This window comes from Musca autumnalis, unplaced genomic scaffold, assembly GCF_047663935.1.
Source record: "Musca autumnalis isolate F117 unplaced genomic scaffold, ASM4766393v1 scaffold_4, whole genome shotgun sequence".
Taxonomy (NCBI): domain Eukaryota; kingdom Metazoa; phylum Arthropoda; class Insecta; order Diptera; family Muscidae; genus Musca; species Musca autumnalis.
Window position 1 is genome coordinate 156,786,878 of NW_027411977.1, and position 1,106,775 is coordinate 157,893,652.

General features: G+C 35.7%; 6 protein-coding genes, 1 long non-coding RNA gene and 1 pseudogene across 11 annotated transcripts; 7 read left to right on the forward strand and 1 right to left on the reverse strand.

Annotated features, from left to right (window-relative positions):
• Positions 1–20,204: 20,204 nt before the first annotated feature.
• LOC141403131 (uncharacterized) lies at positions 20,205–21,185 on the forward strand. The gene is made up of 5 exons (XM_073985296.1): positions 20,205–20,227; positions 20,287–20,484; positions 20,540–20,728; positions 20,798–20,986; positions 21,039–21,185. The coding sequence occupies exons 2-5, from the start codon at positions 20,287–20,289 to the stop codon at positions 21,183–21,185; spliced, it is 723 nt and encodes a 240-aa protein (XP_073841397.1). The 5' UTR covers positions 20,205–20,227.
• Positions 21,186–26,454: 5,269 nt separating this feature from the next.
• Positions 26,455–26,854, forward strand: LOC141402700 (uncharacterized). The gene is made up of 3 exons (XR_012412698.1): positions 26,455–26,605; positions 26,659–26,762; positions 26,827–26,854. It is a non-coding gene; the product is annotated as an uncharacterized lncRNA (long non-coding RNA).
• A 2,965-nt stretch (positions 26,855–29,819) lies between these two features.
• LOC141403132 (uncharacterized) lies at positions 29,820–30,908 on the forward strand. Its single transcript, XM_073985297.1, has 5 exons — positions 29,820–29,950; positions 30,010–30,207; positions 30,263–30,451; positions 30,521–30,709; positions 30,762–30,908. Exons 1-5 carry the CDS (start codon positions 29,900–29,902, stop codon positions 30,906–30,908), a joined length of 774 nt encoding a protein of 257 aa, XP_073841398.1. The 5' UTR covers positions 29,820–29,899.
• Positions 30,909–34,788: 3,880 nt separating this feature from the next.
• LOC141402490 (uncharacterized) lies at positions 34,789–36,578 on the forward strand. The gene is made up of 8 exons (XM_073983954.1): positions 34,789–35,121; positions 35,176–35,363; positions 35,433–35,554; positions 35,616–35,815; positions 35,878–36,092; positions 36,179–36,329; positions 36,383–36,486; positions 36,551–36,578. The coding sequence occupies exons 5-7, from the start codon at positions 35,901–35,903 to the stop codon at positions 36,481–36,483; spliced, it is 444 nt and encodes a 147-aa protein (XP_073840055.1). The 5' UTR covers positions 34,789–35,121; positions 35,176–35,363; positions 35,433–35,554; positions 35,616–35,815; positions 35,878–35,900; the 3' UTR covers positions 36,484–36,486; positions 36,551–36,578.
• A 221,908-nt stretch (positions 36,579–258,486) lies between these two features.
• Positions 258,487–875,900, forward strand: LOC141400731 (putative methyltransferase NSUN7). Of its 3 annotated transcripts, none has more exons than XM_073980175.1 (9): positions 258,487–258,735; positions 372,429–372,712; positions 481,304–481,362; positions 545,847–545,970; positions 568,070–568,250; positions 630,625–630,811; positions 762,727–763,818; positions 875,397–875,525; positions 875,589–875,900. In XM_073980175.1, exons 1-9 carry the CDS (start codon positions 258,542–258,544, stop codon positions 875,682–875,684), a joined length of 2,346 nt encoding a protein of 781 aa, XP_073836276.1. In that variant the 5' UTR covers positions 258,487–258,541; the 3' UTR covers positions 875,685–875,900. The 3 variants fall into 3 exon arrangements, with proteins under 3 accessions (XP_073836276.1, XP_073836278.1, XP_073836277.1); XM_073980176.1 differs by lacking the exon at positions 258,487–258,735 and adding an exon at positions 355,416–355,515; XM_073980177.1 differs by lacking the exon at positions 762,727–763,818 and having other exon boundaries at positions 258,507–258,735.
• Positions 378,693–379,949, forward strand: LOC141400676 (failed axon connections-like). The gene has a single exon (XM_073980046.1). It carries the CDS (start codon positions 378,711–378,713, stop codon positions 379,317–379,319), a length of 609 nt encoding a protein of 202 aa, XP_073836147.1. The 5' UTR covers positions 378,693–378,710; the 3' UTR covers positions 379,320–379,949.
• A 182,941-nt stretch (positions 875,901–1,058,841) lies between the features above and the next one.
• Positions 1,058,842–1,075,603, forward strand: LOC141400732 (probable serine hydrolase). Of its 3 annotated transcripts, none has more exons than XM_073980178.1 (3): positions 1,058,842–1,059,623; positions 1,074,359–1,074,418; positions 1,074,665–1,075,603. In XM_073980178.1, exons 1-3 carry the CDS (start codon positions 1,059,621–1,059,623, stop codon positions 1,075,526–1,075,528), a joined length of 927 nt encoding a protein of 308 aa, XP_073836279.1. In that variant the 5' UTR covers positions 1,058,842–1,059,620; the 3' UTR covers positions 1,075,529–1,075,603. The 3 variants fall into 3 exon arrangements, with proteins under 3 accessions (XP_073836279.1, XP_073836280.1, XP_073836281.1); XM_073980179.1 differs by lacking the exon at positions 1,058,842–1,059,623 and adding an exon at positions 1,073,861–1,073,888 and having other exon boundaries at positions 1,074,276–1,074,418; XM_073980180.1 differs by lacking the exon at positions 1,058,842–1,059,623 and adding an exon at positions 1,073,952–1,074,141.
• Positions 1,075,604–1,075,754: 151 nt separating this feature from the next.
• On the reverse strand, positions 1,075,755–1,077,260 carry LOC141403133 (tRNA-dihydrouridine(16/17) synthase [NAD(P)(+)]-like; annotated as a pseudogene).
• Positions 1,077,261–1,106,775: the final 29,515 nt, after the last annotated feature.

Genomic DNA, 1,106,775 nt, shown 5'->3' on the forward strand with positions numbered 1-1,106,775 from the left:
ACTTGACGATTGATAATGATGAAATAATGGTTTTCTTTGACGTGGTATCGCTGTTTCCGAGTATACCTGTGGACTTAGGACTTAAAATAATTGAAGATAGATGGGCTGTTCAAATTCGAGGACAAATTTTAAAGACAGAAAGTTGGGTAACCTATGGGGTCACCAGCTTCCCCAATCATTGCTGATTTGGTGATGGAGACCTTATTAAATAACTCGTTGAACTTATTGGAACATAAGCCAAAAATTCTTACCAAATACGTTGACGACCTGTTCGCGATCATTAAGAAGGATGCAATAGATAAAAGTATTAAATAGTTTTAACAAACATATTTTATTCACGTTGGAGAAAGAAATCAGTAGAAGAATACCATATCTTGACACCTTACTAATAAGAAATAACGAAAACACCATTGATATAGACTGGTATCAAAAGCCCACAGCCTCTGGGAGACTTATAAACTACTATTCAAAACACACAAAAAGGACAATTATAAATACTTAAACTTAATAAACAGAGTGCTAAATATAAGCGATATGAGATTCCACGAAGAAAATAAGAAGAAAATTGAACATATTCTAAATATGAACAACTTCCCAACACACCTGATTAAGTCATTAGTTAATAATTACAAACCTAAAACGCAAGAATCAACAAGAACAAAAACGGACAAGATTTATAAATCGCTGATATATGTGCCAAATATATCAGAAAGATTTGAAATGTCGGATATATACGATAAAAATAAATACACAATAGCTCACAGTTCACACAATACAACAAAATAAATATTCAGCAATATGAAAAACAAGATACCGAAGATGGAAAAACATAATTTAATTTATAGGATTGAATGTGGTGGCAATGATAAAGACAAATGTGGTAAACAATAAGTTGGTACGACGAAAAACACAGATCTGACATAAAATTGAGAAATACTAATATTACACACAATACAGCGCTTGCCAAACACTGTAAGCTAAATAACCACCTTCCAAACATTGATCAAGTGAGAATATTGCAAACAGACAACAATTACAACAGGAGACTTACACTGGAGATGTTACCCATAAATATGTAGTTTAGCAACAACAAAAAGAATTAACAGCAAAACGGATACTGACAACACAGCCTATTGTTACAAACAACTTGCTCAGAAAAGAGAACGTGCAATCTGTAAATGATATTCAGTGCAATAATAACTCTTGACGACGGTAGACATCCTACGTTAGTTTTTAAGAATTATTTTTAATTATTTACACGTAAGCGATCTGACTTTTTTGTGATTATACAATTATATTTTATTTACACCTTCATTTAGTTTGTAACAAATTACTGTGATATAGATTATAAGTCGTACTTTATTATTTTTATTGTAGATCAAATAAACTCCCTGAAGATGGAATTCAAAGAATTCCGAAATATTGGAGAATAAATAAATAAATAAAGAAAAATGCACATCAACTAAAGACCTCAAGCTCGAAAATGCTTTTTCATTTAATCATCTTAACAATATTTAAAAAAGAATCTATATTTCTGAGAAAACACAAAGACATTATCGTAACTCATGCAGATAAAGGAAACAACACGGTAGCTGTATACAAAACTGAATACATATAGAAAATTGAGGGAAGATCCAACAACAAAATTACAAAAATCAAACAATATAGTAATGGATTTACATAAATCTAACGTCATTGACCAATGAGAGAAGAAAAGATTACATTGCTCTGCAGCCATTGCCCCGAGAATTTATGGCTTACCAAAAATTCACAAGCCTAACACTCCTCTACGACCAATAGTATCATCTATTAACGTACCATGCTACGAATTCTCAAAATTCATAGGTAAAATTCTCAAAAACATTATCTCAGAAGTCTACAATATTAAAAACTCTATCGACTTGAAAGAAAAACTCAAGAATATAAGTATAGCGGAAGATGAAGTTCTAGTTTCCTTCGACGTAGTTTTCCTTTTCACCAATATACCAATCAGCCTAGCCATAAGAATAACAATGGACAAATGGGACAACATAAAACATTGCACTAACATTCCGAAACATTCAAAGACAACAACTATTCTAACTACAATAATGGAATATATCATCAAATCAAATAGCAGATATTGTCCTAGATGATCTACTTGATAATGCTATACATGACTTAAATGAAATTTTAAACACTTTCAACAAATAAAACCCAAAAATTCAATTTACTTTCGAAACGGAAGTTAACAGCAGTGACGAACAATTTTATGATGACAACATTAAAGAAATAAACCAAATATTAATAAACAATAGTTTTCCAATTAAATTAAATACCCATCTCATCGCTGAAACTAAACGGAAATTAAAAAACCCACATGGCAACCCTATTCCAAATGGTGATACAAAAAGATATTGCAGCATAAAATACATCCCTGGTCTTACAGACAAATGAAACATGGAAACAACGAATAAAGACAAAAACGGAAACTGTACATGTTATGCATACAAAGCAAACAAAACAATAGGCAACATCTTTTCAAACGTCAAAGCTCCAATAGCCAAACTACAACAAAGTAACATTGTTTACGAAATAGAATGTAAGGGAAATGACGAACAAAGCTGTGATTTAGTATATATAGGAACAACAAAAAGAACATTGCAAACGAGACTAGGAGAACACAAGATCGATGTCGAAAAAGGAACACAAAAACAGCTTTGACGCAACATATTACAACAACAGGACATAAAGCGAACTTTGATAATGTCAAAATCCTGGACAAAGTAAACAAAGAACGAACAAGGTACACAATAGAAAGCTTGCGAATTCAACAGAAAATAAATGAGACGATTAACGCGAAAGAAGACACTAACAACATTAGCATTAGTTACCGCGATGCAATACAAACCTCTGTGATATAGTTTTAAGTTGTCTCTAAAATTAAATATGTGTTAATACGAGTGCTTTATGACGAAAAACCTCATGTGAATATATTCTTAATTATTGTAAGTTAATTTTATATTGTCATGAAGTTTAGATTAATTTGATGTTTTTAATAAAATAGAATAGAATCCCCTGAAGACGAAACGTCGGGAAGAATGGAATAAAAAAGGAATTTTTATTTACATATGCTTAGGTCTACCAAGCTCAACCAAACAATATGATATGATTTAATGTTTGTTTAATTTCAAAACTGAGAAATTTCTTCCATACAAATGTCTTAAATACAATTTTAAAAATCATTGAATTCGACTGTTTTTAAAATTGTTTGGCATATTATTCAATCAGTACACACACATACACAGATTGTGTATATTGTTTTGAAGTTTTAGGAACACTCTAAAGAAACAAATTAAACTGAGGAAAAGCTTCACCTAACCTTTCTAACTAAACCATGGAAACATCAACGGGAACGTTTTCATTTCTCGTTTTCGTAGTTTCCGAGCCTTCAAAAATTTTTTGCTGACACCCTACACTAAGAAAAAACTGTACATCAGTTTTGACTTCCTTATGCTCATGAATAGTCCCACGATCAATTACCCTAGTTGACTTACTATGTTCTTGATTAATATATAACTGGAAAACCCATTTCCCATTTATTTCTTTTAATCTTTTACTTTCACCTCTTTAGGTGCTACTCTAGAAATAGTCCCACTTCGAACTATGCGGTAACATATCTGTAAAAAGTTATAATTTTCTACTAGATAATCGTCTTTGGGAAATTCCCTCCAATATTCCATCAGTCTTGACGATGCAATATCGTATTTATCATTGATATATACTACGAGTATATCTGGAAACTCAGTGCTGATCTCAGTCTCCAAATCATTCAACGAATACTCAAGGTTTCTTATTAACCCACCTTTTAATGTTTTTGAATGGCGCAGTATGTACCTTTTTCATACTGTTCCAATGGACTTAAGCTGTCCATCTCAGTTATATATTTAAACCTAGAAGGAATTCGCGTCTCTAACGAATCCTTCTTTGATTCTTTTCCAAAATTTTTTCTGATTTGACGATATAGCTAATCAAACTTTTTTATTGCATACCGCACACCTGAGGCGAATATGCTATGCATTTCATATGGAAATTTTCCCATATCGAGGAGTTCCCTATAATTGTCTAAGAAATCCCTTCTTACTTCCGTGAAGGAACTAACAATTTTAAACAACTTTTCCCTAGTCCCCTTGGCTACACTTTTCTGAGCAATTTTGCTCAGTAAATAAAGCGAAACAATGTATTCGCCCAACACCTTTTGATGTTGGATGAAACGTTGAAAATTCATTTTCACGAAATACACTTTTTTTTACTTTATTTATTTTTTATTAGTAGCTATAAAAATTGGCCTAACACAATCTTTGCTTCGACTGTGCGCCTTTCTATAACCTAACGAATAAACCTAACGCAGTCACTTTTGACTACGCGCCTATCACGTTATAACACTAGGCGTAAACTAACACACGTTTCTTTCTTGATAATGTGAGCCTACCACGTCACTACACTTAACACGAATAAACTACACAAATTTCTTTTTTGAAACCGCGAGCCTATCACGTCGGGGTCACCAAATGATGAGACGACTCCTAGTCTCATCACAAAGTGCACCAACGGAAACTAGAGAAACCGAAACAAATTTAAAACGCGAGCGATATATGTTGTTCGTTGCGTCGATCAAGGGAGACTCATTCTTTTATTACAAAATATTTAACTCTGGACCATTAAATAGAAAGTACAAATAAATCGACGCGAAAAACACAGATCTGACATAAAATTGAGAAATACTAATATTACACACAAAACAGCGCTTGCCAAAACTGTAAGCTAAATAAACTCCCTGAAGATGGAATTCAAAGAATTCCGAAATATTGGAGAATAAATAAATAAAGAAAAATGCACATCAACTAAAGACCTCAAGCTCGAAAATGCTTTTTCATTTAATCATCTTAACAATATTTAAAAAAGAATCTATATTTCTGAGAAAACACAAAGACATTATCGTAACTCATGCAGATAAAGGAAACAACACGGTAGCTGTATACAAAACTGAATACATATAGAAAATTGAGGGAAGATCCAACAACAAAATTACAAAAATCAAACAATATAGTAATGGATTTACATAAATCTAACGTCATTGACCAATGAGAGAAGAAAAGATTACATTGCTCTGCAGCCATTGCCCCGAGAATTTATGGCTTACCAAAAATTCACAAGCCTAACACTCCTCTACGACCAATAGTATCATCTATTAACGTACCATGCTACGAATTCTCAAAATTCATAGGTAAAATTCTCAAAAACATTATCTCAGAAGTCTACAATATTAAAAACTCTATCGACTTGAAAGAAAAACTCAAGAATATAAGTATAGCGGAAGATGAAGTTCTAGTTTCCTTCGACGTAGTTTTCCTTTTCACCAATATACCAATCAGCCTAGCCATAAGAATAACAATGGACAAATGGGACAACATAAAACATTGCACTAACATTCCGAAACATTCAAAGACAACAACTATTCTAACTACAATAATGGAATATATCATCAAATCAAATAGCAGATATTGTCCTAGATGATCTACTTGATAATGCTATACATGACTTAAATGAAATTTTAAACACTTTCAACAAATAAAACCCAAAAATTCAATTTACTTTCGAAACGGAAGTTAACAGCAGTGACGAACAATTTTATGATGACAACATTAAAGAAATAAACCAAATATTAATAAACAATAGTTTTCCAATTAAATTAAATACCCATCTCATCGCTGAAACTAAACGGAAATTAAAAAACCCACATGGCAACCCTATTCCAAATGGTGATACAAAAAGATATTGCAGCATAAAATACATCCCTGGTCTTACAGACAAATGAAACATGGAAACAACGAATAAAGACAAAAACGGAAACTGTACATGTTATGCATGCAAAGCAAACAAAACAATAGGCAACATCTTTTCAAACGTCAAAGCTCCAATAGCCAAACTACAACAAAGTAACATTGTTTACGAAATAGAATGTAAGGGAAATGACGAACAAAGCTGTGATTTAGTATATATAGGAACAACAAAAAGAACATTGCAAACGAGACTAGGAGAACACAAGATCGATGTCGAAAAAGGAACACAAAAACAGCTTTGACGCAACATATTACAACAACAGGACATAAAGCGAACTTTGATAATGTCAAAATCCTGGACAAAGTAAACAAAGAACGAACAAGGTACACAATAGAAAGCTTGCGAATTCAACAGAAAATAAATGAGACGATTAACGCGAAAGAAGACACTAACAACATTAGCATTAGTTACCGCGATGCAATACAAACCTCTGTGATATAGTTTTAAGTTGTCTCTAAAATTAAATATGTGTTAATACGAGTGCTTTATGACGAAAAACCTCATGTGAATATATTCTTAATTATTGTACGTTAATTTTATATTGTCATGAAGTTTAGATTAATTTAATGTTTTTAATAAAATAGAATAGAATCCCCTGAAGACGAAACGTCGGGAAGAATGGAATAAAAAAGGAATTTTTATTTACATATGCTTAGGTCTACCAAGCTCAACCAAACAATATGATATGATTTAATGTTTGTTTAATTTCAAAACTGAGAAATTTCTTCCATACAAATGTCTTAAATACAATTTAAAAAATCATTGAATTCGACTGTTTTTAAAATTGTTTGGCATATTATTCAATCAGTACACACACATACACAGATTGTGTATATTGTTTTGAAGTTTTAGAAACACTCTAAAGAAACAAATTAAACTGAGGAAAAGCTTCACCTAACCTTTCTAACTAAACCATGGAAACATCAACGGGAACGTTTTCATTTCTCGTTTTCGTAGTTTCCGAGCCTTCAAAAATTTTTTGCTGACACCCTACACTAAGAGAAAACTGTACATCAGTTTTGACTTCCTTATGCTCATGAATAGTCCCATGATCAATTACCCTAGTTGACTTACTATGTTCTTGATTAATATATAATTGGAAAACCCATTTCCCATTTATTTCTTTTAATCTTTTACTTTCACCTCTTTAGGTGCTACTCTAGAAATAGTCCCACTTCGAACTATGCGGTAACATATCTGTAAAAAGTTATAATTTTCTACTAGATAATCGTCTTTGGGAAATTCCCTCCAATATTCCATCAGTCTTGACGATGCAATATCGTATTTATCATTGATATATTCTACGAGTATATCTGGAAACTCAGTGCTGATCTCAGTCTCCAAATCATTCAACGAAAACTCAAGGTTTCTTATTAACCCACCTTTTAATGTTTTTGAATGGCGCAGTATGTACCTTTTTCATACTGTTCCAATGGACTTAAGCTGTCCATCTCAGCTATATATTTAAACCTAGAAGGAATTCGCGTCTCTAACGAATCCTTCTTTGATTCTTTTCCAAAATTTTTTCTGATTTGACGATATAGCTAATCAAACTTTTTTATTGCATACCGCACACCTGAGGCTAATATGCTATGCATTTCATATGGAAATTTTCCCATATCGAGGAGTTCCCTATAATTGTCTAAGAAATCCCTTCTTACTTCCGTGAAGGAACTAACAATTTTAAACAACTTTTCCCTAGTCCCCTTGGCTACACTTTTCTGAGCAATTTTGCTCAGTTCTAAATAAAGCGAAACAATGTATTCGCCCAGCACCTTTTGATGTTGGATGAAACCTTGAAAATTCATTTTCACGAAATACACTTTTTTTTACTTTATTTATTTTTTATTAGTAGCTATAAAAATTGGCCTAACACAATCTTTGCTTCGACTGTGCGCCTTTCTATAACCTAACGAATAAACCTAACGCAGTCACTTTTGACTACGCGCCTATCACGTTATAACACTAGGCGTAAACTAACACACGTTTCTTTCTTGATAATGTGAGCCTACCACGTCACTACACTTAACACGAATAAACTACACAAATTTCTTTTTTGAAACCGCGAGCCTATCACGTCGGGGTCACCAAATGATGAGACGACTCCTAGTCTCATCACAAAGTGCACCAACGGAAACTAGAGAAACCGAAACAAATTTAAAACGCGAGCGATATATGTTGTTCGTTGCGTCGCATGGTAGAACAAATACAAGGTAAAGTTAATACTACAACAAATACAACTCGAACAACAACCACAAAGGAATTTGTTTTTGTTTGTAACGTTACTGCCAGTTGTATTTGTAAACAAAACAAGGAAATGTCTATAAATTATTGGAATTTAAAAAACTAATAATTTTTAACATTTGGTTCAATATTTTGAAAAGCATGAATGAAAATTCGTTACATTTTCAATTTTTATGCTTCCACATCATTCCACTAAATGCATAAATTCTCGCAGAAAGTAGAATTCTTGCAGAAAAGTTTGGGGTCGCTGGAAATTCATAGAAAAAGGAGAAGCTGTTTCAATGTTTTGTTTTAGAAATCAAAGAAGCACATGTTTATTAGGGCTTTATTTTTTTAAATTTTAACAAAATACCTCACTTATTAACAAACGTTGTATCGCCTCTACAAGCGGGGATTTACTGCCCGGCTTATCGTTCGAACTTGGAGGAGGTTACATATCATTGATATGAAGAAGTCTTTCTGGGAAATGGTTTTTTCCGAATGATATATTTTTTTTCTCAAAAAATATATGTCCCTAATGTACATCGAAATAGAAATAAATGTATAAAATGTCATATGAAATTTGACACTAACGTTACAACCCAGTTTAGTCAGCTGTGTGTTGCTGCTACCTTTTCTTATTCTACCATGGTTGCGTCGATCAAGGGAGACTCATTCTTTTATTACAAAATATTTAACTCTAGACCATTAAATAGAAAGTACAAATAAATCGACTCGCATAATGCTTCGTGGGTAATAAAACTACTCAATTTATTGCTGCCAGTCTTATCTTTAAATAGATGTAGACCCTAATCACAAAATGACCTCATGCGTCGCTGAATAGAAAAACTACCAAGACAGATAAAACAATTGTACCAAAATTGTCCAGTATCCACTCTAAAAGTTTTATGAAACAAAAAGGAGTTTTAGCACTTGGTATGACATCCTTTGTTATCCTTGATAGCTTTTAGCCTTTTTGGCAAAGATTTAAATAAATTTTCGGTGCAAGATATCTGCATTTTTCCCATTCTCCTTGCAAGCATTTTTCAGGGTTCCTATACTTTAGATGTTATGACTTCTTATATTTGTCTCCATAAATTGCCCATAGGATTTGAATCCGTGGATCGGGGAGATGTTTGATTCACGTTTGGACAGTTATATGGCTTCCATTCTCGAAAAATGTGTGATTTGTGCTTGATAAAATTGGAATGTTGTCCCAAATCCCATTTTTCAGCGCTACATTTCAAATTATCCTTCAGAATTTATAAATAATATATCTTATCCTTATTTCCATCGATAAAAACAAGATTCCCTACAACCCCATACCATGACAGAGTCTCCTCTGTGCTTTACGGATGGAATTGTGTGTTTAGGGCCCAAGGCCGTATTTGCTGTACTCGATCTAAGAACCCCTATAAAATGGGAAAGTTCTTGTGCAAGTTTTAGCGTGTGGAACAAGACTAGGCGTTTAGTGATATCGCAACGAATCCAGTAACATTTACCATGATTCCGCATACAAAAATGAAATCATCTTATTTCGTGATTTCGTTTTTCTTTTTACTTTTTTATTAAGATTTACTTAGTAACTTGCTTTTACAGAGTAAGAACAATTATACGGAAAATGAGGAAAAAGTAAGAAGACAGGATTTAGCAAACTTTAGCAAAATAACAGCTGAATACCAAAACAAAAACATTGGAGCTAATATATGCAGAAAAAAACTAAATTGACAGTAAAATAGATAAAAAAATTAATAAAATAATAAATGTCGGAGTCGCTATATTTGTGTGTTCTTCGACAAAATTCAAACAAACATTGACCAACTGACCGTCAGCAGTTGATTGAAAAACAGCTGAAAAATTCATCTAGTAGTCTTTAGCTGGCAAAGTTCTTCTAGCAGCCTTTAGCAAGTTCTCAATAAAAAAAGTCAAAATTGTCGCTCTCATTTACTGAACTTTTGTGTAAAAACACAGCATTTAGTAACATTTGCAGATTTTTTTAATTACATAAATGGCTTTGACATATTTTTTCTCTTGGAAACACACGTTTGCGCTAATAAATCCGATAAATTCGACAAATACTTTGGAAATTTTGAGCTGTTTTGGCAATATGCTACGAGAAACTCTCGGTTTGGCAGAGGAATGGGTGGTTGTTTAATTGGAATAAAGAAAAGTTTGAGAAGACAGGGTATACATTATACACATGAAACTCAAAATGGAGTAAATATAATAAATATTGTCACACCAGTATTAAAATTCAATATCATACCAATGTACGTAAGGGTCCCAGCATGGAAACAAGATATTTCGAAACTCGATACCATGCTCAGAGAACTAGACATAGAAAATCCTACAATAATAGGTGATTTAAATGTGAGAATTGGAAATATGCAAAAAGACATTGATGATTTATTTAAAGAAAAATTCCATGCTGGAACTGAGGAAAGAAGATCCAAAGTTGCGGAAATAAACACAAGAGGAAGTGATTTCTTGAATCTCTGCTACGACCATGGTCTGGTGATTGCAAATGGTATGACAAAAGGTGATGAATTTGGCGAATATACATTCGCTGCTGGTACTTCTGTTAATGATATATGTGCGATATCGCAAGAAATTCTCTCAGAAATTCATACATTTGAAGTCATTAATAAACCATGGTCCGACCATATGCCAATAGTCTTATCGATGTTGTCTAAAAAAACCACTAGATCGGAAGAAAATAATACTCTGCTACCAAAATTGAAGTGGGACAATCTGAAATGTATTCAATATCAAAATAACGTGTCAAGAATTCTCACAACTCGTACTCAGCAATCACACTTAAATTTTAACGAAATAGCTAATATAATACATGAAACACAACGAAATGTAGCGGCAAGGAAAATGAGTTTTCAAAAACATGAAAAGTGGTTTAACACTGCTTGCTTTATTGCAAGGAAAAAAATCATATCAGTATTTGAATATATTCAGGAAACACCCCAGTACCGAGAATCGGCAGAACTACTTACGATTTAACAAACAATATAAAGAAAAAAAAAAAAATAATTCAAAAGTCAAAAATGGAGTATGAACAATCACTTGAAATCAAGATAGACAGTGTGAAAGACTCTCGTGATTGGTGGAACTTGGCGAAAGAGCTGAGAAATGACAAAAAGGATTGTAATATACATGTGGAAGTGAATGCTTTAATGTCATATTTTCAAAAACTTCTCAATCAAACGCAAATTTCGCAAGACATACAGTATGCTTTTATGTACACAGAAGATGATGATTTGGATAAAGCAATAAGTTTATTGGAAGTTAAAAGAGCATTTAACAAGGCAAAGCTTAATAAAGCCCCGGGAGAAGATCGTATCCCATACGAATTCTACAAATACGCTGGCGATGACCTTTTAAATGCAGTAGTGCGCACTTGCAACTTTTACTTCCAAAGGTCAGAAGTTGACACATCATTCATAAAAAGCATTATCTACCCAATCTTCAAAAAGGGAGATATAACACAACCACAAAACTATCGTGGTATATCATTTATGAACTGCCTACCAAAAATCATAATGGGTATTATCACCGATAGATTGTCTAATTGGGCAGAAAAACGTGGAAAAATTAATGAGTATCAAGCCGGCTTCCGGAAAAATTATTCTACTGCCGACAATTTATTTAACCTTTCCTGAATTATACACCTGAACTGGTATAGAAACAAGAAACCCTATGCCTTTTGCGTGGATTTTGACCGCGTTTCAAGGAAAGCAATGATTTGTAAGCTCCATAGTATTGGTGTATCAACAAAAATTGTCAAGTTCATCGAACAAATATACGAAAACACAAAATTCTCAGTCTGGACAGGGAATAAACTATCGGAAGAGTTTGATACGGAGATTGGTGTAAAACAAGGATGTTTATTATCACCACTTCTGTTCACTTTGTACCTAAACGGCCTTCACGATTTTATTGGCGGAGGTACCTGTATTGATGAACAAAATATTAGACTCCTTATGTACGCTAACGACATTGGCAGACGAAATATATGTGTTACAAAATATTAAGAAAAGGTTAGAAGAATATTGTAAATTGTGGAACATGGAAGTTAACATGGAAAAATCAAAAATAATGATATTTCGGAAAGGGGGCAAGATATCTCAAAATGAAAAATGGTATTATAAGGGTACTGAGACCACAATTACCTCTGAATATACTTATCTCGGATTGATTTTTACACCAAAACTTTCACATAAAAAACAAATACAAGAACGAAACAAACTGGCCGAAAATAGCATTAACACTACATGGCAATGCTTTTTGTCGAAACCAAATGTCTCTCTCAAAATTAAATGGAAAATTTCATGGCCATATGTAGATCAATACAGTCATATGGATCACAACTATGGGGATTCTCTAATTTTGAAGAAATTGACAAACTGACTCTCTACTTCTTAAAGAAGATATTGAAAATGCCAAGTTTTACCCCAACATATATACCGAAGCTGGAAACTGGCATTGATAATGGCCATATCTATACCTTAAACAGTCATCTAAACTACATAAATCGAATATTGTATGATTATCACAATAACAGGTTGCCAAAAATACTTGCAGAGAAAACTATGAGATTTAAGATATTTTGGAAAATTCAGATAGATACTTTAACATCCCAACATAATATGGAAAATTTCAGTTCCAGTCTAACAAAACTGGAATGGCTCCAATTGTGGGTGTTCTCACTAGAATGAAGTGCGGCTGGGTTTCTGCTGTAAGCCTCGAAAATATTTCAGCATTGGAAATATTTTCCTCAAGATTCATCCACAAGGAAATATGAAATGGAAAAAAGGAAAGAAAATGCGATGTATTAGAATTTGGAAATAAGAACAGTAATGGTTCTTTATTGAATTCGTTGAACAGGAACGACCGCTTACCAAGGACAACAGTAATGGATCATGCTTAGTTAACAAGTGATTTATTAACAAGAAAAATTATAAGGAAAGGCTAAGTATGACAATTCAGAGAGAGAGAATGAGAGCCTACAAAACACAATTCTGGGCAGAATTAGGGATGCCGAATGCAAATATTTCGGATCATAGAAAAATGGGGAAATCCGGCGTAAACATCCCGGGCCCCTTGCAGTACCACTGCAATAAAAAGGCAGTTTGTGCTTTGTAGGGAGGAAAATACAATAGTGCTTACGACGCATAGGAAGAAGTGATAGTATTTTGGAATAGAATTTCGAATTTGTACCTCGGAATGAGTACAAAAGCATAGGAACTCCTCGTTGAGAATTTGAATTTGTACTTTGGTACAACAATACGGCAAATGCTTCCTTGGAATTGGTCGAATTGGTACCTCGGAGTGAGTACAAATGCATAGAGAATGGATAATGGAGAGATAATTTTGAAGTAGTACTTCTGAAATAGTACAACAATACGGAAAATCTTTCTCTGAAATAGAATTCTGGAGTCGTACTTTGGAAGTAGTACAACAAAAAGGAAGAAGGAAACTTGCATCTGTATGGAATTAATGCATGAATTACTTCAGGAACGGACAGTGTTTCCACTGGAGCAACACTTACATTGGAATAACCCAGGAGAGTGGCTACGGACGTACGATTAGCTTTTCGCATATAGAGCATAAAAAAGATAGTCGTGTTCGGAACTTGACTAAAGCCGGGAAGATGTGCATCCATGAATGGAGAATAACTGCTTTGGTTAAGAATCCTGATCCAATCTGGAGTCAGATGATGTACCCGTAAAGCTGATGGTAAAACAGGACTGGTAAATGATTCGAATTGAGTTGCAGCTTCATCCGAATATGTTCCACAAAGTACTTTACGCAGAATGATGCTTGCACCAGGATATTGGAATGGACGATTACCAGATAATTGAAAGATCATGCGAAAAGCCAAGTACGGGTTACAAACGACAAACAATTTTCCGGTTTGTAATTGGATTGCGTCACCTGGGTGGTTGCCATATTGAATTATTTGGAATAGAGTATGATTGGAGTCACGAATGTTGGGTATATGGATAACGAAGTTGCTTCGGATAAACCTCAGTTTTGGAGGATAGTTCGAAATATTTGAAACACGCAATAGACTCATTTTTGGAGTCAGGTTGCCGTAAAGGAACAAATTCAACTTTGGAATTAGTCGGTGTGTACTTGCTGGAAAATTCGCATTATTGGCGACAGTCAGCACGGAGTAACTTTTATTGGAGCACGGAGACTTAGTAGGAAATTCTTCGGTTAATCGAATAAATTCTGGAACTATTTTATCATACTACGTATAGTGCGGATTATGAATCATATCTTTGAAATAGATAAGTCTCGGAACGGATTTAGAATACCCACGGATTGAAAGTTCATTGTGTGGATCAATGTATTTGGATATGGGTTTATCATACTCAATCAACCCAGAAAAATGCATGTTCTCGAACGGAATACTGGATGAACGAAGATACCTCTCGGAAGTAGAGGACTTCTCTGGAATGGAAGCATGGAGTACAGGAACTAGATGAGTAACACCGGAAGGAAACTCATCCTGGAATGAAAGAATTAATGTACCAGGAGACTTCTCGGAAATGGAGGCCTGCCCTGGATTGGAACCATGAAGTCGAACGACTGAATGAGTGACAGTGGAAGGAAACTCATCATGTAATGGAAGAATGGGTGTATCAGTAGGCCTCTCGGAATTGGAGGGCTCCTTAGGATAGGAATCAATAAGTGCAGGAACTGGAAAAGTAACACCACAAGGAAAATTATTCACCAAATCAGCACCTAACAGACCACATTTGGAATTTGGAGAACAAGTTTGAATGCCGTCAGTGGAACAAGTGGACTGTATGGAAGAACATGGAGTGGAGTTGACATTCAAATCGGGTTTGGGAGTTGTGGTAGGTGACTGAGTCGGTGAATGAGTGTTACCAGAACCATCGTGGAGCATAACATGTTCGCTTTTGACAATGGACACATATATTTTTGGATGGACAATTTCTTACACGATGGGTTTTTGAGAAACAGTTGCAGCAAAGACTTAACTGTTTAATCTTTGCCGAACGTTGTCGTGGATCCAAGGAAATAAATGTGGGACACTTTCGAATTGTGTGGGAAGCTGAGGAACATAGCCGACATTTTGGATCAAAACATTTGCTTTGAACAGGAATCGGAATACTTGCAGTGTTTAAACTTGGAGATACGCCTGAATTCTTAATATGGAGCATAACTTGTTCTAATCTCGCTAAGCATGCAGTATACGTGATCGAAGCGTTATGGTATTTCTCGTGAAGTCGATCTAACTTCGGAGAATTATCAGATCTTGTATTTGTTTGCTGTTGAACACATTCATCGAATGCGGATCTTATATCAGACCACGTGGATTCCAGCTCGCTGATGTGAATTCTCACGAGCTGAGGAGAAGAGAGTGGAATAATGCCACTATTCAGGCAGGAATTTAATTGTACAAGCCGGCTAGTGGTACCTGTGAATTTAGAATAGGCCATTTTTTGAATGTCAAGGAATAGATCACCAGAAGAAATAAACGTACCAGGAGTGATAGGGATGGATTAGGAATAGGATTGAAAATATTGGAAATTGTGTCGGAGGAAGTAAGCTCGCTGAGACGAAGTCGATGAATTGTACTGAGAAAAAGTAATGTTCTCTGTACTCAATGAAAACTTCAGGCAATCGGAGATAGTAGTGTTTCCCGAAAATAGTACAAATTCGGGAATAATTCTGAAGAAATGGTGTCGTTATAGGTATTTACTTATAATTAAAGCGCCCTCTGGCGGTTGCGGCATACACTAAAAGACAGGAGAAGTGCTGAAAACCACAAATATTGGAAAAGAATCCGGAAAGTATCGAATAACCGGAAGAATTTTGTTCAATAATGGAACAATTGACTTTTCAAAGGTACTTTCTTATTATAAAGCGACCCCTAGCGGAAGTTGGGTGCAATATAAGTCTGCAGAAGTCGAAAGAAATTGGAAATATATAAATTGCTTTTAAAAAAGTAGGAAAATATAAAAAAGCGTTTGAAAAATGAAGGTTATCCAGTTAGTTTTGTATTAGCGGAGCGCCACCTAGCGGACTGATGATGCACTAAGTTCGGAGACAGGAAGAATAATTGGAAGTACCCAGGCTGGCTCCCACAAAATAATGAAAATCCCGAAAAGTTCAGAAAATAAAGCAAAAATAATGAATTTTCGGTTATTTTAATTATATGAAAGGCGACCTCTAGCGGCGGTATGCGACTCTACGTCTCCAGAACTGCAAATAAAGTCGACGATTATCAAGAATTTTCGGAAGAATTAGACAAATTCCCGAAAAAGTTGGAAAAAATAATGAAAAAATAAGTTTTTGGAGCTATTTTCTTATTTATGTGGCGCCACCTGTCGGTGTGAAACGCAACTAAAGGTAAAGGAGAGTTCTGGAATTGGATAATAACTCCAAAGAATCTGAAATAGTATCAGAAAACACGAAATGATCGGGAAAAAATAATGAAAAATTAATATTTTTCAGGTATTTTAGTATATAAGCAGCGCGCTCTAGTGGTGATAGGGTGAACTATCTGTTAGCAACAATGAAGTACCTCGACCCCTCACTTGTATGTATAGGTTAATATATAATAATATATGTATGTCACACGATTTGTAGTGCGACCATATAAAAGGGCTTGCTGTAGGGTGCACGTATAAGTTAAGAGAATAGCAGTGAGAATTTATTGATCACTGTTGAGTGAAAACACAGAATCGATCACTGCTTGATGGCTGAACGAGTAAACGACTCAACAGCGGTCAACGAGAATTAATGGAATGAATGTCGGTGTAGGTGTTTATATGAAAAACAGTGCTGCTGGTAAAGAGACTGCAATGCTGGTTGGGTCTTTACCAACAACAACTACTGCTGTATTGACTGACCGATTGTGGATGAGTAGGAATAAACACACCAACAAACCATTAGAAATTGAATTGAAATGCTCTCGCGACAAAGTGGAAAGAAGAAATGTTATGCAGACAGCACACTGTCATGAGTCAAAAAATGAATTGAATATTTAAATTGTATTTGGATGCAAGGAAATTTAAAAATGAAATGCAAGAAAATTATTATTTCAATGGGAAAAAATAATCTTCGAAACAATTAAAATGAAAATGTTAATTGGAGATTGAATGAATAATTAAATTTTTAAAATTTAATTACACTAAACAGAATGAACTTTTTGCCGAAATTTGGAAGTAGAATTCGGAACACTGTGCGCGAAATAAAATTGAAATATCAAATTGCCGACGGCAAAACGCACTTGAACTTTGGACTTGAAATTATCACTTTTTGTATGCACTATTGTTTCACTTTAGGGAATCGAAACCTTTTTATCGATGAAATTGAAGATGGAAAAGAATGGAGATGAAAGTATAGATGAACTTGATGATATCTCAGCAACAGAAACACGGAATCCGGTTCGACTAGGACCAAAATGAAAACGCCAATTGTGGGTGTTCTCACTAGAATGAAGGGCGGCTGGGTTTCTGCTGTAAGCCTCGAAAATATTTCAGTATTGGAAATAGTTTCCTCAAGATTCATCCACAAGGAAATATGAAATGGAAAAAAGGAAAGAAAATGCGATGTATTAGAATTTGGAAATAAGAACAGTAATGGTTCTTTATTGAATTCGTTGAACAGGAACGACCGCTTATCAAGGACAACAGTAATGGTTGATGCTTAGTTAGTGATTTATTAACAAGAAAAATTATAAGGAAAGGCTAAGTATGACAATTCAGAGAGAGAATGAGAACATACAAAACACAATTCTGTGCAGAATTAGGGATGCCGAATGCAAATATTTCGGATCATAGAAAAATGGAAATAGGGTTGCCGGTTGGGGAAATCCGGCGTAAACAGCTACAAAACATACAATGTCTCCTTCAAAATTTGCGCACAAAACAAATGAATGATTCACAAGTGCGAACAGCTCACCTCGTTTCTACAACAAGCTACAGCCTACCCTCGGGGGATGTTATTTCACTGAATCCCTAACAACGAACGAAATTATGTGGATTTTGAAAGCCCGAAGTGATATGTTCTCACTAAATTCCAACAGATTCGGAGCAAGCGTGAACCCTACGTGTTCAATGTTTAACTTCAATGAAACAGAAAACCTGCCCCATTTTCTAGGACGTTGTCCAATTCTTAAAGAATTCCGCCTCATGTTCTTCTTCTCACTGAACCAGAACTAATAGATATACTCAATGGAAATATCATTAACTGGAAATGTTTAGCTAGTTTCTTAAAAAATTGTAATTTATATAGAAATAATCTACTATCAGAATATAATCTGTAAATTTTTCTTACCTAAAATATCTCTTAAATATTTATCATAACTTTTAATTGTTGGACAGACGACCAAAGGTCAATGTCAAAAATATTTTAAACAAATTATTCTTTTGCTTGCTTTCTTTATATTGCTATATACTATGTAAACATAAATTAACCTAATAAAAGCTAAAGAAATACAGAATAGTAACATTTTGTAATAATTAGTACAAATTATCACGTAAAAAGAAACATGTTAGTTTTTTCATTGTGTTCCCGTATTTTTAATGGTTATGTTAGCAAAAGAGCAAATTATCAAATATTGCTTTCCTATATAAATTTCTTCAAAAAGTATGGGGAAGAAAAAATTACAAGATATCAATTAGATGCCATCAAACATACTACATACTAGTTTCTACTCGGGCAAATTTGTATAGCAGATTATAGGTAAAGAGAGTGCTATTCACCGCATTTTTTTTGAAGAGAAGTGTAAGTTTTGCTAGTTTTCGTAGTACGGGAATGCATTTCTAGCACAAAACGGAAAAAAGTGAATGTAGTGCTGTTGTTTAGTCCGCATTACGGCAACGAAAAGAGTGAACAAATGCATAAAATCAGCCGAAACGGTGAAATAGGTGCTGGAAAAAGGAAGAATTCAGGTCCATATAATGGTGATCCAGATGAGCTGAATAAAAAGTTCATTGACATTTCTTCTGTTAACGCAGATCCTTTATTCTATGGCAACGACGTTGAACATACATATGGTAGTGTAATTTCGTAATTTCGAGTTCCGATGCATAACTCATGATGAAGTAGTTACTTGTTTTGAACAAGTTACATCTAATGTCATAGGTCCAGATGGAGTGGATCCAAAGTTTGTTCGCATAATCCTTCTTCGTCTTATTCCATATTTCCCTTACTTTTTCAATGCCATCATTACTTCCAGTACCTACCCCGTGCTCTGGAAACATGCTAAGATCATTCCAGTCCCTAAGTCGAATACAGAGTTTCGTCCTATAGCCATATTGTGCTACATTTCAAAAGTGTTTGAAAAAGCCATGCATAAGCAAATGTCGGAATATTTACAAAGGGAATCATTGTTATGTGATGTACAGTCATAGCTGTACCTCCGCACTAATTGAGGTCGCAGGGTCAATAAGGAGTGATATTCATGAAAACCAGTAGGCCTATTCTGTAACTTTTAACAACTATTGTTATTGTTAATTTTATCGACAGATTTTGTTGTTTGCAGTAACGATTTTGCTATTCTGTACCTTATTTTTAACAACTGTCGACAAGCAGTATTTGGAAATGGTAACCCTGTAAAAAAATGTCAAAAGTTATAACTTCAAAAAGAAAATACATATCACACTTACTAAAGGTAAGGGAAAATAAATGTCGTTCGTGGTCAGTGATTAATAGTATGAAATTGTTTACAGATGGCAGCCAAAAGAAGCCGAGCTTCGTCAGAACAAATAAGATATTTGGTCGACTTCATGACATGAAAAAGCCATGCATAAGCAAATGTCGGAATATTTACAAAGGGAATCATTGTTATGTGATGTACAGTCATAGCTGTACCTCCGCACTAATTGAGGTCGCAGGGTCAATAAGGAGTGATATTCATGAAAACCAGTAGGCCTATTCTGTAACTTTTAACAACTATTGTTATTGTTAATTTTATCGACAGATTTTGTTGTTTGCAGTAACGATTTTGCTATTCTGTACCTTATTTTTAACAACTGTCGACAAGCAGTATTTGGAAATGGTAACCCTGTAAAAAATGTCAAAAGTTATAACTTCAAAAAGAAAATACATATCACACTTACTAAAGGTAAGGGAAAATAAATGTCGTTCGTGGTCAGTGATTAATAGTATGAAATTGTTTTACAGATGGCAGCCAAAAGAAGCCGAGCTTCGTCAGAACAAATAAGATATTTGGTCGACTTCATGACCAACAACAAAGATTTGGCAAGCGGGAAATTTGCCAAAATGAATGGAAAGCTCGAAAGCAAAAAGAAATGGGAAGAGCTATCTGTTTCTCTTAACAGTCTTGGAGGGGCAGACAAATCACCTGACCAATGGCACACTGTAAGTATATTGCAAATATTTTCACAACATTTTGACCTGTTTTTATTTATTGAAGGTATGGAGGGATGTAAAAAGTCGGACTAGCCAAAAATGCCGAGAAAGTAAGCGTCAACAGGCTCTTACCGGGAATAGGGAAGTAAATGAGGAACCGATGACAGACATAGAGATGAGGGTTGTGGAAAAAATAGGCAATGCTTATATGGAAGGAGATGAGTCTGTAAAGGAAAATGTGCCAATGGAAGAGGTAACAGTGTAAATTATCATTTGTAAATAAGTTATATGCTAATTGAGCATTGTATTTTTATTCATACAGGAACTTCAACTGCTTCTTGAAAGTGGAGAAGAGATAGGCAACGATATCTCTCAGAAGTCCATTACATCAAATGAATCGGCTCAGTCATTAAAAAGGAAAGAAAAAAGATTAAAAAGAAAACGCGAAGAAAGGGATGAAGTCCAATCGAAGTTTTTGGATATTGCCAATAAACAGGCTGAATCGCTTAAGGTAAGGTATTGGAGCAATAATTTAAATTTATTTCAAATTGCTCTTCTCATAGATGTTGGCCGAGTGTAATGCAGCTAATACAGAGAGCAATAAAATGATGGCCGAAGCACTTAAAACTATGGGAGAAGGTCTAAAAGCAGCTGCTGAATCTTTGAATAACATATCCAATGCTCCTAATAATATGTTTAATTACAATTAAATAAAATATATCATGTAAATCAGCCTAAAGCTGAGGCTTCTGTTAAAAGATTTTATTTGCTATTTTCAATTTATACTGAATAGAATGTAAATGATTGGTAAAGACTTTTCATCTCATCTGCTGGGAATTAAAAGTATATTAAATTTGTTGCAACTTCAACACTACATATATTTTAGAACATTTTATTATTATAAACATTATGTAAAATGGTTATTAATTATTCGCTCTTGGACACGTTTGGCTACTGCTGATGGAGTTCCCAATGATATCACATTAGAAATACTTTCTGCTTCAAACAATTCATCCATTATATCGAACCTCTCTTCCCCTAAACACATATTATATAATACGGAGCATGCATTTACAATTCTTCCCGCAAATCCTGGCTCATACAAAAGAGTTCTTTGCCTTGATAAACAACGCCATCTACTTTTTAATACACCAAAAAGTCTTTCAACAGGATTTCGAGCTTTACATAGTGCCTCATTATAACGGTATTTTGGACTTCCTTCTGGTTGATTGGGCAATGGGGTTATCAACCAAGGATCCAAAGGATACTCAGAATCTCCTAAATAATAAGATTTATTTTGTATCTTTGCCTTATTAAATTGTATTGCAATGTGTACCAATTATGAATATGTTTTGACTTCCTCTTTCGAAAGACCTTTGCATAACTCTTTTTACTGATGATGAACTCCATATGAATGAGTCGTGTCGCGCACCTGGAAACTTCGCATTTACTTTAATATTTTTAAATTTGGGTCGCATATCTATGATTATACTATGCAAATATTAATAAACAAGATTTTTGAACATTAAGATTTTACCATTTGCACGTTTATTGAGTGGTAGCCATGGTGATTCACATAAGCTTCTTCATGAATTTTTGGAGCTAAAATGGAAACATGGCTACAATCAATTGCCCCAATTGTACCACCTACGAATGGGGCTGATGCGCTAGAAAATGTTGCTTTTGCAGCTATCCGTTCTTCATGAGTCATCGGAAATTTTACTGTTGAACAAAATAGGATATCATTGATAGCATTCGTGACACGATGAATACATCGACTTATTGATGGCTGGCTCATGGAAATGCCCCATTGCTCTCCAACAGGCCGTTGATAACATCCTGTTGCATAAAACCGTAATGTCGCCAATACCTTTACAAAAATGAATGGTTGATTTATTTCATTTCATTTGGTACAATATTATGGACCAACCTGTTTTTCACTTGTAAGACCCGTAATTCGCGATCCACGTAGATGATCATCTAGGGCAACAGTGAGGTCTTGGGCTAAAGATGGACCTATGCGATACAGTTTTTTAAATTCCTCTGTTGGTAAATTGAATTGATTGTCCAAATCCCGAAGTTCACGCCGGTTTACACTTGAATCTGTAGTACGAAAATTTTCCCGTGAAAATTCGTACATAAGGTATTCCAACGACATCCTTAATAATAAAATTATTTTTCAAAACTTAACAACTCCAAATGTATTGTTGTTTACTTAACGACAAAATTGAGTCTAAAAATATCAACTGTCGTTAAAAACAGTTATAGAATACCAAAATCGATAAAAATGTTGTTTAAATTTTTAAACAATTCGACAATCGTTAAAATGAAATAGAGAATAGGCCTACAGGTCTGCTTTCTTGTCCTCCTTGACCACTTAAAAGCCTTTGACACCGTAGACCACTATACCATGGCTTATAAGGTTAGGATGCTTTTTAATTTCTCAACTACGTCTACAAACCTTATAATGTCGTACTTACATAACAGGTCACAATCAGTTTATTTAGGTAACGTTAAATCCAGGTCAATGCCGTTTAACAAAGGTGTACCCCAAGGTTCGATTATAGGCCCACTGCTCTTTTCATTGTACGCAAATGAACTTTAATGAAACCTATCCTACAGCCGAATTGACATGTATGCAGACGACGTGAAAATTTACCTAAGCAGTCCACTAAATGATATTGACCAGTGCGTTCTTAAGCTGGGTACACATTGTCATTTTTTTTTCGAACGTTCCCAACGCCACTCTATCTGATATCTACACCAAAATCTACAATAAAATATAAAGAATTATATTCATCACACATTCTGCAGACAGGTTCTCTTAGTGCATAATTAGTGCGATGAGTATCAATGTTACAGAAACGATAGTATCTACTGAATAGGCACATTTATTCTAATAGAAGAGATAAGGAAATCTGAAAGTATATTGCCATTCAAAAATTTTTGTACCATAATTGTATTGAACATAACACGTCTTCTTTTTAATGTTGGTAATCTGATTAACTTACGCCTGGTCGTATATTATGGCAGGATGAAATCACTATTCCAATGAAAGCCTCTTAAAGCAAAAAGTAAGAATTGTTTTGCACAGATTCAGTTTTATCGGAATATTTCGTATAATAGGGATCTCATACAACAGAACCATATTCAAGTATAGGTCTGACAAGTGAGACAAATAATTGCTTGGTGACATAGGGATCAGAAAATTCCTTTGCCCAACGTTTAATGAATCCTAAAACTCCATTTGCTTCATTAACCATTGTTATAATGTGATTATTGAAATTTAGTTTGGGATCCAATCGGACACCTAGATCAACAAGGGAACTACAGATATTAGAGTTGATTCATTTATGCGGAAAACATATGTTAAAGGTGAGGTTCTAGAGAAACACATATGTTTACATGTCTTTAAATTTAAATCCATGTTATTAATAGCGCACCAGCGGGAGAATATATTTAAATCCTCCTGCAGTAATTGTAAATATTCTACAGATTTGTGTGTTATAAAATTTTTAACATCATCTGCATACATAAGTAGTTCAGAATTTTTATTGACATCGGTAAATCATTTACAAATAATAAAAACAAGACAGGACCCAGATGACTCCCTTGAGGAACACCTGATGGTACTTTTATTGATTTGGAATGACAACACGCAGAGAAAAAATATTTTTTTAACTGGTGGTGGGCAAAATTTTATTTTGGCTGGCACCAAATAATTTTTGTGTCGCACATATTATTTTTAAGGCGATAATGTATATTGCCAATTTTGATTCTGTTCACCATATAAAACAACAACAAATTAAAAAATCTCGATATATGGTAATATTTTCATAATTATCTGATGGTCAGTCCAACCAGATTGTGGTTAACTCAGTTTGACATATGAACTGTCAAATAACTAGGAAAGTTGTCCTATGCACGCACTACAGTTGTTATGTGAAAACGTGTAATTGCAAATTATATAGAAGTATATGTGTAAGTAAGAATTAATAAATTCAAAAAGAAGTAATCCTAATACATTTTACGATCCCGCATTACGCTTAAATAAAACAAATTATCTAAACATTTTCCTTTTGCCTTGTTTCCACGTTGTTTTGTTTTCATTGCATTGACATCGCCAAAAGTTTTTTGAACCAATCTAACAGCGAAACTGTGAGAGAAATATCCCGTTACTTTTTATCTCTACTATCCCAAACATTCTCATTAGTTGTTCTGTTGCTGGTTAAAGCGGTTGTAAAATAAGAATGAAATAAAAATGAATGGTGTAAAATTAATAAAAACAACGTTCCAATCAAAGAATGAAATAGTTCAAGTGTTTTTTGATGACATTAACGACTACAATTTATTTGTGAACGAAGGTATGAAAGTGTTTAGAAAGAAAAATCTAAAAGTGGCAAAAACATATCAGTATTTGAGTTGTGTTTCCGTGCAGTTTTTGGGCATTATTTAATTTGTTAGCGCTCCCACATTTAATAATAAAAAGAAATCGCATGCAAGTGATCAAAATAACAAGCAAAACAAACAAAATACAAAATAAGCATCTGTTGTTGTTGTTGCTGTTAGCATAAACATCTGTTCGGTCTTGCATATGAAACACGCAGAGAGACGGCAGAGAGAACATCATATTGTTTTTGTTATTGCCTTTTGTTTTGTTTTTTTCTGAATGTTCTTGTTATGAAGTTTAAGTATTGACGGCAAGTCAGTGCAACCGACTTTTTATTACAGATTTCTTTTAATCATTATTGAAATCTTTGTTTTAATGCATTTCAATTCCAGTCAAGAAAACTTACAACCTGTCCTCGACATCTGAAGTGGAAATTTTCAATAAACAATTTATTATAAAAGAAGATATATTTACCGATTTTGTGCAACAGTTTTATGCTTCGACGGATTTTGTACTAGAAGTAAAGTTAAGTGGTAAGTTGTTAACCATTGTGCATACTGATTTTTTATAATTTCTGTTTTTATAGGTGAAAATATTTCTCCCTCATCATCAAGCATTACCCATGATTTAGAGTCACAATCATCCAGCTCCAGTGTTGTTTCCTATCCAACGGCCCAGGCTTCTCCGATTGTTATTTCAGAAGAGGTTTCGTCTTTAAGCGAAAACGATATCTTAGCCAATAAGAATCTTTTTCCAATTATTCCAACAGAAGAGGCATGTACAATAATAACAACTTCGTACATATGTACATAAATATTATTTGCAACCCTTTTTACGTTTCAGACTATAAAATCAATTCCTAGAATTAAACAACTACTAGAATGCAAGGTTCTGCAAAACAGGGAGAGGACGGAAATAGCAAAGAATATTATATTACATATCCTAGATCAGAATCCAAATTGACAGTAAGATATTATTTAAATAATGATTGCTTTATTTATTTATTCCTTTCTATTTCAAATGCAGGCTTCTTAAGGATGATTTTATACAACTGTCTCAATCGATAGTAACCATTCTCCCGACTGAAGTTACGGAAACGTATTATATACCCTTTACAAAAGGACATTTGGCTAAAGGAAAACTGTACGATGCTTACAACAACCAAAGGAGCAAATTAGGTGCACTGGGTCTTATAACCAGACGAACTATTTCAAAAGAAAAGAAGTGTAAGTAATAATATATTATAATACATATATATAAATATATAAGAAGTATGATATTTTTATAGCAAATGATTTCTCTGCTACACAAATGAATTATGCAGGAATAACATCTGATGAATTGGCAATTCTTAAAATAGAGGGTTCCGATTGGAATACAATAAAAGAAATTTGGAAAAAATCTCATCATCAACGACAAAATGAACTTCGCAATAATGATTTAAGTACTAATGAATATATACAGAAATACAACGTTCTTTCCTATGAGAACGCATTGGAATTGGTATGTATTACTTTTATTTCAATTTTAATTAAAAAACATGTAAGAAGTTTAATAAGACCTATTAACTTGATTTAACTATTTTTTAGCTCCAGTTAGATGTCCACATGCTATATCCATCATGCGGAAATATATACATTTGGAAACAATATTACCAACTAATAGTTGCTAAAGCAGAAAAGATAAATGAACACCGTGTATTCAACATATTAAGAAATATCGATAGAACCGAAGTTGAAGGTACAATTGTTGAAAACTATTAAATTCAGAACTAATGCTTATAATCTTTTTAGATTCAAAACTTGCACAGTCTTTCATGTTAATACCGTATATATTACCAGCTTACAGAAAGAAATCTAAATTGGAATGTCAGGAATCATTTATATATTACTGAAGTGTATGTATACAGTGTTGACTTAAAATTTACGTTTGAGTAACAAATTTTTACATATTTTGAACAGAATATTCAAGAGGCTGACAACGAAACAAGAAGACGAATAAAAAGACTTAAAACTGACACTCAACCAAAAATATATTTTGTGGGTGATTCAACAAAAGCTGTTTCAGTTGCATATGTGGATATAAGTGGATATAGATTAAAATTGGAGAATCCTCTACAAGCTGTAGAAGCCTGTTTTTATTCGTTTATGGCTATGAATATAAAGTATCCAAATACATGCCTACACATATGGACTTTTATACAGCAGATAATTTGTGATATAACAACGCCGTGGGACACTGCAATACCAGCAGTAAGTACCTTATTAAATGAATTGCGAATGGAAATTGCAAAATAGAGTATTTATTTTAGTTTTATAATAGAACTCATTCTGAGTATAAACATTCATATTGAAGTAACTTTTTTATATTCCTATTAAAATAATTTTTGTTTATTTTCGATGGATTCAATTAAATGTTTCTGTTCTTTTGACCTATTTGTGAATGAATACAACATTTGAAAAGGTACCATAGAAATTTATCATCAATAACTTGCTGCTTTAATAAATGTGGACGAAAGAATCATCGATTGCATTCTTACATATGTCATTTAAAAAGACATTTAAAGAAAAATAGTAATAATAATGCATTAGACATTCCCTCAATAGAATCAGACGAAAATGTTGGCATTGCTGATGTCCAATCAAATTCAGATATAAGCAATTTAGAGAATACTGAGCTATGCACAACGCATTATGATAAAGAATCCGGTTCAAATATAAGAATTGATCTTTTAAAACAGATTGTTAAGGCTTACTGTAATGAAGCTATACCCCGCAATAAAAGCCTCAACATAATACGAAATGTGACAATGGGTTTCTATAAATACCTACGAATATTAAGGATGAAATTGAAGGATTCTCTTGTGGATGAAGAAATTTTAGTATTCCTCGATAATTTAGTTGACAACAGTATAATTAGATCGGAATATAAACTTTTGAATGAATTAAAACGAACAGAATACTTTGTGGAAGCTAAATTTATATCAGTACATCGAGAACTTCAAGAAGTTTTATCTGTAGGTGGATCAGTTAAATTGAAAAACATAGATTTCTCAATTGCAATGTTACCATTGACCACGTTCTTCTAAATTCTTTTTAATAAGACGTTTTCTAGGACGTTGTCCAATTCTTAAAGAATTCCGCCTCATGTTCTTCTTCTCACTGAACCAGAACTAATAGATATACTCAATGGAAATATCATTAACTGGAAATGTTTAGCTAGTTTCTTAAAAAATTGTAATTTATATAGAAATAATCTACTATCAGAATATAATCTGTAAATTTTTCTTACCTAAAATATCTCTTAAATATTTATCATAACTTTTAATTGTTGGACAGACGACCAAAGGTCAATGTCAAAAATATTTTAAACAAATTATTCTTTTGCTTGCTTTCTTTATATTGCTATATACTATGTAAACATAAATTAACCTAATAAAAGCTAAAGAAATACAGAATAGTAACATTTTGTAATAATTAGTACAAATTATCACGTAAAAAGAAACATGTTAGTTTTTTCATTGTGTTCCCGTATTTTTAATGGTTATGTTAGCAAAAGAGCAAATTATCAAATATTGCTTTCCTATATAAATTTCTTCAAAAAGTATGGGGAAGAAAAAATTACAAGATATCAATTAGATGCCATCAAACATACTACATACTAGTTTCTACTCGGGCAAATTTGTATAGCAGATTATAGGTAAAGAGAGTGCTATTCACCGCATTTTTTTTGAAGAGAAGTGTAAGTTTTGCTAGTTTTCGTAGTACGGGAATGCATTTCTAGCACAAAACGGAAAAAAGTGAATGTAGTGCTGTTGTTTAGTCCGCATTACGGCAACGAAAAGAGTGAACAAATGCATAAAATCAGCCGAAACGGTGAAATAGGTGCTGGAAAAAGGAAGAATTCAGGTCCATATAATGGTGATCCAGATGAGCTGAATAAAAAGTTCATTGACATTTCTTCTGTTAACGCAGATCCTTTATTCTATGGCAACGACGTTGAACATACATATGGTAGTGTAATTTCGTAATTTCGAGTTCCGATGCATAACTCATGATGAAGTAGTTACTTGTTTTGAACAAGTTACATCTAATGTCATAGGTCCAGATGGAGTGGATCCAAAGTTTGTTCGCATAATCCTTCTTCGTCTTATTCCATATTTCCCTTACTTTTTCAATGCCATCATTACTTCCAGTACCTACCCCGTGCTCTGGAAACATGCTAAGATCATTCCAGTCCCTAAGTCGAATACAGAGTTTCGTCCTATAGCCATATTGTGCTACATTTCAAAAGTGTTTGAAAAAGCCATGCATAAGCAAATGTCGGAATATTTACAAAGGGAATCATTGTTATGTGATGTACAGTCATAGCTGTACCTCCGCACTAATTGAGGTCGCAGGGTCAATAAGGAGTGATATTCATGAAAACCAGTAGGCCTATTCTGTAACTTTTAACAACTATTGTTATTGTTAATTTTATCGACAGATTTTGTTGTTTGCAGTAACGATTTTGCTATTCTGTACCTTATTTTTAACAACTGTCGACAAGCAGTATTTGGAAATGGTAACCCTGTAAAAAAATGTCAAAAGTTATAACTTCAAAAAGAAAATACATATCACACTTACTAAAGGTAAGGGAAAATAAATGTCGTTCGTGGTCAGTGATTAATAGTATGAAATTGTTTTACAGATGGCAGCCAAAAGAAGCCGAGCTTCGTCAGAACAAATAAGATATTTGGTCGACTTCATGACATGAAAAAGCCATGCATAAGCAAATGTCGGAATATTTACAAAGGGAATCATTGTTATGTGATGTACAGTCATAGCTGTACCTCCGCACTAATTGAGGTCGCAGGGTCAATAAGGAGTGATATTCATGAAAACCAGTAGGCCTATTCTGTAACTTTTAACAACTATTGTTATTGTTAATTTTATCGACAGATTTTGTTGTTTGCAGTAACGATTTTGCTATTCTGTACCTTATTTTTAACAACTGTCGACAAGCAGTATTTGGAAATGGTAACCCTGTAAAAAAATGTCAAAAGTTATAACTTCAAAAAGAAAATACATATCACACTTACTAAAGGTAAGGGAAAATAAATGTCGTTCGTGGTCAGTGATTAATAGTATGAAATTGTTTTACAGATGGCAGCCAAAAGAAGCCGAGCTTCGTCAGAACAAATAAGATATTTGGTCGACTTCATGACCAACAACAAAGATTTGGCAAGCGGGAAATTTGCCAAAATGAATGGAAAGCTCGAAAGCAAAAAGAAATGGGAAGAGCTATCTGTTTCTCTTAACAGTCTTGGAGGGGCAGACAAATCACCTGACCAATGGCACACTGTAAGTATATTGCAAATATTTTCACAACATTTTGACCTGTTTTTATTTATTGAAGGTATGGAGGGATGTAAAAAGTCGGACTAGCCAAAAATGCCGAGAAAGTAAGCGTCAACAGGCTCTTACCGGGAATAGGGAAGTAAATGAGGAACCGATGACAGACATAGAGATGAGGGTTGTGGAAAAAATAGGCAATGCTTATATGGAAGGAGATGAGTCTGTAAAGGAAAATGTGCCAATGGAAGAGGTAACAGTGTAAATTATCATTTGTAAATAAGTTATATGCTAATTGAGCATTGTATTTTTATTCATACAGGAACTTCAACTGCTTCTTGAAAGTGGAGAAGAGATAGGCAACGATATCTCTCAGAAGTCCATTACATCAAATGAATCGGCTCAGTCATTAAAAAGGAAAGAAAAAAGATTAAAAAGAAAACGCGAAGAAAGGGATGAAGTCCAATCGAAGTTTTTGGATATTGCCAATAAACAGGCTGAATCGCTTAAGGTAAGGTATTGGAGCAATAATTTAAATTTATTTCAAATTGCTCTTCTCATAGATGTTGGCCGAGTGTAATGCAGCTAATACAGAGAGCAATAAAATGATGGCCGAAGCACTTAAAACTATGGGAGAAGGTCTAAAAGCAGCTGCTGAATCTTTGAATAACATATCCAATGCTCCTAATAATATGTTTAATTACAATTAAATAAAATATATCATGTAAATCAGCCTAAAGCTGAGGCTTCTGTTAAAAGATTTTATTTGCTATTTTCAATTTATACTGAATAGAATGTAAATGATTGGTTAAGACTTTTCATCTCATCTGCTGGGAATTAAAAGTATATTAAATTTGTTGCAACTTCAACACTACATATATTTTAGAACATTTTATTATTATAAACATTATGTAAAATGGTTATTAATTATTCGCTCTTGGACACGTTTGGCTACTGCTGATGGAGTTCCCAATGATATCACATTAGAAATACTTTCTGCTTCAAACAATTCATCCATTATATCGAACCTCTCTTCCCCTAAACACATATTATATAATACGGAGCATGCATTTACAATTCTTCCCGCAAATCCTGGCTCATACAAAAGAGTTCTTTGCCTTGATAAACAACGCCATCTACTTTTTAATACACCAAAAAGTCTTTCAACAGGATTTCGAGCTTTACATAGTGCCTCATTATAACGGTATTTTGGACTTCCTTCTGGTTGATTGGGCAATGGGGTTATCAACCAAGGATCCAAAGGATACTCAGAATCTCCTAAATAATAAGATTTATTTTGTATCTTTGCCTTATTAAATTGTATTGCAATGTGTACCAATTATGAATATGTTTTGACTTCCTCTTTCGAAAGACCTTTGCATAACTCTTTTTACTGATGATGAACTCCATATGAATGAGTCGTGTCGCGCACCTGGAAACTTCGCATTTACTTTAATATTTTTAAATTTGGGTCGCATATCTATGATTATACTATGCAAATATTAATAAACAAGATTTTTGAACATTAAGATTTTACCATTTGCACGTTTATTGAGTGGTAGCCATGGTGATTCACATAAGCTTCTTCATGAATTTTTGGAGCTAAAATGGAAACATGGCTACAATCAATTGCCCCAATTGTACCACCTACGAATGGGGCTGATGCGCTAGAAAATGTTGCTTTTGCAGCTATCCGTTCTTCATGAGTCATCGGAAATTTTACTGTTGAACAAAATAGGATATCATTGATAGCATTCGTGACACGATGAATACATCGACTTATTGATGGCTGGCTCATGGAAATGCCCCATTGCTCTCCAACAGGCCGTTGATAACATCCTGTTGCATAAAACCGTAATGTCGCCAATACCTTTACAAAAATGAATGGTTGATTTATTTCATTTCATTTGGTACAATATTATGGACCAACCTGTTTTTCACTTGTAAGACCCGTAATTCGCGATCCACGTAGATGATCATCTAGGGCAACAGTGAGGTCTTGGGCTAAAGATGGACCTATGCGATACAGTTTTTTAAATTCCTCTGTTGGTAAATTGAATTGATTGTCCAAATCCCGAAGTTCACGCCGGTTTACACTTGAATCTGTAGTACGAAAATTTTCCCGTGAAAATTCGTACATAAGGTATTCCAACGACATCCTTAATAATAAAATTATTTTTCAAAACTTAACAACTCCAAATGTATTGTTGTTTACTTAACGACAAAATTGAGTCTAAAAATATCAACTGTCGTTAAAAACAGTTATAGAATACCAAAATCGATAAAAATGTTGTTTAAATTTTTAAACAATTCGACAATCGTTAAAATGAAATAGAGAATAGGCCTACAGGTCTGCTTTCTTGTCCTCCTTGACCACTTAAAAGCCTTTGACACCGTAGACCACTATACCATGGCTTATAAGGTTAGGATGCTTTTTAATTTCTCAACTACGTCTACAAACCTTATAATGTCGTACTTACATAACAGGTCACAATCAGTTTATTTAGGTAACGTTAAATCCAGGTCAATGCCGTTTAACAAAGGTGTACCCCAAGGTTCGATTATAGGCCCACTGCTCTTTTCATTGTACGCAAATGAACTTTAATGAAACCTATCCTACAGCCGAATTGACATGTATGCAGACGACGTGAAAATTTACCTAAGCAGTCCACTAAATGATATTGACCAGTGCGTTCTTAAGCTGGGTACACATTGTCATTTTTTTTTCGAACGTTCCCAACGCCACTCTATCTGATATCTACACCAAAATCTACAATAAAATATAAAGAATTATATTCATCACACATTCTGCAGACAGGTTCTCTTAGTGCATAATTAGTGCGATGAGTATCAATGTTACAGAAACGATAGTATCTACTGAATAGGCACATTTATTCTAATAGAAGAGATAAGGAAATCTGAAAGTATATTGCCATTCAAAAATTTTTGTACCATAATTGTATTGAACATAACACGTCTTCTTTTTAATGTTGGTAATCTGATTAACTTACGCCTGGTCGTATATTATGGCAGGATGAAATCACTATTCCAATGAAAGCCTCTTAAAGCAAAAAGTAAGAATTGTTTTGCACAGATTCAGTTTTATCGGAATATTTCGTATAATAGGGATCTCATACAACAGAACCATATTCAAGTATAGGTCTGACAAGTGAGACAAATAATTGCTTGGTGACATAGGGATCAGAAAATTCCTTTGCCCAACGTTTAATGAATCCTAAAACTCCATTTGCTTCATTAACCATTGTTATAATGTGATTATTGAAATTTAGTTTGGGATCCAATCGGACACCTAGATCAACAAGGGAACTACAGATATTAGAGTTGATTCATTTATGCGGAAAACATATGTTAAAGGTGAGGTTCTAGAGAAACACATATGTTTACATGTCTTTAAATTTAAATCCATGTTATTAATAGCGCACCAGCGGGAGAATATATTTAAATCCTCCTGCAGTAATTGTAAATATTCTACAGATTTGTGTGTTATAAAATTTTTAACATCATCTGCATACATAAGTAGTTCAGAATTTTTATTGACATCGGTAAATCATTTACAAATAATAAAAACAAGACAGGACCCAGATGACTCCCTTGAGGAACACCTGATGGTACTTTTATTGATTTGGAATGACAACACGCAGAGAAAAAATATTTTTTTAACTGGTGGTGGGCAAAATTTTATTTTGGCTGGCACCAAATAATTTTTGTGTCGCACATATTATTTTTAAGGCGATAATGTATATTGCCAATTTTAATTCTGTTCACCATATAAAACAACAACAAATTAAAAAATCTCGATATATGGTAATATTTTCATAATTATCTGATGGTCAGTCCAACCAGATTGTGGTTAACTCAGTTTGACATATGAACTGTCAAATAACTAGGAAAGTTGTCCTATGCACGCACTACAGTTGTTATGTGAAAACGTGTAATTGCAAATTATATAGAAGTATATGTGTAAGTAAGAATTAATAAATTCAAAAAGAAGTAATCCTAATACATTTTACGATCCCGCATTACGCTTAAATAAAACAAAGTATCTAAACATTTTCCTTTTGCCTTGTTTCCACGTTGTTTTGTTTTCATTGCATTGACATCGCCAAAAGTTTTTTGAACCAATCTAACAGCGAAACTGTGAGAGAAATATCCCGTTACTTTTTATCTCTACTATCCCAAACATTCTCATTAGTTGTTCTGTTGCTGGTTAAAGCGGTTGTAAAATAAGAATGAAATAAAAATGAATGGTGTAAAATTAATAAAAACAACGTTCCAATCAAAGAATGAAATAGTTCAAGTGTTTTTTGATGACATTAACGACTACAATTTATTTGTGAACGAAGGTATGAAAGTGTTTAGAAAGAAAAATCTAAAAGTGGCAAAAACATATCAGTATTTGAGTTGTGTTTCCGTGCAGTTTTTGGGCATTATTTAATTTGTTAGCGCTCCCACATTTAATAATAAAAAGAAATCGCATGCAAGTGATCAAAATAACAAGCAAAACAAACAAAATACAAAATAAGCATCTGTTGTTGTTGTTGCTGTTAGCATAAACATCTGTTCGGTCTTGCATATGAAACACGCAGAGAGACGGCAGAGAGAACATCATATTGTTTTTGTTATTGCCTTTTGTTTTGTTTTTTTCTGAATGTTCTTGTTATGAAGTTTAAGTATTGACGGCAAGTCAGTGCAACCGACTTTTTATTACAGATTTCTTTTAATCATTATTGAAATCTTTGTTTTAATGCATTTCAATTCCAGTCAAGAAAACTTACAACCTGTCCTCGACATCTGAAGTGGAAATTTTCAATAAACAATTTATTATAAAAGAAGATGTATTTACCGATTTTGTGCAACAGTTTTATGCTTCGACGGATTTTGTACTAGAAGTAAAGTTAAGTGGTAAGTTGTTAACCATTGTGCATACTGATTTTTTATAATTTCTGTTTTTTATAGGTGAAAATATTTCTCCCTCATCATCAAGCATTACCCATGATTTAGAGTCACAATCATCCAGCTCCAGTGTTGTTTCCTATCCAACGGCCCAGGCTTCTCCGATTGTTATTTCAGAAGAGGTTTCGTCTTTAAGCGAAAACGATATCTTAGCCAATAAGAATCTTTTTCCAATTATTCCAACAGAAGAGGCATGTACAATAATAACAACTTCGTACATATGTACATAAATATTATTTGCAACCCTTTTTACGTTTCAGACTATAAAATCAATTCCTAGAATTAAACAACTACTAGAATGCAAGGTTCTGCAAAACAGGGAGAGGACGGAAATAGCAAAGAATATTATATTACATATCCTAGATCAGAATCCAAATTGACAGTAAGATATTATTTAAATAATGATTGCTTTATTTATTTATTCCTTTCTATTTCAAATGCAGGCTTCTTAAGGATGATTTTATACAACTGTCTCAATCGATAGTAACCATTCTCCCGACTGAAGTTACGGAAACGTATTATATACCCTTTACAAAAGGACATTTGGCTAAAGGAAAACTGTACGATGCTTACAACAACCAAAGGAGCAAATTAGGTGCACTGGGTCTTATAACCAGACGAACTATTTCAAAAGAAAAGAAGTGTAAGTAATAATATATTATAATACATATATATAAATATATAAGAAGTATGATATTTTTATAGCAAATGATTTCTCTGCTACACAAATGAATTATGCAGGAATAACATCTGATGAATTGGCAATTCTTAAAATAGAGGGTTCCGATTGGAATACAATAAAAGAAATTTGGAAAAAATCTCATCATCAACGACAAAATGAACTTCGCAATAATGATTTAAGTACTAATGAATATATACAGAAATACAACGTTCTTTCCTATGAGAACGCATTGGAATTGGTATGTATTACTTTTATTTCAATTTTAATTAAAAAACATGTAAGAAGTTTAATAAGACCTATTAACTTGATTTAACTATTTTTTAGCTCCAGTTAGATGTCCACATGCTATATCCATCATGCGGAAATATATACATTTGGAAACAATATTACCAACTAATAGTTGCTAAAGCAGAAAAGATAAATGAACACCGTGTATTCAACATATTAAGAAATATCGATAGAACCGAAGTTGAAGGTACAATTGTTGAAAACTATTAAATTCAGAACTAATGCTTATAATCTTTTTAGATTCAAAACTTGCACAGTCTTTCATGTTGATACCGTATATATTACCAGCTTACAGAAAGAAATCTAAATTGGAATGTCAGGAATCATTTATATATTACTGAAGTGTATGTATACAGTGTTGACTTAAAATTTACGTTTGAGTAACAAATTTTTACATATTTTGAACAGAATATTCAAGAGGCTGACAACGAAACAAGAAGACGAATAAAAAGACTTAAAACTGACACTCAACCAAAAATATATTTTGTGGGTGATTCAACAAAAGCTGTTTCAGTTGCATATGTGGATATAAGTGGATATAGATTAAAATTGGAGAATCCTCTACAAGCTGTAGAAGCCTGTTTTTATTCGTTTATGGCTATGAATATAAAGTATCCAAATACATGCCTACACATATGGACTTTTATACAGCAGATAATTTGTGATATAACAACGCCGTGGGACACTGCAATACCAGCAGTAAGTACCTTATTAAATGAATTGCGAATGGAAATTGCAAAATAGAGTATTTATTTTAGTTTTATAATAGAACTCATTCTGAGTATAAACATTCATATTGAAGTAACTTTTTTATATTCCTATTAAAATAATTTTTGTTTATTTTCGATGGATTCAATTAAATGTTTCTGTTCTTTTGACCTATTTGTGAATGAATACAACATTTGAAAAGGTACCATAGAAATTTATCATCAATAACTTGCTGCTTTAATAAATGTGGACGAAAGAATCATCGATTGCATTCTTACATATGTCATTTAAAAAGACATTTAAAGAAAAATAGTAATAATAATGCATTAGACATTCCCTCAATAGAATCAGACGAAAATGTTGGCATTGCTGATGTCCAATCAAATTCAGATATAAGCAATTTAGAGAATACTGAGCTATGCACAACGCATTATGATAAAGAATCCGGTTCAAATATAAGAATTGATCTTTTAAAACAGATTGTTAAGGCTTACTGTAATGAAGCTATACCCCGCAATAAAAGCCTCAACATAATACGAAATGTGACAATGGGTTTCTATAAATACCTACGAATATTAAGGATGAAATTGAAGGATTCTCTTGTGGATGAAGAAATTTTAGTATTCCTCGATAATTTAGTTGACAACAGTATAATTAGATCGGAATATAAACTTTTGAATGAATTAAAACGAACAGAATACTTTGTGGAAGCTAAATTTATATCAGTGCATCGAGAACTTCAAGAAGTTTTATCTGTAGGTGGATCAGTTAAATTGAAAAACATAGATTTCTCAATTGCAATGTTACCATTGACCACGTTCTTCTAAATTCTTTTTAATAAGACTGCATTTTTGACTGAAGTTGTTTCCTATATAAACGATTTGAAGAAACGTGACCAAGATGTAATGTATAACATTATACAAAGTAAGTTATGGAAGGATAAGATAATTACTTGCAATGACACAGATACGATGTATTTACCACTTTTTATATATTTTGATGAGTTTGAGCCAGATAATGCTCTTGGTTCTCATGCAGGTATTCAAAAACTTGGAGGAGTTTACATAAAAATTCCATGTATTCCCGAATTCCTTCAATCAAAACTATCCCATATCATTGTTGGTATGCTTCTTTTTGCCGAGGATAGGAAAAGATTTGGTAACAAATCCGTATTCGAAGCGTTTATAAATGAGCTTAACAATTTACACGACTCAGGGATAGAACTTGGTGAGGCAATTTCTTTTGAGGGAAAACATATAAAAATAATAAAAATAATCTCTTGTCTTATATTGGGTGATAATCTTGGACTTAATACAATACTTGGATTTTCTGAGACATTTTCAAGCAATTTTTATTGCCGTTTCTGTAAACAGCATCGATAAGTCAATAGAGTTGGGGCTACTGAAAACCTTGCTATGTTAAGAACCCCTGAAAACTACAACACTGACTTGGAACAAAATGATTTTAGGATAACAGGAATCAAAGAAGACTCTATCTGGAACAATTTGAAAAAGTTTCATGTAACTAGAAATTATAGTGTAGATGTAATGCACGATTTATTGGAGGGGGTATGTCACGACGTTATTATCTTCATTTTGACCCGTTTTATAAGAGACTATGAGTTTTTCAGTTTGGAACAATTAAATTATCGAATGTTAACATTTGATTATGGTCCAATTTTTAGTAGAAATAAGCCGTCTATATTAAGTCCAGATTTTCAGAAAAAAAATTAACTAAAATTATGAGCTTCCGAAACTTTAGTATTTTTTAAATGTTTAAGTTTAATGGTAGGAGATTTAGTTCGCGATTGCGAGGAATGGTCACTTTATATATTATTGAGGCAAATAGTTTCCATAGCATGTGAGACAGATTCATTTCAGAAAGGTGTACCCGAACACTTTCACCAACTAGTATGTGAACACAATTCTTTGTATATGAAGCTTACAAAATGTACCTTGCAACCAAAATTTCATAATTTGCTACACTACTCAAATATTATGAAAAATGTTGGGCCTTTAAAACACATTTCCTCAATGAGATTTGAGTCTGTCCACAAGGAATTAAAAAAAAATTATAAACAGCTCTAATAACAGAATTAATATTTTAAAAACTATATACTTTAAATACCAAATTCAACTATTTGATTTCTTGATAAATTATTCCGATAATTTGGATGGCAAAAATTTAAATGGGCCATTCCATAGAAAATGCTGGAGATAGTTTCGAAAAATATGGAATTTATTCAGAACAACCTATAAGTACCTTATCGTATCTCCAATACAAAGAAACGCTTTTTAAGCCGCATATGGTTGTTCATATTGGCGAATATGATGACAATATACCATTATTTGTGCTAATCACTCATATTTGTTTAATTGATGATAAATTTGTATTGTGCCTTCAAATGCTTTTGACACACGGATTTGATTCTCACTATCAGGCTTTTAGAGTTAATTACCAAAATGAATTCTTACATAAAAATGTATTGCATTTAGAATCAAATTTCACAAGCTATATATGCCTATCAGAAGACTGTTATTTTTTAAACTAAAAGTATTAATTAGTTTTAATGAATATAATTTTACGTTTGAAAAAAATCAACACTTACTAGGCGTTTACACACAGACAGTATTGGCAAGACAATAGCAAAGTTACAAACCATTTTCACCAATACATTCATACTTTCCTCTATACATATTTAAAAATTTGTAAATGTATTTGTGAAAAAGGTTTGTATTTTTGCTATTGTCTTGCCAATACTGTCATTTGTAAACGCAGGGTTACAGAATATAATTTTATTTTACTTATTTATTTGTTGTATAGAAATGTTTCTAAACTGAATTTAAAATACATAAAAACATCTTTTATTGGGGATATAAATCACCAAAAGTAATATTTTTCCAATCAAAATATTACATATTAGAGGCAACCACAACATGTTTACTGCTCCAAAAATGCAGTGGTAAGAATATGAACATTATATGGTCAGCTCACCTACCACGCTATTTTAAAATACTTTAAAAATTATATTATTAGAGTATGATAGACGTTACCATATATCTATAATACATATTATTATTTCAAAATATGGTGGGATGAATCATATTTTTTCTCTGCGTGAATCCTCAAATAAAACTACTTGTGACCTACTTTGCAAGTAAGACGAGATCCAAGATAATAGGATTTTACTGAAACCGATTCGGTTTAATTTGTATATTAATAATTTATGATTGACACTATCGAACGCTTTACTGAAATCAGTATAGATTGTTTCAGTTTGCTTCTGCTGAGTAAATCCTTTAATGACCTTTGAGGTATATTGAACTAGGTTCGTAACGGTGGATAAGCCATTGCGGAAACCATGCTGATAAGGGCTTAAAATATGATGTACTTTGTGAGAGATTACATCCGTGATAAATTTTTCAAATAACTTCGGAATTGCACTCAGTTTTGCAATTCCTCTATAATTGGATACGTCGGATAAGTGCCAGATTTATGAAGAGGTACCAAGTAAGATTTTTTCCAAAATGTTGGGAAATAACCAAATTTCAGGGAATAATTAAAAAGAAAAGTTTAGGCAGCATAAACCCTTTGAAATGTCTTCAGTTCTGAGAAACGGCATACTAAAGCTGGGTACACATTGTCAGTTTTGAATGGCAGTGTGTGACCGTTCATTTTTGTCATTCATCATGCAACTACAAAATGTTTTGTGGTTGCTGGACGGTTTGACAGTTATCGATAATTGCGAAATATCGACATTCAAAACTGACAATGTGTACCCAGCTTTAGTATGCCGTTTCTCAGAACTGAAGACATGTCAAAGGGTTTATGCTGCCTTAAACTTTTCTTTTTAATTATTCCCTGAAATTTGGTTATTTCCCAACATTTTGGAAAAAATCTTACTTGGTACCTCTTCATAAATCTGGCAGCTTATCCGACGTATCCAATTATAGAGGAATTGCAAAACTGACAGCTTTGTTTGTGCTTGCAAGTGTGGCCGTTCAGTTTTGTCATTCATCATGCAACTACAAAATATTTTGTGGTTGCTGGACGGTTGGACAGTTATCGATAATTTAAAAAAAATCGTCATTCAAAACTGACAATGTGTACAGTACTTAAGGTTACTTATGTTAGGTAACTGATATGGATATTGAGTATCCAAGAAACTATTGCTATACGAATATGTTGAAGCAAAGAAATTAGCAAAACATAGCGGTCTACGGGAACTTTTTCGTTTTAAATTAACAAAATCATAAAATGATTTTGGATCGGATTTAATATTTATCTTAATTTTATCAATGTAAATTTTATATGACCTGTGAGATTCAATGTTGTACTTTGATCTAGCAATGGAATAATTTGAATAATCTATAGTAGATCCCGACTTTTTAAATTTGTTGAAAAGTCTATTTTTGAGTTTTTTAGAGCGGACAATACGGATGTAATCCACGGCAATTTATTAGAAGAATGTATTCTAACTTTTGGTACACATTCATTAAGAAAATTATTCAGTACGTCATAAAACTTATTAACAGACTGTTCAAGGTCAAATTGATTATTACAGTGAAACAAAGAGGCCCATTCTGTGGTAGTAATGAGAAGATTCAGTTTTTGAAAGTTAAGGCCTGCGTACATAAGCTGCCTTGCCTGATTGCCTTGCTTTCCTGCTTCATTTCTGACATAATAAAAATAAAAGAATAAAGAAGGCCGAGCAAATTTGGAACTGGGTTGCCCTTTTCTTTTTTATTCTTTTATCAGAAGCAAGCAAGTTAAGCAGGCAAGGCAGCTTATGTACTCACCCCTATAGTTTTCTTATAGTTGAAAACATATTTGAATGTTCTAGATGTTAGTGGTGTTGAAATTGGGAAGTTATAAATAAACTGTATACAAAGTGAGGGATGATGGTAATCTTCAGGAATAGATACAGGATGAATTCTCGAAATTTCAAAATTTAGAGTATTATTCACAAATACTAAATCTAGTATCTTACCATACTTATTTGTTACATTATTTATTTGATACATATTTATATCTGAGAAGCGAGTTACAACATTAAAAGAGAGCTAGTACGTATTTTCACTTGGGGTCAATGGTGTCATACCATCAGAGTCCTCAAGCGAAAACCACTTAATTGACGGTAAATTAAAGTCTCCTAGAATAAGAATTTTATCAGTATCACACAATATCGTAGCTATTGAGTTTATTGCAGACAAATGTTGAAAATACAGATTGTGGTCAGATGCAGGTGGTATATATGAACAGGTAACAAATAATTTAAATTTGACAAATTCAATACAGACTCCTATGAACTCGATGTCATATACATATGTTATTTAATGTAATAATATTAGAAGGGTATTTGGAATCGACTGCAATTAGAACACAGCTAACTTCTTTAATGCTCGATCTTTTCTAAAAATTTGATATCTTGAGCATAATATTTCGCTATTTAAAACAGAAGGTTTCAGCCAAGTTTCTGAGAATACTATAATTTGAAACTCGAAATCGAAACTATCAGTGAACAGTCGAGACAATTTTGTATTTAGTCCCCTAACGTTCTGATAGCAAATTGAAATAGAATTGTTTAGTTGTCTGAGTTTTTAACAAATTCTTTTATAAATGCTTTAGTAGGCCAAAAAACTCTCGATAATATCTGATCAAATGTGTTCTGAGGTACAATAATTTGAATGACGATCTATTCTCTGAGTAGCGCTGTTTTAATTTATAAGTTCTCAGGAAATAATCTCCATTTATTTTAGATTTGATATAGTAATTTATGTCATCAGCCGCTATAACTGGTGAGAACCTGGAAGCAAAAGCAGCTTTCATGGGCTAAGCCATTAACAACGGTCTTTGGGCGATTCGCGGGGTTTGTGACGGAGCAGATGCTAGATTTGGTGCGTTTGTAGAAGTCTCACCAAATTCTACATTTCTAACAGTAGGGGTCGATGAACTCGCTACATTGGTAGATGATGTAGGATTTTTTAGGGCGTTTTTATTCCTTAAAGTTGGAGTGCGTACACTCGCTACACTAAAAGGATTAGCAGAGCCCTCGGGAACTTCAACAGCGGCAACCGATGTTGGCTGAGCTAACTCAGGTTGTCTAGACTCAACACCCCTGTTAGAGGAAGCAGAAGTGCTCCTATGATTTGGTTGAGATGTAGAATCTTTTTGGGCTTTCTTACTCCTTAGAGTTGGAGTAGAATTACTCGCTGCACTCAAAGGGTTAACAGAGCCCATGACAATATCTGTGTTAGTAGCCGGGGTTGGCAGAGCTGGATCCGGCACAATGGTAGCATCAGTTTTCGACCCCCCATATTCTGTAACAAGATTAGCAGATATAAGCGGGGATAAAACAACGTCACCAGCAACGCTAGGTTTATTAGGAAGCTTGGCTTTATTTGAAGTTTTCTTATTTGATCTTTTACGTTTCGGTGCAGATGTGGCTGGTGATGAAGAAAAATCATCTAAGTTTGTATATTTTTCAAAAATCCCATTAAAGCGGGTCATCTGTAGATGCGCGTTCCAGATTTCCCTATTTATTTCAATTATTTCAGTCGATAAGTCTTTAGCAAAATTATAAAATTCCAAATCAATATTACGACACTTTACACAACACCATCTAAGCCCGTTAGAATCATGGTTGAGTGAGTCAGCAGTTTTTTCATCAATCCCAGCACATGTAGCATGCGAGTGATTGAGACAGAGCCAACACTCAATAGTTCTATAAGGATCAGTTGGATTCATGCAATTGTCATAAAAGCAAAACATTTTAGTAAGTTGTATTATAACAAGCTAACTAATTTAAGTAAAATATTGAATTAGTAGAAAATCCGATGCCAGTATTCCATATATGATTGAAGCAAATAAAATTAGTCGATGGCAACTCTGTTTTGTATAAGTAAAAAACAGAATATAACACAAAAGAAAATACCAGATATCAATTCAAATTACGAGAAATAATAAGAAGAAGACAACTTTCTAATTGGAAACAGAATTTTTAAAACAAACAATTTAAATATATTCACTTAATAAAAGCACAAACAAGTACACTTGAACTTGGTATACTTATGTACAAATTAGGAGGGATTAATAACTATTTGACGTTGATTTAACTGAGAAAAATATGTTTTTAGTAACTCGAACAGAGAGCGCACAAATTCACAACTTTACACGACAGGGTTGCCGAATCAGTCGACAGCTTTGTTGTTGCTTGCTAGTGTGGCCGTTCATTTTTGTCATTTTTGGACGTTTGGACAGTTATCGATAATTGCAAAAAATCGTCATTCTGAACTGACATAATACATAAAAATAAAAAACTAAATCGAGAGAAAATTGCTCTTCTTTCAAGTGCGAAAAATCTTGGGGTTGTATTTAACAATTCACTCACATGTTCACCTAATACGGAGAAGCTTGGTTTCAGAAAGGCATTTCTTCACCGGTACTATACGTCTATGGAATACATTGCCAGATGATTTACAGAGTACTAGCAACGTAAATAAATTTAAACTAGTTCTCAAACACGTTCTTTCCTAATGTCGATTGGATACATTTTATACATGTACATCTCTATGTGATCAAAGTATATTTTAGAGAAATTATACTTTGTTATTATATATTTTTACTTAAAATGAGTTTTTGATGTTTTTTTGTTTTTAATTCTAAATTTTTATACCTAATTTACTTTTTATATGTGCCTAAATCTTTATATATTTGTAAATATAACCACGAACCTGCACTATAATTTATAAGACCTTTTGTCTTGTTGTGCAGAAATACTCAAATAAATAAAATAAATAAATAAATGGCTATAGGGACTTGGGGGAAACAAGTGTTGCAAGACTCTCCAATGGAACCAGTACCTCCAATACGTTCGCATGGTCATAGGTATTACAATGTAAAGAAATAAGCATTGTATAGTACGTCCCTGTCCAAACTAGAGTAATTTCAATGAAATTTTGAATTTTTTGGCAAAAAACGCATAATTTCAAGAAACTAGTGTACATGCTTTCATATTTTCTTTAATTTTGTTGCAATATTCGTATGAAACAGTCAGGCCGTTTTATTTTACATTTTCTTTTACTTACATGTCAAAATTTCAGTAAAATTATTCTTCACCTTTAGTGTGGACCAGGAATAAATATGTGGATTTAGATGAAAACAATTTATAAAGCCCTGGTTTTTCCCGAATTACTAAAACTTCAAAATTTATAACCCGTCTGCACTTAACCCCATTTTATAAACCCACTGTGTTTAAATTGTAAATTCCATAGCGCAAACGTCAAATAAATCCTCATAAGGAACGTTAACCGGGCAAAAAGCCTTAGTGCAAACGCCGTTTAATAAAAACGAAAGTAAAGGCCTGCGTACATAAGCTGCCTCGCCTGCTTACCTTGCCTGCTTCTGATAAAAGAATAAAAAAGAAAAGGGCAACCCAGCTCGAAATTTGCTCGGCCTTCTTTATTCTTTTATATTTACCATGTCAGAAATGAAGCCGAAAGGCAAGGCAGCCCAGCAAAATTTTAAGGAAGGAGTTCCATGCGATGACGTGATTTCATGGCATCTTTTGTATTGGTTCAAACGAAGTCGTGAAAGGTCCGATCTTTTCATTAGCATTTGAACGAATGCAAAGGAAGTCGTGAAAGATCCGATCATTTCATCAGCATTTGAACCCATGCAAAAGAAGTCGTGAAAGGTCCGATTTTCTTCATCAGCATTTGAACCCATTCCATCGATCCAATAGAGATAAATTTTGTGTTTTTATTTATAAACATTTTTCTAAATATATAAGATTAATTATTTACAATAGGCTTGATGTTGACGGAGACTCGAAATCACAAACAACGTTGTTAAAACTCTTGTCGTAATGATAATATCATTGCAAAGGGTTGCTGAAAATGACATGCCAAAGCATTGGTGGAAATGACATGCCAAAGCATTGGTGAAAATGACATGTCAAAGCATTGGTGTAAATGACATGCTTTGGATCCAAAAATGAATAGCATCTTTTGGGGTCCACGCTCGTATAAAATTCTTCGATGAAGATGCTAAAAAGATGACATGCCAGATCACTTTCACCCATGATTGAATGACATCTTTGGCATCGAACATTTTGCTGGGAGCTTATGTACCCAGGCCTTAACAAAACCTTTTTGAGCATTTTATACAAAAAGCGAAAAATGAATGAAGTGTCAAAATTTCTCCCCATAATCGAATTGTAGATATGATTTAATAGCTTCACCTAACCTTTCTAATTAAACCATGGAAACATCAACGCGAACGTTTTCATTTCTCGTTTCCGTAGTTTCCGAGCCTTCAAAAATTTTTTGCTGACACCCTACACTAACAGAAAACTGTACATAAGTTTTGATTTCGTTATGCTCATGAATAGTCCCACGATCAATTTCCCTAGTCGACTTACTATGTTCTTGATTAATATATAATTTGAAACCCCATTTCCATTTATTTCTTTATAATCTTCTACTTTCACCTCTTTAGGTGCTACTCTAGAAATAGTCCCACTTCGAACTATGCGGTAACATATCTGTAAAAAGTTATAATTTTCTACTAGATAATCGTCCTTGGGAAATTCCCTCCAATATTCCATCAGTCTTGACGATGCAATATCGTATTCTATATCTGGAAACTCAGTCCTGATCTCAGTCTCCAAATCATTCAACGAATACTCAAGGTTTCTTATTAACCCACCTTTTAATGTTTTTGAATGGCGCAGTATGTATCTTCTTTCATACTGTTCCAATGGACTTAAGCTTTCCATCTCAGCTGTATATTTAAACCTAGAAGTAATCCTTGTCTCTAACTAATCCTCATTTGTTCTTGTGTTTATGACCTTAGTATTTTATATTCAATAAAAGTGGGTTTCACTGGGCTGATTAGGTCAATTGTTCGATGGAATAAATAAAACTAATTTATTTCATGTTCAACTCAACGTTTCGTTGGCCTTTTTCCAACTTCTTCAGGAGTTTTTATTTGAAAATCCTACGACAAGAATACATTATATTTGTTGTACAGTTTTGGTATTTACAGGTTCTTCTTTCTTTACTTACGATTAGTTTATTATAACATGTTTATTAATTATGTTCATTATTATAAAAAAAACTGGACTTCACAACACAGATACTTGTATAATTCATAACAGAATTTATAATGATGCTCAACCACTCAATGCTCCTGAACCTGTTGTTGCATCTCACACAACAACAAAACCACAAACTGAGCCTGTGAGTCAAAACAAGACAATGATTCTCCCTACTTTATCAACGTTGTCTATTTCATCTATGCAAACTGGAGCAATTTGCACAAAATGTGCTGGTGAGAACATGTGTGATGCTGAACATGTATCTAATAATATGTTTGATGCTACCTCACAACCTATGACAAACACGTCGGATTGGGTTGATCCTCAGAGGCGTAGGCGTAGGAGGCACAACGTAGTTTTTGGTTCTAATTCTGAACCGAACGAGTTGGAAATAATAAAATCGAAAAAATGGATACATTTATCTTCTTCCAAGCCTAGTGTATCGAGCGAGCAAATAATTAATTATGTGGCAAACAAATCAAATATTTCTAAAGACCACATGCAGTGCTACAAACTAGTTAAAAAGGATACGGAATTATCTAATCTTAAATAGGTCAACTTTAAGTTTGACATAGCGGCTTGTTTTTATAAAAATATCGTGGACTCTAATCTCTGGCCAATGGATATAAATGTGCATCATTTTGTAAATTTTCAAAAGGACCCAAATATAATTCAACAATAGTAGCTTACTTTAAAAATTGTTTATCAATTAATTACCAAAATATTTCCGGAATGCGCACAAAAGCAAAGGATGTATTTGATTTTTCTACTCAATTCGATTATGATGTGATTGTCTTGGTTGAAACATGACTAAACCCTGATTTCTTTGATTCTGAATTTTTTGATGTCAATTTATATAACGTGTACAGAAAAGATAGAAGTCCATAAGCTACAGGTTGTTCAAGAGGCGGTGGAGTTCTGGTTGCTGTAAAACATCAATACAAATCATGGTTTCTAGACATAAATAATGATAATGGGTTGCTTGACCAGCTAATTGTATGCATTTTTGGTTCAACTATTAAGCTATTTATTTGTGTTTCTTATATTCCACCTGGAAGTGCTGGCAGTCTTTATGATAAACATATTTCTAATATAGTCACATTGGATGGAGAAGCTTTTAAAGATTCTTTCATTTGCGTTTTAGGTGATTTTAATCTTCCACACATATCATAGTCACGTTTTGATAGCAGTGATTTTTATCTCCGGTTAATTTAAACAAAGAACACGAAATAATTTTTTTTTTACTCTCTTCTTAGTTTGAGCCTTATTCAAATTAATCATATTCATAACCAATTGCGCCGTCTTCTAGATTTGGTGTTTGTATCGGATAATTCAAAATACAATCTATATCTCCATCCAATGTCCATCACAACCCACTTGCTATAGAAATTAATTCCTTTGAATATGTGGATAATTCCTTTCACAGTGAATTTATACATTTCAATTTTAATGCATGTAATTTCGACATGCTAAACTCTATTATTGACTCAGTGAATTGGGTGTTATTGTTTGCTAATTTTTCCACAAGTCAGTGCTATGATATCTTTTTGACCACAATTTCTGATATCCTTGATCAAAATGTCCCAAAAAGGGAATCTAAAATGTATAAACAGACGGTGTACAATAAAAATCTTATAAAATTGAAAAAACTTCGCAATAAATTTCAAAAGAAATTTAATTTTCTTAGTAATTTTCAATACAAACAATTTGAAATTAAACCAAATCCTAAATCATTCTGGTCCTTTATTAGATCAAAAAAACATCAGACTGATATTCCTTCCATCGTAAGCTTTAATGGAAAAACTTCACAATCGAGCCTTGAAACCATAAATTTTTTCGCTGATTATTTTAAATCTAATTTTGAACTTCCATCAACTAATTGCATGGAACCTTATTTACCCCAAACCAACATTCAAGTTGGAAACATTGTGGTTAGTACACAAGAAGTTCTTGAAGCCATTAATGAATTAAAAAATGGCATCAAAGTTGATTCAGACGGTATATGTCCGTTATTTCTTAAAAAGTGTTCGAAGAGTATTTGCTCAGCTATTGCCCACGTTTTTAATTTGTCCCTTAGAGAGGGTGTCTTCATAAATCGTTGGAAATCAGCATTTATCACACCAATCTTCAAAGACGGAAGAAAAGATGATGTGACATGCTATAGACCTATCTCTAAACTTTCATGTATATCTAAAGTTTTCGAAAATATAATTTATAACAGACTGTTTTTCTTAACAAAATCTATTATATCAACAAAACAACATGGTTTTTTTTTTGCAGGGCGATCAACTGTTACAAACTTGGCAACATTTAGTGAATATAGAATTTTAGCTATGGAGCAAGGTAGTCAGGTGGAAACACTATATACAGATTTTTCGAAAGCGTTTGATAAAGTGTCACATTCAATTTTGCTGTACAAGTTGAAGTGTTATGGGTTTCATTCAAGTTTTTTATGTTGGATTTCGTCATATTTATCCCATAGATACTGCAGAGTAAGGGTTGGGGGATTTATGTCCCACCCATATATGCAATCCTCAAGAGTTCCACAAGGGAGTGTACTGGGGCCTCTTCTTTTTAATTTGCTTATCAATGACATTTCGTCATGTTTCATCAAATCTAATTTCTTACTTTATGCCGATGACCTTCAGATTTTTTCTAAAGTTGATTCTTTGGAAGATGTTATAAGCTTGCAATCTGATTTAGACAATCTTCAAAATTGGTGCATTGTCAATGGCATTTCCCTTAATTTGTCGAAATGTTTTCATTAATCTTTTAAGCCTATTCAGTGTAACTTCAAAATAGGAGGGATTACTTTGAAATCGGTCGATACTACTAGATATCTAGGGGTAATTTTTGATGCAGGTATGACGTTTTTACCTCATATTGATTATGTTCTACCTATAGCCTATAGAATGCTTTCTTTTCTCAAAAGAAATTGCGGAGATTTCTCAGATTTTCATACCTTAAAAATAATTTTTAATGCGTTTGTACGTTCCAAGATTGAATACGCATCTGTTATTTGGGATACACGTGGCAGAAATCACGTTTCTCGCATTGAAAGGGTTCAACGTCAGTTTGTCAATTATGCTCTAAGGTCTTTTCCCACTGATAGTCCTTATGTTTCAAAATGTTTACTTTTGGGTCTGTAAACCCTTGAGAATAGGCGAAGAATGCAGTCTGCTCTTTTTGTTTTTGACATAATCAATAATATAATAAATTCAGAGGAATTACTTTCACTTGTTACAATATATGTGCCTCCGAGGCAGTTGAGATATAAAGATGTATTCAACATTCCAATGCATCGAGTTAACTATGCTCTCCATAGTCCATTAACAAGAGCGCTTTGCTATATTAATGATATAAACTTAAAGTATCAAAAGAAATATTTTAAATTTATAGAGTTTAGCATTTCGGAAAATGATTTTAAACTGTATTTTGTTACCAAATTTTAGTTAATTGAAATACATATTTATTTAATATACATACGTAGCATTGGCATAGTCTGTAAGGAATATTTTTTGTTCTAAAGACTGAATTATTTAAATAAATAAATAATTTTAAAAATAATTAATAAAAATGTATAAAAAAATTTGCAGCAAGATACTTAAACCTATGTGTATCACAGAACCGTACTAATTTAAATGATTGCAATTGAATATTGGTGTTTTATATTGTATTTATCCTCTTTGGTGTTTATAGATTTGTGTATTCTCTCCTGAATACGTAAGCTCTCAAGAGTATATCGTTTATTCTCTCATTTTTCTTTATCTAATATTTTTACATTTGAAAAATCCGCAAAATGACCAAATTCCTTTTTGTGCTGGGAAAGTGCTGTGCTTTCTTTACCTTTGTTCGCATCAGCGACGTGTTCATTAATTCGTATACTAAGCATTCTTTTTGTTGTTCCAACGTACTCTTTGTTACATGTCTCCCCTTCTTAACCATTGCATGTTATTTCGTAAACGACGTCACTCTGTTTTAAATTATCTATTTTGTGTCTCTTTGCGAATATTCTCTGTAGTGTGTTGTTGGATTTGTATGCTATTGCAATGTTGTGTTCTTTTATTGTTGTTATTGTGCGTAAGGTGTTGCTGTCTGTTAGTTTGGGTATACACGGTACACTGTAAAAATATTGCATCTCTTCATCTATACTTGGTTTCTTCTTATTTGTCATATTTTTTAGTTTACTATTTATAAGTTTGTTGATTATATAGTTTGTTGATTATATATTATTATATAATTGTTTTTAAGTAGTATTTGTATAATTATGGTTTTGTTAGTGTTTATGTATTCTTGGTTACTGAGATAGAAGACTTTATTAATTAGATTGTTTTCTGTGTTTATTTTCATGGTTTTGGGTTGAGTTGAGAGATAATTTATCATTCGTCCGGAAGATGTCGCCTTTGTATACCAATTAGTTTTGATGTTATTATTCTCTCTTATGATAGTCATATCTAGATATGGTAGTTTGTTTTCCTTTTCGAGTTCGACGGTAAATTGTAACTTAGTGTGGTACGATTTTGATAGTTTAAAGATGGTTTCGAGAGATGGTTTTATCCACTACTGCAAAAATATCATCTACGTATTTTGATATTAACTTAATTTCTATATTGTCTTTTTTAAGTTCTGATGTTACGTCATCCAATAGTGCATCAAGAACTATGTCCGCAATTTTTGGTGAGAGTGAATTACCCATAGGCATGCTGTATGTCTGGGCATATATAATTCTTCAAATTTGAAGTAATTATTGCAAAGTACCATAAATCTTCTCTTAGGAATCGTCGTTTTTTGTCGCAGGATTTCCCATTTGTCAAGTATATATTTAATGGCTAAGTGTGTAGGAATATTTGTAAATAATGACACTACATCAAATGAGACAAGTATATCGTCTTTATCCAAACTTATTGAATCCAATTTTACTTTTAGTTCCATGGAGTTTTTGATGTTGTACTTCGACGAGATAATGTGTTTTAATATTTGCCCTATGTATTGTGACAAATTGTAACATGATACTCTTGTTGAAACGATATAGGTCGGAGGGGTAGGTTTTCTTTATGGATCTTAGGTAGTCCGTACAGTTTTGGAGCTTCCGCTGAATGACACGTTAATTTCAACTTCTCTATCTTTGTGATGTGGCTGTTTTTATACAAGTCCATTACAATATTGTTGTTAGTTCTAAGTAACTTTTCTGGTGGATTTATATTTAGTTTTGTCATTATTTAGTTTTTGTTTCCCTTGTCAGTATTTGTAACTATAATATTGTTTTCGTGTTTCCTTAGGAATTTCCTTGTTCGTTCATAAACTCCCATTATATATTTTTCCGTTTATTGTTATTAAGTTTTCGTCGATGGTTTGAGATCCGTCCTGCTACTTTTGCTCGTACTATGTCTTTTTCTCTATCATCCTTTATTGTATGTACCCACTGTTCTATGTTTGCAATCAGAGGAATTGGGGCGAAGTTTCTCTTCGTAACTGGTGAAGTGAATTTTTTACCCATAGACAAAATCCATTTGCATTCTAATGAGAATTGTATATTTGTGTTATTAATAAACCAGCCTTCGTTGTGTCTTAAACCCAATTTTTAAAATTTTTCTATTTTTAGTTTATCTAGCTTGCGTAAGTGTGTCGCTTTTGCTTTATATAATTGTATCTCGTCCTTTGTTCCTTTTTTAATTTTGACAGTTCCGTTTCGTCAAGTGTATTTTCAATCTTCTCTTCTATTTTCTCAATTTCTTACTGTGCTGCTTTTATATTGATGTGTGTATCCTTAATCTCAATATTTAGCAAATTACATTGGAAGTTGTATTCTGCTTTCTCTGCTTCTGTTCTCTTTGTTGTTGTTTTCACTAGATTTACTGTGTGTTTTGTTGAGTGTGCTATGTGTGGTGGAGTGATTCCTAGTTGTCTGCATTGTTGTATGAATTTTGATCGTGCTTTTTGTTTTGCTAATTTTTTAATAAGGCGGCAATACATTTTTAATTGTTTTTTTGTTTCTGCACTATATTTGTATGCAATATGTAGAAAAAAGTTTTTCATGTTGTTTCTTGATTATCGTGATCTTTTCTGTTCTTCCTTGTTTTCGGCGGGGCCTCCGTTTTTGTTCTTGTGTTTATGACCTTAGTGTTTTATATTCAATAAAAGTGGGTTTCACTGGGCTGATTTGGTCAATTGTTCGATGGAATAAATAAAACTAATTTATTTCATGTTAAACTCAATGTTTCGTTGGCCTTTTTCCAACTTCATCAGGAGTTTTTATTTGAAACTCGTACGACAAGAATACATTATATTTGTTGTACAGTTTTGGTATTTACAGGTTCTTCTTTCTTTACTTACGATTAGATTATTATAACATGTTTATTAATTATGTTAATTATTATAAAAAAAACTGGTCTTCACAACACAGATACTTGTATAATTTTAAAAATAATTAATAAAAATGTATAAAAAAATTTTGCAGCAAGAGACTTAAACCTATGTGTATCACAGAACCGTTCTAATTTAAATGATTGCAATTGAATATTGGTGTTTTCTATTATATTTATCCTCTTTGGTGTTTATAGATTTGTGTATTCTCTCCTGAATACGTATGCTCTCAATAGTAAATCGTTTATTCTCTCTTTTTTCTTTATCTAATATTTTTACATTTGAGAAATTCGCAAAATGACCAAATTCCTTTATGTGCTGAGAAAGTGCTGTGCTTTCTTTACCTTTGTTCGCATCAGCGACGTGTTCAATAATTCGTGTACTAAGCATTCTTTTTGTTGTTCCAACGTACACTTTGTTACACGTCTCCCATTCTTAACCATTGCATGTTATTTCGTAAACGACTCTGTTTTAAATTATCTATTTTGTGTCTCTTTGCGAATATTCTCTGTAGTGTCTTGTTGGATTTGTATGCTATTGCAATGTTGGGTTCTTTTATTGTTGTTATTGTGCGTAAGGTGTTGCTGTCTGTTAGTTTGGATATATACGGTACACTGTAAAAATATTGCATCTCTTCATCTATACTTGGTTTCTTCTCATTTGTCATATTTTTTTAGTTTATTATTTATAAGTTTGTTGATTATATATTTCGGATAATTGTTTTTAAGTAGTATTTCGGTAATTATGGTTTTGTTAGTGTTTATGTATTCGTGGTTACTGAGATAGAAGACTTTATTAATTAGATTGTTTGCTGTGTTTATTTTCATGGTTTTGGGCTGAGTTGAGAGATAATTTATCATTGGTCCAGAAGATGTCGCCTTTGTATACCAATTAGTTTTGGTGCTATTATACTCTCTTATGATAGTCATATCTAGATATGGTATTTTGTTCTCCTTTTCGAGTTCGACGGTAAATTGTAACTTAGTGTGGTACGGGTTTAATAGTTTCAATATGGTTTCGACATGTTTTTATCCACTACTGCAAATATACCATCTACGTATTTTGATATTAACTTAATTTCTATATTGTATTTTTTAAGTTCTGATGTTACGTCATCCAATAGTGCATCAAGAACTATGTCCGCAATTGTTGATGAGAGTGGATTACCAATTGGCATGCCGTATGTCTGTATGTATGGTTTCTTCAAATTTGAAGTAATTATTGTCGATTACCCAAAATTGCAAAAGTTTGGAGCTTCCGCTTCTTTGATTCTTTTCCAAAATCTGATTTGACGATATAGCAAATTAAACTTTTTTATTGCATACCGCACACCTGAGGCGAATATGCTATGCATTTCATATGGAAAATTTCCCATATCGCGGAGTTTCCTATTATTGTCTAAAAAATCCCTTCTTACTTCCGTGAAGGAACTAACAATTTTAAAAAACAGAACATTGGTGGCGTTTATTTAATTGGGATAGCTGTTACAATTTTGATTTTTCAAAATAGTCTGGCTTAATCCCTTTTGTTGTTTTAATATTTAAAACAACAAGTTTATTAGTGGAGAAGGTTTGGCATTGTTCGCCAAGGGGTAAGGCAAGGAAGACTAGTTTCGATCCACGCCACTGGATCTCATCAGTTCCCTTTGTTTCTTGTTTGTGGATATTCTCCACCGAAGTTATTTTTCAATAACTTCTTCAACAGGAAACTTTTTATACCCAAACATCAATCGTCAGCTCGAAGTATAAACGTAAACAAAGAAAAACCTTCAATGGGAAGTTTTTCTTTGGTAACCTAACACAACTCCGACGAAAGTGTTTACGAAACAAATCAAACCTTCTTCACTCGTATGTGTCGTTGATTTTTCAACTAATGCACATACCCAAATGCTGTTTGGTAACTTATATACCAACAACACACAAAACCGTGCCTGTGTTTCTCAAATAGAACATTGGTGGCGTTTATTTAATTGGGATAGCTGTTACAATTTTGACACTAGGCGTAAACCAACACACTTTACTTTCTTGAAAATGTTAGCCTACCACGTCACTACACTTAACACGAATAAACTACACAAATTTCTTTTTTGAAACCGCGAGCCTATCACGTCGGGGTCACCAAATGATGAGACGACTCCTAGTCTCATCACAAAGTGCACCCACGGAAATTAGAGAAATCGAAATAAAATGAAAACACGCGCGAACGATCTTGTTCGTTGCGTCGATCACGGGAGACTCATTCTTTCATTACAAAATATTTAACTCTAAACCTTAAAATAGAAAGTACAAATAAATCGACCTACATTAGAAATGCACGCTGAACCGATAAATGCATTATGCACTCAGCAGGCATAATGCTTCGTGGGTAATAAAAGTACACAATTTATTGCTGCCAGTCTTATCTTTAAATAGATGTAGACCCTAATCACAAAATGACCTCATGCGTCGCTGAATAGAAAACTACCAAGACAGATAAAACAATTGTAGAAAATTGTCCAGTATTCACTCTTAAAAATTTAAGGAACAAAACGGATTTCTTAGGGTTTTAGCACTTGATATGACATCCTTTGTTATCCTTTATAGCTTTTAGCCTTTTTGGCATAGATTTAAATAAATTTTCGGTGCAAGATATCTGCATTGTTCCCCATTCTCCTTAAGATGTTATGACTTCTTATATTTGTCTCCAAAATACTCCATAAATTGCCCATAGGATTTAAATCCTTGGATCGAGGAGGTGTTTGTATCACTTGCGGGCAGTTATATGGTATCCATTCTCGAGAAATGTGTGATTTGTGCTTGATAAAATTGGAATGTGTCCCAAATCCCATTTTTGTAGAGAAATTTTACATGGCTGAAATACTCAGGAAATGTCGCCAACATTACTGAGGGGTATTTTGCCACCGTTGAAAAGTGTTTTTGATGTTGCCTGGCCGGGGAATCGAACCCACGACCTTATGTGTGCTAGGCGGGTGTGCATACCATTGCACGACGGTGGCACACAATAATATATCTTATCCTTATTTCCTTCGATAAAAACAAGATTCCCTACACCGGAGAAGCACTCATACAACCCCATACCATAACAGAGTCTCCTCTGTGTTTTACGGTTGGAATTTGTTTTGCTGTACTCGATCTAAGAACCCCTATAAAATGGGAAAGTTCTTGTGCAAGTTTCAGCGTGTGGAACAAGAGTAGGCGTTTAGTGATTTTCCACGGAATCCAGTAACATTTACCATGATTCCGCATACAAAAATGAAATCATCTCATTTCGTGATTTCGTTTTGTCTTTTTACTGTTTTAGTAAGATTTACTCAGTAACTTGCTTTTACAGAGTAAGAACAATTATACGGAAAATGAGGAAAAAGTAAGAATACAGGATTTAGCAAACTTTAGCAAAATAACATTTGAATACCAAAACAAAAACACTGGAGCCAATATATGCAGAAAAAAAAACTAAATTGACAGCAGTGGAAAATGTTCACAACTTCAAGTTAAATAAATAAAAAATTAATAAAATAATAAATGTCGGAATCGCTATATTTGTAGTGTTCTTCGACAAAATTCAAACAAACATTGACCAACTGACCATCAGCAGTTGATTGAAAAACAGCTGATCAAACTTGCTAAATGTTGCTGGGAAAAATTCTTCTAGCAGCCTTTAGCAAGTTCTCAGCAAACAAATGTCAAAATTGTCGCTCTCATTTATTGAACTTTTGTGTAAAAACACAGCATTTAGTAACATTTCGTAATAATTAGTACAAATTATCACGTAAAAAGAAACATATTAGTTTTTCATTGTGTTCCCGTAGTTTTAATGGTTATGTTAGCAATAGAGCTAATTATCAAAAATTGCTTTCCTATATAAATTTATTCAAAAGTATGGGAAAGAAAAAATGACAGAAATCAATTAGATGCCATCAAACATAGTTTCTACTCGGGCAAATTTGTATAGCAGATTATAGGGAAAGAGAGTGCTATTCACCGCTAGTTTTCGTAGTACGGGAATGCATTTCTAGCACAAAACGGAAAAAAGTGCATGTAGTGCTATTGTTTAGTCCGCATTACGGCAAGGAAAAGAGTGAACAAATGCATAAAATCGGCCGAAACGGAATACTATTACAACCGATTCCGGTCTGCCATTGATTCTAGAAGTGGAAAATTATTAGTGAAATAGGTGCTGGAAAAAGTAAGAATTCAGGTCCATATAATGGTGATCCAGATGAGCTGAATAAAAAGTTCATTGACATTTCTTCTGTTAACGCAGATCCTTCATTCTATGGCAATAACGTTGAACATACATATATTAGTGTTGGTGACGGTAATTTCGAATTCCGATGCATAACTCATGTTGAAGTAGTTACTTGTTTTGAACAAGTTACATCTAATGTCATAGATCCAGATGGAGTGGATCCGAAGTTTGTTCGTATAATTCTACCTCGACTTATTCCATATTTCACTTACTTTTTAAATGCCATCATTACTTCCTGTACCTACCCCGTGCTCTGGAAACATGCTAAGATCATTCCAGTCCCTAAGTCGAATACAGAGTTTCGTCCTATAGCCATATTGTGCTACATTTCAAAAGTGTTTGAAAAAGCCATGCATAAGCAAATGTCGGAATATTTACAAAGGGAATCATTGTTATGTGATGTACAGTTTAGAGCTGGTCATAGCTGTACCTCCGTACTACTTGAGCTCGCAGGGTCAATAAGGAGTGATATTCATGAAAACCAGGTCTGCTTTCTTGTCCTCCTTGACCACTTAAAAGCCTTTGACACCGTAGACCACTGTACCATGGCTTATAAGCTTAGGATGTTTTTTAATTTCTCTACTACGTCTACAAACCTTATAATGTCGTACTTACATAACAGGTCACAATATGTTTATTTAGATAACGTTAAATCCAGGTCAATGCCGGTTAACAAAGGTGTACCCCAAGGTTCGTACAATGAAAAGAGTAGTGGGCCTATACACTACTCTTTTCATTGTACGCAAATGATCTTCCATGAAACCTATCCTATAGACGAATTCACATGTATGAAGACGACGTGAAAATTTACTTAAGCAGTCCACTGAATGATATTGACCAGTGCGTTCTTAAGCTGGGCAAACATTGACAGTTTTGAATGACAGCTTTGTTGTTGCTTGCTAGTGGGGCCGTTCATTTTTGTCATTTTTGGACGGTAGGATAGTTATCGATAATTGCAATATACATAATACATAAAAAACTAAACCTGCAAAGTGTTGAAATATTAATAAGTCGAGAGAAAATTGCTCTTGTTTTAAGTGCGAAAAATCTTGGGGTTGTATTTAACAATTCACTGACATGGTCAAACCATATTAATATAGTCGCAGGACAGACACTCGCAAAATTACGCGCACTGTGGCTTACACAACCCTTTACACCTCTACATATACGCTGCCTCCTGGCACAACAAACTTGGTCACAGGTATTCTGTACGGATGTGAGCATTGCGAAGGGGGAAGTCGGCGTAACCTTAACGTGGCACACATATCACATTTCGCAATTTACCAATTCTCTGTATGGTCTCAGCTTTGATTCCCTACTAAATATGAGAGCACTTCAGTTTTTACACAAGATTATTGTCAAACAAACACCTAAGTATTTATTCAAAAAGATACGGTTTGCAAGAACCAATCGGGGCAGAAAGGTTATTTACCTAATACGGAGAAGCTTGGTTTCAGAAAGGCATTTCTTCACCGGTACTATACGTCTATGGAATACTTTGCCAGATGATTTACAGAGTACTAGCAACGTAAATAAATTTAAACAAATTCTCAAACACGTTCTTTCCTAATGTCGATTGGATACATTTTATGCATATACATCTCTATGTGATCAAAGTATATTTTAGAGAAATTATACTTTTTTATTATTTCTTCTTAACTTAAAATGAGTTTTTATGTTTTCTTTTTTTTTAATTCTAAATTTTTATACCTAATTTACTTTTTATATGTGCCTAAATCTTTATATATATATATATATATATATATATATATATATATAATTTGTAGTTATATCCATTAACCTGCACTATAATTTATAAGACCTTTTGTCTTGTTGTGAAGAAATACTCAAATAAATAAATAAATGACTATAGGGACTTGGGGGAAACAAGTGTAGCAAGACTCTCGAATGGAACCAGTACCTCCAATACGTACGCATGGTCATAGGTATTACAATGTAAAGAAATAAGCATGGTATAAGTAAGTCTTTTCCAAACTAGAGTAATTTCAATGAAATTTTGCATTTTTTGGCAAAAAAACGCATAATTTCAAGAAAATAGTGTACACGCTTTCATATTTTCTTCAATTGTGCTTTGTTGCAATATTCGTATGAAACAATCAGACCGTTTTATTTTACATTTTCTTTTACTTACATGTCAAAATTTCAGTAAAATTACTCTTAAGGCCTGGGTACATAAGCTGCCTCGTCTGCTTGCTTCTGATAAAAGAATAAAAAAGAAAAGAGCAACCTGGTTCGAAACTGGCTCGGTCTTCTTTATTTTTTTATTTTTATTATATCAAAAATGAAGCAGGAAAGTATGGCAAGCATGCGAGGCAGCTTATGTAAAGGCCACAACGAAGCTAGGCTTCAGGGCACAGAGGTGAAAATTGTTGAACTTTTGATTTCTTCGCCTGGCTACATTTTTGACATTTCGTTTCGACATTCAGTTTGATATAAACACGTGTTCAATCTGAAGAAATAAGCTAAGCAGGAAAATTAAGCTAAGAGCTGACTGTGTTCTCACCTTTAGTGTGGACCAGGAATAAATATGTGGATTTAGATGAAAACAATTTATAAAGCCCTGTTTTTTCCGGAATTACTAAAGCTTCAAAATTAATAACCCGTTTGCACTTAAACGGATTTTATAAACCCACTGGGTTTCAATTGTAAATTCCATAGCGCAAACGTCAAATGAAACCTCATAAAGAACTTTAACCCGGCAAAAAGCCCTAGTGCAAACGCCGTTTAATAAAACAAAAGTAACGGCCTGCGTACATAAGCTGCCTCGCCTGCTTTCCTTTCTTGCTTCTGATAAAAGAATAAAAAAGAAAAGGGCAACCCAGTTCGAAATTGGTTCCGCCTTCTTTATTCTTTTATTTTTATTATGTCAGAAAGGAAGCAGAAAGGCAAGGCAGCTTATGTACCCAGGCATTAATAAAACCTTTTTGAGCATTTTATACAAAAAGCGAAAAATGAATGAAGTGTCAAGATATCTCCACATAATCGAGCTGTAGATATGATTTAATGTTTGTTTAATTTCAAAACTGAAAAATTTCTTCCATACAAATGTTTTAAATACAATTTTAAAAATCATTGAATTCGACTGTTTTTTTTTAAATTGTTTGGTATATTATTCAATCAGTACACACATACACAGATTGTGTATATTGTTTTGTAGTTTTAGGAACACTAGAAAGAAACAAATTGAACTGAGAGAAAGCTTCACCTAACCTTTCTAATTAAACCATGGAAATAAGAAAATAAAATACTATAGTTTGAGTAAAGGGCTTGGATCAATTGCCGGAGTTTATTGAGTGGTAAACGATAGGCCTGTACGAAAACTGAAAGTTTGTACAAATTTTTACAAAATACTCTTCGATAACAAACGTGTTCAGTAAAAGAGAAATGAGAAGAAGTACTAGCAAGTAGTTGCAAGAACTTGCAAATACTTTTTAATTGCGAAGTTATCTAACAGGCCTAATATTACCTTTTTGAATAAAGTACAACCAAGGCATATTTATATAAAGTAGAAGTGACAATTAGCTGTATTTTAACTTTTTTTGTAAATTTGGTTTTCAAAATGTACTCATGAAATTTGGAACTTCGAAATAAAATACTTCTTTTCATCCTAAACGTGTAATAAAAATGACCTACGACAATTCTGAATGCTTTATATTTACATTTTGATTCAAGTTTGTTCTATTTTAGAGGATTTTAAAAATGTATTTATGCTTTTCCTGAGAAAATTTTAAAACGACCCTATTATTATTTAATATTTTCTTTTTGCATTAAATTTTCAGTAACAACAATGTTGTTTTTGTAAATTTGTTAGTTGTTGTAATTCATGCATATACCTTATATAAGTATGCCTTGAGTACAACAATATATTTTAAAATTTTTTTTTCTTTTTTTACATTGCATTTTTCCGAAAACAAATTTACATACTAACGATGAGTCATTAGAGACCCCGCGCTCCAGGGCCATTACGGATCCTGGAGTTTAAGATCCTGCTGAAGTCGTTCCGAAATTAAAGATGACTCAGAAGCAGGTCGATTAGGAAAGGAAAAAAATACTGACCGGAACGTTTTCTTTCTGAGTGACGTGGAAGGATTTTCGAACTACGGTATCGACCGATGTCGACGGAGCGCTAGATGTAGACGAAGAATTACTGCTATCTAATAATGTAGACCAAAAATTGGAAGCTGAAACAGATAACTTCGAACTTCTGGAAGTCACAATTTGACTCGGACTGCACACAATAGAGCGATATCTCTGCAATAAGTTTGCATCCGTGGATGCAGTTTAATCAGTACAAATGTACAGTACAATTGCCGTTGGAGTACATCTTTTCCTATGAATTCACGTATGAATTTTACAAGAGAGCGCGCAGCTAGGATGCACTCAATTTTGCTTCCGCAGAACACAGCTACGATGCACTCCATTTTCGATCCAAATCACGGCTTAAGATACAGTGCTTTGGATTGAATTTATATTCTTTCTTCGGATTGCATTTTTAATCAGTCTAAAGATGCAATAAAAATGGAATCCATTGCGAAATATCCCAAAATAAATAAAATGCATTTATTATTTGTGTAAAACAAGAACTCAAAGAACTTTATTATATTTATTATATGAACACAAATTTATTATACAAACACAAATTTAAAAAAAGTTTCCATTAAATTCAATCACATTTGAGCTTACTTCCTCCGTTCTGAATTTAATCCAAACGCATCTGATTTTGTTTCATCATCCAAAAGGTTTTTTATGTTGCCTTCCAATCACTAGTTCAGATTTCGACATGGACTCCAATTCCGCCCCATTAAAAATGTTCGTCTCGCGAATTACCGCAAAAATGTTCGCAACTTAAGTTTTTATTTCTTTATTTTATAATGGGGTTTCTACACGGTATGTTTTTTACATATTTGTGCATACCAACTGTCACTTATTACAAACCTGAATTTTGTACACATGGTGTGAACCATACAGACATTTCAATGCATCAAACTGTTACGTGCATACATATGTATATTTTTCGAATAGAACGCGCTATATTCTCGTCTGTACAACCAAAGGTAAACAGCTGTTTTGTTTGTACGCGATATAAATAAAGAAAACAACAGAAAACGAATGAAAAATAAAATTTTGCCGTGCAGAAGGAATTACATATGGGCGAAAAAAGTGACAGTTGCTATGCATGAATATGTAAAAAACATACCGTGTAGAAACCCCATAACAAATTCTCCGAAATGTATACACTCTTGTTTGTGATTTGAAGAAATTTGTAAGGATCTCTACAGCAATTACTTATAAAATGTATTGAACGGAGTGCATTTTTCATAACTCTGTTGTACTACATCGAAAGATGTTCTGAAATCATAACTCCAATTGCACAACTTCCAAAAATTTTTGCTGGTTGCACTTTCGAAAACAACGACTATCACAATTTTCACTTCGTGGCAATTAGCACACAAACGATGCCTGTTGACCAATTTATATCTTTCTAAAGGCGTACAATTTACGAACCGATGACAATTATTTAATTTGTGTTGTTGGTCTATACAAAGAACGCAAAAAAGTTGGGAGACTTACGAAAAGTGTTTGGGACTGGGAGAAGACCAAGGAGAGGAAATACCATATTTAGGAGACACATTAATATTAGAATTGTACAAAGTGCCAACACTTCTAATTTCATGCAAACACAGAAGAATTTGAATTCATCCATTTCTTTCCAAGTTGAAAGACGAGACTTACTTTACACCTTTGCTCCCATAAAGCGGGTTTGATTTTAGGCAATTTTTGCGCAAAATAAGAACCACGATCGGATCCCATTTAGCCGTAGGTATTTCATAAATTCTCATTGACGAAAGGCAACTGATCCAACACAGGAAGCGAAAACGACGATTTCAATTGGATGTGGACAAGCAACCGTGGATTATCATGTGTGGAATTCAATTCATTCCACGCAAGATCGAAAATCAGATAGGTCTATGGAAACTTCGAGATGATTTCTCGATCCTCACCACTAGTTTTATTCACCAGATGACACAAGCGTTCAATATCTGTCAACTGGGAGTTATTTATATGAACCGCACTGAACAAATCTCTGTAAGTGGGCCAATAAAGATAATCTCCATCGGAAGCTTCAATATCCAAAGGAGGCAACGCATGAATATGAGTGCTACCAAAATTTGGAATATCAGTAAGTTTGGGTCTGAAGTGTGGGACGACAATCCGAGGTTTTTAACTTTTGCATCACACAGCTGGCTTTTCGAAAAAATATCACCGGGATCACGGGGATGCTGCATTAAGAAATCTACTGAACTATTTTCCAATGAGTTCGGTGACAATTTAGCTGAACTCCTAAACTTTGACAACAAACTATTTATCATTGAAGAACAACTTATATATTTCTTATGCGACTCCTCGCACTTGTCATAATTGGACTTAAGATTTTCTGGATTTTTAATACAAGAGAGTAGAGTTGGGCAATCTAGTTCCTTGAGCGGATCGAAGTAGTTTAACGTATCATTCTATTTCTTTTTGTTTTCATCTTTTGATGGATGAATTGACATAAATAAATTGCAGGGATTTAACGAGGATGCTATTTACGTTTATTTTACATTGTGAACGCATCTGAATAATGCACAAACCGAACGAGAAAGATCGAAGTGAGTGTGGAATTAAAAGAAGGAAATGAACTATACAAATGAAAGGAATTATATGGCCTGTTCCCGTACTTTATAAAGTGGTGAAAGTCGTAAAAGTTGTAAAAGTCGTAAACAATTTTCATATAAATTTTGTGTACGGGAACCCAAAATGTGCAAAAGTGGTAAAAATTGTAGAAACTTTTTAGTTCTGGAACAGAGCTATATTCTCGACTGGAACTATATGAACTAAAGGAACTATATAAATGCAAGAATCGGATATAGTTCCAATAGTTCCTTGTCCGGAATAGTTTCTTGGAACTAGATCGTTCCGGAACTACACAACTCTACAAGAGAGGCATTTTTTAGACATTCCTGTAAGTTCTTCCACAATTTTCCAATTTCTTCATAGTAACTTCAAGGTCATACAAATCAAATTCGTCTTCATTTAAAGCAATGAAGTGTGTATCGAATGCCACGACAGACTTAGATGCACGAAGGAATATATTTGTAGGAGTGAAAGCCATATTAGCGAATAACTAGGACAAATGAAACCAAAAATATGGTGAATGACCCAAAATAACAAAAATTATAATGCCACAAAGTAGGATAAAAATAAAATATATTGTTCCTCGTAAAATCAGAAATGCTCAAGCTACCTTTTGTAGCGTGCTAATTTAAAATCGTAATCTGAAATTTAAAACAATATTCAAAATCCCAAAAACTGCACCAATTTTTTAATTAAAAATCCACAAAACAACAACTGTAGGATTCATAGAACAACCAAAAAATATCAATTGAAATAGAAATTATCAAAAGTCGCACAATGCGAAAGTAATTTGCATCAAACAATTGCACGAGCAGCTTGCAATGATATTATATGTCCAAACGACTTAATTCAAAAAGTACGGGAACGGAAATATGGAAGAAACGACAAAAAAACTGGAACAAATGACATAATCGGCCTACCAGCCTATCTGGAGGCGGCAACAATGCTACTATTTTTTACACGTTCAAATTTGCCGTGTAATAAGTTTTTAAAGAGAGCGTCTTTCAGCGCCATTGTTGCTTAAAGAGAAAGGAATATTTTACAACTTTTTTGTGTATGGGAACGGGTTTTCGGGCAAAATGTGTAGAATTGTTAAAAACTTTTTAGTTCTAGAACAAAGCTAATGTATAGGTAACAGCTTATTTAAATTTTTTTCTCATTGGCTTATTCTGTCACATGGCTCAATTACCAAGGTTGTGGTATCGTAAAATTTTGAATATGCTATGTAAAAATTTTCTTTATGTTGTTGGGGAAATTACAACAACAATATTTTTTTATAAAGGGATTAGACACTTCATATTCGAACTGCTGGCGTGCTACCACTACCTGGTGATTGTGCCATGTTCTGTCAAAGCAGGGTTAAAATTGTTTAGTGTTGTTGACACTATGCAACAATAAAGATAGTGAATTGTTACAACAAAAAACTGCTGCAATACTATTTCCCATTATTATAAGCCTTCTTTTGTTATTTTTTGGATTTTTCGAACAGATTAACTTTTTTTGAAAACTTTGCCTTTTTAGGCGCTGATAATTTTTTGTATTAATTTTTTAATTAATTTCTCGTTGGAGACGAGCTTCATGATCAATAACGCAAACGAAAAACTTTGCCTTTGTAGGCGCTGATAATTTTTTTGTATTAATTTTTTAATTAATTTCTCGTTGGAGACGAGCTTCATGATCAATAACGCAAACGAAAAAGGAAAGCCGGTGTGTGGGTTCGTTTCGTCTGCTTTCCTTTTTCATTTGCATTATTGATCATGAAGCTCGACTTCAACGAGAAATTAACTTTTAATTTGGAAATTATATCTTAAAGTCCTCAAAGGAAAAAATTATACCATTTGTAGCAATTCTACCTGAATTGTCAACGTATCTGCAAATCGGAAGCAATCACGATGTTAGATCAACCAAACATGTCAAGTAGAAGATAAGCGAATGTTATATATACAATATTCATGGTCTGGCTAGTAAATATTTTCACCAGTTTTACGAATTTGTTGAAAGTTATGATATCTTTATATTATCAGAGACGCATGTATAAGAAAGAAACCAAGCGAATTATAGTAAGCGCTTCAAGAATTTCAAAACATACTGGAAAGCAGCATCAAGAAATAGTAGAAGAAGTAGAGGAATTGGAGGTTTATTGTACGGAATAAGAACGAGCTTATCAGATATTGGTTTCCAGCATAAATTAATTAACAGGGAACAAATAAACAATTTAAAATTCGAAAATTTACCTATCAACATTCGTGGAGCAAATTGGGTGAACGATTTTCAAATAGTCAAAAGGGCATCGGAAAAAGCTGAAATTGGCAAGATCATTATAGGCGATCACAATATAGCATCGTAGAAGAACAGATTCACCCAGAGGAAATGCCTCAATTATCGGGTTGTCTCACACATTCAAGAAAATCAAGTGACAAACCACTTGTTTATTCTGCTCGAAGCGACCAAATGTTTAGTCCGCACTATAGGGACTTGGGGGGAACAAGTGTATAAAGGCTCTGCCAATAGAGACAGTACGCCCTATGAGTACGTGTGGCCGCCAATATAAAAAGAAATAGAAATAAATAAAACACGATAGTTTAGTAAGAAGGTTGGCTCAATTGTCGTGTGTTTGTTAATGGTAAACAATATTACCTTTAAAAATCTTGTACTACGATATGTACAGAGGCTTACGATAAAGCGTGGGTGTTGTTTGCAAGTCAACCGGTCGATCGATCTCTTGCCCTTCCTTTAACGCCATCACTCGACCAATTCTGCGACGAAACCCCAAAAACTTATCCCTCGGGGTTTACGAAGTTAATGAGGATTATTTGTAAGGTACACTGAAGTCAACACCCCTCTTAGTGATGGTAGTATAAATAGGTAATACAAGTGGTGTTTGTAATGTTTATAGTGTTTTTGTCTCTACTGCAGTAGTGAGACATTAGGGTGGTAGTACTTATGGTTGGTGGGGCCATAATGTAGCAGTCAAGTTACATCTCCCTCCTTACTTTTTTCCATATTCTATCCTTCCTATATTTTAGTTGGCAAAGTTTTGTTCCAAGGCCCGCACCACCTGCGTGTAGGCAAAGACATAAAATGGTAAAGGTAGGACAGAATGCATATGTTTTGTGTATAAGAACCACAACCGTTAGGTTGCAGATAAGAGAAAGTCGATACAAAGAGGAAAAATAATGTATCTGGAACTGGAATACATGAATTATCCCCTCCCTCCATACTTGGTATAGGTGTAATAAACCCTCCGTGAGGAGAGCTCAAGTCAACATTTCTCTCGTAGTTTTTTCCATATTTATTTTTTTTATTCTCCTCAGCACATCTGTTCTACAGCTTTTAAAGTCTTAATCTATAATTCGAAATTCTTAATACTGTCATACAGCTTAATATCATAATGACAAACAAATGCTGTTCTACAGCCATATGAAAACAGTTTTTGTTTTACCAAAAAAGACAAATATAAATACAAAAATGTAAAAATGTGGGTTGTTGTCATTCCCCGTTTGGAAACGAACCAATGAAATAGCATTGGCTACAATGGCCATCAGCTAAGTACTAAATGGTACCTACTTTGGAAGAAATTGGATTTGGGTGAACGGATAGAGCTGGAATCTTGAAATTTGGATTTAAGATTACTGATGGAGTTAGGGAGTGATGTAGAATTGGAAATTCGTACTTATGGATATGGAAAGTACTAAACGGTACTAAATTTAGTACAATTTGGATTTGGGTCAACGGATAGACCTGGAATCCTGAAATTTGGAATTAAGATTATTGTTGGACTGTAGGATTGAGTAAGCCTTGGAAATTCGTACTTATTGTTACGGAAAGTTTGGGTGAACGGATAGAGCTGGAATCCTGAAATTTGGAATTAAGATTACTTACGGAGTACAGGATTGAGGTAGTTTTGGAAATTCGTACTTTTGGGTACGGAAAGTACTAAATGGTACTAATGTCATGTTCACACGAGCGTTTCAATTACGTTGTTCGCCTGTCGAACGGCGTACATGAATTAACCCGTTTCCACGACACCATTCGTAATTAACAGAAACATTAACAAAATTTCCTTCATTTTTGTTTCCTTGTTTTCACGAAAATTTTAACCGAAAACACATAAAATATACATTAAATGAATAGGAAAAGCAATAGACTTTCCTTCAAATGCATCTTCTATATTTAAATACACACATTTCATTAATTTTTTCCATAAATTCTGAATAATTTTGTATTTTCCATATATTTTTATATGTTTCTATTTTCTAAATTAAAAAGAGAAAGACATGTCAAAACAATGTTTGTGTATACAGACTTTGAGTTATTTGTTTCCTTTTTGTTTCTGATTTTTTGACCAAAAATCATGAAAATTAAAAATGTTGTGTATCGTTACGTAAAGCTATTTTTAACGGTTTTTAGTTGATTTTATGTATATTCAATATTACCACAACGTATATATATATATATATACATTCAATAGAGAGATCACAAATTTTAGATACAAGATTGAAATTTGGAACTGATTATAATATACTAGTCATTGGATGTTTAGAATTGAAAATGAACCATATCAGACCACGTTCGGTATAGTTTCCATACAAAAGTTTTTAACCAAATTATCCAATAGAATTGAAGCAATAACTAAAAAGTCTTTTAAATGAATATTGCCCATATAGATTACGTTTTGGTGTATCCCAGATTTTTCAACCACATTAGCTCTTATTTGGCATTTTGGGTTCTAAATCCCGCAGCGAATAGCTTTCGCAAGATTTTCTGTAATTCGAGGCTATTAGCATAGTATTTAAAAATATCGTCAGTAAATATGGATATTGGAAATCATTTGGTGGGAGAACTTCCATGAAAAGAGTGGTGAAAATAGATCCACGTTCGAACACAGGAATTGCATTCGCGAATATGTCGAATAGATATATACAGTGTTTGGAGGATATAAACAGTTCGATCCGACGCCGTTACTTCTTTAAAGTACATATATCACACACTAACTTCAGTGTCATTAAAAAAGTCTTGTATTATTGTAAGAAAATAATATTCTTTAATGTCATAAAAACACCAAAACTTTACTATTTTACCAGAAGTGATAGAGTCCGTGAAAGGAGCCGGGCGTTGCAAACTTTGACTCACAGACTACGCAGACTACGCAAAAACATGGTCGAAAAAATATCTCTAAAAAGAGCTCGGCAACATTTTAGCTAAATTCTGAAGAAATAGGTTAAGTCGAAAAACTCCATCTGATACATCAATGGTTGTTGTTCCCGCTTATTTCTATCTTAATTGTACGACTAGATGTTTATGGACTCGATGACCTTTAAAAGTTTCCAACGACCAATCACTTCTGTCTGTATATATAGACAGAGCGAATACGGGCTACATAGCCAATTTTTTTCTATAAATTGTGTAGCCAAGAAGTTTCAGAATTTCGTCTCCTGTTTTGGACGTATAAACTTTCCAACAATAATTTCGAAATATTTGGGGTGTATAACCACGGTGTGCCTTAACAAATTTAAATGGAAGGTGCTTACACCTCAGAAGTTTTTGCTGATTCTGAAACTACAATGCTCATAGATGAGAAATATCAAGAAACAAAAAAATCGCCGGAGGGATTTTAAAATAAATCGCGATTTAAGTTCACATTTTTAGGGGTTCTTTAGGTTTTCACGATTTTGCTTGGAAACCGCGAGTCCTATGTAAATGGACCTAAAGAAAATTTTGTAGCTTTGAAAATTCTCCACAAGGATGACATTTATGATATTTTCGTAGGTTTTACCGTTTTTGAGATATAGAAGTTCAAATTGAGACAATGCACTGACTGTATCGCCTCCTTATAAAACAATGTCATTACTGCAATTTCCCAAATTAATCTTATATATCTTGAAAATGGTACAACCTAGGAAAAAATAAATCATCCATTCTTGTAGAGAATTTTCACAGCTTCAACATTTTTTTAGTCTCATTTTGATATGACTTGCGGTTTCCAAGCAAAATCTTGAAGACTTAAGATAAAAACCTAAAAAAAAACCTACGAAAAAACCTAAAGGTCAGTCTTGTAGAGACAACATCTGCTTCAGACTCAGCTACAACATTCGCTTTAGACTCATTTTGATAAGATTTGCGGCTTCCAAGAAAAATCGTGAAAACCTGAAAAAAACCCTAAAATTGTGAATTTTGATCGCGATTTATTTAAAAATCCCTCCGGCGATTTTTTCCGTTTTTTTTTTTATTTTTCTTATCTATGAACATTGCTGTTTCAGAATCCGCAAAAACATCCCACGTGTAAGCGATTTCCATTAAAAGTTAGTTAAGGGGCACTTTGCATAATATTGTTTTATAAGGGGACGATACAGTCAGTGCATTGTCCCAATTTCAACTTTCATATCTCAAAAACGGTAAAACCTACGAAAATATCATAAAGGCCAATCTTGTTGAGAATTTTCAAAGCTACAAAATTTTCTTTAGGCCCATTTACATAGGACTCGCGGTTTCCAAACAAAATCGTAAAAACCTAAAGAACTCCTAAAAATGTGAACTTAAATCGCGATTTATTTTAAAATCCCTCCGGCGATTTTTTTTGTTTCTTGATATTTCTCATCTATGAGCATTGTAGTTTCAGAATCAGCAAAAACTTCCGAGGTGTAAGCACCTTCCATTTAAATTTGTTAAGGCACACCGTGTAACTTCACGATTGTTGGCGTTACGAATCAATGCTTATGTTGTGCTCAAAAATGTGACTTCTATGAAAGCGCAAAAGTTTTGCACTTTTGTACAACCGATACCTGAAAGTATCAACTGATACAGTCCATTTTGGAAGTGGACCTAATTTTGGAATTCAATTTAGTTGGTCGGCGTAAGATTTAGAGCTTTTGGACCAATCCTGACATACCATGGACTTACGCACTAAAAATACAATATCGCTGTAAACAAGACCGCAAGAAGTACCATTGGTGAAAAAGTGCAATGGCTCATCGAACAGCCCTTAAACTACACTAATGTTGAACTTTTGTGAGGGATGTATCCGAAGATGTTGTCCCAAATAGACCCTCTTGGTACTTGATATATGTACGTAATTTTAGGATGTTTATAGTTTCGGTCAAATCGGATAATTGAAATTTTGTGTTGGAGGTATCTGAAGGAGTCAATCGATATAATCCATATTCGAACCTACTCTAGGTCTCGCAAAAATCGAATTGGACTTTGCTCAAGATTTTAGGGAAACATTTTGAAGTCTGGTGCCCTAAGGAAGTTTGGACAAAATATTGCGGATCCAAAATTTGGACCAAATCTGCTGATCTGTTCGAGAGTTATAATGAGCACGAGCCTGGAACTGGAATAAATCGATTCCGAATTGTTTGACGCGGGTTTCGTCAAAACATATGATTAGTCTAAGAACATTATTTCGATTAGGTAAATTTTTATCGTGATGGTTCAATATCACGGTGCTCTTGAACTAACGTTAAATGAAAGGAGTTTACAACTGGGAAGTTTTTGAGGGTTCTGAAACAGCAATGTTCATAGATGAGAAAAATACAAAAACAAGAAAAAATCGTTGGAGGGAATTTGAAATAAGTTCACATTTTTAGGTTTTCGCGATTTTGCTTGGAAACCGCTAGTCCTATCGAAATGGGGCTAAAGAAAATGTTGTAACTTTGAAAATTTGTTTGATTTGTTCCTAGGTTTTACCATTTTTGAGATAAAGAAGTTCAGGTCATATTTTTGGGTTGTTTGTTAGGTTTTCACGATTTGCTTCAAAACTGTAAGTCTTATCGAAATGGGACTACAGAAAGTCGTATAGGTGTGAAAATTCTCTACAAGATTGGGATTCGTAATTTTTTACTCGGTTGTACCATTTTTGAGATATATAAGTTTAAGTTAGAAAATTGTAGTTATGACATTGTTTTATAAGGAGACGATACACTCAGTGAATTGTCCCAATTTGAACTTCTATATTTCAAAAATGGTAAAACCCACGAAAATATCATATAAAAACAATATTGTAGAGAATTTTCACTGCTACAACATTTTCTTTAGTTACATTTTGAAATGGCTTTTGGTTTCCCAGCAAACCCGTCCAAACCTAAAAACCCTAAAATTGCGATTTTTTTATTTTCTCATCAAAGCTGCTTTCATTTAAAATTGGTTCAAGAGCACCGTGATATACAATGATATACGTACGTCCCTGATAGAGGGGCCAACTTGACCAAAAATCATGAAAATTAAAAATGTTGTGTATCGTTACGTAAAGCTATTTTTAACGGTTTTTAGTTGATTTTATGTATATTCAATATTACCACAACGTATATATATATATATATATATATATATATACATTCAATAGAGAGATCACAAATTTTAGATACAAGATTGAAATTTGGAACTGATTATAATATACTAGTCATTGGATGTTTAGAATTGAAAATGAACCATATCAGACCACGTTCGGTATAGTTTCCATACAAAAGTTTTTAACCAAATTATCCAATAGAATTGAAGCAATAACTAAAAAGTCTTTTAAATGAATATTGCCCATATAGATTACGTTTTGGTGTATCCCAGATTTTTCAACCACATTAGCTCTTATTTGGCATTTTGGGTTCTAAATCCCGCAGCGAATAGCTTTCGCAAGATTTTCTGTAATTCGAGGCTATTAGCATAGTATTTAAAAATATCGTCAGTAAATATGGATATTGGAAATCATTTGGTGGGAGAACTTCCATGAAAAGAGTGGTGAAAATAGATCCACGTTCGAACACAGGAATTGCATTCGCGAATATGTCGAATAGATATATACAGTGTTTGGAGGATATAAACAGTTCGATCCGACGCCGTTACTTCTTTAAAGTACATATATACACACTAACTTCAGTGTCATTAAAAAAGTCTTGTATTATTGTAAGAAAATAATATTCTTTAATGTCATAAAAACACCAAAACTTTACTATTTTACCAGAAGTGATAGAGTCCGTGAAAGGAGCCGGGCGTTGCAAACTTTGACTCACAGACTACGCAGACTACGCAAAAACATGGTCGAAAAAATATCTCTAAAAAGAGCTCGGCAACATTTTAGCTAAATTCTGAAGAAATAGGTTAAGTCGAAAAACTCCATCTGATACATCAATGGTTGTTGTTCCCGCTTATTTCTATCTTAATTGTACGACTAGATGTTTATGGACTCGATGACCTTTAAAAGTTTCCAACGACCAATCACTTCTGTCTGTATATATAGACAGAGCGAATACGGGCTACATAGCCAATTTTTTTCTATAAATTGTGTAGCCAAGAAGTTTCAGAATTTCGTCTCCTGTTTTGGACGTATAAACTTTCCAACAATAATTTCGAAATATTTGGGGTGTATAACCACGGTGTGCCTTAACAAATTTAAATGGAAGGTGCTTACACCTGAGAAGTTTTTGCTGATTCTGAAACTACAATGCTCATAGATGAGAAATATCAAGAAACAAAAAAATCGCCGGAGGGATTTTAAAATAAATCGCGATTTAAGTTCACATTTTTAGGGGTTCTTTAGGTTTTCACGATTTTGCTTGGAAACCGCGAGTCCTATGTAAATGGACCTAAAGAAAATTTTGTAGCTTTGAAAATTCTCCACAAGGATGACATTTATGATATTTTCGTAGGTTTTACCGTTTTTGAGATATAGAAGTTCAAATTGAGACAATGCACTGACTGTATCGCCTCCTTATAAAACAATGTCATTACTGCAATTTCCCAAATTAATCTTATATATCTTGAAAATGGTACAACCTAGGAAAAAATAGATCATCCATTCTTGTAGAGAATTTTCACAGCTTCAACATTTTTTTAGTCTCATTTTGATATGACTTGCGGTTTCCAAGCAAAATCTTGAAGACTTAAGATAAAAACCTAAAAAAAAAACCTACGAAAAAACCTAAAGGTCAGTCTTGTAGAGACAACATCTGCTTCAGACTCAGCTACAACATTCGCTTTAGACTCATTTTGATAAGATTTGCGGCTTCCAAGAAAAATCGTGAAAACCTGAAAAAAACCCTAAAATTGTGAATTTTGATCGCGATTTATTTAAAAATCCCTCCGGCGATTTTTTCCGTTTTTTTTTTTATTTTTCTTATCTATGAACATTGCTGTTTCAGAATCCGCAAAAACATCCCACGTGTAAGCGATTTCCATTAAAAGTTAGTTAAGGGGCACTTTGCATAATATTGTTTTATAAGGGGACGATACAGTCAGTGCATTGTCCCAATTTCAACTTTCATATCTCAAAAACGGTAAAACCTACGAAAATATCATAAAGGCCAATCTTGTTGAGAATTTTCAAAGCTACAAAATTTTCTTTAGGCCCATTTACATAGGACTCGCGGTTTCCAAACAAAATCGTAAAAACCTAAAGAACTCCTAAAAATGTGAACTTAAATCGCGATTTATTTTAAAATCCCTCCGGCGATTTTTTTTGTTTCTTGATATTTCTCATCTATGAGCATTGTAGTTTCAGAATCAGCAAAAACTTCCGAGGTGTAAGCACCTTCCATTTAAATTTGTTAAGGCACACCGTGTAACTTCACGATTGTTGGCGTTACGAATCAATGCTTATGTTGTGCTCAAAAATGTGACTTCTATGAAAGCGCAAAAGTTTTGCACTTTTGTACAACCGATACCTGAAAGTATCAACTGATACAGTCCATTTTGGAAGTGGACCTAATTTTGGAATTCAATTTAGTTGGTCGGCGTAAGATTTAGAGCTTTTGGACCAATCCTGACATACCATGGACTTACGCACTAAAAATACAATATCGCTGTAAACAAGACCGCAAGAAGTACCATTGGTGAAAAAGTGCAATGGCTCATCGAACAGCCCTTAAACTACACTAATGTTGAACTTTTGTGAGGGATGTATCCGAAGATGTTGTCCCAAATAGACCCTCTTGGTACTTGATATATGTACGTAATTTTAGGATGTTTATAGTTTCGGTCAAATCGGATAATTGAAATTTTGTGTTGGAGGTATCTGAAGGAGTCAATCGATATAATCCATATTCGAACCTACTCTAGGTCTCGCAAAAATCGAATTGGACTTTGCTCAAGATTTTAGGGAAACATTTTGAAGTCTGGTGCCCTAAGGAAGTTTGGACAAAATATTGCGGATCCAAAATTTGGACCAAATCTGCTGATCTGTTCGAGAGTTATAATGAGCACGAGCCTGGAACTGGAATAAATCGATTCCGAATTGTTTGACGCGGGTTTCGTCAAAACATATGATTAGTCTAAGAACATTATTTCGATTAGGTAAATTTTTATCGTGATGGTTCAATATCACGGTGCTCTTGAACTAACGTTAAATGAAAGGAGTTTACAACTGGGAAGTTTTTGAGGGTTCTGAAACAGCAATGTTCATAGATGAGAAAAATACAAAAACAAGAAAAAATCGTTGGAGGGAATTTGAAATAAGTTCACATTTTTAGGTTTTCGCGATTTTGCTTGGAAACCGCTAGTCCTATCGAAATGGGGCTAAAGAAAATGTTGTAACTTTGAAAATTTGTTTGATTTGTTCCTAGGTTTTACCATTTTTGAGATAAAGAAGTTCAGGTCATATTTTTGGGTTGTTTGTTAGGTTTTCACGATTTGCTTCAAAACTGTAAGTCTTATCGAAATGGGACTACAGAAAGTCGTATAGGTGTGAAAATTCTCTACAAGATTGGGATTCGTAATTTTTTACTCGGTTGTACCATTTTTGAGATATATAAGTTTAAGTTAGAAAATTGTAGTTATGACATTGTTTTATAAGGAGACGATACACTCAGTGAATTGTCCCAATTTGAACTTCTATATTTCAAAAATGGTAAAACCCACGAAAATATCATATAAAAACAATATTGTAGAGAATTTTCACTGCTACAACATTTTCTTTAGTTACATTTTGAAATGGCTTTTGGTTTCCCAGCAAACCCGTCCAAACCTAAAAACCCTAAAATTGCGATTTTTTTATTTTCTCATCAAAGCTGCTTTCATTTAAAATTGGTTCAAGAGCACCGTGATATACAATGATATACGTACGTCCCTGATAGAGGGGCCAACTTGACCAAAAATCATGAAAATTAAAAATGTTGTGTATCGTTACGTAAAGCTATTTTTAACGGTTTTTAGTTGATTTTATGTATATTCAATATTACCACAACGTATATATATATATATATATATATATATATACATTCAATAGAGAGATCACAAATTTTAGATACAAGATTGAAATTTGGAACTGATTATAATATACTAGTCATTGGATGTTTAGAATTGAAAATGAACCATATCAGACCACGTTCGGTATAGTTTCCATACAAAAGTTTTTAACCAAATTATCCAATAGAATTGAAGCAATAATTAAAAAGTCTTTTAAATGAATATTGCCCATATAGATTACGTTTTGGTGTATCCCAGATTTTTCAACCACATTAGCTCTTATTTGGCATTTTGGGTTCTAAATCCCGCAGCGAATAGCTTTCGCAAGATTTTCTGTAATTCGAGGCTATTAGCATAGTATTTAAAAATATCGTCAGTAAATATGGATATTGGAAATCATTTGGTGGGAGAACTTCCATGAAAAGAGTGGTGAAAATAGATCCACGTTCGAACACAGGAATTGCATTCGCGAATATGTCGAATAGATATATACAGTGTTTGGAGGATATAAACAGTTCGATCCGACGCCGTTACTTCTTTAAAGTACATATATCACACACTAACTTCAGTGTCATTAAAAAAGTCTTGTATTATTGTAAGAAAATAATATTCTTTAATGTCATAAAAACACCAAAACTTTACTATTTTACCAGAAGTGATAGAGTCCGTGAAAGGAGCCGGGCGTTGCAAACTTTGACTCACAGACTACGCAGACTACGCAAAAACATGGTCGAAAAAATATCTCTAAAAAGAGCTCGGCAACATTTTAGCTAAATTCTGAAGAAATAGGTTAAGTCGAAAAACTCCATCTGATACATCAATGGTTGTTGTTCCCGCTTATTTCTATCTTAATTGTACGACTAGATGTTTATGGACTCGATGACCTTTAAAAGTTTCCAACGACCAATCACTTCTGTCTGTATATATAGACAGAGCGAATACGGGCTACATAGCCAATTTTTTTCTATAAATTGTGTAGCCAAGAAGTTTCAGAATTTCGTCTCCTGTTCTGGACGTATAAACTTTCCAACAATAATTTCGAAATATTTGGGGTGTATAACCACGGTGTGCCTTAACAAATTTAAATGGAAGGTGCTTACACCTCAGAAGTTTTTGCTGATTCTGAAACTACAATGCTCATAGATGAGAAATATCAAGAAACAAAAAAATCGCCGGAGGGATTTTAAAATAAATCGCGATTTAAGTTCACATTTTTAGGGGTTCTTTAGGTTTTCACGATTTTGCTTGGAAACCGCGAGTCCTATGTAAATGGACCTAAAGAAAATTTTGTAGCTTTGAAAATTCTCCACAAGGATGACATTTATGATATTTTCGTAGGTTTTACCGTTTTTGAGATATAGAAGTTCAAATTGAGACAATGCACTGACTGTATCGCCTCCTTATAAAACAATGTCATTACTGCAATTTCCCAAATTAATCTTATATATCTTGAAAATGGTACAACCTAGGAAAAAATAAATCATCCATTCTTGTAGAGAATTTTCACAGCTTCAACATTTTTTTAGTCTCATTTTGATATGACTTGCGGTTTCCAAGCAAAATCTTGAAGACTTAAGATAAAAACCTAAAAAAAAACCTACGAAAAAACCTAAAGGTCAGTCTTGTAGAGACAACATCTGCTTCAGACTCAGCTACAACATTCGCTTTAGACTCATTTTGATAAGATTTGCGGCTTCCAAGAAAAATCGTGAAAACCTGAAAAAAACCCTAAAATTGTGAATTTTGATCGCGATTTATTTAAAAATCCCTCCGGCGATTTTTTCCGTTTTTTTTTATTTTTCTTATCTATGAACATTGCTGTTTCAGAATCCGCAAAAACATCCCACGTGTAAGCGATTTCCATTAAAAGTTAGTTAAGGGGCACTTTGCATAATATTGTTTTATAAGGGGACGATACAGTCAGTGCATTGTCCCAATTTCAACTTTCATATCTCAAAAACGGTAAAACCTACGAAAATATCATAAAGGCCAATCTTGTTGAGAATTTTCAAAGCTACAAAATTTTCTTTAGGCCCATTTACATAGGACTCGCGGTTTCCAAACAAAATCGTAAAAACCTAAAGAACTCCTAAAAATGTGAACTTAAATCGCGATTTATTTTAAAATCCCTCCGGCGATTTTTTTTGTTTCTTGATATTTCTCATCTATGAGCATTGTAGTTTCAGAATCAGCAAAAACTTCCGAGGTGTAAGCACCTTCCATTTAAATTTGTTAAGGCACACCGTGTAACTTCACGATTGTTGGCGTTACGAATCAATGCTTATGTTGTGCTCAAAAATGTGACTTCTATGAAAGCGCAAAAGTTTTGCACTTTTGTACAACCGATACCTGAAAGTATCAACTGATACAGTCCATTTTGGAAGTGGACCTAATTTTGGAATTCAATTTAGTTGGTCGGCGTAAGATTTAGAGCTTTTGGACCAATCCTGACATACCATGGACTTACGCACTAAAAATACAATATCGCTGTAAACAAGACCGCAAGAAGTACCATTGGTGAAAAAGTGCAATGGCTCATCGAACAGCCCTTAAACTACACTAATGTTGAACTTTTGTGAGGGATGTATCCGAAGATGTTGTCCCAAATAGACCCTCTTGGTACTTGATATATGTACGTAATTTTAGGATGTTTATAGTTTCGGTCAAATCGGATAATTGAAATTTTGTGTTGGAGGTATCTGAAGGAGTCAATCGATATAATCCATATTCGAACCTACTCTAGGTCTCGCAAAAATCGAATTGGACTTTGCTCAAGATTTTAGGGAAACATTTTGAAGTCTGGTGCCCTAAGGAAGTTTGGACAAAATATTGCGGATCCAAAATTTGGACCAAATCTGCTGATCTGTTCGAGAGTTATAATGAGCACGAGCCTGGAACTGGAATAAATCGATTCCGAATTGTTTGACGCGGGTTTCGTCAAAACATATGATTAGTCTAAGAACATTATTTCGATTAGGTAAATTTTTATCGTGATGGTTCAATATCACGGTGCTCTTGAACTAACGTTAAATGAAAGGAGTTTACAACTGGGAAGTTTTTGAGGGTTCTGAAACAGCAATGTTCATAGATGAGAAAAATACAAAAACAAGAAAAAATCGTTGGAGGGAATTTGAAATAAGTTCACATTTTTAGGTTTTCGCGATTTTGCTTGGAAACCGCTAGTCCTATCGAAATGGGGCTAAAGAAAATGTTGTAACTTTGAAAATTTGTTTGATTTGTTCCTAGGTTTTACCATTTTTGAGATAAAGAAGTTCAGGTCATATTTTTGGGTTGTTTGTTAGGTTTTCACGATTTGCTTCAAAACTGTAAGTCTTATCGAAATGGGACTACAGAAAGTCGTATAGGTGTGAAAATTCTCTACAAGATTGGGATTCGTAATTTTTTACTCGGTTGTACCATTTTTGAGATATATAAGTTTAAGTTAGAAAATTGTAGTTATGACATTGTTTTATAAGGAGACGATACACTCAGTGAATTGTCCCAATTTGAACTTCTATATTTCAAAAATGGTAAAACCCACGAAAATATCATATAAAAACAATATTGTAGAGAATTTTCACTGCTACAACATTTTCTTTAGTTACATTTTGAAATGGCTTTTGGTTTCCCAGCAAACCCGTCCAAACCTAAAAACCCTAAAATTGCGATTTTTTTATTTTCTCATCAAAGCTGCTTTCATTTAAAATTGGTTCAAGAGCACCGTGATATACAATGATATACGTACGTCCCTGATAGAGGGGCCAACTTGACCAAAAATCATGAAAATTAAAAATGTTGTGTATCGTTACGTAAAGCTATTTTTAACGGTTTTTAGTTGATTTTATGTATATTCAATATTACCACAACGTATATATATATATATATATATATATATACATTCAATAGAGAGATCACAAATTTTAGATACAAGATTGAAATTTGGAACTGATTATAATATACTAGTCATTGGATGTTTAGAATTGAAAATGAACCATATCAGACCACGTTCGGTATAGTTTCCATACAAAAGTTTTTAACCAAATTATCCAATAGAATTGAAGCAATAATTAAAAAGTCTTTTAAATGAATATTGCCCATATAGATTACGTTTTGGTGTATCCCAGATTTTTCAACCACATTAGCTCTTATTTGGCATTTTGGGTTCTAAATCCCGCAGCGAATAGCTTTCGCAAGATTTTCTGTAATTCGAGGCTATTAGCATAGTATTTAAAAATATCGTCAGTAAATATGGATATTGGAAATCATTTGGTGGGAGAACTTCCATGAAAAGAGTGGTGAAAATAGATCCACGTTCGAACACAGGAATTGCATTCGCGAATATGTCGAATAGATATATACAGTGTTTGGAGGATATAAACAGTTCGATCCGACGCCGTTACTTCTTTAAAGTACATATATCACACACTAACTTCAGTGTCATTAAAAAAGTCTTGTATTATTGTAAGAAAATAATATTCTTTAATGTCATAAAAACACCAAAACTTTACTATTTTACCAGAAGTGATAGAGTCCGTGAAAGGAGCCGGGCGTTGCAAACTTTGACTCACAGACTACGCAGACTACGCAAAAACATGGTCGAAAAAATATCTCTAAAAAGAGCTCGGCAACATTTTAGCTAAATTCTGAAGAAATAGGTTAAGTCGAAAAACTCCATCTGATACATCAATGGTTGTTGTTCCCGCTTATTTCTATCTTAATTGTACGACTAGATGTTTATGGACTCGATGACCTTTAAAAGTTTCCAACGACCAATCACTTCTGTCTGTATATATAGACAGAGCGAATACGGGCTACATAGCCAATTTTTTTCTATAAATTGTGTAGCCAAGAAGTTTCAGAATTTCGTCTCCTGTTTTGGACGTATAAACTTTCCAACAATAATTTCGAAATATTTGGGGTGTATAACCACGGTGTGCCTTAACAAATTTAAATGGAAGGTGCTTACACCTCAGAAGTTTTTGCTGATTCTGAAACTACAATGCTCATAGATGAGAAATATCAAGAAACAAAAAAATCGCCGGAGGGATTTTAAAATAAATCGCGATTTAAGTTCACATTTTTAGGGGTTCTTTAGGTTTTCACGATTTTGCTTGGAAACCGCGAGTCCTATGTAAATGGACCTAAAGAAAATTTTGTAGCTTTGAAAATTCTCCACAAGGATGACATTTATGATATTTTCGTAGGTTTTACCGTTTTTGAGATATAGAAGTTCAAATTGAGACAATGCACTGACTGTATCGCCTCCTTATAAAACAATGTCATTACTGCAATTTCCCAAATTAATCTTATATATCTTGAAAATGGTACAACCTAGGAAAAAATAAATCATCCATTCTTGTAGAGAATTTTCACAGCTTCAACATTTTTTTAGTCTCATTTTGATATGACTTGCGGTTTCCAAGCAAAATCTTGAAGACTTAAGATAAAAACCTAAAAAAAAACCTACGAAAAAACCTAAAGGTCAGTCTTGTAGAGACAACATCTGCTTCAGACTCAGCTACAACATTCGCTTTAGACTCATTTTGATAAGATTTGCGGCTTCCAAGAAAAATCGTGAAAACCTGAAAAAAACCCTAAAATTGTGAATTTTGATCGCGATTTATTTAAAAATCCCTCCGGCGATTTTTTCCGTTTTTTTTTATTTTTCTTATCTATGAACATTGCTGTTTCAGAATCCGCAAAAACATCCCACGTGTAAGCGATTTCCATTAAAAGTTAGTTAAGGGGCACTTTGCATAATATTGTTTTATAAGGGGACGATACAGTCAGTGCATTGTCCCAATTTCAACTTTCATATCTCAAAAACGGTAAAACCTACGAAAATATCATAAAGGCCAATCTTGTTGAGAATTTTCAAAGCTACAAAATTTTCTTTAGGCCCATTTACATAGGACTCGCGGTTTCCAAACAAAATCGTAAAAACCTAAAGAACTCCTAAAAATGTGAACTTAAATCGCGATTTATTTTAAAATCCCTCCGGCGATTTTTTTTGTTTCTTGATATTTCTCATCTATGAGCATTGTAGTTTCAGAATCAGCAAAAACTTCCGAGGTGTAAGCACCTTCCATTTAAATTTGTTAAGGCACACCGTGTAACTTCACGATTGTTGGCGTTACGAATCAATGCTTATGTTGTGCTCAAAAATGTGACTTCTATGAAAGCGCAAAAGTTTTGCACTTTTGTACAACCGATACCTGAAAGTATCAACTGATACAGTCCATTTTGGAAGTGGACCTAATTTTGGAATTCAATTTAGTTGGTCGGCGTAAGATTTAGAGCTTTTGGACCAATCCTGACATACCATGGACTTACGCACTAAAAATACAATATCGCTGTAAACAAGACCGCAAGAAGTACCATTGGTGAAAAAGTGCAATGGCTCATCGAACAGCCCTTAAACTACACTAATGTTGAACTTTTGTGAGGGATGTATCCGAAGATGTTGTCCCAAATAGACCCTCTTGGTACTTGATATATGTACGTAATTTTAGGATGTTTATAGTTTCGGTCAAATCGGATAATTGAAATTTTGTGTTGGAGGTATCTGAAGGAGTCAATCGATATAATCCATATTCGAACCTACTCTAGGTCTCGCAAAAATCGAATTGGACTTTGCTCAAGATTTTAGGGAAACATTTTGAAGTCTGGTGCCCTAAGGAAGTTTGGACAAAATATTGCGGATCCAAAATTTGGACCAAATCTGCTGATCTGTTCGAGAGTTATAATGAGCACGAGCCTGGAACTGGAATAAATCGATTCCGAATTGTTTGACGCGGGTTTCGTCAAAACATATGATTAGTCTAAGAACATTATTTCGATTAGGTAAATTTTTATCGTGATGGTTCAATATCACGGTGCTCTTGAACTAACGTTAAATGAAAGGAGTTTACAACTGGGAAGTTTTTGAGGGTTCTGAAACAGCAATGTTCATAGATGAGAAAAATACAAAAACAAGAAAAAATCGTTGGAGGGAATTTGAAATAAGTTCACATTTTTAGGTTTTCGCGATTTTGCTTGGAAACCGCTAGTCCTATCGAAATGGGGCTAAAGAAAATGTTGTAACTTTGAAAATTTGTTTGATTTGTTCCTAGGTTTTACCATTTTTGAGATAAAGAAGTTCAGGTCATATTTTTGGGTTGTTTGTTAGGTTTTCACGATTTGCTTCAAAACTGTAAGTCTTATCGAAATGGGACTACAGAAAGTCGTATAGGTGTGAAAATTCTCTACAAGATTGGGATTCGTAATTTTTTACTCGGTTGTACCATTTTTGAGATATATAAGTTTAAGTTAGAAAATTGTAGTTATGACATTGTTTTATAAGGAGACGATACACTCAGTGAATTGTCCCAATTTGAACTTCTATATTTCAAAAATGGTAAAACCCACGAAAATATCATATAAAAACAATATTGTAGAGAATTTTCACTGCTACAACATTTTCTTTAGTTACATTTTGAAATGGCTTTTGGTTTCCCAGCAAACCCGTCCAAACCTAAAAACCCTAAAATTGCGATTTTTTTATTTTCTCATCAAAGCTGCTTTCATTTAAAATTGGTTCAAGAGCACCGTGATATACAATGATATACGTACGTCCCTGATAGAGGGGCCAACTTGACCAAAAATCATGAAAATTAAAAATGTTGTGTATCGTTACGTAAAGCTATTTTTAACGGTTTTTAGTTGATTTTATGTATATTCAATATTACCACAACGTATATATATATATATATATACATTCAATAGAGAGATCACAAATTTTAGATACAAGATTGAAATTTGGAACTGATTATAATATACTAGTCATTGGATGTTTAGAATTGAAAATGAACCATATCAGACCACGTTCGGTATAGTTTCCATACAAAAGTTTTTAACCAAATTATCCAATAGAATTGAAGCAATAACTAAAAAGTCTTTTAAATGAATATTGCCCATATAGATTACGTTTTGGTGTATCCCAGATTTTTCAACCACATTAGCTCTTATTTGGCATTTTGGGTTCTAAATCCCGCAGCGAATAGCTTTCGCAAGATTTTCTGTAATTCGAGGCTATTAGCATAGTATTTAAAAATATCGTCAGTAAATATGGATATTGGAAATCATTTGGTGGGAGAACTTCCATGAAAAGAGTGGTGAAAATAGATCCACGTTCGAACACAGGAATTGCATTCGCGAATATGTCGAATAGATATATACAGTGTTTGGAGGATATAAACAGTTCGATCCGACGCCGTTACTTCTTTAAAGTACATATATCACACACTAACTTCAGTGTCATTAAAAAAGTCTTGTATTATTGTAAGAAAATAATATTCTTTAATGTCATAAAAACACCAAAACTTTACTATTTTACCAGAAGTGATAGAGTCCGTGAAAGGAGCCGGGCGTTGCAAACTTTGACTCACAGACTACGCAGACTACGCAAAAACATGGTCGAAAAAATATCTCTAAAAAGAGCTCGGCAACATTTTAGCTAAATTCTGAAGAAATAGGTTAAGTCGAAAAACTCCATCTGATACATCAATGGTTGTTGTTCCCGCTTATTTCTATCTTAATTGTACGACTAGATGTTTATGGACTCGATGACCTTTAAAAGTTTCCAACGACCAATCACTTCTGTCTGTATATATAGACAGAGCGAATACGGGCTACATAGCAAATTTTTTTCTATAAATTGTGTAGCCAAGAAGTTTCAGAATTTCGTCTCCTGTTTTGGACGTATAAACTTTCCAACAATAATTTCGAAATATTTGGGGTGTATAACCACGGTGTGCCTTAACAAATTTAAATGGAAGGTGCTTACACCTCAGAAGTTTTTGCTGATTCTGAAACTACAATGCTCATAGATGAGAAATATCAAGAAACAAAAAAATCGCCGGAGGGATTTTAAAATAAATCGCGATTTAAGTTCACATTTTTAGGGGTTCTTTAGGTTTTCACGATTTTGCTTGGAAACCGCGAGTCCTATGTAAATGGACCTAAAGAAAATTTTGTAGCTTTGAAAATTCTCCACAAGGATGACATTTATGATATTTTCGTAGGTTTTACCGTTTTTGAGATATAGAAGTTCAAATTGAGACAATGCACTGACTGTATCGCCTCCTTATAAAACAATGTCATTACTGCAATTTCCCAAATTAATCTTATATATCTTGAAAATGGTACAACCTAGGAAAAAATAAATCATCCATTCTTGTAGAGAATTTTCACAGCTTCAACATTTTTTAGTCTCATTTTGATATGACTTGCGGTTTCCAAGCAAAATCTTGAAGACTTAAGATAAAAACCTAAAAAAAAAACCTACGAAAAAACCTAAAGGTCAGTCTTGTAGAGACAACATCTGCTTCAGACTCAGCTACAACATTCGCTTTAGACTCATTTTGATAAGATTTGCGGCTTCCAAGAAAAATCGTGAAAACCTGAAAAAAACCCTAAAATTGTGAATTTTGATCGCGATTTATTTAAAAATCCCTCCGGCGATTTTTTCCGTTTTTTTTTTATTTTTCTTATCTATGAACATTGCTGTTTCAGAATCCGCAAAAACATCCCACGTGTAAGCGATTTCCATTAAAAGTTAGTTAAGGGGCACTTTGCATAATATTGTTTTATAAGGGGACGATACAGTCAGTGCATTGTCCCAATTTCAACTTTCATATCTCAAAAACGGTAAAACCTACGAAAATATCATAAAGGCCAATCTTGTTGAGAATTTTCAAAGCCCATTTACATAGGACTCGCGGTTTCCAAACAAAATCGTAAAAACCTAAAGAACTCCTAAAAATGTGAACTTAAATCGCGATTTATTTTAAAATCCCTCCGGCGATTTTTTTTGTTTCTTGATATTTCTCATCTATGAGCATTGTAGTTTCAGAATCAGCAAAAACTTCCGAGGTGTAAGCACCTTCCATTTAAATTTGTTAAGGCACACCGTGTAACTTCACGATTGTTGGCGTTACGAATCAATGCTTATGTTGTGCTCAAAAATGTGACTTCTATGAAAGCGCAAAAGTTTTGCACTTTTGTACAACCGATACCTGAAAGTATCAACTGATACAGTCCATTTTGGAAGTGGACCTAATTTTGGAATTCAATTTAGTTGGTCGGCGTAAGATTTAGAGCTTTTGGACCAATCCTGACATACCATGGACTTACGCACTAAAAATACAATATCGCTGTAAACAAGACCGCAAGAAGTACCATTGGTGAAAAAGTGCAATGGCTCATCGAACAGCCCTTAAACTACACTAATGTTGAACTTTTGTGAGGGATGTATCCGAAGATGTTGTCCCAAATAGACCCTCTTGGTACTTGATATATGTACGTAATTTTAGGATGTTTATAGTTTCGGTCAAATCGGATAATTGAAATTTTGTGTTGGAGGTATCTGAAGGAGTCAATCGATATAATCCATATTCGAACCTACTCTAGGTCTCGCAAAAATCGAATTGGACTTTGCTCAAGATTTTAGGGAAACATTTTGAAGTCTGGTGCCCTAAGGAAGTTTGGACAAAATATTGCGGATCCAAAATTTGGACCAAATCTGCTGATCTGTTCGAGAGTTATAATGAGCACGAGCCTGGAACTGGAATAAATCGATTCCGAATTGTTTGACGCGGGTTTCGTCAAAACATATGATTAGTCTAAGAACATTATTTCGATTAGGTAAATTTTTATCGTGATGGTTCAATATCACGGTGCTCTTGAACTAACGTTAAATGAAAGGAGTTTACAACTGGGAAGTTTTTGAGGGTTCTGAAACAGCAATGTTCATAGATGAGAAAAATACAAAAACAAGAAAAAATCGTTGGAGGGAATTTGAAATAAGTTCACATTTTTAGGTTTTCGCGATTTTGCTTGGAAACCGCTAGTCCTATCGAAATGGGGCTAAAGAAAATGTTGTAACTTTGAAAATTTGTTTGATTTGTTCCTAGGTTTTACCATTTTTGAGATAAAGAAGTTCAGGTCATATTTTTGGGTTGTTTGTTAGGTTTTCACGATTTGCTTCAAAACTGTAAGTCTTATCGAAATGGGACTACAGAAAGTCGTATAGGTGTGAAAATTCTCTACAAGATTGGGATTCGTAATTTTTTACTCGGTTGTACCATTTTTGAGATATATAAGTTTAAGTTAGAAAATTGTAGTTATGACATTGTTTTATAAGGAGACGATACACTCAGTGAATTGTCCCAATTTGAACTTCTATATTTCAAAAATGGTAAAACCCACGAAAATATCATATAAAAACAATATTGTAGAGAATTTTCACTGCTACAACATTTTCTTTAGTTACATTTTGAAATGGCTTTTGGTTTCCCAGCAAACCCGTCCAAACCTAAAAACCCTAAAATTGCGATTTTTTTATTTTCTCATCAAAGCTGCTTTCATTTAAAATTGGTTCAAGAGCACCGTGATATACAATGATATACGTACGTCCCTGATAGAGGTAGTTTTGGAAATTCGTACTTATGGGTACGAAAAGTACTAAATGACGCCACTTTACTTTGTAAATTTATTCAGTTTTACAAGATCATATCGGAACCCCAAAATTCAAATTCCTTTGCTCACACCTCCATTAGAGAGATCGTTTCTTGTTCGAGTAGCTAGAGTATATAATGTATTGCCACTGCCCTTAAGAGTGTTTGGTCTTTCATTAGTTGTATTCGGCAGGAGAATGTTGGAGTATATTGTTTCACGTTACTCCCAATTGTGATCTATTTATATTAATTTTTATATTATCCGCTTATAGCTCAAATGCTTTAAATATTTTTTTTCCTATGCTGCATACATGTGAATTTGAATGTAGTCACTGTGTCGTATTTTGCTTGAAATATGTAGGCACATCACTGAGTGGTTCATTTCATATTTAGATGTAAATGTAGTTTTTATTGGAGTAGTTCAAATTCTTACTTTGCATTTAATGATCTTTTCATAAAATATTTGTTTTTGAAATTCTCATTAATCAAAGAATAAAAAATTTAATATTATTTATACATTATTATATAGCTCTTATTATAAATGCTGTATTTCTTTTGGAGTAATTTAAAATCCTTTCCATTCTTGGAGTATCAAAATTCAATTAATCAAAATGTTTTTTATTTACATTTTTTATTTTATAATTACTGCCACCTTTTTTATACATAGTAATTATTTTTTTTTTTTTGAGTAGTTCTAATATCCCTCCCTTGTTATATTCAAGCTTTTTATATAATATTAAATTGAACATTCTAGTGTAGTATACAGCCTTAAGGTCGAAAGACTGGGCATATGAAAATTGAAATAAATAAATAAAAATAAATAAATGTTGCTATATATGGTTCAATTTGGATTCGGGTTAACGGACAGAGCTAGTATCCTGATATTTGAAATGAAGATTACTGTTGGAGTGTAGGTTTGAAGTAGTTTTGGTACAAGTAGTACTAAATTTGGTACCAGTTTGGTGTTGCATGAAGTGATATAAATGGAATTTCGAATTGTTGTATTAGGGTTTGTGTTGGTGTTTAGATAAGGATTTTTTGAAATTCATACAAATTGTTTGTTTTGTTTATTGTTGAAGATTCAATCTCATTTTCGATTGTTTGAGTGGAGTATTCCCCCATTGGCTCAACTTCATTTATTACCCTCTATTACAGAGAGTAATGTTTTTCAAAACGAACTGACAGTGTTGCAAAATTTTACTGATCTCTACCAATATCATGATTTCATCCCGGCGAAGGGAATTATCAATTGGCTTCTCACTTTTTGAAATGATGCCTTTTTTAGCGAAAAACCGAACTCTTTAAGTGTCTAGTATTCTCATATGAATGAGAATCACACTCACTTTTCGGCTTTTCCAAAGAAACACCAAAATCAAAATATTTTGCAACATGTCAGCACGTATCAACTAAGAATTCTTCGAATTCTGTGAGTTGAAAAGAACACCAACACAGTTGCCTGTGAGGTTGTTTTTGGAATTTTGTTTTTTTGTTTTTAACAAAGCTCCATTCGCCCGTGCCTCGGCTGTTTTTTGTTTGTTTTGTTTATTGTTGAAGATTCAATCTCATTTTCGATTGTTTGAGTGGAGTATTCCCCCATTGGCTCAACTTCATTTATTACCCTCTATTACAGAGAGTAATGTTTTTCAAAACGAACTGACAGTGTTGCAAAATTTTACTGATCGCTACCAATATCATGATTTCATCCCGGCGAAGGGAATTATCAATTGGCTTCTCAGTTTTTGAAATGATGCCTTTTTAGCGAAAAACCGAACTCTTTAAGTGTCTAGTATTCTCATATGAATGAGAATCACACACTTACTTCTCGGCTTTTCCAAAGAAACACCAAAATCAAAATATTTTGCAACATGTCAGCACGTATCAACTAAGAATTCTTCGAATTCTGTGAGTTGAAAAGAACACCAACACAGTTGCCTGTGAGGTTGTTTTTGGATTTTTTTTTTTTGTTTTTAACAAAGCTCCATTCGCCCGTGCCTCGGCTGATTTTTTTTTGTTTTGTTTATTGTTGAAGATTCAATCTCATTTTCGATCGTTTGAGTGGAGTATTCCCCCATTGGCTCAACTTCATTTATTACCCTCTATTACAGAGAGTAATAGAGGGTAATAAATGAAGTTGAGCCAATGCACGATGGGACCAATGGCAGGTTTTTGAGGCAAAAAGTCATTTTTTCAAGTCAGCGATTTAAATCAAATAATAACGGAATTATATTCTTAACACTTTCAAACCTCCAAAACCAAAAAATTACAATCTGGCAACGACCCACGGCGACATGCCAAGCTGTCAAAGATGTCATAATTATGATTCCGTTTATTTCTGACATTCAGTCGTAATTAAACAATTTAAGTATTTTGGCGCCAAAACCTGATCTGTTGATATTATCTATTTTTTAAAAATGGAAAATACGGGTAATGGTTTGTAAATTAAGACTATTATTAAAAGTGTAAATGTAATATTAGATGTGGTCAATAATTTGTTGTGTCAGTAAATGATGGTTTTTGATGTAGTCTGTGGTATCGTCCATGTGTTCTTTGGAGTAGAACTTTCGACTTCAGGGTGCTTTCTCGTAAAAATATGTATCTGGTGAAAGGTGACAATGTCGGCTAACAGATTTTGAAAAGAATTTTTGCGTATACTTGCGAATAAAAAAATTATCAACTCCCAAATTTCGTAAAACTTAAAACTTGGATATTTTTAATTTTTGGTTGGAAAATCAGCGGAAACCTAAACTCCTTATAGAATGGATTTCTGCAAAATTTAATCGAGGTGTCAAAGACAACTTCATGACGGAAGTTAAAAAGCAAATTTATAATATTTGTGCGCGCCTTAACCAAAAATGGATAAAAAATTGGAGGTCAAAAAGTCGTGTATTACAATTTGAAAGCTTATGGTTAGCTAGCGACACAGTATTTACGCTAGAACAAGGTAATGATAAAAAAAAGAGAGGGCGCCCTAATGTAGATTATAGTGAAGGAAGAAAACTTGCTTCGGAAGTCTGCTATGAACACGGCAACAGTACCAAACCCTTGATTCATGCCGCCTCTGTTTCGGCCAATTTGTCAAAAGAAAAATATTTAAACTATGTTCTCAAGGAAGTTCGGTATCAACCAACTAAATTGAGAAAACAATTAACTTCAACAGAGAAAAAATCTGAACCGATTTCAATATGATGTCTTAATAATGCTTTCTAGACCAAATTCCGTCACACACTTTAAATTTCATCACAATTGGACATATATAGCGTGATTGCTGCACGAAATACCTAAAATCGGGTGAAAATATATATGGGAGCTTTATCCAAATTTGAACCGATTTCGGTATAATTTGGAATACTTTTTTTTTTAGACGTAATTTCGTCACACATTTTAAATTTCATCGAAATTGGACAGAATTTGCGTGTTTGTTGCACCAAATACCTAAAATCGGGTGAAAATATATATGGGACCTATATCCAAATCTGAACCGATTTCAATATAATTTAGCAAACATATTTCTAGACCAAATCCTGTCACACGTTTCAAATTTCTTCGAAATTGGACAGAAATTGCGTGTTTGTTGCACGAAATACCTCAAATCGGGCGAAAATATATAAGGGAGCTATATCCAAATCTGAACTGATTTCAAAATAACTTGGCAAACTTATTTCCAGTCCGAATTCCGCAACATATTACAAATATCATCATAATTGGACAGAATTTTCGTGTTTGGTCCATCAATTACTCGAAATCGGGCGAACATATCGACGCCTCCAAACAATAGTATGCTAAGTCGACTTAGCATGTTTTCAAGTTCTTTACATTTTTATATTTAACGTCCTTTAACTTAAATTCTGTCAAATTTTGGTAATGATCGGACAATCCGAACAGAAGTTATAAATAAATATTTACTTAGCATAGTACTGAAGGTCAAAGAAATTTCCAAACTTTTAGAGCTTGTCGTGCAAAACTCGCTTTTCAGAATTAGCAAACTATTATTTGGAGGTGTCGAACGTCCTTTAACTTAAATTCTGTCTAATTTTGGTAATGATCGGTCAATCCGAACAGAAGTTATAAACAAATATTGACTTAGCATAGTACTGAAGTTCAAAAAAATTTCCAAACTTTGAGAGTTTCTCCTGCAAAACTCACTTTTTAGACTTAGCATACTATTACTTGGAGGTGTCGATATATATGAAAGCTATATCTATATATGAACCGATATCAACCAAATTTGGCAGATTAGCTTCTAGGCCGATTATAAACATCTGCACGAAATTTTGAAGGTCTAGCTTGCCCCTGTGATTTTTTGCCTCAAAAACATATCATCGGCCCCATCGTGCAATGGGGGAATACTCCACTCAAACAATCGAAAATTCATACAAATTCTGAAATTGGGCTGAGGGCTGGCTGATTTATTGAGAAATGGGAAATGTACTAAATGGTATTAAATTTGACGTTGGGTGTTGCATTGAAGTTGGAATTATATAATTAGTGTGTGAAAAGTACAAAATTGCAATAATTCCGATTTATTAGTTGTCAGGTTCATTGTTAGAGGTCGTACAATAAGTGTACTAGTATTAAATAATACTAAATATTGAAGCGCTGGTATTGAGAGAATCGATAAATGAAATTTGTTATGAGAATCACTGTTGAGATCAGAGGATCAGGATCAGCATGATTATTAAAATCCACCTTTAAATCTATGAAACGTTCCTACATGTAATACCATTGGCATTGGGTGAACAAGTAGAGTTAAAACTGTGAAATTTGAGCTAAGGTCGTGAAACGTATCTTTTCAACAAAATTGTTTTTATTTTTGTTGTCTATTCTAAACATTATAGTAAGTTCATTGGAAAATGTAATATCTATGCTAATGTTTTACAATAAGGTTTTTGCAACCTGAGAACAAAAAGGCCTAAAATAAAATATCTCAAAAATTAACTGTTATATAGGGTAACATCTTTTGAATAAAGGTTTTCTACATTTTGATATCACAAATTCCAAAATACGATTGGAAAATGTGGATAAAATTTTCAAAATACCCATACCGTGCTAATAAAACATGGACTGGAATTTAAAATGTAGGCCGCTGCTGAAGTGTAGAGGTCTTCTTAGAAATTCGAAAAAAGCGTGTACGAACAGTACTTAGATTAAATATCAACTGAAATAGGAATTAGTATATCAATATTTTCACTGTTCACCATATTATATATGTTTATTTGTGTATTGGGTGCCACCGTGGTACAATGGTATGCACACCCGCCTTGCACACAGAAGGTCATGGGTTCGATTCCCCGGCCAACCAACATCAAAAAACATTTTCAACGGTGACAAAATATCCCTCAGTAATGTTGGCGCCCTTTTCCTGAGTATTTCAGCCATGTAAAACTTCTCTACAAGTGGTGTCTTAAGACACGCCGTTCGAACTCGGCGATAAACAGTTGGTCCCATATCATTGAGCTAATGTGAATCGGGGTGCACTCATTGATATTAGAGATGTCTCCCTTGACCCTTCTTGGATGTTTGTGGAACAATTATTATTATTTCTGATTAAAGCTGTCGGCTGCTGATGACAACTGCCTCTCTCGCACCCACACCATGTAATAATGGCCCTATATCTTAAAATTGAAAAAAGGACAAACAAATTTTATCTGCTTGGTAAAATTAAATTGTTAATAGTAATATTTGCAAAAGAACGGTTTGTTAAATATTGGTGTTTGTTTGCGTAGCAAAAAAGAAATGTGTAACCACCAAATGAAAATAAATAAAAACAAAAGAAATTTTCAGCAGTATTTTGTCCAATAGAAATATTGGCGATTTATTTATGTATGTATATATATTGTTGTAAACAATATTTAACTTTTTTAACAAGGGAGTTAGAGTCGCTGTTAAGTGGACGAAAATCCAGAAAACAAGTGACGTTTAAAAACAACGAGTAAGTGTAGGTGTTGCAAAGTGGCTCTAAACATGATTGCCACTCGTTAGAATTTGACAACACAAATTTGTGACGAAATCACAAAGTTGCATAAATTAGTATGTATAAAATTCCAACGTAGTATAAATATGCATGATTTTAGTTTAAACATTTGCCGCCAGCCTTGCAACATCTTACTATGTTGCAATTTATGTTACATATGTACGTATTTACAAGTTTAATAAAAAGGTGCAATCGACAATATTAAAGTTATTTCATTATTATTCAACTCCAATTTTATTAATATACTTTTTTCAATTAAATTTGTTTGGCAATAGAATATTGCCCTCAAGGGAAAAATAAAAATGGCGCGGGCAAGCTCGGATGCAGTGACCCAAGGAAATCACATTGGGCATGGACCCGTAACAATCCATCCGAAAATGGTAAGTTGGGCCCATGGGAACCCTGGACTCATATAGGTCTGCGGTTTCATTATCCTGGGGTACACTTCTGCACCCAGCACCAACGCAACATGCGAAGCTCTAAAAAACTCAGGATCTGCCAACATCATTCCGCCGAAATGCTCTTTAATAGTCTCCGATGCGGATTCAGAGGGAGACACAATATGGGTTAAATCCATTATCCTGGCTGACACCAACACCTTCTGCGATGTGTCGTAACACGACGCCAAGGTAATTTGTGCAAAACGGTCTGGACCAATTGGAATGTATGGTAACCGTAACGTCTGGACCAGTGACTTACAGATTCGGCTATTTCCTGCACATGGGTCCAGAAGTGCTCGGACATGTGCTGGCCGTGAATTTAGCACCAGTTGTGCACGTATTGTGGGTCCCAAAGTGACAATTGGTTGAATTGCCAGACTGTGAATGGGATTGACGAATGTCGTTTCGGACGGACGAGCCGAGGCGGACGGACGTTTATGGCTACGCGTTGACGTAGACGGACGATTATCCTTCACTTCTTGCTGTGTGAGGGGGGAAGAGGGGTGAAGTAGGGTGTGGTGTCGGCCACTGCATTCTTGGCAAGCAGAATTCTTCTTGCAATCACGAAGCATATGACTGGAGTCCAAACAATTGGAACAGTGATGGAGTTTGAGCACCGTCCGTATTTTCTTCTCCAATGGGAGCCTTTTGAAGCTTCGACATTGACGTAGGTTATGTCTTTGGTGGCACTTACCGCACCTATGCCGAGTGGAACCCGAAGAGCCCGCAGTTGATTTCGGCGTCGCCACTGGGTCTTTGCCTGACGAGCGTACGTCTGAACCAACCCGTGCAGTCTCCCGTGGAGGAGTGGCAGGCTCAGCCGACATCCCGGCCATATCTTTATTAATGGGCTGCGAATCAGCGACGCACACTGGAGCCGAGTCCTCGGAAGGAGGAGCGGCAACTTCTGCTTCAGTACCAGTGTCATTCTTAGGAGTGGGATCCAAGTCAGTGAGCGGAACCATGACAATATCATCGACTTCTCTTTCCTCATCGGACATGGGGACGTCATCCTCATAGTCAGGAAGAGGTGTAGCAACCATCTTCTTTAAATTTTCCATTCTGTGAAAAGATAGAGATGGCGCGACAGTGAAAGAGCTAACAATACTTTAATTGGTCAAAGCGACCAGCTTAACCACCGGTCGTCGTACAATGCCGTTTTCGGTTTTAACGTCTGCGACACGAACGCGACAGTCTGTGCCGGGATACACGTTAGTAACGCGACCTAATTTCCAAGCGGTTGGGGGTAATTGTTCATGTCGAATCACTACTAAATCGTCCGTTTGAATATCGCGCTGCGGAAATTTCCATTTATAGAGTTTATGAAGGCTTTTTAAATACTCATCTTTCCACCGAAGGCAGAATTGATGAGTAAGCACTTTAATTTTTCGAAATCGATTGACGATATCCAAGGGAGATTCATGAATTAAGGGTTCGGGTGAGCTAGAATTGGAGAGCCTATCAAAAAATGTCCTGGCGTGAGAGCTAAAGTATTATCCGGACTATCATTCATCGGACAAAGTGGTCTGGAATTCAGGCATGCTTCTATTCTTGACAAAATAGTTGAGAATTCTTCAAATGTATATTTTAAATTTTTAGCTTGCTTTCGAAAATGGAATGAAACTCCATGCAAGCTGTTGATACTGATAAGCGGAACATATTCGGTCTCGGCTTGCATTTATTACTGATTTCATTTCACGCTCTAATTCACGAGAAGCGCCAACGAAATTGGTGCCATTGTCGGAAAAGATGTTCTTTGGACATCCGCGTCGTGAAATAAACCTATGAAACGCAGCTAAAAACGTTGTTGTAGATAGATCCGATGTTGCTTCAAGATGTATTGCCTTTGTAGAGAAGCAGACAAATACACAAACATAACCTTTGGTTATTTTACAACATCTACCTGTAAAGGGTTTTAGGTCGAATGGACCTGCGAAGTCTACACCAGTAGTCTCGAATGGTCTAGTCATGGCCGTTCTCTCCGGAGGAAGAGCCGCCATAATTTGTGTACAAGACTTTTTCTTCTCTAACAAGCATGGTTTACACTGCCTAATTACTTTACGAATAAGGGTTGTTAATCGCGGAATCCAATATTCACTGCGTAGTAAACGCATCATAAGTTGAATTCTGCCATGAATGGAAATAGTGTGAATTTGCTCAACTAACAGTCGAGAGTATCGGCAGTTATAAGGAAGTAGAATAGGGTTTTGTTCAGAGTAAGTAAGAGTACGTGATCGAGCTAAACGCCCATTTAGTCGCATGACACCTGCTTCATCCAGAACTGGATTCAATGACAAAATTGAGCTTTTTGAATGTAAGGGCCTGCCACTGGATAAACAATTGTATTCTTCGGGATAGTATGCCTTTTGAGCCATAATAATAAGACGTGCTTTGGTCAAATTGAGCTCAGGAATCGTCGAATGTTTTTTATCAAATACGGGTTGATTGAGAGATGGGCGAACTTTGTCAATAAATCGGAAAACGAAAGCAAGTCTTCTTATGGCAGCATCTAAGGATGAAAAGCGGTCTAAAATATCCTCAAAATGTTCAAAGTAAGAAAAATGACTCTTTATAGGACGCATCTCTAGCGTAGTATCAACATTAGACAGATTAGATAACCTCCAATGTGACCTATTTGAACGAAGCCAGTTTGGTCCGTGCCACCAAATAGGTGACGAAGCCCATTTAGCGGGCGTTAGTCCACGACTTCCCAAATCGGCGGGGTTATCTTCTGAACGGACGTGATACCAAACATTTTGACCAATATTTTCTTGTATCTAGTCACCCTATTGGTAACAAAGGTAGACCAAGTCGATGGAGTTTTCTTTAGCCAAGAAAGGACGATCGTAGAATCAGTCCAAAAATAACATTGCTGAAAGTCTATATCCATTTCAGCGGTAATGGCCTTGAAGAGTTCGGAAGCCAAGACCGCACCACACAATTCTAACCGTGGTAGAGAAATAGACTTAATGGGAGCGACTTTGGTTTTACATGATAGCAAATGGGTAAAAATTTCACCATTCCATGCTGTGATACGAATATATACCACCCCCGCATATGCCTTTTCTGAGGCATCAGAATTTCTGCCAATCACTTTCTATTGTAGGTGGAAGACAGTCATCCCAATCAATGTGTTCTAACCAAATACGTTGTATTATCATTTTTGCAACTATTAAAACAGGACCTAACCACCCTATAGGATCGAACAATTTGGCAATGGTGGAGAGAACTTCCCGCTTTGTGTAGGTAGACTTTTTAGTGAGAGGCTTAACATTGAAATAAAAGACATCTACGTGCGCATTCCAAAGAATTCCAAGTGGTTTAGAACTACTAGCTTCAACAAAATTTAGGAGTTTAGTGTCTATTAAATGCTCAGCTGGGAGACCTTCTAGTATCGAACGATCATTAGAAGTCCATTTTCGCAACTCAAATTTAGCGGAACCTAATACTTCATTAATTGGTCTTTAGAATTATTCGCTGTCTCCAGGTCATGATACCCTGTCAGAACATCGTCGACATACATGCACTTTCTTAGAATATGAGCTGCCAGTGGAAATTGGTCTTCAGTATCATCTGCCAATTGCAACAAAGTGCGAATGGCCAGATATGGAGCACAATTTACTCCAAAGGTCACAGTTTGTAACTCAAAGTCTTTAATCGGTTTATCGGAAGAATTCCGGAAAAGTATTCTTTGAAGTGGCGTGTGGGCTGAATCTACTAAAATTTGTCGATACATTTGTGTAATGTCGCAGTTAAAGACATATTTAAATAATCTCCATCTCAGTATGAGGAGGACCAAGTCAAGTTGAAGAGTCGGACCGACGTATAGAATGTCATTAAGGCTATTCCCATTGGATGTCTTATTAGAGGCATTAAAAACCACCCTTAATTTGGTGGTTTGTTTATCTAAATTAATGACTGGGTGGTGGGGCAAATAGCAAACTGTAGAGTTTGCCGAAGGAATAGATACTAACCTCATATGTCCTAACTCTAAGTATTCCCTAACTACTTCGTCATAGAGTGGTTTGATGTTAGGTTTTCGGAGCAGAGAAGCCTCATTATGGAGGAATTGTTTTAAGCAATTTGTCCTAGAATGCCCAAGGTCAGGTTTGCCGAAAAATTCTGGTTTAATCGGAAGAGTGACAACGTATCTATCCCTTCTAGTCGTCCTTCTGTAATTATCTTCGCAATATTTATCGGATGGAGACAAAATTGAGCGCTTTGGAATTTCTTCTAGTTCCCAAAATCGAAGAAGAGTCTTGTTAAGCACATCTTCTTCGGAATACATTACGTTAGTAGAAAAAACCCTTATGTGGTTTGCTAAAATAGGACCAGTAATGATCCATCCGAATACAGTGTTTTGCGCAATCAATGAACCTAATATATTTGCCTGTATTCCCTGTAACAGGAGTCTAGGGTATACGTCTGCACCAAGCAACATATCAACTGCTCGGCATTCGAACAATTGAGAATCTGCCAAACGTAGGTTTGGCAAATGAGAAGATACTTCAGGGTTTACAACAAAGGATGGAAGATTTCCAGAAATTGTGGGAACCACTAAAGCATTTATTTCCAAAAAGAGCGAATTATCTATAATTGAGCCCAAACACAATGAACACAATCTATTCGACAACGTTGACACAGTTTGGTTTACACCAGATATTGTCGCTTGGGCAGAAGTAGTCGAAAGACCCTGTAATAATCTGTCTGTAATAAAAGAAGCCTCGGAGGCAGGATCAATCAAGGCTCTAGCTGGATACGTGGTACCCTGGTGAATAATATTAACCATAGCAGTGCCCAAAAGAACTGTCTTATTTTGTGTTGAATGGAACGCCTGCCGATTAACTGAACTTGATGATATACCAGAAGAGGTGGATGGAATATCTGGATTGTGATCGGCGGTTTCTGCTAAGTGACTAGTGGATGCTAAACCAGAAGGGCCGTTGGAAGAGGGAGGCACGCTATTTGAAGACGTAGCAACTGAAGAAGCTTCACGATGTAGCAAAGTGTGATGTCTCCTGTTACACTTAGCACAATTATAGGTGCTGCCACATTTCTTGACGTCATGACCTCGGGAGAGGCAATTAAGACAGCAATGGTGACGTCTTACAATAGTGAAACGTTCCGCTAATGAACGTTTTGTAAACTCGGGACAAGTTCTTAAGTGGTGAGATTGCCTGGGACATAAAACGCAAGTTTTATCATTAGACGAGCGAGAGGAATTAGTGGATGTAGTAGAACGGGAAGTGGCAGCATTAACAAAATGTGCACGAACTTTTTTATTATCATTTTTCCTTGAATCACCTATACCCTTTATGTCTCGAAGATAAGTTAATGTTTGGATTCTTTCCGAAAGAAAAAGATCCAAGTCTTTCCAGGAGGATAAGGCGGACTTATCTTTGACACTTTGTTCCCATAAAGTCACGGTTTGCTTAGGAAGTCTTTGCAAACAAAGGAAAACTAATATGGGATCCCAATCGTCGGTTGGAACGTCATAAATAGCCATGGCAGAGACACAACTATTTATCCCACGCTGCAGACTTTTTAAGCCTGAACTTGACTCACTATCAAGGACTGGAAGATCAAAAAGAACCTTTAGCTGATTATTTACAAGAATACGCACATTATCGTACGTTTCTTTCAAAGCTTCCCAGGCCAAATTAAAACTTTTATGTGTTAAAGGAAACTTGGAGACGATATCTCGAGCTTCCCCACTTGTTTTCTTTAGAAGGTGACACAATTTTTCGATTTCACTTACACGAGTATTAGCTATATAAATAGCGGAGAAGAAATCCCTAAAAGTTGGCCATGAGAGAAAGTCGCCGTTGAAAACTTCGATATCACAAGGAGGCAAATTGAGGCTATGAGTAAAGCTTTCATTAAAAGAGACGTCCTGATAACTGGCAGATCTTTGAGAAACTCTCGAAATCGAACCCAAGTCTTCGGATCTAGGCGCATTAGAGCGAGGAGTTCGGAGAGCATCATTAGCATCAGCTGGAATGCCCGAAGGTTTCGACTTATTCTTAATTTCGTCAACCCTTTTATTGATCGATGCCAAAACTTGAACATATGCTTTGAAGGCAACGTCATATTTACTCTCAGCTGAAGCTATACTGTCTTTCCCTGCTGCTTCAGAAGTTTGAACATAATCTAACCAACTTCCGAAAGCCTCTTTAACCTTATTCCAGAGAGTTCGGGCTTCCTCACCTTGAATCTCTAACGAATACACATCAAGGTCGTCGTTCCGGGCTGAAGCGAGGTTTGCTTCGAACTGAATGAGAGCATCAGTTGCTCTGATGAAATAATCAAGAGCAGTAAGAGACATTTTGGCAGATTAAATGCAAAAAAAAATCTAATAAAATAAGCAAAGGAACTAAAAAGTCTCGAAAAAGAGCGTTAAAAAGCAATAAAATGCAAAGGTTATTCGAAAAACCCAATAAATTTGTATTATTTCACTGTTTTATATAGAGAAAAATATGAAATTCAATAAGGGGCTATTAAATTCAGGGGTAGAGAATGTAATTTTCAAAAACTCCTGATAATGGTACAATAATAAAGTGGAAAAAGTATCGAAAATACACCACTTCTAATTAATGGCACCAAAATTACGAAAAGTTTTCTAAAGCAAACGAAATTTAGCAAACCTTTTTTCTCAGTGTACTGAAAGTTCACTAAAATTGTCTTAAATGTATGAAATCGGGCACGATTTATTTTTATTTCATCGAAATTTTTTTTAAAAAATAGTAATTTTTCTCAAATATGGAGATTTTCTTCAAAAAATTGTGATTTTTAGTACCGATAGTAGCGTGCACGGACTGTAATATGCACAAAACGTCGACTAACGATTTCCAAATTTTCCAAAACAATATTTCCGAAGCTAATAAAGTATTATTATATTTGGTGAAATATTTATAAGTATTATAAAACAATCGAAAAAGGTGCGTAAATAATCGATATTATCGGTGTAGGGTGTTCGGTAATTTTATAGACGACGGACGTATCGAAATCACCACGAAAATTCAATAAAATCAAAATTAATTTTTTTCCAAAATATTTCACTTTATTTATTTAAGTACTACCGTTTCCCAACTGACAGACCGACCCTCGTTTACTAGTGAGTGCTGTGTGTGTATGTATGGATATGCTTACCAATGTAAGGCAACGAGAATGCATCAACCAAGCACTGCAGTGATGGGTGTTTGTTTTTGTCTTTTCTGACCACTCAACGTTTGAAGAATAGCCGTTGAATTGTTAGTGTATGTTTTTTCTTATTTTCTTTTATTTCAAATTTAGTTTGTAGCTATTACACTAACAAAATCGTTTAATATTTTTGGAGAATAGAATACCCACTGATCACTGCAATATTTGTTGGTGCGATTTGTTAGTTTTTTTTATTATTTTCTCCGCGTAACGAAATGTGAATAATTTTCTTTTATTCTTATTAACATGAACACACACAACAACACTACGCGGCACTGTTCGAACGACCGTAGGTTAAGACTTTTTTCGGAACGATGTTTTGGTTCTCTTTTTTTTAAATAAATCACTTTGCTCACTAAATGCACTCTACGTACCTTTTATTTTTGTTGATGATAATATGATGAGGTGAGATGGATGTTGGAATGTGGTTGGTGTTTTGACGAAGTCAAACCTTTTTCAAAGAAGAGGAGAAATCCTTATTAATTTGTTGTTGCGCTTATCCGGCTCGAAGGACCAATGTTTGCGTAGCAAAAAAGAAATGTGTAACCACCAAATGAAAATAAATAAAAACAAAAGAAATTTTCAGCAGTATTTTGTCCAATAGAAATATTGGCGATTTATTTATGTATGTATATATATTGTTGTAAACAATATTTACCTTTTTTAACAAGGGAGTTAGAGTCGCTGTTAAGTGGACGAAAATTCAGAAAACAAGTGACGTTTAAAAACAACGAGTAAGGGAAGGTGTTGCAAAGTGGCGCTAAACATGATTGTCACTCGTTAAAATTTGACAACACAAATTTGTGACGAAATCACAAAGTTGCATAAATTAGTATGTATAAAATTCCAACGTAATATATATATGCATGATTTTAGTTTAAACAGTGTTAATTGAAATTTTTCTTATAGTACTTAAACGGAAAAAATTATAAATATTGTAGCAATTCTACCTGAATTGTCAACGTATCTGCAAATCGGTTAAAAGCAATCACGATGTTAGATCAACCAAACATGTCAAGTAGAAGATAAGAGAATGGTATATATCACCAATATTTTTAAAAATTTAACATAGCTGAAGCCAAGGTTTACGCTTTTAGAATACGCGACTTGTGGTTCTATATTATACAAATTAAATATTTTTGGGAAAATGTAATGTTTTTGGACGTGGCAAAAAATATTGGCCTTAAAAGATAATTTGTGTGGAAGCTGTGGCTATATGTATGTTAAAAAATGGGTAAAAATGGGTTGAAGCCACCATGTCTTTTTTTTGTTTTCTCTCGATTTGTGAGTAAGCCACACTTCTCTCGATTTTCCTGTCAAAGTAAAAGTAAAAGCAAACTAAATAAGGATCATCTCACTAATGTAATACTTTTCAAAATTTGAACTCCTTCCACCATTAAATGATGCTGACATTTTGAAGCCAGATTTACAGTGTTTTTTGAAATTTTCTTCTAATTTCATTCCGCAAACAGGTTTTTCAAAAATCATATATAGGATTGTAGTACTTGCGATTCTGAGTTGTTTGATACGACTAATGTGAATGTAGTCTGCACAGCTTCATAGAAATCTACATCCAAATGCGGAAATTTTGTGTGAACATTTTTGTAAAAAACATATTTTTCGGGCCTAATTTTTACAATTGTCATTCGATTTCCTCGTACTTGATTGCACATTTTAGTTTTTTACGTTCCGGATCTAATAAATCATTCCCCGTGAAAATCCATCCACGAAAACGCGAGTTACAAGAAAATCCAAAGTAGAAAAATCACCTAAAATAGTTTTTGGAAATATCGCGTATTTTATCGCGTTTTCTGCGGTTCGTTTCCACTGCAATGAAACAACTAATACAGCATCTTCGTTTTAGCTTGCTTTCGAAAATGGAATGAAACTCCATGCAAGCTGTTGATACTGATAAGCGGAACATATTCGGTCTCGGCTTGCATTTATTACTGATTTCATTTCACGCTCTAATTCACGAGAAGCGCCAACGAAATTGGTGCCATTGTCGGAAAAGATGTTCTTTGGACATCCGCGTCGTGAAATAAACCTATGAAACGCAGCTAAAAACGTTGTTGTAGATAGATCCGATGTTGCTTCAAGATGTATTGCCTTTGTAGAGAAGCAGACAAATACACAAACATAACCTTTGGTTATTTTACAACATCTACCTGTAAAGGGTTTTAGGTCGAATGGACCTGCGAAGTCTACACCAGTAGTCTCGAATGGTCTAGTCATGGCCGTTCTCTCCGGAGGAAGAGCCGCCATAATTTGTGTACAAGACTTTTTCTTCTCTAACAAGCATGGTTTACACTGCCTAATTACTTTACGAATAAGGGTTGTTAATCGCGGAATCCAATATTCACTGCGTAGTAAACGCATCATAAGTTGAATTCTGCCATGAATGGAAATAGTGTGAATTTGCTCAACTAACAGTCGAGAGTATCGGCAGTTATAAGGAAGTAGAATAGGGTTTTGTTCAGAGTAAGTAAGAGTACGTGATCGAGCTAAACGCCCATTTAGTCGCATGACACCTGCTTCATCCAGAACTGGATTCAATGACAAAATTGAGCTTTTTGAATGTAAGGGCCTGCCACTGGATAAACAATTGTATTCTTCGGGATAGTATGCCTTTTGAGCCATAATAATAAGACGTGCTTTGGTCAAATTGAGCTCAGGAATCGTCGAATGTTTTTTATCAAATACGGGTTGATTGAGAGATGGGCGAACTTTGTCAATAAATCGGAAAACGAAAGCAAGTCTTCTTATGGCAGCATCTAAGGATGAAAAGCGGTCTAAAATATCCTCAAAATGTTCAAAGTAAGAAAAATGACTCTTTATAGGACGCATCTCTAGCGTAGTATCAACATTAGACAGATTAGATAACCTCCAATGTGACCTATTTGAACGAAGCCAGTTTGGTCCGTGCCACCAAATAGGTGACGAAGCCCATTTAGCGGGCGTTAGTCCACGACTTCCCAAATCGGCGGGGTTATCTTCTGAACGGACGTGATACCAAACATTTTGACCAATATTTTCTTGTATCTAGTCACCCTATTGGTAACAAAGGTAGACCAAGTCGATGGAGTTTTCTTTAGCCAAGAAAGGACGATCGTAGAATCAGTCCAAAAATAACATTGCTGAAAGTCTATATCCATTTCAGCGGTAATGGCCTTGAAGAGTTCGGAAGCCAAGACCGCACCACACAATTCTAACCGTGGTAGAGAAATAGACTTAATGGGAGCGACTTTGGTTTTACATGATAGCAAATGGGTAAAAATTTCACCATTCCATGCTGTGATACGAATATATACCACCCCCGCATATGCCTTTTCTGAGGCATCAGAATTTCTGCCAATCACTTTCTATTGTAGGTGGAAGACAGTCATCCCAATCAATGTGTTCTAACCAAATACGTTGTATTATCATTTTTGCAACTATTAAAACAGGACCTAACCACCCTATAGGATCGAACAATTTGGCAATGGTGGAGAGAACTTCCCGCTTTGTGTAGGTAGACTTTTTAGTGAGAGGCTTAACATTGAAATAAAAGACATCTACGTGCGCATTCCAAAGAATTCCAAGTGGTTTAGAACTACTAGCTTCAACAAAATTTAGGAGTTTAGTGTCTATTAAATGCTCAGCTGGGAGACCTTCTAGTATCGAACGATCATTAGAAGTCCATTTTCGCAACTCAAATTTAGCGGAACCTAATACTTCATTAATTGGTCTTTAGAATTATTCGCTGTCTCCAGGTCATGATACCCTGTCAGAACATCGTCGACATACATGCACTTTCTTAGAATATGAGCTGCCAGTGGAAATTGGTCTTCAGTATCATCTGCCAATTGCAACAAAGTGCGAATGGCCAGATATGGAGCACAATTTACTCCAAAGGTCACAGTTTGTAACTCAAAGTCTTTAATCGGTTTATCGGAAGAATTCCGGAAAAGTATTCTTTGAAGTGGCGTGTGGGCTGAATCTACTAAAATTTGTCGATACATTTGTGTAATGTCGCAGTTAAAGACATATTTAAATAATCTCCATCTCAGTATGAGGAGGACCAAGTCAAGTTGAAGAGTCGGACCGACGTATAGAATGTCATTAAGGCTATTCCCATTGGATGTCTTATTAGAGGCATTAAAAACCACCCTTAATTTGGTGGTTTGTTTATCTAAATTAATGACTGGGTGGTGGGGCAAATAGCAAACTGTAGAGTTTGCCGAAGGAATAGATACTAACCTCATATGTCCTAACTCTAAGTATTCCCTAACTACTTCGTCATAGAGTGGTTTGATGTTAGGTTTTCGGAGCAGAGAAGCCTCATTATGGAGGAATTGTTTTAAGCAATTTGTCCTAGAATGCCCAAGGTCAGGTTTGCCGAAAAATTCTGGTTTAATCGGAAGAGTGACAACGTATCTATCCCTTCTAGTCGTCCTTCTGTAATTATCTTCGCAATATTTATCGGATGGAGACAAAATTGAGCGCTTTGGAATTTCTTCTAGTTCCCAAAATCGAAGAAGAGTCTTGTTAAGCACATCTTCTTCGGAATACATTACGTTAGTAGAAAAAACCCTTATGTGGTTTGCTAAAATAGGACCAGTAATGATCCATCCGAATACAGTGTTTTGCGCAATCAATGAACCTAATATATTTGCCTGTATTCCCTGTAACAGGAGTCTAGGGTATACGTCTGCACCAAGCAACATATCAACTGCTCGGCATTCGAACAATTGAGAATCTGCCAAACGTAGGTTTGGCAAATGAGAAGATACTTCAGGGTTTACAACAAAGGATGGAAGATTTCCAGAAATTGTGGGAACCACTAAAGCATTTATTTCCAAAAAGAGCGAATTATCTATAATTGAGCCCAAACACAATGAACACAATCTATTCGACAACGTTGACACAGTTTGGTTTACACCAGATATTGTCGCTTGGGCAGAAGTAGTCGAAAGACCCTGTAATAATCTGTCTGTAATAAAAGAAGCCTCGGAGGCAGGATCAATCAAGGCTCTAGCTGGATACGTGGTACCCTGGTGAATAATATTAACCATAGCAGTGCCCAAAAGAACTGTCTTATTTTGTGTTGAATGGAACGCCTGCCGATTAACTGAACTTGATGATATACCAGAAGAGGTGGATGGAATATCTGGATTGTGATCGGCGGTTTCTGCTAAGTGACTAGTGGATGCTAAACCAGAAGGGCCGTTGGAAGAGGGAGGCAGGCTATTTGAAGACGTAGCAACTGAAGAAGCTTCACGATGTAGCAAAGTGTGATGTCTCCTGTTACACTTAGCACAATTATAGGTGCTGCCACATTTCTTGACGTCATGACCTCGGGAGAGGCAATTAAGACAGCAATGGTGACGTCTTACAATAGTGAAACGTTCCGCTAATGAACGTTTTGTAAACTCGGGACAAGTTCTTAAGTGGTGAGATTGCCTGGGACATAAAACGCAAGTTTTATCATTAGACGAGCGAGAGGAATTAGTGGATGTAGTAGAACGGGAAGTGGCAGCATTAACAAAATGTGCACGAACTTTTTTATTATCATTTTTCCTTGAATCACCTATACCCTTTATGTCTCGAAGACAAGTTAATGTTTGGATTCTTTCCGAAAGAAAAAGATCCAAGTCTTTCCAGGAGGATAAGGCGGACTTATCTTTGACACTTTGTTCCCATAAAGTCACGGTTTGCTTAGGAAGTCTTTGCAAACAAAGGAAAACTAATATGGGATCCCAATCGTCGGTTGGAACGTCATAAATAGCCATGGCAGAGACACAACTATTTATCCCACGCTGCAGACTTTTTAAGCCTGAACTTGACTCACTATCAAGGACTGGAAGATCAAAAAGAACCTTTAACTGATTATTTACAAGAATACGCACATTATCGTACGTTTCTTTCAAAGCTTCCCAGGCCAAATTAAAACTTTTATGTGTTAAAGGAAACTTGGAGACGATATCTCGAGCTTCCCCACTTGTTTTCTTTAGAAGGTGACACAATTTTTCGATTTCACTTACACGAGTATTAGCTATATAAATAGCGGAGAAGAAATCCCTAAAAGTTGGCCATGAGAGAAAGTCGCCGTTGAAAACTTCGATATCACAAGGAGGCAAATTGAGGCTATGAGTAAAGCTTTCATTAAAAGAGACGTCCTGATAACTGGCAGATCTTTGAGAAACTCTCGAAATCGAACCCAAGTCTTCGGATCTAGGCGCATTAGAGCGAGGAGTTCGGAGAGCATCATTAGCATCAGCCCTTTTATTGATCGATGCCAAAACTTGAACATATGCTTTGAAGGCAACGTCATATTTACTCTCAGCTGAAGCTATACTGTCTTTCCCTGCTGCTTCAGAAGTTTGAACATAATCTAACCAACTTCCGAAAGCCTCTTTAACCTTATTCCAGAGAGTTCGGGCTTCCTCACCTTGAATCTCTAACGAATACACATCAAGGTCGTCGTTCCGGGCTGAAGCGAGGTTTGCTTCGAACTGAATGAGAGCATCAGTTGCTCTGATGAAATAATCAAGAGCAGTAAGAGACATTTTGGCAGATTAAATGCAAAAAAAAATCTAATAAAATAAGCAAAGGAACTAAAAAGTCTCGAAAAAGAGCGTTAAAAAGCAATAAAATGCAAAGGTTATTCGAAAAACCCAATAAATTTGTATTATTTCACTGTTTTATATAGAGAAAAATATGAAATTCAATAAGGGGCTATTAAATTCAGGGGTAGAGAATGTAATTTTCAAAAACTCCTGATAATGGTACAATAATAAAGTGGAAAAAGTATCGAAAATACACCACTTCTAATTAATGGCACCAAAATTACGAAAAGTTTTCTAAAGCAAACGAAATTTAGCAAACCTTTTTTCTCAGTGTACTGAAAGTTCACTAAAATTGTCTTAAATGTATGAAATCGGGCACGATTTATTTTTATTTCATCGAAATTTTTTTTAAAAAATAGTAATTTTTCTCAAATATGGAGATTTTCTTCAAAAAATTGTGATTTTTAGTACCGATAGTAGCGTGCACGGACTGTAATATGCACAAAACGTCGACTAACGATTTCCAAATTTTCCAAAACAATATTTCCGAAGCTAATAAAGTATTATTATATTTGGTGAAATATTTATAAGTATTATAAAACAATCGAAAAAGGTGCGTAAATAATCGATATTATCGGTGTAGGGTGTTCGGTAATTTTATAGACGACGGACGTATCGAAATCACCACGAAAATTCAATAAAATCAAAATTAATTTTTTTCCAAAATATTTCACTTTATTTATTTAAGTACTACCGTTTCCCAACTGACAGACCGACCCTCGTTTACTAGTGAGTGCTGTGTGTGTATGTATGGATATGCTTACCAATGTAAGGCAACGAGAATGCATCAACCAAGCACTGCAGTGATGGGTGTTTGTTTTTGTCTTTTCTGACCACTCAACGTTTGAAGAATAGCCGTTGAATTGTTAGTGTATGTTTTTTCTTATTTTCTTTTATTTCAAATTTAGTTTGTAGCTATTACACTAACAAAATCGTTTAATATTTTTGGAGAATAGAATACCCACTGATCACTGCAATATTTGTTGGTGCGATTTGTTAGTTTTTTTTTATTATTTTCTCCGCGTAACGAAATGTGAATAATTTTCTTTTATTCTTATTAACATGAACACACACAACAACACTACGCGGCACTGTTCGAACGACCGTAGGTTAAGACTTTTTTCGGAACGATGTTTTGGTTCTCTTTTTTTTTAAATAAATCACTTTGCTCACTAAATGCACTCTACGTACCTTTTATTTTTGTTGATGATAATATGATGAGGTGAGATGGATGTTGGAATGTGGTTGGTGTTTTGACGAAGTCAAACCTTTTTCAAAGAAGAGGAGAAATCCTTATTAATTTGTTGTTGCGCTTATCCGGCTCGAAGGACCAATGTTTGCGTAGCAAAAAAGAAATGTGTAACCACCAAATGAAAATAAATAAAAACAAAAGAAATTTTCAGCAGTATTTTGTCCAATAGAAATATTGGCGATTTATTTATGTACGTATATATATTGTTGTAAACAATATTTACCTTTTTTAACAAGGGAGTTAGAGTCGCTGTTAAGTGGACGAAAATTCAGAAAACAAGTGACGTTTAAAAACAACGAGTAAGGGAAGGTGTTGCAAAGTGGCGCTAAACATGATTGTCACTCGTTAAAATTTGACAACACAAATTTGTGACGAAATCACAAAGTTGCATAAATTAGTATGTATAAAATTCCAACGTAATATATATATGCATGATTTTAGTTTAAACAGTGTTAATTGAAATTTTTCTTATAGTACTTGAACGGAAAAAATTATAAATATTGTAGCAATTCTACCTGAATTGTCAACGTATCTGCAAATCGGTTAAAAGCAATCACGATGTTAGATCAACCAAACATGTCAAGTAGAAGATAAGAGAATGGTATATATCACCAATATTTTTAAAAATTTAACATAGCTGAAGCCAAGGTTTACGCTTTTAGAATACGCGACTTGTGGTTCTATATTATACAAATTAAATATTTTTGGGAAAATGTAATGTTTTTGGACGTGGCAAAAAATATTGGCCTTAAAAGATAATTTGTGTGGAAGCTGTGGCTATATGTATGTTAAAAAATGGGTAAAAATGGGTTGAAGCCACCATGTCTTTTTTTTGTTTTCTCTCGATTTGTGAGTAAGCCACACTTCTCTCGATTTTCCTGTCAAAGTAAAAGTAAAAGCAAACTAAATAAGGATCATCTCACTAATGTAATACTTTTCAAAATTTGAACTCCTTCCACCATTAAATGATGCTGACATTTTGAAGCCAGATTTACAGTGTTTTTTGAAATTTTCTTCTAATTTCATTCCGCAAACAGGTTTTTCAAAAATCATATATAGGATTGTAGTACTTGCGATTCTGAGTTGTTTGATACGACTAATGTGAATGTAGTCTGCACAGCTTCATAGAAATCTACATCCAAATGCGGAAATTTTGTGTGAACATTTTTGTAAAAAACATATTTTTCGGGCCTAATTTTTACAATTGTCATTCGATTTCCTCGTACTTGATTGCACATTTTAGTTTTTTACGTTCCGGATCTAATAAATCATTCCCCGTGAAAATCCATCCACGAAAACGCGAGTTACAAGAAAATCCAAAGTAGAAAAATCACCTAAAATTGTTTTTGGAAATATCGCGTATTTTATCGCGTTTTCTGCGGTTCGTTTCCACTGCAATGAAACAACTAATACAGCATCTTCGTTTTAGCGGAAACAGAGATTTGAACACTTCACTGATAAGGAAGCTACAGTCATTTTATCCCAAAAAATAGTGTGTGATGCTACATCCACGGTTCTTTATTGATCGCCTTGAAATAGATATATATCGATGTCGATTTTCATTTTGGACACTGAAATCGGATGCGGACAAAAATTGTATGATCTTTGCGCAAATTAGCGATATTTTATAGGTTTTTTAATGCTAAGATGCCGCCAATGCTACATCTTAGCCTCCAAATTAAATTTCGAAAAATATATACAAATTATCAGATATGGTCTTGCTGTACATGAAAATCACATGCGGACAAAATGATTTTGATAATTACGCGATTAAGACGTATTTTAAAATGCATATAAATAATGGGAAAATAATAAAATAATGGGAAAGCTTTAATATGAATGTCAATAAAGCAAAATCCGTCTATTTTATTGGGAGATTTAAGCAAAATGAAGGAAGTATTCCTATAAATTTTTACAACATTTTCTACTACATAATGCATGTGAAAAAAATATTTTTTCAAACAAAAAAAAATTTTTTGACCAAAATATGTGTTTATTTTGGCTGTAACATCCAAACTATAACACCAATCTGTGTGATTGCAGTCTTATTTGATTCGCCGTGAAGTTTGGATCCACAACAATTTTTTATGTAATTATATGACCACTAAATGGGCTTTAATTTTGAAAAAAGTAGACTTATATTCAATAATTTATCAATTTTATGTACATTCCGCGAATTGTGTGTAACATTTTGCAGGTATTATGCAATCTACTCGCTGAAGTCACTTCGAGAGAACTTTTTGTAACAATTGTGCTCATTAAAATAATTAACGTTTTTATAATATTTTCTTTCTTAAAAAGCGAAATAAAAGCGCCATAACTTTTGTCCGCAACAGCCAAAAATTGGCTCGCGACAAGATTCGTACTGTAGCGCGAAAAAAATTATCCTTTTTTTCTGAAATGGAATATGAAATAATTGACAATATTCCTGATATACAATATTCATGGTCTGGCTAGTAAATATTTTCACCACCAGTTTTACGAATTTGTTGAAAGTTATGATATCTTTATATTATCCGAGACGCATGTATAAGAAAGAAACCAAGCGAATTATAGTAACCGTTTCAAGAATTTCAAAACATACTAGAAAGCAGGATCAAGAAATAGTAGAAGAGGTAGAGGAATTGGAGGTTTAGTGTACGGTATAAGAACGAGCTTATCAGATATTGTTTTCCAATATAAATTAATTAACAGGGAACAAATAAACAATTTCTAAATAGTCAAAAAGGCAGCGGAAAAACTGAAATTGGCAAGATCATTATAGGCGGTCACAACATACGCATCGGAGAAGAGCAGATTCTCCCAGAGGAAATGCCTCAATTATCGGGTTGTCTTACACATTCAAGAAAATCAAGTGACAAAACACTTGTTTATTCGGCTCGAAGCGACCAAATGTTTAGTCCGCACTATAGGGACTTGGGGGGAACAAGTGTATAAAGGCTATCCCAGTAGAGACAGTACGCCCAATGAGTACGTGTGGTCGTTAATATAAAAAGAAATAGAAATAAAAAAACACGATAGTTTAGTAAGAAGTTGGGCTCAATTGCCGTGTGTTTATTAATGGTAAACAATATTACCTTTAAAAATCTTGTATAACGATATGTACAAAGGCTTACGATAAAGCGCGGGTGTTGCCTGCAAGTCAAGCGGTTGATCGATCTCTTGCACTTCCTTTAACGCCAGCACTCGACCAATTCTGCGCCGAAACCCCAACAACTTATCACTCAGGGTTTACGAAGTGAATGAGGATTATTTGTAAGGTACACTGAAGTCAACACTCTTCTTAGTGATGGTAGGATAGGTAGGATTGAGTAAGCCTTGGAAATTCGTACTTATTGTTACGGAAAGTTTGGGTGAACCGATAGAGCTGGAATCCTGAAATTCGGAATTAAGATTACTTATGGAGTACAGGATTGAGGTACTTTTGGAAATTTGTACTTTTGGGTACGGAAAGTACTAAATGGTACTAATGTCATGTTCACACGAGCGATTCAATTACGTTGTTCGCCTGTCGAACGGCGTACATGAATTAACCCGTTTCCACGACACCATTCGTAATTAACAGAAACATAAACAAAATTTCCTTCATTTTTGTTTCCTTGTTTTCACGAAAATTTTAACCGAAAACACATAAAATATACATTAAATGAATAGGAAAAGCAATAGACTTTCCTTCAAATGCATCTTCTATATTTAAATACACACATTTCATTATTTTTTTCCATAAATTCTGAATAATTTTGTATTTTCCATATATTTTTATATGTTTCTATTTTCTAAATTAAAAAGAGAAAGACATGTCAAAACAATGTTTGTGTATACAGACTTTGAGTTATTTGTTTCCTTTTTGTTTCTGATTTTTTACTCGATTTTGAACTAATGGACAAGAAATGTGAATGGAATTAAGAAGGAAACACAACCATCTTCCTTCTGCACCTATATAAAAAGTTTAGTACATTAATTACATTCATCTTTTTCCTTTTTTCTAAAAATTTTTGTGTTATCAACAAATTTTTCATTTTTGAATTTAGACATGTCATAATTAATTTTTTCGATCAATTCTCTCATTTGTAGGGGATGGGACATACTTTTTCGTCGTTCAGAGAGTATTTCTAATCGAACAACGTAGAAAAATCGTCGTTCGTTCATAGAATTTTGTGTGGGGAAATAAGTAATTTATTCGTAGTTATGGGTCGAAAATCGAATAGAGAACGAACGACGTACCTTGGAAACGGGCTATAAGTTTGGTACAGTTTGGATTTGGGTGAACAGATAGTGCTGGAATCCTGAAATTTATAATTAAGATTACTTATGGAGCGTAGGATAGAGGTAGTTTTGGAAATTCGTACTTATGGGTACGAAAAGTACTAAATGACGCCACTTTACTTTGTAAATTTATTCAGTTTTACAAGATCATATCGGAACCCCCAAATTCGCATTCCTTTGCTCACACCTCCATTAGAGAGATCGTTTCTTGTTCGAGTAGCTAGAGTATATAATGTATTGCCACTGCCCTTAAGAGTGTTTGGTCTTTCATTAGTTGTATTCCGCAGGAAAATGTTGGAGTATATTGTTTCACGTTACTCCCAATTGTGATCTATTTATATAAATTTTTATATTATCCGCTTATAGCTCAAATGCTTTAAATATTTTTTTCCTTTGCTGCATACATGTGAATTTGAATGTAGCCACTGTGCCGTATTTTGCTTGAAATATTTAGGCACATCACTGAGTGGTTCATTTCATATTCAGATGTAAATGTAGTTTTTATTGGAGTAGTTCAAATTCTTACTTTGCATTTAATGATATTTTCATAAAATATTTGTTTTTGAAATTCTCATTAATCAAAAAAATAAAAAATTTAATACTATTTATACATTATTATATTGCTCTTATTATAAATGCTGTATTTCTTTTGGAGTAGTTTAAAATCCTTTCCATTCTTGGAGAATCAAAATTCAATTAATCAAAATGTTTTTTATTTACATTTTTTATTTTATAATTACTGCCACCTTTTTTATACATAGTAATTATTTTTTTTGAGTAGTTCTAATATCCCTCCCTTGTTATATTTAAGCTATTTTATATAATATTAAATTGAACATTATACTGTAGTATACAGCCTTAAGGTCGAAAGACTGGGCATATGAAAATTGAAATAAATAAATAAAAATAAATAAATGGTGCTATATTTGGTTCAATTTGGATTTGGGTGAACGGACAGAGCTAGTATCCTGATATTTGAAGTGAAGATTACTGTTGGAGTGTAGGTTTGAAGTAGATTTGGTACTAGTAGTACTAAATTTGGTACCAGTTTGGTGTTGCATGAAGTGATATAAATGGAATTTCGAATTGTTGTATGAGGGTTTGTGTTGGTGTTTAGATAAGGATTTTTTGAAATTCATACAAATTCTGAAATTGGGCTGAGGGCTGGGTGATTTATTGAGAAATGGGAAATGTACTTACTTACTTAGTTGGCCCATTACAGAACATTTGTTCCATAGGCCGAACTAAGAAAAGATCTCCATTCCTCTCTGTTTTTCGCTTGACTTTTTGGAATACCGCGCCTTTCCATTTCTTCATCCACTTGTGTGCTCCATCGAAGCTTAGGCCTGCCGATTCTGCGTGCACCGCCATGTGGCATGTATTCATACGCCTTTTTAGCGGGTTCATCATCGCTCATTCTCATGATATGGCCTAGCCAACGCAATCGTTGCATCTCGATACGTTTAACTATATGCATGTCTTTGTATAGCTTATATAGCTCGTGGTTTATACGACGTCGATATTCACCGTCAACGCAAATCGGCCCGTAGATCTTTCGAAGAATTTTCCTCTCAAACACTCCAAGCACTGCCTTATCTGCTTGCGCAAGTACTCATGCTTCGGAGCCATACATTAGCACGGGTAGTATCAGCGTTTTGTATAGTGTTATTTTTGTTTGACGAGATGTGGCTTTGTTTTTAAATTGCTTACTTAATCCATAGTAGCATCTGTTGGCCAATATAATTCTTCTTCTTATTTCACAACTGATGTTGTTTGTTGTGTTTATGGCAGTGCCGAGGTAGACGAAGTCTTTAACTACCTCAAATTTATAGGTACCAACTTCTACGGTTGGTCCGAGCTCTATGGACGCTTTGCGCGTCGACACCATCAATTTGGTCTTTTCGCCGTTTACCGCCAGACCCACTTTCGCAGATTCTGCTTCGACCTTCCTAAAGGTATCAGTTACTTCCTTTACTGATCGTCCCATGATGTCTATGTCATCAGCATAGGCAAGTAACATGTGGCTATTGGTGTAAATTGTGCCATTTCTTTTGACATTTGCATCTCGTATTACCTTTTCCAGCAAAATGTTGAATAGGTCACACGAAAGGCTGTCTCCTTGTCTGAAACCTCTTTTGGTACAAAATTCTTCGGAGAGGTTCTTTCCAATTTTAACTGAGGACCTAGTATCAGTTAGAGTCATCTTACAAAGCCGGATGAGCTTTGCGGGAATACCAAATTCAGACATTGCATGGAATACCTTTGATCGGAGGGGACTGTCGAATGCTGCTTTATAATCGACAAAAAGGTGAAATGTGTCGATCTGCATCTCTTGGGTCTTCTCTAGGATTTGCCGCAGGGTAAATATCTGGTCAATGGTGGACTTGCCAGGTCTAAAGCCACATTGGTATGGTCCAATTATCTTGTTGACCATAGGCTTTAGTCGTTCGCACAATATCCCTGACACGATCTTGTAGGCAATAGGGAGTAGACTTATGCCCCTATAGTTAGAGCATACAGTCTTATCTCCTTTCTTGTGGACGGGACATAGGATGCTCAGGTTCCAATCGTCGGGTACGAGTTCTTCCTTCCAGGTGGTGCTAACTAGCTGATGCATACACCTTATCAGCGCGTCGCCTCCGGTTTTAAACAGCTCGGCTGGTAAGCCATCGGCTCCTGCTGCTTTATTATTCTTCAGCCGGTTGATTGCTGTTTTTACCTCATCTTGGCCGGGTGGTATACATTCTATACCATCTTCTGGGATTGGATCTGCGGTATCATCGTCTTCGCCACTATTGGATACCAGCAGATTGGAGAAATGTTCCTTCCATATCCTGAGCACGCTATCTGTATCTGTTACCAGATTACCTTGCTGGTCTCTACAGGAGGATGTGCCTGTACCAAAGCCATCTGTTTGATGTTTCACTCTTTGGTAGAATTTTCGGACTTCATTCTGGCTCCTGTACATCTCGATTTTTTCACACTCCCGCTTTTCCATTTCTCTCTTTTTCTTGCGGAAAAGACGTTTCTCTTCTCTCCTTTTCTCCCGATATCTCTCTCGTGCGCTACGCGTTGCTACTGATTGTAAAGTAGCTCTATATGCCGCATTTTTATCTTCGGTAGCAGCACGACACTCCTGGTCATACTATGAATTCCTTTGTGGAGGTCTCTGGAATCCAAGTATGGATTTTGCGGCTGTTTGCATGGAGTGGGCAATATTTTGCCATTGTGTTGTTATGTTATCGGGACAAGGAGTGCTCGCGTTAAGCATTTGGGCTAGTTGAGTGGAATATGCTGTGGCTATCTGTTGTGTTTGCAGCCTATCGATGCCCAACTTCCGCGTTGTGTCTGTTCGTGCTTTATTTGCAACGTTTAGACGGGTACGTACCTTTGCTGCAACAAGATAGTGGTCCGAATCAATGTTTGCGCCTCGGAACGATCGTACATCCAACACGCTGGATGAATGTCTTCCATGTATCACAACATGATCAATTTGATTACTTGTTCTTTGATCTGGGGACAGCCAGGTGCCCTTATGAATATCGAGATGCTTAAATCTGGTACTGCTAACTACCATGTTTTTTGCAGCTGCAAAGTCTATCAGCCTCATACCATTGTCAGATGTTTCACTGTGGAGACTGAATTTCCCGACTGTTGGGCCAAAGATATTCTCCTTTCCAATTTTGGCATTAAAATCGCCTAGAATGATTTTAATGTCATGGGCAGGGCAACGGTCATATGTTTCTTCTAAGCGCTCGTAAAATATATCTTTGGTCTGTTCGTCCTTTTCTTCAGTGGGAGCATGAGCGCAAATAAAGCTGATGTTGAAGAATTTAGCTTTTATTCGAATTGCAGCAAGTCTTTCATTCACTGGGGTGAAGCTGGATACCAGATGTTTTAGTCTCCGACTAACTACGAATCCGCAACCAAACTCATGCTTTACGTCATGGCAGCTATAATACAGTGCGTCACCTTTAGGTGTTGTTGTGACGCCTTTCCCAATCCATCGTATTTCCTGTATGGCAGTAATATCGGCCTTGTACTTTTCAAGTACGTCTGCCAATGCGAAGACTGCACCTTCTCTATAAAGAGTGCGAACATTCCAGGTGCAGATTCGCAGATCATGGTCCTTAAAACGTTTGCGGGGTTCGTCAACTTTAGAGGGGTTTGTTTTTATTTTCTTTCGTTTTTTCATAGTAGGCTGTTTTTTTCTAGGGGAGGGAATGGGGGAGGGGAGGAATGAGAAATGTACTAAATGGTATTAAATTTGACGTTGGGTGTTGCATTGAAGTTGGAATTATATAATTAGTGTGTGAAAAGTACAAAATTGCAATAAATTGGGCTAAGGAACAGAAGTGGAATTCCGATTTATTAGTTGTCAGGTTCATTGTTAGAGGTCGTACAATAAGTGTACTAGTATTAAATAATACTAAATATTGAAGCGCTGGTATTGAGAGAATCGATAAATGAAATTTGTTATGAGAATCACTGTTGAGATCAGGGGATCAGGATCAGCATGATTATTAAAATCCACCTTTAAATCTATGAAAGGTTCCTACATGTAATACCATTGGCATTGGGTGAGCAAGTAGAGTTAAAACTGTGAAATTTGAGCTAAGGTCGTGAAACGTATCTTTTCAACAAAATTGTTTTTATTTTTGTTGTCTATTCTAAACATTATAGTAAGTTCATTGGAAAAAGTAAAATCTATACTAATGTTTTACAATTAGGTTTTTGCAACCTGAGAACAAAAAGGCCTAAAATAAAATATCTCAAAAATTAACTGTTATATAGGGTAACATCTTTTGAATAAAGGTTTTCTACATTTTGATATCACAAATTCCAAAATACGATTGGAAAATGTGGATACAATTTTCAAAATACCCATACCGTGCTAATAAAACATGGACTGGAATTTAAAATGTAGGCCGCTGCTGAAGTGTAGAGGTCTTTTTAGAAATTCGAAAAAACGTGTACGAACAGTACTTAGATTAAATATCAACTCATATAGGTATTAGTATATCAATATTTTCACTGTTCACCATATTATATATTGTTACGAATGTTACTGATAGGTTTAAGTTAGTTTAGTTTAATTTCCGTTAATTTAAAAATTTGAATTGTAACGTAAAGTTTTTATTACGCAGTTACTTTATTTAAGCAACAACAACTACCATGTAGAACTCTCTTCATTATTCTAGATGTTACTTTACCTTTTATTAATGTGCTTGCCATAGTCATGTAATTATCGTTTAGTTTGTTACTCCTTTATTTCTTGCATTTGTTTGTTGTTGTAATTATGTACGTCATTAGTGAGCTTGTCCAATTGTATTTGTCTTTCCCCATGTATGTATGTGAGTATGGTTGTTCGCTTAGTGCGAATGTGCGTCTGTGTGGCACGGATTCGAGGTGTTGCCATATGTTCTAGATATTTCTCGACCAAGGAGATTTTGGGGTATAAATAGCGGTAGGAAAGGCAAAATTGAGTTAGTTGTGTTTTAAGCGTTGAACTGAACAGTAGTGCGATTCTCTAACTCATTTTTTGAGATACGGACAAAAATCGGTAAAATTAAAACGCAAAATTATGAATGAAAAGTTCAAATAAAAGTTGACAACATTCTTGCTATCGGTAGAACTTTACGACTGCTTTTTATTCATCGCTAACTTACCGAAAAATATCGGTAATTACCGAAATTATAAGCATTTTAATTTTACCGATAATTGTCGGTAACTCAAAAAATTAGTTAGAGAATCGCACTACTGATCGGTAAAAGAATAGCTGCGTGCTAAATAGAGACAAGCTGCGTGCTTAGTAATTAAAGTCGGTTACGAATAAGTGTAATAAAGTAAATAAAGCATTGTAGAAACGTAATCTAAAACGAACCCTGTTTTATTTGGTACAAATCGTATCGGAGAATAAAACAACGTCTACACGGAGATTAGTTAAATCTAATTCCGTAACAATTGGTGTCAGGAAGTGAGATTACGATCATCCTACAATGAAGTTTAAGGATCTACGAGTGGAAGACTTGAAGAAGGAGCTAAGTAAGTTGGAGTTGTGTTCTACTGGCAACAAGGCCGAACTACAAAAACGCTTGTTGGAAGAGTTCGAGCGCCGTGGAATGAACATCGATGAATATGAGTTCGACGGTAAGGAGGAAGTCGAGTTATCGGCAAAGGGCGAATCCAGCGTTGAGGAAGTTTCGTCGGTAGCTGCCAGGGGTGACGATTTGAAATCAATGCTGGCTATGATGATGGAGAAATTAGATGCTAAAATGGAAGAAAATTCTAGAAAGAACGAAGAAACTTCCAGACTTATGATGGAAATGAAAGCAGAAAACTGTCGAATGAGCGAAGAGACCTCCAGACTTATGATGGAAATGAAAGCAGAAAATTGTAGAATAGTTGAAGAAAATTCCAGTAAAATGTTGGAAGAGATATCCAGAAAGAGTGAAGAAAATTCTAGGAAATTAGAGGAAATATTAGAAGAGAACTCTAGAAAAATCGCTGAGGACATGGAAGAGAAATTAGAAGTAAATTCTAGAACAATTAACGAGAAACTCGAGAACATCACGATGGTGATTGAAAAGAGAGTAGAGAACGTGGAGGTACAAATTAAAGAGTTGGATAAAAAGATTTTGTCTGTTGACGAGAAATTTCTGGCTCAAGATGAGAAGATTCTGGGCATAGAGAAGAAAATGTCGGAACTGGAAATCAAAGGTGGCCCAGTGAGAGCTGTTCATAACACGTTAAAAATCAAGCCTCCTGTGTTCGACGGCTCTACCCCTTTCAATGTGTTCAAATTACAGTTCGAGACAGTGGCTGCTAGAGATTCATGGGACGACAACGACAAGGCGGTATCACTCCTTATGGCATTGAAGGGTGATGCTGCTGACGTATTACAGAGTATTCCCGCCGTTTTTAGGAACAGCTATGGAGATATAATGGCTGCTCTTGAACGTAAGTACGGTAGTGAACACAAGCAAGAGATCTACCGAATGGAACTTAGGGGAAGAGTCCAGAAGCCAAATGAGACCTTACAAGACTTTGCGGCTGATATAGAGCGGTTGGCGCAGTTGGCATATCCAGGAGAGACACATCCATTGGTGGACCGCATAAAGATTGAGACATTTGCCAGTGGTATTCGTGATCCAGAGGTAAAATTTGCGACGTATGCGGCACCGATAGGAACATTTGCAGAAACCGTGTCATTTGCCCTGCCCAAGAAACCGCGAGGATGCTGGTGAAACCTAAAGCTTACAACGTGAGGAGGCTGGACGTTGAGGACAACAATTCCCAGACCGTTGTCGACCCGCTGAAAGATGCACTAATGCATGTGAAACGAGAGGCTGTTAGAACGAAAAAGACTTGTTATAACTGTCGGAAAACTGGACACTTGGCCCGAGAATGCAGATTGAGACAAGCAAGGCCCAGATCCACCTCACCGCCTTCAATTTCTATAGTCATAGTCCAGCAGAAGAATCACAACTTAACGGTTAAAGGCTTTATCAATGGTGTATTGCGTACCTTGACATTGGACACCGGTGCAACAAATTCCATTATTAGGCCGGATTTGGTAAAAGGGAAGGTATTGCCGTTAAATGGAGTCAAATTGCGAACGGCCACAGGCAAGAGGGCAACGGTACATGGAAAGGCCTACCAAAGGTTAAGTATGGGTAGGAAATCTGTAAATTTCGATTTTGTAGTGGCCGATATTGTGGACGAAGTTATACTTGGTGTAGACTTCATGATTGCCTTCGATATCAACCTGGACATAAAGCACCGTGTGATGACATGTTCCAATGTGGAAATACCGATAAGTGTGGGCTACAACGAGAAAAGCAAACATCGCCCAAAGGCAGAATCCGGCGAGATCGCTGTCGATGTCCGTACACTGAAGGTGGAAGCCGCCGACAAAAGGCCCGTAGAATAGTGGAAAAATCTCGCAACGAGGAGGAAAAAGCGAAGATGCACGTCGAGGAAAGGTCCATCGAAAAGCGGCCGTACAACAAGGAAGGACAAGTCCGATGAAGACCAGGTGGCACTTAGGAAGGTGGCCACAAAGAAAGAATGTATAACGTCAAGATTCCTGGAGAGAAAGCAACGTCGTCCAGATGAGCAAAAGTCTAAAGCTGACGCAGGAGAGGGTACATCTAAATCACCACTACGAAACGAGAACTGCGTCTAGTCAAGAGGGACAGGCTTAAGCGGGAGGCAGTGTTACCAATGTCCATACCACCGAGGGTATGAATTGTAACGTAAAGTTTTTATTACGCAGTTACTTTATTTAAGCAACAACAACTACCATGTAGAACTCTCTTCATTATTCTAGATGCTACTTTACCTTTTATTTATGTGCTTTTGTTTGTTTTGCCATAGTCATGTAATTATCGTTTAGTTTGTTACTCCTTTATTTCTTGAATTTGTTTGTTGTTGTAATTACTTCATTAGTGAGCTTGTCCAATTGTATTTGTCTTGAGCCATGTATGTATGTGAGTATGGTTGTTCGCTTAGTGCGAATGTGCGTCTGTGTGTTCGGGGCACGGATTCGAGGTGTTGCCATATGTTCTAGATATTTCTCGACCAAGGAGATTTTGGGGTATAAATAGCGGTAGGAAAGGCAAAATTGAGTTAGTTGTGTTTTAAGCGTTGACCTGAACAGATCGGTAAAAGAATAGCTGCGTGCTAACTAGAGACAAGCTGCGTGCTTAGTAATTAAAGTCTAATTCCGTAACAATATTGTTTATTTGTGTATTGGGTGCCACCGTGGTGCAATGGTATGCACACACGCCTTGCACGCAGAAGGTCATGGGTTCGATTCCCCGGCCAGCCAACATCAAAAAATATTTTCAACGGTGACAAAATATCCCTCAGTAATGTTGGAGCCCTTTTCCTGAGTATTTCAGCCATGTAAAACTTCTCTACAAGTGGTGTTTTAGGACACGCCGTTCGAACTCGGCGATAAACCGTTGGTCCCATATCATTGAGCTAATATGAATCGGGGTGCACTCATTGATATTAGAGAAGTCTCCCTTGTCCCTTCTTGGATGTTTGTGGAACAATTATTATTATTTCTGATTAAAGCTGTCGGCTGCTGATGACAACTGCCTCTCTCGCACCCACACCATGTAATAATGGCCCTATATCTTAAAATTTAAAAAAGGACAAACAAATTTTATCTGCTTGGTAAAATTAAATTGTTAATAGTAATATTTGCAAAAGAACGGTTTGTTAAATATTGGTGTTAATTGAAATTTTTCTTATAGTACTTGAACGGAAAAAATTATAAATATTGCAGCAATTCTACCTGAAATGTCAACGTATCTGCAAATCTGTTAAAAGCAATCACGATGTTAGATCAACCAAACATGTCAAGTAGAAGATAAGAGAATGACATATATACAATATTCATGGTCTGGCTAGTAAATATTTTCACCACCAGTTTTACGAATTTGTTGAAAGTTATGATATCTTTATATTATCAGAGACGTTTCAAGAATTTCAAAACATACTAGAAAGCAGCATCAAGAAATAGTAGAAGAGGTAGAGGAATTGGAGGTTTAGTGTACGGTATAAGGACGAGCTTATCAGATATTGTTTTCCAATATAAATTAATTAACAGGGAACAAATAAACAATTAAAAATATGAAATTCTTCCTATCAACCTTCGTGGAGCAAATTGGTTGAACGATTTCCAAATAGTCAAAAAGGCAGCGGAAAAACTGAAATTGGCAAGATCATTATAGGCGATCACAACATACGCATCGGAGAAGAGCAGATTCTCCCAGAGGAAATGCCTCAATTATCGGGTTGTCTTACACATTCAAGAAAATCAAGTGACAAAACACTTGTTTATTCGGCTCGAAGCGACCAAATGTTTAGTCCGCACTATAGGGACTTGGGGGGAACAAGTGTATAAAGGCTCTCCCAGTAGAGACAGTACGCCCAATGAGTACGTGTGGTCGTTAATATAAAAAGAAATAGAAATAAAAAACACGATAGTTTAGTAAGAAGTTGGGCTCAATTGCCGTGTGTTTATTAAAGGTAAACAATATTACCTTTAAGAATCTTATACAATGATTTGTACAAAGGCTTACAATAAAGCGCGGGTGTTGCCTGCAAGTCAAGCGGTCGATCGATCTCTTGCACTTCCTTTAACGCCAGCACTCGACCAATTCTGCAACGAAACCCCAACAACTTATCCCGATACGAAGTGAATGTGGATTATTTGTAAGGTACACTGAAGTCAACACTCCTCTTAGTGATGGTAGGATAAATAGATAATACAAGTGGTGTTTGTAATGTTTATGGTGTTGTTGTCTCTACTGCAGTAGTGAGACATTAGGGTGGTAGTACTTATGGTTGGTGGGGCCATAATGTAGCGGTCAAGTTACATTTCCCTGCTTACTTTTTTCCATATACAAAAAGGAAAAATAATGTATCTGGAACTAGAATACATGAATTGTCCCCTCCCTCCATACTTGGTATAGGTGTAGTTAACCCTCCGTGAGGAGAGCTCAAGTCAACATTTCTCTTGTAGTTTTTTCCATATTTATTTTTTTTATATTCTCCTCAGCACATCTGTTCTACAGCTTTTAAAGCCTTAATCTATAATTCGAAATTCTTAATGCTGTCATACAGCTTAATATCATAATGACAAACAAATGCTGTTCTACAGCCATATGGAAACAGTTTTTTTATTTTTTGAAATTTTGTCTTTTTTTAGGGCGAAGATAATTTTTAATGATTTTAGTTAATTTTCTCGTTTAGAGTTAAGCTTGATGATCTGAAATTATTTTCAAGTGAAAAAGGAAAGCCAAGGACTCGAACCCACATAGTCACCAAATTACGTTACCTGGTTTCATTGGTGGTAAAGCAAATCTTCGGACGTATCGACTATGTAATGGCTTCTCTGTCCTAGAACTTATCGTTTTTCAAATGCAAATGTGTTTTGTACATTTACGCGGATACTTGGCCACAGAAATGTATTTTCTTCACGGACGTGGGTTCAAATCCCAGCCGGGCTCAGCCTGTTTTTTTTATTTTTTGAAATTTTGCCTTTTTTTAGTGCGAAGATTCAAAAAATAAAAAAAAAACAGGCTGAGCCCGGCTGGGATTTGAACCCACGTCCTTGAAAAACATATCAAAAAATGTTGTCATGGCGTGTTAGCGTTCAAAGCCAAAACTCATAACTTCAAAGTCAGCGCAAAAAGCGTTTGTCGTGAAGAAAATACATTTCTGTGGCCAAGTATCCGCGTTAATGTACAAAAACACATTTGCATTTGAAAAACGATAAGTTCTAGGACAGAGAAGACATGGCTTTCCTTTTTCACTTGCAAATAATTTCAGATCATCAAGCTTAACTCTAAACGAGAAATTTAACAAAAAACAGTTTTTGTTTTACCAAAAAAAATACAAATATAAATACAAAAATGTAAATTATGTTCCTATCGTTGGTTGTTGCTGTGTTTTAATGGAACGACGATGCATATTCCTCTGCATTGGAGTCGAGCGTTCAGGAATGTGACCTTTACAGGTGGTTGGTTGGTGTAATGTAGGACCGTTTGGTGTCTGCGTCCAAGAGGGGCTGGTATTCGCAGCGACTGTAGTTAACGTATCAGCTCGCGTTCCGGGTGTCTTCCCAACTGTGGGAGATGCCTATTGTCTTCTTGTAATCGTATTTGTTCTTGTTGCTGGTCGGGAGTAACTACCCTTGATGAGGAACTCTGCAGTTGAGTCGGCAGAGTAGGGGTTGTAATTGCCAAGCTCTGTTCTCCGTGTTCTGCGGTGGCCGAGACCATGGCCGTGGCGTTTCCTAACACCGGCATCGATTGAGGTGTATTAGATGACGTGGACGATGGCGAACGTTGTTGATCAGTTGGTACGGTGTGTTGAAATCGAAGCAGAGGCGGTGGGTTGTTGTCAATCCCCGTTTGGAAACGAACCAATGAAATAGCATTGGCTACAATGGCCATCAGCTAAGTACTAAATGGTACCTACTTTGGAAGAAATTGGATTTGGGTGAACGGATATAGCTGGAATCTTGAAATTTGGATTTAAGATTACTGATGGAGTTAGGGATTGATGTAGAATTGGAAATTCGTACTTATGGATATGGAAAGTACTAAACGGTACTAAATTTAGTACAATTTGGATTTGGCTGAACAGATAAAGATGGGATCCTGAAATTATAATAAATAATCCTGAAATTTGGAATTAAATTACTTTTGCAGTGTAGTTTTGGAAATTCGTACTTATGGGTACGGAAAGTAAAATATGGGACTGAATTTGGTACAATTTGGATTTGGGTGACCCGATAGAGGTGGAATCCTAAAATTTGGAATTAAATTACTTTTGGAGTGTAGTATTGAGATAGTTTTTGAAATTCGTTTAAGATTAAGATTTTGTTGAATGGATTCCAGCCCTAATCCTGAAAAGTGGAATTAAGATTACTGTTCGAGTATAGGATTGAGGTATTCTTGGAAATTTGTACTTATGGGTACGGAAAGTACTAAGTGGTACTAAATTTGGTACAATTAAGATTTGGGTGAACGGATAGGGGTGGAATCCTAAAAGTGGAATTAAGATTACTGTTGGAGTTTAAGATTTAGGAAGTTTTGGAAATTCGTACTTATTGTTACGGATAGTTTGGGTGAACGGATAGAGCTAGAATAATGAAATTTGGAATTAAGTTTACTATTGGAGTGCAGGATTGAGGTAGTTTTGGAAATTTGTACTTATGGGTACGGAAAGTACTAAATGGTACTAAATTTGGTACAATTTGGATTTGGGTGAACGGATAGAGCTGGAATCCTGAAATTTGGAATTAAGATTATTGTTGGACTGTAGGATTGAGTAAGCCTTGGAAATTCGTACTTATTGTTACGGAAAGTTTGGGTGAACGGATAGAGCTGGAATCCTGAAATTTGGAATTAAGATTACTTATGGAGTACAGGATTGAGGTAGTTTTGGAAATTCGTACTTTTGGGTACGGAAAGTACTAAATGGTACTAATGTCATGTTCACACGAGCGTTTCAATTACGTTGTTCGCCTGTCGAACCGCGTACATGAATTAACCCGTTTCCACGACACCATTCGTAATTAACAGAAACATAAACAAAATTTCCTTCATTTTTGTTTCCTTGTTTTCACGAAAAATTTAACCGAAAACACATAAAATATACATTAAATGAATAGGAAAAGCAATAGACTTTCCTTCAAATGCATCTTCTATATTTAAATACACACATTTCATTAATTTTTTCCATAAATTCTGAATAATTTTGTATTTTCCATATATTTTTATATGTTTCTATTTTCTAAATTAAAGAGAGAAAGACATGTCAAAACAATGTTTGTGTGTACACACGCAGAAAAATATATGTTAGAAATATGTTTGGATCCAAACAAATATTTGTTTGGGACTGATTGCAAACAAATATATGTTTGGATCCAAACATAATTTGTTTGTGTCCAAACAAATATATGTTTGCAACATTTTGTAACATATCTCAATTTAATATGTTTGGGTACCAACATATTTTTTGTGTTACAACATATTTTTTATGGGTGGAGAGGATTTTGGTCAAAGAGAGTAACAACAGAGCTCTCGCAGCTGCGGAATGCCTTATTAACAAACCACACACACACACAACAACTACCGCTGTCGCAACAATTGTTGTTAGTTAACTGACAAACCAAACAACTACAGTGCGTTTGGTGTCGAAAAAACAAAGTTCGTATAGTCAAATACTTCGCAATTACAAATTTGTAATTTCTTCAATATAAAGGCAACATCTAATATCTAAACCTAGCGCTGATTGACTCATTCATATTGTTCTGCTATGCTTACAAGACGATAACAACTACAGTGAAAATCTTTAGAAGAAACGGTAAGTTACAATATTACAAAATAAAAGAATTAATAAATAAAAAGAATTAATAAAAATAAATAAATAAAAAATAATTAAAAAATAAAAAATAAATCTCTCAGAAAAAACAGTTTTTTTGCTTTATGAAAGGCGTTATTATGTTTGGGACTGCTTGCAAACAAATTTATGTTTGCTGCAAAACATGTTTGGGACATATGCTAGAGAGGCCATTTTTTTTCTGTGTGCAGACTTTGAGTTATTTGTTTCCTTTTTGTTTCTGATTTTTTACTCGATTTTGAACTAATGGACAAGAAATGTGAATGGAATTAAGAAGGAAACACAACCATCTTCCTTCTGCACCTATATAAAAAGTTTAGTACATTAACTACATTCATATTTTTCCTTTTTTCTAAAAATTTTTGTGTTATCAACAAATTTTTCATTTTTGAATTTAGACATGTCATAATTAATTTTTTCGATCAGTTCTCTCATTTGTAGGGGATGGGACATACTTTTTCGTCGTTCAGAGAGTATTTCTAATCGAACAACGTAGAAAAATCGTCGTTCGTTCATAGAATTTTGTGTGAGGAAATAAGTAATTTATTCGTAGTTATGGATCTAACATCGAATAGAGAACGAACGACGTACCGTGGAAACGGGCTATAAGTTTAGTACAGTTTGGATTTGGGTGAACAGATAGAGCTGGAATCCTGAAATTTATAATTAAGATTACTTAGAGCTCATTTACACGAGGAAACAATGTTTCCTCTAAAACGTGTGTTCCGTTTTGATTCTCATTCGTAATTGCATTTTCAGGGTTGCGCTGTTTAACAAGCGTACCTTTTGAACGGTAGACGTACGTTTTTACATAAAGTTACCAAACATGATTATCTACCTATTGTACATGAATATTCAAAAAACAACAACAAACTGTACAACAATTACAAGAAACTTTTTTTTACAACACAAAATAAATAAATTATTATGAAATTATTATTTATTTCTTGCACATATCTATCCATAAGTGCCTTTTGTACGTTTTTGTACAATCTTTTCTACATTTGTTCCCAATACTGACCAATTTTGAGAATGAGAATCAAAACGGAACACACGTTTTAGAGGAAACAAGCGAACATTGTTTCCTCGTGTAAATGAGCTCTTATGGAGCGTAGGATAGAGGTAGTTTTGGAAATTCGTACTTATGGGTACGAAAATTACTAAATGACGCCACTTTACTTTGTAAATTTATTCAGTTTTACAAGATCATATCGGAACCCCCAAATTCGCATTCCTTTGCTCACACCTCCATTAGAGAGATCGTTTCTTGTTCGAGTAGCTAGAGTATATAATGTATTGCCACTGCCCTTAAGAGTGTTTGGTCTTTCATTAGTTGTATTCCGCAGGAAAATGCTAGAGTATATTGTTTCACGTTAGTCCCAATTGTGATCTATTTATATAAATTTTTATATTATCCGCTTATAGCTCAAATGCTTTAAATATTTTTTTCCTATGCTGCATACATGTGAATTTGAATGTAGTCACTGTGTCGTATTTTGCTTGAAATATTTAGGCACATCACTGAGTGGTTCATTTCATATTCAGATGTAAATGTAGTTTTTATTGGAGTAGTTCAAATTCTTACTTTGCATTTAATGATATTTTCATAAAATATTTGTTTTTGAAATTCTCATTAATCAAAAAAATAAAAAATTTAATACTATTTATACATTATTATATTGCTCTTATTATAAATGCTGTATTTCTTTTGGAGTAGTTTAAAATCCTTTCCATTCTTGGAGTATCAAAATTCAATTAATCAAAATGTTTGTTATTTACATTTTTTATTTTATAATTACTGCCACCTTTTTTATTCATAGTAATTATTTTTTTTTTTGAGTAGTTCTAATATCCCTCCCTTGTTATATTTAAGCTATTTTATTTATATAATATTAAATTGAACATTCTAGTGTAGTATACAGCCTTAAGGTCGAAAGACTGGGCATATGAAAACTGAAATAAATAAATAAAAATAAATAAATGGTGCTATATTTGGTTCAATTTGGATTTGGGTGAACGGACAGAGCTAGTATCCTGATATTTGAAATGAAGATTACTGTTGGAGTGTAGGTTTGAAGTAGATTTGGTACTAGTAGTACTAAATTTGGTACCAGCTTGGTGTTGCATGAAGTGATATAAATGGAATTTCGAATTGTTGTATGAGGGTTTGTGTTGGTGTTTAGATAAGGATTTTTTGAAATTCATACAAATTCTGAAATTGGGCTGAGGGCTGGGTGATTTATTGAGAAATGGGAAATGTACTAAATGGTATTAAATTTGACGTTGGGTGTTGCATTGAAGTTGGAATTATATAATTAGTGTGTGAAAAGTACAAAATTGCAATAAATTGGGCTAAGGAACAGAAGTGGAATTCCGATTTATTAGTTGTCAGGTTCATTGTTAGAGGTCGTACAATAAGTGTACTAGTATTAAATAATACTAAATATTGAAGCGCTGGTATTGAGAGAATCGATAAATGAAATTTGTTATGAGAATCACTGTTGAGATCAGAGGATCAGGATCAGCATGATTATTAAAATCCACCTTTAAATCTATGAAAGGTTCCTACATGTAATACCATTGGCATTGGGTGAACAAGTAGAGTTAAAACTGTGAAATTTGAGCTATGGTCGTGAAACGTATCTTTTCAACAAAATTGTTTTTATTTGTGTTGTCTATTCTAAACATTATAGTAAGTTCATTGGAAAAAGTAAAATCTATGCTAATGTTTTACAATTAGGTTTTTGCAACCTGAGAACAAAAAGGCCTAAAATAAAATATCTCAAAAATTAACTGTTATATAGGGTAACATCTTTTGAATAAACGTTTTCTACATTTTGATATCACAAATTCCAAAATACGATTGGAAAATGTGGATAAAATTTTCAAAATATCCATACCGTGCTAATAAAACATGGACTGGAATTTAAAATGTAGGCCGCTGCTGAAGTGTAGAGGTCTTTTTAGAAATTCGAAAAAAACGTGTACGAACAGTACTTAGATTAAATATCAACTCATATAGGTATTAGTATATCAATATTTTCACTGTTCACCATATTATATATCGTTACGAATGTTAGTGATAGGTTTAAGTTAGTTTAGTTTAATTTCAGTTAATTTAAAAATTTGAATTGTAACGTAAAGTTTTTATTACGCAGTTACTTTATTTAAGCAACGACAACTACCATGTAGAACTCTCTTAATTTTTCTAGATGTTACTTTACCTTTTATTAATGTGCTTTTGTTTGTTTTGCCATAGTCATGTAATTATCGTTTAGTTTGTTACTCCTTTATTTCTTGCATTTGTTTGTTGTTGTAATTACGTCATTAGTGAGCTTGTCCAATTGTATTTGTCTTTCCCCATGTATGTATGTAAGTATGGTTGTTCGCTTAGTGCGAATGTGCGTCTGTGTGTTCGTGGCACGGATTCGAGGTGTTGCCATATGTTCTAGATATTTCTCGACCAAGGAGATTTTGTGGTATAAATAGCGGTAGGAAAGGCAAAATTGAGTTAGTTGTGTTTTAAGCGTTGAACTGAACAGATCGGTAAAAGAATAGCTGCGTGCTAACTAGAGACAAGCTTCGTGCTTAGTAATTAAAGTCGGTTACAAATAAGTGCAATAAAGTAAATAAAGCATTGTAGAAACGTAATCTAAAACGAACCCTGTTTTATTTGGTAAAAATCGTATCGGGGAATAAAACAACGTCTACACGGAGATTAGTTAAATCTAATTCCGTAACAATTGGTGTCAGGAAGTGAGATTACCATCATCCTACAATGAAGCTTAAGGATCTACGAGTGGAAGACTTGAAGAAGGAGCTGTGTAAGTTGGAGTTGTGTTCTACTGGCAACAAGGCCGAACTACAAAAACGCTTGTTGGAAGAGTTCGAGCGCCGTGGAATGAACATCGATGAATATGAGTTCGACGGTAAGGAGGAAGTCGAGTTATCGGCAAAGGGCGAATCCAGCGTTGAGGAAGTTTCGTCGGTAGCTGCCAGGGGTGACGATTTGAAATCAATGCTGGCTATGATGATGGAGAAATTAGATGCTAAAATGGAAGAAAATTCTAGAAAGAACGAAGAAACTTCCAGACTTATGATGGAAATGAAAGCAGAAAATTGTCGAATGAGCGAAGAAACCTCCAGACTTATGATGGAAATGAAAGCAGAAAATTGTAGAATAGTTGAAGAAAATCCCAGTAAAATGTTGGAAGAGATATCCAGAAAGAGTGAAGAAAATTCCAGGAAATTAGAGGAAAAATTAGAAGAGAACTCTAGAAAAATCGCTAAGGACATGGAAGAGAAATTAGAAATAAATTCTAGAACAATTAACGAGAAACTCGAGAACATCACGATGGTGATTGAAAAGAGAGTAGAGAACGTGGAGGTACAAATTAAAGAGTTGGATAAAAAAGATTTTGTCTGTTGACGAGAAATTTCTGGCTCAAGATGAGAAGATTCTTGGCATAGAGAAGAAAATGTCGGAACTGGAAATCAAAGGTGGCCCAGTGAGAGCTGTTCATAACACGTTAAAAATCAAGCCTCCTGTGTTCGACGGCTCTACCCCTTTCAATGTGTTCAAATTACAGTTCGAGACAGTGGCTGCTAGAGATTCATGGGACGACAACGACAAGGCGGTATCACTCCTTATGGCATTGAAGGGTGATGCTGCTGACGTATTACAGAGTATTCCCGCCGTTTTTAGGAACAACTATGGAGATATAATGGCTGCTCTTGAACGTAAGTACGGTAGTGAACACAAGCAAGAGATCTACCGAATGGAACTTAGGGGAAGAGTCCAGAAGCCAAATGAGACCTTACAAGACTTTGCGGCTGATATAGAGCGGTTGGCGCAGTTGGCATATCCAGGAGAGACACATCCATTGGTGGACCGCATAAAGATTGAGACATTTGCTAGTGGTATTCGTGATCCAGAGGTAAAATTTGCGACGTATGCGGCACCGATAGGAACATTTGCAGAAACCGTGTCATTTGCCCTGCCCAAGAAACCGTGAGGATGCTGGTGAAACCTAAAGCTTACAACGTGAGGAGGCTGGACGTTGAGGACAACAATTCCCAGACCGTTGTCGACCCGCTGAAAGATGCACTAATGCATGTGAAACGAGGGGCTGTTAGAACGAAAAAGACTTGTTATAACTGTCGGAAAACTGGACACTTGGCCCGAGAATGCAGATTGAGACAAGCAAGGCCCAGATCCACCTCACCGCCTTCAAAAAGCGACGACCAACCGGTGGCCAAGAATCTGGAAAGAGAGACATCAGGTGAATCAGATACAGCAAGTTGTGCTAATCTCGAGGCACCGCCGGGAGATGATGAAAACGATGGTCCCACAATTCCTATAGCCATAGTCCAGCAGAAGAATCACAACTTAACGGTTAAAGGCTTTATCAATGGTGTATTGCGTACCTTGACATTGGACACCGGTGCAACAAATTCCATTATTAGGCCGGATTTGGTAAAAGGGAAGGTATTGCCGTTAAATGGAGTCAAATTGCGAACGGCCACAGGCGAGACGGCAACGGTACATGGAAAGGCCTACCAAAGGTTAAGTATGGGTAGGAAATCTGTAAATTTCGATTTTGTAGTGGCCGATATTGTGGACGAAGTTATACTTGGTGTAGACTTCATGATTGCCTTCGATATCAACCTGGACATAAAGCACCGTGTGATGACATGGTCCAATGTGGAAATACCGATAAGTGTCGGCTACAACGAGAAAAGCAAACATCGCCCAAAAGCAGAATCCGGCGAGATCGCTGTCGATGTCCGTACACTGAAGGTGGAAGCCGCCGACAAAAGGCCCGTAGGAAAGTGGAAAAATCTCGCAACGAGGAGGAAAAAGCGAAGATTTACGTCGAGGAAAGGTCCATCGAAAGGCGGCCGTACAACAAGGAAGCACAAGTCCGATGAAGACCAGGTGGCACTTAGGAAGGTGGCCACAAAGAAAGAAGGTATAACGTCAAGATTCCTGGAGAGAAAGCAACGTCGTCCAGATGAGCAAAAGTCCAAAGCTGACGCAGGAGAGGGTACATCTAAATCAGTTACCACCACTACGAAACGAGAACTGCGTCTAGTCAAGAGGAACAGGCTTAAGCGGGAGGCAGTGTTACCAATGCCCATACCACCGAGAGGGAACTGTGCCTATTCGGGACGAACATGCTTAAGCGGGAGGCAATGTTACGAATGTAACTGATAGGTTTAAGTTAGTTTAGTTTAATTTCCGTTAATTTAAAATTTTGAATTCTAACGTAAAGTTTTTATTACTCAGTTACTTTATTTAAGCAACAACAACTGCCATGTAGAACTCTCTTCATTATTCTAGATGTTACTTTACCTTTTATTAATGTGCTTTTGTTTGTTTTGCCATAGTCATGTAATTATCGTTTAGTTTGTTACTCCTTTATTTCTTGCATTTGTTTGTTGTTGTAATTACGTCATTAGTGAGCTTGTCCAATTGTATTTGTCTTGCCCCATGTATGTATGTGAGTATGGTTGTTCGCTTAGTGCGAATGTGCGTCTGTGTGTTCGGGGCACGGATTCGAGGTGTTGCCATATGTTCTAGATATTTCTCGACCAAGGAGATTTTGGGGTATAAATAGCGGTAGGAAAGGCAAAATTGAGTTAGTTGTGTTTTAAGCGTTGAACTGAAAAGATCGGTAAAAGAATAGCTGCGTGCTAACTAGAGACAAGCTGCGTGCTTAGTAATTAAAGTCGGTTACGAATACGTGTAATAAAGTAAATAAAGCATTGTAGAAACGTACACCCGCCTTGCACGCAGAAGGTCATGGGTTCGATTCCCCGGCCAGCCAACATCAAAAAATATTTTCAACGGTGACAAAATATCCCTCAGTAATGTTGGCGCCCTTTTCCTGAGTATTTCAGCCATGTAAAACTTCTCTACAAGTGGTGTCTTAAGACACGCCGTTCGAACTCGGCGATAAACAGTTGGTCCCATATCATTGAGCTAATATGAATCGGGGTGCACTCATTGATATTAGAGAAGTCTCCCTTGTCCCTTCTTGGATGTTTGTGGAACAATTATTATTATTTCTGATTAAAGCTGTCGGTTGCTGATGACAACTGCCTCTCTCGCACCCACACCATGTAATAATCTTAAAATTGAAAAAAGGACAAACAAATTGTATCTGCTTGGTAAAATTAAATTGTTAATAGTAATATTTGCAAAAGAACGGTTTGTTAAAAATTGGTGTTAATTGAAATTTTTCTTATTGTACTTGAACGGAAAAAATTATAAATATTGTAACAATTCTACCTGAATTGTCAACGTATCTGCAAATCGGTTAAAAGCAATCACGATGTTAGATCAACCAAACATGTCAAGTAGAAGATAAGAGAATGGTATATATACAATATTCATGGTCTGGCTAGTAAATATTTTCACCACCAGTTTTACGAATTTGTTGAAAGTTATGATATCTTTATATTATCAGAGACGCATGTATAAGAAAGAAACCAAGCGAATTATAGTAACCGTTTCAAGAATTTCAAAACATACTAGAAAGCATCATCAAGAAATAGTAGAAGAGGTAGAGGAATTGGAGGTTTAGTGTACGGTATAAGAACGAGCTTATCAGATATTGTTTTCCAATATAAATTAATTAACAGGGAACAAATAAGCAATTAAAAATTTGAAGTTCTACCTATCAACCTTCGTGGAGCAAATTGGGTAAACGATTTCCAAATAGTCAAAAAGGCAGCGGAAAAACTGAAATTGGCAAGATCATTATAGGCGATCACAACATACGCATCACAGAAGAGCAGATTCTCCCAGAGGAAATGTCTCAATTATCGGGTTGTCTTACACATTCAAGAAAATCAAGCTACAAAACACTTGTTTATTCGGCTCGAAGCGAACAAGTGTATAAAGGCTCTCCCAGTAGAGACAGTACGCCCAATGAGTACGTGTGGTCGTTAATATAAAAAGAAATAGAAATAAATAAAACACGATAGTTTAGTAAGAAGTTGGGCTCAATTGTCGTGTGTTTATTAATGGTAAACAATATTACCTTTAAGAATCTTGTGCAACGATATATACCAAGGGTTTACGATAAAGCGCGGGTGTTGCCTGCAAGTCAAGCGGTCGATCGATCTCTTGCACATCATTTAACGCCAGCACTCGACCAATTCTGCGACGAAACCCCAAAAACTTATCCCTCGGGGTTTACGAAATGAATGAGGATTATTTGTAAGGTACACTGAAGTCAACACTCCTCTTAGTGATGGTAGTATAAATAGGTAATACAAGTGGTGTGTATAAAGTTTATGGTCTTGTTGTCTCTACTGCAGTAGTAAGACATTAGGGTGGTAGTATTTATGGTTGGTAGGGCCATAATGTAGCGGTCAAGTTACATCTCCCCCATTATTTTTTTCCATATTCTATCCTTCCTATATTTTTGTTGACAGAGTCTTGTCTCAAGGCCGGCACCATCTGAGTGTAGGCAGAGACATAAAATGGTAAAGAAAGGACAAAATGCATATGTTTTGTGTATAAGAACCACAACCGTAAGGTTGCAGATAAGAGAATGTCGATACAAAGAGGAAAAATAAAGTATCTGGAACTAGAATACATGAATTGTCCCCTCCCTCCATACACGGTATAAGTGTAATTAACCCTCCGTGAGGAGAGCTCAAGTCAACATTTCTCTTGTAGTTTTTTCCACATTTTTTTTTTATTTTCTTCTCAGCACATCTGTTCTACAGCTTTTAAAGTCTTAATCTAAAGTTCGAAATTCTTAATGCTGTCCTACAGCTTAATATCAGAGTGACAAACATATGGCTGTAGATATGAAAACAGTTTTTGTTTTACCAAAAAAAAAGACAAATATAAATAAAAAAATGTAAATGATGTTCCTATCGTTGGTTGTTGCTGTGTTTTAATGGAACGACGATGCATATTCCTCTGCATTGGAGATGAGGTCGCTCTACGTTCAGGATTGTGATCTTTACAGGTGGCCGGTTGGCATAATGTAGGACCGTTTGGTGTCTGCGTCCAAGAAGGGCTAGTATTCGCAGCGACTGTAGCCAACGTGTCAGCTCGCGTTCCGGTTGCCTTCCCAACTATGGGAGATGCCTATTGTCTTCTTGTAACCGTATTTGTTCTTGTTGCTGGCCGATATTGATAGAGTAGGGATTGCAATTGCCAACCTCTGTTCTCCGTGTTCTGTGTTGGCCGAGGCCATGGCCGCGGCGTTTCCTAATACCGGCATCGATTGAGGTGTATTAGCTGACGTGGCCGATGGCGAACGTTGTTGATCAGTGTGTTGAAATCGAAGCAGAGGCGGTGGGTTGTTGTCATTCCCCGTTTGGAAACGAACCAGGCGAGGCATCAACAGCTGGTCGGAAACGATACGGGGTCGAGCCTCTAGTGGAGGAACATGTGGTTTTGGCGGTTGAGATGTGCTAACAACACGTCGTGGCCTAGTTGGTTTGCGCTCCATTTTTTAGTTTAGTTGATACACAGTGAACGGTTTGCATTGTGAATGCTGATATGAAGGAGACCAGAAATTATTTCTGTTACTGTCGATAATCGAGAGAAGAAGTCGGAAGAAGATATCGACATGAATGCCCTCAAAATCGATTAATCGTCATCGATATTTTTTATGTTTTTTTTTTCATGAGAAAAAGTTAAGAGGAGAAGCAGGTAAAGTGATCGACTGATCAAACTTTGTAGAAATACATTATTGAATTGTTTTATAGTGAATTAAATTGTTGACCGCCAGCGTCAACATAATTTTGAATTGAAATATTGTGTTTGCTTTGAAGAACAGTAAACAACACGTAAGTATCTTCAGTATACTTGTTGTGTTGTGTGTGTTTTTGTTACATTCGAATTGTTGTTTGTCGCGCCGAACAACATAAAGTGAATTTTGATTCCTCAACTTTTTATAGTTGGTTGTGGACTCTTTTAAATAAGTCCTTCCGCCTGGAGTGGGACTTATACATGGTCCTTCGTAGCCAAGAAACTGAAAAACACCTAACAAATTAGGATAATTACAATTTCTGAAAAGAAATTGTCACTATTTGTGTATTGAGAAGAAGCAGCATCGCTATTTGTTTCGTTGTTGTTGTTTTGATTTGTGCTGAAAAGTACTTTTTTTGTTCTCGTAAATATAAACTAGTAAATCGCAACACTGTCACTGATCAAGAAATCAAATAACAAAATCGATAATATAATCTATAAAATTTAAGTTATTGTCAAAGGTCATAAACTTAAAAAAAGGCATAATTGGAAAAAATACCACTCTCACTTAGATTTGTTGTTGTTTACATTGCATTTATAATTTATATTCTATTAGTGCGCCACATTCAATAACTACTCGAATACTTGATGTGGGTACTCAATACCAACATCAAATAAATTGTGTGATTAGTAACGTAGTAACGTAGAAAACGTAACGTAATCGTAAAAATAACGCAACAACCGTATTGAAAACTGCAAATTGCATTACACATAATTTCATTTCATTTGCAGAATTAAAAGAATAATAAAATAAAACAATATTAATAAACGTTTTCTTATAAGTTTATAAAATAAATTTATATAGAAGCAATTAATAAATACTGAATATAAAAATTGAAAAAATAATAATAATAGTAAAATATTCATAAATTTAGTAAATAAAACGAAAATATTTTTAAAATAACTCAATTTATTTTTAATATAAAATAAATCTTCGAAGTTATTACGATTTATAATTAATACTAATAATAAAAAAGTAATAAATAAAAAGGAAATATGGGTTCTGCAATTTGTACTAGATTTGAATACGAAAATGACAATATGCGTCAAATGTGTCAAAAGATTTTAAATACTGCTGAAACAGACTTTTCCGATTCTTTAATTGAAACAAAAACAGAGGCTTTAGACGAAGATTGGGTTAGTGTAAAAAATTCATTTGAAAGTGTATACTTTGCTGAAGAAAAATTTATAGATACTGTTTTTAAGAGAAGAGGAGTTTGAAATTACTAGGGAGAAGTATCAAACAACAAAAGCGAGTCTTCTGGAAATTTTAAAGAAGCGTAAGGCTTCGCTGACGAACAATGCACCTGGTGATTTTTCAAATCCGTCACTTTTTCATAGTTCAAGACTTCTATGGAAGTTATGAAGAGTGGCCAGCGTTTCGAGACATGTTCACTGCAATTTATGGTAGTCATCGTCAATTAACATCAGCACAAAAGTTATACCACCTAAGAAACAAAACCAAAGGTGAAGCAGCAAAAATAGTAGACAGGTTCCCACTTTCTGATCAAAACTTTTCGCTAGCATGGGAGGCCTTGAAGATGAGATATGAAAATAAAAGAGTCCTAGTTGATAACCAATTAAAATTCTATTTAATATATCTCCGGCAAAAACAGAGAATAATCAAGACATCAAAAGGATTCAATCAACAGTCACCGATTGTTTGGCTATTCTGAAAGCACATGTGGTAAATATACAATGGGATCCAATCATAATATATTTGTGTTCAACAAAACTACCAGTAGAAACACTAACTTTATGGGAGCAATCGTTAGAGTCCCATTCAGATTTGCCTCTTTGGTCTCAAATGGAAAATTTTTTGATAAATAGACACCAAGTTCTTGAAAGGATAGATAGTCTTAGAGGAAAAACGCTTATGCAAACAGGGAATTCTGATTATTCCGGACAACATACTTTAAATCACACACATATGAACAGATGCGTTTTATGTGGGAAAAACCACATTCTAGAAAACTGCCAAAGATTTAACAATTTTTCTGTTAATCAAAGAATGGAACTAGTCCGTGAGAAACATTTATGTAATAATTGTCTGGCAAGTGGACACATATCACAAGAATGCACTAGTATGCATAGATGCCTATACTGCAAGAGAAAACACCACACAAAATTGCACATATCAAGTATGACATCACAATCAGGACCAGGATCGGTACCAAAAGACTTAAATAATTATTCACGTTCTAGTACAGGGCAACAGACTAGTACACATATAACAAATGATGATATACCTGGTTCCACAAATGTGTTAGATCAATGTTCCAATGTCGACACTCTTGTATCACTAAGCCAAGATGATGTTATGTTGCCAACTGCACTTGTACAAATTAAACATGCCGGGGAAATCTTTACGATTAGAGCACTCATAGATTCGGCATCAAAACGAACGTTTTTGACGCACAGAATAGTGAAGCGAATTAATATACAAACTGAAAGCGCAAATTTCAAAGTGAGTGGGCTAGGTGGAACTGTGGTGGCTAATGCTGATAAGGTGTGTGGAATTAGGCTTTGTAATAATAAAGGAAACTTTGAGCTAGAAACACGAGTAATAGTCGTAAAGCATTTAACAACCTTTTTACCCTCCGAAACCGTTGTTTTGTCAGATTTAACTGATATTCAAAATCTTAAACTAGCAGATCCAGGTTTCTTAATTTCTGCTCAAGTTGATATGCTCATAGGCAGTGACGTAATACCATATTGGAAGGTGTAAAACGAAATATTTTAGGCAATATGGTAGCTTAGAACTCTGTTTATGGTTGGTACATTTATGGTCCAACTAGACGCCAAGAACATTCTTTAGCAACAATAGAAATATCAGAGGAGTCAGAAAATATTATAGAATTACTTAAGAAATTCTGGGAACAGGAGGAAATATATTCACCTCCTATTATGTCAGAAGCTGACGAATACTGCGAGAATTATTACAGTCGAACAACTTATCGTCGGTCGGACGGTAGATATGTTGTTAGGTTGCCCTTTAAAGAAGAATTCCCTAACGCAATATTCTTGGAATCATCCAGATTCTTAGCGAAACGCCAGTATGAAAATATGGAAAAGAAATTACAAAAAAATAAGGATCTTGAAACTACATACAATGAGGTTTTAAATGAATATTTATCACTAGGTCATTTGGACAAAGTTAGTCCGAAAGAATTTAAGAACGATGGAAAATATTATTCTTATTACTTACCTCACCATGCAGTTTTTAAACCGGATAGCGTTAGCACAAAAGTGAGAGTGGTGTTCAACGGGTCGCGAAAAACAAAAAGCTCATACTCATTGAACGATGTGTTACATACAGGTCCAATTTTACAAAATGATTTAACGTCCGTAGTTTTAAATTGGCGTATGTATCAATATGTATTTAACGGGGGCATTGAAAAAATGTACCGTCAAATAATTCTTCATAAATCGGATAGACCATATCAAAGAATATTGTTCAGAAACAGTGTTACGAATGAAATTGAAGATTATGAATTGAACAGAGTAACGTTTGGCATAAATTGTGCACCATATCTAGCTATAAAAACATTATTGCAGCTGGCTTCTGAAGAAGTTGATAAACCGCTTGCGGCACACATACTTAGAAACGAAACGTATGTTGACGACATTTTGACTGGCGGTCATACCATTGAGTCTGCATTAGACGCACGAAATCAGCTATTATTGACATTAAAGAAAGCTGGATTTCCGCTAAAAAAAATTACTGCAAATAATAAAGTTCTTCTATCTGAAATATCTGAGGAAAATTTATTGAATTACGATTTTTTAAAAATAGAAGATACGAGTTCTGCAAAAACGTTAGGCATTCAGTGGAATGCAGTTACAGATACGTTCTCATACAATATTGATACATTTGAGGTGAACAATTCTATAACGAAAAGGAAAATATTATCCACAGTATCAAAATTATTTGATCCGGCAGGTTGGTTATCACCTCTAATTATACAGGCGAAAATCCTTCTACAAGATCTATGGTTAGATCGAATAACATGGGACGAAAAAGTATCGCCTTCTATTTTTGTCAAGTGGAGAACATTCATAAAAGAATTCGAAGATATACATTTAATAAAAATACAAAGATGGGTATGTTTTAGTCCAGAAAACAATGTTCAGATACATGGTTTCTGTGACGCTTCTGAAAAAGCATACTGCGCTACGTTATATATACGTTCAGAAAATATGCAACGATGTCATGTTAATTTGTTAGTGGCTAAAAGTAAAGTAGCTCCATTGAAAAAGATAAGTTTGCCAAGGTTAGAGTTATGTGGGGCTGTATTGCTTTCTTCTTTAGTAAAGAGTGTGATGTCAACAGCCAAATTCAATGTAAATTCCATATATTTGTGGACTGATTCAACCATAGTATTAGCATGGTTAAAAAAACACCCATCCACCTGGATTACATATGTTGCGAATAGAACAACAACTATATTTCAGAATGTTGAAAAGGCAACATGGGGGCACGTTTCATCAAAATGTAATCCTGCTGACCTTGGTACTAGAGGTAGTAGTGCAAAAGATTTGATTAACAATTCACTATGGAGGAATGGTCCAATGTGGTTATTGAGTTCTGCGGATAGATGGCCAGAATCTAAGTTATCTTTACCTGAGCCACCGGAAAAGCGAAACACTGAGGTGTTCACTACTTCGATTGTTGAAAGTGAAATAGTTTCAAGGTACTCTTCTTATAACAAGGCCTTGTGGGTGACAGGTTATATATGTCGATTTTTAAAAAGAACTATAAAAAAGTCGTCGGCTTCTTCAGACAGGCAATCAAATTTACAGTTACAAAATGAAGATGACAACTTATATACAAAAGAAGAGGACGAAAAGACTAAAAAAATGCTTTCCTATGAAGAGCTAAACCAAGGAAAAATGCTTCTTGTCCGATTAACACAAAGGTCATATTTTTCACAAGAATATGACGATCTAAGTAATTCTAGAAAAGTCTCAAAAAAATAGCACGTTAAGATCTTTAAACCCGTTTCTAGATAAGAATAATGTAATACGTGTAAATGGTCGACTGGCTAACACAGAGATGACATATGATGAACGATTTCCAATAATAATTCCAAGCTCATCCCATTTCTGTAATATCTTTTTCGATTTTGTCCATAGAACACTATTACATGGAGACATATCAGTTATGATGGCGACTGTAAGAACACAGTTTTATATTCCAAGGTTAAAAAGGACGATAAAAAAATATGTTCATAACTGTGTAGTATGTGTTCGACACAAACTAAATTTAAAGTCACAGATTATGGCAGCTTTGCCAATTGAAGGATCGTCATTTACTTTGCCCTTTACTTACGTAGGAGTAGATTTTGCTGGCCCGTTCCAGATAAAGAGTGGAACATTACGAAATTCCCCATATCAGAAAGCATATGCGTCTGTATTTGTTTGTTTTTCAACAAAAGCAATCCATTTAGAAGCTTGCTCCAATTTATCATCAGATGCATTTTTGGCAGCATTTATACGATTTGTAGGGAGACGAGGCTTACCAAAAAAGATTATGTCAGATAATGGTACTAATTTCATAGGCGCTAGTCGTCAATTGAAATCTGAATATATAAATTTTTTAAAAACTTCATCAGAAGAAATCTGTAAAAAGTACTCAACGCATGGATTTGAATGGAAGTTTATACCGCCAGGAACTCCATATGGGTGGCTTATGGGAGGCAGGTGTTAAAAGTTTTAAACTTCATTTTAAAAAGGTTATTGGGGATCAAAAATTCAATTTTGAGTAATTTAGTACACTTCTAGTTAGAATTGAAAGTGTTTTAAATTCAAGACCAATAACACCACTATCTGAAGATCCTGACGATTTAGAAGCTTTGACACCAGGACACTTTCTTCGTGGTGGTTCTTTAATATTTGCACCGGAATATCCAGACGATAACTTATCAGTCATAAACAGATGGGAGAAATTAAAGATTCTTCATCAGCAATTTAGCAGGAGATGGAAAACCGAGTACCTTCATGAGTTACACAAAAGATACAAGTGGCAGAATCCGAAAGGTGATGTAAAAGAAGGCGACTTTGTACTAATAAAAGAAGATCAACTACCACCAAATGAATGGAAGATGGGGAGAGTAATCGACGTTAATAGAGGGAGAGACGGTCATGTAAGAGTGGTAAAAATAAAAACATCAGCAGGTAACATATTTCGACCTAAAGTTAAGCTGTGTGTACTTCCTGTCAATAGTAGTTTGTAATAGATACATGTGTGTGCGGTATGCGATTAATATTTATTACAATACACCAGTGTGTGTGGGCTGTTCTCTGTTTTCTTTTTATTTTATTTTCATGTCAACTTACGAAGTAATCAAGATGAATTTTGGATCAGCCGAACTTTGCATGCTATGCTTCAATAATCATCCATTGAGAATGTGTCCATCTTTCAAGCAAATGACCCCCGCTCAAAGAGAGTATGTGGTGAGAGTGCATAGGTAGTGCATAAATTGTTTAGGCAAACCGCATTTCGTACGCTCGTGCTCCTCTCAAAGAAACTGTGAAATTTGTGGAATGCGCCATCACACTATGCTACATCCAAGCCCAACACCAAGGATAACTGTGAGCAATAGCGTCGGAGTGTATGGTAATAACAGAGTAAAAACCGATTTATATACAAGGGTGAAACAACAGCACGAACTCCTACATCAGCAATCAAATTCAAACTTATACTTAACCAATACCACAAGGCTAAATTCGAAAGCACGTAGGGCAATTAAAAGGCAGCAGCTACAACAACAACCTCTACAGCAGCAACCATTGATACAACAACAATCATTACTGCAACAACAGCCACAATTAATGTTGCAACAGCAGCCACAACTAATACTGCAACAGCAGCCCCAACAAATACTGCATCATAACCTATTGCCAATGCTACAACAACAACCACTACCACAAGAACAACAACTACTATCTCACCCACAACCGTTAATGGAGCAACAGCCTATAGTGGAACAGCAACAGATACCGCAACAACAACAGATTCTACACCAACAACCACTACTTCAACAACAAACATTACTGCAAGAACAACAACAATCGCCACCGCAACAACAACAAGCACAACATTATCAGGATCAACAACTAATACCACCACCCAAGGAAGAACGAACAAAAGAGCCAAGGAAGGAAGAAGATGTCGATACTAAGACTTTATTTATGAATGCTATTTCGAAATTAGAAGTGCTAGCTGAGACATTAACAGTTGCACTAGTGCAAGGGGCCCGGAATGTCGATAATCGAGAGAAGAAGTCGGAAGAAGATATCGACATGAACGTGCTCAAAATCGATTAATCGTCATCGATATTTTTTATGTTTTTTTTTCATGAGAAAAAGTTAAGAGGAGAAGCAGGTAAAGTGATCGACTGATCAAACTTTGTATAAATACATTATTGAATTGTTTTATAGTGAATTAAATTGTTGACCGCCAGCGTCAAAATAATTTTGAATTGAAATATTGTGTTTGCTTTGAAGAACAATAAACAACACGTAAGTATCTTCAGTATACTTGTTGTGTTGTGTGTGTTTTTGTTACATTCGAATTGTTGTTTGTCGCGCCGAACAACATAAAGTGAATTTTGATTCAACTTTTTATAGTTGGTTGTGGACTCTTTTAAATAAGTCCTTCCGCCTGGAGTGGAACTTATACAGTTACTGTTTTTCCCCCTCGCTCTTTCTCTCTTTTCTCTGATTCTCTCTCAGTTCATTCACTCCCGAGTGACATTGTTTGAGTGATAAAGTTGTTACACTTCTACTCGCTGCGCGGAATGGAACACGACAAATGCCGTCGGTTATGACACCACCAGAGTTGTGTGGGAGAGTGTGCGGGGATGTAATTTGTCGTTGCGTTTGTCCACTTCTACTCATTGAGTGAATAACACAAATGCCGTTAAATATCTCTATGCTAGCAATGATATCCCAAAATAGCGGGAGAATATTTAGAATGAGGGTGCAGATTGTGAGAGTCATTCCTCTGCGGCTGGCTAAGAGAAGAGATAATGGGTGTGATCTATTTCTGCCGCAACGCCTGTAGGGTAACATCATTCCGTTACCTAACTCACAAATTGGGAGAGACTGAGGAATACTCAGAATCGTTTGCGGTGTGTGGCTTGAGATCTTGGACATTCACTCTCTTGAGTTTCCCCGATTGATCTCTTACTTCCATTATATTGGTGTGAACAATGGAAGTGATCTCATGTGGGCCTGAATATTTGGGAGCTAATTTCTGATTAAAACTGTCGGCTGCTGATGACAACTGCCTCTCTCGCAACCACACCTTGTCCCCGACCGATAACATGAACTTTCTGCGGCGTAAATTATAGAAGTGTGGTTGCCTTCTGTTTGTTTCCCCCTACTTCTCCCCATTGTTTTTCGTAATTTTTGTTATCTTTCGGATTGTTAACGGAAAGGGAATGTAAATTACTCGGAGAAACAGGGTTACGAGCGAATAATATCTCGGCTGGGGAGTATATAGAAGATTCACTGACAGCAGTGTTGATGGCAAATGCAATGTCGGGTATATACTGATCCCACAGTTTATGATCTGCCTCCGTATTCTGGGCGATCATCGTTTTTACTACCCTATTCGCGCGTTCGGTGGGATTTTCTTGAGGGGCATACAAAGCAGTCGTACGATGTTCAATGTGTAGGTCACTCAGGAAGGTGCTTAGCAATCGCCTGGTTAAATGCACCACGGACAGCCAAATCTATAGCCAATACGTTCTCTTAGGGCTTTAACCACATCTTGTGTCGTGGCTCGTCTGCTGGGTACTAACTCCACCCATCGGCTAAATTTGTCTATAATTACCAACAATGAAGTATTTCCCTGTTTGGATCTTGGCAGAGTTCCAATGAAATCGGCACACACGAGCTACCAGGGTTCCGAACATTGCATCGTGTGCATGTAGCCACATGGAGGCTTCTGCTCCACTTTATAACGCGCGCAGGTTTCGCAGCGCTTCATGTACGCCCGTACGTCCCTCAACATTCCAGGCCAGTAGCAATTTTCCTGAATTCTCCTTAGGGTTTTAAACGTACCCAGGTGCCCTGCATGGATGGAATCGTGATGTTCGCGTAAGATCCACTCGGATTATGGATCAAACGCATTTTTTCGGGGAAAATGCTTGTAAAGATGACCTTCAATAACCTGTATATCGGGGTATTTGTGTGAACTATGTTCCACCTTCTTCATCATTTTCCTATACCCGTCATCGGGAACAGCGGTAATGGCGAAGCAGTCATCCGTACTTGGTAGAGGGGCGGCTGACAAGGCATCGGCGACAACGTTTAGGCTTCTTTCCGGTATGCTATTTCGAAGTCGTATTGGTGGAGTTCCAGTGCCCACCTGGCCAGCCGACCTGATGGATTTTGCAGTGAATGAAGCCACTTCAGGAAATGATGGTCGGTTATGACAGTAAAATGTTACCCCTCCAGGTATGGTCTCATTTATCGTATACCCCAGAGGATGGCCAGACACTCTTGTTCGGTGGTTGAGTATTTCTTCTCAAGATCGCTCAGGAAACGGCTAGCATACGCAATAACCGATTCATGCTCCGAATGCCGCTGGGACAGAATGACGCCTAAACCTTCGAGGCTAGCATCGGTCTGCAGGTAGAATGTTTGGCTAAAGTCAGGACATTCCAAAACCGTTTGAGACTATCGAATGCCTCATCTTCCTTCAATAAGCGGATAAGAGGGCTTACAACTTTCGCAAAGTTCGACACTAATCGCCTGTACCAGGACGCCATTCCCTGAATCCATCGGAATTCCTTCAGATTCGTGGGTTAAGGGAGTTTACGCACAGATTCCACTTTGTCAGGGTCAGTTCCAGTACCTTCGGAGGTTACGATATAACCCAAGTATTTGATAGATTGGCGAAAAATTCACACTTCTGTATGTTTAACTGCAAACCAGCTGTGTTCAATCTCTTGAAAACGGTCTCTAATACATTTAAGTGCTCAGGAAAGCTTCTGCCAAGGACGATGATATCATCTAAGTATACGAATGGAGGTCCGAGCCGATTATCTAATCAAGTGCCATTTGGAATATTGCTGTGGCCGATTGTAGTCCAAACGGCATAACCTTCTATTGGAAGAGCCCTCGCCCCGGTACTGTGAATGCTGTACAAAACCTAGAGCACTCGTCCAGATGGATTCGCCAGTACCCTGAGCTGATCGAGAACGGCGTTTATATGTGACAGGGGTAGGCATCGGATTCACTCGCTTCGTTGAGTTGTCGGTAATCAATACACATACACCAACCACCTTGTTTCTTACGGGCCAGAACGATCGGTGAACTGTGAGCTATGTGATTCCTTAATCCTACCTTTGCCAAAATTTTGTCAATTTCTTCGTTATGGATCGTCATCATGGCAGGGTTGCGAGGCATGTATCTTTGCTTTATAGGGACGTTGTGTTTCAGCTTGATTGTATGTTTGGCTACGGAACACAGACCTGGACTTCGTGCGAACATATCGGTGTATTGGTCCATCAGGGTCTTCAATTCGGCTTCTCGGACATCGTCGATGAAAGGGTGGGGAATAATAGTGTGGACGCAATCAATGAACTTCTCCGTGATGGACTGCAGTATTGTCTCCCCGTCAAGGTTCAACAGAGAGGACCTCTCTGCAAGCAAATCCATCCCTAATATGAGTGACTCAGCTAGGGTGAGTGACTGAAAGATTCGTCGTTTTCCCTTGGTACTGCACTCCTAGCCGAATAACTGTCTCACAATTCGCGAGTCTTTGATCCGCCATCTGGATAACTCTTTTCGACGTGCCCGGCTGCACACCCCTGAGTCGATGAATGCATTGATCTCGATACACTCCCAGGAAAGTACGTCGTCCTTACCGCATCGTGGACAGAACTTCGTAGGGGTCCTCCGACATTGCCACCGAAAATGACCTGGACGTTTGCAGCGCCAACAGTGGCTGTCACGATCGTAGGGCACGTCAGCCTCTTGGATCATATGTGAAGCGTGTGGTCTTTCTAATCTAGCCTCATTCCTTTTCAATATTTCGAATTCATCTGTTAGTTCGATGTGACGTCTCACATAATGCCTGTATTCTGGCCGCAGACCATCGTAAATTCGGTCCAAATAATTCAACTTACGTAATTGAGGGTGTCATTGAGAGGTTGTTGACATTGTCAATATGTAATCTTTTGCTCTTTCTTTATTGTGCTGCCGCTGATTGTAGAACGAGTGTTCGATTTGGCTCATATACCGCTTGGACAGGAAAAATCGCTCATCCTCGGCCCGGAACTCGGACCACGACTTGATCTCTTCTCTTTTGACCCGATGACATTTCAACGCACTGCCCTCCAGAATGGTGTATATTGACGGGAGAAGACGATGAAATGGAATGGAATGACATTATGCTAATTCCTCGAATCGCTCGAGGAATTCGACGAGATCGCTGTCACCCGAAACTTTTAGCGACCATCGGTGAATCACATTCATGACGACCACGTCCGACATACCCATCCGCTGGACCGGTGCTGGTACCTCAACGAAAGTCTGCGATGATTGCATCTCGGATACCGATGATTTAACCTACTTCTAAAATTTCCGTAGCAATTTCTAAGCGAATGCTCGTGTCTTTTTCTCTCAGATATTTGCTAAGCAGTTTCCGGAGGTGATCGACTGTATATCCTTCGGCCACTATGGCTACCTTGTCGCACTGCTCCACCAACTGTTCTCGTTTTAGTAGGTACATCCAACTAAGGGATTCGGACTCAATTCTGATTCTCCAACCATGTTGCTCATAGAACCCGAAAAATTTCCGGTCGCGACTGGATTAGATTTTTCGATATTCGTTTCTTTGTCGGGTCCCTGCTCGTGTGCCATTTATAACGAGTGGTTTTATCGAAGGCTGTGGTTGGCTCAGCCGTTGCCAGAGTCGATTCAAGGGCCCTCAAACCTTAACTAAAATATACGATGTAATTGCGCTTCAATGCCATATTTAGGTATTTTCGTAGGTATAAGTATATGGTTGGAGACAAGCTGATGTTGTAGGTTGAGTTGGTTATGTTGGAGAACAGCCTCGGTTGAAGTCGTTTCTAGTTTGTTCGTATCGAGTAGGTGTTGGTCGGCCCGTACCGGATGGAGTTGGTCATTAATAGTCGGTCGACGACACTCATCATCACGCATCGGCAGTCCTCGCTCGGGATTGCGAACTCGGCAGTACTCAGATCGGCAAAGCTCGAATCGGTAGTCCGTGCTCGGCAACATTCGGATCGGCAGTACTTGCTTGGCAACACTCGGCTTCACAGTACTCGGGATGGTGAACATGGCTCGGCAATAATCGGCTTCACAGTACTCGGGATGGCGAACTTGGCTCGGCAATACTCGGGTCGGCAGAACACGCTCGGTAATACTCGGCTTTACAGTAACCGGGAATCAATGAACTGCTCAATGAACTGCTCCGTGATGGACTGCAGTATTGTCTCCCCGTCAAGGTTCAACAGAGAGGACCTCTCTGCAAGCAAATCCATCCCTAATATGAGTGACTCAGCTAGGGTGAGTGACTGAAAGATTCGTCGTTTTCCCTTGTTACTGCACTCCTAGCCGAATAATTGTCTCACAATTCGCGAGTCTTCGATCCGCCATCTGGATAACTCTTTTCGACGTGCCCGGCTGCACACCCCTGAGTCGATGAATGCATTGATCTCGATACGCTCCCAGGAAAGTACGTCGTCCTTACCGCATCGTGGACAGAACTACGTAGGGGTCCTCCGACATTGCCACCGAAAATGACCTGGACGTTTGCAGCGCCTACAGTGGCTGTCACGATCGTAGGGCACGTCAGCCTCTTAGATCATATGTGAAGTGTGTGGTCTTTCTAATCTAGCCTCATTCCTTTTCAATATTTCGAATTCATCTGTTAGTTCGATGTGACGTCTCACATAATGCCTGTATTCTGGCCGCAGACCATCGTAAATTCGGTCCAAATAATTTAACTTACGTAATTGAGGGTGTCATTGAGAGGTTGTTGACATTGTCAATATGTAATCTTTTGCTCTTTCTTTATTGTGCTGCCGCTGATTGTAGAACGAGTGTTCGATTTGGCTCATATACCGCTTGGACAGGAAAAATCGCTCATCCTCGGCCCGGAACTCGGACCAAGACTTGATCTCTTCTCTTTTGACCGGATGCCATTTCAACGCACTGCCCTCCAGAATGGTGTATATTGACGGGAGAAGACGATCAAATGGAATGGAATGACATTATGCTAATTCCTCGAATCGCTCGAGGAATTCGACGAGATCCCTGTCACCCGAAAATTTTAGCGACCATCGGTGAATTACATTCATGCCGACCACGTCCGACATACCCACCCGCTGGACCGGTGCTGGTACCTCAACGAAAGTCTGCAATGATTGCATCTCGGATACCGATGATTTGACCTCCTTCTCCAATTCCCGTAGCAACTTCTAAGCGAATGCTCGTGTCATTCTCTCTCTCAGATATTTGCTAAGCAGTTTCCGGAGGTGATCGACTGTATATCCTTCGGTCACTATGGCTACCTGCTCGCACTGCTCCACCAACTGTTCTCGTTTTAGTAGGTACATCCAACTAAGGGATTCGGGACTCAGTGAGTTCTCCAATTCTGAATCTCCAACCATGTTGCTCATAGAACCCGAAAAATTTCCTTTGGCGACTGGTTTAGATTTTTCGCTATTCGTTTCTTTGTCAGGTCCCTGCTCGGGCGCCATTTATAACGAGTGGTTTTATCGAAGGCTGAGGTTGGCTCAGCCGTTGCCAGGGTCGATTCAAGGGCCCACAAACCTTAACTAAAATATACGATGTAATTGTGTTTCAATGCCATATTTAGGTATTTTCGTAGGTATAAGTATATGGTTGGAGATAAGCGGATGTTGTAGGTTGAGTTGGTTATGTTGGGGAACAGCCTCGGTTGAAGTCGTTTCTAGTTTGTTCGTATCGAGTAGTTGTTGGTCGGCCCATACCGGAAGGAGTTGGTCGATGATAGTCGGTCGGCGACACTCATCATCACGCATCGGCTCGGGATTGCGAACTCGTCAGTACTCAGATCGGCAATGCTCGTATCGGTAGTCCTTGCTCGGCAACATTCGGATCGGCAGTACTTGCTTGGCAATACTCGGCTTCACAGTACTCGGGATGGTGAACATGGCTCGGCAATAATCGGCTTCACAGTACTCGGGATGGCGAACTTGGCTCGGCAATACTCGGGTCGGCAGAACACGCTCGGTAATACTCGGCTTTACAGTACCCGGGATGGTGAACTTGGCAATACTCGGTTCCAGAATACTCGGGTCGGCAGTCGGTGGATCGGATCGGGTTTTCGGCTGGGTGTCGTTCGGGTGAGTGATAGTGTGTCGATCGGCTGTGCTATTCTGGAATGAAATAATCGAGTATGGTTATGTTACAGGAGCAAACGAATCGCTAGGAGCGAACGGATCGCCATGAGCGAACAAATCGCCAGGACCGAACTAATCGCAGGGAGCGAATGAATCGTCAGGGAGCGAACAAGTCGTAGTGAGCGAACTAATCGCAAGGAGCGAACGAATCGCAGTGAGCGAACTAATCGCAAGGAGCGAACGAATCGCGAGGAGCGAACGCAGGGCCGACGGCTGTTGTTAGATTCGGTTCAAGTGACTGAGGTCAATGCCATACGTCTTCTTTTGTACTTCGTTTAACGCGAGCACTCGACCAATACTGCGACGAAACCCCAACAACTTATCCCTCGGGGTTTACGAAGTGAATGAGGATTATTTTTAAGGCGAGTCATCAGGAATTACACTGAAGTCAACACTCCTCTTAGTTATGGTAGTATAAACAAGGAATAGGTAATACAAGTGGTGTGTGTAATGTGTATGGTGTTGTTGTCTCAACTGCAGTAGTGAGACATTAGGGTGGTAGTATTTACCAATTCTACGACAAACCCCCAACAACTTATCCCTCGGGGTTTACGAAGTGAATGAGGATTATTTTCAAGGCGAGTCAACAGGAAATACACTGAAGTCAACACTCCTCTTAGTTATGGTAGTATAAACAAGAAATAGGTAATACAAGTTGTGTATGTAATGTGTATGGTGTTGTTGTCTCAACTGCAGTAGTGAGACATTAGGGTGGTAGTATTTATGGTGGGTAGGGCCATAATGTAGCGGTCACGTGACAGCTGTTAGTGACGCTTCTGCTAGGTTTTGCAAATATTCATGCATACATATATGTATATGTATGTATGTGATTTCATACACACATATGTATGTTTGTGGCAAATTTATAAAAGTGTTCTATTTATGATTGTGGAAAATTTAAAACATTTGTTTAATAAAGAAAAATAATTAGATGAAAATTGATAATATAAAATTGATAATATAAAATTGATAATATAAAATTGATAATAGAAAATTGATAATATAATGATACAACAGACCTTGTTTCCATTCCGCAAAATAGTATAAGGGACTTCAAAAATGTTTCATTTATTTAATGAAAATATTTCATTGATTTTTGGAGCCAACCAAAAAAACATCAAATATATCAAAATTTTCGCCATTTTCTTAAAAGATGTTTGCGTACTAGTTTTCTTAAGCACATATAATTTAGCATAATTTAATACTTACATATTTGCCTTAAATTTAAAGAAATAAAAAGTTTCATTAAATCAATGAAATCCGTTTCATTTATACAATGAAACCAAAAATCATTAAGTTTTAGGTAACGTAAGGTTTCATAGCATGAACGAAACATTTCATTGTATTAATGTAACATTTCATAGCATCAATGAAAAAGAACGAAGCAACGAAGCATTTTTCTTTCAGCGTAATGTGCAATCAAAAATAGTTTTATTTTATTCTTATGTAGTCTCCACAATGATTTATACACTTTTTGACTGAGGTCAATGCCATACGTCTTCTTTTGTACTTCGTTTAACGCGAGCACTCGACCAATACTGCGACGAAACCCCAACAACTTATCCCTCGGGGTTTACGAAGTGAATGAGGATTATTTTTAAGGCGAGTCATCAGGAATTACACTGAAGTCAACACTCCTCTTAGTTATGGTAGTATAAACAAGGAATAGGTAATACAAGTGGTGTGTGTAATGTGTATGGTGTTGTTGTCTCAACTGCAGTAGTGAGACATTAGGGTGGTAGTATTTACCAATTCTACGACAAACCCCCAACAACTTATCCCTCGGGGTTTACGAAGTGAATGAGGATTATTTTCAAGGCGAGTCAACAGGAAATACACTGAAGTCAACACTCCTCTTAGTTATGGTAGTATAAACAAGAAATAGGTAATACAAGTTGTGTATGTAATGTGTATGGTGTTGTTGTCTCAACTGCAGTAGTGAGACATTAGGGTGGTAGTATTTATGGTGGGTAGGGCCATAATGTAGCGGTCACGTGACAGCTGTTAGTGACGCTTCTGCTAGGTTTTGCAAATATTCATGCATACATATATGTATGTGATTTCATACACACATATGTATGTTTGTGGCAAATTTATAAAAGTGTTCTATTTATGATTGTGGAAAATTTAAAACATTTGTTTAATAAAGAAAAATAATTAGATGAAAATTGATAATATAAAATTGATAATATAAAATTGATAATATAAAATTGATAATAGAAAATTGATAATATAATGATACAACAGACCTTGTTTCCATTCCGCAAAATAGTATAAGGGACTTCAAAAATGTTTCATTTATTTAATGAAAATATTTCATTGATTTTTGGAGCCAACCAAAAAAACATCAAATATATCAAAATTTTCGCCATTTTCTTAAAAGATGTTTGCGTACTAGTTTTCTTAAGCACATATAATTTAGCATAATTTAATACTTACATATTTGCCTTAAATTTAAAGAAATAAAAAGTTTCATTAAATCAATGAAATCCGTTTCATTTATACAATGAAACCAAAAATCATTAAGTTTTAGGTAACGTAAGGTTTCATAGCATGAACGAAACATTTCATTGTATTAATGTAACATTTCATAGCATCAATGAAAAAGAACGAAGCAACGAAGCATTTTTCTTTCAGCGTAATGTGCAATCAAAAATAGTTTTATTTTATTCTTATGTAGTCTCCACAATGATTTATACACTTTTTCATGCGCTCAGACCAAGCACTTTTTCCACTGCGATTGAGACACCCCCAAAACATGGTTTTTGAACGCTTTTCCTGCATATTCTGTCTATTGCTGCTATTTTTCAGGCTCATACGCATAGTTCCATGATTCATCACCTGGATCCATCTTACAAACGTCTTGTGAAGCTCCGCGATCGTATTTTTTCGAAATTTCTTGCACCGGTCAACATGGGATCCAATGGTCCTTCATCGACTACAAAGATTAAATTTGATCGATGCACTCTTGCACGAAAATGTTCACGAGTTAATTCCATTTTTTAGCAAATTGATTTCTAAACTACTCAACACGTGGTCGTATACTTTTATATATACTTTTCGTATAGGATAGATTGGGTAAACATAATAAGTTGAAAAGGAATTAATACAAACAAGTAGGAACGGCGTTAAGTTCGGCCGGGCCGAACTTTTAATACCCTCCACTGTATTAAAGTGAATAGGGACAATTAGCTTCATTACGTTTATGAAAGCACTAAAATCTTTCTTTTATTGCAGGAGTAGTACATATATCCCAACTGATAACACTATACAACACTGGAAATGCAAACAACTTCTACACCATTTTCAGAAGTATTTCGAATCATTTCAATTGTATTTTTTGAAATACAAATAAAATGTTTTGAATTACAAATGGAATAATTAAAATTACAAATGGAATTTTCTATTTACAATTCAAATGATTCGAATTACAAATGGCGTTGTCGAATTACAAAAGGAGTGTTACTAATTTAATCTAAACTAATTCTAATTACTTCTGAAAATGGTGTAGTATGCATTTTTTGAAGGTATATATTTAGACTATAAAAACCCAAGTCGGGTTTTGTCTTGTCAGATCCAATTCAGATTTTATGACTTCATCTAAACCGGGCCAAAATTATGCTAGGTTTATATTTACGAAATTCACTCGATTCCAACTGTCAATTCCATTGCTTAAACGTCAAATAAAATCAAATGTATCTCATATGAGATTTCATTTGACGTTTAAGCAATGGAATTGACAGTTGCAATCGAGTGAATTTCGTAAATGTAAAGCTAGCATTAATTTTTTTTAAATTTATCGGACCTTTATCTCAGAATCGAGTAGGAATTTGACCTTGTTTACTTTAGCGACATTGTGGCCTTAAACTAGTAGAACGTAGCTGATGAACAGACTACATAAGAAAAATCCATTTAGGGCATCAAAATTGATAAAATATAAAAATTTTTACATAAATTCTGGAATTCTGGTCGGTATCAGCTAAACTTTTTGGAATTGAACCAAGTAAGCTGTTGCAGAAATCTTCCAAATAATGTTCTCAGGAAGTTCTTTTGAACATTCTGAAACTCAAAAATTCTTATTTCAAGTTCTTTCAGCGGTATTTTGTATTATATCTTTTACAACATTTGTTTCAAATACAGTTCACACAAACAGTTTATTCTTGTATTTCGGATTTCACCACATTTTGGAAATATGGTGCGAAATGTATAATTTAATAATCCTTGCTGTCATTGGTTCCTTGATTCTTCACCTTTATAGAATCTCACCAAGAACATGTTTAGCACATTTAAATACACAAAATTCATATTCACCATCAGAGCCAGGAGCAATATTAACATATATTCCACCAACAAATAGCATCTCATCAGCAGTTCGAATAAATAACATACCATATTTTTGACATAAAAAAACAATTGGGGACAATTATACTTAAGAGGGGAGGAGTTAACACCGGACCCATTCTTAGTTGCAAAACAACAACAAAAAAATCTTTTTTTTAAATAAAAATTAAACGGTAAAAGTTAATTGTCGCCAGAGCAGGGACCCGATAAAGTAACGCGAAAGTGAATTATAGTAATAACGACATAATCCAGAGTACCTTGAACGGCGTTGGAAAAGAATTAAAAAATAATCGTTATCGGTGTCCCAATTGTCCGCGCCCAATTGTCCGCTGCTTCACAGGACATACATATTAGTTAAGTAAACTTAATAACAAAAAAGACAGATAAAGTTAAATAAAGAGGCAAGAAAAAATCTAAATAAATACCTAAAAGAACAATATTAAGGAAACATTAAAGAAATAAATATATTAAAGGAAAATATTAAAGAAGAGAACAATATTAACATTAAAGAAAGAAACACAATACCGCTGGATCGTGTAAAAAAAAACAACAACAGACAGCAGCAGTCTACAATCAACAGTAGCCGATAATCATGTTCCAGTCAATTTTTGTATTGTAAGAATAATGTATTTCTATTTATCGTAATTATATTATCTTTTAAAACATAGAACTTGAAAACTTATTCGTGAATTTAATAAAATCTAATTTTATACATAAAATTTTGAAAAGTGAAAAAAAGTAAAAATGTCTAATCCTAGTGACTTAATCCGCCCTCCTATCCTTAACTCCTCAAATTCCAATCCAAACCCAAAATCCCGCTGTACCAGCACCACCCGTTCAAGCCGTACAGAATCTTACACCTGACATAATTGCTCGAATGATACAAAATGTAATAGATACACAATTTCCAGGCAAACTCTCAACAAAGTTCGGACTTTGCAAATTTTTCAGATCAAACGATTGACCATTTCTTAAATAACAATATTTCAGACTTTGACAAAATTCCAGATGTAGTTAAATGTTTGCGTGAATTTTCTGGGGATCCAGGAGAATTTAGCTTATGGAAAAAAAGCTTAGATCGAATCCTACAGATCTACGAACCCATAAGGGGTTCTCCCAAATATTATGGAATTTTAAACATCACACGAAATAAAATCATCGGCAATGCGGATATTGACCTTGAATCGTATAACACGCCTCTAAACTGGAAAGCTATCACGAAGTGCCTGACGTTGCACTATGCCGACAAGAGGGATATTCGCACTTTGGAATATCAAATGATATCCTTAGTGCAAGGCAACAAAACTGTCCCAGAATTTTATGGTCAGGTATATACTCAGTTATCACTTATCCTAAATAAAATTGGTTGTATGGATTTACCGGATTTGTTGTTTGTTCGAGGTCTTAATGGCGATTTATCGCGCCTACTAGGTATGAAAGAACCGGTTGATTTGCCACAGGCCTTACATCTGTGCCTCAAGTTAGAAAATCAAAACTTCCGGTCTGATTATGCTAATAGAAGCAAAAATATTCCGAACGGAATCTTTAACCATCAAAATAAAGGGAAAAACCGAGGTACCATCCACAAAAAAATCCAAACCAGCAAAAATTTTACCCTCAATTAGCCCACATACCACATCCAAAGGTAAATTCCAATAATCACAATTATCAAGCACCTATGCAAAATCAAAATGTCCATTACAATGGGAATAACTACCAGCAGAAATATTTCCATCCTCAACGACCAACAGCCCCTAAACCCCAGCCAAGACCAGAGCCTATGGACGTAAAGGTAATAAATTACATGAACCGGCCGAAACAGAATAATTTCTTTGGCAAGAGGCCATCACCGTCCCTGCGTATAAGGTGCACAGAAACTTTTATCTAAACGCTCATAATCATGCACCAGATGAATCATATTATGAAGAATATCCACCGGAAGAAGGTGAAATCGATACTAGCTCTGAATATGGTAATTCAGACTACTCGCAGGAGTATTACCAACAGATGGGTAACGAAACACTTGATTTTGCGAATCAAGAAGAACAACTAGCTGACACTAGCGATTTACATTTTTAGGCTAATGGATTAATCGTTACCTTATGCACGATGTAAAACAGAAAATGGAAACATTTGAAATATATTAATAGATACAGGATCTACAAAAAATTACATTCAACCATTTATCCCAAAAACAATTATATCAAATCAGAAAAATTTCTGCTACTGATCTTGTAGCCGGTGATATAGAAATCACAAGTCACACATTTCTTAATCTGTTCAACATTAGAGACAAAAAATTTAAAATTTTACATCCTTCCAAACTTAAAATCTTTTCATGAGATTTTAGGTAATGATAGTTTAAAGCAATTAGGAGGATTTATTCATACCAGAGACGGTTACATTTTGCTCGAAAACGGGGCTAAAATTAAAATTCATCAGATGAAGTCAGAAGCAATAAATCTAATTAAAATAAAGGATGACCATATGACAAATAAGCAGGGCAAAATAATTAGAGAAATAACACGAAAAATGTCTAACCTATTCGCGGAGCCGGATATGAAACTAACTTATACAACAAGGGTAGAAGGTAAAATTCGAACTAAGGATGATACACCGGTATATACTCGGTACTATTATTACCCCATGGCTTTTAAATCGGAGGTGGAAAAGCAAATTGAAAGAATGCTTAATGATGGCATAATAAGGCCATCTCGTTCGCCAGTATGGATCGTACCAAAGAAGCCAGATTCAGCTGGAAATAAGCAGTACAGAGTTGTAACGGATTATAGAAAGCTAAATGCTGTGACCATAGCGGATAAATATCCAATCCCGAACATTAGTTGCGCAGTTAGGAAATACTCAGTTTTTCTCAGTACTTGATCTGAAGAGCGGATTTCATCAGATCCCGTTGAAAGAATCCGATATCAAAACAGCTTTTCCCATTAATAATGGAAAATTCGAATACACAAGACTACCGTTTGGTTTAAAAAATGATCCCTCTATTTTTCAGAGAGCACTTGATGACATATTACGCGAATGCATCGGAGTGTGTTTTTTCGCTTATATCGGCGATATACTTGTTTTTAGTCGCAACGAGGACGATCATGTCCACGATTTAGTTAAAGTTTTCAAAACTCTTGAAAGTGCCAACATGAAAGTCCAGTTGGACAAATGCCATTTCTTTAAAAAATCTGTTGAGTTTCTAGATTTCGTTATTTCTTCTGACGGAATAAAAACAAATTCAAAAAGAACAGAAGAAATTTCTAAAATTCCACAACCCAAAACATTAAATAAATTGAGATAATTTTTAGGTATAACAGAGTATTATCGTTGTTTCATTCAAGACTTCGCGAATCTCGCTAAACACCTGACATCCCGTTTAAAAGGGGAGGAAGGACGCGTGTCCAAAAATAAATCCTCAAAAGTTAAAATAAATTTAAATTCAGAAGCCATTTCAGCTTTTAATAAATTAAAATCAACCCTTGTTTCCGTGGATGTAGTTGTTGGCCTATCCGAATTATAATAAAGAATTTGAGTTAACTACAGATGCATCAAATTTTGCTCTTGGTGCTTTCCCAAGAAAACAAACCGATCGTTTTCATATCTAGAACTTTGAGCAGGTCTGAGGAAAACTATGCCGCAAATAGAAAGAAATGTTAGCGATTATATGGGCATTAGATTCCCTAAGAAATTATTTATATGATACTGCTATAGTACAAATATATACCGACCATCAACCACTTACTTACGCGTTAAGTAATAAAAATAACAATATTAAAATGAAACGATGGAAAGCAATTTTAGAAGAGTATAACTACGAGCTTCACTATAAACAAGGAAAAACGAATGTGGTAGCCGATGCGTTGTCAAGAATTCCACCCGAAATACATACGCTAACTTCAAGCGAACACAGCGATGAAAGCTCTTCGCATTGCTTAATTCATTCGGTAGATGCACCGATTAACGCATTCAAAAATCAAATTTTTCTCAACCAGGGTCCAAATCAATCATATGAATTTAAAATAGTTTTTCCAACATACTATAGACATATAGTAACAAAAGAATCGTATGACTCAGATAATTTGGTAGAAATTTTAAAACGTTATCTAAACCCAGCTGTCGTCAACTGTATTTAAACTGATGAACACATTATGGGAAAAATTCAAGAGATATATCCTTTCCACTTTAGAAGTTACAAAATAAGGTTTACTCAAATTCAAGTTGAAGACGTGACTAGCGAGCAAGAACAGGAGAATATAATTTTGCGTACACATAATCGAGCACCTAGAAATGCTCGCGAAAAAAAATTCAGATAATCGGTAAATACTACTTTCCATCTATGAAGAATAAAATTGCTAAAGTAGTAAATAATTGTGTGGTCTGCAAATAAAATAAATATGATCGCCATCCTGCTAAGCCGGAAATTCAACCAACTCCCATTCCGCAATTTCCTACAAAAATTGTCCACCTTGATATCTTTACTACAGACAAACATTCTGTTCTGACAGCCATAGATAAGTTTTCTAAATTTGCAGTGGCGAAGGTAATAAAATCAAGAGCTGCTGAAGATATTAAGCAACCTTTGAGAGACATTATCTTCTTTCTTATTACCGAAACCATAGTTTTTGATAATGAAAAATCTTTTAATTCAGTTTCCATTAATCATATGATAGAGAACGAATTCGGCATCCAAGTGTATCGTACGCCACCTTGTACAAGTTGTTCTAACGGACAAGTGGAACGTTTCCACTCGACACTTCAAGAGATCATGAGATGTCTCAAGGCCGAGAAATTATTTGAGGAATTATTAGAGAGGTCAGTCAAGGAATATAATTTGTCAGTTCATTCGACAACAAATATAAAACACGTTGAAATTTTATTTGGTCTTAATGTTAGTAGTGATCCAGAGATGCTTGAAAATTCCCGTAATGAGACAATACCCAAATTACAGGACAAGCAAGTATTAGATCTTAGTTACCATAATTACCCCCGCCGGGGATAACAATCTTGGCGCGATGCAGGGGATTGACGCCACAATCTGCTCATTCAATTTCTTTAGTGTTGAACTGGGGGGTTGTGACTGACCAAAGGTTATCCACTCCTTGTCGAAGACCTACACAATACACTGAAATCCTACAGTGTACTTTTGGGGTGAGTGACATATATTTGGTTACTGATCTCCTACCAAAATAATTCGAGATCCCCTAACACCGGGGTGTTAAGCGACCACGTGCCTATCGGTGTTTAAGGTTTGCAGTCAGGGTACCGACTGTATTATAACGGAGCCTCGTTGATACCTGGGCACCTCAACGAGTAGCAGGCTTAGTTGTCAAGTTCCAATCATGGTAGTGGAGGGCTATGCCATGGTTGTACTCAGTTCCTCCATCTAAAAATCATTCTATGGATGACAATATTAAAAACAAAAAAACAACAAAAACCCAAACCCCTTTGATAACGACCCCTCCTATGACTATGGACACTGCTGCACCTAGTGCAATTAACCTAAATTTGGGCGGGGACGACTGTTCCACACCGACCCTGGACAGAGTTAGCGACTCAATAAACTCGCAGAGCAGGGAATTGCTCAACCTCCTGAGGGAAAGTGCGTCCCTTCACCTGAGTCGGGAAAGTTCTCCCATAAGCAACTGGGAGGACATCCCCCTGTCTGATGATGAGATGGATACTACGGTCATCCCATCTCAGAAGGACAAGGAGATGTCCCCCTCGGGAGCACAAAACCGGATGGGAAGGGGTAACTCCGTCAGGGGATGTTACGTCGGTCGCGACCGATAGACTCAGTCTTCCCAGGCAGGACGCCTTGGTGGATGAGGCTATGGATGAGGAGACTGGAAATTCTCTCACCTCCCCATCCATCAAGAGTAGTAAGGCCCGGGAGAGAAAGGATAAGCATGGCTACAAAAGAGCAGTTAACTACTGCTCTAGATTTGTAGACAAGTCTCCAGGTGAGGTCTCCCCGGCGGAATTCCGGGAGATTAGGTTGAAGCTCCGCTTCTTGAGGCGTATTGAGAGGAAATACCCTCATTTTGAGAAGCTTCCACTTCCAATCGACCGGATTCCGAGGCCGGATCCGGAGGTAGGCGCCAGTCCAACGACTGGCTTGACTTCCCCGGAACCAGCCACAGTACAAAATCCAGTAGTGCCGGCCTGTTCGAACCCTTTGCGGACCCCTAATGTGTATGCGGTAGGGGAAGACACCCGGACCACACTGGCCCCACCGACACGGTCCTCGAAGTCGGAGAAGCAAATTGGGAATTCACTAGTACGAGGATGGTGGCATCAGGTAGACTATACGTATTCAGTCTTGAAACATGCAACCAAGCACAAAAGATATTGGCAGCAAAGAAAAACTTAAACGGAAAAAGAATTTTTATTCAGCGCGATTATACCGAAAGCGAGCAAAATACCAGGTTTAATATTAGACGAATCAAAAAGGAAGTTTTGCAAAGAAGAAATGACGTTAACGTTCGTTTGGCTGAATTCTCAATATACATTAATGATAAACCTTTTTATTGGTCGCAAGGGAAAATAATTGCCCATACAAACAGCGATGCTATTTTTTTACGTGAAATACTTGGCAATGATGTCTTCGATGTAATTTCTAAAGATAGTTATAAGAACATTAGTTATACTCACACTTCTACCTCAGAATAGCAATACGCATCGTACCATGTTTTAGCATACAATGTTTCAAATCTTCAAAGAGCGATAAATTTTGGAAATTTTTTAACGTATATTAATATAATTTGAGATCTTTTTTTTATTCGAAACCCACGTAGAAAGCAATAAAATACCATATTTTTCTTCGTTTTTCAAAAATTACTATACCCACTGGATAGAAGCTACTAAAATAAATCGCGCTGGCCGTGCAAGTGGTGGCTGCCTTTATGGATTTAAGAAGGATATTAAAAGTAATCTGAAATTAGAATTTATTAATAGAATGGATTATACTGTATTATCTGCAAATATCAATGGTTGTGTTTTCTATTTCATTCCTTCATATTTAAACTGTACAAGATGGAAAATGGATTCAGATATTTTAGACCTCTTTTTAAAAGAGTTTAGTCCAGAAAACTTTTGTATTGTAGGTGACCTTAATGCACGAATTGGCACAGAGCAGACTCTAGATGAATGTCGTCGGTCAAAAGACATATCGGTTAACGCTAATGGTAGAAAGTTACTGAGAATGATCGAAGATGTTGGAGGAATCGTTTTAAATGGTAGAACTAGAGGTGACACCGAAGGTAATTTTACATTTTGTGGAGTAATGGGAAGTTCCGTAATAGATTATTATATATGCTCATTTAATTTTATGCAATTTGTCGATAGACTAAGTGTGGATCTCAAAGTCTTCTCGGACCATATGCCTCTTCATTTGGAAATTAGAATTTTAAAAAGTAGTCAATCAGATGTTGATACGAACCAACTTCCAGTACAAAAACTTCACTGGAACAGTAAATATGCGGAACTGTATAAACGAAATCTTTCTTCTCTCCCCACAAATCAATTGTGTTCATCAAATAATACGGTAAATGATATGGTTTTAAAAATTGTTGCTAAAATTAAAGAAGCAAACATCGTAAAACGCAATAAATCGGTTTTTGAACCTCAACAAAAATGGTTTGATTGGGGATGCTATCGCCTTAGAACGACCATGATAAAAAACTTAAAAAAATATAGAAGATCTCACACTTTATTAAATAGAAAGAACTATTTCCTTTCCAGAAAAAAATTCCCGAACTTATGTTCCAAGAAAAAACAGTTGTTTTATGATAACAATCTTAAAAAATTGGATGAAATAAAATGCAGTAAGGACTGGTGGCGCTTTTCTAAGTCCTTAAAAACACAGGAATATAAACCGAAAGGTAATATTAGCTCTGATAGTTTCAAACTTCACTTTGAACGTATTCTGCAACTTAGTAATGATGAACAATCTATAAAATGGTGCCTCCCGTTTTTTGTAGACCCCTACTTAGATTCTCCTTTTGAGTTCTGTGAATTGATATATGTAACAAAAAGGCTAAAGGCGAATAAGTCACCTGGCTAAGACGGCATACCCTATGAATTCTATAAGAATGCACCCCACTGCCTACTAACTGATGTCCTAACCCTTTTCAATAAGATATTCTTATTTGAAGACATACCAACATCTTTCAAGCAGTCTATACTGATACCACTCTTCAAGAAAGGTGATCCTAACGTTGTGACAAACTATAGAGGCTTGTCGCTTATGAATACCATTTCAAAAATTTTTAATAACTTCTTGTTAGACCGTATTACAAGTTGGATAACCAGAAAAGATGTACTCAATGAATTCCAAGCAGGATTCAGGAAAAACTATTCTACGGTAGACAATATTTTTAATCTTGTTAATACTGTATATCTCCACAATACCTACAATAAACATACTTATGCTTTCTTCGTGGATTTTTCCACAGCTTTCGACCTGATTCCCAGAAACAGTCTTTTCTTTAAACTTTCAAGTATGGGACTATCTACAAAGCTTATTCGAATTCTACAGGGTCTATACGATAATACATCAACTAAAGTTTGGGATGGTTACACGTTTTCAGAGTCATTCTTTGTTAACTCCGGGGTAAAACAAGGTTGCATACTTAGTCCTACCCTTTTCTCATTATATATAAATGATTTACCATATGTTTTACCGGGGGGAGTCAATGTCGCGGGGACTACAATTAAAGTTCTGCTTTATGCAGACGATATTGTGATTTTATCCGATACGCCAACACATCTGCAGCAAATGATAAATGCTCTCCATGAATACTGCCTTCAATGGCATTTGAAAGTAAACTTAACGAAATCAAAAATACTCGTTTTCAGAAGAGCCACTAGAATATCTGCAAATTTAAAATGGTATTATGACAACCAAGAAATTGAAATTGTGAACAGATATGTCTATCTTGGTGTTGATCTAACATACAATTTATCGTTCAAATCTCATTTAGAAACAAAACTTATCTCCTCAAAAATGGCAATCAACTCATCTTGGTCTAAGTACGTATCCCATCCAAAAATATAAAAAAAAAACAATAAACTAAAAATTTTTAATGCGTGCTCCAGATCTATTATGTTTTACGCAGCACAGATTTGGGGATTTGAAAAGCATGAAGAAGTTGAAAAATTGCTAAGATTTTTTATTAAAAAAATGTTAATAATACCCCTAACTATATGATTCATCTAGAGACTGGTCTATCCACATTATATCTTGATACGTTAAAAATGCACTTCTGGTACATAAACAGGGTTTTAGGACTAAGAATTATTGAAGAAAAAATTTTTTGGGCGAAGGAATGGTTTGATTTATGTCAACAAATACAATATCATCCTCCCAATCCGAACACTCCATTAAGTATGTATTGGAAGGATGTAATTGTAGCATTACAATTAAAGGAGTACAGTGAAGCACGTAACAATGCCGAAAATTCACAATTCCACGATTTGTATGGCAAATTAGAATATACACAAATGCCAAATCTTACCAACAATCTGTCCACAAATATGACAAGCTGGATTATAAAAGCCAGAGGAGGTCTACTCAATTTGAATTCCAAATGTTTCACAAGAAACAACACGAATGTTCTTTGTACAATATGTAATATGAATGCAATTGAAAATACAGCTCACTTTATCGGGGTATGCCCTATCTATTCTGAATATAGGAAAATATACTTTGGAAAGAATGTCCTTGATGAAAATGAAGTATTGTATGTCTTGAATGGTGCGAATTATATATTTTTATATAAGTATCTTACAGTTTGTTTTAAATATAGAAATCTTATACTCAATGAATATAATATCTAAAGCAACAAATGTAAGAAGTTGTCTTTGGATCTACTGAAGTAACAAAAATATGGCTAACAGCTAAAATGCTAAGCCAAATTTAGATGTAAATTACAAGAAACGAATATGATGTAGTAATAAATAATTTATGTATGAAAAATTTGTAATCATCTATTAACAAAATAAAATAATTGGGAATTCACGGGAGGAGTTGCCACATCAGCCCCAGCCACTGTGACAACCCCGACGGTGAATGCCACAAAAGCTGCTGGGGAAAACATAGGCGGGAAATGTTCCAAGGCTGCTGATTTGCGGAAGCCTGTTAAACAGGCATCTGCGGTATCAGTGACGAGGAACAAATCCAGCCCCTCGGGGAACAACAAAATTGGCCCGAAAGGGAATATCGGCTCTGCTGGAGGTCGGGCGATTGATGGGACTGACGGCCCTTCAACCTCAAAGCTGGCTAGCGGTCAGAAGACTACTTCTTCACTACAACCAGGTATGAAGAGAGTGAGGTCTTCTGAGGATCCGCATCCAGATGCTAAGAGGCTGAGTGGTCGCCAGTCCGACAATCGACCGGCATCGTATGCTAAAATGGCCGCCCGACAGACGGTTAATGGAGCTCAACCAGGGAGGGCCTATAAAGGCAGCCCGGGCCAAAAACTTCCTAAACCTGCTGGAGAGAAGCCATATGAGCCACACAGGCCTGCAAGAATGACGGCCCCAGATGACCTTCTGGTGGCAATCATTGATAGAACTGACCCTGAAGGTAGGATCAGTGACGATCACTGGTTGCTGGTAGAAGGTCTTCTGAGGAATGTCATTACTTCCGATGATGTGGATGAGAGGAAGACCGGCTTCGGCAGGGCATCCGTATACAAGGGTGTCAAAGTTATCAACTGCAAGGATGAGGAATCGCGTGATTTCCTCACCCAAACAGTAAATAGCTCTGGCGCTCTGTGGGACGGCTGCAGGCTGGCGGCGATTCTCATCGCCGAGATCCCATCAAGAGTAGCGGCTACAACATGGGTGCCACCTCCTGCTTCGGATGTGGCACAGGTGTTGAAGCTGATCCGGAAGCAAAACAGGCCCATCCAGACTGACAGGTGGAAATTGGTGAGATCCTATCCAGAAGGCGAAGGCACGGTGATGAAGTTCACCATGGACAGTTCAAGCGCAGAGTTCGTCAAGAATTGTAAGGGAGAGCTGGACTTCGGGTTGGGTTGGCTTCGGTTCCGCTTCTCGCAGCCTCAGTAAGGAGTTCGGGCAGCAGGGCCTTCGCGTGGTGCAGATCAATCTGCATCACTGCAAGGCGGCGGCTGCAGAACTCCTTCTCTCCCTTACAAATTCGGTAATTGACATCGCTTTGATCCAGGAACCCTATCTCTACAAAAATAGGGTTTCTGGACTAAACGATGGGCGGTACTCCCTGTTCTATTCGTCGAATGGGGAGAAGGTAAGATCTTGTATTATAGTGAAGAAAAGTTTAAATCCTATTCATCTCTATAATTACAGTGATGGCGACACGGCGGTAGTGAGGCTGGAAGTAGGCTCCGGAAGGGCCTTGGTGCTAGCCTCGGTTTACATGCCGTACGAGGTACCTGACCCACCTAGTCGATTGGTGCGCAAGCTAGTGGATGAGATCTCGGGCAGTTGTAATCTCATAATGGGCTGCGATGCAAATGCCCATCACTTCCACTGGGGCAGCAGTGACACTAATACGAGAGGTGAGTCCATATTCGATTTTATTTTAATTAATAATCTACGAGTGTGTAATAGGGGAAATACGGCCACCTTCCAGAATAGGGTAAGGGAGGAGGTAATAGACCTCACCCTTACAAATATGGAGGATACTTCCATAACGGACTGGAGAGTATCGGAGGAATGTTCCTTTTCGGACCATAGGACGATACACTTTCGAGTCCCGAGTGGAAGTAAACGGCAACAACCTCATAGGAATCCCAGGAGAACTAATTGGGAGAAATTCAACTCCATGGCCTCTTCAAGACTGTGTGAAATATCTGAACCTCACACAGAGAGGGAAGTGGACAGACGGGTTGAGGATCTCACAAATGTCCTCAGGGATTGCTATGAAAAGACATGCCCATTAACTTACCCAGGTAGGAGAACACAGCCCGCTTGGTGGAACAAAGATCTAGCTAACCTCAGGAAGGTTAGCAGGAGAGCATACAACAAAGCGAACAGGACCAAACTTAGTACGGATTGGGATCTGTATAAGAACAGTTTCAATAAGTACAAAAGTGAGGTCAGGAAAGCTAAGAGAAACTCCTGGATTAACTTTAGTGAGTCGATAGAGGGAGTAAACGAGGCCGCAAGATTTCGTAAGGTAATCTCAAAGGACCCCAAACCTATTGGGAGCATCAAACGAAATGATGGCACGTGGACGAACTCTGCTCTAGAGACTCTTGATCTATTGGCAGAGACCCATTTCCCGGGATGCAAGGACGCTGTTTCGTATCCGAGCTCGGAAACGAACAGAACCTATACACCCGATGAGAGGTTCTTCGCCAATAGGTTGATAAGTGACTCAAGGATCTCTTGGGCGATCAGCACTTTTCAACCCTACAAATATCCTGGCCCAGATGGTGTCATTCCGGCGATGCTTCAGAACGCACCACCGGTATTGATCACCATACTGAAGGTTATTTTTAGGGCTTGTCTATTGCTGTCGCACGTACCGGCACTATGGAAAGAGGTAACAGTGACTTATATCCCCAAGGCTGGGAAGCCAAGCCACGCGTTGCCGAAGGACTACAGACTGATAAGTCTTTCCTCCTTTCTATTAAAAACTTTAGAAAGTCTGCTCGACTTGGAGATCAGATCGTACATTAATTGTGACCTTATAAGCAGCTCTCAGCATGCTTATATGAAAGGGAAATCGACGGAAACAGCGCTACATGAGGTAGTAAGTTATATAGAGAAGAACATGGATAACTTGGATCACACATTGGCCGCTTTTCTGGACATAGAGGGAGCGTTCAATAATGTGAAGCTTGAATCCATTCACTCTACTCTAGAGCTTCTGAGTGTCCCCTCTATCTTAATCAACTGGATTGACAGAATGCTGGAAAGCAGACTGATCAATTCCAGTATTGGAGAGAGTTCCGTAAGGAAGTCAGTCACTAGGGGCACCCCACAAGGTGGAGTCTTATCTCCACTGTTGTGGCTTCTAGTGGTGAATGGGATACTCAAAAAGTTTGATAGACTAGGGACTAAAGTTGTAGCATACGCTGACGACGTTGTCCTTCTAATCAGTGGAAAATTCTTGTCGACGCTGTCAGAACTGATGCAGGGTGCGCTGGTTAAGCTCTCTCGCTGGGTTCACCACAATGGTCTTGGGGTGAACCCTGCGAAGACTGAGCTGGTACTATTCACCAGAAAAAGAAATATTGCCGAATTTGTGCCGCCAACGCTGGATGGAGTGCGGTTGGATCTCTCTACGGAGGCGAAATACCTGGAAGTGATCCTGGACCATCGGCTAAGATGGAATAGGAACACGGAGGAGCGCACCAAGAGGGGTTTAATCGCGCTTTATTCCTGCAAGAACTCCATAGGCAAGAGCTGGGGCCTCAGACCACATGTAATACATTGGCTGTATAGGACAGTGGTCAGTCCCATTCTGACCTATGGTTGTCTCGTTTGGTGGCATGCCCTAGGCAATAATTCCAATCTGTCCAAATTAGCTACTGTGCAAAGAGCTGCGTCAGTACTCGTTACTGGAGCAGCAAGAAGCACCCCTCAGGCCGCATTGAATGCCATACTGAACGTCCAACCTTTGGACATACTTGTACAGTATCGAGCTTCACGATCTGCCTTGAGGCTTAAAGAGCTAAATCTGTGGCGTCGTTCACATCTTGGACATGCTAGTGTTCTACAGCGGATATGTAGCCAGATTGGACTAAGAGCCAGGGGAGATGAGACTGACTACATCTCATCAAGCCTGGACTTTGACACAGCTGACGTATTAATCCCCGACAGGAGTGAGTGGACACGAGGCAGACCACTTCCCGACAGCCTGTCGATCTTCACCGATGGGTCGAAGATGGAAGAAGGCACGGGATCTGGTGTGTTCTGTGAAGAATTAGACATTAGGAACTCATATAAGCTTAATGACAGCTGTAGTGTTTTTCAGGCAGAAGTCTTTGCGGTTTTGAAAGCCATGGAATTAATATTGGGAATGACGAACCTTATAGATAAGGCAGTCACTGTTTACGTGGACAGTCAGGCTGCCCTAAGAGCGTTAGAGTCATACAGTATTAAATCCAGGATTGTTCAAAGATGCAGGTCTCTCTTAAAAACATGTAACATAGTTGTTAGGTTTTGTTGGGTTCCAGGGCATTGCAATGTTGAGGGAAACGAGATAGTTGATGAATTGTCTAGAAGAGGATCCCAATCCTCGGACCTCACGGTAGAGGACAGTGTCAAGCCACCTCTCTGCTTCTTCCTCGACAAACTCAGTAAGCTCCACGCAGAGAAAACCGTTAAAGTTTGGCAAGATGTGCCTGGTTGTAAGGTATCTAAGTCAATCTGGCCGGTTATCTCATGGCGTAGAACTTTGTCCCTCCTCTCGCTGTACAAATCAGAAATCAGAACCGCTGTGGGGGTAATAACCGGTCACTGCGGAATAAGATCCATTACTTGCAAGTGGGATGGCAATAACATTGAGTACTGCAGGTTATGTGAGGATGAGGAGGAAACGGAGACAATCGAGCACCTTCTATGTAGATGTCCTAGACTGATGGTCAAAAGACATAGACTATTTGGTGAACATGTGATTGAATCTCTTTCCTACTTCGCCTCTATTGACCCTACAGTGTTGGTGGTTTACTGCAAGAGCCTTAAGATGCTCTGGGCAGGCCAACACAGACCTAAAACCATTAGTAATTAAATCGTAGTTAGCTGCTAAACCATCTTCCCTCTTTAAATAACCTGACTTCTCCACTACAGTCACTAATCATTCTAATTATTCTTACTCTTCTCTCTTGTCATACCAACTGCCGCTTCCCTTCCTGTCCAACCTAATCATCTTCCTCCCACACAGCACATCACATCAACAGACATATATCATCATCCACAGGCACACAGCACCACACAGCTCTATCCACAACAGGCACCACATCACTTGTCCTCCACACCACCAATACCTTCACATACACTATCATCAGCTAAATAGCCACGCATCATCATCTACAGATATATAACATATCTCCTTGTCATAACCTGAATCCACACATCATCACCATCTAGAAGCACAGCACATCAACAGACTTATATCATCACCCACAGTCACACAGCACCAAATAGCTCTATCCACAACAGGCACCACATCACTTGTCTTCCACACCACCATTATCTTCACACACGCTATCATCATCTAAATAGCCGCGCATCATCATCTGCAGATATATAACATATCTCCTTGTCATCACCTGAATGCACAAATCACCATATAGCCATCAGTTACACATCATCACCATCTACAACTCAACCAACATCAACACACATAGCCATATCCAGCATCTACAATCAAATAGGCCAAACCACACATCAATACAACATCTTTCACATCTACAACACACATAATTTAATAGTTTGGATGATCGCAATGGACCTCAAGGTCTCCGAGTGGAGTAGCTGCCAACATGGCAGCTGCGCATCCTGAACCTAACCTAACCTACCATAATAAAGAAAAGGAGCCGCTGAAAACTTATTCGGAAGGTGATGTAATTTATGTCAGAATTAATAAACGACGAGAAAATTAACTTACCCCAAGATATAAAAAAGAAATAGTAGCTAGGAACCCAAACTCTACCGTTAAAATCACATCCGGAAGGACTGTTCATAATAGCCTTATCAAAACTTAAATTTTGTTCATATCTCTCTTTTTCAGATCAATTATAATATTTTGTAGAGCAGAATTTCCAATTATTGATTATACATCTGCTCATATTATAATAATTAACGATGGACAAAGTAAAATTCAAGATGGAATCTTCAGAATAATTCATCCAATAGACATAAAGAAATATGACGCTTTTGTGACAGAGACCAAAATATTCGTTGAACGACATATCCCAAAAACCAATACCTTTTATCCTATCCTAAATGAAGAAATGATCCAAACCAAATACAAAATATTGTTCCTCAGTATAATAATGACAATTATAGAATAATAATTATGAAATTAAGGATATTGATAATGAAAAAAATAGTTATAAGAGAAATAAAAGATCATTCAACATAATTGGCACTGCTTGGAAGTACATCGCTGGCACTCCAGATCATGATGACTTCGAAATGCTGGAATTTAATATAAATGAAGTAAATGAAAATAATAACAAGCAGGTCGTTATTAACCAAATGTTAAATGATAGATTGAATGATGTAACAAAAATAGTTAATGAAATATCCAATGCCATAGGCAAGAATAATTACATAAATAACAAAATAGCTTTTAATTTACAAAATCGTATCAGACTCATAAAATAACTATTAACTAATATACATTATGCCATCCAATGGGCAAAGAGTGGAATAATAAACTCCATAATTTTGGATAAACTAGAAATTAAATTAGCTTTGGAAAAATTAAGTAGAGAAAAGATGCCATTTCTCTACTTAATTTGCCATTTGTATCGACATTCAATTATATTATATGTTATCAAAATTCCAATGACTAACGAAGAAGTATATCAAAATCTGTTATTATACCCTGTAAAGAAAAATGAAAAGATTGTAAAGTTATCGTTTAATATTATCATAAAGAATTCAAATGAAATTCATTGAATAAAAAGTAATTGTTCAAAATATAACCCTGTTCGAATTTGTAATAACAACCAATTAATAGACTTATGAAATAATACATGTATAACTAATATTTTAAAAAGCCTATCTTCACACTGCACTTACACCAACAATCAGCATATCCCGTTAATCGAAAATTTTTTCCCCGGAGTAATCTTGCTTAATGATTACTGTTTAGCTCAGAGGGGCTCCGCCGATGGGTGCCAGACGCCGAATGCGTAGAGCAGTGGACCGTATGTGGGGGTGTATGGAAATAAAAGAGAACAAATAAAACACGATAGTTTTCTTAAAAGGTAATAGCCAAATGCTTTATTGATTTAGTTGGTGTTGTGGTAAACAATATTACCTTTGGCAACAATATGCCTTTCTATGCACAACGATATGTGCGGTTGCAACGATCTTGCGTGTTGTCTGTCCGACTCACAGAGAGATACTCTTGATGTTTAAAGGAGGCGGCAAAACAAACTGATTATTACCTACTCATTGAAATGTCAAATGCGCTTGCACAAGGTTGCAATCAACCGTAGCGCATACATTTCAACGAACAATTAAATTACCAAAACAGGGGTCTACAAAAGGAATATTTAGCACAAATCTAACTTAAACAATTACAATGATACCATCCATATTCATCGATGAAGTTGCACACCATCTGTCCGGTACGTTTTTGATAAAATGTTCGAATAGTGGCACAGAATAGAATTTACCGCAACCTGGAAGCCCCACAAATCAAAAATATTCCTGCTGTACTGCAACCTACGCCATCAGAAAAGAACCTGGAAAATAATCTGACTATCGAAAGCCTGAGAGAGTCACACCTTAATAACACCCACACAATTAGAACATTAAGAGTGGGAACTATTGTAAACGAAGTGTCAACCATGATATATTTAATAATCCTTGCTGTCATTGGTTCAAACAAATAACATCTCATCAGCAGTTGGAATAAATAACATACCATATTTTTGAAATAAAAAAGCAATTGGGGACAATTGTACTTAAGAGGGGAGGAGTTAACACCGGACACATTCTTAGTTGCAAAACTACAACAAACAACATAAAAGAGAATTGAAAATTAATTAAATGCTGACAATATGTCTGCTCGTGCAACTACCGTTCCCATATTGCAACGGATTCCTGGAAGAAGATCAGGTGATTTGATTGTCAACAAGTGCATAGTTTTAAGAATTCATAAAATTATAAAAAATGTTAAGTTAGTTCTACTTTTGAGTTTAATCAATAAAGACGGAGTTCGCTCCCAATAAAAAAAGAAAAAATTATTTTTTTTAAATAAAAATTAAACGGTAAAAGTTAATTTATACAAAATATTGAATTTTTAGATATATTATAAAATTTTAAGCAGATAATGTATTATTTCGAATTCATTATTTCTTTAAATATTTTATCCCTCCCTTATCTACAAATTTGCTTCAGAGGTCAGAAGAAAATAAGCATAAGTTTCTGAGATATATCCCCGATTTGTTTTAAAAAGTCAATATTTAACCATATTTAGATGGGTCCATAAAATCCAAGCTGGATCTGACACAACAAAATCCAACCCTAGTTGTCGTTTGCGTCTGTACTTTCAAAAAATCCTCTATTCAAATTGTTTGCACAAAATTACTTTAAAAATGTTGCACTGTGTAATACTCCCTTCAAAACTGCTCATATGGAACAACATTTTTGTTCTTTTCAAAACATGGACCAATATTTAGAATTTTTCGAATTGGAATACATAAAATTGAGCAATACCGACTAGACCTAAAGCTGGATATTTTGGATTTGGTTAGGTAACTAACATCGGTAACATCGTTTTATGGAGACTGTACAAAACGTTGACTTGTACCGATAAATTTCTGGAGGGAAGTTTCGTAACTCTGGCGAAGAATAAATTTCAAATTTCAGTTATTCCCGTTCAATAATGTTGCTAAAACTTTCAAAATTCCGAGGGACCTTTCTATGGAGGCTGTATAAAAACATGGAACAACAACAGAAAATTTCAGGAGGAAAGTTTTATACCACCTGCGGATAGGAAATATCAAATGTCAGCCGTTTCGATGGGATGTTGATGGCACATCCTTCAAAATACCGAAAATCGGGAAGTACCCTAATATGAGGGATATTTGAAAACATAGACATGTACTGTTAATTGACCTACATAGCCCGTTTTCAATACCAAAACTCCTACGTACACACATACAATATTTTTGGCAAAATTGTATCCACCTACTTCAATCCTTTTGGATGCTAGAGTGATTTCCACAGACGGACGGACATGGCTATATCGGTTAGGGTTATGACTTTTTGACCTTTTTTTCTCAAAAATGATTTCCTGTAGGAATGAATAAACTTTTGGCTATTATTGCCATTCCATTTAATTATTAAAAAGGTCACGGACAAACCAGTTTGAAATTATATTTCTGTGAAAAATTTTAATTTTTTTTCTTTATTGTTAGTTTTATAAACCCGGAAAAATTTGAAAATTTCTATTGCTCTCACCAAAAGCCACATAACCTATGAACAAAATGAGACATTGATCATAAAAATCGATGAGCATCTCACATTTTTATTTGCCATTAAGTGAAGGTTTTACATGTTGAATTGAATGTATCTCTCGGGAAATAACTTTGACGATTTTTTATGATTCTTATAATTTGGAAATTACTGAAAAAAGGATAACTCATTTTTATGATTGCAGAAGGGACCTAATAATCTCTCATAAATTTATGACTAATTGCTTTACTGGTTCATTTATGGGAGTTAATCCTTTACATTCAATATATGAAGGAAAGGATTTGCATTTTTTATTGATGTGTGTTTTTCCGTTGACTACAGAAATCACATTTATTAGAATTTTTTTTTGGAAATTTGTTAAAATTTTACAACGCACACGTGCTGAATCAGCTATAATGTCACCATACATAAGCCCATTTTTAAGTACCTGTCAGAAAAATATTGAAAAATTCTTGTATAAATAATAATTTGCCATTTATCTAAAATGAATTATTAATAAATTGTGAACTATATAGAGATATAGTTTAAGTCTAATGAATTAACACTCTAGCGTTAAGTTTATGAATTATTATATTTAGCACTAAAAAACCATTGTGAATAGAAATAAGTATTTTAGTACTAGTGGTTACTTTCGTTAAAATCCCTAATTGAATTGTATAAACTCAACGAAGTAACCTAAACTAAGCTTGCATTGTTACAAATAAGAAAACGAACTTCATTTTCAAATCAACAAGCAAACGGTGAGCATCCTCTTCTCTACTCTCTTTTATTTGTCTCTTCTCTTTTTCCCAATAAAAAAGAAACCTACGTTTTATTACGTTTTCGAAACTTTTATCTTTTTATTTCATGCTATAAACATCATTAAATCAATATTATCTCCCTTTGGTTGAGAAATAATATTGTCACAACAACTACAATAATACAGTCCACTTAAAGGTTTTGGATTCCTCTTGGTTGCATTTTGCTACTTTGGTTTGGAATCCCCCTCTCCACTCATTTCTAGTCATGGTCCTCCGCAACCGTCACATAAGAAGCAGTGATCTTTTATTATAAACAGCAGCAACAATGAGGTAACTTCGTTACACTTCTCGTACATACATACATACATTTATTCCTGCGTAAGTGATACACTTTTTTACTCTATTTGTTAGTGAGAGTGAACGCCAAACACAAAACATTCAAGTGAAAAAAGAGATCTCTTAAAAAAGGCTACAAAAAATACATACATATCTCTCTACAAGTGCAAAGAAAATATCATTAAAAACCAACTCCACAAGAAATATTATTGAGAACAGTGAAAGAGGAAAAAGGCAAATCAAAATAAAAAAGTATAGTTCGACAAAAAAGTTCATACATACAGGTGGTTTGTGTTTGACTAGAGAAACATAGAAAAATAACAATTCTAACAACAACAAAACATATACTTAGCAAATAATCATACGAAACGTTACAGTGCGTGTCAAAAGAGTGTGCAGTTTGTGAAGAACAACTAAATAAGTTGGTGGAAATTGTTTGTTAAAGTGTTTGTGTGTGAGCAATCGAGAAATAAGTGCCAATAAATTGACGTCTGTCCGAATAAAAATTACATAATTCCCGTTAAAAATTGTGAGTACTTATGTGTAATAATGGTCAGTGAACCACATAAGTAAATATGAGCAAAATAAGAAGAAGAAACCCGTTCAGAAGATTACATAAAGAAAAAAGTGAGCAGCGAATTATATTATTAAATGGTGGACATAATATATGCACATACATTTACACATAATATACTCACATATGTTTTTATACATAGTTCATGCACAAGTACATACACACACATACACACATCGTCATACAACACAATCTCTAAAACAACAAAATTATCAATTTCCAATTGAACATAAAAAATAATACACTCATTACACATTAATGCACTATACACTCTTTTGAAACTCACTGTATTAATACACCATATGCGCTCCTTTGGTACTCACTGTACAACACAGTAAAAAGAAAATATAAAACGAAAGAAACATAACAAGAAATATCAACAACACCCATCATATATACACACAAGCATACATATCTACATTAATAGCGGCAGAGAGCTAAAGCAATAGCTGAATATTCTAACTACGTTGAGAGCGCCAATCCAGCGCTGTAGTTAGAATACAGAAATACAACAAATAAGAGAAAATATTTTTCGTTAAACAAGGGGAAGTAACCCAGACTACCGAAATTATAAATTTACGAGTTTATGAATTTCCATCGCACAACTTTAACAAACAACATTTAACTAACCCGCATGTGTAGTATATTACATATGTTTCTATATACTTATTTACAATTTTATAAGGGTTGCCATAATACAAAAAACTTTTAGTTTTTTGTGGTAAGTGAAACTTAAAAATATTTTCAAACATATACATTTTATGTCTGTGCGAAAAGTGGCTATTGAATTCGTTGGCGAATTTACTACCATTTTTGATATCTTTTTGTGGAAATAACGACAAATTTGGTCGAATTTAAAAATACTCGAATTTTTTCTGGGATTTTGATCCGCAATTTTTATTACAATTCCGATTAGATGAAGTGAGCAAGCTATTTGTTATCAAGATCTAACCCACAACCCCTTCACTCATTTTGGTCGAATTTATTAACAATTTTTTGGTCCAAATTTTTTTTATCGAATTTTTGGTTCAACTTTCCATCAAACATTTATTGCAATTGAAAAGCATCCACTCACATTACGTGCGATAGAGTTGCCACTACTTGTGGTCTTTGCAATTTAACCAAATTAATTTAAAAAATTTTTTGGTCCAAATTTTTTATTGATTTTTTGGGTCAGAACTTTTCAAAACTCACGATTTATTGGGATAATTGAATTGGTTGTCTCTGGAAATTCTCGTTTTTGTCGACTATATTTATTACATTTACACTTGTGCTTAGCTCATGCAGAGTGTAATCAAATGTGCTGGATGGTCCAAACCGAACTTTACATATCTCGGCTCAAACCGAGGGTCAAAAGCATTATTCATAAATGCAAAACATGCATAATTTTCAAAAAGAGACCTTGTACCCAGATTATGGCCCCATTATCCCCAGAAAGATGCTCTTTTACCCCTCCTTGTCATATAACTGGTATTGATTTCGCAGGCCCCTTTGAAATTAAGAGTTCCACTTTGAGAAATGCTTCCACCCTAAAAGGTTACGTTTGCCTATTTGTGTGCTTTGCAACCAAAGCTATCCATTTAGAGCCATGTTCTGAACTCTCCTCTGTAGCTTTCGAGGCGTCCTTTGCTCGATTCGTTGCGAGGCGAGGACTACGCTTTCGGAAAGTTTCTGATAATGGGAAAAATTTCATCGGTGCTAGTCGAAAACTTCTTAGAGAATTTTCAAACTTTATAAAAATGGTTCCTAGTGATATCTCTGGCAAGTATTCCACTCATGGGTTTGAATTGCGTTTTATTCCCCCACATTCACCTCACATGGGAGGCTTGTGGGAATCAGCTGTTAAAAGCTTTAAGCACCATTTCAAACGTATTGCAGGAGCACACTTTAGAGCAATTTGCTCCAGGACACTTTCTTAGAGGTTCCCCAATTATGGCTTTACCCGAACCAATTTCTGATAATTTATCGGTTATAAATAGGTGGATTAAATTAAAGGCCATTCATCAGCAATTCGCAACAAGATGGAAAGAGGATTATTTAAAATCATTGCATAAACGCTATAAATGGAAAAACTCCACTCCCAATTTAAAACCTGGCGATTTAGTTGTCGTAATGGACGATTTACTACCACCAAGCGAATGGCGCTTAGGTAGAATCGTAACGACACATTCTGGTAGTGATAGTCACGTTAGAGTGGCTGACATTAAAACAGCATCTGGAATCATTAAAAGACCAATTGTTAAACTTTGTTTTTTACCCCTGCTCGATTCAGATTCATAAAACTTTAACTTATTACTCAAACTCGTCTCATTCGATACTCAAATTCATCTCATTCCCTACTGAAATTGTCTCATTCTCTACTCTAACTCTTCTCACCCTCTTCTTTAAAATGCTCTTTTCAAATCAAACTCGTCTCATGCTCTTCTCTAAGCAAAAAATTATATATGCGCTTAATAAATCTTCTCGACTCATATACTACAAATGCACATATTTTCATTTCCATCCCACCATACCATTACATTTCACTAATAATGTTTTACATTGTAGGTCCCATCGCAACTCAAGCACCCGGGAACTGTACCAGTGTGTTATCTGTGACAGAAGCCATGCCCTGCGATTCTGTCCGGAGTTCATTCTGATGCGGGTGAAAGACCGGAGAAAGGTGGTAAGGGATAATGACTGCTGCATGAATTGCCTTGCGAGAAGCCATCAGGTTCGAAGATGTTACTCCAAGGTCTTCTGCAAAAATTGTGACAGCCAACACCACTCCGTGCTTCACCCGGAGCCCTCTTCCACTGCCATCGTTCGCCATGAAGAGTCCGATGTAATATCAAGGCCAACGGTTCATGAACGGGTAGTACTGCCCAACTCCTCCAGTCGACGCAGAAGGCAAAATCGTACACACCATAAGCCTAAACATAACCGCTCTCGAACTCAACCTAGGCAGCAACAAAAGTCCAGACAGCGCCAACCTCATCACCCACAACACCATCAGCCGAAACAACACACGCAAAAACGGCAACCACAAAGACAACACCAGCAATCCAATCCCCATGCCAATGACCGCCAACAAGGGTACCACCAGCCGAGCCGTCACCAAAAATCGAACCGACGCTACCAACATCATCCATTCACCCGCAGCAACAACAACAGCCAAGCTGACCACCAAAATCGCAGCATCCCTTCAAGCACCCCCAAGCAAAGCATTTTGATGCCAGACCAGATGGTGCTCTCTCAGGCCATAAAGTCTCTCGCTGAGGTCATGTGCGTCGTCATGGACAAATTTGAATAATTTGCCATTTATCTAAAATGAATTATTAATAAATTGTGAATTATATAGAGATATAGTTTTAGTCTAATGAATTAACACTCTAGCGTTAAATTTATGAATTATTATATTTAGCACTAAAAAACCGTTGTGAATAGAAATAAGTATTTTAGTACTAGTGGTTACTTTCGTTAAAATTGTATAAACTCAACGAAGTAACCTGAACTAAGCTTGCATTGTAACAAATAAGAAAGCGAACTTCATTTTCAAATCAACAAGCAAACGGTGAGCATCCTCTTGTCTACTCTCTTTTAGTTGTCTATCTTTTTATTTCATGCTATAAACATCATCATTAAAACAATATTATCTCCCTTTGGTTGAGAAATAATATTGTCACAACAACTACCTGGATTCCTCTTGGTTGCATTTCCCTACTTTGGTTTGGAATCCCCCTCTCCACTCATTTCTATTCAGATAGTTTTGGGTCTTTCAACAAGTGTCGAAAACCACGAAAAGAACAAATATAAAAAGTGAATAGAGAAGTGAAAAGTGAATTATAACATGTCATTCAAGAAGAGTGCTTCCAACGCGGAGATGCACAAAGAAACCTGGACAAAGAACCTAGTCCAGTTTCAAGCGCTATTAAGAAGCGGCATATTGGCAATTGTGGAAACAGCACTGAGTGAACGGAGTCGCATGCCCCTGAAGATACACATCATTGGTCGCATCAAATTTCTTCAGTCTACAGCAAAAGGACGGACAGAGAGGATCGCTCTAATTGGATTTTTACGACAGTAGTACAGATAGTCCCTGGGAGGATGAAAATGCAGCATCAACGAGCAAAAGGAAGCATTACAAAACAGGCATTGCAAGACGCCTTGTTAGAAGTTCAAAGATTTCGTCCAATAAAGCAGCTACGATGTACCAGCAGCTTTCCGCTGAAGGCATTGAAATCCCAACCACATGTCAATCAGGAATCTACAAGGAAGCTGCTCGGTTGAAGAACCACTTGGTAAACACGCTTAATCTGTAGAAGTGGAGCATGCGTTTTGACGGCAAAAAACTTGAGAGCTATGAATATTAGGCAGTGGTCCTCAAGAACGAATTTAAAGAAATTAGATTGAAAGCAGCCTTCAGTAATAGTACAACTTTGATGAAGGAAATGTTTGCGATGTGCTTAAAATCTACAAAAGAATCTCCCTCTTCTCAGTGAAATGGCGGAAAACACGAGTAAGGTGGAAGAGAAACTTCATGTCGTCTCTCTTCCATCTTACTCGTGTTTTCCGCAATTTCACTGAGAAGAGGGAGATTCTTTTGTAGATTTTAAGCACATCCCAAACATTTGCAATGCATGCTGGAACTCTCGTGCCATTCTAGCTCTACATGCTTTTATATTGATGCCTGAAACCAGGAGCAGGTTGCGTAAAATCTGTTTATTCATTTCTTGTTCCGCTCTGAAGATTTCGAAGAACTATCTGCAACTCTGAATGACTACCCAAAAGCTCTCAAATGCTTGAATACTCATTGGAAAAAAGACGAATCTCCAATCAACATTGCCGGAAGCAACCAGTGTTGTGAGTGCGCGATCAAAGATATGCAAGACTTATACAACTCCTGCCGTAACAAGGACAACCTCCCACTGAGATTCATCCTCTCCAATGACAATGTGAATATTTAACTTTCTTTTGTGTTTTATGGCCCTTGTTAGTATATCTATTTTAGTTATTATTCATTTTATTATTTATATATTTTTAAATATCTACTTAAAGTGACTCCAAAAAATGTCAAAAATGCATAAATAAAATTTTTTAAATGATTTTGTGCTTGAGGTTTTTTAACCAATCACGTTAAAATTAAGATTTTATGTAATCTTATGTAAAAGTTTATCCCAATATGATACAGGGATATGAGGTTGTAAAAAAGTCATAACCCTAATATCAATATGCACATTCGTGGATGTTGGCCAAGAATGGAGTGGACTGTATCGCTTCTTCTGATGCGGTGGCAACTCCCACGGATGCAATTATAACCAGTAAAAGGTAGATTTAGGTTAAGGTAAGGTTTGTGCGGTTGTGTTCTTAATGCAATGACTGTTTTAATCCAAGTGAAATGGCTATCATACATTATGGTTTGGTGTCGAAGACATTTTGTTTAAAAGGTAATACATGGAACAAATGGAATTAGATACAAATGGTAGCATTTAAAAGAATAGGTGAAAGCTTTTTAATTCATAAGTAAAATGATACCAGATTGAAAGTGATTTATGTCTGGAACCCAATTCTAACGGAAATTCAATTATTTATAATTCATATGAAGAATTTGTTTTCTTACACTAATTTGTGAAACAAAATTAAACATGACGGGCCTCTTGCGGTAACGCAACTTAGTGTTGACATCTTCCCGAAATTATCCAGCCAAATACTGAGCTTTGTGCTATTGGCATGTTGGTGGCGGTTTGTATTTGAATTATCTCGATGTTGATCGGGTTATAAAATGTGGATCTGCAAGATCTGTCAGGTGGATGTAGATCGATTGTCGATTTAGGAGTGCAGTCACATATCTGACGCCGTATTTCACCGGTGATTTGGATCTTTGTCGTATGTTCATGGAAAGATTGCAGGTTTATTGTAGTGAACTGTTTTCGCTCTCTTTGTGTCAGAGGGAGCTGTAGTCTTTCCACTAACTTGACCGAGATAATGGTTTGTGCTGCGCCGGAATTCAATAAGAGCCGAACTTTGTCGCACCCGTCTGTTGTCAATACCTTTGCAAGAGCGGTTGGCAGAAAAACATGGTATTTAGCAGGGCAGCTTAACCTTTCACTTACACTGATCTTGTGCCGTGATGTTGTTGAAGACGTGGTGGATTTCGGTGTTGGCTGAGGAGAAATCTTGGTTTTCTGTTGAATTCTACTGTGACGAGTGATGGATTTAGTAGTTTCGGGGCTGCAACTTCGCGAAGGTGACCTGAGTTTCGTTTTAAGCTTGGATGAGGCATTGTTGTCGACGTAAAGCATCGTGTGATGTCCTTTTTGGCAGACCAGACAAGTTCTGCGGCTTGGACACCATTCGCGGATATGGGGGGTGCACAGACAATTAAAACAAAATCCTTTTTGTCTTGCTATTTCCCGACGTATCATCACGCCCACTTTATGAAATGTGGGACACGATTGGATGAAATGTCTATCTTGACAGATACGACATTTGGTCAAGCTAGAATTACTATGGGAAAGTAAGGTATTAATAAATATGTGAGCAGGGGACAGAGTTAACAATTGGGAAGAATACAAAGTGGACAAATTTGAATTTGCCATCATTTTTTTATGTAGAAACCTTAATGAATTTGTATTTAAATGAATTTGTATTTAACTGAATTTGTATTTAACTGAGATTATATTTAAATGAATTTGCAATGTATTGTTATTTATATAGTCATAGATTAATTATATTGAATTAATCGTATTGAATTACCACCGTAGCTTTAAGTTTGTGAATTATTATATTTAGTACTTAAGCTTATTGTGAATTTTAATAAGTAGTGAGTACTTTCGTCAATTTTATCATTGTACTAAAAATTGAACGAAACCCCCAAACCTATAGTTCATAAAACAAAAAAGCCACCATAGAACTTCACTTGTTGTCCAGCATTAAAACGGTGAGCATCCTCTTCTCTTCTCTTTTTGTAACCCTTCTCTCTTTTTTATAAAATAAAACAGAAACCTACGTTTTATAACGTTTTCCGAACTTTATCTTTTTTTATTTTCATGCGTCAACATAATATTATTTCTCATTGGGTGAGAAATAATATTTAGTAAAACTAATCCAATTATATACAGTCCACTCAAAGGTTTTGGATTCCTCTTGGTTGCATTTCCCTACTTTGGTTTGGAATCCCCCTCTCCACTCATTTTTATTCATGGTCCTTCGCAACCGTTCGCAAAGAAGCAGTGATCTTTTGTTATAAACAGCAACAACTATGAGGTAACTTCATCATACTTCTCGTACATACATTTATACCTGCGGTTCGGTAAGTGATACAACTTTTTTATTATTCTCCCCATAAGTGAAGTGAAAGCCAAACACAAAACATAGTGAGAAAAAAAATCAGTGCAAAGTGCAAAAAAAATATACATATATATGTACATACATCCCAAAAGAGCGAAAAGCAGTAACTCATAAAAGTTTACGTACGAATTAACGAAAAGAATTACAATATTCTACAAGAATATATATGTACATACATACATACCTGCATGTTCAAGTGATTTGTGTTTGGCTAAGCATAAAAAATAACATATTAAACTAACAACAACAAGCCGTACATCAGAAAAATATTACAGTGAGTGCAAAAAGAAAGTGTTAAACTTTGAAAATTAAAGCTGCAAATTGGTGGAAGTTGTGTAACAGTGTTTGTGTGTGAGTGGTAAAAAAAGCTGTCCGTCCGCATAAAAGTGACGTAATATCGGTACATTTTTTGTGGCCATTATTGTCTGTCCGCAAAGTAGCGGTGCCTATGTACAAAGAGGTCAGTGCACCCGGCATTTTAAATAAGTGCAAAAGAAGAAGAAGAACGGCGTTCCAAAAGTACATAAAGAAGAAAGTGGGCAATCGAAAACTGCAATAAATAGTAAATATATTTACATTTATTTACACGATACATAGATGCACTTAAATAAATACACATATTTTACACAATATATGCGAAACAACACACACATACACACACGTACACACATAAAATTCTAAAATTTTTTTTAACAATTTCCATTTACCATTTAAAAATAAAACGTTATTTGCACCCAATAATTACACTCATTTCACATTAAATCACCTTATACATTCTTTTCAAACTCACTGTACTAATACAATATATACGGTCTTTTGACGCTCATTATACAACATAACAAAAAGAAAATATAAAACGAAAGGAAGATAACAACAAATCAACAACAAAATTCATCATTACCCATCAAACACACAGCATATACCCATCATATATACACACAAGCATACATATCTACATTAATAGCGGCAAACAGCTAAAGCAATAGCTGGATATTCTAGCTACGTTGAGAGGCGCCAATCCAGCGCTGTAGTTAGAATAGAGAAACGCAAAAATAAGAGAAAACTAATTTTTCGTTGAATAAGGGGAAATAACCCAGATAACCAAAATTAAAATTTTTAAAACATTTCATGATTTTTTCAACGCATATATTTTAACTAATAATACTGAACTAACCCGCATGTGTAGTATAGTACATACATTCATATATACATAAATATTTTTGATTCTTATCTGGGTTGCCATAAAATACAAAAAACATCTCGTTTTTTGTGGTAAGTGAAAACAACTATTTTCAAACATTTAAAAATTTATGTCTGTGCGAAAAAGTGGTTAGTAAATTCGTTGGCGAATTTACTACCCTTTTTTGATAAATTCTTGCGAAAATTACGACATTTTGGTGGAATTTTTAAATATTGTAACTTTTTTATGGGATTTTGATCCGAAAATTTTTTCTACAATTCAGATTACACGAATTGAGCAAGCTATTTGTTATCAAGCTTTAACCCATAGCTTATAACATTAGAGTTGCCAGTTGTTCTGCTTACTCATTTTTGGTCGAATTTATTAATAATTTTTGGTCGAACTTTTTTATTGAATTTTTGATTCAGCTCCACGTCAAACATTTATTATAAGTGGAAAGCAACAAATCGTACTACGTGCGATAGAGTTGCCACTGTTCTTTATCATCCCAATTTGTTCTACTATTTTTTTGGTCGGTTTAGTTTATTGACTTTTTGAGTCAAAACATTTTCAAATCCAAAATTTTCGGGAAAATTTATTAAGATTTGAGAAACTCACTCATATCACTCATAATATTTGGGAAAAGTTGCCAGTTTTATCTAAACTTATTTTGGTCGATTTTGAAAATTTGGTCATTTGATTATTTTTGGTCAAATTTTTTTTAATAAGGCTCTAGTTGGCGGGGAATTTTATTACAATTTGATTGTGTTAACCCGAAAAGAGTTGCCAATTCGTCGCATTGTCTCAATTTAGACGTTTAACTATTTTCTCGAATTTGGTCATTTTTTTAAATAATTATTTTCTGTGGATAATCTGAATGATCCCTTCATCATTCTGATATTTTTTGTGAAATTTTGGTAAAGTTGTTCAGAATTGTACTAGTTTAAAAAGTTATTTGAACATTTTTTGGAAATTGTGCCTTTGACTATTTTTTGGTCGAATTATGTTATAGAAGAAACTTGGTTCATAAACATAAACGAACAAAACCTTAGTTTAGCGCAGTCGGTGTAACAAAGCTGTTGCTTTTCTCATCAAAGTAATTTTTGTGTTAATTTTTACGTTTTTCTATTTGTTAATTTTTGTTATTTTGTAGTATTCCCTGAAGATGACTGTAGAATACAGTCGAAATATTGGAAAATAAAAAAGAAAATACAACAAACAACTAATTCTTTTCAATTGACCTTAAGCCAAAATAAATCAACCACAAATAGATTGGTGTTTCTGCAACGCAGAATTCATTTGTTGTGCAAAATTTCGCTTCAAGTTCACAAAAATAACAATTTGGTCGATTTAGCTATTTGGTCGGATTTACAATTTTTTCCATTACATACACAGTTGGTCGGATTTTTAATTTGGGAGAATAGCTTTTGAGTATTTAAAGTCGTCTTATTACAAGTTTAGCTAATTTCAACAAAGTTGCTTTGGATAATTGTCCCCGCTCTTTTCATTCTTAAAGGTTATATAGTCACCCTTTAAAACTATTGCTTTGGTTTCGTAGTCACCCCTTAAAACTACTACTCTTTCTATTAGCAACTCCCCCTTTCTTTTGTTCGAAAAAGCTTAATTTGTTGATTTTAGCACTCTATTCAAAATGAGTTTAAACGCTTCTACATCCGAAGGCTCAAATAGCCAAATTTCAGATGGCGCTCGCCCTTCAGTCAGTTCCGCACACACATGTCCAGAGCAAAGTAAGTTCTTGTTTGAATGTGACCTTCTGCTCAATTTTTGTACTCAATTCGAGGCTAGTGACATTACTGATCAAACTGATACCGTTTTAGAGGTTAAATTGGAGGATTTAGAAAAACGATGGCAACGTGTTCAAAATGCCTATGAGAATTTAATACTTTCCCCAAAAGCGGCTGGTATCAAAGATTTCAAAGAGAATGCTATGGTAAATTTAAATGCAACCACCGAGGCCTACTATACTGCTAGATCACAGATTTTAGATATACTTAGGATATCAGGTGCAAATAATGTAAAAGCAAGGCAGAGTATTGTCCCTCATTTTTCGCAAGCTATAAATCAAGCCCCCGTTGCAAAGTCAAGCGTCTGTATCAAAGTGCCACCTTGCGATACTGAGGTATTTAAAGGAGGGTACGAAGAATGGCCGTCTTTCCGTGATATGTTCACGGCGGTCTACGCGGACCATCCCGAATTGTCTCAGGCTCAGAAACTGTATCATCTTAGGAATAAAACCAGAGGTCCTGCCGGTGCGATAGTCAAAAGATATCCGTTGTGTGACGATAATTTCAAATTGGCATGGGATGCTCTGAAGGCTAGGTATGAAAATAGGCGTGTTTTGGTCGACAATCAGCTTAAAATCCTATTTAATATCCCAGTTGCCACAAATGAAAGTAGCGAATCACTTCAGCAAATACATTCTACCGTTTCTGATTGCCTTAGTACTTTGAAAACTCTCAATGTAAATGTTGAAAGTTGGGACCCCATATTGATTCACCTCATTTCCACTAAATTGCCAGACGAAACCCTATCTCATTGGGAGCAATCTCTGAAGTCTCACAGAGAGTTGCCAACTTGGGCTCAATTAGATGAGTTCCTTGTAAATCGATTTGAAGTAGTTGAGAGAATTTCTAGCATTCGTACCACCAAACAAAATAACTCTGCCCCTTCTCAGAATTGTAATAGATTCCAAAATCAGCCGTCTCAGAATAGATCAATCACGTTATGTCCACTTTGTAATGGGAATCACGCAATAAGAGAATGTCAAGAGTTTCGGCAACTTACTTCTCATCAACGTTTAAGTTTTGTGTTCAAGAATAAACTTTGCACGAATTGTCTTTCCCCGTCTCACATCAAAATCAACTGCAAAAGTATCAATACTTGCATTATTTGCCACAAATCACATCACAGTCTTCTGCACGTCAACGATTCTTCTTCTCACGAAGATGGTACTGAAAATAAGTACAATCCCAATAAATCGTCTTCTAAATTCTCCCCAAAACAAAATTACTCGTCTCCTCAAGAAAAGCCATCAACGTCAAATAAAAAAGGCTCCAATGTTCAAGCTAATTTCTCTGCCAATAATGACATGATTCTCCTAAGAACGGCTCTAGTGCAAATTGAACATCTTGGAGAACTGTTCACTGTGCGAGCGTTAATTGACTCTGGGTCTCAAAGAACATTTTTATCTGAAAAAATCAGAAATCTTCTCAAAATTCCCACCATTCGAAGCCATTTTGAAATTTCTGGAGTTGGAGGTCAACAACAAGTTTCTGATAAAGAGTGTGAGTTGACTATTGTCTCTAAAAAGTGTGATGTTCGATTCTCTATATCTGCTATTATCCTTCCCAAGGTAACAAAGCCAGTGCCGGCTCTTTCCTTTGAAATTGCACACCCATCTGATCTCAAAGATCTAGATTTGGCAGATCCACACTTTAATAAGTCCTCACAAATACACCTCATACTTGGTAATGACGCCGACAGATTTATAAATCTTGAAGGCATTAAAAAGAATATTTGTGGCAATACTTCCGCTTATAAAACTATATTCGGTTGGGTTTTAAGTGGGCCCATTAAAACCGAAAGTGTTCAACTCTTCTCCACTACAATAATTGAAAAAAATGAACCTCCAATAAGCGAATTGTTAAGGAAGTTTTGGGAACTAGAGGAAGTTCCAAATGTGCCAAAAGTCTCCACAGCAGACCAGTTCTGTGAAAATTTTTATAATAAAACCACTTCTCGTTCATCTGATGGACGTTACATTGTTCGGCTGCCTTTTAAGAAGGAATTTGCTGACACAATTTATCTCGGCTCGTCTCGTCTCATTGCATTGGCACAATATACTCGAATGGAAAAAACTTTGTCTAATGATCTTGACTTACGTACCGAATATAACTCGGTTTTAAACGAATATGTCACATTAGATCATTTAGAAGAAACCTCATATCGAGAAGTCTGTATTGATAACAAATACAACTCCTATTATCTTCCTCATCACGCTGTTGTTCGCCCCGAACACAAATCAACGAAAGTACGAATTGTTTTTAATGCATCTCGCAAAACAAAGTCCGGTTATTCTTTAAATGATGTTCTCCATACCGGCCCCACTCTCCAAACAGATTTAACGTCTGTCATTTTGAATTGGAGAAAGTACCCTTATGTCTTCAGTGGAGACATCCAAAAAATGTACAGACAAATACTAGTACATCCTCATGATAGACCCTATCAGCGCATTTTATTCCGTCAAGGTGACGAAGGCCACATAAAAGATTATCAACTTAAGACTGTAACGTTTGGTGTTAATTGTGCGCCGTTTTTGGCGATCCGCACACTTTTGCAATTGGCAAAAGACTCCGAAGACAAATACCCTGATGTGGCAAAAATTTTAAGGCAAGAAACCTATGTCGACGATATTCTATCGGGCAGTTTTTCAATTGAAGAAGCTATTCAAAAGCAACAAGATCTAATTGACGTTCTTAAAAGTGCTGGTTTTCCTCTGAAAAAACTTACCGCTAATGACCCAAAGATTCTCTCTAATATTGAAACGGAAGATTTATACGATTGCGATTTCCTCCGCTTACATGAATCAAGTTCGACCAAAACATTAGGTATGAAATGGAATGCATTCTCAGATCAGTTCTCATATTCGCTTGGCTCACTTTCGACGAACTCCTCTATGACTAAACGCATGGTTCTATCGGCTGTTGCACAGTTATTCGATCCTGCAGGGTGGATTGCCCCAATTATTATTCGGTCGAAAGTTTTAATGCAACAGTTATGGTTAGAAGGTATTGATTGGGACGATAATTTAAGTCCAGAGTCTCAATCGAAATGGAACAATCTCGTCTCCGATTTCCAAAATATATCATCCATTACTATTCATAGGTGGATTCAGTATTATCCGACTGATTGTGTGGAAATCCACGGATTTTCAGATGCGTCTCAAGCCGCATATTGCGCATGTGTGTATGTTAGATGCCAGAATAACAAATCTGTAGTGTTCTCCAATTTACTAGTGGCAAAAAGTAAGGTTGCTCCGCTTCAACCTGTCTGTTTACCAAGACTTGAGCTCAGTGGAGCAGTTCTCCTCGCAAAGTTGGTAAATTATGTGATTTCCACTTTCGATCTTAATTTCACCAGTATAACTTTGTGGACAGATTCAACTATAGTTTTAGGTTGGCTGTCAAAACCCCCTTGGTCATGGGAAACGTTTGTCGCCAATCGCACGGCTCAGATTCTGGAATTAGTTCCAAACGGTATGTGGCGTCATGTGCCTACACATGACAATCCAGCCGACCTTGGCACACGAGGATGTAGACCTCAAGATTTAGTGACCAATTCTTTATGGTTTACTGGTCCCAAATGGCTAACAAATCCCCCTTCCGAATGGCCCAAGAAAAATCCAATAGCTATCCCAGATATGGGAAAACGCGCAAATGTGCAAACTATGGTAGCCGTAGAAGAAGAAGATATGGATTTTTTGAAACCATTTTCAAGTTACCATAGAGCTCTAAGAGTGTTTTCGTATGTATACCGGTTCCTTAACAATTGCTTAAGCAGACTTAGACATGTCACGAAAAATACTTCTCCTCAATTCTCTCATTCTGAAACTTTTGCTGCCAAATATGGACTAATTTATTTCTATCAGCGCAAATTTTATGCACAGGAATGCAAGGATTTAGAAGATGGTAAAGACATTTCGCCCAAAAGCCCTTTAAAATCACTCAATCCTTTTTTGGATCACAACAATATTCTGCGTGTGAATGGTAGGTTGGCCAACGCAGATCTTCCTTATAATGAACGATATCCCATGATTGTTTCTGGAAATTCTCGTTTTTGTCGATTGTATTTGTGGCATTTACACTTATGTCTAGCTCATGCTGAGTGTACTCAAATGTGCAGGATGGTCCAAACTGAATTTTACATATCTCGACTCAAACCGAGGGTCAAAAGCATTATTCATAAATGCAAAACATGCATAATTTTCAAAAAGAGACCTTGTACCCAGATTATGGCCCCCTTACCTCCAGAAAGATGCGCTTTGACTCCCCCTTTTCATATAACTGGTATTGATTTCGCAGGGCCCTTTGAAATTAAGAGTTCCACTTTGAGAAATGCTCCCACTTTAAAAGGTTACGTTTGCCTATTTGTGTGCTTTGCAACCAAAGCTATCCATTTAGAGCCATGTTCTGAACTCTCCTCTGTAGCTTTCGAGGCTTCCTTTGCTCGATTCGTTGGGAGGCGAGGACTACCCTTTCGGATAGTTTCTGATAATGGGAAGAATTTCATTGGTGCTAGTAGGAAATTGCTTAGAGAATTTTCGCATTTTATAAAAGTTGTTCCTAGTGATATTGCTGGCAAATATTCCACCCATGGGTTTGAATGGAGTTTTATTCCACCACATGCACCTCATATGGGCGGCTTGTGGGAATCAGCTGTAAAAAGCTTTAAGCACCATTTCAAACGATTAGCAGGAGCACACAGATTTACGTTTGAGCAATTTGCTACCGTTTTAGCTCGTATCGAAGGTGTTCTCAATTCTCGCCCCATTTCTGCTGTCTCTGAAGACCCTTCTGACATTACCGCTTTAACTCCAGGACATTTTCTTAAAGGTTCCCCAATTATGGCTCTACCCGAACCAATCTCTGAAAATCTATCTCTCGTAAATAGGTGGATTAAACTAAAAGCTATTCATCAGCAATTCGCAACAAGATGGAAAGAGGATTACTTAAAATCTCTACATAAACGCTACAAATGGAAAAACTCTACTCCCAATTTAAAACCTGACGATCTAGTTGTCGTAATGGACGACTTACTACCACCGAGCGAATGGCGCTTAGGTAGAATCGTAACAACCCATTCTGGTAGTGATAGTCACGTTAGAGTAGCTGACATTAAAACAGCCTCTGGAATAATTAAAAGACCAATTGTCAAACTTTGCTACTTGCCTCTTCTCGATTCAGATACGTAATGTTATAGTGTTCATATCATACTCTACCCTTCTCATCTCTACTCAACCTCGTCTCATTCTCTACTCATCTCATTCTTTACCCTCTAAAGAACACAAATCTATATGTCTCTATTGAACTATCTCTACTCATTTACTACACATGCATATTACCATTTCCACCCATTCATACCATTACATTTTACTAACAATGTTTTACATTGTAGGTCTCGCCGCAACTCTAGCACTCGGGAACTGTACCAATGTGTAATTTGCGACAGAAGCCACGCCCTTCGGTTCTGTCCCGAATTCATCCTCATGCGAGTTGACGACCGAAGAAAAGTAGTCAGGGACAACGACTACTGCATGAACTGCCTTGCCCGAAGTCATCAAGTACGAAGATGCCACTCCAAAGTGGCTTGCAAGAAGTGCGGCAACCAGCACCATTCCATGTTGCACCCAGAGTCCTCCACCGCCTTAGTCCGCCATGAAGATTCAGATGAGGTAGTCAGGTCGACTGTTCATGAGCGACTGTCCTCCCCGAACCGTCAAAGCTCATCCAATAGACGCTCCGGACGAAGAAGACACCGTAAGCCTAACAAAACCCCCAAAGGGCAAAAGCGCCCCGCGCAGCATAGCCAACCCAAACAACATCAACAGCGACAGTCACCAAACCAACATCACCAGTCACAAACCCATCAGCCGAGACAACGCAAGCAGCAACGACAACACCAACGGCCCAATTACTACCCAAACAACCGCCAACAAGAGTACCGCCAGCCGAACCAACGCCATAAAATTCCCCACTACAGCCGCAACAATAGCCAAAACCATCACCAAACATATCGCCAGCGTCCAGCTACAAATCCACCCCGCACCAGCGTACTCATGCCCGACCAACTAGTACTCTCACAAGCCATCAAATCACTAGCCGAAGTCATGTGCGTCTCATCTTCAGTTGCACAAGTGCAAGGCCGGCGCCATGGACAAATTTGAATTTGCCATCATTTTTTTATGTAGAAACCTTAATGAATTTGTATTTAAATGAATTTGTATTTAACTGAATTTGTATTTAACTGAGATTATATTTAAATGAATTTGCAATGTATTGTTATTTATATAGTCATAGATTAATTATATTGAATTAATCGTATTGAATTACCACCGTAGCTTTAAGTTTGTGAATTATTATATTTAGTACTTAAGCTTATTGTGAATTTTAATAAGTAGTGAGTACTTTCGTCAATTTTATCATTGTACTAAAAATTGAACGAAACCCCCAAACCTATAGTTCATAAAACAAAAAAGCCACCATAGAACTTCACTTGTTGTCCAGCATTAAAACGGTGAGCATCCCCTTCTCTACTCTTTATACTCTGTCACTTCTCTTATTATTTAGAATAAATACTGCCTACGTTTTATAACGTTTTTCGAACATTTTGTTTTTTCATTTCACGCTTTACCCACAATATTATTTCTCTTTTGGTTGAGAAATAATGTTGTTGCAGTTGTTACATTTTCCCTCATAAAAATACAGTCCACTGGGTTTATTGGATTCTCGCCGTGTCTGGAAGTCGTTCTTTACTCCAATCACTCATTTTATTCACAAAGTTTAACAAGTGGACGCACAATTAGACCATTTTGTGTGCGAATTTCCGCTACGCAAACTTTGTAATCCTTACCCATAAACCCTTTAACCACATATCCAAGTCGCCATTCGGATGGTGGGAGGTTGTCATCTTTAATTAGAACAAAATCATCTGGTTGCAAGTCTCGTTGAGTTCTCCTCCATTTGTACCTACGTTGGAGTTCTGTTATATACTCATTTCTCCAGCGCTTGGCAAAATGGAGTTGTAAAGTTTTCAATCTTTGCCACCTGTTCATCAACGATAAGTTGTCTGAAAATTGTTCTGGTATGGCAACAAGTGGAGCCCCTCGTAACAGATGGCCCGGTGTTAGGGGTATTAACTCAGTTGGATCTTCGGTTAGAGGAGACATTGGTCTGGAGTTCAAGATACTTTCAATTTTGATCAGTAAGGTTGAAAACTCCTAGTAAGTATTTATATGTCCTGCAACTTTTTTAAAATGGGTTTTCATAGATTTTACCGCTGCTTCCCACATGCCACCCATATGAGTAGAGGGGTAATGAGAGTTCCAGACCACAAAAGCGCCTTTTTTTCCTATTCGGCCCACTGTGCATGCTGTGTGTGTGTGTGAGAGAGAGAGAGAGAGAGTGTGTGAGAGAGAGTGTGTGTGTGTGAGAGAGAGTGTGTGTGTGAGAGAGAGAGTGTGTGTGTGTGTGAGAGAGAGAGCAAGAGAGAGAGATCGCTAGATCGAGAGAGTATTTGGAGAGCAGATCTTAAATGTAAACATAGCTTAAATATATACAAAATATTAGGGTGTCTCAAAAGCTACCCGAACATCAGAAGGATTGGGCAATTCTCTGAAGCGGTGATTGGTGAACTCTCTGAAACTCGGCCAATCAGCTTTTTTATGATTGACGAACGTGCGGCGTTCAGAGGTGATGAAGTCGGGTGGTCTGCTAATGGAGACAATTATGGGGAGATGGTCTGATCCAAGGGAAATGACGGGTTGCCAGGTAACGTCATTTGTCAGACCAGGTGACACGATGGTTATGTCAGGCGAACTGTGACACTCTCCTCTAATTCTGGTAGGGGCGTCCTCATTGACCGTGCAAAACGTAGAGCTATCAATCTGCTCAGCCAGCGCTGTACCTCTCTGGTCGTTTCCGAGGGCCGAATGCCACATCTCATGATGCGCATTAAAATCCCCCAGGACCAGACGATTATGACCTTGCAAGAGCGGGCTAATGTCAGGCCTATAATCATGGATACAGCTATTTCTCGGCGGGATGTATACATTCAGCAACTCTATCCCGGCAGCTCCACACCTGACTGCTACCCCCATACATTCCATGTATGGGTCATTAGAGACAGGCTCAAGCGAGATAGGTCTGTATTGGACAGACTGGTGCAATAGGAAAGCCAATCCCCCACCTCCACTTCTGGTGCGATCTTTCCTCAGAACATTGTAACCATCGCAATGCTCTAAGCTGTGGTTGTTGTTCAGCTTGGTTTCCTGCACCGCCGCGACCTTGATGTTCTTCCGACTCATAAAATCTACTATCTCCTCGATCTTACCTCGGAGTCCATTGCAATTCAATTGCAAAAAGGCTGCATTTTCGGGGATTGGGACAACAACGGCTGGTGTTAAAGGCTGCGTGTGTGGTTGTTGTCGAGGGGACTGCGGGGGAGTTTCGTAATCAGACGACGAGGGAGTCTCGTAATCCGACGACGACTCACTGGGAACTGTGTTCACACAGCATGCAGCAACATAGTCCCTGTCGTAGTCCCTCACGTGGACGAGTCCAGAGCAACCCCTTAGATGCACCCACTCCTGACATCTATTGCATCTCACCGAAGATTGGATGTGGGTGAAGATGCGAATGTGACAAACTGAGCACAGATATATTGATCCTGGGTTTTCTTCCGTCCCGGCTCGGACCAATAGAATTCGGAGCAGGCATTCCGGGATATGCTGCTCCCAACACAGAAAAACGAAACAAATACGAACATGTACACACTGAGGTGGCAGCCGCTGGCCGGAACATTGGTTTTGTGTTGTTCCGGGTCAATCCGGTACGAAAGAACCCGCTGCCGTATTAGGGTTGCCATATTTACCGCTTAAATTAAAAATATTTCGTTGAATCATGAAATATTGGGTCCCCAATGTGAGAGTTAGGATAAAGACCAGCCCTAAGAGGCAATTCTTACCCGAACAGACCTATTGTGCGAGAGAGTTTTATTCAAACAAATGTATGGCATTAGAGAACATATGAGAAAACTATAATAAGAGAGAGAGAGAGTAAACTAATAGACGGTTATACATTTACCCATTTACATGTATGTATCTCCAGATAGTTAGGATAAAGACCAGCCAAAAGATGCAATTTTTGTCGATTTGAACCACTGTGCGAGTCAGTTGGAATTCAACAAATGTTGAGTGGAGTATATCTAGAGGACCACATTTAACCTGTATATGTGTGGGAGGGATCCAGACCTTGATTTCGGGAGAGGACCACATTTAACCTGTATATGTGTGGGAGGGAGCCAGAGCTTGATTTCGGGAGAGAACCACATTTAACCTGTATATGTGTGGGAGGGAGCCAGACCTTGATTTCGGGAGAGAAACACATTTATCCTGTATATGTGTGGAAGGGAGCCAGACCTTGATTTCGGGAGAGAAACACATTTATCTTGTATATGTGTGGCAGGGAGGCAGACCGAGAAGTTGAGAGAGAACCACATTTGATCGTTAATGTAAACAAAAAACATTTTAATATATGTCTGTCTGTAAGCATGCCGAATCATGATCGTAATCAAAGTGGATTTTTCCGTCCGTCCGCCAGTCTCTCTGTGAGCAATATTGTGAAATTATTGATGGTGGTCAGTTGACAAATTTCATATAAAAAGCAAACATTTGAAAATAAGATTCACAGTATAAAAGTTAAAGTACAAGTGAAGACACGGCGAGCGGAGATTTAATTACTTTCAACATCAAATCAATAATTCCTTTGAAGGATATGGAGGACAACAAGGATTAGATCATCACTGGAGCATTCAAGAGCAAAACAAAATATGGGGAGAGAATTGTATTGAGCATAAATGACTCCATTCTTTACTTGCCAACAAGATTTCTTTCACTAGGAGTCGAACATGTGAAAAATATAGCTGGTGGAGGATATGCTATCACAAAATCTACCCTGAAAGATTCCAGCGGAGCAGATGTATATAAATTAGAGTTAAAACAATTGGAAATTCCAACATTTTATTATCCACCGTATTAAGCAAAAATAAAGAATTTTTATAAAATTTAAAGTTTCTGTGGCTTCTTATTTAAATTTGGGGGGATAGAGGTTTCAGTATGAAAATAGTAATTTAGTTAGAAAGATGTCTGCGCTTAATAGGGAAAACGAACGTTTAAAGACTTTCGATCGTTGGCCATTACCATATCCAGATACAAAGACGATGGCTGCAGTTGGATTTTATAATATTGGTATAGGAGATTTGACCAGATGTTAATTTTGTGAACTAGTTATTCATTAATGGGAAGAAGCTGACTGTCCTGTTGCAGAGCATTTACGAATGTCATACAGCTGCCCGCTAATGAGAAGACTTTATACAAACAGTATTCCCATCAATCAAGATATTTTAGATGTTATCCTCCCTGAAATTGGTCTAGATGTTTGCGGCACCAGAGAGTTTTAAACAATATTAGTATTATTGTTCACATTCATTGCTTGCACTTCTATGAATAAAATTTGAGAAAAATTAAACACTCAAATCTTTGTTGTTTTATTTATAATCTTTATTTTATGTTTTGGTTTTTACAATCCATCTTGTATTATATCACGAATATAATACCATTTTTGTTCAATGAAAACAAATATCTTAAATACATTATTAACAGCACATTTATACTTAGTATCTATATGTTTTGGACAGTTGGTGAAATAATCTTGACGAGTTCTAAGATTCATATTACTTTCTAAATTAACAATATTAGTTTGAAGATAGTTTTCCAAAAAGCATTTCTTCCCTTTCCCATTTACAAAAACGTATAGATAGTTGTTTAATGGTGAAAGAACATCCTCGATATCATTGGAGCAGATTTCACCATCGGTCCAGTCTAATCCATTAACATATGTTTTGGTGTAGTTGATTTTTCTGAGTGCTTCTCCATCAAGCTCCTTTGCACTATAAGGTGGTCGAAACAAAAAATGATTCGGAATAACCGAAGTTCCACACATAAATGATAGCTCCTTCATGAAAATGCTTTTATCATTTCCATGACAATATTGAAAGTCGGCAAATGCGACATCCGATCTTTGGATTAGGTACGACATCTTGGATAAGTTGTATTAGACTGTAGTGAGTAATTTTGTTGTTTGTGTATTTTATTTATAAAATCTTGCTCATTTGCATCAAAAATTTTAAGCAAAGATGACCACAGTTGTTTGTATTGAAACGTTGATCTCGTTTATAATTATATGTTGTAGCTGATCCCAAGTAACGTAAAATTTCAGCTGGAGGTTGAAGGTTCCCAAAACTATCGTAATAGTCGATGATGTTATTATTCTTATAATATGCCACCCAATGTGTGCCAGGCCCACTGTCAATATCCAAATTTACGACACCACATTCGATTCGATAAGGCTTTTTAGGTAGTTTATCTCGCATATAAACACCTCTAAAGTAAGGGATGTATTTCTTTCCAAATGTATTTATATGCGTATCGGCAAGTGGACCTTTGGGCAGCTGTTTTATTAGTTTTTTGGCGTTTCATTTTCATCAACATAAATTCCATAGCCTTTACCCATAGCTATAGCTTCTATGGTTTTGTTGTGTCTGGTCTGCTCTTGCAACTCTTCTTTGGCTTTTTTAGCATTCAAAAATGCATTGGTTATCGCTGAACTGCCCGAAGCTTATGCACCCAACGCTCCCAACCCAGTTAGAATAGGTATGAGAGGAAGAAATCCTCCCCTTTTGGGTACCCTTATTTCTCTTGGTATGACCACCTTTGACTTTTTTCCTCGGAATGTCTTTTGTATTTCTTTCCTTGCTATTTTTATGGCAGCATTAATATCAGTTGGTTTAACGCTTTTAAGGGAATCTGTTGCATTCTTTATAGCATTTTTAAATATTTGTTGACCAAGTATTTGTTTAGGTTTCTTATTACCCATCCCCATTCCAAGCTTTCTCTTAGCCTTCTTTATATTAGTTACAATATATGCGTTTATTTTTTCTCCAATGCTACTATCCTTTGATTTTACTCGTTCCCAAGCTCGTTCAGTTAGTTCACGATCAGCAGTATGTCGTTGTTCTATATCTTTGTTCTGTGAATAAGCAATATCGTGTACTCTGCAAGCAGCATCCAGTGGATTAACACCTTGATCTCCTCTTTGTATGCGTTTTCTTAGCTTTGTACCTGGTCCACAAAATTGATAGCCTGGTAGATGAAGTTCGACTGGAAGAGAGTTTATCAACTTATTTACAAGTCCTCCACTTTTAACGGCTTTCTGATTGCTTGGGTGATTGCACCCAAGAAGACGATCCTATTAATCTAACATTCTTGAAGAAAAATAAAAAACTAGATACAGTATATGGACCGCATAAAGATGAAAATGGTGAATGGATGTTTGGAGATAAACCACTGAAAATCAGCGATGAAAAGATTACGATTGGAAATAAAAATTGGGCATTTACACCAGGACTGTTTTAACTCTTATTTTATCAAAACCCCAAAAATATGATCCTACAGAACTCGACATATATAAAACAATCTTGTTGGACTCAAATGCATCTAAAATAAACTATGACCCTATTGGTAGAATCAAGGGGAACAAAGGACAAAAATATAAGCGGATAATTAAAAAGTTAATGGGGGATACTCACAGTGGCAAAGGCTTAATGACACTAAATCCAAGTAAAGCCAACTATATATATACTGGGACGATCCCAACGAGTTGGTAGAACGATTAAAGCTGTTGATAGCATCACAACAAGCCGGAAACAATAATCAAACTAATGAGATTATTTCGATTATCGAAGAACTGCGAGAAGACAACATAATATATTAAGTAAACATCAAAGGAAACAATCAACCTATGACTGTTGACAAGTTTGGTCATCATTATAATCCAAAAACCCACTCAATAGAAGTAAGACAAAATGTTTCGAGAATACTGGGAATTAATATTGACGAAGATAACAACCTTGACGTGCAAAATAAAAAAAATTTGAAACGTTGCACCCCCAGCAGAAGGAACGGATGCGGTCAACCAAGCATACGTACATTCACAAATCAAGCACATAGAAGAAGTATTAAACCAAAATATTATTCAGGAGTGTATTCTACTACGAGAAGAAATATCCCTACTAAAACAATCACATAAAGAAATTTTTAAAGTCTTATCTCAACCACCATTCAACTCAATTGCTCTAATATATCCCTCAAAACTTGAATAATGGAAAAGCGTGGATTGGTGAACGAACTTCACTCTCAAGCACGAAGAAATTTTAAGAGACGAAGGGTTGTTACAAATGTGACCGATGATCTTTGGCAAGCTGATTTAGTTGAAATGGGCAACTATTACAGAACAAACAGGGGATACAAATTTATGCTTACTGTCATCGACACCTTTTCGAAATTTGCATGGTGTGAAGCACTTAAAACAAAAACAGCAACGGAAGTATATAGAGCGTTTGAAAAAATTTTGAAAGATGGGAGAATTCCAAAGAATTTGCAAACTGATGATGGAAAAGAATTTTTCAACAAGGAATTTAAAAAATTAATGCAGAAACATTCCATAAACCACTACTCTACATACAGTGTCCTGAAAGCCTCAATTGTTGAACGTTCCAATAGAACTTTAAAGGGTAGGATGTGGAAGGAGTTTAGCTACAATGGAAATTATCGATGGATTGATATATACAAAAGCTTGGTTGACCAATACAATAAAACGCCTCATCGAACAATAAAAATGGCACCTATTCAAGTAAATTCATCGAATGAGAAGATATTGTTGAAATCTGCTTTTAACCACATCAAAATCTTTAAGAGACAAAATCTTCGTGTGGGTGATTATGTTCGCATCAGCAAATACAAACACCAATTTGAAAAGGGTTATACACCAAACTGGACTACGGAAATATTCAAAATAAGACAAATAAGAATTACAAACCCTACTACTTATTTACTCGAAGACTATGAAGGAAATCCCATACATGGTTGTTTCTATAAAGAAGAAGTTTTATCTACAAAATATCCCACTATATACTTAGTTGAGAAAATAATAAGAACAAAGGGTAATAAAGTCTTTGTTAAATGGCTGGGATTCTCAAACAAGCATAATTCATGGATAGATAAGAATAATGTATTGGAAACTTAATACATTTAAGTAATTTTAATAAAATAAATAAAAAAATCTATATAAACATATGTATATTTGATGTTTTACTTATTACTAGAAAGAATCTTACAATGTCAAGAACGTTTACTTTGACGGGTACAACATCAATTTTACACTCAAACTATTCACCTCCTATTGAATTGGGAGAGGGTAGTTATGATGTTGTCTAATCGATTTTCAATCATACAACTCAATACCAAACGTGGACAATGATAATAATCTCTTCCATATCGGAGACAAAATTATAAAGATAGGATCATATGAACTACAAGACATTGCTCACTACTTGGAGACACAGTATAGAGCAATCCACATTAACAGATCCATTGAGATTAAAGACAACAATAATACGCTACAAATAGAGATCTTATCCTCTCATGATCCCATATACTTTGATAAAGAAAAGTCTATAGCAAAACTCTTTGGTTTTACCGAAAAAATTTTGGAACCTGGCAAAAAGCACACTTCAAACCTTCCAGTTAACATTTTAAAGGTCAATGCCATACAAATACATTGCAATATTGTTACCGGTTCATTCATGAATGGGTCGCATGCGCATATTCTACATGAATTCGCTCTTGACGTCCCACCAGGCTATAAATTGGCAGAGAGACCGATGAATCTCATTTATTTGCCGGTGAACGTCAAAGAAATAAGTCATCTGGAGATACTCATATTAGATCAAGAAAGTCGCTTGATAAACTTTAGAGGAGAAGAAATTACTCTGCGAATTCATATAATGATTATTTACAATAAAGACACCCATAAACAAACACCAAAAAACATTCAACATCCAGTACTCAAGCGGTCAAGACCTCCTCTCAGCAAGGAAAATAAAGAATTTTTAAAGCTTTTAAAATTAAAAGTCAAACCAAATGTCTGAAATACTCGATATTAATGAACGTCCTCTCTCTGATGGGAATATTGTAAAGAGAGACTACCATAGCTATGTTCCATATATTCAATCATTTAAGAGCAACGATGAAATTCGTATAAGTATACAAAATCAAGATCTTTACATACTACCATAGGAGAGCTATCTGTACATTGAAGGAAAATTGAAAAACTCAAAGGGGGTTGTTTCTCAGAATGCTAAACTAAGGAATAACTGTGTGGCTTACATGTTCGATGAAATTCGCTACGAACTAAATGGAATTGAAATTGATCGTACTCGTTATCTGGGTACAACTACAAAAGTTAAAAATTGGATTTCTCTAAGTGAATCTGAAAGCAAGGTTATGAGTAATGCAGGATGGACTCCAGATGGTGACGTAAATACAAGCTCATTCAATTTTTGTGTTCCCTTGAATCGTCTACTGGGCTTTGCAGAGGACTTTAATAAAGTAATTTGCAACAGTAAACATGACCTGATTCTCTTGAGAAGCGCCAACGATAAAAATGTATGTTATTCAACTGCTGAAAACGAAGAAATTCAACTCACCATTACAAGCATTGTTTGGAAAGTGCAACACATTCATCTGTCAGACTATAGAAAAATCAGTTTCTTGAAAACAATCAAGGATGGAAAAACTTTACCGATAGCTTTCCGCAGCTGGGATTGCTACTTTAATCCAACTTTTGCTGGTGGAAGACAACACTACTGGAGTGTTAAACTATCTGCCAATCACGAAAGACCTCGATATGTTGCTTTGATATTTGAAAGAGATAATAAGCTACAACATTGCGAACTTCAAAACATTAAAGTTCACTTGAACTCTGAAACGTATCCCTATGATGATTTGAATCTAAAGTTTGGAGAAAATCGTTATGCAGTACTCTATGACATGTATGCCAAGTTTCAACAATCTTTTTATATGAGGGAGCCCCAACCACTTCTCACATATACAAGCTTTAAAGACAATCCAATTGCTGTTATTGACATCAGCAATCAAAACGAAACTGTGAAGAATGGACCTATCGATTTAAAAATTCAATTTGAAACCAATACACCAATTGCTCAAAATACCTCAGCATATTGCTTAATTATCCATGATCGTCTGGTGGAGTATGTTCCATTGACTGGAATCGTTCGAAAAATAGTATAAGTTCCTGGTATACTTACCATTATATCATGTAAACTCAATAATGAAATAAAACACAAAAGTATTGTTTTAAACCATAAAGCATTGTTTTTATTTTTATTTCCCAGTTAAAAAATATATAAATGTTTTGGTTAGTAATATTACATTGATATATTGTAAAAATTTATGAAAGGTTGAATACAAATGCTTTTGGTTAGTAATAATATATTGATATATAGTAAATTTGGTAAAAAAGTTTATATTTTAATCAATATCCATGGTGTCAGATGTCATTGTATTGATTATATCTGAATCAACATCCATGGCATTAGTCGGAATTGGAATTCTTATTTCTGAATCAACATCCATGTCAATAGATGTATTTAGATTATTTAACTCTGAATCATCACTATTATTTAACCTATAGTGGCCCCATGCATAAGTCTGAATACCATCTTCACGAAATAAACCTTTTATCATCTTGATAGCTTAAACATATTTTTGAAATTTTATTAGTAGTTATTGTATGATTTCCAGACCTAAATGACAACATTTCTCCATACAAAACCTTTTTCTTTTCTAGACATTCTCTATATGTATCTATTGTATATTTTTTCAACACGGATTTTTTAACACCTTTAGATTTTTTGACATCTTCGCTATCAACCACTTTGATAGCATATACTTTAGGACGAAGTCCTACAAACTCAATCATGGTTTTGCCATTATTTTCGTCCTTCATCATACCCAATTTCTTTTTATTTACGCGAGGTATATCGTATTTATTCGGCACTGGAAAATCTGAGGTGTCAAATCTAGCTATTATTTCTGCGAAGGTTAACTCCAAATATAGATTTCGTCCGATAAATGTTATTATAAAAGAGTCGGTATCCATATAATTTAAAATGAAGTCGTCGCCAAATTTGTCTTTAAGAAAGTCATAGAGAAAAGCCCAAATACAATGTTTTATCATATTTCACTTTCACGTTACGCATCTGTATAGCAACCATATTTTCGGAAAATATAGAAAGACTATGGAAATTTGGTTTTGAAATTAATTTACTGGCAACATTTTGTTTTCCCTATCTTCCCACTCTTTTACAATTTTTACAGTCAATATTTTCCATTGTTTTACCATATGCCGAGTTATTTAATAATTTACAAAAATCTTTTTCAAATGTGGTTTTAGCCTTTTCTCGGTACTCATTATTCTTTAATATATAGGGTGCTAACCATGCACGCTGTGTGAAAGACAAGGCTCTATGAACTTTCTTAAGAATTAATCCATGTTTCAAGCATTGTTTTAGCATTCTATAGTGGATGGTGTATGATTTTTTGGCTGTCAAGTCCGCAATTAACTTTTTGGTTTTGGAACCCCCAACGCATTTGTTTTCTGGGCAAAAAGGTAAATCATTGTGTTGATCATGAAGATGTGGAGGATAATCAAGATCAACCTCTAAAATATACCCAGTTTCGTTATCACCAGGAATTGATGCTATTACATTAGGATCATTTAATTTTTCTAGTATCTCTCCCTCTTCCCACTTGAAATTGTTTTCTGGAAGAGGATTTGTCATAGCTGTACCATATAAATTATTAACGTCCAAGTAATATATATTAACGTTTGGTTTGCTCTTGTCATAATTAGGAGCATCTTCATTATTGGCTACAGAGTGTCTATTTGAACACTGGGTGAGACCGCCTCTAATCGCATTTTTACAGAAATTGTACATATTTATATCTGTAAAAAGCTCAAGCTCAACCTTGGTGCAGAGAAGCATTGCATCCTAAGATAGAGATGGGGCTGTCTAGTAATGGCACGGGTCTAACTTGTGAATATCCATACAGACTCTTCTGAAATTTTCAAAGACGTCTGTTAATAAGAGAACATCAGTTTTCAAGAACAATTCCATGTAATCTTTCAAAGTCTGACAACGAAAATGTGACCAAACTTGTTTTGCATGGTTGTAGTCCTCTACTGAACATTCAGAATCTGTCATTTTATTGTAAAATCCTTCAATGGGAGGTAGTTGGGTTTCCTCCAATTTTTCGAATGACGATAGATATTCATAAGGGAAAACACCATTCCTAGTCAAGAGATCGAAATCTTCCTCCCCAGGGAAATGTGATTTCACAGCATGAAACTCATCTTTAGGCAGATTCTTTGCCAATTTGTCTAAACTAGTCGACATAAACCTAAAACTGTCCAGGAAACGTAGTTCAAGGGTGTTTTGACTCTTCTTTTTCTTCTTGGTTTTTTCACTTTGTATTTCCTCCCCTTCTTCTTCTTCCCCTGAAACCTTCTCATCATCACTCGATTCTTCATCCTCTTCTCCTACAACAACGGTACTATTGGAACAAGTAGTATTATTTGGCTCATCTTCTTTCATTTTGATTAAGTATGAAAGGGAAATATATAATTCCTTATTTTGAGGAATAACTTTTATATCTCCACCAAACTTATATAATTCTTTAATGAAAAGGTGGCAGTCATAAGACGAAAAATTATGGAAAAAATGGGTATGAATTTAAGCAGGGCCTCGATATTTACCAGTTAGATGGCAATGAACACGAACTCTATCACCACCTAACGGTTCATCGCATATGTGGCGCTTTACTTGAGTTTGAAAATTGAATTCTTGTACTGGTGTTAAAATATCCATAGGGTGGATTTTATTTAAATAATTATCATATACATTTTTGCAATCTTCTATTAAATGTTCTAAGAAGACTTTTGGCGCATCGGGGCCTGTATATGAAAAAAACCTATCTAAACTACTATTAAAGCTACACTTAATGTAATAAATAAATGCACATGGAATGTGCTCATTCACCTGTTCGGTTTTTCTGGTGGAATTGGGGTCTTGATTCTTAGGCTTCAGTACGCTCTCAGCGTCGGCAAAAATCGCGAACTTTACTTTATCCATTTTGTTGTGGCTGATGAACTTTAATTTAGCCTTCTTTATCGATGGTAGAGTACAAACTGTTCCTCCGCACTGCTTTTTGTGGAATGGAAGTTTATTTTCTTCATGGAAAAATTGTAAACAGGTATTACAAAAATAAGCCATCCTTCTATGTGATGTCATCTGAGATCGCATAAGGCTAAAAGAAAGAAAAAATATAAAATAAAAATATTGTTCTTATATATGAATCAACTTTGATAACTTACCGTGACAAATCCATAATCCAAATATAATGAAATTTTTCCTCATTATGAAGCAATATGAGATTAACGTGATTATCTTTCTCCATTTTTGTGCGGTAATATGGTCCCTCCACAGAATTATTCTCATAACCGAAAACATTTACGCTTATCTCAGGATTCTTAATTTCGAATAACTTTATATCCTTAAGCGCAAGTAGGAAATTCAATCCACTAAAGTCTAATGTTAATCCCGAACTTAGATTAATAACGTCTTGTTTTATATCAATGTTATATGATAATGGCGAACTTGGATCTCCATATGGAGTTTCACCCATTGCTGCACACATAATCCGTTTAAAACAATATTCATCATAATTTTTAATATTCAAGCATGCCTGCTTCTTATTTAATTCTTCAGGAGTGTCAATGAAATAGCAACCACGTATCAACTTGGTTTTGCACACATTTATATCCACTTTCAAAAGTTTCTCCAAGGCCCAATTAGAACCCCTCTCTTGAAACTCCTCCGACTTATTGATTATATCATTGGTGTGGTCTACAACAGCCGCATCCAACTTATCTCCAATTGTTAGCAGCGATGTTTTCGAAATATGATTAAAAATTTTTCATTGGTTTGGTCTTTAGAGGTTGAAGGTTCTTCATCATTATCATTATCTTTAGCGATGTTGGGTTTCACATACTTCCCTTGGAGTTCCATATTAAATTTAATTGTCGTTTTTCCGTTTAACTCATTCATCAAAGTTTTGATAATTATTTCCTTTATGGTGCTTAAGAATTCGCTGGGCAACAAAATGTCATTTTTATTTTCTATTTCATAGGTTATTATGTTTTCGTTAAATGCACTCTTAATAACTTTTATAAAAGAATCCAAATTTTTTCTCACGGTAGATCGATGATCTTCACTACGCTCGTGTGTTCGCAAATTATTAACCATTTTTTTACAGTCTCTACAAAATTTTTGTTTGCTGGTTGTCGGTTCATTTTCAAATTGTTGTTTTTGGTTCTGATGCAGTTCTTGTCTTATCTGATAAATCAAGTATTTATCCTCATGACAGTCCTCTAGGTGAACTTTAAGAGCTTCACTATCTTCACATAATATTTCGCAAAACATACAATGTTTGCTCATATGTTTTACAAAATCACTCTTTTTCCTATAATAAACGTTGCAAATCCAGCAAGTTTTTTGATACATGATTTGAGACATTTTAGTTCACTTTTTCAAAACACTTTTCGAATGCGAAACTTTTGGAACGCGATGTTTGTTTAGCTGTTACTTGTTAAGTACTGATTGCCCTTTGGCCAAATCCCTTCAATATATTATTAAGAACTCTCAATCAAATTTGTCGAATGTTTACATTATATTTCCCAAGTCTAGTATTGATACAGAGTTTGTCATGAAATTCTGCATCAAGCCTCCCCGCGACACTGCAAAGCCTCCCTTCACCTACTTCTAATATCCATTCCATTGTCAAGTACAGAAATCGAACCGATCCATAATGTAAACAAATTCTTAGACGACAAAAATATCAAAGAATGTTCGAAATATACGTATCAATATACAAACCATCAGACGCACAAATTTGTTTGGGCAACGAAAAGCATTTGCCTTCTTTGTTCAAAAAATAAAGGCAAAGAAGCCAATGCATAGTCCCTAGATATCAAACAATTGTCAGCACTTTGGTTACTGTGTTGAATAACATTTGAAAATTTCTCTAGTTAGTATTTAAATGCATAGCATACTTTTAGCTGTTTGAAGTTTGTGGTGATGATGAAATTCCACTAATACCCTAGACAGACGGCAGCGTTAATTTGCATTAACTGCCTTAATTCAAATTAATTCGTACATTATCCACATTCTTAATGCACAAAATCAAAGGAAATTTAAATTGAATTTAGCAATTTCAATATGGCAATGCTGTTGAAAATCAATTGTCTTTTGTCAAATTTCCATGTTCAAGAAAATAAAAAAAGGAAAAAAATCAGCAATTTTCGCGTTTCTTCAAAATAAGCAGTGGTCTTTCGCGAGTAGAATAGCAGCTAATCGTTTTTAACGCCTTCTAACAAATCTCTTTTTAAAATTTTTATTTTCAGAAAAAATTTCATTACACACCATACCAATTCTATCGAAAATTATATCTTCTTCAAATGTTTTTTAAAGTTTTGCAATATTTTTATAATATTAAAAAGACTCAAAAATATCGCGAATAAATTAAATTTATTTTTGCTACATCGTGGTGAAAATGTCAATGGTAGAAAGTGTATTTGTATCGCATATTTTGGCGAACTTTTGTAAAGCTTTATGAAATGGTCTGCTGGGTACAAACAAACAACACAAACAGCTGTTTCATAAATGCAGAAACTATCGTCTGTCAGGGTGAAAAATTAATTCAAATTAGAACATTTTTAATGCAAATTAACTCTGCCGTCTGTCTAGGGTATAAGTTAGTCACCGTTTGGGATTGTGCCTTTGCTTTCAGATATGGCGATAGAAAACACAGCAGTGTGGTAAAACAGTGGCAACGACGATAATACTGTGAAGTTCATAGTGTATGGTAGTACTGTGAAGATCGTAGTGGATGGTAGTACGGTGTAAACATTGGTAAGGATGGTAATACTGTGAAGATCGTAGTGGTAACGATAGTAATACTGTGTAACCAGTGGTAAGAATGGCAATACTGTGAAGATCTTAGTGGCACCCTCATTTTATTAAGGTTTGAACATACTAAAAAATATGGAGGCGCCATCTACATGTCATTTGTTGAACATAGCCGATATTTAGCTTTTGGATTGGGTATTTGCTGTGACGTTGCCAACACTGTTGGTAACACATACTTTTGGATTGGGTCTTTGCTATGACGTTGGCAACACTGTTGGCAACATCTACTTTTGGGCTGTGTCTTCGCCATCAGCAGTTGGCAACACTACTTTATGTTCGGCTTTCGACCGCTAGATGTCGCACCTAAAAGCTGAGTCCTCATCTTTCCTCTATTCATATGTGGTGCCTGAGGCGGGATAAAATGCCACTTGAATTCATGTAGATTGTATTTAGCCACTAGGTGTTGTTCAGCGGATTTTAAAAAGTCTTTATACTCTTGTGATAATGTGCGGTTGGCTCCAACAAAGTTGGTTCCATTATTAGAATTCAGCTGATTCGGAAGACCTTTTCGGCCAACGAATCGGCTAAATGGGGCTAGAAATGCTTCTGACGACTAATCTGAGCATACTTCAAGGTGTATAGCACGAGTAGAGAGGCATTCGAAAATAGCAGCATATACTTTTTGTAACTTTGCATTACGAAGACGAGAAGTTTTTATTTCGAAAGGACCTGCGAAATCAAGTCCAGTATTCGTAAACGGTAGTGAAAATGTACAGCGTTCTGGAGGTAAAGCGGCCATAATCTGATGTTGAAATCGGTGTTTATAAATGGTGCATTAATTACATCTGCGTATGCAATGACGTACAGCGCTTTTTAGTCGTATAACAAAAAATTCCTGGCGAATTGCTCGTAACATTGATTGATGTTCTGCATGCAACAAAATTTCATGAGTGTATTCAATGAATAATTTACAGTATCGAGATTTTTCCGGCAAAATGATAGGACTTCTTTCATTGTAGCTTGTGTCGGCATTGGCCAAACGACCATTAGCTCGCAGTAGCTTATTCTTATCGAGATATGGATTCAAAGTCAACAGTCTGCTTTTGGTAGGTATAGATTGTTTAGACTCAAGAGCCTGGTATTCCCACGCATAGTGTGTCATTTGCGCCAGTCGGATTAAATGATATTTAACATGTTATCTCTTGAGCGGTTATTATATTCTTTTGTAATGCAGGAGGCAAAATTTTCTGCATCCATGAATAAATCTTAATATGTATGGAAAGACTCGGAGGGCTCGTTTTAACGAGGAAAATCTTTCCAGAATATCATCACCAACTACTTGAGTATGGAGGGCGATAACTTTCCGTTCAAGCGTTGGTTCTTTGAGGTTAATCTGATTTGGCCAATTGATTGGCTCTTTAACTAACCATTTCGGTTCATTCCACCAGAGTGTATTTGACTGTAGTTCCTGAGCACTGCATCCACGAGTTCCGAGGTCTGCTGGATTGTCTGTAGATGAAATGTGTCTCCAGTTTACATTACCAATACTGTCAAGAATCTCTGAGACTTTGTTCGCCACAAAGGTTTTCCAGTGGAAAGGTGGTTTACTGATCCAAGCAAGCGTAATTGTGGAATCAGTCCATAAATATATTTCTGGTGTTGAGAATTCCAAGTTTTGACACACAGATTTTACAAGTTTAGAAAGCATTGCTGCACCACATAGTTCTAGGCAGGCTAACCGTTTTCAAAGGTGCCACTTTACTTTTAGAAACAAGTAAACTTGTGTATGTAAAATTTTGAGGTGACGGGGTTCGAACATACAAGCATGCACAGTAAGCTTTCTCTGATGTATCACAGAATCCATGGATTTGAAATTTATTATCCGGCTCGAAGGTCATGCACATTCGTGGTTGTTGGCCAAGAATGGAGTGGACTGTATCGCTTCTTCTGATGCGGTGGCAACTCCCACGGATGCAATTATAACCAGTAAAAGGTAGATTTAGGTTAAGGTTAGGTTCGTGCGGTTGAGAAAAAAGGCGTTGTTTGTGTTCTTAATGCAATGACTGTTTTAATCCAAGTGAAATGGCTATCATACATCATGGTTTGGTGTCGAAGACATTTTGTTTAAAAGGTAATACATGGAACAAATGGAATTAGATACAAATGGTAGCATTTAAAAGAATGAGTGAAAGCTTTTTAATTCAGAAGTAAAATGTTACCAGATTGAAACTGATTTATGTTTAGAACCTAATTCTAACGGAAATTCAAATATTTATAATTCATATAAAGAATTCATTTTTTTAGACTAATTTGTGAAACAGAGTTGAACACAATATATAATTGCACGCGTATCAAGAATATATGTATGTATATAGTTTGAGGGACTAAAATTATTATTTCGAGTAGTTACAAACGGAATGACAAACTTAATATACACCCATAGTATGGTGGAAGGTATAAAAATAGTGAAAATGATATTCAGATACATTTTTTAGCTCCAAAACAAGACATAGACCGCATTGAAAATTTATTGAAATACGAAAGGCATTCACAAACAAATATCACAAAAAGAAAATAACAAAATGATAAATCATCTGTGGTATCTTAGTCCTGAACTTGTTGGGCTGACATTGTTTGATATGAAGGTGCAAACTACTGTAAAGAGCCAAATGCGACAAAGATCTTAACAAAGCAAGCACAAGAAGATGGAAATTTCTCTAGAAATATTGAAATCAAACTATCAAAAGAAAATTCATAGAAAAAGGTATACTAAGCGTAAGTGAGACTTACTTGTTGATCAATTAAACATTCATTCCGAAAAACATTGCAGGCTCTTGACCACAGAACATCAACTACCAGGAGGGACGAAGCATGGTAAACAACTTGAAAGTTGTGAACGACATAGAAGAACAAGGAGCTCATCACAGATTACAACAAATTAATTACAAAGGACGAACAACTAAAACAATGCGTTATCCAAGTAGTCATCTATACCCAGATGGCTCCAATCCACATTATTTCAGTCCCTTAAATAAATTTTAACAACAATAAAATATAAAAGACATTTATTTTCATTCCAAAAATTGATAATATAGAAAGGAAATGGGGTTTAGGGTCGACAAGGTCGTTTTTCGGGACATTGGGTTTATTATCTCGAATTTAGTAATACTTACGTATTTTGTTTTTTAACATAAGATGAACAGAATCGCTTTTAATTTAATACATAATAAGGGCAAATAATAGCTTTAACCGTTCCCTAGATATGGGTCACCGAAGTCGCTAAATAGCCAAAAAATTGAGATTTTCATAACCAAGGGGCATCCATAGCACGTGTTAACATATTCCAATTGTGCTTAAACTTTGACAATCCTAAAATCTATGTCCATAGTTCATATTTACATTCGGCAATTTTCCTTGCGGCAGTTGTCATTTTGTCGGTGAGAGAGGGTGTTGAGAGGCAAACGGTTACCATATACCTCAACGAATGTAAATATGGACATATTTACATTCGGCAATTTTACTTGCAGCAAAGGGTTAACATATATCTCACCTCTCTCTCCATCAAACTGACAATTGCCGCAAAGAAAATTGCCTAATATAAATATGGACTAACCAAACAAAACACTTTAGGGTGGTGCCGCCTAAAAAATCCGCCTAAAATGTTTTTCCCTTTGAGTTAAAACCAGCCGAATTAAGAAAAAGAAAATATTGAATTTTACTTAAAATATTTGATAATGTTATATTTTTGCATAGTTTAATAATAAAAAATTATTTCCAATACATATACATAAAGTGCTGCTCAAAACATTTGCAACTGGAATGTAGTTTGTGGATTTGAAGTGCAAATATATTTGTACGTTTATTGGGCTCCTTTTGAAGATTTAAAAGTTAATTTGCAAAAATTGCACTTATTTACAAAAATATACAAAACAAAGCTCGAACTTCCTTTTGGTTCTGCTCAAAACATTTGCAACTGAGAAAGTTTGATTCAAAATCTGAAATTATTTTTGTTTTGATAATATATTGCGATTTAAACATTTTATTTATTATCTGCAGACATCGTAAAGGAAACTGTCTAGTCCGTACTATAGGGACTTGGGGGGAACATGGTATCAAGGCTCTCCCAGTGGAGCCAGTACGCCCAATGCGTACGAATGGCCGTCAATATAAAATGAAACGAAATAGAAATAAATAAAACACAAAAGTTTTAGTAATAGGTTTGGCTCAATTGCAGGTGTTTATTATTTTATATTTATTATGTACAACGATATGTACGCGAAGCTTACGATAAAGCGCGGATGTTGTGATTGCGATTCAAGCGGTCGATCGATCTATTTATGTTGGCATCTGCATGGATGTTTTAAGAGGGCGGTTGTCAAAGAGAATATTCGTTGAAATCTCTCATACTATTACGAATACACCTATGTAATTCATAGGACCAATTTAAATGAAATAATCAATTCTAACTTAAAAATTTGCCGCCTCCCTTGAAACATCCAAACGTTTTAACAGATTCGATAATAATGATATATATAAGTATTAAGCTGTAGTATATTGCAGGCGTGAGCATAACCTTTTACATTTTTTCAAAAAAAATTTTCTCTTTTTTTATATTTCATTATTTTTTCCAAAACAATCATACATACTAAACGATGGGTCATTAGGGACCCGGGCCATTAGGGACCATGGTACTGATATTGCAGTGCCATTAGGGACCCCGCGGTAAATATGGTAATTAGGGACCATTTAAGCGACTGGACCATTAGGGACCCTGCCGTTTGTGCAGATCAAGATAGATCTGGCTTATGATGCAAAAGAGTGTAATGTTTGTTTGGGCCGCTTTACAACGATTTTCCCTACGATTTACAAAAACAAGAATTTATGTGACAGATCTAGTAATGATCCAACCAAATGATGTATTTTGAGCGAGCAGTGAACAGTATGACCTTTAATTATAAATCTGCTCCTATACAAATGTCTACAGGGCGCGATTCGCCGAATTGAGGATCTGCCAAAACTATATTTGACACATCCGACTTAAGGCCCGAAGTGACCGAAAAGGTTGGAAGATTTCCTGTAATGGAATCAACTAACACCGAAGTTTCAAAAATTGACGAACTGTCACCACGACTACTAAGTTTCAATGAACAACGTTTACGAGATGTAGTTGCACAGAAGCATTTACTCCAGAGATTGTCGATTTAATAGATTGAAACTGGAGTCCCAAATCCTTCTGAAGTCGTTCCGAAGCCAAAGATGACTCAGATGCTGGGTCAATTAGCGCCCTAGCAGGAAAAAAGCCCCTTGGTGAACGATATTCACCAGCACTGTTCCCAATAGAACTTTTCTTTTCTGCGTCACGTGGAATGTTTGTCGAACCACATTATGGACCGATGTTTCGCTAGATGTAGACGACGAATTACTACTACCGTTTAAAGTTCTAGGCCGAAAGGTGGAAGCTGAAGCCGACAACTTCGAACTTCTATGAGTCACAATTTGACTCGGACTGCTCACAGTATAGAGCGGTCTCTGTGCAATACAATGACAACAACGGCTATTACAAATTTTTACTTCGTGTCCCTTCCGAAGGCAATTTACACACAAACGATGCCTTTTGACTAATTTATATATTTCCAACGGCGTACGAAACCGCTGGCAAACATTCAATTTGTGTTGTTGCTCTGTGCAAAGAACGCAACAAGAATTAGAAGACGAGCGAAAAGGTGTCGAACAGTATTTGGGACTGGGAGAAGAGCAAGGAGAGGAAGGAGAATATTTAGGAGATACTTTACGTTTTGAGCTATATAAAGTGCCAACACTTCCCATTTCATGCAACCACGGGAGAGTACGAATTCTCTCTGTCAAGAATGCATCTAACTCTTTCCAAGTTGAAGACGAGACTTATTTGTCACACTTTGGTCCCATAAAGCGTGAGTGATCTTAGGCAGTTTTTGCAATTGAAAACCACGATCGGATCCCAATTATCCGTATGTATTTCATAAATTGCCATTGCCGAAAGGCAACTATTGATCCCGCGTTGAATAGATTTAAGTCCCAAACTAGTTTCCTGATCCAACATACGAAGCGAAAACAACGATTTCAATGGGCTGTGGACAAGCAACCTTGGATTATCGTATGTGGAATTCAATTCATTCCACGCAAGATCGAAACTCCGATGAGCTAATGGAAACTTCGATACAATTTCTCAAGCCTCACCACTAGTTTTACTCACCAGATGACACAACCGCTCAATATCTGTCAACCGGGAGTTATCTACGTAGGCCGCACTGAACAAATCTCTATAAGTGGGCCAGTTTAATATGTTTCCATCGAAAACCTCAATATCACATGGAGGTAACGCAAGATTTTAAATGCTATCAAAATTTGGGAAATCAGCAACGAAGTTTGTGGCTACTCTAGGATTCCCAATATTCAATATTGTACAACTAGACGCCTGCGTCCCCATATCTCGAGAGAGATGGGACGACAAACTCACGTTTTTAACATCTACATCACAGGACTGTTTTAACAGAACTATATTTAGCTTTTCGGGATTTTCTATAGAAGAGAGGCTTTTATTAAAAGCTTTCTGTAAGTTCTTCCACAATTTTCCAATTTCTTCACTTCTAACTTCAAGGTCAAAAAAGTCTATGTCCTTTACTTTTAATGCACTAAGGTTTGCGGCGAAAGTCACGATAGACTTAGAACCAAGAATGAATAAATTCATAGGAGTGAAAGCCATTTTTAGCGGACAAATCAAATCAACGAAATCGTAAACAGAGTTCAACTAATAATATTGTCATCGAAATGACTAGAAAATAATGTGCGACAAAATCAATTTTATCCAGAAATAAAGTATCAAACCACTTAAGAAAAAATAAATGTGACTAAAATTAAATATTTAACATATTTCTCAACGAAAATCAATGAAACATCCAATAGGATTATCTTTGGTAAATCATAGGTAGTTGGATCCAACAAATAAGCTAGCAATTGTAGGGGAAATTTTCAGATAGAAATTTTTAAACTATATTTAATATCGCTAAAATGCACACTAAAATATTTTCCACAAAAGTAGAAATTCCCAAGCTACCAATTGTAGCGTGCTAATTAAAAATTGCGATATGAAATTTGCAACAATATTCAAAATTCCAAAAAGCTCCAAATCCTTCTAGCCAAAACCAACAAAAATGCAATTGACAATTCGGAAGGTCTAGAAATAACCTATTTGTCTAAGAATCCACAATAGAAAATGAAAACAATATCTAAATTCCAAAATATATGTAAATTACCATTTAATTTACCAAAAATTTGAATGCAATAATTACCAATAACTGCACTATGAGATATTATTCTGCACTAAAAACCAATAATAAAGTATCCGATGACAACCACAATCCACCAATAACAAACGAACGTAGTGTATATTTGTCCAAAAAATGCAACAGGAAATTCGAACAATAACAAATTCCAGAAAACACTCGCCAAATTCGCACAAAGTATGGCTAAAATGCGTTCTACACAAGAAAAAGTACAATTGACCGATTTTAGGGTGCATGCAATATGAAATTTGTACAAATAACCAACGACTGTAGCGTAGTTGTGTCCAAAAATGTAACAATTTCAAACTATGTATATTGAAATTCAAAGAAAATATAAAATTCGCAAATATATGTTTAAAACCACGCCCTATACAAGAAATAGTCAAATTTACCAATTGTAGGGTGCACGCAACATTAGATTTGTACAAATAAACACCGACTGTAGCGTGTTTGTGTCCAAAAATGTAACAAAAATTTCAAACTATATTGAAATTCCAAGAAAATAAAAAATTCGCAAAAATTTATGTGTAAAATGCCCTACACAAGAAAAAGACCAATAAAATAAATGATAAAAAGTCGCACTTTTAAAAAGAAAAAAAAAATTATATAGAAACATCGTTGAATACTTCTTCTTAGTTTTGAAAAAAAAAACACATTTTCTTCAAAGTTGGAATCAAATGATTATATAATGCAATAAATAGGTACATCCATATTTCATATGTATGTATGTATATGAAAAATGTTTTGATGTAATTACCAATATTAAATGCGATTTCTTCCTTGTCCAATAAAATATTTTCATTCACCTTTTTGATTCAATTATAAAATGTATTGGACATTTAATTTACTAAAACGCACAATTTCTTTAAGAAAAGACAAGTAATGCAAACCGCTTATTTATCCATATAAAAATAAAGTTCAATTGATAATCCGTTTGTTGATCGTTATTTAAAACTTTTATTGAAATTCAATATTTTTCAAAATTCAAATTAAAATTATTTTACATCTTTGTGTTTATTTCAGCTTTAGTCCATATTTTTGTTGTATTCAAGTATTTGAATAACAACAAAATGTTTTACAGTGGATATGAAATTGATTAGTTGCGGGCGGAGGGTAGGGAATACTGATGAAGATGTTTGGTGACAACTGAAACTATAGTATTCCCTACCCTCCGCCCGCAACTAATCATTTTGTTGTTATTCAAATACTTGAATACAACAAAAATATGGACTAAAGCTGAAATAAACACAAAGATGTAAAATTCTGCAGTCCAACAATAAAAAACGCCAACAACTAAAATTATTTTATTTAATAACTTATTCATTTGAAGGGAAATTGAAAATATGGAAAATATGTTTTAACAGGAAATGAAAATTATAAAGTAACAGTTATTTCAAATATATCGATAGGAGGATTATACAAAGTATAAGTATAATAATAAGGGGAATGACAAAATCAATAAATTTATCAATTATAAAAAAAGTATGTGTTGAGAAATTATAAACAGCTATTGGGTAAATGAAGTAAAGTGGGAAGAAGTACTGACTTTTAGTTATTAATATTATTAAATGAAATTATTAATTAAATAAATATTATTATTATATTCGTGATGATATACTATCATTACTTCTCCCCCATTAAACAATGATGTTATGTTGTTTTTAGGATTACAATATGAAATTGGGTTTAAAACTACATATGTACGTGTATGTCTATAATGTTACAGTTAGAATTGAGTGAAGGGTATTTTATAACAATAATAATTACATGAGAGTAACAACAATAATAGTATAAACGGTAGTGATAAATAAGTTAAAATGAATTGTATAATGAAAAATTATGAAATAAGTAATCCGCTTTATTTGGCTTCACGTCGTATATTATTTTTAAAAATATGTCGTAAAGCACTAAACCTTTATTTGAACTTTTCCTTATATTTAACAGATTTATAATTTCTTATAAATCTCATCTTAATACATTTTTCGCTACAAATCCCCCTATTAGAGTTTTTCTCCTCAATATATATTTTCTTGTATTTTAAAATATCTTTAAATTTATCTTTTTTATTACACTGACTGAATTCAATTAGAAAAGGTTTCTCTTTAGAAACAGAGCTAAAATTATTATTATATTTTATTTCTTTATTCACTATGTCTATTATTATTAATGATTTTTCTTCTGTATATAATATTTTTGCTTCTTCTGAATCTCTTCTATAATTTTTAAATTTATTGTCTGTATTTGTGGAATTATAACCCAGTAAAATTTGAAGGAAGGCGTTCCATGCGATGACGTGATTTCATGGCATCTTTTGCATTGGTTCAAACGAAATCGTGAAAGATCCGATCTTTTCATTAGCATTAGAACCATTGCAAAAGAAGTCGTGAAAGATACGATCTTTTCACTAGCATTAGAACCAACGCAAAAGAAGTCGTGAAAGATCCGACCTTTTCATCAGCATTTGAGGCCATTCCATCGATACAATAGAGATGAATTTTGTGTTTTTATTTATTCAAATTTTTCTAAATATATAAGATTATTTATTTACAAAAGGCTTGATGTTGTCGGAGACTCGAAATCACAACCAACGTAGTTAAAACTCTCGTCGTAATGATAATGGGTTGGTGAAAATGACATGCCAAAGCATTGGTGGAAATGACATGCCAAAGCATTGGTGAAAATGACATGTAAAAGCATTGGTGTAAATGACATGCTTTGGATCCAAAAATGAATAGCATCTTTTGGGGTCCACGCTCATATAAAATTCATCGATGAAGATGCCAAAAAGATGACATGCCAGATCACTTGCACCCATGATTGAATGGCATCTTTGGCATCGAACATTTTGCAGGGTAATAAACAAATTCGGTCATATCTATTTTCTGATCATATTCATTAAAGTCTAAGGAGTTTTCAGCTTCTACATTATTGTTTAAAATATTGTGTTTATTGACTACTCTTTTGGATTCTTTTAAATCTATAACATAATGTTTCAACTTATAAGGACAAATTGAAGATTCTCTCAGTCTTTGAACTTCATCTCGTTAGTTGCCAAATTTTTAGAACTAATGCAGTTATTAGGTGGATTTAAATTTAGTATTTTCTCGGGTTTCTCATTTTGACTGTTTTTACAATCTTTTGATGGGTTAATATCTTTTCTCTGAATACTGTCATTAAATATCACTATACAAACATCGTACGTAAGTTCAGTTCCTTTGACTTCCGAGAATGTAACATTGTCAAGACATTCTGTTGCTTTATATTCAGAAAAAGTAACATCGTCAAGAACTTCAGGTTCTTTATCTTTAGATAAAGAAATGCTGTCAGTAAATTCAGGTCCTTTGCCTTCAGGCGAAAAATCATTATCGTTACAGAAATAATTGAAGTCTTCAGGTATATGACTTATTTGCTGATTCGTTTTTTCCTTTGTGTTTAAATCAATGCTATTATATAAAGGGCTACTGACAATATTATCTATTCCACCAGAATCGTTGTTAACACTACTTGGAAAGTGCCTTTTAGAGGTAGTTAAATTAAAATTGAAATGATTTCCCCCCTCCTCTGGACAATGAACCACTGCATCTAAGTGGTCAATCTCCATGTCAGCACTATTGGAATATTTATATTGTCCGTTGTTATCATTGTAAGAAGAATACAGTTTTTTGTTTAAAGTCTTAGTAAAACTACTAAAATTATCACAAGATTTCATATTTGAAAATTTTGCAGAGTTCATTTGAGGGTGTCGATATTAACTATTTAAACAAGGACTATGATTTCTTTTATAGTATTGACAACAATTTTGATCGTTAAAATTTGTTTTTTTGGCTACTAAAATTGTTATTATAATTATTTGAAAAATTTTTAAAATTTGTCTGAAAGTAACGCTTTTGTATATTGTGATGTTGATCATCATTATTATTGCAGTTTGTATAATTCCTATTCCAAAAATTTGCATTTGTTGGTCTATTTGCGTTTTGATTACTAAAATTAAAATCAAATCTTGAAAATCTAGCATTGCTACTGCGGCTCTGACTATTACGATTAAAACTTTCAGGTATATTTTGAGTATTTTGTGCTCGGATTCTTTAATTTGTATTCTGGTTATTGTATAATTGTTTTTTAAAACTATTTCTAATAAGACCTTGTCGTTCAAGCAAATTGTACGCATCTCTTAATTTAGATACATTTCTGTTTATAACAACAGAAGCCAAATTTACATCAATGTTGTTAATAAATGTTCTTAAAATAATTTTTTCTGCATTTGCAGGGCTAAACTTTATAGGCTTATCACTATGATACTAATATTTTTCATTAATCTTGCATAAAATTGATAGTAAAGGATAGAAGGCTGGTGATATGTTTCTTTTACTCCAAAGTTGGCAATTAATGCATTTTTTGTTACGCTACAACTTGGATTTGGCCCCAAAGACCTTAAAACAAGAAGAGCATCTCCTTGTAATTTGTTAATAATAATTCTTTTGAATGTGTAATCTCTTGCCTCAGCATTAGATTCGACTAGTCCAAGAATTGTGTCAACTTCTCTTAAAAGCGAGGTGAGGGCGTAAGATTTATCACCTTTAAATTCATGTATTCTTTGTGCTAATTGTACGTTGTTGTTGCTTATATTGTTTGACGATTGCATGTTTTGATATATGTATGTATTTTTTCCTCTTCCAAAAATTGAAAATTTTTCACTTGCAAATAATTTCCGATCATCAAGCTTAACTCTAAACGAGAAAATAATTAAATAATCATTAAAAATGATCTTCGCCCTTACAGGCAAAATTTCAAAAAATAAAAAAACAGGCTGAGCCCGGCTTGGATTTGAGCCCACGTCCTTGAAAACATTTTCAAAAAATGTTGTCACGGCGTGTTAGCGTTCAAAGCCAAAACTCATAACTTCAATGGCAGCGCAAAAAAAAAGCGTTTGTCGTGAAGAAAATACATTTCTGTGGCCAAGTATCCGCGTAAATGCACAAAACACATTTGCATTTGAAAAACGATAAGTTCTAGGACAGAGAAGCCATTACATAGTCGATACGTCCGAAGATTTGCTTTACCACCAATGAAACCAGGTAACGTAATTTGGTGGCTATGTGGGTTCTAGTCCTTGGCTTTCCTTTTTCACTTGCAAATAATTTCCGATCATCAAACTTAACTCTAAACGAGAAAATTAATAAATGAAAATTAACAGATTTTTTCTATATGTGTGTATTCGTTTCCCTTCAAAAATTGGAAAAAAAATTTGATTCGTTATTTGCTATTGTTTTCCTTCAAAGAATTGGAATAAATGGATATTGATTGATTCGTTTCTTCGAATAACAATTTTCCATCCAAAATTGATAGTGAAAACTGAAAATAAATGGATTTGTATTTGTAAAGGCGCCGAAATGCGTTTCGAAAAAGAGATAAATAAAAACACGAACGTTTTAATTTTCAAATAATAAAAGCAGAAGCTTTATTGAGTAAATAATAATAAACACAATGAAAATAGTGCGAAAAGCGTGCATTTTCAAACAATGCAAATTTAAACCAAATATTTATTCTTACTTAAACACTATTTTTATTCTTTAAAGCTTAGGCTTTTTGAATTAAAGATACGTTCCTTTTATTTGAGAAAGCTTCAGCTTCTTGAATTAAAGGTTAATCCAATTGTTTCGTTCGTTTTCCCTTCAAAAATATGAAATTGAAAATATTTGAAATTTTCTTGATTATTTCCTTTTATCCTCGAAAGCTTAAGCTTCAAGAAATAACGGTTCATTCTATTGACTGCGCCAGTAATGTAAACCGCTTATTTATCCATATAAAGTTCAATTGACAATCCGTTTGTTGATCGTTATTTAAATCTTTTATTGAAATTCAATATTTTTCAAAATTCAAATTAAAATTATTTTATTTAACAACTTATTCATTTGAAGGGAAATTGAAAAGTGACAAAATGGAAAATATGTTTTAACAGGAAATGAAAATTATAAAGTAACAGTTATTTCAAATATGTCGATAGGAGGATTATACAAAGTATTAGTATAATAATAAGGGGAATGACAAAATCAATAAATTTATCAATTATAATAGAAGCATGTGTTGAGAAATTATAAACAGCTATTGGGTAAATGAGGATGTTTGTTAGTTCACCTACCGTGCACGTTCCCACCGGCGGATAGGGGGAGGCGAATGACTAATTCGCTCTAGATCTAGGGAATTCACTTGTGACTAAACCTGTTCCGGAACGGATTAGTACGATCACCTGACTCAGGGAATTTATTTTCCCCGCGGACAAAAAACTGGCTATGGGGGTGTTCCCCTAAAACAAAAAACACAAATATGAAGAAAGTTGGACAATGCGGAAAAGTTATGGTGCAGGGCCTAATAAAACCAGTACCGGCGGGTGATGTTGATCTGCCTACGAGTCACACCCCGTCGTCATCATGCGATCGTGAGCAAATCTCTCCCACAGGTGTGGGTACCTTGGCACCTGTGGTCGAAGGTACTGCGACAAGCACACAGCCTAAGGTCAAATACAGGGAGGAAGAGACTGAGAAGCTAAGGGGAAGTTCATGCTCGACCCAGCCTTCAGATACAGGTAGCGACTCAGACTCCAAATCCGATAGTGAAAGCAACAATAATATAACCGTCATGGAAATCCCAGATAAGGAGGAGGTCCACAAGATGGTAGACGAAGTGAGCGACAGCATTGCTAAGCTCACAACACACAAGAAGCAGCTGTCTGGGGCTCAACGACGCAAGTTCAGTAAGCAACGGGCAAGCAAAAAGGCTATATCACAGGATGATCCCAAAGGGATCATGAACACTCCCTCCACTTCTTCGGAAATGGCGAAAAGGATCAGATCCCCCGAAGAGCAGAACACTGTAAAGCCGACAAAGAAGAAAAAGAGCTCCACATCTCCAAACTTTTCGATTGCACCGCGTCAAGAACAACCCAAAGAGACTGTTCCGAGAATCCTTTGGCAGAGGGCGACAAAGTCAGCTCGAACGTGAATAGGGTGTGCCCAGCCGCAGAATCGACTGCAGTGTCTGGGGATTCTGCGAAGAAATCCCGGACCCGGCAGAAGAGGAAGAGGGCTGCGGAGACTGGTAGAGAGCCGCCATCTTACGCCAAGGTAGCCAAGAAATAAAATATTGGATCACATAATGAATGGAGGTGATCCGACTCTCAAGAAGCCCGTTTACAGGAGGACCAATGATTGAGTTCATCCAGATAAACATCCATCGGAGCGAGAGCAACCATGGCCCTGATGGAGCAAATAAATACAGGTAATATCCATATTGGTTTGATCCAGGAACCTTGGACAATTCAGAACAATATACCTTGCGTCAGTATATTTACCTTTCGACTCGCCGACACTACCACCTACGTCGGAGCTGCACCGGTTGGCGAGGAAAGCAAAACAAACAGGTAACGAAGTACTAGTAGGTAGCGATGCTAACTCATACCACATTGCGTGGGGTAGTACTAATACTAACAAAAGGGGCCAATCCCTTTTAGATTTCTTGAATACTAACGACGTAATAACCCTTAACATAGAAAATAAAGCCACCTTTGTTAACAAGATTAGGGAAGAGGTATTAGATATAACAATATGTTCCGAAAATCTTATAAACGATGTGGAGAATTGGAGGGTCTCGGAAGAGCACTCCTTCTCAGATCATCAGTATATAAGATTTGAAATAACACGGCCACCGCCGAAAACTATAAGTTTCCGAAATAAATCCAAAACCAACTGGATAAAACTTGGAAAACTAATAAAAGAAAGGCTAGGGCACGATAGCTATGAATGCCTAAGTACGGAAGATATATACAGAACTGTCGACATTATAACGGAGATCTTAGTTAATTCATTCGAAGAAAGTTGTCCCCTTCCAGAGAGGAGAAACAGGTGAAATTCGAAACAAAGGCAAAGAGGTCCGAAGGCTTTATAACAGAGCTCGACTGCAGTGCACGCAGAGGTGCCGGTAGTTAGGGAACATGTTACAGAGGAAGCACCAACAATTGATGAAGCGATGGTAAAGGGTGCCATCAAGAGTTTCAAACCTTTCAAAGCAGCGGGACCGTATGAGATATTTCCGGCCTTACTCCAGAAAGAGATGGACTACATTGCGTCCAAACTATCTGGAATTTTTAACGCATGCTTAAAATTTGAGTATTCCCCTAAAGCCTGGCAGGAGGCGAGGGTAGGATTTATCCCCAAACCTGGGAAGGCAAGTTACGCAATTCCTAAGTCTTATCGTCTGATAAGCCTAACATCCTTCCTGCTTAAAACCATGGACGAATAGTCGATACCATGATTAAGAGCAAGATTCCAAACGATATGCTTAAATACAAACAACATGCATACGTTAAAGGTAAATCGTTGGTAACCGCATTACATGAGGTTGTACACCACATTGAGAGCACCTTCGACAGGAAGATGTATACACTAGCGGTGTGCATTGATATTGAGGGTGCTTTCAATAACGTCAGCACCGAAACCCTTATCCAATCCTTAGATAAATTTCAGGTGAACCGGGCCCTTAGGGACTGGATAAGCCACATGCTAAGGAATAGATGGATAAGCTGCGGGCTGGTTGACGTGAAAATAAAGGACAAAGTTGGTCAGGGTACGCCACAAGAGGGGATTTTATCCCCACTCCTATGGGTCACTACCATAAATAGTCTATTAAGGACTTTAACCGATGAGGGATTTGACCCAGCCTGCTATGCAGACGACGTTGTAATACTTCTGAGGGGTAAGAATCCAAACTTGTTATGCAGAAGAGCTGAATCAGCCCTAAAACTAGCGTACAGCTGGACTAGACCAAGAGCTCTCAACGTAAACCCGAAAAAACGGAAATATGTCTGTTCACTAGGAAAACAAAACTGGGACACTTTGAAGAACCAGTTTCCTAAACAAGTAATCGTGGATAGGAAACTTAAATGGAAAGACCATATTCAAGAGAGAGCTAACAAAGCTTATAGATGTTGGTCAAGCTGTAGAAGGGCTATAGGCTCCAAGTGGGGTCTTAATCCTAGGATGACACACTGGCTATACAAAAGCCTAGTTATACCTATTCTAACATACGCTTCAGTAGTCTGGTGGACAGCTATGGATAAAAAGTGTAATATTAAAATACTACAGAAAGTCCAACGAATGTGCTGTTTAAGTGTAAGCGGCGCAATGAGGACAACACAAACGAGGGCATTAGAAACTATTCTATATATACACCCAATAGAAATCCAGATAAGGTATGAAGCGGCTGTCGCAGCTATCCGACTTAAAGCGATGGACGAGTGGATCGGTAAGGACCACGTAACATACCATCAAAACATTCTACGGGTAACAACGGGAGAGTCAATGAATAACATTGTATCGCACCGTATAGCTGAAACAATTGTAGCTGCCTCATGCGAGGCATTAATTCCAGACAGAGACTCGTGGATCGGCGGAACTCTAGCACAAATGCCGACTGGAAACTGTTGTTATACAGACGGCTCCATGCTAGGTGGGAGAACGGGACTGGGTATTTTTATTGAAGAACCAGAGACAGAAATATCTCTTCGTCTGCCGGATCACAATACGGTCCATCAAGCGGAGATCCGAGTGTCTGAACTGACTTAATGCCAACACGAGACCAACTACTGTAAACGTCTTTACGGACAGTAAAACTGCAATCAAAGCAATATCATCAAAGACAGTAGAATCACAAACCGTCTTGGATTGTATAAATTCGATCAACAGCTATTCTCAACATGGCTCGGTGCGTATAATATGGGTACCGGGACATACGGGGAATACAGGTAATGAGATAGCAAATTCTCTGGCAAAAAATGGAAGGGAATTAGCAACAGTAAACTTAGAGAACGCAAAGCCACTAAACGCGTCTCGGCTAGAGTTAAAAACTTGGGCAAAAAATGACCACTTATCCCAATGGAATAGAGAGGAATTAGGGAAAACAGCAAAAATCCTATGGGGAGACCCATGAGGAAAAACTAAAAACCTATTACTGCTAGGTAAGGCAGAGTTGAGTAGATTTACATGTGTCCTTACAGGTCACCTGGGTTTACATGCTCATCTGCACAAAATTAATTGTGCAGACAACAGCGTATGCAGGGCATGCGGAGACGATGACGAAACTTTGGAGCATTTTCTCTGCCAATACCCCGCTTTCGCAAACATCAGATCCCAGTTTTTAGGGAACGACACAATACCAGATCAGGTAATTGTAGACGACCTGAAACAATTACGGCATTTAGTTAAGGGAACAGAGTTCCTTAAATAAAATACAGTAGAGTCCCCTTCTTCAAAAACCTAGTCTAGAACGCACAACAGGCCTACTTCATGGCTTATGTGTATGTCCACCAGGGCATGTGGCGATTACTCGCCCCTCTTTTCAATCTAAACTAACCCTATTGGGGTAAATGAAGTGAAGTGGGAAGAAGTAATGACATTTAGTTATTAATATTATTAAATGAAATTATTAATTAAATAAATATTGTTATTATATTCGTGATGATAATAATATCATTACTTGCAAGTCAGTAGAATAGAACCCCTAAATTATTGTTAATGTTATCTTATTTACCCCGAAGCGAATGAATCTACGTTTTTAATCTTGCAGGGATTTATAGTCGATAATGTTCCAATGAATGATTTTGTGATCATTTTTCCGATAGTACTATGATTTATTTTTGGTCATCAGGATAGAACAGTCCTTTTATTTTCGCGAATCTCTGAGGTATTAACGCCGAAAACCTATAAATAATTCCGCGGACGCCGAAATTACAGCGTAAAAGGGTTTAAATTGACAGATAATTGAAGCATGTCGAAATATCATAGGAGTCGTGCAGTTATGTCATATTTCTTCACAATAAGATTGAATATGACACAGACAACGACGGATACAATCGAGTGCTTTGGATGCTGATAAGATGGAACATTTCCAAAATCATTATGACAAATGTAAACATTTCTTATAAAAACCTTGATGTTTAGTTCAATAAAATTATATTTCCGCTAACAAGTCTGCCGTTTAAAGTTTGGAAATATGCTCCACATTTGGAGGAAGATAATCCGATATGAAAACAACAGCTATTTAAAAAAAACTACTAAATCGTAAAATCCGGTATGAAGAGCATAACCTGGTCCATTTATACATATTGTAACATAACCCTGTTGAGAACAGTCAGTCGCGGACACCGAAATAAGAACAAATATAAAATTCAAAGTCCAAACTTTGTGTTCAATTTGAAAAATGTGCTTAAATTGTATTAAAATAGCGGTTGTTTTCATATCAGATTATCTTCCCCCAAAATGTGGAGCATATTTCCAAACATTAAACGGTAGACTTGTTAGCGGAAAAATCATTTTATTGAAGAAAACATATAGGTTTTTATGAGAAATTTTGACGTTTTCAATAATTATTTTGAAAATATTCCATATTATCAGCATCCGAAGCACTCGATTGTATCCGTCGAGGTTGTCTGTGTCATATTCTATCTTATTGTGAAGAAATATGAAATAACTGAGCGATTCCTATTGATATTCCGAGATGTTTCAATTATCTGTCAATTTAAACGCTCTTGCGCTGTTATTTCGGTGTCCACGGAATTATTGTATTTATTTATAGGATAATATAATATCTCAAAAATTAGCGAAAATAAAATGACTGTTCTATACTGATGACCAAAAATGCCTATTTTTCATAGTACTATCGGAAAAATGATCAGAAAATCATTTCGCGAGGATCTAGAAGCGTAATTATACCCTCCACCATAATATGGATGGTATAATTAAATTTGTCATTCCGTTTGTAACACATCGAAATATTCATCGGAGACCCTATAAAGCAGCATCCGGCAAAAACAACAGAACAACCACCACTCAGTCTACGTTCAGAAGTCAATGTAGAAGGTTCTGTTGTCGCTTGTTTCAATGATTTTTAATTTTGATTGCTTGAGTTGGAGTATTTTTAATTTTAGCAATGTATTAACACACACGCTGTTTGTGGAGAGAGCGAGAGAGAGAGAGTCGTATGCGTGAGACCGCAAACAATGCGTTTGTATTAGTGCCGATATCTGATATAAAGTATATATATATATTCTTGATCAGAGTAAAATTCTAAGTCGATATAACCATGTCCGTCCGTCCGTCTGTTGAAATCAAGATATAGCTCGCAGTTTTTAAGATAGAGCTTTGTAATTTGGTATAGAAGTTTATATAACACCTATGATGTTTGGTATTGCAAATAGGCTATATCGGCCCACTTTTTGATATAGCCCCCATAGAACGGTACCACACGATTTTCGGTATTTTAGAGGTTTTAGCTACATTATTACACCGATGTGCGGAATGTGGAACTTAATGCCGTTCTTACCTGTGTTTTCTGTGTTTGATATGGAACATTGTCGACTTTAAATCCCTACAAGATTAACATTAACAAAAATTTAGGTGTTATGTTCTACTGGAGTGTACGTTTAGAGGCGGTATTTTGCCATGGTGCGATTTTGCCATGTTATCTGCCCGGTTAATTCTTGGATCATGCATCGCATACATCATGCATCTAGTACCATTCCTGTCCATAAAAATACCTCCAGGGCAATATAAATAAAACTCCTTCTACATTTTGGGTCAAATTTTTTGTATAAGGGAACAAATTTTATTATCTTTCGACCTGGTGATCAAGTAACATTTTTCAAGTCATATAATTTAAATATTGATTTGATTCGGCGAAAGTACTCGGTTTCGCTACTCCAAAAACAATACCACACATTTTTTGCAGAATTTCTATGGAAATTTTTTCAAGAATGCACGAACACGCACGAAGTTATACAATTATTTGTTCAAAAAATATTCATATATACTTCTAAAATATACATCCCAGCTAGCATTTGGAAGATTGTTTCTTCAAAAATCACATTGCGGAGTCTTTTTAGAGTCCCTTTGGTGATCAAAAATTGATTAAGTCGCTTGTATGATCAGAAAGGGACTCGAAAGAGACTCCCTGTAATGATTAAAAATAGTTCAATTTGAAATACAACAACAAATGTGTAGCAATCACAAATGAAACATTGAGGCGTTTAAAATGTGACTATTTTTTGTTATTTATAGTCACATTTTGATCTTCATGAAGATTGAAAAATGCTTAATCAAAAAAGGGTCATGCAGGTGTTTGAAAAGTGATTATAATTATGTATCTACTGATCATATTTTGAACAGTTAGGTGATTAAAAACTGATTGTTTTGTTTTATTTTTGTTTGGTTGTAAATAATTCTCATATACACTTTTTATAAAACTTTGATATAAATGTAACGTATAACATTAAGTGTATAGACAAACACATGTTCAGGTTTTGCCAAGTGAAATGAAGAAGCAGTATACCAACCACCGCGCAACATAAAGGATAATTAAAAGACATAACAAAGCAGAAAAGACAATAAAAGAAAGGAAAGGAACAAAAAAGAATAAAAAGAAATGTTTTTAATTTATTTCGTCTAATAAAAATACTGATAATATTTACATATTCTTACTTAAAAACATTATTTCCAGATGTGGAAAAAAAATCTCTCGCTTGTTGCTGAGCTGACGGGTATAGCCAAAATTTGACTGGCTAATTCTTTTAAAAGATTTAGATTCGACTCTTTTCAAAAGTTAAATATGTATATCAGCACTCGCTAGAGCTGGCAAACTATCGATATCGAGCCCATTCAATTTTTTCGATATTTCCGTTTCAAACTATTGGTAAAATCGATACTATCGTCGATTTGTCACCCATATTTATTTAGAATCCAAAATGGCCAACAAACGTGTTTTGCTTACATATCGTATGTCGTTGAAATACCGCTGTAAAATTCAAATTTAAATCGTCGGTACGTTAAGTTTTATCCTCTCGAGGTGGACTTTGAATCCCAATTCACGGAATCATTTTGGAGAATAATATTATTTAACTGTTACCTGCTAGCAATGAAAATTCCAATTGTCGCAATTTAATTAGTCCAGGGACTCAATTCTTGTTCTATGAAAATGTTAAATCAAAACTTTTATAAAGGAAATAAATGTCAAATGAAAAATTTTATAAAGAAAATATTTTTCATTTCAAATTTTCATAGAACAAGAATCCAGTCCCAGAACTAGTTCTAAGCGATACCCAGCAAAATGTTTGATGCCATTCAATCATGGGTGCAAGTGATCTGGCATGTTACCTTTTTAGCATCTTCATGGATGAATTTTATATGAGCGTGAACCCTAAAAGATGCTTTTCATTTTTGGATCCAAAGCATGTCATTTACACCAATGCTTTGACATGTCAAATTTTTACCAATGCTTTGGCATGTCATTTCCACCAATGCTTTGGCATGTAATTTTCACCAACTCATTGCAATGACATTATCATTACGACGAGAGTTTTAACAACTTTGGTTGTGATTTTGAGTCTCCGACAACAGCAAGCCTATTGTAAAGTTTAAGAGAGAAATCGAACAATACGGACGTGCTTTCAAATCGCTCCTAATAACAACCAAAATTTTTCGCCTTTCTGCACTATATTAACGAACAAAAACCGGAAATATTAACACATCACAAAGTTACCACATCAAAACATTCGAAAATTTATAAATATTGGTGCATTTATTGTGTTTTCGGCAAAACAAAAATAAGACAAAACTCTTTGTTTATATTTTGTTGTTCGTTTTGTGCTTTGTTTTCACCCGCAAATTGAGAGAAAGCTTTAATCCGTCGATGCTTGTCTCTAATCAAAACGTCAACCTGCGTTCCGTTTTTGTGCTTTCATACTAAAAACAAAAACAAAAAAACAAAAAGCTCTTTCCATAATAATTAGAGACTTTTTAAATATATTCCATCACCCTGTTGTGGTTGCTGAACCTGTGTATTGATCTGTTGCGGTTTGTGAATTGGCTAACGTGGTTTTATCGCCCTGTTTACGTTACCCTGTGTTGCTGCTTATCGTTGTCCTCACTTTTTTTTACACCATTTACTTTGCCACTGAAGTTTAAATTAAAATATTATTTAAAATGAGCTGTCCTTTACGCAATTGTGCATTCGCAAAGTCTGATACGGAGAGAATGGTATCTTGTTGGCTTTGCCTGGATTCGTATCACATTAAATGTCTTGATTTAACGCCTCGTACAGCGGACAACCTACAGGAGAATAAAGGGTTACGTTGGTGCTGTAAAAAATGTCGTGTCTATGATGCTGAATTTTTCAAGTTCTTTAAATCCACCTTTATGGAATTAAATCAAATGAGCATTGAATTCAATACTTTAATGGAAAGATTTATTAAATACAAAGAAATATTTAATAATACGTCTTCACTGGACCAATTTCTCCAATCTCCGAATGATTCCCTTCGTAAAAGAAAGAAGCCATCGGAAAACACTACAAACTTACTAAATAACGAATCTAATAATCTTGCAATTCCCTTAATTTCTATTCAAAATTCTCCATCAAAGATAGCATCACCACATCAAACAACTGAAAAGAATAATCTAACTGCAGATGTAACTCCATCGGGTTCATCAGAATTTCATTCACCGTTGCCATCACCTTCACCACCAAACGTTTTACGTAAAACTAATCCCCCCATTCCGAATTTAAGGGCAGTCACTCCCATGAAATCAATCTTCATAGCTCGTCTTGCTGCAGAAACTTCTGAAGAACATGTCTTATCGTACATAAAGAGCAAAATTAATGTTAACGCTGAAATTATGGTTTATAAATTTAAGTACACACAACAACGTAGCAAGGCCTCTTTTAGAATTACTATCCCTGCAGAATTCTTTGATACTGTTTTACATGAATCTTTTTGGCCAGAGTACACTATAGTTCGCGAATATATTTATAGAGATATTCAGAGATCTAATATAGCTTATTTACCAAATGTCCTGTTAGATAACACTCAATCAAAAAACTAATTTCTAATTCTTCTTCTTCTTCTGTGGATGATTTCAGCATAATATATCAAAATGTAAGAGGTTTAAACACTAAAATATCATCACTTTTTATTGATAGCTTTGCTTTTGATAACGATATTATAGCATTTACTGAAACCTGGCTAAATAAAAATATATATGATGCTGAAATTCTTTGTCCAACGTTCCAAATTTTTAGGCGTGATCGAGTTAATAGTTCCAAAAGCAGAGGAGGTGGGGTTCTTATAGCTGTATCGTCTAAATACCCATCACATGAAATACCATTATCCCTATCGGATGATATTGAATTAATTGCCCCAAAAAATTCGTCTAAACCATTTAGCTATACATATAACTTGTTCATATATACCCCCTGGATCAAGTATTAATATATATGAGAAACACACGTCATGCATTTCTGAAGCTTTTCAAACCGCGAAACCAAATGATATTTTAATAGTCCTTGGAGACTTTAACTTACCTAACATTAAATGGACCCATAATTCCGAATCTATGGATCTTTTACCTACTAACACAAACTATAACATTATCCAATCTATTGAACCATTATTTGGTCTTGGTTTATCACAAATAAATGGCATTCATAACTCCCTTGGTAAATTGCTTGACCTAATATTTGTGAACCATCCTTTTAATATTCAACCTGTTCGGTGTGATCCCTTGGTGCGCCCGGAAGATAAATTTCACCCAACCATAAAACTAATTCTTGAATTACCTCCCATTTCTATTCCTGTTATAAAGCAATTAACTAAACCTATATATTGTTTCTCTCGTACAAATTATACAAACTTAAATGCTCTTTTGAGCTTAACAAACTGGTCTATACTCCAATCTTTTGACACACTTGATGATATGTTACAAAGTTTCTATACTACTCTTGAAAATGCCATGTCGAAAACTGTGCCAATATCTAAAATTATTAGACGTTCTGGTCCACCATGGAATACCGCAACTTTAAGTAAGTTAAAGAACAAGAAAAATAAACTTTATAAAAAATACAAGCGATGTGGTTCCCCTTCTGATTTTGCAGTTTATGTAGTTGCCAGATCGAAATTTACTATTCTAAATAATCGGCTTTATAGAAGTTATATTTCGGAAGTCAAACAAAAATTAGTTACAAATCCTAAATCCTTTTATGGTTTTATAAATTCAAAGCGTCAATCGCATACTTTGCCAAAAATCTTAAAGTTTAAAACTATTGTTGCGGAAGATGACATCTCTATATCAAATACATTTGCATCATTCTTTGAAACAACTTATTCAAATAAATCGTACAACAATGCAACCGAATATCCATATCCCTTGCCAGAATTTCCGTCCATAAATCTTCCTTCATTAACAGTTTCTGAAGTGCTAACAAAGTTAAAATCTCTAAAAAACATAACATCCCCAGGTCCAGATGGAATACCTGCCTGCATATTAAAGAACTGTGCTGAAAATCTTGCACTTCCTCTTAGTATAATGTTTAATGAATCTATTCGTGCCGGTCATTTCCCTTTAAAATGGAAACAGTCGTTTATTGTTCCCTTATTTAAATCAGGTAGTAGAAATGAGGCTACCAATTATAGAGGTATTGCAAAATTGAATTCAATTCCAAAATTATTTGAGAAAATGGTTACTGAATTAGTATCCTTTCAAGTTTCTCCTATACTGTCCAATCATCAACACGGGTTTCGAAAAAGTCGATCTACCATTACAAATTTACTAAAACTAACTTCAAATGTTAATGAGGGCTTTCGAAATCGTTGCCAAACGGACTGTATTTACACTGATTTCAGCAAGGCTTTTGACAAAGTAAATCATGAACTATTATTACTCAAACTAAACGCTATTGGCTTCTCGCCTTCATTACTTAAATGGATAAAATCATATCTCAGCGATAGGGAGCAAACAGTTAAATTTGGCACTGCTATATCCGATAAAATATATGTTACATCTGGGGTTCCGCAGGGGAGCCATCTTGGACCGGTATTATTTACACTATTTATTAATGATCTGCCAAATGTTTTACAAAACTCCAATATTCTCATGTTTGCCGATGATGTCAAAATATTCCAATCATTCAGTGACCCATCGAATCAACATCTTCTACAATCCGATTTAGACCGTTTCTGTCATTGGTGCAATATAAACATGTTGGAGCTAAATGTCCTTAAATGTAAGCACATGTCATTTTTTAGACTAAAGAAGATTGATACGTTTTATCATCTTAATGATCAGATTGTTGAAAATGTTGTATTCATTAACGATTTGGGAATATTCTTAGACAACCGTTTAAATTTCAAGGAACATATTTCTGCGATTACAAATAAGGCCTACAGAAATCTGGGATTTATCAAAAGATGGAGTAGAGAATTTTCAGACCCGTTGGTAACAAAACAACTGTATATATCATTTGTTCGTTCTACATTAGAGTATGGGTCAATTATCTGGGATCCAACTTATTTAATCCATATAAAAGCTATAGAATCTGTTCAAAAGCAATTTCTTTTGTTTTGTCTTAGGGGTCGCGGTTGGACAATACATACACTACCATCGTACAAATACAGGTTAAACCAAATAAAACTCCCCACTTTGAAAAGTCGAAGAACTATGTTGAATGTGACCTTCATACTAAACATTATGCAAGGAAAACTATTTTCTGATTTTATCCTAAAAAAACTTTGCTTTAACGTACCAATCAGACAAACACGTAACTATCAGTTATTATATGTAGATTACTATCGGTCAAACTATGAAAATAATGATCCCTTACGCCGTCTGCTTTTGGAATTTAATAAATTTTGTAGTATAATAGATGTTTGTGAATCACGAGAATCAGTAAAAAGAAAAATTATAATATCCCTTAATGAATAGCTTCTGTTTTTCTCTATTTTTATTTTTTGTAAATTTGATATTTTGTATATAAGCATGTACTTAGTATGTATTATAGTCTGTAAGGATTGTATTAATCTATAGACTTAAGTAAATAAAAAAAAAAAAAAAAAAAAAAAAAATTATTTTATTATTTAGAGAAATGTGTATAAATAAAACACACAAAAATTCATACACATTGTATAGATGGAATGGGTTCAAATGCTGATGAAAAGATCTCATCTTTCACGACTTCATCATGGAACCTCGCATGGAACCCCTTCCTTCAAATTTTGCTGAGTACTAGTACACGATTGACCCCTGAAAATTTGAAGGGAACTAACTACTACTCTCAAATTAAATCCAATACGTTTTTAACAACAGAAGAGAGGGATGGTATATGACTGAAAAAATGGAACTAGTTACTGTAACCCAGTGAATCGTACTGTACTGACTCGTCGGACGAGTGCGGAGAATAGTTAAAAAATTAGAAAAACAGTTTTAATACAAAACAAAAATTAATCATGCGAATTATGTAAATTCCTCGAAGTCATAAAGTCATTTTTCAGTATACTGCCAGAAATAGACAACCCCGAACGCATTATACAATTCAGAGAAAGAACTATAAAGTTCGTGATTTGCGTGAAGCTATTTTGCGTCAAAATGTGACCAACTCGGTGAACTTGTTGGTCACCATTGCCGTTGTCATCTACTTCTAAGGTTTCCGAGATTGATCTGCCCGTTATCAAGTTGGTCTACACCTCGAACATTCCTATCATGCCGCAGAAATGATGGCCGTTAAATTCCAAGCTAACTTCTTTATCAACCTCCTTGGTGTTTGGGCTGATGTTGGTGGTGACGGCCAAGCTCGTTCCTATCCCACAATTCCATCCGCGCTATCCTCCTTAAACTTCTAAAAACTTCATGAAATTGTTTTATTCGTTTGCACACAAAACTTGTAGAATAGGCCGGGGCGATTTGAAAACCTTAATTGGCCCTTCGCGTTTCTAATTTCTGGGATTGAACTGAGCAGAAAAGTCCACTAGATCATAGGTCTACGGTGAAAATCGAGCCTCCCGATTTTGACTTTAAGTTTTTTATCCGCTTTTTTGGACATTTTGGCATATAACAGCCAAACCAACCCCACAAAAAACTATAGGTGAATTTCTCATAATTTTCAAACACATAAAGTTTTTTTGTTTTGTTCAATATTTATTTTGAAAATTGTGAGAAATTCAGCTATAGTTTTTTGGTGGGGGTTTTCATACTTAAACCACTATAACTTAGCCTTTTGTTAACCGATTTAAAAAAATAACTAGTTTGAAAGATATTATTCGCCACTTTAAAAGGAAGAGAGATCAATAGAAATCCGTTGTGAAAAAAGAAGATATGTCCGTTTAAATTTGAAAATGTAAGAAACGAAGTGACCCACACGAACTAAAGGCATTGTCGTTGTCCATTGATCCCAGCACGATGTAATTTTGCATCAGAGCGCTTGAATATTTTTCAGGTCTTTTGTAGCACAGTGCCATTTATAGACATTTTCAAAAAGTTCTCTCAAGGCCAAAACTGCCTGAAGGAGCGTTCCAATGCTTTTGCGATGTATTAGATATTCTTAATTACTGTCTTGGCTACAATTTTTGTACTTGTGTTCGATCAAATATTTCAATGGTTTGGCTGTTATATGCCAAAATGTCTAAAAACGCGTATAAAAAACATAAAGACAAAATCGGGAAGCTCGATTCAATCAGTTCAATCCCAGGAATCAGAAACGCGAAGGGCTCATTAAGGTTTTTTTCTTTCCATAAAAATCGCCCCGGCCTATTGTAGAATCAATCGCATCTGTTAGCCTCTGTACACGCTAGAAGGAATTTTATTAAAAAATTGTATGAAATTAGGCGTTCTTAGACCGAATTCCTCACTACAGCAATATCATTATTTTACTCTACTATGGAACTCGATCTAGAAACGCTTAATTTCATGAGTTTTTTTTAATGAAATCACTCTAGTGTGGACCGGGACTATGGAACTTGATCTAGGGATGCATAATTTGATGAGATTTTTTTCTATGAAATCACTCTAGTGTGGACATGGACTTAACAATTTTCTCAAAAAAAAAAAAAACAATATATATATATATATATATATATATATATATATATATATATATATCAATTACATGTAGAAGAATATAGGCCAAGTACTACCTAATTAAAATGCGATCTTGCATTTCTTTATTCGTATACATAAATTGAGGCTTGGATAAGCGTGAATTTCTCATTATGTTCGCACATTTATTTAGTGATGTCAAAATTTTCGATAGTATCGATATAAAAAACTATTCATATCGATAATATCGATATTTCCATCGATGGTTTGCCAGCTCTACTCGCTAAATATGTATCAATTTCATTATTAATTAAAGCCTTGTCCATTTTTCGTCTTTTTGCTAAATTATGATCCAAAAACTCTGAAAATTCGTGTAAATATGGCATTGTAATTTCCTGCTCATACTTAGCGCACTCTATGTTCTCACTATGTATATCAAGCAACATGGCTTTTACATTAGCTATTACGTCATTTATTTTTTCTTCTGAAAAAAGTCATCCCCTTAAATGACGGAAATAAAAACATCCTTATAAGATGTGCCATTGCTGGTACAAAGCGTTTAAGCAATGTAAACAATCATTGCTTTCAAATCTTTCATTTTAGCTTTCAAATCTTTCATGAATTGAGAGTCAATGGTATCAATTGAGCAAACTTTCAAACGTTTTTCAGACCAAAACACAGTGCGAAATATGAAGGAAATTTGGAAGTACATAAAATTCATTATAATTGTATTGCGATCGTTAGCTAAGTATCCCACCGTAAATAGTCAATACTCACTTTGGCGATTTACTTCACGAAACGGCTTCGAAATGAACTTGAAAGTTGCACTTTTGTTTCATATTTTTGTTTTCAAGAAAAAGATTTTCGATTCGAACATTGGTGGCGTTTATTTAATTGGGATAGCTGTTACAATTTTGATTTTTCAAAATAGTCTGGCTTAATCCCTTTTGTTGTTTTAATATTTAAAACAACAAGTTTATTAGTGGAGAAGGTTTGGCATTGTTCGCCAAGGGGTAAGGCAAGGAAGACTAGTTTCGATCCACGCCACTGGATCTCATCAGTTCCCTTTGTTTCTTGTTTGTGGATATTCTCCACCGAAGTTATTTTTCAATAACTTCTTCAACAAGGAACTTTTTTTACCCAAACATCAATCGTCAGCTCGAAGTATAAACGTAAACAAAGAAAACCCTTCAATGAGAAGTTTTTCTTTGGGTACCTAACACAACTCCGACGAAAGTGTTTACGAAACAAAGCAAACCTTCTTTCACTCGTATGTGTCGTTGATTTTTCAACAAATGCACATACCCAAATGCTGTTTGGTAGCTTATATACCAACAACACACAGAACCGTGCCAGTGTTTCTCAAATAGAACATTGGTGGCGTTTATTTAATTGGGATAGCTGTTACAATTTTGATTTTTCAAAATAGTCTGGCTTAATCCCTTTTGTTGTTTTAATATTTAAAACAACAAGTTTATTAGTGGAGAAGGTTTGGCATTGTTCGCCAAGGGGTAAGGCAAGGAAGACTAGTTTCGATCCACGCCACTGGATCTCATCAGTTCCCTTTGTTTCTTGTTTGTGGATATTCTCCACCGAAGTTATTTTTCAATAACTTCTTCAACAAGGAACTTTTTTTACCCAAACATCAATCGTCAGCTCGAAGTATAAACGTAAACAAAGAAAACCCTTCAATGAGAAGTTTTTCTTTGGGTACCTAACACAACTCCGACGAAAGTGTTTACGAAACAAAGCAAACCTTCTTTCACTCGTATGTGTCGTTGATTTTTCAACAAATGCACATACCCAAATGCTGTTTGGTAGCTTATATACCAACAACACACAAAACCGTGCCAGTGTTTCTCAAATAGAACATTGGTGGCGTTTATTTAATTGGGATAGCTGTTACAATTTTGATTTTTCAAAATAGTCTGGCTTAATCCCTTTTGTTGTTTTAATATTTAAAACAACAAGTTTATTAGTGGAGAAGGTTTGGCATTGTTCGCCAAGGGGTAAGGCAAGGAAGACTAGTTTCGATCCACGCCACTGGATCTCATCAGTTCCCTTTGTTTCTTGTTTGTGGATATTCTCCACCGAAGTTATTTTTCAATAACTTCTTCAACAAGGAACTTTTTTTACCCAAACATCAATCGTCAGCTCGAAGTATAAACGTAAACAAAGAAAACCCTTCAATGAGAAGTTTTTCTTTGGGTACCTAACACAACTCCGACGAAAGTGTTTACGAAACAAAGCAAACCTTCTTTCACTCGTATGTGTCGTTGATTTTTCAACAAATGCACATACCCAAATGCTGTTTGGTAGCTTATATACCAACAACACACAAAACCGTGCCAGTGTTTCGCAAATAGAACATTGGTGGCGTTTATTTAATTGGGATAGCTGTTACAATTTTGATTTTTCAAAATAGTCTGGCTTAATCCCTTTTGTTGTTTTAATATTTAAAACAACAAGTTTATTAGTGGAGAAGGTTTGGCATTGTTCGCCAAGGGGTAAGGCAAGGAAGACTAGTTTCGATCCACGCCACTGGATCTCATCAGTTCCCTTTGTTTCTTGTTTGTGGATATTCTCCACCGAAGTTATTTTTCAATAACTTCTTCAACAAGGAACTTTTTTTACCCAAACATCAATCGTCAGCTCGAAGTATAAACGTAAACAAAGAAAACCCTTCAATGAGAAGTTTTTCTTTGGGTACCTAACACAACTCCGACGAAAGTGTTTACGAAACAAAGCAAACCTTCTTTCACTCGTATGTGTCGTTGATTTTTTTGAAAAATCAAAATTGTAACAGCTATCCCAATTAAATAAACGCCACCATTGTTCTATTTGAGAAACACTGGCACGGTTTTGTGTGTTGTTGGTATATAAGCTACCAAACAGCATTTGGGTATGTGCATTTGTTGAAAAATCAACGACACATACGAGTGAAAGAAGGTTTGCTTTGTTTCGTAAACACTTTCGTCGGAGTTGTGTTAGGTACCCAAAGAAAAACTTCTCATTGAAGGGTTTTCTTTGTTTACGTTTATACTTCGAGCTGACGATTGATGTTTGGGTAAAAAAAGTTCCTTGTTGAAGAAGTTATTGAAAAATAACTTCGGTGGAGAATATCCACAAACAAGAAACAAAGGGAACTGATGAGATCCAGTGGCGTGGATCGAAACTAGTCTTCCTTGCCTTACCCCTTGGCGAACAATGCCAAACCTTCTCCACTAATAAACTTGTTGTTTTAAATATTAAAACAACAAAAGGGATTAAGCCAGACTATTTTGAAAAATCAAAATTGTAACAGCTATCCCAATTAAATAAACGCCACCAATGTTCTATTTGAGAAACACTGGCACGGTTTTGTGTGTTGTTGGTATATAAGCTACCAAACAGCATTTGGGTATGTGCATTTGTTGAAAAATCAACGACACATACGAGTGAAAGAAGGTTTGCTTTGTTTCGTAAACACTTTCGTCGGAGTTGTGTTAGGTACCCAAAGAAAAACTTCTCATTGAAGGGTTTTCTTTGTTTACGTTTATACTTCGAGCTGACGATTGATGTTTGGGTAAAAAAAGTTCCTTGTTGAAGAAGTTATTGAAAAATAACTTCGGTGGAGAATATCCACAAACAAGAAACAAAGGGAACTGATGAGATCCAGTGGCGTGGATCGAAACTAGTCTTCCTTGCCTTACCCCTTGGCGAACAATGCCAAACCTTCTCCACTAATAAACTTGTTGTTTTAAATATTAAAACAACAAAAGGGATTAAGCCAGACTATTTTGAAAAATCAAAATTGTAACAGCTATCCCAATTAAATAAACGCCACCAATGTTCTATTTGAGAAACACTGGCACGGTTTTGTGTGTTGTTGGTATATAAGCTACCAAACAGCATTTGGGTATGTGCATTTGTTGAAAAATCAACGACACATACGAGTGAAAGAAGGTTTGCTTTGTTTCGTAAACACTTTCGTCGGAGTTGTGTTAGGTACCCAAAGAAAAACTTCTCATTGAAGGGTTTTCTTTGTTTACGTTTATACTTCGAGCTGACGATTGATGTTTGGGTAAAAAAAGTTCCTTGTTGAAGAAGTTATTGAAAAATAACTTCGGTGGAGAATATCCACAAACAAGAAACAAAGGGAACTGATGAGATCCAGTGGCGTGGATCGAAACTAGTCTTCCTTGCCTTACCCCTTGGCGAACAATGCCAAACCTTCTCCACTAATAAACTTGTTGTTTTAAATATTAAAACAACAAAAGGGATTAAGCCAGACTATTTTGAAAAATCAAAATTGTAACAGCTATCCCAATTAAATAAACGCCACCAATGTTCTATTTGAGAAACACTGGCACGGTTTTGTGTGTTGTTGGTATATAAGCTACCAAACAGCATTTGGGTATGTGCATTTGTTGAAAAATCAACGACACATACGAGTGAAAGAAGGTTTGCTTTGTTTCGTAAACACTTTCGTCGGAGTTGTGTTAGGTACCCAAAGAAAAACTTCTCATTGAAGGGTTTTCTTTGTTTACGTTTATACTTCGAGCTGACGATTGATGTTTGGGTAAAAAAAGTTCCTTGTTGAAGAAGTTATTGAAAAATAACTTCGGTGGAGAATATCCACAAACAAGAAACAAAGGGAACTGATGAGATCCAGTGGCGTGGATCGAAACTAGTCTTCCTTGCCTTACCCCTTGGCGAACAATGCCAAACCTTCTCCACTAATAAACTTGTTGTTTTAAATATTAAAACAACAAAAGGGATTAAGCCAGACTATTTTGAAAAATCAAAATTGTAACAGCTATCCCAATTAAATAAACGCCACCAATGTTCTATTTGAGAAACACTGGCACGGTTTTGTGTGTTGTTGGTATATAAGCTACCAAACAGCATTTGGGTATGTGCATTTGTTGAAAAATCAACGACACATACGAGTGAAAGAAGGTTTGCTTTGTTTCGTAAACACTTTCGTCGGAGTTGTGTTAGGTACCCAAAGAAAAACTTCTCATTGAAGGGTTTTCTTTGTTTACGTTTATACTTCGAGCTGACGATTGATGTTTGGGTAAAAAAAGTTCCTTGTTGAAGAAGTTATTGAAAAATAACTTCGGTGGAGAATATCCACAAACAAGAAACAAAGGGAACTGATGAGATCCAGTGGCGTGGATCGAAACTAGTCTTCCTTGCTTTACCCCTTGGCGAACAATGCCAAACCTTCTCCACTAATAAACTTGTTGTTTTAAATATTAAAACAACAAAAGGGATTAAGCCAGACTATTTTGAAAAATCAAGATTTTCGATTCATAAAAATAATGGAGTGGTACGGACAAACGGTATGTCAGTATGCCATGATTTCTTTTTCTTAACATTTCGCAAAACAGCTATGAGATTTTACTCTTTAAGAAAGTCAAAAAAGCTCTTATTGTTTTTGTGCAGTTTTAATCGGAAAGAGTGATTTTTTGAAGTTTTTAAAATATTTTTTTTGTTTTCCGTGGACATTTAAAAAGTGATTTCCGTGCATTCAAGTTATATATAATCTGAAATATTGGATCATCCTCTGTTCGGGAAGCTATTAAACAGATACGGGAACGCGCGGGTTCCGGAGATAATCAAGTTCTTTCAAAATGTCTTCGGAAATTTCATATAATTACATTTTCCAAAAGTGGAAACAAGAACCGAAAATTGACAAAATTTATCCTATTTCTTGGAAAAAATGGGCTCGCCAGCACTAAAAATGATGAACTACGTACTATAAGGTCAACTATTACTTATTTGGTTTATAGAATAAAGATACGGTGGATTCAATCTTCGCGAAACTTAAAGACATTTCGGATGAAAAATTCTAGTTGGCTTAAACACAAGGTTCCTTTTGTATTTTTTGTATTGTATTGTATCTTTATTTTTTCATAAACGTTATAAATTAAACTCTTACACTAATGTAAATATTTGTTTCGAAAAAATAAGATTTACAGCATGATTCATATGAATCGTCTGCTGGAAATTTGAGTTCTTATTTATAACTAGTAATTAAATTCGTTTATTAACATTTTTCTGTACTCTAAAGCCTCATTTAAATAGTTGTATAGACTATACCAGGAAATATCCTCACCACCATTTAGTATGAAAATAACTTCAAGTTAATTTAGCTGAATTTTCTGAAAATATGTTTTTCTCAACATGTTGAAAATCGGACAGCGACCAAGGAAATGTGTAATTGTTTCTACTTCTTGCAAATTACACAGAGAACAGATTTGTTGACTTTCTGATCGATATGTGGAGCCATTTAAGATTAAGATTAAATTTATTGAGCTTTTCAAAAAATCGATAAAAATTGTACAGAGTTTTTATAATATTTAGAAATACTTAAGACTATAATGTATGGTCGAAATTTACAATATGTCTTTGTGTTCAGCACCATGATTTAACATAAATTGAAGAAAAACAACAACAATTTGAGGATGAATAGTTATAATTCCTTGCTCCCGGGAATACATTTTTTTGAGCGTTTATAACTCAATATGGAGCCATTTAAATTAAACATACTTCCTCTTGCACGCATTATCAGAGATATTTGATTTTGGGTGTAATTATTACAACAATAAACAGGACCAATATCGTGATTTAGTCTTTTATAAATTCTAAAAGTTGTATTCTGTGCATTGGTAATATTATTATTTATGCAGTTTTGTTTGATATTTTCCAACAGCTGACAACAAATATTGTTCCACGCACGTTTGCTTTCAGCTGCAGTTTCAGCACGCATATCATTTTCTGACAGCATCCTTTTAAAATGCTTGTACCAGGAGATATTTTTTTCCATAATTTTTAAGGTAAGTTTATATGGCAAACGATGACCTTGCATTTCAAATAAACATTTTGCTATATATTTCAGATGTAGAGCGTATGTATAGAAGAATACTTCCTCATAACCTGTTTCAAGGGCCATAATATAGTTTGCTGTATGTTCTGGCAATTTCAAAATTCTTTTAATAAAAAATCGATATAGTTTGTTCACTTCCTCAAAGTAAGTATATCCCCATATTTGGGCACCATAGCTTTGAATAGATCTGCAAATTGAGAGAAACATTTTCAGATTTGCAGGTATAGAAATATTGGGTTTTGCAATGAAATCTTTCCAGGTTAAGTTCAGACACGTTTTTAATGCATTTGTTTTATATTCGATGTGTTTTGTGAAAGAAAGTCTGGGTGTTAATATTATACCAAGATACTTGTATTCGTTTACAATCCTGAGATACCCTCCTTTGTACAACCATTTCTCGTTTTCCGCCAATCTACCACTCCTTCTAAAAACCATAATTTCAGATTTTGTTTGATATACTTCCATACCGCACATATCGCTATATCTCGATAGATTATTTATCATTGCCTGTAAAGTTTAGACATCATCTGCCAGTAAAACGATATCGTCTGCATACATAAGTAGACGTATATTAATTTCATCCACACAAAGACCACCTCCCAGAAAATCATGTCAGTCATTAAGGTACAGTGAAAATAGCACAGGCGACAAAAGACATCCCTGTTTAACTCCATTTCTTGATTCAAACTGTTTTGATAAATCGGTACCCGTCCATACAGATGATTTGTTGTATATATACACATTTTCTATAAAGCGAACAATTTTTGTCGACAGGCCTAGGTTATGTAGTTTGTATATGAGGTATTGTCTTGGGATCGTATCGAACGCCGCTCTAAAGTCGACAAAAAATGCATATACCTTCTTTTTTTCTTCCAACATAATGTTTACTATTGATGTAAGATTAAATACATTATCGACAGTCGAATATCCTTGCCTAAATCCTGCCTGGAACTCATTTAGTATTTTAGATCCATTTATCCAATCTGTTATTCTGGTATTAATCATACCCATCATCAATTTGGCAATACAATTCATAAAACTTATACCTCGATAGTTACTTGGATCGTTAATTTCTCCCATTTTGTATATTGGATATATCACATTTGTTCGAAACATATCAAAATCTTCACGGCCATTCAAAATTTGAGAATATTGATTACATAACCTCGTGAGAAACTCGTCTGTCGCGTTCATAAAAAACTCGTATGTTATTCTATCTTCTCCTGGGGCTTTATTCTCCTTTAGTTTGGAGAGTTGTATTTTGATCTCCGCTAAACTAAAGTCTTTGTCGAGATTTTCATTTTTCGTTAATACAGGAGCATAATGTATAGAAGGTGTTGGTGTACCTGTATTTAGAAGGGATTCAAAATGATTCTTTAGGTCTTCAGCTGTAATGCGGCATCCAATCTCATTCTGTTTCTGCCTGATTTCATTTGCCACTTTCCACCACGATCTGCTATCCGAAATTCTATCCAATCTTCTTTCTAAGTCGACATAATACTCTACTTGTTTCTTTTTACATAGATGCTGGTACTCTTTTCTCTGTAAGGTGTAAGCTATTGTGTGACCGTTATGTTTTGTGGATCTGTAGACCCTCAACAGTTTCATCAACTTCTCCCTTAATCGCAGACATTCATTGTCAAACCATCTATTTTTGTATTCAATCTTTTTTCGATGTGATATTTTAGGATATGATACTGTAATGATTTTAATAAATTCCAACAAAGACGTGTTTTCAGATAATGATCTCAGATTTTCCTGTAAGGCTGCTTGATAAAATTTTTATTCTGAGGTTTCCAAATAAGTTTCGGCAGAAGAGTCAATTTATTTGTATCTCTCTTTTCCTTTTCATTCTGCAGTGTAATTGCCAAAGGCCAATGATCGGACCAAATTTGATTATCGATGGAAAAGGACTTCACATTTGGTATTATATCAAAAGACACAGCACATAAATCAATGACAGAACTTCCATTCGTATTTGCAAAAGTAAAACGTCCATTTTCATCTCCCTCAATTCTTCCATTCATTATGACCATACCATTACTATTACAAAAATCGATATACTTTTTGCCCTTCGCACTGATTGTCTTATTGCTAGAATTCCTTTTATGGCTTATTTGGTATTCTGACACCATCTCTTCAGGGAATTCTTGGTCCTCTCCGATTCTTACATTGTGATCGCCTATAACTATTTTCGGTGTATCATTGCCCTCTACTGTTTCCTTTAGATGTTGGAAGTCTACATGCCAATTTGCCGTTCTCAAATAGACTGGTATTACCTCGAACTTGGTTTTTCCAGTTTCGAGTAGTAAAATGTCCATCTCATTTCTTTTTAGTAATGTGTGTTGAATGCCATTTATTTCCGTATCCTTTCTGACGCCACATACTTGGCCGCCTATTGCTCTCCCTCTATTGCTATTCCTTGTTGCTGTCTTCCAATATATATGAAAATTTTTGAATCTATATTTATATTTCTCTTCGTTATTTTCTTCTACATGGGTGTCAAAAAGTACGAAGATATGAAAGTTTTACAAATATGCAAAAAATCGTGATGAAGATATTTTCCACTTAGACCGTTTACATTGTAAGCTAACAAATTTAAAGGACAATTTATATTTATATTTTGATTTGAATTTATATTAAGTATGCTATCTTTTTTCAAAGACGCTCTATTTGTTAGTTTTTTGAGTTAAAATCTTGAAGTAGTTTATTATAATCTAATTCTAGTGTGTGTACTATGTCGCCATATATCTCTCCTAGTACGCCAATACCGTTGCTTTTACCACACATGAGTTCGCAGTTTTGATTCCAAAACAATGCCTTGCCTCCTATTACAATCTTGTCGCCACGCACACCGATCTTTTTCTCCTTGTTAATTTTTAAAATTTCCTTCTTTAACTGTAGCATGACTTTCTTCCTTTCAAGCTGTGTTCCACAAAGGTCTCTTTCGACGAAAATAGATGTACCAACCAAATTTTTTGTGTGTTTTGAAAATTTCATTCAACATTTTCATAGATTTGAGCTCGACCAACACCATCATTTTACCATTGGCTTGCTTAATTTTCTAAGCATACTCCACTTCAACCTCCATGTTCATTTTTAGTTTATATTTGAAAAAGTTTTGTACGGTACCATGAAGTTTCGATGGGTAACCCTTTTATTATAATATTTCTTTTATGCGATTGTGACTCAAGACGTTGGATTCTATTTTCATCTTTAACATGGACTTCTCTCAGATATTTTATTTCTTCTTCAAAGCTTCATTCTCCATAGAAAGACGTTCAACTTCTCCTTTTATCCCCTCAATGCTATTTTTTATTTCACTTATATCGGATTTAGTTGGTAGGTTTTCCAGTTTTTTGTCTAATAACACTGACATTGTGTCATTCATCATCATCAACAAATCTGTGGTTGACATGTTTCCAACCTGATGCGATTCTGGTGAAGTCTCCAAGTTTGCGCTTAGCATTTTGTTCTGTAGCAACCACTGTGCCAGAAGCTGGTATACGAGTTTGTGATGGGGTATTTGGCATACTTTAGGGCGCAAATTTAAACAATAAACGGATTTTAAATTAGGTCGAACTGTATTGGTATAAAAATGGTATATCATAACCTTAGGCGCAGAAATGCTTCTTCTTCTAATATATGTGCAGTTTAATGATAACCCAATGTTAATTGTTTATGTTAGCTATGTTAGTACGGCAACGCTATCACTTTACCCTTATTTCGAAAGAAAGAATAAACAGCTGATACTCCACGGTTGTTTGTTGATATTGTTGATACTCCTTTCGCAATTGAGTGTTTTTTAATTAATCAATATTCCAGTGAAATATATTAAAAAATGTGTTTTTATTTGCTTAATAATGCAAAATACCGGTGCGATACAACTTATTCTTCGGTCTTACAGTGTTCGTCTTGCCAGGATCTTTATAACCGATGCAACAATAACGCGTTTGCCATGGAATTTACGAGGCAAAAACAATAAAACTTTGGAGCGTATAAAGGTACGTTCTATTCCCGAAAACAATCAACTCATTCCTTTTCCAAAGGCAGTTGATAATGTATCGGATGCAACCATATGCAAAAAGGAATTTAAGGATTGCCATCCAATAGTGCAAATGAGAAAAGTTCATAACCTTGTAAAGTCTTGCACTAAAGAGGATTTAGGCAATGCCACTTCAACTAAACTATACCAATCTGGAAAAAGAAGTTCGGCGATCGTCAAGGAACTGGCGCTCGGTTCTGAGGAAAGGGGTAATAAAATGCAAAAGGCTTTAATTTCCTCTTCAAAAAGTTCAGCAAAATTAGGTCCAGACCTATGAACATTAAAAAATAACCAAAGACATAAATACAACTAAGACTAGACAAAATACATGCAACAAAAAAATGTTTACGAAACTTTGTATAGAAACATTACCCTTAACAGGTTGCAGTTTATTCAAAATCGCAACCAAGGAGGAACATTTCATGTAATGGTATCAGAAACGAAATTTATACATTCAAGGATCTATTCAAGAATAATTCTATGTCAATTGGATCGGTAAATTCGGTTAAATACGTAAAAATGTATAAAAGAAAAAATGTTATATCACCATATCGTGATATAACATTATGTTAAATTCAAAAGCCATTCACTGAAGAATGATAGCAAAAATATGTCTTATCTTGTTGTATTTATGTCTTTGAAATAACACTGTCAACACGTCTTTCAACAGAAGTTTTTGTTGTTTCTAAATGAAATCGGCGAGTTATTTTCAAAACCAGTTGCGCTTTTTCTCCGTCAGCTCTTGTTTTTGAGATATAGCTCAAAATCGGTTTTTACGAGTTTTAACCAGAATCTCGTTATTTCCGGATACAAACAAATATTTTTTGTGGGGTTTTCGACTCTAATATTAATATATTTTTATTAATATGATGATTGATGATGATATGATGATTCCCAGATTTATGATATGATTTACCCAGAATCTCGTTATTTCCTGATACAAATAAATATTTTTTGTTGGTTATTCGACACTAATATAGGTTTTGAAATAATTGTGGTGAATATATATCAAAAACAAGTAAGAACGACGAAATATATTGAAGTAAAATGGAAAAATTAGTTTCAATTCAAATTTAGACGCAAAGAAAATTCAATACCAAATTTCAGCCATTTTGGTGGAATATTGAAGCCACAATATTCAAAATACATACCGAAAATTGGGAGGTACCTTTCCATGAGGATATATGAATGCGTGGACCTATACCGACAAATTTTGAGTATCCCCAACCACATTTCAGCCATTTCGGAGGAAAATTGAGGCCACAATCTTCATAATACCGGAAAATCGGGAGGTACCGTTCTATGGGGACTATATGAAGGCGTGAACCTATATGACAAATTTAAAGAGGAAAGTTGAAAATCCCCAACGATGTCTATATACCAAATTTCAGCCATTTCGAAGAAAAGTTGAGGACACCAAACTTCAGCCATTTCGGTGCAATATTGAGGCCACAACGTTCAAAATACCGAAAATTCAAAATACCGTTCTATGGGGGCTATATGAAGGCATGGACCGATACCGACAAAATTCTGGGGGGAAGTTTTATACCCTAAACGTAGTAACATTTACCAAATTTCAGCCATATTGGTGTGATAATGAAGCTAAAACCTTCAAAATAAGGAAAATCGGGAGGTACCGTTCTATGGGGGCTATATGAAGGCGTAAACCGATACCGGCAAAATTTTGGGAGAAGGTTGTATACCCCCAACGAAGACTAAGTACCAAATTTCTGCCATATTGGTGTGATAATGAAGCTAAAACCTTCAAAATACCGAAAATCGGGAGGTACCGTTCTATGGGGGCTATATGAAGGCGTGGACCGATACCGACAAAATTATGGGGGAAGGTTTTATACCCTAAAAGAAGACTAAGTGCCAAATTTCAGTCATTTCGGTGTGATAATTAAGCTAATACCTTCAAAATACCGAAAATCGGGTGGTACCGTTCTATGGGGGCTACATCAAAACGTGGACCGATATAGCCCATTTTCAATACCAACCATCCTGCAAGTAATAAAAACTTCTATACCAAATATTGACTCTCTATCTTTAAAATTGCGAGCTGTATCTTGATTTCAACAGACAGACAGACGAACGGACAGATGGACATGGTTAAATCGACATAGAATTGTATGCTGATCAATAATATATATACTTTATAGAAAACATACGACGGACCTTGTAAAAATGGCATATTTTAAGTACTTTAAGCTGCGATTACGTCATCGGGGGAAGTCATGGGATCTTCATATGGCATACCGGATATCCTTAGGGTGTCTACTATATAGTCCGGTATTCAAATATATAATATAAAGTTCAATGCGTCCATGATTCGGCCATAACCTAAAAATCATCATGAATCATCATATCATCTCCAATCATCATATTAATAATATTAGTGTCAAAAAACCCACAAAAAATATTTGTTTTCATGCGGAAATAACGAAATTCTGGGTAAAACTCGTAAAAAACGAATTTTGAGCTATATCTCAAGAACAAGAGCTGATGGAGAAAAATCGCGAGCGGATTTGAAAATAACTCGGCGATTTCTTTTAGAAACAACAAAAACTTCGGTTGAAACATTCAACTTTTTCAATTTTGTTAAGCAGTGTAATTCATTAACAATAGTATTAAAAAAACAAAAATTGTTTATTTAAAAATGTAAATAAAATATATATGTATGTATGTATGTATACATGTTATTTGGGCACACCATAGCATGGACCAATGCTGATGTTTTTTTTTTTGTTTTTGGAGAAGGCTTTTTATACACTCTGCACTAAAAATGTGACAGTACAGAAAAAAAGCGCTACTGGAAACCGCGGATCTCTCTGGTTCATATTTAGCCCCATGCTACCCATTTATATAAGAAACATATTTGCAAAATTTTGGTAACCTATGTCCTTTACATTAAAAGATATTAGTAAAGTTCCACTAAAGTGCTCATATTTCGCACTGTGCAAAGGGCAAACATGTGCATAGTAGGGTATTTTTCCGAGCTTAGTTTTTCGGAACACTCTTTGCATATTTTGAGAAAACCCAATAGAGGTTCTAGCAATGAAAACTTTAAGTCAGATATACGATCCAACTCATTCCTTTCTAGCAAAATACTCTTAATCTCATTCTGGACTTGGTATATGCTCTCAAGCATAATATAAGTTGAATTCCAACATGTTCTTATATCTTGTTTTAACGTTTTCGACAATATGTTGTTTAGCTCCGAGTGTTTAAAATATCTTACAAGCTTTTTTGAGCAGTCAATCAGTTTCCCAATTCGGGAAAAGTTTAAAAGCCGAAACAGCGTTGGAACCGTAGTCGGTTACAAATACAGAATTTCCAATATCAAATTTAGTAAGATAAAGAACTGCTTTTCAAAGACAGACAAAGTCATTCTGGCCTCTCCATAACAAAACAGCAAAAAGTACCAGACTACAAAAACGAAGCAAATAATTTTAGGAAAACTACAGTTGTTGAATTGTTTGGCCGGTTTTATATTCATGTCCGATTTTTGTGTTTAGTATAGTCTATTGCACGACTTCTAAAGGGAGCTCAAAAATTTAGCACGATCGTGGCACATAGTGCAGATCGTGTTTGGTCGTGTCGTGCAAAATCGTGCCTTGAAAAAAAGCACGTTCACGCACGGCCAAAAATTTATTCCGGCACGACACGCATAAACACAGCGATTTTCGAGAAGGCACGAACACGCACTACTCACGGCACGACACGCGCCCACCTCTATTCTCCACCGAAGTTATTTTTCAATAACTTCTTCAACGAAACTGGTCTTCCCTGCCTTACCCCTTGGCGAACAATGCCAAAACTTCTCCAAACCTTCTCCACTAATAAATTAGTTGTTTTAAATATTAAAACAGCAACAATGGGATTAAGCCAGACTATTTTGAAAAATCAAAATTATTATTTTAGCAAAGCTTTTAATTTAAGTTTTTCTTAAAAAATTAGACATGTCTTGTTTTCGGCTGTTTTGAGCTGGCTAAAACATGTTTTCCTCCGATATTTCACACGTTTTTGTAACATAACTGAATAATCATTTCTAAATCTTTAAAATAGGGGCAATAAAGAATCAAATAACAAAAACAAATATATTTCAAAACTCAAAATGTCCCTAAAAATAGATTGAATGTGATATAGACACCTGAGTTTCAAATGTTTTGAGCGGCACTGTATAACCATATTTTTATAAATAATAAAATAATCTGCTAAAAAATTACGTTAAACTGCTAAAACTCTTAATTTAGAACACTTTGAAGACTTTGATGATTTTGCAAATTTTATTGACAATTTTTACGACTTTTATGACGATTTTCGGACCCGAATTTTGCTGCAATCAGAATCTTCGTATCATTATTATTAAAAAAAAAATATGCACAATCCGATGTCTACTTATCACTAACGAATGTGTTTTTCGTGTTGCAAGTGGTTCTAATAATGCGTTTGCATATATGTACATACATATGGTAATATTCAAAAAAGTTTTTCAATCGTTGAAGTTGAGGTTCACCATTTAATAAGTCGCGAACTGTTAATATATTTTATAAAATATGAATATGAATATATTTATATTAATTGAAGTGTTTTAGCCACGATCTCATAATATGGACCATAACAAATAATTTTCGTGGAAGCTGCGTTGGTGGTAATATAAAAAAATGGGATAAATGTGTTGAAGTAAACATGTTTTTTTGTGTTATTTTTTGATTTCTGGCCAAACCACGCAAAATTCGAACCTGTGCTCAAAAAACGAATTAAACAATACCCCTTGGGCAACATGGTTCTAGTGTATGACTTTTGGTAATAATCCAAACTAGTTTATAGGATTGTAGAACTCGCGATTCCACGTCGTTCGATGTATATCTCATGAGTGTGCTCCGTACAGCTTCCTAGTAATAGGAGTCCAAAGGCGAAAATTTGGTGCGTAAATTTTCTGAAAAAAACTATTTTTTGGCTTTAAAATTTAAAATTGTCGTACAGGTACCCCTGAACCCCGCGTGATTTTAGTTTTTTTACGTGCTGGATCTAATGGGCTCTTCCGCCGTCGAATCCATCCACTAAATCGCCGGATATAGATACCTTGAAAGTAAGAAAATCTGCAAAAGTATATTTTGACAATTCCGCGAATTGAACCGCGATTTTCTTTGATTATTTTTGCATAAACGTAATCCTTTATACGCGATTATAATATTTGCCAAAAAGGTGTGTCACAAATTACTAAGATTCAGGAGTAATATCCCTATTTATCCCAAAATAGAATGCGGTGGCATATCCGCAGTTCTTGACGAATCTGTCTAAAATAATTTTTATTGACGTATTTGTAATAGGCGGCCATTGAAATCGGATGCACCTTATAATCATATGCACATCGCGTAATTTTTGCCCACTTGAAGGTTTTTTGAACAGTAAGATGCAACTGATGGCACATTTTGGCCGCTGAATGAAACATGGGAAAATCCATGCATGTTGATAGACATGGACTCCCTGTATCCGAAAAGCACATGCACCTCAACCGATTTAAACCAATTCGCGAATTATATGGTTTCTAACTTCTATGTTTTTTCTTTGATTGTAATTTCAATATTACTCTCTACTTCTTATTTCTATTGCTTATCACAGAAAGCAAATATACTTTCACGATGACTAATTACTTTTCTCGTAGAAGTTTAAGCAAAATACTTCAGGATTTGGATCGAAATTTAGCGAAATAATAGAATAACTCCCAACATTAATTTTTCAAATTTTTCGTATTTAACCAAAAATATATTTTCGAAATAATTTCCAACAATAAGTTTCCGTTCTTTGTTGTTGCTGTAATATGCATGTTATAAACGCGATCTTTATCATTTTGGTCTTTTTAAATTATTTTTTTATAGATTTTTTGGACTCTGATTTAGAATAAATAAAATTTATTCCAAGATTTCTTCAATATTTTTTGATTTTCCGCGAAAATAAAAATAAATTTAGCAACTATTTTAGCATCTACGGATAGATATCAAATGCTGCTAAAGATTCACATATACATGTTCTTATTACAAAACAATAGGAATTTTTAATTATTTTTTCTTTATAAGAGAGTAAAACCGCGTATAACTTTTGAGTGCAGCATCCAATTTTGTGATCGCGAACAGATTTGAAACCACGATTTTTTTCGTAACCCATGTACCAAAAATAGGGGATGTGCTCGCCAAAAAAAGATTTTAATTTTTTTTTCTATGTAATTGTAAAGGAAATTTAATATTTACCATATGTATACGTATACGTCAAAATAAACCCTGATGAAGATTGTTAACCCGGCACGTTTAATGATGACAAAGCCAATACCAATCAATATTTAAATGTTTTTGTGTTTCATTTTGTCTAAATAGGTATATAATTACATACATATTTATATTCTATAACACTCATCTTCAAAAATTTAGTATGTGAGTCTGTATAAATACAACAACATTAACTGTTATGTATTATAGAAATATATTCACTATATATAAATATTTTTGTATATATGTATATACAATACGCGATTGATTACTCGAATTGGAATCTTCTGCAATATCTAAAAATAAACCACAACACCGTTCCATTTATTTGTTTGAAGAACACGCTAAATACTACACAAAATTACTTTTATAAGCTACATTAGCATAATATTTTGTAACGGCAATCGATAAATGGTTTTGCTTTGGATCCAATTCAATAAGTGATAGGTGATACATAAATTGATGATTGCATGATAAAGCAGTTCGTTTATACGTATAAATATATTTTTGTTTGTGCTTTCCATAGATATTAAATTGGTGTTAAGCACGAAAAGTTGTAATGTTCCTCGTCGGGTATTTTGTCCTTTATCGAAATTTAGTTCAAACACAAAAAGCACGTTCACGCACGGCCAAAAATTTATTCCGGCACGACACGCATAAACACAGCGATTTTCGAGAAGGCACGAACACGCACTACTCACGGCACGACACGCGCCCACCTCTATTCTCCACCGAAGTTAGTTTTCAATAACTTCTTCAACGAAACTAGTCTTCCCTGCCTTACCCCTTGGCGAACAATGCCAAAACTTCTCCAAACCTTCTCCACTAATAAATTAGTTGTTTTAAATATTAAAACAGCAACAATGGGATTAAGCCAGACTATTTTGAAAAATCAAAATTATTATTTTAGCAAAGCTTTTAATTTAAGTTTTTCTTAAAAAATTAGACATGTCTTGTTTTCGGCTGTTTTGAGCTGGCTAAAATATGTTTTCCTCCGATATTTCACACGTTTTTGTAACATAACTGAATAATCATTTCTAAATCTTTAAAATAGGGGCAATAAAGAATCAAATAACAAAAACAAATATATTTCAAAACTCAAAATGTCCCTAAAAATAGATTGAATGTGATATAGACACCTGAGTTTCAAATGTTTTGAGCGGCACTGTATAACCATATTTTTATAAATAATAAAATAATCTGCTAAAAAATTACGTTAAACTGCTAAAACTCTTAATTTAGAACACTTTGAAGACTTTGATGATTTTGCAAATTTTATTGACAATTTTTACGACTTTTATGACGATTTTCGGACCCGAATTTTGCTGCAATCAGAATCTTCGTATCATTATTATTAAAAAAAAAATATGCACAATCCGATGTCTACTTATCACTAACGAATGTGTTTTTCGTGTTGCAAGTGGTTCTAATAATGCGTTTGCATATATGTACATACATATGGTAATATTCAAAAAAGTTTTTCAATCGTTGAAGTTGAGGTTCACCATTTAATAAGTCGCGAACTGTTAATATATTTTATAAAATATGAATATATTTATATTAATTGAAGTGTTTTAGCCACGATCTCATAATATGGACCATAACAAATAATTTTCGTGGAAGCTGCGTTGGTGGTAATATAAAAAAATGGGATAAATGTGTTGAAGTAAACATGTTTTTTTGTGTTATTTTTTGATTTCTGGCTAAACCACGCAAAATTCGAACCTGTGCTCAAAAAACGAATTAAACAATACCCCTTGGGCAACATGGTTCTAGTGTATGACTTTTGGTAATAATCCAAACTAGTTTATAGGATTGTAGAACTCGCGATTCCACGTCGTTCGATGTATATCTCATGAGTGTGCTCCGTACAGCTTCCTAGTAATAGGAGTCCAAAGGCGAAAATTTGGTGCGTAAATTTTCTGAAAAAAACTATTTTTTGGCTTTAAAATTTAAAATTGTCGTACAGGTACCCCTGAACCCCGCGTGATTTTAGTTTTTTTACGTGCTGGATCTAATGGGCTCTTCCGCGGTCGAATCCATCCACTAAAACGCCGGATATAGATACCTTGAAAGTAAGAAAATCTGCAAAAGTATATTTTGACAATTCCGCGAATTGAACCGCGATTTTCTTTGATTATTTTTGCATAAACGTAATCCTTTATACGCGATTATAATATTTGCCAAAAAGGTGTGTCACAAATTACTAAGATTCAGGAGTAATATCCCTATTTATCCCAAAATAGAATGCGGTGGCATATCCGCAGTTCTTGACGAATCTGTCTAAAATAATTTTTATTGACGTATTTGTAATAGGCGGCCATTGAAATCGGATGCACCTTATAATCATATGCACATCGCGCAATTTTTGCCCACTTGAAGGTTTTTTGAATAGTAAGATGCAACTGATGGCACATTTTGGCCGCTGAATGAAACATGGGAAAATCCATGCATGTTGATAGACATGGACTCCCTGTATCCGAAAAGCACATGCACCTCAACCGATTTAAACCAATTCGCGAATTATATGGTTTCTAACTTCTATGTTTTTTCTTTGATTGTAATTTCAATATTACTCTCTACTTCTTATTTCTATTGCTTATCACAGAAAGCAAATATACTTTCACGATGACTAATTACTTTTCTCGTAGAAGTTTAAGCAAAATACTTCAGGATTTGGATCGAAATTTAGCGAAATAATAGAATAACTCCCAACATTAATTTTTCAAATTTTTCGTATTTAACCAAAAATATATTTTCGAAATAATTTCCAACAATAAGTTTCCGTTCTTTGTTGTTGCTGTAATATGCATGTTATAAACGCGATCTTTATCATTTTGGTCTTTTTAAATTATTTTTTTAGAGATTTTTTGGACTCTGATTTAGAATAAATAAAATTTATTCCAAGATTTCTTCAATATTTTTTGATTTTCCGCGAAAATAAAAATAAATTTAGCAACTATTTTAGCATCTACGGATAGATATCAAATGCTGCTAACGATTCACATATACATGTTCTTATTACAACACAATAGGAATTTTTAATTATTTTTTCTTTATAAGAGAGTAAAACCGCGTATAACTTTTGAGTGCAGCATCCAATTTTGTGATCGCGAACAGATTTGAAACCACGATTTTTTTCGTAACCCATGTACCAAAAATAGGGGATGTGCTCGCCAAAAAAGTTTTTAATTTTTTTTTCTATGTAATTGTAAAGGAAATTTAATATTTACCATATGTATACGTATACGTCAAAATAAACCCTGATGAAGATTGTTAACCCGGCACAAAAGCTCTAATGTGTATCGCGTTTAATGATGACAAAACCAATACCAATCAATATTTAAATGTTTTTGTGTTTCATTTTGTCTAAATAGGTATATAATTACATACATATTTATATGCTATAACACTCATCTTCAAAAATTTAGTATGTGAGTCTGTATAAATACAACAACATTAACTGTTATGTATTATAGAAATATATTCACTATATATAAATATTTTTGTATATATGTATATACAATACGCGATTGATTACTCGAATTGGAATCTTCTGCAATATCTAAAAATAAACCACAACACCGTCCCATTTATTTGTTTGAAGAACACGCTAAATACTACACAAAATTACTTTTATAAGCTACATTAGCATAATATTTTGTAACGGCAATCGATAAATGGTTTTGCTTTGGATCCAATTCAATAAGTGATAGGTGATACATAAATTGATGATTGCATGATAAAGCAGTTCGTTTATACGTATAAATATATTTGTGTTTGTGCTTTCCATAGATATTAAATTGGTGTTAAGCACGAAAAGTTGTAATGTTCCTCGTCGGGTATTTTGTCCTTTATCGAAATTTAGTTCAAACACAATCTTCAGTATAAACGGTTTGTTTTTAATTACGGACGAACACCATGAGCAATAACCTGTTCTTTTTAAGTTTGGCGGATATATTCTCGGTATATCCCAAAATATTTGATGAGCTAGTAACGAAACGCGTGAAAGTATCTAAAATATATTTGCCTAGTGATACTGATTGGCAGGACAAAATGTATTATATGTTGTTGGAGGTACAGAAAACAGTTAACGAAGCTTTGGAAAGTGGACAGTAAGTATTACACACTTCATTCAGTTAGCACAGTCGAACTTATCTATAACCTGCTGAGAACGAAGAAAATTCGTTATGTTTCTTAGAGCTGTTCTATTTTAGTAGATCGGTGAGAAATACTAATTAAGTAATCCATAGACAAATAAAGTTATAGACAACGGCAGCTTTCATTTTCTCATCCTAACAGATGTCGCACAAAAAGTTTTTGCGTTTTCAGCTGGTTCAGCTTTTGTGTTTGCGTGGTCAAGTCACTCGACTTCGAAAACAAACAATGCATTTTTCATACAAATGACTTGCTTTTTCGTATATTTTTTTGCATCATCATTGGATATCGGATTTTCGCATGTTTTTATTTCTTATCCGATTGGACAAATTTTGGATCTAGGCGTTTTAAGGGCCAATTTTTCGATATTTGGGGTCATATCAGAAACATGCACAAAAACATGCAAAATATGCAAACAGTTTGGTCGAAAAAGCCGTAAAATTGTGAATAAGAGTTGAAAAATCGTCAAAAATGTGTTCTAAATGAAGATTGTTTGCCATTTAATTGAGATCCCTTACGACAGTGTGGTTTAGGGTATAAAAATATGATATTGTAATACCATTTTTTATTTTTAAACTATGCAAAAATATAAAATTTGATAATATATCAAACATTTTATATAAAATTCAAATTGCACTATCAGATCAAACAAAGCCTGGCCAACGAGTTCAGGACTAAGATACCACGGATGATTTATCATTTTGTATTTCTTTGTGAATGCCTTTCGTATTTCAATATATCTTTAATGCGGTTTGGGTCTTGTTATGGATCTAAAAAATATTTCTGAATATCGTTTTCACTATTTTTTGTATTAAACTCAATTTATTGTCTCTATTGCTTTTCAACCTATTGATTATGTTTACCCAATCTATTCTATATTATATCTATATGAACATTATCTTGTTCATTATACGTTTTGTAAAATCAATAATCCACACTCTCGTTTATAACACTCAGTTGTTGTCGTGTGGGATACCAAATAAACAAGACAAAAACGTTCTGGGGGCTTTAAACCAGGCTCGAACGATGAAAACACAAAGTGCTTCTACTGCTTCTTGTTCTTGGGAAGTCAGCTGGGAAGTAGTTTTAAAACGATCTCGACTACATCGAACTTAGATTTGTCAATCGCAGACTATTCATATAGAAATCGCTTGAATGTGTTGGGTTAATGTCCGGATGAGCTTCCAAAATTGCTGTTCTCTCATCTTGGAGAACGCATTATTTTAGTTGTTCGTCATTTGTAATTAATTGGTTGTAATCTGTGATGAGCTCGAAGTTGTTTACCATCCTTTGCGCCTCTTGGTAGTTGAAGTTCTGCGGCCAAGTTGCAGGTTCTTTTTTACAAAATTTCAAGTGAATGTTTAATCTCTTGAACAACAAGTAAGTCTCACTTTTAATTACGTCAGGTAGACCTTTTCTAGGAATTTCGGCAGTTGCTCTTTTGTAAGTTTGGGTCGAATATTTCTGGAAAAATTTCCATCTTTGCTTTGGTAAGATTTTTGTCGCCATTTGCCTCTTTACGGCGTTTTGCACTTTAGGATCAAACAATGTCATGCTAACAAGTTCAGGACTAAAGGCCTTAATAATAATAAAAGAATAAAGAAGGCCGAGCCAATTTTCGAACAAAGTTTACCTTTTCTTTTTTATTCATTTATCAGAAGCAAGCAAGGCGAGGCAGCTTATGTACCCAGGCCTTAAGATACCCCAGATGATTTATCATTTTGTTATTTCCTTTTTCTAATATTTGTTTGTCAAAGTTTTCGTATTTCAATAGATTTTTAATGAGGTCTAGGTCTTGTTTTGATGCTAAACACATCGTAGAATCTGAAGGACCATTTGTCCCGAAAAGACTCAAGCGTGGCTTCAAGAAAATCTTAAACATGAAATTGTCATTGGTGCTGGACCCCTGTAAGGTGTCCTATAGGAACGTTACTCGTATCATTTTGGCTACAGTGGAAGCTCTCGGATACGAACTCAACAAATATAAGATCTCTAGAAGCTTTATCCGAGAACAGCGGAGAATAAACCGTGAAAAACGCACGCAACAACTTCAAGAAAATCTTAAGATACCTCAAAATGAGGCTATTGCCAGAGCAGAAAGATCGGGTTGCTGTTCTGGTATCACATGGGGGTAAAGAAGAAGTCCTAGGTGTTCCTGAAACTGATAGTAGCTCAGGGCAGAAACTAGACCTAGCAGTGTACGGATGCCTTGAGGAATGGGATCTAACCAGCTCCCCAGCTCGAGCAGCAGTAAGATTCTCCAACTCGTTTCTTGAGTTACCGACAAGAATCCGTAAAATTAAAATGCTAATAAATTCGGTAATTACCGACATTTTTCGGTAAGTTAGCTACCAAAACAAAGTGGCCCTAAAGTTTTACCGATAGCAACTGTGTTGCCAACATTGAACTTTTCATTCATAATTTTGCCTTTTAATTTTACCGACATTTGTCGGTAACTCAAAAAATGAGTTAGAGAATCGCACTACAGATGTTAGGTCGAGAGCTCCTGTACCTGCGTGCAGACTTATTAGAAATATTGTTGGGAGGGATTTTTGACTGCAAGTTTGACATCAACCAAACATATTCAAACGAATTCTATACGAATAGTCTGCGGTTGACAAATCCATGTTCGATGTAGTCGATAATGTTTTAAAACTACTCCCCAGCTGACTTCCAAGAACAAGAAGCCGTAGAAGCATTTTGTGTTTTCATCATTCGGGACTTGTTTAAAGCCTCCAGAACGTTTTTTTATTTCTTTGGGATCCCACATGACAACAACTTAATGTTATAAATGAGAGTGTGGGTTATTGATTTAAAAAAACGTGTAATGAACAAGATAATGTTTATATAGATATAATATAGGATTGATTGGGTAAACATAATTCATAGTTTGAAAAGGAATAGAGACAATATTCAGATATGCTTAGCTCCAAAGCAAGACCTGCACCACATTGAAAATGTATTTATAAAACAGTTGCATTTTTCTGCAGTTTATTACAAAAAAAAAAACAGGGTTGCATCTAATATTATGGTGTTTTCGTGCGTTGTTTAGAATAAATGACGCAGCTATCGTCATTTATTTTTGTATGGCGAATGACGAAAAATATTGCGTATTTTAGCGAATAAATGTAAAAAACATATTTCGTCTTTCTCATCCACCTTTGGTTGACCACTCATACAATGAAGCCGTAAACTGATTGTCATTATTATTGTCGTTTCACTACATCATTGATGGGAGTAATTGATCTGATTGATTTTGGTTTTATACCGTATACATAAATTTATGCTTATACTAAATACTTAAATTTATGCTTTAAATATAATAATTTTTTACAATTATAACAAATTATTTAAATTTAAATTATTATTAGAAAATTTGCATTCATTCCTGGTTTTTATTTATATAGATTGTGGGAAATTATGCACACCGAATATCTCTACGAGTACATACCAAACATACTTGCGTTGACAAAATTGTTTGCTATGATTGCTATTTTTAGCTAAAATAAGAATGTTTCTTCTTATTCGTAAAAATTCCTCAACTGTACCCACTAGAAAATGTAAAACCATCCACTCGCTGCACCACATTGAACATTTATTTATAAAACAGTTGCATTTTTCTGCAGTTTATGACAAAAAACAGGGTTGCTTCTAACAGTATGGTGTTTTCGTGCGTTGTTTAGAATAAATGACGCAGCTATCGTCATTTATTTTTGTATGGCGAATGACGAAAAATATTGCCTATTTTAGCGAATAAATGTAAAAAACATATTTCGTCTTTCTCATCCACATGTGGTTGACCACTCATACAATGAAGCCGTAAACTGATTGTCATTATTATTGTCGCTTCACTACATCATTGATGGGCAGGGACGTACGCAGGGGGGGGGGGGGGAACGGGGGGCCCGGGCCCCCCCCGAAATGGTTTGGTCGAACAAAATTTTTTAAGCTACTGTAACTAGTTATTATATTTTTTTTTTCATAAAAATGTTTGTATATTTGAAGATTTCAAATTAAAACTTATATTTTCTTAAGTTTCTGAACAGAAAATGTACATCATTAACAAGTTTTGTAAGAAAATATTTTAAAAATTTTTGTTTGTAAGCTGTTTTTGAGAGAAGCTTCAAATAAAATCTGAATTACTTCTTCATGTCATATCATACCATTATCAATGCTAATTCCTAATTCCCAGCTAACAATTTTTTCCGATTTTTTTTCGAATTCGGAATGAAACTCTGCACAAGTATGCGATTCTGATGTCGAATTCGTTCAGAAATCGGAACAAAATTGTGTGAAGGTGCCCACGAATTCGGAAAGTTTTATCAGAAGGAATATTAGAGTTTCTTTCCGAATTCTGAACTAATTCGCAAAAAAACTCGAATGAAAAAAAGGGAAATTTTAAGGGAATTTTCGATTATCTGCACAATTTCGGAAAAAACTCGGAAGGAACGTTCGAAAATCGGAAAAAATTCGGAAGATTATCGGATGTTTGATCCGATATTCGGAAAAAAAATTCGGAACATTATTGGATATTTAATCCGATATATGGAAAAAAAATCTGAATATTTTCGTAAGGTTTTATCCGAAAATCGGAAAAAATTCCGGTGATTTATATTTCGGAAAATGTTCGGATGTTTAATGCGAATTTTTTTATTCTTTATTTCACCATACACAGATCAAAAATTCTTTCAGATTATGTGCAGAGTCCTCGGAAACTAATCGCAAAGAAAACAAATCAAAATTTCCCTTCCGAGATTGTGCAGAGCACTCGGAAAATAATCGGAAAGAAAGGTTACGAAATCTCGGAAAAAATCTGATATCAGAGCCATCGGCAAAAATTGTTGGCTGGGTATACCCCATGTGTATTATTTATTCGAACTGTATAGAGCTCTCGAGGCTTAAAACTCATCCGGTTATAACAAAAATAACGAGTTCAGTTATATGGGAATGGAAATATATAAAAAAATCTATTGAATAAAATGACTCTCGGTCCAAGTTATGGATCTCGTAATGTTTTGTCCAAATTAAATTTAAGTCATATCGGTACCTCCGCCATAAAAGTTCAAAAATGTTCACTAAAATGGTCGAAGGGACTAACCGATTCGGTCTAAAATCGAACCTAATATGGTTCGCAAGATTACTTCCAAAAGTACATCAAGGTCCAAGAGAATATGTTTGGACAACATCTTCAGGTCTCTTATACAAGTCTAACATAACTGCAGTTTAAAGACTGGTCGATGATTCATTGGACATTTTGTAATCTTGTATACAGCGATATCCTACTTTTCGTGGACAAGTTTATGCTTCCTGAAACCAACAGAGATATACCCTCAGCCTGTGTATATTGAAACAATTTTTTCCCAAAATACGTATGTATTTACGGGGTTTTAAAAATTGTTGGCGTTTGAACAGACAAAAATGTTGATTAGGATTAAAGATCAAAAGTATTGCGGAGGAGATACTAAAAGGAATGGATCGACATTGACCGTTATGGAAGTGGATCTCCAGCCGCAACAGGGGGTTTTTACACTCTTCGGGCTGTTTGCTCAAGAAGTATGGACTAAAAAAACTTTTACCATTGTAAATGAGGCAGCGAATGCAAGTTGCTTTCAACAAAAATCAAAGTGATTCGATATCAGGTCTTAAAGTGAACTTATCCGAAATTTTGTGTGGGAGGTACCGGATAGAGTGGACAAATATAGTCCATATTTGAACCTGATCTATATCTGGTAGATATATTAGGATGTGTAAAGTATAGACCAATTCGGCCACTCCCTTCAAGAGTTACCATACGAACAATTTTTCCGAACATTTTTGAACTTCATTCATTTCCTGTTTACTTCCTTCAGACAAAAATCCTACCGCTTTATAAGGTGGAAATGGCTCTTACGAAACTATTTCCCAGACAATTCCCTCGTCAAGGACTCAAAGAAGTGGGATAAAAGCCAATTTAAGGGTAAGTAAGCGCCGACTATGGAACGACAATCACAGGGTATCGTTTAGAGCGTCATCGAGGGAATGAGAGGAAGCCAAAACTGTGGCTTTAGGTCCCAAAAATAAAATAAATTCGTCAAATTATGGGCAAATTTTGGAAAACGTTATGTATGCCCTAATTATCAAACTTAGAAGCAATAATATGTACAATTGAAAGACATTTGATACTAAAAATGAATTAAAGTAAATTATTTCTAAAATACATAACGATATATTCACATATTGTGTATGAAAATTACCTTAAATAACCTTTACTTATATCGTTCTTAATTATGTGGCCAGGTCGATTTATGACTATTTTGACAAATCGTGTTTTCTTTCATATAAACGAGGGAGAATTAAAACATGTTTTGGCTTTATTTGAAAGTGCTTACCGTGTACTTTATTTACAAATTTTGTTCCATATAAATATTCAAATATTTGGAACGTAGCAAGTCAAATACTTTTTAATACGATGTCGTTCTTAATTATATGGCCGCCACTGTACTTCAATAAATTTTACATGGCGACATTACCGAACGTGGCCCGATATTGTCTATTTTCAATTCTAAATATCCTACTCTGTAAATATTTAAAATTGTATCCTTAGTCCCAATTTACATTAAACGATTTTTCTTGCGGCAATTTTTTTCGTTCTCTTTTAAACTTGCCTCTTGCGTTTATACAGGCAATTCTGTTTCTGCAAGTTTTGTTTTCAAAACAATGAAAATAGTGTCAAAAACGAAAAATATAAAAGGAATTGCCTGAAAATTGCCGGTACGAGCAATTTTTTTCCACTTCCATACCCCTTACGTGTCTCTCCTACAAACTGAGACTTGCCGCAAGTAAACTCGCCTAATGTAAATTGGGACTAAATATTATGAATTCTTTCTATTGAATTTATATACTTTGTACCATTATTTCATATAAAATATAGAATAGAATATAGAATAGAATATGTGCCAAAATTTCCAGTCCATCGGACAAAAATTTACCGAGATATGAGCTTTCGAAGGGAAACATTTATTGTGTTTTGTATGTAGCATAGAAACTAAAAACGCCTTTAGCTCGAAGTGGCACTTTGTATGTTTTTGTGGGACTATTGTACACATAAATCATGTGCTTAACCGAGAGAGTCTTTAAAAAAACTGCTGACGGAATCAGAAAAAATATCAATATTGTACGGTGTTTTGTTTTTGTTAAAATCGAAATATTGATTTTAACTGTTCAAAATTTTTAAAAATTAATTTTTTTAATTGCTTTTCGATAATGGACAATATTATTAGGTTCGTAATGATCCCACAAAAATATATGCTGATCGGTTTATTCTTTTTCAAACTACAGTGGGTACCGCAAACTGCTTTAGTAAAAACAGTGCTTTATAAACGGGCATTTGAATGTAAAATTTTTCAAAAAAAAGAAGGTAACTTAAGGTTTAATAGATTTTTAATAAAAAAAATGCATGAAAATGGCTTTTCTCATGCTTATAAGTGGCCATAACCCCCTAAAATAGCTTTACGTAACGCTACACAACATTTGAATTTTTCATTATTTTTGGTCAAGTTGTGCCCCCCCCCCCCGAAATGAAATCCTGCGTACGTCCCTGTTGATGGGAGTAATTGATCTGATTGATTTTGGTTTTATACCGTATACATAAATTTATGCTTACGAATATACTAAATACTTAAATTTATGCTTTAAATATAATAATTTTTTACAATTATAACAAATTATTTAAATTTAAATTATTATTAGAAAATTTGCATTCATTCCCGGTACTTTTCGGCCACAACAAGTCTTTCGGCACAGTTAATAATTCAAATCTATTTGAAAAACTTGAACTATTTAACTTCTTCGCCTGTGCTTGCCACCTTATAAACTCACACATGAGCAATAGATCACAAACCGTATTTTATTCCAAAAAGTTATCCTCGCAGTTATTTGTTTACAATGGCGTTCCCCAAGGATCAGTTTTGGGTCTCCTCCTATTTAGCATATATAAATTATCTTCCCGACAGTTTAAACCACTGTCAATGCCATATGTATGCAGACTATGTTCGATTATATCCGGGAGCGAATACAAGGGACTTGCAAACAACCTTTCTTAATATTAACCATGAATGGCTGAAAACAACAATCTGAAGGTAAATCCATCTTAATCAAAATGCATTCATATTGCGAGAAAAAAAATCAACTCAAATCGATTTCTTAAAAATTAATGCCGCTATCTAATCTTGGCGTGGTATTTAATAAAAAAACTTTCCTGGTCAAGTCACATTGATATAGTTGCCCGAAAAGTACATGCAATGTTAGGCAATTTTTGGACCATCAAATCAGCCACTCCCATGGAAATTCACATACTACTAGCAAAATCTTACTTAATTCCAACACTCCTGTATAGCTCCGAAGTTTTTGACAGCTGTGACTATGTCGATCAGGGCAAACTAAAAGTTAACAATATTGCAGGATATGTGTTTAATAAAAAACTCAGATTTTGCCTATAACATTTTTAACATGTAATTTGAAAACTACCTCAAATATAGGAGTCTTGTATTCTCGCATTAAGTTATTACGAACAACGAACCTGATGAGGTCGACTCCTCAACCTCATCACTAAAATGCAGCCCAAGAAAAACTAAGGAAAAAACCCAAGAAAAGAAAACACTCGGGCTGATGTTGTCTGTTTGATGGTTTTATAGAGACTCAATTTTATTTTAATACTTCGATACAACTAGACCTTAAATCTCTAATCACTAAACAATACACATGCACTTATTTACTAATGCACGATGTGCCTAAAGGTATATGCACTCCACGCAGTGTGTGCGTTGCGGGTGATAAGGAACAAAGATATTTTATTACCGACCCTTTCTATTTATGGCCGACAGCTGTTATGTGTAACGATAAACAATTCTACAGAATTGTCCAGAACCATCTCATCATATTAAACGATTCGTTCTCAATGAAGAACTGTAAACAAAGTGAGTTAACAGACAATTTTCTGTAACAACTTGCGTAACCAGACATACCCATTTGAAAGGAATTTGCTGCTGTTCAAGTTTCTGACTATCGGGTTTCCAAATTTCTACCAATATTTCAAAAACTTCACGATAACTGTGGGATACAATTCCATTGTCAGTACGAAGATGTTGAAATTGATTATAAGTAGAGGAAGATAAAAACTGTGCGTTCAAAGGAAGAACTGCATACAACCTGCCAAGTGCATTGGAGGGAAATAAATTTCTATATCCCTCAACGGTATTTCTTTGTTTGCAATGTTGACATTTTGTTGTGGCACTTTGTGTTGTTGTGGGTACTTCCGCATATAGAAGTATCCTAGCAAACAGATGCGTTCATAGGTTTTAAAAATATGACATTTTAAAAACATAGGAATGGCACGTTCCAGAACATTTTCTGAACATTTCATGAAAATTGCTTCATTACCATTCAAAATATAACATATTTAAAACAAGTAAGCATGAACTTTAAACTCATTAACAAAAGAAACTTTTGTTGAAATGCGCCCAACCAAACCTGGAATATTTGTCAATACAATTCAAGTAAAAAACTGAAAAAGCGGAACGTACACCAGCCTATTTCGTATTATTTTAAATGTTATCTTATTTTATATATTTACTAGCAGACACCGGTCCGCGTTGCTGGCCCGTCGTAATGAGTTTTATTGTCAACTTTTTATGGACTTTATGCTTGACAATTCAAAATTTAAATTTATCAACAGATTTTGTCTGTAACCTTCCTTTTCTCTTACGGATTTTGTCGGATTTTTTCGCCCATTGATGCTGTTTATTCTCTCTTCCGCTTATTGAGATTTGTTTGTTATGTTTTAGTTTTTCATGGCTGATTGACCGTTGAACCTCACGATTTAAGGAAATTTGTAAATGTATCGTTTTTCCTAATCGTGGGCGCAACCACCGTTGTCTCGAAAATTAATTTTCAAGCCGATGCATTCATAAGTTTAGCAAATATAGCGATTATAAAACAATAGGCCACCGAAATTCGTCTACAAATATATAGCATTTTGGAACACCGGAACGAAAGAAATTAGGTTCAGTTGCTTTGGAAAAACTTTATTGAAAAGAGTGGGTGTGGTCATCAGTATTTAATATATAACATATTTAAAAAAGTGGGCGTGGCCTGTATTTTGGCTCCAAATATGTACCTATGGTACACACAACCCCATTGCCTCCCAAAATTTCTGCTGAAACTGATATAATCATAAGTTTGGCTTATACATATAGCTGTTAAAAGAAAGGCGTGGGGAAAGTACCCCATCTCCTCCGAAATTCATAAAAAATACATAACAACGGCAAATCTTGAGTTTTTCTTGCAAATTTCATGGAAATTGGTTCAGTAGTATTGGAGGTATAATATAATTAAAAAAAGCTGGCGTGGTCGGGTTTTTGGCCCCAAAGAAGTATCTGGATTGTAGATTAATTAAAAAATAATAAACCGATACAATCGTAATTTTTGCAAATATACCGTTTTTTTTTTTAAAAATCGCATCCCATCCCTGTCCATTTCAGGAAAGGCGGTTCAGTAGTTTTTGTAGAAAAGATTAAAATAAAAAATTTAAAAAAAAAATTGAGCGTTAAGGCAGGCGCGGTCTAATTTTCTTTGCATAAAAGCCTAAGTTGGGTTATGACGAACATTTCAAAAAAAAAAAAAAAAAAAAGAATAATCCAAAACGGTCCAGCCGTTCTAAACTGATGCCTTTACCAACAAACAAAGTTTGATATTTATATAGATATAGCATTTTTAAAGTAATAGCCTATAGGGGAAGTACCTCGCCCCTCCGAAATTCAACAAAATTTGTAGCCCATTTTAACCGGGGCCATCTCTGTACATTCGCTGACAATTTCAGAAAAATCGGTTCAATAGTTTTTGTAGAAAAGATAAAAATTGAGCATTGAAAAAATTGGGCGTGGTCAAATTTTCTTTGCATAAAAACCTAAGTCAGGTTATGGCGAACATTTCACAACAAGAATTATCCAAATCGGTCCAGCCGTTCTAAACTGATGCCATTACCAACGAACGACATTTTTATTTATATACACGCAGAGAAAAAAATATGTTTGATCCAACAATATTCCAAGAGCAAAATATGTATTGTTAACATATTGTTGGATTCCTTATATAGTATTGTGAATCCAACAATCGTTTTTGTTAAATCCAAAAATAGTTTGTGTCAACTGAACAATATTTCTCTCTTTTCTTCGAAAATTTTTTTCTCTTCTCTCGCTATTCAATGCCGTGTTGAAAAAACAATTTTGGTGAGTTGTGGTGTTTGTATGACATGCTGCCTTTATCTTTGTTTTTGTGTGTATGTATACCAACAATGAGACTCTTGTTTTTATTTGTTTCTGTTTTGTTTCATTCTTCTTCTTTATTTCATTCTACTTTCCTTTTCATGTTTGTTATGGTGTTTAATTATTCCTATGTTGTGGTGGCTGCTTGTGGCTTTTTGTTTGTCTTTGTTGTCAGCTAAAGTAGCAAACCATGTATTGCGTTCATCAATGCTCGTAATATTATACGCGATATTTATATCAAAGTTGTGTGGAAAGTGTATATGAGAAGTATATACACTCAAATCAAAAAATTTAGTATCTGGTTTTCAGGGCTGGCAATATGTTTTGTAAAAAATTTAGATTATGATTGTTCCTACAATCGGTATTGTTAACGATTTTTACAATATTGCGGAAATTCTAAAGTTGTTTTTGTTTTCTATGTTCGGAACAAAAGATGGTATTTTTGGATTTGGATTACAATGTTTGTACAAAACAAACACATTTTTGGAACCAAAATAGATATTTTTGTTCCAACAAAACCGAAAAATATTTTTTCTCTACGTGTAGATTGTGGGAAATTATGCACACCGAATATCTCTACGAGTACATACCAAACATACTTGCGTTGACAAAATTGTTTGCTATGATTGCTATTTTTAGCTAAATTAAGAATGCTTCTTCTTATTCGTAAAAATTCCTCAACTGTACCCACTAGAAAATGTAAAACCATCCACTCGCTGCATTCAAACAGTATATCGTCGAGGAGAGAATTAACACACAACCGATAATTTGAAAAACTGAATTTGAATTGACTTTATTTTTCATATGTATTCACAAAACTTATATTATAAAATCAAAGCATACTATATTATTTATATGTAAACGAAATCAAAGCATACTTCTTATATATATGAAAACAGTAAAGTACATTTGGCTAAAGTATATTCTTTGATAAGGCATACTCCTACAAATACAAGTCCGTAATTAGACAAGCCGTTGCCAAATACTTCAGTAGCTATTCTTAGAAAGTATCTATACTTTAGAGCAAACCCGTTCGTTAATATTGTTAAGGTTACGAAGTTTTTTGGCAAATCACCCACACGCGACCCGAACGCAAACTAAGAGAACAAATGTTTTAATTTTTTACTTCAGTCTTGTACTGAATGTCATGCAAGCAGGTTGATGCCGCTTTTTTTTGGGTACACTGAAAAGATTTTGCAGTTGTGCAGCAAATATGTGGAGGGAAGAATTTGATAATGATTTTTTGTTTTGTATTAATATTTTTAATGACGCAGGCTGCCTCGTCTGGCGTCATTATAATACGCATACAAAATATCATTTAATGACGGGAAATGAGCGAAAAAAATAATATGACAGCTTAAAGATAATTTAACAAATAATAATAGGAGTCTTAATATTATAAAAGACAAAGGCAATTATGATAATGCCACAATCAAGGCCTCATATAAGATTGCTTTGGAATTGGCCAAGAAATGTAGACCTTTTGATGATGGGGGGGGGGGGGGGGTTTTAAAGTAGTTTTTATGTCAGTATTACCTTTTTTGGAGATACATACATATGTTCCCACAACATCCCCGAAGGGACAAGTGTGACTTCTCTCATATCAATGAGTGCACGCCGATTCATATTGGCTCAATGATATGGGACCTACTTTTTTTATCGCCGAATCCGAACGGCGTGTCTTACGACACCACTTGTAGAGAAGTTTTTCATGGCTGAAATACTCAGAAAATGTCGCCAGCATTACTGAGGGGGAATTATGCCACCGTTGTAAATTTTGATGTTGCTTGGCCTGGGATTCGAACCGCAGACCTTCTGAGTGCAAGGCGGACGTGCTAACCTTTGCACCACGGTGGAGATACTGGTATAAAAATGGAAGACATTTTCAAAGTGGTGCCTTTATCTCGGTCCACAATAGTCCGCCGCACCGAGTCATTAGGGAAATTCATAGAAAAAATGTTTTTTTAGGCTTAGAAAGTCTTAAAAATCATTTTTATATACAATTTGTTTTTTCTCTCAAAAAAAAAAAAAATAAATAAATAAATAAAAAAAAAATAAAATATGAAGAAAAATACTCTTCAAATTATGAAGTTATTTATATTATTTTTAATTTAAGTTATACAAAGCGAACACGCCAACAATAATTTTTTTTTTCATTTCACACTCAATATGAAAATCATCTCCCTGTTCTGTCAGTGTAATTTTACCCACACATAAACAATTTAAGCGCTCGCTCTTCTTTTACCCACACATAAACAATTTAAGCGCTCGCTCTTCTTGGTCGGCTATGCTTTAGAGTGCTAGTCTACCGGTCGGAAGGACCGTGGTTCAATCGCGGACAGGACCAATGTGGTTTTTCTTCTTTCTTCATTTTTATTTTTCCGTTAAAAACATATTCTCTTTTTATGGTACCAGTATCAGAAAATTTGTGCGCACGATAACTCTTGAAGGGAGTAACCGATTTGGCCCACACTTTGTACATACTGAAAGTTCTACCAGACATAGATGAAGTTCCAATATGGACTCAATCGGTCCACTCCTTCGGGTACCTCCCACACAAAATTTAGGAAAAGTTTAGTTTAGGACCTGCTCTCGAATCGCTTTGATTTTTGTTATAACAACTTGTATTCGCTGCCCCCATACGACGGTACAAGTTTCCTGAGAAAATAACCTGAAAGGAGCAAAAAACCCTATGACACCGTGTGTAGTGGTTGGAGCGCAAGATAAATCTCGAACGGATCTGTCAATTCGGTCCAAAATTTGGCCTTCGTAATATTTTGTCCAAATATAGTTTAAGTTCGAAGTTAAACCATATCGGTCTACTCCTTCAGGTACGTCCCTCACAAAAGTTCAAAAATGTTCGGAAAAATTATGCGCACGATAACTCTTGAAGGGAGTAACCAATGTAATCCATACTCTGCACATCCTAATATATCTACCAGATATAGATCAGGTTCGAATATGGAATATATTTATTTGTCTACTCCTTCTGGTACCTCCCACACAAAACTTCGGATAAGTTCACTTTAACCTACTCTCGAATCACCTTGATTTTTGTTGCAGCGATTTGCATTCGCTACCTCCATTAGTTTTTTCAGGGGCACGTCCATATTTCTTGGGAAAACATCCGGAAAGGTGTAAAAAACCCTATGTCACCATATGTGGCTCTCGAACTGTTCTACCGATTTGGTGCAACATTTGGTCTTGGTCATATTTTATCCAAACTTAGTTTCATGGGGCAACACCGGTCCCCAACTTCCGGTACTTCTCCCCAATATTTAAAAAATGTCACTAAAATTTTAGGACGATATCACCTGAATGGTGCAACCAATTTGGTCCAAACTTTGGATCTCCTAATATTTTGTCAAAATTTAGTTTAACTTCCAAATTGACCCATATCGGTCCTCCCTAATGGTAGCTTCCCACAAAAGTTCAACATTTGTGTTAATTCCTAATCCACATTTTTGCCGGCAAGTTCAAATTTTCAAAAAGGGCCACAAAATTCTGAAGAGACTCTAAATACATTCGACCAGTCCGCAGATGAAAGTTTCAATTAACATTAGCTGAGGGTATATCTCTGTGGGCAAAGCCGACTGACACTTTTTTACTTGTTTTTTGCTAGTTTATAGATAAACTTTTATCACTCAAAGGATCTGAAAAGAATTGTGGGTCACACAGACTATCGAAGCGATACGTATTCTACCTGTTCTCATAACCACAATCGTAAATTCTTCGTATTAAGATAAGGCTTGGCATGAATAACTTTGTAAGGTTGATGCAAGCATAGTTATATTCCCTTAGATTTGCCTACTTCTCTATATGCATTGGTGGCAATCGATGTGGAATTTTTCTACTTAGGGCCATCGTTGTTGTATAACAATTAAGAAGAGATCGCCTTTCCTATTGAGGTGATTTTCCTATATTGCCAAAAAGAAAAACCACTGGGCCTTGTTACCAACCAGTGTCCATATAATTTTGGTCAAATTTGTATATTGTGTGAGCTTACACGTGTCCAACACCATCTGTTGTTCACCAGCATCTTTAGTCCGCTTTGTTCCAGAAATAGATGATCGTATGATCGTGCCCACTTCCCTTTATAAATTGAATTCCTGAATTCCCGTTAATTAGGCGATAGCACGGTAAAACACTGATTTAACCATGTGTCGTCAACACCTGCCAGTAGTCGTCATTGCAATCCGAAGACTTGGGGTTCGAATCCCAACACCGGCGAAAATTGCATAACTTATATTTAAAATACCAGACAAGGAGTCAGATAAGTTTTTAACCCTTTCAGTAGTGTCAAAAATAATTTCTGCCCATGTAAAAACATTGTTATATGTTGTCAAATATATTCGACAAATGGACTGGGAGGGTTAAGTAAAAACCAGAAGTATCCCTGCGGGACTTTTCTCAACTGGTTGAAAAAATAGTTAGTTATAAATGCATTTATTCTACAACTTACTGCAAATTGGTTGAAAAGTCATCTATATATCAACCAGATTGAAAACTAAAAAAATGGACAACTCACTATCTCTGCATTACTTTTCAACTTATCAACCTGTTTTAAAATAGTCAGTTACAGAGCAATTATTCTACAACCAACTATAAATTAGTTGAAAAGTCATTTAGAGATCAACCAGTTGAATATTCAATAGTGTGTTTTCGACGCAAATAATTCTCATATACACTTTCGTAATTATTTCGATATAAATGCAACGTACAAATATACAAGCTAGTTTTGATAGACTCGACATATCAAAAAACGAACAACAAGGAAACATAACTGGGAAACAACTGGTGTCAAAATAAAAAGTCAAAGATAAAAGAGAAAATTAAAAGAAATACAATATGTTTTTTCACGCTTTTTAAGACATAAACACAATTTTTAAACTGACTATAAAAAGCCAACAAATAGTTAGATATAAATTAGTTAAAAATAATTGGTTTATAACTAGTTAAAGGTAGTGTAGAGAAGGAAAATTGCCCACTGCCTAGCTCATCCCCATGTTAAAATAGTTATTAGTCGTAATGAAAAATAATCGAAAAATAACCAGCTGTGGTTATTTGTAAACTAGTTATAAACTACTTTTAAACTATACTAGTTATAAACTACTTTTAAACTATATTATTTCCCCGCAGGGAAAAATTACACTTTCATTATCATCCTTTTAATAGTCCAAAAGGTGGCCTAAATCCATCACAAATCTTTAAGAGTATATTGATTGTATTGAATACCTCCAGAAATGTAATAAAAACGACATTACCATCCCATTCAAATTGCCAAAATAGTTATCATTGTTACCTAATTTATCTAATTTTATATAGGATCAAGATCCATTTAAATTATACCGGATTAGTTAGATAGCTCTTTTCTTCGCACAAAACAGGAATTCCTTTCAAATCTATGACTTTCCCATCTTGCTATTCTGTTTTATTTGCTTAATCGTATTTCGATAATAATTTCAAGATCCTTGTTCCAGGAAAGGAGTTATAGTTAATTTCCAAATATTTTTAAATTTAAAATTGAGGTTTTTTTGCCCCTTTGCTGAACATGTTAAGTCTTGTTTTGAAAAAACTTTAGCGTGTTATGTTATATTGTTATCATTCCACAGAACATTCATAAAATGAATTATAAATTGTATTTTTACTATACTTTCTCCATTTATATATTTTTATGAAGTTATTCTTTTAAATATATCTTGGATTAATTAACAAGATGAAACTCTAAATTAAAAATGTTTTCTTTACTGTGGTGAGGTAGGCTAGGGGGAAAAATAGTGCATTAGGGGTCTCATCAATATGTTGCCATTGAGACCATGGTAGGGCCAGGGTCAAGAGGGTGAACTCCGACTAACATCAGGAGTTCGTTTGTATAGATATCTAGGATTGACATACTGATCCCCTTTGTTTTGATCTGGACCAACTGGGGTATAATCTTTGGCCAGAAAAGTATTATTAGGGATATAACCAAAAAAAACCACCACATAGCCGTGTAGAGCATGAAAAACTATTATGAAATACGGTGTCAATTTTTCTCTACCGCGAAAAAAGTTTCCGCACCAAATGCATTGAAGTTCTGTAATGCATTTTTTAATTTTATCTGTCATAACAACATATTTGCTTTTCATTAAAATTTTTATTTTTTTGTAATCTAATTTAAAATCATTATCAAAGCGTTCTGGACCAATTTGTTCTCAAATCGCGCCATTTCGGACCATATTAGGATTTTTTGACACTATTGCAATTTTTGGTTTTTCTTTATAAACTCGTGAATTTTATGTTTATATATTTTTTTAACATATCGGACAAGAGAATATGGGGTCATTTGCAACGAATTCGCGACAGTTACAGGCTGTTTTTGTTGACTTTGCTTGTGAGAATCGTATTTGTTTTCTACAAAATTACAACAACAGTACCATATGGGGAATTTTGTCCTAATAATGAAAACGTGTTTCTAAGATCGATTCGGTGAAAAAAGTCTCCGCACCAACTTTGATTACTAAAACCCTTTTGATGCTTTTTCTACTTATAATTTTGAATTTGCTTTGTTTGAATAAATATTTATAGAAAAAATACAATTCTCACAGGCAAAGTCAACAAAAACAGCCTTTAACTTTCGCGAATTCGTTGCAAATTACCCCATATTCTCTTGTCCGATAGGTTAAAAAAATATATGTAAACATAAAATTCACGAGTTTATAAAGAAAAATCAAAAATTGCAATAGTGTCAAAAAATCCTAATATGGTCCGAAATGGCGCGATTTGAGAACAAATTGGTCCAGAACGCTTTGATAATGATTTTAAATTAGATTACAAAATAATAAAAATTTTAATGAAAAGCAAATATGTTGTTATGACAGATAAAATTAAAAACTGCATTGCAGAACTGCAATGGGCGTGGTCAAGTTTTCTTTGCATAAAAACCTAAGCGGGTTATGGCGAACATTTCACAAAAATAACTATCCAAATCGATCCAGCCGTTCTCAACAGGTGCCAGTACCAACGAACGACATTTAATTTTTATTTATAAAGATTAACAATTATATTTATAAGTCATAATTACAAATATAATGTATACCTTAGCTCTGGCTACTAAGGCCTTAAGCTAAACATACATACATACATACATATATACGAGCATGTTCTGGCATTCACCTCTGCACCTCACGTGTATCGAACACACCTAAAAAAATTTTTTAAAGAAAATAATTGAAAATTTCTACAAAAAATTGCATAGAACTAAAATTTAATTTGTTTTTTATGAGCATTAAAAAAAATTTTTAATTTTCTTAACAAAATATGATTTAAAAATGTATCTTTTCTTGAAGTACTAAATTCAACATGTACGCGTTCTTGTAAGAGTTCGTTTCTTTGTTTACGTCTGTTTCGTAAACAATCAAAAGAACAAAGCGTACATACCCACACACGCATGTGTATTCGTTGATGCGCTAACACAGACTGATATTTTTTCATTGTTAATGATGAAGTTTGAAAGCTGTAAAAAAGCTTTCCAAAGTTCTTTCGTGAAATATGAAAGCTCTTTTCACGAGAAATACAGAACATCAATTGCTTTCGCAGGTGAAGTGCATGTGTGATGTGAAATGGATACACGGTGAATTCCAGAACATGCCCGATAATTTCACGCTTTTACAAATGGAATTATAGAGGTAACATTTTGTAAGAAGCTTATTATTTCAATAAGATAGGTCTCATAAAGATTTTTTTAATATATTGTTATTGTTACATATATTGTTAAGAATGTAATTGGTAGATTTAAGTTAATTTAGACGAGTTTCTGTTAATTTAAGAATTTGAATTGTAACGTAAATTTTCATAAAGCATTTAGTTCATTTAAATAGAATTTACAACAACAATTAATCTATAAGAGTTGCCATCACAACTTTTCTTTGTTCCTTTGATCTTGTTATTCTTGTACGCCTTCAGTTCTCTCTCTCTTATTTATTTCTGCAACAACAAATATTACTGCAATTATGAAATTATTGCTTAGCCTTAATTTACACTGTTACTTAGCTATTGTTGTTGTACTCCTTCTTTCTATTTATTGTGACTATTCGATTATGCTTCTGCATTGTAACCCCTTCTCCTCTCCCTTATTTACTTGGACAGCCCCATTACTAGTTGTAAACACTCACCGGTCTGTTTGTATGGGCGTACATGTGTGTATTTGCCAATTGGTTAGCAGTTCGCCTGAACATTGTAGAAGCTCCTAGATCAAGGAGACTAGAACGGTCTATGTAGCAGCGGGCACATATATATGTATATATATATATATATATATATATATATATATATATATACTAGCAAAATGCCCGCTACTTCGTATGCGGAAAGGATATAAAAAAACAAATAAACAATATATAATATGGAAATGACAAACACTGAAAATTTGGTCGCACTAATACCAATTTTAATAAATATTTATTTTTATATTAGTACTGTACGTACCCCTTAAGTTCGATTTTCAAAAAGATCAGCCGTATCTCACCCTTACACATTAACAGCGAGATCACCGTTGCACACCAATACACACCCTAACTCATCCATACACGGACATTAATACAAAATAATTACAGAAAATTCCATAATAATTACAGATCTCAAGATTCCAGCTATATCCGTTCGTCCAATTCCAAATTGTACCAAACTTACTATCAAGTCGAACTCTTCGTACCCATAAGTAAGATTTTCCAAAACTACCTCAATCCTTCACTTTAGTAGTAATCTTACTTCAAAATTTCAGGATTCAAACTCTATCCGTTAAACCAAATTAAAATTGTACTAAATTTAGAACAATTTATAATTTTCGTACCAATTTTCAAAACTTCCTCAACGCAACAGGGCTACAATAATCATACTATCAAATTGCAGGATTCCACCGCTATCCGTTCACCTACATACAAATTGTACTAAATTTAGTACCATTTAGTGCTTTTCGTAACCATAAGTTTGCTTTTTCAAAACAATCTGAATCCTACTCTTCGACTGTAATCGTAATTCCAAATTTCAGGATTCCAGCTCTATTAATTCACCCGAATCCAAATTGTATCAAACTTAGTACCATTTCTTTCCCAAACAAAAATTTCAGGATTCCAGCTCTACCCGTTCACCCAAATCCATATTGTACCATATTAAGTACCATTTAGTACATCTCTTACCCATACGTACGACTTTTCAAAATTTCCTCAATACTACACTCCTACAGTAATCTTAATTCCTAATTCCAACAATTCAATTCTACTGTCCGGCAGTAATCTTAGTTCCAAATTTCAGAATTCCAGCTCTATCCGTTCATCCAAATCCAAATTGTACCAAATTTAGTACCATTTAGTACTTTTCGTACCCAAAGGTACGAATTTCCAAAACTATCTCAATCCTACACCCCTACAGCATGGCCGTTCGTGGGACTTGATTTGGTTACGAAGTTTTTCGGCAAATCACACACACGCGACCCGAACGCAAAGTAAGAGAGCAAATGTTTTGATTTTTTTACTTCAGTCTTGTACTGAATTTCATGCAAGCAGGTTGATGCCGCTTTATTTGTTTATTTTTGGGTACACAGAAAAGATTTTGCAGTTGTACAGCAAATATGTGGAGGGAAGAATTTGAAAATGATTTTTGTTTTGTATTAATATTTTTAATGACGCAGAATGCCTCGTCTGCAATGCAACAATAAAAAATGTATGTAAGCTTAGAAAGTCTTAAAAATCATTTTTATATACAATTTGTTTTTTCTCTCAAAAAAATTAACATATGAAGAAAAATACTTTTCAAATTATGAAGTTATTTATATTATTTTTAATTTAAGTCATACAAAGCGAACGCGCCAACAATATATTTTTCATTTCACACTCAATATGAACATCATCACCCTGTTCTGTCAGTGTAATTTTACCCACACATAAACAACTTAAGCGCTCGCTCTTCTTGGTCGGCTATGCCCTACAGTAGTCTTAATTCAAAACTTTAGGATTCCAGCTCTATCCGTTCACCCAAATCCAAATTTAGTACTGTTCGTAATCATAAATACGAACTTCCAAAACCATTTCCTTATTTCAACGCAATTTCCCAACCTTGATTCCCATACCAAATTTGAAGATTCTAGCTTTATCCATTAAAAATATGCAATTGGTACCAAATTTAGAAACTTTTAGTACTTTTCGTACACTTAGAGGTCGAGTTTCTAAATACCCTTTGGTACATCTTCCTAACTCTCCATCAATGACCATTCGTTCAAAATTTCTAGCTCTTCGCGTTTGCCTAATACAATGGATTCCATATTTAGTACACTTTAGCACTTTTCATACCTTTCTACGACGAATTTCCAAAAACCCCTTTACACAAAAACAAATTATACCAAATTCTGTACAATTCGATTTTCCAAAACAACCTTAATCCTTCTCTTCAATAGTAACCATAATTCCAAATAACAGGATTCCAGCGCTATCCGTGCACTCAAATCCAAGTTGTACCATTTGGTACATTTCGTACCCATAAGTACGAATTTCAAAAACTACTTCCATCTCAATCCTATACTCCAACAGCAGTCTGACCAAATTCCAGGATTCCAGCTCTATCCGTTCCCCCAAATCCAAATTGTACCACAGGTAGTACCACTTAGTAGTAATCCACTCCAATAGTAATCCTAATTTCAAATTTCAGGACTCAAACACTATCCGTCACCCAAATCCAAATTCTACCTCTTTAGCCTACCGCGAACGGGTTGCAAATTCTAACTCGTTCCGTTTACAAAAATTAATACTTTAAATTAAAATAAATAAAATTAAAATACTTAAAATTCAGGATTCCAGTTCTATCCGTTCATCCAAATCCAAATTGTAATAAATTTAGTACCATTTAGTACTTTTCGTACACATAAATACGAATTTCCAAAATTTCCCCAATCCTATGCTCCAACAGTAATCTCAATTTCAAATTTCAGGATTCCAGCTCTGTCCGTTCACTCGAATCCCTATTGTACCAAATTTAGTACTTTTCGAACACATAAGTACGAATTTCCAAAACCACCCTCATATCTCAGTCCTACACTTCACAGTAATCTTAATTCCAAATTTCAGGTTTCCAGCCACATACATACGTTCACCCAAATCCAAATTGTACTAAATTTAGTACCATTTAGTACTTTTCGTACCCATAAGTACGAATTTTCAAAACTACCTCAATTCTACACCCCACCAGTAATCTCAATTCCAAATTTCGAGACTCCAACTATATCCGTTCACCCAAATCCCCATTGTCCCAAATTTAGTACTATTTAGTACTTTTCATTCACATAAGTAAGAATTTCCAAAGCTTCCCCAGTCCTACACTCCAACAGTAATATCAATTCCAAATTTCAGGAATCCAGCTCTATCCGTTCACCCAAATCCAAATTGTACTAAATTTAGTACCATTTAGTACTTTTCGTACACTCAAGTTTCCAAAAACCCTTTGGTGCATCTTTCTTACTCTTCATCAGTGATCCTCAGTCCAAATTTGAGGAATCAAGCTCTATCCGTTCACCCAAATCGAAACTGTACCAAATTTAGTGCTATTTAGTATTTTTCGTACCCTATGTACGAATTTCCAAAACTTCCACAATACTAAACTCCACCAGTAATCTCAGTTCCAAATTTAGAGATTCCAGCGCTATCCGTTCACCCAAATCCCCATTATACAAAATTTAGTTCCATTTAGTACTTTCCGTACACATAAGTACTAATTTCCAAAACCACCCTCATATCTCAATCCTACACTTCAACAGTAATATTAATTCCAAATTTCAGGTTTCCAGCTCTATCCGTTCATTCAAATCCAAATTGTACTAAATTTAGTACCATTTAGTACTTTCCGTACCCATAAGTACGAATTTTCAAAACTACCTCAATCCTACACCCCACCAGTAATCTCAATTCCAAATTTCGAGATTCCAGCTATTATCCGTTCACCCAAATCCCCATTGTATCAAATTTAGTACCATTTAGTACTTTTCATACACATAAGTATGAATTTCCAAAAGTTCTTCAATCCTACACTCCAACAGTAATCTCAATTCCAAATATCAGGATTCCAGCTCTATCCGTTCACCCAAATTCCTATTGTACCAAATTTAGTACTATTTAGTACTTTTCGTACACATAAGCACGAATTTCCAAAACTACCCTCATATCTCAATCCTACACTACAACAGTAACCTTAATTCCAAATTTCAGGTTTCCAGCTCTTTACGTTCACCCAAATCTAAATTGTACTAAATTCAGTACCATTTAGTACTTTTCGTACACATGATTGGTAATTTTGCAAACCATTTTCTTTTAGAAGCACCACTTCCCAACCTTGATTTCCATACCAAATTCCTATATTCCTATAATCCCGGGGCCTATTATTGATTTCATTAATTATTTAGCGATTTCTTCAAATTACAGATTTTGAAATTGAATAGTTACAACTGTACATCTCCATGTACGATAAAATTCTTAATTGCAAATAAATCGTGGTAATATGCACAATTTTATTGCACTTTCATTGATTTGCAAACATTTAGTTATTACCAAAAAGTGAGGTCCATACAGTTTTTAGTTGTTGTTATTTCTGGCCGATTTCTGAATTTATTCCCCTAATGTTGTCTTCAACAGCAACTCATTTGTTCAACAAACCCAACATCATTTATTGAAAGAATTTTTGTTTTAATTTTAAATTGAAAATCAAAATTTTTACAAATGCATCGTTTGTAATCATCTTTTCTAACTGTATTTTAACGAATGAAAATCTTTTGTGCGACACCTGTTATGTGAAAACTAAATCAGGATCGGTTTGTATTTTTCGCGTAATTGATGTTTATATCATTATCACCAACTGCGACATCTGTTGCAATGGAAGATAACAAATGTCTTGTCTTTCTATTATTTAGTTGTTTACGATAAAATAAGTGCGCCTAGAAGTAAACTACAAAATTTGAAATTATGTGTGATCGTTTACGGTATCATGAAGTTATAGCATTGTTAATTTGACACATGTCTTGCAGAGGGCCAACTAAGTGAATAAGTACGTAATAATAATGAAAAATAAGGATTTTTGTTGTTGTTATTTTTTGTGGTTCCAGGACGAAAACCCGGCCTTATCTCGCACATTTGCATCAACAGTGACCCACTGGTAAAATTTCAAGCTCCTAGCTTTAGCCGTTTTGGCTGGGCGTTGATGATGAGTCAGTCAGTCAGTCAGTCAATCACTTATCACCAAGCTCATTTATATATAAGACTAGCATATGCCCGCTACTTCGTTAGCGGAAAATCCCCATGTTAAGAGTATTATGAACAGTTTCGTTAAGACGATACGAATACAAATGTGTTCAAACTGCTACCTGAGTTACGTTTTGTTTATATATGAGTTATTTTTGTTTGTTTTTTGTTTTCAGTCTAACAACCATTTTCTACACCGAAAGGCGTTTGGTAGTAATTCGAACGAATTTGATTTCGGATCGTCTTAGAAATCAAATATATTATAGTCATTCATTAACCATCATTCAAAACACAAATTTGGTTTTCACTGAACACTAATTTTAAATGTAAGTTATATGCATAGGTAAGGGTACTTTACACAAAAATACATTTCGAAATGTCATATTTTATTGGTATTTTTCCCATTGATCTTTATTAAGTTTCGCATATTAGTGGAGGGTCTTTTTCCAGCATTTTTCCTCAGATGAATCCATAAAGTTTTTGTAAATATGATTTACGTCTAGAATGTCTTGTCTTGGTAGATTTTATTTGTATTTACTTTTTTGATTTTCAGGTTCCAAAAACCACAATTTTGACGTTGTCGTTAAATAAGTTGTAGAAGATCTTCAAATAAACCTTAGAAAACTTATTTTACCTAATGCCAATGCTTCATATACAACCCTTTGCCATAGACAAATTAAATGTACATATAGACAAAGGAATGCTCTAAACAATGTTCGTAACATCGAGTTTGTTGACAGAACAACTCAATTAAAACTACAATAAACACAATTCTATAAAGTTACTTTTTGACGGAATCTACATCCTCGGATAAAAATGTAAAAGAAAATCTTGCAATTTTTCTCAAAAATCTCCTTAGAAAAATATTCAATATTTTGGTTTGAGTCTGTTGACAGCACACAGCATGAGTAATCTTTTGTCTATACAATTCGTTTGTCTTTGCCAGTACCATAACTTATAGTTCTCCGAAGTTTTCAGTATGTATTAAATTTTTATTTTCCAGGGTTGTAAGATGGTTGCGCCATACTTTTGGTGTCCCCTCGTAATAATACAACATAATGTTCATCTCATTAGAAAATATAACGTCATCAAAGTACTTTAAAGGGCTTGAAATCTTCTCTGTAGAAAATTCGTTTCCCTATATTTTACGGGGAGAGCAGTGGTTTTTCCTATCCCTTCGCGATAATGCTTTTCTGACTTTTTCACGTAACGCACATATTCCAAAATCCTTTTCAATTACAAATCAAAGGTTTGATTCTGGTTTGTGGTCTATTATTGATTTTCTAAATAATTTAGTGACGAAAAGTTATAGACTCTACATTTCTATATACCAAGAACGCCATAAAAATTGCTAATTGCAAACAAATCATGGGAATATTCACAATTTTATTGCACTTTAACTGATTTGCAAACATTTAGACCAAGGCCAAGAAATCAAGTACATACAGTTTTTGCTGTTGTTATTTCTGGCCGATTTCTGATTTTATTGCTTAATGATATTTTAAACAGTAAAAAAACTTAACATTATTGAACTAAATTTTGTTTTAATCTTAAATTAAAAATCACAATTTTCCAAATTCGCTGGTAATAATTTTTTTGTTTAAAAAAGAAAATCTGTTTTGCGACATCTATTAAGTGAAAACAAAATTACTCCCGACACGTAAATCTGGATTGGTTGGTTTTTATACTGCTTATATTACGTTAATACTATACAATTGCGACATCTGTTGAAACGGAAGAAAAACTTCTAATGTGGTTTTATAATTTAGTGGTTTACGATAAAATGATAAGATAAAACCTGCGCCTAGAAGTAAACTACAAAATTTGAAATTATTTGTGATAATTTACGGTATATAATATTTTACGGTATATAATAGCAAAATATAAGGATTTTTGTTGTTGATATTTTTTGTGGTTCCATGACGAATTTTCTAAAACCCGGCCTTATCTCGCACATTTGCACCAACAGTGACCTACTGGTAAAATTTCATGTTCATAGCTTTAGCCGTTTTGGCTGGGCGTTGATAATGAGTCAGTCAGCACTTATCACCAAGCTCAAATATATAATACTAGCAAAATGCCCGCTACTTCGTATGCGGAAAGCATATAAAAAGAAATAAACAATATATATTATGGAAATGACAAACACTGAAAATTTGGTCGCACTAATACCAATTTTAATCAATATTTATTTTTATCTTAGTACTGTACGTACCCTTTAAGTTCGATTTTCAAAAAGATCAGCCGTATCTCACCCTTACACATTAACAGCGAGATCAACGTTGCACACCAATACACACCCTAACTCCAAAAAATAAAAATTCCAGCACTGTCCCTACACCCAAAAACAAATTGAGTACCATTAAATAATTTTCGTATACTTATGGTACGTATTTCGACGATATATCTCATCCATACACAGACATTAATACAAAATAATTACAGTAAATTCCATAATAATTACAGTATTTCCAAATCTCAAGATTCCAGCTGTATCCGTTCGTCCAATTCCAAATTGTACCAAACTTAGTATCAAGTCAAACTCTTCGTATCCATAAGTAAGATTTTCCAAAACTACCTCAATCCTTCACTTTAGTAGTAATCTTACTTCCAAATTTCAGGATTCAAACTCTATCCGTTAAACCAAATTAAAATTGTACAAAATTTAGAACAATTTAGAATATTCGTACCAATTTTCAAAACTTCCTCAACGCAACAGGGCTACAATAATCATACTTTCAAATTGCAGGATTCCACCGCTATCCGTTCACCTACATACAAATTGTATTAAATTTAGTACCATAAGTTTGCTTTTTCAAAACAACCTGAATCCTACTCTTCGACTGTAATCGTAATTCCAAATTTCAGGATTCCAGCTCTATTAATTCACCCGAATCCAAATTGTATCAAATTTAGTACCATTTCATTCCCAAACAAAATTTTCAGGATTCCAGGTCTACACGTTCACCCAAATCTATATTGTACCATATTTAGTACTTCTCGTACCCATACGTACGACTTTTCAAAATTTCCTCAATACTACACTCCTACAGTAATCTTAATTCCAACACTATCCGTTTACTAAAATTCAAATTGTACCAAATTTAGTGGTTTTCGTACCCATAAGTACGAATTTCCAAACTACCTCAATTCTACTGTCCGGCAGTAATCTTAGTTCCGTTCATCCAAATCCAAATTGTACCAAATTTAGTACCATTTAGTACTTTTCGTACCCAAAGGTACGAATTTCCAAAACTATCTCAATCCTACACCCCTACAGTAATCTTAATTCAAAACTTTAGGATTCCATCTCTATCCGTTCACCCAAATCCAAATTTATTACTGCTCGTAATCAAAAACGAACTTCCAAAACCATATCCTTATTTCAACGCCATTTCCCAACCTTGATTCCCATACCAAATTTGAAGATTCTAGCTTTATCCATTAAAAATATGCAATTGGTACCAAATTTAGAAACTTTTAGTACTTTTCGTACACTTATAGGTCGAGTTTCTAAATACCCTTTGGTACATCTTCCTAACTCTCCACCAATGACCACTCGTTCAAAATTTCAGAATTCTAGCTCTTCGCGTTTGCCTAATACAATGGATTCCATATTTAGTACACTTTAGCACTTTTCGTACCTTTCTACGACGAATTTCCAAAAACCCCTTTACACAAAAACAAATTGTACCAAATTCTGTACAATTCGATTTTCCAAAACAACCTTAATCCTTCACTTAAACAGTAACCATAATTCCAAATAACAGGATTCCAGCGCTATCCGTGCACTCAAATCCAAGTTGTACCATTTGGTACATTTCGTACCCATAAGTACGAATTTCAAAAACTACTTCCATCTCAATCTTAAGGCCCCCACTCATTAGTCAGTCTGACTGCCAGCATTTATGGTAGTATGTGTAAATTTTTGAAATTTTGAGAATGTATGTGTGAGTTTTCCAAGACTGATGAAAATCAAAATAGTTTTGATTTCAAAATGAACCCCCATCAGTCTGGGTGAATTGTGTTTGTTTTCAAATTGTAAATAAATAATTTTGAAAAACAGAAAATAATGTTGGTGTTGGAACACAAAAACGTAGAATTCATTCATTTTTGGAGGAGAAATTCAAGTTTTCTAGACTTGACTGATGGTTCGTGCTACACACTTGTCAGTCACACATACAGAAAGGGTTCATCGGACTGACGGCACAGACTGATAAATGAGTGGGGGCAGCAGTCTGACCGAATTCCAGGATTCCAAATTGTATCACAGGTAGTACCACTTAGTAATTTTCGTACCCTTACTACCTCAGTCCTACACTCCAATAGTTATCCTAATTTCAAATTTCAGGACTCAAACACTATCCGTCACCCAAATCCAAATTCTACTCTATAGCCTACCGCGAACGGGTTTCAAATTCTAACTCTTTCCGTTTACTAAAATTCATACTTTAAATTAAAATAAATAAAATTAAAATACTTAAAATTCAGGATTCCAGTTCTATCCGTTCACCCAAATCCAAATTGTAATAAATTTAGTACCATTTAGTACTATTCGTACACATAAATACGAATTTCCAAAATTTCCCCAATCCTATGCTCCAACAATAATCTCAATTTCAAATTTCAGGATTCCAGCTCTGTCCGTCCACTCGAATCCCTATTGTACCAAATTTAGTACTTTTCGAACACATAAGTACGACTTTCCAAAACCACCCTCATATCTCAGTCCTACACTTCACAGTAATCTTAATTCCAAATTTCAGGTTTCCAGCTACATACATACGTTCACCCAAATCCAAATTGCACTAAATTTAGTACCATTTAGTACTTTTCGTACCAATAAGTACGAATTTTCAAAACTACCTCAATTCTACACCCCACCAGTAATCTCAATTCCAAATTTCGAGATTCCAACTATATCCGTTCACCCAAATCCCCATTGTCCCAAATTTAGTACTTCTCATTAACATAAGTAAGAATTTCCAAAACTTCCCCAGTCCTACACTCCAACAGTAATATCAATTCCAAATTTCAGGAATCCAGCTCTATCCGTTCACCCAAATCCAAATTGTACTAAATTTAGTACCATTTAGTACTTTTCGTACACTCAAGTTTCCAAAAACCCTTTGGTGCATATTTCTTACTCTTCATCAGTGATCCTTAGTCCAAATTTGAGGAATCAAACTCTATCCGCTCACACAAATCGAAACTGTACCAAATTTAGTGCTATTTAGTATTTTTCGTACCCTATGTACGAATTTCCAAAACTTCCACAATACTAAACTCCACCCGTAATCTCAGTTCCAAATTTCGAGATTCCAGAGCTATCCGTTCACCCAAATACCCATTATACAAAATTTAGTTCCATTTAGTACTTTCCGTACACATAAGTACTAATTTCCAAAACCACCCTCATATCTCAATCCTACACTTCAACAGTAATATTAATTCCAAATTTCAGGTTTCCAGCTCTTTCCTTTCACCCAAATCTAAATTGTACTAAATTTAGTACCATTTAGTACTATTCGTACACATAAATACGAATTTCCAAAATTTCCCCAATCCTATGCTCCAACAATAATCTCAATTTCAAATTTCAGGATTCCAGCTCTGTCCGTTCACTCGAATCCCTATTGTACCAAATTAAGTACTTTTCGAACACATAAGTACGAATTTGCAAAACCACCCTCATATCTCAGTCCTACACTTCACAGTAATCTTAATTCCAAATTTCAGGTTTCCAGCTACATACATACGTTCACCCAAATCCAAATTGCACTAAATTTAGTACCATTTAGTACTTTTCGTACCCATAAGTACGAATTTTCAAAACTACCTCAATCCTACACCCCACCAGTAATCTCAATTCCAAATTTCGAGATTCCAGCTTTTATCCGTTCACCCAAATCCCCATTGTATCAAATTTAGTACCATTTAGTACTTTTCATACACATAAGTACGAATTTCCAAAAGTTCTTCAATCCTACACTCCAACAGTAATCTCAATTCCAAATATCAGGATTCCAGCTCTATCCGTTCACCCAAATCCCTATTGTACCAAATTTAGTACTATTTAGTACTTTTCGTACACATAAGTACTAATTTCCAAAACTACCCTCATATCTCAATCCTACACTTCAACAGTAATATTAATTCCAAATTTCAGGTTTCCAGCTCTATCCGTTCATTCAAATCCAAATTGTACTAAATTTAGTACCATTTAGTACTTTTCGTACCCATAAGTACGAATTTTCAAAACTACCTCAATCCTACACCCCACCTGTAATCTCAATTCCAAATATCGAGATTCCAGCTATTATCCGTTCACCCAAATCCCCATTGTATCAAATTTAGTACCATTTAGTACTTTTCATACACATAAGCACGAATTTCCAAAACTACCCTCATATCTCAATCCTACACTACAACAGTAACCTTAATTCCAAATTTCAGGTTTCCAGCTCTTCAGCTACGTTCACCCAAATCTAAATTGTACTAAATTTAGTACCATTTAATACTTTTCGTACACATGATTGGTAATTTTCCAAAGCATTTCCTTTTAGAAGCACCACTTCCCAACCTTGATTTCCATACCAAATTCCTATATTCCTGGGGCCTATTATTGATTTCATTAATTAGTTATCGATTTCTTCAAATTACAGATTTTGAAATTGAATAGTTATGACTGTACATCTCCATATACGATAAAATTCTTAATTGCAAATAAATAGTGGTAGTATGCACAATTTTATTGCACTTTCATTGATTTGCAAACATTTAGTTATTCACGACATCTGTTGCAATGGAAGATAACAAATGTCTTGTCTTTCTATTATTTAGTGGTTTACGGTAAAATAAGTGCGCCTAGAAGTAAACTACAAAATTTGAAATTATGTGTGATCGTTTACGGTATCATGAAGTTATAGCATTGTTAATTTGACACATGTCTTGCAGAGGGCAAACTAAGTGCATAAGTACGTAATAATAATGAAAAATAAGGATTTTTGTTGTTGTTATTTTTTGTGGTTCCAGGACGAATTTTCTAAAACCCGGCCTTATCTCGCACATTTGCATCAACAGTTACCCACTGGTAAAATTTCAAGCTCCTAGCTTTAGCCGTTTTGGCTGGGCGTTGATGATGAGTCAGTCAGTCAGTCAGTCAGTCAATCACTTATCACCAAGCTCATTTATATATATATAAGATATATACAGGAAAGAAAAACAGGTAGTGAGTTTTAAATTTTAGAATTGTAATCCAAAACGAACCCTGTTTTATCTATATATATAAATGAGCTTGGTGATAAGTGATTGACTGACTGACTGACTGACTGACTGACTGACTCATCATCAACGCCCAGCCAAAACGGCTAAAGCTAGGAGCTTGAAATTTTACCAGTGGGTCACTGTTGATGCAAATGTGCGAGATAAGGCCGGGTTTTAGAAAATTCGTCCTGGAACCACAAAAAATGACAACAACAAAAATCCTTATTTTTCATTACTATTACGTACTTATTCACTTAGTTGGCCCTCTGCAAGACATGTGTAAAATTAACAATGCCATAACTTATTGATATCGTAAGAGATCACACATAATTTCAAATTTTGTAGTTTACTTCTAGGCGCACTTATTTTATCGTAAACCACTAAATAGTAGAAAGACAAGATATTTGTTATCTTCCATTGCAACAGATGTCGCAGTTGGTGATAATGGTGTATAAACATCAATTACGCAAATGAACAAATGAGTTGCTGTTGAAGACAACATTAGGGGAATAAATTCAGAAATCGGCCAGAAATAACAACAACTAAAAACTGTATGGACCTGACTTTTTGGTAATAACTAAATGTTTGCAAATCAATGAAAGTGCAATAGAATTGTGCATATTACCACGATTTATTTGCAATTAAGAATTTTATCGTATATGGAGATGTACAGTCATAACTATTCAATTTTCAATTTCAAAATCTGTAATTTGAATGAAATCAATAATAGGCCCCAGGAATATAGGAATTTGGTATGGAAATCAAGGTTGGGAAGTGGTGCTTCTAAAAGGAAATGGTTTGGAAAATTACCAATCATGTGTACGAAAAGTACTAAATTTAGTACAATTTAGATTTGGGTGAACGTAAATAGCTGGAAACCTGAAATTTGGAATTAAAGTTACTGTTGTAGTGTAGGATTGAAATATGAGGGTAGTTTTGGAAATTCGTGCTTATGTGTACGAAAAGTACTAAATAGTACTAAATTTGGTACAATAGGGATTTGGGTGAACGGATAGAGCTGGAATCCTGATATTTGGAATTGAGATTACTGTTGGAGTGTAGGATTGAAGAACTTTTGGAAATTCGTACTTATGTGTATGAAAAGTACTAAATGGTACTAAATTTGATACAATGGGGATTTGGGTGAACGGATAATAGCTGGAATCTCGAAATTTGGAATTGAGATTACTGGTGGGGTGTAAATTTGGAACTGAGATTACTGGTGGAGTTTAATATTGTGGAAGTTTTGGAAATTCGTACATAGGGTACGAAAAGTACTAAATAGCACTAAATTTGGTACAGTTTCGATTTGGGTGAACGGATAGGGCTTGATTCCTCAAATTTGGACTGAGGATCACTGATGAAGAGTAAGAAAGATGCACCAAAGGGTTTTTGGAAACTTGAGTGTACGAAAAGTAATAATTGGTACTAAATTTAGTACAATTTGGATTTGAGTGAACGGATAGAGCTGGATTCCTGAAATTTGGAATTGATATTACTGTTGGAGTGTAGGACTGGGGAAGTTTTGGATATTCTTACTTATGTGAATGAAAAGTACTAAATGGTACTAAATTTGGGACAATGGGGATTTGGGTGAACGGATATAGTTGGAATCTCGAAATTTGGAATTGAGATTACTGGTGGGGTGTAGAATTGAGGTAGTTTTGAAAATTCGTACTTATGGGTACGAAAAGTACTAAATGGTACTAAATTTAGTACACTTTGGATTTGGGTGAACGTATGTATGTAGCTGGAAACCTGAAATTTGGAATTAACATTACTGTGAAGTGTAGGACTGAGATATGAGGGTGGTTTTGGAAATTCGTACTTATGTGTTCGAAAAGTACTAAATTTGGTACAATAGGGATTCGAGTGAACGGACAGAGCTGGAATCCTAAAATTTGAAATTGAGATTACTGTTGGATCATAGGATTGGGGAAATTTTGGAAATTCGTATTTATGTGTACGAAAAGTACTAAATGGTACTAAATTTATTACAATTTGGATTTGGGTGAACGGATAGAACTGGAATCCTGAATTTTAAGTATCAAGGTTGGGAAATGGCGTTGAAATAAGGAAATGGTTTTGGAAGTTCGTATTTATGATTACGAGCAGTACTAAATTTGGATTTGGGTGAACGGATAGAGCTGGAATCCTAAAGTTTTGAATTAAGATTACTGTAGGGGTGTAGGATTGAGATAGTTTTAGAAATTCGTACCTTTGAGTACGAAAAGTACTAAATGGTACTAAATTTGGTACAACTTGGATTTGGATGAACGGATAAAGCTGGAATTCTGAGATTTGGAACTAAGATTACTGTCGGACAGTAGAATTGAGGTTGTTTTGGAAATTCGTACTTATGGGTACAGAAAGCACTAAATTCGGTACAATTTGAATTTTAGTAAACGGATAGTGTTGGAATTAGGAATTAAGATTACTGTAGGAGTGTAGTATTGAGGAAATTTTGAAAAGTCGTACGTGTGCGTACGAGAAGTACTAAATGGTACTAAATATGGTACAATGTGGATTTGGGTGAACGGGTAGAGCTGGAATCCTAAAATTTTTGTTTGGGAAAGAAATGGTACTAAATTTGATACAATTTGGATTCGGGTGAATTAATAGAGCTGGAATCCTGAAATTTGGAATTACGATTACAGTCGAAGAGTAGGATTCAGGTTGTTTTGAAAAAGCAAACTTATGGTTACGAAAAGCACTAAATGGTACTAAATTTAGTACAATTTGTATGTATGTGAACGGATAGCGGTGGAATCATGCAATTTGAAAGTATGATTATTGTAGCCCTGTTGCGTTGAGGAAGTTTTGAAAATTGGTACGAAAATTCTAAATTGTTCTAAATTTAGTACAATTTTAATTTGGTTTAACGAATAGAGTTTGAATCCTGAAATTTGGAAGTAAGATTACTACTAAAGTGAAGGATTGAGGTAGTTTTGGAAAATCTTTCTTATGGGTACGAAGAGTTCGACTTCATACTAAGTTTGGTACAATTTGGAATTGGACGAACGGATACAGCTGGAATCTTGAGAATTGGAATTACTGTAATTATTATGGAATTTACTGTAATTATTTTGTATTAATGTCCGTGTATGGCTGAGATATGTCGTCGAAATACGTACCATAAGTATACGAAAATTACTTAATGGTACTCAATTTGTTTTTGGGTGTAGGGACAGTGCTGGAATTTTTATTTTTTGGAGTTAGGGTGTGTATTGGTGTGCAACGTTGATCTTGCTGTTAATGTGTAAGGGTGAGATACGGCTGATCTTTTTTAAAAGCGAACTTAAGGGGTACGTACAGTACTAAGATAAAAATAAATATTGATTAAAATTGGTATTAGTGCGACCAAATTTTCAGTGTTTGTCATTTCCATATTATATATTGTTTATTTGTTTTTTTTATATCCTTTCCGCATACGAAGTAGCGGGCATTTTGCTAGTTTGGTATAAATCGTATCGGGGAATAAAACAACGTCTGCATGGGATTAAGTTAAAACCCTAATTCCGTAACAATTGGTGTCAGAAGTGGGACTACCAAAATCGTACAATGAAATTCAAGGATCTGCGAGTGGCAGACTTGAAAAAGGAGCTTCGCAAATTGGACTTGTCGACTACAGAAACGACTTTTGGATGAGTTTAAGTGCCTTGGTAGGAACATCGACGCACAGCTGCTGATAAAGGTAATGTAAAAGCAATGCTGATATTGATAATGCTGCAATTTAATGAGAAATTGGATGAGAACTCCAGAAAACTGGACGAAAACGCCAAAAGTTTGAAGGAGGAATTGGGTGCTAAATTAGAAGAAAGTTCTAAGGAAATTGCAAAGAGCATGGAGGAGAAATTAGAAGAAAATCTTAAAAAGGCGAAGGAAATCGGTAAGACCATGGGGGAGAAATTTGCAAATTTGACGATAAATTCTAAAACTCTCAAAATGGAATTATAGGAAAGTATAGACGAAAAATTTTCCAAATTCGACGATAAATTAGAGGAAAATTCCAGAATAATTAACGAGAAGCCCGAAAATTTTACAAAAGTTATTGAAAAGCGAGTGAAAGATGTCGAAGGCCATATATCTCCTTCTTGCATTGAAAGGCGGGACTGCAGATGTATTACAGAGTATTCCAGATTCATCTCAAAACACTTATGCTGATATTATGACTGCACTCGAACGTAAGTAGGTAAGTGGACATAAGCAAGAGATTTACAGAAAGGAATTAAGGGGAAGAGTTCAGAAGCCAAACGAAACCCTGCATGATTTTGCTATCGAAGTTGAGCGGTTGGCGCAGTTGGCATATCCGGGAGAGAACCAGCCATAGGTGAACCGAATGAAAATTGAGTCTTTTGTGAATGGTACACGGGATCCAGAAATTAAATGCGACATGCGACACCAAAAGCCGTAATCGCCGAAACAGTATCGTTTGCGCTGGTCCAAGAAACCGCGAGGATTTTTACGAAACCTTAAACTTAAAACCTATGGAGCCTAGAAATCGAGGGCAAATATCCACAGCCCGTTGTCGAACTGACGAGTTTCGAGTTGATTGTGGCCGATATAGTGGACGAAGTAATAAGTGTTGGCGACTTCATGATTGCCTTTGTCATCAGCTTGGACATGAAACACCGCGTGATGACTTGGTCCAATGTCGAACCGATAAATGTGGGTTACGATGAGAAGAAAACCCGGCACGACTCTAGCGTAGGATCTGACGAGATCGCTATAAACGTGCGCGCGCTAAAAGTAGAAGCTTCCGATAATCGGTAGGTAGGGAACCGGAAAAATCCAAGTCTTGGCAAAAGAAGGAAGACGAAGCAAAGATGTGCAAATAGGAGAGATCTGTTGGAAATGAAAATAAGTGACAGTACTGCAAAGAAGGACAAGTCCAACGAAGACCATGTGACACTCAAAAGGAGAAAGGACACGCCGAAAGAAGAAATTAAGACATGTTCCCAACGGCTATTTGAAAGGTTCTCTGAGAGGCGTTTTTAGATCATAAGTCACCGAGTATGTCCTTCGAGGAAGGGACAGACTAAAGTCAAAGTTGATGAAAGAGGTATATCTGAGACAAGCCCTATGGAACGAGAACTTGCAAATAGTCAGGACGAACGGGCCTAAGCGGGAGGCACCGTTACGAACGCCCAACCTACGGAACGGGAATTGTGACTATTCGGGACGAACAGGCTTAAGCGGTAGGCAGTGTTACGAATGTAACTGGCTGATTTAAGTTAATTTAGAGGGGTTTCTTTTAATTTGACAATTTGAATTGTAACGTAAATTTTCATATAGCATTTAGATCATTTAAATCGAATTTACAACAACAATTACACTATAAGAATTACAATCACAACTTTTCTTTGTTCCTTTGATCTTGTTTTTGTTGTACGCCTTCAGTTCCCTCTCTTATTTATTTCTGCAACAACAAATATTAGTGCAATTATGAAATTATCGCTTAGTCTTAATTTACACTGTTTACTTAGCTATTGTTCTTTCTATTTTGACTATTCGATTATGCTTCTGCATTGTAACTCCTTCTACTCTCCCTTATTTAATTGGACAGCCCCATTACTAGTTGCAAACACTCACCGGTCTGTTTGTATAGGCGTACATGTGTGTATTTGCCAATTGGTTAGCAGTTCGCCGGAACATTGTAGAAGCTCCTATATCAAGGAGACTAGAACAGTCTATGTAGCAGCGGGCACATATAAATACGGGAAAGGAAAAGCGTGGAGTAAGTTTTGAATTGAACGATCTTAAGCCGAGAGTGTAAGTAAAGAAGTAACCTGAATAGAGTAAAGCTTTGTGCTCACTGGAGAGTTAGCTGTGTGCTAGTAGAGAAATAAAGTCTTGCGTTAATAACTGAGGTGAATAACGTCAATAAAGCATTGTAGAATCGTAACCCAAAACGAACCCTGTTTTATTTGACACAAATCGTTTCGGGGAATAAAACAATGTCTATACGGGATTATGTTCAAACCCTAATTCCGTAACAATATTAAGTTATGTATTATTGGGAAAAAGTGAATTAATAAATTGTTGGACATGTTGACACAATCATGTGTTGCACAAATGTGTTCTAACCTTATACGAATGATTTAATTTGATCACATCTTGACAACGACTTATTATTTGGGAGATAAGTTTTAAGATTGGTGTTATTGTTGTTTATGGACTCATACCAGTCGGAAGAAATGTTCCATATGGAGATTTTTTACAGTTGACGTTGTCAATGACAAATTTCTTGATGTCATTAAAATTAAAAGCTTTCTTTGCAGCGAAATCAGAGCACTCATTTCCTTTAATATTGGAGTGTCCTGGGACCCATACAAGTATATGGTAATTTTCAAAAATGTTTTACAATCGTTGAAGTTGTGGTTCACCATTTAATAAGTCGCGAACTGTCAATATATTTCATACAATATGAATATATTTATATTAATTGAAGTGTTTTAGCTGGGGTCGCATAAAATGAACCATAACAAATTATTTATGTGGAAGCTGTGTTGGTGGTAATATTAAAAAATAATTTTATTGGATTGTAGAACTGATTCCACGTCGTTTGATGTATATCTCATGAGTGTGCTTCATACAGCTCCCTAGTAATAGGAGTCCAAAGTCGAAATTTTGGTGCGTAAATTTTCTTTAAAAACTTATTTTTTGGCTTCAAAATTTACAACTGTGACTCAGGTACCTTTGAACCCTGCGTGATGTTAGTTTTTTACTCGCCGGATCTAATGAACCCTTCCGCTTTCAACTCCATCCACTAAAACGGCGGTTATAGATAGCTTGAAAGTAGGAAATTCTGCAAAATTATATTTTGATGATTCCGCGCATTGAACCGCGATTTTCTTTGGTTATTTTTAAATAAATGGAATCCTTTATACGCGATTATATTATTTTCCAAAACCGTGTGGCATAAATTACCGAGATTCTGGAGTTCGTATAAAATAGAATTTGGTAGCACATCCGCGGTTCCTGACGAATTTGTTTAAAATTTGTTATAATGACGTATTTTTTTTATAGGCGGTCACTGAAATCGGAGGCGCCTTATAATCTTATGTACATCGCGCAATTTTTACCCACATAAAGGTTTTTTGAACAGTAAGATGCAGCTGACGGCACACTTTGGCCGCTGAATGAAAAGTGAAAAAATTGCTACATATTGATAGAGATGCACTCGCTGTATCTGAAAAGCGCATGCGCCTTAACTGATTTTAACGAATTCGCGAATTATACGTTTTTTAACTTTTATGTTTTTTCTTTGGTTGTAATTTCAATATTACTTTCTATTTCATAATCCTTTTGTTTATCAAAGTAAGCAAATACACATTCGGGTTTGTCATCGCATTTTCTCTGAAGAAGTTTCAGCGAAGTCCGTACGTCTTTGCATCGAAATTTAGCGAAATAGTAGAATAACTCCCTAAAATGTTTTTTCTATTTTTCGTATTAAACAAAAAATATATATTTTTGAAATAATATTCCAACAATAAGTTTTCGTCTTTTGTTGCTGCTGTAATATGGCAGTTATAAATCCTATCGTTAAAATGTTGGTCTAATATTTTTCTACGCGTTGTCTAGAATCTGGACGTATTTTAATTAATTTTTTCGAGTTTTATTTGGACTCTAAATTAGAATAAATTAAATTTACTCCAAGATTTTTTCAGTATTTCTTGATTTTCCGCGAAAATTGAAATACATTTAGAAAATATTTAGGCATTTACGGATAAATGCTGTTAACGCTTTATATGTATATACATTTTCTTATTATAGCAAAAATGTAATTTTTAAATATTTGTTCTTTATAAGGGAATAAAACCCCCCATAACTTTGGAGCGCAGCATCCAATTTTGTGAACGCGAACAGATTTGAATTTACGACTTTTTTCTTAATCTATGTTCCAAAAATTGCGGATGCGCTCGCAAAAAAATGTTTAACATTTCTTCCAATGGAATTGCAAAAGAAGTTTGAAATTTACCATATGTTTTTCTTTGTTAATGATATTTACATTGGAATGCAATCTAGGGCGATAATGAGTCAGATACAATAGCAAATTTACCTCTTAACTGATTAGTATAGTTAATTGCATCGTAAACGGCTATTATTTCTGCAGAAAACATGGAGAATATTCCGACAAAAAAGATGACTTTATAATTTTCTCGTTTTTTAATACGCTATAGCTGATACCATTATTTGTCTTAGATCCATCGGTGAAAATAAATTGATAATCTCGATATTTCTCTTGGATGTTAAGAAACACATTTGAATATATTGTATTGTCTTAGCTATATCATGTACAGGGTAGTATGTACAGGGTAGTATGTACAGGGTAAGAGTTGTAATCCCAAAAGGGGTAAATACATAGTAAACTTTTGGAATTGCATGGAATGTACCAGTAGTCCGACAATCCGGTCTCAAAAGTTCATTCAAGATTGCATTTTCGGGAATTCCTCTAAGGTCGTTATTTTAAGTTACACGATTGCTACAATTTAGGCGATAGTGCTCTTTGCAAGTAGTTCTCCGTAGCGGAGTTTTTTGCATATTTCAACTTCTCCACAGACACCGTCAATTACTTGTTGATTAGGATTGATTAATAAATGTTTCATTACTATTACTTCTTGTAAATAGCAAGAATTAGTATAGTTCTGTCTAATTCAACTATTGCAGACTTGAATGATGAACTCATGTTAAATTTACTTCAAGAGTTATCACTGATTATAACAGACGTTTGAATGGCTTCGCAGTCAAGAGACCACTGTAATGGTAGAAACCCAATGACTTTTGTTGCTTGGTTCAAGCTCAATTTCATGTAAACGATTAAAGGCCAAGTACTACCTAATATAAATGCGATCCTGCATTTCTTTATTCTTTTACACTAATTCGGGCTTGGGTAAGCATGAATTTCTCATTCTGTTTTCACCTTAAAGGTTATATTTTCTTCTTCCATTGGCGGGCTTTCCTTTTGGAATACCCTTATTAGAAGCGAAGATATACGAAGATAATAAAACGTTGAATTTTTCTCCACATTAGTTTTTTTGCCCGACTTCTGAATATTACACGACCATCACCATACTAATAACCACCAAAAATTTGGGGACGATTCGACCCGTAGCGTGATTACACAAAACTGAAAAGTGGAATATATTACCGACTATTGCAATATTTCCGTTGTTTGACCACCTACGCCAACCTACTTTGCTTCGTTGTTTAGTTTTGGAAGGCCACCAGCCAAAGCTGTGATATTCGGCATTACAATTGAAATATCAAAAATAAAAACTTGGGTTGGATCAGCGACTAACGTGATATCTCCGTTGTTTGACCACGTATGCCTACCCAGTTGCATTGCTGTAGATCTGAAGTTTTCCACGTTCATTATCAGCATTTGCTTTTGGAATACTCTTAATAGAAGCGGAGATATTGGCATTGGAATAAAACCTTGAATTTTTCCTCACAGACTCCTTCTGTCTTTCTCATCCTCCTGTGTTTGATCACTCATCCAATGAAGCTGTCAACTGATTGTCATTATTATTGTCGTTTCACTACATCATCAATGTGGGTAATTAAGCTGATTTATTTTGGTCTTAAGCCGTTTCCTAAATACTTAAATTTATACTTTAAATATAATAACTTTTTACACCTATAATAAATTAATTAAATTTAACTCTTTATTTTGTAATGATAAGCCTGAGGGCCAATGACTTATTACAATAGGCATCGCTTTGAAAATGTACAATTGTATTTGTATAATTATATATGTAACATCTAAATGAAGACTTAGAAGTATTAGAAAAGAATATATGGAAAATAATATTCTCATAACACACTCACTTATGAGGCCATAAATAACACTGTGCAACATTTTTAAGGTAATCTTGTGCAAACAATTTGAGCTGGGGATTTTTTGAGTGTACAGACCCAAACGACAAAAACCCTCTTTAGGTTTTGTTGTGTAGAAGTATGAGAAAAGAATATATGGAAAATAATATTCTCATAACACTCCCAAGGGGAGAACTACTCCTAGCAGAACCTCACTTATGAGGCCATAAATAACACTGTGCAACATTTTTAAGGTAATCTTGTGCAAGCAATTTGAGCTGAGGATTTTTTGAGAGTACAGACCCAAACGACAAAAACCCTCTTTAGGTTTTGTTGTGTCAGATCCAGCTTGGATTTTATGGCCCCTAAACCTGGTTAAATATTGAATTTTTAAAGTAATTCTGGGCTATATATCTGAAACCTATGTGAATCTTCATCTGACCTCTGAAGCAAATTTGTAGATAAGGACAAGAAAAAAATATTTGTAGAAATAATGAACTCGAAAAACTACATTTATTTCCTCAAATTTTATAAAATATCGAAAATTTCCATAATTTGTATACATTTCGCACCATATCTCCAAAACCTTTAATTTGTTCTTAATATTTTCTTTTGGCTGGAATGTAATACACAACTCTTCAGAACATGCCATTGTTGTAAAATGCCTCTATCACGTTGTTTTCAGTATATTTTTAAACGACGATTTAATAAATATGTCAATAATGTGGTGAAATCCGAAATGCGAGAATAAACTGTTGGTGTGAACTATGTTTGAAATAAATGTTGTAAAATATATGATGCAAAATACCGCTGGAACAACATGAAGTAAGCATTTTAGAGTTTCAGAATGTTCTGAAAAATTGTTGAGAACTCTATTTGGAATGGGTTACTTGGTTCAACTCCCAACAGTTTAGCTGATACTGACCAGATTTTCAGCAATTATGTAAAATTTTCTATATTTTATCGATTTTGATGCCCTAGGTGGAGTTTTTTTTCTTATGTGGTATGTTCAAAAGATAAGTTCTACTAGTTTAGGACTACAATATTGTCAAAGACAGCAAGGTCAAATTGCTATACGTTTCTGAGATAAAGGTCCGATAAATGCAAAAAACTGTAGCTTTAGCCCGGTTTAGTTGAGGCCATAAAATATGAACTGGATCTGACAGGACAAACCCCTACTAGTGGTTTTGTAGTCTCAATATGTACTTTTAAAAAGTGAAAACTAGAAGTTGTTTGCATTTTCAGTGTTGCATAGTGTAAGCAAAAAAGGCAAATTATACACGTATAACACTTGATTTTGGAATAACTTCTCCCAATTATACCCCATACCGGGGTTATAAAAAATTTAAAATAATAGAATAGAAACGCTCCCAACAAACATTATTGTGGTAACCACAAGTTTACAGTGGTTCTTGAAATAAAACAAGTAACTTATTTCGAAATGGTCAAATTGAATATTTTTAAATTATTTGGTACTGAATTAAATAAACGAGAAACACTCACCAGAAATGACTTACCAATGTGGGCATCAAATCGTAGAATAATCACATTAGTAGTTCTAGTTGATCTAGAATAATTAAAATTACTTGGCAAAAACAATGGACATTGAGCCTTGTATACTTTGTGGAGGTATGAGGTCCACAAATCTACGAAATGAAAATCTAATAAAGCATTGGACAAAAGGAGAAATATGGGAAAACCGATTAACTGCGCTTACCTATCCAACAGCACTATTAAAATCCATTTTAAGCTTCATATGGTGAGGCAGAACAAGGACGCAATTGTATATCCTAAGCAGTGCAAGATTCGCTCGAGATACTACTCTATCGATGTGAGGAACACAACTTAACTTACTGTCAATAAGTACCCCTAGAATTTCCATAACATCGACGAATTGTAATGATGTTCCTTCATACTTCAAATCAAAAACAGTAGTGGATGGTTAGAAAATAACACAGCTTTAGTTTCATTCCCATTTACGCTAAGTTTGTTATACCTCATTTATTTCGTCTATAGAATCTCAATTCTGACAATTGCTTATAACTAAAAATATATTTGCAAAGCAATAATGAAAATTAGATGGTAGGAGAATAACCTTTTTAGAATATCAAAGGGCCGAAGTTTTACATCAAACGGCCATAAGCAGGATTTAAACATCACGGAGTACCGGTTTGCAGAAACTCCAAGTTTAAACGATATTCTTTTCATATCATTAACATTAGTATTCTTTTTAATTAGCATATAACACCCCAAGTCATTTTCGATACTCCGGCATGCTCCACTACATAGTCAACAATTTGTTCCGTTATTACACTCCGCTTGAACGGGTGTAATAAATTTAGATTGTAACACATCAATATTGGAAGTTTGCCCTGTAAATAGGAACTGATCATCAGCAAATAGATAGGCTTTGCAAAAATTGCAAATATTGCAAGTGACATCATTAATAAATAGCAAAATGAGTATTGGTCCAAGTACAGACCCTTGCGGTATTCCACTTGTCAGCGCTAAGAGGTTGGAAATCAAATCTTTAACACCAACACATTGCTTCCTGTCTAAGAGATAGAAGGAGACCAAATGGAATGCATTTAGCAATAAGATGTGGTCTTCTCTGTCAAATGCCTTCTCAAGATCCATAGAGATTAACACTGAAAGCTTATGGTCCTTGAAATTTCTCCTAATAGTATCAGTAACCCCCACCAACAAATCCGCTGTACTCCTATCAGCCCGGAAGCACACTTAAAATCGCTTAAAAGATTGTTTGCGCTCATATAACTAGGCAGGACTGAAATAGGTCTATAATTTTCAACTAACGTGACGTTTGCCTTTTTCTTAATTGGGACTATTTTACCAATTTTCAACACCGAAGTAAAAACGGTAGTCATTATGATTGTGTTTAGCAATTAAAGAAGGTAATTACCTAAATAAGGTAAAACCAATTTGAAAATTTTCAGCGGCAATCCATCTATTTCCGGTGCATAAGATTTAATACAGGAAAACGTTTCACTAAGTCATTTAACTAATAGTACGAAACTAAAATTGACCTTCGTCGTTTCGTAATAAGTAAGCAGTGGAAAATGTAGGCGCATCCAGTTGAGTAGACAGGAAATTGTGATTTAAATCGTCAACCCCTATATTCAAATCCTCGCAAACATCAGGAATGGTCACTAAAAGATCATTATTTTTAATTCGATTCCACAATGATCCACAAAGTTGCATAAACTTGCCTTTTTTCTTTTCTCATAATCGACTTAGCTTTGTTTCTTGTCTAAGGACAGACAGCAAGAAGTAGTCGATAAGTGAAGATGATTGGTGAGCAATATCGAAATTTGTAGGCAACGAATTATGGTAAATGGACAAATTCGGTCGAAGACATGCTGCTCTAATGGCGGAAGCCGTAGGAATATTAAATGAATTATTGTTGTAATGGACAAATTCGGGTGCCATCGTGGTGCAATGGTATGCACACCCGCCTTGCACGCTGAAGGTCGTGGGTTCGATCCCCAGGACAGGCAACATCAACAATTTCAGCGGTGGCAAAATACCCCTCAGTAATGTTGGCGAAATTTCCTGAGTATTTCAGCCATGTAAAACTTCTCTACAAGTGGTGTCTTCAGACACGCCGTTCTGACTCGGCAATAAACAGTAGGTCCCATATCATTGAGCTAATATGAATCGGGGTGCACTCATTGATATGAGAGAAGTCTCCCTTGATGTTTGTGTTATTACAATTACCAGAACTATTTCCACTATGTACCACTTTAAACTTCAACGACTTTGATAAATACAATCGAACTCCACCACCCCTCTGAAGCGGACGATCATTTCTTATAAAGTTGTAACCTGTAATGTCGGCACATTTGGTTGAAATATGAGATTTCAGTCAAGATTCGCTTAGACCAACAATATGCAACATACTCTCAAGAATAATATTTTAATTTTTTATTTATTTATTTTTTTGTTTTGCGTTATTAAGGCGAAGGTCATTTTTAGAGTGATATTTGAATTAATTCTCTTTCGAGTTGAGCTATTTTGACCTAAGAGGTACATTGAAAAATTAGGAATCCACCGAAGCCCCACACATTCAACCACTATGCTACGTTTCACGGGTGGTTAGACCGATCATCAGGCATATTGAATGGTGTTTTTAGTGGGTGGACGAAGGCTAAGCTTGCAAACTAGCATTTATATAACAAATCATTCGAAATTTTTATATTCGAATTATTTATTTTATTTTAATGTTTGTCCTTTAATTCCAAACCTTTCCTATAGTCCGACTTGGCTGGTAACCCTATTTTTCAATGCTTTATTACAAATACTAAGGCAGCTTTTTTCCACCTTTATTTTATTTGTCCTTCTGTATCAGAAGATTTTGATCATCAATATTTGTTATCGGAATCTTTGACAAGTTGATGGTGGCTTAGAACGCTAAGACGCCTGCAACCGTGTCACTTGGTTGTTGGAGTCCCAGGTTCGAATCCCAGCCTGGCTCATGCTGAAATCGTTTTTTTTTTGTTTTGCGTTATTAAGGCGAAGGTCATTTCTAGAGTGATATTTGAATTAATTCTCTTTCGAGTTGAGCTATTTTGACCTAAGAGGTACATTGAAAAATTAGGAATCCACCGAAGCCCCACACATTCAACCACTATGCTACGTTTCACGCGTGGTTAGACCGATCATCAGGCATATTGAATGGTGTTTTTAGTGGGTGGACGAAGGCTAAGCTTGGAAAGTAGCATTTATATCACAAATCATTCGAATTTTGTATGTTCGAATTATTTTTTTTATTTTAATGTTAGTCATTTCGCTCATTTACTCAAAGAGTGACACATCTCGAAAAATCAAGTATCGAGAAAAACGCGTTTTAAGTAGGCGATTGAAATTTGACTTCCCAACTTAAAAAGATTATTGCACTAAAACTAAAATTAATATTTGAACCATATTTTGCAACCAGATAGTCAGATATCAGAGCTAAATTTCTGTGCATGATCGAGCATGATTTGAAGTGTTTTAGTTATTCATAAACTCAAAAAACTTTTGTGTTGAATTATGCGAAACTCGTAGTAAATGAGCTGTAACTCGTCGAGTTTTTGAGATATCAGCATGAAAATTTGACACAAGATAAAGTAGAAGTCGTAGAAAAAATAGAAATTGCTAACTCGGAAAACGCATTTTTTGAGTTATGTCACTCTTTGAGTAAATGAGCGATTTATCCAAACCTTTCCTATAGTCCGACTTGGCTGGTAACCCTATTTTTCAATGCTTTATTACAAATACTAAGGCAGTTTTTTTCCACCTTTATTTTATTTGTCCTTCTGTATCAGAAGATTTTTATCATCAATATTTGTCATCGGAATCTTTGGCAAGTTGATGGTGGCTTAGAACGCTAAGACGCCTGCAACCGTGTCACTTGGTTGTTGGAGTCCCAGGTTCGAATCCCAGCCTGGCTCATGCTATAATAATTTTTTTTTTTGTTTTGCCTTATTAAGGCGAAGGTCATTTTTAGAGTGATATTTGAATAAATTCTCTTTCGAGTTGAGCTATTTTGACCTAAGATGTACATTGAAAAATTAGTTTTCAAGCTTAGCCTTCGTCCACCCACTAAAAACAACATTCAATATGCCTGATGATAGGTCTAACCACCCATGAAACATAGCATAGTGGTTGAATGTGTAGGGCTTCGGTGGATTCCTAATTTTTCAATGTACCTCTTAGGTCAAAATAGCTCAACTCGAAAGAGAATTAATTCAAATAATATTTTTAGTTTTATATTTTATACAAAAACTCTGGCAATTCAAATGACAAATATTTAATGTACCCTTACATTATTAAGTTGGGAGCGCAAAAGATAACTATTATTACCTCAGTTGTTCATTAATCTATATATAAAAGAGCAGTGAGGTGAGTGACTGACTGACTGATTCATCAACGCCCAGACGAAACGGCTTAAGCTTGAAGCTTGAAATTTTGATCGTGGGTGGTTGTTGGTGTGTAGGTAAGAGATTAGGCTGGGTTTTTGGAAATTCGAACTAGAAGGGTACAAAAACACAGAACATTTGGAATGGGGGTTACAGATGAAGAGTTAGAAAGATGTACCAAAGGGTTTTTGGAAATTCGAACTATAAGGGTAAATGGTACTAAATTTAGTTCAATTTGGATTTTGGGGAATAGAGCTAGAATCCTGAAATTTCGAATGAGGGTCACTGATGGAGAGTAACAAAGTAAGATTTTTGGGAATTCCAACTATAAGTGCATGAAAAGTACTTAATGGTGCTAAATTTAGTTCAATTTGGATTTTGAAATTTGGAATGAGGGTCACTGATGGAGAGTAGCAAAAAACGGTTTGTAGAAATTCGAACTAAAAGTGTACGAAAAGTACTAAATGGTACTGAATATAGTACAATTTGGATTTGGGTTAACGAATAGAGCTAGAATCCTGAAATTTGGAATGAGGGTCACTGATGAAGGGTAAGAAAGATCTACCAAATGGCGAAAAGTCCTAAATGGAATTTAGATTACTGTTGGAATGTAAAATTGAGATATGGAGGTAGCTTTGGAAAATCGTACTAATGTGCACGAAGCATTACTAAATGGTACTAAATTCGGTGTAATTTGTATATGCGTAAACAGATTACTGTTGGTGTGTAGGATTGAGGTGGTTTTGGAAATTCGTACTAATGGAAAAGTGCTAAATGGAACTACATTGGTCATAATTTGGATTTAGGTGAACCGATAGAGCTGAGATATGAAAATAGTTTTTGGAAAGTCGTGTACGAAAAGTGCTAAATGGTACAAATTTTGGTACATTTTGGTAGTTGCTATATGGTACAGAATTTTGTTCAATTTGTGATTTTGTAAAGGGGTAGAACTGGAATTTTAAAATTCGTATTAGGTTAGCAATTGGTGTTTAGAGAGGAGGTAGAAAGGAGATTTTGAAAATTCTTACTTATTTATACAAAAAGTACTAAATCGTATTATAATTGGTTTCAGGGGAACAGATAAAGCTGGAAAAGTGAATTGCGGTTGGGATATATGTTAAATATTAGGAAGTAATTTTAAAAACGTTTACCTATGTGTACGAAAAGTTTGGTAACATGTGCAAAATATACGAAATGGAAAAATATTTGTTATGAAGATCACTATAAAATTGATAAAGTTCTGTGTTTGAAAAATTTTTTTTAAATAATGTACTGAAATTAAGTAGTCAAACGTGAATTATCTTTTAAAAAAATGTTTTTTGTTCTGACCACTCTAGTATTTTAATTGGAAAACGAGGTCCAATGCGACAATTTTGTTAACTATAAGATTTTTACCCCTGATAATAAAAAGGCCTAAATTGAAAATTTGCCGTTATATACGGTTGACATAACCGTGCACATTAAGTAAAGTTTTTTATAAAAAATTTTTCTGACCTTTCATGCCACAAATTCGGTCGAAATAGCTCAACTCGAAAGAGAATTAATTCAAATAATGTTTTTAATTTTATATTTTATACAAAAACTCTGGCAATTTAAATGACAAATATTTAATGTACAACTTACATCATTAACTTGGGAGCGCAAAAGATAACTATTATTACCTAAGTTGTTCATTAATCTATATATATATATATATATAAAATAGCAGTGAGGTGAGTGACTGACTGACTTTTGACTTTTGATCGTGGGTGGTTGTTGGTGTGTAGGTAAGAGATAGGGCTGGGTTTTTGGAAATTCGAACTAGAAGGGTCCCAGCAAAATTTGAAGGAAGGGGTTCTTTGCGATGACGTGATTTCATGTCATGTTTTGCATTGGTTCAAAGGAAGTCGTGAAAGATCCGATCTTTTCATTAGGATTTGAACCAATGCAAAGGAAGTTGTGAAATATCCGATCTTTTCATCAGCATTTGTACCCATTCCATCGATCCAATAGAGATGATGTTTGTGTTTTTATTTACACACCTATTTATTTTCATTTTGGTATGTTCCAGTACTGCAAAAATCTACTAATTTTTACTATTTTTTCCGATAAACTAAGGGAAAAATTGTTATCGTAGTAAAAATTAGTAGATTCTTGCAGGTTCTGGAACAGACCAAAGTTTTTAGAACTGTCGTCGTGATGTTGTCTTACATTTCCTGCATATCAGACAACTAGAACTTCTAAACAATTGGTATTGTATGAAGCTCGAAATGTCTGCAATAAAAATTAAGTCCCAATCATCGAGATAAAAATAGAATCGGACTGAACACATTGATATTTAAAAAGGTCCCTTGTCTGTTCTAAATCTGACATAGAACGAAATTAATCAAAACTCGCTTCTTGGAATTTGAAAAAAAGTCCGAAACGAAAAGGAACAAGAATCAGAAAATAAATAAGAAACGACTTTTGGAAAGAAACAATTAAAAATAAATTAATTAAACATAAATGGCATTTTCCAGAAAAAGTTTCTCCTCCCCGTTCGTTACATTTTGTTCTTAGAGATCCCTAAAGCAAACAGGGTTGTAGATCCCTACATATTTTCGTGACTAAACAAGAGTATAAATTTCCAAAATGTTATTACAAAATAACAAAATTATAAAATAAAAGTAATTTACGAAATAAAAATACTTAAAGGAGTGCATTTGGAGTCCATGTCGAAAACTGAACTGGTGATGGGAAGATAATAAAAAAAATTTTTGTAAGATGAAAGAATATCAGTTGCGGAGAACGGAGGAAGTAATCTTTTGCGTTGCAGCGGTGGTGATTACATTGCAATTTTGGATGTTTTTTTGCTGATCAATTAATCGTAGTTATTTCGTGAATTCGTTTGAATTTTTAAAGAGTTTTGTTTGTCCATATTTCAAAAGAGCATTTCCATTTTCCAAACAAGACATGAAAATGTCATGCCAAGGGGTTGGTGAAAATGACATGTCAAAGCATTGGTTAAAATGACATGTCAAAGAATGGGTGAAAATGACGTGTCAATGCATTGGTTAAAATGACATGCCAAAGCATTGGTGAAAATGACATGTCAATGCATTGGTTAAAATGACATGCTTAGGATCCAAAAAAGAACGTCATCTTTTGGGAGTCACGCTCATATAAAATTCATGAGTGAAAATGACAAAAAGATGACATGCCAGATCATTCAATTCAACTCATGATTTTTCATCGAAGATTTTACTGGGGTACTAAAACACAGAACACATTTGGAATGGGGGTCACAGATGAAGAGTTAGAAAGATGTACCAAAGGGTTTTTGGAAATTCGAACTATAAGGGTAAATGGTACTAAATTTAGTTCAATTTGGATTTTGGTGAACGAATAGAGCTGGAATCCTGAAATTTCGAATGAGGGCCACTGATGGATGGATGAAAGGTTTTTGGAAATTCAAACTATAAGTGTACGAAAAGTACTAAATGGTACAAAATTTTGTACAATTTGGATTTGGGTAAACGGATAGTGCTGGAATCCTGAAATTTGGAATGAGGGTCACTGATGGAGAGTAGCAAAAAATGGTTTGTAGAAATTCGAACTAAAAGTGTACGAAAAGTACTAAATGGTACTGAATATAGTACAATTTGGATTTGGGTTAACGAATAGAGCTAGAATCCTGAAATTTGGAATGTGGATCACTGATGAAGGGTAAGAAAGATCTACCAAATGGCGAAAAGTCCTAAATGGAATTTAGATTACTGTTGGAATGTAAAATTGAGATATGGAGGTAGATTTGGAAAATCGTACTAATGTGCACGAAGCAGTACTAAATTCGATACAATTTGTATATGCGTAAACAGATTACTGTTGGTGTGTAGGATTGAGGTGGTTTTGGAAATTCGTACTAATGGAAAAGTGCTAAATGGAACTACATTGGTCATAATTTGGATTTAGGTGAACCGATAGAGCTGAGATATGAAAGTAGTTTTTGGAAAGTCGTGTACGAAAAGTGCTAAATGGTACAAAGTTTGGTACATTTTGGTAGTTGCTATATGGTACAGAATTTTGTTCAATTTGGAAAATTTTCATAAAATCTTCAAAATACTCTAACTCTTCAAAATATCTAATTTTTTAAATTAAACTTTTATATCCTTCGAGTATTCAAGGCCCAAATTTAAAGATAGTTGGGCAATATAGATTTGTTCTACTTTTAAAATACACTAAGTCGAGTTGTACCGTTATATGGGGATATGCGAAAACGTGAATTTATGCCCATTTTGAATGTCGAAAATTTTGCGGGCCTATTGTTGGCGAAACCGCTGAAGCTAGTACCTTGAATTATAAATGTTTATACGCAGAGAAAAAATATTTTGTTAACTAGTGGTGGGCAAAATTTTATTCGATATTTGATTGTTGCATACCGAGCGCAAATAAAAAGGCGTGTCTTTCGGTCGATACGAATATTTATGCTCTCCTCTATAAATTACATTAAAACTAAATTTTAGCCATTTCGGTGTGATAATGATGTTAAATCCTCAAAAATAGCGAAAATCAGCCGGTACCGTTCTATGGGTGCTATATCAAAACGTGGACCTATACTGGCAATTCTCTGCAGTAATAATTACGACCCCAACCGAGACTAACACTCCAATATATAGCAAAGTGCTTTAAACTGTCAATTTATGGTGAAGGGTATAATAAAAGAGATTTTATATCTTAAATGTGGGAGATACCATTACATGGAATTTATGTCAAAACATTGATTTATATTATGAAGTTTCGAGAGGGATGCCTTATTATGGCTGTATCAATGCTGGATAGATAACTAAAGTTTACACGGAGAACCCAAACAACGGGCCAGCAACGCGGACCGGGTCAGCTAGTACTTTATAAATAGATCTTTTTTGGTCAGTGTTTAGATATGACAATAAAACGAATTTTATTTCGTATTGCGCTCAACGTTTCGTTGGCTTTTTTCCAACTTTTAAATAAATAAAATCACAGTTAAAATAAAGCTATCACAGAACTGGCATCATGCTATTGCAATGGAATACTCAGAATTTATTTATTAATTATGTGTCGTGTAGTCCAGTTTTTAATAATAATAAGTAAAAATAATGATTATATTTAAAATTAAAATTAGTTTTATTTACATAACTAAACACTGACCAAAAAAGCCCATCAAAGAACTACTTATAAAAATTTTATTTTGTCTGGCACCAACTAATTTTTGTATATTGCAAATTTTAATTCTGTTCACCATATAAAACAACAACAAATCACAAAATTTCGATATATGGTAATATTTTCATAATTATTTGATGGTCAATCCAACCACAATCTGCTTAACTTGACATACGAAGTGTCAAAAACTACGAAATTTGCCGATGCACCACAACAGCTATTCACTGCCAAAAGCAAATGTTCTCTCATTAGTTGTTCTGCCGCTGAACAAAAAGGATGTAGGATGACATAAACATGTGTTGGTTTAAGTATGGACCAAACGGAGAGACAACAGAAAAAACATAATGGTGTTTTATTGTTGTAAAGTATAAGTGTATTCTATATTATACTTCTTTATTCTATTATATCCAAATTGTTCTTAAATAAATAAAACTTTTATTTACAATATATTGAAAAATCTTACAATGGGCAATTAATCACAAAGGTACAGTATATATAGTGTAGACGTTGTTTTATTCCCCAGTACGATTTGTACCAAATAAAACAGGGTTCGTTTTATATTACGTTTCTACAATGCTTTATTTACTTTATTACACTTATTCGGAATCGACTTTAATTACAAAGCACACAGCTTGTCTCTAGTTAGCACGCAGCTATTCTTTAACCGATCTGTTCAGTTCAACGCTTAAAACACAACTAACTCGCCGTTGCTGGTTCCACCTGTATTTATCTCAAGATCCCCTCGTTCAAGAATCCTCTAGAACACATCTGGCAACACCTCGAATCTGTGCAACGAACACACAGACGCACATTCGCACTAAGCAAACAACCATACTCACATAGGTAAAGTAAGAACTAGAATGATGAAGAGAATTCTACATGGTAGTTGTTGTTGCATAAATAAAGTAACAGCGTAATAAAATCTTTACGTTACAATTCAAATTTTTAAATTAACGGAAATTAAACTAAATTAACTTAAACTTATGGTGTGGGCATTGGTAACACTGCCTCCTGCTTAAGCATGTTCCTCTTGACTAGACACAGTTTTTCATCCGTACTGGTGGCAACCGATTTAGATGTACCCTCTACGCTGTCAGCTTTGGACTTTTGCTCTTCTGGACGACGTTGCTTTCTCTCCAGGAATCGCGACGTTATACCTTCTTTATTCGTAGTCACCCTTCTAAGTACCACCTGTCCTTCATCGGACTTGTCTTCCTTGCTGTACGGCCGCTTTTCGATGGACCTTTCCTCGACGTACATCTTCGCTTTTTCCCCTTCGTTGCCGAATTTTTCCGCTTTCCTACGGGCCAAATGTCGGCGGATTCCACCTTCAGCGTACGGACATCGACAGCGACCTCGCCGGATTTTCCATTTGGGCGATGCTTGCTTTTCTCGTTGTAGCCCACACTTATCGGTATTTCCACATTGGACCATGTCATCACACGGTGCTTTATGTCCAGGTTGATATCGAAGGCAATCATGAAGTCTACACCGAGTATAACTTCGTCCACAATATCGGCCACTATAAAATCGAAATTTACCGATTTTATACCCATGCTCAGCCTTTGGTAGGCCTTTCCGTGCACCGTTGTAGTCTCGCCTGTAGCCGTCCGCAATTTGACTCCATTTAACGGCAATACCTTCCATTTTACCAAATCCGATCTAATAATGGACTTTGTTGACGGAATTCACTTTTTTTGATTCACCTGATGCCTCTCTTTCCAGATTCTTGGCCACCAGTTGGTCGTCGCTTTTTGAGGGCGGTGAGGTGGATCTAGGCCTTGCTTGCCGCAATCTGCATTCTCGGGCCATGTGTCCAGTTTTCCGACAGTTATAACAAGTCGTTTTCGCTCCAGCAGCCCCTCGTTTCACACGCATTAGTGCATCTTTCAGCAGGTCGACAACGGTCTGGGAATTGTTGTCCTCAACTTCCAGCCTCCGCACGTTGTAAGCTTTAGATTTCACCAGCATCCTCGCGGTTTCTTGGGCCAGGGCAAATGACACGGTTTCTGCAAATGTTCCCATCGGTGCCGCATACGTCGCAAATTTTATCTCTGGATCACGAATACCACTGGCAAATGTCACAATCTTTATGCGGTCCACCAATGGATGTGTCTCTCCTGGATATGCCAACTGCGCCAACCGCTCTACTTCAGCCGCAAAGTCTTGTAAGGTCTCATTTGGCTTCTGGACTCTTCCCCTCAGTTCCGTTCTGTAGATCTCTTGCTTGTGTTCACTACCGTATTTACGTTCAAGAGCAGCCATTATATCTACATAGTTGTTGCTAGAAGCGGGGGGAATACTCTGTAATACGTCAGCAGCATCACCCTTCAATGCCATAAGGAGTGATACCGCCTTGTCGTTCCAAGAATCTCTAGCAGCCACTGTCTCGAACTGTAATTTGAACAAATTGAAAGGAGTAGAGCCGTCGAACCCAGGAGGGTTGATTTTAAACGTGTTATGAATAGCTCTCACTGGGCCGCCTTTAATTTCCAGTTCCGACATCTTCTTTTCTATGCGTAGAATCTTCTCATCTTGATCCAGAAATTTCTCATTGACAGACAGAATCTTTTTATGCAAATCTTTAACTTGTACTTCCACGTCTTCTACTATCTTTTCAGTCACTATCGTGATGTTCTCGAGTTTCTCGTTAATTTTTCTAGAATTCTCCTCCATCTCCTCCTTTAAATTTCTTGAATTTTCTTCAAACATCCTAGAATTCTCTGCCATTAAGTTTTCGGTGATTTTTCTAGAGTTCTCTTCTAACTTTTCCTCTAATTTTCTGGAATTTTCTTCACTCTTTCTGGACATCTCTTCCAACATTTTACTGGAATTTTCTTCAACCATTCTACAATTTGCTGGCTTCATTTTCATCATAAGTCTAGAAGCTTCTCCATTCGTTCTAGACATCTCTTCCAACATTTTACTGGAATTTTCTTCCATTTTCTTATTCATTTCCATGGAGCTTCCTTTTATTTTCCTAATTTCCACCATCATCATAGCCAGCATTGCTTTCAAATCGTCACCCCTGGCAGCTACCGACGAAACTTCCTCAACGCAGGATTCGCCCTTTGCCGATAACTCGACTTCCTCCTTACTGTCGAACTCATATGCGTCGATGTTCATTCCACGGCGCTCGAACTCTTCCAATAAGCGTTTTTGTAGTTCGGCCTTGTTGCCAGTAGAAGACAACTCCAACTTACGTAACTCCTTCTTCAAGTCTTCCACTCGTAGTTCCTTAAACTTCATTGTAGGATGATCGTAATCTCACTTCCTGACACCAATTGTTACGGAATTAGGTTTAACTAATCTCCGTGTAGTCGTTGTTTTATTCCCCAGTACGATTTGTACCAAATAAAACAGGGTTCGTTTTAGATTACGTTTCTACAATGCTTTATTTACTTTATTACACTTATTCGGAATCGACTTTAATTACTAAGCACGCAACTCTTCTTTAACCGATCTGTTCAGTTCAACGCTTAAAACACAACTAACTCGCCTTTGCTGCTTCTACCTGTATATATTCCCAAAATCTCCCTGTTCGAAAGATATCCAAAACATCTGTTAACACCTCGGAAAACATCTGGTAACATCAGTGGAAAATTACACTAATGACGTAATTACAACAACAAATACAAGAAGTAGCAAACTAAACGATAATTACATGATTATGGCAAAACAAAAGCATATTAATGAAAGGTAAAGTAAGAACTAGAATGGTGAAGAGAATTCTACATGGTAGTTGTTGTTGCTTAAAAAAAGTAACTGCGTAATAAAAACTTTACGTTACAATTCAAATTTTTAAATTAACGGAAATTAAACTAAATTAACTAAAACCTATCAGTTAAATTCGTAATATTGCCTCCCGCCTAAGCCTGTTCGTCCGGAATAGGCACAGTTCCCTCTCGGTGGTGTGGGCGTTGGTAACACAGCCTCCCGCTTAAGCCTGGTCCTCTTGACTAGACACAGTTCTCGATCCGTAGTGGTGGCAACTTTGGACTTTTGCTCTTCTGGACGACGTTGCTTTCTCTCCAGGAATCGCGAGGTTATACCTTCTTTATTCGTAGTCACCCTCCTAAGTGCCACCTGTCCTTCATCGGACTTGTCTTCCTGGCTGTACGGCCGCTTTTCGATGGACCTTTCCTCGACGTACATCTTCGCTTTTTCCCCTTCGTTGCCGGATTTTTCCGCTTTCCTACGGGCCAAATGTCGGCGGATTCCACCTTCAGCGTACGGACATCGACTGCGACCTCGCCGGATTTTCCATTTGGGCGATTCTTGCTTTTCTCGTTGTTGCCCACACTTATCGGTATTTCCACATTGGACCATGTCATCGCACGGTGCTTTATGTCCAGGTTGATATCGAAGGCAATCATAAAGTCTACCACAATATCGGCCACTATAAAATCGAAATTTACCGATTTTCTACCCATGCTCAGCCTTTGATGAAGCCTTTAACCGTTAAGTTGTGATTCTTTTGCTGGACCATGGCTATAGAGATTGTGGGACAATCGTTTCCATCATCTGCCAGCGGCGCCTCGTGATTGACGGAATTCACTTTTTTTTGATTCACGTGATGTCTCTCTTTCCAGATTCTTGGCCACCAGTTGGTCGTCGCTTTTTGAAGGCGGTGAGGTGGATCTGGGCCTTGTGTCAAGTTTTCCGACAGTTATAACAAGTCGTTTTCGCTCCAGCAGCCCCTCGTTTCACACGCATTAGTGCATCTTTCAGCAGGTCGACAACGGTCTGGGAATTGTTGTCCTCAACTTCCAGCCTCCGCACGTTGTAAGCTTTAGGTTTCACCAGCATCCTCGCGGTTTCTTGGGCCAGGGCAAATGACACGGTTTCTGCAAATGTTCCCATCGGTGCCGCAAATGTCACAATCTTTATGCGGTCCACCAATGGATGTGTCTCTCCTGGATATGCCAACTGCGCTAACGCTCTACCTCAGCCGCAACGTCTTGTAAGGTCTCATTTGGCTTCTGGACTCTTCCCCTCAGTTCCATTCGGTAGATCTCTTGCTTGTGTTCACTACCGTATTTACGTTCAAGAGCAGCCATTATATCTCTAGCAGCCACTGTCTCGAACTGTAATTTGAACACATTGAAAGGAGTAGAGCCGTCGTACACAGGAGGCTTGATTTTTAACGTGTTATGAATAGCTCTCACTGGGCCGCCTTTAATATCCAGTTCCGACATCTTCTTTTCTATGCCCAGAATCTTCTCATCTGGTGTCAGAAATTACTCATTAACAGACAGAATCTTTTTATCCAAATCTTTAATTTGTACCTCCACGTTTTCTACTCTCTTTTCAATCACTATCGTGATGTTCTCGAGTTTCTCGTTAATTTTTCTAGAACTCTCCTCCAACTCCTCTTTTAAGTTTCTTGAATTTTCTTCAAACATCCTAGAATTCTCTGCCATTAAGTTTTCGGTGATTTTTGTAGAGTTCTCTTCTAACTTTTCCTTTAATTTTCTGGAATTTTCTTCACTCTTTCTGGACATATCTTCCAACATTTTACTGGCATTTTCTTTAACCATTCTAAAATTTTCTGGCTTCATTTTCATCATAAGTCTAGAAGCTTTTCCATTCGTTCTAGACATCTCTTCCAACATTTTACTGGAATTTGAAGCATTGTGGCGTTTTTTTATTGGGATAGCGTTTGTAATTTTGTTTTTTTCAAAATAGTCTGGCTTAATCCCATTGTTGTTGTTTTAATATTTTAAAACAACTATTTTATTAGTGGAAAAGATTTGGCATTGTTCGCCAAGGGGTAAGGCAGGGAGTACTATAGTTTCGATCCACGCCACTGGATCTCATCAGTTCCCTTGTTTCTTGTTTGTGGATATTCTCCACCGAAGTTATTTTTCAATAACTTCTTCAACAAGAAACTTTTTATACCCAAACATCAATCGTCAGCTCAAGGTATAAAGGTAAGCAAAGAAAAAAGTTCAATGAGAAGTTTTTCCTTGGCAACCTCATACAACTCCGACGAAAATGTCTGCGAAAACAATTCAAACCTTTTCCACTTGTATGTATCGTCGAATTTTGACGAATGCTTTACAGCAAAAACAACACACGTCGTGCCAGTGTCTTCAATTTGAAGCAATGTGGCGTTTTTTTATTGGGATAGCGTTTGCAATTTTGTTTTTTCAAAATAGTCTGGCTTAATCCCATTGTTGTTAATCCCATTGTTGTTGTTTTAATATTTGTTTTCGCAGACACTTTCGTCGGAGTTGTATGAGGTTGCCAAGGAAAAACTTCTCATTGAACTTTTTTCTTTGCTTACCTTTATACTTCGAGCTGACGATTGATGTTTGGGTATAAAAAGTTTCTTGTTGAAGAAGTTATTGAAAAATAACTTCGGTGGAGAATATCCACAAACAAGAAACAAGGGAACTGATGAGATCCAGTGGCGTGGATCGAAACTATAGTATTCCCTGCCTTACCCCTTGGCGAACAATGCCAAATCTTTTCCACTAATAAAATAGTTGTTTTAAAATATTAAAACAACAACAATGTGAGTAAGCCAGACTATTTTGAAAAAACAAAATTTTACTGGAATTTTCTTCCATTTCCTTATTCATTTCCATGGAGCTTCCTTCTATTTTCCTAATTTCCACCATCATCATAGCCAGCATTGCTTTCAAATCGTCACCCCTGGCAGCTACCGACGAAACTTCCTTAACGCAGGATTCGCACTTTGCCGATAACTCGACTTCCTCCTTACTGTCGAACTCATATGCGTCGATGTTCATTCCACGGCGCTCGAACTCTTCCAATAAGCGTTTTTGTAGTTCGGCCTTGTTGCCAGTAAAAGACAACTCCAACTTAATTAGCTCCTTCTTCAAGTCGTCTACTCGTAGATCCTTAAACTCGTAGATATCTGACTGATTGCTTTATTTTTCGATGGTTGTGTTCGATGGATCCTCCTGCTAATAAACTTTGCGCGAAATGTTTTAATTCGCTAAATTCCAAATATATAGCTTGTCATTTGTGCAGAGCTAAATATCACTTAATTTGTGCTAAAATGGATGGAAAATATGGTGAAATGTTTATACAAAATCCCAACATTTTCTTCAATTGTAATGATTGCCTGAAAGTAACTTCAAGTTTAATTTCTCATGTCTCTGCTTTGTCGAATGAAGTAAGAGAATTGCGAGAACAAATCCAAACCGCAGTGGCAGCTCAGTTAATTGAAATTAAGAATATGATGGAATCTAATGTGAAAGAGGGTCGAAACAGAGAACAAAATTTTGGTTGTCAACAAAGCAGCAGTCATATTGCAGACGTACAAAAAGCTGTTGTTGTTGCTAACACAACAACTAAATCTCAAACCAAAGCAGTAGATAAAAATAAAAAAGTGATATTTCCTCCTGCTTGTTCATCTTCGTCGCTGTCATCATTGCATACTGGTGTGAATGCAAGTGAAGTAAATAGTAACATGTATGAAGCCAACATGTCGGATCATAGACGTGTTGATAATAATGTGGTCAGCGTAGATTCACAACCAACGGATAACACGTCTGGTTAGGTGATGGCTCAAGGGCGTAGGCGTAGAAGGCGCAATGTTGTTTTCGGTGCCAACTTAGATCAAAATGAATTAGAAGTTGTTGCTTCAAAAAAATAGGTTTCCTTTGTCGTCATTCAAGCCAAATGTAACTACGGAATAAATTTTAATTATGAGTCTAAAAGTTTAACAAATAGTTTCTACCTATAATATCTAATTTTGTAACGTAATTTTCTTAACAAAGTATTTTACTCTGATATCTAGTTTGTTCTAGGACTTACAATGAAATTTTGTGTAGAATATTTCTTCTTTTACCACCTTTTGTCTAGAACTAAATTTCATCTTACTTTCATGAATCAACTCGAAAAAAGAACAAAAGAAATTTATTCAAAAAATATTTGTTGGCAAGCTTGATGTATATATTTTCTTGATATATATTGCAAATACATATTTCATTTATTCGGCGACTTATATTGAAATTTGATGGAGATTATTTTTGTATTTGACGTATTCTATCTAGAATGAAGTTTTGTGGGACAAAACTTAATAAACTCAGATAAAGTACAATATTAACCCTAAAACGTGATTTTACTTTTGGCAGATTCCTGTCGTTCAGGTACGATTTAGAATTTTGGTGTATTCGGGGACCTATAGTAAAATTTTATGACAAATAATTTTGTGGAATATTTTGATCTGATACAATCACATTTTTAAGGAGTTTTTAAACGTTTTTTTTTTAAAAAAGGGAACAAAAAGACCCCTTTAGTGACTCGCATGAGGGTTAATTTTTTCATAAAAAATACCCCGCATTGTTGTCAGTAATTTTGCTAAAGACTCTTTATACCTAAAATGCAAGGATTCCAAGGAATCTGATGTCGAATATTTCAAGACCTGTAGAAATGGGCGGAACTTGCCAAGCCTATTTAGCTTACTTCCCGACGTAAACTTTCAAAACGCCGATACACGTGTCTTCTTTTTTCGGTCCTTTTTCATAATCTGTGCGGGGTTTCTTGTAATTTTAAAAAAGTTCGATTGTGTTGTACAGTGTTATGTTGCAAATAACACAAATATTGCATCAGAACATATGCAATGTTTTAAGCTTGTAAAAAAAGATGCAGACACTACAAGTCTTAAAAGAATTAATTTTAAATTACATCAAGTTCCTATGCCAAAGTATTGGATCCAAATATTTGGCCAGTGGATGTCAAGGTGCGTCCTTTTATAAATGTTCGGAAGAATCCAGTAACAAATCAACAAATTTAGCTAGTTCTTCCCATGATGTAAAAATATTTTACCAAAATGCTTTTCGTCTCAATGCGATTTCGACGTTATTGTTTTTGTAGAAACATAGCTTAATGCGGAGTTTTTAAGTTCTGATTTTTTTGATCACAACCTATACAATGTTTACCGGAAAGATCGCAATGCTGACATTACTGACGGCTCCAGAGGTGGTGGTGTCTTAGTAGCTGTAAACAAACAGTATAAATCATCGCAAATTCCAATTAATGACGATAATGGTCTTCTTGGTCAACTGGTAATATGTATTTTTGGTTTAAAAATTAAGCAATATGTATGTGTATCTTATATACCACCTGGTAGTTCAGGTAGTTTATACGACAAACATGTTTCTAATATTACAACATTAAATGAGGCTGCTTTAAAAGATGCAATGTATTGTGTTTTGGGTGATTTCAATTTACCTAATATTTCTTGGATTCAATTTGATCGTGATGATTTTTTATCGCCTATAAATGTTACAAGTGATTATGAAATAAATTTTGTTGGCACATTGCTTGCTATGAGCTTAACTCATATTAATAGTATAAGCAATCGACTTAATCGATTTCTGGATCTGGTATTTGTATCTGACAATTGTTTATTTAATTTATATGAATCAGTAACATCAGTATCCCCATCTAATGGTCATCATATCCCACTTTCAGTGGAAATCAAATCGTTCGAGTTTCTACGTTATTCCATAAATAATGATGTATCATTTTTTAATATTGACATGTGTAATTTTGAATCGGTTAATTCTTTATTGTGTACCGTCAATTGGGAAGCACTGTTTGCTGGATGTTCCACGGAACAATCCTATAATTTATTTTTGCCAAAAGTTTTGTCTATTCTCAATGAACATGTGCCTCGTAAGGAATATAAATCATACAAACAGCCATGGCATAATACAAGTCTTAAAAAATAATTTATTTTTGCAAAAAGTTTTGTCTATTCTCAATGAACATGTGCCTCGTAAGGAATATAAATCATACAAACAGCCATGGCATAATACAAGTCTTAAAAATTAAAAACATTCGTAATAAATTTCAGAAGTAATTTGTAAAATCAAATTCCCCATTTGATAGGGAAATGCTTAATCGCTATCAACGTGAATATAACTTCTTAAACAAGTATTTGTACAAGCAGTACTTGCATAAAAGAGAGAGTGAAATTAAATCAAATCCAAAAGCATTTTGGACATTTATAAAGTCCAAATTGCATTATACAGATATCCATTCAACAGTAAACTATAATGGAATGACATCTGAAACGGGTAATGATGTTGCAAATTTTTTTGCAGATTACTTCAAATCCAATTTTGAAGTTCATAAAGGTTTCAATAAAGAGGTTCAAATTTCGGAAACCAGTTTAAACATTGGTTCTTCGTCATATATAGTGACGATGTATATGAAGCTATAAACGAGTTAAAAATGCCAGTAAAATAGATTCTGATGGCCTCTGTCCACACACTCTTAAAAAGTGTAGTGCCAGTCTTTGTTATGCTATCACCATGATTTTCAATATGTCCCTCCAGGAAGGAATATTTATTTACTCCTGGAAGTCGGCGTCAATAACGCCAGTTTTTAAAGATGGAAATAAACATGATGTATTGTCTTATAGGCCCATTTCAAAATTGACTTCTGTCGCAAAAGTGTTTGAACATATTGTTTATAAGAAATTGTTTTTCTTATCAAAATCAATTATTTCTCCCTATCAGCACGGTTTTTTTCTGGTAGGTCAACCATTACTAATCTGACAAAGTTCAGTGAATATTGTATTTCAATGCTAGAAAATGGTAGCCAATTGGAAACAATATATACTGACATCAGGAGTTCCTCAAGGTAGTGTTTTAGTCCCTTTGTTTTTTATTCTATTTATAAATGATATTTCAACGTGTTTTCGGAGCTCAAATTTTCTTTTTTATGCGGACGATCTTAAAGTATTTTCTAAGGTAGACTTTTTACTAGATGTTTTACTCTTGCAAGCAGATATGAACAATCTTTATGAATGGTGTCGGATAAACCAACAACCGCTAAATATAGCAAAACGTTTCCATGTATCGTATTATAAAATACGTCATCCAATTCACTGTTCTTTTAAATTAGGGGAATATACAGTTCAAACAGTTACTTCCATTAGAGATCTTGGGGTTATCTATGATTCAGCTATGTCATTTTCGCCACACATAGACTATATCCTCCCTAAAACGTATAAGATGTTGGCATTCATAAAAATAAATTGTAAAGACTTTTCCGACCCTCATACCCTTAACGTAATTTTCACAGCGTATGTGAGATCTAAAATCGAATATGCCGCAATTATATGGAATCCATTTTGTAAAAACCATACCTCTCGTATTGAGAGAGTTCAGCGTGTTTTTATAAAATATGCTTTTAGACCATTTCCCGATTTTGAACCTTCAACGTATGAAACAAAATGTTTATTGTTGGGGATGCAAACCCTTGAGCTCCGACGTAAAATACAGTCGGCTCTTTTTGTTTTTGATTTATTGAATAATCAAGTTAATTCACCAGACTTATTATCATTGGTACCGCTATATGTTCCTCCTAGGCAAATGAGATACATTAATGTTTTTAATGTTCCTATGCATCGAGCAAACTATGCTTGCCACAGTCCGTTAACGCGAGCTTTTTGTTATATTAATGAAACCAGCTTAAATTATCAAAAGCTATTAAAACAAAATATAGAGTTTTGCAACTCAAAAGATGCCTTTAAATTGTATTTTTTAACAAAATTTAATTGAATAACAGTTGTATTTATACTTACATTTAACATAGTTACATAGTCTGTAAGGAATGTATGTTCTAAAGACTGAAATAAATAAATAAATTAAACTTCATTGTAGGATGATCGTAATCTCACTTCCTGACACCAATTGTTACGGAATTAGGTTTAACTAATCTCCGTGTAGACGTTGTTTTATTCCCCAGTACGATTTGTACCAAATAAAACAGTGTTCGTTTTAGACTACGTTTCTACAATGCTTTAATTACTTTATTACACTTATTCGGAATCGACTTTAATTACTAAGCACACAGCTTGTCTCTAGTTAGCACGCAACTCTTCTTTAACCGATCTGTTCAGTTCAACACTTAAAACACAACTAACTCGCCTTTGCTGCTTCTACCTGTATATATCCCCAAAATCTCCATGTTCGAGAGTTATCCAAAACATCTGGTAACACCTAGAATCTGTGCAACGAACACACAGACGCGCATTCGCACTAAGCGAACAACCATACTCACATACATGAGCGAAGATCAATACAAGTGGAAAAGCACACTAATGACGTAATTACAACAACAAATACAAGAAGTAGCAAACTAAACGATAATTACATGATTATAGCAAAACAAAAGCACATTAATGAAAGGTAAAGTAAGAACTAGAATGAAATAAATAAATTTTGTTGGCACATTGCTTGCTATGAGCTTAACTCATATTAATAGTATAAGCAATCGACTGAATCGATTTCTGGATCTGGTATTTGTATCTGACAATTGTTTATTTAATTTATATGAATCAGTAACATCAGTATCCCCATCTAATGGTCATCATATCCCACTTTCAGTGGAAATCAAATCGAGTTTCGAGTTTCTACGTTATTCCATAAATAATGATGTATCATTTTTTAATTTTGACATGTGTAATTTTGAATCGGTTAATTCTTTATTGTGTACCGTCAATTGGGAAGCACTGTTTGCGGAACAATCCTATAATTTATTTTTGCCAAAAGTTTTGTCTATTCTCAATGAACATGTGCCTCGTAAGGAATATAAATCATACAAACAGCCAAAAATAATTTATTTTTGCAAAAAGTTTTGTCTATTCTCAATGAACATGTGCCTCGTAAGGAATATAAATCATACAAACAGCCATGGCATAATACAAGTCTTAAAAATTAAAAACATTCGTAATAAATTTCAGAAGTAATTTGTAAAATCAAATTCCCCATTTGATAGGGAAATGCTTAATCGCTATCAACGTGAATATAACTTCTTAAACAAGTATTTGTACAAGCAGTACTTGCATAACAGAGAGAGTGAAATTAAATCAAATCCAAAAGCATTTTGGACATTTATAAAGTCCAAATTGCATTATACAGATATCCCTTCAACAGTAAACTATAATGGAATGACATCTGAAACGGGTAATGATGTTGCAAATTTTTTTGCAGATTACTTCAAATCCAATTTTGAAGTTCATAAAGGTTTCAATAAAGAGGTTCAAATTTCGGAAACCAGTTTAAACATTGGTTCTTCGTCATATATAGTGACGATGTATATGAAGCTATTAACGAGTTAAAAATGCCAGTAAAATAGATTCTGATGGCCTCTGTCCACACATTCTTAAAAAGTGTAGTGCCAGTCTTTGTTATGCTATCACCATGATTTTCAATATGTCCCTCCAGGAAGGAATATTTATTTACTCCTGGAAGTCGGCGTCAATAACGCCAGTTTTTAAAGATGCAAATAAACATGATGTATTGTCTTATAGGCCCATTTCAAAATTGACTTCTGTCGCAAAAGTGTTTGAACATATTGTTTATAAGAAATTGTTTTTCTTATCAAAATCAATTATTTCTCCCTATCAGCACGGTTTTTTTCTGGTAGTCAACCATTACTAATCTGACAAAGTTCAGTGAATATTGTATTTCAATGCTAGAAAATGGTAGCCAATTGGAAACAATATACACTGACATCAGGAGTTCCTCAAGGTAGTGTTTTAGTCCCTTTGTTTTTTATTCTATTTATAAATTATATTTCAACGTGTTTTCGGAGCTCAAATTTTCTTTTTTATGCGGACGATCTTAAAGTATTTTCTAAGGTAGACTTTTTACTAGATGTTTTACTCTTGCAAGCAGATATGAACAATCTTTATGAATGGTGTCGGATAAACCAACAACCGCTAAATATAGCAAAACGTTTCCATGTATCGTATTATAAAATACGTCATCCAATTCACTGTTCTTTTAAATTAGGGGAATATACAGTTCAAACAGTTACTTCCATTAGAGATCTTGGGGTTATCTATGATTCAGCTATGTCATTTTCGCCACACATAGACTATATCCTCCCTAAAACGTATAAGATGTTGGCATTCATAAAAATAAATTGTAAAGACTTTTCCGACCCTCATACCCTTAACGTAATTTTCACAGCGTATGTGAGATCTAAAATCGAATATGCCGCAATTATATGGAATCCATTTTGTAAAAACCATACCTCTCGTATTGAGAGAGTTCAGCGTGTTTTTATAAAATATGCTTTTAGACCATTTCCCGATTTTGAACCTTCAACGTATGAAACAAAATGTTTATTGTTGGGGATGCAAACCCTTGAGCTCCGACGTAAAATACAGTCGGCTCTTTTTGTTTTTGATTTATTGAATAATCAAGTTAATCCACCAGACTTATTATCATTGGTACCGCTATATGTTCCTCCTAGACAAATGAGATACATTAATGTTTTTAATGTTCCTATGCATCGAGCAAACTATGCTTGCCACAGTCCGTTAACGCGAGCTTTTTGTTATATTAATGAAACCAGCTTTAATTATCAAAAGCTATTAAAACAAAATATAGAGTTTTGCAACTCAAAAGATGCCTTTAAATTGTATTTTTTAACAAAACTTAATTGAATAACAGTTGTATTTATACTTACATTTAAGTCATAGTCTGTAAGGAATGTATGTTCTAAAGACTGAAATAAATAAATAAATAAATTAAACTTCATTGTAGGATGATCGTAATCTCACTTCCTGACACCAATTGTTTAACTAATCTCCGTGTAGACGTTGTTTTATTCCCCAGTACGATTTGTACCAAATAAAACAGTGTTCGTTCTAGATTACGTTTCTACAATGCTTTAATTACTTTATTACACTTATTCGGAATCGACTTTAAATACTAAGCACACAGCTTGTCTCTAGTTAGCATGCAACTCTTCTTTAACCGATCTGTTCAGTTCAACACTTAAAACACAACTAACTCGCCTTTGCTGCTTCTACCTGTATATATCCCCAAATTCTCCCTGTTCGAGAGTTATCCAAAACATCTGGTAACAACTAGAACCTGTACAACGAACACACAGACGCGCATTCGCACTAAGCGAACAACCATACTCACATACATGAGCGAAGATCAATACAAGTGGAAAAGCACAATAATGACGTAATTACAACAACAAATACAAGAAGTAGCAAACTAAACGATAATTACATGATTATAGCAAAACAAAAGCACATTAATGAAAGGTAAAGTAAGAACTAGAATGATGAAGAGAATTCTACATGGTAGTTGTTGTTGCTTAAATAAAGCAACTGCGTAATAAATACTTTACGTTACAATTCAAATTTTTAAATTAACGGAAATTAAACTAAATTAACAAAAACCTATCAGTTACATCAGTTACATTCGTAATATTGCCTCCTGCTTAAGCCTGTTCTTCCGGAATAGGCACAATTCCCTCTCGATGGTATGGGCGTTGGTAACACTGCCTCCCGCTTAAGCCTGGTCCTCTTGACTAGACACAGTTCTCGATCCGTAGTGGTGGCAACCGATTTAGATGTACCCTCTACGCCGTCAGCTTTGGACTTTTGCTCTTCTGGACGACGTTGCTTTCTCTCCAGGAATTGCGAGGTTATACCTTCTTTATTTGTAGTCACCCTCCTAAGTGCCACCTGTCCTTCATCGGACTTGCCTTCCTGGCTGTACGGCCGCTTTTCGATGGACCTTTCCTCGACGTACATCTTCGCTTTTTCCCCTTCGTTGCCGAATTTTTCCGCTTTCCTGCGGGCCAAATGTCGGCGGATTCCACATTCAGCGTACGGACATCGACAGCGACCTCGCTTTATTCTGCATTTGGCGATGCTTGCTTTTCTCGTTGTAGCCCACACTTATCGGTATTTCCACATTGGACCATGTCATCGCACGGTGCTTTATGTCCAGGTTGATATCGAAGGCAATCATAAAGTCTACCACAATATCGGCCACTATAAAATCGAAATTTACCGATTTTCTACCCATGCTCAGCCTTTGATGAAGCCTTTAACCGTTAAGTTGTGATTCTTTTGCTGGACCATGGCTATAGAGATTGTGGGACAATCGTTTCCATCATCTGCCAGCGGCGCCTCGTGATTGACGGAATTCACTTTTTTTTGATTCACCTGATGTCTCTCTTTCCAGATTCTTGGCCACCAGTTGGTCGTCGCTTTTTGAAGGCGGTGAGGTGGATCTGGGCCTTGTGTCAAGTTTTCCGACAGTTATAACAAGTCGTTTTCGCTCCAGCAGCCCCTCGTTTCACACGCATTAGTGCATCTTTCAGCAGGTCGACAACGGTCTGGGAATTGTTGTCCTCAACTTCCAGCCTCCGCACGTTGTAAGCTTTAGGTTTCACCAGCATCCTCGCGGTTTCTTGGGCCAGGGCAAATGACACGGTTTCTGCAAATGTTGCCATCGGTGCCGCATACGTCGCAAATTTTATCTCTGGATCACGAATACCACTAGCAAAGCCTTTATGCGGTCCACCAATGGATGTGTCTCTCCTGGATATGCCAACTGCGCCAACGCTCTACCTCAGCCGCAACGTCTTGTAAGGTCTCATTTGGCTTCTGGACTCTTCCCCTCAGTTTCATTCGGTAGATCTCTTGCTTGTGTTCACTACCGTATTTACGTTCAAGAGCAGCCATTATATCTCTAACAGCCACTGTCTCGAACTGTAATTTGAACACATTGAAAGGAGTAGAGCCGTCGTACACAGGAGGCTTGATTTTTAACGTGTTATGAATAGCTCTCACTGGGCCGCCTTTAATATCCAGTTCCGACATCTTCTTTTCTATGCCCAGAATCTTCTCATCTGGTGCCAGAAATTACTCATTAACAGACAGAATCTTTTTATCCAAATCTTTAACTTGTACCTCCACGTTTTCTACTCTCTTTTCAATCACTATCGTGATGTTCTCGAGTTTCTCGTTAATTTTTCTAGAACTCTCCTCCAACTCCTCTTTTAAGTTTCTTGAATTTTCTTCAAACATCCTAGAATTCTCTGCCATTAAGTTTTCGGTGATTTTTGTAGAGTTCTCTTCTAACTTTTCCTTTAATTTTCTGGAATTTTCTTCACTCTTTCTGGACATCTCTTCCAACATTTTACTGGCATTTTCTTTAACCATTCTACAATTTTCTGGCTTCATTTTCATCATAAGTCTAGAAGCTTTTCCATTCGTTCTAGACATCTCTTCCAACATTTTACTGGAATTTGAAGCATTGTTGCGTTTTTTTATTGGGATAGTGTTTGCAATTTTGTTTTTTCAAAATAGTCTGGCTTAAATGTTAAAATGTTTTAAAATATTAAAACAACAACAATGGGATGTTGTTTTAATATTTTAAAACAACTATTTTATTAGTGGAAAAGATTTGGCATTGTTCGCCAAGGGGTAAGGCAGGGAGTACTATAGTTTCGATCCACGCCACTGGATCTCATCAGTTCCCTTGTTTCTTGTTTGTGGATATTCTCCACCGAAGTTATTTTTCAATAACTTCTTCAACAAGAAACTTTTTATACCCGATTTAGATGTACCCTCTACGCTGTCAGCTTTGGACTTTTGCTCTTCTGGACGACGTTGCTTTCTCTCCAGGAATCGCGACGTTATACCTTCTTTATTCGTAGTCAACCTTCTAAGTGCCACCTCGTCTTCATCGGACTTGTCTTCCTTGCTGTACGGCCGCTTTTCGATGGACCTTTCCTCGACGTACATCTTCGCTTTTTCCCCTTCGTTGCCGGATTTTTCCGCTTTCCTACGGGCCAAATGTCGGCGGATTCCACCTTCAGCGTACGGACATCGACTGCGACCTCGCCGGATTCTGCATTTGGAAGATGCTTGCTTTTCTCGTTGTAGCCCACACTTATCGGTATTTCCACATTGGACCATGTCATCACACGGTGCTTTATCTCCAGGTTGATATCGAAGGCAATCATGAAGTCTACACTGAGTATAACTTCGTCCACAATATCGGCCACTATAAAATCGAAATTTACCGATTTTCTACCCATGCTCAGCCTTTGGTAGGCCTTTCCATGCACCGTTGTAGTCTCGCCTGTAGCCGTCCGCAATTTGACTCCATTTAACGGCAATACCTTCCCTTTTACCAAATCCGGTCTAATAATGGACTTTGTTGCATCGGTGTCCAATGTCAAGGTACGCAATACACCATTTATGAAGCCTTTAACCGTTAAGTTGTGATTCTTCTGCTGGACTATGGCTATAGAGATTGTGGGACAATCGTTTCCATCATCAGCCAGCGGCGCATCGTGATTGACGGAATTCACTTTTTTTGATTCACCTGATGTCTCTCTTTCCAGATTCTTGGCCACCAGTTGGTCGAAACTTTCTCAACGCAGGATTCGCCGTTTGCCGATAACTCGACTTCCTTTTTGCCAGTAGAAGACAACTCCAACTTACTTAGCTCCTTCTTCAAGTCTTCCACTCGTAGTTCCTTAAACTTCATTGTAGGATGATCGTAATCTCACTTCCTGACACCAATTGTTACGGAATTAGGTTTAACTAATCTCCGTGTTTTATTCCCCAGTACGATTTGTACCAAATAAAAAAGGGTTCGTTTTAGATTACGTTTCTACAATGCTTTATTTACTTTATTACACTTATTCGGAATCGACTTTAATTACTAAGTACACAGCTTGTCTCTAGTTAGCACGCAACTCTTCTTTAACCGATCTGTTCAGTTCAACGCTTAAAACACAACTAACTCGCCTTTGCTGCTTCTACCTGTATATATCCCCAAAATCTTCCTGTTCGAGAGTTATCCAAAACATCTGGTAACACCTAGAATTTGTGCAACGAACACACAGACGCGCATTCGCACTAAGCGAACAACCATACTCACATACATGGGTGAAGATCAATACAAGTGGAAAAGCACACTAATGACGTAATTACAACAACAAATACAAGAAGTAGCAAACTAAATGATAATTACATGATTATGACAAAGCAAAAGCACATTAATGAAAGGTAAAGTAAGAACTAGAATGATGAAGAGAATTCTACATGGTAGTTGTTGTTGCTTAAATAAAGTAACTGCGTAATAAAAACTTTACGTTACAATTAAAATTTTTAAATTAACGGAAATTAAACTAAATTAACTAAAACCTATCAGTTACATTCGTAATATTGCCTCCCGCTTACGCCTGTTCGTCCGGAATAGGCACAGTTGCCTCTCGGTGGTATGGGCGTTGGTAACACTGCCTCCCGCTTAAGCCTGGTCCTCTTGACTAGACACAGTTCTCGATCCGTAGTGGTGGTTTGTTGCACCGGTGTCCAATGTCAAGTTACGCAATACACCATTGATTAAGCCTTTAACCGTTAATTTGTGATTCTTCTGCTGGACTATGGCTATAGAGATTGTGGGACAATCGTTTCCATCATCTGCCAGCGGCGCCTCGTGATTGACGGAATTCACTTTTTTTGATTCACCAGATTCACCACCAGTTGGTCGTCGCTTTTTGAAGGCGGTGAGGTGGATCTGGGCCTTGCTTGCAGCAATCTGTATTCTCGGGCCATGTGTCCAGTTTTCCGATAGTTATAACAAGTCTTTTTCGTTCCAGCAGCCCGTCGTTTCACGCGCTTTAGTGCATCTTTCAGCAGGTCGAAAACGGTCTGGGAATTGTTGTCCTCCACTTCCAGCCTCCGCACGTTGTAAGCTTTTTTATCTCTGGATCACGAATACCACTAGCAAATGTCTCACTCTTTATGCGGTCCACCAATGGATGTGTCTCTCCTGGATATGCCAACTGCGCCAACAGCTCTACTTCAGACGCAACGTCTTGTAAGGTCTCATTTGGCTTCTGGACTCTTCCCCTCAGTTCCATTCGGTAGATCTCTTGCTTGTGTTCACTACCGTATTTACGTTCAAGAGCAGCCATTATATCTCCATAGTTGTTCCTAGAAGCGGCGGGAATACTCTGTAATACGTCAGCAGCATCACCCTTCAATGCCATAAGGAGTGATACCGCCTTGTCGTTGTCGTTCCAAGAATCTCTAGCAGCCACTGTCTCGAACTGTAATTTGAACACATTGAAAGGGGTAGAGCCGTCGAACACAGCAGGCTTGATTTTAACGTGTTATGAATCGCTCTCACTGGCCCGCCTTTAATTTCCAGTTCCGACATCTTCTTTTCTATGCCCAGAATCTTTTCATCTTGAGCCAGAAATTGCTCATTAACAGACAGAATCTTTTTATCCAAATCTTTAACTTGTACCTCCATGTTTTCTACTCTCTTTTCAATCACTATCGTGATGTTCTCGAGTTTCTCGTTAATTTTTCTAGAATTCTCCTCCAACTCCTCTTTTAAGTTTCTTGAATTTTCTTCAAACATCCTAGAATTCTCTGCCATTAAGTTTTCGGTGATTTTTCTAGAGTTCTCTTCTAACTTTTCCTCTAATTTTCTGGAATTTTCTTCACTCTTTCTGGACATCTCTTCCAACATTTTACTGGAATTTTCTTCAATCATTCTAAAATTTTCTGGGTTCGTTTTCATCATAAGTCTAGAAGTTTCTTCATTCTTTCTAGACATTTTACTGGAATTTTCTTCCATTTTCTTATTCATTTCCATGGAGCTTCCTTCTATTTTCCTAATTTCTACCATCATCATAGCCAGCATTGCTTTCAAATCGTCACCCCTGGCAGCTACCGACGAAACTTCCTCAACGCAGTTTTCGCCCTTTGCCGATAACTCGACTTCCTCCTTACTGTCGAACTCATATGCGTCGATGTTCCTTCCACGGCGCTCGAACTCTTCCAACAAGCGTTTTTGTAGTTCGGCCTTGTTGCCAGTAGAAGACAACTCCAACTTACTTAGCTCCTTCTTCAAGTCTTCCACTCGTAGTTCCTTAAACTTCATTGTAGGATGATCGTAATCTCACTTCCTGACACCAATTGTTACGGAATTAGGTTTAACTAATCTCCGTGTAGACGTTGTTTTATTCCCCAGTACGATTTGTACCAAATAAAACAGGGTTCGTTTTAGATTACGTTTCTACAATGCTGTATTTACTTTATTACACTTATTCGGAATCGACTTTAATTACTAAGCACACAGCTTGTCTCTAGTTAGCACGCAACTCTCTTTAACCGATCTGTTCAGTTCAACGCTTAAAACACAACTAACTCGCCTTTGCTGCTTCCACCTGTATTTATCCCCAAAATTTCCCTGTTCGAGTGTTATCCAGAACATCTGGTAACACGTCGAATCTGTGCAACGAACACACAGACGCACATTCGCACTAAGCGAACAACCATACTCACATACATGGGCGAAGATCAATACAAGTGGAAAAGCACACTAATGATGTAAATACAACAACAAACAAATACAAAAAGTAGCAAACTAAGCGATAATTACATGATTATGGCAAAACAAAAGCACATTAATGAAAGGTAAAGTAAGAACTAGAATGATGAAGAGAATTCTACATGGTAGTTGTTGTTGCTAAAATAAAGCAACTGCGTAATAAAAACTTTACGTTACAATTCAAATTTTTAAATTATAGCCCGTTTCCACGGTACGTCGTTCGTTCTCTATTCGTTGTTCGACCCATAACTACGAATAAATTACTTATTTCCCCACACAAAATTCTATGAACGAACGACGATTTTTCGACGTTGTTCGATTAGAAATACTCTCTGAACGACGAATAAGTATGTCCCATCCCTAACAAATGAGAGAATTTATCGAAAAAATAGTTATGACATGTCTAAATTCAAAACTGAAAAATTTGTTGAAAACACAAAAATTTTTAGAAAAAAGGAAAATTATGAATGAAAATTAATGAACAAAACATGTTAAACAGATGCAGAAGGAAGATGGTTGTGTTTCCTTCTTAATTCTACACACATTTCTTGTCCATTAGTTCAAAATCGCCTAAAAAATCAGTAACAAAAGGGAAACAAACAACTGAAAGTCTGTATACACAAACATTGCTTTGACATGTCTCTCTTCAATTTTGAAAATAGAAATTATTCCGAATTTATGGAAAAAATGAATGAAGTGTGTGTAGTTAAATATAGAAGATACATTTGAAGGAAAGTCCATTGCTTTTCCTATTCATTTAATGTATATTTTATGTGTTTTCGCTTAAAATTTTCGTGAAAACAAGGAAACAAATATGAAGGAAATTTTGTTTATGTTTCTGTTAATTACGAATGGTGTCGTGGAAACGGGTTAATTCGTGTACGTCGTTCGACAGGCAAACAACGTAATTGAAACGCTCGTGTGAACATGACATTAACGTGTACGAAAAGTGCTAAATGGTACAAAGTTTGGTACATTTTGGTATTTGCTATATGGTATTTTGTTCAATTTGTGATTTTGTAAAGGGGTAGAACTGGAATTTTGAAATTCGTATTAGATTAGCAATTCGTGTTTAGAGAGGAGGTAGAAAGGAGATTTTGAAAATTCTTACTTATTTATACAAAAAGTACTCAGTCGTATTATAATTCGTTTCAGGGGAACAGATAAATCTGGGAAAGTGAATTGCGGTTGGGATATATGTTACATATAAGGAAGTAATTTTTAAAACGTTTACCTATGTGTACGAACAAAGCTGGGATTATATAATTTGGAAATACGCTATTTGTGCAAAATATACGAAATGCAAAAATATTTGTTATGAAGATCACTCTAAAATTGATAAAGTTCTGTGTTTGAAAAATTGTACTGAATTTTGTTCCATTGATTTTAAGTTAACGCGAAGGCGTTTCTAAATAATGTACTGAAACGTCAAACGTATCTTTTCAAAAAATGTTTTTTGTTCTGACCGCTCTAGTATGTTAGTTGGAAAACGTGGTCCAATGCGACAATTTTGTTAACTATAAGGTTTTTACCACTGATATATACGGTTGACATACCCGTGAACATTAAGTAAAATTTTTTGTAAAAAATGTTTCTAACCTTTCATGCCACAAATTCGTTTGGAAAATTTTCATAAAATCTTCAAAATACTCTAACTCTTCAAAATATCTCATTTTTTTAAATTAAACTTTTATATCCTCCGAGTATTCAAGGCCCAAATTTAAAGAAAATTGGACATTGTTTGGAAATTCGTACTGGAGGGGAATGCGGTGTTAGTGAAGGGGTAAAACCAGAAGACAAGTCTGAAATTTGCAATATGAGTCGCTGTTGGTGTATGTCTGTGATATGAGGTCGTAGTTTTGAAAATTCGAAATAAAAAATATAGTAGCTGTGTAGGGGTGTGATACGGCAGATCTTTTTTTTTTGGAAATTCTAACTACAGTGTACAGTACTAAATCGAGTTAAATCAATTAAATATTGGTAATAAAAATAGGTTTTAGTACAACAGTATCTCCAGTGTTCACCATTTCCATATTAAATATTGTTTATATATATATATAATTCCCTTTCCGCATACGAGTAACCTGTGATGTCAGCACATTTCGCTTAGACCAACATTATCCAACATACTCCCAAGAATATTTTTAATTTTATATTTTATACAAAAACTCTGGCAATTCAAATGATAAATATTTAATGTACCACTTACATCATTAAGTTGGGAGCGCAAAAGAAAACTATTACCACCTGAGTTGTTCATTAATCTATATATATAAAAGAGCAGTGAGGTGAGTGACTGACTGATTTATCAACTCCCAGACGAAACGGCTGAAGAATGAGGGTCACAGATGAAGAGTTAGAAAGATGTACCAAAGGGTTTTTGGAAATTCTAATTATAAGGGTAAATGGTACTAAATTTAGATCAATATGGATTTTGGCGAACGAATAGAGCTGGAATCCTGAAATTTCGAATGAGGGTCACTGATGGAGAATAACAAAGTAAGATTTTTGGGAATTCCGACTATAAGTGCACGAAAAGTACTAAATGGTACTTAATTCAGTACAATTTGGATTTGGGTGAACGGATAGAGATGGAGTCCTGAAATTTCAATGAGGGCCACTGATACAGAGTAACAATGAAAGGTTTTTGGAAATTCAAAGTATAAGTGTACGAAAAGTACTAACTGGTACAAAATTTTGTACAATTTGGATTTGAGAAAACGGATAGAGCTGGAATCCTGAAATTTGGAAATTCGATTACTTTTGGAATGTAAAATTGAGATATGGAGGTACTTTGGAAAATCGTACTAATGTGCACGAAGCAGTACTAAATGGTACTAAATTCGATACAATTTGTATATGCGTAAACAGATTACTGTTGGTGTGTAGGATTGAGGTGGTTTTGGAAATTCGTACTAATGGAAAAGTGGTAAATGGAACTACATTGGTCAGAATTTGTATTTAGGTGAACGGATAGAGCTAAGATATGAAAGTAGTGTTTGGAAAGTTTTGTACGAAAAGTGCTAAATGGTACAAAATTTGGTACATTTTGGTATTTGCTATATGGTACAGAATTTTGTTTAATTTGTGATTTTGTAAAGGGGTAGAACTGTAATTTTGAAATTCGGTATTCGATTAGCAATTGGTGTTTAGAGTGGAGGTAGTGAGGAGGTTCTGAAATTTCGTGCCTATATATACAAAAATTCCTAAATAGTACTATAATTGGTTTCAGGGGAGCAGATAAAGCTGGAAAAGTTAATTGCGATTGGGATATATGCAGCGTTGCCGACAGTTTTTGATCTGAAATCGTCAAAAAAATCGTCAAATCGTCAACAATATTTGAAAAATCGTCAAAAAATCGTCAACATGGTCCAAAACTCGGTTTAGTTAACTTTTACTGCGATTTTTCGCTGATATTTTTGTGCATGAGACTGACAACAACAACTGAAGCAATGCAGTATGGTAAAGCTGGGTACACATTGCCATTTTAAATTGTAGCTTAGCTCAAATATCGCTTGATTGACAGTGTGACTGTCCATATTTGTCCGTACACGTACATTTTGGTTGTTGGGCAGTCGAAAATCGATAAAAATTTTCATTCAAAACTGGCTGACAGCTTAAAGAGGGCATTTGTAGGAAGTTAATAAAGCTGGACTCATATTTTTATAACAAAATATATATAAGTAATATTTTATCTAGAAAACTTTTTAAGAAAAATTTTCAACTATTACCAAAACTAAACGAAAATTTTCAGCTCATGTAATTTGAATGTGGGGCATAAACTATGAAATACCTGTGCCTAGATATGCCAGATATGTGCCTAAATATTGCCAATACCCAGCAAAATAAATTGGAAGTAGTGCAATGTAGACTAGTTCTTTCACGGCATGTTTTTATGCAGTTCAAACGGAGTCGTGAAAAAGGCACTCCATTCCTCACATTTTAACCGCATTTGGATGCAATCCAAAGAATCACATCCATTTGTCACATTTTAACAACATTCGGAGGCAGTTCAACGGAGTCGTGAAACAGGCACTCCAATTCCTCACAATTTAACAGCATCCGGATGCAGTGCAAACGGAGTCGTGAAAAAGGCACTCCGTTCACTACATTTTATTTGCAGTTGTTAGAGATCCCTACATGTACATAAATCAGTTTGTACATCTCTACAGGCAGCGGAATACATTTCAAAAAAGAGATAATAGTGTTAACATTTCCAAACATTTGTAAATACAAACTAAATAATATTTAATTTGTGAACATTTTTCCGGTAACTCACGAGAAGAAAATTTCCCAATGGAGTGCTGTTGGAGTACATGTCGAAATCTTAACTAGTGATGGGAAGACAATATCAAATCCATTTAGCAGATGAAGCAAAACACTTAAGCTTGGATTAAATGAAGTGCGGAGGAAACACACATGTTTGCGATTGAATTCAATAGAGAATTTTCATAACTGGTGTTTAATTTAATAAATTTATTAATATTTTTGTTTTACACAAATAATAAATGCATTTTATTTTGTTATTCAAAACACGTGCTCTGGACTGCCTCCTATTCTACACCAAAGGGTCAGTTAAAATGCAATGCCAAAGGGTCAGTTAAAATGCAGTGCCAAAGATTCAGTTAAAATGCAATGCCAAAGGGTCAGTTAAAATGCGGTGCAATGGAGTGCCTCTTTCCGGGGTCACTCCCTTGTAAAAATCATGAGTGAAAATGCATAATTTGATGCACTTCCAAATCACTTGTACATATCATTTAACTGCCTCTTTGGGGGCAAACTTTTCGCTGGGTACGTCTGGAAATTTCTATAAAACATTAAAAAGCTCAAAAATCGAGTTTGGAACGTTGCTTGACTTAAAATCTTTCGTCAAACTTTGGTAAATATGTAGTTATCGTCTTTTATTTCATGCATTTCTGGCTTACGTGAAAAATCGTCATTTTGGACCATAAAATCGTCAAATCGTCATTTTTCAATTTTGGACCAAAAAATCGTCAAAATGACGATAAATCAGCAAATTCGGCAACACTGGATATATGTCGAATATAAAGAAGTAACTTTTGAAACATTTTAACATGTTGGTACCAAAACCATTTTGGTATTGTGAACGGTTAAGGTGTAATGGCGCTTGCGTTGGCCAAACTGTATATTTAAACTTGTGGCAGTAAATTCAAATTTCCGTTTGGTAAATGCTATCATTCAAGTGACCTCTGTTTTTCACTTTCTTTCTTGACGATTTATTGCATTTTTGCATTTTATTGTTATGCCAATTATTGGAAATAAAATGTCAGGAGACCACCATGCCCAGACTTCTTGTTAGAAGAGGGAGGAAAGGTGCCCTAGTTATTGATCTTTATGTCTGTCATGCAGTAATCCAACATTCGATCTCTCTCAGCTGTGCTTATTGTCTTCACATCAAACCAGTTTATGTCTGTCCGCCGCAAGACAAATAATATCATTGCACACGAAGCGCTCTGAAAGTGAATAAACCAACAAATTTTGTGCGGGAAAATTGATTCTTCACATGATCGGTGTTCGAAGTTCCAGCCCTTGGCGTTTCGGTTGAGCCGGAATTCACCTAACCTTCAAATACAGTGCTGAATGTGTCCCGTAAATCCTAGACCTAGTGAGAAAATTCCATACGATCAGTGCCAGTGAAAAGGTAACAAGGAGGAACTCCTCGAAATATTAGAAGTGGTCAATTAAACTCTAATGGTTGAACCCAAATCGGTGACAGTGGATAATACCTGTCTCTTTTATTACGTTTTATCATTTACTTTTTGCTGCAGCTCAGCCAACGGGAAAGTATACTTTCGTCGATGGAGGAGAACACAAAACAAAACCAAGATTAAGTCAATGAACTTTATGCCTTTTCCCCTTTTGTATTTTGTTGTGATAAAGATTAAGCAAAAGTGTAGTCATGTAAACAGCTGTTTTGTAATGTGATTGATCTTCCATAAAAAGCTGAAGGAGATTTAATATTGACATTTATATGACTACTAGCAGACCCCGGTCCGCGTTGCTGGCCCGTCGTAATGAGTTTTAATTCAAAAGTAGGTATTTTCTACCTCACTTCTTCGGTCCATTGTCAAACCGAGAAGGATTTTAAATTTATCAACAGATTTTGTCTGTAACCTATCTCTTCTCCTACGGACTTTGTCGGATTTTTCGCCAATTTGTGCCTTTTAGGATTTATTATCGATTTATTATCCTAAAGCGATCTAATAATAAAAGTTAAAAAAATCATTAAATCGAATTCTCCCGTTTATTTTGACCTATATGTTTTAGCTTTTCATGGCTGATGGACCGTTGAACCTCACCATTTAAGTTCATTTGTAAATATATAGTTTTTCTTGATCGGGGGACAACCACCGTTGTATCGAAAACTAATTTGCAACCTGATGCACTCATAAGTTTAACAAATACACCGATTATAAAATAATAGGACCCGAAATTCGTCTACAAATATATAGCATTTTGGACCACGGGACATTCCTGAATATTTTCTGAAAATTAGGTTCAGTAGTTTTGGAAAAATAATGTTTTGAAAAGAGTGGGCGTGGTCATCAGTTTTCAAGTGGGCCTGGTCCGGTCCTAGGGTGCACACAACTTCATTGCCTACCAAAATGTATGCTGAAACCGATATAATCATAAGTTTAGCTTATACATATAACGTTTAACAGAAAGGCATGGGGAAGGTACCCCACATAACAACGGCAAACATTGAGCTTTTGCTGCAAATTTTATGGAAATCCCTTCTGTAGTATTGGAGTTATGACATACTAAAAAAGCAGGCTTGGTCGGGCCTATATGCCACAAAGAAGTACCTAGATTGTAGATTAATCCGTAAATTTTTATTCCGATACATACATAATTTTTGCAAATATAACGTTTTTTTTTTTTAAATATCGCATAGGGGAGGTACCCCGGCCCCTCTGGAATTCAATAAAATATGTAACCTGTTTTCGGGGGCGTGGTAAACTTTTCTTTCCAAAAAACCTAAGTTGGGTTATGACAGCATTTGATTTTTATTCATAAAGGTAAGGCGTTTTTTTAAATATGTCCTCATCAAAATTCAAGAAAATATGCCTGTACATTCCCTGACATTTTCACGAATATCGGTTCAGTAGTTTTGTAGATGTAACATATTTTAAAAAGTGGGTATGGTCAAGTCTGTGGTTCCTAAAAAAGTAGGTAAGGTCGGAGACACAACCACAATTGTCTCGCAAATTAACTTCCAAATAGATACATTCGTAATTATTGTAAATATAAAATGTTTAAAAAAGTAGGGTACAGGGGATGTTCCCCGCCCTTTCCGAAATTCAACTGAATTTTGTAGCCTATTTTAAGCGGGGACCATCTCTGTACATTCCCTGGCAATTACAGGAAAATCGGTTCAGTAGTTTTTGTAGAAATGATAAAAATAGAAAATTGAACAAATTGGGCGTAAAAGTGGGGATGGTCAAATTTTCTTTGCACAAAAACCCAGGTCGAAAATCGGTCCGGCCGTTCTCAACTGATGCCATTACCAACGAATGATATTTGATTTTTATTTATAAAGATTTAAAAGTTTAGACAAATCGCGATTTTCTTGAAAATCCCCTGTAGATATAACCTAATTAGAAAGTGAGCGTGGTCGGATCTTAAGTCACAAAATAAGTACGTAAGGTTGGAGACACAATCGCCATTGACTCGCAAATAAATTCCCAAACCGATACATTCGTATTTGTTGCAAATATTGAATTTTTACAAAAATAGGGCGTAGGGGAGGTACCCGCCCGATCCGAAAGTCAAAAAATATGTAGCCTATTTCAACCGGGGGCCATCACTTTACGTTCCCTGCAAATTTCAGGAAAATCTATTGAGTAGTTCCGTAGATATAACATATTTAAAAAAGTGGGCGGAAAAGTGGGCGTGGTCAATTTTTCTTTGCATAAAAACCTAAACTGGACTATGACTAACATTTCCACAAAAAATTATCCAAATCGCTCTAGACGTTTTCAACTGATTCAATTACCAACAAACGACAATTGAGTTTTATATATAAAGATTTCTTTCGTTTACGTTGATTTGAGATGCGAACATTTGCTTTGATACCCAACAACACCTAATGAAAACGAAATATCTAGATGTTGAGTTTGATACATATGGGGAGATTTGTAGTTTGTTATTTATATAACAGGGGATGCAAGATACCAAGCAACGGTCCTGACCGGTTTTAACATGGCAAACCCAGGATTTATCTTGGTCCCTCTTTAATCCCAAGTGGACACCTTTAACACCCGTTAAAGGTAGTGAGCTAACATGTGCCGCGCGTTCACCCATAAGAACGTTAAAAACTTGGGTTTGGGCGTCGGGTTAGTAACCCTCCCCTAGAAAAAACAGCCTACTATGAAAAAACGAAAGAAAAGAAAAACAAACCCCTTTAAAGTTGACGAACCCCGCAAACGTTTTAAGGACCATGATCTGCGAATCTGCACCTGGAATGTTCGCACTCTTTATAGAGAAGGTGCAGTCTTCGCATTGGGAGACGTACTTGAAAAGTACAAGGCCGATATTACGGCCATACAGGAAATACGATGGATTGGGAAAGGCGTCACAACAACACCTAAAGGTGACTCACTGTATTATAGCTGCCATGACGTAAAGCATGAGTTTGGTGGCGGATTCGTAGTTAGTCGGAGGCCAAAACATCTGGTATCAAGCTTCACCCCAGTGAATGAAAGACTTGCTGCAATTCGAATAAAAGCTAAATTCTTCAACATCAGCTTTATTTGCGCTCATGCTCCCACTGAAGAAAAGGACGAACAGACCAAAGATATATTTTACGAGTGCTTAGGGCTACTTTACAATCCATAGCAACACGAGAGAGGTACAGGGAGAAAAGGAGAGAGGAGAAACGTCTTTTCGTTCACCCATAAGAACGTTAAAAACTTGGGTTTGGGCGTCGGGTTAGTAACCCTCCCCTAGAAAAAACAGCCTACTATGAAAAAACGAAAGAAAAGAAAAACAAACCCCTTTAAAGTTGACGAACCCCGCAAACGTTTTAAGGACCATGATCTGCGAATCTGCACCTGGAATGTTCGCACTCTTTATAGAGAAGGTGCAGTCTTCGCATTGGGAGACGTACTTGAAAAGTACAAGGCCGATATTACTGCCATACAGGAAATACGATGGATTGGGAAAGGCGTCACAACAACACCTAAAGGTGACGCACTGTATTATAGCTGCCATGACTTCGTTTTTTTTTTTGTGATGTGTATAGTTTTTACATACAAAATTGTAAAACCTTTATTAAGGTACTTACCTAATGAAAAACAAGTAAAAAATCTTCATGGTAAAGGTATTCTGAACTAATATGGAATAAATAATTTTCTTTCCGTTACGAAAGTACCGTTGCCCACAATTTTAGGCGAATTTGTTTGACAACTTCGTAAACCAATTACCTAACACCTAAACTTATCTGGTCAGCTAAAATTTTGTACAATACTTGAAATTGGGGGGTATTGTTGTTTAGGGGCTATACCAAAAGGTGGACCTATGTCCACAACTATTAGCGGAGAAGTATTTTGATCACTATGAACCCTTAATGCTAAATTGCACCCAATTTATAGAGAAAATGTAAATAAAAACAAAAATTTTGAATGGGAGGTACCCGCACGCAGAGAAAAAATATTTTTTTAACTGGTGGTGGGCAAAATTTTATTTTGGCTGGCACCAAATAATTTTTGTGGAGCACATATTATTTTGAAGGCGATAATGTATATTGCCAATTTTGATTCTGTTCACCATATAAAACAACAACAAATCACAAAATCTTGATATATGGTAATATTTTCATAATTATCTGATGGGAAATCCAACCACAATCTGCTTAACTTTCTCATTTTGACATATGAAGTGTCAAAAAGTAGGAACAGCTGTTCACTGCCAAAAGCAAATACATATTCTCTCATTAGTTGTTCTGTCGCTGAGTAAAAAGGTTGTAAATTTTGTTAAATTTTCACTTAAAAGAATGGTATAAAATTAGTAAAAACAGTTTCCAAACAAAAAATTATATAGTTCGAGTATTTGTTGACGGTAATGACAACAATTTATTTATGATTGAAGATATAAAAATGTGTAGAAAGAAAAATCAAAAAGTGACAAAAAGATATCAGTGCCGGAGTTGTGTTTCATTTTTTTACTTGTTAAATAAAAGGAATCTCCCAATGTTTCTTGCAAAGTTTGTGCATTATTTCATTTTGTAATTGATAATTAATAAAAATCGTATGCAAGTGATCGAAATAACAAGAAAAAGAATGTATGTATAACATAAACATCTGTTGTTGTTTCGTAATGTTCTCCAACATAAACATGTCTTCGGTATAGGTATGGAACAATCGTAGAGACAACAGAGAGAACTGCATAGTGTTTTTTTAATGTTATAAAGTATAAGTGTATTCTATATTATACTTATTTATTCTATTATATTCAAAGTGTTCTTAAATAAATAAAACTTTTATTTAAAATATCTAGAAAAATCTTTTAATGGGCAATTAATCACAAAGGTACAGTATAATTCCAATAAAAATACTACTTATTACAGCCAACCACAACATGTTTCGGCGGCTACCACATCATTTTAAAATATTTCAAAAATTGTATTATTAAAATATGATAGAGGTTACCATATATCTATAATATATATTTTTATTTCAAAATATGGTGGGATGAATCATATTTTTTCTCTGCGTGCGAAGAACGGGATTGATATGGACTATATCCGACTTGATAAATGACTGGATGAAATAATACGATGTGCAAATTTTGCACCAAATCGATTGCTCCCATCGAGAGTTATCGTTCACACCATTTTACAGAATATATTCCGAAACAAGCGAAATATACACCAATGACATTAAATGGGCATTATCTTGTGGTTCGAGCATAGTAAACCTATATTTTTGGATACTTTTTAAATTAATTTAAACAGAAAAAAATTAAATAATTAAAAAAATATGAAATTTAAAAAGTAATCACGTTGAATAATTGCCAATATATGGAACCGTTTCACAAAATATAAAGAAGATGATTTAGATGATCAAGCACGACTTTACATATGTGCCAAGTTGACTGATCGAAATTTCGAACACTGGTACTTATTATAAATGTCAGTGGCTATATTACAACGTGGAAATGTACTGACAAATTAGGGGAAAATTTATTATAGCCTCATAGAAGACTAAATACTAAGTTTCAGCCATTTCTGTAGGAGACTACCGCTAAAACCATGAAAACTCCTAAAATCGCTATAGGCTATATAAAAGATGGACCAGTGCTGACAAATTTCTGAAGGGAAGTTTAGTAGCTCCAAAGAAGACTAAATATGTATTAAATTACAACCATTTCTATAGGATAATGCGGGCGGTATCGTTCTACTGTGGGTAATAAAAAAACGTGGACCAGTGCTGACACATTTCCGGGAAAAGTTTTGTAGGCCCAAAGAAGACTCAATACCACTTTTTAATCATTTTTTTGTTCAAAAATTATAAGATATATTAATGATACAACATATAAATCAGTTTTTTTACTTCTCGCGCCAATTTCGAACACCAATATCCATTTTACTATGGTAAAATTTATAATCCACAAAAATTGAGATAGGACACTGAAGTTTTGGAAAGACGGAATTATCTATTATTTGCCAATTAGAGTGATCAAATCTGCACCAAAAATTATGGACATAGGTATAGCCCTTCATATAACGGTACCGCCCGATTTCAGTTATTTTTAAGATTTTATCTGTAAATATATTTGCTTTAACTTTGAATTTAGGGTTCAGGTATTTGGTTGGTTTTGTTATTAAATTGGCTGAAATTTGTCAAAAAATTTATCCACCGAAAAGACAATATCCCCCTCAAAATTGCGAACATAGGTCCACGTGTTGGTACGACATTTTTATGCCATGAGACATGCTCTCAAACATTGAAGTGTCGGGAGCAAACACGTTAACATATATTAAGATGTAGTTTCAATACAATGAACAAAATATGGACAAGCAAGGTGCTGTATTTAACACACAAGTCATTAAAACCAAACATTATAGTTTTAAGGCTTCTGTATAACATTATTCAAAATTTTGCATGTATATGTTGAAAAAGGAAAAGACTCAATAAATTTCAATTGAATTGAATTAGAAGGTAGTATTGTATTACCTAGTGTTAATCAATGCAATATGGAATTGTTTTAATAGTTATTTCAAAAGGTTCTGGTTAGACCTTTATAGTCTGTTTTTGATTTTTGTGGACATGTGGGTTAGGCCGTTTTGGCGCTGAGCACCTCAATTATGTTTGGACGAAATCTGTTTCAGACATTTTGGAGTCATTTTAGCTATCTTCTTCCGTCTGGCTGACTGGACGCACAATAACTCTCGAACGGATCAACCGATTTGGTCCAAAATTTGGCCTTCGTAATATTTTATCCAAACTTAGTTTAAGTTCGATGATGAGCCATTTCGGTCCACTTCCTCAGGTACCTCCCCCATAAACATTCGAAACTTTTCGCTAAAATGGCTCGCACGGCAAATATGGTCCATACCTTGCACATCATAATATTTCTACGAGACATAGATCGTCCAAACATACTTTAAAGAATTTCATCTATGCTTTCTTAAATAAAACCGTTTTCAATGATTAAACAAAAATATCTATTTAACATATTTTGACATCACAAATAATTAAAAGGTAGACCGATATGGCCCTCTTCGAAGTTAAACTAAGTTTGGACCGATATAATAATTTGGACCGATTTTAATTTCGACAGACTGACTGACATGACTAGATCGACTCAGAATTTTATTCTGATCAAAAATATGTATACTTGATAGGGTTGCAAGGAAGTATTTCAATGCGTCACAAACGGAAAAACCAACATTATATACCTTCCATACTATGGTGATGGGTATAAAAATTACATATCTCATCTATTTTTCAACCGAATTAATTGGTTTTTCCATTTTTCGAAAGCTTACTTGCAAATAATAAATTAAATATTGTAAAATAAGAAATAAATTATCTTCTAAGTAGCCTAGAGCTCGAGGAAAGAATTATCCTATTTTTATGCGTTTTTTAAACTTTAATCACCATAACTATATACCATAAGCTATATTTTTTTAAAAGTGGTTAACAAATGGTTGGGTTAACCACTTTTAAAAATATATAGCTTATTCGAAAGATATTAGTCACGCATTTGCAGTTATAAAATAAAAAATAGTACATCAGAACATCTGCAATTTTTTTTTTCAACTTTTGTAGCCCAGTATAATTTTTTAAAACTTTTTGAAGGATCTAGATCCCCATAGCTGGCTACGCCCATGGCTTTGGTACAGGCACATCCTCCTGTAGAGACCAGCAAGGTAATTTGGTAACTGATACAGATAGTGTACTCAGGATATGGAAAGAACATTTTTCAAAACTGTTAGTATCCAATAGCAGCGAAAACGACGAAGATACCACACAAATCCAATCCCGCGACGGCCGGTTCTATGCACCGGATTGACTCGGAGGAATTATGTGTATGTGTTCGTGTATTTTTTTCACCAGTATGGATCTGTTCCGTTTGCCAGATCCGCATCCACCACATGTCAACAATGGTGAGATGTAATGGATGTATGGAATGGGTGCATTTTCGTGGGTGCTCTGGCCTTAGTAGCACCCGGGATTACAGCGACAGGTATGTTGCTGCTTGCTGCATCACCCAGTGCGTCTTCTACGTCGTCGTCTGACTCTTCGTCGTCGTCGGAATACGAGACGCCCCCGCAGTCTCCCCAACAACAACAAATACAGCATCTAACACCACATGTTGTTGTTCAACGGCCCGGAAATGCATCATTCCTGCAATTCAATTGCAACGGTCTCCGCAATAAGGTCAGTGAAATTGTGGACTTTATGAGTCGGAAAAACATCATGGTCGCCGCGATCCAGGAAACAAAGCTCACCGCCACCTGTAGCTTACGTTGTGATGGTTACAACGTTTTGCGGAAGGATCGCACAAGAAGCGGAGGAGGAGGACTTGCCTTCCTAATACACCAGTCTGTCCAGTACAGACCTATCTCGCTTGAGCTTGGCTCTAGTGACCCATACATAGAGTGTATGGGGGTAGCAGTAAAGTGTGGTACTGCCGAGGTAGAGCTGCTTAATGTGTACATACCGCCGATGAATAGCTGTGCCCGACGTTATATGCCCAATATTAGTTCGCTGTTAGAGGGCGATAACCGTCTGGTGCTAGGGGACTTCAATGCTCATCATGAGCTTTGGCACTCCGTCCTAGGTAATGACCAGCGGGGTACAGCGCTGGCAGAGCAAATCGATAGCTCCACGTTTTGCACGGTGAATGAAGACGCTCCTACGAGGATTAGAGGAAACTGCCACAGCTCGCCAGATATCACCATTGTGGCACCAGGTCTGATAAATGACGTAACCTGGCAATCCGTCATTTCCCTTAGTTCGGACCACCTCCCTATCATCGTCTCCGTAAACAGACCAGCCGACTTCATAACCTCTGAACGCCGTACTTTCCTGAACCATGGGAAAGCTGATTGGCAAGGTTTCAGAGAATTTACCAATCACCGCTTCAGTCAATTGCCCACCCCCTCAGATCTTCGGGTAGCTGAGAGAACTTTCCGAGACATCATCACTAAAGCAGCCGCTCGCTACATACCTGCTGGTCGAATACCCGAAATAAGACCAAATTTCCCAGCAGAGGCGACGGGACTAGCAAATAAACGTGATGAGCTTCGTCGTACGAACCCCGAAGACCCAAGAGTTAGAGAACTTACTCTTGAAGTCAACAGGCTAGTGGGCGAACATAAGCGGAAAAAGTGGCTAGACCATCTGAAGCAGTGCAACATTGGTGCAGGAATAAGTAAATTGTGGGCAACGGTTAAATCACTCTCGAGTCCGGAAAAGAAGGATGCCAGAACGGCAGTTACTTTCAACGGCGTGACAGTAACTGACCCAAAGAGGTGCGCGTGTTATTTTAACCGGCAGTTCATAGAGCACCCCGAGAGTGATAGGGCGAAGAGAAGTGTGCTACGCCGTATAAGAAGAACTCTTCCAGCCGAGGAGGTACCACCACAATTTACGATGAGCGATGTTGCAGATGCCATCCGAAACGCTAAATCATCCAAAGCGTTGGGCCCGCACCGAATATCGATGGTAATGCTTAAGCAGCTGGATGAACCTGGAGTGGAGTATTTAACAAGTGTTCTCAACCTATCGTTAGCCACCCATGTTGTACCGGATGCCGGTGGTCCCGCTACTGAAGCCTAGCAAGGATGCCAGCAGAGGTGAATCGTACAGGCCGATTTCACTCCTGTCACCAGTAGCAAAGATCCTAGAGGGGCTACTCCTCCCCACGATGAGAAGTTGTTATCCAGTTGCCCAACATCAACATGGATTTCGGAAAATGCATAGTACTACACCAGCATTAGACGCCATATCCACACATATCAGTAGAGGACTGAACCAGAAAAGGCCGTGCGACCGAACAGTCATGGTGGCTCTTGACCTATCGAAGGCCTTCGATACCGTCAACCATGCCAAGCTGTTCGAGGATATAGAGAAAACTTATCTCCAGCCATGTGTGAAACGTTGGGTAATCAACTATATGTGTGGACGCCAGTCGTTTCCCAGCAAAAATTTGGTAGGCACATGTCATTACTTTCTGCATTACCAGATAATGAGCACTCATTACCCTCCGCATTATCACACAGTACATATATAACAGTTAACACATAACTAGTTACATCCTTACTTACTACTTACTTACTAAGTAATGAGTATGGTGGCACAGAGCTAGTGTGTCCGACTACAAATTCTAGAGTTGTGTGTTCAAAGCTCAGCGTCGGCATGTGTGTTTTTTGTTTACAAAATTACAAAAACATGTTGATGTACATGGATGAGTTTAACCAACCCTTGCTGTTCGAGCTAGTGGCCTAGTGTGTAGTGTGTTTGACTACAAATCACAAGTTCGTGTGTTCAAAACTAGCATGTATCGAATGAAAAAGAAAAAACAAAAAATGTGTATGAATGTGAATTTGAATATAATTTCACCTCATTTTTTTTCTAAAAATAGAACTATGCTTTTTACCTTCTTTTCGACTGCCGGTATGTGGTTAAGTATGTACTTAAAAAACATATTTAAGGAAGTACTTCCGCCCTATGACATCCCCATGTAAAAATAATGACTTTTACGGTATATTTGTAAGTAGTTACTACTGCCAAATTTTACTGAATAAAGTCATTACTTAGTAATGACTTTTTTTGCTGGGTTGTAGAATTCAGAAACAAGAAGTCCAAAACCCGTAGAGTGAAACAGGGAGTTCCCCAAGGAGGGGTGATATCTCCGGAACTGTTTAACCTCTACCTTTCTGAAATTCCACACCCTCCAGACGGCATAGAGATCGTGATGTATGCGGATGATTGTACGATCTTGGCGTCGGGTCCTATCGTCGATGACATATGTGTTAGGTTAAATGTCTACATAGCTGACCTAGTGCTGTTCTTCCATCTGAGGAATATGAAAATATCCGCCGCTAAATCCACAGTCACGCTGTTCACCACATGGACGGCTGAGATGAGGCTCCCACTGAACATATTGGTCGATGGTGCACTGATTCCGACCACTAACTACCCTAAAATACTGGGTGTAACGTTCGATAGCATGTTCAAGTCGTCCGCGCATGCCACAGCTATTTGCAATAAGATCAGAAGTAGGAACAAGGTTCTCAAGTCGCTGGCCGGCAGCACTTGGGGTGCTGATAAAGAATCCTTGTTGACCACCTACAATGCAATAGGCCGGTCTGTGGTAAGCTATGCGGCGCCAGCGTGGTCCGCAAAATTTAGCGCATCGCAGTGGAAGAAGATTCAAACCTGCCAGAATGCCGCCCTGAGGACTGCAACAGGGTGCCTCCTCATGACACCAGTGGACCATCTTCATGAGGAGGCGAAGGTTTTACCGGTGCGTCAGCACAATAAGATGTTGTCGATGCAGTACCTGCTTGGGTGTTACCGCAGTGAGCATCCCTGCCACGATTTAATGGACAGGCGCCCCCCACCCAGGCACGTCAGGAGAGACCTTCATGATCTAGAGAGAGAGGTCCAAAGGTATAAAAGAGAACCGCTAGATCAACGAGCCTATCAGGCAGGCTTGAATCGCATTCACACCAACATGGTTGCGCAAGCAGTACGAAGATACAGTGTGAATGCCGTACTTGGAAACCATCCCCCATCCATCGCAGCAGAAGAACGACAGCTGCCAAGGCAAACACGAGTGGTTTTAGCTCAGTTAAGATCCGGACGATGCAGCCGCCTCAATTCGTATTGGGCCAGAATTGACGCCACGATACCCAACATAAGCCCAGCATGTGGATTGGGACCACACGATACTCTGCATTTATTCAACTGCCCATCTAACCCCACTCACCTGTCTCCTCATTCTTTATGGACGCAACCAGTCCAGGTTGCAGAATTCTTGAGTCTGGATACAGAGGAACTTGATAACTGAAATAATACACGAACGAACATATATGCGTTGCTACAACAACAACAACAACGAAGATACCACAGTCCCAATCCCAGAAGATGGTATTGAATATATACCGTCCAGCCAAGATGAGGTAAAGACAGCAATAAATCGACTGAAGAATAATAAGGCAGCAGGAGCCGATATCTTGCCAGCCGAGCTGTTCAAAACCGGAGGCGACAACCTGATAAAGTGTATTCATCAGCGAGTTAGCACCATCTGGCAGGAAGAACGAGTACCCGACGATTGGAACCTGAGTATCCTGTACCCCATCCACAAGAAGGGAGATAAGACTGTATGCTCTAACTATAGGGGCATAAGTCTACTCCCTATTGCCTACAAGATCGTGTCAGGGATATTGTGCGAACGACTAAAGCCTATGGTCAACAAGATAATTGGACCATACCAATGCGGCTTTAGACCTGGCAAGACCACCATTAACCAGATATTTACCCTACGGCAAATCCTGAAGAAGACTCAAGAGATGCAGATCAACACCTACCGCCTTTTTGTCGATTATAAAGCAGCCTTCGACATCCCGCTGCGTTCAAAGTTATTCCAAGCCGTATCTGAATTTGGTATCCCCGCAAAGCTCATCCGGCTTTGTAAAATTACTTTAACTGACACGAGGTCCTCAGTTAAAATAGGAAAGAACCTCTCCGAAGAGTTTGGTACCAAAAGAGGTTTCAGACAAGGAGACAGCCTTTCGTGTGATCTCTTCACCATCCTGCTGGAAAAGGTTATACGAGAGGCAAACATGTTATTTGCTTATGCTGATGATATAGACATCATGGGCTGATCAGTAAAAGAAGTAACTGATACCTTTATGAGGGTCGAAGGAGAACCTGCTAAAGCGGGTCTGGCGGTAAACGGTGAGAAGACCAAGTTGATGGTGTCGACGCGCAATGCGTCCGTCGGACCGACTGTGGAAGTTGGTTCCTATAATATTGAGGTAGTAAAAGACTTCGTCTACCTCGGCACCTCCGTAAACACAACAAACTACATCAGTTGTGAAATAAAAAGAAGATTTGTATTGGCCAACAGATGCTACTTTGGTTTAAGTAAGCAGTTTAAAAACAAAGCCACATCTCGTCAAACAAAAATAACGCTCTACAAAACACTGATACTACCCGTGCTGATGTATGGCTCCGAAGCCTGGGTACTTGCGCAAGCAGACATGGCAGTGCTTGGTGTGCTTGAGAGAAAAATTCTTCGAAAGATCTACGGACCAATCTGCGTTGACGGTGAATATCGGCGTGGCATGAACCACTAGCTGTATCTGTTATACAACGACATCAATATTGTTAAACGTATCGAGATGCAGCGATTGCGTTGGCTAGTCCATATCATAAGAATGAGCGATGAAGAACCCGCTAAAAAGGCGTATAAATACGGACCGCTTGGCGGTGCACGCAGAATTGGCAGGCCAAGGAATAGATGACGCAAACAAGTGGATGATGAGATGAAAAGGCGCGGTATTCCAGAGTGCGAAGCAACAAATAGAGAGGAATGGAGATCTTTACTTAGTTCGGCCTATGGAACAAATGTTCTGTAATGGGCCAGCTAAGTAAGTAAGTATTTATATAAATTTCTTATCGCATTCGATTTAAAAAAAGAAAAAAATAACGCTCGAGAGTTTCTATTCTAAGATTTTTATTTCTTATTCCTTTCCTAATGTTTAATATTATCATTAAGGGTCTTTAATTATCGAATAGTTATATTTATTATTTAAGTGATAACTTAGATGAATATCCTTATTAAATGGATTTCGTTGTAGATTCAGATATTAGACTATTTTTTTAACTTGGCATTAAGCTATGCCAATTATTAACGCATTTTTATTGAATAAATCTAATATATATTCTGAGTAGAATTAAAACCAGATCTGTTTGATTTCTCTTAAATGTAAGAGAAGGTTTGCTTTGTGCTATTATGGGGTTGCAATGCAATTTCTCCCCAGACCTGTTGCAACCATGGCTGGGTGGGTGTCAGCAACGCAATATCTTGGTGCTGAACAACATTTAGTGCTGGAATGAAACAATGAAAGTTTCCGTTTCCTTTCTAAACATTTTCTTAACAGAGCCTTGTTAGGCATAATTTTCATTTCCGTATCCCTCTGAGAGTTGTTTTCCTTTTAATAAAGAAAGAAACTGTGAATGCTCGTAAGTTTTTATATATATTTTTTTTTTTTTTATGAGAATAATGAAGCAATTCGAATTTTTGTTCTGGCCATTTTAGTATGTTAATTGGAAAACGTGGCCCAATGCGACAATTTTGTTAACTGGCAGGTTTTTACGCCCTGATAATAAAAATGCCTCAAAAATTTACAGTAATATACGGTTGACATACCCGTGCACATTAAGTAAATTTTTTTTGTTTAAATTAAAGTAAAGTTTTTCTAACCTTTAATGCCACAAATTCCGAATTTCAGTTGGAAAATGTGCATAAAATCTTCAAAATACTCTAAATCTTCAAAATACTCTAAATCTTCAAAATATCTCTTCTAATAATTGTGAATTGAAGTGGTCATTTCTTAAATTAAACTTTAACAAGGTTCTAATTTAGAGAAAATTGGACAATATAGATTTGTTCTATTTTTATAATACGACTTAGTGTATTATAAAAATAGAACAAATCTATATAGTCCAATTTTTTCGGTGCCGTTATGTGGATTTTTATGGCCATTTTGAATGGCGAAAATTTTACGGGCCTATTCGGGTTCTTGGCGAAACCGCTGAAGCTAGAACCTTGAATTGGGAATGTGCGTTATTGTTGTTAAATTTGCTTTGTTTGAATAAATATTTATAGAAAATAAATACGATTATCACAGGCAAATGCATTAAAAACTTTCTGCTACTTCCGCGAATTCGTTGCAAATGAACACATATTCTCAATAAATATGAACATAAAATTCGCGTGTTTATAAAGAAAAACAAAAAAATACAATATTGTCAAAGGTGCAAAAAATGCTCTGAAATATCGCGATTTGATAACAAATTGGTCCAGAAATCGATGGTCACACTAGCGCTGTTTCAACATGGCGACTTCAAGTTTATAGGCGAGGGGTATGAGGTAGTGAACCCGCTGTACATGGTTTTCTGTGTTTGTAAGATCGCCTCTTCCTTATATTCGTTTCAAGTAAACTGAAGTTGGCTGTATGATATTGTTTTTGGGTTTCTTTCATTTTATTTTCTTTCTCTTTGTGTTTCCTTCATTTTATTTTCTTTCTCAACAAACGAACAAGCGCGACGAAAGTATGTTACAAAAAACAATATTAATAAGAAAATATACGGAATAAACAATTTCTTTGATTTTTAAGTTACGTATAGTGAATTTGTTCAGTAAAACATATAATAGAAAACAATCAATATGATATCCAAATGGCAACGGGAAACTGTGTAGCAATTAATTTGTTGTGTGCAGCAACATCCATGCATTTACAATGTGCGTACACCGGAATATATAGACCGTATAAAGAAGTCCCAGGTTTGGAACAAAATTTTGGAAGAGATGCAGGTTATTAAGCCAGGCCTAGAATTGCAAGATATAAAAACTAAATGGAGAAACTTGGGAGTGCAATTCGTGAAAGAACAGCGCATGGTGACAAGCTCTAAGAAAAGTGAAGCAGGAAAATCTGACATTTATGTCCCAAGGCTTTGGTGTTACGAACAGTTGTATTTTCTTAAGTCGCATACTGTTATGAGAAATAGCACAAACAACATAGAAGTAAGTTTTCTATGAATATATATTTGGGTAATAAATTTAATTCTATTTGTAATCTTTCAGAGCAAGAATACTGACAATTGTTCAGTAATATCAATTGAAGATGATAACAGTAGCCAGGAGCCTCCACAGACAACACAAACAGACTTATCAAATGATGAACTAATAAATGACTTCGAGAAAATTAGTGATGACACTCCAAAGGAAAAGCCAACGACGTCAAGAAGTTTCTGGAGGCAAAGTGAGAAGGAAACCCTTTCAAAGAAAAGACATATGGTAAGTAAAATTCATATGGAATTCTATTTCAGAATTCTTCAAACTATTTCCGGAATCCGGGTGCCACCGTGGTGCAATGGTATGCACGCCCGCCTTGCACGCAGAAGGTCGGGGGTTTGATTCCCCGTCCAGGCAAAATCAAACATTTTTCAACGGTGGCAAAATACCCCTCAGTAATGTTGGCGACATTTTCTGAGTATTTCAGCCTTGAAAAACTTCTCCATAAGTGGTGTCTTAAGACACGCCGTTCGGACTCGGCGATAAACAGTAGGTCCCATATCATTGAGCTAAATATGGATCGGGGTGCACTCATTGATATGAGAGAAGTCTCCCTTGTCCCGTATGGGATGTTGTGGAATAATGTTTTTTTTTTTTTATTTCCGGAATGAAGACGATGACAATGATTGGGAACATTCCAAAAAAAAGAAGATTGTAAGTTCTGCCCATGGTGGAATAAAACAAGGTGTTTGCATAAATTACAACAACTAACAATTTTACAAAAACAACATGATTTTATGAAAACCAAATTGTCAATAGCAATATTTGTATACAAGGGTCGTTCAAAAATAGTTCAGAAAATTTTACAGGAAATTAATAGAAATATTCAAAATTCAATCTTAACAAATAGCGTCGATTTTACTCTAGACATAATGTGATACGTTTATATTTCATACCTTTTTAATGCGGCACTATATAGAACAGATTAGAAATCGATTTATTACATTTGGAATATTCTGGGTAGATCCTAATAAATTCTGACAGTTTGGTTTATAAAAAAAGTTCAAACCCGTATGATTGTCAATTACACCTTGTTTATTACACCATGGTTCTGTCTTGTACTATGTTTACATTTACGAAATCCACTCGATTTCAACTGTCAATTCCATTGCTCAAACGTCAAATGAAATCCAATCGATTTCAGATGAGTTTTCATTTGACGTATACACAATGGAATTCACAGATGAAATCGAGTGGATTTCGTAAATGTAAACATAGTATTGATTTGTATTTGATTACACTGTACAATTTTATATTGCAGAAAGATTTTAGAAATGACCTCGATGACATGAAAAAACTGATTTCGCAAAAAAAGGAATTGAAGTTTGGTTGGTTGAGAAATTTGGTAGCAGTACAAACGGAGAATATTCTTCTTAATATATTCTTATGCGGAAATTAACGAAATGTTGTAACCAAACATCTTTATCACCCAATAATATTATAGAAGTGTCTATAGAAGATTTATTGGAACAAGAAGAAGAAATCTCTTATTCTGAATAGGTAACATTCTTTTTTCATTTACATTACGTCTGTTCGATAACTTCGCAAGTAAAAAGTATTTGCAAGTTCTTGCAACTACTTCTCATATCTCTTTTATTGAGCAAGTTTGTTATCGAACAGCATTTTGTAAAAGTTTGTACAAACTTTTGGGTTATCGAACAGACCTATTGTTCAGATAGTAACTAATAGTAAGTTTAGACATACAAAATTCACTGGATTTCTAATCTAAACTCCATTGCGTATATGTCAAATAAATCCACTGGAATTTATGTATACGCTATGGAACTCACATTTGAATTCCAATGGATTTGGTTAATCCAAACTTTCAATAATACTATTTCACAAAATACACAATTACAACCATTATTAAAACGTTTTCAGGCATCTGGACCTAGGGCGAATCCGTAGAGTGCACTAATGGGTATTGTGTTTCTAAATTGGTATTAAATACCACATTATTTATTGTTTAAAAATACTGAAGTACCTTTAATTTTAATTCATATTTTAATATTCTAATTTTTTTACCAGTGGAACTGATATATATTAAAAATTGCGTACCTAATGTAGTATTCTTAAATAGGTATTATCTGCCGAATTATTTATTGTTTAAAAATACTGAAGTATCTTTTATTTTAAATCGTATTTTAATATTCTAAAACCTTTTAACAATGAAACTGAATTAAAATAAAATGTTTTTTAATGAAGATATCCATGTGTTTACTTAATCCAGAAGACGTTTACATTAGAGATTTTTGCAGGGATAACCTTCTTTATGAGGGCTTTATATTTTTATGTCTTGGCTTTCGATTAATCCACTATTTGTGACGAAAAATCGAAGACAATTACTAAAATTTCAAAATAAGCTCAAAACGATATATATTTTTGTCACTTTTTATTTAAGTTATTGTAACTCATGTTACATTTTTTGTTATGTAGTACCATAGGAACTTTGTGCATAAATAGAATTTTAGAAGTAACAATAAATCACATTTTTAATGATAATAAAGGTAATATAAATAATTCAGTACATTTCGTGTAAATTCTAATTGGTTTCTTGATACATATTTCTAATCTTCTTTCAGAGTGGAATACAATAGGATTTTTGTAGACTTGAGGAACCATAGGCAAAATATCTGCAAAGAAAATAGAAAAAATTACATTTAAATAAGTTTGCCAATTTTTCTATAGTAAAAATTATAGTTACCATTACAACCAATCTAGTTTCCCTTCATTGTTGAAATAGTCCATAAAAGTATGCCGTATTGATTCAGCTTCACCTCTCCGTGAATTGTATATACTTTCTTCGTTCTCCGAACTAATTCGATTATTATGAACCTGGCTTAAATTTGGGATATAGGATTCGTCGCATTATAACAAATAGTTATGTAATGCAACGCATGCTAAGGTTATTTTCTCGACCTTTTCGACACTTAGTTGAATTGGCGACAAGAATATCCGAAATTTGTTCGACAACATACCAAAAGAATGCTCGACGACATGTCGTGCTCGGGAGAGTCTTGCATTAAAAATTTGCCGTTCCGTTGACTTAGTGTGGAAAGGATATGACTTTAAAAGGTGCTTCTGCAAGGTGCTTGTCTCCAACGACAACATATGGGAGAAGGCGACCATTACCAACTATCGCATCTTGTGGCAGACCTCTTTCTTCCCTAAGCACGGTGCTTAAGCTGCTTTGTAGGTATACACCGGCATCGTTATTGCGACATTACTGCCGACGTCCACAAACAGAAATTTGCAGTTAGCGTCGACCAGAGCCATCAGCACTATACTGTTAGTCCCTTTGTAATTGTGGAAAAAAGCACCATCCTTTCGCAATGAACGGAAAGTAATGTGCTTTCCATCCAAAGCGCCAATGCAATTTGGGAATTGCCATTTAATAGCAAATTCTTTTGCTATTGACTCCCATTCTGATGGCCCCGATGGGAACTAATAAATAAAAATTTTTATATGTACAAAAATATTATGTGAATATACTTATTAATATGCAAGTTTACGTTACTTTTAAGTATGTGCCTTTAAGCCTTCTCCAAAGCGCTTCGCAAACTTGTGGCACTATTTTGCAAATTGATACCTTGAACACTCTGGTCTGGTACTCAATACTGCGAAAACTCTCCCCTGTGAAACAAAGAATTTTAAAATCAAATAAATTCTTAATTTTAACCATGGAGCAATTACAAAGGTAGTGGTATCGTCAAACTTTGAATACGTTATGCCCACATTTTTTATGTTGTTGGGGAAATTACAACAAAGGGATTTGCAATTTCATATTTGAACAGATGGTGTGACACAACTACCTTCGACTGACATTACACAATCTGCCAAATTCATTGTTATTGTGAATAATCCGTATGAAAACGAAACGTGAACAAAAATATTGACAACTTAAAGGGCTTTTAATGAAAATAGTCCTGTTGTTGTGGTTTCTGGCTCACCTTATATATTGAATCATGATTGTAGCCTTTAAAATTTACAACTTACCAGTTGCAAGATACCTCAATGCTATTGCCAATTTTTGAGCTGGTGCAATAGCATCCCTCATTCTGGTATTACAGCCCAAAATATCTCCCTCTATGAGGTTAAGGAGGTAATCGAATTGGCTCTTCGACATTCTCAAATAATTGCGGTATGACCATTTATCATGCACTAAAAGTTCTTTTGTCAAAAATACGAAAGATCCTCGTTGGGGTCTTTCTAGTCTCCACGGTTTTACCCACTATTTCCTCATTTTAGGGGTAGTGGGCTTCTTGCATATATCTATTAGACCTGTACATAAAAAAGATAATAAGAGTAACTTATAATTATTTATTTATATATTTCTTACCAATTAAAATTTCTTTATCTGCATCCACAGCAACAGCTTCATGAATCAGCTCCATTAGATCCATTATAATATTAGTTTTCATTTTTTTATCCATTTTGTGTACTTTTTTATTTATATTTATTTGTTGAAGCGTCCTTCGAAATGCAAAACACAATCAAGAAACGAAAAACAAAAATGTAAACAAAAACTCCATGTGTGTAGACACTAATGAAAATTTCAAAGAAATTTTAAGAAAAATGTTTCAATGAAACTCTCTAGTGTGACCAAGGACGAATGGGTTGATATTGGTTTTAAATTAGATTAAAACTATTAATAAGTTATTACGAAAAGCACATATGTCATTGTACCAAATAAAATTAAATAATGCAGTACTAAACTTCAATGCATTTGGTGCGGAAATTTTTTTCGTGATAGGGAACAAATAACACTTTTTTCATAGTAGTTTTTGATGCTCTACACGGCTATGCGGTGGTATTTTTGATATTTGCAAAAATTGCAAAAAAAAGTTATAACCCTAGTGTACAGTACTAAAAGGAATTAGGAACAGGAACATATACAAAAAGAGCAGTGAGGTGAGTGAGTGACTGACTAAACGGAGGAAGCTAGAAACTTGAAATTTTGATTGGCGGTTATTGTTGTGTAGGGTTGAGATAAGGCTGGGTTTTTGGAAACTCGAACTAGAAAGGTACGAAAAGGATTAAAATTTACTAAATGTTGTATAAGGCAATCGGGAGAAGCTAGAATGAAATGAAATTTGGAATGTGGGTCACTGATGAAGAGTTAGGAAGTTGTACTAAAGGGTTTTTGGAAATTCGACCTATAAGTGTACGAAAAGTACTATAAGTTACTAAATTTAGTACTAATTGTATATATTGAAGGGATATAGCTAGCATCTTGAAATTGGCTTGGAATCAAGACTGCGAAGTGGTGCAGATGTACGAACATTGTGTACGAAAAGTACTAAATGGTACTATATTTGGTACAATTTAAATTTGGGTGAATGGATGAAGCTGGAAACATAAATTTGGAATAATGGTGTAGGAGTTATGAAGAAAGCTTTGGAAATTCGTACCTATGTGTACTGTTGAAGTGTAGGATTGAGATATGGAGGTGGTTTTGGAAATTCGTACGTATGTGTACGAAATTACTAACTGGTATTAGTTTTGATTTTGGAGAGCGGATGGAATTGAATGTTCACATTTGGAATTAAGATTACTGTTGGAGTGTAGGATTGAGTTATGGAGGTATTTTTGGAAATTCGTACTTAAAATGTACAAAATTTTGTAAATTAATTACTGTGGAGGATTGTTCTGAGTTCTGGTAATTCGTACCTATGTACTTAATGGGATACAAAACGGACTTGGGTGAACGGATAGATCTGGAATCCTGAAATTCGGAATTAAGATTTCAGTTTGAGTGGAAGTTATAAGTTGTTTTGGAAATTCATATTTATGTGTCCGAAAAGTACTAAATGTGATACAATTTGGATTTGGTGAACGCATAGAATTAAAATCCTGAAATATTAAAATTAATATTGGAATGGAGGATTGAGTATTGAAATTCGTACTTTCGTAGGAAAAGTATTAAATGGTACTGAATTTGGTATATGAATAGGGGTGGAATTCAGAAATATGGTATTGTAGTCGCTGTTGGTGTGTACCCAGCAAACACAATGTCGGACGTCCGACGCGTCTGCTCAAAGTCTGAAGTTTTTTCCGGCGCGTCTGACCGACTTCGGTCCGAACTCTGTCCAACTAGTCTGACGAACTTTTTCCCGTCCTCTCTCTCCCTCACTGAAGGGAATTTTTCTATTTTCTCTTGTGCTGCTTTGTCAAAATAAAGTGTAAATAAGCAATGAGAAAAGAATTGTACATGTTTCGCTCGCACATTGTAAATGTGCGATTGTTGATGTGCCGACGTTGATGCAGTACGAACGAAAAATTGTGTGCTTGGGTTTTAATTTCTGTATCGGAGAACACATTTGGTTTATTTTTGTTATGCGTGTTGATGCAAGATAGTGTTTAAATGTTATTCATAGTGATCGGTTGCATACATATTTCTTTATTTTTATGAAGTTACTGAAAGTAAAGATTTTCTTCGTCAAACTTCAACAATATTCCGTGAAAAATCATATGTTTTATATTTGTATATGACCAAAGTTAAGTTTCTTAACACTTTTATGTGTATCAAAATTTTTTGCATGTGAAGACATGTTTTTTTTCGTATATTAATAACAATTATTTTACATATTTTACAGATCGTGTTGACGAATTTGTTGTTCTCCACAGCTTATTTTCCACCAAGTCGCGCATTTAACACAGCATAATATGTTGTTAAAACCTTTAATATGTTTATAGTAGATAAACTTTTATAGGATTTGGATACTTCATGAACTAACTGTGTATTTTCAACATATTTAATAATAAATTTTGGTCGAATGCTGGTAAATAAATCAGAAGTTCATACGATATTTCATCTGACTTCGGACCAAATTCGGTCCGAAAGTCGGCAAACACTTTCGAATTTCATAAGATTTTACTTCCGAATTCGGACCGATATCTGTCCGAAAGTCGGTAAATAAATCAGAAATTAATACTGTTACGGAATTAGATTTAACTAATCTCCGTGTAGACGTTGTTTCCACGTCGACGTTTATTCCACGGCGCTCGAACTCTTCCAACAAGCGTTTTTGTAGTTCGGTCTTGTTGCCAGTAGAAGATAACTCCAACTTACTTAGCTCCTTCTTCAAGTATTCCACTCGTAGATCCTTAAACTTCATTGTAGGATGATCGTAATCTCACTACTGACACCAATTGTTACGGAATTAGATTTAACTTATCTCCGTGCAGACGTTGTTTTATTCCCCAGTACGATTTGTAACAAATAAAACAGGGTTCGTTTTAGATTACGATTCTACAATGCTTTATCTACGTTATTACACTTATTCGGAACCGACTTTAATTACTAAGCACACAGCTTGTCTCTAGTTAGCACGCAGCTATTCTTTAACCGATCTGTTCAGTTCAACGCTTAAAACACAACTAACTCACCGTTGCTGGTTCCACCTGTAATTATCTCAAGATCCCCTCGTTCAAGAATCCTCTAGAACACATCTGGCAACACCTCGAATCTGTGCAACGAACACACAGACGCACATTCTCACTAAGCGAACAACCATACACACATACATGGGCGAAGATCAATACAAGTGGACAAGCACACTAATGACGTAATTACAACAACAAACAAATGCAAGAAGTAGCAAACTAAACGATAATTACATGAATATGGCAAAACAATCAAAAGCACATTAATGAAAGGTAAAGTAAAAGCTAGAATGATGAAGAGAAATCTACATGGTAGTTGTTGTTGCTTAAATAAAGTAACTGCGTAATAAAACTTTGCGTTACTTTTCAAATGTTTAAATTAACATTTATTTAAATTACATTCGTAACAATACGATAGTTCATCAGAGTTCGGACCGAATTCGGTCCGAAAGTTGGTAAAAACATCCGAATTTCAGTCAGAGAACACGTCAACCACGCCATATGACTTTCGTTCAAAGTTCGGACCGAATTCGGATCCGAACTCGGACGTATCATCCGTTCATATTCTTATTGTATAAAGGGGTAGTGCTAAAGTTTTGAAGTTCGGTATTTAGATAGCAGTGGGCTTTTAGTGTAGAGATAAGGAGCAGGCTTCGGAAATTCGTACTTATGTATACGAAAAGTACTGCACACTAACCTAAATTAAAATATCTTAAAAAACTGTTATATAGGGGCCATGTCAAAGCGTGCGCATTAAGTAACATTTTTTGAATAAAGTTTTTCTACATTTTGATATCACAAATTCCGAAATTACAGCTATTTTGGTTGGAAAATGGGATTAAAATCTTCAAAATACCCGTACCATTTTAATAAAATTTAGAATGTGGGTCGTTATTGATGTGTAGGTTTGCGATAATATTAATTTTCATATTAAAATTCTTTACTTGTATATTATTTCTTTTCCGCATACGAAGTAGAGGGCATTTTGCTAGTATGAAAATAAATCACAATCAATAGCACAATTATGTTAGAGTTAATCCAGAGATTGGAATTTGAAGAAAATATTTTAAATGGCGTTTCCAAAGGATCAGTTTTGGGTTCTCTCCTATTTTGCGTATACATAAATGACCTTTCCGACATGTCGGGAAGAACTGTCGCGAAAGTTTAAACCCCTGTCAATGCCATTTATATGCAGACTATGTTCGATTATATCTGGGTGCGAATACAAGAGACTTGCAAACAGCGTTTCTTAACATTAACCATGATTTAAACAACATTTTCGCTTGGGCTGAAAACAACAAACTGATAATAGATTGGAATTTGAAGAAAATATTTTAAATGGCGTTTCCAAAGGATCAGTTTTGGGTTCTCTCCTATTTTGCGTATATATAAATGATCTTTCCGACATGTCGGGAAGAACTGTCGCGACAGTTTAAACCCCTGTCAATGCCATTTATATGCAGACTATGTTCGATTATATCTGGGTGCGAATACAAGAGACTTGCAAACAGCGTTTCTTAAGATTAACCATGATTTGAACAACATTTTCACTTGGGCTGAAAACAACAAACTGAAAATATATTGGAATTTGAAGAAAATATTTTAAATGGCGTTTCCAAAGGATCAGTTTTGGGTTCTCTCCTATTTTGCGTATATATAAATGATCTTTCCGACATGTCGGGAAGAACTGCCGTGACAGTTTAAACCCCTGTCAATGCCATTTATATGCAGACTATGTTCGATTATATCTGGGTGCGAATACAAGAAACTTGCAAACAGCGTTTCTTAAGATTAACCATGATTTAAACAACATTTTCACTTGGGCTGAAAGCAACAAACTGAAAATAAATCCATCTAAATCAAAATACAGTATAATCTCGATACTCCGGACAAAAATATATAATTTTTAAGTTTAAATCTTTAATAATGACTTTTACTAGATAATAATCTGGTAAAATATTCATATTAAGCAAATATTATGGGTTGTTATTATGGGTAATCTCACTACTGACACCAATAGTTACGGAATTAGATTTAACTTATCTCCGTGTAGACGTTGTTTTATACCCCAGTGCGATTTGTAACAAATAAAGCAGGGTTCGTTTTAGATTACGTTTATACAATGCTTTATTTACTTTATTACACTTATTCGGAACCGACTTTAGATACTAAGCACACAGCTTATCTCTAGTTAGCACGCAGCTATTCATTAACCGATCTGTTCAGTTCAACTCATAAAACACAACTAACTCGCCGTTGCTGGTTCCACCTGTATTTATCTCAAGATCCCCTCGTTCAAGAAGTTTCTAGAACACATCTGGCAACACCACGAATCTGTGCAACGAACACACAGACGCATATTCGCACTAAGCGAACAACCACACTCACATACATGGGCAAAGATCAATACAAGTGGACAAGCACACTAATGACGTAATTACAACAACAAACAAATGCAAGAAGTAGCAAACTAAACGATAATTACATGAATATGGCAAAACAATCAAAAGCACATTAATGAAAGGTAAAGTAAAAGCTAGAATGATGAAGAGAATTCTACATGGTAGTTGTTGTTGCTTAAATAAAGTAACTGCGTAATAAAATTTTACGTTACATTTCAAATGTTTAAATTAACGGAAATTAAACTAAATTAACTTAAACCTAATAGCTACATTCGTAACATTGCCTCCCGCTTAAGCTAGTTCGTCCCGAATAGGCACAGTTCCCTCTCGGCGGTATGGGCATTGGTAACACTGCCTCCCGCTTAAGCCTGTGCCTCCTGACTAGACACAGTTCTCTTTCCGTAGTGGTGGCAACCGATTTAGATGTACGCTCTACGCCGTCGGCTTTGGACATTTGCTCTTCTGGACGACGTTGCTTTCTCTCCAGGAATCGCGACGTTATATCTTCTTTCTTTCTGGTTACCCTCCTAAGTGCCACCTCGTCTTCATCGGACTTGTCCTTCCTTGCTGTACGGCCTCTTTTCGATAGACCTTTCCTCGACGTACATCTTCGCTTTTTCCCCCTCGATGCCGGATTTTTCGGCTTTCCTACGGGCAAATTTTCGGCAGCTTCCACCTTCAGTGTACGGACATCGACAGCGATCCCGTCGGGATCTGCACTAAGGCGATGCTTGCTTTTCTCGTTGTAGCCCACACTTATCGGTATTTCCACATTGGATCATGTCATCACACGGTGCTTTATGTCCAGGTTGATGTCGAAGGCAATCATGTAGTCCACGCCATGTATAACTTCGTCCACAATATCGCCCACTATAAAATCGAAATTTACCGATTTTCTACCCATGCTCAGCCTTTGGTAGGCCTTTCCATGTACTGTTGCAGACTCGCAATTTGACTCCATTTAACGGCAATACCTTCCCTTTTACCAAATCCGGTCTAATAATGGACTTTGTTGCACCGGTGTCCAATGTCATGGTACGTAATACACCATTGATGAAGCCTTTAACCGTTAAGTTGTGATTCTCCTGCTGGACAATGGCTATAGAGATTGTGGGACCATCGTTTTCATCCTCTGCCAGCGGCCTTTCGTAATTGGCGGAATTTACTTTATCACCTGATGTCTCATTTTTCGGATTCTTGGCCGCAAGTTGGTCTTCGCTTTTCGAAGGAGGTGAGGCTTATCTGGGCCTTGGTCGTTGCAATCTGCATTCTCGTGCAATGTGCCCAGTTTTCCGACAGTTGTAGCAAGTCTTTCTGGTTTTTCCAGCCCCTCGTTTCACTTTATCTATTACCTGCATTAGTGCATCTTTCATTAGTTCGACAACGGTCTGGAGATTGTTGTCCTCAACTTCCAGCCTCCGCACATTGTAAGCTTTAGGTTACACCAGCATCCTCGCAGTTTCTTGGGCCAGGGCAATTGTCACGGTTTCTGCAAATGTTCCCATCTGTGGATCACGAATACCACTAGCAAATGTCTCAATCTTTATGTGGTCCACCAATGGATGTGTCTCTCCTGGATATGCCAACTGCGCCAACCGCTCTACTTCAGCCGCAAAGTCTTGCAAGGTCCCATTTGGCTTCTGGACTCTTCCCCTCAGTTCCATTCGGTAGATCTCTTGCTTGTGTTCACTACCGTACTTACGTTCAAGAGCAGCCATTATATCTCCATAGTTGTTCCTAGAAGCGGCGGGAATACTCTGTATTACCTCAGCAGCACCGCCCTGCAATGCCATAAGTAGTGATACAACCTTGTCGTCGTCGTTGCATGAATTTCCAGCAGCAAATGTCTCAAATTGTAATTTGAACACATTGAAAGAGGTAGAGCCGTCGAAAACAGGAGGCCTGATTCTTAACGTGTTATGAATAGCTCTCACTGGACCGCCTTTAATTTCCAGTTCCGACATTTTCTTCCCCAGGTTCCCAAATTTCTCGTAATGGGCCAGAAATTTCTCGTCAACAGACAAAATCTTTTTATCCAACTCTTTAATTTGTACCTCCACGGTTTCTACTCTCTTTTCAATCACCATCGTGATGTTCTCGTGTTTCTCGTTAATTGTTCTAGAATTTACCTCTAATTACTCTTCCATGCCTTTAGCGATTTTTCTAGAGTTCTCTTCTAATTTTTCCTCTAATTTCCTGGACATCTCTTCAAACATTTTACTGTAATTTTCTTCAACCATTCTACAATTTTCTGCCTTCATTTCCATTATAAGTCTAGAAGTTTATTCATTCTTTCTGGAAGTTTCTTCGCTCTTGCTGGAATTTTCTTCCATTTTCTTATTCATTTCCATGGAGCTTCCTTCTATTTTCCTAATTTCCACCATCATCATAGCCAGCATTGGTTTCAAATCGTCACCACTGGCAGCTACCGACGAAACTTCCTCAACACAGGATTCGCACTTTGCCGATAACTTGACTTCCTCCTTACTGTCGAACTCATATGCGTCGACGTTTATTCCACGGCGCTCGAACTCTTCCAACAAGCGTTTTTGTAGTTCGGTCTTGTTGCCAGTAGAAGACATCTCCAACTTACTTAGCTCCTTCTTCAAGTCTTCCACTCGTAGATCCTTAAACTTCATTATAGGATGATCGTAATCTCACTACTGACACCAATTGTTACGGAATTAGATTTAACTTATCTCCGTGTAGACGTTGTTTTATTCCCCAGTACGATTTGTAACAAATAAAACAGGGTTCGTTTTAGATTACGATTCTACAATGCTTTATCTACTTTATTACACTTATTCGGAACCGACTTTAATTACAAAGCACACAGCTTGTCTCTAGTTAGCACGCAGCTATTCTTTAACCGATCTGTTCAGTTCAACGCTTAAAACACAACTAACTCACCGTTGCTGGTTCCACCTGTAATTATCTCAAGATCCCCTCGTTCAAGAATCCTCTAGAACACATCTGGCAACACCTCGAATCTGTGCAACGAACACACAGACGCACATTCTCACTAAGCGAACAACCATACACACATACATGGGCGAAGATCAATACAAGTGGACAAGCACACTAATGACGTAATTACAACAACAAACAAATGCAAGAAGTAGCAAACTAAACGATAATTACATGAATATGGCAAAACAATCAAAAGCACATTAATGAAAGGTAAAGTAAAAGCTAGAATGATGAAGAGAAATCTACATGGTAGTTGTTGTTGCTTAAATAAAGTAACTGCGTAATAAAACTTTGCGTTACTTTTCAAATGTTTAAATTAACATTTATTTAAATTACATTCGTAACAATACGATAGTTCATCAGAGTTCGGACCGAATTCGGTCCGAAAGTTGGTAAAAACATCCGAATTTCAGTCAGAGAACACGTCAACCACGCCATATGACTTTCGTTCAAAGTTCGGACCGAATTCGGATCCGAACTCGGACGTATCATCCGACTTTCGGACCGAATTCGGTCCGAACTCTGATGTTTCTTCCGATTTTGGTTTGCTGGGTAGGGTTAATATATGAATGTCATGGTAGAATAAGAAAAGGTAGCAGCAATACACAGCTGACTGAACTGGGTTGTAACGTTAGTGTCAAATTTCATATGACATTTTATACATTTATTTCTATTCCGATGTACATTAGGGATATATATTTTTTGAGGAAAAAAAATATATCATTCGGAAAAAACCATTTCCCAGAAAGACCTCTTCATATCAATGATATGTAACCTCCTCCAAGTTCGAACGATAAGCCGCGCAGTAAATCCCTTGTAGAGGCGATACAACGTTTGTTACAATTTAAAAAAATAAAGCCCTAATAAACATGTGCTTCTTTGATTTCTAAAACAAAACATTGAAACAGCTTCTCCTTTTTCTATAAATTTCCAGCGACCCCAAACTTTTCTGCAAGAATTCTATTTTCTGCGAGAATTTATGCATTTAGTGGTATGATGTGGAAACATAAAAATTGAAAATGTAACGAATTTTCATTCATGTTTTCCAAAATATTCAACCAAATGTGAAAAATTATTAGTTTTTTAAATTCCAATAATTTATAGACATTTCCTTGTTTTGTTTACAAATACAACTGGCAGTAACGTTACAAACAAAAACAAATTCCTTTGTGGTTGTTGTTCGAGTTGTATTTGTTGTAGTATTAACTTTACCTTATATTTGTTCTACCATGTATGAATGTGGTTGTGGGTAAACGTACAATTAGTTAACGAAAATTACTAAATGGTTCATATTCTTATTGTATAAAGGGGTAGTGCTAAAGTTTTGAAGTTCGGTATTTAGATAGCAGTGGGCTTTTAGTGTAGAGATAAGGAGCAGGCTTCGAAATTCGTACTTATGTATACGAAAAGTACTGCACACTAACCTAAATTAAAATATCTTAAAAAACTGTTATATAGGGGCCATGTCAAAGCGTGCGCATTAAGTAACATTTTTTGAATAAAGTTTTTCTACATTTTGCTATCACAAATTCCGAAATTACAGCTATTTTGGTTGGAAAATGGGATTAAAATCTTCAAAATACCCGTACCATTTTAATAAAATTTAGAATGTGGGTCGTTATTGATGTGTAGGTTTGCGATAATATTAATTTTCATATTAAAATTCTTTACTTGTATATTATTTCTTTTCCGCATACGAAGTAGAGGGCATTTTGCTACTATGAAAATAAATCACAATCAATAGCACAATTATGTTAGAGTTAATCCAGAGATAGGAATTTGAAGAAAATATTTTAAATGGCGTTTCCAAAGGATCAGTTTTGGGTTCTCTCCTATTTTGCGTATATATAAATGACCTTTCCGACATGTCGGGAAGAACTGTCGCGAAAGTTTAAACCCCTGTCAATGCCATTTATATGCAGACTATGTTCGATTATATCTGGGTGCGAATACAAGAGACTTGCAAACAGCGTTTCTTAACATTAACCATGATTTAAACAACATTTTCACTTGGGCTGAAAACAACAAACTGAAAATAGATTGGAATTTAAAGAAAATATTTTAAATGGCGTTTCCAAAGGATCAGTTTTGGGTTCTCTCCTATTTTGCGTATATATAAATGATCTTTCCAACATGTCGGGAAGAACTGTCGTGACAGTTTAAACCCCGGTCAATGCCATTTATATACAGACTATGTTCGATTATATCTGGGTGCGAATACAAGAGACTTGCAAACAGCGTTTCTTTACATTAACCATGATTTAAACAACATTTTCACTTGGGCTGAAAGCAACAAACTGAAAATAAATCCATCTAAATCAAAATACAGTATAATCTCGATACTCCGGACAAAAATATATAATTTTTACGTTTAAATCTTTAATAATGACTTTTACTAGATAATAATCTGGTAAAATATTCATATTAAGCAAATATTATGGGTTGCAACCATTTTAAGACCGGAAGCAGCTTCCCTGACTACCAAATTTACGCCTTATATTCCTCCAGCGTAATTTAGGTGAATTTTGCTGATAACTTTTGTAATCTAACACTTCTCTGCGACAAGTGTATATTTGTGAACGTTGAGGGTTACGTCGTGGGCATTTCAGGTGACGATATATTGATTTCCCTTGTCCAAATGCATTCATCTCATTATGGGGAATATTTAGCGATTTCTATGAATATTAACAAATGACTTCATCTCGTTGACGAAATCAAAAAGAAACATTGTTTTATATAAATATTATAGCTTACGAATAAGACAAAATGTAAGTTAAAGCTATTAGTTCCATAACTGCGAGAATGCAGTACAACACTCCTTAGTTACCGTTGATTTTGAATGTCAAGGAAAGAAAATAAGAGGACCATACTTTTTACATACTTTGTTTTAAATTTATTGAAATTCCTATATAAGCACTCTACTCGTTTCCTCGTTTAGCTATAAATCCCAATGAAAACTGACCTATTAATCACAACGCTTTAAATGATTTAAACATTTCTAGGTAAAATATCCTTAGAATACATTATATGCCCTAAGGGATTTTCTCACTAATAGGCGGGCTTGACCTAATTCCTTTCGAGGAAAGGACAACTCAACATCGTTTTAAATACTGTTGCTTGTCATGCCAGTCATCAATGGTTGAACGATAGAAAAATTATTTGACAAATTCTGATAGCTAATTCCACATTGACTGTCTAACTGAGTTGACAGTGGATTTCTAAGTCGAGATTTGGACTGAAAACTTTGAAAATTCAAGGTTTTATTCTAATGCGAATATCTACGCTTCTATTAAGAGTATTCCAAAAGCGAAGCCTATCAATGGATGCCAAGTAGGGTGGGGTACCATTTTCTTACTTGAATTATAATGAAGAATATCACAGCTCTGTTGTGTACATTAGGGTTATGACTTTTTGACATTTTTCCTCAAAAATGATTTCCTGTAGCAGGGATGAATGAACTTTTGCCTATTAATCGCGAAGTCGCGAAAAAAGTCACTTTGAAAGTCGCGAAAAAAGTCGCGAAAAAAGTCACTTTGAAAAAATTTAAAATTTTTTGTTTTTTGTTAAAAAATTATATTTTTGAATAAAAGCGTTTACGACATTTTTACGATTCTCAGAATTGAAGAAAAATAGTGAGAAATAAATTTTATGTCATTTTAATTATCTCATGTGGCTCTAAAGTTTATTTTCAATTATATATCTGTTTTCAGTGACTTCCAAAAATTGTCCATAATTTTGATAAATTCAAATTTTAAAATCATTTTGTGCGTGAGGTTTTTTCACGGAATGACCTTATAATTAAGATTTTATGTAATCTTATGGCAAAACTCGTCACGCTATGATACAGGGATATGAGGTTGTAAAAAAGTCATAACCCTAGTGTACATATCAACAAAAGAAAACTATAATAATCAACACATTCCCAATTGCATTACCGGGGACCTGATAGTGAAACTAGACCATCTGAGTTTTAAATTAATACCAAATGTGTTGACATTGATGGTAAAATATCAGTGTTATTGCAAAATTCAATTTTAATATTTTGAAGTATTTATTTTAATAGCAAATGCCTTTGCTTCTCTCTTTTTAATTATTATGACCGTAGTGTTGTTATTATTGTTTGTTGTATATTTATACTGGGCTGAATCGGTCAGTGTTTCAATGAAAATAAAACTAATTTATTTAATTTTTTCTCAACGTTTCGTTGGTTGTATTCCAACTTCATCAGGAGATTTATTTATTGAAAAATCCTATAACAAAGAACCATCATGTATATTCCATCAGATCACAGTGTGGGATATTCGCTTTTGTTTTCTTACTTACAATTAGTTATTTTCTCATATTCTTGTAGATGATTCTTATTATACTAAAAAAACGGGACATCACAACACGAATTTTTGTACAAATAAAAATATAATCAACAAAATGTAATAAATATTGCAGCAAAAAAACTTAATACTAAAATCACAGCACCGTACTTTTCAAAATATTGCAATCGAATATTGCAGTTTTGTGTTATCTTTATCTTCCTTCGTATTCATGGATGTGTGTATTCTCTCCTGTATTCTGAGTCTCTCCAGAGTGTATCTCTTATTTTCTTTTTTCTCTTTATCTCTCCTGCAAAAAGTTAGCCCTAAGTCTTTTGGTATAAAACTCAATGTGGGTGAAAACCTTAGTATTTCTATAAAATAAATATTTACCAGTGAAATGCGTATGTGTATGTATGTGTAGTGGTGTAGGGAATCACATAGTCGGGCGGTCCGACCACGGCTTTGCTCACTTGTATTGGTACCAATAAGTATAAGTCTACGACTATTATTTCGATGCGTTACAAACTTTTTGGTTCAAAACCAACTAAAATACCCCTTTCACATAGTGGTGTAGGATATAAAAAGTCGGCGTCCTAAATAAGTACCTAGGGTCGGAGACATAACCCCCCTTGTTCCGCAAATTAATTTTAAAACCGTAGGGTAGAAATTTAATGCACACCAAAATTAAAAACTATAAAGAAAAATGACCATCGATTAAAACCGCACCTGTAACTCTTTTGTCGATTTGGCGACAAAAATCGGTTACATTAAAACGCAAAATTTTCAATGTAGAACTTAGCTACTACAGTAGTCCGATTCTCTAACTCGTTTCTTGAGTTACCGTCAAAAATCCGTAAAATTAAAATGCTAATAAATTCGGTAATAACCGATATTTTTTCGGTAAGTTAGCGCCCAAAAGAATGTGCCCGTAAAGTTTTACGATGGCAATTGCGTTGTCAACTTTTATTTGAACTTTTCATTTACAATATTGCGTTTCAATTTTACCGACATTTGTCGGTGACTCAAAAAAATGAGTTAGAGAATCGCACTACTCACCCCAAAACAGAAGTTTAAGGTTTAGCTACTTCTAAATAAAATATTGTACAATTTTCAAATTTTGGATTGAGAAATGAAAAAATAAACTTTAGAACGTTGCGATTTACAATTCTATTGCAAGTCAAGCAAATTTTCACTGCATTTTTATTACATTACCAAAATGAATTAATTAATTAAAAGTTGTCAGATCTGGAGGTTACAAATTTGAAATAATATAACTTTCTTATTTTACTATACATTATTTTAGTAATAAATTTATTAAGTGAGATTGATTATCACTTCATTACAGAAATTATGACGAACTTATGCGGCACAAAGAAAAGCCCATTTTCGATTCCTCACACATCCAACGCTTTTCACCAGCTTCAAGTCCATCGAACGGCATATTGGACGAGCACAGGAAGAAATGTCATCAGATCATTGTTAAAAGTAATATTAAAGTAAACATTATATGGACACTGGAAGACATCACTAAAGCCGCCAAACTTTTAAAAAAACCGCCTCAGAATGTTGAATTTTCAAATGAATATGAGATGAGAAAAGTCTATTCTTTGATTTATGATGTTTTCAGATGTAAGTACTTTCTTTTTAGGAAATTATACAACTAAATTAAGTTTATTTGTTTATTTATTCAATCAATACAAAGAAAGAAAACAAATGCCAATTATACATGTATTGGAGATTACATTAAAAACTTAAGCTATGCTGTTAAAGTTATAAGCTCATAACTAAAATCTATACGAGTACAGCACAAATTAAATCAAAAAGTTTGATAAATATTATTACGAATGTAACTGATAGGTTTAAGTTAATTTAGTTTAATTTCCTTTAATTTAAAAATTTGAATTGTAACGTAAAGTTTTTATTACGCAGTTACTTTATTTAAGCAACAACAACTACCACGTAGAACTCTCCTCATTATTCTAGATGTTACTTTACCTTTTATTAATGTGCTTTTGTTTGTTTTTGCCATAGTCATGTAATTATCGTTTAGTTTGTTACTCCTTTATTTCTTGCATTTGTTTGTTGTTGTAATTACGTCATTAGTGAGCTTGTCCAATTGTATTTGTCTTTCCCCATGTATGTCAGTATGGTTGTTCGCTTAGTGCGAATGTGCGTCTGTGTGTTCGCTGCACAGATTCGAGGTGTTGCCAGATTTTCTGGATAATTCTAGACCAAGGAGATTTTGGGTATAAATAGCGTTAGGAACGGCAACATTGAGTAGTTGTGAATTTTATACCGAAGTGTAAACCTCGACTAGTAAAGAAGTAAAGTAAAGCTGTGTACTTAGCTATGACAGTCAGCTCCGAATAAGTGTAATAAATTAAATAAAGCATTGTAGAAACGTAATCTGAAACGAACCCTGTTTTATTTGGTGCAAATCGTATCGGGGAATAAAACAACGTCTACACGGAGATAAGTTAAATCTAATTCCGTAACAATTGGTGTCAGTAGTGAGATTACGATCATCCTACAATGAAGTTTAAGGATCTACGAGTGGAAGACTTGAAGAAGGAGCTAAGTAAGTTGGAGTTGTGTTCTACTGGCAACAAGACCGAACTACAAAAACGCTTGTTGGAAGAGTTCGAGCGCCGTGGAATAAACGTCGACGCATATGAGTTCGACAGTAAGGAGGAAGTCGAGTTATCGGCAAAGGGCGAATCCAGCGTTGAGGAAGTTTCATCGGTAGCTGCCAGGGGTGACGATTTGAAATCAATGCTGGCAATAATGATGCTGGAAATTAAGAAAATAGAAGGTAGCTCCATGAAAATGAAGAAACTTCCAGACTTATGGCGGAAATGAAATCTGATAACTGTAAGATGTTGGAAGAGATGTCCAGAAAGAGTGAAGAAAATTCCAGGAAATTAGAGGAAAAATTAGAAGAGCTCTAGAAAAATCGCTAAGGGCATGGAAGAGAAATTAGAAGTAAATTCTAGAACAATTAACGAGAAACTCGAGAACATCACGATGGTGATTGAAAAGAGAGTAGAGAACGTGGAGGTACAAATTAAAGAGTTGGATAAAAAGATTTTGTCTGTTGACGAGAAATTTCTGGCTCAAGATGAGAAGATTCTGGGCATAGAGAAGAAAATGTCGGAACTGGAAATCAAAGGTGGCCCAGTAAAAATCAAGCCTCCTGTGTTCGACGGCTCAACCTCTTTCAATGTGTTCAAATTACAGTTCGAGACAGTGGCTGCTAGAGATTCTTGGAACGACAACGAAAAGGCGGTATCACTCCTTATGGCATTGAAGGGTGATGCTGCTGACGTATTACAGAGTATTCCCCCCGCTTCTAGAAACAGATATGGGGATATAATGGCTGCTCTCGAACGTAAGTGCGGTGGCGAACATAAGCAAACCATCTACTTAATGGAATTAAGGGGAAGAATACAGAAGCCAAATGAGACCTTACAGGACTTCGCAACGGAGGTAGAACGTTTGGTGCTAATGACGTATCCAGGAGAAAACCATCCATTGTTGGACCGTATGAAAATCGAAATTTGTGAATGGTATACGTGAATGGTATACGTGACCCCGAGATCAAACGTGCAACGTATGCGTCACCAAAATCGTCATTTGCTGAAACCGTGTCGTACGCCCTTACACAAGAGACGGCAAGAATAATCACCAATCCCCAGACTCACAAGGTCCGTAAACTTGATACCGAGTTCGATGAACCCAAATATCGTGTTAACGAGATCGAGGCAGCAGTGAAGCGGGCACTAAAAGGAAGGTATACGGCAGCACCAACTAAGGCCAAGGGTAGGTGTCACAATTGCGACAAAATGGTTCATTTTGCGCGTGAATGTAGAGCGAAGCGCAAGCGATCGAGGTCATTGTCACCACGCCCGTCAAAAGAAAATAAAAGAGTGGCTCAACGTTCCACAAATGAGTCACCGTTAAACTAAATCGAGCCAGTCCAGCGGGGCATGAACTGGCTCCCATCGACGACGGCCCCACAATCTCCATAGCGATTGTACAGCAGAAAAACCACAACCTTACAACAACTGGTTACATCAATGGCGACAAGCGGATTCTGACCTTGGATACAGGCGCATCAAAGTCAATCATCAGATCAGATCTGGCAAAAGGAAAGATAACGCCACTAAATGGAGTCAGATTGCGCACAGCAACGGGGGAGCCTGCGGCAGTACTTGGAAAGTTAACCGTGAGACTTACTATTGCCAATAAATCGGTCGATTACGAGTTTATAGTGGCTGATATCGTAGACGAAGTTATAATAGGCGCAGATTTTATGATTGCCTTTGGTCTTAATCTGGATATGAAAGAACGTGTGATGACATGGTCCAATGTGGAAATTCCATTAAATATGGGTTACGAGGAAAACACATCTATTAGACACCTGACTACGGAACATCCAGAGATTATACCGCCTTGTGCCGAAACATTGATATGGGTACCAATGGATGGAGATTGTGGAGTCGGAAAATTGTGGGTGGTGGAACCAGCGGAAAACAAAAATAGTAACATCTTAATAGCGAATGCCCTGGTGAAAAGCAACGATGATGGATTGATTCCAGTTAGAGTTTTGAACCTGTCAGACAAACAAGAACAAATTTGTCAATTTTCCGATGTTGGACAATGTACACCAGCTGAAGCTGTAATCAATTTGGAAAATAACACCGAAAAATCAGCAGCCATGGTAAAGAAGCTCATCGATGGTTACATCAAAGAGTGGACACACAACTTATCACCTTCCGAGAAGAACAAGGCCAAGCAGTTATTATTATCGGTGGTGTAACATGAAATAAACATGGCAGACGCAAGAACAATAAAACAGGCCCCAAGAAGCGTTCCACTGGCAAAAAGGGACGAAGTCCAGAAGTTGATAAGCGAAATGGAGGACAGTGGGGTGATCGAACCGTCGTCGAGTCCCTGGTGTTCCCCAGTAGTTCTGGTCAAGAAGATAGATGGAAGTACCAGAGTTTGTGTGGATTACAGAAAACTAAATGATCTCACCAAGAAAGATAGCTAGCCGCTCCCAAGAATCGATGACACACTAGACACCTTAGCCGGGACGTCATGTTTCTCTACCCTCGATCTGCAGAGTGGTTACTGGAAGGTAGAGATAGCCGAAAAAGATAAGGAAAAGACAGCGTTTGGCGTTAACGGCGGTCTCTGGCAATTTAATGTCATGCCATTAGGGCTCTGCAACGCCCCGGCCAGCTTTGAAAGGCTGATGGAGCGGGTGCTGAAAGGGTTGCAGTGGAAGTCGTGCCTTATATACTTGGATGACATCATAGTCATGGGACAGACCTTCGACGAACACCTCACGAATTTAAGGAATGTACTCCAGCAGCTATCGTCTTCGGGCCTGAAACTGAACCCGAAGAAGTGTAGCCTCTTCCAGCGAGAGGTAAAGTTCCTGGGGCACCATGTGACGACGGAGGGCATATCGACGGATAGCGAGAAGATTAAAGCCGTCAGAGACTGGCCGCAGCCTCGAAACCTCCATGCGAAGTTTTCTGGGTCTCTGCACCTATTACCGTCGGTTTGTCCCCAATTTTGCCAGCATTGCCGCAAGCTTACACCGATTGACTCAAAAAGGGCAGAAATTTCTGTGGAGCAGCGATCAGGAAGAGGCATTCCAAAAACTCAAAGACATGCTCTGCACAGGCCCTCTTTTGGCGTACCCTGTACCGGGCGGTAAGTTTGTGTTGGACACTGACGCCAGTGCATACGGGATCGGTGGTGTCCTTTCCCAGGAAATGGACGGCCAAGAAAAAGTCATCGGTTACTACAGCCGAACATTGTCAAAGCCTGAGAGGAATTACTGTGTGACGAGGAGAGAGCTGCTGGCAGTTGTGGAGAGCATCAAACACTATCACAAATACCTGTATGGACAGCCCTTCCTGCTAAGAACCGATCATTCCGCTCTGCGGTGGCTGCTCCAGTTTAAGAACCCGGAAGGTCAATTGGCCCGTTGGATAGAGAGGCTTCAGAGTTATGACCTAAGTATCGAGCACAGAAAAGGTGGAAAACACGGTAATGCTGATGCCCTGTCTCGTCGGCCATGCAAAATTAGATGTAGACATTGCTTGAAGGCTGAAAGCAAAGCAAGTATCGTCGATGTCCGGCTACTGCAGGTTGAGTCCGGCGAGGATTGGTCGGCGGAACAAAGAAAAGATCGCACCCTAGGCAAAATAATTTCTGCTATGGAAATGGGCGAACGCCCTAGTCGAAAGCCCCCTTTTGAAATCTTATTGGGCCCAGTGGAACAGTCTACTTCTAATAGATGGGTGCCTACATCGTAAGTGGGAAAACAAAACGTAACTTGATCGTCGTACCAGACTCCAAAATAAAAGACGTCTTGTCAGAGTTTCACGATGGGCCAAGTGGAGGACACCTTGGTGTAACAAAGACTGTTGAAAAGATAAAGCAGAGGTTCTACTGGGTCGGCTGTCAGAAATCCATTGCAGACTGGATTGCCAATTGTGAGAGGTGTATAAGAGCTAAAGGTCCAACCCGGAAGAGTCGAGGCCACATGCAACAGTATAATTCAGGAGCTCCATTTGAAAGAATCGCAATGGATGTGGCTGGACCGTTTCCAATAAGCAACTCTGGGAACCGGTATGTCTTAGTGGTCATGGATTACTTCAGCAAATGGCCAGAGGTTTATGCCATTCCCAACCAGGAAGCCAAGACAATAGTGGATGTGTTCATCAAGAACTGGATTTGTCGCTATGGTGTCCCATCCGAGGTTCATTCCGATCAAGGAAGAAATTTTGAGTCAGCGATCTTCAAAGAAATGTGTGACACCTTCGGAATCAAGAAAACGAGGACAACGCCCCTGCATCCACAATCAGATGGCATGGTGGAAAGATTTAATCGCACCCTGGAAGAGCATCTACGAAAGGTGGTAGATAGCGGCCAAAGAGACTGGGATGAGCATATTCCAAAATTCCTACTAGCCTATAGGACGGCCATTCATGACTCCACATCTCGAACCCTAGCCTGAATTTTGTTCGGGAATGAATTGAAGCTGCCTGGTGACGTGATCTTCGGTGCCACACCAAACCCCGAAATTGATAACGATGAAAACAGTCAAAACTCTTTCAGTGAAGTCCACGATGCAGTACGCCATCGGATAAAAATGGTCAGCAATCGCATGAAGGCGAGGTACGATCGAGCGGCAAATACTAATGGGTTCCAAGAAGGGCAACTGGTACTATTGTTCAACCCACAACGGAAAAAAGGACTATGCCCCAAATTACAAACGCACTGGGAAGGCCCCTACAAGGTAGTCACGAAAATAAATGACGTCGTGTATCGCATACAGAAGAGCGACAGCCCTAGATAAAAGATGAAGGTGGTACATCTAGAACGGTTGGCCCGCTATGGAACGAGAACTGTGCCAGGTTATGAGGAACAGGCTTAAGCGGGGGGCAGTGTTACCAATGCCCATACCACAGAGGGGGAACTGTGCCTATTCGGGACGAACAGGCTAAGCGGGAGGCAATGTTACGAATGTAACTGATAGGTTTAAGTTAATTTAGTTTAATTTCCCTTAATTAAAAAATTTGAATATATCAGGAAATTAATTTGAGAAATGTCTGCCGCCGAAGTTTCTAACAATCCTGCTGTGGAAAATAAGCTAGAAGATGGCGCCGCCCAAACTGAAAACGAAAATGCATCAGAAAAAACTGAAAATGTCGTAGACACCGGTAACGCCCAAGACGATAATGCAGAGAAACAAGACGCTGCTGTCGAGGATACGAAGAAGGAATCTGAAACCGCGACAGTTACCGCAAAAGCTGAACCCGCACCAAAGTGCAATGTTCATAAAACAAATTTCGAAAAGGATATGATTTATCTTTATCAATTCTCTAGAACGCCGTTATTGCCATCTCTATCCCCATACTGCCTTAAAGTAGAAACCTGGCTTCGTCTTGCTGGACTTAAATACGAGAATGTGGACCATAAGATGAGATTCCGTTCGAAGAAGGGTCAACTTCCCTTTATCGAATTAAATGGTGAAGAAATTGCTGATTCAGCTATAATTATTAAGGATTTGTCGTCAAAATATGGCAAAGACTTAGATGCTGGACTGACAACAGAGCAGCGAAATGTATCATACGCCATGATAGCAATGTTGGAAAATCATTTGATCTGGATCATATTCTATTGGCGAGCCAAGTTCCCAGATAATGTCCTCTAGGGATACAAGGTGAATTTGCAGCATGCCTTAGGACTGCGTTTACCCAATTCTATCTTGAATTTCTTTTTCAAAATAACATTCGGAAGAAAGTGGTTCCAGGGTACCAAAAAACTTAAAGCTCATGGAATTGGTGTACATAGCGCTGAAGAAATCGAAGAATTTGGCAAAAATGATCTGAAAGTACTTAGCGAAATGTTGGACTGCAAGCCATTCTTCTTCGGAGATGAACCCACCACCCTAGATGTTGTTGCATTTGCAGTATTATCACAGCTTCATTTCTTGTCAAAGGATGTGCAGTACGCTTTGCGAGATTTCATGACCGAGAAATGTCCAAATCTTGTTGGTCATGTTTCTCGCATGAAAGACAGATGTTTCCCCGATTGGGATGAAATATGTACAAAGTTGGATTTAAATGCACACATACAGAAACCAGAACCTGAAAACAAAGAGGGAAAAGAAGGTGAAATGGAAAAGTCAAAAGAACAAGAAAATGAAGTTGACAAAAACGAAAAAGAGCTGGAAAAGGAAAAAACAAACGAGAAAGAAATTTCTGAAGAGAACAAGGAAAAAGAGGATTCAAAATAAATAGCTCCTGCTTTTGCAGACATGCAAATGATGAGTATGCATTGACTACTGCATTATAAATAAAATATGCAAATTGGACCCTTATATAAATATACCATAGCATAAAATTATATAATATACACTTAAGGAAAGTGACTAGTTAAAAGCTAATTAACTTCTGACGATTGAAGATGATTCATAAATTTCCATTTGAAATCGAAAATATCGATAGCATTTTTGAAAAATAAGTATTTTTATAGTTTTAAAAGTAAAGAAATTGTGTGCAAATATTAATGTAATCAGACTTATTTAACTTAAGTTATTTTTACAAATGTTTCGATATTAAATGTTTTCCTAACTTTTTATCATATACATCCACATGATTTTTTATTCATTGATTCTTATCAGAAAGAAAGCAACGCATCCAAAACCACCCATCTCTCTACTCTACACTAGCTTGTTGTATAATTTTATTTTGCATGACATACATCCATCTCATTAACAATGCTCAAAAGCTAATATTTACATAAAATTTAAGACATGAATGGGAATTTTTTTATACCCATACCCAAAGGTGCTACTGCGGAATAAATGTAGTTATAAGTTCACATACATCTAAAGGAGGTACACCGATAATTATATTCATCATCACATTAGATACGGACATGTAGAATAATAAACGTAAAGTTTTTATTACGCAGTTACTTTATTTAAGCAACAACAACTACCATGTAGAACTCTCCTCATTATTCTAGATGTTACTTTACCTTTTATTAATGTGCTTTTGTTTGTTTTTGCCATAGTCATGTAATTATCGTTTAGTTTGTTACTCCTTTATTTCTTGCATTTGTTTGTTGGAATTACGTCATTAGTGAGCTTGTCCAATTGTATTTGTCTTTCCCCATGTATGTGAGTATGGTTGTTCGCTTAGTGCGAATGTGCGTCTGTGTGTTCGCTGCACAGATTCGAGGTGTTGCCAGATTTTCTGGATAATTCTAGACCAAGGAGATTTTGGGTATAAATAGCGTTAGGAACGGCAACATTGAGTAGTTGTGAATTTTATACCGAAGTGTAAACATCGACTAGTAAAGAAGTAAAGTAAAGCTGTGTACTTAGCTATAACAGTCAGCTCCGAATAAGTGTAATAAATTAAATAAAGCATTGTAGAAACGTAATCTGAAACGAACCCTGTTTATTTGGTACAAATCGTACCGGGGAATAAAACAACGTCTACACGGAGATTAGATAAATCTAATTCCGTAACAATATATATTTATGTATGTACATATGCAAATACAAACAAATATATAAAACGGCCCCCAGCCATATGAATATTGAAATAACTAAAATAAAATAAATGATACCATAGCTATAGGTTCAACGGGAATGTTTGAAATAACATTTTCCAGCACTTTCGATATTGAAGGCAGAACAGAAATAGACCTATAGTATTCAATAGGTCTGCCATCACTTTTAGGGATAGGAACAACTCTTTACAACTTCCATGCAACCGGAAAAACAGAAAACGTTAGAATTGAGTTATTTACATGCAGGAAAAATCCTGAAATAATAGGAAATATCATTTTAATAAATTTAATAGGAATAGCCAAAGGCGTTCGATTTTACAGAATTTACTGCTACGGACCTTTCTTATTATAGACTTAGTCATGTTTTTAAAACGAGTATATTTCTTCCAAATTTCGTCAGAGGCCTAAGGTATAAACTTTAAGATCTGTCTCTTTGTCTTATAGCTTGTTTGATTTCGTCGGAATTCATCCAATGATAATTATTAGAGCCTGATTGGACCCTCACCGTAGGAACAAACGAATGAAGCATGCTTACTAAATCATCCAATTTAGATAATTGAGAGATAACATCAGTTGCAGAATAAAAAGACGTAATATCGAAATCATTAACTATATTAGAAACATATTCTATTTTATTCTCTGAAATCAATCCAATTTTGCCTCTCATGTGGTACAAACTCAATAGAAAGAAAAATCATACTATGGCACGAGGAAAAAAGGGAAATTGTAACTGATTTTTGTGTTTCACGTAAGATATTTGACTTATCAGTAGACATCGGATTTTAGTATGTTTTTTATTTCTAAATTCAAATTTTGGATCTAGGCGTTTTGAGGGTCAATTTTTCGATATTTGGTGTCATATCAAAAACATGCAAAAAATATGCTAAATATGCAAGTGTTTTTTGACGAAAATCGTCAATTAAATTTTGAAAATCATCAAAAAAGCGTTCTAAATTATGGTTTTTGACGTTTAACCTAGTTTTTTGCAGATTATTATGTTATTGAGACACTCCAGATATTCCGCCGCAGCAATAAATCTGGACTAATAAGACTTAAATCAGTTTTCACAAGCTGAGAAAATGTCAAATAACCCAGCATTCCTATTACATCATAAGTTGCTTCCTATATAAATGTAGGTAATGGAAAAATTTCAAAAACTCAATCAGAAATGTCAAAATTAACGTGTCCAAATATGGTGATAGTTTCTACTCGGCCAAAATTGTCTAATAGAAAAACAAAGGAGCTAGAATTAGTCATCGCAATTTTTGTTTAGATAAAAGCGGAATTTTATGTATTTTTTTGGAAAAAGGGTTCGTTTTTTAGAACAAAATGGGAAAAAGTACTAGAGTACCATTTACGATTCCAGGTTCTGGAATACAACTATAGTTAGAAGTATAAGTTTTGAATATCCACATATTAGATTTGAAAATATTTTATAGTGTTTAGACCTTTATTCAGTATATGTAGACATTGCAGTATTGGCAATTTTTGTTCTTTGTGGTCAAAAAGCTTCTTTGGAAAAATGTCCTAACTGCCGCTTTAATATTGATGACATGGTTTTAGTTTAATGCACTAAAAATACATAATTTTATATGTATATTGTACGCATACAACGGCTTAATGCAGAATTGGGAAATGTTCACTCCTCGGCGAAAAGTAATTCATTATTGTTATACCCATCCACGATGAATAATAACCAAAATGAAGGACACCCAATGATTAGTGCAAAATGACATCACTGAGAAAAACCACACAATAGCGTGGTAGTGGTAAAATAAGTCAAAAACCTTCGAATTATCTTTAACATGGCAAAACCACTCACATATTTCAGCTAGAAAAGCATTTGGAATGCTAAAAAATACAGTTCATTTATTCCTGCTAAAGGAAAACAATTTTGATAACACAGTCGAAAAGTCATAAGCCTTTTGTGTATACAATTAATTAACTTATACCTGACCGTGTACTCGATAATTTGTACTAATTATTACAAATGCTTCGAATTTTGACAGTTGTTTAATGGAGAAGTTGCTGTAAAAATTGTTTCAGCAACATTTAGTAAAAATTATGGAGTACAAGGATATAACACCTTTTATAATAGTACGTTTATATATAACAAGATTTAACAAACCCACTGGGTTTTAAATGTCAATTCCATTACATATACGTCAAACAAATCCTGGTGAAGAAGGTTAACCCTGCAAAAGGCTTTAATATAAACATGGCCTAACACATTAGTCTTGTTGTCTAGGATATAAATAAATATATTAAGAAAAATATTCGCCGCAATATTGTCATTAAAGTTGCCAAAGGCACAATACACCTAAAAGGCATAGATTTCAAGGAATCTTAATTTCCAAAAAAATGAAATTTCACTTCTGTCCCGTGTTTAGCTTACATACTGATGTAAAGTTAAAAAACGTCATATTTCTAGCTCTACTTTCACAATCTGATTGGCTTTTTCTGTAATTTGGGAAAATTTAGTCTTGTTGCATGGTAAAAAGTAAGGAAAGACACAAATACGGGCAATGCCAATAAAAATGTCTTTATTTCATTTAAAAGTTCGGTATTAGAAATTAGAATTTAAAAAAGTATTATTATATAACTACCACGAGTGATTTAATCATAGAAAGTAATTTATTTTCTTTACTATTCGTTAATCCGGACAATTTGATAATTCGTACATCGCCGAAACCTGTGGTGTAGGGATTATCGAGATTATACTGTATATATGTTGGCAATATCCAAATCTGAAACGATTCTTACCAAAATAAACAGGCATCGCGCTAGAGCCAAAAAAATCTCCAATTTTTATGCGAATTGGTCTATAAATGTGACCTGTACTCTGTTTTCAAAATGGCATGGCCAGATGGAAAAATGCGAATCTATGCAGATCATCAAAGAAACTGTGGGTCTATTTCGTTTCCTTTTGCATGTTGCAAACTCATTCACTAAGACATAATACCCTTAGGGGAATAAAATATGGTTATCAGTGCAATCATGAATAAAAATTCCGTGCGGAATTTGTTTCTTTTCCCCAATTTCACAATTTTTTATTTCCATATTTATGCCCAAAAAGGGAATATTTTTGATGATTCGACTAGAGTATGCCGTAATGAATCTAATCTAGTAGTTTTCATCTTTTAACAAATATTGTTTTTAAAAGAATTTCACTTTCTAAAATTATTTCCCGTGCGGAAAATTCAGAGGGAAATATTCATGATTGCCCTGTATATGTTTTTATATGTTATAAGTTTTTAGTAAAATATGAAAGATTTTATGTAATATTTATTTTTTTCTTAGTTTTAATTTCTAGTTCATTTGTTATTCTCTCAGACTTTCCAAATTTAATTTGACTGTTTTCGTCAAAAAAATTAGTAGCATATTTTGCATTTTTTTGGCATATTTTGTGCTTATGCAAAAAAATAAAAAATATGAGCCTGTCATTACATTCAGTTTTCTTCAAAACGAATTTTGGTCCAATCAGAATTTTCGTATCTTTATTAATAAAAAATATGCAAAATCCGATGTCTACTTATCAGGAAATAATCTAACAATGATGTGCTACCCGTGGATCTGCTAAATGCGTTGGTAATGAATTATGCATACAATGATTTTACCCACTCAAATAAGTTATAATTGAAATCTCCCATAACAATTATGTTGGAAAACTTATCAAAGATGTCCGCATGTATGTTTTCGAACACATCATCGCACCATTAGGTAAATATATTTCTACAAATAGTGATTCACAAGTACTGTATTGCATGCCTCTGAATTCAACTTTATACCGTAATTGCTTAGAAATATAAAGACATACCTCACCGTGAGGAGTATGATCATTTCTTATTAGGTTATAATTCTGAAGGTTCAAGGAGCTTGAGAGCACATAAGAGTTGAACCAAGCCTCTGAAATTCCTACCCTTAAATTCTTCTAGTTTAGCGTTGGAGAATGAAGGACAAAGGCTTTGTACATTGATGTGCCCAATATTAAGGTTTTTAGAGAACGAACTAGTGAGATTTTGCAAGAGATTGTTTCCAGTAGCTTTAGGACCAAGATTAAGATTATGAGTCAAAGATCTTAAAACAATATTCAAATAACTAAACTTGAATCTAATTCAAAATGAAACATTAAAAACATTTTCAATATGAAAACCATTAAAATTATTACTATTAACATGCTCTGGAGCAATATCCTTAAGATCGTTAACGATCAGGTACAACTGATGAACAGTTGAAGAGAGTAGAGAAGCTTTTTAATATGGTTGTCAGATTTGTTTACAGTTTGCGCAGAAGGGACCACATTTCTGCTCATGCGCACGATTTCTTAGGAGTACCTTTTACCCCCAGTTTATGTATTTCGAAACGAAAATGTGTGCGCATGAAACACACCCAAACCTTAGTTTTGGAAACATTATTTCCTTTGCTTTTCTCCAAAACAAAAAACAAATTTGAAAAGCACACTCAAATTTGGTAGTTTTACTTGCGTATTCATTTTCTTATCGACATACATAAACAGGCCCTTAAAGTTTTTATCCAACAACGTGTTGTGTCTTTTCTTTATAAATCGATATACTTGGATCTGCCAGTATTACTTCGGGAACGAATTTCGTTTTCAAGATATACTCGTAACATACAGATAATTCTGCCAATTTTTTCCACATCTTGGTTAGAAAATTCTTTTATTGTTCGTGCAGCTCGGCTGTGGAATCACCTACCCAATGAGCTACGTAACTTCTCTTTCCCATGTTTTGAATTTCGGCGCAAGTTTGAAGCCTTTACTATTAATAGTGGCTGATGGCTTAATATATGGAATTTTACTGAGTAGTATGTTGTTCTGTATACATGCTTTTTCGATCATGTTGAATTACCAGCAATATTTTTTTTTTCTCTCTCAGTTCCACTTTTGATTCTTTTATAAGGCTGGGGAGCCTTTTTTTGCAATTTTTGTTTTAATAATTTTAACTTACATTGTGTTATATACATATATCTATATTTTCTTATCTCTTATCTATAAGTAATTTTGTAATATGAAATAATGTTGTAGTTTCTTGCTGTGTTGCGATGCCAATTGGCCAATAGGCTTCTATCGCAACGTTTAAATAAATAAATAAATATCCACTTCAAGAGCAGCACAAATATGGATAACAATATCCTTAAGATCGTTAACGTCACCACGAATACCGGTTACAATCATGTCGGCTGTGTTTAGTCTTACCTGCAAACTGTTATTCTGTAGTACAAGTTCAAGGAATTTGTTCTTATTATATATCATGAGAATTCACAAGGTTTCTGCAGTTCGTAACATCATCCTTAATATTCTGTATGCCTTTCATAGTACAATTAAAAAAGGTAATCTCATGCAATCATATGTTTAATGTTTTTTTCTAAATTATACCTTTGACAACATTTCATTGTCAAAACGGGTTTGACAAACATTGTCTATGTATGTGTTTTAATGCCATACACAAACATATTTGCAAGTTAGTTACGTTTCAAACCTAAAACTCAATATTTTCAAAATTATTAAAATAAAAGAATAAACAAACAAATATATTGAGAACGTGTTTTATTTATAACAAAATAAATGCTGGAGCGAATTAATATTTGTTTACGTCCCGAAATGCAAAGAAGATCCAAGAAGTGGCCATGAAATGGATGGAAGGAGTTGTCCGTTATAGTTAACCTTCAAACAATGTATGTTTGATATCGTATCATCATTTTAGTGAGGTTTTTAGAGCTTTTCTTCCATTATTACAGAATGAATGGACCTACCTCGAAAAATAATGTACCTTTATAGGGGCGCGTTTACAACCGACAGTTCTTTTATTGCAATTATGTATGCGCAAAATTTTGTGTGGAAGGTACCGAATGAGTTCACCGATACCTAGCAAAATATCCTGAGCCCCAAAAGATCGAAACCGTTTTCATGTTCCAAGGAATGATAACATTAGGCCAACAACTCATTTCTTGTAGCCAAAATAAAAATGAAGTGTATAATCTCTTAAGGTAATATATGGGATAACAACCAGTTATTTATCGTTATTATTTATTTGGACCACTCGAACATTTAAGAGAAAAAGTTTGAACCCGAAGGAAACCGAAAAAGTGGGCCTTATCGTTCGCACCAGACAGACGGACGAACGAGGGCTTAATCGACTCTAAATTATTTAAAACGCATTTCGTCCAGACTTTGGCTCATGGGGCGCATTTAGACTAACGGTTCAGGGTATAAACAATCCACTGGAACATTCAGCTTCCCAACTGTCACAGGCATAATGGGCCATTTCATTGTTCATGTGTTGTCGATTTCTTCCAAATTTATTACTTAAATTATAATGTCTGTCTCCTTTACTATGTCCTGTTGTTTTATGGTTACGTCTATATATCCTGATTGATTAGATGCCTCGTTGTCATCGTTGCTTGTGTCGTTGTTATCAGAATCATTATCATCATTAACATCTGTAAATTTTAGACGTTTTTAATGTTACTTGGATGAATATTTTGCAGTTTGCTTTTTCAAACTTTGGTTGCTCTTTATGCCTTCTTCTCTATTTTCAGTGTTATCTTATCTAGATTTATTAATTGCTTTTGCTTTATTCTCTTCTAAATTCCTTTTGACTTTGTTTTCATCTACTTCGTCCTGTTGGATTTCTTTAGGTAAATATTTTGTTGTTGAATGAATCTTTCATTATAATTTCTAACTGCTTTCTGAAAAAGTTGCTTTACTGGTGTGTTCTTATTAAGTTCATACAAAATTCTAAATTTTCCTGCTATTGTTTTATGTAAACGTTCTATGTCCGCATTTCCTGTATGACTATTAGGTTTTGTGAGGTGTAAATTTATATTTTCATTTTGTAAAAATTTTTTAAGTCTAATGGAATTAAATTCATTGGCCGCTACTATTTTCTTTGGTTTACCAATTCTTGTGATATGTTCTTCTAATTTTTCAATAATAGTCAGAGTGTTTCATGTCATTCAATGAATAAGCTGCTCCGAATTTTGAAAATTTGTCAATAACTGTTGAAAAATTATGTCCTTTCATGACCTAGGTATCTATGTCTATGACTTCATTGTCGGTGTCGGTTTGGTTTTGTTGGTCTCCTATCATATTTTACTTTCTTACATATTTCGCACTGATTAATTATCATCTGAATTAATTCCATTAACTTTGGATAATATAGTTTATTCCTAATTTGAGCTCTGATTGTGCATTTAATAAATTCTATCTGCTTGTCATTAGAATAAATTTCAATGAGATTGTTCTCTGCTTTATTATAAATGTGATCGGATATCTCCGAATAAATTCCAATTTTTCCTTTTGTTATATATTTTTTAAATATATTCCCCATTTCTTCAAAATCACTTTCAGCAATGAATATAATTATTTTTCCATGTAATATTTTTAGTTCCTCTATTTTGTTATTTGTTAAAATGATTTGCGTTTTATATTTATTAACTATTTCTTCTTCAAGTTGTTTTCTGACCAGGGTTTAATTTTATCATATTTGTATTGGGCTTTTCGGTCATGTGTTTTTTAAATGAATAAAACTAATTTAATTCATTGTTTTCCCAACGTTTCGTCGATTTTCTTTCGACTTCTTCAGGGGTTTTTTATTAGAATTTCCATAAAAACATGAAAGCATATATGTTACAATTTTTTCTCCTTTTCCTCTATATGAATATTTCATTAAGGTGTTTACTTACAATTAGTTAATTTTTATGTCATTTATATCTATATAAAAAACTGGACTTCACATACACGTATCTTGTATAAATAGAAAATAAATAAAAATATAAATAATTGTAAATAAAACCTAATATATTATCACAGAGTTATCACGTTATGTTATTGCAACCGAGTACTGTAGCTTTGTGTTGTCTTTATCTTCCTTTGTATTTATTGACATTCGTATTCTCTCTTGAATACGTAAACTTTCTAATGTATATCTTTTATTTTCAATCCTCTCTTTATCTAGTATTCTGACATTTTTCAAGTCAGCTGTATGTTTCTTCTCGTTGACATGTTGTGCTAGTGCCGTGTTGTTTTTTCCTTTCTTTATGTCACACTCATGTTCGCTCAATCGTACTCCTAGTCTTCTTTTTGTTGTCCCCACATAAACATTGTTACAATATTCTGTATCATTTCCATTGCATCTAATCTCGTATACAACGTCGTTTTTAATTTGAAAATGATCACCTATGTTTTCTTCTGCTGAATGTACTGTTGCCATTGTTTCATCCTCTATATTATTAACTAAAAAATTTAAACTTTGAGTGCCCTTACCGTCCCTTTCTTCTGAAATGGTGTCCTCACTATTTTGTATTCTACTTAAGAAATCGGCTATTTTATTTTCTTTAACTTTTAAATATTCAATGTCAAATTGGTATTCTCCAAGTTTTAATAACCATCTCTGGCGTCGTGGTGACATGTCCTTGCCTTTATATTTTGAATGAAGATATTTAATTGGTTGATGATCAGTTAAAATTTTCCATAAACATATGGTCTAAAATAATTATGGTCTAAAATACAATCGCTAGAAATTCTTTATCTGTTGCTGAATAATTCCTTTCATGATTATTTAAATTTCTTGAGGCCTAATACACTGGATGTCCTTCTTGAGATAATACAGCTCCTATAGCATAGTTGGATGCGTCTGTTGTCACAGTAAATGGTTTCTCAAAATCTGGGTAACGTAATATTGGATGAGTACTAATTAATATTTTAAATTTTTCAAAAGCTTCTATATAAGTTAGAACCTTCAGATTATGTGTTGCTCCTTTCTTTAAATATTTGGTAATTGGCTGCGCTATTTTCGCATAATCCTCTAAATTCGCATATAATTCTAAATTTTCAATAACTTTGATAGGTTTCATATCGTCTTTTGTTAGGATGTGACCTAAAAATTCTGTTTCTTTTCTCATGAAGTTGCATTTATCTATTTGAATTTTTAATTTTTTACTTTCGAGAACTTTGAATATATCCTTGATTGCTTTAATATGCTCCTGTAATGTAGTACTAAAAATGAGTATATCATCAAGGTACACTACACATGTTTTATTAATAAAATCTCTCAAAATTTCATTTATTAGACGTTGGAAAGTTGCTGGTGCATTCTTTAATCCAAACGGCAGTCTTATAAACTCATATAGTCCGTGAGGTGTAACAAATGCAGTTTTCTCCAGATCTTCTTTCTTTACTAAAATTTGACGGTAACCTTTCGCCAAATCTGATGTTGTGAAATATTGAGCTCTTCCTAGCTTATCTAGTATTGAATCTATATTCGGTAGGGGATATTTATCATCGATAGTTATGTCATTTAATTTCTTATAGTCTATTACTATTCGGTATTTTCTCTCTCCTGAATTATCCATCTTTTTTGGAACTACTATTAATAGGCTTGAGTAGCTCAAATAACTTTTCTGTATAATTCCTTGTTCTCCCATTTCTTAAATTTGTCTCCTTACCTCCATTTCGTGTTGAGACGGATATCGATACAATTTCGAATTAATTTCTTGTTGAGTTGTGCTTTTTATATCATGTTGAATTTCCGTAGTATTTCTCAATTGATCTCCTTCTTTATATAGCAAATTTTTAAATCGTTTCAATAGTTTAGTAACTTCTCTATATTCTTCTTCATTTAACTGATCTAGCTTTAATCTATCTAAATTCAAATCAGTTGCTTCTAAAGTATATATTTTGTTAAAGTCATATGTATTTTCTAGTAATTTACTTTCTTTGTGATTTAAAACTATTTTTCCTTCTAGAATATTTATTATTCCATTTAAAAAATTTTAAATGTCCATGCCAATTATAATGTCATATGTTCTTCCTGTGAGTGTTGCCACTTTCCATCTCACTCTTGCATTATTTGGTAAATTGAATTGTTCTGGTGCTTCTGTAAACACTTCATAATTTATTGAATTGTACTAAATAATATTGGGTTTTTTAATTTTACATTTGGAAAATCCTTTCTGTCGCCGTTAATTAAACTAAAACTTGCTCCTGTTTCTATTATCGCTTTGTAATTCTTACCTTGAATTACTATTTTTATTTTGGGTAGCCAATCCGAGGTGGATTCATAAAAAATTCAATTAATTACTTCTTCCCGTCTTTCATAATTCATTTGAGTTTCTTCCTGGCTTTGCCTATCCGAAATTAAGCGATTTTGGCTAATTTGAGGATTAGATATTTTTTTCAATATTATCAATTTCCACAGGTTCGATCTGACCTTGCCTAAATTGATTCTGGCGATGTTGTCCTAAATTCTCTCTGTGATCTTTGAATCGAATTATTGTGGTTATAACTATTTCTATTATTTCCATTATGATTGCTATAATTATTTTCCATGTAATTATTATTTTGTCTGTACTGTCCAAGTAATTATTTTTATCTTCATTTTGATGTTTAGGATAATGATTTAAATTTTTGCAATTTTCATTCGATTTGTCCTGGTTTCTATTGCTCCATCTGTTTTCTTTTTTGGATTTCATATATTCTGGTCTAATGCAACTATTCTCAAATCATCTAATTGTCATTGTCTTTAAAATGTTGTTTAAATTTGTCTCGTTATAAATTTTGTCTAACAGAAATCCTTGCGTCATTTCTTTAATGGTATTTACTAGTATGCCGTCCATATTACTTAGGTCGATATAGTGACCTTCATTATAGTATACTGTTAATTCGTCCGTCTTATATTTAATGTCCTGTACTTCAATCATAAGCTCACTTACTGTATTGACTTTCACGTTCGCCACTCTTCTATAAAGTTGGTGCGGCTCCACGTCTGGTCTGTATCTAAGCTTCAGAGTTTCTTTTATCAGCTTCTAATTGTCTGGTTGTGGTATATTGATGATGGTGTTTTTCGCCTGCCCCTGGATAGTTGTGTAGAATATTGTTCGTACGGCTACCGTTTTTGTTTCCTCATTATTAATCGTGTGGTGGATTTCATTTGTCCATAATTGATGTTTTCAATGACAAGAGCTACAACTTTGCCTCCATGAGCAAATTAAAATTCTTCGCGGTTTAGGAGATATGCGCCTGCCAAAATGCTCACTTTTGATATAATTTTTCAAGGATATTTTTAATGCCCTTTTTATCCTGGAATGCAATAATTAATAATTATTATATAAAGCCTATACTCTCCTCTTTAATATGACACCAATACCTGCATCGTACGACGAGTACAAATCTTTAAAATATTTTTTTGAAAAATGTTGACCTCAAAAAGGTCAAAACGATGAGAAAACGAAAATTAAAAAATGCCATTGTACTCCATTTTTCCTATACTTTCAAACGTATATAGTCCGGTTCAAGTGTAACAAAATTTTTTGAAAATTGTCGGGCGGTGTAACTGACACTCAATGCTGCTAAAGAATGTGTTTATTGATATTTCTCCAGTTCCGGTGAATGTTTGTAAATTGCATATTGTTTTCATCAAAGTTTCTTTTTCTTTGTTGTCTGTACTATTTTTCAATTCTAAATATGCTTGACTCATAGCTTCAAGCTGTTGTTCTCTCCTAGCAAGCTCTTCTACCATAGCTGCATATTGTTGTTGTTGAGCCTGTAACTCAGCCATTCTGTTTCGATCAAAACTTCGTTGTCGTCGTTTATTTTGTGGTGTCTCTTTGTTTTTGTAAAAATTCACTGCACAAAATTTGTTTAATTATTTAATTTTGCGGTGTCTTTTTTCTTGTATAAAAATTCACTGCGCAAAGTTTTTTCTGTTAAGATTTTATTTTGTGGTGTCTTTTTCTTGTATAAAATACACTACACAAACATTTTTATCTTTTAGTATTTTATTCTTTTTTATATGTTTGTACACTTCACTGTTTATTTGTGGTGAAATCAAAGAACATATTTTAAAAATTCACTTCGCAAAATTTTATTGTCCTTTTCACTGAACGATATTGGTTTTTACGGTTACGAGGATTGTTTCACTGAATCCTTCAAGAAACCAATCCGATATATTAGCATATAAATGAATATAAATAATAAAGCCCTCAAGCCTGTTAGTGACAACTGCTTTAACATTTTTGCTGTTATGTTATCACTCCCGGTGTTTTTGGGCTTTAGAGATTTTACAGATGATTCAATGTCTTTAAGTGAGATACGCATTGGATGTTGAATTAGACCTTCAATCACAGGCTCTGGGATCAAATATGTACCTTGGATTGGGGTGAATACCGTTTCCAAATACGTTGCAAAGGCATTTACTTTTTCTTGAGAATTTTTCCCCAATTTCCATTTGGTAGTCGTATAGGCAATAAATACAACTCAACAACAACCACATAGGAATTATGGAAATGTCTATAAATTATTGGAATTTAAAAATCGAATATTTTTCTCGCAGTCAGTCAATGGCCGATTAATTGTATTGACGTGTTTATAATGGATCCCGCACCGAATAAACGGTCTAATGCAACTATTCTCAAATCTCCTACTTGTCATTGTCTTTAAAATGTTGTTTAAATTTGCTTCGTTATAAATTTTGTCTAAGAGAAATCCTTGCGTCATTTCTTTAATGGTATTTACTAGTATACCGCCCATATTACTTAGGTTGATATAGTGATCTTCGTTATAGTATACTGTTAATTCGTCCGTCTTATATTTAATATTCAATGTCAAATTGTTATTCTCCAAGTTTTAATAACCATCTCTGGCGTCGTGTTTTATATTTTGAATGAAGATATTTAATTGGTTGATGATCAGTTAAAATTTTAAATCCTCCTCCATAAACATATGGTCTAAAATAATTAACACTCCATACAATTGCTAGAAATTCTTTATCTGTTGCTGAATAATTCCTTTCATGATTATTTAAATTTCTTGAGGCCTAATACGCTGGATGTCCTTCTTGAGATAATACAGCTCCTATAGCATAGTTGGATGCGTCTGTTGTCACAGTAAATGGTTTCTCAAAATCTGGGTAACGTAATATGGGATGAGTACTAATTAATATTTTCAAATTTTCAAAAGCTTCTATATAAGTTGGAACCTTCAGATTATGTGTTGCTCCTTTCTTTAAATATTTGGTAATTGGCTGCGCTATTTTCGCATAATCCTCTAAATTCGCATATAATTCTAAATTTTCAATAACTTTGATAGGTTTCATATCGTCTTTTGTTAGGATGTGACCTAAAAATTCTGTTTCTTTTCTCATGAAGTTGCATTTATCTATTTGAATTTTTAATTTTTTACTTTCGAGAACTTTGAATATATCCTTGATTGCTTTAATATGCTCCTGTAATGTAGTACTAAAAATGAGTATATCATCTCTCAAAATTTCATTTATTAGACGTTGGAAAGTTGCTGGTGCATTCTTTAATCCAAACGGCAGTCTTATAAACTCATATAGTCCGTGAGGTGTAACAAATGCAGTTTTCTCCAGATCTTCTTTCTTTACTAAAATTTGACGGTAACCTTTCGCCAAATCTGATGTTGTGAAATATTGAGCTCTTCCTAGCTTATCTAGTATTGAATCTATATTCGGTAGGGGATATTTATCATCGATAGTTATGTCATTTAATTTCTTATAGTCTATTACTATTCGGTATTTTCTCTCTCCTGAATTATCCATCTTTTTTGGAACTACTATTAATAGGCTTGAGTATCTCAAATAACTTTTCTGTATAATTCCTTGTTCTCCCATTTCTTAAATTTGTCTCCTTACCTCCATTTCGTGTTGAGACGGATATCGATACAATTTCGAATTAATTTCTTGTTGAGTTGTGCTTTTTATATCATGTTGAATTTCCTTAGTATTTCTCAATTGATCTCCTTCTTTATATAGCAAATTTTTAAATCGTTTCAATAGTTTTGTAACTTCTCTATATTCTTCTTCATTTAACTGATCTAGCTTTAATCTATCTAAATTCAAATCAGTTGCTTCTAAAGTATATATTTTGTTAAAGTCATATGTATTTTCTAGTAATTTTCTTTCTTTCTGATTTAAAACTATTTTTCCTTCTTCAATATTTATTTTTCCATTTAAAAAATTTTAAATGTCCATGCCAATTATAATGTCATATGTTCTTCTTGTGAGTGGTGCTACTTTCCATCTCACTCTTGCATTATTTGGTAAATTGAATTGTTCTGGTGCTTCTGTACACACTTCATAATTTATTGAATCTTCATTAGTGTTTGTACTAAATAATATTGGGTTTTTTAATTTTACATTTGGAAAATCCTTCAGTCGCCCTTAATTAAACGAAACTTGCTCCTGTTCCTATTATCGCTTTGTAATTCTTACCTTGAATTACTATTTTTATTTTGGGTAGCCAATTCGAGGTGGATTCATAAAAAATACAATTATCTACTTCTTCCCGTCTTTCATAATTCATTTGAGTTTCTTCCTGGCTTTGCCTCTCCGAAATTAAGCGATTTTGGCTAATTTGAGGATTAGATATTTTTTCAATATTATCAATTTCCATAGGTTCGATCTGACCTTGCCTAAATTGATTCTGACGATGTTGTCCTAAATTCTGTCTGTGATCTTTGAATCGAATTATTGTGGTTATAACTATTTATATTATTTTCATTATGATTGTTATAATTATTTTCCCTGTAATTATTATTTTGTCTGTACTGTCCAAAGTAATTATTTTTATCTTCATTTTGATGTTTAGGATAATGATTTTTATTTTTGTAATTTTCATTCGATTTGTCCTGGTTTCTATTGCTTCATCTGTTTTCTTTTTTGGATTTCATATATTTTGGTCTAATGCAACTATTCCCAAATCTTCTACTTGTCATTGTCTTTAAAATGTTGTTTAAATTTGCCTCGTTATAAATTTTGTCTAACAGAAATCCTTGCGTCATTTCTTTAATGGTATTTACTAGTATACCGTCCATATTACTTAGGTCGATATAGTGATCTTCATTATAGTATACTGTTAATTCGTCCGTCTTATATTTAATGTCCTGTACTTCAATCATAAGCTCACTTACTGTATTGACTTTCAGGTTCGCCACTCTTCTATAAAGTTGGTGCGGCTCCACGTCTGGTCTGTATCTAAGCTTCAGAGTTTCTTTTATCAGCTTCTAATTGTCTGGTTGTGGTATATTGATGATGGTGTTTTTCGCCTGCCCCTGGATAGTTCTGTAGAATATTGTTCGTACGGCTTCCGTTTTTGTTTCCTCATTTGTGGTGGATTTCATTTGTCCATTATTGATGTTTTTAATGACAAGAGCTACAACTTTGCCTCCATGAGCAAATTAAAATTCTTCGCGGTTTAGGAGATATGCGCCTGCCAAAATGCTCACTTTTGATATAATTTTTCAAGGATATTTTTAATGCCCTTTCTATCCTGGAATGCAATAATTAATAATTATTATATAAAGCCTATACTCTCCTCTTTAATATGACACCAATACCTGCATCGTACGACGAGTACAAATCTTTAAAATATTCTTTTGAAAAAATGATAAGAAAACGAAAAATAAAAAATGCCATTGTACTCCGTTTTTCCTATACTTTCAAACGTACATAGTCCGGTTCAAGTGTAACAAAATTTCGGACGGTGTAACAGATACTCAATGCTGCTAAAGAATGTGTTTATTGATATTTCTCCAGTTCCGGTGAATGTTTGTAAATTGCATATTGTTTTCATCAAAGTTTCTTTTTCTTTGTTGTCTGTACTATTTTTTAATGCTAAATATGCTTATCTCATAGGTTCAAGCTGTTGTTCTCTCCTAGCAAGCTCTTCTACCATAGCTGTATATTGTTGTTGTTGAGCCTGTAACTCAGCCATTCTGTTTCGATCAAAACTTCGTTGTCGTCTTTTATTTTGTGATGTCTCTTTGTTTTTGTAAAAATTCACTGCACAAAATTTGTTTAATTATTTTATTTTGCGGTGTCTTTTTTCTTGTATAAAAATTCACTGCGAAAATTTTTTTTCTGTTAAGATTTTATTTTGTGGTGTCTTTTTCTTGTATAAAATACACTACACAAAAATTTTTATCTTTTAGTATTTTTTTCTGTGGTGTCTTTTTTATATGTTTGTACACTTCACTGTTTATTTGTGGTGAAATCAAAGAACATATTTTAAAAATTCACTTCGCAAAATTTTATTGTCCTTTCCACTGAACAATATTGGTTTTTTACGGTTACGAGGATTGTTTCACTGAATCCTTTAAGAAACCAATCCGATATATTAGCATATAAATGAATATAAATAATAAAGCCCTCAAGGCTGATTGTGACAACTGCTTTAACATTTTTGCTGTTATGTTATCATTCCCGGGGTTTTCGGGCTTTAGAGATTTTACAGATGATTCAATGTCATTAAGTGAGATACGCATTGGATGTTGAATTAGAACTTCAATCACAGGCTCAGGGATCAAATATGTACCTTGGATTGGGGTGAATACCGTTTCCAAAGGCAAAGGCATTTACTTTTTCTTGAGCATTTTTCGCCCAATTTCCATTTGGTAGTCGTATAGGCAACAAATACAACTCAACAACAACCACATAGGAATTATGGAAATGTCTATAAATTATTGGAATTTAAAAAACGAATATTTTTCTCGCAGTTAGTCAATGGCCGTTTAATTGTATTGACGTGTTTATAATGGATCCCGCACCGAATAAACGTTGCGCGACGTGCTTTAAAGCTATTACTGCAAAACTCATCGCATGCCACATTTGTAGAACTAAGTTTCATTTCTTTTGTGCCGAAATTGACATAAACTTCGTTGAAATATTTGTTAATAATCAAAATATTATTTTTAAGTGCAATGATTGCCTGTCTGTTACGTCAGATTTGCTCACTCATATTGGGAATTTAACAAGTGAGATAAGAGAAATGAATTCAATTATAAATTCTTCTCTGAGAGCTGTAGTGCCAGAGTTAAATAAAGCAGTGGATATGAATAAAGTGCAAAATTTACAACAGACATATCAACAGGAATCTCATCATAAGAATGAGACTGGTAGCCGTGGTGTTGTTGGTGCAGTCCAAAGTTTAGTTTTGCCAACTAATGCTATAGTCGAACAAACAACGAGCAAAGCGAACACTCAACATGTTGTCCATATCTTCAATGAACCAAATAGATAATATCAACGATCACAACGGCGCTGCATTGTTTGAACGCAACAATCAATCAAATGCAGGTTTTACAACAGTTCAAATGCGTAGAAGAAAAAGGGGTAATGTTATATATGGTGAAAATAACGAATGCAATGAATTAGAAGTGGTGGTTCCTAAGAAATGGATTCATATCTCGTCTTTTAAGCCATCGGTTTCCGTTGATCAATTATTACAGTTTATTGAAAGCATGTCCGCTATTGCTAAATCGCACATGGATTGCTTTAAACTAGTTAAAAAAGATGCTGATTTAAGTACTTTGAAAAGGGTGATCTTCAAACTTGATATTTCCCCTTGTTTCTACAATGATATTTTTAATCCAAAATTATGGCCAACTGACATTCGAGTTCGTCCATTCAAAAATTTTCAAAGAAGAGAAGTTTCAACATTGCCCAATTGACTAATGCCTCACAAAGTCTAAAAATATTTTACCATAATATGTCGGGTATACGCACTAAAGCTAAGGATATTTTTAATTTTTCATCCCATTGTGATTTTGATGTAATTGCGGTTACAGAAACTTGGCAAAACTCCGATTTTTTCGATGCTGAATATTTTGATCTTAATCTATTTAATGTCAATCGCAAAGACAGAGATACGTGCAGAACTGGATATTTGAGAGGCGGCGTTTTAATTGCCGTGAATTCAAAATTTAATTCTTATATTTGTCATATTGATAATGATGATGGTCTTTTAGATCTTTTTATTATTTATATTATCTTTTATATTATCTTATTATATTATTGTTTTATCTTATATACCGCCTGCCAGTCCTGATGATATTTATTTTAAACATGCCACTACTATTGGCATATTGGAGGGGAGTATTGAATCTAATAACCATCAATGCGTATTGGGAGATTTTAATCTGACCAGCATTTGTTGGTCATAAGTTCAAAATGATTGCTTCTTAACACCTTTTAATATTAATAAAGAACATGAAATCAATTTTGTAGACTCTTTGTTGAGTTATGGCTTAGGGCAAGTAAATTTTATTTGCAATAAATTAAGTCGGTTTCTGGATCTTGTCTTCATTCACATGATTGTAATTTTAATCTTCATGAGGCATTATTTTTAGTTTCCATGTTCCAATCGTCATTGTGCTAAATGGTTTTGTTGCTAAAGATTCTTTTGAATGTAAGCAATTTAATAACAATGCTTGCAATTTTGGTGTACTAAACTCAATACTTGCTTCAATTGATTGGTTGTCGTTACTTCCTTCCCAAGGAGTATCAGCTTGTTGTTTGTAAGTCAACTCTCAACGATTATTAAGAATAATGTCCCCTTAAAGAGGAAGCAACCTTATAAGCTTCCTTGGTATACTAAAGGGCTAAAAAATCTGCGCAATAAATTCCATAACCGCTTTATTAAATCTGGCAATAACGATGATCAAATAATATGTGTCCATTATCAACGGGAATTTAATGTTTTAAAAAAAATTCTGTACAAGCCGTATATTCTCTCTAAAGAAAATTAAATTAAAGAAAATCCAAATCGTTTTTCGACCTTCGTGAAGTCAAAGCGTAAAACTTCGGACATATCTGCAACAGTTAAATTCTATAATTGCATCTCACAATCTGGCGCAGATGCTGTCAACTTGTTTGCCAGCTTTTTCAATCTAATTTTGAGTCAGCTGCAATGTTTAATAGAATACCTGCAAATTTTAGTTCTATTCTAAATGTTGGCAACGTTTGTATATGTGAAGATGACATTTTAGAAGCCATTAACAAAATCAAAAATGGCTTTAATAATAGTGATGACGGCTCATGCGCTTATCTTTTGAAAAAAATTTCATACAGTATTTTATATCCGTTAACTCGTATATTTCGTTTGTCATCATCTGAAGGAGTTTTTATCGAAAAATTGAAGGTAGCATCAATAACTCCTGTATACAAAAGTGGTAAAAAGGATGACGTTACATGTCAAAGGCCAATTTCTAAGCTTTCGTGTATTTTTAAATTATTCGAGACGTAATTTAAAAAAAAAAAAACTTTTTTTATTTGCAAAACCATTATAACCCCTCATCAACATGGATTTTTCTCGGGAAGATCTACAACGACAAATTTAACTTACTTTACTAGCTTTTGTTTGTCAGCTTTTGAATCTGGTAGCCAAGTCGAAGTCATTTACACAGACCTGAGCAAGGCGTTTAAACTTGGGATTTCATTCAAGTTTTTTTAAAATGGATTCACTCTTATCTGAGTGCAGAGTGTGTAAGGTTAAGATTGAAGGCTTTGTGTCTAGGCCTTACTTACAAACATCGGGTGTGCCACAGGGTAGTATTCTTGGGCCTCTGAGTGGCAGAGTGTGTAGTGTTAAGATTGAAGTCATTGTGTCTATGCCTTACTTACAAACATCGGGTGTGCCAAAGGGTAGTATTCTTGGGCCTCTTCTTTTCAATCTTTTTATAAATGATATATCATCGTGCTTTGTAAGTTCCAAATTTATATGCAGATGACCTAAACTTTTTCTGCAAAGTGCACTCATTGCATGATATTAATAGTCTACAAAGGGATTTGAACCATTTAAACCATTGGTGCCAAACAAACAAGCTATTCTTCAATCTATCTAAATTCTTTCATGTGTCTTATTATAGACTACTCAATCCCATTCAATCGTCATTTATTGTAGGGGATCATGTTCTTACAACCCTAAACTCTATTCGTGATCTAGGCATTATTTTTGACACTTCCTTGTCCTTCATTCCACATATAGATCATATTATTCCAGAGGCTTATAAGGTCCTATCTTTTGTTAAAAGAAATTGTGCTGAATTTTCAGATCCAAATACCGCTAAGCTGATTTATACATCATTTGTTAGATCGAAACTTGAGTATTCTTCAATTTTTTGGGATCCTCAAAGTAATGTTCATATATCACGTATAGAAAGAATTCAAAATAAGACTTGTTTCCTATCTCAATGCCATCATACAGATCCAGATATCTTTTACTTGGATTGCAAACTTTAGAATGTCGTAGAAAGTTGCAGTCCGCGTGTTTTGTTTTCGATTTGCTTAATTCTAAAATTGATTCATCAGACTTACTATCTATGGTGCCAATTTTTGTTCCTCCTAGAAACCTCCGCGTTGTGAAGATATTTGAAGTTCCTTTTCATCGCACTAGTTATGCCCGAAATGGGCCTTTAACGCGTACATATTTGAATTTGAATGTCATAAACAATTAACTTCAAAGAGACACAAAACCCAGCATTGACTTTAGCACATCAAGAGAAGCTTTTAGAAACTATGTGTTGTACATTTATTCAAATTTATTTACTTAGCTTTTGTTTTTTTTTTCTTTTTTAATATATAATACCTGAATTGTTATCTTAGTCTGTATGGATGTTGAATTCCATTGACTAATAAATAAAAAGATAAATAGAAATTATAATTCTTGCAAATATGTTTGAGGTCTATGGAAATTCATTTAAAAGGGAGAAGCTGTTTTAATCTCTTGTTTTTGAAATCAAAAAACACATGTTTATTAGGGCTTTATTTTTTCAAACTTATCAAAATACCGCACCATATTAACAAATGTCGTACCGCCTCTATAAGCGGTGTTTTAGTGTGCGGCACGTCGTTCGGACTTGGAGGAGGTTACATGTCATTTATATGAAGAAGTCTTTATGGCAAATAGTTTTTTTTTCTCATGAATATATTTTTTCTTCAAAAAATATATATCCCTTATATACATCGAACATAGAAATAAGTATATAAAATGTCGTATGGAATTTGACACTAACATTACAGCCCAGTTCAGTCAGCTGGGTATTGCTGTTACCTTTTCTTGTACTACCATGGGGATTCTCTTGGAGTAGGGCCGTTCATGTTTCTTGTTGCTTTCCACAAACTGTATCCCGATTTTTCAAGTGCGCTAGATTTCGTTCTTTCAACTGTTTTAGCGCAATTGACAGTCTTCGTTCGCATATTCTAAGATTACATTTCGAAGCAGGAGATCGTCTTCGGTTTGTTTCGGTGTTGCAGCTTTGACGACATCATTAACAATTTGAGTAAACATTTCAATCGCTGAATTTATTTCATTTTCGGACTTTAATCGTATACTTTGCGGCATATGTGCACTATCATATTTCTTGTACTTCATCCAGTTTGTATATTTTTGGGAGAGAGTATCTGCCATGTTGTACTGTATTGCTTCGTATAGGGACGTAAAGGATGGGAAGTGGTCCGACGATAGGTCAAAGGATGAAATTATAGTTATGTGTTGCCGTTTTATGTTCTTCAGAACAGCAAAATCGATCAGATCGGGTATTTTGTTTGAGTCAGAGGGCCAATATGTTGGTTCTCCACCTGAAATAACGTCTAGTTTCGTAGACGATACTGCGTTTAACAACTCACAAAAGTTATGTTTGGCATTGTAGTCTTCCGCTACCAAAAATTTGTTACCAAACGTTGAAAAGAACTCTATGAAGTGATCCTCGTTAATGTTATATCTCGGTGGACAATATATCGCCGAAATAACGAGATCTGTTCCTGCAATTGAAATTGATGTTGCTTGGATATGATCATTTCGATATTCCGATAAAGGATAGTGTTTTGTTGCGTATAATTACCGCAGAACCGCCACAGGCTCTTCCACTCGAGTGATTTGTATTGTATGTTGTGTATTCATTAATTTGGAAACAGTTTTGGTGTGTTTCGAATACGTGTAAGATGTCGATATTATGGGTATATGGGTTTTCGACTTCATGTTTATGTTGGCTTAAGCCGTTTGCGTTCCAATAGCATATTTTTATTGGTGCCATTTTTGGTTTAACAAAAATTGCATTAAGATGCTTTGATTTCGCATGAGTTCTTTCATCATGCTTTGGAAGTTCGTCATGAAAGTATTCATTGTCTTCTGTAACGACAAGTTTCCTCCGGTTGCTGGGATAGACTCACGGGGGTAGGGTTCGTCACAGAAAATTTATATTGAAGTGACTGAGAGTGAAAGAAAGAGTTTAGGTTACAAATTCTGAAGCTACACTTTATTGAACAACTCAATGTGCTACGCTATCTTAAACTACTTAACCTATTGCGCTGGGCAAGGTACGGCTGGATCGTCTTGAATGTTACGTTCTGGCCCACCACGGCTCTTGAACGGGGTTTCGATTATTTTTCCTCTTCCTCCGGTCACTTTTCTTATGTTCTGGTCCACGACGGCTCTTGAGCGGTATTTCGGTCAGTTATCTTTATGATCTGGCCCACGACGGCTCTTGAACAGGATTCGATCACTTAATTACACTGGAAAACCCGCGTTTCAATTCTGTTGTTTTGCACTCAATTACAACAAACATCAGCTGTTCGCTGTCAAACAAATTATTGGTTGGATTAGGACAGTGTTGCTTGTTGAAACTTCCCCGGAAGACATTATTACGACTGAGTCACAAAAACTCGTTGGAAATGTCCAGCTAGCAGAACTAATGATGATGATGCAATCCTCGATGGAGTCGGCAATGGAAAACAAATCACAAAACCTGGCAACAAAAGATGATATACATGAAATTAAAAATAGAATTGGAGACATCGACGATAAACGTAAAGAGCCTAAAGCAGAAAATGATGCCATGCGGACTGATATTGAAGAACTAAAAGCATAAAGATTAAGAGATCAGCAACAATTATATCGCTTAATCGAACAAAGAAAAAGGAAAAATATATTTGTCAAAGGAGTTACTAAGAAGAGTTCCCCAAAAAAGTCTGTCGAACACCTATTTAAAAATAGTTTAAAAATGTATGATGTAACTGTGGTATCAGCACGAGTGGAATACTCTTAAGGTGACAAAATCAATACCATAGTAGAAATGAAAGACGAAGAAATGGTAAGGATAATTTTTAAAAATACACATAAGCAGTCCGGAACCAATATAATTATTGAAAAAGATTTGACCGAAAAAGACAACAAGATAAGAGAGTGCTATACCAATTGAAGACCGAGTTACTGGCGATAGATAAATCGCATAAAGTTTTTGTTAAAAATGATTCCATAAAAATTGCGGGAGAAACAAGGCAGATACGGAACATAAAGAATTATATGGAGAAAATTAATGCAGTAGATCCTAGCTACAGTATCTTATATAATAAAATCAATCAAAAAAACTAAACAAAAGCAATATAAATAAAAGCAAAAACATAATAGAAGAACAGGCTTTAAATATGCTCTCATATAATATGACATATTTTTTCTCTTGGAAACACACGTTTGCGCTAATAAATCCGATAAATTCGATAAATACTTTGGAAATTTTGAGCTGTTTTGGCAATATGCTACGAGAAACTCTCGCTTTGGCAGAGGAATAGGTGGTTGTTTAATTGGAATAAAGGAAAGTTTGAGAAGACAGGGTATACATTATACACATGAAACTCAAAACGGAGTAAGTATAATAAATATTGTCACACCAGTATTAAAATTCACTATCATACCAATGTACGTAAGGGTCCCAACATGGAAACAAGATATTTCGAAACTCGATACCATGCTCAGAGAACCAGACATAGAAAATCCTATAATAATAGGTGATTTAAATGTGAGAATTGGAAATAGGCAAAAAGACATTGATGATTTATTTAAAGAAAAATTCCATGCTGGAACTGAGGAAAGAAGATCCAAAGTTGCGGAAATAAACACAAGAGGAAGTGATTTCTTGAATCTCTGCTACGACCATGGTTTGGTGATTGCAAATGGCATGACAAAAGGTGATGAATTTGGCGAATATACATTCGTTAGCGCTGCTGGTACTTCTGTCAATGATATATGTGCGATATCGCAAGAAATTCTTTCAGAAATACATACATTTGAAGTCATTAATAAACCATGGTCCGACCCTATGCCAATAGTCTTATCGATGTTGTCTAGAAAAACCATTAGATCGGAAGAAAATAATACTCTGCTACCAAAATTGAAGTGGGACAATCGGAAATGTATTCAATATCAAAATAACGTGTCAAGAATTCTCACAACTCGTACTCAGCAATCACACTTAAATTTTAACGAAATAGCTAATATAATACATGAAGCACATCGAAATGTAGCTGCAAGGAAAATGAGTTTTCAAAAACATGAAAAGTGGTTTAACACTAATTGCTTTATTGCAAGGAAACATCATATCAGTATTTGAATATATTCAGGAAACACCCCAGTACCGAGAATCGGCAGAACTACTTACGATTTAACAAACAATATAAAGAAATTTGTCAAAAGTCAAAAATCGAGTATGAACAATCACTTGAAATGAAGATAGGCAGTGTGAAAGACTATCGTGATTGGTGGAACTTGGTGAAAGAGCTGAGAAATGACGAAATGTGGAAATGTGGAAGTGAATGCTTTAATGTCATATTTTCAAAAACTTCTCAATCAAACGCAAATTTCGCAAGACATACAGTATGCTTTTATGTACACAGAAGATGATGATTTGGATAAAGAAATAAGTTTATTGGAAGTTAAAAAAGCACTTAACAAGGCTAACAAGGCCCATACGAATTCTACGATGACCTTTTAAATGCAGTAGTGCGCACTTGTAACTTTTACTTCCAAAGGTCAGAAGTTGACACGTCTTTCATTAAAAGCATTATCTACCCAATCTTCAAAAAGGGAGATAAAACACAACCACAAAACTATCGTGGTATATCATTTATGAACTGCCTACCAAAAATTATGATGGGTATTATCACCGATAGATTGTCTAATTGGGCAGAAAAACATGGAAAAATTAATGAGTACCAAGCCGGCTTCCGGAAAAATTATTCTACTGCCGACAATTTATTTAATATATCCTCAATTATACACCTGAATTGGTATAGAAACAAGAAAACCTATGCCTTTTTCGTGGACTTTAGAGCTGCATTTGACCGCGTTTCAAGAAAAGCAATGATTTATAAGCTCCATAGCATTGGTGTATCAACAAAAATTGTCAAGTTCATCGAACAATTATACGAAAACACAAAATTCTCTGTCTGGACAGGGAATGAACTATCGGAAGAGTTTCATACGGAGATTGGAGTAAAAGAAGGATGTTTATTGTCACCACTTCTGTTCACTTTGTACCTAAACGACCTGCACGATTTTATTGGCGGAGATACCTGTATTGATGAACAAAATGTTAGACTGCTTATGTACGCTGACGACATTGTTCTCTTGGCAGACGAAATATATGTGTTACAAAATATGATAAAATGGTTAGAAGAATATTGTAAACTGTGGAACATGGAAGTCAACATGGAAAAATCAAAAATAATGATATTTCGCAAAGGAGGCAAGATATCACAAAATGGAAAATGGTATTATAAGGGTACTGAGATCACAATCACCTCTGAATATTCTTATCTCGGATTGATTTTTACACCAAAACTTTCACATAAAAAACAAATACAAGAACGAAACAAACTGGCCACAAATAGCATTAACACTGCATGGCAATGCTTGTTGTCGAAACCAAATGTCTCTCTCAAAACTAAATGGAAAATTTTCATGGCCATATGTAGATCTATACAGTCATATGGATCACAAATATGGGGATTCTCTAATTTTGAAGAAATTGACAAACTGACTCTCTACTTCTTAAAGAAGAAATTGAAAATTCCAAGTTTTACCCCAACTGAACTGGCATTGATAATGGCCATATCTATACCTTAAACAGTCATCTTAACTACATAAATCCAATACTGTATGATTATCACGATAACAGGTTGCCAAAAAATACTTGCGGAGAAAACAGATAGATACTTTACCATCACAACATAGACAGTTCCAGTCTAACAAAACAGGAATGGCTACAAAACATACAATGTCTCCTTCTAAATTTGCGCACAAAACAAATGAATGATTCACGGACAAGTGCGAACAGCTCACCTCGTTTCTGCAACAAGCTACAGCCTACCCTCGGGGGATGTTATTTCACTGAATCCCTAACAGCGAACAAAATTATGTGGATTTTGAAAGCCCGAAGTGACATGTTCTCACTAAATTAAAACAGATTCGGAGCAAGCGTGAACCCTACGTGTTCAATGTGTAACTTCAATGAAACAGAAAACCTTAAAAAACCTTCTTAAAGAATTCCGCCTCATGTTCTTCCAGAAACCCTTTCTCACAGAACCAGAACTAATAGATATACTCAATGGAAATATCATTAACTGGAAATGTTTAGCTAGTTTCTTAAAAAAATTTAATTTATATAGAAATAATCTACTATCAGAATATAATCTGTAAATTTTTTTAACTAAAATATCTCTTAAATATTTATCATAACTTTTAATAATTGGACAGACGACCAAAGGTCAATGTCAAAAATATTTTAAATAAATTATTCCTTTGCTTGCTTTCTTTATATTGCTATATACTATGTAAACATAAACTAACCTAATAAAGAATACAATACAATACAAAAAAATGTAAAAAAATACAATACAATCACTTACTTTTATCTTCTGGCCCACGACGGCTCTTGAACGAGATTTCGGTTGCTTATTTTATGTTCTGGCCCACGACGGCTCTTGAACGAGATTTCGGTCACTTTCTAATGTTCTGGCCCATGACGGCTCTTAAACAAGATTCGATCACTTAATTTTATGTTATGGCCCACGTCGGCTCTTGAGCGGGATTTCGATCACTTTACCTTAAGTTCAGACCAACGACGGTTCTTGAACTTCGCGGGAAAAATCTATTAAAATCACTTAACTCCGTAAGTTCAGACCAACGACGGTTCTTGAACTTCGCGACAAAATCACTTAAATCCTTAAGTTCAGACCAACGACGGTTCTTGAACTTCGCGTCAAAATCACTTAAAATCACTCATATCCTTAAGTTCAGACCAACGACGGTTCTTGAATTTCGCGGGAAAATCTATAAACCTCACTTAAATCCTTAAGTTCAGACCAACGACGGTTCTTGAACTTCGCGATAAAATCTATTAAAATCACTTAAAAGTCTTAGGTTCAGACCAACAACGGTTCATGAACTTCGCGGCAAAATCTATTAAAATCACTTAAATTCGTAAGTTCAGACCAACGACGGTTCTTGAACTTCGCGGGAAAATCGATTAAAAATCACTAAATTACTTAAGTTCAGACCAACGACGGTTCTTGAACTTCGCGATAAAATAAAAATCACTTAATTACTTAAGTTCAGACCAACGACGGTTCTTGAACTTCGCGACAAATTCACTTAAATCCGTAAGTTCAGACCAACGACGGTTCTTGAACTTCGCGACAAAATCACTTAAATACTTAAGTTCAGACCAACGACGGTTCTTGAACTTCGCGGGAAAATCTATAAACTTCACTTAAATCCTTAGGTTCAGACCAACGACGGTTCTTGAACTTCGCGATAGAAAAAAGTCTGGCAACTCTTGTTGTGTTTAGTTGTGTTATTTTTGTGTTCTGCAAAGTGGATAATTTATTATAAAATATTATTAGTTTCAGTGTTGTTTTCGTGTGTGATTTACTGAAATAATAAAAATATAGAATTATTCGCTTCAGTGCTCAGTGAAGTTCTGTTTTATAACATATTAGTTTAAACAGATAAGTGAGTTTGAATTTGTGTCTATCTCAGTGTTTCTTGGTGATTATTTTGTTTTTGTTCTATTTTTGACATTTGCTATTTTTCTGTCTTGTGTTTTTATTTATTCGTAATATTTTATTAGACTAAGATTTAGAGCATACTCTTAGGCGGTTTTAAAATTAACTAACATTAATTTTTTGACAACTTTTTATTGACATCTGGTATAGCATACTTTTAGGCATAACCAGTAATAATGGAATGTTTAAATAAAGACTGTAAAGTTACAAGTTTGAAAGAACGTTTGTTGACTTGTTGGTTATGTGAGAAGCATGAACATTTGAAATGCTTGGGTTTTACCGGCAAGCATTTTGATGTCATTACTGACCGCAATAATGGATTTCGTTGGGCATGTGCCAATTGCAGGTCTCTGGAAGTAGATTTTTACCGTCTTTTCAGGGAATCTAAAATGGAGCTTGCTGCCATGAGGAAGGATTTTGAAGTCGTTTTTTCTAGGCTTGAAATTTTTGAAAAAATGTTTAAAAATTTTGATTTCGCTGATGGCTCTCCGAAACGTAAAAAAATCTCAACTATTGTTCCTGGTGATAATTTAATTAGCCTTAATTCACCAGCTGTGGTTCCGCCACGCAAGTCTGTTGAGACCTTACCTTCGGAAAATAGCCTGGCCCTTCCGGGGCAGCGTTCATCACTTCCAATCGTTTCAAGTTCAAAAGGAAACTCGACAACTGAAACGCCTTCTTCAGAAATGTTACCCATATGCTCTCTTACTAATGCTGTTCCTCTAGTTACTGTTAATACACCCTGTTCGAATGTTAATGCTTCTGTTCCAATTACACCTCAAGTTCAGGAAACTGAGTCATCTTTAAATTCCAATCCTTCATGGTCCGGGGGTAGTAATGAACTAATCGTAATTCCTCCCAGAAAAAATATTTTTATTTCTAGATTACATCCTAATACGACTGTAGATAACATTTATAATTACATAAAAGCTAGATTGAATAACATACGTGACACTGACTGTAAAATTATAAAATATAATTCGTCAAGGCCACGTGTCATATCATCTTTCAAATTAACTGTGCCTCATGAGTTCTTTAATGTTATATTAAATGAATCATTTTGGCCAGAAAGTACACTAGTTAAAGAATATATATACAGAGAGAAATCTAATACTATTAATCCTGTAGTTATTCCTTCAGTCGTGTCTGTTTCAAAAAACCAATAAGTTCGCTATCCATACTTTACCAAAATGTTAGAGGTCTAAATACTAAACTTAATAATATTTACTTAAAATCTTTTGGTTGTGATCTCAAAATCCTAGTTTTTACAGAAACTTGGCTGAAACCAGGTATTCGTGACACTGAGATTTTGTCAGATCAGTACCAAGTATACAGAAAAGATAGACTAAACAAAATTGGTGGAGGAGTATTCATTGCAGTTCATAATTCCATTGCCTCAGAGCGAATTATACTTACTGAATACCCTTATATTGAATTTGTGTGTTTTAAAATAAAATATTTAAATCAATCCTTTATTATAACGTGCTCCTACATTGCCCCAAACTCAAACATAGACATTTATCTTAAACATTCTGAATTAATAAAAGAAGTTTCTTTACGGCATTCAGCATATTCTGAATTGATTTGTCTTGGTGATTTTAATTTACCAAACTTAACATGGGTCTCAGGCGACAACACTGTGGATTATGTACCTGTTTCAGCAACAGAACTGTCTACAGACATGTTATCCTTCTGGGAAAATATTTTTGATCAATGTCTCTATCAAATAAATAATATCTATAACTCTAAAGGCAACATTTTAGACTTAGTGTTTTCTTCAACCATAAACTCTTCTGTATGTGCAAGTCCTCCATTCTCAGAACCTGAAGATATTTATCATCCCACCCTTATGGTAACTCTTGAACTCAATAATATTTCAGCTACTAAAACTTTACCGCAAACTAAGTCAAGTAAACTAAATTTTGGTAGAACTAATGTGGTCCTACTGCGTTCTATCTTATCAAATAATAGTTGGTTACCTCAGGGAAACATTGATTCCAGTATTTCAAATTTTTATAAAGTACTTAATGATGCATTGACAGTATCAGTCCCTCTCTTAAAGATGTGCTCAGAAATGGGTCCTGCTTGGTTTACTCCACATCTCAGGAGTTTACGCAATATGAAAAGTAGAATGTATAAAAAATTTAAAAGATGCAATTCCACTTTAAATTTTACCAACTATGCAAAAGCTAGAAATGCGTTCAATAGAGAAAATTCAAGGTGTTATTCAAATTACTTAATAAAGATGCGAAATAATTTTCATAGGAATCCTAAAAACTTTTATAAATTCGTAAACTCTAAAAGAAAAGTACGTGAATTTCCTAGTAGCATGAGACTTGGTTGTAGAGAATCATGTGACCCTAACGACATTGCGAATATGTTTGCTGACTTTTTTCAAAGTACCTACTCCAAATTTTCAACTAACTCCCTTAATTACCCTTATACTATTCATAAACTTAACCAGTTTCCTCGCATTATTCTCACTGAGGATGAAGTATTAAATGGTTTATTGTCATTGAAATATTCAAACTCACCAGGTCCAGATGGTGTACCGACTTCTATTTTAAAATCATGTGCATATGAACTTTATCGTCCCCTAACAAATATTTTCAACGACTCGTTGACATTGGGATATTTCCCCCTTGTCTGGAGATCTAGCTTTATTATTCCTTTGCATAAATCTGATAGTAGATGTGTGATTGAAAACTATAGAGGTATTGCAAAACTAAGTGCAATTCCTAAACTTTTTGAGCTTCTGGTTTCACGCCGAATAACTCATTTCGCTAGATCTATAATATCACCTTATCAACATGGTTTCGTTAAGGGTAGGTCTACCTTGACAAATTTATTGGAACTTACATGTCACGTTCACAGTGGATTCGTAAATAAATGTCAAACTGACGTTATATACACAGATTTCAGTAAGGCCTTTGACACCGTTGTACACGAATTGTTAATATATAAGCTTGATTCTATGGGTTTCCCATCAATACTCTTGTCATGGATACGTTCTTATTTACAGGACCGTACCCAAAGGGTTTCTTTTAATGATATTTTATCAAAAAATATAACTGTGCATTCTGGTGTTCCTCAAGGTAGCCATTTAGGTCCATTACTTTTTGTACTTTACTTAAATGACCTTCCATCTGTTATTCGTTGCTCTAAAGTATTAATGTTTGCTGATGATGTTAAACTGTTTAGCAATCATGATTCTTATAATCAATCAATTAATCTGCAACAAGACTTATATTCTCTTTCCAACTGGTGTAGTGTCAACGGTATGTCATTAAACTTAAAAAAATGTAAAAAATTATCATTTTATAGATCTCGTCCTGATTCTTGCGATTACTTCATAGGTTCGCACAAATTGGATAATGTAGATTCGTTTGTAGATCTTGGAGTTATTTTAGACAGTAAATTGCGTTTCAACTTACATATAGAGTCTTGTGTTAATAAAGCCAAGTCATTACTGGGCTTTATAAAACGCTGGTCTAAGGAATTTGACGATCCATACGTGACCAAACGCTTGTTCATTAGCCTTGTTCGACCAACATTAGAATACGGTTGTGTACTTTGGAGTCCTTTTTACAAATGTTATTCTGATAAGATAGAATCAGTACAAGTTCAATTTCTTTTGTTTGCTCTTAGAGGTTTAGGGTGGAGCTCAACTGAATCTCTTCCACCATATGAAAACCGTCTAAAGTTAATTGACCTTCCAACATTGGAGAAAAGACGTTTAATGCTCAGATCTGTATTCATTATTAAACTCTTGCGTGGACAAATTGAATCACAATTTTTAATTGGCGAAATAAATTTTAATGTACCTTTACGTAGTACTCGAAACTACATACCACTTAAATTAACGTTAGCGAAATCTAATTATGAAATAAGTAATCCACTCCGATCCTTATGTGATGAATATAACAAGTTATATAATAGGATTTCTTTATCCGAACCTCTGCATGTCATAAAAAACTTTATCTTACGTTCTTAGTATTGATGTAACAGTTGCCAGACAATATGTTAGATTAGACCTGTTTATTTTTTGATGTGTTTGTCTTTATAATGTAATTTTATAACCGGCTGTTGTTTTGCTGTAGCTGGTTTTCCCTAGTCTACTAACCCCCCATATTCCGGAATATGAGGTGTACGCGCTCCCTACGTTAATGGGAGGTGGCCCTCTCGGTCGGCAGGGGCGGGAAAGTGTGGCGTTGGGAACGATCGTAAAAAAAAAAAAAAAAAATCTATTAACATCACTTAAATCCTTAAGTTCAGACCAACGACGGTTCTTGAACTTCGCGGCAAAAATCTATTAAAATCACTTGTTTCCTTCGCTTTACTGGCTGTTCCGCTTTCTTCTACGGTATGGTATCCAGGTCGACCGCTGTGCACTTACTGATTGTTTCCTCGTTCTTACCAGTTTAAAGGTCTTACCGCGGCTAACCCCCGCTTGGTTTGCCTCTGCCTTTTATACCCTCGGAAGCGGTTTCCAGGCTGCTTCCAGCAGACTTCCCGAAGCCGCTCCTCTACTGCTGCGCCCAACAAGTGGCTCGGTTAACGGGAACTTGTTTAAAATTTTTTACTCTAATGGCAACGGGAACTTTTTTGTCTACATGATTCTGATTCTTACCGCGAATAACCCCCAGCTTGGTTTGTCTCTGCCTTTTATACTCTCGGAAGCGGTTACCAGGCTGCTTCCAGCAGACTTCCCGTCGCCGCTCCTCTGCTGCTGCGCCCACCACGTGGCTTCTCGGTTAACGAGAACTTGTTTAAGAATTTTTACTCTAATGACAACGGGAACTTTTTCGTCTACATGATTCTGAACTAATTCTGATTTTTAACTACAATTTTGGTACGCAACTGTACCAACAATTATTCTCATTATGATTGTTCTTACTATTGATTATGGTGATGACTGTTATTAATAACATTATTATAAAATTCATAATATTTATGGAAAATGCTACATCACAAAAATGAGGGACGATTTTTGTCGTCACACTGCCCTCCCTGCTCCAAGCGGCTGTAAAAGTGGGTAAGGTTATCTGAGGAAGAGATAGAGAGAAAAATGAAATGATTAAGCATTAAAATGAAGAGGTTTACTTCTCCCGGAGAGAGTCCGAGTTAGTATCTACAAAGGGCTTTAATTCACTCAAATGCGCATTACGTTCGGCACGCGTTCGTGTGTCACGGATGCGAACGATTACGGGCGAAGGAAAACTGAACACCTCATACGGGCCATCAAACTTTGGTGCTAGTTTTGCTGCGAAACTCTCCACGGCTTTCGACAACGGGTGTTGTCTGACCAGAACCAAATCCCCTATGCTGGGCTTCCAGGGTCTCCTTCGAAGGTTGTAATGTCTGCGCTGGTCATCAGCTGATTTTCCCAAATGATGTCTCACTATCTTAAACACTTTCTGTAGCTCCTTTGCTTTTCCCTCCGGATCGTGCTTGAATGTACCCGTGCCTGGTACCACTTCATCGTAAAGTGCGGACGGTAGCCGTGGCTCACGACCTTGAACCAAATACGCCGGACTGTAGCTGTTGGATTCTGACACACTCGTGTTAAGTGCCAGACTGATTTCCGGAATACTTTCGTCCCACTTGTTGTGTTGGTTGTTCGCTATCTGAGCTATCATAGTCTTAATGGTGCGGTTAGCTCTTTCCGTAGGGTTTTCCTGAGGTGTATACGGGGCGGTAAACTGATGACGAACGCCTATCTCCTGTAGGTATCCGCTCTCAAACTGGCTTCCGCTGTCACTTATGAAGACCTTAGGCACACCAAACCGAGCTAGAATACGATCTCGGAATGATTTAACGACTCCTTCAGCTGTAGCTTTGCGCATGGGTACCAGCTCTATCCACTTGGTAAATCGATCAAAGAAAACAAGTAGCATGGTGTTGCCGTGTTTCGCTCTTGGTAAAGGTCCCACAAAGGCGGCGCACACCGTGGCCCATGGCTCTTCCGGTATGGTGACCAACATTTCTCCAGCTGGGGCAACTTGACAGGCTTTATACTGCTGACATGACTGACATCTTCGTACGAAATTCGCTACGTCACGGATCATACCTGGCCAATAATACCTGTTGCACACTCTGTTGATTGTTTTCCGGATCCCCAGGTGTCCGGCAGCCGGTTGATCATGATTTTCCTGCAACACACGTTCACGCAAATGAGTCGCCACACACAGTTTCCATGGCGTACAGTCCTCATCATTGGGATGTCTGGATATGTGGCGGAATAACTGACCATCCACGATGGCGAAGTCAGAAAACTTCTCCGGTTGTCGCTTAACCTCCTTTATCTTCTTCTGCAACCACGGGCACACTTTCTTGTCATCCACTGTTACTCTTTGCAATGTTTCCACTGGCTGGCGCGACAGCGCATCCGCAACAACGTTAAACTTGCCCTTTCTGTATTGGACGGTGAACTGATACTGCTGCAGCTCGAGTGCCCACCTTGCTAGTCGTCCTGTCGGTGTATCAATTGAATTCAACCACTTCAATGACAAATGGTCAGTCACCACTTGAAACTGATATCCTTCTAAATAAGGTCGCATCTTCCTGATTCCCCACACAATAGCCAGACACTCCTTCTCCGTAGCGGAGTAATTATTTTCCGCCCATTAAGGGTTCGACTGGCATACGCAATTACACGCTCTCCATCCTCTAGTTCCCGGGTCAATACAGCTCCCAAGCCACATTCGCTTGCGTCGGTCTGTAGGTTGAACGTCTTGGAGAAATCTGGGAATGCTAGAGTGGGTGCGTGGGTAAGTCTCGCTTTTAATATTTCAAAGACGGTCTGCTGGTCCTCGGTCCATTTCTAGTGTTTTCCTTTCTTGAGTTGAGATGTCAACGGGTGGGCAAGGGTCGCAAACTCCGGCACAAAGCGACGGTACCATGAAACAACTCCCAAAAATTTACGTAACTAATTCAGATTGGTAGGCGCCGGAATTTCCTGGATGGCCGCCACTTTATCGGGATCAGTGTGGATCCCCGCTGACAACATGTCCAAAGTACTTGGTTTCTCGCTTAAAGAATTCACATTTCTCTGGATTTAACCTCAAATTCGCTGCTCTAAGTCGTCGGAACACCTCTTCGAGGTTTTGTAAGTGTCTTCCGGTCACGATAATGTCATCAAGGTACGCGAATGCGTGAGGTTCTAATTCCGGTCCAATGACGCTGTCCAGCGCTCGCTGGAAGGTTGCTGGCGCTGAGTGGAGTCCAAATGGCATTACTCGCCATTGATATAGGCCTCGTCCTGCTACGGTGAATGCGGTATACTTCTTGCTGCTCTCCTCCATTGGAATCTGCCAGAAACCGTCCTTTAAATCCAGGCTACTAACATATCGGGCTTCCCTGAGGCAGTCGAGAATGGAGGAGGTCCTGGGTGGAGGATAGGCATCCGGGTCAGATCTGCTGTTGAGATGCCGAAAGTCCATACACAGTCTCCATGTGCCATTCTTCTTCTTTGCCAAGGTAATTGGTGAACTGTAAGCACTCCTTGACGGTTCTATGTACCCATTCGCCAAGAGTTCATTAATCTTGGCGTCTATGACCGCCAGTGTCACAATAATGCTCTGAGGGATCCGAGTACTCCTTCCTTCGATGACGAAACATCTAGTTGCTCCTGTATCGACGGTTGCTTCCACCTGAACTCCTCCAATGAAAGGGGTCGGGTCAAGTCGTAAACTGGCTTTTACTGGGGATTTTGATTGTCTTGAAGACTCGCAACCCCACTTACGATACGAGTCCGATCTTCGTTTCCCTGACGACGCCGGCAACACTGGTTGGTTCTCACATCCCTTCGTCCACAAACCCAGCAAAACAATACACGCTCTCGCTCGCAGTTATAAGCAAAGTGTCCGTCGTGCCCACATCGCCTACAGGCAGTTCGGGGGTTGATTCGGGGCAACTGTATCTGCTGGATTTCCTCAGGGTTTTCTCGTCGATGCTGCTCCCGGGTCTGGGGTGCAGTCGCTGGTATGCTTTCCATGTCCTCAGCCATTTCTAACAAATCCTCTAACGTGTAGAAATCTTTCCTTCGTATATACCACTGGTATTCTGGGAGGGCATTGCGGAAAATTCTCTCTACTTTCTGAGCCTCGGTCAGGTTACTATGCCGCATAAGGTTCTGCATGTGGAGGGAAAAATTCTTGAAGGTCTCACGGGGCTTCTGTCGTCTCTTCCGGAAGAACTTGAGCATGTCATCTCGGAAACTCGCCCATGTACGCCAATGCCTGGGGTGCAGTCGCTGGTATGCTTTCCATGTCCTCAGCCATTTCTAACAAATCCTCTAACGTGTAGAAATCTTTCCTTCGTATATACCACTGGTATTCTGGGAGGGCATTGCGGAAAATTCTCTCTACTTTCTGAGCCTCGGTCAGGTTACTATGCCGCATAAGGTTCTGCATGTGGAGGGAAAAATTCTTGAAGGTCTCACGGGGCTTCTGTCGTCTCTTCCGGAAGAACTTGAGCATGTCATCTCGGAAACTCGCCCATGTACGCCAATGCCTGTTGTTGTTTCGGAACCATATCAGAGCTTTCCCTGTCAATACTTCTGACATCACAACTGGTAGTAGATTCTTATCAAGGTCATACAAGGTGGTAAGCTCTTCAATTCTCTCCAAAAAATCCCAGGGTTCGCATGCTCCATCGTACGACAAGTTCCACTTCCTAACTTGTTTCGCAGTACCTCTCATCGATGCCGCTGTTTGTGTCGAATGGGTGCCTTGTGATGAGTCAGGGCGGGGTTCGTTCGTGGCTTTCTCTTTGCCTTGGATAGAGCATCACCACAGAACCGAGAATCCTCTACATTTCTGTTGTTGAGGTTTTCCATCTCTCGCTCGAGTTTCTCCGGTGTAATCAAATTGCCATATTCATTTGTCAGTGAAATTCCTCGACCTTTTTTCGGTGTCACTGACTTTGGTGTAGGTGTGTGTGGTTCGTGTTTTGCCTGAAGGATCAGCAAGTTTCGGAGTCGTTTCGGATCGTGCTCTTCCACACCGTTTCCTCATTTCCTCGACAGTCCCGCTTGTGTCACGGTCATACTCTTCCAGATATGTAATTAATTCCTCTTGCGGAGGACGTAAGCCCATGACAATCGTAGCGTGTTCTTCATGACGTGCTCAATTCAGAATTTTTACCTTTATCTGCTCTTAACTGTTTATTCAACTCTCGGGTCCCTGCTCGGGCGCCGCTGTAACGACAAGTTTCCTCCGGTTGCTGGGATAGTCTCGCGGGGGTAGGGTTCGTCACAGAAAATTTATATTGAACTGAATGAGAGTGAAAGAAAGAGTTTAGGTTACAAATTCTGAAGTTACTCATTATTGAACAGCTCAATGAGCTACGCTATCTTAAACTACTTATCATATTGCGCTGGGCAAGGTACGGCTGGATCGTCTTGAATGTCGGCTGCTTCGCTGCTGTGGCGGTGGGAATGACGTCGGTGCTGCGGCTTATGTCGGTGTCGTAGTCGGCGATTCACCAGACCCACGACGGTACTGGTGTCAGCTCCCTCGGTAAAGACCTGCGTCAATGCCCACGACGGCTCTTGAAAAGATATCGCACTCTTCGATTATGTTCTCGCCCACGACGGCTCCTGAACGATATTTCGGTCAGTTGTCTTTATGATCTGGCCCATGACGGCTCTTGAACAGGATTCGATCACTTAATTTTATGTTCTGGCCCACGACGGCTCTTGAACGGGATTTCGATCACTTTTCCTTAAGTTCAGACCAACGACGGTTCTTGAACTTCGCGGGAAAAATCTATTAAAATCACTTAACTTCGAAAATTCAGACCAACGACGGTTCTTGAACTTCGCGACAAAATCACTTAAATACTTAAGTTCAGACCAACGACGGTTCTTGAACTTCGCGACAAAATCACTTAAATCCTTAAGATCAGACCAACGACGGTTCTTGAACTTCGCGGGAAAATCTATAAACTTCACTTAAATCCTTAAGTTCAGACCAACGACGGTTCTTGAACTTCGCGGTAAATTAAAAATCTATTAAAATCACTTAAATTCGTAAGTTCAGACCAGCGACAGTTCTCGAACTTCGCGGGAAAATCTATAAACTTCACTTAAATCCTTAAGTTCAGACCAACGACGGTTCTTAAACTTCGCGATGAAATCTATTAAAATCACTCAAATCCTTAAGTTCAGACCAACGATGGTTCTTGAACTTCGCGGCAAAAATCTATTAAAATCTCTTGTTTTCTTCGCTTTACCGGCTGATCCGCTTTCTTCTACGGTCTGGTATCCAGGTCGACCGCTGTGCACTTACTGATTGTTTCATCGTTCTTACCGGTTTAAAGGTCTTACCCCGACTGACGCCCAGCTTGGTTTGTCTCTGCCTTTTATACCCTCGGAAACGGTTTCCAGGCTGCTTCTAGCAGACTTCCCGACGCAGCTCCTCTGCTGCTGCGCCCACCACGTGGCTTCTCTGTTAACGGGAACTTGTTTACAAATTTTTACTCTAACGGCAACGGGTAATTTTTTGTCTACATGATTCTGAACTAATTCTGATTTTTAACTACAATTTTGGTACGCAACTGTACCTATTACTATTTTCAAGAAACAATTATTCTCATTATTATTGTTCTTACTATTGATTATGGTGATGACTGTTATTAATGCTATTATTATAAAATTCATAATATTTATGGAAAATGCTACATATTCAAATATATTAAGTTTTTCATTAAACATTCAAATAAAAAACAAAAATAATATGTGAATGGATACTAAAAGGGCGTATTGCCTGTGTAGACAAAAATGAGGGACGATTTTTGTCGTCACACTTCATCAGCTGGTTAATAGTATTTTCGATTGAGGATTTTGGAGGAAGAGTTTCAGTAATACGTATAGCATTAGGATACGACACATTTGTCAGCCTAGGAATGTTACTGGATGAAGAAGGGATGTTTTCATTCGTGTTGTGAGCTGGGTTAATTGTTGGTTGTGTAGTGCGATTTTTTCAGGGGATGTTCTGTTTATAATTTGCCATTTTGACGTTCAATATGTACTTAAAAACTGGGCAGCCTCGGTAATTTGCGGTATGATTTTCTCCATAGTTGCCACTATTTTTAAATTTAGGTTCAGTATTATGGTGGGGACAGAGGGCGGATTTGTGTACGTCTCCACATATGACACATACTGAAGGTAGCCTGCAATAAGTCTTTGTGTGTCCAAATTCTTGGCAGTTTGTACACTGTGACGGGTATTTGCGCTTTAATGGCTCTTCCACAGTTACTTTCCCCTTATTTTTTATAATAGAAGATCAGTATGTTAGTTCCATTTTGAACATTGGTTGCGGAGTTTCTTTCATATTAAAAATATTAGTAATCGCCTTGGTTTCATAGCCTTCTGTTTCTTAAGCGCTTTTTATGTCGTCGGTAGGAACTGAACTTTATTACGAAAACAAGACCTTTTGAACTTTTCAATTTATAAGTATACGTATACGCTTTCCACTTTACCGTCAGATTCCTTAGTTGTACTTGGCATTTATTGATTTATTTATTGAGTCTTGCGCAACAAGATTAAAGTCATATAAATTAGAGTGCAGGATTAAAATTATAAAAATTATCCATCTTAAAATATTATAATATTACACTGTGCAGCATTTTTAAGGTAAGGTGCAAACAATTTCAATTGGGTGTTTTTTGAAAGTACAGGCCCAAATGACAAAAATCCTAGTTAGGTTCTGTTGTGTCAGATTCAGCTTGGATTTAATGGCCCCATCTAAACATGGTAAAATATTGAATTTTTAAAGCAATTCTGGCCAATATCTCTGAAACCTGTGTGAATCTTCATCTGACCTCTGAAGCCAATTTGTAGATAAAGGCAAGAATAAAATATTTGGAGAAATAATGAACTAGAAAAACCACATTTTGTAATAGTCCGTAGTTATAAATAAAACACGTCTGAATTATTCTCGAATTCCGTAAAAAGTAAAGTTTATTATATTTTCATATTTGATATAAACATGACGTTATTGTCTATGCTACCGATACTACAAATACTCTTTTTTATTTTTTTATATTTTTTTCCCATATTTAATGTACATAAACAAATTATCCTGATTACATTCGGTAATCCTGGAATCGTATTGGCTTTTGACATCTGCGTTTGACAAGGCGCCCCTGTTGCGGCGATCCCAAGTCCCCGATCGAAGGAGATTGATTGCCTTAGGTTCGGGCACAAGGCTTTGATTGACTTCCTTCGTTCTCAAGTGGATCGAACGTTGATTCATTTATACTGTCGTCAATTGAAATTCGTTTTAGGTGTGCAACGTTTCGTCGCTACCTTTTTCCATTTTCCATCGATTCAACCAAAGCTTCAGAACCACTCCTTTTCAATACTTTGTGTATGTTTGGGTCGAAAAGTGGGTCTAACTTATTCGTCACAACCTGCCGTTTTAATATCACCAAGTCCCCTTCTTTTATATCGATATATTTAGCATTTCTCTTGGAATCTGCATATGCCTTTCCTTTTTCTTTTTGTTCTTTATCACGATCATGCAGTTCTTCGTCTATTTCCAATGGCTGTGTAATAGTTGGAAGCTTATCTTTTATCTTCCGATTGAACATCAACTCTGCTGGCGACTTCAACGTTGTTGAGTGTGGTGTTGATCGATACATCAGCAAATATTTCAACAATTCCGCTTTCCAGTTGCTTTTCGTTGCTTGACTTATTTTCAGTACCTTCAATAGTGACCGATTTTGCCGCTCAACCTCACCATTTTGCTGGGACCAGTATGGGGTCGTGTTTATCAATTTAATGTTGTTTATTTCGCAGTAATTTCAAAATTCAGCGCCAAACTGTGGTCCATTATCTGCCGTAATGCATACTGGAAATCCAAATCGCGCAAAAATTATTTCTAATCGATTTATGGTTTCCATTGTATCGATCTTTGTCATTATCTCCTCCTCCATGAAACGACTGTAGTAATCAACGATGACAAATAGGTGGTGACCCGATGGTAATGGTCCACAAAAATCTACCGCTGGGTGCTGCCACGGCTCTGATGGTAATTCGGTTCTGCGTATTGGTTCTGGAGTAGACGGTAAACTAACCAATATACGACCTTGACACTTTTTTACCATTGCTTCAACATTTTGATCGATTCTAGGCCACCATACTTTTGCTCGCTGACGTCTTTTCATTACCGTCATACCTGGATGTCCTTCATGGGCCAAATCTAGTACACGACTCCGCAAGTCCGATGGAATGACAATACGTGTGCCTCTTAATAGTACACGATCTGCAAAACTTAATTCTGCTTCATATACTTTGTATGATTCAGCAGCACCAACCCATTCTTGATTTATAATTGCATTTCTTATTGCTTGAATTTCATGGTCGTTATCAGACGCGTGTGCTGTTTCCTGAAGCTTCATCGCCTTTGGAGTTACATGCGATAGCAGCCAATTGACATAATAATCTGAGTCTTCGCACCGTTTTCCAGTAATTCCAATGTTTGCTGTTGAACCAACGGCCAATCGTGATAGTGGATCGGCTATATTTGACTTACCAAGCCGGTAGATCACTTTGTATCGGTATGACTGTAATCTCAATACCCATCGTTCGATACGTGCACATGGCTTTGATCACGGTGCGAAGATTTTCTCCAGTGGTTTGTGGTCGATGACTAGTTCAAATAGCTTCCCATAAACGTAGTGATGGAATCTTTCTACTGCCCATACCAGAGCAAGGACTTCCTTCTCTGTTTGTGCGTACCTCTTCTCGGTAGCGGATAGACTGCGGCTAGCGTATGATATTATACGTGGACCTGATTCGTTAAATTGTATAAGAACAACAATAATTTGGGTACGATCTTTGGTACTGTAATACCCAAGTGTTTTTTCCGTTAACATATATTGTTTTAACTCATTAAAAGCTTTTGCATGAACTGAACTCCATTCAAATTGGGTATCTTTGTGGGTTAACTTGCGCAGAGGATCGTTAATTGCAGCTAAATTTGGTATGAATTTTTCCACATAATTGACCAGTCCCAAGAAACTACGTACCTCTTCAGATGTCAAAGGTTCTCGGAAACGTTTGATGGCATCCACTTTATCAAACGTAGGTATGATCCCGTTTGGCGACAATCGATGCCAAATAAACTCAAGCTCTGAAACTGCAACGACACATTTGTTTATGTTGAGTGTCACATTAAATTTTCGAAGACGATCAAAACCCTTCTTCAAACGTCTATCATGTTAATTTTTGTCTCCGCGTAAACAATAATATCATCGATAAAATTAAGACACCCGTCGCAACCATTTAATACCTGTTCCATAATTTTTTGAAAGATTTCTGGAGCGCATGTAATACCAAACATCAGCCTAGTACAACGATAGAGTCCACGCTTAGTTATAAAGGTCGTGATTTCTCTTGAGTCAGGAGCAATTTCGACCTGGTGGAAGGCCTGCTTAATGTCCAATTTCGATAAAAATTTACCGGTGCCTATATGCGGTAAAAAATCGTCTATCGTTGATAACGGGTGATTTTCTCTACTGACCGCCTCATTTGCTCGACGCATATCGTTTTGGCACCACGACAACCGGAGAAACACATTTCGAGGGGCCATTCACCTTTTCAATAATGCCTTGCCGTAACATTTCTTGTATCTTTTTTGTCGACAGCTTCCTCGAGTGGAGCAGGGATACGCCGATACGGTTGTACTGTGGGTTTTACATTTTCTTTTATCGGTATGTGAACTATGATACCGGCGATTTTGCCAAGTTGATGATCATCAGTTTTCCCAGTAACTTGTTTGATGTTATTTCCTATTTTTAATACTTGCAAACACATAGCCGTATCGCGCCCTAATAAAAGTTTCCCCTTTTCATCAACAACATAAAAATCTTCTATAGTGCTTCTACCATCTATCTGAACCATTGCTTTGAAAAATCCCATAATCTTCAACAGTTTTCCACCATATGCCGTGAATGTCTAATCAGTTTGTTTCTGGCGACTGATTACATTTACATTTTTGCTTTTCAAATCCATCCAATTTTCTCGATCCACCACATTGTGGTCTCAACACCACCAATTTGACATCGTATTTCGTTTGAATTGTCGGGTGTACTAATGCAAAATACATCATCATCAGCATTATCATCATAATTATCCATAGAAGAAACCATCTGCACCCCTTCCGCTTCGTGGTTACCTGTCCCTTTGTTGAATGACTTATAGCGTGAATGGTTTTCATCGTAATGCTCATTTATCTTGCGCTTCCGAATGTTCGTTGTCATACATTTCCGAGCAAAATAATTTTTTCCACCACACTTCGAACATTCTTTACCCTTCGCTGGACAGCGATTATCATTAGCCTTATGACCCTTTATTCCACACCGATAACATTCGAATCGATTGTTTTGCTTACTTTGGAATTGTCATTTACGCATATCCTGACTGTAAATTTTGCACACATCTACATTATTGTTGTTCGGCGAATTACTGTGACCGTAAACTGACTTGGACGTTACAAACGACTTCTGCTGTTCCGATACTGCTTCTATAATCTTTGCCATTTTCAAAATTTCCTCCAAACTGTCATCACCACGTTCAAGAATCTTACGCCGACGCAGATCAGATGTACATGCCTCGGTGATTTGGTCCTTAATGTTGCTCTCAATTTGATTTCCAAAATTACATCTTTCGGCCTGTGTACGAAGACGCATTGCAAACAGCTCAATTCTCTCATTTGGTTCTTGTTTCATTTTTCGGAAGATGTGTCGTTCATATGTTGTATTTCGTATCGGTGCAAAGAAATTCTGTAATTTCATTACCGCATCATCATATTTGTTTAAATGAGGAATAAATCCACCAATCAGTGGCCCGCGTTTGAAATAATCCTCTGTGTGCGGCAAATTGAAGAACACATCCTGTACTTTTGTGCCAGCATAATGTAACAACCAACTGTACTTTTCGTCACTATCTGTTATTCGATTTGCAGTTGCAAAAAGCTCAAATCCACGCAACCAACTACTCCACTTAATTGCGCAGTTACCATCATCTATTTCAAACTGAAATTCCAACAGTCCACGTGTTAATTGTGTTCGACCCATATCTAAATTTTAAAGACACGAATAATTTAATTTCCTGTGACATCTTCTTGAATCGTCACATCTTCATTTTACTTCCCAAGTTCCGGGTTGCTTATACACATTGCATCTTGACTTAAATAAATAATTCTACTTTTCCATATTTTGCTCTCTTCTGAATTTAATCAATTGCGAACCGAATTTAATCATCGCACCAGCAAAATAATTCGTATTGCTCAATATGTATTCCGAATTTTATCAATTGCGAACCGAACTTAATCATCGCATTAGCAATACATCTTCATCTTAATCGAATGTGAACCGAATTTAATCCTCACATTAGCAACTGGGAACTGATTCTAATCATCGCATTTTCCAAAATTCAAAATTCCTTACTCAATTTGTTAGCACTGTGTATAAGTAACCATACCATCGTTTGAACTTCCATAAGCAGAAGTAAATATTCCAAACTCATGGTTCATTTCGATATTGTGTACATGTAAAAGAAAAGAAAAAAAAAATAATTAAGAGAAACATCCATGTCCATTTTATATGATTCAAACCCGTTTCAACTTTTGCAATTAGTGCTTATTTATTTGATCCTGATTCTTCCTCAATCTGATTTTCTCCTCGTCGCCAATGTAATAGTCCGTAGTTATAAATAAAACACGTCTGAATTATTCTCGAATTCCGTAAAAAGTAAAGTTTATTATATTTTCATATTTGATATAAACATGACGTTATTGTCTATGCTACCGATACTACACATTTATTGCTGCTAATTTTATAAACTATCGAAAATGTCCATAGTTTGTATACACTCTAAATTATTTGTCGAAAATTGTTATGAAAATCACTGATTTTTTGTTGATACGAGAAAATGTAATTGCAACAGAAAGTGCTTGAAATCAAACACAAATAGCAGAAAATTCATTCTCGCGCAACAAAAAATATATATTATTCAAGCAGAAGAACAACAAAACTAAAAAACACGTGTTAGTTGATCGCAGTTCTTTGTTCGAAGCAGACGAAAGATTGTGAAGATATTTGTTTTTAATAAATGACAATCAAAATAAGAAGTAAATATAAAAGTCAATAAAAATGTTTAAAGCCTAAAAAGTTGTGCATTAAAATTTTGGAATATTGTTTAGTGTCATAAAAAATTTTAAATAATTAAATTATGTACATATTAAATAATGTACAATTTAATTAAATTATGTACATATTATTAAATAAATAAATGAAAGAAGTTATGTTCTTATATAAATAAAACAATTTTTCTCCGTATTCAAAATGTGCTTTTATTAAACACATTCGAAATTATTTGGATTCTTTTGCATACATTTACATAAAGAAGTGTGCAAAATTACAATAAATTGGGTCTAAAATCGCAACTAAAAGTGTGTAAATTTTAAACACATTTTGCTTACAATCTTACAACAACAAAGCTATTGAAAAGTACGCATTGTTGTGTCGCATCTTGTTGCCTAGCATTATCATTGTGAAAAAAAAGTTTAGAGTGTACATTTCGCACAATATCTCCAAAACCGTTAATTGTTTATGCTTGAAAGGCTTGTTTAGACTTGTGAGACCGTTTCTAAATTTTGGAGATAGTTATGTAGTTTATTCTTAAATGATTGTGCAGTGCTGATGCCTTGTATTACATAAGGGACAGAAATCCAGAGACTAATTGTATTAATAAAAAATTGCCAATGTGATACTAAGCTCCGTCTTGTCAGTGGTACAATTTTTTTTCTCTATAGGATCTAGAAAAAGTTAGCCTTTCGAAATGATATTTTGGGGTTTGTTTATATATAATTTTTTGTAGAAGTATCAGGAGTGAGTTAAAACTCATAACATAAAGAGAGTTAGCAAATTGTGAAATATATTGAGTTCAGTTCAACCCATAAACATAACGTGCGATACTATTGAAAGCCACATTTAATTTTCGTTTGCTCACAAATTAGTTTGGATTTCACACAAGCCCGTTAGCAGTCGCCCACTTGTAAACTCTGTTCAGATCATAATTAAGGTTTTGAATGCACTGGCTAACATTGTTGTTATGTTAAGTGAAACACACTACTTGACGTTTACTTCATAACTGTTTGTTTTATTGTGTATGCTAGATTTAACAATTGAGGAAGAATGCTTATGTTCTAAAATGAGAGAGAGATGATCTATGTTCTAAAATGAGAGAGAGGTGATTTATGTTCTAATATAATATGAGTGATGTAGAGTGTGATTATTATTGACAATAATATAATAATAACAAAGCGGAGTATGTGATAACAGTTTCAGTACGACAGCATTATTACAACACTTCCTTTTATTATAATGATTTATAACAAATTAAATTAAGTTTTGTTATTTATTATAAGCAAACATATAGCCCGTTTAGACTATACGCTTATACGATGATTAAGGGCATTATCTCGATTTAAGTGCTTAATCCACACAAATCCACCCTGATTTACCATACAAAATAAAATCAACTCAAAACTTGGATTTGTTTTAAATCAAATGTTAAATCGAAATATTTTGATATCCAACACTGCTTTTTGCTCCTAAAAATGCAACTGTTGCAGTCTGTATTAATATGTGTGTTCGTTTACTCAAAATTTGTACAAATTGTTACTGGATGTTGTTCGTTTACTCTCCAGTACAATGCAAAAGACTTTGGCCGTTTGCAAGAAGTTACTGGAGTTGTACAAATTTGTACAAATTATTGAGTAAACGAACACACCTATTATTGGCAACTATGTTCATGTGTCGTTTATTTAAAAGGGTTATGCCTTTTTGACATTTTTTCTCAAAAATGATTTCTTTCAATTTATGTGATACATGGAATAAAGCTATATATGATATAAAATGATATATATGTAATAATATGACGATAAAATTGGTGAGAAACAAAAGCTTATGTCATTCTAGATATGTCGTGTGGCTTTAACGATTGTTTTGAGTTATTATTGTGCGTGAGTTTTTTTTTACGAATCGCCTTGTAATTAAGGTTTTATCTAACCTTATGCTAAAGCTCATCAAAATATGACACAGGGATGTGAGGTTGGAAAAAAGTCATAACCCTATTATTTACATTTTTCAAATAACTGTAAACACAAACACACAAAAACAAACAGAAGCGAAAAAATAGAAAAAAAAAATACTAAATAAAAATAAAATGGATGTAGATTAAATTTAATATAAATTGTAAACAACATATTTAATAGCAATTTGTCAGACTATTTTTTGCAGTATTCCATTCCATTTTTAATTTTCAAGCAATTCTTTTTGCAAATTCGCGTATGTATACGTAAACAAAGATCAGCTGACAGGCATTTTATATCATTTTAGACTAGTCTAAACAACTACGATTTGAAAGTTGGATTTAGAAATCGAGTCGATATAATATCATTTTTTTCATTATTGTTAAGTACACTTTCATTTTCCTTCATGTATTAAATTCAAAAATTTTTTCTTCTATGAATTTGGAATAACAATCCTATCAATTTTATAATATATTCCATTAAAGCTACTCAATTCATCTTTAAATTTAAAATAAGGGCCTAAATTTGACTTTATTAAAATTTTATTTATTTTTATTTTTTTTTTTTTTTGCAACCCATTTCCATATGGTTCAAAAGGTTTTGTAAAATGGGATCTTTGGCTGTTTCATTTTTTATTTCTTCTAAAGTTGTCTCTGACATTTTTAATTCTGAACAAAGTATATTAATATGTAAATCTACGTGACTGTCTGTATCTGTATGCTAATATTTTTTAAGGGACAGAGTATCTGCTTCGAAAAGAACTTAGAAAGGGTCGAAAAGGATGAATCATTAACAGCCGTTTATAGACTGCCTACAAATAAATCTTCTTGTTGTTTTTGGAATGACGGTACATTTTTGCATAGTGATGCTGCTGCCAATGACACCTTCCGCTGGACAGCGGACTCTATGTATTTCACCACACTCTTTACATTGTTGTTTTTTATCACATTAATTGTAGACGACACTGCTTCTTCTTGAATATTTTTTACAACCGGCATCTGACCCTTGGACCCTTTATTTCATGAATTTACGAAAAACCAAAGAGACTTCTCAATAACCGCAAAGACGTAATAATATTGCAAGCAGATAAGGGCAAAATACGAAACAAAATAGTTTCGATGTATAAAAAGACTACAATGAAAAAATGGAAGCACTTTTACAAGACAAAACTACATACAAAATACAAAGAAATGATCCAACAACAAGACTACAAGGAATAAACTTAATAGAATAGTCTCAGAATTGCACAAAAATGAACGTATCACATATTTTGAAAAAAAATGAAGCTGCAGTGCTCCGCAACTAATGCACCTCGTATTTATGGACTCCCGAAAAAACACAAACCTGACATGCCACTAAGACCGATTGTCTCTTCGACCAGTGTTCCATGCTACCTTTTATCGAAATATATAGGAAATATACTCAAGAACATCATATCTTAGGATTTCAACATCAAAAACTCTACACAATCAAGCATAATTTAAAGAATATAAAACTAGTCTCATTTGATGTAGTGTCACTATTCACCAACATATCGGTCCACACTGCAATCAATATAATAATACAAAATGGGAGCAAGTCAATAAATACACAAACATTTCTAAAAAAGTCTTCCTCAAAATGCTGCTTAAAGGAAAACAACTATTTCAATTTCGACGGAAAAATTTATACTCAAGTGTTTGGTATGCCTATGAGGAACCCATTATCGCCCACCATAGCTGATATAGTTATGGATCAACTACTTGACGACTCCATAGCTGAACTTCGACGAAAGGACATAAATATCAAATACATCAAAAAGTATGTAGATGATATTTTAGCTATTATCAAGAAGGACGATACAGATGAAATCTTATATACCTTCTATAAGTACCATACAAGATCAAAGTCACAATAGAAATAGAAAAGGAGAACACAATAGGATATCTAGGTCAGGGATAGACGATGTGCGCTTACTGAGAGCAAGTGAGCGAAAACTTCAATGTAAAATGCATTGAAATGTATGCTCACTTGCTCTCAGTAAGCGCACATCGCCTATCCCTGATCTAGATACAAGATTACCAAGAGAAGGAGATAAAATAGTCGTAGCACTGCAAAGAAACCTCATCTGGAAGATTAATCAATTTCAACGCAACACAACCAAAAACCCAAATACTCAACACTGCCAAGAATCTAATTTATTGCGTTTTATCTATTAGTGACAAACAATTTCACAGTAAGAATATCACAATAGTAGTAAACATGCTGAAAAACAACAGTTTTCCTATAAAAACTATAAATAATTTAATAGAAGATGCAAAAAGAAAAATTAAAAAAGAAGACAATTTAATGACGACAAAGAAAATCATATCACCTCAAAAAACTGATTAACCAAAACATTTTTACAGTGTACCATTTATCCCAGGCCTGTATGACAGCTACCACATACGACAAATAATGCATATAAACCTAACGCCACATTATTCTCCAATACAAAAACACCTATTGACAAACAACAACAAAGCAATGTGGTTTACCAAATCGAATGCAAGGAAAAAGCAGAAGAGAATTGAAATAGAATATACATCGGTACAACAAAAAGAACGCTGAGTACGCGAATGACAGAACATAAGCTAGACATAGAAAAAACAAAAGGAAACAACAGCGCTAGCACAACATGTTCTCAACACAGGTCACTCTCCAGATTTTGACAATATAAAAATTATTGACAAAGAGAGAAATAAAAAGAAGAGCCTGATGATAGAAAGCTTACATAATCAAAAAACATTGACAGAACTATAAGCAAGAAAGAAGATACAGACAACATTAGCTCCAGTTATGGAATAGCAATAAAGTAACCCGCTGTGATATTAGTTCTAAGCAGTGATGCCAGATAAGTTTGGTCGAAAATCGGCAATTTTCGGCTGTCAAATTCGTCAAATCGGCAAAATAATATTGAAAATCGGCAAAAAATCGCCAAATCACATAACGTTTATTTCAGTTCAAATTATTGCTATATTTAATAAGCATAAGTTAGAAAATAAAATTTTAAGTACAACAGAACAATCAACAATTCATAAAACAAGGCAACAATTCAAAATATGTATGAATATAAATGGTTTTACCATATACATATGAAGTATATATTTATTAGTAAATGTATATATGAGATCGATATATTTTCAATTCAGCCAAGCTAAACAAAACTTATGCAAATATTTTCTTAAGAGGTTAATTAATAAGGTGATTGCTTTTGTATTAGAATTTTGAGATGTTGGTCTACAATTAAATTCAATTTCTTTAATAAATATTTGAATTAAAGTTTTGTAACAAATCATTTTTTATGACAACATCATAATAGTTAGAATTATTTAATTTTAAGTAGTCTTTAGTAAAGAGAATTCCTTCCATCGAGTCCCTAACTAATCGATTTCGACACTTGTTTTTATTTAAATTTACTTTGCTAAAAACTCTTTCCACATTTGCTGAAGAATGTGGCAAGACTAAAATATGTTTAATAAATTTGGACAAAATAGGAAATAATGGTTCAGAATTTGCACATCTTAATTCACACACTGGTTTCCAAAACTCCAGCAATTCTATTTGTTATCTTTAAACAAATTTAGAAATTTAAACGTGAAAGTTCGCGTAATTCTGTGTCCAGGTCTTGCTTTTCGTTTATGTTTAGAAAGCATTCGTATTTTTTTATAATGTCAAAAAATTTATTAAAAAACTTGGATTTATTGAAGCTAGGCACTTAAATTTATTTACAAAATCAAACTGCTTCAATATCTGATCACAAAGTTCAATGTAAAATTTAAAAGCTGAGCTACAGAATGGTTCTTCCCTGTCATGACTGAGGCCCCATCGGCTGCAAATCCAATTAAATTCGTTTTATAATCAATTCCATTGACTTGAAAATGATTAACGTTAAGCTATATAAAGTTTCTGCATCGCACTTATTAACTGGAAGCAATCTAAAAAACGAAACAAAATCGATAAATATTCTATCTACCATACACATTGACTTAATGTTTGCTACATCTTTTGACTCATCGACGCAGAGTGAGAAAGGGTTGTTCTTTAACAAGGTTTGTAACAATGGAATTAGCCTTTGTCCTTCCCATTGACATATCAGATGCTACATTGGAGTCTGGGAATATTTTATGTGAACAAGTTGCCTTAACTAAAATCGGAATTTTAGCAAATCGGCATTTCTATTTTTTCGGACTAAAAATCGGCAAAATGCCGATAAATCGGCAAATCTGGCATCACTGGTTCTAAGTCGTATGAATTATCTTTTTGGTCTGTTCCTTGACTTTTGAAAATGGTAAAACCGGCAAAAGTAGTAAAAGTTGTAAACTGCACCCATATGAATTGTATATTCTCTGAAGTAAAGGAACGCATTTCGAGTAAAAAGTGGTAAAACTTGAAGATTCTTGCACGTAAAGGAACAGAGCTTTTATGTTTTGAACATTAGATTTAATGTAAACACGACTTAAATAATATCGTAAGTTAAATAACTTATTGTAATTCCAAGAAAAATCTTGTACTGATGCAATTATTTAATAGACGATTTCCCCTGAGGACGTGACCAAAAAGTGACGAAACGTTGGGAAGAAAAACTAATAAATCTCATTGTTTTATTGCTACAGTGCGAAAGTTCAATAAGCTAATAAATATATACAAATAATTATTAACATTTTACCAAAAGAAAAACAACACAAAATGATTTAGCTTTCTACAAATATAACAAGTCTCTGAAAATTTTCGGTTGTCTCTGTTGCTATTATTTTGAAATGTTTTTAATGGCATTATTTTTCGTAATTTGGACGGCTCTATCTAATGCTAACTTGCTTTCACTTAGAAGCCTCTCTTTTATATTTGAGAATTTTGATGATAAGCCGCATACGAATTTGTCTCTTACAAGGTCAAGCCTTATATTTCTGAATTCACATGACAAACTCAAACTTTTCAATGCGGTTATATATTCCTCCACAGACTCCTCATGGAGTTGTTTTCTTGAAAAGAAGTTGTGGCGTTTCATAACAATGTTGACTTGTGGCACAAAATGCGCTTCGAACTGCTTCACCAAAGTCTCATATGACGTTTTGTCTACATCCAAGTTGTAAGAATTAAAGATAGCCATAGCGTCTGGTCCCATGTGATAAGGCAACAAGTGACTTTCCTCTGATCACTTTCAGCTTCCAGATTGGAGGCCATTAAATTAATTTTAAATTGGGCAAACCAATTTTGCCAAGCCATTTTAAGGTTAGGTGCTTTGAAGTCCACAAATTGATACCCGTAGACATAGCATTTTGTTTGTTTTCATGTAAACTCATTTTAGTTTCTTTACTTTTTTCCATTTTTAAACAATCCTCCTTTTTAATGATCTTTAGTTTTATTTCTTTTAAGTTTCTTTACACCTGACACCATGTTATGTTAAGCGAAACACACTACTTGACGTTTACTTCATAACTGGTTGTTTTATTGTGTATTCTAGATTTAACAATTAAGGAAGAATACTTATGTTCTAAAACGAGTGAGAGAGTATTTATGTCCTAAAATGAGAGAGATGATTTATGTTCTAATATGATATGAGTAATACAGAGTGAGATTATTATTGAGAATAATAACAAAGCGGAGTATGTGATAAAAGTATCAGTACGGCAGCATTATTACAACAATTGTCAATAGAACTGCTGAGATATATCTGCACGTCATCGACGTACATGTGCAACTGACTGTGTGTTAGTTGGAGGGGTAGGTCATTGGCGTACATTGTGAATAAAAGTGGCCCTACAATGGACCCTTGGAGTACTCCTTTAGTAACTGACAGATATATAGATTAAGTGTTTCCGTATACACAGATTGCGAACGATTGGATAAATATTATATTATGAGATCTGTTGCAGTATTAGAAAAATTGAAAAAATGTTTGTAGTTTATAGCAGAGGTTCGGTGATCAAACAGTGTCGAACGCTTTTGAGTGGTCAAGTAGTACGAGAAAACATACCTTACTATCGTCGATCTCACTCCTAATAGATTCAACGACGGCCAGAAGCGGAGTTACATAACTGTGATCAGCACGGAAACAAGATTGGATATCAGTGAGTAATAATTCTCGTTGTAGGTATTCCATAAGCTGTTTATTAATAAGTTTTTCAAAAACCTTGGTAATATATGGTAGAAGAGTTATTGGCCGAAATTCCATGTTAGGTTTAGGCACAGGTATAATTTTTTCATATTTCCAAATGGCGGGAAACGTGATACTAGTCAAGATGGTGTTAAAGAGAAAAGTAAAACTGGCCAATTAATGTGGAAGTGGTATCCGAATGAACTTCGGATCTATTTTATCAGGACATTTAGCATTAGATTTAATGCTTGCGAAACAATTTAAGACTTTATCATTAGTGACGCATCGAAATTCAAAAATTTCTTCGCTATAAATACCATAATCATCAAAAGAATAGAACGAGGGATATAAATGAACCGTATGTATATTGATAAAAGTTTTATGAAGGTCCTCAACATCGCCTATATAAGATCCTGAGGTCTTCGATTTACCAATGCCGATATCAAGAATAACGCTCCACTTTGACTTTGAGTCGAGGGCAGAACTAAACCGGGAGAAGTAGTGTTCGGTTTTTGCGCCCCTGATACTTCTGTTAACGGTTCTACGGGCAAGAAGATACTATTCATGAAGATCAGGAGTTTTGAATCTTTTCCACCGGGGGTATGCTCTGTCCCGGTCTGCTATTTGACGTTTGATATCCGAACTAACTAACTAAAGAAGGGCATTGGCTGTCAATGAATAGTGGATGGGATTTGTCTTATCAACGCTAGCATGTTATTAGTTAATATTGAATCGGCTAGGATATTGGAGTTAAAATCCACTGCAAGTATAACATCGGTATAACCAAGAGTAATAGTTTCAAGGACTTCTTGTAAAGGATTTAAATCAATAGTATTGTTTGGTCGATAAATATATTCAATAAGCATTTTATTGCAGTTGTTTTTGAGTTCTATAAACACATATTCAATTTCAGCGCCAATATGTGACTTAAAATGTGGCGAAATTCAAAGGACAAAATAAATATTAATGAAAAACTTAAAAGGATAAGTAAGGTTATACGTTTGGCTAATAATTATTGTCGGAATAAATATTACGAGGAATGCCTTAAGAAGGCTTGAAATGATCCAAAAAACGTGGAATTTCATAAACAAAACTCTAGGGTGAAAAGGTAGAAAGTAAACAACGTGTTGCTAATTTATTAAATATGTATATATTTTATTTATTATATCGATGAACTGAAAAGTCAACTGAACATTAGTCCAAACGGTTCTTTTAACTTCTTCAACACGATGTCTCAAACCAATAACGTTTTCAAAATAGATAATATATAATTACATGAAATAGTAAACATCATAGTCAACATAAAAAGTGCTGGTAGTGATAAAATTTCCCCAAGAACACTTAAGGAATGTTGTGACATAATTGGTCCATTTTTAGTTGAAGTTTTTAATAAGATGTTATTATTTTCGGAGTACCCAGATCAGCTTAAGATTCATAAAATTTTTCCAATACCAAAACAAATTGATGCCAAGAAGGAGGATAGATATAGACTTATTTCAGTGCCTCTCATAGATAAAATATTCGAAAAGTAAATTTTTGATAAGCATTCAAAAAATTGCGATAAAAATAATTTTCTATTTTGCAACCACTTTGGTTTTAGGTAAGGATCTGGTACTTCCTATACGGTTGTTAATGTATTGAAAGTAATATGTAAAGGCCTGGATGATGGGTTTAGTGGAGTAACACGTGTATTTTTTGATTTGACAAAAGCGTTTGATTTAGTTGAAACCAAATTATGCTGCGAAAATTACAATATTATGGTGTTGGTGGATCGAAAATTTTACTCCTTAAAAGCTATTTTTCAAATAGAAAACAATTTTTTCAGATTAATGAATACAGAAGTATGTAAGTTCGGTGAAACGTGTTGTTCCCCAAGGAAGTGAATTGGGAACTTTACTGTTTTTGTTATACATTAACGATTTGCAAAACCTTGGAATTTACACATTAATGAGATAAAGAAGAAAATTGTACCTGCTATAGGAGCATTATATAAATTAAAGAGGAAAATTAGTGTGGAAACTGAATATTTAAGTTTCAATTCATTAATATATTCTCATATAAAGTATTTAACAAATGTTTATGGATTCAATAATAGCAATTCAAATTTTAAATCTCTTCAAACACTCCAGAACAAGGCATTAAAACTTGCGCACAATCTACTATTTCTTTTTCCTACATATGTATACGAGTATTTTATATTTTAACGTTGTTAAAAATGTACACTAAATCCAGTATATATACGAGTATCAAATTCTTCAGTTCAGGCAAAATCAAAACAATTTCAATACCAGACTTCAATCGGATCTATGCGTACCGAGGTGCAGGTTTGAGAAAAGTAAGCAGCGAATTGATTATGTCTGTAGCAAATTATTCAACGATTTACCACCATCCATTAAAAGCATTGAAAGAATTTCATTTTTAAAACAAGCTTGCAAGATGTTATTAAAAAATAAATATGAAAACTCATTAATGTAAATTAACATTTTAATTTTTATTAATCGAACATTGGTTTTTTATTGGGATAGCTAATACAATTTTGTTTTTTCAAAATAGTCTGGCTTAATCCCATTGTTGTTGTTTATCATTTTAAAACAACAAATTTATTATTGGAAAAATAATTAATTAGGGAACTGATGAGATCCAGTGGCGTGGATCGAAACTAGTCTTCCCTGCCTTACCCCTTCGCGAACAATGCCAAACTGTTTTCCACTAATAAATTAGTTGTTTTAAAATAATAAAACAACAACAATAGGATTAAGATAGACTATTTTGAAAAAAAGAAAATAATAATAATAATGTACTTATGATTTATTAAAGTTGTCAGTAGCGTCTACAATGCCGATTTGGCGCTGAGGCAAACTTTAAATGTATATATTGAATGAAATGAAATAAAATGATTAAAAAAATGGAATTTTGTATTTAGTGTGTTTTAGCAGCAATAGCGACGCCGCCACCGCGACCCTTCCTATCTGATCGAAACGCATTATAGCCTTGAAGATTGACAAATGTATCAGGAATATTAGTATTGAGCCATGTTTCCGAGATGCATATTATATCTATCCCAGAATTTTCAAATATATAAACAAATTCATCAATTTTATTTTTTACCAGGTTTTGCGAAATAATGTGGCAAGTATCAATACCTCCGTTGTTTTGATAAAATTTTGAGCAAATTTTTAGTAGAATCTCTATTAAAATTACCGAATTTTGATATTTGTGTCATTTATAATGAGATAAGAATCAACGGCATAAGCAGAAAGCATGGCTAAGGGTAATAATATGCAAGATATTGTTAAAAAAACGTAACAGCTCATACAATGGAAAGGTATGGTAGATTTTCTAGATAAAAGGTGAAATTTAAAACTGATATTGTAAAGAAAGAGATTTGAGTATAAAAATATATGATTATTCCGTGTTGGCGTTATAATTACATTGTGGGTGAGGTTCCATTTGAGATACATTTGGAAAAGTACGAAATTCATCAAGAATTTTTTTGTGGTTGACACAGATGGGTTCATTGTTGTGCTGAGCCTTTCTTCTTCGGGTGTAGGGCTTCTTGTAAAAACTGGAAATTCGTTTTTGAAAAATTCTCATTTATGTAGAATAGAGATTTCGAATTAATACCAATGGAATTTAACGTTAGTTTATAGTTATTGGCCTTTCAGGAATGAGTTTTTGTCGTAAGATGACATGAATTTGACGTTGAGGACACCGTCAGGCGAATTAGCATTTTAGTGTTATTTCGATATTGCAGCCAATGGAGCTGCAAAGTTGAAAGAGTAGCAAATGTTACTGAAAACATTCGTCATGTTCTCATCTTTATGAAAAGGAAATCCATTTATTCTAATTTCGCAAGCAACAAATCCATTTTCTTGTCGGAGTTGGGTGAGAATGTCTGCGATGTCATTGTCGATTGTTGTGCAGTTACATGTTCCTTCTTCTAGTTTAGACACTCTCTCGTGGATATCTTTTTGCTCGATTTTCAGTATTCGTGAGCATCGATTTGAATTCAACCATTAGACGTTTGGTGAGCTTGCTGAAACGTTCATCAAGCAATTGAAACGTTTATCGAAGAGGCGAATCAGACATCAGCGGAGTTTTTGATAATTTCCCATAGGGACGCTGAATGATACTGTCTCTTTCACGTTTAGGCGCTCTAGCGTCTTTTACTAGGAAGTCGTCATCGACCGAGATATTCATCTGTGTAACATCGCCTAGTTCATTCATTATGAATGTGGGAAAGTCCAAATCAAGGCGAATTTAACAAGGTGATCCAAAAGGCCAATTCGGGTCGTAGTCTTCATTTGCTGTAAATTTGTTTTACGCGAAATATCCACAAAAGGTAGAAGAAACGGTAGAATATTCTTCGCAAAGCTTAAATAAAAATGTTGTACAAAGATATTCCTTATAGAAGAGAAATATTTGTAATTTATTTTTGAATAAACATATGTTTTGACAGCAAATGAAGACATCAGTTGGTACTATTGTATCACCTGCTTTCTTTCACCATGGTCCAAATAAGAAATTATTCACAGAAACACATACAAAAAGTAGAGTATGTTTTCGGCTCTTATGAATATCTTTTGCAGTTTTGTTTAACCGCTATTAAAAAGCGAAGTAGGTCAAAAACTCTCAAATTATGTTAATCACTTTATCTAAATACTGAAGCGGTTTTGACTTTGTCCATCGATAGTTTTGGATATTTTCGGATTTCGTTAAATTTTTGGAGATCTAGCACTAGCTTTACGCTTTGTCACTAGAATGTATGTATCCATTCCTGTTTGAACTTTTTCTCCCTCTTCGGGTGTTGCGATATTTGGTGCAAAAGAAGTTTTGTCGCTTAGTGTAGCCACATCACTTATTTGTTTATTGATGTTCAGCTGTGTTTGTTAACAACTACGGAGACATTGATTTCGTGCGGATTGGGGGTTTTGCTATGAGGTAGTTACTGTCATCACGCTTTTATGTTTTGTTCTCACGTTCCTCCGTCGTCATAAATACGTAGAGTTTTTTGCCATTTGAGCTCAATCTTCTCTCAGTAAAGGGAGACACTTACATGGCGCTTTCTCAACAGTACTTATAAAGTGAGCAGCTATGTTTATTTTTATACCCTCCACCATAGGATGGGGGTATATTAAGTTTGTCACTACGTTTGTAACTACTCGAAATAATCATTGTAGACCCCACAAAGTATATATATTCTTTATCAGCGTGCAATTCTACATCGATATAGCCTTGTCCGTCCGTCTGTCTGTCTGTCCGTCTGTCCGTCTGTGGAAATCACTCTAGCGTCCGAACGGATTGACGTAGGTTGATGAAATTTTGGGAAAATATGTTATATTTACGTAGGACTTTTGGTATTGAAAGCGGGCTATGTAGGTCCACGCTTTCGTATAGCTCCCATACAAAATGACGCGTGACGCGTCGTCGTTTTAAGGAATTTTTAAAGTATTTGGCCCATTTTACGACCGAATTGGTTGTAATTTGGTACTTTGTGTCTACAGAGGCCAAAAAATATTCCTACCAAAGTTGGGATATATAGGTCCACGTTTTGGTATAGCCCCCATATAAGGCCCCATATAAAGTACGCGTAATTTTAATATATTTTGAATGTATTAGTCCCATTTGACAACAGAATCGGTTGTAACTTTGTATTTTGTGTTTCCAGAGGCTAAGAAATATTTCTACGATAAAACGTTTATATAGGTCCACGTGTTGATATAGCCCCTATAATACAATATCTCCCGATTTTCGATATTTTGAACGTTTTAGCCTCATTATCACACCGATATGGCTGAAATTTGGTATTTAGTCTTCTTTAGGCGTATAAAACTTTCCCCCAGAAATTTGTAGGTATAGGTCCACGCCATCATATAGCCCCCATAGAACGGTACCTTCCGAATTTCGGTATTTTGAAGGTAGTGGCCACATTAATCCACCGAAATGGCTGAAATTTGTGGTGGAGGGTATAAAAAGTTCGGCCCGACCGAACTTAACGCTTTTCTTACTTGTTGATTTTTTGTTTGGTTTTAAATGATATAATTTTTTTTTGTTACACAGATTTCGTTCTTCTTTATTAAAAGAAAGAACTGTAATTTCATATAATAAAAGTGTCCACAATGCACTTGGTAGTTTATTTCTGCCGATTTTACCGTAGTTTTATCGGAATTTAGCTTCGAGTTTGGAGGAATAGAAAATCGCGCCCGCGCTCGAGTAATACTGTAATTTGTGGATTATGATTAGGATGTATGGAGTTGACATTTGAAATTTAATGCATTTCGTAAATCTAAACGTACTATAAGAGATCAACTTGAACTTTTGTTTTAATAGCATATTTTATTAAAGAAAAAACATAAAATATTGAAAAAGCTAAAAAGGTACAAACTGCGTATTACAGCATTTTTAATCTTTATAAACGGCTAAGTACAATATTCTTACATAAACACAAATTTAGTAAATAACGTCAATATTTTCAAGGCAGGCTTAACATTTAAATAATAATAATAATAATAATAATAATAATAATAATAATAATAATAATAATAATAATAATAATAATAATAGTAATAATAATAATAATAATAATAATAATAATAATAATAATAATAATAATCTAATATATAAAAGGCAATGTGTGTATGTTAGTATGTTTGTTTGTTTGTATGTTCCGAATAGACTCAAAAACGGCTGAACAGATTTTCTTGGAAATTTCAGATAATGTACTAGGAACACTTGTGGTGAAAATAGGCTATATATTTTCTTGAATGGTCGTCGCGGAAGTGAAATATCGCGGTCATCCCAAATTATTCAAAAACGAAAAGACTCAAGAACGGCTGAATAGATTTTCTGGAAAATTTCCGATAATGCACTGGGAACACCGGTGGTGAAAATAGGCTATATATTTTCTTGAATGGTCGTCGCGGAAGTGAAATATCGCGGTCATCCTAAATTATTGAAAAATGTACTATTTCAGATAGTATACGAAATTTTAGTAAGCGTGACTATAAAATCACTATAACACTGGCTTCTATATGTGGGATAACGCGGCCAACGCCATATTTTGGAATACAATAAAATCCCGATAACTTGAGATGTCACGATATAGCAATTCCGAAAAATCGATTGGGAAATCTTATAAAATTTTGTATGTGGAGTTTTTAGGTCTGAGAATAGGTCGTAATCTATTAATTTAACCCTCTAAGTGTAGTGACCGGTGGTCCTCCCCACAATTTTTTTAGGAAAACCGCGAAATTCAAGATACTTTTTAATATATTGTTTACAAATTGTTTGCAATGCTATGGTAATTACTGTCTTGACCCTGAATGGTCGTCGCGGAAGTGAAATATCGCGGTCTTCCCAAAAGTTTCAAAAATGTATTATTTCAATTAATTAGAACGGTCGTAAGCTGTTTTTATACGACTAAGAGTAGAGACCGGTGGTGCTCCCCAACAATGTTTTTAATAAAATCTGAAATCGCGGTCATCACAAAGTTATCAAAAATGTATTATTTCAATTAATATACATAATTTAAGTAAGCGTGACACAAAAATGATATAAACACTAGCTTGAACAAGTGGGATAACGCGGTTGTGAGCTATTTTAATACGGCTAAGTGTAGTGACCCGAGGTTCATGTCCATGATATTTTTGAACGTATTGTTTACAATACTATTGTAATTACCGCCTTGACCCTGAATGGTCTACGCGGAAGTGAAATATAATGGTCATCACAAAATGTTCAAACATTTATTATTTCAGATAATATACATAATTTTGTAAGTGTGCCTAAAAACGCTGAACACTAAACAATAAGTGGGATAGCGCGATCAGCTCCACATTTTGGAATACAGTGAAATCCCGATAACTTGAGATGTCACTAGATCGAAATTCCAGAAAAATGATTGGACATCAGACAAAGTTATTGATATACAATACAATATCATCATTAGAATCAGAATACCGCGATAGTGTCCGATTTTTAAAAATATTACAATTACGGATAAAATCTCAAAATTTAAGAATTGAAACTTCATGAGCATTGATTTCAATCCTTGGAATAGCTAGATAAAGATACATTTTTAAATACAGCAAAATCTCGATAATAACTTCTACAGTTTATAGAAGTAAATTTTTTATGAATTATATAAATTGTGCCATACATATACCGAAGGAACATACATTTCGCTGAGGGGTATTTTACCACTATGGCATATAGAGCGCGAAGAAAAATGTCGTTACGTTCGATCGGGCTAAATGAGGTTAAATCCACCAAAAATAGAGAAAATCAGGCGCCACCGTTCTATGGGAGCTATATCAAAACGAGGACGTATACTGAAAATCCTCTGCAAGACTGTTTACGACCCCTCACAGTGGCTTTATCTCCGAACTATCGAAAATCGGGAGGTACTGTTTTATGGGAGATATATCAAAACGTGCACCTATAATTGTCGCATACCGAGCGCAAATAAAAAGGCGTGTCTTTCGGTCGATCCGAATATTTATGCTCTCTTCTTTAAATTATGTATATCAAAACCAGATTACAGCCATTTCGGTGTGATAATGATGTTAAATCCTAAAGAATAGTGAAAATCAGCCGGTGCCGTTCTATGGGAGCTATATCAAAACGTGGACCTATACTGACAATTCTCTGCAGTAATATTTACGACCCCAACCGAGACCAACAATCCAATATATAGCAATGTTAATTGACGTGCACCGATCATTATATGTGGGTCACAAAGTGCTTTAAACTGTCAATTTATGGTGAAGGGTATAATAAAAGAAATTTTATATCTTACATTTGGGGGATACCATTACATGGAATTTATGTCAAAATTATGGCTGTATCAATGCTGGATAGATAACTAAAGGTTACACGGAGAACCCAAACAACGGGCCAGCAACGCGGACCGGTTCAGCTAGTAATAATAATAATAATAATAATAATAATAATAATAATAATAATAATAATAATAATAATAATAATAATAATAATAATAATAATAATAATCTTTATATATAAAACTCAATTGTCGTTTGTTGGTAATTGAATCAGTTGAAAACGGCTAGAGCGATTTGGATAATTTTTTGTGGAAATGTTAGTCATAGTCCAGTTTAGGTTTTTATGCAAAGAAAAATTGGCCACGCCCACTTTTCCGCCCACTTTTTTAAATATGTTATATCTACGGAACTACTCAATAGATTTTCCTGAAATTTGCAGGGAACGTAAAGTGATGGCCCCCGGTTGAAATAGGCTACATATTTTTTGACTTTCGGATCGGGCGGGTACCTCCCCTACGCCCTATTTTTGTAAAAATTCAATATTTGCAACAAATACGAATGTATCGGTTTGGGAATTTATTTGCGAGTCAATGGCGATTGTGTCTCCAACCTTACGTACTTATTTTGTGACTTAAGATCCGACCACGCTCACTTTCTAATTAGGTTATATCTACAGGGGATTTTCAAGAAAATCGCGATTTGTCTAAACTTTTAAATCTTTATAAATAAAAATCAAATATCATTCGTTGGTAATGGCATCAGTTGAGAACGGCCGGACCGATTTTCGACCTGGGTTTTTATGCAAAGAAAATTTGACCATCCCCACTTTTACGCCCAATTTTTTCAATTTTCTATTTTTATCATTTCTACAAAAACTACTGAACCGATTTTCCTGTAATTGCCAGGGAATGTACAGAGATGGTCCCCGCTTAAAATAGGCTACAAAATTCAGTTGAATTTCGGAAAGGGCGGGGAACATCCCCTGTACCCTACTTTTTTAAACATTTTATATTTACAATAATTACGAATGTATCTATTTGGAAGTTAATTTGCGAGACAATTGTGGTTGTGTCTCCGACCTTACCTACTTTTTTAGGAACCACAGACTTGACCATACCCACTTTTTAAAATATGTTACATCTACAAAACTACTGAACCGATATTCGTGAAAATGTCAGGGAATGTACAGGCATATTTTCTTGAATTTTGATGAGGGCATATTTAAAAAAACGCCTTACCTTTATGAATAAAAATCAAATGCTGTCATAACCCAACTTAGGTTTTTTGGAAAGAAAAGTTTACCACGCCCCCGAAAACAGGTTACATATTTTATTGAATTCCAGAGGGGCCGGGGTACCTCCCCTATGCGATATTTAAAAAAAAAACGTTATATTTGCAAAAATTATGTATGTATCGGAATAAAAATTTACGGATTAATCTACAATCTAGGTACTTCTTTGTGGCATATAGGCCCGACCAAGCCTGCTTTTTTAGTATGTCATAACTCCAATACTACAGAAGGGATTTCCATAAAATTTGCAGCAAAAGCTCAATGTTTGCCGTTGTTATGTGGGGTACCTTCCCCATGCCTTTCTGTTAAACGTTATATGTATAAGCTAAACTTATGATTATATCGGTTTCAGCATACATTTTGGTAGGCAATGAAGTTGTGTGCACCCTAGGACCGGACCAGGCCCACTTTTTTTAATATGTTATATCTTGAAAACTGATGACTGATGACGCCCACTCTTTTCAAAACATTATTTTTCCAAAACTACTGAACCTAATTTTTAGAAAATATTCAGGAATGTCCCGTTGTCCAAAATGCTATATATTTGTAGACGAATTTCGGGGCCTATTATTTTATAATCGGTGTATTTGTTAAACTTATGAGTGCATCAGGTTGCAAATTAGTTTTCGATACAACGGTGGTTGTCCCCCGATCAAGAAAAACTATATATTTACAAATGTACTTAAATGGTGAGGTTCAACGGTCCATCAGCCATGAAAAGCTAAAACATATAGGTCAAAATAAACGGGAGAATTCGATTTAATGATTTTTTAACTTTTATTATTAGATCGCTTTAGGATAATAAATCGATAATAAATCCTAAAAGGCACAAATTGGCGAAAAATCCGACAAAGTCCGTAGGGGAAGAGATAGGTTACAGACAAAATCTGTTGATAAATTTAAAATCCTTCTCGGTTTGACAATGGACCGAAGAAGTGAGGTAGAAAATACCTACTTTTGAATTAAAACTCAAACTCCGCCAGCAACGCGGACCGGGGTCTGCTAGTAATAATAATAATAATAAATAATAAAAAAACATTTTCATTGTCAGAAATATCATCGTCTTAGTGGGCCTTATCTGCTTAAAATATTTCTTCTTCTGCCGTAGAAATTCTGCTATTAACGTTTTTTCAGACGATTATAGGAATTGAAAGGAAGAAACACGTTTAAATAAACAAAAATGTGCTTAAATTTGCTTACCTGTTATATCTGTATAAAAATTGGAAAAATCTCGCAATCTATTTTTGCCAAAAAAATCTCTAATTGTCGTAGTTTCACTACAAATGTCGTTAGCCTTCTCACAATCTCTATTTTGATACAAAGTTGTCTATTTTTTCAATAATCTTTTAAATTTCTTTCGCTTATACTTCTTATTAAATTTGGAACAAGTCTTGATGCGACGGACTCCTCGTCACATCACAATGTGCAACCAAAGAAACTATGTAAAACCGAAATGAAATGCCGAGTTAGATGTTTATTGAAATACGGTAGTACCACCATAAATTTTTACTGAACTATTTTTACGTTTGATTTGCCTGTCGCTGGTACCTTTCTTTTTTTGGTACCCTTATCTTAGGATCACATTTAAAAATGTCAATGTCATCCTTTTCACTAAAGCCCAATAGTTTCTCGTAGGCAGCAACTTCGAAATCCAAGGGATTCTTATTATCCATTAACTCTTTATATTCTTGCAACTGTTGGGTCATTTTTGAGCAATTTCTCCATTGCGGGAATTCAATGCAGCATATGTAGATACCAATTCGCTAATGCGACTATTCAAGCCATCAATATACTTACGAGTGGCGCGTAATTCTTCTATAGCACTTGAGCCAGCACAGGACTCACGATTGACTACGGCTTGTAGACACTCAATCTCTTGCTGATACCTAATTTCCTTTTTATAACGACTACCGCGCAACTCTTGCAAAAATTGTTACAATTTGGCTTCATACCTTTCAGATAGACAACCACTAATTTCACTGATTTCAGCTTGGCGACGAGAGCGCATTTCATTTATTTCTAGCGAATGAATTTGTACCTTGAAAGTAATTTCTTAACGCAGGCTCTGAATGTTGTTTTCCAGATCAAAACGGAACAGCGATTCATCTTTTAAATTTGTATAAGCTTCGTTCAATTGCTTACGCAGATCCTTTTTCTTTTGAGCTGAATCCATACACTAACTGAAAACTGTACATCATTGTTTATGTTCACTTTTCTTGGAGCTATTCTTGAAATGTTTCCACTTCACACCATACGATAACAAATTTGTAGAAAGTTGAAATTTTCAACGAGATTATCCTCTTTAGGAAACACTCTCCAATATTGCATTAATACACTACACTAATTCAGATTTTATTGTTGTTGACTTGCGCAGTATGCATCTTTTTGATACTGTTCCAATGGACTTAAGTCCATATCAGCTATATACTTAAATCTAGAAGGTTTTCGTTACTCAATCGAAGCCTTTATTGATTTTATACCAAAATCTATTCTTATCTGACTATTAAAGAAGTCGAACTTTTTTATTGTATACCTGAGGCGAATATGCTGTAAATATCATATGGAGGTTTTCCCATATCGCTGAGCTACCTTTCATTGTCCGAAATTCTTCTCTTGCTTCCGTGAAGAAACTGATACTTTCAATCAACTCTTCCCTTGTTTCCCTGGTTACACGTTTTTGAGCAATTTGGCTCAGTTTTAAATAAAGCGAGACAATGTACTCGAATACTTTGTATTCGAATCGTCTTAGTGAAACAGGGCATTACTGTTTGTTTCGACTGTGCGTATTTTTCTATAATCTGACGAATAAAGCCACTTTTGGCTACGCGCCTATTACTTCACAAAATTAACGAATTAGCCTAACGTTGTCCCTTTTGATTATTACGTAATAACAAACAACGGATAAACTACACAACTTTCACTATCAAAGCCTATCACGTCACTTATCTAGCGGATAAATCAAATGCAGTAATAGCCCGTTTGCACTTAACCGGATTTAATAAACCCACTATGTTTCAAATGTCAATTCCATAGCGCAAACGTCAAATAAATCCTTATAGAGAAAGTTAACCTGGCTAAAAGCTCTAATGCAAGTGACCCACTATGTTTCAGACGGACTTCTTTGCAAAGTGAATGAAAACAAACAAAAAACATCATATGGTTCTTGATTTCTTCACTCATGGATATTCTTGGGCGACGCTGATCTAAACTAACATAAATAGACGCACATTTACAATTGCCCGCTGTACCTAGAAATGCATTATGCACACAGCAGGCATAATGCTTCGTGGGTAATAGAAATACACAATTATTTTATGAACGACCGTTTTCTACTTTTAACACAACTCTTTTGGGCACGACATTTTTTATGGCAGGTTTGTTATCTTTAAACATAGTCCCTAATTATAAAATGACCTCATGCTTTGCTGAATACAAATCTACTTGACTCCATTTTCACATAAAAACAGTTCTACAAAACTGAACAAGTCTCGTTTAGGGCCACCTCTCGGATCAGGCGGAATTTAGAGTAGGGCCCCTGATCACAACGATATATAGCTTTCCCGGAGGAAGTTCATACTTCCCGAGATATGGGTTCCCACAATTCGCTGTAGGAATTTATTCCCATATTGAAAAGTAAATACCATGTTTCAGTAATTTCGGTAGGATATTGTGGCTAAAACTTTTAAAATACCGAAAATCGTTCAGTAACATTATATGCGGATTGTGTTATATTGTGATCCTCTACCGAAAATTCCCAGTTGAAATTGCTTATACCCGTAGCGAAGACTAAGCATCAAATTCTAGCCATGTTGATTCGAAAAAATCCATGGAACTATATTTTTAAACATGTTTAAACATGTTAAACATGTTCAGACACGAAAATTAGGTGATATCATTTTATAAAGCCTATACCAAAACTAAGACCTATACCGGCAATCCTCTGTATAATATGACTAGAGCCTTCAAAATACCGTAAATCAGGCGGTACCATTCTTTGGGGGTTATTTCTAAACGTAGACCTATATAATGGTATCGCCCGATTTTCGGAATTTTGAAGGTTTTATATAAGTTATTAATTCGAAATGGCCGAAGTGCCACTTTATGTTTCCTGGAGGTAGGTTGCCCCCAGAAAATTGTCGATTAATGAAGGTCCCCCCTTTGATGTTGTCCCCATAAATCGGTACCGGCCAATATTCGGTATTTTTAGGGTACTAGCCGTAATAATCAATCAAAATGGTTGAATTTTCCAAATTTTACATTGAGGACCACATTTTGACGTATCCTTCATATAACTAAACCGCACAATATCTCTTCTATATATTTAAACAGCTGAAACGTATCACATGCACATTTAAAAAAATTACAAAAACACCCTGAAATGTGCCCTCAGTATTTTGGGTACCATTTCCAAAGTCGCAGAAAGACGCAGCTGATAGTTTGAAAATAGAATATTTAAAAAAAACAATTTCGTTGGGGGGAAAGAGGAGGAACATAACTAAAACTTTACATGAAATTTAATTATACTGAAGAAATGACATTACAAAAGTCCTTCAGCCAACATGCGTATTCAATAATGAATCCCAAAAATTAACAAACACAAAACTGCATAAAAATTAAGTTAATACATTGTTTTTCAATATTCGAATTAAATTTGGTCAATGTAGAGTTAATTTAGTTTGATATTAATATTTTACTTTTACCTAACTTTTTTCCAACCAGTTCATATTTTAGTTTTTTGCTGCTATTCTCAAAGAGTACAGTAAGAAGTAATCCATAACAAATTTATTTTAGAGAAATTTAACATGTGAGGAGTAGATATGAACACATTTGGTACCAAAAATTAGACTTTCATTTCTTTAATTTTGGCCAATGGCAGCGACCACTATGCAATGGCTACATTCTAGCCATTTCGGTTAGAAAATGTGGCTAAAACCTTCAAATACAGAAAATCAGAAGGCACCTTTCTATTGCTATATTAAAACGTGAACTGTCACTTAAAAATTTCTGGGTAAAAGTCTGCCATTTGGCTTGATATGCGGCAAAACCCTGAAAATACCGAATATTGGGGGATACCGTTCAACGAGGTCCAAATCAAAACGTGGACCGATATAATCCATTTTTAAATCTAAACATCATGTATTGCAAGCATACGAATAAAACGTTTACTATTTTCCCTAACTTCTTTTGTCCTTTCCGACCTCTGAATATTATCTGACGATCATCAAATACAATAGACTTCCACCCCACGTGCCACATAGTGATGTATGGTATAAAGCCGGATGTAAAAATAATAATAACAAATAAAGTAAATAAGAATATATAATGTTATGAATGTAACTGATAGGTTTAAGCTAATTTGGTTGAATTTCCGTTAATTTAAGAATTTGAAATGTAGCGTAGATTTACACAGCTTCTTTATTAGATGTACAACAACAACCACAACTACTGTCTACATTTTTCTCAATCCTTCCATTCTTACTTTCCATGTTATTCACGTACATTCGTTTTTCTTTTGCTATTGTTTGTTGTACCCTGACTCACGTTAGTTCGATTTATTTAGGGACGTCACTGCTGCTCTCTCAGTTCTCTCGTATTTGTCGCCCTTTCGCACATGCATATATGTATGTGTTGTTGTTAGCTTAGTGCTATTGTGTGTTTGTTGCACAGTTAGTTTTTAGATGTTGCAGATCTTCTAAAAGCAACGAAGTTAGTTGTGATCGAGACGGCAAACTGAACAGTCGTTTAAAGAAGAAGTTAAGTAAAGTTGTGTGCTTACTAGAGTCAAGCTGTATGCTTGGCAAATAAAGCATTGTAGAAACGTTATCTAAACGAATCATCTTTTATTTGGTACAAATCGTATCGGAGTTGTGATCTACCGGCAACAAGGCTGAACTACAAAAACGACTGTTGGAAGAGTTTGGGGAGTAAAATAACGTATACACGGGACTAAGTTAAATCTAATTCCGTAACAATTGGTTTCAGAAAGTGAGATTACGATAATCCTACAATATAGTTTAAGGCTCTACAAGGCTGAGTACATAAGCAAACAAAAATAAAAGAATAAAGAAGGCCGAGCCAATTGCGAACTAGGTGACCGTTTTCTTTTTTATTCTTTTATCAGACTCAAGCAAGGCAAGCAGACGAGGCTTCTTATGTACACAGGCCTTGCGAGTGGAAGATTTGAAGCAAGAATTGACCAAGTTGGAGTTGTCATCCACCGGCAACAAGGCTGAACTACAAAAAGACTGTTGGAAGAGTTCGAACGCCGTGTCATGGACATCGACACATATGAGTTCGACAGCAAGGAGGAAGTCAAGTTATTGGAAAGAGGCGTGTCCAGCGGTGAGAAAGTTTCGTTGGTAGCAGCCAGCTGGTGTGATGATTTAAAAGATATGGAAGAAAATGGCAGAAAACCTTTAAATAAATGGATTAATGGAAATGCGAGCTGACAATCGTAAAATGTTAGAAATGATGACCGACTTTATGGCAGTCGGACTGTGGAATGTTTGAGGAAAATTCCAGAAATCTGAAGTAGGAGTTAGAGGATAACTCCAGAAAAATCATCGAAAATCGCGAGAACATCACACTAGTGATAGAAAAGAGAGTAGGAAACATGGAGATAGAGCGTAAAGGGTCGGATAAGCAGAATTTGTCTGTCGGTGTGAATTTTCTGGCTCACGACGAGAAGTTTGTGAATCTGGAGAGAGAAACAGAACGTGATCGCGACATAGCCCGAGAGCAAAACGCCAGAGATAGTGTGTGGTAAAGCAGAGAAAAAGACACAAGAAAAAGAGAAGAATACGAAAAGGTGAAGAATACGAGAAGGAAGTAAAGCGTTTTAAAAAGTTTCCAGAAAACTACGCAGATTTCAGGGGTGACGCTAAGTACTACTAAGTAAGAGAACTACAACGGTGTATGCCTGAACGCGTACAAGAAAAAATTAAAATAGGGTGGACAAGATCCAGGGTCGAATGTTATCATTGCGGCAATGTTACCAATGTAAGTTAGTTTAAATGTTTAAGTTAATTTTGTTGAATTTCCTTTAATTTGAGAATTTGAATTGTAACTTAGATTTTTATTACGCAGTTGCTTTATTATGTGTACAACAGCGACTACTGTCTAGATTTTTGCCAATCCGTCCATTCTTACTTTCCATCTTATTGATGTGCATTTGTTTTTGCATTGGTATTGTTTGTTGTACCCTGATTCACGTTGTTTTGTTTTATTTAGAAATGTCGAACGGATATGGGATGGTATATAAATGTAAGGGAATTATGAGGCAGTCAGTTAGTTGTGATCGAGAAGGCAAACTGAACAGTCGTTTAAAGAAGAAGTAAAGAAAAGCTTTGTGCCTACTAGAGACAAGCTGTTTGCTTAGTAATTATAGTCGGTTATGAATAAATGTATTATGTATTTTTCAAGCTTCACTACTCATTCCATCAAAGCGCTTTTGCTTATGCTCTCCAGGTAATATAAAGGATGTACATTGGGGTTATGAATTCTTACAATCTCGTATCCCTCCCTGTATCATGACATGAAAAGTTTTTACCTAAAATTACATACATACACTAGCGATCATCTGAATAGGTTTGAATTTTTTCTTTTTATAGTTTAAGGTATCTTCTGATGTGTTCGTATTGCTGATCCATACTATTTACTTTTTGAGAGTCCTATACTATGCCAACATTCCTAAGAAAAAACTTGACGGTGTTGCCATATTTTCGGAAAATATCCCAATTGTTGGCTCCTTTGCCGTGCTAATGTATGATCTCCTGGGGAAAAATCTTTTGCCCCAATAGAAGACTTGAGCTGAGTTTTAATTTATTTATTAAGGGTTAGGTCTCCTTGACCATTTCCTTCGATATTCAAAACTTAACTGAACTTATTTTCTTGAATTGGCAACCCTGAAATAGTTGGCAACCCTGAAATGTCAAACAACTAAAAAAAGTTAACTCGCGGGAAAATTGTTAAATAATTTATTAACAGCATAATTAGAGTAGTTTAATAAATATAAACCATGCGTTTTATGTAAATACAATATGCTGATCATCGATTAGTTGGAGTTTTGGAGGATAATTGCTGTTTTGCTTCATTTATTGATGTTTGCTAAAACGATTGCGTTTGGTGTGAAGAAGAAGAAGATAAATAAAGGTGTTGCTGCTGTGCTGGCTTACTGGATACTAATCTCAATTGTTTTCCAACGTCTATATATATACATATAGAGCAGTTAATGCGCTTGTGTGGTTTTATTGGTGATTTGTTTCCGTTTGGCTATTATTGGTTATTGCGCTCTGTACGTTGATCATTTTGGTGCTCCCCAGAGCTGTATATGTTGAATCTGTTATTATGCCGCCTAAGAGGAAAGTTTATAAATGCCCTAAATGCCAAGCAGCGGTTACAGGAAATATCATAGGATGCTGTGTCTGTGACGATTTTTATCATACAAGCAGCCTAAATATTAAAAAAGAACAGCACACATTCCTCTATAGAAATAAAAATTTCTTATATAAGTGCTCGAAATGTTTTAAAGCTACACCCAAAGCTGCTAACATTGATAAAGATGTGCAATCTAAGAATAAATCAGCAAGCTGCAATGATAACTCGACTGATTTGAGCAGTGAACTTGCAAGATGTTGCTCTGAGCTCAATGTTTCCCTTCAGCAGCAACAAGAAAAGCACAGAGTGGAGTTGCAAGATCAAGTTAAAGCTTTTGAAGATAAAATGATCAAATTAATTGAAACTTTGCGAACTGAAGTAAACAGTAAAGTTCAAAAGATTGAACTTGAATTGAGTAATTGCTATGATGTTGTGAAGCACTTAGAAGAAAATTTTACTAGTCAGCTACGTGATATGCAGAAACATTCTGATATACTCCAGAGGCGATTGAATAGGGCTAATATCGTCGTCAACGGGTTCCCGAATGGAATAAAGGATTTGAGGGAACCGTTTTTTAAAATAGCAGCCAAATGTGGAATTCAGTTAAATCCACTAGACATTCAGCATTGCTGTTATTTCCTAAGTGGGAAATCTGTACTGATTAAATTTAATTCGGTTTATGTTCGCGACCTTTTAATGTCTAAATACCACAAGTGCAGCCCCATAATATTGTCGGACATCATGGAAGTGGATGTGCAATCCCGTGTTTACCTAAATGAACATTTAAATGCCACGAGTTCCAAGCTGATTTTTCTTTGTAAGAAGCTACGGCAGAGCAATGTTATAAAAAGCTTTAAGCTTATTAATGGTGACAAGCCTATTGTGGAAGTTGTAAAGGCTGATGGATCTTCGGTGAACTTGGATGTTGTAGGTTGTGCTGAACTATTGGATAACGTCGACGCCAATACGTAGGAGTTATGCATATGTGCTATATTTACTGCTTATTGTAATATATGGCCTTAGACTATACTTTCTAAAAAAATTGTTTATTAAACACAGGTACAGTTATCGATTTCACTCTCTCAATCATTGACAAACGTAATTGAAAAGTGGTATGAAGACAGCTACTAAAACATTGAAGCTTCCTTTTCTTACAATACCTCGAAGCATAAAGAACAATTAAGAAAACCAATCAAAAATTCAATTAAGAATCAAAAAATTTCTTATTAATCATTAACCTAAATTCATTAAAAGTTGTCTATATTTTTTCGGTGCGAATAAATTGAGGTAAAATTTCTACTATTTCTTGCCTTTTGATAAGAAATAAAAAAATAATAATTCCAAAAAAATCAATTGCTTCAAATTATAGTACCTGCCTACCAGCAAAAGCCAAAACCATGCAAACTCGTGGTGCGCCAACGAAACCAAATATTGCAACAAAAATACAAAAAGTGTTTTATCGGATAAATTTCTATAAGTTCAATTGTGAAAGCAATAAGCCAACAGTGCAGAATTCTCTCCAACCAATACACGCCACTCGCTTCTGAATTTCCATACAAGTGAGTTTTTCAACAACCAAAAGCTTTGGCTAGCTTCAAAACTCAGAAAGAAGCAAGTGCCATAATTAAGAGTGGAAGCAGTTGCTCGGAGTGGAATGATTTAGAACAAAAAGCCGTACAGTATTTATTCCTCATAAAACAAACAAATTCAAGACAAGCTACGCATTATCTCCAATGCAAGTTTACAAATTCCTGTTTTCCTGATCATAAAGCGCAACTTGGAATCTTCCGCTTCATGTACTGAGGCGCTCATTCACTTTTACTACCTAATCTGTCTGCCGTATAATATTGTCAGCTGTAGTCCAGACGGTAAACGTAAGAAAAGCACAGTTTGGTTTCTGTATGAAACTACTTCATTATTAAAAATTATCATCATGCTGAACATTCAGTATAATCCTCTATAAAAATTGTCACATAAAGACTATGCGGCATTGGAATCATCATACTGGTACTATTACAAAAAAAAAAATAATTTGAAACGTGCTATTTTCTAGAATGAAACAATTTAACATTTAATTTTCGTTAAAAGAAATTATGTAAAACAAGCAGCTTTAACACCATTAATCCATAAAAATTCAAATGATCATGTTTCGATTAAACAACACAAATTATCATCTTGCAATTTTGTTTAAATAATACTGTATGATGAACCCATATGCTAACAACAAACTGAATATACTATCCTAATTCGTAGCGCACATAGAATTAAGCCAAACAAAAATCATTACAGAAACAACAATGAAGAGTGTAAAGAATATTGAAAAATTGATCACCCACGTAACTAAAACATTATCATCATCTTCCGTGACATTGCAATCAAACATCGTTGGATCGATCAACATCACATCAAACATCGAACTTCAAGGAGGCCTTCTCGAACTTCGTATGAGCTGGTAAGTGAGATGATCATTGTTTGTAACATCAATTGATACTTTATTCATTCAATAAGAAACTGAATGAAGAAAGAAAAAAAGTAAATTTGGTATTTTGCTGTATGCAAATTAACTGACTAGGTGATCTGTTTTGTTTTTATTTTGATTCAATATTTTGTCGCATTGGACAATCATTAGCATATCGTTGTTATTTCAATATTAGGAATGATTTTGTTTTTTATTGCTAAGCAATTATTGTTTAATCCCCATTACACATTTATAACATTGTTGTTGGTAAATTCTTTACTCTTGTCTGCATATAAAAACTCTCAAATAGTGTGTTTGGTCAATATTTATAAGTTCACACTTAGGGTTACCTTTTTTTTTCTCATTCTTAGTTAATGCGAATATAGTTTATATTAAAACATTCTAGTTCAATAACAAAACATAATTCATATTGCATATCCTTTGAACTCGTGTAAAAATAACAATATATTATTATATATTTCAAACCTCCTAGTTATGGTTTTTGTTTTCAAAAATTGTTACTGATATTAATGGTAAAGAAATTAGATTTCCTATGAATATTACAATTGTTTAAACTTTTACAATTACTTTAAAAAAATGCTTTGAATAAATGAATTACATTTCATAATGAATTACTGAATATAACCATTGTTTTCGTTAACATGTGGCAGCGTGTGACCAGTTTAAGCTCTTTAGGGGTCCTATATTTAAGCGCGCATAGGACATTGGTAAGGGAGGGTCTGATAGCGCTGATCTCATAACACCTGAGATCTAAGGTAGAGAATGTATCCGTATCAAAATATATGATTGTCAGGGGGACTTATGTTTTATGATAGTCATATCCAAATTCCATAAAAATTAGACACTAAATAAATAGGGAGTCTAGAATATTTTCTGTCCTAAATACCTTTTCTGTAGAACAAAGGGCGAAACTCCCCCAATACCGACTGAAGCTAGATAGAAATGGCTCCCGTAGTCCTTAGTTCGCAGAACCACTTTGGCTCGACATCTAGCCAGAAGCGATACCCCACATCAAATTTAAATTATACCATCCATTGTCAGTCTCATCGTGGTCCCTCGCAAGTTTTTATCTGAGAAATATTACAGAAATGGCGCCCAACGTGGGGCGAAATGTGCATCATAATGTACTTTTGTTCCCAAAAATCTTTATTCCATCCTTTTAATATTTCATTTGCATACAATAGCCCTTATCTTTGACATTGGACGATATTAAGTTTGGGAATACAGCAACTGAACTCTTTAGGACTTTCGTTTTCTTGAGTATTACTTGAGTATATCGACCATTGAGTATCATTGGTGAATTTCCCCAATTTAAAATCGATTTATTGTCCTCAGATTTCATATTTGTGAATTGCATCTTAAAGTTTAATTTTAGATTTTGTTGAGCTTAGTTACTGAATACTTCATTTATGTGGAAAACGTCACTTTAGCCAAATGCATTGTAACGTCCAATAAATGATAGTGACTGGTAGAACATGTTTAAAGCTTCGGTTTGCTCCAAAGTATATAATTATTCTTGAAGTTTTAAGTCCATAGCCGAATATATTGAAATATACATTCATTCTACCTACACTTTACTGGTCCACGCCCACTATTGCGAAAACTACAAAATTACTCGATAACTATACATTTTCTGAATAATCTGATATTTTATTAGATCAATATTATTTGAACACAGATATGGCTCTTGCAAGAACTCCCCCTCCACCCACTTCTGGGTCTAATGAAGCGTGCTGTGCATGTTCATTATGTTCTGAACTGATGCTCGAAAACCAAGAGTGTATGTACATTTCACAATGCCATCACTCTTTTCATCGAACTTGCATTGAGGGTTTCCTCTCCAATGCTGCTGAGTGTCCCACTTGCAAACGCCCGTGTGAATTGTCAGAGTTGCGTTCTATGAACCCTCATAATGAACCATTACAATTCATTCAGAATGATTTCATTGATATGAACAATTCTTCTTGCGAATCACAAAAACAAAAATCGCACTCTTTTAGAGGCAAGCCGCGTGGCGCTATGGCCAAACAATATAACACGCGAAGTAAGAGTAATACAACTTCTGACTCTAACCAATTACTACCTCCTGATCCTTTTGGAAATTCTGCAATGACTGCAGAAGAAAACACTATTGCCACAACTAATACTAATAAAGTACAGGCTTCTGGTACAAACCAAAAAAACCCAAAAGGAGGACACAATAATGGCATTACTATAAATGTTGATTATAGTCGCATAAACCGTATGATAGAAACCAGCATTAGCAAGCTTTTACGAAATCTTGACATTAGTGGAAATGCTCCAACCCCTGGTTATAATCCAGCTCCAATGCCACCACCACCTCCGATTAACCAACCAACCAATGATTTTCCATAACCTCCAAGAAATTATACACCAGTCAACAATTACTCGTTAGAAACCGATAAGATTACGTCTATTATTAGAAGCTGGAATCTCCAGTTCGACGGTTCGGCAAACGGTCTTGAAGTTGACGAGTTTCTTTACAGAGTAAAATCACTTACGGCTGATAATTCCGAGGAATACTACTCCATTATATGTCGGAATCTGAATATTCTTCTAACCGGCAAAGCAAAGGAGTGGTTTTGGCGTTACCGGAAACAGGTTCCCTCAGTAGTCTGGGAAGATTTTTGTTTCGCCATCTGGTATCAATACAAAGATTTCCGCTCCGACTCTGATATTCGCGAAGAACTTCGCAGTAGAAAGCAGAAGGCAGGAGAAAGTTTCGAAACCTTCTACGATTCAATATCGTCCATTATAGATCGATTAAGCTCTCAGATTCCTGAGCCAGAATTAATCGAAATTATCAAACGGAATCTACGTCCTGATATAAGACATGAGCTCTTGTACGTCCCCATTCTCTCAATAGCTCATCTAAGGAAGTTAATCCAAATGAGCGAAAACTTACTCAGTGATGAACTCTGCCGTCGTCATTTGACAAATAAAGCATCAACCAATCAACCATACCCCAAGCGGTATGTTGCCGAAGTCGACAGGTTTGAATCACTTGATAAATTTGACCCCGAAAATGGAAAGGCTTCTGTCGATGCAGTGATCCATGGTCCTCAAAATATGAAGTGCTGGAACTGCCAAGAACCAGGTCACTTCTGGGAGGACTGCTTAAAAGACAGGTCTGTATTTTGTTATGGCTGCGGTGCCAGAAACATATACAAACCTAATTGTATAAAATGCAATACCAGAAAACTTCACGGAACTTACAACCAACAACAAAATAATGCCCCAAAAAACCAATAGTTGAAGGCAGTAGTAATACCACTACTGCTACTCAACTTTCTCATATCGGAAATTGTCCTACCCAGATTTTAGAAAGACCCAAAATAGTCCAAAATATACCACGGCACGTCAACCTATTTCCACTACGACCTTACCATCAAAGGTTGGCGGAATATTTACAAAAAAGAGACAAAATTTTTGAAATTTCTTCACTTGCCCATAACACAGGTAAACCTAGAAGATCTACACTTAGACTTCGATTATACTACAAGCGAAGAAAAGTCACTTCAAAATATATGATATCATCCGTTGTTAGTAATTGTACCGATAAACGTTTATATGCAAAGGTATCATTTTTAAACTTTGTAGAACATGGCCTCTTAGACACGGGAGCCAATGTCTCATGCATTGGTTCAGAATTAGCACTTCATGACTTTTCTACATTTTGTGAATTTACAAAGTTTAAGTCCAACGTAAAAACCGCGGATGGAAAACGTCAAAAAGTACTAGGCTACTTAGAGGTTAACGTTTGCTTTAAAAATCAGGTTAAGAGGCTCAGAATATTGATCGTTCCAACTTTGAGTCAGCGTTTGATATTAGGTTTGGATTTTTGGAAGGAATTCAATCTTGCTCCAAACGTTTTTGAGTCCGTAGTGATATCTAGTCCGTCTGAAAGCAACCAAATGTCTGATATCACTAGTCTGTCCGCTTTAAATTCCGATTTGTCGTCTGTTCCAAATTCTGTGTTGTCCGTTAATGACGAAAATGTTCATAAATATTCATTGACTCCATCCGAAACTGTTCAGTTAGAAGCCGTTAAAGCGTTATTTCCTAACTTTGAAAATCAAGGTTTAGGAAGAACTTCCCTTATTAATCACGAGATCGATGTTGGCGATGCCAAACCGGTCAAACAGAGATTTTATCCAGTTTCTCCAGCAGTAGAGGAACTAATGTATAAAGAGATAGACAGAATGCTATCTTTAGGAGTCATTGAACCCTCAACGTCGTCATGGAGTTCTCCCATGCGATTAGTTGTAAAACCCAATAAAGTCCGTCTGTGCTTAGATGCGCGAAAGTTAAATGCAGTCACAAAAAAAGACGCATATCCGATTCCCAGTATTGAAGGAATCTTCGCCCGTTTACCTAAGGCCAACCTAATATCAAAGCTTGATTTGAAGGACGCATTTTGGCAGATCGGCTTAGCCGATCAATCCAAACATCTGACAGCATTCACAGTCCCTGGTAGACCCCTTTACCAATTTGTGGTCATGCCATTTGGACTGTGCAATGCTCCTCAGACAATGTGTCGCCTCATGGACGAATTGATTCCCCCTGACCTGAGACATTGTGTGTTTGGATATCTTGACGATCTCGTCGTGGTATCAGAAGATTTTCCAACACACTTAGCTATCCTTGTTAGAATCGCGGACCAGTTCAGAAAGGCCAACCTCACCATTAACGTGTCCAAAAGCAACTTCTGTGTTACCGAAGTCAAATACTTAGGTTTTTTGATAGGACATGGTGGGTTGAAAACAGATCCAGACAAAATTGAATCCATTTTGTCATGGCCAACCCCTAAGAACCTTAAACAAGTTCGAGGCTTTTTAGGCTTATCTGGCTGGTACCGCCGATTTATAGACAATTTTTCCACAAAAGTGTTTCCCATAACTGAGCTTTTGTCAACCAAGAAAAAATTTTCTTGGACTGACGAAGCTGACAAAGCATTCAGAGAAATAAAGGAACACCTGACATCTGCCCCAATCCTCATTAATCCCGACTTCTTCAAAAAATTCCTTATTCAGTGTGACGCCAGCGATTACGGCATTGGTGCTGTACTCGCCCAATTAGATGAAAATGGTGACGAAAGGCCCATCGCTTATATGTCCAAAAAGCTCAACTCATCGCAAAGAAACTATAGTGTCACTGAAAGGGAATGTTTGGCAGTCGTGGAAGCAATAAAAAAATTTCGGTGTTATGTAGAACTTCAAGAGTTCGAGGTCATAACCGACCATTCAAGCTTGTTATGGTTGATGAGGCAACAGGACCTCACCGGAAGATTAGCCCGCTGGGTTTTTAAGCTCCAGGGATATAAATTCACTTTCAGCCACCGAAAGGGGAAAGAAAACGTGGTTCCAGATGCTTTGTCGCGAATTTATTGTGAAGAAGTTTCAGCCATTGCAATTTCAGAGCCAGAAATTGACTTAAATTCCATACATTTTAATGACGAAGACTATTGCTCTCTGAAAGAGAAAATTCGTGGCAATGAAACAAAATATACTGATATTAAAATTATTGACAATTTGTCTATATACGTACAGATCACTACAGAGGAGATCAAGAGCAGGAAGAAAAAACCTGGAAACTCTGGATCCCTTTGAAACTTCGTCAGGATATAATATCAAGACATCACAATTCTTCGACAGCTTGTCATGGTGGAATGCAAAAGACTATGGAATTGATCCGCAGGCATTTCTTTTGGCCTGGATTAGTGAAAGATGTAAAAGATTTTATACGATCTTGTGAAATTTGCAAGACAACAAAGTGCACAAATCAGATAATGAAACCGGAAATGGGTAAACAAATCACTTCTGATCGTCCATTCCAACGGTTATACATTGATTTATTAGGCCCATACCCGAGGAGTAGAAAAGGAAACATTGGCATATTGATTGTCCTTGATCATATGTCAAAATTTCACTGGTTATGTCCCCTTAGATCTTTCACCTCCTCCAAAATAGAAGAGTTCCTCTTACAGAACATGTCCCAGAAGTATTAGTAAGCGATAATGGATCACAATTTAAGTCCAACTCATTCAAAGCTTTTCTTAATTCTATGGGAATACACCACATTTACACCGCATTTTACTCGCCCCAAGCAAATGCTTCGGAGCGAGTTAATCGCTCAATAATTAGTGGTATACGATCTTTTCTGAAACAAGACCATCGACAGTGGGACGAAAACTTGAGTTCAATAAGCTGCGCTCTTAGAAATTCAATACATCAGTCAATAAAAATGTCACCATATCATTCCTTATTCGGGTTTGATATGGTTACACATGGATCGTCCTATAAACTGATGCGAAACTTACAAATGATCGATGAGCCTGTCAACATTATTTCACGGGATGACGAACTCCACCTCATAAGGAAAAAAATACAAAAAAATATCGCCGAAGCCTATAGCAAATACCAACACCAATACAACCTCAGAGCACGTCCTATTTCATTCGAAGTTGGGCAAGAAGTATTTAGACGCAATTTTGCTCAGAGCAGTGCCGAAAAATACTTTAATTCAAAATTTTCCCCACTGTTCTTAAAAGCTAAAATCAAGGAAAAAGTTGGCACAAACTATTATATATTAGAGGATTTAAATGGTAAGGTTATTGGCACTTTTCATGCTAAGGATATTCGGCCATAGTTCTATATCCTTATACATATTGTTTGCTTCCGATTAATATTTCATCCTATTAGGAAAATATTACTCGGTTTGTAATATATGGCCTTAGACTATACTTTCTAAAAAAATAAAAAAATTAAATTTTGCATTTCAAAATTTAACAGTACAATTTTATATTATAGTTTCGTTGGCAACTCCAAAACCAAAACAAAACTAATCAAAAATTAATGTTTGACCTTTTGCAATTGTTTATTAAACACAGGTACAGTTATCGATTTCACTCTCTCAATCATTGACAAACGTAATTGAAAAGTGGTGTGAAGACAGCTACTAAAACATTGAAGCTTCCTTTTCTTACAATACCTCGAAGCATAAAGAACAATTAAGAAAACCAATCAAAAATTCAATTAAGAATCAAAAAATTTCTTATTAATCATTAACCTAAATTCATTAAAAGTTGTCTATATTTTTTCGGTGCGAATAAATTGAGGTAAAATTTCTACTATTTCTTGCCTTTTGATAAGAAATAAAAAAATAATAATTCCAAAAAAATCAATTGCTTCAAATTATAGTACCTGCCTACCAGCAAAAGCCAAAACCGTGCAAACTCGTGGTGCGCCAACGAAACCAAATATTGCAACAAAAATACAAAAAGTGTTTTATCGGATAAATTTCTATAAGTTCAATTGTGAAAGCAATAAGCCAACAGTGCAGAATTCTCTCCAACCAATACACGCCACTCGCTTCTGAATTTCCATACAAGTGAGTTTTTCAACACCCAAAAGCTTTGGCTAGCTTCAAAACTCAGAAAGAAGCAAGTGCCATAATTAAGAGTGGAAGCAGTTGCTCGGAGTGGAATGATTTAGAACAAAAAGCCGTACAGTATTTATTCCTCATAAAACAAACAAATTCAAGACAAGCTACGCATTATCTCCAATGTAAGTTTACAAATTCCTGTTTTCCTGATCATAAAGCGCAACTTGGAATCTTCAGCTTCATGTACTGAGGCGCTCATTCACTTTTACTACCTAATCTGTCTGCCGTATAATATTGTCAGCTGTAGTCCAGACGGTAAACGTAAGAAAAGCACAGTTTGGTTTCTGTATGAAACTACTTCATTAATAAAAATTTTCATCATGCTGAACATTCAGTATAATCCTCTATAAAAATTGTCACATAAAGACTATGCGGCATTGGAATCATCATACTGGTACTATTACAAAAAAAAAAAAATAATTTGAAACGTGCTATTTTCTAGAATGAAACAATTTAACATTTAATTTTCGTTAAAAGAAATTATGTAAAACAAGCAGCTTTAACACCATTAATCCATAAAAATTCAAATGATCATGTTTCGATTAAACAACACAAATTATCATCTTGCAATTTTGTTTAAATAATACTATATGATGAACCCATATGCTAACAACAAACTGAATATACTATCCTAATTCGTAGCGCACATAGAATTAAGCCAAACAAAAATCATTACAGAAACAACAATGAAGAGTGTAAAGAATATTGAAAAATTGATCACCCACGTAACTAAAACATAATCATCATCTTCCGTGACATTGCAATCAAACATCGTTGGATCGATCAACATCACATCAAACATCGAACTTCAAGGAGGCCTTCTCGAACTTCGTATGAGCTGGTAAGTGAGATGATCATTGTTTGTAACATCAATTGATACTTTATTCATTCAATAAGAAACTGAATGAAGAAAGAAAAAAAGTAAATTTGGTATTTTGCTGTATGTAAATTAACTGACTAGGTGATCTGTTTTGTTTTTATTTTGATTCAATATTTTGTCGCATTGGACAATCATTAGCATATCGTTGTTGTTTCAATATTAGGAATGATTTTGTTTTTTATTGCTAAGCAATTATTGTTTAATCCCCATTACACATTTATAACATTGTTGTTGGTAAATTCTTTACTCTTGTCTGCATATAAAAACTCTCAAATAGTGTGTTTGGTCAATATTTATAAGTTCACACTTAGGGTTACCTTTTTTTTTCTCATTCTTAGTTAATGCGAATATAGTTTATATTAAAACATTCTAGTTCAATAACAAAACATAATTCATATTGCATATCCTTTGAACTCGTGTAAAAATAACAATATATTATTATATATTTCAAACCTCCTAGTTATGGTTTTTGTTTTCAAAAATTGTTACTGATATTAATGGTAAAGAAATTAGATTTCCTATGAATATTACAATTGTTTAAACTTTTACAATTACTTTAAAAAAATGCTTTGAATAAATGAATTACATTTCATAATGAATTACTGAATATAACCATTGTTTTCGTTAACATGTGGTAGCGTGTGACCAGTTTAAGCTCTTTAGGGGTCCTATATTTAAGCGCGCATAGGACATTGGTAAGGGAGGGTCTGATAGCGCTGATCTCATAACACCTGAGATCTAAGGTAGAGAATGTATCCGTATCAAAATATATGATTGTCAGGGGGACTTATGTTTTATGATAGTCATATCCAAATTCCATAAAAATTAGACACTAAATAAATAGGGAGTCTAGAATATTTTCTGTCCTAAATACCTTTTCTGTAGAACAAAGGGCGAAACCCCCCCAATACCGACTGAAGCTAGATAGAAATGGCTCCCGTAGTCCTTAGTTCGCAGAACCACTTTGGCTCGACATCTAGCCAGAAGCGATACCCCACATCAAATTTAAATTATACCATCCATTGTCAGTCTCATCGTGGTCCCTCGCAAGTTTTTATCTGAGAAATATTACATTATACATATGTATATGTTTTGATTCATAACTGAACTTCTTGTTTGTTCGTATTATTACACACAATGTGTGTTATTTTGAGTAGTTTTAAATATGTAAGCAGTAAGTATGGTTTGTGATAATTTAATCATAGATGCATTAATATTTCTGTTTATTTTTTTATTTACAATTTTCCTTCGAATCTGTTATGAGCTTTTTATGGATATTGTTAACGATAACAGTTTTTTGTGCTCTCATTTGAGTAATAGGGGCAATAACTTTAACGTTGGGTATTTCAACTGTCAAAGTTTTGCAATTGGCAGTTCTACGGGTAAAATTAATGAGATTAGAAGTATTTTGGAGGGGAACTATTTGGATGTGGTTGGTGTAAGTGAGACCTGGCTTAAGCCACATATGGCTTACAACATTGCTGACATGCCGGGATACTCTTGCTATAGAAATGATCGTTCTGGTGGTAGAGGTGGTGGTGTGGCTTTGTATATAGCGAAGCATATTAAGCACACACTAGTTTTCGCTAGTGAACATGAAGGTATTGTTGAAGCTATTGCTGTTGAGGTTAATTTCAATGGAAATAAGTTCCTAGTTGGTACTGTTTACCTCCCTCATGGTGATTTCAGTGCTTTAGAGACAGATCTGTCAGACTTAATAGTTAGGTATGAGAATGTTATTTTGATGGGTGATTTCAATAACAATCTATATGATCTTCGTAAATCGTTTAGCGTTAGATCAATATGTAGTAATATGAATCTTTCTGTAGTTCATAATTCCGTACCAACTCACTATGACCTTTTCCATAAATCATCTTCTTTAATTGATTATTTTTTAATGTCGATGCCTAATTTGGTACGTTTTTCCAGCCAATTCCAGTGTCCAGGAATATCGCATCATTCATTTGTTTTCAATGCTGTTCCCCAGTATTATGAGTATACTGACTACTCTGCGGTGACGACTGAGACATTGGAAAGTGCTTTGCAAAACTGTGATTTTTCCGGTCTTTATAATACGAATGATGTGGACCAGCAATTAAGTGTTTTATACATGAATTTATATGGGGTGCATAACTCTTTTCCAGTGGGCAGGAGGCTATGTATGAATGGTCGTAAAGATGATTGGTTCAAGTCGCCTGAAATAAAATATTTGCTTTCGCTTAGGGATTTGTCCTGGAGGGCATATCTACATAGTCCAAGTGAAGCGAACTGGCGTAGATATTGCAGAAGTCGCAATAAGGCGAAGCGGGTTATAAGGCGGATCAAAGCCTCTTTTCATCATAAGATGTTCAATGGAAAAACTCCTAAAGAGATATGGTCCCTTTTAAATACATATGGTATTGGTAAAAATAAGGACGTTATCGATGTTGATCAACTGAATTCATTATTTGCCTCTTTCCAGAGAGGTAGCAGCAGTGGTTCGCCTATTCCCAGCTCCTTTGGTGAATATTCGTTTCGAACTGTTGGACTTGGGGAGATGTTTGATTCGTTTTCTTTGATAAAATCTAATGCAGTTGGCTCAGATGGTCTAACACAAAAGTTTCTTAAAATAATGTTGCCGGTAGTTGGTAACCATATTCTTCACATAATTAATACTATAATTATGACTTCTGTGTTCCCTTCATTATGGAAAGTAGCCAAAGTAATCCCTATTCGTAAGTCTGATGCTGTTAATGATTTTCGGCCCATATCAATAATGCCTATACTTTCCAAGATGGCGGAGCACATAATTAAAAAGCAAATTTTGGATTATATATCTTTTCCTTGTCTCCTCCATGACTCCCAATATGGCTTTAGGCGTCCCTCCTGGTTGGTCTTACTGATTCAATTCGTCATGTCACGAGTAACCATGGTTTATGTGTTCTTCTCTCTGTTGATTTAGAGAAAGCTTTTGATAGGCTTGACCATAATTTGCTTGTATTTAAATTGAGCAGTCAATTTGGATTTTCCTTCGAATCGTGTTCTCTAATCGCATCGTATCTCGCTGGTAGATATCAATATGTTTGTGCTGGAGGTAATCATTCGGGCTTGTTGCCAGTCTTTAGCGGTGTGCCCCAAGGGTCTGTTCTTGGGCCCTTATTGTTCATTATGTTCCTGAATGATTTCTTTGCTTCTATTTCTTCCCACAATTGTGTTCCCTTTGCCTACGCCGATGACATTCAGTTGTTGTTCAAGTGTGATGCCGATTTCCCTGATGTCATGCAAAGTGTTATTGATCATGCTAATTTAGTTATGGCTAGTTGGATGTCCCTAAATAGATTGACAATTAATGTTAATAAAACTAAAGCTATGGCGTTTGGTATAGCTGCTAGGTCTGATATTGTTGTTAGATATAACAACGCACAAATTGAGTTCGTTGAGTCTATAAAATGCCTTGGAGTTATTGTGGATACTGGATTGACTTTCGAGGCTCACATCAACTCATTAGTGTCAAAATTGAACTTCATGTTAAGGAAGCTGTATAGCACGGAGCTAAGTCTTTCGGTTGATACAAAAAAGTATGCCGTTAAAGCCTTGATTATGCCGTTAGTTATGTACTGTATTGAAGTTTTTTCAGGAACTTTTGGTTACATTCTTAAAAAACTAAGAGTAGCTTTTAACAGAGTAATAAGGTACGTTTATTCAATCAGATGTTGGCAGCGCGTTACTTCATTCGTTGTTGATTTCTTAGGTTGCAAGTTTCATGATTTTATAAAGCTACGGATGTACCTCCTTTTTTATAAATGTTTTAAGAAGCAGACTCCACTTCACTTTCTCAAAATGTTTAATTTCATGAGGTCTTCGCGAAATCGTCAAATTCGTATCCCAATGCTGTCATCTTTTCTAGAACGATCTTTTCATGTACGTGTTGCTCGGGTTTATAATTCATTGCCACAGCCTTTAAAAACTTTTAATCTTTCTTCTATTTTATTTCGGGAAAAGATGCTAGAGTATTTTATTTCAAATTACTCTTAGTTTTGCCCAATTATATATATATATATATATATATATATATATATATATATATATATGTATATATTTTTTTTTTGCCCAATTATATATATTTTTATTGCCCTTTTATTGCTCATATTTGCATTGCAATGATAAACTTATACATTCATATATCAAAACGTATTTTTTTTTATTGGAGTAGTTCAAATTCCATTAACTGTTTTCCTTTTTTATATTGAATATTGTTCTGGAGTAGTCTCAACTCAATCAAAACTTTTTTTTAATAGGATTTTTTTATATAACTTATATTTTTTTTACTATTTTAATACAATCAATTCTTAAACCTTGTATGTTTTGTTTTGAGTAGTTGAACATCCCTCCCACTCCTTGCTGGAGTAGTTTCAATTCATGCATTTAAATCAAAAGTTTTCTGTAAGGAGATGCAAATTTATATGTTTTTTTTTACCCTTTATTATGATGAGTATTCTGTTTTGATTGGAGTAGTTTAACAGCCTTTCCTTATTAATTTTAAGCTACTATATTAAGTTATGAAATTTGTTATTTTAAACTCAAATGTAGTATACAGCCCTAAGGTTGAAAGACTGGGCATTATAAAATGGAAATAAATTGAAATTGAAATTGAATTTTAAGAATTACTTAGTTACTAAAATTATGTACGTTATTTCTTAAGTACATATGTAAGAAAGATTATAAAAAATGAGTTTAGGAGAAAAAATATGAGTACGTTAATCTAAATTAAATATATGAAATTCATTTTACTCTAGATCAATGCCGTGCTTTGATATTGTTAAAGTTACGAAGTTTTTCGGCAATTCACACACACGACCCGAATGCAACGAAAGAGCACACAAATGTTTTGATTTGTTTTTGTTTTGCAGCATGCGTGCATACAACGTTACTAACACACTGTCAAAAGTTGCAAATATTGAGAATTTCGTGTGCCCTCTTCTTGGTCGGCTATGCTCTAGATGAGTGACAAGACAGAAATAAAAGAGAAAGGTTGTGTATTGATTTCATTTGCGCTCTTTGTGCGTTTTTGCTGGCCACAATCAATTAGGGAAGTATGCCACGTAGGAAATTGTTGAACTGGGTTCAACATACTCCTGCCTCACTTTGACATGTAAATGGGAGATTGGCCTTCGTGTCGGGTGCAGGAACAGCCGTTCCACGGTCCATGGATAACCCAACCGAAATGGGTGGTCGTTGGTTTGGATGACTCGACTCTTCTTCATGATTTCCCACGACCTTTGGCTTATGACAATATCAACGTTGCGGACATTATGGAAGTCATCGTTGGCTAACGGGACAAAATGATTAAAATGGGCACGGAGCCGAGTATCGCCAATAGGTTCTGGAATGTCAATATCATCGCTCAGGCGAAAAATATAATCGTAGGTGGGCCAAAACTTTTGACCATGAAGCGACCGTAAGGAGCACCTGCGTGATTGAACTTCGGTTGGAATCCTGGAAATTTCTTGGCAGCTGCCCATAGCATTTGGGAGTGACGTGCTTGTGGATCGATCATCAAGGTTAAGGTTTCTTCATGACCCTTGTAGGAGACGCTGGTTCTGATCATTCCGGTCACGTGGACGGACGAAGACTCCAAGGCTGTTGGTTGGCGATGTGCGTCGATGGACTTGGCCAGTGGCAAAGAGAAAGCCGTGACTTGGAATTTATTTGTGCTAAGAGAGCGCCCCAAGGGAGTTTACGCGTGGCAGTAGTCATCTTTTTTTTTGGATTTGTTTGACCAAATAAGGCTTCGGAATTCGGTCATGCTGGCCATGGGTTTGGTGGCGATGGCACATTAAATTTATTTCCGTTGGGTGTCTCCGAGCGGTTTGGGGCTGCCGACGTTGCAGGTTGCTCTTCGTGCAGCATTGAGTGATGTTCTCCACCACAGTGACGAGATCTAGCTGGACTGTAGGCCGTTTCAATGGTGTGGGTATGCGCGAGACAATTTAGGCATAATTTATGCTTCTCCACAGTTCGCCGACGAAGTTGGGGGCCAATCATTACAAAGCATGTGCAATATTTCAGCTGGTGGCATAGATGACATTGGACCATGGTAACCTGTAAATAAAGAAGAAAATAGATACGTACGAATGAGCATGTGGCATTTTTGAATTAGTGGGTCAGTCCGTTGTGGAAGTGTTGGTTTGGGTTGAGTTGTTCTGCATTGAAAAAAGGCATAGTTTTACGATCGGTCGGGTGATTGTACCATTTTGAGTTAGTATCTCGACCACGCGGACATTATTGTCGCTGCCGCGGTAAACCTTCGTGACGCGATCAAGGCGCCACTCAGTCGGTGACATAATCATTTAGTTTGATGTTATTTTGCGTTGTTTTCCACTTCGCTCTGCGTTGTAATTCCGTGACGTATTCGTTTTTCCATCGTTGAGCAAAGATGTGAAGGAGAGCTTTCAATCGTTCCCATCGGTTAAGAAGGGAAATCCGGTCGTCTGGGACATTTGGTGAAATTTCCGGGAATGCAACGATGGGGGCCCCTCGCAGGAAATGACCTGGAGTTATTGGGTTTAATTCGGTGGGATTTTCGGAGATCGCATATAGCGGCCTGGAATTGAGAATTGCTTCAATTTTCATCAAAAGCGTGGTGAATTCTTCAAAAGTAAAGTGATGATTGGCCGAAACTTTTTTTAAATAAAGCTTCATGCTTTTAACTGCTGCCTCCCAAAGGCCCCCCATATGCGGCGCATATGGCGGGATGAATGACCAGTTAAAACCATGTGTTGCATATTTCTCCAATATTGTTCTTTCTGTTTTCTTGAGAAATTTGTTGTGTTCTTTTAAGAGCTTGTAGCTTGCACCGACGAAATTTCGACCGTTGTCGGAAAACATGATTTTGGGGAGGCCACGTCGACCAGTGAATCTGTGGAAACATGCAATGGAAGCCTCCGTGGATAATTCGGAACATGTTTCCAAATGAACTGCTTTCGTACAAAAGCATACAAATACGGCTGCGTAGTCCTTTATTATTTTTGCATTTCGGATATTAGACGTGCGCATGTTAAATGGTCCGGCGAAATCCACGCCGGTGTAGGTGAAGGGTAAAGAAAATTGGACTCTTTCTGATGGCAATGCCGACAATTGCTGATCCATACTATTTACTTTTTGAGAGTCCAATACTATGCCAACATTCCTAAGAAAAAACTTGACGGTGTTGCCATATTTTCGGAAAATATCCCAATTGTTGGCTCCTTTGCCGTGCTAATGTATGATCTCCTGGGGAAAAATCTTTTGCCCCAATAGAAGACTTGAGCTGAGTTTTAATTTATTTATTAAGGGTTAGGTCTCCTTGACCATTTCCTTCGATATTCAAAACTTAACTGAACTTATTTTCTTGAATTTTAAGAATTACTTAGTTACTAAAATTATGTACGTTATTTCTTAAGTACATATGTAAGAAAGATTATAAAAAATGAGTTTAGGAGCAAAAATATGAGTACGTTAATCTAAATTAAATATATGAAATTCATTTTACTCTAGATCAATGCCGTGCTTTGATATTGTTAAAGTTACGAAGTTTTTCAGCAATTCACACACACGACCCGAATGCAACGAAAGAGCACACAAATGTTTTGATTTGTTTTTGTTTTGCAGCATGCGTGCATACAACGTTACTAACACACTGTCAAAAGTTGCAAATATTGAGAATTTTGTGTGCCCTCTTCTTGGTCGGCTATGCTCTAGATGAGTGACAAGAAAGAAATAAAAGAGAAAGGTTGTGTATTGATTTCATTTGCGCTCTTTGTGCGTTTTTGCTGGCCACAATCAATTAGGGAAGTATGCCACGTAGGAAATTGTTGAACTGGGTTCAACATACTCCTGCCTCACTTTGACATGTAAATGGAAGATTGGCCTTCGTGTCGGGTGCAGGAACAGCCGTTCCACGGTCCATGGATAACCCAACCGAAATGGGTGGTCGTTGGTTTGGATGACTCGACTCTTCTTCATGATTTCCCACGACCTTTGGCTTATGACAATATCAACGTTGCGGACATTATGGAAGTCATCGTTGGCTAACGGGACAAAATGATTAAAATGGGCACGGAGCCGAGTATCGCCAATAGGTTCTGGAATGTCAATATCATCGCTCAGGCGAAAAATATAATCGTAGGTGGGGCCAAAATTTTTGACCATGAAGCGACCGTAAGGAGCACCTGCGTGATTGAACTTCGGTTGGAATCCTGGAAATTTCTTGGCAGCTGCCTATAGCATTTGGGAGTGACGTGCTTGTGGATCGATCATCAAGGTTAAGGTTTCTTCATGACCCTTGTAGGAGACGCTGGTTCTGATCATTCCGGTCACGTGGACGGACGAAGACTCCAAGGCTGTTGGTTGGCGATGTGCGTCGATGGACTTGGCCAGTGGCAAAGAGAAAGCCGTGACTTGGAATTTATTTGTGCTAAGAGAGCGCCCCAAGGGAGTTTACGCGTGGCAGTAGTCATCTTTTTTTTTGGATTTGTTTGACCAAATAAGGCTTCGGAATTCGATCATGCTGGCCATGGGTTTGGTGGCGATGGCACATTAAATTTATTTCCGTTGGGTGTCTCCGAGCGGTTTGGGGCTGCCGACGTTGCAGGTTCCTCTTCGTGCAGCATTGAGTGATGTTCTCCACCACAGTGACGAGATCTAGCTGGACTGTAGGCCGTTTCAATGGTGTGGGTATGCGCGAGACAATTTAGGCATAATTTATGCTTCTCCACAGTTCGCCGACGAAGTTGGGGGCCAATCATTACAAAGCATGTGCAATATTTCAGCTGGTGGCATAGATGACATTGGACCATGGTAACCTGTAAATAAAGAAGAAAATAGATACGTACGAATGAGCATGTGGCATTTTTGAATTAGTGGGTCAGTCCGTTGTGGAAGTGTTGGTTTGGGTTGAGTTGTTTTGCATTGAAAAAAGGCATAGTTTTACGATCGGTCGGGTGATTGTACCATTTTGAGTTAGTATCTCGACCACGCGGACATTATTGTCGCTGCCGCGGTAAACTTTCGTGACGCGATCAAGGCGCCACTCAGTCGGTGACATAATCATTTAGTTTGATGTTATTTTGCGTTGTTTTCCACTTCGCTCTGCGTTGTAATTCTGTGACGTATTCGTTTTTCCATCGTTGAGCGAAGATGTGAAGGAGAGCTTTCAATCGTTCCCATCGGTTAAGAAGGGAAATCCGGTCGTCTGGGACATTTGGTGAAATTTCCGGGAATGCAACGATGGGGGCCCCTCGCAGGAAATGACCTGGAGTTATTGGGTTTAATTCGGTGGGATTTTCGGAGATCGCATATAGCGGCCTGGAATTGAGAATTGCTTCAATTTTCACCAAAAGCGTGGTGAATTCTTCAAAAGTAAAGTGATGATTGGCCGAAACTTTTTTTAAATAAAACTTCATGCTTTTAACTGCTGCCTCCCAAAGGCCCCCATATGCGGCGCATATGGCGGGATGAATGACCAGTTAAAACCATGTGTTGCATATTTCTCCAATATTGTTCTTTCTGTTTTCTTGAGAAATTTGTTGTGTTCTTTTAAGAGCTTGTAGCTTGCACCGACGAAATTTCGACCGTTGTCGGAAAACATGATTTTGGGGAGGCCATGTCGACCAGTGAATCTGTGGAAACATGCAATGGACGCCTCCGTGGATAATTCGGAACATGTTTCCAAATGAACTGCTTTCGTACAAAAGCATACAAATACGGCTGCGTAGTCCTTTATTATTTTTGCATTTCGGATATTAGACGTGCGCATGTTAAATGGTCCGGCGAAATCCACGCCGGTGTAGGTGAAGGGTAAAGAAAATTGGACTCTTTCTGATGGCAATGCCGACATAATTTGATGTCGGTATTTATGTTTAAAGATGACACAGGCTCGACAACCTTTGATACATTTTCGAATTAAATTTTTTATTCTCGGTATGTAGAATCCTTGCCGAATAGCTCGTAGCATTATGTGATGCTCTGAATGTAACAATATTCTATGTGTAAAAAGGACAAGAAGTTCGGCAAATTTGGATGTCAGGTATATTTATGGGATGTTTCTCTTCAAACGGCAGACCTGAGTTATTGAGTCGTCCTCCAACACGCAGTACCCTATTTTCGTCCAAGAAAGGGCTAAACGTAAGGATTCGGCTTGATTTGCTGAGGGATCGCTGGCTTTGCATACATTTTATTTCTTTGTAAAAACTTTTTTGCTGTGTAAGCTCAATGATTCGATATTTTACGAACTCGTTTTTTTCACTATGTAAAATAGAATCCTTGTATGTCATTTCTTTTCTACATGACTTGAAGAAACGAAACACATAACATAGTGTACGCAAGCACCTGTTTAGGGAGGAAAATCTTTCCATAATGTCTTCGATATTGACTTCTGTGTGTAATGTTACCACTTTTTTAGTTTCCAAATCTGTTGGTTCAAAGGTTCGAGGTTCAGGCCAAGCATTACTGTCTTCAATAAGCCAGACGGGCCCATGCCACCATAGCTGATTGGATGACAATTCTTGGGGAAAACAACCTCGTGACCCAATGTCTGCGGGGTTATCACAGCTTTTGACGTGTCTCCATTGAGTGGCGCTTACGATACTTAGAATATCGCTTACTTTGTTTGCCACAAAGGTTTTAAGCATTTGAGGAGGTTTTTGTAGCCACCTAAGAACGATTGAAGAGTCCGACCAAAGGATCGTAGTTAAACTTGAAGTCTTGAGTTGTAACTTTGACCAGTTTCGCCAGTAAAAGAGCTCCGCATAGTTCTATTTTGGGAATTGTCAACTTTTTAATGGGTGCCACTCTTGTTTTTGCCACGAGTAGATGTGACTGGGTATTTTGACTGGGACCCACAGTTCTGATGTAAATGGTGGCACATTAGGCCTTTTCGGGTGCGTCGCTGAATCCGTGTATTTGAACGGTCATCTCTGGCGTATATTGAACCCAGCGAGTTATGTTTATACCCGAAACAAGTGGTAAATGATGGGCGAATTCCTGCCATTTGGACAATATTTGTGGGGGAAAGCAGTCATCTCATCCGGCTTTCTCTTCCCATAAATCTTGCATAAGCACTTTGGCTAGTATTATTATAGGTCCTAGCCATCCGAGTAGATCAAATAATTTTGCAATCACTGATAATATCCCCTTTTTGTCACAGTGCCTGTCATATCGATTGGCTCGACTGTATAGTAAAAGCAGTCAGTCATGGCGTTCCATTTTATTCCCAGTGTTTTCATAGAGCTATGATCTTTTATCATTAAAAAATCTTCGTTGAGAAGATCTTCCCGGGGCCAATTCTGAAGCAGATACTCATTGTTTGCTGTTAATTTCTTTAGTGGAAATCCTGCTGAGGCTAGGTCTTGAAGGAGGTGTTGTTGCTTGATTTTTGTTTCTTCGAGAGAATGGCCTCCCGACAAAATATCGTCGACGTAGACTTCCTTTTCCAGTATACTTGAGGCTTTTGGAAAGCTGGTTTTACAGTCTTTACTCAGTTGAAGTTGAGTTCGAATTGCAAGAAACGGAGCAGCATTAACCCCAAATGTCACGGTATTTAATTGGTAAGTTTGAATAGGAGCAGCGGAAGAAGGACGAAATACCATGCTTTGAAAGGGTTGATCGTCTTCATGAAGCCATATTTGGCGATACATTTTTTGGATATCCCCGTTAAAAACGAATTGGTAAAGTCTCCAGTTTAACAGTACCTTCACAATAACTTGCTGCAAGACTGGTCCGGAGTATAAGACATCGTTCAGGGAGTACCCACTTGCGGACTTTTTGGACGCATTAAATACAACGCGAACTTTTGTGGCCGTACTTTCGGGACAAACCACTGCATGGTGTGGTAGGAAAAAACTCAACCGCGGATTTTCCTCGTCGTGGGTGGAAGTTGGAGCCATATGACCTAATTGGATGCATTCTCGTAGAACTTCGTCGTATTTTCCTTTTAAATCCGGAGTTTTATTTAAATGATTTTCCATTCGACGATATTGGGAAGGAGCCATATGTTTTGATGGGCCTAAGAACAGGTCATTCGGATATTCGACTTTGAAGGGTAATCGTACCACATAGCGGCCGTCGGCATGGCGGATAGTTGTATTGTTGTAATAATTTTCGCACCATAAATCGATTTCCAGTTGTATTGGAGGCCTGTCCACTTCTTCTAGTTCCCAAAACTTTTTAAGTTGCTCTTGCAGAGTAATAGTGTCAGAGGTAGACACTTGGGTGGAGAATGTATTAATGGCAAGGGATTCTGCCCGACCTGATAGATACCAGCCAAACTGAGACTGCCGCGCCTCAATTCCCTTTCCGATATCAACTAGGATGATTTTCATATTTATTGCTGGAAGATAGTCGCTGCCAATGATCATGTCGATGGGGCCTGGTGTATAGAAGTAGGGATCTGCTTACTTTAAATGCCGTACTTCATCGAGAATTTCAGTATTTAGAGGCCGCGAGAGCAAAAGGTGAACCAGAGTTGGCACCACAAGTGTTTGAATTTGAATCTGGAACTCTGAGAATTTTGACTGTAAGAGAATATTGCATTTCCCTTTGGAACTGCCGACCACTGTCCCTCCAAGCCCAGAAATTTGGGAATTATTAAATTCAAGAGGAATTGCAAGCCTGTGTTGGATTCGCTTGGTAATGAAACTTTTCTCGGAACCTGCATCTAGGAGGGCTCGAATGGAAAAAAGCTCTCCACAGTGCGAAATGTTCACGATTGCTGTCGGAAGGATTGTGGTTTCAATATTTGTTGAAGTGAGAGTGTGAACTTTTTCTAATGGGTTTGTTGTGCTTATGAAAGTATTTGAATTTGACGGTTCTTCTTCATCTTGTGAGCGTGAATCAGGGTCCATGGTGTAATAAACATTAGGCTCGTCCACCCTATCAATGTGAAGCATAGTATGGTGCATGCGATTGCATATATTACATTTCTTATGACTACTACATTTGGGTTTGAAATGGTTCGGTGAAAGACAATTGAGGCACCTCTTATTAGACATTGCGTATTTGATTCTCTCTTGGGGGGATAATGCATTGAATTGTTTGCATTGCATCAGGGTGTGAATTTCTTTGCATTGTTTGCAAAAATTTGGATTCTTATCGGAGTCGTATTGCGTATAGAATGACATAGATTTGGATGCGTTACTCTCTCTTGCCATGGTTTTCTAAAATCCAAAAATGTCTCCAATTTTTTTATTCTTTTTGACAAAAAACTGTTCATTTCCTTCCACTTGGGTAAATCTTTGTGGTTGGTTAGCGAATCCTCTCAAGCTCGCAGCGTATCATCCGGAATTTTTGAGGAAACCAAATGAATTAGAATTGGATCCCAATTTTCTACCGGAATATTGTATGTTTTCAATATGTCTAAACTGTCGCATACCGAGCTTAAAACTTGTCGGATGGACTTCGGAACTCATGTTGCACGGAGGGAGTGCTAAAAATCCTTTTCATTTGTTGGTTTACCAATATTCTTCGGTTTTCATACCGGTTTGTAAGGGCGTCCCATGCCAACTGAAAGTTCTTTACTATGTCATACGCCTCCCCCTTGTTTTGCCGCGAAGGTGGTAGAGCTTTTGCGCCGGGGATAATTCCTGATGTGTCACGAAAACCGCCATGAAAATATCTCTGAATGCCGGCCATTGAGAGTAGCTTCCCTCGAAGGGTGGAGTATCGCAAGGAGGTAATTTTGAGGAAGAAACGTATTGTTTGTCTTGCTTTCCCACACTCAATTCCTTTGGAGATTGCTAACAAATCAAACTCATTATTCTGCCTTTGCATAATTGGAACGCTGCACTAGCTTCTTCATATTTTTCCCCGTTGGAATCATTGAAATTATGTTCTTCGGCTTCATCTTCTAGGACAAACACTTGATAGCTGGAAAGTAAGAGCCCCCACCTTCTTTCCAGTTCCGCATCTTTGACTTTTAATGTTGGCACATTTAACTGTTCAGTATCCAATTTTTCAAATTGTTTGAAAGAGTAACTTACTTGGTGACAATCGAAAATAAACTTTCTCTCTGTATTTCAATTGTTAATCTTGAGGAGGAAATTGTCACCAATTTGGACAGGTGTGTAATTAACCACCGATTATGTGGTTGAACGAGAATAGTTTTTCTCACGTAGAGTTTATTGACAAGGTTACATAAATCCCAAGTTTGGATTTGTTCAGATGGCCTACTAGAGAAATTTTTATTTTTTCTGGTAGAAAACTGGAAATCGGAAGAATTTCCCTTAATTTGATTTATTTGTTCTACCAAAAAGTCTTTCGAACGTTTTTGTTCACGTAGAAAGTCTCATATAAATTAGTTATACCGGTATGGAGTAGTTTTCTGTACAATTGCTTTACCCACAGAAACTAATGTTTTAATTCCTTGGTCTTCTTTGAAGTTTTTGTGGAAAATCTCTTTAAAATTATGTATGCCTTTTAATACAAGTTCATTGTTTTGATTATACGCGCTTCGTCAATTGCCTTCTTTACTAGTTTATTTTTGTCTTTGTTTAACTTCTTTCGTTTATTGGCTGTTTCCCACTTTTTCTGTGAGATCAGCCATTTTCCGATGTATGGCAACCCTTTTCTGATTCTCTACATGCAAAGCATAAAAGACCAACAAATCTAACGTAACCAACGGTGAACCACTGCAACGCAATTTTATGAAGGCAAAGAACCTATAGCAATTTGTTGTAATCTTCCACAATGTCACTGTTGTTATTTAAAAAACCCGTTTGATTTCAATGACTGCCAAAAAAAAGAAAGAGCTTTGACTCACCAATGTGTTTGGAAATTATTTGTTGTTGTTTTTGGTTTCTAAAATGGTCGGAATTGATGCGTTTTGTTGGAATCGCGGTAATGGGTTTTGTTATATACTTTGCTATGTACACGGTTTTCGAAACAATAGTTCCCACTCGCGACCAGTATTTAGACAACAATTTTTATTCGCGAAAAGAATCGTGTATTTTTTGTTTGTTTTTAAAGCACTCAAAACTATTTTTTTTCCTCTTTTAAACTGTGGCAAATTTTATTTTCTTGCGAACGCGTCTTAGTTCTTGCACACTGTTTTCACTTTGTTTGTTTTCCGCGATTAGCGCTTGTATAGCCGGTTGTTTATTTGCCGGTTATGTATGTAAAACCTGTGGACTATGAATCCCTGTAGATGTATAGTAAAGCTGTTTGCTGTGAAAATTTTCTACGGGAACAGTTGGAACTAATTCCGTTAAATTTGGAAATGATTTGTGAGGAGCTTCTTTTGTTCGCTTTTTAACTCCTTTTTTGTGGGTAATATGTTAAACTAGACGATGTTCTACATTTAAGGGAGCATCATATAAATTTCGTCCGGCATGAATTCCGATTTTCTAGTGGAAAAAAATCGAATAGTTTTGCGTTGCACTCCTGCCGCGGCTATTGTGTTTCTTATGAGCGACTTCTGGTTTGTTTTCTCTTTTATAATTACGACCGTTCGGGAACACTTGAGTGAATTTCGTCGGTCGTTTTGTGAACTTCAGATCACTTTTACCCACCAAACGAAAATACCAACAACACATTCGTACTTACCAAATTCCTCTCTATTCACGCTGTTACCTTGTAGATGAGCAACTTGTCTGGCTGTTATAAATGTACGTTGATGGTTTTTGCTTGTATGACTGAATTGAGTAGACCTTCGGTTGATTTGACAACTTTGGTGTACTGTTTACTTCACTTTAAGATATCGGTAATGGACACAATTGCTGTCTTCCGCTCTTGGGAAAACAACCGCCATATAATTGTGGGGAAACTTTTGCAAAGGGTTTCCGCCGATTAGTTGGCAGTGAGAACCTGTTCCTCACTCCTAGTAGAAGGCTTGATGTGGACTGTAATTATCACTGCAATTCCTGCTCCTAGCAATTTCTAGAAGGCTCGTGAAGGACCATATGTTGGCTCCTTTGCCGTGCTAATGTATGATCTCCTGGGGAAAAATCTTTTGCCCCAGGAAAAGACTTGAGCTGAGTTTTAATTTATTTATTAAGGGTTAGGTCTCCTTGACCATTTCCTTCGATATAAAAAACTTAACTGAACTTATTTTCTTGAATTTTAAGAATTACTTAGTTACCTACTAAAATTATGTACGTTATTTCTTAAGTACATATGTAAGAAAGATTATAAAAAATGAGTTTAGGAAAAAAAATATGAGTACGTTAATCTAAACTAAATATATGAAATTCATTTTACTCTAGATGAGTGACAAAAAAAGAAATAAAAGAGAAAGGTTGTGTATTGATTTCATTTGCGCTCTTTGTGCGCTTTTGCTGGCCACAATCAATTAGGGAAGTATGCCACGTAGGTAATTGTTGAACTGGGTTCAACACCAATTATAATAAAAAATTTATAAAAAAGTGTCCAATTTTTGCGATCATCAGAATAGGTTTGAATTAAATAAAATTGAAAAAATTTACTACCCATGCATATATTGCGCAGTTTTTTAGTTTAGTAAAATGGAACATTCTGATAAATCCTACAACAAATTTGACCCGCTTTATTTGGAACGTGTATTCAATTCTCAACATGGAAAAGTTACCAAGAAGTTTCAGATAAAATCAAGAAATATTCAAACAAAAACGTTTTATAAACTTGCTTTAAATGACTTTTTGATTTCGTTAGATATCTTCTGAGCTTCCAAAATTGTCTGAAAGCAAATACCAAGTGTAGTCATATTATTAGGATCTATAAATTAGAAAGGTCATTGAAAATAGTTGGTATTTTAGCTCAAGTTTCATTTTTGAACTATCCTTGCAGAACAAATTTAAGTATTATAATGCTCACAAATCCACCATAGTTGACCACATGTACCATAAATGTTCGAAAATTAGTTTGCAAGAATGTTTCTTCGACGACAATAAAGTAGTAAAGTGTAATTCAAATTTAACTCAAAGGGGCATGATATCGCCGATTTTTATAGTGCTGTAATACCTATATAGTCAGGTCAAAAATTATTTTTCTGTTCACAAGTCATAAAACAAACACGAATAAGACAAGATCTCTTAGATAAATTGAATATTTTAATATTTCAAGCCATAGAACCAATTATGGATTTAATGAACCAATTGTCAGACCATTAAGAGAATTTAATACTGTAAATATGCAAGTTAATATTGATTTTACATACCCCATTGATAAATTTAAAGAAATATTGGATTTATATTTTTTTTCTAATAATATAAGCTAGTCTGTAAGGATTGTAATTCCATAGACTGAAATAAATAAATAAATGGCTGAAGTACAAAAGAATGGACTACTAAGGTCATACAGCACTATAAAAGTCGGCGATATCGTGCCCCTTTGAGTTAAATTTGAATTACAATCTTCAATTTTCATTTCAAATTTGTTGTAGGATTTATCAGAATGTTCCATTTTACTAAACTAAACCAAAAAACTGCGCAATATTTGCATGGGTAGTACAATTTTTCAATTTTATTTGATTCAAACCTATTCTGATGATCGCAAAAATTTGACACTTTTTTGTAAATTTTATTAAAATTGGGATATTTTCCGTAAATATGGCAACACCGTCAAATTTTTTCTTTGGAATGTTGGCATAGTATAGGACTCTCAAAAACTTAATACTATGGATCTGTAATACGAACACTTCAGAAGATACTTTAACATATAAAAAGAAAAAAATCAAACCTATTCAGATGATCGCTAATTAATTATTAAGTGGTTGGATAAAAACCTACGGCAAAAAGGATTTTACTATTTTTGTTTATCTTTGGATAATTTTGGAGTCACTGTAAGTAGATATAGAGAGTAGTACTACTTCTCAATACAAAATTTTAATTTAAAATTTTAACACTTGTTATTCTTCCAAACATGTATAAATGTAAGTATCCAATTTCTAAATCATCTTAGGATTATAAAAATATGGTTATATATAAAATATTTACCTGCATAAAAATAATCAAATATATATACTTTTTTCTTTTGTGTAACAGATAAGGCCGTCCTGAGCAAGGCATTAAGTGACATTAAGTTTTACGAATTATATCCTCAGGTAAGTTATTGCGAAGGTTGTAGTTTCGATTCTTGTTATTAACCATGCCAAAGATATTTAATTGAAAAGATCGGACAAGAGGTATATGGGTTTAATTTTACTATTAAAACATGGGAGACTTTTGTATACAATAGAAACTTTACAAATACACATACGTATGTGCAGCTGCAAAAAAAATAGCACCACCTAGAGAATGGCCCCAGAACTTTAGTACGACAATTTCTTTGACTTTATTTCAGATTATAAGCTAGTTTATTAATGTTCATATCCTTTTGGAAGTACCAAATTAGTACCACCTCATTTTCTAAAGCACATAGTCATTTCAACGATAATAAGTTAATTCTTCACAGCTTTGTTGCCATGTATAGGGCTTAGTCTCTAACGATATAGTCAGCTCCGTACTATTACGGTCAAACAATCCTTTGTTATTCTTTGGTTACCTTTTTTCCATTTCGGAAGGAAATTTTGACCTGATGTTGTGTCAGGGATCAATTTATTTCACTACTTTTTGCATTATCTTTACAGTTAATAGAGTGATGAATCATTTTCTTAGATTTTCAAACAAATCTGCCAACATATCTGTAAAATGTTGCTATCAACACAGGAGTTGTTCATTATTTTGCGCTTCTCTGCACTGGAGACCATTTTATTTTAATTTAAAACATTGTATTTTTAAAGGTGGAATGTCAAAAAATGGATGTTAATGTTCAAAAAGTAAACCAGTGCACAGTGGCCAAATCTCCGAAAAACATGGCAAAAAATCGAAAAAAAAAATATTAATTTACGCTAAATAGTGTTAAATATTGTTTATAGGGTTCCACTGCGTATAGTTATGAAAAATATATACGTTTCTTGTTTAGTAAGTGGGTATAAAAGTGACCCTATTCAGAAAAAAAAATTTCTCCATATATAGAGATGGGAAATGGGTAAATACCCAAATGGTAAATAGCCATTAAAATGGGTAAATTGGTAAAAAAATAGGTAAATACCCGGAAATTTACCCAAAATGTGGGTAGAAACTATATAACATGCAATGCTCAATTTTGAGGAGAAAACACGGTGGCTTAGCAAATTTTAGCATCAATATAAATAAAATTATTTATTTCACATATGAAAAGAGCTTAAATAAGACCTACTTCGGTCCATATTTTGATAAACATCCTAATCATCAATACTCTTGTCATGGATACGTTCTTATTTAAAGGACCGTACCCAAAGGGTTTCTTTTAATGATATTCTGTCAAAAAATATAACTGTGCATTCTGGTGTTCATCAAGGTAGCCATTTAGGTCCATTACTTTTTGTACTCTACCTAAATGACCTTCCATCTGTTATTCGTTTCTCTAAAGTATTAATGTTTGCTGATGATGTTAAACTCTTTAGCAATCATGATTCTTATAATCAATCAATTAATCTTCAACATGATTTGTATTCTCTTTCCAACTGGTGTAGTGTCAACGGTATGTCATTAAACTTAAAAAAATGTAAAAAATTGTCGTTTTATAGATCTCGTCCTGATTCTTGCGATTACTTCATAGGTTCCCACAAATTGGATAATGTAGATTCGTTTGTGGATCTAGGAGTTATTTTAGACAGTAAACTGCGTTTCAACTTACATATAGAGTCTTGTGTTAACAAAGCCAAGTCATTATTGGGCTTTATAAAACGCTGGTCCAAGGAATTTGACGATCCATACGTGACCAAACGCTTATTCATTAGCCTTGTCCGACCAACATTAGAATACGGTTGTGTACTTTGGAGTCCTTTTTACAAATGTTATTCTGATAAGATAGAATCAGTACAAGTTCAATTTCTTTTATTTGCTCTTAGAGGCTTAGGGTGGAGCTCAAATGAATCTCTTCCACCATATGAAAACTGCCTAAAGTTAATTGATCTTCCAACTTTGGAGAAAAGACGTTTAATGCTCAGATCTATATTCATTATTAAACTCTTGCGTGGACAAATTGAATCACAGTTTTTAATAGGCGAAATAAATTTTAATGTACCTTCACGTAGCACTCGAAACTAAATACCACTTAAATTAACGTTAGCGAAATGTAATTATGAAATAAGTAATCCACTACGATCTTTATGTGATGAATATAACAAGTTATACAATAGAATTTCCTTATCCGAACCTCTGCATGTCATAAAAAACTTTATCTTACGTTCTTAGTATTGTTTGCAACAGTTGCCAGGCAATATGTTAGATTAGATCTATTTATTTTTTGATGTGTTTGGCTTTAAAATGTAACTTTCTAACCGGCTGATGTTTTGCTGTAGCTGGTTTTCCCTAGTCTACTAACCCCCCATATTCCGGAATATGAGGTTTACGCGCTCCCTACGTTAAGGGGAGGTGGCCCTCTCGGTCGGCAAGGGCGGGAGAGTGTGGCGTTGGGAACGATCGATAAAAAAAATAGTAGCAGCATCCTTTCTGGTGTTTTAGAGCATTTAGAACACTTGGTTGAACTGGGCCTCGCAGGAAAACACCATTGATGATATCCCATATATCAAGTGATTATATCCTCGATTTTCGTTGATTACACTGCTCAACAAAATTGAAAAAGTTGAATGTTTTAGACGAAGTTGTAGTTGTTTCTAGATGAAATCGGCGAAGTTATTTTCAAATTCGGTCCCGGTTTTTCTCCATCAGCTCTTTTTTTTGAGATATAGCTCAATATCGGTTTTTACGAGTTTAACCCAGACTTTCGTTATTTTCGGATACAAACAAATATTTTTTTGTGGGGTTTTCGACATTAATATATTAAGGATATGTTGTACGTATTAAGGATATGTTGGTGAGTATATATCAAAAAAAAAAAAAAAAATAGAAAATATACGACGGACTTTGTAAAAATTGCTTATTTTGAGTACTTTAAGCTGTAATTACGTCATCGGGGGAAGTCATAGGATCTTCATATGGAAATGCGGATATGCTTAGGATGTCTACTATATAGTCCGGTATTCAAATATATAATATAAAGTTCATAGCGCCCATGATTCGGCCATAACCTAAAACGCATCATGTAGGCTGCCATTGAAAAGTAAATGGCTTATGTGGTAATGATATCACTGGTAAATTATTTCCCTTTAGCAGTCTTCATGGCGATTTTTAGGTTATGGCCGAATCATGGGGGCTATGAACTTTATATTATACATTTGAATACTGTATTATATAGCAGACACCCTAAGCATATTCGGAGTACCATATGAAGATCCTATGACTTCCCCCGATGACGTAATTACAACTTAAAGTACTCAAAATATGCAATTTTTATAAGGTCCGTCGTATATTTTCTATATTTTTTTGATATATACTCACCATAACTATTTCAAAAACGATTTGTATCGAGCGTACAACATCTCCTTAATATACTAATGTCGAAAAACCCACAAAAAATATTTGTTTGTATGCGAAAATAACGAAAGTCTGGGTTAAACTCGTAAAAACCGATTTTGAGCTATATCTCAAAAACAAGAGCTGATGAAGAAAAACTGGGACCGGATTTGAAAATAACTCGCCGATTTCATCTAGAAACAACTGCAACTTCGGTTGAAACAAAAGTCCTCTTGACCAGTCAAGGAAAACAAAATAAAGTCAAAAATTGAAGTAAAAAATTTGGCTTATTTGAATAGAACCCCCCATTAAAACTTGGGAATACAGAAAGATTGTATTAGAATATCGATGCATAACTAAACTTGAAGGAGGCGGCAAAACAACTGATTATTAATTACTCGTTGAAATGTTAAAGGCACCAACTCAAGAATGTAATAAACAATAGCGCATACATTTCAACGGATAATTAACTACCAAAACAGGTGTCAATTAAAAGCAATATTTATTTAACTCAATTCTCACTTTAACAGTAATTTATACCACTCCAATTGTTGCAATTAGTGAGATATTTTTTCGGCAATTTTATTATTGTACCTTCGGTGCATGAACTCGAAAAACTTCCATTTATCCATTCTGCTTCTGCGGCGGAGTTTGATTGTAACAGTTCTGGCGGAATTCTGTATTGACAATGAAGATGCTTGGAGCATCGATTCATATTTCGTTGAAAGTGGGAGTGATTTCCACATCCCTTAGTTCGGCACTTTCTTGTGGCTCGGGTGCATCGACATTGCTAACACGTTTAAAGTGCTCTCGGCATCTCTTTGTTTGACCTTTGAAGTATGTAATATGTTTACCATCGTCGTCTTTAACTAGTGCGGTTCGAGATGAGTTATTGTTCGCCATGCCCCCAACGAGTTGGTGTAATGCTCTCATGTTATTTGCATCTTCAGCAAGATTTTTGAAGTATTTTCTTTTGTCTCCCCTGACTGAGGTTTTGACTGCCTTCGCTTCGTTTGTCTTTTTCTTGAGTGAGTATATTGTATGTATATTTTCTTTTTTTAGTGAGTTTTTTTCTTTGATAAGTTGTCATAATTCGTTCGTTATCCAGATATTTCGTTTTTCTTTTTGCTTAAATCCGTTTGTCATCTACTACATTATTTAGGGCTTTGTGCTTGCCTTAACATGATCTGGGGTTGAACGGGATGCTTTCTCTGAGCAGTTCTGCTACCTATTTCCTATATCCTTTAGTTGTTCTACAACCAATCGTATGTTTTTATTTCCATTGACTTTTCGGTAGTTCTTTTTTAAATTTAGTCTAATTTTTGCCACCACAAGCTCGTCATTCAAGGATGCTCTCCATTTTGTCGAATACAAATATGATATATTTGGCTTTTTGTACTACAATTGGGGTATGTCCATGTGTACTTATGAATTTCTTTATGTGAAAATATGGATCCTCCAATCACCATATCAAAAGTTTGACAGAGTTCTATCAACCTATCTCCATTGTCGTTTTTACGCCCATTCCATTTTTACCCATAAAATGAATAGGCCTGTATTGTCGCTGCTGATTTTTGCGCTAAAATCACCCATCATAAGAAGAATATTGCGGTTTAGAACATTTCGTATTGTTGCAGGTAATTGGTCGTAAAAATCGTTTTCCAGAGTGGGTTCAGCATCTTCCGTTGGGGCATAACATTGAATTATGTGTAGACACTTTCTTATTTCTGTAAAAAAATCTTGTTGTTATAATGCGCTCTGAAATTGGTTTCCAATCTTTAAGAGATTGCTTTATTTCTTTTGGTATTAAAAAGCTAACACCATGTTCGCTCCCCTCTTTTTTGCCACTATGCACAACATCAGGTTTCTATTTGTTGTTTCATCTTTTCCGCACCATCGCATCTCACTAACTCCCAACATGACATGAAGTTTCTCGAAGCGTTCTAACATTCCATTGTCCAATTCTTATCTTTGTTCGTGTTCCAAAAGCCGTCATCGGGTTGGGGGGATCGTAGTTCATTCTTTTATTAGTTTCTGCAATCGATTTAATTTAAGACGTGTTGGGCCACAGCGTCCGATCCTAACGATGGGATTGCCGACAAACCTTCTATTCGGGTCACATTCTCACTCTAGCGATTTTTAGGTTATGGCCGAATCATGGGGGCTACGAACTTTATATTATACATTTGAATACTGGATTATATAGTAGACACCCTAAGCATATCCGGGGTACCATATGAAGATCCTATGACTTCTCCCGATGACGTAATTACAGCTTGAAGTACTCAAAATATGCAATTTTTACAAGGTCCGTCGTATATTTTCCAAATTTTTTTGATATATACTCACCATAACTATGTCAAAAACGATTTGTATCGAGCGTACAACATCTCCTTAATATATATATGTCGAAAAACCCACAAAAAATATTTGTTTGTATCCGAAAATAACGAAAGTCTGGATTAAACTCGTAAAAACCGATTTTGAGCTATATCTCAAAAACAAGAGCTGATGGAGAAAAGCCGGGACCGGATTTGAAAATAACTCGCCGATTCCATCTAGAAACAACTGCAACTTCGGTTGAAACAAAAGTCCTGTTGACCAGTGTTATAGATGATATATTCTATACTTTGCCCTAAAGAATCGAACGTTCCAGCCAACAAGAAATGCATATTAATTACCGATTACATTACTAAAGGATACAAAAAAGGGAATGCAGTAGTACAGGTTTTTTACAATTATTTTTATTTTGTAGTCCCGTTATCGTTTATTTTTAATCATTTTATTGTTTTTATTTATTTTCTTATTATAATTGATTAATTGTTTTCTATGAATACATCTATATTCATTATATTTATTTTTGAATTATGTTTAAAATCATTAAACACATTTTACACCTGCACTTAAAACAGGTGTTTTTGGAATTTACGTCATTTATTTGACAGACATTAGGTCTGTCTGGTTACCCTAAAATTTGTAAAAACTTGTACCAATTGTTGCTGGAAGTCGTCTGTTAACACAAAAAACCAGCAAAAGAGAGCGATTCGAGAGAGACATTTTGACAGTTCTTTCACTGAGAGTTTGAAAATTCTTGCTGGACAAATTTCTTCTAGCAACCACTAGCAATTCTTCTTCTTCCTGAAAACAGTCAATCATCTGTTTTTAGTTTATGTATGTTTGTGAAAATTAAAAACAATTTTATTGTGGAAATAACATAGTCTAATTCTATTGTTTTATGGAGAACAAATTTGTAAAGTGGAAAAATACTTTTTTGTTTCATTTTCTTTTTTATTTTTAATAAAATACAACGTGTTTCCTTCCTTTATTGGCTGACAAATTGTTCTGTTTTGGCAATCCAGCTGATCGATTGCTGGTTTTTGCTGGGAAGGTGTCTGTTTACTTCTTACAATTTTCTAGCAAAAGGGAATAAAAACCCCTTACTCTCTGAGAAAGTTCTTGCTGGACAATTCTTGCTGGGAAAGTAACCAGGCAGACTTATTGTATGGAATTGACAACTTAAATGATGCACGTTTTACAAAACATGTTAATTGTAAAATGCGATTTTAATGTCTAAATATAAATAACAATTAATCAATATAAATACTGTTTAATTTTAATATCGGGGTAATAAAATATGTTAAAAAATGCATAAACAACTGCATAAAAACCTTTTAAATATATATTAGTTTTTGTTCCATTTGAACGCCTTCTTCTTAAGAATAGCTTCAAAAGTCGGAACATTAGACTAATATTTTGTAGTGAGTACAATTTACGTGCACATAAATATATTCAAAACATCGCGAAACGAATAAGCACTGCAAAATATTATAATAGATGTTATAAAAATATAGTGTTTTAAAGTGTTGTGGAGTTGAAGTTAGCTGTATGTTTTCTTAGTGCATTTTGTAATGCCGTTCGATCATATACTTAAATTTGACGTAAGGTTTTAGTCATGATACCTACCTTGGGAATAATTTTGCAATGTAGGTCATGTCTTTAAGGTAATTCAGTATTGATATGAGCTGCCATCTAGTGCCAGACTTTGGTGGTGGTTCGCAGACTAAGGCAGCCTTAGAATATGGTACCAAGGTATGTTAGGGTATAACTCTGTTGGGGGCCAAGGCACCAGATGTGCCACTCATAGCCAAACTAGTGCAAATCTGAAACTCAGGCTTCAGGGACTGTTTTCACAGATGGGAAAATGACGTCCGAACACCTGTCATCTAACAGGAAATGGTCAGATGCCAAAACCAGAGTAAGGAGGCATGTTTGTAGCAACCTTCTCAACAAACAGAGTTAATTTAAAGGTAGCAGTCCTAGTACCAGACTAGGCACCACAAGGCCAATCCCTTACTGATGTCGAAACATAATCGATTACAAATCCGATTTTTTGATGACGAACAATGCATGCCCACGGATAAGATTCGCAACGTGGAACGTAAACTCCTTATTCCAAACAGGAAACCATGCAAAATTAACGGCAGGATAAATATCCGCATAGTCGGAATTAGTGAAATGCGCTGGAATGGCAGTGGTGGCTTTACAAGTTCACAAGGAGACCGGCTCCTATACTCCAGACGCAAAGAAGGAGAGCCCCATACACACGGCGTTGGTATTTTCGTTAATAGAAAATTGCTAGACTCCGTACTCTCTTGGTCAGCTATCTCAGAACGGATAATTACGATTCAGCCGAATAGCAACATCGGCAAAACTACTATAATTCAATGCTATGCCCCGACGGAATTCTCACATCTCCAAATAAAAGATAAAAAAGATACACCTATTTTGATGGGAGACTTAAACGCAGGTATTGGAAAAAACAATTCCGGATTCCCGAAAATTCCCTGGCAAAAAATGCCAATGGAGAATTGTTTCTTCAAATATGCGCAAATAGGCGGCTCCTTCTTTCCCCACAAAACTAATCACAAAATAACATGACGATCACGAAATACTCCTATGCCAACAGTATTTTAGAATACTCCAAGATGTAAGTGCTACGTAGTGCCGACATCGCCTCAGATCACTTTCTCCTAATAACCGAACTTAAAATCATGCTCCGTAGACAGTCACGCCAATCGACAGAACTGAAACGCCACCCTTTTAACACCAATAAACTTCAATCTGAAGAAACAAAACAATTTTTTTTGTCCAGTAAATACCCTCAAACATCGAATCACAACATAGAAGCTGAATGGACGAAAATAGAAACATACTATTGGAGACTGCTGTCGAAACAGTAAACTTCCCCCAAAAAGAACACACAGAATGGTTATCCCAAGAATTTTGGAATCTCATAGAGGAGCGACGTTCTGTTACTGTTACTGTTTTCAATTTACGTGAATGACTTGCAACATCTTTGTTTGTTTGGGAAACTCATAATGTTTGCTGACGACATATGTCTGTTACATCCGTATAAAAGTGAAGTTGAGTTGAGCACGACTAAATCGTTTAGTATTAAATCCTAATAAAACGCAACTTGTGAGATTTAGATCCCAAACATTTAGATTAAATATAGACCCCTTTTGGATACATGTAGATGGAAGAGTTATTAGTGAAGTAAATTCCATTAAATATTTAGGAATGCAACTTCAAAGTAATTTACCTTGAGATATGCATATCGATAATTTAAAAAGGAAAATAGCTCCAGCAGTTGGAATTTTATACAAACTGGCGAATAAATTTAATCAATCAGCAAAATTTATGATATTTAATTTATTAATTCTGCCAAATTTGAATTATTTGGCTATTATTTATGCTTATTAGTCTCTAAAATCATTGCATCGTATGCAAAACAAAGCATTAAAGATAATTTACAAATTGCCACTGAGATATTCTGCCGTTTCATTGTTTAAAGATGTTGCGTTAAATATATTACCAATCCATGGTTTACATATTTATCAAATGCTAACTTATGTATTTAAAACTATTAATAAAATTGGTCATCAGACTATAATACTAGAGCAAAACCAGAACCGTTTTCACACTCGAAATCAAAGTAATTTGGGAGTAGCATTGTGTAAATATGAGAAAACTAAACAAAGAATAGACTATATGGAAACTAGGAAATTTAATAAATTGCCTGAAAATATAAAATCCGCACAAACTGTTTCAAATTTTAAATCAGTTAGTAAAAGATACTTATGCAATACGATGGATACACTTTTGATGTAGATGAGCTTTTGTATATACAGTATAGTCTCGATAATCCACATGTTTCGGCGATGTCCGGATTATCGAATTGTCCGGATTACCGAATAGTCACAAAAACACATAATTTTGTAATTCATTAATTTTGTAAAATTAATTTTGTAAAATCATTAATATCGGAGGTTTACCAGATAATAACCTGATATCTATGGTAACCGGATTTATATTAAGCAAATATCACGGGTTGCGACCAAGGGGCTTTCCTGGCTACTAAATTTACTTCTTAATTTTACTCCCCCAGCGTAAATTAGGTGTCATTTCTCTCTCATTTCTCATCTCTTAACAATTGGTGTATATTTATTCATAGTTTTTTTTATGGATATAAACTTCGTAGCCCATATTCACATATTGATTTTCAGTGTCCTTGGGACATGAGTCTATTACGACTTGTGATATAACTTCAGAATTTAAATGCACTTATCTCATTATGGTTAATATATTTTACCCATTTCTATGAACATTATATAAATGTTTGAATAAGACAATGGAATTTAAATCTATTGGTTGTATAATTACGAGAATAAAATACAACAATCCGTAGTTGCCGTTGATTTTGTATATCAATGAATGAAAATAAAAGGAGTCATGCGCTTTTAAATAATTTATTGCAATTTCTATACAAGAAGTGCGATTCTCCAAAAATTTTAAAATTAAATTCTTTATAATTTCGGTAATTAACGATATTTTTCAGTAAGTTTGTGATCAAAAAAATATTCGTTAAGTTCTGTGCTTTTATTTAAACTCTTCATTCATAATTTTGCGTTTTAATTTTACCGATTTTTGTCGGTAAATGAAAATATTAATTTGAGAATCTAAAAAACTAAGCTATTAATTCTAACGCTTCAAATGTTCTAAACATTTCTAAATAAAATATCATTGGAATACATTACGTTCCAAGAGACTTTATCAATAATCAATAATTCCTTTAGAGGAAAGGAACACCCATAATCGATTTTTAGTTAGACATCGATGGTTGAAGGGTAGAAAAATCATTCGCAGTTTCAAATAGTTAATTTCATATTAACTGTATAACTGTGTCAACAGTGGCTAGCCAGAAAATCGAGATGTGGACCGAAAACTTTGAAAAACATAATTTTTCTTATTTATACACCAATAGCTATTGCTAAGAGCGAAAACGTCAATGAAGTAAATAAGAATCTAATGCTCAAAATAGGAAACAAATATTGATGTCCGGATTATCGAGGTACGAAAAATAGAGATGTCCAGATTACCGAGTCTACAACGTAAAAAAATTCTAGTGTCCGGATTACCGCGTTGTCCGGATTAACGAGGCTATACTGTAGTGTTTTTATTATAATTAGTATTATTTTTTCCCACTAAATATCTTTTTTTCTTTAATTTTGAAATGTAAATAATTTTATTGAAAATTAATTGTATGATGCTAAGACATTTGCCAACTGTCTCTACAAAATTGTAAAAATATAAATTATGAATAAATAAAGAAATAAAATATTAATACAACACTACTGTCTGAAAAAGATTCCATACAAAAATCAATGCTACAAGCTAAACTATCACAACATATCAAGCAAGTAAAGAAACAAGCCAGAAACGATATACGCAGTTTTTTAAATTTTATGGCTGCCGAAGCTGAGGCCGCAGCATGTCGTGGAGACTTAAAAACTGTTTTTAACATTACGACAAAACTTTCGTGGAAAAGGCGAAACTCAAATATACAAATAAAAGGCAATAACGGAATTATTCTCGCAGACTCAAAACACAAAAGATGGAAGTAGCACTTCGAGGATATCCCAAACAGAAACAGTCACTGATTTAAATAACGACAGAGCTCAACGCCAAATCATCTAGAAGAGGGCTGCTCTTTTTTGAAAGACAGTATACTCAGCGATCCCACTGAGTTGTCTTTACATTTGCTTTTCTCCTTCACGCACACTATTCGTGAAGAAAAACAAACGTTAAACACCATTTTGTTGTTGCTTTTTTTCAATCATACATTCACACATGATTTTGCTTTGATTGAATTTTGGTGGAGAGCACTGCATGCTTGTTAAAACCAATCAAACTGCTTAATTTTCTCTGAACGGGAAACTTATTAAAAACGCCAATAACTTCTGCTATCTAGGCAGCAACGTCAACCAAACCGCCGAGCAACAGACGATGTCGACATGACTAGTGAACGAAAATATTAAAAATAAACTGCAAGTTTTCACTAACGCAACATTCTAAAAATATGGTGGCCAAGGACTATTTCAAATGAAGACCTTCTACAACTGGCTCAACAAGAAGATATAAGATATATGGCATGAAACACTTAGTTGAAATCCTCAGGGTAATCGAGGCAGTGGACGGCCAAAAACAACCTGGCGAAGAACGTTGCAAAACGACAAAAGTCGTTTCTACCTCATCACAGTTTTTTCGAGCCTAACGATGACAAATATTTAGGTGCTTGCATTAGGCAGCGTCATAATCAAAACAAAAGTAAAAAATAGTAAATTGCAAAAATCGTTTGCTCCTTTTTTATTTCTTCTTGCTATTATTGTTCCTCTCGTTGTGCTATCAACATTCTTTTGGTTTCGTTGGTCTACCATCAATTCGCTTTAGATACTGTTGTTGTTACATTTCTTTTTTCGTTGTAACCACAGTAGAGTAATACGTACTATCGTTAGCAACAACAACACTGCTTGATCATGAACATTAGTTGCTTTCTCGTTGTTTGTGCTTTCTTGGATCAGTGAACTAACATAACAAAAGAAGAAAAAATGTGAATGTTGTAAAGCGTTGGTTTCGCGACAGACCATCAATCGAGTATGGTTTCGGAAAACAAGTTGCCTGATTGAAGTCCGAATCTGTCAATGCAGGTTCATCTGCAGCTTCATGCTATAATACTTCTCGAATTCGGCCAGCTTGATTTGAAGTCCGAATCTGTTACTACAGATTTATGTGCGGCTTCATCTTAAATTTATCGTTTAATTTGTTATAGCGGGATTAAATCCTGAATCTGTTGCTGCGGGTTCATTTGCGTTCCCATTCCCTATATTTGGTTCGAATCACATGCTCACTATACATTATACATCTCGTACCTTTATCAGATCATTTAGATTAAGTATTTGTTGTGCTGAAACATTCTTTGTTGCTTCAAGGGGGTCGGAATGTTAAAGTTAAAATTGAGTTAAATATTGTTTTTTGTGGACACCTGTTTTGATAGTCAATTATCCGTTCAAATGTATACGCTATGGTTTATTACATCCTTGAGTTAGTGCCTTTGACATTTCAACGAGTAATTAATAATCAGTTGTTTCGTTTCAACAACACATATCGTTGTGCTTAGAAAGGCATATTGTTTCCAAAGCTAATATTGTTTATCACAACCACCAATTACACCAATAAAGCATTTGGCTATTTACATATATAAAAAAACTCTCGTGTTTTTATTTCTTATATTTACACACACCCCACATACGGTCCACTGCTCTACGCATTCGGCGTCTGGCACCCGTCGGCGGAGCCCCTCTGAGCTAAACATTCCCCTTAACACTATATATAAATCATTCGCAGTTGTCATAAACCCATCGAAAAAATGCTTAAAGGTAAAGAAGCTGGTTTCCGTCCAGAAACTGTCTGGTCCAAACCAACACCCTAAGGATAATTATTGAACATTCCATCCTGCTTCGAACGTCATTGTATCTGTTGTTCATAGACTTTAGAAAAGCTTTTGATACAATCCACAGCAAACTAAAGGGGTACCAGAAACGATAATAACAATAGTTAAAGCAATGTATTCACACGCATCTTTACATGTACGTCATAAATGTACCCTTTAATACGAATGCCGGAGTAAAACATGGATGTCCACTTTCTCCACTGTTATTCGCTAGACGAAATTATGCTGACAAAAAATGATGATTTGGACTTTGCGGATGACATACGCCTACTGCCACACAATTTCCATGATATGCAAAGCAAGGTAGACGAGTCAGTCGGGTGTGCAGAGAAAGCAGGTCTTAAAATTAACATAAACAGACTCAAGCGATGCGAATCAATAACAGTACATACGCACCGTTTAAAATCGGCAGGAAGAATATAAAATACGTGGAAAGCTTCGGTTATCTGGGATGCATAATATCAGTAAAGAGCGGAGTAGAAGACGCTGCAGCAGCAGCAGACTAATGAAGGCAAGATCTGCATTTGAGCGCTTAAATCAAAACATGGAGCTCAACACAAATCTCTAAAAACAAAAAATTACGAATATTCAATTTCTGTGTAAAATCTACCCTAATGTGTGGAAGCGAAAAGTAGCATATGAACATTAAAGTTTGAACATGAAAGTTTGTCAAGTAATTGTTTTGGAATCAAGAAAACTGAAATTTTTCTGTATTAATTTATAAAAACATTACTGATAATTGTCATGGTAGAACAAATATAAGGAAAAGTAAATACTACAACAAATACAACTCGAACAACAACCACAAAGGAATTTGTTTTTGTTTGTAACGTTACTGCCAGTTGTATTTGTAAACAAAACAAGGAAATGTCTATAAATTATTGGAATTTAAAAAACTAATAATTTTTCACATTTGGTTGAATATTTTGGAAAACATGAATGAAAATTCGTTACATTTTCAATTTGTATGTTTCCACATCATTCCACTAAAAGCAGAAAGTAGAATTCTTGCAGAAAAGTTTGGGGTCGCTGGAAATTCAAAGAAAAAGGAGAAGCTGTTTCTATGTTTTGTTTTAGAAATCAAAGAAGCACATGTTTATTAGGGCTTTATTTTTTTTAATCTTAACAAAATACCTCACATATTAACAAACGTTGTAACGCCTCTACAAGCGAGGATTTCCTGCGCGGCTTATCGTTCGAACTTGGAGGAGGTTACATATCATTGATATGAAGAAGTCTTTCTGGGAAATGGTTTTTCCGAATGATATATATTTTTTTCTCAAAAAATATATGTCCCTAATGTACATCGAAATAGAAATAAATGTATAAAATGTCATATGAAATTTGGCACTAACGTTACCACCCAGTTCAGTCAGCTGTGTATTGCTGCTACCTTTTCTTGTTCTACCATGGATAATTGTGATAAAAATGTTGGGTATTTTGCAAAAATTAGTTGGACGACTTATTTAAGACAAGATAGGATGTTCACGAAACTATCGGAAATATCGCAGTAAGAGACTAATGTTGCTTAGAAATGTATGGGGTACAGATTTCGACAATTTTCAGAAATGCCTACTAAGACCTATTGGACTCATTTCGTGTACTCTGCAGTACTACTATAGCATATTTTTTAAGAAAAAATAATGCTGACGGCAAATAATGCTTCAATGTTACCATGGAAGCCAAAAAACTTAGAGAATTCCTAAACAGTTGAAGTCGGATGTCCATTATAAAGTCTGTATAGACTGGCAATATCTTGCATATGTATTTCTTAGCGATATTTGTACTTTTATGTCATATTTGGGTTTGTTTTAGAGAATTGCCTTATCCATTAATCCAATTTGAGTTAAATAAACAAATCTTAAGCCCTGGTTATAGATTCAGGTGGTATCATTTACTGTTTATATAACCTGGTACCTTTTTCGTACATCTGGCTAACCTCCTGATTTAATTATTCTGAAGGTAATATTTATTTCACTTTATGGCAATCCATCCTAGTAAACTAAAGAAGCTCATAAAACGTCTTAGTTTTCATATATTCCCGGTTTAAAACCTACAGGACCCTGTTTACCTGTTACTCCCTTGGGAACCCTCCTAGTACGGATATTCGATGCCTAATATTGTTGATACTTGTAAGTAGTAACACCCTGTTAAAATAATAAATAAATAAATAAATTGTCCTGATTTTCAAGTATTTACTGAAAATATGGGGTATATTGGAACCTCCATTACATTTCGAAAACATTTATTTGACAACATGAATTACATGTAGTTATTGGTTTTCGTTATTTTTGTTGACAAACCACGAATTACTCAAGTTAATGAGTCATGAAACCGTGGCGCGACAAATATGTAGACCAACATTTAATTGGAATGATCACACCCTTAGGAAAAACGAGGAGAGTATCGCAAGAATGGCATTAGAGTCGAATCCCAAAGGAAGCAGGAAGCCAGGCCGACCAAAGATGACGTGGCGCAGAACAATCTTAAAAGAACTAGAAAACATAAATAAATGTTATGTCGATACTAAAATGATATGTATTGACAGGATATTTTGGAATAATTTTGTAGAAACACTATGTTCCCAAGTGGAATAAATAAAGGAACAAAAACTGTTCCCAATTTTCCCACTGGGAAATAAAATGTGGTAGCAGATTTTGCTTGATCTTTTTGCGGTTACACTGTCTTTGGCGTAATTTATATACTATATAATATACATAGTTAACTTCTATATATTGGGTGAAATATCTTTGTATAGTGGTTTACCAGATAAAAACGATTTATAGTTGTGTATATTTTAAACTATGGATTAAAACAAATAAAAACCAGTAAGGAAAATATCAAAGTCTGTCGGAGACGACTTAGCTCCACAGGCCATGGCTTATTCCTCTGAGGAGTAAAACAGTGGATTTATTTCCAGTTGTCTGTGGATTTATTTCTGTGAAAGGAGGTGTACATACAGATGAATTCGGGCGGATTTATATCTTAATAATCTTAACTGATTTTAATAGGTCAGTATTGCTATAGACCGCTATCTGTCCTAATTTCATAATAAAAATCTAAATATTGTAGTATTATTAGTTAGAGTAGTGCTATTTTAATTGATAGCTAGTGTAAGTAGAATTATCTTGTAAGCAATTAGTATCTATCTAACTAAAATAATTATGTTACTCTCTTGAACATAAGAGAGTGAGGCGTTGTTGTTATTAAGTGCGGAGGCATCGGGGATAGCGATCGACCAACGAGATTGATGAAACCAGTTTGAATATAGCAGTATTCACCAGCAACAACAAATTCAACCGCTGCGTTTGTGTTGGGCACATACACGAGATTATCTATCCCTCTCTAGATAAACATCGTGTGCTTTAATTCATTGCTAAAACAAAGAAAATAATCGGTGGTGAGAGCAACGTTCAAACTCACCACAAATGAGATTGTGTGTGTTCACACAGACACGGCTCGCGACCCCAGTGGTGATTAACACTGGAATATAGACACACATAAGAACAAACACTCCCCGCTCGCCAGCAATAAATAATTGTAAATATAAAGTAATAAAGAATATAGAATAAACAATTTTATATCAACTGTGTTTCCCTTTGTAAAACTTAAGGCTACTTCAGTTCAGAAGTGGAAAGAATGCTTACAAAGTGAACAAACACATTTTTTGTCTTCTTACTGCTGCCTGACACCAATAAATCGGTTTTCCTACAAAATCAAATAGAATCGAGAAAATAAAACCCTGTTTGATACAGCAACAACAATTATGGAGAAACAGGAATTCAGTGCCAATGCCGAAATACAGAAAAACGAAATTGCAGAAGATGTGGAAGAATACAGTACCGTTGGATAGTGATGTGAAACAGAACGGTGTCAAAGATGGAGAGAAATACAGAAGCATAAACACAATAAAATTTATAGACGAAGCTAGTGAATATAAGGTGAAAAAATGCAACAATACAATTTATGGCGAGACTACTGTTGGTGCTTGCTGCGATGTACAAAATTTGCAGCAACCCACAAACAAAATACCGATACAAAAACAGCAAATTGTTGTGGAAAACATTACCGAAAATTGAAATCGAATGAATCGAATTCGATGAAGCTTTAGGCGATGTACGAAATCTACTATCACCCACAAACAAATTACCGAAACAAATGCTTAAAGTAAACCAAGAAACTATGGATAGAACTGCCGAGAGTGTAGAAAATTATACAGCAGATACATTAAGGGACAAAGAAATAGAGCTACTAATAAAAGGCAACGAGTTGCTGCGGAGAGAAAAAGAATCAGCAGTAAAAGGAAATGAACTGGTGGGCTGGAAGACCAAGACAATATAAGTTGCAGGCATTATTTCCCTCGAATTCGTGAGCAATTTTATTCTCAATTTTGGTGGCAGCACAGACGCAAACTTTTGGTTAAAACAATTACGAAATTTGCAGTAGTTTTACAACCTGCAGGACGACATGTTGCGTGTGTTGTTCGTTATGAAATTTACTGGCAAACCATTGTGTTGCTTGCATTCCCGCCGCATCACAATGTTAGACGGTGTGAACGAGATGTTTAGTCATTTTTGCCTCATGTTTGGTTCAAACGGCAGCAAGCTGGAGAACAGAAGAAAGTTTGAACGTCGTATTTGGCGGAACGCAGAAAATATCGCCGACTACAGCGACGACAACATAAAACGTGCAGAGAAATCGAGAGATGATGAGTTAATGGAGTGTGTAATCGACGGCACACAAAAGTTGCAGCTCTGCCGCCAAAAATTTTTGCAGAGGTCTGGCGGTGCGAGAAAGCCGTCACCTACAATCAAATTACTGAAAGTGTGTGATGAAATGCAAGGTGTTACTGCTATTACGACAGTTATTCGCTGCTACAACTGCGACAAACCACGTACGCAGCCGATGACGTGCAGCGCACCCCGTAAGGTGGTGTATGAGCAAAACATGAAGAAAGGCGCAGCAAATCTTAAAAATAATTATGTAAGATATTTCGATTATAATTTTAGTGCTGATGATGTTATTTACTTTTCCTTTAAAACGTTAATTAATACCAGCAGTTCGATTATTAAAAGAGACGCGTTGCCAGCCGGAACACAATTTTTTCCTTTATCACATACAAATTACTATCGTTTAAATTTTTGGTCATTGAAAACATTTCGGACTTCTTTTTGTTCCCTATAACATGAAAATGAACAGGTTGAAGTAAAATTTGTGATTTTTGATCGTTTGTCTATGAAAAATTCGGTGTTGTTGGGACGAGATCTTTTACAAAAAACTTACAGTAAATTATCATTGTTTGGTTGTGATTCCACTGCAGAACCACAACAAAAATTTGCTCAGTACACTTCAGTAGCCTCAAAGTCAAGGCTAGACCAAACGTGCGTTGAATTTTAGAATGAAATATTAGCACTAGAAGTTTCGTCAAAGTTTACAGACTCCCACTTGAAAATTTGGAATGACGTCCAGCATAAAATTTTAACTGAGTTAAACATTTTGTTCAAAGAAATGTTACAGAGACACCACAAATACATTATGAAATGATAGAAGATAAAAAAATAAGATAAAGATAAAAAAATTTACTAAATTAGATCTCAAGAATAGGTTTCGTCACGATTTTATGAAAGAAAATTTTATGAAATATACAGCGTTCATTGCGCCACTACCTTTTGAATTGAACAATTTTCCGCCAGTGTTCCAAATGTTCATAAACAATGATTACAATGAACTTATTAGAACGAGAGATGATATGGTACATTTAGTCAGCGTTGTGATCGCCTCTGTTGACATTAATCGAAATTTCGAAGTTTGTGACGCCGGAAGTCGACTCTTGTTTCCGGCCACACATATTTTTATCCTTGGCCAGCGGAGTGCTGGTATTGTTATATATTGTTTTCTTTAACCTTTGAATTGATTTTCTTTCTAACCGTATTTTATCATATTATTATATCACCTAATGAATTGTGTATAATTGAATTTTACCTTTTCCTTGTTATCCTATTATTTCGGTGAATTACATATTTGTGAATACATGCGAACGTGAACTTGTTTATTTTCTCTGAATTATTAATGTGGTGATTAACACTGGAATATAGACACACATAAGAACAAACACACCCCGCTCGCCAGCAATAAATAATTGTAAATAGAAAGTAATAAAGAATATAGAATAAACAATTTTATATCAACTGTGTTTCCCTTTGTAAAACTTAAGGCTACTTCAGTTCAGAAGTGGAAAGAATGCTTACAAAGTGAACAAACACATTTTTTGTCTTCTTACTGCTGCCTGACACCAATAAATCGGTTTTCCTACAAAATCAAATAGAATCGAGAAAATAAAACCCTGTTTGATACAGCAACAACAATTATGGAGAAACAGGAATTCAGTGCCAATGCCGAAATACAGAAAAACGAAATTGCAGAAGATGTGGAAGAATACAGTACCGTTGGATAGTGATGTGAAACAGAACGGTGTCAAAGATGGAGAGAAATACAGAAGCATAAACACAATAAAATTTATAGACGAAGCTAGTGAATATAAGGTGAAAAAATGCAACAATACAATTTATGGCGAGACTACTGTTGGTGCTTGCTGCGATGTACAAAATTTGCAGCAACCCACAAACAAAATACCGATACAAAAACAGCAAATTGTTGTGGAAAGCATTACCGAAAATTGAAATCGAATGAATCAAATTCGATGAAGCTTTAGGCGATGTACGAAATCTACTATCACCCACAAACAAATTACCGAAACAAATGCTTAAAGTAAACCAAGAAACTATGGATAGAACTGCCGAGAGTGTAGAAAATTATACAGCAGATACATTAAGGGACAAAGAAATAGAGCTACTAATAAAAGGCAACGAGTTGCTGCGGAGAGAAAAAGAATTAGCAGTAAAAGGAAATGAACTGGTGGGCTGGAAGACCAAGACAATATAAGTTACAGGCATTATTTCCCTCGAATTCGTGAGCAATTTTATTCTCAATTTTGGTGGCAGCACAGACGCAAACTTTTGGTTAAAACAATTACGAAATTTGCAGTAGTTTTACAACATGCAGGACGACATGTTGCGTGTGTTGTTCGTTATGAAATTTATGAAATTTCAGCGTTGTGATCGCCTCTGTTGACATTAATCGAAATTTCGAAGTTTGTGACGCCGGAAGTCGACTCTTGTTTCCGGCCACACATATTTTTATCCTTGGCCAGCGGAGTGCTGGTATTGTTATATATTGTTTTCTTTAACCTTTGAATTGATTTTCTTTCTAACCGTATTTTATCATATTATTATATCACCTAATGAATTGTGTATAATTGAATTTTACCTTTTCCTTGTTATCCTATTATTTCGGTGAATTACATATTTGTGAATACATGCGAACGTGAACGTGTTTATTTTCTCTGAATTATTAATGTGGTGATTAACACTGGAATATAGACACACATAAGAACAAACACACCCCGCTCACCAGCAATAAATAATTGTAAATAGAAAGTAATAAAGAATATAGAATAAACAATTTTATATCAACTGTGTTTCCCTTTGTAAAACTTAAGGCTACTTCAGTTCAGAAGTGGAAAGAATGCTTACAAAGTGAACAAACACATTTTTTGTCTTCTTACTGCTGCCTGACACCAATAAATCGGTTTTCCTACAAAATCAAATAGAATCGAGAAAATAAAACCCTGTTTGATACAGCAACAACAATTATGGAGAAACAGGAATTCAGTGCCAATGCCGAAATACAGAAAAACGAAATTGCAGAAGATGTGGAAGAATACAGTACCGTTGGATAGTGATGTGAAACAGAACGGTGTCAAAGATGGAGAGAAATACAGAAGCATAAACACAATAAAATTTATAGACGAAGCTAGTGAATATAAGGTGAAAAAATGCAACAATACAATTTATGGCGAGACTACTGTTGGTGCTTGCTGCGATGTACAAAATTTGCAGCAACCCACAAACAAAATACCGATACAAAAACAGCAAATTGTTGTGGAAAACATTACCGAAAATTGAAATCGAATGAATCGAATTCGATGAAGCTTTAGGCGATGTACGACATCTACTATCACCCACAAACAAATTACCGAAACAAATGCTTAAAGTAAACCAAGAAACTATGGATAGAACTGCCGAGAGTGTAGAAAATTATACAGCAGATACATTAAGGGACAAAGAAATAGAGCTACTAATAAAAGGCAACGAGTTGCTGCGGAGAGAAAAAAATTAGCAGTAAAAGGAAATGAACTGGTGGGCTGGAAGACCAAGACAATATAAGTTACAGGCATTATTTCCCTCGAATTCGTGAGCAATTTTATTCTCAATTTTGGTGGCAGCACAGACGCAAACTTTTGGTTAAAACAATTACGAAATTAGCAGTAGTTTTACAACCTGCAGGACGACATGTTGCGTGTGTTGTTCGTTATGAAATTTACTGGCAAACCATTGTGTTGCTTGCATTCCCGCCGCATCACAATGTTAGACGGTGTGAACGAGATGTTTAGTCATTTTTGCCTCATGTTTGGTTCAAACGGCAGCAAGCTGGAGAACAGAAGAAAGTTTGAACGTCGTATTTGGCGGAACGCAGAAAATATCGCCGACTACAGCGACGACAACATAAAACGTGCAGAGAAATCGAGAGATGATGAGTTAATGGAGTGTGTAATCGACGGCACACAAAATTTGCAGCTCTGCCGCCAAAAATTGTTGCAGAGGTCTGGCGGTGCGAGAAAGCCAATCAAACAATCAAATTACTGAAAGTGTGTGATGAAATGCAAGGTGTTACTGCTATTACGACAGTTATTCGCTGCTACAACTGCGACAAACCACGTACACAGCCGATGACGTGCAGCGCACCCCGTAAGGTGGTGTATGAGCAAAACATGAAGAAAGGCGCAGCAAATCTTAAAAATAATTATGTAAGAAATTTCGATTATAATTTTAGTGCTGATGATGTTATTTACTGTTCCTTTAAACGTTAATTAATACCAGCAGTTCGATTATTAAAAGAGACGCGTTGCCAGCCGGAACACAATTTTTTCCTTTATCACATACAAATTACTATCGTTTAAATTTTTGGTCATTGAAAACATTTCGGACTTCTTTTTGTTCCCTATAACATGAAAATGAACAGGTTGAAGTAAAATTTGTGATTTTTGATCGTTTGTCTATGAAAAATTCGGTGTTGTTGGGACGAGATTTTTTACAAAAAACTTACAGTAAATTATCATTGTTTGGTTGTGATTCCACTGCAGAACCACAACAAAAATTTGCTCAGTACACTTCAGTAGCCTCAAAGTCAAGGTTAGACCAAACGTGCGTTGAATTTTAGAATGAAATATTAGCACTAGAAGTTTCGTCAAAGTTTACAGACTCCCACTTGAAAATTTGGAATGACGTCCAGCATAAAATTTTAACTGAGTTAAACATTTTGTTCAAAGAAATGTTACAGAGACACCACAAATACATTATGAAATGATAGAAGATAAAAAAGATAAGATAAAGATAAAAAAATTTACTAAATTAGATCTCAAGAATAGGTTTCGTCACGATTTTATGAAAGAAAATTTTATGAAATATACAGCGTTCATTGCGCCACTACCTTTTGAATTGAACAATTTTCCGCCAGTGTTCCAAATGTTCATAAACAATGAACTTATTAGAACGAGAGATGATATGGTACATTTAGTCAGCGTTGTGATCGCCTCTGTTGACAATCGAAATTTCGAAGTTTGTGACGCCGGAAGTCGACTCTTGTTTCCGGCCACACATATTTTTATCCTTGGCCAGCGGAGTGCTGGTATTGTTATATATTGTTTTCTTTAACCTTTGAATTGATTTTCTTTCTAACCGTATTTTATCATATTATTATATCACCTAATGAATTGTGTATAATTGAATTTTACCTTTTCCTTGTTATCCTTTTATTTCGGTGAATTACATATTTGTGAATACATGCGAACGTGAACGTGTTTATTTTCTCTGAATTATTAGTGTGGTGATTAACACTGGAATATAGACACACATAAGAACAAACACACCCCGCTCGCCAGCAATAAATAATTGTAAATAGAAAGTAATAAAGAATAAACAATTTTATATCAACTGTGTTTCCCTTTGTAAAACTTAAGGCTACTTCAGTTCAGAAGTGGAAAGAATGCTTACAAAGTGAACAAACACATTTTTTGTCTTCTTACTGCTGCCTGACACCAATAAATCGGTTTTCCTACAAAATCAAATAGAATCGAGAAAATAAAACCCTGTTTGATACTGCAACAACAATTATGGAGAAACAGGAATTCAGTGCCAATGCCGAAATACAGAAAAACGAAATTGCAGAAGATGTGGAAGAATACAGTACCGTTGGATAGTGATGTGAAACAGAACGGTGTCAAAGATGGAGAGAAATACAGAAGCATAAACACAATAAAATTTATAGACGAAGCTAGTGATATTAAGGTGAAAAAATGCAACAATACAATTTATGGCGAGACTACTGTTGGTGCTTGCTGCGATGTACAAAATTTGCAGCAACCCACAAACAAAATACCGATACAAAAACAGCAAATTGTTGTGGAAAACATTACCGAAAATTGAAATCGAATGAATCGAATTCGATGAAGCTTTAGGCGATGTACGAAATCTACTATCACCCACAAACAAATTACCGAAACAAATGCTTAAAGTAAACCAAGAAACTATGGATAGAACTGCCGAGAGTGTAGAAAATTATACAGCAGATACATTAAGGGACAAAGAAATAGAGCTACTAATAAAAGGCAACGAGTTGCTGCGGAGAGAAAAAGAATTAGCAGTAAAAGGAAATGAACTGGTGGGCTGGAAGACCAAGACAATATAAGTTGCAGGCATTATTTCCCTCGAATTCGTGAGCAATTTTATTCTCAATTTTGATGGCAGCACAGACGCAAACTTTTGGTTAAAACAATTACGAAATTTGCAGTAGTTTTACAACCTGCAGGACGACATGTTGCGTGTGTTGTTCGTTATGAAACTTACTGGCAAACCATTGTGTTGCTTGCATTCCCGCCGCATCACAATGTTAGACGGTGTGAACGAGATGTTTAGTCATTTTTGCCTCATGTTTGGTTCAAACGGCAGCAACCTGGAGAACAGAAGAAAGTTTGAACGTCGTATTTGGCGGAACGCAGAAAATATCGACGAAAACATAAAACGTGCAGAGAAATCGAGAGATGATAAGTTAATGGAGTGTGTAATCGACGGCACACAAAATTTGCAGCTCTGACGCCAAAAATTTTTGCAGAGGTCTGGCGGTGCGAGAAGGCCGTCACCTACAATCAAATTACTGAAAGTGTGTGATGAAATGCAAGGTGTTACTGCTATTACGACAGTTATTCGCTGCTACAACTGCGACAAACCACGTACACAGCCGATGACGTGCAGCGCACCCCGTAAGGTGGTGTGTGAGCAAAACATGAAGAAAGGCGCAGCAAATCTTAAAAATAATTATGTAAGATTATAATTTTAGTGCTGATGATAGTATTTACTTTTCCTTTAAAACGTTAATTAATACCAGCAGTTCGATTATTAGAGCACAATTTTTTCCTTTATCACATACAAATTACTATCGTTTAAATTTTTCGTCATTGAAAACATTTCGGACTTCTTTTTGTTCCCTATAACATGAAAATGAACAGGTTGAAGTAAAATTTGTGATTTTTGATCGTTTGTCTATGAAAAATTCGGTGTTGTTGGGACGAGATATTTTACAAAAAACTTACAGTAAATTATCATTGTTTGGTTGTGATTCCACTGCAGAACCACAACAAAAATTTGCTCAGTACACTTCAGTAGCCTCAAAGTCAAGGTTAGACCAAACGTGCGTTGAATTTTAGAATGAAATATTAGCACTAGGGGTTTCGTCAAAGTTTACAGACTCCCACTTGAAAATTTGGAATGACGTCCAGCATAAAATTTTAACTGAGTTAAACATTTTGTTCAAAGAAATGTTACAGAGACACCACAAATACATTATGAAATGATAGAAGATAAAAAAGATAAGATAAAGACAAAAAAAAATTTACTAAATTAGATCTCAAGAATAGGTTTCGTCACGATTTTATGAAAGAAAATTTTATGAAATATACAGCGTTCATTGCGCCACTACCTTTTGAATTGAACAATTTTCTGCCAGTGTTCCAAATGTTCATAAACAATGATTACAATGAACTTATTAGAACGAGAGATGATATGGTACATTTAGTCAGCGTTGTGATCGCCTCTGTTGACATTAATCGAAATTTCGAAGTTTGTGACGCCGGAAGTCTACTCTTGTTTCCGGCCACACATATTTTTATCCTTGGCCAGCGGAGTGCTGGTATTGTTATATATTGTTTTCTTTAACCTTTGAATTGATTTTCTTTCTAACCGTATTTTATCATATTATTATATCACCTAATGAATTGTGTATAATTGAATTTTACCTTTTCCTTGTTATCCTATTATTTCGGTGAATTACATATTTGTGAATACATGTTTATTTTCTCTGAACTATTAATGTGCACTCGTTCTTGTTTACACCATCGATCGTCGGCACAACAAACAAGATCATCAAGTAAACACCCACTCTAATTAGAGTTCGTAAACAGCAACTCCATTTCGAGTTCGTAATCAACACTCCAATTGGAGTTCGTAAACAACAAGCAACAAAATGCAATGGAATAGGGCACGGAGGAGTTCGTAAACAACCACTCCAATTCGAGTTCGTAAACAACAAGCAACAACATGCACGGGAATGGGGCACGGAAGAGTTCGTAAACAACCAACTACACCTGCGCACGGTGGAGTTCGCAAACAACCAGCCACACCGGCGCACGGTGGAGTTCGTAAACAATCTAATAGGGGACCTTAGAAAATCTAATGTTGGCTGATGTAAACAACAAACAACAAAAGGGAGCCTAGGAGTTGTGCCGCGTTGTTCGTAAACAACCAATAAAAACATGTAAAGGGATAAGTTTTGAAGTCGACGCCAGTGTTAGTCAGTGACAGTCAGTGAAAGAGAAAATTACCAAGTGAACGCAGAGTATCCCAGTGCCGTATCAAAGTACCCAGCTATTAAGAAAAACTTGAGGTGAGTAGAGTGAACCAAGCCAAGTGTCCAAGTGTCGATGTGTGTGTGAGTTTCCCAAGCCGTCCACACATCTACGATCGAACCGAGAAAGCCCAGCGTGAGGCGATTGAGTTTCCACAGGCCAATCGAGACTTCCCTTCAGAAAGGCTGTCCATCACCACTTCAGAGGCGATTGAGTTTCCACAGGCCAATCGCGACTTCCTCTTAAGAAAGGCTATACATAGTCGCTCCAACGTCGTGTGACGCCCTGGTCCCGAAAACCGTCGAAGGTCTTACCTCCCAGGTCTCGAACCCCACTCCGGCACCCCAGATCCCGCATCGGCAGTCCAAAGAGTGGACGCCGCCACGAGAACTGTTCTAGGTCTCACGTTGTCGGCTCCAAGGATAGACGACATAAATGTAACCGTCTTGGGTAGCGCACCCGTAGGTTCAACTCCCGGCCACAGAACCGAGCATCTTGTTTATAACCAATAAAAACGGAAGCTACTCCCAACACCCAAAACATCCCTTTTTCTTACTCTCCGTCACTGGAATCAATAAATTTCTGGGACGTGCCCTGGCCACCGCGAGCTGCCTCAGCAAACGGAGCCATAGGTGTCCTTACAGTGGCGCCCGAGCAGGTACGTGAGAGTAAGATAAAATCTGTATACACATAGAAAAGGGGTGCTTCTGGTTCAACAGCACGGCAACCTTGCGTACATCATGGACATACAGCTTGCGAAAAGAGGAGTTAGGCAATTACCTTAACGAGTTCAACCTGGACATCACCGGAACGGTGGAGGAACTTAGGAAAAGGTTTGGCCAGTTTCTGGGTGAGGAACACGGGCCAGAAGTTCGTAAACGGCTGCTGCAGCTACAGGAGACGCACGAACCAGCGACATCGAAGCCAGATAGTAAGGGGGAGTTCCAGCCAAAGGAGGGCCGCTGCTTGCGATGACTGAGCCCGACGGTACTACCACCCCGTTGGAACGCGGAACCTCTAGACCCTCTACCCCGACGGGTTCACCAAGGAGACGAACAAGTCCCACCCCGGTTCCGGATATTAGGGCCATCGCCGATCAAGTCCGGAAATGGAAGGTAAGCTTCGACGGTGAAGCTGATCCTCTGGAGTTTCTAGAGAGAGTGGAGGAACTAGCAGTATGTACGCCCTGCACCTCGATATGATGCCCGAGGTCATGCAAGGCAAGGCATTAGTCTGGTTTCGCAACAACAGGCCCTGGCACTCCTGTAACGATTTCCGTGGAGATTTTCAGCGGTTTTTCCTGCCGGCACGTTATTTTGAGCAACTAGAGGACGAAATCCGGAGGCGTCACCAAAGGCCGCGGGAAACCTTTCGCGACTATTCCTTAAGCATGCAAAATCTCATGTGTCACAGTGAGTATACGGAGGAGCAGAAATTGGAACGCATATTCGGCGGGATTTCCACACTCTGCTGGAGATGGCGGACGATCTAGAGAGCCTGCCTCCCATCGCTACACCACCCCGAGAGCAAAATCGCCGGATGGACCCGACCGAGAGTCAGGCTCCCACTTCCCTACCGACGATAAATCCTAGAAGCGCGTGTCGACGTTGTGGAATGGACGGACATTTCGCTGCGCGGTGCAAGAACAAGGCCATCCTATTCTGCTGGGAGTGTGGACGGCGAGATACCCGCACCATTGACTGCTGCCGAAGGACTGCGGGAAACGGCAGCCGGACCCGCCCAAGTCGGGAGGACACGGGACCACAAGTATGCCATGGAAACACCCAGTAAGCACCGCCCTCCACATCGAAGATATTATCATCGGGTTGGATTTTCTATCAAAGATCGGTGCTCGTCTCACGATGGCGGGACTTTCGTGCGTATTCTCAACCGATGGTTCCAAGGGCGACCGTAGCGCAGTGGGGAACTGCTTACACCTCAGCATTACATGCAGGTGTGACGACCCACACCAGCATTGCCGGCGAACAACCGAAAGGCCACCCGTGTCGGGTAAAGCTCCATCGGCCAGTGCCCACACAGTCCTAGAACAACAGATGATCCGACAATTTTTGGACTCCGAACTCCATACACGGTCCATCGACGGTCGCAACGCATCGCGTCATGAAAGACGACAGACCATTCAAGCTCCGGTATGCTGCACGCAACCCTGCCATGCAGGCGATAATCGACTCAAAGGTTAACGAGCTTTTGGCCAATGGGTTCATTGAGCCGTCTTGCAGTCCTTTTAGCTCGCCTATTACGCTGGCACAGAAGAAGAACGAGACGTGGCGGCTGTGCATGGACTTCCGCCATCGTAACAGCCGGTCGGAACCCGATGCCTACCCACTGCCTCGCATACAGTCCATCCTTGATCGCCTACGAGACGCTCGATTTGTCAGCAGCATCGACCTGAAGGATGGATACTGACAGATTCCCTCAGATGATAGTAGTAAGAAATACACCGCATTCACGGTGGCCGGGAGAGGATTATTCCAATGGCGAGTCATGCCGTTCGGTCTTCATTCGGCACCAACAACGTTTCAGCGGGCGTTAGACAGCGTTATTGGGGCGGAGCTGGAACCATTCGCCTTTGCCTATTTGGACGTCATAATCGTCAGCGGCAAGTCACTATAGGGACATCTCGACAACCTCAGGGAGGTATTTCGGAGGTTACGTGCCGCCAAGCTCCGTATCAACCCGGACAAGTGCCAGTTTTTCCAGCGGGAGACGAAGTATGTGGGTCATGTGGTCGTAGGTGATGGAATTCAGACGGATCCAGATAAAGTGACGGCTATATTGAACATGAAACCCCCGCAGAATCTAAAGGAGGTGAGGCGTTTCCTGGGCGTAGTGTCGTGGTACCGCCGATTAATTCCCGAATTTGCCACCCTAGCCAGCCCCTTGACCGCATTGCTGAAGAAGGGGAAGCATTGGCGCTGGACGGAGGACCAGCAGACGGTTTTTGAGCTTCTGAAGATCAGGTTGACACAGGCTCCGGTGCTGGCATGCCCCGATTTCAGCCGTACCTTCCTGCTACAGACGGATGCCATTGATTGTGGGCTAGGGGCCGTGTTAACTCAGGAATTCGAGGACGAAGAGCGCGTCATCGCTTATGCCAGCCGCACTTTAAACGGCGCGGAGAGGAATTACTCGGCCACAGAGAGCGAATGCCTTGCCATCGTGTGGGGAATTCGCAAGATGCGACCCTATTTGGAGGGATATGAGTTCCAGGTGCTGACGGATCATCTGGCCCTGAAATGGCTGAATGGAATCGACAATCCGACAGGGCGCGTGGCGAGATGGGCCCTGGAACTCCAGCAATATCGGTACACCATTAAATATCGCAAAGGGGGTCTCAATGTGATGGCGGACGCACTGTCCCGCCAACCGGCCGAATCTCTACAACGGGCCGTGGCAGAGACAATGGATGAGTGTCCGTAGATACGGGCAAAAATGAAGGAAATTTCACGGAATGCAGCCAAGTTTCCAGACTACGCGGTTGTGGGGAACAATCTTTATCGGCATATTCCGCGACATCCCAGTGACGTAGAGAACACAACATGGAAATTATGCGTCCCCACCCCTTTACGAGCTAGGGTTCTGGAGGAAAACCACTGTCAACCCGCGGCGGGACATTTGGGTATTCGGAAGACTGCCAACCGCGTCTCTGAGAGGTACTACTGGCCGGGAATGGTCCGGGACGTTGCCAAGTTCGTGAGAAGCTGTCAGTCCTGTCAACGATATAAGCCCAGTCAGGTGGCGCCGGCGGGGGAAATGCTCATTTCTATTCCCGAGGAACCGTGGGCGACAGTGTACGCGGATTTTGTTGGACCACTACCCCGTACCAAACATGGGAATACCATGCTCTTAGTGTTTATAGACCGGTTCTCCAAATGGGTGGAGCTGGTGCCTTTACGGAAGGCCACGTCAAGTGGGGTTATCAAGGCATTTCGAGAACGCATATTGGCCAGGTTTGGAGTGCCCAAGGTAATGATCACCGATATTGGCAGCCAGTTCACTAGCCGGGAATTGAGCAAATATCTGCAAGGAGTTGGAGTGAAACATCAGTTCACTGCTCCCTATTGTCCACAGGAGAACCCGACGGAGCGAGCGAATCGTACAGTGAAGACGATGTTGGCACAGGTGTGCCGGAATCAACACCAGAAGTGGGATGAATACCTGCCGGAAGTTAACCTGGCTGTGAACACTGGCGCCTCGGAGACCACAAGTTTTAGACCTGCGTATCGGATACAGTGTCGGGAGCCGCGACTACCTAATGCCTTGTACGACGAGGTCACGACCGGTACCGGCACAGCAAAGAAGAACCAGCAGGAAAAAGGAGATGAGCTGCGGGAAATTTTTAGGATGGTACGAATGCAGATCGGGCGAGCCTGGGAAGACTAAAGGCGGTATTATAACTTACGGCGTCGATCGTGGAAACCCGAGATAGGGGAGGAAGTATGGGTCCGCCAACACCCTCTGTCCAAGGCGGCCGACAAATTTGCGGCCAAGCTGGCCCCGAAATATGACGGCCCGTACGAGGTGGTTAGCTACATCTCGCCGGTGATCGTGAGTGTGAGAGGCAAAGAACGCGGGGACCTCAGATCGGCACACCTTGGCGAAATTAAACCATCTCACCCGATTAATCGTAATACTGATACTAATGAACCTTCTATATTTTTAACAGTTACTGGCGAGAAACCCGACGCCTGTGAAATCGAGAACCAAACCCCTTTACTGAAGACAAAGGCCTACTACAAGCAGCAGTGGCTGGACCGACAGGATATACCATCGCCTGATGAGCCTGGAACCAGCAAGCGACTCTGCCAGAGGGAACCGGCAGCACCAGATGCTACCCACACAGTTTGGTTGGGAAGGGTTACCGAAGGGCCTGTCCGACGGCCGGTGGCAATAGTCCGCCCCACGCGAATCCAGCCGAGACCTCCAACGCCGGATATTATCGTAATCTCGGACGCAGAATCAGACAATCCTTCTCATCTAGGGCAGTTCCCGGCCTACAACCCATACGCCCCGAACACTGATATCCAGGTTACGCCCCCGCGTCCGACATATGGGTCACACAACCCCCCTACGCCGTCACCAATTGTGTCTCCTGGTTCGTCGATCGTGTTCATTAGCGAGGACTCTTCAGCGGAGTCGTCGACGGCAGCGGTGACCCCACTGCCTGACGAAACGGTTGAGGAGTGGAGTCCCGATGAGCTGGACGATGTCCTCAGTGTGGTGGTGATATCTGATGATGAGGGCACGGTGATCGGGGAGATGACGGAAAATGCAAGTACAGCCAGGAGTGTGACCTCCCCGAGATACACCGATTGGACGGATCCAGAGGTGGAAGAGGACATTCCAGGCACAGAAGCCGAGGCACCAGAGATTTTTGCCTGGACCAAGCCAGTGAACCAAGCCAAGTGTCCAAGTGTCGATGTGTGTGTGAGTTTCCCAAGCCGTCCACACATCTACGATCGAACCGAGAAAGCCCAGCGTGAGGCGATTGAGTTTCCACAGGCCAATCGCGACTTCCCTTCAGAAAGGCTGTCCATCACCACTTCAGAGGCGATTGAGTTTCCACAGGCCAATCGCGACTTCCTCTTAAGAAAGGCTGTACATAGTCGCTCCAACGTCGTGTGACGCCCTGGTCCCGAAAACCGTCGAAGGTCTTACCTCCCAGGTCTCGAACCCCACTCCGGCACCCCAGATCCCGCATCGGCAGTCCAAAGAGTGGACGCCGCCACGAGAACTGTTCTAGGTCTCACGTTGTCGGCTCCAAGTATAGACGACATAGAGGCAACCGTCTTGGGTAGCGCACCCGTAGGTTCAACTCCCGGCCACAACCCCGAGCATCTTGTTTATAACCAATAAAAACCGAAGCTACTCCCAACACCCAAAATATCCTTGCAAGCTGCCTCAGCAAACGGAGCCATAGGTGTTGTTACAAGTTGTTAAAGAAGTTATGCTAAGTTTGGTGAGAAGTAAATTAGAGTTACTTTCAAATAAATTTGAATTTTTGCGCGACAAACAAAATATTTGGGTTATACAATAGACACGCAGGGCATGCGGAGCAATGAAAACTACTTAGAAGCTATGTATATGGAATTGTCCAATACCTTACAAATTACACTTTATGCAATCTTTCCTTGTATTCCGCTCATGTTTCAGGCTTTTTGTGCAATATATCTCACATTTCGAAAAATCATGTTTTGATTAACCGGGAAAGACAAATGATTTAGTTTAAAAAAGTTAGAGTTAGAAACATTTGAGTTATTAAAAGAGAAACTTCTACTTTTGGATTCATTTTACCCGTTTTGTTTAATGCACTAACCCGATCACCAGGTATTACAGTTTATGCAATCTTTCCTTGTATTCCGCTCATGTTTCAGGCTTTTTGTGCAATATATCTCAAATTTCGATAAATCATGTTTTGATTAACCGGGAAAGACAAATGATTTAGTTTAAAAAGGTTAGAGTTAGTAACATTTGAGTTATTAAAAGAGAAACTTTTACTTTTGGCTTCATGTTACCCGTTTTGTTTAATGCACTAACACGATCACCAGGTATTGTGATTATTTGTGTGTTGCAAAAAATCAAAGATTTTAAAATTATTAAAAGTAAAGAAGAAATACTGACATCTGACAATAAATCTTATGAACTTTTCAAAAAATGTAAGTCCGGTACATTGCTTTTTGGTTTCCCTACTCAGATGAAATTTTTGTTTTGCATAAACATCATGAACATCATGACATAATGTGACATGTTGGCGCAAACAAACTTTGATCAATAAATGTTATGTATTCGTTTTCTTATATAAAAACAATGGAATGAAACCATTAGGAGAATATTTTAAAGAGTATAGTCGATCAGATAATGATATACAACATGTGAAGGTGGCTACATTTTTCCCTGAAGCCAACGATTAGAACGTGATAACAGAAATTTAGGACCCATGACTGCAAAACTGATAGATAACGGGAAAGCAATAGTTGGGACAAAACTTTAGAAACTGTTGAGTTAACTTTAGATAACACTTGCCTTAGAGCAATTAATGAACATCCCAGTTTGTTGTTGTTTGGTGTAAACCAACAAAGAAAATTTCCGATCAAGGTAGAGAAAGAATTATGAATGAAGACGTTAAAGACTTGAGTTCAGTTAAACAAGGTGTAGATAATAGACAAAGTGCAGCACTACAATACAATAAAATTATGCAGACCACAAGCAAACAACCGATTCTGTACAAACAGTTAATTCGACATAATTTACAATGCTCACAGCAAAACGAATTGTCTCCTAATCGAGCTACAGAACAACATTCAGAACTACCTATTACAAATAATGATAACGTTCCATAAGGCAACCGTGTCGGAAAGAGTCAGGTGGTTTTTATGGTCAGGATTGGCCGAACGTAGTACAGTTGAACCTCGATTATCCGTAAATCGATTATGCGGGAACCTCCATTATCCGTGATAGAAAAGAAATGTTGGCCTTTTTTCCATTTCTTCTATTTTTCGTTATGAACTTCATTACCCGGGAGTAAAAACACACTTTCCAATTAGTTTGATTAAGCCCACAAAAAAGTAAACAAACGAAAACTGGAAATTCTCCCGTATAGCACAATTTGTGTATTTATGATATCACAAAAACATGGGACAAAGTCAATTCAGATGAATCTGTTGATGATGATATAATGTATCCTTCTCAAATTTGGTCGATTACCGTAACAAATTAAATAAAAACTGCAGGTTTTCATATTATTGTACAACATTATGCCATTTTTACTTAAAAATATGTTCAAAATCTGCATAAAAGCATTGTCTCCATTATTCGGGAAAATCGATTACCGGTAATACCTCCGGTCCCGACCATAATCGAGGTCCGACTGTATTATCTGTTAGAGTAGTGTTATTTTAATTGATAGCTAGTGCAAGTAGAATTATCTTGTAAGCAATTAGTATCTAAGATAACTAAGATAATTATGTTACTCTCTTGAACATAAAGGTCTGGTTACATAAGCTGCCTCGGCTGGTTGCCTTGCTTTCCTGCTTCATTTCTGACATAATAAAAACAAAAGATTAAAGAAGGCCGAGCAAATTTAGAACTGGGTTGCCCTTTTCTTTTTTATTCTTTTATCAGAAGCAAGCAAGGTAACCAGGCGAGGCAGATTATGTACCTAGGCGTTGATGTACACGCCTGCACGTTGTCGTAACAACAGAGAATAACAAATCCAAATGAGAGCCATGTCAGCCGTTGTTTTAAAAAGGGCACTACTCTCCCAACAATTATCTCTCATTTATTTTGGACACCAATGTACCCAGGCCTTAAGAGAGTGGGGTTGTTATTATGTGTGGAGGCATCGGTGATAGCGATCGACCAACGAGATTGATAAAACCAGTTTGAATAGAGACACACATAAGAACAAACTAACCCTGCTTGCCAGCAATACATAATTGTGAATAGAAAGTAATAAAGAATACAGAATAAATAATTTTAGATCAACAGTGTTTCCCTTTATAAAACTTAAGGCTACTTCAATATGTACATAGCGTCTTTGACCCATCAGAAACATGAAATCGGGCGAAAATATATATGGGAGCTAAATCCAAATTTCAATGGATTATAGCAGAATGGGCAAAATTGTTCGATTCGAACAATTAATGAGACCTGTACTTTGATTACAAAAAATCATGGACAGACGGACGGGCACGCAGAAATCGACTCAGAAAGTGGTTCTATGTATATCCCTAAAAGGTACTATGGACCTATCTCGCTTCCTTTTGGGTGTTACATACAAATGCACAAAGACGTAATACCTCTTACGACAGTGTGGTGTAGGGTATAAAAATGTGGGACAGAAGAAGCTGTTTTAAACGTTGTGGATTTTGTATGTATTAATTTGGAATTGGGATACAATAGAGTTGCTGGTCTCCTTTTCGAAAGCTTTTGATAATGTTGATCACGACATTTTGTTAAGGAAACTTTTGTATTATATGGTAAAAGATAAGGAATATTCTCTCTTTAAGAATTATTTAGCTAACAAAAAGCAATTCGCCGAAGTTTATGGGGGGAAATTCATGCTACGATTACTATTTTCCATATATATATATATATAAGTTAGCACATGTTAATGTCATAATTCTAACGTTAACTTTATTAACTAGTAGCTCATTTAGACTAGCCATAAATCCTCGACTGGATTTAATAAATCCAGTACAAATCTCATTGCATTTAGATATACATTTTGGAGGATTTATAGCTGATTTTTGTTCATAGCACAATTACCAAGGTAGATGCATCAGCACAACTGAACGAATTTGAAACGGTTAAAGCATTTTTTGTAAATTGAATTCGTCTCAAAAAACACACGTCAAATTACAAATTTATTATTTAATACTGAAAATGTTAGCGCATTATGCTACTAATGCTAACTAAAGAGCAAATAAAGAATTATTTTATCGCAGTTTGTCAATCTAAAATAAATAAACGAATTATTTTATCGTTTAGACATCATAAATTCTAGTCTTGGTTGATTAAAATCAACTTTGTACATCAAAACAAATTTAATTTTTCCGCCTTGTTTACAAATCTTTACATTTTTAATTATTTTTAGTGTAGCAATTCAACGATGCATCTACCTTGTTTCTTGTGCCAGCTTGCAACTTTTTGTATTTTCTAGCAACATGTTGCAAAAAACAGAGTTGTATACGAGGATTTATCCCAGATTTAAAACAAATCCACTCAATAGGAGGATTTATTTTTGTATGGGAAATCTAGTAGATTTTGCCTGGATTTAGCAAATAAAACCTGATAATGGGCTAAATCCGGCTAATGGTGTCATATCTAAATGGCATATAACCCTACCTCGTAAGATTAACACGCGCAGACAATTAGCGTATCATATTTCATATTTCAACAATCGGTTATGAAATGCTTTATTTACTAACCCTACCTCGTAAGATTAACACGCGCAGACAATTAGCGTATCATATTTCATATTTCAACAATCGGTTATGAAATACTTTATTTACTAACCCTACCTCGTAAGATTAACACGCGCAGACAATTAGCGTATCATATTTCATATTTCAACAATCGGTAATGAAATGCTGATGCTCTTATTCGTGGTGCAGGCATTCTACCGGCAAATATTTGCTGGAAGAATGCAACATAAACAGATTCCCATGACTTATATATAAACCATAAGAAAATAAAGACAGATTGTAATTACACGTCCACGTATGTGGACATCAATCGAAAATAGCGGGGTTTTATTTATTAAATAAGGGCAACGTGAACTGGCGCCCTACGTAAAAAATAAGTCTAACTGTTGAAGACTAAAAAATAAGATTTCATAGAAGTCGACTAAAAAGTGTGAAACACAAAAGACAATAAAATAAACCATAAAAATAAGTCTAGTGTTGAAGACTAAAAAATAAGATTTGAAAGAAGTCGACTAAACAGTGTGAAACACAAAAGACAATATAATAAGCAAGAAAAATTAAGTCTAGTGTGGAAAACTAAAAAATAAGATTTCGTAGAAGTCGATAAAAAGATGTGAAACACGAAGGCAATATAATAACATAAAATGAATTCTATGTGTGGAGAAATAAAAATTAAGATTTCATAGAAGTCGAGTAAAAAGTGCGAAACACAAAAACAATTTAAATAACGAAAAATTAAATTCTGGGTGTGGAGAACTAAACATTAAGATTTCATAGAAGTCAAGTAAAAAGTACAAAACACAAAAACAATTTAAGCGACGAGAAATTAATTCTATGTGTAGAAAACAAAAAATATGAATTCATAGAAGTCAAATGATAAGTGTGAAACACAAAAGACAATATAATAAATACATAGACAATTTAACAAAAAGTGAATGCAAAAGCCGGACGGGCTTCCGGGAAGTTGTATAAAATTTACTTGAAAGAAAACAACAATAATAAAAATATAAAAAAATGGCGAATAGGGACGAAATAATAGGACTGGTAATAGCAACTGTTGATGTCATGACGGACGAACTGCGACAACAGGTAAAAAGTTTGACCGAACAATTAAACAAATTAAAATTACTGAGGGTAGAAACTTTCGAATCTGTCTCGGTAAATAATATGACAGGAAATTCTTTGGATCTTATAAAATCGTTGCCAGAATTTAAATGTTACGGCTTATCCTGCCTGGCGCGAAGCCGTAAATTTTGCACTGGGATATTACCCAGAGGGTACCGAACAATACTATGTTGCAATGGGTATATTTCGTAACAAGATTACCGGCATGGCAAATGACAATCTGTCGGCGTTCAATACAGTTTTGTTCTTTAAAGCGATAATTGCCCGCTTGGACCAATGCTTCGCTGACAATAGGTCAGTACAGGTCTTAGAAAACCATTTAAGTATTTTGAGAGAAGGGGAAATGTCTATTAGTGATTTTTACGATGAAGTGGATAAGAACCTAACGCTCATCGTAAACAAAATTAAAATTAAATTATCTGAATGATAGTGTCAGGGACAATGCTCTAAGAGTCTTAATATCAGGGTTAAGAAAACCACTCAGTGACGTTCTCTTCTCTACAAAACCGATAGATTTGCCAACTGCTCTGGCCACAGCCCAAAAGCTAGAATCAGACAATTGCAGACAGGAGTTTGCGAGAGTTTTTGAGGAGGTCAGTACGAGCCCTAACCACTATTAATTCGTACACATATAATTTTTCAACATTAAAATATGCATGTCTTCAGAACTATAATGACTACACAAACAAATTTTTATTATTCTTAAAGATAATTTGATACTCTTTAGACATATATATATATATATATATATATATATATATATATATATATATATATATATATACTAGCAGACCCCGGTCCGCGTTGCTGGCCCGTCGTAATGAGTTTTAATTCAAAAGTAGGTATTTTCTACCTCACTTCTTCGGTCCATTGTCAAACCGAGAAGGATTTTAAATTTATCAACAGATTTTGTCTGTAACCTATCTCTTCCCCTACGGACTTTGTCGGATTTTTCGCCAATTTGTGCCTTTTAGGATTTATTATCCTAAAGCGATCTAATAATAAAAGTTAAAAAAATCATTAAATCGAATTCTCCCGTTTATTTTGACCTATATGTTTTAGCTTTTCATGGCTGATGGACCGTTGAACCTCACCATTTAAGTACATTTGTAAATATATAGTTTTTCTTGATCGGGGGACAACCACCGTTGTATCGAAAACTAATTTGCAACCTGATGCACTCATAAGTTTAACAAATACACCGATTATAAAATAATAGGCCCCGAAATTCGTCTACAAATATATAGCATTTTGGACAACGGGACATTCCTGAATATTTTCTAAAAATTAGGTTCAGTAGTTTTGGAAAAATAATGTTTTGAAAAGAGTGGGCGTGGTCATCAGTTTTCAAGATATAACATATTAAAAAAAGTGGGCCTGGTCCGGTCCTAGGGTGCACACAACTTCATTGCCTACCAAAATGTATGCTGAAACCGATATAATCATAAGTTTAGCTTATACATATAACGTTTAACAGAAAGGCATGGGGAAGGTACCCCACATAACAACGGCAAACATTGAGCTTTTGCTGCAAATTTTATGGAAATCCCTTCTGTAGTATTGGAGTTATGACATACTAAAAAAGCAGGCTTGGTCGGGCCTATATGCCACAAAGAAGTACCTAGATTGTAGATTAATCCGTAAATTTTTATTCCGATACATACATAATTTTTGCAAATATAACGTTTTTTTTTTTTTTTAAATATCGCATAGGGGAGGTACCCCGGCCCCTCTGGAATTCAATAAAATATGTAACCTGTTTTCGGGGGCGTGGTAAACTTTTCTTTCCAAAAAACCTAAGTTGGGTTATGACAGCATTTGATTTTTATTCATAAAGGTAAGGCGTTTTTTTAAATATGCCCTCATCAAAATTCAAGAAAATATGCCTGTACATTCCCTGACATTTTCACGAATATCGGTTCAGTAGTTTTGTAGATGTAACATATTTTAAAAAGTGGGTATGGTCAAGTCTGTGGTTCCTAAAGAAGTAGGTAAGGTCGGAGAAACAACCACAATTGTCTCGCAAATTAACTTCCAAATAGATACATTCGTAATTATTGTAAATATAAAATGTTTAAAAAAGTAGGGTACAGGGGATGTTCCCCGCCCTTTCCGAAATTCAACTGAATTTTGTAGCCTATTTTAAGCGGGGACCATCTCTGTACATTCCCTGGCAATTACAGGAAAATCGGTTCAGTAGTTTTTGTAGAAATGATAAAAATAGAAAATTGAAAAAATTGGGCGTAAAAGTGGGGATGGTCAAATTTTCTTTGCATAAAAACCCAGGTCGAAAATCGGTCCGGCCGTTCTCAACTGATGCCATTACCAACGAATGATATTTGATTTTTATTTATAAAGATTTAAAAGTTTAGACAAATCGCGATTTTCTTGAAAATCCCCTGTAGATATAACCTAATTAGAAAGTGAGCGTGGTCGGATCTTAAGTCACAAAATAAGTACGTAAGGTTGGAGACACAATCGCCATTGACTCGCAAATAAATTCCCAAACCGATACATTCGTATTTGTTGCAAATATTGAATTTTTACAAAAATAGGGCGTAGGGGAGGTACCCGCCCGATCCGAAAGTCAAAAAATATGTAGCCTATTTCAACCGGGGGCCATCACTTTACGTTCCCTGCAAATTTCAGGAAAATCTATTGAGTAGTTCCGTAGATATAACATATTTAAAAAAGTGGGCGGAAAAGTGGGCGTGGCCAATTTTTCTTTGCATAAAAACCTAAACTGGACTATGACTAACATTTCCACAAAAAATTATCCAAATCGCTCTAGCCGTTTTCAACTGATTCAATTACCAACAAACGACAATTGAGTTTTATATATAACTAGCAGACCCCGGTCCGCGTTGCTGGCCCGTTGTAATGAGTCTTAATTCAAAAGTAGATATTTTCTACCTCACTTCTTCGGTCCATTGTCAAACCGAGAAGGATTTTAAATTTATCAACAGATTTTGTCTGTAACCTTTCTTTTCTCTTACGGACTTTGTCGGATTTTTCGCCAATTTGTTAGAGTTGTGTCGTTCATGAACGAACCGGTTCAAAGGAACGATTCCGTGAAAAGAACGAACGGATCCGTATCCAGCTCATTCTTTTATATCGTTCATTTAGATCCCCGATGACCGAGTCATTGCTGCTTACAAAACAAAACCACCACCATTAGCTTTGCATACACACAAGCACACAAGCAAGCAAAAAAAAAACGAATGCATTGGTTTTGCAGTCAAGCAGCACAAATTTCCACACAAAACAAACAATGATTCAGAGAGCTACTCTCGCTCAGTAACAACACATCTCGGTCATATCTTTCTTTTGCATCATTCGTTCATCTGGTTCTTTCATATCAAATCCAGAAACAAAACCACCCCCATTAGCACACAATGTGTCATTCGTGAACGAACATTTTCAAAATAACGATTCGGTGAAAAGAACGACGGAGTCATATGCAGCGGAGAACGAACGACTTCAAAAGAAAATAACACAGTCAAATGTATTGTTGAACGAAAAAGAGCCAACGAACGAAGTGAAAGATCCGGATCTTTTTGGTGAACGGAATGAAAAAGATCGATCCGCTTAATGAACGAGATTGCCCAACACTACAATTTGTGCCTTTTAGGATTTATTATCGTCCATGTCACTGTCTTTATCCTAAAGCGATCTAATAATAAAAGTTAAAAAAATTTATTTAGACGTATATGTTTTAGCTTTTCATGGCTGATGGACCCTTTGAACCTCACCATTTAAGTACATTTGTAAATATATAGTTTTTCTTGATCGGGGGACAACCACCGTTGTCTCGAAAACTAACTTGCAACCTGATGCACTCATAAGTTTAACAAATACACCGATTATAAAATAATAGGCCCCGAAATTTGTCTACAAATATATAGCATTTTGGACCAGGGGACATTCCTGAATATTTTCTGAAAATTAGTTTCAGTAGTTTTGGAAAAATAATGTTTTAAAAGAGTTTTCAAGATATAACATATTAAAAAAAGTGGGCCTGGTCCGGTCCTAGGGTGCACACAACTTCATTGCCTACCAAAATGTATGCTGAAACCGACATAATCATAAGTTTGACTTATACATTAAGCGTTTAACAGAAAGGCATGGGGAAGGTACCCCACATAACAACGGCAAACATTGAGCTGTTGCTGCAAATTTTATGGAAATCCCTTCAGTAGAAATGGAGTTATGACATACTAAAAAAACAGGCTTGGTCGGGCCTATAGGCCCCAAAGAAGTACCTAGATTGTAGATTAATCCGTAAATTTTTATTCCGATACATACATAATTTTTGCAAATATAACGTTTTTTTTTTTAAATATCGCATAGGGGAGGTACCCCGCCCCCTCTGGAATCCAGTAAAAGATGTAACCTGTTTTCGGGGGCGTGGTAAACTTTTCTTTCCAAAAAACCTAAGTTGGGTTATGACAGCATTTGATTTTTATTCATAAAGGTAAGGCGTTTTTTTAAATATGCCCTCTTCAAAATTCAAGAAAATATGCCTGTACATTCCCTGACATTTTCACGAATATTGGTTCAGTAGTTTTGTAGATGTAACATATTTTAAAAAGTGGGTATGGTCAAGTCTGTGGTTCCTAAAAAAGTAGGTAAGGTCGGAGACACAACCACAATTGTCTCGCAAATTAACTTCCAAATAGATACATTCGTTATAGGGTATAGGGGAAGTTCCCCGCCCTTTCCGAAATTCAACTGAATTTGTAGCCTATTTTAAGCGGGGACCCTCTCTGTCCATTCCCTGGCAATTTCAGGAAAATCGGTTCAGTAGTTTTGTAGAAATGATAAAAATAGAAAATTGAAAAAAAAGTGGGCGTAAAAGTGGGCATGGTCAAATTTTCTTTGCATAAAAACCCAAGTCGAAAATCGGTCCAGCCGTTCTCAACTGATACCATTACCTACGAACGATATTTGATTTTTATTTATAAAGATTTAAAAGTTTAGACAAATCGCGATTTTCTTGAAAATCCCCTGTAGATATAACCTAATTAGAAAGTGAGCGTGGTCGGATCTTAAGTCACAAAATAAGTACGTAAGGTTGGAGACACAATCGCCATTGACTCGCAAATAAATTCCCAAACCGATACATTCGTATTTGTTGCAAATATTGCATTTTTACAAAAATAGGGCATAGGGGAGGTACCCGCCCGATACGAAAGTCAAAAAATATGTAGCCTATTTTTATCGGGGACCAACCCTGTACATTCGCTGAAAGTTTCAGGAAAATCGATTCAGTAGTTTCGTAGATATAACATATTTAAAAAAGTGGGCGTTGTCCAGTCTTAATGTCCCAAATAAGCACGTAAGGTCGGAGACACAATCGTCATTGACTCGGAATTTAATTTTCAAGGCGATACATTTGTAATTGTTGCAAATATTGCATTTTTACAAAAATAGGGCGTAGGGGAGGTACCCGCCCGATCCGAAAGTCAAAAAATATGTAGCCTATTTCAACCGGGGGCCATCACTTTACGTTCCCTGCAAATTTCAGGAAAATCTATTGAGTAGTTCCGTAGATATAACATATTTAAAAAAGTGGGCGGAAAAGTGGGCGTGGCCAATTTTTCTTTGCATAAAAACCTAAACTGGACTATGACTAACATTTCCACAAAAAATTATCCAAATCGCTCTAGCCGTTTTCAACTGATTCAATTACCAACAAACGACAATTGAGTTTTATATATAACTAGCAGACCCCGGTCCGCGTTGCTGGCCCGTTGTAATGAGTCTTAATTCAAAAGTAGATATTTTCTACCTCACTTCTTCGGTCCATTGTCAAACCGAGAAGGATTTTAAATTTATCAACAGATTTTGTCTGTAACCTTTCTTTTCTCTTACGGACTTTGTCGGATTTTTCGCCAATTTGTGCCTTTTAGGATTTATTATCGTCCATGTCACTGTCTTTATCCTAAAGCGATCTAATAATAAAAGTTAAAAAAATTTATTTAGACGTATATGTTTTAGCTTTTCATGGCTGATGGACCCTTTGAACCTCACCATTTAAGTACATTTGTAAATATATAGTTTTTCTTGATCGGGGGACAACCACCGTTGTCTCGAAAACTAACTTGCAACCTGATGCACTCATAAGTTTAACAAATACACCGATTATAAAATAATAGGCCCCGAAATTTGTCTACAAATATATAGCATTTTGGACCAGGGGACATTCCTGAATATTTTCTGAAAATTAGTTTCAGTAGTTTTGGAAAAATAATGTTTTAAAAGAGTTTTCAAGATATAACATATTAAAAAAAGTGGGCCTGGTCCGGTCCTAGGGTGCACACAACTTCATTGCCTACCAAAATGTATGCTGAAACCGACATAATCATAAGTTTGACTTATACATTAAGCGTTTAACAGAAAGGCATGGGGAAGGTACCCCACATAACAACGGCAAACATTGAGCTGTTGCTGCAAATTTTATGGAAATCCCTTCAGTAGAAATGGAGTTATGACATACTAAAAAAACAGGCTTGGTCGGGCCTATAGGCCCCAAAGAAGTACCTAGATTGTAGATTAATCCGTAAATTTTTATTCCGATACATACATAATTTTTGCAAATATAACGTTTTTTTTTTAAATATCGCATAGGGGAGGTACCCCGCCCCCTCTGGAATCCAGTAAAAGATGTAACCTGTTTTCGGGGGCGTGGTAAACTTTTCTTTCCAAAAAACCTAAGTTGGGTTATGACAGCATTTGATTTTTATTCATAAAGGTAAGGCGTTTTTTTAAATATGCCCTCTTCAAAATTCAAGAAAATATGCCTGTACATTCCCTGACATTTTCACGAATATTGGTTCAGTAGTTTTGTAGATGTAACATATTTTAAAAAGTGGGTATGGTCAAGTCTGTGGTTCCTAAAAAAGTAGGTAAGGTCGGAGACACAACCACAATTGTCTCGCAAATTAACTTCCAAATAGATACATTCGTTATAGGGTATAGGGGAAGTTCCCCGCCCTTTCCGAAATTCAACTGAATTTGTAGCCTATTTTAAGCGGGGACCCTCTCTGTCCATTCCCTGGCAATTTCAGGAAAATCGGTTCAGTAGTTTTGTAGAAATGATAAAAATAGAAAATTGAAAAAAAAGTGGGCGTAAAAGTGGGCATGGTCAAATTTTCTTTGCATAAAAACCCAAGTCGAAAATCGGTCCAGCCGTTCTCAACTGATACCATTACCTACGAACGATATTTGATTTTTATTTATAAAGATTTAAAAGTTTAGACAAATCGCGATTTTCTTGAAAATCCCCTGTAGATATAACCTAATTAGAAAGTGAGCGTGGTCGGATCTTAAGTCACAAAATAAGTACGTAAGGTTGGAGACACAATCGCCATTGACTCGCAAATAAATTCCCAAACCGATACATTCGTATTTGTTGCAAATATTGCATTTTTACAAAAATAGGGCATAGGGGAGGTACCCGCCCGATACGAAAGTCAAAAAATATGTAGCCTATTTTTATCGGGGACCAACCCTGTACATTCGCTGAAAGTTTCAGGAAAATCGATTCAGTAGTTTCGTAGATATAACATATTTAAAAAAGTGGGCGTTGTCCAGTCTTAATGTCCCAAATAAGCACGTAAGGTCGGAGACACAATCGTCATTGACTCGGAATTTAATTTTCAAGGCGATACATTTGTAATTGTTGCAAATATTGCATTTTTACAAAAATAGGGCATAGGGGAGGTACCCCGTCCGATCCGAAATTCAACCAAATATGTAGCCTATTTCAACCGGGGGCCATCACACTACAATCCCTGCAAATTTCAGGAAAATCTATTGAGTAGTTCCGTAGATATAACATATTTATAAAAGTGGGCGGAAAAGTGGGCGTGGCCAATTTTTCTTTGCATAAAAACCTAAACTGGACTATGACTAACATTTCCACAAAAAATTATCCAAATCGCTCTAGCCGTTTTCAACTGATTCAATTACCAACAAACGACAATTGAGTTTTATATATAAAGATATATATATATATACATTATTGAGTCCCAATTTTTCTGAATTTTGGATTTTAACCCGTTAACAGTTCGTTGGGGTTCATTTTGAAGCTTTCTTTTCATAATAGCCCACAAATGTTGTACTGGATTAAGGACTGAACAAGAGGATGGCCAATCCAGGGCCTCGATTTCATTTTCTTCAAGCTACTTTTTCGTATTTTTAGCAGTATCGGAAAGAAAACCATGCTGTTAGAATATGTATTCCCATGGTCTGCTAATTTCGATGCAGATGGTATCAGATTTTCTTCCTGGGTTATATATATTTTTCTGCATTTACGATTCCATCTATGAAATGGAGCTGACCAACACCTTTTCAAGACATACATCCCTATATCATAACGCTAACTGAAAACTTTATTGTACGTTTTAAGCAGTTTTTATTGTATGCCTCGGGACTTTGACGTACTACCCTTTTTCTTACATCACCAAAACAGACATATATCAAACTTGGATTCGTCACTAAAGATAATGCTGTCCCATTGCCGTTGTACTCAAAATCTTCTCTTTTTAGTCCTAATAGGCGTTTATTTCATTTTAAGCGCTCTAAGCAATGCTTTTTCCTTGGCCTAAAAAATTATTCAAATTATCAGGTTGATTTCGAAATACCGGCTTAATCTTTAACTTACTTTATAGAAATTATAACCATTTCATATGCAGTCGGGTCCACTCACGTTCTAAGGGCTTTCCAATTGCTTCACATCACTTTATGGCTATATCTCCAACAGTGCTTCTACGATTTAGTTTAATGATATTTGCCGAAGCCCTTTATCGTTAGGACTTGCTTTGGAAATCCAGCCTCCGTTTGAAACGTTATTGCTGAAATTTCTTAATATTTTCACTTTTTTCATATTTTCTTTTCTCATTTTTAATTTGTATTGTAGATCTCGGAATTTTAAGATCAGTCGAACTCTGTCCATATGTTGTTCCAGATTTGAATTTATCGATGATTAAAATCCAAATTTCCTCCCTAATAGGTTTCCCCGAGCAATTTTTATAAACGATGAAAATTAAAATAAAATAAAGTGAAAATTTTATCTTTTCATTCCAATTCTCTTATTATAACGATAAATTTACATTTTTTGATTAAATTTTGCTTTTTCGTTTAGCTTGAGCGCAATTTATAAACTGAACGAATAAGTAGTGGTCAAATAATTTGCAGCAATAATTAAAGGCCTTTTTGTTTACTTAATATTTTTAGCATTTTAACTCCGAGTTTAATATTATTTTTATGCCAGTGTAGAGAAAATAAAATTACCTTTGAGAAAAGTATAAATATGTCGGTGTTATTATAATAATTTAACCTTTATCTGGCGTTTGATGTTAAAGAGTGACATAAAATACCAGGGCCCTATTCCTCGAAATAACTTATCGCTTTTAATTTTGCACTTATCAAAAAGTAGTTATTTTGAAAAGTGATAACCTTTTTTTGTTCCACAAAATTACTTTTCAATTTCCCTTGCACTTAGCAAATTTGTATATCACTGTTCTTTTAGCACAGTTGTTGTGCTCTCTTGCTCAATTTTTCTTTTATTTTTTTGGTAAGTCTCTCAGTTCTCTTGCAAAGTGTGAATGATATTTGTTCCACAGAACGTTTTATCATCTTTGCATTATTTTTTACTTGGCAATAATAAATAAGACATGTAAAATTGAGACGAGCGAAAAAATGAAAAGAAACTGTTATTATTAAAAGTAAATAAAATAAAATTAAATAATTAAATTAAACTGAAATAAAATGAAATAAAATAAAATAAAACAAAATAAATTAATATGAAATAAAAATAAAATAATTTTAATAAAGATTAAATAATAATTAAATGAAATAAATTAAAATAAGATCAAAATAAATCAAATGAAGTAAAATAAAATAAAAAATGAAATAAGATAAAAATAAAACAATATAAAATGAAGTGAAATAAAATAAAATTAAGTGAAATAAAGTAAAGTAAATTGAAATAAAATAAAGTTAAAAAGTAAATAAAATAAAACAAAATAAAATTAAGTGAAATAAAATAATCTATATATATAAAAGAGTAGTGAGGTGAGTGACTGACTGACTGCCTGACTGACTGATTCATCAGCGCCCAGACGAAACCGCTGAAGCTAGAAAGTTGAAAATTTGGGTGTAGGTTGCTGTTGGGGTGTAGGGGTGAGATAAGGCTGGGTTTTTGGAAATTCGACCTAGAAGTGTACGAAAAGTACTAAAAGGTACTAAATATGGTACCCTTTGTATTAGGTAAACGGTAAGAGCTAGAATTCTGAAATTTGGAATGAGGGTAACTGATGGAGAGCTAGAAAGATGTACCAAAGGGTTTTTGGGAATTCGAACAATAAGTGTACGAAAAGTACAAAAGGGTACTAAATTTAGTACAATTGAGATTTGGGTGAACAGATAGAGCAGGAATCCTGAAATTTGGAATGAAGGTCACTGATGAAGAGTAATGATGAAAGGTTTTTGGAAATTCGAACTATAAGGGTACGAAAAGCACTAAATGGTACTAAATTTAGTACAATTTGGATTTCGGTAAACGGATAGAGATGGAATCCTGAAATTTGATATGAGAGTCGCTGATGAAGAATAACGATGAAAGGTTTTTGGAAATTCGAACTATAAGGGTACTAAATGGTACTAAATTTAGTACAATTTGGACTTGGGTGAACGGATAGAGCTGGAATCCTGAAATTTGAAATGGGGTTACTAATGGAGAGTAACAAAAAAAGGTTTTTGGAAATTCTACCTATTAGTGTACGAAAAGTACTAAATGGTACTCAATTTAGTACTATTTGGATTAAGGTGAACGGATAGAGCTAGAATCTTGAAATTTGGAATGAGGGTCACTGATGGAGAGAAGCGATGAAAGGTTTTTGGAAATTCGAACTATATGGGTACGAAAAGTACTAAATGGTACTAAATTTAGTACAACTTGGATTTCGGTGAACGGATTGAGCTGGAATCCTGAAATTTTGAATGAGGGCCACTGATGGAGATTAACAAAAGTACTAAATAGTACTAAATTTAGTACAATTTGGATTTAAGTGAACGGATTGAGCTGGAATCCTGAAATTTGGAATGAGGGTTCACTGATGGAGATTAACAAAAGTACTAAATGGTACTAAATTTAGTACAATTTGGATTCGGGTGAACGGATAGAGCTGGAATCCTGAACTTTTGAATGAGAGTCACTGGTGGAGAGCAACAAAGAAAAGTTTTTGGAAATTCGAACTGTATGTGCACGAAAAGTACTAAATTTAGTAAAATTTGGATTTGGGTGAATGGATAGAGGTGGAATCCTGAAATTTGAAATGAGAGTCGCTGATGAAGAATAACGATGAAAGGTTTTTGGAAATTCGAACTATAAGTGTACGAAAAGTACTAAATAGTACTAAATTTAGTACAATTTGGATTTCGGTAAACGGATAGAGATGGAATCCTGAAATTTGAAATGAGAGTCGATGATGAAGAATAACGTTGAAAGGTTTTTGGAAATTCGAACTATAAGGGTACGAAAAGTACTAAATGGTACTAAATTTAGTGCAATTTGGATTTGGGTGAACGGATAGAGCTGGAATACTGAAATTTGGAATGAAGGTCACTGATGAAAAGTAACAATCAAAGGTTTTTGTAAAGTCTACCTATTAGGGTACGAAAAGTACTAAATGGTACTAAATTTAGTACAATTTGGATTTGGGTGAACGGATAGGACAGGAATCTTGGAATTTTGAATAAGGGTGACTGATGGAGAGTAACAAAGACAGGTTTTTGGAAATTCGAACTAAAAGTGTACGAAAAGTACTAAATATAGTACAATTTGGATTTGAATTAACGAATAGTGCTGAAATTTGGAATAAGGGTCACTGATAAAGAGTAAGAAAGGTGTACCTAAGGTACCTAAAGTCCTAAATGGTAGTGAGTGAAACTTGGAATTAAGATTACTGTTAGAATTAGAATTGAGATATGGAGGTAACTTTAGAAAATCATACTAATGTGCACGAAGCAGTACTAAATGGTACTAAATTCGATACAATTTGTATTTGCGTGAACAGATTACTGTTGGAGTGTAGGATTGCGGTTACTTTGGAAATTCGTACTTATGAAAAAGTGCTAAATGAAAGTACATTGGCTATAATTTGGATTTAGGTGAACGAAAGAAGTGAGTTATGCAAGTTGTTTTTGGAAAGCCGTGTACGATAAGTGGCAAATGGTACAAAATTTGGTACCTTTTGGTATTTGCTATATGGTACAGAATTTTGTACAATTTGTGATTTTGTAAAGGTGTGGAGTTTTTAAATTTGAAATTCGGTATTAGATTAGCAATTGTTGTTTAGAGTGGAGGTAGGGATGAAGTTTTGAAAATTCGCACTTATTTATACAAAAAGTACTAAATAGTAATATAATTGCTTTCAGCGGAACATATAAAGCTGGAAAAGTGAATTGCGGTCGGGATATATGTTGAGTATAAGGAAGTAAGCTTTGAAATCTTTAATTATGTGTACGAAAAGTTTGGTAACATGTTGGTACCAAAACCATTTTGGTATTGTGTAAACGGTTAAAGTGAGAAATACCTACTATAGGTGAACGAAAAGTACTAAATGGTACTAAATTTGGTGTTGGGTGTAGGAACAAAGCTTGGATTATATAATTTGGACAAAAAATACGAAATGGAAAAATATTTGTTATGAAGATCACTCTGAACTTGGAGATAAAGTTCGGAGTTCGGTTGGAAAATGTGCATAAAATCTTCAAAATGCTCTAAGTCTTCAAAATACCTCTTCTAATAAAAGTGGATTGAAGTAGACATTTTTTAAATAAAGCTTTTATATCCTCTGAGTATTCAAGGTCCAAATGTAAAGAAAATTCGACAGTATAGATTTGTTCTATTTTTAAAAAACACTAAGTCGTGGGGTACCGTTATATGGGGATATATTTCGAAAAATTTACGAACCTATTCGGGTTCTTGGCGAAACCGCCGAAGCTAGAACCTTGAATTGTGAATGTGCGTTATTGTTGTTGTGAAGGGGTGAGAGAAAGTTTAGTGTTTGGAAATTCGTATTTGGAGGGAATACTGTGTAAGTGAAGGAGTAAAACCAGAAGTCAAGTCTGAAATTTGCAATATGAGTCGCGGTTGGTGTATGTCTGTGATATGAGGTCGTAGTTTTGGAAATCCGAAATAAAAAATATGGTAGCTGTGTAGGGGTGCGATACGGCAGATATGTTTTTTTGGAATTAAATCGATTAAATGTTGGTATTTAAAATAGGTTTTAATACAACAGAACAGAGTTCATATATATTTTATGCCTTTTCCGCATACGAAGTAGCGGGCATTTGCTAGTCTAAAATAAAATGAAGGGAAATACAAATAAAATAAAATACAATAAAATTAAGCGAAATAAAACAAATAAAAAGCGTTATGTTCGGCATAGAGTAATTAGTTTTCTTTCTCCACAAAGTGGAGAAGTTACTTGCCAAATTATAACCAATTCGTTCTAGAAATGTATCTAAAAACCTTAAAATAGCTGAAATCGGACGGTACTGCTATATGGGAGCTATAAAAAAACGTAGACCTATATCCATAATTTTTTGTGGAGATGTGTCTTGGTGATTGACTGAATTATACCTAATTCGGCCTGGAAATGTAGCTAATAACCCCAAAGTAGCTGAAATTGGGCAGTATATGGGGGCTATAATAAAAGATGGGCCTATGTCGGTAAGTTTTGGAAGCATATTATAACTAATTCGTTCTGAAAATGTAGCTAAAACCTTAAAATAGATGAAATCGAGGCACTGCTATATGGGGGCTATAACAAAACTCAACTTCCAACTTGATTTAAGACACGTGTGAACAGCATTTCATCCTCCTACCTCAACTCGTTCGGAAGATAGCGTGATTACAACAGACGGACGGACGGACGGATGTCGTTAAATCAACTTAGAATTTTACGCTGATCAAAAATATATGTATATACCTTATAGGGTCGCAAATGATTATTTCGATGAGTTACAAATGAAATGACAAACCTAATATACCCTCCATATTATGGTGTAGGGTATAGTAATAAATAAAAATAGTTTCTCAAATAGAGTTTAGTCTAAATGTAAAATCGAGAAACATCGATTTGTGAGTTTGTTCGCAGGGTGGAAGTTCGGAATGGGGTTGTTCGTAGGGTGGAATTTCGGAAAGTGAGAGTTCGAAGTAGGATGGTTGATTCAGAGGGTAGAAGTTCGGAAAAATCTTTACAATTTCTTGTCATAACCGTGTTTTCACTATTTCCGAACAAAATCTCGCTTTAACAATGTACATTGGCAAAGAGAACGTTTACCTAGCAAATTTAAGGCAAACTTATCAAAAATTTTATCTGCAAAATCAAAATGCAGAGTTTTCTGTGGAACGAAAGAGCAAATTTTTTTGCAAAATCTTAGCAAAATACGCTTTGCCGTTACAACTTTTCACTTAGCAGAAATAACGTTTGTGGAACAGAAATCAAAAAAAAGCTACATTTTTTTGAAAAGTAAACAAACTCACATTATAATTAGCAACTTATCACTCATCAAAAAATAATGGTTCTGTGGGACACTTAACTTTGAGAATTTTCAAAAATCTAGGTGCAAAATGAAAAGTTGATCAGTTGTTTCGTGGAATAGGGCCCTTGTGTGCGAATTAATAGTGGTTAGGGCTCGTATTGCGAAAAAAAAAAACCAAAACCTAGTCATTAGCAAAATAGCCACCCAACATTCAAGCGTATAACGCCGAATGGACATAGATGTGAGACAAAGCAACATGATACCGTACAGACGGAAGTGGATCCTGGGTCATCTATGTTTAGACGACCCACTGCTTTTAATCCCAATAATAATCGCAATGCGGATACAGAACGGGAGCGAGAAATAACTTCGGGAAGAAGTGCTCCCCTCCAAAAACAGCAGAGAGTAAACCATATTACTGCTGAAGAAGAATCAGAGGACTCAACCTTTGAGGAAGATTTCCCTCTGGAAGTGGACGATGAGGATCAGGTTGTAGTAGAGTTGCATTTTTTAGAATAGGCCCGAACTACCCTTTATTATAAAGACATTAAGCGGGAGGGAGCTAAAATTGCTGATCGACACTGGTTCTTCTAAAAATTTTATTAAACCATTAGACGGACAAATTAATGCAATACCTTTGAGTAAACCATTTAAAGTTAACACATTAAACGGTACAAATATCATTAACAAAAAATACACCATGATTTTATTCGGACATATAACGACATTTTATTTAATCGATACCTTAATAACGTATGACGGAATAATTGGCTATGAATTTTTGAAACGAATTAATGGCAAATTGGACATTGGGAACGACACGCTGACATATCACAAAAATAAAACAACGGTACAAAAAATTGTGAACAAATCAACTTTCATGCGATTATCAGGAATCAGTACCAGATTCGGTAGTGGAGGATTTTAGCAGGGTTATTAGGGCAAATGCCAAAGCCTTTGCTGATCCAAACAGGGCACTACCCTATAAAACTAGCGTGGAATTATTAGAAAATCATTTTCAGCATATAATTCTCCGGTATTGGTTGTGAGAAAAAAGGGTGTAGATGAAAATGGGAAACCCAATCATAGATTGATTTTTGAAAATTAGGTATACCACCAAATAAATCAGGATACCACCAAATAAGACTATCTGAAAGTGACAGAAGAAAAACGGCGTTTAGTGTAAACAATTGGAAATATGAATTCTGCAGATTACCATTTGGTTTAAAAAATGCGCCGAGTATTTTCCAGCGCACAATAGATGACATACTGAGAGAATACATTGGGAAGATATGTCAGGTCTATATGGACGACATTATCATTTTCTCGCCGGACAAAAAAAGTCATCTAGAACATATCAATATCATAATGAAAAAAATTATTGACGCAGGAATGAGGATATATGCCTCGAAATCCAAATTTTTTAGGCGGGAAGTTGAGTTTGTCGACTACATTGTTACCAGAAACGGTATCACATGCCCAGATAAAGTTAAAGCGATTAAAGAATTTCCGAAACCGGAAAATCTGAAAAGGCTCCGATCGTTCTATAAGGGATTATGCAACCATTGCGAAATCCTTAACTAAATTACTGGAAGGCGAGAGCGGTAACATTTCAGCAAAAAAAAAAAAAAAAAATAGTAAAAATAATGTAAAATAGTGTAAAAATAGAATTGAATGAAGAGGCATTAGCAGCATTCGAAACGTTAAGACAAATTCTCTCATCAGAAGACGTTATTCTCGCATATCCCGATTATGAAAAGAAATTGGGGCTAACTACAGACGCTTCTGCTGTCGCTCTTGGAACGAGAGTTACTAGCGATAGTTTGGACATTAAAAGATTTAAGACATTATTATATCGACACCTCCAAATAATAGTATGCTAAGTCTAAAAAGTGAGTTTTGCAAGAGAAGCTCTCAAAGTTTGGAAATTTTTTTGAACTTCAGTACTATGCTAAGTCAATATTTGTTTATAACTTCTATTCGGATTGACCGATCATTACCAAAATTTGACAGAATTTAAGTTAAAGGACGTTGGACACCTCCAAATAATAGTTTGCTAATTCTGAAAAGCGAATTTTGCAGGACAAGCTCTTAAAGTTTGGAAATTTCTTTGACCTTCAGTACTATGCTAAGGAAATATTTGTTTATAACTTCTGTTCCGATTGTCCGATCATTACCAAAATTTGACAGAATTTAAGTAAAAGGACGTTAAATATAAAAATGTAAAGAACTTGAAAACACGCTAAGTCGACTTAGCATACTATTGTTTGGAGGCGTCGATATGGTGATCCGGAAATCCATATTTTCACAGACCATCAGCCTCTGACATTTTCTTTGTCAGACAAAAATCCAAATTCAAGAATGAAGAGGTGGCGGTCATTCATCGAAGAGTTTTTTCTATAAACCTGGAAAGGAAAACGTTGTCGCTGACGCACTTTCCAGGCAGTACGTTAACCATACTCTAGACGACTCTGATGACGGAACAATTCATAGCGAAATTTCATTGACAGAAACTATAAATTCAGTTAAATATCCAGTAAATCAATATAAAACTCAGATTTTAATATCTAAAGAACTAGAGTCTTCAAAGACTAAAAAAATTCTATTTCAATGTTTCTTATTAGGTTGTTTACAGTATCATATGTTATGGTGTGTCTAACATATGATACTGTAAACAACCTAATACCACTTCTTTCGGAAACCATAAATCCACAGACAGTGAATGAAATCTGTTGCGAACTTCCAGTTCTTGTGGAAATACAGCATTCTATCTAGATAAACTTTCCATCAGTCAAGTTTACCAATACGGAAAAATTGGTTATGGATGTCATTCGTGAAGATGACCAATGGGATGTAATAACATCCGAGCATAACCGTGCACACAGATCATTACAAGAAAATTTTGAACAAATTATCAGTGAATATTATTTTCCGAGTATAAAAAAGAGGTTAAAAATTGCTATTTCAAATTGCAAAATTTGCAAAGGAAAACCAGCGAAAACCAATTAATAATGTAATAGCACCGACTCCAATCCACGAATATCCAGATCAAATCTTACATGTTGGCATTTTAATAACAAATAAAAATAATTTCTTGACGGCAATAGACAAATTTTTAAAATTTGTGGTTCTTGTTCCTAACGCATCAAGAAAAGCAATTGATATCAAAACAGCTCTTTTCCAAATATTAAACAGATTTGGAAATGTGAGATTGGTAGTATCAGATAATGAAAAATCGTTCAAGTCGAGTTTGATTGGCACTTTTCTTAGGGACTTTTACAATGCAGGACAAAATTTTTTTTTTATTTTTTTTTTATTTATTTTAGTATTCATAAGTATGTAACAATTGATATAATATTGCCCCAGCGCCACTTGGACATTATGGGGCGTTCTACTATGTGCATAATATACTATTTCAAAATGTATTAAAAGTGATTTATAAAAAATAAATGAAAAAAAAAGACTTTAACCCTCCGTCATGCACATGTTCCGATAGTCACGTACGTAGCGCATGTATCTGGCCAGATACAGTATGTATTTTAGTACACTTATATGAAAAATATGCTATTTTAGTGATAATAATATATTGTTATATTGTTATCACGCCAGATATATATTTTCTCTTTTTTTGTTCTTAGTACATGCTTAACCCGTGTAAAAGATAATTGCTTCGAGTTTCATTGCTTCCCCTTCACAATGTTTCGTAAAATGAACTGTCCAAAGTAGGTTCACACATTTTTTTTTTTGCAAATTGATGCCAAATTTTCCTGGAATCCAAATAGCGATGACAACAGGACGAGAACGATCCTTTCTCATTTCGTTAGGAATACATATATCAATAAAGTACAGAACTCTTCATAAGAACTGAGTGTGTATCTGGTCAGATACATGCGCTACGTATACGATGTATAGATGATAAAATCTACATAAATTTTGTTTGTTGTTTTTTTTTTAAATGTGTATTTTCATAAAACGATACTTTACAATATTTGTAGAGGGTACCTGGAGACTCAATCCCCTAGCTAAATTAGAAATATATTTAAATCACAGTTGAAGTCGTAAAATATCTGGCCAGATACATGTGCATGACGGAGGGTTAATTACGCTAGAAGAATATCGATATTATTCATTATATATTGCTTTAACCTGGATTTAAACATCGAGATTCTGGGAATATTTTTAATGCTCGCAGGAAGATGGTTATATTCTAAACATCCAGAATATTCAATTCTTTGCTTGGTAGTTTCAAGCCTACACCTTTTAACATGCAGATTCGAGCTGTTCCTGGTTTTGAAACCTGTCTGAGTTTGATTGAAAGTTATGACATGATAACCGATTTTGTTTAATGATTTATATACGTACATAAGCATTTGCAGTTTGTAAAGGCCGTGAATAGGTCAAATAGTTCTTGATACATTTTTGTACAACAATGATGAGGAAAACCTTTGCGGAATATTATAGACCATACGGAGAGCTTTGTTTTGAGTTCGCTGTAGGGATTTCAAATCAGAACTCGTTTTGTGTGCATAAACCATAGGTAAGTAATTATAGTGACTATGAATCAGTGCATTGTATAACAACAACTTAGTTTTTTCATCAAATTTATACTTAAATTTATAAAGTACTACTACGTACTACCAATGCACAGTCAAAGTAATGGCCAAGTGGAATGATTTCACTCAACTCAATTAGAAATTGCAGATGTGTTAGAGCACAGCAGGATGTAGAGGATACAGTTGAATTGTTGCTTTTATCCACATTGAAATACAACAACACCATTCACTCGGTAACAGGAAGAAAGCCAGTGGACATTATAAACTCCATTCCGGATAAGGATCAAGAAGAGATTAAAGCAAAATTGAACATTGCTCAAGAAAAATTTCTACGGACTCATAATGAAAACGCCTCGTTTAAGGTTTACCATCCAGGTGAGAGGGTATTCGTTAGGAGAAATCGAAGGCTTGGGAACAAGTTTGATAAATAGTATGTTGAGGGGACCATTGAACAAGATTTAGGTTCGACAGTGTTGATTAATGGAAGAAAATTTAACAAGAGTAATTTACGATAACACTTTGTTTGCTTCATTTTCTTTTTCTACTAGAATTCTAATGACGCTGAAAATACTGACATCGGGAACGATATTGGACTACACAGACTCCTACTTCATAGCTATAAAGGATGGGGATGTAGCAGTTTATGATGACTACAAATACATCATACATCGGATAAATTTGACAGAATACGAAACAATTTTGGAAGAACCAATGGGAATCTTAAAAAAATTTTCCGACAAAAGGGAAATTGACTTTGTAACGGACCAGGTTAGACAGACCCAACGGTTACTGCAAACTCTGTCGATACATGGCCGACACGCGCGGTCACTGGGTTTTATAGGATCAACACTCAAGTTTATAGCGGGAACAGCAGACCGATCAGATTTTGAATTACTTACAGCGGAAGATAACATGTTGATTCGTGACATCAATAAACAAACTATTATAAACTCGGCCCTTCAAGACAAAATCAACGAACTGATGGAAAGAATAAATGATCTACAAAAATTATCCCGAAAATCGAATACCATCGATGCTGATGAATTATTGTTCCTTGAACTCTTGAGTGCTAGGAATAGCGAAATTATTTTCTTTTTGAGCCAAATGTCTCTATCAATAACTCTTGGAAAAACAAATGTACCCAGCAAAATTTGAAGGAAGGGGTTCTATGCGATGACGTGATTTCATGGCATATTTTGCATTGGTTCAAAGCAAGTCGTGAAAGATCCGATCTTTTCATTAGCATTTAAACCCATGCAAAGAAATTCGAGAAAGATCCGATCTTTTCATCAGCATTTGAATCATTTGTACAGATCACTATAAAAAAACAAGTCGATTTGTACATCCCTAGAAGTAGCGACATCAAAACAAAAGAGTATACATTTCCAAAATTTTTGTTATAAAATTACAAATTAAATGTAGGTTCACGAACTAGAAATTCTTAACGGAGTGCTGTTGGAGTCCATGTCGAAATCTGAACTGGTGATGAGAAGATAATAGAAAAGCTTTTGTAAGATGAAACAAAATCAGTGGCTGAGAGTGGACGAAGTAAACTCTGTTGCGGTGCAGCGGCGATGATTAAATTGAAATTTTGGGTGTAAACTTTATGCTGATAAATTAGTTATAGTTATTTCATGAATTAGTTTGAATTAATAAAGAGTTTGATATTTCAATACAGAATTTTCCATTTTCCATGAAAATGTCATGCCAAAGGGTTGGTGAAAATGACATGTCAAAGAATTGGTCAAAATGACATGCTTAGGATCCGACAATAAATGTCATCTTAAGATCCGAAAATGAATGTCATCTTATGGTGGTCACGCTCATATAAAATTCATGAGTGAAAATGCTAAAAAGATGACATGCCAGATCACTTGCACCCATGATTCAATAGCATCCTTGGCATCGAACATTTTGCTGGTTAGTGAATCCAAGAATACTCAATAATGCAGAAATAAATTACATCCTTGATAATGGAATGGTACCGTCAAGTATAAATAGTTTACTAAAAGCTAGCAATGTAAGAATCTATGAGTCTAACAACACAATTTACTACACCATTGAATTACCCATGATTAAGCAAAAATGTAATTTTATGAAAGTGTAACCTGTCATCTATAACCAGACAGTTATACAACTAATCATCGAAACTTCAGCAAACTGTAACCAACACCATACACCTGTAACCGATTGCGTAAATGTGGGAAACACAAATATCTGTAAAATTATTACTAATCAATGTCTGTTTCAAATGTTAAACGCTAATTTTGCATCTTGTCCCACTGAACCAGCTGATAACATTCCACAAATTCAGATTGCATCAGACGGTTCTATATTACTGAATAATGTAAGAAACACCAAAGTGGTTGATAAAAAGCCAATGATAATTGAGGGAACATTGTTAATCCAGTTTGCTGGCAATGTTACAATAAATAAAACAATCTATTTTAACAAGCATCGTCAGGCCGATTTTATTGAAGCACAGCCACCAAAAATCCTACAATTAAAAAAATTGGGTCATAATGTTAGCCCTTCTTTACCGTATCTTCACAGAATATATTTGGATAATACAAATTTACTTCAGACAATTGAGATCAAAATGTCAAATCACAAACTGTTTTTTGTACTTACCTTAACTATAGCGTTATCGGTCACAATTTTAATCTATTGCTACAAATGAAATAAGAAACAAAAATCATTGCAAATAAATGATATTGTCAGACAAATACAAAGTCGGAGTAGAGACTCTCCTATTTAAAACGGGGGGGCAGTTAGCACATGTTAATGTCATAATTCTAACATTAACTTAATTGACTAACTCTACCTCGTAAGATTAACACGCGCAGCCAATTCGCGTATCATATTTCATATTTCAACAATCACACGTTGGTTATGAAATGCTGATGCGCTTATTCGTGGTGCGGGCATTCTACCAGCAAATATTTGCTGGAAGAATGCAATATAAACAAATTCCCACGACTAATATAGAATACCTACCTTTTATAATAAACCATAAGAAAATAAAGACAGATTGTAATTACACGTCCACGTATGTGGACATCAATCGAAAATAATGGAGTTTTTATTTATTAAAAAAGGGTAACGTTAACTTATACATGACTTAGTAAATTTAAATTTATCAGAGCGATTATGTATGTTCAATGGCAGAATAAGAAGGTAATCTCATTTGAAAAAAACCGTCCTTAAGCATGCCAAATACAACCATGTATGAAAGGATATGAATGTTGTTTTTGTTATTGTATGTCAATGGCAACAATTTGTTTACATTTTACTATTTTATTCTGTATACATTTTTTATTGGAACAACTTAATTTCAATTATTAATTTTATTAAATTAGCCAAGTGATGTCGCATCATTTTTGGCACTATTTCGGGAGAATGTGTTACGTTTTTTCGTGCTTCTTTTGGTTAATTTAATTGTGGGCTGCAGAATACTAATTGTGGGTAAAATTTCCAAGAAAGAAACAGAAACTGACATCGCACAGTGTTGCCGCGTGGACAAAAATCAAAAAATGTGATGTTAACTTTTGCATATGTTTATGTTTTATTCTTACAGTAAACACATCCGATACAAGGTATCTGAAAGAATTTTGTCGATTATGCATCCATAATGAAGTTATAGCTCTTTAAATATGAAAAATATTTCCCAGGTAATCTAAGGCGATAATCATATGAAAATAAGGCGACATTTAAAATAACATTTTCTGAAAAATTTGTTGATAATACTAAAAGTTTTGGATGGGGATTTGATGAGTGGGCTATAAATATAACGTTTTAGTACAAAAAGTTGACATGGGCAATGTACCGTTATCAAGAAATCAAAATTTAAATTTGATAAAAAAATTCAAAATTCTTAATATTTAGTAGAGCAGATCTTTTGATTGCCACCTATTGCCACCTTGGCTCCTGTTTTCCGTTAATTGGACATATCTTCCAAATCAAAATGTGTAAAAACATTCTGCCCATCCTTGCAACCTTCTGAGATATATCGGTTCAGATTTTATATAGCCCCCATATATATCTTTTCCCAATTTTGCTACAAGTCGTTTAATTTTGATCGAATAGCCTTCAAATTTAGTATGTGTTATTTTCTTAGGCTCCTGAGTAGTTTCACCGATTTTAGCAAAAATTGGTTCAGATTTGGATATATCCCCTATATATCTTTCCCCGATTTTGCTATAATTCGCTCAATTTTTGATGAAAAGCCTTCAAATTTAAGCCCCCATATATATCTTTCCCCGATTTTGCTATAACTCGGTCAATTTTGATCGAATAGCCTTCAAATTTAATACGTAATATTTCCATAGGCCCCTGAGTAGCTCTACCGATTTTCAAAGAAATCGGTTCAGATTTGGATATAGCCCCCATATATATCTTTCCCCGATTTTGCTATAACTCCGTCAATTTTAATCGAATATCCTTCAAATTTGATATGTGATATTTCCTTAGGTCCCTGAATAGGTTCACCGTAAAAATCGGTTCAGATTTGGCTATTCGATCAAAATTTACCGAGTTATAGCAAAATCGGGGAAAGATATTTACGGGGGCTATATACAAATCTGAACCGATTTTTGTGAAAATCGGTAGAGCTATTCAGGGGCCTAAGAAAATATTACATGTTAAATTTGAAGGCTATTCATCAAAAATTGAGCGAATTATAGCAAAATCGGAGAAAGATATATATGGGGGCTATATCCAAATCTGAACCGATATGGACCAAAGTTGAAATTTTTCATTCCTATGCCCTTACAAGTACTTGTGCAAAAATTCATCAACCTAGGTCAACTCCTTCTATTTTTGTCCACTTTTGTATGGAAGCGGCAACACTGTGCATCGCGGCTAATGTGCATTTTTCGAAATTCTGTAAAAATTTCCGATGCCAAAAACATTTCGGGCAGCGGCTAGCAACTAGCTTCATCTAACCTATGCAACAATAAGAACCAATTGATGATCGTCGTAATTGGGTTGGAGCGATGAAGAATTGGTTTATATATATTGAATGTGTGCTCCTTGTTACTGGTCACCAAACCTCTGCTGAATCTTGGCCTACTTGTCGTGCTGTTGCTTGTTCGAGTGTACGTGGTGACGGTAGTCATCGCTCTGGCCAGGTGTTTTTGGTAACACGTGCCGTGACGGTCGCCTCTACTAAGATTTTCGGCCGTTGAAACAGCCTTCAATGTACACCAAAGCCGCTACGCTTTGGTATCTGCCAATTTAATTGAGTGCGTGCCTGTATTTCCTTTGCAAAAAATTTCAAATGACCAAAAAAGCTGTTTGTTTTCCTCAGACTCTTGAAGATCTGGTCTGACATCCAAAAGGTGTACAAATCCCAACGATTCCGTGCCGGCCGTGGTACATGGATCACGAAACACATCATATCACTGAATGGTTCTGTTGCCAAGGAATTTACTACAAATTTTCTGAAAATTTTAAATTAAAAAAAATGAAATTAAATTTGTTTGGAATTTGAAATGTAAATAAACCTGACATATGTGTGTTTTAACATATACATACAAAGCTTGTCAAAATCTTTCTAGCAATGAAGGGACGTCAAATCAAATACAATGTTGTGAGCGTAAAGTTACCTTATATCATTGTATCATGTTTGTGTTTCTATACCAAACCCGTTCGTTAATATTGTTAAGGTTACGAAGTTTTTCGGCAAATCACCCACACGCGACCCGAACGCAAACTAAGAGAGCAAATGTTTTAATTTTTTACTTCAGTCTTGTACTGAATGTCATGCAAGCAGGTTGATGCCGCTTTTTTTTTTGGTACACTGAAAAGATTTTGCAGTTGTGCAGCAAATATGTGGAGGGAAGAATTTGATAATGATTTTTTGTTTTGTATTAATATTTTTAATGACGCAGGCAGCCTCGTCTGCAATGCAACAATAAAAAATTGTATATCCATCTTACCTTAAGCGTCATTATAGTACGCATACAAAATATCATTTAATGACGGGAAATGAGCGAAAAAAATAATATGACAGCTTAAAGATAATTTAACAAATAATAGTAGGAGTCTTAATATTATAAAAGACAAAGGCAATTATGATAATGCCACAATCAAGGCCTCATATAAGATTGCTTTGGAATTGGCCAAGAAATGTAGACCTTTTGATGATGGGGGGGTTTTTAAAGTAGTTTTTATGTCAGTATTACCTTTTTTGGAGATACATACATACATACATATGTTCCCACAACATCCCCGAAGGGACAAGGGAGACTTCTCTCATATCAATGAGTGCACGCCGATTCATATTGGCTCAATGATATGGGACCTACTTTTTTTTATCGCCGAATCCGAACGGCGTGTCTTACGACACCACTTGTAGAGAAGTTTTTCATGGCTGAAATACTCAGAAAATGTCGCCAGCATTACTGAGGGGGAATTTTGCCACCGTTGTAAATTTTGATGTTGCTTGGCCTGGGATTCAAACCGCAGACCTTCTGAGTGCAAGGCGGACGTGCTAACCTTTGCACCACGGTGGAGATACTGGTAGAAAAATGGAAGACATTTTTAAAGAGGTGCCTTTATCTCGGTCCACAATAGTCCGCCGCACCGAGTCAGTAGGGAAATTCATAGAAAAAATGTTTTTTTAAGCTTAGAAAGTCTTAAAAATCATTTTTATATACAATTTGTTTTTTTCTCTCAAACAAAAAAAAAAATAACATATGAAGAACAATACTCTTAAAATTATGAAGTTATTTATATTAATTTTAATTTAAGTTATACAAAGCGAACACGCCAATAATAAATTATTTTTTCATTTCACACTCAATATGAAAATCATCTCCCTGTTCTGTCAGTGTAATTTTACCCACACATAAACAATTTAAGCGCTCGCTCTTCTTGGTCGGCTATGTTCTATACTAGTATCCATGGTAGAACAATAAAAGGTAACAGAAATTCCCTGCTGATTGAACTGGGCTGTAATGTTAGTGTCAAATTCCATACGACATTTTATATATTGTGCCACCGTGGTGCAATGGTATGCACACCCGCCTTGCAAGCTAAAGGCCGTAGGTTCGATTCCCAGGCCAGGCAACATCAAATGTTGGCGACATTTCCCATATCATTGAGATAATAGTTGTGTCTTTTTACTTTTTCAGTAATAATTATTCAGTAACTTCTTTTCAGAGAGTAAGAGAGATTTTACTCTTTGATACGAAAATATGTAGAGAAAAAAATTAAAAGACAGCATTTAGTAAACAAAAACATTGGCGCCAATGCATGAAAGAAAAACTAACTCCAAAGCAATGAAAAAGTTCTTCAATTTTAAGCAAAATAAACAAAAAAATAATTAATATATTAATAAAATATAGTATATAGTATTTTTCCACAAAAATAAGATAAACATTGAGCAGCTGACCATTAGCAGACCTAATAAACATGTGATTTTTTGATTTCAAAAGCAAAAGATAGAAACAGTTTCTCCTTTTTCAATGAACTTCCAGCGACCTCAAACATATTTGCAAGAATTCTACTTTCTGTGAGAAATTATGCATTTCGTGTAATGATATAGAAACAGTCAAATTGAATAAGTAACGTTTTCCAAAATATTCCATCACATATGAAAGATTATTAGTTTTTCAAATTCAAATAATTTATAACCATTTCCTTTTTTGTTTACATTTTCCGTTGACACTAACATTACAAAAAAAAAACAATTTTCTATGTGGTTGTTGTTGATTTGTATTTGTTGTAGTATTTACTTTACCTTCTTTGTTCTACCAAGACTAGTATCTGAATTATATTTCATTTGAAGATACATATCTTGTTATGAAATAAATTTATATAACATTTATATATTGTGAAAATGTATAAATTGTCATCATGCCTCATTTAGGTCCTTATGGCGCTGAGGCCACATTAAATGTTATGTAATTTCACAGTTTTTTTTTAAAAAAAGTAGAAAAATAGTCCCTACATTTAAGTTTAAAATTCCATATAATTATTTCTTTGGATGTATTGGACTTTTTGATAAACACTGCGTTTTTTATTTTTTTAGTATCGTGCAGATGAAAACCAAGTTTGGCTAATGCTTTACGAGCTTCACGAAAGGTCGTTTAACCAAAGGAACGCGGACGAATCTTTACAAGAAACTGTAAGGTACAGTGAAGCCAAAGTCAAAGGTGAGAACAATTTGATTTTATTCATTTAGTTTATCGTAGAAACTAATAATGATGTGGAAAAGCTAAACCGATTTATTGAATTCGCTGTAGGCCGACTTACGCTTTCTTCCGCAAAGAGAACCCACAATACCACATTTCCGTTTATTTTACAATATTTTGTATTTTACTACGATAAGAGCATTTGAAAATTACCGCAACTTTGCTAATTTGGTCATATCTAAAAAACAGAAAAAATAATGTTCAGCGTTTTCAAATCTATATTGCCTAAAAAGCAAACGATACCTCCTCTTTTCAGAATACAATTTAATGAACAATTTTATCTCATTGGACTCTTACGTGATTAGAGAAGAATATGATTTTTTGAATGTTTTATAAATGACAACCATTATAGAATGCTAATCGAAATTGGCTTCATTGGTAAGTTATTCTCCGAAGAGGCGTTTTTGTAACGCTATATACTTTCATTTTCCTTGCTGACTGAACAGTAGCATACATTTTTTTGCGAAATTTACCATGCATATATAAAAATTTGTCAGTGGGTTAAGAATTGACCACAGAATACTTATGCAGAAACTTATAACATTTGTAGAAATTTATAAGAATTGTTTGAACATTTCGTTATTGTGAAATATGAATTAAATGTGTTCTATGAGATAGATTTAAGAAGACAACAATTTTTATGAGCAACAAAACATTTATAGGGAATTGGTAGATCTTCTATCTATCTCCAACGTATATGTTGGAGCCCACATATCTGATAATGAGACTCTTCAAGACATTATAAATAAATATACTAGACTCAGGTTACTAGATGACAAAAGGGCCATTGATTATAGGCATCGGAAAAATACTGGCAAAAATTTAACAAAAAATGGAAGGATATGGCAATTATACAGAACAGAATATGAATAATAAAACAAGAACACAACCACAGAATCAAATAAGTCTTCTTCTTTATTTGCCTATTCGTTTTACGAATTTTGGCGATCAATGCAATTATATTAAATATATTACATTATATTAGGTCTATACATATGTATATTAGAGTGGGTTTAGAAAATCGATGTCGGTTTTTTTAATGCGGCAACCTCCCAAAATGTTTAGTTTTGTTAAAAATTAAGATTGCCAAAGTTTGAGCTCAATCTAATATGTTAACACGTGCCCCTGGGGCCTCAAAGTTTCATATGATATTCACTTACACTTTGTGTAATTTTATATATAATTTTATATAACTTTCATCCGTATTTGTGGAATTTTCTATTAGAGATTTTGTATTTAAGTTTTAGGTCATTTTTAATTTTATATTTTCGTATTTGAATTTTATAAAATTCCCTTTATTATTTTTTATAATTATTAGTGCTTATCGTTCATACGTTTTTCCTCATGGTACCATGGGGATTGAACCCTCCGTAAATACAGTATAGTCTCGATAATCCGGACACCACATGTTTCGGCGGTGTCCGGATTATCGAATTGCCCGGACTAATTTAAAATAGAAGGTGCTTACATCTGGGAAGTTTTCGCAAATTCTGAAACTAGATGAGAAATATCAAGAAACCAAAAAAAAAAATCGCCGGAGGGATTTTCAAATATTTCATTATGTAGTAGTTTAAAATGTATATATTTATATATATATATATATGTAGTAGTTTAAAATCCCCTTCATTTCCTGGAGCAGAATAATTCAATCAATTAAAATGTTTTATATTCAATATATTCAATATGTTTTTTTGCAATCTTGTGTTTTAAATCATTTTTTTAAATTTTTTTTTATGGTCCACTAAATACTCAACATTTTTCTTTATGAGACAATGTAAAATTTATATGCTGCGTATACATATGAATGTGGGTGTACCCGTACTTCGTGATTTGCTTGAAATTTTTTTTTAGTATGAACGATTTGGTGGTTTAGTTCATATTCATGTGTGAACGCAGTTGTTATTGGAGTAGTTCAAATTCTTCGATTGCTTGCATTAAATGCCTCATTTTTGAAATTTCACTAAAATCAACATATTTCAAAAAATTGTAATTTTATTATTTATTTATATTTATTTTATACTAAAGCTCTGTATATTTGTTATGGAGTAGTTTAACATCCCTTTCATTTCCTGGAGTATAATAATTCAATCAATCAAAATGTTTTATATTCAATATAGATTAATTATAATTACTACATATATTTTTATACATAGTAATTGAGTTTTGGAGTAGTATTGTTATCCCTCCCTTAAATTACTTAATTTTAAATTATAATGGCATTATATTGTAGTGTACAGCCTTGAGGTCGAAAGACTGGGCATAAGAGAATTGAAATAAATTAAATTAAAAAAAAAAATAAATCGCGATTTAAGTTCACATTTTTAGGGGTTCTTTAGGTTTTCACGATTTTGCTTGGAAACCGCGAGTCCTATGTAAATGGGCCTAAAGAAAATGTTGTAGCTGTGAAAATTCTCCACAAGATTGATATTTTCGTAGGTTTTACCGTTTTTGAGATATCGAAGTTCAATGTGAATCAATGCACTGACTGTATCGCCTCCTTATAAAAGAATGTCATTACTGCAATTTTCCAAATTAAACTTATATACCTTGAAAATGGTACAACCTAGGAAAAAATAAATCATCCAATCTTGTAGAGAATTTTCACATCTTTTCTTTAGTCCTATTTTGATATGACTTGCGGTTTCCAAGCAAAACTTAAGATAAAAACCCAAAAATTTGAACTGAACCTCTATATCTCAAAAATGGTAAAACTAGTACTAGTGATAGAACTGTAGAACTCAAATGCACTCATCTCATTTTAGTCAATATTTAGCCATTTCTGTGAACAACACCAAATCACCTCATCTCGTCCAAAGACAAAATGGAATCTATTGGTTGCATAATTACGAGAATGCTATACAAAAATCTTTAGTTACCGGTGATTTAGAATGTCAAAGAAAGAAAATAAAAGGGGGCATGCGTTTTTTTAATTTATTGAAATTCCTATATAAGGTCTCTCTCGTCGTTTCCTCTTTTAGCTAAAAATCCCAATAAAGACTTAACTATTAATCCCAATGCTTTAAAGGATTCAAACATTTCTTGGTAATATATCTTTGGAATACAAGGGACTTTCTCACTAATCGGAGACAAATGAACTAATTCGTTAGTGGAAAGGAAAACGCCACATCGAATTTTCAGGGAACAGTAGTGGAATTCTCTAACTCATTTTTTGAGTTTCCGACAAAAATCGGTAAAATTAAAACGTAAAATCATGAATGAAAAGTATCATTAAAAGTTAACAACTCTTTTGCTATCGGTAGGACTTAGCGACAGCTTTAGTTTGGTTGTTAACTTACCAAAAACAATTGTTAATTACCGAAATTAAAAGCATTTTAATTTTACCGATTTTTGTTCGTAACTCGAAAAACGAGGTAAAGAATTCCACTACTGGTTTACCCAACACTATGTTTTAAATATTGTTGTTTATCATAGCCAGTCATCAATGCTTGAATGGTAGGAAAATCATTTCACAGATTCAAATAGTTTATTCCATATTGACTCTATAACTGATTTAACAGTGACTATCTAGAAAGTCGAGATTTGGACCAGAAACCTTGAAAAACTTATTTTTTCTTATTTGTACACGAATTGCTATTGTTAAGAATGAAAATGACAATGAAATAAATTAGAATCTAATGTGCTATATAAGAAAAAATATTGATGTCCGGATTATCGAGGTAAGAAAAATGTGTGATGTCCGGATTACAGAGTCTACAATGTAAAACATTCTGGTGTCCGGATTACCGCGTTGTCCGGATTATCGAGACTATACTGTATACGGTTTCCACTAGTTTATAGGCCCATTTGAGGATATTTTGTATCCTGCAGGCTTCGAGTTTCTCCCTTTTAGTCTTAATTATGAGACCTACTCATGGCACGAGCACCTAATACTACCAATTTCTTGAGGCCACTTAAGCCCTTCCATCAGAAAACCTTAGGAAAATTCCTCACTATTACTACCCCGCCAAGTATATTATAACATATAAAATTCGTCATCTTTTCAAGGCTTTTGTTTGTTGTTATTTATTTATTTAAGTTCATCGCATAAAGATATTTTGTTAGTTGGGATAGTGTCATCAAATTGAATGTTTGGTACTGTATTATTGTTCACATTTGTATTGCCAAATTTTGTAAAGGTTTTTGGTATTACAGCGTCTGTGTTTTTATTTTTGCTTTTATAATTAATCTATTTACCATTTATTTTATTTTTCTTTGATTTTCTCATTTTATAAAACAGCATACATAAACAGTTTAAGAAAACCATTCACCAATTCTTACACACATAAATATATACATATGTATCTATGTATAAACAACTGTATTTCAATTATCTTCAGAACTGATTTGCACAACACCAAAAAAAGAGTACACACGCAAAAATACACACAAATAACCCGCTAACAACTGTTTATCTTGCGTAGAGACGTCCATCCACTTCAAGACTTCAATAATAACTAATTATGTGATCGCCAAAATAACTCTCACATACTTTAAAAACAAAGTACTTTGGAGGATGAATCAGAAACCTGCAATAACACACACGGTCACTTACCTTAGTGAAGAAAAGGAAGCACTTCGGAATCAGCGCGGAATTATCATTGTAGAAAGCGGTATTGAAGCGATGAAATTATTATTATTATTATTATTATTGCGTTAATGGAGTTATTTAGAATGTTACCCATTACTATTAGCTTTCAGTAGTTCTGAAAAGTAGAAAAGATTGGCAGGAAATACAAATTAACCAATCTGAATATAACAACACGAACAACAGGCATTGATAGTCAAAATCGTAAATGACGATGTGACTGTTTTGTTTTAAGAACGGACTTATTCTATTGGAAACTACTTCTGAATTCCAATGATATATTTTATTTGAGAAGGCTTGGTATGTTTTGCTAGTCAAAAAAAGTTTTCGTTTTGAAAGGAACATTTTTGAGGGGATTCGATTTTGAAATTTGAAACGAAATAGAACGATATTAAAGAGAATATTTTAATAATTATTGTTGAAGAAAAAAACCTTTGAACGGATACACATAATTGCTATTTGGATGGGTGAAATTTATCCTGGTTATGAAGTCTTTGCTGGTTTGGGATTGTCCTTTAATTTAAATAAGTCTGAAAATCCAAAACTTATGGGTCAATAGTTATTTTATGCTGATTTCCTGAAATTTGAACTTTGAAAATTTTAATCTGACGAGGCTGAAATTCCAGAGATCCATCAAATTTTTATTCCGATATTAAATATCAAAAAGCAACATACTATTATAAGAAATCAAGGATTAATTATTCATAACAAGATATCAAGACTTAAAAGTATGGCATTCTAAAAGGGATTATTTTGAAACGAAGCTCTTATCCCGGATGAATTATTTTTATTTAATTTGAATACGAAAGCTATTATAACATTCAGCAGTTCGCTATTTGGAAGATCCTGTTTTTTTATATCATATTAACTTTTTATACTATGAGAGTAATATTATCATAACAAGATTATCATTATCAGATCAACAAGCGCTTGTCGACAAATGCCAATAATGATTGTAAGAAATAACATAATAATTCAAACACTATATAGCATATAAGTATCGTTTATAAATTATATTAATACTATTTTTCTTTCTCCGCGACATACTTACATCGTTTATTTTTTTTTTCTTACGATAACATAAACTATAATAGAACAAGTAGAATATACCACGATCTTTTAGATTAGGGATAGGTAAGTCGACTTTCGGTTAATCGATTAATCGACTTTTTGCAGTCAAAAATCTAAAAATCGTAGTCGACTTTTGTCTGGAGGGAAAATCGCACAATCGATTATCTTGTGATCGATTTTCGAGTTTGCCCATAGATTGTGGACTTGGCGGTTTTACACTTTTGGCGGTTTTACAGTTTCAAAAGAAAACTCGAAAATCGACGAATAGTCGATTATAATCGATTTTCTGAGGTCATGAAAAAGTCGAAAGTCGAGTTTTAAGAAAATTGAAATAATCGCAAGACCGAAAAATCGCGTTTTTAGTTTCAGACCAAAATCGAAAGGTCGAAAAATCGATTATTGCTTTCCATTACCTATCCCTATCAGCGTGACCGTTGTGCCACTAAAGTATCAATTTTGATACTTTTTATCGGCATTGATACTTTTGTGCCACCTTTTTATATTGATACCAAATGTGCCACTTTTTGATATTTTGTGCTACTTTTTCATACCTTGTGCCACTTTAAACTACATACATTGTAATGTAAACTTCCCGGCAAGCATTGATGAATGCGAATGTCGAAATCTTATCCAAAATGATGAAGCCCACGGGAAGAACTGTGCCACAATCATATGAGTGGCTCAGTGGGCTTGATCATTTTGGATAAGATTTCGACAATCGCATTCATTGATCCTTGACGGGTTCTTAGTCAAATAACAATGAGTCGTAGGTGGTCTCAAATTGTGTGTTGCTGTATGTGCGTGCGTTCGGCTATTGAAATTTTTCAATTAAACGCCTTTTAGGCCAGGGATAGGCGAGCACACAAATGTAACTATCTTTACACTTATACGGCGATGTTATCCCGATTTATTTGACATATACTGTTTGAAAATAACAATTTAAATCGTTTGGATTTGCTAAATCCAGCATAGTCTTAATGTACTATTACCAACATTAATGTGATCAAATTTTATCAAGAATTAAATTAATTAAAATGGAATGGAAGTCAAATATATAGGAAAGAAGTGTGTTTTGTACCTAGCATAGAAATGATATGAAACCTCTGTTCCTTTACGTTCAATAATCTTCAAGTTTTACTACTTTTTACTCGAAAAGCGTTCCTTTACTTCAGACACAATACAATTCGTATAGGAGCAGTTTACAACTTTTACAAATTTTGCCGGTTTTACCATTTACAGATGTAAAGGAACAGACCAGTAGAAAGCGGTGCCCACTGTAGCTTGAAAACAGATCGTCCGATCGTCATATGTTTTTGTGGGATTATTGTTAATATAAAAATCGAGCGAGGGTTTTTATTAATTTTGTTACACATTTATGACGAAATCGACATTTTCCGTTTTGCTTAAGGACAACAAATTTATCCCACTAAATATATGCTTATCGGTGCTTTATAAGTGCCTATACCCCTTAACAATAGTAAAAAACTGTGCCACTTTTTGTGTTACTTTTTCAAAAAAAACTTGTGCCACTTTTTTCCAGAAATTATACTTTTTGTGATACTTTTTCGAAATTTCCAGCGGTCACACTGATCCCTATTTTAGATCTCATTTTCTCATTCACCTAATCTTTTTGTACCAATTTTGATACATGTCATTTGTTCTTATTCATTATTAAATATACTATAATTAAAAATTAAAATGATATCTTGTTCTCGTTAGGTCATATAGTAGTTCCACGAAATTGAAGACGTAGGCATTTAGAATGTTTATGGGCTGACGGAAATATATAGTCGGCATGGTTGGGAGGGATGTCCGACAACGAATCTATAACACCTAGATTCCAATCCATATAAACAAACCCTTATACTGACAATGACCATCGCGATTTCCTTGTAAGAATAAATAGCTACCAAAAAAAAAATCAATTTTTCTGTAACTGGTTGGGACATATTTCTTTTGACAAGAACACCCCCCAAGCCCTGAGCACGGTCGGATTTAAAGGAAGCAATAGTCAGAAGAAGTAGTGTCTGGTGAGGACCGTTACAACGAATATCTCGACCAATAGTAGGAAAACAGCTATGTGTGACTATCAACTGTCACGAGTAGTAGGAAAATGCAACAAATATGCCGTGAAAAGGGGTTTAAGTTATATACAGTGGCGGACAGCTAATTAGGGACAATAAATTCAGTTTAATAGATTGCTCGATTACATTTAGTAATGTGAAGATTTTGGTAAAATCAATTTTGCATATAAGGTATTGGTATAAGCACTATCGAGTGATGTTAAAACGTACGGAAATTCTCCATATTTTGGGGAAGTACAGCCCACTTTTCATAAAATGGTCCATATTAGCCTGGCCAGCTAATTAGGGACTGTAAAGGCGCCGAAATTTCGTTTCGAAAAAGAGATAAATAAAAACACGAACGTTTTAATTTTCAAATAATAAAAAGCAGAAGCTTTATTGGGTAAATAATAAATAAATTTATAAAAAAAAGGGGAAAGTAGCAAGGCGAACAGATTACCTGTATTACGGATGGCGATCGAAAACGAAGTGACAATAATAATGCCGAAAGGTCGCGTAGGCGCAAAAACAACATTCATTAGAAAACTCCTAGATGACAGATCACTGTTGCAACAAAAAAGGAGTAGGCCGTTTTCTAACGAGTATGCAAATCGAACACAATGAATGTAAAGCGAAAAGCGCGTATTTCCAAACAATGCAAATTTAAACTAAATATTAATTCTTACTTAAACATTGGCGCCGACCTTGCAACATTATTAATGTTGTAACACAGACCGATAAAGATGTACAATAGTAAGTAATAATAGAGTAGGTGGTGCAGTGTGTTGTGAGCAAATTCGAATTTTACTCCTTACGCCTTAACCGATAACAATATTTATGAGGCGTGTACGATTCGTCCGCAGTAACGGACGTACGCTCTCTTCCTACCATACGAACATGGTGTGAATTGCCCAAAGACGCCAAGGTCGCATTGGAACCCACAGTTATGGATTCCGACCTGGAAGGTACGATATTCGAGTTCGATGCCGATAACGAAGAACCCGCAGTTACGGATTCAGATGTCAAAAAATTTTTTTTTAATCCGCTGTGACTGATTTCGATTGATCTCCATTTTCTAGTAGAACCCGCAGTGACGAATTCAGATGAAGTGTGCATTTTACTACGAAAAAATTAATATGTTACTCCGAGTTCAAAAGAGTACAAATGAGCCGCTTCACAACGCGGTTGCCGTACTAACATCCGGTGCAAAAAATAAATGAACTTGATCTTGAACATTATGATACCGATTCACAAGCGATAACTGTTCGTCAATTACGACAGGTCCAGGATAAGCGATAAATGAGCACCTATAAACAAATGATCCGGTGTTAAAGCTACCAGCCCATCAAGACTATCTGAGATAGGCGCAGAGGACGCGATTCGAACTAATACGGTGGCTAATGCTTCAAATGTAAGCCGAACGTTTCGAACCTGTTGTCGAGAGTGTTGCTTAAAACTTTTCACCCCAGCTTCCTAGCGTCCACCAATATGAGGAGCACCAGCTGAAATGAATTGCAACGTAAGATCCTGAGATGCGAATGTAGGGAGGACACAGTTACTATTATCACGAATGAAATCACGAGAAGCACCCACAAAATTCGTACCATTGTCCGAAAATATCGAGTGGGGACAATCGCGACTTGCTTTCCGGAGTCACGAAACTTTTCCAGCACCTATTCTAACCCAGTCGAAAAGTGTGATAAGTGACAGCGAACAGCATGACCAATCCGACTTGTCTAGACTGCACCATATCGGCCCATGCCACCAAAGGGAATCGATTCGCAACGAATCTAGCTCAAGAGAAGGAAACAACTAGGCCACGACAACACAGTTGTAGAATACGTTCAATAACGACATTCTAAGTCGATTTCCTTAACAACGATTTCCAAAAGCTTAGACGCTAACCTTGCAAGGCCCTAGCCGCAGGAGTGAAACTGATTTTAGAGAGCGATATCACGAGACAATTGCACGAACACATGTGGAGACTCAATTCGTATAAGAATCTCCGAAATTACGCCACTCCGAATAAGTAGCGGACAAGATAGGATCGTGGCAAACAATTTGATCAATTTTGAATTCTCGACGATGAAATAGGTCCAGTGACTAGCCATCCAAACCAAGATTTTGGGGAATCAAAGTCCCCGATAAAATTGAACGACAACCCTGTAACAAAATTTGTGGATACAAGTCTGCACCCAACAACAGATCCACCGGACGTGAATCGAACAAATTAGCATCTGCCAGACGAATACTTGGCATTTCAGATCTTAAATCAGAGGAAACAGTAAACGACGGTAAGTTTAAAGAAATTGAAGGCAATACCAAAGCACTAGTTTCTAATAAAATCGAAGGATTAAGAGGGCTTCCAACTTTAATGGGACAAACTTTTTGTGAATTTGCACAATTCACACCAGAAATAACCGCATTTGTTGAACATACGGGAAGTTGCAACCTATTCTGCGATCGCTCTGTTAGAAAAGAGGATTCAGAGGCCCTAGCTGGATAGGAAATGCCACCATGCATTATGTTGACCATCGCTGTTCCCAACAGAACCGACTTATTCTGTGAAGTATGAAAGGCCTGATGAGCTACAGATGCCGAGGATGTGGATGGACGAGGAGGATCGACGGGTGGAGAGTTAGAAGAAGTAGGGGTGTTCCTGCTGACCGAGGAAACACTGGAGTTCGAACTAATTGTAGACGAGTCGCTACGATGTAGCAAGGTGTGATGACTTCGATTACATTTCGAACACCTACGATGACTACTGCAAGTTTTTACTTCATGCCCCGTACGCAAACAATTCACACACAATCTACGACGTTTCACAGTAGAAAACCTAGCCGAGACAGACATATTTTTGAATCGAGGACATTCAAAAAGCAAGTGGAACTGCTGGGGACAAAGAAAGCAATCATTTTTCTTCGAAACCTTTGGAGAACGAGAAGAATTGTTTACGTTAGACCTTTTAAACGAATCATTTCCTCTCATATCGTGAAGACACATGAGCGTCTGAATTCGCTCAGTTAGAAAACTATCGAGATCTTTCCATAACGAAATAGAAGCTTTGTCTTTAACACTTTGCTCCCACAAAGTTTGTGTTAATTTTGGGAGCCTTTGAAGACAAATAAAGACCAAGAACGGATCCCAATTTTCCGTACTAACGTCGTAAATGGACATTGCAGACAAACAACCATTAATACCACGCTGGATTTGTTTGAGACCCGAACACGTCTCGATTTCAAGTACCGGAAGCGAAAATAATACTTTGAACTGACTATGAATTAACAAACGAGGAGTGTCATAAGTCGATTTCAAAGCATTCCATGCTAGACTGAAGCTACGGTGAGTCAAAGGGAATTTAGAAACAATTTCACGAGCTTCCCCACTAGTTTTTTGCGTCAAATGACAAAGACGCTCAATATCCGACAATCTAGAATTTTTAATATAAACCGTGCTAAATAAGTCTCTAAAAGTAGTCCACGAGAGAAAATCGCATTCGAAAACGAGAATATCGCATGGCAAAGCTAAATTATGGACAATGTCTAAATTTGGCGGGTCAATAGCAAAATTCGAGCTATCCCTAGAATACCCAATACCTTATGTTGGAGAGTACCCACACTTCGAACAGTGTGAGTAGACGAATTCGTGTTATTTAAACCGGGATCGTATCTCGAGACTTCCCTTGGAGTGGCAGACAAACCCTGCTCACCCTTAGAAATATTGGAAGGATCCTGGTTTAACGAAACCACTGAACTGCTGTAAGAGCTCAAGGAAGATTTTCGAGACCGCCGAAATTTATTTAAATATTTATTAATTATGGCCTGAAATTCCATAAAAAGTTCATAAACAACCGCGTATTTACCATCGACAACACCAATGTCTTCCGCAGTTGTATCCTCAGCCGATTTCAGATACTCTAAACAGTTATCAAAGGAACTTTCCACCTTGGTCCAATTTTTAACTAACTCGGTACTTTTTACTTCTAAGATAAAGAAATCCAAGTCTTCTTCCTGCGCGTCTTTAATTTCAACACAAAATATTTCAAAATTATCCGAAACTCGGGTAAAATGATTGAGAGGAGTGAAAGGCATCTTGCAAAGATTTTCTTTAAAACCGCACGAAAACTTCAAAATTTACGACATATTAAGAAAAATCAACAAAAATCGCCGAAGTTATTCAATTATAAACGAAAAACTAACTTTTTCTCTTTAATAATTTCGAAAAATGTTCAAAAAAGTGTACAAAATAACGACAAAAGCAAAAAAGATTTCGAAAAAAATCAAAAAATAATATATAAATATATAATATTTATGTCAAAATATTCAATAACTAGGCTTGAAATATTTTTACGACACCAAAAATTATTACAAATGGCAAAAAATTACTATTTTTATGTCCAATTACAATAAAATAATAATTTTTTCCAAACCGATTAATATTAACGTAAATGCGGACTGTAGGGTGCACGATAAACGAAAATGTTCAAAAATTTATTTATTTTTATATATACACACACTGCAATTTAATATGCAAACAATTTTCTCTTTTGTACCCAACGTGTAAACCAGCCCCAATCGAGAGACCCGATGTGTGAAAAAAACTATTTTCACTAGGCTAGCTGGATCACGAATACCACTAGCAAATGTCTCAATCTTTATGCGGTCCACCAATGGATGTGTCTCTCCTGGATATGCCAACTGCGCCAACCGCTCTATATCAGCCGCAAAGTCTTGTAAGGTCTCATTTGGCTTCTGGACTCTTCCCCTAAGTTCCATTCGGTAGATCTCTTGCTTGTGTTCACTACCGTACTTACGTTCAAGAGCAGCCATTATATCTCCATAGTTGTTCCTAAAAACGGCGGGAATACTCTGTAATACGTCAGCAGCATCACCCTTCAATGCCATAAGGAGTGATACCGCCTTGTCGTTGTCGTCCCATGAATCTCTAACAGCCACTGTCTCGAACTGTAATTTGAACACATTGTAGAGCCGTCGAATACAGGAGGCTTGATTTTTAACGTGTTATGAACAGCTCTCACTGGGCCACCTTTGATTTCCAGTTCCGACATTTTCTTCTCTATGCCCAGAATCTTCTCATCTTGAGCCAGAAATTTCTCGTCAACATACAAAATCTTTTTATCCAACTCTTTAATTTGTACCTCCACGTTCTCTACTCTCTTATCAATCACCATCGTGATGTTCTCGAGTTTCTCGTTAATTGTTCTAGAATTTATTTCTAATTTCTCTTCCATGTCCTTAGCGATTCTAGAGTTCTCTTCTAATTTTTCCTCTTAATTCCTGGAATTTTCTTCACTCTTTCTGGATATCTCTTCCAACATTTTACTGGGATTTTCTTCAACTATTCTACAATTTTCTGCTTTCATTTCCATCATAAGTCTGGAGGTTTCTTCGCTCATTCGACAATTTTCTGCTTTCATTTCCATCATAAGTCTGGAAGTTTCTTCGTTCTTTCTAGAATTTTCTTTCATTTTAGCATCTAATTTCTCCATCATCATAGCCAGCATTGATTTCAAATCGTCACCCCTGGCAGCTACCGACGAAACTTCCTCAACGCTGGATTCGCCCTTTGCCGATAACTCGACTTCCTCCTTACCGTCGAACTCATATTCATCGATGTTCATTCCACGGCGCTCGAACTCTTACAACAAGCGTTTTTGTAGTTCGGCCTTGTTGCCAGTAGAACACAACTCCAACTTACTTAGCTCCTTCTTCAAGTCTTCCACTCGTAGATCCTTAAGCTTCATTGTAGGATGATGGTAATCTCACTTCCTGACACCAATTGTTACGGAATTAGATTTAACTAATCTCCGTGTAGACGTTGTTTTATTCCCCGATACGATTTGTACCAAATAAAATAGGGTTCGTTTTAGATTACGTTTCTACAATGCTTTATTTACTTTATTGCACTTATTCGTAACCGACATTAATTACTAAGCACGCAGCTTGTCTCTAGTTAGCACGCAGCTATTCTTTTACCGATCTGTTCAGTTCAACGCTTAAAACACAACTAACTCAATTTTGCCTTTCCTACCGCTATTTATACCCCAAAATCTCCTTGGCAACACCTCGAATCTGTGCCACGATCACACAGACGCACAATCGCACTAAGCGAACAACCATACTTACATACATACATGGGGAAAGACAAATACAATTGGACAAGCTCACTAATGACGTAATTACAACAACAAACAAATGCAAGAAATAAAGGAGTAACAAACTAAACGATAATTACATGACTATGGCAAAACAAACAAAAGCACATTAATAAAAGGTAAAGTAACATCTAGAATAATGAAGAGAGTTCTACATGGTAGTTGTTGTTGCTTAAATAAAGTAACTGCGTAATAAAAACTTTTATTTACAATTCAAATTTTTAAACTAACGGAAATTAAACTAAACTAACTTAAACCTATCAGTAACATTCGTAACAATATACAATATGGTGAACAGTGAAAATATTGATATACTAATACCTATATGAGTTGATATTTAATCTAAGTACTGTTCGTACACGTTTTTTTCGAATTTCTAAAAAGACCTCTACACTTCAGCAGCGGCCTACATTTTAAATTCCAGTCCATGTTTTATTAGCACGGTATGGATATTTTGAAAATTTTATCCACATTTTCCAATAGTATTTTGGAATTTGTGATATCAAAATGTAGAAAACCTTTATTCAAAAGATGTTACCCTATATAAGAGTTAATTTTTGAGATATTTTATTTTAGGCCTTTTTGTTCTCAGGTTGCAAAAACCTAATTGTAAAACATTAGCATAGATTTTACTTTTTCCAATGAACTTACTATAATGTTTAGAATAGACAACACAAATAAAAACAATTTTGTTGAAAAGATACGTTTCACGACCATAGCTCAAATTTCACAGTTTTAACTCTACTTGTTCACCCAATGCCAATGGTATTACATTTAGGAACCTTTCATAGGTTTAAAGGTGGATTTTAATAATCATGCTGATCCTGATCCTCTGATCTCAACAGTGATTCTCATAACAAATTTCATTTATCGATTCTCTCAATACCAGCGCTTCAATATTTAGTATTATTTAATACTAGTACACTTATTGTACGACCTCTAACAATGAACCTGACAACTAATAAATCGGAATTCCACTTCTGTTCCTTAGCCCAATTTATTGCAATTTTTTTACTTTTCACACACTAATTATATAATTCCAACTTCAATGCAACACCCAACGTCAAATTTAATACCATTTAGTACATTTCCCATTTCTCAATAAATCACCCAGCCTTCAGCCCAATTTCAGAATTTGTATGAATTTCAACAAATCCTTATCTAAACACCAACACAAACCCTCATACAACAATTCGAAATTCCATTTATATCACTTCATGCAACACCAAGCTGGTACCAAATTTAGTACTACTAGTACCAAATCTACTTCAAACCTACACTCCAACAGTAATCTTCATTTCAAATATCAGGATACTAGCTCTGTCCGTTCACCCAAATCCAAATTGAACCAAATATAGCACCATTTATTTATTTTTATTTATTTATTTCAATTTTCATGTGCCCAGTCTTTCGACCTTAAGGCTGTATACTACACTAGAATGTTCAATTTAATATTATATAAAATAGCATAAATATAACAAGGGAGGGATATTAGAACTACTCAAAAAAAAAAAAATAATTACTATGTATAAAAAAGGTGGCAGTAATTATAAAATAAAAAATGTAAATAACAAATATTTTGATTTATTGAATTTTGATACTCCAAGAATGGAAAGGATTTTAAACTACTCCAAAAGAAATACAGCATTTATAATAAGAGCAATATAATAATGTATAAATAGTATTAAATTTTTTTATTTTTTTGATTAATGAGAATTTCAAAAACAAATATTTTATGAAAAGATCATTAAATGCAAAGTAAGAATTTGAACTACTCCTATAAAAACTACATTTACATTTGAATATGAAATGAACCACTCAGTGATGTGCCTAAATATTTCAAGCAAAATACGACACAGTGACTACATTCAAATTCACATGTATGCAGCATAGGAAAAAAATATTTAAAGCATTTGAGCTATAAGCGGATAATATAAAAATTTATATAAATAGATCACAATTGGGAGTAACGTGAAACAATATACTCCAGCATTTTCTGCGGAATACAACTAATGAAAGACCAAACACTCTTAAGGGCAGTGGCAATACATTATATACTCTAGCTACTCGAACAAGAAACGATCTCTCTAATGGAGGTGTGAGCAAAGGAATGCGAATTTGGGGGTTCCGATATGATCTTGTAAAACTGAATAAATTTACAAAGTAAAGTGGCGTCATTTAGTAATTTTCGTACCCATAAGTACGAATTTCCAAAACTACCTCTATCCTACGCTCCATAAGAGCTCATTTACACGAGGAAACAATGTTCGCTTGTTTCCTCTAAAACGTGTGTTCCGTTTTGATTCCCATTCTCAAAATTGGTCAGTGTTGGGAACAAATGTAGAAATGATTGTACAAAAACGTACAAAAGGCACTTATGGATAGATATGTGCAAGAAAGAAATAATAATTTCATAATAATTTATTTATTTTGTGTTGTAAAAAAATGTTTCTTGTAATTGTTATACAGTTTGTTGTTGTTTTTTGAATATTCATGTACAATAGGTAGATAATCATGTTTGGTAACTTTATGTAAAAACGTACGTCTACCGTTCAAAAGGTACGCTTGTTAAACAGCGCAACCCTGAAAATGCAATTACGAATGAGAATCAAAACGGAACACACGTTTTAGAGGAAACATTGTTTCCTCGTGTAAATGAGCTCTAAGTAATCTTAATTATAAATTTCAGGATTCCAGCTCTATCTGTTCACCCAAATCCAAACTGTACCAAACTTATAGCCCGTTTCCACGGTACGTCGTTCGTTCTCTATTCGATGTTAGATCCATAACTACGAATAAATTACTTATTTCCTCACACAAAATTCTATGAACGAACGACGATTTTTCTACGTTGTTCGATTAGAAATACTCTCTGAACGACGAAAAAGTATGTCCCATCCCCTACAAATGAGAGAATTGATCGAAAAAATTAATTATGACATGTCTAAATTCAAAAATGAAAAATTTGTTGATAACACAAAAATTTTTAGAAAAAAGGAAAAATATGAATGTAATTAATGTACTAAACTTTTTATATAGGTGCAGAAGGAAGATGGTTGTGTTTCCTTTTTAATTCCATTCACATTTCTTGTCCATTAGTTCAAAATCGAGTAAAAAATCAGAAACAAAAAGGAAACAAATAACTCAAAGTCTGCACACAGAAAAAAAATGGCCTCTCTAACATATGTCCCAAACATGTTTTGCAGCAAACATAAATTTGTTTGCAAGCAGTCCCAAACATAATAACGCCTTTCATAAAGCAAAAAAACTGTTTTTTCTGAGAGATTTATTTTTTATTTTTTAATTATTTTTTATTTATTTATTTTTATTAATTCTTTTTATTTATTAATTCTTTTATTTTGTAATATTGTAACTTACCGTTTCTTCTAAAGATTTTCACTGTAGTTGTTATCGTCTTGTAAGCATAGCAGAACAATATGAATGAGTCAATAAGCGCTAGGTTTAGATATTAGATGTTGCTTTTGGTGCAATGGTATGCACGCCCGCCTTGCACACAGAAGGTCGGTGGTTCGATTCCCCGGCCAGGCAACATCAAACATTTTTCAACGGTGGCAAAATACCCCTCAGTAATGGTGGCGACATTTCCTGAGTATTTCAGCCTTGTAAAACTTCTCTACAAGTGGTGTCTTTAGACACGCCGTTCGGACTCGGCGATAAACAGTAGGTCCCATATCATTGAGCTAATATGAATCGGGGTGCACTCATTGATATGAGAGAAGTCTCCCTTGTCCCGTATGGGATGTTGTGGAACAATGTTTTTTTTTTGTTTCTTTATATTGAAGAAATTACAAATTTGTAATTGCGAAGTATTTGACTATACGAACTTTGTTTTTTCGACACCAAACGCACTGTAGTTGTTTGGTTTGTCAGTTAACTAACAACAATTGTTGCGACAGCGGTAGTTGTTGTGTGTGTGTGTGGTTTGTTAATAAGGCATTCCGCAGCTGCGAGAGCTCTGTTGTTACTCTCTTTGACCAAAATCCTCTCCACCCATAAAAAATATGTTGTAACATAAAAAATATGTTGGTACCCAAACATATTAAATTGAGATATGTTACAAAATGTTGCAAACATATATTTGTTTGGACACAAACAAATTATGTTTGGATCCAAACATATATTTGTTTGCAATCAGTCCCAAACAAATATTTGTTTGGATCCAAACATATTTCTAACATATATTTTTCTGCGTGTGTATACACAAACATTGTTTTGACATGTCTTTCTCTCTTTAATTTAGAAAATAGAAACATATAAAAATATATGGAAAATACAAAATTATTCAGAATTTATGGAAAAAATAATGAAATGTGTGTATTTAAATATAGAAGATGCATTTGAAGGAAAGTCTATTGCTTTTCCTATTCATTTAATGTATATTTTATGTGTTTTCGGTTAAAATTTTCGTGAAAACAATGAAACGAAAATGATGGAAATTTTTTTTATGTTTCTGTTAATTCCATTCGTGGAAACCGGTTAATTCTTGTACGTCGTTCGACAGGCTAACAACGTAATTGAAACGCTCGTGTGAACATGACATAAGTAGGAAAGAATTGAACTTTAAGGATAGTTATAATTTATGTTTTTCATTATCGTATTGGTGTAGAGCTTTCCAAATGCCATACATCACCCTATTTTGCTACGGTAAATTGCACTTTGGATAACTCGAACAAGTATTGATTAATTTTAATCCAATAATGATTTAGATACGCCATATGTAAAGATGACTACTGCTCGTTCTGTGTCCATATGTCTTCATTCATGTCAACGTGTTGTGGTCACCCTTTAAGTCTTTCAGATATATGATATTTAATATTTGTAGCCTTGGATAATTCCTTTACCACTACATACACACGCGCACCACAACGATCACCACTTACTTTGAAGGCTCTCCTTCAAACAACGATTCAACAAATCCAATATTGGAGTCTTATTGGGGCACTTCTCTCGTACGGCTATCCTCATTATATTTTTCTAATACTGTAATTGCTTAGAGGACAATCTTCACGAATACACAAACTGATATAAGATTTATTTTTACCAAAGGTTCAAATTTCTCATACTTATATTAAGTCAGAAATAGAGTCGTTTTTAGTATTTGTATCTATTAGGGGACGTTCCCCAAGTGATTACCAGCTTACTCTGACCCGTAGCGACATTATAGGTTATTGTATGATTATCACTATTGCCTAGTTTGAAGATTTTTAATCCGATAATTAAGCATAAATATTAAATGATATTGTTGGATCCAAGCGTTTACTTCCCCCTCATTCCTTCTTATTAACTAACCACCTTTCTTTTCACGTGTCATATTAGATTATTTTCAGCATAACTTTTAATAACACTGTGCAACAAAATGGAGGTGAAAGTCTGGGGCACCGAAAATTCCTCTTGGGGAGGAAAGGCCTTGGTGAGTATATTAAGAACCCCGAAGGACACATCCGCCGTGAGTCGAACTTCCGCGTTATGGCGTGATGAAGTTTTTGCTAGATATCTTGTAAGCCCTCAGGAATTAGCGTTATATCTTTGCTCACTGTTGTTCACGAAAATAATCCACATTCGATTTGACTGCAGACATGTCATCTCAAAAATGAGCTAAAGCAACAGTGAACAAAGATATAACGCTAATTCCTGATGCATTACAGGGTCTCTAGCAAAAACTTCATCAGGCCATAACGCGGAAGTTCGACTCACGGCGGATCTGTCCTTTGGGATTCTTAATATACTCACCATGGGCTTTCATCTCCAAAAGGAAGTATCTCTGCCCCAAAATTTGTGTTCACAGTGTAATTTTAAAGGACCTCAAACTAATATTGATTCAAATAGACAATATTCGATATTATTAAAATTATGGGGAGAAGTGCTACCCCTGACCCCATTCTGCTTGTTTTGTAAGAGATGACGTGTACTTCAGTCTTATTTTGACAAAATTTGGCGACTATATATGTTACCATTCTGAAGATATTCGCATAGAAAATCGAACATTTGAAAAGGTACTTCAACTTATGACGCTATATCTCAATTATTATAGGCTATGTTACTTTCAGGCGATGCTGTAATATACTTATTATTACAGCAAAATTTTAGGTGTTTACCATTTCGGTATTAAAAATTTGTTGTTGTTTTTTTTTATTTCCGTCCCGCATCGAAGTTGCGGGCACTTTGCTTGTTTTTTCATATATTTTTTAAGCATATGAGCTATTTTTCAAAAAATACCTCTGCAAATACGTAAAATTTTGTCATAAATTTGATTTTTAGCGAATCCATCGAGACATTTTGGGATAATTCTTACTTCATCGTAAAGGGTACGAATTCAGTTAACGGTAATGACATATAACAGCTTTTTAAATAATGCCGAGATTTTTTGAAATGATTTTTCACAACTTCAAATTAAAACGGTCATATCTTTTCAACGCACATTGGGCCCAATGGCAGGTTTCTGAGGCAAAAAGTCTAGTTTTGAAATCATATATTTGTATAAATTAGTAACGGGATTAGATTCTTAACACTTTGAGCCACTTAGAAACAAAATCATTTCAACCTGGCAACGCTTCGTTGTCACATACCGAGCTGTCAAAGATATTGCATGTTACTTTGTAAAATTTTATAAAAATTTATCCAACGAAGAACAAATTTGTTTCGCTCGGCAATTAAAAACCGCTGATTTAATAAACAGTTTTTTTAATGGATAAAACGTGTAAAGGTATATAAATTAATATTCTGATTAAGAAATAAAAGAAGTTAGATTTGGTAAGGAATATTTGAAGTAGACTTGTGGTGTATTTTTTGTGTAGTTCGTATTGTAGTTTAAATAGTTTTTGGAATAAAACTCGCGGTATTGCGACGTATTGTCGAAACTATATATATCTGATAGAAGGTAATAGTGAGTACTATATGTGTAAAAAAATTTCATGTCCGTATGGATCCGAATACTTATAGAAAATTACTTACAGATAGCGTGACACTTAAAAATGTGAATATTTTAATTTATTAGATTGGGTTGGGACTGGACGATGCTCAATATGACACAAGTCGCCAAATTTTATAGTAATCTTATCCGAGTTACACCAAGCATTGAAATCTTCAATATTCTAGATCTTTAAATTTAATAACTGGTACTACAAACACCTACTAAATTTCAAGATCTTAACCTGTAATTATAAAGTTTTCAAATAACGGACGCGATCGCGGTTTTCTACTTCCAAAACATAAATTAATGATAGAGGTCACAATTACTATTGTTTTGTATACCAATGCGTCTAATAATCTCTGAGATTTGGCGTTTGGCTAAAACTTGTTGTGGGGGAGGTCCCCCACCCCCTCCATTTTTCGGTATAAAAAGTACCTTACGATCTATTCTCAGACCTTATGAATCTACAAACAAAATTTTATCAAATTCGGTCCAGCCATTTCAGAAGATTTATATTTCGAACATCATTGTATACCTGAAAAGGTTTCTATATATATGTAGATATATATCTGAACCGATCAGAGCCAAATTTTCAGGACCTGATTCTAACCTGAACAGGATTTACCATATCAAATTTTAAGGCGATCGGATGCAAATTGTGACCTTTGTGGGGCTTAAATATAAAATCGGATCGGAACATTGGAACGAAATTTGGTACCTCTAGCTGCTTCCAGTGACTTGTTGCCTCAAAAACCTGTCATTGGGCCCAATGTGCAACGTAACGATCAAGGTTAATAACAAAAACATATTGGGAATAACGATTTAAGGAATTTTTGTCCATATGAAGATTTAAGAAAATAACCTACAATTTTACGCTTCAAAATAAAATGTATGGCCTGTTTTTCTAAGGCGATTCGAATTCAAATTCGTTAGAATTACTTCCCTGTTGTTGTAGATCGAACGAATTTTTATTCTAATCGTCTTGGTGAAACCGTCCGTTACACTTTTGAGAAACGAAAAAAAATATTTCTTTTAATTAATTTGGCGTGTCATTATTTTGGCTTTTATACTCTTTTCATCACATCCAACTGTATTAGGCCCCTAAGAGAGTTGCACAGTGTTATACTATCATTACTTTTGTGACAGTTTTACCAAAAGAGACTGCTAAGAGAATTGTTTAATGAAGAAAAATTCTGATATACACGTACAAATTTCATCCGATTTTTTATTATTAGATCTATCAGATTGTTTATGGGAACGTCGGCGGAAGTTAGCTGCCTCTATATCACGAATGCGGATTAAATACGGTGCCCTGCAACTGTCAAACCTTTTGCCAGTGCACTTACAAAACGAAAAGGTGGCCATAGCTGCAACAAATCCAGTTATTACTGGTTGGATAAACCCATTTTTAGTGAGGTAAGTAGAGCTATACAATAATAATAATAAACTTATAGATATTCATCGATAGTGGAATTATAAAATAGTTATGTTTCAGAACTAAAAAGTTTTTACAATTTTTACTACTTTTGTAGTAGCTCAATTCTGTTTCTATGAAAATGTGAAATGAAAACTTTTATGAAGGAGAAAACTGTCAAATGAAAAAAACTATGAAGGAAATAATTTTAATTTTAAATTTTCATAGAACAAGAATCCAGCCCCAGGACTGCTTATATGTGAGTCGTTCAAAACAGTTGCAACTTTTGCCGCTTTATAAAGTATGGGAACAGGCCAAATATCTGGAAGAACACAATTATTGCAACCATTATAAATAAGCGTTAATGAAAAGTGAAAACATAAACTGCCCCTATACATCTTATATAAAAAACGGAAGAAACTTTTTTCAAAACACCATTCCATCTATGTATATTAATGTTGAAGTGAATGAATTGTTATTTCTTCAACATAGAAATTTGTTATATTAATCATGTGCTGAGTATTTGATAAACATCGACGCACGTCAACAATACACGCCAAGGAAGATCGTTGAAGAATTACACAAAGAATTTCTATAGCCTTATTGTGATTATCTTTTATCGCGTATGCCGACACTTCGGAGTGACTTCTGAGTGACTTCCATGGCGATTGTTCACATTTATTTAATGATTCAACACATTTGAACAAATATAAAACATTTTTCTATGTAATGATTATATGAGGCGGTGGTGCAGTGGTAGGCATACTCGCTTTGCAATCTTAAGGTCCGGGTTCACTTCCCAAGTCAGGCCACAAAACATCACATTTTTAAAATGACAAAATGAATGTAAATACCGAAATTAATTAAAAGAGTAAAATTCTGTAACTCATTTTTCGAGTTAACGACAAAAGTCGTTAAAATTAATATGCTTATAAATTCGGTCATTAACGAAATTTTTCCTTAAGATAGCAACCAAAATGTAGTAGTCGTTAAGTCATACCGATATCAACTTCAAGTAACACTTTCCATTTATAATTTTACGATTTTACCGATTTTCGTCGGTAACTCAAAAAATGAGTTACAGAATTCCACTACTGCTCTCGAATCGCTTTGATTTTTGCTGTAACAACTTGTATTCGCTGCCCGCATTAAGACGGTACAAGAAAGTAGCCCGAAATATGTAAAAAAACCCTTATGGAACCATGTGTAGTGGGTGGAACGCACTAATGACGAAGTGGTTGGCGGTTGTGTAGCTATAACACCCCCACCGTTAATTTGAGGCTCAGACGCAAAGTGATCCCACTTGTATGGGAAGGTGCGACAGAAATATTTCTAATCGTCGGATCGATCTGATTCTTTCAATAAAGGCTTAAAAATCGTATATATGGGTCTAGTTTTTTCTCTTTCAGGTATTTTGAAGATTTTACCTGCATTTGCGGCCCGATAATTGTAGTTAGTTATTTGGAGTTCTCATTGATCGGAAAAGCCCACAAAAGAGTGGGACCGTGGGATTTACTTTGGTTATGGGGTTTTCAGTGGTGAAAAACATCTCCGCCGATTAACTTAACATTTTTATTTCTTTTCCATTATATAGGAGAATCATATATCAAAAATACACAAGTGTAAAATATACGCTCATAAGTAGATCCCAAAACAAAAGTATCTAAACCTTGGTTAAAAAAAAAAAACGAAATAAACAATTAAAACACAAAAAACACAACAATACAGAATATTCACTAAAACGACCCAAGGCAGCGTTAGTATTGTTGATGTCACATACAGAACTGCAAATATTTGCAGGTGGAACCCAATAAATTGAGGGTGGCCTAAGATTACCTAGGTAGTAAAACTCAACTTCAATTTTGAGGACTTGCAAAAAATCCACATTTTGTTGACATCGATTTTCCGATTTTTGTCGCAGGTTTGGACCACAATGGAATTGCTCATGAGACAAATATCATCAGCGTTCAAAATCCACAAATAGTCCATATAGGGGGACCTGAATTCTATTGATTGTTCCACAATGATTAGGAATGTGTTTGTGTCGTCAGTCCATGATCTCTGTGGTCGGAAACCGTTTTTTCGCACCGGTCAAGTATTATAAAGAAGAGAAACTTTTGGATGGTGTTTGATACCCCTCCAGTTTCCATATGAGCTTATCTCCTTTTCCGGGTTTGTGGTAATGATACATTCTTTTCATTTCGATGGTATATGCTTAGTGATCCATGCTTCGCTTAAGACATATGCGGCATATTTAAAAAGTTCTGGGAGTATATTGTCAGGTCGTTGGGCTTAATGGCTTTAAAGTTTTCCAATCGCACTCTATATTTCTGCACTCATTGTTGGCGCTACGTTTATGTTGTGCGGGAGGCTGTTTCGAATGGATGGTTCTGTGGGCTGATATTGGACGGTGTTGTTGTCTTCTGTTTCTTGATAAGATTCAGTCCTTATATTGTTGCTTTTCATATGTTTTTTGCAGCATTTTTGTGTTTATTAGTACCTTTTTTAAGTGATCTCCTTTATTCGACCCCTCGTCTCCTATTCTCGAGACCAATAGTTTTCGCTGCTGCTAATCAACAGGCATTGCTGACATCTACTAACGTATGCCGTTGGTTGTATTTTAAAAGTTTGTTGTTCCGAAACATAACTATTGCGCATCTCGACCTTCTATATATAGTTTGCTCGCGTTTTTTTCACATCAATTTGGGTTCATGTATTACCATTTGGGATTCATGTCGACTTCGTTTTAGTAAGTATAAGAGTATGAATGGAAAAAAATTGGAGTGCTGAATAGATTGCAACAAAGAAAATAACTCGTTTTTTTAAATTCAGTTTTGTTGTGTTGATCAGCAATACAAATAAATCATTTTTGTTTGTTGTGCTGTAATTTTTCAGTAATAAGCTGTCTTTGAGAGAATTTTTAATAGGTTTTCAGCTGAAAACAAGGAATAGGTCGGTGTTAGCGATATATTAAAAGATAATTAAAAGAAAATATAAATCTGAATGTAAGTATATTTTCTAAAAACCTATGTTATTGGTAAGAAAATATAGGTAAATTTTTATAGAACCAGCAATGGTGGATGATCAAGTTAGTCTCGCTGATAAAGTTTCCAAAGGAGTTTATACCTTATCAAAAAAATATAAAGGTAGAAGCTTTATCTGGAATATAATTCTGCAAATAGTAAAAGAAGATGGTACTATTCTTGAGGGGTTTGAATACGGCGGAACATTTCATATAGTATTTAAACTTCGTGGTTCTCAAACATATAATCTTCTACGACACAAGTGTTGCCTACTTCTTAAAGAAACTGAAATTTTAAAAAAAGTTACGGCAGAAGATAATAGTTATGTTCGTTTACTCAACAATTTGTACAAATTTGTAAAATTCCAGTAACTTACTGTAATCGACTAAGCTCTTTGGAATTGTACTGTAGAGTAAACGAACAACATCCAGTAAAAATTCGTACAAATTTTGAGTGAACGAACACACACAATATTGAAATGACTGAAAAATGTATGTCATGGGCTATTGAGGACTGCCGACCCTTTTCCGCTGTCAATGGCTCTGGTTTCGAAAAACTAGCACAATATTTTATTAAAATTGGAGCAAAATACGGAGAAGACGTGGACATTAAAGATATGCTGTCTGACGCAAAAACTATTTCCCGTTCATTACAAAAGACTGCGGATGAAGCAAAAAAACAAAATTAAAACTAAAATAGTAGGTATTAAGAGAAGTGGTGCGCATCATCTACTATAGATCTATGAAAGACAATTATGTCAAACGCAATTTTTTAGGTGTTACTTGCATTACCAGATTGGATCAAAAAATTTTGATTTAGTTTTGGGAAGGAAATCGATGGATTTTAAACGATCGACAGGAGAGAATGTTTTAAGAAAGCTTAAGTCGTTGTATAGCGAGTTTGGAGTGCCAGACATTCGGCCAATTATGTTTGTAACAGACAGAGGACAATGTTATAAATCTTCTTTTGAACGTTTTAGATGAGTCTTTCATAGTAACAGAAGAACTTAAAGAATTATTAAAGGCTTGTGCAAATCTAGTAAAATATTTTAAAAAAGCCAATAGTCAACATAAACTGGTCACTTCTCTTAAGAGAATTCCTACACGATGGAATTCCAACTACACAATGCTTAAATCGATTGCCGGTAATTGGTCAAATATCAATGAAGTGCTTGCCGAATGTGGGGGAAGCCAAAGATTACATGACATACAGTGAGTGTCAAAAATATTCGGTTTTTTTATTTTACCAATAATAACACCTCAGTATTTTAGAAGCCCATATCCAATATCCAAAAAACCAAATACTTAAAAAAATGTTGGTCATATAGCAATTAAAAAATGAACGTAACATGGATCCATTGCAACCCTATAAGCGGGAATAACAAAGAAAACGTTGTTAACCCTGTTTTCTATGTGCCAAAAATATTCGGTTTTTGTAACTTTTGTTAAATATTTTGGCAAAAAGAGGTCATTATCGAACTTTTTCTGCAATATTAGTATACATTTTAATAATTATGAACAGAATCTTTGTTCCTGTGTGCAAAAATATTATATTTTATAGAAAATTATTAAAATTTTGCGCTAAGGAAAAACGTTATCCTAGAAAAGAGAAAACTGGTTATTTTTAATTATAAAAACAGCAGATATAAAAGGAAATTTTGCTTATTTTCAAATATTTAGTCGAATATAGTTGAAATAGTGTGCAAAAGCCACGAAAGGCTTTATCCTTACGATTTTTCTGGAATGTAAGTGCATATTTTCTATCTTCTGAAAGTCATTTAGGAATGGGTGACCAATTCCAAGAAAATTAAGGGAGGTTTAGCCGTAATCATTCAGGAGATTCCTCTACCTTCCCCCCCAGTCCTTGGTTTTGGCTGCCATATGTGTTTCACGAAATCTATTGTTTCTATATTTTCGTGATTTTTTGCACATTATTTCAACTATATTCGACTAAATATTCAAAAATAAGCAAAATTTCCTCTTATTTCTGCTGTTTTTATAGTGAAATATAACCAGTTTTCTCTTTTCTAGGATAGTGTTGGCGAAACTATCTTCCACCAACTGATAATATTATTTTATTAACCATATTCATTTCTGTATTTTATTTTATATTACAAAATATTTTTCTTCTATTAACATTTTTAAATCACATTTGAGCCACTGCCTCTTAAGCGTAAATTTATATTGAATCTGCTTTTACATTTTGTTTCTTAAAGCAGATACAAAATTTGCATATCATTTCTGTTGCTTAGAGAGAAGGGTCCCAATATGATAGAAAGAGAAAACAACAACAATAACAATACTCCAGAACAATTCCAGCACTCTGTTTTATGAGTATGAGCACATGGATAACCACAACTTAAGCTCTGGTTAAGTTGTTTGTTGTTGCCGTAGGTATGGCTCAACTGTAAGTGCTCTTTGCCATTTACACTGACGCCTGCATGTACACAACACTGTTTGTTATCAAACATTAAAAATAATAAATGAAATGCATTAATATTTCTGTATGTTGTACATGCAGAGCTAAGTGTATAGTGGGAGAGATGTTAAGTACTGGAATTTCTGGAGTGAATTGCTATATTTTTTGGAATAAAAAAGAGGTTGATGGTAATTAAAAATCTCAACTCTCTTTCTATTCAATTTGGACCTTCACCAGAGACACTTGCCGATAGGTATTGTTGCATACAAACATACAAAACATTGATTGATTTTTTTTTTTTGCATGCTGATCTACGGCACATATCTATGCTTATCGTTGTGTTATATTCTTTTGCTTAAATAAAATCTTTTTTTAACTTTTCGATAGAAAAGAAATTAAATACCTTTTTTTAATTTTTTTGAAAACTAATTTGAAACTTTACGTACAGATAGCGTTTTTCCTTGGCGCAAAATTTTAATAATTTTCTATAAAATATAATATTTTTGCACACAGGAACAAAGATTCTGTTCATAATTATTAAAATGTATACTAATATTGCAGAAAAAGTTCGATAATGACCTCTTTTTGCCAAAATATTTAACAAAAGTTACAAAAACCGAATATTTTTGGCACATAGAAAACAGGGTTAACAACGTTTTCTTTGTTATTCTCGCTTATAGGGTTGCCATGGATCCATGTAACGTACATTTTTTAATTGATATAGAACCAAAATTTTTTTAAGTATTTGGTTTTTTGGACATAGGCTTCTAAAATACTGAGGTGTTATTATTGGAAAAATAAAAAACCGAATATTTTTGACACTCACTGTAACAGCCCTTGTGGAGCTCTTGTGTTGTTTTGAAACAATTTAAAAAACTGCAAGTATCTAGCTCCCCGTTGCTGTGTTTTGTTTTACCCTTAATTATACCCTACATCACTATGTGGAAAGGGTATTATAAGTTTGTTTTGGTAAAAATTCATGTAACACCGCGAAATATTCGCCGGAGACCCCCAATGTGGTATACCAATCTTCATATCTCGGTGAGATAAAGCGATTTTGAGATGTGTGTCAGTCCGTCCGTCCGTGTGTCCGTCTGTCCATTATAAATTGTAATCAAACTCCAGGACGCAATTATGGACCGAACGTCACGAAATTTAATATGGAGGACGGTTTCACATCAGAATACATCGCTATTTTAATTGGTGATGATCGTGAAATATCTAGCGGGTGAAATTGACCTAAAACATAATTTTTAACCGATTTTGTAGCTGCTCTATAGGTCGCAATAATAGTTCGGTCGCCTCGAAATTTTAAATAAGGTAAGAGTATATGACAAAGAAGAAGCTTGCAATTTGAGATAATATTTTGAGGGTTAAATGGACGACAACTTTTGTGTGAAAATTGTGAAAAATTTTTAATATACCGCTTATATTTTTTTCCTGGAAGAGACATTCCGGGCAAGTAAGCTATACTTGGAAGAGGAACGCTTGACCTTTCTATTGATTTCAATTGTGTTGGCGTACTTGATAAGTTAACAGAGCTACAGCTAAATATACCCAGTCATTTGTTTGTAGTGTTATCATAAACACGCTAGAGTTCGTAATAATAGCTCAATAATCACGAAGATGCTTACAATTTTGGATGATGATCTGATATTATTTAGCGGGTGAAATGGACGATTACTTTTGTATGAAAATTTCAAAAAAATATTTTTTGTCTATATATATATATATATATATATATATATATATATATATATATATTTAAGAACTTATTAAAAATTGTTCAATTAATATTAATTAGGCTATGTTCCTATATTGTATATAGCAACTTACTTACTTAGCTGGCCTTTTACAGAACATTTGTTCCATAAGCCGAACTAAGAAAAAATCTCCAATCCTCTCTGTTTGCTGCTGTATTTTCCCAATCTGGGATATGTAGTTTTCTGATATCTCGTTTCACTTGTTCGCTCCAACGAAGCTTTGGCCTTCCAGATCTGCGAGAACCTCCATGCGGCCCGTATTTATACGCCTTTTTAGCGGGTTCATCATCACTCATTCTTATAACATGGCCTAGCCATCGCAATCGTTGTATCTCGATTTGTTCAACTACATTGATGTCATTGTATAGTTGGTACAGCTCGTTGTTCATACGACGCCGATATTCGCCGTCAACACAGATTGGCCCGTAGATCTTTCGAAGAATTTTTCTCTCGAACACACCAAGCACTGCCTTATCTGCTTGAGCAAGTACCCATGCTTCGGAACCATACATTAGCACGGGTAGTATCAGTGTTTTGTAAAGTGTTACTTTTGTTTGACGAGAGGTAGCTTTATTCCTAAACTGTATATAGCTATATATATTATAATTATATATTTTTGTGAATTGTATATTATTAAAAATCGCAGTCTGAAAGGGAAAATTTTTCCCATAGACGTTAAGAATTAAATAAATAAATATTATATTTCCTGAAGGGCATATGCGGGCAAAGTAGACTACATGTGGAAATAGATCTACTGATCTTCCCCCTCATGCAAATTGCAATCACGTGTCTGCTAGATAACGTGCCTAATGCTTAATATCCCAGCAAAATTTTCGATGCCAAAGATGCCATTCAATCATGGGTGAAAGTGATCTGGCATGTCATTTTTTAGCATCTTCATCGATGAATTTTATATGAGCGTGGACCTCAAAAGATGCTATTCATTTTTGGATCCAAAGCATGTCATTTACACCAATGCTTTGACATGCCATTTTCACCAATGCTTTGGCATGTCATTTCCACCAATGCAATGGCATGTCATTTTCGCCAAGCCTTTGCAATGACGTGATTTCGAGTCTCCGACAACATCAAGCGTATTGTAAATAATTAATCGTATATATTTAGAAAAATGTGTATTAATAAAAACACAAAATTCATCTCTATTGGATCGATGGAATGGGTTCAAATGGGTTCAAAGATCGGATCTTTCACGACTTCCTTTGCATTGGTTCAAATGCTGATGAAAAGGTCGGATCTTTCACGACTTCCTTTGCATTGGTTCAAATGCTAATAAAAATATCGGATCTTTCACGACTTCGTTTGAAGCAATGCAAAAGATGCCATGAAATCACGTCATCGCATAGAACACCTTCCTTCAAATTTTGCTGGGATATACATAATGTGTTTTGTGTAGAGAACCACATTTTCCTAACGTTTTAATTGCCCAATTGGATTTTTATACGGTATATTTGTAGAAATTTAAGATATGTTGAAGCGCATGTATTGTGTATTGTAACACGCGAACTGTTGTACATCAACACAAACTCTGAACGTATATCGGTAAAATGAACAGTTTTAGCATGATTCACCGAGGGAGTTTTTAAAATAATTATTTGTGCGGAAGCTGTGACCACATTAATGTAAAAAATAGGGAAAAATGTGTTGACGCAAACACGTTTTTGTTTGTTATTGTCCAGTTATTAGCTACACAATGTACAGCTTAATGTTCAAAGAGAAAATTAAAGAATTCATTTCAGACATTAAGCTTACTACGTATAATTTTTTCGAATTTTCACTTTAACCGCGTCAAAAGGATGCTGACATTTTGATGTCACATACAGAACTGCAAATATTTGCAGGTAGAACCCAATAAATTGAGGGTGGCCTAAGATTACCTAGGTAGTAAAACTCAACTTCAATTTTGAGGACTTGCAAAAAATCCACATTTTGTTGACATCGATTTTCCGATTTTTGTCGCAGGTTTGGACCACAATGGAATTGCTCATGAGACAAATATCATCAGCGTTCAAAATCCACAAATAGTCCATATAGGGGGACCTGAATTCTATTGATTGTTCCACAATGATTAGGAATGTGTTTGTGTCGTCAGTCCATGATCTCTGTGGTCGGAAACCGTTTTTTCGCACCGGTCAAGTATTATAAAGAAGAGAAACTTTTGGATGGTGTTTGATACCCCTCCAGTTTCCATATGAGCTTATCTCCTTTTCCGGGTTTGTGGTAATGATACATTCTTTTCATTTCGATGGTATATGCTTAGTGATCCATTCTTCGCTTAAGACATATGCGGCATATTTAAAAAGTTCTGGGAGTATATTGTCAGGTCGTTGGGCTTAATGGCTTTAAAGTTTTCCAATCGCACTCTATATTTCTGCACTCATTGTTGGCGCTACGTTTATGTTGTGCGGGAGGCTGTTTCGAATGGATGGTTCTGTGGGCTGATATTGGACGGTGTTGTTGTCTTCTGTTTCTTGATAAGATTCAGTCCTTATATTGTTGCTTTTCATATGTTTTTTGCAGCATTTTTGTGTTTATTAGTACCTTTTTTAAGTGATCTCCTTTATTCGACCCCTCGTCTCCTATTCTCGAGACCAATAGTTTTCGCTGCTGCTAATCAACAGGCATTGCTGACATCTACTAACGTATGCCGTTGGTTGTATTTTAAAAGTTTGTTGTTCCGAAACATAACTATTGCGCATCTCGACCTTCTATATATAGTTTGCTCGCGTTTTTTTCACATCAATTTGGGTTCATGTATTACCATTTGGGATTCATGTCGACTTCGTTTTAGTAAGTATAAGAGTATGAATGGAAAAAAATTGGAGTGCTGAATAGATTGCAACAAAGAAAATAACTCGTTTTTTTAAATTCAGTTTTGTTGTGTTGATCAGCAATACAAATAAATCATTTTTGTTTGTTGTGCTGTAATTTTTCAGTAATAAGCTGTCTTTGAGAGAATTTTTAATAGGTTTTCAGCTGAAAACAAGGAATAGGTCGGTGTTAGCGATATATTAAAAGATAATTAAAAGAAAATATAAATCTGAATGTAAGTATATTTTCTAAAAACCTATGTTATTGGTAAGAAAATATAGGTAAATTTTTATAGAACCAGCAATGGTGGATGATCAAGTTAGTCTCGCTGATAAAGTTTCCAAAGGAGTTTATACCTTATCAAAAAAATATAAAGGTAGAAGCTTTATCTGGAATATAATTCTGCAAATAGTAAAAGAAGATGGTACTATTCTTGAGGGGTTTGAATACGGCGGAACATTTCATATAGTATTTAAACTTCGTGGTTCTCAAACATATAATCTTCTACGACACAAGTGTTGCCTACTTCTTAAAGAAACTGAAATTTTAAAAAAAGTTACGGCAGAAGATAATAGTTATGTTCGTTTACTCAACAATTTGTACAAATTTGTAAAATTCCAGTAACTTACTGTAATCGACTAAGCTCTTTGGAATTGTACTGTAGAGTAAACGAACAACATCCAGTAAAAATTCGTACAAATTTTGAGTGAACGAACACACACAATATTGAAATGACTGAAAAATGTATGTCATGGGCTATTGAGGACTGCCGACCCTTTTCCGCTGTCAATGGCTCTGGTTTCGAAAAACTAGCACAATATTTTATTAAAATTGGAGCAAAATACGGAGAAGACGTGGACATTAAAGATATGCTGCCTGACGCAAAAACTATTTCCCGTTCATTACAAAAGACTGCGGATGAAGCAAAAAAACAAAATTAAAACTAAAATAGTAGGTATTAAGAGAAGTGGTGCGCATCATCTACTATAGATCTATGAAAGACAATTATGTCAAACGCAATTTTTTAGGTGTTACTTGCATTACCAGATTGGATCAAAAAATTTTGATTTAGTTTTGGGAAGGAAATCGATGGATTTTAAACGATCGACAGGAGAGAATGTTTTAAGAAAGCTTAAGTCGTTGTATAGCGAGTTTGGAGTGCCAGACATTCGGCCAATTATGTTTGTAACAGACAGAGGACAATGTTATAAATCTTCTTTTGAACGTTTTAGATGAGTCTTTCATAGTAACAGAAGAACTTAAAGAATTATTAAAGGCTTGTGCAAATCTAGTAAAATATTTTAAAAAAGCCAATAGTCAACATAAACTGGTCACTTCTCTTAAGAGAATTCCTACACGATGGAATTCCAACTACACAATGGTTAAACCGATTGCCGGTAATTGGTCAAATATCAATGAAGTGCTTGCCGAATGTGGGGGAAGCCAAAGATTACATGACATACAGTGAGTGTCAAAAATATTCGGTTTTTTTATTTTACCAATAATAACACCTCAGTATTTTAGAAGCCCATATCCAATATCCAAAAAACCAAATACTTAAAAAAATGTTGGTCATATAGCAATTAAAAAATGAACGTAACATGGATCCATTGCAACCCTATAAGCGGGAATAACAAAGAAAACGTTGTTAACCCTGTTTTCTATGTGCCAAAAATATTCGGTTTTTGTAACTTTTGTTAAATATTTTGGCAAAAAGAGGTCATTATCGAACTTTTTCTGCAATATTAGTATACATTTTAATAATTATGAACAGAATCTTTGTTCCTGTGTGCAAAAATATTATATTTTATAGAAAATTATTAAAATTTTGCGCTAAGGAAAAACGTTATCCTAGAAAAGAGAAAACTGGTTATTTTTAATTATAAAAACAGCAGATATAAAAGGAAATTTTGCTTATTTTCAAATATTTAGTCGAATATAGTTGAAATAGTGTGCAAAAGCCACGAAAGGCTTTATCCTTACGATTTTTCTGGAATGTAAGTGCATATTTTCTATCTTCTGAAAGTCATTTAGGAATGGGTGACAAATTCCAAGAAAATTAAGGGAGGTTTAGCCGTAATCATTCAGGAGATTCCTCTACCTTCCCCCCCAGTCCTTGGTTTTGGCTGCCTTATGTGTTTCACGAAATCTATTGTTTCTATATTTTCGTGATTTTTTGCACATTATTTCAACTATATTCGACTAAATATTCAAAAATAAGCAAAATTTCCTCTTATTTCTGCTGTTTTTATAGTGAAATATAACCAGTTTTCTCTTTTCTAGGATAGTGTTGGCGAAACTATCTTCCACCAACTGATAATATTATTTTATTAACCATATTCATTTCTGTATTTTATTTTATATTACAAAATATTTTTCTTCTATTAACATTTTTAAATCACATTTGAGCCACTGCCTCTTAAGCGTAAATTTATATTGAATCTGCTTTTACATTTTGTTTCTTAAAGCAGATACAAAATTTGCATATCATTTCTGTTGCTTAGAGAGAAGGGTCCCAATATGATAGAAAGAGAAAACAACAACAATAACAATACTCCAGAACAATTCCAGCACTCTGTTTTATGAGTATGAGCACATGGATAACCACAACTTAAGCTCTGGTTAAGTTGTTTGTTGTTGCCGTAGGTATGGCTCAACTGTAAGTGCTCTTTGCCATTTACACTGACGCCTGCATGTACACAACACTGTTTGTTATCAAACATTAAAAATAATAAATGAAATGCATTAATATTTCTGTATGTTGTACATGCAGAGCTAAGTGTATAGTGGGAGAGATGTTAAGTACTGGAATTTCTGGAGTGAATTGCTATATTTTTTGGAATAAAAAAGAGGTTGATGGTAATTAAAAATCTCAACTCTCTTCCTATTCAATTTGGACCTTCACCAGAGACACTTGCCGATAGGTATTGTTGCATACAAACATACAAAACATTGATTGATTTTTTTTTTGCATGCTGATCTACGGCACATATCTATGCTTATCGTTGTGTTATATTCTTTTGCTTAAATAAAATCTTTTTTTAACTTTTCGATAGAAAAGAAATTAAATACCTTTTTTTAATTTTTTTGAAAACTAATTTGAAACTTTACGTACAGATAGCGTTTTTCCTTGGCGCAAAATTTTAATAATTTTCTATAAAATATAATATTTTTGCACACAGGAACAAAGATTCTGTTCATAATTATTAAAATGTATACTAATATTGCAGAAAAAGTTCGATAATGACCTCTTTTTGCCAAAATATTTAACAAAAGTTACAAAAACCGAATATTTTTGGCACATAGAAAACAGGGTTAACAACGTTTTCTTTGTTATTCTCGCTTATAGGGTTGCCATGGATCCATGTAACGTACATTTTTTAATTGATATAGAACCAAAATTTTTTAAGTATTTGGTTTTTTGGACATAGGCTTCTAAAATACTGAGGTGTTATTATTGGAAAAATAAAAAACCGAATATTTTTGACACTCACTGTAACAGCCCTTGTGGAGCTCTTGTGTTGTTTTGAAACAATTTAAAAAACTGCAAGTATCTAGCTCCCCGTTGCTGTGTTTTGTTTTACCCTTAATTATACCCTACATCACTATGTGGAAAGGGTATTATAAGTTTGTTTTGGTAAAAATTCATGTAACACCGCGAAATATTCGCCGGAGACCCCCAATGTGGTATACCAATCTTCATATCTCGGTGAGATAAAGCGATTTTGAGATGTGTGTCAGTCCGTCCGTCCGTGTGTCCGTCTGTCCATTATAAATTGTAATCAAACTCCAGGACGCAATTATGGACCGAACGTCACGAAATTTAATATGGAGGACGGTTTCACATTAGAATACATCGCTATTTTAATTGGTGATGATCGTGAAATATCTAGCGGGTGAAATTGACCTAAAACATAATTTTTAACCGATTTTGTAGCTGCTCTATAGGTCGCAATAATAGTTCGGTCGCCTCGAAATTTTAAATAAGGTAAGAGTATATGACAAAGAAGAAGCTTGCAATTTGAGATAATATTTTGAGGGTTAAATGGACGACAACTTTTGTGTGAAAATTGTGAAAAATTTTTAATATACCGCTTATATTTTTTTCCTGGAAGAGACATTCCGGGCAAGTAAGCTATACTTGGAAGAGGAACGCTTGACCTTTCTATTGATTTCAATTGTGTTGGCGTACTTGATAAGTTAACAGAGCTACAGCCAAATATACCCAGTCATTTGTTTGTAGTGTTATCATAAACACGCTAGAGTTCGTAATAATAGCTCAATAATCACGAAGATGCTTACAATTTTGGATGATGATCTGATATTATTTAGCGGGTGAAATGGACGATTACTTTTGTATGAAAATTTCAAAAAAATATTTTTTGTCTATATATATATATATATATATATATATATATATATATATATATATATTTAAGAACTTATTAAAAATTGTTCAATTAATATTAATTAGGCTATGTTCCTATATTGTATATAGCAACTTACTTACTTAGCTGGCCTTTTACAGAACATTTGTTCCATAAGCCGAACTAAGAAAAAATCTCCAATCCTCTCTGTTTGCTGCTGTATTTTCCCAATCTGGGATATGTAGTTTACTGATATCTCGTTTCACTTGTTCGCTCCAACGAAGCTTTGGCCTTCCAGATCTGCGAGAACCTCCATGCGGCCCGTATTTATACGCCTTTTTAGCGGGTTCATCATCACTCATTCTTATAACATGGCCTAGCCATCGCAATCGTTGTATCTCGATTTGTTCAACTACATTGATGTCATTGTATAGTTGGTACAGCTCGTTGTTCATACGACGCCGATATTCGCCGTCAACACAGATTGGCCCGTAGATCTTTCGAAGAATTTTTCTCTCGAACACACCAAGCACTGCCTTATCTGCTTGAGCAAGTACCCATGCTTCGGTAGTGCACGGGTAGTATCAGTGTTTTGTAAAGTGTTACTTTTGTTTGACGAGAGGTAGCTTTATTCCTAAACTGTATATAGCTATATATATTATAATTATATATTTTTGTGAATTGTATATTATTAAAAATCGCAGTCTGAAAGGGAAAATTTTTCCCATAGACGTTAAGAATTAAATAAATAAATATTATATTTCCTGAAGGGCATATGCGGGCAAAGTAGACTACATGTGGAAATAGAACTACTGATCTTCCCCCTCATGCAAATTGCAATCACGTGTCTGCTAGATAACGTGCCTAATGCTTAATATCCCAGCAAAATTTTCGATGCCAAAGATGCCATTCAATCATGGGTGAAAGTGATCTGGCATGTCATTTTTTAGCATCTTCATCGATGAATTTTATATGAGCGTGGACCTCAAAAGATGCTATTCATTTTTGGATCCAAAGCATGTCATTTACACCAATGCTTTGACATGCCATTTTCACCAATGCTTTGGCATGTCATTTCCACCAATGCAATGGCATGTCATTTTCGCCAAGCCTTTGCAATGACGTGATTTCGAGTCTCCGACAACATCAAGCGTATTGTAAATAATTAATCGTATATATTTAGAAAAATGTGTATTAATAAAAACACAAAATTCATCTCTATTGGATCGATGGAATGGGTTCAAATGGGTTCAAAGATCGGATCTTTCACGACTTCCTTTGCATTGGTTCAAATGCTGATGAAAAGGTCGGATCTTTCACGACTTCCTTTGCATTGGTTCAAATGCTAATAAAAATATCGGATCTTTCACGACTTCGTTTGAAGCAATGCAAAAGATGCCATGAAATCACGTCATCGCATAGAACACCTTCCTTCAAATTTTGCTGGGATATACATAATGTGTTTTGTGTAGAGAACCACATTTTCCTAACGTTTTAATTGCCCAATTGGATTTTTATACGGTATATTTGTAGAAATTTAAGATATGTTGAAGCGCATGTATTGTGTATTGTAACACGCGAACTGTTGTACATCAACACAAACTCTGAACGTATATCGGTAAAATGAACAGTTTTAGCATGATTCACCGAGGGAGTTTTTAAAATAATTATTTGTGCGGAAGCTGTGACCACATTAATGTAAAAAATAGGGAAAAATGTGTTGACGCAAACACGTTTTTGTTTGTTATTGTCCAGTTATTAGCTACACAATGTACAGCTTAATGTTCAAAGAGAAAATTAAAGAATTCATTTCAGACATTAAGCTTACTACGTATAATTTTTTCGAATTTTCACTTTAACCGCGTCAAAAGGATGCTGACATTTTGAAGCAAAAAAAAAACAGGTGGTTTTGGAATTTTTGCTCTATTCCGGACGCGCAGCTAGATTTGTCTAAAAGCTTATTATGTGATTGTAGTACTCGCGAATTCGCATTTCTTATGTATAAGTCGAGCGTGTAGGATCGCAGCAATATGGGCTCAAAGTCAACATTTTTGTGCGTAAATTTTTCTGAAAACCCTATTTTTTGGTCCAAATTTTACAACAGCATTACGATTTCCGTGGAAACCCGCGTAAAATTAGTTTTTTTGCGTTCTGAATCTAATAAGCCATGGCGCATACAAATCCATCCACTAGATCGGCGGATATGATACACTTCAAATTTCGAAAATTTGCAAAAAAAAAAAATAAAATATCGCGTATTAAAACGCGTTTTGGATATTTCATTACTACTTACATATATAGAGCGATACGCCTGTTTAAAATTTGCGAAAACAGGGATTTAAAAACTATAGCAAATCAGGAGATATAATAAATTTTTCCTGAAAATTGAGTGCGATGCTACATCCTTCATGGATCGCACTGAAATGGCATAGGATGATGTATTTTTTAATGGTGATCATTGAAATCGCATGCGCATAAAATGTAAATGTACTTCCTGGAAATTATGATAATTTTACTGTTTTTTGCACCCTAATATGCAACAGATGCTACATCGTGGTCGCCAAATATATTTTCAGAAAGTGTATGTTAAATGAAAGGAATTCATAAGCTGCGTTGGAAAATCGGATTCGCATGATGCCATTTCCACTATTACGCGGATTATATGCATTTCAATTGTTGTCCTATTCATTATAGCTATATTTTAATTTTATGCCACTATTGGAATTCATTGTGATCTAAAAACGTTCACCAATAGGAAAACTATAAGGCAAAAATTGGTTGCAACCGAATATCTTTCTTATTGCGCGAAATTTGGACGACAAAGAGAGAGAACTCGAAACATTTTTTCTTCAAAGTTTCCTATAAAATCAAAAATAACAAAACAAGAATAATACAATTTTTATTTTTTCCCTCAAAATTTCTTTGGATTTTTGAAAATAACATGAATATTATAGCTCCCATCTTCAGGAGATAGGCTTAATTTTATTTCTCACAATCTCTGGATGTTGTTGTAATTGTTTTATGTATATTTTGTAAGCATATGCGCTACGATTTCACAAAACATGGTTGCCAAAACGTACAATTTTGTCATAAATGTGATTTTTCGCGAATCTATTTAGACGTGTCTGGATTATTTTTTCATCATCGGAAAGAGTACTAATTCAGTTAACGGCAATGACATATTATTATTATTATACTTATTATATCAAGCCGCGATTTTTCTAGAATTTTTTCTAAACATTCAAATTTAAACGGTCATATCCTTTGCGCGCAACGAACAAAGTTAGTTACAAAAACATATTTGAAATGACAATTTTTTTAGTCTATGTACCAAAAATCAATCATGTAGCATCAAAAAATTTTTTATTTTTTTTTTTTTAATAGAAAACTCAATTTTGCAAATTTTTGCCCATACATACATTGCAGCAAGGGTCGCTTTGCCACCTTTTTGCAAAACGATTCCCCAGCCAGGCAAAATCAAATTTTCAACGGTGGCAAAATATCCTTCAGTAAGGTTTGCGACAGTTTCTGAGATTTCTGCCATATAAAACTTCTCTACAAGTGGTGTCTTAGAGCACGCCGTTCGGACTCGGAGATAAGCTGTGGGTCCCATATCATTGAGCGAATATGAATCGGGGTACACTAACTCATTGATATGAGAGAAGCCTCCCTTGTCCCTTCTGGGATGTTTGTGAAACAATTATTATATTGTCATTTAAGCTTGGTGTGATACGGTAGCAGAATGCACAAAGTTACTTCTTACAATAAATTTTTTTGTTCCATAAAGAAATTTTGATATATGGAAAGCTAATTCCCAGGGGTAAAGGTGTAGGGTATCACATGGTCGGCCCCGTCCGACTACAGCCTTGGTTTACTTGTTTTTAAAATAAAAGACATTTGTGCACCTAATCCTCTAGAGATCCCTGCTGTTTCCGCTTTAAATATCCAAATTCTTTTTCATATTGACGAAATCTGGCATAAAACCCTAAGCATAAAGTAGCCTTTTTTATTTTAGCAATAAAAAATGTCTGCACTTCGCGCATTGATAGTTCCAATATTACATCTCAGTCGACTTCTCAAATGTCACAAATGACAATGGATAATTGCCACACCAGCAATCGCTGGTGGGCCTACAAGCAGTTCAATAGAATCAACTTCCGTCACTTCAAACAGCAGTATGGAAAATCTTTCTAATTATCCGATTACGGCAACACCATCTTTAGCTATAAGACTGATATTCAATTTTTCTACTCTGGTCTACTAACAGAGACAGCATTTGCAGCACCAGAAACGCCAACTCAAGAAAACGAAAGATATTCCAGAGAAATAGTAAAAATAACAGAAAATTTTGACGTAATTGAGTGGTGGAAAATAAATGCCCAGAACTACCTTCTTTTATCTAAATTTGCTCTGCAAATACATTCCATTCCTGCTAGTAGTGCCGCGGCTGAACGAGTGTTTTAGTTTGGCGGGCAAGAAAAACGATATAAAATTGAAACAAAAACAGTCGACAGCCTGCTATTTTTAAATTCTTACAGAAAACATTATGATGAATAAATTCGTAATAAAACGCTGTAAAAAAGTTTTATAAATTCCTTAAGATATTAATATAGTGCTGTAAACGAAATTAGCTAATATTTTTAATACTTTCATCCTTTAATAAAAGCCTGAATTGTTAAATTAAAACATACATATATTTACCGCCAAAAATCTTAAAATAACCTTTGAATTCAAAATTCCTTAAACTATTAATTAAGGGTTGTAAATGAAATTATATAATATTTTTTAATACTTAATCCTTTAATAAAAACCATGAATTTTTGTAAAAAATTTAATTCAAAAATATTTACAAAATATATTGATATTCGTATATATTAATACAGAATTTATTCTACTTACGCACTCGGGAAATACTTCCCATGACGTAACCAATTTAATTAATTGTTTGAAATCTGGTGTTGATGTCGCCTCTAAGGAAAAACACACATCGTTCGCATTGGAATTAAAATTGAATCCATGGGTAAACGCAAACTTACAGAAACTAATGGAACACAAACATCGACTTTTGAAGTAAATAAAAAGTGTTCCGAATGACAGTAGAATTAAAGAACGATTGAAAAGAGTAAGTATAGTATTCAAATATGCATATGCAGATGGAGAAACAATTATTATACAACAAATTTAGCCCATTTTAAAGATGACCCAAAAACTTGAAGATTTTATAATAAAACCCTTGGTAGGATATCTCATTCTTTGGGAGGCATTAAAGATTCGAACGGTTTTATTATTGAAAACGATACCATTAAAGCATAGGTTCTGAACAGATATTTCATCGATTCTGTCCAAGACATGAAAGAACAAATAAAAATGTCCCCAAGTGAACACTTCAATTGCTTTAGAACTCTAAATTAGGTGAGCAATATTTCCAATGTAGTTTCGTAACAACTTTTGAAATGGCTGATATTATATTAAATGTATCACCTGGAAAAGCCCGTGGTTATGATAAAATATCTCCCAAACTTTTAAAGTAGAAGTAGTATCCCTCCTTCTTATTCCACATCTCATCATGATTTTTAATAACTTAATACGAACAGGTCCCCTACAGGTGCATACGATTACACTGTGCAACATTTTTAAGGTGATCTTGTGCAAACAATTCGAACTGAGGATTTTTTGAAAGTACAGACCCAAACGACAAAATGTCAATAATGTAGGGAAATCCGAAATGCGAGAATAAACTGTTGGTGTGAACTGTGTTTGAAATACGTGTTATAAAAGATATGATGCAAAATACCGCTGAAACAACATGAAGTGAGCATTATAGAGTTTCAGAATGTTCTAAAGAATTGTTGAGAACTTTATTTGGAAGATTTTTGCCAAAGGTTACTTGGTTCAACTCCCAGTAGTTTAGCCGATACTAACCACAATTTCAGCAGTTATGTAAAATATTCTATATTTTATAGATATTGATGCCCTAGATGGAGTTTTTCTTATGTGGTTTCTTCAAAAGATAAGTTCTACTTGTTTAGGGCTACAATATTGCTAAAGATAGCAAGGCCAAATTCCTATTGGTTTCTGAGATAAAGGCCTGATAAATGCAAAAAAGTGTAGATTTAGCCCGGTTTAGATGAGGCCATAAAATCCGAACTGGATCTGACAGGACAAAACCCAACTAGGGTTTTTGTAGTCTAAATATGTACTTTCAAAAAATCCATACTAGAAGTTGTTTGCATTTTCAGTGTTGCATAGTGTTATACCAATACTGAAAATAGGAAATAAAAAATAAAATAATATCAGTGTTGCCAGTCATCTTTATATATAAAACTCAATTGTCGTTTGTTGGTAATTGAATCAGATAAAAACGCCTGGTGCGATTTGGATAATTTTTTGTGGAAATGTTAGTCATAGTCCAGTTTAGGTTTTTATGCAAAGAAAAATTGGCCACGCCCACTTTTCCGCCCACTTTTGTAAATATGTTATATCTACGAAACTACTCAACAGATTTTCCTGAAATTTTCAGGGAACGTAGAGTGATGGCCCCCTGTTGAAATAAGCTACACATTTGTTTGAATTTCGGATCGGGCGGGGTACCTCCCCTATGCCCTATTTTTGTAAAATGCAATATTTGCAACAATTACAAATGTATCGCTTTGAAAATTAATTTCCGATTGTGTCTCCGACCTTACGTGCTTATTTGGGGCATTAAGACTGGACAACGCCCACTTTTTTAAATATGTTATATCTACGAAACTACTGAATCGGCTACATAGGCTACATATTTGTTGACTTTCGGATCGGGCGGGTACTTCCCCTATGCCCTATTTTTGTAAAAATTCAATATTTGCAACAAATACGAATCTATCGGTTTCGGCATTTACTTGCGAGTCAATGGCGATTGTGTCTCCAACCGTACGTACTTATTTTGGGACTCAAGATCCGACCACGCTCACTTTCTAATTAGGCTATATCTACAAAACTACTGAAGGGATTTTCAAGGAAATCGCGATTTGTCTAAACTTTTAAGTCTTTAAAAATAAAAATGAAATGTCGTTCGTTGGTCATGGCATTAGTTGAGAACGACTGGACCGATTTCGATATTCTTTTATGCACGCCCACTTTTTTCAATTTTTATCATTTCTACAAAAACTACTGAACCGATTTTCCTGAAATTGCCAGGGAATGTACAAGAATGGCCCCGCTTAAAATAGGCTACAAATTCAGTTGAATTTCGGAAGGGGCGGGGTACTTCCCCTATACCCTACATTTTATACCCTACACCACTACGTGGTAAGGGGTATTATGTGTTAGTGCATTTGTATGTAACATACAAAAGGAAGCGAGATAGACCCATAGTTCCTTCTAGGGATATACATAGAATCACTTTCTGAGTCGCTTTATGCATGTCCGTCCGTCCGTTCGCAACATACAGGTCGCATTTGTTGACCGATTTCGCTGAAAATTGGGGAATACCATTTTTTTAGCCGTCGGAAGATCAAGTTCGAAGATGGGCTATATCGGTCCAAGTTTTGGTATAGCCCCCATATAACGGTATCTCCCGATTTAAGGTATTTTAAGGATCTTAGCCGCATTTGTTGCCCAAACCAGCTGAAATTTTACATTTGAGGTTCCCAATGGCCGCGAAATTGCTTTACTAAAAATTGTCAAGATAGGTCCACGGTTCGGTGTAGTCCCCATATAACGATACCTCCCGATTTAAGGTATTTTATGGATCATAGCCACATTTTTTGCCCAAACTAGCTGAAATTTTACATTTTAGGTTCTCAATGGCCGCGAAATTGCTCCACTAAAAATTGTCAAGATAGGTCCACGGTTCGGTATAGTCCCCATATAACGATACCTCCCGATTTAAGGTATTTTAGGGATCTTAGCCACATTTTTTGCTTGAACTAGCAAAAATTTTAAATATGTGGTTCCCAGTGGCCACGAAGTTTCACCACTTAAAATTGTTAAGATAGGTCCATGTTTTTTTGTAGCCCGCATATAACGGTACCTCCCGATTTTAGGTATTTTAACGATTTTCCCCAAATATGGCTCCAATTTGCCATTTGGAGTTTAATGAGTTCAAAAAATTTACTTTAATGTTTGTTTTGGGTTATTAAAAAACTTCTCCACCAAGAATTATGGACATATATACATATGTCCACGTTTTGATATAGCCCCGAATTATGGTATAGCTTCCATATTAAAGTACCGCTAGATTTTAGGCACTCTGCAGTTTTTATATACTTTTTATACCCTACACCACTATGTGATAAGGGGTATTATGTGTTAGTGCATTTGTATGTAACATACAAAAGGAAGCGAGATATACCCATAGTTCCTTCTAGGGATATACATAAAATCACTTTCTGAGTCGATTTATGCATGTCCGTCCGTTCGCAACGTACAGGTCGCATTTGTTGTCCGATTTTGCTGAAAATTATGCAATATCGTTTTTTTAGCCGTCGGAAGAACGCTATTTATTTTGGTGAGAATCGGTTCAGATTTGGATATGGCTCCCATATATATTTTCGGCCGATTTCACGTATTTTCTGCACCAAACACGCTGTATATTTCCGATTTCGATGCAATTTGGAATGTGTGACTGAATTCAGTCTAGAAATAATATTTTACATATTCACAGTGGTGTAGGGTATCATATAGTCGGCCCCGCCGCACTTTGATCCTTTCCTTACTGGTTTAAAAATGTTATATTTACAATAATTACGAATGTATCTATTTCGGAAGACCTTACCCACTTTTTTAGGATCCAATGACTTGACCACACCCACTTTTCAAAAATGTCCTGAAAGTGTCAGGGAATGTACGGGCATATTTTCTTGAATTTTGAAGGGGGCATATTTGAAAAAAACGCGTTACCTTTATGAATAAAAATCAAATGCTGTCAGAACCCAACATAGGTTTTTTGGAAAGAAAAGTTTACCACGCCCCCCGAAATCATGTTACATATTTTATTGAATTCCAGAGTGAGCGGGGTACCTCCCCTATGTGATATTTTTAAAAAACTTTATATTTGCAAAAATTATGCATGTATCGGATTAAAAATTTACGGATTAATCTACAATCTAGGTACTTCTTTAGGGCCTATAGGCCCGACCACGCCTATTTTTTTTAATATGTCATAACTCCAATACTACTGAAGGGATTTCCATAAAATTTGCGACAAAAGCTCAATGTTTGCCGTTGTTATGTATATATTATGAATTTCGGAAGAGGTGGGGTACCTTCCCCATGCCTTTCTGTTAAACGCTATATATAAGCCAAATGTATGATTATATCGGTTTCAGCATACATTTTGGGCAATGAAGTTGTGTGCACCCTAGGTACATATTTGGAGCCAAGATACCAGACCAGGCCTACTTTTTTTAATATGTTATATCTTGAAAACTGATGACAACGCCCACTCTTTTCAAAACATTTTTTTTTTCCAAAACTACTGAACCTAATATTCAGAAAATGTTCAGGAATGTCCCGTGGTCCAAAATGCTATATATTTCTAGACGAATTTCGGGGCCTATTATTTTATAATCGCTATATTTGCTAAACTTATGAGTGCATCGGGTTGCGCATTAGTTGCGCCCCCGATCAAGAAAAACTATATATTTACAAATTTACTTGAATGGTGAGGTTCAACGGTACATCAGCCATGAAAAACTAAAACATATAAGTCTCAATAAGCGGGAGGATTCGATTTAACCACTTTTTAACCTTAAAAATTAGATCGCTTTAGGATAAAGACAGGGACATGGACGATAATAAATCCTAAAAAGCATAAATTGGCGAAAAAATCCGACAAAGTCCGTAAGAGAAAAGAAAGGTTACAGACAAAAAATCCTTCTCGGTTTGACAATAGACCAAAGAAATGAGGTAGAAAATACCTACTTTTGAATTTTAAAGCATAAAGTCGGTAAAAAGTTGTCATTAAAACTCATTACGACGGACCAGCAACACGGACCGGGGTCTGCTAGTAAACAATATAATTGAAAGGAATTTGTATAAGTATCTACACAATTTGATTAATAGAAGCCAATATGGCTTTCGTAAAAATAGCGGTCATGACGAGGCCATAATCAATGCTTGCAAATCGATAGAAGGGTATCGGGTTTTGCAGGGTTGTTTTATGATTTATCTAAAGATTGACCACGATGTTCAATTGGGAAAGTTGAGATTTTATGGTGTGAGAGATGGTAGTTTATCGCTTTTGAGATCTTACTTGAAAAATAGGAAGCAATTTTTATTTATTTATTTCTTTCATATAATGCAATTTTAAGCCCAATGGTCGATTACAATTAAATTGCACTACTCCATGATGATAATTAAAAAAATATTAATATCTTAAAAATAAGTTATAATTATGATTTAATCTTTGAATGTGACGTACATTTAATGTTTGCCAAGTAAATAACTACTCTGGTATAATTTGTATAATTCAGAATAAGTTAGAAGTATAATTGAACCTTAGAATATGATGTAGTGTTTAATGTTCTAATGTTAATTAGGTTAGGTTAGGTTAGGTTGATAAGAGGGGTGATACTAGATCACCACTTGCCCATGTGGACATACACTTAAGCCATAAGTAGGCCTGTTGTGCGCTCTAATTTTGGGTTATGGAAGGATTATCCTTTTTTTTTTTGACTTAGTCTAGGATCTCTGTCCTATTTACATAGTCTCTGATCTTTTTGAACTCGATTGTCCTAATTTGGTCGAGTCCTGGTATAATGTCATTCCCTAGTAACTGGGTTCTCAGATTTGTGAAGGCTTGACAATGGCAGAGGTAATGTTCCAACGTTTCGTCGTCCTCTCCGCATGCTCTGCATTCACTGTTTTCTGCACAACCTATTTTGTGCAGGTGCGCTTTTAGACCTAGGTGACCTGTAAGGATTCCTGTCAGTCTACTAATATCTTTTTTACTTAGTAAAAGTAATTCTTTTGTTTTGTCCTCGTCTGGGTTTCCCCATAGGATTTTTGTGTTTTTTTCCCTTCTCTCCACTACTCCAGAGGGATACATGTGCATTTTTTGCCCATGTCTTTAGTTCTAGTCGCGTAGCTTTAAACGGCTTAGCGTTTTCTAGACTTACCGTTGGTTGCTCCTTGGCTTGTTTTGCCAAGGAGTTTGCTATTTCATTACCCCTAATCCCGGTATGCCCTGGTACCCATATAATGTTTACCTTACCGTGTTGGGAGTAATTATTTATAGATTTAATACATTCCAAGACAGTTCTAGATTTCACTGTCTTGGTTGATATAGCTCTAATGGCTGCTTTGCTATCCGTAAGGATATTTACAGTGGTAGGCCTTGTGTGTGTATCAAACCAAAGCAGACACTCTGTTATCGCCCGGAGTTCCGCCTGCAGGATCGTGTTATGATCCGGCAGACGGAGGGAGATTTCCGTTTCCGGTTCCATTATATAAAGACCCAGTCCGGTTCTCCCCCCTAGCACAGCCCCATCCGTAAACCCACAGCTTCCAGCGGGAATCTGTGCTAGAGCTCCCTCGATCCACATGTCTCTGTCAGGTATTGACACTTCACACAAGGCTACTTCACTAGTTTCAGGTATACGGTCCGATACTACCTGATTTATAGATTCACCCGTTGTGACCTTTAATATGTTTTGGTGGTATGTTTGGTGGCTCTTTTCGATCCACTCGCTCATCGACTTTAGCCTTACAGCTGCGATGGCTGCCTCATACCTTACCTGAATCTCTATTGGGTGTACAAACAAAATTGTTTCTAGAGCCCTAGTCGGTGTGGTCCTCATTGCTCCGCTAATGCTTAGGCAGCATGTTCTTTGGACCTTTTGCAATATTTCCACATTGCATTTTTTGTCCATGGCTGTCCACCATACCACAGACGCGTAGGTTAGAATTGGTCTAATTACGCTTCTGTATAGCCAGTGTATCATCCTAGGGTTGAACCCCCATTTTGAGCCTATCGCCCTTCTGCAGGTTGACCAACATATTTGGGCCTTGTTGGCCCTTTCTTGTATATGGTCTTTCCATTTAAGTTTCCTATCCAGAATTACTCCTAGATATTTAACTGTACAAGAGATATTTATTGTCTTATCTAGAAAAACTGGTTCCTCGTAGTGCCCCATTTTCGTTTTCCTAGTGAATAGACATAATTCTGTTTTTTCTGGGTTGACGTTCAGACCTCTCGGCCTGGCCCAGTTAAAAGCAATTTTTAGAGCCGTTTCTGCTCTACGACAGAGTTGATTCGGATTCTTTCCCCTCAGAAGTATTATAACGTCGTCTGCGTAGCAGACTGGGTCAAATCCTTCTTCGGTTAGGGTCCTCAAGAGACTGTTTATGGTGGTAACCCACAATAGAGGTGAAAGTATCCCTCCCTGTGGCGTTCCTTGTCCAACTTTGTCTCTTATTTTCACGTCGTATAGCCCGCAGCTTATCCATCTATTCCTTAGCATGTGGTTTATCCAGTTCCTTAAGGCCCTGTCTACCTGAAACTCGTCTAAGGAGTGGATAAGTGTCTCGGTGCTTACGTTATTGAAAGCGCCTTCGATGTCGATGCATACAGCAAGTGTGTACATTTTCATTTCGAAGGTTCTTTCTATGTGGTGTACTACCTCATGCAATGCGGTTTCCACTGATCTGCCTTTAACGTATGCATGTTGTTTGAATTTAAGCATATCGTTGGGGATCTTACTCTTTATCATGGTGTCGACTGTCCGTTCCATTGTTTTGAGTAAGAATGAAGTTAAACTTATCGGTCGATAAGATTTTGGTGTTGCATAACTTGCCTTGCCAGGTTTGGGTATAAAGACTACCCTTGCCTCCTGCCAGGCTATAGGAGTGTATGCAAGTTTTAAGCATGCATTGAAGATCCCGACCAGTTTGGACGCAATAAAGTCCACTTCCCTCTGTAATAAAGCCGGGAAGATCTGGTCTGGTCCAGCTGCTTTATATGGTGAAAAGCTTAAAATGGCTTGTTGGACCATTAAGCTGTCGATCTTTGGTGCTTCTTCCGATGAGTTAATACATTCCGTCGATGCCTCAGTGTTAACCATGGTATTCTGCGGGAAGTGCGTTTTCATCAGAAGGCCTAGAGTTTCTTCTGTTGTTTCAATCCTTTTTCCATTTCCATCGACCAATTGCTCGGTCTGTGTATGGGTTTTAGATAGAAACTTTTTAATCTTTGAAACGTCATTTACACTATCCACCTGTTCGCAGAAAAGCTTCCAGGAGTTTCGTTTGGCGTTTCTTGTTATTTTGTTGTATTCCTTTAATTTTGCCTGATAGTTGTCCCAGAATACAGCTGCTTTTTTACGTTTGGCCCTATTATAAAGTCTGCGGACCTCCTTGCCTTTATTCCGAATTTCCCCTGTCATCCAGGGTTTTTCGTAGGCGGATTTCCTCTCTCGAAGGGGACAACTTTCCTCGAAAGACTTTACTAGTGCCTCAGTTAACTTTAGGACATCTCTCTCTATGTCCTCCTTACTTAGGCATTCCTCTTCTGGTTGCCCAAGTCTTTCTTTTACTCGTTTTCCGAACTTTGTCCAATTTGTTTTGGATTTGTTTCGGAAGGTTATCGGGTTAGGCGATGGCCTAGCTATTTTAAATCTAATATACTTATGGTCTGAGAAGGAGTGTTCCTCCAGGACCCTCCACTCGTGTACCTCGTTTATTAAATTTTCTGAACATATCGTTATATCTAGTACTTCCTCCCTAATTCTATTAACAAAGGTTGGCGTATTCCCGGTGTTAAGTGTAATTAGGTCGTTAGTATTTAAGTAATCTATAAGGGCTTGTCCCCTTTTGTTAATGTTAGTACTACCCCACGAGATGTGGTGAGAGTTAGCATCGCTACCTACTAGTACTTCGTTACCTGTTTGCTTTATCCTTCTCACCAGTTGCTGCAATTCCGACGAAGGTGGTAATGTCGGGGAGTCGAACGGCAGGTATAATGATGCTAGGTATATGTTACCATTCCCCTGCTTCAATACTGTAACGTCCGACGATGACAACTCTGGAGAAAAAAGAAAGCATAAGTTTTTGTGGCATATAATGCAGGTCCTCGGTCGGGATCCCGTATTTGCGTAAAAAAGTTGATAATTTATATGGTTAAGTCCAGAAACCTTGTTTTTTATGGTCCAAGGTTCTTGGATTAAACCAATATGTATATTACCTTTAGTTATTTTGTCCATCAGGGCTAGTGTTGCCGTTTCGCTCCGATGGAGGTTGATCTGGATGACCTCAATCATTGGTCCTCCAGAAGGTTGGCTTCTTGGGAGTCGCTAATTTCGTCTGCTCCTCCCTCCTGAAAGCCTTTTGGTAGGTTGACCTCTTGGTTATTTGGTTTGGCAGTCTCCTCCTCACCAACTCTTGCCTTTCCAACTTTGAAGTAGACCGAGTTCGAGACGAAGAATGCCTTGCCCTTGGTTTTGACGAGCCCGGCTAGCGAGAGATCGTCGATCCCCATCACAAGGAGAGTGCCGTCTTCCTTCTCCTCCCTGTGGAAGACCTCCCATCTTTCCACCTTTAGGGCCTCGTTTTGTACGCCAAAGACCTCGAGCATGCGCTCCGTCTCGAGCTTGCAGCCATACCCCTTGACGTACACCGATGCTTTGGTTAGGTGAGGAATTTCGTCTTTCCTCACCAGTTTTAGTCTGCCACCTTCCCATGGAGTTGCTATACTGCTGACTACCTCCCCGAGAGCTGCAGAGTTTGCGTGTGAGTCCAGGTGGTACAATAGGAGGTCCCCCTTGGCTCACAGCAGTTTATTTTTATTGAGACTCGTCCTTGCAGGATTTGTTCCAATATTTTATCGTTGATCGATTTCTCGATCTCCGGTAAGTACTCTTTGTGTAGCCTTCCAGATCCTTTACTAGTATCGATTACTGCGTAGCACAGCTCGTCCTTGTAGTATCTCTTGGCTACCTTGGCGTAAGTCGATGGCGGCTCCGTTCCGGTTTCAGCGTCCATCTTCCTCTTCTGGGTGGTAGTAGGCTTCTTTACTGAGTCCTTGGCCACCGCAGAAGATTCCGACGTCGCGCTCACCTTCTTTTTGTCAGAACTCGCCTCTTCAGTATCATTTGAAGGATCCTTTTGGCAGTCTCCTTGGCTTTTGTCCTGACGAGGTTTGTTCTGGGCAATTGAAGGTGGGAAGCCCTTTTTCTTTTTACTGGGTTTTGCCACGTTCAGCTCCTCAGGAGACCTTGTCCTCTTCGCCGCTTCCGAAGAAGTGGAGGGATTTTCTGTGGTAACCTTTGAAGCAGCCAGCTGTTTTTCCTTCTTTAGTTTTGCCTGGTTCCTCTTAAATTTCTTCCTTTGGGCCCCAGACCACTGCACTCTTTTCGTCGTGAGCTTTGCGATGCTCTCGCTCACTTCTTCTACCATCTTGTGGACTTCCTCTTTCATGGGATTTTCCACAACGGTGGTGTTTGTTTTGCCGCAGCTATCGGATTCGGAATCAGGGTCGCTACCATCATCAGATAGTTGGGTCAAGTTAATCCTCCCCCTGTGCTGCCCTTTATCCTCCTCCGTTTTTACACTAGGTTTTACACTAGGTTGTGTGCTTGTAGCATTACCTTCGACCACAGATGCCAAGGCACCCACATCTATGGGAGATTGCTCACGATCGCATGATATCGACGGGGTGTGACTCGTAGGCAGATCACTGGTCCCCGCCGGCACTGGGTTTATTAGGCCCTGAACCGTAACTTTTTCTTCTTTTTTTCCTTCCATATTTGTTTTTTGTTTTAGGGGAACACCCCCATAGTCAGTTTTTTGTCCGCGGGAAACTCAAGGTTTCCAGAGGTGGATAATCCCACCTCTCTGCCCCAGACCCACCATGCAATAGGTATTGGACAGAGTGGTACGACCATCCTCCTCCCCCTATCCGCCGGTGGGGACGCGCCCGGTAGGAGAACTAACAAACTCCCGCGGGTAATGTTAATTAATAAACAAAAATTAACATAGTTTAAAATTATAAAATTTAAAAAGAAAAAACATTGTTCATTTACAATCAAACCTAAAACATGCAGACATTTAAATTTATTTTACGGTATGTGGAAAATAGAGTATCAAAATCGAAGTATGTTGTGTTGTTGTATTAGGTTATATGATGAGAAAAATAGTACAGCACTGGATTTTCAGTTGCAAAGTTGAGAGCTACTCTTAATAAGATTTGTTATAAATATGAATCTTCACATTTAAGAGTGTATGTTATATGGAATGAATAAGTATGGTACACCTTGATTTTCAGTTATTAATTTAAGTTGAGAACTACTATGACAACGGTACGTGAATTAAAAACATGTAGAACGTATGAAATTATTTTACATTGAGATTCGTTGAAATTTGTCCAAATAACAACCAATTATGCCAGATATTCCTGAGTAATGCAATAAACATTTGATAAACGGGTTGTTACTTTTAATACAAAAGACCACGTCGTCAAAACTGTAAGCTCGAAATGGTTTATATTGAACCAAAATGTTTTATTATTTTAGATTTGTATGTGTTACTAGACAATGAAAACTGTTTCAGCGAATGCGGGAGACCAACGCGAACCTGAAATTAATTGTTCATATATCCAATTGCTGTTGGAATTAGTAATTGGTTGGATCTAGTTGAACGGCCAAAATGGAAAAAATCTAGTAGGAAAGAAGTATTTTGTTCCCTTGCAATATTGTAAAATAGCATCAGCTTCACTTTTGGACTGACGTGGTCAAATCTTTTAAAGGGAGTACAAATAACGCATAGCTCTGTGTATGGACAGTTTTATTCTTTTTATATTTTTTGTCGTACGACAGTAGACTTCAATGCAATACAATATGTGTGACATTATTAGCGAGTGCACTAATTGTAATTTGACGTTAAATGGTAAAATCAAGTCCGTATTGTATAGCTGACGCAAAGTTATATTGGTATGAGTTACAACATTGTCTATGTGGGTATCAAATGATAATTTATCATCTATTAAAACTCCCAGACATTTCATACTATTAACAATGTCTATCTTTTGACTGTTATAAGTCAATAACAAGTCAGAGCAAGAGTTTCTAGGAAAAGACAAAGCCTTCGTTTTTGTAGGGTTAACAATTAATCGGTTGGATTCCATCCATCCAATTTGTCGAAATCAAGCAGAACAAAAGTCAAATGTTGGAAGTGAAATATGGTGTACCACAAGGAAGTATCTTGGGGCCAATGTTATTTCTAATATAGGTGAACTATTTGATGAAAATTAGAGTTAAGTGGTCGAATGTTCATGTATGCTGATGACATTTGTTTATTGTATCCATATAAATCGGAGACTGTAGTTAAATATTATATGGAAAGATATGCTGCTCTTATTTCCGAATATATGCGAGTAAATAAATTATATATTAACGAAGGAAAAACAAAACTAATTCGTTTCAGTCCAATTGGCAAATTCGATAGAGCTGGCAAACTATATATATCGGCCCCATTTGATTTTTTCGTTTAAAACTATCGATAAAATCGATACTATCGTGGATTTTTCACTATTTACTTAGAATCCAAAATGACCAAAAAAGTGTTTTGTTTACATTTTGTATGTCATTGAATTTGGAAACTTTAAAACGTCTGTTCATAAAGTTTTCGTGCTCTTGAGGTGGAGATTGAAAAGATTTGTTCCAGTCCAATTTGACGAAATCATTTTGCAGAATAATATTATTTCACTTTTTATTGTTACTGACTCGTCGGCCGAGACTCCGCACTAATAAATAAAAACAAAGTAATACAAAACAAAATATCATAGGAATTACCCCCTGTTTTTGTACATATTTTTATTCTTTTCGCACGAATTGTCAAATTTTTAGATAGATTTACTCGCCTTAATACAAATGTAAAGCGCTGACTTTTATGTCATGACTGCAATGTATGGTGATCCATTTGTAATAGGTGTGGGTGTTTGCTTGTTGATCATCATTCAACTGTTTGCAAAAGGGTTATAGCTAGGGTTCCGGTATTTCTCCCTTCAGCGCCACCACCCACCACTGGTACAACTGGACGTGCTACTGAATTCGAAGGTGCCGTTATTGCCTTGTTCCAAGTGATGGCCACTCGTAACGATAAATTTCGTGCATTGCGTAAATCTCTCTTCCGTCATAATTTGGTCAACTTAATTAACTTGTTGGAAACCGTTTTCGTCTTTGCCGTTGTCATCTACTTCCAAGGTTTCCGAGTTGATGTGAAGGGCAAACATCTACCCGTTATCAAATTGTTTTACACCTCGAATATTCCCATCGTCCTGCACAAATGATTACCGATAAATTCCTAGGTAACTTCTTCATCAACCTCCTTGGTGTTTCGGTTGATGTTGGTGGTGGCGGCCCAACTCGCTCTTATCCCACCCTTCCATCCACGCCATTCTCATTAAAATTGTAAAAAACGTCATGAAATCGTTTTATTCATTTACACAAAAAGCTGTTAACAATTTGATTTACAAAAAATTTCTTGTTATTGCTTCTACGGATCCTATTCAGTAATGTGCCGTTTCCACGGTACGTCGTTCCTTCTCTATTCGTTGTTCGACCCATAACTACGAATGAATTACTTATTTCCCCAGGACGATTTTTCTACGTTGTTCGAGTAGAAATACTCTCTGAACGACGAATAAAAAAGTCCCATCCCTAACAACTGAGAGAATTTATCGGAAAAATTAAATGTGACATGTCTAAATTCAAAAATGAAAAATTTGTTGAAAACACAAAAATTTTTAGAAAAGAGAAAAAAGATGAATGTGAATTAATGAACTAAACATTTTATATAGGTGCAGAAGGAAGAAGGTTGTGCTTCCTTCTTAATTCCACACACATTCCTTGTCTATTAGTTCAAAACCGCGTAAAAAATCAGAAACAAAAAGGAAACAAATAACTGAAAGTCTGTATACACAAACATTGTTCTGACATGTCTCTCTCTCTTTATTTTTGAAAATAGAAACAAATAAAAATATATTGAAAATACAAAATTATTCAGAATTTATGGAAAAAAATTAATGAAAAGTGTGTAGTTATATAGAAGATACATTTGAAGGAAAGTCTATTGGTTTCCCTGTTCATTTATTGTATATTTTATGTGTTTTCGGTTCAAATTTACGTGAAAAGAAGGAAACAAAAATTATTATTATTATTAATTACGAATGGTGTCGTGGAAACGGGTTAATTCGTGTACGTCAGTAGGGCACTGCTACGGGATGTGAATCAATTTAATCACTTCTCAAACAAGTCATTTACCTACAAGCAATAAAAATTGGCGGTACGTGATCTCCTTTTGTATAAATTAGAATAAAGTATATATTGTTGTTGTTTTTTATTTAAAATAGGATGTGCTTTTTAAAAGGTTGATTAATGAGTAAGTAATAAGCTAGTGGAACGTGATCACCCTTTCTATTTAAATTAGAATAAAGTATATGTTGTTGTTGTTTTATGAAAATAAGAAAGTAATAATGAATATAATTAATATTCTGATACAATATAAAGAATAAAAATAAGGTGGGAAAATATTATGTTATTATTTAATAAAGAAAAAAAGGGGGAAAACTAGTGGCACTTGACCACCTTTTTTAATATAATTGGAATAAAAAATCATGTGGCTGTTACATTATTGGGAAAATATTAAGGTGAAGGTGTAATAAAGGAAAAGTGTTACGAATTTTGTCACACGCCCTATGAATACTAGTGAGCAAGATCGATGTTTCCATTAAACGATCACTATTGAATATTCTAAAGATCGATGTTTCCATCAAACGGTCATCCTTGAATATTGTAAAGAAAATACAGTGAAAATTTGGGGTTGTTAGATGTGGAGGAAATGTACTCATTATTATTCTGGTTGTGGGTTTGTGTTAATATGATAGTTGATAAACACCTAGGGTGAGAAGTGAAAGAATAGTGTAACCTATTGTGTGCGTCGCAAGAGAAAAAAGGTCGATTGTATAGATCATTGTTGTTGTTGTAATATAATGATGTAATGAAGATGTAAGAACAAAAACGTTAATTTTGTGAACGAAAATTATTAATAAAACTTGCATGTTTTTTTTTCAACTATCTAAATGTAATTGATAATAAGAAGTTAAATTATATTGAATTTTTACGTTAAGTGTGGAATTGTTAAATGCTTAGGTTACTAAGATTTAAACAAGTTGGAATTTTAAAGAATGCCATTAAGTGCGCATACATACGACTGGAACAAGGATAGTAACATCTTGTTAATATCCATGTTGCAAGACATTAATGAAGAAGAGGCAGGAAACATGAAATACAAAAACAAACCTATGGAGCAAGATATTATATCCATGGAGCAAGAAGCTAAGGATATTAAGGAAGAAGTTGTATCAATAGAAACAACTCAGGATACAGTTGATTGGTATTCAAAACCGTCGGGAGAACCTTCTTTAGAAAATGTACAGAAATTAGTATATACATACAACAGTTGGAAATTTCATGAATATGACGAAGATGGTAAAGAATTCATGCAAACACAACCAACACTATTGGAAGACTCTAGCAATTGGGAAGAGAGCATGGAAGATGAAGAAGCAGATAGTGCAAAAGAACGAAATGTATTGCTATCGCAAGAGAGTTTTCCATTCTCACAAAACGCGCAAATTTTAATAGAGGTCTGGTTGAATGAAGTTATAGCAGGGGAACACACGCAAGAAATTATTAATATTCCACCTGAGGAGATAGAACAGCAACTTGTAAATACTGACCTTAACACAATTAGACTATATGTAATAAAAAATTGGGTGACGTAGGGGATGGAAGATACCAAGCAACGGTCCTGACCGGTTTTAACATGGCAAAGCCCAGGATTTATCTTGGTCCCTCTTTCATCTCAAGTGGACACTGACCTCCCCGTGGTGTCCCTGGGGAACTGCCTTTAACACCCGTTAAAGGTAGTGAGCTAACATGTGCCGCGCGTTCACCCATAAGAACGTTAAAAACTTGGGTTTGGGCGTCGGGTTAGTAGCCCTCCCCTAGAAAAAACAGCCTACTATGAAAAAACAAAAGAAGAGAAGAACAAATCCCTCTAAAGTTGACGAACCCCGCAAACGTTTTAAGGACCATGACCTGCGAATCTGCACCTGGAATGTTCGCACTCTTTATAGAGAAGGTGCAGTCTTCGCATTGGCAGACGTACTTGAAAAGTACAAGGCCGATATTACTGCCATACAGGAAATACGATGGATTGGGAAAGGCGTCACAACAACACCTAAAGGTGACGCACTGTATTATAGCTGCCATGACGTAAAGCACGAGTTTGGTTGCGGATTCGTAGTTAGTCGGAGACTAAAACATCTGGTATCCAGCTTCACTCCCGTGAATGAAAGACTTGCTGCAATTCGAATAAAAGCTAAATTCTTCAACATCAGCTTTATTTGCGCTCATGCTCCCACTGAAGAAAAGGACGAACAGACCAAAGATATATTTTACGAGCGCCTAGAAGAAACATATGACAGTCGCCCTGCCCATGACATTAAAATCATTCTAGGCGATTTTAATGCCAAAATTGGAAAGGAGAATATCTTTGGCATAACAGTCGGGAAATTCAGCATCCACAGTGAAACATCTGACAATGGTATGAGGCTGATAGACTTTGCAGCTGCAAAAAACATGGTAGTTAGCAGTACCAGATTTAATCATCTCGATATTCATAAGGGCACCTGGCTGTCTCCAGATCAGAAAACAAGAAATCAAATTGATCATGTTGTGATAGATGGAAGACATTCATCGAGCGTGTTGGATGTACGATCGTTCCGAGGCGCAAACATTGATTCGGACCACTACCTTGTTGCAGCAAAGGTACGCACCCGCTTTAACGTGGCAAACAAAGTGCGAACAGACACAACACGAAAGTTAGACATCGGTAAGCTGCAATCACAACAGATAGCCACAGCATATTCCACTCAACTAGCCCAATTGCTTAATCAAAGCACTCCTCATCCCGATAACATATCAGCGCAATGGCAAAGCATTGCCCACTCCATGCAAACAGCCGCAAAATCCATACTTGGATACCAGAGGCCTCCACCAAGGAATGGTATGATCAGGAGTGTCGTGCTGCCACCGAAGAGAAAAATGCGGCATATAGGGCTACTTTACAATCCGTAGCAACGCGTAGCGTACGAGAGAAATACAGGGAGAAAAAGAGAGAGGAGAAACGTCTTTTCCGCAGGAAAAAGAGAGAGATGGAAAAGCGGGAGTGTGAAAAAATCGAGATGTACAGGAGCCAGAATGAAGTCCGAAAATTCTACCAAAGAGTCAAGCATCAAACTGATGGCTTTGGTACAGGCACATCCTCCTGTAGAGACCAGCAAGGTAATTTGGTAACTGATACAGATAGTGTACTCAGGATATGGAAAGAAAATTTTTCAAAACTGTTGGTATCCAATAGCAGCGAAGACGACGAAGATACCACAGTCCCAATCCCAGAAGATGGTATTGAATGTATACCGCCCAGCCAAGATGAGGTAAAGACAGCAATAAATCGGCTGAAGAATAATAAGGCAGCAGGAGCCGATGGCTTACCAGCCGAGCTGTTCACAACCGGAGGCGACACGCTGATAAGGTGTATTCAGCAGCTAGTTTGCACCATCTGGCAGGAAGAACGAGTACCCGACGATTGGAACCTGAGTGTCCTGTGCCCCGTCCACAAGAAGGGAGATAAGAATGTATGCTCTAACTACAGGGGCATAAGTCTACTCCCTATTGCCTACAAGATCGTTTCAGGGATATTGTGCGAACGACTAAAGCCTATGGTCAACGAGATAATTGGACCATACCAATGCTGCTTTAGACCTGGCAAGTCCACCATTGACCAGATATTTACCCTGCGGCAAATCCTGGAGAAGACCCAAGAGATGCAGATCGACACCTACCACCTTTTTGTCGATTATAAAGCAGCCTTCGACAGCCCGCTGCGTTCAAAGGTATTCCAAGCCATGTCTGAATTTGGTATCCCCGCAAAGCTCATCCGGCTTTGCAAAATGACTTTAACTGACACGAGGTCATCAGTTAAAATAGGAAAGAACCTCTCCGAAGAGTTTGGTACCAAAAGAGGTTTCAGACAAGGAGACAGCCTTTCGTGTGATCTCTTTAACATCCTGCTAGAAAAGGTTATACGAGAGGCAAACGTCAAAAGAAGTGGCACAATCTACACCAATAGTCACATGTTACTTGCTTATGCTGATGATATAGACATCATAGGCCGATCAGTAAAAGAAGTAACTGATACCTTTATGAAGGTCGGAGGAAAATCTGCTAAAGTGGGTCTGGCGGTAAACGGTGAGAAGACTAAGTTGATGGTGTCGACGCGTAATGCGTCCATTGAGCTCGGACCGACTGTGGAAGTTGGCTCCTATAATATTGAGGTAGTAAAAGACTTCGTCTACCTCGGCACCTCCGTAAACACAACAAACGACATCAGTTGTGAAATAAAAAGAAGAATCGTATTGGCAAACAGATGCTACTTTGGTTTAAGTAAGCAGTTTAAAAACAAAGCCACATCTCGTCAAACAAAAATAACGCTCTACAAAACACTGATACTACCCGTGCTGATGTATGGCTCCGAAGCCTGGGTACTTGCGCAAGCAGACATGGCAGTGCTTGGTGTGTTTGAGAGAAAAATTCTTCGAAAGATCTACGGACCAATCTGCGTTGACGGTGAATATCGACGTCGCATGAACCACGAGCTGTATCTGCTGTACAACGACATCAATATTGTTAAACGTATCGAGATGCAGCGATTGCGTTGGCTAGGCCATATCATAAGAATGAGCGATGATGACCCCGCTAAAAAAGTTTATAAACACGGACCGCTTGGCGGTGCACACAGAATTGGCAGGCCAAGGTATAGATGGCGCAAACAAGTGGATGATGAGATGAAAAGGCGCGGTATTCCAGAAAGCGAAGCAACAAATAGAGAGAATTGGAGATCTTTTCTTAGTTCGGCCTATAGAACAAATGTTCTGTAATGGGCCAGCTAAGTAAGTAAGTAAGTGTAATAAAAAATTACCACATTTTAAAAGAAATTGCTTTAGGTTTATCTGATAATAATATGTTACTAACGTTTCTAGACTTATGTATGTAAAAAAAGAAATATAGAAATAAAATGAAAAATATGTAATGAAATCTATTTTTGTCTTTTAATTATTATTCCGGAGTGATAGAGAAAATAACATATATAGAATGAGAAAGCAAATGTTTTGATAATATAAATAGCTCTTGGTAGTCTGTTTAAACTCAGTATAATATCAAGACTCCACAAACATGGATTTAGCCAACTCATTCAACTTTTTAACTTCAAGAAAACCTTAAGTATGAAGGAAATGGAAGTTAATAAGGATTACAGTATCAGTGGAGCATACAAGACGCAAACCAAATACGGAGAGAAGATAGTTTTAAAGTTGAATGAATCGATTCTTTATCTGACAGCAAGATTCCTTTTCCTAGGAGACGAAGCCATAACCCAGTTGAGTGAAGGAGGATTTTCGATCGCAAAAATATCATTACGCGAGGGGGCTGACAACACTTCATAGAAGCTGGAATTAAAACAAATACCAACAGAATTCTTTTATTCTTCTTATATACCATAATAATATTTTACACATACACATATAAATAAATACAATATATTTAAAATAAGAAACAAACAATGTGTTTTATTTTTTATTATTTAAAAGATGGTATGATTTTTTCTATTAAGATGAATTCAACCATCATCATGTTTTTAGTTTTAAAATTAAGTTTCACTGTGAAGATGTATTGCGCTGATATTCAGAAACCAAAATCACAAAGGTTCATACAAAACGCTTTTCATATAGAAGATGAGCGATTGAAGACATCTATCCAATAAAAAGCATTAAACCTGGAGATATGGCAATGTTTGGATATTATTATACTGGTGAAACTGATAAAGTTATATGCTATTTCTGTGGAGTGGAAATAAGTTGTTGGAATGAAACCGATTCACCTATTTATGAGCATATACGTTGGTCTAAAAACTGTCCACTTATGAGAAGACATAAAACCAATAACATACCCCTGAATGAATATGAACTTAATAAACTACTGCCAGAAATAAGTTATGATGTATGTGGAGCACATATATCTATTTCGGAAGAAATACTTTTTACAAAGTGAAATTCAAAAGCATTTGTTACAATCAAAAATTTATTTTATATATTTTTAATATTAATAATAATGTTAAATATATTTTATTGGTTATATAAATAATTATATGTTAAATAAAACACGTTTTATTAGTTTTTCAGTTTACTCTTTATTGGTCTATTAAATTAGTTTTACAATAACTCTCTTATAATAGTTTTATAATTATATTTAACATAAATAATAGTAAATAAACTATAACTATTTTTTTTAGATACGTTCCTTATTCAATAAAAATTCCAAACATAAATGTCCACAATTGAATGTATTGAACTTTTGTTTTCTTACATAATTATAAGCTATATTAGTACCTAAATAGCGTAGTAATTCAAGGGGTGGTATTAGATTACCGAAACTGCCAAAATATTCTATTTTATTGTTATTTTTGTAGTATGCTGCCCAATGGGTACCTGGACCATTGTAAGAGTCAAGGTTTATAATACCAGATTATGTGACATATGGTTTAGTAGGTAGTTTATCTCTCATATAAACACCCCTAAAGTGTGAGATATATTTTTTCCAAACACTTTCAAATCAATATCTGTTAGCGGTCTGTTGGGTAGCTGACTTATAAGTTTTTTGTCCATGTTTTCTTTTTAAGTACTATATATTATACTAAAGACCATGACCAATAGCAATGTTCTCCATAGATTTACTATGACGAATATTTTCTTCTAGCTGCTTCTTTGCATTTTTAGCTGAGTTTACTGCTTTTGCTATGGAAGATCCGCCAGTAGCTAATGCTCCTACAGCACTAAGTGCTGTTAATATTGGGACAATTGGAAGAAATCCACCAATTTTGGGTACTCTTATAACACTAGGGATGACAACATTTGATTTTTTTCCTTTAAATGTTTCTCCAATTGCTTTTCGAGCAATTTTTATAGCTGCATTAAGATCATGTGGTTTCTTCTTTTTTAAGATTGTTGTTGCATTTTTTACATCCGAGGTAAACTGTTTCTTTCTGCAATCTGGGGTCTTAGAAATACCCATACCAAGTTTTGATTTAGCCTTCATAGTGTTGGTAACCAAATAGGCACTAACTTGTTCAACCCAGTTACTATCTTTTGCTTTAACTCGCTGCCAAGTTCTTTCAGCTAGTTTTCGATCGCCTTTATTCCTTACGTCTGTATCCGTAGTTTTCGAATATTCAATATCATGGAGTTTACATGCAGAATCTAAACCATTTATTCCTTTGTCACCTCTCCTTAATCTGTTTTCCAACTTTGTACCAGGACCGCAAAACTGATATCCAGGTAAATGAAGTTCAAATGGAAGCGAGTCTATGATTTTATTTAGTAATCCTCTTCCTTGGATGATTCGTTTGTTATTAAGTTTATTTTTATAATAAACAACCATTTTATATGTTTATGAATGATCTAGATGAATAAAAGAAATATTTATATAAATTTTATGAAGAATTCAGTATAATATACAGTCTTCAAAATGCGTTTGGTGCAACAAGATACAAATATTAAAGTGAGAAACTTTGATGTTAAACAACATAATAGTGATATCCCTAAACACAGTTCATTACTACCTAATTCTATTCGAGCTGTAATAGTAGGTGGAAAAACAAACATAATGATTAGTTTAATTGAGAGTCCTAATGGATATATTTATATTCGAAATCACTCCATCAACCAAAATATAAATATTTGGAACAACTCATTACTCCTATTAAAGCCATGGGGTTTCACACATTTTCTGAAAATGCTGAAGTCATACAACCAAATGATGCTGAGGAATACTCTATAATGATATTCGATGATGTTGCCAGCGAAAAAACAAAATAATATTCGTGCATACTTTTGTATGGGGAGACATAGAAACATAGACTCCTTCTATTTATGTCAAACATATACACGAATTCCTAAACATCTTGTGAGAGATAATGCTAACTTTATTATTGTTTTCAAACAAGATTCCATTAATATGAAGCATATATTTAATGAACATGTTGGTGGTGATATGTCATTTAATAAGTTTACAGAAATGTGTCGAGAATGTTGGAAAGAAAAATATGAATTTTTGGTTATAAGTAAATATGATAGCATTGCGAATGGTCGCTATAGAAAAGCATTTGACATATTCATTCATATTTAGTAATCATTAATTCTTCGAATAAAACACATCTTTCTTAACTGCTTAAACCGATCGGTTCAACACAAACTGCTCTATTCGAAACCGACCTATTTAACGTAAACCGCCCTATTCAAACCCGTTTTTACCGATCAGTTCAACATAAATACCTATATTTAACTGCTTGAAACCGCCCTGTTCACCTTATCAACCGACTAGTTTTAAAATGGATGAGAACTTATTAAAAGAACTCAATAAATCTAGGACCATTCTAAAAAGAAAATTCCAATCAATTAAGGATGGAGAAGAAGAAGTGGGGAGACGATTACAATACACATTCAACGTATTGTAAAACCATTTAATGAAGTGGTTAAATTATCACATTTAAATTTAAATGAAACCAAAAAATCTTTTAACTCAATCAAGAAAGAAAATGAAAACAAAAATGAAAAAGATCATGATGTAAAAAAACGAATATCAGGATGATTGTAATGATGAAACGTTCTATTCCGAAGACGAGGAAGGAGAAGGATCAAAAAATATGGAGGGGGCTGGAAATCTATCCTTATTATTTGAGAATAAAACATTCGATTCAATATATGGTCCTCAAAGAGATGAAAATTGTGATTGGAAATAGTAAGCTCTACTTTGTTGATGATAAAGTGAGGATTGGAAACCAAACATGGGCTCTCTCACCAGGTCTATTCCATCTCCTATTTCATTCAATTTGAATTGGATATATATAAGAAAATATTAGAAAATACATGAGTACACAGAAGAAATTTTGATCCTGTCGGACAAATAAGAGGAAACCGTGGTTCAAAGTATACTAAAATAATTAAGAAAATGTTTCAATCAACTCACACAGGTGAAGTGTTAATGCAAATAAATCTCAAAAGACCAAACTATATATATTGGGACGATCCTAATGAAATAGTTGAACGTTTAAAATTATTAATAGCATCCAAGAATGCTGGACATACAAATCAAGACAATGAAATAATGTCGATAATCGAAGAATTAAGAGAAGCTAATATAATACACTAACATTGAACAAATAGCATCAATTATGAAATGAGCGTCGAAAAATTCGGTAACTACTCCAACTCTAATAAATTTAGAAAAAATGCTTCGAAATTTTTTGGAATTGCTATTGACCAGCATAATAACCTCGATATCCAACATAAAAAAATTAAAAACTTGGCATCGCCGTCAGAAGACAACGACGCTGCCAACAAAGCTTACTTACAAAACAAAATACTACATTCCTAAGAAATAATAAGAAGAGAGCTATTAACGGAAGTACAATATTTACGAAATGAAATAAACCGCTTAAAAAGATATATTAAAAACATTAAAGATGTTCAAAGCATGGGGTCTTTAATGTCACATACACAGAATATTATCCTGAATAGAGATCTTAACATACTAAAGGATGGAGAAGAGGGGTATTGTAAGTGAATTACATTCTCAAGTCAGGAAAAGATTTCCTCGTCGAAAAAGGGTATTGATGATTTATGGCAAGCTGATTTAGTTGAAATGGGGAATTATTCAACCATAAACAATGGATACAAGTACCTGCTAAAAGTTATTGATACATTCTCCAAATATGCCTGGGCTGAAGCAACTAAAACCAAAAACGCTAATGATGTCTGCATCGCATTTACAAAAATTTTGAATGCTGGTCGGAGACCTAAACACTTGCAAACAGATGAGGGAAAATAATTTTTTAATAAGGATTTTAAAAAGCTAACACAAGAATATTCTATAAACCATTATTCCACATATAGCATAAGGAAAGCATCAATTGTGGAGCGATTTAATAGAACATTAAAATCGAAAATGTTTAAGGAATTTTCCTATAATGGTACGTATCACTGGATTGATACATATAGAAAACTGGTTGATGAGTACAATAGAACCAAACATCGAACTATAAAAATGGCGCCTATTGAAGTAACTAAGAAAAATGAGCAGATGCTACTGAATACAGTTTTCAGTAATATGAAAATATCCCCCCATCTAAATATCGTGTGGGGGATTATGTTCGAATAAGTAAATATAAAAATATCTTTGAAAAAGGATATACACCAAACTATAGCACTGAAATATTCCGTATCAAATCCATCCAAATAACTAATGCAGTTACATATATTTTGGAAAATTATGAGGGGAACCCCATTAAAGGTGGATTCTATAAAGAAGAAATCAAACGCACTCGTTTTCCAAACACTTACCTTGTGGAGAAAATTTTGAAAACCAAAGGTGATAAGGTGTACGTTAAATGGTTGTGGTTTTCAAACCTCCATAATTCTTGGATAAATAAAAATGATGTATTATAAGAAAAAAATGTTTAATAATGTAATATAAAATAAAAAATAAAAAATGTGTCTTTTCATTTATAAACTAGCATTCATAATGTCGATAACCTTAGCTCTAACCGGAAAGTCTTCAGTTTTAACCGCAAATTATTTTCCATCAATTCAATTAAGAGGGGACTATGAGTGTGCCTTAATTGATTTTCACTCTTATAATGCTATACCAAATGTAGATTTTGATAATAATTTATTTCACATTGAAGAACAAGTCATTGAGATTCCTATTGGTTCATATGAACTTGAGGATATTGCTGAATATATTAAATTAGCATATGATAATCAAAACAATACTAGTGTTATTGAGGTTGTCGCTAAATATAATACTCTTTAACTTGAAGTATTTTCACCACACGATTCAATCAATTTTAATCAAGAACGATCAATATGTTCACTCTTTGGATTTGCAGGCGGTGTCCTAATACCAGGTAAAAATGGCGCCTATTGAAGTAACTAAGAAAAATGAGCAGATGCTACTGAATACAGTTTTCAGTAATATGAAAATATCCCCCCATCTAAATATCGTGTGGGGGATTATGTTCGAATAAGTAAATATAAAAATATCTTTGAAAAAGGATATACACCAAACTATAGCACTGAAATATTCCGTATCAAATCCATCCAAATAACTAATGCAGTTACATATATTTTGGAAGATTATGAGGGGAACCCCATTAAAGGTGGATTCTATAAAGAAGAAATCAAACGCAATCGTTTTCCAAACACTTACCTTGTGGAGAATATTTTGAAAACCAAAGGTGATAAGGTGTACGTTAAATGGTTGTGGTTTTCAAACCTCCATAATTCATGGATAAATAAAAATGATGTATTATAAGAAAAAAATGTTTAATAATGTAATATAAAATAAAAAATGTGTCTTTTCATTTATAAACTAGCATTCATAATGTCGATAAGCTTAGCTCTAACCGGAAAGTCTTAAGTTTTAGCCGCAAATTATTTTCCATCAATTCAATTAAGAGGGGACTATGAGTGTGCCTTAATTGATTTTCACTCTTATAATTCTATACCAAATGTAGATTTTGATAATAATTTATTTTACATTGAAGAACAAGTCATTGAGATTCCTATTGGTTCATATGAACTTGAGGATATTGCTGAATATATTAAATTAGCATATGATAATCAAAACAATACTAGTGTTATTGAGGTTGTCGCTAAATATAATACTCTTTAACTTGAAGTATTTTCACCACACGATTCAATCAATTTTAATCAAGAACGATCAATATGTTCACTCTTTGGATTTGCAGGCGGTGTCCTAATACCAGGTAAAAATGGCGCCTATTGAAGTAACTAAGAAAAATGAGCAGATGCTACTGAATACAGTTTTCAGTAATATGAAAATATCCCCCCATCTAAATATCGTGTGGGGGATTATGTTCGAATAAGTAAATATAAAAATATCTTTGAAAAAGGATATACACCAAACTATAGCACTGAAATATTCCGTATCAAATCCATCCAAATAACTAATGCAGTTACATATATTTTGGAAGATTATGAGGGGAACCCCATTAAAGGTGGATTCTATAAAGAAGAAATCAAACGCACTCGTTTTCCAAACACTTACCTTGTGGAGAATATTTTGAAAACCAAAGGTGATAAGGTGTACGTTAAATGGTTGTGGTTTTCAAACCGCCATAATTCTTGGATAAATAAAAATGATGTATTATAAGAAAAAAATGTTTAATAATGTAATATAAAATAAAAAATAAAAAATGTGTCTTTTCATTTATAAACTAGCATTCATAATGTCGATAACCTTAGCTCTAACCGGAAAGTCTTCAGTTTTAACCGCAAATTATTTTCCATCAATTCAATTAAGAGGGGACTATGAGTGTGCCTTAATTGATTTTCACTCTTATAATTCTATACCAAATGTAGATTTTGATAATAATTTATTTCACATTGAATAACAAGTCATTGAGATTCCTATTGGTTCATATGAACTTGAGGATATTGCTGAATATATTAAATTAGCATATGATAATCAAAACAATACTAGTGTTATTGAGGTTGTCGCTAAATATAATACTCTTTAACTTGAGGTATTTTCACCACACGATTCAATCAATTTAAATCAAGAACGATCAATATGTTCACTCTTTGGATTTGCAGGCGGTGTCCTAATACCAGGTAGAAGACATTGTTGGCAACTCCCTGTAAATATTTTGAAAGTAAGCGCAATGCAGATTCAATGTAATATAACTACTGGAGCATATATGAATAACACATCTATGTATACGTTACACGTATTCGGAATAAATGTTTCTCCAGGATATAAAATGGATGAGATACCTAGTAACTTGATTTATTTGCCTGTGAATGTGAAAGAAATAAGTTCACTTAAAGTTTGGATTACAGACCAAGAACAACGTCTAATAAATTTTCGTGGTGAAGAAATTACTCTGCGACTGCATTTGAGATCTATAGCAAAATGATTGTCTACAATAAATATATGAAAAGACAGAAATATTCACCCATTCCAGTAAAGACAATCAAACCTAAAACACGATCGCTTACGGAAAAAAATAAACAATTTTTTAAATCAATTAAACTTCATTTAAAGGAAAATGTCTGAAGTATTAAACGTTGAAGACGTCAGATGACAGCATTATCAAAAAAGATTATCATAGCTATGTACCCTATATTCGCTCTTTTAAAAATAATGATAAAATAAGAATTACAATAAAAATCAAGACTTGTATATTTTACCGAGTGAGAGTTATATTGATCGTACGCGCTACCTAGGAGCTTCGAGTACTATAAAAAATTTTGTTTCAGTTACAAGCATTAAGAGCAATATTTTGAGAAATGCTGGCTGGAGTAAAGGCACCGATATAAATATGGGCGTTCTAAATTTTTGTATGCCCCTTAAAATGCTTTTGGGTTTTGCAGAAGATTATAATAAAGTAATATTAAATAGCAAACATGAGCTTATTATGTTGCGGAGCTCAAGCGATCAAAATGCCTGTCATTTCCTAGATCCGAAAGAGAAGTTAAATTTACAAATAAACAATATAACATGGAGAATACCTTATATACGTTTATCGGATCCATCAAAGCTGCAAATTATGAAAATTATAAACAATGGAAAACCTCTTCCTATCGCTTTTCGAAGTTGGGATTGTCATTTTAATCCAACATTTCAAGGTTCAACTAGATGTCATTTGAATGTAAAATGATCAACTAATAGAGAACGACCACGCTTTATACTACTCGCTCTAGAAAAAGAAGGAAAATTTATCCACTCCAATTTAGTTAACATAAAGGTTCACTCAAATTAGGATACATATCCATATGATGATTTAAACCTGAAATTTGATGAAAATAGATATGCAGTATTGTATGATATGTATGCTAAATTTCAACAAAACTATTATTTAAAGGAACCACAACCAATTTTTGGGAAAAGTTTAAAGAGACCCCAATTGCTGTAATTGATGTTAGTCACCATAATGAAGTTGTTAAAAATGGCCCAATAGATGTGAAATTGGAATCTGAAACGAGTACACAAAATTCCTGCTGGAGTATCCGCATATTGTTTAATACTTCATGTCCGACTTGTTGAATATAATCCATTAAACGGGATTGTTCGAAAAGTTATGTAACTCTATACTCACCTTAATTATTTAATGATAATAAAAAAACAAAAACATTTTTTAAACAAAAAATAATATCACAGTGTTTTATTTAACGTTTATATACATATTTACAAAAAGTTTAAAATATAATAAATAATTAAAAATACTTAATTATTAAATAGATCCGAATATATATTCATTGCTTCATTTAGTAGGTTAATAAAATTATTATTATTCTAATTATTTTATCCTGTCTTGTCAATATTTTAGTATCTTTGAAGCTTAAAACCACCTTATGCAATTCATTCGCATAAATTTCATGCAGCTTTGATCTGAAGTGTAGGCTAGTATCACTCGTTATAACCTCATTGAATAAACTATTTTTATAGTCAGCAATATTATATCGCTCAATAACACACTTTTTTAAACTTTTTGTTTTTTTTTACTTCATCCCCATCGTCAATCGTATACGAATACATTTTTGGACCTAAACCAACAAATTCTAGCATTATTTTCCCACTATTTTCATCCTTCATCATACCAATGACTTTTTTATTGCGACGGGGTATTTGATAAATATTGTATCGAATATTTGATCAATATCACCTCTTATGACCGCATAAACATCTTCAGTATATATTGTATATATGAAGGAATCTGTATCCATGTGATTCAAAATTACACTTTCACCAAAATTGTTCTTCATATATTCATAATGGAAATCATACATTTTCCATTTAGCCAGTTCTAGTATACAGAATCCTAGATATATTGGTTTATCTTATGTAACATTCATTCGCTCCATTTGAACAGCACAAAGATCGGCCGTAAATTGTGTTATACTGTGAAAATTGGGTTTTCCTATTAACGATCTAGCCCCCAGTTTATTACAATTAGTATCTAACCACTCCGAAACAAGTCATATGTCTTTACGCTTATCAATGTTCTCCATTGTTTTACCAAATACAGCGTTATTTAACAGCTTGAAAAAGTTTCTTAGAAAATCATTGGTAGCGTTCTGTATTTCCTTATTATTTTTGTTTATATATGAGGCTAACCATGGCGACTGTTTAAATGATAGTACACGATGTACCCTATCTAAAACTAATCCATTATCTAGACACTGCTTTAATGTCATATAATGCATAGCATACTCTTTTTTCGAGGCAAAATCTGCTATTAATTTATTATAATTAGATCCTCCAACTTTTTTGTTCTCTGCACTAAATGGAAGGTCGTTATGTTTATCATGTAATGATTTTGGATATCTTACGTCAACCTCATACATAAATCCAGTTTCTGAGTCTGATTTAAACTCTTGAATTTTCTTCGGATCAATTATCATGTTTTCAGGTTCTACCATTCATAATCCCCATAGGGGAGATATTGCAGCATAGCCCAACCATATAAATTGTTGGCATTTATGTATAGTAGATAGCTTGATGGATCACTTTTGTTATAGTCCTTCATATACTTATTATTTGCTTTAGTATATCTCTTAGAACACTGCGTAAGACCACCTCGTATGCCATTTTTAATAAAATTGAACATATCTAAATCTGTTAGGAGCTCTAGATCTTCATCTGTCTGTCTAAGCATTGCGTCAAACGATAAACCTGGTGCGGTGTAGAACTGACAAGGATCAAGCTTATGTATACTTTGATATGACTTTCTGAAATTTTCGAAAACGTCAGTGAGTAGAAGCACATCTGTTTTCAAATATAATTCCATGTAGTCACGTAGTGTTTGACAGTTAAAAGTCTGCCACACTTCAATTGCATGTCTATAATCCTCCTCACTACACATTTTATTATTTAGTTTACTATAAAATGCCTCGATGGGTGGAAGACTTGTTTCATTTAATTTTGAAAACGAATTAAGATATTCATAGCAGAATATACCTTTCCTTCTCATTAAACGAAATTCATTGTTCATTGTCATTATGGAAATGTTTCCGTATAGCAAACATATCAGATTCTACACAATAGCTTGCTAGTGCAGTCTAGAAATCTATACTCTAATTTCTCATGTTCACTCAAATTAATTATATGAGATAATGAAATATATTTTTCTTTATTCTCAGGAATAATCTTTGTCGTCCCTTTAATTGAACCCAAAAGCTCTTTTACAAATAGATGACAGTCGTATGAAGAAAAATTATGGAAAAAGATCGGTATGAAGTTAGGAATAACATAGTTCAAGTTGCATTGGTTATGTGCAGCTCCCCTATATTCACCTGTGATGTGGCAATGATCGCGTACTTTCTCACCATATAACAATTTATCACATATATGACAATTTTCCGCCTCATTAAATGTTATCTTTTGTTCGGGAGTTAAATGTGTCATTGGCGTGTTTAATGTTAAATAGTTACTATAAATGTTTCTGCATTCCGCATTTAAGTTTTCAACAAATTTCTGCACTGCATCCTCACCAGTATATATAACGAGTTTATCTAGCTTACTATCAAAGGAACATTTTATATAAAATGCGAAAGCACACGGAACGTGCTTGTTTATTGTATTTCCTTCTCCCCCCATGTCATTTAATACACATTCAAAGTCTGCATATATTACGAATGGGACAAACAACTGCTTTTTGAAATTTTTGAATTTTAAACTATCTTTACCCAGCCCTGGCATATTTGTAACCACCCCACTACACTCCTTCCTATGTTTGTTACTTAAATCTATCCTAGCCTTATAATAGAAACACTGCAATCGTGCTTTTCTTGAGGACAACTGTCTTGAAAGCAATCTGAAAAGAAAAATAAATAAATTAAGATACTCTGTTATATACATATATTTTTATACCCTCCACCATAGGATGGGGTACATTAAGTTTGTCACTACGTTTGTAACTACTCGAAATAATCATTGTAGACCCCACAGACTATATATATTCTTGATCAGCGTGCAATTCTACATCGATGTAGCCATGTCCGACCGTCTGTGGAAATCACTCTAGCGTCCGAACGGATTGACGTTGGTGGATGACATTTTGGAAGAATCTATTATTTGTACGTAGGACTTTTGGTATTGAAAGCTGGCTATGTAGGTCCACGCTTTCGTATAGCCCCAATACAAAATGACGCGTCGTCGTTTTAAAAAATGTTTAACATATTTGTCCCATTTTACCACCGATTTGGTTGTAGCTTTGTATTTTGTGTCTCCAGAGGCCAAACAACATTCCTACCAAAGTTAGTTTATATAGGTCCACGTTTTGGTATAGCCCCATATAACGCCCCATATAAAGTACGCGTAATTTTAATATATTTTGAATGTATTAGTCCCATTTGACAGCAGAATCGGTTGTAACTTTGTATTTTGTGTTTCCAGAGGCTAAGAAATATTTCTACGATAAAACGTTTATATAGGTCCACGTTTTGATATACACCCCATAGGACGATATCTCCCGATTTTCGGTATTTTGAAAGGTTTGGCCTCATTATCACTCCGAGATGGCTGAAATTTGGAATTTAGTCTTCGTTGGGGGTATAGAACTTTCCTCCAGAAATTTTAAGGTATAGGTCCACGCCATCATATAGCCCCCATAGAACGGTACCTTCCGATTTTCGGTATTTTGAAGGTTGTGGCCACATTAATCCACCGAAATGGCGGAAATTTGTGGTGGAGGGAATAAAAAGTTCGGCCCGACCGAACTTAATGCTTTTCATACTTGTTTATAATGTTTTCTCACCTTGACACATCTTTCACTAAAGCAGCAATCAAACAATACATGAAACAAAAATCATCATCATTGGTTATGTTCCAAACAGCTTTCTTGTTATTCAACGTTTTAGGTGTCTTTATATGTTTTGAACCTTTCACTGGCGTTGATTTATTTATACTCAGCTCAAATCTCATTATTTGACATAGGGACCATCCGGAATATCTCTCTTGTTTTTTAAATATCGCCTCTACATCGTCTCCGGACGTAAGCTGTGTCATTTTTGTTGAGTGTGGTATACTCATTACTGAAGTTCTACCATCAGTCATTTTAGTATATCCCGCTATTAACACGATATTAAACTTGATTACAGTAAGTTTAATTAAATCGGTTTTGAAGAGTTTAATGATTCCGTCATAGCAATTCTTAAAGAATTCTTCAACATTAAGTTGGATTTTTTTAGAGCTATATTGATATGTTTTCACTCGTTTTTCGAAGCCACTTCTTATCATTGTAAAATTATCATCAATAATTTCGATACTGTTGGCTTTGTGAATATCAGTCCTTCAATGTCTAAACCATGATCGCTTATTGACATACACATTGCAAAACTCACACAATTTTTGAAATCCAGATGTATTTGTTTGCTCGTCTTGCTGTTGAAGTTCTGTGTGTTGTTGTTGTTGTTCATGTAATTGATGTTGTTGTGGATTTTGAAGCGAGTGATCATTACACTGATGTTGATATTGTTGCTGCTGATGTAAATGTTGGTGTTGATGATTATATTCATGGAATTCCTGCTGCTGACAATTTTGGTTTAATTGCATATTACCATACATATATTGTTGTTGAGGATTAAATTGTTGGATCTGTGGTTGTTGATTTAAATCTTGATGTAGTTGATGCTCATATAATTGTTGTTGATTGGGTTGCTGCTGATTATGTTGTTCTTGATGGTCTAACTGTTGTTGTTGAGATTGTAGTTGTTGATGCGCTTGTAGTTGTTGACATAAATGCTGTTGATGGGCTTGTAGTTGTTGATGCAAATGTTGTTGGTATAGTGGGTTTGATTCCTCATTACAATATTGATACTATTGGTATTGATGTTGTTGCGGTTGATTAACATATTGTTGCCCCAAATTCATAATCCCCATGTTTTGAGGTTCTTGGTGAGGGTGACAGTTTTTGGCATGCAAATCTAATGCAACTTTATGTTTTAAAACTCTATTGCAATAAACACATACTTTGTGTAATTCGCAATGCCTTTTATAAGAGCCTTTGTTGGCTAATTGATCACCACAGAAATTACAAATGAATAGTGATGGAGCCATATTTATTAAGATTGGGTTTTGTTTATTTAAACACAAAAAAATTAAATATTTGTTTTAAGCTGTTTGAAAATTGATGTGCTTTAGTTGAAGTCTCAACAGAAAGTGCTGATATTTGATTTGTTTTTACTTCGGTGAAGAATTCTATAAATACTAAAGTCAATATGCACCCTAAATATTCATCCACGTTAATGAATTCCACACTTAAAATGAAAATTCAATATAATTTGTACCTCTTCTTACCAATAACTTTTGACAGTTGAAAAAAACCATGCACGTTTTATTAATAATTTTCGTTCACAAAATTAACCTTTTCTTAAATCTTCATTACATCATTATATTACAACAACAACAATGTTCTATACAATCAACCTTTTTTTCTCTTGCGACACACACAATATGTTAAACTATTCTTTCACTTCTCACCCTAGATGTTTATCAACTATCATATTAACACAAACCCACAACCAGAATAATAATGAGTACATTTCCTCCACATCTAACAACCCCAAATTTTCACTGTGTTTTCTTTAGAATATTCAATGATGACCGTTTTGATGGAAACATCGATCTTTAGAATATTCAGTAGTGATCGTTTGATGTAAACATCGATCTTGCTCATTAGTATTCATATGACGTGTGACAAAATTCGTAACACTTTTCCTTTATTACACCTTCACCTTATTATTTTCCCAATAATGTAACAGCCACATGATTTTTTATTCCAATTATATTAAAAAGGTGGTCAAGTGCCACTAGTTTTTCCCCCTTTTTTCCTTATTCAATAATAACATAATATTTCCCCACCTTATTTTTATTCTTTATATTGTATCAGAATATTAATTACCTTTATTATTACATTCTTATTTTCATAAAACAGGAACAACATATACTTTATTCTAATTTAAATAGAAAGGGTGATCACGTTCCACTAATTTATTACTTACTCATTAATCAACCTTTTAAAAGGCACATCCTATTTTAAATAAAAAACAACAACAACATATACTTTATTCTAATTTATACAAAAGGAGATCTCGTACCGCCAATTTTTATTGCTTGTTGGTAAATGACTTTTTTGAGAAGTGATTAAATTGATTCACATACCGTAGCAATACCCTACTTACGTCGTTCGACAGGCGAACAACGTAATTGAAACGCTCTTGTGAACATGACATAATGTCAAAATGTTCGATAATATCGATATAGCTATACTTTTTTCTCTTTCTTGATTTTCATTTTTTAATGGCTGGGGAGCCAATTATACCAACACACATTTAGAATTAGATTTTATAATTATTTCTACTCGGAATTTAATATTTTGTTAATACTTTTTATTGGCCTTGAAGGCTTTTGTATTAGTATATGGATTGAATAAATAAATAAATATAAAAAACTATTCACCGATATTGGCATGGTAGAACAAGAAAAGGTAGCAGCAATACTCAGCTGACTGAACTGGGTTGTAGTGTTAGTGTCAAATTTCATATGACATTTTATACATTCATTTCTATTTCCATGTACATTAGGGACATATAATTTTGAGAAAACAAATATATCATTCGGAAAAAACCATTTCCCAGAAAGACTTCTTCATATCAATGATATGTAACCTCCTCTAAGTTCGAACGATAAGCCGCGCAGTAAATCACCGCTTGTAGAGGCGATACAACGTTTGTTAATATGTGAGGTATTTTGTTAAAATTAAAAAAATAAAGCCCTAATAAACATGTGCTTCTTTGATTTCTAAAACAAAACATTGAAACAGCTTCTCCATTTTCTATGAATTTCCAGCGACCCCAAACTTTTCTGCCAGAATTCTACTTTCTGCGAGAATTTATGCATTTAGTGGAATGATGTGGAACCATAAAAATTGAAAATGTAACGAATCATTCATGTTTTCCAAAATATTGAACCAAATGTGAAAAATTATTAGTTTTTTAAATTCCAATAATTTATAGACATTTCCTTATTTTGTTTACAAATACAACTGGCAGTAACGTTACAAACAAAAACAAATTCCTTTGTGGTTGTTGTTCGAGTTGTATTTGTTGTAGTATTAACTTTACCTTATATTTGTTCTACCATGCGATATTGGGGTAAAAAATTAAGTATTGATAATATCGATATTTCCATCGATGGTTTGTCAGCTCTAAATTTCGCAACGCTGAGTCTATTTGAAAATACATCTACATCGATATTACCTCTTCATGGAATATTGGCTTCCATACAATGGATTTTATGCGAAATCAAAACTATTTTAATACTCGGAACAACTCTAACCTCCGTGTTGCTCTATGTAGAACCTAAACTACCAAACAGAGAATTGAGTATTCCGAGAGTCGTGAATACAATAATTTAATTTAAAATTAAATTAAAACAAAATTTACTGTCGCATGTCTAAGAAATGTTGCAATAAAATGTTTGCAGGAAGTAATGCTCCTGATATTTGTTATTTGCTTCTCATTATAAAATCATAAAGCATAAATATGTATTAATTCTATGTATTATTTGCCAACTTAGCCTCTAAGTGTCTTTTTGGCGCTGAGGTATATTGTAAAATGCTGTATGTATGTATATATTGAATTGAAAAAATAAAAAAATAAAAATAAATAAAAAATCCCAAAACTTAAAGAAACATAAATAGTAAAACAAGTTATGGAGGAAGAGGGAACACATGTAGCACATAAACATTGCATGACAACATCATGCTTATACACGAAAACAATAACGAAAATTGAAAAAGGGATCAAAAAAATGTTGTTTATCAAATAATATGTAAAGAGGACGCAAAGGAACGATGTTATAAAGTTTGTGTAGGGACCCTGCAAACCATTTCTATCGCCGAAGAATAATACGAGATTTTCCTGGGCGAATAATTTTTCGCAGGCGATATCGCCTAAAAATCTTCTGTGTAACACCAACCTAAAGTAAGTGTTTATGGATAGCGAATCGCGACCAAGATTCGCTGACGAATCATTTGGAAGATCTTAAGAAGAAGAAAATATATAAAAAATGAAAGAAAATTTTATTTTTAATTTTTCTTTGTTTTTTGTTTCTTTAATTTTTTGTCTTTGATTTTTATACTTTTTGTTTTATTTTGATTTTTTTATATTGATTTGTTATAATTTTTTATCATTCCTTATGACATAGTGGTTTATACTGCTTCTCGTGCTTTTCTTAAATCCACTTGGCAAAACCCACACATGTACTATGTTTGTCAATACTCATAATATAATACGTGCCATTTATACCAAAGTTATGCAGAATGTGTATATGAGAATTATAAGCAACCAAATCAAAAATTTTAGTAACAATCGCGTGATCGGTGTTCGGAAAAATAATATATTATTCGCCTGCTCTAACAATAGCGGAACATAACACAATTTCGCGGAAAGATCGCCGAGAAGCATAACAGGTAATTTGTCGTAGCGATTGATTGTAAACAATAATTTTTGAGAATCGTCTACGAATGGCAAATTACTCGCATGGGTGAATTTTATATAAAAATTCGCTAAAAGATCGCCGGAAAGAAGCGTTGAAGAAAAATTTGGTCGAAAAATCGTCCAACAATCTTCCAATGGTTTGCAGGGGACAACTAAACTAAGCTTAAACACAAGAATAGCAGAACATAATGCAGACATACAAAAGGGTAAACACACAACAGTTTTGGCACAACACAGCATTGAGAAATGCCAAACACCTGATGTTATAAATGTCAACATCTTGGACAAAGAGAAAATTGATAATAAAAGATATATGACGCTGGAGAGCATACGAATCCAACAAAAATAAAATGTACAATAAACTGAAAGGAAGATAAAGACAAACCAAATGCAATTTACACCATAGCTATATTTTAGTCATATTGCTACCGTCTGTGATAACCTAGCATAAACTCTGCGATTTATTCACTTGTTTTTAATTATTTTTGCATTTATTTAGTTTAATTATAGTGTTTATTTATTGAAGCTTCACTTAACAATACTAAATGTAAAATCCTGACGAAAAAATATTTGTAAATATTATACCCTCTTGTTGTCATTGTCAGCTTTTAAATAAATATCCCTGAAAAAATTGGAAAATATCAAAAAAAATGTGCTCCAATCTTCGGTGAGATGCAAAAGATGTCAGGAGTGGGTGCGTTTAAGGGGTTGCTCTCGACTTACCCACGCGAGGGACTACGATAGGAACTATGTTGCTGCATGATGCGCGAACACAGCCCCCAGTGAGTCGTCGTCGTCAGATTACGAAACTCCTTCGTCATACGATTACGAAACTCCCCCGCAGTCCCCCCAACAGCAGCCGCACGCGCAGCATTTAACATCAGCCGTTGTTGTTCCAATCCCAGAAAATGCATCCTTTTTTGCAGATCTACCTTCTTCATCAACTTTGACTTTAGACTGTCGCTTCTTCGAAGGACATACTCGGCGTTGTGCAATCTCATTATGACTGTAGGGGAAACTTTTAAATTCCCGTTGGGGACTAGATTTAATGTCTTCTTTTATCGTGGTCTCACTTCTTCCAAGTACCATTCGGTGTTCATGGGACTGGTCTTACTTCCGGCCTCTTTTCTACATTTCCAGAGGACCTCTGCTAGATGTACACCATCGCTTTTTCTTCCTCTTTGCGGGATCTTGTGGCTTTTCTACCGACCCTTTATCGGTAGCTCCCACTTTCAGCGCACGGACGTTTACTGCGCTTTCGTCAGATTCTGTGCTAGAGCCGTACCAGTTTTCTTCTCATCGTAACCACATTTATCGGTATTTCGACATTGGACCAAGTCATCACGCGGTGCTTCATATCCAAGCTGATGTCAAAGGCAATCATAAAGTCTGCACCAATTATCACTTCGTCCACTATATCGGCCACTACGAACCCGAAACTTTTTAATTCGTCACCCATGCTTATCCTATGGTAGACGTTTCCATGCTCTGTTGTAGTCTCGCCTGCGGCCGCCCGCAATTTCACTATAATTAGCGGCACTACTTTTCCTTTTATCGAATCCGTTGTAATAACGGATGCCCCGGTGTCCAATGTCAGAGTACGCATTACACCATTAGTAAAACCTTTAACCGTTAAGTTGTAATTTTACCTCTGAACTATGGCTATAGAGGGGGCCATCGCCGATTGCAATCACTTCATGTCCGGCTGGACTAGCTCGATTTGTTTTTAAGTCTGATTCATTGGATGGATGTTGGATCACCTCATTATTGCTGTTTGATGGAGTTGGCGATCCGGCACGATTGTTCTTTGGTGTATCGACTTTCTTTGTTTCGCATAGTGTCTCATTCCTTGGCTTCTTGGTCAACAATTGGTCTTTCTGCTTTCTGAAGACGGTGAAGCGAATCTGGTCCTTCTTCGTTTTGACCTGCATTCTCGGGCGATGCACAGTGCGAAATATGTACACTTTAGTGGAACTTTACTCATAACTTTTTATGTGAAGAACGTAGGTTAAAAAACTTTCCAAAAATGTTTCTTATAGTTGAGGGTCGTATGTGGATAAATATGGGCCACATAGACCTGCGGTTTCCTTAACCCCCACATATCGGTTGTGACCGTTTTTACGTATTAGGTTCATTTTTCAACCGATGTTGCTGCAAATTGGTATATTGGGGTTTCAGTGGATGGAGAACATATGTACAAAAAATTGTCAATATCTGTTCGCGTATAGGTATAGCCCCCTTGAGCGTTACCGGCCAATATAACATATTTTAAAGATTCCAAGCACATTTACCAATCTATTTGTTTGCATTTCGGGATTTTATGTTCTCCGTAGGTAGAAAACCATTTTGCGAAATATTAGCAACGTATTTTCTCGTTTTGCTATAGCCCCCTTTTGGGATATTTAAATGGTGTTAGGTAATTATTGCCAACCGAGTTTGTTTTACTTTAAAATTTGTCTTCATTGAATAGAAAATATTCTAAAAACAATTCAGAGCATAGATCCTTGCTATGGCCCCTCCCCCCAAGCATCCACATACTTTAGTAAATGAGATTTTTTTATTTTTAGTATAGTGTCATTGATATAACATAAATTTTACAAATTGAACGTTTCGACTGAGGATATCTTTATCTTATTACACGGATGTGAATGAAATTCGCAAGAATAGTCATACAACTATTAATAGCAACATTTCTTAGTATTGGCGAACGCATTTTGGGATAAACCAAACCAATATTGACTTCTAATGCCGGTTCTTCTATCAACTTTTCAAAAATATATATACATGAATATTCCATGACTTTCTTAAAAAGTCGCATATCTCGCAAACCTGCGCGAACCTGCAGCTTATTTTTGGTTTGTCTATAGACAAATATCCTACATCTCAGAAAATGTGCGATTTATTCTGCAATTCACCACAGTACATTAAAAACCCTCCAAAACTTATAAAAGAATAATTTAGTAGACTTTTAAAAAAGCACATTTGTGGGGAATAGCAACCAAACTAAATTAGATATTACAAATCTATAAACTCCAAATAATCAAAAAATTGTCGAGAATTATAACAGCAACAAAAACTATAGTCAATTAACGTACAATTTGTTTTTATCACTATATTACTTAAGCAAAGCTAGAAGCAATTTTTTAAGAAAATAAATATTGTAAAACAAGATTGCAACTTTTAAGTGCATTTCTAGTTGTTTCGCGGGGTAAATCGCAAAACTGAATATGAGGCATTAGTCATGGGATACTTAGCGATAGAATTCAAGAAGAATCTCACTAGTTTTATGCAGTTTAATTTGGAGTAAAGTTCTACTAAAGTTCCCATATATCGCACTGTACGATGTGTCCTACATTTCGGCAGTTATAGCACGTGTTTCTCTTTCTTCTGTGTCCTTGTTTCTGCCTCATATGTCGCATATTTTACCTCAGGGTCCCGTATACCATTCGCAAAAGCTTCAATTTTTATATGGTCCACCAAGGGGTAGTTCTCTCTCGGATATGCCAACTGCGCCAACCGCTCAACGTCTGTACCAAAGTCTTGTAGGGTTTCATTACGCTTCTGAATTCTTCCCCTCGATTCCATTTGGTATATCTCCTGCTTATGTTCACTTATGTTCGAGTGCGGCAATCATATCAAAATAAGGGAGAGGAGAAGGGGTTACCGTGCAGAAGCATAATCGAATGGTCAAAGTAAATAGAAAGAGTATAACAACAATAGCTAAGTAAACAGTGTAAATTAAGACTAAGCGATAATTTCATAATTGCGGTAATATTTGTTGTTGCAGAAATAAATAAGAGAGAACTGAAGGCGTACAACAATAACAAGATCAAAGCAACAAAGAAAAGTAGTGATTGGAATTCTTATAAAGTAATTGTTGTTGTAAATTTGATTTAAATGAACTAAATGCTTAATGAAAATTTACGTTTCAATTCAAATTCTTAAATTAACTGAATTTCATCTAAATTAACTTAAAGTTACTAGTTACATTCGTAACAGTATAAGAAATTAAATTGGATTAAAGGAAAAACTAGAGGAAATAAATATAGAAGACGACATATTGGTTTCATTCGACGTAGTTTCGTTATTTACAAATATTCCAATTAGCCTCGCAATAAAAAACATTATGGCTCACTTAAACACTTAAAGCGTTTACAAAAATATCGAAGTCACAATTTCTTAAGATATTACAATTGTATCTTAACGACAATAAATATTTTTTATATGATGGGACCATTTACTCACAAATTTATGGCAACCCTCCATCTCCAACAATAGCGGACGTTGTCGTTGACACCCTTTTAACGCAAATTGCAGAAGAGCTAGACAAATCTATCTAACCAAATAAGTGGATGATATGTTCTACGAATTTAAAATATGAAAATCATTAAATTATTATCACAACAAACTACAGTTCACATTGAAGATAAAAGAATAAAAATATATAGAGTTGGCAACAGGTTATACACTGACTGGTACATAAAACCAACCGCCACAGGACGAATAATGAATACCAACTCCACACAAGCACTTCCAAAAAGATATATATCGCCACTAACTTAATTAAAAAAGCATTATCGCTCAGTCACGAGCAATTTAAAGGGAAGAATATATCAAAACTAAAAGAAATTCTTAAACAAAACTAATTTAATAAATAAACTGATCCCAATAATTACCAATCTGGCAACACCAATTATTATACAGCCCAATTACGAATGAAAATTCCGTGCGGAATATCTCTCTTTTCCCTTCTTTTCTATCACAAACAAAAAATCCGCAGGGAAAAAATTACCAGAGAGCAAAAGTAGGTATCACGAACGCTCTCAAAAATGTGTTTTCCTCTAAAAAAAATCTCCCTAGCAAAACTGGAGGGAGTTTTCAAAAAATCTTAATATTTCCAGCAAACTTTGTACAAAACAGGCAAACTAAACATCATCTGTTTTCGAGCTACAGAGGCACCGCATTCCAAAATGTCATTTTGAGAAATCCGCGTTTGAAACTTCGATGTTACATACAAATCAGAATGAATTTTCTCTTTTTAACACTCATATCTCAGCTAATTTTTGTCCGATTGACTCGAAATTTTTGCAACATATTATGTTCTACCTGTTCTTTAAAATAAGCAAATAAAAAAATTTCGGTTTTGTGAAATATGTAAGGGACCATAACCCCTTAAAATCGATCGATTAATTAGATTTTGATATCCTTACCAAAATTTTCGGAGGAACCCATCTGTACAACATTACTTTTGCTTGCAACAAAAATAAAGGATCAACTGGACCAAAAATCTTCTTGGACAAAGAGAGAAGGGAGGATTAAAGATATTGTAAAATATGTAAGTGACCATAACCCCTTAAAATCGATCGATTAATTAGATTTTGATATCCTTACCAAATTTTTCGGAGGAACCCATCTGTACAACATTACTTTTGCTTGCAACAAAAATAAAGGATCAACTGGACCAAAAATATTCGGGACATGCAATTTGTAAAGCAACACACAACTGGTCTTTTAAATATCAATATCCTGGACAAAGAGAGAAGGGAGGATTATAGATATACGTTGGAGAGCATAGGAATCCAACATAAAAAAAATTTAGAATAAACAGAAAAGAAGATAAAGACAACAAAAATGCAATTTACACCGTATGATTTATTCATATTAATTTTAATAATTTTTGCTTTTATTTAGTTTAATTGTAGTGTTTAGTTATTGAACCTTCACTTGACAATACTAAATATAAAATCCTAAATATAAAATCATATCCTAGTGCTATGTGCCAAAACAAAATGTAAAAAAATAATAAATATTATACCGTCTGGTTGTCGTTGCCAGATTTTAAATAAATATCCCTGAAAAACTTGTAAAATACCAACGAAACGTTGGATACAAAATTAAATAAATAATTTTTAGTTCCATTTGCAAAAAAACAGATCAACAGCTCAATAAGACAAAGTCTTAAAAAATTAAAAAAAAAAATTGAATTGGAAAAACCAAAGTATATGAATATATGCTCTGTCCCAGAACCTGCAAGAATCTACTGTGTGTGTGCCATGATAAGCACATATACTATCTTTGTCAAATCAGTTTTAACAAAGAATTGATGTCAGTGGTTAAATTCATTGTAAATATGTGATTGCATATGGCTACTTTATCTAAAACGGCGTTTGAATTCGAGCTTTTTGTCGCGTTAACATTCTTTATGAGGATCTATTCATTTACGCTGTGGAATAAAGCTTTTTCACATTTTTTTAATAACTACAGAAATTCAATGTTTAACAGATGTTTTTATATTTCAGAGATAAGGAGTCGGCAGAACATCTCTTTATTGATAATGGATTTATGGTCATTGAAAGTGATCAAGAGCTATCTAATGCAACCGTAAAATGGGACAATGTATGCCCGCTATTTGTATCATGTATACCAATGGATAGAAACGCGTTTGCCACATCCGAACTAGTTACCAAAAACTTTTTCATAATACAAGTAAGTATAAAAACCAAAATGTTTTTAGTAAGGTCACACAGGAGGCATGGTAGAACAAACCGGGCAAAGTAAATACTACAACAAATACAACTCAACAACAACCACATAGAAATTTGTTTTTGTTTGTAAACGTTAGTGTCAACGTACATGTAAACAAAATAAGGAAATGTCTATAAATTATTGGAATTTAAAAAAACTAATAATTCTTCACATTTGATTGAATATTTTGAAAAACATGAATGAAAACTCGTTAGATTTTCAATTTGAATTTTTCCATATCATTCCACTAAATGCATAATTTCTAGCAGAATTCTTGCAAAAATGTTTGAGGTCGCTGGTAATTTATTGAAAAAAGAGAAGCTGTTTCAATCGTTTGCTTTTGAAAACAAACAAGCACATGTTTATTAGGGCTTTATTATTTTCAAGTTTAACAAAATACCACACATATTAACAAATATTATACCGCCTCTATAAGCGGTATTTTAGTATGCGGCATGTTGTTCAGACCTGGAGGAGTTTACATGTCAATGATATGAAGGAGTCTTTATGGGAAATAGTTTTTTTTTTTTCTGATGAATAAATTCAAAAATATATATCCCTAATATACATCGAACATAGACATCTAATATATAAAAGGCAATGTTTGTATGTTAGTATGTTTTTATGTTCCGAATAGACTCAAAAACGACTGAATTGAAAATTTCAGATAATGTACTGGGAACATCGGTGGTGAAAATAGTGTTACGAATGTAACTGATAGGTTTAATTACGTCATTACTGTGCTTGTCGTCCAATTGTATTCCCCCCATGTATGTATGTGAGTATGGTTGTTCGCTTAGTGCGAATGTGCGTCTGTGTGTTCGTTGCACAGATTCAAGGTGTTGCCATATGTGTTCTAGAGGACTCTAGAACAGGGAGACTTTGGGGTATAAATACAGGGGAACTGGCAATGACGAGTTGAGTTGTGTTTTAAGCGTTGAACTGAACAGATCGGTTAAAGAATAGCTGCGTGCTAACTAGAGACTTGCTGTGTGCTTAGTAATTAAAGTCGGTTCCGAATAAGTGTAATAAAGTAAATAAAGCATTGTAGAAACGTAATCTAAAACGAACCCTGTTTTATTTGGTACAAATCGTACTGGGGAATAAAACAACGTCTACACGGAGATTAGTTAAATCTAATTCCGTAACAATTGGTGTCAGCAGTGAGATTACGATCATCCTACAATGAAGTTTAAGGATCTACGAATGGAAGACTCGAAGAAGGAGCTAAGTAAGTTGGAGTTGTCTTCTACTGGCAACAAGGCCGAACTACAAAAACGCTTGTTGGAAGAGTTCGAGCGCCGTGGAATGAACATCGATGCATATGAGTTCGACAGTAAAGAGGAAGTCGAGTTATCGGCAAAGGGCGAATCCAGCGTTAAGGAAGTTTCGTCGGTAGCTGCCAGGGGTGACGATTTGAAATCAATGCTGGCTATGATGATGGAGAAATTAGATGCTAAAATGGATGAAAATTCCAGACTTATGATGGAAATGAAGGCGGAAAATTGTAGAATGGTTGAAGAAAATTCCAGTAAAATGTTACAAGAGATGTCTAGAAAGAATAAAGAAACTTCTAGACTTATGATGGAAATGAAAGCAGAAAATTGTCGAATGAGCGAAGAAAATTCCAGAAAATTAGAGGAAAAATTAGAAGAGAACTCTAGAAAAATCGCTAAGGGCATGGAAGAGAAATTAGAGGTAAATTCTAGAACAATTAACGAGAAACTCGAGAACATCACGATGGTGATTGAAAAGAGAGTAGAAAACGTGGAGGTACAAATTAAAGAGTTGGATAAAAAGATTTTGTCTGTTGACGAGAAATTTCTGGCTCAAGATGAGAAGATTCTTGGCATAGAAAAGAAAATGTCGGAACTGGAAATTAAAGGCGGTCCAGTGAGAGCTATTCATAACACGTTAAAAATCAAGCCTCCAGTGTTCGACGGCTCTACCTCTTTAAATGTGTTCAAATTACAGTTCGAGACATTGGCTGCTAGAGATTCTTGGAACGACAACGACAAGGCGGTATCACTCCTTATGGCATTGAAGGGTGATGCTGCTGACGTATTACAGAGTATTCCCGCCGCTTCTAGGAACAACTATGGAGATATAATGGCTGCTCTTGAACGTAAGTACGGTAGTGAACACAAGCAAGAGATCTACCGAATGGAACTGAGGGGAAGAGTCCAGAAGCCAAATGAGACCTTACAAGACTTTGCGGCTGATATAGAGCGGTTGGCGCAGTTGGCATATCCAGGAGAGACACATCCATTGGTGGACCGCATAAAGATTGAGACATTTGCAAGTGGTATTCGTGATCCAGAGATAAAATTTGCGACGTATGCGGCACCGATAGGAACATTTGCAGAAACCGTGTCATTTGCCCTGGCCCAAGAAACCGCGAGGATGCTGGTGAAACCTAAAGCTTACAACGTGAGGAGGCTGCAAGTTGAGGACAACAATGCCCAGACCGTTGTCGATCCGCTAAAGGATGCACTAATGCGTGTGAAACGAGGGGCTGGTAAAACGAGAAAGACTTGCTACAACTGTCGTAAAGCTGGACACATTGCACGAGAATGCATATTGCAACGACCAAGGCTCAGATCCACCTCACCGCCTTCAAAAAGCGACGACCAACCGGTGGCCAAGAATCTGGAAAGAGAGACATCAGGTGAATCAAATAAAATGAATTCCGTCAATCACGAGGCGCCGCTGGCAGAGGATGAAAACGATGGTCCCACAATTTCTATAGCCATAGTCCAGCAGGAGAATCACAACATAACGGTTAAAGGCTTCGTCAATGGTGTATTGCGTACCTTGACATTGGACACCGGTGCAACAAAGTCCATTATTAGACCGGATTTGGTAAAATGGAAGGTATTGCCGTTAAATGGAGTCAAATTGCGGACGGCCACAGGCGAGACTAAAACGGTGCATGGAAAGGCCTACCAAAGGCTGAGCATGGGTAGAAAATCGGTAAATTTCGATTTTATAGTGGCCGACATTGTGGACGAAGTTATACTTGGTGTAGACTTCATGATTGCCTTCGATATCAACCTGGACATAAAGCACCGTGTGATGACATGGTCCAATGTGGAAATACCGATAAGTGTGGGCTACAACGAGAAAAGCAAACATCGCACAAAGGCAGAATCCGGCGAGATCGCTGTCGATGTCCGTACGCTGAAGGTGGAAGCCGCCGACAATTGGCCCGTAGGAAAGCGGAAAAATCCAGCAACGAGGACGAGAAAGCGAAGATGTACGTCGAGGAAAGGTCCATCGAAAAGCATCCGTACAACAAGGAAGGACAATTCCGATGACGACCAGGTGGCACTTAGGAGGGTGACCGAGAAAGAAGATATAACGTCACGATACCTGGAGAGAAAAGAGCGAAAGTCCAAAGCTAATGGCGTAGAGGGTACATCTAAATCAGTTGCTACCACTACGGAAAGAGAACTGTGTCTAGTCCAGAGGAACAGGCTTAAGCGGGAGGCAGTGTTACCAATGCCCATACCACCAAGAGGGAACTGTGCCTATTCGGGATGAACAGGCTTAAGCGGGAGGCAATGTTACGAATGTAACTGATAGGTTTAATTACGTCATTACTGTGCTTGTCGTCCAATTGTATTCCCCCCATGTATGTATGTGAGTATGGTTGTTCGCTTAGTGCGAATGTGCGTCTGTGTGTTCGTTGCACAGATTCGAGGTGTTGCCATATGTGTTCTAGAGGACTCTAGAACAGGGAGACTTTGGGGTATAAATACAGGGGAACTGGCAATGACGAGTTGAGTTGTGTTTTAAGCGTTGAACTGAACAGATCGGTTAAAGAATAGCTGCGTGCTAACTAGAGACTTGCTGTGTGCTTAGTAATTAAAGTCGGTTCCGAATAAGTGTAATAAAGTAAATAAAGCATTGTAGAAACGTAATCTAAAACGAACCCTGTTTTATTTGGTACAAATCGTACTGGGGAATAAAACAACGTCTACACGGAGATTAGTTAAATCTAATTCCGTAACAATAGGCTATATATTTTTTTGAATGGTCGTCGCGGAAGTGAAATTTCGCGGTCATCCCAAATTATTCAAAAATGTATTATTTCAGATAATATACCTAATTTTAGTAAGCGTGACACAAATATGATGTGAACACTAGCTTGAACAAGTGGGATAGCGCGGTCATGAGCTATTTTAATATGGCTAAGTGTAGTGACCGGAGGTTCTCCTTATTTTTTTTTTTAAAGTCCATGATATTTTTGAACGTTTTGTTTACAGATTGTTTGCAATACTAATGTAATTACCGTCTTGGCCCTGAATGGTCTTCGCGGAAGTGAAATATCGCGGTCATCACAAAATGTTCAAACATTTATTATTTCAGATAATATACATTATTTTGCGTGCCTAAAACGCTATAAACGCTGAACACTAAACAATAAGCGGGATAGTGCGATCAACTCCACAATTTGGAATACAGTAAAATCCCGAAAACTTGAGATGTCACTATCCAGAGGTTAAATCCACCAAAAATAGCGAAAATCAGGCGCCACCCTTCTATGGGAGCTATATCAAAACGAGGACGTATACTGAAAATTCTCTGCAAGACTGTTTACGACCCCCAAAAGTGACTATATCTCCAAACTATCGAAAATCGGGAGGTACTGCTTTATGGGAGCTATATCAAAACGTGAACCTATAACTGTTGCATACCGAGCGCAAATAAAAAGGCGTGTCTTTCGGTCGATACGAATATTTATGCTCTCCTCTTTAAATTACATTAAAACCAAATTTTAGCCATTTCGGTGTGATAATGATGTTAAATCCTCAAAAATAGCGAAAATCAGCCGGTACCGTTCTATGGGAGCTAAATATATCCAAACGTGGACCTATGCTGACAATTCTCTGCAGTAATAATTACGACCCCAACCGAGACCAACAGTCCAATATATAGCAATGTTAATTGACGTGCACCGATCATTATATGTATGTGGGTCACAAAGTGCTTTAAACTGTCAATTTATGGTGAAGAGTATAATAAAAGAGATTTTATATCTTAAATTTGGGGGATACCATTACATGGAATTTATGTCAAAACATTGATTTATATTATGAAGTTTCTAGAGGGATGCCTAATTATGGCTGTATCAATGCTGGATAGATAACTAAAGTTTACACGGAGAACCCAAACAACGGGCCAGCAACGCGGACCGGGTCAGCTAGTAAATATATAAAATGTCGTATGAAATTTGACACTAACATTACAGCCCAGTTCAGTCAGCTGGGTATTGCCGCTACCTTTTCTTGTTCTACCATGCACAGGAGGCGTCTTCCCGCATTAAGGTTCCTTTCAAAAGGTACACATACATACATTCTGATAAATCTGAAATATCTGTTATTTATTTTTAATAATAAAACATATTTTGACACCAAGAGAAGACCTGAATTCGGCTTCTGTTTCATCTGGTATTTGCATCAGGAATAAAACTCTTGATATGTATTTTGTTTACATGTGTCTCGGTCTGCAACAAGCAGTGTTAAAAAACGAAAGAGAAATGCTAGGAAATTTAATTTTTATTGTCTAATGGGCTCTCTCTTCACGATTTGATATTTTCTTATGTTTTCTCAATTTTGAATAAATTATGTATACCAGAAGTGACAGCTCACATCTAAAATACATATCTTGGATAGAGTCCATAAACATAGCCCAATCATCGTGACCGCTGGAAAATTTCAAACAGTTCATTTCGGCCATCCCTTCCGAAAAAGTAGCACACTTTTTTTCTTACTATTAACTATTAACTGAAAACAACATAAAATATTAACAGAAACAATTCGTATATAAGTGCTAATATAATATATTAAAAAATACATTGTATCACATTCTCTTCGAACTTCTAATAACGTAAAAATAATATTGAATCACATTTGAATATTTAATAATTTCTTGAAAAATGTAGTGTATTTTATTTCTAATATGGAAGCCACTATTTTTTCAAACTATCCTAATGAAATAACCTTGTGTTCCTTTTAAAAATTAAAGTGCGCTGAGGATATGATACACCAAAACCAAGGAAAATTTCAATTTTAATTCAATCAATCAGATTTGAGTAATGCGGGGCATACACTATACTGCCAAACTGCACTGCCAAATGAACCCTTGTGTACGTGTGTGATTGAATAGTGTGTGGCATTCCTTCAATCCATATTGCAAAAAATGTTGAATTTTCCTCCAGAACTCGATTTTGTGTTGAAGTTTTCCAAATTTTTAATTTCCTCACAAATAATATTTGTTGTTTTCAAAAATTATTTGTTGGTTACTTGGAAAATAAACAAAATTCATCGGATTGAAAGGGGTTCATTTACAAAATCAAAACTATTTTGATTTCAATCCTGCCAAAACTACTTCCAAATACATTGACAAAAACTTCAAAATTTACTAATACTATTACAAATGCTGTCGTGCATGCCCATAGTGTATGCCCGGCATAAACTTGAATTATACTGGCTTTTTGGAGAGATATTGCCATATTTTCACATAATATAATAGGTCTGTTCGATAACCCAAAAGTTTGTACAAAATTTTACAAGATACTGTTCGATGACAAACTTGTAAAGTAAAAGAAAGCGAATTCTGAGAGAATTTCGTTACTGAGAACTTACAAGTTGTTGCAAGCTGAATTTTCCTTTTAAGAATTTGCAAGTTTGATCAACTGATTTAAATTCGAATGTCTTGTGGCGGACTTTGCAATTCTTGGCAAAAACAAAAACACATATTTGGTTATTAAAATAATAACAAGATAAAAAGGGAAGAAATAAATATTTTAAAAGTATCAAATCCCAACAAAAAGCGGTGCATCCATGGAGTAGGAGGAACACCATGTAGACGTCCCTGGAGAACACATTAGATCTATTTTCCTTTTGTTGCTCATATTTATTTAATTTTTAGTGGAAAATCAAATAATTCTCGTTAACCACTTTCAATTGTTAATTTAAATCTTTTCCGCCAAACTTCTTCATTGTAAATCAGCTGATTTTTTGCAATTGGTGGCAAATTGTTGTTTTATATCATTCTGCATATTCTAGCTTCGAGAGAGTAAAATTAATTGAGAGAAGTTACTGAGAACTTGCTGAGTACTTGCGAGTACGTTTTACTTGCAAAGTTATCGAACAGAACTAATATTTATATTATGTTATGAGGGATAGCAAAAATAGACTTTAAAGCGGTGGTGCTCAAAATATTTTGGGCATTAGTCTCTCTGAGCGAGTCTTTCCTCTGCTAAACCACGACGGATGAGAATAAAGTGTTACGAGCGAGTCAATACAAAAAAATGATCAACAATTATTTTCGACAATTTTGAATACAGGGCATGTTTCAAGTTCTAATCGGCTAGCTCTGCCGTGGCGAGGTTACTGTATCCCGGGTTATCGCCTCGTAACGTAGGAGTTTACATGCCTATTATATCAAAACCACAATTCAATTATATAACAAATACACATGCAGTTGGCCTGAGAAACGAACATCCTCAACTCATTTGTGACCGATGTAGTTGTCACATGGAGTGCATTTTTCCCGCCCTAAAAGTACGCCTATGGTAACTTACACACTTACAATTTTAACAGTTACCCCAATAAAAAAAAATCACCGTTACCTACCCAATAATATGGTAAGTAACGCCACTACTCCCACACCGCCCATGGTCCAGCTACTCTCTCTCAAAATAAAAGAAATTTATAAGTTCATATTTAGTTCAACGAGTTATTATTATATAATATAATCATTACTTATGAACTACTTACAAACTAAGTCTTAATACTACTTCTGCCGTTGTTGTTGTTGCTCCTGCCCTGGTGTGACTGGTGGTTGTCCATATTATTATTGTTGTTGTTGTTGTTGAGAATTATATATTTTTTTATGTTCGCAGGCCGTGCCTGGTTATATGCAAAAAGAATATCTTTTTAGCCGGGTTCGTTAGTTGTGTGTCTTTTGTACGTTGCTTTCTAGTTGCATTTTACTTTTTTTAATGTTTTTTTTCTTAGTCGTGAGGCGAGCGTAGAAGAAAAAATGCGGTTTTTTTGTTATTCGCAATTTTAATGCAATTTCATTGAGATTATGTGTTCTTCACCAGCTTTCGGCTATCTACACAACTTTAACATATTTTCTGGCAGATTCCTTTTCTGTGTTCATTTCATTTTTTTTTTCTTTTTTTAATTAGGAAATTTATTATTGTTGTTGTTGCGGTCGTAGGCTATTACATTTTTGACTTAAAGTAGGTAAAATTTTGATTAAAGTTTTTTGTTTTTTTAAAACTTTATTAGATAACTGCAGTTTTTTTCATTTTACTATTTTTTTAAGTGGTTAATAATTTCATTTAACAATTTAACCAAATTTAATTTAACCACGATTTGTCCGCACTATCAGACTGACTCCAAAGAACGCTCAACAAGAAGACTCTTTTTTCCTTGATCGTCCGACAAATAACTAATAACCGACTGCCTCTAATCAGCGCTCAATAAGAAGTGTTTTTTCATTCTCGAAAACAAAACGAGTTTACCAAATCACGTTACACACACATGTGCCCAAACAATGCAATGCAAACCTAACGGCAATAAATTCTTAGAGCAATGTGTGACAAAAAAAAAACCATGGATTGGCCAATCAAATCATTGCAGAGTATACCAGGTCAAGGCACATGCAGCGTTTTTTCTTAGTTTTAGCGTCTTTGTAGTAATCGTCCAAAACTAATCCCTAACAAAACTGCTTCGTTATGAAAATTCCTAATTGAGGAACGAACAGGAAAAAGGATTGTTTTGAATGAAAGGTACGTGTGGCTCGACCCACGAAAAGCCGGGCAAAATAATTAAAAAAAAATTTGGCTTACGCCAGTATACTTTGACGATTGGCTAGGTTTTAATTAGATCAAACGTGTGGCTCGACCCACGAAAAGCCGGGCAAAAAGTATTATCGTTTTACAGTAAACTTCTGGATTGGCTAAGTTTAAGTTAGAAAAGTACACACATTTAAAAAAAACAGTGGTGGAATCCAATTTAGGATGGAAGCTAGTCATGAAGTCTACTAAAGAGTCGACCTTGAACTCTCTAAAAACTCCTTTACTGGCTCTATAAGGTATGGATTTCGCTCTGGTATTGCAGATTTTCATAACCTTTTCACATGACCTCCCCAAATTGTTAGAAGTCTGATTTTGAATGTCAGAAACCTTGCCTAACGGTACAGTTGAATGTTGTGAAGTCTGTTCGGAAGGCAATGCATGAAAACATGGAGAAGTATTGGTTTTGAGAGGTTCTAATTCGACCGACTTGATGGGAGGTATGATCTCGGGAGCGATGGAAAAGCTTCGCCAAAAATCCAAACCTAGATAAATCTCTTGACGCAAAGATGGAACAATATAAAAATCAATGTCTTTAGTGACTCCTTTATATGTAACAGGTAGTTTGCAGTGTCCTAGTACAGAGTTTTTTGATCCATCTGCTGTGGAGATTACAGATTTAAAGGGTCTAATTTTTATGTTACTACGTTCTATAAACTCCCTACTGTTTGTGCCTAGGACAGATACACTGGCTCCTGAATCCAATAAGCCGAAACAAGTGTCATTTAAAATCGAAATTTTGGCGTAAGGCCTTTCATCTGATGTTCCACTTAAAATAGATGATTCAATGAAATGACGATATTTCTTACGTTTCTTGTATCGCTCGCGGCAACTTAGAATTCGTTTGGAAATTTGGGGTACAATCTGGGAATTTTGGTGAATTGGTAGTAAAGCATCGTCACATGGTAGTGGCAATGCAGATTGGTCTTCCTGTGGAAGACTAGTCTTTAGCCCTACTGTGATCTCGGGGTTGGTCGAGATGAACGAGTGTCCCCGGTAGCCAACTCGCTCCGAATCCAGTTTCCCGGATGGGGGTTCTTGCAACGAACTGTTGCAACACCACGTTCACCACACTTATAACAAAATAGATTCCGAGTTTTTTTCGGGACAGTATGTATAAGAGTGCCCAAAGGATAAGCAATTCCAACATTTTACATGGGAATATTCATGTTTGTTGCAACGGGCTGAAATTTGGATGGCCTGTAACTGAGGGTCATCTTCAATCTCTAAATTGTCATCCTGAGAAGATTCTATGTCCAATTGGTGTGCGTGACGACCAATTGTTTTTATGGGATTTTCCGATTTTGTTTCTTTCATGATTTGTTCAGCTTTACGCGCTACTTCTCTAAGAGAAAGCAAATTGGATACTTCGGAGTTGAAAAGCATAAATTTTAGCTCAGTACAAACATTCTTTTTTATGATGTTTACCAATCGCTCTTCAGGCAGAGGCTCCTTCATTTTGTAGCTAATAGCCAATATAGCTGAGTGGAATTCATCGTAGGATTCGCGAGACAGTTGCCTTCTGGAATGCAGTTTCAATAAAAGTTGATCATCAGATTCGATCACTGAAAATTCCTTAAGCAAACTATTCCTAATAAGGCGATAAGGTGGATCATTATTCCTCTTAACAAATTCCCAATACCATTTTTCTGCCTTTCCGCTAAGGAAAATTTGAAAACTTAGTTCTAATTGTTCCTGACTGCAACGAGTCCTCTCAATTAGAGTGTCAAAATAAAATCGTCTACGTTCCCTGTACCGTCAAAAATTATCTTCCATTTTTCCAGATCTATTTTGGGCCTATTCGTTCTCTGAAAGAGTTGAAATCCTGCATCTGTTCTGTAGGTTCCTGGTTAAACGGGTAGTTGTGACCAGTAGGCATATCCAAGGTTGATCTACCTTGAGAAAGGTCTGATACCGTTGTTCTCAGTGAAATCAATTCTGTTGCTAGAGTGCGTTGCTCCTCTCTAATTCTTTCTAATACAGATAACAAATTATTGACATTAATGTCTTGTTCGCCTGATCCCAGGTTGTTTTTTGTATTACTACTTGGTACTGAAGTCATCATATGGTGAGACAAAGTTTGAGTTGTGCCAGAGTAGGACAAAATCTTTAAATGCTTTATACACGTTTTCTGTGCTAATGAGACCGCCAAAGAAATCGAAATAAAATCAAATTTAAAGTTGGAAAAAATATTAATTGCCTGGAGTTAGTTAATGTGTTGGTTTGCCAAATAGGTATTATTAATTCTGTTAGCAACAAAGTAAATCTTGGCTTTATGTTTTCAGGAAAATATTGACAATATCTCGCAACAACTTATGGCTTATATGGTATATGTCTATTTTTTTTGTTTTTGATTAAATTCTATGTTATATAAAAATAATGTTTATCTTATATATTAAAATTAATAATAATTGTTTTTATAGGGGTTTTCCCCTTTTTCGAAATATAATTCAATTGTAATGTGGAAAGAAAACTTATTTTGACAAAAACAACATAGAAACGTATTACAAATTATAATTACAGTGAAGTCAATATTATGTTATGAATAATTCAGTATGCAATTTTGGTGCAACCACACTTCACTTATAATGGATTTATACAATAATATTTCTTTCTTTGTTTTAGCTAGCTATAATTATTCATTAAAAGGAATTGTATTTGTGTATATATATTTGTATTATCGTGTAGTTTTTTTTTTTTAAATTCGATTCTTCGATTTTTCCACACTGATATGTGTTGTTTTATATGTTAAAAAAAATTTTGTGCAAAATACATATGTTTTCTTTTAAAAGAGAGAGAGAGAGAGAGTAGTTGTCCACTTGTCCGACAGCGTTGAGTAATTGTAGGATATACCTAGTCAGGTTTTGAAACGAACTACTACTTAAAACTTCTGTCTGTAATACCGAATCTTATCCGATATAAAGCCTAAAAGTTTTTTTTTTTTTTTTTTGCAAATTGTCATGAAGTAATGATAAATGATTTATGCAGCTTATAAAGCTTGTCGTAATGAGTAACTTGGAAAAATATACTGCTATAGAGTCTTAGCTTTTAAGCCAGGTACTCCAGACTCGAACATTTATCCAAAATACATTGTTCATCCATTCGGGTTGGTCTAGTCATCGCAACAGTATAATCCATACAAGAACTAAGACCGGACTTATGCTTTTCCAACAGAACTTTTTGAACGTGGTGTTAAATTAAATACATGACAATTTACTGCCGAAGGTCATTGGTTTTACTTATAAGCGAAAACTCAAGACATTAAGCTATGAAATTCTCTTTAAATACTATGATCTTTCATATCATTTCCTTAATGCAAAAAAAATCTTTAGTATTGGAACTTACCCATTTCCGAACCTTTTCTAATATTTACAATTGATATTTTGGTAGATGCTAAGCAATAGCTCCCCAATTAGTTTTAAATCTCGCCTCATTGGCCGCAATAATGCTTAGTAACTAACATTCACTAAGCTCAGACTGATCAGTGAAACGAGATTTGCCACTCAACCCTGCCCAAGGTGTATCTGCCGCAGAAGCACTTCTAACCTTTTGTATCATTCAAAAAGAACCGACTGACAGACCGCCAGCAGACAAAATTGAGTGTGTTGAAGATTTAAAGAAGTTCAGAAATTTAATGGCTGGATTTAAATGATCCTTCGAAGGAAACATCTATCCTCAGCCATGTTAAAGAAAAATGTATGTATGTTGTTTCAATTCGATCTCATGTTAAATTTATGTTGTTAATTCACGGCCCAAGCTTACCCTAAAATCTACAACGTTTTCTTACTAGGTGACTTTGACGTCAGCCAGTTTAAAGGTAGGGAAAACTTTGGCTTTGAATTAAACAGTCAAGGCCTCACGTTGGTTTAATTACATTATGTTTTTGTTGCGTTGGGCGCCATCTATGTTACGAGCGAGTCAATACAAAAAAAATGATCAACAATTATTTTCGACAATCTTGAATACAGGGCATGTTTCAAGTTCTAAATGGCTAGCTCTGCCGTGGCGAGGTTACTGTATCCCGGGTTATCGCCTCGTAACGTAGGAGTTTACATGCCTATTATATCAAAACCACATAATTCAATTATATAACAAATACACATGCAGTTGGCCTGAGAAACGAACATCCTCAACTCATTTGTGACCGATGTAGTTGTCACATGGAGTGCATTTTTCCCGCCCTAAAAGTACGCCTATGGTAACTTACACACCCACAATTTTAACAGTTACCCCAATAAAAAAAAATTCACCGTTACCTACTCAACAATATGGTAAGTAACGCCACTACTCCCACACCGCCCATGGTCCAGCTACTCTCTCTCAAAATAAAAGAAATTTATAAGTTCATATTTAGTTCAACGAGTTATTATTATATAATATAATCATTACTTATGAACTACTTACAAACTAAGTCTTAATACTACTTCTGCCGTTGTTGTTGTTGCTCCTGCCCTGGTGTGACTGGTGGTTGTCCATATTATTGTTGTTGTTGTTGAGAATTATATATTTTTTTATGTTCGCAGGCCGTGCCTGGTTATATGCAAAAAGAATATCTTTTTAGCCGGGTTCGTTAGTTGTGTGTCTTTTGTACGTTGCTTTCTAGTTGCATTTTACTTTTTTTAATGTTTTTTTTCTTCTTAGTCGTGAGGCGAGCGTAGAAGAAAAAATTCGTTTTTTTTTGTTATTCGCAATTTTAATGCAATTTCATTGAGATTATGTGTTCTTCACCAGCTTTCGGCTATCTACACAACTTTAACATATTTTCTGGCAGATTCCTTTTCTGTGTTAATTTCATTTTTTTTCTTTTTTTAATTAGGAAATTTATTATTGTTGTTGTTGCGGTCGTAGGCTATTACATTTTTGACTTAAAGTAGGTAAAATTTTGATTAAAGTTTTTTGTTTTTTTAAAACTTTATTAGATAATTGCAGTTTTTTTTTTCATTTTACTATTTTTTTAAGTGGTTAATAATTTCAGATTTTATATCTTAAATTTGGGGGATACCATTACATGGAATTTATGTCAAAACATTGATTTATATTATGAAGTTTCTAGAGGGATGCCTAATTATGGCTGTATCAATGCTGGATAGATAACTAAAGTTTACACGGAGAACCCAAACAACGGGCCAGCAACGCGGACCGGGTCAGCTAGTAAATATATAAAATGTCGTATGAAATTTGACACTAACATTACAGCCCAGTTCAGTCAGCTGGGTATTGCCGCTACCTTTTCTTGTTCTACCATGCACAGGAGGCGTCTTCCCGCATTAAGGTTCCTTTCAAAAGGTACACATACATACATTCTGATAAATCTGAAATATCTGTTATTTATTTTTAATAATAAAACATATTTTGACACCAAGAGAAGACCTGAATTCGGCTTCTGTTTCATCTGGTATTTGCATCAGGAATAAAACTCTTGATATGTATTTTGTTTACATGTGTCTCGGTCTGCAACAAGCAGTGTTAAAAAACGAAAGAGAAATGCTAGGAAATTTAATTTTTATTGTCTAATGGGCTCTCTCTTCACGATTTGATATTTTCTTATGTTTTCTCAATTTTGAATAAATTATGTATACCAGAAGTGACAGCTCACATCTAAAATACATATCTTGGATAGAGTCCATAAACATAGCCCAATCATCGTGACCGCTGGAAAATTTCAAACAGTTCATTTCGGCCATCCCTTCCGAAAAAGTAGCACACTTTTTTTCTTACTATTAACTATTAACTGAAAACAACATAAAATATTAACAGAAACAATTCGTATATAAGTGCTAATATAATATATTAAAAAATACATTGTATCACATTCTCTTCGAACTTCTAATAACGTAAAAATAATATTGAATCACATTTGAATATTTAATAATTTCTTGAAAAATGTAGTGTATTTTATTTCTAATATGGAAGCCACTATTTTTTCAAACTATCCTAATGAAATAACCTTGTGTTCCTTTTAAAAATTAAAGTGCGCTGAGGATATGATACACCAAAACCAAGGAAAATTTCAATTTTAATTCAATCAATCAGATTTGAGTAATGCGGGGCATACACTATACTGCCAAACTGCACTGCCAAATGAACCCTTGTGTACGTGTGTGATTGAATAGTGTGTGGCATTCCTTCAATCCATATTGCAAAAAATGTTGAATTTTCCTCCAGAACTCGATTTTGTGTTGAAGTTTTCCAAATTTTTAATTTCCTCACAAATAATATTTGTTGTTTTCAAAAATTATTTGTTGGTTACTTGGAAAATAAACAAAATTCATCGGATTGAAAGGGGTTCATTTACAAAATCAAAACTATTTTGATTTCAATCCTGCCAAAACTACTTCCAAATACATTGACAAAAACTTCAAAATTTACTAATACTATTACAAATGCTGTCGTGCATGCCCATAGTGTATGCCCGGCATAAACTTGAATTATACTGGCTTTTTGGAGAGATATTGCCATATTTTCACATAATATAATAGGTCTGTTCGATAACCCAAAAGTTTGTACAAAATTTTACAAGATACTGTTCGATGACAAACTTGTAAAGTAAAAGAAAGCGAATTCTGAGAGAATTTCGTTACTGAGAACTTACAAGTTGTTGCAAGCTGAATTTTCCTTTTAAGAATTTGCAAGTTTGATCAACTGATTTAAATTCGAATGTCTTGTGGCGGACTTTGCAATTCTTGGCAAAAACAAAAACACATATTTGGTTATTAAAATAATAACAAGATAAAAAGGGAAGAAATAAATATTTTAAAAGTATCAAATCCCAACAAAAAGCGGTGCATCCATGGAGTAGGAGGAACACCATGTAGACGTCCCTGGAGAACACATTAGATCTATTTTCCTTTTGTTGCTCATATTTATTTAATTTTTAGTGGAAAATCAAATAATTCTCGTTAACCACTTTCAATTGTTAATTTAAATCTTTTCCGCCAAACTTCTTCATTGTAAATCAGCTGATTTTTTGCAATTGGTGGCAAATTGTTGTTTTATATCATTCTGCATATTCTAGCTTCGAGAGAGTAAAATTAATTGAGAGAAGTTACTGAGAACTTGCTGAGTACTTGCGAGTACGTTTTACTTGCAAAGTTATCGAACAGAACTAATATTTATATTATGTTATGAGGGATAGCAAAAATAGACTTTAAAGCGGTGGTGCTCAAAATATTTTGGGCATTAGTCTCTCTGAGCGAGTCTTTCCTCTGCTAAACCACGACGGATGAGAATAAAGTGTTACGAGCGAGTCAATACAAAAAAATGATCAACAATTATTTTCGACAATTTTGAATACAGGGCATGTTTCAAGTTCTAATCGGCTAGCTCTGCCGTGGCGAGGTTACTGTATCCCGGGTTATCGCCTCGTAACGTAGGAGTTTACATGCCTATTATATCAAAACCACAATTCAATTATATAACAAATACACATGCAGTTGGCCTGAGAAACGAACATCCTCAACTCATTTGTGACCGATGTAGTTGTCACATGGAGTGCATTTTTCCCGCCCTAAAAGTACGCCTATGGTAACTTACACACTTACAATTTTAACAGTTACCCCAATAAAAAAAAATCACCGTTACGTACCCAATAATATGGTAAGTAACGCCACTACTCCCACACCGCCCATGGTCCAGCTACTCTCTCTCAAAATAAAAGAAATTTATAAGTTCATATTTAGTTCAACGAGTTATTATTATATAATATAATCATTACTTATGAACTACTTACAAACTAAGTCTTAATACTACTTCTGCCGTTGTTGTTGTTGCTCCTGCCCTGGTGTGACTGGTGGTTGTCCATATTATTGTTGTTGTTGTTGTTGTTGTTGTTGAGAATTATATATTTTTTTATGTTCGCAGGCCGTGCCTGGTTATATGCAAAAAGAATATCTTTTTAGCCGGGTTCGTTAGTTGTGTGTCTTTTGTACGTTGCTTTCTAGTTGCATTTTACTTTTTTTAATGTTTTTTTTCTTAGTCGTGAGGCGAGCGTAGAAGAAAAAATGCGGTTTTTTTGTTATTCGCAATTTTAATGCAATTTCATTGAGATTATGTGTTCTTCACCAGCTTTCGGCTATCTACACAACTTTAACATATTTTCTGGCAGATTCCTTTTCTGTGTTCATTTCATTTTTTTTTTCTTTTTTTAATTAGGAAATTTATTATTGTTGTTGTTGCGGTCGTAGGCTATTACATTTTTGACTTAAAGTAGGTAAAATTTTGATTAAAGTTTTTTGTTTTTTTAAAACTTTATTAGATAACTGCAGTTTTTTTCATTTTACTATTTTTTTAAGTGGTTAATAATTTCATTTAACAATTTAACCAAATTTAATTTAACCACGATTTGTCCGCACTATCAGACTGACTCCAAAGAACGCTCAACAAGAAGACTCTTTTTTCCTTGATCGTCCGACAAATAACTAATAACCGACTGCCTCTAATCAGCGCTCAATAAGAAGTGTTTTTTCATTCTCGAAAACAAAACGAGTTTACCAAATCACGTTACACACATGTGCCCAAACAATGCAATGCAAACCTAACGGCAATAAATTCTTAGAGCAATGTGTGACAAAAAAAAAACCATGGATTGGCCAATCAAATCATTGCAGAGTATACCAGGTCAAGGCACATGCAGCGTTTTTTCTTAGTTTTAGCGTCTTTGTAGTAATCGTCCAAAACTAATCCCTAACAAAACTGCTTCGTTATGAAAATTCCTAATTGAGGAACGAACAGGAAAAAGGATTGTTTTGAATGAAAGGTACGTGTGGCTCGACCCACGAAAAGCCGGGCAAAATAATTAAAAAAAAATTTGGCTTACGCCAGTATACTTTGACGATTGGCTAGGTTTTAATTAGATCAAACGTGTGGCTCGACCCACGAAAAGCCGGGCAAAAAGTATTATCGTTTTACAGTAAACTTCTGGATTGGCTAAGTTTAAGTTAGAAAAGTACACACATTTAAAACAGTGGTGGAATCCAATTTAGGATGGAAGCTAGTCATGAAGTCTACTAAAGAGTCGACCTTGAACTCTCTAAAAACTCCTTTACTGGCTCTATAAGGTATGGATTTCGCTCTGGTATTGCAGATTTTCATAACCTTTTCACATGACCTCCCCAAATTGTTAGAAGTCTGATTTTGAATGTCAGAAACCTTGCCTAACGGTACAGTTGAATGTTGTGAAGTCTGTTCGGAAGGCAATGCATGAAAACATGGAGAAGTATTGGTTTTGAGAGGTTCTAATTCGACCGACTTGATGGGAGGTATGATCTCGGGAGCGATGGAAAAGCTTCGCCAAAAATCCAAACCTAGATAAATCTCTTGACGCAAAGATGGAACAATATAAAAATCAATGTCTTTAGTGACTCCTTTATATGTAACAGGTAGTTTGCAGTGTCCTAGTACAGAGTTTTTTGATCCATCTGCTGTGGAGATTACAGATTTAAAGGGTCTAATTTTTATGTTACTACGTTCTATAAACTCCCTACTGTTTGTGCCTAGGACAGATACACTGGCTCCTGAATCCAATAAGCCGAAACAAGTGTCATTTAAAATCGAAATTTTGGCGTAAGGCCTTTCATCTGATGTTCCACTTAAAATAGATGATTCAATGAAATGACGATATTTCTTACGTTTCTTGTATCGCTCGCGGCAACTTAGAATTCGTTTGGAAATTTGGGGTACAATCTGGGAATTTTGGTGAATTGGTAGTAAAGCATCGTCACATGGTAGTGGCAATGCAGATTGGTCTTCCTGTGGAAGACTAGTCTTTAGCCCTACTGTGATCTCGGGGTTGGTCGAGATGAACGAGTGTCCCCGGTAGCCAACTCGCTCCGAATCCAGTTTCCCGGATGGGGGTTCTTGCAACGAACTGTTGCAACACCACGTTCACCACACTTATAGCAAAATAGATTCCGAGTTTTTTTCGGGACAGTATGTATAAGAGTGCCCAAAGGATAAGCAATTCCAACATTTTACATGGGAATATTCATGTTTGTTGCAACGGGCTGAAATTTGGATGGCCTGTAACTGAGGGTCATCTTCAATCTCTAAATTGTCATCCTGAGAAGATTCTATGTCCAATTGGTGTGCGTGACGACCAATTGTTTTTATGGGATTTTCCGATTTTGTTTCTTTCATGATTTGTTCAGCTTTACGCGCTACTTCTCTAAGAGAAAGCAAATTGGATACTTCGGAGTTGAAAAGCATAAATTTTAGCTCAGTACAAACATTCTTTTTTATGATGTTTACCAATCGCTCTTCAGGCAGAGGCTCCTTCATTTTGTAGCTAATAGCCAATATAGCTGAGTGGAATTCATCGTAGGATTCGCGAGACAGTTGCCTTCTGGAATGCAGTTTCAATAAAAGTTGATCATCAGATTCGATCACTGAAAATTCCTTAAGCAAACTATTCCTAATAAGGCGATAAGGTGGATTATTATTCCTCTTAACAAATTCCCAATACCATTTTTCTGCCTTTCCGCTAAGGAAAATTTGAAAACTTACTTCTAATTGTTCCTGACTGCAACGAGTCCTCTCAATTAGAGTGTCAAAATAAAATCGTCTACGTTCCCTGTACCGTCAAAAATTATCTTCCATTTTTCCAGATCTATTTTGGGCCTATTCGTTCTCTGAAAGAGTTGAAATCCTGAATCTGTTCTGTAGGTTCCTGGTTAAACGGGTAGTTGTGACCAGTAGGCATATCCAAGGTTGATCTACCTTGAGAAAGGTCTGATACCGTTGTTCTCAGTGAAATCAATTCTGTTGCTAGAGTGCGTTGCTCCTCTCTAATTCTTTCTAATACAGATAACAAATTATTGACATTAATGTCTTGTTCGCCTGATCCCAGGTTGTTTTTTGTATTACTACTTGGTACTGAAGTCATCATATGGTGAGACAAAGTTTGAGTTGTGCCAGAGTAGGACAAAATCTTTAAATGCTTTATACACGTTTTCTGTGCTAATGAGACCGCCAAAGAAATCGAAATAAAATCAAATTTAAAGTTGGAAAAAATATTAATTGCCTGGAGTTAGTTAATGTGTTGGTTTGCCAAATAGGTATTATTAATTCTGTTAGCAACAAAGTAAATCTTGGCTTTATGTTTTCAGGAAAATATTGACAATATCTCGCAACAACTTATGGCTTATATGGTATATGTCTATTTTTTTTGTTTTTGATTAAATTCTATGTTATATAAAAATAATGTTTATCTTATATATTAAAATTAATAATAATTGTTTTTATAGGGGTTTTCCCCTTTTTCGAAATATAATTCAATTGTAATGTGGAAAGAAAACTTATTTTGACAAAAACAACATAGAAACGTATTACAAATTATAATTACAGTGAAGTCAATATTACGTTATGAATAATTCAGTATGCAATTTTGGTGCAACCACACTTCACTTATAATGGATTTATACAATAATATTTCTTTCTTTGTTTTAGCTAGCTATAATTATTCATTAAAAGGAATTGTATTTGTGTATATATATTTGTATTATCGTGTAGTTTTTTTTTTTTTAAATTCGATTCTTCGATTTTTCCACACTGATATGTGTTGTTTTATATGTTAAAAAAAATTTTGTGCAAAATACATATGTTTTCTTTTAAAAGAGAGAGAGAGAGAGTAGTTGTCCACTTGTCCGACAGCGTTGAGTAATTGTAGGATATACCTAGTCAGGTTTTGAAACGAACTACTACTTAAAACTTCTGTCTGTAATACCGAATCTTATCCGATATAAAGCCTAAAAGTTTTTTTTTTTTTTTTTTTTTTGCAAATTGTCATGAAGTAATGATAAATGATTTATGCAGCTTATAAAGCTTGTCGTAATGAGTAACTTGGAAAAATATACTGCTATAGAGTCTTAGCTTTTAAGCCAGGTACTCCAGACTCGAACATTTATCCAAAATACATTGTTCATCCATTCGGGTTGGTCTAGTCATCGCAACAGTATAATCCATACAAGAACTAAGACCGGACTTATGCTTTTCCAACAGAACTTTTTGAACGTGGTGTTAAATTAAATACATGACAATTTACTGCCGAAGGTCATTGGTTTTACTTATAAGCGAAAACTCAAGACATTAAGCTATGAAATTCTCTTTAAATACTATGATCTTTCATATCATTTCCTTAATGCAAAAAAAATCTTTAGTATTGGAACTTACCCATTTCCGAACCTTTTCTAATATTTACAATTGATATTTTGGTAGATGCTAAGCAATAGCTCCCCAATTAGTTTTAAATCTCGCCTCATTGGCCGCAATAATGCTTAGTAACTAACATTCACTAAGCTCAGACTGATCAGTGAAACGAGATTTGCCACTCAACCCTGCCCAAGGTGTATCTGCCGCAGAAGCACTTCTAACCTTTTGTATCATTCAAAAAGAACCGACTGACAGACCGCCAGCAGACAAAATTGAGTGTGTTGAAGATTTAAAGAAGTTCAGAAATTTAATGGCTGGATTTAAATGATCCTTCGAAAAAAACATCTATCCTCAGCCATGTTAAAGAAAAATGTATGTATGTTGTTTCAATTCGATCTCATGTTAAATTTATGTTGTTAATTCACGGCCCAAGCTTACCCTAAAATCTACAACGTTTTCTTACTAGGTGACTTTGACGTCAGCCAGTTTAAAGGTAGGGAAAACTTTGGCTTTGAATTAAACAGTCAAGGCCTCACGTTGGTTTAATTACATTATGTTTTTGTTGCGTTGGGCGCCATCTATGTTACGAGCGAGTCAATACAAAAAAAATGATCAACAATTATTTTCGACAATCTTGAATACAGGGCATGTTTCAAGTTCTAAATGGCTAGCTCTGCCGTGGCGAGGTTACTGTATCCCGGGTTATCGCCTCGTAACGTAGGAGTTTACATGCCTATTATATCAAAACCACATAATTCAATTATATAACAAATACACATGCAGTTGGCCTGAGAAACGAACATCCTCAACTCATTTGTGACCGATGTAGTTGTCACATGGAGTGCATTTTTCCCGCCCTAAAAGTACGCCTATGGTAACTTACACACTCACAATTTTAACAGTTACCCCAATAAAAAAAAATTCACCGTTACCTACTCAACAATATGGTAAGTAACGCCACTACTCCCACACCGCCCATGGTCCAGCTACTCTCCCTCAAAATAAAAGAAATTTATAAGTTCATATTTAGTTCAACGAGTTATTATTATATAATATAATCATTACTTATGAACTACTTACAAACTAAGTCTTAATACTACTTCTGCCGTTGTTGTTGTTGCTCCTGCCCTGGTGTGACTGGTGGTTGTCCATATTATTGTTGTTGTTGTTGAGAATTATATATTTTTTTATGTTCGCAGGCCGTGCCTGGTTATATGCAAAAAGAATATCTTTTTAGCCGGGTTCGTTAGTTGTGTGTCTTTTGTACGTTGCTTTCTAGTTGCATTTTACTTTTTTTTAATGTTTTTTTTTCTTCTTAGTCGTGAGGCGAGCGTAGAAGAAAAAATTCGTTTTTTTTGTTATTCGCAATTTTAATGCAATTTCATTGAGATTATGTGTTCTTCACCAGCTTTCGGCTATCTACACAACTTTAACATATTTTCTGGCAGATTCCTTTTCTGTGTTAATTTCATTTTTTTTCTTTTTTTAATTAGGAAATTTATTATTGTTGTTGTTGCGGTCGTAGGCTATTACATTTTTGACTTAAAGTAGGTAAAATTTTGATTAAAGTTTTTTGTTTTTTTAAAACTTTATTAGATAATTGCAGTTTTTTTTTTCATTTTACTATTTTTTTAAGTGGTTAATAATTTCATTTAACAATTGAACCAAATTTAATTTAACCACGATTTGTCCGCACTATCAGACTGACTCCAAAGAACGCTCAACAAGAAGTCTCTTTTTTCCTTGATCGTCCGACAAATAACTAATAACCGACTGCCTCTAATCAGCGCTCAATAAGAAGTGTTTTTTCATTCTCGAAAACAAAACGAGTTTACCAAATCACGTTACACACACATGTGCCCAAACAATGCAATGCAAACCTAACGGCAATAAATTCTTAGAGCAATGTGTGACAAAAAAAAACCATGGATTGGCCAATCAAATCATTGCAGAGTATACCAGGTCAAGGCACATGCAGCGTTTTTTCTTAGTTTTAGCGTTTTTGTAGTAATCGTCCAAAACTAATCCCTAACAAAAGTGAACATATGTTGTTGTTGTAGTCACGTTAACGTTTATGGGTGATCTTGGCTGCTTTAAAGATACAATATAACAGAGGCTATAAATGCAATATCCGATGTTCCCACAAAATTCTTCCACGGAAAGTTATGGTATCCTAATGTAGATAGAATGAAATTGCAAATACCTTTACTTGATAAGAAGAAATAGTCTTGAGTGTAGCCGTTATGGACTAAACTGTGTGTCTGCCATTACCAAACAATTTCGTTCATTTTTACACACCAAAAAAATAAATAAATGGTTTTTACAGATGTAAATATCACTCAAACATAACCTGATAGGAAGAGGTGCCTCATCTTACTTCAACTCACTAATTAAGGTAGAGAGCGTACATTACAACGCATATAAATTATAGAAACCTGATTTTTCCTGAATTCCTAAAACTTCAAAATTACTAAAAACGCCAAAAATGAAAGAAGTATCAATGTTTCTCCACATAATCGTATTGTGGATATGATGAATTCAAACCTAAAGAATTTCTTTCACACAAATCATCTAAAAACTATTGAATTCGATTGTTTTTAAAATTGTTAGGCATATTTTTCATCCAGTTTTAGGAACTCTCGAAACAAAAAATGTAACTGACAGATAGCTTTAGCTAACCTTTCTAATTAAACCATGTTACAATGTATTTAATTTAAAAATATTGGCACGAACAAATTATTGACATTAATGTCTTGTTCGCCTGATCCCAGGTTGTTTTTTGTATTACTACTTGGTACTGAAGTCATTATATGGTGAGACAAAGTTTGAGTTGTGCCAGAGTAGGACAAAATCTTTAAATGCTTTATACACGTTTTCTGTGCTAATGAGACCACCAAAGAAATCGAAATAAAATCAAATTTAAAGTTGGAAAAAATATTAATTGCCTGGAGTTAGTTAATGTGTTGGTTTGCCAAATAGGTATTATTAATTCTGTTAGCAACAAAGTAAATCTTGGCTTTATGTTTTTAGGAAAATATTGACAATATCTCGCAACAACTTATGGCTTATATGGTATATGTCTATTTTTTTTTGTTTTTGATTAAATTCTATGTTATATAAAAATAATGTTTAACTTATATATTAAAATTAATAATAATTGTTTTTATAGGGGTTTTCCCCTTTTTCGAAATATAATTCAATTGCAATGTGGAAAGAAAACTTATTTTGACAAAAACAACATAGAAACGTATTACAAATTATAATTACAGTAAAGTCAATATTATGTTATGAATAATTCAGTATGCTATTTTGGTGCAACCACACTTCACTTATAATGGATTTATACAATAATATTTCTTTCTTTGTTTTAGCTAACTATAATTATTTATTAAAAGGAATTGTATTTGTGTATATATATTTGTATTATCGTGTAGTTTTTTTTTTTTTAATTCGATTCTTCGATTTTTCCACACTGATATGTGTTGTTTTATATGTTAAAAAAAATTTTGTGCAAAATACATGTTTTCTTTTAAAAGAGAGAGAGAGAGTAGTTGTCCACTTGTCCGACAGCGTTGAGTAATTGTAGGATATACCTAGTCAGGTTTTGAAACGAACTACTACTTAAAACTTCTGTCTGTAATACCGAATCTTATCCGATATAAAGCCTAAAAGTTTTTTTTTTTTTTTTTTTTTTGCAAATTGTCATGAAGTAATGATAAATGATTTATGCAGCTTATAAAGCTTGTCGTAATGTCGTAATAACTTGGAAAAATATACTGCTATAGAGTCTTAGCTTTTAAGCCAGGTACTCCAGACTCGAACATTTATCCAAAATACATTGTTCATCCATTCGGGTTGGTCTAGTCATCGCAACAGTATAATCCATACAAGAACTAAGACCGGACTTATGCTTTTCCAACAGAACTTTTTGAACGTGGTGTTAAATTAAATACATGACAATTTACTGCCGAAGGTCATTGGTTTTACATATAAGCGAAAACTCAAGACATTAAGCTATGAAATTCTCTTTAAATACTATGATCTTTCATATCATTTCCTTAATGCAAAAAAAAATCTTTAGTATTGGAACTTACCCATTTCCGAACCTTTTCTAATATTTACAATTGATATTTTGGTAGATGCTAAGCAATAGCTCCCCAATTAGTTTTAAATCTCGCCTCATTGGCCGCAATAATGCTTAGTAACTAACATTCACTAAGCTCAGACTGATCAGTGAAACGAGATTTGCCACTCAACCCTGCCCAAGGTGTATCTGCCGCAGAAGCACTTCTAACCTTTTGTATCATTCAAAAAGAACCGACTGACAGACCGCCAGCAGACAAAATTGAGTGTGTTGAAGATTTAAAGAAGTTCAGAAATGTAATGGCTGGATTTAAATGATCCTTCGAAGGAAACATCTATCCTCAGCCATGTTAAAGAAAAATGTATGTATGTTGTTTCAATTCGATCTCATGTTAAATTTATGTTGTTAATTCACGGCCCAAGCTTACCCTAAAATCTACAACGTTTTCTTAGAAGCACTTCTAACCTTTTGTATCATTCAAAAAGAACCGACTGACAGACCGCCAGCAGACAAAATTGAGTGTGTTGAAGATTTAAAGAAGTTCAGAAATGTAATGGCTGGATTTAAATGATCCTTCGAAGGAAACATCTATCCTCAGCCATATTAAAGAAAAATGTATGTATGTTGTTTCAATTCGATCTCATGTTAAATTTATGTTGTTAATTCACGGCCCAAGCTTACCCTAAAATCTACAACGTTTTCTTACTAGGTGACTTTGACGTCAGCCAGTTTAAAGGTAGGGTAAACTTTGGCTTTGAATTAAACAGTCAAGGCCTCACGTTGGTTTAATTACATTATGTTTTTGTTGCGTTGGGCGCCATCTATGTTACGAGCGAGTCAATACAAAAAAAATGATCAACAATTATTTTCGACAATCTTGAATACAGGGCATGTTTCAAGTTCTAATCGGCTAGCTCTGCCGTGGCGAGGTTACTGTATCCCGGGTTATCGCCTCGTAACGTAGGAGTTTACATGCCTATTATATCAAAACCACATAATTCAATTATATAACAAATACACATGCAGTTGGCCTGAGAAACGAACATCCTCAACTCATTTGTGACCGATGTAGTTGTCACATGGAGTGCATTTTTCCCGTCCTAAAAGTACGCCTATGGTAACTTACACACTCACAATTTTAACAGTTACCCCAATAAAAAAAAATTCACCGTTACCTACCCAACAATATGGTAAGTAACGCCACTACTCCCACACCGCCCATGGTCCAGCTACTCTCTCTCAAAATAAAAGAAATTTATAAGTTCATATTTAGTTCAACGAGTTATTATTATATAATATAATCATTACTTATGAACTACTTACAAACTAAGTCTTAATACTACTTCTGCCGTTGTTGTTGTTGCTCCTGCCCTGGTGTGACTGGTGGTTGTCCATATTATTGTTGTTGTTGTTGAGAATTATATATTTTTTTATGTTCGCAGGCCGTGCCTGGTTATATGCAAAAAGAATATCTTTTTAGCCGGGTTCGTTAGTTGTGTGTCTTTTGTACGTTGCTTTCTAGTTGCATTTTACTTTTTTTAATGTTTTTTTTTCTTAGTCGTGAGGCGAGCGTAGAAGAAAAAATGCGTTTTTTTTGTTATTCGCAGCTTTCGGCTATCTACACAACTTTAACATATTTTCTGGCAGATTCCTTTTCTGTGTTCATTTCATTTTTTTTTTCTTTTTTTAATTAGGAAATTTATTATTGTTGTTGTTGCGGTCGTAGGCTATTACATTTTTGACTTAAAGTAGGTAAAATTTTGATTAAAGTTTTTTGTTTTTGTTGTGTATTTATTTAGTTTTTTTAAAACTTTATTAGATAATTGCAGTTTTTTTTTTATTTTACTATTTTTTTAAGTGGTTAATAATTTCATTTAACAATTGAACCAAATTTAATTTAACCACGATTTGTCCGCACTATCAGACTGACTCCAAAGAACGCTCAACAAGAAGTCTCTTTTTTCCTTGATCGTCCGACAAATAACTAATAACCGACTGCCTCTAATCAACGCTCAATAAGAAGTGTTTTTTCATTCTCGAAAACAAAACGAGTTTACCAAATCACGTTACACACACATGTGCCCAAACAATGCAATGCAAACCTAACGGCAATAAATTCTTTGAGCAATGTGTGACAAAAAAAACCATGGATTGGCCAATCAAATCATTGCAGAGTATACCAGGTCAAGGCACATGCAGCGTTTTTTCTTAGTTTTAGCGTTTTTGTAGTAATCGTCCAAATCTAATCTCTAACAAAAGTGAAGATATGTTGTTGTTGTAGTCACGTTAACGTTTATGGGTGATCTTGGCTGCTTTAAAGATACAATATAACAGAGGCTATAAATGCAATATCCGATGTTCCCACAAAATTCTTCCACGGAAAGTTATGGTATCCTAATGTAGATAGAATGAAATTGCAAATGCCTTTACTTGATAAGAAGAAATAGTCTTGAGTGTAGCCGTTATGGACTAAACTGTGTGTCTGCCATTACCAAACAATTTCGTTCATTTTTACACACCAAAAAAATAAATAAATGGTTTTTACAGATGTAAATATCACTCAAACATAACCTGATAGGAAGAGGTGCCTCATCTTACTTCAACTCACTAATTAAGGTAGAGAGCGTACATTACAACGCATAGTATAAGTAGAGATGCAGATCTATAAGAAAACAAATTATAGAAACCTGATTTTTCCTGAATTCCTAAAACTTCAAAATTACTAAAAACGCCAAAAATGAAAGAAGTATCAATGTTTCTCCACATAATCGTATTGTGGATATGATGAATTCAAACCTAAAGAATTTCTTTCACACAAATCCTCTTAAAACTATTGAATTCGATTGTTTTTAAAATTGTTAGGCATATTTTTCATCCAGTTTTAGGAACTCTCGAAACAAAAAATGTAACTGACAGATAGCTTTAGCTAACCTTTCTAATTAAACCATGTTACAATGTATTTAATTTAAAAATATTGGCACAAGGTATGAAAAAGTGGCACATTTGGTATGAATACAAAAAAGTGTCACCGAAATATCAACGCAAAGAAAGTGTCAACATTTATACTTAAATAGCACAACGGCCACGCTGAGCTATAGTTGTGTTCCAGAAAATTTTAAAATTGTTGCAACTTTTGCCCATTATGCGTTCCCTTACACCAAAACACAGCACATTTTAGATGGAGTCGTTCAGTACTTGTGCAACTTTTGCCATTAAATAAAGTACGGGAAAATACCATATATTTGTAATTTACTGCTGCACTTATGGGTATTTTACATGATATTTATTATTTTACATATGTGTTGTCACTTTGCACATACATTTTGTATATACAAAGTGACAACTCATATGTAAAAAAGCAAAAAACCCCATTTTAAGCTGTCGGTTAAATTCTACGCACGTTTAATTGCAACACACCCATATCAAATATATCTATTTAATGTATACGCTATGGAATTGACACTTGAAATCCACTGTATTTCGAAAATGGAAAAGTACTCTTACATTAAACTTTTTTTTTAATAAAACGCTTCGCTTAAGTTGACGGTTTTCCACGGTATGTACAATACATATTAGTTGTGTTCCTTTACGTGCCTGAGGTTACCAGTTTTAACCTACAAATCAGCGTTCCATTAACCCAAAAACTGGAAGCAATTTTTAAAAGAGATGGAACAAAAATGGCTTTCTCTTCTACCACAGGCTACCAGCATAGACCAATAATGAAATAAATAACGGGAACATTCATTTTCTCATCCTAACAATGTCGCACAGAAAGTTTTTGCGCGTTCAGCTGGTTCAGCTTTTGTGTTTGCGTGGTCCAGCACCTTGACTTGGAAATAAAATAATGCAGGCGCCTAATTACGGTATTCGATTCGATCGAGTATTTGCTCGTGACTACTAAATAAATAAACCATTTCGTTAATTTTTCTAGCACAACTTCATTCTGAAACTATTACCCAAAATATTGTTCAACGAATTCATCAAATATTTACATTTTGTTGTTGTTCTTTATTGTTGACCTGATGTAATTATCTTTTATTTTGATTGTTGGTTCGGCTTTAGGTCATAGAAAATAAAAAGATGTTTGGTTTTGTTTTTTATTATTCTTTTATTTCTCTAATATTACGATTGTCATCGACAATCATCTTCAGGGATCTATTTCACAAATAATAAAACACATATTACAAATTGATAAACAACTAAATATAACACAAATTATTACATTTTCTTAGCGAAGATCACCTGTGCTGGTTTAATGTCACCATCAAACTAAACTTTTTTACGTCTATGTTTTTGTACTAAATTCCTATACATATGTGCACAGTGGTCTGTATCAGACTTATAATTAATTATTTTTTCATTAAGTACGTCTATTATATGAAGCATCTCCAATGTGAATCGTCGTTTATAATTAGTTTCCTGTGATAATATGTCTACATTCTTAAAGTTCGGTTTATGCCCAGTAAGTGCACAATGGGCCGCCAACGCTGTTTTTTGTTCCAATGATTTGTCTGTTTTTTGATCCGACTTGTGTCCGGATAGTCTAGTTTTCAGTTTGGTTTTTGTCGTACCAACATATACCTTCTGGCATACGTTGGTGTCGTCCCCGTTAAATGTGATCTTATATACTACATTGCTTTTGTCCTCTTTTTTAATTTTTGATTTAGTTTTACTAAACATATTGTTGACACTATTTTTGGTTTTTAAAGCTATGTTAAATTTATCTTTATCATAAATATTCGATTTGCAGAACCTCTCAGAGAAACCGGGAATGTATGTAACTGCCTTGTATAATTTTTGCGTACCGTCTTTGTTTTGTTGCTGCTTAATTCTTTTTGTGCGTTTTATTAAATCATTAATCGTTTTTTGAGGGAAATCATTCATGGTTAAGATGTTTCGTATTTTTAACTCGTTCTCAGGATGAAATTGTGGGTCACTTATGTTTTAAATCCTGTTTATAAAGTTCGTGGCAGTATTAATTTTTATTCGTCGAGGATGTTTAGAGTAAAAGTTAATCAATCGTCCTGTAGCTGTGGCCTTTTGGTACCAGTCTAGTTTAAGTATGTTACCTTGTTTTCTTCAATTTCATGGGTAAATTATATGTTTTTGTCGTATGAATTTAATATTTTTAATGTGTTTGAGACCTCTGTTTTCTTTAGTATGCAAAAATGTCGTCAACGTACTTGGTTAGCATCCTCGGTTTTATAGTCATTTCTCTCATTGCAGCGTCTAATAAATCCCCCATTACTATGTCAGCAATAATCGGTGACGCTGGCGATCCCATTGGAAGTCCCTTACGTTGTTCGTAAACCTTGTCATCATAAATGAAATATATGGAGTCTTTTACGCAAAGAGTCAGTATTTCGTTAAAGGTGTCCTTGGGTATTTTAGTATGGCACCGGGCGAAATTCTTTTTTTTCTAATTTTGTCAAAAGAATTTTTATTTTTATATGGAAACGAGATTAACATTAATAAATTTTGGGAATCGTTTATATATTTTATAAGAAAACTATTAGAAAACATATAAGCAAAGGCTTTATTACAATTATTTTTTGGTCCAATTGATTCACATAATTTTTGCAAACAAATATAAAGTTCCATGACAATATAATTATAACTGTGAGTGCTCAAGCTGAATCGATTTCTTAACATACCATCACATTTATGGCAAAACTTATATACACTTTGGAAAACTAGTTGTAGATCCCAATTATTTACACCCTACACTATAATGTGGAAAGGGTTTTACAAATTAGTTTTGACCAAAATGCATGCACTACGCAATTGCAGTCCTAGACCCCCTTTATACATACATATATCGACAAAATGTATCGATCAAGCTATGTGTACCAGCTCGTCCGTCCAGTACATCTATCCAGTAAACTCCAGGCAAAATTAACAGGCCGTCACGAAATTTTGTATGGAGGTCAGGTTCCGATAAGAATGTTTTGCATTTAAAATATACTAAAGAAAATATATTAAATGCTTAATATTTCTAAGTTTGATCGGCAATGACTACACATCAATACTAACATTTTACTCAGTATTATGATTGTTATTATCATTGAAATTAAAGGAAACATTTCACAGAGGTCACAGTTAAAGTGAATCAAATTAACGAAACCCCAATTTTGTTACTATTAAACATTTCATAGGACGAATATTGGTTAGTATTTGAGTATTATCCATATGACATAGATTTTAAGAGGTAAATTGCATACACGCAGGAAACTATTTGCTAGAAATATGTTTGGATCCGAACAAATATTTGTTTGGGACTGAATGCAAACAAATATATGTTTGGATCCAAGCATAATTTGTGTGTTTAATTAATTCTCTTTCGAGATGAGCTTGTTAGACCTATTATATACATTGAATAATTAGGAGTCTACGGAAGTCCCACGCATTCCACAATTACGCTACGTTTTACGGGTGGTTAAGCCGATCTTTAGGCATATTGAATGTTGTTTTTGTGGCAGACGAAGGCAAAGCTTCTTCTTCTTCTTTATTTGCGGATCCGTTATTCGGATATAAAGCGATCATACAATAGTTTACATTACATTTATATATATCATATGTACATGTTATGTTATTTTATTTTATGAAATTATAAACAGCTCTCGATTTTTAGCAGCATGTAGCAGATTTGTTTCATCTCTGTATCCTGTCCACTCTTGGATGTTACTTAGCCAGTATATCTCTCTTCTGCCTCTTGGTCGTTGTCCTTCTATGTTGCATTTAATAATGCATTGTATAAATCTGTATTTGTCATTTCACATCAGGTGTCCAAGGTATGCGATTTTTCTCGATTTGACCGTGTGTAAGAGTTGCCTGTCGACATGCATTCGTCTGAGAACTTCTTGGTTTGAAATGTGCGATGTATAGGGTATCTTAAGTATTCTTCTATAGACCCACATTTCAAATGCTTCAATTCTTTTTTGATCTGCACTTTTGATGGTCCAAGTTTCTACGGCATATAATAGTATAGACCAAATATAACATTTGACGAATCGTATCTTGGTTGCGAGACTTAATTCGTGATTTGTAAGTGTTTTTTTGTATTTAAAAAAGGCGTTTCTGGCCATCTCCACTCGGCGCTTTATTTCGTTTGAAATATTCCATTGGTCGTTAATTGAAACGCCAAGGTATTTAAAAGTTTTTACACGTTCGACAAGTTCATCTTTAATACTCAGAGACGTTTCATAACTTGCATCTTTCCGACTAACAATCATGTATTTTGTCTTTTTTGTATTTATTTTGAGGCCATATGTTTCACTTACGTACGTGAGCTTGTCTAGGAGCTGTTGTAGCCCAGATATACTGCCGGCAATAATTGTGGTATCATCAGCGTACCGTATGTTATTTATAATTTTACCCTGAACTCTTATTCCAATTCGTTCTCCTTCGATTGACTCATGAAATATTTTTTGGGAATATATATTAAAGAGGAGCGGTGATAGTATGCACCCTTGTCGGACTCCTTTTGATATGGGAATGTCGTCAGTCAGTTCACCATTTATTTCGATTCTTGCAGTTTGGTTCCAATATAGATTCTGTATGCACCTAATTTCGTTTTCTTCTATTCCTATTTCCCTCAGTATATTAATCAATTTGTCGTGTTGGACGGTATCAAATGCCTTTTCATAATCGATAAAGCATATATAAACATCTTTGTGGACGTCTCTGCATTTCTGTACAAGTAATTGGATGGATAGTAGGGCTTCTCTGGTACCCATACCTTCCTTGAAGCCGAATTGGGACTCTCCCATAACTCTTTCACATTTGGAGTAAATTCGTTTGTGAATTATTCTTAGGAAAATTTTTAATATGTGACACATAAGGCTTATAAGCCTGTAGTCACAACACTTTTTTGCATTAGATTTTTTTGGTATTGCAATAAAAGTAGACTTCAACCAATCGTTTGGATATTGGCCAGTACCATACACATGATTAAAAAGTCGTGTAATGAGTGAGATGTTGTTTCCATCAATTAATTTTAAGATTTCGGAAGGAATTTCGTCGGGTCCTGTTGATTTTTTATCTTTTATCGATTGAATCGCATATTCTACTTCGGCTGTAGTGATTGGGTTTCCCGTTATATAATTAATTGTGTTCTGATCATTTCTTGATCGTTGGTCGTCTGTGAATTATTGTTCAATATAGTTTTTCCATCGATCCTTTATGTGTAATGTCTCGAAAATTGGCTGATTGTTGTCATCCATTAGTAATGCTGGTGATGCCTTCCTATACACTCCTGCGGACTCTTTTAGTTTTTTATGTAGATTATAGTCATCATGAATGTTTTGCAGATGTTCAATTTCTCTACATTTTTGATTGAGTAGATCATTTTTTGCAGCTCGGGTAGCAGTGCGAATTTCCTTGTTGATTTCCCAGTAACGTTCATAGTCAACGTTTTTGTATTTCCTTCGTTCCTCATGAAGCTCCATAATTTCTTCGTTCATCCATTCTTGTTGTGTTCTTCTTGTACAGTTTCTAAGATAATTTTTTGTTATTTCGCACATTGTGTCCTTGACTTTGTTCCATATATTTTCTACATCGTTTGAATCGATGACTTCCAGTTTGTTATTAATTTGCATCTTCACTTCATTTCTGGTATATGGGTTATTTAGTATCTCAGTATTTATCTTGTGAGACTTTTTTTTCCTTTTTTTAATTCGTGCAATTTTTAGCCGAATATTGAGCATCCACAGGTTGTGGTCGGATGGTACATCAGCTCCTGGGTATGTTGAGCATTTCGTTACACAAGATTTAAATCTGCTGTTGATCATTATGAAGTCAATTTGATTTCGAACGATATTCCTTCTGTTATCTACTGGTGATCTCCACGTATAAAGTCTCCTGGAATGTAATCGGAATGTTGTGTTTGTAATGGTCATCTTAAACTCTTGACAAAATTGAATTAATCTGTCTCCTCTCTCATTCCTTTCTCCAAGTCCATACCTTCCAGTTACTCCATTTACTTTATCATTCCCCACTTTGGCATTAAAGTCGCCTTGAACTATAGTTATTTCATGTGATTTCGTCATGTTTAATAATTGACTTATTTCTTCATAGAAATGTTCAACCTCGTCGTTACTTCCATCACATGTAGGGGCATATACCTGGATAATATTTAAATTCAGGAGCTTTGCTGAGATTTTAATCATCATAGTCCTTTCAGACATTGGGACAGAACCAATCACGCTGTCTGCAATGTCTTTTTTGACGATAATGCCTACACCCTTCCTGTGTATCCCTTCCATATTTCCTGAGTGGTATACTACAACATTTTGGGATTCAAAATGGCCGCATTCTGTCCACCAGGTTTCACTGACACCTAGTATATCAATCTTAAGCCGATTCATTTCATTAATTGTGTTGTTTAATTTGCCAACTTCGTATAAACTTCGGACATTCCAAGTTCCAATATTCAGTTTTTGCTTGTTTTTACCTCCGGGGATTCTTAGCACCCTCGTTTGGCCGGAGACTGAGGGCCGTGTGTTTTGGTTTGTGTTGTTCATATTGTATGATTTTCAAGGGAGATTACTTCAGTGGTTTCCCGTTGCCTTCTGAAGGGTTTACAGTTTTCCATCTAGTTTTCAGCCGCTCCGCATGGAGTTCAGACGCTGTTTGCTGCCGCTTTACTTAAAGTCAGACGCAGCAACCTGTTGGTCCGCGGGACGTATTTGATTTCCGTCCTACCACCCATATCTGGGAAGCATTCCCCTATCCGCCACCTGGGGACGCGCCCTATAGGGGTTACAGGTTCCCCCAAGGGCAAAGCTTGGAAACTAGTATATATATCGCACTTCATTAGATAAATGCAAATGCGAAATTATGTAAGTTAATTGAAACTCCAAACTTTTCCTATAGTCCTGCTTGGTAATCCCATTTTTCAATGTTCACAACTACTATGGTAAGTTTTTTATTCCTACGTCATTAGTAATTGCTCTCCTATATCAGAAGATTTTTGATCATCAATTATTGTCTACTAAAGTTTTGACAAGTTGATGGTGGCTCAGAACGCTATGACGCCGGCAACCTTGAAACTCAGTTGCCGGCGTCTTAGCGTTCTGCTTTGCCTTCGTCTGCCACAAAAACAACATACAATACGCCTGAAGATCGGCTTAACCACCCGTGCATCGTAGCGTAATGGTTGAATGCGTGGGACTTCGGTAGACTCCTCATTTTTCAATGTATATAATAGGTCTAATAAGCTCAACTCGAAAGAGAATTAATTAAATATCACTATAAATGACCTTCGCCTTAATAACACAAAAATAAAAAATAATTTGTTTGTGTTCAAGCAAATATACATATGTTTGCAACATTTTGTAACATATCTCAATTTTATTTGTTTGGGTACCAACATATTTTTTATGTTAGAACATATTTTTTATGGGTGGAGAGAGAGTAACAGCAGGGTTCTCACGGCTGCGGAATGCTGTTTTAAAATAAAGAGCTGTGTGCATGCACAATGGTCCCAAATCCAAATTTTCTGGCTAAAACTATTTCAACGTCCATTTTGCATTGAAATTAATTATCTTTGTATATAAAACTCAATTGTCGTTTGTTGGTAATTGAATCAGTTGAAAACGGCTGGAGCGATTTGGATAATTTTTTGTGGAAATGTTAGTCATAGTCCAGTTTAGGTTTTTATGCAAAGAAAAATTGGCCACGCCCACTTTTCCGCCCACTTTTATAAATATGTTATATCTACGAAACTACTCAACAGATTTTCCTGAAATTTTCAGGGAACGTAGAGTGATGGCCCCCTGTTGAAATAGGCTACACATTTGGTTGAATTTCGGATCGAGCGGGGTACCTCCCCTATGCCCTATTTTTGTAAAAATGCAATATTTGCAACAATTACAAATGTATCGCTTTGAAAATTAATTTCCGAGTCAATGGCGATTGTGTCTCCGACCATACGTGCTTATTTGGGGCATTAAGACTGGACAACGCCCACTTTTTTAAATATGTTATATCTACGAAACTACTGTATCGATTTTCCTGAAACTTTCAGCGTATGTACAGGGTTGGTCCCCGATAAAAATAGGCTACATATTTTTTGACTTTCGGATCGGGCGGGTACTTCCCCTATGCCCTATTTTTGTAAAAATGCAATATTTGCAACAAATACGAATGTATCGGTTTCGGAATTTATTTACGAGTCAATGGCAATTGTGTCTCCAACCTTACGTACTTATTTTGGAACTTAAGATCCGACCACGATCACTTTCTAATTAGGTTATATCTACAAAACTACTGAAGTGATTTTCAAGGAAATCGCGATTTGTCTAAACTTTTAAATCTTTCAAAATAAAAATCAAATGTCGTTCGTTGGTCATGCCATCAGTTGAGAACGGCTGGACCGATTTTGATATTTTTTATGCAAAGAAAATGTACGCCCACTTTTTTCAATTTTAAATTTTTATCATTTCTACAAAAACTACTGAACCGATTTTCCTGAAATTGCAAGGGAATGTACAAAGATGGCCCCGCTTAAAATAGGCTACAAATTCAGTTAAATTTCGGAAGGGGCGGGGTACTTCCTCTATACCCTACTTTTTTAAAAATGTTTTATTTACAATAATTACGAATGTATCTATTTCGGAAGACCTTACCCATTTTTAGGATCCAAAGACTTGACCACACCCACTTTTTAAAATATGTTACATCTACAAAACTACTGAACCGATTTTCCTGAAAATGACAGGGAATGTACGGGCATATTTTCTTGATTTTTGAAGGGGGCATATTTGAAAAAAACGCTTTACCTTTATGAATAAAAATCAAATGCTGTCATGACCCAACATAGGTTTTTTGGAAAGAAAAGTTTACCACGCCTCCCGAAAACAGGTTACATATTTTATTGAATTCCAGAGGGAGCGGGGTACCTCCCCTATGTGATATTATTAAAAAAACGTTATATTTGCAAAAATTATGCATGTATCGGATTAAAAATTTACGGATTAATCTACAATCTAGGTACTTCTTTAGGGCCTATAGGCCCGACCAAGCCTGTTTTTTTAATATGTCATATCTCCAATACTACTGAAGGGATTTCCCTAAAATTTGCGACAAAAGCTCAATGTTTGCCGTTGTTATGTATATATTATGAATTTCGGAAGAGGTGGGGTACCTTCTTCATGCCTTTCTGTTAAACGCTATATATAAGCCAAATGTATGATTATATCGGTTTCAGCATACATTTTGGTAGGCAATGAAGTTGTGTGCACCCTAGGTACATATTTGGAGCCAAGATACCGGACCAGGCCTACTTTTTTTAATATGTTATATCTTGAAAACTGATGACCACGCCCACTCTTTTCAAAACATTATTTTTCCAAAACTACTGAACCTAATATTCAGAAAATGTTCAGGAATGTCCCGTGGTCCAAAATTCTATATATTTGTAGACGAATTTCGGGGCCTATTATTTTATAATCGCTATATTTGCTAAACTTATGAGTGCATCGGGTTGCAAATTAGTTTTCGAGACAACGGTGGTTGCGCCCCCGATCAAGAAAACTATATATTTACAAATGTACTTGAATGGTGAGGTTCAACGGTCCATCAGCCATGAAAAACTAAAACATATGTCTCAATAAGCGGGAGAATTCGATTTAACCACTTTTTAACCTTTAAAATTAGATCGCTTTAGGACAAAGACAGGGACATGGACGATAATAAATCCTAAAAAGCATAAATTGGCGAAAAATCCGACAAAGTCGGTAAGAGAAAAGAAAGGTTACAGACAAAAAATCCTTCTCGGTTTGACAATAGACCGAAGAAGTGAGGTAGAAAATACCTATTTTTGAATTTTCAAGCATAAAGTCGATAAAAAGTTGTCATTAAAACTCATTACGACGGGCCAGCAACGCGGACCGGGGTCTGCTAGTTATTTATAATAAATGTGTACAAACAGCAATTCTTACGTTTTATCGACTAAAATGACTAAAAACTGCCAAAATTTGTTGAACAGGGTGGTCCCGTTGTGTGGGGTCTAAACCAAAACATTGACCTATGTTAATAATTTTTGGTATGAAGGATTCATATCTTCCAAGAGATCAAAATACCAAATTTCAGCCGAATCGGTCATAAAGTGTCGCAAAAATCCACAAAATATCTAAAATCGGACGTTACTTTTATGTGGGGGCTATGACAAAAAATGGACCTATTTTCAAAAAAAAATTATACAAGTTACATCAATAGAGGTTGTTGTGAGTTTTATTTTTATTTGATGATTTTTTAACTTGTAAGTATTGATTTTATTCGACTACAATATGCTTAATTATGTTATGCGAGCAGCGTTGCTGGCTCTTATGTTGTTGACTTGCGACGGCAGAGTGAGTGTTACTTTTTGTTTTAAAAATGTTCTTCCCACCAAACTGCAACATCAGCATTTTCATTGTATTTTACTTTTAGCACCAAACTGCAAGCTCAGCGTCTGGCAATTCAGTTGGTATTTTTTATGTTTATGTGTTAACTCCTCCCTCGTTTAAATGGAGGACGTCCCCGGACTGCCTGAGACCATCAATAACAACTTGAAGATTTTGTCGGCGTTTGGTCTTTTGATGGTTCTGGTAGTTTTTAAGGAAAACATAACATATAATCAAGAATGCTATTATGACAATTCCGGATATTACAGTCCAATTTATGAACTGTTTTTCCATGTCGTCAACGTATTGCAGGTTCTGTGTATTTAACCTTTTCAAATATGGCAAACTCAAAATTTCTTCATGGCCTGTTATGTTAACGAGTGTTGACACGACCGGTGCTGGAGATTTTCTAGCATAACTTCTTAAGTTCCGGTATGTGGAGTTATTGATCATCACCTCATCTTAAAATGTAATAAGGAACGTCCCGGTTACTAGTTGGCCATTGATGGTAACCCTTCTGTCGTTAATGATGATGATGCCGTCATCAATAATTGATAACGATTCGAGATGGCTGGGACGTAAGGTACAATGTGCGATACCCCCTGAGTGGAGTTGTTGAGTGCAAGTTGTCGTATTTTGTAGTTTTTTACAAAAAGTTGTTGTAAGTGTAGCTCTGCAGTTTATGATGGGTATAACCTGGTCGCCACATTCAGCTATTTGTTATTATTGGCAAAATTAAGGATGGTATTGTTGTGCTGGACTGGATGTATGATAATCCTCTTACAAACTAACTTAACTTTAGGGTATTTAATTATGAAATATAAAAAATTATTATTTAATAGAACTTTAATTTGGGATACTTCCATAAGGTCAGTAACCGTAATATTGGTAGAGTGTTCATTTACAATTTTCTCCAAATCATTGGATTCTAGGATTGCCGGATTAATTATTCCGATTTTTGTAAGTGTAACTGATATCATCAGGGTTTCAAGCTCGGCAATAATGATTCTATTTCGGGAAATCAAAGCTTCATATAAACTTTCTGTATTCATTTGTTCTGGTTTTGTGTTCTTTACTAAATTATTTACAGCGTCTGTTAATTCATTTATTTTTTCCTGCGTTTTTGTGTTGATTGTTATTTGCCTATGCTCTGACTCGATGAGCTCTTTTTGCGTAAATTTTATGTAGTTCGAATTAGTGTAGTCGGTAATTTTTGCAGATATCGATACGGCGAGAAGTAGCGTTGTCCCAATCCTAATAATAAAAAAGACAAAATAAATTTTACTTTAATTACCTTAAATTGTCTTTATGGACCACCCTCCCTTTTATTAAGACTGTGGTCCCCAAGTCAGCTTCGACAGTTTCCTCTGTGCACAAATTTGAAATTTTATTTCCTAATCGTCGATTTGATAATACAAGGACTTTTTCTCCTACATCAAAAATTCTATTTTGCCTTGTCTTATTTAACCTTTCCAACGGAACGTTCTGTGCATTTTGGATTTTTGCGCTAATGTCTGTGTTGTGTTCTGACGCCAAAGGATGAATTGCATCAATTGTTTGTAACGGAATGAATACTTCTGTTGTATTCTATGGTGGCAAGACATATCAATTCAACTGTGTCGTCAATATTTCTATCCATCTTTAAACACCGTGCTATTTCTACCAGGGTGCTATGAAACCTCTCTACCTGTCCATTTGAGCAACTACGAAGAGGTGGAGCGTTAATAATTTCTACACCAAATCGGTTTTTTAAAAGTGATTTTATAGTTTCCGAGTTAATAGAGGGCTCATTGTCACAATATATTGTCTTTGTTTTCTTGAAAAATTCATAAGCTGTAAAATTGCAATTTTTACATCTATTATTGTTCTGGAAGCAATTGTTTGAACGACAGAGAACTTAGAAAATTTGTCCACACATGTGAGAAAATACTTTTTGTCCGTTGAAAAATATCGATATGCAACATTTCCCCTGTGTACGAAGGAATGGGTGTTTCTAAACTATAAACTTGTTTTTGGGGGTGTCGGTCATATTTTGCTTTTTGACAGATTTTGCAATTCGAGACGACTTCGTTTGCTATACAAGTCATTTTGGGGAAAAAATAATCTTGCAAAATTTGTTTCACATTTTCTTGTGCGGTTCTAGAGCTCTATTGTTCTCCAAGACAGCAATTTCCTAATAATAATATTTCTTTATTTACAAACTTGTATAACAGAGTTACATATTATAAATTGTATGTTTGTTACTAATGTATTGTAAATAATGAAAAAAGAGAATTTAAAGACAATGGTTTTTTATAACCGTCTGTCAAAAGAATTATTTTGTATCTTATCTTATCTCGGGAAATGTGATCAGAATATTGGACGGCCGTGAAATCAATCATTGGAGCCAGCTCGTGTCTTATTTAAAAATTACTTTAAAGTACAGAGAAATACTTATAAACGAATTCAATTCCATATGAAATGATACAAAATAATTCTTTTGACAGACGGTTATAAAAAACCATTGTCTTTAAATTCTCTTTTTTCATTATTTACAATACATTAGTAACAAATATACAATTTATAATATGTAACTCTGTTATACAAGTTTGTAAATAAAGAAATATTATTATTATTATTATTACAGCAATTTCCTTTTGTTCATTTTTGTCGAAAATGTCAGTCACTATCCGGTCCGTGTAACGGAATGTAGTTGAGGGAAATGTCTCCACTAATTTGTGTTGAATGAATGCCAATATTGGCAACTCGCACAAAATTGCGTTGACTACATCGCTTTTGACCACGTCGCATATTCTCTGAATCAGTTTTTCTCTGTCCGAAAAATACAAAAGATGGTGCGTTTTTTTACCAAACATAATTATCGTTCTAACCGAGTCACTTCCACTTTCCTCTATTGCTATTTGATTCCGAAAGCAGTTCACTGGCTTGTCAGTTCTTTCGATAGTGTAGGTAAGTGATAACTCACTATGTACCGTGGCAATATCTGAATGTGTGTCGTCATCTAAAGCGTGAATGTGTTGTCGAGACAACGCATCGGCAACATAGTTCTCTTTTCCAGGCGTATAAAAAACTTTGGCATTATGTTCGTCAAGGAATGCTTTCCAGCGTTTTATCTTGGCGTTCGGATTTAGATCCGAGACGGCAAAAGTCAAAGGTTGGTGGTCTGTTAAAATATTTAAAATTTTTACGCCATATAGATAGTTCCTAAGATTCTTCAAAGCCCACACTATTGCCAGAAGTTCTCTTTCGTTTGTTGCAAAAATTTTTTCCCTGTCCTTTAAAGTTCTTGAGATCATAGTTACTGGCTTCCCGTCTTGTGACAAGACAGGCTCCCAAACCAGCAGACGAGGCGTCTGTTGTCAAATCAAAAGGTTTCTTGTAATCTGGGTATTGCAATAACACATTTTCAGAGGCCAGTATCTCCATTAGCTTCTCAAATGCTTGCCGCTGTTTTTCGTTAAATTCGACAGGTATTTCATATGAACGCCCAGCGCTTACCTTGCCATTATCGCCCTTTAAAATGTCACTTATAGGCTTTGCTATTGAGGCAAAGTCCTTAATGAAACATCTATAATAGCTTACTAATCCAAGGAACGATCTGACATTGAATAAGGTTGTCGGTATTTCGTAGTTACGAATTGCGTTTACCTTATCAGGGCATGTCTTTATGCCTCCTCGCGAAATTACGAAGCCTAAATACTCTAAGCTTTCTTTGAAAAATTGTGATTTCTCATGCGAAACTCTCATATTGGCTTCATACAACTTATCCAAGACCCAAGCTACATGCTTTAAATGATCATGCATATTTTCGGAGAAGATAATTACGTCATCGGCGTAAACATAACACGATTTCCCTATTTGTTCTCTGAGCACATAGTCGATGGCTCTTTGGAAGATACTGGGATCATTCTTTAACCCAATGGGATGTCTGCAAAATTCATATTTAGCATTCTCTACCGAGAGTGCTATCTCTTCCCTATCTTTTTCAGCAAGTAATATCTGGTGAAAGCTAGATTTTAAATCTAAGTAGTAAAGTACTGTGCCTTACCTACATTTGCCAGAATGAAAACCACGTTTGGTATTGGGTATTTGCCATCTATTGTATTTTCATTTAGTTTCCTAAAGTCAATTACTAGACGTTTCTTTATATTTCTTTGTTCATCGGTCCCTTTTTTATCTACAACCCATACAGGGTTATTATAGGGCGACCGAGACGGTCGTATTATACCGTCTCTTAACAAAGCCTGTGTTTCAGTATTAACAAAGTCTGATACTCCCATTGCACAGTGTTCGATTTTCGAAAAAACCTGGCCAAAACTCTAAAAATGGATGGATCTCGGCCAAACCTTGGGTTTTTATGTTTTTCGGCTCGCTGGTTTCATTTTTCATATCATTTAACCCTCAAGTGGTCATTTAAGGGGTCATTTTGGTCCCTCCTCCTATAAAATGTGATCTTATCGGATCAAAATATTCTACAAATTTGTTCGCCATCAATTTTTAGTATAGGTCCTAGAATACACCAAAACTCTATATCTTACCTTTGCTCCAGAAATATGAAAATTAGAAAAACATTTTAGGGTTAATGTCGTACTTCATCAAAGTTTTGGCCAAATTGTCATACAAAACATGAGTATAGCAGAATGGTGTCAAAGACAAAAATTTCTCCCGCTAAATTTCATTATGAGTCATCAATGAAATGAAATTTGTAAGGTACTAAATAATTAAGAAAACAATTTTTTTTAAATTTTACAACCAAATTTTCAAATATTTTTTTATATTATTTTTGATCATTTAAAAAAGTTTAAATTAATATGATGATTATAAATAGGGTGAAAAGGACCATTTTATATACATACATGATATATATGTAATTGCTTCGTTTACTATTAAAATACACACAATAAGTCAATACTATTCGCTGTCAGACAGTAGACGATGCTACATCGCAGCCGCCAAAGTAAATCTTGTTAAAGGTATATAAATGAAAAGTCAACAATTTGTTGTATTCGGAAAACGCATGCGCATAAAGCGATTTTAAGGATTTCGCGATTTTCACGCATTTCAAAATGTATATTACCTGATACAGTTTTCCTTCCAAATTATTCCCCATTTAAAGGAACCCAACATTTATATGAAAGTTTTCCATATTTTCCGGAAGGTGTAAGCATGCATTCTGAAGTGATTACAATAACAATTGTGCGTTTTTGCGTGAATTTTACCCAAAATAGATGAAGAACTCCGACCTATTTTTCCTATATTTTCGTCAACTAACTCAAAAACTACATTGGAAAATATATTTTTTCTTTTTTTAAATTTGCCCAATACGGTTTTTGTTTTTGCTATAATATGCGAACCGCTAAACAGATTTGAACAATTTTGGTTCCATTTGAATCTTCGCGACATTTAAATTACGCTCATATTTTTTAAATATTTTAAGGATGCATGAACAGGTTGAATTTTATTAAAACAAGTTGCAAACTAAACTTTTTTTATTCTTTCTGATTTTCCGCGAAATTTACAATTTTTTTACTAAAGTTATGGCACCTCAGTAATCATATAGTACGTAGGAAGCCATTAGTTAACACTGTTTCTCAATATAATGAGTAGCGTTCTTTAAGATTTTTTCTTATTATCAGAATTGAAACCGCCATAACTTTTGCGCGCAATAACCGAAATTAGTATCTCGAACAGATTTGAGAAAGGGAATGTTTTCTCAATCCATGTACCAAAAATTTTTCATGTAGCTTAAAAAATTTTTTTTAATTTTTTTCGATGGAAAACTAAAAAATTTTGTCTTTTCTTCATGTACCTGAAAGACAAAATATCACATAAAAACGAAAAGTGCAAAAATGCCAGGATGAAATCTAGGGGGGGGGGGGGGGCAGCTTATTCTTTTTTGTGATGTGTATAGTTTTTACATACAAAATTTTAAAACCTTTATTTAGGTATTTTCTTTTCGTTATGAAAGTACTGTAACCACAATTTTAGGTGCATTTTTTTGACCACTGCGTAAACTAATTGCTTGAAATTTTGCGGTATCGTTGTTTAATGCTAAATTGCACCCAATTTAGGGAGAAAACGTAAATAAAAATAAAAAATTTGAATAGGAGGTACCCGAAGGATTGGATTTATATGGACTATATCCGACTTGATGAAATATTGTAATACGATGTGCACATTTTGGACCAAATCGATTGTTCCCTTCGAGAGTTTTCGTTCACATGACAAGAGGATGTGCATCCACTTGTAGTTCGAGCATAGTAATTTTTTTAACAAATACATATAGCATACCTAGAATATTTTAATAATAAAAAAATTTATGGATGAAAAAGGTAAAATTTTAAACAAGTTTTAGTATGTATATTAAGTCTTCTCTGTCAGCAAATAAAAAAATACTTCCCTTGAAAACTTCCCCTCCTCCTCGATGGTGGGGTGCATTTTCTAATAAATTTTTAAAAATTAAAAAAAAAACATGAAATTTGAAAAGTAATCATGGTGAATTATTGCCAATACATAAAACCGTTTCACAAAATTTAAAAGATGATTTAGATACACAAGCAGGCCTTTACATATGTGCAAAGTTGACTGTTCGAAGTTGTCATAAATGTCAGTGGCTATATCAGAACGTGGAAATGTATGGGCAAATTAGGAGGAAGAGTTATTATAGCGCCATAGAAGACTAAATATTAAATTTCAGTCATTTCTGTAGGATAGTACGGCTATAATCATGAAAACCCCTAAAATCGGGAGGTACCGATCTAGTTTGGCTACATAAAACATGGACCAGTACTGAATAATTTCTGGATAGAAGTTTAGTAGGCCCAAAGAGGACTAAATATGTATTAAATTACTTCTGCTTCTATATGATAATGTAGCTAAAACCCTGAAAAATTTCTACGCGACATAGATCGTCCAAACATACTTTAAAGAATTTTACATCTTTGTGTTTATTTCAGCTTGAGTCCATATTTTGTTGTAATTCAATTGTTTGAATAACAACAAAATATTTTAAAGTGGATATGAAATTGATTAGTTGCGGGCGAAGGGTAGGGAATACTATAGTTTCAGTTGTCACCAAACAACTTCATCAGTTCCCTTTTTCGCCGACTCTGTATCGATAAACAGGTCAATAAAGCCATCTAGCAAATTAAATAAAATGAGAAATTTGCTGTATGGCCCTAAAGCTGTTTACCCTACAATTTGAGTCGAAGTAAAGAATTTCATATCCACCACTGTTTTTATGTCGTCTTTGCTTCGCAAAGAATACGAACATAGGAGAATGTTGCTTCAATAAGCGTGGGTAAAAACAGCAAGAAAGTTGTTTTTGCATTACGCATTGGTCAACAAGGCCGTGCTGATGCCTATGATTGTTGTTGGCGTTTTTTATTGTTGGACTGCAGAATTTTACATCTTTGTGTTTATTTCAGCTTGAGTCCATATTTTGTTGTAATTCAATTGTTTGAATACAACAAAATATTTTAAAGTGGATATGAAATTGATTAGTTGCGGGCGAAGGGTAGGGAATACTATAGTTTCAGTTGTCACCAAACAACTTCATCAGTTCCCTTTTTCGCCGACTCTGTATCGATAAACAGGTCAATAAAGCCATCTAGCAAATTAAATAAAATGAGAAATTTGCTGTAGAATTTTATCTATGCCTTCTTAAATAAAACCGTTTTCAATGATTAAACAAAAAAATCTATTTAAGACTAGCACAACACATTTTGACATCACAAACAATTAAGAGGCGGTCCGATACACTATGGTCCCACTTGTATGAAAAGGAGTTCCAAAAATAGTTCTAATCGAGCTACCGCCTCGAAATTTTAAACATAGATTTACAACGAGGCAAGATGATAGAAACAAAATTGAGTGGATGTAGGTCCACATTTAGGTATAGCCCCCTTATAAAGGTACCGCCTGATTTTTGGTATTTTGATGAATTTAGACACATTTTCGAATTGATTTGAAATATGGTTATGAATATGTTTTTTTACGTAAAAACATTGTCAATGCTATCAACTATAAGTTTAAATCTGGAAATTGTACATTTACCTCTTTAGTTTTTATAATTTCACTCATAAGCTGCAAATGTGGATTTATTTCACGTTTTTAAGCCACCACATATAAATTACAACTTTTTCGACTTTATTTGACATATTACCGCTGTAAATTGGCAAAAATTGTACTGGATATTAACAATTTGATGTGTTTAGGTAATATTTATTTCCAAAATTTTCGATTTTTGTCAACGGGCGGAACCACAGTCCGATATGGCTCTTTTCGAAGATAAACTAAGTTTGGACCGATATAATAAAAACTTCTACAACAACTTTTTAATTTCGATAGACTATAGTCAATCTATATTGAGATATTCAATTGTTTTATATTCATTATATTTCAATTTCATTAAGACTATCGAACTATTATCAAACTACTGTTTTTCAAACAAAAATGTTCTACAAAAACATGAGTTTGGTAATAATTTGAACGAAACTAGAGAAAGAGGCCATAAATATTAATTCGAAGTTACCACAACTCTTTTAAATACTTTTTCCAAATGGCCCTGAGGTCTCAAGTCAGTGAAAATCCTCGCTTAATAAATGTTAACGTCTCCCATACCCTCAAAATGCATGCTTGCGAATCAATTTTTAAATGAATCGAAAAATCAATTCAAAATAAATTCCATGGAATGTATATTTATTTATTCACTACCAAGAACTAATGCAAAAAGTGTGCTTAAGAAGCAAATTAGACAGTATACTCACTGCACCATACCCTTGTAAAAATCATGACTTCTTTTACGTAAAAAGATGTAGTCCGAAATCACTTGCACTCATGATTCAACTACTTCTTTGGCTAAAAACAAGTTTCTACACTTCTATGACTATAACCCAACCATTTGTTAACCGCTTTTAAAAAATATAGGTTATTCGTAAGATATTAGTGCTCCATTTGCCGTTATAAAATAAAAAATAGTATATCAGAACAACTGCAGTTTTTTTTATAATTTTTCAAAAAAATTTTGAAGGCTCCAGGCTACGCCCATGACAAAGTCTGTTTTATTTTTACATAAAAAAGTGTCAACTTTGGTACTGCGCCAATCAACGAACGTTATTTACAAAAACTAATTATTTTCAGATGACTTGAAGTGTTTTTTATTATTCTGTGCAAAAAAAATAACATTTCGAAACTTCAAAAATAGGGGTTTGGCCAACAATATCCTGATTGAAACCTAGTACGTGGCATGGTGTAATAGGAGACGCAGAAGCTTTGGTGGTACATATGCGGTAAAACACGTGTGTTTCGTGCTTTGTTGTTGTTAACCACATACATACATACATATGTATATTTGAAATATCGATGTACCTATTTATTACATTATACAATACTTTGATTCCAGATGCCGATTTCCCGTTGATGATTTCAACTTTGAGGAAAATGTTTTTTATTCAGGGTTTCGGAATCGAGGTAATTTTGGCTCGACTCCGACTCCAGGCCAATTTTTTCACGACTCCGACTCCGAGGGTAAATTCCTATACCACTAAAAATTAATAAAATGTGGAAAAATGTTTAACTTTTTCCTATATTTGGGCCAACAGATTAGCTAGCCTCTGTTTGTTTTTCCTGACATATTCTTTGCAATGTTCATTAATACTCAACTACATAACATATATATGAAGTAACATTCATATTTATATTATATCTCCTGAATCTTGGAACTTACGAAACTACGAAACTTTTTTGGTAGATTTTTTCTTCATTTGAAAGAGTATAACTTAATATGCTTGCTGGATTTTTGTTGAAAAATATATGCGAAGTTTTTTTAACAAATCAGCGTCTACGAAAACCGGTTTTTATAAAACCGTTTTGTGGTGCCAACTCTAGCTCGAAAACTAATAAACCGTTGTCATATATTTTGTGGGCTTATCAAGGACATTCAAATCTAGTCCTATATCGATCCATTTTAGATTTTACAGAAATGGTGGACAGAGAAAGTCAAAATTTAATTTTTTTGTTTAAAAAACTGACGAGTTTGATCATAAAGCGGGCAATCAAATTTGAAAAATAAACATCGATGAATTTCTAGATTTTGATGTCCTTATTAGATTTTTATGAAATCATCTTATTATAAAGATATTATCTAATCTTATGTATATAACTAGACAGCGGAATTTTATGCAACCCCTATTTTTGGTCCGATATATGTAAAATTATGGGACTGGGCATATTTTTGGCTTCTGATTAAATTGCAATCAAAACTTATGATATATGCAAAATTATGCAACAAATATTTCAATAATAGGTATAAAAATGTTTGTATGTACAATTTTTCTGTTTAAAATCCTTTTCAGACATGTCAATAAAATAGATAAATGTATACCTACAGTCTCAACCTTCAAAATACCGAAAATCGGGAGGTATCATTCTATGGGGGCTATATGAAGGCCTGAACCTAAACCGAAAGTTGTTTACACCCATGAAGACTAAATGACAAATTTCAGTCATTTCGGTGGGATATTGGGGCCACAACTTTCAAAATACCGAAAATCAGGAGGTACCGTTCCATGGGGACTATATGAAGACGTGGACCTATGCGGACAAATTTCAAATGTAAAGTTTCATAATCCTAACAAAGAGTTAATACCAAATGTCAGCCATTTTGGTGGTATAACAAAAAATCCTTGTATATATGTTTGCATATGTTCATTTTATGCAAATATGTAAAAATATGTCAAAATACGCACGATATCGATATGCGAAATATTCAAACATTTCTGGGCCTAATTCGTTTCACTTTGTGATAAAACGAGTTTCTGTTTAATCAGATATTCTCTACGACCATCCTAACCATATATGCATTTGCATAGGATTAGGCTCTCTAGTAATAACTTATACGAAATGTACCGAAATACATAAACATGCGGATTTTGTTGAGAAAGGAACGGGTAAAACTGATAAAAAATGAAAACGTGACAATATCGATTTTTTGGAGAATATTTTCATGTAAAGCTTTTTTTCAGACTTGGGGGCCAATCAAAAAAATCATTACGTCATAACTCAGAAATATCAGCTACGGGATCCTTTGGGTTACTTAATATACTCAATATTGGCTTTCATTCCCCCAGACCTTGACTTCCATTTTGTGTCACAGTGTAATCAGCAGGATATCCGAAGAGACCACAATGTCTTTCGACGGAGTCCAAAGAGCATCCTAGACAAACACGTCTATCACTTCCACAGCAAAATTCTCAATCTGTTAATACAACAAAAACACAACACAACTCACAAAACCAGAGTAAGACAAGAAAAATTGCAAGCACAAATTACCGAATTGTTACAAGAAGAAGAAATTTATCTATTTATGGAGAGTGAAAGAAAACTGCAAGAGAGTTATACTAACACTTATAAATCTACACAAATAAAAAAGCTCAAGTCGTTACAACAACATAACACGGAGATTAAAATGGACAACCGTAATGGATGGTTTGTAAACAAAACAAACACAGAGTTTCCAAATGACATCGAGTGGTTGTTAGCACTAGGTCCCAAATATGCAACTGCAACAACAACAAAAACATTTCCATTATTTGACGTAATAGCAGAAGGAGAGGATTGCATAAAAACCATCGACGACAAAGAACAACAAGAGATCGCGAGAACTCAATTGTTGTCAATTATAGACGAACACATGAAGAATTAAACGACAACAACTCTTCACGCTAGAGATAAACAAATACTCAGCACAGTGGGCCGGTGCAGATCATTTTTAAAAGAAAATGATGATATTATTGTAAACGCTGACAAAGGGGGGAAGACTGTGGCTATGTATAAAAAAGAATACCAAACGAAAATGGCAACAATAGTAGGAGATATGTGTACATACAGACGCTTAAAAAGAGATCCAACAAATATTCTACAAAACAAGAACAATCTGCTAGTGGAAAAATTATTCAAATTGGGCATTATAAATGAGGCGGAGAAATACAAATTAACCAACAAAACGTCCACTGCTCCTAGACTTTATGGTTTACCCAAAATTCACAAGGATGGTAACCCTCTTAGACCAATCTGTTCCACTATAAACTCCCCTGCTAATGGTCTTTGTAAATATGTGGTCGACATATTGAAAAATCTGACAGTGGATTCGATCTATAACGTAAAGAACGCGAAAGATTTCAAGACGAAAACTGAGAACATAAATATTAACCCTGACGAAGTGCTCATTTCATTTGACGTGGTATGGCTATTTCCCAGCATACCTGTAAATCTAGCTCTAAACACGATAGAGGATAAGTGGGACACAATAAAAACACACACGACGATTCCGAAGGAGCTATTTATGGACATTTTGACGCTGTGTATAAAGGATACAAGATATTTTATATATGACGACAAATTTTACAAACAAAATAAAGGCATGCCAATGGGTTCCCCTGCCTCCCCAGTCATCGCAGATATTGTCATGGAACAACTACTGGACTCATCATTGATGAAAATGCACACAAAACCGAAGATATTGACTAAGTATGTGGATGACAACTTTACGATCATGAAAAGAGATGATATCATGGAAAATTTGGACATTTTGAACTCATTCAACTCACACATACAATTTACGATGGAGATAGAAAAAGACAACAAATTACCTTACCTGGATGCAATTGTGATTAGAAATGAAATACAACTCAGACTTGACTGGTACCAGAAACCTACGGCCTCGGGGCGTTTAATCAATTTTACATCTAAACACCCAAGAAGAACTATTATAAACACAGCATTTTATAAAAAGAGTATTAGACATTAGTGATACAGACTTTCATAAAGAAAACCTTAAAAGAATTAGAGATATTTTACATAAAAACGACTTTCCCTCCTTAACTATAGAGAACCTTATAAGGCGCGCAACAAACCAAAACACAACTATAACACGAGATACTTCCGAGAAAATGTACAAACCGATGACATATATACGGGGTTTTTCAGAAAGATTAAAAATTTCCTATATATATGACCACACAAAATACGAGCTAGCGTTCAAAACTACCAACACTTTGAATAATGTGTTTAGCAAACTGAAAAACAGATTAAAGGATGAGGACAAATCTAACTTAGTATATCGTATAAATTGTAAGGGTGACAAGTCCGACATATGCCAAAAGGTATATGTCGGCACTACTAAAACTAAATTAAAGGCAAGGATATCCGCGCATAAATCTGACCAAAAAGCCCACAACAGACCTCTGGAGCAGAAGACGGCATTGGCAGCCCACTGTACTTTGACGGGCCATACCCCTGACTTCAACAACATTCAAATTCTTACTCAAGAGAATAATTACCAAAGAAGGTTCACTCTTGAGATGTTACATATAATTAACACTCCATGCAATATAAGACTTAATTACAAAACTGACACGGACAACTGCGCTCACATATACAAACACATAGTTAACAAATACAAACCGAACAAATTTTAGTTGAAGTAAGCTCGCTGACGATTAGACAACGACAACTTTCTTTAAGTAAGTTTCTAAGTTTGTATTCTGATTTGTAAAAAACTGCTGATTTGTATTTATGTTGTAGTTCCCTGATGATGATTGGAGATTCCAATCGAAATATTGGAAATAAAACAAATTATTAAAAATCATAACATCGATTTTTATTTGTGAAAAGCCTATAGCCAAACAATATGTCAACCATCAACATTCATAAGGAAAACGATAAACAAACCAAACAGAAGACAAGGATGATTTCTCACAAAAGACAAGATGAAAAAACCAGCATACCTTTGTGAAAAGACCAGTAGGTCTTCTGACAGACGACTTGTAGGACTTATACGAGGGGCACTAAAAAAACCGCCATTTGACATTTTTCTTGGAAAGGTTGACAGTTTTTAGCTTAAGCGTACTCAGGACAGTTTGACATACGACAAACTGTTGGGTTGTTTACAGTGAAATGAAAAAGTCACTTTGCAAAAAAAAAAAAAAAAAAAAAAATTTACTTGTGAACATTTTCGTCCGATAATTTTTCACAAATTTCAACGTGGATAATCACGGCAAGAGTGCATCGATCAAATTAAATCTTTGTGTGTCGATAAAGGACCATCCTATAGCACTATGAAAAACTGGTTTAATGAATTCAATCGTGACCCGACACTCGACAAAATCGGACGTTGTGCCATTGTGGATTGGTGCAAAGAAAGTGTGAATAAAAACAATCGCGGAGCTTCAAACGACGTTTATAATATCGTCACAGACGACAAATCTTGGATCTATGCTTAGGAGCACGAAACAAAGAAGGAATCTACCGTTTAGGTCTTTGGAAGCGAGCGAAATCTAACGAAAGTTGTTCATGTAAGAAGCACTTCGAAGCAAATACTCGCCTGTTTCTTCGGAAAAACTGACCGTGTGGCGACTTGAGAAATGTAGGACGGGTAATTATGAGTGATACACTACAATTTGTTTGCCTGAAGTTTCCAGAGAATTTCGAAAAACGTTGAAAAGAAGACGAATGATTCTGCATCATGACAATGCGAGCTCTCACACATCGATCCAAGCCGGTCTTGTTTGACCGAACAAAACGTGGAATTGATGGGTCATGCGCCGTACAGCCCTGACTGGGGATCCAAGACTTCAATTGATTCCAGCACATCAAGAAAAAAGGCGTGGTCAAGGATTTTCGTCGCCAGAAGATGCTGTAAAAGCGTTTAAAAACCATGTTTTGGAGGTGTCCCAATCAAGCCACCGTAAACAACCTAACACATGGTCGTATGTCAAACTGTCCTGAGTATGCTTAGGCTAAAAACTGTCAAACTTTTCAAAAAATGTCAAATGACGTCTGGCGACACTGCGTGTTGCCTATGCCAGAAGTTTTTTAGTGCCCCTCGTATAGAAGATGTAAAATGTTCAATTATAACTCTATTGTTGTAGAACTTTACTTTTGCTTGCAAAACATTAAAGGATCAATTGGACCCACAAATATTTTCCACATGAATTTTGTAATCAAAATAGAATTGAAAAATCTAGACTTCAAAGGATAGTAAATAGCCTGTGAATCTTCCTCTAACTACCGTTCGCTTATATGTTTTCGTATAGGTTTCTATTCAAATAAATAATGTTTTTGCAAAAAGTTGGTGTGCCGAATTTAGTGTTATATTTCTATAATGTAGAAAAAAAACTACGGGAGTCGGAGTTGAGTTATATTTTTCGACTCCGTCTCCAGCAAAATTGCTCGACTCCGACTCTGACTCCGATTGCGAAACCCTGGTTTTATATCACAACTAAGGAGAAGCTTTCAATGATGTTTCTATATAATATTTCTTTTTAAAAGTTCCACCTTTTTTAAATTATTTCATTCAATTTTTCTTTTATTAAACTCTGTTATGTATTTCTTTATGTATGTGTCTGTTGTTGCTTTTGCTTTTTTTCTATGCCTTTCAATAAACCACCACCATTTATAAATGTGTGTATATGTTTGAGATAGCCAGCGAGCGCTCACTGAGAGCAAGTGAGCATACATTTCAATGCGTTTCACATTTAAATTTACGCTCCCTGGTGCATGAGTTTGTTTCTTTGTGGCTTTTGGGTTTGTATTTGTTTGCACCCAAACATATAATTTTTTTGCACCCAAACATATAATTTGTGTGCAGGACCCAAACATATATTTGTTTGCAGGACCCAAACATATGTTATGTTTGGGACTGATTACAAACAAATATTGTTTGCTGCAAAATATGTTTGGGACATATGTTGGAGAGACTTTTTTTCCTCTGTGCATTAGAATTGTCATGTCATTGTTGTTAAAAATTTTTACTGAAAGAAGAAAACACTATCGGCCTAATTTTTTGATTCTTACTGAAGTTAGGTGCTTGAAAACTTTACATATTATTTAAGCCATATGACTGAGAATTTCTGATAGATAAAGTCCACTATATAAGAGGGATTTGGTAGTAATTTTGTTACATATCCTGACTGCAGGAAATGCTGCAAATTGTTCATATATGACGATGCAATCATTCCCGTGATATGTATTTCACTTATTATGTGTGGTCTAAGGATGTGTTTGGAGTATATAGGTGGTATAAAAATCAAAAACCTTTAAAAATGTATATGTTGTATGTGGTTTTTAATTGCGACCATATTGACCAAAACTTTATTATATTTTGAGGAAACTGAAAATCTCAGAGATGCAGCCTTAAGTATCAAGTCCAATATGGAATACCGGTGTATTAATATGGTCTTTTATGGATCTATGAACGGAAATTTATATGCCATTCAGATATGACACCATTAGCCGGATATAGCGCATTATCAGGATTTATTTGCTAAATCCAACCAAAATCTACCAGATTTCCCATACAAAAATAAATCCTCGTATTGAGTGGATTTGTTTTAAATCTGGCATAAATCCTCGTATACAACTCTGTTTTTAGCAACATGTTGCCAGAAAATACAAAAAGTTGCAAGCTGGCACAAGAAACAAGGTAGATGCATCGGTGAATTGCTACACTAAAAATAATTTAAAATGTTAAAATTTGTAAACAAGGCGGAAAAATTAAATTTGTTTTGATGTACGAAGTTGATTTTAATCAACCAAGACTAATATTTATGATGTCTAAACGATAAAATAATTCGTTTATTTATTTTAGATGGGCAAACTGCGATAAAATAATAACTTATTTGCTCTTTAGTTAGCATTAGTAGCATAATGTGCTAACATTTTCAGTATTAAACAATACATTTGTAATTTGACGTATGTTTTTTGAGACGAATTCAATTTACAAAAAATTCTTTTGACGTTTCACATTCGTTCAGATGGGCTGATGCATCTACCTTGGTAATTGTGCTATGAACAAAAATCAGCTGACTGTCATTTAAATCCTCCAAAATGTATATCTAAATGCAATGAGATTTGTACTGGATTTATTAAATCCAGTCGAGGATTTATGGCTAGTCTAAATGAGCTATTAGGGGCAAAGAAATCTTACTGATCATCAACATAAAAACCAACATGTTTTCTACATGAGTTATAAGATCTTCTAAGAGGAAACATACTGGACTTCAATCAGAGGTCAGAGCAATTTCTATGAAAAGACGTGCTGTTTTCCCTATGTGCTGGTTGGCGTCACGATAAATCTGGAATATTTTTATAAAAAATTCCATTCCACGCCTTCGGGTACAATTACACAAAAGTTAAAAATATGTGGGCTTATGTTAGGTACTACAAACTTTTGGATTGTGTCCAGTTGAATTGCTTACCTCTTATAATACCTGTTTAGTTGGGCAACAACAAATTCTCCAGTTCGATTGGATAAACTGTTGAGGTGAGGGAGGGGTGATCCATAGGTATGTTTTCTCAGTTACCGTATATGATGAGCAGTGGAGAGAGAAAAGAACAAGTGAAATAAAAACAACCAATATTAATTTTTAATATAAATATGATTGCTGTTTATTGTAATAGTCAATACTTTTCTAACAACAAAGAGATTACCTTTTGTAATCGTGGGTTGGCGCAGAGGCCTTGATGCTTTTGCTTCTAGAGATAAAACAAAAGTGAACGCAGAGGTTCACGTGGATCGCAGAGGATCTTAGTGATCGCAGAGGATCGTGTTGATCGCAGAGGATCTTCGTTTATTACTACTACAACTACAATTATTCCAGTGAGAGGACAGTCTCTCCTATGTATCAAAATGAGCATACCAACAACAACCGTCGCCCGTTGGTATCTACACTCTCCGGTCTCCGCAGAGGGAACTTGTAGAGGTGACACCCGAGCTGTCAATCAGCATCCGTGATCGACTGGGCTTGAGAAGTTGAAGGCCAACGTATCTAACTTATACATTGCCGCCCACCTTGATACACGTAAGCGTGTATCAACAATTGAAGCTAGAAACAAAAAGTGAAAAGAATGAACGTAAATTCATATTTCGAGTGAGCTATAATTCAAATTAGCGTAATTAAGAAATGATCGACTCCGATATTCGCTCGATTCAAGAATATGGAGACGAGTCACTGAACAATTCAATTTTAGTTTTCAAGATATGATAGTACTGAATGTTTCTACCATTGACTATAGTGGTCGATTTTCAATAGCCCTATCGATTTGAGGTTATGTGCTAGAGACGTTAGGAACTGAACCCGTAAGGAGGTATCCGAAAATAGATTTTTGGGAAGCTACGAATTCAAAACTATCTTTGGCCGTTCCCAAAAGCAAACTATTATCTGAGGAGGAGTTTGGTGTTGTCCGAAGACCGAACAAACGAAGTTCTCGACTTTTGACGTCAGTAAAAGCCGGAGAGGAGGTTGACCGCGACAAAGAGGGACTAAATATTCGACGTTTGACCTTTGTAAAAGCCGGAGAGTGGTTTGGGTGCGAAAAAGTGGAATTATGTTCTCGACTTTTGACATCAGTAAAAGCCGGAGTTGTCTTCGTTGAAGAAGCTACAACTTTTCTAATTTGCAAAGTATTAGTATCTGGAAGATTGCTTTGGCATTTATTAGAAGAGCGGCTCGACATATTACACTTAGGCTCTCGACTTTTGACATTTGTAAAAGTCGGAGAAGTGCATGGCAAAGTAGAACTGCCGGTAGTGTGTCTGGGCTGCGACAAAACATAACTGGGATCTCCTCTTTTGACATCAGTAAAAGAGGGAGACAGTTTTGAAGTGTCCGGTGCAAGTACTCTTCTAGCATGTGGCCGGTGGAGAAGACTATGATGCCTTTGTTTACACCAGTTGCAACTATGTTTGCTCTGGCAAGATTTAACAACATGGCCACGCGATAAGCAATTTATACAATACTTATACTTTTTTACCAACGAGAATTTGTCCTCAAATGACAGTTTAGCAAATTGGGGGCAGAGACGCAGAACATGGCTCTGGTTAGGACAAATTGGGCAATAAATGGATCGAGGAGGTGATATATTTTTGCATTCATGTACCGACAACAATTTATTGGAGGATCTAGGTGCAACATTCTTAGGTGACAATTTTGTGGCCTGAGTACTGTACAAGTTTTGGATACATACCAGTGTTTGTATCCTCTTTGTGAGGAAAGTATCTAAATCTTTCCAAGAAGGTAACGAAGACTTGTTTGTGATACTTTGCTCCCACAGAGTCAAAGTCAATTTTGGCAAACGCTGCAAGCAAATATAAACAACTAGTGGATCCCAATGATCCGTGATGACGTCACAGACGGTCATTGCAACAAGGCAACTATTAAAACCACGCTGGATAGTTTTCAAACCAGAACAAGTTTCTTTTTCAAAAGATGGGAGATCAAACAATTGTTTTATGTGGCTGTTCACTAGCATACGCTTATTTTCGTACGTATCGGACAAAGCTTTCCACGCGAAAGGGAAACTACGATCGGTGAGTGGAAATCTCGATACAATTTCCTTAGCCTCACCGGTGGTCTTCTGCAACAAAAAGCAGAGGCGTTCCATGTCTGAAAGACGCGAATTTTTAACAAATAGGGTTGTGAATAAATCCCTAAACGTGGGCCATGACATAAATCCACCTGCAAAAACATCAATGTCGACAGGAGGCAAAGGCAGATAATGGGTATCGACAGTTGACTTGGAGTGGTTTGCAATGGGGGCAGCTGAACAATTTGTGGTGGTGGTGATTTGAGGAGGTGAAGGACAGACATGTGGTGCATCAACCTGCAAAGGGACATACTCCCTCAATGGCAAACCAGATGAGGACTGTTCAGAATTAAAGGTGATGTCGTCAGTCTGGGTACTACACGTTTTCGAATTCTTGAAAACTGGTGCGTTTTGAGTTGCAACAGTTGTAACGCTCAAAAGTCGTGGGTACTCGTTTTTGATTACATTAAATAGTGATGCTATATTAAACTGTAATTTTTTCAAATGTTAAATTCAAATTTAACGGGCGAAATGCCCTCTAGCGGTGACGAAGAGCATTAACCTGATGAATGAGTCCTCCTAGCGGCAATGCGGACGAACATAAACAATCTGTCAACAAGCAGTCAGCTGGCATCATCAGCAGGTATAAAAGGAGGTGCTTCAGAGACAATCGGGACAGTCGTCTGTTGGCGGTTGTTGAGTCAAGTGGTGTGAAAACAAAACCTTGGCTTTTGTGGGAGTAGAGTTGATGGTAGTTTCTGCGTAGTCAAGTGGTGTTGCAAAACAAAACCTTGACTCTGTGGAAAATAGAGTAGATGTAGAAGAATTAGTGTTTGTCCCGTCGAGTGGGGTTGTAAAACGAACCTCGACGCATTGTAGAAATAGCGTCTGTCTCGTCGAGTGGGGTTGTAAAACGAACCTCGACGCATTGTAGAAATAGTGTCTGTCTCGTCGAGTGGGGTGCAAACGAACCTCGACGCACAGAAGAATTAGTGTTGTCCCGTCGAGTGGGGTTGTAAAACGAACCTCGACGCATTGTAGAAATAGTGTCTGTCTCGTCGAGTGGGGTTGTAAAAAGAACCTCGACGCACCGTAGAAATAGTGTCTGTCTCGTCGAGTGGGGTGCAAACGAACCTCGACGCGCAGAAGAATTAGTGTTTGTCTCGTCGAGTGGGGTTGTAAAAACGAACCTCGACATTTCGACAATACCTCAGCGCGTACCCGACCGCCACTGCTACATCCGGACGCCGTTGCTGTGCTTACGTCGCTGCAATTCGTCGTGCCTCCAGCATTTGTCGGGCCACGGCTGTGCCAAACCATATGCCAATTACACAGTCGTCATTCAACGAATCAACGTCATATTCATCGCGCCGCTGCTACGCTAAAGCCTGTGCCTACCGCCTTGTCCCGCTGTCTCGAGTCCAAGCCACATCAAACCTGACTCATCCAGCATATCATCTCGTGCCAAAATTTCTTCGTATAAATTTGCCCGGCCATCTATGTACCAGTATATTTAGGTTCAGAACAACGATGCAGTGTTAAATATGTGTAGTGTTATTGTGATAAAAATAGTTAATAAAGTGTGTTTATAACGTATTATGAAAAATTAAATCAACTGATGTGTTTCTCTCTCTAATGTCTCTAAATCAAAATAAATTTTTGTGACGACCCTGGCCCCGCTGAACCTACCCCAGCTTCAAAGTAGAAAATACGTCGTCACAATGGCGCCCGAGCAGGGACATTAAAAAAGAGAGAGCGCATCAAATAACAAAAAACAAATAAAAAAACTTAAAGTCTATCGTGTGAAAGATATACTAGGATAAACGGATTAAAGATGGAAATTATGAATATCAAATTAAGTGATCGTTAAACAACCCAAGAACAAAAATATCTTATCACAGCCAGGGGAAAAACAACAAATATATTTAAAGACGTTATTTAACAATATTTGTGAAATAAAATAGAAAGTAAAAATACGAAAAAATGTTGCGAGTTTCCTGGGGATATAGCCTAAAACAAGAAGATCTAATTGCGTATCTAACGGAATTTCAACTGGATGCCTCTGGAAAAGTGGACGACCTACGCAAGCGGTGGGCGAAGTTCTTAAGTTTAGACCACGATGGAGAAGAACTATCCCGATTATTAGAGCTACAGGCTAAGCATGACAGTTTGAATGCACCCACAACATTAAATGCACGATCTCCAGCTAAGAAGACAGAACCCACTAAAGTTCAACCGCCACAAGAAATTCGAGATCAAATCCATAAATGGAATATTAAGTTCGATAAGGGTAAGGATCCTCTAGAGTTCGTCGAACGAGTGGAAGAACTCGCCTTAATGTACAGCGTTGACTTACATCAATTAATTACTTTCATGCCCGAATTACTGGAAGACAAACCTCTAATATGGCTCAGAAATAATAATGGTCATTGGACAACATGGGGTACCTTCAAAAGAGATTTTCTAAACTTCTTCCTGCCTCCGAGATATTTTGAGAAATTGGATGACGAAATTCTGAAAAGGATCCAGAGGCCCAGAGAAGCATTCAAAGAATATTTACTAGCCATTCAAAATCTCATGAAACACTCAGAAATGACAGAAGAGGAAAAATTAGAACGCATATTCAGAAATTCACACCCGGAGTACCAATGGTATATTAGACGCAGAGATTTCAAATCACTTGCGGAATTGGTTAAACTAGCTGAGGACATGGAAAGTATTCCGCATCCAGGACGTTACGAACCATCGCGATACCAGCCTTATTCTGCTCGAAATACCGACCATTCAAAACAAAATTTTTTTCGAACGAAAATACAAAATGAGAGTATGCAGGACAGTCATAGAACCGATGATTCACAAGAACACGTCCCCCCTGCCAAAAGACATGGAGGAAACGGTACCTCGTTTAAATGGGAGGAACATCGACTTACGGCAAAAGTACTCATAGAAGGACTGGTCACCGCCACTGTGGATACTGGGGCCACCAGTTGTTTCATTAAAAAGGAATTTGTTGATCGCCTGAAGAAGAAACCAATCTGCAAGAGACAAATAGCTAATGTTGTTCTGGCAGATGGCACCATAGTAAATGTAACTAAATGCACGGAGCTTTTCATTACTTTTGGAAACAAAAGTGCTTCTGTTCCATTTCTTATTATGCCCCACATGAAGGAAGACATAATACTGGGTTTGGAATTTTTGAAACGATTTCCCACAACAATTCAGTGCTCAGGACTCAGCGTGAAGTTATGTAAATCAAGCAAACAAACTGAACATTGCACTATTGCCACTGAAGAAACCGGTGTTCAAACTGACGTAAACGAATCAATTGAATATGAACCAACTGGGCTACATAATCGTAAAGTGGGTAATAAAAAGTTAACTCGCAAAGGACGAAATATTTTTAAAGATGTTCGTGGTAAGGAACTGTTGGGAAAACTGCAACCTACGCAAGGTCTATCCAACATCCCGGAACATAAAATTGTAATGACAGATGGTTGTGCAATCAAAGTAAGGTACGTCCATCGGAATCCGTCGATAAAAGCCGCAGTCGATGAGAAAGTCAGGCAGCTGAACGATCGGGGATGGGAGAAACCAACAAAGGGTCCATATGGATTTCCTACTACTCGTGTTCAAAATAAGAATGGAGAAGGGTACCACGGCAGAAAATATCTGCAATTAGAAAAAGTACCTCAACAGGATGTTTATCCATTGCAACCAGCCGACAAAAGGCTAAATCGTTTAAGAAATGAGAATTTAGTTAGTAGCCCTGAAAACACAGATGCACACAGTTTCAAAGTACCACGGAAAACGTGCGACAATTTGAGTAAAAGGAACAGAAATCCTAAAACCGCGGGCAAAGTCATTGTGTCATTATCTCGTGCATCGTCGGATTCCTCTTCCGTATGTTCATCTAACACAGCAATAAATAGCTGCTCACACAGAACTTTCAGCACAAGGCTCTCCACCTGTAGGCCAACCTCAAACAAATCTGTAATTACTCCAAAATATATAGTATCCACCGCCGCAAAGATTCATACATCAAATCCATCTGCCAATAGCCTACATCCAAGTCAAACACATAGTAATGCAATTTTCATGCCGGCCAAAGCAGCTCAACATGAAGAATCGAAGTCAACTATGTTTACAATTGTATTACCAGCAGAACAACATCAAAAACATAAGTGGCATCGCGTGGAGAAACAAAATTTTCCAACAGCCCTAACCACTTTTGTGAACCGGTTATTAAACATAAGAAAAGAATGTCATCGGTACCGCAAACTGATTAAAGTACAAGGAAAACAGTACCGCATTAACATAGCCAACGATGGAGAAGTGAAGGTCCATTTTCGACCCTCTGCTGAGGCCTCCTATCTTCGATCCGGTTCGCCTTAGGCGAAAGATAGTCGAACGGTAAGAGGCGAATATCACCGATGATTTTCCCCTATGCTTCCTACCGTTAAACATTAACAGTCTAGAGAATGCTCTCCCTGGAAACAAGAAAAATCAGAGGGAAGAAGAGGGGCTATGTAACGCTCAAAAGTCGTGGGTACTCGTTTTTGATTACATTAAATAGTGATGCTATATTAAACTGTAATTTTTTCAAATGTTAAATTCAAATTTAACGGGCGAAATGCCCTCTAGCGGTGACGAAGAGCATTAACCTGATGAATGAGTCCTCCTAGCGGCAATGCGGACGAACATAAACAATCTGTCAACAAGCAGTCAGCTGGCATCATCAGCAGGTATAAAAGGAGGTGCTTCAGAGACAATCGGGGCAGTCGTCTGTTGGCGGTTGTTGAGTCAAGTGGTGTGAAAACAAAACCTTGGCTTTTGTGGGAGTAGAGTTGATGGTAGTTTCTGCGTAGTCAAGTGGTGTTGCAAAACAAAACCTTGACTCTGTGGAAAATAGAGTAGATGTAGTTTCTACGTAGTCGAGTGGTGTGAAAACGAACCTCGACACGTAGAAGAATTAGTGTTTGTCCCGTCGAGTGGGGTTGTAAAACGAACCTCGACGCATTGTAGAAATAGCGTCTGTCTCGTCGAGTGGGGTTGTAAAACGAACCTCGACGCATTGTAGAAATAGTGTCTGTCTCGTCGAGTGGGGTGCAAACGAACCTCGACGCACAGAAGAATTAGTGTTGTCCCGTCGAGTGGGGTTGTAAAACGAACCTCGACGCATTGTAGAAATAGTGTATGTCTCGTCGAGTGGGGTTGTAAAACGAACCTCGACGCACCGTAGAAATAGTGTCTGTCTCGTCGAGTGGGGTGCAAACGAACCTCGACGCGCAGAAGAATTAGTGTTTGTCTCGTCGAGTGGGGTTGTAAAAACGAACCTCGAAATTTCGACAATACCTCAGCGCGTACCCGACCGCCACTGCTACATGCGGACGCCGTTGCTGTGCTTACGTCGCTGCAATTCACGGCCACGGCTGTGCCAAACCATATGCCAATTACACAGTCGTCATTCAACGAATCAACGTCATATTCATCGCGCCGCTGCTACGCTAAAGCCTGTGCCTACCGCCTTGTCCCGCTGTCTCGAGTCCAAGCCACATCAAACCTGACTCATCCAGCATATCATCTCGTGCCAAAATTTCTTCGTATAACCTTGCCCGGCCATCAATGTACCAGTATATTTAGGTTCAGAACAACGATGCAGTGTTAAATATGTGTAGTGTTATTGTGATAAAAATAGTTAATAAAGTGTGTTTATAACGTATTATGAAAAATTAAATCAACTGATGTGTTTCTCTCTCTAATGTCTCTAAATCAAAATAAATTTTTGTGACGACCCTGGCCCCGCTGAACCTACCCCAGCTTCAAAGTAGAAAATACGTCGTCACACAGTGTGGGTGGTAGAGGAAGAAGACGGAACAGGATCGTCCAATAGCAAATTAGGAGGTGATATTCTTTTGGAAATATTTGAAGGTGTAGCAGGGCAAATCAAACTACTCACAGAGTGGGAAGAATCTGTCATGGACGGGAAACTGTTATCTGAAATAGGCGAAAGGTGGGAAGAAGTTTCAGTTGGAGCAGGCACAGAGGAGGAAGCAGACTGCACAGGAACAGGCAAGATAGATGTATCTAATGAAAAATTGGATGGAAGTTCTACTGGAGGAAGGCTTAAAGACTTAAAGCGTTCAAGATGCCTATCAATTGCACTTATGCACAGAAGGTAAGCAGTGTACGATGTGCAGTACTTCTCTTCAACGACATCAACAAGATCAGACTGGACAGTCTCGGATATCGTGAGGAAGTTTTTACACTCATCATAAGTGTATTGAACTTTATTCCACAATGATCGAAATTCAGAACTCTGAATTTCGAGAATGAACAAATTATAAGTGGTTTCAGGTTTCTTTTCAAATGATGCTATACGCTTCAAAACCGTGTCCGAGGCTCTAACAAAACGAGTAAGCGGCGTTACTGACATTTTGAATGTAAAGAAGCAAACAATCAAAGCGAAAGGTGGGAAAGAAATAAGAAAATTTCACAAAAACTCCAAAAGTAGCAAGGCGATAACGAGTTTAATTAAAGTAGGGCGAATGGGTAGATGAGTTCAAGAAACTTTCTCAGTGCGAACACAAAAACAACTTTAATTAGACCAAACGATGCTAAAAAGTCTCAAAAATACAAAAATGTAAATGGTGCTACCAAGTGTAGGGTGTGTGATATGGCGAGATAAGCCAATGGTAGGGTGTAGCTTTCCAAAATCCAACGACAAGTAAGCTATTTGTACGAAAAAGAAATGTTTGCCCAAGAAAATCAACGCAGATAAAATAATTTGTCAGAAATATATCTTATTTGGTTGACACGTTGGTGCAAGGTATGCCAAAAGTAGGGTGTATTTGTCCAAAAATACCTAAACCCTACGGGGGCTCAAACAATTTTCCAAAATGTTTAAGTAATACTGCCAAAAACAATATTAAAATGTCGAAAAACTAGTATTTTTCACATATATTCTCTGGTCGAAATAGGTGCAATAAATGCCGATTGTAGGGTGAATTTGTCCAAAAATTCCAAAAGCCCTACTGCCAATTAATTATAGTTTCAAAAATTATCGAAAAATAATTTTCAAAATTAATTATTAAAAAAACTATTTGTGCTATTTTACCCCACTGTGCTAAACCATCAACGAATATAGCACAAAGAGTACTCGACAACACAAGTGGCGCTAGCAGAGAAATGGATATGTGTGAACAGGGAAGCTCCCACTGAACAACAGACGTTGCAAACGACCAAGCAAGTGAGTGCTGAGGATCAGCAGAGTTTTTTAAGGGACGCTTAAAAGGGCGGGAAAGTTGTTGGTAGAATTACCATGTAATTTCTCAAATTAGAATAAATACCTGACCGACAAAGGTAGGAGAATAGAAAAACGAATGTGTTTGGTTGGTGATGGACGATCTATACAACAACGAAATCAAATGCAGAGAGAATTTGGATGGTGCGTTGTTATTGTAAATTTGGCAGTGCAAATTGTCAAAGGGTTTTAAGTAAACCGAGGGGGAAAACAACGCCAAATATTTTTTGCTTGGCGAGGAACGCAACAACAAAATAAACCAAACGACAATATGTATGAAGTGTAACAATGTATGTTATGTTGTTAGTGTAAATTTGCCAATGCAAATTCTCAACAGAAGGGCTTCGTTAGAAAAAACCCTGGGGAATAACAACAACAATCGGTGCAATGAGAGTTATTATTTACCAAAGGGAGAGTTTAATAACCGATGCAAATCCGATTGGAAATTTGATGGGTTTTGTTTTTGTAAATATCACAGCGAATTCTCATTAAAGTTATCGATCGGCCTTTCAAATGAGATCAACAACTAAACGAGTTGAGTGATAATATGAAGAAAAACGAAGACGTTTTGTATGATCAACGCAACATAGGGTGATCAGTACAACAACTAGGGTTTCAAATGGAGGAACGAAATAATTAACACACGTAGTGATGTTAATAGCCGACCAGAGTGATTTTTAGCTACAATTAGGAATTGCAATGAGAAAAGGCAATTGGTTTTATGTGTGTGTTGTTATGGTGACCAAATGATTTGGAGCAAATCTAACAAGAATAACAACAACACGGATAATGATTTGTATGATCACCGCGACATTGGATAATCAGTACAACAACGATTTCAATAAGTTTTGTGTGGACTGTATGATGGGGGAAGGAAAGCAACGAATTAAATGCACTCGCGTAGGGTAATTGAAATTCGACCAATGATTTATTTACTGCTCAAACGAAAAATATTAACACTCGCGGTAGCTCACTTTGGATAGAAATCTGAGTTTACGTACCTGGTGTTAGTATGGTAATTTGTTGTTGTTTAGAGGAGATGCAATTTTCTTCAATATTTGTCCGTGCTAAGACAACAACAAATGCTTCAAATCTCGTTGTAACACAATACAAGAGAGAGGGAACAGGCAACTGGAGCAGCGACAACAAAAAGGCTGGCTTCTATCCGGCTCGAAGGACCAAATGTTTAGTTGGGCAACAACAAATTCTCCAGTTCGATTGGATAAACTGTTGAGGTGAGGGAGGGGTGATCCATAGGTATGTTTTCTCAGTTACCGTATATGATGAGCAGTGGAGAGAGAAAAGAACAAGTGAAATAAAAACAACCAGTATTAATTTTTAATATAAATATGATTGCTGTTTATTGTAATATTCAATTCTTTTCTAACAACAAAGAGATTACCTTTTGTAATCGTGGGTTGGCGCAGAGGCCTTGATGCTTTCGCTTCTAGAGATAAAACAAAAGTGAACGCAGAGGTTCACGTGGATCGCAGAGGATCTTAGTGATCGCAGAGGATCGTGTTGATCGCAGAGGATCTTCGTTTATTACTACTACAACTACAATTATTCCAGTGAGAGAACAGTCTCTCCTATGTATCAAAATGAGCATACCAACAACAACCGTCGCCCGTTGGTATCTACAATCTCCGGTCTCCGCAGAGGGAACTTGTAGAGGTGATACCCGAGCTGTCAATCAGCATCCGTGATCGACTGGGCTTGAGAAGTTGAAGGCCAACGTATCTAACTTATACAATACCTATTATCCGAATTACAAGTTCTGGCATGTGCATTAAACATTCCCAAACAAAGCCTGCCTACTTCAGGACCTCATACACAAGCTTTAAAATGTTGACGAAATATAGTGGGAAATGCTTGGGCATTATGGGGACCTCTCCTTGCATGTTAAATTATCGGGATTGCCTTCATTCACCGTCCAAATTGACAAGGATGATATATTATTTTCAATGTCATGTCCCTCTGTCTGTGAAATCAATTGTTTCTGTAAGATATAGCTAGGTTTTCGATGTAAGATATAGCAAAATTAATATGGAACTTGCATTACAAAATACCTAAGGAAAAACAAACAAAAAAAGCATATATGGTCTAAATATAGGAAAAAGTTACAAACGGTGCACGTTCTATTCATTTTCAGTGGCATAGGAAATTTATAAGGTAAAGCTAAGTATGACAGAGAGAGAATGAGAAAATACAAAACACAATTCTGAGCAGAATTAGGGACGCCGAATGCAAATATTTTGGAACATAGAACAATGGAAATAGGGTTGCCGGTTGAGGAAATCCGGCGTGAACAGTGTCTATCAAACAAAACTAATTGTTTGTAGTTTTCAATGAGTTATAGTGCTTCTTTCCCTAATAAATTTTGATTTCAGTGCTGGTTACTTACAAGTTCTTGCTAGAACAAATTTCTCCAGCAAAAACTTGCAGGTTCGCAGTTAGCAGACAAGATTTTAAGAGATAAATTGCATATTAGAATTGGAAGTGTGCCAATTTTCTCATGGGCGTAGCCAGGAGTGCTTTTTGGTCGTTCTAGTGACGGGGGAGTGGACAAATGCTTGTTTTTTAGTAATATTTATAATTTTTACATACAAATGAACTGTTTTGTAGGATCTAGGGGGGCAGCTGCCCTTCCCTAGCTATTCCTGGCTACGCCCATGAATGTTCTTGTCATTTTTGTTAAAGGCTTTTATTGAAAGAAGAAACACTATCGGCCTAATTTTTGGATTCTTACTGACGTTAGGTGCTTGAAAACTTTACATAATACATATTTAAGCCACATGACTGAGAATTCCTGATAGATACAGTCCACTATATAAGAGGGATTTGGAAGTAATATTGTTACATATACATATCCTGACTGCAGGAAATGCTGCAAATGGTTCATATATGACGATCCAGTCATTTCCGTGATATGTATTCCCTTATTATCTGTGGTCTAAGGATGTGTTTAGAGGATATATATGGTATAAAAATCAAAAACCTTTTAAAATGTATATGTTGTATGCGGTTTTTAATTTCGAATTTAATTTATATATTGACCAAAACTTTATTATATTTTGAGAAAACTGAAAATCTCAGAGATCCAGCTTGAAGTATGAAGTCCAATATGAAATACCGGTGTAATAATATCGTTTTCTATGGCTCTATGAACAGAAACTTAGCGGCAAAGTTGTACTCCTTTCCAGGAATAACATCGAAATATTGTGGGTTATTCTGAACGGAAATTCCCTACGAGCACACACACAAAATAAAATGGTACGTGATACTCTGGTGAATCAATTAACAGAAGCGGGAATAGATTTCCCCCAACGGCGACTATAGGGCAGCTACGGGAATTGGTGAGAGGAGTTGGGGGGGGGGGGGGTGTGCAACAGCGTCATCACCACCACCACTACAAAAAAAAGCAGCGGCGATGCGGCCAGCATCGTTAACGGCTCAAACAAACAAAAGTGAAAAAGTGCATACACATGCAACAGAAAATGTACGGGCTGAACGAGGCGAAACGGCAGATACAAATGAAAATACTGAACATTCCCAAGCAGAACATACAAAAGAAAAAAACTAGCCGAGTTGGACGAAACAGAAGCCATTGAAAGAAAGCTGCAGGCTAGATTGAGAATTTTAAAGCTAGAGAAAGAAATAATGGAGTTAGAAGGGCAAAAAGTGCGTGGCCACTTTTGCCGATGTGGAAGGAGTACTGCAGAAATTCACGGGCGATGACGAATACCCGGTTACAAAATGGATATCAGAATTTGACAGACTGACTGATGTAATGAACTGTGGCCCCTCTGAAAAATTCATTTATGACCGACGTATGATGGCAGGCAGCGCCGCCGTGTTCCTACGTAGCACGAAATCCGATACGTGGGGAAAGCTAAAAATAGAACTACGTGCCGAGTTTCAAAAAGCTGTCGGAACAAGAGAGGTGTTAAAAAGACTGGACGCTCGCAAATGGAATAAGGCAACCGAGAGCCTGCATCGATATGCTTTAGTAATGAAGTAGCTGTCAGAAGATGCCCCGATAGTTTAACGAGAACTTGTTGAATATATCGTTGACGAAATGCAAGACAAGTCTGTGGCAGCGTCAATATTCTTTAGCGTAGCAACATTGGCACAATTCCAGGAGTTAATTCCGAAATATGAAAAAATTATTTTGGAGAGAAGTCAGCGTTAAGCCAAGACCACTCCAGCAGACCAAACTATGGCAAAGGTGCGATGCTTTAATTGCCATCAATACGGACACTATGCAACTAGCTGCCGAAAGGAGATGCGGCCTATGGGAGCCTGTTTCAAATGTGGGCAAACTGGCCACTTGCGGATGCATTGCCCGCTCCGAGCGGTTGCAGCCCTATCGGAAGAAGAAGGAGAATTGAACTCTGATACAAAGGTAAGAGTGGTTCTGGGTTCTACAATATATGGGTCTATTTGTTTTAGTTAATAGTGCCCCGTGTACTTTGATACTCGGTAGAGATTTCTTAACCATTTTCTATTATTTTATGTGTTAAGAATGAGAATCCGGACCCAGAGGGACGAAAAGATCCGGGGAAAATATTGTAAACTTATTTTTGTATACGGACGATGAAAAAGACTATAAACTGTGCATTGCTTTGGCAGGGGTTCATCAACGGAAAAAAGAAGGGGGGCTTGATCCCCAACAGGAGGTAAAGCGTCTTGGGGAAACAGTAGGAAAAGGGAATATTAACCCACGGCGGACCGTAGAACATTCTGAAGGTATAAAGGAGGTAATGGACATTAACCCACTGCGGAACGTAGATCTTCCTGAAGGTATAAAAAGGGTAATGGACATTAACCCACTGCGGACCGTTGAACATCCTGAAGGTATAAAGGAGATAATGGACATTAACCCACTGCGGAACGTTGACGGAATAAAGGAGGTAATGGACATTAACCCACTGCGGACCGTAGAACTTCCTGAAGGTATAAATGCGATAATGGACATTAACCCACTGCGGAACGTAGATCTTCCTGAAGGTATAAAAAAGGTAATGGGCATTAACCCACTGTGGAATGTTGATCTTCCTGAGGGTATAAAGCAGATACTGGACATTAACCCACTGCAAAACGTTGACGGAATAAAGGAGGTAATGGACATTAACCCACTGCGGACCGTAGAACTTCCTGAAGGTATAAATGCGGTATTGAACACTAACCCACTGCGGAATGTAGATCTTACCGAGGGTATAAAGAGGGTAATGGATATTAACCTACTGCGGACCGTTGAACATCCTGAAGGTATAAAAGGGGTAATGGACATTAACCCACTGCGGACCGTAGAACATCCTGAAGGGATGAAAGAGGAAATGGACGACAGGGAAAGAGATTTTAAACTATTACAAACTAATCCAGGCGTGTGCGCTATTGAAGAGGTGGAAAAGGGGGGAAATTTTAACAACCTGCAGGCAATAGGTAGAGTACCCAATGATTATGCCGAGAAAGAATGGGACATCAATCCACAGTTGAACACGTATAAAAGACAAGAGATACGCAACCTAATCAGAGACAAATACTATGCACAACTTGAAGATGAACCGAAAAAGTTTGCATTTAAAGCGTCGATCTTGGTGAACTCTAGGAATGCGACCTATAGTTCACCCAGGAGACTTTCGTTCGCGGGAAAGCAGGTAGTGAGTAAGATTATCTCAGACCTATTAATTTTATTTCTTTATTAGTTTATGGATATTTTCCTTACAGACTATAAAATTAAAAATGTTGTACTTAATTTTTTGAATTTAAATATATTACAATTTTACTTTTCAGAGTATTAGGATTCATAGAAAAATCAATAAGATTATATAATTCATTAAAGTCTTTAGACATTCTTGTTAAAGGATCAGCATTTGTATAATTCATTCTAGAAAATTGAATAGCTAGTGGTACATAATTGCGAGTAGCTCTTTGGGGAATATTAAAGCGAATATTGTTGATTAGAAATCCAGCATTAACGTCACCCATTATCACATTAAAAAGGAATGATACATTTAACATTTTTCTTCGGCTTTTTAAAGTTGGCAGCTTGATGAGGGAAAGTCTATCCTCGTATGATGGAAGATTATGAAACGAAAAGTTTAAGCTCCGTAAACAGAAAAGTAAGAATTTCTTTTGAACAGACTCGATGCTATCGCTGTGGGTATTATATATAGGATCCCATATAATTGATGAATATTTTAGTATAGGGCGAACAAGCGTTGTGTATAAATTTTTTGTGACATAAGGATCCATGAACTCCTTACTCCACCGTTTAACAAATCCGAGCTCTGACTTGGCTTTGTTTATTGTTACCGAAATGTGTGACTTAAATTCAGTTTACGATCCAAAAGAACTCCGAGATCCACAAACGTGTTAACTTTTTCCAGAGAGTAGACGTTGAGAGTATAACCAGTATCCATTAACCTATTTCTCGTAAATCTCATGAGTTTGCATTTCGAGTAATTTATTTCCATAAGGTTAACACCAATTAGCAAAAAATTCAGATCATCTTGCAGCTGCTGATTAATTGACATATCTGTAAAACTGAGAAATATTTTCACATCGTCGGCGTACAACAAGATATTTGAAAACTTTATTGTTTGAGACAAGTCGTTTATAAATAAGGAAAACAGGAGTGGTCCTAGATGGCTACCTTGTGGTACTCCAGAGGAAACTACAATACTTCTCGATATGGTATTGTTAAAATTTACATTTTGTGTCCTATGTTTTAGGTATGAATAAATCCAGTTGACACTCCTGTTAGTAAATCCTAAGCACTCAAGTTTTATTCGTAAAAGTTTGTGTCCGTGTAAACAGCATCAGTTTGCTTTCCTTGAAGAAAACCCCGATTGATTGTTGTGGAAAAGTGAAGTAGGTTAGTTGCTGTAGAGCACTTTTTCTGAAAACAGTGCTGATAGGGAGACATGAGAGAACTAACATGGTGGTAAATGTTATCCGTGATGATTTTTCAAAGAGCTTTGGAATCACACATAATTTTGCAATTCCACGATAATTAGCAATAACGCATTTATTTCCACTTTTAAAGAGTGGTATGATATACGACGTTTTCCAGACGTCAGGAAAAACAGCTTGATTAATCGAAGCGTTAAACAGCATAGTTAAAGGCAAAGCAAAAGCTTCTGCACATTTTATTAAAATGCAACTTGGGATCTTATCAGGTCCAAAATCATAGCCATATTTTAAATGTTTAAATTCTTTTAAAACCATTGTACTGTCCAACAGTGTAATTGATATTGATTGGTTAGAGTTGAGTTGAAAAGGGTATATGTTGTTAGAATAGGTTTTAGTTGAATATGTTGTTGTGAAAAAATCTGCGAATAAGTTGCTTATAACAGTGTTGTCGGATGATTCTGTGTTTCCGTACCTTAAAGTTGCAGGAAAACCGCTGGCTTTACGTTTCGAATTGACAAATTTGTAAAAAGATTTCGGGTTTTGTTTAAAGTTGTGTTTGAGTTTTGAAATATATTTTGAATAGCAAATATTATTCAAGTTGTTATATTCTGAGCGTGCAACTGAATATCTTCCGTAGTCGATAGCAGAACCAGTACGCTTGTATGTTTTGAACTGTTTATTTTTGTTATTCTTAGATCTTGCTAATGCTTTAGTGTTCCATGGTGGTCCTGACAGCTTTTTATAAAAATCTTTCGTCACGCAGACATCAATGTACTCATATATCTTTTTGTAAAATATGTTTATGGCACAATTCAGATCATAAGTGCAGTCACACCAGTCGGTGTTCTGTAACAATTCACATAACTGTAGATAATTTGTTTTCGGAAAACATAAGGATTTTTCGATACGAATGTTATGTTCAACATTGTTGATAGCTGGAAAGGCGACCTTCATTTCTATTGTCGGATGGTATTGATCTTCTGGACATGTTATTGGATCTGTTCGTTTAATGTAACATTCATCGACTTGATTTACAAAGGTAAGGTCTAGTAACTTATGGCTGGAATAAGTAAAGGGATTATACTTCCCAGTAACTCGCCGAACGCGTCGCCAATCGAACTCACTAAGAAAAGAAACTAGAATGTGTGTGCACTATAGGTCCCTCAATAAGATTATTGTAAGGGATAATTGCCCCCTCCCATTGATTGAGGACTGTCTGGAGTACCTAGAAGGGAAGTCGTGGTTTACCATAATGGACTTGAAGTCAGGTTTTTACCACGTGAGGTTAGAAGAGGACTCGGTAAAATACACACCTTTCGTAGTACCAAACGGTCAATACGAGTTTCTAAGGCTACCAGTTGGACAAAAGAGTGGGCCTGCGGTATTTCAACGCTTTATCGCGGGAATCTTCCAGGACTTCTTAGAAAAAAAAAATGAAATAGTAATATACATGATATTGTGATAGCCTCGGGGACACTGGAAGAACACGTCAACTTACTAGAAAGAGTGATGAATCGATTATCAAATATGGACTGGAGCTTAAGATGCAAAAATGTAAATTCGCATACACCGAGATCGAATATCTAGGCTATATAGTTTCTAGAAAAGGTATAGAGCCGTCAGAAGGACATGTGAAAGCAATCAGAAAGTATCCAATGCCGAAAAATGTTAGAGAGTTGCATTCATTTTTAGGACTCTGCTTATATTTCAGAAAATTTGTGAAATGATTTTCTCTTATTGCGAAGCCATTATACGAATTAACAAAAGAAGGAGTTAAATACATAATTAAGGACAGCTGTAAGGAGGCCTTTGAAATCCTTAAGCAACGCCTGACATCGGGCCCGATACTGGCCATATATAACCCTAAGAGAGAAACAGATCTACACTGTGATGCCAGCGCGTTAGGATTCGGATCTGTTTTAATGAAAAAACAGGACGATGGTGCTTTTCACCTTGTACCTTATTGTTTACGTCAGATTATGTATCCTGGGTAGCCCTAATAAAGTTTTCTAACTCCTATTGAGTGATATTCTCTTTGTGCTCAACAACGAACTTTGTATGCTCTCTCTCCGAATATTTCCTTTCCATATTGCTATAATAAACACTTGTTACCAGAATCCCAACCAATATTGTTGTCAATTCGGTAAGCGCTATTTAAATATCCAAATTTGAATACCAAATAAAGAACCATTATTGTTCTTTCAAACAACTTATATGCTTGTTTTATTTCTTTTTATTCCACTCCTGCCAAAACTGCAAACGAGAGGAAAATATTTCGAATTCCTAGAAATATTTTTCTGTCTGAAACAGCAGTACATCCACCAATTTCTTCCCTCCAGAAACACCCAATACCGTCATTTTCATTGGTCCTCACCGAACCGGATTTTATTGCTGTGCGATTTTTTCCATCCATCCTCATTTAATTTCATCCGTTTTCATCCAAAATCAAGGTAAGTTTGTGCTTTTATTCTCCAAATACAATAGTGCATTTCACTTCCAAAGTGTCAAAGTCCAAGTGCGTTTTGCCGTCGGCAAATTGATTTTTCGTTTGTTAAACGCACAGTGTTCCAATTTGCTTAATTAGTTTCACATATTTTTCTGTGCTAATTAACGTAATCTACTTTCTATTTTTTTTTCCATATATCGAAGTGAATAATTAAATTAAAATAATTTAATTCATATTTCTCCATCATTTTATAATTCCCAATAATTACATTTTATATTTCATTCGCATTCATTTGTTTAAAATTACAACATTTTTTATTTTCCCATTCGCGGCAGTGTGCTTCTCTTCATATCGTTTTTTTATTTTTCTTACTGCGAGAATATTCCTATATATTTCTATTGGTTTGTGTGTTTATACGTTTTATCCATCACCGTTTTCTTCCACTGCAGTTGTTGTTGTTGTCAGAGAAATATCCACTGCCGACTAGTCTCTTCAACAACATAACAACTGATCCACATAAACACACATACATACTATTTCTTGTTGAGTCGTTCGTCCACCAGCCAACACAGTGTATGTTGGTGATTTCCACTCAACAGTGATCGATCTCTCTATTGATATTCTCCTCTTTGTGCACCTACAGCAAGCCCGTTTATAAGGTCGGTTAACAACTTGTGTGCGACGTATAAATATTTTTTATATTATCGTATAAATTGAGGTGAGGTGTCAAGATACCTCATTCGTGCCGACTTATAAATCTCCATACCGCCGCTAGAGGGCGTTGCTTATATACGCAAAATCTTAATATTTCCAACATTTCTTCTGATTATTTCGTGATATTGGCTATTATTCCGCAGCCATTGGAGCTATTGTTCATTTCCACAACTCGCCGTCACCTGTAGTACCTTTTGCCACCACTAGGTGTCGCCCTACAAATAAGAAATTGCCTCAAAAACCGTATCTTTTCCCGATTTTTCCGATTTTTTCGGGGATTTTTCTAATTCTTTGAGAAGTTCTTCGCTATTGGCGATTCAGTTGTTGTCTCGGATACATAGTGCTGCATTTCATCACTAGAGGTCGCTTTCTTTTGGAGAAATTTCTTATATATTACGAGTTTTAGGCTACTTTTCCGAATAATTCCGAAATTTTCCATCATTTTCGGAATACTTTTCCATAAGGGTGATACTTTTGTGCTGTTTCGTGGTGTAGTGCTACCGATCGCCGCTAGAGGTCGTCTTTCCTGTAAGGGAGTATCCACAAAAACCTCGTTTTTTTATATTTTCCTCGATTTTTTCCAACTTTTGTGGAATTTTATCGCCCTCTTTTCGAGAACTTTCTCTTCCAACCAGAGAATATTACTCTCTTGTACTGTGGGCAGATAAAATAAAGCTGTTTTTGCGCTCGTAAAGTTGATTTTCCTGATTTCACGGAGAGTTCCTAAACCAAAGGTTCAAGTTCCCGTCGTTCCATTGCAATTATTCCTAATTCACAATGTCGTTGGATGCATTTATTCGCAACGCTGACCAGTTGGTTGCATTCAATGCTGGAGTAGCTGACGGCACTATTCCGTTAACCTCCGCCCAGCTGCTAAAAATTCACATTTCCGAATTTAAAGCTTTGTGGGAACGCGCAAAATCGTCCTTTGAGAAGTTTATGACCGAGAGAGCTAGTGAGGAGGGTGAAGAGGAAGAGGATGGTGAGGAGGTAGCGTCCGAACGGGACACCTTCCAGGCTAAGTACAATAGCACGTACGTGACTTATTGTACCTGTCTAGCTAAGTTGTCCGAACTTTTGGAAGGTTTTCAGCCACCTTCTGTTCCAAAAACTTCCGAATCCCCACCTTTGCCTTCCAGTAGTCCCGTTCCATTGGAACATCGAGATCAAGGTCATTCCTTCCGTCTTCCTCCGTGCGACACTGAAGTCTTCAACGGAGATTATATGTCATGGCCTACGTTCCGAGACATGTTCACGGCTGTGTACATTAAAAACTCCAGTCTCAGTCCAGTCGAGCGTTTATTCCACTTAACGCAGAAGACAAGAGGTGAAGCCCGTGACATAGTCCAAAGATCGCCTTTGACTAATCAAGGTTTCCAATTAACCTGGCAGAACTTATGCGCTAGATTCGAAAATAAAAGAATTCTTGTGAATGGTCAGCTCACGGTTCTTTTCAATCTTCCTTTTATACAATCCGAATCTGCCTCTGCCTTAAAGTCAATGCAGCGAGATATTAATTCCTGCGCTTTCATTGTACGATATCGATGTCAAGAGTTGGGATCCGATATTGGTATTCCTGTGTTCCAACCGTCTTTCAGATTCAACTCTGACGTTGTGAGAGCAAGGTCTGACCGATAAAACGGCCATTCCAAAGTGGAAAGACCTTGATTCCTTTCTCACAAACCGGTACCGTACTCTCGAGTCCGTTTCCGAGATGCGCAACAACTCAAAGTCGGAGGACAACAAAGGGAAACCACATTCCGATCCCAAAATTTCAAAGTTTTGTTCATTTCAGACTAATGTTTCTGTTCCAAAATGTCCTCTGTGCGCCAATTCCGCGCATATCCTTCGAAAATGTCCAAAGTTTATCGCAATGGACATCAAACAACGCTTATCCGAGGTTAAGAAGCAAGGGCTCTGCCTAAATTGTTTTTCTAAGACGCATCATGTGCGTAATTGTTCCAGCAAGAACAATTGTTTCGAGTGTCAGAAGAGACACAACACTATGCTCCATGACAGTTCCGTGCATAGTCGTCCCTCCAATTTTCCTCCCAACCCCAATAATAACTCAGCTCTGAGTGCTATCTCTGTTCCTTTCACTCCTAATTCCGTACAGTCCACTAGTCCGGGGAACGGAGTTATCCAATCCTGCTTCACAACAAGCTCAAGAGGAGTTTTATTGGGGACTGCTCTGGTGAATGTGATTCACTCAGGTGTTTCATATCCAGCTCGTGTGCTTCTCGATTCCGGTTCACAAGGAACCTTTGTTTCTGAGAAGTTCTTCAACCAATTGAAGCTTCCGTACCAGAGTACGAACGTGCAGATTTCCGGTCTCAACAATACCACTGCAGCTTCCGTTCGAAAACTTTGCTCCATACTTTTATGCTCCAGATTTGAGAAGTCCGTTCAAGTTGAAGTTCAGGCATTTGTAGTGCCGCAATTATCTAGAAATCTCCCTTCGCAGACTCTGCCGACGTCTTTGTTCTCTCGTCTTCCTAACATCAAGCTGGCAGATCCGAATTTCCATAAAAGTTCCACTATTGATCTGCTAGTAGGAGGTGATTTTATTCCTGAAATCATGCGATCCGGGGTGATGCAAGAAACCATCTTTGGATGGATTCTCACAGGTTCAATTCCCATCTTTTCTCCATCGTCCACTGTAGTCTCCAACTTCTGCGAGGTTTCTCCAAGGTTTACTTCCAATTCTGATCAATTCTGTGAGGAATTGGTTGTATCCACTACGACGAGGAACAAAGATGGCAGGTATGTCGTTCGCCTTCCCTTCCAGGACGGCTTTCCAGATGCAATTCTCCTAAGACAATCCCGTCCAAGCGCGGTCTCTCAATTTATCAGCAATGAGAGCAACTTACTCCAACACCCAAGCATTAAATTAGAGTATGATCAGGCCACTTGTTCCAGTAAAAACATTGAAACATGTTCTCTTAATCCCAGATGTGGTCTGTTAGATTCTGATTTGTTGAATTATTGTCCTGGCAGTGTTACACATCCAGTTCTTTCACTTCCTGGCTCCAATCCACAGTGGTCCCACTTGTATGGGAAGGTGCGACAAAAATATTTATAATCGTCGGACCAATCTGATTTTTTCAGTATATGCTAAAAATAAGTAAAAAATACTCTAGCCTCATCAATATGGGTCCAGTTTTTCCTATAGCCCCCATGTAGAGTTCCTCCCGATTTCAGGTATTTTGAGGATTTTATCAACATTTTCGGCCGAATTGGTTGTAATTTGCCATTTGGAGTTCTCAATGATCAAAAACCTTCTGCGCCAAAATTTGTGGTCCTAGGTCCAGGTTTCGGTATAGCCCTCATATTACGGTTCCTCCCAATTTCAGGTATTTTGACGATTTTATCAATATTTTCGGCCCGAATTGGTTTTCATTTGCCATTTGGAGTTCTCAATGATCAAAAACCTTCTGCGCCCAAAATGGTGGTCTTAGGTCCAGGTTTCGGTATAACCCTCATATTACGGTACCTCCCTATTTCACTTATTTTGAGGTTTTTATCTACATTTTCGGTTCGAATTGGTTGTAATTTTCTATTTGGAGTTCATAGTGGTCAAAAAACATCTCCAAATGGTATCGTGGACAGGAAAGGAAACAAATTATTCCACTTGAGGTCAGAATATTTCATGGTAGGCGATATAATAAAGTTCGGTGCAACCGAACTTTACATTTTTATTGTTTTTCATATTATATGTAGCATCATACATCAAAAATATATAATATATGTAAAAAATGCACTCATAAGTAGATGCCAAAACAAAAATGTCTAAATCTTTAAAGAAAAAAAAAACCAAAACAAACAATTAAAACACAAAACTAAGAAGAAACTGAGAATACAGTAATACGGCATATTCACTGAAACGCCAGAGACATCTTCAGTATTTTTAATGTCACACACGCAAATGCAAATATATGCAGCTGGAACCAAATTTTTTGTAAACTTGACACTATTTCGAACATTCTTGAAAAAATTTGGAGAGTGGCGAAGGATGGCGAAGTTACTAAAACTCAACTTCAATTTTTAGAACTTGGAAAAAATATCCACAAAAAAGTATTATAAAAAATGTGATTTCCAGCACATTTTGTGGGAATAATGTGTACAAATGTTTATGTAAAAGTAATAAGAAAACTTTGTTCTAAAACTTCCATTTCGAAAAAAATTATTTTGTCCTTTCAATTTTGAGTTACTTGCCTTGTAAGAAGTCACAACCTTACTGATGTCATTAAAGTTTTTAAGAGATCATACCTAAATGTCAACTTCTTCTGTTTTGTTTTGTTAAATACCGTTATAAATTACAAAAACAGTGCTGTAATATTAAAATATGATGTGTTTAGAGCAGGGACGAGCTTCTTTGCTTAGATCGTATAGTGAGGGCGCCCACTGAGTTGTTTTTGCATTTGCTTCTCTCTCTCACGTACAGTGTAAATGAATGAAAACAAACAAAAACATAATGTGGTTGTTGCTTTTTTCACTCATACGTTCATACATGTCTTCGCTTTGGTTGTATTTCTGTGGTCGTCGCTGGTTTAGAGACAATTTGCTGAATTGTCGCTGAAATTTGCTGATATCGATTTTTCGATTTTTGTCGCAGGTTGGGACCAGTGTGCAATCCAGATACATCCATTTCTCCTTTCCAGGATGAGTTTCTTTCCGGTGTCACTCATCCATCTCTCAATGATTCCAATCCAAAGGAGCCCTCCACTTCCGAGAGGTCCCCTTATACATCCATTTCTCCGTTCCAGAATGATTTCCATGTCGGTGTTAGTTATCCAGTTCTTGCACCCCATGGTTACAATCCGAAGGAGCCCTCCACTTCCGAGAGGTCTCCTTGTGTTTCCATTATTCCGTTCCACAACGTGAATTTTTCTGGCTTGATGGAGTATGATAAGACCATTTCCAAATGCATTGGTCCGCAAGATGACATTTTAATTCGAGGGTATCACAACTCCATTCCGATACACATATATTTCAAAGATACGATTCATATTCTCCACTATTGGGAATGTGATCACCTATTTCCAGAATTTATTCCAATTAAAGATACATTATTAATTATGCCTCTGTGTTGGAATCAAAATTACTCCTTGCTGCTAGAAGCCACTAATGCGTCAAAGATTTTCCAACTGATTCCAAAGTCAAATTGGTTCCTTTTCGACAGACTCCAAATTTGAGTCTATTGCGGGATTCGAGATTTCCAAGCCATCCTCCAAAATTGAGGTTCCTACGAAACAACTTCATTATCCATGTATCCAATATTCGTCATTCCAACCATACTCCATCCCAGATAGTTCATTTTAGCAACCACCAGGTGATATAATTCCTGAATTCCATTTACAAATCGGCACATTCCTTGTCGTTTGTAACTCGTACTGGGCTATTCTGATTTTCCATAAACGAGGTCGATTTCCAATTCCTGATGCAAGCAGAACACGGCGTGATGTACTTTGTTGTACACATTCATATGAAGCTGCAATCCGGTTCGAAACACTTGCAAAAAGTGTGTTACTATCAGCTAAGTGTTCATTTCGAGTACCTCCACCGACTCCAGATTGGATCAAAGATCGTAACCATTGCAGTTATCCTCCACACTCTGATATCCAGTTTGTCGGCTTCATTCAACGTCCGAGAACCTCTCTCATTATTCCTTTCTACCTGCGAATAGCCACATGTACGTCCGTATCCACTCACCAGGTTTTTCCAAAGTAAGTGTTGCGCCAGTGGAAACTTTGTCCATTCCAAATATTATTCACGCATTGATTCCATGCAAATGCAAGTTTCATTCTTCCAGTTGGTTATACTGCCTCCAAAGTTCAACTAAAAAATTCTACTCCAGCGAAATATTTTCCATATTTTTATACTATTTCCCGAGTACAAATTCAAGTGCCCGCTTTGAACAAAGTTTTCCTATACGGCTGTACTCTTTCCGAAGTACAAGTTCAAGCTCATATTCCAAATTCTTTTCTATTCATTCAACACTTCGAAAGCACTATTATATTTTCCTTCCTACAAAGCACAAACTGCCTTTCCAGATACCTACATATCCTATATTCCGAAAAAGAGCTGCCAATCGATGCTGCAAAGGATCCATCCCAGCTGGAATGAACATGGCAGAGCATCTTTCCTTGAATTATACAGTTTAAATATAAAACATTTCTAATTAATTTCAAACTTCTGAATTCTAAAAGTTTTACCATATATTGTCAACGGAAGAGAGCGTACAATGCACCTAGTTGTGTTATCTATTGCAGTAGTACTGCAACGGGGGCCTGGATGTTTACGTCAGATTATGTATCCTGGGTAGCCCTAATAAAGTTTTCTAACTCCTATTGAGTGATATTCTCTTTGTGCTCAACAACGAACTTTGTATGCTCTCTCTCCGAATATTTCCTTTCCATATTGTTATAATAAACACTTGTTACCAGAATCCCAACCAATATTGTTGTCAATTCGGTAAGCGCTATTCACATATCCAAATTTGAATACCAAATAAAGAACCATTATTGTTCTTTCAAACAACTTATATGCTTGTTTTATTTCTTTTTATTCCACTCCTGCCAAAACTGCAAACGAGAAAAAAAATATTTCGAATTCCTAGAAATATTTTTCTATCTGAAACAGCAGTAAATCCAGCAATTTCTTCCCTCCAGAAACACCCAATACCGGCATTTTCACTTATTTTTCGAAAAGGACAACAGACGCCGAAACACGTTATCATAGTTTTGAATTGGAGACTTTGGCCACAACGAGAACCAAAGAAGGCGGCACTATTGAAGTATTTCGATTACTATAGCAGACCAGTTAGATTCATAACAGATAGGGGGAGTTGTTTTACATCAGAAGAGTTCGAGGAATTTTTGAAGGAGAAAAATATAGACCACGTAAAGTTGGCGGTGCACTCACCTCAGGCAAATGGTCAGGTTGAGCGAGTAAATAGAACACTTGTAGGAATGCTGGCTAAGCTTAGTGAGGCAGTAGCACACTCTGATTGGGTGAAGCAACTGAGTAGAATAGAGTTTGCTTTTAACAATACGGTAAACAGGTCCATTGGCGATACTCCAAGTAGAGTTTTATTCGGAGTTAATCAAAGAGGGGAAATAGTAGATAAACTGTCAGAATACCTTGAGGAGAGTATAATGAGCAGAGGGCTATAGAAAAGGGGTGTAAGGTAAACACGTTCAAAACAGGTGACTTCGTGGTTATCAAGAACGTCGACACCATGGGACCTTACGTTGTGCGCAAGGTGCTACCAAATGATCGGTATGTCGTCGGCGATATTGAAAACTGCCGGCTCACTCAGATTCCTTATGATGGAGTGATAGAGGCCTGCAACATGAGACTATGGAAGACCGGTGATCCGATTAGTGGAACCCAGGGCTGCTCTGCCCAGTAGTAAATGTAATAGCAGATTGATTGCACTAAGTAGGATAAGTATGTAGTCATATAGATTAAGTACACTATATTCAGTATGTTTAAATTAACCCCTATGTGACCGGGGCGGTCACTCTTATCAGGTTGGCCGAGCTGTAGTAGAAATACCAACGAACACACCCATAATAAATTAAACAAATATCGATAACACTTAATACGATAAAAGTACAACCATGTATTTGTAAAATCGTGTATACTATTATAGATAAAAAGAATGAAATAAAGAGACAAGCTATTACTTGGGTAACCGGCGAACGAAGAAGACTGCTTTAATCGCAACGTTATGAATAAGATTCGTAAATAGTTGACTTTACCTGTTAGAATTGGTAGGGCATGTGCTTAAAATATTATGTAAATAATATATGTATTTTTCTTTCCACAAGGACCTGCTACAGGTATTTTATGGGTTGCAGCCGCCTCTAATATGCAACAGATATCTTGGAATCGATGTCTAATGAATAAGGCCCAACCTTTCTCACCAAAAGTATTTCTGTCGAATGGTAGTACCAAATTTGATATTAGATATTATTAAAGTGGTTAGTTTTGACGGTGTGTCCTTTATTAGATTTCGTTATGTATCTTCCTATACAACTTTGATATTATGTGGGCTGTTCAATTTCAAATTAAATAATTTTCATGAAAATGCAACCATTCAGCACTTTCTGTAATTTGTCAAAGTCCCTTTTTATCCAACTTTGAATTTTCGTTCAAAGTTAGCGATGGCAAATTACAACGAGTAAAATCTATCAATTTGCGCGGCTCTTGTGACATCTAAGCTTTCTCGTTACTTTTAATTGTCACTTGTTCTTCGGATTTTCGTCCATCAACAACATCCTAGCAACACCATTGTAAATACAAGGTAATCTATAATAGTTCTTCGACTAATATATTAATAAAACCGCCAATTTTAGTATAAAAATAAATTACTGCCTTTTTATTTGGGTTTTCTTTTCTTTTATTTTCCCTCTTTACAAGGTTTGACTTCGTCAACATCAACAAGCAGTATTTTCATACACCAACACTCGCAGTTTCTTCATCCTCATCATCTTTTAATTTTCATTAAATCATCTATTCATCACTAAAAGGTACGTACCGTCATTTAGTGAGCATTTACCGCGAGTGTTTTCTCTTAATATTCAAAAATAAATCGAAACATATTCCTAAAACAAAAACAACTTCAGTGCTTAACTACGGTCGTTTTACAAGTGTCCGTCGGTAAACGTATTTGTTGTTATAATTTCCAACAGTACCGGTTTCCTATTGTCTGTAATAATTCTCTTCAAGAATATTACACTCTTAAAAAAACGCTCTTTATTACGATATACGCGTATAAATACTAGGGTACGTAGAATCGATTTCGGTTAATCGATTAATCGATTATTAGCCCTGAAATTGCTAAAAATCGTAGTCGACTACTGACTGTGCGAAAACCGTATAATCGATTATTCTTAATCGACTTTCAGAAGACGGAGTGAACTATTATTCGTAGTCAACCATTAGTCGTAGTCTATCATTATTCGTAGTTGACTATTAATCGTGATCGACTATTAGTCGTAGTTGACTATTGGGTGTGCTAAAACCGCGTAATCAACTGTACTTTTTTGTATACATATAACCATCACGGATCACATCAACGAAAATGGCCGATTATATTCGATTATAACACTATGCAACACTGAAAATGCAAACAACTTCTAGTATGCATTTTTTGAAAGTACATATTTAGACTACAAAAGCCGTAGTAGGGTTTTGTCCTGTCAGATCCAGTTCGGATTTCATGGCCTCATCTAAACCGAGCTAAATCTACACTTTTTTTGCATTTATCAGGCCTTTATCTCAGAAACGAATAGGAATTTGGCCTTGCTGCCTTTAGCAATATTGTAGCCCTAAACTAGTTGAACTTTTTTTTTTTTTTTGAATAAACCACATAAGAAAAACTCCATCTAGGACATCAAAATCTGTAAAATATAGAAAATTTTACATAATTGCTGAAATTCTGGTCAGTATCGGCTAAACTATTGGGAGTTGAACCAAGTAACATTTTGCAAAAATCTTCCAAATAAAGTTCTCAACAATTCTTTAGAACATTCTGAAACTCTAAAATGCTTACTTAATGTTGTTTCAGCGGTAGGTTGCATCATATCTTTTACAACACGTATTTCAAACACAGTTCACACCAACAGTTTATTCTCGCATTTCGGATTTCACTATATTATTGACATTTTTATTAAATAGTCGTTGAAAAATATAATGAAAACAACTGCATAGAGACATTTTACAACAATGACATGTTCTGAAGAGTTGTGTATTCCATTCCAGGGAATACGTTTCCGAAAGAAAATATTTAGAACAAATTAACGGTTTTGGAGATACGGTGCGAAATGTATAAAAATTGTGGAATTTTTACATATATTTTGAAATTTGAGGCAATAAATGTAGTTTTTCGAGTTCATTATGTCTCCAAATATTTTTTTCTTGTCCTTATCTACAAATTTGCTTCAGAGGTCAGAAGAAGATTAGCATTGGTTTCAGAGATATAGCCCTGAATTTCTTTAAAAACTCAATATTTAACCATGTTTAGATGGGGCCATAAAATCCGAGCTGGATCTGACAGAACAAAACCCAACCAGGGTTTCTTGTCGTTTGGGTCTGTACTTTCAAAAAATCCTCAGTTCGAATTGTTTGCACAAGAATTATACATATTTTTTTTCTCAAATTTCGTTGGGTTTTGTTCAATATCATTTGGTTGGTGTTGAAATTCTTACAGCTTTTGATTTTTCAAATTGATTTTCTACCTTTTTCTTTCATTGATTATCATTTCTTGAACTTTTTTGTCGTTCAAAAATGTCTCTCCCTCCACTTGATTGCTTCTTCAGGGCATCTGATGCTATCGTACAATTTGAAACCTTCTTCAATTCTCTCCGAGATGAAGAGTTGGATATTTATATACTAGAAGTTCAGTCTTCTGAGGCTAAATCGCTATGGGATAAAGTGAAAGAAACGTATGACCAATGCCTTGCTTCTATTCAACTGTCGGGTGAGGTCCAAGAAAACCTTGAATCAGCCCAAAGCAAATACCTTGTTGCATATAAGGCATATGTCAACGTCATCGCTACAGCAAATCGAAAATTAGATCAGTATCGTTCATCGCAGAAGAATTCAAATTCTTCTTTAGCACAAAATGGGAATTCCCAGCCATCTTTGAATTCTGATCGTTTATCCCAAATCAATCCTCCATCGAACTTTAATACTAATTTTACTAGTACTCCTGGAAGAGATGCCATTCCTCCTGAAGATGCTTTATCTATGTCTGGTGTTTCACACCAAACGGTAAGGTCAGCTGAGGTTTCCGCCTCAAATGATCGAGTTATGCATAGTTTTAATCTTCCACTTTGCGACATAGATGTTTTTAATGGTGATTTTCTGTCTTGGCCCACATTCAGGGATCTTTTTTGTTGTGTATATCGACAACAGCCCCCTTAGCGATATCGAGAAATTATGTTATTTGCTCAAGAAAACTAGTGGTGAAGCAAAAGACATAGTTTCAAAGTTCCCGCTGACACACAAGAGTTTCGCCCTTGCGTGGTCAGCATTGAAGGAGACATATGACAATGTCCGAATTTTGGTTAACAACCAACTTAAATTGTTGTTTGACCTTCCGGTCCTGGATACTGAGTCCAGTACGGGCTTGAAGAATCTTTAGCGCGCAATCAATGGATGCATTTCGGCTATGGCGATCTACGACGTTTCTACGAAAGATTGGGATCCCATTTTGGTCTTCGTGTGCATTCAAAGATTGCCCAAACCTACCTTCACAAAGTGGGAACAGACGGTAAAAGACAAATCGGCATTGTCTGCTTGGAAGGATTTGGATCGTTTTCTTACGGAAAGGATTCAAACCCTTTCTTGTCTCCAGAATATTCGTGGCACAGATTCCTCAAAAAAGGTTGAAAAGAAGGTGCGTGCTCATTTCACAAAGACGGCTCCTTCTTCTTCTTCTCGTGCCCTGCAGTAAAAAACTTGTGTTCTTTGTCCTAAATCAGTGCATCCTTTGCGTTTTTGTCCAGAATTCACAAAACTATCCGTAGAAGGTCGATTTTCAGTAATGAAGCGTCAGTAAACATAATTGTGGTAAATGTAACAAGCGACATCACACACTTTTACACCGTGAGATGTCCAGTTCTGCCAGTTCCGCTCGTACAGCGACTTCGTCGCAATCATCTAGGACTTCATCCTCCGCTCAAATTACCAATGTGAATCCAGATATCCCTTCGACTTTGTCAGGAATATCACACTCTGTCAATAGACAGGTGCAGCATGTTTCACAAAACAAAAATGTTGTTATGGGCACAGCTATGGTGAATCTAATTCATCAAGGCATCACCTATGCTGCACGAGCTCTTATCGATTCAGCTTCTGAAGCGTCTTTCATTACTGAAAATCTACAACGTCGTCTTGGTATTTCTACTACGGCGACACTGGAATTAATCAATTTCTGGCATTAATCAAAGTACGTCCACTACATCCCAAAAATTATGTTCGTTATGTATAGGCTCACCAATTGATACGTCCATATTCTTGGAAATTGCAGCTTTAGTGATTCCCGCTATTTCTGCCAATTTACCATCCTTCTCAATTGGTGAGGACTTGATTTCCCGTTTGCCAAATATTCGTTTGGCTGATAGAAATTTCTTTGAATGTAGATCAGTTGATCTACTACTAGGCGCTGATTTATATACAAGAATTCTCCTTCAGGGAATTCAATCCAACATCCTAGGTTCACTAATGGCAAAAAAGGGTTTTTGGCTGGATCATTACTGGTCCAATTCCATCTTCCAATATTACGGTTTTAACAACCACAATAAATTATCCAGAAGATGATCTTAACAAGACTCTTCTTCGTTTTTGGGAATTGGAAGAACCTCCAAAGCGCGCCATTTTGTCTCATTTGACAAATTTTGCGAAGAAAATTTCAAGAGGACGACTCGTCGGGACTTAGATGGCAGATATATTGTCACACTTCCTATCATACCTGAATTCGCAGGTCAGCTAGGCCATTCTAGGACCAATTGTTTACGACAATTCTTATGTAACGAAGCTTCCCTCTTAAGAAAACCACAAGTTAAAGACATTTACGATGGGGTGGTCAGGGAATATCTAGAATTAGACCACATGAGACTTGTTCCAACTTCCTCAGCATGCTACTTGCCTCATCATCCGGTTATTAATCCGGATAAGCCTACAACCAAATTGAGAGTAGTTTTCAACGCCTCAAATAAGACTTCTAATGGGAATAGTCTAAATGATATTCTTTATGTCGGTTCAACCCTTCAATTAGATTTAGTCCTACTCATTCTAAGATGGAGACTTTTCAAATTTGTGTTTAATTGTGACATAACACAAATGTACAGACAAATTCCAGTAGATCCTACTCAAACTCCTCTCCAAAGAATTTTATTTCGGGATTCTCCCCACAAACCGGTTCAAGACTTTGAACTTCAGACCGTAACATTGAGTAAATTGTGCTCCATATCTTGTCATTCGGACTTTACTTCAATTGGCCGATAACAAAGAGAATGAATTTCCGTTAGCTGCACATATCCTTCGGAAGTGCATGTACGTAGATGACGTCTTGACCGGTTATCACGATTTGGAGACAGCGCAAAAATCCAGAGACCAATTAATTGATGCTCTTTCTTCCGCCAAATTCGAATTACAGAAATGGACAGCCAATGATCGCAGCTTTTTAGAATCGCTTCCTTCGGAGCATTTTTACGACGCTAAACTTCTTACTTTCGTGGAAGCAAGTAGTTCAAAACCGCTGGGTATTCGGTGGAATGCACAGCTGGACCAATTTTATTTCAGTGTAAACCCACTGAAACACTGGTCCAAATATACCAAAAGGAAAGTTTTGTCAACCATCGCCAAATTATTTGATCCGGTAGGATGGTTAGGACCTGTGATAGTTGTAGCAAAAATAATTATGCAACGTGTTTGGCTCGACAACATTGGTTGGGATGATTCGCTTCCGTCTTCGACAGAATGCGAATGGGAAAAATTCGTCGAGTCATATCAGGACGTTAATTCCATTTCAATCCCTCGTTGGGTCCAGTATTCTCCAACTTGTCAAACAGAACTTCATGTCTTTTCAGATGCCTCAGAAAAGGCATACGTGGGGGTAGCGTACATTCGTATTGTTTCCTCTAATGGAGAAATTTTCTCAAATTTGCTTTCATGCAAAACAAAAGTAGCTCCCTTGAAGTCTATTTCGTTGCCTCGTTTAGAATTATGCGGTGCGGTATTAGCATCTGAACTTCTCAAAGGTATTCTAAGCGAGATTGATATTTCATTTCATAAAATTTATTGCTGGACCGACTCAACAATTGTTCTTCCGTGGCTTCAGAAAACTCCATCGACATGGACCACTTTCGTGGCGAATAGGGTTTGTCGTATTCAGGAGAATGTTGGGCAAAAAAGGTGGTTCCACGTTCGGTCTCAGGATAATCCTGCAGACTTAGGCAGTCGGAGCCTTTCTCCTTCGGAGCTGGCCTCTTCACAACTTTGGTGGCATGGTCCACACTGGCTAGGTCTGGATAGTTCAAATTGGGACATCCAAAACCTTTCCGTTGACACGGAAGTCGAACTTCGTTCAATAAGAACTCATGTCACTTTCATCAAGGACTATGAAGATATCTTAAATCAGTTTTTTTACCTTGATAGGGCACTCCGTGCCATCGCATGCATTCTTAGATTACTCTACAACACGCATGCTGCTCATAGAGGAAAATATCACTTTGAAGGGTCCACTCCTACCAATTCTGAGATTCAGGCATCTGACTGCCTTGCTGTTTTAGCTCAAAAGGCATATTATCCAGAGGAATACTATGCGTTACTTCATAAAAAGCCACTTCATTCGAAAAGTTCTCTATTGTCGTTAAATCCATTTCTGGATCAAACAGGGGTAATGAGGTTAGATGGACGCCTAGCTCAATCCCCAACTCTTTCCAGTTCTGAACGGCATCCAGTTCTTTTACTCTATCATAGTAGATTGGTGGAACAAATTCATATAGAGTCCATGCACGGAGGAAAATAAGTAATGCTTCTTACGCTTCGCTCGGAGTATTGTATTCCTCGTGATACTTCGTCTATTAGGGCGACAATAAGGCATTGCCGACTTTGCATCTTAGCAAAGAAACGCACTTGTACCCAAATCATGGCATCTCTTCCTCCGGAAAGAACGTCTATTTCTAGACCATTTTCTACAACCGGTATCGATTTCGCTGGTCCATTTGATATCAAATCCTTTTCAGGTAAAGGTTGTAAAATAACAAAAGGTTTTGTTTGCGTCTTCGTTTACTTTTCAACGATATCATATCATATCATAGTAGATTGGTGGAACAAATTCATATAGAGTCCATGCACGGAGGAAAATAAGTAATGCTTCTTACGCTTCGCTCGGAGTATTGTATTCCTCGTGATACTTCGTCGATTAGGGCGACAATAAGGCATTGCCGACTTTGCATCTTAGCAAAGAAACGCACTTGTACCCAAATCATGGCATCTCTTCCTCCGGAAAGAACGTCTATTTCTAGACCATTTTCTACAACAGGTATCGATTTCGCTGGTCCATTTGATATCAAATCGTTTTCAGGTAAAGGTTGTAAAATAACAAAAGGTTTTGTTTGCGTCTTCGTTTACTTTTCAACGAAAGCAATTCATTTGGAACCAGCGTCTGATTTATCCACCGCAGCCTTTTTGGCTGTTTTTAATAAGTTTATTTCGTGCCGTGGTTGTCCCAAGACTATCTTTTCGGACAATGGCACCAACTTTGTTGGTGCATCGAGAGAGTTAGAACGAGAATGCAAGCTTGCGTTAGATGAGATTCGTGCAAAGCTCCGTTCCAAGTTCCAATACCAGGAGATTTATGTTCCAAGTTCCAATACCAGGAGATTTATGGAAATTTATGGAAATTTAACCCAGCCGGAGCTCCTCATATGGGTGGGCTCTGGGAAGCTGCTGTTAATAGCTTCAAAATCCATTTAAGAAAAATCGCGAAAAATCTCAAATATACGTTACGGTGGCCCTTACACCGGGTCATTTTCTTATTGGATCTCCGATCCTTGCTCCTCCGGAGCCAATCATAAACGAATCTCCCTAGGATATCGTGAACCAGTATCGAAAACTCAAAGCTCTTTCTCAACAGTTCTGCCTTCGGTGGAAAGAAGAATATTTAAAGAGCCTCCACCATCGCTATAAGTGGAAATTTCCGCATCGTGATATTCAAACGGATGATTTAGCAGTATTTCGAAATGAACAGCTACCTCCCACTTCGTGGAAACTCGGTCGAGCCGTCAAAGTGAAGATCTCGGCAACCACGGCTCCCAACAACAATGCGTCGGTTGCTTCTCCTCATCAGGAGACTTGCTGCACGGCAACTTCGGCGACCAATCCGGAAGCAATGTCTGAAATGGCAGTCGATACCCCTCAGGTACTTCTGCCAAGCAATTGCGGCTATTCGGCCAAACCGACAGGTCCCGCCTCTCCTCATCGGGAGATTGCACGGGCGAGTTCTGTGCCATTACATGGCTCCACCTGGACCATCAACACGGCGCCTCCTCATCGGGAGCTTGCACGCGCCATGGATGGCCAGTCATCGACAATTGTGACTACCACTCCCATTGGTAATCGATCAGTGACAGGATCAAGTCGTTCTAAAGGTCCGAAATGTGCAATGTGCGAACAGAGGCATTTCTTGAAAGATTGTCGTCAGTTTCAACAGCTACCTTGAGTCAAGAGGATTCGATTTGTGGTACAGAATAACTTCTGTTCGAATTGTTTAACCCGATCGCACATTCTAAGATATTGTTTCAGTCTTCGACGCTGTAAGAAGGGTAAAGGGAACCACCATACACTTCTCCACTCCAACCAAACCCTTCACGAAAGTGTCCGCCCTTCGGGTAATAAAGACTCTACGTCTCGTCCATTCCAATCGTCGCCCTCATCCACATAGATTTCTTCCGCTAAAAGGAAGTCCTCTGCAAGACGTCCGTCTGCTCCGTCGCGTCCGGTCTTGTCCGAGTCTTCGGGCTCAGTCGGTCCGATAATTCAATCCATACAGCCCATTGTGACCGACAATGCTGGCAAAAATTGTCCTTCCGGATCGAAAAATACCAGTCCGAGCGCTATTGGATCCCTGTGCTGGTCATAGCCGTATATGCTCCACGTTTGCTAATAACCTCCAACTCAACTCCCTTAACGCTGGTCAAGATTGGTTCTGCCAACTTACTTTACAGCCATGTTATGACCCGAATCAAGTGCTTCGAGTTTCGGCACGAAGTATGTCTTTAGAGCATGTGGTCGCCCCTTCACAATCGGCTCCAGACTACATTAAAGACCACTATGCTGGGATACAATTAGCTGATCCCGAATTTCACAAGTCTGCTCACATCGCACTAATTCTTGGTGCAGATGTGTACCCGAAGGTGATTAAATCACAAACTTATTCGAGTCCGGGTTTCCCTTGGGCTCAACTAACTATTTTCGATTGGGTGGTATCGGGTCCTTGTTCACTGTGAGAGCGCCATATATGATCGGCCTAGAGAGAGACCTGAGGTCCTGAAAATTTGTGGGAGAAATCTTCTATTGCCTCGATGGTTCATCGACCATCATTTGTATTTTGTAAAAATGAAAAAAAAGAAATAAAATAAAAAAATGCTCAAAATTGACGATTCCGCCTTGTTATTTAATTTTAATTGTATTTTTAATTTAATAGAATTAAGAATCATGTTGTTGTAACATAGCTAGATGTCTCAAGGGGGCGGTAATGTTCAATTTCAAATTAAATAATTTTCATGAAAATGCAACCATTCAGCACTTTCTGTAATTTGTCAAAGTCCCTTTTTATCCAACATTGAATTTTCGTTCAAAGTTAGCGATGACAAATTACAACGAGTAAAATCTGTCAATTTGCGCGGCTCTTGTGACATCTAAGCTTTCTCGTTACTTTTAATTGTCACTTGTTCTTCGGATTTTCGTCCATCAACAACATCCTAGCAACACCATTGTAAATACAAGGTAATCTATATTAGTTCTTCGACTAATATATTAATAAAACCGCCAATTTTATTATAAAAATAAATTACTGCCTTTTTAGTTAGTTTTTCTTTTATTTTCACTGCTCCGCAACATGGGCAATATATTTGGATCAAAGTGTAGTCCTTACCGATACAACTTAGAAATATAAAGCATTTAAAATATACTTTTTAATATAATTTAAATTCAAAATATTTCGTAGCACCCTGTATATTATATTCTCTCTTTATTATATGTACAAATCTTACTAAACTCTAAGCATATTTTGTACTACTTGTTCTCAATAAACATCAGTTCATACTCAACAACCGTATCGTTAATTACATGGTGTCAGGTGTGGTTAAGATATGACAAGCGAACATCATCATCAGCTACGGCATTTGTAAAGCCCCCAAAACCTTTACAAATAACAGGTAATAACGTGTCTACATCATGGAGAAATTGGATTCAACACTATAAATGGTTTTGACTGCGGCTCAATTGGACAAAAAATCATCTGAAATACAAGTAGCTACTTTTATGTCATCGATCGGAGTAGATGCAGTAAATATCTTCATTCTTTTTCACTGAATTCCGACTATCAACTTAAAATTGACGTAATAGAACGGAGATTCGAAGAATACTTTGCACCAAAAGTAAGTGTTACGTTCGAAAGATACACATTTAACAAAAAACTTGCAAAAAATGTGATTTCGATAAATTTGAAGATTCTCTGCTTCGTGATAAAATAGTTGTTGGCATTGCAAATGATGCTGTCAGAGAAAAACTGTTATCCGAAGATGATATAAATTTAGAGAAGTCTATTAAGATCTGCCGAGCGAGTGAGATGGCTACACAACAACTAAAAGAACTACATAAAAATTATGACATGAAAGTGGATGCCATAAAAAATATGTAAAACCTAAAACTACAAACAGAGGTAATGAGAGAACAATGATAATCTATGACTGCAAGAGATGTGGAAAAAATCATGAGAGTCGCAATTGACCAGCATACAACAGCAAATGCAGAAAGTGCGAAAAAAGGGCACTTCGCTAAACTGTGCTTTCGGAGTAAACGAAGTAACACAAAGCATGGAAACTCTCTGCAGCAGAACGAAAACGTCGACACTGATAGCAACAGCGGTTTGTTGGTGTTAACAGTGAGAAAATCATATACAAATAAAGATGAAGAGAACAACTGATATGAAGAAATAATAGTTGATGATAGGAAAATTAAATTCAAGCTAGACACTGCTGCTCCGTGTAATGTCATACCACTAAGCAATAAAAACCGATTAAAAAATATTCGTCCAGTAAATAACAAATTGATTGCATTTGGAGGTGCCAAAATAGATGTTTGTGGAGAAATCGTTTTGCCTTGCGTCTTCAGGGACAAAAGACATTATTCATCAATCTTTGTGGTAAAAGACTATCCGAATCTTGAACCTATTCTTGGTAAAAATGATTGTGAACGGTTCTCATTGAATTTAAGAGTACATGAAATCATGTTCGATAAAAACATTTTTGAAGGCCTAGGAAATTAGATCCTTTCGGAATTTTAGAGATGAGCTCACATATGATAATGGTATCATATACAAATCCACAAAAACTTTAATACCAAAGACTCTACAGAAAGAAATTATTAAAAAATGCACACAGGTCATCTAGGATTCAACTGATATTTAAGCCGAGCAAGATTTGTAGTTTTCTGGATTGGAATGCACAAAACTAAAATGGCTGAGATAGGTGATCGTGTAAGGATTCAAACTAGTCATCGAAATTGGTTAACTGGGACAGTAGAAGGAAAGGTTGATAATGCGCCTCGCTCTCTTTACGTTAGGATGGGTGATGGAAGATTATTAAGAAGAAACTCTATCCATATACAGCCGACAAAAGCTAATATTGTAATACCGCGTATTATTGTAGCAAACTTACCAGCGGATACATCCAAACCCGATTCAGAGATGCCAGAAATTGTTTCCAAACCAACATCTGAAATCACGCAGCCATCTGCCAAAGTATCTAGATATGGTAGAACAATCAAAGAGCCCGATTGGTACAAGTCATAATATTATATGAATTAAAAAATATTATTAATATTATTACATATTATAATGATATATAATCAAATGTAGTCAAAATATGAATTTATTATCTCTTTTCTTTTAAACACCGAGGATGTCATGAAGATATTTAGCACCCTGTGTATTACATTCTCTCTTTATTATATGTACAAACCTTACCTAACTCTAAGACTATTTTGTACTACTTGTTCTCAATAAACATCAGTTCATACTCAACAACCGTCTAGTTCATTACACTACTATTGCTCTCACTTGTTTTGACCTATTTGTTTTTTTTTTTATAAAAGTCCTACAAATTTTCTGCTAGAAGCCCTACAGGTCTTTTCATCTTATCTTCTATGAAAGGGCCTATTGGACTACTATGAACGACCTTGTAATCTTCTATGAGAAATCTTACTGTTTATCAACATATTTTCTACATGCGTTCTAAGATTTTCTATGAGGAAACATACTGGACTTCAATCAGAGATCAGAGCAATTTCTATGAAAAGACGTACTGATCTCCCTATGTGCCTGCTGGTGTCACGATAAATATTTTTATAAAATACATAATTCCATTCCACTCCTTTGAGTTAGGTACTACAAACTTTTGGATTGGGTCCAGTTTAAGACCTGTAGTGGGATTCTGTAACTCATTTTTGCTGTTATCAATAATTGTCGGTAAAATTAAAATGCTTATAACTTCGATAATTAACGAAATTTTTCGATAAGGTAACGATGAATAAAAAGTAGTCGCTAGTCTCTACCGACACAAACAGTGATACCAACTTTTCTTTATGTTTTTAGTCATAATTTTGCGATTTAAGTTTACAGATTTTTGTCGGTAACAGCAAAAATGAGATACAGAATCCCACTACTGGTCTTGAATTGCTCATATAATACCTATGATCCGGATTACAATAACGTAAATTTACAAGTTCTGGCATTTTCATTAAACAATTCAATAAAGATTTTGTTGTCATATCTCATATTCCCAAACAAAGTTTGTAAGGACCTCTTACACAAGCGTTAAAATTTTGGTGAAATTTGCTGCGAAATGCTTGGACATTATGGCGGCCTCCCCTTGCATGTTAATTTATCGGCATTGCCTTCATTCGCCGTCCAAATTGACAAGGATAATATATTAATTTCAATGTCAGTGAAATCAATTGTTAAGCAACTTTGCCTGCTTGCCTTGCTTCCTTCTGATAAAAGAATAAAGAAGAAAAGGGCAACCTAGTTCGAAAATGGCTCGGCCTTCTTTATTCTTTTATGTTTATTATGTCAGAAATGAAGCAGGAAAGCAAGGCAAGCAGACGAGGCAGCTTATGTACATAGGCCTTAAGATATAGCAAAATTAATATATAACATGCATTACAAAATACCTTATTGAAAACAAAATATAAGCATATATTGTCCAAGTATAGGAAAAAGTTACAAATGGTGCATGTTTTATTCATGTTTTAGTCAACTTCGGAGTCGGAGTCGTGAAAAAAGTTGCCTGGAGTGGGATTCGAAGGAAAAATGGCTCGACTTCGAAGCCCTGGTTTTATTTACAAGAAAAGTTGTAAGGTAACTCTGCGTTTACACTTGACAGGACAGTTGAGTACATGTATTGATTGTCGAAAACCCAAAACTTGCCTGTGTGACGTAGGCGTCCAGACAACTGTAAAAACAGTTGTAAAATAATGAACGCAAATAGACGAGTTCTTTTTTGTTTTCCGTTCACATATTTTGTTTTTGTTCATGTTCTTTTATTTTCAACACATTTCAATTATTATCTCACTTATTAAGAAAATGTCAAACATTTGTTACCCCTGCTGTCTGTGAAAAACGATGGATAGCTGGTAGACAGTCGACAAATGTATGTATGTGTTAGTAAATCAGAGTTGTATTTGAAGACAAATTGTCTGGTGTAAACGCGTAGTAAAGCTAAGTATGACAGGGTGAGAATGAGAGCATACGAAACTCAATTCTGAGCAGAATTAGTGATGCCGAATGCAAATATTTCGGAACATAGAACAATGGAAATAGGGTTGCCAGTTGAGGACATCCGGCGTGAACAGTGTCCATCAAATAAAACTAATTGTTTGTTGTTTTCAATGAGTTATAGTGCTTTTTTCCTTAATAAATTTTGACTTCCACGCTGCATATTAACTTTTGCGACAGACTGTAATTCGAACATTATGTGTGTCTGGTTATTTACAAGAAGAAATGTCTCCAGCAAAAACTTACATGTTCTCAGTTAAAAGACAACTTTCTGTAACAATTTAAACAAATTGTTGCAAACTTTTGAGTAACCAGACAGACCTATAGCCGGATCACGTAGTTCATACCTGGTAGACACTTTTATTTTTGAAAATGCCTTTATATCACTTTAAAAATTTTTACTTTATCAATGTTTTTAAAGAATTTCTGACATAACAGAAAGAGCATTTTCAAAAATAACATTTTGTGTCATATATCAACTACGCGATTTGGCAATTTATCATAATATCGTTGACGTGATTCAGCGTAGTATGGAACAGTTCAATCATCGGGACTTCTCGAATTATGTAACGGAAATTTACTGAGAATTCTGCAGACAGCAAACCATGATACAAATCAATGAATTACACTTTGTGCAATGGTATGCACACCCGCCTTGCACGCTGAAGGTTGTGGATTCGATTCCCCGACCAGCCAACATCAAAAATTTTAACGGTGGCAAAATAATCCTCTGCAATGTTGGCGACATTTCCCGAGTATTTCATGCATGTAAGACGTCTCTACTATAAGAATTCAATTAGCGCTTATAATACCTCACTTTTTATTTGGTATTGAAGTATTTGGGGGTACTTGTAGTTTGATACTGCCTAAATTGCGACTTCTTTTTATGTATTTTGTGTTCAGCGCCGTGAGCATATTTCTACTTATTGCCATACATGAATAATTTAAGGGTTCGAAAGTATGCAGAAGAATAACCAGACAGCCAAACGCAAGCATACGAAAGTCAAACTACCTGAACATTCGAAAATGGCATCAAACATGGAGTCAAATGATTATATAAGTTTGTAAGATACACAATTAATACAAATCTGGATGAAAGATTAAAAACTCTACAAACAATATCTGATTTGGAGGAAATTGAGACTTGAATGCTTTACAACAGAGAACCAGATGTTGAAGGAGGAAGTAAATAAAAAAAAAAGAATATGCAGTATAAGAGGTATATTATGCGGTCACAAAATCAAATTATATCCAGCAAACAATTTATAAGGGGTCTGAGAAGTAACAAGAATTTTCAGAGGAGGTACAAAATGTTTTCAGGGAATTACGAAAATATCGCCAAACATAAAGCATTGCAAAAAGATTTTTGTCAGAAATGGAAAAATGGCGGTTATAGTATAGCTCGAAAACGAACAATTAATCCAAGAAGTCATCAGGAACACAACTAAATTGTCCGGACCTCATATATCCATTAAGCGGGATATGGCTCCAAATAAGCAAGAACACAAGAAAGCATTCCTTATATAAAAGAAAAATATTTTATCAGTGAGTAAAAACCCCAAATTAACGGGAAGAAGAACTAAAATTTAAGGATCGCAGGTTCAAGAAGAATTTGGATAACAAACTTGTTTGTGGCAACCTGGAAGGAGAACGAGAACTCATCAATTTATATGGCTTAAGTTAGATGTGTCAAAAACTGATAGTTGAAACCGAAGAAATAAAATCATACAATATTTCAATTCTATCATATAATATTAATGGACTTGAAAATTAATATCTATATATACAATATATAGATATAATCAAAAATATTCATATTATTAGAAACGTATTTTGAAGTCGAAAGGACGAAAGGGCGAAATCGTATTTCAGTAGATTCCACTTAGTTTTTGATTCTGCTATTCGAAACCATAGATTTGGAAGAGCAATTGGAGGAACACTGATTTTAATAAGCAAACAATTAACAGACAATGGCGTTACCTACGAAATAAAGGAAGCAGAATGAATTCTCGTTATTAAACCACCCACTAAATTTATTGTTTATTCAATAATACCTCAATATCTCCGACTTGTTTGGAACTATACATCCGACTTTAATTTTCGTATAGGAGATATAAACCAAAACATCGATAAAATATATAGAGGGGTATTCCTTTCGGGGTACGATGGAAGAAGATCAAGAGACAAAACTGTAAACAGTGCAAGTGAACATTACAGCTGATCCACAAAGCTTAAAAAACATGCCACTGTTGCCAAAACGTATGTGGAACGAGAGAGATAACTGTAAATACCAGAAAAGCAGTGCGAATTTTCGTAAAACAGATCAGGATAAACAGATGAAGCTTAAGTCCAATTTACATATGCACATTATATGATTTCGTTTTACGAAATCCTAGAAACGAATGATGTGTATTTACATCTGTTTTTTTGCGTCATTTGCCTACGCACGCAATCACACATACACACTTATACAATAACACATACACACGCACACAATTTTATATCAGAAAAATAATAAGAATTTCTACAACACAAACAAACAAAGGCATCATAAAAAAGTTGAATTTTTTGGTCGTTTATGACAAAAAACAGGGCTGTTATAGTAGAATGGTGTTTTCGTGCGTTGTTTAGAATAAATGACGTAGCTATCGTCATTTATTTTTGTATGGTAAATGACGCAAAATGTTGCCTGTGTTAGCAAATAAATGACGAAACAGCCCTAAAACCTGTTTTTCGTGCTAATGTAAAAAGAACATTACTTCAGTTTGTGAAATAATAAGGAAATCTTGCACTAAATGTGTAATCATAACCTGGCATTTGAACCGAAAAGTAATTGGTATGATAGCTCATGCCATAAAGCACGAAATAACAGTTTTAAACTACTCAACATTTACAGACAAAAAAAGGTACATTACTGCTCGAAAACAATAAAAAGCAGTTTGCGATTCAACGAAATTGCCTTTAAACTGAACAAAGTGAAAAACTCTATAGAATTGTGAAAAATTACCAAGCAAATCCGGAACCAATAAAACCGTATATGAAGAAATATCACGTCAGAATCCTTCAAAAATTATTATGAAGAATTTTTAAATAGCCCTACTAAGGTCTCGCTCATTTATTACGTACCATACTTGAAAGAAGATATGGATTTAGCTATGCAGTTTTGTATGCTTGAATTATAGAAATTGCTGACAAACGTTAAAATTAACAAAGCTCCAGGAGAGGACAAAATACCCTACGAATTTTTCATTAACGGTACAACCAACTATTATGCATATATAATAGTATATATTCTAATGGAAGCACTGATCAATTATTTTCAAAAACAAAAATCTACCGAATACATAAAAAGGGAGATCCCAATGATCCATCGAATTATAGAGGCATATCCTTTATGACTTGCACCGCAAAGATATTTATGGGCCTATCAAACGATAGGCTATATAATTGGGTAGGAAACATACTATTCTACTGGAATATCAAGCTGGATTTAAAAAAAATTATTCCAAAATAGATAACATTTACAATCTTGCTGCAATTGTAAATATCAAGCGTGCAGAAAACGAAAAAGTTTACGCGTTCTTCGTTGATTTTAAAGCTGCATTTGACAACATATCAAGGCAGGCGTTAATATACAAATTGGAATCTGATATAAGCTGGTCACAATGATCAATAAAATATGCCAAACCACTCACTCAGCAGTGTGGAACGGGAGTGAGCTATCTGATTACTTTGAAACCACAAAAGGTGTTAAACAAAGGTGCCTCCTATCGTTATTCGTCCCGTATATTAATGATCTACATGAGTTTATTGAACTGACAATCTTAATGTGAGACTTCTTTTGTACGCAGATGACATTATCCTACTGGCTTACGATATACTCATTCTACAAACAATGATATATAAGCTGGAAGAATACTGTAAAATATGGGGTCTGGTCGTGAATCTTAGCAAATCCGAAAAATTTAAAGAAATTAAATATCTAGGCGTCAAATTCACGCCAAAAATGCGTTTTCACAAACACAAACAAAATAGGAATAGCGAATCAAATGCTGATATAAATGCAACATGGACTCAATTTATAGGAAGAACCGATATAAATTTGAATTCCAAATGGAAACTGTTCCTATCGGTCTGTAGATCCATACAAACTTGCGCTGCGCAAGAACGGGGATTTTCGTATTTTGAAGATATAAAACGCAGTTCTATGATACTTCTTAGAACGGATTTTACGAGTCCCAAGTTTAACACCTAATGAAGAGGATAAAGAACATTTTCTCGGAATTCGCCCCCCTACTTCGAGAAGCTAAATTAAGGACGTTTCGGAAATCAGAGCTGGAAGATGATGAAGTAATTAAAATGCTAGTTGGACAAAGTGAAAAGGATTGCAAACATCTAATAAACTATATGAAATATGCTTATAAATATAGCCAATTAATTATAAATGAATTTAATTAAATACGTTTATCTTTTTGAATTAATTTTCTATTGTTATGCGACAGACGCACATGAAAACATAGTCGCGATTTTTTTAAAATTTTTTATTGCACCATAAATGATCACTTAATGAAGTCAACGTTGATCTATGCCTGCAGAGGTTTGCTCAGAAGGAAGCAAATTAAGAAATTTAGACTGATTAATGGTGATGTGCCTTTGGTAGAAGTAATTCTTCCTGATGGTGTGGAAACGCGATTTGAGGAGAGGGAGCTGCTTAAATTAGCTAATCGTAGTGGAGGTAATGGTGTGCAGTCGTGTGATGCTCCTAATTTGTTGGAATGTGGTGACTGCGTTGTGCAACCTTCTGTTGTGTAGTTGTGTATGGTATGCTATATATCATTATATTATTAATCTCATTTTTCAATTTTTCTTTTTTTACTTGAGACTAGTTATTGGAAATGCGTATTTCCGATTTTGCTCGCTTAAATAAATATATATTCTGTTTTTATTCTTATAAGTTTTCTATGCATTGTCAAACTTATATGTATGTGCTCCCCAGTCTCTTCCTTAATTTTGATGTCTCTTAGTGGGAATCTTGGACCTGTGATAAGTGACGCCCAGTTTTTTAAGCAAAACTTCTCTGGACGTGATCGTAAATTTGCGCATGGTCATCTTAATTGCCAAAGCTTGCGCCCTTCCAGGTACAATAACAAATTTGATGAGATTAAGTGTATATTTGTCGGTAGTGGTATTGACATTTTAGCCGTAACTGAATTTTGGCTCCACTCTTCTGACTCGTCGAGGTCATTGAGTATTACAGGGTATAAGGTTCTGCGAAGTGATCGGGTTGGACGTATTGGCGGGGGTGTAGTATTGTATGTGTGCGATAAATTTTTCTATAAGGTAGTTGTTAATGTCAAAGTCCTGTGTCATAGATGCCCTTTTGGCTTCTGACAACTCAGGCTTTCTGACATTCTATGTAACTATTTTTCTTCGCACTACCGCTCACCTACACATACATGTATGCGATCTGTCGTCTATGCTTTCTCGGACTTTCTTACTTTCTTTTTGTTCAACGCAAATCACTTGCTATTCAACCATCCATTCGGTAAGCATCGATTTCCAACAAACTTATTTTCTACTGTTCTCAATAAAAAGAACCAGATTCTGTTCAAAATCACATACTGATTCTGTCTGTGTTTTTATTTTCTTTTATCTTTTCACGAAATCCATCTGGGAGAAATATTGTGTTCCAAACAATATTTCTTTGGTTCGGGTATTAAGCTTTTCTTCCATTTCTACAGGAAAACATCCAACTCTCATACTTGGTGTTTTCATTTGGTCCGTTCGAGCCGTATACAAAACCAGATCCCGAAATTACTGTTCCAGCTTGGATTGTCATCCCATACATCCTAAAATTTTTCCATAATTTCATACATCAAAACTAAGGTAAGTTTGTGTTTTCGTTCTATTTCAAAAGTGCAAATTTTTCTACAAACAAAAAGTGCATTTGCCGTCGGCAAAACAACATTTCATATTTCTTTCAATACGCGGTTTCGGTGGAAGGGTGTCGTTCTTTCGTTCTAGTTTCTAAGAGAAAGGTGCAATTGTTTTTTTTTTTCTATTAAAATTTCCTATTTATAGGTTATTTTAATAAAGATTAATATTTTCTCTTTATTTCATTGCATTTGTTGTTGCATAAGAGAAGTTTTCTACTCTTTTCCTTCATTAAAACATAATTGCATTATTTCTCATCCTTTTGTGCTTCATTCCCGCATAAATTCGAAATTCGCGCTGCATTAATTCCTGTGTGTTATTTACCAACAAGTGACAACAACCATTCTTATATTTTCTTTATTCTCTCATTGTATTCCTTCCCGCTGGTGATATTTCAGTATTTTTGTTGTTGTTACTTGTTTTCTATTCCCTCTCATACGATCATATGCTAATAGGGTTCTACGCATCGATTTTCGACTCTTAGAGCACACTGAAAATACAGGGTTGTCAAAATCGACAAAATTCGACTTTGATATTTTGAAATTCGACTTTCACACAGGGGTCTCGAATTCGATTTTTTCTTTCCCAAATAACTTTAGTTATTTGAATTTTTTCATATTTTTTATATTTTCTATTCAAAAACAGTTAAAATTATTTAATTTTCCATTCGCATTGATACGATAAAATATTTTTTGAAACATTATTCTAGTTTTTGAAAATATTTTAATTTTCAACGTATAATTATTTTTTCATAAGTGTGATTTTGAGTACAAGTTTATTTATTTATCATAAAAATACTTTATAAAAGGTCTAATTTATTATCAAATTCTTGAATTTAGATTTTTCACAATTTCAAGGATTTTTTAATATATTTCTGCCGTTTTAGTTGTCCGCTTTCTCTAAAACTGACCGCATTTTCCAGTGGTCTTTGGTTTCATTATCACATTTATACTTTTCGTTTTTGTTCATTCTTTTTTCGATTCGAAGTTATTCCCAAAATGTCGCTTGATTCTTTCATTCGCTTAGCTGACACCCTCGTGGGATTTGATGCTGATCTTGCTAATAATATTCTTCCAGTCAACTCTATTCACTTAATTCGGCTTCATACCGATGAAATAAAGTCCTTATGGACTAGAATTAAATCAGAGTATGACACTTTTGTTAAAGAATACGTTTCAGAAGCCCACGATGAAGATGAATCAGGTGACGAAGATCAAGCTTCTGAACTTGATACAATTCGCGCTAAGTTCAAAACCATTTACCTTACTTACACTGTGCAACATTTCTGACCCAATCGCGTGCAAACAGCTTCTGTCCAGAATTTTATGAAAGTAGAGGACCAATAAGCAAAAACCATATTTGGGTTTTGTTTTCTTAGATCGGGTTCGGTTTTTATGGCCTCATCTAAACATGGTTAAAGATCGAATTTTTACAACAAATCGGGGCTGTATCTCTGAAACCAATACGAATCTTGTTTTGACATCTGCAGCAAACTTGTAGATAAGAGCAAGAAGAAAATATTTGGAGGAATAGTGAACTCGAAAAACTGAATTTATTGCCTCAAATTTTATAATATATCTAAAAATTCTGTAATTTGTGTATATTTCGCAGCGTATCTCCCAAAATGTTAAATTCTTTTTAATGTTACCTTTTGGGAAAATATTCTCTGGAATGTAATACACAACTCTTCAGAACATTATATTGTTGTAAAATGCCTCTATCGCCTTGTTTATAGCAAATTTGTCAACAACAATTTGGTAAATATTTCAATAATTCATTGAAATCCCCAACATGAGAATAAACAGCCTGTGTGAACATCGTTTGAAATAAGTTTTGTAAAAGGTATGTTATGAAATACTCCTTAAACAACGTGAAATAACCATTTTAGAGTTTCAGAATGTTTTGAAGAATTGATGGTCACATTCTTTGGAACATTTTTAGAATGGTTACTTGTTTCAACTCCCAACAGTTTAGTTGTTACTGACCAGAATTTTAGAAATTATGTAAACTTTTCTATATTTTAACGAGTTTGATGCGCTAGATGCATCTTTTCCAAGTTCATTTGTTTGACACATAAATTCTACTACTTTAGGGCTACAATATTGCTGAATATTGCAAAGCAAAATTCTTATTAGTTTCGGTGATAAAGGTCCGATCACTGGAAAAAAGGCTCGTTTTAGGTCGGTTTAGATGAGGCCATAAAATCTAAACCCGATCTAAGAATACAAAATCCAATTAAGGTTTTTGTAGTCTCAATATGTACTTTCACAAAATGCCCATTAGAAGTTGTTTGCATTTCCAGTGTTGCACAGTGTTATTGTAACTGTATTACCAAATTGTCAGAAATTTCAGACGAACTGCAGGCAGCTGCCGCTCCTAAGCAATCTCCCGCCCAGTCTAGTCCAGCTCCTCAATCCCATTCCTCCAACTTTCCCACTAGTTATTCTTTCAACTTGCCACCTTGCGATACTGAAGTCTTTTCCGGGGATTACATGACATGGCCCACATTCCGGGACATGTTCACGGCTATGTACATAGATAATTCCCGTCTCAGTCCTGTGGAAAAATTATTCCATTTAGTTCAGAAGACCGAAGGCGAAGCAAAAGAGATCGTTCAGAAGAGCCCTCTAACCAATAATGGATTCTCTTAAGCTTGGTCCAATCTTTCCGATCGATACGAAGACAAGCGAGTTCTCGTTAATGGCCAGCTTAAAGTTCTTTTCAATTTACCCATTGTTCATTCCGAGTCTTCTCAGGGTTTGAAACGCCTTCAGCGCGATATAAACTCTTGTATTTCCGTTCTGAAGACTTATGATATTGATGTGGAGAGTTGGGATCCGATTTTCGTTTACTTATGTTCAAACAGGCTTCCTGATTCCACACTCACGCTTTGGGAACACACTCTTTCTGATAAGTCCAGTATTCCACGGTGGGCGGAATTGGACACATTTCTGACCAATAGGTTCCGTACGTTAGAGTCTGTTTCCGAGATGCGCAGAAGTGTTCCTGGTTCTAGTCATAAGGAATGTTCGTCCGACGGGAAATCTAAGCCGTCAAAAATATTCAATTCGTTTCAGAGTAAAGTCTCCGATCCAAAGTGTCCCTTGTGTCCAAATGAGGTTCACATTATTCGAAAATGTCCAAATTTTCTACGCATGAATCCTGAGGCTCGCAGTTCTGAGATTAAACGACAAGGTTTACGTTTCAACTGTTTTTCGACAACACACTCCCTTAAGAATTGTCCAAGCAAGCATAATTGTTATACTTGCTATAAGCGACACAATACTCTTCTTCACAAGAGTCTATTCGATTCCGCTTCCTCCGTACCGTGAACTGTGTCTGACGTAGCTTGAAATCTCAATCCCAACTCCGCTTCCTTCTCTCATTCAGCTATACAGTCCACTAGCAGCGGAGCCGGGAATGTGCAGAATTACTTTGCTTCCAACATTCAGGGAGTTTTGTTGGGTACAGCTATGGTACAAATTGTACATAAGGGAGTTACTTATTCAGCCCGTGCCTTGTTTGATTCTGGTTCTGAAGGCACATTCATCACAGAACGTTTATTCAATAAACTTAAGTTACCATACAAGCGCACAAATGCACAAATTTCAGGTTTGAATAATTCCAATTCTGCCAGTGTACGTAAGCAGTGCACTTTCATTCTTTCTTCCAAACTTGATCGCGATTTTGCGTTGACAATGTCCTCTTTTGTTATTCCAAAGCTGTCAGGTAATCTTCCCAGCAATTCTCTTCCGACATCGTTCTTCAAAGATCTTCCTAATATAGCGTTGGCTGATCAACATTTCTTCTAGAGCACTCAAGTCGATTTGCTTTTTGGAAGCGACGTTCTACCGTCTCTGATGCTTTCAAATTCAATGTCTGGGGTTTGTGGCTCACTTCTTGCTCAAGAGACTATCTTCGGATGGATCTTGACAGGTCCAACTGGCAATATTTCGTCCAGGTCAGTCAACATTGTTTCAAATTTCTGCAAAATCTCTTCGCATAAAGAGGATTCACGTTTCCTATCTCATTCCGATTATTGTTGTGAAGATCTTTTCAAATCCACTATTACCAATCCACTTCCAGTTCATCCAGATGATTTCAAGGGTTTAGTTCCCGACGTGGAAGTTCATGATTTCCAGTTGGCAAAACTAGGTGTAAATTCAGCACCGTACCTTACTCGTTGGGAAAAACCTAAAGCTATTCAAAGAACTTTCGGTTCTCGATGGCAGAACGAAACTTCCGAGCCCCACGTCAGCGTCGATTCTATAGTAGCCGTCACCGATGAGAATCTTCCACCGAACGCGTGGCGCCTTGAGCGCATTTCAAAAGTATACATGGGTTCAGACGGACGTGTACGAGTAGTGGATGTAGTTACCCAACGGGTAACTATAACCCGGCCCATCACGAAACTCGTCGTAATATCCGCCCAAAACTAGTACTTCTTTCTAGTACTATTCATTCGTTCTGATGTCCAAGCTATAACAATCCGTTATGTTCGTTCTGATGTCCAATCTATAACAATCCGTTATATTCTTTCTGATGCCCAATATATAACAATCCGTCATATTCGTTCCTGCTACGTATACTAGAGCCATATGTCCAGCAGATCTAGCCACCCCGTGCTATATCCATCGCCCGCTCCAGAGAACCAGAATCCGGCGTATTCTTGCCGCATCTACCAAAGCAGTCATCCGTTGCTCCTGAACGCCGCTTTGAAGACTCCTGCCATGCTTCCATATTGCAATGACGATTCCAGATGCTTTCAACACTCCTTCATGGACATTATATTCCAAGTCTCCACATTCAGTGAAGTTCCAGTCCTGCTTTTACTATAGTTACTTCTATTCTGAAGTAACTCGTTTCTATTCTGAAACATTATTATTTCTATTCTGAAATAATACGTCTCTATTCTGAGACTGAACATTCTGAATTCTAAAGAAAAATTTGCACTGATCTGTTCATATTCCTATTTCTATGGACGAAACACAAACTTTCCTTTTCAGCTACATATATGATCATCATACATTCCAATTTTTTCTTTCAATAACTTCAGCTACATTCATATTATATTGTAATCCGCAAAAGTGCACACGGCATACAATTTCTGTCTTTTCTTTCATTGCAGCCAGACTGCAAGGTGGGCGGTAATATTAATGTTAAAGTCCTGTGTCATAGATGCCCTTTTGGCTTCTGACAACTCAGGCTTTCTGAAATTCTATGTAACTATTTTTCTTCGCACTACCGCTCACCTACACATACATGTATGCATTCTGTCGTCTATGCTTTCTCGGACTTTCTTACTTTCTTTTTGTTCAACGCAAATCACTTGCTATTCAACCATCCATTCGGTAAGCATCGATTTCCAACAAACTTATTTTCTACTGTTCTCAATAAAAAGAGCCAGATTCTGTTCAAAATCACATATTGATTCTGTCTGTGTTTTTATTTTCTTTTATCTTTTCACGAAATCCATCTGGGAGAAATATTGTGTTCCAAACAATATTTCTTTGGTTCGGGTATTAAGCTTTTCTTCCATTTCTACAGGAAAACATCCAACGCTCATACTTGGTGTTTTCAGTAGTTTTTCGGTCGGAGAATGTGTGTGAGTCTTTGTGTGTGTGAGTCTTTGTGCATTCAACTGCGTTTGGGTGGCGCTACTGTGCTTTTTACTGTTGTGTATTTGCCCCGCGGCGATATGGAGTGCTTTCACGGAGTTCATGAGAATATTTTTGATTCGTATTCGAATGTTATTGTTTGTGGTGACTTCAATTATAATTTATTTAAAGTATCGACAGTGTCGATGCGAAACTTGTGTCGATCTCTGGGATTGTCTATTGTCCACAATTGCAAGCTAACGCACTTTGATCTCGCTCATGGTTGCACCTCGTTGATCGATTTTTGCCTCGTCAGTGATGCCTTGAGTGTAGGGTTTTCCTCTCAGCGGCAGTGCCCTGAAGTTTCTCATCGTGCTTTAATCTTTGGTATGATTGAAATTCCAGCTGTTGTTGAAGAGAAGGTAATTGAATTCCTAGATTTTAATGGAGCTGATTGGCTGGGAATTGGAAACTTTTTATGTAATTTCGATTTTAGCCCCCTGTATAATACAAGTGATGTTGATCACCAGCTTGTCTTTTTTGACCTGTTGTTTCAAAATTTGTTCTCTTTTGTGCCTGTTGTGTCTCGTCGAGTTAATCCCAAAAAATGATGCATGGTTGGATTTGGATGCAGTGAAGTCGTCTCGTTCTATGAGGGACTTGGCTTATTTTGAATGGCGCAGACGACCTACAGATGGTAATAGGCGAATCTATTATATGTATCGTAATCGATGCAAAGCTGTAATGCGTAATGAAAGGATAAAGTTTTATGAAACAATGTTTGGTCGAATGAATGATACTCAATTGTGGAAATCGCTTAAGTCCTTTGGTTGTCTCGATGATGGTGATGAGGTTCCTTTTATTGATGTTTATGCGGTTAATGATTATTTTCGTGGTGTGCAACTCGAGTTTGATGGTTAATAGGAGAGTTGATGAGACCAATGTTGAGGATTCCTTTATGTTTTACTATGTGTATATTGGAGATGTTGTGAGTGCTTTGCGTAAGGTTAAGTCTGGTGTTGTTGGTGTTGATGGCTTGCCTATTAAGTTTTTAGGTGTGTCCTCTGCAAGCAAAAACTATCGCGGAAGTGACTTTTTATTTATTTTTTAATTTTTTTTTATTTTTCGTCTCTTTTGTAGAAACTATTCTTTGTAATTACCGCCTACATTAGTTTTGTCATTTTAAAAATGTGATGTTTTGTTGCCTGACTTGGGAAGCGAACCCGGACCTTCAGAGTGCAAAGCGATATCATATCATATATCATCAGATAGAAAATGTTCTATATTTGTTCAAATGTGTTGAATCAATAAATAAATGTAAACAATCGCCTTGGAAGTCACTCAGAAGCCACTCCGAAGTGTCGGCATACGCGATAAAACGTAATCACAATAAGGCTATAGAAATTGTTTGTGTAATTCACCAACGATCTTCCTTGGCGTGTCTCCGGAGTGATCTCTTAGGCGAGGGAGTGCGAAACTCACTTCCAATTGCTGGCAGGGGTCTTTCCTTATATATGTTGTTGAACACATTGTTAAAAATTGCTATTGTAGAGTTTATTGATGACCGTAAGTGTTTGAGTAGTTCCCAGTATGGGTTTCGACATGGCCATAGTAGTACTTTGCATTTGTTATGCCTCACCGATCTTATTCGTGATGTTTTCAATGGTTCTGATGTTGGTTTCCTTGTTGGTCTTGATTTATCCAAGGCCTTTAATTCCGATGATCAATGGCCTTCTGCTCCACACGTTGAGGTATAAGTTTGGTTTTTCTCTTTCTGCCTGTAGGTTGATTTCTTCGTATGTAGTGGGAAGGTCCCAGTTTGTGGAGTCTGATATTAGTGATGTTCGGTGTGGTGTCCCGCAGGGGTCGGTGCTTGGTCCCCTGTTGTTTATAATGCTTATTGATGACATTGTAGGCTGTAGTATTTTTATGTATGCGGATGACTCGTTCTATGTTTTCTTCAGAAGTGCAAATCTCTCGAATCTAGAGAATTTAGCAAACTCTGTGCTACTATCTCTATCACTGTGGATCTCCTCTAATGGGTTGGCTATCAACTGGGATAAAACTGAAGCTGTTGTTTTTAATGTGCCTGTTAATTCTGTAATTCCTAATACCTGTGTGAGTTCTTCTGTTGCTAATGTTGTTGGTGAAATTTGGTGATTGGGTGTAATCATCGATTCCAAGCTCAGTTTTGTAACGCATATTGATGTTCTGTTGTCTCGTGTTCACTTTCAGCTCAGGATATATATATATATATATATATATATATATATATATATATATATATATATATATATCAATTATCTTTACAGCTTAATGTAAGGCGGAAAGTTGCTATGTCGTTGTTGATGTCTCATGTAAACTACTGTTTGGAGGTTGTTTCTGGAGCTAACTCTTGTCAAATGCTGCGTGTTTGTAAGATTGTTAATTCTATTGTGCGTTATGTATTTGGTTTGCGGCGTGGTTACCATGTTTCGCAGTTTGTTGTTAAATTTCTGGGCTTGTCCTTTGACAAGTATGTTAAATATCGCCTTCTTTTATGCCACTATAGGATAATGAAGGACGTCAACTCTCCACTCTTTAATAAGTTTGTATTTAGTCGATCCTCAATTGTCATTTCCTATATTTTCGACGTGGATAGGAGAACATTCTTTTGTTGTTAGGGTTGCAAGATTTTGGAATCAGTTACCCCTTGACCTGCGTAATTTTGCCTTCTCCCCCTTTGTTTTTAAGAGAAGGTGTTTTGAGCAGCTCTCTAATAGATTTATGTAGATTAATGTTTGTTTACTAGTCACTAGTTACAGGTTATACATATACCAACGATATCTTCAACTATGTGGTAAGTTTTTCCTTGAAAAATTTAATTTTTTTATGTTCATGACCATCTGGGCTACAGTGCTGCACTAAAGGCGGTGATGATCCACTTTTGTGCACATATTGTGAGTATTTTGTCTTATTTTCATTCCAAAATACTGTTCAACTGTAAAAAGTTATAAATGAACAGCTTTTAACATGTTCATTTTACTTGGCTACTTTCACTGCTATTATTTTGCGCACGAAAAAACCTTCCTGAGCAGAAAACTTCAATGGTGTTTCTTAATAGTTGCATACTTATGTAAAATATTTTAGCCCGTGAGGTCTGGAACCTTATAATCATTCGCTTGATGCAGATAATTAAATTCCTTTAAGGATTTATAGCAGTATTGTTACAATTTTCGTACATAGCAGTCCCGCACTGCTATTATTTTGCACGCAACTGTATTTATATATTTGTGATTTTTATGGCTGTGGAGCCATATTTATATCGTTTGTTTTTTTGATTTTTTTATGGGTTTGATTCCTGTGGACCTTCTATGTTCACTCTAGTGATTGAGTGAAACATAGCATTTATTTTCCCATAGCATTTATATTCCCTTGCTCATCTCCCCTACACTTTTCTTAACAATTGTTAAGTGCAGTGGTTAGTGGCTATGATTAGGGAGTCTATTTATATTTGTATTTCCATGAATTCCTGTGATAGTCATTAATCATAGTATTTATGTATATATTTTTATTTATGTATATATATTTTTTAAGTTATTTCTTAACTTCTAAGTTCTTGAATGTTTGGATATTGTAGTAAGATAATATAAGTTATTTTTTATATTACAATTGATAAATAAATGAAAGGTCAAGAGTTCTTATTGTCTTACGTCGGTTTAACATATTTTCAAGGAATAAAGATATAGTCATTGCACTACAGATATTACCATTTTTCACACAAAACATTTGATCCATTTATCCCGCTAAATATTATGTGATCATTAGGTTAATTCTTCTTCTTTGTCGTAAACCTAGCTTTAAATTTCTCGCCGATCGGACTGTCATTGTGACCTACAGAGCCGCTACAAAATCGGATAAAAGTTTTGTTTTTGGTCCAATTCCCCCCTACATATTATTACGGAAATAGATTTAATTAATCTCCGTGTAGACATTGTTTTATTTCTCGATACGATTTGTACCAAATAAAATGTGGTTCGTTGTAGATTACGTTTCTACAATGCTTTATGTACTTTATTACACTTATAAACAACCGACTTAAATTACTAAGTACACTGCTTTATTTACTTCTCGATGATTAAAATTCGCGATAAAATTCATAACTGAAGACTGTTTCCCAATCTCCCGGTATTTATACCGAGGAGTCCGTCGCATCACAGCCTACAATTTGTTGACCAGTGTAATTACTTTAAAAGACTAGAGATTCTTCTGTCTAATATGCCATTTAGATATTACATCATTAGCCGGATTAAGCACATTATCAGGTTTTATTTCCTAAATCCAGCCAAAATCTACCAGATTTCCCATACAAAAATAAATCCTCGTATTGAGTGGATTGGTTTTAAATCTGGCATAAATCCTCGTATACAACTCTGTTTTTTGCAACATGTTGCTAAAAAATAGAAAAAGTTGCAAGCTGGCACAAGAAACAAGGTAGATGCATTGGAGAATTGCTACACTAAAAATAATTTAAAATGTAAAAAATTTGAAAACAAGGTGGAAAAATTAAATTTGTTTTGATGTACAAAGTTGATTTTAATCAACCAAGACTAATATTTACGATGTCTAAACGATAAAATAATTCGTTTATTTATTTAAGATGGGCAAACTGCGATAAAATAATTCTTTAGTTGCTCTTTAGTTAGCATTAGTAACATAATGTGCGACCATTTTCAGTATTAAACAATAAATTTGTAATTTGACGTATGTTTTTTGAGACGAATTCAATTTACAAAAAATTCTTTTGACGTTTCAAATTCGATCAGATGGGCTGATGCATCTACCTTGGTAATTGTGCTATGCACAAAAATCAGCTGACTGCAATTTAAATCCTCCAAAATGTATATCTAAATGTAATGAGATTTGTACTGGATTTATTAAATCCAGTCGAGGATTTATGGCTAGTCTAAATGAGCTATTAGAATGAATCACATCGAATTTCGTAGTATGATTACACTATGCAACACTGAAAATGCAAACAAATCTAGTATGCATTTTTTGAAAGGACAAATTGAGACTATCTATACCGGGTTAAAACTACAGTTTTTTGCCTTTATCGGGTCCTTATCTCAGGAACTAATAGGAATTTGGCTTTGCAGTCTTTGGAAATATTGTAGCCCTAAAGTAGTAGAACTTATCTTTTGAACAGACCACACAAGAAAACTCCATCAAAATCGATAAAATACAGAAAATTTTACATAATTGCAGAAATTCTTGTCAGTATTAGCTAAACTATTGGGAGTTGAACCGAACAACCTTTTGCAAAAATCTTCCAGATAATGTTCTCAGAACATTTCGAAACTGTGAATGCTTAGTCCAGTCAAAATAGACATTGAAATAGCAAAAATTCCCACAGAGCTGAATTTTGGTGGAGAGCTAGGGTTTGCCATTAGAAGCAACGTCCTAAAGCTGGGTACACATTGTCAGTTTTGAATGACAGCTTTGTTGTTGCTTGCTGGTGTGGCCGTTCATTTTTGTCATTCATCATGCAACCACAAAATATTTTGTGGTTGCTGGACGGTTGGGCAGTTATCGATAATTACAAAAAATCGTCATTCAAAACTGACAATGTGTACTGTACTTTAAAGTCCCCATCGATCCCATGTGAGCAAAAAAAATTATTCGGGGTCAAAGGTCAAATTTTAAGGGTTTTTTAGGTTTTCGGATTTATTTTTTGAAAACGGTTAATCTAATCAAAAAGTGACTAAAGTAAATATTGTAGACAGAAAAATTATCTACAAGTTTGACTTTTATAATTTTTTTTCCTAGGGGGAACCATTCTTGAGTTATAGCTGTTCTAAAAAACACATGATTTTTATGCACTTATAAGGGAAATATGCACATATTCAGACGAACCAGCTAAAATAAGCGAAGTAATCGGGTTCTGTCCCCCAAAAAATATATGTATATTTTCTTGAAGAGCGAAATTGTAGCTATCTTCTAAAAAAAGATCCAACAAAATCGGAGCGTGTTTAGTAGAGTTATTCAATGTTAGAGTCATTTTATGCGAAAATAGCCCATTTAACGCACATGTATAATCGAAAGCCCAACGGGAACGACACCAACGAAAACTCTTCGATTTTTTTCAAGTTTTGTCCGAAGGTAGGGTTTGTTGCGCTGATTACGGAAATGTATAATTTTCAACTGTTTTTTTTTTATTAATATTTTCTTTACTCAATTTTACAATATTACAAAATTATTATTTTGTCCCAGCGCCTTGAAGGCTTTGTAGGGACGAATTACTAAAAATATATGTATGATATATTTTAAAAGGACGTACTTTATTCTACAAGCATATTAAATGAATTACATCAGAAGCACTCCTATATCACTTAATAAAAGTGATTTAATTTTTCGTTTAAAGGATGATATTCTGGGCAGATTCTTTATCTCGTTTGGAATACGATTAAATTCTATACATCCGTTGTGCTCAATCCTCTGTTTTGTTATTTCCAAACGGCATCTTTGTACTCTCAGATTTGAATTTTGTCTCGTATTGACTACGTTTTGATTAACTTCAAAATTTATTGTACGAGGTCCAATATTGTGGATGGCTTTAAATATGTAAGTAAGCTGTTGATACTTGTATGTTCTACTCAGCGGTAAAATATTTTTAGCTACGTTGTTGTATATTTCAAAAGTAGGATACAATCTTGGTAAATTAAATACTACTTTCAGCGCTTTATTCTGCATTTTTGGAGTGATTTTAAATAATTGGTGTTTCTGTGAGCATATACCATCGCCAAATAAGTAAAATGGCTTTGAATTAGGGAATTATATAATAACAGTTTTGTTTCCATATTGAATATATTTTTAAATTTATACAACATACCAATGGCAGGAACAATTTTCCTCCTCAACTCATCTATATGTATATTCCATGCCAAGTTATGCTGCAAGTGTATGCCTAAATATTTTAACGATTGACATTCTTGAATATTCGTCTCAGCGATCGTTATACTAAATGCAGGATCATCTTGCAAACATCGAGGTCGAAATCGAATTATCTTAGTTTTGTCAGAATTGATTACCAGCTTGTTCAATCTACAGTATTCCATTAATAATTTAGCATCATGTTCCATTTGACCTTTTAGTATCACATTATGATTATATGGATATAGAAGAACAATGTAGTCGGCATACATTACTAATTTTCGGATCAGTTTTATATTTGATATATCATTAAGATATAAAGTAAAAAGGAGAGGACCCAGCACACTACCCTGTGGTACCCCATGCTCAACAATTCCAATATTTCCTTTAACACCACTGATTTCGACGAATTGTTTCCGATTTTAAATATAGCTTTTGAAGAGTTGCAATTCCTTTCCTCGAATACCATAATGCGGTAACTTTGACAGTAGTATATGATGATCGAATAAGTCGAATGCTTTGGAAAAATCATAAAAAGCTCCACCCACTCCACCAAAATTTGTATCTAAACCATTACAAATAATATTGATAACATTCACAACTGCTTCTTGTGTACCACTACCTTTCTTAAAACCAAACTTCATCGGATATAATTGCTCTGTATGGTAAAGAAAAGTTGACAGTTGGTTGTATAAAAGTTTTTCATATATCTTATCAAAGAATGGAAGCAAGGCGATTTTGGTATGGGGACTATTTTGGCAGTTTTTAAAACCTCTGGGTATATGGACGTCGTAATCATTTTATTGAATATCAATACCAGATGATCAATTATGGACTCTTTAGATGACTTCAAAACCTTGCCTGAAATGCCATCACTGCCAGGACTTTTACTGATATCTATATTAGCTATTAAATCTGCTATATCCACTCTGTTTATAAAATTCAACGAAAATGTAGAAGTACATTGTTGTAAACTGTTTAAGTTGTTGTAATTATCAGTACAATAAGATGATATATTGTCTTTTAAAATTCTGGGAATACTTAAAAAGTAGTCGTTAAACATATTGCATTTTAAGACATCTTCCATTACTATCTCATTTGATTCATTTTTTAGTTGTATAGGTCGAGAATGTTTTCTCCCCAGGCATTCATTCAAAAATTTCCAACATTGGCGAGGATTCTGATTAAGGCTTTCAAGATTGGAGCTTACATAAGAATTCATGCTTATTTTGCTGGCAATTTTTATAATTCTACTTATGTTCTTCAAGTTGTACTCAGTATTTGCACCTTTTCCATGTTTCCTTCGTTTTGCCAATAGTTTTTCCTTATACTTTCTTAGAGAACGCAGTTCATTATTTTCCCATGGCGCTAATAGTGATTTTGATAATAGTTTTTCATCTATATGTGTTGTGTTATCATCTACAATTTCTTTGATAATAGAAGTAATATTCTTCATATCAGCTGACGGGTTGTCCGAATGAATGTAATTAGCAAGACGATCTTGAATTAATATAGATATGTTATTATAATTAAGTTTCCGTATTTCCCTTCTCTCATACTGTTTATTCTTTATCACACTTTCCATTTGACACCATATAACATTGTGGTCTGTAATATCACACTCAATTGAATCTATTTTTAATTTACTTGCCATGTTACTATATACATGATCTATGGATTTCTTGCTGCTCGGACGAGTGACCAAGGAGTGGGCTGATTCATAATCGGCACTAGAGAGTATTGAAAACAGGTTAGAAGAATTCCAGGGGTCAAATTGATCAATATTTGAGTCTCCAACGACTATTGAAGCTGTACGACAGGGTTGACATAATTTGTTTTCCAAAGAGGAAAGAAAGGCATCTACGTCACATTTGGGAGAGCGGTAAAATGTTGTCAATTTCAAGGGTATACCCTTTATTAAAAATCCATCAACAGAAATTCGTATGACATCTATATAATTTGTACTATCACAGTGTTCTACTGTATAGGTAAGGTTATCGCGTACATATAGTGATGTACCCCCATATCCATCTTTACGGCAACAATGTATAGCATTATATCCCGGGATACCGTATAATTGTGTTATATCCGATTGAAACCAAGTTTCTTGGACTGCAATAACATTTGGTAGAACAGGGAAACGAGCAATAACAGATTTAAAGTTATTAAATTTGCTGAATGAAGAAATGCTTCTAATGTTCACAGACATTATGTTTAAAATATACTCATGACTTCTGTAATGTTCATTGAATAACTCTATGTTTTTAAAATATTTGTTTTTATTATTCATGAAATTGTTTAATTTACGTGTTTAATAAAATTATATATATGTACTACTTAGTTGTGATGATTCTCTGGGGATAAAAAGTCACCATTCTCATAATCAATCGTGTCTTCTTCTGCGACTGAAATAAACCTCATAGACCTTCTGCCGTGAATGTTGCTTGTTGTTGCTTCAAGTAATAGTTCATCCACATCTTCTTTTTTACGAATTATTTTCGGCTTGTTAATAGCACTTTTCTTTATTAAAATTTTGTTTCCGTGGGTGTAAATGTACTTATACCCAACAGTTTTTAATGCTTTGGAGTAGTTAAATAGTTCTAAAGACTCTTTACTCAAAAAGTCATTGACATATATAGATTTAGTGTTTTCATTTTCTTTGAGCTTTTTCTTAGCTTCCATTAATTTATTTTTAGTAAGTTTTGAATTAAATTTTACGATCAAAGATTGTCTGTTATTATTTACATTTTTCTTCTTTAGAAAATATGCATCTTCTATGTTATTGTGGTTTATTTGTATTCCAACTGTTTCTGAGAGTTCCATTACCGTTTCTATAGCACTTTTATTGTTCTCGACAACTATTCCATTGATGACACAATCATTCTTGACCCGTTGGTCATTTAACATTTTCACTGTCTCCTTTAATGTTATTATTTCATGCTTGAGGTTTGAATTTTCTTTTTCTACTTCATCAATTCTTTTCGCATTATTTTGTACACTTCTCATAAGTTCATCGAATTTTGATGACATAAAATCTACAGATATCGCTAGATGATCAATTTTATCTAGTTTATCCTCCATTCGCTGTAGTTGTTTGTTAATATTAGTTTCTATATTTCCACCGCAATCGTGACATACATATTCATCGTCTCGATTTTTTAATAACTGTTCAAACTGTTGTTTGTTCAATTTCGTGCATTTTAAATGATATAGTTTTGAACATTTATCACATTCGATAAAATCGTCTTTATCCTCTTTAATATCTAATTTGCATTGAGCACATATGATCTTTTATAGATCTCAAGCTTCGGCGTCCCTCAGTTGACGTCATTTTTTTATATATGTCAATATGTATTAATATTTTTTTAATTCAAAGAGAAAAAAAACTTTTATTGACACCAAGTACAATTTCCTGCAGGGTGGTACACTTCTGATACTATGATTGCGATTTTCACTTAACTGTTAGCATACATTTAGGCTCAATGTACATATATTTCCACAGCCGGTATTAATATCTTCACTTTTTAAAGCATATTTTGGGGAGCTCAGTTATGTATATAAAAAGCAAGCTTTTTTTAACATTTTTAAAACATTTTCGAAAATAAATCTCTTTTTTATTTTTATTTATTTGACATTTGGGTACTTCGATATTACTCCGCACTCTCACTCTCAGGTTATAAATTATGATCTTTGTTTCTTTGTTTTTGTTACACATGCACTTTTCTCTGTTTGCATATATTTAAATAAATTTATTTTGTTAAAATTAGTGGGTATTAGCAGTTTAAACAAATGCCCAATAACTATAAACACAGTATTTTTGTTGTAAAATCCATTTATTCACTTATTTTGGCACGAATATGCTTAAATCCTTCACAGTATGATGTTTTATAGGAGCTTGTTAAAAAACACGTCCGTCTTCACTCGGTGCGGATTCGGTTCGCCGGTTATTCGACCCGTAAGGCCAAATTTAAAAACCGGGTTAGACCCGGTTCTACTGAACCGATTACTGCAAAGTGGATATTGTTTGAAAGCTTACGGAAGTATCTTACACATAGTGTCGTTACTTTAACCGGTTCGCCTCATAATGTACATACGCGGCTAATTCTTTATTTGACCTTTAGATCGCGATATCTCGAAAATGGTAAGTCTTTTTTAAGAACCATAAAGACCACTCTTGTAGACAATTATTGAATCTACACCTTTTACTTTAGCCGGCTTTTGCTAAGTCTTACCGTTTTTGAGAAAAATTAAAAAAACTGAATAATGCCTCCAAAAATGACCTTTGACCCCGAATAACTTGTTTTGCACACATGGGATCGATGGGGACTTTTAGGACGTTGCTTCTAATGGCTAACCCTAGCTCTCCACCAAAATTCAGCTTTGTGGGAATTTTTGCTATTTCCCCCTTATACGCATGTCTATTTTGACCGGACTATGCTTACTTCATGGTGTTTCATCGGTATTTAGCATCATATATTTCACAACACGTATTTCAAACACAGTTCACACCGACAGTTTATTCTCGCATTTCCGATTTCACCACATTATTGGCATATTTATTAAATCGTCGTTGGAAAATATACTCACAACGACGTGATAGACGCATTTTACAACAATAGCATATTCCGAAGGGATATGTATTAAATTCCAGCGAATATTTTTTCAAAAGATAACATTAAGAAAAAATTAACGGTTTTGGAGATATGGTGCGAAATGTATACAAATTATGAAAATTTTCGATATTTTATACAATTTGAGACAATAAATGTAGTTTTTCGAGTTCATTATTTCTCCAAATATTTTATTCTTGCCCTTATCTACAAATTTGCTTCAGTAGTGGGATTCTGTAACTCATTTTTGCTGTTATCGATAATTGTCGGTAAAATTAAAATAATTATAATTTCGATAATTAACGAAATTTTTCGATAAGTTAACGATGAATAAAAAGTAATCGCTAGCCTCTACCGACACAAACAGTGATGCCAAATTTTCTTTATGTTTTTAGTCATAATTTTGCGATTTAATTTTACTGATTTTTGCCGGTAACAGCAAACATGAGTTACAGAATCCCACTACAGATGAGGATTCACATAGGTTTGCTTTACAAAGCTGGATCGGTGGTGGAATTCTGTAACTCATTTTTCGAGTTACCGACAAATGTCGGTAAAATTAAAATGGTTATAATTTCGGTAATTAACGAAATTTTTCGGTAAGTTAGCAACCAAAATAAAGCTGTTGCTAAATCCTATCGATAGCATGACATTCTCCCTAAAAAGACAAAACTACAAAATAAATATTTTTTAAATATCTGCGTTTTTATATTAAAATTATTTATACAACAAGCAGACCCCGGTCCGCGTTGCTGGCCCGTCGTAATGAGTTTTGATGACACTTTTAATGGACTTTATGCTTGACAATTCAATAGTGGGTATTTTCTACCGCACTTCTTCGGTCCAATGTCAAACCGAGGAGAATTTTAAATTTATCAACAGATTTTGTCTGTAACCTTTCTTTCCTCTTACTCCCTTTTTCCCTTCTTTTCTCTTTTTCGCCCATTGATACTGTTTAGGATTTATTATAGTCAGGGGACATTGACTTTATCTTTATCCTAAAGCGATCTAAATATAAAAGTTAAAAAAAGTGGTTAAGTCAAATTCTCCCGCTTATTGAGACTTATATGTTTTAGTTTTTATGGCTGATGGGCCATTAAACCTCGACATTTAAGGAAATTTGTAAATGTATCGTTTTTCTTGATCGAGGGTGCAACCAAAATTGTCTAGCAAATTAATTTGTAAGCTGATGCACTCATAAGTTTAGCTAATATTGCGATTATTAAACAATAAGCCCCCGAAATTCATCTACAAACATATAGCATTTTTGACCACTGGACCTTACTGAACATATGTATACTGAAAGTTGAATAAATTTAGTTTCAGTCGTTTTAGAAAAATAATGTATTGAAAAGAGCGGGCTTGGTCATCTGTTTTCAAGATATAATATATTTAAAAAAGTGGGCGTCGTCCGGAATTATGGTTCCAAATATGTACCTAGGATACACAACCCCATCGCCTCCCAAAATTTATGCTGAAACCGATATAATCATAAGTTTGGCTTATACATATAGCGTTTAAAAGAAAGGCCTGGGGAAGGTACCCCAACTCCTCCAAAATACATAAAATATACATTACAATGACTGAGCTTTAGCTGCAAATTTCATGGAAAACGGTTCAGTAGTATTGGAGATATAACTTGTTTTAAAAAAGCAGATGTGGTTGGGTCTTTAGCCCCCAAAGAAGTACCTATATTGTAGATTCAATCGTAAATATGTATACCAATACATTCGTAATTTTTGCAAATATAGCGTTTCTTAAAAATATCGCATAGGGGAGGTACCCCGCCCCCTCTGGAAATCAATAAAATATGTAGCCTGTTTTCGGCGAGAATTTCAGGAAAATCGGTTTAGTAGATTCTGTAAAAAAATTTAAATTGGAAATTGAAAAAAAGTGGGCGTAGTCAAATTTTCTTTGCAATTTGGGTTATGACGAGCATTTCAAAAAAAGAATTATCCAAATCGGTCCATCCGTTATCAACTGATACTATTACCAACAAACGACATTTGATGAGATTGCTATCACCTTGCAGAAGTCAAATGCACATTGCAGTTAAGGCGGACTTCCGTATCGTCTTGCTTTACAAATGACTGAAAATCTGCGAAGTATTATGTTTCTTAACGTATTTAACAACAACAAGTTAGGTGTTTCAAAACGTCGAAAATACTCATTTTTAACGCAGATGAAGCAAACATGTATCATTTTTATTTCTTATACATTTAGTTGCATTTTCGAGGAACAATGTATGAGTGCGCAACTGAAATATTTTTACGAAGTTTAAATAACACAGAGCAACTGACAATACGGAAGTCAGTCTAATTCATTGATTTGATGTATTTAGAAGGACGTAGACTGTACGACGTTTGCTGTATTCTCAGGTGTAATTTTTAAATTTTGCATTATGCATTCAATATTGACATTGACTTTATCTTTATCCTAAAGCGATCTAAATATAAAAGTTAAAAAAAGTGGTTAAGTCAAATTCTCCCGCTTATTGAGACTTATATGTTTTAGTTTTTATGGCTGATGGGCCATTAAACCTCGACATTTAAGGAAATTTGTAAATGTATCGTTTTTCTTGATCGAGGGTGCAACCAAAATTGTCTAGCAAATTAATTTGTAAGCTGATGCACTCATAAGTTTAGCTAATATTGCGATTATTAAACAATAAGCCCCCGAAATTCATCTACAAACATATAGCATTTTTGACCACTGGACCTTACTGAACATATGTATACTGAAAGTTGAATAAATTTAGTTTCAGTCGTTTTAGAAAAATAATGTATTGAAAAGAGCGGGCTTGGTCATCTGTTTTCAAGATATAATATATTTAAAAAAGTGGGCGTCGTCCGGAATTATGGTTCCAAATATGTACCTAGGATACACAACCCCATCGCCTCCCAAAATTTATGCTGAAACCGATATAATCATAAGTTTGGCTTATACATATAGCGTTTAAAAGAAAGGCCTGGGGAAGGTACCCCAACTCCTCCAAAATACATAAAATATACATTACAATGACTGAGCTTTAACTGCAAATTTCATGGAAAACGGTTCAGTAGTATTGGAGATATAACTTGTTTTAAAAAAGCAGATGTGGTTGGGTCTTTAGCCCCCAAAGAAGTACCTATATTGTAGATTCAATCGTAAATATGTATACCAATACATTCGTAATTTTTGCAAATATAGCGTTTCTTAAAAATATCGCATAGGGGAGGTACCCCGCCCCCTCTGGAAATCAATAAAATATGTAGCCTGTTTTCGGCGAGAATTTCAGGAAAATCGGTTTAGTAGATTCTGTAAAAAAATTTAAATTGGAAATTGAAAAAAGTGGGCGTAGTCAAATTTTCTTTGCAATTTGGGTTATGACGAGCATTTCAAAAAAAGAATTATCCAAATCGGTCCATCCGTTATCAACTGATACTATTACCAACAAACGACATTTGATGAGATTGCTATCACCTTGCAGAAGTCAAATGCACATTGCAGTTAAGGCGGACTTCCGTATCGTCTTGCTTTACAAATGACTGAAAATCTGCGAAGTATTATGTTTCTTAACGTATTTAACAACAACAAGTTAGGTGTTTCAAAACGTCGAAAATACTCATTTTTAACGCAGATGAAGCAAACATGTATCATTTTTATTTCTTATACATTTAGTTGCATTTTCGAGGAACAATGTATGAGTGCGCAACTGAAATATTTTTACGAAGTTTAAATAACACAGAGCAACTGACAATACGGAAGTCAGTCTAATTCATTGATTTGATGTATTTAGAAGGACGTAGACTGTACGACGTTTGCTGTATTCTCAGGTGTAATTTTTAAATTTTGCATTATGCATTCAATATAATATTTCTCGTATTTAAGAATCGTGATCTTTTACTCAAGTAATTGCAGCTATTAGTAACAATTATGTCCAGAGTCACGTTCAGATTATGAAAAGTTTCAGTAACAACATTTATAAATTTTTTGTGGTTTTATCCAATACCGAATATTTAAATTTTAATGTCAAATGATTGATTCGGCAATATTTAAGAAACACAATCGCTATTCCATTTGAGGCAAATTATACAATCATTTTTTATCTTATACGAATGTTACGTGGATTGTGTTCCCAGAGTCGTGGGGGTGGTGACTTTAGAAATTCGATGAGGTAGATAGAATCGAGGATTATATATAATCGAAGGAAGTGTAATTTGGAATTGAATTCTTTATTCTTTGTCATTAAAAAAACATTCTTAGCTTTCCGTAGGAATTGGCGCATTTCTAATGCTAACTACTAATGTTATGTAGGAAAAAAGTTAAACTGATTGACTTGGAAAAAATCTCCTAGAGTGATTTCTTACGGGTTCTCGAATCTTCTCCGGTATTGGAACTTTGTGAATGAGAAATCAATGTCAGATCATATATACATATATATATATATATATATATATAAATGATTTCTTCATCGGCATCGCTTGAAAAATTTTACCAATGTTCATGAATTAATTACTGTAAATATATGCATATACCGGAGTGCTGGATTGGGAATGACGTGAATCTGGTTCTTTGCCGAAGATCAATGTACCGAAATTGATTCAGGCTGCTTATAATAAAACGATAGTTGAGATGTTTAATTAATTCTCTTTCGAGTTGAGCTTATTAGACCTATTAGCCTAAGAGCCACCATCAACTTGTCAAAACTTTAGTAGACAATAATTGATGATCAAAAATCTTCTGATATAGGAGCAATTACTAATGACGTAGGAATAAAACTTACCATAGTATTTTTGAACATTGAAAAATGGGATTACCAAGCAGGACTATAGGAAAAGTTTGGAGTTTCAATTAACTGACATAACTTCGCATATGCATTTATCTAATGAAGTGCGATATATATACTAGTTCCCAAGCTTTGCCTTCGTCTGCCACAAAAACAACATTCAATACGCCTGAAGATGGTTGAATGCGTGGGACTTCGGTAGACTCCAAATTTTCAATGTATATAATAGGTCTAATAAGCTCAACTCGAAAGAGAATTAATTAAATATCACTATAAATGACCCTTGCCTTAATAAGGCAAAAATGAAGAATATAGTTGAGATGGTTGATATGCTCTACGATTTATATACACTCCACAATCAAATGGTACATTAAATTTGTCATAGATATAAATGTGGGAGACCATTAGGGAAAAATACCACATAAGTACCACTTTAGGAGAATTTTAACAATAACAAAAACGCGTTTTTATGGTCGTTCGGGAAAAAGCTGCCGCTCTCAAAACTATTTTTAAAACTTTTAAAACTTCTATGCAATCGGCGCTGCAACTTTTTTAACGACAGAGAAAAAGTGATGACACTTTTCTTAACATTTTGTCGTGCTCTATATGGTGGTGTTTGCACAAGGGGTATTCATAATCAAGAGAAAATGCTAAATAGACATAATACAATTATATACATCATTCCGTCCATCTGTTAAAGTGAACATAAAGCTTACAACATTTAAGATAGAGCTTTCAAAAGACATTATAGGGCATAAAATCTATATAACTCCTAGGAATTTTGGTATTGAAAATGTATTATATCGGTCAATGTTTTGAAATCGTCCCTATAGAACGACACGGCCATGGTGGAATAATAAAGTGTAACTCCAAAAACAGCTGATCTTCATATCAGTTGTCAAAATGCGTTATTGTGAATAAAATCACGTACAAACTGTAACGAAGCAATTCACAGTAATGCATTATTGTGAGCAAATTTGACGTTTAACATGATTTGATGTAACAGCTTCTTATTCCACCAGGGACACGGCCATATTTTCGGCCTCTTTTGTGGAGGTACAAAACATATTTTTTTCGGTAAAACAACACGTTGCTATAAAGCACCGATGTCCGATATTTTGTACTTGGTCTTCGCAGACCTTTTTACAGAAAATTGTTGGCCCAGTTCTGGAATCACGAAATCTGGTAGATCTCGGTCATATCTATACAGTTGGCAGATGTAATTTCGAAATTTCTGACCCGTGGGACTGCATTTCACAACACAAAGACATTTTGGTTTCGTTTGCAACATATGAAATTAACACCAAAATATTTTTAGTTTGCCAATAACTCACCAAAAATCGTTGCATTGACCGAAACCACCAATAACCTTGTGCAAATTGGATATTTTTCATTTCATTTAAATTATTTCAATGCAAATTAAATTGATCGCTGTAAATAAAATATTTCTTAAATTTCATGTATTGACAAAACTAAAGGATAAAATATGTTTGTGCATATACATATGTAAATTTTTCGCAAGAAATGAAAAAATCATAAATAAACAATAAACGACCCAATGAAATATGTGCATACAATTAAATTTCTTAAATTGGATATCGAAATATTTTCCTCCGGTTGCAGTTTTGGCAGCAGTGGAAGAAAAAGAAATACGGGCACATAAGTGAGTTGTAAGGTACAGTAATGGTTCTTTGCAGTACCACTGCAATAAAATATGCTGTTATTGTATCATGTATTTTCTCCTTGCGTAATATAAATGGAAAGAATTTAAAATAATACAATGAATTATTAAAATCTTAAAACTAAAGAATTTTAAGTTGAACAGCCCTGTCATGGTGCTAGCAGGGTGGGAGATCCATCGCGGAGTTGATTGGCAGCTCTCGTGCGGAATATTGTGTACGCGGATGCATCTGGAAAGTAAGTTTGTGCTTTGTAGGAAAAAAAATAAAATAGTGCTTTCGAAGTGTTGGATGAAGTAATATTAGTTTGGAACATAATTTCGAAATTGTACCTCGGAATGAGTACAAACGTATCGAAAATGGATAATGGAAAGATAACTTTGGAGTTGTACTTCGGAAATTGTACAACGATATGGAAAACATTTTATTGGAATGGAATTTTTTAGTTGTATTTTGGTAGAAATACAACAAGTTGGAAGGAAGAATCATGCATACGGATGGAATTAATGCATGAATAATTGTTGAATTGGACAGTGTTTCCACTGGAGCAACACTTACTTTGGAATAACCCAAGTGACTGGTGACGGACGTACATGTGGCTATACGCAGATCGGATGTTATAATGGACGAAGTTCTCGGAATTTGGAAGCGTATGGAGAATAACTATAGCGGTGGTTATGAATTTTGACCCAATCTGGAGTCAGATGATGTTTCCATTAATTTGATGGCAAAGCGGGAGTCGTATAATGTTCGAATTGGCTGGAAGGTTCATCCGAATGTGTACTACAAAGTACATCACGCAGACTCTTACTTGCACCAGGATGTAGGAGTAAAGGATAATCAGTTCGTCCACGGAAGTTGCAAATAGCCCGGTACGATTTACAAAGGACAAGCAATGTGCCGGTTTGTAACTGGAAGTCATGAATTTTGTCACCTGGGTGGTTGCTATAATGAATTATCTGGGATGGAGTATGGTTGGAATGACGAATATTGGATACATGGATGATGAAGTTGTTTCGTAGGAACATCAATTTTGGAGGATGGCTTGGAAATCTCGAATCCCGGAAACATCTCTTGTAGTCGAATACATTTTGGAAATGCATTATCATATTCCGTATATTGCAGAAAATGAATCTCATCTTTTGAACAGATAAGTACAGGATCGGATTGAGAATACCCATGAATTGAAGTTTCGTCTCTTGGATCAATGTATGTGGAAATGGATTTATCATACTCCATCAAGCCAGAATAATTCATGTTCTGGAACGGAATAATGGATACACGATGAGACCTCTCGGAAGTGGAGGAGTTCCCTGGATTGGAACAATGGAGGACCGGATCCGAATGAGTTACACTGGAAGGAGACTCATTCCGGATTGGAACAATGGATGTACAAGAAGACCTCTCGAAAGTTGAGGGCACCTCTGGATCGAAATCACGTAGTGCAGGAACTAAATGAGTAACCACGGAAGGAGACTCATTCTGGAAGGGAAAATTGATGTACCAGGATACCTCTCGGAAATGGAGGGCTGCTCTGGATTGGAAGCAAGAAGTGGACGAACTGGTTGAGTAACACTGGAAAGAAACTCATCACGTATTGAAAGAATGGATATATCAGGAAGCCTCTCGGAAATAAAGACTCCCTTTGGATAGGAATCAATAACCGCAGGAACGGAAGAAGTAACACTGCCAGGAAAACTATTCACCAAATCAGCACCCAACAAACTGCATGTGGAATTTTGGGAACATGTTTGAATGTTTTGACTCGAACAAGAGGACTGTATGAAAGAATCATAATTTGGATTGGATTCAACATTCAAACCAGGATCGGAACTTTTGCTAGGTGACTGATTTGATGAATAGGTGTTACTAGAATCAACAACATACATATTGTAGGCAGATTCCACTTCAGTCCATGTGGACGCTAGCTCGATTATTTGGATTTTAACCAGATGTACTGAAGTTAGTGGAATAATGCCACAACTCACGGCAGAAGCAAACTGTTCAAGACGACTGAAGGAACTTAGGAGTTTATGAAGTGCCATTCTGAGAATGTTTCGGAATTTAGAGGAAGAATCCCGACTGCAAATTTAAGAATACGTTCAGAAGTAGTCACAAGTTTTTCGTGTTTAATTTTATTACCTTAGAAAGTTTTTATCGGGGTATAAAAACTCAAAGGAAAGCAAAGTTAATTATTTTAACTTGAAATTATAAATTTTGAAGCCAGGAAAAATTGAAGGAAATCTCCAAATTATACAAAAGATATATAGTGGAAATATGGACTATTTGGAATATGGAACGACGGGAGACAATATGAAATGAACACAATTATTTCTCGTTGATGAATGCTCAGGATGAATTAGGAAATCGTATCGAATGAAGTAACTCGAATTAAGTTTGGTGAGACTAGCTCTATAAAATGTACTGAGGAAAGTAGTGTTCTCAGTACTCCATGGAAACAACAATCTAAAATAGCAAGTATTCCTTTGGAAATAAGACACTGTATCGTTAGATTGGATGTAGGACGTACTATAAATCAGGGAAGAGCTAGAATATTTAAAAATGAAGAAGACAGTGTCGATAATACCGAAAATCCGGAAAATTTTGGAAAAAATAAGAATTTTCAGTTCTTTTAATTATATGGAAGCGACATCTGCCGGCTGTGGCTTGCGCTACATAACAAGACAGGTGACGGTGCTCTTGAATCAAATTTAAATGGAAGGTGCTTACACCTGGGAAGTTTTTGCGGATTCTGAAACTACAATGTAGATAGATGAGAAAAAAAATTGCCGGAGCGCTTTTTAAATAAATAGGATTCGGAATAATAGGAAAAATCCACAGGAAAATCGGAAAAATTAAGAATGTTTTGGTATTTTCTAATGTAAACAGCGCCCTCTAGGGGCAATGTGGTGAACTAAAATTCGGCAGAACTAAAGTGCCTCGACAACTTACTTATAGATATACGCGAATATATAATAATGTATATATGTCACATACAAGTTGAAGGCCGACCATACAAACGGGCTTGCTGTAGGGTGCACGTTTATTGAGGAGCACAACGAAGAGAACAACAATGGATAAGTCGATCACTATTGAGTGGAAATCACCAACAAACACTGTGTTGCCTGAGTGGACGAACGACTCAACAGCGACCAACAAGAAATAATATGATATGCAATATAATAATATGCAGTGGAATAAAACGGTGATGGATAAAATGTATAAACCAGCGTCAGGCGATTAGGCGCCCGTGTGCGCTCATTTAACGTTGCTCTCTCCACACACACAATTCAACCCATTGAAAAAGCATGCACTCACACAATGACACCCCGTAAAGTATGCAATTGAAAAGTATGGTGCCTGACGCTGGTATAAACACACAAACTAATAGAAATGAAAAGGAAGCTTCTTGCGGCGAGAAAAAATAATGGAACAACGATATGAACAGAAGCACACTGCCGCGAATGTGAAAATAAATAAAATGTTGTCATTTCACACAAATTAATGGAAAGGAAATATAAAATGTAATTATTTGGAATTATAAAATGAAGGAAAAATATAAATTAAATTATTTAAATTTAATTATTATTATATTTATATGGAAAAATTGGAAATTAATTTACGTTAATTAGCACAGAAAACTCAAATGAAACTAATTAAGCAAATTTGGAACACTGTGCGTTAGATAAACGAAACAAAGGAAAAAATCAATTTGCCGACAGCAAAACACACTTTGACTTTAACACTTTGAAATTGAAATGCACTATTGTATTTGGAGAATAAAAGCACAAACTTACCTTGATTTTGATCAAAAATGGATGAAATTTATGAGGATGAATAGGAAATAAATCGCACAGCAATAAAATCCGGTTCGATGAGGACCAATGAAAATTCCAGATGTGAGTATTTCTGGAGGCAAGAAGATGCTGGATATACTGCTGTGTGTTGGATAGAAAATTACTCCGTGGATATCGAAATATTTTCCTCCGGTTGCAGTTATGGCAAGATGGGAAGAAAAGAAACAAAAAAAGCGTATAAGTTATTTGGAAATGAACAGTAATGGTTCTTTATTTAGTTTATTCGAATTTGGATATTTGAACAAAGCGCTTACCGAATGAACAACAATAATTGTTGACGATTTGGTAGCAAGTGAGTTTATTATAAAGGAAATTACAAAGGCAATTAGAAATTGCAAAGAGAGAAAGAGAGCGTACATTTAGTTAGAATTCAGACGGAGATCATACAAGAGACAACTCTGAGCAGAATTAGGGATGTCGAATGCAAATGTAGAAAAATAGAATTAGGGTTGCCAGTTGGGGAAATCCGGCGTGAACACACAGTTTCGCGGATTTTCCGCGATTTTGTTAGGTTTTATCGTTTTCTGTCATGAGACCATTCCGAATTGATGCGTATTATTATAATTAGCTCTACCGTTCTTTTATATATATAAGATAGCATTTTTAACGAAATAGGGTATAGGGAGAGTACCCCGCCCCTCCCAAATTCATCAAAATATGTAGCCTATTTTCACCGAGGGCTATGGCTGTACACTCCCTGACAATTTCAGTAAAATCAGTTCAGTAGTTTTTGTAGAAAAGATAAAGATTGAAAATTGAAAAAAGTGGTCGTGGTCAAATTTTCTTTGCATAAAAACCTAAGCTGAGTTATGGCAAACATTTCAAAAACAGAATTATTCAAATCGATCCAGCCATTCTCAACTGATGCCATTACCAACGAACGACATTTGACTTTTAAATATAGACATAGCATTTTTAAAGAAATGGGGTGTAGGGAAAGTTCCCCGACCCTTCCGAAATTCAACTAAATATATAGCCTATTTTCACCGGGGGCTATTGCTGTACATCCCCTAACAATTTCAGGGTACTCACTTCAGTAGTTTCAGTAGAAAAGATAAAAATTGAAAAAAGTGGGCGTGGTCAAATTTTCTTAGCATAAAAACCTATGTTGGGTTATGGCAAACATTAAAAAAAACGTATCCAAATTGATTCAGCCGTTCTCAACTGATGCTATTACCAATGAACGACATTTGATTTTTTTATATATATAGATAAAAATATAAGACAATTTCGTTAAATTAAAAAAAAATAAAATTTAATAACATATATTTTTTTATTCTTTGAACAGGACTAATTTGCCTGATACAAACAATACCTATTATGACGTTTTTGAACTAATGAAATAAAAAAATCGATTCTGAAACACTGTGTGGTGGTTTTGTTCTTGCTGTTAGCTAGACGCATTTGCGAATGGTGTGAATGCAAAGGCAAAAGCTAGCTCGGCACGCACTAAGCAATAAATAATTTTCTAGGGTGAATCATTTAGCTTTTACCACTCTACCATGCATCTTTTCTATTAAAAAATACACACACGAACGGTTCAACAAATTCCTAATTTGGTTTTCTTGTAACTACTGTAATTAAAGAAACTAGTCCGTTATTTCACAACTGCTTGCACTGCAACAAGCATATTAAAGTTTATCGTAGTTAACAACAATGATCTTTGTTTTTAATAAACATAATTTATCACTTTCATTCCTTATCGTCATAGGATCGTACGTTTTCAGTGGGACCAGCCGTCATGTCAAGGTTACTTGATTTCTATGATCTATCCGGAGATATTTTACAAACCCATATAGACTCTCCACGTTCCACAGCATACTTGGCATCCTTATTTTATTCTGTAAATCGATTGAACTATTTTTACGTATATGGGGCAGGATCAAACCTGAAGCTATATCGCAGTTATATTGAAGATCTAGGAATCAATAACGTACGATTGTTCGCCGAATCATTTACTTCCTTTCCGCTGGAATCTAACAGATTTCGTACGGTAGTAGGAATCTTCGCAAACCCGCCCAATTCATTTAGTGCAATCTCTGATCCAATCGACTTGATTTGTTCCCGCGGTGGAGATTTGGGTATGCTAGAGATATTAACAGAGACTTCAATAAGCAATGATGGCAAATACAGAGTGTCTCTGATTTTAGAAGAACAGTTGCGTACTCTTTCAATGGCTATGTCCCGACCTCAGGTTCAGTTTATATTATACCAGACACATTCTATCCTAACTAGCGAAAATCAGGATATGATAAAATGTGCTATAAATTTGGTTAATGAAGCAGCCTTACAAAAACATCGAAATTTATTTCTGGAGCGAAAACGTTTGGAAGCATTAGAAGAGGCCGAAGCTGCAAATATTCCCTGTGCTGCAATGAATAGTTCTCCTAGAAAACGTCATGTACTACCGGAAGTAAAGCAACAACAGGGTATAAATAATAATGTGACATCAAGTGAAGGTCCCACTGAGAACCTTATTGATGATAATGAGGTTACTCTTCCCGACATAGATGAGTTCATATCTGTAGATATACCAGACGTCTGTAAAAATCAAGACAGTTGCCTAAACCGTTGTGAAAATGGATGTTTCTTATCGCTGGTGCAGCGTAGACAAATTACTAGACTTAATGCAAAATATCTAATAAAAATGGCTGAAATAAGAGGACTTTTTGGTAATACTGCAGACAACAAATTTAATAAGTCCAAACAATTCAAAGCTCAGGAAAGCAGTGCTGACAACAACATAGACCAACAAAAGCTAGATGAATGCAGCCGGAAGGGGTATCAAAACATTGAATCGCTGGTAAGTTATAACAAAAGACACAATATGTTTTTGTTGATTTATTTCATAGATTCATTGCATACACACATGGTATAAGTAAAGAGATAGATTTAAATGAAAACAGGCTATAGAGACCTGGTTTTTCCTCAAGACGAAAAATGAATGAAGCGTCATGGTTTCTGCACATAATCGAAACATGGATATGATAAAATGATTGTTTCAATGCAAAGCTGAAGAATTTCTTCCATATAAATGTTCTAAAAACAATTCTAATGTCCTGTTTCTCTAAGATTCGAATTCAAATTCGTTCGAATTGCTACCAAACTCCTATTGTTGTAGAAAAAGAAATATTTGATTGAAAACACAATGAATCAAATATTTGTCAAAAAACAGAAGTTTGGTAGTAATTCGAATGAATTTGTATTCGAAACGTCTTAGAGAAACATGCCATTAATATCATTGAATTCGAGCCAGTGTATATTGTTTCGAAGCTTTAGGAATACTAGAAAGAAAATTTTAAATTGACGGAAAGCTTTAGACATATAAATAACACATAAGACATATAAATAACACTGTACAGATCTTGCCAAAATTTACTACAATTATTTTCTATTTATCTGACAAAGAGCCGTTAAAAGTTTTAAAGAAGTTAGAATTTAAGCGGAATTGTACATTTGAGAAGACTTAAGTGCCAAACAATGACGAAGTCTTCACAAAATCCTCCTGATTTCAAAACATTATTTAAAATCGAAATTATGCCTGAATTTGTCAGTATCAGTTCGGAGAAGTTTTACCAGACTACAGTCTTCGACGAAGACAATTCTTATACATATGGGCAAACATTTTTAAAATTGAAGACAATTCTTATACATATGGGCAAACATTTTTAAAATTGAGTTTTCCATTTAAAAAAAATATTTGATGCTGTTTAGAAAATGTTCTAAAAAATGTTCTTGATATAATAAGCTGTTATATGTTATTACCGTTAAATAAATGGATTCGCGTATTTCCAAACATGTATTATAAAACATGTATTATAAAAAGATATATAAAAATTACAAGAGCATCCAGATTTTGAGAGAAATAAAATTAAGCCTATGTCCTGAATGTCGAAGCTATAATATTGATGTTATATGTAAAAATATAAGGAAAATTCAAGGAATAAAATAAAAAATGTATTCTAATTTTCTTCTTTTTAAGATTATATAGGAAAAGTTGAAGAAAAAATGTTTCGAGTTCCTTCTCTTTTTCGTCAAAGTTTTTTGCAATATTGAAAATATTCGGTTGCGACCAATTTTTGCTTTTATAGTATTCCTATTGGCGAACATTTTTAGCCAAATAACGCAAGATGGAGGTCGCGTGATGAAATATCAATCTGCATCGGAAAGGCTAATGTCGCTTTTGCGGCTTTGTATGAAATCTGGGATCCAATGAACTAAGTACGAAGACAAACATACCCGTATTTAAAAGCAATGTTCTGTCAGTTTTGATTTATGGATGCTAAGCATTGAATGTGTTTTGGGCATATGTTTTAATTATTTATCACGAAATTATTTGGGTTTAGCAAGATTTATTTTCTCTAGTTCATACGTTTTAATATTTTAACTATATGGGTGTTGCGTGTTGCCAGTGTATGCGAAACCCAAAAAGAAACGAAGTAAAAACAATTTGTGTATGTAATTTTGTCTATGTGAATATTTGAAATTCTCTACTTGTAAAGTTGGTAGGTTTCAAAGAAACAAAACTTTGCGTGTGTCGTTAACGAAAGCGAAAGATCAAGTGAAGTTGCAGGTGGGCAGAATAGCGATAATAAAGGCCGTGACAATCAACTACGACCGCATCATGGAAAGCGCCCTTCTGCATCCGAACTATGCGAATAAGACTTTCCAGGAGAGGTACAGTGCAGAGAAGATTTCCCCATAGTGCTCGAAAGAGCGGCCAATTAACGTAGTTAGATGGGAAGGGGAAACAAAGTATCGATACATTTTAGGGGTGCACTGCACGTGGGCGGTGTGTAAACCAGCTTGGGCCATAACGCGCAACATATGGGCACAGTATTACTGTAACCGCGCTTGATTTAAAAAGTAGGATTTGCCAACTGCAGTCCGCTAAAGGAATTCGCAATCGACGGCGGTATTGACAGTTGACCGTCAACAAAATACACAGGCCAATTTAAATGAGAGACCAGATATTCACAAGTTTGAATAACTCCTGAGCACGGATAAATCAGTGCATGAACCAGCATGTTGCCATTTCGGAAACAGAGGCGGACAACAGAGGTAGGTGCCAGCATAAGAGAGTCAAAACCGACCATTGAGCGTAACACCTCAAAAGAAGCTTTTAAAAATGATGTGTACCACATTTATTGTAGTTTATATACTTAAAACTTTTTATTTAAATATTTGAATTGTTATTTTAGTCTGTAAGGATATTGGATTCCATTGACTAATAAATAAATAACCAGACGACTAATGGGGAGTGGAGGAATTGCTCCGGTCACTGGAGCTTCAACAAACGGGCGTGCGGAAGAGGACGAATGAGGAGTGCGACCGGCTGCATATGTACGCTGAAGTTCATTATGCATGCGTTTACGGCCATGTAATAGGACGTGATGAAATTCGGCGCAGTATTTGCAGTTTCGAACAGCAAGATGATGCTTAAGTATTACACAGCGGAATCCTATGCAAATGCATATACAGTTAGGATGGTCGTAGAGAAAATCTGATTAGACAGAAACTCGTTTTATCAAAAATAAAACGAATTAGGCCCTGAAATTTTTGCATATCTTGCATATTTTGACATATTTTCCTATATTTCTATAAAATGAGCATATGCAAAACAATGAACGGTACCTCTCGATTTTCCGTGCTTTGAAGGTTGTGGCTTCAATATACAACCGAAATGGCTGAAATTTGGTATTTAGTCTTCGTTGGGGCTATAGAACGTTCGACCTGAAATTTGTCGGTACAGGTCCACGTCTTCATATAGCCCCCATAGAACGGTGCCTCCCGATTTCCGGTATTTTGAAGCTTGTAGCCTCAATATCGCACCGAAATGACTGAAATTGGGTACAGTATTTTTTGCTTACCTGCACAATCAAAAATTGCACGACTTCTTGTGCAGCTATCCCCAAAATGCAGGAAGCTTAAATTCGCTTACCTGCCCAACAAGGCCGATATCTTCAATATTACTTACGTGCATATGATGTGCAGCTATAAGCAATGTTGAAATAATAATGTGAGAGACATTTCAAGTTCGGGAGAGAAAACGTTACAATTTTTATACCCTACACCACTATGTGGGGAGGGTATTATAAGTTGGTTTTGGCCAAAAAGTTTGTAACGCATCGAAATAATGGTCGTAGACCCATACTTATATATACCAACATGAATGTCTCGACGAGCTGAGTCGATCTGGCTATGTGTGTCCGTCCGTCTGTCCGTCTGTCCATCTAAACCTTGTAATCACGCTACAGGTCGCAATTTTGATCGGATCGTCACGAAATTTTGGATGTTGATGGGGGTCCCGGAGGGGAAGAAGCCTATTGATTTTGGTGGTGGTCGGATAATATTTAGGGGTCGGAATGGGCAAAAAACTTATGTGGATAAAAAGACAACGTTTTTTTCCAAAGCGAATATCTCAGCTTCTATACGGGGTATACCAAAAGCAAAACCTGACAATAAAAGTAGAAAGTATCGCCTTTCTAATGATGTAAAGTAGGTTCTCGTAGGGTATCAAACAACGAAGATATCACAATAGTCGCAAATAAAACCCAAATTTTCATTTTTGCAATTTTAATTATAATGACGAATATCACAGCTTTGGTTGGGGACTTTCCAAAGGCAAAGCCTGGCTCTGAAAGTAGAAGATCCCATCTTTACAATGATGTAAACTAGGTCGGCGTAGGTGACCAAATAACGGAGATATCGCAATAGTAGGTAATACATCCCATTTTTCCACTTTTTTGGAAATCACGCTACAGGTCTCAATTTTGATCGGAATTTTGAGGGTTAATGGGGGTCACACAGATGAAGAAGCCTATTGATTTTGGTGATGGTCGGATAATATTAGGGGTCGTAATGGGCAAAAAACTTATTTGGAGAAAAAGACAACGTTTTTTTTCCAAAGCGAATATCTCAGCTTCAATATGGGGTAACCAAAAGCATGAAAGTAGAAAATATCGCCTTTCTAATGATGTAAAGTAGGTTCTCGTAGGTGATCAAACAACGAATATATCGCAATAGCCGCTAATAGAACCCAACTTTTTATTTTTGCGATTTTAATAATAATGACGAATATCACAGCTTCGGTTGGGGATCTTCCAAAAACAAAGTCTGACTATGAAAGTAGAAACTCCCATCTTTACAGTGATGCAAAGTAGGTTGGCGTAGGTGGCCACATAACGGATATATCACAATAGTCGGCAATACATCCCATTTTTTCATTTTTTTGTAATCACGCTACAGGTCGCAATTTTAATCGGATCGTCACGAAATTTTGGGGGCTAATGGGGATCCTACAGAGAAAGAAGCCTATTGATTTTGGTGATGGTCGGATAATATTCAGGGGTTGGAATGGGCAAAAAACTTATTTGGAGAAAAAGTCTACGTTTCATTTCAAAGCGAATATCTCCGCTTCTAAAAGGGGTATATCAAAAGCAAAACCTGCTGATAAAAGTAGAAAATATCACCTTTGCAACGATGTTACGTAGGTTGTCGTAGGTGGTCAAACAACGAAGATATCGCAAAAGCCGCTAATAGAACACAACTTTTCATTTTTGCGATTTTGCGAATGACGAATATCACAGCTTTGGTTCCGGACCTTCCAAAGCAAAGTCTGACAATGAAAGTAAAAAATCCCATCATTACAAAAATATAAAGCAGGCTGGCGTAGGTATCCAAATAACGGAGATATAGCAATAGTCGGTAATACATCCCATTTTTCCACTTTTTTGGAAATCACGCTACAGGTCGCAATTTTAATTGGATCGTCACGAAATTTTGGGTGTTATTGGGGGTCCCACAGAGGAAAAACCTTTTGATTTTTGATAATGGTCGGATATTATTCAGGGGTCGGAATGTGACAAACAAAAATATTTGGAAAAAAGGCCAACGTTTTATTTCAAAGTTAATATCTCCCTCCTGTAGGAGGTATATCGAAAACAAAACCTGGCAAGGAAAGTAGAAAATATCACCTTTACAACGATGTGAAGTAGGTTGTCATACTTGGTCAAACAACAGAGATATCGCAATAGTCGGTAATGCATCCCTTTTTCCATTTTTATGCAATCACACTACGAAATTTTCATCGGATCCTCACGAAATTTTGGGAGTTGATGGGGGTCTAACACAGAAAGAAGCCTATTGATGGTTGGCATACATCCCACTTTTCCATTTTTTATTTGGGTTGTACTGTCGATGCACTTAAATGCGTTTCAAAAAAATGTACTGGTGTTAATGTAGACATTCAGAGCAAAGGCGCTAAGCTATCCCAATTTTAATATTTTGAATTTTATTAGTCAAAAGCTTATGAACAGGGGTAGTGGTGTAGGGTATCACATAGTCGGCCCCGACCCGACTATAGCCTTGGCTCACTTGTTTACAATTCATTATCTTTTCTTGTGTTGTATTTGTTTTGCACATTTCTTATAAGTACAAAATCAGAGTATTTGAATTTTACCTTTGTTTTGAGTTCGCAACAAATTTTTAAATTTTTTCTTGTGCAGATATATGTAAATTTCACAACCAAATTGAAGTAAAATCACCAAAATTTTGATGCAGCTATGCCGAAAATTCAGCTATTGAATGTGCACTAAAACATAATAGCTTGAACGGAATCTAGGGAATAGTTGCCTAGTTTTGGTCAGGTAACGCCAAAATGCAGCTATGAATAATGCAGGTAACCAGAAATTACTGTATTTGGTCTTCGTTGGGGCTATAAAAGTTTCCACCTAAATTTTGTCGGTATATGCCCATGTCTTCAAATAACACCCATAGAATGGTAACTCCCCATTTCCGGTATTTTGAAGGTTGTGGCCTCAATATCACAGCGAAACTGCTGAAATTTGGTACTAGGTCCTCCTTGGTGGTATAAAACTTTCCACCTGAAATTTGTCGGTATAGGTCCAGCCCTTCATATACCCCCCATAGAACGATACCTTCCGACTCTCGGTACTTTGAAGGTAATGTCTGTGGATATACATTTCTCCATTTTATTGACTGGTTTGAAGAGAATTTTAAACAGAAAAATTGTACTCAGAAACATTTTTGTACCTCTTGTTGAAGAATTTTCTCAATTGCAATTTAATCAGAAGCCAAAAATATGCCCATCCACAAAATTTGACATGAATCGGACCAAAAATAGGGGTTGCATAAAACTCCGCTGTCTATTAATTATTCATGGTCGATTAAAACCAATTTCGTAACTGGTTGCCGAAGATTGCCTTGTTCCGTACGAAGATCTACAAATCTCACGCGACCATCAGTTCCAGGATGGACCTGAACGACGCGACCTAACTTCCACGAATTTGGGGGCAATTGCTCATGACGGAGCACAAATAAATCATTTATTTGAAGATCGCGCTCAGGATGTTTCCATTTATATCGCATGTGCAATTCTACTAAGTGTTCCTCTTTCCTACGAATACAAAATTGATGAGTGAGAGCTTTTAAATTGCGATATCTACTGATCAAACTAAAAGTGATTCGACAATAACTTCTTCAGTAGGAGAAAGAAGAGGAGAACCTATGAGGAAATGATCCGGGGTAAGTAAGTTCTTTCCTATTTCACGAGAAGCACCGACAAAATTTATCCCGTTATCAAAAAACAGTGTCCTAGGGCAACCGCGACGTCCAATAAAGCGATAAATAGTTGCCAGAAATGAAGCAGAGAACAGGTCAGAAGTGGCTTCTAAGTGAACTGCTTTAGTTGAAAAGCAGAGGAAGACACATACATAACCCTTTTTAATACGACACGCTCAGCCATGATTTTGCTATATGAGCGCTGTTTCTCAAGGATACATACCTTGCAACGATTTATAAGAAACTGATTTCCGCCATGAATGCAAATAGCGTGAATTCTACTAGAAGACGTTCAAATCGACAAGAATACGAAAATATAATCGGTTGGCGTTCAGTGTAGGACAGTGTTGGGAACTTAGCTAGACGGTCATTAAGACGCATGACACCGTCTTCATCAAACGAGGGTTAAGTGGAAGAAGTGAATTTTTCGAAGGCAACGCCGACTGCTCTTATAAACATTTATACTCCTCCGCGAAATACGCTTTTGGAGCAAGAATTGCTAGACGAAGTTTAACCGCTTTCATCTCGGAAGGATCTGAAGTAGTGGAAATGAATGTTCTACGACTTTGAGAATTTGGGCGACAATTATTGTAAAATCTAAAAACATACGACAATACTCTCAACACACTTCCAAGTTACGAAAAATTATACAAAATATCTTGATAAGAGGAAAAGACGAATTTTCAGATAAGTATCGATGGATGTGGTATCATTTATTTTCCATTGAGAAAAATCTAACAATAACCACCCATGACCATATCACCTAAGTGAGGAATTGGCTAAGGCCTGGGGTGAAACACCACGACTACCCAAATCAGCAGGTTTATCTGCTGGCCATTCCATTTAAGGTGTTTTACGAAGCCGTGAGAGGACATTGGTGAAATCAGTCCAACAACAAATTCTATTAATAGGAATTTGAATATCATTAACGATAGACTTAAGAAGTTCCGAGGCTAATGTTGCTCCACAGTGCTCAAGACGAGGCAAGGAGACTGATTTTATAGACGCAACAACGGTCTTGGAAGTTAAAAGATGAACATAAACTTGACCGAGTGGAGATTGAGTTCGCAAGTAAACTACCACCGCATATGGCTTTTCCGAGACATCAGAAAAGAGGTGTAGCTCAGTTATGTCTTCTGGACAATACTGAACCCAACGAGGGATAATAATCGAATAAAAAGAAGAGTAATTTTCAATAAAAGACTCCCAAGAGGCTTTTGTATTGGTAGGCAAATAGTCATCCCAATCTATTTTGTCTAACCAAACTTTTTGCATAATACTTTTGCAACAACATTAACAGGCGATAACCACCCTACGGGATCAAAAAGTTAGTCATCATTGATAGTACTTCCCGCTTAGAATATTGGCTATTTTTGGGATGGAGTCTGTAACGAAAAAGAAAGTGTCGGAATGGCATTTCAGCGAATTCCTAAGGATTTGGAACTGCTGGATTCTACAAATGAAAGGACCTTGGCCTCAACGAGTTCTTTGGGAGAAACCATGAGATAAAATTAACTTGTGATTTGATGTCCACTTCCTCAGTTCAAACTTTGCAGTAGGCAAAGCTTCAACAAGCTGATCACGATAGGATAATGCCATGTGAATGTCCTGGGCACCAGCAAGCACATCGTCTACATACAAACAATTGCAAAGAATATGCGCGGCCCGAGGATAACCGGACTTAGTGTCCTGGGCTAATTGCAGAAGAGTGCGAATAATTTTAAATTTTGAGTTCTCAAAACATAAAATACCTCCTTGCAGAAATTAACACAAGTGAAACGACCCGAGAAAATGCTCCTCCTACTACCAAAAATAACGCATCTGTTACAAATACTCAATACGCCAATATTCTAAAAGCTATCGAAATTGTCCTCCGTAATCAATAGATCGACATTGTCCACGTATCTGAAACACATTTCACCATCAGAAACTGTTTTCGAACAAAATACTTAGTTTAAGATTTTAATACTTATTATTATCATTCAATGGCAGATGGGGGCAGCTGAAGTTTTTTATGGTAAACTAATTATTTGGTTTTAGCAAGTAAGTTTTAACTTCTAGTGTGTATGTTTTATTTTCTCTAGTTCATCAGTTTTAATATTTTAACTATATGGGCAATTATGTAGAAATTTAACATGCGGTGAAGCGCATGTTTGGAGCACTGTAGCAAACGAACTGTTGTTCTTCGACACAAACATTTAACGTATTTCGATTAAATGGACTGTTTTAGCACGATTAACCGAGGAATTTTTGAAAAAAAATATATTTGCGCGGAAACTGTGGCCATATTAAGGTAAAAATAAGGGAAAAATGTGTTGATGTAAAAAAATTTCGATCATAAAGCTTAACTCTAAACGAGAAAACTAGGGGCAGGGGTAATGATAAACATTATTTAAGTGTTGTGAATTTCAGCCCAAAGAATCATTCCTAGAATCTTCATATGTTCTAGAAAGTTGTTTATTGAAATAATAGGTAAATTTTTGTGGTTGACTGTATCCTTAATTTTTGGGCGATGCGGTATCTGTGAATCGGAGAAAAAAGTGTAAAATTGAATATTTTCAAAAGTTTTATGCTATTTTCACCTTTAAGAACCGTTCATAGACATTTCGCATGTTCCAGAAAGTTGTTTATTGATGTCTTTGCTACATTATTGTAGTTGGTTATTTTCTTGAATGTTGAACGGTTCAGTATCTGTGGAACAGAACCACAGAAAACAGGATAAAAATCCCATTTGCTTTGCTATTGCGACCTTTAAGAACCGTCTATACAGAGTTCGTATGTTCTAGAAAGATGTTTATTGAGATCTAAGATACATTTTTGTAGTTGGTTGCTTGCTTCAAATTTGATCGGTTTGATATCTGTAGACAAAAACCCGAGAAAAATTTTTAAAAGAAATTTTACCTTTGCGATTTTGACCTTACAGATGAAGTTTGATGGATTTTATGTGTTCACAATTTTTGTTCTTAAAGACAAGAGATAAAACTTTGCCTTTGAGATAAATTCAAATTTCCTAACGGTTTGGAGATATAGACCATTAACAACAACAACAACACTACTCAAGGCAGCAGATACAGTAGGCAAGTAAAGCACAGATCGAAGTCCAACCACTATTGGTACATACGCACATATGATGGCCTTGAAATTGACGGACACGATAAAAAGGGAGCAGCCAAAAATTTAAGCAGGTAAATCATTTTGAAGTGCAGGGACAGGGAGCAGTACATCATTCAATGATGTGTAGAAGGCCGCTTGCTACTTCCGTCAAAAACTACGCGCAATTTTGTAGTGGATCTGGATTTGCGTACATTGCCGTGATGAGGTAGAAAATAACCGTTAGGGTCAATAGAATGAGGATAAGGACCAATTTTCTTCATGTGACCAAGCGATTCATATTCTTCCATGAATTTCCGATACTCCGAGGCATAGGTTGAATTATTCACGACTTTGCTTTCAACTTGCTTTAGTCTTTTTTTATGCACAGAAATCAGTGTGACAGAATTTTGGAGGAGAGTTGCCAAGAATTTGAGCTTTTAAGGGAATGCAAAAGTATATCTCCCATATGAAGCACAAGAACAATCTGCTTTAAAGAATTCTTCAAACGCTAACTCCTCAGGAGTCATCGTTCTGGATTCTATGAGCTCTTTTAATTGTGTTATTCAATGAACACAAGTTAACGTTGACGGTGTGAGCGTAAGAAATGGCTGCCTTTGGCCCAGAAACTATCTATGCGAAATGGGTCAATTAAAGAAAAATGCCTTTATCAAACTTCTTTTGTTGAGGAAGAAGAATATCGCCATATAAGTCGCCACCAATGAGCAAATCTATGGGATAATTTTTATCGAAATGTGGATCAGCTAAAGAAAATTCTTCCAAGATTTAATTTGTTCAATGAAGAAATAATTTTGTTTCACAGCTCGTAAAAAATCACTTTAAGCCAGCTTTGGTTTGGAGTTGATTGTTTGCGTCGGCAAAACACACTTTTGAATTTGTAGGCAAATGTTCACAGTTTTGGAACGCATCAGTTCCCGGGTTTCGGTACTGTTTGCGTAGCAATGAAATTAAAAGAAAATAAATAAAAACACAAAGGATTAGAATTTTTTCTCAAACAATATTGAGTTATGTTTTATTATGGATTGTTCGTGGAACAATCACTTATTTACCTTTTTTACAGAGTGTAAGGGTATGTGCTTATAGGACGATATCCAATGAGCGAGTGATTTTAGAAAAGCTAGGATGTAACAAAGCGGAGCTTAGAAAAAAGTTACTCGTTAGATCTTGTTACTATCCTTGTATTTGTGTACGAGATACACAAAGTTGTATACAAAGGTAGGGGACAAAATCTAACGCAGGGGTGCAAAACCCATATGAAATATAAAAGCTTCGTTCCCGTACTTTTTAATAGTAAAACTCGTAAAAGAGAAAACTGCGAAAAATTTGTTCTCACACACAAGTTTTTTAAAATAGTTCGGGAACGGAAAAATGGAAAATACGTCAAAAAACTGGAACAAATGTCAAAGTCGGCGTATCAGCCAATGAGACGCCGGCAACCATGTTACTATTTTTTTACTCGCCCAAATTTGTCGTGTAAAAAGTTTTTAAAGAGAGCGTCATTCAGCGCCATTTTTGTTTAAAGAGAAGTGAACGTTTTACAACTTTTTTGTGTACGGGAACGGTTTTTCGAGTAAAATGTGTAAAAGTCGTAAAAATGTTAAAAACTTTTTAGTTCTGGAACACAGCTAAAATCATTTAAATTACTTAAACCAAGTTTGAAATTAAACATTGCCGCCCGCGTTGCAACATCCTGCTATGTTGCAAAATTAATAATAAAATTAAAAATAAAAAATATATACAAGTTTTTTTTCCATATTCTTTTTTTTAATTCTCTTTTTTCATTTTTTTTAAAAAAACATTATAAAGATATAAAAGTTATTTGCTCGTGGAGCAGGACCGTTGTGTGACTCGTGGAGCCACAATCCTATAACCTTTTATAAAAAATAAAAACAAGTCGACTCGTGGAGTCGTGTGACAAGGACTCGTGGAGCCAAGGCAATTGAAGATTGCCCCTCACGTTTAACTTAAATACTACATGGACCCGAGATTACCCAACCAAAAATGGTGAGTTGGGCCCATAGGAAACCAGGTCTCGAATATGACTGAGGCTTCATTACCTTATGGTAGACTTCAGGACCCAGAACAAGACTGACTGCAGCAGATTGATAAAACCGAGGATCGGCTAACTGCAGACCAGCGAAATGCTCTTTATAGTCCTCGGACACAGACTCCGAAGGAGCCATGAGGTGACCCAAATCTGTCACCCGCGCCGACACTCTTACTTGCTGCGATTGATCGTAGCAGGATGCGACGAGCACCTGACAGAACCGCTCTGGACCCACCAGAACAGGACACAGACCAAGGCTGTCAGCCAATGATCGGCAAATTACGCTGTGTCCTGCACAGGGATCCAGAAGAGCCCTGACCGGTATCCGACGATCGGGTAATAAGACCTGTACCACCAATGTAGGTCCGAGCGTAGCTACAGACTGAAAGGCAGAGACAGGCCGGTACGTAGCCGAAGGCAGAGTGTTATGCCGGGGAGCAGAGGGACCTGGCAGTGGAGGTTGGTCGGTTTTGGCAGACGGACGTTTCGAAGATCTACCTTTGCGTAATTTGGTTTTGGTTTGAGTTTGGTTGGCAGGGGCACAGTCGTTGGGAGAAGGCTGGTGAAGCAACGTATGATGCTCCTTGTTACAAATTTTGCAATGATACCGACTGGTACATTGGGAGATATGGTGCACGGCGGACAAACAGTTGCCACAACACTTGTGAAGTGCCACCATACGCAACCTTCTCTCAACTCGCATTGCCTTAAACTCTTTGCAATCACGAAGTAGGTGATTCCCTTCGCAAACTACGCAAGCCTTTTTCGAAGCCTGGTTCTTTCGGCCTGGTGCCGAAAGTCGTGGCGTGACCACAGGTTCTCCTGAAGGAGCTTCAGGGACCGTCGTAGACGGATTTTTAGTTTCCTTAAACGAAGGAGCGGCCTGAGGAAGCTCAGAATCCGCAAGGGGGACTGCCGAGGCATCAAGCTCCCGTTCCTCATCAGACATGGGGACGTTGTCCTCAATCTCAGGGAGAGTTGCAGCCATCTTGCCTAAATCTTCCATCTTCTGTGAAAAATAGAGAGGATGCAACAATACAGTGACGAGGAACACATAATTATTATTTGGCCAGAATGACCAATGTAAAAAACCGTAGGTCGTTTTGTAATTACCATAGCCCGAATATTCGCGACTCCTTCGCTACCATCAATAGTCGTTTTTCATTTCGCGAAAAAGTATAGAGGACGCGAAAGCCGACACGAGATATGGACTATAATAATTATGGTAGAGCAATTAATTTAACGATTGGCCGTCTAATAGTGCCGTTTTCTGTATAAATGTCCGCGGCGCGAACTCTAGAATCCGTACCCGGGTGCACCGCTATTATTCGACCTAATTTCCACGAAGTTGGAGGTAGATTTTCGTGCCGTACTACTACCAAGTCACCCGTTTGTAAATCGCGTTGCGGAAACTTCCATTTATATCTTTTATGCAAGCTCTTTAAATACTCTTCTTTCCACCGAAGGCAGAATTGTTGAGTAAGAGCTTTCATTTTCCGGCAACGATTTACAAGGTGAAGAGGCGATTCATCTATTAATGGCTCCGGAGGAGCTAGGATCGGAGACCCTATAAGGAAGTGACCTGGTGTTAGCGCTACAGTATTTTGCGGATTGTCATTCATGGGACATAAAGGACGTGAATTTAAACAAGCTTCGATTCTGGAAAGAATCGTAGAAAGTTCCTCAAATGTAAATTTGAAGTTTTTAGCTTGTTTACGGAAATGTAATTTAAAACTTTTTACTGCGGCTTCCCAAAGACCACCCATGTGGGGAGCGCCGGCAGGTATGAACTCCCACGAAAGTTCTTGATAGTGCAGCGTGGAACACAGACTATTTCGACTTTCGCGGACTACGGCTTTGAAGTCCTGCTCTAGTTCCCTAGAAGCTCCAACGAAGTTGGTGCCGTTGTCAGAAAATATAGTTTTTGGACAACCTCGCCTCGAAATGAAGCGTTGGAAGGCTGCTATAAATGTTGCCGTGGACAAATCTGAAGTAGCTTCCAAATGGATTGCTTTCGTAGAAAAGCAAACAAAAACACAGACGTACCCTTTAGTGATTTTAGTCAAGCGGCCTGTAAAGGATTTGAGGTCAAAAGGACCTGCAAAGTCAACACCAGTAGTGGTAAAAGGCCTTGAACACGTTACTCTTTCCGGTGGAAGAGCAGCCATAATTTGAGTACACGTACGACTTTTAAATAAATGGCAAGTTTTGCATTTATTAATCGTTGTCCTAATTAATGAAGTGAGTCTTGGGATCCAGTACTCAATCCTGAGGATGCGTAGCATCAATTGATTTCCACCGTGGATGGAAATGGTATGAATAAAATTTACCAGAAGACGTGCAAAGAGACTGTGGTAAGGGAGAAGTATGGGATATCTTTCTGAATAAGAAAGAGTGGGTGACCGTGATAGTCGTCCATTAAGTCTCATAACTCCTGTATCATCCAGAAATGAATTTAGTGGTAGAAGAGAGCTTTTTGGATTTAAGGGAACCTTATCTAACAAAGACTGATACTCATCCGCGAAGTGTGTTTTTTGAGCTAGAATAGCTAGACGTAATCTAGATGCTTTAAGCTCCGAACTTGAGAGGTTATCATCATTGTAAATGTAACGACCTCTATATGCACGGTGAGTGTTATGGATAAACCTATACATATAAGATAGGACTCGTAAAGCCCTATCTAAAGATGAAAATCTCGCTAAAAAGTCCTCAGAATCAGTTAAAAATGAAGCATGCGCCTTGACAGCACGTATTTCAATATCGGTGTCAAGTGAGGTTAAATTAGAAATATCCCACTGAGAACTATCTTGGCGAAGCCAATGTGGTCCATGCCACCATAGTTGGGATGAGGCGAGATCAGAGGGCGAGACCCCCCGGCTGCCTAAATCAGCGGGATTATCTTCAGAGCGCACGTGATGCCAACTACCTCTGTCTGTAATCTCCTGAATCTTACTAACACGGTTGGCAACAAACGTAGTCCATGTAGATGGAGTTTTGTTTAGCCATGAAAGGACGATCGTAGAATCGGTCCAGCAATATATTTTTTGGAATGAAATGTCAATTTCATTCTGAATATTTTTTAATAATTCGGAGGCCAGAACGGCTCCGCAAAGCTCCAACCGTGGTAAAGAAACTGACTTTAGGGGGGCTACCTTAGTTTTGCAGGTCAGGAGGTGAGTATAAATGGTTTCATTCGGAGTTACTATCCGAATATATATCACCCCCGCGTATGCCTTTTCTGAGGCGTCAGAAAAGACATGAAGTTCGGCGGAACAATCTGGCGTATAATGAACCCACCGAGGAATATGAATGGAATTCACATCCTGGTAACAGTCCACGAAATTTTGCCAGTCACGTTCTGTCGTAGACAGAAGTGCATCATCCCTTCCGTGGGAAGATTTTGCAAAATAGCACGGTCATTTGCTGTCCACTTCCTCAATTCAAATTTTGCAGAGGAAAGAGCTGCTATTACTTACATGCACTTACGAAGTATGTGTGCAGCGAGAGGATATCGATCGTTAGTATCGTCCGCTAATTGTAAAAGCGTCCGTATAGCTAAGTAGGGGGCGCAATTCACACCAAATGTCACCGCCTGCAATTCAAAATCCTGAACAGGTTTTTGTGGAGAATCCCGGAAAACTATTCGTTGAAGTGGAGTATGTGCCGGATCGACACGTATTTGGCGATACATCTGGGTGATGTCGCAATTAAAAACGAATTTAAATAGTCTCCACCTCAGAATAAGCAAAACTAAATCCAATTGCAGAGTAGGTCCCACATGTAAAATGTCGTTAAGACTTTTCCCGTTGGATGTTTTGTTCGAGGCGTTGAAAACCACTCGAAGTTTGGTAGTCTGTTTGTCGGGATTTATCGCGGGATGATGTGGCAAGTAACAAACCGAAGAGTTTGTTGAAGCGGCGCCAACAGGCCTCATATGATCCAATGCTAAGTACTCATTAACAACTTGATCATAGACTACCTTTACTTGTGGCTTTCGAAGCAGGGATGCCTCATTTCGAAGAAATTGTCGTAAACAATTTGCTCGGGAGAAGCCTAACTCCACCTGTCCAACTATCTCAGTCTTGAGGGGAAGGCTAACAACGTACCTACCATTTGAATCCCGACGTGTGGTACGCTTATAATAGTCTTCGCATAATTGGTCAGAGGGGGATAGAATTTTACGTTTGGGAATTTCCTCAAGTTCCCAAAAGCGAAGAAGAGTCTTGTCAAGATTTTCCTCTTCTGAAAAGCTAACCTTTGTTGAAAATACCGGAATATTTGGAGGGGGAATAGGACCAGTAATGATCCAATCAAAGACCGTATTTTGTGCTATTAGCGACCCTAAGATATTGATGTGAGTACCCTGTTGTAGGATCTTTGGATAAAGATCTGCTCCCAGCAAAAGATCAACAGGTCGACACTTGAATAAATTGGGATCTGCCAAACGAAGATTTGGCAATTGAGAAACAATGTCAGCATTGACGGTAAAAGAGGGCAGATTGCCCGAAATGGATGGCAAAATTAGGGCCGTAGTATTTATTGAACGCGATGCATCCAATGGAGAAGTAATGCTGACCGAACATAACTTGCGCGACGTGGTCGAAACTGTCTGATTAATCCCAGAAATGGAAGCTAACGTTGTAGTAGCTGTGATACCTATAAGGCGTTGTAAACGCTCTGTAATAAAAGATGCTTCTGAAGCGGGGTCAATAAGTGCCCTGGCAGGGTACGTGGTACCATGATGAACGATGTTCACCATTGCCGTGCCTAATAAGACATTCCTGCTTTGTGCAGTATGGAATACCTGTCTATTAGCAGAAGACGAAGAATCTGATCTAATACCTGTAGAGGTAGAGGGTTGATCAGAAGAAGCTACACTCCTATTGTTGGAAGTTGCTGTCGAAGACGTTCCAGCAGTTGTATTGTCCCTGTGTAATAAAGTGTGATGTCTTTTATTACATTTACTGCAAGTGTAGGGGCTACTGCAGTGATTAACTACATGTTTAGAGGACAGACAGTTAAAGCAAGTGTTATGTCGCCTAATTGTATTTATTCCTTCAGGAACTGAAAGATTCAGAAACTTTTGGCATGCTCTGATGTGATGCGTTTGTCGTGGACAAAGAACACATGTTTTATTTGAAGAGGCACGAGAGGACCTCGAAGAAGGGGGGGAATTCCGAGGAGAAAATGTGGGGGATCGGTTCGTGCCAGCATTCGTGAAATGCGAACGAACTTTTTTACTGGTGGATGGTTTGCCAGTCTCTATACCCCTAATGTCACGTAGACAGGTAAGAGTTTGAATTCGTTCTGTAAGAAACGAGTCCAAATCGTCCCAGGAAGACAAAGCAGATTTGTCTTTAACACTTTGTTCCCAAAGTGTGACACTATTTTTAGGAAGTCTCTGAAGACATATGAACACTAGGATAGGGTCCCAGTCTTCAGTTGAGACGTCATAATTGGACATGGCAGAAATACATCCATTGATACCCCTCTGTAATTTCTTTAACCCTGAACTAGTCTCACTTTCTAAAACTGGTAGGTCAAATAAAAGTTTAAGTTGGTGGTTCACCAAAATACGTGGATTGTCGTAAGTCTGTTTAAGAGCTTTCCACGCAGGACCAAAGTTTTTGTGGGTTAGTGAAAACTTTGCCACAATTTCATGGGCGTCGCCACTGGTCTTTTTATTTAAATGGCATAGACGCTCAATGTCACTAATGCCAGTATTATTAATATACACAGCCGAAAATAGGTCTCTAAATGTCGGCCAAGAAAGGAAGTCACCGTTAAATACTTCAATGTCGCAGGGTGGTAAATTTAACCTATGTCCAATATGTTTATCACCACAGGATGTGAATGATGTATTGGAGGAATGGTGAGAATGATGCGTGACATCCAACATTGAAGTTGCACATTCGGAACGATGTGATCTATTGCCTACACTAGCGTGAGGGGAAGATATTGCTACTGAGGACTTGGGCGGAGCCCGAAGTCGATCTAACTTCCTATTAATAGAGGCGAGAGCATTTAGATAAGATCTAAATGCAACCTCATATTTGCCATCAACAGCAGTAACGTCGTTACCAGAACTTTCATCTTCTCTAAAGAAATTGAGACAATCGTCAAACGTAGTTTTTACCCTGTCCCATAATCTCTTGACCTCAGCTTCTTGTATCTCTAATATGTAAATATCGAGCTCCTCGTCCCGTTGGGCACTGAAGCTAGCGTCAAATTTAACCAAAGCGTCAGTAGCTCTGATAAATAAATCTAGTCGAGTGACAGACATTTTAAATCAAAAACTGAACGTAATTCAGAAAAATTTTTATTAGAAAATCAAAGTAAAGTTTCGTTGAAAACGATGTTTTTTATTATAATGATGTTTTTTATATTAAAAATGAAGCACTTGCACCAGGAATTTCCAAGGTAATTGTTCGAAAAACAATTCTTGTAATAGAAAAAACTCTGTAAAACTGCACAAAAATGCACCAAAGTATTTTGGAAATTTATTATTTTGCACGAGATGCAAGAAATTTGAAGATAGTGACACGTGATGTCAAAAACTGTATGCGAAAATCCAATAAAAATGTTAAATTTTCACCAAAATATTAGCAAAAAATAACTTTAAAACACGTGATGCTTTAAAATAAAATAATTTTATTGGTTAGAATACACTGAATTTATAAGTAGTCGTAGACTATTTCAATAATGTATCGTGGATACGGCAATATATTTGAGGTTTAACGTGATTAAACCACAAAAAATTCTTTAAATTTTAAGAAAAAATTCAAAACTCACTCTAAATATCTTTCAGTGTATTCAAATTTCCACAAAATGCTTACAGTGTATCGTATAATACACGTAAACTATGGCAATGTATCGAAGATAGCACTTGCCGAAAATAAATTTCCAAAAATATTAAATAAAATCGAAAATTCGCAAAAATTTCGCAATTACCGACTGTAGGGTGCACGGACTATAAAAATGCACGTTAGTAATCGCTAGCGAACAACAACAAATTATTGAAATAAATCAGTTTAATTCAAAATATTTAAATAAAAGATTTGAAATAAATGTGTATGTAATATAATATATAAAAATAATAATAATTCTAGAAATATGACCGAATATAGGGTGCACGGTGTCGAAAACACGAATAAAATTTATTTTTAGTTGATATCCGAAAGATTCAACTCAAGAAATACCCGAAAACGGCACTAAAATATTTTTATAAAATTGAAATGTATTATTAGTTACACTTGGATACCCCTAATACAATTGATTGGGTGTAGATGATATATAAGTGCCAAATCTGCCACCCGTATTAATTAAAGGTGGAAACAATCAGCAGTAATGACAAATGAATTACATTTATTCTTTTATATTGGAATTGTTATTGTTGTGATGATTTTGGTGTTTTGGCGAACAAAAAGAAGAACAATAAGAGAAAAACACCACAATAAAAATTGATCGTGTATTGAAATATAAAAGAAATGCGCGGAAACACATAAAAATGAATGTATGCAAATGGAATAGTTAAAAAATCACTGTGATTGTTGTTGTTTCTTTTGTGAGGAAGTAGTGGACGATTTGACACTTAGTTTTGTTGGTATTTTTAAATGAATTTTACCGACGGCAAATGGACGGACACTTATGCGCGTTTGTAAAACGACCGACGGCTTTTTTAATTATTTATCACAACACCATATTTTCGCGGTATGTCACTTTTATTTGAAAAAAATAAATTAGGCAGTGTACATACCTGTGTTGTTGATATTATATTATTTGTGGGAAATAAATAAAAATGAGATGTGGGGATGATCGTGGATCAGTGTAGGTTGTTGTTGTTCTCGACGTAGTCGAATTGCCTTGTAAAGGAAGAAAAGAGACAGGTTAGTTTTCGTTGAAAACAATCCGGCTCGATTGGACCAATGTTTGCGTAGCAATGAAATTAAAAGAAAATAAATAAAAACACAAAGGATTAGAATTTTGTCTCAAACAATATTGAGTTATGTTTTATTATGGATTGTTCGTGGAACAATCACTTATTTACCTTTTTTACAGAGTGTAAGGGTATGTGCTTATAGGACGATATCCAATGAGCGAGTGATTTTAGAAAAGCTAGGATGTAACAAAGCGGAGCTTAGAAAAAAGTTACTCGTTAGATCTTGTTACTATCCTTGTATTTGTGTACGAGATACACAAAGTTGTATACAAAGGTAGGGGACAAAATCTAACGCAGGGGTGAAAAACCCATATGAAATATAAAATCATTTAAATTACTTAAACCAAGTTTGAAATTAAACAGGTACCATACAAATTTAGGAGAATTAGGCAGTTTGAGCCTTAGCAAATAAAACGCAAAAAGTTTTCTTAGAAAATTTATAATTATTTTGGGGGCAATTTTATTTGTTTTACGAAATTATATTTTAATATAATTTGCTCCCTTTGGGAGAATAAACTAATATTATTAAATATTATAAAACTTTAACTTAATTAATTATAATAAAATTTAATTTAAGTTAGTTTAATTATTACATAGCACAAAAATTCGATTTAGGTTAATTTGTATTATGCAGCGCGGCAGAAATAAAATTGTTTTATGTTGATGATCGATATGTTCGCAGCTAGGCAGGTATTAATCAGAACTAATCAAAAAACTGATAAATATTTGTAACAGCAAGGCCGAATATTCTTGTTTACTTGCTCTGCTTGCGTCGCTACCACTGTCGATGCAAATAATCGCGATAATAATTCCGATCTTTGTTAAGAAGGAGTTAAATTCATTGCTTTTAAATTCGATACCGTTGTCACTGGCAATCTCTTCTGATACCCCAAACGAATGGAAAATATTCATGAGCAAGAATTTTAGTATTGGTAAAGAGGTAAATTGCTTCATAGGTCATAGCCAGTGGCACTTTGTAAAATGGTCAAGGACAATCAAAAGGCCAATATATCCATTTTTGGACCGTGGATAAAGACTTAGTAGGTCCACAAACAATCTTTGAAAAGGTCCGATCGTTTGGGTTGGCTTTCCTATCTCGGGCCTAGGAATGTAATAAGGATGTTTGGAAGTCTTACATGTTTCGCATGTTCGAATGTATTCCCGAATCTCGAACACCACACCGGGCCTGAAAAATGCCGTTGTATAAGGTCCAATGTTTTACCCATACCTCCGTGGGAATCTAAGGGACTGTTATGGAAACTTACTATTAATGACTGTCGCATTTTTTCAAGAATCCACAACATCCACGGAAAATTTCTTCCGTAGGGCTACCGGTATAATGCTCGGTCCTAATACAGTACAGTCTCGATAATCGAGATAATCGTTAATCCGGACAACGCGGTAGTCTGGACACTATAATTTTTTACATTGAAGACTCGGTAATCCGGACATTACATATTTTTCTTACATCGATAATCTGGACATCAATATTTTTCCTATCTTGATCATTAGATTCTAATTTATTTCATTGAGGTTTTCGTTCTTAACAATATGTAGTAATTGGTGTATTAGAGAAGCAAAAGTCACGTAACTTACCCTGGAGGAATATAAGACGTAAATTTGGTAGCAAGGGAAGCTGTTTCGGGTCTTATAATGGTCGCAAACCATAATATTTCCTTAATATGAATTTGTTTGTATGTAATGTTATTATCTAGATAAAGTCCATTATTAATGATATCTGCGCTTTGCATAATGTATTCCTTTTATTGGCCATAAGGCTTTGTTTACATGTAAGAATTCAATTTAAAGAAATAAATAGGATTATTTCCTATGTATACTGAGTAGTGACAACATAGAAATATGTAATATAATGTAATGCATTTTAATTGGCCCGATGGCTTAGAATTATTGTAAAGTTGATTAATTAATAAATTAAAATAAAAATTATATGTTTTTGTAAACAGGGATCTAGTACCGTGCAAAGAAAACACTTCTTTCCTTTTTGAATGCGCACTGATTTATTTAATCTAAAAATACTCTTACGAACTAAATATTAAAATATGTCTTATCCTAATTTATACTAGTGTGTAGAAAAGAGAGAGAGAGTGCACATATGCATGTGTACGAACACATCTGCCGTACAATCTTATGGAGAGTTCATAACACACACCCCACGTGGCAATCAGACATGCCACACATGCTTATCAGCCACATTACCTCCAGCAATCTAACCCAAACATACAACATGTGGAAATGGATATTCTAATCTTATTTTATTCTATCGACTTCCTACGATAAGGCGATCTGCCTACCACATGCTTATCTTTTCAAGTGGACTGTATTGAAAGTAGATCCCTATTTAACAACAGGATCTCTTTATTCTACACACGCAACCCTCACCAAGACATCCACTATCTTTATTATAAACTATGTCTGTTTACTACGTGAACATCTTGAGGGCCCAAAATATACATAGGAAATATTAAACATAATTTTAAAATATAAAATTGAAATAAAAATATCAAATAAAATTCTAAATGATAAAAAATCTATATTATTCTACCACAATCTAAGTGATAGCACCCATAAAGCTCCTCCATCTTTCCAGCCACTTGTTCTGGCACGTTCCACCTTTGTCTGCCGGCTTCATCTTCCAGGCTGAGTCGTCCTCATCTGGCGGCTTCTTCACTCTGGCACTAGCAACGTCATCCTTCTGCGGCGGCTTTACTTTTCTGGCCTTTGGCATAGTCTTCTTCCCGCCTTGAAGAGAGTCATCCTTCTCTGGCGACTTCACCTTTTTGGCCATAGGCATCTTCTCCTTCCATCGTCGAAGAAATTCATCCTTCTTTAACGGCTTAACATTTCTGGCCTCGGGCATCTTTTCCTTTTGCGTTGAAGAAAGTCTTCCTTCTCTGGCTTCAAGGCTTTGTTTCCTACAGCATGGTTAATCTCTTTCACAGCCACCGTGTGTTCTGATTGTTCTTTTGGGCTGCCCACCTTTTCCTTCTTCATATGCTCCATTTTTATTAGCGGTGTTCTTGCCTCTGCCTCGTTTTTGGTCGGTGCCGAGCTGTTGACTGATTCGTCTTCCTGGGAATATGGCCCCATAGCCTCATCCCTCCTGTATGCAGCATCTTTGCTCAGATTGGAAGCACCCTCGCCTTTGTTGCTCGCCGTCACTACCATTTTCCATGCCGCAGTCTACTTCTGACTCAGCATTCCAGAGATCTGCAATTGATTACCCTTTGTAATCGATGCTTTCATTTCCTTTATAGTTTGAAAATGATTATCAGCCTGTTTAATACCTTTCACCACCAGGTGACAATTAGCTTCAGCTGCATGTCGCGCTCTCTCTGCGCTAGACAATTCTTTATTAAATTTTCTCACTCCTACGTTCATAGGCGTCACCTCACGATTTCCCTCTTGGATAGCCGCTATTAATTCTTCCTTAGCTATCTTCGATTCCTCATTCTCACCCTTGACATGCTCCATTATTGTAGTCAAATCTTCATTTTTCTTCTCAGCTCTGCCCTCAAAGTCTTGACACCACGTTCTGCCGCTAGGTTAGCCGCTAGTAATTCTTCCTTGGCTAATTCAGCATCACGCAGAGCATCCTTGACTTGCTCCTGCAGAGTCACTGCAAGATTGACTGCATCGTCCTTCTCCGATTGGCATGCGGTCCTCCAACTTCCATTGCCATGATCTCCTCTTTCATCATCATCATAGCCTCTACAGAGGCACTGTGTTGCATCCGCTCGTTGTCCAGTTTTTTCAGCAGGCCACGGACTTCCATTCTGGCCTCTTCATCCTTCATGTGTAGGTCTCTGGTTTCAAGGCTTGCTTTAGCCTCTTCAGCTTTTTCAAGGTCAATTTCCAGAATCTTGTTCTTGACTTTAAATTTCCCTTCTTCATACTCCGATGTGTCGATATCCATGCGCAGGAATTCTATTTTTTCCTCCAACGACAGGGGCCTAACAGGCATTAACATTATTGGCACCACTTCCTCTTTCTTGGTAAACAATTGGAGGATCTTCTCGTTTACCATATGTTTTGCTGCCAGCTTCGATGCTGCAACCCTCTGCTTATTCACGTACATATAAATGGACTCATTGTAATACTTAGTCTGGGTTTTAATCGCCCAGTTGGTCAGAACAAGAAGCTTCTCTACTTCATACTTTGCCATCGTCTCCATTTGAAGCAGCATGGTGAATGTCCCTTCCCCTACGTACAATATCCCCACTTGGATATTAAGACTTCACCGCTCCTTATTTGCTGAACCAATTTCCTAAAGTAAAGACACAAACGTCTTCCTTTGTTGAATGCTAAATTCGCACTGATTTATTTAATCTAAAAATACTCTTACGAACTAAATATTAAAATATGTCTTATCCTAATTTATACTAGTGTGTAGAAAAGAGAGAGAGAGTGTACATATGCATGTGTACGAACACATCTACCATACAATCTTATGGAAAGTTCATAACACACACCCCATGTGGCAATCAGACGTCCCACACATGCCTATCAGCCTGTAGCCAGATTACCTCCAGCAATCTAACCCAGACATACTACATGTGGAAATGGATATTCTAATATTATTTTATTCTATCGACCTCCTACGATAAGGCGATCTGCTTACCACATGCTTATCTGTTCAGACTTTCACATTGATTCAAAACTATATTTATGTTTAAACTCATAATAAATGTGTGCATTCATGAAATTGTTAATTACATACATATAAAGTCTGTCTGGTTACTTTCCCAGCAAGAATTGTCCAGCAAGAACTTTCTCAGAGAGTAAGGGGTTTTTATTCTCTTTTGCTAGAAAATTGTAAAAAGTAAACAGACACTTCCCAGCAAAAACCAGCAAAACAGAACAATTTGTCCGCCAACAAAGGAAGCAAACACGTTGTATTTTATTGAAAATAAAAAAGAAAATGAAACAAAAAAGTATTTTTCCACTTTACAAATTTGTTCTCCATAAAACAATACAATTAGACTATGTTATTTCCACAATAAAATTGTTTTTAATGTTCAGAAACATAAATCAACAAAAAACTAAAAACGGCTGATTGATTGTTTTCAGGAAGAAGAAGAGCTTGCAAGTGCTTGCTAGAAGAAATTTGTCCTGTAAGAATTTGCAAGCTCTCAGTGAAAGAACTGTCAAAATGTCTCTCTCGAATCGCTCTCTTTTGCTGGTTTTTTGTGTTAACAGACGACTTCCAGCAACAATTGGTACAAATTGTTACAAATTTTAGGGTAACCAGACACAGCTATATTCACATCGTAATAGAGTGGAATAACTCAGACAGTATGTCATTGCGACAAATAAACACACAAACAAAATATTCTAGTTGAAATGCAAACGCAGATTTACTGTTGTTATTGGCTAAAAAAATAAAAATCAATGTTGTAATATGGTTGTGGGGCAATGAACTACAATGTTTCTTTCCGTAATTATTATTTTGTATATTAAGCAATTTCTACCAACACACTAGGCAATTTAGCAATAATTTAGTATTTAAGAACAAATTTATCAATAAAGAAAGTGAGAACTTGAAAAAGCCTTCTTGTGCATACATCATTTCTTCTCCGATCTTAACCAAGTTCATGTGCTTGTGTTAAAACTATAATTTATCTTGGTGACACTGCCTTGATAAACGACATTTACAACCTCATTTAATTTATCTTGGTGATCCGCCTTGATAAACGACATCGACAACCTCATTGAAGGACAAAACAGTCCATTCAATAAACATTTGGTGACCCCGACGTGATCTTCGTCATCACATTCGTTAAACGATCTGATGTACACAGGACCTACTGTTCAAAGCGATCTGTTCTCCATACTACTGAGATTTAGGCTAACCAAGTACGTTTTTACAACTGACGTCGAGAAAATGTACAGAGAGATCCTAATCTCTCCTGAGGATCGCCAGTTTCAACTAATTATTTGGAGAAAGGATGTCTCTCAGCCTATAACCTACTACCAACTCAACACAGTCATATATGGCACAAGAGCCGCCCCATATTTGGCAACAAAATGCCTGCAACGATTAGCCAAGGACAACGCAATCCGTTACCCGCTCGCCTCGCAATTTCTCCAAGAGAATTTTTACGTCGACGATGGCCTGGGCGGAGCCGACAGTTTAATAACGGCAATTAATATGCAATAGCAACTCATTCAAGTTATGAAAGACAGCGGTTTCAACTTACGCAAGTGGTGTGCTAATAACCCTCAACTGCTTAAAAACATTTCAGAAGGAGATCAAGAAGTAAACTTAGATTTCGAGAGCTCAAAGGCTGACACCGTTAAAACATTAGGACTAACACGGCTTCCAAAAGATGACACATTTTGTGTAAAAGTTAACATTGATTCCGTCAGAAGAATCACTAAACGTACAGTTACATCAGATCTTGCCAGACTTTTTGATCCATTAGGAATACTGTCTCCAGTCACAATAACGGCCAAAATATTCATACAAGAATTGTGGGAGTTAAAATTAGACTGGGACCAATCGTTACCAGAATCCTTACACTCTAAATGGACCACGTTTCGATCGGACTTAAACGCTCTAAAAACTCTTCAGATATATAGACACATCTTTAAAGGGAGAGTGCCAGAATCAAGGCAACTACACATCTTCACAGATGCATCAGAAAAGGCGTATGGCGCAGCGGCTTACATGCGTTCAACCTTTAAAGACGGAACTACCATGACACGTCTCCTCTGTGCGAAATCTCGCGTTGCCCCACTCAAAAGGCAAACCATACCACGTTTGGAGCTTTGCGCAGCAGCACTTGGAGCCCAGTTAGCTTCAAAAATCAAAATCGATCTTCAATTGACGTGTCCAACCTGGTTTTGGACTGACTCAGAAATCGTGCTGGCCTGGATAAACTCATCATCTGCAGCATTCAACACATTTGTGGCTAATAGAATTGCAATCATACAAGAAGTCACTCAGGCAGAACAATGGCGTCAATCCCACGGCAGCGGGTTCTTTCGTACCGGATTGACCCGGAACAACACAAAACCAATGTTCCGGCCAGCGGCTGCCACCTCAGTGTGTACATGTTCGTATTTGTTTCGTTTTTCTGTGTTGGGAGCAGCATATCCCGGAATGCCTGCTCCGAATTCTATTGGTCCGAGCCGGGACGGAGGAAAACCCAGGACCAATATATCTGTGCTCAGTTTGTCACATTCGCATCTTCACCCACATCCAACCTTCGGTGAGATGCAATAGATGTCAGGAGTGGGTGCATCTAAGGGGTTGCTCTGGACTCGTCCACGTGAGGGACTACGACAGGGACTATGTTGCTGCATGCTGTGTGAACACAGTTCCCAGTGAGTCGTCGTCGGATTACGAGACTCCCTCGTCGTCTGATTACGAAACTCCCCCGCAGTCCCCTCGACAACAACCGCACACGCAGCCTTTAACACCAGCCGTTGTTGTCCCAATCCCCGAAAATGCAGCCTTTTTGCAATTGAATTGCAATGGACTCCGAGGTAAGATCGAGGAGATAGTAGATTTTATGAGTCGGAAGAACATCAAGGTCGCGGCGGTGCAGGAAACCAAGCTGAACAACAACCACAGCTTAGAGCATTGTGATGGTTACAATGTTCTGAGGAAAGATCGCACCAGAAGTGGAGGTGGGGGATTGGCTTTCCTATTGCACCAGTCTGTCCAATACAGACCTATCTCGCTTGAGCCTGTCTCTAATGACCCATACATGGAATGTATGGGGGTAGCAGTCAGGTGTGGAGCTGCCGAGATAGAGTTGCTGAATGTATACATCCCGCCTAGTAATATCTGTATCCCTGATTATAGGCCTGACATTAGCCCGCTCTTGCAAGGTCATAATCGTCTGGTCCTGGGGGATTTCAGAGAGTTCACCAATCACCGCTTCAGAGAATTGCCCAATCCTTCTGATGTTCGGGTAGCGGAAAGGACGTTCCGGGACATCATCACTGCTGCAGCCGCTCGCCATATCCCTGCTGGTCGAATACCCGAAGTAAGACCAAATTTCCCAGCAGAGGCGACGGGATTAGCAAACGAGCGTGATGAGCTTCGTCGTATCAACCCCAATGACCCCAGAGTCAGGGAGCCGAACAAATGGTTGAATCATCTGAAGAGCTGCAACATTGGAGCCGGTATAGGTGAATTGTGGGCAACGGTTAAGTCACTCTCGAACCCTGGAAGAAGGGAAGATATGACCTCAGTCACGTTTGGCGACGTTACGTTGACTGACCCGAAGAGGTGCGCAAGTAATTTCAATAAACAGTTTGTCGAGCATCCCGAGAGTGACAGGGCGAAGAGAAGATTATTACGTCGCATCAGATCTCTTCCTGCCGAGGATGAACCACCACAATTTACAATGGATGATGTTGCCAATGCCATCAGGAACGCTAAATCATCCAACGCGTTGGGCCCTGATGGAATCTCCATGGTAATGTTGAAGCAGCTGGATGAGCCGGGAGTCGAGTATCTCACCAAAGTCTTCAACTTGTCGCTAGCCACCCTCGTTGTTCCCGAAGTCTGGAAAATGGGCAGGGTGGTCCCACTACGGAAGCCAGGCAAGGATGCCAGCAAAAGTGAATCGTACAGACCGATTTCGCTTTTGTCGCCCGTAGCAAAGACACTTGAGGCCTTGATCCTCCCCAGTATCAGAAATAGCTATCAAGTTGCCGATCATCAACATGGATTCCGTAAGCAGCACAGCACGACAACAGCGCTGCACGCCATTACCACATATATCTGTAAAGGACTCAACCAGAGACGGCCGTGCGATAGAACAGTGATGGTGGCTCTTCACTTATCAAAAGCCTTTGATACAGTCAGGCACTACACGCTGTTTGAGGACATTGAGCAGACAACCCTCCGGCCAAGCTTGAAACGTGTGATAGTCAACTATATGTGTGGACGCCAGTCGTACGTGGAATTCAGGAATAAGAAGTCCAAACCCCGTAGAGTGAAACAGGGAGTTCCACAAGGTGGGGTGATATCTCCGGAACTGTTTAACCTCTACCTCTCCTGTATTCCACCCCCTCCAGACGGCATTGAGATCGTGACGTATGCGGATGATTGCACGATCTTGGCGTCGGGTACCTATCCTGAAGACATCTGTGAGAGACTGAACAACTATTTAACTGATCTTACTACCTTTTTCCATTCGGGGAATATGCAGATTTCCCCCACAAAATCTACAGCCACTCTGTTCACCACATGGACAGCGCAGTTGGACGTGAGTTGAATGTCGTGGTCGACGGTAGCAGAATTCCGACCACAAACTGCCCTAAAATTTTAGGGGTCACATTCGACACTACATTCACGTCGTGCGCACACGCCTCAGCTATCTGCGACAATTTGAAAAGTAGGAACAAGGTCCTCAAGTCCCTGGCCGGCAGCACTTGGGGTGCAGATAAAGAAACCTTGTTGACCACATATAACGCGATAGGTCGGTCTGTGGTAAGCTATGCGGCTCCAGTCTGGTCCCCGAGATTGTGTGATTCGAACTGGAAAAAGATTCAAACTTGCCAGAATGCAGCCCTGAGAACAGCGACAGGGTGCCTCCTCAAATCTTCAGTGGACCATCTACATGAGGAGGCAAAAATTCTTCCTGTAAAGCAACATAATGAGATGCTTTCGTTGCAGTACCTGCTTGGATGTTATCGTGTGAGCCATCCCAATCACCATCATGTGGGTAGGCCCGGCCCGTTCAGGGAGATCAGGAAGGATATCCATGCTCTAGAAGGAGAGGTACAACGATACAGGAGAGAACCTCTAGATCAACAAGCATATCAAGCAGGATTGAATAGCATTCACACGGACGCAGTTGCCAAGGCCTTAAGCAATTATAGTGTGAATAAAGTACTCGGAGTACATCCTCCATCTATCGCAGCTGAGGAGCGTCAGCTGCCACGACAAACTTGAGTAGTTTTGGCTCAACAACGCTCGGGATATTGCAGTCGCCTAAATTCTTATTGGGCGGAAATCGATCGCGCCGTGCAAGACATCTGCCCAGTATGTGGCATGGGCCAGAACGACACACAACACCTTTTTAACTGCCCCGCCAAAACTACCCATCTAACTCCAGAAGCAGCAACTTTTCTGGAACTGGAGAGAGACCCAGAGCCAGATTGAACAGAGGAACGAACAAATAAACATAACAAAAACACTGTTACAACAACAACAACAATGGCGTCATGTCAGCTCAAAGTGCAATCCAGCCGATGTACTATCTCGCGGCATTTCACCAACAGCCCTTAAAGATTGTGCTCTTTGGTTCTGTGGTCCTTTATTTTTACACGGAAAAGACACAATGTGGCCAGCAAAATTCAATCCACATCTTGCAGTTTCGACCAACCTTGAGAGAAAAAGGAAGGTACCAGAGGCACTCGTTACCACAGTAACACCAAACGACTTTATGTACAAAATAAAGCACAAGAACTAGTTCACCCGTCTACAACGAATCATAGCATACGTTTTGCGCTTCATTACTCAGAGCAGGTGCAAAAATATCCTTCGACAGGCCCAAGGATCACTTACAACGATCGAGCTAGACACGGCTTTAAAGCATATAATCCGACACATACAAGAGTCGGACTTTAAGGAAGAAATTCAACAGCTGAAGAAGTACCAAGAATTGCGTGGAACAAGTAAACTGTGTAACTTGTCACCATTTTTGGACAATGACGGCTTAATTCGGGTTGGGGGTCGTCTTGAAGCATCGTCCTTGTCATTCGACTCCAAGCATCAACTCCTTATTCCCTATAATGACCCAATTTCAAAATTAATATTTGAAATGGTACACCATAAAAAAAACATAGTGGCGCGCAAACATTGGTGGGAATCGTACGACAACCGTAGCTCGAGCTACGGTTCATCGCTGTACAACATGTAGCAGAGCTTAGCCAGCATTATTTAATCAAGTTATGGGAAACTTGCCTTCCACACGTGTCACACCAGCCAGGCCCTTCATTAATACTGGGGTATATTTTTGCGGCCCAATAACAGTACATTACAAACTCCGCGAAAAACGGCCACACAAGGCCTACATTGCAGTATTTTGTTGCTTTTCAACAAAGGCAGTACACCTGGAACTAGTGAGTGACCTCACCACCGAGGCGTTCATAGGTGCTCTTAAAAGATTCATCGGACGACGTGGACATTGCCAAAACCTATATTGCGACAACGCAACGAACTTCATAGGAGCCAAAAACAAGCTACCTGAACTATCAACCATAATACATTCAACAAATGCCAAAGAAGCTAGTGAGTGACCTCACCACCGAGGCGTTCATAGGTGCCCTTAAAAGATTCATCGGACGACGTGGACATTGCCAAAACCTATATTGCGACAACGCAACGAACTTCATAGGACCCAAAAACAAGCTACCTGAACTATCAACCATAATACATTCAACAAATGCCAAAGAAGCCATTACAAATGCTTGCAATAACATAGGCATTCAGTTTAATTTCATTCCGCCAAGAGCGCCACACTTTGGTGGCCTCTGGGAGGCCGCTGTCAAGTCAGCAAAACATCTTCTAATCAGAAGCATGGCGAACGCACCCTTGACTTATGAAGATCTCGAAACTTTGGTCATTGAAATTGAAGCCATATTAAACTGGAGGCCTATTTCTCCAATGTCAAATGATCCCAATGATATAGGTGCACTCACTCCAGGACACTTTTTGATTGGAGAACCACTCACTGCACAAGTGGACTCACAAGCAAAGCAACCAACCTTAAGCCTGGCAACTAGATGGAATCTGGTTTCTCGACTTAAGCACGAATTTTGGAGCAGGTGGTCACGAGACTATCTAAATGAATTGCAATATCGTAATAAATGGCAAGAGCAGTCGAAGAATCTACAACCAGGAGCCATTGTCATTATAAAAGAAGACAATGTTCCGGTCATGAAGTGGCCTTTAGGTCGTGTTATCAAAACATACAAAGGAAACGAGAATGTAGTGAGAGTTGCTGACGTAAAAACCGCATCCGGAGTTTTTAAAAGAGCCATCCAATAATTAGCACCACTTCCGCGACTCGAAGAAGACAATACATGCAAAGATCAGCCGAGCATGCAATTGTCACCAAACCCGATCAATGAGGAAGAGCAGGAAACGCAATCATCTTCAGCATCACCAGACGAACGTCCAAGCAAAAGGAAACGAACGGCTTCAAGCTCCAGCATCATGCTAACGATGATTGTCGCTCTATTTGCACTTCCTTTAATTTGTGCAAACAAAATAGAGGTAACCAAGTTTGAACCCAACATTGGAATACACTTTGAAGGAATTGGCACCACACGTATCTCAAGATCTGAATGGAAACTCATAACGTACTACGAACTACAACCATACTGGCGAGAGATGAACACATTTATAAATGGCACATTGGCACTCCAGAAGTTATGCACCCTCATATCCCAAAGGGCACCATGTCTGAACATTCTGCATACCCTTGAACTCAGTTTCTCAGACCTCAAGGACGGAAACCTTTTACTAAAAAACAAGAGAAGCAAACGTGGTGCTGTAAATATTGTTGGAAACATTGCTAACTCACTTTTTGGAGTTTTGGACTCAAATTACGTGGAACAAATGTCGGACACTATTACCTTGATCAAGAAAGATGAAAACCACATGAAACAGCTCTTAAAAAACCAAACTTCAATTATTAACTCAACCCTCAACATTTTCAAACAAGATGAACTACAACTAAAAGCAAACTTCGACAGCCTCGATTATCAAATGAACAACATTGAGAAACGGCTACACGAAAACGAACAAGAGAATCACCAATTTAATATGTTCCAAAATATGGTGTCACTATCTTCTCAATTGACATTGATATCAGTAAGGCTACACCGAATACAAACAGCAATAATAACAACATTGTCCGATTCACATCATGGGAAAATCAGCCCAATGTTACTATCACCGCTACAACTTCAATCAGAGCTCATACGAATCCAAAATCATCTTCCACCAGCATTGCAGCTACCTGTCCGTCAAGAGAATCTCCTGCAGCTCTACAAAATTATGAATGTAAAGGGAGGAATCACAGATAATCATATAATTTTCTACATAACAATTCCTCTATGTGACCCAGAATCGTTGGAACTGCTTAAGCTACATGCAATTCCTGCACCTGTCAATAGCACCATGATGATCATTAGGCCATGCAGCGACCTCATCGCTATAACTGCCCACAGAGATGAGTATTATACATTAACAGAACAAGAATGGGCAGCATGCACACCACTAACAGAAGATGAAGTCTTATGTCCAAATATGCAGTCCAAATTCAATGCAGACGCAGCCAAGTGCCTATGCGAAATTTCACTTCTTAATAATATCACTCGTCCCAGTTGTACCGTGGACCCATTCATAGACAACACGTCGATGACACAACTAAACACGGCAACCAGTGGATGTATACAATGTCACATCAAACTCAAATAACCACTGTATGCAATCAGGAACACTCTCGAGTAATATTGCAGGCACCGGACTCATTAAAATAAGTCCAGATTGTACCGTAAAGTACAGGTCAATGTTCATTCAGGGACATCAAACATATTCATCATCCCTTCACTCATCATATACAGCCACCGCCAACGCTACAGAAATCAGTTATCCAGACGAACCAAAATATAGCAAAATATATCATAGAAACTTCATTGACCACATCAAGAATATATCTGAAATTCAAAATCAACTGCATCAACAAGTTCTAACTGACCTGCCACTGCAACTTGACAACATCAAGAGACATCATGCAACAGTAGCTTACGCCGCCCTCATTCTTGCAGTTGGAATTATTATAACAGCAGTCTACAAAAGAAGACAATTCACTAAAATGGAGCCAAGTCAACAACCTCCCTTAGCAGCAGTCCGTCAACATGTCGCGTCATCAGAATTTGCAGTTACTGTATCATAATATCCATAAGAAAATAAAATTCAAATAAACATTTTGTTTAGTGTCTAGGTCAAGAACAATCACCCTACTGCATTCCTTTCAACAACTTTTAACAACAGTTAAAATCTGTTGTATCAGCATATCAAATTTCAGTTGAGCATGTTCAGACTTTCACATTGATTCAAAACTATATTTATGTTTAAACTCATAATAAATGTGTGCATTCATGAAATTGTTAATTACATACATATATTCACATCGTAATAGAGTTCAATAACTCAGACAGTATGTCATTGCGACAAATAAACACACAAACAAAATATTCTAGTTGAAATGCAAACGCAGATTTACTGTTGTTATTGGCTAAAAAAGTAAAAATCAATGTTGTAATATGGTTGTGGGACAATGAACTACAATGTTTCTTTCCGTAATTATTATTTTGTATATTAAGCAATTTCTACCAACACACTAGGCAATTTAGCAATAATTTAGTATTTAAGAACAAATTTATCAATAAAGAAAGTGAGAACTTGAAAAAGCCTTCTTGTGCATACATCATTTCCTCTCCGATCTTAACCAAGTTCATGTGCTTGTGTTAAAACTATAATTTATCTTGGTGACACTGCCTTGATAAACGACATTTACAACCTCATTTAATTTATCTTGGTGATCCGCCTTGATAAACGACATCGACAACCTCATTGAAGGACAAAACAGTCCATTCAATAAACACTTATCTTTTCAAGTGGACTGTATTGAAAGTAGATCCCTATTTAACAACATGACCTTTTAATCTACACACGCAACCCTCACCAAGACATTCACTATCCTTATTATAAACTATGTCTGTTTACAACGTGAACAGTTTTCGTTATTACTCGGTAATCCAGACACCTCCGAAATATATGTTGTCCGGATTATTGAGATTATACTGTATATAAAAATTTGTCAACGACCTTAATGTCATGATATTTGGAGGGATTATCCTTTAGTTAGTTCTTTGACAGGTATCCTGGACAAGACACTAATCGTAAATTTATAGGGCTGTCAGGTCAGGTTGTTTCATTAGCCATAGAAGTGACGAATGATCTGTTACGACCTCTAAATCCTGTAATTCCAGGTAGCACCTGAATTTGTTAACGGCCTCTATAGCAGCTAGGAACCCCCGTTCCGTAACGCTATGGTTGCGTTGTGCGGTGTTCAACGTTTTGGACATAAACGCAAGAGGGTGTTCGTTTCCCTCTTCGTCTAACTGTACTAAGACTGTCCGAATGCCACAGTCGGAGGCGTCACAATGTAAATATAATTTCTTGTGAAGTCCGGATTGGACAGAACGGGTGCAGTTGTTAGTAATGTTTTTATGATCTGGAAGGACTTCTGAGCCTTAGGAGTCCAATTGAATTTTGACTTGGTGGACAGTGTTTCGAAATTGGGGAAGGCTATGGAGAAGAAGTTCTCTAAAAACATCCTGTACCAGCCCGCTAAAAATCCCCTTACCTGACGGATATTTTTGATTACAGGCCAGTTGACGATAGAGTCTATCTTTTCTGGATCAGTTTGAATACCCCCATTTCCTATAACATAGCCCAAACGATATACTTCGTTCTATTAACACAGAATTGACTCTTTTCAATATTTATAGTTAGATTGGCTTTGCGGATTCGGCTATACGGACTAATATGACAAAATGTTGACTGAAGTCTTCGGGCACGACTTCGATTTCATCTAGATAGCCGAATACGCAGTACCTAAGATCGGGAGGTATTATGTTGACAAGTTGACACATTATCTGTGGGGCTGCTAACTGGTACAGTGGCCTTCTGGGCTCTGTAAACGATGTGAGAGCATTTGACTCTTCTAAAAGACCACTTTGCCAATAGGCGTCTTTTAAAACCAGGTTAGTTATAATGTTTGCCTTAGGTAATCTCGCAAATATACCTTCAATACTAGGTAGCAGATAGGCAAGGACTAGATTTAATTTTCTCGCGTCCAAACAAAGGCGAACCTTACTTGGCTTTACTACGAGACGCATAGGTGAAGACCATGCAGAGGCAGAAGGCTCAATGTAAACTCGCGAAGAACACCGAAAATATTAAATCAAATTTATGCAACACATTCTTGAAACAAAACAAAATTTTTATTTTCTCAAACAAAACAAATAACACATACTCCAATGTTTGTGTGTATATGTGGATTTTGATTTTATTTCTCATTTGTCTCTCATTTATGGAACATAGTTGTACAAATGTAGGATAAGGCGTTGAGTTATGGAAGGCATTATTAATAATTTCAATTTGTGGATGTTTCCACGAAAATTCATAAGAAGAACCCTAAGGTTATTTTTAATGGATCCATCAGCCGTTCTATTACCGATTTTTCCTAGGTTATATTCGGAAATTTTTGAAAAATTGTGGAAATTGCATATTTGCATGTTTGCTTTCTACTTCTGAATTTAAGTCGAAGCCGACGAGTAGATCTTTTTGAGCCTTAAGAAGTCATGAGTAGACATCGGATTTTTGCATATTTTTGAAAATTATAATGCAAATAATTCGTTTATTAAACAATAAAAACTGGAGCTTTGTACGCATTATTGATTATTTTCAATATGACATCCAATTTCCATTATAAGAACGACATAATTCTACATTATAACGTAGTTAGAAATGTTTGAAATTTCAAAAATATGCAAAATCCGATGTCTAGTCATGAGTGAAAGTTCAGACACTGAAAATATCCTATTCCGTTTTTCAAGGTACTCTTGGTATCTTTCATGATAAGGACGAATGGGTTATAGTAATTTTTGATCAAATTTGTTGGGTTTAATTGCTGATTTAAGTATGGTGTTTAGGTGAGGGGAGGGGAAACCCATAGGTTTTATTCAACGATAGCTCTGTTACCGAATGATGAGAAGTGGAAAGAGAAAAGAAACCAAAGAAAATAAAAACACAAGCAGTATCCGTTTAAATATTAAATAATATGATGGTTTATTGGTGATGTTTATTTCTTTTCTCATACAATAAAGATTACCTTGTACGTGCGTGGCGACAGAGGCCGGTTAGTAGCAGCAAAGATTACCATTTGTAATCTGGGGTGGCGACAGAGGCCGGTTAGTATTAACGCGAGACGATTGGTTAATACGCGACAAGTTAACTCTTCAAAGGTTGATCGACCAGTTAACGCAGTGGTCGATTTCAATACACTACCCGTTGCGAGATTATGTGCTAGAGGCGAGAGGAACAGAACCGGTAAAGAGATACCCAAAAATAGATTTTTGAGCAAACAACGAATCTAAAACAATTTTAGGCGGTTCAGCTTCAAGTATTTGGAGGTATAGATCAGCACCAAGTAGCAAGTCTATTGGACTGTCATCGAAAGTATATGCTAGTTCTAGAGTAGGGACCCCAGTTTCCAGGTTGGACATGGGCGGAGGTGAGAACAGTTTCCCTTTGACATTAGGCAAGACTAATGCGTTAGTTTCCAACAGTTTTGAGGTATTTTTTGGGGACGACAACTTCAGAGAACAAGTTTCTCTTGGTGTACGTGATTTATTTTATTCGAACACAACGAGTCCGATCTGGCAGGGTGAGTAGGAAGGCCAATTTTATCTTAAGCTTCATAGTTACAATAGAACATTGGGAAGATGGGTCTATGATAGATCGAGTAGTATACGATTTGCCATTGTGCAAAATATTTACTCTCGCGGTTCCAAGGAGTGCATTATTGTCTATAGAGGGGATAGGAACCGAGTTGAGTTTGCTTTTGTCAGTTGATTCTCGGCTTTTGAGCTTTGTAGAAGCCGGAGTTGGACCTTGATGCGACAAAGACGAAATAAATACTCGACTTTTAACCTTCGTAAAAGCCGGAGAGGAGTTTGGGTGCGACACACTAGAATTAAGTTCTCGACTTTTGACATCAGTAAAAGCCAGAGAGGTCTTCGAATATGATGAAGCAACAACTTTTCTAATTGGTGGCCGGTGAAGAATGCTGTGGTGCCTTTGCTTGTAGGAGTTGCAGCTATGTTTGCTGTTACAGTTTTTAACAGCATGACCATGAGATAAACAATTTATGCAAAATTTATAACTTTTTATACCCTCCACCATATGTAAATTTGTCATTCCATTTGTAACACATCGAAATATTCGTCGGAGACCCTATACATTCTATGTCGATTTGACCATGTCCGTCTGTCCGTCCATCCGTCTGTCTGGCGAAATTAAGATACAGCTCGCAATTTTAAAGATAGAGAGTCAAAATTTGGTACAGAAGTTTTTATTACTTGCAGGATGGTTGGTATTGAAAATGGGATATATCGGTCCACGCTTTGATTTAGCCCCCCTCCCGATTTTCGGTATTTTTAAGGTTTTAGCTTCCTTATCCTACCAAAATGGATGAAATTTGTACGTAGTCTTCTTTAAGGGTATAAAACTTTCCCCCAGAATTTTGTCGGTATCACCTTCATATAGCCCCCATAGAACGGTACCTCCCGATTTTCATTATTTGGAACTTTGTGGCCTCAATATTCCACCGAAATGGCTGAAATTTGGTATTTTGACTTCGTTGGGGGTACTTAAACTTCCCCTTCAAATTTGTCCGTATATGTCCACGCCTTCATATAGCCCTCATGGAAAAGTACCTCCCGATTTTTCGTATTTTGAAGGTTGTGTCTTCAATATTCCACCAAAATGGCTGAAATTAGTATTTAGACTTCAATGTTATATAAAACTTTTCGCCAGAAATATGTCTGTACAGTCCACGCTTTCATATTGCCCCATTTCTGACTAAAATTCGTCGGTATAGGCCCATGTTTCGATATAGCCACCATAGAACGGTACATCCCGATTTTCGTAATACTGAAGATTGTGACGTCAATATCCAACAGAAATGGCTGAAATTCGTTATTTCGTCTTCCAAGAGTTATAAAATATTCCAGAAGAGTATTATCAGTATAGGTCCACGTCTTCCTATATCCCCATAGAAGCGTACTTCTTGATTTTCGGTATTTTTTAAGTTTTAGCTACATTCTCTTACCGAAATATAGGAAATTTGGTATTTAGTCTTCTTTGAGCCTAAAACTTTCCGTCAGAAATTTGTCGGTATAGATCGACGTTTTGAAAAAGCCCCCATAGAATGGTGCATCACATTGTTTTACCGAAATTGCTGAAATTTAGTATTAAGTCTTCTTCATACACGAAAGGGAACTAATTATTCCAGTTTATTTCAATACAACTTGTGGTGAAGGGTATAACAAGTTCGGCCCGGTCGAACTTAACGCCGTTCTTACTTCTTACAATCAAGAATTTGTCCTTAAAAGAAAGTTTAGCAAACTTAGTAAACTAAGTAAAACATGTCTCTGATTAGAACAAATGTAGCAACATGTGTTCAACAATTTAGTTGATCTATGGGATGATACATTTTTGGATTTATTTACCGACAACAATTTAGTAGGAAATGTGTCATTTGGAAACAACGATTTATTGGTCCGATTAGATGTAGCAATATTTCTAGGTGATGAATTTGTGACTTGATGTTCGAACAAGTTTTGGATACACATCAATGTTGTATCCTCTCTGTGAGGAAAGCATCTAAGTCTCTCCAAGAAGGTAACGACGACTTGTTTTTGATGCTTTGCTCCCACAGAGTCAAAGTCAATTTTGGCAACCGATGTAGACAAATAAAAATAACTATTGGATCCCAATGATCCGTAATGACGTCATAGACGGCCATTGCAGCTAGACAATTATTAATTCCACGCTGGCTGGTTTTCAAACCCGAAACTGTTTCATGAGGTGAAAGGGGAATATCAAACAAGGTTTTGATATTAGCTGTGTCTTTTTACTTTGTCAGTAAGATTTATTCAGTAACTTGTTTTCAGAGAGTAAGAATAATAATACGAAAAAAGAGAGAAAAGTAAAAAGACTAAAGCAGTAAAAAACTTCTTCAATTTTAAGTAAAATAAATAATAAATAGTTAAATGATTAATAAAATAATCAATAAATATAGCTGAACCACATTATTTGCAGTATTTTTCTACAAAAAAACACATAAACATTGAACATCTGACCATTAACTACTGATGAAAATCAGTTGATCGACCTTGCTAAATGTTGCTGGGAAAAATTCTTCTAGCAACCTTTAGCAAGTTCTCAGGAAACAACTGTCAAAATTGTTCTCTCATTTCGCTCTCTTTTACTGAACTTTTGTGTAGAAAGACAGCATTTAGTAACATTTTGTAATAATTATTACAAATTATCACGTAAAAAGACACACCTATTGTTGTTCACCACGATGCGCTTATTGTCATACGCATCCGACAAAGCTTTGCACGCTAAAGGGAAACTACAATTGGTGAGTTGGTTTTCTGCACTAAGTAGCAGAGGCGCTCAACGTCTGACAGACGCGAATTTTCAAAAAATAGGGTGGTGAAAATAGTCCTAAATGTGGGCCAAGACATGAAGTCTCCACTAAAGACTTTGATATCAAGGGGTGACAACAAAAAGCTGTGAGTACCGAAAGGCGATGTGAAGTTGTCAACAGAAACGTCAGAGCAATCTATGGAGGAGGAAGTTTCTGTTTGAGCAAAGACGTTGAGAGGAGTAGAATGCACAGAAACCGAAGCTAAAGATTTACCCGAAAGCAAAGCTGCAGATTGTGGTTCTTTAGAAACGTTCAGCAATTCAGTTGGCGTAGGTGGTGAGATGGAAGAAGCTATAACAGGTGATGGGGAATTTGTGTCTGAAGATTTAAGACGTCCAAGTTGCCTCTCAATGTTAGACAAGCACCGGATATAGGCCATGTAGGATGTACCATATTTTTCTTCAACGACATCAATACAGTGCAGTCTCGGATGTCGTGAGGCAGTTGTAGCACTCCTCGTAAGTGCAGTGAACTTTTTTCCACAATTTTCGAAGCTCAGAATTGTGGGTTTCTATATAATGTACGTTATAGTTGGTTTCACTTTTCTGTTCAAAGGAAGCCACACTTTTCAAAACGATGTCTGAAGCTCTAATAAACCGTGTAAGCGCGGTGACAGACATTTTGTAAGTTAAATCTGCAATTGAATTTGCAATAAACAACAAGGAGAGGTGAAGAAGGAAATTCAAGTTGAAGAACAAATGGCTATAGCTCAAAAAAAATAAGAAATTTCCACAACCTCCAAAATGTTAAGAATACAAAAGAATATTAGCAAGATGTAGTTATATTTGAAATTTAAGTAGGGCGAAATAAGAGAAAAATTAAAGAAACTTCCTCAGAGCGAACAAAACTACTTCAATTTGGCCAATAAATGCTAAAAAATATACGAAATGTATATGGTGTTGCCAAGTGTAGGGTGTACAGCAAGGTGAGTTATACCACTGGTAAGGTGTATTTGTCCAAAATCCTACGACAAATAAGTAATTTGTACGAAAAAATAAAGTTTTTCGCCAAAAATCAAACAAAGTATATGAAATATATTTTGTTTGGGGACAATTTGGTGCAATATATACCGAAAGTAGGGTGTATTTGTCCAATAAGACCAAAAACCCTACGGAGACTCAAACAATTTTACAAAATATGCAAATATAACTACCAAAAATAATCTAAAAATGTTGAAAAACGGATATGATTCACATGAATTCTCTGCTCTAAATAGGTGCAGTAAATTTCGAATGTAGGGTGAATTTGTCCCAAAATTCAAAAAACCCTTCTGCCAATCAATAATATTTCAAAAAATTATCGAAAAATAATTTTTGGAAACTACTATTCATTTTTAGTATTTTACCCTACTGTACTATTTGTACTATCTTACCCCACTGTGCTGGGACATCAACGGATATAGCACAAAAGAGAATGAACACACAAGCAGAGAAATGACCACGCGTAAGCAGCGATCAAACAAACGATCAAACAAGTGAAAGCTGCAAATCAACAGAACTTTGTAAGGGCCGCCTAAAAAGGCGGGAAAGTTGTTGGTAGAATTACCATGTAATTTCACAAATCAGTATAATTTTACCTATTGGTGGACGATGGATGATATGTACAACAAATAAACCAAAGGAATGAGAATTTGGATGGAGTTGTTATTGCAAATTTGCCAATGCAAATTTTCAAAGGGTTTTGAAATAGAACGAGGAGGAATAACAACGCCAAATATTTTTTGGTTGGAGATGATCGTAATATCAAAGTAAACCATGGTACAATAAGAAAGGTAGATGCATCGGCGAATTGCTACAACAAAGCAACTTTTTTTGTAATGTAAACTGTCAAAATTTTCGTCAAATGGTCTCTTGTTGTCTCTTTTTATCGCTTGTGTTTGTCTATAAAGTGTAGACATGCTATCTCTTACTTACCGAATCATATGGTTTTTTGTTTTGATTTCTCATGGCGAATTCCTAGTTTTTTGACGTTTTAGATTCGATCAGCTGGGCTGAGGCATCTACCTTTCTAATTGTACCATGAAGTAAACCAAACGACAATATGTGACTGTAGGCAATGTGTGTTGTTATTCTAAATTTGCCAATGCAAATTCTCAACAAAAGGGCTTCGTTAGAAAGGGCCTTGGGGAATAACAAAAACTGTAACAAATTTTCAAATGATCAACAAATAAGGAGATCGATGTAATGAAAGTTAAGATCAGTGTGTGTAATAATTTAACAACACTAGAGCAATAGTGACTGGAAGTTTAGGATGTTGTTTTTGCAAATATTACAAATATATTTGCAAGTTCTCAGTTAGAATGAGAAGACCCAAAATTAGACTTTTAAAATGTAACAACACCGAATGCTCTACGAGGGCAGTTCGGAAACTTCTTAGCCTAGCACAAAAAGGGCGGTATAAACAGAAAAAAGTTAAGTGTTTTGGAAACTTCCATCTCTGTTAAGAACACACGTTAAATTTTGTTTCGATCTGGCAACTCCTTCATATAGAAACATGTGTTCAAAAAAGACGCATACGCAATTTTTTACAATGGAAAAATTAGAAATGCCTGCTGTCATTAAATATTTACATAAAAAAGGTTTATCGGGACAAGAAATTCATAATGATATGGTGAATGTGTTAGGTGAAAGTGCTCCTTCATATGCAACAGTCAAAAATTGGGTTGCTGAATTTAAACGAGGTCGTACAAGCATTGAAGATGAATCACGTAGTGGACGTCCAAAAACAGAAACAACAACAGAAATTGTAGCCAAAGTGCATGATATGGTATCAAATGATCGACGAATAAAATTACGTGAAATTGCTAATATCATGGGCATCTCAAATGATCGAGTCCATTTAATTTTGCATGAAGAACTACAGATGAAAAAGCATTCAGCAAGATGGGTGCCGCATTTGTTAACAGTCGATCAAAAACGCATAAGAATGAACATTTCTCAAGCTTGTTTGGATCATTTTAAGCGAAATAAAATGGATTTTAAGCGTCGTTTCATAACTGTTGATGAGACATGGATCCACCACTATACTCCAGAGACAAAAGAACAATCCAAACAATGGACTGAAGCTGGAGGAAGTGCCCCAAAGAAGTCAAAAACAATTCAATCGGCTGGTAAGGTTATGGCAACGGTTTTTTTGGGACTTCAAAGGTATTTTATTGATTGACTATCTGCAAAAGGGTACTATTGCAACCTTTTGGATCAATTAAATGTACAAATTCGAGAAAAACGTCCTGGCTTACAACACAAAAAAGTAATTTTTCATCAAGACAACGCACCAGCGCACAAGAGTGTTTTAACAATGGCTAAAATCAACGAATTAAAGTACGAGTTGCTTGACCACCCACCTTATTCTCCTGATTTAGCTCCCAGTGAATTTTACTTGTTCCCAAATCTAAAAAAATTCATTGCTGGTAAGCGTTTTACCTCAAATGAAAATGCAATTACAGTTGTAAAACACTATTTTGAAGACCTTGAGGAAAACTATTTTAATCAAGGGATAGAATTGCTAGAAAAGCGTTGGACTAAGTGTATTGAAGTTTCAGGAGATTATTTTGAAAAATAAAAATATTTTTGATAGGCTAAGAAGTTTCCGAACCGCCCTCGTATATGATCAACGCGAAGTAGGGTGATCAGTACAACGACAACTAAGATGTTTGGTACTGGGAAAAGCATGTGTTAACACAGAAGTGCTAATATGAGTCGACCAATATGAACTTTTTCTTTAACAACAATAAAAGGTGACTGGAAGGAGTGTGTTCGTTGTTATGGTGAGAACTAATAAGTTAGAGCAAATCGAACAATAATAACAACAACACGGATTATGATTTGTATGATCAACGCGACGTCGGATGATCAGTACAACAACGATTTAAACAAAATTTATGTGTGGACTGTATGGTAGGCGAAATTGTGCCACAAGATATTTTATTTACTGCTCAAACGAAAAATACTAACACTCGCGGAAGCTCACTTTTTATAGAAATCTGAGTTTACGTACCTGGTGTTAGTATGGTGATTTGTTGTTGTTCAGAGATGATGCAAATTTATCCAATATTTTTCCGTGCTTAGACAACAACAAAGGCTTCAAATGATGTTGTATCGCAATACAAGAGAGGGGGAATAGGCAACTATTCGGCTCGATGCGACCAAATGTTCAGCAACAACAAAAAGCTGGATTAATCCGGTTCTATTGGAACAAATGTTTAGGTGAGGGAGGGCAAATTCATAGGTATTTCAATAATTCAACGATAGCTCAGGATACCATTTGATGTGCAGGGGAGAGAGAAAAGAAACCAAAGAAAATAAAAACAACAAAAGCAGTATTAGTTTTTAGTATTAAAGATATGCTGGTATATTGGTAAATATGTATATTTCTTTTCTCATACAACAAAGATTACTTGTAATCTGGGGTGGCGACAGAGACCTGTTAGTTACAACAAAGATTACCAATTGTAATCTGGAGAGGCGACAGAGGCCGGTTAGTATCAACGCGAGACGGCTGGTTAATACGCGACAAGTTAACTATTCAAAGGTTAGTCGACAAGTGAACGCAGAGGTTTTTGCAATCGCGAAGAATTGCAGTGATCGCAGAGGATCTTAGTCGATTCATACTACTACATTTACATATTCCAATGAGAGAAAACTCAACAACCACCGCTCGTTGGCATTTGCGCTCTACGGTGTCCGCAGAGAGAATGCCTGATGACGTCAATCAGCATCCGTGATCGACTGAGCTCGGGAAGTTGAGTTGGAACGTATCAAACTTATACAGTTGTAGCATGGTAGAACAAGAAAAGGTAGCAGCAATACCCAGCTGACTGAACTGGGTTGTAGTGTTAGTGTCAAATTCCATTCGACATTTTATGTATTTATTTCTATGTTCGATGTATATTAGTGATATATATTTTTGAAGAACAAATTTATTCATCAGAAAAAAAAACTATTTCCCATAAAGACGGCTTCATATCATTGACATGTAACCTCCTCCAGGTCCGAACGACATGCCGCACACTAAAACACCGCTTATAGAGGCGGTACAATATTTGTAAATATGTGTGGTATTTTGTTAAACTTGAAAAGAATAAACATGTGCTTTTTTGTTTTCAAAAGCAAATGACTGAAACATCTTCTCTTTTTTGAATGAATTACCAGCGACCCGAAACATTTTTGCAAGTATTCTACTTTCTGCGAGAAATTATGCATTTAGTGGAATGATATGGAAACATTCAAATTGAAAATCTAACGAGTTTTCATTCATGTTTTCCAAAATATTCAATCAAATGTGAAAAATTATTAGTTTTTTAAATTCCAATAATTTATAGACATTTCCTTGTTTTGTTTACATTTACGTTGACACTAAGGTTTACAAACAAAAACAAATTCCTTTGTGGTTGTTGTTCGAGTTGTATTTGTTGTAGTATTAACTTTACCTTGTATTTGTTCTACCATGCAGTTGTAGGTGTTTGGTTTTGAGAGACTTTAGAATTGGATTCTTCTAAGGAAGATTCCGGTTCTGATTGAGTCGGATGGAGTATTTTTGCTGCATAGAAAATTTTCTAGTAGCACCTTTTACACATTGGGGCTTGTGCATATTCTTGGTACCAGCCTCATTATTGGGTTCCTCGTTAACTAGTTTATCCGACTGAATTTCGGCAACACTTCTCCTAACATTCATGTTATTAGAAGGAAATTGAGATTTTTGCTTTCCCTGTCAAAATGGTGGGCAGATTTTTGCTAATGTACGAGAAGTTATTATTTAGATGTTCTCTTGTTAGCATCTTTATACGGTAGAGAAATTCATCAAACAATAACCCATTACTAGAAACATCAAATTGAAGACCCCAGTTATGTATTATAAATGTTACACTATCATGTCGTAAAAGTGGCGAATATGGCTCTGAAGCAGAATGTTCGGGTAGATTGCTTTGATTGGTGCTTGTTGAATTTGGTGGTAGGATACAGTTCAGATCATGGTTATTATTCTTGGTGTTGGCAGATTTGGCATTTTGATTTTGAATCTGTTTCCATGTTTTTAACTTTGTAACACTTTTATTGATTTATTATCAGTCATGCGATTGATTAAGGAATAGTCGATTTCATTGGATTTAGTATTGATCGATTTCGGTATTTTGTTAGTTGGAATGGCTAGGTTTTCCCTAAAGCTATCATCATTGATAACATTCGTTGGGAACTCAAAATCCTACTAACATCGAGGTTGCTGAAAACAAATTGCGAATAAAATTTCGGGTGATTGAGTTTGCAGCAGCTCCCCACGCCATTCCACGATAAGATGGACTAGATTTTTTATGGCACCTATCTGTGTTGACATTTCATGCGATTCAACACAAACAATGGGATATGTCTTAGATTTGAGGGCTCAAATGTCTTCTTACACGAAGGACATTGTGACGAGCTTTCCATAGCTTGTTCGATAAAAAAAAAAAAAACGATGTACAAAATGTTGATAAGTGTCAATAAAACAACATTCTTGATTTTCGCTGTGAATAACATCATAATACTTCAAACTAATATTTTCGGACTTTGTTTCGCCACTGCAACAGCAAAGATTATCCAGAAAAAATCAGGATGACGGTAACTAACTCATTACAGAAACGAATCTATACACTCATTATACAATTTAAATATTTTAACAAACTATCCTACAACCAATTGATCGGTACGGAAAGTATTGTCGAAGGTCAGAAATTTCCGAAACAATCAGAAAACTGAAAATCCTGAGGTCTTCAGCAAGTATTCCATACTCGAATTCATGATACCAAGGTACTTCCGGAAAAACATATATATTAACACATCATTTTCAAACTCACGCCAGCATGTCGATGAACTGGCGTTCATCTGACACCAGTCTTCAAGTACAATGAATTCCCACAGTAAGACACTTGACTGCAATAATGCCAAGCAGACAAAATAATCAAAATAATAAAATGTAATAAGAAACCAAATAAAAACTAAAGAATAAACTAAAGAATAAGAAACGTTAGCTTAAGCAAAATGTTTGTTACCTTCTTTGTGGAAATAATGAATTGTTAATTAAGAAATGTTAATCTAAGCAAAATGAAAGTTTTGTAAAATAATTTTTTGAAAATAAAGTTCAGTTTATTAATCAAACTCAAGTAAAACGGTTCTATTTAATTATAAACCGCTTAACGCGCCCAACAAAAAAGGAGCCCAAAGGCTCCGAAAAATGTCAAAAAGGACCCCATAGGCTCCACAGACATCTAAGGACCCCTTACGCCCATCGATAAATAAAAACCACACAGGCTTCATTAAGGACCACGTAAGCTCCGAATATCTTTGGCAAGGACCTCATACGCCCATCGATAAATAAGAACCCCACAGGCTTCATCAAGGACCTCATAAGCTCCGAAAATCTTTGGCAAGAACCAGCATACGCCCATCGGCAATTAAGGACCCCATAGGATCCACTTCAAACACCAGCAGACCAAGTCGAGGACAGGCTGTCGTGCCGTGTCCACTCGAAAGTACAGAGGGAAATGGAAAAAATGTGGACCTCCACATTGGTTGTGGTGTGAGTATTAAGTGTTAAGGAATTAAAAAAAATTGAAATTGTTCAAGTGAATTATTTACATACGAAAAATTAAAGAAATAATGAGTTAATTAACTACAGAAAGATAAAAGAATTTTGAAAACGTATAAATTAAATGAGAAAAATTTAATTAATTTACTAAGAGATATTTAACTATTGAAAATTTTCAAGTGAAGAAAGTTTAAAGAAATAATGAAATAATTAACTATAAAAAGAAAAAAATAAATTTGAAAACGAATTTATTTAAGTGGGAACAATTTAATTCATTTAACTATTGAAATTTTTCAAGTGAATTATTTGAATAAGAAAGCGTAAAGAAATATTGAAATATTTTTTTTTTTTGAAAACATATTAATTAAGTGAGAAAATTTTAATTATTTTTTTAAGAAATAATTAACCATAAAAGAAAAAATAATTTTGAAAACGTATTAATTAATTGAGAAATATAATCTGAAGAGAAAAATCTTTTGAATCAATCTTAATTCTGAAAACGTATTAACTAAGTGAGAAAAATAACCTGAAGGAAAAAATCTTTTGAAGCAATCTTTTGAAGTATTAACGTTAAATTTTGCGAAGTGAACATAGATTTTTTTTCGTTGAACCCACCATGTCTAATCCGGCCGCAAACTTAATTAGACCCCCGGTTATTAACATTCCTAATACGGAAGAACAAAATAGACAGTTACAGGAAACTATCGCTCGTATCTGTGCCGAACAGTGTCAAATTGCCATTAGACAATATCTCAGTCCTAGTGCGGACATTTCAGGCACGGATCAAGTAATAGAGGCTAGGTATGGAAATGACCTTTCGGACCTGGACAAGGTCCGGGACGTAGTCCGAAGTTTAATGGATTTTCTGAAATACATTTTTTATTTCGAAAGAAAGACGACTGCAGGACAAATTTTTAAAATTTTTGATTGATACCGGATCTAATAAGAATTATATCAAATCTCATTTAGTAAAAAATGCTACCCCAAATGAAAAACATTTTTTCGCATCTTCCATAGCTGGACAGACAAGGATTACACATCATACCTTTATAAAGCTTTCCGATAAAAATTTGCCAAAGCAAATGCTTTTCCTTTTGCAAAAAATTACATGATAGTGGATAACAGAATCAGTGAATACAGTTAACATCAGGAACGACCACATGACTGACGAACAAAGAGTGCAACTCGATACTTTAGTTCAGAAACATAGAAACCTATTCAGTGACCCCAATGAAAAATTAGGACATTAGAAAAAGCGAACATGAAGGTTCAGCTTGACAAATGTGAATTCTTAAAACGAGAAGTCCAATTTTTAGGTTTCATTGTTTCTGATCGCGGAATAAAAACAAACCCAGATAGAGTAGAAGCCATTAACAATTACCCCATTCATAAAACGTTAAAGGATCTAAGATCTTTCCTTGGAATGTCCAACTTTTACAAATGATTTATTCGGGATTATGCTAAGATTGCAAAACCCCTGACAATCCTTCTGCGAGGGGAGAATGGCAGAGCCTCACAAATTCGCTTCCAGTAAAATTAAAATAACTCTTACTGAGGAAGCAATTGACGCATTTAAAAAATTTAAATAATTTCTTATGTCAGAGGATGTCCTGTTAGCAAATCCGGACTTTAATAAAGAATTTCACTTGACCACTGACGCTTCTAACTACGCCATTGGCGCAGTACTGTCTCAAGATGACCAACCTATTATTTTTTGTCCCGTACACTTTAGAAAGCTGATGAACACTATGCGACTAATGAAAAAGAAATGCTCGCAATTGCTTTGACTTTAAAGGAGCTCCGGAATCACCTGTATGGTTCTTCCAAAATGAAAATTTACACAGACCACTTACCGCTTACATATTCATTAAATAATAAAAATTCGAACTATAAATTGAAAAGATGGAAAGCCTTCCTAGAAGATTATAAATATGAACTTCTGTACAAACCTGGGAAAACTAATGTCGTTGCCGACGCGTTATCCAGGTCCCCAGAAGTTTCACAAGACTGTTCTAAGACAGACACGGACCATTATAACAAAATCTCTAATCAAAATCATATTTCACAAGTGAACTCTATGACTTCCACACAACATAGTGACGAAAGCTCTTCTCACAACTCCATTCAATTTACTGACGTGCCAATAAATGCCTTCAAAAATCAGATTATTTTGTCATCTGAAGGAGAAAGTCCTTCCTACAATTTTGAAATTGTTTTCCCAACAATCCATCGACATATAATAAATGAACCAAATATTACAACGGACAATCTCACTGAACTTTTAAAGAAGTATTTGAATCCATCGGTTACGAATTGTATTAAAACTACAGATAATATTTTTGGACAACTACAGGAAATATTTCGCGATAACATTTCGCAATATAAACTAAAATATTCTAGGACGATAGTAATTGACCTCAAGACAATAGACGAACAAGAAGAAGTAATTATAAATGAACATAACAGAGCACACAGAAATAGCGTCGAAAACAAGACTCAATTTTTGACAAAATACTACTTTCAAGAAATGCACTCAAAAATCAAAAAAATGTCAAGACCTGCAAAATATGTAACGAGCATAAATATGATAGACACCCGAATAAAATTGAATTTGGAGAAATATTTAACGGAAAAGAAACCAATACTTTCCGCCATCGATAAATTTTCCAAAGTAAAGGTACTTAATTCCAGAGCAGCGGTTGACGTTAAAGAACCACTCAGAGAAATTCTTTTGTCTTTCGGTATGCCAAAGATAATTGTAATTGATAACGAGAAATCGTTCAATTCAAATGCGATAATTTTCATTCTTGAAAATCAATATAATGTCAAGGTACTTAAATTCCACCCTATAGTAGTAGTGTAAACGGACAGATTGAAAGATTTCACTCAACCTTGTCAGAAATAATGCATTGTTTTAAAACTGAAAACACTCATAACACATTCTCAGAGCTATTGCATCGATCAGATTATGAGTATAATAATTCAATCCATTCCACTATAAATAGGAAACCGGTTGAAGCTTTGTTTGGTAGGAGAATTAACACTGACCCTAAGGACATTCAGAAGGAACGACTGGAAATTTTACAGAAACTTACATACGAACAAGGACAGAAAATTGTTGTAAAGGAAAATAATAGGCTTGGGACTAAACTGAGCAAAACATATAGGGAAGAGACAATAAAGGAAAACAAAACTTCTACTGTCCTGACAGAATCTGGGAAAATTGTTCACAAAAATAACATTAGTAACTGACAATATTTTTTAATTTTTTTTTTGATTTCATGACATTTTTTACATTGACAATGGGAGACGTACGGATATTCGATTACACTAATGCACAAATTGTGACACTGGACGCTAGAATGACTAAATTACAAACTGGAACCTTTAAATTGAATCACATCATCGATATCGACAAATATCAGTCATTAATTGATAGTACGAAAATGACGGTAGATAGGAATGTTAGTAGCAGCCATCACCTCCGACCTTTCATTATTTACGAATTGACTGAATTACAGGTCTACTTGGACAGACTAAAACCTAGGACCAAAAGATCCCTGAATTTCATAGGAACGGCATGGACATGGATCGCGAGAAACCCCGATCATGACGACTTTGAGATACTTAAGAAAAAATCTGACGAACTATTGGCCAATAACTATAGACAGATCGCTGTTAATAAGCTATCTTTGGAAAAAATAAATGAATTAGTTGCAACTACTAAAAATATTTTGAAAGTGGAAAACTTCAATGAAACGCACAAAAATCAAACGATTGAAACATTTAAAATGAGAATTGACCTCTTAAAAACCGAAATTGTAAATGTTCAATACGCCAAACACTGGGCAAAAGTCGGAGTGGTAGACTCATTTATTCTGTCTTCAGATGAAGTGAATATTGTAAAAGACATAATAAATGATGAACTAATTCCGTTCGTGAATGTAGAGCAAGTTTTCGAATTTGCAGAGATAAAGATTGCTTCAAATAAAAATTCGATAGTTTACATTATTAGTATTCCCACTACAGAAAGAACTTCATGTAACAAACTACTCGTATTAATAAAACCAGTCAAATTAAGCAAACTAGTTGACAGAATAAATTTTGAAAATGTAATAATCTGTAACAAAATAATTTTTGGTATCATAAAAAATTGTAAAACCAAATTTATGATAACACCTGCTTGGCAAATTTAATAAAGAGCAAACAGTCTAACTGCTGTGTCGTTGATAATAGAAATATTCCTACAATAGAGGAATTAACACCAGGAGTAATTCTTTTAAATCAATTCAATGGGACAGTTCATGTTAATCAAGAACCTAGAAACCTTTCTGGTACTTATGTGTTAAAATTTCAAAATTCCACCACTAAAATATTGGATAAAACATAAGATCACCTGGGATAAATAGAATTTCCCATATTTTTAACCGACCGAGGACGCTCGGTATTTAGGGGGGAGGTATTAACACATCATTTTCAAACTCACTCCAGCATGTCGATGAACTGGCGTTCATCTGACACCAGTCTTCAAGTACAATGAATTCCCACAGTAAGACACTTGACTGCAATAATGCCAAGCAGACAAAATAATCAAAATAATAAAATGTAATAAGAAACCATATAAAAACTAAAGAATAAACTAAAGAATAAGAAACGTTAGCTTAAGCAAAATGTTTGTTACCTTCTTTGTGGAAATAATGAATTGTTAATTAAGAAATGTTAATCTAAGCAAAATGAAAGTTTTGTAAAATAATTTTTTGGAAATAAAGTTCAGTTTATTAATCAAACTCAAGTAAAGCGGTTCTATTTAATTATAAACCGCTTAACTTATATATTACAAAGGAAACTAAGGCAAGCGATTCCTTACGGATAACAAACTTATATTTCTGAATTCCAACAGAATTCCCAGCCTTATTGAAAATTCTAAGGGACTTCACAAATATATGCTGCAGGATTGCTTTTAAATTGAATTTAGCCTCACGTTGGGCGCCATTTTATTTATGTAATGTTCAATTCATACCCAAAGAGGATGGAGAGAATGTCCATTTACTCAATTTTGAGTCATTGAACGAGGAAGGTTATCGAGATGAAAACTAGAATTTCGGTTGGGAACAAGGAAAACAAAGAGAGCCATTTATTTGCCTAGCTAACCGTCGGGTAGTGGGGTTCGGGTCTTCCTTGAATCAATTCTTATCACTTCCTGAACACAAACAAAAATTTATTTTAGACTCCCATATATTAAACAATGCTACAATTGGATGGCCAAAGTCTCTGATCAATAAGGATCAATAATAAATAACACTAAAGGAACTCCTGATGTTGATTGGAGTTCGAGCCTCTTTACCCTATCCGTCCAAGGTTTCTGTGGCTTTAGTTTTATACGAGACACCAAATACGAACATTTACCCCATTAATTTACCTTACCACCTTAAGGAAAAATATATAGATTAGCTTTCCATTTTGTATCTTTCAAGCATACTTTCAAAAATTATCAATGGATTAATTATAAACATACATTTTTTATTTCAATAAAGCATCAAAATGCTAATGCTACATATACAAAGATAGATTGAAATTTCATAAGCTAATTAATTTTTATATATGATACTAAAACTGATTTTTGTATGTAAGGTTTATAATCGCATGAAATCCATCCAAAAATTATGCTTCCTCATAAATAAAGTAACTTAACGAGTTCGTTAATAGATATGGATAATTAATTACTTATTATATTATGAGTATATACAAAAGTGTTTGTCAAGATTTCTTCTTGAAATGGATTTGATTGCTTGAGTTGGAGTATTCCCCCAATTGGCTCAACTTCATTTATTACCCTCTATTACAGAGAATAATGTTTTTCAAAACGAACTGACAGTGTTGCAAAATTTTACTGATCGCTACCAATATCATGATTTCATCACGGCGATGGGAATTATCAATTGGCTTCTCAGTTTTTGAAACGTTGCCATTTTAGCGAAAAACCAAACTCTTTAAGTGTCTAGTATTCCCATTTGAATGAGAATCACACTCACTTTTCGGCTTTTGCAAAGAAACACCAAAATCAAAATATTCTGCAACATGTCAGCACGTATCAACTAAGAATTCATCGAATTCTGTGAGTTGAAAAGAACATCAGCACAGTTGCCTGTGAGGTTGTTGTTGCAATTTTGTTTTTAACAAAGTTCCCCTGCGCGTGCCTCCGCTGTTTTTTGTTTGTTTTGTTTATTGTTGAAGATTCGATCTCATTTGATTGCTTGAGTTGGAGTATTACCCCAATTGGCTCAACTTCATTTATTACCCTCTATTACAGAGAGTAATGTTTTTCAAAACGAACTGACAGTGTTGCAAAATTTTACTGATATCATGATTTCATCCCGGCGAAGGGAATTATCAATTGGCTTTTCAGTTTTTGAAATGATGCCTTTTTAGCGAAAAACCGAACTCTTTACGTGTCTAGTATTCCCATATGGATGAGAATCACACTCACTTTTCGGCTTTTCCAAAGAAACACCAAAATCAAAATATTCTGCAACATGTCAGCACGTATCAACTAAGAATTCATCGAATTCTGTGAGTTGAAAAGAACATCAAAACAGTTGCCTGTGAGGTTGTTGTTGCAATTTTGTTTTTAACAAAGTTCCCCTGCGCGTGCCTCCGCTGTTTTCGGTTTGTTTTGTTTATTGTTGAAGATTCAATCTCATTTGATTCCCTGAGTTGATTTTTGTAAAGAGTAGATAACTTGTGGAGGAACTATCTAAACATTGGTTTGTAGGAAATGGATTAAAGTAACATATAATTAGAATAGAATTCAGATGATGGGTTGAGAAAAAAACCATTCGTAACATGCGAATACATACAAATAAAGAAATTAGTCTAACAATAGTGGTTTTATCCGGAAATTAAGATGGATATTAAGTTAGTTATTCGTTTGTTAAATTTCGAGCTGGATATTGTATATTAAATGTCCTTATCATTGATTTAGGACAATAGCATTTCTGTGTAAAAAATCTGGCTGAAGGAGATTATTGTCTTCAGATAATTTGGGATTTTAGCAAGGATAAAGAGGATAACAAATAAAAATATCTATTTTTTATAGAATGATAGAAAAGAATGCTTTCAGGTTATTATTGATTGTTGCCTTACTTTTAATATTTGTGGATGCTTTTACCTACTATCCTTATTGACAATTCCTCCGTTCTGTTTTTTTCTCATACGTTATAAATATCATCTCTTTCTTCTTATGCAAGTATATAAATTATTTTAAGTTTCACTTTTGTTAACTCACTCTTTTGTTTTATGAATGCGGTAGTAGATCCTTCTCACACATGGACGATGGGCGATGACGATGATCCTCGAGGCCCAGGAATTGAACCCAGGCTCTACTGAGGACGACGCTGTTGTCTCTGCAGCGACCACTTGCCCTCTGGGCTACTGCTAGCTGATGCTGACTTGTGTTTAAGTACGATGCTTACCCAGCAAACCAAAATCGGAAGAAACATCCAAATTCGGAGCGAATTCGATACGAAATTCGGAAGAAACGTTCGTGTTCGGATCCGAATTCGGTCCGAACTCTGACCGAAAGTCGGATGAAAATCGGATGTTTTAGCCGACCTTTCGGACAGAATTCGGTCCGAATTCGGAGGTAAAATCTTATGAAATTTTGAAGATTTTTCTGACTTTTCGAACATAAATCGGTCCTACTTCAGAAGTATATTTGTTATAACCTTTTGAAGTGATGTCACATAAAATTCGGGTAGCCTTCCGAATATCCGAATTTTATGTGACATCACTTCAAACAAATTAACTTCTGATTTAGGACCAAATTCTGATCGAATAGTGGGAAGAAACTTCATTGGTACCAAATAAATAATAAGATCATTTTACGTTTTGTTTTTATACCCTACACCACTATGTGGGGAGGGTATTATAAGTTGGTTTTGGCCAAAAAGTTTGTAAGGCATCGAAATAATGGTCGTAGACCCATACTTATATATATCAAAATGAATGTCTCGACGAGCTGAGTCGATCTGGCTATGTGTGTCCGTCCGTCAGTCCGTCCGTCCGTCCGTCTGTCCATCTAAACCTTGTAATCACGCTACAGGCCGCAATTTTGATCGGATCGTCACGAAATTTTGGATGTTGATGGGGGTCCCGGAGGGGAAGAAGCCTATTGATTTTGGTGATGGTCGGATAATATTTAGGGGTCGGAAAGGGCAAAAAACTTAGGTGGATAAAAAGACAATGTTTTTTTCCAAAGCCAATATCTCAGCTTCTATATGGGGTATACCAAAAGCAAAACCTGACAATGAAAGCAGAAAATATCACCTTTCTAATGGTGTAAAGTAGGTGCTCGTAGGTAATCAAACAACGAAGATATCACAATGCTAGCAAATAAAACCCCAATTTTCATTTTTGGGATTTTAATTATATTGAGAAATATCACAGCTTTGGTTGAAAATTTTCCAAAAGCAAAGCCTGACTATGAAAGTAGAAGATCCCGTCTTTACAATGATACAAACTAGGTCAGCGTAGGTAACCAAATAACGGAGATATCGCAATAGTCGGTAATACATCCCATTTTTCTATTTTTTTGGAAATCACGCTACAGGTCGCAATATAGATGGGATCGTCACGAAAATTTCAGGGTTAATGGGGGTCTCACAGATGAATAAGCATATTGATTTTGGTGATGGTCGGATAATATTTAGGGGTCGGAATGGGCAAACACTTATTTGGAGAAAAGTCAACATTTTATTTCAAAGCCAATATCTCTGTTTCTTTAAGAGGTATATCAAAAGCAAAACCTGGAAAGGAAAGTAGAAAATATCACCTTTACAACGGGGTAAAGTAGGTTGTCGTAGGTGGTCAAATAGCAAAGATATGGCAATAGCCGATAATGCATCCCATTTTCCGATTTTTTTGTAATCACGCTACAGGTCGCAATTTTGATCGGATGGTCACGAAATTTTGGGGGTTAATGGGGGTCCCAAAAGGAAAGAAGCCTATAGATTTTGATGATGGTCGGATAATATTCAGGGGTCGGAATGGGCAAGCACTTATTTGGAGAAAGGTCAACGTTTCATTTCAAAGTCAATATGTCTGTTTCTTTAAGAGGTATATCAAAAGCAAAATCTGGCAAGGAAAGTAGAAAATATCACCTTTACAACGATGTAAATTAGGTTATCATAGGTGGTCAAATAGCAGAGATATGGCAATAGTCGATAATGCATCCCATTTCCGATTCTTTTGTAATCACGCCACAGGTCGTAATTTTGATCGGATCGTCACGAAAGTTTAGGGGTTAATGGGGGTCCCACAGAGGAAGAAGCCTACTGATTTTAATGATGGTCGGATAATATTCAAGGGTCGGAATGGGCAAAAACTTATTTGGAGAAAAGGTTACATTTTATTTCAAAGCCAATATCTCTGTTTCTTTAAGAGGTATATCAAAAGCAAAACCTAGCTAGGAAAGTAGAATATATCACCTTTACAACGATGTAAAGTAGGTTGTCGTAGCAGCTCAAACAACAGAGATACCGCAATAGTCGGTAATGCATCCCATTTTCCGATTTGTTTGTAATCACGCTACAGGTCGCAATTTTAATAGGATCGTCACGAATTTTTTGGGAGTTGATGCGGGTCCCACATAGGAAGAAGCCTATTGATTTTGGTGATAGCCGGATAATATTTAGGGATCGGAATGGGGAAAAACTCATTTGGAGACAAATTCAAAGTTTTATTCTTTGTGAATATATTGGCTTCTAGTAGGGGTATTCCAACGACAAAGCCTGTCAATGGAAGAAGAAAATATTACCTTAACATTGGTGTAAAGCAGGTTGGCGAAGGTGGTCAAACAAGGGAGATACCACAATAGTCGGTAATGCATCCAATTCTTCCATTTTTTTTGCAATCAAGCTACAGGTCGTAATTTTGTCGGATGGTCACGAAATTTTGGTTGCTTATGGGGGTCCCAGAGACAAAGAAGCATATTATTTTTGGTGGTAGTCGGTTTATATTCCCTAAAAGAAATGTTTACCAGTGAAAAGCTTATGCACAGGGGTAGTGGTGTAGGGTATCACATGGTCGGCCCCGTCCCGACTATAGCCTTTGCTCACTTGTTAATACATTTCATTATTCAATTTTTTATTAATAAGTAATTCATGAAAAATTGATTTGAAATTCCTTCTAATTAAAGGTTTGTTCATCTATTATTAGTATCACCTAAGTCAATAAGTTAATTAAAAATTGATTACTATATAAAAAGTTTTTTAAATAACATTTAAAAAGGAACAGAAAACTTAAATATTTCATTCATAAGTATCGTCACTGAATATAATTTCAGATTACTGCATATGAATTTTCAAACATCGTCATGAGATCGTTTTTTAAATTTGCATATCTGCAATTTATAATTGTTTTTAAGGCTGTTATTTATATAACAAACTATACATACCAACTCCTTTTTTGTCTTCATTTTCTTTAAGTTCTTCGTCAAATTTAAGCAGATTATCAATAGTTGATATTGGAAGTGAGGGTAGATTAGAAGTTACTATGCAGTTGAGAAATGAATTGTTAGAAGAAAACAATTTTACCAAAAATTGAAGGAAATAGGCAAAGGAAACGAAAATGTGATTCCGATTAAAGTTTTTAACAATATAATACCCCGGTTACACTTAACCGGATTAACCCAGTGGTTTTGGTTTTCAAATGTCAATTCCATAGCGCAAACGTCAAATAAATCCTCATGAAGTGGGTTAACCCGGCAAAAAACTCTAGTATAACCAAGGCATAAATTGTGATATTTGCGTGATTTATATTTTGTGGTCATATCGACGCCTCCAAACAATAGTATGCTAAGTCGACTTAGCATGTTTTCAAGTTCTTTACATTTTTATATTTAACGTCCTTTAACTTAAATTCTGTCAAATTTTGCTAATGATCGGACAATCCGAACAGAAGGTTGTCCTGCAAAACTCGCTTTTCAGAATTAGCAAACTATTATTTGGAGGTGTCGATATTATCTTCCATATTTTATTTTATACGGGGCATATAAACGAACAAGTTATCAGATTCAAACTTTAAATATTTACACCTAATATTTAAAATCGACAATGATGTAACCTCTTCAGATAGTTCCTCCTTATCTGTTTTATAAATTCCCAATGCTTCTGATAAATCTCAAGTAGTATCGTTATTTTAATCTCATTTGATGTCTCTTCAATGGCCATTATTTTACAGTAATTGTCTGGAAAATATATTGAAAATTTCTCCTTTTCAGTAAGCACACATTTGTAAAAGTTCGGGGACATTTGTTTGTTTCTCGACCTTAAGCTCATACTTTGCTCAATGACTGTGTCAGAAAGTTGGGAAAGAATATTGTTACCCTTTTTAATTTTTCTTTTTAACTGAAGCAAATAATTTTCATATTTAAATGCACTGAAATTGTGCAACGATCCCCAGATAAAAACTTCTGCACTTAGATGTGTTAATAAATGACAATTATATATTAGGTATTCTTGCGCGTATAATTCTGGAATGTCACACACAAATTCTTTCAATAGGTTATCTGCTTCATCATTTTGTGTTAAACAAAGAGCTTTGTCGCTTAATAACCTAATAGCCATATAAATTACAAAAGTGCTGATAGCGTCGATCATCTAGAATACCTTTCATAACAAAAATTCCAGTATATATTAAAAGGATCGAAATTCTGTGGCTTTCCATCGGTCGAGCTCTTCAAAGGTTCTTTGAACTCTGTTGAATTCGGAGCAATATTGATTTGACAATGACATGTTTTTATAAGAAAAAATATTTATCTGATCACTATTGGGCGTAAAAACCTTTGGACTTTGTTTTGCACCATAATTTCAAAAATTGTTTTACGACGCCCAGACATACGACGTGCATATAGCCTAAAGGAAATTGGGTGACACAACCTATATCTACACTCTCTAAAATTAGTGGGTCTAGTCTATTATGGTGTTCCTTACGTGTTCTGTGTTTAAATGTCTCATTTGTTCGTAATTCTGCATTGGAAGGAGGAAATGTAATTTTTATTAAAAAGTATTCTCCATTTTGGGTACATTTTTGGCAGGAATAAAATCCCGAATAACACATAAGAAAAATACTCTCGCTGGGTTATCGCATACCAAAGGGCCTACCTCAATTTCATATATGATATTTTTATATAAAAATCCCGATTCCTTAAGATTCAATAAGTCTTCTATGATATATTTGAGGAAATCGTTTGGATCATCTGGCTTTGTGGATTTCGCTGTCGTTTTATTTAGATCAACATTTACATAAACATCCACATCCACTAATAGGCCAAAGAGATTTCTTCGAACTTTTAAATATTGGAAGACCACCAATACCGAAATTTAGAATTAGTTTATTATCTACACACTCTGTCTTAGTCTGATATAAGAATTCCGTCAAACAATTTTCTAGTACATAGTGTTAATACGAACCCTTACCCATTTCCACAACTGCCGTATTTCTGGGCGTTCCACGTAAAGTACGAACATATCTCGGTAATTCGCTGTCAACAAGGTGTAATTTACTAAGAAGTTCATTGACCGCTTTTACCGAAATTTGGTGCTGAATAGACCAATAACTTAAAAACGTTTTTAGATTTTCGTATTGTCCCATCTCGTTGCCTCTCTGCTGATATTATCAGTATCACTAACTTGGCCAACATTCATACCCGCATGTTCTTCATTATTTAATGTTAATATTTCATCATTCTCATTTGAACTTAACATGTCGTCACTTATCTCGTTGTAAAGATTTGCATGGTTTTCTACATTTTCTTGCGGAATATTTCTACAAATAAAGCTTGTAACACTTTGGAATCCTCTTTTTTAACATTCTTTCGGAAAGCTTGTCGCGACATTTTACTCAGTTTTGTATTATTTTTTGTCTTACACTTACTTTATATAAAGAAAATGAAACTCTGATTTATCCTCGAAAACTAATAAACAACAGAAATTAAAAACAAACAAACAAATATGCACGTGAACACTATGAATGATCTTTAAACACTAAAAAATGAAAACAATGATCAACACACAAAAGAAAAGGGAAAGCTCAAATAATCCTAGCGAAATAAACAACAACAACAATGAGAGAGCATTAAAAACCAGTTTTTCTTAACCATTTATGAAAGAAATTGTGCGTATAGCAGGTATGCTGTCAATGAAATTTTCTCCACTCATTAAAAACACATTTAAACACACAAGCGCAAAGATGGGGAAATGAAATGAGCGGGTTGAATGAGAATTCTGACCTATGCAAAAAACCGTTCTCGCAAGCAATGAGTCATCCCATAACAAAACAACCCTTATTTGGTTTTCCCGTAATATTGGTACAACAAAAATAAGTACGTGAAAAAATACAAATTGATATTAATAAAAGATATTACACACATTCACAACAACGTTTGTTAGAAAATAGCAGTATGTCTTCTCAACAGTCAGGAGCAGCAAATTCATCAACACGATCTGTTCAATATGTATAACATTTGTTAGTAATATATAAAATACACGTATTCACGCCATCACCATCATAAACCCCGGTTACACTTAACCGGATTTACTCAGTGGGTTTGGATTTCAAATGTCAATTCCATAGCGCAAACGTCAAATAAATCCCCTCGAAGTGGGTTAACCCGGCAAAAAACTCTAGTGTAACCGTACCAATAGATCAATACGCATAACAAAAGTAAATAACAATTACACATTTTTTTGTCCGAAATGTGGAAGCACACAACCTAGAATTCTTTTCTCTTTCCTTGCTTACAATGAATATTGCCAGAGTAGCACAAGAGAAAATAAAAAAATTCCCTTCCGACTTTAAGCAGACACGTCCGACTAACTAACACAGTCTTTGTACTGGCCTAGCTAATATTAGGAAGTATTCTATTTTTAGAATACGCACTGTAGCTGCCGGTTCTGCGGTAATGTTGGGGGGTTATTTCCAATATCCAATATCGCCTTTTTACCAGAAATATGAGCTGTGACGAGAACAAAAGACATCGCTCATAAATATAAGATTATTTGTATGGTAATCGTGCCTTTAGCCAAGGAAGTCCTGTAGTTTTATGGAAAACCAAATGCTCATCGGGATAGAATATGGATTGGTAACGGGGTGTTTTTATCACTTCACTCGGTCAAAATCTGTCCTCACTTACGGCAGAGAAAAGAAAAAATGAGGAATTTGGAGATGATCTAAGCGAAAGAAGAAAATAACGAAACATTTTCTAACCGTTTTCTTTACTTTGGGTGTATGAAAATTCTTACCATAATACAATTAGGATTTATAGCGAACACAGTTTCCTTTTCTTGTGCTACTAACACAATGAGTTTCACATATTTTTCTTCAGTTTCTATTACGAAAAAGTTAACTCAATTGGTTATCAAATAATCGGACAACCCAGAATATATTTATATATAGCATTACCTTCCAAGGAGGTTGTTTGAACTATATACAGGCATGTCACAGAAACCAATTCCGATCGAAAGTGGAATTGATTCCGCATTTAGCTTCTTCAGAAACCGGAATGAAACCATTTTTGGTTTCTCAAGTGGAATTGTAATTTGTAATTTTAGAACACACCCAAAAACTCAAAAATAATAAAAATATTGTTGTTTTTAACAAAATCACATTTAAGTTCATATTTTTTAATATATCGCACATTTTCATTATTTCGCAATCAACGAAACCAATTATTAACTAAGTATTGCCACATAATTATTTCGTGAGAACATTTGTAAAAACAAAACAATCTGGCATTCTTCTTCTTTATTTGCAAATCCGTATTCGGATATTAGCGATTATACAATGTTAATTATTACAGTGTTATTTGGTTATATGTTATAAAATTAAAAATTTCATTCAATTATAGCTAGTTCTCTGTTTCTGACGGCGCTTAAAAGGCTTATTTCATCTTGGTGTTCTGTCCATTCCGGAATGTTTTTGATCCATTTTATTTCTTGTCTCCCTCTCGGTCTGCGTCCTTCTATTTTGGTTCTTATGATAGCTTGGAGGAGATTATATTTGCTTTTTCTCATAAGGTGTCCTAAATAAGCAGTTTTTCTCGCTTTTATCAATCTGATCATTTGACTTTCGGTATTCATTCGTCTCAGTACTTCATTATTTGAGATGTGATCTGTCCAGGATATCTTTAAGATCCGTCGGTATATCCAAACCTCAAACGAGTGCAATCTTCTTTCGTCTGCTGCTTTTAGTGTCCATGTTTCTGCCGAGTATAATAAAACGGACCATATGTAGCATTTAACAAATCGTTTTTTAGTTTCCATGGTTATGGCATGGCTCGTTAGTATTTTCCTATATTTGAAAACAGAGTTTCTTGGCATTTCAATTCGGCATTTTATTTCCTTTGATATGTCCCAGTGGTCATTAATTTGCACTCCGAGGTATTTGAATTTGGAGACTCTTTCTATTTGAGTTCCATTAATGTATAAGGGAATGTTGGATTCGATATTTCTTCTACTTAAAATCATATACTTCGTCTTCATTATATTATTCTTTAAGGCATATGACGTACTAGAATGTCACTGTGCAACATTTTTAAAGTGATCTTGTGCAAACAATTCGAACTGAGGATTTTTTGAAAGTACATACCCAAACGACAAGAAACCCTAGTTGGGTTTTGTTGGGTCAGATCCAGCTCGGATTTTATGGCCCCATCTAAACATGGTTAAATATTGAGATTTTAAAGAAATTCGGGGCTATATCTCTGAAACCAATGCGAATTTTCTTCTGACCTCTGAAGTAAATTTGTAGATGAGGACAAGAATAAAATATTTGGATGAATAATGAACTCGAAAAACTACATTTATTGCCTCAAATTTCAAAATATATGCAAAAATTCCACAATTTTATACATTTCGCACCGTATCTCCAAAACCGTTAATTTTTTCTGAATATTTTCTTTTGGAAAAATATTCCCTGGAATGTAATACACAACTCTTCAGAACATTTAATTGTTGTAAAATGCCTCTATGCCGTTGTTTTCAGTACATTTTTCAACGACGATTTAATAAATATGTCAATAATGTAGTGAAATCCGAAATGCGAGAATAAACTGTTGGTGTGAACTGTGTTTGAAATGCGTGTTGTAAAAGATATGATGCAAAATACATATCGCTGAAACAACATGAAGTTAGCATTTTAGAGTTTCAGAATATTCTAAAGAATTGTTGAGAACTTTATTTAGAAGAGTTTTGCAAAAGGTTAATTGGTTCAACTCCCAATAGTATAGCCGATACTGACCAGAATTTCAGCAATTATGTAAAATTTTCTATATTTTATAGATTTTGATGCCCTAGATGGAGTTTTTCTTATGTGGTTTTCTCAAAAGATAAGTTCTACTAGTTTAGGGCTACAATATTGCTAAAGACAGCAAGGCAAAATTCCTATTCGTTTCTAAGATAAAGGCCTGATAAATGCAAAAAAGTGTAGATTTGGCCCGGTTTTGATGAGGCCATAAAATCCGAACTGGATCTGACAGGACAAAACCCTACTAGGGTTTTTGTAGTCTAAATATGTACTTTCAAAAAATGCATACTAGAAGTTGTTTGCATTTTCAGTGTTGCATAGTGTGTTCAAGAGCATCTACTAGCTTTTGTAATCCTGCGAGGCTGCTTGCAAGTAATGTGGTGTCGTCGGCATAACGTATATTGTTTATGAATGTATTATTTATTCTAACTCCGATATTTTTCCTACATACTGACTCCTCAAATATTTTTTGGGAATAGAAGAGGGGATAGTATACAACCCTGTCTTACGCCTTTTGAAATAGGAACATCGTTGGTAAGTTCACCATCTATTTGAATGTTGGCAATCTATTGCCAGTACAGGTTTCTAATGAATTTAAGGTCACTTTCATCTAATCCAATTGATATCAAAATTTCCATCAACTTGTCATGGTTGGCCATGGTGTCAAATGCCTTCTCGTAGTCAATAAAGCATATGAAAACATCCTTTTGCACATCTCGGAGGTTTTGTATTAGTACATTCAAACTAAGTCGGGCCGTTCGAGTTCCCATGCCTTCCCTGAAACCAAATTGAGTTTTTCCCATATGTGATTCGCATATTGGGTATATGCTCCTATGTATTACCTTTAAGAATATTTTTAAAGCATGGCTCATAAGACTTATTAATCTATAGTCTCCGCACGTCTTCGCATTATTTTTCTTGGGAATCGTTATAAACGTAGATTTCAGCCAATCTTGGGGGTATTGTCCTGTTTCATAAATTTGGTTGTATAATTTCAACAATAGTTGTGTGTTTCTTTCATCTAGTAATTTAAATACATAATTCAGATGGGAATTCATCCGGCCCAGTAGCCTTATTGTTTTTCATTGAATTTATGGTCATATCTAGTTCGCTTTTGGTAATGCGTCTTCCTCTAAAATGGGTTTCTCTATCTGTGTTATTAGTTTCTGTTCTTGTAGTGTCGGTAAAGAGAGTTCTAATATAATTTCCCAGTGTTTTTTCTTTTCTGCAGTTTCGTAAATGGCTGTATTATTCTCAGCAAAAATAAATGTAGATGATCTTTTTGAATAAATTCCAGATGCCTCTTTTAACTTTTTGTGGAGATTGAAATCGTCATGTAGGATTTGGAGTCTTTCAATTTCCTGGTACTGTTTATTGAGTTGCGCATTTTTTGCTTCCCGAGTTGCAATTTTTATTTCTTGATTTATTTCCCAATATCTTTCATAGTTAGAACTTTTGTGCTTGCTCCTTTCTATGCTAAACGCGTGTATTTCGTCCGTCATCCACGTGTCTTCTCTTTTAGATGTTGTGGTTCCAAGGATATTGCTGGTTATGGTATTCATGGAGTTTTTTACATTATTCCATAAATTCTCGACGTCTTCTCCATCAGTATTGTGTAGTCCTACATTAAGGTGATTTTTCATGGTTTGTTTAGCGGAGGGATTGTTTAATTTTTGAATGTTAACTCCTTTCTTTGGGTTTTTCTTTCGGATGGTAGTTAGCTTTATCTGTAATTTGCACAGCAGAAGGTTGTGGTCCGAGGGGACATCAGCTCCTGGTACGTAGAACATTTATTTATGCAGGAGGAATATCACTTATTTATTAAAATGTAATCAATTTGGTTTCTAACAATGTTTCTGTTATTGTCCTATGGCGATTTCCAGGTGTAAAGTCGTCTTGGATGGAGGCGAAACATAGTATTCGCAACCTTAAAATTGTGTTCTTGACAGAATTGTATCAGTCGTTCTCCTCTTTCATTCCGTTGTCTTAAGCCAAATTTTCCTGTGATTCCGTTTGTATCTTCTTGCTCAACTTTAGCATTAAAATCGCCCTGGATTATGGTAATGTCGTGGGGTTTTGTCATCTTTAATAACATTTCAACGTCGCAATAATACTGTTCCAATTCATCGTTATCGCTATCGCTTGTGGGTGCTTATACTTGTATTGTATTCATGTTTATTGGTTTTGCAGATATTTTTATCATCATCGCCCTATCAGAAATTGGAAAGTATCCAGTGACACAGGTCGCTATGTGACTTTTTACTATAATAGCGACGCCCTTTCTGTGAATTCCCTCTCTGTTTCCGGAATGATAAATTTTTACGTTCTGGGAAATAAATTCTGCATACTCCATCCACCACGTTTCACTAATACCCAGGATATCATTTTGTAGTCTTTCCATTTCGCTTATGGTGTTGTCTAGTTTTCCAAGTTCATAAAGACTTCTCACATTCCAAGTTCCTATCCTAAGTTTTGTTTTTGTTTTACCTACGGGGATTCTTAGCACCCTTTGAGTGCCGTATGTTATTTTCTGTATTCATTGTAATTGTATGATTTACTAGGGATTATACTTCTGTGGTTTGCCGTGGCCTTCTGAAGGGTTTAGAGTTTCCGTCTCGGTATTCAACCGCTCCTCCTGGAATTCAGACGCTGTTTGCTGCCGCCAATCCTTTGGTCATATCTGACGAGCTTTCCCCTATCCACCACCTGGGGAGGCGTCCGATGGGAAAAAAATGAAAAAAAAACCGCTAATCTGACATTATGAATGATAAATTAAAGCGAAGCTAGAAGAAAACAAAAAGAAAGAACTTATACAAGATGTTTTTCAATGTTATGTTGATTTTTTGCGCCTCAATTACAGAAACAATAAAAAGCACAAAAAAGCTTTCTTTAAATACAATATTTTCAGAATTCCCACATCAACGGTGTTTTCTAAATATATGTCTTTGTTTTGTTTCTTTTGATTCCTCTAATGTTGTCATATTTATACTAAATAATAAGATTTTCGGAATTCACCAAATCGGTCGAAATCTGACGAAGCTAAAACAAAAACGATCGAAATGAAATTACGGAATTGAAACCATTCTGATCGGAATCTGTGACATGCCTGATAGATACTTTTCTATGGAAATTTCAGTGAAAAATCTACTGATCGTTAAGATATTTTCCGATTAAATATATCTTTAGCACTTTTACATCACACACTCTTATTGCGGTAGCAAACAAAATTGAAACCCAAGTTTTTACTTCTTCTTAGTTTCTGTGTGACCGCTTCAACTTTAAGAAACAAAAGAATGTTTTTCAATTTGATCAGAAATAGGAGAGCTCAAATTTCGATGGATCTATTTTGTTCACCACTAGTTATTAAATAAATGAGCAAAAAAAGGAAGGGGTAAACATGCTGGCTGAATTACACGTTGAATCCCAGCAAACGTTTTGTCAACGTTATAGGGTTTTGGTGGGAATATTGGTGTTGAACCATAATTTACCACAGTTTCGCCTTGATGTACATAAAACACTTTGTGTACATAAGAATCTTGGAGAAGTTAGTTTTGAATACCTAAGAAGGTTAGGTTAGGTTGAAAAGAGGGGCGAGTAATCGCCACATGTCCTGGTGGACATACACATAAGCCATGAAGTAGGCCTGTTGTGCGCTCTATAATTTATTTAAGGAACTCTGTTCCCTTAACAAAATCCCGTAATTGTTTTAGGTCGTCTACAATTACCTGATTAAGATCTGGCATTGTGTCGTTCCCTAAAAACTGGGATCTGATGTTTGCGAAAGCGGGGCATTGGCAGAGAAAATGCTCCAATGTTTCATCATCCTCTCCGCATGCCCTGCATACGCTGTTGTCTGCACAATTAATTTTTTGCAGATGAGCTTGTAAACCCAGGTGACCTGTAAGAACACCTGTAAGTCTACTCAACACTGCTTTACCTAGCAGTAATAGGTTTTTAGTTTTTTCCTCTTTTGGGTCTCCCCATAGGATTTTTGTGGTTTTCCCTAATTCCTCTCCATTCCATAGGGATAAGTGGGCATTTTTTGTCCAAATTTTAACTCTAGCCGAGACGCGTTTAGTGGCTTTGCGTTGCTAATTCTCTTCCCTTTTTTGCCAGAGAATTAGTTATCTCATTACCTCTATTCCCCGCATGTCCCGGTACCCATATTATACGCCGTGTCATGCTTAGTATAGCTGTTGATCGAATTTATACAATCCAAGACTGTTTGTGATTTTACTGTCTTGGATGTTGTTGCCTTGATTGCAGTTTAACTGTCCGTAAGGACGTTGACAGTAGTTGGTCTCGTGTTGGCATTAAGCCAGTTCAGACACTCTGTGATCGCTCGGATCTCCGCTTGATGGACCGTATTGTGATCCGGCAAACGAAGAGATATTTCGGTCTCTGGTTCTTCAATACAGAGACCCAGTCCCGTTCTCCCACCTAGCATGGAGCCGTCTGTATAACAACAGTTTCCAGTCCGCATTTGTGCTAGATTTCTGCCGATCCACGAGTCTCTGTCTGGAATTAATGCCTCGCATGAGGCACTACAAATGTTTCAGGTATACGGTCCGATACAATTTTATCCATTGACTCTCCCGTTGTTACCTGTAGAATGTTTTGATGGTATGTTACGTGGTCCTTACTGATCCACTCGTCCATCGCTTTAAGTCGAGTAGCTGCGACAGCCGCTTCATACCTTATCTGGATTTCTATTATGTGTATATATAGAATAGTTTGTAATGCCCTCGTTGATGTTGTCCTCATTGCGCCGCTTACACTTAGACAGCACATTCGTTGGACTTTCTGTAGTATTTTAATATTACACTTTTTATCCATAGCTGTCCACCAGACTACTGAAGCGTATGTTAGAATAGGTCTAACTACGCTTTTGTATAGCCAGTGTGTCATCTTAGGATTAAGACCCCACTTGGCGCCTATAGCCCTTCTACAGGTTGACCAACATCTATGAGCTTTATTGGCTCTTTCATGAATATGGTCTTTCCATTTAATGGGTACTTTATACGATATGTTTTTTACACATGAATTGTCACTTTGCATATACATTTTGTATGGGAGAAGTGACAACTCATATGCAAAAAACATATCGTGTAAAGTACCCATAAGTTTCCTATCCAGAATTACTCGCAGATATTTGACTTTGTTGGAAAGATTGATCGTCTTGTTTAGGAAAACTGGTTCTTCAAAGTGTCCCAGTTTAGTTTTCCTAGTAAACAGACATATTTCCGTTTTTTCCGGGTTTACATTAAGTCCTCTTGATCTAGCCCAGTTGTACGCTAGTTTTAGGGCTGATTCAGCGCTTCTGCATAGCAAGTTTGGATTCTTACACTCAAAAGTATTATAACGTCGTCTGCATAATAGACTGGGTCAAATCCTTCATCGGTTAAAGTCCTTAATAGGCTATTTATGGTAGTGACCCATAGGAGTGGGGATAAAATCCCCCCCACCCACCCTGTGGCGTACCCTGACCAACTTTGGCTTATCCAGTCCCTAAGGGCCCGATTCACCTGAAACTTATCTAAGGATTGGATAAGGGTTTCGACGTTGTTGAAAGCACCCTCGATATCAATGCATACCGCTAGTGTATACATCTTCCTGTCGAAGGTGCTCTCGATGTGGTGTACAACCTCATGTAATGCGGTTTCCACTGATCTACCTTTAACGTATGCATGTTGTTTGTATTTAAGCATATCGTTTGGAACCTTGCTCTTAATCATGGTGTCGACTATTCGTTCCATGGTTTTAAGCAGGAAGGATGTTAGGCTTATCGGACGATAAGACTTAGGAATTGCGTAACTTGCCTTCCCAGGTTTGGGGATAAATACTACCCTCGCCTCCTGGTAGGCTTTAGGGGTATACGCAAGTTTTAAGCATGCGTTAAAAATTCCAGATAGTTTGGGCGCAATGTAGTCCATCTCTTTCTGGAGTAAGGCCGGAAATATCTCATCCGACCCCGCTGCTTTGAAGGGTTTGAAGCTCTTGATGGCATCCTTTACCATCGCTTCATCAATTGTTGGTGCTTCCTCTGTAACACATTCCCTAACTACCGGCACCCCTGCGTGCGTCGCAGTGTTCGGCGGGAAATGTGTATTAATCAATAGCCCCAGCGTCCTCGATTGTTTCCATCTTATTTCCCATATCATTCACCATGATCTCGGTTTGTGTATGGGTTTTCGATAGAAACTTTTTTATTTTGGATACATCATTTACGCTGTCTACCTGTTCACAGAAAAGTTTCCAGGAATTGCGCTTTGCTGTTCTAGTCATTTTGTTGTATTCTTTAAGTTTTGTGTGATAGTTGTCCCAGAATACAGCTAAATTCTTTCGTCGAGCTCTGTTGTAAAGCCTTCGGACCTCTTTGCCTTTGTTACGAATTTCTCCTGTCATCCAGGGTATTTCGTAGGCAGATTTCCTCTCTCGAAGGGACCACTTTCTTCGAATGACTTTACTAAGACCTCCGTTATAGTGTTGACATTTCTGTCTATATCTTCCGTGCTTAGGCATTCATATCTATCGTGCCCTAGCCTATCTTTTATTAGCTTTCCAAATTTTATCCAATTGGTTTTGGATTTATTTCGGAAACTTATAGGTTTCGGCGGTGGCCGTGTTAGTTCAAATCTTATATACCGATGATCCGAGAAGGAATGCTCTTCCGAGACCTTCCAATTCTGCACATCGTTTATAAGATATTCGGAGCATATTGTTATATCTGATACCTCTTCCCTAAATCTTGTTAACAAAGGTGGCTTTATTTCCTATGTTAAGGGTTATTAGGTCATTAGTATTCAAGAAATCTAAAAGGGCTTGACCCCTTTTGTTAGTATTAGTACTACCCCACGCAATGTGGTGTGAGTTAGCATCGCTACCTACTAGTACTTCGTTACCTGTTTGTTTTGCTTTCCTCACCAACCGCTGCAGCTCCGACGTAGGTGGTAGTGTCGGCGAGTCGAACGGTAAATATACTGACGCAAGGTATATATTGTCATTCCCCATTATCAGCACAGTTGCGTCCGATGTTGACAACTCTGGAGAGAAAAGAAAACATAAATTTTTGTGACATATTATACAGGTTCTCGGTCGAGACCCCGTATTTGCACAAAACATTTGGTAGTTTATATGGTTTAGTCCAGAGCAGGGCTTCGGAGTCGAGCCATTTTTGGTCAGACTCCGACTCCAGTCCAATTTTTTTCTCGAGTCGACTCCGAAAATAGATAAAATAAAATTCACAACTTAAATTACAGTCATCTCAGTTTGAACTTTCATTATTTTGTTTCTCATTGACAATACGGAATACAAAGTAACAAGCACTTCAGCATACTTCACACTTCTGAACATGTAGCAAAACCCTTCAAAGCAATTGCAATCGGACGGTATCCTTACAAGGTTTCTCTACCTAAACACCGACATACGAGTATATTTACAATTGTTGACTTATGTACCCAATGAGACTCGATATACCAAATTACCATAATTACTGACCGGTAACACTCTTTGTTATTTTTTGAGTTATGGAAAAAACGATATTTTAACACCGCAACGTGATAGATGACCAAAATAGTGTATTGCCCCTTAACATACACTTTCGTGGTTATGGTTACTTGAAACCTTTATGTTAAAAGGAATCACTTTCTTCAAACCGGTAAGAATTTTGATTTACACTTGTAGGTCTTTGCCTACATAACTCTTCATCTTCAAGGACAATATATCGGATTCTTGTCCGTCCATAGTTATGTTTTACGTATTGCACCACGTAATGTGACAAAAGAAAACCTTCGAAATATATAAAATCGGGCCGTGCCGTTATACTAAATCGTAAACCTATACCGGCAATTTTACATTTTTATACTTTATAAAGTTCCCGACGAATATTTCGATGTGTTTCAAACGGAATGACAAGTTAGTATCTTATGGTGGAAAGTGTCTTTTGTCTACCACCTCAAAAAGAATACAATTAAAACCAACGTTTAGTACGGCTAAGCCGAACTGACAATCGCAAATGATTAAATAGTTCTAGATATTTATATATCCACTATCCTATAGAGGTAATGTTCATAATTTAACGTCAATTTGTTAAATATTTTTCATTCCTAATCGAAAAATTATTTGATCTCTTCTTATTGAAGAACAACAGGATAGCATAGGAATGACCCCTTAAATAGAGACAGAAATGGTTAAGTAGGTTTACTTATAGATAACCACACACTATTCTGTTATAAAAATCAGACTTCTTTATAAAAGACGCATGGTTCTTCAAAAGACCGAATATGTCGTTTAAAAAATAGCAGGAACATCGTCTTTAAGAAGTTTCTAACTTTTCTCATACAAATTCAGTGTTTAAGTTAAATTGTTTGTTTCATTAATTGTCTTCATTTTGTAATGGTCAATCTTTGGTGACCTACATTATGGTTAAAATCTGCATACTCCTCAATGTTACATCCTTGTAACAATATCATTGCAGATTTTAACTATAATTGTTCGTTAAGTTTTTGACATTTCACCACCTCTCATCATCTATTTTTACTTTCCATCGGATCGTTGAAACGCGCGCTTTATAGTAAGCTTTTCCGGCAAGATCGTTGCAAATATTCAAGGTAATATCGTTACCAAAACCCTATTTTATTTATCGAATAAAAACCATTTGACTTCTAGTCAAATACAAATCATAAACGAAAAATACTGCCTTTTATTTTTCTCCTCTTTTCTTTTTATTTACATTGACGTAAACATTGGTCACTTCGAGCCGCGATTGAGTCGGTGTTGTTGTTGGTACCATTTCTAATTGGTTTGCTTGTTTCCCTTCACCGCAAACAACACAACAAAAGTCCATCCTACAGTCCATCCATCCATATCTCCATCCATCAATTCATTTTTCACACATAATCTCATCAACAAAACAGGTACGTAAAGTGTTTTAAGTGAGAATATCGAAAAATAAAAGTGGAAAATAACAACAATTCTTTGTGTCGTGATCGCTGTTTGGCCGTCTTACAACGCGTCGCGCATCCCCCCTCCCGTATCAATCGATTTTTCGTGTGCCTTTACCACTATTACATAGTTACAAGTGAAAAAGAAAAAAAAAGTTCCAAATAAACAAAAAGGGATAAGTGACATTTATTTTTTTGTTATTTTTTTATCGCAAAAATATTTAATTTTTTCCTATTAATTGTGGTGGAATAGTGCTCAAAATTAAATATAAATAATTGTTAATAAGTGCATTAAAATTATTTCAAAAAGAACCACAAATTTTGATACATTAATTGTGGCAGAATTGCATTTTTTTTTATTCCCCACATAATTTGCATAAAAATCCCTTTACGTTTGTTTGGTTATTAGCAAGTGAACAGCATACATTCGTTTATACGTACATACGCTAATAAACATACATACGTACACTCATATCGTTGAGTCAATCGGTCGGTCAGTCGCTTGGTCGTTTGCCTGTTTGCTTGCTAGTTGATACACACACACTGTATACCCCCATACCAGCTGTGCGGTGTTTTTTTCCTCTCTTTTTTCTTTTTCGTTAAGTAGTGGTATCCCAGCAAACATTTTTTGGGAAAACATATTTAGTACACGCAAATAAAATAATTTAATATATTGAAATATTTTTTGGTAAATATTTTTGATCGTGATACGGGAGTGTTGTTCGAATATTTTTTGAAATTAAAAAAAAAAAATCGTGTACACCCTACACTCGGTCAATTCGACTTTTTAATAAATAAAGTGATTTTTTGACCGTTTTGTGAAAAATCAATTATTTTCATTAAAATTTTCGAGTATTTTAATTTTGATTTAATTTGCTTTTGTGGTTTTTTGGTCCACATTCACCCTACAATCGGTAGTAGTGAGCCTAATTGAGGTATTTTCGCAAATTAAATCATAAAATCTCGGTATTTTCGGTTGAAAATAATAATTTTATTTAAATATTTTGCATTTTGTACGATTTCGGTACGTGAAATTACGTTTTTTATAATTTTGAGAAGAAAATATTTGAATATTTGAAATTTATATATAAATATTTTTTGATTTTTATATATATTTTTAATATTATATATACCATTTTCGACCATTTTTATATATTTTTGATTTCTATTCGATATTTTTGATTGTTTTTCGATTCTTTGAGTTTTCATTCGATTTCTTTGGAATTTCAATCAATCTTTTTGAGTTTTTTCCTTGAAAATTTTCGATTTTTTTGTGGTTTTTCAGTATTTTGGCAAAAACTTCTTGGATTTTTTGATATTTTCTGTATTCCTTTGGTGGAATTTTTGAAAGCTCGTGCGTTTAGATACTAATTGAGTATTTCTAAACCGCTTTCTAGTGAAAATTGTTTCCTGTTTCGAGATTTTATTTCATTTTCGGGTATTTTTTTGTGACTCTATAGTGAGTTTTGAAGTTGTTTTGGAGAATTTCGAACTATTTTTGGCAGTTTTAGCGATTTTTGTGCTTCTTTCGCTTTTGAACTTTCTTTTGAGTGATTTTTTCGGACTTTAGTTGAATTTTTTATTTGATAATTCAAAATGTCAGTCACTCCATTGTATCTTTTTATCAGATCATCGGACGCTATAGTAACATTCGAGTCTCATTACAGTGCTCTTAAGCCTGAAGAGATAGACGAATATGGGTTAGAAGTCCGTAAAGAAGAAATTCAAAAGTTATGGGTAAAGACACAGGAGATGTTTGAAAAGTGTCTTGATTTTGTGATGTCTTCCGGTGATATGAAAAAGGAGGATATTGAATCGGTTGACAATAAGTATGATGTAGCTTATCAGACTTACTTGAGATGTTTGTCTGCTATACGAAGTCAGATAGGTAAACTAAAAAGGTCGCATAGACATTCGTTGAATTCGACGATGAACGATTCGGTTGCCTCTTTAGCGCAACAATCGGTTGTCTCTTTAGCGCAACCATCGGTTGCTAGTCCACTAGAAGCGAGAGGTAATCTTAGTACTTCTACTCAGGCTTCACGTGAAGTGGGAACCCAAGTTGATCCTCCTAATACTTTGTCTTTTAGGAGTCTTGGTTTAGATGATATTCCCAGTGATAGCGTTCATAACCTAGCACTTCCACCGTGTGATGTGGATGTTTTTGAGGGCGACTTTCATTCTTGGCCCACATTCCGCGACTTGTTCACAGCCATATATATTAAATCTTCTCGGCTTAGCGATGTCGAACGCTTGTGTTATTTGGTTCGGAAGACTAGTGGTGAGGCTCGTGAGATAGTTTCCAAATTTCCATTAACTAATAGTAGTTTTGTTCTTGCGTGGAAATCTTTGAAGGATACTTACGACAATCCTCGTGTTATAGTACACAATCAATTGAAAATCCTTTTCTCTCTTCCGGTACTCGATAGTGAAACTTGTTCGAATTTGAAATCGTTACAGCGTGGCATAAATGGATGCCTGTCGGCAATGTCCATTTATGATATTTCGACGGATAATTGGGATCCGATCATAGTGTTTATGTGCCTGCAACGGCTTCCTAAGCTCACACAAACCTTATGGGAACAAAGTGTGAAAAATAAATCTTCCTTGTCCTCGTGGAAAGATTTAGATGCGTTTTTGTCGGAGCGGATCCAAACGCTCATGTGTCTTCACGACATGCGCGGAAATGACGCAAAGCGCACAACTAAAAAAGTGCAATCGCATTATACTAATGCAGATTCCTCGGCACCCTCTCAACCTTCTCGTATTTCCAACGATCCTAAATCGTCGAGAAAATCTGGTTGTGTGCTTTGTCCAAATAAAGCTCATCGATTATTTGAATGTCAGCGATTCCAAAATCAGTCCTCTACGGAACGGTATAAAATAGTTAAACGGTTCCAATTGTGTGTGAATTGTCTACGTAGAGGTCATGGAGTAAAAAAGTGTGATAGTAGTCGTCGTTGTTCCAAATGTAATCAACCTCATCACACTTTATTACATCGCCTAGATACCCAGTCAAATTCTTCGGCTCCGGTTAATACAGTCGCGACAAACAATAGGTCGGGCAATCCCTCTGCCTCATCTGAGCAACCTTTACCATCCACCTCGGCTGGATGTCTGCCTCGTCAGTCATTTCACGTAGCACAAAACAAATCGGTTTTGATAGGAACAGCCATGGTTAATATTGTTCATCATGGTGTTTCCTATTCGGCTAGGGCGCTCATAGATCCTGCATCTGAGTCGTCATTCTTGTCTGAGCGACTTCAGAATCGTTTAAAACTTCCTGTGCATTCCACTACTGCTTCTATTTCGGGTGTGAATTGTACTGTATCGGCCACTTCTCGCAAAATTTGTTCGTTGAAAATTGGAAGTCCTCTCGATAGCCGTCTTATTTTGGAAACGACAGCTTTAGTTTTGCCTTTGATTTCGGGTAATATTCCCTCATTTACTGTGAGGTCGGATTTAAGAGCACAACTACCTGATTTGCGGCTTGCCGATGTCAATTTATTTGACCCTCGACCCGTAGATCTTTTATTAGGTGCTGATCTCTATCCGAAGATATTATTAGATGGTTGTCGACCCATTCTTTCTGGTACTTTGCTGGCCCAAAATTCAGTATTTGGTTGGTTAGTTACCGGTCCTATCCCCACGACCGAGGTTCGAACTTTCGCGACTAAAATTGACGTGATAGAAGAAGACAACATTAATAAAACTCTTTTGCGTTTTTGGGAGCTAGAGGAACCTCCAAAACGAAATATAATGTCTCCTTCTGATCGCTTTTGTGAAGATAATTATTTGAAAACTACACGTAGAATGTCGGACGGTAGATATATAGTAACACTGCCAATTAAACCTGACATAGATCCTACGGAATTTTTGGGTAAGTCGCGAGAAACCGTTTTAAAGCAATACCTTAGAAATGAATCGTCTTTGCTGAGAAAATTGGACGTTAAGGTTGTTTATGACGCGGTCTTAAAAGAGTATTTAGATCTTGACCACATGAGGTTAGTATCCCCCAGTTCCTCTACTGATACTTTATCTTCTTATTTGCCTCACCATCCCGTCATAAACCCTGATAAACAGACCACTAAACTTCGGGTAGTCTTTAACGCTTCCTTCAAAACATCTAGCGGGAATAGTCTGAACGACTTGCTTTATGTCGGACCCACTTTGCAGCTTGATTTAGTCTTGTTGATTCTGCGGTGGCGTATTTTTAAATATGTTTTCAATTCGGACATTACCCAGATGTATAGGCAGATTCGAGTCGATCCAAAACATGCTTCGCTTCAGAGAATTCTCTTCCGTGATTCCCCCACGAAACCGGTCCAAGACTATGAATTACATACGGTGACTTTCGGTGTAAATTGTGCACCATATTTAGCAATTCGAACGCTATTAAAACTGGCAGAAGACACCGAGACCGATTTCCCACTCGCAGCGCACATTTTGCGCAAATGTATGTACGTTGACGACGTGTTGGCGGGAACACATGACCTGGAGACAGCTATAACTGCTAGGGATCAATTAGTTTCCGCGCTTTCTTCAGCGAAATTCGAACTTCGGAAGTGGACAGCGAACAATAGATCGATTCTCGAAGGAATTTCTCCTGATCATTTGTTAGATGAGAAAGTATTGTCCTTTGTAGAATCTAGTGGATCTAAGCCATTAGGAATAAGGTGGAATGCACAGTTGGACACGTTCTACTTTGAGGTTGCTCCAATCGCGAGAAAGTCTTCGTATACTAAACGGGAAGTTCTTTTCGCTATTGCAAAATTATTTGATCCTGTGGGCTGGTTAGGACCAGTTATTGTCGTTGCTAAAATGGTTATGCAAAAGGTGTGGTTGGACAATATTGGTTGGGATGACTCCCTTTCGTCAGCCACAGATGCCGATTGGCGCAAATTTGTAGATTCCTACACGGATGTTAATTCGGTTAGGATTCCCAGATGGGTTCAGTATACTCCTGATTGTTCGGCTGAACTCCATGTTTTTTCCGATGCCTCGGAAAAAGCATACGCGGGGGTAATTTATATTAGAATTGAGTCCCCTAGTGGAGATATTTTCGTCCATTTACTATCGTGTAAAACTAGGGTGGCCCCCATAAAATCAATTTCTCTGCCTCGTTTAGAACTCTGTGGTGCTGTTTTGGCTTCTGAGCTTCTAAAAACTATTGTTCGTGAGATTGATATTGAGTTTCGTCAAGTTTATTGTTGGACGGACTCAACTATAGTTCTTTCCTGGTTGCGAAAAACTCCTTCGACTTGGACTACGTTTGTAGCTAATCGCGTTTGTCGTATCCAAGAAAACGTTGGTAATCACAATTGGTACCACGTTAAATCTGAGGATAATCCCGCTGATTTGGGAAGTCGCGGTCTTGCTCCATCTGAGCTAGCCAATTCCTCTCTTTGGTGGCATGGGCCACATTGGCTTAGTGATCAAAAATCAAGATGGTCAATTCGTGATCTGTCGGCACTTGAAACCGATACTGAAAAACGATCGGTAAAAAGTCATGCCTCTTTCCTTACGAGCTCTGAGGACTTTCTTGCTAGGTTCTCTTGCTTGGGTAGAGCTCTTCGGGTTGTTTCATACATTTTTAGATTCTTCCATCGTACTCATCCGAGACATAGAAGTAATTTTGTTTACACCGACACCACTATTGTGTCGTCGGAAATCAATTTCGCCCGTACTAGATTGATAATTTTCTCACAAAAAATGTACTATGCGGACGAATATAGGGATTTATTAGAAAGAAATCCACTTAATAGTAAGAGTCCTTTGGTTCCTCTTAACCCCTACTTGGATGATTATGGTATAATTCGTATGAATGGAAGATTAGTTAACTCTCCTACTCTTGCGTATGCGGAAAGGCATCCTATTATTCTGCCCTACCATTGTCGGTTCGTAAAGCTTTTAGTGGAATTTGTCCACAAGATTTCTATTCATGGAGGAAATCAATTGATGTTGAGGATTCTTAGAATTGAATATTGGGTTCCTCGACTAAAAAGTATGATTCGCTCGGTTATTAATAGTTGCAGAATTTGCATATTAGAAAAGAAGCGTTCTAGAAGTCAAGTTATGGCTGCGCTTCCACCGGAACGAACCGAAATTAATAGGCCTTTTACTACAACTGGTGTAGATTTCGCTGGGCCTTTTGATGTCAAATCCTTCACTGGTCGTGCCTGTAGAATTACCAAAGGGTACGTTTGCGTTTTCGTGTGTTTCTCGACGAAAGCGATTCATTTGGAAGCAGTATCAGATTTATCGACTGCAAACTTTCTAGCAGCATTTCATCGATTTGTTGCTCGTCGTGGTTGTCCTCGGTCCGTATTTTCGGACAATGGTACGAATTTTGTCGGGGCTTCCAGGGAAATAGAAAGAGATTTTAGGTCGTTTCTTCGAGAATGCTCAGGAACTGTTTCTTCAAATTATGCAGTTCAAGGCCTATCGTGGCAATTTATTCCAGCTGGGGCTCCACACATGGGTGGACTCTGGGAAGCTGGAGTAAAAAGTTTCAAATTGCATTTTCGAAAGCAGGCTCGTACTCTCCGCTACACTTTCGAAGAGTTGGCTACGGTCTTAGCGAGAATCGAAGCTTGTCTGAATTCTCGACCGCTTGGTCCTATGTCAGATAGTTCTACTGACATCGTTGCCTTGACTCCAGGACACTTCTTGATCGGTGCCCCTTTGCTCGCTCCTCCAGAACCCCTAATCACTGAACAGCCCTTGTCAATAGTGAACAGGTTTCGAAAAGTTCAGGCTTTAGTTCATCAATTTTGTTTGAGATGGAAGGAGGAGTATTTAAAAAGTATAAATGGAAATTCCCGCAGCGTGACATTCAAAAGGATGATATCGTCGTCATTAGGCACGAAACTCTTCCTCCAACGTCGTGGAAACTAGGTAGGGTCGATAACGTATTTCCCGGCCCCGATGGGCATGTTCGCGTCGCCGACGTTCGTATCGAGAATGGCGTTGTAAGGCGGCCTATAACTAAATTGGTCGTTTTGACCGAATAAATTTCGATCTCTATAACATAGCTTTCTTCTTTAGTAATATGGACAAAATGTCATTCTTCGCTGATGGACTGAAGGACTATGACCAATTAATTGCTGAAATTGATCGCGCCACGGGTTCCTCTGATGCCGTTTCTGCTGCTACGGGTTCCTCCTCCACTGCTTCCACCGCCTCTATCGTATCGGGCCCCAATGATACAGAAGCTATGGATACATCGGCGAATGAAGCGGTTTCCACCCCTCCGGTTGTCGTCCCTTCGATTAAAGAGTCTGCCTCGAATCCGTCGTCAAAGCCCTCAGCTGTCACTGAAGCCCCTTCGTCCAAGTATTATACGTGTAAGTTGTGTCATGGAAGGCACCCACTTCGTTTCTGCGAAACATTTTTGGAATTTGCCTTGGAGAAACGACACAGGGTAGTCATCTCGCACGGCTATTGTACCCGCTGTCTGGCGCACAGTCACTTGGCAAAAGATTGTCGCAGCCGAAGTAGTTGTCGCGTCTGTGACGGAAAACACCACACCCTGCTCCACGATGGTCCGAAGAACATTAAAAGTCAGTCCGAGTCTGCCAGTAAACGTCCTGCTAACAAGCGTCGTCCGACTAAAAAGCCCAAGGTCCGTCCGCAACATCAGTCCGATGCCTGTCCGTCCGTAACGGTCACACAATCGACAAGCTCCAATGCGGTTGCATTGAGCAGTCTCCCTTTAGTGGGAGTAATCTCTCTCTCCCCCAGTGTTGTGGTCCGTTTATCTACTCCCACCTCCAGTGTCCTTGTCCGAGCGATCATAGATCAGTGTGCTAGACAGAGTCAGGTGTGTACATCCTTAGTACATGACTTGCGACTACCCTGCTCGCAAATAGATGGGACTGCGTACAGTCGTTTCTCCATCATATCGACGTATGATCCATCACAATCGGTGACAGTGACGGCTCGAGTGAGCGACCTGACTCAGGTCTCTACGCCTGCAGAAGCGATTCCGGAGAGGATTAGGGAGACCTACCTTGGGTTGCCTCTCGCTGATCCACATTTCTATGTTGTTGGTCGTGTGGGTTTGTTGCTGGGGCCCGAATTGTATACGAAGGTGATGACGAGCCGTGTCCAAGTATTTCCCGGATTGCCGATGGCCCAGTACTCCATATTTGGTTGGGTACTCTCTGGGGTATATACAAATTAAAGGTTCCCTAATGATCCTTTAGTGCTGGGTCCCTAATGGCCCAGCATAAGAATGCTCCCTAATGACCATTCTAATTTGTATATGGCCCAGTCGTTAAATGGTCCCTAATGACCATAGCAATATATGTATACATAATATATAAGGCTGGGTCCCTAATGGCCCAGCCGACCAAATGGTCCCTAATGGCCATTTTTATCGCTGGGTCCCTAATGGCCCGGGGTCCCTAATGGCCCATCGTTTAGTTTTAAGTGTTTTTTGAAAAAATGAATTAAAAAAAAAATGAAATTAAAAAACAAAAAAAAATGTTTGTTATTTGTACATATATATTTCGTTTCAACATTCTCATGATGTTGAAAGGTGGCCGCCAAATGTTTAAGTTAAATTGTTTGTTTCATTAATTGTCTTCATTTTGTAATGGTCAATCTTTGGTGACCTACATTATGGTTAAAATCTGCATACTCCTCAATGTTACATCCTTGTAACAATATCATTGCAGATTTTAACTATAATTGTTCGTTAAGTTTTTGACATTTCACCACCTCTCATCATCTATTTTTACTTTCCATCGGATCGTTGAAACGCGCGCTTTATAGTAAGCTTTTCCGGCAAGATCGTTGCAAATATTCAAGGTAATATCGTTACCAAAACCCTATTTTATTTATCGAATAAAAACCATTTGACTTCTAGTCAAATACAAATCATAAACGAAAAATACTGCCTTTTATTTTTCTCCTCTTTTCTTTTTATTTACATTGACGTAAACATTCAGCAAGAAGTCTAGTAGGTATTTCGTATAATGTCCCTTAAAGACCTTGTAGCGTCTTTCTTTCTAATAAAAGCCAAAGAGAAGACTAGTGAGACTTCTTTAAAATGGCCTCTAAATCTTCTAAAAGATCTTCCCTAAGTACATTTGGAACATGCAAACATTATTCCAATCATTTTTTTTTTTAAATTATGATCATTTAAATACGCTAATACCTCGATTTGCGTTGCCTCGATTTGCGTTAACAAAAAATTGAAATCGCGTTATAAAAATAATAATAATAATCAGAAAAGATTTTTTATTTTACATTGCCTCGGAACATGCATTAATTAAAGGGACAATCACCATCGTCTAATTACCACAGAAAAATATTTTTAAAATTCACTCAAATATCAGAAGCATATCAACTTATAACCAAAGCAATTGAAATGTTAGTGAACAAGGATTCAGAAAATAGCAGCGGTTATCCAAAATAGGCTATGGGAGATGCAATTAATTGTTATAAAGAAATATTTTTACCAAACAATTTATTCGACCAAAAATAAAACAATTTTTCTCAGAGCAATAAAAGCTATAAATCATTCGCATAATGTAACGATTTTTTATTATATTTTTGTTAGTTTTTTCGTAAAAAGACTGATTTTGATATTCTTTACATAATAATAACAATATATTGATATAGCATTGGTACAGTTAAATGTTAACAACCACTTTCGATTGAATAGTTATGCAAAATTTAGAAGAAAAAAAATTATAATAAACAATTTTGGAACCAATTTACCAATTCTTCACACAAACACGTGGAAACATGTGTTTCGCATTGCGTTGAAGTTTGTCGGAACCAATTATTAACGCAAATCGAGGTATTAGTGTAATGTAAATGTAGAACAGATTGTTGCCCGAAGTCGGAGTCGAGCTGTTTTTCACGACTCCGACTCCAGCAAAATTTGCTAGACTCCGACTCCAACTCCGAAGCCCTGGTCCAGAGACCTTGTTCTGAACAGTCCAAGGTTCCTGGACTTTACCTGTATTAATTTGCTCCATCAGGGCCATGGTTGCCGTCTCGCTCCGATGGAGGTTTATCTGGATGACCTCAATCATTGGTCCTCCAGTAAACGGGCTTCTTGCGAGTCGGTGATTACGGCATCGACTCCCTCTTCATTTTTGCTGGGAGGTAAAACCTCTTCGCTATTTGGTTTGGCTTCCTCGTTTCGCCGATTACCGCCTTTCCTGCTTTGAAGCGGACAGCGTTGGAGATGTAGAAAGCCCTGCCCTTAGTCTTTGTCAGACTAGCCATGGAGAGATGGTCAATTCCGACCACAAGGAGAGTTCCGTCCTCCTGCTCCTCCCTGTGGAAGACCTTCCATCTCTTCACGTCCAAGTCCTTGTTTTGGCGACCAAAGACTTCGAGCATGCGTTCCGTCTCGAACTTGCTGCCCCATGGACTAGATTTTTATGGCACCTATCTGTGTTGACATTTCATTCGATTCAACACAAACAATGGGATATGTCTTAGATATGAGGGCTCAAATGTCTTCTTACACGAAGGACATTGTGACGAGCTATCCATAGCTTGTTCGATACAAAAACGATGTAAGATATGTTGATAAGTGTCAATAACACAACATTCTTGCTTTTCGCTGTGAATAACATCATAATACTTCAAAGAATCATTTTCGGACTTTGAAAGTATTGTCGAAGGATATCTCGGTCAGAAATTTTCGAAACAATCAGAAAACTGAAAATCCTGAGGTCTTCAGCAAGTATTCCATACTCGAATTCATGATACCAAGGTACTGTCGGAAAAACATATATATTATAAAGGAAACTAACAAAACAAAAAGGATGTAAGAGGCAAGCGATTCCTTACGGATAACAAACTTATATTTCTGAATTCCAACAGAATTCCCAGCCTTATTGAAAATTCTAAGGGCCTCACAAATATATGCTGCAGGATTGCTTTTAAATTGAATTCAGAAAAATGAATACAATTTAATTTGCAATAATGATAATTATATCGTCAAAGGATTCGAGTCTTTAGCCTCACGTTGGGCGCCATTTTATTTATGTAATGTACAATTCATACCCAAAGAGGATGGAGAGAATGTCCTCCATCAATTTACTCAATTTTGAGTCATTGAACGAGGAAGGTTATTGAGATGGAAAACTAGAATTTCAGTTGGGAACAAGGAAAACAAAGGGAGCCATTCATTTGACTAGCTAACCGTCGGGTAGTGGGGTTCGGGTCTTCCTTGAATCAATTCTTATAATTGGATGGCCAAAGTCTCTGATCAATAATAAATAACACTAAAAGATTTTCATGGCTATCTAAAATTTCTTGCGGAATATTTCTACAAATAAAGCTTGTAACACTTTGGAATCCTCTTTTTTAACATTCTTTCGGAAAGCTTGTCGCGACATTTTACTCAGTTTTGTATTATTTTTTGTCTTACACTTACTTTATATAAAAAAATGAAACTCTGAATTATCCTCGAAAACTAATAAACAACAGAAATTAAAAACAAACAAACAAATATGCACGTGAACACTATGAATGATCTTTAAACACTATAAAATTAAAACAATGATCAACACACAATAGAAAAGGGAAAGCTCAAATAATCCTAGCGAAATAAACAACAACAACAATGAGTGAGCATTAAAAACCAGTTTTTCTTAACCATTTATGAAAGAAATTCTGCGTATAGCAGGTATGCTGTCAATGAAATTTTCTCCACTCATTAAAAACACATTTAAACACACAAGTGCAAAGATGGGGAAATGAAATGAGCGGGTTGAATGAGAATTCTGACCTATGCAAAAAAACCGTTCTCGCAAGCAATGAGTCATCCCATAACAAAACAACCAAAAATACAAATTGCCGTTAATAAAAGAAATTACACACATTCACAGCATCGATCTGTTCAATATGTATAACATTTGCTAGTAATATATAAAATACACGTATTCACATGTAAAATGTTAATATAAAAATATGATCAAACTTACCTTTGGCAAACAGATGTTTTTTTTTTCGCAGAATAGTTTAGTTCAACTAAGATATTACCTTCCATATTTTATTTTATAAGGGGCATATAAACGAACAAGTTATCAGATTCAAACTGTAAAAATTTACACCAAATATTTAAAATCGACAATGATGTAACCTCTACAGATAGTTCCTCCTTATCTGTTTTAAAAATTCCCAATGCTTCTGATAAATCTCAAGTAGTATCGTTATTTTAATCTCATTCGATGTCTCTTCAATGGTCATTATTTTACAGTAATTGTCTGGAAAATATATTGAAAATTTCTCCTTTTCAGTAAGCACACATAGGATAATTAACTAATTTGTTTTTCGACCTTAAGCTCATACTTTGCTCAATGACTCCCAGCAAAACTTGAAGAAAGGGGTTCTTTGCGATGACGTGATTTCATGTCATCTTTTGCATTGGTTCAAAAGAACTCATGAAAGATCCGAACTTTTCATCAGCATTTGTACCCATTCCATCGATCCAATAGAGATGATGTTTGTGTTTTTATTTACACACCTGTTTATTTTCATTTTGGTATGTTCCAGTACTGCAAAACTCTACTAATTTTTACTATTTTTTCCGATAACATAAAGGAAAAAAACATAAAAAAACGACTTTTGGAAAGAAACAATTAAAAATAAATTAATTAAGCATAAATGGTATTTTCCAGAAAAAGTCTCTCCTCCCCGTTCGTTACATTTTGTTCTTAGAGATCCCTAAAGCAAGCCGGGTTGTAGATCCCTACATATTTTCGTCACTAAACAAAAGAGTATAAATTTCCAAAATGTTGTTATAAAATAACAAAATTATAAAATAAAAGTAATTTACAGAATAAAAATACTTAAAGGAGTGCATTTGGAGTCCATGTCGAAATCTGAACTGGTGATGTGTCAATGCATTCGTTAAAATGACATGCCAAAGCATTGGTGAAAATGACATGTCATGCTTAGGATCCAAAAAAGAACGTCATCATTTGGGGGTCACGCTCATATAAAATTCATGAGTGAAAATGACAAAAAGATGACATGCCAGATCACTTGCACCCATGATTCAACTCATGATTTTTCATCGAAGATTTTACTGGGCTGTGTTAGAAACTTGGGAAAGAATATTATTACCCTTTTTAATTTTTCTTTTTAACTGAAGCATATAATTTCCATATTTAAATGCACTGAAATTGTCCAACGATTGTCCCAGATTAAAACTTCTGCTCTTAGATGTGTTAATAAATGACAATTATATGTTAGGTATTCTTGCCCGTATAATTCTGGAATGTTACAAAAAAATTATTTCAATAGGTTATCTGCTTCATCATTATGTGTTAAACAAAGAGCTTTGTCGCTTAATAACCTAATAGTCATATGTAAATTATAAAAGTGCTGATAGCGTCGATCATCTAGAATACCTTTCATAACAACAATGCCAGTATATATTAAAAGGATCGAAATTCTGTGGCTTTCCATCGGTCGAGCTCTTCAAAGGTTCTTGGAACTCTGTTGAATTCGGAGCAATATTGATTTGACAATGACATGTTTTTATTAGAAACTATATTTATCTGACCACTATTGAGTGTAAAATCTTTGGACTTTGTTTTGCACCATAATTTCAAAAATTGTTTTACGACGCCCAGACATACGACGTGCATATAGCCCAAAGGAAATTGGGTGACACAACCTATATCAACACTCTCTAAAATTAGTGGGTCTAGTCTATTATGGTGTTCCTTACGAGTTCTGTGTTTAAATGTCTCATTTGTTCGTAATTCTGCATTGGAAGGAGGAAATGTAATTTTTATTAAAAAGTATTCTCCTTTTTGGGTACATTTTTGGCAGGAATAAAATACCGAATGAGACTTAACACACAACAAAAATGTTCTCGCTGGGTTATCACATACCAAAGGGCCTACTTCAATTTCATATATGATATTTTTATATAAAAATCCCGATTCCTTAAGATTCCATAAGTCTTCTATGATATATTTGAGGAAATCGTTTGGATCATCTGGCTTTGTGGATTTCGCTGTCGTTTTATTTAGACCAACATTTACATAAACATCCACTAAGAAAACTGGAATGTGTTGGGACACACTCATCATTATAGGCCAAAGACATTTCTTCGAACTTTTAAAAATTGGAAGACCACCAATATCGAAATTTAGAATTAGTTTATTATCTACACACTCTGTCTTAGTCTGATATAAGAATTCCGTCAAACAATTTTCTAGTACATAGTGTTAATACGAACCCTTACCCATTTCCACAACTGTCGTATTTCTGGGCGTTCCACGTAAAGTACGAACATCTCTCGGTAATTCGCTGTCAACAAGGTGTAATTTATTAAGAAGTTCATTGACCGCTTTTACCGAAATTTGGTGTTGAATAGACCAATAACTTAAAAACGTTTTTAGATTTTCGTATTGTCCCATCTCGTTGCCATCTCTGCTGATATTATCAGTATCACTAACATGGCCAACATTCATACCCGCATGTTCTTCATTATTTAATGTTAATATTTAAACGTTTTTAGATTTTCGTATTGTCCCATCTCGTTGCCATCTCTGCTGATATTATCAGTATCACTAACTTGGCCAACATTCATACCCGCATGTTCTTCATTATTTAATGTTAATATTTCATCATTCTCATTTGAACTTAACATGTCGTCACTTATCTCATTGTAAAGATTTTCATGGCTTTCTACATTTTCTTGCGGAATATTTCTACAAATAAAGCTTGTAACACATTGCGATCCTCTTTTTTAACATTCTTTCGGAAAGCTTGTCGCGACATTTTACTCAATTTTGTATTATTTTTTGTCTTACACTTACTTTATATAAAAAAATGAAACTCTGATTTATCCTCGAAAACTAATAAACAACAGAAATTAAAAACAAGCAAACAAATATACACGTGAACACTATGAATGATCTTTAAACACTAAAAAATTAAAACAATGATCAACACACAATAGAAAAGGGAAAGCTCAAATAATCCTAGCGAAATAAACAACAACAATGAGTGAGCATTAAAAACTAGTTTTTCTTAACCATTTATGAAAGAAATTCTGCGTATAGCAGGTATGCTGTCAATGAAATTTTCTCCACTCATTAAAAACACATTTAAACACACAAGCGCAAAGATGGGGAAATGAAATGAGCGGGTTGAATGAGAATTCTGACCTATGCAAAAAACCGTTCTCGCAAGCAATGAGTCATCCCATAACAAAACAACCCTTATTTGGGTTTTCCCGTAATATTGGTACAACAAAAATAAGTACGTGAAAAAATACAAATTGCCATTAATAAAAGAAATTACACACAGTCACAACAACGTTTGTTAGAAAATAGCAATATGTCTTCTCAATAGTCAGGAGCAGCAAATTCATCAACACGATCTGTTCAATATGTATAACATTTGCTAGTAATATATAAAATACACGTATTCACATGTAAAATGTTAATATAAAAATATGATCAAACTTACCTTTGGCAAACAGATGTTTTTTCGCAGAATAGTTTAGTTCAACTAAGATATTATCTTCTATATTTTATTTTATAATGGGCATATAAACGAACAAGTTATCAGATTCAAACTTTAAATATTTACACCAAATATTTAAAGTCGACAATGATGTAACCTCTACAGATAGTTCCTCCTTATCTGTTTTATAAATTACCAATGCTTCTGATAAATCTCAAGTAGTATCGTTATTTTAATCTCATTCGATGTCTCTTCAATGGTCATTATTTTACAGTAATTGTCTGGAAAATATATTGGAAATTTCTCCTTTTCAGTAAGCACACATTTGTAAAAGTTCGGGGACATGTTGCCTTTTAAAATAGGATAACTAATTAATTTGTTTTTCGACCTTAAGCTCATACCTTGCTCAATGACTCCCAGCAAAATTTGAAGAAGGGGGTTCTTTGCGATGACGTGATTTCATGTCATCTTGGTCATTGGTTCAAAGGAAGTCATGAAAGATCCGAACTTTTCATCAGCATTTGTACCCATTCCATCGATCCAATAGAGATGATGTTTGTGTTTTTATTTACACACCTGTTTATTTTCATTTTGGTATGTTCCAGTACTGCAAAAATCTACAAATTTTTACTATTTTTTCCCATAGTAGTAAAAATTAGTATATTCTTGCAGGTTCTGGAACAGACCAAAGTTGTTAGAACTGTCGTCGTGATGTTGTCTTACATTTCCTGCATATCATTCAACTAAAACTTCTAAACGATTGGTATTGTATGAAGCTCGAAATGTCTGCAATAAAAATGAAGTCCCAATCATCGAGCTAAAAAAGAATCGGACTGCACACATTGCTATTTTAAAAGTTCCCTTTTCTGTTCTAAATCTGACATAGAAAGAAATCAATCAAATCTAGCTTCTTGGAATTTGAAAAAAGTCCGAAACGAAAAGGAACAAGAATCTGAAAATAAAGAAGAAACGACTTTTGGAAAGAAACAATTAAAAATAAATTAATTAAGCATAAATGGTATTTTCCAGAAAAAGTCTCTCCTCCCCGTTCGTTACATTTTGTTCTTAGAGATCCCTAAAGCAAGCCGGGTTGTAGATCCCTACATATTTTCGTCACTAAACAAAAGAGTATAAATTTCCAAAATGTTGTTATAAAATAACAAAATTATAAAATAAAAGTAATTTACAGAATAAAAATACTTAAAGGAGTGCATTTGGAGACCATGTCGAAATCTGAACTGGTGATGTGTCAATGCATTCGTTAAAATGACATGCCAAAGCATTGGTGAAAATGACATGTCAAAAATGACATGCTTAGGATCCAAAAAAGAACGTCATCTTTTGGGGGTCACGCTCATATAAAATTCATGAGTGAAAATGACAAAAAGATGACATGCCAGATCACTTGCACCCATGATTCAACTCATGATTTTTCATCGAAGATTTTACTGGGCTGTGTTAGAAACTTGGGAAAGAATATTGTTACCCTTTTTAATTTTTCTTTTTAACTGAAGCAAATAATTTTCATATTTAAATGCACTGAAATTGTCCAACGATTGTGCCAGATTAAAACTTCTGCTCTTAGATGTGTTAATAAATGACAATTATATGTTAGGTATTCTTGCCCGTATAATTCTGGAATGTTACAAACAAATTCTTTCAATAGGTTATCTGATTCATCATTATGTGTAAAACAAAGAGCTTTGTCGCTTAATAACCTAATAGCCATATGTAAATTACAAAAGTGCTGATAGCGTCGATCATCTAGAATACCTTTCATAACAACAATGCCAGTATATATTAAAAGGATCGAAATTCTGTGACTTTCCATCGGTCGAGCTCTTCAAAGGCTCTTGGAACTCTGTTGAATTCGGAGCAATATTGATTTGACAATGACATGTTTTTATTAGAAATTATATTTATCTGATCACTATTGAGCGTAAAATCTTTAGACTTTGTTTTGCACCATAATTTCAAAAACTGTTTTACGACGCCCAGACATACGACGTGCATATAGTCTAAAGGAAATTGGTGACACAACCTATATCAACACTATCTAAAATTAGTGGGTCTAGTCTATTATGGTGTTCCTTACGTGTTCTGTGTTTAAATGTCTCATTTGTTCGTAATTCTGCATTGGAAGGAGGAAATGTAATTTTTATTAAAAAGTATTCTCCTTTTTGGGTACTTTTTTGGCAGGAATAAAATACCGAATGAGACTTAACACACAACAAAAATGTTCTCGCTGGGTTATCACATACCAAAGGGCCTACCTCAATTTCATATATGATATGTTTATATAAAAATCTCGATTCCTTAAGATTCATTAAGTCTTCTATGATATATTTGAGGAAATCGTTTGGATCATCTGGCTTTGTGGATTTCGCTGTTGTTTTATTTAGATCAACATTTACATATACATCCACTAAGAAAACTGGAATGTGTTGGGACACACTCATCATTATAGGCCAAATACATTTCTTCGAACTTTTAAAATTTGGAAGACCGCCAATACCGAAATTTAGAATTAGTTTATTATCTACACACTCTGTCTTAGTCTAATATAAGAATTCCGTCAAACAATTTTCTAGTACATAGTGTTAATACGAACCCTTACCCATTTCCACAACTGTCGTATTTCTGGGCGTTCCACGTAAAGTACGAACATCTTTCGGTAATTCGCTGTCAACAAGGTGTAATTTATTAAGAAGTTCATTGACCGCTTTTACCGAAATTTGGTTTTGAATAGACCAATAACTTAAAAACGTTTTTAGATTTTCGTATTGTCCCATCTCGTTGCCATCTCTGCTGATATTATCAGTATCACTAACTTGGCCAACATTCATACCCGCATGTTCTTCATTATTTAATGTTAATATTTCATCATTCTCATTTGAACTTAGCATGTCGTCACTTATCTCGTTGTAAAGATTTTCATGGCTATCTACATTTACTTGCGGAATATTTCTACAAATAAAGCTTGTAACACTTTGGAATCCTCTTTTTTAACATTCTTTCGGAAAGCTCGTCGCGACATTTTACTCAGTTTTGTATTATTTTTTGTCTTACACTTACTTTATATAAAAAAATGAAACTCTGATTTATCCTCGAAAACTAATAAACAACAGAAATTAAAAACAAACAAATATGCACGTGAACACTATGAATGATCTTTAAACACTAAAAACTGAAAACAGTGATCAACACACAATAGAAAAGGGAAAGCTCAAATAATCCCAGCAAAATAAACAACAACAACAATGAGTGAGCATTAAAAACCAGTTTTTCTTAACCATTTATGAAAGAAATTCTGCGTATAGCAGGTATGCTGTCAATGAAATTTTCTCCACTCATTAAAAACACATTTAAACACACAAGCGCAAAGATGGGGAAATGAAATGAGCGGGTTGAATGAGTATTCTGACCTATGCAAAAAAACCGTTCTCGCAAGCAATGAGTCATCCCATAAGAAAACAACCCTTATATGGGTTTTCCCGTAATATTGGTACAACAAAAATAAGTACGTGAAAAAATACAAATTGCCATTAATAAAAGAAATTACACACATTCACAACGACGTTTGTTAGAAAATAGCAATATGTCTTCTCAACAGTCAGGAGCAGCAAATTCATCAACACGATCTGTTCAGTATGTATAACATTTGCTAGTAATATATAAAATACACGTATTCGCATGTAAAATGTTAATATAAAAATATGATCAAACTTACTTTGGCAAACAGATGTCTTTTCGCAGAATAGTTTAGTTCAACTAAGAAAAACTTCACTTTCCCTCACTTCATAAAAATAAATAAATGTGTATGCAACCGTTCACTATGAATGATCTTTGAACACTTAAGCAACGCAAGCACCATCATAAACCCCGGTTACACTTAACCGGATTAACCCAGTGGGTTTGGATTTCAAATGTCAATTCCATAGCGCAAACGTCAAATAAATCCTCTCGAAGTGGGTTAACCCCGCAAAAAACTCTAGTGTAACCGTACTAATAGATCAATACGCATAACAAAGTAAATAACAATTACACATTTTTTTTGTCCGAAATGTGGAAGCACACAACCTAGAATTCTTTTCTCTTTCCATGCTTACAATGAATATTGCCACAGTAGCACAAGAGAAAATAAAAAATTCCCTTCCGACTTTAAGCAGACGCGTCCGACGTCCGACTAACTAACACAGTCTGTGGACTGGCCTAGCTAATATTAGGAAGTATTCTATTTTTAGAACACGCACTGTAGCTGCCGGTTCTGCGGTAATGTTGGGGGTAATAGCTGGGAGTTATTTCCAATATGTGACGAGAACAAAAGACATCGCTCATAAATATAAGATTATTTGTATGGTAATCGTGCCTTTAGCCAAGGAAGTTCTGTAGTTTTTTGGAAAACCAAACGCTCATCGGGATGGAATATGGATTGGTAACGTGGTGTCTTTATCACTTCACTCGGTCAAAATCTGTCCTCACTTACGGCAGAGAAAAGGTGATACCGCTAATGAGGAATTTGGAGATGATCTAAGCGAAAGAAGAAAATAACGAAACATTTTCTAACCATTTTCTTTACTTTGGGTGTATGATTCTTACCATAATACAAGTAGGATTTATAGCGAACACAGTTTCCTTTTTATAAAAAGGTAGATAACACAATGAGTTTCACAGGTTTTTCTTCAGTTTCTATTACGAAAAAGTTAACTCAATTGGTTATAAAGTAATCGGACAACCCAGAATATATTTATATATAGCATTACCTTCCAAGGAGGTTGTTTGAACTATATACAGGCATGTCACAGAAACCAATTCCGATCGAAAGTGGAATTGATTCCGCATTTAGCTTCTTCAGAAACCGGAATGAAACCATTTTTGGTTTCTCAAGTGGAATTGTAATTTGTAATTTTAGAACACACCCAAAAACTCAAAAATAATAAAAATATTGTTGTTTTTAACAAAATCACATTTAAGTTCATATTTTTTATAATATTTCTTATTTATATATCGCACATTTTCATTATTTCGCAATCAACGAAACCAATTATTAACTAAGTATTGCCACATAATTATTTCGTGAGAACATTTGTAAAAACAAAACAATCCGGCATTCTTCTTTATTTGCAAATCCGTATTCGGATATTAGCGATTATACAATGTTAATTATTACAGAGTTATTTCGTTATATTTTATAACATTAAAAATTTCATTCAATTATAGCTAGTTCTCTGTTTCTGGCGGCGATTAAAAGGCTTATGTCATCTTGGTGTTCTGTCCATTCCTGAATGTTTTTGATCTATGTTATTTCTGGTCTCCCTCTCGGTCTGCGTCCTTCTATTTTGGTTCTTATTATAGCTTGGAGAAGATTATATTTGCTATTTCTCATAAGGTGTCCCGCTTTTATCAATCTGATCATTTGACTTTCGGTATTCGTTCGTCTCAGTACTTCATTATTTGAGATGTGATCTGTCCAGGATGTCTTTAAGCCAAACCTCAAACGAGTGCAGTCTTCTTTCGTCTGCTGCTTTTAGCGTCCATGTTTCTGCCGAGTATAATAAAACGGACCATATGTAGCATCTAACAAATCGTTTTTTAGTTTCCATGGTTATGTCATAGCTCGTTAGTATTTTTCTATATTTGAAAACAGAGTTTCTTGCCATTTCAATTCGGCATTTTATTTCCTTTGATATGTCCCAGTGGTCATTAATTTGCACTCCGAGGTATTTGAATTTGGAGACTCTTTCTATTTGAGTTCCATTAATGTATAAGGGAATGTTGGATTCGATATTTGTTCTACTTATAATCATATACTTCGTCTTCATTATATTAATCTTTAAGGCATATGACGTACTAGAATATTCAAGAGCATCTACTAGCTTTTGTAATCCTGCGAGGCTGCTTGCAAGTAATGTGGTGTCGTCGGCATAACGTATATTGTTTATGAATGTATTATTTATTCTAACTCCGATATTTTTCCCACATATTGACTCCTCAAATATTTTTTGGGAATACACATTAAATAGAAGAGGGGATAGTATACAACCCTGTCTTACGCCTTTTGAAATAGGAACATCGTTGGTAAGTTCACCATCTATTTGAATGTTGGCAATCTATTGCCAGTACAGGTTTCTAATGAATTTAAGGTCACTTTCATCTAATCCAATTGATATCAAAATTCCCATCAACTTGTCATGGTTGACCGTGTCAAATGCCTTCTCGTAGTCAATAAAGCATATGTAAACATCCTTTTGCACATCTCGGAGGTTTTGTATTAGTGCATTTAAACTAAGTAGGGCCTCTCGAGTTCCCATGCCTTCCCTGAAACCAAATTGCGTTTTTCCCATATGTGATTCGCATATTGGGTATATGCGCCTATGTATTACCATTAAGAATATTTTTAAAGCATGGCTCATAAGACCTATTAATCTATAGTCTCCGCACGTTTTCGCATTATTTTTCTTGGGAATCGTTATAAACGTAGATTTCAGCCAATCTTGAGGGTATTGTCCTGTTTCATAAATTTGGTTGTATAACTTCAACGATAGTTGTGTGTTCCTTTCATCTAGTAATTTAAATAATTCAGATGGGACTTCATCTGGCCCGGTAGCCTTTTGTTTTTTATTGAATTCATGGCCATATATAGTTCGCTTTTGGTAATGCGTCTTCCTCTAAAATGGGTTTCTCTATCTGTGTTATTAGTTTCTGTTCTTGTAGTGTCGGTAAAGAGAGTTCTAATATAATTTCACAGTGTTTTTTCTTTTCTGCAGTTTCGTAAATGGCTGTATTATTCTCAGCAAAAATAAATGTAGATGATCTTTTTGAATAAATTCCAGATGCCTCTTTTAACTTTTTGTGGAGATTGAAATCGTCATGTAGGATTTGGAGTCTTTCAATTTCCTGGCACTGTTTATTGAGTTGCGAATTTTTTGCGTCCCGAGTTGCAATTTTTATTTTCTGATTTATTTCCCAATATCTTTCATAGTTAGAACTTTTGTGCTTGTTCCTTTCTATGCGCAGCGCGCGTATTTCGTAGTTAGGTAGTTAGCTTTATCTGTAATTTCCACAGCAGAAGGTTGTGGTCCGAGGGGACATCAGCTCCTTGGTACGTATAACATTTATTTATGCAGGAGGAATATCGCTTATTTATTAAAATGTAATCAATTTGGTTTCTAACAATGTTTCTGTTATTGTCCTGTGGCGATTTCCAGGTGTAAAGTCGTCTTGGATGGAGGCGAAACATAGTATTCGCAACCTTAAAATTGTGTTCTTGACAGAATTGTATCAGTCGTTCTCCTCTCACTTCCGTTGTCCTAAGCCAAATATTCCTGTGATTCCGTTTGCTTCTTCTTGCCCAACTTTAGCATTAAAATACCCCTGGATTATGGTAATGTCGTGAGGTTTTGTCATATTTAATAACTTTTCAACGTCGCAATAAAACTGTTCCAATTCATCGTTATCGATATCGCTTGTGGGTGCATATACTTGTATTATATTCATGTTTATTGGTTTTGCAGATATTTTTATCATCATCGCCCTAACAGAAATTGGAACGTATCCAGTGACACAGGTCGCTATGTGACTTTTTACTATAATAGCGACGCCCTAGGCGTCCGATGGGAAAAAAATAAAAAAAAACACCGCACGGAAATCTGGCATTATGAATGATAAATTAAAGCTAGAAGAAAACAAAAAGAAAGAACTCATACAAGATGTTTTTCAATGTTATGTTGATTTTTTGCGCCTCAATTACAGAAACAATAAAAAAATTTAAAATCCAATAAAAATTAACTTTCTTTTCGCACAAAAAAGCTTTCTTTAAACACAATATTTTCAGAATTCCCACATCAACGGTGTTTTCTAAATATATGTCTTTGTTTTGTTTCTTTTGATTCCTCTAATGTTGTCATATTTATACTAAATAATAAGATTTTCGGAATTCACCAAATCGGTCGAAATCTGAAGAAGCTAAAACAAAAACGATCGAAATGAAATTACGGAATTGAAACCATTCTGATCGGAATCTGTGACATGCCTGATAGATTTACTTTTCTATGGAAATTTCAGTGAAAAATCTATTGATCGTTATAATATTTTCCGATTAAATATATCTTTAGCACTTTTACATCACACACTCTTATTGCGGTAGCAAACAAAAATGAAACCCAAGTTTTTACTTCTTCTTAGATTCTGTGTGAACGCTTCAACTTTAAGAAACAAAAGAATGTTCTTCAATTTGATCAGAAACAGGAGAGCTCAAATGTCGATGGATCTATTTTGTTCAAAACTAGTTATTAAATAAATGAGCAAAAAAAAAAGGAAGGGGTAAACATGCTGGCTGAATTACACGTTGAATCCCAGCAAACATTTTGTTCAACGTTATAGGGTTTTGGTGGGAATATTGGTGTTGAACCATAATTTACCACAGTTTCGCCTTGATGTACATAAAACACTTTGTGTACATAAGAATCTTGGAGAAATGGATTTAGTTTTGCATACCTAAGAAGGTTAGGTTGGGTTAGGTTAGGTTGAAAAGAGGGGCGAGTAATCGCCACATGTCCTGGTGGGCATACACATAAGCCATGAAGTAGGCCTGTTGTGCGCTCTAGTCTACGTTTTTTGAAGAAGGGGACTCTACTATAATTTATTTAAGGAACTCTGTTCCCTTAAAAAAATCCCGTTATTGTTTTAGGTCGTCTACAATTACCTGATTAAGATCTGGCATTGTGTCGTTCCCTAAAAACTGGGATCTGATGTTTGCGAAAGCGGGGCATTGTTTCAATGTTTCATCATCCTCTCCGCATGCCCTGCATACGCTGTTGTCTGTACAATTATTTTTTTGCAGATGAGCTTGTAAACCCAGGTGACCTGTAAGAACACCTGTAAGTCTACTCAACTCTGCTTTACCTAGCAGTAATAGGTTTTTAGTTTTTTCCTCATTTGGGTCTCCCCATAGGATTTTTGTGGTTTTTCCTAATTCCTCTCTATTCCATAGGAATAAGTGGGAATTTTTTGTCCAAATTTTTAACTCTAGCCGAGACGCGTTTAGTGGCTTTGCGTTCGCTAAGTTTACGGTTGCTAATTCCCTTCCCTTTTTTGCCAGAGAATTCCCTTTTTTGCCTCATTACCTCTATTCCCCGCATGTCCCGGTACCCATATTATACGCACCGTGCCATGCTGAGTATAGCTGTTGATCGAATTTATACAATCCAAGACTGTTTGTGATTTTACTGTCTTGGATGTTATTGCTTTGATTGCAGTTTTACTGTCCGTAAGGACGTTTACAGTAGTTGGTCTCGTGTTAGCATTAAGCCAGTTCAGACACTCTGTGATCGCTCGGATCTCCGCTTGATGGACCGTATTGTGATCCGGCAAACGAAGAGATATTTCGGTCTCTGGTTCTTCAATAAAGAGACCCAGTCCCGTTCTCCCACCTAGCATGGAGCCGTCTGTATAACAACAGTTTCCAGTCCGCATTTGTGCTAGATTTCTGCCGATCCACGAGTCTCTGTCTGGAATTAATGCCTCGCATGAGGCACTACAAATGTTTCAGGTATATACAATTTTATCCATTGACTCTCCCGTTGTTACCTGTAGAATGTTTTGATGGTATGTTACGTGGTCCTTACTGATCCACTCGTCCATCGCTTTAAGTCGAGTAGCTGCGACAGCCGCTTCATACCTTATCTGGATTTCTATTGGGTGTATACATAGAATAGTTTGTAATGCCCTCGTTGATGTTGTCCTCATTGCGCCGCTTACACTTAGACAGCACATTCGTTGGACTTTCTGTAGTATTTTAATATTACACTTTTTATCCATAGCTGTCCACCAGACTACTGAAGCGTATGTTAGAATAGGTCTAACTACGCTTTTGTATAGCCAGTGTGTCATCTTAGGATTAAGACCCCACATGGCGCCTATAGCCCTTCTACAGGTTGACCAACATCTATGAGCTTTATTGGCTCTTTCTTGAATATGGTCTTTCCATTTAATGGGTACTTTATACGATATGTTTTTTACACATGAATTGTCACTTTGCATATACATTTTGTATGGGAGAAGTGACAACTCATATGCAAAAAACATATCGTGTAAAGTACCCATAAGTTTCCTATCCAGAATTACTCGCAGATATTTGACTTTGTTGGAAAGATTGATCGTCTTGTTTAGGAAAACTGGTTCTTCAAAGTGTCCCAGTTTAGTTTTCCTAGTAAACAGACATATTTCCGTTTTTTCCGGGTTTACATTAAGTCCTCTTGATCTAGCCCAGTTGTACGCTAGTTTTAGGGCTGATTCAGCTCTTCTGCATAGCAAGTTTGGATTCTTACACTCAAAAGTATTATAACGTCGTCTGCATAATAGACTGGGTCAAATCCTTCATCGGTTAAAGTCCTTAATAGGCTATTTATGGTAGTGACCCATAGGAGTGGGGATAAAATCCCCCCCCCCCCTGTGGCGTACCCTGACAAACTTTGTCCTTTATTTTTACGTCAAGTAGCCCGCAGCTTATCCATCTATTCCTCAGCATTTGGCTTATCCAGTCCCTAAGGGCCCGATTCACCTGAAACTTATCTAAGGATTGGATAAGGATTTCGGTGCTGACGTTTTTGAAAGCACCCTCGAAATCAATGCATACCGCTAGTGTATACATCTTCCTGTCGAAGGTGCTCTCGATGTTGTGTACCACCTCATGTAATGCGGTTTCCACTGATCTACCTTTAACGTATGCATGTTGTGGAATCTTGCTCTTAATCATGGTGTCGACTATTCGTTCCATGGTTTTAAGCAGGAAGGATGTTAGGCTTATCGGACGATAACACTTAGGAATTGCGTAACTTGCCTTCCCAGGTTTGGGGATAAATACTACCCTCGCCTCCTGCCAGGCTTTAGGGGCATACGCAAGTTTTAAGCATGCGTTAAAAATTCCAGATAGTTTTGGGCGCAATGTAGTCCATCTCTTTCTGGAGTAAGGCCGGAAATATCTCATCCGGCCCGCTGCTTTGAAGGGTTTGAAGCTCTTGATGGCATCCTTTACCATCGCTTCATCAATTGTTGGTGCTTCTTCTGTAACACATTCCCTAACTACCGGCACCCCTGCGTGCGTCGCAGTGTTCGACGGGAAATGTGTATTCATCGAAAGCCCCAGCGTGTCCTCGATTGTTTCCATCTTATTTCCCATATCATTCACCATGATCTCGGTTTGTGTATGGGTTTTCGATAGAAACTTTTTTATTTTGGATACATCATTTACGCTGTCTACCTGTTCACAGAAAAGTTTCCAGGAATTGCGCTTTGCTGTTCTAGTCATTTTGTTGTATTCTTTAAGTTTTGTGTGATAGTTGTCCCAGAATACAGCTAAATTCTTTCGTCGAGCTCTGTTGTAAAGCCTTCGGACCTCTTTGCCTTTGTTACGAATTTCACCTGTCATCCAGGGTTTTTCGTAGGCAGATTTTCTCTTTCGAAGGGGACAACTTTCTTCGAATGACTTTACTAAGACCTCCGTTATAGTGTTGACATTTCTGTCTATATCTTCCGTGCTTAGGCATTCATATCTATCGTGCCCTAGCCTATCTTTTATTAGCTTTCCAAATTTTATCCAATTGGTTTTGGATTTATTTCGGAAACTTATAGGTTTCGGCGGTGGCCGTGTTAGTTCAAATCTTATATACCGATGATCCGAGAAGGAATGCTCTTCCGAGACCCTCCAATTCTGCACATCGTTTATAAGATATTCGGAGCATATTGTTATATCTAATACCTCTTCCCCAAATCTTGTTCACAAAGGTGGCTTTATTTCCTATGTTAAGGGTTATCAGGTCATTAGTATTCAAGAAATCTAAAAGGGCTTGACCCCTTTTGTTAGTATTAGTACTACCCCACGCAATGTGGTGTGAGTTAGCATCGCTACCTACTAGTACTTCGTGACCTGTTTGTTTTGCTTTCCTCACCAACCGCTGCAGCTCCGACGTAGGTGGTAGTGTCGGCGAATCGAACGGTAAATATACTGACGCAAGGTATATATTGTCATTCCCCAGCATCAGCACAGTTGCGTCCGATGTTGACAACTCTGGAGGGAAAAGAAAACATAAGTTTTTGTGACATATTATACAGGTTCTCGGTCGAGACCCCGTATTTGCATAAAACAGTTGGTAGTTTATATGGTTTAGTCCAGAGACCTTGTTCTGAATAGTCCAACGTTACTGGATCAAGCCAATATGGATTTCACCTGTATTAATTTGCTCCATCAGTGCCATGGTTACCGTCTCGCTCCGATGGAGGTTTATCTGGATGGTCCTCCAGTAAACGGGCTTCTTGAGTCGGTGATTACGGCATCGACTCCCTTTTCATTTTTGCTGGGAGGTAAAACCTCTTCGCTATTTGGTTTGGCTTCCTCGTTTTCGCCGATTACCGCCTTTCCTGCTTTGAAGTCTTTGCCAGACTAGCCATGGAGAGATGGTCAATTCCGACCACAAGGAGAGTTCCGTCCTCCTGCTCCTCCCTGTGGAAGACCTCCCATCTCCTCACGTCCAAGTCTTTGTTTTGGCGACCAAAGACTTCGAGCATGCGTTCCGTCTCGAACTTGCTGCCCCATCCTCTGACGAATACCGATGTTTTTGTTAGTTGAGGAATTTGGACTTTCCTCACCAACTTTAGTTTGCCGCTTTCCCATGGAGGTATTATGCTGCTGATAATATCCTTGAGGGCAGCAACGTTTGCATGCTGGGCAAATTGGAACACCATCACGTCCCCTTTGACCCCGCTGCTGATAATTTGAATTGGATCACCTCCAATCATTATGTGATCCAATATTTTATTGTTGACCATTTCCTCAATTGCTGGAAGATGGTCGGGTAGATGGATGGGTAGCTTTCCGGAACCTCTACTGGTATCGATCACTGCATAGCAGATTTCGTGCCTGTAGCGTTTCTTGGCTACCTTGGCATAAGATGGCGGCTCCCTACCAGTCTCCGCAGCCCTCTTTCTCATCTGCCGGGTCCGGGATTTCTTCGCAGAATCCCCAGGCACTGCAGTCGATTCCGCTGCTGGGCACACCCTCTTCACGTTCGAGCTGACTTTGTCGCCCTCTGCGAAAGGATTCTCAGAACAGTCTCCTTTGCGTGGTACTTGCACTCGAAACGTTTGGGGATGTGGAGCTCTTTTTCTTCTTCGTCGGCTTTACAGTGTTCTGCTCTTCGGGGGATCTGATCCTCTTCGCCGCTTCCGAAGAAGTGGAGGGAGTGTTCATGTTCCCTGTGGGAGCATCCTGTGATATAGCCTTTTTGCTTGCCCGTAGCTTCCTGAACTTGCGTCGTTGAGCACCAGACAGCTGCTTCTTGTGTGTTGTGAGCTTTGCAATGCTGTCGCTCACTTCGTCTACCATCTTGTGGACCTCCTCCTTTTCTGGGATTTCCATGACGGTTATATTATTTTTGCTTTCGCTATCGGATTTGGAGTCTGAGTCGCTACCTGTATCTGAAGGCTGGGTCGATCATGAACTTCCCCTTAGCTTCTCAGTCTCTTCCTCCCTGTATCTGCCCTTAGGCTGTGTGCTTGTCGCATTACCTTCGACCACAGGTGCCAAGGCACCCACATCTGTGGGAGAGATTTGCTCACGATCGCATGATGACGACGGGGTGTGACTCGTAGGCAGATCAACATCACGCGCCGGTACTGGGTTTATTAGGCCCTGCACCGTAACTTTTCCGCATTGTCCAACTTTCTTCATATTTGTGTTTTTTGTTTTAGGGGAACACCCCCATAGTCAGTTTTTTGTCCGCGGGGAAAATAAATTTCCCTAAGGCAGGTCATCGTACTAATCCGATCCGGAACAGGTTTAGTCATAAATGAATTCCCTAGATCTAGAACAAATTAGTACGGTCATCCGCCTCCCCCTATCCACCCTACCTAAGAAGGAAAATCATAATACCGCCGTGTTTCCGGCCATTCTGTGTACTCAATCTCAAAACGTAAAAACGAGCTTCTAGGAGACATGTATTTCCAATGACTTATGATGTGTTACAAGGCTATGACAAGCTTTTTACCTTACTATTTTTTAATGCAATGGGTACTTTACAAGATATGTTTTTTTAATTGGGTTGTCATTTTTTATATAAAAATGTATATGCAAAGTGACAGCACATATGTAAAATACATGTCGTGTAAAATACCCATAAGTGTTGATTAATTCTTCGTAAACTGATTAAAGCCCGTTGACCAATTTCAGGAAAAAAAATAGGACGGTTTAGCAGTAATTTTTCACAAGATTCCACTAACTTCCCAACCAATCATTAGTTTTGGCTGAATTATTAGTTTTATTAAATCTGTTATTCTATGTTTTTGTGACTTTTCCACTACGTTCGACTAATTATTCAGAAACAAGCAAAGTTTCTGTTTATTTCTGTCGTTTTTATAATGAAATATAACAGATCTTCCCTTTTCTACGATAGCGTTTTTCCTTGGCGCCTATGTATAATAATTTGGTGTAAAATGTATTATTTTGGCACACAGGAACAAAGGTTCTATTCGTATTTATTAAACTGTATACAAATTGCGGAAAAAGATCGATAATAACCTGCCATTTAACAAAATATTTAAAAAAAAGTTGAAAACACGAATGTTTTTGACGCATCGAAAACAGGGTTAACAAACTTTTATTTCTTATTCTAGGTTATAGGGTTGCCGTGGATCCATGTTATACACATTTTTTAATTGCCACAGTGCCAACATATTTTTCAGTATTTGGTTTTTTGGTTATTGGCAAAGGTTTCCAAAATACTGAGGTGTTATTATTGGTAAAATTGAAAACCGAATATTTCTAACACACACTGCATGTTCAACTGTTTCTTGTTGTGCTTTTTGTTTTGTGAATGTTTTTTAGTGTTTAGGACTTTTCCTGGCACTCAGGGGGAGAATATGTGTAATATGTTTTATTGTTCCTACGGTTTTATAATTTGTAGTCAGATTGCCGTTATTCAACTAAATGACTTTTTATTTTCTCTTTTTATCTTTTCTCTACTCCAATTACAAATACATCTTAAGAACTACTCGGTAATTAATAATCATTAAAACGGTTATTAAAAAACAGTGATGCCAATCAATACAATTCTACTACAACTCGGCTAACCTGACGGTACTGACCGACCGGTCACCAGATAGTTAAACTAATTACATTTTACTAGGTGCCCCCACCGGAGTCCTCAGCTTTCCAATGTCTACATCGTATGGGATTTGCGTAATCTGACAATTCTCAATATCTTTTATGACGTATGTATCGTTCGGCAGCGGCTTGTGTACAACGTAGGGTCTTTAAACTTCGGCAGCAATTTCTTGTTGACAACCACAGTAGTATCTACATTCCTGATTACAACAAAATCTCCAACCTTAAATGAATTTACAAACATTTCATTATAATCGTGCGACCTCGCAATATTAGCTTCAGCTTTATCTCTTATATGTTTAACACCCTCCCCGGGGTCCAAAAAATACTTATCTAGGTATTCGGACAACTTATCTATTACTTCCCCTCTCTGGTTAATTCCAAACAAGACTTTACTGGGTGTGCCCCCTATTGACCGATTTACAGTATTAAATGCAAATTCTATTTTGCTTAATTGTTTCATCCAATCCGCATGTGCTACTGGCCAAATTAGCCAAATTAAGGCTAACATTCCTACTAATGTTCTATTAACTCTTTCTACCTGACCATTTGTTTGGGGTGAATGTACCGCTACCTTTTCATGGTCAATATTCTTCTCTTCTAAAAACTCTGAAAACTCTTTTGATGTAAAGGAACTTCCTCTATCGGTTATACATCTCAACGGTCTTCTATAATAATCAAAATATTTTAACAATGCTACCTTGACTTCGTTAGTGCTTGTCGTGAGAACTGGGTACAATGTAACGAATTTTGTAAACGCATCAATGATTACTAAAATATATTTTCTTTTTGAAAACATATCGAAAAATGTTGTCACGCCGTGTTAGCGTTCAAAGCCAAACTCAAAACGTCATCGCTTATAACGTCATATCGAAGATGTTAAAGCAAAGAATGTGCTTTGGCAACCCTTTAAAAAATTATAGTCTGGTCAAAATAGACATGCGTATAAGGGGGAAACAGCAAAAATTCCCACAAAGCTTAATTTTGGTGGAGAACTAGGGTTGGCCATTAGAAGCAACGTCCTAAAAGTCCCCATCGATCTCATGTGTGCAAAACAAGTTATTCGGGGTCAAAGGTCATTTTTGGAGGCATTATTCAGTTTTTTTTTAATTTTTCTCAAAAACGGTAAGACTTAGCAAAAGCCGGCTAAAGTAAAAGTTGTAGATTCAATAATTGCCTACAAGAGTGCTTTTCATGATTCTTAAAAAAGACTTACCATTTTCGAGATATCGCGATCTAAAGGTCAAATAAAAAATTAGCCGCGTAAGTACATTATGAGGCGAACAGGTTAAAGCTTTCAAACGATATCCACTTTGCAGTAATCGGTTCAGTAGAATCGGGTCTAACCCGGTTTTTAAATTTGGCCTTTCTGGTCGAATAACCGGCGAACCGGATCCGCAACCGTTGAAAATTATACATTTCCGTAATCAGCGCAACAATCCCTACCGTCGGACAAAACTTGAAAAAAATCGAAGAGTTTTCGTTGGGGCCGTTCCCGTTGGGCTTTCGATTATACATGTGGGTTAAATGGGCTATTTTTGCATAAAATGACTTTAACATTGAATAACTCTGCTAAACAAACCCCGATTTTGTTGGAATTTTTTTTAGAAGATAGCTATAGTTTCACTCTTCAAGAAAATATATATTTTTTGGGGGACAGACCCGATTACTTCGCTTATTTTAGCCGGTTCGTCTGAATATGTGCATATTTCCCTTATAAGTGTACAAAAATCATGTGTTTTTTAGAACAGCTATATCTCAAGAATGGTTCCTTCTAGGAAGAAAAGGAGAGTTCCGTCCTCCTGCTCCTCCCTGTGGAAGACCTCCCATCTCCTCACGTCCAAGTCTTTGTTTTGGCGACCAAAGACTTCGAGCATGCGTTCCGTCTCGAACTTGCTGCCCCATCCTCTGACGAATACCGATGTTTTTGTTAGTTGAGGAATTTGGACTTTCCTCACCAACTTTAGTTTGCCGCTTTCCCATGGAGGTATTATGCTGCTGATAATATCCTTGAGGGCAGCAACGTTTGCATGCTGGGCAAATTGGAACACCATCACGTCCCCTTTGACCCCGCTGCTGATAATTTGAATTGGATCACCTCCAATCATTATGTGATCCAATATTTTATTGTTGACCATTTCCTCAATTGCTGGAAGATGGTCGGGTAGATGGATGGGTAGCTTTCCGGAACCTCTACTGGTATCGATCACTGCATAGCAGATTTCGTGCCTGTAGCGTTTCTTGGCTACCTTGGCATAAGATGGCGGCTCCCTACCAGTCTCCGCAGCCCTCTTTCTCATCTGCCGGGTCCGGGATTTCTTCGCAGAATCCCCAGGCACTGCAGTCGATTCCGCTGCTGGGCACACCCTCTTCACGTTCGAGCTGACTTTGTCGCCCTCTGCGAAAGGATTCTCAGAACAGTCTCCTTTGCGTGGTACTTGCACTCGAAACGTTTGGGGATGTGGAGCTCTTTTTCTTCTTCGTCGGCTTTACAGTGTTCTGCTCTTCGGGGGATCTGATCCTCTTCGCCGCTTCCGAAGAAGTGGAGGGAGTGTTCATGTTCCCTGTGGGAGCATCCTGTGATATAGCCTTTTTGCTTGCCCGTAGCTTCCTGAACTTGCGTCGTTGAGCACCAGACAGCTGCTTCTTGTGTGTTGTGAGCTTTGCAATGCTGTCGCTCACTTCGTCTACCATCTTGTGGACCTCCTCCTTTTCTGGGATTTCCATGACGGTTATATTATTTTTGCTTTCGCTATCGGATTTGGAGTCTGAGTCGCTACCTGTATCTGAAGGCTGGGTCGATCATGAACTTCCCCTTAGCTTCTCAGTCTCTTCCTCCCTGTATCTGCCCTTAGGCTGTGTGCTTGTCGCATTACCTTCGACCACAGGTGCCAAGGCACCCACATCTGTGGGAGAGATTTGCTCACGATCGCATGATGACGACGGGGTGTGACTCGTAGGCAGATCAACATCACGCGCCGGTACTGGGTTTATTAGGCCCTGCACCGTAACTTTTCCGCATTGTCCAACTTTCTTCATATTTGTGTTTTTTGTTTTAGGGGAACACCCCCATAGTCAGTTTTTTGTCCGCGGGGAAAATAAATTTCCCTAAGGCAGGTCATCGTACTAATCCGATCCGGAACAGGTTTAGTCATAAATGAATTCCCTAGATCTAGAACAAATTAGTACGGTCATCCGCCTCCCCCTATCCACCCTACCTAAGAAGGAAAATCATAATACCGCCGTGTTTCCGGCCATTCTGTGTACTCAATCTCAAAACGTAAAAACGAGCTTCTAGGAGACATGTATTTCCAATGACTTATGATGTGTTACAAGGCTATGACAAGCTTTTTACCTTACTATTTTTTAATGCAATGGGTACTTTACAAGATATGTTTTTTTAATTGGGTTGTCATTTTTTATATAAAAATGTATATGCAAAGTGACAGCACATATGTAAAATACATGTCGTGTAAAATACCCATAAGTGTTGATTAATTCTTCGTAAACTGATTAAAGCCCGTTGACCAATTTCAGGAAAAAAAATAGGACGGTTTAGCAGTAATTTTTCACAAGATTCCACTAACTTCCCAACCAATCATTAGTTTTGGCTGAATTATTAGTTTTATTAAATCTGTTATTCTATGTTTTTGTGACTTTTCCACTACGTTCGACTAATTATTCAGAAACAAGCAAAGTTTCTGTTTATTTCTGTCGTTTTTATAATGAAATATAACAGATCTTCCCTTTTCTACGATAGCGTTTTTCCTTGGCGCCTATGTATAATAATTTGGTGTAAAATGTATTATTTTGGCACACAGGAACAAAGGTTCTATTCGTATTTATTAAACTGTATACAAATTGCGGAAAAAGATCGATAATAACCTGCCATTTAACAAAATATTTAAAAAAAAGTTGAAAACACGAATGTTTTTGACGCATCGAAAACAGGGTTAACAAACTTTTATTTCTTATTCTAGGTTATAGGGTTGCCGTGGATCCATGTTATACACATTTTTTAATTGCCACAGTGCCAACATATTTTTCAGTATTTGGTTTTTTGGTTATTGGCAAAGGTTTCCAAAATACTGAGGTGTTATTATTGGTAAAATTGAAAACCGAATATTTCTAACACACACTGCATGTTCAACTGTTTCTTGTTGTGCTTTTTGTTTTGTGAATGTTTTTTAGTGTTTAGGACTTTTCCTGGCACTCAGGGGGAGAATATGTGTAATATGTTTTATTGTTCCTACGGTTTTATAATTTGTAGTCAGATTGCCGTTATTCAACTAAATGACTTTTTATTTTCTCTTTTTATCTTTTCTCTACTCCAATTACAAATACATCTTAAGAACTACTCGGTAATTAATAATCATTAAAACGGTTATTAAAAAACAGTGATGCCAATCAATACAATTCTACTACAACTCGGCTAACCTGACGGTACTGACCGACCGGTCACCAGATAGTTAAACTAATTACATTTTACTAGGTGCCCCCACCGGAGTCCTCAGCTTTCCAATGTCTGCTACAGGCTTCTATTACCCCATCGTATGGGATTTGCGTAATCTGACAATTCTCAATATCTTTTATGACGTATGTATCGTTCGGCAGCGGCTTGTGTACAACGTAGGGTCTTTAAACTTCGGCAGCAATTTCTTGTTGACAACCACAGTAGTATCTACATTCCTGATTACAACAAAATCTCCAACCTTAAATGAATTTACAAACATTTCATTATAATCGTGCGACCTCGCAATATTAGCTTCAGCTTTATCTCTTATATGTTTAACACCCTCCCCGGGGTCCAAAAAATACTTATCTAGGTATTCGGACAACTTATCTATTACTTCCCCTCTCTGGTTAATTCCAAACAAGACTTTACTGGGTGTGCCCCCTATTGACCGATTTACAGTATTAAATGCAAATTCTATTTTGCTTAATTGTTTCATCCAATCCGCATGTGCTACTGGCCAAATTAGCCAAATTAAGGCTAACATTCCTACTAATGTTCTATTAACTCTTTCTACCTGACCATTTGTTTGGGGTGAATGTACCGCTACCTTTTCATGGTCAATATTCTTCTCTTCTAAAAACTCTGAAAACTCTTTTGATGTAAAGGAACTTCCTCTATCGGTTATACATCTCAACGGTCTTCTATAATAATCAAAATATTTTAACAATGCTACCTTGACTTCGTTAGTGCTTGTCGTGAGAACTGGGTACAATGTAACGAATTTTGTAAACGCATCAATGATTACTAAAATATATTTTCTTTTTGAAAACATATCGAAAAATGTTGTCACGCCGTGTTAGCGTTCAAAGCCAAACTCAAAACGTCATCGCTTATAACGTCATATCGAAGATGTTAAAGCAAAGAATGTGCTTTGGCAACCCTTTAAAAAATTATAGTCTGGTCAAAATAGACATGCGTATAAGGGGGAAACAGCAAAAATTCCCACAAAGCTTAATTTTGGTGGAGAACTAGGGTTGGCCATTAGAAGCAACGTCCTAAAAGTCCCCATCGATCTCATGTGTGCAAAACAAGTTATTCGGGGTCAAAGGTCATTTTTGGAGGCATTATTCAGTTTTTTTTTAATTTTTCTCAAAAACGGTAAGACTTAGCAAAAGCCGGCTAAAGTAAAAGTTGTAGATTCAATAATTGCCTACAAGAGTGCTTTTCATGATTCTTAAAAAAGACTTACCATTTTCGAGATATCGCGATCTAAAGGTCAAATAAAAAATTAGCCGCGTAAGTACATTATGAGGCGAACAGGTTAAAGCTTTCAAACGATATCCACTTTGCAGTAATCGGTTCAGTAGAATCGGGTCTAACCCGGTTTTTAAATTTGGCCTTTCTGGTCGAATAACCGGCGAACCGGATCCGCAACCGTTGAAAATTATACATTTCCGTAATCAGCGCAACAATCCCTACCGTCGGACAAAACTTGAAAAAAATCGAAGAGTTTTCGTTGGGGCCGTTCCCGTTGGGCTTTCGATTATACATGTGGGTTAAATGGGCTATTTTTGCATAAAATGACTTTAACATTGAATAACTCTGCTAAACAAACCCCGATTTTGTTGGAATTTTTTTTAGAAGATAGCTATAGTTTCACTCTTCAAGAAAATATATATTTTTTGGGGGACAGACCCGATTACTTCGCTTATTTTAGCCGGTTCGTCTGAATATGTGCATATTTCCCTTATAAGTGTACAAAAATCATGTGTTTTTTAGAACAGCTATATCTCAAGAATGGTTCCTTCTAGGAAGAAAATTATTATGGTCAAACTTGTAGATAATTTTTCTGTCTACAATATTTACTTTAGTCACTTTTTGATTAGATCAACCGTTTTCAAAAAATAAATCCGAAAACCTAAAAACCCTTAAAAATTGACCTTTGACCCCGAATAATGTTTTTTGCACACATGGGATCGATGGGGACTTTTAGGACATTGCTTCTAATAGCAAACCCTAGCTCTCCACCAAAATTCAGCTCTGTGGGAATTTTTGCTATTTCAATGTCTATTTTGACCGGACTAATTAGAGCTAAGTTAAATTTAAAACTTATATTGAAAATTAAAAGTCCAAAATAAATAACATACTCTTTTAAATAGAACCATATCCATTATTAACGCAATATATCTGCTGAAGAATGAATTTAATATCGAAATTTTTATTATTTTGTTTTTAACTCATTTATACATATTGTTGCGGAATTAGATTTAACTAATCTCCGTGTAGACGTTGTTTTATTCCCCAGTACGATTTGTACCAAAAAAACAGAGCTCGTTTCAGATTACGTTTCTACAATGCTTTATTTACTTTATTACACTTATTCGGAAAGAACTTTAATTACTAAGCACACAGCTTGTCTCTAGTTAGCACGCAGCTATTCTTTAACCGATCTGTTCAGTTCAACGCTTAAAACACAACTATCTCGCCTGTATTTATCTCAAAATCCCCTTGTTCAAGAATTCTCCAGAACACATCTGGCAACACCTCGAATATGTGCAACGAACACAGACGCACATTCACACTAAGCGAACAACCATACTCACATACATGGGCGAAGATCAATACAAGTGGACAAGCACACTAATGCCGTAATTACAACAACAAATGCAAGAAATACAAGAAGTAGCAATCTAAACGAAAATTCCACGATTATAAGCAAAACAAAAAAAAACACATTAATGAAAGGTAAAGTAAGAACTAGAATGATGAAGGGAATTCGACATAGTAGTTGTTGTTGCTTAAATAAAGTAACTGCGTAATAAAATTTTACGTTACAATTCAAATTTTTAAATTAACGGAAATTAAACTAAATTAACTTAAACCTATCAGTTACATTCGTAATATATTTGTTATAGATGAAAAAGTAAACAAATTTAATTGAATTTATTTGTTTAATTAATAAAACAGTGTATTTAAAACCAAAAGTCACTATACATAATATAATTTCACCTCTTTCATAAATGTCGTTTATAACGACTATCGCTTATAGCGTCCGATTTTGGTCTGTCCCGTGATCGATTTCTACTGTATATATGTATAAAAATTTACCGTCCATTACGCCATTCGTCATTCATAGTAACTTGATTTATTCTTTTTCACCTCTTGGTTACTCTTTTCTTATAGAAATTTGAACAAAAACGCACACAATATACACTAGATTGAGCAGATCAGACAATAATCTTCCTTTCAAATGCATTTTTTAAATGTTTTTCACACTTTTCATTAATATTTTTCATTAATTCTGAAAAAGTTGGTGTTTTCAATACATTTTTAATTGTTTCTATTTTCAAAATTGAGGCGAGAGGCGTGTCAAAACATTTTTTATGTATATAGACTTTCAGTTATAGACTGGACTATGACTATATTTCCGCAAAAAATAAACAAGTCATAGCTTCAAAGAAATAATAATTGTTCATATTTTTAGATTTCACGATTGGGAACTCCGACGGCCGCCAGTACTATTAGATCCAATCTTAAAAGGGCATCGAAACACAAATTCCCAATGAGTTTTGACTACTACAGTCGTGTTTGCAAGAGAAGAAATAAAGTCTGTGTAAGTATGATATACTTATGTACATTTTTATGAATATGTATCCTATCATATTTTTAATTGCAGGAAATGAAAAACTGGATGCGAAGATATTACCAACAACACAAAATACATAACTGGAAGATGCCTTACCCCATTAATATAATTGAGTTACATATTTAGGCAGTAAGATTTATTTTTATTAGATTTGGGCAATTGAACGACGTCGTACAACCTAACGTGTGATATTAAGTATACGTAGTTTGTTCATATAAATGTGTCCATTGAACTAGATAGTGAACTAGGTCGTCAACATAGTTCAATTGGCACAACTCTAATATTTATTAACACCTTTCATATACTGTTGTAGCTGTGATTTATATAAAAATGTTGATAAAATACGTAATAGTTTTTTATTTACCCACAGTATGATACTTTCTCTTTAACCTCACTCCCAAACTAGCAGCCTGTTCATGTACGTCGACAGAAAGGTTTCCTGCGGTTCCGAAGTGGGAAAAAATCATTTTCTGCTCATGTAAACACCTTCGAAACGAAAATCGATGCGACCGATAAGCCATACGAAATAACACGTAAACGTACACTTTTCAATGTAAATTTGTCGAGTAGAACTTAAACTCGCGAATAACACCGAAAATCTTAAATCAAATTTATGCAAGAAACAAAAAAATATTTTATAGACACGTTTTAAATTTGGTTTTATTCATTATTTTGAAGAAATCAATTAAAAAAAAAAAATACAGTCGAACCTCGATTATCCGTGATGGTCGGATAACGGATAATCGATTTTTCCGGATAATAGAGGCAATGTTTGAATATATTTTTAAGCAAAAATGACAAAGTATTGTACAATAATAATAAGCTCTGCAATTTTTATTATATTTGTTAAGTTAATCCACAAAATTTAGAAGGAAGATGATATTATCTTCTATCAATCTGAATTGACTTTGTCCCAAGATTTTTCTGATACGATAAATACAAAAATTGTGTAAAAGTAGAGAATTTTCCAGTTTTTTTTTTTTGTTTACCCTTTGTTTGCTTAATCAAACTAATAAGAGCGTGTGCTTTTACTCCCGGATACAGAAGATTATAACAAAATATAGAGGAAATGGAAAAAATACCAAAATTTCTTTTCTATCCCGCATAATGGAGGTTCCCGGAATAATTCAAAATACCTTTTCTCAAATAAAACAACCCAGCCAGCATTTTTGAAATTTTTAATCAAATTCGAGTCTTTTTTGACCCGAGTGCGCGATTAAAAAGCTGGAATATGAGCGCATTTTCTGATCATAAAAGACTCTTTTGTCGGGAGAAAAACGTAACCTTGCGCGACTCTTCTAAAGAAATCACATATGAGTCTTCCTCTGCATTAGATTAGAGTAATTTTCGACATTTTTATAAAGTCTTTTTCGAGTCGTATTTTAATCATTTATTGGTGATTTGTTGATTAATTTGTGACTCTGTTTCGAGTCTTTTTTGACTCATGTTTATAATTGTTTATTAGTACTTAACGAGTCATTTATAAGTCAGTTGTTTTGTTTTTTGTTTCTTTGATTTTCTTTTTGCTTTGTTATGATTTTTAATTATCCCTTTATGTTGCGGTATTTTGTGTGTTGTTTCTTAATTAACTTTCTTCATTTCACTTGGCAAACCCTAGACATGTGTTGTGTTTGTCAATACTCTTAATATTATACTTGCCATTTATATCAAAGTTTTGCAGAAATTGTATATGAGAATTACATACAACCAAACAGAACAAACAGTGTTTAATCACCTATCTGTTCAAAGTCTGATCAGAAGACACATAATTGTAATCACTTCTCAAACAACTGCATAATCCTTTTTTGATTAAGCATGTTTTCAATCTTCAGATGATCAAAATGTGACAATAAACGAAAAAACTAGTCACACTTTACAGGCCTCAATGAATTATTTTCCATTGATATACATTTTGTTATTGCATTTTAAATTGAACTCTTTTTAATCAATGGAGGGAGTCACTTTCGAGTCCTGATCGTACAAGTGAGTTAATCAGTTTTTGGCCACCAAAACGACTCTTAAAAGACTATTTTTTCGGCAATCGCACGGTAGTTTGCGAAATATATGAACGCCATTTTAGACGGAAGTGAGTGACTGCCTTCCTTTCGCATTGGTGTTTGTGCGACATACATAAACAGGCTGTTAATATTGTCGTATGAGAACAATTATTGTGATATATAGTATATTTCTGCGTCACTACAAATGCATTACATATATGTAATCGCTATAACTAGGTTATCTAGGTTAGGTTAAAGGACGCGCAGCTGTCGTGTTGGACAGCCACTCCACTCGGAGACCTTATGGTCCATTGTGTTCATCCTAGAGTGTGGGTTGGAGAAAAGAAATAAATTGCATAGAAGGTATCTAGGAAAGAAGTAAGAATAATTAAGTAAGTGCTATGGACTGAAAGACAGTTGAGAAATTATTTCAGATAGGAGAGCGAGTCAAGAGGGTTTGCCATATTAAGGTGCTGTAATTCGTTTATGTTGAAGCCACTTCAGACCTTTGGCGTGAAGAAGCAGTGTTGTCGGCTCGGCTTGGCAGAATGTTGTTAGAGATGTTAATTTATGTGCACCCATTGTTTGAATTCTCCTATTCATGAGCATTGGACAACGGCATAATAAGTACTCAATCGTCTCTGTTTCTTCTTCATCTTCGCATAATCTGCTGTAGTCCGTGGAGTCATCTGCAGTGTCTCGTGATTACTCCAACCATTAGTTTCAGGTCGGATTTTCTCATAGAGAGTACAGAAGTGGTCTTCCGTTTGGAGAGGTTGGGCCAGATTGCCTTTGATACCTTACAGCCAGGTTCGTTGTTCCGAATCTGACCAGCCTGACCCTGTATACTTGTTCTAGGAGCCGCGTGAAGTGATACAAGGGTGGGTTGATTGAGTTATCGATTTCGATGTCGTTTGACTCAGATCCGCTACGCGCCAGTTCATCCGCTTTTTCATTTCCCTCGATGTCGCAGTGCCCCGGGACCCAGCAGAAGGTAACGATTGATCTTAGGGCCTCCAAAGCTTTCCTGCAGTGACAGACCGCAGCAGACTTGATTGAGTGGGATCTAAGTGATTTTAGGGCCGCTTGACTATCCACATAGATAGTCACCGGTCCAGCTATGTCCCCTTCCATGTTCTTTTATCAACTCTGCTGCTTCCGTGACCGCAAAGATTTCGGATTGGAAGACGCTACAATTTTCGCTTAGCTTGTACGAGATCCGTAAGTTGAGGGCATCCCTGTAGACGCCCGCTCCTGTTCCCCTTTCCATCTTGGAGCTATCGGTATAAACCTCTATACCGGGTAGAGGTGGGGAGTTGTGGGTCCAGGCTTCTCTGTCTTAAATTTCGTCGAAGTGTAATTGTGGTGAAATATAGTCACTGGTTACCTCTGATCCCACTGATAGTCCAGATCGTCGTAAAATAACAGCGTGGCCATAGTCGAAGTTGCGCCGTGAGCTTATCTCCTTGAGTCGGAGAGCACTCTTTGCTGCCAACTCTTGCACCACGAGATACATCGGATGAAGATCCAATAATACATTGAGGGCAGCCTGTGGAGTGCTTTTCATGGCACGGGTAAATAAGAGAGATGCCGCTCTTTGAACGGTATTAATCTTGTGGAGAAGGGATGTCTTACTTAATGCATTCCACCATACCAATGAACCACAAGTCAGAATAGGGCGAACTATGGTCGTAAAAATACAGTATATGACTTCTTGCATGAATAAAGGGCTATAAGGCCTCTCTTGGCACGTTCTTCGACATCCCATTTCCATGTTAGTTGATGGTCCAGGATAATGTCAAGGTACTTGGCCTCTAGAGAGAGCTTTAGGGCCACTCCATCCAGCGTTGGTAGGGTGAATGATTTGACTTTTTTCTTGTTCGCTCCAGCTCTGTCTTTGATGGGTTCACCCCAAGTCCATTGTTGTGTGCCCATCTTGGTGAATTGACTAGAGCTCCTTGCATGAGTTCCGATAGCGTTTGTTTGCTGATCATTATGACCACGTCATCAGCATAAGCTATTGTTTTTATACGTAGTTTCTCAAATTCCTTAGGTATTTCGTTAATCACCAGGAGCCCAGCAGTGGAGATAGTACGCCACCTTGAGGTGTGCCCCTGGTGACAGACTTCCGAATGTAGGTCTCACCGATAGTTGAATTGATTATCCTGCCGCTAAGCATTCCATCGATCCAATTGATCAGTATAGTGGAAACACCTAAGTTCAAGAGTGAATTGTGGTTGGATTCGAAATTGACGTTATTAAAGGCGCCTTCTATGTCAAGAAACGCTGCTAACGTATAATTTGAGCCCATCATATTCCTCTCGATTGAACCAACGACTTCATTTAGTGCAGTCTCCAACGATCTGTCTTTGATGTAGGCGTGTTGGGCAGGATTTATAACACTGCTTCCAAGCTTGGACCTTATTCCTAGATCAAGCAATCTTTCTAAGATTTTCAATAGAATGGAAGATAGGCTGATTGGTCTATAGTCTTTAGGAAGTGTGTGACTTGACTTCCCCGCTTTGGGGATGTATGTCACCGTGACCGCCCTCCACAGAACCGGAGTAAGCGATAGACGTAGACAGGCCCTAAAAATGTGATCCAGGTGTGGAGTCAACACCTCCAGTGCATTTTGTAGCATTGCAGGGAAGATACCATCTGGACCAGGTGATTTAAAAGGCTTAAAAGTGTTTATCGCCAAAACTATCTTTGTGTGACTTATAATCTCCTCGATGACACTCACTTCCCCTGTGGCTCGGTTGCACATAGGCTGAGCGATCTGGTGCATCCATGCAGTTGGGAAAGTAGGTTTTGGCTAGGAGATGCAGAGTTTCCATACCGGAGTTAGTCCATGTGCCATCATCTAGTTTGATACTTCCGATGGATTTGGGGTCCTTTGATAGTACTATACGGAACCTTGCTACATCCTTTACTCCCTCTATAGACTCGCTAAAGCAGACCCATGATCTGCGTTTAGCTATCTTTATTACGCTGTTGTACTTATTGAAAGATACTTTGTAGTTCTCCCAATCTGTGGGCAGCTTCGTTTTGTTGGCTTTGTTATAGAGTCTTCTGCTACTCTTTCTGAGATTAGCCAGATCTTTCGACCCTCAGACCGGTTGACATCTTCTGCCTGGGTAAGTGAGTGGGCAGGCGGTCTCATAGCTGTCCACCAAGACCTCTGTCACATGCTTCACTGCACTATTAACCTCTGTGGCTGTTTGGCGGTAGCGTGATACTCCCAGCTTGGAGCTTGCTAGTTCTAAATGGTGGCTGTCGAATACCATTAACAGAGACTTGGAAGAATATCTTCCGATGATCCGAAAAGGAGCATTCTTCCGATACCCTCCAGTCACTGATAAGGGATTCGTCTTTATTAATGAGGGTTATGTCTATAACCTCCCCCCTGATTCTATTTTGAAAAGTGTATTCGTTTCCCTGCTGCATATTCTAAGATTATGTTTTAAGATATACTCGAATACGGACTCACATCTGAAATTTGTGTCTCTGCTGCCCCAGTGGAAATGGTGAACATTGGCATCACATCCTAAGATGATGAGACAAGTGCTACCCATCTCTTTGGCGAGCTTCTCCACGTCTTTGCCCGGTGGGTCAGGGCTCTTGAATGGCATGTAAATGGACGAGAATATGGTGACTCTCTGGGAACAGCATTCCATCCTTACAGCAGTAATATCACCTCCGCTGAAATTAGAGAGAAATATTAGTTTAAGACTCTTCTTAGCAACTACACAGGTTCTTACCTTGTCCCCGTTCGGTGTGGCGAAGGTGGTGTTGTTGCTATCGATTAACTCAGCACCCTTATTTGTGTATAAATAGGTCTCCTGGATTAAGACGATGTCAACTTCGGATTTCTTGAGGGCTAGAAGAAGTTCAGCAGCAGCCGCTTTGCAGTGATGCAGATTAATTTGCATTATGCGAAGCGGCTGCTGCTTCCGTTCCTCCACTACTTTCGTCATAGGCGGAATCTGATCCATCCTAGACCAAAATGTAGTTTGCCCTCTCGAGTCTTCAGGTAAATTTGCCGCTGAGTGTCTATTGACACCCTGGTGGCAACAACTCCATTTTCCGGATTGTGGCTGACCAGATTCCATGTGCTGGTCCGAAGATCGGAGTTTTGTCTGCTGAGTATAGTCAGTATGCGTGCGGGATCCACAGGTGGAGGTGGCACCCATTCTGACAACACTCTTCTGAAAGGGACCTCTTTGACACCAACGACTGCCAGTTGATACCCCTCCCAGAGTTCGCCAAGGCCCTCTATCGTGGAAGTGAGGAAATCCAGAGATTCCCTATTTTCACAACAGATGACCCTAACGCTCTGTATGGAGCGGCACTGCCAGTTTGGGTGTGCTTCGGAGGTTCCCCTTCGCCTGAGAACACGATGTCACGCAGACGAGTTTCGATAAGTAGCCATCGATCCTCTCTGATTATCCAATCAGGGTCAGATCTATCGATGACCGCTGCTCGCAACTCGTCCGGCACCATCGGTCTGCTCGTTCTTTTTCCCCTGCTGTTGCTCTTAAGATGAGAACCGAAAGATTCCTTTTGGCCCAAGTTAGCTTGTGAGGATGAACTGGCTGCGGCATATTTCCTGTTCCCAGTCTTAGGGCAACCGCCCGGGGAGGTATGGATTTTGGGTTGTTGACCTGGAGTGGGTCTCTTAGCACTCGGGAGTGCCTCCTCCATTGACCTATATCTCTTCACCGCACTTTTTGGTGGAGATGGATTGAGTTTGGTAGGTGCTCCCCCAGGTGCGGAGGCCGGTGTTCGGTCGGACTTCCCAGATTTGCAGCTCTTATGATTCCTCCCCTTCGACTTAACTGCCTTCTCCTTTGAGGTTTGTCCTTTCTGTGTGGCGGGACATACCTTTGAAGAAATCTTTCAGGCGATTCATTTTATGGTTTTCGTATCATGTCAGCATCGCTCCCGGTTTGGCTATTGGGGGTTGTGGGAGTCGATGTAGACATTGAATTAACCTCTTCATTAGCCGTTAAGAGAGAAAGCTTACTGATATCAGGATTTCTCTTGGGTCAGTGAGGGTGAGATCTTTCGATCTTTCTCACTACCTTGAGATTAATCTTAATCAGTATCTCCAGGAGTTTCCGCTTTTGCTCAGCCAAACTGTCAGTGACAGCTCCTAGAGTTGGTACCATATGTCCGTCTCCTCCCGACACTACCGTCCCGTCAACCGTTGGCTGGGTTGCCCCAGACTTGGTATAAAATGTTGAATTTGAAGAGTTAACCTGCTGTCATCAATCGGATTTGTTTTAATTGTTTTTTTGTTTATATTTTTGTTCTCCATGCGTCATAGATTTAATGGGGGAAGTGAGGTCCACCATGACATAGCTCTCCTGTACCATGGCAAGGACTTGACAACTAAGTCATTACTGCGTTGAGATGTCCAGGTATCAACGAGGCTCCGTTCTAACACAGTTGGTACCCTAACTGCAAACCTTAATACACCGATGGGACGGGTTCGCTTGACACCCCGGCGTTAGGGGGTCTCTAATAAGTAGGATACCGGTACTTGGATAACCTTTGGTCGGCAACAGTTTTCCAACTCAACACTTCCAGAGTGTTGAGTGTGGAAACTGTAACCTTAAGCCCCCGCATCGCACCAAGATTGTTACCCCCGGCGGGGGAACTAGGTTATCTAACCACAAACACCAACATAACTGTCTTCAGTAGAAAGTCAAGAGTTCATCTTTCTCGTTATGCGTCACACACAGACATGGCCTGTCAGAAAGTGTGACGTATCTTACATGGAGATGGAGGTCGGGTGATATATTAATATCAAACTGCATCGGAAAGGCTAAAGCCGCTTTTGCGGGTTTGCATATATAAAATCTGGAGGTCCAGTCAACTAAGTACGAAGACAAAGATAAGCATGTTTAAAAGCAATGTTCTGTCAGTTCTGCTACATGTATGTTTTATTTTCTCTAGTTCATATGTTTTAATATCGCGAAAAGGCTTGTTTTTGGGGTCGAAAACGGCAAAGTGCGAAAATGGCCATTTTTTTATTTTTGTCGTTACCATAGTTAGAAAATACGCATGGTAATGACGACACGGCAAAGATGGAAACATCAGTATTTTTGGATTTAAATGAGCAAATCTTATTTTTTATAGAATTTAAAATAATTAATACAGACAAGAAAAATAATTTAATACAGACCATCAATTTAAAAATTATAATATAAATAAGGGAAAAAATACTCAGCATGGGAATGAAAAATTTTCGGGAACATTCATATTTTTCACTTCTGTCGATTATCTTTAAAACTAACGGGAATTGTCGTTAATAAACACATTGGCGCACAGGACTGAGAAAAAAACTGGGACAGGACTAAATCGACTCAAAAACAAAATTTAAAAATAACTATTATATTTATGAAATCAAAATTTAGTTGGTTCATTCTTCTAGAATAACTCGGCGTACTTCATTTATATAAGTTATTTTGATAAATTAATGAATATCAGTGTTTTTTGAACACAAAACGATTGGGGACACGGCACGGTAATGACGTATTGCACCTTGCGACCAATTTTGTGCATATAATTATGTAAAATATTTTATTCTGATTTTTGGACCTCGTTAAAGGACATTTTGTTTTACTTATTCCGTTTCTAAAAATTTAATTTTTTTCTGTATTTTTAACCCTAAATGTCTCGGGACACAGAAAACAGTCTTTTCGCAATATTCATCCATATATGTACAATTGTTTTTAGTTATGTTTTATGTACCTGTTCCATTTTTAACTTTGTACAACATGCACAAACATGCTTAAAACTTTTTCCCGATACACGTGGAAGGAAGTGCTTCGTCGGTTTTAATGTTCCCTCGAATAATGACAGATTAGAAAATTGCAATCCAAAAGCAACTCAATTTGCTTATTTGGCTGTTGAAATTGTTTACATATTTACTAATGTTTACATGCAAAACCGTTGCTTGTTGTGGGTGTGTGTGAGAGAGAAGAAGAATAAATGAAAATATTCCCACGACACCGCCAACAATCTGCACTAGAAACGCCGTCCAAAAAACAAACAAAAAGCTATACGCGTATTATCACTACTACTTAACAGATGCTTTTTGCTATATGCTATACTGATATCAAGATCTGCTAGTCGTCTTGATATGCTGATTACATATTTTTAATATCCCAATAGAATTAGTGATAATTGTCATTAAAATAAACATTTTAATATAGCATTTTCAAAATAAAAGAAACCTTTTCCAAATTGAATGAAATCTTTACATTTATTGAAAGAAATATGAAAGTCACAGTAGTTTTTAACGGATTTTAATTTTGATGTGAAGTAATAACACAAAAAAGAAATTCATTGATTTTTTTATTTTTTATTCTAAAAATGTAATAATCCTTGGCCATGGAGTTTAGACTTAAAAGATATGAAAGAGAAAATTTTGTTTTAAAAAATTGCTGGTAATGACAAGTGGTGATATTTGTCTTATCCAATGAAGTGGTTCATGATTTGCTGTTTAAGGAATTTTCAGTCCATGTCCGAGCAGTACATGTGTTTTGCATCTACATGTTGTATACTTAGAGTGACCAGTTTAACCAAAAAAAAAAAAAATAATTAAAATATGTGATTAGACATTTTAGCAAAATAAATAGTGATTGTTACGTTTTTTACATTATGTTGTTTACATTTATATGTTGTGTCATACAAAAATGTACATGGGCTATGAACGGAAATATTAAAAGTTGTATGGAAAATGCGAAACCTAAAGATTGCGATATGCCTAAAAAAGTGTCAGCACACATTGATGGTTGGTGTAATATAGCCTTAACCAAATCCCTGCGGTGGTACCATAGGGTTCCAATTGTAAAGCTTATAGTCGTCTACTCTATAAAATAACAAATCCACAAGTTGAATATACTTATATTATTAATGTTTATTTTGTTTTAATTGAAGATTCAATCATATGATTGCTTAAGTCTGGAGTATTCTCCCATTGCACGATGGGGCCAATAGCAGGTTTTCGAGGCAAAAAGTCAATTTTTGAAGTGAACAATTTGAAAAAAATAATAACGGATTTCGATTGCCAACACTCTGAATCACTAAAAATAAAAAAATAAATCAATCTGGTAACATCATAGCGACATACTGATCTGGCAATGGTGACATATTTTCTTATGCATCATTTTCCGACATTCATTATAAATAAGAAGTGAAAGCATTTTAGGCGCCAAAAAGAACATTTAAACATTTTTATATTTTTTAAACATGGAAAGCTCTTGAATGGGTATGTAAAATAAGATAGTGTTAAGAAATAATAAAAATGTTATGTGTGGTAAATGTATTTTTGAGTTAAGCTGTTATGTCTTTTTTGGAGTATTTTGCTTTGTTATCCATGTGTTCTCTGGAGTATAACTTTTCAGATCTAGGATATTATATATATGTGGTGAAAGGTATTAATGTGTACTATCATTTTGTGGAAAAATTAGCTGCGCCCAGCTGCGCCTTTTCATAAAAATCTGATTTCAGATGTCGAAATAGTTAAAAATATGGACATTTTTATGTTTTGGTTGGAGAATAATCGGAAACCCATTAATGTTATCAATTGGGTTTCGGAAAAATTTAATAGATGTATATAATAATAATATATAATTTCCAAGATATCGCAGACAAACTTTGGCTTTTGTGGCGGAATCTTAGTCGATTTTTACTAAATTTGGAAACTTGTTTTATTAACTTATAACAAACCACAGACAAAACCATGAAATTTGAACATATGTATATAGGGGAGCTATTTCTATATCTGAACCGATTTCAATATAACTTAAAAAGCTTGTTTGTTGTCCGAATTCCGTAACATTTTCCAAATTTTATTGTAATTTGATGGAATTTGCATGCTTGATCAATCATAAATCGGGCGAACTATATCCAATTATGAACCGATTTCAATATGATTTGCCAAAAATGTTTCTATACCAAAATCCGTCACACATTTCCAATTTCATCAAGATTGGACATACATAGCGGGATTGGTGACCAAATATCTAAAATCGGGCGAAAATATATATGGGAGCAATATCAAAATCTGAGCCGATTTCAATATAACTTGGCAAACTTATTTGTAGTCCTAATTCCGTGGTATTTCCCAAATCGCATAAAAATTGGGCAGAATTTGCGTGTTTGGTCCATCAATTACTTGAAATCGGACGAACATATATACGGGATCTATATGTATATATGAACCGATATGAACCAAATTTGGCATATTAGTTTCTAAGCCCATTATAAATATCTGTACAAAATTTGGAAGGTCTAGCTTGCCCCAGTGATTTGTTGCCTCGAAAACCTGTCATTGGCCCCATCGTGCATTGGCTTAACTTCATCATTACCTTTGAGAGTAATGTTTACAAAACGCACTGACAGCCTGCAAAATTTAGTGATCGCTACCAATATCATGATTTCATCCCGGCGAAGGGAATTATCAATTGGCTTTTCTGTTTTTAAAATGATGATTTTTCTAGTGAAAACCTGAACTCTTTAAGCATCATGTTAATGAGAATGATGCTCACTTTTCGGCTTTCCCAAAAAAACACCAGAACAAAATATTTGCAAGCACGATTCTACTAAGAAACCATCGATTTCTGTGAGTTAAAGTAACATCGCTGTTTTTGTTTGTTTTGTTTTAGTTGAAGATTCAATCAAATGATTGCTTAAGTCTGGAGTATTCCCCCATTGGCTTAACTTCATCATTACCCTTGAAATTATGATATTGGTAGCGATCAATATGTATATGAGCATAGCCCCCAACGTGGACCTTTGTTTGGTTGAAATATTCTCTGGACTCTCAAAATAAAAATACCAAATTTTCAGGCAAATCGGCTCAAAATTTTGTTTCTTAGAATTAAGTTTGTACCAGCCGAATATGAAATATTTCCGAATTTGATGAAGCCTAAAAAATGGACTTCATTTATCGCAACTAATCGCACCTTGAAATGATTTTTTATTAAAGTATACACATCAAAGTAATTTTGATTTTTTTCTAACATCGACCACTAGCTATCAAAATTATTTCGGTCCAGAACAATTTTAACATTGCACACAGTATTCTAATTTAGACCTTTCCCTTCAAATATACCCAACTTTTATTCCGATTTCGTTACGAATTCGGAGCAAATGTCGGAAACAAGTTTTATTTATGCATTACTTCTGACTATCATAGATCACTTATACTAATAACACAGTTGTAATTTATTGTATGTAATATGTAAAATGAATTAAGTCAAATATATAACATTACTCCCCCCAGAAAATACAAAGTAAGAAGGGTGGTAATGTTTTGTCAATTAAGGCAAAATATTTTGAAATGAATATATTATTTACGAAAAGGTTCAGGTGAATAACGAGATACTTCTTTTCTTCTTCTTGTACTTCGTCTGGGACCATCAGTATTGTCATCAGTACTACGGCTTGTTGTTGGATATTCGATTAATGGCTCTTCTGCTGTTTGTTGATGTTGATTAGGCTGCTTGGAGATTTCAGACTGAGATTCAATAACAGGCTGTTGACTTGGTGATGAAATGCATAAGTAATCGGGGCTGAAGCTATTCTCTAGTTGCTGGCGAAATTCGAACTTCCTTCAATTGAAACAATTGCTGATAAGGTTGCTATTGTATCTTTTGTTGGTGTAGTAGACATCTGCGTCACGTAAGGAAACTGAGAAAATGCGTCTACGCATATGATCCACATGGAGATGAAAATAGGCCGAGCAAAATCGATGTGAAGACGTTGCCAAGGTTTGGTTACTGTAGGCCAACTTTTAAATTGTTTTGAAGGCGATTGATTTTCGTTTTTGCATATTGAACATCTTGAAGCAAGTGCGTGATATCGTTGTCTATACATGTAGTCTGGCTAGTTGCTTCATTTTCACTACACCCCAATGTCCATCATATAGAAGTTTTACAGTCTTTTGTTTAAGGGCATCTGGAATAACCACTCGAACAAAATCAATTTGAAGATAAAGTAAATGATTCTGAACTGTTAATGAGTGTCTTCTGTTGAAGTAAGGTTTGAGGTGAATATGATGCTGCAATAACTTTTCCGGCCATCCATGTAACACAAAATTTCGTACACGTTTGAGTACTGCATCATTTTCTAAACATCTGCGAATCTCATTAGGATTGATTGGAAATTCATCGAAAGTAATGTTGTAACAGGCTTCTTCTTGATCAAAAGGTTGATGATCTTCACATGGTAACCGTAATAAAGAGTCTGCATTACCATGTTATGTAGTCTTCCGATACGTTATATCATAAGTATATGTCATCAGAATGATAGCCCACCGTTGCAATCGGTGAGCTGTCACTGTAGGTAGATGTTTATTCGGGCTGAATATGTTTACTAGAGGCTTATGATCCGTAATTAAAGTAAATTTTCTTCCGTAGAGATATTGGTGAAAACGTTGAACACCAAATATTATACTTAGACCCTCTTTCTCGATCTGGCTATATTTAACTTGAAGTTTATCCAATATTTTTGATGCAAAGGCTATTGGTATTTCACTTCCATCAGGATATAGATGGAAAATGACGGTTCCGATTCCAAAAGGTGAAGCGTCGGTTGCAATTATTAGAGGTAATTCATCTTGAAAGTCTGCGTTTAATCCCCTTGGATTGTAGAATGCTTAACACTTTTTCTAGGCGTTCGAAATGTTCTTTAATTGTGGAAGCAGAAATAATTATATCGTCAATATAATTAGCACATCCATCGATACCGATTAAAGGTTGTTCTATGCATTTTTGAAAAATAGCAGGAGCGCTAGCGATACCTTAGGGCAATCTTTAGTATTGAAAAAGTCTCAAAGGTGTGTGGATTACCATAATTTCCTTAGATTCGTCATCTAATTCCATTTGAAGATAAGCGTCTTTCAGGTCGGTGGTTGAAAAATATTTTCTATTTCGTATTGTATGTAGTAAACTTTCACGAGTCGTAAAGGATATTGTTCGATTTTAATTTGTTGATTAACTGCAAGTTTAAAATCACCACAAATTCGTATTGCGTTATTTGGCTTTTGAGCGATTACAATGGGTGATGCCCACTGGTTATATTTCACTGGTTTAATTATATTTGATTTCATGAGTCTATCGATTTCCTCTTTAAATTTTGGCATTTGTGCGAATGGATTTTGTCTACTTCGAAAAAACTGCGGTTTTACATCTGCTTTTAGGCGAATATTTGCTTTAAAGTCGTTTACGGTACACAGGGCGGGATCAAAAACTGATTCGTATTTATTACACAAGTATTTAATTTTTGCTTTATGGTTTTCTGTGACACTATTAATTTGTTTTATTTGAAATCCGAAATTATTAAATAAATAAATTCCGAAAAGATTTTCTCTATTTTCAATGTTCACAACAATAAATGTCCCTTCTTCTTTTTTTGTCCGTATTTCACTTTAGTATGCAATTCTCCCAGGACAGGTATTAATTTCTTTCCGAAACCGTGTAAAATTATTTTACTTTTTACAAGCGGTGGTTTGCTTAGTTGTTTATATATTTTTGAATTATTGTTCAAAATTCCGTAAATTTTTTCATCACTGTCTTTTTTATTATACGACCGATGTTTTCTTTTTGCACTGTTCTTATTTTGTTTTGTCCTAGTTGACAAACACACGGGGGTGATATGTCCCTTTTAATTACACTTATGACAAGTGGCATTTCTAAATTTACACACCTCTCTTGTATGCGAACGATAACAACATAAGCACGATTTTAGTTTGTTTTGATTATTATTGTTACTTTTTGATTTGTCACTGTTTCTATTTTTCACTATATTAACGTTTATGTGATTATCACTGTTATTCTCCTTCATCGCTGCTACTGTTTTAGTTGTTGCTTCGTACGATTCTGCTATCAACAGAACATCTGCTAAAGTTGACTGCTGCTTCTGTAGAGCTGCTGCGCGAACTGCATCATGAGGAGTATGAACAATTATGTGGTCACGTATCCTCTCATCAACATAATTATGAGAGCAATTTTCGGAGTTGCAAACGAACTTACATTCTTTCGCAAGACCAGGAAGATCGGCAATCCACTCTTTATATGTTTGGTTGACCTTCTTTTCACATGATGTGAAATTCTAAAATGTTCCGTTAACTTTGCCGTTAGCTCGCTAAAAATCTTGTCGTCCAGGTTGGATGTACCAAATAAATTTTTTAGCAATTCAAATAACTCCGTACCAATCCATGACAAGAAAAATGATTTTTGTTGATCAAGCTGATCAACGTTGTACGCAGAAAAATTTTGACTTTGCTGTTACAAATATGACTCCCAATTTTGTATCCTCGTCGCCACTGTTATGTTTTGGGTGTAGGAAGGACATGAGAGTTATTTCGAGACTGTTTTATTTATGCATTGCTTATGACTATCATAGGTGTGCTTACAAGTATGAGAGATCACTTATACTAATAACACAGTTGTAATTTATTGTATGTAATATGAAAATGGATTAAGTCAAATATATAACAGTATCTAACAACAACAAAAACAATGTGCTTGGTACAAATTCGCATAGGTATACAATTTGAAATATTTTTAAAATAAATGCAACATAAAATAGCACTTTGATACAAAGGTTGACTAAAAAATATTCAAGCATTCTGATGCAAAAATTCTATCGTGTTGGGTCCATGGACAACAAAAATTCCTTTATTCCCTTTGGGTCACTTAATTTTTTATGAGGGTAATTGTAGTGAAAACGGGATTTCTAAAATTTTGAACATTAAACGGGTATGACTCCTATTTTCATAAAGGATATATATCTATACATCGTTTTTTATTTTAAAGGGTCGAATACTATCTGCCGTGCAAAGCATTAAGATTTGAAATCGTTTAACAAATGACTAAGTTAATTTGGTTGTAGTGCGGAAAAAACGGGAAAATTATTCTCCTCGTGCTCTAAGCAACTTAGAGGATACCAAAGAGCATAATTAAAATAAAAATTGAATTAGCTTTCAAAAACAGGAAAAATTATTGAAATCGACTAAAAAATAAATAAGTTGTTCAATTTTTGAGTTTTTTACTTTTTGGGTTTTTATGCAAGTCCGTCCCTCCGTCCGTGTGTGGTATTCACTCTAGCATCCACAAAAATTGATATGGGACGCTGATATTATAGATATTCGTTAAAAAAAATAGAAGTCATCACTACAATTACCGTTATAAAAAAAAGAAGAAGAAGAACTTTCTTCCGATTTCGGAACGAATTTCATACCAATTTCGTTACAATGTCATTACGATTGGTTCGCTGGGAAGGAAGAACGGTGTTAAGTTCGGCCAGGACGAATTTTTATACCCTCCACCATGAGCTGTATTGAAGTAGATATGAACAATTAGCAACTACTAAGCTTTTCATCTACGTTAAGTCTAATTCTTTGGAGGAAAATAATATTTTAACTGATGATAATCACTTTATACTGAAAATTTTCTGTGTGAAAGTTTTCTATCCAACGTGCGCTCGGTTCTATGAAAAAGGAGAAGCTATTTCAATTTTTTGGATTTGAAATCAAAAAAGCACATGTTTATTAGGCCTTAATTTTTTTAAACTTAAAAAAATACCACAAATATTAACAAATGTTGTGCCGCCTCTATAAGCGATGTTTTAGTTGTTGTAACAGTGTTTTTGTTACGTTTATATGTTCGTTCCTCTGTTCAATCTGGCTCTGGGTCTATCTCCAGTTCCAGAAAAGTGGCTGCTTCGATAAAATGTAGCCACAGATCCACTGGAGTTAGATGGGTAAGTTTGGCGGGCAGTTAAAAAGGTGTTGTGTGTCGTGCGGGCCCATGCCGCATACTGGGCATATGTCTTGCACGGCGCGATCGATACGCCCATCACGAATTTAGGCGACTGCAATATCCCGAGCGTAGTTGAGCCAAAACTACTCTGGTTTGTCGTGGCAGCTGACGCTCCTCAGCTGCGATAGATGGAGGGTGTACTCCGAGTACTTTATTCACACCATAATTGCTTAAGGCCTTGGCAACTGCGTCCGTGTGAATGATATTCAATCCTGCTTGATATGCTTGTTGATCTAGGGGTTCTCTCCTGTATCGTTGGACATCTCCCTCTAGAGCATGAATATCCTTCCTGATGTCCCTGAATGGGGCGGGCCTACCCACAAGATGGTGATTGGGATGGCTCACACGATAACATCCAAGCAAGTACTGCAACGAAAGCATCTCATTGTGTTGCTTTACAGGAAGAATTTTTGCCTCCTTATGTAGATGGTCCACTGAAGATTTGAGGAGGCACCCTGTCGCTGTTCTCAGGGCGGCACTCTGGCAAGTTTGAATCTTTTTCCAGTTCGAATCACACAATCTCGGGGACCAGACTGGAGCCGCATAGCTTACCACAGACCGTCCTATCGCGTTATACGTGGCCAACAAGGTTTCTTTATCTGCACCCCAAGTGCTGCCGGCCAGGGACTTGAGGACCTTGTTCCTACTTTTCAACTTGTGGCAGATAGCTGTGGCGTGTGCGCACGACGTGAATGTAGTGTCGAATGTGACCCCTAAAATTTTAGGGCAGTTTGTGGTCGGAATTCTGTTACCGTCGACCACGACATTCAACTCACGTTCAAACTGCGCTGTCCATGTGGTGAACAGAGTGGCTGTAGATTTTGTGGGGGAAATCTGCATATTCCTCGAATGGAAAAAGGTGGTAAGATCGGTTAAATAGTTGTTCAGTCTCTCACAGATGTCATCAGGATAGGTACCCGACGCCAGGATCGTGCAATCATCCGCATACGTCACGATCTCAATGCCGTCTGGAGGGGGTGGAATACAGGAGAGGTAGAGGTTAAACAGTTCCGGAGATATCACCCCACCATGGGAACTCCCTGTTTCACTCTACGGGGTTTGGACTTCTTATTCCTGAATTCCACGTACGACTGGCGTCCACACATATAGTTGACTATCCAACGTTTCAAGCTTGGTCGGAGGGTTGTCTGCTCAATGTCCTCAAACAGCGTGGAGTGCCTGACTGTATCAAAGGCTTTTGATAAGTCAAGCGCCACCATCACTGTTCTATCGCACGGCCGTCTCTGGTTGAGTCCTTTACAGATATATGTGGTAATGGCGTGCAGCGCTGTTGTCGTGCTGTGCTGCTTGCGGAATCCATGCTGATGATCGGCAACTTGATAGCTATTTCTGATACTGGGGAGGATCAAGGCCTCAAGTGTCTTTGCTACGGGCGACAAAAGAGAGATCGGTCTGTACGATTCACTTTTGCTGGCATCTTTGCCTGGCTTCCGTAGTGGGACCACCCTGCCCATTTTCCAGACTTCGGGAACAACGAGGGTGGCTAGCGACAAGTTGGAGACTTTGGTGAGATACTCGACTCCCGGCTCATCCAACTGCTTCAACATTACCATGGAGGGCCCAACGCTTTGGATGATTTAGCGTTCCTGATGGCATTGGCAACATCATCCATTGTAAATTGTGGTGGTTCATCCTCGGCAGGAAGAGATCTGATGCGACGTAATACTCTTCTCTTCGCCCTTTCACTCTCTGGATGCTCGACAAACTGTCGATTGAAATTACTTGCGCACCTCTTCGGGTCAGTCAACGTAATGTCGCCAAACGTGACAGAGGTCCTATCTTCCCTTCTTGCAGGCTTCGAGAGTGACTTAACCGTTGCCCACAATTCACCTATACCGGCTCCAATGTTGCAGCTCTTCAGATGTTTTAACCATTTGTTCCGTGTATCATTGTAAAAAACCACATAGCCTCATGCGTAACTGGGTATGTTCCACTGTCAGATAGAGTCATCATATAATATAAAATATGCTCCCACATGCTATGCAAATGCCAATGACACCGAGGAATTTTTTAACAACATTGCGCAACTATTAAGATTGACAAAAAATCATGAAATAAATATTATACTAGGTGATTTTAATGCGAAGGTTGGTAACGATGGAGTTAAAGACATCACTGGGAAATATGGTCTTGGAGACCGAAACGAAAGAAGGACCGACTTATCCATTTCTGCCAAGAAAATAATATGAAGATGTGGTAAATTAGGTTTCGCAATCCCAGCGTTTGATTGACCGATGACAAATATGTATGCTGGGACAATATGGGTTTGCGCCCCCGTTGTAATTTGTTTTAGATCTGGGTTTGCGTCATAACTTAAATTATAGGAAATATAAAGCAATACTGTTATACTGTCATATTAGGAATGTACCAGTTAGGTGGTACCGACCTGAAAACTGCAGTTTGCCAAACCACCCCCTAAGATGGCTCAGAGGAGGCGTGCTGGCTTAGCAGTTATAAGGACCGAGGTTCAAATCCGGGTAACATCAAAATATTTTTTTCCCCCATTTCCCAAACATCGCCTTTATTTTGGAGACCCACTTTTTCTATGTACTAGTGAGAATTTAGAATATCCATAGTTTCACTTTTGCTGGAGAACATTTTTTTAATTTTTTTCGTTGAGTTGCTCAGTTTGATATAGTGGTGAAAATATTTACATATTATGATTTTTACTCCCATATTACAACTGCAAATTCACATCATTCTTACGGTTTGCAGACATAGTAGAGTCGTGACAATATCTCCAATAAATTTGTGCCATTTTTCGCAACCGATTGTGAATACTAAAAATAACTTTGTTATACAAAATCTAAAAAAATCCATCCAATCAACAATTTTGTAATAATAGTTTCTACTAAAATTAGTTACTTCATCAGCTATACGGAATTCAATAAGCTGATTTTTTAGAATTAATTATCGGTATCCACATAACATATTTTCCAATTAAAGTTTGTGCCAAGTGAAGTCGTTGACGATTTTCCTGAAGCAATAGCTTTCACGAATATTTCCTTAATAACAGGAAAGTGGGAAATTACAAGAAACTATTAAAAAAATCGGTAAGAAGTGACGTAAATAATGTAAATTGTTGTTCTCTTGTAATCTAGATTCCCAGTTACTCCTCATTTGCGGAAGTTTTGTTTTCTGGCCGTAAATGAGGAATCAACATTTTTCTCGGAGTTCGGCATAAATAGCCATATTGTTTCGTCATCCCACATATGCCGAAGGAAATACCCTTTTCGTTGTCTATATCAATGCCATATCGAATAGGAGGAAATATAGCGTTTCGTCGCCATCTTTATTTTGCATGCCGCCATATTTCCCTCTAAACGAAATTTCCTACGTAAAAGGGAAACTTCAAGTTTTACATGGAACAATATTAATATTTATCGCCGTTCTTTATATAAGGGAATTGTGGAGCAAATTGCCACTGTTTTACTACGACCGCAATCAACGAGCTTATAGTTGGCATATTTGTCATTACTGGACAAACGTACACAACATTGGAAACATATTAAGTGTGACCGCTCCAGTTCTATTTCACATAATCTACCAACAGCCAACAAAACGAGCAAACCAACAGCAAGGCAATCAGGTGGCCCTTTACTGTGCACTAAAAATAGAACAACAACTTAACAGACAATGATCTGTTCATGTAAGATGATGTGTATCACAGTTAGCTGTATAACAGCATGTACATGGTTAAACCAGTAGTTAACCAGCGACACTAACATGAGCTCATTAGCCTAGATAGTAAGTGGGCGCTGCAGCATTTACCATCTTCTTCAGCGACGTGGGTTCAATTCCCGCCATCGGCCGAAAATTATTTATGAAATTAAAATTTATTAAGTTATCGCAAGTATTTGAAAAATTTAGTTTATCGCACCTGTGAACATATGCAAACATTTTAAAAACCCATAAAAAGTTATTCCTTTACAGCAAAGCATCCTTTTCACTTCATACACACACACCAACACACGATCGTCGGGGCCTCGAAGTTCAACGTGGTAATGTGGAAGCAACCACGGGGATTCTGTGTGACACAAAATCTCCCCTCATCACAGTGAGTTAATTTAAAAATAGACAAAATTTAAAGAAAAATACTCTAGAAAAAAAATATTTGCATATGACATGATATTAGAATAGAAGGAATTTGGTCTAAGGATAATTGTAAATAAAGGAAAAATGCAAAAGTTAAGTAAGAGTACCTCCTCCTGATAATCCTGGAAGATTTTCCGGGATCAAGAGCCAAGGAGATTTTTTTATTCTTTTTTTTTCAATTGCTGTACCGTCCAAATCTTTTAACCAGGACTACGAGCCTTTATTTGCATTGTTATCCTTATATAAATTCTTTCTTCAAAAATTTAAAAAAAAAACAGAACCCTCGTTTTTTATAGTATATCCTTTTTAGGAAAAGTCAAAATTGTTTGATACGCAATTTGGTGCTAGCGTTAAGATTTGTACAAATTGAAATTTTTAAAATTTTTTTTCTACAAACTATATATTTTGTTAACATCAGCAGCTAGGATTAATCCTTATATATATTTTTCTCCAAAGAAATACTATCATAATTTCTTGGAACATTCCCTTGTTATTCACTTAATTAGTCAATCGCAGGATTCCTCTATAATCCTGATACAACTTAAGGATAATTCCTGAATTGACCTACATATATCTTAAAAGTATTCTATTACAATTTATTGTTATACATTGATCCCATTTTTTTCATAAGAATATCATTTGTCCTTAAATCCAATTAAATTTTTTGAAAAAAAAGAAAACTCATAAACTTTTTTTTCTGGAAAAAAATTATTTCCATATTTGTAAAATATCCACTGAAAATTCAAATTTTTTGTGATTTATTTTATTGAACTGTTCTTTGTAGTTTATTTACATTAAAAGAATTCTAAATATAACGTTGATAATATCAATATGAAGAGCTAAATCCGTTTTAATCTTTTCTTACCAGGGTGAGGTAAACAGTGGCGGGGTAAAATCATGTACGGGGTCTCAACAAAATATAGTGCCTTGAGACCAAGGAAGGGTATGGGTAAAGAGGCATTTGCTCCACCAAAAACCAGGAGTTGTATTTGTCATAATCTAGGATTGATCACTTGTTTTATTCTTTCTAGGCCAACAGGGGTACAGTGTTTGGCCAGAACTTAGTCCACCCACAAGTATTGTATTTTTATTTCGGGAGTCTACAACATATATTTTTTGTTTATGTTTAGAAGGATTCATTAATGAGCATTAGGCGGACCCGAACTCCCCCTCCCGGCTGCTTGCTAGCATCCTTAATGGCTCCCATTGTCCGGATTGTGCTCCAAAATGGATTAATCTTTTTAACAACTGTGTATCCTTCTATGTTCAAATTAAAAGTGAGCCATGCTCTTGTTGTGGATATTATTCATCCACATAAAATTTGATATCTAATTGAACATTACAAAGATCATGAACACATTTTATCGTCTACACCCCAGGAGATTATACACATGGAAATCACCGCAAGACAACCATGGACATATAGTAAGAAATCAAATAGACTATATATTGATAAACAAAAGATATAACTTCTGTGTTACCAAGTGTACAACATATCTGGATTTTCCAACAGACCACAATCTATTGGTCTCAAAACTGCGTCTCAAACTCGCGCTTATACGGAAAAAGAAATCCCAGTCCAAAATCGATATCGGAAAACTTAGCGATCCTACCATAAAAAACCGAACTACAACATCAAATCAACGGAGAATTAGGAAACATCAAGGAAGACAATCTGGATCTATTGTGGAACATCCTAAAAACTACTATAAACACAGTAACTAAAAGCATCCTAGGAAACCGATCAATGGCAAGAACTGAAGACTAGATAACAGGCGAAATTCGAGAACTTCGGGAAGAAAGAAGTAGACATAAAACTAAAAATTATGAAAGGTACTGGGAAATAAACAAAGAAATAAGATCGGCAATCCACGCCGCAAAAATTACCAACTAAATAGAAAATGTCAAAAAATTGAATTTCTACAGTCCATACATGACGACTTTAACCTACATAAAAAGATAATGAAATCTGAAGGGACGTACGGAAGAAAGACAATTGCAATTATATTTAATGATAATAATGAAGCAGTGCTTGATATGGAGGGTAGAAAGACTATATGGAAAGATTATATAGAAAAACTTTTCACGGATAAGCAGCGAGCACCTCTTGAGAATAATATAAGCAATTATCTAGTTGGATCGTCAATAACAAGATTAGAAGTAGAACGCCCCTAAAAGATAAAAAAGCCACAGGACCAGATGAAATACCATTTAAAGTCTTAAAACTAATAGATTCGAGCAATAAAGAACTCCTCACCACCCTTTTCAACCACGTATACGACACTGGACGATATCCAGAAGATTGGCTCAAATCTACTTTCATAGCCATTCCCAAGAAAAACAATGCAAAACGATATTGTGAATTCAGACTAATAAGTTTAATAAGTCACGTACTGAAAGTATTCCTAAAAATAAGTCATCAACGAATATATAGCAAGTGCGAACATGCTATGAGAAAAACGCAGTTTGGGTTTAAGGAAGTGACGGGTACCCGAGAAGCTCTATTCTGTTTACAAATCTTAGTCCAGAAATGCAAAGAAGCCCAAAAATATGTCTTCATCTGCTTCATCGATTATGAGAATGCCTTCGATACGGTAAACCATGATAAATTAATGGACATTTTGACATCTATCTGAGTACAAGGAAAAGAATTACGATGTATTAAAAATTTGTATTGGAACCAAAAAGCACGAATCGACGTCAATAGTAAACAACGTGAAGAAATTATTATCTCAAAAGGAGTTAAACAGGGGTGCATACTGTCCCCATTACTATTCAACGTGTACTCGAAAAAAATATTTCAAGAAACGCTAGATGGGGGAAATATTGGAATAAAAATGAATGGACATATTGTGAATAATATAAGATATGCACTACTGGCTGAGAGCATATCAGGTCTACAGGAACTAGTAGAAAACTGGCACTCACAAGTGAAAAGTATGGGTTAAAAATCAATATGAAAAAAACTAAATACATTATCGTAAGCAGAAAACACGACCATCACAACGTGAAGCTTACTATAGAGGAAACCGAAATCGAGAGGGTACACATATTTAAATATCTGGGAGTACTAATAAATGACCGTTGGGACTACTCAAAAGAAATTAACAGTCGTATAAAAATAGCGAGAGATGTCTTTTTTGAACACAAAAAAGTATTAACAAGACACGACATATGTAAATGTGACAACAAACATTTGATTTATCAGGTGCTATGTTTGAGCAGTCCTCTTATATGCTTCCGAAGCCTGGACACTTAAAATTTCCGATGAAAGAAAATTGGCAGCTTTTGAAATGTGGACATTCCGACGAGTACTGAAAATACCCTGGACTTCAAAAATATCAAATGACGAAGTACTCAGAAGGATAAAAGTGAACCGACAGCTAATCTCAACAATAAAAATGCGTAAAGTCTCCTACCTTGGACACATACTTAAAAATAACAAATACAAGATTCTACAAACAATCCTTAAGGCTATAATGATGAATACACTCTTTTACAAGCCGCTAAGAACGGGGAGCTGAACACCAATGTGTAACAACAGATAATTATAAATATATTCTTAATATCATATATATATCATTGAAATATTATTGTACGATCACCAATATCAGAAAAACGGATGAGTAGATAAAGAAGAAGAATGTTTATTTTATTAGGTCTTAATTAGGTAAAAAATCGAATTTTGGGTATACGGTTTTAGCTCGTAAGTATAACAATTAAATTTTTTTAAATCGTTTGTGCTTGTATTTTGTGTTGTATGTCTAGAACAATTTTGTATTCAATATTTCACCTTAATGTTTGTTAACGTAACAATTTATGTTCTTTTTTTGTTTAACAATTTGCCCGTTTACAATGTGTTGTTCCGAGTTATATATTGTTTGCTTGTACTTTGTAATTCATTTTATCACTGGGACTTGTTGCCTTTTGCTCTGCGCTTGATGCTTTAATACCGGTATATGTACTAATGTACTAACAATTGCTAACAAACAATATTCACAGTATAGCGCAAAAGTATGGTCCTAAACCATACATTCTCCTCCACCGTTACATAGTGATATCTTCATCGACATTGGCAGCTGGAAAGATCCCTAGTGGGCCCCGATACGACGAATTCCTGCCCTCACGTCGTAACGCCGAAAGGCCTCGACACATAAGAAGCATGGCATTCTTGCTTAAGTCATATCTGGTAAATGACTAAAGACCAAATGTGATTCTGAAATCGTTTTATTAGTTCGAACTTGGTCTTTAGTCTTTTATCAGATATGACTTCAGCACGAATGCCATGCTTCTTATGTGTCGCCTCCCAATTCCAACTCAATTGGGATATTGCCTCTCGGATCAACATCTGCCAGTCTGTTAGCGCGAAGATCGTACGTTGGGTCTTCTTCATTCAATGGTTGTCAAGGAGTTTATCTTTAGTGTCCACGTATCTTTCGTATTCCGACTCATTATCTTAAAAGTGCTGAAACGTCTACCTTTGTATAAACACCACCTCAAGTCCAGACGTCTGAAAGAGGAGTACGAGATTCTCGACATCACTGCTCCCTGGGTAATCAACGCTCTTACTGTGGCATAACCCTCGCTTCCTTCAGCCACCACACTCACAATTCGGACAAACACCACAATTATATCTGGTACTGGCAAGGCAGGTTCATCAATTTGTTGGGCTCACTGCTCCCTGGGTAATCAACGCTCTTACTGTGGCATAACCCTCGCTTCCTTCAGCCACCACACTCACAATTCGGACAAACACCACAATTATACCTGGTACTGGCAAGACAGGTTCATCAATTTGTTGGGCTCCACGCAACAAGGAGTGATGGTTACGTACACTCCCGGCAGCCCATGAGAGAGGGGCAGTCTGGCGCCAACTGACTTCTAGCCAGGCAGTTGCGGCAATAACTACTGCTCGTATCGTTGGTGCGGAGAGACACTAATGAATTCACGGCAAGAACTTATGGTATGGTCCTCCTGACACAAGCCACATGCGTACTGCCAATGGCTGGGGCATCCACGTCGCTGGGCTTGCTGCGGGCGGGGCACAGTGTTGCCACTTCCATACAAAAGCGGACAAAAATAGAAGGCGTTGACCTAGGTTGATGAATTTTTGCACAAGTACTTTTGAGGGCACAGGAATGAAAAATATCAACTTTGGTCCATATCGGTCCAGATTTGGATATAGCCCCCATATATCTTTCCCCAATTTTGCTATAACTCGGTAAATTTTAATCGAATAGTCTTCACATACGGGGGATATCTATGAACTCATAGATAACTACGCGTAGAAATTACGGGCATTAATAGGTGCTATTAGTTTCAGCGATTTTCGCAAAAATCGGTTCAGATTTCGATATAGCCCCCATAGCCCCCTATAAATCGCTCAATTTGATATAGCCCTTTGAATAGCCTTCAAATTTAAAATGGGATGTTTCCTCAGGCCCCTGTTCAGTTCGCAAAAATCGGTACAGATTTGGATTTAACCTCCATATATATCTTTCGCCGATTTTGCTATAAATCAGTCACTTTTTTTTCGACCTGACGATTGATGTTTGGGTATAAAAAGTTTCTTGTTGAAGAAGTTATTGAAAAATAACTTCGGTGGAGAATATCCACAAACAAGAAACAAGAGAACTGATGAGATCCAGTGGCGTGGATCGAAACTGTAGTATTCCCTGCCTTACCCCTTGGCGAACAATGCCAAATCTTTTCCACTAATAAAATAGTTGTTTTAAAATATTAAAACAACAACAATGGGATTAAGCCATACTATTTTGAAAAAACAAAATTGCAAACGCTATCCCAATAAAAAAAACGCCACAATGCTTCAAATTGAAGCCACTGGCACGACGTGTGTTGTTTTTGCTGTAAAGCAGGCCAACCAAATTTTGGTGTGTGCATTCGTCGAAATTCGACGACACATACAAGTGGAAGAGGTTTGAATTGTTTTCGCAGACACTTTCGTCGGAGTTGTATGAGGTTGCCCAGGAAAAACTTCTCATTGAACTTTTTTCTTTGCTTACCTTTATACTTCGAGCTGACGATTGATGTTTGGGTATAAAAAGTTTCATGTTGAAGAAGTTATTGAAAAATAACTTCGGTGGAGAATATCCACAAACAAGAAACAAGGGAACTGATGAGATCCAGTGGCGTGGATCGAAACTATAGTATTCCCTGCCTTACCCCTTGGCAAACAATGCCAAATCTTTTCCACTAATAAAATAGTTGTTTTAAAATATTAAAACAACAACAATGGGATTAAGCCAGACTATTTTGAAAAAACAAAATTGCAAACGCTATCCCAATAAAAAAACGCCATAATGCTTCAAATTGAAGACACTGGCACGACGTGTGTTGTTTTTGCTGTAAGGCAGACCAACCAAATTTTGGTGTGTGCATTCGTCGAAATTCGACGACACATACAAGTGGAAGAGGTTTGAATTGTTTTTCGCAGAAACTTTCGTCGGAGTTGTATGAGGTTGCCAAGGAAAAACTTCTCATTGAACTTTTTTCTTTGCTTACCTTTATACTTCGAGCTGACGATTGATGTTTGGGTATAAAAAGTTTCTTGTTGAAGAAGTTATTGAAAAATAACTTCGGTGGAGAATATCCAAAAACAAGAAACAAGGGAACTGATGAGATCCAGTGGCGTGGATCGAAACTATAGTATTCCCTGCCTTACCCCTTGGCAAACAATGCCAAATCTTTTCCACTAATAAAATAGTTGTTTTAAAATATTAAAACAACAACAATGGGATTAAGCCAGACTATTTTGAAAAAAACAAAATTAAAAGTATTCTATTACAATTTATTGTTATACATTGATCCCATTTTTTTTTTCATAAGAATGTCATTTGTCCTTAAATTTTCTGAAAAAAAGAAAACTCATAAACTTTTTTTTCTGGAAAAAAATTATTTCCATATTTGTAAAATATCCACTGAAAATTCAAATCTTTTGTGATTTATTTTATTGAACTGTTCTTTGTAGTTTATTTACATTAAAAGAATTCTAAATATAACGTTGACTAGCATATGCCCGCTACTTCGTTAGCGGAAAATCCCCATGTTAAGAGTATTATGAACAGTTTCGTTAAGACGATACGAATACAAATGTGTTCATATATGAGTTATTTTTGTTTATATATGAGTTATTTTTGTTTGTTTTTTGTTTTCAGTCTAACAACCATTTTCTACACCGAAAGGCGTTTGGTAGTAATTCGAACGAATTTGATTTCGGATCGTCTTAGAAATCAAATATATTATAGTCATTCATTAACCATCATTCAAAACACAAATTTGGTTTTCACTGAACACTAATTTTAAATGTAAGTTATATGCATAGGTAAGGGTACTTTACACAAAAATACATTTCGAAATGTCATATTTTATTGGTATTTTTCCCATTGATCTTTATTAAGTTTCGCATATTAGTGGAGGGTCTTTTTCCAGCATTTTTCCTCAGATGAATCCATAAAGTTTTTGTAAATATGATTTACGTCTAGAATGTCTTGTCTTGGTAGATTTTATTTGTATTTACTTTTTTGATTTTCAGGTTCCAAAAACCACAATTTTGACGTTGTCGTTAAATAAGTTGTAGAAGATCTTCAAATAAACCTTAGAAAACTTATTTTACCTAATGCCAATGCTTCATATACAACCCTTTGCCATAGACAAATTAAATGTACATATAGACAAAGGAATGCTCTAAACAATGTTCGTAACATCGAGTTTGTTGACAGAACAACTCAATTAAAACTACAATAAACACAATTCTATAAAGTTACTTTTTGACGGAATCTACATCCTCGGATAAAAATGTAAAAGAAAATCTTGCAATTTTTCTCAAAAATCTCCTTAGAAAAATATTCAATATTTTGGTTTGAGTCTGTTGACAGCACACAGCATGAGTAATCTTTTGTCTATACAATTCGTTTGTCTATGCCAGTACCATAACTTATAGTTCTCCGAAGTTTTCCGTATGTATTAAATTTTTATTTTCCAGGGTTGTAAGATGGTTGCGCCATACTTTTGGTGTCCCCTCGTAATAATACAACATAATGTTCATCTCATTAGAAAATATAACGTCATCAAAGTACTTTAAAGGGCTTGAAATCTTCTCTGTAGAAAATTCGTTTCCCTATATTTTACGGGGAGAGCAGTGGTTTTTCCTATCCCTTCGCGATAATGCTTTTCTGACTTTTTCACGTAACGCACATATTCCAAAATCCTTTTCAATTACAAATCAAAGGTTTGATTCTGGTTTGTGGTCTATTATTGATTTTCTAAATAATTTAGTGACGAAAAGTTATAGACTCTACATTTCTATATACCAAGAACGCCATAAAAATTGCTAATTGCAAACAAATCATGGGAATATTCACAATTTTATTGCACTTTAACTGATTTGCAAACATTTAGACCAAGGCCAAGAAATCAAGTACATACAGTTTTTGCTGTTGTTATTTCTGGCCGATTTCTGATTTTATTGCTTAATGATATTTTAAACAGTAAAAAACTTAACATTATTGAACTAAATTTTGTTTTAATCTTAAATTAAAAATCACAATTTTCCAAATTCGCTGGTAATAATTTTTTTGTTTAAAAAAGAAAATCTGTTTTGCGACATCTATTAAGTGAAAACAAAATTACTCCCGACACGTAAATCTGGATTGGTTGGTTTTTATACTGCTTATATTACGTTAATACTATACAATTGCGACATCTGTTGAAACGGAAGAAAAACTTCTAATGTGGTTTTATAATTTAGTGGTTTACGATAAAATGATAAGATAAAACCTGCGCCTAGAAGTAAACTACAAAATTTGAAATTATTTGTGATAATTTACGGTATATAATATTTTACGGTATATAATAGCAAAATATAAGGATTTTTGTTGTTGATATTTTTTGTGGTTCCATGACGAATTTTCTAAAACCCGGCCTTATCTCGCACATTTGCACCAACAGTGACCTACTGGTAAAATTTCATGTTCATAGCTTTAGCCGTTTTGGCTGGGCGTTGATAATGAGTCAGTCAGCACTTATCACCAAGCTCAAATATATAATACTAGCAAAATGCCCGCTACTTCGTATGCGGAAAGCATATAAAAAGAAATAAACAATATATATTATGGAAATGACAAACACTGAAAATTTGGTCGCACTAATACCAATTTTAATCAATATTTATTTTTATCTTAGTACTGTACGTACCCTTTAAGTTCGATTTTCAAAAAGATCAGCCGTATCTCACCCTTACACATTAACAGCGAGATCAACGTTGCACACCAATACACACCCTAACTCCAAAAAATAAAAATTCCAGCACTGTCCCTACACCCAAAAACAAATTGAGTACCATTAAATAATTTTCGTATACTTATGGTACGTATTTCGACGATATATCTCATCCATACACAGACATTAATACAAAATAATTACAGTAAATTCCATAATAATTACAGTAATTCCAAATCTCAAGATTCCAGCTGTATCCGTTCGTCCAATTCCAAATTGTACCAAACTTAGTATCAAGTCAAACTCTTCGTATCCATAAGTAAGATTTTCCAAAACTACCTCAATCCTTCACTTTAGTAGTAATCTTACTTCCAAATTTCAGGATTCAAACTCTATCCGTTAAACCAAATTAAAATTGTACAAAATTTAGAACAATTTAGAATATTCGTACCAATTTTCAAAACTTCCTCAACGCAACAGGGCTACAATAATCATACTTTCAAATTGCAGGATTCCACCGCTATCCGTTCACCTACATACAAATTGTATTAAATTTAGTACCATAAGTTTGCTTTTTCAAAACAACCTGAATCCTACTCTTCGACTGTAATCGTAATTCCAAATTTCAGGATTCCAGCTCTATTAATTCACCCGAATCCAAATTGTATCAAATTTAGTACCATTTCATTCCCAAACAAAATTTTCAGGATTCCAGGTCTACACGTTCACCCAAATCTATATTGTACCATATTTAGTACTTCTCGTACCCATACGTACGACTTTTCAAAATTTCCTCAATACTACACTCCTACAGTAATCTTAATTCCAACACTATCCGTTTACTAAAATTCAAATTGTACCAAATTTAGTGGTTTTCGTACCCATAAGTACGAATTTCCAAAACTACCTCAATTCTACTGTCCGGCAGTAATCTTAGTTCCGTTCATCCAAATCCAAATTGTACCAAATTTAGTACCATTTAGTACTTTTCGTACCCAAAGGTACGAATTTCCAAAACTATCTCAATCCTACACCCCTACAGTAATCTTAATTCAAAACTTTAGGATTCCATCTCTATCCGTTCACCCAAATCCAAATTTATTACTGCTCGTAATCAAAAACGAACTTCCAAAACCATATCCTTATTTCAACGCCATTTCCCAACCTTGATTCCCATACCAAATTTGAAGATTCTAGCTTTATCCATTAAAAATATGCAATTGGTACCAAATTTAGAAACTTTTAGTACTTTTCGTACACTTATAGGTCGAGTTTCTAAATACCCTTTGGTACATCTTCCTAACTCTCCACCAATGACCACTCGTTCAAAATTTCAGAATTCTAGCTCTTCGCGTTTGCCTAATACAATGGATTCCATATTTAGTACACTTTAGCACTTTTCGTACCTTTCTACGACGAATTTCCAAAAACCCCTTTACACAAAAACAAATTGTACCAAATTCTGTACAATTCGATTTTCCAAAACAACCTTAATCCTTCACTTAAACAGTAACCATAATTCCAAATAACAGGATTCCAGCGCTATCCGTGCACTCAAATCCAAGTTGTACCATTTGGTACATTTCGTACCCATAAGTACGAATTTCAAAAACTACTTCCATCTCAATCTTAAGGCCCCCACTCATTAGTCAGTCTGACTGCCAGCATTTATGGTAGTATGTGTAAATTTTTGAAATTTTGAGAATGTATGTGTGAGTTTTCCAAGACTGATGAAAATCAAAATAGTTTTGATTTCAAAATGAACCCCCATCAGTCTGGGTGAATTGTGTTTGTTTTCAAATTGTCAATAAATAATTTTGAAAAACAGAAAATAATGTTGGTGTTGGAACACAAAAACGTAGAATTCATTCATTTTTGGAGGAGAAATTCAAGTTTTCTAGACTTGACTGATGGTTCGTGCTACACACTTGTCAGTCACACATACAGAAAGGGTTCATCGGACTGACGGCACAGACTGATAAATGAGTGGGGGCCTTTATACTCCAACAGCAGTCTGACCGAATTCCAGGATTCCAAATTGTATCACAGGTAGTACCACTTAGTAATTTTCGTACCCTTACTACCTCAGTCCTACACTCCAATAGTTATCCTAATTTCAAATTTCAGGACTCAAACACTATCCGTCACCCAAATCCAAATTCTACTCTATAGCCTACCGCGAACGGGTTTCAAATTCTAACTCTTTCCGTTTACTAAAATTCATACTTTAAATTAAAATAAATAAAATTAAAATACTTAAAATTCAGGATTCCAGTTCTATCCGTTCACCCAAATCCAAATTGTAATAAATTTAGTACCATTTAGTACTATTCGTACACATAAATACAAATTTCCAAAATTTCCCCAATCCTATGCTCCAACAATAATCTCAATTTCAAATTTCAGGATTCCAGCTCTGTCCGTCCACTCGAATCCCTATTGTACCAAATTTAGTACTTTTCGAACACATAAGTACGACTTTCCAAAACCACCCTCATATCTCAGTCCTACACTTCACAGTAATCTTAATTCCAAATTTCAGGTTTCCAGCTACATACATACGTTCACCCAAATCCAAATTGCACTAAATTTAGTACCATTTAGTACTTTTCGTACCAATAAGTACGAATTTTCAAAACTACCTCAATTCTACACCCCACCAGTAATCTCAATTCCAAATTTCGAGATTCCAACTATATCCGTTCACCCAAATCCCCATTGTCCCAAATTTAGTACCTCTCATTAACATAAGTAAGAATTTCCAAAACTTCCCCAGTCCTACACTCCAACAGTAATATCAATTCCAAATTTCAGGAATCCAGCTCTATCCGTTCACCCAAATCCAAATTGTACTAAATTTAGTACCATTTAGTACTTTTCGTACACTCAAGTTTCCAAAAACCCTTTGGTGCATATTTCTTACTCTTCATCAGTGATCCTTAGTCCAAATTTGAGGAATCAAACTCTATCCGCTCACACAAATCGAAACTGTACCAAATTTAGTGCTATTTAGTATTTTTCGTACCCTATGTACGAATTTCCAAAACTTCCACAATACTAAACTCCACCCGTAATCTCAGTTCTAAATTTCGAGATTCCAGAGCTATCCGTTCACCCAAATACCCATTATACAAAATTTAGTTCCATTTAGTACTTTCCGTACACATAAGTACTAATTTCCAAAACCACCCTCATATCTCAATCCTACACTTCAACAGTAATATTAATTCCAAATTTCAGGTTTCCAGCTCTTTCCTTTCACCCAAATCTAAATTGTACTAAATTTAGTACCATTTAGTACTATTCGTACACATAAATACGAATTTCCAAAATTTCCCCAATCCTATGCTCCAACAATAATCTCAATTTCAAATTTCAGGATTCCAGCTCTGTCCGTTCACTCGAATCCCTATTGTACCAAATTAAGTACTTTTCGAACACATAAGTACGAATTTGCAAAACCACCCTCATATCTCAGTCCTACACTTCACAGTAATCTTAATTCCAAATTTCAGGTTTCCAGCTACATACATACGTTCACCCAAATCCAAATTGCACTAAATTTAGTACCATTTAGTACTTTTCGTACCCATAAGTACGAATTTTCAAAACTACCTCAATCCTACACCCCACCAGTAATCTCAATTCCAAATTTCGAGATTCCAGCTTTTATCCGTTCACCCAAATCCCCATTGTATCAAATTTAGTACCATTTAGTACTTTTCATACACATAAGTACGAATTTCCAAAAGTTCTTCAATCCTACACTCCAACAGTAATCTCAATTCCAAATATCAGGATTCCAGCTCTATCCGTTCACCCAAATCCCTATTGTACCAAATTTAGTACTATTTAGTACTTTTCGTACACATAAGTACTAATTTCCAAAACTACCCTCATATCTCAATCCTACACTTCAACAGTAATATTAATTCCAAATTTCAGGTTTCCAGCTCTATCCGTTCATTCAAATCCAAATTGTACTAAATTTAGTACCATTTAGTACTTTTCGTACCCATAAGTACGAATTTTCAAAACTACCTCAATCCTACACCCCACCTGTAATCTCAATTCCAAATATCGAGATTCCAGCTATTATCCGTTCACCCAAATCCCCATTGTATCAAATTTAGTACCATTTAGTACTTTTCATACACATAAGCACGAATTTCCAAAACTACCCTCATATCTCAATCCTACACTACAACAGTAACCTTAATTCCAAATTTCAGGTTTCCAGCTCTTCAGCTACGTTCACCCAAATCTAAATTGTACTAAATTTAGTACCATTTAATACTTTTCGTACACATGATTGGTAATTTTCCAAACCATTTCCTTTTAGAAGCACCACTTCCCAACCTTGATTTCCATACCAAATTCCTATATTCCTGGGGCCTATTATTGATTTCATTAATTAGTTATCGATTTCTTCAAATTACAGATTTTGAAATTGAATAGTTATGACTGTACATCTCCATATACGATAAAATTCTTAATTGCAAATAAATAGTGGTAGTATGCACAATTTTATTGCACTTTCATTGATTTGCAAACATTTAGTTATTCACGACATCTGTTGCAATGGAAGATAACAAATGTCTTGTCTTTCTATTATTTAGTGGTTTACGGTAAAATAAGTGCGCCTAGAAGTAAACTACAAAATTTGAAATTATGTGTGATCGTTTACGGTATCATGAAGTTATAGCATTGTTAATTTGACACATGTCTTGCAGAGGGCAAACTAAGTGCATAAGTACGTAATAATAATGAAAAATAAGGATTTTTGTTGTTGTTATTTTTTGTGGTTCCAGGACGAATTTTCTAAAACCCGGCCTTATCTCGCACATTTGCATCAACAGTTACCCACTGGTAAAATTTCAAGCTCCTAGCTTTAGCCGTTTTGGCTGGGCGTTGATGATGAGTCAGTCAGTCAGTCAGTCAGTCAGTCAATCACTTATCACCAAGCTCATTTATATATATAGATAGCAAAATGCCCGCTACTTCGTATGCGGAAAGGATATAAAAAAATCAAATAAACAATATATAATATGGAAATGACAAACACTGAAAATTTGGTCGCACTAATACCAATTTTAATCAATATTTATTTTTATCTTAGTACTGTACGTACCCCTTAAGTTCGTTTTTAAAAAAGATCAGCCGTATCTCACCCTTACACATTAACAGCGAGATCAACGTTGCACACCAATACACACCCTAACTCCAAAAAATAAAAATTCCAGCACTGTCCCTACACCCAAAAACAAATTGAGTACCATTAAGTAATTTTCGTATACTTATGGTACGTATTTCGACGACATATCTCAGCCATACACGGACATTAATACAAAATAATTACAGTAAATTCCATAATAATTACAGTAATTCCAAATCTCAAGATTCCAGCTGTATCCGTTCGTCCAATTCCAAATTGTACCAAACTTAGTATCAAGTCGAACTCTTCGTACCCATAAGAAAGATTTTCCAAAACTACCTCAATCCTTCACTTTAGTAGTAATCTTACTTCCAAATTTCAGGATTCAAACTATATCCGTTAAACCAAATTAAAATTGTACTAAATTTAGAACAATTTAGAATTTTCGTACCAATTTTCAAAACTTCCTCAACGCAACAGGGCTACAATAATCATACTTTCAAATTGCAGGATTCCACCGCTATCCGTTCACCTACATACAAATTGTACTAAATTTAGTACCATTTAGTGCTTTTCGTAACCATAAGTTTGCTTTTTCAAAACAACCTGAATCCTACTCTTCGACTGTAATCGTAATTCCAAATTTCAGGATTCCAGCTCTATTAATTCACCCGAATCCAAATTGTATCAAATTTAGTACCATTTCTTTCCCAAACAAAAATTTTAAGATTCCAGGTCTACCCGTTCACCCAAATCCACATTGTACCATATTTAGTACCATTTAGTACTTCTCGTACGCACACGTACGACTTTTCAAAATTTCCTCAATACTACACTCCTACAGTAATCTTAATTCCTAATTCCAACACTATCCGTTTACTAAAATTCAAATTGTACCGAATTTAGTGCTTTCTGTACCCATAAGTACGAATTTCCAAAACTACCTCAATTCTACTGTCCGACAGTAATCTTAGTTCCAAATTTCAGAATTCCAGCTTTATCCGTTCATCCAAATCCAAATTGTACCAAATTTAGTACCATTTAGTACTTTTCGTACTCAAAGGTACGAATTTCTAAAACTATCTCAATCCTACACCCCTACAGTAATCTTAATTCAAAACTTTAGGATTCCAGCTCTATCCGTTCACCCAAATCCAAATTTAGTACTGCTCGTAATCATAAATACGAACTTCCAAAACCATTTCCTTATTTCAAAGCCATTTCCCAACCTTGATACTTAAAATTCAGGATTCCAGTTCTATCCGTTCACCCAAATCCAAATTGTAATAAATTTAGTACCATTTAGTACTTTTCCTGCACATAAATACGAATTTCCAAAATTTCCCCAATCCTATGATCCAACAGTAATCTCAATTTCAAATTTCAGGATTCCAGCTCTGTCCGTTCACTCGAATCCCTATTGTACCAAATTTAGTACTTTTCGAACACATAAGTACGAATTTCCAAAACCACCCTCATATCTCAGTCCTACACTTCACAGTAATCTTAATTCCAAATTTCCAGCTACTTACATACGTTCACCCAAATCCAAATTGTACTAAATTTAGTACCATTTAGTACTTTTCGTACCCATAAGTACGAATTTTCAAAACTACCTCAATTCTACACCCCACCAGTAATCTCAATTCCAAATTTCGAGATTCCAACTATATCCGTTCACCCAAATCCCCATTGTCCCAAATTTAGTACCATTTAGTACTTTTCATACACATAAGTAAGAATTTCCAAAACTTCCCCAGTCCTACACTCCAACAGTAATATCAATTCCAAATTTCAGGAATCCAGCTCTATCCGTTCACTCAAATCCAAATTGTACTAAATTTAGTACCAATTATTACTTTTCGTACACTCAAGTTTCCAAAAACCCTTTGGTGCATCTTTCTTACTCTTCATCAGTGATCCTCAGTCCAAATTTGAGGAATCAAGCCCTATCCGTTCACCAAAACCGAAACTGTACCAAATTTAGTGCTATTTAGTATTTTTCGTACCCTATGTACGAATTTCCAAAACTTCCACAATATTAAACTCCACCAGTAATCTCAGTTCCAAATTTAGAGATTCCAGCGCTATCCGTTCACCCAAATCCCCATTATACAAAATTTATTTCCATTTAGTACTTTCCGTACACATAAGTACTAATTTCCAAAACCACCTTCATATCTCAATCCTACACTTCAACAGTAATATTAATTCCAAATTTCAGGTTTCCAGCTCTATCCGTTCATTCAAATCCAAATTGTACTAAATTTAGCACCATTTAGTACTTTTCGTACCCATAAGTACGAATTTTCAAAACTACCTCAATCCTACACCCCACCAGTAATCTCAATTCCAAATTTCGAGATTCCAGCTATTATCCGTTCACCCAAATCCCCATTGTATCAAATTTAGTACCATTTAGTACTTTTCATACACATAAGTACGAATTTCCAAAAGTTCTTCAATCCTACACTCCAACAGTAATCTCAATTCCAAATATCAGGATTCCAGCTCTATCCGTTCACCCAAATCCCTATTGTACCAAATTTAGTACTATTTAGTACTTTTCGTACACATAAGCACGAATTTCCAAAACTACCCTCATATCTCAATCCTACACTACAACAGTAACCTTAATTCCAAATTTCAGGTTTCCAGCTCTTTACGTTCACCCAAATCTAAATTGTACTAAATTTAGTACTTTTCGTACACATGATTGGTAATTTTTCAAACCATTTCCTTTTAGAAGCACCACTTGCCAACCTTGATTTCCATACTAAATTCCTATATTCCTGGGGCCTATTATTGATTTCATTAATTATTTAGCGATTTCATCAAATTACAGATTTTGAAATTGAAAATTGAATAGTTATGACTGTACATCTCCATATACGATAAAATTCTTAATTGCAAATAAATCGTGGTAATATGCACAATTCTATTGCACTTTCATTGATTTGCAAACATTTAGTTATTACCAAAAAGTCAGGTCCATACAGTTTTTAGTTGTTGTTATTTCTGGCCGATTTCTGAATTTATTCCCCTAATGTTGTCTTCAACAGCAACTCATTTGTTCATTTGCGTAATTGATGTTTATACACCATTATCACCAACTGCGACATCTGTTGCAATGGAAGATAACAAATGTCTTGTCTTTCTATTATTTAGTGGTTTACGATAAAATAAGTGCGCCTAGAAGTAAACTACAAAATTTGAAATTATGTGTGATCTCTTACGATATCAAGAAGTTATGGCGTTGTTATTTTACACATGTCTTGCAGAGGGCCAACTAAGTGAATAAGTATGTAATAGTAATGAAAAATAAGGATTTTTGTTGTTGTTATTTTTTGTGGTTCCAGGACGAATTTTCTAAAACCCGGCCTTATCTCGCACATTTGCATCAACAGTGACCCACTGGTAAAATTTCAAGCTCCTAGCTTTAGCCGTTTTGGCTGGGCGTTGATGATGAGTCAGTCAGTCAGTCAGTCAATCACTTATCACCAAGCTCATTTATATATATAGATAATATCAATATGAAGAGCTAAATCCGTTTTAATCTTTTCTTACCAGGGTGAGGTAAAAAGTGGCGGGGTAAAATCATGTACGGGGTCTCAACAAAATATAGTGCCATGAGACCAAGGAAGGGTATGGGTAAAGAGGCATTTGCTCCACCAAACACCGGGAGTTGTATTTGTCATAATCTAGGATTGACCACTTGTTTTATTCTTTCTAGGCCAACAGGGGTACAGTGTTTGGCCAGAACTTAGTCCACCCACAAGTATTGTATTTTTATTTCGGGAGTCTACAACATATATTTTTTGTTTATGTTTAGAAGGATTCATTAATGAGCATTAGGCGGACCCGAACTCCCCCTCCCGGCTGCTTGCTAGCATCCTTAATGGCTCCCATTGTCCGGATTGTGCTCCAAAATGGATTAATCTTTTTAACATCTGTGTATACTTCTATGTTCAAATTAAAAGTGAGCCATGCTCTTGTTGTGGATATTATTCATACACATAAAATTTGATATCTAATTGAACATTACATAAATGGAATGGCGCCCATCGTGGGGCCTAAGATCATATCCTTCGAGCACAAAAATATTCCTTTTGCATAAAAATAATCACCAGACAGGATATTTACTTAAAATCTGAAGAAATTGTCATTATAGACGATAGAACTTTCAGGTTTTGGTATAGTTCCTCAGTAACCTAGGAATCAATTGTTTATAATAAAACTTTATTGATTTTTTTTTTTGTTATCGGAACAAAGAGGATAAAATACTTGGTAAACTGCTCTGGATTTCAGTTCTTTGGGTAAACCGAAGAATCTAACCGATGTGAAAATGTATTATCAACAATTTTTACCCCTTTGTAATGATTTCGAAATGTAATTCTTAAAGTGCACCGATCCGGTATTTCCTCACAAAACGGTGTTTTTAATGGCAGATTTACCATTATCCTGGCATTTCTTGGGACTTACCTTATTCGGCTAGTAGCGGTTTATGGTCTAAGAATATAGTCTGTTGCCCTAATATAATGGTTTGCCATACTGAATCATTAAGATATGGAAATATTCTCCGACTTATTCTGGAAACTTCGGATCCTGTCAACATTGAAGTAGTTTTTTTTCCATCGGGGAAAAAGCAACATTCCTTTTGCTAACTAAGGGATACTAATACATCCATCCCATAGCATATAGTGGTAAATTCTTTGTGAATGCTTTCTATTGATTGTAATCAGTTGGGATTTACCACTAAATGTTGTTAATGCACCTCTGGATATTGATTGCCCCATTTATTCTATTAGCATTCATTAAATATGTATTTGGTTTCACTCCTTTTGTCCTCAAGGATTACGGAATGGAATAGTTGTTGGGAAACCTCTGGATTTTCAGTTTCTGGTGGTCCAGAAAACCATGACCGAGAATTTCTTCGGCAATAGTTTCTATACCTGAGAATTGTTGACAAATTGATGTGAAAAAATACTTTAAGTAAATATATTTATTATGACTCTGATTAATTGTTTTGACTGAGATATGATCATTCAGATATTACCAGGATATACTTCATTCTGCTAGCGGCGGAATAAAGACCGGATATATCTGTAACGGGAGAAAGAAGCACGATTGTTTGTCAACAAGATATCAGATCCATAATAAAAATGTATACTCCATAGCCCGGCGGTTTTACTTTTAACTCAATCCTCAGATTTTTGAAACGTTATTTTATTATTTTCACCCCAAATTGCCCTCACCCAAAATGTAAGAAAAGTTAACAATATATTTTGATTATAAACTTATAATTTTTTTTGTTGTTGTCGATATAGCAACAGAGGGGTACACGCATACACCTACCAATCACTATTTTCTTTGTTATAAAAAAAATCACTGAAGATTCCAAAATGTCGGTGGCTCACACTCCACCGCCAAAAATAAATAAGGACTCAGATGTAGCTGAGGATACTTTAAAATGCCCTCAATGCCAGGAAGCAATGCAACCTGAAATAGAGGAATGTCGAATTATTGAAACTTGCCAACATATACTACACCGCTCTTGTATAGAACAGGCTTTAGAGAATTCGTCTGAATGTCCATCTTGTAAAGCGACTTGCGAGTTGGCAGATATCAAGAAATACCCCATTATTAGTGTGGAGTCTGTGGAAATGTCCACCCAGACTGGAACTATTCCAAAAAATCGACCAGCTTATCGCGGTAAAAGTCGTGGAGTACCGGCAAGTCGTCCCATGACCCGAAATTTTAGCCAAAATCTATTTTCGGGAAATATAAATGTCAGCAGTGATTTTGAATTGCCAACTTCCAATGCTAACGGAGTTGTCGAAGAATCCTAGCAATAATCCTTGGGATATTCCACTTTCTAAACAAAACCCAACTAATTCGAACCATACCAACCAAAATTCTAACGAAATAGATTATTCCAAAATCAATCAGATGATTGAGAGAAGTATTCGGAAAATTTTTAAGAATTTAAATATCGGAACACTGAATCCAAATCAAGATAATCAGGTTCCCTTAAACTTACATAGCCAAAACACAAATACCCCATCGAATTCTAACAATGCGGATAGACCTTCCTATCAGAAATCCCATTATTTCGAAGAAAGTTTACCTTCGTTACGACCAGGTCGCGTGGCTGTTATTATTCAGAATTGGAGTATTCAATTCGATGGGTCTAATAACAGTTTGTCAGTGGAGGAATTCTTGTATAGGGTTAAAACTTTAACCAGAGAACACCTAAACAATGACTTTACCCACATATGCAAAAATCTTCCTATAATTTTAAATGGCAAAGCCAGAAAGTGGTTCTGGAGATACCACAAAACCGTTGAAACCATCGAATGGCTAGAGTTTTGTGGAGCCTTACGCTCCCAATTTAAAGATTTGAGGTCTAACTTCGACCTAATGGAATCCATTAGAGGCCGAAAAATGAAGGCTGGGGAATCTTTCGATTCATTTTATGACGCAATCTGTTCAATAGCTGACCGACTTACAAATCCCATTCCTGAAGAGGAAATGGTCGAGATCTTAATTCGAAATTTAAGACCAGACATAAGGCAGGAATTGTTATATGTCCCCATCTTTACCATTGCTCATCTAAGAAAACTGGAACAGATGCGGGAAAATTTTATGAATGACGATGCATTCAAAAAACAATCTCCAATCTCCAATTTCTAGTGGTATCATAAATTCCCGCAAAACTGTGGCGGAACTTCAATGTGAAGAGTACCATTCGGAAGAACCAAACAATAATGCCTGTGTCGATGCAATTAAGAGTGACGCAGCTAAAGTAAAATGCTGGAACTGCGAAGAATTTTGCCATTTTTGGGACGATTGTCTTAAAGATCGGTCTGTCTTTTGCTATGGCTGCGGGAGTAAAAACCTTTACAAACCCCAGTGCATTAAATGTTCTAACAAAAAACTAGCTATTTCGTCAAAAAACTACCAAATCCAGAATCCGCATCCGAATTCCCCATAGCAATAGCAGAATCAATGCCCCCTAACGAAATTTCACAAAAATCTTTACCAGTAACTATTTTAAAACCTGATTTTCTAAAACCCAAATGTGACAAAATTTTATTCTTAATACGGCCCTTTCATGAGAGATATGAGGCATATATGAAAAAACGCAATGAAATATTTTCTGTTTCCGAACTAACCACTCAAAGGTTCAGACCACCGAAAAGGTCCACACGCCGAATTAGGCTACATTATAAACTTAAAAGGAAAGCTTCCAAATATATTATATCCACAATTGTCAATAGCCCGACAGACAAGAGATTTTACGCCAAAGTAAATTTCCTTAACTTCACGGAATACGGTCTGTTAGACACAGGCGCAAATATTTCTTGTATAGGCTCGGTCTAGCTAAGCACGATTTTTGCATTTACCCGGAGTTTGTTCCTTGTAAAACCGGAGTTCGAACGGCGGATGGTTCGGTACAAAGGACCATAGGAACATTGGAAATTATGATACATTTTCGTGGCCAAAGCCATAAGTTAACAATCCTAATTGTTCCTTCCATTACCCAACGTTTAATCCTGGGGTTAGATTTTTGGAAGTCGTTTTCTCTAGCCCCTGAAATCTTCGATAGCTCCATCACCACCAATCCACATAATGCACTTGATCATTCGTCGTTAGTATCGGCATTGGATACAGCTAATTGTTTGCCTGATCGCACCAACGATTCTCCCAGTACGACCTTTAAATATCCATTAACTTATAGTCAACAAATTCAACTCAAAACGATAATGGAACTTTTCCCCAGCTTCTCAAAACAAGGGTTGGGAAAAACTTCATATGTAGAACACCATATTGACATAGGTGATGCGAAGACAGTGAAGCAGCGATTCTATCCCGTATCTCCTGCCGTAGAGAATCTTATGTATACGGAGATAGATCGCATGCTATCACTTCTGCTTGGTCATCGCCAATGCGGTTAGTTGTTAAACCCAATAAGGTGCGTCTGTGTTTGGACGCCAGAAAACTAAATCTGGTAACTAAAAAAGATGCCTATCCGCTGCCTAGCATAGAGGGTATCTTTGCTAGACTGCCAAAGGCAAATATTATTACAAAACTAGATTTAAAAGATGCCTATTGGCAGATTGGCCTTTCAGAAGACTCTAAACCTCTTACCGCCTTTACAGTGCCCGGAAGGCCACTGTACCAGTTTGTGGTAATGCCTTTCGGGCTCTGCACGGCCCCGCAAACTATGTGTCGCTTGATCGACATGGTAATACCCCCGGACTTAAGATATTGCGTTTTTGGCTATCTAGACGATATTGTAATCGTTTCCGAAGACTTCGCTAGTCATCTGTCAGGATAGTCAGGATAGCTCAAGAATTGAAAAAAAGCAAATCTAACCCTGAATGTAGAGAAAAGCCAATTTTGTGCCACTCAGACCAAATATTTTGGTTATGTGATTGGCAACGGTGGAATTCAAACGGATCCAGAAAAAGTGGAATCCATTCTTAACTGGCCTATTCCAAAAACCGTTCGCCAAGTGCGTGGTTTCTTGGGTTTAGCAGGATGGTACAGAAGGTTCATTGAGAATTTTTCTTCAGTGACCTTTCCCATATCTGAAACGCTGTCAAGCAAACGAAAGTTTAGGTGGACTCAAGAAGCCCAGACATCCTTCGAAACCATTAAGTCGTTACTCACTACAGCTCCCATACTGTCAAATCCTGACTTTACAAAAAAATTCTTTCTGCATTGTGATGCGTCGGATTTTGGCATAGGGGCTGTACTGATCCAACTGGACGACGAAGGCAATGAACGCCCTATTGCGTTTATGTCTAAGAAATTAAACACTTGCCAGAGGAATTATAGTATTACCGAACGGGAGTGTCTAGCCGCTGTCGAGGCTATAAAAAAATTTAGATGTTATCTTGAACTCTAAGATTTTGAAGTCGTGACGGATCACTCTTCATTATTATGGTTAATGAAGCAGCCTGATTTGACAGGCAGATTGGCTAGATGGGTATTTAAGTTGCAACCCTATAAATTCACTATAACCCATCGTAAAGGGAAGGACCATATCGTCCCGGATGCCTTGTCGCGCATTTATTCCGACGAAATATCTTCCTTAGAGCGATCCGAACCCGAAATCGATCTAGATTCCCCAAGCTTTAAAGATACGGACTATGAAATATTGAAACATAAAATCAAGGAAAATTCTTCAAAGTATCCTGATATGAAAACATTGGACAAGTACGTCTATATCCGTACTGAACATTACAGCGGAAACCCCGAACAAGAAAGTACCTCCTGGAAGTTATGGATTCCCGAGAAAATTCGACCTTCTCTCATAACTCGTTTCCATAACTCTCCAGTTGCAGCGCATGGCGGTATGGCGAAAACTCTGGACTTGATACGACGGCATTTCTACTGGCCCGGTATGGTCACTGACGTCCGCGACTACATCCGAAACTGTGAAACGTGCAAAACGACAAAACACCCTAACTTCATCAGTAAGCCAGAAATGGGTAATTTCGTCCAGTCTGTAATACCATTTCAGAGGCTCTATGTGGACCTCCTAGGCCCATATCCACGGTCTAAAAATGGTTTTATCGGTATATTCATTGTACTAGACCACCTGACTAAATACCATTGGCTTTGTCCGCTGAAGAAATTTACCGCAGCCCCACTACAAGATTTCCTATTAAAAAATATTTTCCATACGTACGGAGTGCCAGAGCAATTGGTCAGCGACAACGGTACTCAATTCAAATCTAACGAGTTTAACACGTTCCAAACAAAATTTGGCATTAAACATGTATATACAGCTCTGTACTCACCTCAGGCCAATGCGTCAGAACGAGTAAATCGTTTGATCATCGCCAGTATCCGTGCATACTTAAAATCGGACCAATGTCTTTGGGACCAAAATTTATCTTACATAAGCTGTGCGTTGAGAAATTCCATCCACCAATCAATAAAATGTTCTCCCTATTTCGCAACGTTTGGGTTTAATATGGTTACACATGGGGATACCTATGCTCTTCTCAGGAACTTAAATATGATGGATGAACCCAATGCCACAATACAACGAGAAGACCAACTACAACTAATACGAAACGAGCTCAAAACCAACATCGAAAAGGCCTACCATACAAATAGAGAGCAGTATAATTTACGAACTCGACCTATAAATTACACTGTAGGGCAAGTTATATACCGCCATAACTTCGCCCAAAGTAGTGCTGAAAAAAGATACAATGCCAAATTGGCACACCTATTTTTACCAGCTAAAATAAAGAAAAAAATCGGCAGCGTCTACTATGAGTTAGAGGACCTCGACGGAAAAGTCATTGGAACTTACCACGCAAAGGACTTGCGACCCTAATTTATTAACTAATTCCGATTAAATTTGTTATCCAAGGAATCCAATTTACTCGGTTTTGTGGTAAATTAGGTTTCGCAATCCCAGCGTTTGATTGACCGATGACAAATATGTATGCTGGGACAATATGGGTTTGCGCCCCCGTTGTAATTTGTTTTAGATCTGGGTTTGCGTCATAACTTAAATTATAGGAAATATAAAGCAATACTGTTATACTGTCATATTAGGAATGTACCAGTTAGGTGGTACCGACCTGAAAACTGCAGTTTGCCAAACCACCCCCTAAGATGGCTCAGAGGAGGCGTGCTGGCTTAGCAGTTATAAGGACCGAGGTTCAAATCCGGGTAACATCAAAATATTTTTTTCCCCCATTTCCCAAACATCGCCTTTATTTTGGAGACCCACTTTTTCTATATACTAGTGAGAATTTAGAATATCCATAGTTTCACTTTTGCTGGAGAACATTTTTTTAATTTTTTTCGTTGAGTTGCTCAGTTTGATATAGTGGTGAAAATATTTACATATTATGATTTTTACTCCCATATTACAACTGCAAATTCACATCATTCTTTCGGTTTGCAGACATAGTAGAGTCGTGACAATATCTCCAATAAATTTGTGCCATTTTTCGCAACCGATTGTGAATACTAAAAATAACTTTGTTATACAAAATCTAAAAAAATCCATCCAATCAACAATTTTGTAATAATAGTTTCTACTAAAATTAGTTACTTCATCAGCTATACGGAATTCAATAAGCTGATTTTTTAGAATTAATTATCGGTATCCACATAACATATTTTCCAATTAAAGTTTGTGCCAAGTGAAGTCGTTGACGATTTTCCTGAAGCAATAGCTTTCACGAATATTTCCTTAATAACAGGAAAGTGGGAAATTACAAGAAACTATTAAAAAAATCGGTAAGAAGTGACGTAAATAATGTAAATTGTTGTTCTCTTGTAATCTAGATTCCCAGTTACTCCTCATTTGCGGAAGTTTTGTTTTCTGGCCGTAAATGAGGAATCAACATTTTTCTCGGAGTTCGGCATAAATAGCCATCTTGTTTCGTCATCCCACATATGCCGAAGGAAATACCCTTTTCGTTGTCTATATCAATGCCATATCGAATAGGAGGAAATATAGCGTTTCGTCGCCATCTTTATTTTGCATGCCGCCATATTTCCCTCTAAACGAAATTTCCTACGTAAAAGGGAAACTTCAAGTTTTACATGGAACAATATTAATATTTATCGCCGTTCTTTATATAAGGGAATTGTGGAGCAAATTGCCACTGTTTTACTACGACCGCAATCAACGAGCTTATAGTTGGCATATTTGTCATTACTGGACAAACGTACACAACATTGGAAACATATTAACTGTGACCGCTCCAGTTCTATTTCACATAATCTACCAACAGCCAACAAAACGAGCAAACCAACAGCAAGGCAATCAGGTGGCCCTTTACTGTGCACTAAAAATAGAACAACAACTTAACAGACAATGATCTGTTCATGTAAGATGATGTGTATCACAGTTAGCTGTATAACAGCATGTACATGGTTAAACCAGTAGTTAACCAGCGACACTAACATGAGCTCATTAGCCTAGATAGTAAGTGGGCGCTGCAGCATTTACCATCTTCTTCAGCGACGTGGGTTCAATTCCCGCCATCGGCCGAAAATTATTTATGAAATTAAAATTTATTAAGTTATCGCAAGTATTTGAAAAATTTAGTTTATCGCACCTGTGAACATATGCAAACATTTTAAAAGCCCATAAAAAGTTATTCCTTTACAGCAAAGCATCCTTTTCACTTCATACACACACACCAACACACGATCGTCGGGGCCTCGAAGTTCAACGTGGTAATGTGGAAGCAACCGCGGGGATTCTGTGTGACACAAAATCTCCCCTCATCACAGTGAGTTAATTTGAAAATAGACAAAATTTAAAGAAAAATATCCTAGAAAAAAATATTTGCATATGACGGGATATTAGAATAGAAGGAATTTAGTTTAAGGATAATTGTAAATAAAGGAAAAATGCAAAAGTTAAGTAAGAGTAAAGAAATACAGCCCTAGAAATAATTATATGGTACAGCCATGATTATCTTTAAACTTATAGTTAAGGACTATTATCCAGATGTTATTTATTTACGATAATAGTGGTTAGTGTGCTTGTTCATACCTATGACTGCCGACCTTGTGTGTCTTATATACATATCCGTAATATTATTCAATTTAATTTTTCTTTGGAAATAATTATATGGTACAGGGAAAAATTTTAAAGTTATAATTTCACTACAAAGGACCTGAAGGAAATTATTGACATAAAATGTATTTAGGATTAAGTACAATAAAGAAACATGCAATTTAGGAATAATTGGAATGGTTCCCATTGGGTTCTATCCCTGGCTGCAGCCTAGGGAAACAATAAAATCGTGGAAACTGATTTATGGACAGAAATCATGCAATCTAAAAAAGCTATATCATGATTTTTTAACTTTTCTTACAATTTTGAATCAGATCTGTCCAACAGAACCAACTACATTCAATATAAATGATGAAACTCATCCCCCACAAGGTGTTTGTAAACTGCCTGACGACTTCAATTTGGGTGTGGATCATATTAGTGACCAACAAAAACTTATGTAATCAAACGGTGCACTCTTTCTACAACTTTTAATTGTAGAAAATAAACAAATGATAAAATAACAATTGAAAATGGCAAGTTATAGTAATGTTAAATACTAAAATAATAGAAGAATTCCCTGAAAATATCAATGAACAAAACATTACAGTTGCTTACTCAGTTGTACGATATAGTACCCTATTGTACGTTCTCGAAACGGGTATATATCATCTAAATTTCTCGTTTTATGTCACTTTAAATGATATTACACCGTTATATTGTGAATATGTACCTGTCTAACAGGTACATGTGTTTTATTATGCTTCGACACAATGAAGGACAAGTTTGGAGTTAAATTTGGCCTTTCGAACAGTACTAAAACTTCCAATTTTTAATTTTTTTTTAATTCGTCTGTTAGTTATCTATCATTTAAAGTTGAAAAATCTGCATATTGTTTGATTACGTAACGTTTTGTAGGTCACTTATTTGGTCGTGACCCAAATTATATCCGTCCGGCAGGTTATAAACTGCTAATTTGGATGTATTACACAATTGATATTGAACATATTTATTTCTGTTATTTAGTTTCAATTGAAATGTTTGTAAAAATGTACAAAAATCTTGGTTAAACCTTGCAGTATAACAATATTTCGGCCTATATGTCAATATGCAATTGTCACCTGGTTTCCTGGGTCATATTAAGAGACGGAATGATATACAAGCCATTCTGATTGTACTTAAAGTTCATGCAACTGCGTTGCACATAATCCAAAATTAATTTTATGTCAATATCTGTACTTAATCTTTTTGTATTAAAATAAGAACATACATATTTTACATTGTACCATATAAATATTTCTCAAGAAAAATCTTTAAAGAAATATTGTTATTAAAATAACGGTATATGTATAAATGCCACAAGGTGAACAGTTATAGGTTATAATAAGCACCTAATACACTAAAAACATAAATTATAAAAATCCCGGTTATGTACAGTTTTAAGAAAAATTTGGACATATTTATATTTGTACCATATAATTATTTCTAGGGCTGTACTATCATAATTTCTTGGAACATTCCCTTGTTATTCACTTAATTAGTCAATCGCAGGATTCCTCTATAATCCTGATACAACTTAAGGATAATTCCTGAATTGACCTACATATATCTTAAAAGTATTCTATTACAATTTATTGTTATACATTGATCCCATTTTTTTCATAAGAATATCATTTGTCCTTAAATCCAATTAAATTTTTTGAAAAAAAAAAGAAAACTCATAAGCTTTTTTTCTGGAAAAAAATTATTTCCATATTTGTAAAATATCCACTGAAAATTCAAATATTAGAATAGAAGGAATTTAGTCTAAGGATAATTGTAAATAAAGGAAAAATGCAAAAGTTAAGTAAGAGTACCTCCTCCTGATAATCCTGGAAGATTTTCCGGGATCAAGAGCCAAGGAGATTTTTTTTATTCTTTTTTTTTCAATTGCTATACCGTCCAAATCTCTTAACCAGGACTACGAGCCTTTATTTGCATTGTTATCCTTATATAAATTCTTTCTTCAAAAATTTAAAAAAAACAGAACCCTCGTATTTTATAGTATATCCTTTTTAGGAAAAGTCAAAATTGTTTGATACGCAATTTGGTGCTAGCGTTCAGATTTGTACAAATTGAAATTTTTACAATTTTTTTTTCTACAAACTATATATTTTGTTAACATCAGCAGCTAGGATTAATCCTTATATATATTTTTCTCCAAAGAAATACTATCATAATTTCTTGGAACATTCCCTTGTTATTCACTTAATTAGTCAATCGCAGGATTCCTCTATAATCCTGATACAACTTAAGGATAATTCCTGAATTGACCTACATATATCTTAAAAGTATTCTATTACAATTTATTGTTATACATTGATCCCATTTTTTTCATAAGAATATCATTTGTCCTTAAATCCAATTAAATTTTTTGAAAAAAAAAGAAAACTCATAAACTTTTTTTTTCTGGAAAAAAAATTATTTCCATATTTGTAAAATATCCACTGAAAATTCAAATTTTTTGTGATTTATTTTATTGAACTGTTCTTTGTAGTTTATCTATATATATAAATGAGCTTGGTGATAAGTGATTGACTGACTGACTGACTGACTGACTGACTCATCATCAACGCCCAGCCAAAACGGCTAAAGCTAGGAGCTTGAAATTTTACCAGTGGGTAACTGTTGATGCAAATGTGCGAGATAAGGCCGGGTTTTAGAAAATTCGTCCTGGAACCACAAAAAATAACAACAACAAAAATCCTTATTTTTCATTATTATTACGTACTTATGCACTTAGTTTGCCCTCTGCAAGACATGTGTCAAATTAACAATGCTATAACTTCATGATACCGTAAACGATCACACATAATTTCAAATTTTGTAGTTTACTTCTAGGCGCACTTATTTTACCGTAAACCACTAAATAATAGAAAGACAAGACATTTGTTATCTTCCATTGCAACAGATGTCGTGAATAACTAAATGTTTGCAAATCAATGAAAGTGCAATAAAATTGTGCATACTACCACTATTTATTTGCAATTAAGAATTTTATCGTATATGGAGATGTACAGTCATAACTATTCAATTTCAAAATCTGTAATTTGAAGAAATCGATAACTAATTAATGAAATCAATAATAGGCCCCAGGAATATAGGAATTTGGTATGGAAATCAAGGTTGGGAAGTGGTGCTTCTAAAAGGAAATGGTTTGGAAAATTACCAATCATGTGTACGAAAAGTATTAAATGGTACTAAATTTAGTACAATTTAGATTTGGGTGAACGTAGCTGAAGAGCTGGAAACCTGAAATTTGGAATTAATATTACTGTTGAAGTGTAGGATTGAGATATGAGGGTAGTTTTGGAAATTAGTACTTATGTGTACGAAAAGTACTAAATAGTACTAAATTTGGTACAATAGGGATTTGGGTGAACGGATAGAGCTGGAATCCTGATATTTGGAATTGAGATTACTGTTGGAGTGTAGGATTGAAGAACTTTTGGAAATTCGTACTTATGTGTATGAAAAGTACTAAATGGTACTAAATTTGATACAATGGGGATTTGGGTGAACGGATAAAAGCTGGAATCTCGAAATTTGGAATTGAGATTACTGGTGGGGTGTAGGATTGAGGTAGTTTTGAAAATTCGTACTTATGGGTACGAAAAGTACTAAATGGTACTAAATTTAGTGCAATTTGGATTTGGGTGAACGTATGTATGTAGCTGGAAACCTGAAATTTGGAATTAAGATTACTGTGAAGTGTAGGACTGAGATATGAGGGTGGTTTTGCAAATTCGTACTTATGTGTTCGAAAAGTACTTAATTTGGTACAATAGGGATTCGAGTGAACGGACAGAGCTGGAATCCTGAAATTTGAAATTGAGATTATTGTTGGAGCATAGGATTGGGGAAATTTTGGAAATTCGTATTTATGTGTACGAATAGTACTAAATGGTACTAAATTTAGTACAATTTAGATTTGGGTGAAAGGAAAGAGCTGGAAACCTGAAATTTGGAATTAATATTACTGTTGAAGTGTAGGATTGAGATATGAGGGTGGTTTTGGAAATTAGTACTTATGTGTACGGAAAGTACTAAATGGAACTAAATTTTGTATAATGGGTATTTGGGTGAACGGATAGCTCTGGAATCTCGAAATTTAGAACTGAGATTACGGGTGGAGTTTAGTATTGTGGAAGTTTTGGAAATTCGTACATAGGGTACGAAAAATACTAAATAGCACTAAATTTGGTACAGTTTCGATTTGTGTGAGCGGATAGAGTTTGATTCCTCAAATTTGGACTAAGGATCACTGATGAAGAGTAAGAAATATGCACCAAAGGGTTTTTGGAAACTTGAGTGTACGAAAAGTACTAAATGGTACTAAATTTAGTACAATTTGGATTTGGGTGAACGGATAGAGCTGGATTCCTGAAATTTGGAATTGATATTACTGTTGGAGTGTAGGACTGGGGAAGTTTTGGAAATTCTTACTTATGTTAATGAGAGGTACTAAATTTGGGACAATGGGGATTTGGGTGAACGGATATAGTTGGAATCTCGAAATTTGGAATTGAGATTACTGGTGGGGTGTAGAATTGAGGTAGTTTTGAAAATTCGTACTTATTGGTACGAAAAGTACTAAATGGTACTAAATTTAGTGCAATTTGGATTTGGGTGAACGTATGTATGTAGCTGGAAACCTGAAATTTGGAATTAAGATTACTGTGAAGTGTAGGACTGAGATATGAGGGTGGTTTTGGAAAGTCGTACTTATGTGTTCGAAAAGTACTAAATTTGGTACAATAGGGATTCGAGTGGACGGACAGAGCTGGAATCCTGAAATTTGAAATTGAGATTATTGTTGGAGCATAGGATTGGGGAAATTTTGGAAATTTGTATTTATGTGTACGAATAGTACTAAATGGTACTAAATTTATTACAATTTGGATTTGGGTGAACGGATAGAACTGGAATCCTGAATTTTAAGTATTTTAATTTTATTTATTTTAATTTAAAGTATGAATTTTAGTAAACGGAAAGAGTTAGAATTTGAAACCCGTTCGCGGTAGGCTATAGAGTAGAATTTGGATTTGGGTGACGGATAGTGTTTGAGTCCTGAAATTTGAAATTAGGATAACTATTGGAGTGTAGGACTGAGGTAGTAAGGGTACGATAATTACTAAGTGGTACTACCTGTGATACAATTTGGAATCCTGGAATTCGGTCAGACTGCTGTTGGAGTATAAAGGCCCCCACTCATTTATCAGTCTGTGCCGTCAGTCCGATGAACCCTTTCTGTATGTGTGACTGACAAGTGTGTAGCACGAACCATCAGTCAAGTCTAGAAAACTTGAATTTCTCCTCCAAAAATGAATGAATTCTACGTTTTTGTGTTCCAACACCAACATTATTTTCTGTTTTTCAAAATTATTTATTGACAATTTGAAAACAAACACAATTCACCCAGACTGATGGGGGTTCATTTTGAAATCAAAACTATTTTGATTTTCATCAGTCTTGGAAAACTCACACATACATTCTCAAAATTTCAAAAATTTACACATACTACCATAAATGCTGGCAGTCAGACTGACTAATGAGTGGGGGCCTTAAGATTGAGATGGAAGTAGTTTTTGAAATTCGTACTTATGGGTACGAAATGTACCAAATGGTACAACTTGGATTTGAGTGCACGGATAGCGCTGGAATCCTGTTATTTGGAATTATGGTTACTGTTTAAGTGAAGGATTAAGGTTGTTTTGGAAAATCGAATTGTACAGAATTTGGTACAATTTGTTTTTGTGTAAAGGGGTTTTTGGAAATTCGTCGTAGAAAGGTACGAAAAGTGCTAAAGTGTACTAAATATGGAATCCATTGTATTAGGCAAACGCGAAGAGCTAGAATTCTGAAATTTTGAACGAGTGGTCATTGGTGGAGAGTTAGGAAGATGTACCAAAGGGTATTTAGAAACTCGACCTATAAGTGTACGAAAAGTACTAAAAGTTTCTAAATTTGGTACCAATTGCATATTTTTAATGGATAAAGCTAGAATCTTCAAATTTGGTATGGGAATCAAGGTTGGGAAATGGCGTTGAAATAAGGATATGGTTTTGGAAGTTCGTTTTTGATTACGAGCAGTAATAAATTTGGATTTGGGTGAACGGATAGAGATGGAATCCTAAAGTTTTGAATTAAGATTACTGTAGGGGTGTAGGATTGAGATAGTTTTGGAAATTCGTACCTTTGGGTACGAAAAGTACTAAATGGTACTAAATTTGGTACAATTTGGATTTGGATGAACGGAACTAAGATTACTGCCGGACAGTAGAATTGAGGTAGTTTTGGAAATTCGTACTTATGGGTACGAAAACCACTAAATTTGGTACAATTTGAATTTTAGTAAACGGATAGTGTTGGAATTAAGATTACTGTAGGAGTGTAGTATTGAGGAAATTTTGAAAAGTCGTACGTATGGGTACGAGAAGTACTAAATATGGTACAATATAGATTTGGGTGAACGTGTAGACCTGGAATCCTGAAAATTTTGTTTGGGAATGAAATGGTACTAAATTTGATACAATTTGGATTCGGGTGAATTAATAGAGCTGGAATCCTGAAATTTGGAATTACGATTACAGTCGAAGAGTAGGATTCAGGTTGTTTTGAAAAAGCAAACTTATGGTACTAAATTTAATACAATTTGTATGTAGGTGAACGGATAGCGGTGGAATCCTGCAATTTGAAAGTATGATTATTGTAGCCCTGTTGCGTTGAGGAAGTTTTGAAAATTGGTACGAATATTCTAAATTGTACTAAATTTTGTACAATTTTAATTTGGTTTAACGGATAGAGTTTGAATCCTGAAATTTGGAAGTAAGATTACTACTAAAGTGAAGGATTGAGGTAGTTTTGGAAAATCTTACTTATGGATACGAAGAGTTTGACTTGATACTAAGTTTGGTACAATTTGGAATTGGACGAACGGATACAGCTGGAATCTTGAGATTTGGAATTACTGTAATTATTATGGAATTTACTGTAATTATTTTGTATTAATGTCTGTGTATGGATGAGATATATCGTCGAAATACGTACCATAAGTATACGAAAATTATTTAATGGTACTCAATTTGTTTTTGGGTGTAGGGACAGTGCTGGAATTTTTATTTTTTGGAGTTAGGGTGTGTATTGGTGTGCAACGTTGATCTCGCTGTTAATGTGTAAGGGTGAGATACGGCTGATCTTTTTGAAAATCGAACTTAAAGGGTACGTACAGTACTAAGATAAAAATAAATATTGATTAAAATTGGTATTAGTGCGACCAAATTTTCAGTGTTTGTCATTTCCATAATATATATTGTTTATTTCTTTTTATATGCTTTCCGCATACGAAGTAGCGGGCATTTTGCTAGTCTATATATATAAATGAGCTTGGTGATAAGTGATTGACTGACTGACTGACTGACTCATCATCAACGCCCAGCCAAAACGGCTAAAGCTAGGAGCTTGAAATTTTACCAGTGGGTCACTGTTGATGCAAATGTGCGAGATAAGGCCGGGTTTTAGAAAATTCGTCCTGGAACCACAAAAAATAACAACAACAAAAATCCTTATTTTTCATTACTATTACATACTTATTCACTTAGTTGGCCCTCTGCAAGACATGTGTAAAATAACAACGCCATAACTTCTTGATATCGTAAGAGATCACACATAATTTCAAATTTTGTAGTTTACTTCTAGGCGCACTTATTTTATCGTAAACCACTAAATAATAGAAAGACAAGACATTTGTTATCTTCCATTGCAACAGATGTCGCAGTTGGTGATAATGGTGTATAAACATCAATTACGCAAATGAACAAATGAGTTGCTGTTGAAGACAACATTAGGGGAATAAATTCAGAAATCGGCCAGAAATAACAACAACTAAAAACTGTATGGACCTGACTTTTTGGTAATAACTAAATGTTTGCAAATCAATGAAAGTGCAATAGAATTGTGCATATTACTACGATTTATTTGCAATTAAGAATTTTATCGTATATGGAGATGTACAGTCATAACTATTCAATTTTCAATTTCAAAATCTGTAATTTGATGAAATCGCTAAATAATTAATGAAATCAATAATAGGCCCCAGGAATATAGGAATTTAGTATGGAAATCAAGGTTGGCAAGTGGTGCTTCTAAAAGGAAATGGTTTGAAAAATTACCAATCATGTGTACGAAAAGTACTAAATTTAGTACAATTTAGATTTGGGTGAACGTAAAGAGCTGGAAACCTGAAATTTGGAATTAAGGTTACTGTTGTAGTGTAGGATTGAGATATGAGGGTAGTTTTGGAAATTCGTGCTTATGTGTACGAAAAGTACTAAATAGTACTAAATTTGGTACAATAGGGATTTGGGTGAACGGATAGAGCTGGAATCCTGATATTTGGAATTGAGATTACTGTTGGAGTGTAGGATTGAAGAACTTTTGGAAATTCGTACTTATGTGTATGAAAAGTACTAAATGGTACTAAATTTGATACAATGGGGATTTGGGTGAACGGATAATAGCTGGAATCTCGAAATTTGGAATTGAGATTACTGGTGGGGTGTAGGATTGAGGTAGTTTTGAAAATTCGTACTTATGGGTACGAAAAGTACTAAATGGTGCTAAATTTAGTACAATTTGGATTTGAATGAACGGATAGAGCTGGAAACCTGAAATTTGGAATTAATATTACTGTTGAAGTGTAGGATTGAGATATGAAGGTGGTTTTGGAAATTAGTACTTATGTGTACGGAAAGTACTAAATGGAAATAAATTTTGTATAATGGGGATTTGGGTGAACGGATAGCGCTGGAATCTCTAAATTTGGAACTGAGATTACTGGTGGAGTTTAATATTGTGGAAGTTTTGGAAATTCGTACATAGGGTACGAAAAATACTAAATAGCACTAAATTTGGTACAGTTTCGGTTTTGGTGAACGGATAGGGCTTGATTCCTCAAATTTGGACTGAGGATCACTGATGAAGAGTAAGAAAGATGCACCAAAGGGTTTTTGGAAACTTGAGTGTACGAAAAGTAATAATTGGTACTAAATTTAGTACAATTTGGATTTGAGTGAACGGATAGAGCTGGATTCCTGAAATTTGGAATTGATATTACTGTTGGAGTGTAGGACTGGGGAAGTTTTGGAAATTCTTACTTATGTGTATGAAAAGTACTAAATGGTACTAAATTTGGGACAATGGGGATTTGGGTGAACGGATATAGTTGGAATCTCGAAATTTGGAATTGAGATTACTGGTGGGGTGTAGAATTGAGGTAGTTTTGAAAATTCGTACTTATGGGTACGAAAAGTACTAAATGGTACTAAATTTAGTACAATTTGGATTTGGGTGAACGTATGTAAGTAGCTGGAAACCTGAAATTTGGAATTAAGATTACTGTGAAGTGTAGGACTGAGATATGAGGGTGGTTTTGGAAATTCGTACTTATGTGTTCGAAAAGTACTAAATTTGGTACAATAGGGATTCGAGTGAACGGACAGAGCTGGAATCCTGAAATTTGAAATTGAGATTACTGTTGGATCATAGGATTGGGGAAATTTTGGAAATTCGTATTTATGTGCAGGAAAAGTACTAAATGGTACTAAATTTATTACAATTTGGATTTGGGTGAACGGATAGAACTGGAATCCTGAATTTTAAGTATCAAGGTTGGGAAATGGCGTTGAAATAAGGAAATGGTTTTGGAAGTTCGTATTTATGATTACGAGCAGTACTAAATTTGGATTTGGGTGAACGGATAGAGCTGGAATCCTAAAGTTTTGAATTAAGATTACTGTAGGGGTGTAGGATTGAGATAGTTTTAGAAATTCGTACCTTTGAGTACGAAAAGTACTAAATGGTACTAAATTTGGTACAATTTGGATTTGGATGAACGGATAAAGCTGGAATTCTGAAATTTGGAACTAAGATTACTGTCGGACAGTAGAATTGAGGTAGTTTTGGAAATTCGTACTTATGGGTACAGAAAGCACTAAATTCGATACAATTTGAATTTTAGTAAACGGATAGTGTTGGAATTAGGAATTAAGATTACTGTAGGAGTGTAGTATTGAGGAAATTTTGAAAAGTCGTACGTGTGCGTACGAGAAGTACTAAATGGTACTAAATATGGTACAATGTGGATTTGGGTGAACGGGTAGAGCTGGAATCTTAAAATTTTTGTTTGGGAAAGAAATGGTACTAAATTTGATACAATTTGGATTCGGGTGAATTAATAGAGCTGGAATCCTGAAATTTGGAATTACGATTACAGTCGAAGAGTAGGATTCAGGTTGTTTTGAAAAAGCAAACTTATGGTTACGAAAAGCACTAAATGGTACTAAATTTAGTACAATTTGTATGTAGGTGAACGGATAGCGGTGGAATCCTGCAATTTGAAAGTATGATTATTGTAGCCCTGTTGCGTTGAGGAAGTTTTGAAAATTGGTACGAAAATTCTAAATTGTTCTAAATTTAGTACAATTTTAATTTGGTTTAACGGATATAGTTTGAATCCTGAAATTTGGAAGTAAGATTACTACTAAAGTGAAGGATTGAGGTAGTTTTGGAAAATCTTTCTTATGGGTACGAAGAGTTCGACTTGATACTAAGTTTGGTACAATTTGGAATTGGACGAACGGATACAGCTGGAATCTTGAGATTTGGAATTACTGTAATTATTATGGAATTTACTGTAATTATTTTGTATTAATGTCCGTGTATGGCTGAGATATGTCGTCGAAATACGTACCATAAGTATACGAAAATTACTTAATGGTACTCAATTTGTTTTTGGGTGTAGGGACAGTGCTGGAATTTTTATTTTTTGGAGTTAGGGTGTGTATTGGTGTGCAACGTTGATCTCGCTGTTAATGTGTAAGGGTGAGATACGGCTGATCTTTTTTAAAAACGAACTTAAGGGGTACGTACAGTACTAAGATAAAAATAAATATTGATTAAAATTGGTATTAGTGCGACCAAATTTTCAGTGTTTGTCATTTCCATATTATATATTGTTTATTTGATTTTTTTATATCCTTTCCGCATACGAAGTAGCGGGCATTTTGCTATCTATATATATAAATGAGCTTGGTGATAAGTGATTGACTGACTGACTGACTGACTGACTCATCATCAACGCCCAGCCAAAACGGCTAAAGCTAGGAGCTTGAAATTTTACCAGTGGGTAACTGTTGATGCAAATGTGCGAGATAAGGCCGGGTTTTAGAAAATTCGTCCTGGAACCACAAAAAATAACAACAACAAAAATCCTTATTTTTCATTATTATTACGTACTTATGCACTTAGTTTGCCCTCTGCAAGACATGTGTCAAATTAACAATGCTATAACTTCATGATACCGTAAACGATCACACATAATTTCAAATTTTGTAGTTTACTTCTAAGCGCACTTATTTTACCGTAAACCACTAAATAATAGAAAGACAAGACATTTGTTATCTTCCATTGCAACAGATGTCGTGAATAACTAAATGTTTGCAAATCAATGAAAGTGCAATAAAATTGTGCATACTACCACTATTTATTTGCAATTAAGAATTTTATCGTATATGGAGATGTACAGTCATAACTATTCAATTTCAAAATCTGTAATTTGAAGAAATCGATAACTAATTAATGAAATCAATAATAGGCCCCAGGAATATAGGAATTTGGTATGGAAATCAAGGTTGGGAAGTGGTGCTTCTAAAAGGAAATTGTTTGGAAAATTACCAATCATGTGTACGAAAAGTATTAAATGGTACTAAATTTAGTACAATTTAGATTTGGGTGAACGTAGCTGAAGAGCTGGAAACCTGAAATTTGGAATTAAGGTTACTGTTGTAGTGTAGGATTGAGATATGAGGGTAGTTTTGGAAATTCGTGCTTATGTGTATGAAAAGTACTAAATGGTACTAAATTTGATACAATGGGGATTTGGGTGAACGGATAATAGCTGGAATCTCGATATTTGGAATTGAGATTACAGGTGGGGTGTAGGATTGAGGTAGTTTTGAAAATTCGTACTTATGGGTACGAAAAGTACTAAATGGTACTAAATTTAGTACAATTTGGATTTGAATGAACGGATAGAGCTGGAAACCTGAAATTTGGAATTAATATTACTGTTGAAGTGTAGGATTGAGATATGAGGGTAGTTTTGGAAATTAGTACTTATGTGTACGAAAAGTACTAAATAGTACTAAATTTGGTACAATAGGGATTTGGGTGAACGGATAGAGCTGGAATCCTGATATTTGGAATTGAGATTACTGTTGGAGTGTAGGATTGAAGAACTTTTGGAAATTCGTACTTATGTGTATGAAAAGTACTAAATGGTACTAAATTTGATACAATGGGGATTTGGGTGAACGGATAAAAGCTGGAATCTCGAAATTTGGAATTGAGATTACTGGTGGGGTGTAGGATTGAGGTAGTTTTGAAAATTCGTACTTATGGGTACGAAAAGTACTAAATGGTACTAAATTTAGTGCAATTTGGATTTGGGTGAACGTATGTATGTAGCTGGAAACCTGAAATTTGGAATTAAGATTACTGTGAAGTGTAGGACTGAGATATGAGGGTGGTTTTGCAAATTCGTACTTATGTGTTCGAAAAGTACTTAATTTGGTACAATAGGGATTCGAGTGAACGGACAGAGCTGGAATCCTGAAATTTGAAATTGAGATTATTGTTGGAGCATAGGATTGGGGAAATTTTGGAAATTCGTATTTATGTGTACGAATAGTACTAAATGGTACTAAATTTAGTACAATTTAGATTTGGGTGAAAGGAAAGAGCTGGAAACCTGAAATTTGGAATTAATATTACTGTTGAAGTGTAGGATTGAGATATGAGGGTGGTTTTGGAAATTAGTACTTATGTGTACGGAAAGTACTAAATGGAACTAAATTTTGTATAATGGGTATTTGGGTGAACGGATAGCTCTGGAATCTCGAAATTTGGAACTGAGATTACGGGTGGAGTTTAGTATTGTGGAAGTTTTGGAAATTCGTACATAGGGTACGAAAAATACTAAATAGCACTAAATTTGGTACAGTTTCGATTTGTGTGAGCGGATAGAGTTTGATTCCTCAAATTTGGACTAAGGATCACTGATGAAGAGTAAGAAATATGCACCAAAGGGTTTTTGGAAACTTGAGTGTACGAAAAGTACTAAATGGTACTAAATTTAGTACAATTTGGATTTGGGTGAACGGATAGAGCTGGATTCCTGAAATTTGGAATTGATATTACTGTTGGAGTGTAGGACTGGGGAAGTTTTGGAAATTCTTACTTATGTTAATGAGAAGTACTAAATTTGGGACAATGGGGATTTGGGTGAACGGATATAGTTGGAATCTCGAAATTTGGAATTGAGATTACTGGTGGGGTGTAGAATTGAGGTAGTTTTGAAAATTCGTACTTATTGGTAAGAAAAGTACTAAATGGTACTAAATTTAGTGCAATTTGGATTTGGGTGAACGTATGTATGTAGCTGGAAACCTGAAATTTGGAATTAAGATTACTGTGAAGTGTAGGACTGAGATATGAGGGTGGTTTTGGAAAGTCGTACTTATGTGTTCGAAAAGTACTAAATTTGGTACAATAGGGATTCGAGTGGACGGACAGAGCTGGAATCCTGAAATTTGAAATTGAGATTATTGTTGGAGCATAGGATTGGGGAAATTTTGGAAATTCGTATTTATGTGTACGAATAGTACTAAATGGTACTAAATTTATTACAATTTGGATTTGGGTGAACGGATAGAACTGGAATCCTGAATTTTAAGTATTTTAATTTTATTTATTTTAATTTAAAGTATGAATTTTAGTAAACGGAAAGAGTTAGAATTTGAAACCCGTTCGCGGTAGGCTATAGAGTAGAATTTGGATTTGGGTGACGGATAGTGTTTGAGTCCTGAAATTTGAAATTAGGATAACTATTGGAGTGTAGGACTGAGGTAGTAAGGGTACGAAAATTACTAAGTGGTACTACCTGTGATACAATTTGGAATCCTGGAATTCGGTCAGACTGCTGTTGGAGTATAAAGGCCCCCACTCATTTATCAGTCTGTGCCGTCAGTCCGATGAACCCTTTCTGTATGTGTGACTGACAAGTGTGTAGCACGAACCATCAGTCAAGTCTAGAAAACTTGAATTTCTCCTCCAAAAATGAATGAATTCTACGTTTTTGTGTTCCAACACCAACATTATTTTCTGTTTTTCAAAATTATTTATTGACAATTTGAAAACAAACACAATTCACCCAGACTGATGGGGGTTCATTTTGAAATCAAAACTATTTTGATTTTCATCAGTCTTGGAAAACTCACACATACATTCTCAAAATTTCAAAAATTTACACATACTACCATAAATGCTGGCAGTCAGACTGACTAATGAGTGGGGGCCTTAAGATTGAGATGGAAGTAGTTTTTGAAATTCGTACTTATGGGTACGAAATGTACCAAATGGTACAACTTGGATTTGAGTGCACGGATAGCGCTGGAATCCTGTTATTTGGAATTATGGTTACTGTTTAAGTGAAGGATTAAGGTTGTTTTGGAAAATCGAATTGTACAGAATTTGGTACAATTTGTTTTTGTGTAAAGGGGTTTTTGGAAATTCGTCGTAGAAAGGTACGAAAAGTGCTAAAGTGTACTAAATATGGAATCCATTGTATTAGGCAAACGCGAAGAGCTAGAATTCTGAAATTTTGAACGAGTGGTCATTGGTGGAGAGTTAGGAAGATGTACCAAAGGGTATTAAGAAACTCGACCTATAAGTGTACGAAAAGTACTAAAAGTTTCTAAATTTGGTACCAATTGCATATTTTTAATGGATAAAGCTAGAATCTTCAAATTTGGTATGGGAATCAAGGTTGGGAAATGGCGTTGAAATAAGGATATGGTTTTGGAAGTTCGTTTTTGATTACGAGCAGTAATAAATTTGGATTTGGGTGAACGGATAGAGATGGAATCCTAAAGTTTTGAATTAAGATTACTGTAGGGGTGTAGGATTGAGATAGTTTTGGAAATTCGTACCTTTGGGTACGAAAAGTACTAAATGGTACTAAATTTGGTACAATTTGGATTTGGATGAACGGAACTAAGATTACTGCCGGACAGTAGAATTGAGGTAGTTTGGAAATTCGTACTTATGGGTACGAAAACCACTAAATTTGGTACAATTTGAATTTTAGTAAACGGATAGTGTTGGAATTAAGATTACTGTAGGAGTGTAGTATTGAGGAAATTTTGAAAAGTCGTACGTATGGGTACGAGAAGTACTAAATATGGTACAATATAGATTTGGGTGAACGTGTAGACCTGGAATCCTGAAAATTTTGTTTGGGAATGAAATGGTACTAAATTTGATACAATTTGGATTCGGGTGAATTAATAGAGCTGGAATCCTGAAATTTGGAATTACGATTACAGTCGAAGAGTAGGATTCAGGTTGTTTTGAAAAAGCAAACTTATGGTACTAAATTTAATACAATTTGTATGTAGGTGAACGGATAGCGGTGGAATCCTGCAATTTGAAAGTATGATTATTGTAGCCCTGTTGCGTTGAGGAAGTTTTGAAAATTGGTACGAATATTCTAAATTGTTCTAAATTTTGTACAATTTTAATTTGGTTTAACGGATAGAGTTTGAATCCTGAAATTTGGAAGTAAGATTACTACTAAAGTGAAGGATTGAGGTAGTTTTGGAAAATCTTACTTATGGATACGAAGAGTTTGACTTGATACTAAGTTTGGTACAATTTGAAATTGGACGAACGGATACAGCTGGAATCTTGAGATTTGGAAATACTGTAATTATTATGGAATTTACTGTAATTATTTTGTATTAATGTCTGTGTATGGATGAGATATATCGTCGAAATACGTACCATAAGTATACGAAAATTATTTAATGGTACTCAATTTGTTTTTGGGTGTAGGGACAGTGCTGGAATTTTTATTTTTTGGAGTTAGGGTGTGTATTGGTGTGCAACGTTGATCTCGCTGTTAATGTGTAAGGGTGAGATACGGCTGATCTTTTTGAAAATCGAACTTAAAGGGTACGTACAGTACTAAGATAAAAATAAATATTGATTAAAATTGGTATTAGTGCGACCAAATTTTCAGTGTTTGTCATTTCCATAATATATATTGTTTATTTCTTTTTATATGCTTTCCGCATACGAAGTAGCGGGCATTTTGCTAGTATTATATATTTGAGCTTGGTGATAAGTGCTGACTGACTCATTATCAACGCCCAGCCAAAACGGCTAAAGCTATGAACATGAAATTTTACCAGTAGGTCACTGTTGGTGCAAATGTGCGAGATAAGGCCGGGTTTTAGAAAATTCGTCATGGAACCACAAAAAATATCAACAACAAAAATCCTTATATTTTGCTATTATATACCGTAAAATATTATATACCGTAAATTATCACAAATAATTTCAAATTTTGTAGTTTACTTCTAGGCGCAGGTTTTATCTTATCATTTTATCGTAAACCACTAAATTATAAAACCACATTAGAAGTTTTTCTTCCGTTTCAACAGATGTCGCAATTGTATAGTATTAACGTAATATAAGCAGTATAAAAACCAACCAATCCAGATTTACGTGTCGGGAGTAATTTTGTTTTCACTTAATAGATGTCGCAAAACAGATTTTCTTTTTTAAACAAAAAAATTATTACCAGCGAATTTGGAAAATTGTGATTTTTAATTTAAGATTAAAACAAAATTTAGTTCAATAATGTTAAGTTTTTTACTGTTTAAAATATCATTAAGCAATAAAATCAGAAATCGGCCAGAAATAACAACAGCAAAAACTGTATGTACTTGATTTCTTGGCCTTGGTCTAAATGTTTGCAAATCAGTTAAAGTGCAATAAAATTGTGAATATTCCCATGATTTGTTTGCAATTAGCAATTTTTATGGCGTTCTTGGTATATAGAAATGTAGAGTCTATAACTTTTCGTCACTAAATTATTTAGAAAATCAATAATAGACCACAAACCAGAATCAAACCTTTGATTTGTAATTGAAAAGGATTTTGGAATATGTGCGTTACGTGAAAAAGTCAGAAAAGCATTATCGCGAAGGGATAGGAAAAACCACTGCTCTCCCCGTAAAATATAGGGAAACGAATTTTCTACAGAGAAGATTTCAAGCCCTTTAAAGTACTTTGATGACGTTATATTTTCTAATGAGATGAACATTATGTTGTATTATTACGAGGGGACACCAAAAGTATGGCGCAACCATCTTACAACCCTGGAAAATAAAAATTTAATACATACTGAAAACTTCGGAGAACTATAAGTTATGGTACTGGCAAAGACAAACGAATTGTATAGACAAAAGATTACTCATGCTGTGTGCTGTCAACAGACTCAAACCAAAATATTGAATATTTTTCTAAGGAGATTTTTGAGAAAAATTGCAAGATTTTCTTTTACATTTTTATCCGAGGATGTAGATTCCGTCAAAAAGTAACTTTATAGAATTGTGTTTATTGTAGTTTTAATTGAGTTGTTCTGTCAACAAACTCGATGTTACGAAATTGTTTAGAGCATTCCTTTGTCTATATGTACATTTAATTTGTCTATGGCAAAGGGTTGTATATGAAGCATTGGCATTAGGTAAAATAAGTTTTCTAAGGTTTATTTGAAGATCTTCTACAACTTATTTAACGACAACGTCAAAATTGTGGTTTTTGGAACCTGAAAATCAAAAAAGTAAATACAAATAAAATCTACCAAGACAAGACATTCTAGACGTAAATCATATTTACAAAAACTTTATGGATTCATCTGAGGAAAAATGCTGGAAAAAGACCCTCCACTAATATGCGAAACTTAATAAAGATCAATGGGAAAAATACCAATAAAATATGACATTTCGAAATGTATTTTTGTGTAAAGTACCCTTACCTATGCATATAACTTACATTTAAAATTAGTGTTCAGTGAAAACCAAATTTGTGTTTTGAATGATGGTTAATGAATGACTATAATATATTTGATTTCTAAGACGATCCGAAATCAAATTCGTTCGAATTACTACCAAACGCCTTTCGGTGTAGAAAATGGTTGTTAGACTGAAAACAAAAAACAAACAAAAATAACTCATATATAAACAAAACGGAACTCAGGTAGCAGTTTGAACACATTTGTATTCGTATCGTCTTAACGAAACTGTTCATAATACTCTTAACATGGGGATTTTCCGCTAACGAAGTAGCGGGCATATGCTAGTTTACATTAAAAGAATTCTAAATATAACGTTGATAATATCAATATGAAGAGCTAAATCCGTTTTAATCTTTTCTTACCAGGGTGAGGTAAACAGTGGCGGGGTAAAATCATGTACGGGGTCTCAACAAAATATAGTGCCTTGAGACCAAGGAAGGGTATGGGTAAAGAGGCATTTGCTCCACCAAAAACCAGGAGTTGTATTTGTCATAATCTAGGATTGATCACTTGTTTTATTCTTTCTAGGCCAACAGGGGTACAGTGTTTGGCCAGAACTTAGTCCACCCACAAGTATTGTATTTTTATTTCGGGAGTCTACAACATATATTTTTTGTTTATGTTTAGAAGGATTCATTAATGAGCATTAGGCGGACCCGAACTCCCCCTCCCGGCTGCTTGCTAGCATCCTTAATGGCTCCCATTGTCCGGATTGTGCTCCAAAATGGATTAATCTTTTTAACATCTGTGTATACTTCTATGTTCAAATTAAAAGTGAGCCATGCTCTTGTTGTGGATATTATTCATACACATAAAATTTGATATCTAATTGAACATTACAAAGATCATGAACACATTTTATCGTCTACACCCCAGGAGATTATACACATGGAAATCACCGCAAGACAACCATGGACATATAGTAAGAAATCAAATAGACTATATATTGATAAACAAAAGATATAACTTCTGTGTTACCAAGTGTACAACATATCTGGATTTTCCAACAGACAACAATCTATTGGTCTCAAAACTGCGTTTCAAACTCGCGCTTATACGGAAAAAGAAATCCCAGTCCAAAATCGATATCGGAAAACTTAGCGATCCTACCATAAAAAACCGAACTACAACATCAAATCAACGGAGAATTAGGAAACATCAAGGAAGACAATCTGGATCTATTGTGGAACATCCTAAAAACTACTATAAACACAGTAACTAAAAGCATCCTAGGAAACCGATCAATGGCAAGAACTGAAGACTAGATAACAGGCGAAATTCGAGAACTTCGGGAATAAAGAAGTGGGCATAAAACTAAAAATTATGAAAGGTACTGGGAAATAAACAAAGAAATAAGATCGGCAATCCACGCCGCAAAAATTACCAACTATATAGAAAATGTCAAAAAATTGAATTTCTACAGTCCATACATGACGACTTTAACCTACATAAAAAGATAATGAAATCTGAAGGGACGTACGGAAGAAAGACAATTGCAATTATATTTAATGATAATAATGAAGCAGTGCTTGATATGGAGGGTAGAAAGACTATATGGAAAGATTATACAGAAAAACTTTTCACGGATAAGCAGCGAGCACCTCTTGAGAATAATATAAGCAATTATCTAGTTGGATCGTCAATAACAAGATTAGAAGTAGAACGCCCCTAAAAGATAAAAAAGCCACAGGACCAGATGAAATACCATTTGAAGTCTTAAAACTAATAGATTCGAGCAATTCGACACTGGACGATATCCAGAAAATTGGCTCAAATCTACTTTCATAGCCATTCCCAAGAAAAACAATGCAAAACGATGTTGTGAATTCAGACTAATAAGTTTAATAAGTCACGTACTGAAAGTATTCCTAAAAATAAGTCATCAACGAATATATAGCAAGTGCGAACATGCTATGAGAAAAACGCAGTTTGGGTTTAAGGAAGTGACGGGTACCCAAGAAGCTCTATTCTGTTTACAAATCTTAGTCCAGAAATGCAAAGAAGCCCAAAAATATGTCTTCATCTGCTTCATCGATTATGAGAAAGCCTTCGATACGGTAAACCATGATAAATTAATGGACATTTTGACATCTATCTGAGTACAAGGAAAAGAATTACGATGTATTAAAAATTTGTATTGGAACCAAAAAGCACGAATCGACGTCAATAGTAAACAACGTGAAGAAATTATTATCTCAAAAGGAGTTAAACAGGGGTGCATACTGTCCCCATTACTATTCAACGTGTACTCGAAAATAATATTTCAAGAAACGCTAGATGGGGGAAATATTGGAATAAAAATGAATGGACATATTGTGAATAATATAAGATATGCACTACTGGCTGAGAGCATATCAGGTCTACAGGAACTAGTAGAAAACTGGCACTCACAAGTGAAAAGTATGGGTTAAAAATCAATATGAAAAAAACTAAATACATTATCGTAAGCAGAAAACACGACCATCACAACGTGAAGCTTACTATAGAGGAAACCGAAATCGAGAGGGTACACATATTTAAATATCTGGGAGTACTAATAAATGACCGTTGGGACTAATCAAAAGAAATTAACAGTCGTATAAAAATAGCGAGAGATGTCTTTTTTGAACACAAAAAAGTATTAACAAGACACGACATATGTAAATGTGACAACAAACATTTGATTTATCAAGTGCTATGTTTGAGCAGTGCTCTTATATGCTTCCGAAGCCTGGACACTTAAAATTTCCGATGAAAGAAAATTGGCAGCTTTTGAAATGTGGACATTCCGACGAGTACTGAAAATACCCTGGACTTCAAAAATATCAAATGACGAAGTACTCAGAAGGATAAAAGTGAACCGACAGCTAATCTCAACAATAAAAATGCGTAAAGTCTCCTACCTTGGACACATACTTAAAAATAACAAATACAAGATTCTACAAATAATCCTTAAGGCTATAATGATGAATACACTCTTTTACAAGCCGCTAAGAACGGGGAGCTGAACACCAATGTGTAACAACAGATAATTATAAATATATTCTTAATATCATATCTATATATATAAATGAGCTTGGTGATAAGTGATTGACTGACTGACTGACTGACTGACTGACTCATCATCAACGCCCAGCCAAAACGGCTAAAGCTAGGAGCTTGAAATTTTACCAGTGGGTAACTGTTGATGCAAATGTGCGAGATAAGGCCGGGTTTTAGAAAATTCGTCCTGGAACCACAAAAAATAACAACAACAAAAATCCTTATTTTTCATTATTATTACGTACTTATGCACTTAGTTTGCCCTCTGCAAGACATGTGTCAAATTAACAATGCTATAACTTCATGATACCGTAAACGATCACACATAATTTCAAATTTTGTAGTTTACTTCTAGGCGCACTTATTTTACCGTAAACCACTAAATAATAGAAAGACAAGACATTTGTTATCTTCCATTGCAACAGATGTCGTGAATAACTAAATGTTTGCAAATCAATGAAAGTGCAATAAAATTGTGCATACTACCACTATTTATTTGCAATTAAGAATTTTATCGTATATGGAGATGTACAGTCATAACTATTCAATTTCAAAATCTGTAATTTGAAGAAATCGATAACTAATTAATGAAATCAATAATAGGCCCCAGGAATATAGGAATTTGGTATGGAAATCAAGGTTGGGAAGTGGTGCTTCTAAAAGGAAATGGTTTGGAAAATTACCAATCATGTGTACGAAAAGTATTAAATGGTACTAAATTTAGTACAATTTAGATTTGGGTGAACGTAGCTGAAGAGCTGGAAACCTGAAATTTGGAATTAAGGTTACTGTTGTAGTGTAGGATTGAGATATGAGGGTAGTTTTGGAAATTCGTGCTTATGTGTATGAAAAGTACTAAATGGTACTAAATTTGATACAATGGGGATTTGGGTGAACGGATAATAGCTGGAATCTCGATATTTGGAATTGAGATTACAGGTGGGGTGTAGGATTGAGGTAGTTTTGAAAATTCGTACTTATGGGTACGAAAAGTACTAAATGGTACTAAATTTAGTACAATTTGGATTTGAATGAACGGATAGAGCTGGAAACCTGAAATTTGGAATTAATATTACTGTTGAAGTGTAGGATTGAGATATGAGGGTAGTTTTGGAAATTAGTACTTATGTGTACGAAAAGTACTAAATAGTACTAAATTTGGTACAATAGGGATTTGGGTGAACGGATAGAGCTGGAATCCTGATATTTGGAATTGAGATTACTGTTGGAGTGTAGGATTGAAGAACTTTTGGAAATTCGTACTTATGTGTATGAAAAGTACTAAATGGTACTAAATTTGATACAATGGGGATTTGGGTGAACGGATAAAAGCTGGAATCTCGAAATTTGGAATTGAGATTACTGGTGGGGTGTAGGATTGAGGTAGTTTTGAAAATTCGTACTTATGGGTACGAAAAGTACTAAATGGTACTAAATTTAGTGCAATTTGGATTTGGGTGAACGTATGTATGTAGCTGGAAACCTGAAATTTGGAATTAAGATTACTGTGAAGTGTAGGACTGAGATATGAGGGTGGTTTTGCAAATTCGTACTTATGTGTTCGAAAAGTACTTAATTTGGTACAATAGGGATTCGAGTGAACGGACAGAGCTGGAATCCTGAAATTTGAAATTGAGATTATTGTTGGAGCATAGGATTGGGGAAATTTTGGAAATTCGTATTTATGTGTACGAATAGTACTAAATGGTACTAAATTTAGTACAATTTAGATTTGGGTGAAAGGAAAGAGCTGGAAACCTGAAATTTGGAATTAATATTACTGTTGAAGTGTAGGATTGAGATATGAGGGTGGTTTTGGAAATTAGTACTTATGTGTACGGAAAGTACTAAATGGAACTAAATTTTGTATAATGGGTATTTGGGTGAACGGATAGCTCTGGAATCTCGAAATTTAGAACTGAGATTACGGGTGGAGTTTAGTATTGTGGAAGTTTTGGAAATTCGTACATAGGGTACGAAAAATACTAAATAGCACTAAATTTGGTACAGTTTCGATTTGTGTGAGCGGATAGAGTTTGATTCCTCAAATTTGGACTAAGGATCACTGATGAAGAGTAAGAAATATGCACCAAAGGGTTTTTGGAAACTTGAGTGTACGAAAAGTACTAAATGGTACTAAATTTAGTACAATTTGGATTTGGGTGAACGGATAGAGCTGGATTCCTGAAATTTGGAATTGATATTACTGTTGGAGTGTAGGACTGGGGAAGTTTTGGAAATTCTTACTTATGTTAATGAGAGGTACTAAATTTGGGACAATGGGGATTTGGGTGAACGGATATAGTTGGAATCTCGAAATTTGGAATTGAGATTACTGGTGGGGTGTAGAATTGAGGTAGTTTTGAAAATTCGTACTTATTGGTACGAAAAGTACTAAATGGTACTAAATTTAGTGCAATTTGGATTTGGGTGAACGTATGTATGTAGCTGGAAACCTGAAATTTGGAATTAAGATTACTGTGAAGTGTAGGACTGAGATATGAGGGTGGTTTTGGAAAGTCGTACTTATGTGTTCGAAAAGTACTAAATTTGGTACAATAGGGATTCGAGTGGACGGACAGAGCTGGAATCCTGAAATTTGAAATTGAGATTATTGTTGGAGCATAGGATTGGGGAAATTTTGGAAATTTGTATTTATGTGTACGAATAGTACTAAATGGTACTAAATTTATTACAATTTGGATTTGGGTGAACGGATAGAACTGGAATCCTGAATTTTAAGTATTTTAATTTTATTTATTTTAATTTAAAGTATGAATTTTAGTAAACGGAAAGAGTTAGAATTTGAAACCCGTTCGCGGTAGGCTATAGAGTAGAATTTGGATTTGGGTGACGGATAGTGTTTGAGTCCTGAAATTTGAAATTAGGATAACTATTGGAGTGTAGGACTGAGGTAGTAAGGGTACGAAAATTACTAAGTGGTACTACCTGTGATACAATTTGGAATCCTGGAATTCGGTCAGACTGCTGTTGGAGTATAAAGGCCCCCACTCATTTATCAGTCTGTGCCGTCAGTCCGATGAACCCTTTCTGTATGTGTGACTGACAAGTGTGTAGCACGAACCATCAGTCAAGTCTAGAAAACTTGAATTTCTCCTCCAAAAATGAATGAATTCTACGTTTTTGTGTTCCAACACCAACATTATTTTCTGTTTTTCAAAATTATTTATTGACAATTTGAAAACAAACACAATTCACCCAGACTGATGGGGGTTCATTTTGAAATCAAAACTATTTTGATTTTCATCAGTCTTGGAAAACTCACACATACATTCTCAAAATTTCAAAAATTTACACATACTACCATAAATGCTGGCAGTCAGACTGACTAATGAGTGGGGGCCTTAAGATTGAGATGGAAGTAGTTTTTGAAATTCGTACTTATGGGTACGAAATGTACCAAATGGTACAACTTGGATTTGAGTGCACGGATAGCGCTGGAATCCTGTTATTTGGAATTATGGTTACTGTTTAAGTGAAGGATTAAGGTTGTTTTGGAAAATCGAATTGTACAGAATTTGGTACAATTTGTTTTTGTGTAAAGGGGTTTTTGGAAATTCGTCGTAGAAAGGTACGAAAAGTGCTAAAGTGTACTAAATATGGAATCCATTGTATTAGGCAAACGCGAAGAGCTAGAATTCTGAAATTTTGAACGAGTGGTCATTGGTGGAGAGTTAGGAAGATGTACCAAAGGGTATTTAGAAACTCGACCTATAAGTGTACGAAAAGTACTAAAAGTTTCTAAATTTGGTACCAATTGCATATTTTTAATGGATAAAGCTAGAATCTTCAAATTTGGTATGGGAATCAAGGTTGGGAAATGGCGTTGAAATAAGGATATGGTTTTGGAAGTTCGTTTTTGATTACGAGCAGTAATAAATTTGGATTTGGGTGAACGGATAGAGATGGAATCCTAAAGTTTTGAATTAAGATTACTGTAGGGGTGTAGGATTGAGATAGTTTTGGAAATTCGTACCTTTGGGTACGAAAAGTACTAAATGGTACTAAATTTGGTACAATTTGGATTTGGATGAACGGAACTAAGATTACTGCCGGACAGTAGAATTGAGGTAGTTTTGGAAATTCGTACTTATGGGTACGAAAACCACTAAATTTGGTACAATTTGAATTTTAGTAAACGGATAGTGTTGGAATTAAGATTACTGTAGGAGTGTAGTATTGAGGAAATTTTGAAAAGTCGTACGTATGGGTACGAGAAGTACTAAATATGGTACAATATAGATTTGGGTGAACGTGTAGACCTGGAATCCTGAAAATTTTGTTTGGGAATGAAATGGTACTAAATTTGATACAATTTGGATTCGGGTGAATTAATAGAGCTGGAATCCTGAAATTTGGAATTACGATTACAGTCGAAGAGTAGGATTCAGGTTGTTTTGAAAAAGCAAACTTATGGTACTAAATTTAATACAATTTGTATGTAGGTGAACGGATAGCGGTGGAATCCTGCAATTTGAAAGTATGATTATTGTAGCCCTGTTGCGTTGAGGAAGTTTTGAAAATTGGTACGAATATTCTAAATTGTTCTAAATTTTGTACAATTTTAATTTGGTTTAACGGATAGAGTTTGAATCCTGAAATTTGGAAGTAAGATTACTACTAAAGTGAAGGATTGAGGTAGTTTTGGAAAATCTTACTTATGGATACGAAGAGTTTGACTTGATACTAAGTTTGGTACAATTTGGAATTGGACGAACGGATACAGCTGGAATCTTGAGATTTGGAATTACTGTAATTATTATGGAATTTACTGTAATTATTTTGTATTAATGTCTGTGTATGGATGAGATATATCGTCGAAATACGTACCATAAGTATACGAAAATTATTTAATGGTACTCAATTTGTTTTTGGGTGTAGGGACAGTGCTGGAATTTTTATTTTTTGGAGTTAGGGTGTGTATTGGTGTGCAACGTTGATCTCGCTGTTAATGTGTAAGGGTGAGATACGGCTGATCTTTTTGAAAATCGAACTTAAAGGGTACGTACAGTACTAAGATAAAAATAAATATTGATTAAAATTGGTATTAGTGCGACCAAATTTTCAGTGTTTGTCATTTCCATAATATATATTGTTTATTTCTTTTTATATGCTTTCCGCATACGAAGTAGCGGGCATTTTGCTAGTATATATATATATATATATATCATTGAAATATTATTGTACGATCACCAATATCAGAAAAACGGATGAGTAGATAAAGAAGAAGAATGTTTATTTTATTAGGTCTTAATTAGGTAAAAAATCGAATTTTGGGTATACGGTTTTAGCTCGTAAGTATAACAATTAAATTTTTTTAAATCGTTTGTGCTTGTATTTTGTGTTGTATGTCTAGAACAATTTTGTATTCAATATTTCACCTTAATGTTTGTTAACGTAACAATTTATGTTCTTTTTTTGTTTAACAATTTGCCCGTTTACAATGTGTTGTTCCGAGTTATATATTGTTTGCTTGTACTTTGTAATTCATTTTATCACTGGGACTTGTTGCCTTTTGCTCTGCGCTTGATGCTTTAATACCGGTATATGTACTAATGTACTAACAATTGCTAACAAACAATATTCACAGTATAGCGCAAAAGTATGGTCCTAAACCATACATTCTCCCATTGGCAGCTGGAAAGATCCCTAGTGGGCCCCGATACGACGAATTCCTGCCCTCACGTCGTAACGCCGAAAGGCCTCGACACATAAGAAGCATGGCATTCTTGCTTAAGTCATATCTGGTAAATGACTAAAGACCAAATGTGATTCTGAAATCGTTTTATTAGTTCGAACTTGGTCTTTAGTCTTTTATCAGATATGACTTCAGCACGAATGCCATGCTTCTTATGTGTCGCCTCCCAATTCCAACTCAATTGGGATATTGCCTCTCGGATCAACATCTGCCAGTCTGTTAGCGCGAAGATCGTGCGTTGGGTCTTCTTCATTCAATGGTTGTCAAGGAGTTTATCTTTAGTGTCCACGTATCTTTCGTATTCCGACTCATTATCTTAAAAGTGCTGAAACGTCTACCTTTGTATAAACACCACCTCAAGTCCAGACGTCTGAAAGAGGAGTACGAGATTCTCGACATCACTGCTCCCTGGGTAATCAACGCTCTTACTGTGGCATAACCCTCGCTTCCTTCAGCCACCACACTCACAATTCGGACAAACACCGCAATTATATCTGGTACTGGCAAGGCAGGTTCATCAATTTGTTGGGCTCACTGCTCCCTGGGTAATCAACGCTCTTAATGTGGCATAACCCTCGCTTCCTTCAGCCACCACACTCACAATTCGGACAAACACCACAATTATACCTGGTACTGGCAAGACAGGTTCATCAATTTGTTGGGCTCCACGCAACAAGGAGTGATGGTTACGCCCATGAGAGAGGGGCAGTCTGGCGCCAACTGACTTCTAGCCAGGCAGTTGCGGCAATAACTACTGCTCGTATCGTTGGTGCGGAGAGACACTAATGAATTCACGGCAAGAACTTATTTTATGGTCCTCCTGACACAAGCCACATGCGTACTGCCAATGGCTGGGGCATCCACGTCGCTGGGCTTGCTGCGGGCGGGGCACAGTGTTGCCACTTCCATACAAAAGCGGACAAAAATAGAAGGCGTTGACCTAGGTTGATGAATTTTTGCACAAGTACTTATGAGGGCACAGGAATGAAAAATATCAACTTTGGTCCATATCGGTCCAGATTTGGATATAGCCCCCATATATCTTTCCCCAATTTTGCTATAACTCGGTAAATTTTAATCGAATAGTCTTCACATTTAATAGGTGCTATTAGTTTCAGCGATTTTCGCAAAAATCGGTTCAGATTTCGATATAGCCCCCATATATATATATATATATATATATATATATATATACTAGCAAAATGCCCGCTACTTCGTATGCGGAAAGCATATAAAAAGAAATAAACAATATATATTATGGAAATGACAAACACTGAAAATTTGGTCGCACTAATACCAATTTTAATCAATATTTATTTTTATCTTAGTACTGTACGTACCCTTTAAGTTCGATTTTCAAAAAGATCAGCCGTATCTCACCCTTACACATTAACAGCGAGATCAACGTTGCACACCAATACACACCCTAACTCCAAAAAATAAAAATTCCAGCACTGTCCCTACACCCAAAAACAAATTGAGTACCATTAAATAATTTTCGTATACTTATGGTACGTATTTCGACGATATATCTCATCCATACACAGACATTAATACAAAATAATTACAGTAAATTCCATAATAATTACAGTATTTCCAAATCTCAAGATTCCAGCTGTATCCGTTCGTCCAATTTCAAATTGTACCAAACTTAGTATCAAGTCAAACTCTTCGTATCCATAAGTAAGATTTTCCAAAACTACCTCAATCCTTCACTTTAGTAGTAATCTTACTTCCAAATTTCAGGATTCAAACTCTATCCGTTAAACCAAATTAAAATTGTACAAAATTTAGAACAATTTAGAATATTCGTACCAATTTTCAAAACTTCCTCAACGCAACAGGGCTACAATAATCATACTTTCAAATTGCAGGATTCCACCGCTATCCGTTCACCTACATACAAATTGTATTAAATTTAGTACCATAAGTTTGCTTTTTCAAAACAACCTGAATCCTACTCTTCGACTGTAATCGTAATTCCAAATTTCAGGATTCCAGCTCTATTAATTCACCCGAATCCAAATTGTATCAAATTTAGTACCATTTCATTCCCAAACAAAATTTTCAGGATTCCAGGTCTACACGTTCACCCAAATCTATATTGTACCATATTTAGTACTTCTCGTACCCATACGTACGACTTTTCAAAATTTCCTCAATACTACACTCCTACAGTAATCTTAATTCCAACACTATCCGTTTACTAAAATTCAAATTGTACCAAATTTAGTGGTTTTCGTACCCATAAGTACGAATTTCCAAACTACCTCAATTCTACTGTCCGGCAGTAATCTTAGTTCCGTTCATCCAAATCCAAATTGTACCAAATTTAGTACCATTTAGTACTTTTCGTACCCAAAGGTACGAATTTCCAAAACTATCTCAATCCTACACCCCTACAGTAATCTTAATTCAAAACTTTAGGATTCCATCTCTATCCGTTCACCCAAATCCAAATTTATTACTGCTCGTAATCAAAAACGAACTTCCAAAACCATATCCTTATTTCAACGCCATTTCCCAACCTTGATTCCCATACCAAATTTGAAGATTCTAGCTTTATCCATTAAAAATATGCAATTGGTACCAAATTTAGAAACTTTTAGTACTTTTCGTACACTTATAGGTCGAGTTTCTTAATACCCTTTGGTACATCTTCCTAACTCTCCACCAATGACCACTCGTTCAAAATTTCAGAATTCTAGCTCTTCGCGTTTGCCTAATACAATGGATTCCATATTTAGTACACTTTAGCACTTTTCGTACCTTTCTACGACGAATTTCCAAAAACCCCTTTACACAAAAACAAATTGTACCAAATTCTGTACAATTCGATTTTCCAAAACAACCTTAATCCTTCACTTAAACAGTAACCATAATTCCAAATAACAGGATTCCAGCGCTATCCGTGCACTCAAATCCAAGTTTTACCATTTGGTACATTTCGTACCCATAAGTACGAATTTCAAAAACTACTTCCATCTCAATCTTAAGGCCCCCACTCATTAGTCAGTCTGACTGCCAGCATTTATGGTAGTATGTGTAAATTTTTGAAATTTTGAGAATGTATGTGTGAGTTTTCCAAGACTGATGAAAATCAAAATAGTTTTGATTTCAAAATGAACCCCCATCAGTCTGGGTGAATTGTGTTTGTTTTCAAATTGTCAATAAATAATTTTGAAAAACAGAAAATAATGTTGGTGTTGGAACACAAAAACGTAGAATTCATTCATTTTTGGAGGAGAAATTCAAGTTTTCTAGACTTGACTGATGGTTCGTGCTACACACTTGTCAGTCACACATACAGAAAGGGTTCATCGGACTGACGGCACAGACTGATAAATGAGTGGGGGCCTTTATACTCCAACAGCAGTCTGACCGAATTCCAGGATTCCAAATTGTATCACAGGTAGTACCACTTAGTAATTTTCGTACCCTTACTACCTCAGTCCTACACTCCAATAGTTATCCTAATTTCAAATTTCAGGACTCAAACACTATCCGTCACCCAAATCCAAATTCTACTCTATAGCCTACCGCGAACGGGTTTCAAATTCTAACTCTTTCCGTTTACTAAAATTCATACTTTAAATTAAAATAAATAAAATTAAAATACTTAAAATTCAGGATTCCAGTTCTATCCGTTCACCCAAATCCAAATTGTAATAAATTTAGTACCATTTAGTACTATTCGTACACATAAATACGAATTTCCAAAATTTCCCCAATCCTATGCTCCAACAATAATCTCAATTTCAAATTTCAGGATTCCAGCTCTGTCCGTCCACTCGAATCCCTATTGTACCAAATTTAGTACTTTTCGAACACATAAGTACGACTTTCCAAAACCACCCTCATATCTCAGTCCTACACTTCACAGTAATCTTAATTCCAAATTTCAGGTTTCCAGCTACATACATACGTTCACCCAAATCCAAATTGCACTAAATTTAGTACCATTTAGTACTTTTCGTACCAATAAGTACGAATTTTCAAAACTACCTCAATTCTACACCCCACCAGTAATCTCAATTCCAAATTTCGAGATTCCAACTATATCCGTTCACCCAAATCCCCATTGTCCCAAATTTAGTACTTCTCATTAACATAAGTAAGAATTTCCAAAACTTCCCCAGTCCTACACTCCAACAGTAATATCAATTCCAAATTTCAGGAATCCAGCTCTATCCGTTCACCCAAATCCAAATTGTACTAAATTTAGTACCATTTAGTACTTTTCGTACACTCAAGTTTCCAAAAACCCTTTGGTGCATATTTCTTACTCTTCATCAGTGATCCTTAGTCCAAATTTGAGGAATCAAACTCTATCCGCTCACACAAATCGAAACTGTACCAAATTTAGTGCTATTTAGTATTTTTCGTACCCTATGTACGAATTTCCAAAACTTCCACAATACTAAACTCCACCCGTAATCTCAGTTCCAAATTTCGAGATTCCAGAGCTATCCGTTCACCCAAATACCCATTATACAAAATTTAGTTCCATTTAGTACTTTCCGTACACATAAGTACTAATTTCCAAAACCACCCTCATATCTCAATCCTACACTTCAACAGTAATATTAATTCCAAATTTCAGGTTTCCAGCTCTTTCCTTTCACCCAAATCTAAATTGTACTAAATTTAGTACCATTTAGTACTATTCGTACACATAAATACGAATTTCCAAAATTTCCCCAATCCTATGCTCCAACAATAATCTCAATTTCAAATTTCAGGATTCCAGCTCTGTCCGTTCACTCGAATCCCTATTGTACCAAATTAAGTACTTTTCGAACACATAAGTACGAATTTGCAAAACCACCCTCATATCTCAGTCCTACACTTCACAGTAATCTTAATTCCAAATTTCAGGTTTCCAGCTACATACATACGTTCACCCAAATCCAAATTGCACTAAATTTAGTACCATTTAGTACTTTTCGTACCCATAAGTACGAATTTTCAAAACTACCTCAATCCTACACCCCACCAGTAATCTCAATTCCAAATTTCGAGATTCCAGCTTTTATCCGTTCACCCAAATGTATCAAATTTAGTACCATTTAGTACTTTTCGTACCCATAAGTACGAATTTTCAAAACTACCTCAATCCTACACCCCACCTGTAATCTCAATTCCAAATATCGAGATTCCAGCTATTATCCGTTCACCCAAATCCCCATTGTATCAAATTTAGTACCATTTAGTACTTTTCATACACATAAGCACGAATTTCCAAAACTACCCTCATATCTCAATCCTACACTACAACAGTAACCTTAATTCCAAATTTCAGGTTTCCAGCTCTTCAGCTACGTTCACCCAAATCTAAATTGTACTAAATTTAGTACCATTTAATACTTTTCGTACACATGATTGGTAATTTTCCAAACCATTTCCTTTTAGAAGCACCACTTCCCAACCTTGATTTCCATACCAAATTCCTATATTCCTGGGGCCTATTATTGATTTCATTAATTAGTTATCGATTTCTTCAAATTACAGATTTTGAAATTGAATAGTTATGACTGTACATCTCCATATACGATAAAATTCTTAATTGCAAATAAATAGTGGTAGTATGCACAATTTTATTGCACTTTCATTGATTTGCAAACATTTAGTTATTCACGACATCTGTTGCAATGGAAGATAACAAATGTCTTGTCTTTCTATTATTTAGTGGTTTACGGTAAAATAAGTGCGCCTAGAAGTAAACTACAAAATTTGAAATTATGTGTGATCGTTTACGGTATCATGAAGTTATAGCATTGTTAATTTGACACATGTCTTGCAGAGGGCAAACTAAGTGCATAAGTACGTAATAATAATGAAAAATAAGGATTTTTGTTGTTGTTATTTTTTGTGGTTCCAGGACGAATTTTCTAAAACCCGGCCTTATCTCGCACATTTGCATCAACAGTTACCCACTGGTAAAATTTCAAGCTCCTAGCTTTAGCCGTTTTGGCTGGGCGTTGATGATGAGTCAGTCAGTCAGTCAGTCAGTCAATCACTTATCACCAAGCTCATTTATATATATAGATATATATATATATATATCTATCTATATATATAAATGAGCTCATTTATATATATAGATATATATATATATATATATATCTATCTATATATATATAAATGAGCTTGGTGATAAGTGATTGACTGACTGACTGACTGACTCATCATCAACGCCCAGCCAAAACGGCTAAAGCTAGGAGCTTGAAATTTTACCAGTGGGTCACTGTTGATGCAAATGTGCGAGATAAGGCCGGGTTTTAGAAAATTCGTCCTGGAACCACAAAAAATAACAACAACAAAAATCCTTATTTTTCATTATTATTACGTACTTATGGCCCTCTGCAAGACATGTGTCAAATTAACAATGCTATAACTTCATGATACCGTAAACGATCACACATAATTTCAAATTTTGTAGTTTACTTCTAGGCGCACTTATTTTATCGTAAACCACTAAATAATAGAAAGACAAGACATTTGTTATCTTCCATTGCAACAGATGTCGCAGTTGGTGATAATGATATAAACATCAATTACGCGAAAAATACAAACCGATCCTGATTTAGTTTTCACATAACAGGTGTCGCACAAAAGATTTTCATTCGTTAAAATCGAGCTAGAAAAAATGATTACAAACGATGCATTTGTAAAAAATTTTGATTTTTAATTTAAAATTAAAACAAAAATTCTTTCAATAAATGATGTTGGGTTTGTTGAACAAATGAGTTGCTGTTGAAGACAACATTAGGGGAATAAATTCAGAAATCGGCCAGAAATAACAACAACTAAAAACTGTATGGACCTCACTTTTTGGTAATAACTAAATGTTTGCAAATCAATGATAGTGCAATAAAATTGTGCATATTACCACGATTTATTTGCAATTAAGAATTTTATCGTACATGGAGATGTACAGTTATAACTATTCAATTTCAAAATCTGTAATTTGAAGAAATCGCTAAATAATTAATGAAATCAATAATAGGCCACAGGAATATAGGAATATAGGAATTTGGTATGGAAATCAAGGTTGGGAAGTGGTGCTTCTAAAAGGAAATGGTTTGCAAAATTACCAATCATGTGTACGAAAAGTACTAAATGGTACTAAATTTAGTACAATTTAGATTTGGGTGAACGTAAAGAGCTGGAAACCTGAAATTTGGAATTAAGGTTACTGTTGTAGTGTAGGATTGAGATATGAGGGTAGTTTTGGAAATTCGTGCTTATGTGTACGAAAAGTACTAAATAGTACTAAATTTGGTACAATAGGAATTTGGGTGAACGGATAGAGCTGGAATCCTGATATTTGGAATTGAGATTACTGTTGGAGTGTAGGATTGAAGAACTTTTGGAAATTCGTACTTATGTGTATGAAAAGTACTAAATGGTACTAAATTTGATACAATGGGGATTTGGGTGAACGGATAATAGCTGGAATCTCGAAATTTGGAATTGAGATTACTGGTGGGGTGTAGGATTGAGGTAGTTTTGAAAATTCGTACTTATGGGTACGGAAAGTACTAAATGGTACTAAATTTAGTACAATTTGGATTTGAATGAACGGATAGAGCTGGAAACCTGAAATTTGGAATTAATATTACTGTTGAAGTGTAGGATTGAGATATGAGGGTGGTTTTGGAAATTAGTACTTATGTGTACGGAAAGTACTATATGGAACTAAATTTTGTATAATGGGGATTTGGGTGAACGGATAGCGCTAGAATCTCTAAATTTGGAACTGAGATTACTGGTGGAGTTTTGTATTGTGGAAGTTTTGGAAATTCGTACATAAGGTACGAAAAATACTAAATAGCACTAAATTTGGTACAGTTTCGATTTGGGTGAACGGATAGGGCTTGATTCCTCAAATTTGGACTGAGGATCACTGATGAAGAGTAAGAAAGATGCACCAAAGGGTTTTTGGAAACTTGAGTGTACGAAAAGTACTAAATGGTACTAAATTTAGTACAATTTGGATTTGGGTGAACGGATAGAGCTGGATTCCTGAAATTTGGAATTGATATTACTGTTGGAGTGTAGGACTGGGGAAGTTTTGGAAATTCTTACTTATGTGAATGAAAAGTACTAAATGGTACTAAATTTGGGACAATGGGGATTTGGGTGAACGGATATAGTTGGAATCTCGAAATTTGGAATTGAGATTACTGGTGGGGTGTAGAATTGAGGTAGTTTTGAAAATTCGTACTTATGGGTACGAAAAGTACTAAATGGTACTAAATTTAGTACAATTTGGATTTGGGTGAACGTATGTATGTAGCTGGAAACCTGAAATTTGGAATTAAGATTACTGTGAACTGTAGGACTGAGATATGAGGTTGGTTTGGAAATTCGTATTTATGTGTACGAAAAGTACTAAATGGTACTAAATTTATTACAATTTGGATTTGAGTGAACGGATAGAACTGGAATCCTGAATTTTAAGTATTTTAATTTTATATATTTTAATTTAAAGTATGAATTTTAGTAAACGGAAAGAGTTAGAATTTGCAACCAGTTCGCGGTAGGCTATAGAGGTAGAATTTGGATTTGGGTGGCGGATAGTGTTTGAGTCCTGAAATTTGAAATTAGGATTACTATTGGAGTGCAGGACTGAGGTAGTAAGGGTACGAAAAGTACTAAGTGGTACTACCTGTGGTACAATTTGGATTTGGGGGAACGGATAGAGCTGGAATCCTGGAATTTGGTCAGACTGCTGTTGGAGTATAGGATTGAGATGGAAGTAGTTTTTGAAATTCGTACTTATGGGTACGAAATGTACCAAATGGTACAACTTGGATTTGAGTGCACGGATAGCGCTGGAATCCTGTTATTTGGAATTATGGTTACTGTTGAAGTGAAGGATTAAGGTTGTTTTGGAAAATCGAATTGTACAGAATTTGGTACAATTTGTTTTTGTGTAAAGGGGTTTTTGGAAATTCGTCGTAGAAAGGTACGAAAAGTGCTAAAGTGTACTAAATATGGAATCCATTGTATTAGGCAAACGCGAAGAGCTAGAAATCTGAAATTTTGAACGAGTGGTCATTGATGGAGAGTTAGGAAGATGTACCAAAGGGTATTTAGAAACTCGACCTATAAGTGTGCGAAAAGTACTAAAAGTTTCTAAATTTGGTACCAATTGCATATTTTTAATGGATAAAGCTAGAATCTTCAAATTTGGTATGGGAATCAAGGTTGGGAAATGGCGTTGAAATAAGGAAATGGTTTTGGAAGTTCGTATTTATGATTACGAGCAGTACTAAATTTGGATTTGGGTGAACGGATAGAGCTGGAATCCTAAAGTTTTGAATTAAGATTACTGTAGGGGTGTAGGATTGAGATAGTTTTGGATATTCGTACCTTTGGGTACGAAAAGTACTAAATGGTACAAAATTTGGTACAATTTGGAGTTGTATGAACGGATAGAGCTGGAATTCTGAAATTTGGAACTAAGATTACCGGACAGTAGAATTGAGGTAGTTTTGGAAATTCGTACTTATGGGTACAGAAAGCACTAAATTTGGTACAATTTGAATTTTAGTAAACGGATAGTGTTGGAATTAGGAATTAAGATTACTGTAGGAGTGTAGTATTGAGGACATTTTGAAAGTCGTACGTATGGGTACGAGAAGTAAAATGAAAATTGTAAATTGGTACGAAAATTCTAAATTGTTCTAAATTTAGTACAATTTTAACTTGGTTTAACGGATAGAGTTTGAATCCTGATATTTGGAAGTAAGATTACTACTAAAGTGAAGGATTGAGGTAGTTTTGGAAAATCTTACTTATGGGTATGAAGAGTTCGACTTGATACTAAGTTTGGTACAATTTGGAATTGTACGAACGGACACAGCTGGAATCTTGAGATTTGGAATTGCTGTAATTATTATGGAATTTACTGTAATTATTTTGTATTAATGTCCGTGTATGGCTGAGATATATCGTCGAAATACGTACCATAAGTATACGAAAATTACTTAATAGTACTCAATTTGTTTTTGCTGGAATTTTTATTTTTTGGAGCAACGTTGATCTCGCTGTTAATGTGTAAGGGTGAGATACGGCTGATCTTTTTGAAAATCGAACTTAAGGGGTACGTACAGTACTAAGATAAAAATAAATATTGATTAAAATTGGTATTAGTGCGACCAAATTTTCAGTGTTTGTCATTTCCATATTATATATTGTTTATTTGTTTTTTTATATCCTTTCCGCATACAAAGTAGCGGGCATTTTGCTAGTATATATATATATATATATATATATATATATATATATATATATATATATATATATATATATTCCCCCGATTTTTCTATAAATCGCTCAATTTTTGATATAGCCCTTTGAATAGCCTTCAAATTTAAAATGGGATGTTTCCTCAGGCCCCTGTTCAGTTCGCAAAAATCGGTACAGATTTGGATTTAACCTCCATATATATCTTTCGCCGATTTGGCTATAAATCAGTCACTTTTGAAAAAATAGCCTTCAAATTTAACATGGGATGTTTTCTTAGGCCCTTTTTCAGTTTCATTTTGACAAAAATCGAGTTAGATTTGTATAAAGCTCTCATATATATTTTCGCCCGATTTTATGTGTTCGATGCACTAAACACGCAATGTATGTGAGATATTGATTAAATTAGGAAAATGTGACGTAATTAATCGTAATTGAATGACATCGGGCGAAATTATATATGGAAATCATATTCAAACCTGACCCGATATGGACCAAAGTTTTCACACATTTCGCTTCGGAAGGGATGTCCAATTAACGGAAATCAAGAGCAAAGGTGGCAATCAAAAGATATACTCTACGAAATATTAAGAATTTACATTTTTTATCAAATTTTAATTTTTAATTCTTGATAACGGTACTTTTCCCATGTCCAGTTGATTTGAACTTATTGCACTAAAATTGTATATTTATAACCCAAAACTTTTAATGTCAACAAAATTTTCAGAAATAATTATTTTAGTGGTCGTCTATTTTTCATATTTAAAGAGCTATAACTTCGTTATGGATGCACATATCGACAAAATTCTTTCAGATTCTTCGTATCTGATGTGTTTACTTTAAGAAAGAAACAAACATATATAAAAGTTAACATCTCAATTTTAGTGTCTTGTGAGTAATGAATCCACCTTGTTATTTTCAAGTGCTCTATATCGCAACTATTTTTGACGCAGTTATTCCAATTTAACATCGTAAAAGGTTTTAAGATATCGTTGCAGTTTATTTTATCTAGCCCTACTTGCTGCATGACTAATTTTGCTACCGCTACAATTGGTGCAAGTCAACTACAAGGGTCGAATAATATTGCGATCGTTGGGAGTACTTCTCTTTTTGTATAAGAATCTTTATTTTCCATATTTGGAGGGTTGAATGTGAAGAAATCTCCTGGGATATTCCAACATACAGTGACACAGGAAAGTATACATACACCCTACAAAAATGCAGTTTTGGCTAAATCGTTGGGTTTTTTACAGCAACAACTGCACTGTGTGGCTCTTGGTGACAAAATAACCATAATTACACAAATTTATTTTAATCTAATACGTATGTTTAATACAATTAAAGAAATTCAATTTTCACAACACAGAAAAGTATACATACACCACAAGTAAATACGAGTATTATCGTAAAATTTATGGAATTAGTAGCAAAATGTTTACATTTTTAGTTTTGGCGAATGTTTCTGGGTGTCTGAGACATATTTTAGAGAAAAGAAAATAGTTTTTGGGGGTCAAATGCCGTTATTTAGGGTCAAATTTCTTATATACCTCGTTAAAGCTGACCGTTGCTTAATTTTTTGCGTTTTTAGGTATTGTACTTTATAAAAAGCACAAAATTAGTTTCAGATTGCAAATCTTGAGACCCAAGATAGCTTTGCAGTTGCTATTGAGCAAAATATTCGTTCCTGGACGTCGATTAATGCACGTTTTTCCTCAAATTTCTCAGGAAGTTAATATATTCCGCGGAATTCCTGGCGCAAATTACATACAAAATGCATTAAATTGCCTTGTAATATGATCTGATACAAACCTTGGGCATTAATTTAATCAGAAATGTGCCATATTTTGTTACAAACCTGTTCCCAAAGCTTCTAAAGCAACAAAATATAAGCACTACCAAAAAAGCATGAAATTTGTACTGTGAACAACGTCGTTTTCGTATTATGATCATTACCGTTACTATAGGCGCGAAACGTTTCGTATAATTGTACATTCAATTGATACCCAAGGATTGTATCCCACATTATTACAAGGCAATTCAAGACCATCTATATGTAATTTGCACCAAAAATTCCGCAAAATCTATTCACTTCCTGTGAAATCTGAGGTAAAACGTGGATTTATCGACGTTCAGGAAGGTATATTAGGCACAAAAACAACTTCAAAGCTTTCTAGGGTCTCAAGATTTGCCATATCATACGAATTTTTTGCTTTTTATAAAGTACAATACCCAAAAACGCACAAAAAATAAGCAAGGGTCAGCTTTAACGAGGTATATAAGAAATTTGACCCTAAATAACGGCATTTGACCCCCAAAAATTATTTTCTTTTCTCTAAAATATATCTCAGATACCCAGAGACATCCGCCAAAACTAAAAAATGTATAAATTCCATAAATTTTACGATAATACTCGTATTTCCTTGGGGTGTATGTATACTTTTCTGTGTTGTGAAAATTGAATTTCTTTAATTGTATTAAACATACGTATTAGATTAAAATAAATATGTGTAATTATGGTTATTTTGTCACCAAGAAGCTACACAGTGCAGTTGTTGCTGTAAAAACCCCAACAATTTAGCCAAAACTGCATTTTTGTAGGGTGTATGTATACTTTTCTGTGTCACTGTATGCCCAAGGTTTTCATAGATGCATCCTCAGAAATATCAAGTAAGTAGACAGGAAGTAATTTTCTGCTGATAAAACATTAATAATTTGTGGATCATTCGCTCGAATCCTGTAAATTCCATTGCAGAAATGAGCTCTTTTCGAGAATCGATTGTATATTGTAACGTTTGCCCTCCGGCTAATACATCATCGACATATAAATTTTCCAATATTATTTTTGATGCGAGAGGTGAATATCATTTGCGTCTAATTGTGTTTGCTACTAATTGTATCAGTGTTCGCAGAGTTATGAATGTTACTTACTTACTTAGCTGGCCCATTACAGAACATTTGTTCCATAGGCCGAACTAAGAAAAGATCTCCGTTTCTCTCTATTTGTTGCTTCGCACTCTGGAATACCGCGCCTTGTCATCTCATCATCCACTTGTTTGCGCCATCTATTCCTTGGCCTGCCAATTCTGCGTGCACCGCCAACCGGTCCGTATTTATACGCTTTTTTAGCGGGTTCATCATCGCTCATTCTTATGATATGGCCTAGCCAACGCAATCGCTGCATCTCGATACGTTTTACAGTATTGATGTCGTTGTATAGCAGATACAGTTCGTGGTTCGTGCGACGTCGATATTCACCGTCAACGCATATTGGTCCGTAGATCTTTCGAAGAATTTTTCTCTCAAACACACCAAGCACTGCCATGTCTCAGCACGGGTAGTATTAGTGTTTTGTAGAGCGTTATTTTTGTTTGACGAGATGTGGCTTTGTTTTTAAACTGCTTACTTAAACCAAAGTAGCATCTGTTGGCCAATACAATTCGTCTTTTTATTTCACAACTGATGTCGTTTGTTGTGTTTACGGAGGTGCCGAGGTAGACGAAGTCTTTTACTACCTCAGTATTATAGGAACAACTTCCACAGTCGGTCCGAGCTCAATGGACGCATTGCGCGTCGACGCCATCCATCTTCTCGCCGTTTACCGCCAGACCCACTTTAGCAGATTCTCCTTCGACCTTCATAAAGTTATCAGTTACTTCTTTTACTGATCGGCCCATGATGTCTATATCATCAGCATAAGCAAGTAACATGTGACTATTGGTGTAGATTGTGCCACTTCTTTTGACGTTTGCCTCTCGTATAACCTTTTCCAGCTGGATGTTGAAGAGATCACACGAAAGGCTGTCTCCTTGTCTGAAACCTCTTTTGGTACCAAACTCTTCGGAGAGGTTTTTTCATATTTTAACTGAGGACCTCTTGTCAGTTAAAGTCATTTTACAAAGCCGGATGAGCTTTGCGGGGATACCAAATTCAGACATGGCTTGGAATAACTTTGAACGCAGCGGGCTGTCGAAGGCTGCTTTATAATCGACAAAAAGGTGGTAGGTGTCGATCTGCATCTCTTGGGTCTTCTCCAGGATTTGCCGCAGGGTAAATATCTGGTCAATGGTGAACTTGCCAGGTCTAAAGCCGCATTGGTATGGTACAATTATCTCGTTGACCATAGGCTTTAGTCGTTCGCACAATATCCCTGACACGATCTTGTAGGCAATAGGGAGTAGACTTATGTCCCTATAGTTAGAGCATACAGTCTACTATAGTAGAGCATACAGTTCTTGTGGACGGGGCACAGGATACTCAGGTTCCAATCGTCGGGTACTGATGAATACACCTTATCAGCGTGTCGCCTCCAGTTTTGAACAGCTCGGCTGGTAAGCCATCGGTTCCTGCTGCCTTATTATTCTTCAGCCGATTTATTGCTGTCTTTACCTCATCTTGGCTGGGTGGTATACATTCAATACCATCTTCTGGGATTGGGACTGTGGTATCTTCGTCGTCTTCGCTGCTATTGGATACCAATAGTTTTGAAAAATGTTCTTTCCATATCCTGAGTACACTTTTTGTATCACTTACCAAATTACCTTGCTGGTCTCTACAGGAAGATGTGCCTGTACCAAAGCCATCAGTTTGATGCTTGACTCTTTGGTAGAATTTTCGGACTTCATTCTGGCTCCTGTACATCTCGATTTTTTCACACTCCCGCTTTTCCATCTCTCTTTTTCCTGCAGACGTTTCTCCTCTCTCCTTTTCTTCCTGTATCTCTCTCGTGCGCTACGCGTTGCTGCGGATTGTAAAGTAGCCCTATATGCCGCATTTTTCTCTTCGGTGGCAGCACGACACTCCTGATCATACCATGGATTCCTTGGTGGAGGTCTCTGGTATCCAAGTATGGATTTTGCGGCTGTTTGCATGGAGTGGGCAATGCTTTGCCATTGCGCTGATATGTTATCGGGACGAGGAGTGCTTTGATTAAGTAATTAGGCTAGTTGAGTGGAATATGCTGTGGCTATCTGTTGTGATTGCAGCTTACCGATGTCTAACCTTCGTGTTGTGTCTGTTCTTACATTGTTTGCTACGTTTAAGCGGGTGCGTACCTTTGCTGCAACAAGGTAGTGGTCCGAATCAATGTTTGCGCCACGGAACGATCGTACATCCAACACGCTCGATGAATGTCTTCCATCTATCACAACATGATCAATTTGATTTCTTGTTTTCTGATCTGGAGACAGCCAGGTGCCCTTATGAATATCGAGATGATTAAATCTGGTACTGCTAACTACCATGTTTTTTGCAGCAGCAAAGTCTATCAGCCTCATACCATTGTCAGATGTTTCACTGTGGAGACTGAATTTCCCGACTCTTGGGCCAAAGATATTCTCCTTTTCAATTTTGGCATTAAAATCGCCTAGAATGATTTTAATGTCATGGGCAGGGCAATAATATTGCGATCGTTGGGAGTACTTCTCTTTTTGTATAAGAATCTTTATTTTCCATATTTGGAGGGTTGAATGTGAAGAAATCTCCTGGGATATTCCAACATACAGTGACACAGGAAAGTATACATACACCCTACAAAAATGCAGTTTTGGCTAAATCGTTGGGTTTTTTACAGCAACAACTGCACTGTGTAGCTCTTGGTGACAAAATAACCATAATTACACAAATTTATTTTAATCTAATACGTATGTTTAATACAATTAAAGAAATTCAATTTTCACAACACAGAAAAGTATACATACACCACAAGTAAATACGAGTATTATCGTAAAATTTATGGAATTAGTAGCAAAATGTATACATTTTTTAGTTTTGGCGAATGTTTCTGGGTGTCTGAGACATATTTTAGAGAAAAGAAAATAATTTTTGGGGGTCAAATGCCGTTATTTAGGGTCAAATTTCTTATATACCTCGTTAAAGCTGACCGTTGCTTAATTTTTTGCGTTTTTAGGTATTGTACTTTATAAAAAGCACAAAATTAGTTTCAGATTGCAAATCTTGAGACCCAAGATAGCTTTGCAGTTGTTATTGAGCAAAATATTCGTTCCTGGACGTCGATTAATGCACGTTTTTCCTCAAATTTCTCAGGAAGTTAATATATTCCGCGGAATTCCTGGCGCAAATTACATACAAAATGCATTAAATTGCCTTGTAATATGATCTGATACAAACCTTGGGTATTAATTTAATCAGAAATGTGCCATATTTTGTTACAAACCTGTTCCCAAAGCTTCTAAAGCAACAAAATATAAGCACTACCAAAAAAGCATGAAATTTGTACTGTGAACAACGTCGTTTTCGTATTATGATCATTACCGTTACTATAGGCGCGAAACGTTTCGTATAATTGTACATTCAATTGATACCCAAGGATTGTATCCCACATTATTACAAGGCAATTCAAGACCATCTATATGTAATTTGCACCAAAAATTCCGCGAAATCTATTTACTTCCTGTGAAATCTGAGGGAAAACGTGGATTTATCGACGTTCAGGAAGGTATATTAGGCACAAAAACAACTTCAAAGCTTTCTAGGGTCTCAAGATTTGCCATCTCATACGAATTTTTTGCTTTTTATAAAGTACAATACCCAAAAACGCAAAAAAAAATAAGCAAGGGTCAGCTTTAACGAGGTATATAAGAAATTTGACCCTAAATAACGGCATTTGACCCCCAAAAATTATTTTCTTTTCTCTAAAATATATCTCAGATACCCAGAGACATCCGCCAAAACTAAAAAATGTATAAATTCCATAAATCTTACGATAATACTCGTATTTCCTTGGGGTGTATGTATACTTTTCTGTGTTGTGAAAATTGAATTTCTTTAATTGTATTAAACATACGTATTAGATTAAAATAAATATGTGTAATTATGGTTATTTTGTCACCAAGAAGCTACACAGTGCAGTGGTTGCTGTAAAAACCCCAACGATTTAGCCAAAACTGCATTTTTGTAGGGTGTATGTATACTTTTCTGTGTCACTGTATGCCCAAGGTTTTCATAGATGCATCCTCAGAAATATCAAGTAAGTAGACAGGAAGTAATTTTCTGCTGATAAAACATTAATAATTTGTGGATCATTCGCTCGAATCCTGTAAATTCCATTGCAGAAATGAGCTCTTATCGAGAATCGATTGTATATTGTAACGTTTGCCCTCCGGCTACTACATCATCGACATATAAATTTTCCAATATTATTTTTGATGCGAGAGGTGAATATCATTTCGTCTTCTACTAATTGTATCAGTGTTCGCAGAGTTATGAATGTTACTTACTTACTTAGCTGGCCCATTACAGAACATTTGTTCCATAGGCCGAACTAAGAAAAGTTCTCCGTTTCTCTCTATTTGTTGCTTCGCACTCTGGAATACCGCGCATTTTCATCTCATCATCCACTTGTTTGCGCCATCTATTCCTTGGCCTGCCAATTCTGCGTGCACCGCCAACCGGTCCGTATTTATACGCTTTTTTAGCGAGTTCATCATCGCTCATTCTTATGATATGGCCTAGCCAACGCAATCGCTGCATCTCGATACGTTTTACAGTATTGATGTCGTTGTATAGCAGATACAGTTCGTGGTTCGTGCGACGTCGATATTCACCGTCAACGCATATTGGTCCGTAGATCTTTCGAAGAATTTTTCTCTCAAACACACCAAGCACTGCCATGTCTCAGCACGGGTAGTATTAGTGTTTTGTAGAGCGTTATTTTTGTTTGACGAGATGTGGCTTTGTTTTTAAACTGCTTACTTAAACCAAAGTAGCATCTGTTGGCCAATACAATTCGTCTTTTTATTTCACAACTGATGTCGTTTGTTGTGTTTACGGAGGTGCCGAGGTAGACGAAGTCTTTTACTACCTCAATATTATAGGAACAACTTCCACAGTCGGTCCGAGCTCAATGGACGCATTGCGCGTCGACGCCATCCATCTTCTCGCCGTTTACCGCCAGACCCACTTTAGCAGATTCTCCTTCGACCTTCATAAAGGTATCAGTTACTTCTTTTACTGATCGGCCCATGATGTCTATATCATCAGCATAAGCAAGTAACATGTGACTATTGGTGTAGATTGTGCCACTACTTTTGACGTTTGCCTCTCGTATAACCTTTTCCAGCGGGATGTTGAAGAGATCACACGAAAGGCTGTCTCCTTGTCTGAAACCTCTTTTGGTACCAAACTCTTCGGAGAGGTTTTTTCATATTTTAACTGAGGACCTCTTGTCAGTTAAAGTCATTTTACAAAGCCGGATGAGCTTTGCGGGGATACCAAATTCAGACATGGCTTGGAATAACTTTGAACGCAGCGGGCTGTCGAAGGCTGCTTTATAATCGACAAAAAGGTGGTAGGTGTCGATCTGCATCTCTTGGGTCTTCTCCAGGATTTGCCGCAGGGTAAACATCTGGTCAATGGTGAACTTGCCAGGTCTAAAGCCGCATTGGTATGGTACAATTATCTCGTTGACCATAGGCTTTAGTCGTTCGCACAATATCCCTGACACGATCTTGTAGGCAATAGGGAGTAGACTTATGTCCCTATAGTTAGAGCATACAGTCTACTATAGTAGAGCATACAGTTCTTGTGGACGGGGCACAGGATACTCAGGTTCCAATCGTCGGGTACTGATGAATACACCTTATCAGCGTGTCGCCTCCAGTTTTGAACAGCTCGGCTGGTAAGCCATCGGTTCCTGCTGCCTTATTATTCTTCAGCCGATTTATTGCTGTCTTTACCTCACCTTGGCTGGGTGGTAACATTCAATACCATCTTCTGGGATTGGGACTGTGGTATCTTCGTCGTCTTCGCTGCTATTGAATACCAATAGTTTTGAAAAATGTTCTTTCCATATCCTGAGTACACTTTTTGTATCACTTACCAAATTACCTTGCTGGTCTCTACAGGAAGATGTGCCTGTACCAAAGCCATCAGTTTGATGCTTGACTCTTTGGTAGAATTTTCGGACTTCATTCTGGCTCCTGTACATCTCGATTTTTTCACACTCCCGCTTTTCCATCTCTCTTTTTCCTGCAGACGTTTCTCCTCTCTCCTTTTCTTCCTGTATCTCTCTCGTGCGCTACGCGTTGCTGCGGATTGTAAAGTAGCCCTATATGCCGCATTTTTCTCTTCGGTGGCAGCACGACACTCCTGATCATACCATGGATTCCTTGGTGGAGGTCTCTGGTATCCAAGTATGGATTTTGCGGCTGTTTGCATGGAGTGGGCAATGCTTTGCCATTGCGCTGATATGTTATCGGGACGAGGAGTGCTTTGATTAAGTAATTAGGCTAGTTCACACTGCTGTGGCTATCTGTTGTGATTGCAACTTACCGATGTCTAACCTTCGTGTTGTGTCTGTTCGTACATTGTTTGCTACGTTTAAGCGGGTGCGTACCTTTGCTGCAACAATGTAGTGGTCCGAATCAATGTTTGCGCCACGGAACGATCGTACATCCAACACGCTCGATAAATGTCTTCCATCTATCACAACATGATCAATTTGATTTCTTGTTTTCTGATCTGGAGACAGCCAGGTGCCCTTATGAATATCGAGATAATTAAATCTGGTACTGCTAACTACCATGTTTTTTGCAGCAGCAAAGTCTATCTGCCTCATACCATTGTCAGATGTTTCACTGTGGAGACTGAATTTCCCGACTGTTGGGCCAAAGATATTCTCCTTTTCAATTTTGGCATTAAAATCGCCTAGAATGATTTTAATGTCATGGGCAGGGCAACGGTCATATGTTTCTTCTAAGCGCTCGTAAAATATATCTTTGGTATGTTCGTCCTTTTCTTCCGTGGGAGCATGAGCGCAAATAAAGCTGATGTTGAAGAATTTAGCTTTTATTCGAATTGCAGCAAGTCTTTCGTTCACTGGGGTGAAGCTTGATACCAGATGTTTTAGCCTCCGACTAACTACGAATCCGCAACCAAACTCGTGCTTTACGTCATGGCAGCTATAATACAGTGCGTCACCTTTAGGTGTTGTTGTGACGCCTTTCCCAATCCATCGTATTTTCTGTATGGCAGTAATATCGGCCTTGCACTTTTCAAGTACGTCTGCCAATGCGAAGACTGCACCTTCTCTATAAAGAGTGGGAACATTCCAGGTGCAGATTCGCAGATCATGGTCCTTAAAGGGTTTGCGGAGTTCGTCAACTCTAGAGGGGGTTGTTTTTCTTTTCTTTCGTTTTTTCATAGTAGGCTGTTTTTTTTTTTTTTTTTTTGGGAAGTCTACTAAACCGACGCCCAAGTTTTTAACGTTCTTATGGGTGAACGCGCGGCACATGTTAGCTCACTACCTTTAACGGGTGTTAAAGGCAGTTCCCCAGGTGACACCACGGGGAGGTCAGTGTCCACTTGAGATCAAAGAGGGACCAAGATAAATCCTGGGCTTTGCCATGTTCAAATCGGTCAGGACCGTTGCTTGGTACCTTCCATGCCCTACGTCTTTATGAATGTTACTGTAAGTAATTCAAAATTCCGCTGGAATCTTGAGTGACGTTTGAAATAGAATCCTTTGATATTGAGTTTTATTGGGGTCCAACAAGATTTGCTGGTACACTTTTGTCACATATGTATTGAAAAAAAAAAACGCAATTTCAACACGTGCAAAACAATATCTTGCTCTAATATTGGACCCGCAAATAAATTATCATTTAATCCATATAAAACCACTGGTCGTTTAAACGCCACAAAAAGGGTTGCAAAAATTTACGTAAAACTCGGATACTTTCGCATATTTTTGTGGGTTTTTTTCAGTCTGTTAAAGTTGTAAGATTTTATTAAAACACATGTAATAATTTTAGAGAATTAATTAAACATTGCTTTATTTATTATAAAATCCTAACAATTAGTTTTTCAGAATTTGATGTTGCGTTGCTTGTTCAATATGAGAAATCATTGTAGCTGCCAAAAATGTATTTTACAAGAATGGACGAGACTACAAGTGGCTCAACTGCCGATTGCAAAGTGATTAAATTTGAGGTTCACTCTATTTAGGTACAGCTCATGAGAAGCCTCTAGTATCATATGATTTAATTAGTACTTTACAGTTGCTTATACTAGTTGTATTAAATATATTTTACAGTGTTGCATTTCGTCAGTTAAAGTTTAAATTTTAAAATCAATCACAATATTAAAAGTTATAAATTCACAATGACAAATACAAATACAAAATATCCTTAAAACTGTTACTTTTGAAATATAGTGGGCGGACTTACGTTTTATATTTTACATGTATGTATATTTGGATTTTAATATGTTATACCACTACGTGTAGTAGGTATATTATACTAGGGTGGGGCGATTTGTGTGGAAGGAAAAAAACCTTAATGAGCCCTTCGCGTTTCTGATTCCTGGGATTGAACTGAGCAAAAAAGTCCACTGGACCATACATCTACCGTGAAAATCGAGCCTCCCGATTTTGACTTTAAGTTTTTTATTGACGTTTTTTGGATATTTTGGCATATAACAGCCAAACCATTGAGATATTCGATCCAACACAAAGACAAACATTGTAGCCAAGACAGTAATTGAAAACTCTCTAATACATCGCAAAAGCATTGGAACACTCCTTCAGACAGTTTTGGCCTTAAGAATGTGCAAACTTTTCGGAAAATGTCGATAAATGACATTGTGCTACAAAATTTGACCCGAAAAATATTCAAGTGTTCTGATGCAAAATTATATCGTGTTGGGATCCATGGACAACGACAATGCCTTTATTTCGTTTGGGTCACTTCGTTTTATTTTTTTATAACGGTAAAAGTAGTGAAAATCTGGGTTTCTTACATTTTCAAATTTAAACGGGCATATCTTATTTTTTCCACAACGGATTTCTTTTGATCCTTCTTCCTTTTAAAGGGGTGAATAATGTCTTTTGAATAAGCTATTATTGTTTTAAATCGGTTAACAAATGGCTAAGTTATACTGGTTTATGTCTGAAAAACCCCACAACAAAACCTATAAACGAATTTCTCATAATTTTCAAAAATATAATGTTTTTTTTTTTGTTTTGTTCAATATTTATTTTGAAAATTATGAGAAATTCCTTTATAGGTTTTTTGTGGGGTTTTTCAGACAGATTTTCACTACTTTTACCGTTATAAAAAAATAAAACGAAGTGACCCAAACGAAATAAAGGCATTGTCGTTGTCCATGGATCCCAACACGATATAATTTTGCATCAGAACACTTGAATATTTTTCGGGTCAAATTTTGTAGCACAATGTCATTTATCGACATTTTCCGAAAAGTTTGCACATTCTTAAGGCCAAAACTGTCTGAGGGAGTGTTCCAATGCTTTTGCGATGTATTAGAGAGTTTTCAATTACTGTCTTGGCTACAATGTTTGTCTTTGTTTGGGATCGAAAATCTCAATGGTTTGGCTGTTATATGCCAAAATATCCAAAAAACGTCAATAAAAAACTTAAAGTCAAAATCGGGAGGCTCGATTTTCACGGTAGATATATGGTCCAGTAGACTTTTTTGCTCAGTTCAACCCCAGGAATCAGAAACGCGAAGGGCCCATTAAGGATTTCAAATCGCCCCGGCCTAATATTATACCCAGTTCACATATTCGGCCATCCTGATGATTCATTCGACCTGAATGACGTGCTCCACCACCTCATGTCCTCAGCCTCAGTATTACGCTTCCCTGGGCCCTCACAATCCCTGGGCCATTCCACCACAACTGATGACTATTTAATTCACCAGGTGAGCAACCGCGACTGGCAATGTCTGCTGGGTTATCCTCTGAGCATATATGATGCCAATTTTCGTTCCCAGAGTTATTTAAAATTTCAGATATTCATTCTCCGACGAATGTTAACTAGTGACAAGGCGGTTACTTCAGCCGCACAAGGACAATGGTTGAATCTGTCCCATATTGTACAGGAAATGTGATTTGAACATTTTTCAGGATTGAATTTGTTAAGATTGATAGCAAAACTGCCCCCCATAATTCCAGTCCTGGAAGCGAGATCCTTTTATTGTGGGCAACTCTAGTTTTCGCATTTAGCAAAAAGGTTTCAATTGTATTGTTAGGTTATTCGACCCTAACGTACACAGACGCTCTCTGAGGCGACACAAAATCCGTGTATCTCAATTCTAGTGTCTGGTGAGTAATGAATCCACCTTGTTATTTTCAAGTGCTCTATATCGCAACTATTTTTGACGCAGTTTTTCCAATTTAACATCGTAAGAGGTTTTAAGATATCGTTCCAGTTTATTTTATCTAGCCCTACTTTCTGCATGACTAATTTTGCTACCGCTACAATTGGTGCAAGCCAACTACAAGGGTCGAAAAATATTGCGATCGTTGGGAGTACTTCTCTTTTTGTATACGAATCTTTATTTTCCATATTTGGAGGGTTGAATGTGAAGAAACCTCCTGGGATATTCCAACATATGCCCAAGGTTTTCATAGATGCATCCTCAGAAATATCAAGTAAGTTGACAGGAAGTAATTTTCTGCTGATAAATCATTAATAATTTGTGGATCATGATGATGTCCACTTCATTAGCTCGAATCCTGTAAATTCCAACAATATATGCCCAAGGATGCATCCTCAGAAATACCAAGTAAGTTGACAGGAAGTAATTTTCTGCTGATAAATCATTAATAATTTGTGGATCATGATGACGTCTACTTCATAAGCTCGAATCCTCTAAAATCCATTGCAGAAATGAGCTCTTTTCGAGAATCGATTGTATCTTGTAACGTTTGCCCTCCGGCTAATACATCATCCACATATAAATTCGCAGAGTTATAAATGTTACTGTAAGTAATTCAAAATTCCGCTGGATCCTTGAGTGACGTTTGAAATAGAATCCTTTGATATTGAGTTTTATTGGGGTCAAACAAGATTTGCGGGTACACTTTTGTCACATATGTATTGACGACATATTTAAAAAAAACGCAATTTCAACACGTGCAAAACAATATGTTGTTGTAGTATTGGACCCGCAAATAAATTATCATTTAATCCACATAAAGCCACTGGTCGTTAAAACGCCACAAAAATGGTTGCAAAAATTGACGTAAAACTCGGATATTTTCGCAAATTTTTGTGGGTTTTTTCAGTTTGTTATGTTGTACGATTTTATTAAAACACATGTAATAATTTTATAGAATTATTTAAACATTGCTTTATTTATTATAAAAACCTAACAATTAGTCTTTCAGAATTTGATGTTCCTTGCGTTGCTTGTTCAACAAGGGAAATCATTGTAGCTGCCAAAAATGTATTTTACAAGCATGGACGAGATTACAAGTGACACAACTTCCGATTGCAAAGTGATTAAATTTGAGATTCACTCTATTTAGGTACAGCTCATGAGAAGCGTCTAGTATCATATTGTTACGTATGTAACTGATAGATTTAAGTTAATTTAAAATTAAAATTATAACGTAGATTTCCATTGAGCAGTTACTTTTTTTAAATCGAGTTACAACATCAAATATTGGATAGAATTCTCTTCATCGTTCTAGTTCTTACTTTACATGTTACTGATGTGCCTTTGTTTCCATTTGTTTTGACATAATCAGTCAATTATCGCCTAGTTTGCCATTTCTTGTATTTGTCTGTCTTCTGTGTTTGTATCCCGTATATGTCTGTTGTTGTTGTTCGCTTGGAGCGAGTGTGCGTCTGTGTGTTTGTTGTCAGTTGGCTTCTCGAGGTTGCCAGATGCATGCTCTAGATACTTCCAAACGATAAATGTCGGGATATAAATATCAGATGACGGGCAAACAGTGATCAGCTATGAATTTTATCGCGAAGTGTAAACATCGACTAGTAAAGAAGTAAAGTAAAGCTGTGTACTTAGCTATAACAGTCAGTTCCGAATAAGTGTAATAAAGTACATAAAGCATTGTAGAAACGTAATCTAAAACGAACCCTGTTTTATTTGGTACAAATCGTATCGGGAAATAAAACAACGTCTACACGGAGATTAGTGAGGAGGAAGTCGACTTATCGGCAAAGGGCGAATCCAGCGTTGAGGAAGTTTCGTCGGTAGCTGCCAGCGGTGACGGTTTGAAATCAATGCCGGCTATGATAATGCAGGAAATTAATAAGAAAAGTGAAGAAAATTCCAAAATGATAGAGAAATTAGATGCTAAAATGGACGAAAATTCTAGAAAAAAATGAAGAAACCTCCAGACTTATGATGGAAATGAAAGCAGAAAATTGTAGAATGGTCGAAGAAAATTCCAGTAAAATGTTGGAAGAGATGTCCAGGAAGAGTGAAGAAAATTCCAGAAAATTAGAGGAAAAATTGAAAGAGAACTCTAGAAAAATCGCTAAGGGCATGGAAGAGAAATTAGAGGTAAATTCTAGAACAATTAGCGAGAAACTCGAGAACATCACGATGGTGATCGAAAAGAGAGTAGAAAACGTGGAGGTACAAATTAAAGAGTTGGATAGAAAGATTTTGTCTGTTGACGAGAAATTTCTGGCCCATGACGAGAAATTTGTGAACCTGGAGAAGAAAATGTCGGAACTGGAAATCAAAGGTGGCCCAGTGAGAGCTTATTCATAACACGTTAAAAATCAACCTCTTTCAATGTGTTCAAATTACAGTTCGAGACAGTGGCTGCTAGAGATTCTTGGAACGACAAAGACAAGGCTGTATCACTACTTATGGCATTGCAGAGCTGTGCTGCGGAGGTAATACAGACTATTCCTGCTGCTTCTAGAAACAGTTATGGAGATATAATGGCTGCTCTCGAACGTAAGTACGGTGGCGAACATAAGCAAAACATCTACTTAATGGAATTAAGGGGAAGAGTACAGAAGCCAAATGAGACCCTACAGGACTTCGCAATGGAGGTAGAACGTTTGGTGCTAATGACGTATCCAGGAGAAAACCATCCATTGTTGGACCGTATGAAAATCGAAACATTTGTGAATGGTATACGTGACCCCGAGATCAAACGTGCAACGTATGCGTCACCAAAATCGTCATTTGCTGAAACCGTGTCGTACGCCCTTGCACAAGAGACGGCAAGAATAATCACCAATCCCCAGTCTCACAAGTTCCGCAAACTGGATGCCGAGTTCGAAGCGGACATTAAAAGGAAGTTATACGGCAGCACCATCTAAGGCCAGGGGTAGGCGTCACAATTGCGACAAAATGGGTAATTTTGCGCGTGAATGTAGAGCGAAGCGCAAGCGATCGAAGTCATCGTCACCACTCCCGACAAAAGAAAGTAAAAGAGTGGCTCAACGTTCTGCAAATGAGTCACCGTTAAACTAAATCGAGCCAATCCAGCCGGGCGTGAACTGGCTTCCATCGACGACGGCCCCACAATCTCCATAGCAATAGTACAACAGAAAAACCACAACCTTACAGCAACTGGTTATATCAATGGCGACAAGAGAATTCTGACCTTGGATACAGGCGCATCAAAGTCCATCATCAGATCAGATCTGGCCAAGGGAAAGATAACGCCACTAAATGGAGTCAGACCGCGCACAGCAACAGGGGAGCCTGCGGCAGTACATGGAAAGATAACCGTGAGACTAACTATTGTTAATAAATCGGTCGATTACGAGTTTATAGTGGCTGATATCGTAGACGATGTTATAATAGGCGCAGATTTTATTAATGCCTTTGGTTTTAATCTGTATTGAAAGAACGTGTGATGACATGGTCCAATGTGGAAATTCCATTAAATATGGGTTACGAGGAAAACACACCTATTAGACGTCTGACTATGGAACATGCAGAGATTATACCGCCTTGTGCCGAAACATTGATATGGGTACCAATGGATGGAGATTGTGGAGTCGGGAAATTGTGGGTGGTGGAGCCAGCAGAAAACAAAAATAGTAACATCTTAATAGCGAATGCCCTGGTGAAAAGCAACGACGATGGATTGATTCCAGTTAGAGTTTTGAACCTGTCAGACAAGCAAGAGCAAATTTGCCAATTTTCCGACGTTGGACAATGTACACCAGCCGAAGCTGTAATCAATTCGGAAAATAACACCGAAAAATCAGCAGCCATGGAAAAGAATCATCTCGATTGTTACATCAAAGAGTGGACAAACAACTTATCACCTTCTGAGAGGAATTACTGTGTGACAAGGAGGGAGCTGCTGGTAGTTGTGGAGAGCGTCAAACACTATCACAAATACCAGTATGGACAGCATTTCCTGTTAAGGACCGATCATTCAGCTCTCCGACGGCTGCTCCTGTTTAAGAACCCGGAAGGTCAATTGGCCCCTTGGATCGAAAGGCTGGAAAACACGGTAATACTGATGCCATGTCTCGTCGGCCATGCAAAATTGAATGCAGACATTGCTCGAAGGCTGAAGGCAAAGCAAGTATCGTCGATGTCCGGCTGTTGCAGGTTGAGTCTGGCGAGGATTGGTCGGCGGAACAAAGAAAAGATCGCACCCTAGGCAAAATAATTTCTGCTATTGAAATGGGCGAACGCCCTAGTCGCAAAGAAATAGCGCCCGAAAGCCCCGTTTTGAAATCTTAATGGGCCCAGTGGAACAGTCTACTTCTAATAGATGGGTGCCTACATCGTAAGTGGGAGAGCGACGATGGAAAAACTCACCGCAACTTGATTGTCGTATCAGACTCCAAAATAAAAGATGTCTTGTCAGAGTTTCACGATGGGCCAAGTGGAGGACACCTTGGTGTGACAAAGACTGCTGAAAAGATAAAGCAGAGGTTCTACTGGGTCGGCTGTCAGAAATCCATCGCAGACTGGATTGCCAACTGTGAGAGGTGTATAAGAGCTAAAGGTCCAACCCGGAAGAGTCGAGGCCACATGCAACAGTATAATTCAGGATCTCCATTTGAGAGAATCGCAATGGATGTGGCTGGACCGTTCCCAATAAGTGACTCTGGGAACCGGTATGTCTTGGTGGTCATGGACTACTTCAGCAAATGGCTCGAGGTTTATGCCATCCCAAACCAGGAAGCCAAGACAATAGTGGATGTCTTCAGTAAGAATTGGATTTGTCGCTATGGTGTCCCATCCGAGGATCATTGCGATCAAGGAAAAAAATTTTGAGTCAATGATTTTCAAAGAAATGTGTGACACATACGGAATCAAGAAAACCAGGACAACGCCTCTACATCCACAATCAGATGGCATGGTGGAATGATTTAATCGCACCCTGTAAGATCATCTACGGAAGGTGGTAGATAGCGGTCAAAGAGACTGGGATGAGCATATTCCAAAATTCCATGCAACAGTATAATTCAGGATCTCCATTTGAGAGAATCGCAATGGATGTGGCTGGACCGTTCCCAATAAGTGACTCTGGGAACCGGTATGTCTTGGTGGTCATGGACTACTTCAGCAAATGGCTCGAGGTTTATGCCATCCCAAACCAGGGAGCCAAGACAATAGTGGATGTGTTCAGTAAGAATTGGATTTGTCGCTATGGTGACCCATCCGAGGTTCATTGCGATCAAGGAAGAAATTTTGAGTCAGTGATTTTGAAAGAAATGTGTGACACATACGGAATCAAGAAAACCAGGACAACGCCTCTAAATCCACAATCAGATGGCATGGTGGAATGATTTAATCACACCCTGGAAGATCATCTACGGAAGGTGGTAGATAGCGGTCAAAGAGACTGGGATGATCATATTCCAAAATTCCTACTGGCCTATAGATCGGCCATTCATGACTCCACATCTCGAACCCCAGCCAAAGATCTGTTCTGAAATGAATTGAAGCTACCTGGTGACTTGATATTTGCTGCCAAACCAAACCCCGAAACTGATAATGATGAAAACAGTCAAAACTCTTTTAGTGAAGTCCACGATGCAGTACGCCATCGGATAAAAATGGTCAGCAACCGCATGATGGCGAGGTACGATCGAGCGGCAAATACTGATGGGTTCCAAGAAGGGCAACTGGTACTATTGTTCAACCCACAACGAAAAAAAGGACTATGCCCCAAACTCCAAACGCACTGGGAAGGCCCCTACAAGGTAGTCACGAAAATAAATTACGTCGTGTATCGCATAAAGAAGAGCGACAGCCCTAGGTCGAAGATGAAAGTGGTACATCTAGAACGGTTGGCCCGCTATGGAACGAAGACTATGCCCAGTCAAGACGAACAGGCTCAAGCAGGAGCCAGTGTTACCAATGCCCAACCCAACGAGCGGGAACTGTGCCTATTCGGGACGAACAGGCTTAAGCGGGAGGCAATGTTACGAATGTAACTGATAGATTTAAGTTAATTTATTTGAATTTCCGTTAATTTGAATATTTGAATTATAACGTAGATTTCCATTGAGCAGTTACTTTTTTTAAATCGAGTTACAACAACAAATATTGGATAGAATTCTCTTCATCATTCTAGTTCTTACTTTACATGTTACTTATGTGCGTTTGTTTCCATTTGTTTTGCCATAATCATGCAATTATCGCCTAGTTTGCCATTTCTTGTATCTGTTTTTGTTGTACTTTCTTGTATAATAGTCCATTACAACATGTCTATCTTCTGTGTTTGTATCCCGTATATGTGTGTTGTTGTTGTTCGCTTGGTGCGAGTGTGCGTCTGTGTGTTTGTTGTTAGTTGGCTTCTCGAGGTTGCCAGATGCATGCTCTAGATACTTCCAAACGATAAAACAGTGATCAGTTATGAATTTTATCGCGAAGTGTAAACAACGACTACTAAAGAAGTAAAGTATAGCTGTGTACTTAGCTATAACAGTCAGTTCCGAATAAGTGTAATAAAGTAAATAAAGCATTGTAGAAACGTAATCTAAAACGAACCCTGTTTTATTTGGTATAAATCGTAACGGGAAATAAAACAACGTCTACACGGAGATTAGTTAAACCTAATTCCGTAACAATATGATTTAATTAGTACTTTACAGTTGCTTAAACTAGTTGTATTAAATATATTTTACAGTGTTGCATTTCGTCAGTTAAAGTTTAAATTTTAATTTTATTAAAAGTTATAAATTCACAATGACAAATAAAAATACAAAATATCTTTAAAACTGTTACTTTTGAAATATAGTAGGCGGACTTACATTTTATATTTTACATGTATATTTGGATTTTAATATGTTATACCACTACGTGTAGTACGTATATTATACCCCGTTCCCACATTCGGCCATCCTGATGATTCATTCGACCTGAGCAACCGCGACTGGCAATGTCTGCTGGGTTATCCTCTGAGCATATATGATGCCAATTTTCGTTCCCAGAGTTATTTAAAATTTCAGATATTCATTCTCCGACGAATGTTAACTAGTGACAAGGCGGTTACTTCAGCCGCACAAGAACAATGGTTGAATCTGTCCCATATTGTACAGGAAATGTGATTTGAACATTTTTCAGGATTGAATTTGTTAAGATTGATAGCAAAACTGCCCCCCATAATTCCAGTCCTGGAAGCGAGATCCTTTTATTGTGGGCAACTCTAGTTTTCGCATTTAGCAAAAAGGTTTCAATTGTATTGTTAGGTTATTCGACCCTAACGTACACAGACGCTCTCTGAGGCGACTCAAAATCCGTGTATCTCAATTCTAGTGTCTGGTGAGTAATGAATCCACCTTGTTATTTTCAAGTGCTCTATATCGCAACTATTTTTGACGCAGTTTTTCCAATTTAACATCGTAAGAGGGTTTAAGATATCGTTCCAGTTTATTTTATCTAGCCCTACTTTTTGCATGACTAATTTTGCTACCGCTACAATTGGTGCAAGCCACCTACAAGGGTCGAAAAATATTGCGATCGTTGGGAGTACTTCTCTTTTTGTATACGAATCTTTATTTTCCATATTTGGAGGGTTGAATGTGAAGAAACCTCCTGGGATATTCCAACATATGCCCATGGTTTTCATAGATGCATCCTCAGAAATATCAAGTAAGTTGACAGGAAGTAATTTTCTGCTGATAAATCATTAATAATTTGTGGATCATGATGATGTCCACTTCATTAGCTCGAATCCTGTAAATTCCAACAACATATGCCCAAGGATGCATCCTCAGCCCACCGGCTAATACATCATCCACATATAAATTCGCAGAGTTATGAATGTTACTGTAAGTAATTCAAAATTCCGCTGGATCCTTGAGTGACGTTTGAAATAGAATCCTTTGATATTGAGTTTTATTGGGGTCAAACAAGATTTGCCGGTACACTTTTGTCACATATGTATTGACGACATATTTAAAAAAAAACGCAATTTCAACACGTGCAAAACAATATGTTGTTGTAGTATTGGACCCGCAAATAAATTATCATTTAATCCACATAAAGCCACTGGTCGTTAAAACGCCACAAAAATGGTTGCAAAAATTGACGTAAAACTCGGATATTTTCGCAAATTTTTGTGGGTTTTTTTCAGTTTGTTATAGTTGTAAGATTTTATTAAAACACATGTAATAATTTTATAGAATTATTTAAACATTGCTTTATCTATATATATAAATGAGCTTGGTGATAAGTGATTGACTGACTGACTGACTGACTGACTCATCATCAACGCCCAGCCAAAACGGCTAAAGCTAGGAGCTTGAAATTTTACCAGTGGGTAACTGTTGATGCAAATGTGCGAGATAAGGCCGGGTTTTAGAAAATTCGTCCTGGAACCACAAAAAATAACAACAACAAAAATCCTTGCCCTCTGCAAGACATGTGTCAAATTAACAATGCTATAACTTCATGATACCGTAAACGATCACACATAATTTCAAATTTTGTAGTTTACTTCTAGGCGCACTTATTTTACCGTAAACCACTAAATAATAGAAAGACAAGACATTTGTTATCTTCCATTGCAACAGATGTCGTGAATAACTAAATGTTTGCAAATCAATGAAAGTGCAATAAAATTGTGCATACTACCACTATTTATTTGCAATTAAGAATTTTATCGTATATGGAGATGTACAGTCATAACTATTCAATTTCAAAATCTGTAATTTGAAGAAATCGATAACTAATTAATGAAATCAATAATAGGCCCCAGGAATATAGGAATTTGGTATGGAAATCAAGGTTGGGAAGTGGTGCTTCTAAAAGGAAATGGTTTGGAAAATTACCAATCATGTGTACGAAAAGTATTAAATGGTACTAAATTTAGTACAATTTAGATTTGGGTGAACGTAGCTGAAGAGCTGGAAACCTGAAATTTGGAATTAAGGTTACTGTTGTAGTGTAGGATTGAGATATGAGGGTAGTTTTGGAAATTCGTGCTTATGTGTATGAAAAGTACTAAATGGTACTAAATTTGATACAATGGGGATTTGGGTGAACGGATAATAGCTGGAATCTCGATATTTGGAATTGAGATTACAGGTGGGGTGTAGGATTGAGGTAGTTTTGAAAATTCGTACTTATGGGTACGAAAAGTACTAAATGGTACTAAATTTAGTACAATTTGGATTTGAATGAACGGATAGAGCTGGAAACCTGAAATTTGGAATTAATATTACTGTTGAAGTGTAGGATTGAGATATGAGGGTAGTTTTGGAAATTAGTACTTATGTGTACGAAAAGTACTAAATAGTACTAAATTTGGTACAATAGGGATTTGGGGGAACGGATAGAGCTGGAATCCTGATATTTGGAATTGAGATTACTGTTGGAGTGTAGGATTGAAGAACTTTTGGAAATTCGTACTTATGTGTATGAAAAGTACTAAATGGTACTAAATTTGATACAATGGGGATTTGGGTGAACGGATAAAAGCTGGAATCTCGAAATTTGGAATTGAGATTACTGGTGGGGTGTAGGATTTAGGTAGTTTTGAAAATTCGTACTTATGGGTACGAAAAGTACTAAATGGTACTAAATTTAGTGCAATTTGGATTTGGGTGAACGTATGTATGTAGCTGGAAACCTGAAATTTGGAATTAAGATTACTGTGAAGTGTAGGACTGAGATATGAGGGTGGTTTTGCAAATTCGTACTTATGTGTTCGAAAAGTACTTAATTTGGTACAATAGGGATTCGAGTGAACGGACAGAGCTGGAATCCTGAAATTTGAAATTGAGATTATTGTTGGAGCGTAGGATTGGGGAAATTTTGGAAATTCGTATTTATGTGTACGAATAGTACTAAATGGTACTAAATTTAGTACAATTTAGATTTGGGTGAAAGGAAAGAGCTGGAAACCTGAAATTTGGAATTAATATTACTGTTGAAGTGTAGGATTGAGATAAGAGGGTGGTTTTGGAAATTAGTACTTATGTGTACGGAAAGTACTAAATGGAACTAAATTTTGTATAATGGGTATTTGGGTGAACGGATAGCTCTGGAATCTCGAAATTTGGAACTGAGATTACGGGTGGAGTTTAGTATTGTGGAAGTTTTGGAAATTCGTACATAGGGTACGAAAAATACTAAATAGCACTAAATTTGGTACAGTTTCGATTTGTGTGAGCGGATAGAGTTTGATTCCTCAAATTTGGACTAAGGATCACTGATGAAAAGTAAGAAATATGCACCAAAGGGTTTTTGGAAACTTGAGTGTACGAAAAGTACTAAATGGTACTAAATTTAGTACAATTTGGATTTGGGTGAACGGATAGAGCTGGATTCCTGAAATTTGGAATTGATATTACTGTTGGAGTGTAGGACTGGGGAAGTTTTGGAAATTCTTACTTATGTTAATGAGAAGTACTAAATTTGGGACAATGGGGATTTGGGTGAACGGATATAGTTGGAATCTCGAAATTTGGAATTGAGATTACTGGTGGGGTGTAGAATTGAGGTAGTTTTGAAAATTCGTACTTATTGGTACGAAAAGTACTAAATGGTACTAAATTTAGTGCAATTTGGATTTGGGTGAACGTATGTATGTAGCTGGAAACCTGAAATTTGGAATTAAGATTACTGTGAAGTGTAGGACTGAGATATGAGGGTGGTTTTGGAAAGTCGTACTTATGTGTTCGAAAAGTACTAAATTTGGTACAATAGGGATTCGAGTGGACGGACAGAGCTGGAATCCTGAAATTTGAAATTGAGATTATTGTTGGAGCATAGGATTGGGGAAATTTTGGAAATTCGTATTTATGTGTACGAATAGTACTAAATGGTACTAAATTTATTACAATTTGGATTTGGGTGAACGGATAGAACTGGAATCCTGAATTTTAAGTATTTTAATTTTATTTATTTTAATTTAAAGTATGAATTTTAGTAAACGGAAAGAGTTAGAATTTGAAACCCGTTCGCGGTAGGCTATAGAGTAGAATTTGGATTTGGGTGACGGATAGTGTTTGAGTCCTGAAATTTGAAATTAGGATAACTATTGGAGTGTAGGACTGAGGTAGTAAGGGTACGAAAATTACTAAGTGGTACTACCTGTGATACAATTTGGAATCCTGGAATTCGGTCAGACTGCTGTTGGAGTATAAAGGCCCCCACTCATTTATCAGTCTGTGCCGTCAGTCCGATGAACCCTTTCTGTATGTGTGACTGACAAGTGTGTAGCACGAACCATCAGTCAAGTCTAGAAAACTTGAATTTCTCCTCCAAAAATGAATGAATTCTACGTTTTTGTGTTCCAACACCAACATTATTTTCTGTTTTTCAAAATTATTTATTGACAATTTGAAAACAAACACAATTCACCCAGACTGATGGGGGTTCATTTTGAAATCAAAACTATTTTGATTTTCATCAGTCTTGGAAAACTCACACATACATTCTCAAAATTTCAAAAATTTACACATACTACCATAAATGCTGGCAGTCAGACTGACTAATGAGTGGGGGCCTTAAGATTGAGATGGAAGTAGTTTTTGAAATTCGTACTTATGGGTACGAAATGTACCAAATGGTACAACTTGGATTTGAGTGCACGGATAGCGCTGGAATCCTGTTATTTGGAATTATGGTTACTGTTTAAGTGAAGGATTAAGGTTGTTTTGGAAAATCGAATTGTACAGAATTTGGTACAATTTGTTTTTGTGTAAAGGGGTTTTTGGAAATTCGTCGTAGAAAGGTACGAAAAGTGCTAAAGTGTACTAAATATGGAATCCATTGTATTAGGCAAACGCGAAGAGCTAGAATTCTGAAATTTTGAACGAGTGGTCATTGGTGGAGAGTTAGGAAGATGTACCAAAGGGTATTTAGAAACTCGACCTATAAGTGTACGAAAAGTACTAAAAGTTTCTAAATTTGGTACCAATTGCATATTTTTAATGGATAAAGCTAGAATCTTCAAATTTGGTATGGGAATCAAGGTTGGGAAATGGCGTTGAAATAAGGATATGGTTTTGGAAGTTCGTTTTTGATTACGAGCAGTAATAAATTTGGATTTGGGTGAACGGATAGAGATGGAATCCTAAAGTTTTGAATTAAGATTACTGTAGGGGTGTAGGATTGAGATAGTTTTGGAAATTCGTACCTTTGGGTACGAAAAGTACTAAATGGTACTAAATTTGGTACAATTTGGATTTGGATGAACGGAACTAAGATTACTGCCGGACAGTAGAATTGAGGTAGTTTGGAAATTCGTACTTATGGGTACGAAAACCACTAAATTTGGTACAATTTGAATTTTAGTAAACGGATAGTGTTGGAATTAAGATTACTGTAGGAGTGTAGTATTGAGGAAATTTTGAAAAGTCGTACGTATGGGTACGAGAAGTACTAAATATGGTACAATATAGATTTGGGTGAACGTGTAGACCTGGAATCCTGAAAATTTTGTTTGGGAATGAAATGGTACTAAATTTGATACAATTTGGATTCGGGTGAATTAATAGAGCTGGAATCCTGAAATTTGGAATTACGATTACAGTCGAAGAGTAGGATTCAGGTTGTTTTGAAAAAGCAAACTTATGGTACTAAATTTAATACAATTTGTATGTAGGTGAACGGATAGCGGTGGAATCCTGCAATTTGAAAGTATGATTATTGTAGCCCTGTTGCGTTGAGGAAGTTTTGAAAATTGGTACGAATATTCTAAATTGTTCTAAATTTTGTACAATTTTAATTTGGTTTAACGGATAGAGTTTGAATCCTGAAATTTGGAAGTAAGATTACTACTAAAGTGAAGGATTGAGGTAGTTTTGGAAAATCTTACTTATGGATACGAAGAGTTTGACTTGATACTAAGTTTGGTACAATTTGGAATTGGACGAACGGATACAGCTGGAATCTTGAGATTTGGAAATACTGTAATTATTATGGAATTTACTGTAATTATTTTGTATTAATGTCTGTGTATGGATGAGATATATCGTCGAAATACGTACCATAAGTATACGAAAATTATTTAATGGTACTCAATTTGTTTTTGGGTGTAGGGACAGTGCTGGAATTTTTATTTTTTGGAGTTAGGGTGTGTATTGGTGTGCAACGTTGATCTCGCTGTTAATGTGTAAGGGTGAGATACGGCTGATCTTTTTGAAAATCGAACTTAAAGGGTACGTACAGTACTAAGATAAAAATAAATATTGATTAAAATTGGTATTAGTGCGACCAAATTTTCAGTGTTTGTCATTTCCATAATATATATTGTTTATTTCTTTTTATATGCTTTCCGCATACGAAGTAGTGGGCATTTTGCTAGTCTATATATATAAATGAGCTTGGTGATAAGTGATTGACTGACTGACTGACTGACTGACTCATCATCAACGCCCAGGCAAAACGGCTAAAGCTAGGAGCTTGAAATTTTACCAGTGGGTCACTGTTGATGCAAATGTGCGAGATAAGGCCGGGTTTTAGAAAATTCGTCCTGGAACCACAAAAAATAACAACAACAAAAATCCTTATTTTTCATTACTATTACATACTTATTCACTTAGTTGGCCCTCTGCAAGACATGTGTAAAATAACAACGCCATAACTTCTTGATATCGTAAGAGATCACACATAATTTCAAATTTTGTAGTTTACTTCTAGGCGCACTTATTTTATCGTAAACCACTAAATAATAGAAAGACAAGACATTTGTTATCTTCCATTGCAACAGATGTCGCAGTTGGTGATAATGGTGTATAAACATCAATTACGCAAATGAACAAATGAGTTGCTGTTGAAGACAACATTAGGGGAATAAATTCAGAAATCGGCCAGAAATAACAACAACTAAAAACTGTATGGACCTGACTTTTTGGTAATAACTAAATGTTTGCAAATCAATGAAAGTGCAATAGAATTGTGCATATTACCACGATTTATTTGCAATTAAGAATTTTATCGTATATGGAGATGTACAGTCATAACTATTCAATTTTCAATTTCAAAATCTGTAATTTGATGAAATCGCTAAATAATTAATGAAATCAATAATAGGCCCCAGGAATATAGGAATTTAGTATGGAAATCAAGGTTGGCAAGTGGTGCTTCTAAAAGGAAATGGTTTGAAAAATTACCAATCATGTGTACGAAAAGTACTAAATTTAGTACAATTTAGATTTGGGTGAACGTAAAGAGCTGGAAACCTGAAATTTGGAATTAAGGTTACTGTTGTAGTGTAGGATTGAGATATGAGGGTAGTTTTGGAAATTCGTGCTTATGTGTACGAAAAGTACTAAATAGTACTAAATTTGGTACAATAGGGATTTGGGTGAACGGATAGAGCTGGAATCCTGATATTTGGAATTGAGATTACTGTTGGAGTGTAGGATTGAAGAACTTTTGGAAATTCGTACTTATGTGTATGAAAAGTACTAAATGGTACTAAATTTGATACAATGGGGATTTGGGTGAACGGATAATAGCTGGAATCTCGAAATTTGGAATTGAGATTACTGGTGGGGTGTAGGATTGAGGTAGTTTTGAAAATTCGTACTTATGGGTACGAAAAGTACTAAATGGTGCTAAATTTAGTACAATTTGGATTTGAATGAACGGATAGAGCTGGAAACCTGAAATTTGGAATTAATATTACTGTTGAAGTGTAGGATTGAGATATGAAGGTGGTTTTGGAAATTAGTACTTATGTGTACGGAAAGTACTAAATGGAAATAAATTTTGTATAATGGGGATTTGGGTGAACGGATAGCGCTGGAATCTCTAAATTTGGAACTGAGATTACTGGTGGAGTTTAATATTGTGGAAGTTTTGGAAATTCGTACATAGGGTACGAAAAATACTAAATAGCACTAAATTTGGTACAGTTTCGGTTTTGGTGAACGGATAGGGCTTGATTCCTCAAATTTGGACTGAGGATCACTGATGAAGAGTAAGAAAGATGCACCAAAGGGTTTTTGGAAACTTGAGTGTACGAAAAGTAATAATTGGTACTAAATTTAGTACAATTTGGATTTGAGTGAACGGATAGAGCTGGATTCCTGAAATTTGGAATTGATATTACTGTTGGAGTGTAGGACTGGGGAAGTTTTGGAAATTCTTACTTATGTGTATGAAAAGTACTAAATGGTACTAAATTTGGGACAATGGGGATTTGGGTGAACGGATATAGTTGGAATCTCGAAATTTGGAATTGAGATTACTGGTGGGGTGTAGAATTGAGGTAGTTTTGAAAATTCGTACTTATGGGTACGAAAAGTACTAAATGGTACTAAATTTAGTACAATTTGGATTTGGGTGAACGTATGTAAGTAGCTGGAAACCTGAAATTTGGAATTAAGATTACTGTGAAGTGTAGGACTGAGATATGAGGGTGGTTTTGGAAATTCGTACTTATGTGTTCGAAAAGTACTAAATTTGGTACAATAGGGATTCGAGTGAACGGACAGAGCTGGAATCCTGAAATTTGAAATTGAGATTACTGTTGGATCATAGGATTGGGGAAATTTTGGAAATTCGTATTTATGTGCAGGAAAAGTACTAAATGGTACTAAATTTATTACAATTTGGATTTGGGTGAACGGATAGAACTGGAATCCTGAATTTTAAGTATCAAGGTTGGGAAATGGCGTTGAAATAAGGAAATGGTTTTGGAAGTTCGTATTTATGATTACGAGCAGTACTAAATTTGGATTTGGGTGAACGGATAGAGCTGGAATCCTAAAGTTTTGAATTAAGATTACTGTAGGGGTGTAGGATTGAGATAGTTTTAGAAATTCGTACCTTTGAGTACGAAAAGTACTAAATGGTACTAAATTTGGTACAATTTGGATTTGGATGAACGGATAAAGCTGGAATTCTGAAATTTGGAACTAAGATTACTGTCGGACAGTAGAATTGAGGTAGTTTTGGAAATTCGTACTTATGGGTACAGAAAGCACTAAATTCGGTACAATTTGAATTTTAGTAAACGGATAGTGTTGGAATTAGGAATTAAGATTACTGTAGGAGTGTAGTATTGAGGAAATTTTGAAAAGTCGTACGTGTGCGTACGAGAAGTACTAAATGGTACTAAATATGGTACAATGTGGATTTGGGTGAACGGGTAGAGCTGGAATCTTAAAATTTTTGTTTGGGAAAGAAATGGTACTAAATTTGATACAATTTGGATTCGGGTGAATTAATAGAGCTGGAATCCTGAAATTTGGAATTACGATTACAGTCGAAGAGTAGGATTCAGGTTGTTTTGAAAAAGCAAACTTATGGTTACGAAAAGCACTAAATGGTACTAAATTTAGTACAATTTGTATGTAGGTGAACGGATAGCGGTGGAATCCTGCAATTTGAAAGTATGATTATTGTAGCCCTGTTGCGTTGAGGAAGTTTTGAAAATTGGTACGAAAATTCTAAATTGTTCTAAATTTAGTACAATTTTAATTTGGTTTAACGGATATAGTTTGAATCCTGAAATTTGGAAGTAAGATTACTACTAAAGTGAAGGATTGAGGTAGTTTTGGAAAATCTTTCTTATGGGTACGAAGAGTTCGACTTGATACTAAGTTTGGTACAATTTGGAATTGGACGAACGGATACAGCTGGAATCTTGAGATTTGGAATTACTGTAATTATTATGGAATTTACTGTAATTATTTTGTATTAATGTCCGTGTATGGCTGAGATATGTCGTCGAAATACGTACCATAAGTATACGAAAATTACTTAATGGTACTCAATTTGTTTTTGGGTGTAGGGACAGTGCTGGAATTTTTATTTTTTGGAGTTAGGGTGTGTATAGGTGTGCAACGTTGATCTCGCTGTTAATGTGTAAGGGTGAGATACGGCTGATCTTTTTTAAAAACGAACTTAAGGGGTACGTACAGTACTAAGATAAAAATAAATATTGATTAAAATTGGTATTAGTGCGACCAAATTTTCAGTGTTTGTCATTTCCATATTATATATTGTTTATTTGATTTTTTTATATCCTTTCCGCATACGAAGTAGCGGGCATTTTGCTATATTATATATTTGAGCTTGGTGATAAGTGCTGACTGACTCATTATCAACGCCCAGCCAAAACGGCTAAAGCTATGAACATGAAATTTTACCAGTAGGTCACTGTTGGTGCAAATGTGCGAGATAAGGCCGGGTTTTAGAAAATTCGTCATGGAACCACAAAAAATATCAACAACAAAAATCCTTATATTTTGCTATTATATACCGTAAAATATTATATACCGTAAATTATCACAAATAATTTCAAATTTTGTAGTTTACTTCTAGGCGCAGGTTTTATCTTATCATTTTATCGTAAACCACTAAATTATAAAACCACATTAGAAGTTTTTCTTCCGTTTCAACAGATGTCGCAATTGTATAGTATTAACGTAATATAAGCAGTATAAAAACCAACCAATCCAGATTTACGTGTCGGGAGTAATTTTGTTTTCACTTTATAGATGTCGCAAAACAGATTTTCTTTTTTAAACAAAAAAATTATTACCAGCGAATTTGGAAAATTGTGATTTTTAATTTAAGATTAAAACAAAATTTAGTTCAATAATGTTAAGTTTTTTACTGTTTAAAATATCATTAAGCAATAAAATCAGAAATCGGCCAGAAATAACAACAGCAAAAACTGTATGTACTTGATTTCTTGGCCTTGGTCTAAATGTTTGCAAATCAGTTAAAGTGCAATAAAATTGTGAATATTCCCATGATTTGTTTGCAATTAGCAATTTTTATGGCGTCCTTGGTATATAGAAATGTAGAGTCTATAACTTTTCGTCACTAAATTATTTAGAAAATCAATAATAGACCACAAACCAGAATCAAACCTTTGATTTGTAATTGAAAAGGATTTTGGAATATGTGCGTTACGTGAAAAAGTCAGAAAAGCATTATCGCGAAGGGATAGGAAAAACCACTGCTCTCCCCGTAAAATATAGGGAAACGAATTTTCTACAGAGAAGATTTCAAGCCCTTTAAAGTACTTTGATGACGTTATATTTTCTAATGAGATGAACATTATGTTGTATTATTACGAGGGGACACCAAAAGTATGGCGCAACCATCTTACAACCCTGGAAAATAAAAATTTAATACATACTGAAAACTTCGGAGAACTATAAGTTATGGTACTGGCATAGACAAACGAATTGTATAGACAAAAGATTACTCATGCTGTGTGCTGTCAACAGACTCAAACCAAAATATTGAATATTTTTCTAAGGAGATTTTTGAGAAAAATTGCAAGATTTTCTTTTACATTTTTATCCGAGGATGTAGATTCCGTCAAAAAGTAACTTTATAGAATTGTGTTTATTGTAGTTTTAATTGAGTTGTTCTGTCAACAAACTCGATGTTACGAACATTGTTTAGAGCATTCCTTTGTCTATATGTACATTTAATTTGTCTATGGCAAAGGGTTGTATATGAAGCATTGGCATTAGGTAAAATAAGTTTTCTAAGGTTTATTTGAAGATCTTCTACAACTTATTTAACGACAACGTCAAAATTGTGGTTTTTGGAACCTGAAAATCAAAAAAGTAAATACAAATAAAATCTACCAAGACAAGACATTCTAGACGTAAATCATATTTACAAAAACTTTATGGATTCATCTGAGGAAAAATGCTGGAAAAAGACCCTCCACTAATATGCGAAACTTAATAAAGATCAATGGGAAAAATACCAATAAAATATGACATTTCGAAATGTATTTTTGTGTAAAGTACCCTTACCTATGCATATAACTTACATTTAAAATTAGTGTTCAGTGAAAACCAAATTTGTGTTTTGAATGATGGTTAATGAATGACTATAATATATTTGATTTCTAAGACGATCCGAAATCAAATTCGTTCGAATTACTACCAAACGCCTTTCGGTGTAGAAAATGGTTGTTAGACTGAAAACAAAAAACAAACAAAAATAACTCATATATAAACAAAACGTAACTCAGGTAGCAGTTTGAACACATTTGTATTCGTATCGTCTTAACGAAACTGTTCATAATACTCTTAACATGGGGATTTTCCGCTAACGAAGTAGCGGGCATATGCTAGTTTATTATAAAAACCTAACAATTAGTTTTTCAAAATTTGATGTTCCTTGCGTTGCTTGTTCAACAAGGGAAATCATTGTAGATGCCAAAAATGTATTTTACAAGCATGGACGAGATTACAAGTGGCTCAACTTCCGATTGCAAAGTGATTAAATTTGAGATTCACTCTATTTAGGTACAGCTCATGAGAAGCGTCTAGCATCATATTGTTACGTATGTAACTGATAGATTTAAGTTAATTTAAAATTAAAATTATAACGTAGATTTCCATTGAGCAGTTACTTTTTTTAAATCGAGTTACAACAACAAATATTGGATAGAATTCTCTTCATCGTTCTAGTTCTTACTTTACATGTTACTGGTGTGCCTTTGTTTCCATTTGTTTTGACATAATCATTCAATTATCGCCTAGTTTGCCATTTCTTGTATTTGTCTGTCTTCTGTGTTTGTATCCCGTATATGTGTGTTGTTGTTCGCTTGGAGCGAGTGTGCGTCTGTGTGTTTGTTGTCAGTTGGCTTCTCGAGGTTGCCAGATGCATGCTCTAGATACTTCCAAACGATAAATGTCAGGATATAAATATCAGATGACGGGCAAACAGTGATCAGCTATGAATTTTATCGCGAAGTGTAAACATCGACTAGTAAAGAAGTAAAGTAAAGCTGTGTACTTAGCTATAACAGTCAGTTCCGAATAAGTGTAATAAAGTAAATAAAGCATTGTAGAAACGTAATCTAAAACGAACCCTGTTTTATTTGGTACAAATCGTATCGGGAAATAAAACAACGTCTACACGGAGATTAGTTAAACCTAATTCCGTAACATTTGGTGTCAGCAGTGAGATTACGATCATCCTACAATGAAGTTTAAGGATCTATGAGTGGAAGACTTGAAGAAGGAGCTAGGTAAGTTGGAGTTGTCTTCTACTGGCAACAAGGCCGAACTACAAAAATGCTTGTTGTAGGAGTTCGATCGCCATGGAATGAACATCGACGCATATGAGTTCGACAGTGAGGAGGAAGTCGACTTGTCGGCAAAGGGCGAATCCAGCGTTGAGGAAGTTTCGTCGGTAGCTGCCAGCGGTGACGATTTGAAATCAATGCCGGCTATGATAATGCAGGAAATTAATAAGAAAAGTGAAGAAAATTCCAAAATGATAGAGAAATTAGATGCTAAAATGGACGAAAATTCTAGAAAAAAAATGAAGAAACCTCCAGACTTATGATGGAAATGAAAGCAGAATATTGTAGAATGGTCGAAGAAAATTCCAGTAAAATGTTGGAAGAGATGTCCAGAAAGAGTGAAGAAAATCTCAGAAAATTAGAGGAAAAATTGAAAGAGAACTCTAGAAAAATCGCTAAGGGCATGGAAGAGAAATTAGAGGTAAATTCTAGAACAATTAGCGAGAAACTCGAGAACATCACGATGGTGATCGAAAAGAGAGTAGAAAACGTGGAGGTACAAATTAAAGAGTTGGATAGAAAGATTTTGTCTGTTGACGAGAAATTTCTGGCCCATGACGAGAAATTTGTGAACCTGGAGAAGAAAATGTCGGAACTGGAAATCAAAGGTGGCCCAGTGAGAGCTTATTCATAACACGTTAAAAATCAACCTCTTTCAATGTGTTCAAATTACAGTTCGAGACAGTGGCTGCTAGAGATTCTTGGAACGACAAAGACAAGGCTGTATCACTACTTATGGCATTGCAGAGCTGTGCTGCGGAGGTAATACAGACTATTCCTGCTGCTTCTAGAAACAGTTATGGAGATATAATGGCTGCTCTCGAACGTAAGTACGGTGGCGAACATAAGCAAAACATCTACTTAATGGAATTAAGGGGAAGAGTACAGAAGCCAAATGAGACCCTACAGGACTTCGCAATGGAGGTAGAACGTTTGGTGCTAATGACGTATCCAGGAGAAAACCATCCATTGTTGGACCGTATGAAAATCGAAACATTTGCGAATGGTATACGTGACCCCGAGATCAAACGTGCAACGTATGCGTCACCAAAATCGTCATTTGCTGAAACCGTGTCGTACGCCCTTGCACAAGAGACGGCAAGAATAATCACCAATCCCCAGACTCACAAGGTCCGTAAACTGGATACCGAGTTCGATGAACCCAAATATCGTGTTAACGAGATCGAGGCAGCAGTGAAGCGGGCACTAAAAGGAAGGTATACGGCAGCACCAACTAAGGCCAAGGGTAGGTGTCACAATTGCGACAAAATGGGTCATTTTGCGCGTGAATGTAGAGCGAAGCGCAAGCGATCGAGGTCATTGTCACCACGCCCGTCAAAAGAAAATAAAAGAGTGGCTCAACGTTCCACAAATGAGTCACCGTTAAACTAAATCGAGCCAGTCCAGCGGGGCATGAACTGGCTCCCATCGACGACGGCCCCACAATCTCCATAGCGATTGTACAGCAGAAAAACCACAACCTTACAACAACTGGTTACATCAATGGCGACAAGCGAATTCTGACCTTGGATACAGGCGCATCAAAGTCAATCATCAGATCAGATCTGGCAAAAGGAAAGATAACGCCACTAAATGGAGTCAGATTGCGCACAGCGACGGGGGAGCCTGCGTCAGTACATGGAAAGTTAACCGTGAGACTTACTATTGCCAATAAATCGGTCCATTACGAGTTTATAGGCTGATATCGTAGACGAAGTTATAATAGGCGCAGATTTTATGATTGCCTTTGGTCTTAATCTGGATATGATAGAACGTGTGATGACATGGTCCAATGTGGAAATTCCATTAAATATGGGTTACGAGGAAAACACATCTATTAGACGCCTGACTACGGAACATCCAGAGATTATACCGCCTTGTGCCGAAACATTGATATGGGTACCAATGGATGGAGATTGTGGAGTCGGAAAATTGTGGGTGGTGGAACCAGCCAGTTAGAGTTTTGAACCTGTCAGACAAACAAGAACAAATTTGTCAATTTTCCGATGTTGGACAATGTACACCAGCTGAAGCTGTAATCAATTTGGAAAATAACACCGAAAAATCAGCAGCCATGGTAAAGAAGCACATCGATGGTTACATCAAAGAGTGGACACACAACTTATCACCTTCCGAGAAGAACAAGGCCAAGCAGTTATTATGGAAACATGCCTCTACCTTTGCGTCTACAAAAGTGCATCAAGGAAGAACATCGGTGGTGTAACATGAAATAAACACGGCAGACGCAAGAACAATAAAACAGGCACCAAGAAGCGTTCCACTGGCAAAAAGGGACGAAGTCCAGAAGTTGATAAGCGAAATGGAGGAGAGTGGGGTGATCGGACCGTCGTCGAGTCCCTGGTGTTCCCCAGTAGTTCTGGTCAAGAAGATAGATGGAAGTACCAGAGTTTGTGTGGATTACAGAAAACTAAATGATCTCACCAAGAAAGATAGCTAGCCGCTCCCAAGAATCGATGACACACTAGACACCTTAGCCGGGACGTCATGTTTCTCTACCCTCGATCTGCAGAGTGGTTACTGGAAGGTAGAGATAGCCGAAAAAGATAAGGAAAAGACAGCGTTTGGCGTTAACGGCGGTCTCTGGCAATTTAATGTCATGCCATTAGGGCTCTGCAACGCCCCGGCCAGCTTTGAAAGGCTGATGGAGCGGGTGCTGAAAGGGTTGCAGTGGAAGTCGTGCCTTATATACTTGGATGACATCATAGTCATGGGACAGACCTTCGACGAACACCTCACGAATTTAAGGAATGTACTCCAGCAGCTATCGTCTTCGGGCCTGAAACTGAACCCGAAGAAGTGTAGCCTCTTCCAGCGAGAGGTAAAGTTCCTGGGGCACCATGTGACGACGGAGGGCATATCGACGGATAGCGAGAAGATTAAAGCCGTCAGAGACTGGCCGCAGCCTCGAAACCTCCATGCGAAGTTTTCTGGGTCTCTGCACCTATTACCGTCGGTTTGTCCCCAATTTTGCCAGCGTTGCCGCAAGCTTACACCGATTGACTCAAAAAGGGCAGAAATTTCTGTGGAGCAACGATCAGGAAGAGGCATTCCAAAAACTCAAAGACATGCTCTGCACAGGCCCTCTTTTGGCGTACCCTGTACCGGGCGGTAAGTTTGTGTTGGACACTGACGCCAGTGCATACGGGATCGGTGGTGTCCTTTCCCAGGAAATGGACGGCCAAGAAAAAGTCATCGGTTACTACAGCAGAACATTGTCAAAGCCTGAGAGGAATTACTGTATGACGAGGAGAGAGCTGCTGGCAGTTGTGGAGAGCATCAAACACTATCACAAATACCTGTATGGACAGCCCTTCCTGCTAAGAACCGATCATTCCGCTCTGCGGTGGCTGCTCCAGTTTAAGAACCCGGAAGGTCAATTGGCCCGTTGGATAGAGAGGCTTCAGAGTTATGACCTAAGTATCGAGCACAGAAAAGGTGGAAAACACGGTAATGCTGATGCCCTGTCTCGTCGGCCATGCAAAATTAGATGTAGACATTGCTTGAAGGCTGAAAGCAAAGCAAGTATCGTCGATGTCCGGCTACTGCAGGTTGAGTCCGGCGAGGATTGGTCGGCGGAACAAAGAAAAGATCGCACCCTAGGCAAAATAATTTCTGCTATGGAAATGGGCGAACGCCCTAGTCGCAAAGAAATAGCGCCCGAAAGCCCCCTTTTGAAATCTTATTGGGCCCAGTGGAACAGTCTACTTCTAATAGATGGGTGCCTACATCGTAAGTGGGAAAACAAAACGTAACTTGATCGTCGTACCAGACTCCAAAATAAAAGACGTCTTGTCAGAGTTTCACGATGGGCCAAGTGGAGGACACCTTGGTGTAACAAAGACTGTTGAAAAGATAAAGCAGAGGTTCTACTGGGTCGGCTGTCAGAAATCCATTGCAGACTGGATTGCCAATTGTGAGAGGTGTATAAGAGCTAAAGGTCCAACCCGGAAGAGTCGAGGCCACATGCAACAGTATAATTCAGGAGCTCCATTTGAAAGAATCGCAATGGATGTGGCTGGACCGTTTCCAATAAGCAACTCTGGGAACCGGTATGTCTTAGTGGTCATGGATTACTTCAGCAAATGGCCAGAGGTTTATGCCATTCCCAACCAGGAAGCCAAGACAATAGTGGATGTGTTCATCAAGAACTGGATTTGTCGCTATGGTGTCCCATCCGAGGTTCATTCCGATCAAGGAAGAAATTTTGAGTCAGCGATCTTCAAAGAAATGTGTGACACCTTCGGAATCAAGAAAACGAGGACAACGCCCCTGCATCCACAATCAGATGGCATGGTGGAAAGATTTAATCGCACCCTGGAAGAGCATCTACGAAAGGTGGTAGATAGCGGCCAAAGAGACTGGGATGAGCATATTCCAAAATTCCTACTAGCCTATAGGACGGCCATTCATGACTCCACATCTCGAACCCTAGCCTGAATTTTGTTCGGGAATGAATTGAAGCTGCCTGGTGACTTGATCTTCGGTGCCACACCAAACCCCGAAATTGATAACGATGAAAACAGTCAAAACTCTTTCAGTGAAGTCCACGATGCAGTACGCCATCGGATAAAAATGGTCAGCAATCGCATGAAGGCGAGGTACGATCGAGCGGCAAATACTAATGGGTTCCAAGAAGGGCTTAGTGCGAATGTGCGTCTGTGTGTTCGCTGCACAGATTCGAGGTGTTGCCAGATTTTCTGGATAATTCTAGACCAAGGAGATTTTGGGTATAAATAGCGTTAGGAACGGCAACATTGAGTAGTTGTGAATTTTATACCGAAGTGTAAACATCGACTAGTAAAGAAGTAAAGTAAAGCTGTGTACTTAGCTATAACAGTCAGCTCCGAATAAGTGTAATAAATTAAATAAAGCATTGTAGAAACGTAATCTGAAACGAACCCTGTTTATTTGGTACAAATCGTACCGGGGAATAAAACAACGTCTACACGGAGATTAGTTAAATCTAATTCCGTAACAATATATATGTATGTATGTACATATGCAAATACAAACAAATATATAAAACGGCCCCCAGCCATATGAATATTGAAATAACTAAAATAAAATAAAGGATACCATAGCTATAGGTTCAACGGGAATGTTTGAAATAACATTTTCCAGCACTTTGGATATTGAAGGCAGAACAGAAATAGACCTATAGTATTCAATAGGTCTGCCATCACTTTTAGGGATAGGAACAACTCTTTACAACTTCCATGCAACCGGAAAAACAGAAAACGTTAGAATTGAGTTATTTACATGCAGGAAAAATCCTGAAATAATAGGAAATATCATTTTAATAAATTTAATGGGAATAGCCAAAAGCGTTCGATTTTACAGAATTTACTGCTAAAAACAATTTAAATTCTGTTATTGTACTGAATGAGAAGAAATCGTTATGATCAAAAAATTCTTCTAAATTAAAGGAACCAAACTCTGTCGGACGCATATTATCTAGAAAATGACTAGCGGTTGTTTCGGGATCAATAACTTCCATATCCGAAGTTTCCCGTTCTGGGCAACCCAACTGACGAATCTTTTTCCAAATTTAGGAAACATTAGTGTTAGAAAATAATTTACTGCCATATTGAAAACGGACCTTTCTTATTATAGACTTAGTCATGTTTTTAAAACGAGTATATTTCTTCCAAATTTCGTCAGAGGCCTAAGGTATAAACTTTCCCAGCAAAATAAATTGTAAGCAGTGCAATGTGGACTAGTTCTGTCACGGCATGTTTTGATGCAGTTCAAACGGAGTCGTGAAAAAGGCACTCCAATTCCTCACAATTTAACAGCATCCGGATGCAGTCCAAACGGAGTCGTGAAAAAGGCACTCCGTTCGCTACATATTATTAGCAGTTGTTAGAGATCCCTACATGTACATAAATCAGTTTGTACATCTCTACAGGCAACGACATAAATTTTCCAATAAGAGATAAGCGTGTTAATATTTTCAAACATTTGTTAATACAAACTGAATAATATTTCATTTGTGAACATTTTTCCGGTAACTCAAGAGAAGAAAATTTTCGAATGGAGTGCTGTTGGAGTACATGTCGAAATCTTAACTGTTGATGGGAACACAACCCATTTAGCAAATGAAACAAAAACTGTTCAGCTTGGAACAAATGGAGAGCGGAGGAAACAAACATTTTTGCGATTGAATTCAATGGAGAATTTTCATAATTTGCGTTAATGTAATAAAGTTCTTAATATTTTTGTTTTACACAAATAATGTATTTTATTTGTTCTGGCATATTTTGTAATGGCTTGCACAATTTCCGCAGAATGCCTGTATCAAAACACGTGCTTTGGACTGCCTCCTATTCTACCCCAAAGGGTTAGTTAAAATGCAATGCCAAAGGGTCAGTTAAAATGCAGTGCCAGAGGGTCAGTTAAAATGCAGTGCCAAAGGGTCAGTTAAAATGCAGTGCAATGGAGTGCCTCTTTCCGTAGTCACGCTCTTGTAAAAATCATGAGTGAAAATGCATAATTTGATGCACTTCCAGATCACTTGTACATATCATTTAACTGCCTCTTTGGAGGCAAACTTTTTGCTGGGTTTAAGATCTGTCTCTTTGTCTTATAGCTTGTTTGATTTCGTCGGAATTCATCCAATGATAATTATTAGGGCCTGATTGGACCCTCACCGTAGGAACAAACGAATGAAGCATGCTTACTAAATCATCCAATTTAGATAATTGAGAGATAACATCAGTTGCAGAATAAAAAGACGTAATATCGAAATCATTAACTATATTAGAAACATATTCTATTCTCTGAAATCAATCCAATTTTGCCTCTCATGTGGTACAAACTCAATAGAAAGAAAAATAAAACTATGGCACGAGGAAAAAAGGAAAATTGTAACTGATTTTTGTGTTTCACGTAAGATATTTGACTTATCAGTAGACATCGGATTTTAGTATGTTTTTTATTTCTTATCCGATTGGACTCAATTTTTCGATATTTGGTGTCATATCAAAAACATGCAAAAAATATGCTAAATATGCAAGTGTTTTTTGACGAAAATCGTCAATTAAATTTTGAAAATCATCAAAAAAGCGTTCTAAATTATGGTTTTTGACGTTTAACCTAGTTTTTTGCAGATTATTATGTTATTGAGTCACTCCAGATATTCCGCCGCAGCAATAAATCTGGACTAATAAGACTTAAATCAGTTTTCACTAGCTGAGAAAATGTCAACCCAGCATTCCTATTACAACATAAGTTGCTTCCTATACAAATGTAGGTAATGGAAAAATTTCAAAAACTCAATCAGAAATGTCAAAATTAACGTGTCCAAATATGGTGATAGTTTCTACTCGGCCAAAATTGTCTAACAGAAAAACAAAGGAGCTAAAATTAGTCATCGCAATTTTTGTTTAGATAAAAGCGGAATTTTATGTATTTTTTTAGAAAAAGGGTTCGTTTTTTAGAACATAATGGGAAAAAGTACTAGAGTACCATTTACGATTCCAGGTTCTGGAATACAACTATAGTTAGAAGTATAAGTTTTGAATATCCACATATTAGATTTGAAAATATTTTATAGTGTTTAGACCTTTATTCAGTATATGCAGACATTGCAGTATTGGCAATTTTTGTTCTTTGTGGTCAAAAAGCTTCTTTGGAAAAATGTCCTAACTGCCGCTTTAATATTGATGACATGGTTTTAGTTTAATGCACTAAAAATACATAATTTTATATGTATATTGTACGCATACAACGGCTTAATGCAGAATTGGGAAATGTTCACTCCTCGGCGAAAAGTAATTCATTATTGTTATACCCATCCACGATGAATAATAACCAAAATGAAGGACATCCAATGATTAGTGCAAAATGACATCACTGAGAAAAACCACACAATAGCGTGGTAGTGGTAAAATAAGTCAAAAACCTTCGAATTATCTTTAACATGGCAAAACCACTCACATATTTCAGCTAGAAAAGCATTTGGAATGCTAAAAAATATAGTTCATTTATTCCTGCTACAGGAATTGTGTTAAGTTACCAAAGAAAAACTTCTCATTGAAGGGTTTTCTTTGTTTACGTTTATACTTCGAGCTGACGATTGATGTTTGGGTATAAAAAGTTCCTTGTTGAAGAAGTTATTGAAAAATAACTTCGGTGGAAAATATCCACAAACAAGAAACAAAGGGAACTGATGAGATCCAGTGGCGTGGATCGAAACTAGTCTTCCTTGCCTTACCCCTTGGCGAACAATGCCAAACCTTCTCCACTAATAAACTTGTTGTTTTAAATATTAAAACAACAAAAGGGATTAAGCCAGACTATTTTGAAAAATCAAAATTGTAACAGCTATCCCAATTAAATAAACGCCACCAATGTTCTATTTGGAAAACAATTTTGATAACACAGTCGAAAAGTCATATGCCTTTTGTATATACAATTAATTAACTTATACCTGACCGTGTACTTGATAATTTGTACTAATTATTACAAATGCTTCGAATTTTGACAGTTGTTTAATGGAGAAGTTGCTGTAAAAATTGTTTCAGCAACATTTAGTAAAAATTATCGAGTACAAGGATATAACACCTTTTATAATAATACGTTTATATAACAAGATTTAACAAACCCACTGGGTTTTAAATGTCAATTCCATTACATATACGTCAAACAAATCCTGGTGAAGAAGGTTAACCCTGCAAAAGGCTTTAATATAAACATGGCCTAACACATTAAGGAATTTGTTCTTATTATATATCATGAGAATTCACTAGGTTTCTGCAGTTCGTAACATCATCCTTAATATCCTGTATGCCTTTCATGGTACAATTAAAAAAGGCAATCTCATGCAATCATATGTTTAAATTTTTTTTTCTAAATTATACCTTTGACAACATTTCATTGTCAAAACGGGTTTGACAAACATTGTCTATGTATGTGTTTTAATGCCATACACAAACATATTTGCAAGTTAGTTACGTTTCAAACCTAAAACTCAATATTTTCAAAATTATTAAAATAAAAGAATAAACAAACAAATATATTGAGAACGTGTTTTATTTATAACAAAATATATGCTGGAGCGAATTAATATTTGTTTACGTCCCGAAATGCAAAGAAGATCCAAGAAGTGGCCATGAAATGGATGGAAGGAGTTGTCCGTTATAGTTAACCTTCAAACAATGTATGTTTGATATCGTATCATCATTTTAGTGAGGTTTTTAGAGCTTTTCTTCCATTATTACAGAATGAATGGACCTACCTCGAAAAATAATGTACCCTTATAGGGGCGCGTTTGCAACCGACAGTTCTTTTATTGCAATTATGTATGCGCAAAATTTTGTGTGGAAGGTACCGAATGAGTTCACCGATACCTAGCAAAATATCCTGAGCCCCAAAAGATCGAAATCGTTTTCATGTTCCAAGGAATGATAACATTAGGCCAACAACTCATTTCTTGAAGCCAAAATAAAAATGAAGTATATAATCTCTTAAGGTAATATATGGGATAACAATCAGTTATTTATTTGGACCACTCGAACATTTAAGAGAAAAAGTTTGAACCCGAAGGAAACCGAAAAAGTGGGCCTTATCGTTCGCACCAGACAGACGGACGAACGAGGGCTTCATCGACTCTAAATTATTTAAAACGCATTTCGTGCAGACTTTGGCTCATGTGGCGCATTTAGACTAACGGTTCAGGGTATAAACAATCCACTGGAACATTCAGCTTCCCAACTGTCACAGGCATAATGGGCCATTTCATTGTTCATGTGTTGACAATTAAATTCAATTGTCAGCAAGAATTTATGGTCTCGAGGCCATGTAATAACCCAAAGTTTCATTGGGCACCAAACCCAATTCTGAGCCGATTTGCGGTCCATTGATTACAGGCAGAATACAAAATTATTTCTGTCTCAGCAATGGTCTCGAACTTGAAATGATCCTTTTGGGTGGCGTCACAGAAATGTTCAATTTAAACATGATCTATATTGGCTTGGGTACATTACTTGAAGCTGCATCATCGTAATCGGATACTGAATTATCATGCACAAGTCTGTAATGCTCTAGTAGTCTTTTTTGTAAATCGAATTGGCCATTTGTTTTAAACCCACTGATTCTAGCTCCCTTTTCAAATCATTCACTGACAATGCTAATACAGTATAGTCTCGATAATCCGTACACCACATGTTTCGGCGATGTCCGGATTATCGAATTGTCCGGGTTACCGAGTAGTCACAAAAACACCTAATTTTGTAAGTTAAAATCATTAATATGGGAAGTTTACTAGATAACAACCTGACATCTAAGGTAACCAAAATCATATTAAGCAAATATCACGGGTGGTGACCGTTTTAAGCAGCTTTCCTGCCTACCAAATTTACTTATTAATTTTACTCCTCCAGCTTAATTTAGGTGACATTTCCTGTGTATTTTTGTAGTCTAAAGCTTTATTTCTTTATTTCATTTTCTTACAGTCTATAGAACAGCATTCTTTACAGACCGTCTTTGATTAATTAAATTTACTTATTTATGTACAGATACAATTGTTGCAAATTAATAATCAGTTTAAAACATGAATTTTTTTAAACTATTTTTAAATACTGTTTTGTTGCACTGAATTCAACCGGTGTTTAAAGCATTGAAATTCCACAACGCCCTGTTAATTGGTCTTTTATTTATATAACTATTTCTACATTGAAGGACACCCTTTCTAAAAGATAGTGACAGTCAAGCATAGAATTGATCAAATCAAAGACAAATAACATGCAATGCCATTTTCTTCTCGATTCCAATGTCTCTAAGTTTATTAAAAGACATCGAGATTCATAACTTTGCAACGCGAATGTGATATTCAAAGAAGAAAGGCAGTACTTTATAAACATCTTTTGTACCCTTTCTATCCTATTTATATGAATTATGGCAAATGGGCTCCATATAATGAACCCATATTCAATTTTAGAGCGAACATATGATTTATACAGTAACGAGTATATGGATCTTTGAAGTCCATAGAATTGCGTTTTATGAACGCTAAAATAGAGTAAGCCTTCGGAATAATATAGTCTATATGTGGAATAAATGAGAGTTTATAATCAAATAAATTTCCGAGATCTTTTTTTCATTGATTTTGTTCAGTACATTATTGTCTATGGTAAAAGATGTTTGTATGGGATTTCTTGAACGGTAATATGATAAATGAGCACACTAATCAAAATTAATAACTAAGTTATTAACTCGACACCAATGTCCTAGGTGATTTAGATCACTTTGTAATTTTTTAATGTCCATTAGAGAATTTACTTTCAAATATACTTTTAAATCATCGGCATATAAAAGAAATTGCGAATGTTCAAAACAATTACTAATGTCGTTGATGAATATATTGAAAAATAATGGACCTAAAATGCTTTCTTGCGGAACGCCAGTTGTTTGAAAGAGTGGCTCTGACTCATGACTAACAATCTTAACAACACATTTTCTGTTTGAAAAATATGAAATAATCCATTTTAAAAATACTGAATGAACTTCAAATGAATGCAATTTTTCTATTAATAAATTATGGGAGATGGAATCCAATGCCTTTGAGAAATCAGTGTAAATTGCTTCAACCTGAGAACCAGAACCACATGAAGTTAGGCAATAGTCAACAAATACAGATAGATTTGAAATTGTTGACCTACCTTTATAAAACCCATGTTGTTGAGGAATTATTTTGGATTTGAATACAAAATGTAACTTTTCATGGATAATAAATAGCTTCAAAAACCTTCGCAACAACAGTTTTTTGCTATTGAGCGGTATGAGGAAACATTCTCTCTGCATCCTTTTTTAAAACGGGATTTATAAATGTGAGTTTCCATCTATCTGCTAATGCTCCTTCAGATAGCGATTTATTGAAAAATATATGCAAAGGTAAAATAAGAGCACAAGATTTCAATATGTAAGAGCAAACACCATCCGCATGTATAGAATTAGAATTTTTTATATTACTAATTGCTTGGCTAACATCTTCAAGTGATAACGAAATTGAACCTAAATTAGTATCAGAATAATTTGTAAACACACCAAAGGTGGTATGCGTATTAAGGGAATCATTTCTACCAAAGATTGATTTGAAAAACATGGCAAATAAATTGACTATATCATTTGGAATATCAGATGTTTTTTCATTAAAAAACATCGAAAAAGGTATGTCAGTGGATTGTTTTTTTTTTCTTTTGATTTTATGTAACTCTTGTAACTCTTGGGATTATTATTAATCTGATTTTCAATGTTTGCAATATATTGCTTATACAAAAATTTATTCAGAAATGAAATTCTCTTTCACATAATTTATATTTTTGAAATGTCTGTGGATTACGGTAAATTATATGACGTTTATATAAATTATTGCGTCGATTTTTTAGCTGCTTGAGACTTTTATTATGCCATGGATGGGATGAAGATTTCTTCCTCTTTTTAGGGAAAAATTGATCACATGCATTTAAAACAGTTTCCAGGAAATAATCATAGCATTCATTAATGTTTTGAATATTCAATCAATATTATTCAGAAATGAATAGAGTGCAACAAAATCAGCCCTCTTAACATCAAGGATGTAAACATTAGAAGAAGAATTATCTTTTAGAAAACTAAACATTCTAATTTCTTTGACAATTGCTGAATTATGGACTGTATTTGGTGAGAATGGATTCAAACACTAGTGTATAGTACTTTTTATTTCAGAGGGAATGAAAAACAAATCCAGTATTTTTTGCAACTTGTTATAAATAGAATTTACTTGAAGTAAACCTATACTTAATAACGAATCAATTACGTTGATTTCAGATTCTATGTTTAAATTCGATGGCATAATTACATCGCCGTCATTTGTCCAAACTACATTATTTAGATTGAAGTCACCAAATATACACAACTAAGAGTTTACATCCAACTTCTCATAAACAGCAGTAATATTATTAACATGTCTCGAATACAAATCCAACTTACTAGATGGTGGAATATAATACCCTAGACAGACGGCAGCGTTAATTTGAATTAGGAACTGCATTTATTTTTACCCTGACAGACGACAAATTCTGCATTTACGAAACAGCTGATTGCTGGTTAACATGTATTTTGTTGTTGTTTGAACTGCAAAATTTTGGTTGTACTGCATTATCTGTTATTGCACTGCAATATCGGCCTTCGTTCTCTGTGCAAATCAATAGAATTTCCTACAGTATTGCCATATTAAAATTTAGTAAATGCAGATTAAATACTGTTCTATCTTCTGCATTAAGAATGTGGATAATGCACGAATTAATGTGCATTAAGGGAGTTAATGCAAATTAACGCTGCCGTCTGTCTAGGGTATAAGAAACTTCTATGCATAATTTCATATTGTTACTAGATAGAATATAAACAAACATTTGATCAAGCAAAATATCGATAGAAATATAATAAGATAAACATGATTTAAGATGTTTTTTTACTGCGATGAATACACCTCCCCCTCGCTAAAGGTCATTTGCTTCAGAATTTCTGTCTTTGCGATAAACATTATATTCATTAGTATTAAATAATTCACAATTGAAATAGTCTGGATTGAGCCGGGTCCCAACAATAACAAATATATCAAAATCTGATTGATCCGAAAAATTAAACAATGTATTGAATTTAGAACGCATTCCATTCCATAGATTTTTTAAATCAGAAAGGTTATTTACTGCACAGGTAAACTTGCTGGTTTTTTCTCGAAAAAAAAAAAAAACAAACGGGCGAACGCTAACATTGATGGCCCATAACGATGGTTTGGTCAGCTCTGAATAGTAACTGGTAGAAACAGCGAGTTTGAAATTGACATGTTTCAATGTACTAACATCAACATCTTTCTTCACAAGCAACTTACATTCAACATACACAATTATGTGCTCAGGCTTCACACTTTTATTAAATGACCGACGGCAATAATACGATTTCTGCGTTTACGCTTCCGTGTATTCCAGTCAGACTCATACATGTTCGATAGAGCATCCGTTGTTGGTTGAGAAACTGTTGAAGAAGCATCACAACAGAATTGCTTCAGAGCTGACCAAACCATCGTTATGGCCCATCAATGTTAGCGTTCGCCCGTTTGTTTTTTTTTTTTCGAGAAAAAACCAGCAAGTTTACCTGCGCAATAAATAACCTTTCTGATTTAAAAATCCATTATCAGAATGTTTCTGGAATGCGTTCTAAATGCAATACATTGTTTAATTTTTCGGATCAATCAGATTTTGATATATTTGTTATTGTTGAGACCTGGCTCAATCCAGACTATTTCAATTGTGAATTATTTAATACTAATGAATATAATGTTTATCGCAAAGACAGAAATTCTGAAGCAAATGACCTTTAGCGAGGGGGAGGAGTATTCATCGCAGTAAAAACATCTTAAATCATATTTATCTTATTATATTTCTATCGATATTTTGCTTGATCAAATGTTTGTTTATATTCTATCTAGTAACAATATGAAATTATGCATAGGAGTTTCTTATATTCCACCATCTAGTAAGTTGGATTTGTATTCGAGACATGTTAATAATATTACTGCTGTTTATGAGAAGTTGGATGTAAACTCTCAGTTGTGTATATTGGGGACTTCAATCTAAATAAAGTAGTTTGGACAAATGACGGCGATGTAATTATGCCATCGAATTTAAACAATGGATCTGAAATCAACGTAATTGATTCGCTATTAAGTATAGGTTTACTTCAAGTAAATTCTATTTATAACAAGTTGCATAAAATACTGGATTTGTTTTTCATTCCCTCTGAAATAAAAAGTACTATACACGAGTGTTTGAATCAATTCTCACCAAATACAGTCCATAATTCAGCAATTGTCAAAGAACTTAGAATGTTTAGTTTTCTAAAAGATAATTCTTCTTCTAATGTTTACATCCTTGATTTTAAGAGGGCTGATTTTGTTGCACTCTATTCATTTCTGAATAATATTGATTAGATGTCTGCATTGAATATTCAAAACATTAATGAATGCTATGATTATTTCCTGGAAACTGTTTTAAATGCATGTGATCAATTTATCCCTAAAAAGAGAAAGAAACCTTCATCCCATCCATGGCATAATAAAAGTCTAAAGCAGCTAAAAAATCGACGCAATAAATTATATAAACGTCATATAATTTACCGTAATCCACAGACATTTCAAGAATATAAATTATGTGAAAGAGAATTTCATTTCTTGATTAAATTTTTGTATAAGCAATGTATTGCAAACATTGAAAATCAGATTAATAATAATAATTAACATAATAATTACATAAAATTAAAAAAAAAAAACAATCCACTAACATACCTTCTTTGATGTTTTTAATGAAACAACATCTGATATTCCAAATGAAATAGTCAATTTATTTGCCATGTTTTTCAAATCAATCTTTGGTAGAAATGATTCCCTTAATACGCATACCACCTTTGGTGTGTTTTCAAATTATTCTGATACTAATTTAGGTTCAATTTCTTTATCACTTATTTTACCTTTGCATATACTTTTCAATAAATCGCTATCTGAAGGAGCATTAGCAGATAGATGGAAATTCACATTTATAAATCCCGTTTTAAAAAAGGATGCAGAGAGAATGTTACTTCATACCGCTCAATAGCAAAAAAACTGTTGTTGCGAAGGTTTTTGAAGCTATTATCCATGAAAAGTTACATTTTGTATTCAAATCCAAAATAATTCCTCAGCAACATGGGTTTTATTAAGGTAGGTCAACAATTTCAAATCTATCTGTATTTGTTGACTATTGCCTAACTTCATGTGGTTCTGGTTCTCAGGTTGAAGCAATTTGCACTGATTTCTCAAAGGCATTGGATTCCATCTCCCATAATTGCATTCATTTGGAGTTCATTCAGTATTTTTAAAAGGGATTATTTCATATTTTTCAAACAGAAAATGTGTTGTTAAGATTGTTAGTCATGAGTCAGAGCCATTCTTTCAAACAACTTGCGTTCCGCAAGAAAGCATTTTAGGTCCATTATTTTTCAATATATTCATCAACGACATTAGTAATTGATTTGAACATTCGCAATTTCTTTTATATGCCGATGATTTAAAAGTATATTTGAAAGTAAATTCTCTAATGGACATTAAAAAATAACAAAGTGATCTAAATCACCTAGGACATTGGTGTCGAGTTAATAACTTAGTTATTAATTTTGATAAGTGTGCTCATTTATCATATTACCGTTCAAGAAATCCCATACAAACATCTTTTACCATAGACAATAATGTACTGAACAAAACCGATGAAAAAAAGATCTCGGAATTATATTTGATTATAAACTCTCATTTATTCCACATATAGACTATATTATTCCGAAGGCTTACTCTATTTTAGCTTTCATAAAACGCAATTCTATGGACTTCAAAGATCCATATACTCGTTACAGTATAAATCATATGTTCGCTTTAAAATTGAATATAGGTTCATTTGCCATAATTCATATAAATAGGATAGAAAGGGTACAAAAGATGATTATAAAGTACTGCCTTTCTTCTTTGAATTTCATAACTTGGCAACAGGTATGCCAAGTTATGAATATCGATCTTTTAATAAACTTAGAGACATTGGAATCGAGAAGAAAATGGCATTGCATGTTATTTGTCTTTGATTTGATCAATTCTAAGCTTGACTGTACCTATCTTTATCGATGTCAAGTTATGAATCTCTATGTCTTTTAATAAACTTGGAGACATTGGAATCGAGAAGAAAATGGCATTGCATGTTATTTGTCTTTGAGTTGATCAATTCTAAGCTTGACTGTACCTATGTTTTAGAAAGGGTGTCCTTCAATGTTCCATGCAGAAATCTACGTAATGTAAATCTGTTCGTTCTTCCCTGTCATAGAATGTCCAAAAATCCGATTTACAAAACAGACTACTAGAGCATTACAGACTTGTGCATGATAATTCAGTATCCGATTACGATGATGCAGCTTCAATTAATGTACCCAAGCCAATATAGTACAGAAGTCCTATTACATTGAGGGATGTAGAAGATTCGTTTACACCATTTAAGGGAACAGATGGTAATAATATCAAAAACTGGTTACAGGACTTTGAGGACAACTATAAATAATTACTTAAGGGTGCAGCTCGAATGTTTATTCGAAGTCAGTCGAGAATAAAAAGTTGGGTCAAAATTAAAAAGGCTTTGTCTAAGGAATTCGGAACCACATTGTCAAGTATTGAGGTCCATAAGTTGTTGAGAAAGCGAAAAAAGAAAACTGACGAGATTTTCCGGGAATATCTATATGCACTAATGGAGATTGGAAATCCAATTTCGATAGATGATCAGAACATTATACAATATTTCATCGAGGGTATTCCAGACTAGAAATTGGGGAAGAGTATATTGTATCAGGCCAAGAATATAAGTGACTTAAAACAGAAGATATATATTTACGAACAACTTAGGGGTTCATCTAATTAGGCACCAACCTTAAAGTCTACCCCTAGAGAGATGATGGAAAATGTTTCAACTGCGGTGAGTTAGGTCATATAGTTAATGCGTGTAAGTCCAATGATATTTTGAGAGATGTCGATATTGTTATGACTAGAGTTGTGTATTTCCAGAACGAACTAGTTCCAAACAACTATTCCGGACAAGGAACTAGTGGAACTATATCCAGCTCTTGCATTCACATAGTTCCTTGAGTTCATATAGATCCTTTCATTCTCATTCCTTCAATTCCACACTCACTTTGATCTTTCTCGTTCGTTTCGTCCATTATTCAGATGCTGCCACATTGTTAAATAAACGTAAATCACAATCGCTGCTATTTATTTATTTTTAGGTCAATTAATCCACAAAACTATGAAAACAAAAAGAATGATGAAAGAGAAAGATTCATTGAACAGACCAACCAAATTTTGGTGTGTGCATTCGTCGAAATTCGACGACACATACTAGTGGAAAATGTTTGAATTGTTTTCGCAGACACTTTCGTCGGAGTTGTGTGAGGTTGCCAATGATATTTTGAGAGATGTTGATATTATTATGACTAGAGTTGTGTATTTCCAGAACGAACTAGTTCCAAAGAACTATTCCGGACAGGGAACTAGCGGAACTATATCCAGCTCTTGCATTCACATAGTTCCTTTAGTTCACATAGATCCTTTCATTCTCATTCCTTCAATTCCACACTCACTTTGATCTTTCTCGTTCGTTTCGTCCATTATTCAGATGCTGCCACATTGTTAAATAAACGTAAATCACAATCGCTGCTATTTATTTATTTTTAGGTCAATTAATCCACCAAACTATGAAAACAAAAAGAATGATGAAAGAGAAAGTTTCATTGAACAGACCAACCAAATTTTGGTGTGTGCATTCGATGTCAAGTTATGAATCTCGATGTCTTTTAATAAACATAGAGACATTGGAATCGAGAAGAAAATGGCATTGCATGTTATTTGTCTTTGATTTGATCAATTCTAAGCTTGACTGTACCTATCTTTATCGATGTCAAGTTATGAATCTCTATGTCTTTTAATAAACTTAGAGACGTTGGAATCGAGAAGAAAATGGCATTGCATGTTATTTGTCTTTGAGTTGATCAATTCTAAGCTTGACTGTACCTATGTTTTAGAAAGGGTGTCCTTCAATGTTCCATGCAGAAATCTACGTAATGTAAATCTGTTTCATCTTCCCTGTCATAGAAATAGTTTTATAAATAAAAGCCCAATTAACAGGGCGTTGTGGAATTTCAATGCTTTAAACAGACTTACACCGGTTGAATTCAGTGCAACAAAACAGTCTTTTAAAAATAGTTGTAATAATTGTAATAGTTTGTAATAATTGTATCTATACATAAGTAAATTTAATTAATCAATCACGGTCTGCAAAGAATGCTGTTCTATAACTGTAAGAAAATGAAATAAAGAAATAAAGTTTTAGACTACAAAAAAAAAACACAGGAAATGTCACCTAAATTACGCTGGATGAGTAAAATTAAGAAGTAAATTTGGTAGGCAGGAAAGCTGCTTAAAACGGTCACCACCCGTGATATTTGCTTAATATGATTTTGGTTACATTAGATGTCAGGTTGTTATCTAGTAAACTTCCCATATTAATGATTTTAACTTACAAAATTAGGCGTTTTTGTGACTACTCGGTAACCCGGACAATTCGATAATCCGGACATCGCCGAAACATGTGGTGTTTGGACTATCGAGACTATACTGTATTAGCATTGTCAGTGAATGATTTGAAAAGGGAGCTAGAATCAGTGGGTATAAAACAAATGGCCAAAAATCCGATTTACAAAAAAGACTACTAGAGCATTACAGACTTGTGCATGATAATTCAGTATCCGATTACGATGATGCAGCTTCAATTAATGTACCCAAGCCAATATAGTACAGAAGTCCTATTACATTGAGGGATGTAGAAGATTCGTTTACACCATTTAAGGGAACAGATGGTAATAATATCAAAAACTGGTTACAGGACTTTGAGGACAACTATAAATAATTACTTAAGGGTGCAGCTCGAATGTTTATTCGAAGACAGTCGGGAATAAAAAGTTGGGTCAAAATTAAAAAGGCTTTGTCTAAGGAATTCGGAACCACATTGTCAAGTATTGGGGTCCATAAGTTGTTGAGAAACCGAAAAAAGAAAACTGACGAGATTTTCCGGGAATATCTATATGCACTAATGGAGATTGGAAATCCAATTTCGATAGATGATCAGAGCATTATACAATATTTCATCGAGGGTATTCCAGACTAGAAATTGGGGAAGAGTATATTGTATCAGGCCAAGAATATAAGTGACTTAAAACAGAAGATATATATTTACGAACAACTTAGGGTTTCATCTAATTAGGCACCAACCTTAAAGTCTACCCCTAGAGAGATGATGGAAAATGTTTCAACTGCGGTGAGTTAGGTCATATAGTTAATGCGTGTAAGTCCAATGATATTTTGAGAGATGTTGATATTGTTATGACTAGAGTTGTGTATTTCCAGAACGAACTAGTTCCAAAGAACTATTCCGGACAAGGAACTAGTGGAACTATATCCAGCTCTTGCATTCACATAGTTCCTTTAGTTCATATAGATCCTTTCATTCTCATTCCTTCAATTCCACACTCACTTTGATCTTTCTCGTTCGTTTCGCCCATTATTCAGATGATGCCACATTGTTAAATAAACGTAAATCACAATCGCTGCTATTTATTTATTTTTAGGTCAATTAATCCACAAAACTACGAAAACAAAAAGAATGATGAAAGAGAAAGATTCATTGAACAGACCAACCAAATTTTGGTGTGTGCATTCGTCGAAATTCGACGACACATACTAATGGAAAAGGTTTGAATTGTATTCGCAGACACTTTCGTCGGAGTTGTGTGAGGTTGCCAAGGAAAAACTTCTCATTGAACTTTTTGGGTATAACAAGTTTTTTATTGAAGAAGTTATTGAAGAAGTTATTGAAGAAGTTATTGGAGAATATCCACAAACAAAAAACAAGGGAACTGATGAGATTCTGGCTTACCCCTTGGCGAACAATGCCAAATCTTTTCTTTCAATAGCTTTTCCTCGGCAGGCTTCCCGATAATTTGTTGATTTATGATTTTCTTGGTACAATTGGGTTTATTATGTGTGGGGTTTTTAAGCTTGTAGACCTAAGCTATGTAAATAAAAATTCCTTTTTATTGAGGATTGTTGTGTTGTTGTTATTTTGCAATGGGTGTTTTAACGTTAGTGAATATTTTGTTTATTGTTTGGATGACCTTCTTGATAATACTATCAATGAACTAAGTAAAAAAGACATACATATGAAATTTATAACCAAATATGTGGATGACACACTTTCTATCATCAAGAAGAGACATAAATAATAAGTACCACAAAAAAATACAATTCACTTTTGAAACTGAAACAAACAACCATATTGCATATTTGGACACAAAAATAATTAGAAACGGAAATTCTATTACATTTGACTGGTATCATAAAAACATTGCTTCTGGTAGAATCATGAATTACCACACAACACAACCAAAATCCCACGACCATCGGATCTTTGTTCCGGAACGAGCTATCGGCCAGGGATCGTCACCTCAGCAACAGCTGTATCCCCAGGTGAGCAATGCATGCCATCAGTTTTGCTCTATATCCTCCTGCTTATTGCTGGCATTGAACAGTATCCTGGCCCCAATCCACAAGCTGAGGTCACGATCTGTTCAGTATGTCATAACCGTATTAACCATAACATCACGCAAGTACGTTGCAATGGTCGCCAGCAGTGATGTCACATGCGACGATGCACAGGACTTATCAGTCATAAAGATTACACTGATTTGTTCGTGGCGAATTGCAGTTCGCGACAGCGGCGCAGCAGAAACAGTATTCCTGCCAACACCCAACACCTCCATAAGACACACTCCAGCTAGTGTCCACGGGGCCCCAGATTACTGGGTGTGCTCTGTCTGCCACGAAGTAATATACAGGTTAGCGAGTCATAATGGTTATGTGATTGTCAGACGGGATAGAGAAAGGAGCTATGGTGGTGGTCTTGCGTTCATCATTCATCGTGACGTAAACTACAGAATCATAGATCTTCCCGACCCTAACCCATCTGACGACATAATCGAGGCAATGACCATCTCAGTTCTGACGGTAGATTCAGATCTGGAAATTGTTAATGTCTACATTCCGCCAGTGAACAGCCTTGGCCCAGGTTATCAACCCTCAATCTCACATCTCCTCGAGGGTGAAAACCGAATGTTACTTGGCGATTTCAATCCTCATCATGAGCTATGGCAACTTAATTGCTGACCAGATTGACTCCTCGGATTTCTCGCCCATAAATGATGACTTCCCCGACAGGATCACGGCTCATTCCACTAGCTCCCCTGACATCTCGATCGTCGCTCCTGCCTCTAACAACTTGGCAAACCCGGATCACTATGACATCGGATCATATCCCGAATATCATAACGGTGAGGAAGCCTAGCGACTTCGTGGAGCCGAAGAAACGCTCATTCATCAATTATAAGAAGGCCAATTGGCATGGCTTCATAAATGAGATCGGCAATGCCATCAGTCTCTTACCGCCCCCCTCATGTGCCAGACAGGGAGAGAGAACATTAAGAGCTATAATTCTCCGGGCGGCAAAGCGTTTCATCCCAGCAGGCAGAATCCCACATTGGAGGCCCAGTTTTCCTACTCCAGCTGCACGTCTCGCAGAACAACGCGAAGAGTTAAGACGGACGTGCCCAGATGACCCCACAATTCCCACTCTCACGGAGGAAATAAATAACTTGGTGAACCAGCACCGGAAAGATAAATGGCTGAGTCATCTTGAAAGCTGTGAAGCTGGTTCACATAAACTAAGGGCCACCATAAGGAATCTAACTGGTGCCAGAAATGTAGCTGTAAATTTCGGAGGTGCTGACGTAACAGATGCCACTGAAGTCCTGCCAACAGTTTGTCGTACACCCCACTGTGCAGAACAAGGCAAAAAAATCTTCCCTCAGGAGAGCAAAGAAGACCACCACTGAGGCTCCCCACCTCTTTTCCTCGGAGGAAGTCAGTGCAGCGATAACCAGAACAAATCCATCTAAGGCACTGGGTCCCGATGGCATCTCGATGCTCATGCTTAAAAACATTGGTCCTGCTGCAAAAGTGTTTTAGCGCAAATCCTGCCACTCTCCATCAACACGTCAGTGATACCAGAGATATGGAAAAAGGCAAGAATTATTCCACTCCCAAAACCGGACAAGTCTGCTAGGAGGGGAGATTCCTATCGTCCGATCTCCCTACTTTCGCCCCTAGCCAAGGTTTTGGAGTCTCTGCTGCTGCCAAGCATGACGGAACACCTTCCAATCCCAAGCCACCAACATGGATTCCGGAAAGCACACAGCACCACCACTGCCCTCACAAGCGTCGTGAACAACATCGCGAATGGCCTAAACCAACGCAGACCTGCCCATAGGACAATTGTCGTGGCCCTGGATCTATCTAAGGCCTTCGATACTGTCGATCACGCCATTCTTCTAGACGACATCCTTACTTCCACATTGTCTCACACAATCAATGGATTCAAACACTAGTGTATAGTACTTTTTATTTCAGAGGGAATGAAAAACAAATCCAGTATTTTATGCAACTTGTTATAAATAGAATTTACTTGAAGTAAACCTATACTTAATAACGAATCAATTACGTTGATTTCAGATTCTATGTTTAAATTCGATGGCATAATTACATCGCCGTCATTTGTCCAAACTACATTATTTAGATTGAAGTCACCAAATATACACAACTGAGAGTTTACATCCAACTTCTCATAAACAGCAGTAATATTATTAACATGTCTCGAATACAAATCCAACTTACTAGATGGTGGAATATAAGAAACTTCTATGCATAATTTCATATTGTTACTAGATAGAATATAAACAAACATTTGATCAAGCAAAATATCGATAGAAATATAATAAGATAAACATGATTTAAGATGTTTTTTTACTGCGATGAATACCCCTCCCCCTCGCTAAAGGTCATTTGCTTCAGAATTTCTGTCTTTGCGATAAACATTATATTCATTAGTATTAAATAATTCACAATTGAAATAGTCTGGATTGAGCCGGGTCCCAACAATAACAAATATATCAAAATCTGATTGATCCGAAAAATTAAACAATGTATTGAATTTAGAACGCATTCCATTCCATAGATTTTTTAAATCAGAAAGGTTATTTACTGCACAGGTAAACTTGCTGGTTTTTTCTCGAAAAAAAAAACAAACGGGCGAACGCTAACATTGATGGCCCATAACGATGGTTTGGTCAGCTCTGAATAGTAACTGGTAGAAACAGCGAGTTTGAAATTGACATGTTTCAATGTACTAACATCAACATCTTTCTTCACAAGCAACTTACATTCAACATACGCAATTATGTGCTCAGGCTTCACACTTTTATTAAATGACCGACGGCAATAATACGATTTCTGCGTTTACGCTTCCGTGTATTCGTCCAGTCAGAGTCATACATGTTCGATAGAGCATCCGTTGTTGGTTGAGAAACTGTTGAAGAAGCATCACAACAGAATTGCTTCAGAGCTGACCAAACCATCGTTATGGCCCATCAATGTTAGCGTTCGCCCGTTTGTTTTTTTTTTTCGAGAAAAAAACCAGCAAGTTTACCTGCGCAGTAAATAACCTTTCTGATTTAAAAATCTATTATCAGAATGTTTCTGGAATGCGTTCTAAATGCAATACATTGTTTAATTTTTCGGATCAATCAGATTTTGATATATTTGTTATTGTTGAGACCTGGCTCAATCCAGACTATTTCAATTGTGAATTATTTAATACTAATGAATATAATGTTTATCGCAAAGACAGAAATTCTGAAGCAAATGACCTTTAGCGAGGGGGAGGAGTATTCATCGCAGTAAAAAACATCTTAAATCATATTTATCTTATTATATTTCTATCGATATTTTGCTTGATCAAATGTTTGTTTATATTCTATCTAGTAACAATATGAAATTATGCATAGGAGTTTCTTATATTCCACCATCTAGTAAGTTGGATTTGTATTCGAGACATGTTAATAATATTACTGCTGTTTATGAGAAGTTGGATGTAAACTCTCAGTTGTGTATATTGGGGACTTCAATCTAAATAAAGTAGTTTGGACAAATGACGGCGATGTAATTATGCCATCGAATTTAAACAATGGATCTGAAATCAACGTAATTGATTCGCTATTAAGTATAGGTTTACTTCAAGTAAATTCTATTTATAACAAGTTGCATAAAATACTGGATTTGTTTTTCATTCCCTCTGAAATAAAAAGTACTATACACGAGTGTTTGAATCCATTCTCACCAAATACAGTCCATAATTCAGCAATTGTCAAAGAACTTAGAATGTTTAGTTTTCTAAAAGATAATTCTTCTTCTAATGTTTACATCCTTGATTTTAAGAGGGCTGATTTTGTTGCACTCTATTCATTTCTGAATAATATTGATTAGATGTCTGCATTGAATATTCAAAACATTAATGAATGCTATGATTATTTCCTGGAAACTGTTTTAAATGCATGTGATCAATTTATCCCTAAAAAGAGAAAGAAACCTTCATCCCATCCATGGCATAATAAAAGTCTAAAGCAGCTAAAAAATCGACGCAATAAATTATATAAACGTCATATAATTTACCGTAATCCACAGACATTTCAAGAATATAAATTATGTGAAAGAGAATTTCATTTCTTGATTAAATTTTTGTATAAGCAATGTATTGCAAACATTGAAAATTAGATTAATAATAATAATTAACATAATAATTACATAAAATTAAAAAAAAAACAATCCACTAACATACCTTCTTTGATGTTTTTAATGAAACAACATCTGATATTCCAAATGAAATAGTCAATTTATTTGCCATGTTTTTCAAATCAATCTTTGGTAGAAATGATTCCCTTAATACGCATACCACCTTTGGTGTGTTTTCAAATTATTCTGATACTAATTTAGGTTCAATTTCTTTATCACTTATTTTACCTTTGCATATACTTTTCAATAAATCGCTATCTGAAGGAGCATTAGCAGATAGATGGAAATTCACATTTATAAATCCCGTTTTAAAAAAGGATGCAGAGAGAATGTTACTTCATACCGCTCAATAGCAAAAAAACTGTTGTTGCGAAGGTTTTTGAAGCTATTATCCATGAAAAGTTACATTTTGTATTCAAATCCAAAATAATTCCTCAGCAACATGGGTTTTATTAAGGTAGGTCAACAATTTCAAATCTATCTGTATTTGTTGACTATTGCCTAACTTCATGTGGTTCTGGTTCTCAGGTTGAAGCAATTTGCACTGATTTCTCAAAGGCATTGGATTCCATCTCCCATAATTGCATTCATTTGGAGTTCATTCAGTATTTTTAAAATGGATTATTTCATATTTTTCAAACAGAAAATGTGTTGTTAAGATTGTTAGTCATGAGTCAGAGCCATTCTTTCAAACAACTTGCGTTCCGCAAGAAAGCATTTTAGGTCCATTATTTTTCAATATATTCATCAACGACATTAGTAATTGATTTGAACATTCGCAATTTCTTTTATATGCCGATGATTTAAAAGTATATTTGAAAGTAAATTCTCTAATGGACATTAAAAAATAACAAAGTGATCTAAATCACCTAGGACATTGGTGTCGAGTTAATAACTTAGTTATTAATTTTGATAAGTGTGCTCATTTATCATATTACCGTTCAAGAAATCCCATACAAACATCTTTTACCATAGACAATAATGTACTGAACAAAACCGATGAAAAAAAGATCTCGGAATTATATTTGATTATAAACTCTCATTTATTCCACATATAGACTATATTATTCCGAAGGCTTACTCTATTTTAGCTTTCATAAAACGCAATTCTATGGACTTCAAAGATCCATATACTCGTTACAGTATAAATCATATGTTCGCTTTAAAATTGAATATAGGTTCATTTGCCATAATTCATATAAATAGGATAGAAAGGGTACAAAAGATGATTATAAAGTACTGCCTTTCTTCTTTGAATTTCATAACTTGGCAACAGGTATGCCAAGTTATGAATCTCGATCTTTTAATAAACTTAGAGACATTGGAATCGAGAAGAAAATGGCATTGCATGTTATTTGTCTTTGATTTGATCAATTCTAAGCTTGACTGTACCTATCTTTATCGATGTCAAGTTATGAATCTCTATGTCTTTTAATAAACTTGGAGACATTGGAATCGAGAAGAAAATGACATTGCATGTTATTTGTCTTTGAGTTGATCAATTCTAAGCTTGACTGTACCTATGTTTTAGAAAGGGTGTCCTTCAATGTTCCATGCAGAAATCTACGTAATGTAAATCTGTTCGTTCTTCCCTGTCATAGAATGTCCAAAAATCCGATTTACAAAACAGACTACTAGAGCATTACAGACTTGTGCATGATAATTCAGTATCCGATTACGATGATGCAGCTTCAATTAATGTACCCAAGCCAATATAGTACAGAAGTCCTATTACATTGAGGGATGTAGAAGATTCGTTTACACCATTTAAGGGAACAGATGGTAATAATATCAAAAACTGGTTACAGGACTTTGAGGACAACTATAAATAATTACTTAAGGGTGCAGCTCGAATATTTATTCGAAGTCAGTCGGGAATAAAAAGTTGGGTCAAAATTAAAAAGGCTTTGTCTAAGGAATTCGGAACCACATTGTCAAGTATTGAGGTCCATAAGTTGTTGAGAAAGCGAAAAAAGAAAACTGACGAGATTTTCCGGGAATATCTATATGCACTAATGGAGATTGGAAATCCAATTTCGATAGATGATCAGAACATTATACAATATTTCATCGAGGGTATTCCAGACTAGAAATTGGGGAAGAGTATATTGTATCAGGCCAAGAATATAATAGTACGTTTATATATAGCCGGATTTAACAAACCCACTGGGTTTTAAATGTCAATTTCATTGTTTATATGTCAAATAAATCCTCACAAAGAAGGTTAACCCGGCAAAAAGACTCTAATGTGTACGGCGTTTAAGTGACTTAAAACAGAAGATATATATTTACGAACAACTTAGGGGTTCATCTAATTAGGCACCAACCTTAAAGTCTACCCCTAGAGAGATGATGGAAAATGTTTCAACTGCGGTGAGTTAGGTCATATAGTTAATGCGTGTAAGTCCAATGATATTTTGAGAGATGTCGATATTGTTATGACTAGAGTTGTGTATTTCCAGAACGAACTAGTTCCAAACAACTATTCCGGACAAGGAACTAGTGGAACTATATCCAGCTCTTGCATTCACATAGTTCCTTGAGTTCATATAGATCCTTTCATTCTCATTCCTTCAATTCCACACTCACTTTGATCTTTCTCGTTCGTTTCGTCCATTATTCAGATGCTGCCACATTGTTAAATAAACGTAAATCACAATCGCTGCTATTTATTTATTTTTAGGTCAATTAATCCACAAAACTATGAAAACAAAAAGAATGATGAAAGAGAAAGATTCATTGAACAGACCAACCAAATTTTGGTGTGTGCATTCGTCGAAATTCGACGACACATACTAGTGGAAAATGTTTGAATTGTTTTCGCAGACACTTTCGTCGGAGTTGTGTGAGGTTGCCAATGATATTTTGAGAGATGTTGATATTATTATGACTAGAGTTGTGTATTTCCAGAACGAACTAGTTCCAAAGAACTATTCCGGACAGGGAACTAGCGGAACTATATCCAGCTCTTGCATTCACATAGTTCCTTTAGTTCACATAGATCCTTTCATTCTCATTCCTTCAATTCCACACTCACTTTGATCTTTCTCGTTCGTTTCGTCCATTATTCAGATGCTGCCACATTGTTAAATAAACGTAAATCACAATCGCTGCTATTTATTTATTTTTAGGTCAATTAATCCACCAAACTATGAAAACAAAAAGAATGATGAAAGAGAAAGTTTCATTGAACAGACCAACCAAATTTTGGTGTGTGCATTCGATGTCAAGTTATGAATCTCGATGTCTTTTAATAAACATAGAGACATTGGAATCGAGAAGAAAATGGCATTGCATGTTATTTGTCTTTGATTTGATCAATTCTAAGCTTGACTGTACCTATCTTTATCGATGTCAAGTTATGAATCTCTATGTCTTTTAATAAACTTAGAGACATTGGAATCGAGAAGAAAATGGCATTGCATGTTATTTGTCTTTGAGTTGATCAATTCTAAGCTTGACTGTACCTATGTTTTAGAAAGGGTGTCCTTCAATGTTCCATGCAGAAATCTACGTAATGTAAATCTGTTTCATCTTCCCTGTCATAGAAATAGTTTTATAAATAAAAGCCCAATTAGCAGGGCGTTGTGGAATTTCAATGCTTTAAACAGACTTACACCGGTTGAATTCAGTGCAACAAAACAGTCTTTTAAAAATAGTTGTAATAATTGTAATAGTTTGTAATAATTGTATCTATACATAAGTAAATTTAATTAATCAATCACGGTCTGCAAAGAATGCTGTTCTATAACTGTAAGAAAATGAAATAAAGAAATAAAGTTTTAGACTACAAAAAAAAAACACAGGAAATGTCACCTAAATTACGCTGGATGAGTAAAATTAAGAAGTAAATTTGGTAGGCAGGAAAGCTGCTTAAAACGATCACCACCCGTGATATTTGCTTAATATGATATTGGTTACATTAGATGTCAGGTTGTTATCTAGTAAACTTCCCATATTAATGATTTTAACTTACAAAATTAGGCGTTTTTGTGACTACTCGGTAACCCGGACAATTCGATAATCCGGACATCGCCGAAACATGTGGTGTTTGGACTATCGAGACTATACTGTATTAGCATTGTCAGTGAATGATTTGAAAAGGGAGCTAGAATCAGTGTGTATAAAACAAATGGCCAAAAATCCGATTTACAAAAAAGACTACTAGAGCATTACAGACTTGTGCATGATAATTCAGTATCCGATTACGATGATGCAGCTTCAATTAATGTACCCAAGCCAATATAGTACAGAAGTCCTATTACATTGAGGGATGTAGAGGATTCGTTTACACCATTTAAGGGAACAGATGGTAATAATATCAAAAACTGGTTACAGGACTTTGAGGACAACTATAAATAATTACTTAAGGGTGCAGGTCGAATGTTTATTCGAAGACAGTCGGGAATAAAAAGTTGGGTCAAAATTAAAAAGGCTTTGTCTAAGGAATTCGGAACCACATTGTCAAGTATTGAGGTCCATAAGTTGTTGAGAAACCGAAAAAAGAAAACTGACGAGATTTTCCGGGAATATCTATATGCACTAATGGAGATTGGAAATCCAATTTCGATAGATGATCAGAGCATTATACAATATTTCATCGAGGGTATTCCAGACTAGAAATTGGGGAAGAGTATATTGTATGAGGCCAAGAATATAAGTGACTTAAAACAGAAGATATATATTTACGAACAACTTAGGGTTTCATCTAATTAGGCACCAACCTTAAAGTCTACCCCTAGAGAGATGATGGAAAATGTTTCAACTGCGGTGAGTTAGGTCATATAGTTAATGCGTGTAAGTCCAATGATATTTTGAGAGATGTTGATATTGTTATGACTAGAGTTGTGTATTTCCAGAACGAACTAGTTCCAAAGAACTATTCCGGACAAGGAACTAGTGGAACTATATCCAGCTCTTGCATTCACATAGTTCCTTTAGTTCATATAGATCCTTTCATTCTCATTCCTTCAATTTCACACTCACTTTGATCTTTCTCGTTCGTTTCGCCCATTATTCAGATGATGCCACATTGTTAAATAAACGTAAATCACAATCGCTGCTATTTATTTATTTTTAGGTCAATTAATCCACAAAACTACGAAAACAAAAAGAATGATGAAAGAGAAAGATTCATTGAACAGACCAACCAAATTTTGGTGTGTGCATTCGTCGAAATTCGACGACACATACTAGTGGAAAAGGTTTGAATTGTATTCGCAGACACTTTCGTCGGAGTTGTGTGAGGTTGCCAAGGAAAAACTTCTCATTGAACTTTTTGGGTATAACAAGTTTTTTATTGAAGAAGTTATTGAAAAATAACTTCGGTGGAGAATATCCACAAACAAAAAACAAGGGAACTGATGAGATTCTGGCTTACCCCTTGGCGAACAATGCCAAATCTTTTCCACTAATAAACTAGTTGTTTTAAAATATTAAAACAACAACAATGGGATTAAACCAGACTATTTTGAAAAAAACTAAATCTAATATATAAAAGACAATGTGTGTATGTTACTATGTTTGTATGTTTGTATGTTCCGAATAGACTCAAAAACGGCTGAACAGATTTTCTTGAAAATTTCAGATAATGTACAGGGAACACCGGTGGTGAAAATAGGCTATATATTTTCTTGAATGGTCGTCGCGGAAGTGAAATATCGCGGTCATTCCAAATTATTCAAAAACGAAAAGACTCAAAAACGGCTGAATAGATTTTTTGGAAAATTTCCGATAATGTACTGGGAACACCGGTGGTGAAATTAGGCTATATATTTTCTTAAATGGTCGTCGCAGAAGTGAAATATCGCGGTCATCCTAAATTATTCAAAAATGTACTATTTCAGATAGTATAGCAAATTTTAGTAAGCGTGACTATAAAACCGCTATAACACTGGCTTCTATGTGTGGGATAACGCGGTCAACGCCATATTTTGGAATACAGTAAAATCACGATAACTTGAGATGTCACGATAAAGCAATTCCGAAAAATCGATTGGGAAATCTTATAAAATGTTGTATGTGAAGTTTTTAGGTCTGAGAATAGGTCGTAATCTATTTATTTAACCCGCTAAGTGTAGTGACCGGTGGTCCTCCCCACAATTTTTTAAGAAAACCGCGAAACTCAAGATACTTTTTAATATATTGTTTACAAATTGTTTGCAATGCTATGGTAATTACTGTCTTGACCCTGAATGGTCATCGCGGAAGTGAAATATCGCGGTCATCCCAAAATTTTCAAAAATGTATTATTTCAATTAATTAGAACGTTCGTAAGCTGTTTTTATACGACTAAGAGTAGTGACCGGTGGTCCTCCCCTACAATGTTTTTAATAAAATCTGAAATCGCGGTCATCACAAAGTTTTCAAAAATGTATTATTTCAATTAATATACATAATTTTAGTAAGCGTGACACAAAAATGATATAAACACTAGCTTGAACAAGTGGTAGTGGCCGGAGGTAGTGACCGGAGGTTCTCCTTCAAAATTTAAAAAAAAAATCTGAAGTCCATGATATTTTTGAACGTATTCTTTACAGATTGTTTGCAATACTATTGTAATACTGTCTTGACCCTGAATGGTCTTCGCGGAAGTGAAATATCATGGTCATCACAAAATTTTCAAACATTTATTATTTCAGATAATATACATAATTTTGTAAGTGTGCATAAAAAACGCTACAAACCCTGAACACTTAACAATAAGTGGGATAGCTCGATCAACTCCACATTTTGGAATACAGTGAAATCCCGATAACTTGAGATGTCACTAGACCGAAATTCCAGAAAAATGATTGGACATCAGACAAAGTTATTGATATACAAAACAATATCATCATTAGAATCAGAATACCGCGATAGTGTCCGATTTTTGAATTACAGATACAGATACAGAAATTACAGATTACAGCCCTTTTGGTGTGATAATGATGTTAAATCCTAAAAAAATAGTGAAAATCAGCCGGTACCGTTCTATGGGAGCTATGTATATCAAAACGTGGACCTATACTGACAATTCTCTGCAGTAATATTTATGACCCCAACCGAGACCAACAAATCAATATATAGCAATGTTAATTGACCTGCACCGACCATTATATGTGGGTCACAAAGCGCATTAAACTGTCCATTTATGGTGAAGGGTATAATAAAAGAGATTTTATATCTTAAATTTGGGAGATACCATTACATGGAATTTATGTCAAAACATTGACATCAATACTGGACAGATAACTAAAGTTTACACAGAGAACCCAAACAACGGGCCAGCAACGCGGACCGGGTCAGCTAGTATTATATAAATATTGGAATAAGACAATGCACTTTAAATCTATTGGTTGTATAATAACGAGAATACGATACAAAATTCCGTAGTTGTTGGTGATTTTGTATATCACATAATGAAAATAAAAGGAGTCATGCGTTTTTAAATACTTTATTGTAATTTCTATACAAGAGGTGTGATTATCCAACTAATTTTTATGTATTACCGAAAAAATCGGTAACTTCAAATTGTTTATAATTTCGGTAATTAACTATATTTTTCAGTAAGTTAGTGATCAAAAAAGTAGTCGTTAAATTCTGCCTATAGCAAGAATGCTGTTAAATTTTATTTAAACTTTTCATTCATAATTTTGCGTTTTTATTTTACCGATTTTTGTCGGTAACTCAAAATATGAGTTTGAGAATCTAAAAAATTTAAAAATTAAGCTATTAATTCCAATGCTTTAAATGTTTTAAACATTTCTAGATAAAATATCATTATCATAGTTAGACATCGATGGGTGAAGGGTAGACGGATTCAAATAGTTAACTTCATATTGCCTGTATAACTGTGTAAACAGTGGCTAGCCAGAAAGACGAGATGTGGACCGAAAACATTGAAAACTTAATTTTTATCATTGTGGGTTTTTAAGTTTGTAGACCTAAGTTATGTAAATAAAAATTCCTTTTTATTTCATTAATCCCGACGTTTCGTCAAATGTTGTTGACATCTTCAGAGGATGCGTCTATTTAATTGAAAACATTTTATTACATCAAATCTTCATGAAAAATTATTAACAACTTAGTATAAATTGAATAAAATTTACATAAAGTTATTTTCGTCAGTGCACAAAATAAAAATTGCAAAACCTTGTCCGTGTTTAGACACACAAATTTCTCGGGAAAGTAAATTCAATTTTTAGGCAATAGGGGGTACGAAAGAGTATTGAGGAGCTCTTTCCTCTCCGCTCTGTCCCAAAAAACTCAATTTACTTTCCCGAGAAATTTGTGTGTCTAAACACAGACCTTAATTTATATTAACGGCTACTTGAAAAACTAGTATCACAGGCATCTATATTGCAATTCGGTAGCTAACACGTATTTTGTTCGTGTCCTCTTTGACGCTCATTGTTTTGTTTATTTTTTGTTGGATTCGTAGACTTTCTATTGTGTATCGTTTATTATCTTTGTTCTCTTTATCCAGAATTTTGACATTTGCAAAATCCGCTTTGTGGCCTACTTTGACAATATGTTGTGCTAATAAAGTTTTCTGTGTTCCTCTTTCAACGTCAGTTTTGTGTTCCCCCATTCTCGTTTGAAGTGTTCGTTTTGTTGTGTCAATGTATACAAGATCACAGCATTGTTGATCGTTCCCCAAACATTCTATCTCACAGACTACGTTGTGTTGCTGTCGTTTTTCAATGGGTGTTTTAACGTTAGTGAATATTTTGTTTATTGTTTGGTTTGCTTTATACGCATAACATAAGTTTTTTGTTTTGTTTATTATCATTCCCATGCTTCTGTTGTCTGTTAGACAAGGAATATATTTTAAGCTGCAGTATTTTTTGGTTTCTTCATTGTTAATAGGGTTGCTAGCATTTAGTTTCCGAAAGCAGTCTTGGATAAGTTGTGGGATTAATTTTTTAGGAAAACTATTGTTGGTTAGAACGGTTGTGATTAATTTTATGTTGTTTTTATGGAATTCTTGATCGCTTATGCGTAGTACTCTCGTGATAAAACTTTTGGCTATATTAATTATTTGGGATTTTTGTTGTGTTGTGTGGTAATTTATGATTCTACCAGAAGCAATGTTTTTATGATATGTAATAGAATTTCCGTTTCTAATTATTTTTGTGTCCAAATATGCAATATGGTTGTTTATTTCAGTTTCAAAAGCGAATTGTATTTTTTTCGTGGTACTTATTAAATGTGTTCAGAATTTCATTTATGTCTCTCTTCTTGATGATAGAATGTGTGTCATCCACATATTTGGTTATAAATTTCATATGTATGTCTTTTTTACTTAGTTCATTGATAGTATTATCAAGAAGGTCATCCAAAACAATATATGCTACTGTGGGGGAAAGGGGATTCCCCATAGGCATTCCGAATACCTGATTATACAGTATCGGCCAAAACTAAAGCACCCCTTCAGTTAATTTTTTTGAAATGATAATTTTTTTATGAAAACTAAATTATAAATTTATTTTTTATTTTTCTTTTTATTTATTTATATCTTTATAATTGAAAAATACAAAAATAAGGAGATCAGAATTTAATAAACAAAAGTTAAAATTCAAAAAACATTTTAGGTCGCAAATATAAGCGGACAAAACTAAAGCACCCCCCAATTTGAGGTACAACAAAAACTATTGAAATCAATATTTCGTTGCTTATCCTCTATTCTGGATGACACAATAACATCTTTTAGGCATAAAGGATACTAAATTATTAATTACTGCAGGCGAAATAATTGATTTTCGGAAAAATTAGCTTAAATCCTCAAAATACTGAAAATCGGAAGTTACCGTTATTAGGGGGCTACACCCAAACGTGAACCCAGGTCCACGATTTTTAGTGGATATATTTTGTGACCACTAAGAACCCTATGTACCAAATTACAGTTAATTTAGTAGGAAAATGTGGCTTAAATATCCGAAATACCGAAGATTTTCAGTATTTTGAGGATTTAAGCTAATTTTTCCGAAAATCAATTATTTCGCCTGCAGTAATTAATAATTTAGTATCCTTTATGCCTAAAAGATGTGATTGTGTCATCCAGAATAGAGGATAAGCAACGAAATATTGATTTCAATAGTTTTTGCTGTACCTCAAATGGGGGGGTGCTTTAGTTTTGTCCGCTTATATTTGCGACCTAAAATGTTTTTTGAATTTTAACTTTTGTTTATTAAATTCTGATCTCCTTATTTTTGTATTTTTCAATTATAAAGATATAAATAAATAAAAAAGAAAAATAAAAAATAAATTTATAATTTAGTTTTCATAAAAAAATTATCATTTCAAAAAAAATTTCTGAGGGGGTGCTTTAGTTTTGGCCGATACTGTATATATCATTTTCATAATTGAAATAATTATTGTCTTAGAGACAGAAAATTGATATATTTAAGAATTTTGTTTTTGGTATATTTGTGTGTGTTTTGATTGTTTCCCATTTATTCATAATTATTTTGATCGCTAAGTTGACTGGTATGTTCGTAAATAGTGAAACTACATCAAAAGATATCAAAACCTTTTTGTTTAAGATCTATGGAATGTTTGATATTGTATGACTCTGAAATCTTATGTTTCAGTATTTTTAAAATATATTTGGATAAACCATAACATGGTACGTTCGTGGACGATATAATAGGTCGAAGGGGTATATTGGGTTTATGGGTCTTTGGTAACCCATAAATTCTTGGCGCTGTGGCTGCTGAGCAGTATAAATTCTTTTTCTCCCATTGATCAAATAAATCATTCTTATACTCGTAAATCTGAGATTATGTTGTTATTAGACTTCTGGAGTTTAATTGTTGGATCTTATCTCAGTTTTCTATATGTGTTTTTATCATCAAGAAGTTCTCCCATTTTCTTCTTATACTCCCCCTTGTACATGGCAACAGTTTTATTCCCTTTGTCTGTGTGTGTAATTACGATGTCATCGTATTGTTTTAAAAATCTTGACTTTTTTTTTAAATAGTTAATATGAATTTTTCTTTTGGGCTGGTTTTGATTGACATTTGTATGCAGTGTTCTATATCTGCTAATGTATGAAGTGCTGAGAAGTTTTTGTTGTCTATTGGGATTGCAAACTTGTTTCCTAGTGATAGAATCCACTTGTATTCTATTGGAAAGTAAACATCTGTTTTGTTTTTTTACCAGTCATCATTGAAAATTATGCCATATTTGTCAAACTGTTTCTTTTTTAATTTGTTTAATTTTTTCTTGTTGTGTATCATAAAATTTCCGTGATATTTCCTGTAGTCCGAAAACGTTAATAAAGTTTTTTATCACAGAGTCCATATTGAAAATGTGGCTTTTTGTTGATTTTGTATGAGCATTGGCTTGAGATATTTCGAGATTAAGGAGTTTCTTGTGGGAGTGTGATTCAATTTTGTCTAGTTTTATTATTATTGAATTGCAATTGAAAAGTTGGTTTACCTTCGTCGTTTGAAATAATCCTTCATTTTGTGCGGCTAGTTGTTGTTGGTTTTTGAAAGTTTTCTTTCAATAGCTTTTCCTCGGCAGGCTTCCCGATAATTTGTTGATTTATGATTTTCTTGGTACAATTGGGTTTATTATGTGTGGGGTTTTTAAGCTTGTAGACCTAAGCTATGTAAATAAAAATTCCTTTTTATTGAGGATTGTTGTGTTGTTGTTATTTTGCAATGGGTGTTTTAACGTTAGTGAATATTTTGTTTATTGTTTGGATGACCTTCTTGATAATACTATCAATGAACTAAGTAAAAAAGACATACATATGAAATTTATAACCAAATATGTGGATGACACACTTTCTATCATCAAGAAGAGACATAAATAATAAGTACCACAAAAAAATACAATTCACTTTTGAAACTGAAACAAACAACCATATTGCATATTTGGACACAAAAATAATTAGAAACGGAAATTCTATTACATTTGACTGGTATCATAAAAACATTGCTTCTGGTAGAATCATGAATTACCACACAACACAACCAAAATCCCACGACCATCGGATCTTTGTTCCGGAACGAGCTATCGGCCAGGGATCGTCACCTCAGCAACAGCTGTATCCCCAGGTGAGCAATTCATGCCATCAGTTTTGCTCTATATCCTCCTGCTTATTGCTGGCATTGAACAGTATCCTGGCCCCAATCCACAAGCTGAGGTCACGATCTGTTCAGTATGTCATACCCGTATTAACCATAACATCACGCAAGAACGTTGCAATGGTCGCCAGCAGTGATGTCACATGCGACGATGCACAGGACTTATCAGTCATAAAGATTACACTGATTCGTTCGTGGCGAATTGCAGTTCGCAACAGCGGCGCAGCAGAAACAGTATTCCTGCCAACACCCAACACCTCCATAAGACACACTCCAGCTAGTGTCCACGGGGCCCCAGATTACTGGGTGTGCTCTGTCTGCCACGAAGTAATATACAGGAACATTGCTTCAGTCAAATGTAATATCTGTCATTTGCGGTGTCATTTGCGCAGAGGTACCAATTTACGTTCTCATAGGCAGTGGAACAATGAATTCGTGGCAACTTGTTGCACTGGCAATGCAACACCATCGTCACCACAGTCAAATTTGAGAACAACGCAACAGCCTTCCATCCAAACTGCCACAACTCCGTCGCATGTGACCATCACTCAATCAACATCCAGCACAATACCTGCACAGTCTCCAACTCATATACAACTAACCAGCAATAACCCAACCACGCAATCACCTAAATTTCACCCATCCTCACATCCTACCAATAACATTTCAGTCAATTCCAACAATAAAACAACCACCAACTCATCCGCTCAAGCGTGCACTTCTCCAATAGCCCCGAATATCAGCCTTAACAACTCACACACTCACACACACTTATCAACTAATCCTAATACACCATTACCTACAATCCAAACATCCTCACACACAACCCCGCAGTCTTTCCAGATCCTGCAGCTAAATTGCAATGGGATCCGGAAGAAGATTGCGGATTTAACCAATTTCATGCACCTCAATAACATACCAATCGCAGCAAAACAGGAGACTAAACTAACAGCTAACTGCAGGTTAGCGAGTCATAATGGTTATGTGATTGTCAGACGGGATAGAGAAAGGAGCTATGGTGGTGGTCTTGCGTTCATCATTCATCGTGACGTAAACTACAGAATCATAGATCTTCCCGACCCTAACCCATCTGACGACATAATCGAGGCAATGACCATCTCAGTTCTGACGGGAGATTCAGATCTGGAAATTGTTAATGTCTACATTCCGCCAGTGAACAGCCTTGGCCCAGGTTATCAACCCTCAATCTCACATCTCCTCGAGGGTGAAAACCGAATGTTACTTGGCGATTTCAATCCTCATCATGAGCTATGGCAACTTAATTGCGGACCAGATTGACTCCTCGGATTTCTCGCCCATAAATGATGACTTCCCCGACAGGATCACGGCTCATTCCACTAGCTCCCCTGACATCTCGATCGTCGCTCCTGCCTCTAACAACTTGGCAAACCCGGATCACTATGACATCGGATCATATCCCGAATATCATAACGGTGAGGAAGCCTAGCGACTTCGTGGAGCCGAAGAAACGCTCATTCATCAATTATAAGAAGGCCAATTGGCATGGCTTCATAAATGAGATCGGCAATGCCATCAGTCTCTTACCGTCCCCCTCATGTGCCAGACAGGGTGAGAGAACATTAAGAGCTATAATTCTCCGGGCGGCAAAGCGTTTCATCCCAGCAGGCAGAATCCCACATTGGAGGCCCAGTTTTCCTACTCCAGCTGCACGTCTCGCAGAACAACGCGAAGAGTTAAGACGGACGTGCCCAGATGACCCCACAATTCCCACTCTCACGGAGGAAATAAATAACTTGGTGAACCAGCACCGGAGAGATAAATGGCTGAGTCATCTTGAAAGCTGTGAAGCTGGTTCACATAAACTAAGGGCCACCATAAGGAATCTAACTGGTGCCAGAAATGTAGCTGTAAATTTCGGAGGTGCTGACGTAACAGATGCCACTGAAGTCCTGCCAACAGTTTGTCGTACACCCCACTGTGCAGAACAAGGCAAAAAAATCTGCCCTCAGGAGAGCAAAGAAGACCACCACTGAGGCTCCCCACCTCTTTTCCTCGGAGGAAGTCAGTGCAGCGATAACCAGAACAAATCCATCTAAGGCACTGGGTCCCGATGGCATCTCGATGCTCATGCTTAAAAACATTGGTCCTGCTGCAAAAGTGTTTTAGCGCAAATCCTGCCACTCTCCATCAACACGTCAGTGATACCAGAGATATGGAAAAAGGCAAGAATTATTCCACTCCCAAAACCGGACAAGTCTGCTAGGAGGGGAGATTCCTATCGTCCGATCTCCCTACTTTCGCCCCTAGCCAAGGTTTTGGAGTCTCTGCTGCTGCCAGGCATGACGGAACATCTTCCAATCCCAAGCCACCAACATGGATTCCGGAAAGCACACAGCACCACCACTGCCCTCACAAGCGTCGTGAACAACATCGCGAATGGCCTAAACCAATGCAGACCTGCCCATAGGACAATTGTCGTGGCCCTGGATCTATCTAAGGCCTTCGATACTGTCGATCACGCCATTCTTCTAGACGACATCCTTACTTCCACATTGTCTCACACAATCAAGCGTTGGTTATGTAATTATATAAACGGCAGGCAGGCTCATGTGGGATACAGAGGCAGAAAATCTAAGAGCCATAAGAATAAGATGGGTGTACCCCAGGGTGGGGTCATCGCCCCACTGCTCTTTAATCATTACCTTGCCAATTTTCCTGCACCTCCAGAAGGAGTAAAACTTGTTACTTATGCAGACGACTGCACAATAATGGCAATAGGTGTCAACATCCCTTCGCTGGAGGCCAAAACAAATTGCTACCTCAACACCATCTCGCAGTTTTTTCAGGATAGACAATTACAGCTTTCGCCGCCAAAATCAACTGCAACTCTCTTCACAACATGGACCAAGGAGGTGATGAGTTCCCTGAACATCAAAGTCGGAGATCTGGAGATACCAACTGTCCGGAACCCAAGAATTACTGGTGTTGTCTTCGGCAACCTCCTCGCTTTCTCCAAACATGCAGCCGCCATAAAAACGAAAGTTCAGAAGAGGAACAAAGTGCTAAAAGCCGTCTCTAGCACGTCCTGGGGTAAGGACAAGGAGGTCCTGCTGACTACATATAAGGCAGTCAGTCGCTCAGTTTTAAAGTACGCTGCCCCAGTCTGGACGTCGTTTTTAAGCAATACAAGGTGGAGAGCTCTGCAGACTACACAGAACAACGCTATTCGCGCCGCTACCGGATGTGTCCAGATGTCGAGTATGGACCATCTACATCAGGAGGCAAGGATGCTGTAAGTGAAGCCACCTAATGTGTTGCTCTCTCGACAGTTCCTGCTGGCATGTCATCAGCCAACGCATCCCAACCACGACATAGTGGTTCAGGATTCAACCCCTAGACGCATCCGGAAGGACATCCGACGATACAGCCCCGACATCCAGGATGTCATTCCATCGGACATCGACCGACTGTCACTGGCAGCATCGTTGAAAACCATTCATACCCGCGCGGTCCAGCAAGCAGTAGAAGGGTATGAACATAACCGTATCCTACAACAACATCCTCCAGCGGTTGCAGAATCTGAGAAGTCCCTACCCAGATGCACAAGAACCATCCTGGCACAACTACGATCTGGCTGGTCTACCATCCTCAATACCTACCAAGCCAGAATCATACAAGGTGTTGAGGACCTGTGCCCGCATTGCAGACGGGGACCTCACAATACTAAGCACTTGTTCTCTTGTTCAGCTCGGACCACAGACCGGCGCACAGTGGAAAAAAATACCGATCTAGCGCGCCAAAAGTAAAAAAAATCGCATACGCCAATTTAAAAATGATTGTTGCAGTATTAATCTAAGGTGTCCACAGAATGCAACGGCATTTAAAATAATTTGTTTTGCATCAGTCTAAGCGGAATAACGGTCCGTTTTTGGTTGACATTTTTTTAACTAGTTTTCATAATATAGTTTAGTAGTAAATTTGTGATCGTCGCATGCACTCTTCTTACAAAGTAATTTTAAAGCTTTATTGAATTTAACATTTCGTGAAGCAGGTGATTTAAAAAATGTTGAATATAAGATGTTATTTATTGCAACTCGGATTTTACACTTAAAACATGTGACATCTGACTTTTTTTCCAAATTGAGCACTTTGTTAAAGCTATTATTAAGGAGTGTCGCGGGATGGCGCGTAGATTTTTTATTTTATTTTTAGTACACATAGTTCCTAACTGATTTGTAAAATTTTAGCTGCAACAAACTGCAACATTTTATTTTATTACTATTTTTATTAATATCATTTTTTATGTAAAAATGCTGTAATTAGAGCGGTACCTTTCTATGGGGGCCATATCTATGCGTGTACCTGCGCCGAAAATTCTCCGTTGGAATATTTTATACCACCAACGAAGACTAAATGTCAACTTTCAGCTATATCGGTTGGATAATATGGCTAAAACCTCCAAAATTACCGAAATCGGTGGTACCGGTCTATGGGGGCTATATGAAAACATGGTCCTATACCGAAAATGTTTATAGGAGTGTATGCATAACCCCCACGGAGACTAAATACCAGATCCTAGCCGTTTCGGTTGGATAATGTGGTAGAAATCTTTAAAATACCGAAAATCGATAGGTACCATTCTACGGTAAAAATACAAATTTACCAAATATATTAATAAATGAAGTAAAATTGTCAATTTATTGCTGTTCATATCGAATTTATGGACAAACATACAATAAAACATAGACTTTTACTTTTGGCGCGCTAAATCGGTACTTTTTTCCACTGTGCGGCGAACTATTGACAAGTTGCGGCACTCCTCCAACTTCCTATCCAACCAGACTAAAATAGTTCCACAACCCACTAACCCCACACATCATGCTTACACAAGCACAACCAATCCACATACCCAACTCATCCATAACCCACATACAACACCAACAACACCTCACTCATCAACCACTTCCCACACATAATAGTCACTACCAATATTAACATTCTTATGTTGTTTTAATCCATATCAACATCTCATGGATTTTCAGGGACGGAAGATACAGTCCATCTGTTACAACAACAACCAAAATCCCAAATAATTAATACAGCCAAAAGTTTTATCACGAGAGTACTACGCATAAGCGATCAAGAATTCCATAAAAACAACATAAAAGAAATCACAACAAATATATTCCTGGTCTAACATACAACAGACGCATGGGAATGATAATGCGTATAAACCAAACAATAAACAAAATATTCACTAACGTTAAAACAATGTATGGGGAACGATCAACAAAACTGTGATCTTGTATACATTGGCACAACAAAAAGAACACTTCAAACGAGAATGGGGGAACACAAAACTTACGTTGAAAAAGGAACACAGAAAACTGCATTAGCACAACATATTTCCAAAACAGGCCACAAAGCGGATTTTGCAAATGTCAAAATTTTGGATAAAGAGAACAAAGATAATAAAAGATACACAATAGAAAGCTTACGAATCCAACAAAAAATAAACAAAACAATGAACGTCAAGTAGGACACGAACAACATAAGTGTTAGCTACCGAATTGCAATATAGATGCCTGTAATACTAGTTTTTAAGTAGCCGTTAATATAAATTAAGGTTTTGCAATTTTAATTTTGTGCACTTACGAAAATAACTTCATGTAAATTTTATTCAATTTATTGTAAGTTGTTAATAATTGTTCATGAAGAATTGCTGTAATAAAATGTTTTTAATTAAAAGAAGCACCCCTGAAGATATTAACAACATTTGACGAAAAGTCTGGATTAATGAAATACAAAGGAATTTTTACTAATGTCTTGTTCGCTCTCTATTCGTTGTTCGACCCCAAATTACGATATAATTACTTCATTTCCCATACAAAATTTTGAGAACGAACAACGATTTTGTACATTGCTCAATTTAAATTACTCTCAGAACGACGATAAAATATGTCCCACCTTAAACAAATGAGAGAATTTATCGAAATAAATTAATTATGACAGAAAAAATATAAAATTTAAAAATTTATTAAAAACCCAAATATTTTTAGAAAACTGCAAAACGTGAATGAAAAGTAAACGGTTTAACAACTAGTATACATTCAAATCATAGCAAATTTTCTCTTCTATTTTACTACAGCAGCATTTCTTGTTCATTGTTTTAAATTCGCGTACAAATTTAGAAACAAAAATCAAATGCCTGCCAGAAAGTCTGTATACCAAAAGGTTATTTTGGCATGTCTCTCTCTCGATAATTTTGAAAATAGAAAAATTAAAAAATTTGCTGAAAACACCAAAATTGTGAGAAAAAATAGAAAAGGTTAATGAAATTAATATTATTTAATATTAAATAGATATTTGAAAGAAGGACAAATATTTTTCAGTATATATCAATTAATTTTTCTCGTCTTTTGGCTGAAACTTTCTTTAAATTCAGTAAATAAAAAGTATTAAAATATGAATAATGTTGCTATGAATTGTGTACCATATCGTATGAACGGGATATTACATAACTTAGGTCTACAAGCTTAAAAACCCCCACACAAAATAATAAATAAAGACATTTATTTTGAGCTTGAGGCCAGGTTTTGTTATTTTTATTTTCCAATATTTCGCAATGAATTACATTGCATCTTCAGGGAATCTACAAAAAATACATGTTTTAATATTATCACAGCATTTGTAATTTGTATAAGCGTATCAACGTTCTCGAAGTTTGGCCGGTAATTGTTTCTCTTGCAATGGTCTGCAAGTGCTGTTGTTTGTGTAATATTGATGTTTCTCAATTTTTTATTCGACTTGTGGGCTGACATTCTCTTTTTTAGTTTATTTTTTGCTGTGCCTACGTACATTTTTCCACATTCTTCGTTGTTGCTACCATTACATTCTATCTTGTATATTACGTTGTGTTTATCTTCTTTTGGTATTTTAGTTTTTGTGTTGCTAAAAAGTTTTTTTTTTACTTTGTTGTTTGTTTTCTGGGCTATTGTAATTTTGTTTTTGTCATACAAGTCTGACTTTAGGAATCTCTCTGATATGTGAGGTATGTAAATCATTGATTTATACGTTTTTTCTTCGTTTTCATCTCTTCGTCGTGTATTTCTATTACTTATAAGGTTGTTGGTTACTCTTATAGGGAAGCAGTTCATAGCTAGTATTTCTCTTATTTTGTGTTTATTCTTACTGTGGAATTTTTCATCGCTTATACTTAACACTCTATGTATAAAGGTTTTAGCAGTATTTATTATCGTTTGCCTGGGATGATTAGAGAAGAAATTTATGATTCTACCCGAAGCTGTTGGTTTTTGACACCAATCTATTTCCAATTTTTCATTGTTTCTGTATACCAGGGTGTCCAAATATGGTATGCATCTATTGCTTTCTTCTTCCATTGTAAATTTAATGTTGTCTTTGAAGCTGTTTAACATTGTCAGAATTTCCTGTATTGCACTTGTTTCGATAATCACAAAACGATCGTCCACATACTTAGTCAATATCGTCGGTTTCGTCGTAAGGGTTTCCAAACAGGTGTCAAGTAGTTTCTCCATTACTAAATCAGCCACAATATCTCTTTTGTTTATATACTTTGTCGTCACATTTAAAATAGCGGTTGTCCTTGAAGAAAGTAAGAATACTGAAAAATAAGCCCTTTGTCATATTAGTGTATTCTTTAATTGCGTCCCATCTCTCTTCTATTATTGTTATTCCTAGGTCCACAGGAACGCTTGGGAAAAGGGATACAACGTCAAAAGAGACTATCTTCTCAGTTTTCTTGATGGTAATTTGTTGTATTTTTTCCTTAAATGCAATATAATCTTTTAGGTTATCTCTTACACAGTTTATTTTCTAAACCACTCAGGTTATTTTTATGATCAATCTCTAATGATCTTTTTTCTCGTACCACTCAGGTATTTTCTAGTTTATGACCATTCTCCAATGATCTTTTTTCTCATACCACTCAGGTACTTTTCAGGAATATTCTCTATTCACTGTTTAGATTTTCTCACAAACACTTTTCAACAGTGGCTTAGTTCCGGTACGAGCCCCCAAAAAGTAGTATTTTATTGAAACACATGTAATAATTTTTTATTATTTATTATTGAATTATTTAAACATTGCTTTATTTATAATGAAATCCTAACAATTAGTCTTTCGTAATTGATGTTCTTTGCTTTGCTTGTTCAACAAGGGAAACCATTATAGCTGCCAAAAATTTATTTTACAGGAATGGACGAGAATACAAGTGGCTCAACTGCCGATTGCAAAGTGAATAAATTTTAGGTTCACTCTATTTAGGTACAACTCATGAGATTTAATTTATATGATTTGACTAGTACTTTACAGTTGCTTTCTTCAAATCCATTTTGTTTTTAATTATTAAAATAGTATTTTTTTTAAGTTGGATAAAAAGTATAAACTAAATTATTTTCCTAATCAAACTCTTAAAGGAAACAGTTAACTTTAATCGAAGTATATAAACTTCATACACACTCAAATATGACAATACATACATAAACTCGAATTCTCAAACTGTATTTTTTTCAAATTGATTTTTGCTATCAAAAACTTGTCTGCACTAAACTTTTAAAGTTTGTTTATTATTGACCTGAACTTTTAAATTTTTAAACTTTAGCGAGTTTTCAAATTAAAAAAAAGATTGATCTTTTCCCAAATCTAAAAGCTTTTACATTTAATAAAGCTTTTCTACTTAGCTTAAAGATCTGCAATACATCTGCATTTACTCCGCAATTTGATCTCGTACACACAGTTTCTCTCTCGGCATAAAATTAGGGTTGTTTCTACACATTAGCGTGTTGTTGTTGTTTTATGTACTTGGCAACTGGATGTAGTTATGGTTGTTTAGGCACTTGACAACGAATTGTTATTTTTTATTGTTTGTATATGTGTTAGCTGCCACGAACTGACTTAATGGTCTTTACACAGATCATGTAGCGTTTTTACCACTCACAATAATAATTGTCTTTGTGCACTGAAGTTTGTGTTGTTATGCCGTCTTTATTTTGATACACAGCGTCTTTAAGACTTTTCCACAAAATTTTGTAACACAGTGTTTTTGTCTCACATACAAATTAGCTTTTTGACAGTTTTCTCAGTTTTTTTGCAACACCGTTTTATTTTCAACCACTCAGTATATAAATAAAGAAATTTATTTTGATCTTGAGGCCAGGTTTTGTTATTTTTATTATCAAGAGGAGCAACAGAGCAATTTGTTGTGCGGGAGGTTTCCGGTGGAGCATGGACGGGTGGAATGGAGGCTTTCACGGAAACAGATTCACTCAAAAGTCAACCGGTTGGTGAACACGACTCAGCATCAAGGGAGAATTTATCGGTCTGAGGCTCAATTCTGTTCCTATGAAAATGTAAAATGAAAACAGTTATAAAGAAAAAAAGTGCCAAATGAAAAAAACTATAAAGAAAATATTTTTCATTTCAAATTTTCATAGAACAAGAATGCAGCCCCTGTATACTACACGTTTTCGAATTTTTGAAAACTGGTGATATTTGAGTTGCAACTGGTAGAGGTTTAATACCCCGTTTATATATAATCGGATTTAACAAACCGACTGGGTTTTAAATGTCAATTCCATTGCTTATATTTCAAACAAATCCTCATAAAGAAGGTTAACCGTGAAAAAAGTTCTAATATAAACAGCATGTTAGAGAGCTCAGAGGTCAAAGCTACGGATTTGGTCGGCGGTTGTGATTCTTGACAAAGGATGGAAATGGATATAGGAGAGGTGGTAGAAGAAACTGACACTTCTAATGGGGCTGACACACATGTCCTAAATTCCTGATCAATGGAAGATAGACAATGAAGATATACCTCGTATGAATTGCTGTATTTCGCGTGGATATCTATGCCACCAATTTCAGCACCACTGTTTGTTGTAAGATATATTAGGCACTCCTCATAGGCCAAATTTTGCCTTGTTCCACAAATTCTGAATTTCAGAGGAATACAATAAAAAATGTAAACGTTGATAACTTGGAAACGAGTTGAGATAAAAAGTTGTCTTTAAAATGGCATACAAAAATATTCCGTTTACATTACCGCTATACTCAAATTGTACCGGAAAACAAAATAGGGGCATTTTTAAGTTGATCATTGAAAATGATGCACCATAATAATCGGTTAATAATTTCCAAATTTTTTGCTTTTTATGCCATTCTAGTAATCAGAATGGTGGAATAATAATTGGTTCCCTATCGTTTTCTGTAGTTTTGTCATTGATTCCGACAGAAATAATTATGTTCCTGACGTAATTGTGGCATGATCTATAGATCAATGGAAATAAGAAATTTCCACTAAAAACCTCCGAAATTAACAAAATTTTACAAATACAACAGAAAATTAGCTAGGAGTGATGAATAGTAGAAAATAAATAAAGCGAAATAGGAGAAAATTTTAAGAAACTTCCTCAGGATAAACAAAAACTATTTAATTAATTCTCTTTCGAGTTGAGCTGTTAGGCCTTTAGAGATACATTGAAAAATTAGGTAGACTCCTAATTTTTCAATGTATCTCTAAAGGCCTAACAGCTCAACTCGAAAGAGAATTAATTAAATATCACTATAAATGGCCTTCGCCTTAATAAGGCAAAAATAAAAAATAATTTCAGCATGAGCCAGGCTGGGATTCGAACCTGGGTCTCCGACAACTGAGTGTCAAGGTTGCCAGCGTCTTAGCGTTCTAAGCCACCATCAACTTGTCAAAACTTTAGTAGACAATACTTGATGATCAAAAAAATAAAATCTTCTGATATAGAAGAGCAATTACTAATGATGTAGGAATAAAACTTACCATAGTATTTGTGAACATTGAAAAATGGGATTACCAAGCAGGACTATAGGACAAGTTTGGAGTTTCAATTAACTGACATAATTTCGCATATACATTTATCTAATGAAGTTCGATATATATACCAGTTACCAAGCTTTGCCTTCGTCTGCCACAAAAACAACATCCTAATACACCTGAAGATCGGATTTACCACCCGTGAAACGTAGTGTAATGGTTGGATGCGTGGGACTTCGGTAGACTCCTAATTTTTCAATGTATCTCTAAAGGCCTAACAGCTCAACTCGAAAGAGAATAAATTAAATATCACTATAAATGGCCTTCGCCTTAATAAGGCAAAAATAAAAAAAAATAAAAAATATTTAATTTGCCCAAAAATTCAAAGATATACCAAAATGTGTGTGGTGGTACCAAGTGTAGCGTGTATGGTGAAATAGGGTACGCCACTGGTAGGGTGTATTTGTCCAACGTCCAACGACAAATAACTTATTTGTCTGAAAAATATGTTTGCCCAAGAAAATCAACGCAGATAAATTTTTTTTCAGAAATATATCTTATTTGGTTGACACGTTGGTGCAAGGTATGCCAAAAGAAGGGTGTATTTGTCCAAAATTACCGAAACCCTACGGAGAATTGAATAATTTTCCAATATATGTAAGTAATATTGCCAAAAACAATATTAAATTGTTGAAAAACAAGTATATACTCTGCTCCAAAATAGGTGCTACAAAATAAATGCCGAGCGTTGGGTGAATTTGTCCAAAAACCCTACTGCAGATGTCAAACAATTATCGAAAAATAATTTTCAAAATTAATTAATAAAAATTTACAATTTGTGTTGTTTTACCCCACTGTGGTAACCAAACAACGGATATAACATAAGGAGGAATAAAAAACTAGAGATGCTAGCAGAGAAATGGCTATATGTAAGCAGCGCAGCTCCCGCTGAACAACCGACGTAGTAAACAATCAAACAAGTGATTAGCAGAATTTGTTAATATTTTTACAATAGGTTTGTCGGGTTACCCTAAAATTTTTAACAACTTGTATCAATTGTTGCTGGAAGTTGTCTCTTAACACAAAAGTCCAGCAAAAGAGTGTGAATCGAGAGAGACATTATGACAGTTCTTTTACTAGGAGTTTACAAATTCTTGCTGGACAAATTTCTTCTATCAAGCACTTGCAACTCTTATTCTTCCTGCATGGTGATTTATGTTTGTGCAAATTAAAAACAATTTTATTATGGAAATATGCAAGTCCATTTTTTTGGAGAACCAAGTTGCAGAATAGAAAAATTATTTTTTGGGGTCATTTCCTTTTTATTTTTAATAAAATACAAAATGTTTGGTTTTATTTGGTTCGTTTAATGGCGGGCAAATTATTCTGTTTTGGCAAATCAGCTGATTGTTTGCTGGTTTTTGCAGGGAAGGTGTCTGTTTACTTTTTACATTTTCTTGCAAAAGTGAATAAAAACTCCTTACTCTCAGAGAAAGTTCTGGCTGGGAAAGTAACCATACAGACATAATGTAATCAACTGAGGCGTAAATAGGCGGAAAGAGAGATGTACGTTGTTGATAAAATTACAATGTAATTTCTCAAATTAGATTAATTACCTGTTAGACAAAAGGTAGGAGAATAGAAAAAAACTAATGTGTTTGGTTGCTGATGGACGATCTATACAACAAGTAAACGAAAGGAGTGGGAACTTGAATGGTGCGTTGTTATTGTAAATTTGGCTATGCACATTTTCAAAAGGTTTAAGTAAACAAGGGAACAACAACGCCAAATATTTTGTGGTTGGAGAAGATCGCAATAACAAAATAACCAAACTACAATATGTGATTGTAGCAATGTGTGTTGTTATTGTAAATTTTCCAATGCAAATTCTCAACAAAAAGGCTTCGTTAGAAAAGACCTTGGGGAATAACAACAACATTAACAAATTTTCAAATGATCAACAAATAAGAAGATCGGTGCAATGAGAGTCATTATTTAGCAAAGCGAGAGTGTATAACCGATGCAAACCCGATTGGAAATTTTATGGGTTTGTTTTTGTAAATATCACAGCAAATTCTCACAAAAGGTATCGGTATATCAAATGAGATCAACAAATAAACGAGTTGAGTGATATTATAAAGAAAAACAAATTCGTTTTATATGATCAACGCGACGTAGTTTGAACAGTACAACGATATAGAACTAGCAAGTTTAGAAACAACTAAGATGTTTTCTGTGGCGGAACGAAATAATTAACACAAGTAGTGGTGTTAATAGTCGACCACATTGTCTTTTGGCTACAATAATGAAATTACAATGAGACGAAGCAATTGATTTTTGTTGGTTGTTATAAACTAGAATAACAACAACAAGGAATAGGATCCCAGTAAAATTTTATGGAAGTTGTTCTATGAGATGCGATGATTTCACTGGATCTTTTGCATTGGTTGAAATGAAGTCGTGAAATATCCGATCTTTTCATCAGCCCACAAAATTGATAATCGGGCATGTTCTGGAATTCACCGTGCATCCATTTCACATCACACATGCACTTCACCTGTGAAAGCAATTGCGTTTCTGTATTTCACGTGAAAATAGCTTTCATATTTCACGAAAGAACTTTGGAAAACTTTATTAGAGCTTTCAAGTTTTATCATTAACAATGAAAAAAATATCAGTATGTGTTGGCGGATCAACGAATAAACTTGCGTGTGTGGGTACCCAGCAAGTCTATCGTACCGAAATTTTAACGAAATCGGAACAAAATTCGGACGATGAGTCCGATGTCTGTAGTGCGATTCTCTAACTCATTTTTTGAGTTACCGACACTTGTCGGTAAAATTAAAATGCTTAAAATGATTAGCGACGAATAAAAATTAGTCGTAAAATTTTACCGATAGCAAGAGTGTTGTCAGCTTTTATTGAACTTTTCATTCAGAATTTTGCGTTTTAATTTTACCGATTTTTGTCGGTAACTCAACTGTCGTAAACAAAGAAACGAACTTCTACAGGTTGAATTTGGTACTTTAAGAAAAAATACATTTTTAAATCATATTTTGTTAAGAAAATAAAATATATTTTTTAAATGCTCATAGAAAACACATTAAATTTTAGTCCTATGCAGTTTCTTGTAGAAATTTTCAATTAGTTTCATAAAAAATAGGGATACACTCAGTTCTCGCCATCAAAATTACAGTGTGAGGAATACACCCCAACTAGATGTAAAGTGTGTTGCAGAACAGCTTTAGTTGTGTTCGATACACGTGAGGTGCAGTGGTGAATGCCAGAACATGCCCGAATGTCATTATAAAGGGTTGGTAAAAATGACATGCCAAAGCATTGGTGGAAATGACATGCCAAAGCTTTGGTGAATATGACATGTTAAAGCATTGGTGTAAATGACATGCTTTGGATCCAAAAATGAATAGCATCTTTTGGGGTCCACGCTCATATAAAATTCATCGATGAAGATGCTAAAAAGATGACATGCCAGATCACTTGCACCCTTGATTGAATGGCATCTTTGACATCGAACATTTTGCTGGGATTTGTATGATCAGCGCGACTTCTGATGATCAATACAACAACGATTTCAATTCGATTTGTGTGGACTGTATGGTGGGGGAATAAAGGAAACGAATTTAATGCAGTCGCGTAGGGTGATTGAAATTCGACCAATGACTTTTTTACTGCTCAAACGAAATGAAAAAATACTAAAACACTTTTTAGGTAAATCTGAGTTTACGTACCTGGTGTTAGTGTGGTGATTTGTTGTTAGGGTGATGATGCAAAATTATCCGTTCAAGTTAACAACAAATGCTGGCTTCAAATCTCGTTGTATCACAGTACAAAAGAGGAAGAATAGGCAAATGGAGCAGCGACAACAAAAAGTCTGGCTTCTACCGGCTCGATGCGACCAAAAGTTTAGGTTAGGGAGGGGAAATCCCTAGGTATGTTTCATCGATAGCTCAGTTACCGTTTGATGAGTAGTGGAGGTAGAAAATAACAAGGAAATAAAAACAACCAGTTTTAATTCTTAATATAAATAACATTGCTATTTATTTGGTGTATTTCTTTTCTTACATCAAAAATTACCTTTTGTAATCGGGGGTAGTGGCGACAGAGGCCTTTTAGTAATAACGCGTAGACGTTATTCGTCAATAAGTGACTAATGACCAGTGAACGCAGAGGTTCCAAGTGGTCGCAGAGGATCCCATGTCATATACTAATACAATTACAATTATTCCAGTTGGAGTAAGAGTATAACAAAGTGAGCAAACCGACATCATCCAAAGCCCAGTGGCGATCCGCACACTACGGTCTCCGCAGAGGGAGTTGTAGATGTCGCCCAGGAAAACTAGGACATGTTTATGTTGAAACAGTTTATTAAAGACTATAATTCAGAACAATGAAAATATTTGACAAAAAGACATACAATATAAATTCAGGTAACTATGATGTTGGACTACTATGATATAAATTATAAAATGAATACAAGTATAGTTAGGTAAAGTTTAATACAGTTTACTTCAACACCCTTCCTCAAACGACTTGTATTCCCGCCTTAATTCGATGTTGTTGTATCTTGATTGAGTTGATAGGTTTGGTAAGCATATCAGCTAAAAATTTTTGTGTTGGACAGTATTCACAGACTGGTTCACGTTCATCAATCTGGCGCTTGATGAAGAAAAGCTTAGTGTCGATATGCTTGGTTCTATTACAAAATTTTCCTTTCCTTATACAAAGGCATCCTTGATTATCTTCGTAAATTTCTGTAGTGTTTATTTGTGGAATCATCATGTCTGTAAAAAGTTTTCGTACCCAATTGGATCCATACATGCTTCAGACTCGGTAGGTGAGAGAGCTACGCAAGATAGCTTTCTTCAACACCAGGAAACAGATCCGTTTGTCCCTGCCCAACTTACATCGGCATAGCCTATAGGTCAGTCATCTTGCGAATCATCACAGCTTAGATTCAGATAATGTTCAGAAGTGCCTATTAGGTTCCTTAATACCCGCTTTAATTCATTCCAATATTCATTTGTCGGTCTTTAATTTTTTCTAGATATAACTGATATTCTCGCTGCTAAACCTGGTCTAGAGTTTAGTGCAATGTATACAAAGATCCAACTAATTTCCGATAATCATTATTGTTTTTTAATTTATCCGAGTTAGATTTTCCATATCCCGGATCGACTGGGAACTTTGAAACTTTGGCATCTTGAAGACTATAATTTTTTAGAAGTTTATCAATATAGGATTTCTGAAGAATGCAAAAGTGACCGTTGTGTTTCTTAACTTTAAGATAAAATTCTCCAAGGTTCTTAATTTCAAAATTTTCCTTCAGAATTTGTTCGTATTCGTGTATCTGTTGTTTTGATTTGGCTGTAATCAAGATATCATCGACGTAAACCAAAATGTATATTGTACTATACCCTTCCTCGAATTGACATTTTGTATAGAGACAATTATCGGGTAAACTTTGCTTAAAACCAGACGCGGTCAAGACATTATGAAATGCTTTATTCCACACATTTGCCGCTTGTTTCAAGTCGTATAAACTTTTGTTCAACTTATATACGTACTCAGGACACTTTTTCTCATATCCCCATGGCTGCTTCATATAAATTTCGTCCTTAAATATTTCATTAAGGAATGCAGATTTTACGTTTATATGTGTAAAATTAGCTTCTTGGCACCGGCAATAAACAGTAGAATACTTAGTGTAGTTTTTCGCACTACTGAGCAAATACTTGGTCACAGTCTTGACCCTATTTTTGAATGAAACCTGTAGCTACTAGGCGTGCTTTATAGTTGCTGACATTTCCAGTTTCATCAAGTTTTATCTTGTATGTCCATTTCGATCCAAGTATGTTAGCATTGGTGGAGTTTTTACTAAGGGCCTGTTATGTATGTCGATAAGAAAATGATGGCTTAAGAAAAACTACCAAATTTGAGTGTGTTTTTCAAATTTGTTTGAAACAAAAGCAAAGGAAATAATATTTCCAAAACTAAAGTTTGGGTGTGTTTCGTGCACACACATTTTCGTTTCGAAATGCATAAACAGGTGGTAACACCCAGGTTTTATTTCCTCCCATTCCCATTTCCTCTTCCATTGCTGCTTTCCACACGACGGACTGCTTACAGCTTATAGCTTCAGTAAAATTTTTAGGTTCTTAAATTTCAGCGGCCTTATATACGTAACGAGTGGACTTCCTAACCTCGGAAATATTTTCCTGATTTTGTGAATTTTCAGGCTCCTCACCTTCAGCAGTTTCAGGTTCAGATTCTTCAATAGATTCTGTATTTTCGAAATCCTCCTGTATACTGGAATAAGAAATATCGTCCTCGCTAAGACTATCGTCTTGCGAGTCCTGTTTCATCATTTTCGCTTGAGAACCGCTGCATGGAAATTAAAGTTTCAATAGACATTTCCGATTCACCAGATGGTTTACAAATGCCTGGGTCTTCAACGAACTTCACACCTCTGCTTAATGTCTTGTTCATACTAAGGCTAATTCGCTCTCTATTCGTTGTTCGAACCCAAATTACGATATAATTACTTCATTTCCCATACAAAAATTTGAGAACGAACAACGATTTATGTACATTATTCAATTTAAATTACTCTCAGAACGACGATAAAATATGAAAAATAAGAATGTATCGAAATAAATTAAATATGAAAGGAAAAATACAAAATTTAAAAATTTATTAAAAACCCAAACATTTTTAGAAAAACTGCAAAAAATGAATGAAAAGTTAAAGGTTTAACGACTAGTATACATTCACATCATAGCAAATTTTGTCTTCTCTTTCATTGCACTTGCATTTCTTGTCCATCGTTTCAAATTCGCGTACAAATTTAGAAACAAAAATCAAATGCCTGTATACCAAAAAGTTACTTTGGCAGGTCTTTCTCTCGTTAATTTTTAAAGTAGAAAATTAAACAATGTACTGAAAACACCAAAATTGTGAGAAAAATAGAAAACATGAATGAAAAGAATATAATTTAATATTAAATAGATATCTAAACGAAGGACTGTATGAGAATGGCTAGCTGGAGCCAGAGCAAAATAAAAACACACAAAAAATTTCGTTTTAAAATACAGTATGTAAAGTTCTTATTCGTACAAACTTCAAATATGAATAAAATCGTTATTAATTCCGTATTTTATATGCACATATGATACAATTGATGGGGATTACTATAACGAAAAAGGATTTAAAAATAAGAAAATAAATGTTTAATTTATTCCGTCATTTAGGTATAGATGGCGCCTGTGTGGGTGGCAAAGTTCGTATTCGTACACCTAGAAGCACTATATATTAGTGGTATTTAAGGATTTTCAAAGCAAAATACCACCAATTTTTGTTGCTTTCTTCTTTTAGAATACCTTTGCTGTAGAAAAATGTGAAAATAACGATAACTTAATTATACATTTTGCATTAATAAAAAGTCGGACGAACATCCGAAATACTTAAGAAAGATGTCATAGAAACGATTAACTATGGCAATTTTTTCTCGAATTTTCAACGGAAATAGCTAGCAGGAGTCCTTATGCAATAATATTCAAGGTCTTATATGAAAATAAATGTTGTCAACGTTCGGAAATCCAACGAAACGTAATCCGGGTTAAGGCAACGCAAAGACATGTTTTGGTTTCTACGTCGTAAAAATCACAATTTCTGTCTTATATTTGGCGGAAAGTGTATTGAAGTTTTAGAATAGGGTTTCGAAAATTATTTTATATCGAAAACTGTGAGAAATTATGAGGAACAATTAAACTGTAGAAGTCTTTATACTGTCTCCGTGCGACTGAAATTCTACGCTTACTATCACGAGGGTTATGGTTGATAAAATGGCAAAAACAATGATTTGTATTTGTAGAAAATTATATTTCTTTACCAAACGCTCCTACATGAATGCATAAATGTCAAAAGATTTAAGTAAATTTGACAAGAAAGAACGTGAGGTAACATATTGAAGAAATGCATTATTTTCGGGGAAATTTTCGCCCTTAATTATCTATTTTTTCTCGTAATTTCCGATATGTCTTGACATAACAAGATTTTCAAAACCCTATTCTTATACTTCAATACATTTTATACCAAATATAAAACAGAACAGAACGACATAGAAACCAAAAATGACTTTACGTTACCTTAGACGGGATTACATTTCGTTGCATTTACGAACGCTGACAACATTTATTTTCCTAGAAGACCTCAAATATTGTTGCAGAAGGACTGCTATTAGCTGTTTTCGACCAAAATTCGAGAATAAAATACCATAGTTAATCGCATCTATCACATTTTTCTTAAGTACTTCGGATTTTCGTCCGACTTTTTATTCATGCAAATTATTTCATTAAATTATCGTTATTTTTACATTTTTCTACAGCAAAGACACTCTATAAGAAGAAACCAACAAAAATTATGGTGGTATTTTGCTTTGAAAATCCCTAAATACCACAAATATATAGTGCTTCTAGGTGTACGAATACGAACTTTGCCACCCACACATGCGTCATCTATACCTAAATGATGGAATAACTTAAAAATTTGTTTTGTTATTTTTAAATCCTTCTTTGTTATAGTAATCCCTATCAATAGCATCATATTTTTATATAAAATATGGAATTATTAATGATTTTATTCATTTTTGAGGTTTGTACGAATATGAACTTTGCATACTGTATAAATTGTCTCTGGGGCGACTTTATTTAAACGGAAATTATAAATAAATATAATTTGCAAATATTTCTGCTCCAGATGGGACACTTAAATAATTAATTATAATATAAAACACTTAATTTAGTTCATGTAAACGGGGTTTCTTTAATCGCGATTTAGGCAGTTTTTTTATTTAAATAGATTTAAGTTGATTTTGCAGCACGACAGAAAAAGTTTTTGTTTATCAGAACAAGAGTTTACACAGCAAGGCAGATGTGAGTAACAAGACTGATACAGAAATTAGAATTGAAGCGGATCAACTTTTATTATTAAAATTTATCTTATGTACATATTTTATTTTACTACTTTACGTATACGTTTTCACTAATTCAATTAATATTACGAAACATATGCTTAAATATTTGAATTTAACAGCTAAAAATGCAACCATGTACATATTTTGTAAATAGTACTACTAATTACATCTTTGATCTTAGTACCATTTTGTGCAACTAATACTATTCGCGTCTCATCCTAAGCACTTAAGTAAATCGAAATTTCAATAAAATCGCTCTCATTCTTTAGCTAGAGTTGAAGGCTTAACATCAATACCACGCTTGCCCAAGTTGATGGACCTAGATGTTTTGCTGGAAATAATAGCTAAATGGAGAGTCAAGTACAATTTTAAATTAATTTCGTTGTTTTGTTCTTTTTTATTGACGCCCAACTCGTGGCCATGTAACACGACCACTCTATCGTAAACAGCCGAGGACAACAACAACATTGAATGCGAAGCGTACGTATCTGGTGAAGATCAGTTGGCACAGTTTACAAAACTTATCTAGACAAGCGTTATGATGGTAATCCCATGCGTTTTGTACTAGGCGATCCCAGAAACATAGAGATGTGTCTGTTGTGTATCAGTTTTGAACAACATCCATCGACAATCATCCGGATTACGCAAGCAAATTTGTGGATTGGCGTAAACAAGAACGTCAACTCCTTCGATCAAGCAAAGGCATTGATCAAAACACACATTTACGTACAAGTATGAATGCAAGCAGCCAAGACGACACAGGCACATTCATCTGTATGAAAATGTGGGTTGAAAAACAACATTGTGATGATGTACTACAACAACCACACACAAAACATCAAGAAGAAAACGCACAATGGTGAACCGACGCACATCAAGCAAGAACAACAACGTCCGCACACATCAGCTCAAAATGTGCGTAACGTTCAGCCGAGTAAATCAACGCTTGCTGTGTTTGTCGTGCATATTGTGTTTACAAGCAGAACATCAATAACGCGAATATTAGAATCCCAGCAGAAAGATGTTTATCCAGGCAATTTGTGACAATTGTAACTGTGTACTTACTGTTGAAGAGATTATCGCTGTATTTGGACAACCTTAGCAGCCAGAAGATTCGCAGTTGTTATTCAAGATTCTGTTGACTGCCAACCGATGACCTTAACATATCATAGCTTTTTCCGACGAGTTTTACCAGGTTGTTTGGAGAACCAACAATTCGTGGAGCAAAATTACTCTAGAAGGAGATTATGAGGAGTTTTACCAGCTTGTTTGGAGAACCAACAAGACTTGCGCAGCTTTACTCCAGGGGGAGATTTCGATGACAGCCCGTTACATAGTTTGGAAATGCAACAACGACTTCCTCTACACACCATTATTGCAGTGCTATTGAGGACATACCCGATTCAACAACCCATAAAAATCATGCAGTTTACCGCAGCAGATTCAACAACTCATTGTTTCTGATGCTTAATCGGGACGATTGGAGCATCAGAAGGGGGAGACTGAAGCGGATCAACTTTTATTATTAAAATTTATCTTATGTACATATTTTATTTTACTACTTTACGTATACGTTTTCACTAATTCAATTAATATTACGAAACATATGCTTAAATATTTGAATTTAACAGCTAAAAATGCAACCATGTACATATTTTGTAAATAGTACTACTAATTACATCTTTGATCTTAGTACCATTTTGTGCAACTAATACTATTCGCGTCTCATCCTAAGCACTTAAGTAAATCGAAATTTCAATAAAATCGCTCTCATTCTTTAGCTAGAGTTGAAGGCTTAACATCAATACCACGCTTGCCCAAGTTGATGGACCTAGATGTTTTGCTGGAAATAATAGCTAAATGGAGAGTCAAGTACAATTTTAAATTAATTTCGTTGTTTTGTTCTTTTTTAGAATATTAAAAACATTCAAATAAAGTGTCATCGATCATACATATTTACTGTCTCTGCTTACGCTATTACCTCTGTTACATAGTCGCTGTTTAGTGTAGTTGGTAAACAGAGAAACCAACGATAGTAAATAGCGACAACAACAACAACAGAGGATAGCCTAGCAGAGGCAGATCACATAGGCATAGGCAATGCTTGGTCTTGAATTGATGAGGACACGATAAAAAGAGGAAATAGAAAAGTAGAACATTTTTAATGTAGGTAGGGATGCCAGTTGGGGCAATTTAAAATAAATGTGGGGACATTTAGTAATTAAAAGGGGCAAACGTTAAAAATGATGGGAAATATAATAACAAATGAAAAATAGTGTAATTATCGGAACTTAATAAATAAAAAGTAATAATTATGTATATGAATTAAATACTCACAAATAAATTAATAAATATTTATATTGAAATGAATAAAATAAATAAAAATAATGACTTTTTGCTCCAACGCACAAAGAACGACTGTTCCTGACCAAGTTGTAGTATATGATGAGGTGTTTTATTTGGTTTCAGAGATAACATAGCTGTGCCTCTGCTCACAGCAACTCTCATCTTGATCATGAGGGACATGGACATTTTCTTGAAGAGACAGTATAGCGATTTTTGAAGCAGGTGATCCATTGGCGCTGGACATGCCAGATAAAATATATAATCTTCTGGGAACATATACCTGCATCTGGATTAGACCACCATGGAGGGTCTTCTCATGAGCATCGGCAAATAGTAAAAGAGATAGGGGACTATTATTGGACAATATCATGGGATATTTAAAATCATAATGAAACTTAGCTTTTTGAAGTCTGCCACCAACACGCAAAACGACATCATCATCCTAAAAGAAACAAGGTTGTGTAATTCGACTACTGGAATGAATGCTTCATCCTTTCTTCATGTGTTGTATCTCCTCAGGGAAATCCACTTCTTGAGACATCAGAATGGTCCTTTGAAGCGCCTTTTTCAGTTCCGTCGCTCGGTGAAAGCAAGGAAAACGTATTTTAGAACCATATTTGTGTTGAAGAAATCGCAAGAGGTAAGCCATGACTTGTGTCGATCTTGGTAGAGAGAAGTATTTTGATAAAAGCTCCGGATAATCTGATAACATAGACGGGTTGACATTTAAAGATGAATGCCGCTTTTCGAGATTCGTTTCAAAAGAGTTTTCTGGCAGCTTGGGCCAGAGAGATTGGGGCTTGGAGAGCCAGATAGGATCAGATCACCAGAGTCCATGTAGAACCAGCTCAGTAGACGAAATACCACGGGAAGCACAGTCAGCAGGATTGTTATGAGTTCACACACAGCGCCATTGAGAAATGTTAGAATATCGTTGGACTTCGCTAACCCTGTTTCCAACGAAAACGTTCCATCTGGACGACTCACGTCTGAGCCTGCACAAAACGGCAATGCTATCAGTCCAGTAAGAGACATTAGTAATGTTGAGATCTAGTATCAGTTGTACATTCCGCATAAGTTTTGCCAGTAGTTTTGCTCCGCATAATTCCAGTTCCGGGATAGGCAAGACCTTTAATGAGGCAACTTCAGTTTTGGACTGTAGTAAGTTAACTACACATTTCCATTGTCGCTTAAAACTTTAATGTACACTGACTGTCTACAACTCTAATTTGGCGGAACATTTTTTGTAGATCGGAGCGGAAACCAATTTTAAATCGACGCCATCGATTGATAATTGTCGGCAAATCGTTTTGCAAAGCAGGACCAGGGAAAAGTTCTTCATTTAATGAAGTAGAAGAAGGCCGTTTGCTGCTACCATCGAAGACTACACGAGGTTTTGTCGTAGAGCTAGATTCTCTAATAACGCCATGATGAGGCAGAAAATATCCATATAGTTGAATGGATTAAGGATAGGGACCAATATTCACCATATGCCCTAAGGATTCCTACTCATCCATAAACTTCCTATACTCAGAGGCAAAGTTTTGTTCTTTCGAGAATTTAGTTTCGACTTGTTTTAGTCGTTTCAAAGCGCTGAAGTCACTGTGACTGAAAGTAGGAGGAGATTTGCCGAGAATTTGCGACCTAAAGGGTAAGGCGACGGTATATCTTCCATCGGTGCCACGAGTATAAGTTTTCTTGAAGAATTCATCACACGCTATTTCCTCAGAGGTAGATTTTCGGGATTCGATCAGTTCTTCTTGTTCCCAAAATGCCTTTAATTGCGTATCAAGAGAACAGAGATTAATGTTGACAGTATGAGCATACGAAATTTCTGCCGTTGGGCCAGATACGATCCACCCAAAATGCGTAAGTTGAAGAAAAATCCCTTTTTCAAATTTCTTCTGTTGAGGAAGTAAAATGTCTCCATACAAATCGCCACCAATCAGTAGATCTATGGGATCATTTTCGTCGAAATCAGGATCAGCTAGAGAAAATTCAGCCAAGGAGGGCAATTTATTTCTGTCCACTGGACCAGCACAATAACTATTTAAGGAGGGCATGACGTAAGCCTGACTTCTCAATTCAAAGCCAGCTTCATAGTGCGAGGCAAGATTAAATTTAACAAATCGTTTGACAACAACGGTTTCACCACCTACACCAGTGATTCGAGCAAAGGTATTGTATTTTTTGAGACGCAAAAGTTTAAAAAGCGCTTTCAGTAATCAATGTGGCCAAATTCGCTCTTAACAATGACGCGAATAGTTGCTGGAAGCACCTGAGGCATAACTGAAGCGCTCAACAGAGACAAGTTCACATTATAATTCCCAGCAGAGGAAGAAGAAGCTATATTACCGTCACTATTTTCAGCAGTATTAGAAATATTGCAAACTTGAAACATTTATAGAGAAAATGTCGTTTCCCGACGATTTTGATGCATTCTTTAAGATGGAAACGATTTTGGCACATTTTGTTTATATTGTGTCTTAGATGTGGTCTCAGTATATTCGGAAATTGATTCTAGTGTGCGAAATGTTGTTTCGAGGAAATTGTACAACTCTGAGAATTTAGGAATTTCTGTGGCTGCTTTTAATGATTGCTCCCACTCTTTGCAAGTTCGCAAGTCTAATTTACTGACTGTTATGTGTATCAAAAGAGGATCCCAATTTGAACAATCAACGCCTAAAGTGCTCAACAGAGCCAAGCTATTTCTTGTTGAGTCAAGAAGAGTTTTAATACTTTCGCAAGAACCATTAGACTTTGGTAGGCTTAGCAATTTTCGCAACACAGTGTCAGCAATTTTTCTTTTATTGTGGTATCGTTTACTCAATGCAGCCCATGCGAGCTCGTAGCTTCCTTCGGAGGCAGGGTACTCATTGACGATGGACAATAGAGTATCTCGACAAGAATTTTTCAAAAAATAGTATTTTTGCACATTGGACAAACTTTGGTTACTGTGAACCAGGGAAACAAACATGTCTCTGTACGAAATCCATCTTAAATAATCACCCGAGAAAGTGGGGATATCTATTTTAGGAAGACGAACTTCGGGGATAATCGAATCGTTTCTTTGGGAATTGGAGACATGGAAAGTCGAATGAAAGTTCGGTGAATTAGGAGGCCGATAGTCAGCCATACAATCGAGTAATTTCCCTTTACCACTGAGATAAACTTTGAAAAATGAATAATGAACATCATCTTTAAGATAGGGAACGTCATCAGTGTTAATAGATTTGTCACGAACAAGATCAAACAGCTGGTTGGCCTCAAAAGTTATTTTAATTTCATCTATCTCGTCGAGACAGCTTTGGCACAAACCACGGGTTTTTTCGCCATCGGGCAATTTGTCAAAATCAGAAATTATTCGCTGAACACGACTCAATAAAATTTTCTGATCTTCTATTGGTCTAGCAAAATCGTCCATTTTGAAATCACAATAAAGTATGTGGCAAGCTATTAATTTGCGTGACAATAAATTATTTTTCCAAAAAAAACGGCCAAATGTTCGAAAATTTGGAATAAAGTTTATAAAAATGTCTATTTATTTCTCACCAGTATGAGGCAGATCAAAATTATAGTTTGGCACACAAAGTATTAACAAACAGTTGTTCACAAAATATTGTTGTGTTAAGATTTCATCACTTTGTCTTTCCACAAAATTATGTAGTTTCCGTTTAGTTTATTAATAACTTTTTTTTAATTTTAGGAATTTATTTTAATTTTAGATAATTGTATTTTTTCCGTATGTTTACTTTTTCCAGCACAGTATTGTTTATTTAATTACAAAGTTTTTCCTCTTTATATGTCCCAGCACAGGGGCAGATGAAAACGTTCACAATTATTTTTATAAGATTTCCCAGCACAGGGGCAGATATCAATAAATAATATTTTTTTCAGTTTAAATTTAGAAATTATTTTAATATTTTGTTGACACACTGTATTGTTCAATTTGTATTAAAATAAACGTTCACAATGTTTTATTTCTCAGCACAAGATAAAATATCAATCAATAAATTTTCACAGTTGTGTCAGAGTTAATTTAATTTTATTGCAGTAAAATCCAGAGTAAGATAAACAAACTTCACTTTAATTTTTTGCAAGTTACACTTTTTTTCGGAAAAGTTCACTAAAAGTTAATTTTTGTTTTAGTTTGGTTTATTGGGAATATGCACTGTTCTTTCTTTGCTCACTATTCCCGGGTTTCGGCACCATTAAAATGTATGAGAATGGCTAGCTGGAGCCAGAGCAAAATAAAAACACACAAAAAAAGTTTCGTTTTAAAATATAAATTGTCTCTGGGGCAACTTTATTTAAACAGAAATTATAAATAAATATAATTTGCAAATATTTCTGCTCCCGATGGAACACTTAAATAATTTATTATGATATAAAACACTTAATTTAGTTCATGTAAACGAGATTTCTTTAATCGCGATTTAGGCAGTTTTTTTATTTAAATAGATTTAAGTTGATTTTGCAGCACGGCAGAAAAAGTTTTTGTTTATCAAAACAAGAGTTTACGCAACAAGGCAGATGTGAGTAACAAGACTGATACAGAAATTAGAATATTAAAAACATTCAAAGAAAGTGTCATCGATCATACATATTTACTGTCTCTGCTTACGCTATTACCTATGTTACATAGTCGCTGTTTAGTGTAGTTGGTAAACAGAGAAACCAACGAGAGTAAATAGCGACAACAACAATAGAGGATAGCCTAGCAGAGGCAGATCATTGTCCACATAGGCATAGGCAATGCTTGGCCTTGACTTGATGAGGACACGATTAAAAGAGGAATTAGAAAAGTTGAACATTTTTAATGTAGGTAGGGATGCCAGTTGGGACAATTTAAAATAAATGTGGGGACATTTAGTAACTAAAAGGGGCAAACGTTAAAAATGATGGGAAATATAATAACAAATGAAAAATAGTGTAATTATTATCGGAACTTAATAAATAAAAAGTAATAATTATGTATATGAATTAAATACTGACAAATAAATTAATAAATATAACCTTTAAATTGAAATGAATAAAATAAATAAAAATAATGACTTTTTGCTCCAACAAGGACAAATATTTTTTCAGTTCATATCAATTAACTTTACTCGTCTTTTGGCTGAAACTTTCTTTAAAATCAATTAACAAAAACTATGAAAATATGAATCATGTTGCTATGAATTGTGTACCATGTCGTGTGAACGGGTTAATTCGTGTACGTAATTATGAGAACGAACGACGTGATTCAAGTGCTGGTATGAACATGGCATAAGACAATATTCTCAGTTTTGATGTCAAGTAAGTCGATGGTCAGACTAGCACGATTTCAACATGGCGACGTCAAGTTTATAGGCGAGGGGTATGAAGTAGTGAAACCCATGTACATGGTTTTCTGTGTTTGTTATGTTGCCTCTTCTTGTTTTTCGTTGCAAGAGTTTTTCTTCCATTTTCTTTCATTTTTATTTTCTAAAGCAAACGCTAACAACAAAACAAACATAAAAAGATTTATTAAAAATAGTTAATTAATGAAATAGTGAAAATTTAACTATTAATATTAATTTAATTATTAATGTTAATTATTTTGTGTTGTTTTTTGGTTTATTTGTGTATTTTTTTGTTTTTATTGGCATGAGAAACACAACAAACGCGAATGGTAAAATAAAGAGGACACGCAAAAATCTTAAATTTCACGTTAACGTGTGTGGACACTAACGAAACTTGAAAATAAACTTTAACGAAATTGGTTTCAAGAAACCTTGCTAGTCTGACCATCGACTAAAATATATCCTTTAGGGGTAGTTTACACTATATGTAAATGTCACATGACATGAAATTTTCCATCATTATATAGTCGCTAATATGTGCAATATTGGGGATTTTCCTTACGCCATTTACTTTGTGCGTCCACACCAGCAAAAATGTAATAAAATTACGTCTCCACATTGCCTGTGTGGGTAGATATGGAATGTTTTTATTTCGTGTCATATGACATTTACATATAGTGTAAAGTACCCCTTAGTATTCTCATCATATCCAACAAATGTTAATTTTTGACTCTATTATCCAATTTCTTCAACTTTTCCTTGGGATTTAACGCGTATACTGGTGAACCAAAAATTGTTCATTTCTCCACATGCAACTAAATACCAATCTATTTTGAAAGAAGTTAACAATCATGAGGGCTTCTCGCCATAAATATTTCGGCAATTGAGCGTCATTCAAAAGACATCTCACCATCTCCATTAGATATCTGTTTTTCCGCTCTGCGACTTCATTTTGAAAATGGTAAAAACGGCAAACGTAGTAAAAATTTTAAGCTGCTACCATATGAATTGTCCAGTATCTGAAGCAAAGGAAAGCTTTTCGAATAAAAATGGTAAAGCTTAAAGATTATTGCACGTGAAGGAACAGAGCTATTATTTACAATAGGCTTGATGTTGTGCGAGACTCAAAATTACGAACAACGTTGTAAAAAAATTCTCATCGTGTTTTACGAAGCGTCTGCAATAAAACGGAAGTCCCCCATTCATCGAGCTACACTCTTTGATAACACTGTGCAACATTTTCAAGGTAATTTTGTGCAAACAGTTTCAAATGCGGTTTTTATGAAAGTACAGACGCATTAGACATAAACCCTCTATGGGTTTTGTTTTGTTCGATCGGGTTCGGATTTTATGGCCCTATCTAAACCCGGCTAACATTGACTTTTTAAAGAAAATCGGGGCTATATTTTTGAAACCAATACGAATCTTTCCATGACATCCGCAGCAAACTTGTAGAAAGACCAAGAAGAACGTATTTGGAAACAAAATGAACACGAATAACCTCATTTAATGCCTCAAATTTTATAATATGTCTCAAATTTCCGTGATTCGTATACATTTCGCAGCGTATCTCCAAAACCGTCAATTTTTTCTTAATGTTATCTTGGGGAAAAATATTCGCTGGAACAGAACATATCATTGTTGTAAAATTCCTCTATCGCGTTGTTTCTATCATATTCTTCAACGACAATTTGATAAATATATCAACAATACATTGGAATTTCAAATATGAAAATAAACAGACAGTGTGAACGAACGTTGTTTGAAGTATGTTTTGTAGAAAGTATGATATGTAATACAGCCTAAACAACATAAAATAAGTGTTTCATAGTTCCAGAATGTTGAGGACATTATTGCTGAGGACATTATTTGGAAATTTTTTGCGAAATTTACTTGGTTCAACTCTCAATAGTTTGGCAGTTACTGACCATAATTCCAGAAATTATAAATTTTTCCTATATTTTATCAATTTCGATGCGCTATATGCGGTTTTTAGTAGTTCTTCTGTTTGATATATAAGTTCTACTACTTTAGTATTGCTGAAGACCGTAAAGCTTACAGCCTGTTTCTGTATGTCGAAAGAAGAATGTGTGCAGAAACACGTCCAAACTCTTGTGTGTTTTCAAATTTGTTTTTTGTTTTGAGGCAAAAGCAAAGGTAAAATTATTTCGAAAACTAAAGTTCGGGCGTGTTTCATCCGCACACATTCTTCTTTCGACTTACAGAAACTGGCTGTTAATTCTTATTAGTTTCTGATATAAAGCACGGATCAATTGAAAAAATGGTCGTTTTAGCCATATGTAGAGGTGGCCATTAAATCAAACCCCGATCTTAAAACACGAAATCCACTAGGGTTTTTGTAGTCTTAATATTTACATTCAGAGAATGCCCACTAGAAATTGTTTGCATTTTCAGTGTTGCACAGTGTAATATAAGATATTCCTTGTCTGTTGCAAATGCATATGTATTATCCCGTTTGCACTTATAGTCCAGTCAAAATAGACATTGAAATAGCAAAAATTCCCACAAAGCTGAATTTTGGTGGAGAGCTAGGGTTTGCCATTAGAAGCAACGTCCTAAAAGTCCCCATCGATCCCATGTGTGCAAAAAAAATTATTCGGGGTCAAAGGTCAAAATTTAAGGGTTTTTAGGTTTTCGGATTTATTTTTTGAAAACGGTTGATCTAATCAAAAAGTGACTATAGTAAATATTGTAGACAGAAAAATTATCTACAAGTTTGACCCTTACAATTTTTTCTTAGAAGGAACCATTCTTGAGATATAGCTGTTCTAAAAAACACATGATTGTTATGCACTTATAAGGGAAATATGCACATATTCAGACGAACCGGCTAAAATAAGCGAAGTAAACGGGTCTGCCCCCCAAAAAATATATATTTTCTTGAAGAGCGAAATTATAGCTATCTTCTAAAACAAATTCCAACAAAATCGGAGTGTGTTTAGTAGAGTTATTCAATGTTAGAGTCATTTTATGCAAAAATAGCCCATTTAACCCACATGTATAATCGAAAGCCCAACGGGAACGACCCCAACGAAAACTCTCCGATTTTTTTCAAGTTTTGTCCGAAGGTAGGGTTTGTTGCACTGATTACGGAAATGTATAATTTTCAACGGTTGCGGATCCGGTTCGCCGGTTATTAGACCCGAAAGGCCAAATTTAAAAACCGGGTTAGACCCGGTTTTACTGAACCGATTACTGCAAAGTTGATATCGTTTGAAAGCCTACGGAAGTATCTAACACATAGTGTCGTTACTTTAACCGATTCGCCTCATAATGTACTTACGCGGCTAATTTTTTATTTGACTTTTAGATCGAGATATCTCGAAAATGGTAAGTCTTTTTTAAGAATCATAAGGAGCAATCTTGTAGACAATTATTGAATCTACAACTTTTACTTTAGCGGGCTTTTGCTAAATATTACCGTTTTTGAGAAAAATTAAAAAAACTGAATAATGCCTCCAAAAATGACCTTTGACCCCGAATAACTTGTTTTGCACACATGGGATCGATGGGGACTTTTAGCATGTTGCTTCTAATGGCCAACCCTAGCTCTCCACCAAAATTCAGCTTTGTGGGAATTTTTGCTATTTCCCCCTTATACGCATGTCTATTTTGACCGGACTATTAACCGGATTCAAATAAACCCACTGGATTTCAAATGTCAATTCCATAGCGCAAACGTCAAATAAATCCTCATTTTCTTTTATTTTTAACACATTTCGATTATTATATCACTTATTTTTACAAAAATGTCAAACATTTGTTAACCCGACTGTCTGTGAATAATGAAGGACCAATGGAAGAAAGCCGACAAATGTATGTATGTGTTAGTAAATGTATTTAATCGTAGTATAAGTGCATAGTCTAAAGCCTGGTTTATACTAAGTTTACATTCACAAAATCCACTCGATTTCAACCGCCAATTCCATTGCTTAAACTTCAACTGAAATCCTATGGATTTCAGATGAGTTTTCATTTCACAAGTCACCCTGTTCACAGGCTTTAATGTAGAGTTGTATAGTTCAGGAACGAACTAGTTCAATTGAACGATTCATTGAAAAGAGCGTATGAACTAGATCAGTCGATATAGTTCATTATAGTTCACTGAACTATAATCAGTCGACCGGGCACGGGAACAACTTTTTTTAAATTTAAAATTTTTCTCTTGTCAGCTGGCCTTTAACAAAGGAATTTTTGGAACTTCAAAGGCCTATATCTGGGGAAGTATGGACTTCCGCAACAAATGTTATATATATTTGTGATCAGGGTGACGAGATCTACCTGTGATAAAAATGTCATTACGATAGAGCATAGCCAGCTCGTCGTATGCCAAATTTTCATACGATAAATATGTTTAACTTAAGTCTGGCTTAAGATGAGTTTAAGCATTAAGCTCGGATCGATACCAAATTTTTTCCACAGGTAGGTCTCGTTACCCTGATCACAAATATATATAACACTAGCAAAATGCCCGCTACTTCGTATGCGGAAAGGATATAAAAAAAAAACAAATAAACGATATATAATATGGAAATGACAAACACTGAAAATTTGGTCGCACTAATACCAATTTTAATCAATATTTATTTTTATCTTAGTACTGTACGTACCCCTTAAGTTCGTTTTTAAAAAAGATCAGCCGTATCTCACCCTTACACATTAACAGCGAGATCAACGTTACACACCAATACACACCCTAACTCCAAAAAATAAAAATTCCAGCACTGTTCCTACACCCAAAAACAAATTGAGTACCATTAAGTAATTTTCGTATACTTATGGTACGTATTTCGACGACATATCTCAGCCATACACGGACATTAATACAAAATAATTACAGTAAATTCCATAATAATTACAGTAATTCCAAATCTCAAGATTCCAGCTGTATCCGTTCGTCCAATTCCAAATTGTACCAAACTTAGTATCAAGTCGAACTCTTCGTACCCATAAGAAAGATTTTCCAAAACTACCTCAATCCTTCACTTTAGTAGTAATCTTACTTCCAAATTTCAGGATTCAAACTCTATCCGTTAAACCAAATTAAAATTGTACTAAATTTAGAACAATTTAGAATTTTCGTACCAATTTTCAAAACTTCCTCAACGCAACAGGGCTACAATAATCATACTTTCAAATTGCAGGATTCCACCGCTATCCGTTCACCTACATACAAATTGTACTAAATTAAGTACCATTTAGTGCTTTTCGTAACCATAAGTTTGCTTTTTCAAAACAACCTGAATCCTACTCTTCGACTGTAATCGTAATTCCAAATTTCAGGATTCCAGCTCTATTAATTCACCCGAATCCAAATTGTATCAAATTTAGTACCATTTCTTTCCCAAACAAAAATTTCAGGATTCCAGCTCTGTCCGTTCACTCGAATCCCTATTGTACCAAATTTAGTACTTTTCGAACACATAAGTACGAATTTCCAAAACCACCCTCATATCTCAGTCCTACACTTCACAGTAATCTTAATTCCAAATTTCAGGTTTCCAGCTACATACATACGTTCAACCAAATCCAAATTGTACTAAATTTATTACCATTTAGTACTTTTCATACACATAAGTAAGAATTTCCAAAACTTCCCCAGTCCTACACTCCAACAGTAATATCAATTCCAAATTTCAGGAATCCAGCTCTATCCGTTCACTCAAATCCAAATTGTACTAAATTTAGTACCAATTATTACTTTTCGTACACTCAAGTTTCCAAAAACCCTTTGGTGCATCTTTCTTACTCTTCATCAGTGATCCTCAGTCCAAATTTGAGGAATCAAGCCCTATCCGTTCACCAAAACCGAAACTGTACCAAATTTAGTGCTATTTAGTATTTTTCGTACCCTATGTACGAATTTCCAAAACTTCCACAATATTAAACTCCACCAGTAATCTCAGTTCCAAATTTAGAGATTCCAGCGCTATCCGTTCACCCAAATCCCCATTATACATAATTTAGTTCCATTTAGTACTTTCCGTACACATAAGTACTAATTTCCAAAACCACCTTCATATCTCAATCCTACACAGTAATATTTGGCCTGTTCCCGTACTTTATAAAGTGGTAAAAGTCGTAAAAGTTGTAAAAGTCGTAAACGATTTTCATATAAATTTTGTGTAAGGGAACGCAAAATGTGTAAAAGTGGTAAAAATTGTAAAAACTTTTTAGTTCTGGAACAGAGCTATTAATTCCAAATTTCAGGTTTCCAGCTCTATCCGTTCATTCAAATCCAAATTGTACTAAATTTAGCACCATTTAGTACTTTTCGTACCCATAAGTACGAATTTTCAAAACTACCTCAATCCTACACCCCACCAGTAATCTCAATTCCAAATTTCGAGATTCCAGCTATTATCCGTTCACCCAAATCCCCATTGTATCAAATTTAGTACCATTTAGTACTTTTCATACACATAAGTACGAATTTCCAAAAGTTCTTCAATCCTACACTCCAACAGTAACCTTAATTCCAAATTTCAGGTTTCCAGCTCTTTACGTTCACCCAAATCTAAATTGTACTAAATTTAGTACTTTTCGTACACATTATTGGTAATTTTCCAAACCATTTCCTTTTAGAAGCACCACTTCCCAACCTTGATTTCCATACCAAATTCCTATATTCATGGGGCCTATTATTGATTTCATTCAAATTACAGATTTTAAATTGAAAATTGAATAGTTATGACTGTACATCTCCATATACGATAAAATTCTTAATTGCAAATAAATCGTGGTAATATGCACAATTCTATTGCACTTTCATTGATTTGCAAACATTTAGTTATTACCAAAAAGTCAGGTCCATACAGTTTTTAGTTGTTGTTATTTCTGGCCGATTTCTGAATTTATTCCCCTAATGTTGTCTTAAACAGCAACTCATTTGTTCATTTGCGTAATTGATGTTTATACACCATTATCACCAACTGCGACATCTGTTGCAATGGAAGATAACAAATGTCTTGTCTTTCTATTATTTAGTGGTTTACGATAAAATAAGTGCGCCTAGAAGTAAAGTACAAAATTTGAAATTATGTGTGATCTCTTACGATTTCAAGAAGTTATGGCATTGTTAATTTTACACATGTCTTGCAGAGGGCCAACTAAGTGAATAAGTACGTAATAGTAATGAAAAATAAGGATTTTTGTTGTTGTTATTTTTTGTGGTTCCAGGACGAATTTTCTAAAACCCGGCCTTATCTCGCACATTTGCATCAACAGTGACCCACTGGTAAAATTTCAAGCTCCTAGCTTTAGCCGTTTTGGCTGGGCGTTGATGATGAGTCAGTCAGTCAATCACTTATCACCAAGCTCATTTATATATATATAGATTTTTTGCGGAAGTCAATACTTCTCGAGATATGGGCCCCCGAAGTTCCGAAAATTCCCTTGTTAAATGTCGGCTACTTAGAGAAAAATTTTAATTTAAACGAAAATGTTGCTCCCGTTCCCTAGATTGGCTCCTGTCCATAGCAGAAAGTCTTAAATCCCCGGCCGAAGGCCGGCTATATAAAAAAAATTATAATTTTTTCCGAGCTTAATGCTTAAACTCAACTTGCTCCAATTATACATCGTTGGAATCAGAATAGAATGGGCTTGGAAAATGCCGATTTTTTCCTCTAAAGGAAATTTGTTCCCAAAATGTATATACTCAGGATACCTCATCAGATTTGGCAAATAGCGAAGACATCCAATTTGGTCTGGGGGGAACTTATGCCAAATAGAGGGTAGAAATGCGGCAGAACGACACCCTTTGCACACCTTCTTCGGCATTTGGCAGACACTCAAAGAATTGCTTTCGACACAAGGGTAAATTCTGTAATATTAATTCTTTTTGATTTAGACAAATACATATTTGCTATACCATAAACCATAAACTGACAAAGCATGAACATCATACCTCTGCAAGTTATCTGGCTTGCCCCATCCTCTTTCGAAAAATCGTGTTATTAGCATTCTTCTGTAAATGCTATCTAATTTGCTTTTAACCATCGTTTAATATAACTTTACGCGAAACAAAAACACACTGTTATGTAAATTGTTTACGTTCGAAACAAACAAACTAGAGTTGTATAGTTCATGAACGAACTAGTTCAATTGAACGATTCATTGAATAGAGCGTATGAACTAGATCAATCGATATAGTTCATTATGGTTCAATAGTTCAGTGAACTATAATCAGTCGGCGACCGTACGATGAAATAAACAAATGCTTCTTCTTCCCCTGGTTGTGTCTGAGAGAAATAAACAAATGCTTCTTCTTCCCCTGGTTGTGTCTGAGAGAAATAAACAAATGCTTCTTCTTCCCCTGGTTGTGTCTGAGAGAAATAAACAAATGCTTCTTCTTCCCCTGGTTGTGTCTGAGAGAAATAAACAAATGCTTCTTCTTCCCCTGGTTGTGTCTGAGAGAAATAAACAAATGCTTCTTCTTCCCCTGGTTGTGTAAGTGACGGCGTCGTCTACGTTAAGGGATTCCTTCGTAATGTGATCAGTTTGTTTATGTTTTGGATCAAGGTACATGGAATATCAATTGTATGATTGTAGAATTATGGACTTAAGATGAGCTGAAGCATTAAGCTCGAATCGGGACCAAATTTTTTCCATAGGTAGGACTCGTTATCCTGATCACAAATATTTATAACATTTATTGCGGCAGAAAAAGAATCGCCAGAAAATTTGCATCCTCAATGAGGAAATATGTCAAATAGAATCAGCCTCCGAGAATACAATTGCCAATCTTAAGAGAGAATGTGATGATTTAAAAGACAAATTGGAAAATAGTTCTACAAAGTTAGCTATAGAATTGTCTAAAAATCAAAAATCGAAGAAAGGTAGACAGACACAAGAAAAGCCAATGATAAATATAAACTTAAATAATGATAAAATTAATAATTTGGAAATGAAAGTGTTGCATCTGTCCGAAGAACTTGAAAAAGAAATTACCCAAAACACTGAACTTCAAATTGAAAACATGAAATTAAAAAATTATATTGAATGTATGAAAGTATACAAAGATAAAAAGTAAAATGCAGTTTTTTGATATATATGTAGATAATATGCATATATGTATTATAAAATGAAGCATGTATTATTCCAAAAAGCATTTAATATTCCTTATTAATAAAATATTTTTGTTTCAATAATATATGGGTGCTTAACATAATTTGCTTTGCAATATAGTAACTATTTTTAATTACTGTAAATATATTCAATCAAGTGATTGTATAGAATAGTCACGTGTCGGGGTGGGGTGACGTAAAATGTCTCTGAGTGTTTCTAGAAGTGAGATTGGATGATGCCAAATCCCTTTTTGCCATCCATGGCTTTTAACAACATTATTAAATTTGGATCTAATTGTGGGGATGGAGTTGCTGATGACTCCAGGGAAGTTGGATCCTGATCTTGTTCTTTTTCATTGTCTTCATCCTTGTCATCATCGGATTCTTGTTTGCAAAGAAGAAATTTCGGTATTTTTATTAACCAAATCCATTTTTTTGCTGAGTAATTTGATCCAATGTTGTTATAACTTTTCCTTTGGCTTCCGATCCTCTTTCCTGGGAGCTATTGTCCATTTTTGTTGTTGCGCTTTGAGGATCTGTTTCAGTTGTAGTTGCATTTGAAGTTATTTGGGCAATTTTTTCATTTGCTTTAGGTTTTTCTTGGTTTAGAGTTGCTTGAATGGCCTCTTGCAAGGTTTTGAATTCCATGAAAAGACTTTGACCACTGTTAGGTGGTGCATTTGTTTGTTTGGGCACGGTTCCGGTATTTTCTTTATTACCCATTAACACAGAAAGTTGATACTGGGTTACAGCACTTTGTTGAGGACTGCTGAAAGCATTCGATTTTGTTGTAGCAACTGCTGCTGTAGTTGATGGTATAAGTGGAACAGATGGTTGTTTGAGAATTCCTCTATTAAAAGATATATTTGGCATGGTGAGATTTCCGGCCATTGGTGGCATGAGTGGGAGTGGAAAATATGGTTGCGTTGCAATACCCCCAGCTGAAGCACCGGATACTGGGACTGGAAACAGACCTGCATTTGAGGATGCATTTGTCTTGCCATGATTCAAATTGCCACTATTTCGGTCGTTAGCCCTAAATGGATTGTAATGGTTTCCCTTGCCTTGGCTCATTTGAGATTGGTCTTTACGCTCATTTATATTATTTGCATTAGCAACGGAATTGCTTCCAGTGGTATCAGTTTTATTTTCTGCTTGTCCATATCTGTTTCCATTATTTCTTCTACCCCTGTAGCTACGACTGTAACGTTGATTTCCACTTTTCAATTCACTTTTTGTGCTATGAACGCTAGCAGTAGGAGATTGATCTCTGCGTTCATTTATCTCATCAGTTTTATTTTCTGCTTGTCCATTTCTGTTTCCATTATTTCTTCTACCCCTGTAGCTACGATTATTGTAACGTTGGTTCCTACTTTTGAATTCACTTTTTGTGCTATGAACGCTAGCAGTGGGAGATGTTTTATTGACATGGACAAAGGGCAATGGTTTGCCACCATTGACTGGATGTGGTTTATTTGCATATTGGGAATTAGAAGGTTTATAATAATCCTTAATATCGGCCATGTCGTTAGCGCTGGAATCCAAGAATTTGAGAAAATCTGTAATAGTGGGCTTTTGCTCCTAAGCCAATGATCACGTTCACTTTGATTCATCGAGTCTAGAGCTTTTATGATATCATCTTCATTTGCCCTTTTCATTGTGGGTATGTTCATAAATTACTCAATGTATGAATGAACAATGTAAAGTGGCCGATCAAATTGATCTTTGAGGCGTTTCCAAGCAGTTTCATAGTTCTCATCAGACGATGGCATGTTTTGTATTATTTTATAAGCTGTACCGCGTAGCAATGATTTTAAGTAATTCATTTTTTGTCTATTCGTCAGATTTGGTTTTGTTTTGAGAGCTCTAGTATAGAGTTCTTCAAACGATGGCCAATCTTTATACTCCCCAGTGAATGGTGTAATAACAACATCTTGTTTCTAATTAATTAATTGGATTAATCGAGCTAACATGGCCTAATTAGTTTTTGTATTGAAAAATGAATTCTAGCGAAATACCACACACTCAACCATTACGCTACGATCGTTTCGCCTGGTGGTTTAAGCCAGGCTCATCAGGCGTATTTGAATGCTAATGGCTAGAAGACAAAGGCTGATTTTGATAACTTCTATTTATACAAACATTTTTACAATTTTGTAATTATGAAGTATTTATTGAAGTCTTTTTTCTTTATCAAGTCACCCTAGTGTCTTGTCTAGGAATCATTTTCTCAATACATACACATATACAATCGAAGGGGGGTTTCCTTCATGAATTGTAATGCCTTCAGTTTTTGAAGTTTTTGGATATCATATGTCGACTAGTTTGTTGATATGATACATTGGCATCATGTCGACTAGTTTTGTTGATATGATACATTGGCAGTGGCTCAGAACGCTGAGATCTCGACAACATTGTCTGTTTGTTGGAGAGGACCCAGGTTCAAACCTCAGCCGGGGCAGCCGGGCTCTGCTGTGAAGTTTTTATTTATTATTGTCTTTTTAGGACGAAGGCCATTATTTATGAAGTTTTTAATTAATTAATTGGATTAATCGAGCTAACATGGCCTAATTAGTTTTTGTATTGAAAAATGAATTCTAGCGAAATACCACACACTCAACCATTACGCTACGATCGTTTCGCCTGGTGGTTTAAGCCAGGCTCATCAGGCGTATTTGAATGCTAATGGCTAGAAGACAAAGGCTGATTTTGATAACTTCTATTTATACAAACATTTTTACAATTTTGTAATTATGAAGTATTTATTGAAGTCTTTTTTCTTTATCAAGTCACCCTAGTGTCTTGTCTAGGAATCATTTTCTCAATACATACACATATACAATCGAAGGGGGGTTTCCTTCATGAATTGTAATGCCTTCAGTTTTTGAAGTTTTTGGATATCATATGTCGACTAGTTTGTTGATATGATACATTGGCATCATGTCGACTAGTTTTGTTGATATGATACATTGGCAGTGGCTCAGAACGCTGAGATCTCGACAACATTGTCTGTTTGTTGGAGAGGACCCAGGTTCAAACCTCAGCCGGGGCAGCCGGGCTCTGCTGTGAAGTTTTTATTTATTATTGTCTTTTTAGGACGAAGGCCATTATTTATGAAGTTTTTAATTAATTAATTGGATTAATCGAGCTAACATGGCCTAATTAGTTTTTGTATTGAAAAATGAATTCTAGCGAAATACCACACACTCAACCATTACGCTACGATCGTTTCGCCTGGTGGTTTAAGCCAGGCTCATCAGGCGTATTTGAATGCTAATGGCTAGAAGACAAAGGCTGATTTTGATAACTTCTATTTATACAAACATTTTTACAATTTTGTAATTATGAAGTATTTATTGAAGTCTTTTTTCTTTATCAAGTCACCCTAGTGTCTTGTCTAGGAATCATTTTCTCAATACATACACATATACAATCGAAGGGGGGTTTCCTTCATGAATTGTAATGCCTTCAGTTTTTGAAGTTTTTGGATATCATATGTCGACTAGTTTGTTGATATGATACATTGGCATCATGTCGACTAGTTTTGTTGATATGATACATTGGCAGTGGCTCAGAACGCTGAGATCTCGACAACATTGTCTGTTTGTTGGAGAGGACCCAGGTTCAAACCTCAGCCGGGGCAGCCGGGCTCTGCTGTGAAGTTTTTATTTATTATTGTCTTTTTAGGACGAAGGCCATTATTTATGAAGTTTTTAATTAATTAATTGGATTAATCGAGCTAACATGGCCTAATTAGTTTTTGTATTGAAAAATGAATTCTAGCGAAATACCACACACTCAACCATTACGCTACGATCGTTTCGCCTGGTGGTTTAAGCCAGGCTCATCAGGCGTATTTGAATGCTAATGGCTAGAAGACAAAGGCTGATTTTGATAACTTCTATTTATACAAACATTTTTACAATTTTGTAATTATGAAGTATTTATTGAAGTCTTTTTTCTTTATCAAGTCACCCTAGTGTCTTGTCTAGGAATCATTTTCTCAATACATACACATATACAATCGAAGGGGGGTTTCCTTCATGAATTGTAATGCCTTCAGTTTTTGAAGTTTTTGGATATCATATGTCGACTAGTTTGTTGATATGATACATTGGCATCATGTCGACTAGTTTTGTTGATATGATACATTGGCAGTGGCTCAGAACGCTGAGATCTCGACAACATTGTCTGTTTGTTGTTTCTTTGTCGTCTTCGAAGAAGAAACAGGTGCAGATTTTATTGATGATGACGCAGACGTCGTTTCCAAGTTGTTTAAACGTTCAACAAGCTGTTTTATCAAATCACTTTGCTGAAAATTGCACACCACAAATAATGAAATAATGCAAATAATGTATACATTGATATTGAAATTAATTTCACAATAATACTTACCCGTTAAGACGGACAACATATTAATATTTTTATTATTTATTTATTTCGCACAAAACGCAGCCAAAACAAACCACAAACAAAACAAACCAACAAACGAAGTACAGACCGTACAAAATTCTGTACCATACCACTTTTCCTACACGACTTTCCAAAAACTACTTCCATACCTCAGTTCTTTCCAATCACCTAAATCCAAATTATAGCCAATGTAGTTTCATTTAGCACTTTTCCATAAGTACGAATTTCCAAAGTAACCGCAATCCTACACTCCAAGAGTAATCTGTTCGCACAAATACAAATTGTATCGAATTTAGTGCCATTTAGTACTGCTTCGTGCACATTAGTATAATTATCCAAAGTTACCTCCATATCTCAATTCTACAAATTTCAGCTCTATTCGTTAATTCAAATCCAAATTGTACTAAATTTAGTACCATTTAGTACTTTTCGTACCCTTATAGTTCGAATTTTCTAAAACCTTTCTTTGTTACTCTTCATCAGTGATCCTCATTCCAAATTTTAGGATCACGGATCTATCTGTTCTCCGAAATCCAAATTTTACTAAATTTAGTACTTTTCGTACCCTTATAGTTCGAATTTCCAAAAACCTTTCATTGTTACTCTTCATCAGTGACTCTCACTTCAAATTTCAGGATTCCATCTCTATCCGTTCACCCAAATCCAAATTGTACTAAATTTAGTACCATTTGTTACTTTCTGTGCGCTTATAGTTCGAATTTTCTAAAACCTTTCTTTGTTACTCTCCATCAGTGACTCCCATTCCAAATTTCAGGATTCCAGCTCTATCCATTTACCGAAGTCCAAATTGTACTAAATTTAGTACCACCTACTACTTTTCGTACCCTTATAGTGCGAATTTCCAAAAACCTTTAATTTTTATTCTTCATCAGTGACCCTCATTCCAAATTTCAGGATTCCAGCTCTATCCGTTCACCCAAATCCAAATTGTACTAAATTTAGTACCATTTAGTACTTTTCGTACACTAATAGGTCGAATTTCCAAAAACCTTTCTTTGTTACTCTCTATTAGTGACTCCCATTCCAAATTTCAGGATTCCAGCTCTATCTGTTCACCCAAATCGCAATTGTACTAAATTTAGTACCCTTTAGTACTTTTTGTACACTTATAGTTCGAATTTCCAAAAACCCGTTCGTACATCTTTCTAGCTCTCCATCAGTTACCCTCATTCCAAATTTCAGAATTCTAGCTCTTACCATTTGCCTAATACAAAGGGTACCATATTTAGTACTTTTTAGTACTTTTCGTACACTTCTAGGTCGAATTTCCAAAAACCCAGCCTTATCTCACCCCTACACACCAACAGCAACCTACACTCAAAATTTCAGCTTTCTAGCTTCAGCGGTTTCGTCTGGGCGCTGATGAATCAGTCAGTCAGTGAATACCTCACCTCACTGCTCTTTTATATATATAGATATATTTAATAAATTGACAAGTTGATTACAGACAAATGTAAATATTTCCCTAAAATTGTACAAATATATGAGTAAATTTCGTTTTCATTTATCATCGAAAGCAAATGTTCTATGTATAATTTTCCAGTGTCTGTGCTGGTTTTCCATCCACCTTACTTGTCTCCTCCAGAGGTGCAGCTTCTAAAAAAACTGATACAAAAGATAGAAAATTACATAGGAAAAATTGACTATGAAAATTGTTATGATAACAAAAGAGTTAACCATGTTAAGCAATATTCAGTGAATTGGAAACAGCTATGCAATATAATTTTGATATATGGATAATTATATACCTTACATTGTCTCTGGGCAGGTGGGGATTGTGCAAGATGTGATATGAGAGTACGTGTTAACCTGATATCATAAGCAATATCAGCACAATATCATTTGTCCACTGCATTAGGTTCAACTAAGATCGTGAATTTTTAGTCAACGACATAATCGAAATCGGCCAAACCGGCACTCTATCAAACTGGTTGATACCTAAGTTAAAACAGATTACTACGCCGTTTGCATTAGAGTTTTTTGTTGGGTTAACCTTATTTATGAGTATTTATTTTGACGTATACGCAATAAAATTGGCATTTGAAACACAGTGGGTTTATTCAAATTCGGTTATATGCAAACGCACTATAAAAGCAAATTGTATATGTAGGACATATAACTTTCAACCTTATAAAATCTAAACAAATTTTCTCTTTAATCGCAATATTCCGTGCAATCGAAAAGATAAGATTTGCATATCATTTGACAATTTGAGACGCATACAAATATTTTAAAATATTTGTTTTTATTTTAACACCTTTATTCAGGAGACAAAGTGGTTAAAACGGAAAATGGATTTGATACCTGATATCACAACTACGACTACGGTAAAATCTATAAACTTGCATTGTTATTCGAATTCATAATAATTGGTCTGTTCCTTTACTTCAAAAAAATGGTAAAAGTGTCAAAATTAGTACCAATTCCAATTGTATGCTTATATCAAGTAAAGTGTTCCGTGAAGATTTTTGCATTTAAAGGAACAGAGCTAATAATCAAGCTTATCAAATAATTCCTTACCATTAAATACAAAAATAATTTTTTTTACATTTTATTTTTTCCTTAATTCATAGTTCAGTGAAGTTCGTATACAAGTTCCATGGGGTCATATATCGGGTCGTTGGTATGGTGATCAAAGTGAAAGGCCAGTCTTGGCATTGCATGGCTGGCTAGATAATTGTGAAACATTTGCAAAGTTGGCGCCATTAGTATCACCCTACCGCAGTTTACTTTGCATCGACTTACCTGGTCATGGTCTCTCTAGTCACCTACCTGCTGGAATCTTATATCACACAATTTATAAATGGGAAAAAGTCAGTTTATTGGGTCATTCAATGGGCGGTTCAACAGTATTTCATTTCGCTTCCTTTTTTCCCGACCGTGTTGATATGATAATTAGTTTGGATCTCATTAAAACTTCATATAGGCCTGCGAAAATAGTACCATCAAATTATGCCACTGCGATTGAAAAAGCTCTAAGGGACAATGATCGCCTATTGAACGCTTTACCCAACTCCGAACCACCAAGCTATACATTCCAGCAATGTGAGACAATGCTTTTTGAGAGCACTCACAATTCTGTAGAATTGGAAAATTGCAAATATATATTGGAACGCAACGTAACAAAGTCCCATTTATATCCAGACAAATATTTTTTCTCACGTGATGGTCGTGTTAAGTATTTACTCAATTTAAATCTTGTACAGCAAATACCATATTTGGTAATTAAAGGAGGAAAATCAAAGAATCCGGGCTCGGTAGCTTTTGAATTGGATGACTATATGGCGAATAATAACAAAAACTTTGAAAGTTATATTTATCCCTATGGAACGCATCACCTTCATCTCAATAACCCCAAACCGGTGGCACAACTAATCATTGGATTCTTGCAAAAACACGATCGGCAACACTCCAAAGTAATACAATCGAAAATTTGATTGTAGATCACATCACATTTTAAGTGCACGTTAACAAATTTAATAAAGGGTTTCGAAAATATTTCTTTTAAGGCAGATGCTATTTAAAAATCACTTATTTTAGGGGAAATAATAATATAGAATGAGACTGGAACCCAGGTTGTGAAAACACCATATGAATGTCTTTAAACTTATTATAATCCAAATACAAACTTTACCAGTGTCTTTTAAAGAAAATTTCTTACTATTCCCAGATTGTCATAATATTTTTGTTTTATTTCAGTTTCTGTTTTCTTGTAGACACGTTATGCATCAGTCCTTAAGCATATACTAAAAATCTATGTATTTTGCTAGCTGTACTCATCTCTTAGTTATCCAATTATCTTTGGGCATAGATCATCTGTTCAATGTTTGACTTGACTTATTGTCCTCGCTAATTTTGTCTGCTTTATTTTCACCACTACTGTCATCTCTCATACTTTTATCCGATTCGTCGTCGTCTCCAGCTTCTTCAGCTACGCCAGAATCATTTTTTGATTCTTCAAAAAGTTTCGCTTTTGCTCTACGTGATTTTATTAAAATTCCATGACCACGACAATCTAAATCTTCACTATAGCATTTTTCTCTACAACAAATACGACAAAGTTGAAATACACATTTCGAAACCCATGGGATTGGTACAATCGCCAGAATTTTCCAAATTACGTTCGTGGCGGCCTTCTGGTTTATTGGGGCGACGCATCCGACGTCTAAGTTTTTTCATTCGTTTTCTCGATATCTCTTGACCTTCGTTGTCGAAATACTGTCGTTTTTCTCGATTGGGATCTTCCGCCAGTCTTGCTTTCTCTGCTAATATTTGTTTGTGCATTTCAGGTGCAACTCTTATGTTGGCTGACATAACCAAGGCGGCAGTGCTAAATTATAAGCTAATTCTTCTTGTACCACACTTGGATCCACTTCCTCCTCTTCACAGAACTGCAATCCTTCATGATATGGTTCGTATTTGGCGTATTTGGTTTCACGAAATTTGTCTAAACTATTTGCTATGGCAAGCTCCTCACGCAATTCGCTATTAGGTCGTAGATTCATTAAATGATGAAATATTTTGAAACAGTGTCCACGTATGAAAGAAATGGGGCATGGGTATTTCTCTGCATAGTCCAAATACTCGCTAGCCATTTCCCATGATTTGGCTTGTGTACCTATAAATAAGGCCGGATTGTGAAGATTACCTTCTGCCGTCATAACACCATCTACCCCAGTTTTTTGATTTCGCTGAAATCTTGAGATGATTTCATTTTTGTATGCGAAATCACAAAACGCCTTCGAAATCACGAAACGACGCCAAATGTAAACTAAGTATTAGCGCCATATGTAAACTAAGTATTAGCCAAGATATACCCAAAACAAATAGCCAACAAAACAAATAAACCAGAAACAGAAACACACACCCACACACATTTCGATTTCGTACAATTCAAAAATTTATTTTAATTTCAAATGAAATATTGGGATATAATGTATTTAAAATTAATTTAACAATTCAAAAAATATATTTCAATTTGAAATTTAATATTGGATTAGGATATATAATTCATATACATTAAATTAATGTAAAAAATCAAAAAAAATTTTGTAGTATATTAAAAAAACATTATACTTCTGCATTGAATCGTTTAGACTCAATGACTATTTGCTTCAATTGTGAATTCTTGAAAGCTTGGGAACCTAACATATGCAATATGAATATCATCTAATTAATTTAAACGGTGTGGAAAGTACTTTTATACTGTATGAAAAAAAAAACAAAATTGTTCCTGTGGCCAAGATTTGCACTTGTAGTACTACCTATTTTGCAAGCTCTACATATCCATATTATCGTTACCGGCAATAATGGAATAATGGAGAGGTTATAAACAAGGGCACTTTCGGAAATTCAAATACCTATGTCTCGGGAAATATTGACTTACTCCCCAAAAGAACTTTATATTTTTGAAATCAAGATAAACAAAAAAGACATACATATGTATGTATGTATGTACCTGTGGTAGAATTTAGAATGTATTCAATTTGTTCCCGTATCAAGTACTGTCGAATATATGAATTTTGATTTTGACAACGAAATAATCGGGAATCAATGAGGTTTTATACCATAGTCTGGCTTATGACTAATGTTCTGTACAGTCCACTTAAGAGTATAGGTGGACTCAATTTGTCCGATTTAGCTGTTTTTAACTAATTAAAAATGTAATGTCAATAAGTACATTTTCTTAAAATACCTGAAATTCACATTCCAGCAACTCTGCGTCGTCCAACAATCAGTCTACAGTTAGAGTCTACACAAGTTGTGAGCGAGAGTAAATTTACGCTCACGTGAGTCACATTGCCTTACTCTGCTCTAGAGAACCAAATGTAACGGAAAGAGAGTTGAGACTTTTCCAGGAAAATATAATCTGTGGTAATAATTTCATATTTTTTCGAATAATTCGGTAAAGGAAAGATATGCCAAAAGTCGTTACTTCGTTACGGAATTGTATTTTTTTTTTTTTAATTTGCCACTCTAAAAGCACTTGGAAATAATAAAAATGTTGTTTTGTTAACAAATTTACATTTAATACCATATTTAAACTAAATAAAGTTTTCCGATTTTACAAAAACGAAGAAGCTAAAACAAAAACGATCGAAATGAAATTACGGAATTGAAATCATTCCGACCATTCATCGTCTCCTTATAAAAGAATGTCATGACTGCATAAGTAAATAAAATATGGCTTTACATAAAGTCCATAAAGTCCGGGGAGCCTCCGTGGTCATATTCACTTTTAAAAGTGTATAACTTTTGTAACCGCAGCACAATAAATGTTGTAAATAAATGTAAGTGAATTGACTGAGATGCAACAAGTTTATAGCCTAAATGTTCTAAAAGTATGCAATGATTTATTTATTCTTTTTATTTTGTATTTGCCGCGACGAATTCTTTTTATTTTGAATTCGCCGCGGCAAAATCGTTTTATTTTGTATTCGCCGCGGCAAAATCGAATTGGTTAAGCTGATTGAATCACCCTGTTAATTATTTCACTTACACTCAGTGTTCGAAAATAAACATTACTATTTTGTAATTGAATTCTTTTACAATATATACAAACGAATTAAAATGTCTTGTTTGAATACAAATTGCAAAATAAAATCTGACACATAAAGAATGATAACTTATGCGGTGTCACGAAAATTCCCACATTAAATGTAGCGACATTTCTGGTCTAGTTGCTGATACCGTTTCGAACAACAACAGTTTTTACCGAAAAAGAAATTATTTTTGGAGATTCAAGAAGAAACGGCTGAGCTATCGAATAGAATAGATAGATGACTTTGGGAAATTATTTGAAAATTATAATTTACTGGATAACCTGAAATCGCCGCAGTCATCTCCGACACGAAATTTAAACAAAGATAAACGTGATAAAAATGAGAACAATGCTCCGTCGTCGTTAAATCGATCCTCAAATTCTATATCATCTAACATGCCACCACCAATTTCAAGGAACTCTTATATTTCAAATAATGCCATGCCTTTAAACTCTCAGTCAATGAATTACCAAATATGATGTCTGAAAACATAACAATATGCTAGGCAGGAACAGTCAACAATCCACCTGCTCCCCTGTGAATAATTAACACCCTGGTAGTATCAAAGTGTATCCATTCCACAGAAAAAAAGTGTTTTTTATAACGAGACTTGCAGCAGAAACTACCGTTGAATCTGTTGACCTTTTCATCAAATCTAAAATTAGTCAAACTACAAAAAATCCGTTTAAAGCAAAATTGTGAGTTTAATGAAGATCTATCTTCTCCCAAAAGTTGTGTCATACGTATAACAGCGGACGCACGCAGTTTTGTGTGTTTCAGGGTATTGGGACAATAATTATGGTAGGTACGTTTTGTGATATCTTCTTCACCTTTTTTCATATCAAAAAATATTTCATATCGTTAGAAGACAAGGGGCTCAATTCTGTTTCTATGAAAATGTAAAATGAAAACTTTTATAAAGGAGAAAACTGTCAAATGAAAAAAATTATAAAGGAAATATTTTTCATTTCAAATTTTCATAGAACAAGAATCCAGCCCCAGCACTGAAGAATAGAAAGCCCACTAATTTGCGTGAAAAAAGCAATTAAAAATATCAATATATTCATATTAATATGACGTCTACGACATAATAGGGGAATAGTGGGTTGATGTCAGATATTTATCACGTTTAACTTAAATTCTTTATGCCATAGGTATACCGCACTATAACGTGAAGTTAAAATCTAATATTATGTTAATTAATTCTTATCTAATAATTATACATCGGATTTTAGCATGTTTTTTATTTCTTATCCGATTGGACTCAAATTTTGGATCTAGGCGTTTTGAGGGTCAATTTTTCGATATTTGGGGTCATATCAAAAACATGCAAAATATAAGTAAAAATATGCAAAAAATATGCAAAATATGCAAAAAATATGCTAAATATGGAAGTGTTTTTTTGACGAAAATCGTCAATTAAATTTGGAAAATTATCAAAATGCGTTCTAAATTAAGTTTTTTGTCGTTTAACGTCGTTTTTTTGCAGATTATGTTATTGAGACTTTCCAGATATTCCGCCACAGCAAAAAAAAAAACTAATAATACTTAAATCAGTTTTCACAAGGCGAGAAAATGTCAAATAACCCAGCATTCCCATTACAACATAATTTGGAAAAATTTCAAAAACTCAATCAGTAATGTCAAAATCAACGCGTCCAAGTATGGTGATAGTTTCTACTCGGCCAAAATTGTCTAGCAGAACAAAGGAGCTAGAGTTAATCATCGCAATTTTTGTTTAGATAAAAGCGCAATTTTTTCTAGTTTTTGGAATAAGGGTACTAGAGTACCTTTTACGATTCCAGGTTCTGGAATATAACTATAATTAGAAGTATATGTTTTGAATATCCAGATATTAGATTTGAGTAGATTTTATAGTGTTTATTCCTTTATTCAGTGTATACAGATATAAATTGTTAATAAATTTCTTTGGAAAAATGCTCTAACTGCCGCTTTAATATTGATGACATGGTTTTAGTTTAATGCACTAAAAATACATAATTTTATAATATCGATCTATATTGCATTCACTCCTCTGGGAAAAGTAATGGATTATTGTTATACCCTGCTACAGGAAAACAATTTTTATAACACAGTCGAAAAGTCATAACCCTTTTGCATACACAATTAATTAATTTGTACCTGTCCGTGCAATCGATAATTTGTAATAATTATTACCATGGTATAAGTAAAGTGGTAGATTTAAATGAAAATAATCTTTAGAACCCTTGTTTTTCCTGAATTCCTAAAACGTCAAAATTAGTAAACAAAAAAACAACAAGTGGGTTTGTTTACAATACCATTTTTGGGCATTTTTATAAAAAAACGCGAAAAATGAATGTGTCAAGGTTTTGTGGATATGATAGAATGATTGTTTCAATGCAAAGCTGACAAATTTCTTCCATGCAAATGTTCTAAAATCAATTTTAAAAATCATTGAGTTCGATTCTTTTTAAAATTGTTTGGCATATTATTCATACAGCACACACGTACCCAGATTGTGTATATTGTTTTGACGTTTTAGGAACAGTCGAAGGAAAAAATTTAAATTGACAGAAAGCTTTAGCTAACCTTTCTTATTAAACCATGATTATTACAAATGCTTCGAATTTTGACAGTTGTTTAGTGGTGAAGTTTCTGAAAACTTGTTTCAGCAACATTTAGTAAAAATTATCGAGTACAAGGACAAAACTTTTATGACACATTAGTCTTGTTGTATATGATATAAAAAATATATTAAGGAAAATATTCGCCGCAATATTGTCATTAAAGTTGCCAAAGGCACTGTACACCTAAAAGTCAAAGATTTCAAGGAATCTTAATTTCCAAAAAGATGAAATTTCTGTCCCGTGTTTTGTTACATCCTGATGTAAACTTTAAAAACGTCATATTTCTGGCTCTACTTTCAGAATATGATTGGCTTTTTCTGTAATTTGGGAAATTTGAGTCTTGTTGCATAGTAAATTGGTAAAAAGTAAGGAAAGGAACATATACGGACAGTGCAAATAAAAATGTCTGGATTGTCGAGTAGAAAAATCTCACTATTTTTTAACACGTAGAGCACTTTTTACTTCTATATTTCATTTAAGTGTTCGGTATTAGCAATTACAATTTAAAAAAAAAATTATTACATATATAACTAACACGATTGATTTAATCATATAAAATAATTTATTTTCTTTACTATTCGTTAATCCGGACAATTTGATAATTCGGACACCGCCGAAACCTGTGGTGTGCGGATTATAGAGATTATGCTGTATATATGGGATCAATATCCAAATCCGATCGATTCTTAACAAAATAAATAGGGATCGACCTAGGGTCAAAGAGTCGACCCTAGGTCAATAAATGTGACCTGAGCTTAGTTTTCAAAAATACATGGCCAGACGGACAAGTGTGAATCTATGCAGATCATCAAAAGGAACTATGGATCTATTTCGTTCCCTTTTGTATGTTGCAAACTCATTCACTAAGGCATAATACCCGTAGGTAGGGTATTAAAATATGGTTATCAGTGCAATCATGAATAAAAATTCCGTGCGGAATTTGTTCCCTTTCCCCAATCTTACACTTTTTTATTTCCATATTTATGCACAATCTAGTAGTTTTCGAAGTTCCAAATATTGAAACTTCACTTTTTAAAATTATTTTCCGTGCGAAAAATTCCGAGAGAAATATTCATAATTGCATTGTATATGTTTTTATATCTTATATGTTTTTAGTTAAATATGAAAGATTTTATATATTCAATGTTTTTTAAGTCTTAATGTCTAGCTCATTTATTTTTCTGCCAGACAACTTTGGCCGAGGAGAAACTATCAACATATTTGGATACGTCGATTTTGACATTTCTGATTGAGTTTTTTAACAAATTTGTATAGGAAAGCAACTTATGTTGTAATAAGAAGACTGAGTTATAGTAAATTTTCTCACCTTGTGGAAACTAATTTTGTTTATATCTATGTATATTTAAGTCTTTTAGTCCAGATTTATTGCTGTGGCGGAATAATAATTAATAACCTAAGAATCTGTTAAGAAATCAACGTTTAACGGCCATGGTAGAACAAAAAAAGGTAGCAGCAATACCCAGCTGACTGAAGTGGGCTGTAATGTTAGTGTCAAATTCCATACGACATTTTATATATTTATTTCTATTTTCGATGTATGTTAGGGATATATATTTTTTGAAGAACTTATTTATTCATCAGAAAAAAAAAACTATTTCCCATAAAGACTCCTTCATAACATTGACATGTGACCTCTTCCAGGTTCGAAAAACATGCCGCACACTAAAACACCGCTTATAGAGGCGGTACAATATTTGTTAATATGTGTGGTATTTTGTTGAACTTGAAAAGAATAAAGCCCTAATAAACATGTGCTTTTTGTTTTCAAAGCAAGCGATTGAAACAGCTTCTCTTTTTTCAATGAATTACCAGCGACCCCAAACATTTTTGCAAGAGTTCTACTTTCTGCAAGAAATTATGCATTTAGTGGAATGATAGGGAAACATTTAAATTTAAAATCTAACGAGTTTTCATTCATGTTTTTCAAAATGTGCGTTGACCCTAACGTTTACAAACAACTTTTTGGAAACATTTTAGATATTAAAAATATGTTCCTTTTTCCAATAATATTAGGTCTGTTCGATAACTTTGCAAGAAAAAAGTATTTGCAGTACATGCAACTTCTTCTCATTTCTCTTTTATTGAACAAGTTTGTTATCGAACAGCCTTTTGTAAAAGTTTGTATAAATTTTTGGGTATCGAACAGACCTATTGATATTTAAGGGAACAGTCATGGTAAAACAAAGAAGGTAAAGTAAATACTACAACAAATACAACTCAACAACCACATAGAAGTTTGTTCTTTTTTGTAATGTTAGTATTACCGGTATATGTAAACAAAAAAGGAAATGTCTATAAATTATTGGAATTTAAAAAACTAAAAATTTTCCACATTTGATTGAATATTTTGGAAAACATGAATGAAAATTCTTTACATTTTCAATCTGAATGTTTCCATATAATTCCACGAAATGCACAATTTCTCACAGAAAGTAGAATTCTTGCAAATATATAGGGCTTCCTTTTTTTCAAACTTAACAAAATACCGCACATATTAACAAATGTTGTACCGCCTGTTTTAGTCTGCGACATGTCGTTCGGACTTGGAGGAGGCTAAAAACATTTTTACATTAGCACATTATATGATTTCGTTTTACGAAATCCTAGTAATAAATGATGTTTATTTACATTTGCTTTTCGCGTCATTTGTTTACATATACACACGCACGCAAAAACACATACACACGCACACAAAAAAACAGGCATTTAACAAGACAAATGTTTATCAACTGATTTGAATTAATTCAAAAACAAGAAACATAATTTTTGCAAGTTATTTTAACAATTTATTTTCACTTTTCTTTTTCTTTTTGTTTTTCTCCATCATACAACATCAACATAAAACAGTTGCATTCTTCGGTACTTTATGACGAAAAAGCAGGATTGCGTATAATAGTATGGTGTTTTCGTGCGTTGTTTAGAATAAATGTGTCTCCACATTGCAGAGAATGCACATAACTATTTTGATAGTTGTCTGCCAAAAGTGAATCTAAAAATAGACACAGAGCACCGTGGACGATTGGTTGTTGTTATTTTTCGACAACTATCAAAATAGTTATGTGCATTCTCTGCAATGTGATATGCGGCTACGAGAGTTTTTAGGTGTTTTCGGTTGAATTCGCATTTAAACGAATTCACCAGTCACACTTATTCTTGAGCTCGAGTCGTCATAAAATTGGGAAGGGTTCTTTGTTTCAATACAAAGAACTAAGAGAACTGATGAGTACAAGTGGCGTTGGACGAAACTAGTATTCTCTGCCATCCCAAAAGTAATCAATTTTAACTACACCCCACTTTAAACTTGTTGTTTTTAAATTTGAAAACAACAAATATGAGATTAAGCTTGACTACATACAAATAGCAAGTAAAACACACATCTCAACAAAACTGCCAAAGTGAATCTAAAAATAGACACAGAGCACCGTGGACGATTGGTTGTTGTTATTTTTCGACAACTATCAAAATAGTTATGTGCATTCTCTGCAATGTGGAGACACATGACAGTGGGAGTAGTTAATTTGGTTTACATATGCCGCTACGAGAGTTTTTAGGTGTTTTCGGTTGAATTCGCATTTAAACGAATTCACCAGTCACACTTATTCTTGAGCTCGAGTCGTCATAAAATTGGGGAAGGGTTCTTTGTTTCAATACAAAGAACTAAGAGAACTGATGAGTCCAAGTGGCGTTGGACCGATTCTAAATATTTTTGGATTTAGGCAATTTTTTTCGAATTTTTCGAAGGGTTTCTATAAATTTTTATTTACATTGGTGGTTTTTGGATCTTAGAATTTTTATTCGAAAACAGAATTTAGTGAATTTATTCGAATTCATTTGGTGTTTGGCTAAGCGATTTTAGAAGATTTGTATATTTTTTGGATTGTTTGTGCTTTCGATTCAATTAATTAAATTCTAATCAAAATGTCGCTTACTCCTTTGGACTTTTTCATTAGAGCCACTGATTTCCTTATCACTTTCGATCAAAATCTATCTGCTCTCCGAGATGAAGATTTTGATGTTTACATTCTTGAGGCGCAAGCCGTTGAAGTAAAGGAAATGTGGGGAAAAGTCAAAGATAGGTATGATGAATGCCTTAATTACCTAAAAACTTCTGATCATCCTGATCCTACACCATGGAAATAGTACCATGCGATCGGAGTGCAATGGTTCCGATGATAATTTACCTATTTCTCAGGTTTCTCATCGTACGGGAGCATCAATGGGAGCGTCGGCGTACTTAGGTGAAAGTAATTTTCATAATTTGCATCTACTTCCTTGCGATATTGATGTTTTCAACGGGGATTTCCTTTCCTGGCCGACATTTAGGGATTTCTTCTGCGCTGTTTTCATTAAAAATAACAGTCTAAGTGACATTGAAAGGTTATGTCATTTACTGAAAAACTAGTGGCGAAGCAAAGGATATAGTTTCCAAGTTTCCTCTTACACATAAGAGTTTTGACTTAGCATGGAATGCATTAAAGGCCACTTATGACAATGTTCGTGTACTGGTCAACTGAAATTATTATTCGATCTTCCGATCCCTAAAACTAATCTTGTTCAGGCTTGAAAAATTTACAAAGAAGTATAAATGGTTGCATTTTTGCAATGGCCATTTATGAAGTTTCTACGGAGGATTGGGTACCAATACTGGTCTTCATTTGTATTCAAAGGTTGCCCAAAGATACTGTGACTTTGTGGGAACATACAGTAAAGGACAAATCCGCTTTGTCAACTTGGAAAGATTTGGATTGTTTCCTTTCGGAAAGAATTCAAACTTTAACTTTTGGAGATATAAGGGGTATAGATTCTACCAAAAAAGGTGAAAAAAGGATTCGTTCTCACGTAACTAAAGCCTCGACTAAGTCTTCTTCCGCTCCTTCTCAAAAGTGTTGCGTTCTGTCCCAGATCGGTTCATTCTTTGCGTTTATGCTCAGAATTCATAAAAATGACAGTCGAAAGTCGCTATTCGGTGATTCGCAGACACCAGTGTTGTTTGAATTGTTTGACTGTTGGGCATGAAGTAAAGAAATGTATTAGTAAGCATAGTTGTGGTAAGTGTAATAAGCGGCATCACACGCTGCTTCATAGAGAAGCTTCAAATGTTTCAGATGGTCCTAGATCAGCTGTTCCACTACAAAGAAACTCGAACTCTTTCATAACCGAAAAGTTGCAGCGTCAGTTAGGTATTTCCACAAATTCGACTCTTGCCACGACTTTAGGGGTAAATCAGACGGTTTCCACTACATCGAGGAAGATATGTTCGCTGAATATTGGCTCTCCTATACAGGATTCGTTGATATTGCAGTTAACTGCTCTAGTGGTCCCTACTATTTCTGGAAATTTACCCTCGTTTTCGGTTAGTCCTGAGTTCGCTTCACGTTTACCAAATCTTCGTTTGGCAGGTACAGAGTTATTCGACTGTAGGCCGGTAGATATGTTAATAGGAGCCGACTTATATCCCAGGATTTTATTGCAAGGAACTCATATTAATCTGTTAGATTCATTAGTGGCACAGTAGACAGTTTTTGGGTGGATAGTTACAGGCCAAGTTCCAAATTCCAGTATGAGAGTGTATTCTACTACAATTTCCTATTCAGAAGAGGAACATCTAGACAAGACTTTGTTACGTTTTTGGTAGTTAGAGGAACCACCTAAACGATCAATTTTGTCTCCTTCGGACAAGTTTTGTGAGGACGATTTCAAGTCTACTACAGTAAGGGACTCTGAAGGCAGATATGTTGTCACTCTCCCTATTAAGCCGGAATACTTAGGTCAAGCAGTGTTAGGACATTCTAGGACGAATTGTGTACGACAATTCCTTCGTAATGAGGCTTCACTCTTACGAAAACCAAGTATTGAGGAGGTGTACGATGGGGTAGTAAAAGAATATTTATTTTATTTTTTTCTCCTTCAGCAACTCCAATGGTTTCCTATTTGCCTCATCACCCAGTTATAAATCCGGAAAAGCCCACTACCAAACTAAGAGTCGTTTTCAACGCCTCTAGTGGAACGTCAAGTGGCAAAAGTCTTAACGACATTTTGCATGTAGGTCCCACCTTGCAGTTAGATTTAGTTCTTCTTCTACTGCGATATCACCCAAATGTATCGCCAGATTAGAGTCAGTTCAAAGCACAAACCTCTTCAGAGAATAGTATTCAGGGATTCTCCCGACAAAGATATTCAGGATTATGAGCTCCAAACAGTGACTTTCAGTGTTAACTGTGCTCCGTATTTAGCTATACGGACTTTATTACAATTAGCTGACGATACCGAAAGGGAATTTCCGCTTGCAGCCCACATCTTACGTAGGTGTATGTATGTGGATGACGTTTTGGCAGGTTATCACGATTCTCCGCTGATGAACTTATTCGTGATGAACTTATTCAAGCATTATTATCTGCCAAATTTGAATTAAGAAAGTGGACCTCGAATGATCGAATGACCCTGAACATTTGTATGACACAAAGCTTCTAACCTTCGTAGAAGCGATTAGTTCTAAACCTCTAGGGATTCGACGGAACGGGCAAACAGATTTGTTCTATTTCAGTGTGAACCCTCTCGCTCATAAAGATAAATATACCAAACCCGAATTTTTATCCACTATCGCAAAGTTGCTTGATCCTGTAGGTTGGCTAGGACCAGTGATAGTGGTAGCCAAAATTATAATGCAAAAGATGTTGCAAGATAAAATTGACTGGGATGATTCACTACCATCTTCGGCGGTAAGTGAATGGCAAAAATTTTTTGACACCTATAAGGATGTTAATTCCATTAATATTCCTCGATGGGTTAGGTATGCCCCAGATTGTCAAGCCGAACTTCACGTTTTTTCTGATGCCTCGGTTAAGGCATACGCGGGGGTGATATATATTCGTATTGTCACTCCGAATGGGCAAATTTATGTAATGTAAGACGAAGGTTGCTCCAGTGCAGTTTTGGCTGCAGAGTTGGTAAAATCAATCATTTCTGAAATTGGTATAGATTTTCATCGGATATATTGCTGGACAGACTCTACGATCGTCCTCTCTTGGCTTAAAAAATCCCCTTCAACTTGGACAACATTCGTTGCTAATAGGGTGAACAGAATTCATGAAAACGTTGGTCAAGAAAATTGGTACCATGTGCGGTCAGAAGACAATCCCGCCGATTTAGGCAGTCGTGGACTTTCACCGGCAGACTTAGCTGCATCTGAAATGTGGTGGTGTGGTCCTACTTGGTTCGTTGTGATTGGTCGCAATGGAATATTCCTGATTTATCGTCTTTTGATACGGATGTAGAGATGCGAGGTCTTAAAAGTCATGTTTCATTCTTTTCAGAATATTCTGACATTTTAGAAAGATTTTCGTGTCTGAAAACGGCTATAGGAGCCATTGGGTACATGCTTAGATTTTTCCACAGCACTCATCGTCTGCATGAGGAAAATCATAATTTCGAGGAAATAGCTCTTTCGAGTTCTGAGATTCATAGTGTTAAATTACGTTTAGCCATGTTAGCTCAGAAAGTACGTTATGCAGAAGAGTATGATTGTCTGTTAAATAAAAGACCGTTACATCCTAAAAGTTCGATTTTGTCCGTAAATCCGTATTTGGATGAAGCAGGAGTTATGAGAATTAATGGGCGTTTCGTTAGGTCGCCAACTCTTACTCCTTCGGAAACACATCCTATACTACTTCCATATAATAGTCGCTTTACTTATTTGTTACTGCAGGATATTCACATTCGTTCAATCCATGGACAAATTCAATTAATGTTGGGTATAGTTCGTAGTGAATATTGGGTACCCCGTCTCACTGCGTTGATTCGTACCATCATTAGTCGTTGCAGCGTTGTTCATTGTACAAAAGTCGAGTTTGTACTCAAATCTTGGCAGCCCTCCCTCCGGAGAGAACAACTTTCACTAGGCCGTTTGCTACCACAGGGGTAGATTTTGCAGGGTCTATTGACATAAAGTCATTCACGGGTAGATGTTGCAAGATTACTAATGGATACATCTGCGTTTTTGTTTGTTTTTCGACAAAGGCCATACACTCAGAAGCTGCTTCTGATTTATTCACAACAACTTTTCTAGCAGCCTTTCACAGACTTATTTCGCGGCGCGGTTGTCCCAAAACAATGTTTTCGGTTAACGGTACCAACTTCGTTGGAGCTTCGCGACAGTTAGAGGAGTATTTCAAAGGTTTCTTGAGGGAAAGTCGTGAGCGTTTATGTTCTGAATTAAGTTATCAGGAAGTGGCACTTACTTCGGGTCATTTTCTTATAGGATCTCCAATTCTTGCTCCTCCAAAGCCAACAATTAATGAATCGCCTATGCATATCGTTAATCGGTTTAGGAAAATGAAAGCCTTGACTCAACAATTCTGCCTCCGGTCGAAGGAATAGTATTTGAAAGGTCTCCACAAACGTTATAAGTGGAAATATCCGGAACGCGATATACAGACGGACGATTTAGTCGTTATTCGTAATGAGCAATTACCCCCCCCCCCCTTCGTGGAAACTAGGTCGGGTTATCAACGTGTTTCCGGGTGTCGACGGACGTACGCGTGGCGGATGTCCGCACAGAAAACGGTGTTGTAAGACGACCGATAGTCAAGTTGGTCATTCTGGCCAACGAGTAATTGTTTGTTATAATATTATCACGGCATCTCTCTTTTTTCACAGAATGGAAATTATGAGTAAGATTGCCGCTACCATCTCCAACTTTGAAGACGAATTATTGATGACGAGAGGTATTTCGACGTACAAACGGCTCCTGAAATTAATTGTATTAGCGCAGATCCGTCCGAGATGGCGAAAAAAGTGGAGGACGCTCATATCCGGGAGGTTGCACCAACACCTCATGCTCGAAGTTTTTTAAAAATGGAAATCACGGAAACCGCTCCTATCCGGGAGGTTGCACCTAAAGCTTCCGGTGAAAAATTGAAAGGGTCCGCATCCGCGGAACAAAGTAAGTCGGCTCCGTCGACATCGGTTAACTCAGGTTCGAGAAGAAACGAAGAGCGATGTGTATTCTGTAACCAAGGGCATAAACTTCGGGATTGTTACAAATTCCAGCAAATGTCACACGAGAAAAGAGTTCGGATTCTGTCGGAAGGACTGTTTTCGAACTGTTTCGAGGGTAACCATTTTTATAGAAACTGTCCGAGTAAGCGAAGATGTCAGGTTTGCCAACGAAATCATCATACCCTTTTGCATCCTACTGGCAAGTCCCTCAACCCAGACCTGAGAAATTCAAAACGCCAAATTGTGGTTCCTCAACGTCCCGGCCCGACTTATTTCTCCGAATTGTCTCCCATCACTCCCTTCCATAATCCCATCCCCATGTCCACTCCTTTATTGTCCTTCCAGCCCACCGTAACATTAACCCCAACCATGGTTGTGAACCTGAATGTGGGTGATCGAAGAATCCCTGTAAGGGCCCTTTTGGACTCCTGTTCAGGGCACAGCCTAATCTGCCATTCGCTTGCGCAGAAACGAAATTTGTGTTCGGTGCCGATGGGACATTGCATGTTTTGCAACATAAAGGTGGAGTCCCTGTATGAAAGGACCCAAAGCGCGATGGGGTTTGCTCAGGTCATACCATTGCATGATATAGTAAAACCTCCGACGTCAGCTCCGGAGAGTATCAAGGAACGATACGCCGGTTTGCAGTTAGCAGATCCTGAATTCTATACAGCGGGACACATTGGTATCATTCTTGGGTCAGATGTATACCCCAAAATAGTTAGGACTCAAACCTTCTCGAACCCGGGTTTTCCGTTGGCTCAACTCACCATGTTTGGGTGGGTTATTACTGGGCCCTGTAGTACGTAAGATGATGTTGTAACGCCAATGTGAGTTGGCAAGGGCTCTCCGAGCCACTTGTTTTTGAAAAAATTTAATAAATGAAATGAAAAGAAATGCTCACCATTGACGGTTCTCACCTAGAATTTTCACTCACATTTATATACACATTCATAACTATATATTAAGTGTTTTAGTTCTAACATCGCTGGATGTTGCAAGGTGGCCGATAAATGTTTAATTCCAAATGATTTCCGCATTTCTTCTGCCGTTAGAATTTGGAAATCTCTAACCCAAATGCAACTTTGTGCATTCGCACAAAGTGATAGATGTCAAATTCTTACGAGTTAAATTCGCGCCACTTTGCAACACTTAGCTTACTCGTTACTATTATACTTCTCTTCTCTTTGGATATTCGTCCAGTAAGCAACACCATTGTAAATAAAAAAGGTAAAGATATTGTTTTCCGAACAATATTATTAAATAAAGGATTTTTAATTTTTATTATTGTAAAAGAATTGATACGGTTGTTTTTCTTTTTGGTTTTTTTCTTTTTATTGCTCCGCAAACAACAACTTTACGACCGAAGAAAACCCAAAAAATCGTCTAACAACTTTACGACCGTAGAAAACCCAAAAAATCGTCAAACAACTTTACGACCGTAGAAAAAAATCGTCAAATAGACCATCTCTGATTATGACCTTTCAAAAGGGGAATGTATACGTTCAGCAACTCTTCCATGTCATTAATCATGTCAGCTTGATTTCCTGCACCGTCGCGACTTTGATCTTCTAAACTCCACTGTTTTTTCGATCTCACCTCGAAGTCCATTGCAAAAGGGATGCATTTTCTGGGATTGGAACAGGAACGGCTGTTGAGAGGACTACGGGGGAGTTTCGTAATCTGACGACGACTGGGCCGTGTTCGCGCAGCATACAGCAACATAGTCCCTGTCGGAGCAGGCCTTCTGGGATATGCTGCTCCCAGCACAGAAAAACAAAACAAATACAAACATATGTACAGTCTGTCGCAAAAGTTAGTATGCAGCATTGGAATCAAGAAGTATTAGGGACAAAAAGCACTATAACTAATCGAAAACAACAATTAGTTGTATTTGATAGACACGAAGGTAGTCTTTGATGATAGCAATGATAGATAGTGGGTAATATTTGCATACATAAGAAAATGTTGGGTTCGAATCCCAAAAAATTTTGATATTTTTGAACAAAATATAACTAAATCTTTATATATTCAAGAGGATATTCATTAGTTTTAATGGCGCCTATAGCACTTATAGTGACAGTGGATCGTAAAACCCAGAATAATTGGTCATGTATAAATGCAACTACTGCAGCCAGAAAATTCCGGGTGCTATGTCCTGTTTATGAATTCTGAAGCCATGAAATACTCAGAAAAGCTCTAAACTTTTAATACGGAGTGATCTTGGTCGAGTTTCAACTTCTCCTGTTTGATAAAAAGGGAATTTCTTGAAGGAATGTCTTATTTTTGGGGCCATAGTCCTTCTGAAACATGTAATAATCCTCAATCCTTACACTTCAGGACTTTCCTTTTGAAGTAATTTTCTCACAAATTGTGCACCTTTTCATATTCCCTCCAAAAATAAATAGTAGGAGAATCTCAATTTCGGTTTTGTGCCCTACAGTTATGTCATTATTTATTGAAAAAGAATTGTTCATCCATTACGCCTATGCCTAGAGTTCATAAAACTGACAGTCGAGAATCGCTATTCGGTGATTCGTAGACATCATTGTTATTTAACTGTTGTACATGAAGTAAGGAAAATATTAGCGATCACAGTTGTGGGAAGTGTAATAAGCGTCAAACGTTTCACAAACTTCAAGATCAGCCACTCCTTTACAAACTAATTCTAATTTCTATAAGTTATAGTAGAGGTAATAAATGTGTAACAATATTTTAAATTAGAAATTATATAGAGAACATAGACATTTTTAGGTTTATGACGTAAACGACTTTTTATACGTTTCAAACAGATATGTGATGTTTCCGACGTTTACAACTTTACGACCGTAGAAAACCCAAAAAATCGTCAAACAGACCATCTCTGGGGGCCTATTCTGTAACTTTTTAACAACTTTACTCATTGTTTATTTTACAACAATTTCATTTGTTTGTTTTGTAGTTGTTACAAAAACAAAAGAAATTTTAACAACTTTTCAATCGATAAAAGTTACAGAATTCCTATACTGGTCTGATAATCAGCAGTTTTTGCCGTTGTACCTGTATTGTTGTGCCATGGGTGGTATGAAGCATGGTAAAATTATTACAATTACAATTTTTTTCTTGTTATTGCCTATTCTGCCAAAAGCAGGGTTGACATTTATTACTGTTGTTGACATTATGTAATTATAAAGGTGAATTGTTCCGACAAAAAACTGCTTCAAAACTATATCTTAAAATTGAAAATAAGGACAACAAATTTTGTCCGTGGCTAAATTAAATTGATTTTTTTAATACGTTTTAATACTTGTGAAAGAACGATTTGTCATATATTGTTATTTATTGTTTTAAAAGTTCGGGTACGGAAAATTACAAATATTGGAAAAATTCTAGCTGAAATGTCGCCGTATCTGGAAATCGGATTCCAGCAGTCACGATGTTAGATAAGCCAAACTTTTCAAGTAGAAGATAAGAGAATGGCATTTTTGTTTTTCTTATATTCTGGATCATAGCTGAAGTGAATTTTATATTTTACTCTACTTTTAAAGTAAATAGTGAAGTTTTAAATGGCATATGTTTTATTAAACCCACGAAGAGTGCCATAAGACCTCCAGTTTTTCGTATGTTATGTATCTGTTTTTCAGTAGTGGGATTCTGTAACTCATTTTTGCTGTTATCGATAATTGTCGGTAAAATTAAAATGCTTATAATTTCGATAATTAACGAAATTTTTCGGTAAGTTAACGATGAATAAAAAGTAGTCGCTAGCCTCTACCGACACAAACAGTGATACCAACTTTTGTTTTGTATTTTAACATAAATAGTGAAGTTTTAAATGGCATATGTTTTTATTAAACCCACTTCTTCTTTATTTGCCATTCCGTATTCGGGTTTTAGCGATCATACAATTACATAATGATAATTTGGTATATTGAACAAATCAGTTTATTAATTTATATATAGGTTTCCGTTTTTGGCGGCATTCAGAAGAGTTCTTTCATTATGGTGTCCAGTCCAGTTTTGAATGTTTTTGAGTCATGATGTTTCCCGTCGCCCTCTCGGTCTTCTCCCATCGATTTTTGTTTGGATAATTGTTTGCAGAAGCTTATATTTTTCATGCCTCATAATGTGACCAAGATATGCGGTTTTTTGTGTTTTTATATTTTTTATTAGTTGGCGTTCGAATTGCGTGCGTTCTAACACTTCGTCGTTTGTAATGCGCTCGGTCCATGGGATCTTTAAAATTCGACGATATATCCATATTTCAGTCTTTTTCATCTACAGCTTTCAAAGTCCATGTTTCCGCAGAGTACAATAAAAGGGACCATATGTAACATTTTACAAATCGTATTTTTGTAGTAAGACTTATGTCGTGGCTAAGTAAAACTTCGGCATTTAATTTCTCTTGATATGTCCCATTTATCGTTGATTTGAATTCCGAGATATTTGTAGGTTGTCACTCGCTCTATTTCATCCTTATTTATCATTAATGGCGTATTATTGTCGGCATGATTCCTGCTTACTACCATATATTTTGTCTTCTTAACGTCGATTTTTAATCCGTATATTTCGCTATTTTGTGTTACTGCGTCTATTAATTTTTGTAGTCCAGCTATGCTGCTTGCTACTAATACGGTGTCATCGGCATAGGGTATGTTATTTATTAAGGTGTTGTTTAGTTGGATACCAATATTCTTTCCACGTACAGATTCTTTGAATATTTTTCTCGGAATATATGTTAAATAAAAGAGGGGCAATATGCAGTCTTGTCTTATGCCTCTTGAAATTGGAACATCGTCAGCTAATTCATTATCTACTTGAATGTTTGCTATCTGTTTCCAGTATAGGTTTTAATGCAGTTTATGTCACTGTCTTCCAATCCGATTGAAAGTAGGATCTCTATCAATCTATCATGATTTATGTATTAATACTTGTACAGCTAGTTACGCTTCTCGTGTCCCCATGCCTTCCTTGAATCCAAATTGTATTTGTCCCATGTGTGCTTCGCAGATCGGATAGATTCGTCTATGTATTAGTTTTAAAAATATTTTAAGAGCGTGGCTCATTAGACTTATTAGTCTATAGTCGCTGCTGGTCTTCGCATTATTTTTCTTAGGTATTGTGATAAATGTTGATTTGAGCCAATCTTGGGGATATTGTCCTGTTTTATATATATATTGTTGAATAGTTTTAAAAGAAGCTTAGTGTTATTTACGTCTATTAACTTAAGTACCTCGGCAGGTATTTCGTCTGGACCCATTGCCTTTTTATCTTTCATTGACATAATAGCTACTTGTAATTCATTCTCAGTAATGGTTGTCCCTGTAAAATTAATTTCAATTTCGTCCCCAGAGATGGATAAGGAAGTTCGTTGGTGATCGATATATAATTGCTTAATATATTCTTCCCACAGCTTTTTCTTTTCTGCAGTTTCATATATTGCTACTTTATTATCATTGTAGGTACATGTTGACGATATCCTTGGATAAATACCAGATGTCTCTTTTAATTTTTTGTTGGTTTGAAGTCGTCATGAAGTATTTTTAAGTCGTTCAATTTCCTGACATTGCTTATTTATTTGCTCATTCTTTGTTTATCTCCAAACATCTTTCATAGTTTACATCTTTGTGTTTACTTATTTCTTTCCGAAGTGCTCGAATTTCATCCGTTATCCATGGATCTTCTTTTTGCGCATGTTGGTTCCGATTATATTTTTGTGATATCTTTTATGGATTTTTTCACTTGGTTCCATGGGTTTTCGACATTACATATTGTTGCATTTATTTCAGTGAGATCGGCATTTAATTGTTCCTTTATCGTTTGTTACGTTAATGGGTCATTCAGTTTTTCAATATTGATTCTTGGTTCTGGCTTTTTCTTGCGAGTGGTACCAAGTTTAATTCTTAAATTGCACATTAAAAGGTTATGGTCTGAGGGGACATCAGCACCAGGATAGGTAGAACATTTTGACACACACGTACAGTACCTCTTATTTATCAAAATGTAGTCTATTTGGTTTCTTACTATGTTGCCATTAGGGTGAAGGACAAAATAATGTGTTGGTGATTTTGTATTTATATTCTTGGCAAAACTGAATCAAATTCTCTCCTCTTTCATTCCGTTTTCCCAGTCCGAATTTGCCTGTAACTTCAGCTGGTAATTCTTGCCCGACTTTGGCACTAAAATCCCCTTGGATTATTGTGATGTCGTGCGGTTTTGTCATTTTCAACAATTTTTCCAAGTCGTTGTAGAACTGTTCTATTTCGTCGTTGTTGCTATCAGAGGTGGGTGCATAAACTTGTATTATGTTTATATTAAATGGTTTTCCAGATATTGGAACCCATCCAGTGACGCTGGCAGCTATTTTGTTCTTGATCAGAATTGCGACACCTCTTCTATGAATTCCTTCAGGATTTCCGGAGTGATAAACTTTTATATCTTCAGATACAAATTCTCCATATTCGGCCCACCAAGTTTCACTAATGCCCAGCACATCTATCTGTAACCTTTTCATCTCGTTTATGGTATTGTCCAATTTCCCAAGTTCGTAAAGACTTCTGACATTCCACGTTCCTATGTTTAGTTTGGTTTTACCTCCGGGGATTCTTAGCACCCTCGTATTGCCGGAGACTGAGGGCCGTTTGTTATTTCCTTTATTCATTGTAATGGTATGGTTTTCAAGGGATTATAATTGAGTGATTTCCCGTTGCCTTCTGAAGGGTTTATAGTTTTCCGTCTTTATTGTTCAGCCGTTCCTCTGGAATACAGACGCTGCTTGTAGCCGCCAAATTTGGGTCAGAGGCTACCGATGAAAATGGAATGTGCTTTGCTTACTCCAAACCGACATTCACATTTGCTGTGTGTGTGCCGCTTTCGCAGTTTCTGCTACGCCACCCACTGTCCAAAAGCGACCATATTAGTCGACTCGACATCTGCCCGCCAGTGATACTAAGGGACCAGCCGCCGTCCCTTAGGCTAGATTTTGGTCACCCCCGGGTATTTTATGGGAGGGTCCCGATGGAGGATCTAGCAAGCCCCACACGGGATTAAACCCACTAAGAGTGCCATGGGACCACCTGTTTTTCGTATGTTATGTATCTGTTTTTCAGATCTGTAAGTTCTACTCGTCGTGTGATACATAGAAAAATTTTGATGAATCAAAATGAGATGACTACGCATATGTAAATTTTTTTCCGAATAGAGCGCGCTAGCTTTGTTTTGTTTGTTTGGCAAAGCTGTTGTTTACATTTTTAGGTTATGTCATACCAAAAAAACATAACCAGGGGCTCAATTCTGTTTCTATGAAAATGTGAAAGGAAAACTTTTGTAAGGAAAAAAAACAGTCAAATGAAAAAAATTATAAAGGAAATAATTTTCATTTCAGATTTTCATAGAACAAGAATCCAGCCTAAGGTAATGATAGCAAAAATCATAAACTGTATGTAAAATGACAGTTTTGTTGTACATATGAATTTGCATGTGAATATACAAGCTACATAACATACGCAAAACAGCAGATGGTCTGATGGCACCTTAACTATGCAGATACATCTACCTTTATTATTGCTCCATGTCATTTGACGTTTCAAGCCATAGCTACAGGGTTGTATTTTTCGACAATTTAATACGTGGCCTACCTCTACTTTATTGTATTATGGTATGAAGTATGTACCATGTCGTTACGACATTGTCGTATGGGGTTAATTCGTATACGTAAAACGCATTTTACACTTGCACTTAAAATCGGTGTTTTGGGAGTTTACGCCATTTATTTGACATCTTAAATGATGTATGTTTTATAAAACATGCTAATGCTTGGTTTACATTAACGAAATCCACTCGATTTCAACTGTCAATTCCATTGGTTAAACGTCAAAAGAAATCCAATGGATTTCAGATGAGATTTCAGATGAGTTTTCCTTTGACGTATGCACAAAGGAATTGACAGATGAAATCGAGTGGATTTCGTAAATGTAAACATATTATAATAGGGTTTTACATTAGCACAAAAATGTGGTTTTAGAGCTGTTGCCTCATTTATTTGCTAAAACTGCCAACATTTTTCGTCATTTACCATACAAAGATAAATGACGATAGCTACGCCATTTTCTTCTAAACAACGCAAGAAAACACCGTACTATTATAAGCAACCCTGCTTTTTTGTCATAAACTACCGAAAAATTCAACTATTTTATGTTGTTGTCGTATGATGGAGAAGAACAAAAATACTCAAACAAAACCAAAAGTGAAAATAAATTGTTAAAAACTTGCAAAACTTATGTTTTTTGTTTTTGAATTAAGTCAAATTATTTGATAAACATTTGTGTTGTAGAATGTCTATTTTTCAATAAAAACGCTGCTAGTATTTGGATGTGAGTGTCTAGGCCGTGGTTCATTTCTTCCCGGACGGTGAGCCTTCATCGATAATAATGTGAGCTCACGGACGAGTGTTTCCATCGTCATTCAGTTACTATTTCGAGTAATGTGCGATAGAAATTGCTTGCAGGGAATTATTGTGTACGTGTGATTGTGTGCGTGTGTATGTGTAAACAAATGACGCAAAAAGCAAGTGTAAATAAACTCCTTTTATTTCTAGGATTTCGTAAAACGAAATCATATAAGGTGTGTCTTTTTACGTGATAACTTGTAATAATTATTACGAAATCTTACTAATGTTGTCTTTTTACACAAAAGTTCAGTAAAAGAGAGCGAAGCAAGCAAGTCCGATCAGCAGTTTTTTAATCATCTGCTAATGGTCAGCTGCTCAATGTTTATCAGATTTTTGTGGGAAAATACTATAAATATTACGATTCAGCTATATTTATTGATTATTTTATTAATATATTACTTATTTTTTATTTATTTTGCTTAAATTGTTATTGTTGTTTTCTACGACCTTTTGATTTTTAATTAAATGAAAAAGTTTTTTTGAGCTTGAGGTCTTCAGTTGATTTGCATTTTACTTTATTTATTTATTCTCCAATATTTCGGAATTCTTTGAATTCCATCTTCAGGGAGTGTATTTGATCTACAATAAAAATAATAAAGTACAACTTATAATCTATATCACAGTAATTTGTTACAAACTAAATGAAGGTATAATTAAAATATAATTGTATAATCACAGAAAAGTCAGACCGCTTACGTGAAAATAATATTCAAAATAATTCTTAAAAACTAACGTAGGATGTCTACCGTCGTCAAAAGTTATTATTGCACTGAATATCATTTACTGATTGCACGATCTCTTCTCTGAGTAAGTTGTCTGTAACAATAGGCTGTGTTGTCAGTATCCGTTTTGCTGTTAATTCTTTTTGTTGTTGCTAAACTATTTATGTGTAACATCTCCAGTGTAAGTCTCTTGTTGTAATTATTTTCTGTTTGCAATATTCTCACTTGATCAATGTTTGGAAGGTGGTTATTTAGCTTACAGTGTTCGGCAAGCGCTGTTTTGTGTGTAATATTAGTATTTCTCAATATTATGTCAGATCTGTGCGCCGACATGCGAGTTTTTAATTTGTATTTCGTCGTACCAACGTATTGTTTACCACATTTGTCTTTATCATTGCCACCACATTCAATCCTATAAATTAAATTATGTTTTTCCATCTTCGGTATCTTGCTTTTCGTATTGCTGAATATTGATTTTGTTGTATTGTGTGAACTGTGAGCTATTGTGTATTTGGTTTTATCGTACATATCCGACATTTCAAATCTTTCTGATATATTTGGCACATATATCAGCGATTTATAAATTTTGTCCGTTTTTGTTCTTGTTGATTCTTGCGTTTTAGGTTTGTAGTTGTTAATTAATGACTTAATCAGGTGTGTTGGGAAGTTGTTCATATTTAGAATATGTTCAATTTTCTTCTTATTTTCTTCGTGGAATCTCGTATCGCTTATATTATGCACTCTGTTTATTAAGTTTTTCGCTGTATTTATAATTGTCCTTTTTGTGTTTAGAATAGTAGTTTATAAGTCTCCCAGAGGCTGTGGGCTTTTGATACCAGTCTATATCAATGGTGTTTTCGTTCTTTCTTATTACTAAGGTGTCAAGATATGGTATTCTTCTACTGATTTCTTTCTCCAACGTGAATTTAATATTTTTGTTAAAACTGTTTAATACTTTTAGAGTTTCATCTATTGCATCCTTCTTAATGATTGCGAACAGGTCGTCAACGTATTTGGTAAGTATTTTTGGTTTATGTTCCAATAAGTTCAACGAGTTATTTAATAAGGTTTCCAAATCAGCAATGATTGGGGAAGCTGGTGACCCCATAGGTAATGCAACTTTCTGTTTGTAAAATTTGTCCTCGAATTTGAAATATCTATTTTCTTTAATGCAGAATTTTACGATGTTTATAAACATATTTTTCGGTATATCGGTGTGTTCTTGTATTTCAGCCCATCTGTCTTCAATTATTTTTAGTCCTAAGTCCACAGGTATACTCGGAAACAGCGAAACCACGTCAAAGGAAACCATTATTTCATCATTATCAATCGTCAAGTTTTTAACCTTATGTCTAAATTGCACTGCATCCTTTACATTGTAAATCAAGTTTTTGGTCAAGTTTTTAAGAATGTTTACAATGTATTTGCACAAGTTAATGGAAGGTGAGTTTACCGAAGAACAAATAGGTCTGAGAGGATATCCATCTTTATGGATCTTTGGCAATCCGTAAATCCTAGGCGCGAAAGCCACGTCAGTTTTCAAGCGCTTTTTCTCTATTGCTGATATTATTTTATTCTTAAAAAGTTCTTCCACTAGTTCATTGTTCTTTTTTTGTAAACTACTTGTGGGATCCTTGTTGATACGCTGATATGTCATTATATCAGATAGTAAATTTGACATTCTATCCATATAATCTTTTTTCTCTATTGCTACTGTTACGTTTCCTTTGTCGGCATTAACTATTAATATGTCATTATTTTGTCTAAGGAATCTTCGAGTTCGTTCCACTGTCGCTGTCATGTATTTGTCTCTGGCTGTTGCTCTCATCTTATTCATGTGTGTTTCTAGCATTGTTGTTAGTTTCGTTCTCCCCATTTCTTGTTGTTCTTTGTCTCTATTGGTTTGAATTAGATCCTCAGCATCAGCAATGTATTTGAAAAGAGGGAATTCTTTTCGATTTGTTGGTAGACAATGTTTGTCTCCTAACGAAAGTAACCACATTACATCGTTGGGGAATGTCTTCTTGGTTTTGTTGACGAACCAATTGTTGGTGTGCTTTATATTTATTTCTTTGGATAGTTGTTCTTCGAGTTTTTTAAATTTATTTTTATGTGTTTCGTCTTGCTGTTTCTGTGTGCCTGTTACAATTAAATTTTTAACTCATCTTCAAGATTATTTAAAGTTATATTATTGTTTTTTAATTCTTCATGCTTTTGTTTAATTATTAGATTCAATAACTTGCCTTGGAACGTTTCAATGATTGATTTTTCAAAATTGATTTTTCAAAATTAAAATCAATCATTGAAACGTTCCAAGGCAAGTTATTGAATCTAATAATTAAACAAAAGCATGAAGAATTAAAAAACAATAATATAACTTTAAATAATCTTGAAGATGAGTTAAACGGATGTCTTTCACAAGAAGAAAGAAATAATATTCAGTTTAGCGAAAATTTAATTATAAAAGGCACACAGAAACAGCAAGACGAAACACATAAAAATAAATTTAAAAAACTCGAAGAACAACTAACCAAAGAAATAAATATAAAGCACAACAACAATTGGTTCGTCAACAAAACCAAGAAGACATTCCCCAACGATGTAATGTGGTTACTTTCGTTAGGAGACAAACATTGCCTACCAACAAATCGAAAAGAATTCCCTCTTTTCAAATACATTGCTGATGCTGAGGATCTAATTCAAACCAATAGAGACAAAGAACAACAAGAAATGGGGAGAACGAAACTAACAACAATGCTAGAAACACACATGAATAAGATGAGAGCAACAGCCAGAGACAAATACATGACAGCGACAGTGGAACGAACTCGAAGATTCCTTAGACAAAATAATGACATATTAATAGTTAATGCCGACAAAGGAAACGTAACAGTAGCAATAGAGAAAAAAGATTATATGGATAGAATGTCAAATTTACTATCTGATATAATGACATATCAGCGTATCAACAAGGATCCCACAAGTAGTTTACAAAAAAAGAACAATGAACTAGTGGAAGAACTTTTTAAGAATAAAATAATATCAGCAATAGAGAAAAAGCGCTTGAAAACTGACGTGGCCTTCGCGCCTAGGATTTACGGATTGCCAAAGATCCATAAAGATGGATATCCTCTCAGACCTATTTGTTCTTCGGTAAACTCACCTTCCATTAACTTGTGCAAATACATTGTAAACATTCTTAAAAACTGGACCAAAAACTCGATTTACAATGTAAAGGATGCAGTGCAATTTAGACATAAGGTTAAAAACTTGACGATTGATAATGATGAAATAATGGTTTCCTTTGACGTGGTTTCGCTGTTTCCGAGTATACCTGTGGACTTAGGACTAAAAATAATTGAAGACAGATGGGCTGAAATACAAGAACACACCGATATACCGAAAAATATGTTTATAAACATCGTAAAATTCTGCATTAAAGAAAATAGATATTTCAAATTCGAGGACAAATTTTACAAACAGAAAGTTGCATTACCTATGGGGTCACCAGCTTCCCCAATCATTGCTGATTTGGAAACCTTATTAAATAACTCGTTGAACTTATTGGAACATAAACCAAAAATACTTATCAAATACGTTAACGACCTGTTCGCAATCATTAAGAAGGATGCAATAGATGAAACTCTAAAAGTATTAAACAGTTTTAACAAAAATATTAAATTCACGTTGGAGAAAGAAATCAGTAGAAGAATACCATATCTTGACACCTTAGTAATAAGAAAGAACGAAAACACCATTGATATAGACTGGTATCAAAAGCCCACAGCCTCTGGGAGACTTATAAACTACTATTCTAAACACAAAAAGGACAATTATAAATACAGCGAAAAACTTAATAAACAGAGTGCTTAATATAAGCGATACGAGATTCCACGAAGAAAATAAGAAGAAAATTGAACATATTCTAAATATGAACAACTTCCCAACACACCTGATTAAGTCATTAATTAACAACTACAAACCTAAAACGCAAGAATCAACAAGAACAAAAACGGACAAGATTTATAAATCGCTGATATATGTGCCAAATATATCAGAAAGATTTGAAATGTCGGATATATACGATAAAACCAAATACACAATAGCTCACAGTTCACACAATACAACAAAATCAATATTCAGCAATACGAAAAGCAAGATACCGAAGATGGAAAAACATAATTTAATTTATAGGATTGAATGTGGTGGCAATGATAAAGACAAATGTGGTAAACAATACGTTGGTACGACGAAAAACAAATTAAAAACTCGCATGTCGGCGCACAGATCTGACATAATATTGAGAAATACTAATATTACACACAAAACAGCGCTTGCCGAACACTGTAAGCTAAATAACCACCTTCCAAACATTGATCAAGTGAGAATATTGCAAACAGAAAATAATTACAACAAGAGACTTACACTGGAGATGTTACACATAAATAGTTTAGCAACAACAAAAAGAATTAACAGCAAAACGGATACTGACAACACAGCCTATTGTTACAGACAACTTACTCAGAGAAGAGATCGTGCAATCAGTAAATGATATTCAGTGCAATAATAACTTTTGACGACGGTAGACATCCTACGTTAGTTTTTAAGAATTATTTTGAATATTATTTACACGTAAGCGATCTGACTTTTCTGTGATTATACAATTATATTTTAATTATACCTTCATTTAGTTTGTAACAAATTACTGTGATATAGATTATAAGTTGTACTTTATTATTTTTATTGTAGATCAAATACACTCCCTGAAGATGGAATTCAAAGAATTCCGAAATATTTTGCTTAAAATTGAAGAACTTTTTCATTGCTTTAGAGTTAGTTTTTCTTTCGTACATTCGCGCCAATGTTTTTGTTTTGGTAATCAACTGTTACCTTGATAAAGTTTACTAAATGCTGTCTTTTTACTTTTTTTTCTCTATTTTCGTATCAAAGAGTAAAATCTCTCTTACTCTCTGAAAAGAAGTTACTGAATAATTATTACTGAAAAAGTAAAAAGACACAACCATAATGTGCTAGTCTAAAATGCGTTTAATTGTGTGAACGAACAACGTTATTAACTAGGCGTTTACATAAGACAGACTGTCTGCAAATACAACTCTGATTTACTACACATACATACATTTGTCGTTTGTCTCCCAGCTGTCCATCATTTTTTCACAGACAGTAGGTTTAACAAATTTTTGACATGTTTGGTACAAATGTGTGAGATAATAATTGAAAAGTGTTGAAAACAAAAGAATATGAAGAAAAACAAAATATGTGAACGGAAAATAAAAAAAATCGATGATTTTCATTCATAATTTTACAACTACCCAGCAAAAGAGTTTGGAAGTAGTGCAATGCAGAGTTAGGATTTCAATGCATCTTTCAATGCAGTCCACATGGAGTTATGAAAAATGCACTCCGCCCGATACATTTTAGAAGCACTCGCTTAAAAATCCCTAACCAAGCAAGCCAATTTTTTTATCCCTAGTCTTTTTTTCTGAACACAAGAAAGAGTGTCTAAAATTATAAGAATTTGTTTTAAAAAAATAAAGAAATAGGAACTAAAGTTACGAACATTGCCGTAATTCACGAGACGCAAGTTATTTTTGAAGTGGAGTTGGAGTTTTTTTTGGATATCTGAACTGGAGTAGGAGGAAAAATAAAAAACCATCAAGCAATATCAATTGCGGTGTCATAAAAATCAGAGCAGAAGAAGTAAACTCAGTTACGATCAAATTTAATGGAGAGTTTTTTATAATTTGTGTTAATGTAATAAAGTTAATATTCTTGTTTTACACGAATAAGCAATGTATTTTATTTATTTTGGGATATTTGCAATTGCTTGCATTTTATAGCATCTTTATGCTAAGTTTACATTTACGAAATCCACTCGATTTCATCTGTCAATTCCATAGCTCAAACGTCAAATGAAATCTCATCTGAAATCCATTGGATTTCATTTGACGTTTAACCTATGGATTTGACAGATGAAATCGAGTGGATTTCGTAAATGTAAACATAGCATTAGACCGCATTTAAATTCAATCCAAAACACTACATCACTACTAGCTGTGTGCCGTGGAAGCAAAATGGAGTGCATCCTAGCTGCGCGCTCTCTTGGTAAATTCATAGGAAAAGATGTACTCCAGCGGCAATTGTTCTAGTGATTTAACTGCATCCGCGGATGCAAACTTTTTGCTGGGTATTTTTGCAGTTGTCTGGACTGAGAGCTGGCAAACCATCGATATTCCCAACAATAGATATTTTCGATATAATCGATTGCTATCGATATTATCGTTAAAATGCCAACACCATTCATTTGGAGATAAAATAGCGGAAATGTAAATGCTTTTCCTGACATTTTGCACAAGTAGTTCACAGAAATGTAAATGAGAATGAACAATTGCTTTTATTTTATAAAAATATTAAAAAATGCATAGCAACTGTCACTTTTTTCGCCCATATGTAATTCCTTCTGCACGGCATACTTTTATTTTTCATTCGTTTTCTGTTGTTTTCTTTATTTATATCGCCTACAAACAAAACAGCTGTTTACCTTTTGTTGTACAGACGAGAATAGAGCGCGTTCTATTCGAAAAAAAAACATATGTATGCACATAACACTTTTATGCATTGAAATTTCTGTATGGTTCACACCATGTGTACAAAACATACCGTGTAGAACACCGTTAAGGATTTACTTTCTCACACACACAAAACCGAAAGGCAGCGAAATTTCTATTTATTTCAATTAATTTTAGGTTGGGAGTTTTTGTTCCGACAATAGTTGTGTCTTTTTACTTTTTCAGTAATAATTATTCAGTAACTTCTTTTCAGAGAGTAAGAGAGATTTTACTCTTTGATACGAAAATAGAGAAAAAAGTAAAAAGACAGCATTTAGTAAACTTTAGCAAGATAACAGTTGATAACCAAAACAAAAACATTGGCATGAACGAAACAAAAAATGCATGAACGAAAAAATAACTCCAAAGCAATGAAAAAGTTCTTCAATTTTAAGCCAAATAAATAGAAAATAATTAAAATATTAATAAAATAATCAATAAATAAACCTGAGTCGTAATATTTATAGTATTTTTCCACAAAAAATAAGATAAACATTGAGCAGCTGACCATTTGCAGATGAATAAAAAACAGCTGATCGAACTTGCTAAAGGTTGCTGGAAATAATTCTTTCAGCAACTTTTAGCAATTTCTCAGCAAACAACTGTCAAACTTGTTCTCTCACTTCGCTCTCTTTTACTGAACTTTTGTGTAAAAAGACAGCATTTAGCAACATTTCGTAATAATTATTACAAATTATCACGTAAAAAGACACACCTAATATCTCTAGGCAAAACTATC

Bases quoted from the DNA above. Each gene is read 5' to 3' on its own strand.
- LOC141400732 (XM_073980178.1), top strand. The intron at 1,074,419-1,074,664 runs GTAAAATCTATA...CTTAATTCATAG, and splicing joins ATATCACAACTACGACTACG to TTCAGTGAAGTTCGTATACA.
- LOC141403132 (XM_073985297.1), top strand. From the start codon at position 29,900: ATGTCAAAAGTTATAACTTCAAAAAGAAAATACATATCACACTTACTA. The intron at 30,208-30,262 runs GTAAGTATATTG...TATTTATTGAAG, and splicing joins CACCTGACCAATGGCACACT to GTATGGAGGGATGTAAAAAG. The intron at 30,452-30,520 runs GTAACAGTGTAA...TTATTCATACAG, and splicing joins AAAATGTGCCAATGGAAGAG to GAACTTCAACTGCTTCTTGA.
- LOC141403131 (XM_073985296.1), top strand. From the start codon at position 20,287: ATGGCAGCCAAAAGAAGCCGAGCTTCGTCAGAACAAATAAGATATTTG. The intron at 20,485-20,539 runs GTAAGTATATTG...TATTTATTGAAG, and splicing joins CACCTGACCAATGGCACACT to GTATGGAGGGATGTAAAAAG. The intron at 20,987-21,038 runs GTAAGGTATTGG...CTCTTCTCATAG, and splicing joins AACAGGCTGAATCGCTTAAG to ATGTTGGCCGAGTGTAATGC.
- LOC141400676 (XM_073980046.1), top strand. From the start codon at position 378,711: ATGTCTGCCGCCGAAGTTTCTAACAATCCTGCTGTGGAAAATAAGCTA.
- LOC141402490 (XM_073983954.1), top strand. From the start codon at position 35,901: ATGAATTATGCAGGAATAACATCTGATGAATTGGCAATTCTTAAAATA. The intron at 36,093-36,178 runs GTATGTATTACT...ACTATTTTTTAG, and splicing joins ATGAGAACGCATTGGAATTG to CTCCAGTTAGATGTCCACAT. The intron at 36,330-36,382 runs GTACAATTGTTG...TAATCTTTTTAG, and splicing joins CGATAGAACCGAAGTTGAAG to ATTCAAAACTTGCACAGTCT.
- LOC141400731 (XM_073980175.1), top strand. From the start codon at position 258,542: ATGAGCAATAACCTGTTCTTTTTAAGTTTGGCGGATATATTCTCGGTA. The intron at 372,713-481,303 runs GTAAGTACTTTC...TTTGTGTAACAG, and splicing joins GATTTATGATGTTTTCAGAT to ATAAGGCCGTCCTGAGCAAG. The intron at 763,819-875,396 runs GTAAGTTATAAC...TCATATTTTTAG, and splicing joins ATCAAAACATTGAATCGCTG to ATTTCACGATTGGGAACTCC.